At 46.0% G+C, this 1,143,913-nt stretch overlaps 1 protein-coding gene across 1 annotated transcript; it reads left to right on the forward strand.

The window, feature by feature from the left end:
* The first annotated feature begins 32,365 nt into the window (after positions 1-32,365).
* On the forward strand, positions 32,366-974,621 carry NUP133 (nucleoporin 133). Its single transcript, XM_069234985.1, has 26 exons — positions 32,366-32,597; positions 98,179-98,297; positions 98,693-98,796; positions 155,517-155,624; positions 205,670-205,801; positions 206,886-207,056; positions 216,669-216,821; positions 250,703-250,773; positions 272,730-272,877; positions 334,335-334,482; positions 372,484-372,641; positions 403,859-403,950; positions 412,282-412,445; positions 456,574-456,668; positions 456,762-456,986; positions 480,193-480,315; positions 482,234-482,333; positions 507,214-507,465; positions 603,572-603,705; positions 664,180-664,338; positions 681,270-681,405; positions 724,930-725,048; positions 763,944-764,024; positions 819,531-819,595; positions 887,936-888,024; positions 974,384-974,621. Exons 1-26 carry the CDS (start codon positions 32,440-32,442, stop codon positions 974,518-974,520), a joined length of 3,441 nt encoding a protein of 1,146 aa, XP_069091086.1. The 5' UTR covers positions 32,366-32,439; the 3' UTR covers positions 974,521-974,621.
* The last annotated feature ends 169,292 nt before the right edge of the window (positions 974,622-1,143,913 follow it).

The raw sequence follows: 1,143,913 nt of genomic DNA on the forward strand, positions 1-1,143,913 counted from the left end.
CCCCAACCCATCCCCGAGATTTCTCTCCCACATGTCTTTTTAGTCAATAAAACACACTTCTTGGGTTAGGGGTCGTAAACCCCCTGCTGTATTTTATTTGTGAAGCAACAATTTACAATCATTATTTAAAACATTTATATGCAGTAACCCCATCATATTTACAGCTTAATTTACATGTGTAGATGTCTAGCCCACCAGGATACTTACCCCGGGTGCCCCGTCCACCCTTCAGGCTCCCACCCCCGAAGGGCAAATGCTAGCTTTGTACCCACTGCGCATGCGCTAGTGGTTGGCCTTAGGGACCAGATGCCAGAGATCGTTTGCAACTCCTGCGACCCTGTATGTTGCCTTTGATTCCCTGCCAGCACACCTTGGAGGTTTCTGTGACCTTGGTGTCCTGCTCAGGTAAGAAAGGTAAGCTGAATTTCCCTACCAATCATGATCCCACCCCATCTTAAAATACATAAAAATATAAAATACGATACAAAGCATATTTTCACAATGTCATCCGCAGTCACCTCAGTGACTTCCAATGAGATAATGACTGGCCCACAAGGCTACTTACCTAGGGTGCCACCTCCACCCCTCAGACTCCCACCCCCAAGGGCAAATGCTAGCTTTGTGCCCACTGCGCATGTGCTACTGGTTGGCCTTCTTTTCTGAAGTGTGCCACAATTTAATATCTGAGCAGGACCGTCTTTGTGCCTTCCTTGAATAACCAGCGCCTCTTCCAACTCCAAGTCCACAAACTCAGCTCCGGCTCACCTGAACTATTACCTGGTGGTAAGTCTCCAGAGCCCCTGAACAGAAGGAAACACAGCGCTGCCAGCCACCAGAACCCAACATTTAGCCAGACCAATAACCTACAGTCAGGGAGTGGCTCAAGATAATCGCAACAAGAGCCACTGCTACTACTACCGCTTCCAATGAGTAAGTGCACTATCGAGCTGTCTAGTGCAAAAAATGAATCATTTTTGTCCAATCTATTTGGATACTTTTTTTTGTCAAATTATGATAATGCACTTCCTTTATCAGCATCTCATCATTTGTGCACTTTCTCCTTCTATGCTGTGTACGGAAAAATTCTGCAGCACTATACTTGTATTACTGTAACCAAAATCAAACGCCTTCCAATGTCATATGATGTTCCCCAATAGAGTCCTTTTTGCCACAAGTACAAAAATTCTTCACTTTTGGAGACCCGCTTGATCGCATTATCTGTCATCTTCAGCTAAAGGAACTTTTTCAGGTAAGTTCCTCTGCCACTGTTAAGTATATTCTGGAGTGTTATATGTATTGCTGAAACATTCTAGTCAGGTAAGTTGGCAAGTAGAATTGCTGTGGAAACCTAATGGTGTTTTAAAGCAGCTGGATAGACCTTCTAGGAAGCCTTTGCACATTCTAGCAACACTTCCCCTCACTGTCCCGCAACACTGGGAGAGGATCCTTATGCTGGCGGCAGGTTTTGGTCCTAACACTTCCTGTGTTAATTACATGTGCTGATACACACAAAAGTCTGTTTGCAACTTTTAAACTGCAGTTAATTAATCTGTATGTTCCCCAATTGCAACTGCTACAAACGTATCTTTTCTTTTTTTTCCTAAAATGGACATCTGGAAATTCTTTGTAAAGAAATGGCCAAATGAAGTGACCCTATATTCAGACAACTCAGCAACTAATACAATTCATTGCAATGATATGCCAGATCTGCAGTCTGCAATTCAATATGTAGTTAGGATGGTCGATTTAGAAATATCAAGTGATTACGCCCCAGTCCCAGGAACATTTTGTGAAGTTGTCACTTCCTTAGATGAATCAAGCAACAGTTCTTCTGCAACAGAGACCAGTCTTTAGGATAATGAGGAAACACTTGGAAGCACAGTTGCACCAAACCTACCACATGAGAGCACCATGCCTGTTCAAATCATTGAAGCACAGTCACAGACTAAGAAAAAACATATTCTGCATTTTCAAGGAAGGTGGTTCTAAGAATTCTCCTAGCTACATTACAGCAACAGAGTGGCAGGAGTACTGTGCTTTCACTGTGCAAAAGCTAAGTCGCTGTAATTAACAGAGCTTTACAAGAACGCAGAGGAAGCATTCTGCAGCACTGGTTATATCAACTGGAAGAATACCATTGAAAGGTTCAAAAAGCACCACAGCAGTTATGCTCATTCTTATGCACTGAGCCAATTAGCACACTATAGAGGGTGCCAACCAATCAATAAACAGTTATCCCAGCAAATGCAAAAACAACAAAAAGAAGCCTGACTTTGTCTTAACAAAAGTATTCATACTATTGCTTTTCTGGCAAAGCAAGGCCTTGCACTTCGAGGTCATGATGTCAGCGATGGGAATTTTGGTCAGTTTCTTAGTGCACGAGAATAGGATGTACCTTCTTTAAAATAGTGACTTACAGCAAATTGAGCAGAATATCTCAGCCCAGACATCCAAAATTAAGTCCTCAAGTTAATATCCCATGCAGTTTTGCATCAGATTCATAAGAATATTGGTGAAAGTAATTGTTGATGGCACGCAGGATATATCTGGTCAGGAACAAGAAAGCTTTTGTATTTGTTACACTGACCAAGATCTCTACCGTCATGAGCATTTTATTGGAATGTATCAGGCTGATAATACCACTGGTACTGCAATTGCTAGAATTGTTAAAGATGTTTTATGCCACCTTGGTCTTTCTGTGTCAAAGCTGAGAGCACAAACATATGATGGTGCAGCAAATATAGCAGGGAAATACCATGGTGCACAAGCATTAATACGCCAAGAACAACCTATTGCTCTTTATGTTTATTGTGGAGCACATTGTAACAATCTGGTTATGGAGGCTGCAGCACATAAATGTTCCATAATGGAAGAAACACTGCTTAATGTCTAAGAACTTGGAAATCTGTTCGGGGAATCTTTGACATGTCGTACAATATTTCAGACCTCATCCAGCACAGCATTGAAGGCCCTACAAATGTGTTAAAAATAAAGCCACTGTGCCCAACATGCTGGATGGTCCGTGTAAAAGCTATACAAAAAGTAATGGATAATTATATTATGTTATGAAAATTTATAGAGCGCACAGCTACCCAAAGGCCTCCCAGCGCTAATTTATTAACCTATTCTGGAAAAGCTAGAACAATTATCAACATCCAAGTCCATTGGTGGTGTGTCTGCTCGTACTCATGGTTTTCTTGCACACTTTCAGAGACGAACAACTGTCCTAGGTCTGCAGATTGCTCTCCAAATACTGCAGCCAATGGAATATTTGAATATTGCCATGCAAGGCCACCACCATACCATATCTGGGCTACTGGCTGCTGTGAATGTAGTAAAAAGGGCTAAACTGAAGCTTCGTAGTGATGAGTCGTTCAACAGTCTGCTCGATTCCACTAACCACGTGAGTGCTAAGTACCATCTTAATGCCACTGAAGTGCCACAACTGCGGCAAATCCCTAAAAGAGTAGATGATAGAGTAGCAGAAAGTTTCCATCCTGCAACCGTGGGGGACTATTATTGCCCTCAGTACTTTAAACTTTTGGATACAGTTTCTGTTCATCTCACTCAGCCTTTTGACCAGGAAGGTGCTGAAGTAGATATCTTAATTAGAAATTATTAATGAGTGTTTATGTATCATAAATAATTAATTATGTAGAAATTAAATAACATAGAAAAATAATGTGCACATTTAAAATTGTGACCTCGAAGAATGGCCACCATTGTTCAAGAAATGTACTAATGATTAATAGGTGTGAAATGTTGAACATTTATTAGATTAATGTAGTAATATGTCACACTGACAGTTGTGAAATATGTTCTTGCTTAATAATTGTAGGCCTTAACTTAGCGAGTGTCTTTGCCTAGTTTTGCAAGGCCTCATGCAGAGGCTGTATTTCTTAGCGTTTAATAGAAAATGCTGACAGAGTGAACTATGAAAAGCACATTGTTTTAATAAACTGCTTAGCAGACGGTTTCCATGAGAACCGAGAAGACAGTGTCCTTAAAAGCACAACAACGTGTGTAATGTGTGTGAGATGTACTTTCCCAGGACGCGAACAATGAAGACACTGACTGGAGAAGAAGATGCAACATAATTGATATCTGACGAACCGGATGATGAGAACATCGTAAAGCAGATCAATCAACGTTGTGTGAAAGGAAAAATATTAGAAGTCATAGATTTGGGACAATAATATTATTGGATAGAGTAATAACGTACGATTAACTGATCAATTGGAGATTAGGGGATAGTTTGGGTGACTTTGATATAACAATGTGACATAGGAGAATTATTCAGATTCTAGGCAGACCACTATCGATAAGAACAGACTTAGAAGAGATTTGAGATTCTGTCATTGGGCTCATATTCTCTGACTGAGAGCCTGATGTTTTGATGATCGATTGATGACCCGTGGATGAAAACTGATTCTGTTTGCTGACCCATACCGTGGATAGATAGATATGACAATATGACTAAAATGCATAGGTATGCCTTTTCTTTCTAGGTACCAACTGTGCTGTTTTAATACTTTTCCTTAGCTAGTTGTTTTCAAAATTTGTGTTCTAAATTATTTTGCATGAAGCCCCACATGCTGATGCTAATCTGGGTTCGTTGACGACTGACAATTTGCAGAGACAAATGGTTGATGAATTATTTTGCTGAACTTTATGGATTGTGTAGCATTATTGAAGCTGACTTTATTAATGATTTGCACTGAAGCTTTGGAATGTATTGTGATTCAAGCTCTAATTAGGTTATGTTTCTTGCGTCTTTTTTCGCTAATCAAGATTATTCTCATATGCGTTTTGATTTGATATTGAGACTAATCTACATGACATTAGCATTGTCAATATGAGGGAAATAAAATTACTAAACTTTTACTGAAGGTGTGGTTATTAATGGCTGAAAAGTCATGTTGCGTGACATTTACTGACTCTATTGATTATTGATTTGACTAACAATTATTGATTATTGTGTATTGATTATTGTTTCTATACTGGAGCTATGGTAAGAACATCTTAAACGAGTCAAAAGGTTCATCGACTTATACGCATCCCCGTGTAAGTTTACTTATTAAGGACCGACACGCTAGCAGTTATGGTAGCAGACTGATGGTTTGTCTTTTTAAGAACTTGCCATACGTGTGTGAAGTAGAGTTTTAGTGGTTTCTGTAAGAAGACTGATATTTTGTCTCTTTAGGAGTTTGCCATACGTGTACGATATATGGTATTAGTGGTTTTGGTAAGGGGTCTGACGGTTACCCTCTGTGAGAACTTGCCATAGGTGTCCAGGACAGAGTGACAGGGGTTGACAGTTGTGGTAAGAGACTGATGGACAGGTGTTCTTAGTTATGGTGATAGTTTAAAATTGATACGGTCAAGAGTCCATTATTATTGAGATTTGAATTTTGTTTTTCAAAATGACATTTGTAGAGAAAAGGATGTTCACCTAAGCCCAGAAATGATTTTCCCAGATCCTTGATCCTGCTAGTGGTGTTGGGTATGTTCTCAGCATTCTAGTGATAGAGTGAGAGAGATATGTTGCGCTTGCACAGCTTATGCAAATCGCAGGTGAATTATGACGTATGTGAGGGAATTTAGGGAGTCTGTGTACTCCAGATGAAGTTTTAGTAGGAGTGTGCCTACTCCGCAGTATGAGAGTAGGGAAGTCGTCAAACTTCACATGTGTGGCACTTTGTGCTCAAAAATTGTCCACATGGTTGTTGATGTATGGACCCTGCGTGGTCTAAGACTCCAGAGTATATTGAAAAGTGTATGAGACACTTGGTTTTATGTTGTAATCTGTCTGGTTTAGTAGGTTGACTGGACGTGGTCAACAAGTCAGTATGTGAGTTAAGTGAGCGAGAGAAAATTTCAACTAAGATTTGGTGAGTCCTATGTGCACCAGGACAGACCCATTGATCAGTTGAGAGTAAAATTTGCAGGTCGAATTTTGCTTGCAAATCTGTGAGACCGAGTAAGCGGAATAGCTGCATGAGTGAAAGGGCCATCAGTGAAAATCCATAAGGTTTCTGAAGCGATTGTATTACCTTTCCTGTAGTAAACCAGCAGATTTGTTTTTGGTTTTTGTTTTTTGATTAGTGTTCTCAATATTTTGCATTAGTTTTGTGTGAATTGGAGTTTAGGAGGACAAGCCGCAAGACTTTGTCAGCAGCAGTACGTGTGAGTGTGACGTCATTGGAGCCGCGCTGGGGTAGGATGGTTAGCAAGAAGATTTGTGCATGGATTGGCAGCCGTCCGTGAGAGACAATTGGTTGAGAACGTGGGTGAAAGGGAATCTTGAGAGTAAAAGTCATTTTGTGATTTGATTTTGAATAAACCAAAAGTAGAAAAGATTAAGGGGGTCATTACAACCCTGGCGGACGGTGTTAAAGCGGCGGTAAGACCGCAAACAGGCCGGCGGACAAAAAAAAGGGAATTATGACCGTGGCGAAAACCGTCAACAAAGACAGCCACTTTAACACTCCGACCGCCACGGCTGTACAGACAAACAGCGGGGCGGTCACCGGCGGGAGACAAAGTACCGCCCACAGTATCACAACCTACCAATCAGCCACCTTTTCCGGGGCGGATTCACCATGGATAAAAACACGGCGAAACCAGCCATTTCAATGGGAAAACGCTCACCTCTACACACTCCACGAGGAAGGAGGCCACCATGGAGCCGGAACTCTAAATACTCCCTGCGATAGTCTTCCTGCTCCTGTACGATCATCAGCAACGCCGGCGCCGAAGACAACGGTGAGGTCTGCACCTACGACATAGGGGCGGGGGAGGCAAAAGGCAGGGACACACACACGCAACACCCCCACCCCCACCCCGACCCTCACCCACTACAACACACACACCAATGCATATCCAAACATAACAGTAACAACCCCAATACCCCCCGGAAGAATGCAAAGACAAAAGTAAATGAGTGCAACCATTGTAATGTATCAAAATACAGTAACCAAATATATACAGATATAATTTCACATCCAACAAAATATACATCACGATTAGTAGTGCAGGTATGCACCAATCAATGTCCGTGGACCACTGGGCCCAAAATGCATGGGCGAGGCCCACACACGATACCTGAGCAAAACGGAGAGAACACTGCAGGGGCATCAGATCGAAATACAACAGGCACCTCAGGGGGAAGGGAAGGGGGGGCACCTCAGCCGGATGAGAGCACCACACCAGATCCACGAGGGGGCTCCATGCCCATTGATGTATCCTGGGGAGTGCAAAGCCACAGTCTCTCAAATCTCTACAGTGGGTGGGTTGCCTACTGTACCATCCTGGGGAGTGCAAAGCCACAGTCTCCCAAGTCTCTACAGTGGGTGGTTTGCCCACTGTTCAATCCTGGGGAGTGCAAAGCCACAGTCTCTCAAGTCTCTACAGTGGGTGGTTTGCCCACTGTACCATCCTGGGGAGTGCAAAGCCACAGTCTCTCAAGTCTCTACAGTGGGTGGCTTGCCCACTGTACCATACTGGGGAGTGCAAAGCCACAGTCTCTCAAGTCGATAACTGGTGCCCAGAGTGCTTCATCCTGTTAAGGACTGAGGTAGTGGATGCTGTTCTCCACTGGTTCTGGAGGGGGACTGGTGCCCAGAGTGCTTCATCCTGTTAAGGAGTGAGGTAGTGGATGCTGTTCTCCACTGGTTCTGGAGGGGGACTGGTGCCCAGAGTGCTTCGTCCTGTTAAGGACTGAGGTAGTGTATGCTGCTCTCCACTGGTTCTGGAGGGGGACTGGTGCCCAGAGTGCTTCATCCTGTTAAGGACTGAGGTAGTGGATGCTGTTCTCCACTGGTTCTGGAGGGGGACTGGTGCCCAGAGTGCATCACTCTCCCCGTGACGGTCCCAGTTCTGTCACAGCCCCTGCTGCACATGGGCTAGCGGTGCTTGAGTTAGCGGTGCTTGCCCTGTTCAGCAGTGCTTGCCCTGTTCAGCGGTGCTTGCCATGGCGGTCTTTGCCCTGTTCAGCGGTGCTTGCCCTGTTCAGCGGTGCTTGACTTTGCTGTCTCTGGCATGTTCAGCAGTGCTTGCCATGGCGGTCTTTGCCCTGTTCAGCGGTCTTTGCCCTGTTCAGCGGTGCTTGCCATGGCGGTCTTTGCCCTCTTCAGCGGTCTTTGCCCTCTTCAGCAGTGCTTGCCCTGTTCAGCGGTGCTTGCCATGGCGGTCTTTGCCCTGTTCAGCGGTGCTTGCCCTGTTCAGCAGTGCTTGACTTTGCTGTTTCTGACCTGTGCAGCGGTGTTTGCCATGGCGGTCCCTCATTGCCCAGTGGGGCTGTGGCTGCTGGGGCCCTCCTGGGCACTGACTCTGGGGGTGGCCTCCTGGCCAGTGGCGATGGGACTGCCCTCCTGGGCACTGACTCTGGCGGTGGCCTCCTGGCCACTGACGATGGGACTGCCCTCCTGGGCACTGACTCTGGCGGTTGCCTCCTGCCAGTGACGATGGGACTGCCCTCCTGGGCACTGATTCTGGTGGTGGCCTCCTGGCCACTGATGATGGGACTGCCCTCCTGGGCACAGACTCTGGCCTCCTGGCCACTGACGATAGGGCTGGCGGTGGCCTCCTGGGCACTGGGGATGATGGCAGGCTTCTCCGCCGTGCTCCCCTTCCCCACCTTGGGAGGAGTCACAGCTGAGGGGACAGTCCCCCCGGGACCCTTGTGAGCGGCTTTGCCGGCTGGAGTCTTACCCCTATCCCGTCGGGCACTGTCCAACTTCTGGTACTCCACAGGGGGGGACTGGCTGTGCTGTGGCTCCGTGTCACACTGGCTGCCCTGGTGCCCGGTGCACTCCACATACCTCTAACAGGCACCACTGGTACCGGAGATTTTTTGGCTGAGGTGCTAGTACGGGACCTATGAATTGGAGGGGGGGTGGTGGGAAAGAGGTCAAGGTTGCTCAGGAAAAGTTTCTGACGAACACTGGGACGGGTAGCTGGAGGGGGTCTGGGAGTGGAGGAGGAGGAGGTGGTTGTAGGAGGTGTAACTTTTGTTGATTTGGGTGCAGGTGCATGCGCTGGAGGCTGTCGTGAGGTAGATGGATGTTGGGTGGGTGTGTGCCTGGGTTTGTGTACTTTGGGAGGGGGCGTCACAGACACACTGGGAGAGGACACAGGGGACGTGTAAATGGTAGTGGGGTTGGTGAGTGCAGGTGAGCGGGGTGTGGTGGTGGGTGTTCTGGTGCGGGACGTAGTGGCTGTAGTGGTAGTGCATGCAGGTGAGAGTGTAGACGATACTGGGAGGGAGGAGGGAGACGACGAGGAGGGGGACACAGTGGAGGCAGTGAATGTTGCTGTGTCTGTATGTGGGTGATGCTTGCGTGAGTGCCTGTGGGATGTGTGGTGCTTATGTTTGCCTGAGCTTCCCTTGTGTGTTGACGTGTGTGCATGCTGGTCTGATGGTGTGCTTGGGATAGGCTGGGGTACAGGGGATTGGGTCGGGGTGGAGGAAGTTGGAGGGGGGAGGCTAGAGACAGGGACAATGGCTGCCATCAGTGCTGAGGCCAGAGATTGCAGGGTTCGATGATGGGCAGCCTGACCAGAATGAATGCCCTCCAGGAATGCATTAGTGTGTTGCAACTCCCTTTCTACAGCCTGGATGGCATTCACAATGGTAGACTGCCCAACAGTGAGTGACCTGAGGAGGTCAATGGCCTCCTCACTGAGGGCAGCAGAGGTGACAGGGTCAGGGGCTGAGGTGCCTGGGGCAAAGGTGATGCCCACCCTCCTGGGTGAGCGGGCACGGGGCGAAGGCTGAGGGGCTGCTGGGAGGGCAGTGCTGGTAGGGGGGGTGGCGGCTGTACCTGTAGAAATGGGGGGCACAGATTTTGCCGTCACCACAAGGGAGCTCCCATCGGAGGACGAGTCCGCGTCGCTGGTTGCTGATCCTGTGACCGCCGTGAAGCTCCCCTTGCCCTCCGTCCCACTGGTGTATTCAGAGTCCGTGGTGTGGCCCTCCATGGCCATGTGGGATGCAGCTCCCTCGTGCTCCGGTGCCACTGTACCTCCGCCTCATGATGCTGATGCACAAAAGAACAGGGAGAGCACAAAAAGGGGGGGGACGAAAGAAGAAAGACAGGTTGAGTTCATGGCTTACCGCTACCGTTGGCGGACAAAACGGACACAGCAGCCCCCTGCACTATGCCCCGCTGTTGGGCTCTACTGATGCAGTTCCTGGGATATGGCCTACATGGCTATGGTGGACATCAGCACACATAGATGACACAGGGGCATGTATACCTGTACTTGGCACTCTACAGAGGTGGGGTGGAGTGCCACATGGCCTGCATTACGGAGGGGCCTAGCCTACGGAACTCGCCTTGGCCTAGGGAAACCCACAGCCCTCCTCCCCCACCCAGACACCTTCACTGCGCGCAAAGTCCGCTGCATGAGAGTGTACTCACCCCCTTGTGTCTGCTGTCATGCCCTCAAGCGCCCATCCAACTCAGGGTAGGCCACCGCCAGGATCCGGAACATCAGGGGGGTCATGGTGCGACGGGCACCCCTCCCACGTTGGGAGGCCATCCCCAGCTGAGCCTCCGCCGTCTTCTTGCTCCAGAGGCGAATGTCCTCCCATCTTTTCCGGCAGTGGGTGCTCCGTCTCTGGTGGACCCCCAGGGTACTGACGTCCTTGGCAATGGAACGCCAAATATCCTTCTTTTGGTGGGCGCTGACCTACATGAAATGTACAGGGGAAGAAGAGAAGTCATTACCAACTGCACCGTCAAAGTGAGTGGCCCACATCCCTACCCTTGCCATGTGGCAGTCCTTCATGCTCGTAGAACTCTGCCCCCTTCCTTCTTACAACCTGCCCTCTCCACCCAGGCATAGACCATACAACTTGCTCCTTGTGTACTCACATGTTGGTCTGGAGGACCGTAGAGTAGCGGGTACTGGGGGAGGACCCCGTCCACGAGCTTCTCCAACTCCTGTGCAGTGAAGGCAGGGGCCCTTTCCCCAGACGCACAAGCCATTGTCTCTTCCAGACCGAGGTCACGGCAGCACTTGCAATATAGGTCCTCTCCTATCGAAGATCAGGCATCGAGTGATTCAACAGATAGAAAATGACGGTGACATCCGCGACGGTGACGTCTGCAGCAGTGCGTATCATCACCGCCGGCGCACTTCCTCATTGGCTCCTGGGACCCATAGGGTCCAATGTTAACCAATGCAGCATTGCGCAGCAGTCTTTGACCGCCTACCGCAACGGTGTACAACGCCAGCGCAGTTACCTCACATTCCATTGTCCCAGTTTGGAGGTCAGGCAGCCGCCATTTCAGGGGCCCACATGGCTTCATTTTCAACTGCGTCACACATACCAAGGCCTGGACTTAACACACATACTGACAACTTTTTGGATTATGTTTTGTGTTCTGTGTAGCTGTGGGTACATACCTCTGAGTTGTTTGACTCTGTGGTCACTGTTGTCCTTCCGAGGCACCGTAAGCTGGGACATGTGAGGAGATGGCGGAATCCTCCGGTGTACCGACCGCTGGTGGACCTGTTTACAATGGAGGAGCGACATTTAATCATCACCTACAGGTTTGACCGTGCCACAATCCAGGAACTGTGTACCCAGTTGGAGCCTGACCTGATGTCAGCAATCCGCCATCCCACAGGAATCCCCCCTCAAGTGCAGATGCTATCAGTGCTCCATTTCCTTGCAAGTGGGTCATTTCAAACAACAGTGGCCATGGCATCAGGGATGTCCCAGCCCATGTTTTCCAACGTGTTGTCTAGAGTGTTGTCTGCCCTGCTGAAACACATGAGGAGCTACATCGTTTTCCCTCAGGTGGCTTCTATGCCCTTGGACATATCCCTAACATCATAGGTGCCATTCATGGGACCCATGTGGCTTTGGTCCCCCCCCCCACAGAGTGAACAGGTGTACAGGAACCGGAAGAGTTATCATTCCATGAATGTACAGATGGTATGTTTGGCAGACCAGTACATCTCCCAGGTAAATGCTATGTTCCCTGGCTCAGTGCATGACGCCTACATCCTGCGGAATAGCAGCATTCCTTATGTGATGGGTCAACTCCAGAGGCACCGGGTGTGGCTATTAGGTGACTCTGGTTACCCCAACCTGTCATGGCTACTGACCCCAGTGAGGAATCCCAGGACCAGGGCAGAGGAACGCTACAATGAGGCCCATGGGTGGACTAGGAAGTTGATCGAACGCACCTTCGTCCTCCTGAAGGCCAGGTTCAGGTGCTTCCATATGACAGGTGGTTCCCTATTCTACTCACCAAGGAAGGTGTGCCAGATCATCATCACCTGCTGTATGCTTCACAATCTTGCTTTGCAACACCAGGTGCCTTTTCTGCAGGAGGATGGTCCAGATGACGGTGTTGTGGCAGCTGTGGAGCCTCTAGACAGTGATGAGGAGGAAGCAGAGGAAGAAGACAATGACAACAGGGACTCAGTCATCCAGCAATATTTCCAGTGACACACAGGTGAGAACACTTTCTTGCCTACTACAAGTACTTTCACACTTCTACCTCTATCCTGTCTGTCAATTTCAAGCAGTATTTGGTAACTGAGTTGTACATTTCCATTACGGTTTCACAGGTGTGGTTACCAACGTGTGTCATCTGCTTGCATTCTTCATGGACTTGTGATGTGTGACATAGGTATGTTGACATTACATTTGAGTACGGATTTTGTCACTGTCATAGCTAATACACATTTTCTAAATCACAGACTGACTCCAGATTGTTTTGTGCTTCAAGGGTGTTTATTGAAGTGCTAATTATTGGAAGGGGTGGTAAAATGGTGAGGGGTGATGGTGGAGGAATGTCCATGGCAGAGTCCAGTCTATTAGTCTCTCAGGTGCACTGCCCATAAGGGTATAGGAAGTGGAGCTGGGGCAGTTCCAATATGGACAGGGTTACAAAGTGGGACAGTGGGATGACAATCAGGGTGGTCTCATTTCTTGGCGGGGGTCTTGCCATCGTGCTCTGTCCTGTTCCTGGATCTCAGGGACCACTTGCGGGGTGGTTCTCCGTCTGCAAGGGGTGGGGTGTTGGTGGGGTGGTCCTGTGGCGGGGCGTCCTGTCCACTAGCGCCGGCGGAGGTGGTGGGAAGTTCATCGTCCATGCTAGTGTCAGGGGCCCCTTGGAGTGCCACGGTGTCCCTCATGGGGTTCTGTATGTCCTTCAGCACCCCTACGATGGTGCCCAGGGCGGAGCTGATGGTTCTGAGTTCCTCCCTGAACCCCAAATACTGTTCCTCCTGCAGGCGCTGGGTCTTCTGAAACTTGGCCAGGACCGTAGCCATCATCTCCTGGGAGTGGTAGTATGCTCCCATGATGGAGGAGAGGGCCTCGTGGAGAGTGGGTTCAGTGGGCCTGTCCGCCCCCTGTCGCACAGCAGCCCTCCCAGTTCCCCTGTGTTCCTGTGCCTCTGTCCCCTGGACCGTGTGCCCACTACCACTGCCCCCAGGTCCCTGTTGTTGTTGGAGTGGTGGGTTATCCTGGGTTCCCTGTAGTGGTGGACACACAGCTGATTGACGTGTCCTGGGTACGGAGGTATGGGCCCGCTGGGTGGGTGCTGTGCTGGTGTTTCCAGAGGGTGGAAGGTCTGTGTTGGGCTGTGCGAGGGGAACCGACTGTCCCGAGGCCCACGATGGTCCGGGCTGGTCATCTGGATCCAGTTGGCCAGAGCTGCTGTCATCACTGTGGGCCTCTTCTGTGGGTGGGGTAGAGATGTCTGGACCCTCCTGTTTGGTGACGTTGGGTATTGGTCCTGCAGGGGGGTAAAAGCATGATTATTGCATCTGTGTGTGTCATGGTTTGCAATGGGTGGGTGAGCGTGTACCCCAGTGCTAGCATTTCTGTGTGGGGGCTTGTGTGATGATGGTTGGGGGGGTGTTATGGGTATGTGCAGTGGGCATGCTTTAGTGAGGGGTGTCCATGCTTTGTTGTGTCATGCAGAGCTTTGTGTTGGGATGTGTGGTTTGTGTTATTAGTACATTAGTGAGGAGTTGGAGTGATAGGAGAGGGGGCGAGGGTGGGGGTCTGTGATAGCATGCAGGTAGGGTGGGGGATATGATAGTTAAGATTTGACTTACCAGAGTCCATTCCTCCACCGACTCCTCCGAGGCCCTCAGGATGCATGATGGTCAAGACATGCTCCTCCCATGTTGTTAGTTGTGGGGGAGGAGGTGGGGGTCTGCCGCCAGTCCGCTGTACCGTAATGTTGTGTCTGGAGACCACGGAACGCACCTTCCCCGTAGGTCGTTCCACCTCTTCCTGATGTCCTTCCTATTTCTTGGGTGCTGTCCCACTGCGTTGACCCTGTCGACTATTCTTTGCCATAGCTCCATCTTCCTAGCTATGGAGGTGTGCTGCACCTGTGATCCAAATAGCTGTGGCTCTACCCGTACGATTTCCTCCACCATGACCCTGAGCTCCTCCTCGGAGAACCTGGGGTGTCTTTGCCGTGCCATGAGGTGGTGTAGGTGATGTGTGGGGTGGTGTATGTGGTGATGAGTGTGGTGATGTGTAGTGGTGTGTGGTGTTTTGTGCATGGATGTTGTGTGGGTGATGGTGTTGTGTGCCTCTGTGTGGTGGGGTTGTCTATGCTGTGCTGTCTCTCTGGCCTTCGTCAAAAGTTTTGGTCGTAGGGGTTTGTGGGTGATGTGGGTGTGTGTTTTTATATAGTATTGATTGTGTGGGATTGGTGTGTGTATGTGTATCAGGTGTGTGTATTTGGAATTGTCCAATGTGGCGGTGTTTTGGAGATGTGTGTGTATTTTGAGCGCGGCGGTGTGTACTGCCAATGGAATACCGCGGTTGAAAGACCGCCACGTGGATTCATGGGTCGTGATAGCATGGGCGTGTTTCTGTTGGTGTGACGGTGGAGGTTTGGTTTTCGCCAGTTTATCACTGACCTTTGGTGTGGCGGACTTGTGTGGGTGTCTGAATTTTGGCGGATTCCGAGATGTGGGTGATAATAGCTGTGGCGGATTTCCGCGGCGGTGTATTGGCGGTCTTCTGCACAGCGGTAAGCGGCTTTTACCGCCAATGTTGTAATGACCCCCTAAGTTTTTCAAGGCGTTGAAAAGTGCCCTAAGGGGAGATACTTACAATAGAGCAAATGTAGGGGAGCCTACACCGCCGGAGAATACACCGGCTTACATTGTGATGGAGGAGCGAGGTGTCGCGCCATGTCTATGGTTAAAACAATGGTGCAAGTTGACAGAGAAAAATGGAAGCTTGGCGTTTCCTGAGAATAGGATGTTTAATTTGAGAATTTTGGAGCAATTGCGGATGGCGCTATATGAATTGAAGCCCCTTCCGAGACCAGCACAGTTTGAGGCATTCGTAGTTTGAGAGCTGGTAGCTAGGCAGCAAAAACATATGAAATTCGAGAGGAGAATAAGAAAGATAGAAAAGTCTTTAGCGGAAGCGAGAAGGGATTGGGAACAGAAGAAATGGAGATCAGTGACATTGCAGAATGTTAAATTGTTTCCTGCCATTACACAGGAGGATGAGACGGAAGGAAGGAAAGCGACTAGAAAAACTATTAAGATTCTGGCTGGGAGTCCGGCTGAGAGTAAGGAAGCAAAAAGATCTTCCATAGTGGAGGAGGAATCAGATGCTGAGGATCTTGTTACGCAGATATTGAGAGACCGACCACCACCGTATGCGGTGCATGAAAGTGGTCCAAGTAGCAGTGTTGATCCAACAGCCCCAATACAGGCAGTGGGGACATTTAGTCCAGTGCAGGTTAATGCTAGCCAGACACAGGGTGTGGCACAAGGTAGTCCTAATGTGTTGACTACTCCAGTAGTTCAGGCACAGATGTAGCCACCACCGATACAGAGAATTTATCCTGATGTGCCTCTTTTAGAGACGACTTCAAATTTAGTGGTACCTACGGAGCAAGTGGTTCTGAGACCACTGCTAGTTCAGACTGAGCCAACTCTGATTTTGTTTCCCCAGGTACAGCCGCAAGGAATGCCGAGGTTTACACCAATGACAGGGACACAGTCAGACTTGACTTCGGTAATGAATCAGAGTATGAGAGTTACTCTCCCACAGTGAACAGGTGCCACAGCAGCCCCAGATGCAATATCACTGCCGATTACTGTTGGTCCAGCGGTACCATTATTTGCACAGAAGAAACCAACTGTGAATGAGCAAGGAGTGATGTCACAGAGTCAAATGAGAAGGGAAACAAATTAACAAATTCAGGTAGTCTTTTCCGTGGGTCAGACTTTTGACAGATCGAGGTCATTGTTGGATCTCAGTTCACTTGTTGCACTTCCTGATGCTGTGAATGGACCTAGTGCATGTCAGAGCTTGAATCTATTGACACCACAGACACTGAGTGCAGTGGTACAGCAGGTGCCACCGGTGCATATGAGTAACATTTCGATACAGGAATTGACAGCACAGCAGCTGACTGAATGGTTAGACAAGCTGAATACCCCACAGAGTGCTTCCAAGGGTGAGGAGCAGATCAATTGTGCCAGATTAAGCATGGGAGCAGGTGAACTAGTTGAGGGAACAATGAGGGTGACTAGATTACAGTCTTACACAGAAGCAGAGTTGAGATACTTATGCCCGAGAATCACCAGAGAGGTGGGCAAGGTACACCAGAGACTGGCAGATTTGGCAGAGAAGCATGGCATAGAAATTGAGAAAACGAAGCATCAGAAGAGGAGTCACAGATTAGATTTTGAAGCAAAGGATTTTGAACATATGAGGCCAGCCGGAATGAAGGCACACCTTAAAGAACTATTGCAGAGTGCACACGTTTGGGGAGCCTTAAAGAAGTGGGAAGGCAGATGGGTAAAGAAAGGAGACAAAAAGAAACGAGATTCACTAGAAGTGACCAGAATTGTACAACAGGACAAGGACCTGGTATAGATTCTACCAATGAGGGAAATCCCAGGGGGAAATTTTATCCATGTCCCTTGGAGTAGGAGTGATATTCTGTCATTCACAAACAATTATCCAAATCTGAGAGAAAAGCCAGTAGAGTGGTATCAGCAGACAGACAGGTTTGTGAAGCTCGCAAAATGTTTGTGGGAAGACTTGAACACCTTACTGGAGATAGCTGTTCCAGCTGACTTGTGGGTTAAGTGTAAGAGAGCTGCAGACTGGCCAACGAGTGAACCAGAGAGAGATAAGAGTACACGTGCACCATCTCTTGAGGTAATGAAGTATTATTACAAGGTGATTGAGTTCCTGAAGACGAGGATTTCTCCCAAAAACATTGATTGGCAGAGGATTGATAGGACAGTGCAGGAAGTAAAGGAGTTGATACATGGGTACTATGAGAGATTGTTTAAGGCATTCAAGGAGTACAGTGGCAAGGAAGCAATTGAGCCGAAGGACATGCTGCATTTTGGGTTTAGGTTTGTGGAAGGACTGAGACCTGAAATAAGTCAGATGATTAAGAGTCATTTGATTTGCTGGCAAGCAAAGCCGATTGATAAGGTGTTGCAGTATGTGAAATACTGTAGTGATGAGATTGAGTTGAAGCAGAAAAAGTTGAAAGAGAAACCAATGGTGATGCAGATTACGGCAACTCAAACAGGAGTGAAGGGAACTTTTGTGCAACAGATGCCGCAGCAGCAGGGAAATGTCATGTTTCAACCTCAGATGAGAGGTAGAGGTCGCGGAGGCAATATGAATCATGGTCCAGATTTGAATTCGGTGGTGTTTCAGAATGATGTGCAGGCAATGAAGAAGCTATCGCCGGGTCATATTTGTGGAGCGGTGGGACACTGGAAGCAGGATTGTCCGATGATGGTGCAGGAGGGTGTTGTTCAGCAAGGTAAAAATGTCAATACATTTCAGAATGTGAGAGGACCGAGATTAAGGGGTCCTAATCAAAATTTCCGGAATAATGCGAATCAGATGCAAAATTTCCAGCCCATGCAGCAGGTGCAAATGCCCTGTGCACAAGTGTCACAGTTGCAACAAATGCAGCAGCAAGTTCCTCTGGTACAGAGACAGTAAATGCAGATACCTCAAGCCCCTATGGAGCAGCAACAGATGATGCTTTCTCAACAGGTCACAGGTCAGAGACAAGCCAGAAGTAGTGACGTAGTGCGCCAATTCCCGTTACACAGTGAGAATTAAATAAATGGTGAATAGATGAGTGATAGTTCAGATGAGGAGCCATGTGTGCTTGCGACTTCCTTAGAAGTAGATCAGAGGGACCCTATGTGAGAGGGAAGGTAATGGGTCACAGAGTTTCATTTTTGGTGGACATAGGAGCTACAAGCTCTACAGTAAGAAGTGCAGAGGTACAGAATTTGCCCCTTTCAGGAAGAACAGTTCAGTTCGTGGGGGTAGCAAATCAGTATTTCACAGACCCGATTACGGATTCAGTGCAATTGGAGATTGGCATTTTTCAGGGATTGCATACATTTGTAGTCTGCAATTCGAGTCCACTCGAGCAATTCGAGTCCAACTGGGAAAGGACTTGTTGTGTAAAACAAGGTGTTTGATTACTTGCTCAAATGATGGAATTGAGATCCAGACAAATAGTAATGATGAGGAAGATCCAGCTCCAGAAACCGGGTGTGAAACTACAAATGAGGAGTACCCCTTGATTAAGTTTTTCCCGATGTTCACAGTAAGAGAGCATCATTCTGATTAGCAGGGAACAGTGCAAGAGAATGTGTAGGATTTGACAGGGAAAGACATGGGGTTGTTTAAGGGAGTGGAGCCGATTAAGGTTACTTTGAAGCCGAATGCAGTATTTCTGCAGCTTCCACAGTATAGCATGCCACAAGATGTCCTGAGGACAGTAGCTCAAATAATTGCAGAGTTTGTGAAACAGGGAGTTTTAAAGGAGGTGTTGAGCAGCCCTTGTAACTCACCGATAATGGGTTTGAAGAAGCCATGTGGGAAGGTTCGAATTGTTCAGGATTTGAGAAAAATAAATGATATTGTGGTCAAGTGCTGTCCCATAGTGCCCAATCCAGCCGAATCCATCCAGAATGTTCTAGATTCCATGTGATGCAGAGTGGTTCACAGTGGTTGGTTTGTCACAGTCGTTCTTTTCTGTGCCTCTTCATGAGGATAGTCAATTTGTCTTTAGTTTCAAATTCTTAGATCGAGTCTACTGCTGGCGTAGGCTTCCTCAAGGGTACACGGAGTCACCTTCCTTGTTTAACAATATCTTGAAAAAGAATTTGGAGTCATTAGAATTGCCTTTTCAATCGACTTTGGTACAGTACATTGATGACTTATTGATTGCGTTCAAGACAAGGGACGAGTGTAAGTATGACTCGATTGCCCTGTCGAATCATTTGGGAATGTATGGTCATAAGGTGTCACCACTGAAATTACAGTACTGTCAGAAGCTGGTGAAGTATTTGGGTCACTAGATTGAGAAAGGGTCAAGGAAAATATTCAGAGAGAGAATTACAATGATACTGCAGATAAGTCCCCCGACTTCACAGAGAGATGTCAGGATGTTTTTGGGAATAGTGGGCTATTGTTGCCAATATATTCCGAATTTTTCAGAGATTTCAAAACCACTTCAGAAGCTGACTCATAAGGATGTCACTGATCCCATAGTGCTAGACCAGGATGAAATGAAAGCGTTCACTGAGTTGAGAGAGAGTTTGTGCAGAGCTCCAGTGTTGGGTATGCCTGACTACACAAAACGTTTCACATTGTTTTGTCATGAGCGTGATGCATGTTCATTGTCTGTCTTGAGTCAGGTCCATAGAGGAGCTCCTCGCCCAGTAGCATATTTTTCAACTTTCTTGGACCCAGTTGTAGCAGCCTTACCAGGTTGTTTGCGTGCAGTTGCCGCGGTTGGTCAGAGTCTTTCACAGTGTGAAGGAGTAGTGATAGGATATCTGCTGACTGTAATGGTCTCTCACTAGATTGAGATTTTACTGACAAGGATGAAAACCCAATACTTGACTGGTGCTAGGTTGACTAGGTATGAGATGAGTATATTGGATGCACCAAATGTGACACTGAAAAGATGTACAGTGCTGAACCCGGCAACTTTATTTCCAAGTGATACTATTGAAATTGAAAAGGAGTAAAATGTTGAACATGATTGTCTTGAGGTAACTGAGTTATGCACAAAAGCGAGAACTGACATTAGAGATACCCGATTGGAAGAAAATGACCAAATTGTTCTTGTTGATGGTTCTTGTCTGAGAGACAACACAGGCACACTGAGAGCAGGATATGCTGTGTGCACAATTACAGGTACCTTAGAAGCTTCCTGGCTTTGGGGAGTGTATTCTGCTCAAGTAGCGGAATTGGTTGCTCTTACTAGAGCGTTCCATGTTTCTGCTCGATTAAGAGTCACCATTTATATGGATAGTCAATATGAATTTGGAATAGTTCATGATTTTGGTCAATTGTGGTCGCAGAGAGGCTTTCTGACCTCTACCAGTTCACCAGTGAGAAATGGTGAGAGAATAAAGGAGTTGTTATATGCCTGAAGAAATTGCTGTGGTGAAATGCAGTGCACATCTAAAGCCACAGGACTACGTGTCACTGGGGAATGGATATGTGGATGAAGTCGCAAGGTTTTGCGCATTGAACTGTATATTGTTCAAAGACAAGTGGGAATTGTTACCTGAAGAGGATACAACATGTACAAGTTTTGCACTAAAAGTGATCAACACTATGGAAGAGTTAAGATCATTGCAGAGTAACAGTGACAAAGAGGAGAAACGTTCATGGAGTAAAATTAAATGTGTCCAAAGACAAAATGAGTTGTGGGTATCTGAGGAGAGTCAATTGGTTTTTCCAAATAGTCTGTTGTCTCAGATGGCGAGGTACTATCATGGTCAGGCACACATTGGGAGGGATGCCTGGGTTCGTTTGTTCAAAATTGAGTGGCTTAACCCCAAGTTTAGACAAGCAGCTGAAGCAGTTTGCTATTGGTGTGTCATTTGTCAGCAAGTAAATGCTGGGAAAGGGATCGCAGTTAATTTGAGCCACATTGGAAGAGCAGGAGGTCCATTCAGCAGAATGCAATTGGATTTTATTGAGATGCCTGTGTGTGGAGGTTTGAAGTATGTGTTAGTGATTGTTTGCATCTTTAGTCACTGGATTGAAGCGTACCCTTTGCGGAAAAATTATAGTCTCAAAGTAGCAAAACTGCTGCTTAGGGAACTGATACCGTGCTTCAGATTTCTGATCTCTTTAGAATCAAATAGGGGAACTCACTTCAATAAAGAGGTAATTAAACTACTGTGTGCAGCACTGAACATTGAGCAGAAGTTGCATTGTAGTTACCACCCGAAGCATCAGGACTAGTGGAGCAGATGAATGGTACTCTAAAGTCAAGGACTGCAAAGATGTGTACAGCTACGAATCTGAAATGGCCTGAGCACTGCCTTTGGTGTTGATGTCAATGAGAAATACACCTGACAATAAGACAGGATTGTCGCCCCATGGGCAGAGCAATGAGGTTGCCAGCAGTTCCAGCAAATGCAATTGTCAACATTACAGATGATATGGTGTTGGATTACTGCAAGGGTCTGGCTGATGTAGTCCACTGTTTCTCTCAGCAGGTGGAGGCCACCACACTGCCACCAATCCACGATCCAGGGCACAACCTAAGAGCCGGTGACTGGGTTGTTGTCTGGAAGTACGTGCACCAAACGTGTTTGGAGCCTCGTTGGAGGGGACCGTACCAAGTGGTCCTAACAATTACGACAGCTGTGCCGTGTGCTGGGATCCCGAACTGGATTCACGCGAGTCACACGAAGAAAGTGGCATGTCCACTGGATCATGAAGAAGCGTTGTTGAGGGTACCAAGAACTGTGCGACAAATTACAGTACCAGAACAGGAAAAGGAGCAAGGAGGAACTGAAGTTGAAACTGAGCTTATTGAAGACGGTTCCATCACTCCTGTGAGAGATGAGGGTGGAGACCTCCAGGAGGGTGCTGGGGAACCTATCTCAACTGACCTAGCAGGAGAGCCTAGTACAGAGGGGGTTCCCCAAGAAGCAGACGATTCTGAGAGACAAACAGAGCAAGTGCCAGACCAAGAAGGGAAGGAGTTGAGATGGATCAAAGTAAAGGTGATTCGACTCCTCCTGAGCCTGTTGCAGGTCCGTCAAGAGAAAACACCACAGAGAAAGAAAATGATTCAAGTTCAGTCCTGAAGAGGATATTAACAAAAGGCTCAAGAAAAGGAGACAAGTGGCCTAAATTGCAAGTGGAGAAAAAGAAAGAGGTGATTATCGTACTAACGATAGAGGAAGAAGTAGATACTATGAGAAACGAAGAGCTAAGTGAAGGATAGCTGAATGGTGACTGAAAGTTGAACAGAAAGAGAATAGCAAGTCGAAGATGAGCAGGTCCTGAATGGGCATATACAACTACAAACGAATGGCAACAAGAGTTTATGTCTTTTTGTTTTGATAGGGAAGTTCCAAGTCAATATTTTGAGGTGACCTGAAGAAGATCAAGGAGCTGAACTGTTCAAACAATTTGAGAAATATTTTTGAGAAAGAGACTGTCGAAAGTAACTGGAAAAGAGATTGATAACCTGATTTCACTTTTGAAACCTGATTTTGACAAGCTGCTAACTGATTTTGACAAGGAGATGGGTTCCTGGAAGTAAAACTGAACTACTGAAATTGTCTAATTTTGATTTTTGTGGCAAGTTTCTCTGAGTTACTTCTGCTTTCTGATTCTTTACAGATCATGGCTGATTTTGATAAGCAGGTTAGGGATGCTAGGCGCTGTAAATATATGAGCATTGGGTTGGCAATTATGTGTGGGATTTTTTTATAGTATTGATTGTGGGTATGTCTGTTCTTGATGCGAAAGGAGCCAACCATACTTCTGCTTTTAAGATTACTACACTAACGGCTTAAGAGAGGTTTAACTTAAATGAGAAGTATTTACATGATTATACTAATGCGCAAGGACAACTTTCTTCTAACGTTTTCTATCGCTTATTGAGTGAGTATGTGGAAACGATGGAAGCAAAGGATTGTCTGTGTGTACACAGATTCCTTCATCCGTCGAGGAAGGAGTCACTTACCATAGTCTTCATTTGACATATGGGATAAGTTGTAGTCTGCTACTACCAATTTTCTATAACCAGGAGTATATTAAGTATTTTTATTACAATCACGATGTTGTGTTTTCATTTGTTCCTATAAGGTATTTGAGTAGAGTAGCTAAGGATAATGACATAGTATTAGTTCTAGGATTCTTTGAACCTACACTAACGTTTGGGACAGCTGATGCTAACATGTTTGCTTACGCCTCTAGAGAAGAGCTTCTTAGATCCTACTGATGACAGTAGAAAGGCGCTGAAGGAGAAATTAGAAAAAGGCTTAGAGAAAAGGACTTACAAGAAAGATCATGCTTATAGTGCAATTAAAACACAAGGGAAATTAGCTTTAGATGCATTACACGTAGGGAAGGCTTGTATATATAGGCCAAAGTCGCGCATTGACACTTTATTTGAGGGTACGAGTGAATGTAGGCATGTGTTTTTGTTTCAGAGTAAATATTCCCAAAGATTTACCAGATGGAGGATTTGAAAAAGTTTCCAAAAATGACAGAACTACATCATAAGAGACAGAGGGATTTGCTTCAGTGGGAAATTGGCTTAGTAGTACTTGGAATGGGGTGCTGTTGAAAATTATAGAAGGAATACTAATTGTTGTGGGTTGTCTATTAGGAATAAGGGGATTATGTAAATTGTGCAAAAGAATTAAACGGAAAAGGTCTAAAAGAATTAGATGAGGGAAGAAAATAAAAGGGAAAGAATCTATAGGGAAAATTTGAAGAGAAGACAAAATATTGAAGAAATAGGGTTATAAAATTATGCCTGTTAAATTTTTTTGTAATGACACATTTAGTCATCAGAGGAGGGATTGCTGAACCAGATATCTTAATTAGTAATTATTAATGAGTGTTTATGTATCATGAATAATGAACTATGTAGAAATTGAATAATGTAGAAAAATAATGTGCACTTTTAAAATTGTGACCTCGAAGAATGGCCACCAGTGTTCACAAAATGTACTAATTATATGATTAATACGTGTGAAATATTGAAAATGTATTAGATTAATGTAGTAATATGTCACATTGAGAGTTATGAAATATGTTCTTGCTTATTAATTGTAGACCTTAACTTAGCGAGTGCCTTGGCCTAGTTTTGCCAGGCCTCGTGCAGAAGCTGTGTTTCTTACCGTTTAATAGAAAATGCTGACAGAGTGAACTAACTGTGAAATGCTCATTGTTTTAATAAAATGCTTATCAGAAGCTTTCCATGAGAACCGACTAGCAGAAGACGGTGTCCTTAAAAAGCACATCAATTGTGTGTAATGTGTGTGAGATGTACTTCCCCAGGACGCAAACAATAAAGACACTGACTGGAGAAGAAGATGCAACAAAATTGATACCTGACGAGCCGGATGATGAGAACATCGTAAAGCTGACCAATCAACGTTGTGTGAAAGGAAAAATATTAGAAATCATAAATTTGTGACAGTAATATTATTGGACAGAGTAATAACGGACATTTACTGACCAATTGGAGATTAGGGGATAGTTTGGGTGACTTTGATATAACAATGCGACAGAGGAGAATTTTTCAGATTCTAGGCAGACCACTATTGAGAAGGAGAGACTTAGAAGAGATATGAGATTCTGTCATTGGGCTCATACTCTCTGACTGAGAGCCTGATGTTTTGATGATCGATTGATGACCAGTGGACGAAGACTGATCCTGTTTGCTGACCCATACCATGGATAGGTAGATATGACAGCATGACTGAAATGCATATTTATGCCTTCTCTTTCTAGGTACCAACTGCGCTGTTTTAATAATTTTCCTTAGCTAGATGTTTTCTAAATTTGTGTTCTAAATTGTTTTGCATGAAGCCCCACATGCTGATGCTAATCTAGGTTAGCTGAGGTTATCTACATGACGACTGACAATTTGAAGAGACAAATGGTTGACAAATTATTTTGCTGAACTTTATGAATCGTGTAGCATTATTGAAGCTGACTTTATTAATGATGTGCACTGAAGCTTTGGAACATATTGTGATTCAAGCTCTAATTAGGCTGTGTTTCTTGCATATTTTGTGGCTAATCAATATTATACTCATATGCGTTTTGATATTGAGACTCATCTACATGACTTTAGTAATGTCAATATGAGAGAAATAAAATTACTAAACTTTTGCTAAAAGTGTGGTTATTCATGGCTGAAAAGTCATGGTGCGTGACAATTACTGACTCTATTGATTATCGATTATTGATTTGACTGATTATTGATTATTGTGTATTGATTATTGTTTCTATACTGCAGCTATGGTAAGAACATCTTAAACGAGTCAAAAGGTTTGTCGACCTATACGCGTCACCTTGTAAGTTTACTTATTAAGGACTGACGTGCTAGCAAAGGCATCCAAACACATGAAAAACTTGAATAGGTGCTTTTAACAGGCAGTGACATGGACTATATTGCTGAGTACAAAAAAATTGACCCTTTGCTGCTCAAAGCTCAATTAACTATATTAACCATTATGTTCAAGTATTCTTTAGTCCCAGAACTGGCAGACATACTCCAAAAAATGCGTCCAAGAGAGAGAGCTTTCTTTTCACAGTTTGAGAAGCTACTGCAGATTCTTTTAATTATTCCAATATCTTCTTGTGTGGCTGAGAGAAGCTTCAGTGGTCTCCACCGAATGAAAACTTGGCTAAGATCAACTATGTCCCAGAAAAGACTGAATCATGTTGCCATATGCAATATACATAAAGGTATGATGTAGTCCATCGAACTAAAGATAACAGCGAAACAATTTGTCCTCCGCAGTGAACGGCGCAAGAAATTATTTGGCTTTTCAAATTCAAGTTCATAATTTTATTATAGATACCTGCAGCAAGAAATAATCATTTCTAATTAGGCCAAATGCACGTTGTGGTTTAGGAATCTCACCAAGAGCATTTCGTTTATTCGTCCTTTTTTTGTCCCACCTTTGTTTGCTTGGTGCATGAAGATGCGAGATTCATAAACATGTTTTTTTTTTTTTTTATTTGGTCCAATTACTTTGTGAATGTAAATAACAATAAAGCATACTTGCAAACTTGGACTAGATGCATACCTTTCTCATTATTTCACTTCAAAACTATGCGATTGTATTCATTTACCCGGGCGTTCTCACACAATGGGCGATTTGTATAGGGTCACTGGGAAGTCCTCAAGTTTGTCCCTGCCCCCCAACCCCCCAATTTAGTGTCTCCCACACCGCCGCCGCAGCTCAGTCCTTGAATCCGCGAGTCGCGGATTGACAGCAGTGAGTTCTCCGCCTCGTCGCCAATTTGTTGTGTTCCCTACGTTCAGTAAGGACCACCGCTCCTGCGCGTTAGCCACGGGTAAGAGGCCACGGTCGCGTGGGCAGCGCTGAAAGTAATACACACACACCAGTGTTGGTTCGGTTCAATGCCTGATTGGCGCCAACGCCACAGCAACTTTATTAGCTCCCCGTCCTGACGTCAGGACTCTACCACCTCGTCCACAAGGCACAGGGTCACCGCTATTTATTCATAATGATGGTTGTCACTCACCCCCCTGACCGCTGGTACGATCCAGTGCCAAACAAAACATTCCTCCTCAACTTAAAAATTAATGAAGAATAAAAACAACTCTATACCCCCAAACGGGAGGATTACTCATACACATCAATGTTTGATTTTCCACCACCTAGTAGCATGCCCGGGCCCAAACTGCAAGATACCTACACATGCATTTTTTTCGCTATTCACATATATAGTCCTGGAGTCTCCTAGGTGTGGTGAGGCGGGATCGCAAATTATATCTGTGCCCAACTCTTTTCATGATAACATCAGGCACCACAGTTTCAGGTGTCTTTTCGGACTCTGTCAACCCCGCTTCTTGGTTCCCTTCACCAGCTCCGGTTTCTTCCACTCCCTGGCAAGTTTCTGGGCTGCAGGGGATACCAACAGGGGGGCAGACTTTTCCATGCACGTCAGGTATCAAAATCTCCTCCGGCTCTCCTTTGATGTTGTCAGTTAAACCTGTTTCTTCGGATGCCTTCTCATCACAGTGATACTGCTTGAACCAGGATATGTTCCGTGTGACGATCTCCTCATTCCTCTTGACAGTCACTAATGTCCCTTTTACCCTCACCACTGCCCAGGGATGAGGTTCAAATGGAGTCTTGAACTTTCCTCCAGGATACCGATTCTTTATTAGCACTCGATCTCCCACTCGCATGTCTCTTACACGAGCTCGTCTTCTCTTGGACATCATGTCGTTCCTGGTTTGCCAGCTTCTTAACTTCATTTCCACTTGACTATGGATGCTTGGGGGCATACTGATTTGAGGTATGGTATCTCTCACCTCCCTTCTCATACAAATGGAGCTGGGTGACATCCCCGTAGTGCTATGTGGTGTCAAACGGTATTCTCTCAGAAATTCAAAAATTGCACAGTCTATGTTCCTTCCTTGTGCTACTGCAATCCGTATTACTTTGTTGAGGGTTCGCATAAACCTCTCGGCTTCCCCGTTGGCTTGAGGCCATCGAGGAGTGATTTTACGGTGATGAATGGAGTGCGAGGCCAGTTATTGTGAGAATTCATGACTTGAAAACGGGGGACCATTGTCAGTCCTTAATTCTTGCATGATTCCATGGGTGGCCATCACTTTCTCCAGGCATGGTATCACCTTTTCCGTGGTGGTGGATTCTAACAGCTCAATCTCAGGATATTTTGAGAAATCGTCAATGACCACCATCATGTGCCGACCATCCGGTAGACTGCCCAAATCTGCGCTTGCTCTTTGCCACGGGGTAGAAGTAATCGGTTCTGTGATTATAGGGGATGGAGGATCTGCAGGCCCCACCATTTGCCAAACATGACACCTTTGTATTGTTTTCTCCACTCTGGAGTCCATATTTGGAAACCACACTTTACTTCGCAACCTGGCTTTGGTCTTCACCATGCCTTGATGGGCAGCATGAGGTAGATCAATCGTGCGTTGCTGTAAAGCGTCTGGGATGACGAGGCGATTGCCCCGCAAAAGACAGTCCTGTGAGGACACCGCCAGCTCTTGTCGTACGCAGAATAATGCCTGTAGTGTTACACTGGCATCCTCTGTTCTCAGTGCTAGATTTTGTTTCAACCTATGCCATTTCCCATCCTGCACACAGGAGATGGCTAGCTGTAACACTTCATCCCTTTGGGTCGCTTCCTGAATTTCTCTCAGTGACATGGGCAGTGGTTTTGACCTTTCCACCACTAACCGTACATACTCCTCAATGTTCTCTACTTCGCCCTTTTCCTTTTCTGATGCAGGTCTGGCATGGCGTGATAGGTAATCCGCAGGGTTTTGAGTGCCCAGCCGATATACTACCGAGAATTGGTACCCTTGTAGTTGTAAAATCAATTTCTCTATTCTCGGGGCGGCTGAGATGCTGTCTTGTTGAATAAAGGTATCAGGGGTTTATGGTCAGTGTAGACCAGGAATAGATGACCGTAGAGGTATAAGTGGTAGTGGTGGCATCCCCAGTTCACAGCTAATGCCTCTTTTTCGATGTGGGAGTATCGTTGTTCAGTCATGGTTAATGCTCTGCTGGAATACGCCACTGGTGCCCACTCAACGTCCTTGCCCTTCTGGGATAACACCGCCCCGAGACCCACAGGGCTGACATCTACTGACAATTCCATATCTCTGGCCGGGTCAAAATACACCAACGTGGTCTCTGCGGAGAGTGCTTGATTTGTTGCCTGAAAAGCTGCCTTTTGTGGTTGATTCCATTCCCATGGGGTGTTTGCCTTGGCGAGCTCTCTCAGCGGGGCTGTGAGGGAGGTGAGATTTTGAATGAACCTTCCACAGTAGGTCACCATCCCCAAAAAGCTTCGAACTCCAGTGACCGAGGTGGGAGCTGGTGCCGATTTTATATCTGCTACTTTCTCGGGGTCAGGTCGGACACCCCGTTCTGAAAAGTGGTAGCCAAAAAACGCAATGTCCTGTCTCAGAAACTCACCTTTTTCTCGATGTAGAGTTAGACTATTCTCTTGTAGTCGGTGGAATACAGCCCGGAGTCTTCTTAGATGTGTCTCTATCGTGGGGGCATGCACCAGAATGTCGTCACTTACATTGATCACTCCTTCCAGTCCAGCTAGTACCCCTCGTATCGTGTCCTGGAACACTTCTGCTGCACTGGCGATCCCAAAGCTTAGGTGCTTGTATCGCCTCAACCCTACGTGTGTCGAGAACGTTGTTATCACCCGACACTCCGGGGCGAGCATGATCTGATGATATCCGGCCCGCAGGTCCATTTTTGAAAACCATTTCGATCCACTGACCTCTGTTACAATGTCATCTACTGTGGGCGTGAGGTGGTGTTCCCTCTTGATCGCCACGTTGGGAAGGCGCATATCCACGCATATACGCACCTCTCCTGGCTGTTTCGGCTTCGTGGTGATCACAATGGGGGACACCCAGGGTGTGGGTCCCTCCACTTTTTCGATGATGTCAGCTTCTTCCAGTTTCCGGAGTTCTGCCTCCACCTACGGTCGAAGGTGAAATGCTATCCGTCGGTGTTTGTGGGCCACGGGCTCTATTGATTTGTCGATGTGTAGTCTCACCTGTCGGCCCTTCAGACAGCCGATCCCTCGAGAACAGATCCGTGTACTCTTCCTGTAAGTTGTCCAACGTTCTTATGTGTATGCTGAATCCAAAGGTTACCAACTTTAACTCTTCCGCTGTGCGGCAGCTGAGTAGCATTCCTGTCCCTATTTTGGCGACATATACTTTGGCTTGTGCTGTGATCTCTTTGTGATTGATATTCGTTGTGAACACTCCTGCTAGCGGGAGCGGCGTGGTTGAGCCAAAAGCGAACACCTGCACGGCTGTGCGGCGAAGGGGGGGTGGTTGTTGCAGTTGATTGAATACCGATTGAGCTAAAATGTTAATGGAGGCCCCCGTATCGATGTGTGCTGTTACTTGTTGTCCCGCTACTTTTACTTTGCATTTCGGGACCCTTTTTCTGACCTGAATGCCGGGTTCTGTGGCGTGTATTACATATACTGTCCCTTCTGGTTCATCGTCATCATTCATGTCGGGAGTTACGTCCGGTTGTTGAATGGCTTTTGCCGCCTGACCCATTCGTTGTCTCTCTGTTCTTGGTTTTGCCGCCGAACAACATACTTTCGCAAAATGATTTGGTTTTTGACAGTTCGAGCTCTGTTTTCCTAATGCCGGGCATTTTCCTTGATGTGGGAATACACCTCCACACATATAGCATTGTCGATGGTTGGTCGCCGACCTTGTTTTATCTTTTCTTTTCGTGACAGGGCCTATGTTGATGGTGTTTACCGGCTCCGTTTTAACGGCTTGCGTGAGTGCCAACTCCATGTGTGCTGCTCTCACTCTAGATAGTTCTTTTGATCTGCCCATTGTTAGCATGTCAGCCATTGCCATGGCAGGGATTTGTAGAATGTGCTCCCTCAGTTTTGTCGAGTAACATCCTTGAATGAATTGGGCTCTTATTTCATCCTCAGGATCTTGCAGTGTGCATGTGCTGGCTAGTTCCCTCAGTCTTGCGTAGTAAGTGTCTACCGATTCCTCGGCTTGCTGTCTTGCTTGGCGGAGGAGAAAGCGTTCGTAATCTGGATTTGCCATAGGTTCAAAATAGGCTGTGATTGCCTTTTTTAGAGTTCGATAATTGAACGGGGGTCCCTCCTCTACTACTGTCTTACTGATTCTATGTATCATTGCTCCCCCCATGTGCAGGAGCATCGGTCTTTGCCTGTCTGGGTCTAGTGCCATTGCTGCAAAGTAGTTTTCTAAACGCTCCACCCATGATTTCCATTTAGCCGCCTGAACTGATGGAGGCCCTTCCATTATAAAAGGTTCTAATGCTGGGAACGTGGCCAGGATGCTGTGTTTCTATTTGTCCCGGTTCTGCTCTTTGTCGTTCTTGATTTATGATCAGCCAGTATATTCCCTCTTTTTTTTTTATTTTTATTTTTACTTGCTGGTTGATGTCCCTGCTCTCCTGTTACTTTCCAAACAAGCAAAATGTCTGTTAGCACGACGTGTGCGCTGATTGTGAGGCACAATTCTTCCAGATATGTGTTTACTGGACTCTCATTTCTCTAGGAGCACCCTGCTGTAAGATTTAGTTTGTGCATCCAACTTCCTTGCCTTTGCAAAGTAGTCACCCCCTCTAATCTCACCGTGAGGAGCGCCGCCGCGCTCGTGGTATTGGTGGAGTCGCTTTCTCTGTTGTTCATTCGGAGTGTGGGCACCACGTGTATTCACTGGCGCCGCCTCCGATTTCCAAACACAAACACTTTATGCCTGGGCTGGGAGGTGTTCATGCGGGGCCGCACCCTCGCGCGCGCCCGTCCGTCGTATGGTGCCGGGTTCACACCGCCGCCACAGCTCCGTCCTGGAATCCGCAAGTCGCGGATTGACAGCGGTGAGTTCTCCACCTCGTCGCCAATTTGTTGTGTTCCCTACGTTCAGTAGGGACCACCGCTCCTGCGCGTTAGCCACGGGTAAGAGGCCACGGACGCACGGGCAGCGCTGAAAGTAATACACACACGCCAGTGTTGGTTCGGTTCAATGCCTGATTGGCACCAACGCCACGGCAAATTTATTAGCTCCCCGTCCTGACGTCAGTACTCTACCACCTCGTCCACAAGGCACAGGGTCACCGCTATTTATTCATAACGATGGTTGTCACTCACCCACCTGACCGCTGGTACGATCCAGTGCCAAACATAACACATATGCTCCCTATCTAATATGGTGTCACAGGTGGACAGGCCTATGGGAAGAATAAGGATTTGTGTAACAATAATAACTGTTATTTACAATGCTTACATGACTAACTACTCCAGCATTACATACACTTCAGAGACACTTGTTTCTCAAAGATTATTGTGCGTTAAATTTTCAAATGTCTATCAAGCGCCCATTTACTCTCATCCCATCTGCTGATCTGATCAATGGCCCTGCATAATATTTTAATTTTTTACTTCGAAAAGTTAGGTAGGATGATGCTGCACCATAGAATCAACAATATTGGCAATTCATACCGTCCAAGAGTCAAACTGACATCGCTTGGATCATCTACTGCTCGGTTGTTAAGGTACAGAGGGAGGGGAAATGTTATTCTTTAAGAACTATTAATTGCAACAGATGTCAATGCAGAGGTATATAAAACTTTACAAAAAATGTCGATGCAAGCGTTCCAGAAATTACATATTCGTACTGCAGTAATGCCGTTTTCATTTCAGAGATGGCCGCCGCGCTTACAACACTACTAGTCTACTCTCTGTGTTTATGCCCAAATTTCAAGCGGAAACACTAGATAGCGCTCTTATTGGTTTAAGCCAAAACGCGCGCCCTCTTGTTTTGGCAGTCTCGTACTGTCAGTTTCTTATTCCATTTTCTCGCCATGTTTCCATCGCCTCGTACCCCGGTAGGAGCCGCCCGAAAGGCTTTGGGGGCTTCGGCTGTTCGAGCTGGCAGCGGTAGCCGCAGAAGCAGCGGGGTGGGAGGAGGCGCCGGCATATTTTCACCGGTGGGACGCAAGCAGTCCATGCCCTCCGCGCGGTAAGTAGCGCGCGCCTGCGCCAGGAAAAAACACTTTGCGAGGTTGCTCCATGTGACAGCTATTTTCTTCCTTTCTTTACATAAGATTGGCCTCAGAACTCCTATAGTTTACTCATTTATCCACCTGCTCACACCTTCCAATGACATCAGTTACTGCACAAAGATCTGTCTGTAAGCCACGTGTTTAAGGCACATGTTCTGTGAGCGATGAAAGCTGGTTTTAGTCTCGCTTGTTGGATCTGTTCGCATGGGATGGAAGATTATACGTGCAACTTTCTGTGAGAGAGGAAATGTTCCTTTGTTACTGGCATGGTGTACTTGTTCTGTGATGAAGCTAAGTGTGTACTGCTGCTACCCTGTTTGTGCCTGCCCTATACTGGGAAAAGCTTGTGCTGTTGCTCTCCTACTAATACCCTTTCTCTGAGCAAGGGAACCTTGCACTGTTTTTGCCCAAGGAATTCCTCTTCTTTGAAGCCGAGGTTTTTTTCTACTGCTCTTGCTCCAAGTTAAAAAAAAACCCAAAGAATATATTTAATTATTTAATGCACTAACAGGTCTCGGAAAAATCATAAATATGCCACTAGACCTGCAGGTCTTCTAACTTGAATAATCAACTCAACCTAACTTTAATGTATTTGGCCCATAAACTGGCCAATGTATTTGACCCAAAAACTGGCCAAATTATATCTTCCTTGGCAAATATTTTATTGTGCTCCACCACTTTTTTTCTTTATTATCACACATGAGGGCACCTTCCAATATGGGAGTTAGGATTCCTGCTGTAGAAAAAACCTATTTGGTTTGATTTATTAGTTTAAATGTTTGCTTCATGCATAATAGGAATCTAGTCCAAATATCGCTCACATGACCCCTGACCTGTCTTTTCATTCACTAATAGCATCTAATTACATTTATCCAGTGGAAAAATATCTCTCCATTTAAAATTCCATCTCGGAATATTGCTGGTGGCTTTAGCAACCAAGAGGTGGTCTTCAAATCCTGTGAAGAGATTAGATCATTGTTCTTGCGCTTTGGGTGGTTGAGAAACATTATCCCACTTTCTTTTGTTATGTCATTTTACGCTCTGTTTTTGTAAGCAGTATTTATGTCCACTTTTTCTAAAGCACAAGGTCAGAAATTGCGAGAAGGCCGAAGCTAGGTGCATGTGATCTTGTGAAAGAAACATTGTGATGGTTGTTTCATCCTATATTCACGTAGCATTGCGGCAGCAGTTGGGCCTTCGGCTGGTGAGTGGGCGAATCTTTAGGCCCAATACACGGTGACCGCTGTTGTTGGCCCATCACTGGTTAGGGAAAGTGCACTAGCACTTTAGGTTTGCTGCACCTTCAAATATTTAGTTACTCTCCCCTACTGGATTCAGCCCCAATATTTTTTGCACTTTATGCCTAGTGCACCGTGGAGCGTCGGTTATTTATACTTTTTTCACTCCGTTTGAGGCATAATATTCCTGCACTACTATTGCACGTTCTTTTATTAGAGTTGTACTGGCTCGACTTGAGTCTAATGACTTAATGCTGAGATGGAATTTGGTTAACTGGCCTAAAAAGTAATTGTCCATTTCATTGATTGACTTATTATTAATTTTAGGTCATTGTATGATTTAATTGTGTTTTTTCCTGGTACAGTGTTTTAAAATGTATAGTTAATTGTTATGGCTGGTTTGGCTGAAACAATAAAATTTGATTGATTGACTAATAGCATTGCCATCAGAGTAGGGCAGGGATGTTTCTCAGTTCTTATTTAAAAACTCACTTTTAATCATATTACTGAAGCATGAGGTGAAAGTGCATTGTCATTTACAGACAGCACATTTTCCATTAATATGGACTAACATGCACTTTTACTTAAAAAAAAAAAAAAAACTATACACTGTATAAACAATCTTAGGAGATAGGGTTTCAGCAAACATGTTTATCGTTTGCACATTACCAAGTAAAGTTTTCTGACTTGTTTTCATCCTATTAAAATTTTTACATCACATAATTATATTACGATAAAATAAGAGCTTTCATAACGATTTGCTTATTTTGCAATGTTTGTACAGTTCACTTATTAGCTATTTAAGTGTTTGTGTGTTAGAATTAAATGATGTCCTACAGCCTTTCATTTTACTTTTTTGTACAGCACCTTTCAGACAGCTCACTTTACAGAATCCTCAAACTTTGCACTTACAGAAAGAAAAGTAATTCTATATGTAAACTGAACTTTGACTTCTGTCTCTTAACACATAATAAATGTGAAAAGATAAAAGCAACATTTAAAGGCATCTTTAATGTTCCTTCACTTTGTGAGTGAACAGAACACCTCTTGTTTGTCATTTCTCCAAAAGGGGAGAATATGCCCTAAATATAGCTTGCTCTGAACAAATCTGACTCACAATAGCGAGTGGGCGTGTTGTTTGGTCAAGGCTTGCACTTAAAGTAGTATGTCTGTGTACCAGTGGTGAAATGTTTGTTTTGACCACTGACTTTATGTTGCACCACTTTGCACCTGGATTAGCTGTCCAGTGTTCACCAGTTACAGATTACATTTTGTATTCATTTTAGCTTTAGATTCATTCTGCCTATTGACTTTATTGTAGCATTAGACACTGCCATGGTAAAGGCTGCTTGAAATTTTCCACATTGTAAACTGTGCATTCTGTCTTGTTTTCGTGCTTTTTCTCACCAAGGGCTTTGGTTGATAAGGATGTACTCGGATGGCAGGGAACGGCCTTGTTTTGATTATACATCTTGGGATTGTGGCCAAACCCCAAAGTGTTATTTTCAAAGCATACCTAAACTAGCCAGCATGTTTGAATATTTATTGCGGGGGGCTTTTCCAGAAAGCTCCTTTTGTTTTTTTAAGATATAAAAAGACCCAGTTCGACAGTGAGAGGGTCAGTGGCCTCAATCGGGATTCTAGACGTTGGATGCCTGATATCTTTCCTGTGAGGGTAGAGATCTTTCTCTTTCGCAGTCCAACAAGGTCATCGACCTTCTCGACCCCTCTCAATCCGGATTCCGAGCCAACTACAGCACTGAAACCGCCCTCATCTCAGTCACAGACGACATCAGAACCCTGATGGACAACGGTGAAACAGTCGCCCTCATCCTCCTCGACCTCTCGGCTGCCTTCGACACCGTCTGTCACCGCACCCTAATAACCCGTCTCCGCTCCACCGGGATCCAAGGCCAGGCCCTGGACTGGATCGCCTTCCTCTCCAACTGCTCTCAGAGAGTCTACCTCCCACCTTTCCGCTCTGACCGCACCAAGATCATCTGCGGCATCCCACAAGGCTCCTCGCTCAGCCCGACACTCTTCAATGTCTACATGAGCCCCCTCGCCGATATCGTACGCAAGCACAGCATCATCATCACCTCCTACGCCGACGACACTCAACTGATACTCTCCCTCACCAAGGACCCCACCAGCGCAAAGACCAACCTGCAAGATGGAATGAAGGACGTCGCAGATTGGATGAGACTCAGCCGTCTGAAACTGAACTCAGACAAAACGGAAGTCCTCATCCTCGGTAACACCCCGACTGCCTGGGACGACTCCTGGTGGCCCACGCTCCTTGGCACCGCACCGACCCCCTCAGACCACGCACGCAACCTCGGCTTCATCTTTGGACCCACATCTCACCATGACCAAACAAGTCAAGGCCGTGTCCTCCTCCTGCTTCCTCACCCTCCGCATGCTCCTGAAGATCTTCCGCTGGATCCCCACCGACACCAGAAAGACTGTGACCCACGCCCTCGTCACAAGCCGCCTGGACTACGGCAACACCCTTTATGCTGGGACCACCGCAAAACTCCAGAAACGTCTGCAACGAATTCAAAACGCCTCCGCCCGTCTCATCCTCGACATACCCCGCAACAGCCACATCGCCACCCACCTGAGACACCTGCACTGGCTTCCCGTCAGCAAAAGGATCACCTTCCGTCTCCTCACCCACGCACACAAAGCCCTCCACAACAAGGGACCAGAATACCTCAACCGCCGCCTCAGCTTCTACGCTCCCACCCGCCGTCTCCTCTCCACCAGCCTCGCTCTCGCTGCTGTCCCTCGCATCCGCCGCTCCACGGCAGGTGGGAGGTCCTTCTCCTTCCTGGCAGCCAAGACGTGGAACTCCCTCCCCACCATCCTCAGGACCACTCCGTATTCCGGAGACTCCTCAAGACCTGGCTCTTCGAGCAGCAGTAACCCCTTTCCCCAGCGCCTTGAGACCCGCACGGGTGAGTAGCGCGCTTTATAAGTGTTAATGATTTGATTTGATCGTCTTGCTGGCATGAGAAAGATGAAGCACCTGGCAGGCCCTGCAGTGATGCATTTTTAAGTAAGTATTTGCTTTCAATTACATACATTTGCTGTGTATATGGCAGGGGAGAATCATTTTGGTATGTTTTCCTTTCATTGCTGTGGCTATTTTTAAACGTGTGCTTTCAACATGCTAATCTCCTTTTAGGAACCTTGTGGTGAAATAATAAATGTCTTCTTTGAACTAAGAAGTGCATTCCTTTTTGTCAGCTCGGTCATTAGTGAAAAGCAAAACAACCAGGGACTGTTTCACGGTGTCTGATGTGCAAGTATTTACAGTCCTTAAGCACGTGCCTGACTCTGTTGGTGAGATATTTGAGTGAAGAAACATGTTGACATTAGTGGTTTAAATTGAAATATGGAAGTGCAGGTACTCACTGTATTGAGTACTTGCTTACTCCAGAGAAGTGCCAGTACTCTCCCTTTTAAATTAATTGCAGCAGTACTGTGAAGTTCAGGTACTCTCACTCTTAAATCAAAGAAGTGAAGGTACTCAGTACCGTACAGTACCTGCCCATTTAAAGCACTGCTTGACAGAAAAGAGAATCGCGGTCTGTTGTTTGATCTGCCGGTTTGTAATATTTTGGTATGAAAGACCAATAAAATAATTGTAGCACACCCACACCATTTTAATGTAGGTCTGACAAAGGCAGATCATAAATGTTAACCTAAGGCACACGCCCTCATCTGAACTAGTGAACCCATTACTTGGAGATGGTACAGCAGTGAACATTAGTACCCTTGGAGGGTTCCCAGTGCTAGACATAGAACCCAATAGCACATTAAGGAGAGGGGGAGGTTAAATTGCCACTGTACGTCCTCCCACCGAAGTACTAAATCACAAAGAGTGTGGTGGTAGATAGGAGGGCACCAATTAGGTTCTCTTTATGCAACTGTATATCGGAACCCTGTTTAGGTAGAGAAGGTCTGTGTGTGTCACATGGGAGATAAATTATTTTATTTGGAATAGGAGATATAGAACTCACTGATGAAGGATGCAACACTAGGTAAGTTAGAGTTTAGCATCGTCTATGAGTACGCGAAGTATGGTAATTCCGTAAGTAGTTTTGCTGTTTCTTGCATGAGTTTTGTGTTTCTTACGTGTTTGTCTGCTCACGGAGAGCACAGTACAGGCTTTATATTCTTCTCTTTTCCCTCAGTAGTGCGTTACCTAGCAGTGTTATCCATGTTGTGGATGTGTGGGGAAAAAACATATTATGTTCTTCTGATACCTCCACCTGCCCTTTACTTGTCTTTTATGCTACGGAAAACTGCACTGCGGCTGTGCTTGTTGTGCCTTTATTGTGTTTGCAGTTTGGTATAAGGCTTTCCCCTACACAAAAAACAAAACAGTTTGAATTGCCAATGATAGGTTTAATGTATGGTGTGAATGTGAATCCTTCACTAAATGGTTGAGCAAATGTTACTTTTGGTTTTAAATGTGAAATGAACAGTTTTTTTTTTTTTTGTTTTTTTTAAATTGACTAGGCTATGATGTAAAATTTTACATCACCACTGGCGAATGGCTCCATATCATGTATAATATCGTCGGGATATCCTGGCACTTTGGCTATCAGCACTCTTCATGCTGGGGTTTTGAGTACAAAAGGAAACTATTAACAGCAAAATTACAAGCTCCACAGTGCAACTTGCTATTGGCTGAAAAAACGAGAATGGTTGAATTTATTGTGTTTCTTAGTGCCAAAGGCCATACTTGTGAAATTCAAAAAATAAATGTAGTTCCTGAATTGTATTTTTCATGTAAGCAATCATGAGTTAAACAGCCCGTAGGTGAGAGGGCAGGGACAGTCTTTCAAGTGCAAATGAGAGAATCTCGCTGCTTACGGGCTAACATTAACACTCGTGGGCAAACCAGCAGGCTAAAGAAGCTATCTTCAAGAAGATTATGAGCAGCTGCAGTTAACTCTGTCTGAAGAGACACAGAGAAAGGAAGAACTAAGTCCTGACATCCCTCTTCCTGATCCCATCCTCTACCTACTGGTTGGTGTGATTTTTAAATGGATCCCTTACAGCACTACTGTGATATTTCTGTCCTGAACAAGTGCAACATGTTCATTTGAGAGCACAATAAGTACACTGTGCCTGGTATTTTAAGTAAGCCAGAAAAACTGCTTAATAAACTACATTAACTGAGATGATTTACATCGCCAACAAGGTCTAACCATCCATGACCGCTGAAGCAAGAATTGAGACTGGTAACATGGGAATGATTCAAGGAAGGTACCAATGGAGTAGCATTGGTAAAGGAAAACTAGTGTGAATAATATTTATATACTTTAGTAATCATAAAACGTACCTGCCACTAAATAATCTTTGTGCAAGCAAGTTGGGTAAAATACGTTTTATTCAATCATGTAAAGTTATCTTCAAAGATATAGTACTCTCCAGCCCACATCTAAGGCCTCTCACTTAGCTCTGAGTTCACTAATATCATTGTCATCAAGGCGGGGCCAGGAATAATTGTTTAAAAACTCTCACTTTTAATAAATACTCTTCAGTGATGTAATCTGATGTGCGAAGATGAAACACTTCAGCGTGTTAAAGAAATGACTTTTTGTTTTGATTTTGAAGACACCATATCACATTCTAACATGATCCTTAGTGCTTAATTTAAATGCTGGATATTATTAAAGCTTGGCTTGTGCGCGTGCTTTGAGAAACAGAGCTGACGTTTGGCTCCGTTCTCCCTGATAATTTGTTGGCTCTTCCTCCTCTACAGAGCAGAGGGTGGGTGGGAGGCAGTAAAACTCCAGCACCAGGGATATCAGTTTGGGGAGAATGGAAAGAAAAAATGTAGTTCTGTGAATTCATGGGGAACTAATAACGACTTAAACTAATAATGACTTAAACATGGTTTGGTTGCAGACTTCAGAACAGTGTACAATCTTCAGGTCACGTCTGAAAATCAGCTGGCATTCTCAGCCACTCATCCTTCTGAAGTTAATTCAAGGAATGCCTCAGTGTTGTCTGGGATGTGGAATCTAATAAGATATCTACTTGCCCATGGGACAGGTTGCTTCTTAAATCTACTTGTTCTGTAAAAAAAAAATCTACTTGTCCCTTTGGTGCCATGTAGTGCGGTGACAAATTATGGCAGCAATCTCATTAAGTACTAGCTCTGATAATCGCCTCTCTGATTATGCCAGGTCTACTATTATAGTAGGGCTTCAATACTTGCAATTTCAATCCCTACAATAGCAATTTCCTTATTTTGCCATCTTTCCACAGATCTAAATACTGGGGCTGGAGGATGCAGTAAACAATAGTTCCAGGGCTGGAATGCCTTTCAGTCTGCAAACCTACTAACTTGCACGTTCTAAGGATTTTCACCAGCTCTTCTCTAATCTTTTCCCATAATGAGAGAGGTTGGAAATTTACTCCTGACAATGGCAAAAGTAGAAGTTCTTCCAGGGTAGGGAAAAAGTGGTTGGAGGGAAGGTGAACTTGTAAACTCTCAATAGATTTTCAGATGAGCAAATCTACACATCCATATTTGCTCGTGCTAAAATACAGTTCACACATATTTTCTAGGAGTACGATTCCTAATTCATGAAAGCCACTAATGGGGGGGGAGGGGGGGTGGGAGGGGGGGGGGGGGGGGGCTGCTAGGTCTTTGTTATGCCACAGATGGCAATATGTGCTTTTTGAGACCAAAAACCTGTTTTTCTTTTTGTCAGTGTTTGTTACAATGGTGAGGGCCTGGCAGCTCCCACAACAAAAAAGTGTCACAAAAGCCATGTCAAAACAAGACGTACATTGATGAAACCAAAAGATTCTCAAAATATGTCGGATCGGTTGGCTTTGCCAATGTTTGTTTATTTTCATGTTTACCATAATCTTGTTGAAAATGGCTACACTGATTTTTCCATTAGGAACATTTTTGGGAAATACTTGCATGCATCAACACATTTTACTAAACAACGCTTCAAAGAAATAGCACCAACATTTTCATATTAGTGAATCTTTTTTTTTTTTTTTTTTTTTTTTTTTCCCTACCTGCGTGTTTTTCTGAACCTTTTATTTTGAAAGCAAAGAATCATCACTCCTGCCTACGAGCTTCTGCAAACATTTGCATCTAATCAGGGAGCATTATATTTAGCCTCATATTGATAAACTTTTCAAACCTGTGTACTGGAACCACTGTCAGTAGTGCAGTGTGACCTTAAAACACTTACTTACAGCAATCACACAAACCATGAAGGCTTTTCATTAAGGAACCATAAATACACGTTTGAACAGCATTAACATATGGACACACACATTACCTCAACTGCAGACAGTTCCTTTCTCTGTAAACTGGCAGCCAAAGGGTTTGTGCTGCAGGGGGTTGGGCATACTTGTCCCAAGGACAAAATAAACGTGAAAACGTGTTGCCCAAACAATACGTCCCAGGCGTCAGGCGATAGGAATTCCACATCCCTGATTTGCACATCGCCAAGTAATGTGTTCCGGTTTATTTTAATTCTATTAATCTTTGTTACAATCACACTTCAGCATTACAAACAGTGTGCTTTCGTAGTTACAGGTATTTTTAAATGTGTATAGTTAATTTAGAAGGTATTTAAATGCATTAGAAAAAACAGAAATTGTACAGCCTTTAATTTCACATTACGTGTACGATTGTCAGACCATTCACTCTACAAGGTAGTGTAACTTTGCAGTCAGAGAAAGAAAAGTAAAGACCAATCTCCAATCTCCAGGGTAAAACAAACCGCAATTTGTAATAAAGTTGGATTGAGCTTGCGCCTGAGTTAAGGTATTGAAGCAAGCAAAAATGTTGCATGCATGCTTTAATTTTTGCCACTGGTAATTACTTGTGGTTCCATTCCAGTCCGTTGTTTTGTGTACACCATGCCACCTCAGACAGGAACCAGCCATAATGAAATTAGCCATGGTCATGATCCAGTATAAACAGTCCTGCCTGAACTACCAAACTAGGTCTTCTCAGGATGGGTAGTCAAGCAACTCTAGACCTGTTTCAGCCTAAGTGGCCGTCTTCTGTATGGTGCAGCTTGGGTCCTAAGGCAAGTTAAGGTATGGCATCTCCCAGTTTAAAAGGCTGTATTCTGTGGGATATATTTTCTTCTTCTGTTTGTAAAATTGCAAGGGGGTTACAGGGAAATAAGTAGAGACAATAGGTCTCACCTTTTGAAAGTCTTCTGCCAACCTTTTGGCGTTGCCAGTGTGTGTTGCTAATGCTTAACAGCACCGGTAAAATAAACGCAGGTTAGCATGATTAAGGTGTGTATGTGTGCATGCATGGTCACACGTCTACGTATGTGACATGACACAGCAAAAGCAGCCTTTTTGTGGGGGATTTTTGTATTTGCTGAGCACAGCATCTGAAAAATAAAAACCAGAGTGGTGATGTACATGTTTGTGCTTCACAAAGCTGCCGTGACAATTTAAAAAAACTTTTATTGGATGACCATCTTGGAGCGGTAAATTAAAAAATGAAAAACAATAAAAAAAAAAAAAAGGCAGGACAATACATTAAATAGACAGAAATGATATAATAGCAAACAGCAGGTGCAGGGTCTATTTTGGTGGGGAAAAAAAAAGTGAGGGGCGGGGCCGTAACTCCACGCTACAAAGAAATGGTGAGTATAATAAGACAGGGGAGCTATAGAAGAACTTGGGGAGTGGGAATGTTATTAAAAATCTTTTGTATTTAAAAAAAAAAAAAAAAAAAGTCCCAGCGAGATGGGGAGGGTGAGCAGTAGCAGTGGATGAGCGGAGGGAGTAACAAACTGTGTGTTGGGGTGTGAGAAGCAGCACACTGGGGAGAGATCAAGAAAACACATTATCCCGCTCCACTTCTGGCCGGAAGCGGGGGGCAGTGTTGAGTTCCCTGTAATGCCTCTCGGTTAGGGCCACTGTCATTCTCTGGTACTGGAAGCTATCACCAACCGCCCTTAATTGGAAATGGACTTTCTCTTCAGACATCACTTCCGCAAGGGCACCAGGACCAATTTTTCCCACAGTTGGCCCTGAGCCCCCGGCATCTCCCTTTAATTGCAAATATTTCCATTGGTCGTGGGATCGTCTGACTAGGCCTCAGCAAGAAGAGGAGCATGTCATCAGCATACAAATAAATGCGATCTTCTGTGTCCTCCTGCCATGTAAAGCCGCCAAGTCTGGCATCTGTTCAGATGAGCTCTGCAAAGGGCTATACCACTAGGGCAAAGAACTAAAGAGTGGGCATCCTTGCTGTGCTTGATGGGGAATCTATGTGACAGAACTCCATTCACCCAGACCTAAGCCCACAGATCAAAATATAGGAGGGAAATCCAGTTACTGAAACAGGGGTCAAATTGCATCTTTACTAGTACCGCCAGGAAGAAGGGCCAGTGCACAGTCAAACGTCCGCTCTATGTCAACCATTATCAGCGCCACCTCCTTTCATATTTCATCCAGACGGGCCTGCGCAAGGTGAAGCCGTCTGAGGCAGTGTCTGGTGGCTGTTTCCAGTATAAATCTGTTTTTTGGTCAGGTTGGACAAGGGATCGAATCGCTACAACCAGGTGCGTAGCCAGGATCCTGACTAGCATCCAAGTTAATGAGGGAGATGGGGCAATATGGCCCAGTCCAGCTTCCCAAGCACCTGTTTCTTTTAACTCCCTCAAATCCTCATTCAGGTCAGTCACATTCTTAATGTACTTACTTAGCTCCTTACTGCTATCTGGTTTTAAGGTGCAAAATTGTTGAACTTTCAGCATCTTGCAAACTCCGCCCTCTTTCACAAGAAGGATGTCTAAAGCAAGACGATTCTACAAAACCATGTATGGCAACCATTTCAGTATCCACTGACAAGAAGGCACCTGCTGTAACTGTAGACAACCTATCTACAATAGTTGACAACTTCCGTAATCGTCAGACCATTTAGGATCACTCCTACAGATGGAATCATTGCATGAGATATTTTTGGTGCAATCTCAGAAGCACTGGCACCTCTCCTGGGGTGTTTGACTTCTCATCCTACACGGGTTCATCAAAATGTTTTACATGATAAATCTTTGGAAAAACTATTCCTAAATAACGTGCCATACCATCCTTTTGACAATCTAAAATAAACATGCTTTCCACAAATGAAATCAACTCCTGGAATGGCAGGGTATTGTCCATTCAGAACAAATATCCATCTAATCTGAAATTTAAATACATGTCTACACTCGCTAGTCCCTACAAATGTGTCCGTTTTCAACACATAATTTCTTTACATGTTTCCAATCTAGTGTTGAGGCAGCTTGATTTCCTGCTGCTGAATGGACTTCTCCTCCTTTCCCCAATTTCGTACACCCACACCTCCTTTCTGCCTTTATTTTCATCTTCCTACTTCTATCTTCAACTTGTCCTAAAAACAAATGTTCTTCTGAGGTAAGAATGCATGGTAAATTGTTTCTATGGGCATAAACTGTATACCAAATGTCAAAAAAAGTTGAAAGAATCCTCCTACTGTCTCTAGTTTTTTTTTTCCTGTTGAAAACGTATTCAGGTGCCACATGATGGGGACTTAGAAAAGACAAGGTCATAATTCAAGTAACAATACTGAAGGTGTTGTTGTTCATGCAAAAGATTCATCAACATACTACATGAAATGTCAAGAGAAGACTGTGATAGTAATTCCCTCACTAACTGATGCAGGTAATTGTGTGCAGACGTACAATTCTGAACGCCCATTGTATCAATGTACTTCTAAAACAATTTATAGTAAGGGTTTGAAGAAAGATCTCCTCCAAGTGTCTACATGCAGTTCCTTTTCATCTGGTGTATGCATACTGCTAACAGTAGGAACTGTGAAACTCTGGGCACATGTGAATCTAATGTTTCCTGTTATAGAAGGTGTAGGTAAGCTCAATGCAACACGCAGTGCAAGCATCAGGATGATTATCTCAACTAAAACTCCTATACAAATGTACCTATCTTTACTACTTCTGTTAGGCTCCTTGAGTTCTCTATTTCCAGACAATCAATCAAAATTGAAGAGATGCAAAAATGCAGTTGCGGCAGCAAAAACAGCACAGTCTTTTTCAGTGCTTTCATTGTGAACAAAACAAATTGCAAGCCTTTATCTTTCAACAATGTTCAAGTATTAATTTGCAAAACTATTTTATAGTCTTCCTTCGGTCTACTCTGTGTTCTTCTGAATGACAACCCTAGAATAAAAAATAAACAAATTCTACTACTGTTCAAATGCCTCTAATAAATGAGTAGTTCCAGATCACACCCAGGATTTAATTACTGCTTATCAGTGGCAATGTAAGGTCAAAGCTCGGCCACAAGAATAAATTCAAGAGTGCTCAACTTAATAAAAAAGTTCCAAATACCTTTTAAGGTGCATCATAATTTTGAAAAGGTACTCTCCTTTACTCTGCAGACTACTGGTCCTTCTGCATTACTGACACTTTGACCAGATTCTGTTTTTTGGAATAGTTTGTGGCACTTACACTACAGGCACCGTCTGTTCATTTGGCCACTGATCTCCAGGCACAGTTCTTTTTGCTATAGCACTAGGTCCTTCGTAAGCATCTGATTTTTGCACAGTCAACCTTTCTTGTATTGATCCTTGTGTACCAACTGCTGCTGTTGACTCACTCAGACCCCCCCCCCCCGACCGTAATTGTGCTGTTTCAGTAATTTGCTCATCCCCAACAGCTTGACTAAGTTGCTCCCTTTGTCTCACTGTAACCAGCCCTTCAGGGACAGGTGCTGTTTCGTCAAAGGGACCTGGAACTTTGCAAGTGTGTGCCGCATGAACCCAATTGGGGAGGCCACCGCACATTACAGCTCTCGTCATTTTTTTTTAGGTTTTAAGATGGCTTCAATCAGTATACACATTTTTTAGTAAAAATAGTCAGGGACACAGTCCTGAGTACAGTCCGTATAACCCGAACAGGTAGTATCTCAAAAGGTACATAAATTAACTATCAACAAGCTTGGCATGCAAGGCAGTCACTGAAGCATGCGGACACTGATGACCTACATGCATCCAAGGCCATCAGGATATGTCGTAATGCAGAATGGCAGACAAACTGAAGAGGCCCCATAATGATTGATTATTCATATCTTTGCAATAAAGGAGAGAAGATTCAGTGTTTTCAAGAACATAAAGATCCAGTTAATAACAACTGGAGCCCGTGCCTACAATTCCCTCCCCCCACACCCTGGCCTGCCCCACCAAGCCAGACACCCCAATGCCACAGCGACAGACCTAGACCAAGTGTGACACACGTGGATCGTGACCGAGAATGAGATTGAGCGTTAGGTCCCTGGGTAGAGCATGAGGCATTCACCCAGACCACAGTAGCACCCCAGTGTGACTCACAAATCTGGGGCATCTCCATCTACCTCATGCCTCAGCACTCTAGGCTCAGACAATAGCGCATCCCAGCTGGAAGCTAATGGGTACTTGAGCAACCCCATATTTTCCTCTCTCTGTAATTTCACCCCTCCACCTGCTTCTACATAAGAAGGAACCATGCCCACGCCTCAAGCTACAGCTGTAGTCGTTACCAGTATTATCTGGTAAGGTCCCTTTCACTGAGGTTCCAAGCAGGACTTCCGTTCATGCTTCTTTTCCACGACCTGGTCACCTGGGCACAAGTCATGGCACAACTCCTGCAGCTGCTGGACTTTAGGTTCTCCAACCTCATGAGACCCAGAAGGAGCCACATCAGCCAGCCCTTTGCAATAATTGAGTACCATGTCATCTGTAATGTTCACAAGTGCATTTGCAGGCACTGCTGATAATCTCATGGTACAGCCCATGATTATTTCTGTCTCTCTGTCGGGAGTACTGTGCAAACTAATCAACACAAGAGGCAGTGCATCAGGCCATTTCAATGAGGTGGAAGCACAAACTTCTGCAAATCTGGAATTCAAAGTTCCATTTACTTGTTCCCCCCAATTCGGAAGCTTCAGATTTGTTACTGCAATGTAGTCTTGGCTTAACTTGCAGTGCTGACACAGTAACTTTAGGATCTCACTGTTGAAGTGAGTTCATTGGTCTGACTCTAGAGAAGTCGATAAGCCGAAGCTAGGTACAGACTCCCTAAAGCAACAGTTTTGCTAAGGCGAGACTGTCATTGTGTCTAGTCGGGTAAGCTTCAATCCAATGAGAAAAAACTCATACAGTAACCAAGTCATATCTCAGTTCATTGCATATGGGTAGCTCAATAAAATTAAGTTGCATTCTGCTGAAAGGTCCTCCTGGTCTTCCTGTATAACTGCAGTATGTTCGCTTACTTTCATCTGCTGACAACTGACACACTATGACAGAGCATCTGCCATCAATCTGAATGGGGGGTTAAACCGTGTCTGATGAAAAATTCTCACCGTCGCATTATAAGCAACATGAGCTAGACCGAGGTAATGCTTCACCATAGGGGTTAACAAACTATTAGGCATCACAACTCCTCCATCACTTGAAACCCAAACATCGTCATCTCTTTTGATAAAACCTGCTTTAATCCAACTCTATTGTTCTTCCTCGGACACTTCTTACTGCAGTCTTTTGACTTCCTCCCATGTATCTGTAGCAATTAACAAGAGGTTGTAATTTGTCTCATCATTTCCCTCATTAACATAATCTCAGTTAAAGGCAATATAAATTAGGGTTTAATATCTAGCCCAGGGGTGTCCAACCTTTTCTGTAGTGGGAGCTACTTCTGATTGGTGAAACTCATTGTAATCTAACAAAGGCTAAACAACTTCTTCTGCATTATTAACAGACCCCTCTCTGCCCAGCTTCCTTGACGTTAAGCCTAATGTCCATAGAGCCAGATATGGTTTGAACAAAATACTTTGACTAAGGCACTATGACGGGGCTGCCATGTGTCAGTGAGGGTGTGGTCATTGGGGATGTGTAAACGTGTGTGTATGAATGGGATACATGTGTATGGGTAACAGATCCTTTGTATGCATTTGTGGCACAGGATATACATTTGCCATATGTGGCACTGTTACATGTATAACACAAACATACAACAATTTTTTTGAACTGGGAGAAATTTAAAGTGCAAAAATGTTCACAATGTGGAACCTTTTTCTGCACTTTCAATTTCAAAAATGAGTATTTTTCAGTTATAAATACGGCACAGTGTTCCACTGGGAGCAAGAGACCTGTTATTTTTTTAAATGCAGCACTTTGGGGGGGAAAAAAAATTGAGAACGTTAAAATGTAAAGTTAATTATAAGGTAACTTTTTTTTAATTTTAATTTTCTCTGATTTAAAAGCATAGAGAAACATTTTGTTCTCACCTACTATACTGAGTTGACAGTTCTTCACCCCTGTGCCCGAAGTCATAAATCTGACTCCAGCACTGCTCCTTATCAGGCACTGCTATCTGCAGCCTGATGATAATAATGTAAAATAAACACAGCCTTCACTTAGCTTTTAAAGGAAAAATGTGACCATGTGCTTATTTAAAAATAAACTTCAGACTGTGAGTTACTTTGAAGGGGTCTGGATGCTACTGGTAGCTAATGATTGACTGGTTTGAGACACCTGATCTAGCCGCTTCATCAGCACAGTTTTTGCTGAGAGTGACAGTCAGTACCTTTGCGGTGCTCTGAACACTTCACAATCTCAAACTGGGCAGGCAAATGTAATGTATTCAACAAATTGTAAGCTTTTTTTCTCCATTCCTGATAGGGTAGCTAGAAGAGGTAATAAAACCTCTCTAGGATCATAACTGTCCGAAGTCGTGAACAGCACCAAAGCCATACTGACTGTTGGTGAAAAAGGGTCACCTTCAGCTGTTCAGAAACACAGCAGGCACTTGTAAGAGCAACTAATTCGGCTATTTGAAGCCAGGAGGCTTCGACCACACCTGAGACAGTAGAAACTGCATAGGCAGCTCTCCGGGTACCTTAATGGTCTCTCAAACAGGAGCCATCAACAAACATCACATAATCGGATTTGGGAAGTGGAATGTCTTGAATATTGGGTCTTGGCTTGGTGCATAGATCAGTGACATCTAGACACTCATGCTCCATTTCATCAATACCTTCAACGTTTTTATCAACAGTCAAAGGCAAAAGAGTGGCTGGAATTAGAGTAAGACATCTCCTCAGTGGAACGCTGGGAGCAGTCAAAATGGTCTGCTTGTACTTGGTAAGTCTGTTACTTGTCAAGTGTTGTATCTTGGTACAGGTAAACAAAATCTCCACGGAATGTGGGACAAAAACAATTAAAGGGTGCCCCATGACAATGCTTTCGCACTGCTCTATGCTGACACTGGCTGCAGTGACTGATTTAAGACAGCCGGGTAATGCAGAAGTCACAGGATCAAGAGTGGCCGAAAAGTAAGCAACTGGTCAGTGTGCGTTTTCCATGCATTTGAAGCACAAACATTTCCTGTAATCAGGCATTCCCAGAGCAGGGGCACAACAGATTTTCTCTCAACTCTGTGAAGGCATGTAGGCAGTTGCTATCTAATGGTACCGTATCAGACAAATCTGTGTGTGTCAGCCTCTGTAAAGGTTTGGCCAAGAGGGAAACGTTTGGAATCCACTTGCGACATTGGCCAACCATTCCCAAAAGCATCCTGACTTCTTTCTGAGTCGTTGGAGGATTCAATTTTAGAATTCCTGAGATTCTCTCCTGCAACATCTTCCTTGCATCCTTCTCAATGTAGTATCCTAGCTACAAGACATGTTTCTTATAGTACTGCAATTTAGTCTGGGAAACTTTATGTTCATTCTCAGCTAAGTGAATCAGCCTGGCAATTGTGTTTCTCCTACAAGCTTCTTGAGTATTTGACGCCACTAACAGGTCGTCATTATACTGTATCAGGACTGAGTGAAAGGGCATTTTAAGGGACTCCAGATTACATTTTTTAAGATCTGTTTGAAGGTTGAAGGACTCTCGGTAAACCCTTGTGGTACTCTGCACCACACCAAAACACGGCTGGCAAAACCGAAACGCGAAAAGACATTGACTCTCCTCGTGCAACAGTATGGAGAAAAATACTTGGCAGAGGTCAATAACAGTGCACCACTCAGCTTCAAGTGGAATTTGAAACAATATCACTGCTGGATTTGGTACCACAGGACAACAAGTAACAACTATTTTGTTTACCTTTCTAAGATCCTGAACCAAGTGGTAATTTCCTATGGGCTTCCACAGTCCCATAATTGGAGAGTTACATTTACTTCTCATTATCTTCCTCAAAATTCCTTGTTCTATTATGGATCGTTGGAGTCCTCCCTGCAATTGCCTCGGGTATCATGTTGTATTGTGATTATTCTTAGAGATACAGCTTTCTGTTTTGCAGTTATCTTGACAGGCTCAACAGCTTTGAGTCTCCTTGCCAGAAAAATGTCAAACTTCACGGGGGTACAGTGTCTCTTAAATCTGCAGGTAAATCACTACAGGTCAACATAAGAAACATGGTGACACTTGATCTGATTTTGCAATTTTAAATGCCACATTCTCCTCATTCGTATGGATTGCTATGCCTCTTGGAGTACAACAGATGGAACAATTCAACTTGCATAGCGAGTCGCATCCAAGCAAACTCGCTGGACTCTAATCACACACCACAAATCGGAGCTTTTAAAGGATCCTATTTTTACGGGGACAGCTTCTGTTACTGGGCTTGACAGTTGTTGGTTTGGAACTCCTACAACTTGGACCTTCTTTCCAGAGAGGGTGCAAGTTAGGAACCTCTGCTGTCCTTGCACTTGAGCAGGTAGTAGAAGTGTCAACCAGAAAGGACTCATGGTGGCCATTCACATTACCTCAGCGCATGCTTCACGCTGATCTATCTCTAAGGATGCTCTAAGCACGCGTTCCTCTTCTCCCTCGGGCACCATAACTGGAAAATGTCTGAAAAATCCTCATCACTCAGATCAATTAAGGGAAACTGTGGTTTGGGTTTGCATTTGTGACTTGGTTCAAATTTTGTTAAGGAGCATTTGTATGTTGGGGTATTGGGGCTTGTGGAACTTGCATCTGTTGTCTTTGGGGCATATTTGAATTTTGCACTCAAGGTCCCTGGACTTTCTGAACCTGATTATTTCCCTGTGTTCACACAAATGCAGCATTCTACATCACATTAAGGGGACACTCCTCTTCCAGTGGCCCAATTTGCTGCACATGTGACATGGATTAGTCCTCTTTAAAGTAATTACACCCTCCATGTATTTGGATCAAAAGGAACACCTCCTCATCTACCCTGTTGCTGAAAACCAAAACTTCCTTGCATCATTGGGGCTCCATTTGGATAAATTCCCTGCATTCCACCAGTATTCCCTGAAAACTGTGGATGCTGATTTCTCTGCAACCTTAAATTGCATTACCATTAGCTTTTAACTTTCTCTGCTTCAAGTCCAGTTCATCACTGCAATACTTTGCATATTGCAGGATCTCATCAATCTGTTTGTTCTGCCAAAAAACTAAGTGCTGCTGAATCATAATATTCCCTTCTGGCTTCAATCCCTGTACAAATCTAGACGCAAAATGATCCATATCTTTTGCCTCTTTTGTCTCCGTACCACTGAAATGTTTGAAAACTTGCAACAATCTTGAATAATAGGAATGAATCAACTCCTGAGTCTTTCTGTCAATCCTCAGCCAATCAAAAAAAAAATGCAATTACCTTCTGACACCTTTTCATGACCTCTTCAGATGGCACATTTGTCACTGGATCTCTTGGAGGTTACAAGTCATGCTAGTCAACTGCAATTTTGCATTCAGTCCACAAGTCACTCGGAACCACAGTATCAAACAATGTGTTCAGATCCTCCCATAAACAGTTTGAAAGTTTAAAAAAATCTTTGTGTGCCTGTACCATTCTGCAGGTTTCTGTTTCAATTTAGGTAAATCATTTGTAAATGACAGAATGTCATTTCTACACCAAGATACATGAAAATATCCTCCACCAGGAACTTCTCTCTTGTCTCCTACACTCTGACCTGCTCCAGCAGGAGGCAGAGCAGTTCTCACTTTCTTTTGATTGTTCTTCTTTATCCATCTTCCTTCCAATTTCTTTAATGCACCCCATTTTTGTATGGAACAACTTCTCGAACCTGCAATTTCATTCCCGGAGGTCTCATGTTCATAATCTCCTTGGCACTGAATTCTAGATAACTCTTCTTTAAGGTTTTTTATTTCTCCAAATCCACTTCATATTTCTGGGCTAATTCATCTAATCTCTCATAAGATTGTCCTGCACGTTTTGTAATGTCTTTGCATACAAACTAGTTTGTCATTACTGTAAGTGTTTAATTGAACTGTGTCTAAATTTCCCAATATCATCTCATTTATGTCTATTTTTTAATCTTGGCACATCTAGTGGTCTCTTTCTGTGGTTTGTATTGATTTTCATCTGTAACTGGTTTTTCCTTCTGCATTTGTAGCGCTCAGACCATTTAACCAATCCTTTAATTCCTGCCATTGAAACCTCGCAAACATATTGGAGGATACGACAATGCTTCTCCTCTTTGAGAACTCAAATTTGCCTGATCTAGGGTATTTGCAATGGACATTTCTTCCTCGGAAGAGTTAAAGGGTAATCTCCTATTTGGGATACTACAACCAATGGTAAGGGTAGGCTCTGACCTGGGTGCAAAGTATGGTAAGTATCTCTGAGTAAACCTCGCATCGGGGGTATATCCTGTCTGGCTTGTCGTTGGATCTGAAATGCGTGTAGGGGGTCAGTGGTCTTGGAAATGAAATAATTCTTTCACATTCTGAACTTCTTGGGAAAACAATATTCTAAGCATTTGTCAGTAAAGGAACCGTCAAAACAGCTGGGGCTTTCAGAACATTTGAAATGTTCTGAACATTTAAGGCACGCATATTATTTCCTGTCATACCTGGACCATGTAAAGGAAGAACTAGGTCTTTTGTTACTGGAACTAATAATGCATCTGGATTAGTGTAATTCATTGTATTTGAAGGAACTGTCATCCCTAAACTTTGTCCTGTCAAATTAGTATTTAAACCCTGTCTTGTCTGATTCAAGTTTGAACGTTGTTCTGTCTGATCATGGCTCTGTTCAACGGGTGCAGTAGGTATATCAAAGGTCACATTTCCTGAGTCACCTCTGACGCTCCTGTCTGCTCAGTGTTGTATGGAGGCAGACGATTTACAATAATGAAATAAAAAGAAGTGCATATTTAAATAGTGTGGCTTGTCACCCGTGCGGGTCTCAAGGCGCTGTCCATGGGCAAGGGGAGAATTAAGGGATTTACCCAGAATCACAGGACTTGTGCCGCTGTCGAGAGTCGAACCCAGGTTTCCCGCTCCCTAGGCGGTCACTCTGACTGCTGTGGTACATCCTCTCCACAACAATAACTGATTTATAAATTCATCATCTGAATCAATCTCATATGTCTCAGACTTTTTCCACTATTCTGCTGGCTATCCTGCCTTTTCTGTCGAATTATTTTTCTTTGGTTTAGTGCTTTCCCCTTCCTCCTCGTTAATGCACAATGTAGTTCAGTTGCCTCTGTCTGCTCTCCAAGCTTTGTGGTAATTATTCCATCTCATCTCTGAAAAGTTCTTATTGCCTTTTTTTACTCTGGTGTTATACTTCTTTTTCTGTCTCTGATAGGCGATGTGTTCCCATGTATTTAGTGCTTCAAATTGTGCTGTTCTCGGAGGTAGTTTAATCTCATATTCAATTCGCCTCAGGTTCTCAATAATTTTCAAATGTAATGTTCCATAGCGTGGAAATGCTAATGCACAATTTTTTCAATAACCTTATGCCATTGCCCAAGCCATAAACATGCATGAACATCTATGTTGGACAATAAATAATGACCCGGAGTACAGTCGGGTGGAGTCTGTATGCCCTATCCAACTGGGATAAATACATCACCTTTTATCAAACTTTTCAATGTTTTAAAGAACTTCATTTTCAAGTCAAATTACTATAATTCACGGTTTACTTTTCCTTCGCAATCAGGAAGCAATTCTGTTCCCACAATCCTCTATTCGATGTTCACAACCAAGAGCAGCACAATATTCTGTGACGTAGTCCACCAATACTAGCACTGCTTCACACCTAATGCAAAATAATGCAAGTATAAATCAACAACCTTGTATGCACCACTAAAGGTTTGGGTAATCAAACACTTCAAAAACAGTGTGGATCTAAACTTTCCGACTATGCTTTCCCAATTATACTGAGAATGAGACTCGACCAGTGGATCTCACCCAGATTGGTACAGTTCCTCTCTCCGCACATGAGATTGACTAATACCAACCTCTCAGACTCACTCAAAGACTAGTACCAGTACTGCTGACGATGTCTCGCGACCAGCAGCTCACACCACAGACGACAAATTAACCAAGTGTCTTCTACATTTGTGCGTTTTCCCAGGATCTTAGGCCATGATGGGACCAGTCAACCAACACAACTTCTTAGCAAAAAAGCATCACATTCACACAACTACTTTCAAAACTCTGCAAAACACTTCACAAACATCCTACTTTACCGCAGTCTTATGCCAAAGCAACGCAAACCCTATCTATGCTTGCACATCTGCTGCAAAGGAACAATGCTGAAACTCTTTGAATCTGCCTTACCAGTTTCCTAATAGGACTCCCTAGATCCCTTATACTGCTTCCCAAATCCTCCCCCCCCCCCCCCCCCAGCCCCCCACTTCCCGCCCAAAAAAAGAGAATCTGCGACCTGATTTCATGGAGCATTTCAGGTATGTTCTTAACAAGGTCGACAAATCTTTTCACCTGAAGCAAGGGGTAAGAGTGGTTAGCAAATATATATCAGATCAACATATAATTTACAGTATAATCAATTTGGCCACACAATGAAAACCCAAATCTGTAAATAAAGTTGAAGGGTTTTATTACAAATCAATACTCTGGTTAATGTAAACAGTTCCCAAAACAAGGCTATAAAGATAAAATATCTATTTGGTGACCAACATTTCGGAAGAATCTAAGTTTGATCAACATGAAACAAACTGAACACTTGATTAATGCAATACAGAACAGTATAAGCAAAATCTGGTGCTATGAAAATAAACGCTTACCAACTCTTCCAAACATTTGAAAAATTTACTAAGTACTGGGAAATCCCTCAAAGACAACAAGTCACTAATTGACATGTTCTGGGCTAAATACGTTCAAAGTAAACAGAGACATAAAGGACAAAAAGAAATTGGAAAATTACATTTGGGGAAAAACAAAGCTAACTAAGGTTGTCAAAAAGTAAGTAAAAAGAAGGTGTCAGCATCTCAGAAGCTCAGTCGAGTCTTCTCAGGAGTCAAGAAAAATCGAAGTGCTCTCAACTCTACATTTAGGAAGTGTGGGGCAAGGGCAAAGAATGCTGTACCTCTCAAAGACCAAGGGATCCCTCCTGTTGAATCTAACTGAGAACGATACATTAGAGTCCAAGATGAAAGATGATTTGCCCATTGATAACACCATATGGATCAAACTATTTCAACTGTCCAACCATGGCACATCATACAACAGGTATCTGCAATATCCAGGCAAGTTCCCAGGTCCATGATGGGGAAAGTATCCATCTTTGATTTCATGCACAACTTTGCATCCGTTATAAACGGAATCACTCCATGTTCTTAGTCTCTAGGTGCACCATCTTCAGGGTTAATTTCTCGAGCTCTTTATGAATAAGACAGTAGCACATCTTTTACAATGTATAAACTAACATATCATGTGAACAAAATCTGGAAGAAATGACATGTTAGCAAAGAAGAAATTAATGTTCCCACACTCTGAGGCTGGGGCCTAGCAGGCCTTAACACGACTAAACTAAAACAAAATGAGAATGGCAGACCTTATTCATGTCAAACGCATATAAACATTTCAAAAATAAAATCGTCATTAATAAATTTGTCGAATTTCATGTTAAAGTACATCGCAAAAGTGAAATAACCTGTTTATGTATGTCAGTAATTGATGTGGCACTGCATTTTTCAACATTATCCTATAACATTTAATACACATCCATCAACAAATTCATTTTCATTTCAATAACTATATAACTATTCTCTAACATCATAAGGAAACATGGAATAAAATAAGGGGCCAGATGTACCAAAGGGTTTTATCCATTCTGTGTCTATGGGAAAATGTGTTCGTACATATGGGCCTAAGTGATTATTCTTCAATTAACATGGCTATAACGCATGCATCAAACTGCTAGTCTAAAGTGACTACACCTTAATATAAACTTACAGTGCACCACTTTACAATTAGCTTGTTACACACTATATGATGTCAATATGGTCACATTTATATCAACATTGTGACGTCAAAGGTGACAGCCAAATCTCAGCTGCACCATGGGTTAATGCAGCAGGCAAGGCAGTACCCCATTGACCTCTGGTCTTCATCTCAGCACTCTAGTCAGAGGACCGCCCAGGGGGAAAGGGATACATTCTATCAATCACCCACCTCCACTCTGGCATCCCTATCTCCCCCCCCCCCCCCCCCCCCCAAACACCACACACACACACACCACACACACACACACACACACACACACACACACCACCCACACACCCACACACACACACCACCCACACACACACACCACCCACACACACACACCACCCACCCACACACACCACCCACCCACACACACCACCCACCCACACACACCACCCACCCACACACCCACACACCCACACACCACACACACCCACCACCCACACACACCCACCACCCACACACACCCACCACCCACACACACCACCCACCACCCACACACACCACCCACACACACCACCCACACACACCCACACACACACCACCACACACCACACCACACCACACCACACCACACCACACCACACCACACCACACCACACCACACCACACCACACCACACCACACCACACCACACCACACCACACCACACCACACACCACACCCACACACACCACACACCACACCCACACACACCACACACACACACACCCCACACACACACCTTAAATGCAATGTACACCTTAATCCCAGGTGCTGTACAGAAGGCTTGAGCCCCGCACCGGTCCCACGTTACAGTCCTTGTCAGGCAGGAGGGAAAACCAGGAATTGATATGGATAAGGTGTTTATGCTACCCTAAGGGTAAGTAAAGTTACCCCTTTCACAATCTTTTTTTCTCTTTTTGTTTCTCTTCCTTTTTTTTTTTTTCTTTTTTTTTTTTCTCTTTTTTTTTTTTTTTTTTCCCTCTATGACTGGGACAGTAGAAAATACAGAAGAGCTTTTAACAAAGAGCATCAACTTCAGAAGTTATTCTTTTGAACCCTTTTCCCATCTACTGAGCCATTCAGTCCATGCCATCCTAATGTCCTATGGTTCATGGCTGTCCAGGCCTTTTATTCTGACGGGCCTTTCCCTGATGTGCTAAAGCCCTTTGAGGTTGGTTTTGCGGTGGTTCTCTTGATGCCTCCGTGATTTTTCTCAAGCTTCTCGAGGTTAATTGCATCAGGCACAGGGGAGACTTCAAAAGAGAGAAGGAGGGAGAAAAGAGGGAGGAGGAGAGCGTAAGAGAGGATGGATGGAAAGAAAGAGGTTGTATGTGGTGATGAAGGGAGTGGGGCTGGTTTGACCATTTATGCCAGAGCTGCTTCTGGTTCCCCAGTCTGGTGCTGCTATGGCACTCAACAACCAGTAGGATTGGTGGTACATTTTCTTTCATCAGGCAATAACCAATGATCACTGAACAAAGTGGCATTGTCACAGGATCATCAAGAAAAGCTCGCTCAAGAATCCTACCTTCCAATGGTACCAAATGTTTTGTAATTTTACAGATTAACTTTATGGCCAAATGAGGGGAGAAGCTTTTGGGAGGATGTGATGCTATTAATTGTGTTTGACCAATGACTTTGAGCAACTAATATGCGCATTGGTGAAACACAATGTTCATCAGTAGCATATTATGGGGGTCATTACAAGCTTGGCGGGTGGAAGCGGTAACCGCTGTGCGGCCGCCAATGCAGCCGCACTCCCGCGGATCCCATTACAACATAGCCGCTGGGCCGGCGGGCGCAAATCTAGTTTACGCCCACCGGCCCAGCTGCCCTGGCGGATTATCACTGCCGGGGCTAAAACGGTGGGAAACCGCCGGCCCCGGCGGTGAAGCCGCGGTCGTAATACGGGTCTCCGTACCGCCAGCCTGTTGGCAGTACGGACGCCACATTACCCCTGGCGGTCAGAGACCGCCAGGGTCGTAATGACCCCCTATATGTTTTATTCAGCTCAGCTGCCTATTGGTTTTAACATGGAGTTAGCCATTACATTCTGTATTCAGTTTAGCCGCCTTTTGGCTTTGACATGGCATTAGCCATTACATTTTGTGTACAGCTCAGCTGCCTATTGGCTTTGACATGATATTAGACATTACATTTGATATTTAGGTTAGCTGCCTATTGGCTTTAACGTGGAGTTAGACATTGCAGTTGAGACATTGCAGAGATGTCTGTGTTTTTTCCAAGCTGTGTTTTTCCACAAGATGAACCAAGCTGTTTTCTTCACACCAGACCTTAGCTAAGAGCACGTAGATTTTGTGTTTACCTCGCAATCCAGTCTGAGAGCGGAATGGCTCAAGAGAACTGGCCATTCTCCAAGGTCGTTCGGATCTCACACTGAGTCTGCTTTTAAGGATGATTCTGGGCTACAGTGAGTTAGATTTGAATCTGCTTGACTTCAGGCTGGAGCTAGATTTCAGTTGCCAGTCTCTCGTTTGGGTAGATAATCTCTTTTTCGCAGTTGACCGGAGTCATCAACTTGCAGACCCCAAAAAGATGAAGCTGAGTTAGGGCCTACCGCCTTGCCCATATGGTGATGAATTTGATTTTTATGCTTTGCTTTGCAAATATACTATAATCATATATATTTGCTGTGTACATTGCAACTGAGAAGTACTGTGATATATTTTGCTTTCATTGCTGCGACTACTTTGTCTCTCAGGAGAATCTACTAATTTTGTCTCTCAGGAACTTGTGGGTGGGGGAGAATTAACAACAATAAAGGTCTTCTTTGAACTCAGAAGTGCATTCCAGAGAGGTTCTGTAAGCTCCGATAGGAGATATGTATGAAAGCAGAACAGAAGATCAGCTGGAAAGGTGATCTAGAACAAGATGATACAGTGGGCTAATATTTGGCAAAGAAAATGTTAAGCCAACAGTTAAAGCCTACTTTAATTGAACAATCCCTGTATTCTCTCCTGAAGATTCCTATTGTTTAAATTGTGCCTCTCAGGGTGATTCCTTACTAGTTCATGTTACCACTTAGAAATGTTTTAAACTTCACTGTCCTGTGGTCTGTGATATTAATTTTTGCTCATCAAAGTTATCTTAATCATACTAAGAGTTCCTATGAAGTTCTATTTCAATTTACATTGGTCTCATATTTGAACTATTTACACTTTTTCAAATCTAAATGTACCATTCCCCAGCTTGGTTATTGTGCCACAATATTGATAGGTTCTCCCAACTGATAGAAAGAAAGCTTTCTTAGGGCCATATGTACGAACACATTTTCCTATCGACATAGAATGGGAAAAACTCTTTGGTACATCTGGCCCCAAGTCTCTTCAGCTTCAGTACATAGAAAATAAATATGCCTTTAAAGCCCCTGCTGGTTCTCTTCTGTCTCCTCATGCAACAGTTTCTCTCTTGAAGAGTGAGAGTCAAAAGACTCTTCCCAGAACAGGAACATCAAACATCTGTAGTCACAGGGCTGCAACAAAACCCATCCACATGCATCAAAGTCTTGAAATAACTGACCCAAAAGGAATTGACGCAGAGATTTTACTTGCAACATCTCACTTCCTTGGTTCTTCCTGTGTGATCTCACTCCCGGTATGCCCAAGATTGCCACCTCCCATTAGGGCCTGAGACATGCACTCACCCACACGACACGCTACTGGGGCAGTGTTTACTATGGTCATAGAGGGGGAGTGACAAGGGGAGAAATATAATGGAGGAAGTGGCCATTAATGCCTCATACATAGAAATATATACATTACATTTATGTAATCCTGTGTCCCTGCCTTGCCTCATTTTATCAAAATATTTTTCTGGCTGTCTTCAGTGAACCTCATCAGAAGTTCCTTGAGTGAGGCAAGAAGTATAATTGAGAAAATGGGAGCTAATGATCATACATAGAAATATATACATTACATGTATAAAAAATGTTCTGGCCCTGTCCTATTTGATCAAAATATTGTTTGTGGTGGTCTTCAATGAGCCATATAAGTTCCTGTACGTGTGGAAATGACACTTCTGTCTGCCTTAAATGTTTTTTTTTTTTGGCCTTGAAAACAATAAAGCTATAGACCTGTTGCGAATTTGAGAATTGAGGAGGATTGATTCTTTCCATGCTTTTGCTAAAATAAGCCTAGCGTTTTCCACTGATTTATTTATTTATATATATATATATATATATATATATATATATATATATATATATATATATATACACACACTTAAAAAACCAAAGGTTGCAGGGATGTTCTAGTTAAGTTCTGAATTTACTGGAAACAAAACCAGAGGAATTCAGCAGTTACAGTTTTATATATAACTCGCAGATTCAGGCAACTAGAATTCTCGCCCCCTACCCATGCACGTTTTTTTCTTCAATAATTTGAATTCTAATGTTTCATTGATATTTTTAGTGACATTATAGAAGTTATGAGTACTGTATTATCTGGGATAACTAGTAGTGCATGGCGAGGGCTTGTTATAGTTATCTTAGGCTGTGAGTTATAGTTGCTTGAAATGCTGTAACTCTTGAATTTCTCTGGTTTTGTGTGAGTACATACTGAACCCAACTATAACGTCCCTGTAACCTTTGGTTTAGTATGTTTCAATAAGGTTTTAATGAAGCGACTGCACATTAGATAACAAAGCATGTACTGCAATAACCAGGATCATACAGCATGACGGAATTAGAATTGTGACAAGGAGAGTGAAGCATAAAAATAACGCTACCATATTGTTAACAGAGTCAATAGACTAATTCCTACTTAGGATATAATAGAGCACAGCATGTGAAGCACTAATTCTGTTCTTCAGGTTCCCCTGGGAAGACATCATCCCCCCATACCTGAGCAAAGGCCTAAAGTCTGCATAAGCAGCTGTGGTGAAGCGTTCAGCAATCAGCATACAGTTGTGGTCCTCTGGCTGGAATCTCCCTCTAACTTCTAAGGGACAGGGAAGTGTATGTATAATAAAACAGCTGATGTTCTGGGAAAATGTCCCTACGTAAGGATGTGTGTTTGTCTATGAATACCAGAGACAAAACTTTTACCACGTTCACCGGCAACCTAGCTTACTGCAGCATTGAAAGAAGCACGGAGTGAACAAGAATTTCTTGTTTGAGAACGTAGTACTGGCCTAAGCAAGAACAGCTAGATAGAAAGAAAGAAAAACAAGACCGCAAAATTGGCTATTGTTAAAATAATAAAGCTGAATAAAATATATCTAGCGGCAGGCCTAGTATGCTAAAATAACGAGCTTGGAGCTATAACTAAAATGGCTACATAACACCCATAGTGTGGAAACTTCTGCTGATCGTTGTTCAGCTGCGAGAGAGAGGTTCTCCATCCCCAGAAGAAACCATAGTTTATGTAGCCATGAGGTGTAAGTTGAGGCTCTGCCTGTGCCCCATTATGCAAATATCTTCTGGTGGTCAGGATTAAGGGTGACAGCCATTTGACGGCTTCTTAGTTATCGTAGAGGGAAGGTGATGGGGTTGCATTGGTCCAGTATGGTGTATATGTTGGCAGTCTAGGGATCTCTGTATGGAATGCTTAATCGATTTAGTCTAGGATGCTACTCCAGTATCTTTTCAGTTTAGGACAGTGCCATCGCGGGTGTATTAGGGTGCCAGTATTGCCGGACCCTCTCCAGCATAGCTCTGGTTTAGTGGAGTTCCATGTATGGATTCTCGCAGGTGTATGGTAACAATAATTTGTTATTGTGTAGGCTGTTTCAGTTACTGAGATGCTATGAGCTATGTGGTAGGCCATGTACTGTATTTCTCCCCATTCCTCTTCTGTTAGATCTCTCCCCAATTTGGCCTCCTATCTTTTTTGTCCCTTGGTTTTGGGTCTTTGTGTGGCGACCGTAAGGTGTGTGTAAAGCTCTGAGATCAGCTGTTTATCATCTCTTAAGTGTTAGCCATTTCTCAAATGCTGTGAGCGGTCTTTCTACTAGGGGCTTAACGGTCGACTGGAGCACCCAGTGTCTGACCTGATATTATGTCATTATATCTGCCTTCGTGAGCCCATAATCCTCTTTTAGGCGGTCAAAGGGTATAATGCCATCTGGGTCGAATAGGCTCCACACACTCTTGCAACCCCTTGCGTGCCATCTTTGAAAATGCTCTGTAATCAGGCCAGGAGCAAAATCTGGATTGGCGCAGATCAGTGTCATGTGGGAGGGGAAGGATGTTACGCCATTCTTAATCGCCACTGAGTCCCAGACCCGGAATGTTGTGCTAGTGAAAGGGGAGGTGTATAATCCTATAGCTCTGTGTCTGTGTGGCAGCCATGGCTCTTTCCAAATATGTGACCCTGCGACTGTTTGATCCATGAAACACCAGATTTTCGCGGTATATGGGCTGCTGCATTCTAGTAGGAACCGCAAATGGGCCTCTTGGTAGTATTTCAGAAGGCAGGGGGCCGCCAACCCCCCTTATCTTAGGGAGATACAGGGTAGGGCACGGTGTGCGTACCGGTTTCCGATCCCAGATAAATGTATCCCCGATTGCAGTGAGGCCAATATTTTAGCCGGTTGAGTAAGTGGGATTGTTTGAAATAGATAAAGGAAGCGTGGCAAGATCGTCGTCTTTATTGCTGCTATTCTTTCTAACCATGGGAGTTTGTTTGCTCCAGATTTCCAGGTCCTTCAGTACGGCTTTGGAGAGGGCGGCATTGTTCCTGTTAGCTGTTTTTTGTAGTAGTGTTTGCAAGTCCAATGCCAAGGTATGGGATGTGAGAGGAGGACCAAATATAGGGGAGCTTTGAGCGAAGTTCTGCTTCATGTGTGGAGGGGACTGAAAAGTTCAGAATTTGCAACTTTTGTAGGTTCACCTTGAAGCCCAAGGCAGATCCAAACTCCTGCAAGGCGTCAGTCAAGGCTGGTAGTGAACCCATAGGTTCTGACAGTGCTAAGATCACATCATCTGCGTAGAGGCTAATGAGGTGGCAATCGCCCCCAAATTTTATACCAGTGAGGAGGGTGTTTGCCCGAAATCTCTATGCCAGAGGCTCCATGTAGAGGACAAAGAAGTGGGGACAGTGGGCAGCCCTGCCTAGTTCCTCACTGAATTGGAAATGGCAGAGTCTGCATACCATTGACTTGCACAGCCGCCTTGGGCTCTCTATATACGCATTTTATCCACTTCAAGAGTGTCGGGCCAAAGCATTACAACACCTTGAATAGGTAGGGCCAGTGCACTCTATCGAATGCCTTCTCCGTGTCTATAGTGAGTAGTAGAGCCTCTTTGCGATCTTTGCGTTTTTGTCTACGAGGTGTAAAGGCTGTTTTATGTTATGGCCGCGTTTTCGATGTGGTATAAATCCTCCTTGAGTCAGGTCACCTAGCCCTGGCATTTAAGGTTTGAGGCGATGCGGCGAAAATGCCGGTGAACAACTTGGCGTCTTTGTGTAGGGGTGAGATGGGCTGATAGGAGCCACACTCCTCTGGATTTTTGCCTGGTTTGGGAATTACAGTGATAGTCGCATCCAGCATACTGGTGGTGAGGGAATCTGTCACCTTGAAGGAGTTGAATAGTCTTGTGAGTATCAGGGCCAGTTCGGAGGAAAACGTTTTTTGTTTTAAAAAAGAAAAAAAGGGGGGTAGAGCCGTCTGGGCCCGGCGATTTCAAAACCTTGAGGCGGGAGATAGCCGATATCACTTCCTCTGTTTGAATTGGTTTGTCAAGGAGATTTGCATCTTTGAGTGGGAGTGAGGTAAGTGTACAGTTGTCTAGGTATATGGAGATATCTGTATTGATGGAGGTGTCTGCGTATAGCGCTCGGTAGAACTCTGAGTGCGCTGTTGTGATTTGTGGATCTGTGTGTGCTTCTCCCAGAGAGGGGAAGTTCACCATCTTAATAGTTAGTCTGGAGTTGTGCTCCCAGTTAATGGGCTAGGACCTTCCCACAATGGTTGCTCTTTATATAATATTTATGTTTGAGCCGTGCAATAACATATTCAGCACAGTCCCAATCCAGTCGTCTCAATTGGAGACGCATTTTCTCTAGCTCCCTCCAGTCCCTTGGAGCTCCCGGGCATTCATGGGTGCTCTCCAATTCAGCCACTTGCTGCTCTAGCAGTGTTCTCCATTATTTCAGGGCCTTGTTTTCTTTTGCCGATAAAGAGATCACCTCCCCTTGCATCACTGCTTGAGGGCTTCCCATATTGTCGTTATGGAGGTATGTTTGTCATAGTTTTAGGTGAGGTAGTCCTTAATCGTGCGTCTCAAGGACTCCACCGTGTCTTGTTTGTAGTATAGTATCCCTAAATCTGCAGCTAGGGGCTCAAGAGTGGTCCATATTGATGTGGGCTGTTAGAGCGTTGGGCGCATGATCTGAAACAGCGCGAGGCTCAATGGCATTCGTTTGAATACAGGCTCGGAAAGCCGAAAAGGCCAGGAAGTAGTCTATGCGCATGTAGGTTTTTGTTGCTGCCGAGTAGAAGGTATAGTCCTGGCAGTTTGGGTTTGCCGTCCTCCATATATCTGCCAAGTCACAGTCCGCGAGCCAATGAAGCCCTCCCGGGGAGAGAGCACCTGTCTTCCCTTGTCTGTGTCCCGAGCGATCTAAGTTGTTGTTCATGAATAGGTTAAAGTTGTCCCCTATGAGGATTGCTGTGTCGGGGGTGGTCAGCGTTGGAGAGAGGGCTTGTGTTATGAATGCCTCTTGGTGTGTGTTAGGAGTGTAGATAGTGGCTATTGTGAAGTTGAATGATTTCGTCGGCACTCTGTAGGCTAAGTATCAACCTTTTTATCTTGTGTACCTTAGTGACTAATTCCCCTGGGAATGTTTTAGCAGCCAGGATCACCACCCCTCATGTTTTGTGGAGGCTGAGGACAAGCATTGTTGAGGGAAGCGTTTAGAGTGCATTCAGTGAATATCTTTGGGTAGCAGATGTTTCTTGTAATAACCATATGTGACTCTCTGATCGCTCGAGGCGAGAGAGGATCGCCAGGCGTTTCGTGGGATGATTGAGGCCTCTAACATTGAGGCCTCTAACATTGAGGCCTCTGACATTGAGGCCTCTGACATTGAGGCCTCTGACATTGAGGCCTCTGACATTGAGGGCTCTGACATTGAGGGCTCTGACATTGAGGGCTCTGACATTGAGGCAGGGCTCTGACATTGAGGCTCAGACATTGAGGCTCAGACATTTTAGTGTCAAATGTGTTGATGGGAAAGGGAGGGCCTTGACATCTGTAAGTCGTGAGTGGCAAGAAGCTTGGAGCAGTACTAAATAGGTTGCCAATGTTGAAGTTTTCAGACGTGGTTCTTATTGCATTACATTATTTACAGAAATATCATCAGTAACAGTGTGGCACAACAGGTGCTTAACCTAACAGATAAGGAAGTCCTCAATGCAGGATGGGGCTTCGAGCAAAGCTCAGAGGTGTTTTGTGGGGCCTGGGTAAGTCGTGAATGTGTTCCCTCACCCTGGGCCCTGTGTCCTAGCTCGTCGGGCCGGAGTCCCCAGGGTGGCTAGTTGGTCTTTCTTACACGTGGGTAGCGACAGTCAGTGACTACGTTTTGGTGCTGACAATGATTGGATCTAGGACAGCTTGTCTCTTGTGCTCTTTCCGTTGAAGATGGTCTTGAAGTTCTCCGTCGTCATTCCTTTCGCTTCTGTCCAGTTCGGCCCTCGGGGGGGGGCCCTCCCCTGACATCATCAACTCAGACGGATCTTCCTCCATATTTAGTATTTGTTGGGCCTCTTTAAGTGCTCTCACTGAGTGGGACCGGAGGTGATCTGTAATGGGTTTAAACTCCCTGCGTCGCTGCAGTGTGTGCAGGGAGAGATCCTGGTATAATAGCAGAGTGTGTCCCCTAAAGTGAATCTGGGGTTGATTTCGTGCTCTTAGGAGGATGTCTTCCTTGGTCATGAAGTTGTGGATGCAGGCCAGGTTGTCTGGGGGGAACGAGACCTAGATCCTCAAGGGCGACCTGCTCTGTGCACATGGTCTAATGAGATATCATGTTTATTCTCTGGACCCAGAAGCGATTGGGACAAAGCTGTGGTGTACTCTCTGATATCATCACCTTCAGCCCCACTGGGGGCTCCACAAATTCGTATGTTATGGCGGCAGGAGCGGTTTTTCCAGGTCCTCTGTCATGATCTGTAATTGCTCCTGCCGTTCTCACAAACGAAGGAGCTGTTGGTGTTGTTCAACATCTTCTCCTCCTGGTAATCTCATTGTCTTCAAAGCCTGACACCCGGTTCCCTAACAAGGTATGGTCGGTGCGAACTCGCGCTGTTCCTGGAAGAGATCTTTTCACAGATCCTGGAGATCCGTCTTTAGCGAGTTGAACAGAGTTAAGTAATCACCTTGTGTCTGGTGCCGTCTCATTGTCGTCCACACCCCAGTTGTCTGCGATCGTCTGGTTTGTGAGGGAGTATCCATGTGTTTGTTCTGTGCTGGTGTGGATCTGGTCAGCATCTATCGGACTGACTGATCCGTCTTAGTCTTTGAGGCCATCATCACTTGTTTGCTGTAGCATAAGCAGTCGGACAGGTAGGGCTGGGCGCTGCCCAGGGGGATACCTGCCTCCTGCTTCTATTCCAAATCTGAGGTCCCGCTCGCCCACAGGCCCCTATTCAGATGCTTCTGGGGGAAGCGATCTGTAAGTGTTATATTCTACGGTTTGTGTTCGCCCAGGCCTTGCCTGAGTTAATCACCTCTGTGGCCCGGTCCCTGCCGCCGATGCCCTCAGTCCATGCGGCTCCTACACCCAGCCTCTGCTCCACTCTCTTCTGTTCTTTCCCCAGGGCTATCTCGGCCTCATCATTCTAGCTTCGATTGTTGGTGGCGCGCTCGGATCTCCAGTCATCGCAGGGCTTCCATCTTGTGTGTTGTCGGCCGCCAGGGTACCTCCATGGACCCATGCCCAGGGCCTCGACTCTTTTGGCGGTCCGAATGCCCCGGCACCCGGTGCCTCGCACCACAGCCTCTCATCTTCTGGCTGCCCTGCAACTGCTCCCCAGTAGAGGAACTCCGGAGCATCTCCACTTGTCGGCACCTTTCTGCGGCACGCTTAGGCTGCTACCCAGCCCTCGCGGTCCTAAGCCCAGGCCCTCTCATTGGTGCCTGTCAAGATGCCGGCTTCTCCATGGGCCCGCTTGGCCATTTTGTCACTCCCTGCCAGCCCCCTCTTTTGGATGATGGCACTGACTGTTCGGGGATGGCTGCAGGAGGTCTTCGGCTGCTGTCATTTTTCCCCAGGGGGCGGAGATCCCAGTAGCGTGTCCGTTCACACCGCCATCTTGGCCATGCCCCCCAAGATCTGCTTTTAAACAACACCAGCTGGGAATGTCTGAAGACTTACTGTTTTGACTCGAACGGCAAAAAATGTGTGTGCGCTTTTTTTTTTTTTTTTTAAACACACCCAAAAGTTGCCTCTTTTCTGTTTTGTAGTTCCAGGAGTTGCCAATTAGTTGTTTCTATTTGTTTGAGTGTATTAGCAAATAGCAGCAAAATTATGAGTTCTGCTAGAATATTTAATAAAAATCCAATATTTAATTGTATCTTTTATTACAATTGAGAAGAAATTAATTTATAGAGAGAGACATCACATCTGCAGAGCACTGGCTTATCATATAATCATGTGTCGCGAAAGTTGGAGTAATTAGCTTTCCAAGTATAAGCCACTTTGCCGCCCAGTTACAGTATCTAAGATCTAGCAATGCAAACCCCCCTGCACTGAAGATAGTTTGTGTGTGTTATATCAGTCGTGGGTGTTCTATAATGGCAAATTAAAAATTTCAGGGCTGTTATAGGGTTTTTAAAAAAGATTGCGGAAACACAAACCACAAAATCAAGTAGTTTCTGGAAGATTGTAATTTGACTATATTTACTTTCTAGAAATGATGGCAAATCGTGCTAAGATTTTACCAGCATAGAACAAACAGTTTCATATATTTGAGTGTTATTGTAACACCCAGATAATCCGCTATCTCTCTTAATAGCGGTTAGATAAAATCTGGCAGATTGTAGGATGATATTTAATTTGTTAGGTAGAAGGCAGTACATTTGATATCAAGACCGTTTGTTTTCAGTTGGTGTGGTGCTCTAAGGGTGAGTTCACTGCAGTTCAGGTTAGAGCTTCTGCACTGAACCATAAAGAAACACTGTAGGTTTGCTTCAGTTGTACTTGGCTTTCTCTGTAAGAATGTCTACTTGAATTACGCTCCTGATTTACAGAGAATAGTGGCGGCAAGCTCTCATGCCAGCACTGGAGTTGTTCAGGCAGAATGCAACCATAAACTTAAGAGGGGTACATTAACACAAAGTTGGGCTAAAATGTACTATATTTTGAAACAAAGGAGAACACGACGACATACATGCACATTCACGCACTATCATACACACCTTCACCCACGCATGCATACATTCATTCACACACATCCGCACCCACTTACATACATACAGGCACCCATGCATTCACACAACACAACATACACGCACACTCACAACCATGCATGCACACACGCATTCCACACACCTGTATGCACACACAAACATACCCTCCCCACACATGCACACACACAACACCGCCCCCCACCCCTGTTGGAGCACCCGACTTACCTTTTGTGATGGGGTCCTCAGGCAGGAGATGGGACATGGCGCTGCTGCCAGCATCAGCGTCCGCCAGCAGAACACCGCCAGGCCGTATCATGGGTCATGATACGGTCTGCGGCAGTCGACTTTCGCAGGCGCTGCTGCTGGCAGCAGCGCCAACTTAATGCCGTCTGCTGCCATGGACACATTCAGAATTCTGCCATTCTTCTGGCGGTATTCCGGCTACGGTCATAATATGGCGGACGGCAGGTAGCCGCGGCGACGGTATTTTGGCCGCCGTCGCCGCAGCGGTAGGCGGTCAATACCGCGTTGTCAAAATGAGGGCCTCAGTGAGCAAATCTTGCATAAAGTGTGTTAAATGACTGAGAACTGTTTCTATATCTTTGTCTATAATCAGATGTGCCTATAGTTCATTTTTCAGTATCTAGTATCAGTTGGTTACAAAGTATAAGATACATCTTGCAAAGTGAGACATTAAAAACACAAAACATTGATGTTGCCAAATTTGTATTTGGGGGTTAGTATTTATACTTTATAGATTTTCCTGGTTGTTATCCTCTACATTGTGCATGTTGAAGTCCCCAAGTAGTTTCTACCCTCTGGTGAATCAGAATGTATTTTGATAATCTGTTTGTAGTGTAGCAGCTTTGTTTATTATTTTGCAATTTTATATTAATATTTTGCGCTCTGAGGAAGAGACTGTGTGGCATCCATTCGTGCCTTTGCCATTGAGTGTTTTACGAGGTGTATCATGTTTTTTGCATGAGAAAGATGGCTGCTGTCTCAAAGTAGAAGAGGAATTTTCTTCCCATATAGCTGTATGTGTGCATTTTTTATAAACGTTTTCCATGGTTGTGAAAGTCCTGTCCAAAAAAGGCCAGACATGAGTAAATTTGAAGTGAAGGATTTCTCAGTATTTATGTGGTTAATAACTCGTGTGTGTGTTCTCGTTCTCTCTCTCTCTCTCTCTCTCTCTCTCTCTCCTTCCTTTCCCCCCCCAAATAGATCCTCTTTATGTCCTACATTACAGTCAGTAAAGTTGAGCAGATATCTCAGATCTGTTTAGTATTTAAATTTCCATAGGTTAACTAGCATTTACAAACCTTCTTATAATTAAATCAGAATTACTGGTTTTTGTTATCACGGTGCTTCGTACAGACTGATCTTTTAGCTTTACCTCTGGGCCATGACCTCGTAAGTGCATAGTATTACCATTCAATTGGTAGGTAAAGCTTCATTACTCAAAGGTTGTGTATTGTATGTGATGAGTGGTAAATTATTTTACAAGTTACAGAGACAATGAAAAATAGGGTTCAAGGCTAAATCAAGTTACAGAGGCAATCTGCATGATCAGAATCTGAGGAAGAGAAATCTTAGACCATCACAGCAACACGGAGGAGGGGGAGGGAAAGTTGACCAAAGGCCACCCATCACCAGCTGCCGACTGCCATACCCCCCTCTATTCTGTCCCCCCTGTCCCAGCGGGGGACCAGAACCAACTCTGAGGGGGAAACGGGGGTGGGATGCAGGAGGTCTTCGGGGCTGGTTTGACCCCGGAAGCAGCAGTCCTCAACAAGGTGCTATGGTGGATGTAGCTGAGGGAGGGGGTTGAGCTGCAGCATGTTAGACACTGCTGTGTCAGGTAGTGAGTGCTGCGGCGCGTGGTGGTGGCTAGCCCAGGCACTGGTGGAGCTTGCTCACCTAGCAGCTCCTCAACCTTACTGCCTTAATCCTTACCTTTGATCCCAGAGACATGAGCTAGCGAGTCCTACATATCCTGAGAGACCAGCAAATGTCCAATGGGAATACACAGTGTTTAGCAGTAAGCACAGGAGGAGGCCCTCAGGCGTCCGGCAACCAGATAAGAAGCCCCTCCATAGGTATTGACTCATATTGGATTGGTTGTGACATTTTATCCATTCATCTACTCAATTTCTATCCACCTCCAACTACCTGCCACTCAGAAAACCAAAATGGCTGCAGTAACTACAGGACTGTGTGGCGGTTATGGTGCAGCGTGCGTACCCACCACCTGAGTGCTATCAATTGGAGCAAGGGTTTAATTTTGCAAACAAACAGTTGCCTGTCTGACTGGAGGCCCATAATAACTTGTTACAACGCCAATCCTAATCACAACCCACGACCAGGAGCTGTCTACTCTTAACCTGGTTTGATCTCTGCCTTGACAGTGCAAAACTGAACATTCTTGCTCGTGACCTGGCTCATAGCCTGCTAGTTGGCTGGTCGGCATACGATTACTCCCAAGTAGTGCCACAGTACCATTCAGCTCTGCTCAGCACTGTTGATAACATGTGAGAAACAAAGGCATGACCATTACAAAAGTACGCAATTGTGTTCTCATCCTTCAGAGATCCCTAAATTTGTATAACAAGCAACTGTTTCTACCGCCCAAAACTGCTGACATTCTAAATGCAAAGGGTCAGTACAAATGTCAGCTCCTGAATAAAAGAAGTAACCAGGCCGTCCATGGCACAGCTAGCAAAATGGTAATATATGCATCTATCCAATCATTCATGCCCACACCCGTTGGAGATACCCAAATATTGCAGCACAAGAGAAAAACAAACTTATTCCTGACTACTACCCAGGCTCCCAGGGTGAAATGATCTTTTGCAGTCCTAGTTCTGTGGAGGAGAACACATTGACAAACTATGATAAGGTGAAGAAGCTGGAGCCCCTTACTGAAAAAAGTTTACTTTTACTCGATCCTTTATCGAGCGTCATGCTGACAGAGAACTGGATTAGCATGGAGTGTGGTAGACCAAAACTGTGCCAAGGGTTGGGGAGGGTGGAGTCATTCATACCGGCCTGAGAACAAGTGAGCTGTAAACTACGCCACTTCTTTCAACTACTCCTTGTTTCTGAATGAGCCATACTATGAATGCTAGGAACACCTTGTGCGCATGGCAGCAGGAGAAATGGGGAAAGTCTGCCACAATCTGAGAAGCCTCAGCCACAGATGGTCCTGAACTTAGTGGAGGAAAGCAAGTAACTACATACTCTCTAGAAGACCATGCACAAACAACCACCAGAATGCACATGAGCCCATTCACCACTGCCCTTTCTCTTCAGGGTGTTCCCAGGGAAGAAAGTCCGTGCAGGGATATAACCCAGCACACCCTAGCCCGTTGGCACTGGAAAATTCAATTAAAAACTCACAATCTCCCTCTGGCTGCAGCTTCTTATTAGTAAAGTTGGAGGGACTAACTTCCACTCTCTCCTTAATGAATGAGGCAATGGTTTGCAGCTTTTTGGTTCCTTCAACACCGGAATTGGAGATTTCCTTTAAAGACAGTCTAATCACACAGAGCTCATCCTGTAGTACTGGCCAAGACTACATCATTTTGAGATCCTTGTTCTCCTTCGAATGAATACTGAGTTCTGTGCTCATGCTACTAGAAAATGTAGTATGTGACAACAATCATAACACCAACCTTTTAACACTCCTTCTGGAAGCTATGGCACGCGCTAAGCATGAAGTCTCAACACAAACATATGTCAGCCCTCTGGCTGCTCCTTCACCTAGATTAGCAGGAGTCCCCTGCAGCTCTCCATTTTTTTTCAGTATCCAGAGGAACTATAGAATCGGGACCATCCAATTTTTAGAAGGAGGCCCTGTCCATGGAGGCGACGCCTACTCACAGTGTAACATCTGAGAAGATGCACTCCAGCTCTGGTATGCGCTGTATCGTGACCTCCAAACAAGACAAATAATGAGACAAACTGCTGGAAGTCCAACATTCAAATGATACTAATAGCCACGGTATGACTACAAAACACAACACCGATTCTGGTGGAGATCCAACTACTGATTGAGAAAAAATACCAAGGCTCATGAGGAACAGCTGCTGAGGATTACACAACAGCTGGTATTAGAACAGTGACAGGCACTAAGGAGACAAAAGGGAAGCTCCACCCAAGGATCGCTGGCCAGGTGCTCGAAACTGTGAAGAAATATGATTACTTTGCTTCAACTGTAAACTGACTTGGCAAGACCAGGTTGATAAGGCAGCCAGTATTTTGCAGCAGTCAGTCAGTGCTATTCTGAGGGTCAAGCATAAAATCGGATGTCAGTCAGTAAGTGTCATCCTTCAAATTTAAATGCAAAAAGCAGTGGCAGCAGCAATTTATGGTGCACAGTGTTGACACGGATATGCTAATTAGAAATATTGATGAATGTTTGTGTTTTGATTAACAAAAAGTTCATAGAGAAATTAATCGCAGACAAAATAATGTGCACGTTTGAAAATGTGCCCAAGGGGTATGCCAGCCACTTATACGCAAGTTGTACTAAAAGAAATAAAAATGTGTGAAATAATGAAAATGTGTAATAATAATGTAGTAATGTGCCATAATGAGATGTAAAACCCGTTTTGCATTATATCGTAGAAGCTAATTTAGCTGAAGTGGTGGCCTACTTGCCAGGCCTCATGCAAGAAGCAGAATTAATAAACGCACAAAGCAGAAGTTACTGATGCCTATGACCTGACCTTGAACCATTGAACCATGTGCTTAGCTAGAATTTCCTGCAATGTACCAACGGACAGGAGATGATGAAGTTATTTTGATACAATTATGTGTAGAGTAGGCTAAATGTACTTTCCCAGGACTCGAACAATAAGAGCACAGACTGAAGAGGAACATGCAACATTTTCGATACCTGAAGAGCAGGATGATGAAGACATCATACAGTGGACCAATCCATGAACTTGGAACGGCGAAATCTTAGAATTTATAGATTTGTAAAATTAACGTTATTGGTTAGGGTTATAACTGCTGATTAGTGAACCAATTAGGAATTAGGGGGATGGACTGTAAAACTCTACAGTCATGACCAGAGGCTAAAACAGCAGATGCGAGGGCAAATTTGAGATGCAAGGGGTGACTGACTAACTTTGTGCCTTTTCTTCTAGGTACCAACTGCTCTGTTTCATAGTTTTTCTTCTAGCTAGATGTTTTCCAAATTCATGTTTTTTCCTAAATTGTTTTTGCATGATGTCCCACATGCCGATGCTAATCTTGGTTAGGTAAGGTTTTCTATGGGTGACTTTAACAGTGACAAATGATTGACAGACAGATTGGTGAACTTGGCTATTAATGTTACATATTTTTCTTTGTGGCTTATGTTGAAGCTTTTGATCATATGTTTTATCAAGTTCTGATTAGATTGTGCTATTGGTGGTCGCTAATAAACTAATTCTGAGCTGATTAAATAAAGTTTGAGTTAACCAATGTATTAGAACTGTAATTAATAGGGGAAATAAAAATTGTAAAACGTTTTATTGAGTTGTGGTTATTAATGAAATTGCTGTTAAATGTATCTATTGACTAATGATTCTCTTACTGGTTATTGATTAATTCCATTGATTATTGATGCCACTGGTCACTGCGTGATTAGGATACTCCATGCGATCTAAAAGGTTAATCGGCCTATACGCGTCCCCTTGTAAGTTTACTTATTAAGGACCAGGTGCGTTTGCAACAGAAATGGGGATTTAGAGTCTGTAAACACCTTCAAAAGATAGATTTTTTTCTGAGATCATTATTTAACCCGGGCTGGGTATTCCGCTTCTTCCCCTGCTTTTGGAGTTGCGTCTGGTCCCTATCTCCGACATTGTTGCTCTTGCTCTGGTCTTGTACTGGTTACATTTAAACCTAAACCGCCACGGGGAGTCCTGTATGAGATTAAGTAATACAGGAAGAATTCATCACAATGCCTGGTCAAACTTCATGACAACCTGGTTAAAGGGCCTTTGTCGTGCACATTTTTGGTCGGACGCAGTCCTCATTGCTGATAACAGCTGCCACGGGCAAAGACGCTTCTTTAAGTGAATAACTCAAGATATGCCTTCAGTTCACTCTTTCCTCCAAACTGACCCGCGATTTTTAGCAAACGAAAACAAAAGTTAGTCGGGGGACAGTACATTAATGATTACTCCTGATTCACGTTGCATTTTAGATTTACAATTTCGATTAGACACTTTACCGGGTAGATCGTATCTCGCAAAAAGTATTGCTAGTCATTTCAGCTCTAACCTTTGCGACTATGAAATTGTTGGACGAACAATTGGACGAGCTGTTTTGCACAAAGAGAAAACATTTACTCATTAAATGGCTTCTACCGTTGTTTAAGTGATTCTAGCAATTTATAAGCCCTTATTTAGCAAGTTGTGTCATGGGAGCTTGACATGTAACAACAAGAAAACCGTACAGAGAGTTCGTCTTCCAGGGACTCCATTGCCATCCACATATTGGCATACTTCTCTGAGCACCCTAGTGTCGTTCTGAGGGCGCACTTTTAGATGCTGGATTGAATAAGAGAGCTCACCATAACCCGATGTGTATGTGGCATGATCACGAATCCAATACTAGACAGATTGCGCATATTAATTGTTCTGTATGTCGGTATCAGTTTTGAAAGTGCATACAAGGTCTGCTCGTTTAAAAGGGGGGGGGGGGGGGTGTGTGTGTGTGTGTGTGTGTGTGTGTGTGTGTGTGTATGTGTATGTATGTATATATAAAGATTGAAGCTAAATCTCTCATTTTTGCTTTTAATGTGGGAGATTGATGAACTGTTTGAGCTTCACGATGGTGACCTGGTTCTACAGTGAGAAACTGTTGCTATGGGATATTTAGCTCGAGGTTATTCCAATTCAGTTTATCTAAAGGTTAGGCAACCCTGTAGTGTATGTGGAATGCTAAGCGTTCTATGGGGAAAAAAATAATATACAAAATATGCAGGGGTAAGTAGAGACTGACTCTTAATACAGTTGGGGATTTTATATGATAAAATCTTGGTAGCTAGTTGTGCAATTTCGCGCGTTTGTTTAGGTCGTGTTTCACTGTGTCCATTAACCTTTCTTTTTTTTTTTTTTTTTTTTTTTTTCTAAATCAAAGTTTCCCTCCCTGCTTTTTTGTTACTTAGGTAAATGCCACAAATATGAAATTTCCTTGGTGCTCATGGTGGGTTGTGTAATCTTTGTTTAGCAGGAGTTTTGGTAGGATTTATGGGTATTCCTTTGGTGTTCTTGTATTCATATTTTTAAAGGGCAGGTGACACTGGCAGTTTAGGCAAGATTAGGCATGATCATTTGTATGTTCTGCTGTAGGTTACATGATGATGTATTTTAAAAGTCCTGCACCCTTTGTAGATGAACTATGATTTCTTATCTACTGCCACCTTGCACATTGAGCAATTAAGGCATTTGGAAAAAATGTTTTCTCAAACGTTTTGTTAACTTATTTTGTCGGTGAATTCATATTTGCAGAGAAGACCTTTAAAACTGGTTTGTCTTCTGAAAACTAATCTTTGTATCTGCTATTGTTTCTGTCAGAATTTGATGTTTTAGTTGGGCAGATTTGGCGTTGTTCCTCATATAAATTTATCATTAAGGGTATGCTGTGTCACAAGCTCTGTTGTTCTTGTTTTCCAGCAGTGACTGTCCCATAGTCTGATATTTTTTTTATTTTTTTTAATGACTGATCCATATATAACACTTTTGATGTAGCCGTGTTCTATTAAACTTTGGGTAGCTTCTGTTGCTTTAATTTCGAAACCATCTTATTTGCTACGTTAACTACTTATTCTCTGTAGCCCACCCTTTGGGTATTTTTTATCAGATGTTTTGGGTGCCAGCTATACCCATGCAGCTGGAGTTTGCAGTAGTAATTTTTCAGTGTAGGTTTGCATGAAGTTTTTGGATTGGTTGTGCTTAACAAATCCAAACAGTCTACCTGTCCACGAGATATCAAACTCGGTTTGGATTTTGAAATTGCAGTTGTTAATTTTTCAATATATTCTGTTAAACGTTCACATCATCCTTGCCACAAAACCAGATTTCATTGATACGCTGGTCCCAGTACAGGGAGTGCAGAATTATTAGGCAAATGAGTATTTTGACCACATCATCCTCTTTATGCATGTTGTCTTACTCCAAGCTGTATAGGCTCGAAAGCCTACTACCAATTAAGCATATTAGGTGATGTGCATCTCTGTAATGAGAAGGGGTGTGGTCTAATGACATCAACACCCTATATCAGGTGTGCATAATTATTAGGCAACTTCCTTTCCTTTGGCAAAATGGGTCAAAAGAAGGACTTGACAGGCTCAGAAAAGTCAAAAATAGTGAGAGATCTTGCAGAGGGATGCAGCACTCTTAAAATTGCAAAGCTTCTGAAGCGTGATCATCGAACAATCAAGCGTTTCATTCAAAATAGTCAACAGGGTCGCAAGAAGCGTGTGGAAAAACCAAGGCGCAAAATAACTGCCCATGAACTGAGAAAAGTCAAGCGTGCAGCTGCCACGATGCCATTTGCCACCAGTTTGGCCATATTTCAGAGCTGCAACATCACTGGAGTGCCCAAAAGCACAAGGTGTGCAATACTCAGAGACATGGCCAAGGTAAGAAAGGCTGAAAGACGACCACCACTGAACAAGACACACAAGCTGAAACGTCAAGACTGGGCCAAGAAATATCTCAAGACTGATTTTTCTAAGGTTTTATGGACTGATGAAATGAGAGTGAGTCTTGATGGGCCAGATGGATGGGCCCGTGGCTGGATTGGTAAAGGGCAGAGAGCTCCAGTCCGACTCAGACGCCAGCAAGGTGGAGGTGGAGTACTGGTTTGGGCTGGTATCATCAAAGATGAGCTTGTGGGGCCTTTTCGGGTTGAGGATGGAGTCAAGCTCAACTCCCAGTCCTACTGCCAGTTCCTGGAAGACACCTTCTTCAAGCAGTGGTACAGGAAGAAGTCTGCATCCTTCAAGAAAAACATGATTTTCATGCAGGGCAATGCTCCATCACACGCGTCCAAGTACTCCACAGCGTGGCTGGCAAGAAAGGGTATAAAAGAAGGAAATCTAATGACATGGCCTCCTTGTTCACCTGATCTGAACCCCATTGAGAACCTGTGGTCCATCATCAAATGTGAGATTTACAAGGAGGGAAAACAGTACACCTCTCTGAACAGTGTCTGGGAGGCTGTGGTTGCTGCTGCACGCAATGTTGATGGTGAACAGATCAAAACACTGACAGAATCCATGGATGGCAGGCTTTTGAGTGTCCTTGCAAAGAAAGGTGGCTATATTGGTCACTGATTTGTTTTTGTTTTGTTTTTGAATGTCAGAAATGTATATTTGTGAATGTTGAGATGTTATATTGGTTTCACTGGTAATAATAAATAATTGAAATGGGTATATATTTGTTTTTTGTTAAGTTGCCTAATAATTATGCACAGTAATAGTCACCTGCACACACAGATATCCCCCTAACATAGCTAAAACTAAAAACAAACTAAAAACTACTTCCAAAAATATTCAGCTTTGATATTAATGAGTTTTTTGGGTTCATTGAGAACATGGTTGTTGTTCAATAATAAAATTAATCCTCAAAAATACAACGTGCCTAATAATTCAGCACTCCCTGTATATTACATGTAGGGAACTCGGTTTATGGTATTATTATTTAAAATTATTTTACATTTTCGTCTGTATCCATATTTTTTTGGGCTAATTTTATCTGTATTTATTTATATATATTTGGAGTTTTGTGAAAATATGTAGCTGATACTAGGATATATATATATTCCCATAGTTCTCTAACCCATAAATGTGCATTCATGCCTAAGTTTTGATTCCGTGAACAGCCACTGATATTAAATCTATACACATATATGAAAATATGCACATTTTATTCTCAACCTTGTGCATTTACCGCTGTTTAGGCCTCATTACTTAATTTTCTTTCTTTTTAACCTGTTTACTTTTTAACCCCTAGCTATTGGTGTTGCACCCATTACTGTCAGCATGTATAGACACTGAAAATCGCAACATAATTTCCGTTTTATCCACATTTAAAAATCACTACAGACAGGAAAATGTTTGTCTGTATTTATCTGTAAACGTCAGTAAAAACAGAAAACAGGGAGCCTTAAGTATATGGTGCTTATGTTGAGAGAATACGCATTCCAAAGCCAGCATTTTTCCATCTGTCCAAAAAGAGAGAGGCAATTGGCCAAACATATTTTATTTCCATCACTGTCCTTTGAAGCTGTTGGAAGATTTCTTAGCTAAGGAAGATGACATTGTGTTCCTTAAGCTGAATCCAGGCTTGTCGAGAATCATGGTATTCACGTTGTAGAGTGTGCAGAGCAGGTGTAGCTATTGTATTGCTCTTATCCCATTTCATAGAGCTATAGATGCTAACTGTGTCTGTTTTGTCACTAGCAAGTGTTTTTGTCAGTTAGTAGCCTAGCTATGAAGGGCTATAAGGCTATTACAACATTCCACCACTTGAGGGCAGAATGTTCTAATAAATAAAACAAAGTCCTCATGGAGCCCTAGGGGATTGAAATCGTCTCTGGCTCCCTGAGGCCTTTGTGCACAGCTGTTTCTGTGAACAAACAACATTGGAATGTTGATGCTCTGGCTTTTAATAGCCAGTAAAAGCCAGGAGCACTCCATTGTCTCCAAAGGAGCTGTCAACATTTCAATATTCTAATAATAAAGGTTGAAGTACAGAACATGGTTCCTTGTTCTCTGATGGCTAAATAAATACATTAAAGTCTCAACAGCATACAACTGCATTTGCACACTGGAGTCCCTAATTGGATAAAAAAGGGACAATAGTAGTTATTAAAAATAGTGGGCATGTGGTACTGTTGGTTTATAATAAGGAAAGGTATATGTTGACATCTTGGGAGCAGTTAAGAAGAAAAGGAATGAAATAAATTAATGGTCTCGGGTTAGGGATTCCGCAGAATGGCTAGACGCTGTATTAGAATACAAGCTTCCACTGTGTCCAGATATTTAGAACTCCAATAACCCCAGCAGAGAGGTGACAACCTCATTGATTTAGCACAGGGTGTCACCTGAAAAGAGCTGTCTTGTTAAATGAACAAAACAAACATTTGACACACAAGCATTTTTACTTCAGATCCCAACTTAACATTGCAAGGAAGCGCTGAGGGTGACTGTCTGAAATTGTCAATGAGTAGGCAAACAATGTAACCAGGATTAGTAACAACTCAGAAGAAAACTATGAAGCTTTGTCCCGCACTCAGAATTCAGTATTAATTGGAAAAAAGTGAGTTCTGTTTACAACTTGTGATTTCCTCTAACAATGATGTTGGCTGAACACCGTATAAAATAAGAGACTAGATATAACCATCTAGGCATTGCGGTCTCTTACAACAGGGGCTCTTTTTTTTTTTTTTTTTTTTTAAGAATAACTTGGAGACTTAATTTAGATGTAAAATTTGTGTGCAACATTGATGTTTTCTTTCCTTGTTTCTGCTAGGTAGGATGGCACTGTAAAACATGTTTTCTCTCCCCCGATTCCTGTATGTTTTACAGAACACACCCTATTTTAAATGGGATGGTCATTTCCATAAACTATTTACCACCTACTGCGCCCTGTTTTGGGAGACACAGGGCCATAGAAAATCTCTACAAATAAATATTTAGTTTTTGCTAATGGTATCTTACCAGAAGAGCTATTATTGGGCTGTGCAGCAGGTCGTAGTGAAGGCAAGGCCATATGCCCATGTTGAGGAACCCTCAGTCCACCCCACTTAGATTGGGCTGATTTTTTTGACTCATCATTGCACAGCAATCTATAGAGGCAAGGAAAGAGAGTATCTGTTGCTGGGTACTGTGGAGGTGCATGATGCTTAGAGATCCACCATACCATTCTTCGATGGAACGAAAAGTTTCTAGGGAGACCCAAACCCACTTTAGTCAGTGGAAGTGCTGTAAAAGTTGGTACATTCGAAAAGGTGCAGATTCTATATCCTGATTGATATTTCATATCTAGACTATCCAGTAGGCTGGGGCAGACAGGAGTTTTGAGTAACTCAAGGAGGTATTTTAGTTTTCTGTCTCTGAACGATAATATATGTTTGCATTTGGCATGTTTTTAGTTATCAAAGTTTGGATGGTGATGAAATACAAAAACATTTTCTTCTGGAGGGTTTTAATTGACATAAAAGGCTATATGATGCATTTACAGTACTGTTATAAGTAATATGACTAACACGCTGGTCATTCAGGTTCAAGAGGAAGAGATTGAAGACTAGGCGTGTTTATCCGATATAAACAGTTCAAGATGGGTCTGATCAAGTCACTTTTTTTTATTTATTTTTAAATTAGACATGCACACACTGTAGGAGACTGGCCTGGTTTGTATTGGGTACCATAGGTGCTTGCACCTTATACCAGGTCCAGTTATCCCTTATTAATGAAATGTAGTCAGTGTTCTACCAGCTTAGGCTGTCTAGAGGTAGCTGTAGCAGAGCAGCTTAGGCTGAACTAGGAGACATGCAAAGCTCCTGCAATACCACTATAGTTACACAGTACTCATATACAATAAAAGACAATATTCAGTGTTACCAAAAATAAAGGTACTTTATTTTAGTGACACAAGGCCAAAAATATCTTAGAGGTAATAATTCTTCTGGAGGTAAGTATTATACACAATATATACACTAGACACCAAAATAAGGTAAGGAAATAGTCACAGAATAGTGCACACAGTACAAAATACAATAGAATGCAAAGGGCCTAGGGGCAACACGAACCATATACTAAGAAAGTGGAATGCAAATCAGGAATTCCCCCCCCTAGGGAAGTGTAATGTGTAGAGGGGTACTGGGAGTGTAGGGACACACCAAAGGTAAGGAAAATACCCCACTCCAGAGCCCAGGAAAGTATGAGTAAAGTACTGCAAGTTTCCTCTAAACACACTACAAGTCGTGATTAGAGTTATTGCAAGAACCAAGCAAGACTGAAAGCAACAAATGGTGGATTCCTGCACCTGAACACCTGTGAAAAGAGGAGACCAAGTCAAGGAGTCATAGGAGATTCCAGGAAGGACAGGAGCCCTTGCCAACCTAGAAGATGGTGCAAAAGAGGATTTGCCAGTTAGAAGTCTGCAGAAGAGCACCAAAGAAGATGGCTGCCGGTTCCTGCGTGATGCAAGAGATGTCGAAGTTGTATGCAGTCAGTTTGCGTTGCTGGATTCATCCAACAAGCCTTAATTCAAGCAGGGTCGCGGTTTGCGTAAAAATGGCGCTGCCTGGTCCCAGGAGGTACCTGGGGGCCTTAACTCTGAGGCGGCAGAGGGGGCTCCCAACACTGGAGGGAACCCGCAGATGACCAGGCAGCACACACGGGCGTCACAGGACACTGGGACAAAGGAAGGTGCAAATTGCTGTTGGTGCAGCAGAACAAAAGAAGGTCCCACGCAGCCGGAGAAAAACTCAACGAGTTGTGCGTCGCAGGATGGATGCTGGGGACCTGGGCCACACCGTGCACGAAGGATTCTTGCAAAAAGTGCACAGAGGCCCCAGGAGCTAGAGAGGACGCTCTGCACAGGGGTACTGTCGCAAACCAGGAAGGCAAGCACTTAACTCTGCCAAATTTGGACACCTGGACCTTAGAACAGTCTGGGTCGAAGGGGTCCACTACCTGTGCTCCAGGGAGCATGCTCGTCATCAGGAGAGGCGTCCCAGAGAACCAGTCGTTGTCTTGATAGGTGCCTGCTGGAGCAGGGAAGTGACTGTCACTCCATGGGAGATTCCTTTGGTTCTTCTGGTGCAGGGTGAAGGCAGGGAGTCTTCAGAGCGTGCACACCTTGGAAACTGTTGCAGTTGCTGTCTGGAGCTGAAGTTGCAGCATCACAGTAGCCTTTCTTGATACTTTGTTGCAGTTGCAGCGGTTCCTGGAGCAGTCTCCGGTTGATCCGCGATGGTTAGAAGCTGAAGCAGAGGTTCCACAGGATTCCTGGAGGAAACTTGCAAGCTGAATCTGAAGAGGAACCCACAGGAGAGACCCTAAATAGCCCTGAGAAGGGGATTGGCTACCTTACCAGGTATACACCTATCAGGAGGGGTCTCTGACGTCACATGCTCGCACTGGCCACACAAAGATCTCCAGAGTGCCCCCACACCTTGGAAAACAAAATTGCTGAAGTCTGGGACACACTGGAGGAGCTCTGGGCACCACCCCTGGGGTGGTGATGGACAGGGGAGTGGTCACTCCCCTTTCCTTTGTCCAGGTTCGTGCCAGAGCAGGGACTGGGGGGCCCTGAACTGGTGTAGACTGGCTTATGCAAGGAGGGCACCATCTGTTCCCTTTAAAGCATTTCCAGAGGCTCTGGGAGGCTACTCCTCCCAAGCCTGTAACACCTGTTTACAAAGGTAACACTGTGGGAAAGTACCATCTTGCCTGGCATGTTACCCCCATTTTTTTCTTGTGTCAGTTTGTTTTTGCCTGTCTCACTGGGATCCTGCTAGCCAGGACCCCAGTGCTCATAGTTTGTCGGCTGAATGTGTGTTCCCTGTGTAGTTCCTAACTGTGTCACTGAGGCTCTGCTAATCAAAACCTCAGTGCTTATTCTCTGTCTTTAAAATTGTCACTGCAGGCTAGTGACCATTTTTACCTATTCAAATTGGCACACTGGAACATCCTTACAATTCCCCAGTATATGGTACCTAGGTACCCAGGGTATTGGGGTTCCAGGAGATCTCTATGGGCTGCAGCATTTATTTTGCCACCCATAGGGAGCTCAGACAATTCTTACACACGACTGCCACTGCAGCCTGAGTGAAATAACGCCCACGTTATTTCACAGCCGTTTTCACTGCACTTAAGTAACTTATAAGTCACCTATATGTCTAACCCTCACTTGGTGAAAGTTAGGTGCAAAGTTACCAAGTGTGAGGGCACCCTGGCACTAGCCTAGGTGCCCCCACATAGTTCAGGGCAATTTCCCCGGACTTTGTGAGTGCAGGGACACCATTACATGCGTGCACTACATATAGGTCAATACCTATACGTAGCTTCACAATGGTAACTCCGAAAATGGCCATGTAACATGTCTAAGATCATGGAATTGTTCCCCCCCCCCCCATTCCAAATCTGGTATTGGGGTGCCAATCCCATGTATCCCCGGGGCTCCAGCATGGACACTGGGTACTGCCAAACCAGCTCTCTGGGGTTTTCACTGCAGCTACCACTGCTGCAAACCCACAGACAGGCTTCTGCCCTCGTGGGGTCTGGGCAGCCCAGTCCCAGGAAGGCAGAACAAAGCATTTCCTCTGAGGGGGGTGTTACACCCTCTCCCTTTGGAAATAGGTGTGAAGGGCCTGAGAGCAGTAGCCTCTCCTGGTCTCTGGAAATGCTTTGAAGGGCACAGATGGTGCCCTCCTTGCATAAACCACTCTACACCGGTTCAGGGAACCCCCAGCCCTGCTCTGGCGCAAAACTGGACAAAGGAAAGGGGAGTGACCACTCCCCTGGGGTGGTGATGGACAGGGGTGGTGCCCAAAGCTCCTCCAGTGTGTCCCAGACCTCAGGTATCTTGAATCCAGAGGTGTGAGGGCACAATGGAGGCCTCTGAGTTGCCAGTGCCAGCAGGTGACGTCAGAGACCCCTCCTGATAGGTGCTTACCTGACTAGATGGCCAATTCTCCTCTGAGGGCTATTTAGGTTCTCTCCTCTGGGCTTCTTGTCAGATAACAAATGCAAGAGCTCACCATAGTTCCTCTGCATCTCCCTTTTTGACTTCTGCCAAGGATCAACCGCTGAATGCTCCAGGACGCCTGCAAAACTGCAAAAAAGACTACCAGCGACATTGTAGCGCCTATTCCTGCCAGCTTTCTCAACTGTTTCCTGGTGGTGCATGCTCTGGGGGCTGTCTACCTTCAACCTGCACTGGAAGCAAAGAAGAAATCTCCCGTGGGACAACAGAATCTTCCCCCTGCTAACGCAGGCACCAAACATCTGTTTTATCGGTCCTCTGGGTCCCCTCTCATTGTGACGAGTGTGGTCCCTGGAACACATGAAATGGATCCAAGTGACCCCGACAGTCCAGTGGTCCATCTGTCCAAATTTGGTGGAGGTAAGTCCTTGCCTCCCCCCGCCAGACAGTAATCCTGTGTACTGCGTGAGCTGCAGCTGCTAGGGCATCTGTGCACTTTTACAAGGAATCCTTTGTGCACAGCACAGCCCAGGTCCCCAGCACTCCGTCCTGCATTGCTCAACTTGCTGAGTTGACCACTGGCTTTGTGGGACCCTCTTCTGTAGTGTTGAGATGACTGTCATGCTCAGTTTTCTTGAACCCGTGTTCAAGTAATTCTGCGGGTGCTGCCTTCTTCTGCATGGGCTCTCTGTGTTGCTGAGCCGGGTGCTCTGTCTCTTCCTCCAAGGGGTGACCTCCTGGGCCCGGGCAGCACCCATTTTCTTCAACCGCGACCTTTGCAGCTAGCAAGGCTTGTTTGCGGTCTTTCTGCAAGGAAACGACTCTGCCTCCTCCAGCATTCTGTGCAAAGGAGAAGTTCCTGGCATCTTCCGTTGTTACAGAATCTTCAGCTTCTTCCACCCGGAGGCAGCCATTTTGCCCCTTCATCCGGGGTTTGTGGGATCCTGGTCCCCCCCCCCCCCCCCCCCCCCCCCCATGACTCTGGGACTTGGTCCCCTTCCTTTACAGGACCCCAGGTCCAGGAATCCGTCTTCAGTGCTTCGCAGTCAGTTGTGGTCTTTGCAGAATCTTCTATCACGACTTTAGTGTGTGTCTGGGGAAGTAGTGTCACTTAACTCCTACTTTTCAGGGTCTTGGGGTGGGGTATCTTGGACACCCTTAGTGTTTTCTTACACTCCCAGCGACCCTCTACACACTACCCTAGACTTGGGGTCCCTAAGTGGTTTGCATTCCACTTTCTAGTATATGGTTTGTATTGCTCGTAGGCCTTTTGCATCCTATTGTTTTCTACAGTGTTTGCACTACTTTTTAACTGTTTACTTACCTGATTTTGGTTTTTGTGTATATTTTGTGTATTTTACTTACCTCTTAAGAGAGTATATCCTCTGAGATATTTTTGGCACATTGTCATAAAAGTAAAGTACCTTTTATTTTTAGTAACTCTGAGAGTTGTGATTCTTATGACGTAGTGCTATATGATAAAAGTGTTATAGTAGGAGCTTTGCATGTCTCCTAGTTCAGCCTAAGGTGCTCTGCTATAGCTACCTATATCAGCCTAAGCTGCTAGAACACTACTAATAAGAGAGAACTGGACCTAGCACAAGGTGTAAGTACCATCAGGTACCCACTATAAGCCAGGCCAACCTCCTAAAAACACCCTGCACCCAAAGGAAATGCTTTGTTCTGCCTTCCTTGGACTGACCTGCTCAGACCCCGGGAGAGCAGAACGCTGTCTGTGAGGTGGCAGCAGCTGTAGCTGCTTTCCAAGCCTCCGAGAGCTGGTTTGGCAATAGTGTGGGTCCATGGTGGAGCCCCCAGGATGCATGGTGCTAGGCCCCTCCCCATACCAGATTTGGAATGGGGGGATGGGGGGGACATTCCATGATCTTGGACGCCTTACATGGCCATATTCGGAGTTAGCATTGTGAAGCTACATATAGATATTGACCTATATGTAGTGCACGAGTGTAATGGTATCCCCGCACTCACGAAATCCGGGGAATTGGCCCTGGACAGCGTGGTGGTACCTTTGCTAGTGCAAGGGTGCCCTCACACTTAGTAACTTTGCACCTAGCCTTCAGTAAACGAAGGTTAGACATATACAGATGACTTATAAGTTACTTAAGTGCAGTAAAAATGGCTGCTAAATAGTGTGTTCACTATTTCACTCAGGCTGCAGTGGCAGTCCTGAAGAAGGGTTTGTCTGAGCTCCTTATGGGTGGCAAAATGAATGCTGCAGCCCTTAAGTATCTCCTAGAACCCCAATGCCCTGGGTACCTAGGTACCATATACTAGAGACTTATAAGGGGGGGGGGTCCAGTGTGCCAATTGGGATTGGAATATGAAGTCACTAAACTATAGTGTCTAATTTGGAAGCAGAGAGAGCATAAGCACTGACGTTCTGGGTAGCAGAGCCTCAGAGACCCAGTCAAACCCTACTGACAACACACACATTAGGCAACAAACTATGAGCACTGGGGTCCTGACCATCAGGATCCCAGTGAGACAGGCAAAACATACTGACAAACAGGCAGAAATTGGGGGGTAACATGCCAAGAAAGATGGTACTTTCCCACACACACCTTAAGCTAGTTCTTCCATACAATATGAGGGTGCACAGTTGTCCACATATTTGTGATGCAGGTCCATGCTGAATTAGTGGAATGGGGCTCTAGAAACCTGATGGGAACATGCTGTTCTAGGATTATGGGGTAATAATGATCTAACAAGAATTGGGAAGATATTTTGCATGACGGATTTAAAGTTAGCAAGAAGAATCATTTCCCAACAACTGGAGTGAATCCTCCACCCTTGATGATAATAATAAATTGTGTTGAGGCACAGACTGATCTCTGAAAAATCTCTCTGAGGGCCAAGGAAGCCCCTGTAATTGAGAAAAGATATGGGTCTGTATCAGAATGCATAGGTATATTCTGTACGCAGGGGAGCTGAGGCTGGGACAGTTGGAAGTGATACTAGGGCATGCTCTAATTGCTGTACCCCAAGGTTGGAAATGAGTGCTCATAAATGAGGTTCCACTTAGAAACTGCCAGATATATTGTCATTTTGTTTTCTGCATTCATTATGTTACTCCCAAATAACTCAATTTTGGAATCATGTTCTTGTTTCATTCTGTTAGTTGGAATATAAAGTATTAAAATTGTTTTTTAATGAATGATGCACTTATTTTTATTCCATTTGGTTTCTAGATCTTGATTATTCAGTTTCAAGTCTTTCTGTTGTGTTGCAAAGCAGCATACACAGCATGATTGACTATTTTGAGTTGCACATAGAGGTCAGTTGGAGCGTGAGAGTTGTCATAGTAGACGAGAAAATTTGAAAAAGAGCTTCACTATTTTTTTTATAAACAACTTTTTATTGTTTTAACAGAGCAAATGCAGGACATTTGACCCAAAATATTCAACGAATTCCGCTTCCAGAGTTTCTTGACCATCATCAGGGAGATATCATGATAACTGGACATCTTTGCAGACCTTTATCTTGGGGCGAGGAACATTTCCACTGCATACCCCAATGTTCCCAACCACCGCCCCCATACCGTTCCATGTTTAAGGACAGCCACTCGCTTCATACACCAGCTTTTCTTGCCCCTCACACCAGTCCACTCCCTTTCTCCATTGTTGGAACGACGGACCCACAGAGCAACTCCAGGCCGCTGCAATATCTCTTTGCTACTAGCAGAGCTGTACCGGCGAGCACACGCTTCACTCGCGCACCTCCCAGTTCTTCCATCACACCCAGCAAAATCAGCTTTGTGGACATCTGCACCTCCATCTCAAGCACTCGGCTCAATTCCCCAACTACCCTACCCCAATACACCTGAAGCACTGGACAGGTCCAGACCATATATAAAAAGTCCGCCGGCTCCCCGGCGCATCTTCGACATTGAGCTGTAGAGCGCATACCCTTCCGGTGCAGCCTAAGTGGCATCAAATAGGCGCTGTGTTGGTAGTAGAATTGCACTGTACGAAGTCTTGCTGATATCACCAGCTCCCTAGGCGCCATCAGTGCCTCATCCATTCTACTTCATCCAGGACCCCCACCTCAGATACCCATCTGCTTCTCAGTGAGCTCAGGTCACCCGGAATATTGTTAACTAACATTTTGTAAACCTGGGAAACACCTTTCCTTCCCAAGTTCCCCATAAGCATCTTGGCTTCAAGAGGGCTGAATTCCAGAAGAGAGCCTATGATCGGCAAATGCTCTCTCAAGGCATGTCGCAGCTGTAGGTATTTAAAGAACTGCGCTTGGGTCAACTGGAAGTCCGTCTGCAGCTCCTGAAATGATTTCAGTGCATTACCCCTCCACACGTCCCCCACCAGTGATATTCCCAACAGATCCCGCCCTGCAAACCCCTCCAGAGCCGCTGTCTCTGTCAGCCACGTCCCCTTCCATAACTGGGTTTGATGGGTGATTACCGCATTCCATTGGGTGAGCCGCAGAGCAGGGTGCCGCGGCAGAAAGACCATCCTGGTTACTGCTGCCATGTCCCGGGGAGGGGTGCACCATGTAGCGCATCCTGAATATACGGGAGTCCCAGTATCTCCAGTTCCACCCGATATGCCGGGTCTGCCCATCCCCCGCTAAACCAGTCATGGATCACCAGCAGCTGGGTCGCCAGATAATATAGGTAAGGATCTGGGGCACCCAAGCCACCATCATATACTCCTCTCCGACAGTGTTGTGCCGCTACTTGATGTCTGGCGCCCTTCCATATAAACCATGTGGTGGTGCTCTCTATTGCTCTAAACCAAGAGCGCCGGATCGGAAAGGGGAAGTTCTGAAAAACATAGAGTAGCCTAGGCAAGACCAACATCTTGTACAGGGCCACATGGCCCATCACATTTAGGGGCAATGCCTGCCACCTCTGAAGGTCTGTCTTTACACAAACCAAGAGCGGGTCTATATTTTTAGCCCAAGTCAACTCTGGCAGAAGGGTCACCCAAATACCCAGGTATTTAAAGCTGAGCCTGCGTAAAGGTATCCTATCTTGCTAATCAAAGCAGTCGCGCGTGATAGCTAGAGGGACCAACACCGACTTGGTAGGGTTCATCGTGAGGCCAGACATATGCCCATAGCGGCGTAACTGGTGGAGACTTCTTGGGCCCCCAGTGCTAGGCTCCGCCATGTAGAGCAGCACGTCGTCCGCATACAATGCTATCCTGTCTTCCCTGGAGGGCCCACAGTGCCATCCGCGGTAAATCGGATCCACCCGGATCATCTGGGCCAGGGGCTCAATCGCTAAGGTGAATATGAGGCAGGACAGGGGGCAACCTTGCCGCGTGCCCAGTCGAACCTCAAACCCTAAGGATCAAACCATATTTACCAGTACTCGCGCAGAAGGGTTAGCATACAGCGCTCGCACCAGGCGGCAGAACCTCGGTCCGAAACCAGCCCTTCAAAGCACTGAAAACAGAAACCCCCAATCCACCAAATCAAATGCTTTTTCAAAATCTATAAACAGAAGAGTGAGGTCTCTGGGTAGTCGATGGCGCTCGGCCAAAGCCACTTGCAGTCGGCGGATACAGTGACTGGTGCTACGAGCTGCCATAAATCCACATTGGTCAGAGTGTACTAGCTGCGGCAAGACTGTATTGCGACAAGCCGCAATAATCGTAGCAAAAATCTTAACCTCACTATTAATCAGCGATATCGGCCTGAAATCTGCACAGTGGAGTGAGGGGGGATGGGTTTTGGGGAGCACCACAATAGTGGCCACATCCAGTTCCTCCGGAAAGGACCCCTGCTGCTCCACCTCTGTGAAAAGTGCTAGAAGGTGTGGGACCAAGTCTTCTCTAAACGCTTTATAGTACTCTGCGGGGAACCCATTGGGACCCAGTGTTTTCCCGGTCCCCAGTGCAGAGATAGCCACTCCAATTTCCTCAGCACCAATTGGCTCATCCAGTATCTGCGCCTCTCCTCTCTACAACCGCGGAAGAGGAACATCATCTAGAAATCGGTCAACTTCATCCGTCCCCGTCAGCGCCGATGCTCAATACAATGCCTAATAGTACTGAGCAAAGGCTTCTGCAATGTCCACATGATTCACTACCCGGCTTCCCCGTCCGTCATCTATTTCGGGGATGATCCTGGAGGACCAATGATGAGAAACCAGTCAATACAGCAGCTTCCCAGTTTTATCCCCCCAACCATAAGCCTTGCAGTAGTTGCCTGCCATAGGTGCTTTGCGGCCTCCAAAGACTGAGTTCTGATCTCCTCGCGCACTAATAGGAGATGACGAGCCACTCCTTCAGTGGGGCTCGTATTATACTCGTTTTAGTCTCAGCATCTGCAGTGCCAGCTGCTCAATACTACGCGCCCTCGACCGTTCCCCTTCTCGCACCAGACTCCTGGCCGCACCCCGCATCACCACCTTACCACCCCCCAAAGAGTTCCAGCCGAAGCCACAGACCTTCATTGCGAAGTAGTCGTGCTGAGCCTTCCTCTACTGCGCAATGTATTCCCTACCCTGTAGATACCACGCATTCGGCCACCACATTGGGCGAGTTACCGACCGGTCCTGGTCCATGATATACCGAAGGGGGGCATGGTCAGAGATCCTACGAGCTAGGATTTCAATATGAGAAAGGGAGGTGCAGTCCCTACTCGGCAAGAGCACCAAGTCCATTCTAGAGTGCGAGCCGTGTGCAGCCGAGGTGTGAGTATACTGCGGCTGTCTTGGATGCCACACCCGCCACGTGTCACAAAGCCCTGCGCTGAAAGCCATCCCATGAGCTGCATTAAAATCTCCTCCCAGCATGGTGAGTCCCGGGGGTAATTCCAAAAGCAACTCAGTCAGGTCCCTAAGGCCCCCCTCGCACCACTGCCAGGGGAGCATAGGCACTGACCATATTAAGTGTAACACCCTCCACCTTTCCCGTGATGGCCATGTAACGTCCCTGCCGATCCTTCAAAACCTGAATGTTCGCCATGGGTAATGAGCGATGCAATGTAATTGCCACTCCCCGTAATCCCCGTAATCCACGTGTAAACCCCATGTGATATACTCTGTCAAATCCCTTGTGGGCCAAAAAGGGGCAGTGATCACCCGCAAGATGCGTCTCCTGCAGCAGGAGCACATCTGGGCGGTAGCGGTGCACAAAGGTAAACACCGATGTGCGCTTAATTTTATCTAAAAGACTGTTAACGTTCCACGACATAACCTGTGTAAGTCCCATTTAAATTATTGTTGTCAGATGCTATAGGGCTGGAAGGTGCTAATTTGCGGTCTGAAGCCCCTTCCCTGTACCTCTCTCTGCTCTGCAGCCTGAACACCCTTGCTCCGTCAAGCGGTTCATTGTCACTCTTATCCTTCGCATTTGCTAACACATACAAACATACTTATGTAACAGAAAACATCAACACACATCCTGGAACAAAACCCCAACCTCCCTTCCCCCCCCAACTCCCCAACCACACCATACCCTCCCCCCCCCCCCCCGAAGCATCTGTCACCCGTGTGAAACACCTCCCTCTCAAACATAGTGAGGCATGCCATAAACTATTTGAGCAGTGGTGGACCCCTCCATTTCTTCGGATCAAAGAAATATGCAATTAAGTAACACTTGATCATAAGCCAGATTATCTCTCTGCTAACAATTAGCACCCTCTCAGGTTCAGTTATCTGTTGAATTAGTTACAGCACCGGACTGCGGGACAAGTGCGACCCACTTATAGACTCCACCCGCGCCGCCTCGGATGGCTCCGGGCTTTCCCGTGTCTCCTCAGAAGCAGACAACAACCGTTGTGTCTCCGCTGGTGCATGTGGGGCCCCCCGGGGGGACCCTGAGCTGGAGTTCCGACACTCCCTACGCCGCCGCGTGTGCCGGTGGCGGCCAGGCGACTGGTTCTGCTGTTTGCTCAGCTGTAATGCGTGCCTCCCTGATCCTGCACCCCTGCTTCCACAACCAAGGGGGACTTCTTCTGTCAGCCAAGTCCACGCTGCCGCCGGCTGTTCGAAGAAGTGTGTTTTGTTGCCATATACTACGCGGAGTGTCACTGGGAACAGGAGACGATATGAGATGTCCACTGCCCTCAGTTTCTGCTTTACCTCCGTGAAGGAGCGGCGTCCTTGTTGCACATCCCTGGTGTAGTCCGGGAAAAGGAGGACCTTCGTCCCATTACACGCGAGTTCCCCTTTGGAGAGCGCCTCCCGAAGCACCGCATCCCGGTCCTTATAGTTGAAGAGACGAAGTATCACCGGCCTCGGAGGGGACCCGGGCGGCGGCTTCAACTGTAGAGCCCTATGGGCCCGTTCAATTGCAAACCACGGCGCGAGGCGGCCCACCGGCATCCATGAGCGGATCCAGTCCTCCAAAAAGGTTACCAGAGACTGGGCAGCCGTTGTCTCCGGAAGACCCACCAGTCGGAGATTGTTGCGTTGAGACCTGTTTTCGGCATCCTCTGCTCTTTGATAAAGTTCCGCCATACGAGATGTTAGCGCAGACACCTGCGCCTCAAGAGCAGTCACGTCATCTTCCACCGTGGATAACCTTGACTCTGCCTCCGTTAGCTGGGCAGTGGCCTTGCGGAGATCCTGCCGGACCAGGGCCCCATCCACCCTGACCTCTCTGATCTTAGTCTCCACCGCTGTTTGAGACACCTGGATGGCTTGGAGAATCTTCGCCAGGTCGCTGGATTTCTCCGAAGGATCTCCTCCGCATGATCCCTGGCCTGAGCCCCATTCGCACTCGTGGTAAATTGTTCAATGCGCCTCTCCGCGGCCGCCTGTCGCGCCGTTTTGTCCTTGCCCATGGTGAGCTCCTCAATTGCTTCACAATATAAAGGTCGCGGCAGCCCAGTCAGCAGGTGCCAAGCCCTCCACCCCACACAGGGCCAGGGCCTTCACTACCTGGCTCCACGACCCCGGCACAGTCCCTCCTCCGTCAAGCCGCAGACCAGTTCCAAAGTTCTCCAGGGGGCTCCACCAACGCCCCGTCCCCACCTCTCCGCTGCTACCAGGTTCTAACGAGGCGAGAGAGCGAGCCGGGGGGGAGAGGGGTGGTGGAATAGGGTAGACCTAAAGAAGAGAGAAGGGCCCTCCGGGGAGTCGCAGTTCACATGCCACAGAGGCGCTGCTCCCTTACAGCCACCCGGGGAGGACCGATGGGGTGCGCTAGTCCATTCAAGTAGAGGGACGAAAGAGAGGGGGTGGAGGAGGGGAAGGAAGAAGTCTCACCCCCCCCCCCCCCCCAGGTTACAGTTCTGTCCCCCCCCCTCCCCAACACCACGTCACCCCCTCACTCACCAGCTTCCTGCCGTTCACAGCCACCAGGCACTCCGTCCCTGCCTCCACCACAGCAGCCGGTCACGGCACGGAGCCCCAACAGGTCCCGGGCTTCACACCTTCTCCTCCTCCGTCCGGGCAGCATTCACCTCGGCGGCCGCGTGCCTCTCACCCCCCCCCCCCCTCATTAACTCCCACCCACCCGTCCGCCGGCTGCCTCCAGGGCTTCACTGTCTTCCCCCAGGCCAGCGGGCCAAATCAGCAGTTTCCACCCACCTCCCCCGGTCAACGGGGAGGGGTAAGGCCGGCAGGGACAGACAGCAGGGTGCACCAGGGGACCCGCTCCTCGCACCAGCCGGGCCTCCTTCCTCACATTCCACTCCCGCCGCACCACCCACCTAGGCACATGGCCCGCCTCCTCTGCCGGACCGACGCTCCCAGGCCCAGCTCAGCTCACGGGCGGTTCCAACCTCCACAGGTCTCCCAGTCAGGCCGGCCGCCGTGGCCCGCGACACCGCCAGCTCCAGGGGCCTCCTCACAACCCGCCGCTCACTCTTCTTCTGCCGCCCGCCATCTTGTCTGCGGGTGGCCGCCGACTGATCTCCCTCAGCCCATCAGCCCCCAGAGGGATCAACTCGTCTCCGCCGCCTGGAAGGTGCCGCCGATGGGGGCGGATTGCAGCAAGAATCAAAGGCGGATGCCTTGGCCACGCCCCCAGATTGTAAGACTGGTAGTAGCAATGCCTGTGGTCCTCTGAGGAGCTCCCAGAGTGCATGGAATCGTACTTCCAATACTTGTAACAGTATTGGGATATGATTCTTGCATGTTTGATAACAAACATGCCCACCTTTGGAGTTACCATTATGTAGCTTGACATAGGTAGTGACCTATGCCCAGTACACTCATAAAATGGTGTCCCCACACTCGCAAAGTCCAGGAAAATGAAGCTGGAGTTTGTGGGGCACCTCTGCTAGTGCAGGGGTGCCCTCACACGCAGGTACTTGCACCTTGCCCTCTGGGCTAGGAGGGCCTGCCATAGGGGTGACTTGCAGTGACCTGGTAGTGAAAGGGTGTATGACCCTTTCACTCAGGCTGCAATGGCAGGTCTGCAGAACATTTTGCATGGGCTCACTATGGATGGCATAATACATACTGCAGCCCATAGTGATCCCCTGGTAACCAAATGCTCTGGGTACCTAAGTACCAAATGCTAGGGACTTACATGGGGACACCAGTATGCCAAATGCGGGGGTGAAAAAGGTTCCAGCAACCAAGTTTTAAAAGGAGAGAACATAATCAGTGGGGTCCTGGTTAGCAGGATCCCAGTACACACTGGCAAACAGGCAAAAAGTGGGGGTAACCAAGCTAGAAAGAGGCTACTTACCTAAATTGCCGAATCTGGACAACAAATCAGCCCACACCTCCCAAATTCTACAGGTAGATCTCTGTAATTCAGGACCATATAGTCTGCGTAGAGTGATATTGAGTGGACCGCTAGGTCTATCATGATGCCCATACCTCCAGCCTCTCGACGTATATGTTGTGATGATGGTTCCACTGCCAGAACAAACGAGAATGGAGACAGTGGGTGGCCCTGTGGTGTCCCCAGCGATATGCGATATGCGATATGCGGTAAGTGGATGAGCTATATTGTCCTGTCTGTGCTCTTGCAGTAGGCTCAGTGTATAGTAATCGCACCTAGTAAATTTATTTGACAGGTATCCCAAATGCTGCAAGTATCGCTAGCATAAAGTCCCAACTTCGTGTCGAACACCTGTGGGACTTGGAGGGACAAGCACCCAGCATATGGGTTGTTTTCTTTGGCTGTATCGATTATATGGAATAAGCAGCGTATATTCAAGGAGGTACTGCGGTGGGGAACTAAGCTGCTTTGGTCTGTGTGTAGTGAGTGAGGGAGCAGCCAAGATGCCAGAATCTTACTAAGGATTTTATACTGTGTATTTAGTAAGGATATGGGACAATAAGATGGCATGTCAGTGGGTGATGTACTGGGTTTGAGGGGAGGGGTTACTAATGTTTCCGGGTTTGATGTGGTAGCAACCCTTTTTCCAGAGAAGCATTGCATAGTTTCTCGAGACATGGGACCAGCCGTGTAGATTAAGTAGAATAAAATTCTACTGGCAGCCCATCGGACCCAGGTGTTTTGTGGAGTGCTAGTGCCATCATGGCTTCACGTATCTCATTCACTGTTGGTAGCTCTGAGTGTTACTCGGTTAATTGCTGATATTGTGGGCAGTGTGACCTAGTTTAAGAACCATGTCATAACTGCAGAGTCAGCGGGAGGTGGAGCAGTGTATAAGACTTCATAATAGTCCCGGCATGCGGTGTTGATTTCAGTTTGTGTCGCTACTGTACCAAGGTTCGTGGTTTGTATTAAGGGAATGTGTGTTGGTGATTGTTCTAGCTTAATTAGCCTAGTGAGTAATGTGCCAGTTTTGTCTGCCTCTGTTTGTATTTTGTGAGTGTAGGCCCTATGTTCTATGACTGAGGCATTTGAAAAGTGCACCGTAGGCTATGCGGGCAGTTTGCAGCTGGGACTCGCTATCCATGTTGTGGGATGCCACGCGGCCCAAGCTGTTCTCTACTTGCGTAAGCTCCCTCAGAATCTCCCCACGCGCACCGACCAGCATATTAATAGATGTCCTCTCCTGTGCGCAGAGAAGTTTACTAATATAGAAGCTTTTGGTTGTTTGAATTATTATACATACGTTAACATTTAGAACCAGGTATTTGAGAAAGAAATGTCTGTATTTTCAGAACTCAAGTTGATGTTTGGAGAAAAATGGTTGAATTTTAAAAATGCATTTAAAACTATTATTGAGTCTGGAAGGATTATTAGTCATATTATTATCTTAGTGCCAGGGGAATTACAGCTATGGCTTTTATGTATTACCTATGTGCAGTCATTTCGAATTGTCAAAGCATTTTTTACATTAGTGTTGGAATCCCTGCCTCATGCACTGATATGATCACTGCTGAAAATCTTGGCTAGGGTGGTCACTATTGCATCACTAATATTAGTAGCTAGGGATGATTTTCATTGAACATAAGTAGCTCTTATTACAGAAAGATTGGAGCCCCTGTTCTACTAGATAACGTGGAGGGGAGGATACAGTGGTGAAACTATAAATCTGTGGTAATAACGTAAAAATTCAATACTACGACTAATGGTAAGGGTTTTTCTCTTAAGGAAAAAGAAGATTGGAAACGACTTCCACTTTGTTTTTTTGCACTGGACTCTTCTGCCTCAAGTATAACCTAGGCATAGGACCTGTATGGCACATTGTAGTTATTTTCGGTTTTCACGTAAACCACTGTCTCTTAGGGGCTGGTAGAAGGTTCTCAAATGCATCATGTGGGTCTCTGATCTCCCATTATTGACTTTAAATGATAAAGGCATCTTGTTCGGAAACCTCATACAAGTTGTGTGCAATACATATGGGACATTGAAATGTAGCTTGGGGTTTTTATAGTCGGAAGCGAAAAATTGTCCCCACCGTACCCTGTCTACCCAGTTGGGAGGTTTTTTCACCATCTTCAGGTGATAGAGAAATTGGCCAGTACCCCTTTGTTAAATCAGTGGTATACAACTGTGTGTTACAGAGCCTCCATCTCATCGATCAGGGGGCATAGGTTAGACATCAAACTGGATTTCACCTTTTGGAAATAATGCAAAACCAGCCACTGCCATATGATTTTGATACCATTTATAGAAGACGTTCATCTTATTATAAATAGCTTAATGATCCCTCAACTTCAGAATGATTGTTCAACTTTGTACCTTCTTCTGCCATGCCTCTTGGGTACAATGGATGTTGTCTTACTGCATTGCTGGGTTCTTCCAGAATTTGATTCGTGATGAAATAGGTTAGTCCTGGAGTTTCCAAAAAGAGCTGAGAAGTCCGTGGGAGGCATTTTAAATGTCACATCTGACCTCTTGGACCTGTTGATAATTTCACTTAACTGGGGATGTCTTAGAATGGTGAACTCCATATTGGTGCTGATAGGAGGATTTCCCCTGAATAAGGCAAGTAAGGAATATATATGTAATGGAGGGTTTTCTTCTGGTTTGTTTTTAAATGGGTGGCTGTGATACTTCTGTTCATCATAACGCTTATGTGACATAGCTACTTTATATAAAGCAGGAGTTTTTTGTTTGAATATTGGAAAATGGGTAATATGTTGTAAGAAGATGGCAGAAGAAGAACCTGATCTCAAGTTTGTAGAATGGTTGTTGTGAATTGTCTTTTGTCGCTCCTGTGTTCAATGTGTTGGTCCACTTGTTTCCTTATATCTCTATTCTTTACTATAAATGAGGTATATACTGTAAAAGGGTTTCTCTGCTTCCTCTTTTTCCTCCCATCTTCATATGGCTGTGTCTATAATGGTCATAACTTGAGCTAGGCTAGAGACATTCAAACATTTTGAGTTGGTCGCAGATTCTGTGTAAGACAGTGGTCACTTCACCCTGGCTCCTCAACAGTGTTTTTGTATGTAATAAGGTATTGCTATAGGACCTGAATTAGCAAATTTATTTGATATGTCTAAGTATATTTACAATATTTAAGTCTAAATGTACCCTCATCTCTAAAACGTTTAGTCCATCTCATTCAACAAGGTAATGCTCTGGATTCACAGTTCGATGTGGTCAACTTTTTTTTAATGGTTTATTTTCTCTCCAGTGCAACACCATCAAGAGCAGTACAGCACCCAGCAGCCAGCGAGACAGTCAACTATGACGTTAAAACTTTTGGTTCTTCCCTGCCTGTGAAGGTTATGGAGGCTTTGGCCAATGCCGAAGGTAATTATGTGCCAGACTGTCTTTTTTACATGTGGAAATTGTACCATTTGGGTCTGGTAGATCACAAATTAAATTTGCAATTGCCTCCTATTTAAGTCATTTCCAGATAAACTCATATTCGTCCTGGAATTTCTCTCTACGCAAGAGGCAAAGGCCAGCTCTCCCTGAAAATCTCTATAGCACAGAGGTCTCTGTACTGTCTCTTCATCTGCAGCCATGGAAACTCCCATCAAGGCCAAGTGGTAAAGCATTGTCACACAGGACACTATTATATACACATCTCCCCTTTCTCACTAGCCAAACAGACGTGGCAAATAATAACAAAGTTATTTTGAAAAGCAATTCTATTACAGGTATAGAGGGCTCATCGTATTTTTCCTTTTCCCTCTTTGTAGCTGATGAAACGTTGACAGTTAAAGTGGATGAAACTGGATGGGCGTGGCTAGTCTGCAAGGATCGTCTAATTATTTGGAAGAATGGCCACTCTTCATTTGCTAAGGTATACCACTTTTACATTTTTAGGCCCAGGTACAGCTATACCTTTTGGCAAGCTGTAATTTGTTTGTATAACCTGGAGGGTTTGTAGGATTAAACTACGTAATGATATTTGTAGGGTTTAAGGCTGTTGCTGAGTTTCAAAGTATTTTAATTTTGCCTAAAAGTTATGGTTAATGTATTTTGGAAACATTGTAGAGAAGCGTCCACCTCAGTTATTGACTTTCTTGACCATCCATTCACAGACTAGGGAGTAGGTGAGCCCAACGAGTCATGTTCACGCCAAAAATGGTGAATTATCAATTTGCAGGTTTAATGTTATGTTGTGCAGATATTAGAATTACCCTAACCTTGTCCCCCCCCCCCCCCCCCCCAACAATTTACCCTCACTAAAGTCAGTTTCTGAAAGTCCAAGCAATGCACCAGGGAAATCCATAAACAGAGTGGATTTATTTGTGTATAACTGTTTTCCATAAGCCTAATATGCTCTAACTTTCCCATGTGAAGAAATATACATATGTACAGCTAATTAAAAATTGCAACAGTGGCGTCCTCTTCCATCTCTTATTAAATCCCATTTACCTGCATTTAGGCATTATTTTAAAAATGTAGTGAATGTGGGAAAACCATTGGAAAGGGTGTTAATGCTTACAATGGTGAGACTTATTGTGGGTTAGATGCATTTGCATATCCTCATCCCTTAACACTTCGTGGGAAAATCCATTTCCTCACTTCTAGCTCAAGCTTATGACAGCTAAAAACAAATCAACACACATGGAGCATTTCACTAAGAATATCATCCATTCCTCAAGTTATTTAACTTGAGGCAAATTAACTAAAAATACTTTACATTTTAAAAAGAAACTACTCTTAACAAAGACAGTCTTGCTGTGGCTCAAGCAATTAAATAAAGATTTTGACTAATACACAGAGGCGCCATTGAAATTGAGAAAAAGTCCACCACTATATAGAAAGAAAGCAAGGAAGGAAGGCCTTTCTCAGCTCTAGTAAAAGTATGCAGCTGGAAGAGGAGAATATATAGGAGAAGCCAGTGATTTATTCAGAGGTGGACTCCACAGGAAAATGTTGGGCCGGACTGAGAACAAAAAGAGGCGTGTAGTGAGGGAGAGAATAGAAGAGTGAGGACGATGAAAACCACAGAAAAATGAGGGTTGATGAAGTGGAAAGCACAAAGGCTGTGAAAGTTACTCAGAAGGTTGGGGGTTGATCAGAGGAATAAGTGAGGTCACATGCCAGGTGGAACAAAAGAGCTACTTTCGAGGACTTTGAGGACCAAACAAGGTTAAATCATAAACAGATGCATTGTGGCGAGTAGAGAGGAATTCAGAATGAGAAAATAATTTTTTTTAAAACAAAAAAACTGCACTTTCAGCTGATTCTTCTTGGTGCAAATAGTCCTGAGTGAATCCTAAGTGTAATGATGGGGCATTCCAGTTCAGCTACAAAGCACAAAAACAACTGTTTAACACTACTAAGACGATGTGCTGTAGGAATTAATAAAATGCGGGTGCCTATTTCCAAAGTTCTTTTCATGTTGGTATTTCAGATTTTTTTTTTGAAGAAGCTAGGATTTGTGCTATTCTCACACTGGCTTATGTACCAGGCTTCTGGATTGGAAGTGTGCTTTCAGTTTCCCAAGCAACCAATGAAAGGAGCAGATTTTAGTGAAATGTGATGAAACTTGATGAATCCTTACTGTCTTGGGATGTGCTGTTAGTATTCTCATAGCCAATCCAGGATGAAATAAAACATGAAATAAAGAATGCCAAATCTAGAAATAGTTGTTTAAAAATATACAGATAACTGAACCAACTTTTTGGGCCATTCTTAGATTGTACACACATATACTCATTTGCTTCAGAAGTCAGTCTAAAGTGCTCGCTCGTCTTACTGTTCAAACACAGGACATGAATATATAGAACAGTCACAGAAGGCTATTGAATATCACATGCTCATTAATAATTAGAATCTCTCCATTTTGACTGGGTAAATCTTAATTGTCATTTCATTCATCCTGTTTAGCCACACATGATTTGAATGGTGCTGCTCTTGCACCCAAGTTTCTATCCATGTGAATTAGTATTTATGAGTTAGTGTGGCCTGCATGATTACAAAATAAAATGTTTCTAAATGGAAGCTTGTGCAGATGGAGCACTGTGGGGAATGCAGAAGAAATCTAGCAGTTCACCTGACCGAATTTTAGGTAGAGATTCATCAGGAGGGTGCCACATCTTTAATGTATTTAATTTGAAGTATGTGTTGGGTATGAATCCTTGAGCCAACAAGTTTCTTTGATCTGCATTGTCAGATTGTCCAGGGAAGTACAGAACCAAAGGAGCTCTAAGACCTCCCCCATCAGCCAGCCTACGCAGGTGGTCAGTTCATAGATAAAGACTGCCTGATCGCCTGTCAGGACAGTGTGGTCACCAAGGATTTTGCTTGCTTGCACATACTTCTGTAGCTGCACAGTTTCTGTCTTTTCCAAAGGTTTTACTAGGAGCAGCAAGTGTAAACTTATTCTGAAATGATCTTGGTCCAAACATCCTACATGTAGTTTTAACAGTGGAAGGGGCTGCAGGTTGCCTTAGTCCCAGTGCTGGTATATCTGTTATGAAGAGTAATGGGAAGCTAACATCCTTCAACAAATTCAAAGGAGAGGGAACTTTGGGAGAACCAAAGGCTCCACAATTCCTACAAACTTTTTTTAAATTTCTTTATTAAAGGTAACTTAATATTGTTAGTGGTGATAACTATACAACATATGTATTTTAGCTCAACATTCAAGCGGGTCATTTGTTTCATTAGTTTGTGACATAAAAAGAATTAGTTGTTTTTGCTGGCTATTGATAAAGATGTGTGCAGATGAGCTTCATTATAAGAACTCAAGCTCAAAGGGAGGGTGAGGTAAAAGGGGATTCTACTAATATCTAGAAGGTCAAAGGAATAGTCATGCTCTCAGATACCCCTCATTCCAAATATTAAATAGTAACTTGCATCTCCTAGTAAAAAAAAAAAACACTCTAGGATGAACAGCATATAAACTCTACAGTTTTGTACACAGTGGCTACCCTTAAGGTTTTTTCTTTGTGGTTTGAGGTTATGAAGATTACCGATCACCACTGGTGAAATAAGCTTATTTTAGAACAGGGGTTTAAGGGGTGGAAAGATGCCATTCAAGTGTTTAATGTTACAATTTATGTGTTATAATGTCATGGTGTCTCCTTTAACTCATGAGAGGGTGAGTGTGTTTTGTTGTATACCTCCTTTGACCATTTGATTGCTGTGCATTTATATAATCCATTTCCCAAAGGTTCGCACTGATGTTTCCAAGTAGCAAAATATACATTCCTTGGCCACTGCCAGTGAAGTAGAAATCCATTGTGGTTTTTTCAGTAGTACTGGTGATAATTACTTTTAGATCTTTGAATGACCTTGTTAGACCCTCTGGTACAATGTTCTACAAATTACTTATACCTTAGTATATCCAGGGAGCCCATCTAATTGTATGGCTGTTGATCAAGGATCCTCTATTATGCCTGATAGGGGGATATACCATGGACTTCCATGGTATGATATTGAATCTAATCATTGTTTTATCTTTTAGGAAGTTTGAAGATCCTGAGTTAGAGAGTAATTCAATGGTTGCTACATGACCTAGTCGTGAGTGTTCAATTTGGACCTACATGGAATGGGTCATGATAGGTGTCAAAATATCCTTACTGTGACAGTGCGTGAGACAAGTAGTTGGATTGTAGATAAGGAAGCTGAAGGACACCGATTGAGTTTTTGCATGCACTTTGTGAGCCTTAAGTTGAAGTCTCATCGATCACTTGCAAAGATATCCCTCTCAACACTCATAAATAAATTTCTCTGCATCAAGAAGATTAGCATGTAAAAAGGTTAAACTGTGGGTCTGCTGACATTTAAATTCTTTTGTATTTTTCCCCATAATGAGAAAGATGGACTAATCTATTAAAACAATTTGTAATATTAGTCATTAGGGGTGTTAAGTTGTCTATTGCTGTATGTTTCAGTCCCTTACTTAGGAATACTTTTAGGTATTTTAGCTGTCCAGAAACCCATCTGAAATCAATTCTCTGCTACTGCCCTAGATGTAATCGAACTGAAGTAAACAAAAAAAGTGATGGTGGAAGCATTAAATTATCTCTACCACTGACAATTACTTGGGACCTTATACCAGTCCATTGTTTCTATTTTGAATTTTTCTTTTGCTCTTTTGCTCACCCTGCCACCTCAGTTTAGACTCTGGCATGAACCATAAGCAAGGGCAAGGAAACCCTAACCCCATGCACACCTCAATAGGATGCTCTAAGTTTCGAATCACAAGTAGAACTACTGAAATGGTTGAAGGAAGTAGGAGAAAATTGTCTGCTGGACCAAAATCTAAACACTTTAACACATCTAGCCCAGCCAGAGACCAGTCAAGATCACTATTGGGAACCTTGAAGAGATCTCCCATATTCCCCCTCTGTTGTAGCCACAGTGCAACAACAATTATTTCAACAGGGTCTCCATTCTGAATAGACTATTCCCCTAGTGAGTACTAAGGTAGGACTCCCTCTGCTATTATTTACTGATACCCTTTCAATGGCAATATCGTTTAGGCTCAGGATCTTTACTCCCCACAATGGGTAAAAGCTGAGAAAAGCCTCCAGGGACAGACTTCCATACCAAGTCTGCACCTTTAAGGCCTCACAGCCCGTCGGTATCCCATCTTGCCCAGCAGCTGGCAGTTGCCTCCATTCTTTTTTCTGGCTCCTGGTGACAGGATCTTGGAGCACTGAGCTAGACCGTTTTGTCTTTTTTTCTCTCAAAAATGTGACTACATCTTTTGATGACTAAAAATGTTTTGAAAACTACTTTACTCAACAGATTTCATCTGTTCAAGTGTTTTTCTGTCCTGTTGTGACAGAATTGTATTGCCTTTGTCAAATAAAATGCCCTCCATATTTGACATGTATCCTGTCTGTGGAAGAAAGAAGACCTAGTCAGACCTACATGATGTTTGTATCATCTGCCTTCCTGGCAACCATTTTTCTGACAGTTGTCCACAATGCAGGACATTTTCAAGATGCATCCTGAGAGACGGGGAAAAGATTGGCCTCCATAGGGCAGAAGAGTGACACAGACACCAGCACTCGCAGTCTGAAGGTTGGATGTCCAGGGAGCAGGGAATGGATCAGTTCGCTACCATGACTCTTCCACTTCCCTCTGAGGACTCCAGGCAAGGGATAACCAAAAAGAGAGACCATCATAAAAAAAACAATGTAGATCCAGGCCGACAGTGATGATATCAACATCGATGCAAGGTACAATGCCTACATGCTTGCTGTTGAGAGCTGGGTTGATGATGAAGAGGAGGCAACTTTTGAAATCAAGGAAAAGGATGTAGACGTAGAAGAATACCACATCGTCGAGCCTCTAGTGAAGTTTGACATCGAAGTCTGTCGACGTCGAGCCATAGAAGATAATTGACGTTAAGAAGTCTGACGTCACAACACTCCAGATCTGTGGAAAGAGTTGGAAAATTAAGATCAAGATGTTTTCCACCCACTGCTAGATCTGAATTGTAGGAAGTTGGCTCTGTATGTGCTATTTCAAAGTAAGGAATAGCATGCACAGAGTCCAAGGGTTCCCCTTAGAGGTAAAATAGTGGTAAAAAGAGATAATACTAATGCTCTATTTTGTGGTAGTGTGGTCGAGCAGTAGGCTTATCCAAGGAGTAGTGTTAAGCATTTGTTGTACATACACATAGACAATAAATGAGGTACACACACTCAGAGACAAATCCAGCCAATAGGTTTTTATATAGAAAAATATCTTTTCTTAGTTTATTTTAAGAACCACAGGTTCAAATTCTACATGTAATAGCTCATTCGAAAGGTATTGCAGGTAAGTACTTTAGGAACTTCAAATCATCAAAATTGCATGTATACTTTTCAAGTTATTCACAAATAGCTGTTTTAAAAGTGGACACTTAGTGCAATTTTCACAGTTCCTAGGGGAGGTAAGTATTTGTTAGTTTTACCAGGTAAGTAGGACACTTACAGGGTTCAGTTCTTGGTCCAAGGTAGCCCACCGTTGGGGGTTCAGAGCAACCCCAAAGTCACCACACCAGCAGCTCAGGGCCGGTCAGGTGCAGAGTTCAAAGTGGTGCCCAAAACACATAGGCTAGAATGGAGAGAAGGGGGTGCCCCGGTTCCGGTCTGCTTGCAGGTAAGTACCCGCGTCTTCGGAGGGCAGACCAGGGGGGGTTTTGTAGGGCACCGGGGGGGACACAAGTCCACACAGAAATTTCACCCTCAGCAGCGCGGGGGCGGCCGGGTGCAGTGTAGAAACAAGCGTCGGGTTTTCAATGTTAGTCTATGAGAGATCTCGGGATCTCTTCAGCGCTGCAGGCAGGCAAGGGGGGGATTCCTCGGGGAAACCTCCACTTGGGTAAGGGAGAGGGACTCCTGGGGGTCACTTCTCCAGTGAAAGTCCGGTCCTTCAGGTCCTGGGGGCTGCGGGTGCAGGGTCTCTCCCAGGCGTCGGGACTTTAGGTTCAAAGAGTCGCGGTCAGGGGAAGCCTCGGGATTCCCTCTGCAGGCGGCGCTGTGGGGGCTCAGGGGGGACAGGTTTTGGTACTCATAGTATCAGAGTAGTCCTGGGGTCCCTCCTGAGGTGTTGGATCGCCACCAGCCGCGTCGGGGTCGCCGGGTGCAGTGTTGCAAGTCTCACGCTTCTTGCGGGGAGCTTGCAGGGTTCTTTAAAGCTGCTGGAAACAAAGTTGCAGCTTTTCTTGGAGCAGGTCCGCTGTCCTCGGGAGTTTCTTGTCTTTTCGAAGCAGGGGCAGTCCTCAGAGGATGTCGAGGTCGCTGGTCCCTTTGGAAGGCGTCGCTGGAGCAGGATCTTTGGAAGGCAGGAGACAGGCCGGTGAGTTTCTGGAGCCAAGGCAGTTGTCGTCTTCTGGTCTTCCTCTGCAGGGGTTTTTCAGCTAGGCAGTCCTTCTTCTTGTAGTTGCAGGAATCTAATTTTCTAGGGTTCAGGGTAGCCCTTAAATACTAAATTTAAGGGCGTGTTTAGGTCTGGGGGGTTAGTAGCCAATGGCTACTAGCCCTGAGGGTGGGTACACCCTCTTTGTGCCTCCTCCCAAGGGGAGGGGGTCACAATCCTAACCCTATTGGGGGAATCCTCCATCTGCAAGATGGAGGATTTCTAAAAGTCAGAGTCACTTCAGCTCAGGACACCTTAGGGGCTGTCCTGACTGGCCAGTGACTCCTCCTTGTTGCTTTCTTTGTTCCCTCCAGCCTTGCCGCCAAAAGTGGGGGCCGTGGCCGGAGGGGGCGGGCAACTCCACTAAGCTGGAGTGCCCTGCTGGGCTGTGACAAAGGGGTGAGCCTTTGAGGCTCACCGCCAGGTGTCACAGCTCCTGCCTGGGGGAGGTGTTAGCATCTCCACCCAGTGCAGGCTTTGTTACTGGCCTCAGAGTGACAAAGGCACTCTCCCCATGGGGCCAGCAACATGTCTCTGGTGTGGCAGGCTGCTGGAACTAGTCAGCCTACACAGACAGTCGGTTAAGTTTCAGGGGGCACCTCTAAGGTGCCCTCTGTGGTGTATTTTACAATAAAATGTACACTGGCATCAGTGTGCATTTATTGTGCTGAGAAGTTTGATACCAAACTTCCCAGTTTTCAGTGTAGCCATTATGGTGCTGTGGAGTTCGTGTTTGACAGACTCCCAGACCATATACTCTTATGGCTACCCTGCACTTACAATGTCTAAGGTTTTGTTTAGACACTGTAGGGGCACAGTGCTCATGCACTGGTACCCTCACCTAGGGTATAGTGCACCCTGCCTTAGGGCTGTAAGGCCTGCTAGAGGGGTGTCTTACCTATACTGCATAGGCAGTGAGAGGCTGGCATGGCACCCTGAGGGGAGTGCCATGTCGACTTACTCATTTTGTTCTCACTAGCACACACAGGCTTGTAAGCAGTGTGTCTGTGCTGAGTGAGGGGTCTCTAGGGTGGCATAAGACATGCTGCAGCCCTTAGAGACCTTCCTTGGCATCAGGGCCCTTGGTACTAGAAGTACCAGTTACAAGGGACTTATCTGAATGCCAGGGTGTGCCAATTGTGGATACAATGGTACATTTTAGGTGAAGGAACACTGGTGCTGGGGCCTGGTTAGCAGGGTCCCAGCACACTTCTCAGTCAAGTCAGCATCAGTATCAGGCAAAAAGTGGGGGGTAACTGCAACAGGGAGCCATTTCTTTACACAAGCCCCCCCCAGCCCACAGGCCAGGAGACTCAGCCCAAGCTGGGAGAGTCTTCCTAGTCTGTCAGGCGAGGAAGAGTAGGAGAAATAGGCTGGTTAGTTGCAGGGCCTACTCTGCCTTACATCCTTCTGTTCAGGTCATTCCCTTTGGGGAACTGACCTACTTCCACAGTGATAGGACCTAGTCTGAATTGCCTCTTGTCTGCCTCTTCAATGTCTCCACCCATTCTTTCTATTTTGGTCTTAGAGGTATCCACCTCTGCTAACCTTATCTTGGCCAGGGTTACCCCTAGCTTACCCAGAGAGGTTACCCAGAGCTGGAGTAACCCCACCATGACCAATAGGGTCAGGGGGCCTAACTTGCTATTTGGCATGGGGTCAGACCACCATGCTAAGGATAGTGCAGCCATAAAGGCTAACACCCAGCAGAGGCCACTGACAGCTGTCAGTGCCCAGAACCACACCTTTAGCTCTTCACCTAAAAGGGAAGGGGCTAAGTTACAGGCCTCTTTGGGTTCAGGTTGCCTGTCTGCTGTATTAGAGTGGGGGGTTACCACATCTTGTAGTAAACACCCTTCTTCCACTCTTTCTTCTGTTAGCTGAGGAGCCACCCACTCAGGTTTAACAGTTGCCTGACTAGCCAGGGCTTCTTGTGGGTCAGGTTGGACTTTATCAGGGCCATTTTTGGAGTTCTCCCCTACTGGAGCAGAATCTCCTTGGCTTGCTGTAACCTTGGCTAAAGGTTGTCCACCCTTCCTACTCTGTTTTCTTTTCTTCTTCTTCTGGAGCCTGCTTGCATTTACTGCAGAGGCAGGACTTCCAGAATCCTTGGGAGAGGACTGGCACTGGACCAGTTCCTCTCTTGGGCTCTGACTAACCTCTGGGTAGTCATTTCCAAGGAGACAATCAAGGGGGAGGTCTGTACTGACTACTACCCTTCTCCAGCTAAGAGTGCCACCCACTTCTATGGGTACTAAAGCCACAGGCCTCTTAGTGACCCTGTCTAGGCTAACTCTTACCCTGGCAGTCTCACCTGGGATGTACTGGTTTGAGAGCACCAGCCTGTCATGCACAATAGTGTGACTGGCACAAGTGTCTCTCAGGGCAGTGGTTGGGATTCCATTCACCAGTAGGTGGTGGAAGTGTCTACTTCCCTCTGGAATCTCCAACTCACCTGTTGGGCCCTGTTTCCAGTTGAAGGCTATGAAGACCTCCTCATCTGAGGAGTCATCTCCCATGGCTACACTGGTTACCCCTGGAATTTTGTTCTGGGGTTTGTTTTTGGGACAAGAAGTGTCCTTGGTGTGGTGCCCAGACTGTTTACAGTTGTGGCACCATGCCTTAGTGGCATCCCAGTTCTTACCCTGGTACCCACCTTTGTTTTGGGTTGTGTCTTGGGGCCCACCCACCTGTTCTGGTGTTTGGGGGCCTATAGAGGACTCTTTTTCTTTGTTTCTAGTGTCACCCACTTTCTCCTGGGGAGTTTTTGTAACCCCTTTCTTTTGGTCACCCCCAGTGGAAGTTTTGGTTACCCTAGTCTTGACCCAGTGGTCTGCCTTCTTTCCCAATTCTTGGGGAGAAATTGGACCTAGGTCTACCAGATACTGATGCAACTTTTCATTGAAGCAGTTACTTAAAATGTGTTCTTTCATAAACAAATTATAAAGCCCAACATAGTCACACACTTCATTTCCAGTTAACCAACCATCTAGTGTTTTTACTGAGTAGTCTACAAAATCAACCCAGGTCTGGCTCGAGGATTTTTGAGCCCCCCTGAACCTAATTCTATACTCCTCAGTGGAGAATCCAAAGCCCTCAATCAGGGTACCCTTCATGAGGTCATAAGATTCTGCATCTTTTCCAGAGAGTGTGAGGAGTCTATCCCTACACTTTCCAGTGAACATTTCCCAAAGGAGAGCACCCCAGTGAGATCTGTTCACTTTTCTGGTTACACAAGCCCTCTCAAAAGCTGTGAACCATTTGGTGATGTCATCACCATCTTCATATTTTGTTACAATCCCTTTGGGGATTTTTAGGATGTCAGGAGAATCTCTGACCCTATTTAAGTTGCTGCCACCATTGATGGGACCTAGGCCCATCTCTTTTCTTTCCCTTTCTATGGCTAGGAGCTGCTTTTCCAAAGCCAATCTTTTGGCCATCCTGGCTAACTGGATGTCCTCTTCACTGGGGTTATCCTCAGTGATTTCAGAGGTGTTGGTCTCTCCTGTGAGGGAACCAGCATCTCTGACTATTATTTTTGGAGTCAGGGTTTGAGGGACCCTGTTCTCCCTAGATAGGACTGGTAGGGGGGAATTGTCCTCCAAGTCACTATCCTCTTCCTCTGAGTTGCCACCCTCAGAGGGGTTGGCCTTTTCAAACTCTGCCAAAAGCTCCTGGAGCTGTATTTTGGTAGGTTTGGGGCCCATTGTTATTTTCTTTATTTTACAGAGTGACCTTAGCTCCCTCATCTTAAGATGGAGGTAAGGTGTGGTGTCGAGTTCCACCACAGTCACATCTGTGCTAGACATTTTGCTTCTAAAAGTTGGAATACTTTTTAAGAATCTAAAACTGGTTCTAGAATCTAATTCAAACTTTTACAAACTTTTAAACTCTAAAAGAAATGCTAAACAGGATCTAACACAAGGCCCTAGCAGGACTTTTAAGAATTTAGAAAACTTTTCAAATTGCAAAAATCAATTTCTAATGACAATTTTGGAATTTGTCGTGTGATCAGGTATTGGCTGAGTAGTCCAGCAAATGCAAAGTCTTGTACCCCACCGCTGATCCACCAATGTAGGAAGTTGGCTCTGTATGTGCTATTTCAAAGTAAGGAATAGCATGCACAGAGTCCAAGGGTTCCCCTTAGAGGTAAAATAGTGGTAAAAAGAGATAATACTAATGCTCTATTTTGTGGTAGTGTGGTCGAGCAGTAGGCTTATCCAAGGAGTAGTGTTAAGCATTTGTTGTACATACACATAGACAATAAATGAGGTACACACACTCAGAGACAAATCCAGCCAATAGGTTTTTATATAGAAAAATATCTTTTCTTAGTTTATTTTAAGAACCACAGGTTCAAATTCTACATGTAATAGCTCATTCGAAAGGTATTGCAGGTAAGTACTTTAGGAACTTCAAATCATCAAAATTGCATGTATACTTTTCAAGTTATTCACAAATAGCTGTTTTAAAAGTGGACACTTAGTGCAATTTTCACAGTTCCTAGGGGAGGTAAGTATTTGTTAGTTTTACCAGGTAAGTAGGACACTTACAGGGTTCAGTTCTTGGTCCAAGGTAGCCCACCGTTGGGGGTTCAGAGCAACCCCAAAGTCACCACACCAGCAGCTCAGGGCCGGTCAGGTGCAGAGTTCAAAGTGGTGCCCAAAACACATAGGCTAGAATGGAGAGAAGGGGGTGCCCCGGTTCCGGTCTGCTTGCAGGTAAGTACCCGCGTCTTCGGAGGGCAGACCAGGGGGGGTTTTGTAGGGCACCGGGGGGGACACAAGTCCACACAGAAATTTCACCCTCAGCAGCGCGGGGGCGGCCGGGTGCAGTGTAGAAACAAGCGTCGGGTTTTCAATGTTAGTCTATGAGAGATCTCGGGATCTCTTCAGCGCTGCAGGCAGGCAAGGGGGGGATTCCTCGGGGAAACCTCCACTTGGGTAAGGGAGAGGGACTCCTGGGGGTCACTTCTCCAGTGAAAGTCCGGTCCTTCAGGTCCTGGGGGCTGCGGGTGCAGGGTCTCTCCCAGGCGTCGGGACTTTAGGTTCAAAGAGTCGCGGTCAGGGGAAGCCTCGGGATTCCCTCTGCAGGCGGCGCTGTGGGGGCTCAGGGGGGACAGGTTTTGGTACTCATAGTATCAGAGTAGTCCTGGGGTCCCTCCTGAGGTGTTGGATCGCCACCAGCCGCGTCGGGGTCGCCGGGTGCAGTGTTGCAAGTCTCACGCTTCTTGCGGGGAGCTTGCAGGGTTCTTTAAAGCTGCTGGAAACAAAGTTGCAGCTTTTCTTGGAGCAGGTCCGCTGTCCTCGGGAGTTTCTTGTCTTTTCGAAGCAGGGGCAGTCCTCAGAGGATGTCGAGGTCGCTGGTCCCTTTGGAAGGCGTCGCTGGAGCAGGATCTTTGGAAGGCAGGAGACAGGCCGGTGAGTTTCTGGAGCCAAGGCAGTTGTCGTCTTCTGGTCTTCCTCTGCAGGGGTTTTTCAGCTAGGCAGTCCTTCTTCTTGTAGTTGCAGGAATCTAATTTTCTAGGGTTCAGGGTAGCCCTTAAATACTAAATTTAAGGGCGTGTTTAGGTCTGGGGGGTTAGTAGCCAATGGCTACTAGCCCTGAGGGTGGGTACACCCTCTTTGTGCCTCCTCCCAAGGGGAGGGGGTCACAATCCTAACCCTATTGGGGGAATCCTCCATCTGCAAGATGGAGGATTTCTAAAAGTCAGAGTCACTTCAGCTCAGGACACCTTAGGGGCTGTCCTGACTGGCCAGTGACTCCTCCTTGTTGCTTTCTTTGTTCCCTCCAGCCTTGCCGCCAAAAGTGGGGGCCGTGGCCGGAGGGGGCGGGCAACTCCACTAAGCTGGAGTGCCCTGCTGGGCTGTGACAAAGGGGTGAGCCTTTGAGGCTCACCGCCAGGTGTCACAGCTCCTGCCTGGGGGAGGTGTTAGCATCTCCACCCAGTGCAGGCTTTGTTACTGGCCTCAGAGTGACAAAGGCACTCTCCCCATGGGGCCAGCAACATGTCTCTGGTGTGGCAGGCTGCTGGAACTAGTCAGCCTACACAGACAGTCGGTTAAGTTTCAGGGGGCACCTCTAAGGTGCCCTCTGTGGTGTATTTTACAATAAAATGTACACTGGCATCAGTGTGCATTTATTGTGCTGAGAAGTTTGATACCAAACTTCCCAGTTTTCAGTGTAGCCATTATGGTGCTGTGGAGTTCGTGTTTGACAGACTCCCAGACCATATACTCTTATGGCTACCCTGCACTTACAATGTCTAAGGTTTTGTTTAGACACTGTAGGGGCACAGTGCTCATGCACTGGTACCCTCACCTAGGGTATAGTGCACCCTGCCTTAGGGCTGTAAGGCCTGCTAGAGGGGTGTCTTACCTATACTGCATAGGCAGTGAGAGGCTGGCATGGCACCCTGAGGGGAGTGCCATGTCGACTTACTCATTTTGTTCTCACTAGCACACACAGGCTTGTAAGCAGTGTGTCTGTGCTGAGTGAGGGGTCTCTAGGGTGGCATAAGACATGCTGCAGCCCTTAGAGACCTTCCTTGGCATCAGGGCCCTTGGTACTAGAAGTACCAGTTACAAGGGACTTATCTGAATGCCAGGGTGTGCCAATTGTGGATACAATGGTACATTTTAGGTGAAGGAACACTGGTGCTGGGGCCTGGTTAGCAGGGTCCCAGCACACTTCTCAGTCAAGTCAGCATCAGTATCAGGCAAAAAGTGGGGGGTAACTGCAACAGGGAGCCATTTCTTTACATGAATGCTCCAGGACATATTCTCCATCGTCTCCCATCTTGCTTTGGGATTCTTCTGCACCTCCGCCACCTCCCCAGTACCCCTTCCACAACTAGATATACCTGTGGAGGCAACTCTGTCAACGGGGCCTCTTGCGCCGCTTTGAAAATCAAGATCTCCTCCCTCCAGATATTGCCATAGGTCAAAAGTATGAGTGCCTTTGAGACATTGCAGTTAGTCATGAAGAGGTGCGCAGAGACCATCTTCTCATAACATGTATCGCTACAACCCTGAGTCCAGATACAAATCTAGAACAGGAGCAAGACTCAGATCTCCGTATTCTGCTTCTTCTTCCAGTGCTGGAAGATATTAAGCAAATCTGACCGATTCTCTCCAGCCAAGGGTCTCTCCAGCGGATAACATTAACACCTTTCAAGAGATGCATGTGTGAGGGGCATGGAAGCTGAAGATTCCATTGCCTGCCCCAACACATTAATGTCTGTAATCTTTGAGACGCTTCACTAGCAGGCGGCCTCTGTACCCCTTCTACCACTAGTTCAGGTTTATTGGACCCAGCCGTGGAGCTGTTCTTTACATTGACTGCAGCTAAATTAGCTCTGTTGAGGCACCAGAAAAAGTATAGACCTCCAGAGTAAGACCCATTATTCATTCATTCAGACCCCTCCCCCGATTCAGTGGTCATCCTAGCTGTAAACAGAGTGCGCTCTACTACTCCTAGAGTTTCACTGGACAAAGGGAGTAAGAAGCTTGATTCTTTGGAATGCAAGCTATGTCGTGCAGCTGCCACTACCATGAAATATCAAGTGCATCTGCCCTGCTGGGCAGATATGACAGAGCTTTTTGGGACTCCTTTCAGCAGTTTGCAGAAGTCCTCCCGAGAGATCAAAGAGGACTTCCTCAAAGTGGTCAATGAGGGCATGATGGTCTCCAACGAGGTCATTAGTCCTGGTGCTGATTTTTCTCTGCTGGCAGCCCACAGATGCGGTTGACCTTTAGAAAGCGTTTTTGACTTCATCTTGTAGCCCTCAAACAAGAATCTCAGCAGAGGATTCTTAATCTTCCCTTCTCGGGTAACAGCCTATTTGGTAGTCATACTAGTGACAAAATGGCTGATATAAAGACCAAGATTGGGACCTTGAAGGCAGTGGGTCTAGGAAAATTCAAAGAACAACACTGACACACTTGCAAGCCTTATGAAAGAGGGTTCTACCTGCAAAGGGTTCAAACCCCTCAATGGTTACAAGCTCGCCATCAATAGCAGCTGTAAAGATCTTTCCAGCAGCTCTAACAATGTCAATCCAAGGGCAGAGTTGGCCACCAATCTACACAAGCAGGAGATTCCGCTAGACTTCAGGCAAAGATTCTCTGCTTCCCATTCTTTTGTTACCCACTGTGCTAGGGGGATGTATCTCTCAATATCTGATGGAGTTGAAATCCATCAGAAAAGATGCCTGGGTGCTGAAAATTGTACAGAATTGTCATTGTTCAAGTTCACCAGCCCTGCACCAAGTATTCCACCAAAACCTTCTACTCAGTATCTGCAAATGCTCAGATTGTAAGTGAAAATCCTTATGCAGAAGCAAGCAGTGGAGATTGTTCCTCCAAATCAATGGGGCACAGGTATGGTTTCTGTTATTTTCTGGTGGGGAAAAAAGGTTCCAAAAATAATTCAGACCCATAGTTGATCTGAAACTCACTAACAAGTGGATACTGAGCGAAAAGTTCAGAAAGCTAGCATGTTATCAAATTTATTCCCAAGTCCATCAAGATGACTGGCTCTGCTCCATAAATCTCCAGGATGCGTACTTTCACATTTTTAAAGCCCTAAATGGCTGCAAATTCCTGATATTTGTAGTAGGTCATGATCACTACCAGTACAAGGTACTTCCTTTTGGCCTCAAATAGGCCGCCAGAATGTTTTCGAAGTGCATGGCGGCAGTGGTTGCTACACATCTCCGGAAACTCCAAATATTTGTTTATCAGTACCTAGACGACTGGCTTACCAAGGCGTCAGTGCGACAAGAAACACAACTCCATTATCTATTAAGCCTGCATGGCAGTCACATCAAATAGACTTCCTCTCCAGTCTGGTCTCTGCATTATCTAGGTGACACCATACAAACAAGAATATCCATCGGAGGAGAGACTGGTATCCATCCGTCTGAAATGTCACTCTCATGAAACCCTCTCAACCGACTGAGAAAAGTGTCCTCTCTCCTCTCCTGGGCTCAATGGTATTGTTCAAATTGGACAATAAACACCTCTCTCCACATGAGACCATTTGAAAAATGTCTGGAGGATTAGTGGGATCAATACTCAGACAACTGGGAGGAAAAGATCACTTTTTCCGTCAAAACAAAGCAGTCCCGCAATGTTGGTGCAAGCTGAAAAATCTCCTTCAAGCGATGTCTTTTCATCAGGATATTCCCTCTCAGACATAAGTAACAGTTGCCTCTCTATTGGGTTGGGGAGCGCATATGGATCCCCTTCAGATCCAGAGATCCTGGTCACTGAAATAAATGACTCCTCACTGTTCTGCATGTGCTTCAGACTGAGAGGAAACACAAATGAAAGGAACTCCAACAATGCAGAGCTCTTAGTCTGAGAAATGCATTTATTAAAGCACTTTTTAAGGTTTGAATAGGGGAAGCATGCAGGTCAAATGCAGCAACCACAAGACACTTCTGAAAATAATCACAGCAGTAGAATAATAATGATCATAGAAACAAACAATGAAAATACATAACTTCAATCATGGATAATATATCTACATATACAGTGATAATATAGACATTCACGACACAAGGCTAAAATAAGAATTAAAAATGCATCACCATGGGGTGAGGTAGGGACATCATCTCTTTGCCGACTTCAAGTCGGGAACCCAGACGACTGCTGAAAGAAAGAACTACCCTCAATGGGAATGAACCAGGCACAGACATCCCCCTCCCGGAATGAGTTCGATCTAACCCCAGTCGTCAAATCTCCCTCTTAAATACCTTAAACAAGCTAGAGAGGAGAATTCTAGAAACTTCCTCCCTCCCATATTGGGAGTTGTTCAAATGCTAGCTGTTCAAGTCCGTGTTGAAGGAGGACGTTAGAGATATCCCAAGACCGAACTCTTCCCTGCCATATCATAAACATTCTTCTGGTACATCCTTATCTTTCCCTCACTCCTCTGTGTTATGTCCCTGCCTTGATGGGAAAGAGAGCAAAAACATGTTGCACAAACTGTGCATGGAAAAATACCTGACAGTGCACAAAGCTAAGTTAAACACAAAATGGAGTCGGTGGTCAAGATGGAGCTGGTTGTTGAATGCAGATAGCATGACAATCTTATGAACCATTCGTAGCTCAAGGATATTTATCTAGCGCTGAAGGTTCTTCTTCCATCCTTCAAGGTGAAATCCTTTCTTGTTCAGACAGACAATACAAAAACAATGTACTGTTTGAACAAACAAAGGGGAACAAGATCCAGAGCCTTGTTTTGCAATGCTCAAACAATTTGGAATTGGTTGATAGCCAGAGACCTGAGCAACACTGCAACCCAGCTTCCAGGGTCTCAAAATGTACAAGCAGACTCCCTAAGCAGAAGTCTTCAGAAGAATAAACATGAGTGGGTTCTTCATGAGGAGGTCATGCTAAGCATCTTCTGCTTGTGGAGTTTTCCACACACAGATTTATTAGCAAACACAGAAAACAAATAATGCCAGAACTTCACTTCTAGGTACTACCAACCAGGGACACTGGGGAATGTCCTATGGATCGATTGGTCTGGCAAATTTCTCTACACTTTTCCTCTGATTCCCTCTGACTCCATCAGTAATCATCAAACTGTCTTACTCGAGGGCCAGAAAGATTTTGATAGCTCCTGAGTGGACGAGACAATGGTGATTCACAGACCTTCTTAACACGTCGGAGCATCCACACATGAAGCTGCCATGCTTCCCGGACCTTCTCATGAAGCTTGGAGGTCAGATGTTCATCTCAAATTCTCCTCTTTGAGTTTGGCACCATGCTCCTGAGTTAGTACAATATGGATAATTGAATATTCCACAAGAATGTATGAACATTTTATCCAACGAAGTGCCAAGAAGAAGCTATTCTTCCATAGTTGCTTTAACTGGCTAAATCAGATTTTCAATTTTCTTCTAATAAAGTTAATTTGGCTATAGAAAATGTCATTCACAAACCTCTTTTTTTCTTCAAAATTCCTGTTTTTAAAGACTTAGTAGAGATTTTTATTTTTTATTTTTTTTCTTGAACTGTGACTTATTGTGCAAATTAAAAAAGTGTGTGATGTAGTTTCTTCCCAGTACACCTGGTCTTACAGAGATTTGGGTTTTAACCACAAAGTACGGATGTAGGCCCCAGGTTGTGCCCAATTCAGGTGTGAAAGGATGGGATTGTGATCTGAAATCGTGCAGGCTAAGTACTCTGTGTTGTAAACCAAGCTGTGCACATCGGGGCGCATAGGAATGTGTTGAGGCACACGTGTAACTTGTGTAGGGTTGAAAAGAAAGAATAGTCACAGGTGTGTGGGTGAGTCTGCCTCCAAGTGTCGGCCAGTCCCCATCATGCCTGCCACCTGGGGAAGGTGTGAGCTACCCTAAATGTCAGTGAGTCTGGTAAGGGGGTCAGAGGTGTGACCTATCTATAGATCGGGCTGCTACACAGTTGACGTCCCCTCCTTCTATCATTGGGTGTGCAAAATATGGGGCTGGAGAACCCAATAGGCTTGTCAAAAACTGTCCCTTGTCTGAGTTGGGTGCATTAAAATATTTACTAGGGCTATGCCCTGGCCCTCTATCCTGCCCGTAGCCACAACATAGCAGCCCTCTGAGCTGGTTAAGTAACCAATATATTAAAAAGACACCTCAGCCCGGAAACATACCAGAACACACCTTTGGTGAATGCTGAATAGGTAGTCTGGCAAGCCTGACCTCTCTATCGACATTGTAGAGCCACCCCCTCTTTGGCTGATAAATGAGTTTCCTGCAGGAGTGCTATCTGAGTGCTCTGTCTGTTTAGGTATGACAACATTTTGTATCTCTTAGACATTGTGTGCATTCCCCGGATGTTCCAAGAAAAGGAACCTAAAGGTCTATGGGGCAGCCATTAGACAGTCATCACTTGGTACAATCCCCCTGCAACCCCCACCACCTGTCCAGCATCATCTCTTTACGTTTGAGAGGCCTGCATGCATGAAGTTCAGAATATCGCAACTCGTGTCCCCAACATTTAAACACATAACCCCAAAACCAACTCTCACTCTCCAGTACAAGCAGGGCAATCCCTCCTATCCAAACAGTTCTATCTAGTGCTGTTTGCAGGAGTACCCACAGGTCATACAAATGAAGGAGTGAAGTCAGCCAGGAGCACTCACAGTGCAGGTTACCCGCCCAGCGCCATCCACTATTATGTATCCTGCATTACCCCTGCGGAGGGGGATTATATGTATTCCGACCTCTCCCTTATTGAGAGTCACTACCAAGGTGGCCACTGTTTCATATGATTTCGTCTGATACTGGAGTCGCCTGAGACGCTAGAAGCACAATCAGATTCTGACACTTCCGCAGCCATACCAGTCACCGTCGATTATGTCCTGTTCTAGAGTCAAAGGATGCCTTCGCCTCCATTGCCCTTTGTCTTTCCTGCAGAGTCTTATCTTGAGATGGTGCAACACTACTGCAGGGTCTATTGTTGCATCTCCGTTCACCACTAGGACCAGGCTGAGGATAATTATCGAGACAGTCCCATACCTCTTACTAGTGCTGGAAGAATCCGGTTCCATCTAACACTGCCATTCTGAGTTATGCTGGGAACAGCATCCCGTAGTGGAGACTCAGCTGTCTGAGCTTCTTGGGTTCCAGGAACGTGGAGCATCTTTTTTGCATTCCTTTGGTGAAGTCTGGGAAAATCTTTACCCTGCTGTTGTCCACTAAAATGTCTCCCTTGTGGCACGCCTGAGCCAGGATGCAGTCTCAATCTTTGTAGAACAGCAGCTTCGCCATGACCTGGCCTCTGCAGCACCCCCAGGACAGGTGGTCCCACAGGCACCTTGTGAGCCCTCTTCAGGGCGAAGAACAGAGCCAACCTTTCCTGGCATAGTTTTGCTTGGATCAATGCCTCCAAATAGGCCAGCATGTTGTCTCCTCAATTCGTTCAAGTAGCTCCACCAATCTGATGTTGTTTTTGGCATCTTCTGTCTGGAGCTCAAGCATACAGATTGTGGTCTCCATTACGGTGAGAGTCTTGTTCACCAAGGTCATAATGGGACATTTCAGCAAATTCTTGTTCTGTTGTGGTGACCTTCTCTACAAGGTGGTAATGATCATCCCTAAGAAGGGCCAAACCTGCCCCCAGGGTGTCAGTTTCTGTTTCTCATACCTAGCAGAAGGCTGTTATGGCTTGTAGATGGTCCTGAAGTGTGGATTCCGTCCCCCCAGAGGCCCGGGGCGAGGGTCCAAGGTGCCATTGTCAGTCATGGAGTTGGGGATGGGGAAGGGGTATGGGTGGGGTGGGGGCTGCTCACTGGCAGGTCTTCAGTCTTTCCTTTTTGCCAATGTCGACGGCAACTGCAGGAGTTGCTTTAGGGTCAGGGCCTGGTGCAGTCAGTTAAGTCAGAGTGTCCCTCCAAGGTTGAATCTCCAGAGGGAGCACCTAGTCCTTGTCCCTCAGCTCAGCGATGTATAGGGAACCAGGCTATCCTATTCGGCATTCAGAAAGAGGCCCAAGGACGTGGAAGGATACTAGAGGGCCCCCAAATCGGAATTTCCCAACAAGCCTTCGCAGATATGACTGCCCGGTTGCCACCTCCTGCAGAGAACCTCAGCTGGGCTCAAGCTCTCTGCACTCTGCTGTCTTATTTAAGGGAGGAGGACCCCTCTCTGCTGTGTGCTCTCAAGGTGGGTTCACTCATCTCCACGTGGGATGGGGAGGGGTTATGGCAAGCAACTCACAGGCCTCTGCCAGGTGCACCAACAGCACCGACCCCACCCCCCCCCGCAGTGTCACTGTTGCGCTCAAAGCCTCCAGTAGGCCTGACTTCCCCCAAGCGTGCCAAAATCTAGTTAGTCCACGGACTAATGCTGCGCTGGGCCCCACTCTGGAAATGTAGTCCCACCCCAGCAAATCGGGGTGAGTCTGGCCCCAAGGTGCTGAAGGGGGGGCCCCAGAAGTCCTCTCTTGCTGTATGAGACAACTAGCCTTGCACCCCAGTCTCAGTGCAGCACTCACTTTCCTCTCCGTACGGGGGCTCTTCGGCTGCATGACCTTCTTTAATGCGGGTCTGAGGCCACACACACTCCCCTGTTCACAGGGGTCGATAATCCAATGCCACCACAGGGCGGGGTGGGGGGGGCACTCCTCAGTCTCCCAAACCTCCCGTCAGGACAACAACACAGTCCCTAAGCCCACTTCACGGGCTGCTCCCTGGTGTTGGGAACTTCTCCAGGCCATCATTGGCTCTCAAATTGTGCTGGAAACGAAAATTGATACAGTTATGCTGGATGTCACTCTCAACCGGAACAACATGGGTAAGATTCCACATAAGGTCACAGCCACTGAAGCCTCCCTAAAGAAACATGAAGCCTCCATCAAAACCCTAACTGCCAAAGTCCACAAACTTAAAGCTGTTACATGGCAGGGCAGAGAATCAAGAAGGCAGACCCTGCTGCAACAATGTACTTTTTGTGGGGATGCCCTAAAGAGAGCGTTCCATCTTGGAGAAATTTATTGAGGACTTTATGACCACCGGAATACCGGCCAGTGCACTACCAAGCTCTTCATGATAGAAAGAGTGCACAGAGTGCCCTGTGTGGTGCCTAGGCTGTGTGTGAGACCCAGATTATTAAAAGTCCACTTCCTCCATTTCAAAGGCTGAGATGCCATTCTCCGAGCGGCTGGACACAAGGCCTTCCGACTTGAATCGGACAGAAGTGTTTTTTCCATACTTCACACAGGAAGTGCAGACCAAAGGGCGATAATTTGGTAAGGTCAGGCAAGAACACTGGAAACACAATTTGCAATACTCCACGCAATTCCTGGAAAATCTGCAAATCCTGGATGAGTGAAAATCATGGCTCTGTTCCTCCCCAGAGGAGGCTTAGGACTGGTTGGATGGATGGTAACCTGCCAGCAAATCAAGACCAGGTAGATCCTAGTGATCCCCCCGTGTGATGACTCATGGACCGGTTCCATTGGGAGGCATCATCGAGGACGGGGGAGAGACGAGGCTACTAGTGATTGACTCAGGAGACCAGCACCATGGTGACCAGAGGTGAGTAGTGTGCTGGAACTTAAGATTGCAGATTCAACTTTTAGTTGCAAGTCCTTCTGAAAAACCAGGGACTGAGAAAAGTGGACAATTTAACCTAAAAACAGGTTTGATGTTGGGAGTGAGAGGGCCACTGACATCTCAGACTTTGGGGAGGTGGGTAATTTTGCACTTGCAGCCTGAGGAAGTTGGGAAGGGGAAGTTGGGTGAGGGGAGTTTGACACTTCAGCAAACACACAAACGGTGATCACCACAGAACAACAAATTGGCCTTGGGTGACAGGCATGGGGGGCAGAACCTGACGAGAAGAGACAGGGACTTACACTCCTCTCCAGGAATATGAACCGGCTGGGGAGCAATCTTGTGCACACAGGTAGGTACTCTGTTGTCTCAGTAAATCACAAACTTGATGGAAGAATGGGAGCAAGAGATTGCATTAGCCTAGGGCATGCAAAAGATAAGAGATCTTTGGAGAAGAGCGATTAAGGCGTACACAGTCTTTCTTTCTTTCTCTCTTTCCATTTCCCTCGCTTTCCCCTTCTTTCTTTCTCTTTCTTTCTTTCTCTCTCTTTCTATCTTTCTCTTTCTCTCTTTCCCGCTTTTTGTCTTTCTGTCTTTCTCTCTTTCTCTTCTTTCGCGCTTTCTTTTTCTTTCGCTTTCTATATCTTTCTTTCTCTCTTTCTTTCTCTTTCTTTCTCTCTTGCTCTCTCTCGCTCCCCCTACCCTCCCCCCCCCCCCAAGTAGTGAATGGTTAGTTGTGATGTTATTTTGCAACAAGAATGTAATTGCTAAATTTACTGATTAACCGTTTGTAATTGTTGATATTGCTATACAAATGTCTGCCTGTGAACTAGCAAATTGAGACCAGCCGTTTACTTGTATGGACTTGCCACTCTCCCTGTCGCGACGATAAAGAGCTGTTTTTACATTGCCAAGTGGAGTCTGTCTTTTTCTTTATTCTGAAGTTATCCTGCAACAGATGGGTGGTTTCATATTGGGTGTGGCTGATGCTGGAGACCCCATTGTTTTAGTATTGACCTAAGGGAACTGGAATGTAGTAAACAATTCAACATAATTGGAATATCAACATTGGGGTACATTTGGAGACTGCAGGGCCTTCTCTCTTTCACAGAACTGCAGAGACAGTTTGCTTGTCTGCTTTCCAGATTTATGGATTTAGGCTGGTCATGCATGCTTTCAGAGGGAACAAGAAAATGTTACAGAACGTGGCGGATGAAACATCACTAGAATTTAGACTCCTAGGGGCATCCCTACACAAACATTTTAGCTCTCAAATTAACCTGATGCTGATTGTCAGCTGTCAGCCACCCTTCACTTTTTTTTACGAGGTAGATGAGAGGTAGACCTGGGGGTACTGTTGGGTGAAGAAAGAAGAGGGTGGATGCGCTTCACTCCCCACAGAAGGTTGCCATTAGCAAAGGCTTCAGGCTGGTGCAACTGAAAATATTGCATCAGGGTTACTATACATGAACTAGACTCTTCCGCATAGGTAAGACCGACGACAGTAGATGTCTGCGTGGTTGTGGCCAGAGCTTAACGCTGGTGCACATGTTAAAACATGTAGGATGTTCCAGCTCCAACCACTAGATGGCAGAATATGCACAGCATCTGAATCTAAGTGAGCTCCAGTCAGCAAAACAATTTACAGGAAAGTAACTTGTTTCTTCCCGTTTCATTGTGCAAACTCAAACGAGGCCATGCTTACTAGAACTTTTCGACTAAAATGTGCATTGTACAACACATAATAGCAAAGTCACTGCACATTTAAAATACTTGTAAATGTGTGCAATAAGACTAAGGTTTTAATGTGCTTTAAGCAGATATAAAAACGAGATCGCAATTGTTAATCCAAACTAAGCGGTATATTAAATTCTACGTACTCCTGGTATTGGAGAAATCAGTGGCACATTGGAAATTGACATCAAAGTACCAATGATTTCTGCCTCTTGATGTATGTCATGCAGAATTCAAGACATTGTAAAGGTCTCCAGTTTATTTTATATAAGTCACAGAACATCCTCCCACCTTATCCTTGCAATTTATGGTAGGGTGTGTTGGAGATTATCACTGAGGTTCCTTCTGCAGTTATTCTGGTTTTCAGTAAAACTGTTCCTTCTTCAGAGACAGTTGTGGTATTTTAAGAGACATAAAGAGGTCTTCCGCCTCCATTGGGTCAGTTGCCTCCGTTTCGAAGAGACCTTTGCGAAAGGATGTGAAGGCCTGTGTTCTAACGTGAGAATGTGTCTATCGTTCACCCAGATTGTTATAGAGCACTGCAGTGGCTGTTTGTCTCTGTTAGTCTCATATGTGCTGCGAGAAGCCAACTTAGTATTTTTCCTCGTTCATAATTCCACCACCATTGCAGTCTTTTACGTGCACACTCTGCCTTTGAAGAGGGCATTTAGTGCAAGCTTTTCCTTCTCCAGAGCTATTCTGCTTTGTACAGAAGGTGACTGGTCACATACTCACATTAAACCTCTGATTAAGGTTCCTGATAGAGATTTCTAGCTGCAGATTCTCCACCTTTTGAATCTTTCCCATGCTTCAGACTGAATCTGGAAAATTTGACACTCCGTCCTCCCCCACTCCACCTCCCTCCCAACCCCATAATGCCCCAGCCCCTCCCCCACCCCAAGGCGAGCACTTCTTACCTTGATTTCCAGTCCTAAACCCACTTCTGGGTGCAATGCTAGCCCCTGGCACTTCAATGCCCATGCTAACTCATCAATGCTGAAGGAGGAGGTCCCAATAATTCTCCCTGATGGTAACTTGATACCAGTCTGACCTCGAATAAGTTGCCCGTGAAACCACCAGAGGCGCCTCAGGAGAACACCCACATTGCATTCCCTTTTTAGTATGGACTCAGGCAGCAAATATGACTCGTGTGATGATTTCGCTGAGCCCTACCAGGATAATATTTTATATAATGACTTACAGGAGGCTATTGTTATTGTTACCGCCCCAGAAACAGGCCACCCGCACCCCCTGACCTGACCACAGAGGACTCTGCTTCCTACACCATAGTAATACGAAGGGCAGCAGAAGTACTTGACCTCTAGGTCCTCATCTTGAAGGTTAAAAGCAATGTTTTGACAGAAATCCTCCAGGTGGGGCAAATCTCTTCTGACCTCCTTCTTGCATATGATGAAGCACTGATGGATACCATTTTGGGGGTTTGGGACAAACCTTGTTCTGGTCCTCTAGTCAAGTGACAAATTGCCAAGTGCCATTGCCCTGCTGGAGGTTACACTGCTTTTTTTCTCTCAGGACCCTTCTCTTCAAAATCTAGTGGTGCAAGCATCTGCGTGCAAGTCTAGCAACACCTTTGCAACCCCTTCCCCTGAGAGGAATGTAAGCGGGTGAAAACATTTGGAAAATTATCTTTTTCCTTTACCAGTTTGGCACTTTGATCAGTTAATGTCAGCTGCTTGATAGGATGCTGTTCAACACCCTTTGGGAGTGATACATTTTTGCATGTGTCTTGGATGATATAATAACTACATGTAAAGTTATGATACCTCCATTAAATCACCCCCATACTACTTTCTCATGTGTTTTGTCTGTAGAACCATTACTAGCAAGTACAGGATCTAAGACTAAGTTCCAGTTCCTTTCGAAAAGGACATATGTTGTCAAATTTGAGAAGCAATTTAGGAAGCTATGGAAAAAAGGCCATCTTGAATAGGTTTGGGGCATAAACGGAGCCTACAATCTGTGTTTTATCCATGGTAGTCTATTCATCAAAGACTTATCTTCCTTCAGGATGTGTGGTTTTAACACACTAGAGGCTAGAGTTTCCTGATCTGGATTGCTTTTCTGCATTTTGTTGAGCTGTTGATCTATGACCCGCTTATCAGGTAAGGGATTTTTCTGCACCTGTTGGTCACTTTGCTCACCCTATCTCTTTTCAGTTTGTCTGACCGTCGGTGAAAGGTGCGTCTTTTGGAGCATAGCAAGCCTTAGTTGGACTAATTTATTTACAAATAAGGAACTTGTTTCTGTGGGTGTTACGTGACACAATTAGGTGGAAGAGTATTTATGGTTGAGATCCCTCAGGGTTTGGAGAATGCATTGTAGACGCAGTACTTTTTACCGAGGTGAGTAGTTTAATTTAAGCATCTTTATCTTAACATTGACTATATGGTTTGACGTCATGTGTACCTGCAGGATTATCCATTTTCATGGTGTTTATCCTTACAAGTAGTAGAGATCTTTGTATTTAGAGATTCCAGGCTATCAAGAAAATGTTCTAGGTGTTTCATATATTCCTTGGAGTGACACTATGTAAGCATGAATGCAGGTTATGAAAAGCCATAATTGTCACATTTTGTTTAAACTGGGGGCGTAGAGCTAGAAATTCCTTTTTGTATCAAAAGAACAGTCAACTGAGAATATGGATTGTGTGCCCTTTGAATAAAAATCTGTTCTTTGCAGCTTGAGTCACTGTAGGAGGCTGGCCTGGCTTGTAGGGGGTCACCTGGACTACGGCAACACCCTCTACGCTGGGACAACAGCCAAACTCCAAAATCGTCTGCAACGCATTCAAAACGCCTCGGCCCGCCTCATCCTCGACGTACCCCGCAACAGCCACATCTCCGCACACCTGAGACACCTGCATTGGCTCCCAGTCAGCAAAAGGATGACCTTTCGACTTCTCACCCACGCACACAAAGCCCTCCACAACAAGGGACCGGAATACCTCAACCGACGCCTCAGCTTCTACGTCCCCACCCACCTCCTCCGTTCCTCTGGCCTCGCACTCGCTTCCGTCCCTCGCATCCGCGCTCCACGGTGGGTCGGAGATCTTTCTCCTTCCTGGCGGCCAAGACCTGGAACTCCCTCCCCACCAGCCTCCGGACCACCCAGGACCACTCCGCTTTCCGGAGACTCCTAAAAACCTGGCTTTTCGAGCAGCAGTAACCCCCCTCTTTCCCCTGGCGCCTTGAGACCCGCACGGGTGAGTAGCGCGCTTTATAAATGTTAATGATTTGATTTGATTTGACCAAGGGGTACTTACACTCTGTACCAGGTCCAGTTATCCCTTATTAGTGTAGAAGAGGTGTCTAGCAGCTTAGCAGAGCAGCTTAGGCTGAACTAGGAGACATGCAAAGCTCCTACTGTACCACTGGTGTCATATGCACAATATCATAAGAAAACATAATACACAGATATACTAAAAATCAAGGTACTTTATTTTTAGTATGACAATATGCCAGAAGTAGCTCAGTGAGTACCCTCAGTATGAGGATGCCAAATATACACAAGATATATGTACACAATACCAAAAATATGCAGTAATAGCAAAAGGAAGTAATGCAAGCAATGTATAGTCACAATAGATTGCAATGGGAGCACAAAGGTATAGGGGCAACACAAACCATATACTCCAAAAGTGGAATGCGAATAATGTATGGACCCCAAACCTATGTGAGCTCGTAGAGGGTCGCTGGGACTGTAAGAAAACAGTGAGGGTTAGAAAAATAGCCCACCCCAAGACCCTGAAAAGTAGGTGTAAAGTGCACCTATATTCCCCAGGAAGCACAGAAGTCATGATAGGGGAATTCTGCAAGGAAGACCAACACCAGCAATGCAACCAAAGAGGATTTCCGGACGAGAGTACCTGTGGAACAAGGGGGCCAAGTCCAAGAGTCGCGACAAAGTCGAGATTGGGCAGATGCCCAGGAAATGCCAGCTGAGGGTGCAAAGAAGCTGCCACCGGATGGTAGAAGCTGTGGATTCTGCAAGAACGAAGAGGGCTAGAAACGTCCCCTTTGGAGGATGGATGTCCCACGTCGTGTGAAGCTTGCAGAGGTGTTCCCACGCAGAAAGACCGCAAACATTCTTGGCCCAGGAGGGACCGGGATGTCGCCACTTGTGTGAGGAGACAGAGGGGGCGCCCAGCAAGACAGGGAGCCCTCACAGAAGCAGGCAGCACCCGCAGAAGTGCTGGAACAGGCACTACGAAGAGAAGTGAACCGGAGCTCACCCGAAGTCACAAAAGGAGATCCCACGACGCCAGAGGACAACTCAGGAGGTTATGCACTGCAGGTTAGAGTGTCAAGGACCCAGGCTTGGCTGTGCACAAAGGAAATCCTGGAAGAGTGCACCGGAGCCGGAGCAGCTGCAAATCACGTGGTACCCAGCAATGCAGTCTAGCGTGGGGAGGCAAGGACTTACCTCCACCAAACTTGGACTGAAGAGTCACTGGACTGTGGGAGTCACTTGGACAGAGTTGCTGAGTTCCAGGGACCACGCTCGTCGTGCTGAGAGGGGACCCAGAAGACCGGTGATGCAGTTCTTTTGGTGCCTGCGGTTGCAGGGGGAGGATTCCGTCGTCCCACAGGAGATTTCTTCGGAGCTTCTAGTGCAGAGAGGAGGCAGACTACCCCCACAGCATGTACCACCAGGAAAACAGTCGAGAAGGTGGCAGGATCAGCGATACAATGTTGCAGTAGTTGTCTTTGCTACTTTGTTGCGGTTTTGCGGGCGTCCTGAGCAGTCAGCGGTCGATTCCTTGGCAGAAGGTGAAGAGAGAGATGCAGAGGAACTCTGAGCTCTTGCATTCGTTATCTAAAGAATTCCCCAAAGCAGAGACCCTAAATAGCCAGAAAAGGAGGTTTGGCTACCTAGGAAGGAGGATAGGCTAGCAACACAGGTAAGAGCCTATCAGAAGGAATCTGACATCACCTGCTGGCACTGGCCACTCAGAGCAGTCCATTGTGCCAGCAGCACCTCTGTTTCCAAGATGTCAGAGGTCTGGAGCACACTGGAGGAGCTCTGGGCACCTCACCTGGGAGGTGCAGGTCAGGGGAGTGGTCACTCCCCTTTCCTTTGTCCAGTTTCGCGCCAGAGCAGGGCTGGGAGATCCCTGAACCGGTGTAGACTGGCTTATGCAGAGATGGGCACCATCTGTGCCCATCAAAACATTTCCAGAGGCTGGGGGAGGCTACTCCTCCCCATCCCTGACACCTTTTTCCAAAGGGAGAGGGTGTAACACCCTCTCTCTGAGGAAGTCCTTTGTTCTGCCTTCCTGGGCCAATCCTGGCTGGACCCCAGGAGGGCAGAAACCTGTCTGAGGGGTTGGCAGCAGCAGCAGCTGCAGTGAAACCCCGGGAAAGGCAGTTTGGTAGTACCAGGGTCTGTGCTACAGACCACTGGGATCATGGGATTGTGCCAATTATGCCAGGATGGCATAGAGGGGGCAATTCCATGATCATAGACATGTTACATGGCCATATTCGGAGTTACCATTGTGAAGCTACATATAGGTAGTGACCTATATGTAGTGCACGCGTGTAATGGTGTCCCCGCACTCAGAAAGTCCGGGGAATTGGCCCTGAACAATGTGGGGGCACCTTGGCTAGTGCCAGGGTGCCCTCACACTAAGTAACTTTGCACCGAACCTTTACCAGGTAAAGGTTAGACATATAGGTGACTTATAAGTTACTTAAGTGCAGTGTAAAATGGCTGTGAAATAACGTGGACGTTATTTCACTCAGGCTGCAGTGGCTGGCCTGTGTAAGAATTGTCAGAGCTCCCTATGGGTGGCAAAAGAAATGCTGCAGCCCATAGGGATCTCCTGGAACCCCAATACCCTGGGTACCTCAGTACCATATACTAGGGAATTATAAGGGTGTTCCAGTATGCCAATGTGAATTGGTGAAATTGGTCACTAGCCTGTAAGTGACAATTTGTAAAGAGCGAGCATAACCACTGACGTGACGTTCTGGTTAGCAGAGCCTCAGTGAGACAGTTAGGCATCACACAGGGAACACATACATATAGGCCACAAACTTATGAGCACTGGGGTCCTGGCTAGCAGGGTCCCAGTGACACATAACAAACATACTGAAAACATAGTGAAAGCCCTATGAGCACTGGGCCATGGCTAGCAGGATCCCAGTGAGACAGCGAAAACACCCTGACATATACTCACAAACAGGCCAAAAGTGGGGGTAACAAGGCTAGAAAGAGGCTACTTTCTCACGGTCACTTGCTGTGCTGTTGGCATCTCACAAAGCAGGCTGTAATGGGTTTCGGATGTGGCAACTTGGTAGAATGTCTGGGATATATTTTGTGAGTTATTTGGAACTCAAAGGACAGAGTGATTTGGTATGCAGTATTGCAGGCAGTTGACATGCAAGCAAGTCCCCAATGTTGTCTCCATTGTTAGGGAGTCCATAGAATCTCGCATTATGTTGTAAGGGTGTGATTTTCTTGTCAATTTGCCAGATGTCTTGTCCCCAATACTGTACTTTGTCTAAGTGACTTTCCATTCCATCTATTCTTTGGCTATTGTGTTGGGCCTTGTTTGAAACACCACAATGTCTGTTAAATTTGACTTGATTTCCAGCTAAATTTCCATCATTCTTCCTTCTGCTCTGACTGAGGCACCTACTGCAGTTGTTTGCTTTGGGATTATTTTCAACATAATATTCAATGTTTGCGCCAAGGTGGGTTGTGGTAAAGTTTTTTTTCACTCCACTGATTGCCTCCGGGAACGAGTTATATTTGTATTGGACATTTTGAAGTTGGTGCGCTGATGCCTGCAGCCCTTGGTCAGTATATGCATTTGTTTATGAAGGGAAGACTACCTGATGCTGAATTCTTGCAGGGGAACTGGTTTGGTGCAAACAATGAACTGTATATTTATTTATGCTACACCAGTGCAGAAGAATCCAGGACACTTCTATCATATGTACGGGATATGCACCTTTTCCTATGTTGATAGGACACTTTCTTTTTTGTTCTTCTTTGGTAGTTTTATATAGAGCAAATGTGGCCAGAAGGCATTGGAGTGCTTTACATGAGCATCCGTTACATTACGTAGGGACACATTCATTTTTTGTTAGCACAGAAAGATTAAATGATTTGTTCAGAATCCCAGGCTGTTGAGCCCGGACTCTGATAACCCAGTTCCAAAGTCGGCAGCTACAGCTGTTACGACACATCCTCTCCCCATTGAGTATATTTCTTCCTAATTGAGTATAAAGGAGCCAACTTCTAGGAGTGACAAACTTTTAAAGTCTTGTTCTGACAGTGCTGTGCCTTCATACAACCTTACATCATCATCCTTAGAAAGCGGTTGTCTTTGCTTTTTAGGTCAAGCGTTAACGTTCAACCTTGTGTATACTATTAGTATACTTCTTATGGCTTAAAGCGATTTCATTTGTTGGTTGCAGTGTCCTTTAAACATTCTTGCTCGCTAGTGGTCAGTTCTGCCTTTTTCTCCCTCATTTTTCTGTTTCAAAGCAGTGACCAACTACTGTATTATTCCACTTTGGTTTCTGTATCTGTTGCTGTGATGGACTACATTGCCATTTCTTTGTTGCTGCCTTTTCACTATGGGTGTTTTAGGCTGGTAGCTGCTTGTGTTTAATTGCAGCATTCAGTTCATTCCACCTCCTTCCATCTCGCTGATATTTTCTTTGTCTTTATTCCAGTGCTGTCCTCTTCTGGCTCCTGGAACATTTGCTCCACCATTAAATCTTTAATAAAAGGTAGATCCTAGGCTTTAGTTTTTTAATGTTATTCAACCACTGCCCAGCATTTGGTGATTAATGTTCTTTCAGTACAGCCCAGCGTGTGTACAGGTTGATTTAATCTTGAAGTAAGTTTTTTTTTTTCTTCACATGTTTATGTAGCATTAAAATAAACTTATTTTACAAAAGAAACACCCGGTGCCTACACGTTTAGCTCATTGCTCACGAAAGCCATAATATGCCCTCGCTCAAAGAATTTAGCTAAACCTAGAAGCAATGATGTGAAACTTGCAGAGCCTGGCATCTGGAGTCTATCCAGGGCCCTTCCCGACATTTCAGTGCCTTTGATGAAATGCGAGGCAAAGCGCTTGTAAGACTTTTTATTCTGTTATTATAGAAAGAAAATACTTTTCCAGCCTTATTTCTTTGGGGAGACTCCAGAAGGATCTTTGTTCTCTTTTATGTGCTGCTGGAGTCCAAAAGCAGGAGCAGAGGCTTGCCTGCAAGCTAAGGTGTGTTCGTTTGTTTTCATTCTGCTCAGTTTGTCTTGTGGTACCCCACTGTCTTCACTGTTTTGTATGTCAGCTAATGCTTTCTGTCTTACTCCTGTGGAAGCTCTTTGTACTGTTTTCAGGGGGTAATTCCAGTGGACTTTGTAACACTTACTTTCTCTTTTGCCTAAATGGATTAAGTATCTTTTTATACGAGCAACTAATACATTTAGAGGAAGTGTGGCTGTACATCTGTTTCAATCAATCAATCAAGGATTTATAAAACGCCCTACTCACCCGTTAGGGTCTCAAGGCGCAGGGGAGCTACTGGCCGAAAAGCCATGTCTTAGGGTGTTTTCTGAATGTCAGGAGGTCCTGGGTCTGGCGAAGGTGGAGCGGGAGGGAGTTCAGGTTTTGGCTGCCAGGTGTGAGAGGGATCTTCCGGCGGTGGATGCGGGGGACGGCGGCCAGGCTGGCGGACCGAAGATTGCGGCTGGGGGTGTGGAAGGTGGGTCTGTCGTTGAGGTAGGCTGGACCTGTGTTGTGGAGGGCTTTGTGTGCGTGGATGAGGCGTTTGAAGGTGATCCTCTTTGGTTCTGCGTTCTGGATTCTTTGCAGCTTTGTTTGGAGTTTGGTTGTTGTTCCTACACATAGGACATTTCCATAGTCCAATCGGCTGCTGACCAAGGCATGGGTGACAGTTTTCCTGGTTTCGACGGGAATCCATTTGAAGATTTTACGGAGCATGCGGAGAGTGTTGTAGCAGGAAGATGAGATGGCATTGAACTGCTGAGTCTTGCTGAGTGTGGAGTCCAAGATGAATCCCAGGTTGCGTGCATGGGTGGTGGGTGAGGGTGTGGATCCCAGGGATGTGGGCCACCAGGAGTCGTTCCATGCTGAGGGGTTGGTGCCAAAGATGAGGATTTCTGTCTTGTCTGTGTTCAACTTGAGGCGGCTTGATTCCATCCATTCATCCATCCATCCAGCTGGCGATGGCGAGAAGTCTGTTGTGGAGGTTGTTCTTTGCCGTTGTAGGGTCTTTCGTGAGGGATAGGATGAGCTGCGTATCATCTGCGTAGGAAACTATGTTGATGTGGTGGGTTCGTGCGATGTTGGCGAGTGGGCCATGTAGACGTCGAAGAGCGTGGGGCTGAGCGATGATCCTTAGAGGACACCGCAGATGAGTCTGGAGGCTTCTGACCGGAACGGTGGAAGGTGGACTTTCTGGGTTCTGCCTGCGAGAAATTACGAGATCCAATCGAGTGCCTTGTCGCAGATTTTAGCGTTGTGGAGGCGTGTGCGGAGAGTGTGATTTCATAACGCGTCTAAGGCTGCGGAGAGGTCCAGGACGATGAGTGCTGCTGTTTCTCCTTCGTCGAGCATGGTCCTGATGTCGTCTGTGGAAGCAATGAGTGCGGTCTCAGTGCTGTGGTTTTTGTGGAATCCGGATTGGGAGGTGTCGAGTGCCTTGCTGTCTTCCAGGAACCAGGATAATTGGCTGTTTACGATTGTTTTGATGACCTTGGCTGGGAGAGGGAGGAGGGAGATCGGCCGGTGGTTCTTGGGGTCGTCTGGGTCAGCCTCAGGCTTTTTCAGCTGGGCGTGGACTTCTGCGTGCTTCCATCTTTCTGGGAAGGTGGCTGACTCGAAGGAGCTGTTGATGGTGTTGCAGAGGTGGGGGTGATGATGATGTTGGCTTTATTGAAGATCTGGTGTGGGCAGGGGTCTGATGGTGATCCGGAGTGGATGGAGGCCATGGTGTTGGTGGTGTCTTCTATACTGGCGGGGGTCCAGGTGTGGGGAAGGTGGGTGTTGCTCGGGGTGTTGGGTTCGTGGGTGTTTGTAATCAGCTGGTGGGTCTGGGGGTTGAAGCTGTAGTGGATTTCTTCTATCTTTCGATGGAAATGGGCTGTGAGTGAGTTGCAGAGTTCCTGCGATGGTGGGAGTTCATTGGAGCAGGTCCTGGGAGTGGAGAGCTTTTTGATGATGCCGAAGAGCTCTTTACTGTTGTGGGAGTTGGTGTCAATGCGGTTTTTAAAGTGAGTCCTTTTGGTGGTGCGGATTAGTTGGTGATGTTTGCGTATGGCATCCTTGAAAGTGATGTGGTTGAAGTTGGTAGGTTCGGTGTGCCAGGTTTTTTCCAATCTGCGGCATAGTCGTTTGGATTCTTGTAGTTAAGGGGTGAACCAGCTGGCCTTGATTCTGTGGGGGGGTGTTATTTTTTTTTTTTTTTTTGAGCGGTGCGAGGGTGTTGGTGCAGTCTTCTATCCAGCGATGCAGTTTGGTGGCGGCTGTGTTGGGGTCCGGGGTACCAGTGGGTGGGGCCCGGGCAAGGGTGGAAATCAGTTGATCCGTTGATATTTTGCTCCAGTTGCTTCTGAGGGGGGGGGTTGTGTGCGGTGGTGGTGAGTGACTGGTTTTTGGTAGGAGAAGTGGATGCAGCAGTGGTCTGTCCAGCTGAGTTCGGTGGTGTGGCTGAAGGAGAAGTGGTTGCTGGCTGAGAAGATGGGATCGAGGGTGTGGCCTGCGGAGTGGGTGGGTGAGGTGACGAGTTGCTTGAGGCCGAGGTTGGCGAGGTTGTCGGTTAGGTTGGTGGAGTTGATATTATTGTTATTTTCAAAGTGGAAGTTTAGGTTGCTGAGGAGGATGTAGTCCGTTGAGGTGAGGGCTTGGGAGCTGATGGCATCGGCGATGTCGTCGCAGAACTGAGGTCTGGGGCCTGGGGGGTCTGTAGACAAGGGTTCCTCTGAGGGTGTTGTTGGTGTTGATGTGGATTTTGAAATGGAGGTGCTCGGCTGATTTGATGGTGTCGTGGGAGTTAGTGGAGACTCTTAAGGTGTTTTTGTGGACTATGGCGATTCCTCCTCCTGGTCTGCTGCTGCGGTCTCTTTTGGTGATCTTCTAGTTTTCCATCATTGTTTGAACTATCATTGTCAAAAGACTCTCAGTGACTGCATATTCCCCTGTGTGTGTATATAAATTAATGATTTGAATGTATATATTTTGTACACGCTCATTTGTGTGCATTTCTTTATAGAAAACCACCTACTTCTCTATACAATACTGCTGTGTCTAGGTCTGTTTTGTAGCTTCTTGACCGTGATTTACTTTTTTCACATTGTTTGATTTTTGTGTGCATCTATTGCCTAAATATAAATGTAAATATTTAAATTAAGATGTTAAGTGGCACAATTTTAGTTTTTTGCTGCAGATAGGAGAAGGTAAATGGAAGTGCTGCAAGGCCACTGGAATTATATGGCAGAAAAAGACGAAATTATGTGACAGGGTTGACCAGTTTATGTGGCAAGAAAAGACCAGTTATGAAGTTACACTGCCAATAGCTCTAACTCAAGCAAATGCGAGACCTATTGCATTCCAAATGCTTGTTCATTGTTGCTGTCTAAACTCCTGTTTTGCAGGTTTACATTTCCATTTATGTACAAATATTAGGTCAAGTATGGCTCCCTTATAAGTGAAGTATCAAGGTTTCACGTATTTGCCATACTGCTCAGATTTGTTGGGTAGTCTGTAATGTCAGGTATTTTTCTCTGGTTGTCAGAGGATGCTTACTAATACTGTATTGACCCTCCCGTCACTCTGCTGGGTAAAATGCAAGGCTTTTAAGTCTCCAGAAAATTGGCATTGCTGTATCTCTTGATTCATCCTTCACCTGCGTTATGTCAGAAAACGTTTATCCCAGTCTACTGCACTATGGTTCTTTCTGCTGCAGCAGGAGTGCTTATGGCATGGTGCTCTGCTCCAAGTGGTTGTTCTCCAAGTGTGGCATTAATAGTCACTTGTTGGGACTTGACCTGAACATGACGCTGCTGTAGTCTCTGCAAAGGACCCACAGTTCCTGCAGCCAACCAGGTAAGTCTGTGAGCGATATACGCGCAAAGACCCCTGCGCACAAGGGATCTGCTCGCTGAAGCCCTCCAGTCCAGGCATTCCAGACACAGCATTGAGTGGGAGGGGGCAGGCTAATTTCTTCCAAGTGAGCAAGTAAATCCTTTCTTCGGTGGGGTTCTGACCTGGTCAATCTGGTTCCAGCAGTTTCCACGTGTTGTAGACCGTTTGTCTCTGAATAAGTAAATAGTGAGCATAGCAGCAGATGACGTAGTGTTTCACACAGAGGCAGAAATCTTGTTTGTGTCAAGATTCTACTTGTAAATGAGTTTCAAATTTAGTTAATGGCAAGTGCTAAAAATGAGCCAATTGAAAGTCAGGATCTGACGGATTGAGAGACCTCCGAGAAATGTTTTATCTAATTCATTATCTTTAAACTAATCTGCTAAGGCATAGACAAGTACTTGTGACATCTCAGCTGGAAATCACTGATGAGGATTGCAGGCCATTTGTTACAACAAAAACCTCTGTGATCGATTTGATCCCTTAAAAATGTGATTTAAGTAGGAGGTCGTATTTGTACAGGGATGTGTTCTTTGTAGTGACAAAATACTCCTTTCTACAGCTTTTTGTTCTCCTAGTGGCTGTAAATAGCCACATCCCTCAGCATGTTACCATAGTTTTGGAGCGTACAGATAGCTTTTAAAGAGTTGAATAGGGCCTCATTTAAGCGTGCCGGGTGAAGTACAGAAAGCCACACCATTTTTTTTTTTTTTAATTTTTTTTTTTAACCAATCCTGAGAGATGACATGACCTTGGCTTCAGCGGCCTGTGTATGTGTGGGGGGTGGGGGTTGTAGTGCACAACACTATCTAACCTTACTGTCCAACTTCATGGAGTGAAACTTTTGAGACTCACTTATCAAACCATGACCCCCACTTAACTACCCATCTGTTTATGGTGACATCTGTTACGCACCCTTTGTGCTTTGAGGGTGTTGGAAACCCAAGCATGACAGACTGCACAGGTTTACAAAAATTTACCAAGAATGGTCGGTAAGCAGCTTAACAAAATCTGTGGTGCAGATAAAAAGACCGATACTGCTTGACTAGTGATCAGCTGCCACCAGTCAGAAGTTATGTCTTAGCCTTGACATGACTTACTGGTCGCCCAAGAACGTGATTTTCTAGTCACCCGTCCTTGGTGAACGTCCTCTCCAGCAATACCCCACAAGAGAGTGTGCATGTCCAAATCGTAGTGCCTCCTGTGGCACGTATGACATAAGTCTCTCATGAGCGGGTCAAAAATAACCTGTTTGTAACTGATGAAATCATGACTAGAGTGGCACAGGGTTACTGCACAATGGACTTTGGCCACTAGACTTTGGTCGTCATTACAACCCTGGCGGACGGTGTTAAAGATGCGATAATACCGCAAACAGTCAGACGGACAAAAAAAGGGAATTATGACCCTGGCGGAAACCGCCAACAAAGACAGGCACTTTAACACTTCGCCCACCACGGCGGTACAGACAAGCAGCGCGGCGGTCACCGCCAACAGACAGGCGGAAGACAATGTACCGCCCACAGTATCACAACAGGCCAATCCGCCACCTTTTCCGGGGCGGATTCACCGTGGATAAAAACACGGCGGAAACCGCTTTTGCTATGGGAAAACGCTCACCTTCTACACATCCCACGAGGAACGACGACTCTATGGACCCGGAACTCCAAATACCACCTGCCCTGGTCTTTCTGCTCCTTCACGACCAACCGCGACGTAGGCGCAGAAGATACCGGTGAGTACAGCACCTACGGCACGGGGAGTGGGGAGGCAAAAGTTAGGGGGACACCCACCAAACACCCCCACCCTCGCATATTACAACATACACACCGATGCAGTCACAAACAGAACAGTAACAACCCACAATCCCCCCCGGAAGAATGCAAAGACAATGCGAATTTCGGTCAAACTTTGTAATGTGCCACTATACATGTCATATAAAAATATTCAAATATATGTATTCTAAAATCACTCTTATTTACATATACAATCCGAGAAGTAGTACAGATATGTACACAACAATGTCCGTGCACAAACAGTCCAAAAACGCATGGGCGAGGCCCACAATAGATATGTGACCAAAATCGGAGAGAACACTGCCGGGGCATCAGATAGAAACACTACAGGCACCTCAGGGGGAAGGGAAGGGGGGGGCGGCACCTCAGCCACATGAATGCAAATCCAGATCCACAACGGGGCTCCATGCCCATTGATGTATCCTGGGGAGTGCAAAGCCACAGTCTCTCAAGTCTCTACAGTGGGTGGTTTGCCCACTGTTCAATCCTGGGGAGTGCAAAGCCACAGTCTCAAGTCTCACAAGTGGGTGGGTTTCCCACTGTTGCATCCTGGGGAGTGCAAACCCACAGTCTCTCAAGTCTCTACAGTGGGTGGTTTGCCCACTGTTCAATACTGGGGAGTGCAAAGCCACAGTCTCACCAGTTGATGCAGGTCCATACTGGTACTGGGGGGTGACTGGTGCCCAGACTGGATGAGTCTCCCCGTGAAAGGTAGTGTCCTGCCACTGTCCCAGTTGCACATGGGATAAGGATGCCTGATGTGGTGGGCCATTCATTCCTACCCGGTGCATTGCCCTCTTCAGCGGTGCTATGACATGGCGGTCTTTGCCCTCTTCATCAGTGCTTTGCCATGGCGGTCTTTGCCCTCTTCAGCGGTGCTATGACATGGCGGTCTTTGCCCTGTTCAGCGGTGCTTTGACATGGTGGTTCAGGACTGTTCAGCGGCGCTATGACATGGCGGTTCTGATACGGACATTGGTGTGTGGCATGACGATTTCCACACTGGACATTGGTGTGTGGCATGACGATTTCCACACTGGACATTGGTGTGTGGCATGACGATTTCCACACTGGACATTGGTGTGTGGCATGACGATTTCCACACTGGACATTGGTGTGTGGCATGACGTTCCATCATTGCCCAGCGGGGCTGTGACTCTGGCGGTGGTCTCTGGACCAGTGACGATACTTGGGCCCTCCTGGGCTGTGACTCTGGCGGTGCTCTCTGGACCAGTGACGATACTTGTGCCCTCCTGGACTCTGACTCTGGCGGTGGTCTCTGGACCAGTGACGACGGTGCTGGCGGTTGTGTCTGGACCGCCGTAAATGATGGCGCACTTCTCCACCGTGACACTCACAACAGGCTGGGCAGACTTCCTCTGGACCTTCCCCCACCTTTTTTGGAGTTACAGCTGACTCACCAATCGCCTTCGATCCCATTTCACTTGTTGTCCCACCAGGAGTCTTGACACGGTCCCGTCGTCCACTCTCCAATTTCGGAGCCTTTACAGGGGGTGGGCTGCCAGTGCCTTGGCTCCGGGTCCTACTGCCTGCCCTGGTGGCCAGTGCACTCCAAAAACCTGGAACACGCACCACTGGTACTGGAGGCTTTTTGGCTGAGGCGCTACGACGGGACTGATGAATTGGAGGGGGGTGTGTGGGCAAAAAGGTCAATTTGACAGAGGGACAGTTTCTGACGGACACTGGGATGGGTAGCTGGAGGGGGTCTGGGAGTGGAGGAAGAGGAGGTAGTTGTAGGAGGTGTCACTTTAGCTGTTTTGGGTGCAGATGCAGGTACTGGAGGCTGTCGTGAGGTGGATGGATGTTGGGTGAGTGATTGCCGGCGTTTGGGTACTTTGGGAGGGGGCGTCACAGACACACTGGGAGAGGACACACTGGACGTGTAAATGGCAGTGGAGGTGGTGAGTGGCGTGTGGTGCTGGGTGTCCTGGTGCGAGTCCTAGTGCCTGTAGATGTGGTGCATGCAGGTGTGTGTGTTGACGAGACTGGGAGGGAGGAGGGAGAAGAGGAGGAAGGGGGGGGACACAGTGGAGACAGTGGATGTTGCTGCGTCTGTATGGGTGTGATGCTTGTGTGAGTGCCTGTGGTGTGTGTGGTGCCTATGTTTGCTTGAGCTACTTGTGTGCATGCTGGTCTGTAGGTGTGCTTGGGATGTGCTGGGATACAGGGGATTGGGTCTGGGTGGAGGAAGTTGGAGGGGGGAGGCTGGACACAGGGACAATTGCTGCCATCAGTGCTGAGGCCAGAGATTGCAGGGTTCGCTGAAGGGCAGCCTGACCAGAATGAATTCCCTCCAGGAATGCATTACCGTGTTGCAACGCCCTTTCTACACCCTGGATGGCATTCACAATGGTAGACTGCCCAACAGTGAGTGACCTGAGGAGGTCAATGGCCTCCTCACTGAGGGCAGCAGGGGTGACTGGGGCAGGGCCTGAGGTGCCTGGGGCGAAGGTGATGCCCACCCTCCTGGGTGAGCGGGCACGGGGCGAACGCTGAGGGGCTGCTGGGAGGGCGGTGCTGGTAGGGGGGGGTGGCAGCTGTACCTGTAGTAGTGGTGCGCACAGATGGTGCCGCCACCACAGGGGAGCTCACATTGGCGGACGAGTCTGTGTTGCTGGTTGGTGATCCGGTGGCCGATGTGAAGCTCCCCTCGCCCTCAGTCCCACTGGTGTATTCAGAGTCTGTGGTGTGGCCCTCCATGGCCATGTGGGATGCAGCTCCCTCTTGCTCCGGTGTCCGCCTGTTGATGCTGATGTACAAAAGGACAGGGAGAGCAGGAAAAGGGGGGGAGACAGAAGAAAGAGTTTTAGTGCATGGCATACCGCTTCCGTTGGCGGACAAGACAGACGCAGCAGCCCCATGCACAACGCCGCGCTCCTGCCCTCTGCACATGCAATTTCATGGATATGGCCTACATGGCAATGGTGGAAATCTGCCCACATGGATGCCACAGGGGCAACTATACCTCAACTTGCTAATTTTCTGAGGTGGGGTACAGTGCCACATGGCCTGCATTACGGAGGGGCCTTGCCTAACTAACTCGCCCTGGCCTACGGACACCCACAGCCCACCTCCCCCACCCAGACACCTCCACTGCACGCAAAGTCCGCAGAATGAGGTTGTACTCACCCCCTTGTGTCTGCTGTGATGTCCTTAAGCACCCATCCAACTCCGGGTAGGCCACTGCCAGGATCTGGAACATCAGGGGGGGGGTCATGGTACGACGGGCACCCCTCCCACGCTGGGAGGCCATCCCCAGATGAGCCTCCGCCGTCTTCTTGCTGCAGCGGCGAATGTCCTCCCATCTCTTCCGGCAGTGGGTGCCCCGTCTCTGGTGGGCCCCCAGGGTCCGGACCTCCTTGGCGATGGCACGCCAAATGTCCCTCTTCTTGTGGGCGCTGACCTACATGACATGCACAAGGGAAGAGGAACAGTCATTACCAATTGCACCATCAATGTGTGTGGCCCCCTCCATACTCTGACCATGTGGCCCATTTATTCCCATGCTTTACTGTAGTATGACTTCTGCCCCCTTCCCTCTTCCACCCAGCCCTGTCCACCCAGGCCTAGCCCCTACAACGTGCTTCCTGTGTACTAACCTGTTGGTCTGGAGGACCGTAGAGTAGCGTATACTGGGGGAGGACCCCATCCACAAGTTTCTCCATCTCCTGTGCAGTGAAGGCAAGGGCCCTTTCCCCAGACGCAGCAGCCATCGTCGCTTCCAGACCGAGGTCACAGCAGCACTAGCAGTGTAGGTCCTCTCCTGTCAAAGGTCAGGTATCTAGTGATTGAACAGATAGAAAATGGCGGTGACGTCCGCGGCAGTGATGTCCGCGGAGGGGTGCATCTGGTCATTAGCTCCTGGGACCCATAGGGTCCATTGTTAACCAATGCAGCATTGCGCCGCGCTCTACGACCGCATACCGCGACTTTGTGCAAGCCAGCGCTGTTACCCCACAATCCCATTGTCCCACTTTAGAGGTCAGGCAGCCGCCATTTCAGGTGCCCACATGGATTAATTTTCAACTGCGTCACACATACTGAGGCCTACACTCAACACACATACAGGAAGGGTTTATTGTCTGGTGTACTCTTGTGTGTGACTGTGGGTACATACCTGGAGGAATAGTGACTGTTTCTTCGCTGTTGTCCTTCGTAGGCACCGTCAGCTGGGACATATGAGAAGATGGCGGAATCTGCCGGTGTACCGACCGCTGGTGGACCTATTGACAATGGAGGAGCTACATTTAATCGTGACCTACAGGTTTGACCGTGCCACAATCCAGGAACTGTGTATCCAGTTGGAGCCAGACCTGATGTCACCAATCCGCCACCCGACTGGAATCCCCCCTGACGTGCAGGTGCTGTCAGTGCTCCATTTCCTTGCAAGTGGGTCATTTCAGACAACAGTGGCCATGGCATCAGGGATGTCCCAGCCTATGTTTTCCAACGTGTTGTCCAGAGTGTTAGCTGCCCTGCTGAAACACGTAAGGAGATACATCATTTTCCCTCAGGTGGAGGATTTGCCTACAGTGAAAGGTGACTTCTATGACCTTGGACATATCCCCAACGTCATAGGTGCCATTGATGGGACCCATGTAGCTCTGGTCCCCCCCGCAGGAGTGAACAGGTGTACAGGAACAGGAAGAGTTATCATTTGATGAATGTCCAGAAGGTCTGTTTGGCAGACGAGTACATCTCGCAGGTAAATACTATGTTCCCTGGCTCTGTGCATGATGCCTACATCCTGCGGAATAGCAGCATCCCTGATATGATGGGTGAACTCCAGAGGCACCGTGTATGGCTATTGGGGGACTCTGGTTACCCCAACCTTTCCTGGCTATTGACCCCAGTGAGGAATCCCAGGACCAGGGCAGAGGAACGGTACAATGAGGCCCATGGGCAGATTAGGAGGGTTATCGAGCGCACCTTCGGCCTTCTTAAGGCCAGGTTCAGGTGCCTCCAATAGATCCCTATTCTACTCACCGAAGAAGGTGTGCGACATCATCATCGCCTGTTCCATGCTCCATAACTTGGCATTGCGACGCCAGGTGCCTTTTCTGCAGGAGGATGACCCAGATGACGGTGTTGTAGCAGCTGTGGAGCCTGTGGACAGTGATGAGGATGAAGCTGAGGAAGACGAAAACGACAACAGGGAGTCAGTCATATAGCAATATTTCCAGTGACACACAGGTGAGAACATTTTCTTTTTTACCATTACATTAACTTTCACACATCTACCTCTATTTCACTCACTATTTGTTAACTGAGTTGTCCCCTTCCATTTCAGTTTCACAAATGTGGTAACCTACTTGTCAACTGTTTGCATCCTTGAAGGGCTTGTGATGTGTGACATAGGTATGTTAGCCTTCCAATGGGTAACCCATTATGAAACTGTAATTGATAATACAGATTTACAAATCATAGACTGACTCCATTTTTTTTTTTGTGTTTCAAGGGTGTTTATTTAAGTGCATAAAAATGAAGGCGGGTTGTAAAATGGTGATGGGTGATGGTGGAGGAATGTCCATGGCAGAGTCCAGTCTATTAGTCTCACAGGTACATTGCACATCTGGGCATTGGAAGTGGAGCTGGGGCAGTTCCGATTTGGGCAGGGTAACACAGTGGGAGGACAATCAGTGTGGTCTTATTTCTTGGCGGGGGTCTTGCCATCTTGCTCTGTCCTGTTCCTGGATCTCAGGGCCCGCTTGCGTGGTGGTTGTCAGTCTGCAGGGGGTGTGGTGCTGGTGTGGTGGTCCTGTGGCGGGGCGTCCTGTCCACTAGCGCCGGCGGATGTGGTGGGCAGTCCTGGCTAGTGTCAGGGGCCCCTTGGAGTGCCACAGTGTCCCTCAAGGTCTTTTGAATGTCCGTCTGCACCCCTACGATGGTGCCCAGGGCGGAGCCGATGGTCCTGAGCTCCTCCCTGAACCCCAAATATTGTTCCTCCTGCAGACGCAGGGTCTCCTGCAACTTGTCCAGGACCATGGCCATCGTCTCCTGGGAGTGGTGGTATGCTCCCATGATGGAGGAGAGGGCCTCGTGGAGAGTGGGTTCCCTTGGCCTGTCCGCCCTCTGTCGCACAGCAGCCCTCCCAGTTCCCCTATGTTCCTGTGCCTCCGTCCCCTGGACCGTTTGCCCACTACCGCTGCCCCCAGGTCCCTGTTGTTGGGTTAGCCTGGATGCCCTGTAGTGGTGGACACACTGCTGATTGACCTGTCCTGGGTAGGGAGGTTTTGGCCCGCTGGGTGGGTGCTGTGCTGGTGTTACCAGAGGGTGGAAGCTCTGTGTTGGGCTGTGGCTGGGCAAGGGGAACCGACTGTCCTGAGGCCCACGATGGTCCGGGCTGGTCATCAAGATCCAGTGGGGCAGAGCTGCTGTCGTCACTGTGGGCCTCTTCTGCGGGTGGAGTGGTGTTGTCTGGACCCTCTGGTATGGTGACGTTCCTTCGAGTTCCTGCGGGGGTATAAGTACATGATTATTGCATGTGTGTGTTTCATGGTGTGCAATGGTTGGGTGTGCGTGAACCCCAGTGCAGGCATTCCTGTGGGGGGGCTTGTGTGCTGATGGTTGGGGGGTGTTCTGGGTCTGTGCAGTGGGCATGCTTTGGTGATGGGGGTCCATGCTTAGTTATGTCATTCAGGTCTTGGGGTTGGGTTGGGATGGGTGGTTGGTGTCATGGGTAGATAGGTGAGGATTTGGGGTGATAGGGGAGGGTGTGATGGTGGGGGTGTGTGATATCATGCAGGTAGGGTGGGGGATATGATAGTGAAGATTTGACTTACCAGAGTCCATTCCTTCAGCTACTCCTGCGAGGCCCTCATGATGCAGAATAGCCAAGACCTGCTCCTCCCATGTTGTTAGTTGAGGGGGAGGAGGTGGGGGTCCGCCGCCAGTCCGCTGTACCGCAATGTGGTGCCTGGATACCGTTGAACGCACCTTCCCCCGTAGGTCGTTCCACCTCTTCCTGATGTCCTCCCTATTTCTTGGGTGCTGTCCCACAGCGTTGACCCTGTCCACTATTCTTTGCCATAGCTCCATCTTCCTGGCTATTGATGTGTGCTGTACCTGTGAGCCAAATAGCTGTGGCTCTACCCGGATGATTTCCTCCACCATGACCCTGAGCTCCTCCTCGGAGAAGCGGGGGTGTCTTTGGCGTGACATGGGGTGGTGTGTGTAATGGTGTATGTGTTGAGTGTGGTGAGTGTAGTGGTATGTGGTGTTTTGTGCTTGGATGTTGCGTGGGTGATGGTGTTGTGTGCCTCTGTGTGATGGGGTTGTCTGTTCTGTGCTATCTCTCTGGCCTTCGTTCGTGAATTGTGGTCGTAGGGGTTTGTGGGTGATGTGGGTGTGTGTTTTATATTGTGTTGGGAGTGTGGGAGTGGTGTGTGTATGTGTATCAGGTGTGTGTATATGTAATTGTCTAATGTGGCGGTGTTTTGTATATGTGTGTGTATTTTGAGCGCAGCGGTGTGTACCGCCAATGGAATACCGCGGTTGAAAGAGCGCCGCGTGGATTCTTGGGTCATAATGGCATGGGCGTGTTTCTTTTTTGGGCGTGGAGGTGGAGGATTGCATGTTTATTGCTGACCTTTGGTGTGGCGGTATTGTGTGGGTGTCTGAATTTCGGCGGATTCTGTGATGTGTGTCATAATAGCTGTGGTGGTCTGCCGCGGCGGTGTATTGGCGGTCTTCTGCACAGCGGTAAGCACCTTATACCGCCAATGTTGTAATGACCCCCTGTATTTGTTAGTTGTTAAGAGATATTAGAAGGTGAGGAACTATTTCACAGGCTCCTGTCATCTGTGGGAGTAGATTATGCTGAAAAATGGGAGTAGCTTATGTTGAAAATGTGCATCAAAGGTGTGAAAAGAAGTGACAGCAGTTGATGGATATGCAAGTAAATTACACACCCCTGGCACAGTCCAAAGCAATCGTCAAGTACAACCACCTTCCCACTATATCCATGTATACAACATTCTAATTACATGTGTTGAATGTGGCTATTCTAATAGGATAGCACAGGACACCGCAAAAGAAAGTGGGCAGTAGAAGCAAAATAAGCAGATTTTTTTTTTGCAATTATTTGGTGCCAATGAGAACTTTCCTTGGAAAAACTAAAGGCCTTTTTTCTTAGAATGAAATATTTAAATTTAAGGCAATTACTAAATTTGTTTGTTTTTCTAAGTTAAAGGTCCACCGTAACTCTTCACTGGAAGCATTTATGCTTACATCTATTTATTATTATATTTGATTTATCCACATACTCACCTACAAACACTAGCCAGTTGGGCACAAATCAATGCTGTGTGGTGCAGTATATTTTGTAGCAAAGCAGTATAACAACCAACATTTAGAACCAAAAGCTACCCCCTCCCAGGAAGGATTGGTTGTAGGCCATTGCACAAAAAGATGTGATAGTTTTCAAGATTAAACGAGTGAATAGGCAGGTGTGTTTGTGCCACGTCGAAGTAAGAAGCATGATGCGAGTCAGATCGCCTGTTTGTTTTATCTTACATATAATCCCCCTTAGCACTCTTCTGTACCTAGGCAAGTGAGCTCCCTGAATTCCTGAGCCAAGGAGATGATATAAGGTCCCCATGTTCTCTCGAATTGGGCCTGTGTAACTTCACATTCTCTTCGTTGCGACTGCTGGCTGTGGAGGTGCGGGATCTAGTGGATATGGTAGTCCACTCCTCTTCAGTGCGGGTGCGTTCCAGTTCCACCTCCTCTGTGCTGAGGACTTCCTGGGGTGTGTTGCAGCCACAAGACATTTGTAGATATCAGATAATGTGTTTATTGTCCTGCTTTGAGATGCCCTATATTTCAAAGAGGGTGGCTGGCTAGAGTGGGGCTTAATTAAAGCATGGTTTACCCAGTGCCAAACGTTCTATCCAAAGTCCACCTTCTGTTGTTGAAAAGATTGCAGGTCTTCAGCATTGTAAAATTCCCCTACCGGTTTGCAGTTTGCATTCTGCCACTCTAAGCAGGCAGCCGTTGCTATGGCAAGGAAGAACGCCAGATTGCTGATTAATTGTATCAGCGAGGAGGGCAAAGTAGTGAGGCTCCTTGAAAGAGCCACCCAGTCTTAAGTGTTTGGTGTTGTTCTAGTGACCAGTGACGAATATACACTCCACTGCCTGTTCCTTAGCCAGCAAACGGCCTTTTCAAAAGGGAAAGCTTGCTATGTGTTGATCCATGAAACACCAATGTTAGTCTAAGACCGACCTATTCCATTCTACGATATATCTGATTTGTGTTGCTTGGAAATAATTTGTGAGGTTAGGTATACACAGGTCACTCCTTTAGAGGTAGATTGGGGTGCTTCTTTGCTATTCAGAGCTTTGTACTCTCCCATACAAAACCCTCTATTCATTACTGGAGTTTGTTGATCAGTCTGGGAGGATGTGGTGTTGGGACGGGGGCGGTTGTGCTCATGGCTGGAGGGCCAGGAATTTGCATCACATAAAGCATTTTGGGTTGAAGCGTCATTTTAACCAACGTCGCCCAGCCTAGCCAGGGCAGTCGGTCTACTTGCTAAGTTTGCAATTCCTTTCAGGTCGTTATTAGTAAGTCTGCAGATTTCTAGGAGGCTGTTCTGTTGGTGGGACAACAAATATTGATCCCTCAGGATTGGACCATGTATGCAGGAAGAGGCTCTGCTAAGAATCCAAAGTGTCTTGCTGTGTGTTAAGGTTCAGTATCTGTGATTTCTGTGTGTTTATTTTGGAGCTAGACACCTGACTGAATGTGTCACGGTTACTCTGTAGTGCAGGGAATGGAGCTCCTATAATTCGACAGTGCCACCAGCACATCAGCGTAAAAAGAGAAGGTGTATGTTCCTGGATGCCAATTTCCATCCCAGTAACTAGGGGATCAGATCTAATAATTTAAACCAGAGACCACCTGAAGCATTTATAAGGTCTATGATAAGTAGAAATGCCTTTCAGATGAGACTAAGAGTTCATCAGTCTAATTGACTTCGCATTTTTCAAAGTACCAATAGAACAGTGGCATATTGGAAAGCTGTCTCTCTTTTTGAAAGAAATGACATTTAGGTATTTTATAACTCAATTTTCGTTTTCGCTGCGTCAGGGTTCACCTTTTATGTCCTTTCTAAAAAACATGGTCTCTGAGCAGGAACAGAATTATGGCAAAAGAGTATACATTACATTTCTAAAGTGCTCACTAATGGAGATTTTAGTTAGAGCATAAGAGGGAGGCCAGTGCCGTCCAATCTGTGAAACTATGCTGTTTGATTTACAGTGCGACTTTAAAGTCCGTGTTTTGGTAGCCCATAATGTTGCCAGATGGGATAGAGGCTCAACATGTATTGTGGGGTGCACAATAGATGTCATATGAGGGTTAGGTAATATAACCATTGTTTCACATGAGATGTTTTGTTTTTTGCAGTGTTGGTAGTTGAATACCTCTTTATATGCTAAATAAATATAATATTAACAAGTGATTCTTCCTCCACTTAGACAGCCTCATTCTCTGCAACATAGCTGTCAATGGTGCAGCAACTGCACTGGCATCAGAACCATGGGGGAATATCGCTGCACCCTGATTGTGGGTGTTTTTCACTACCCAACAATGGTTAGATCTCTGTTTTCCTTGCTTGCACCAGGACATCTGCACCCATGCTGTGCCACTGCTCATTTGGTAACAATATATCCAGGAGTTCACAAGTGATTCGATCTTCACCACGCCCAACCATTTACTCTGCATTAGGCGGGTCTACAAGTGAATCTTTGGCGTAGTGTGCTATATTATTGTACTTGGATGTGGAATTAGCTGAAGGGAATTTGGTAGACGTCCTGATAGCCTCTTGTTTTTTTATGGTAAGGGCTGTGACAGTCACTCAACTATGAGGCTAATGCAATATATCACTTAATGTCCACATATCTACTGACCTCACAGTAGCACCAACCATCTGGAAATCCTTCCTAAAGCATATACCTCATTTCACTCGATCATTGAAGGTAGCCTAAAGTTGATGTGTTCTGAACAGTCGTGATTTTCTGCTTACCAAAACTTAATAGGGTGATAGTTCCAGCACCAAGCCACAGTATTGACACCAATCCAAACAAACTGGCTATCTCTTAAAAACTAATTCAAAGAAGGAGGGACCGGGAGATTAGTGGTCCAGTGTACGGTTTCCCAATACTAATAGTCATATAAAGGTACACTGTTCCAAAAGGGGGGAAGTAATAAGAGGGATTCAAGGGGACCTAATCCTACAGGAGCAAGAACCCTCAAGCATCCCAGTGGATGACTAGCTTCATCATCGGGAAAGCTCCTCGACAGGCCGGCGCTGCAATGCCTGTCAGGCTCCCCGAAGGGGTCTCTTGACTGTTTTGCTCTGAAGTTGACTGGTGGAATCAAGTCAAATAGATGAAATACCTTATTCTAGGTACCTGAGCAGTATGGAGAGAAGGGAAAGATAAAATTGGTTATCCATCTGGAACACACATCAATTTAATCAGTATCAATTAGATGGAGACCAAGATTAAAACCAAGGTGAGAGTAAAAATTGAGTGATTATGCTCACTAACTCTGAACGCTACAAACACGAGAGGACTGAACCTATTGGGGTGCCTCTTATTGTGGGTCTACATGTTTTGCGTCTAGTGGCCCAGCCGGATCCATTGACGCTTCATCAGGACCATAACAAAAGTAAACAACTTCTCCAAAACATAAATTAGAAAATACCAAAGTGCGGGAGTTGAAAAACCACAGAGCTGTCACTTTAAGTACAACTGGCTATGTCAAAAAAAGGAGGTCGCCCTAAAAAAGAAGAAAAAATACATATAGAGGTAGTGCCCAAAATAAACTGATCAATGTGCACTTGTGAAAATCAGTGATTGGTGCCAAATCACATATTAAAACAGTAAATTGAGCTTACCATCCCCAGATTCAAGAGTGAGCTCCTTGAGAATCACATGTCTGGAACTGACGCTGTATATGTAAGATTTTATGTCGTGAAACAACTAATCATGGGAATACCATTAAGACATAATTAAACAGCCGAGAATTGCTTGCTTAACTGATAGAAATCAAAAGATCGATTCATGAAAGTTAAGGGTGTCTAAACAAGCATCGTCCTGCAATGCACAGTATATCTGCTCTGAAATACAATAAATGTGTCCTACATTAGTATAGAGGTTAGATACCAAAGACCACTTGTATGTGTTATAATTACTTAAAGACATGTGACTAATACCAAATGGAACCAACCTCAACATATGTAGAAGGAGAAAAACAAGGATGCATATCATAATTGTCAAAAAAGTAAAAGGCTTCCTTTTAGAGCCATGGGCATAAGCCTGTGTTACTGTATGGATCTAGGTTTTGAGTACACCATTAATACCCGTCAACCTAGCAACACATTATATTGAAGCGCCAGTGTCGGCATGTGTGGAAATCAGAACTTTTTTGACAATTATGATATGCATCCTTGTTTTTCTCCTTCTACATATGTTGAGGTTGGTTCCATTTGGTATTAGTCACATGTCTTTAAGTAATTATAACACATACAAGTGGTCTTTGGTATCTAACCTCTATACTAATGTTTAATGAAATATTTATTGTATTTCATAGCAGATATACTGTGCATTGCAGGATGATGCTTGTTTAGACACCATTAACTTTCATGAATCGATCTCTTGATTTCTATCAGTTAAGCAAGCAATTCCCGGCTGTTTAATTATGTCTTAATGGTATTCCCATGATTAGTTGTTTCACGACATAAAATCTTTGACTATCATACATATACAGCGTCAGTTCCAATTCCTGACATGTGATTCTCAAGGAGCTCACTCTTGAATCTGGGGATGGTAAGCTCAATTTACTGTTTTAATATGTCAATCAATAAGCTTTATTCAGCCAGCAGACCATCAAAGCATTACAATACAAAGATAAATTATCATCATGAATAAAAACAATACAAATCTACCATGAGCCAAAATCTTAAAAATAAAATAAAATCCCTGATTACCCAAACTTAAAAATCAGTTAAGATCATTGTTTATATAAAAATTACGTATACGCCATGCCGCAACTAAATACGTGCTTGCTGCATAAATAACACATTTGAATTGTGACTTTTTAAGATCCTCCGAGCTAAGGCACATTTCCTTATCTTCAATTCCCGGCAGATTTTACAGATCCATTTAGACCTTGGGGCTAGGTAAGCTGAAGAAAAAAAACATGAAGTGTTCTACTGTTTCTGGGGAATTGCCACACACAGGGTAAATATCAGAAGTGGTATTGGATCCCCATCTGCTCGTCAGGGTCATCAATGGTAGTGTCCCAAAACGGAATCTGGCATACAGTCCTTTGCCTAGTAGGTCAGGTGTTATATCTAGGTATGGTTCATGGGTACCATTTAAAATCAGTAAAAAGATTAGTTAAACGACCATTGAATTTGTGAGAAATTTAATTGTTCTCTATATAGGACCAGTAAGTACCCTTCAATACTTTTACATGGGACTTCTCAGGTTGATGGGGGTTCTCCCATAAGTCTCTCAATCCCAATGTAAAAAACCAGCTAGATACGTGTTTAATCCATGGGATGGAGGTGGAATTAGAACATTTTAACAATTCTAAAAGTGAGGACTTATGTACAACCAATTCGGGGACTATCCATAGCCTCACCCAATACAACAGAGGTCGTAAAATAATTAAGTCGGTCATTTGTTTTAGCCCTAAATCTAGAAACAAGGGGATTAATGGGGTGCTAATGGGACATGCACATAAGGCCTTTGCGAAGCTATTCTTGATATTGGTTATTCTACTACTATCAGAGATGCCCCAGATCTCTGCACCATAGGCAGCAGCGCCCTGCGCCTTGGCCACATAAATCTTTATTGCTGGAGATACAGCTTTGGCCATCGTGCTCCTATAAAGGCACAGTATGGATGCTGCCCGATGTTGCAAGAGCCCAGCACTCTTGCTAACATGTTCCTCCTAATGGAGTGAATCTGTAAGCCTCACACCCAGGTAATCGATGGAGCTAACCTGATCCAAAATAACACCATCTAACCTTATAGTGCATTTCTTCTGAGAACCAGAGTGGAGCACCATCAATTTAGTTTTCTTCAAGTTCAACTCTAGACCAGAATTCCGACAAAATAGATAAAAATTGTCCACAAGGATTTGTAAACCCATAGGGGTTTTTGAGATGAGTAGGGAGTCGTCCACAAAAAGGAGAATAGGAATTTTCTGATCGACTAAAGTAGGAGCATCATTCTGACATGCCCTTAGTTCTTGCACCACCTCATTAATAAATAAGGAGAACAGGAGTGGTGCTAAAACACAACCCTGACGGACCCCCCCTTTTAATGGGGAATTTATTGGTCAACTCACCTTGGTTGCCTATCTCACTTGCGTGTATGTTTTTTCATGCATGCGTTTCAATAGGTAGGTTATATTAGCTGGTATACCTATTTTGTGTAGCGCCCACAGCTTTTCTCTTGGGACCAAATCAAAGGCAGATCGCAAATCAACAAAGGCAACTTATAAGGTTTGCTTTGCCAGGACTACATATTTCCAATGTAGCACCCCCCAACCTAAAGGGCTGGTCTAGGCCGGAACCCCGCCTGTAGCAGAGAAAGAATCTGCTGTTCCATGACCCAGCTCGATAGTCTACCTAGGAGCTGTTTGGCGAAGTTTTTTGCAGGTTGTCAATTAGACTAATCGGTCTATAGTTGGATGGGAGATTTGCGTTACCCTTTTTGTAGATGGGGATAATTTCGGCACCCTTCCACGACCCAGGAATCTGTCATCCCTCTGTAATTTTATTCGACAATAAGTTGATGTACCAGTTCTATATAGATGGCTCGGATCTATAAAGATTGCCTGGGATTTTATCTGGTCCTGGGGCTTTACCAGGTTTCAAGGAGTTGATAGCGTCGGCAGTTTCTTCTAGGGAGAACCAAATGTGTCCCTCGTGATCATATAGACTCCCGTTGGGGGAAGAAATAGCAAGGTTAGCATTTGGCAAAGTGAGGATCTAATCCCACGATGTTACTATCAGGAGCCCCTGGAGTGGTAATTTCCTCATAGAAGTGCTCCACCCAACTTTCAGGTTGGATATGATTCCTTAGGTTAGACCTGCCCCCTTTCTCACATTTAGTCAACAATTCCCAGAAGAGCGTGTTATTATTTGTTTTGTGGCATCCAACAGCTCCTGCCAAATAGTCTTCCCAGGATTTCTTTGATTGTAAAATTGTCTTCTTATACAGACATCTGGCTTGTTGGATCGCCCCCGGGGTCCCATCCTTAATGGCCTTTTTGCGGCCAGACTTGGCCCTCATACATGAATCGTTGAACCATCTATTGTTAGTCGAAACCCCACATCGTGGGCTTACCATAAGTTTTTTTTTTTTTTTTATAAAAAACACTTTGTCAAACTTCAATCATGTTTTCATGAATACCAAGAAGTGGAATAGCCTTAGGATCGTGATCTTCATAATCTGACAAATTATCAGTAAATATTTGGTAGATCTCGCGAAACAAATAGGGATTCGACAACACTTTTAGCCACCCTACCTTCGTGTAAACATTATTCAAAATAGGGGGAGGGACCATTGTGAATTGCGTGTTCAAGGTTCTACCAAAAATGTTCCCAGAAAGGGTGAGTAACAGGGGAAAGTGGTCGCTCTCACACCTGGAATTTACCCTCATATCTCTCAGTAACGGCCAAAGTCGCACATCCACTAGGAAATAACCGATAACACTAGTCAGAGAACCTCGTTGGAATGTAGGTGCAAGGTTTAAATCAGAAGGAGTGCGACACCATTACAAGCCCTGAGGCCAAACTTTAAGCATAGTGAGGCTAGCTGAACTGCAACTCAAGAACGTGGGCAAGGGATGTCACCATTCAATTGTGCAATCCCACATAGTTCGTCCTCCTCCACGGTTAGGTCACTGAAAAACACAGAGGGTTCAAAGGTGCAGTTTACATCCCCAGCAATGATTAAATAAGAGTTAGTTTGTATAGTATCTAGAAAATCAGAGTAAAGTTCAAATATGTGATTCTGATCCACGTGAAACAGATCGAGCATATACATTAATAAGAGTTCCATTAAAATTCTGTTGGAAGGAAATTTATAAACCCATCAGATCAGGACAATCAAATTTTAAAACCTTATAATCACATTGAAGTTTTGAGTTTAGAAGGATTAAAAGACCCCCTTTGCACGACTTGTTGCTTTCTCTGATGGCTGTGCAGGGATATTGAAGGAAAGGAACCCAGCTATACTAGTTCGACCCTCGACCCAGGATTCTTGGAAGAGACACACATCTTTGGTCTTTATATAAGTGACCCAATCTATATTGCCCAGTTTCCTAGCAAGGCCAGCTAGATTCCAAGTCATTATGGATAAACCAATAGTGTCTGTTTCAATACCATAGGTTGTGGGAGAAGCATCCTCGAGATTCGACTCATTAGTAATGGTCTTATCAAGACTATGCGATTGGAATTCCTCTAAATTGACCCTGGTGAATGCTTCCTGGACAGAAGACAGTCATACAGAACCATGGTGCGTAAGTTCGCCTTGCTCCAAGGGATCCCTCCTGTTTGTAGGGGCAATATAACCAGACACAAAGGCCTGGTTTGGATCAACTAGTTGGGAGACTAACATAATACCTTCTTTTTTTTTGCCCCTTGTGCTGGTGCACGCGTGCAACAAAGTCAATGAGTTGGTCTGCCATGATTTTATCCAAGAACACAATTGAAATTACATCGAAGTTTGACCCAGGGGGACTCCATCTTTCAGTTTTTAAGATGTCCGTATAACTGAGAGGCATTCCTGTCGATAACGTAGCCACTGGGTAACCTTATTAATCCGGGACTCTTAAGTTTGTTTTGGAGAACTTGTTTTCTTTTGTTATGGTCCTGATGAAGTGCCAATGGATCCGGCTGGGCCACTAGACACGAAACATGTAGCCCCACAATAAGAGGCACCCTAATAGGTTCAGTCCTCTCGTGTTTGTAGTGTTGAGAGTTGGTTAGCATAATCACTCAATTTTTACTCTCACCTTGGTTTTAATCTTGGTCTTCATCTAATTGATACTGATAAAATTGATGTGTGTTCCAGATGGATAACCAATTTTATCTTTCCCTTCTCTCCATACTGCTCAGGTACCTAGAATAAGGTATCTCATCTATTTGACTTGATTCGACCAGTCAACCTAAGAGCAACATGGTCAATAGCCCCCTTTGGGGAGCCCGACAGGCATTGCAGCGCCGGCCTGTCAAGGAGCTTTCCCGATGATGAAGCTAGTCATCCACTGGGATGCTTGAGGGTTCTTGCTCCTGTTGGATTAGGTCCCCTTGAATCCCTCTTGTTACTTCCCCCTTTTGGAACAGTGTACCTTTATATGACTATCCCTTAAAAACAACTTGACATCTTTTTCTTCAACAACTTATATAAACAGAGTCCCAAAGCCTCCATTCACAGAGCGCATGCCTGCCTCAATTGTGTTTTGTGCAATGCATCAGTACACCAAGCATGAATTAAAGAATGATGACATTAGGCCTCTCTTCAGAGACCCAGGACCCTGATGGAATAGTGAAGGGTCTGCAGTGTTTAACCTGGCTCTGGCATCCTGAAGCTGCAGTGAATTTGGTTTACAGGTTTCAGAGTGAGTTTGCATTGCAGCCATAGTTATTCTGGAATATGAATTACTTCTGGGCTGAATCTGGAGCGAGGTTGTATTATGAACTGATCCACAGTTGAAGTGCATCCAGAATGAGTCTGCAGTATCGGCCCACTCCAGATTGTGGCCCTGGTAGGCTGATTCCCAAGGAAGTGTGTTGTTGATAATGTAGTGGGTTTGGAGTTCCGATCGCAGCAGGAGTTTATCAGGATTGAGTCTGGAGGTATGAGTTCATTCCATAGTGAGTAAGGAGTATGGACCGCTGCTGGAATGAATCTGGAGTATTCCGGTTCAGTCGCAGAAATGTGCTGTGGTCAGAGCAGTGTTCCTGTCTCACTTCGCATCCTGTTACTGCAGCGCTTTGCAAAGTGTTGCAGAGGGGGTCAGTGCCATCCTGGAGCAGTGGAAATTTCCCAGGCGGCAGGTATTTATTTTCGTGCTTCTGTCCACAAACTTTCTGATGGGAAGCACAACAAGAAGGGGAACTTGACCTGTGGGAGAGCTGTGTTCAAAAGGCCCCATTAGTAGCATTGGGTCCCGTTCGTAACACAACAGTGTGTGCACAAATCTGAAACAACCGGACAGAGGGAGGGGAAATAGGAAGATGGCGTTTCCCCAGGTATAAATGTGTCTTAAATGGGTAAAGAATTTCTCCACAAGAGCATTAACTACATATAAAAGATCCAGAATCCACACTATAGTTGGGGGGGGGCGTTTATGGGGAGCGTCTCACAGGTCTCTGCCAAGTGCACAATCGGCGCCCCCTCAAGCAGTGTCCCTATTGTGCTTCAAGCCTCCAGTAGGCCTGACCACCACTCGCCCCCCCCTCCCCTTCCCAAGTGCGCCGAAATCCAGTTAGTCCAGGGGATGGATTTCGCAGAAGCGGTCCTGGGTGTGATTACCGGAGGCAGGTTTGAGAGAGACTAAAATTTACTGTATGATGCAGAGAATTAATGTTGCAAATTAAACATATACTAGTATTTGTTTTTCATTTTAAAGTTAAAATTTCATAACTGGTCTCTTGTATTTTCTATACACTTAATATCTTTGTAGACTCCTGGATAGCTCAGTCTTTGCTGGAACATTTCCAGAAAACCACAGTTGTGTACCTCAGCTTAATATTTTGCTTAAAATCCAAAGATATGCAGTGTACGTTGAAGAACCATAAAGAATCTCAGAATGAAGTGTGATGTAAATTTCCACATTTCTATGTTGTGTTTTCTACCTTGTTGGCAGAAAATGCAAGTTCTGTTTATAACTCCTTGTTCTGCATTCTGTATTTAGCTAATGGTGTGCAAAGAACTGCAGTTACCCCCAAGTGAATTCCCAGGAAGTGCTGATTTGGTGTCCATTTCATGCCATTCTGCCTCAGCGGAAACTTCATCTACGCAGGTGAGTCCTGTGACTGTTAAATATGTCCACACGACAAATAATATTAGTCTAGAACATATATCTTTCTTAAAGATGGCCACTAATGCCTTCAAAACAAATTGCCGAAAAAACAGCATGTTTTGATTGGTGTAAGTTTCTGCTAAGAGTTATCATATGTATTAGCTCAGCTGTTTCAATAGCGGGAAATCATGGGTAGTATCGGATTGCATTCAAGTTGTCTGTGTCCTATAGTTGTGGAGCCAAGTGAGAGCCCATCATTGGAAAAAGATTGTCTGACAATGTACACAATAAAGGGCGAGGAAATCCTGTGATTGGCCTTTAATGTAACTTGTACAAGAAAGTAGATGTCTATTGCGAAACAACCATTATTTATATACTAGTATCTGATTCAGTGGCATGAGTGTAATGCACATTTTAATAGTCTGGCACAGCCAGAGCCTTTGTCATTAAGAAATGCACAGAGAGGATTCAGGTCAGCATCATTCAGCCATTTATTTGTTTTGGTCACCCTCTTTCAGTCACTGCTTGAATAAAATGTAATTCATATTTTGAACACTGTATGAGTATTTCTTCCTCCCCAACTTTTCATTGAATGGTTAGGTATATCAGTCTGTCTATAGACTCCCTCTAATACATTGTGTGGACTGAGATGTTATTAAACTGCCACGCAGAGAGATGCTACTGGCCAGTAATTGGGCTCTGTCGGCACTCATGTAGCCGGTCTGACCTTACTGCACCAACCATCGTCCGCCAAAGGCAGCTCTGCCCCTACCATACCACTAACACAACCATACCCTCCAAAGCTCCCATACTCCACTTTCTTAAAGCAGTTTTTCCCACGAGTCCTTGCATTCAGCAGTTAGTTTTAAATGGAAATCACAGAATTAAAAAACAGTTGAAGCAGTTAAGTAGCCCAAAAACATTGCATAACTGACCAACTCAGTCAGGATAGACATTTAACAAGCGCCCTGCTTTGCAGTGACAAGTTACCTTGTCTGTCCCATTAAAACAGAATCATGTACATGCTTCTGAAAACACTGCTTTCTGTATACCGAACAACTTACAAGGGACCACCTCCACTGCACACGTGGGATAAACACTCAAATCCCATGCAGGATCGATCCAGCACTTTCTGCCAGGCTACCCTACTGTAAAGTTGTGCACAGGGTCTTCATATAACTTTGTTGAAAAGAGATCCCATAAACACATGCAACTTATGATTTTGAGGACCGTGTAAAGTTGAAAAGATAATTGATTTACTCTGTTACTCTGTAACTCTGTGTTGGTTGTGGAGGTTTCAATACCCAACCTCTCCTCCCATTGGACCATTTTAACTCACCTCTCTTACTTGCCATCCATTTCAGTGCTAAACACACTCAGAGGAAAAGTAGTTGAGGGGCTGAGAGGTTCATCTTGTCATCCGAACTACAAGCTGTGTGTGAGCAAAGACTTCAGGAGAAAAAAATAACTCTGGCATATTATTATTATTATTATTATGATTATTATTATTATGCCTTTAGATCAAATTAGATGATAAATAGTGTCCATGAACCAAAAAAAGAGGTTTGAGGGAGGAATGATATACCTTTAAAACAACTGCTTTTAAAAAGCAGTTTTCAGCAGATGTTTTTAGACAGCTGTAAAATGAGAAAACCAAGGAGGATTGTGTATGTTTCTATAAAGCTGTGGTTTTTCTGATGGCCAGAAACGGGACACAAGCAGCAAAGTGAGTGCTTATTTTTTCATGCCTGTTACCTTTTAGATTGTCTTTTCATTTCTATTGTAGTAATCACTGCAGTCTTATTTTGATGCAGGTTCTTTATTTAGCAGCCCCAGACAACATTGTACAGGCAGAGGATCCTTCACCACCAGCTTCCTCCACTCCAACCTCCACCCATAGAATTCCCCACACCAAAGGTTCTAATGTTACATCATAGCACAAGACTGTGCTAATATATCAATATACATAAGTGTAAAGAATTACATACATTACCTACGTTACAATACATCTTCCCTTTTTATATTTAAAAAAGATAAAATAAAAATAATATTAGAACTTCCATACACGTATATCTTATCACAAAAATACACTACAAGCAAGTTACCCATTTTCTTTTTAAATTCATACAGGTTGATAAAAACAGAAATTTAAAAAGAAAATCTAACAGAAAAAAACATTATATTTTTCTATTAAACCGTATTAACACATACAAAGTCATCAAACCTCTTTGGTTTGGAGATAATCCTACCAAACCTTCCAGTGTTGATCTGACTGTCATTGATTCTACTGTTTTGTAAGTTTTGTGTACCTGTCGTTTCACTATCACGCAGCGAATGCTGAATACTATAATGCATTGGTGTTTCAAGCGCACGCGTTTTACGGTCACTCCTCACTAATCTACTGTATAAATTTACCTCTTCACTACTCGCCTTTTCATCTGTTTCCAACCAATCCTAACTCTTGACATTCTCTGTTTCAGCTTGTTTAACATTCCTACACTTGGAAACCCTGCCGAAATGCCACACTTTCCCATCACTTAATTTAACTGAGTTACGGAATACTTCATATACTTTCAGAGGCTCTGAATATCTGATTTCTCCTTTTCTCTCTTTCCTCACTCTAACCCAATCTCCACATTTTACTTTGGATTCTCTTGTTCAGATTTTCTTGTCATACCACTCCTTATATGCTTGTTGATTTTCAATCTTACTTGATCAGGTGACCATTCGACTTGCTTACCAGACGATAGCCAACCAAGATCCTTGCTGATAGGTTCACGACCTCTCATCAAGGAAAATTTACTTTCCTCAGTGACGCTACTGGGAGTAATTCTGTAAGCCCAAATTAACTTACATAGCTCACTTTCCCAATTCAAACCATTACTCTTGGCCAACTGGATACTCCCTTTGATGACCCTGTTGAATCGTTACACTAAACCGTTTCCTTCTGGATGGTATAATGAGGTAGTGATAAGGATTACACCATTTCTTTAAAAAAAAAAATGTTTATTTCTCAGCCACAAATTGAGGACCATTGTCAGTAATCATAGTTTTAGGTAGACATTCTCTTGTAAATGTTTGGTCTAAAAATGTAATAATTCTTTCACATTCTGCCTTATGAACTATTTCAATCTCTGGCCATTTTGAAAAATGGCCCACTGCGACCAGAATAAATTTGTATTCACCATTATTGCATTCCACCGGTCCCACCACATCCAAACCTATCTTTTCCCAGGGCATATTGGGGCATGCAATGGGTAATAACGGTGGTTTAAATGTTTTCTGACACTTAACAGAACTATTGCATTCTATGCAGTCTCATTTTTTTTTCAATTTGCTTATCAAGACCAGGCCACCAATACCTGCTTTTGACTCTTTGTTTAGTTTTGGATATTCCAAGATGTCCTTCATGACATAAATCTAGTATCTTTCTCCTAAGAGAAACTGGAGGTACAGCTCTTCCACCTCTGTACATCATATTGTTTTCTAAATAAAGTTCATTTCTCATCTCCCAGAATTTTTTTCCATCTGCCCCAAGATTTCTTTTTTCAGGCCAACCTCCATTTATGTAACCAGCTATTCTTTTTAAACTGTCATCCTTAATCCATCCTTCCTTCCATTCCATAATATCAATACCTTCCACTCCCTCATCAAATAATCCAGCCACGCAACTCTCCTCACCCATTAGTTCATCTACATTTTTAATTGGTAATGGCATTCTACTTAGAAAATCAGCTTCTTTGTTCTTGACTCCAGGCTAGTACTGTACATCATAAGTAAAATCCAACAATTTTAGCGACATCCTGCTCCATCTCGGAGATGCATTTTGTAATCCAGCAGTCGTCAAAACCTTTGTTAAAGGTTTATGATCAGACCTCAACAAGACATGCAGTCCCCACACAAACTGACAAATGGTTCAGTGCCCACACACAGGCTAATGTTTCTCGCTCTATGACTGAGTATCTCTTTCAGCTGGGGTCAAAGACCGTGATGCAAAGGCAATAACCCATTCATTGTTCTCATCATCACACTGTGTTAGTACCGCCCCCAAACCTTTATTACTTTCATCTGTTGTCACAATGGATTTGCATTTGGGATCAAATCCCTTCAGAAATGGTGCTTTACAAATTAAAAATTTTAAATCCTGAAACGCCCTTAGACACTCATCTGACCAAATAAATTTGGATTTGTTCTTGAGTAATTGTCGTATATGATACGTTTTTTCAGAAAAGTTCCTAATGAACTTGGAATAAAATTCAATTAAACCTAGAAAAGCTCTCACATCCTCTTTCCTAGCAGGACAAGGAGCCTCTTTGATAGCTTCCACTAAAGCTTGCTTCGGTTTAATGCCATTCTTGCTGATGCTATGACCCAAGTAAACCACTTCTTCTTGAGCCAATTTACATTTACTATACTCTATTGTCAAACCTTTCCTCTTAAGGATTTCTAGAACCTGTTTCAACTTATTGTCATGTTCCTCTCTGTTTTTACCCATGACTAGGATGTCATCTTGGAAAAACATCACCCAGAGATTCCACTAAATATATTACTCATAGTCCTTTGAAACATTGCTGCAGCTGATGCTAGTCCAAAAGGCACACGGGTATATTGATAATATCCAAAAGGCGTTATGAACGTTGTGTATTTCTTACTATCCTGGTGTAATGGCACCTGATGGTAAGCAGATTTTAGATCGATAGTTGAAAACCAACACATATTCTTTGTTGCGTAAAACATTTCATTTATGCGTGGTAATGTATACTGGTCAATTAAGATGTTTTTATTCAGCTCCCTAAGGTCCACACATAATCTTACTTTACCATTGGAACGTCTTACAACTACTAATGGAGAAACCCATTCTGCTGACTCAACTTGCTCAATAATGCCACCCTCCACCAGATTTTTCAATTCATCATGACGCTCCTCCTTAATAGAGATAGGTATGTGTCTAACCTTATGAATACATGGAATTGCTGATGATTTTAATTCTATTTTGTGCTGAAAATCATTCAACAGCACCACGTTACCAGAAAATAATTCTGGGTAAGAATCCAATTTTCTTCCTTTCCCTCACGATTTTCTTTAATTGTCAACATTGGATCTGGATTGTTGGGGTTCAAAATTATTCCTAAATCACCCTGGTCCGTCCAACCTAAGACTGAGGGTCCCTTTTTAGAAACGTACAATTTGCACTGTGCTTCCCTTTCTTTAAACTGAAATTCTAACTCCTGGAAACACACAAATCCAATTTTGTCTCCAGTATAGCTCTTGGCAACAACCTCAGATTTGTCAAGATGCGTGCCTAATTTTTCCACCAATTTATCCTTCCATACATCTTCATTCACTATGGTAAAGGGTGAACCTGAATCTGAAATCGCCTTAATCATAACCCCTCCTACCGCCAATTCACACCATGGTTTCATCCTTTTAACTTGATCTACACCTAAAATGTCGTAATCTATACAAAACACCTGATGAACATTCGTATTCTCCAAATCATCGGAATTAGAGTCACTGTCCTCTCTAATGTATTTAACCCCTTCGCTGCCAGGCCTTTTCCCCCTCCTGTGCCAGGCTTCTTTTTGGCTAGGGGCAGTTCGCGCTTAGGCTCTCATAACCTTTTGTCCACATAAGCTAGCCAAGCCAAATTTGAGTCCTTTTTTTTCCCAACATCCTAGGGATTCTAGAGGTACCCAGAAGGAGGCCAAGAAATTAGCCAAAATACAGTGAAAATTTCGTTTTTTTTTTTTGTTTTTAAATGGGGGAAAAAGTGGCTGCAGAAGAAGGCTTGTGGATTTTTCCGTGAAAATGGCATCATCAAAGGGTTTGCGGGGATAAAATCACCAGCTTCCCAGCTTTCAGGAACAGGCAGACTTGAATCAGAAAACCCAATTTTTCAACACAAATTTGGCATTTTACTGGGACATACCCAATTTTTACAATTTTTTGTGCTTTCAGCTTCCTTCCAGTCAATGACAGAAATGGGCGTGAAACCAATGCTGGATCCCAGAAGCCTAAACATTTCTGAAAAGAAGACAAAATTCGGAATTCAGCAAGGGGTCATTTGTGTAGATCCTACTAGGGTTTTCCTACAGAAAATAACAACTGAAAAAGAAAAATATAGAAATTGAGGTGAAAAAAACGGCAATTTTTCTCTACGTTTTACTCTGTAACTTTTCCTTGCAATGTCAGATTTTTTTAAAGCAATATACCGTTACGTCTGCTGGACTCTTCTGGTTGCCGGGATATATAGGGCTTGTAGGTTCATCAAGAACCCTAGGTACCCAGAGCCAATAAATGAGCTGCACCCTGCAGTGCGTTTTCATTCTATACTGGGTATACAGCAATTAATTTGCTGAAATACAAAGGTTTTCTTTATAGCTATTTTTCACTCTTTATATTTCCAAAATGGGCACAAGCTAAGGTGTTGAGGAGCAGTGGTTATTTGCACATCTCTGAATTACGGGGTGACCATACTAGCATGTGAATTACAGGGCATTTCTCAAATAGACGTCTTTTTAAAACACACTCTTATATTTGGAAGGAAAAAATGTAGGGAAAGACCAGGGGCAATAACACTTGTTTTGCTATTCTATGTTCCCCCAAGTCTCCCGATTAAAAATGATAACTCACTTGTGTGGGTAGGCCTAGCGCCCGTGACAGGAAATGCCCCAAAACACAACGTGGACACATCACATTTTTTGAAAGAAAACAGGTGTTTTTTGCAAAGTGCCTACCTGTAGGTTTTGGCCTCTAGCTCAGCCAGCACCTAGGGAAACCTACCAAACCTGTGCATTTTTGAGAACTAAACACCTAAGGGAATCCAAGATGGGGGGACTTGTGGGGCTGTGACCAGGTTCTGTTACCCAGAATCCTTTGCAAACCTCAAAATTTGGCAAAAAAAACATGTTTTCCACTCATTTCGGTGACAAAGTTGTGGTATCTGAGAGGAGCCACACATTTCCTTTCCCCCAGCGTTCCCCCCCCCCCCCCCCCCCAAGTCTCCCGATAAAAATGGTACCTCACTTGTGTGGGTAGGCCTAGCGCCCATGAAAGGAAATGGCCCAAACCACAAAGTGGACACATTACATTTTTTCACAGAAAACAGAGGTGTTTTTTTGCAAAGTGCCTACCTGTGGATTTTGGCCTCTAGCTCAGCCGGCCCCAGGAGGGGCAGAAATGGCCTAAAATAAATTTAAACCCAGACCCTCCCCGGGAGCGACCGTTGCCTACGGGGTCGCTCCACTTGCATGACACTGGCGCAAAAAGAGAAAAAACAAATCCCCGGTGCCTAGTGGTTTCTGCCCCCTTGGGGGCAGATTGAACTATAATCGGACAATCTGCCACTAAGGGGAGCAACCCTTGCCTAATGGGTTGCTCCCCATCTCTAAAAAAACAAAAAACAAATTTGCCCTGGCTCCTGGAGGTAACAGGCCGATCTGCCCCCGGGGGGGCCGAAATGGCCTAAAATAAATTTGTCCCTATAGGGAGTGACCCTTGCCTACGGTGTCGCTCCCCCTGCGTGACATTGGCGCCAAAAAAAAATCCCCGGTACCTAGTGGTTTCTGCCCCCTTGGGGGCAGATTGACCTAAAATCTGCCAATCTGCCCCCAAGGGGTCTAAATACAATTTGCCCTTTGGTCTTCCACCCCTCCGGAGCGACTCTTGCCTACGGGGTCGCTCCCCCTGCGTGACATTGGCGCAAAAAAAAAAAAGCCCCGGTGCTTAGTGGTTTCTGCCCACCTTGGGGGCAGATTGCCATAGCAAAAATCAGCTGATCTGCCCCCAAAGGGGGCAGAAATGGCCTAAATACAATTTTCCCATCCAGGGGAGCGACCCTTGTCCAAGGGGTCGCTCCCCATCTGTAAAACAAAAAAAAAAACAAAAAAATCCCCGGTGCCTAGTGGTTTCTGCCCCCTCTTGGGGGCAGATCGGCCTAATCAAAATAGGCTGATCTGCCCCCCAGGGGGGCAGAAATGGCCTAAAATAAATTTTCCCCCTGGGGGAGCGACCCTTGTCCAAGGGGTCGCTCCCCATGTGTAAAACAAAAAAAATTCCCTGGTGTCTAGTGGTTTCTGTCCCCCTTGGGGGCAGATTGGCCTCATCAAAATAGGCCAATCCGGCCCCAAGGGGGGCAGAAATGGCCTAAATATAATTCACCCCCTAGGGGAGCGACCCTTACCTAAGGGGTCGCTCCCCACCTCCAAAAAAATAATAATGATGATCCCTGGTGCCTAGAGGTTTCTGCCCCCTCCTGGGGGCAGATCGGGGACAGAAAAGGTCTTCCAAAAAAATGCCCCCCATTGGGAGCGACCCTTATGTCATTTTCAACCAAAAAAAATAAAAAATCCCTGGTGTCTGGGGTTTCAAAAGGCGGATTGCAAGCAATCCGGCTTTTGAAACGCTCAGCGAGACTTCAAAGGGAAGGAAATACATTTCCTTCCCTTTGAAGCCTCTCTGGGCCTCCCCCACGTGATCGAAAGAGAAATGCAAAGCATTTCTTTCCATCGTGCTGGAAGCTGAGCTTCCAGTGCGATGGGAGGAGGCCCTCTGTGATTGTCAGCACGCAATGCGCGCTGATGTCACAGGGGGGGTGGGGTGGTCATGGGTGGAAGGGCTTCCCCTTCCATCCCTGACTTGGGGGGGGGGGGATGGGGGGGGTAGGTGGGGAGCACAGGAGCTGAGCGCTAGCGCTCCCTCCAGTTCCTGGGTGTAGGACGAGGTGACCTCGTCCAAGGCACCCGAGAGGTTAACATTAACTTTTGAATTAACAGATTTCCTCCTGCAAACCTTTGCATAGTGACCCACAACACCACAATGAGAACACTTTTGATTCCTTGCGGGGCATTTTTTGAAAAATGCTAAGTGGTCAGCGCTCCCACACCTATAACACTTCTTTTGTTCCACACTTCTGAGTTTGCAATTATAATCCGCTGCTTCTTGAAGCTTTTTTTTAGTTTCACCACCTTTCCAGTATTTTGCATTAGATATTTTGTTAACTTCTTTTATTTCTTGTACTTCATCCATTACCGCTTTGGCACATCTACCTGTAAGTTCTGCTTTCTTTACTAGAACAATCACTTCCTTTAGAGGTGCTTCACCGTTGACCCACAGTTTATCCTGAATATTTGGGTTGCTCATGCAAAACAATTTGACCACGAATAAATTCTTCTTGGAGTGGACCAAAATGACATGTTAACACCAGAGCACGAAGTGCAGCAACGTAGTCATCAACATTACCAATTGTTTTCCTAGTTTCCTCTGGAAAAACGTATACCTATCTACAGCAACACACACAATAGGTAACAAATGTGCATCAAGATCCTCTAAAGCATGCGTAAATACATTCCCTCCTTCTCTGGGTTTCTTTTCAATCTGATTGTATGTTTTAAGCCCTCCTGGACCTAAGCAATACAGCAGGACCTTTTTTTTTTTTTTTTTTTTTTTTTTTTTCCTCCGGTGAAAAATCCTCTTCCTCAAAAGTGTCTATATAATTACAAAAGTACTCTTTCCATTCCTTCCAAGGCATAATGGGCTCTTCTTTCGCAGGAATAAATGGTAGAGGATTGGATAAGTTCAATGAGTGTAATGCACACGTTTCACTGCTTGTAATGAGATGGCAGAAACAAAGAAAATAACACAAGTGCACAATATATCGGTTAAATGTGATAATAAACAGCAATGTGTTAGTAATAGAGATCAACTAACGTGAACAGTTGATTGTAATAATACAATTGTGTAAAATGCTGTTATTACATAAAAACCCAGTGGTTGGCGCAGTTGTATAACATTTTAATGATATTAAACTCTCCAAATTGATTCCACATTCAAAATGTTTGAACGTTCCTGTTCGTAATCAGCTGTGATGATCAGCAGAGAATGATTGACTCATCTGTCAACAATATAAGCTGTGCTGATCAGCGAATCTTTGTAATGCTGAAATTTAACCAACAAGCTGTGTGGAACAGCAAATGTACCAGAAATATGTCTGCCACGAGGAGACACTGTGGGTAAATTCACAGTACAGTTACATCATATGGTTATGAGGATACACAATCCTCGCAATCCGGCAGTTGAAGACTGGCTGGGAGACGCATAAAGTAGGTAATGGATTTTAGATGTACTCACGTTCGTGCTGAATTAAGCGTATACTTGCCACAGCTGAATCTGTCCTCTGAGACGGTCGAAGTGCATTCCTTGTATGTTTAGAGGACTCATGTGGGAACGAACGAGTATTTTGTGGCTGACTAATTAAGTTTCCTTGGTCCTCTTCAATCCTGTACTGCGTCCGATTCTCCTGCCAAGCTTGATTACGGTAGGGCCTACAGTATCATTGCAACAGGCAGTGTAGTGTCACTGCCTCTCCATCAACACAATCTGCTTCACCACGTCCAGGGCTGCGCCACTTTCGTCGCCAATTTCTGTAGTAATCACTGCAGTCTTATTTTAATGCAGGTTCTTTATTTAGCAGCCCCAGACAACATTGTACAGGCAGAGGATCCTTCACCACCAGCTTCCTCCACTCCAACCGCCACCCATAGAATTCCCCACACCAAAGGTTCTAATGTTACATCATAGCACAAGACTGTGCTAATCTATCAATATACATAAGTGTAAAGAATTACATACATTACCTACGTTACAACACCTAACTACATTGCAGGAATTAGAAGGGCAGTAGAATGGCAGAGAGACAAACAAAGTTCCAGTGGTCAAAATCGAGGCTTTCTGATAACCAGGCGCACCATTTCATTATGCAGTAGAGGGGGATACGAGTGCTTTGTGCTAACAATGGACTGGAGGAAGAGTTAAATCTTAGAAGCACAAGACAGTTTTTGGCTGCTTCTTTTGACACAGAAAGGGTAAAAGAGGTTAAAAGTACAAATTGGTTAGTTACCTTGAAAAGCACTGGGGTTACAATCCAGGAATACAGTCAGTCAGTCAGCTTCTGTATGGAATGTTGGTAGTGGCGGGAGCTGCAGAGTATTTTTGCTCCCCTAGGTAAAGATAGCTTGTGACACATGACCATGGATGACCAATTGCATTAGACAAAGTTTAAGTAGTGAAATGGGTCAACACTACCAACTAAATTTGGAATAAAACTACATATAGAGACAGGTAACATAGGTACATAGATTCTAAATGTATTTGAGGCAGCTGAAAATGTCCTGTAATCACACTAGACAAACCAACTTTAAACCAGAACACCCAGGTATGCACTAACAGCCAATATATATGGTTAAGCTTGCACACACAACACCAACTGGCTCAGAAAGACTTAGACTTAATGTATGTGCAACACACAGACCGCTCATACTGTTGTTGCTCATACACACAAACAATGACACATGTATGTATGCATGCTGTCTTTGTGCCGGACAGTCACTTTGTGTTACTTGTGTTCATGAGATGTGTTTGTGCCTCTGTGTGTGTTCTCTGTGCCCATGTACCCGCCCGTAGTGCTGTTGTCTGTGCTTGCAACCTACACAATGGAACATTCTTTCTGCAGGTTTACTTCTCTCTCATCATTTCATTTTGAATACTTGTCATAATGAGTCTACCCCCTGCATCAAATCATCAAATGTATGCTCTTTATTTAACTCTTGAAATGTAGTTTTTTTTTTTTTTAAAGTTATTACTGTTGCTGCCTGAAATAACTTGTTGTTCAGTTGTTTGTTCCCTCCGACTCTACTGTTAATGAATTACTGCCAGACTTTGAGCTACATCCGACATATTTATATTTAAGTAGCGAGCACTAAATAATGACTGTGGAAACTGCTCCAGATGCACTTTTCTCAAGCAGATAGCCTTTTAGCAGGATCCCCTATGACTGAGCTTGGCTGGAAAAGCAGCCCCCTCATCTTCAGGCCCCTGGAAAAAGCGTTGACTGGAGAAAGTTTCTTGAGTGAAGTCTCAGCTTTTTAATGGACTGAGTAAGTTGGTATAAGTATCAACAGTTTCATGACAAAAGGGTTTCAAAAGATTTCCTTGGCTGAATGGCCTGGACTCTGAGGTGGCTAAAATCGCAATTAGGAGTCTATCTTTATTTTTTTTAATTATATATGTTTATTAGTTTTATCATTAAAAAGCTGGTACAGTTACATCATCACTAGTTTTTACATGTTCAATGGCATGTGTAGCTGCAGATACTCATGCTTTGCATAAGTCCGCCATCTAGTGTTGGGCATGGAGTGTTAAAAGTTGATTTTCTTCTAAGACGCTTTTTCGAGTCACGAGATCGAGTGACTCCTCCTCTTGGTGATAGTGCGCATGGGCATAGAGTCCTTGGTTAGATTGTTTTCTTTCCGCCGTCTGGTTTGGACATGTTTCCTCTCGATCTGGTGAATCTCGCTTCGGAATTTCAGAACTTATTCTACTCTTTCTATAATATTGTTGTTATAGTTTTCGATCGTGTTTCCATCTATACTCAATCTGACATAGACCGTCTGGGTCGAATTTCACGCCCTTTAAGGGCCTACTTCAAAGTGAATATCATGGAACAAACTCAGTTTTGATTCTGTCTTCTGTGTCACGCTAAATTTCCCCATATTTAGATCAGCATTCTGTGTGCAATCTTTGTCTGACATCTGTAGATCTTTTTGATCGAAAAAGACTCTTCGGACCGTAGAGCTAGCCATCTCGAGCCAAAAATCCAAAAGCATATCTTTAGAGCCAGAAAGATCTGTAACAGTTTATAACATCTTCGCATCCCAAAAAGATTATAATAGCTTTGGAGCCTACACTTTCGGTTCAACCTTAACATAAATTTTTGGAGTCGAAAGCCATGGGTAGAAAAGGAACTATTTCTACCCAGGAATCCATAGACATTCACCCTATTTTAGAGGTGATGGACGCCAAACAGAGAAAGATACTTACTCAAAAGGACAAAGGAAGAATAATTGCCTCCACCCCAATGTCCTTTAAAAGGAAATTTGACTTTTAAAGACACTTCAAAAGATGCACCTCCATCAAAGAAAGTCTTCAAGGTCAAACAGGGAGAGGCTTCAAAGCAGAAACAGCCTTTACCACCATAGTCTCCTGTTCCTCCTTCCATACCACCTCAGCCACCGTCACCTACATATGAGGCACCATTATCACCACATAATTCCTCAATTTCACCACATAGGGATGATCTTAGTGATGGCTAACAAGACACAGATCTATGGGATACATATGGCTCTGGTTCCATTTTACCAAATGACCCTCCGTTATATACTGCCAGACCCTCACCACCAGAAGACACTACAACATATAATCAAGTAGTGGCTAGAACTGCAGCCTACCATAGTGTGCAAATGCACACTGATCAGATAGAGCAGGATATTCTGTTTGACACACTAGTATCAATGCATAAGCAATACGATTGTCTTCCCATGCTCCCAGGCATGCTCAGACGTGCTTCTGATATCTTTCAACAGCGTGTTAAAGCTAGGAGTATCACTCCGTTGAGTGGACAAAAAATATAAACCAGTACCCTCAGACCCTGTGTTTATAAGAACTCCACTACCTGATTTCATTGTAGTTGGCTCAGCAAGAAAAATGACTAAAAGTCCGTCCAAAGGAGATGCCCCTCCTCCTGATGAGGAAAACAGAAAAATAGATGCAGCTGGGAAAAGGGTGGCTTCACAAGCTGCAAGTCACTGGAGGATAGCCAATTCACAAGCTCTTTTGGTTAGATATGACAGAGCACACTGGGACAAAATGGAAGAGCTGTTAAAATACCTCCCTCCAGAATACCATAAATTGGGACGACAAATAGTTAATGAAGGGCAAGCAATATCGAATAATGCTATTAAATCTGCTATGGATGCACCTGATACAGCAGCTAGATCACTTAACACCAATGTGCTTATTAGAAGACATGCCTGGTTAAGATATTCATGTTTCAAACAGGAAATACAGCAGGCAGTTTTAAACAAGCCATTTGATAAGCAGCATTTATTTGACCAACTTAAAAAAGACACAACAATAGACCAACTTAAAAAAGATTCTGAAACAGCTAAGGCCATGTGGGCTTTGTATACCGCACCCACCAGGGGTACTTTTCTAGACCACAATTTAGAGGGTGTTTCAACCCATTGGCAACGGAAACAGCAACCACCCATCAAAAACAATCCTGACAATTCTACACAAGAGGATCATTTAGAAGCTCATACAAAGGATCCAATAGTAGAGGAAGAGGCAAACCCTCCACAAACAATGACTTTTTCACCATCTCCAAAGAGCACATATCTCCTGTGGGGGCAAGACTGGTAAATTTCTATCCACAATGGAACAACATTACTACAGATCAGTGGGTTCTATCAGTTATCCAACATGGTTATTGTCTAGAACTCATTTCTACTCCACCAAACATTCCATCTTGTTCACACAAACTAACTCAGGAGCATCTCATTCTATTAAAACAAGGACAATCCCTTCTACTCAAAGGTGCAATACAAGTGGTACCTACAGCTCAACAAGGGAAAGGCTTATATTCTCTATACTTCCTTATACCAAAAAAGGATGGTACTCTCAGAGCAATCCTGGATCTCAGACCCCTCAATTAGTACATCCTCTCAGAGCATTTCCACATGGCCACTCTTCAGGATGTCATTCCCCTACTACAAAAACAGGACTACATGACCGCATTAGACCTAAAAGATGCTTACTTCCACGCCGACAAACATGGGCACCTCTGCGGCTAAAAATACACTGCTGATTACTGGATTACTGGATGAATGTCTGCACATGGGAGGGGGTGAGGGGATGGGGGGGGCAGGCGGACCCCCATGGACTGGCAGAAATGGAAGCTGGACATGTGAGAGATGCTGGGACTATGGAGGGGGGTTATGGGGGGTGCTCGAAATGGACTCCAAGTTATCAACTGTTTTGTAATTGTACTTTTATTGCACACAAGTTGTGCTGAATCTCCACCTTGAAATGCAGTTATATGACAAAGCTGTTTGTAATGCATATGTTCTCTGTATCAACATTTGTTGTACTGTAGCCATTGAATTTAAAACTAAAACGATAAAAAGATTCAAGCACATAAATATGCTTACTTCCACATTCCCAAACATCCAGAACATCACAAATATCTAACATTAATGATGTCAGGCAAGCACTATCAGTTCAAAGTGTTACCCTTTGGAGTAACAACAGCACCAAGGGTATTTACCAAATGCCTTGCAGTGGTGGCAGCATACCTCTGAAGGCAACATATACATGTCTTTCCCTGTCTGGACAACTGGTTCCTTAAAGGCAGCACCATTCAGACCTGCCAACAGCACACACAATACACAATTGATACCCTACACAGTCTAGAGTTCACAATCAATTACCAAAAATCTCACCTGCAACCACCGCAAATACATCCATATTTGGGAGCAATTCTGAACACTGTCAGCATTAGCATATCCAAACCCACAGAGAAATCAAGCTTTCCACAATCTTGTATCACAGCTACAATACAATCAAACTTACACAGTGAGGTCCATCATGAAACTGTTGGGAATGATGGCATCATGCATAGCAATAGTACCCAATGCACGTCTAAACATGAGACCCCTACAACAGTCTCTCTCGCAACAATGGTCTCAGCAACAGGGTCAACTGCACGATCTAGTGTTGTTGGACCACCAGACTTGCAACTCTCTGCAATGGTGGAATCACACCAACTTATCAAAAGGGCGGCCATTTCAGGACCCTGTGCCACAGACCATAATCACTACTGAAGCATCAATGACAGGTTGGGGAGCCCATCTCAACAATCTTACCCTACAGAGAGAATGGGACTCAATTCAACAAACTTACCACGTAAATCACTTGGAACTGCTAGCAGTGTTTCTAGCACTCAAAGCATTCCAACCACAGATCACACACAAAACAGTGTTGATAAGGAAAGACAACATTACAACAATGCATTATCTGCAAAATCAGGGGCAGACACCCTTATCCCAATTATCCCATCTAGCACAAACAATTTGGAAATGGGCAGTTCAGTTGCATTCAACTACTAGCAGAGTATATCCCAAGGATACACAACCTACTAGCGGACCTCTTAAGCAGGACGCAGCAATAAATACACAAATGGGACATTTACTCACAACTGATTAAACAGTACTTTCACATGTGGAGAACCCCAGACACAGACCTCTTTGCAACAAGCGAAAACACTCAAAAATGCCCAAACTTCTAATGCAGATACCCACACCCTCGATCCAAGGGCAATGCTCTATGGTTCATTTGGTCAGGGATATTTGCTTACGCTCCACCCCCCTCCCTCACCACCCCCACCCACTAATTCCATTTCTGGTCAACAAGATACGTCCCACCCCCCTCACTATGATACTCGTAGCTCCCACGTGGGCACGTCAACACTGGTACACAACACTGTTGGATCTATCTGTAGTACCACATCACAAGCCCCCAAACAAACCAGACCCATAGACTCAAAACAAAGGTCAAATCAGGCATCCAAATCCCAGTATGCTGAACCTGACGATTTGGCTCCAGAGGTCATAGAGTTTGGATATCAACCGTTTCCATCAGAATGTATGGACATTCTAAAAGAAACGCGTAAACCTACAACCAGACAGTGCTATGCAGCTAAATGGAAACGTTTGGTATATTACTGTCAACCCGAAAACATTGATCCACTTAAAGCATCAGTACAGGATATTGTTTGCTATTTGCTTTATTTACAAAAAACAAATCTTGCAAATTCATCTATTAGAATTCATTTAACAGCAATAGCAGCCTACCTCCAAAACAGACAACATACTTCTCTGTTTAGAATTCCTGTCATAAAAACTATTATGGAAGGCCTTAAGAGTTTTTTCCACATAGAGCGCCACTAGCTCCTACTGGAATTTTAACCTTGTGCTCACAAGGCTTATGGGCCCACCATTTAAACCCATGCATTCTTGTGCTTTTCAGTTTTTCTCATGGAAGGTTGCTTTTCTAGTAGCAATTACTTCCTTAAGGAGAGTTAGTGATATTCAAGCATTCACTTTAGAAGAATCTTTCTTCCAAACTAACAAAAATAAAATAGTACTTAGGACTAATCCAAAATTCCTACCCAAAGTGGTTTCACCATTTCACACCAATCAGTCAGTGGAATTGCCAATCTTCTTACCACATCCAGATTCAGATGCTGAGAGAGCTCTTCACACTCTTGATGTGGAAAGAGCTCTCATGTATTATCTAAATAGAACAAAAGGTCTTAGAAAATCTAAACGGCTTTTTGTTGCTTTTCAGCAGCCTCATAAAGGTAATCCTATCTTCGATGGCATCTGTCGCTGTAGATACGCATGTTCTGCAATAGCTCGCCATCTGGTGTTGGGCCGGAGTGTTACAAGTTGTTTTTGTTCGAAGAAGTCTTTCGAGTCACGGGACCGAGTGACTCCTCCTTTTGTCTCCATTGCGCATGGGCGTCGACTCCATCTTCGATTGTTTTTTTTTCGCCATCGGGTTCGGACGTGTTCCTGTCGCTCCGAGTTTCGGAACGGAAAATTAGCTAATTTCGGAAGATTTTCGTTGGTATTGTTGCGTTCGGGATCGGCGTACTTAGATTCCACACCGCATCGAAGATCGAAGAGCTCCGGTGCCCTTCGGGGTAGTTTTTAGATCCCCCGTCGGGGCCTGGTCGGCCCGACCGCGTGCTGAAGAACGCCGATGGAACGGACCCCGTTCCGTTTCTGCCCCAAATGCCACAATAAATACCCCTACACAGACCAACACTTGGTCTGCAACCTGTGCCTGTCACCTGAGCACAGCGAAGACACCTGCGAGGCCTGTCGTGCGTTCCGGTCCCGAAAAACACTCCGAGACCGTCGAGCCAGAAGACTTCAGATGGCGTCCGCACCGACAGCCCAACGGGAGTTCGAGGAACAGGAAGAGGAAGGTACCTTCTCGATCCAAGACTCAGACTCCGAAGGATTCGACGATACACAAACCGTGAGTAAGACGTCGAAAACCACACAAAGAAACATTTACAAGGCCCAGGGGACGCCACTGCCATCCGGCCATGGCTCCACCCATAAATTCGGTGACCGACCGTCGGCACCGAAAAAGGCCCAAACAGTGCCGAGGTCGTCCGACTCCGGTCGAGACACCGGCACGCAGCCTTCTCGGGACCGAGAAAGTGCTGGAGACAAGCCTCGACAACGAGATGCCGGTGTGGACACGGCTCGACGCCGAGACAGCGGCACCGAAGCAGATCGAAGCCAAGAGGTTTCGGCCCCGAAAAAGAAAAAAGTCACCTCGGAGCCGAAAAAACACGCAGACAGGGTTTCGATGCCGAAACAAACTGCAAGCGACCCAGCTTCAGGCTCTTATACAGAAGAGCACTCGCTAACCTCCCAAATGCAAAAGCATAGGTTTGAGGAAGAGCTACAAGCAACTGATGTGGACCATACGCAAAAGCGTATCTTCATACAGCAGGGGACAGGAAAAATAAGCACCCTTCCCCCCATTAGGAGAAAGAGAAGGTTGGAGTTCCAGACTGAACAGACACCACAACCAAAAGTGGTGAAAAGAGTTACCCCACCACCCTCTCCTCCGCCCGTGATTAACGTCTCACCAGCACAAACTCCATCACACTCCCCAGCTCACACCACCATGAGCCAGGGTGACCAAGATCAGGACGCATGGGACCTATACGACGCCCCAGTGTCAGATAACAGTCCGGAGGCATACCCTACGAAGCCATCTCCACCAGAAGACAGCACCGCGTATTCTCAAGTGGTGGCTAGAGCAGCACAATTTCACAACGTAAGCCTCCACTCAGAACAGGTCGAGGATGATTTTTTATTCAACACACTCTCCTCCACCCACAGTTCATACCAAAGCCTGCCTATGCTCCCTGTTATGCTCCGGCACACAAAAGACATCTTTAAGGAGCCGGTCAAAAGTAGGGCAATCACACCAAGGGTGGAAAAAAAGTATAAGGCGCCTCCTACAGACCCGGTTTTCATCACTACACAGCTGCCACCAGACTCTGTCGTTGTAGGAGCAGCTAGGAAAAGGGCCAACTCTCACACATCTGGAGATGCACCACCCCCAGATAAAGAAAGCCGCAAGTTCGATGCAGCTGGTAAAAGAGTCGCAGCACAAGCTGCAAACCAGTGGCGCATCGCGAACTCCCAGGCACTACTTGCGCGCTATGACAGAGCCCACTGGGACGAGATGCAACATCTCATTGAAAATCTGCCCAAGGACTTACAAAATAGGGCAAAACAAGTGGTTGAGGAGGGACAGACCATTTCCAACAACCAGATCCGCTCCTCCATGGACGCTGCAGATACAGCTGCACGGACAATTAATACATCTGTAACTATCAGAAGGCATGCATGGCTCCGAACGTCTGGATTTAAACCAGAGATTCAACAAGCAGTTCTCAATATGCCTTTTAATGAAAAAGAACTGTTCGGTCCAGAAGTGGACACAGCGATTGAGAAACTCAAAAAAGATACGGACACTGCCAAAGCCATGGGCGCACTCTACTCCCCGCAGAGCAGAGGGAATTACAGCACATTCCGTAAAACGCCCTTTCGAGGGGGGTTTCGGGGTCAAAGCACACAAGCCAGCACCTCACAAGCAACACCGTCCAGTTACCAGCGACAGTATAGAGGAGGTTTTCGGGGACAATATAGAGGAGGGCAATTCCCTAGAAATAGAGGAAGATTTCAGAGCCCAAAAACCCCTACTACTAAACAGTGACTCACATGTCACTCACCCCCTCCACACAACACCAGTGGGGGGAAGAATAGGTCATTATTACAAAGCATGGGAGGAAATCACTACAGACACTTGGGTTCTAGCAATTATCCAACATGGTTATTGCATAGAATTTCTACAATTCCCTCCAAACATACCACCAAAAGCACAAAATTTAACAACACACCATTCCAATCTCCTGGAGATAGAAGTGCAGGCACTATTGCAAAAGAATGCAATCGAATTAGTGCCAAACACACAAATAAACACAGGAGTTTACTCACTGTACTTTCTGATACCAAAGAAGGACAAAACGCTGAGACCAATCCTAGACCTCAGAGTAGTGAACACTTTCATCAAATCAGACCACTTCCACATGGTCACACTACAAGAAGTATTGCCATTGCTAAAACTACACGACTACATGGCAACTTTAGACCTCAAGGATGCTTATTTCCATATACCAATACACCCATCGCACAGGAAATACCTAAGGTTTGTATTCAAAGGAATACATTACCAATTCAAGGTACTGCCTTTCGGATTAACAACCGCACCAAGAGTCTTTACCAAATGTCTAGCGGTAGTCGCTGCACACATAAGAAGGCAGCAAATACATGTGTTCCCATATTTGGACGACTGGCTAATCAAGGCCCATTCGTTCATAGAGTGCTCAAATCACACAAATCAGATCATACAAACCCTCTTCAAACTTGGGTTCACCGTCAACTTTACAAAATCCAACATTCTGCCGCGCAAGGTACAACAATACCTAGGAGCCATAATAGACACATCAAAGGGAGTAGCCACTCCAAGTCCACAAAGAATTCTAAATTTCAACACCATCATACAACGCATGTATCCAACACAAAAGATACAAGCAAAGATGGTATTACAACTCCTAGGCATGATGTCTTCATGCATAGCCATTGTCCCAAACGCAAGACTGCACATGAGGCCCTTACAACAATGCCTAGCATCACAGTGGTCTCAAGCACAGGGTCACCTTCTAGATCTGGTGTTAATAGACCGCCAAACTTACCTCTCGCTTCTGTGGTGGAACAACATAAATTTAAACAAGGGGCGGCCTTTCCAAGACCCAGTGCCACAATACGTAATAACAGATGCTTCCATGACAGGGTGGGGAGCACACCTCGATCAACACAGCATACAAGGACAATGGAACGTACATCAAACAAAACTGCATATCAATCACCTAGAACTTCTAGCAGTTTTTCAAGCACTAAAAGCTTTCCAACCAATAATAGTTCACAAATACATTCTCGTCAAAACAGACAACATGACAACAATGTATTATCTAAACAAGCAGGGGGGGACGCACTCCACGCAGTTAAGCCTGCTAGCACAAAAGATTTGGCATTGGGCAATTCACAACCAAATTCGCCTAATAGCACAATTTATACCAGGGATCCAAAATCAACTCGCAGACAATCTCTCTCGAGATCACCAACAGGTCCACGAATGGGAAATTCACCCCCAAATTCTGAACACTTATTTCAAACTCTGGGGAACACCTCAGATAGACTTGTTTGCGACAAGGGAGAACGCAAAATGCCAACACTTCGCATCCAGATACCCACACGAACAATCCCAAGGCAATGCCCTATGGATGAACTGGTCAGGGATATTTGCTTACGCTTTTCCTCCTCTCCCTCTCCTTCCTTACCTGGTAAACAAACTCAGTCAAAGCAAACTCAAACTCATATTGATAGCACCAACTTGGGCAAGGCAACCCTGGTACACAACGCTGCTAGACCTATCAGTGGTACCCTGCATCAAATTGCCCAACAGGCCAGATCTGTTGACACAGCACAACCAAAAGATCAGACACCCAGATCCAGCATCGCTGAATCTAGCAATCTGGCTCCTGAAATCCTAGAATTCGGGCACTTACAACTTACCCAAGAATGTATGGAAGTCATAAAACAAGCCAGAAGGCCATCCACCAGGCACTGCTATGCAAGTAAATGGAAGAGGTTTGTTTGCTACTGCCATATTAATCAAATACAACCATTACACACAACTCCAGAACATGTAGTGGGTTACTTGCTTCACTTACAAAAATCTAACCTAGCTTTCTCTTCCATTAAAATACACCTTGCAGCAATATCTGCATACCTGCAGACTACCTATTCAACTTCCCTATATAAGATACCAGTCATTAAAGCATTCATGGAGGGCCTTAGGAGAATTATACCACCAAGAACACCACCTGTTCCTTCATGGAACCTAAATGTTGTCCTAACTAGACTTATGGGTCCACCTTTTGAACCCATGCACTCCTGCGACATACAGTTCCTAACCTGGAAGGTGGCATTTCTCATCGCCATTACTTCCCTAAGAAGAGTAAGCGAGATTCAGGCGTTTACAATACAGGAACCTTTTATACAACTACACAAAAATAAAGTCGTCCTAAGGACCAATCCTAAATTTTTGCCAAAGGTTATTTCACCGTTCCATCTAAATCAAACAGTGGAACTTCCAGTGTTTTTTCCACAGCCAGATACCGTAGCTGAAAGGGCACTACATACATTAGATGTCAAAAGAGCATTGATGTATTACATTGACAGAACAAAAAACATCAGAAAGACTAAACAACTATTTATTGCATTTCAAAAACCTCATGCAGGAAACCCAATATCAAAACAAGGTATAGCCAGATGGATAGTTAAATGCATCCAAATCTGCTACCTTAAAGCTAAACGACAGCTGCCCATTACACCAAGGGCACACTCAACCAGAAAGAAAGGTGCTACCATGGCCTTTCTAGGAAACATCCCAATGCAAGAAATATGTAAGGCAGCCACATGGTCTACGCCTCACACATTCACCAAGCACTACTGTGTAGACGTGTTAGCCGCACAACAAGCCACAGTAGGTCAAGCCGTATTAAGAACATTATTTCAGACTTCTTCCACTCCTACAGGCTGATCCACCGCTTTTGGGGAAATAACTGCTTACTAGTCTATGCAGAACATGCGTATCTACAGCGACAGATGCCATCGAACTGAAAATGTCACTTACCCAGTGTACATCTGTTCGTGGCATCAGTCGCAGTAGATTCGCATGTGCCCACCCGCCTCCCCGGGAGCCTGTAGCAGTTTGGAAGTTACCTTCAATTATTTATATATGTATCATCTCAACCTTAAATAGGTGCATACTTAGTCACTCCATTGCATGGGCACTATTACTACAATTCAACTCCTACCTCACCCTCTGCGGGGAAAAACAATCGAAGATGGAGTCGACGCCCATGCGCAATGGAGACAAAAGGAGGAGTCACTCGGTCCCGTGACTCGAAAGACTTCTTCGAACAAAAACAACTTGTAACACTCCGGCCCAACACCAGATGGCGAGCTATTGCAGAACATGCGAATCTACTGCGACTGATGCCACGAACAGATGTACACTGGGTAAGTGACATTTTCATTCAATTTCAAAACAGCAAGGTGGATAGTAAAGTGTATTCAAACTTGCTATAGTGTAGTAACTCCTAAAACACATTCTACTAGGAAGAAAGGAGCTTCAATACCATTCTTAGGAAATATACCAATGGCAGACATATGCAAAGCAGCCACATGGTCCACACCACACAGATTTTCGAAACATTACTGTGTGGATGTGTTATCTCGCCAACAAGCAAATGTTGGTCAAGCAGTGCTTAAAACGCTATTTCAAACAAATCCAACTCCTACAGGCTAACCACCGCTTATTTTAGGAGGAGACTGCTTTTCAGTCTATGCAAAGCATGTGTATCTGCAGCTACACATGCCATCGAATGGAAAATGTCACCTAACCTGTAGACATCTGTTCATGGCATGTAGTACTGCAGATTCACGTGCACCCCCTCCCAACCCCCACCCAGAAGCTTGTAGCCGTTGTAGTACTTCCTTTTCTTTTCCTTCTATATATCTATCAATCTATCTGTCTATCTCTATCTGTCTGTGTGTGTACACATACATTTCTTCACTCCTTTCTTCACCCTCCTGCGGGAAAACAATCTAACGAAGAACTCGATGACCATGAGCACTATCGCGAGAGGAAGAGTCACTCGATCTTGTTACTCAAAAAAGCTTCTTATGAGCAAAACAACTTGTAACACTCCAAGCCCAACACTAGATGGTGACTTATGCAAAGCATGTGAATCTGCAGTACTACATGCCACGAACAGATGTACATTGGGTAAGTGACATTTTCCATACTTGGCAAAAGTATTGTGTGAGTAGACCCAATGTGCATATTACTGTCTGTTGTATTTATATATTTCGGTCTTTGTTGGACAAACCATTATCACATATCTGAGTACTATGAACCACAACATGAACAAGTATAAATAAGGTATATGTAGAACAAACAGTTTAGTCCCTCGCACCCACCTTCACCCCTCAGCCCTCTACTACACATCCCACATATAAAGAAAGATAAGAGACACTGAAAGTAAACAAATTGTGGTCTGAAAACCCAGAATGTGTTGGTTAATGGCACATATAAGATTGGAGTTGGAGTCTGTAATGCATCAAGATTTGACAGATACTCGGAGCTGTGTGTCATAAGGTTTCATCTACCATCTCGTCCTCTGGGATCCGAAACGGATCGATAATTCTGCCGTGGCCCAGCGGACTACATTCTTTTGCCACATGGTGATCGAGGGTGCCTGTGCAGCTTTCTAAGACATAGCGATATGCAGTTTCGCTAAAATTAAGGCCAAGTCTTCGAATCCCCCAAGTTGTTTTGTGGTTTTTGTTACCGCCCTAAGTGAAAGAGACCTATCTTAGAGTCATGGGCTATAACTGATGATGTGATTGTAGAGATACATGAGGTAAAACCCTGCAAAAAACTGTTCTAACAGGGCAAAATCATATCATATGGAAGAACTGTGCCTCCTCCCGGTGACATCTGGAAAAAGTGGCATTAGTCCTTGGATACATCTTGGCATTCCTGTTGGGCAGAGATATGTATGGTGTAATAGTTAAACTACAAGAATCAAAATCAAGCATTTCGTGATAACTGTCCTAACTGATCCCACTCATCTCCGCCATGTGGGCTCCTGTAGGACCATCTCTAACTTATTTTCTCACCACTCATTGAGAATCAAGGGTGTTGATCCTGCCGTTTTAGAATTCAGGACTCCATATATGAGAGAAACGGCCTGCGAAGGCCCAGTCAGAGTTAACATCAATTCTAGCAGTTTGAACTCAGGAGCTTGCTCCATATCCATATTCCAGAGTGCTCTGGCTACCCTCCATATAGTGGAGTATCTAAGGAACTGGCTCTGATCTAGTACCACCTCCCAGCCAGTGAGATCTTCAAAGGTACTCAATCTACTGTCCTCCACTATCTTGCCCCAGGTTGTGTAGCCCACTGTGTACCATGCACCCACTTGGAAAGTGTCTTTCAGTCGGCTTCATGGAGGAGCCCACAGTGGGACAGAAGGCGCAAAGCGTATCCTACCTTTACCTTGTAAGATATATGTCTGCCAAAACTCTTAGCCACCTACAGAAGGGAACTATGGAAGAACGAATCCATGGGGGGGGGGGGGGGGGGGGGCGGGGGATTCTATGAGCCAGTCTACCAATGTAGTAGTCTGGAAATCTACTCCCAATAGTGGGATCGGCAGATGTTGAAGCCACGGGAGGGACAATTGCAACTGAGCAGCTGCATTACATTCAAAGTTCAGGGCTTCTAGCCAACTACCTTCCAGTGTATTATATAGAGTGTCCATCCTGACTCTGTCTCTTGGCAGCCCAAACCAGTGACACCAGTAGATGCTGCAACTGTGTGAAAAAGGATTTCCATGGTATCACTGGTAAGACAGCCAAGTAGTATAAACGTCTAGGCAATACCAGCTTTTTGGCTATAGCTACCACCCTATTGGGGACAGTGGGAGTTGTATCCAGAAGGGTAATGAGTGGCGAATCCTGAGCAATGCTTTGCCAAGATTCCCGTCTATTAGGTCCTGTTCTGAGTGATATATCTGGATCCCCAAATATTTGAATGTGTCGGTTTTCCATTGAAGGGGTGTGGTGTGCTCCAGGGCGGAGTAAGCGAGTCATCCGGTGTCTTCAATAGTGGGAAAAGACCAGACTTAGCCACAATAGATACGGAGCCCGGATATGTGGTCTAAGGCATCTAGTGCAGACATGACTTCAAGTAAAATCTCATGATTCACTTGTAGATAAATCAAGGTGTTGTCTGCTTATAGTGACACTATGTTAGAATGATTTCCCCATAATATATCCCCAAGTCTTCGTCTCTTCTCTCAACCTGCCGGCCAGTTGCTCCATGGCCAGAGCAAACTGCAGGAACAATATAGGGCACCCCTGCCCAGTGCCCCGACTAATGGGAAAGTCCTCAGATGTAGCAACACAAAAGGATGATGGACGGAGTGCTGAAACTTTTCAAACACTCATCCCCAGTCACAGAGCTTGGTTTAAGACACTGTTCTTTTGCTCACCATGCCACCCCAGTTTGGACCGAGCCATATGCAAATTAGTCTTGACCTTGTTCCCCATGATAAGTCTAGCCCGAACTGCCAATGCAGGTCCTCCCTGGACCGGAAACAAGTATCCTGGAACCATGCAGGGGATCGCCCTTCATCAGCCAGGCTAGCTTGAATTCAGATGCACAGTGAGCATGGGACCCACATCTGGGCATACCCTTCCCACTTAGGGCAATTTTAGCAACACAGAAGGATGATGGATGGAGTGCTGTAACTTTTCAAAATGGAACCCAGTCACAAATCTGGGTTTAATCAATCGTTCTTTTGCTCACCATGCCACCCCAGTTTGGACCTACCCATATGTAAAGAAGTCTTGATTCTGTTTGCATGGTGAGCAAAAGAAGATTGGATTAAACTAAAATTGAACAGTCTGGCTACCACAGAACGTGGAGCCGCTCCAGGTGGTAGACCTGGGACTCTGTGCACCGTCTCCACTGAAAAGAACCTGGAAGTCTTCCCCTCAGTACCACTTCTGTCAGCCACATCTCCATGAACAGATCCATACTCAGGGCCCTCTGCCCCCTCGGGGATGCCCACCACCCTGATGTTATTCCGCTTGGAGTGGCCTTTGAAATCATCAGCTCTCGCTACGCAGATCCTCAATTTGCTGTTGTTGTCCATGACAGTGGGCTACAGCGAGGCAAACCCCCTTTCTGTTTCTTGTACCCTGTCCTTCTGTTTCCAATGCTGCTCCCTTAAAGGCCCACCCTCTATAATAAGGTAGTCTTGTTTAGGCTCAATTGTGGACTTCATGCTAGTGATGGCCACCAAAAGCTCTGTAAATTGTGAAGAATGTTCCTGAGTGAGCTCTACTGTCTGCTATGTCTCATCAGCAGGAGCGCGTTGGTGAGCGCTGTCTGTGTCTTTTCCTGATTTTGTTTTGGACACCATGGGCAATTATAGGCCTGAATCTGTATTATTGTGCAGAATGTTCAAGAACCATGAAGAGACTGCAGCTCGATCATGGACATGCACAGAATGGCAGGCCCAGTCACTTCTTCATCTGTCTCCTACACACCAGGCAGCCGTACCACCGGAAAGCAAGAGTGCTGAGAAGGCAGTCACTCACAAGAAGCAATGCACAGTGTTTCTAATGAGGTGGAAAGATAGTCAGTGGAAAGACGCATTATAGTGAGTGTGGTAGCTGTACTTGCGCCAGTATTGTGTGAGCTGCACTGTAGTTCGTGGTATATTATTATGGTGGAACCTCCTCGCCGATCATCACCAATAAAAGGAAGCGCTACTGCACTCCTGCTAGAAGGAAGCATACATCTTTCACCTGAAGATTAGGTGGGGACACGGTATTCCTTTTAACCTGACTGGATGAGTTTATAGATGCCCAGCATGGACTTCTAGTGTCTATGTTCCAGGACAGTACACCCTGCTTTTATACCTAGAGTAGTAAGCATGGTGTCCTTGGATCTGTGGATGGCAAGCCCAGGGGCCCAGAACTTCACCAGTTCCTTGCTGCCCGATTTAGTTGTTAGCTGTTGTAGTCGCGTACTGCGGCCGTGTCGCTTCCCTCAGTGGTGTAAGCTCACAGCCCAACCAGAGCTCACTGCAGTTGCAATCAGGCAGTTCTCTGCCACAGCAGGCCACAGGGAGGCCATCAGATTGACTGCTGTGGCTCCACCCCCGGGTACAGGCCGCCGCGTCCCCGCCACACTCAGTAAGGGGACAAACTCCTGGTGATCTGAGCAGTCGCGCCGGCTCCAGCCATTCCTCTAGTGGTCTCCAGAATTTCGGTCCCTGTCGGTCTTTTCGTGGCAGGAAGGGGAAAGTGTGGATAAATATTTTTGCAGCGGAACGAGGTTCCTTTTTAGGCGTCTGACCCAGCCACAATTTTTGAACACGTCCCCGGAGGCTATCTTTTTAAGGATGAATCTCTGTCTTTCTGCCACCAAAGCTAAATCGGGGTTGCCCAACATGCATATGACTTTTTTTTTATTTTTTTATTTATTTTTTCTTTTTCTTTTTTTATGCATTCCATATTTTGTTGCCATTTTAGATACACCTATTCATGCCAGGATCCGGAGTGGCATTCCTCACTCTAGGTTGTCATGTGCTGCAACCGAATCCCAGTGCCCTCGCAGGCTATTTGTCCATTGGCAGAAAAACAAAACACAAACACTTGCCCCCACATTCCCCCTCAACCCCCCCCCCCCCCCCCCCCCCCAGCGCACACACAACCCATTCCACTTGAAGCACTGGGGTGCTATCCTTTAATCCACCATATTTTAACTCTGCCCGAATGCTTCCACTAGGTGATTAGTTTGGCTCCATACCTATGGGGGGTATACCCTTGTATAAATCTAGTCATTGGCAGAAACATGAGATGCTGCGGTAAGGGAGCCCAGATACTATCTAATTGTTTAGGATTGTCCAACAGGTTCTCCAGGGCCATTGTGTGCCACAGGTTTCAAATCCATAACCCTGCTGGTGGTGCAGCTTTCTTGTTCCAATATACCACCCCAGTAATGTCTTGCTTCTGCCCCTTATTGCAAATCTATACCCTCCCTTCCTCCACTGTTAACTTACCAAAGCAAGCATCAACAGGGTAGGCTCCCTTTGAACTGGGACCCCCAGTATGGAGTCTGTGTGGTTCAGGATTTCTTTCCAAAAAATCTTGATCGTCGAGCAGGTCCACCATATGTTTAGAAATGTGCCTTTGTCTTTTCTTCAGTGCCAGCAGCTGACCGATGTGGCCGGATACATTGGCCCTGAGTTTTCTGGGCATGTTACTATTTCATGAGTAATTTGTATTTTGCCTCTATGTTCCAGGCTTTTAAAGCTCTTCTGTATAGCTTGCCACAGTGAGGCCCACATTTTGTCTCCATATGTTTGTGTCCGTTCTTGCTCCCACGCCCCTTTATTGGCCCATGGCAAGATTTCTGTCTCGTCCGTCAAGATTTTTTACAATGCTCCTATAAGCTCTTTGATAGTTTGATAGGTGGCTAGTGATTTTTTTTATTTTTTTTTTATAGGTGAGATTTCTAGTTGCCTGAAGCCGAATTTTTGGTTGCATAATAGTGTATTTGCACATATTGCCGTCTTTCTGCTTCAGATAGCTAATATTCTTGCTTGCGATCAGTGAACAACTTTGTTAACATGATTAAACTTGTCTGTGATTGTGAGGCACTATCCTTTTCTCCAATTTGAAACCTCCCTTTATCTAGACCTGGAATGAATCTAGGTTTAGCGTGAATCGGTTCATGGTGCCACTGGTGGAGAAAGGCCCTGCAGCACGGATGTGGCATTCCATATTTCCAGTGCTGTTTTAGGTCAGAGATACAGCAATCTGGGTCTGTGTGTTTGAAGTACCCATGGAAGATACCATACGTCTTCGCCTGCCAATGCACTGTCCATAAACAACCAATGTTTTTCGTATTTGCGCATGGACCACTCTACCAGTATACAGAGGCGGCCACATGGTAGTATTTGGGGATGTCTGTTAGAGCCAGGCCTCCCTTTTCCAGTGGGACTAAGTCTCACTTTTTCACCTCCCCAGATACATTTAATGATGCACAGCTGCAGGGATTGCAGGTCCCTTTTTTTTTTTTTTTATTTTTTTTTTAGGATAGCTGTAGGAATGGTTTGAAACAAGTATTATAATTGTGGGAGTACATTCATTTTCACCACATTGATTCTCCCTAACCATGAGATGCAGTGTGCCCCTTCCATCTCATCGGATCGGCTTTAGTTCAGGTGTTCATGAGCTGGTGATTTGGATGTTTAGGTGTGCTATCACCTGTTTCACCCATTTTATTGGACAGATTTCATTCTAGAATTTTGATGAGGACAATCCACATCCAATGTGTTCTTATGGCATGCCCTCCATGTACAAAGCTCCCTTTTTTAAAAGTCCTTTGTATATTTTGAGAAAAAGTACACAACTTGGAGTCGGTGTCAGCTGTTAGACTGACCTTACCCTTCAAAGGATGGTCTGGGACATTTCGCTCTGTCTTGCCCTGACTTCCTTAACTTGCCTAGTTTCTTGAAGCTAGCCTGGCTGATGGAGGGTAACATCCTGAAACCGGTCCTAGGTTTCTTGTTTCCGGTCCAGGGAGAACCTGGCTTGGCAGTTCGGGCTGGACTGTTCTCATGGGGAAAAGGGTCAAGACTGACTAGCGCATGGCTGGGTCCAAACTGGGGTGGCGTGGTGAGCAAAAAAAATGATGGATTAAACCCAGATCTTTGTGACTGGGGGTGAATGTCTACATTGTTCAGCATTCCGTCCATCATCTGTTTTTTAAAAAAATATATATATATTTTTTTTATTCTACTAAAATAAAAGGTGCAATCTCTATTACTCAAGAGGGCAATAGAAATAGTTCCCATCTTACAGCAAGGGACAGGAGTATATTCGCCATACTTTCTTATATCATAGAAGGATGGTACTCTCAGACCCATTCTCGATCTCAGACCTCTAAATCTATAAATCCTGTCAGAACATTTTCCACATTGTCACTCTAATTCCCCTGTTTCAAATACAAGATTAAATGACTGCGTTACATGGAAAGGATGCTTACTTCCACATTCCCATGCAGCCAGCTCACCACAGGTACTTAAGGTTTGTAATATCAGGCAACCACTACCAGTTCAAAGTACTACTCTTTGGAGTAACAACAGCACCAAGAGTGTTCACAAAATGTCTAGCTATAGTAGCGGCATACCTCAGAAGGCAACACATACATGTCTTCCCTTATCTAGACGATTGGTTAATAAAATCCAGCACCATTCTAAAATGCCAACAACACACACAATACACAATAAATACCCTACACACATTAGATTTCACAATCCATTACCAGAAATCTCATCTTCAGCCAGCACAAATTCAACCGTATTTCGGTGCAATTCTCGATACTCATTCAGCATTAGCCTACCCAAATCCACAGCGTATACAGGCTTTTTATGCCGAATTTCGCAAATGCAGGTCAATCAAACGTACACAGTAAGATTTGTCATGAAACTATTGGGAATGATGGCATCATGCATAGCAATAGTACCAAAATGCTAGACTAAACATGAGACCACTGCAACAGTGTCTCTCAAAACATTGGTCTCCGGCACAGGGTCTGTTACAGGATCTAATGTTAGACCGCCAAATTCACAAATCTCTGCAACGGTGGAATCACAATAACTTAACAAAGGGGCAGCCATTTCAATACCTAGTGCCACAGACCATAATCACAACAGATGGGCCAATGACCGGTTGGGTAGCCAATCTCAACAATCTAACGATACTAGGGGAATGGGACTCGATACAAAAAACTTACCCCCCTAAATCACTTGGAATTATTAGCATTGTTCTTAGCCATCAAGGTATTTCAACCACAGATCATATACAAAACAGTCTTAATAAAAAATACAACATAATGTATTATCTGAAGAAACTGGGTGGGGGGCACACTCATCCCAATTGTCTCTTCTAGCTCAAACAATAAGGAAATGGGTAATTCACAATCCAATTCACCTGCTAGCAGAATACATCCCAGGAACACACAACCAGCTAGCAGAACTAAGCAGGATGCAGCACCAAATACACGAATGAGCGATTCATCCACAAGTACTTCAATATTACTTTCAAAAGTGGGGAACACCAAACATAGACCTTTTCGCGAAAACGCAAAATGCCAAACCTTTGCATCCAGAAACCCACACTTTCAGTCCAAGGACAATGCTATATGGATCAACTGGTTGGGGATATTAGCTTATGCTTTTTCCCCTGTTCCCGTTAATTCAGTTTCTGGTGAACAAAAGGCGTCACATGATACTCATAGCTCCCATGTGAACACGCCAACATTGGTACACGACCCTCCTAGATCTGTCAGTAGTACCACATCACAAGCTTCCAAACAGACCACACCTGTTAACTCAGAACAGAGGTCAAATCGGGCACCCCAATTGGAGTGTGCTTAACTTAGCGATTTGGCTCCTGAAGTCATAGAATTTGGATAACTACAGCTTCCATTAGAACGTTCTAAAACAAGCACGTAAACTCACAACCTCAGACTGCTATGAAAATAAATGGAAATGGTTTGTATACTACTGTCAACCTAAAAATATAAATCCACTTAAAGCATCAGTACAAGATATTGTGTGTTGTTTGCTTTATTCACAAAAAGCAAATCTTGCCTTTTCCTTTAATAAGATTCATCTGAAGGCTATATCAGCCTACCTACAAAACATGCAATATACCTCTTTGTTTAGAGTTCCTGTCATAAAAGCACTTATGGAAAGAATTGGATGCATTATTCCACCCAGAACTCCACCAGCTCCTGCATGAAATCTTAAAATTGTACTCACAACACTTATGGGTTCTCCATACGAACCTATACACTCTTGCGCTATTCAATTTCCAAACATGGAAGGTTGCTTTGTTAGTACAAATTTCTTCCTTGAGAAGAAAAAGTGAAATTCAGGCCTATACTCTAGAACAAACGTTCTTCCAAGTACACATACACAAAGTAGTGCATAGGACAAATCCAACATTTTTGCCTAAAGTTGTTTCACCTTTTCACATTTAATCAGTCAGTGGAATTGCCAGGCTTCTTTCCACAGCCAGACTCTACTGCTGAAAGAGCTCTACACACTCTTGATCTTTAAAAGAGCTCTAATGAATTATGTAGACAGAACAAAAGACTTTAGGAAAACTAAACAACTTTATGTTGCTTTCCAACAACCCTATAAAGGTAATCCCATTTCAAAACATGGATTAGCTAGATGGATTGGAAAATGTATTCAAACATGCTACCTTAAAGCAAAAAGACAATTATAAATAACTTCAAAAGCACATTCCACTAGGAAAAAAGGGAGTCTCCATGGCATTCTTAGGAAATATACCAATGGCAGATATATTCAAAGAAGCCATATGGTCCACACCACATATATTCGTGAAGTATTACTGTGTGGATGTGTTATCTAGACAACAAGCCAATGTTTGACAAGCAGTGCTAAAAACACTATTTCAAACTACTTCAACTCCTACGGGCTAACCACCGCTTACTTGGGAGGAGAACTGCTTTTTAGTCTATGCACAGCATGTGTATCTGCAGCTACTCATGTCATTGAATGGAAAATGTCACCCAGTGTACATCTGTTGGTGGCATGTAGTGCTGCAGATTCACATGCTCCCTCCCTCCTCCTCGGGAGCCTGTAGTCATTGTAGTACTTATTTGTACATATGTTTATACATTTGCATTGACATCTTATTTACTTTTTATTTTTTTATTTTTACATCTATAGTTGTGCATTAACAATCTTTCACTACTTACTTCACCCTTCTGCAGGAAAACACTCTAACACAGGAGTCGATGCCCATGCGCACTTTCACTGAGAGGAGTCACTCGATCCTGTGACTCAAAAATAGACTTCTTCGAAGAAAAACAACTTGTAACACTCTGAGCCCAACACTACAGGGAGTGCAGAATTATTAGGCAAATGAGTATTTTGACCACATCATCCTCTTTATGCATGTTGTCTTACTCCAAGCTGTATAGGCTCCAAAGCCTACTACCAATTAAGCATATTAGGTGATGTGCATCTCTGTAATGAGAAGGGGTGTGGTCTAATGACATCAACACCCTATATCAGGTGTGCATAATTATTAGGCAACTTCCTTTCCTTTGGCAAAATGGGTCAAAAGAAGGACTTGACAGGCTCAGAAAAGTCAAAAATAGTGAGATATCTTGCAGAGGGATGCAGCACTCTTAAAATTGCAAAGCTTCTGAAGCTTGATCATCGAACAATCAAGCGTTTCATTCAAAATAGTCAACAGGGTCGCAAGAAGCGTGTGGAAAAACCAAGGCGCAAAATAACTGCCCATGAACTGAGAAAAGTCAAGCGTGCAGCTGCCACGATGCCACTTGCCACCAGTTTGGCCATATTTCAGAGCTGCAACATCACTGGAGTGCCCAAAAGCACAAGGTGTGCAATACTCAGAGACATGGCCAAGGTAAGAAAGGCTGAAAGACGACCACCACTGAACAAGACACACAAGCTGAAACGTCAAGACTGGGCCAAGAAATATCTCAAGACTGATTTTTCTAAGGTTTTATGGACTGATGAAATGAGAGTGAGTCTTGATGGGCCAGATGGATGGGCCCGTGGCTGGATTGGTAAAGGGCAGAGAGCTCCAGTCCGACTCAGACGCCAGCAAGGTGGAGGTGGAGTACTGGTTTGGGCTGGTATCATCAAAGATGAGCTTGTGGGTTGAGGATGGAGTCAAGCTCAACTCCCAGTCCTACTGCCAGTTCCTGGAAGACACCTTCTTCAAGCAGTGGTACAGGAAGAAGTCTGCATCCTTCAAGAAAAACATGGTTTTCATGCAGGACAATGCTCCATCACACGCGTCCAAGTACTCCGCAGCGTGGCTGGCAAGAAAGGGTATAAAAGAAGGAAATCTAATGACATGGCCTCCTTGTTCACCTGATCTGAACCCCATTGAGAACCTGTGGTCCATCATCAAATGTGAGATTTACAAGGAGGGAAAACAGTACACCTCTCTGAACAGTGTCTGGGAGGCTGTGGTTGCTGCTGCACGCAATGTTGATGGTGAACAGATCAAAATACTGACAGAATCCATGGATGGCATGCTTTTGAGTATCCTTGCAAAGAAAGGTGGCTATATTGGTCACTGATTTGTTTTTGTTTTGTTTTTGAATGTCAGAAATGTATATTTGTGAATGTTGAGATGTTATATTGGTTTCACTGGTAATAATAAATAATTGAAATGGGTATATATTTTGTTGTTGTTAAGTTGCCTAATAATTATGCACAGTAATAGTCACCTGCACACACAGATATCCCCCTAACATAGCTAAAACTAAAAACAAACTAAAAACTACTTCCAAAAATATTCAGCTTTGGTATTAATGAGTTTTTTGGGTTCATTGAGAACATGGTTGTTGTTCAATAATAAAATTAATCCTCAAAAATACAACTTGCCTAATAATTCTGCACTCCCTGTAGATGGCAAGATATGCACAGCATGTAAATCTGCAGCACTACATGCCACAAACAGATAGACACAGGTTTCATATGGAAAATGTCACTTACCCAGTGTACATGTACACATGCAGCCTGTGTTAACAAACCAGGCTAAAATGCCTTATTTTCATAAAGTTTTTTTATTTATTTTTATTAAACACATCAAGCAGAGTTCAACATTTCTGCAGTGCAGAAAAGTCATAAAATGCATTAGCAACCTTATATAGAGAGAAAACTGTAGCGAAAAGCAAAGGCATTATTAGCCGATAGGCTGCATTCACATTAACATAGCCGAACCAGTAAACTTTTATCCCACCATGCCTAAGAGGTGACAGTTGGGCTACAGTTAGGTCAGTACTTTTTTACGACGAGTAGCAAAGAAGAATATCAGAAATATATAGTGCTGTACATCGTGTCCTGTCGGCGGGGGTGGGCAGGTTGCTAATGACTTTGAGGATTCCCCTGGAAGAGAAGTAGGATTTACAAGTAAGTAATGTATCCTTCTCTTCCTAGTCAATAGTCCTAAGCACTGAATAGATTATCAAGCCCATCCCACAGTCCTGCGGGCGAGGCAATGTGAGCAGAAGCAGTTTTATTGCTTTATCTAAATAGATTTCCTAAAGAAGCCTGACCCACTTTGTGTGTCTTAGTGTCTGAGTGTAGACAGTAATGTCTTTTAAAAGTATGTTCTGATCTCCATGTTGCGGCTTTGCAGGTCTCCGAGATGGGAACATTCTTCAGCAGGGCTGTTGTTGCCACCTTGCCCCCTTGTCGAATGTGCTTTGGGTTTGGCAGTCAATTGTTTGTTTGCCAATTTGATAGGTAAATAGGATACATGAGACTATGCAACAGGAAATGCATTGTTTCGAGGCAGCCATGCCTGTTCATTGGGCTCCAGTTTACAAACAGATGATCAGACTGTCTGATATCTTTAGTCTTATCAAGATAAAATGTTAGTACTTTTTTTAAATCTAAGGAATGCAAAGTTATTTCTGACGGTGTGGATGGTTTAGGAAAGAACGTCGGAAACAAGATGGTCTGGTTAATATGAAAGTCAGTCACCACTTTTTGGTAGCAAGCCAGGGGGGGTTCTTATTACCACCCTTTCATCGTGAAATACTGTATAGGGCTCATTAGTCCAGAGAGCCTGGATTTCGCTAACTCTGCGAGCCGAAGTGATGATTCATATATATGCATATCTGCACGTAATTCTATGCTTGCATATAAATTTACTACATATACATATTTATAATATGTTCTCTGGGGTGTCTACGCGTGGGCGGGAATATTCAGTGCTTATGACTTTGAGGATTCCCCTGGAAGAGAACTAGGATTTACAGGTAAGGAACTTATCTTACTTCCATGTATCTGTCCGGAGAACCAGAAGACTTTATGGTTTTGTTGAGTAATTGGATCTCTCAGTTAACTAAAGCGAGAATGCTTTTGTGGCTTTGATGATTTCATTGGATTCTTGATTTTACTTCATCAAATAGGATGGAAGCACCAGATAAGCATTTGACTGTTGCAGAAAGTAAGTTGCCGACCATGCAGAGTGCTTTGTGAAATGTGTGAAGGTGCATTATCTAAGGTGGGACCTCTTCAGTCTAGATGCTGATTTTGGCTTATTTATGAGTACAATGTAAAGTGAAAAACTGTACTAATCAAGTTTAGTCTTTAAGAGGTGGGATGAAGCGGGAGGCTAGGTATGCATTAGAGACTTGCTCATGTAAAAAGGTCCATGGTGGTGCCCCAATAAACCAAATAAAAGTTGCTAGACTGCAGTGGGAATAGAAGCGCAAAATCAGGTAAGGTGCGGATTGACACTCTTGTTCATGCGAGCCTCAAGAAATGAATTTAGGAAAAGGTTAGTACTTTAAAAAGTGGTGAAACTATTATTGATGATAGGAGGGTTGCATGAGTTGAGTATAGTCAAGTAGACCGTGCATGAATAAATATTTTCAATGGAGAAACCGTCCTAACCCATAGTATGTCTTTCTTTTCTGTTGTCGTCATCATCATCATGCGGGATTTGTAAAGTGTGGCTAATCAACGGTGAAGGTATCCAGGCGCTGAGGTTCTGATGGATACAACTACCTGTGGATTCCTGACCTTATGAATTCGTCCTTGCGCCAGCATCCGACGGAAAGTCTTCTTCCTAGCTGTCCACGAGGACGTCATAATGGCACGGCTTCACGTGACTCCGTCTGACGTCCCCGTGCCAATAAGAGGCCCTCGTCGGCGTGCTGACGTCAGTTTTCCTTTTTTCCGTGCCTTCGACGCCAACGGTTTTTCTTCCTGGCTCGTTGATTACTGTTGCGTTTTTGGTGGTTACAATGTCTCTTCCAAAGAAGTCCGGTTTTAAGCCATGTAGGGAATGTGGAGGTTGGATGTCAGTGACCGATCCACATTCGGATTGTATTTGGTGCCTTAGTTCGGAGCATGTCGTTAAAGGGTGTTTGTCGTGCCAGATTATGAACCCTAAGGCTCTAAAAGAGCGAGAGGTGAAGCTTTTCCTGTCGAAAGCAAAGAAGAAGGGCCATAAGAGGGATTCCTCCCATGCTTCACCAAAGAAGCATAAGAAGCGGCGTCATCATGATTCACGGCGCAGTCATGACTCTCGGCGCCGGTCTGAGCGGAGCCGATCGAGGTTGAGGTCTCCGTCTTCTCGACGCCAAAAGACATGGGAGATGAGCCCTACTGTGACACCTCAGCCCAGGAGTCCGGAGTTACCACCGGCGGTCTTTGAGGTTACTCATCATAGTCCTCAGTTTTCGCCGGCGTCGCAGGGGCCTGATGTACAGCAGTCATCTACTCGGCAATATCCTGCTTTCCCGGCTCCAGAGGCGGATCCGGCTGCATTTTTTTAATGCAATGTATGCCGTTTTTAAGTCCATGGCTCCTGCTGGTGCACCGGTGGGTCCCACGGGGCCATTGGCATTTGATTTGGGCTCTCCGGCGCCGTATAAAGCGGCTCCATTTATGCCTTTTTGCCCTGCTGAGGGTGTCGGATCGGCACCGAAGATATCTCCTCGTGGGAGATCTTCAACACCTGTGACGGTGGCTCCACCATCGCGTCAGCCGACGCCATCGCCGTGCCATTCGACGTCGATGATGTCTCCTTCCAAGCCGGCTCCATCACCTTCCTGCCAGCCAACTCCACGGAGGACATCGTTGGAGTCTGTGTCGGTGCCAGGTGATGCTAAGAGTCACCCATCTCTTCCTGTGCCCTACCGGGTTTCGAAGGCTTCGGCGTCGATGGATTCATTATCGACGCAGACTTTGGAAACACACCTTCGGTCTCGTAGAAAGGCTTTACGACTTCTGGAAGAGTACAGGCAGTTGGAGGAGGGTGAAATTGATCCTTCTGACGAGTACCAAGGTCTGGCCACTGCAAGCGGCCTGGATACTTCCCCGGAGTGGGACATTGTATCTCCAGGGGAGTTTACAGAGGAGGCCGCATCCTTCCATACGGTGGTCAGGAAGGCAGCAGAGTTTCTGGGCTTGCACTTGTCTGTGGCGGAGGTGAAAACTAACCTGCTCACTGAGGAGTTGCACCCTTCTGCGCCCAGCGCTGATCCTTTGCTGCCCTTCAATGAGGCTTTGACTGAGCCTATATTGGATTTGTGGAGGAAGCCAGTTACGACTCCTGCAGGGCAGTAGCGAGGAGGCATAGAAGCACACCAGGAGATCCGGTTTTCCTGTCACGTCATCCGACTCATGAAAGTTTAGTAGTCCAGGCGTCTTGCCCCGCGAAGTCTGCTCCTGGAACATTCCCTGGAGTTCCAATTGATAGGGAGTCCAAGAGGATGGAGCAGTCTTCTAAGAAGATCTTTTCATTCTGTAGCATGGTGCTCAAGGCTACAAATTCTACCTGTGTGCTGGGCAGGTATGTCCACGCCCTTATGGACTCTGCTAAGGAAATGGTCAAAGATCTGCCGCAGGAGGTACAAAGGTCCTTTGGGTCTCTTTTTACGGATGCGCAGGCGGCTGCACAACAGATTATACAGTCTGGCCTGGACACGTCTGATTCGGTAGCCAGGGCCATGGGGACATCTGTGGCTACTAGGAGGCACACCTGGTTAAGGTCCTCTGGTTTTTCCTTGGATGTTCAATCCACCTTGTTAGATCTGCCATTCGATGGTGAAAAGCTGTTTGGAGAGAAGGCGGATTCTGCCCTTGAAAGGTTTAAGGACAGTCAAGCTACAGCTACGTCTTTGGGCTTACAGACTGCCACTGCTACATCTTATAGACCTTTTCGCAGATTCAGGGGGTTTGCACGTGGTTCTGCCCTTCGGAGGTCTCAATACTTGGCCCAGCAACCTGCCAATCCGCCCTATCGTGCCTTTAGGGGGCGGGGTAGGGGTAGAGCTAGAGGGCCAGTCCAGCAGCCTTCATCTTCATCCTCCTCCTCCGATGGACAACAGCAGAAGCAGCCCTAGTTTTCCCCACTTTATTGTTCATACCACTCCTGTAGGGGGAAGGTTGAGTCTTTTTCTCCGCAAGTGGGAGTCGATTACAACGGACTCTTGGGTGTTAAGGATTGTGGAAAAAGGATATGCTCTCCCCTTTCAGGAGCCCCCTCCTCCCTTCCCCCCCTGTCCCTCATTTTGTTCAGGAGACCATCTTCTGTTGTTACAACAGGAGGTTCAGGCCATGTTATCAAAGGGCGCAATAGAGTTGGTTCCGGTGCAGGAAAGGGGTCAGGGGTGTTATTCAAGATATTTCCTGATTCCCAAAGCGGACGGTAGTCTAAGACCGATCCGTGACTTGAGGATGTTGAATTTGTTGACCCTTCTGCAGGTACTATTGGCATTGAACGAAGGAGACTGGATGGTGTCTGTCGACTTGCAGGATGCGTACTTTCATATTCCGATAATCAAGTCGCACAGGAAGTATCTCCGTTTTGTGGTAGGGACGCAACACTACCAGTTTGCGGTCCTTCCGTTTGGATTTACTTCAACACCTCGAGTTTTTACGAAGGTGATGGCAGTGGTTGCAGCACATCTCAGAAGGAGGGGAGTACTGGTATTTCCCTACCTGGACGATTGGTTGATCAAAGCCAAGTCTCCGGAGCTTGTTGTCTCACCTGCGATTGACAACCCAGTTGTTGTTCGATCTGGGTTTTTCAGTAAATGTACCCAAATCTCACCTGGAGCCCTCTCAATGCCTCCTGTTCATAGGGGCAGTATTAAACACAACATTGTTTCGGGCCTACCCCCTGCCTCAGCGGGTTTGGGACATTCAGGCGCTGATTCCAATGTTTCAGAATGGAGCGGTAGTTCCAGTCCTCAAGGTCTTACGCCTGCTAGGTCTGTTTGCTTCTTGCATTCTGTTGGTCACTCACGCACGCTGGCATATGAGGGCTCTTCAGTGGTGCCTCCGCAGGCAGTGGTTCCAGCACAAAGGAGATCTCTGGGATTCCATAAAGATCTCCAGGGGCACTGCGGCAGATCTTCGTTGGTGAATAGTGAAGGGCAGCCTTTCCCAAGGAGAACCGTTTTTGCTACCACCGCCTGTGGCCACAGTAATATCGGATACTTCCACTCTAGGGTGGGGAGCTCATCTGGGGGACCTGGAGATCAAGGGTTGTTAGTCTCCAGCGGAACAGATGTTGCACATCAATCTGTTAGAGTTGCGGGCGATACGTTTGGCGCTCAAGGCCTTCCTCCCTTCCCTTCGCGGTCGGTCGGTTCAGGTCCTGACGGACAACACTACTGCGATGTGGTACATAAACAAGCAGGGAGGAGTAGGGTTGTACCTTCTCTGCAGAGAGGCTTTGCGACTCTGGTCCTGGGTTCAGGACCATCAGATTTGCTTAATAGCAAATCATTTGGCCGGAGCTCTGAATGTACGTGCGGACGGTCTCAGTCGTCACTTCTCAGTAGATCACGAGTGACGTCTCCATCCGGACCTGGTCCTCTACATCTTCGGGATGTGGGGTACGTCTCAGGTGGATCTATTCGCCACTCGGGAGAACGCGCACTGTCCGTTGTTCTGCAGCCTCCAGTATCCGTTGCAAGGAACGTTGGGGGACGCGTTTCAGATGTCCTGGAGCGGCCAGTTGCTTTACGCGTTTCCCCCCATACCCTTGATTCCTCGGGTTCTGAGGAAGGTTCGTCAAGACCGGACCCAAGTCATCTTGGTGGCTCCGGACTGGCCGAGAAGGGTGTGGTATACAGACCTGCTTCAACTCTCTGTGCCCTCCGCTCCGTCTCCTGCTCAGGGCAGACCTCCTCTCGCAGTCGCAGGTTCTACACCCCCACCTCCAGATCCTGCACCTTCATGCCTGGAGATGGAACGGGGCAACCTGAGTTCGTTTTCTCTCCCACTGGATGTAGTGGATGTTATTCTATCGACCAGGCAACACTCCACTAAATCCATTTATGCTGGCAGGTGGGCAAAATTTGTGGTTTGGTGCGGTGAGAATCATAAAGTTCCCTTAAAGGCCCACCTTTCAGATGTTCTTTTGTTTGCTCTTGATTTAGCAAAGAAAGGCTGCGCAGTAGCTACAGTTAAAAGCTATTTGGCTGCTCTGTCGGCTTTTCTTTGCCTTCCGGACCAGCCTTCTTTATTCAAATCTCCAATTGTAAATAGGTTCATTAAGGGTTTGGTTAATAAGTTTCCTCCCACGCCCTTTCACATGCCTCAGTGGGACCTGAATCTGGTACTGACATTTTTGATGGGTTCGCCTTTCGAGCCTATGCATTCATGCCCTTTAAGATACTTAGTCCTAAAAACTGTTTTCTTGATTGCAATTACTTCTGCTAGAAGGGTTGGAGAACTTCAAATCCTTTCTATTAAACCTCCATTTACCATGTTTTTCCCTGATAAAGTGGTGTTGAAAACCAGGGCAGCTTTTCTGCCAAAAGTTGTCACTCCTTTTCATATGGGTCAGACTATTACCCTTCCCTCGTTCTACCCTCCTCCCCACCCCTCAATGGATGAAGAGAGACTCCATCGGTTGGACCCTAAGAGAGGTCTGAGTTTCTACCTGGAGAGAACAAAAGACTTTCGTCTGGATGATCAGCTGTTTGAAGGGTATGTTGGACAGCGGAAGGGCAGAGCCGTCCAGAAACTAACAATCTCCAGGTGGGTCATCCTGTGTATAAAAGTTTGTTATTCTCTGGCGAAGAAAGTTCCCCCTGAGGGTATCAGGGCCCATTCCACTAGGGCTAAGTTGGCCACTTCGGCCCTAGCGAGAGGAGTTCCATTAGTGGACATTTGTAAGGCGGCAACTTGGGCGTCCCTCCATACATTCGCAAAACATTACTGTTTGGATTCTGAGGTGAGGAGGGACGGTCATTTTGCACGCTCAGTTTTGCAAGATTTCTTGGTGTAATCAGGCGAACACCCACCACTGAGTGCGGTATGGCTTTGGGACTCTATTCATAAGGTGAGGAATCCACAGGTAGTTGTATCCATCAGAAGAACAAGTTACTTACCTTCGGTAACGCTTTTTCTGGTGGATACACTAGCTACCTGTGGATTCCTCACGGTCCCTCCCGCCTCCCCGTTGCCTGCCTGATTTCACGGATATCTTGCGAAAGGTTTAGATTTGTTTATGTATATGTATGTGTGTATATGTATGTATATATATATATATATGTATATGTGTATATATATATATATATATATATATATGTGTGTATATGTATGTATGTATGTATATATATATATATTTATGGGTGTAACCTAACACTTCATATTTCATGTGAATCTATACGTTAATGGGAAGTGTTCTTGTGTATATGTATTTTTCTTGACGTTTTTTTTGGGTCGGTTCTCACCTGTTCGTCTCAAAGGCACGAAACAAAATGAGGTGAAACTGACGTCAGCACGCCGACGAGGACCTCTGATTGGCACGGTGACGTCAGACGGAGTCACGTGGAGCCGTGCCATTATGACATCGACGTGGACAGCTAGGAAGAAGACTTTCCGTCGGATGCTGGCGCAAGGACGAATTCATAAGGTGAGGAATCCACGGGTAGCTAGTGTATCCACCAGAAAAAGCATTACCGAAGGTAAGTAATTTGTTCTTCTTGCTGCTTAGGAGGGTTTAATCTAACAGCCAGGTCTTGAGTGTCTTCCAGAATTTCAGGATAGAGGCAGAGAGCCAGAGGTGCGGGGGGGAAGTTGTTCCAGGATTTTGCAGTGAGGTAGGAGAAGGAGCCTCCTCCACTGTTACTTTGGCAGATGCAGGGGGAGGGCGGGGTAAGGGAGGTGGGGAGCGCAGGTGTCTGGTGGGTTGGTGGAAGTTCATGCGGTGGTTGATGTAGGCTGGTCCTTGGTAGTGCAGAGCTTTGTAGGTGTGGATCAGCGTCTTGAATTGACAGCTCTATCTCAAGGGGAGCCAGAGTCTGGCCGCGGAGTTCTGTATGGTTTGCACTCTCTTCAGGAGGGTAATGGTGATTCCTGCATAAAGAGCGTTGCCACAGTCCAGTCGGCTTGTGACTAGGGCTTGAGTAACAGTGCGTCTGGCGTAGATGGGGAGCTATTTTGAAGATTTTCCAGTGCATGTGAAGAGTGAGGAAGCAGTTGGATGAGACTGCATTGATCTGGGTTTCCATGATCATTCTGCTGTTGAGGATGATATTGAGGTTATGTGCATGGTCTGTCGAAGTGGGTTCGTGTCCTAGTTCCTGGAGCCACCAGGAGTCCCTTCAGCTGTGTTGGGGAGCGCTGGGTGGCTCAGGAGTTGTGGTGAGAAGTGGTGGTTGATGTGGTCTGTCCAGGTGAGTTTGGTGACATGACTGTACTTGACTTTGTTGCTGGACATGAAGATGTGGTGCAGCGTGTGTCCTGTGTTGTGTGTGGGGCTGGTGACTAGTTGGGTGAGGTCTATGTTGTCCATGCTTTCAAGGAGGTTGGCGGTGTTGAGGTCTTCAAGGTGGAAATTGAGATCGTGGAGGAAGATGTAGTCCTTGGAGTCAATGGTGAGCAGGGGGGATGAAGTTTGGAATGGGGTTGTAGAAGCTTGGGTATGGTCCTGGAGGTCTGTAAGTGAGGGTTTCCCTGATGGCGGATTTGCCGTCTATTTGGAGTTTGAAATTGAGGTGTTCCATGATACGGGTGGTGTCTTCTGTGGTGGTGGCGCAGTGAATGTTTTCTGGGTGGATCATGATGATCCCACCTCCATGTCTGTTGATGCAGTTCTGGTGTGCTATCTTGTAACCTTTTGGTGTTGCTGAGACAATGTCTGGAGCAGATGCAAGGGTGAGTCAAGTCTCAGTTAGGAAAATAGTGTCAGGGGTGACGGTGGTGATGACAGATTTTGGTGGCGTGCTTGCTGAGTGATTGTGTGTTGTGGAGGAAGCAGTCAAGTTGCTTGGATGTGTAGTGTGGTTAGTTTTACGTATCCTTTGCGCGTTAGCTTCAAGCTTTAGGCCTTTGTGCACTTTGCCCTGGATGTATTTTATTCATTTGCTTGCAGCTTAGAGCCTCTGTGCACTTTGCTCTAAATGCTTTTTATTAGGCTTCGTACTGTTATTTTTCAAATAGCCAGTTCTATGGTCTTGTTTTACATTCATATCACACTGTTTAGCCTACTTCAGCACTGGAGTTCTCCATAACACATTCTTGTTCGCTCTGTGCTTCAGTCAAGGATACAGTCTGGTACATTGCCGATAGACGTGGTAGGAGTTTAGTCTTTGGCATTCCTGCGTAGGGACATTTTGTGATCACGCTGACATGTTAGTTATAAAGACACTTCCTTGTCCCGATACACGCAAGAGGGAGATTCTGACCAGGGAACCACAACTAGACGCTGACTGCCTCGTTGCAGATGCTGAACCAAGATCACAGGCCTTTGCTCAGGTATGAGGGCTGATGTCTCCCCGGTGATTCAGAAAGGCAAGTTAGAAGCTTAACATGCTGTGCTCGAAATAGAACAAGCAGAGGGAGAGTAGAAACTATTAGACACAATGATAGCTTTGTTCTTATGTTTTACTCTCCTGGTGACTATTTCAATCCTACTGTGTTGTATGGTTCTGGTTATTGCGGCTCACGCCTTATTATCTAAAATGCAGTCGTTTTATTAAATCATTATATAAAACTTATACTGCCTTTCATATTTGTATATGAGATCATACTGTAAATGAGAGAGTTGGTTTGGATCTGAGTGACCACGACTTCCCTGAGAAGTTCCAAAGATGTCATGCGCTCGGCTGCCTAATCATCTCTTCCCTTTAAGAGAAATGAGGCACTGCTAGTTAGCCGGAGCAAAACCGGATTTAGGGTGACGGAGTTCCTTCCATGTGGGTCAGACTTAGTCCCCCACACTGTGAACGATCCTGCTGCCTAGAAATCCAGTAGTCTCATTTAGGATAATGAAAGCCCACGCGACAGATGCATCCAGGGTCGACATGGTGTTGGTGGTCATCGTCGTACCTACAGGTGCTCCGGTGTTGCAGGAGAAGAGACAATGTAGATAGGTGAAAGGTCCTGTCGTTTGGGGAGAGGTGCGGAGCAGTTGTTGTTGCAGAGTCTGGGGTCCAGCGCTTGGAGGCGGTGTATCAACGGTCGGTGGGAGAACCAGAGTTCCTGGCGCTGGGTGCAGTTGAGGGGCTGCGGCTCCATTAAGTAGAAGGAGGGGTGGTGGGTGGCAGGGAGGGCGTTGGTGGTAAGCGGGGGAGAGAGCGACGTTAAGCCGGTGGGAAGGCAATAAACAGGCAAAAACACGCATATAGGAAACACTACAATAAGTGACCAGAACAAGCAAAAAGAAAACAGCAATACAGGAAATAAGGCAGGCAGCATGCGAAGGGCAACAGTAGGATCTGCAACACAGGCAGAAAGAGGGGAGTAGGTCAGGGAGATGCAAGCTTTAAACGTTTAACAATGCAATAATGCACTCATGTTAACGTCATGAACATTTCAGGTCTTCATAATACAGTAGACATATTCTTATTCTTAATATATTTGAGTCCATGTGTTTTGGGTGAATGTCCAAACTCAGACTATCTGTTAAAAAGTTACCATTCAGCTGAGTGACTGGGTTAGCCCAAATATAGATCCACAAAGTAAGGGGCAATAACTTTAGAGCGTGTTTCTAAAAACTCAAATTCCATTCTTCTTAACATGAGAATTGGCCAAAACAACTTTTTGGAAATCCAAATGTCCAGATCCAGATGTTACCATCACCTGAAAACGTTTGGTATCAGAGAAGCCTTAGCCACTAGCACTGTCACAGACAGACAAGATACACTTCTGTAGATATCTAACACATTTCAGTAACTTATTACCTCATCTGCCTCAGAATTTAAAACGGGTGGAAGCCTCCTTAAGTGCAAAAGGTGAGTCCAACAGCAGAAGTTGTCAAAATTCCAAGATAAAAAAAAGACTGAACCTTCACTAAGATGAGACTTTTTTGTGAAGAAGTTTACTGTGTCATCCATGTAAGACTGATAGCTATCAATCAGGTTCTTGTGCCCATTAACTGTGGGGGTTATATGAACCGTATCTGCGTAAAACAGAAATGAAACTGGTTTTACTGCCAGCCTGGATCAGTTTGTCCCTTTTTCCTTATGGAGGCCTCCAAGTCCTTCGTATACAAAGAACCTGGGGTACCAAAGCGCACCTCTGATGGACCTTTTGGCAAGTGCAACTCCAGAATAATCATTGCTAGGCCCAAGTATAACCTTAACCAAAAGATCAAAAGGCATGCAGAGAGACTCTATAATGTCGCAATCCACTTCAATACCAGCTAAAAAGGCCCTTACCCCTGATCTAATTACGCAATCAAGATCCAAACTAACGTCCATGAAGGCTAAATGTGAGGAGTCTCTAAATTCAGCATTATATTTAATGACCAGCAGATGCAAACTAAGCCTCTGTTAAACTATTTTTGGCCGGTTTTGAAGCTCTACTGGGTTTCAGGGAAAATATCCTTTTTTTAATCCAAGTTTGAATTCTGTCCATAATGACTTAGCCAGCGGTATTTACAATGCAGTTGAGTAGCGGTATTGGGTGATAACGTGGATCCCCTTTAACCCTTCTTCTTGTAAACCGTGTCCGTAATGGACTATGGCCAGGAGGTTTGTGTATCAAGGTAATTAGCAGCATTTAAAACCATAGTACCAGTAGGGAATCCTTCAGGCCTAGGTTGCTCTTAAAAATGTCCTTTGGGACCCTAGCTGGCCTGGGGATTAGTCCAAAGGGCTCGCCTCTGCCACTTCCTACAAACTAAATTCCAATATTAGTAGCTTTAAAAATAGATGCCATGGTGTTCCATAAGGCATCTACTGGACTCATTGAGGTTAATAAAATGAGAGACCAAAAATCTGCAGCAATGGGTACATCAGGCAGAACACTGTAAACTTTCTGAAAAATGGGTCTGTTAATACATCTACAAAAATCTAACAAATCCTTCAGGCACTAGATATTTTCATATCTTCCCAGACTTTAGGGTTAACTGCAATCCTTTTGTTGTCAAATGCTGTTTATAAACTGCTATACAGCGAGTGAGTGCTTCAAGTTGATGTGAAAGTCGTGATTGGTCAATGATCAGAAATGTTAAAATCATTTACAAACCTTTTTAATTGCCAGCATGGACCTCCTGGCTCCCAGAAGAGCAGTCACAATATAGAATAATGCTCAAGGCATAAAGTAGTATCATAGAATTTTGCAAAACTGAACCCGGGTCAAACATTTCCCCTTATTACCCGAATTCACCTTCACTAATTGAGTGAATTTGCAGTACAACAGTAGTTTCCTGATTCACCGAATGGTAAAACGGAAGACCCAACACCATTGGACTATAGTTGCTAAAAGCTCTGTAGAAAAGCGCACCACCAAATCACCAGAAACAAAAATATAATCGATTGTTTGTGCAGTCTCTAGCAATAAATGTTGGTGAGGGTGAGGGACTGTACAAAAAAAATCACATTGGCATTTAAAACGTTTCATTTAGTAGTGAACTTTGAAGTAGGCTGAGTTACATATACTGAAATTGTTAGAATAATTGATAAAAAGAAGCTTGTGATCATTACCAAATTGTAGAAAAACTGCTTGAATAACCTTTTATGTATGGCACCAATATTACATTTTAGGGAAACCGCCACCCACGTAATTAATCCCCCTTATGCCCTTCCGCATGGAGAAGGTTTGGCAAGTATTGTAAAACAAGCGTATTCTCAAAAAGCTTTTCGGTGGTTGCCCAGGGCTCATGAAATAAAATAATACCAAACTACTTATTAAATGGAGTCCAGTCCTCCGCAAACATTTTCAATTGAATGCCATCATTGTGCCATGTTAATTTAATAACCCCCTAATCAGTATCCTGTACAAGTTCCTTCAGAGCAGAGGAATTTATAATCGGAACGTCATCAAGGCTGTTGAATTGTTTAGTCACATCGTCAAAAACAGACACACTTGATGACATTCAGTCATTAAATCCAGAGATGCCAGAGCGGCAGACCTATTTGAAAGAGAGCAATGAAACCAAGGCCAATGTGTTAGTAGACCTGTTGTCTAAACAACAAAATCCTTAAAGCGGTACAAGGCAAAGCGTCTTTCTTAATCAGAGTGTTAAAGTTGTTACGAACAGTTATTCTAAACAAACACTAAGGGCGAAAAAGGTCTTCGAAAACCAGCGACCACACAGTCACCAGGCACTGGTTTAGGTGAATTGCCAGAACGGGCATGGGGGAAGTACTTTTACCTATGTTGCAGAGTAGAGCACTTACTGATGAAATGCTTAAAAAAAAAAAAGTCCAAGCCAAGAGATGCGACCCTATTTCTTTTCTGATGGGCCGGCCATTGAGATGGGCAATTCCCTGGTGTTAAGTGAGAAAGACAGTCGCCTCTTAATGCTGGTGAGCAATTTTGAACAGGTCTGAAAGTGTGTGAGGGGCTCTAGTCCTCTGAGTGCCTGTTGCTTCATATATAATGCTGTGCCCCAAGTGTTCATTCCAGGTGTATAATTTAAATAGGGCAGTTGATGCAAACATTTTTCTATAGTGTTTGGAAATTGCTATATCGTAGTATGAGACAATGCTGATATTGCAATTTTATTAATGTTCCCTTACTTTGGCAACAATGATAGAGAAGTTAAGCGATATGCCGGAGCTATCGAAGTCACTTTATACAGATGGAGAAGTGTGGCACAAAGGTTAGAGCGGCAGACCCTGATGCAGATATCTGGCCCGGGACCAGGGTTCAATTCCTGCCTCGGCAGGTCTTGGGCTTAATTCCCTTGGACCAGATAATTCTCGCCTCTGGTGCCTAATGTAATTAATGGGTCCCACTCTGTAACTCTGGACAATAGCTTGCTTAATCTCCACAAGGCCCTGACAGCGCTTGGATGCCTGGCTTCACCCTTGGGGTTGCCCAGGAGTGGGTGCCTCACAGGGAAAAGCCAGGAGGGGTTCCACAGCAGCGCCTTGAGACCCTAACGGATGAGTAGTGCGCTATACAAGTGCGAAGTTTGTTTGTATACAGATGAGGAAGCAGATATCATTGTAGCACCTGGCAATTTTGAGTCCTGAATGAGGGGAAGTATACATGGTTATTGCTTGTGCTGAGTTTTCTGTAAGATATTATCAACAGAGGGTCATGTAAGTGATGTGGGGGGATGCATTACTTAATACAACAAATCTGTGTTATCTTACAGGCATTCAAATGTTGTATTAGTAAAGTATACCTGCAGCTTTGTACACCATCGGTTTTTGTGATGATTATTTTACTCATTTGGTATTTTTTTTCACTACTGACCTTGATAGAATTGAATTTCATGTTTTAGCTTGACAAAACACATGAAAAGATGGAGAAGAAAATGTATCTGGATATTTTGTTAGTATGACTTGACATACTTCTATTTCTCTGATTTACTTTCAAGTCTATAGCAGTGATGGCTGCCATCTGCGAAGGATCTGTTCGTTACTGGCCGACTCTTGTGCACGAAGGCACCTACTCTGACTATTCTGTTGATTTTGGAGGCAACCTCTGTGCTTTCCTTACTGCTGTCAAGGTACTGTCTGATTATTTTTTGAACCCCTGTATTGTTTCTCATAACCGTTACTTAAAATTCGAACTTTTTTGTACTTTTCATTATTAGATCTTCTTTGTTAGATATTCACTGTTGTCATCCTACATCGGGTTTTGAAATCAAATTATACCTCACTCAAGTCATGAAACACTGTGTGATTGCACAGTATTGTTGCCTAGATTATCAATTTTACTGGCTGTAAGAGTAACAGATGCAAAGTGTGAGCATAGGCTGATGACCAGAGTTGTTAGTTACCTAAAAAGGTAGGTATTTGTCTTTACTTGTTTGCAGGGTGGAAAAAAGGCATGATTTAGGTTTTGAGACTCGAAGTAGGTTTGCAGCAGGTGCTTTTGGGCAATTCAAGCAAATTGTCCTCTTTTTAGGTAGATGAGGTCTAATAGCTGGGCTGAAAAGGTTACAGGTTTATATAGAGAAGGTCAATTTCAGGTTTCTTCCCTAGAGTGATTGGGGAAAGGTAAAATCCAGGGAAGGATGGATTGTAGGTCGAAGACAGGTGTTGTTGGCTTAAGATGACCATACATTTGATTCGGTTGTGGAGACCCTGGGAAAGAGGACATTGTAATTGCTTGTAAGAAGTGAAACTAACAGGAGGGTTTTTGCATGCAGTTCCCAAACTAGGCATTAATTATTTAACAGTGATGTTTGAGAGGTAGTCACACCAGACGATTGAGGTTAGCAAGTCATTGTAGACTCTAAAGCAGGCACTTGAAGGAGGACGACACACAAGCAAAACACCTAACCGGGTCAGGCAGAGACACGCTGACTCAACATCTGCAGGACATTCCTATCTCCTGTGCTGATAACCAGATCTGGGGGAAATGAAGAGGTGGTGATAAACTGTTCAGCTGCCCTCTCTTCAATACAGTCATCCTGCAGTATGTTCCAGGAGATTATTTGCATTTTTCAACTAGACAAAATCACTATGCAATGCACAGTGGGTAAAGCTGATGCACAACAATCCAGGAATAGTTGGATACTCTTCTGTGGTACAGGCTATATAAATACCAGGTTTTACTGAAAGATGTTACATTTCTTTTTTTTCCAGGGTGCAAGCTTTGTTTTATCATCTTCAGCAAACCAGCTTGTTCGATTGACTCCTGATGGTACAGGCAAGATCCATCACCGTCCTCTCCAACAGGGACAGGGCATGCTCTCTGGCATTGGTCGAAGAGTTTCAACACTTTTTGGAATTCTAGGTGCCAATACAGCTGTTGTTGTAAGTTATCTAAATATATAATGTAGCAATATATTGTCTTACTATTTCCTACAAGAAGAGAAAAGCTAGTGAGCTAAGGATACTGCTTTTCACAACTTGCATGGTATTTTGTATTTCACCCTCGATATCTGGCTTGGGAAAATAAAAAACATTGATCACTCTAAAGTTTTTCTAAGGTGGCAAATCATGAGGTACCCTATGAGAATGCCTATTCACATTCAAGCTGCATTGATTGAGCATCAACAATGTGACGAGGTTTTTCATGAGACGTCTTCCATGCTTTCTCAAATTATGACTGGCCTGAACATGACATTTTTACAAGGGACTAATTAACTTTTGATTAATTTGCATTTCTTTGGTTGTTAGTTGTCTTATTTCATCATTGTTTTAAACTTGCATTCATTTTTTATCTGGAGTATTTTTTTGCATGTCGAGTGAGGAATATGTTTGCTTTTATGATCTTCTATGGTCCATAGGTGAAACTGAGCTGCTAATTTTAGGACCCTTTTACCATGTAATGTAACCCTCCTAATTTTGAAAGTCACGGTTTTTAAGGTAGGAAGTCACAAATGGACCAATTGTACAATATTTTGCTTTTGATGTATCTTGGATTGCTCACCTTTTGAGTTCCACCAGCACCAAAATGTATCTGTAAACATTTTCCAGCAGTTGCTCCCATGCACATGTCAAACTTGGTGGTGGTCTCGAACGATCTCCGAAAGTGACAGCTCTCAGCTGTATTCAGGTGCCATCCCTGTATGCTGTTAGTTCCTTTTTTTCCCTGCACCCTTCAGCATAGATCCAGAGGTCTTTTCTGAACGTTATTGGTTCTTCACCAACTTCCAAAATGTTTTTAAGCAACAAAGTGCTAGGTATCTATCTCCAGAAGACTATAAGCTTCACCACCTGCTGTACCTACAGGAAGCAGATGTCAGTCACAGATTTGCAGGACATATATCCTCTGTGTCTCAGATTTAAGCATGAATCAAAGTCTGTGACAAATGCTCCGTAATGCACCGAATAGCCATCAGAGTTTCGGAGGCAAAGTTGTCTGTCGCTGATCACAAGAAACTGGATCGGTCAGGCTCCAAGTTGTGGGCCCTTTCCCGCTCCAAGTCCCGGTTTTGGTCAGTGATCAGGTGTGTGCCCTCGGGTAAGTCTATATTTAAGACCAAGGGCAATTCTCTTACTGTGCAAACACAAGTCCAAACTAGAATCCAGTCCCTCCAGGGAGATTTTGCTCAGTCCCACTCAAAAGACTCAACCTTTGACCAGTCTGATGACTATTCCACAATTTGAGCCAATGTGCCCTGAATTTCCAGGGCCATATCCGACAGAGCAGCAGATACAGATCTTCAAGGAGGCCATGCTACAGGTTTTCTTTATGGTTCTACTGCTGCCCCAACCCAAGTACTTCATACACTCTGGATCAGCCAGGTCCCTCAATTGGCAAGACATTCCTTAGCACCAACTGACCACATTAGAACTCTGCAAGCCGTTTACTTGGTTGGATGAAAATGAGTTGGAGGAGGAATTGGGCAATTTGTTGTCCCTAACTATATTAATGATACACCCAGTTAGACCTCACTTGACACTCATCAGGCATGGAACTAGATTCTCCTTTGGGGACCACCACCGAGAAAAGTGCCTCCTTTAGTATAGTAGTACCCAGGTCAGCAGAGGTACTGTACTGTAGTTGCCAACTGTGAAACTGAGGCTTATCTAATTAATGTGATTTTGCAGCCTGGCCCTTCAACTTCATTGCCTTTTGGTGCATTTTAGAGACTGTCTAACATATACTCTGACACCAGCGTGGTCACAGCCTTTTTTGGTGCAGCTGGCAAGTTGCAGAATTGCTAAATGTCATCGGCCTGCTCTGGGTGACCCAGCCTTTATTTATCACCACAAAGTATTGTAGCTGAGTAAAACAGAATGCCTTCCCTACGTTGCTGCCTGATAGGTAATCAAAGTGCATTTATGTTTTTGACAAGAGGGTATTGTGCTCAGCCAATTTGGCATTGTGATTTCTAAATGTAATGTCTTTTGGCTCGGGTCACTCTGGTCCCATGGGATATGGCGAGTGAAATCTTTTTGCCCTCCCCGAGGAGTTTAAAAATTCCTTGCACAAAAAGTACACAACCTGTAGGATGTGGCCAAATACATTGTGTGGGCTGGGCTGGACACCATAGAAGTGTGTAGGTTATGTTCTAGTCTGTGGACTGCTGATCCTGCTTTGGAGTGATTTAAAAATACCTGTTGTATGGAGCAATCCTTGGTCTTTTCTTCTTCAGCACACGTGGTCTGTCAACATCAGAAGTTCAGGGGTTATTCCTGGCATCTCAATGCAGCGCTCTGTCCAGCCCTTGGGACGCTCCACGTGGCATGGTGGTGACATACCTCAAGTTCACCAACAATCTGGAACAGTCCTAGTCTTCCTGTTCTCCTGCCACAACTTGAAAAAGGGGAGCAGGGGGTGTCTGTCTGTGTATGTTTGTGTCAGTGGTGAGCTGTTCAGAATACACTTTTTGCCCATCTGGCACACGGTTGCTTTTGACCAGTGGGTCCTGCAGGCTCTCAGTCATAATTAGCCCTTCCTATCACTCACACCCCTCCCCAATCCACACAGTTCATCCCGTTTTCAGTCAGACATTGACTGAACATGACGCACCTATGCGGAAAAGGTTTAGTCATTTCTACAGGGTAGCAATTGAAAGAGCAACAGAGAAGGCGAAGGGAAATTGGTAATGCACACATTACGTCTGGAGGCCCAAAAAGAACAGTGGTCTCAGACCAATTTGGTCACTTTTTTCTAGAATGCTTTCTTTCAGAAGGGCAAATTCAGGTTGCTGACCTAAGGTGTCCTCAGCTGTATATTCTGAGGATTGGATGGTGTTCTTGGACATGCATATGGGAAAGGAACCACTTTCAATTCACCATCTTGGCCTTTGGTCTAATCTCTGGTCCTTTGTTTTTCTGAAGGTGATGGCAGTTTTCTCAGCCCATCTTTGCAGTTTGGGCGTAAATGTGTTCCTGTAGTTCAGCGTGTTCCAGTTAAAGGTGAGCTCATCAGTCAATTGCTGACCACCTGCGGGCAGCTTTCTAATTTCTGTCTTCCCTGAATATTTCTGATACTTCCTGGTCTTATGCATTCTGCTGGTGCTTCATGACCTTTGGTGCTGTTCAGTAAGGCCTTGTGTCCTCCCCTTCCCATTGCGTCTCTATCCATCCTGTATGCTGGATCCTGTCGGTCTGCGAATGTCGATTCATTAACTATGAGGAGCTGCGATGCCTAGTAATATTTCCTAATGTCCAGAACCTCCAAGCCCCTATCGTATACTCCTCACTACAGTTTGGCTAAGGCTATTCTGGATGTCCCTCCTCTCCAAAGGAGCTGGTGAACCTCCTATTCTATTTGGGGAGACGTTCTTGAGTGTAGGTTCCTTTGTTGTATATATTTTTTAATGATTTTCTTTTTCTTTTCTTTTCTTTTTTTCCTGATGAAAAGTAGCCCTTTCCTATGTATTGCTTTGTGTCTGATAAAAATCAGCTTGAAGGGGTATCTTCTTGCAACTGGTAACCAGTGCAGCACCCTCAAAGCAGGGGAAATATGGGCAAGTGACTTTTCATGTAAGAGGATTCTACCGGCAGTGTACTGACTTTTTTTTGTAGTCTTCTCATAATTAACGAAGTTAATGATACAGATGATTAGAGTAGTTCAGTTTAGATAGGAAATGAGAGAGAGAGAGAGAGAAGCTTGAACCTTGTGTGGGAATCCTAGGTGCAGGAAGATGCATCTCAGTGTTTGTCACAGTGCTTGATTTGGCTACCTTCTCCACTTGTGGATTCATTGACAGTATGGCATCCATAGTAATTCCAAGATTTTGTTTACCTCAGAATGTAGATATTTTTGCAAGTGGTCCTAGATCTTCAGGCCAGGCACAGAAAGAGTTGTAGGATTTCTAGTCACCACGGGTGAGTATGTCAGTTTTGGAGGCATTCAAGTTATGGTGGCTCCATGTCATCCATTGGTCAGCTGCCCTGAGGCAGTCTGGATTTTTATATTTTAACGTACTTTGGGATTTCTAGTTTCACAAGTACCTGCATGTCATCTGTGTTGTTATAGCAGATGATGGTAAACCTATTAATCAGATCTGGTAATGACTGAATGTAAATATTGAAAAGCATTGTGAGATAATTGAGCCTTGAAGGACTCCTGATAATATGTTGTATGGTTTAGGAGAGATTGGGGATATGTTTGTTACACCTGGTATCTTTGGCATGGTTTTCCCTACCTTTTTGCCTCTGCTTCCTGTATTTTTTTTACTATGTGCTGGATTTCGTTTTTTGCTGTTTTTTGGTACTCTGGTCACTTTATCACTGCTGACCAGTGCTAAAGTGTAAGTGCTCTCTATCTAAATTGTGATTATAGTTGGTGCCCCCACGTTGTCCAGGGCCAATTTCCCGGACTTCCTGAGTGCGGGGACACCATTATAAGCGTGCACTACGTATATGTCAATACATATATGTAGCTTCACAATGGTAACTCCGAATGTGGCCTTGTTGAGGTGTCTAAGATCATGGAATTGACCCCCTCCCAATCCAAATTTGTTATTGGGGGGCCAATACCATGCACCCTGGAGGCTCCACTATGGACCCTCAGTACTGCCAAAGCAGCTCTGAGGTTTCCACTGCAGCCCCAGCTGCTGCCACCTCACAGACTGGGTTCTGCCCTCTTGGGGATTGAGCAGCTCAATCCCCGGAAGGCAGAACAAAGCATTTCCAGTAGGAGAGGGGTGTTACACCCTCTCCCATTGGAAATAGGTGTTACAGGCATGGGAGGGGTATCCTCCCAGAGCCTCTGGAAATGCTTTGAAGGGCACAAATGGTGCCATCCTTGCATAATCCAGTATAGATTATGGTTATCATTATCTTCTTCCAAAACGCTTAGATGTTTTTTTTTTTTTTTATCTGATTGTGTAGGTAGTAGTGAGTCTGTTTGACATGGTGGGGTTGGGCTGTATGCATTCTAGGTTTATTTAGTGAAAAATATCAGGATGTGAGGTTGTGAGGTATGGAGTTGCTTTCTTTTGCTTATGTGAAAGGTGTGTAGGAGAGGGGTGGTGCTGGAGTCTGAGTCATTTTGATTGACTCTGAATTGAGCAATTGATAAACGTCTGTGTGGGTATTGCTGTGTTTGTGTATTGAACAATCAGTGTATTTGTTGCATGGACAAGGTGAGTTTGAGAAGGCTTTGAATGTGGGTTATTTATGCTGGTATTTAACAAAGAGTGTGTGTATGTGTGTTGGGATGGGGTGAGGAGCTGTATAAGTGAGGGTATGTACTGATAAATTCTGTATGTATATTTGGTTTTATTTTTTAGGGTTAGTATTATCTGGTGTTTGGTATTGATTTAAGGTACTGGTTTTGGTGTGAAGGACTAGTGAGTTCTGTATGTTGAAGGAGAAGGGTGTGGAGATGTATGTGAGCACAATCTCTGTGTTCTGTGATAAAGGGGGAATATTTGATTTGAGCCATGTTTGTAGGCTGAGCAGTGGGATGTGTTTGCCTTACTGGTAGAGCATTGATAGTCTGTAATTGGTCATATATGAGAAGAAGAGGATTGATGTGTTGGGAAGTGGTATGATAGATGATGAAGTAAGGGCTCGGAGAGATGGCAAGTGCAGTGCAATGAGTTTTGAAATGGTACTGAAAAGTATTTATGTTGAAAGGGTGGGAGTTTGTGAAATTGTGTGCTTCATCTTTTATTGGTAAGTAAAAAGTGCATTTGGTTAATTTGTATTACAGAATAGTGTTATGTTGGAGTTTGTCCCTCTTATAGGGATATAAGAGCATGTGGGTGTGTTATAGTACTGGGTAGTTTGGAGAGTGGGTTGGCAGTGTATGTTTGTAGAGAGTGGTGTGTGTTTGTTGCAAATTTGTGTGCGTAGTTGTGTCTGTGGTTCTTTCTTGGAGAGTGATTTTAGAATGCGGAACAAGCAGCATCTTAGGCATAAGGCCCAACCTGGCCCAAACAGGCAACACCCTTAACCTGTTACCCTCAACCTGGATTTCCTGATTCCGAAGTATAAATATCCCTAGAGACCAGGTAGCCTTGGGTGAATGGGAACCCTACCCCCAATCAATCAGAACCCTGGCCCTAAAGCCAATGGGAGCACTAGCTCTAACCTTATCAGCCAATCAGAACCTAACCCCTAAGCCCTAGGTCCAGTACAAATGCTAGCCCTGTGAACAAATCAAAATATGGATGCAACAGCCAATGAAAATTTTATTTTAAGAGTATGTGAACTAAAATCTAAGGGGCTGTTCAAGGTGTGAGGGGACTGGGAAAGGCCTGCTCAGGTGGCTTTGGCACAATTACTAAAGCACAATCTGGTGTTCATAGGGGAAGGGAAATGCTCTTCATCTCACAATCTCCTTGGGTACAGACTGGTTCAATTCCCACTTTGCAGTTCCTCTTCAGCCCTGCAGTTAAAGCTGAAATGTAAAGCCAATAAATGTTTTTAGGACACTTAAAAAAAGAAAACCTTCTTTTACTAGCCTATAACCAGCGCTACACTTCCAAAACAATTTAAACCACAAAATAGATTAAGCAGTCTCTCACTCGGGTTAGGTTTAGGAGTGTCATTTTTCCCTTTTAGGATTCTATTTGGGGATGTGGGTGTTTAGCTTCCAGTAGTCTTACTACCGTTTCAGATAGAATAAGGGAAAACAATTATACAGTAACATTAAAAAAACAGCAATCAATGTTTGATTCTCAGCATATATGAGCGGGAATTCAATTGTATTTTTTGAGGCATATGCAACAGGTGTATTTACCTGTTCATTCCTGGTGAATGCTGCTGAGTTTATCTCCAACCAAGAGTAAAATACTTCAGTAGGATAAACTGGGTCTGGTTCTATTGCAAATGTCATTCGTCTACAGTTAAAAGGAGAATGTTTTAGCCAATAAAACGGAGTGTAAGTCGCACATTCTTTGGTATTTAAATTTCCTTGTTGTCCATGCATACAGAGATTCGAATAGACCTTATAGAAAATGATTATCTTTCGATCTTAACAAACCTCCCATAGTCAAAAGGAACTTCTTTACTGCCCTAAGGAGGATATTACCTATAAGTGTGGATTCCTCCAACATAGGTGTGCAGGTGTGGGGATCTCTCAGGAATTGTGTCCAGCGTGGTGCAACATAAAGCCATGACCTTAGACTCCAGTGACTGTGTAGTGGAAAAGGCAGACCACTGCAAGATTCCTTAGCCAACGAGACACCATGCCTAATGATATGACAACCTTTATAGCGATGAGTAAAGAAACCCCACAGATATATCTTGTAATACATCTATTTATTTGAAAATATATACATTTGAACAAGGCATTTTGGTCCCAGACAGAGACTCAAAAGTTATTATGTGAGAAATGTCAGGTGCAGTGACTATGGAAATAGGTGCACAAATCAGTAATATATTGTCATTTGGAAGAACCTTTAGACACTTTTCTGTAACATAGGTTGATGAATTAGAATAATGGCAAACTTCAATAAAACACTAAGACAAACAAAATAATTTGAAGAGTGTATATATAAGTACATTGTATTTATCATCAGTTGGATTCAAAACCTAAAGTGGTTTGTTTTATCCTAGATTACTAAAACCTAATCTAACTAGACTCTGCTCTGTGTATTTGTTAGTAAAAGTAAAACAAGACAAAAATACAAAATGATGCTCATACATGCATATATTGAGTAATTGTAGGTATGATAGCAGATATGCCCCACAGACTAGAGGCTTTCGTTGTTTCACTTTCGCTTCTATCCATCAGTGTTCTGTTCAGTTCCCTGGCCTTTCCAACCAAGCTTCTAAAACCATTGTTTATTTGGGAGACTTATCCACTCCTAATTATGGATAGGCAGGCTTCAGGTAAAAAAAATAATACAAAAAAAACACATGATGGACAGAATGCTGAACAATGCAAACATTCTCCCCTAGTCACAAAGATCTGGGTTTAATCCATCCTTTTTTTGCCCACCACGCCACTCAAGTTTGGACCCAGCCATATGCAAACCAGTCTTGACCCTGCTCCCATGGGAACAGTCCAGCCCGAACTGGTAGGCCAGGTCCTCCCTGGACTGGAAACGACTTTCCTGGGACCAGTTTCGTGTTATCACCTCATCAGCCAAGCTAGTTTGAATCCCGTGGCGCTGTGAGCACTGCTTTATGTAATCTTGTTAGAATTACAATGATTTCATCTTGGAGCAGACAAAATCAGATTAAATGTGATTCCGTTTGACCTTTGTGCAGGTATTTGAATATATAATCTCCATTTGACTGAAAGACCTACATATGATTTAATACAGTTTAAACTAAAGTAGTGCCTTAACTTTACTTCTTTTTGTTCTGAATCGTAACCAGCAGTTACACCTGTAATTACTGAGAATACATCCTAGGATCTCGGATTGTTTTTCTTGCCGAAAGATGCTCCCTGTGCATGTCATGTTTCAGGGCATTGGCAGACATTCACGTGTCCGGTAACTTTTGATGGCATCCAAAGCAAGTTGTCACAGCTCAACTAGAAGGGAAGGAAAAATGTTTTGAAGGAATGCTCCAAGTTATAATCCAAGCACACAAGGAAAACCTATTTCTGAATTTTCTTTCATTCTAAAACTTAATATTTTTATCACACTACTAAGTAGGTTAGAAAAAACACTCCTTACTTTAGCACTATGTTCATGCACAAGAAGCTGTTTGCTAATAATTTGTGTAGTAGCTTCACCATGCAGTGGTGTGATAAGTTCACCAAAGACTTATTTGATGTTTCTACACTCTACTAAGCGTTCATGGTAGTAGCAATTGAACTAGCCTTCGGTTTGCAAACCAAATATATTAAGTGAAGAACAGTTAAGATAGGAGTGGATCTGTTAACACAAATACATTTGTATACACATGACTGGAGTTGTGGGAGAATCATAACGTGTTGCATCAAGAGGACAGAAAATGATGAAATAAAGCATTAGGGTACTTAAGAGAAGCAAATAATGAAAAAGTGAGGCAGCACACTCGTACTTAAGAAGGATGTGGTCTGTAGCAAGAGCGGTGTTCTAAGCCTGCGTGTTCCCCACAAAACGGAATCATTGCATATTCTGCTGTCAGGCAGCTGTTCACTGAAATAATATTGTGCTTGACTTGTCCCACTCATGATTGTTTGTGGTCTGCATTTACCTCTGAATGCTATTTCTTAGATTGCTTTGCATACGTCTCCACATGTTTGACTTCATTTTTTAAATCTTCTACCTAGAATTCTGCTCGCTTCCTAATGATTAAGGACCACTATTTGGGTTGAGTACATTTCATTGTGTTGGGTTATACTACAACATTTGCAGATAAGTGGCCTGGGACCGAGAACACTACCTCCATCACCTTTTTGTCTTCCAGGCTATCTGTTCTTGCTTCTCTAATTGACTATTATGGCTGACTTGTGTTGGAACTCTTGACACTCCAGTCTAGTCAAATAAATTTTACATTCTGAAAATCAAAGTATATTGAGTATTATATACATTTAAGAAAATGCGTCAACTAATTGTTTTACCCTTGTTAATGTAGCTCCACAGTGTTCTCTGGGATAAAGAAGATTGCTTCTATACACTCACTAATTCCAGTTTAAATAAATGGGAGATGGATGAAACATCAGAGCGTCAAATTCTTAGTTGGGACATGACTAGGACCCTGAAAGAAAACATCTCTGATGCAATTTGGGTAAGTGAAATTCTCTGCTAAAACCAATGTAGTAAACCCAACACATTCTTTCATACACTGCCCTCTCGAAGTCTAAATTTTGAATCGCATCCTTTTGAATATCTAAAGCATATGGCATTGTAGGATGTTCTGACGAACACTGGAGCAAAAACATCCAAACCAAATCGTTTGAGACTAGTTATTGCTGCATGATTACCATATTTGTTGCACAAATAAAAAAAGCATATGAATACAATGTGACACAAATACTCGTAACAGCACAACAAAAAGAAATTGGCAACCTAGATGTTTATCACTTGAACATTTAACTACCAAGTGTACTTTGGAAAGATGACTACCTAATTACCATTACTTTTTATGATATGTGATATTAGTGAGGTTGACTTATGATAAATGTTGATCAATTACGTTCCATGACTTAATACAATCCTAAAGACCCTAAAGTCACCAGAGCTTTAATTTTGGTAACCAACTCAAACCTACTAACATAAGACTATTTTCATTATACTTTTGGAGATGTATTTAGTGGGAACACAAATAGACAAGAGGTGCTGTACATAGAAATGTAAAAGGGCCGTTAGGACTGATTTAACTGTTTTTGTGCCGTATTTGAGTAAGGGATGCAGTTACTACGATCTTGGTACACCTTGACAAAATCATTAAATAGTGTATATATATGTGTGTGTGTGTGTGTATATGTATATGTGTATATATATATATATATATATATATATATATATATATATATATATATATATATATATATATTATATAGTTTTTTTTCCCCCAGATTCAAGTGGAGATGAGATAGCAGTGGTTGTAGATGAGTGCTTAGTTCTTTTGACTGAGCACCTAATCTCTGGATTGCTACAAGATCCAACATCCAGTGACTTGGTATTAAATGAAGTTTCCCACTTAGAAGCATTGTCAGTGTTGGCAACAAAGTGGCTAAAAAGCACACCGGGTGAAATCAAGATGTCCCTGGTGCAATGTTTACTTGTGTTGCAGGTTCTTTTCCTGTAAATTGTTTTACTGGGATTGATCTTAAGCAGCAACATCTTAAACTATATTTATAATTCAGCTTTATAAATAGCAGTGTTTTATGGATATGAGGAAAAAGAAGAGTGGCCAGTCTAGTAAATTATTTCTCTGTTCTTGGACAAAGTGAGACTTCAGTTCTAATCTTCTTTTACTTTGCATACAAAAGGTGAAAATGTGTACTACCAGTATAGTTGTTCTTGGTCTCTGTTAAACTGATAAAGTGTAGCATCAAAATGCCAGGGCAATGTAATTTTGATCCATATTATTTTCCACGTTGTAACTCTCATTACTCTGAAAGTGGTGGGGACAGGTTAAGAGGGCACAGAAAGGGGAAAATGGGCGAGGAGAAAAAGCCAAAATAAGCTCAGCACAAAGGAACATGAATACAGAAGCAGTATAGCAAGAAAACACAAATCACATGGGGACAGGATAAGCAAGAGCACGGGTGAGTCAGAAATATTTCAAAGCAAGTATACATGGCAAAATCCTCGGCGGGGCAGTTGCCGGTCTCAGCCCCCTAAAATTTGCAGCGAAATGAGATGTGGCACCGGATCCTGGCCTTTGACAGCCAATCTCCCCCCTCCCCTCTTCCGGGCTGCCATGCCCAGCCCACCTTTACATGTTCAACACTACCTCCCTGCCCTAGAGCAAGAGAGGAACAGACTCTTCGACCACACAGGAAAAACAAGTATTTGCAATGCAATAGGTCTCGCATTTGTTTGAGATTGAGCTATTGGTGGTGTAAATTCATAACTGGACTTTTCTTGCCACATATATTGGTCAACCTTGCCTCATAATTTGGTCTCTTCCTGCCACATAACTCCAAGGGCCCTGTGTATAACTAAAGCACTCCCATTTACCATCTTCCTCTATCTGCAGCCAAAAATGAAAATGTTGCCATTTAGCATCTTAATTTAAGTCTGCCATGCTAATTCCAATAGAATACCACTTTCACCACCATACAATCAGAGTTGCTAGCTGGCTAACACAACTCCCCAAAAAAAGACACAAGACGGCCACGGATGAGTAACGAGAAATAAACTATAAGGGTCACCTAAACATATCAAGAGTATTCAAACAGTCATAGTTTTTTTCGGTATGAGGCAAAGCATGTGTCCTCTCCAGCCTTTTGGTCTCCCTCCTGCCAACCAAACAAGGTTGCTTCACTGATCGCCCCAAAGATGAGAGCTGCTGTAAACTTGCCTTAGCAGTATTTATTTTAAGTTTTTTTTACATAATTCAAGCAGTTCTATGTGGCACTAAGCCATACTGCGAAAAATCGAAAAAAAGCAAATCCCTGAAAACAGCGAATGGCTCTACACCATCCTCTTCCCATCCGCTGCTGTCACAGCTCTTTGTTTCTTATTCTGTCTCTGTACCTCACAGTTCCTCTCGGTTCCCATCAGTGTCCTCTGGGTTAGATTATCATTACTTTGTTCTGAATCTCATTCATCCTGCAGACCCCTTTGTTGCTGGAGTCGTGACTGGACCACTAGAGAATGGCAAGCAAAGGAACTAGCTGAAGCTGTTCCGCTTTAGAATGCAAACAAGTCAGGTGTCAAGAGAGGACTTTCTAAATTCCAAATGAATGTGTTTGAGGATCACAATTAAAAGATTATACATCTGCCGGGGGCAGGGAGGTGCAAACCCAGCAACCGGTGGCACGATCGCTGCCTTCAGCAGGTGGGAGTTGGGGAGAAAACCGCTTTTGATGAGGTTTTTTTGCTGAGCTGCCCCGGGAATGTAGGATCGCAACATGGGGCCCGATGTCGAAGTCATGGGGTCTCAACTATACCTAGTGTTTTATCACTAGCACAGCCTTGAGTGGGCCACATACCAAAGGTAAGACTAAAACTACTGGTCCCAGAATACAAAGGGCTGTATGCCTGAAGGCCAGGAGGGGATGGAGAGAATCACATGAGAAAGAGGCATGTGTTAAACTTAATTTTTAGGGTGGCCTGGGAGTATTTTGTTTAGCAGCACCTGAGAGCCCAAGCTCTTGGGGAAGGCCAGGCATTATGATACAGGGCGGGACGTGGTCATATCTGCACACTGGTCCTGCATGATGCCTACTCGGAATCTCCTGAAGATGCACGTCTTGCTATCGGTGGATGTTAAAACCCACACAATCCAATACCTTTTCATCCCATCTTATAACTTTGGTCCCCTTGTAAAAAAAAAAAAAAAAAAAAAAAAAAAAATCGATTAACAAAGTATGTTCTCTGTTAGTAATTTTTGGAAAGTTTTGTGCTGATTGGTCAAGATGGGAGAAAGGAAATAGCAATGCAAAAAATGATTTTCATATACTGCACTATGCCAGCCATAACTAACGTGGTTCGAATGCCACCTTGGTGAAATATATATATAATTTGGTGTTGCTTAACTTACATTGTTAGAAAGTTATTATTATTTTTTTAATTCAAGCAGTCATATAAATTACAATATACGTGCCAAAAAAAACAGGACTATGTAAATTCCAAAAGGAAAAAAATCTAAATGCAAGAGTTTCAATGCTATTAGACCCATATCAACTCAGTTTTAACATGCTTGATAATAAGAAAACAAGCATTTGCAATGCCCTGGGTCTCGCATTTGCTTGACTTAGAGCTATTTGCATTGTAAAGTCCTAACCCGACTTTTATTGCCACATAAAATGAAAAGTAATACAGTTTTACATAGGCGAGCGGATTCAAAGTTCTGCGCCATCAAGGAATACACAAAAGGAAACAGAAGTTCGCTCGCCGTTAAACCTATCGGCAAATGTGCAATTATCCATGTTACAGGGTTGATGTAATTCAAAGTGCTCGACCACTGCCCAGCGAGATCGTGCTGCCTGGAGGGGAAGAAAAAAAAAATAGTAGTCCAGAAGCCATATGGAAAACATGGAGCCTCGTGTGTTTTCAGTAGTTGGTCTGGGTGTTCGCGGAGGGCTAAACCCCAGAAAAGGCATATGACATATGCATGCCTTTCACAAATGAAAGCAAACGGCAACCCAACTAACCAACTAAACTGATGGGCGTGGTTAAAAGCCCACAGAGATTACAGCAGGCTAGAGCGCTTGAGCGCCAGACCCTAAAAATGAATAGTACGCACTCATAGGCTTAGGAATCTCAAGTTAGCGAGACGGCAATCTGGTAGTGTGGGAGAGCATGCAATGTGCCTTGCACAGAGCACTTGAGGCATAAACGGCAGGGAAATATAAATTCTTAACTTTGCCTTCACAAATAAAGCCCATTTAGGCACTATCAAGGAGAAATGCTTAATTTTTCCTTTCTTTTGAGACTTTACATGTGTGCTCCACTATACAGCACACAAACAAAGTGGGAAAAGTTTTAAAGTTAGTCCAAGCAGAGTCAAGAATGACCTCGACATATGAACTATCACCAGAGAGGACACCGCTAACCATCTTCCGGTCCCAAGTTGGACTTTGTCACTCAGACTCCCATTTCCTCTTTAGATATTGAAAGCATTGACAGGGTTGATAAATATGAAAGGTCTCCATTTTAATCATTTTTATTTGCAGTTTCTACATTAAGATATTTTCCCTTTGACTCATGGTGAAGGCTGACACAATACCAGAATATACATATTTGCCTAGTGAACAATAGCAACTCTTCCATAATTTTCCTACTTAGAAGACCGTTAATGGAACTCTCATAATTAACAGAACAGCTGTTTTTCTTCTTTTTTTTATATAAAGATAATAAGAGCGGTTTGTCACTTCTAAAGGAGTATGCAAAGTATGGGTGAAATTCACTCTGTAATGCCACGACCAACACATGCCACCTTAGATAAATATTCACGTACTTAATATGCATAGTTCCAAAGTAGTTTCCAAAACAGAAAATAGTCAGAGAAAATAAATCATTTTTAAAAATTATGACCCGCACCGGCGACAAAGCTGTGACATTAGTTGTTGTATAAATAGGAAAAAATAAAACCAGCAAATTTAGTAAACCGGACACGGCCAGGCTTGCCAACCATATTGATTTAGGCGATAGGTAGCAGCTTTTGCTTCAGCTGTACCACCTACGGATCCTACCCTTGCATCCTATCATTCTCAAATCCGAATAGAACATCACAAAGCAATTACTCCCATGTGCAGTGAAAATAACCTATAATTTGCTGCTGTGCAGCCTAGCAGAAGCTGCCTGAGAACCATTACAGTCTGCTCTGCGAGTATTTAAGGCCAAAATTTAAAATGCAGCTCATTTAAATGTCTGTGTTGCCCCTCGATCTTACAGTTACGCTGATGGGCCTGATTCATTTTATTCATGTATTTTTATGAGCCCCTGAAGCATCAGCATTCAGCCTGCAACCTATTTTGTGCTGCAACTAATGTTACGCCCCAGAATGAAGCCGTTATTTTCCACACAATCACGTTAATAATTAGTGTTTTGACTCCATTCCCAATCCAGTTAAAATTTCGCCTAGTACTATTTGCTTCCAGATGTTTGCCATCTTGAATACTGTTCTGGTATCGTTCAACAGTGAAGCTTCTTGCCCCGCCTGCAGCTTTCTACCCTGCTGTATAAAGTTGCTCTTACAGGGACATATGCATGATCATGTCGAGAGAGGCAGTGGAAGGGAGATGAGGAATGGCAGAAGTAAAAATAGAAAGAAAAAACACGAGCACAATCATGCTGCGTGGAAAATGAAAAGATAAAGGAGTTAAAAAACCAGGCTGAAAACATCGAGCCTCGTAAGTTTTCAGTCGTTAGCCCGTGCACTCGAGGGGGGCTAAACAGCGGAAAAGGCATGACGTATGCATGCCCTTCACTAATGAAAGCAAGCGGATTTTAAAAGGTAAGTCCACGAATCAATGAAAGTGATAGGCAAGCACATGGGCGTGGTTACAAGCCCAAAGAGAGAAGAGGGATGGAGCCCTTGTGCGCTCAACCCTAAAAAATAAAAGCCGTTTGGACACATAGTGGAAATGACTCAAGGGACAGGAGACTGGGAGCGTTAGGGTAGAGGGAGGGGTGTTATACCTAGTTAATGTTGCTGATTTTAATTGAATTCGAATGACTGACCCATTTAAACTTTCACGGTGCTCGACTTAAGCTGGTGCTGTTTACGTATAAAATTGAATTTTAGAGCATTGTTTATGCTTTTCCCCGAACACAGCTCTGATGTGATTTTTGTATTATAACTTGTTGAGTTATTTTACCATGTATTTATTTACTGTTTAATTTGCATTACTTAGTGATCGCCACACTAAACCATTCATACTCTCTTTGACTTCCTACTTTAGGATTCAGTCTATGCCATATAGGTTGTGTGGTTAGAAGGGTGTGGCGCTGTCCATTGCTTCTCCCCCCAGCTCCCCTTTTTAGGGTCGAGCCTGCGTCGCATGCGCTTGCACATGCATATCGCTAGCGAGACGTTTTAGGGGTTAGAAAAGGGCTCGGAGCCCCATCCACGTCACGTCAGTGTCTTTCATTGGTTCGTGGGCTCGCCTGTTAAAATTGGCTTGCTTTCATTAGTGGAAGGCAGGCATACGTCATGCCTTCTCCTGTGGTTAGCCCTCCTCGAGCGCAGTGATCAAGTACTGTAAACATGCGTGGCTCGCCAGGTTTGTGGACTACTTTTTTTTATCTATTTTGGAAGCGCGATCTCGCTTGTTTAGTCTTTGCTGTTTTTTTTTTTTTTTGGTCACACGAGGTTGGCGCAATGGCTAGAGCTATCTCGATGCCAGATCTAATAAAAAAAAAATTCATGACAGAAATGAGTCACCGCCACTCGTGTTGCGCTCGAAGTCACTAACACAGGTTACTGATTTTTCTCATGAAATTGCTGAGTCACGTTTCTGCAGGCATCTTGGAACACAAACTAGTATTGCAGGTTTCAGTTCAGCATGATTCCGTGTTTTTTTCTTTGCAAAACCATCAGCATAGCAAACCGTGTTGCGTGCAAAACAGAGACCAGGAATAGAAATGGAGGGGAAAAATCCAATTATATTTTACATAATCGCTTTATACTTAATTAAATGTAACTTTGCCCAAGCACGGATAGATTGATGGATTACAATCAGCAGACAACTCCTGCTATAATTTCAATGTGTGTTGTGGTAATACTGATATTGTCATGGATGTTTTGTCTCCTAATAATTCCTGAAAATAAAGAAAGGCTTCGAGTTGTATGAAACCAACTAGATAAACTGCAAAACCAAACACACATTTTTTAAATAAATATTTAATCGCCTGATTTGTTCTACACATATAATTTTCAACCTGTCTGTGACAGTGTTTAATTTGTGCTTGTTTCCGGTGCTGAGCACCAACACTTATTTTTGAGGGCTAGCGCTTACTCTTTTGCCCCAAGCATTTGCTGTGAGAAAAAGGCACATGTGGGAAAGATAGAGGAAGAGAAAAACGAAAAAGCGTCACAATGGGAGAAAGCAGAAAGCTGCAAAAGTGAGCTGAAGGGGCAGGGAGTGGATTTAAATTGATTGAAGAGGCCTGAGGTGGCTTCAGGATTACGCTTCCTAAGTAGTCCGTGTCCCCACATTTAATTACAGCAGCCGCATGTTTCAGAGGAGGGCTTTGAACACCGGCACGTTTTTATTTGCAAATAAAGCACTGGTCTGTGAGCAGTTTGTGGTTAAGTAAAATGTTGACGGTGGCGCATGCTTGTTAAGTAAAGAAATGTGATAGTAATGCCAACTGGTTTTAGTTGGTTTACTAACACCCCCATTTAGGAGGATCATTATTAATGCACCCACAAAGAATTTTGCGAAATTAGGATGTACCATAATATCACACGCGGTATTGACACCTGAAGAAATGAAGCTACATTTACACATAAAGGAATACCTATGTGGCACCTACACAGGTGCAAACACGACATGCTGTGTTTAAATGTGCAGACAACTCGACAAATGTGTAGTCACTCAGGAAAGGGGGAAAACACCTAAATGGTCGTGGATAAACACGACAGAGACTTGCATGCATGCCAACAGACCCGAGTCAGGCGGGAGCCTCGGTTTTTAAAGCAAAACAAAAAAAGGCTTCAATTTAGCTGTCTCTCAATTTCAGTCAATAGCAAGAATAAAGTCCCCCTATTATTATTATTATTATTTTTCCGCACTATCTACTTACTTCTTGTTTCGAAATGTTGGCTTGTGTGCAACAGAATGAGACAATATGGCAGCCCTCACAAACAGAAATAACCGCTGAAAACTCACATCTGCGTCAGTGGCTGCTTTAAGGGGGAATTAGGTTGGGCATGCCTCAAGCAAATACAGAACCTACTCGTACAGGCCCAAAAATAAACAACACGACTGTTACGTGTTATCGGATTAAGTCGGCGCTATTGGTTGATAAGAAATGCTGAAAAAGAGCGTCCTTGTTGCTAGACTCGCGTCTACAGAGTAGCCCGTCACGTTACCTTAGCAACCAACACCCAAGCATACGCCACTGCAGTGTGTAACGGCTCCTACTTGCGCATCTTCAAAACCGACACGGCTCCTGTTCGCATCTTCAAAACAGAGCATGAACGGCGTAATCAACTCCTCACCGACCGCTGCAGCACTTCCGGAATGGAGAGACGGAATAATGTGAAGCAGTCGAAACCGCGTCGCCAAATTGAAGTGGCCAAGTTACAACGCCATCAATGAGAATGAAGATGATAGGATTTCGCTATTCTTTATTTAAGGTACAAGCAACAGGAAACGGGTCCAACGACGACCACAGGGAAGCCCAACTGACACGAATAGGTTCCATGCGTCACGGACACAATAGTCTACCCATGTCATAGTGCCTCACACTCTACATCTACGTGAGCACACACAATAGGGGTCTGGAAGGGTTAACGTCTTAGACAAACAAGTTTGCTGTTCCAGTAGTTTGTCCCTATGCAATATCTTACCCTTACCATAAAATGACCAAATACATCCTGAAGGCTAGTCTGCACACTATGGACTGTGTTGGTCATGCCATGGGTGCCAGTGTAATCAGTTGACAGGTTCAAATGAATACTACCAGATTCTCCAGAGACCGCCAAGTGTCGTCATTATACATTCTGTTTGATGGGCCCTGCCTCTTTGCTGATACGACAGATTTGGCTCTGGAGAGCTTCCAGGAGACACAGAATGTGGCTCGCTCACAGGTTTTAGTTCCCTCTGGTCACCAGGTGTAGGAGGCTGGCCTGGCTTATAGTGGGTACCTTGTGGTACTTGCACCCTGTGTCAGGTCCAGGTATCTCTTATTAGTAGAATAGAGGTGTTTCTAGCAGCTTAGGCTGATAGAAGGTAGCTATGGCAAAGCAGATTAGGCTGAACTAGGAGAAAACCCCAGATGAAGGTGCACAAGGGCTGCCTCCGGGTGGAAGAAGCCGAAGATTCTGCAACAACGAAAAGGGCTAGGAACTTCTCCTTTGGATGGAAGATGTCCCATGGCGTGCTGAAGGTTGTAGAAGTGTTTCCACGCAGAAATACCGCAAACAAGCCATGCTAACTGCAAGGGTCGTGGTCGAGATTTTTGGGTGCTGCTGGGGACCAGGAAGGACCAGGATGTCGCCCCTTGGTGGAGGAAACAGAGTGGGCGCACAGCAACTCAGAGAGCCGCCGCAGAAGCAGGCAGCACCCGCAAAAGTACCGGAGCAGGCACTTAGAAGATCTGTGAACTCAGAGTCACAAAAGGAGGTTTCCACGACGTCGGAGCCCAACTCAGCGGGTTGAGCACTGCAGGACGGAGTGCTGGGGACCCAAGCTAGGCTGCGCACAAAGGAATCCTTGGAGAAGTGCACAGAAGCCCCAGAGCAGCTGCAAATCACGCAGTACACAGGTTTGCTGTCTGGCGTGGGGAGGCAAGGACTTACCTCCACCAAATTTGGACAGAAGGGCCATTGGACTGTGGGAGACACTTGGACCCAGCTCCTGTGTTCCAGGGGCCACGCTCGTCAGGATGAGAGGGGACCCAGAGTACCGGTGATGCAGTCTTTTGGTGCCTGCGTTAGCAGAGAGAAGATTCCGTCGACCCACAGGAGATTTCTTCTTGGCTTCCAGTGCAGTGTGAAGGCAGACAGCCCTCAGAGCATGCACCACCAGGAAACAGTTGAGAAAGCTGGCAGGTTGAGACGCTACAATGTTGCTGCTAGTCGTCTTGGTACTTTGTTGCGGTTTTGCAGGCGTCCTGGAGTAGTCAGCGGTCGATCCTTGGCAGAAGTCGAAGAGGGAAGTGCCGAGGAACTCTGGTGAGCTCTTGCATTCGTTATCTGAGGAATAGCCCAGAGGAGAGGCTCTAAATAGCCAGAAAAGGAGGTTTGGCTACTGAAAGAGGTAAGCACCTATCAGGAGTGGTCTGTGACGTCACCTGCTGGCACTGGCCACTCAGAGCTGTCCATTGTGCCCCAGCACCTCTGAATCCAAGATGGCAGAGGTCTGGGACACACTGGAGGAGCTCTGGGCACCTCCCCTGGGAGGTTCTGGTCAGGGGAGTGGTCACTCCCCTTTCCTTTGTCCAGTTTCGCGCCAGAGCAGGGCTGTGGGATCCCTGAACCGGTGTAGACTGGCTTATGCAGAGATGGGCACCATCTGTGCCCACCAAAGCATTTCCAGAGGCTGGCGGAGGCTACTCCTCCCCAGCCCTTCACACCTATTTCCAAAGGGAGAGGGGTGTAACACCCTCTCTGAGGAAATCCTTTGTTCTGCCATCCTGGGCCTGGGCTGCCCAGACCCCAGGGGGGCAGAAACCTGTCTGAGGGGTTGGCAGCGGCTGCAGTGGAAACCCCGGAAAGGCAGTTTGGCAGTACCCGGGTTCTGTGCTAGAGACACGGGGGGATCATTGAATTGTCCCCTCAATACCAGAATGGTATTGGGGTGACAATTCCATGATCTTAAACATGTTACATGGCCATGTTTGGAGTTACCAATGTGACGCTACACATAGGTAGTGACCTATGTGTAGTGCACACGTGTAATGGTGTCCCCGCACTCACAAAGTTCGGGGAATTTGCCCTGAACAATGTGGGGGCACCTTGGCTAGTGCCAGGGTGCCCACACACTGAGTAACTTTGCACCTAACCTTCACTAAGTGAGGGTTAGACATATAGGGGACTTATAAGTTACTTATGTGCAGTGAAAAATGGCTGTGAAATAACGTGGACGTTATTTCACTCAGGCTGCAGTGGCAGTCCTGTGTAAGAATTGTCTGAGCTCCCTATGGGTGGCAAAAGAAATGCTGCAACCCATAGGGATCTCCTGGAACCCCAATACCCTTGGTACCTAAGTACCGTATACAAGGGAATTATAAGGGTGTTCCAGTGTGCCAATGAGAATTGGTAAATTTAGTCACTAGCCTGCAGTGACAATTTTAGAAAGCAGAGAGAGCATAAACACTGAGGGTCTGGTTAGCAGAGCCTCAGTGATAGTTAGGCACCACACGGGGAACACTTACGGGGCATACATTATGAGCACTTGGGGTCCTGCCTAGCAGGATTCCAGTGTTACAAGGGCAAAAACAAACAAACAAACATACATACAGTGAAAATGGGGGTAACATGCCAGGCAAGATGATACTTTCCTACACCAGGTCCACCAGTAAAAGCTGAAGTTCTGGTTTACTGTAGAGGCTTTGCTTGCCGAAATAAGGCCCCCTTGCAGCCTATCATGTCTTTTCGTGTCCCCAAAGAGAGAGATGATGGCAGGGGCCTTATCCTCCAAACCAGATGCAGCTTGCCACCAAGTGGCTTTAGTTCCCCCTCGCATGGGACCCGGGGGGCAAAATTCTATTTTGCCTGGTTGGTTTGCAGGTATTCAAACCAGTGGGCCATTCTGGTTTTTCAGTTTGGTTACGCTGTTTGTCCATCCCTCCTCACATTCCTCTAGTTTATTAGCCAGACCTTCAAGGGTAATGCTGACATTCTAGCAATAGAGCGTCAGATGATGCTTGCAAGCGTTTGGAGTAGTGCCCGTGGTGAAGGGCACAGGATGTTACACCAGATACTACTTTGTCCCCATACCTGATGTGGTGACTGAGTCCTACCTTAAAGCTCAGATTTCTGACCACTATAGGAAAGGCAAGTTTAGAATGTTGATGTGGGCATTGGTATGAGGTTCTGAGGTATGGCTATTAAACTGAAGAAAAAATAAGAGTAATGAAAATGGACCCACCAGGGGACCGCCGTCACGCATAACCTACAGTGCCCTATTATTCAGGCTGATTTGAAAAATGTAATGCCATCTGTAAAGGAAGTTGAACTAATTATAAAAAGCTTGCAAAGTTCACAAGGACCAGATTGGCTATATGCTGATATATCAAAGGCTGTCATCAGAAAATGAGCTGCACTTTTAACCCCAGTCTTTGGAGCCATAATAAAGGATCACAAAACCCCTGAGTCTTGTAAGGGCAGTATAAGGTACCAATATAAAAAGGAAGATGCATGCTTTTCACCTAAAAACTATTGTATGATTACATTATTAGATATATCCAGTAAAATATATGCTATGCATTTGTCACACTTCCTGGAGGAATGGGTGAGAGAAGAAGCAGTCTTACCGAAAACCCAGGTAGCATTTAGGAAAGGCTTCTCCACTGTGGATGGGTGTTTTGCCCTAAAATTAATTTTGGAGGATTATACTGTCAAGAGGGTAGCACCCTATGCAGTGTATATTGACCTATCTATGCTAAATCTAAATATCTCACCAGCCCTACTGAAATTGATAAAGCAATTACATGATGGTTCCTGGACAAGAGTGGTAGTCGGAAGTAATAGTTCACTTACTCGAAAAAGTATACAACAGACGGACTATGTCAAGGCTGTGTATATATATATATATATATATATATATATATATATATATGTAAAGACATGGCTCCCTATTGCAGTTACACCCCACTTTTTGCCTGATGCTGACTTTACTGAGAAGTGTGCTGGGACCCTGCTAACCAGGCCACAGCACCAGTGTTATTTCACCTAAAATGTACCATTGTTTCCACCATTGGCACAACCCTGGCACCCAGGTAAGTCCCTTGTAACTGGCCAAGGGCCCTGATGACAGGGAAGGTCTCTAAGGGCTGCAGCATGTCGTATGCCACCCTAGGGACCCCTCACTCAGCACAGACACACTGCTTGCCAGCTTGTGTGTGCTGGTGGGGATAAAAAGACTAAATCGACAAGGCACTCCCCTCAGGGTGCCATGCCAACCTCACACTGCCTATGGCATAGGTAAGTCACCCCTATAACAGGCCTTACAGCCCTAAGGCAGGGTGCACTATACCACAGGTGAGGGCATAGGTGCATGAGCACTATGCCCCTACAGTGTCTAAGCAAAACCTTAGACATTGTAAGTGCAGGGTAGCCATATGAGTATATGGTCTGGGAGTCTGTCAAACACGAACTCCACAGCTCCATAATGGCTAAATCTGAAAACTGGGAAGTTTGGTATCAAACTTCTCAGCACAATAAATGCACACTGATGCCAGTGTACATTTTATCGTAAAATACACCCAGAGGGCATCTTAGAGATGCCCCCTGAAAACATACCCGACTTCCAGTGTGGGCTGACTAGTTTTGCCAGCCTGCCACACACCAGACATGTTGCTGGCCACATGGGGAGAGTGCCTTTGTCACTCTATGGCTAGTAACAAAGCCTGTACTGGGAGGAGGTGCTTCTCACCTCTCCCTGCAGGAACTGTAACACCTGGCGGTGAGCCTCAAAGGCTCACCCCCTTTGTTACAGCGCCACAGGGCATCCCAGCTAGTGGAGATGCCTGCCCCCTCCGGCCACGGCCCCACTTTTAGCGGCAAGGCCGGAGGAGATAATGAGAAAAATAAGGAGTCGTCACTGGCCAGTCAGGACATCCCCTAAGGTGTCCTGAGGTGACTCTGACTTTTACAAATCCTCCATCTTGCAGATAGAGGATTCCCCCAATAGGATTAGGGATGTGCCCCCCTCCCATCAGGGAGGAGGCACAAAGAGGGTGTAGCCACCCTCAGGGCTAGAAGCCATTGGCTACTAACCTCCCAGACCTAAACACACCCCTATATTGAGTATTTAGGGGCCCCCAGAACCTAGGAAGATAGATTCCTGCAACCTGAAGACAAAGAGGGACTGCTGACCTGAAGCTCTGCAGAGAAGATGGAGACACCGACTGCTTTGGCCCCGGCCCTACCGGCCTGTTTCCCCACTTCAAGAAAAACTGCAGCAGCGACGCATCCCCCAGGGTCCAGCGACCTCTGAAGCCTCAGAGGACTACCCTGCATCTAAAATGGACCAAGAACTCCAGAGGACAGCGGCTCTGCTCCACAAAGACTGAAACTTGCAACAAAGAAACAGCTTTTAAAGGACTCCACGTTTCCCGCCGGAAGCGTGAGACTTTCCACTCTGCACCCCACGCCCCGCCTCGCCCTGCAGAGAAACAACACTACAGGGAGGACTCCCCGGCGACTACGATCCTGTGAGTAGCCAGAGTTGACCCTCCTGAGCCCCCACAGCAACGCCTGCAGAGGGAATCCAGAGGCTCCACCTGACCGCGACTGCCTGCTTCAAAGAACCCGACGCTTGGGAAACCCATTGCACCTGCAGCCCCCAGGACCTGAAGGATCCGACCTCCAGTGCAGGAGCGACCCCCAGGTGGCCCTCTCCCTTGCCCAGGTGGTGGCTACCCTGAGGAGCCCCCGCCCTTGCCTGCCTGCTTCGCTGAAAAGACCCCTGGGTCTCCCATTGAAACCAATTGCAAACCCAGCGCCTGTTAGCACTCTGCACCCGGTCGCCCCTGTGCCGCTGAGGGTGTACTTTTTGTGCTGACTTGTGTCCCCCCCCCGGTGCCCTACAAAACCCCCCTGGTCTACCCTCCGAAGTCGCGGGTACTTACCTGCTGGCAGACTGGAACCTGGGCACCCCCTTCTCCATTGTAGCCTATGCGTTTTGGGCACCACTTTGACCTCTGCACCTGACTGGCCCTCAGCTGCTGGTGTGGTAACTTTGGGGTTGCCCTGAACCCACAACAGTGGGCTACCTTAGACCCAACTTTGAACCCTGTAAGTTCTTTACTTACTTGAAAAACTAACAAATACTTACCTCCCCCAGGAACTGTTGAAATTTGCAGTGTCCAATTTTAAAATAGCTTCTTGCCATTTTTTCCAAAACTGTACATGCTATTGTGATAATTCAAAGTTCCTAAGTGAATTACCTTTTATTTAAAGTATTGTTTGTAAAACTTGAACCTGTGGTTCTTAAAATGAACTAAGAAAATATATTTTTCTATATAAAAACCTATTGGCCTGGAATTGTCTTTGAGTGTGTGTTCCTCATTTATTGCGTGTGTGTACAACAAATGCTTAACACTACCCTCTGATAAGCCTACTGTTCGACCACACTACCACAAAATAGAGCATTAGAATTATCTCTTTTTGCCACTATCTTACCTCTAAGGGGAAACCTTGGACTCTGTGCACACTATTTCTTACTTTGAAATAGTATATACAGAGCCAACTTCCTACAGATGGTCTTGAGCATAAAACTAGGAGGTGGACCTTTGAAAGAGGGCTTCTTAAGTTCCTGAATATTGCGACCATATGAGAAGATGGATAGCTGAATTTTTGGGGATCAGTCAGGGGTCGGCTCCATTAGAAATGGTTTGGGACACTTTAAAAGCAGGAGTACGGGGGGAAACCCTTAGCTTTAGCCTTAGGAAACAAAAAAAAACCACCCAAATTAAAATAAAGGACTCAGATATGAAGCTCGGGGATGTAGAAAGGCAGTTGATTATAGCCCTAGAAAGGAGGGAGGATATAAATAACATTCAGGAGCAGATCGCTATAGGAAAGGCAGCAATAAATGAGGCTACTGCCAAAAGAATAGCAGAAAAATATTTGTCGCAACTCTCCGAAGGGTACGAGTTCGGAGAAAGATCGGGGCACCTGCTGGCCGTAAGGGCATGCCATAAAGTAGCAGCTGGGGTCATCAGAGAGATTAGGGACCTGCAAGGACAAATAGTAGTGGATACGGATGGGATTAGGGGGGTTTTCAGAGGTATTAAACAGAGCTATATAATGCCACATCTACATCTTCAGATGTAGATGTTGGAGTTTTTAAGCTCAATCAAGATTAGTAAATTATCAGATGAAGATCATTTGTATTTGGAGCGATGTATCAATAGCTTAGAATTAGACAAGGCATTGAGCGAACTCGCCACTGGGAAAGCTTCTGGCCCGGATGCGATCCCCCTAGAGTTTTATAAAACTTTTAAAATATTACTGCTTCCACTAATGATGGAGCTATTTACTCTTGTACAGAACGGTAGCAGAACCCCGCCATCTTGGGATATGGCCAATATAGTGGTGTTTTTGAAGAAAGGGAAGGCCTCACAGAGCCCGGGTTCATACCGGCCAATTACATTGATTAATAGCGATGCCAAAATCTATTCAAAGATTTTTCCGCTCGATTATCCTCTGTAATTAAGAAATTGGCAACGCCTAGACAACATGGGTTTGTCCCGGGTAGAGACACTCTGAAGATTCTTCACGCTCTTCGATGCTACAGAAGTGGTGGAGGAACCTATGGCAGTTGCATTATTAGATGCGGAGAAAGCATTTGATCGGGTAAACAGGAAGTATTTGTGGCATGTTATGGAAAAGTATGGATTTGGGAAAAAATGTATCCTAGCAATACGAGCTATATACAGGTCACCGGGGGTGAGAATACAGCTAATGGGAGGTCAAGCCGAATGTATTCAAGTAGGGCGGGGTACTAGACCGGGATGCCCATGCTCCCCACTGCTGTTTGCTATTTATATTGATCCCCTGCTCAGACAGCTAGAAGGGAATAATAGGATACGGTCACTGTGCAGGTTTGGATGAGACACAAAAGTGGAGATGGAATAACTTGCATATTACTATAATGGGGAGGTGTAATGTGGTTAAAATGATTCTCCTTCCTAAATTATTGTACATCTTCCGTGCTATACCATTGAGCTTTTCAAATTCTCAGTTTGAGGAGATGGATCGGTTAGTTATGAAATGTATATGGGCATATGGTAAGTGCAGAAGAGCGGGTACATTTATGTCCTTACCTCGGGAAAAGGGGGGGTGGTCTTTACCAAATATGAAACTATATCAACTTGCAGCTGCGTTTCAGTATATGCGCCCATTAGGGGGGGGGGGGGGGACATATGAGACTGAAGCAGAGTATTGCCCAAACATCTATGAGCTGCTTGTAGGATCAGCAGCGAATGGATGTTTAACTTTTCATGAACCTGGGTATTACAAAAAAAACTCGATACAAGGTACTTGAAGCAGCCTATAGATGTTGCCGATCATGGCAGAAGAAGAATGGGTTGGAAAGATTCAGTTATTATACTATAATAAAGAATAACCCGTCGCTCCCCGAAATATTTAAGGATAATTATGTGGTAAAATGGGCCTCTTTGGGCATAGAAAGGTTAAGAGATTTTTTTGATGATCTCGGGGTTAAGACGTTCAAGAGTCTTCAAGAACAAGATGGTCTAGAGCAAAGGAATTTTTTCAAATATTTACAGATTCAAGACTTTTTGAGCAAAAAGATGGGGGTACAGGGATTTAGGAGTAACTTACTGCTTAAGGAGATTTTGGAAAAATCTAATACAAAAATCAAATTAATTTACTCATCATTGATGGCAGAACAGTCTGATTTGGAGAAATCTAGCGAGAGGCGGAAGGGTAAGCTGGCCGATGGAAGCATTCATTTTTTTAAATCATTAGAATTGGGACATAACATGTTACTTTCTTCCTCATTACAAGCACAACATTATAAGACGGTGTTTGATTTGTATTATACACCAGCTCATCTTGTCAAGTGGGGTAGTTCACTAGGGACAAAGTGCCCATGATGTGGGGTTTTCGGAGCAGACATTGTTCATATGTTTGCCACCTGCGGGGAATTGATGGCATTGAAAGAAGACCTTCAACTTGTCCTAAAAGGGGTAGTGGGATATGATCTAGATCTTACCCCTGAGATCATGGTCTTGGGGGTTGCAGAGGAAACGAGGGAGCGCCACAGAGCTTTTTTCTATCTTGCCATGGCGGTTTATCGATTATGCATCGCCTCTGCATGGTTGAACCCACGACCACCATCATGGCAGCAGTGGTTGGGTAAATTATTGTCTGTGTATCATCTAGAAGTTGCATTATATGAACGAAAGGGGAGATTGGCCAAGAGAAAGGGGAAAGTAATATGGGGACAATCTCAAGAATGAATCCTGGCCCATTAATGTAGGATTAAGTTAAAATTCTGCCCTTCTGACACAATTGAAATTCTGTTCCTCTAATTTAATTGGATTACACAACCATTTTTTGAAGTCTCACGTTATGGGTAAATCAATGTATGATTGTTACTCTTTCTTTTCCAAATAAAAAATATTTAAATAAAAAAAGGAATTAGCCAAAAGTGTGTACTCTCCTAGAATGTAGATGTTACTAGTATAAGACTAAATTTGGGCCATTCGGCCCCAGAGGGGAACTTGCTGGATCAATAGTGCATCAACCCTGGAAAACTTTTGACTTCAGACCAGAGTCCGAGTGGACTCTTGAGGCTCGGACTAATAGTGGGGCATAGCCTGGATGTTGCTAATAGGGAATGGGGATAGCCACGAGCAATAGAGTATGAAGGAAGTGGGACAGGGAACCACTAATGAAACATTAGAACCTTGACCTCAGAGGGATTGTGTAGTTGTTTGTGAATGTCATATTTTTTCTTTGTGTTGACAGTGGTAGAAATAAAATACTTCACTTTTTTCATAACTGTGAGCATTTATTGCTGCTGCTGCGCACGTGTTGAGTTGTGAGCCTGTGTTTATTTCCCTTTGTAGGTTCCCCCAGAGGGGAGCCTTGGACTGCTTTGACCAGACTATTCTTTAAAGTCCAGTGCTTAAAGGGTACTTGGCCCTGTTGCTCAGCATTTCATAGTCTGTTGGGCCCCATGACATCAGGAATAAAAGGCCTCAACCCTGTGGTTGGCCCCAGTAACCTCTGATTGCCCCATGGCTCCCTGAAAGGCGTTCTGACATCTCTCTTCACCCTGTGTCATCCTGGACACAGGGCTTTGAAGGTGTTTCCACCTCCCCAAAGATTCCAGAATATTCATGATATGATCCTGATGTTTTGAGCTTGCCCCCTGGTTCTGTTATTCATAGTTCTGCTGATTTTTGGTCTCCTGGCTTCATTTATACTGCTAATGTCTCATGCCTGTTGGCACATTCAGATTCTGCAGTGGAACCTTTACCTTCAGTGGGCCCAACACTGGGGTTTGATTCTTTGACATAATCTGCATATCGGTGGAGGCAGACCGACATTTGGTCGTGGATGGCAGATTCCACATCACCTGTTATACCTGCGCCATCTGCAAATCATGTTATTAATAGACATATTTCTCAGCTTGAGTGAATATCTGGATGAGGTGTAAATAAGTGACTTTTGTGTTGCTTTGCTTCAGACTATAAAGTAATACACAAATACCGAAAGGAATTTCTGGTATGCAACCCTCTCAGTCTGAGAAACACGTTTATCAAGGCACTTTGCAATGATGTACAACACAAGTGCACATTTGAAGAAAGTCACTGCAGTGAAACAAGTATACTGCTTTACTTTAAACTGAGAGGAAACGCGAAAGGAATTCCACCAATGCAGAGCTCTTAGTCTGAGTAATAAATCTATTACAGCACTGTTTCAAGTTCGAATAGAGGAGACATGTAGGTCAAATGCAGCAACACGAATACACTCCCAAAAATAATCACAGCAATAGAATAATACTTTTAAAAACAAATAATGAAAATATGATATTTTTACCATGAATTATTTATATATATATATATATATATATATATATATATATATATATATATATACACATATACAGTGATTATATATTCATGCACAATGCAAAGCTAGAAATAATAATCAAAAAGAATACATCACTGGTGGGCTTGCTTGCTTCATCTCTTTGCCAGCAACAGGTTGTGAACCCAGTCAACCACCGAGAAAGAGAGACATCTATCCACAAGGGAGTGATGGCAGGTAGAGGGTCCTCTCCCGCCCAAGTTCATTCTTTTTTCCCAGTCGCCTAGCTTCCTCCTATTATATACTTTAAACAAACTGAAGAAGAGAATTCTAGAAATCCCTCTTCTCATCCAGTGAGTTGTTGTTCAAATGCTGGACAAAACACATTAGTTTTGAGAAGGGCATGTTGTAAATTGACCACATCCCAAGGTGCTCTTCCAAGACCAAACTGTTCCTTGCCGTACCATAAACATCATCCTGGCACATCTTTATCTCACTCATACCCCTCCATGTTATGTTCTAGCCAGTGGTGAGAAAGATCACGAAGAGTGAAAACATGACTGAAAAACACATTGCATAATTTGAGCGTGGAAAAATACCTTCACCTCCTGCACCTCTCTAACCTGACAGTGGTTAAAGCTAAGTTAAGAAACAAATGGAGTCTGTAATCAGAATGAAACTGGTGGTCACCAATGTGACTGTGTGGGAAGCTAAGCTAAGCACAAAATGGAGACAGTGGTCAAGATGGAGCAGTGTTTAAATACAGATATTATTACAACATTGTAGCAGCACCTGCATTTCAAACGTGTGGAACTGCCCCATTTGTCTCAAGCCTTCTTACCTTCCATCAGAGAAATGTCAGCCCAGGTTCTAACGGACAACATGATGGCAGCGTAGTATGGTAATAGAAAAGTGCCCTTTTTTGACATGGTCGCCGTCACTTTTTGCCTGGTATCTGATGGAATTTTAACTGAAGTGCACTGGGTTCCTGCTAACCAGGTCCACAGTGCTAGATCTCTTTCCCTAAAACTGCAATTGTTCCCCGATTGGCAATACCTTTAGCACCCCTGTAAGCCCCTAGTAAATGGCACCCCTGGTACCTAGGGCCTGGGTACTAAAGAGGGTCGCTAAGATCTGCAGCATGTATTGTGCCACTCTCTAAGGGTCCCCTCACCACACTCACGCAGACTGCCATTGCAAGCTGTGTCATGGTGCAGATAAAAATGAAAACACAACATGGCACACAACCTGTGCCATCTCTGCAGACACTGTATGCAGTATATGTAAGTCACCCACAACGCAGGCCTTACCGCCCTAAGGCAGGGTGCATTATACTATGTGTGGACATAACTGCATGAGCATACATGCCCCTGTGATGTCATAGTCAATGCTTAAGACATTACAGGTGAACAAGGAAGCCATCTTAAGGTATGTATTGAGCACTGGTCAAAACGAGCTTCCCAGCTACATAATGGCTTCACTGAAACCTATGGTGTTTAGTTTCAAACGCCTCATATTAGTACACCCACACTGAATCCAGTGATGGATTTATTAATACATGCATCTAGAGGGTCCCTTAAGGGTACCCCCTGACACCTACTAGTCCTCTGGTGTGCTCGCTCACTGGTACAGTCCAGTTTGCAACCACAGACAAGTTTCTGACCCCTGCAAATGAGAGCCCTGCACTTTGAGACTAAAAACAATGCCTCCCCTGGAGGCAGCAGTATGGCTCGTGATTTAGCATACCAATGCCAGAAATGTCAAAGTTCCTGTCGCCTTTTATATGCGACCCTGGCATCTCCCAGACCTACAGGATGCCATCCTGTGCTCCGAGGCGCATTTGGCACCCGGATATGCAGGAAATTAATTAGAATAGGAGGAGTGGAGTACCCCCCGGTCAGACACACCCCTAAGGTGAGCTACCTGATGTGAATCACTCAAGGGAAATTCCACCATCTTGGTGATGGAAGTATTTAGGAAATTGGGACAGGGTTATGCCCACTTAGAACAGCAAGTGGTCATATAGGGGCGTAATGACTCCAACGGTAGGCAGCCCATTGGGTACTACTTGCCACTTCCATAACGCCCCTGAATTTTGTATTTTATGATCAAATCTGTCTATTGTTTTATAAGAATTTAAACATACAAAACACCATTCATCGCGGGACCGAGATAATAGATATCAGCACAATAGCAAGTCATAGCATCCTACAAAGGTCTCTTCTCAGGACTCCCAAAACCATGCCAATATGGACCCCCCCCCAAAGGATCTTCTCCTTTCTGAGACATGTGTCCACTGGTGTTAACCAATAGTCCTCCAGAATATCAGCCCCGCAGATGAGCACCACAAAAACATATATAAAAGAACAAACACTTCAACAGTGCTTCCCTCAGAGAGACCGTGACATCCATCTATCCTTCCCTTCCTTAACCCCTAGATTATCAATCGTCGTTCCCCTCTAGCAACCCCCCATTTCGCACTCCAACCTATGATTTAGATCAGTCTCAAGACTCTCAGGTAGGTCGGGCATGTCAGCTCAGTGAATTCTGCAGACAGAAGCCAAATAAATGGCTTCCACAGTGCACCCAAATCTTCTGCCCACTGCTGGGTGGCTAGCGTGAGTTTCTCCATTGCGAGGATAAACCAGAGCTTCTGGAGCCATGAAACACGAGTCTGGACCCTATCTGTACCCCAGAGAGCTAGAATCAGTTGCAAAGCAGCATTGAGTGCCAGGGCTATCTGCCTCCCCCTTAGAGTTCTTAGGGGAAAAGTAAGGGGATTGTGCAACCCCAGTAGGATATACGTTGGGAACCTCGGAATCGTGACCTGAAACGCCGCATCTATCTCATCTAAAATATTTCCCCAGTAATGGTGTAACTTGGGGCAGTCCCAGAGCAAATATACCAATGTGCCCATAGCTCCACACCCTCTCCACCAAAGGTCTCACTTATTATGGTCCCATGCGTGCAACCGCGCCGGAGTATAGTACCAGTAAGAGGCGACTTTATATGATGTCTCTGTCCCTGCCACACAATATGCCGTATGGTGTATTCTATAAAATATGCTGTCCCAATTCTCATCCGAGAGTTCTCTCTCCAGCTCCCTCTCCCATCTTAGCTGACCCTTTGACTTAGGCGGGCGGCTTGCTCCCTGCAGAAGGCGACAGAGCTCTGAGATAATTCTCTTATCATCCTTCTTTAGGAACAGCCATTTCTCAAATGGCGTGAGGTCTATCCATCAAAGCTCTGTTCGCCGGTAAGAGAGCCCAATGCCGAACCTGATAATACATCATCCTATCCTCCTCCACTAGGCCGTAGGCCTCCCTCATCTGGTCAAAGGACAAGACCCCCTGTTCGTCAAAAAGACTTCCCACTCTCCTACAACCCTCCTCATACCAGCGTCTAAGGCCATCCAGATGTAGCCCAGGTTCAAAATCAGGGTTCGCACCTATGGGGGTCATCGGAGAGGGAAAAGAAGTTAGCCCTAAGCGGCAAGCCACCATGTCCCACACTCGCAGCGTTGTCCCAGTAATCGGGGATGCATAAAGACCTCTAGCTCTGTGTCTACGCCGGAGCCAAGGCTCCTTCCAAATATGAGAGCCAGCCACCGCCTGGTCCATAAAACACCAATGCTTCTCCGTGAGTGGGCGACTCCACTCCACAAGAAAGCGCAGCTGGACTGCCTGAAAATATCTCAGAAGACACTGGATCGCCAATCCCCCACTGCTCTTGGGGCGGTATAGCACCTGTCTTGATAAACGCGCCAGCCGACCCTCCCATATAAATCTCAAGACCGCAGATTGTAGAGTGGCAATCGTCCGGGGGTGTGGGGTCAACAGGAGCACCTGAAATATATATAATATTTGTGGCAATACCGTCATCTTAACCGCTGCCACCCTGCCCAGCCAAGATAGCTTATGTTTCCCCCCATACCTCCAGATCTCACTGTATATCGCGTACCAGTTTCTTGTAGTTTAGGTTTACCGTTTTTGCGGCAGATGTCGCTAACTCAACCCCCAAATAGGAGAGGCATGAGGACGACCAAATAAAGGGGCACCGAGCTCTCAAGTCTTCCTCATGGTCTGTGCTCAAGAACCGACTAAGGACCTAGCGGGGCAAGTTCCATACAAAAAGTCTTATAAAACAATGCCGTGAACCCGTCTGGGCCGGGGGACTTCCCATTCTTCAGGCGGGAAATCGCTGATACAACTTCTTCTAGCCTTATCTCCTGGTCTAATAACATCCTCTCCCTTTCCCCAAGAGGAGTAATTGCTACACCCTCCAAATAAACGTCCAGAGCAGCGTCATCCCGCTCATCCGCCGCATATAGACCCCGGTAAAACCCCTCAAAGGCCTCATCAATCTGATCACTCGTACAGGCCGCTTCACCGGAAGGGGAATGGATCAATTTAACTGTCGACACTGCACGTTGCGCTCGCAACCGATGCGCTAATAGCTTTCCACATCTGTTGCTCCCAATATAATATTTGTGCTTAAGACGTGCTACTGCGTATTCCGCCCTATCCCAGTCTAATCGCTTCAGCTGCTTCCTCGCCTTCTCTAACTCTCGCCAGATTCTGGGCGCACCAGTTGATTTATGAGAATGCTCCAGGGCAGTCACTCTCTGCTCTAGCCTTTCTCTCACCTCTCTCTCTGCTCTATTATCCCTCGCTGACAATGCCATAACCTCACCCCGCACTACTGCCTTCAACGCCTTCCAGACAATCCCCATGGAGGTGCTGCCATCATCGTTAACAATATAGTCCACAATCGCCCGTCGGAGTGACTCCACTGCTGACTCACTCTGAAGCAAGGAGTCCTTAAATCGCCAGCACAGGGTACCGACTCGCCCTACCTCCATGGCCAATTCAACAGTAATAGGGGCATGGTCAATCAAGGCCCTGGGCTCAATTGTAGCCTCTCTAACCCGGGACATAAACTCTTGCGAGGCCAAGAAAAGATCAAGCCCGGCGTAGGTCTTGGTAGCCGCCGAATAGAAAGAATAATCTTGCAGTGTAGGATGGGACTTCCTTCACACGTCCTCTAGCCCACACTCAACCAACCATTGACGCCCCATCTCCGGCACGGCCCCAGTCTATCCAAAACGTTGGCCCGAGCGGTCGAGCTCGTTGTCCATTACTAGATTAAAATAACCCCCTATTAAGATAGCGCTATCTGGCGAACTAAGTACAGGGGAGATTGACTGTCTCAAGAAAGCCTCCTGGTGGGAATTCGGGGCATAAAGGGAAGCCACAGTAAAAGAAAAAGCCCCAAGCCTCATTCTGATAGCCAAGAATCTACCTGGAACTTCATGTATCTTCCCAACTATCTCCCCGGAGAACGTCCTCGAGAGCAATATTGCAACCCCCGCATGTTTAGTAGTAGTTGAGGACCAAAACTGTCTAGGGAACCATTGTGAGCGCATGCGGAACGTATCTTTATGTAACAAGTGGGTCTCTTGTAATAGGCAAATGTGACCCCCCCCCGATTTCTCTAGACCTGATAGAATCGCTAGCCGCTTGGTTGGGTTGTTAAGCCCCCGAACATTCAAACTTATGCATTTAACTGGCATGTGATCGCCGAGAATGGGCCACCCGGGGGCAGAGGGGCACGGGCTACTCCTCCATGACTATTACTAGACCGGACTCTTAGGGAAGCACACCAACAAACAACCAATGCGCACAACCGGTGCTCACAACCACAATGTCTTCTCACTCATCTCCAAAGAGGATAAAGTCTCGATTGGGCCGTGGAACCTCCAAGTTCACCATCTAGGCCCGTTCACCCCGCCGCCCAGGCCTCTTCCTAACAGCTCGTAAGCAGACAAATAAGCGGCCCAAAGCTAAGCAGCCCCCCTCAGGCGCTCCGGAATTAGATATAGGTCCCAGCTGCCACATTGCTCACTGACGACTTCCACTCCGATAGCTGCTTCGATGCGGTAGGCCGCTGCCACTTTCTCCTTTCTCCTCCAACTCAGACGGCCCTCTCCGCTCGGGCCCAATTGCACGCCCGGGTCCTGGCCACTCTCCCTCAGGCCCAGGATCCGGTTCGCCTCCGATATGGACTTCACCTGGTGGAGCTGCGCCTCCCAGTGAAAAACAAGGCGGAACGGATGGCCCCAAGAATATGACACGTCCTGTGCCCGCAAATGTTCCGTAATAGGCTTAAATTCACCACGCCTCTACAGAGTTCGTGCCGAAAGATCCTGAAACAGTTGGAGCTGGAGACCTCTAAATTGGATCTGCGGGAGATTGCGCGCTCGTTGCAGTATACTGTCCTTAAGCCCATAGTTGTGGACGCATGCCAGGATGTCCGGGGGGCTATCTCCATCACCCCAAGCCCAATGCACTCTATCCAGCGTAATTTCTCGGGACTCCTCAAAGCCAAGAATTGAACGAAATAGCTCCACCACAAACTCTGTCGTCCTTCTCAGCCCCAGACGACGCTCCCCTAATGCGGATATTATGCCGGCGTGAGCGGTTCTCTAGGTCCTCCTCCGTAAGCTGGAGGAGTTCTTGTTGCTTCCGCAAACGAATGCATTCTTGTTGGAGATCCGCCACCTCCTCTCCCCGGGAGATTTCACCCTCCTCAATCTGTGCCACCCTTTCACCGAGGGATGCGACTTCTGCTCTCAGCTCCTTTACTTCATGGGAGATGTCCCTTCGAAACTCCTGAAGATCGCTCCTGAGCGAGTCGAACAGGGAAGCCAGAAAACCCCTCGTGACTGGGGCTCCTTCATCCTCTTCCACCTCGTCCCTCTCCTCCGGAGATTTCGCAGCAGGTGGACCCTCTAGAGCTCCGCCCGGCACTGGGCGAGCCTCTGTAAGCATCTCTCTGACAGTCCGCTCCCGTTTGCCCTTAGCGGACGCCATCACTCCAATTCCCTCACCGTGTCGGGCGTCCAGTTCAATCAAGGCCTCCTCAAAAATTTGCCCGCGGGTCACACCAGGCCCAACGTAGTCACCAACCACCACTAACCTCTTCCCTCAGTGGCACGGCACTTCACCTCCCAGCCGCTCCTTATGTTGTGGTGCCAATGAGGTCCTCCGCGGGCCGCCTGCATCGCCGAGCAAAGGGTTCGGGGTCCCTCCTCACCAGGAGCTGTTCATCGCCCCGATCTGGATGTCTTGCACAGCAGCAGCAGCTCAAACAAGGCCTCCTCAAAAGTGCACCCGGAGGCCGGGTCACCCTAGGCCCAACGCAGTCACCAGCCACTACAAACCCTTTCTGACAGTGGCGAACCCTTCACTTCCAGCCACTTATGATACAGCGCAACTGGGGTCCTCCGCGGGCTGCCTGCACCTCTGATATAAGGGCCCAGGGTCCCACCTCACTAAGGGCAGCTCATCGCCAGATCTAGATGCCAGGCACATAAGCAAGTCATTCGTTCCTCCAGCCAGGGGCCCAGGGCCCAGGCCCCACCGTCCTCAGGCACCGGTCCCCCGCGCCCTGCCAGGAGCGCACCACAGCCCGCACTAAGCACCTATAACGCCTATAACGCGGCGCCCTCCTGGGCCGCTGCCGCACCACTCCCCAGGGCCGCAGAGCCACACGGCCCAAGCCGCCGCAGGCCTCTCCTGCCTACCGCAGGCGCCGGTCCAGCGACACCGCACTCCCGCTCGGCGTCACCACAGGCGTCCTGGGCTCTCCAGGGCTCACCACCCTCTGGGGCGTCCGATGCGCTCCCCGGGCCACCAATTTCACCCCATGTGGTGCCGCAAAGCCGTGTCAAGGGCCTAGGCGGTGGAGCATGGACAAAACGCGTCCGCTCACGCTGCCATCTTGGCCACGCCCCTGAATTTTGTATTTTAGGGGGCTCAATGACTCCAGAACTTCAGATGCGTTGGATCAGAGAAAGACACTGAAGAACCATAAGAAGCAAGAACTGAGGAGCAGCAACTAACTTGGTGCCAACCCTGCTGGCCTGCCTGCTGTCCTCGTCAATTACACCAAAGATGACTCATCCTGCAGCTGATCAGCCTCCAAAAGCCTGGGAAGACTGCCAGCACTTCAAGAAGTAACCAGCATCTCACTTGGAGCCGAGGAGCTGCTTTCCTGCATATTTGCAGGAACCAAAGACCAGCGCGAATCTATGCCAGTGTGACCTCGCAGGAAAAAGCAGCACTGCACCAGAATCTCGCAGCCCGAGGAGGAGTGAACAGACCGTACCCACAACATTCAGAGACCACCCAGAGCTGAACCCTGCTTGGGTTTAGTTGGATTGGACCCGCTGTCCTTGCCTGCAGCCTCTTTGTCCACGATACAGAAACCACAAGTGCCTTCGACCACGAAAGCCCAACACCTGTAAGCACCACTGCATCCAAGCCCCCCAGCCCAATTCAAAGATGGCCAGCAGTGCCAGCAAGGTCCCCAGACCCTTGAGAGCTAAGCCCACCGTTAGATTTGGTTGGACAGTCCCTGTCTGCAGCCTGTTTTCACAGACAACCACAAGTGTCTCAAGCACTGCAACCTTGCCAGACAAAGAACCATTGCACATGCGCTCCACAGTCTGAGTTGCTGTGGACTAAAGGTGTGCCTGGGTGCCCAACACCTTCAAGACTTGAGCCCTTCTTTGGGTTCAGCTGGACTGGTCACCTAGTCCCCACTTGAAACCCCTTTTCTCAATGACTGTTTTTCCATTAAAGTGAATGGGAAGCCCAATGCTGTAAGACACCTCTGTTCCTGGATGCCCCTGTGCATCCTGAAGTGAACTCTTTGGTCCCTCGGACTTGCTCCATAGTCACCACCACTGCCAAAGTAAGTCCTGTAAGTCTTTGCTAAGTGCCCAAATGCAATATGTTTCTGTTCCCATACGATAACATTAGGGCACCCGAAGCTGAAAAGAACCTCTGCACCCAGATGTCCCAGAACTGACCAACGTGACCTGTTGGTGCTGCCTTGGACCTTTCCCCTTACTTAACTTCAGAAGAGCAGTCATTCAAGTCGTTGCTCAGTACCTGTATACAGTAGATGCCTCTTTTCCCATAGAATAACATTAGCGCGTTAAAGTCAATACAAGTGTATTTGCTCTATTCTTCAAAACTGTTAACTCAAAAAGTACTTACCCAATAACAAAGTTCTTGGTGTTAAAAAAAACAATGTCCTTATTGAGTGTGTATCATTTATTGACTGTGTGTATGTAACAATTGTCTGATACTCCTGTTTAGTTAGGCTAAGCTGCTCGACCACACTATGACTAATAGAGCACTTGGGATTTTTGAAGAAAGCCCTGACCACTTCTAAGGGGATCTCTGGACTCTTCACACAGCATACCTTTTTTTGGTATACTGTATAAATAGCCAGCTTCCTAGAAGCATGATCATGGTGTGGGTACCTATGCCCTCTGTCTAGATGCTCTGGCGATGGCTCCCTTCAGACCCCATGTGAGTGTTCTCTGATGGTCAGTCACTGGTGGGTTTCCTGAACATCTGGGTGGACATAGAAAGTGTCATCTTGCTGATCACAAATTGCGTCTTCCCAGAGAGGTGGTGCAGTGTGTTTTTTGTCAATGGGGTGTACCTTTAATAAACCGTTCCGCCACCACAGAAAACATTAGGTGCCTAGCCTTTTGCACCCTGAAGTACTCTCTGGCTGTTTGGGTAACGTGTTGCGCTTTCGGTGGTCCTTTGGCCTCCTTTACACCCTCCACATCTATGCTGCTGCCGCCAGGGATTCGGAAGGTGGCCAGGAGGGAGTAGCCCCAGCTCATCTAGATAGCCCTTGATTGGGCTTGGGGAATTTGTTACCCTGGCCTGCTGAATCTGAACATCTGCCCTTCACTTAGACTGCCCTTTCGAAAGGACCTGCTGTGTCCAGAATATGCACCTCCTTATGTGAAATGGATTTGAGCTCTCCTCGAAATTGACAAATAAGTGATTTTTTTGGCTGCCCGCCATCCATCCACAAAGTTGATTCTGGCTGCCTGGAAACAGGTAGATCCCCTTCAAGCCTGTCTTGTTTGACTTTATTTATTGGCTCCTTCAGACTTTCTTTGTATACCTACTGAGCCCTTTTTATTTAAGTTACCTGCTCGTGACGTGTTTCTTACATGAACTTTCATACGTTTCTTGAGGCTCCTGTTACTGTGCCGCAGTAGGACCTTAATTTGGTCCTTAAACCTTTAATGTGTACAGTATTTGAGCCTACACATGGTTGCACCCTGAGACTTGGAACTCTGAAGATGGTTTTACTCGTTACCTTCACTTCTCCACTTTGCATCAGTAAATTGCAGGTTATCTGTTCAGCTGGGGTATACTACTACTACCTCTACACCCCCCGAAAGATTGGTACTTAGGTTCCGAGCACCCTTTTTCTTTAAAGTAGTGTGTTGCCGTTTTCATATTGATTCATTTTTTATATAGAAAAATTAATTTTTGTTATTAGGTGATTTAAACTTTTACAGTGAAGACTGTTCTAAGGTGGATTCAGCTGCACTTATGGCGGATTTGCTGACAGTTGGCCTCTCACAGATAGTCAGTGGCTTTACCTATCTTGCAGGTTGTAGAAGGCTGGCTCCGTTTATGGTTTACACCTATGGTGTGGCACCCTATACTCAGTTCAGGCAACCCTTAGTGATGGTGAATTGGTATCCAGGTAGCAGAAGCTCTCTAGGGGTAGCTGAGGCGAGCGACTAAAGATTATCCTGGAGGAATGTAAAGCACTTTCAATACCTCGGTAGTCGGAGAGTGAGTCACTTACAAGAAAGAACCACACAAGTGTTGCAAAATAAAGCAGGGCTAGACAGAAACTGAATTAGCAATTAAGAGGCCTTTAGATCTTATTCTTGTCACATTTGCTCTGTGTGCTCAGAGGTCAAAAGTCAGTTGGTCTTCTTTCAGTGCAAATACTCTTCCTTTTGACTACAGAGTTCCAGGATTTTGTAAGGTGAACTGTCTCACATGTGAAATGAAAGGCTTTGGGTATTGGGTTTTTCCTAACCCCCAACATTTATATAAATAAGTCAACTTAACAAACATTTCAAAATATATTTCAGTAGCTGTGAACGACCAATTTGTTTTGTACTTGTGTGATGAAAAAAATATTTTAATAGGATGAAAAAGTCAAAACACTTTACTTGGTGACGTGCAAATGATAAATATTTTTTCTGAAACCTTATTTTCAGATTATTGTTAATACACTATATAGTTTTATCAGTAAACCTACAAGCTAGTGGGAAGGATTTTGGACATTTCTTGGAAATTTACTGACTGTAGATGGCAGTGTGCTACCTCATCATGCTTTAGTAATATACTTATTAAAAGGGAGTGTTTAAACATAAACTGAGAAACACTCCTGCCCTGATGGCCAAGCTATTAGTAAACTAAGGGGAATGTCACGCATGGATCATGTGTACCCTATATGTGCACTAGATTTATCATACATGGAGCAAACGTTTAGTGCATTTCATCAAACGAGGGCTTTTTTACAGCAGAAATGCTGAACACGCATATTTGAAGGTGCACTTGTGAGAATATAGAAAAAGGTGACTTTAACATACAATATTTGCAAAGGGTCACACAATTTGAGACCAGTTTCTGGGTCAAGTACATTAGTTAGGTCGAGTAGTTTGTTCAAGCTACTCGACCTGCAGGTCTAGTAATGTTTCTGATTTTTCAAGGCCTAAAAGGATACTTTGTTACAACAGTACTACTAAACTAGCATTGGTATATCTATCTCCCTTTAGCCAATAACCATCAGAAATAGCATAAAAATACACAGGGACCTGCGGGTTGGGGGAGTTGTGTCAAGCCATGTACTAAACTAGTGGAATGTGAAAGACTGCCCCCCCCCCGCCCTCTCCCCCAACCAAGGAAAGTGTGGTAGTTAGCTAGGGGCTAGGGACAGTTGGGAACACCAGAGGTAAGTACGGTAAGTGACCCCAGCAGCTGAGTGAGGTGGTTACCCACCCAGATGTCCCAAAGACTAACACAGAAAGTAGCGGTTAGAGTTTGTGAAATTGAGGACCCTTCCCAGTGGACTCAGACAAAACCAGGATGACAAGAGGGTGGCTGAAGAGTAATCCTACCCCACAATACCCGAAAGACAGGGGTACCTACACCATGAGCAACCCATAGGTGATAGAGAGTCATAAGGATGCCTCACCAGCACACAAAAAATCAGACGTCCCACTTCACAGGAGCTGCAGGACAAGGGCTGATCTTCACAATGCAGAGTGCTGAAGGCCGGGGCTTCTTGGTGCCTGAAGATCTCTTTGAGAAAGATTCAGCAAGCCTTGGCAAGTGCAACAGTCGCAGTGTGTAGGGGTTCCAGTTGGGTGGCTGGAGCAGGGGCCCACAGTCTCCCACTTTGGTTAGAAGACCAGGAGGGCCTAGAGGATGCCACAGACTCACCACTTGTGCTGCAGGATCTTTAGATGTCCGTGGACAGCAGACCCCACCAGCCGGTCGACGTTACCTTGAGGTGCCTGCAGTTGCAGGGGAGAAACTCCTTCACTCTAAGGGAGATTCCTTTGTGCTTCCAGCTACAAACAGTTATTGTGACGCTGGAGGATGCGCAGCCTTGGATGTTACAGAATTATTTCAGGATCCGGAGAAACAATGTTGCAATGGTAGACTTCTCACCAGAAGAAGACTTGTTCGGTTCCAATGAAAACCAGCAACAGTTCAAGAGTCCAGGAGCAGATGTCGTCTTGCAGAGAGTTCCTTGGAGAGTCTTGCTCGACGAATCTGAGGACCCACCCGCAAGGGAGCCCTTAAGTAACCCTAAAAGTAGGGTTGATCACTCTCTGCAGTGACCCACCTATCCGAGGGGGGTCAGGGACGTCATCTACCTGGCCTAATCAGTCAGATGCTCCCAGGGGCCTCTGCACATCTTATTTTTAAGATGGCAGAATCAAGTGGCCACCTGGCAGAGCTCTGTGCACCTCCCTGGGGGAGGAGCTGGGCAGGGGGTGGTCACTCTCCTGTCCTTTGTGTAGTTTTGTGACAGAGCGGGGACCAGGGGTTCCTGAACTGGTGCAAACTGAATTATGCAAGGAGTGTACCAAATGTGTCCTTCGAAGCAGTCTGGTGGTGCACAAAGGCCATCCCACCCCAGCCCCTAGACACGTAATACACAGGGAGAGGTGATAATACCGCTCTCTTGTAGGAAATCCTTTGTTGTGCGTCTCCGGCTTGAGCCTTGCTCACAGGCAGGAGGGCAGAACTGTGTTTGGGGTCAACAGCAGCGTGGGCTTGCATCTAGACCCCGTAAGGCTGCACAGGCAGAACTGGGGGAACCTCTAAGGAACCACCAGAGTACGTTATCATGCAACTAACACTGGAATTGTTGTAGTTGCATGATTCCAACATATTTGATACCGAACATGCCTAAGTTCAGAGAGGCCATTATGTATTTGGCACACTTGTGTTGACCGTTGCCACTACATACCTTAAGATGGCTTCCCCGCACTTACAGAGTCCAGGAATTGGCCTGGGGTCTGTAGAGGCACCTGGCTCATGTAGGGGTACCCTCACACGTAGAGACATGCACCCTGCCCCTGGGCTGAAATGCCTACCAAAGGGTGACTTATAATGGCTAAGTGCAGTGACCAGGTTTGGTGGTGAAATGCATGCACCATTTCACGCAGACTACAATGGAAGGCCTGCAGACAGTTTGTGTGGGCACCCGTGGGTGACACAATACATGCTGCAGCCCGTGTGAGACACCTTTTGTACTAATGCCCTAGATACCTAAGTACCATGTACTAGGGGCTCACATGGGTGCACCGGTATGCCAAATGTGGGGCTAAAAAGTTTACCAGCAACTAAATTTAGGGGAGAGAGAAGTGGCAGTGGGGTCCTGGTTAGCAGGATCCAAGTGCATAAGAGTCCAAAACATACCAACACCAGGCAAAAAAGGTGGGGGGGGGGTACTACACCCAGATACCAGCTGACTGCACAGGTCATTTCACTTCTGACACTACTGTACCTCTATTTTTGACAGATCACTACATGAACACTTCTGTTGTAGCACTATGGTTTTCAGGGTGTTGCCTAGTCTGTTTTTAGGATAGGATTATACTTTAAAGATTTGTTTAAAGATTTATTTGTATTTTTACCATATGCTTCGTTTTCTGTTTTTAGGGATCTGAAAGCAACTATGAAGACATTAAAGATGGAGTTAACATTCAGTACTTGGATTTGCAGCAAAACAAGTAGGATTTGCTTCTTATTGCTTGATTCAAGCAAGGGTTATGTTCATTGAGAATGGAAGAGTGCTCATGCATGAACTTTATGGTTATTTCTTTGAATTTGCAGCAAATACATCTGCCTCTTTACCCATAAAGCATACTACTACTTTATCTATGCTTGGCCTGTTGAATTCTTTTTGGAGCAAAATATGCGTATCAGGTAGTATCAAGAGAATGAGAAGTGTTTTGGTAATTTAGAGAGGCGCCTCTATACAGCTGGATCTGAACTGTGGTTTAATACAACCTGTTGCAGAATCTGAGGCCAAAGTTGTTAATGGACATGATTTTGGCCATGTTAGCACAAGCTGCAATTTTATTTCTCCGGCATGCCGTTTCTTTATTCTGAAGGCAAAAAGCAAGTGATAGTTATTTATGAATCTTTGCAAAGTTTTTTTGGTATTCTCTGGTTTAATGCAAAGTGCAGCGGTCCGTTTCTCTCCATTCTAATTATTTATTTAAAACTTTTGAGTGACTACAATCTCGTCTCATCTCCCTGAGCATCTCATTTAGATGGTTTATGTGCAGAGAGTGTTTTTTGAAAGTTATTTATTAAGCCACTTTTGACCTGATACCCTGAAGAAACTAACATACAAGAAATGCGCCATTGTTTACATTTTCTCAAATCTGTATATGCAGGTTTCAGTTGTAAATCACACAGGGAGTGGCCAATTAAGTCTGATTCCACAGTGAAAGTGGGAAATAACAGAAATGAAATTCCCAGTGTTCGCTTTCGGTGCAGGAATATCTCAGAGACTTCTAGATTCCTTGCTTACGAATTTCCCCTAGGTGTCTGATTGGATCTGGAGATTTTCGTGAGCAGTACTTCTATGCCCCATTAGGTGGCACTGATTGGCTCTGCGTCCATCTACTACGTTGTCCCCGCTGGATATGATGTGGTTCCTATGTAGGCGCCACCCTGATACGCTGACATCTGTTCTTATCTTTCGCCGCCAATAAGCACTGATATGAATAGAGCTACCCCTCAGTCACTTTTTGACTGCCTTTTTTCAACTTTGTGTCAAAACCTTTGAGTTCTCCTGGTGCATCAAGGCTGTCTTCTAGAAAGGTAGACTTCAAGTCCTGTGGATCCTGTCATCGAGCGATGCCCATGACTGATCTGCACCTCGTGTATCTTTAGTGCCTGGAGCATGACCATGACCCAAAGTTGTGCTCCGAGTGTCGGGCCATGGATCTGAACACTTTGAGAGAGCGGTCCGTAAAGCTTGAGGGTGGCCCAGCGCTCTACTCTGCGCAAGTCGAGATCTCGGTCCAGAGAATGGTCACAGGCTCGTTCACTGAGTCCATCATCATCATCATCCCATTCCAAGATCTCGGGGATCGGGTAAGTGAAGGCGTATGAAGAAGTCAAAGCATTCTTTAACTTCCCCTTGTATGTCTGCAGAAAAGACAAGGGAGTGTCGACGTTCTAGGCCTTGCTCTGCGGAGCCTCTGCCTGGACATAATCCGCACCTCCCTGAGTTTCCGGGAGCCAGAACGACCCCTGCCCAACTTAGTTTTATGAGGCCATGCACCTAATTTGTGGCCAGCCCGATGTGACTGTAGCACCTTTGGGCCCACGGAGTTGGAAGGGGCACCTTTGGGTTCTGCGCTAACAGCTTCGACCTCGGTGCAGAGGAGAACCCAGGAATCTAGCCCTTGATCCAGACCGGTGTTAGTTGTACTATTCGACCTTCCATGACACAGGTCCCAATGGTCTTGGCACCGTCCATGCCCACGGGCAGCACCACACCCATTGTAATCCCTCCACTCTAACACAGAGACGGATGGGCGTCATTTGACTCTGACGCCGGCAGGAGCCTTGCCTCCTAGACTGGATACTGAGCCTTTTTATTATGAGTTAGGCCTCAGGGATGAATGGGAGGGGTCTCTGTACCCTTTAGAATGACCTGGAAAGATTGAGCAACATTGGCCTCAAGCAGCTCGTCACTGACCCTACCCACATCTCGGGACACATGCTTGACCCAGTTTCACCTCCAGCGACAGTCAGGTACATCCACACCACTCACCTGGTCCGACCACCACACTTCACCATCCCCGGACCCACATACCCCGGCACCTTGCCCCCTCCTCCCCCTGCCCCCCCCCCCCTCCAACCCCTCCAGATTCACGTGAAGAATTTGGAAAAAGGTATCAGAAGGCCCTTGGAACGACATTCTCCGCTCCTGCCTCCCAGGCTCTACACACAACCCTGAGCGAGCAGCAAAGAGCTTTTCCCAGTGGATCACAGAATGCGCTGCCATCGCCCCGCCAAGATCAAAATCAAAGACCAAAGCAAAAAAGCAAGCTGGATCACAGAAGAACTGCACTCCTCAAAATGCAACTGCTGACAACTTGAAAGGAAGTGGTGCACCAGCAGAAAAACGGAAGAACACACTGCCTTCAGGCACACCCTCAACCAGTACCACCGAGTCCTGAAAGAAACCAAGAAGAATGCACTAGCTGACTTCATTAAAGCCAGCACAAACCACAGCAGAGAACTCTTCGCCATCGTAGCGGAGTTCACCAATCTTGCAGCCACTGAGAACGATAACACTCCCTTCCAGGAACTTTACAACAACCTAGCGCACTTATTCCATGACAGGATTTCGGCTAGCTATGAAATCTTCAAACACCAACCCTCCGCCGCAGACACATCAAGCAGCGCACATGCAAAAACTCGAACCCCAAACATTTTCTCACCCACTGGGAACTCCTCCTGAGGCAAGACACTCTCTCCATCATGAACTCCATACACTCTGGAGCACCTACTGATCCTTGCTCTCACCACGTCTTAAACTTCGGAAACAAGACAATCGGCGATAATCTCATGAAAGGTAAAAATACCTCGATCACCCTGCCCTCCTTCCCTGAGGTCTGGAAATACGCTGAAGTGAGGCCCCTCCTGAAAAAAAAAAAATCTGCCCACCCAGCAGAATTGAAGAACTACCAGCCCACTTCTGTGCTTCCCTATCCAGCAAAAGTCCTTGAGGAAGCGATCAACCAGCAACTCACCCAGCAGCTAGAAGACCACAACCTCCTGGACCATTCCCAACCTGGATTTCGAGCTAACCATAGCACTGAGATAGCCCTGATTGCAGCCACAGATTAAATCAGAGCCCCCCTGGACCCGTCCGCCTTGTTTAACACCATCTCCCACCACATCCTGATCAAAAGACTCCACCATTTCGGTATTCAAGGAAACATCCTCAAATGGCTTGCTTTGTTTCTTACCGGCAGAACCCAAAGGATCAGTCTCCTACTGTTCCCCTCAGAGCCCAAGAAGATCATCTGTGGAGTCCCCCAAAGAATGTCCCTCAGGCTGACCCTCTTCAACACCTACATGACAGTCAGTCAGGTCACACAGACTCAACGTCATCTCCTATGTCGACGACCCACAGCTCATCCTCACTGTACAAAGATCACTCCACCACAAAAGCTAACTTCCACAGATGCATGATGAAGGTAGCAGATGAAGGACAACTGTCTCAAACTCTTGAAAATACTCATCCTTGTCCTTATCTTTGGGATCAACACCTCGCAGTGGACTCACACATGGTGGCACGCAGAGCTTGCCCCCTTTGCACCTTCCTGACAGATTACGCCAACCCAACCTTGGCATCATCCTGAATAGCAATCTATCGATGAAGAAACAAGTCGACACAGTCTTGTCCACCTGCTTCCACACCCTTTGCATGCTCCACAAAATCTTCAGCAGACACCAGAAGGACCGTCACGCATGCCCTCATCACCAGCAGACTGGACTACGGAAACATACTCTGTAGAAATCACAACATGCCTCCAGAAGACTACAGACAATACAGAACTCAGCAGCAAGACCCTTAATCGACCTCCCCAGAAGGGCCTACATCGCACCTGTTAGGAATGGGTTTTTTGGTTGGCAGTCAGATTACCCTCTGTCCAAGCAAGAACCCTCACTCTAGTCAGGGTAAGTCACACACAATCTAAAATTATCCTGTGCCCACCCTCTGGTAGCTTGGCACGAGCAGTCAGGCTTAACTTAGAATGCAATGTGTAAAGTATTTGTGCAATAAATCATACAATAACACAATATAGCACCACAAAAATACACCACACAGTGTTTAGAAAAATATATAATTTTTATCAGGATAATTGTAGGTCAAAACGAATAAAGATGCAATGTGAAATTGTAGAGATATCACTGAAAAGTGATATAAAGGGTCTTGAGTCTTTAAAAAGCAAACAAAGTCTCTTTCAAGCACAAGGTACCTGGTTTAAAGTGGAAAATCTCCGCAAAGAAGAAGAGATATGTGAAAAAATGGTGTGTGCGTCAATTCCTCCCCTGCACACACGGACTTGCGTCGTTATTTTTCACGCGGGAAAGTCGTGCGTAGTTTTCCAGCACGCGGACAGTCTTTCTGTGGGTCGCAGGATTACCAGATGTCCCGGGGTCTGTACGTGGATTCTTTGGCTTGTTTTCCGGCTGCGCGTTGTTCCGGGAGGCTGTGCATGGAATTCTCACGGCAGGCGTCGCGTCGATTTCCCCTCTGGAAGTCAGGTGGCGTTGTCCTTGCGAGGCCGTGCGTCGAAGTTCTGGTCGCCCCGAAGCTGTTGCGTCGGTGTGCAGTGATTTTCTCGTCTTTAGCCTCTTCTCTGGGGGGCACCCTAGGATCTGTTACCAGATCCGCATCAAAGCCGGTCATACCGGTGCGACCTTCCCCAGCGGCGGTGAGGACGTCAATACTTCTGACGCTGGTCGAGCCCACAATCGATGTATGATTCCAGATTCGGACCCGGAGCCAGAACAACGCAGTTCAACGCTGATTCAGTCTTTGACAGGGACTTTGCTCTTCAGGTTGGATCCTGATCTTTAAGCCTATGGGTGTGATGAGAATATGGAGGGGTCGCTGGACCCTTCAGAATTCCAGCTAGAAGATTGTGAAATGGACTGGGCTCAAGAATTGGGCGAAGCCAGTGATCTTGATACCTCACCTGACGCTGGCATGCTTTCTCCCCCTACTGTGGCTACAGAGGAGGGAGCCTCTTATTTCATGGTGTTAAGAGTGTCCGAGGTCCTCGGGCTCCCTTGGGTGGCTGTCAGGACTGACCTTATGAAGGTGCTTCAGCACTGGGCTTCTAAATCTGAACTGTTTTTGCCCTTCAATGAAACCCTCAGTGATGTCCTGCTGGAGACATAGTCTAAACCCAGCACAGGGCTCCTGTCATTAGGACAGTCACCCACTGCCACAGGCCTGTGCCCAACTACCCTAAATTACCAACCCAGCACCCCATGCCTGAGAGTTTGGTCATCCAGGCTTCTTCCTCTTCTGGCACATTCCCATCCGCAGCCCTAGATAAGGAATCAAAATGACTGGACCAACTTGGGAAGGAGTTTTTTTTTTTTTTGCTCCAGTCTGGCATTGTGGTCGGTGAACACCACATGCCTTTTGGGCCACAATTTCCATACTTATGGGATACGGTCGTACTGGTTCTGCCACAGGTCCTGGAGGAGGCCCAGACCGTTCTCTCCCAAGCTGTTGCTGATGGGTGAGATGGAGCCAAGTTCATGATTCATTGTGGGCTGGACACAACCGACTCAGTCGGCATATATGTTGCTTCTATAGTGGCCTTGAGGCATCAAGCTTGTTTGAGGACAGATGGTCTTTCGGGGGATGTCCAGCAAACCCTTATGGACATTCCCTTCGACACCCATCTCTTCAGAGACCAAGCAGACTCCGCTCTCGAGTGGTTTTAGGAGTCCCTGGCTATTACTCAGTTCCTTGGCCTCGCAGCTGCTCCTCTCCCCCTTTAATTCACTTTTCGCCCTTTTTGTGGCTACGGAAGGGGCGCCCAACCCCGCTGCAGCCTCCAAACCTTACTAGTCTGTTGTCCGTCACTGGGAATCCATCATGATGGACAGGTGGGTTTTGCAAATTGTCCAAAGTGGCTACTCCTGCCCCTTTAAGACTACCCCTCCGGCCATGCCACCATCCTATGATTAGACGACCGAGGATCACTTAGCCATTCTCTGTGAGGAAGTTATGTCTCTCTTGGCCAAGGGAGTAATAGAAGAGGGTCCCTGTGCCAAAAGTAGGTTGCGTGTTATTCCCACTACTTTCTGGTACCCAAAAAGGACAAGGGCCTCCTCCTTATCCTAGACCTCCCGCCACTCAATCTTTTCCTCAAGAAGTTGTTGTTCCAAATGCTGTTGGTCCTTTCTGCCCTGGACCCTGGAGACTGGATGGTAGCGCTGGACTTGGAGGACATCTACTTTCACATTCCCGTCCTGCCTGCTCAGACGTTGACTTGTGGTTCAGAGTAGGTCACAAGCACTTTCAATTCACCATGCTTCCCTTTTTCCTTACCAGCGCCGAGTAGTGTTTTGTCTTCCTCTACTTCGACGACTGGCTTTTGAAGGTGGGCTCACCCCAGGTTGTCGTCTCCCACCTCCAGACCACGGCAGACCTCCTGCTTTCGCTGGGGTTCACTATAAATGTGCCAAAGTCATACCTCACTCCCTCTCAGACGTTCCTGGTCATCGGAGCTGTTCTGGACACAGTGTAGTTTCAGGCTTATCCTGCTGAGCAGCAAGTCCAGGAAATGACTCTTGGGCTGCTGGGCCTCATGACCTCCTACATCCTGCTAGTCACACATGCCAAATGGCATATGCAGGCTCTGCAGTGGGACCTAAAGTTCCAGTGGATGCAGCATCAGGGGAATGTATCCGATATGATTCAATCTTGGAGGGGACTGCGCAAGATCTGCAGTGGTGGCTTTTGAAACGCGATTGGGTCAGAGGAAGGTCCCTCTCCCCTCCACACCCATATATAACAGTAGTGGCAGATGTGTCACTCTTTGAATGGGGTGGCCACATGGGGGAGGTGGCGATGAGAGGCCTCTGGGCTCCACATAAACCTTCTGGAGCTCAGGGCGATCAGGCTTGCATTGAAAGCATTCCTTCCCTCTCTCAAAGAGAAAGTGGTGTAGGTGCTCAAGGACAACACCTCTGCCATGTGGGACTGCAACAAGTGGGGTGGGGTCGTGGACCCTTTGTCAGAATGGCATCTCCGTCCGGAGGTGGTGCAAGGAGGAGCCTTGTTTAGGTCTTTCTGCCTCTGCAGAGAACATGCAATGTCAGCTGTTTTGCGTGTTGGAGTTTCCAAGGCTGCACTCACTCTGTGACACTTTTTGTCTCGAGTGGAACTCAGGCCTCCTATACGCCTTTCTGCCAATACCGCTTCTGCCCAGAGTTTTTAAGAAGATACAGTACAACCGGGCCCAAGTAATTCTTGTGGCTCTGGACTGGGGACGAAGAGTATGGTACCTCAAGCTTCTGAGCATGGCCATCGATCCTCCACTCAGTCTGCCTCTTAGGGAGGATATTCTGTCGCAGCAGTGGGGGATGGTTCTGCACCCGAACCTGTCCAGTCTCCCTTCTTCCGTGGAGATTGAGTGGCTGCAGTTGACCGCTTTCTAACTTCCGCCGAAAAGCCTGTAATGTTATTTTGCCAGTAAAGCGTCTCGCCACCACAATGGTATACGCCTGTCATTGGAATACATTTGTGGCATGGTGTCCTAACAAGTCTGTTGATCCCCTTTCTGCACCTCTGTCTGAGTTTTTTTTGTTTATACTCTCTCTTTGTCTCTCTTGCCCAGCAGGACTCTGCTTTAAGCACCATTTAGGGTTATTTTCTGCCATCTCTGCTTTCCTCAGACTACCTGATCAACCATCCTGGTTTAAATCTCCTATTGTTGGGAGATTCCTCAAAGGTCTTCCCACATGTTTCTGCCTATCCCGTTTATAATGCCCCAGTGGGACGTGAACCTCGTACTCGCTTTTTCTCATGTGTGCGCCTTTTGAGCCATTTCATAACTGTCCTCTTCGGCTTCTCACTTTAAAAACAGCCTTCCTTGTAGCCTTCACCTCAGCACGTAGAGTGAGTGAGCTTCAAGCTCTTTCTTCGAAGCCACCCTTCATCTCTGTCTATCCTAACAAAGTGGTGCTTTGTAACAGTGCCTCTTCCCTGCCTAAAGTGGTCAAGCCCTTTCATGTAGGCCAATCCATCACCATGCCAACTTTTTACGGACTCCGACATCCTTCTTGTGAAGAGGAGAGTTTCCACCGTCTGGATCCAAAGAGATCGCCAACAATCTACCATAATCATACCAAAGCCTTCCAGGTAGACCATCAGCTCTTTGTTGGTTATGTGGGTGCGAAGAAAGGAATGGCAACGCAGAGGAGAACAATCTCTTGATGGTTTGTTCTCTGCATTAAAATGTGGTAGGCTCTGGCTAAGAAGCATCCCCCATAGGGTTTGCGTACTCATTCTACCAGAGCAACAGCTGCAACCACTGCCTTAGCACGGGAGTTCCAGTCTTGGACGTCTGCCAGGCAGCAACCTGGGCGTCCTCGTACATGTTCACTAAACACTACTACCTGGACACTCCGGTCCGCAGGGACGGCTGCTTTGGCCGTTTGGTCATGCAGGACTTCGTAGTATGATCGTAGCTCGCAGACCCACCTCTGGGGATGGTAATGCTTGGGTATCTATTCTAAGGTAAATAATCTGCACCTAGAAGTCTCTATAAGATGAACAAGTTACTTACCTTTTGTAACAAATTATCTGGTAGAGACATTCTATTTGCAGAATCCTTACCAATTCACTTTGCAAACTGGTTTCTAGGAACAGGAACTTCCCTTTGAGGGCCCTAGTTCTGGAGCACCAATCTCGGTGTTCTTCATGGCTTCTCGCTTCTGGTGTGAAAAGTCATGAAAATAAACTGATGTCAGCATGCTGGGGTGGTGCCTATATACGACTGTGATATCATCACGGTGACTACGTTGCCAAAGACTGATGTGGAGTAGACCGACGCCACCTGACTGCGCACAAGGGTGCTGCTCAAAGAAAAATCACTGGATCCAGTCTGACGCCTGGCGGAAATTACAAGGTAAGGAATCTGCAACTAGAATATTTTCCTACCAGATAACTCATTACCGAAGGTAAGTAACTTTTTTGTTAGCTGAACAAGCTACTTAGTTTCAGTAACACCTTATCTGGTAAAGACTATATCTAGCTGCAGAATCCTTACTGACCCACCCATTATCCCCGCACTGTGAACTGATTCTAGGGTCAGGGACTCCACTATCAGGTCCTTAATTTTGACGCACCAGTATTCCATTTGTCCATGCCAGAAGCTCAAAGCCATAAATAATCTTAAAAAGAAACTGACGTTGGCGCGCTTTGGTGGCACCTATATAGGAACTGTAATGTCCTATCTGATACAGACACCGCAGTTGATGGATGTAGAGCCGATTGGTTCCATGCAATGGTGCACAGGGGTACTGCTCACAATCTCCTGATCCATTTTGACCCCTCGGCTAAATTCAAAGGTAAGGAATCTGCAACTATAATTTGCCTCTGTCAGATAAGTAAGTAAGTAACTTGTTCTTCACCCATCCTTATTGACACTGGATGGCAATCCACTCCCTTATGCTCAACTCATCTGAAAACAAATTTACTTACCATCCTAATTTGAAACCAAACAATCCATAGTCTAGTTTCTTCATGTTCTATTTTCTCCCCAACTTTCAGCAAGAAATATCAGCATTTTATTCAACCCAACCATGTGCTTAAAATCCTTAATGGCATTAACAGCTTCTGCTGTCAGATTCCCAGTACTCCATATTTGCACAATGTTTCCTTTCACTACCTTTCACACACCTTCATTTTCAGATCTGGTTCTGAGCCACTAAGGTTACTTCAGTTGGCTACTACCATGCCTTTCTCAATACTCATTACTACCACTAGAGAAAGCAAGAAGAACCTTTATAACCTTTCCAAGCAAACTCTTAAATCTCGTCACTGTCACCAACTTTGCTGGCCATCAGAAAAAATTGGATTTCTACTCGTTCTGGTATTGAAATCCATAAATGGTGCATCTTTCTGCTGACTTATCTGAAATGGAGAACAGATGCACATCCTTGTGCAACCTTTGCTTGCCTACCCCAAACCTCCTTGTCTTTCCTTCACCTACCTACGCTGCCTCACAACTTTTGTCATATATATATATATCAGTCTATAACACACAGTTGCACAGTCTGTGTGTTATTCAAATACCGCGCCTCACACCGGCAAACAAAGTAGCCAGACATTCATTGTTCACCATGCACAGTATTAGAATAATTGTATCTGTCTACCACCTAACCCATTTGTCCTTACATACTGTGATTGTGTTGCTGTGTAGAGTATTTCCTGTTGAAATAGTCACAGTTTAGTATAAAAACAAAATAGCTACTGTGGTAAACAAAGGTTTTCTCTGTGACCTTCATACATCTTGGGCTTTAACACAATTGGTTCACTCCCAGTAAGTCAGTGGTAACAGACCAAATGCAGCAAGGTATGACGGCTTGGTGGATTTCAGCCCATATAACTGAGTTATTCACAGAAGAATTTCAAAAGCCAATATACCAAACCCCTCCTTTCAAACTGCAACAGGTATGCCACGCAACTCTAAAATACTTTAGTGTGCGAAAGGTTAGTTTGCATAACAGTGCAGATGTCCAGTTAAAACTGATGCTATGCTTCTAGTAAAAGGGTGGTTCGGTGCACTGGGCAAGCTCAAGGTGGATCAGTGGGGAGAGACCAAGGAATTGGTACCAGATGTAGAGAAGATACCAAACATCAGGGGCCCATCTATTGGCACTAGATTGTTGCAATTAAGGTTTTTGGATGGTCGGGTAGCCAAGGGTTCATGCCACAAGTACACCAACAGGATTTGGAAAGTTAGATTTAAGGTCAGTAGCAACTTCAGCTTTAACAAGCATTGGCAAAGCCAATAGGTTTCACATATGCAAGACCTATTGGTGTTTTTCAAGATGATGTGCAGCAGTGTGCGTAGGCTGCTGTGCAACAAGGCTTAAAGTAATTAAAAAGTGCTGTGATGGGGCTTGTATTGACAATGTTATAATGCTTTTTTTTTGTTTGTTTACTTTAAGCCATTTTGCGGTTGTGTTGTGTCTTTGAAAAACATTAACAAAGCCATATACCTCTACAAGAACTATTTGGCTTTGTTAATATTTTCTTTTTTTGTGACACAGGAGTGCCAGAGGGGGCATTACAAAAAGAGAATACAGTAAAGAAGCCAGACAAGGGAGGTGGCGGGGGAGAACCAGCAAGAACAGACATCAAGAGAAGCGAGTGTCAAATAAACTGGGGGAGCACCAACAGACTTGGGAGGAAGCAGGTGGAATGGAGCATCAACAGTGGACAGTGGGGGAAGGATGGGGTTATGGTGGGGTAGACAATATGAGGAAACTATATGAGGATGGGACACAAACTGGAGAGAGATGCACTCTTTAAGAGTGCATGTCCGCAAGTAAATTTTAAAAAGTACCTGCAGGAGCCTACGTTCAGTGGAAGGACACTGAAGCCCTGGAAGTAAGCAGGATGGAGCAGGAGACACTGACAAGTCAGAAGCAAGGAAACAAGTGTGACGTGGAAGCCAATAAATACTAAGTAGCAGTAAGTAATGGGCAGGCTCTAAACGAGTTTTAAGATTTATTTTTGTTGTCTTTTTGTTTAGAAAAGAGTTCAGAAACACAGCACAAACTAGTTTATGGCTGCAATCAACTATTGTAAGTCCTGGGTCACAAAGGAAAAACTTTACGTGCAGTCCAGGGATGCTTTTATTCCGTTCCTTAACTCTGAGCTTCAAAGTGTTTCTTAGTAGTTCTGGCTGCTTCTCTTCAAGATCCCTGTGCCTCTTAAGAAGCACACTTCTCTTATGCATCTTTCCGGCTTCAGTCAGCCAGTCTTCTTTGTCTTGCTGGATAAGGACCTACTCTTACTCTCTCCTTGGGCTGCACAGCTTCCTCTTCCCCCAACTTGTCTTGCAACAGCAGGACTTCTCCTAGAGTTTAGGTCAGCTCCTGGTATGGAACAGGAATTCCCTTTATAAATCTTAACCCTGTCAGACATCCTCTATTAAGAGATGTACTGTTTGTGTTGTGTGAAGCACTTTCTTATCCGCAATCAAATTAAGTTACTGACTCAAGGGCAGGAGTATTATTGGTGGGACAACCTGTCGCAGTAGTTATCATCAATTTATCTCAGGGTATTTAACTGTCAAATGTGATGTAAGATATACAAAAAACTAGTAGTTTGAGAGTATCAGTGAAAGCATTTTAAACTTGGTCACATAAAAAGCACTAATTACAATGGAGCAAAGAGTTTACATGCTACTAGCCATCATATTATCAGTTTGTGTCATGGAAATTGCTGTTATGCTAAATAATTACTGTGAGAAAGTCATCCTTTTTAGTATGTTTACTCCAAGTTTTTCTGACTGATACAGGTAGAAATTGACCCTGACTCTGCCATGGGGTCTGCTAAACAGGCCCAGCCAGTGCCAGTGCTCTGAATAAAAGGTGTATGGTAAAGTCTCCCAATTAGCAATGGCAGACCCAGTAAGTCCCTAGTAGATAATAGGACAAGGGGGACTCCAACTAGCTAAAAGTCCCTAGTATATAATAGGGCAAAGAAGCTTAGAGGCCCAGTAGATTTCCTGCTCTGAAGTGTGCACTGCTGTGAGCCTGTTGTATTTGTAAAGGCATCCCGGCCTTACAGACTATCTTTAAAAAGTAAAATGTGTGCAAATTCAACTTAGGAATTAAAGGTACTTCCATAGTGATAATATACCTTATTTGTACATCTGTCATCCCCAGGTATCCCCTAATACCACAGGGATGGGGTGCATAATATAAATAGGGACATTATAAAAGATGTTGGATATGCTCCGGTGAGGGAAACACTGCACCTTTAATTTTCACCATTGTAGAAAATGAGCTCCATAGGCTAAAATGGAAAGGAGCTAAAAATGTCACGTAAGGACTCAAATGAATGGTGCCGATAAAGCCAACAACTTGCTATTGTTGAATTTATCAGAACTAGTACAGAAAATAAGTTAAAAGGCTTTCTTTTCTTTAAACCAAATTCCAGCCTCTAGTGGTCACTCCTGACAGGATTTGCCATGCTGCTAAGAAGTGATAAGTGGTCTGCACTGAACAGAGGTTATCTGATGGGGGAGGTTGGCAGATGTTGAGGCCAGGAAGGGGGCTGGGTAAATCAAGCTGAGTCTTCATAACAAAGCCAGAAAGGAATGCAGCCTACCCTCTCACCCTGTAACCCACAGATAGTGAACTTAGGAAAGGAATTTGCAGATGAGCAGAGGGTAGAGTTAATGGAAATGAGCTACACCAGTGGGTTGGTTTAACCAGGTCTTGCTCCTCTGGAGGGAAGTCGTCTATCTTGGAATGTTAAAGTGCAATGCTTTATGGGAAAAGTAGATGCCACACTTTGAAGGATGCTGTCATGCTTCTTGGTGGCACCCTGCAGCTAATTGGATAAGGATGTCCACTGCCCCCCCCCCCCCCCCACCCCACCCCACCCCAGATGATTGAATACAGGTGGCTGATCTGCATTGGATCTCAGATCTGCTGCCTGAAACCACAAGGAGGATTGCTGTTCTGGAACTCTGGTTTGCAACTCAGAGGACTGCAATCTTAAGCACTGCTCAAGTTGCACACTGGAACCACAGCTAAAGGACTTTGCCTTGTTTTAAAAGGGACCCGGGAGTGGACTCCCTGAAAGCAACAGGTTAACAGAGCTTGCCTGCACATACTATTATATAAGTCCCCATCCTGGAGTACGTCCAGGGGACATTTAAGGATTTGGCCAGGTGTATTGTGTGAATTGAAGTCCCAAACTTCCAAGGACCATCTCAGGGACCCTAGACCCTTGGATTTGTGTTGTGGACCCTTTGCGATCCAAAGGAGAACTTCTGGAAGAAGATCCAGAAGTTTGGAGAAACTTTTGGAAGAAGCTCCAAAAGTGGACTGACTCACCGTTGTGAGTCACGCCAACTAATTTCAACTGTGTCCCAGCCTGGATTTATAGTCCCAGAGAAGACTGCAAGAAAACCAGCAGTGGATTCCTGGAGAAAGGAGACCTGTGGAGAGAGGGGACCAAGTCCAAGAGTCAAAGTGGAGCCCAGGAGGAGTAGGAGCTACTACCCATTCAGCTGTAGATGCAGGAGTTGGCCGACGGTGATGGAGAACAGGTCAGCACTGCAGCCCTGGAGCCACATAAGAGTTTCTGATAGATGCAGAAGATGTCCCACACCGGAAGAAAGATTGCAGACTGGGGTCTGTGCAGGATTTCCACCAACAAGCCTTGGCAAAGGCAAACTCGTGGTTAGTGGAAAAGAGGTGCTGCCGGGGACCAGCAAGGTCCAAGCGGACTCAACCCAGGAGTGGGAGTCAGAGGGGACCCTCAGCGTTGCAGGAAGTACAAAGGAGCTGAAGCTGCCCCCACATAAGTCCCATAGGACAGGGACACAGGAGTTGCATAAGGAGCCCACGCAGCACTACAAAAGAGGATCCCACACTGCACAAGAACCACACAGGAGGCTGTGCTTTGCAGGATGGAGTGCTGGGGGATGGAGCTACACATCGCCTGAAGATCCCTTGGAGGAGATGCAAACAAACCTTGGCAGCTGCAAGAGACGTGGTCCATGGGGGTACTGTCCTGCATGGGAAGGCAAAGGCTTACCTCCACCAAAGCTGAACAGCTGGCAGAGAGGACCAAAAGGATTACTCAGGACCACCACCTGTGATGCAGGATCCACGCAGCTCAGCAAGGAGGGGATCCACGCAGCTGGTCATTGCTTGTCGTAGGTGCCTGCGGTTGCAAGGGAGTGATTCTTTCACTCCAAGGGAGATGCCTCCTTCTTTTGCAGGCTGAAGAGTTGCAGTCTTCGGAGGATGCACTGTGAGGAAATTGTTGCAAACCTGACAGGAGCCCTGGAAACCATGTTGCTGAAGAGGCCTTTCTTCTTGAAAGCAGCTTGTCTGTTCCTGGAGGTTCCAGTCGCAGTTCCGGAGGCCAGAAGTCGAAGTGAAGGTTGTAGAGGAGTTCTCCTGGAATCTTGCAAGCCGAATCTGAGGACCCACCCAAGAGAGAGTCTTTCAATATCCCTGAAAGGGGGTTATTGGTCACCTAACCAGGTAAGCACATTTCAGGAGGGGGCTTGGACGTCACCTGTCTGGCCTGGCCACTCAGATGCTCCCAGAGTTCCCTGTCAACCTTAGAAACAAAATGGCAGAACCCTAGGGACCCTCTGAAGGAGCTGGAGTGGTTATGGACAGGGGAGTCGTCACTTCCCTTCCCATTTTCCAGTTTCACGCCAAGGTAGGGACTGCAGGTCCCTGAACGCGTGTGGACTGGTTTATGCAGGACGGGTACTCGATGTGCCCTTCAAAGCAAAACTAGTGGGTTGTGGAAGCTACCCCTCCCAAGGCGGTCACATCTGTTTCCAAAGGGAGAGTGTTACCTCCCTCTTTCAAAATAAATCTTTTGTTCTGCATTCCTGGGCTTGATCTGATCAAGCAGCAGGAGGGCAGAAACCTGTCTGATGGGTGGCAGCAGCTGGGCTGCCCGGAAAACCCTGTAAGAGTGGTGGTAGCAATGCTGGGGGTCCTCTAAGGAGCCCCTGGAGTGCTTGGACTCATACCCCCATGTTGTTGCAAAAATTGGTAATATGATTCCCACATGTTTGATACCAAACATGCCCAGGTTTGGAGTTACCATTATGCAGCTGGACAAGGGTAGTGACCTATGTCCAGTACATGCGTAAAATGCCACCCATGCATTCACAAAGTCCAGTAAAATTGATCTGGAGTTTGTGGTGGCACCTCTGCTAGTGCAGGATTGCCCTCACACACAGGTACCTGCACCCTGCCCTCTGGGCTGAGAGGGCCTACCATAGTGACCTGGTGTAGTGACCTGTAGTGAAAACTGGTGCATACACCCGTTTCACCCAGGCTGCAATGGCAGGCCTGCAGAACCCTTTGCATGGGCTCCCTATAGGTGGCAGAATAGCTGCTGCTGCCCGCAGGGATCCCCTGGAACCCCAGTGCCCTGGGTACCTAGGTACCATATACTAGAGACTTACATAAGGGAACCAGTATGCCAATTGTGCAAGAAAAGGTTACCAGTAACCAAATTTAGAGGCGAGAGCATAGTCACTGGTGTCGTGGTTAGGAGGATCCCAGTAGACACAGTCAAACACACTGACAAACAGGCAAAGAGTGGGGGTAACCAAGCTAGAAAGACGCTACTTTCCTACACCAAGCTATGATGGGTTGAGCCAGGGGCTGATGTTTTTGAGACTTTGACTGGACCAAACACTGTATGGGGGCATTATTGCTAGTAGTAGGTGCATATTTATCTCTACTGATAACCAGCTTCCAATGATTACCAATCATTGTATTTCCTATAGTATAAAATGTTTGGGCAGAGGTACTATAGGAATATGAATTTGTGTGGACTTGTTTAATTTCAAAGTGTCAAAGTAAGACATTTCAGATTGCATTCCTTAATGTTTTCAGTCTGATTATCCAGCCAGAATGTAGATATCGGGTCTGGGCAAAAAAGAGATGACGTATCTAATTTAACTAGCAGAAATCAACTACATTGCTTTTTGTGTGCCCATGTTCCAAAACAAGCATTTGCAATGCAATGGGTCTTGCGTTTGCTCGAGTAAGAGCTAGTAGCATTGCAAATTCCTAATTGGTCTGCTACATAAATTGAAAATGTCAAAACAGTTGACATAAGCAAGCCATTTTAAAGCGCCACGACCTCCATGGGCATGAACGCGAAGGGGAGAGACCAAAGGAAAAAAGTTTGCTCGCAGTCAAACGTATCAGCAGAAGTGTAATTATCCATGTAACAGGGTCGAGGGCTAAGGCAGTAACAACACTGCCCCAAGGAGGGACAAACGTTAAGCATTTACCAATCATAACAAAGGATTTTTTAAATACAAGCCCATGAACGAGTGATAGTGGTGGGCGTGGTTAAAATCCCACAGATAGATTACAACAGGCTCGTCCAAAAAGCAGAATAATCAACTTCATCCTGAGCTTATTGTAAAGTGGATAAAAGAGAAAATATACTTTTGCTTCATATATTTGTTTACAGTAATAACAACTGTTTGTTACTGTTTGACTCCTAGACCATTTACCAGTGAAAATAGCTAATGAAAAACACTGTCTAAATTGGCAAAAGTATATTTTTACAAACTAGCAATCAGTGTTTATTCTGGTCTCAAATGGTGACATACATTTGTGTGGTAGAACATTTTATGGTGAATAATAAAAGGCTGTAATACCTCTGGTGATGGTAGATATTCCAAGAGCAGGGGTATTCCTTTAATGTATGTAATTGTGATATATTGTTTTAGAAAACTATTTTCTCCAAACTCCACCATCCCCAGATTTACTTCACACTATAGTTCAGATCCACACAAGGCAACAGACTGCACATGGGCTTGGTAAACTTCATTTGGAGGTGAGATGGCATGAGGGCCTAGCCTTCTTATAAATCCAGGGAGGTCTTTGCTTTATGATTAAGTTAAATATAATTCTTTAAATTCTGGCTAGTCCAGCTGCAATTTGCCACAAATATTAATCCTAAACAGTGAAATTCACAAACCTATTCAGTAATATACTCTAGATGAACTGTGTACTTTAAAACACTTAGGGAACTGAAAATCATAAGTTGATTTTTCACCACATTATCCTCGAATGAATGAAGAGCCATCCATAAAGCGTGTAGATGCTTCACAACGCAGTGTGCCAGCACTCTTAACCAGAAGACAATAGACAGTCTTAAATTTATAAGTAGGTATCCTAAAAAGATGGGTTTTCATCCCTGCTTTAAAAACATTAGAGTCAGGAAGTCTAAGAGCTTTTGGCAGTCAGTTCCACTCTTTTGCTGCCATAAAGGAAAAGGCTCTATAATTCCAGATCTTTTTCTGTGCATTCTCAGAATGCAGATATTTCCTTGATTTGACAAAACGGGGTCCTTTGTTGTGCAGTACTGTAAAAAAGGTTTAGCATGGCTGTAAAGATAATCCTTTGATTAATTAACAGCCTCCTTTTTGGCAGCAGTATTTTGCACTAATTAAAGTTTATTAAGCAATCCAGTTCTGAGTCACAGATAGTGTATTTGCATAGCCCAGGTAACCAGGGCATGCACCACAACTATCCATGTGTGTTCATGGAGTAAATTCAGTGTATCCTTAAAAGCTCTGAGCATTGCAAAATGGATAGCAGTAATGGTCCTAATTTGAGATTTAAAAGAAAGCTATTTATCAAATTTTATCCCCAAATTCCTTACGTCTGCTTTAGGAACTGGTGATTCGCCAAGATCTTTAGGCCATACATTTTTATTATCCTGGAGAGTAGAATCACCATTTACCAAGACTTCACATTTATCTGAATTAAGTTTCAAACAACTGCGTTTTATCCAGTTTGCCCGGTGTGCCGGCATCCTTGAAAAGTTTGTACTATAGTGTTCTCAATTTGCTGAAATGACAGCATTAGCTAGGTGTCATCTGTGTATGAGACCAAAATAAAGGCCCATTTCTTTAATCTCTTCCCATATTGCCCATATGGAAATTGTTCAGTGGGGGATTAAGGCAGATCCCTGTGGGACACCATAGAAAAGTGACTGAGAGGTCAAGGAGTCCAGAAAACTATTCGACAACACTTTCTGTCTAAATGAGTTTTAGAAATTAGTATTGTCATCCACTACTTAAGTGCAATTTGTTTCTCTAGCTAAAATTGGAGCTTCGTTGCGGCATCACAAAAGATGGTACCACCACTATTAACAAAAAAGGTAAACAAGTCAGGTACTAACACACATCCTTGACAAATGTGTCTGTTAATGGGAAAAGCTGCTGTAGATTTACCCTCCGAACCATACCATAAGTTAGCATACTTGTTATTGTGAGGATGAATGATCAGACTCAAGATTTATCTAAGTCAATTTATCTTAAAGACCCTGCCACAACATGTATAGAGTAACAGTATCAAATGCCAATTTTTAATCCTGGGCTTTAAGCAGCAGAGAACTGGTATCAACTCTTGGAATTATGTTTCCAGCTCTTAAAGCTTTGGAGCCATCACTAATTTAGTCATAGTTATCTAAAAAAAATAAATAAAAAAAAGATTCTAGTTCCGAATTCTCAGATGGTGAGGCTGTGGATCCATTTGGTGCCTCTGGCCCCGGGGACCACCTGACAATTGTAAATCTTGACCATTAAATAAATAAAAATAAAAATAGTCCCTGAAGATTGATATCTCTGGAAATGTACTCTGGTGTTGTCAATCCTGCACCAGTAGTCTCCCACCTGGGTTTAAGATCAGTTCACTTCTGATCTTCCCATCCATTCCCCCCCAGTGGGCTCCTCTCAAAATGTAGCAGTGATGATCTAGACTGCTAGAAACCTGGTAGCACCTCTGTTAAAAATACTAAATGAAAAAGAAAGTGAAAACAAATGTATCCCCTTGCCAGGACCCCAGCCCTATGAAAACTGAAAAAAGTGAGTCTGATACACATAGAGATCCCCCCTAGGAAACAAAAAACAAGAAGCAGCAAAGAAGCACCACTCTCACCACACAATAAAAAATAAAAAGTAATATGAAATAGAGACTGGTTGACGTGAGACGGAAGGAGGCATCACCATGTATATAAGCCACAAAACCAATTCTTCCTCTATTTCCCAGGTGGCCTCAATGGCTGTGCATCAACCACAAAGAGAGATCAGGGCAACGGGCATCTGAAAGCCGACCTGTGAATGTGAACTCCTTGGTAACAGAAAAGCACTTCATGTAGTACCCTCTATCTGGAATTCCCTACATTGGTCGTCCATGAAGCTACTTTCTTAATTTGTGGTTGTTGCTCAATCATTTTCTTCTCAGTAGAATTCTAAAATTACATCTATAATAGAATAACATAAGAGGTGTATTTTTGAACATACAGCCATTGTTGGACAGACTGCAGGCAGAAGTAAATATGGGGCCCACTCTCCTGCTGCCTCTCATAGGTAGATCTGCCATCTTTAAGATGGTGCCACTTCCCCGCCTTCTGTATCACCTGCAAAACTACCCTTATAACCTGCCCAAATCCTTCGTCCCTCACCTTTACTCCATACTCAGGGGCTTCCTGTGGAACCACAGGGCTCCTCATACAGCATTTACAAATTGCTTCAAGGCCACCTGTGTAAATAGTGGCATTGCAGCTGCAAATGTTGAAAGTTACTACAGGCCTCCCAAATTATAGCTGAAAACAAATGGTAGTCAGACACCCACAGGGATCTTACTTATGCTAAAGAGAAGTGGTCTCTCAGAGACACTGCCATGCCCAACGTCTCATATGGTGCAGGACTCCTGTTTCACTCAACCCCCAATGACCAGGGTGGTGTTCTTGATGTGTCAGATGATCTTGAAGGCCCTGGCTTGAGACAAGAGACCGATGGGCCATACGCCCCTGTGGCTGCACTACATGTCAGGTAGCGCAGCTGCTGGGTTTTCGTGGCTGGGATACTATTGGTATCTCTACCTTAGGAGACATGCTCGAGGGGTTGATGCTTAAAACTTGTCAAACCCTGCAAGAGGAATATGCCCCCCACCTCAGCCAATTTTTCCAATAATTACAGCTGTGACACACCCTCCTTCCCTATCTCACAGACCTCGACGAACTTCCTGTCTTTAATCCGTTAGAGGCCAGGCTGCTACAAGGTGAACTGGGTGACCACAAGGACTTGCAGGTGTATTGCTGCTTGGTCCGGAACACCCCAGACTAATTTGTGGAGTTGTGCTCTGCCTGGGAGACTTGTCTGACGATGATTCGATGGAGGATCGCGCTTTCCCAAGGAACGCAGCATTAATGCACGACTGCATCTTATTCATCTGAACTAATTACACAGGACCTGCCATACATGCCACAGGCTCACTGAATGTGAGTGATTGCCTTGTCCCTGTGCCTGCCATGGCACATTCAATATGGGGGCTTTCTACGCACCATATTTTTTGTTTTGGGAGAGGGAACTAGACTGCATGGGGCACCTCTTGGGCTGGCCAATACAGTACGACCCAAAACACATCTTCTTGCATATCACAGATGACATAGAACTGATTCGGTATGGCGAAGAGGGATGTTGTGCGCCACTAGAGGGTGGAATCCCTGATGCTGGTGGCTGAATGAAGGAGGGTAATGGATTGGTGCATTGTCAGAAAACAGCCGGTTTATGTGCCTAGGGGATATTCTCAGACACACCGCAAGGTTTGGGGAAATGGGCGGACTATAGAGGCATAGTACTTGAAAGTGCACGTTCTACCATTCCAGGTGTTGAGAACGAGATCAGGTCATGTGTGGGGCCGGGGCACCGATCTACGCATGATTCATGAAATCTCAGCTCTTATTTGGGGTTGGGAATGGCGAAGCCGGGAACCTGGGGCACAGCACTTCTGTTGTTTTGTTCTTTGATGTTGCTATATCTTGCAAAACTTAATAAAAGTGTTATAAAAAAACCTTACGAGGTGTATTTTTAGCATGCACATTCAATGCAGGGGGGCTTCTTGACACTATTGACAGATAATTGATATTTATGGGTACCCAACTCATGCATTCTCGTTTTATTGATGTCTGAAGGATGAAGGGAGCATCCTCGTTGATTTCTCTGTGTAGTACTGTGCTGATCTCTTATGACTTATTTTCCTTCTTGTGACATAACTATAAATTGAATCATGAATATGACGCATGTAGAAAGTAGAGATTAACAGTACAGTGGTATAGCTTTGGAACTAGTTTTTGTCTAAAGATTTTGAAGCATATGTAGCTTGGAATACAGAAGCTGATAGCTAAGGATACAGAAGCTGGAGAAAAGGTACAGAGTCAGTTGAAGACTGTCATTTTGATGTGAAAGCTTTCTTCATGACAATGGGTGCAGAATAAAATGAAAGTTGCTATATTTTGAATGGGAAATTCAGTATTTTTTGTACACCTGGTAATTATGCCTTCTATCTCTTCATTTACAAGGTCTGGATTAGTGATATTGGCTGCAGCATGGCATCCTGGTGACAATCCCTGTGTATCTTACTACACCTTGATAACTGTACAGGACGAAGGTTATAACATGTCTGATGAAATTACAGTAGAAGTTACTCAGTATAATCCTCACTTTCAGGTATGCATGCAGAAGTCATCTGACAATCACCAATATTTTTTGATTCTACAGGCCTTTCAATATGCTCAATTTTGATAACAAAATGCATGGCATATTACTAGCTGATATACTATTAACAGTGGTTCTGGGAGAAATGTAGAGTGATCATTCTGGACACATACCAGAGAAAAAAAACTGTGGTGAACTTTAAGAGGCACTTATGTATTAAATATTATGATACAAGATCCTGATGAACACCCATTCTTCTTGTTGCCTAAAGGTGTTCATGTATGTATCATGTCTTCATATTGTTAGAGCACTTGATCTTTGTTTTTTGTTTTTTTTAAATGTGTTTTTATTATTTATTATCACACAACAAAATTACACAAGTGAAAGCTGTCAATAAGAATAACATTTGCAACAGGTTCGTTCATCACATCACCCTAGACGGCTTATGTACCATGACTGGGCTATGCTGTACTTCGCCCACTTCCGCGCCACTGCCAGAGAGAACGTGTTGCCACGGGCTGGAGCAGGGGGGGGAATAGTCCTGACTGGACATCATATTAAAGCATCCTGTTGCATTGAAAAGAAAAAAAAAAAAAAAAAACAGAAAAGAAAGAAAGAGAAAGAGGGGAAATACTGTGGGGGGGGAGATAAAGGCCGGGGGGGGCCCCCAAGACGGAGGAAACGGGGGCAGAGGAGGAAAGGAAGACGCGCGCGAGCATTGGGTCATGCGTCCCTTTGTGTGCTGGTGTTATTGCTAGTTGGTTACCGCCTGCTAGGTTATACGATTTCACGTTGTCTCCCCCAGCTCCTGTCCGCCTTCCTCTATTTGACATTCTGATTCGAGCCTGATGAAGGGTGGTTGCGCGCTATCACTGGGGGGTTACAGCTATTTAGGACTATAAAATGCAGATTTTAATGTTCGTTGGGGGGATCGTTCAGGGCGGGCGTTCGTCATCTTTTCTTTCTATTATTGCTACGAAAGAGTTCCAGGTGTCAAGACCTTTGACCAGAACACCCTTTGTTGATAGGAGCTGCAGCGTGTCGGCTTCGGCCCTGGCCCAACGCCGCAGCTCCGATCGCCATTGTTCAATGCTCGGCGCGACTGGTGCCTTCCAGTGCATGGCTATGAGGCGTCTGTACAACACCAGTGCCAGCGCTATGCATCTTAGGGTTTGTTTCCGTCTTTTAAGGCTTGGACCTACACCCAGCAAACACAGCTCCGGGGTGGGGGACATTTCAACAGCTGTCCAATCAACAAGCAGTACTATTATGTCTTCCCATACTTTCCGGATTGGGTGGCATTCCCAGGTCATGTGGTAAAAGGTGGCTTCGGGGGTGGCGCATCTAGGGCATGTTTGCTTTGAGTGGGGGAAAATACGGGTTATTCGGTGAGGTGATAAATATGTTTGATGTAAATAATTAAACTGGGTATAGCGAAAACGCGGGTTGCGTGATACTTCTTTTGTCATTGTCAACGCCTGATTCCAAGCGGGTTGTGGTAGAGGCTCTGCTAGCACTGCATCCCACTTGTTCTTTGATTGTACTTGTTTATCTTCAGCGCAAGAAGTTAAGATTATGTATGCTCTTGACACATTTATTGAATCTTCTATGCTACCTAGCAACTCATGCAATCTAGGGGAGATATTTGGTTCTGAGTTTTCATTGCCCCAGCAAAACCTTAGTGTCTGGCGTACAGCTCCATATGCTATAAAGCTTCCGCGCCCCAGTTCATATTTATCAATTAGTGTATTGAAAGTTAGGAGGCGTCCTTCACTATAGATGTCGCCGATGGTGCGTATTCCCTTTTCTGACCAACTGTTCAGGCCAACTCTAGCTGCTATGTTGGCTATTTTCGAGATGGCCAAAAATGGAAGCCTGGGGGAATATTGTGGTGTTTTATTGTTCATGATCACATGGTGGCCCCATATCCAGTGCGCAATTTTCAGTAGTATGTTGCGTGGGTGTTTGGGGGATTCGCGATTCATCAAGTATTGTATTAAGCCCCTGTTCCCCAAAGACGAGTGGATCATCTGTGATTCAGCTCCGTCTGGACGGCTTAGCCAGGATGAGATCCATTGTAACTGGGAAGCTGCGTAGTACATTTCGAATCTAGGCGCTCCCATTCCACCCATTGTTAGTGGGTGGTGTAATTTTGTTAGTGCCACTCGCCGTCTGCCGTTGCCCCATATGAGATTTATTAATAGGCTATTCAGAGGTTTAAAGAAAGAGGCTGGGAGAGTCAGTGGGAGGGCCATGAAGAAGTACAACAATCGGGGCAGGATCACCATCTTCGCTATGGCTACTCTGCCCAATGGTGATAGAGGGAGTGAGCACCAGAAGGGCAGGGAGCCTCTAATGGATCGAATCGCCTGCCCCAAGTTGCCGTCCCTGAGATCTCGTGCGTCGTGATATATGTTTACACCCAAGTATTTGAAAGTGGTGTAACACCATTTCAGTTCGCCAGGGTTGGAGGATAATCTGTGTGCTTCAGGGACAGGACACATAGGGAATATGCACGACTTAGACCAATTTACCTTGAGTCCGGCCAACGTGCCAAACCTGTGCAGTAACTTCAGCACTTCAGGTAGGGATTTTTGGTGATCTCGTAAGAAAATAAGTGCATCGTCTGCATATAGCGACACTATACGGTGTGTGTGGTCGTCTCGGATGCCCCATGCAGGGGCTACCGCTCGTAGGTGAGCTGCTAAGGGTTCGATTGCGAGGGCGAATAAAAGCGGGGATAATGGGCAGCCCTGCCTGGTTCCTCTCTCTATTTTAAACGGTTGCGAAATCGTGTCGCCCGTTTTGACTCTTGCAGAAGGGTTAGTGTAGAGTACCTCTATCCATCTGATAAATGTTCGACCGAAGCCCATACGGCGCAACGTCTCCATCAAGAAGGGCCAACCCAGCGTGTCGAATGCTTTTTCTATGTCCAGTGATACTGCCACTTGAGCATAGTCATCCGTTCGTGAGTTCGCCATAAGGCGCAATAAGTTTCGGATATTGCTAAATGTGCTCCGGCCAGGTATAAATCCAGCCTGGTCGTGGTGTATCAGGTCCGGCATACATGGGAGCAAACGGTTGGCTAGCAGTTTACCGAGTAGCTTACAGTCTGTGTTCAGTAGTGATAGTGGTCTATATGAACGTACATCCAATGGGTCTCTCCCCGGCTTAGGTAGCACTGCTATCAGCGCTTCACGGCATGTGTCTGGTAGTTGTCCACGCTCTAGCGCCTCCGTCAGCATCTCTAGATATGGGGTTAGTGTTTGAGTCGGGAACATGCTATAGTATTCAATAGGCAGTCCATCGTTGCCTGGTGCTTTGCCATGCGGCAATTGTTTTAGGGCCTGCTGTATCTCATTAATATCAATTGGTCTTTCCAGGTCTGCAACCTGAGCGGTCGTTAGTTGTTTCAGCTCGATATCAGTAAAAAACTCGCTCAGTGATGTTTCGGGTGGGGGGACGGGAGCTTTGTATAGTGTGCTGTAATACTCCTTAAAGGCTAGGTTGATATCGGCCTGTGCATTTACTATTAGTCCTGTTTCTAATCGGATGGCTCCTATGGGGGATTTCCGGCCACCATTGTGTATGAGCCATGACAGTAATTTACCCGATCTGTCACCCTCTGCGTGGTTACGAGCTATGTAGTGTCGATGATCAAACAGACCTAGTCGTCTATCAGCTTCGTGCCATTGTGCGCGCTTTCCAGCTAGTTCTGTGTGTGTAATCTCGCCACTGGCGAAGTCTTTCTCGAAAGAATGTACTTCCTTTTCTAAGTTACTAAGCTCACGTGCTAGTGTTTGACGCGCGCCGACTGTTGCTGAGATGCATGTTCCTCGTATGACTGCCTTATGTGCGTCCCATTCTGTTGATCTAGAGCCCGTTGTCCCCTTGTTTTGGATGAAGTAAGAGGATATGTGTATGGCTAATTCATCTCGGAAAGGGGGGTCTTGTAGCAATCGGGACTGGAGGCGCCAAGTTGGGATGCATGTGCGCGGGCTGCCCCATCTGAAATGAGCGATGAGAGGGGAGTGATCTGAGATTACCCTAGCGGTGTAATCAGCGCTAGTGATCTTGTGGGTGATGTCTTGGGAGATGAGGATAAGGTCTATGCGAGTGTGGAGGAGGTGTACTGGGGAGTAGTATGAGTATTCGCGATCATGGGGGTGTATATGCCTCCAGGTATCTATGAGACGGTGGTCTACCATCCATTGACGCAGCATCTGCGAATTTTTGATTGCTTGGGAGGCTGCTATGGGGGGGTGTGATCTATCCGTATCTATATGTGGAACGCAGTTCATATCCCCGCCCCAGATACATGTAGAGGGTAGGTCGTTTGAGAAGTGTGAGATTGTTTTGTGTAGGAATTCACTTTGTCCGACGTTCGGGACGTACAGTCCGTTCAGTGTTACTGGTTCCCCATCTAAGTGGCCTGTTAAATGTATGTATCTGCCCTCTTTGTCAGAAACGCCGCGCCGCACAGTGTACGGGACCCCCGGGGCTATCCATATCAAAACCCCTCTTGCGTATGATGAATTTCCCGATCCGTGGACCTGCCCGCCCCACTTTCTTTCCAACCAGGGAATATCTACAGGGGTAATGTGCGTTTCTTGGAGAATGGCTATATGAATATTGTGACGCTTTAGGTGCGCGTGTATCCTATTGCGCTTTCTTATGCCCGCCATACCCTTAACATTCCACGTCATTATATTATATGTTGGTTCCTTTTTTGTCATGTTAAGTTAGGTTGTTGCACACCAATTTTTTTGTACAGTTGGGTCAATCCCGTGACGCGTCCAGAGACTGCTGTTAGTCTAGTGCGCGCTGCCCACCCACGTCTCCCCTCCGCCACCAGCGCCCGCCCGCCAGCCCCCCCAGTCCTACAAAACAACATTATCATAAGAGAATAATAAAAATGAGAGCAAAAAGAATAATAGGCAAAAGGATATTTCGGGTAAAGCCCGGAGATAAACATAATGGCACAACTGGTGCCTAAACTGCAAACTGCGAAGTTAAGTTCCATTCGGGAGTGACTTGGTAGTCTGAGAGCGTGGTTTTGGTATAGCCGGGCGGGAACCGACCCGTCTCCAGGATAATTTTGTCCCTGCTCGGTCCAAATTGTAAGTACAACCGCTTTGGTTACCCTGTTAGTCCCAGTCAAGGAAGCTAGCGGCCAGTTCCCATCCCAAAGAAACCACCAAGCACCGCTCCAGGCCGCATAAGGGCGGAAGGTCTCGTGTCCCAACGCCGGACTCGTGTCTGTGGCGCAGTTCATATTCCCTCACGAGGTCTAGAGATCATCCGCAACGCGCAGTGTAAGGTCAGGGCCGGCCAGTAGGAAGGAGGAGGATGCACTTGATTCCCCTCCTGGGGATCCGCTGTCTGTAGCATCTGTGTCACTTCGGGTTTTGGATTGTGGTCGAGTGAAGGAGCTAGTTTCCCTTAATATTTGAGCTTGCTCTGATTCCATTTGCGATTTCGTTGGGCGCAATGTGGTCTTGCTTTGTTTTTTTTTTTCCTCCTGGAGCTGGGTGTTATCCAGTCCTCAGTTGTTGTCTTTTCCATTGGCGGGCTGATCAAACCTTTAGCGTGAATCCAAGTCCATGCATCCTCTGGGGTAGGGAATATGAGCGTTTTCTCATCTATGGTGATACGCAGGCGGGCTGGGAACATGAGAGAATAAGTTATATTATTTTGTCGCAAGATTTGTTTGATCTTTACAAAGGTTGCTCTTCTACGTTGTACTTCCAGCGTATAGTCCGGGTATGCAGATATGTTATTATTTTCCAAGCTGATTTGACTGGAAGATCTAAAGTGTTGAAGAACAGAATCTCTTTCTCTGTGGTTAAGAAATCTAGCTATCATGGGTCGGGGTGGCGCTCCAGGCCGAGAGGGTCTGCCCGGTATTCTGTGGGCTCTCTCTATCATTTGTGATTTTGTGGCATCCTGAGTTTTCATTATTTCTTTCAGCCAGTTTTCTAAGAAATCCTCGGCTTTGGGTAGTTCCAATCGTTCTGGGATGCCAATGAATCTGATATTGTTACGTCTTGAGCGCCCCTCTGCTTCTTCAGCTCGGCGTTGTAGCTGTGCCAACTCAGTTTCCATCTGTTTGAATTTGCTTTTCATGTCTTTCATTTCCGGGTGAACCGTTTCTAGCGACAGTTCAGCATTATGCACTCTGTCAGACAGTTTGCGGTGGTCAGCTCGGAGTAGGGAGACCTCCAGCACTGCGGCATCAATTTTCCCTTCTAGCGAAGTTTTGGTTTCCATAATTGCCTGCATAATTTTATCAAATTGCTGGGAGTGTGCGCGTAGCGTCTCGCTCAGTTGAAGTTGCGTTGCCTTTTGCATGTCCAGTTGGCCCATGGAGGGGGGGGTATCTCCCTCCGCAGAAGTCCCTGTTTTGGAATGCTTAGGCTTGACCATTGTGACCACTATGCGACCGGGGAGAATTAGGCCGTGTGAAATCAGCTATGTGTACTGGTGGGGCGAAGCAGAGCCACGCACGTCAAAGTGGGTGATTTTAGCGTTATCAGTGGTCCAGGCGTGGTTGCTTATTTTCAGGGATATTAGGAGTTAGTATGTTAATTTGTTGACTGAGGCCCTCCTCGTTGCAAGGCAGAGAGCTGAATGCCACTGGCCTGGTACAGGTGCGTTGGGTTTTTCACTTATTTGCTTGTGTCTTGATACTTTGGTGACCCAACGTGGTTGTTTTATGTGCGTTTAATTTAGTCTGTGCCAGCGCTCACAATCTACTTGCTTCAATTTCTTTATCTTCTTCCTGTTTTTGTTTTTTTCATTCTTTTTTTTTTTCTCTTTTTTATTTCTTTTTTCCTTTATTCTGATTTTATTGGCTCCTCCTCTCTTTTTTATTTATGTATTTTTATTTTATTTTTTGTAAATTTTTTCCTTCTTCCTTTCTTTCCCGTTCCTCCGCCTCTGCTTCCTACTTTTTTATCTTCTGTGCTGGGTGCTGGTGCTTGAGGGTCGTGGTCGCTGGCCCAGTGCCCTGCACGGGAGGAGAGGCCGAAGGTCCCCCCAGCCGGTCCGGTACACTCCACCAAAGGCACGCCGGGGCCCCCACTCCACCCGGGCACGCGTCCGCCGGCCGCCTCCACAGATCAAGGGCGGAGTGCCAGGGCGAGCCAGACGCCCGTTCCCGGCGCCGACACGTCCAAGGCCCGACCCCGCAAGGAAACACCGCCCAGTGCTCCCGCCGGAGCGTCACCGCACGACGCTGCTACCAGTTCTTGGTAGGGGGGCCACGTGGAGCTGTAGGGATGCTAAGCCATATCAGGGGGGGCTCGCTCACTGCCGCGCGCCCCCCGTGTTTCTTGTTGCTCCGATGGAGCGCGGCCGAACCGGAAGCCGCGGCGTCCCCCAGGCCGCGCCCCAGCCAGCAGGCCCGCTCCCAGGGCCCACCGCAGTCCAGGCCCAACAGCCCTCGACCCCCCCGGCGATCCCACGGGGAAGCCGAACGGGGTGACCCGACCGCCGTGCTCACGTCTCGCCGGCCGCGGGAGGGCCGCCTCACCTCCCGATCCACAGCACCAGGCGCGTCTTGCTTCCTCGAATCCAGCAGTTGATCACGGGGCCATCCGCAGCTACTTTTGTGTCCTTGAGGGCTGCCCCCGGCACTGGGGGGGTAGCCTCAGCATTTTATGGCCGACCGGGAACCAGGGACCAGGATATTCGGCAAGAAGGAGGGCCGCGAGCGGAGCTCTTTTCTCAAGCGTCCGCTCCGGCCGCCATCTTGGCCACGCCCCCAGAGCACTTGATCTTTGGCTACATAATCAAACTGATCTGTGTTTCCTAACTGGAAAGAACCAAAGCACAATTTGTTCTCCAGTGGAATTGGATGTGGAGAGGCATAGAAGTCAAGGATGGTCCCTTTCCCTAAATTTGTTTGCAGTTGCCAAATAGCAGCTCACTGTTAATGCATGGCCGATTTTTCTGTACACAGAAATTTAAATAGCTAGCAAATGTTACATGTTCTTACTCTGCATTGACTACATTCTGCTCAGTAAAACATTAAAAAACATTGGTGGCATATATAAGAAGAGAGGTTCCCCCTAGTATTGGTCCATAAGATAGGACAGGAGGATAGTCCTTTTGCGTCTATGGAATATGACATCCTGCCGGAAAACGGATCTTCTGCTGTAGCGGAAAGCAGCATGTTTGTAGCACATGGTGCTGTAGCTCACTTAGTTTGCACACTCCTGCCACTTATTAGTGTGCATAGACATTGCAAGTTATTTTTGTTCGAAATATACATTTGATTTTGAAGTAACTTGTGATCCTTATCAGGAACCCAGAATGTATCAGGGCAGGGTTTACACCTCAGATATTGTTTTTCGCCGTTGGGTTCTGATGTACTTCTCAGGCTCTGGTATTGTTGCACTACATTCATCAGGTGTTAGACTCCAATGGCTGGATTTGCGTTTTACAGCATCAAAAGAACCACTACAATTGATGCATCCGTGAATTTCACTGGGACTGGAGGGTTTCTCTTGCCTCAAGATTGTATGCGGATAACTTTTGGGGTTGGGAGAGGTTATGGAGTACACACCAATCCAGTTTTGTCCTAAATGCACATAAGTTCATGTGGTTAGACATTTAGCAGGTTTGCACTCTTTGTTTGCCTCTGGACCAAAGGATTTGAGCTGTTTGGCCTGCCATTCCTTCAAACATAAAGGATATTTGCTACAGAACATCAGTTTTGTGGATTATAAGGGGCAGCGTAAGGTCCATGCTGGGTCGGTGCCACAGTAAGGACCTGAGCACAATAATGAAGCATACTTGAAATGAAAAAAGCCAGTCAGCAATTCCACTGGATCGAACAGATCAGATTCCCAAAATCCTTTTCTCAGTGAACCCCAACATGAGAAAGAACATTCTTCAAGGGCCCTCGTCAACTTTACTGCAGAGGACACCTACTACATTAAAAACAGACACCTAATACACCAGTGTTGGCTACGGGCACAGCACTGCTCCCAAAGCAGTGAGGCTTCATGACAATGCCAAAGAGGACTCAATAGTCTACTTCGGTATCCTGCTCCCAAGCCTGGTTGGCACTAGGAGCCCATTTTGGCTTCAGAAAAGCCTCTAGCCCAGAACTGTGAAACACAAACCTAGCCATGCCTTGGTGACCTCCCACTTTGTTCCACAATTGACAACGGAACAGGTCTTGATGCAAGCCTCGATGCAGAGTAAGACAACACTAGCCATCTAGATCCCTAAACAGCCTGATATCAGGCAATGGAAAACCTATATAGACCCGACAGAAGGGAAGTTTTAAATCATGAAACTTTTTCTGGATTCACATCCTGTGTATTATTCTGCCATCTAGTGATTAGGTCAAGATTGCCTTCACTCAGTTATTTCTGACCCCCAGTCCCTCAAACCTGCTGCCTCTTTGCACCCCTTGGCATTGTCATCCACCAGTTGATAGTATGTCCATCCTCCTGTGACAGTAGCCTTAAGGCCTAGAAGCCTCTGTGCATGGGTGCCATCTTCAGATTCTTTTCTCTTCTGTTAGGTCAGAAAGCAAGGGTCCGAGCTTCAGGATAGTTGAAGCATAAACAAAGAAAGGTGGTGACAGAACAGCAAATAAGCAACGCAAACATTGGCAATCACAGACCATTTCAACAAGGACTGTCGAAAGGGTGAAACACCGAAGTAAACTGGAAACTCCAAGAGGTTAACCTTGTGGAAACCAGCCAAACACAATCATATGTGACCACTCAGTTAAAACCTGATTCTGGTTTTCACTTAACCCACCACTGCGGGATAAAAAAAAATATTTTATGGCTGAATTAGGCAGAGGAACAGAAGAGAAAAGGGCAAAGAAAACTAAGAAATAGTTATCTAAGAAAGGTTAATGTGGAAACTAGACCATGTGTGAGGGCGAATGTTCAACCATGGGGTTGCAGTCGTTGAGGAAAATAGAGAACACCCCTTTTAAGTTCTGCTTGAAGTGCCACCTCTAGTTCACCAAGAAAGAGAGTCTCAAGGGTCTGCAGTCTCTGCCTACAAAAAGATGACAGTTCTGAAGAATGCAAAGCAAGTATTGAGTTTCTATATTTAAGAAATTTAAGATCTGATTGAGAGTGAGCATACTATGTGATGATGTAGACACAACTGAAGCAGATCTTTCTCAGGGAGCTTGGACTGTGGATTGATGAGGATTTTAAAGATTTGGTATCGGCAGACACCCTTACAGTATATAACAATTACATTTAAAAACCACCGCTACAGATCATAATTAAACAATTAACATTAGCATAAAACACCCATAAACACCATCGTCATATACCGTCATAACTATGCCGAGCTCCCGTGCTCCGCTAATTTTCATGTTACATATCATGAAGTGCCCTACAACTAAAAATCAATGACTAGTCACCTCTATAAAGTAATTCATACAATATACAACTTATAATAAAATAGTACATAGACCCTGTGTGTAACTGTTAGAATGAATCTTTATACAGAGTGACCAGAAGGACACAAATTCTAATTCTGCACAAAAAATACAATCCATTAACTAAAAGGTGCAAAAGAGCAAAAAGAGCTATGCTCACCTTTAACATCATGAAGTGCAATTGCTGTTTTTGCTTCTTTACTAAAGTTGTCTGTATATTAGTAAGTCTATATTAAAATGGGCAATCATTATATACATAGTCAATTAACTAGGTAAACCTTAGCTCACTAAGTGGATACTGGCAACATTCAGATTTTTCCCCACTTGGGGCTAATTTGACATCCACTTTACCGCAAACTTTCTATCACAGCAAATATACCGATTGCAGTAATGAGGTTACTTATTATCTAGGTGTTAAACAATGGCAAAACTGCCCATAAGTAAGAATAGACAGCTGAAAAATATTTGATCAGCTCTCTTAAAATAAAGCGTTGGAGCCTCCGGCGTTTACCTAATACTGTACGATTTTAAATAAGCGGAAAACCTATTGTTGACAAGCTTTGTCAAACTTGGTGCTAAATAGCAAATAACAATAGTATCATTTCTATCCAGGATACAATCGCAATAACTGCTGTCCTTTTGACACCTACCACATCTTGCTAACTCTTACCTGATCAGAAAAGCCCCCAAGCTGAACCTAATATATAAGGTGTATTTAAGTGCAGGATAGATTGAATCCAAGAGCGTCTCATAACAGTTCCAACTTACATACAAGGTAGCCTATAAATAAGCTATCTTCCTGTATATTAACATTTTTCTGTAGTTTAAATGAGAGTCACAGGCAATCTGAGTGAGGTCCTTCCAGAAGTGCTCTAAATGTAGAGGTATTAGAAGTTTAATGCAGCCCAGCCAGTCACTTCTCCTGCCTCCATGTTAGGCCATTTGTAAAACTAATTTTAGGTAAATTGCTGCACAAGGGTTCCTGTGCAGTCGCACAAATATAACACACGTTTCAATGCAGCCAAATCAGATATGGTGTAAATGCCTAGCTCCCAATATAAGCGCAAATATTGAGTACCAATACCTAATATTAAAAAGCCCCTTGCAAAGCTATTCCCTATTACCTGTAACTTTTTTAATTGCCCTACCACCACAATTCTGCTCCGTAGAGTCCAGCAGCCACCATTTTCTATCGGTTAATTTGGAGGGTTACACTGATTGATTGGCTAGCCGCCTTTTGTTTAAATCTAAGTATGGCCCTTGAAGTTTATAATAGTTTGATACACGCTTTGTGTGTCTGGGCTTTCCACCTCATTTTCTTTTAAAGCATATACCCAGATAGTTGTAATGTTACAAACTTTTAGATTGCTGTGCACTCTGGGCTGTTTTTTTTAAGAGGTGGGGATCTTTTTAGTAGCACAACCTGTGTTTTCTTTGTATTTATGATTTAAATCTTTCGTAATACATTAATGTATAAAACGCTCCAGCATTTTATGTAATACATTCTCAGTTCTGGCTAACAAAACTGCATCATCCTTAGAAAGCAATATGGGTAAATTATTGTTAGCAGTTGTTGAGACATCAAGGTCGGCCTTCATTAGATAATTCACCCCATCGTTTAGGAACAGACTGAGACCAGAGGTTAGCACTTAGCCCTCCATAATTCCTCCAACTGAGAAAATATCCCCATATTCACCTAGGGGTCCATAACAGACCCTGACAGTATTATTAGTTTGCACTCCAAATATTGCACTCAAAAGAGAATAGTCAACTTTCATCTTATCTAGTGAATGCCATTTCTTTTTGCGACTAAAGACTAACCTTGGATAGACCTAAATTAAGTATAATGGGCACTTCTTTACTACAGCGTACTGCAAGGCGATCATATATAAGTGCAGCACTTGCTCCACTGTTCCAGTTCGAGAGCTAAAGCCAGCCTGCACCTCAATCAAAACATTCATGATATCCATCCAACTCTGAGGTCTATTTAATAGCACATTACCAACGATCTTCCCTGCCCCATTTAATGATTACATTGGCTAATAATTTGATGAATTACTATGGCTCCCTTTCTTGCTTAATGGTACAAGGATCGCATAATGCCATGAAGATTGTATCATATCATTGGCAACAGCTGCATTAAAAACCTTAGTAAGAAAGCGGACCAGAACTTGGGCTTCTTCCAGTACCAATCTACCTAAGTGAATTGGGGACTGGTGCTTTATTCCTTTGCGTACTTTCTACTTTTTACCCAAATCCTTGGTAGAGGGTTTTTGGCCACATATATCTCTGATTTTCTGCGACTGTGGCTACTTTCAGTGATGAGGAAGAACACCCCGTAGTCAATGAGGAGGAGTGAGATTGTTTGACTCGTGAGGAAGAACCTGAGAAAAAGGTGCGGAGACAAGGTGATTACAAATGTCGCAAGCAGATAGAAACACAGAAACCTCACTGGGACCCAGCCAAAGCCCTCATACTTGAAAATCCACTTTATGCCAAAACCCTTGTGGAGCAAAGAGGTCAAAAAAAAAAAAAAACATTAGGGTCCAAACACAAGGACACTGTGGTAGGACTTCGAACACTGGTTTGATGTCGAACATCTGTTAGGTGAGGGAAAAGGAGTTGAAACAGAACATGGCCCAGATTCCGAAGAGGAAAATGCTGCTGACACTCAGTTTGAAGCAAAGAGTGATCAAGGGTGTTGTGTAAAAACACCAGCACTCCTTCTAGAAAAAAATAGATTTATCCTTGAAGGGATTTCAAAGGAAGGTTAAGGGCATGAAGAGTATCAAGTCAACCTAGAGCCTTTGATCTCTGCTGGACCCCAGGAGGAAGAAGAAGAATAAATATTTTATAAAAAAAAAAAAACGCTATGAGCAAGGAGTCTTCAAGAACCTCGAGACAACAGAAGAGGAATGGCAAGACCTGGATAAAGATTTGCCTGAAGAGGGTATCAACATATACCCCCCAAGGCCTTCCCCTAGTGACTTTGTGGTTTATTATGCACTCTTATAGAGAGTAGCAGAATTGTACAGGGTGCACCTGGAAAAGAAGCAGAAAGAGTCATGCTTCCTGCTGGGGACCTTGTTGCTCTCACAAAAGAAGAATCCATATCTTTCTATGCTCCCAAGTATCCTGCATCAGGGGAAGGAGACTTTCATAGAGTCAATGTCCTTCAAAGCAGTGACACGAACGCTGGGAAAAAAATAGACATTACGCCTAAGACTCTACGAACATCAAGAGCAATGCATTCACAGACTCCATTATAATGGCTACCTGAGGAAGACCGCTAATGCACCAATGTCAATTGTTCCACTACCAGATAAAGAACGTAAGAAGATGGAGATTGTGTGGTGGCCACTCTATATCTTTTGCACTACAATGTAGGATAGCACACTTAAACACACTCCTGATTTTCTACAGCCATCAGCAGTAGAAAGAGATTGAGGAGCTCATAGCACCTCCCGGATCTATACAAGAAATTAGTAAAAACTTTGGTACAGAGGGCAAAATTATGAGCCAGCACCTGTCTGAAATCAGCGCTGGATGCAGCTGATACTGCGATCAGGCAGCTGTGTATCAGCACCACCCTGAGAAGGCATGCTTGGTTGAAGGTGTCAGGAGATGCAGTAGTCGGTTTTAAATATGCCTTCAAATGGGAACCTCTTTTCTGACAACACTATCCAACAAATCAAAAAGGGCAAGAACACTCTGAAAGTGATGCTGTCCTACAATATTGTGGTCTATCAGGAGAGAGTCTACATCAGACTGTAGATCCATGGGAAGAAGAGGTTTCAATCCTTGAACCCAACAGACAACATTTGCTGCACAGACAGGTGTGCAAACCTGCCCTCTTGATTTCAGTTCCCCAAAATGCCCGAACAACCCTTTCGAGTCTGGGTCAGGTGAAGAAGACAAAGCCCAAAAATGGTCACGCTCCATAATCATGTGACGTCCAGGAAAAAGGCCTCCAACACATGACTCAAGTGGGGTGCAGGATAGGAGAATTGTTCTAGCAATGGAGCTGGATATTAAACACCACAGGACATGGTTACTATCTAGAACTCTGACAAAAGTCACTAAGGATACAGCAGTGACTGAAAAATCACAGCAAGGAACTAGCTTGCTTGCTGCAAGAGGCAGAGGAACTCCTACTAAATTAAAATATAAAGTGTGCCAAAAAAATAAATACATCAAGAAGTGTATCAAGTTTATTTTCTGCCACCAAAACCGGAACAAAATTGAGGCCTATTCTGGGCCTCAGTTTCTTGAACAATTTTATAAAAGGTCCGAAGTTCAAGATGTCCACACTGCAGCAGGTCATCCTTCAGGCTCAATCCCACTGAAAGAAAAAACATTTCTGTGGGCGAGGCTAAACTGGAGAGAGGCCAAAGAATTCCTGATAACCAAGAAGATCCTGGCTTCAACAGAACAAACTCACCCATACTAGAAGGGACAATATCTGACTGTGAGAACTGTTGTGAAACTAATGGGCGTGGTGACATCAGAAATGTCCCTAATTCCCCATGCAGGCTCCACATAAAACACATATATGTTTCAGAACTAAAAACAATCTTCCTAGCACAGAAAGCCTTTCGTGCAAAGGTCAGAGGGAAAACAATCCACATACAGACACCATAACCATAGTGTTTTACTGCAACAACCTGGTGAGGAACAAGGTCACACTCTCTATCCTAGCTGACCCAGGACATTTGAGACCATAACTTCAGTAGCCTTATTGCCGCCGATCGTGCAAAACATAGAAAGAGGCAGACGAGCACCTTGCATGAATGGGAGCTAAAACTGGATAGTGTAAATGGTCTATCAGAAAAGGAGCACGCCAGACATAGATCTGTTTGCAATACAAGAAAATGCTAAATGCCAAAACGTTGTTTCAACATCACCTGTTCCATGGGGATACCCTATCAGTAAATTCACTAGTCAAGGATAATTGCTTGCACTTTCCCTCATCCCAATAATACCATTAGTGCTAAGCAAGAGAGCAGGCAGACACCCATGACACTAATTTTAACAGAATTGCAATGGTCAAGACTTATGTGGTGTTCAGATCTAGTGGAGATGGCTCATGACAGGGTGATCAGGCTACCAACTAATCAGGACCTATTAAAATTACTGAAAGGGCAGGGTTGTCACCTTGAAAATACGCAGGACCAAGGATAACCTGATAACTGTCTCAGCTCTTTCGGAAGCAGCAATGAAGAAAGGCACTCTTTCTCTGACAGCATACAAAGACTTCCACTGCTTTTGATTGTGTGAACCGAGGCTTATTATGGGTCAAGCTACAACATTGAGGATTGCCGACTCCATTGCTAGATTCAATCACCAGTCTTTATTGACAAACTTAGGAGCTGATATGAATAACATCCAACTGGGACCCAACTGAAGAAATTGAAACATCAAGGAGGGGTTAGGCTAGGCTATATCCTGGATCCCCTACTTTTTAACCTGTACCTGACCGACTTTTTCAACCATCTAGCAAGACCAAGAGTTTCCACTGAGATTGACAGGAATGAAAATCCAACTTCTTCAAAACACTGATGATGCCATCATCCTTGACCATACACAGATTTGCATACAGCGTTCTCTGACTGCATTGGAGGTTTACAGTAAAGCAAATAACATCAAAATTAACAGCCCTAAAAGTAAGGTATTAATAAGCTGGAAATGCCACAGCAAAGGGGCATGGTATTTGTCAAAAATGAAGCTCGAGAGAGTAAGATCTATTGAATATCTGGGTGTTTGCTTTAACAAATGAGGCAGCTATTCGGATCACCTTGGCTTCCAGAAACGCATTCATTCTGCATTGATACCTGCGTTCTGCAAGTTACTACAAAAAATTAACTGCCCCAGTTTGTCAGCGGTCTGTAAGGCTGTCAATGGCAAGCTAATGCCAGCTCTGATGTATAGAGCATTAATGTTTAGAGACCACCTTAAGTCTTGGCTGGACTATGCACAAAATAAATGCTTCCGCTCAGGGTTTGCCCTTCCAGACTCCTCCCTTGCGTCTTGTTTGCAACTGGAATTCAATTTACTAAGTCAAAGCTTGTTACTAAAAGTGAGCTTTTTGGCATATGGTTTGAAAGTGAAGAATGCAGATAGTGGCTCACTAAAGCACCCAATTTGGCAAATCCTTTCTGACAAAAGCTAAAATGACAAATATGTGAGATCCTCAATTTGAAATCTTGATGGCAAAGGATCTATGAGAAAGTTCCCTACCACCTAAAACTTTAGGCAGAACTTTGAATAAACAGGCAAGATTAAATTCAAGAGACCTATTTTGGCTGTGTATTCAAAATGATGGATTGAGGTTGTAGGCTTAGTGGGGCTGCATTGGAGTGTGTCATGCACATTATTTGCATTTGTAATCCACAACTGGTGTACAGGCGCTACTGGCTTTGCCTGGATTTTCAACAGTTCCATATAAGGTTATGCAGGGAAGCAATTTCTCCCTGTCTGTCTCTGCAATTGCTCCAGTTCACAGCCAGACTCATGAAATGTATGCAGTACGTACTAAAGTCACTGGAGACTGCCTCAGATTAATACTGGTTAATCTTAATGCAACAAGGCTCCGCCTAGACCAACTAACTTTATTTTAGTATCCTGGGGAAAAAACTTAGGATCAAGTTGAATCAACCATCAGAATAGATCATTACAGGTGAATCCTTTCATCCTTCTACTGACCAGTGCAAAATTAATGAGTATAGTACGTCTGATTACCTGGACTTGCAAGAGGTCTAGCTACTCCCGATGTTAGCAGCTGTAGAATTGGAGTGGCACTTAGGATTCAGTTGTAGCCTACTTAATAAAGCTAAATATAGGTTAGTTCAGTTAGCTCCAATATTTAGTGGACGGTCAACCACCAGTAATTTTCAACCCCCAGCTGGTGGTGCTGAAACTGGGAAGCAGTGGGGTCTACTGAACTGCATACTAGACTAACAACTAGAGAGCACTGTCACTTTATCAGCTTTCTTGTACCAAACTGTATTATCGTTATGCACTGTCACTTTGTCTACTTGAGCTATTTTCTACTTAGTTATTGGAGATAAGTGGTCCCATGCGTTACTATTTATACTGCCCATGGTCATTTTTATATCTGCACATAAAACAGATCAATTGCAATATAATTGAAATATAACTTATTGTATGTTTTAACTAGGGTAGCCTTTTTATTGGTGTATTGAATTTATTTTTGTTTTTGTAACATTTAATTAACTGTGCAATAAACTTTCCTACTTTACTTTTACTTGCCACCTGGAGCCAGCCAGCCTCTCCTTGGAAGCATGACTCCTGTGGACTTAGTTTGGATACATAGGGGACCCACAAAGAGGCATGGATGTCCTAAGAAAAGCTAGAAGAACAAGTATATAAAGATGCCATGCTGCAGAGTGGAACAAGTTTATCCACTGATGTAATAGAGAGGTTTCATAGACAAGAGGGCAAGGGACACTTCAGTCATTAGGTACCTGGTTCATCTTCTAGTTGTGAACCTTTCTTACACATCACTGAGAGTTCACCTATTGGCCTTAGAGTTGTAGGCGTGTCATAGGGAGAAGAATTTTCCATACAACAGTCTTCAAGAGAATCCAAGAGGGAGCAAAGGAGGGTAGGACCCCATGGTCAGCAACTGCACCCAGGAGAAATCTAAACATAGTGCTCACACAGATGATAAAATAGCCCTTAGAATCCATGCATATGGCAGGACTCAATTACTTAATACCCAAGACAGTTTTCTAAGTAGCCATCACTTTACTACATGGGTCAGCAAACTACTGACACTCCCAATGCAAGAACGATAGTGACAGATACACATAGAGTGGTCATGTGGATGAGCCTGTAAGGAGCATCTCCTTATCTCTTCACCCTGCACAGTGGCAACAGCAGCAGTGCTTTCATCTTTCAGCACCATATTCTTCCCTTGTGTTGCTTGCTCAAGCAGTGCATTATGGGGTAACTTCCTGCATGCCGACTTCTGATATACGCTGCATGCAGGATTCCATGTTAATCTAAAATAGGGCGTATATTAATTAATCTTGTAACCATAATAGTACCCAAGAATTGACTACCTTACACTTTATTGGTATGTTTATTCATGTTAATGTTTTTGCTGTCTTTCCCATCCAAGGTGGCTGAATCATTTTGGAATGAGGTCACAATGTTTTTGCACAATTTAGGAGCTCCATTGTGAAGTTCAGGTGCCTTTACAATTGTTTCCTACTCATCGCTCTCTTTTGGATTTCATGGATGTCTGTCATCTCCAGTTCTTTAATTCTTCTTTTGACCTTCTCTTGCTGCCTGTTCTGACCAGCTTGAAGGTTTTTTGTACTGGAGCATTTCTGCTCTCAGCTGGGTATTTCCTGGAAGCAGTTCCAGATGCCTGTTCAATCTGGTGTTTGGTGCTGCCCCTGGAAGGGAAAAACCTTATGTTTGCACGAAGAAGCTCCTGGAAGCCTCGCTCAGAAGACCTGCTCTTGACAGAGCCTGTAGTTCCTCCTAAAGGTTATTTCACACTTTCACATCAACCAAGCTGTAGGACTACCAGTTTTTGTTCCCCAGCAACCAAAAAGTCAAGCGGAGAGGGCCCTACACGCTAGATGTTAAGAGGGCATTCATGCCCTACCTGCTGGAAACAAAACAAATCAGGAAGGTGAGGCAGTTTTGTATTTCCTTTGCACCAGCAAACAAAAGCTTACTCGTACCTAAGAGGACCAGGGTACGATGGATAATGTGCATAATCTAGACCTGCAATATGAAAGCAAGGGTCTCGCTGGGAGTGGTATCAAGAGCTCACATGAGCATTCATCACTAACGTTTCCACGCATGACATCTCTATGGCACCCACATCGTCATCCATGCATACCTTCACAAGACACTAATATGTGGACATTCAACACAAAAGAGAAATGCAGTTGGGACCGAAGGTACTAATAGAACTCTTTGTAAGTACAAGTTAATTTGAACCCAGCATCTCAAGGAGGGAGAATACCAGGCGCAGCTTGCATGAAGGAAAGGGGGCAGGGTGGGGCGACGCAGCATGTGGCAGGGAGGGTGGGTCGTAACCACAAAAAAATATATAATTTGTTTAAACATGTACTTTTTTTCCCAGCTCTGCTCTGACGTTACAGGTTTCCAGCCTACCCTGTGTCCAGTCATACTGCTGCTTTCATGCTGCTGGCAGCATGAAAGCAGCATTATGATTGGACGAAGGGCCCAAGCAGGGTACTCCCAGGCAGACTGGGAGCGCCTGCCTGCTCTCTCCAATCCGCCACTGCGCTGCTGGGTTGTACAGAGCCTACTGCGTATATATGTTTGGCCAGCCTGAAACGGCCAGACAAACATACATGTGCACTGAGGGGGCCTCTGTCCCAGTCACACCCCGTCCACTTTTATAGTCAAAACATAATAAACAGGGTTTATTATGTTTTGACTATAAAAGTTTTGCTGCTGCTGGCCAGGCTCCTCCGCCCTGGATGAGGAGACACCCCTGGAGAATACCACTCTTGTGCGCAGCATGTAAATCCAAAAAAGATTCACACTGCAAAATGAAATTACTTACCAGTGGGAATAGTTCTGCAGCTTTAAGAATTTTCTGGATTCACATGTGACCCTATCACCTCTCCAGAAATTATATGATTTAGATACAAAGAATGGAGGGACTAAATACAAGACAAATTGAAAGCCCGAGGAGAAATTAAAGTCAACTGGGTCTTACAAGTGACGTCACAGAAGAATAGGCATATACCAAATGGTGATCGACAGTGGCTAGGGGAGAAAGAAACTAGCAAAAAGATCATTCTGGCCCCCCCCCACTAAGTACAGAATAATTGGTAGCATGTAAATCCAGAAAATTCTCCAATCTGCAAAACTAGTCCTACAGGTAAGTAAGTAGTTCAACTCTGGTTTGGCCCCCACAACAAGAGGCACATCCTGTGCCTATTAAGAATGGGATACTCCTGTTCGAGGAGGCGATCCTGGAGGTGCTGCAACAGTTTCCTATGGAAAAGAAACATAGACAGCAAGGCCCTGTCCACACTGTGCAGCCACCACCAAGCCACACTCCATCACATCATTCACCACAGCAATCACCGTTACCTTAGGAGTCAGCTGACATACACACTGACTCAGATCTTGTTAGTCGGTATAACCCACTTGGGTCCTATAAGGAACCAATCCCACCACAACAGAAGGAAAATCCCTGGCGTAGATCTATATGACGACACCAACCTGGAGCCCCACCCCACCAGAGCTTCACCACCTGTAGACACTCTGGCATTTCACTCTGAAATTCAGAGAGCATCAGATCACCAAATGGTGAAGCTCCTAGTCATAGGTAAAGAAAAGGAATCAAGCCCATTCTCAAGAGCATGACAAAGTGCACAGCAGAGAATTGCAAGAAGCTGGTCAAATCCAAGGTAGTCACACCTAGCGCTGAGAAAAAAATACAAACCTCCACCGACAATAGAATTTGTTTTAGATGTGATGTGCTGCTAGACTTGCTGGTAGTTGTAACAACCAGTAAGAGAGCATTTGCTCAGAGAACAGGGGATGCATCACCTCGAGACAAGGAGACGCTGCGAGTAAACCTGTTGTGTTGGGCAAAACAGTGGTGAATTCCCAACTCCATTGCCCTCATCTCAAAGTTTCAGTTACTATTGGGAGCAGATGGAATATCTTGTCAATCTCCCAGAGGTTTACCATATATGAGGCCTGGAACTAGTTCAAGAGGGTAAAATCATCTCCAGTGCAAATATCTGCTGTTCACTGAATGACGAAGACACAGCCAGCTGCACATTATCAATCACCTGTTCGATGGTGAACACCTGCTCCACCCACAGCACAATGAGAAAATCAAAAAGGACAAGTGCACTGAGAAAGCCATGGGAGCACAGCAAACATAAATTGGCAAGCATGTTTTTGATGCCAACAGGTGCGAAGGGCTGCAAGAGCTTCCACCACAGTATTGAAGGTTCCAACTTTCCCACTTTTGCCAGAGGGATAAACCCAGAAACCCTAAGCGAGAGGAGGCTTTAGGGGCAATGGCAGAGGTAGTAGTAGTAGAGGTTGCCCAAAAAAAGGTGCCTTCACTTCTAAGCAGTGACTTACCCATCATTACAGTTTGAGAAAAGGTGCTATCGTTGGCAAACGTTGCATACTGTAACAGTGAGAATAGGTATGACATTGCTGAGGGTGATAGCCTCTTACATTGTATTAATGCTGCATGCTCGACTCCACTTACTTCCACTAAAGGAGTATTTGGCCAGGATATGGTCACAAGCCATGGATTAATAGGAAGATCTAGTGTTGGTAGAGTGCAGAATTCAGAACGTTCTCAAATGGTGAAACAACAAGAACCTAATTGCCGGGCAAATAGTTTGTCATGGTGCAAAACCAGGTGACTATTCCCACAGGCTCCTCACTTGCTGGCTGGGGAGTGCATCTAGGCAATCTCATAATTTAAAGTACCTGTATTCAGCAGCAGCAGAAAATTGTATAGATTTTTTTTTTTTTTTAATAGTTAACCAGCAATCCAGTAGACGTTTGAAGCATTTTACATGATCATCTGTAGCAAAATAGTCCTAGTGAAAACAGACAACTTGGCTGCATTGCATTATATTAAGCAACAAAGTGGCACAGACTCATCTCAGGTGTCAGCAATGGCACAATCGATAAGGTAATATGCAAACCGCCACTAAATTTGGCTTGTAATGGATATCTGTGGGGGTGGACAATAAGTTTGTGAGCCTGCTTAGCAGGATGCAACAAGTGCATGAGTGGGAGATGAATCTCCAAGTAATGCAGAAGTACTTCAGACAGTAGGGGGCACCCACAGTCGATCTGTTTCTCTTCAGAGAAAATCAAATACCCAGACTTCACCTCAAGGTTACCACCCCCTACAATCCATGGGCGCAATGCACTATGGATGAACTGGTCAGGGATATTGATCACAATTTTCCTCCACTACCTTGGATCCCTTATACAGTAAGAAAGTTAAACTTAACATGCTTGAGATTCATTCTTATTGCTCTGATGTGGGCAAGGATGGCACAGTATTTTGTCCTGCTAGAAATGTCTCTAAACCCACTCAAGAAGTTACCCTTGATAAAAGACCTCCTACTGCAGCATTAGTGCCACCTGAGACATCCAGATCGCAAGGAAATGAACCTTTTGGTTTGTCATCTGAGATGTTTGTGTTCAGTTACCTACAACTTCTGATGACTGTGCGTTTATTTTGCTTGAAGTTCGCAAGCCTACCACTCAAGCATGTTATGCCCTGAAATGGAACAGTTTTGATTACTACTGTAGGAGTAAAGATGTATAGCCTCTGCCAGCCTCCAATCAAGACATCATTTGATACCCATTACTCTTAGAAAAGTCAGGTTTAGCATATGTCTGTTAGTTCATTCAGCAGTGATGCTGCTTGCATTCAATACGGACTGCATGCATCTTTGTTTAGTATCACATTGTCGGCGGATTTATAGAGGTCCCTAATTCCTCATAGGGGATTCAGTCAATGGGGGCCTTGCAATGTGGAGGCCTCTTTCAAAAATGCATTGCGTAGTTGCAGTTCCAATGAGGCTGTGATGCGAAGACCTATGTCACAGATGCCTCACCCAGCGGTTCCGATGATGAGTTTCATGGGGCAATGCATCACAATCTGTCTGTTCTGCTTGGACCAAAGCTGGGCTGGCAGAGCACCATCAGCCCACTTCCAAGGGTCTAGGATGGGGGTGGAATCACTTGAGAGGGTAGGACTCGCAGCAGACTGAGTCCAGGTGCTGGGTTCAGGTTGGTTACAGCCTTCCATCTCTGAGACTATGGTCAGGAGGCTAGCTAACTAACCCTTGGTGGTCCTAGGTTCAAGATGCAGGTCCAAGCTTCCACTTAGGCAGCAGGGCAACCGAGAACAATTCTTCATGCAGAACAGCACAGCACTCCTGAGTTTTTCACAGGTCCAGATCTGGACTGAAGAGTTGGGTCTGAGAGTCCAATATTTATACCTGATGCCCACTTTGAAGTAGGAGAAGGTTCTGGAGGATTCCACCCAGAGGTGCTTCGAATTTCCTGCCACCCTGCCCTGCCTCCAGATTAACTGGAGTCACAGTAGACTAGTGTCAAACCCTGTGTAAATTTGCTCAGGCAGAACCTTTGTGATAAGCAAGTGCGGTAGGTCAGAAGTCATCAAGCCCGAGGTGGCCCATCCTGCGAGTGCCTATGGCTCCTTGTATGTCTGGGAGCAATGCACAAATACCAGCTGCCAGCTACACCTAGTCATGTAACCCAGTCCATTTGACTGAGTCAAATTGGTCATTGTCAGAGGATAGAAATAAAAGGTTTGTGTTTTAAAAATAAAAAATAAAAAAAAAATATGAAAGAATGAATTCAGCTTGGTAATACCTGGCTTTTAGGTAGGTCATTAGTGGCTGAAGCTCTCTTTTTTGCTGCTTGCTGGCTTAACGTAAGCATTCAGTAAGATCAAAGAGTGATTGACTTTAGTTGACCAATGGTAAATTTTTACACCCAGTAACCAGGGGAAATTTAGGTTTAATTTTGTTACTTGGCGTTGATGTCGGTTGCAGTGTCGATAGAGAGACCACCCGTTGGTCAAGCTATAACTTTCCTTGTGGAATTATCAAAATCATTGAAGCCTATTAGGGGTACCAGATCTAAGGCCTATGTTTTTTTGGAGACGTATAATGTTCAGTTTCTTCCAGTAGTTTATAATTTGAGCATTATGAATCTTGCTTTCCAACCCACTCGCATTCCAAGCGCAAATTTGTAAAGGTTTATGGAGAGCATCCACACCTAGGGTGCTAGTTTTTTGCCCCTTAAATTCTTTGACTGACCATTAAGGGTGGCAGGAAGCCAGCTCCAGTCTTGACTATTGCTCTGAACACTTGGATATTTGGCATTTGCAACCACATACTGATTATAGCCTTTTTTTACTCTGAGTTATGGGTTTGCCAACTGTGTTCTGTAAGATGGAAAACAATGGGGGGGGCTGTTCTCTTATGGGATTGATCCGATTGTTGACGACTTGAAGTCTTTTGACAAAACTGTTGAATGTGCCTACTCAATTTTTGTGGTGAGGGTTAGACCCCAGGTTTAGACGAAATCACTGTTCATAAAAACAGCGGTTCTTATCTCCTTGGAGCACCAGCTTACTAAAGGGGGTTTTGATTTTCTGAGGGTCCTTCTGTGCTAGAAATTTAATGTAATCGAAGCATGCTGAGTCAATAAATTGAAGCTTTGTTTCTTTTTAACAGTGTGGTGATATTTCCACGATTCAGGACAGCTTGAGGTCCCCTGGAGACGTAGTTAAGGATGAGGTGTGCTTGAAACGTTTATTTAGTGTAGCTAAACATAATTTGCCCTTAGGCAAATGGATGGACTCTGTCCATGTTAGCTTTTAGTGCTTTTGCCTTCTCGACCTTACCTTTCACTTATAACAGAAGGCACTTGCCTTGTCCTGCCCTGCGCCTAGTTCTGAGGGTCGTGAGGTGTAATGGAGCTGTTACCACTGCTGGGCAGAGTTTTCTGAGGAGCCCTCTGTGTTGGCACTTTCTACCTAGAGAGCTATCTTGCTCGAAAACCTATTGTCCAGTTGACTATCTTGTATCTTTTTAATTGGGTTTTTAATTTTTCTTTGTGCACTGGGTTGATGTGTTGCCTGCAGGCAATTATGCAGTCTCAACTGTAACGTAAATTGTTGCCAAATGATACAACTGTTGCACTTCTCAAGGACTGTGTCTCGGCTAATTCAGTATTCAACCACTCCATGGCACTGGCACCATGGCTCTGCAGTCGCTGTCAAGTAATGACAGTGTGGGAGTGCAGAAATACCGGGGAATGCAAGTTGCACCAGTTTCTGGTCCTGCCACCTGTGTACACTAGGGTTCATGCTTTGGGAACAGGTCTAATAACCTACATTTGCCCGCCGCTAATATCGCTTAGGTCCTGCTTGAGGTGATTTAGGACTAGGATTTTTTTACTGCCTTTTTCTTTCTTCCTTTGTGTCTGACACTAGTGGCTTGTTGAAGTTGCCTTTTAACTTGTAAGAATTGTGGTAGGTTTCTTCTAAGCAACTCATTTGCACCTCACTGGCGATTCCTTGGCCCACTCACTGGAGTTCCCTGGAGAAAACGAACATACCTTCGGGAGAACACTCTGCTGCCCTCACTGTCTGGCTCACACTGAGCGTAGGAAACTGGACTGTGACTGCGTTTGGGGTACAGTGGAGCAAGGTGAGGTTCCCGAGCTAATATTTGAGCTGGTGTCGGTGTATGGTGATGTTGGAGTCCCCATCCGGGACCAGGACCCCTGGCTTTGCAGATTGCAGGGGTGGGGCAGGTGGCATGTGGTGTATTGTGGTGATCCACAGGGAGTGGTAGCAGGATTACCACAGGGTGCGGCCATCCAACTCTACTGCGGCTGTCATGGCCCCCATTCACCTTTCTTGCACAGCCAGTGGAGGTTCTGCTTTCCTCCGGCCTCCAAACTCTAAGCACCAGTCTCCAGGCTCTGGCCTCCTAGTACTGCTGTCAACCAAACCTCAGGCTCTGAACTCTGTGCTGGTTAGTAACGCCTCTTTCTGCACTTGCCTGCTTCTCCTCAACATTCACCTTTATTGACATAAATCCTGCTTCCCTGCTCAACAATGTAAATGGACCTTAGGGATGTTAATTTATTTGTAGCTAAAGAGTGGATGAAGTTATACAGCTATGACACAATCTTAAGGCCACTTCCAAATGTGAGCAGAACTTGTAAAGTCTCATGCAGAGCCTGCAGCTCTGAATGGACATACTCCCACATAACTCCATTAGCACCCTTTAGTGCTCCACATATAAAAAATTGGGACTCAAGCAGACCGTCTTCAGTTATCAAGTTCCTTGGATATCGCCCCCCCCCCCCCTCAAAACAGTTGCAGAATTCTGCACCCCCAATGGCAGTGAAATACTCTCCTCTTGGAGTAAATAAGCCAATTAGTGGAAGGACATATGCATACGAGGACACTGAGGTGTCCTAAGAACCACTCTCTTCCAGCAGCAGAGTGCAGTCGTAAGGAATTTAGTAAGTTTAATCCCAGCGTCTTGGAGCCTAACAAGCACAATCGAAGCACTTTCCCATTGCCTCAGTGCTACTGAACCCTGTTCCAAGAGTCTTGAGTCATCAATCCACCAGGCTTTCGATTGCAGCTGGAGAACCAAGTAATACAATTCTTACCACCGAGCACAGAGGGATACTCATTGACACCCTATGTCTTCCTCCATCCTAGACTAGTTCCCTCGTAAAGTATTGCAGAGTGTTATAACACGTACAGGAGCATTAACCATTTTGTATACAGTTATCCTTGCGGTTATGGGCAGCTGCACTGTCTGCCAAAACTCAGCCCAACCTTTCACAGCCTGTAAGCTTCCCCTCCAAGTTCCTTTTCAAAGTGTCTTCCTCCATATGGTCTATTCTCATACACTCATATTTAAAGGTTAAAGGTTTCATTGTGATACCCAGAGGGGTTACCACTGGTAGTGCATGTTACGGGGTTTCGTAACCTGGGAAAGCGCATGATTTAATCATATTGGTACACAGACCAGATATACTGCCCAGTTTGTCAAGAAGCTGTACGCTCCATGTAACACCCGCCCAGGCATCCTACAGATGTAGAAGCATATCATCCACATAATGTGAAATGCAATGCTCCCCTTCCTGCTGTGCCCAACCCATCTTAACTATGCTAGTGAGAGGCTCAATGCCAGTGTAAACAAAATGGGTGGCGAGGGGGACCCCTGCCTGGTTCACCTTTTGACAGCAAACAATTCAGATATGGGTTGGTTTCTCTGGGCTCCTGCCACTGCATCTACAGATAGTAATGTGATCCATTTATTCCAGACCTCGCCCAAAGCCATGCGTCTCATCACAGCAAGTAGAAGGTTCCATTGGATTGTGTTGGAAGCCTTTCTAGGTCAACCAGTAGTGTTCAATGCACCTCGGAATGATGCCTGAGGTGTTTCTTCAAGGGCTCTAAAGAGTTGATATTTAGGCCCAAATTCCTTGTGGGGATGAAACCATTCTTATCATTGAGCACTAGTGTTTGTGGGTAGGGATATAGGCAGTCAATCACTATTTTACTAATTTTATAGTCCAGATTTAATATGTAGAGGGGTCTATAAGAAGATGCCTCGAGAGCCTTCTTCCTGGGTTTGGTTATGGATAGGTTCAGCACTACTCTAGTGGTGGCCAGGTAGAAGCTTTTCTCAAGCGCCTCCAGGTATATCTCCACCAATTGAGTTATAGGGAAGCGTAGCATACATTTGATAAAACTCAGTGAGTAGCTTGTCCTTGCCTGAGGTTTTATTCCTCCCTAGGTCTTTGAATCCCACTTTAATTGTGGCCTCATTTACGGGCCCACCTAAGAGTGTTGTAGCCTCAAGTGGCAATGTTGCTTTATTCAGGAAGGCCTCAATATTCTCCCCTCTGGCCCACCCATATTCGCTGTACAAATCCTCATAGTTTTGCACAGCTCCCTGTATAGATTCTGTTGTGTGCACCACCACTCTGCATCAGTTTCTAATTTTAGTGATTGGTTCCTCCTTATTCTCTGATTGCATTATTCAAAGTAGTACCCTGCCTTCTTTTTTCCCTTCCTTGTGATTCATAGTTACAAACTCCCTTTGTGTAAGATTACCCAGCTATTTCAGAACACCAGCATGATTCTCCTATAGTATAGCTACATTGTTTTGTAGAGCCAGTGAAAAGTCTTTTTCCAGTTGTCGGATATTTCCTTCCAGACTGGCAAGGGCTCTCTTGTGATTCTTTAAACTCCTAAGGATTGGTTCCAGCAGTGCCCCCATACCAGCTCCTTAAAGGCCACCTACTCAGTACTAATATGAGGTGTAGCTCCCTGTGTTGAAGTACTCCCTTATTATCACCTTTAATGGCTCTTTAAACATGGTCCTGTAAGGACTGTATAGGCAGCCTTCAGCTGGTTTTTGGGGGCCAGTCTCTGCCCCATCCCATCATTAGTAACAGGGATTACAGTCAGTTTATCCAGACAAACCTGCAAAACATAAACAAGAGTAATCCCTGATCATCCTCCTATTCTGGCATTCAATACAATATGCATTGGCAGATGTAACATACCATAGATGACATTGTGTAATCATTGGTGACCCCCTTGAGGAGTCACCCAAACATATCAAGAAAGCTTTAACAGTAATTCTGTAAAAACTCTGACTTTGGCATGAATCATTGTAATAATTGTGAGGCTAAAGCAATAAAACATATGTAATCCTCACGAAAAGCCAATAAACATTTATCAGGAATTAACTTTGTGTTTGTGCATTCTTTTAAGTATTTGACATTGAACTGCAGTGATTAGAATGACCCCTAGAGGGCATCCCAATAAAACATAGTGAAAAAGCAGTGCCCTGTAACCATCAAATCACCCCATAGAGTGCAAAACATCATGAAAACAGTATGACAAAAAGCTTTGCAGTGTAACCATATCTTCAACCCCTAGAGGGCATAGCCACATGAAATAGCATTTCAGCGTAATTGCTTGAAATACATTACAATGTGGCCATACAATCAGCCCCTAGAGGGCTTAGTGCATTACACATTTTCAGGCCTTCTAAAATGTTACTATACACAAGGCTGTTAGAGGGTGTACTACTCTCCGCTATAGAGCACAAGCCCCAGCCATGGGAAAGCTTGAAAATACATTAAATGGTGGAACCTAGGGTGGGGATCCAGAAGATGACCTTAAGAGAAAGAGCACTTTGTGCTGAACAATTTGGTGGTGGTCTCATCATTCTAGGACCACCACATGCGAAGATATAGGCAAAAATGATTTTTAAAATGCTTTTTAAATCACAGGCCCTGCTAAGCATTATGGGGTGAATCTCTGTAGTGCAGAGAATGTTGTATCAGCTCTCCCGCTGTACCAGGGAAAGCCGCACTGAGGTTTTCCCTTTGTTTTTCCTTTTTAATGTGGCCTCGCACCACGTTTTTATTCCTTTCATGGTGGGTAGTAAGGTGCCCAGCCTCACTGGCCTTTGGGGAGGCCCACTGGTTCTGCGGTCAACTGGACAGAGTCCTGGGTCCTGAGTCGGGGGTCCGCAGTAGTTAGAAAATCCGTAGGCAAGAAGGTCTTCCCTGGACCAAGAATTTTATAAAGGGGAAAGGAAAGTTCCAGAAGACAGACACCCCTAACCAATCCTGGGGTGCCACATCACCTCTCCACCCCTGTCCCGGCCCTCCTGCACAGCATATTTGGACAATCCAAAATTATGTAATCAAGGAGCCATTTTCGACATCAGCTCCTGGGGCCTCCCTTCCACCCCTCGTTATCACTGCCAGGGATTTGCACACTAGAATTTCAAAGCAGCCCCACAGTGGTTTGGCTCCAGTTGTCTGGGCATGGTCCTTTGTTCAGTGGGCTTGGGCAGGCCTATCCCTGGTGCTGTGTGACAGCTGAGTGATTGATACAGGCCATCCTGCCCCACTCCTTTCCTCCTCAGGAGCAAGGAGAAGTATTGCTAATGGCTTCTTCTGTGTTGGGGTGGCTTAGGAGAATTGCATTATTGAAACTCTGGAATGGTACAGTATTGAAAGTGGAATAGAGACTCATACTCAAATGTTTGACACCATTCAGACCAGGAGGTGCCTTGGTGGCAAGTGGGAAGAGTGTGAAATACCACAATAGCAGATTTTTGATAGCAGATTCCATAATATTTCTTCCCCTTAAAAAAATATCCTCCAGGGTTCAGACTGCTCTGAGAAAAACGCTTTCCTAGCAAGATATCTCCCCTGCCACGAGGTGGAGGCCCTGCAGCTTCAAAAGCAGGCTTTGCCTGTGGACATGATTGTGTCGTAGTTGGACTCTTGCTCTAGGCAAGACTGCTGGTTTAAGGATGACAGTACTTATGTTTGTAGGCGACTATGCCCATTCTACAACAAAATGCGACTGTCGTCCCAACCCTTCCAGCTCACAAGCAGTACCTCCCCAAAAACCCAAACAGTCAAAGGTGATTTGTGGCAGCCTTTACGCATGGGCTCAAAAGTGCGGCATCTCAGGGAGCGTCGTGGTTAAACAGAGATTACCCCTTTCTCACATTAACATCATGTCTCAACCACACACAGGCAATGAAGGTGCTGCAGTAAAGTTTCAATAGGTTTTATTTTAGTAAGACTGCAATCTGCGATACGTTGCATGGGCTGCAATGATTAAGATAATGAACAGTGCAAGAAATAAAATGGTAAAGACAAGAGTCATTAAAACTAGGACCCCCACCATCTGGCAATATCATGAAGTAACTTGGTGTATGATATGTCCTGATACCCTAGCGTGTAGGCCTAACCTAGAAGAGAGGTAGGTATGTTAAACATCAATCTGCCAATGCCATGTCCATGAGAAGAGCCCCCAGCCCTCGTTACCTTGGAATGAGATCTCTAGCTCAGACTCCGCAGGAACACGAAGACTGGGTCAGTGTCAAGGCGACTTGCTGCATCGATAGCAGCATTGGCATCTGGTTGGAATCCCTCTGACTATCTGATAAAGTGAGGAGTATTTATAGTGATCTACTTGGACCCCTGACGTAGGTTTGTTCCCAAACAATAGATAACCAGGCGTGCTTGGGACGGTAATTAATATAAACAATTCCCTCAACAGCATGAAGAGGGAAAGTCCCTAAAGTGAACACCTACAGTTTGTTTGTATTTGTCGCCTGATCTTGACGCCTTAGCGCAGTGGCACTGATAAGGAAAATCAAAACATGGACCTAAGTCAAAACAAGACAGCCATCTTAAAAGAATTAATTAAATAAATGTGCTAAAACAGAGCAAGCTAAGTAGGGTAAAAGTCACTGGGTGACTGGGCACGAGTCTGCAAGCCACAGGCTAAGCTAACTCCTCTATCCCATTAAAACAAACTAGGATTCACTACACCCTCCCCATTGCCGTAACAAGTATGACACCATATCTGGATGCCACCGACAGTGAAATTAATCCAAATGCTAAAAATGTTCTGGGCTAAAAGCATTAAAAACTAGCTAAAAATCCTTTAAAAAAAAAAGAAAAAATTAGTCAATAGCTTAAAAAAAAACATTTCAAGAGATATAATGTCGACCATGACAAGCAAGGCAGGCCAAAGTAAGAGCAAACGTATACTTTGATTTTATTTGAAGCCAATCATCAAATTATTTACAATAGTCGTGATCTTGAAGAGCCTCTCTGGAGTCACTGAACGGAAAGGACCTCAAGAAAGAGGCCACATCGTCAGATGTTAGATCGATCACGGGATAGGCAGATGAGTCCACGGAGCAGTAGTGCATAGAAGTCTCTTGTGCAGATCCACCTGCAGTAGTGTCATCCTCCGTGGTGTAACGTGCCAACTCGGTGAGCAAGGATCAGCAGTTTTTGGTCCACAGGAGGCACCTGCGTAACAGCAAGGCACACTGTTGGCAAATGTTCGAAGAAGCAAAAGACTGGTTGCACGCACCATAGAAGTGGTCGGAATGACAATGCCCAATCACGCTCCAATTCCACCAGCAAGGAAGCATTGAAGATCTGAACCATGCGATCACAGCACAGTTGAGCTGGTGGCAGCGGCTCCATTGCTTTGTGTAGCTGAAAAGACACAACCACTGTGACTCAGAAGAAATAGCAGCAGTATCCCGCCAATCAATGTCAAAATAATTGGAAAGCCGCCAAACACACTTGAAAAGAGTGAATGGATGGCCGATGGGATGACTCCGAAGACAGCCTGGAAGATGGACACGAATCCAGACCCAACAGCCTTAAAAAAATGGACAATCCCAACTGTGCTCGAGGCATTAAAAATTCTGGATACTAATTCTCCAAGGTGCTTGGGAAGTTGGTATTTAATAGGGATTGTATCTCGGCTAATGATCTCGCAATCTGCAGAGCATACGTCTCTCTGGCTGATGTCAGCACAACCTGTTTTTGAAACCGTAGCGCCTTTAGTCTGCTCAGCTTGCCATAATTTACTTTAATAGTATCAATGTGAAGCCACATGTCTGATGCTTTTATCTCTCGTGTGGGGAGGGGGGATAAAACATGTCCACAACACGTAACGATCTTAAAGACTGAAATTGCGTTGAAAATCCCTGGTCACATAACGCAACAGCTTTGGTCGCTCAGCACCACGTAACTTCCATTCGAAAGTACATGAAATGCCGGTCGAATCAAAGGGACGGGAGTACCCTTAAAAAAACAAGCTAAGTTTGCGACCCCCGCATTGCAATGGCCGTGAAGGGCCACCCATTTGCAAATCATTGAATGACTAACAGTAGTCTCGCATTCGCTAACAGTAGTCTCGCATTCGCTTTCGCCAAGAAAAACCTCTGTTTTGACATTCAGACACTTGTAAACAAAGGGCAACTCCCACTCTACTTTAATATAGCTATCGCCCAGTCGCTTGTACCTGCCCACGGCAAGATGTTTCATGCAAATCGAAAAGCAAAAAGTGGAAGTGGGCAGATTAATGATGCCATGGAAGAGCCATAATGTTGAAGGACTCACTGCAACTGTGAAAGGCAGCTTTTCTAACCTCTCTACATGGAGCATGGTGAAACTTGCTTCCCTTTTAGACATTGTCTGATGTTCTTTGGATAAATTAAAAGCAGTGAACAATTCACTACTGTTAATATATTTCCATGGAATTCGGCCATTTTTCAATGTCTGTAACGTTGAACCTATCTGCATGATGGAACGCAGCTGACTTTGTCCATGATATAAGTGGGATATGTCTGTCTGAATGATAGCTATCGCAGGTGACACTGTTTTGTCAGTGAATAAATTCTGTTGGACAAAGTGTTCATGCTGTTAATCGACAACAGCTAAAGCCTTTTCTAAGTTTTCTCTATCTATCTGCCTTAAGCGCGCAGCAGCTTCGAACTGAGAGAGCTTCCAGATCTTGTTGTACCTGGCATATATGAATCTTTTAGAACGTTGTTTCCTAGGACCTAGCAAAAAGTCCTGCAAGTCTACATTTTCAGAAAGTGTTAAGATGTTCCTTAACTGCGGCTAACTTGTTAGTCTGTACCCATTGTTGGCACAGTTTACCCACACTATATGTTGTAACCATATCTGTGTGTTGACCCGAGATAAAGCAAGGGTCTGGCCAGCTAATCTTGAAACCCCCTGAGGAATTAAAAAAATGTGCCTGACATCCATTGGTGCCCATTGGCCAAATGAACCACCCGCCGGGACTGGAAAGTGAAGAATTATAAGAACCAGCCTGAACCTTTACATCTAGCTCTTCCTCTGTGACATTCAGGAAGAATTGCCAGCCATTAAGCTTTGCAGGTGTGAGGATACTGGGCGTGTTCATTTCTTTTACTTTTGCTAACCCCAGACAAGGATGTCTGTTGAACGGTCTCATTTTAAAAGATCATTTGGACAGGAATCGGGCATGCTCTAAATAAAGCTTCCCTTCCTATATTTGCCAATCTTATGTTCCCCATACACTTTTTAAATCAACAGTGTTTTTCCAGTATTCGTAACCCTCAACTGTAAGACGGGAAACAAAGAACTGAAGAAATCTGATTTGCATCAGTTAGCAAAATGTTCCTAATTTTCGAAGGAGGCAACTTGAAATAATATGATGCTGAATTTTTTGTGTCATGTCCAGTGAAATAAGTGAATTTATCTAGTGTTTCGGGCTCCCCACTGGTGGTGGAAAAACAGGTGTTTCCACTGTGTGAAGTTAAGTATAGGTGTGTCTAGTAGCACGGTGCAGGTAGGAATGTCCCCAGTTATAACAGAACATTTCCCCATAATTCACTGTATGTCTATATACATCATCATTTTCAAACACTGAATAGTCCTTCATTTCAGTTAACATAGAATCAACTGCCTGGACATCCCAATCATCAGATACAACACCAGGTGTAATGACATCTGTCATAGAAATCTTGAACACAAATGGAATTTGAATAACCTCAGTAGGCCCGTATATATATCGTTGTCCCACACAATACCTTCAGGAATTGTTACAGATGAAATGTTTACAAGGGACAGGCCTCTTCGGACCTTATGTGAAGAATGACGTGGAGTTAAGACTTCATCCACAAGCTCAACTGAGGAGCGTTCAGGAAGGTAATGACCATTTATAAGTAAGAAGAAAACAGTCACAAACCCAATCCATAGGAACAATGCAAAAAATGTCAAACAGAACCATATATAGTTCCATGGGTGAATTAAATAGTTATTCTTAAGCCATAGGTACAGCTTACGTATCTTTGATACATTTTCAATTGCTGGAGTGGATGAGTCTGAAGAAAAGTCTTTAATGTCAATGCAATAACCAAAGGCAGTCTCTGCAAAAACGGGAGCAGGTGCATTACTGGTAGTTTGGTCCACTTCACGTGGAGGCTCATGGTAGACGGTGTCATCAGTCTGTGAAGTGTTTGTGTAAAAAAACAGCCAAATCTTGGACAGGTGCTGTCATGAATGCTCTAACCGAAATCAGCACTCATTTTCCGCCCTCCCCACTGTCGAGGAGGTGTTTTAAACATCGTTGGACATTATGTAGTCTGAAGTAGCTTTGTAGAGTCTACTTTGAAGAGGTATGTCCTGTTGGGTAGTGAGAGGGAATCAAGAACTACCCAAGGGACCTTGAGGTCTACTGTGCAGGATCGGCCACATGGTAAACTTTGACACAATCCGTGGAAATGAATCTGTTTGTTCTGGAACCAGGCAGTGGTGGTAAGATGACAGTTCTTGTAACTTGTACTCCCAAGACTGGGACTGGTGCTCTGTAGGAAGAACCAAATTCATTTTTTACAGCGATCTTCTCACATACCAGATCCCAGACTTTGGGAATCCAGCCAGTGGAAGATGTTGGTATATCCCTTATTCCTAAGGTGGCAGCACAGGCGGATGATTTATCATCACAAAATTGCTGAAGCTCCTGTAGGACAGTGAGACGTTCATTTATGTCAAAATGTGTATCTGCTGCCACCAAACCACAGCCATCAAGATATTGGACTTATATAGGTATCTTAAAGAGAACCTCATAAGGAGTGCATCCCCCCAAGGACCGTCTTGGCAGATTGTTCAGTGCTCTCTGGACCCCATATAGGTGATGAAGCCAACTGCAGCCAGAACGTAATACTCGAGCTGTTAAGGACTGCTTTAGATCATGATTCAGCCTCTCCACGACTGAATTTCCCTCTGGATGATATGGTGAGGAGTAATGGAGTTCAACACGCATCGTTCCCATGGTGTCCCTGAATGCCTTACAGGCAAATGCAGATCCCTGGTCTGAATGGAATGCCACAACCGCATATGTACTGATAAAGATCGGCAAGTCTTTTATAACAGTTCGAGGGTCAGCCGACCGCTGAGGCCATCCCCACAGGGATCTAGAACAAGAATCAACAGCAACTAAGATGCATTTGTATGCCCCATCAGGTTGGAGTGCACCACAATGGTCCAGGTACACACATTGTAGTGGCTGCTGGACACTAAGAGGGATGTCTGCGGTGGGCGTTTGATATTAGGGCCCTTTATTTGATGGCAAATGTCACAACAAAGGACACATTGTCTGTTTGAATAGACCTGGCCACCAGAAGCGTTTCTGTAAGAGTGTTACTGTGGCCAAAATACCAGCATGTGCAGAAGCGACACCCTGATGTGCTGCTTTAATTAGACCTAGTCTCTGGTCTTTGTTGGGGATCGCTCAATCTCCAACCCCAGGAATTGTTGCGTAAGCAACATTCTGTGCACTGATGTGGTATGAATATTTTGTAGGGTATGCTTTTGGGAGAGACTTGCCTTCAGCCAAAGCCTTCACAGCAGTCAGTATTTCATTATCTAATCTTGTCTGAGAACGAGTCACTGCAGCCACAGCAGCCATAGCTACTGCGGATTTGGCTGCTTCATCAGCCAAAGTGTTACCGATAACGTGTACTCCTACACGTTGGTGGCACAATGTATGTACTATATGGACACATGGTAGCTTATCTTTAAGATCAGCCACCCTCCCCCACAATGTTTTGTGTTTTAGGGTGTTCCCTTTGGAATCTCTAAACCCATTCAGCTTCCGATGTTGAGGTAATCATTGTAGGACTGAACGCAGTAGTAGGAGTCACAGACTATCAAAGTCGGCAATCCTGGCTCTGTATGTTCTAGCGCTAGAAGAGGGGCTTCAAGTTCAGCCAGCTGAGCTGTGCAGTCCCCTAGGGTCTGCGTGTCAGTATTATGAGGGTGGAAAACTCCATCCTTCATCACTTCATTCACGGCTGCGCAAGCGGCTTAATATTGATGTTTGGTACCTACAGCTGGTTGTGCTGAACGATCAGTATAAATGACAGTATGGTATCTGTCAAGTGGTGAGATATCTAGAGGAGCGGGGTACTCCTGTTCATATTGGAGATATTCTTGTGTCTGAAGTTTTGGATCAAAGATGTATTCAATATCATTGAGGGTCAGGGAGGTAGCCCACTGAATCCAACGTGGATGTAACTTTAGGAACGCTTGCTTTAGTGACATCCTCTAAGGCTGGCACCGGGGTAACTACAATAATGCGTTTACCTTGGGCAAGTGGCCTCTCCTCAATGACAGCCACTTGAACTGCAGTCAGAATTTTTTCTGTAGGTGCAAAATGTTGTTCTGCATTAGAGTATAAATGGGATTTATATACTAGGGGCACTGTCATCCTCGTTAAAGGTGAGATAAGTAAACCCAGTGGCACCAGCAATTACTCTGATGACCACATTTTTTTGTTATCACGTGTGTAAGTGTTTGGCTTCTAGCACGTCCTGTTGCACTTCCCTAAGGATGCGTGTATGTTCAACTGTTCAGTGTTTGCTAGAAAAATCAGAGTGTATTAAGTCATAAAGTGGCTTGATACGTTGTGCGTAGTCAGGAATGTATGTTCTGCCAAAATTAAAGAAGCCAAGTAGAGACTGTAGCTTCTTGAGCTTGTTAGGTGGTTTCAGTTGTGCACATTTCTCTAGGAAGTGCGGGCCAGGCTCTTCCTTTGTTTTGATAGTTCATATCCGAGGAAAAATACACTGAGAAAGGCTATCTTATTTTTCTTAAAGTTAAATTTGTAACCGAGGTGTGAAAATCCTAAAACGATCCGATCGACCCTGACAAGATGAATGGTGAGGTCGTAGTCTGTGAGATGTCATTCACATAGGATAGCGCCTCGGGATCAAGATCATGTAATATTGATGTTACACAGGCTGAGAACAGTTCCGGACTGTTCTTATAGTCTTGGGGCAAATGGCAAAAGCATTTCTGTTAGCCAAATGAGAATGCACTCAGGTACCGACTTTCATGTGCTAAGGTTTGACAGAAAAACCTGTTGGAAATATCCAACGTTGTTTTGTACTTTTTGCGCACTATATTGTTAATAAGTGCTGTGCTATGTGAATTTTGTATAGCATATGTGCGTTTATGACTGTTTAAGAGTCTGTAATTTAAGACTATTCTGTAGGAATGGTCAGGTTTTGCAACCAGAAATAGCAGGTTATTCATTGCAGAGGAACAGGGCTCAATTACTCCCTGGTACTCAAGCTGAGTGAGGATCTCCCTCACTGGAGCTTTACCTGATAGGTATTACATGACAAGGAGAGTCCTTGTCCCAACCTTCATGGTTGCGGTATAATGCAGGATTCTGCATTAAAGCCCAATCGACCGCGTAGGCTTGTTTTATCGCCTCCGGAACAAGATCAGAGAAAGAAGGCAAAATGACCTCTTCCCATGTGGGAGCTTACGGACATGCTCAGGTGGTCAGTCTCATTCAGCCAATAGGATATCCCAATTAAGTTCATCCCAGAATATCACTTTAATAGTGTGCTCTATGTCTCCCTCAATTAGAATTTTTAAATCATAAACCCTATCGGGTAGGACAACATGCCCGTCCGTAGTCTCAACTGCAATGAAATCACTAGTTGCTGTTGCATCCAGATGATCTTTCAGACTCTCTGCTCTGTCTAGCAGTGTCACTGTCCACGTCATGTTCTTTAGCAATGTTCTCTAGTGTACCGGCATTTTTAATTGACAGTGCTGCCACCCTTTTCTTTTTAAACCGTGGCTTCTGTTGTGGGGACTTATCTTCTTTTTTGTTTGAAGACTGTGGTGAGTCTTTCTTTTGTTTCACGTAGTCAGGATGGCCCCCTCTCTTGCTATGTCTATCCGGTGTGTCCTGAAAGGAACAAGAGGGACGTGAATCAGTATATCTGTCAGGAGTTTTTATACTTTTTCTATTTCTGAGAGTGCATCTCCTTTCGGAGTTCTCTGGATGTGGAGAATCTGCTCTCTAATTTCGTCTTTCTTTAAATTGTTTCTTCTCATTCCAGCGCTTCTTAGTATATTCCTGTTTGTTTAGTACCTTCCTTAAGGGTGGTACATTGTATTTCAAACTTTTTCAGTTTGGCTTCCAAACTATCCCGTCCTATACTAGTATAGGTATCGTAAATAACCTTCGGTTGTTCTCTCTCCTGGTCCAAATGTGGAATCTCTCAAATGCTGGCGTATAGCCAGTGCTACTGCTTCCCCTTTAATGTTACAGAGTATTATTGAGGAGACTGTGTCGAAGTTGTGCATTAATTTCATCTCCAAATCTAGGGCTGGTGCAGCCCCGTGTTCATTCTGTATTTGTTTTAGGACTTCCGGTAAATTAGCAAGTGTCGGGGTACCATGTATGGCAGAGTATATTTCAGCGAAGACTGTACCCCATGTGGTGCAGTCATCTACTGAGGGAACCCTCCCGAAAGGCAAGCACATAGTGAGATGAGAATACTATGTTTCTGCTGTGGTCCCATATGGGGAAGCACAGCTTCCAGTTGATTTGTTTCTGGGCTATCCAGAATGGTATTTTCTATCGTTCTGTGGGTACTTTACCCATAATGGTATGTACTGTTTGTGGATTAATCCCTGTAGCCAATTGATATCCAGCAGGTGCTGGACGCACTGGTGTTGTGTTCAATGTTAGCATTATGAACTGAACAAGTTTTTTTGTACAGTGTTACTAATTCAAGATACAAGTTTTGCAGGTCTGCTGTCTGCATATTTTGTATATCTGAGAGTGGTGTGTATGTGGCAAACATAGGCCAGGTTGGCCCATCATTACCCAAGGGACCTAATGTCACAGGTTGTATTACATTGTGGTAGGGTGCCATTAAACCAGTTCTAGTGTTCTTGATAAGTAATCGGAATCAAAAGATACTCGTATGCTTGGTACCATTGAGGTACGTTTGCAGTTCTGTATGTGTGAAATGTAAATGATCTTTGGTCTTCCTCAGGAAAGGTGGCCAAATAGTAGAGTGTTTGTTTGGTAAGCTTCATTAGCTTCTACTATGAATGTAAAATCCCCACCCACATCTGTTAAGCCATGCGCTACTAGATGTAAAGTTAATACTTGTCTAGCATTCTCAGGCATGTCTATGGCGTTAGGAGATGGAACACCAAGTGGGGAGTAAAGTCCTTTTATAAGTTTGCGCTCAAACAACCTACAGCTTAATTAGTTGGTCCCTGTTCAGCTGAGGCAGATCTTCCCCAAGACCATGGATGCCTCCGTTAAATGTTACTTAGGGTACCTGTAGTATGTGAGACTGTGATAATCGGGGTATCCGTAAATTAGTGCCTAAACACCATCGTTGGTGGCGCCATGTCGTAGTTGGACTCTTGATCTAGGCAAGAGTGCTGGTTTAAGGATGACAGTACTTATGTTTGTAGGCGACTATGCCAATCCTAGAACAAAACGCAACTGTCGTCCCAACCCTCCCAGCTCACAAGCAGTACCTCACCAAAAAGCCAAACAGTCAAAGGTGATTTGTGACAGCCTTTACGCATGGACTCAAAAGTGTGACATCAGGGAGCATCGTGGTTAAACGGAGATTACCCCTTTCTCACATTAACATCCCAATCACACCCAGGCAATGAAGAAGATGCAGTAAAGTTTCAATAAGTTTTATTTTAGTAAAACTGCAATCTGCGATACGTTGCATGGGCTGCAATGATTAAAATAATGAACAGTGCAAGAAATAAAATGGTAAAGACGAGTCATTAATGCTAAGACTCCCACAATCTTGCAATACCATAAAATAACATGAGGTCTGTGATATGTCCTGATACTCTAGCATGTAGGTCTATCCCCTAACCTAGAAGAGAGGTAGGTATGCTAAACCTCAATATGCCAAATGCATGTCCATTAGAAGAACCCCCAACCCTCGTTACCTTGGAATGTGGTCTCTAGCTCAGTCTCCGTAGGAACACGAAGACTGGGTCAGTGTCAAGGCGACATGCTGCAGCGATGGCATCTGGTTGGAATCCCTCTAACTATCTGATAAAGTGAGGAGTATTTATACAGATCTACTTGGACCCCTGATGTAGGTTTGTTCCCAAACAATAGATAACAAGGCGTGCTTGGGACGGTAATTAATATAAACAATTCCCTCAACAGCATGCAGAGGAAAAGTACCTAAAGTGAACACCTACAGTTTGTATTTGTCGTCTGATCTTGAGGCCGTAGTGTGGTGGCACTGATAGTGCAAATCAAAACATGGGCCTTAGTCAAAACAAGGCAGCCATCTTAAAATAATTAATTAAATAAATGCGCTAAAACAGAGCAAGCTAAGTTGGGTAAAAGTCATTGGGTGACGGGGGCACGAGTCTGCAAGCCACAGGCTAAGCTAACTCCTGTATCCCATTAAAACAAACTAGGATTCACTACAATGGGCCTGGCGTATATTAGGTGTCACATCGGTTACTTTTTCCATACTTTACTGTTGTGAGTTCAGAGCTCTTTCATTGTCTCACTGTCAACATTTTTTAACATCTCCACTGCAAATAGGTCAAATGTTTCCTCTGAAAGTTTCAGAGTTAGTTGTGCTGTTGCAGGTACTGCAAGTTGTTGTCCTTCTTGGACCAACATGAGATCTGCTTTTGTGCCTCCATACCCCTAAATTCCAATCATGAAGTGAGGGGCAAGTTGTTATTGACCAAGGCCTGCAGGTAGACAGCAGTTTGATCTCCCTCACCCCCAGGTATTTGACCTCTCCAGGAACTATGTTCTGAAAGATTTTCCAATTAAAAAAAAATACAAAAAGGGCAGGAATAGGAAGTCTTCTTCAGTAAGGAAACATTCCTGCTTCTTGGGGGCATTCAGTGTCCGGTGCTCTTTCCCGTTGCCGTACAGTTCATCACCTTCAGCATATAAGATCCTGATGCTGAAAAAGATGACAGAACTTTGAGTGCACATTCAGGCCTTACAGCTGGCCATACTGATCTGTTCAGGACTGCTCCTGGACCTTCAGGGCCACCTGCCTTAAGGGGATGCATGTTCCTGAAGGCTTGGCTGTTCCACCGGCCCTATGACCCAGCTCCTCACAGTGTAGCACCTCCAGGGGCTCCAACCCTGGTGCTTAAGACAAAGTATGAGCCTACCAAGAGAGAGTCACCCATTCAGTGGGAATCTCCTTTTATATGGACACCTCCCACAGAGTTGATCACAGTGTTGCCCTCAAAGCTGTTTATGTTGAAAGATATAGCTCAAAATAGTGAAGAAAACTTTAAGGCGAACCTCAATCATGTTCTCTTGACAAACCACCTTCATAGGGCTCCAGGGATTCACCTGGATGGCATAGAAAATTACCTCTGATAATGACGGTCTCACAGTGCCATATTAGGACTATTTATGGACAGAAGATAATTCAAATGCTGATGACTGCCTTTCTGACTAGAATATTGATGCTTGCCTTTGTTTGGACCTAAAAAATAGGAGCAACCTGGACACATCACCAGGATGGAACATCTGTTTCCCCTTTGGCTCTGCCTGTGAAGATGTTTCCTCCGGTACAACTATACTGCAACTGTAGCTGCTGCTTTGGAATTGACCTTTCTCTCTGTGAAGAAAAAGTCCAGCATTTTAATTGAGATCTTGTAACAATCCTCCTCAGTGGCATAGCACTTGCTTCCATTTAATGAGGCTCTCTTGGATTTTGTCACAGCTGCATGGGGAAGACCCTTTTCAGGCCAAGTATTCCATAGACAGCCATATCCCATAGGCCTATTCTAGGTGACCCCACTTCTTGTCTTCTCACCTGTCCATAAAGAGTATGGAAATCCAAACATCTTCCTTGAAATAAACCTGAATGGCACAGTGCATCCCAACAGAGCCAAAAAAAGCTTGACTTTGAGCCAAACTGTTACTGCTTTTGGTAGCATTGCCCTCTGCTCTGATCTGCTCAGTTCATGACTAATGGGAGTTTGCGAAGCTTTACGAATAGCTTGCCATCCTACTTAGAATAAGCCATTTAATAATCTGGTCACTAACTGCAAGCATACAAAGCTATCTTGTAGTGCAGTCTCGATACAGTGGACAATCTTGCTCAATTTATTGGTTTGCTTTTCATGCTTCCCGGACATGCTTGGATAAATTCTGCAGGCTTCTCTAGAGATGTCTAAGCTAGACTCTTGTACAAACCTTTCAATGACGAATGACTGTTCAGTGAAAAGGTAAACTTCTCTGGTCAACTCATCTAAAACAACAAAGCTATGACTTGTGCTCTGGACCAAGCGTAGCCTGCTTGACAATTCCATCAATGCTAAAAGAAGTTTTAAGACTTTTCCAGGGCAACCCAATCTTGGCAGAGGAAAACCTCTCAATTACCCAGAAACCACACCACTCCTTTCTGATAGATAATTCTAATTGCAAATTCCTTATCCTGTTAATATTCCCTAGGCAACAGATTGAATCCAGAAACGTTAAAGCAGCACGCTGGTAAGTGGCTCCATGCAGCTCCACACCATTGTTGTTCTGCTCCGGAAGTGATGAATGGAGCGGTATCTAAACACTATCCATTCACATTGATTTCTGTTCCTTTCTTTTTGCCCCTTAAGGAGTGGACCTGGTGTTGCTGTTAGCTAGACACCCTTTTCAAAATTTCTACACACATGTAATGAAAAATGTTACCGCCCCCTAATAAAGCCGGGTTCTGATAGAGAGTTGTAGCTTGAGATTAGTCACCTTTTAATTTATTTCACAGGCCTGAGACTGGATCCAAGAACTGTTGAGCAGTATGTCTGTGCGCCAGTAGGTGGCACCAAGTAGCTTGGTACCAATGCTGCTCCGGAAATGACATATGAAGCCTATAAGGGTGCCACTCCCACACGCTGATATACGTTCTTTATTTCCACTCTACCACACACTGATCTAGAACTCCCTCTCGTCTCTCAGAGACACGTTACCTCAATATTTTGCCAAATGGTCTACAGTTTTCAAGGGAGATCATCCCCTAAAACAACAGGTTTTAAGCCCTGTAGGAACTGTTGCATGCAAATGTCTGACAGATCTCCATCAAGTGTGCCTGTGATGTCAAGTGTTGTCATGACTCCAAGGCCTGCAGTGCCTGTGCGTCAATGAACCCTAAGGCCATCTGTAACTGAGGCAAAACTTCACATTGCCAAGCATAAGACTCATCCTCGCCGACACTGCTCTAAGCCATGGCTTGAGTCAAGGTCCGGTCCTGTTCTCCCTCCAGGAGTCACTGAAGCTGCTTGCGAGGTCGGCCTTTATTGTTAATTGTCCGTTATGTTAAAAAAAAAAAAAATCATAAATCAAAGTGAGCCATGGCCCCCACTTTCATTCGCCTGCTCAGGCTTGTGGGTGGCACCATGGATCTCTGTTTTGTCCCAAGAGTTAGCTGACTTCAGTGTCCAGGGTCATCTGCCACTACACAACTGGTTGAGGAGTTTTGTCCAGTCGTGCTCCAGCTCTTCGGACCTTTTAGATTACCTTTGGAGCACATTTGCGTCGCGAGGAGCTGAGAGGCCTACCACCTGGAGTACCACCGGTGGGTTCATCATCAGCACAAGTTGGACCATTCGGGCCCAAAAGGAGGCCTCTAACTCCAGTCCCACGATCCATGTGGGTCTTTGGAATTTTGACACAGGTACTGAATCCATTGACTCCGGACAAAGAGCTACCTATAATACTGTAGGACTCCAACGACATCTGGCAAGGCCAGACGACAGTTGAGATGCCGTTTCCTCTGCTTGCTCTTCCTGCTCCACAGGGAAGATGTGACACCTTGCATTCACTTTTCAATATGGACTCTGATAATGATTATGAAGCGGGAGATGAGATCATTCAGCTCCACCAAGACCCCAATTGGTATGATAACTTGGAGTCTGGTGGTCTCAATAGCCCCTCTCAAATGGGCCTTCTTTTTTTTAAAATAAATATTTTCATTAGATTTTGAAGAAACAGTACAAATGGGCACAAACTGCTGTCCGTAGATGGTAAACAAACATTACTGGTAGGAATAATCCAGGCAACAACGATTACGTCTTTCCACAGTATTACAGTGGGTAGTGGTTATATGGTATAGATAAGTGTGGTTGATGCAATCAGTACAATTGAGGCAAGCTTCTATCTTACATCGGTGAGGACTCCAGCTCTTCTCCGGGACATCGAGGCTATGGTATGAAATCCATCTGCCTCAGACCTTAGTGAATTTACATGGGCACCCACTGGCTTTGTGGGTGACCTTCTCAGCAGCAATATAGAAACCCATCCCCTTCTTCCATTCCTTCATGGTTGGTGACTTGGGGACTTCCCAGTACTTCGCCACATCTCTTTTAGATACCACCAGACCCAAGTTACAGAAGAGTAGCAATATGCGAGGAACGTCGAAGTGAGTAGGGATCCCCAAAATAATATATTTGGGGTCGTCAGGGACTGTTGCCCCTAACACCCCACTCATCTCGTGCAGCACATTTTCCATATAAGCGTGTATAACTGGGTAAGTCCACAGGGTATGTAAAAAGAAAATCCTCTCTGTCTCCTACATCTCCGGGAATCCAGCCCTCCCAATTTTATGAAGTCGTTTGTGATCAAAATAGACCCAGGGCAGAATTTTGAGCTAAAAAATTACTGTTGCGACTTGATTGGAGCTTCCCTCAAGTGCATTAGGGCTGTGTCCCAGTGAGTCATCCAGTTCTCCCAGTTCTGAATCCCACCTAGCCCCCAATTTCTGCAGGCTATCTGGTGCACTGGTATTGATGATTTTATGTATGTCTTTTTCCGTCACTTCATCCATTAGTATCCTACCTTCTAGGTGGGCGTAATCCAGTATGTCAGTCTATACCCTCTGTTATCCATGCATGCCGAAGTTGCAAATATCGGTAATGTTGTGTATTGTGGAGCTGATAGTGCCCCTGGAGTGTCTAAAAGGAGATAAAATCCCTACCCTCAATTAGGTCCCAAGTCTGAAACCCTTGGAGTTTCCACAGTTCATTAAGGCGTGTTCCCATCCAAAATGGAGACTCCCGGGTGATCCTTTGCTCTCATCCAATAAATCAGTTTGTCTTAGCCTAAGACTCGAGCACTATCCGGGTTGCGAGGAGCAGCCCGGGCACCCCTCTCCCCCACATAGAGGTAGTGATGCATGAGTCGGGTGGTCCCCAGGGCATAGCACCAATAGTTAATGACCAGTAGGTGTGATGCCCAGTAATAGGCTCAGATGTTTGGGAGGGCGATTCCCCCATTGTACCAATTCCTTTGTAATGTCTTAAGTGTTTTTCTATGACAACCCCTCATCCCATAGTGTTTTTCGGAGCTCCTCATCGATCTTTGCAAGCAGCTCCTCCAGTATGGCTTATTATGTGTTATGGAGCGTACTCATGTATTTTGAGAGTATGAACATCTTGAACATGGCCGCTCTTCCCAATATTGTTAGGGACAGTTTTCTCCAATGCTCTGCGTTCATCTTAAACGCTGCCTGTATTTTTAGAAGGTTCTGCTTCAAAGCGCTCTCTCGATTCAGGGACACATAAATCCAAATATTGGAAACCACCTCGGTCTATACGTAGTCTCCCAGGAAGTAGCGAGTGGTCCAGATGGCCACCCGTGGGGAAAAGAACAGACTTATCCCAGTTTACGGTGTATATGAATGGGAACCATATCTATCAAATGTATGAAATGTCATTGGGATTGACTCTCTCGGGCTGGTAATATATCAGAGGATATCATCCACATACAATGAGACCTTCTCTTCTGCGATCAGTGACCTTGGCACTCAAAACCCTCTAATATTCTGTTGTGTTAGAACAAGGAAGGCTAAGGGTTCCAATACTAGAGAAAGGGAGATAAGGGGCAGCTTTGTGGAGTCCCTTTCTATATGGGAAGTCCGCGCACAGGACCCCATTCACACGCACAGCTGCTATGGGGGCTCAGTATAGGAGTATTGTCCGGTTTAGAAACTTGCGGCCGAAACCCCCATTCTCCATAGGGTTTGCATCAGAAAGGGCCAGTGAATTGCGTCAAATTCTTTTTTGGCGTCTTGGGCAATGAAAATGTGTGGATGTGGGTGCAACTGGGTCTTCTCCAACCAGTTATAGAGACTGCTCAAATTATATCTAGTTGATCATCGAGGCAGAAATCCAGATTGGTACCTATGTATAAGTGGGATTACAACACTAGTTAGCCTTGTGGCCAGTACAGTGGCCAGAATTTTGGTTTCTATATTTAATTACGAGATAGGACGACATGAACCACATTTGAAGGCCGGTTTCCCAACTTTTGGTATAATCATGTTGTGGATTTATGCAGATACTGTGGACGGATTCCGTCTTGTTGGGCTCTCAGATACATTTGGAGTAAATGGGGGTGAGCAAGGTTGCGTTTTTCTCAAAGATATCCTCTGGGATACCATTGGGTCCCAGAGTTTCCCCCGTTTCAATTCGGTTATAGCCATCCGTATCTTGGCAAGGGAGATTTCCTCTTTAAGAGCCTTTTGATCCTCAAGTTTCAAGGACGCTACCATCACTCCTCACAAATATACTTCTATTTCTGGCTCTGTTGCCTGTGTATGTACACTGTATAGGGCCTCAGAAGGCAGCAAAAGCCTCTGCTATGTCCTCCTCATTCATATAGGTGTGGCCATCCACCCCTTCTGTATGATACACCCATCTTGTCTCAATCCTTCAGCGACCTAACCACACCAGCAGTTTGCCTGCTTTATCTCCTGGATCTTGTGCTGGATGGCTAGGAATTGGTTGGGTGCTTCACTGTGGAGCAGTGCTTTATATTCAGCATGTTTAGTATCCAGCCGTCTCGATTGGAGGGGGACTGGGGAAAACTGTGGCCTTCAATACATTTTGTTTAAGCTTAGTTTCTAGCATTATTGCGTAATCTTTTTTCTTTTTGTGTGCAGTAATATTTTGGTCTTGATCCTGCAGTACTGTTTTGTATTCCTCCCAAAGACTCACAGCTGATGTTATTGAAGTTTCATTTTATGACAAATAGAGCTCAGTTTCCACACAACGGGCATGTACTGCGTTTTCGCCTCATAATTCCCACTCATTTAACGTTAAGGTAACGTCCATTATCCTGACGTTTCAACTCTAGAGTGAGCCACAGAGGGGCATGATTAGATGCCCTTAGAATAGTTCCTATTTTGCCCGCAGGGGCAAACACATAATCCACTTGGGATGACACTATGTGGGCACCCGAGTGATGGGAATAATCACTGGTTGTCTGATGGAATCAACTCCATAAATCAGTGAGTCCTAGAGGCTTGGCAAATCAGGCTAGTAGTGTGTCTGTCCCTGGTGGCGTTTGAGGAGGGCCCAAACCTATCCATGCATTGCCACTGACACCCATGATTTTTGCACACTAAAGGGGTGCAGGTGATTTCAGGATTAGCTGTGGGGGAGAGGGAGAGAGGCCCACTGGTTGACTCTCCCTGCAGCCCTGAGGTGAAGCCTGCATGAGCCAGTGTGGTGTGTGAACCTCGGGCCAGTTAACAACATTGGGTCACTCTCAAATGAGTCTCCTGCAACAGAACTATGTCCGGTCTATGGCATCTAATGTAGGAGCCAACCAACCCACTCTGTATCTTGTTGCCTAACCCATTGACATTCCAAGTAAGGATGGAGTAAGCCCATCTGATCAGGGAAAGGAGTTTTTGTCATATACACTCTGGAAGGAATGTTCATGTCACCACTCCATGTTACAAATGTTGCCTCATTTCTCACATTCCACCCGCAATGTGAATAGAATGGAAAAACAACAACATTGATACCTAAAATAAAATGATACCATCCTCCGACCCTACCTCCCACCCCCAGGAGGCATACTGAGTTCACCATTCACTCCGTTACCACACTCTCCTTCAAATGTCGTTCCTGCTTCCTATTCACGCATACAAGCACTCAGAACTGGTGGAATATAAATGTAATATAAAACAGAAAAAAACAAAAGAGATAAAGGGCGTCCACAAAGGGTCTGTAAATGGAACACCAGTGTGTCGTCACTAAGTCAACCAGTGGGCCTCTCTCCCTCTTCCCCCACATCTGAGACTCGCTTCTACCCTATGCCGCCTGGCTACTCTGAAACCAAGTAATTAGCACAGTTCAGTCATTTGGCACGTGCTCATCTAAAGTGTCCTCTGTTTCTTTGTCCGGCGGCATATGAGGTGCCATTCCATTCAATGGGACTTTCTTGTTTGGGGACTAGGAAGACTCTGCTCTTGAGCATTTCAAGGAGAGCAGAGCCACAGCACACTCCCTGGGCTGGTCTGCAGCTGCATCACTCCTACAGCTCCTTTCACAGTTTTAGCAAAGGTATCCAATACCACTACCTAATCCAACACCAGCGAGGTGCTCAGCACTTTGGAGTCACAGTTGTGGTACCCACAGCCCTTGTGCCTAAGGTCAACCGGGCACCAAGTATGCTATCCCACTGCATCCACACCTAGAAAATCTTTTGTGTGTGCTTAGTGAATCATTGCTACCCAGTGGGAGGCAGGATCCAACGGATATTTTCAGGTTGCCAAACCATAACATTTTACCCCAAAAAAAGCTACAAAGGGAGCAAATAAGTACTAAGGGCTCCCTCCAGTCAAAAGTAATATCACCAACAAAGCCTTTAACACTAGAAACACCCAACAAAAATGTTTTATATATATATATATATATATATATATATATATATATATATATAATATGGCATCACCCTCAGGCAAACGTTATTTATAGGGTGCGATTCGAGCCAGACCCTATGCCCAAGTGTGATACTTTATCCGAGCCCAGTGCCAATGGACCTACAAATCAAGAATTCATAAAAATGTGTAGGAAGTGCCTCAAGTAAGCAACTGCCATGAGCCAGCGGCTGTTGCTCACCAACTGGCTCACTGTATCTTCGGCCACTTTCCTATATTAACAGAAGGAACCAGCACCATATTGAAGGCTAGTGGTGCTCACTGTGTATAACCTTTCTACATACAAAACACTATTAAACTCCTGTAGGTCCTTGTTAAGGAAGCTCATACAGTGCTATCTTCCTCACAAAATAATTTTAGAAAATGAGTCTTATATCTCAGATCACATACATCTTTACTCTATGCCTATGATCATGATTAAAAATAAACTTAAATGTTTAGACCATTTTGCTGTGAACGTCCGACATGCTTCATTGCCACACAAAAACTTACTGGCAAATTCACCTGGGCACGAGGTCCAATATTCAACCATTTGTGCACCTGACCATATGACCCTCAGGTGGACGCTTACCAGTAGGCCTTAGAAAACAGTTTTTGAGTACGAGTTTTGGTACCGCCGGTGCTGGCAGACTGCATTAATGACCTGAAGTCACACATAGAAAACCTTGCCCTTACTGAAGCATAGCCACCCATTGGGAGGTAGGATTCGACAAGTCATTTCTCTTTGGTAGGCCATGACATCAGACAGGTGGGTCCTGCAAATTGTTTGAAAGGTCTACGCCCTCCCCTTCCTTTCTGCACCACCGCCCCTTCCACTGTTTCCTAAATGAATGACGGACTACCATCTTTCTATACTGTGGTAGTAAGTGCAAGCCCCTTTGGCCAAGGGGACTAATGTGAAAATGTCTGTGCTCCTGCTACTACTTGGTGCCCCGAACCAACGTAGGACTCTGGCTTATTTTAGACCTGCATCCTTGGCCCAGGTCTGGTCTGCCCTAGACACTAGAGACTGGAAGGTAGTGTTGGACTTGGAGGACGACTATTTCCACATACCCATCCTTCTTGCCCATTGGCATTACCTGCGACTAGTGCTAGACAGAAGCCCTTTCAGTTTGCTGTGCTTAATTTTTGGTCTCGTAAGTGCCCCTTAGGGATTCACAAAAGTGATGGCAGTTGTGGTAGCACACCTTAGGTGGTCAGGCGTGCCAGTCTTCCCCTACCTAGATTACTGGCTGCTGAAGGCGGGATCGCCCCAGGCAGTTGTCTGCAAACTCCAGACTACGACAAACCTCCTGTCATCTTTGGGGTTCACTCTCTACGTGCCCTTCTATCTGACTCCTTCTCAGACACTCACATTCATCTTATTCAGTAAACTGGTTTTGTGCCTTTCCCCAGAAAAGAGCCCACGACATTCAGGTTTTACCCGATTTTTCATCCTCAGTCATGGATTTCAGTGAGATTGACTCTGAGGCCGCTGATACTGATGGCCTTCCGCATCTTGGCTGTTGAGCACGCCAGGTGGCATATGTGGGCTCTGCAGTGGGATCTGAAGTCTCGGTGGGCCCAGCATCAGGGGAAGTTCCCTCTTACCACATTTTTGTACCAGATTTTGGGAAGAGAATGTAAACGATCTGCAGAGGTGGCTGCTTGACCGCAATCAGGTAATTGGCTGATCCCTCTCTCTACCAAAGCAGGATGTGGTAACTGATGTGTTGCTTTTGGTTTGGGTTGGCCATTGGGGGGAGGTGGAGAACAGAAGCCTTTGCTCTCTGGCAGAGTCCCGGTGAACTGAGGACATTTGCTGGGCTTTGAAAGCCTATCCTGCATCCATCAAGGGGAAGCAGGTGCTCACGGACAACACCACAGTCATTTGTTCCTGCAACAGACAAAGTTGGCTGGGGTCACAACCCCTGTGCCCGGAGGCCGTCTGCCATGTGCCTTAGGGCACAAGTCATAGTTAATTGAGGTTACTATAACTGATGAATTTCTATTGTTTCGTACGTTTAAAATGTGAGCCTAACCATAACATCCCTGTAACTTTGTGTTTTTTAAAGTGTGTAAGTGTGTGTGTGTGTGTGTGTGTGTGTGTGTGTGTGTGTGCGCGCGCGCAAGACAGAGTGAGTGAGGTGAAACTCCCCTCAGTGGAAACTGAAAAAGTATTTTTCAGTTTCCACTCCTTACCTTGATCAAGGCTGTGGCCGAAACAAGTTGGATGAGGAGGTGCATGCTGGATTAAACTGTTTTCATCCTGGAGTATCTGTGTCTGAAGGGGTGAGGGGTGGAGGAGGCCCCACTGCCACATGCCAGTGACCAGTAATTAGCCCTGGGGTAGCAGCCATGTCCCAAGAAGGCTGCCAACACTTCCTGGTTGAAGTGTTGACAGCCAATCAGATCTCAGCACGAGGATCAGGTTTCTCTTTCTCTCTTTCTCTCTTCTCTCTCTCTCTCTCTCTTTCTCTCTTTCTCTCTTTCTCTCTTTCTCTCTTTCTCTCTTTCTCTCTTTCTCTCTCTTTCTCTCTCTACCCCCCCCCCCTCCAATAGTCACATTTTCTTGGAAAATTTAGTGAAGATTCATCAAGTGGCGACAAAATTATTAGCAAAATAAAAACCGATCTTTCTATGGAAACTTGGTCCTAACTATACCTACCTAGTGGCAGCCGCCCCTGGGTGATCTATATTCTGGCAGTTCGGGCTGGACTGTTCCCATAGGGAGCACAGTCAAGACTGATTTGCATATGGCTGGGTCCAAACTCGAGTGTCGTGGTGAAACAATGGCTTAAACCAAGATCTTTGTGACGGGGGTGAATGTTTGCATTGTTCAGCATTTTGCCCATCTGTTCTTTTTGCCTGGGTGACTCCCAGGGCACTCACATTTAACAGTAGAGGGTCCCTGGGGTTGGGGGCCTCTAAGGCTGAAATCGGCCCAGGGTGTGGGACCACATGCCCCCCTCGCCCTAAAGGTTACCCTACAAGCAGCTAAAGCTTATCTAGGACGAATGTAAAGCACTTGAAATACCACAGTAGTCAGACAGTAACTCTCACACAAGAAAGAACCACACAAGTGTTGCAAAATAAAGGATTCTTTATTACACCACTACCTACTAGGCTAGCATTGGTATAATCCCCCTTTGTAGAGCTCTACACAATATATACACAAAATAACAAACACAAATAGTATAAAATGTACAAGGCCCTATTTGGTTGGGGGGAGGCAACCATATATTAAGTAAGTGGAATGTGAGCTAGTGAACCCAACCAGGATGAGTGTGGTAGTTAGCTAGTGGCTGGAGAAGAACGAAAACAACAGAGATAAGTACAGCGAGTGTCCCTAGTGACCGGGTGCAGAGTGGTTACCTACCAGGTCATCCCATAGGCTAACACAGGAATGTCGTGGTAGAAATTTGTGAGTTTCAGGACCCTTCCCTTGACCCTGACGAAACCCAAATAGAGGAGGGAGGTTGGAGAGTGTCCACACCCAAGGATTACCCAGAAGACAGGAGTACCTATACCAGGATGTATAGGGGTGAAAGGATGTTGGATACGCTTGCTGAAGTCAGTGGAGGCCTCGATTGTCGATTGACCGACTCACTGGGCAGAGTGGTTTCACGGATGGTGACCCTGGGATGTAATACCTGGTTCAGTACGTCTGGCTTTTTGAGGGATGTCCAAGCCAATCTTTTAGACATGCCCTTTGATGGCACCCATCCCTTCAGAGAGAAAACATACTGCACTCAAGTGCTTCAAGGATTCTCGTACTACGGGAAGGTCCTTGGGCCTCTCTGCGGCCCCTAGCCCCCCTCAGTCTGCTTTTCACTCCTTTCGTGGCTACAGAAGAGGCACCCAACATCTGTTTCCTGCCAGCCACCGTGCCACGCAGGCTGCCCAGCCCCTGCGTGGCCGGGGACATGGGATCCGTCGTCCTGTGGATCAGGGAGCCAGAGGTCTGGGTAGCCTCCCCCCCGCCCCCAACCTCGTGCAGCTGCCTCCAAACCTTCATAGTCTGACTCTTCCCCCCCCACCAGGTGCCAGTCAGAGGCAGGATTCACCATCACCTGCTCCACTGGCAATTCATCATGTCCGACAGGTGGGTTCTGCAGATAGTCCGAAGGGACTAAACCCTCTCCTTCAGGACTACCCCTCCATCCATGTCACCATCCTACGATCAGATGACAGAGGATCACTTGGCATTTCTCTGAGAGGAGGTTATGGCTCTCTTGGACTCCTGTATGCTTTTCCACCCATACAACTTCTGCTGATTAGTTCTCAAGAAGATCAAGAACGACTGGGCCCAAGTAATGCTTATGGCTCCGGACTGGGCATGGAGAGTCTGGTATTGAGAGTTGTTGATCATGTCCATCGAGCCTCTGATATGAATGCCTCTCAGGGAGGATCTTCTGTCGCAGAAGAGGAGGGTTCTGCACCCAAACCTGTCCCCTCTCTGCCTTCTTGCATGAAGATTGAGATTAAGGGGCGACAATTGAGAACTTTTGACCTTCCTCCTGAAGTCTGAAATGTAATCTGGGCAGCTAGGCATCAAGCCACCAAAATGGTTGTACGCCTGTCGTTGGAAGAAATTTGTGGCATGGTGCACAGACAAGTCTGTTGCCCCCTTTCTGCCCCTCTCTCTGCGGTCCTGTTGTTTATCCTTTCCCTGGCCGGGCAGGGCTCTGCTATGGGCTCTCCTAAAGGGTTTTTGTTTGTTATTTCTGCTTTTTGAGGTTGCTGGATCAACCTTCCTTGTTTAGGTCTTGTACTTAGGTTCCTCAAAGGTCTTAAATATCTCTCTCCTACATCCCCATTCATTATGCCCCAATGGGATCTGAATTTGGTTTTGACATTTCTAATGTGTGCTCCCTTCGAGCCTCTCCACAATTGTCCTCTCAGGCTTCACTTTGAAAACAGCCTTCATAGTGGCCATTACTCCTACCCGCAGGATGAGTGAGTTGCAGGCATTGTAATCTAAGCTGCCCCACCTTTTAATCTATCCTGACAAAGTAGTCATACGCACAAGTGCTTCTTTGCTACCAAAAGTGGTTGCACCTTTTCGTGTAAGCCAACCATCACATTGCCTACTTTTTAAACACCCCTATATCCTTCTAAGGAAGAGAAGAGACTCCACCGCCTGGACCCAAAAAGAGAGTTGGCGTTCTACCTTGATCATAAAAAAGCGTTCCAGGTGGATGGTCAACTCTGTCGGTTATGTGGGTGCGAAAAAAGGTCAGGCAGTGCAGAAGCTGACCATCTCCAGACGGGTCATACTCTGCATTAAAGTCTGCAATGCAGCAACCTCATGAGTGTGTGTGTTCTTTCTACCAGAGCTACATGCAGCCACTTCGTTATCACAAGGAGTTCCAGTCCATGACATCTGTCAAGGGGCAATGTGGGCATCTCTGCACATGTTTACCAAACCCTACTGCCTGGACATTCAGGTCCATAGAGATGGGTACTTTGCCTGTTCGTCCTGCAGGACTTTCTAGTATCATCTTGTTTCGCAGATCCAGACCCACCTCCAGGGATGGTATAACTTGGGTATCTATTCAAAAGGTAAGAAACCTACAACTAGAAGTCTATTTAAGATGAACAAGTTACTTACTTTCGATAATGCCTTATCTGGTAGAGACATATTCTAGTTGTAGATTTCCTACCGACCCACTCATCCTCCCCTGCTCTGCATACTGATTTCTAGGGGCAGTGTCTCCCTTAGTCAGTGTTCAGTGTTCTTCATGGTTCTTCGCTTCTGTTGTGGAAAGTCATGAAAGGAAACGGACATTAGTGCACCAGGGCCTATAAATGACCTGCGACGTCATATCTGGCGTGGACAATGACTGACGCGGAGCCCATCAATGCCACTTAACGGGGTGAAGGGGTACTGCTCAGATACTTCCCTGGATAAAGCTGAAGCTGGGGGGGAATTCAAAAGGTAAAGAATCTGCAACTAAAGTTTGTCTCTACCAGATAATGCCTTACCGAAAGTAAGTAACTTGTAAGTAACCCTCCAATGGAAAAGGAAAAGAGGAAGGCCAAGAAAAGCCTGATGTAGTCCTTGAGGCCGAATGCAAGGGGATGGGTTACACCTGGAATCAGATTGTAAGAATATCACAAGACCGCAATAGCTGAAGAGTCCTGGTTGAAACTTATAGCTCAGGAGTGATAGTAGGCATAAGTAAGTACTTACCATGTGTGGTAAAGGCATATGCATGGTAAAGGCATGTGTGGTAACTGCATCTGCATGGTAAAGGACTTATGGTACAGGCATGCATAGTAAAGGTAGGCTTTGTTTATTCATACAACCTCTCAGAACTATCTATTCAAATTTAAATTTTTAGGAGTGACACCAGCTCTGTGAGTCTTCATGAAAGTCCTGGCATTTTTCGGCAGCTTCCCGGTGACTAGCAGGAATCCATGTATTTGCATACTTTGACCACTGGCTAGTGAAATACAAATTTCAGAGCTCTGGTCAGATAATATTTTAAGTGGATACAGATTCTTTACCATGGCTTGGTCTTTACCATCAATACCCAAAAGTCTCACCTGTCGCCTACACTGAGACTGGCATGTATAGTAGTGAAACAAGACAGGGCGTGCATAAAGGCTTTACTTCCTCTTCAGAAAATTGAAGCATCTAGGAGAAGATTCTCAAGTTTCTGATGCGGAGCCCGATTCTGCAGTTGTCTTTGGTTTTATAGCATTGTGCATCCTTTTGGTGGCATATGACAGACTCTTCAGTGCTACATGAGGTTACAGTGGCTCCAGCTTCACGGCTCAGGTAAGGATCTCTTTCGATCCGATTTGCTTCTAGTGAATGAACCGTTTAGCCTTTTGGTGAGTTGTTCTGTCAGCCCTCCACAGCCTCCGGTTACCATGGTCTCAGATGCCTATTTGCTGTGTTGGGATGTCCAGCTTGGTGACTTAATGACGTAGGGCTTTTGATCGATGTTGGAGCAGTGCCTACAAATAAAATGTGTTTAGGCTGCAGGCAGTTTGACTTGCAATTGGGTATTTCTCTCTTCCACAACAGTAAGCAACATTCATATTGTGTTGGAGGACACCATCTGTTATATCAACAGACAGTACGATGTGTGAATGTGGAACTTACGCTGGGAAGTGATTTGCCTGTGGAAATGGGCACAGTGATGGGGAATCTTACCAATAGCATCTCGTGTCACAGGCTCTTTCATTGTGAAGGCAGAGATTTGATAGTGTGGGGGACGTACTATCAAATTCCAGTTAGTGAGCAAGTGAAAGTAGCTGGATTTTTCTTAGGAGGGTTATAAAGGTTTATTGAGAAAATGTTGAAAAACGTGGTCAAATTTTGTGATTTAAAGCACAATTTTCACATAAACTTATGAAAAAATATAGCTTTTGGTAAAAAATTTCTCACTGGTGTATCAACAGGGTGCACATAATGACCCTGGACTCTGCCTGCAGTGCTCTTTATTTAATTAGGCAGTGCTGAGGAAAACATAACATTGAGGCTTTCATTAACACTGCTTGGGCACAAATCCGCCCTATTCTTCTCCAGCTTACCAATGACAGGAGAGCAGTGATGGCTATTGACCAATTTGAAGCACAGTGTGTACACCCCGTTTAAAAAAAAAAAAAAAAAAAAAAAAAAAATTAGTCTGCATCTCCCTTTATATGTTAATAATTTCCACCAGTATGTCATTGCTTTTGCCAATGTCATGGATGTACTTTCCTATACCATGAATTCAAACAATGTACCAGTACTAGAATTTTGCAATTGATACCTAACAAAATGTGTGTGCTCGTACATGTCACAAATGAATACCAGTATGTTGTTGCCAGCTTTTGTCATGATCATGAGTACTTTATTATAACAAGAATTGCATACAGTATGCCAGTACTAGGATTTTTCCACTGATGCTGCCCAAATAATGTGGTTGCTCCTACATATCAATAATTAACTTCAGTATATCAGAGCTGTAGTTTAGGCCTTTTTCTAACCACCACGCTCCCATGTTTTAAGCCATGGTTGCAATCCCTGATGCCTAAAATTATATCCAGTATACCAGCAAAAACATTTTGCCATGGATGTTCCTAAATGATAACCAGTATGGAAGGACCTGTATTTTTGCAATGGGTGTCCTCCAGTATGTCAGTGCTAGCATGGTACCATGGGTTCCCCCATAAGTCAAAAATTGCCTAGGTCATTCCTTGGCCAGTGGTAGACTCACAGCATGAAATGTGCACACTATCTATGACTCCACTTACTCTTTCTAACTCACACACCTCATTGTCTCTCAGACTCATTCACCTTTACTCACTGTTGCTCCTTCTCACTCATACTCCTTCCTACAAACATGCACATTCATTCTCACTGATTCTCACTTTCAGATGTGCTTACCGTTCCACAGTCATTAATACTCAGTCATCCTCTCTCTTGCTTTGCTTCACTCACTTATTCCAGAGCACACACTCACTCACTTCCTCATTCTGTTACTCTTAACCACCCCCTCCTCTCCTCACTTTCCCTTACTCATTGTAACTTATTAATGCTGCCACTGCCGTTCACTGTCACCCACACTCATGGATTCTCACACCTACACACACACACACACTGACTAGCTCTCACTTATCTCCACCCACTTTGTAACTGGCCTGCACTCACTTTTGCTTACTTATTCTTTTTTTGGGAAACAATTTGTATTTCTTTTATAGATGGGTATAACAAAAGTGGCAGGACATGCAAACGTGACGTGAACACTCATGACCCACTACTCCATCTCTAGTTTATTATTCAAAAAGACCGTAATCTTTGCACAGTTTACCTGACATTTGTTCATGTTTACAAGGATAACCCCAATCTACATAAATAGGTTCCTCCAGCTTGGTGCACCAGTCCATATGTGCTTCCCACTCTGTCATCTTTGACGGGTCTTTCAGTTTTCGTTTCCGAGCAATGCCTCTCTTGGCAATCACCATTGCCATGCTGATCAGACAGTGGTCCCCCGATCTCTTCCAGATCATCCAGTACTCCCAACATAGATTACCCAGGTGACAGCTCTTTTTGGTACCTCATAAGAGCTCCTTCTGTTTGTCACCATTAGGTTGCAGTCTGGGAGCATTGCCAAGCTATGTGGTAAAAGTCAGCTTCTTATTGAGGACATTGGAAGAAGGTCCAGTCTGGAAGTTTGCCTACTTGCCGTAATCTCACGGTGGGTGAGCTATGTTGTATGCAGATAGTGTAGTTGTATCATTATCATTTTGGAGCTATCAATCTCTCATGGAACCATACATGATAGTCACCAATCCTGATCATCTAGGGGGCCAATCCATCTTTCCTGTTTTGATTTCAGCACTGCAAAGGGGAGCGTTGTTTTAAGGGTGTGTTATACTTGAGAGATCCCTCCCTTCCCTAGGTCGCCTTTGAGTCGCTTAGCCTCATATGGGTTAAACAATGGGAGAAGAACCAGAAGAGCTCTGTATGGGAGCAGTGTGTCATAGTTGTAAATATTTCTGGAATTGTCATAGGAGAGTTTGGAGTTTTTGAAAGGAGCAAATGTGATTACCCTGCCAGATATCCCCAACGTTGTGATTGCTATTCTATCCTATTTGTGGAAGCTGTCAAGTCATGCTGTGTATGTAAGATGCATGCCCTTCCAAAGAAGGGGGTTTGTTGTGGTAAACTGTGTTCCCACCGGTGGAGCTCAGCACTACCCTCCAGTTGAGGAATAATGCTTTAGTGTGTTCTGGTAAATGCTGTGGAAGAGTTTCCTGTATAACAGTCCCATCACCTTGTCCAATCCCAGCAATGAAAGCTCATTCCGGTATGCCAGGTTGTCCGGGCAGCCAGTGCAGGGTGTCCAGTTTGCCCATAGGACTGCCCGTATGTGAGCACTGAGGTCTTGAAACCATTGATGCAGGATTAAAGTGAAATGTTTTGTAGAATGTATGGACACCTGTGGAAATAAATAAGACCACACATTCCAACCCATTGAGTGGGTGTGGTGCCCAGCCCTGGAGGTCTGCCTTCACAGTGGTCAGAAGGGGGGTCATGTTTTGACTCCAGGTCAGACTGGGTTCACGAATGATATATATCCCCAGATACTTGAAGCTAAGCCTTTGGATGGGAATGGAGCCTCGCCTCATTTTGGTAGATAAGTAATGTTTCTGCTGGTTAATTTCCTCCCTACCTCATCCTCTATGAGTTAGGGCCATGACAACTAAGATGACAAAATATGCAAAGATTTTATTTGCCGTAATTGTTGCAGTCATCTCTCTTGGTTCCTCTCTACCTGCCTCAAAGGAAAAAGTAACAGGAGCTGTCTGCAGTAATCCAGTTACCACCTAACATACTCCTATGTTGTCATGTCCTGACACAAATTGTGGTAGAAGCCGCATGATGCCACCTGGTTGACCCAGAGAGATAATGCTTGGAAAATGTTTGTCTGTACCAGTCTGACACCTAAAAGGGCAATTCAAAATGTGAGGAATCTGTGGCAAGAAGCAGTGTTACCGACGTTTTGTTTCTTTTGTTAATGCATATTTTGTACACTTTGTAAAATTCTCTCTGTTTGCATCAGCTTGATGATTCACTCTGTGGCCTTCATCTCGGAGCTCCTGTGCTGGGAGAAAATAATACAAAATGCAACTGCCAACAAATTGAAAGACTAGCAGACACTCCCAGACTTTGTTAAACCAATTTTCTTTAAATTTATGTTATATTGGGAATAGTCTTACGGGCTTTTGAAAATGTATTCTTTTTCATCAACTCTGTCAGAAATGTCCCTTTGTCATCTGTCTATTTTTTGCCTTCTCACAGACGTTTTTTTCACCAGGCTGATTTTAAGCTAAGCAAGATTGGTTTATCTGGAGTTTGACGTTGTGGTGCTGGCAAAAGCATCTGGTGGGCAATGTATTGAGAAATTAACTATTGTGGAATCCCCATGGTGTTCAAAGGGAGAGGATCCCAAGTAGAATTAATAATCTCCTTTGAAAAATGTGTTAACTAGTCTAACTTTAAGTCATTTAAGAACCTTTTTTACTAGTGCAGACCCAAGCTGCAATTTCGGATTTAGCACTTAAAACGTACATTATATTTTAGTCTTAAGTGTATAAAGCTGTTGGAAGAATGTTGAGGAAATGAATGCCTATGTATTGTTTTGTTGATCTTGGGGTGGGTTGCAGCTGCTATGGATGTAACTTCAGTAATAGACTTACATTTTGGAACTGCAAGGTCCTTGCTGAAAGCACGTCACTCTGAGCATACTTTGCACTTAAGACTTCATAGCTGTTTGAATCTGAAATCTTTAGATTCTTATACCCAGATTGTTACGGCCTTACATATTGAACCCTATTTGACTTGGTTTTCATGCCGAAAAATATATGCTCTTTTAATCTTTTTTAGACTAAATTTTATTCATTTTTAAGGTGGCCTTTCCCAAGCAGTGTATCTGTCAAAAAGATTTACATCCTTGCCCCTGCGATGCTAGCTCAAAGCAAAGTACTTCTCACTTCTTTCTCTTTTGCTCCCTTTACGCCACCCCTAGAAATACTTTTATCTTACCTATTTTACGCACATTAATACCGAGCCATTATAAGGAAGCTTTGATATATTTTCAGAAATTACCAAATGTCAAAATTTGTTCTCAGGTTTTACATTTTATTAGATCTATTGCTATTAGGAATCGGTATTAATATTATTTGACTTATTAATCTCACCTATGTTGATTTTTAAAACCTATTTTATGTCCAAAATTTTATACTTTATATATGTGGTTTAAGATAGTTTATTCCATAGGAAGTAAGGTTTTTATAACATTTTCGGGTATTTAAACAGATTTTGGTATTATATTTCATGACACTAGGAAGTGATCTGATAAAGAACATTGGAATATCTGTGAAAGAGGAACTTGGATTAGATTACTTTGCCCTCTTTTTTGCAACATATGTAAGATGTGTTTTATTGTTTTTCCTGTCTGTCTGTTCATTTGAAAATGTGATCTTAATTTGTACTTTTATGGCAATCGCCGAATAAAGATCTTTGACTGACTTACATTTTGTTCTGTATTTAACTATTATATTTCTTTCAGTCAGAGGAATCACTGTTTTGTCAGCTTGTCATACCAGAGTTTTCCAGCCAGGCGGCATTTCTGCACACTGAAGATTCAGTCTTTGCCTGCTCAACTGGAGTTGGCAGGAGCTCTTTACCTCAGGAGAAAATAACTTTTGGTGCACAAGGTAATACTATTATAGCACTTTGCGAAGGCTGTACTGTTGGGGAAAAACTAACTTTTTAAATTAAGTAACTAAATCTGAGCTTCTTGAAGCAGAGATTAAGTCATGAATCTTTGCATGTCCAATAATGCATTTTCCTTAGGCACCATAGACTTGTAGTTATACAATACATTGTATAGAAGTTGTTGTGTTGGTCTGTTCTGGTGGAAGCGAAATTATAAACTGGATGACTTGTATGGGGTGATGACTTTTGCAAAACCAGGGATAGTTTCAAACCTTAACTATAAAACAGATAAATATTTGTACTATTTGGCAGTTTGAAGTCGTAATGCCCCTTTATTTCACACCCTTGGGGTGACCAACCATAGAGGACAAATCGGATGTCAAATAGCAAGTATGTCCCTGATGCAACTTAGCCATTAGCGACTCCTACTGTCTTTTCTGCACCTGAACAGATTTGCTTTGCTCTTCCTGCTTTCTTCTTGCTAGCTTATTGATTGAGTGGAGCAGTATGTTTTCTTTCTTCTTTTAGTACTGTTAGGAACTTTATCTATCTACTGTTGGTCATACAATTGGACCCTAAATGCTGTGAGCATCATTTAATAATTGTGAGGCACACTTGAGGAATACAGATTCTACACATTTTGAAAGACAGAAGGCTATCTTTACAAGCAAGCCTTAATCCCCTTTACTTGGGGACTAGTGACACCATTGATAGCTGTACATTTTATTCTTCTTTTTAACATATATCACTTACAGATAGCAGGGCACAGTTAATGTGCACCTCTCTGCTGACCTCCATCCCCCAAGGTTTCCTCATTTACTTTTTCAGGTAAGTAGATACATTTTCACAGGTCCCATCTCCCTAGTTATTTGTTCTTCTGCACAGAACTTCAACTAAGCCAGGAAAGGACTTCAAATTGAAAATCAACGTGCTGCCAAGCACCAGGAGTACCTTTGTGGTTACTGCATGACCAGTCGTGCCTAATAAGACAGACGTTATGTATATTATAAACCTCAATGTGTAGAACTTGCAGCAAGACGTGGGTGGCTGTCTTGGTGTTGCTTCTACACTGATGCACCTTATACATTCAGTCTCCAGTCACACATCTTTTCTGGGTTGGTTGGGGCTGAAGTAACCAATGTCAGCTTAATGCCTGTAGGTCCTCTGATTGAGGAAATGCTGTGGATACTTGCTATGAACTAAAGTTCAAGTGTATCTGATCTAGTCTCCTATGTAGGCTGAAATTTTATTTTTTTAGTTTAATTTAGAATATGTTTAAGCAGAGACCAGATGAATGGCATATACATGAGATAGAGACTGCTAGTTCAGATTCCTTACCTTAGAATTTCCCCCAGGCGTCAGACTGGATCTGGAGATTTTTCTTTTAGTAGTACCCTTGCTCACTGTCAGGTAGAATCAGTCGACTCTGTTGTTGGAGTCGTGGTCACTGTGATGACGTTGCGGTCGTATAGGAGCCACCCTGGTGCACTGAGTTATTTTCTTTCCACACCAGACTAAGGCCCTCATCCTGACCTTGGCGGGCGGCGGAGGCCGCCCGCCAAAGTCCCGCCGTCAGGTTACCGTTCCGCGGTCGAAAGACCGCGGCGGTAATTCTGACATTCCCGCTGGGCTGGCGGGCGGTCGCCTTCAGGCCGCCCGCCAGCCCAGCGGGAAAGAGGCTTCCACGATGAAGCCGGCTCGTAATCGAGCCGGCGGAGTGGAAGCTGTGCGACGGGTGCAGTTGCACCCGTCGCGTATTTCACTGTCTGCGCAGCAGACAGTGAAATACATTTAGGGGCCCTCTTACGGGGGCCCCTGCAGTGCCCATGCCAGTGGCATGGGCACTGCAGGGGCCCCCAGGGGCCCCGCGACCCCCCCTACCGCCATCCGGTTCGCCACCTTGGAGGATTCAATAGGGCAGCGGTACACTGGCGGGAGACCGCCAGTGTTGCCGGTCTGACCGCGGCTTTACCGCCGCGGTCAGAATGCCCTGCGGGGCACCGCCGGCCTGTCGGCGGTGCTCCCGCCGACCCTGGCCCCGGCGGTCTAAGACCGCCGGGGTCAGAATCACCCCCTAAGTACAGATCTAGAGAAGAACTACTGTCACATTTTGACTGACTTTTCAACACTCTTGTCTAACTTTTTGACATTCTTGGTGCGTCAAGATGTCTTCATGTAAGACCGAATTCAAGCCGTGTGACTCCTGACACTGCATGATGTCGGTGACGGATCTGCACCTTGTGTGCTTGTAGTGTCTTGAGTGCAACCATGACGTGCCCCAACTGTCGGACCATGTACCAGCAGGCTTTGAGGGATCTGTCCCTGAAGCTCATGGCGGCCCGGCAGTCGGCTCCGCGTCGCTCCCTTCTCGCTCTAGAGGCAGGTGACAAGACCGTTCGCCGAGCCATCACTGCTCGCCTCGTCCTACTCCAAGTCTTCGGGACATTTGGGTCTTAAGAAAAAGAAATTAAAGAAGAAAATGTGTTCTTCGGATTCACCCCTTTGCTTGGCTGATGTGACATGGGAGGAGCTCGTCCTTCTAGGCCTCTGTACTTGGAGCCTGCTTCTGGGTCGGCTCCGCAACTGCCAGAGTTTTCTAGAGCTGGAGCCCCCCTGCCCAACTCAGGGAGTTTTATGAGGCCAGGCACCTCATATTTGGGCAGATCAACACTTCTGTGATGCCTTCGGGCCCAGGCAGGTCGGCGGAGGCCCCCCTCATGTTCCACACAAGCAGCTGCAGCCTCGACTTCAGAGGGCACCCCTGGATCTGAGCCGACAGCAGTCATGCCATTGTGATCTTCTCCGGCAGCAGTGCAGAAGTAGATGCTCCCGATGTCGGTTGGGCATTGTTAGAAATAGGGTCTTTGGTTGGCAGTCAGGTTATCCCCTGACCAAGTGAGTGAGGGCACTCTAGTCAGGGTAAAGGAGAATCACCCCTCAGTTAACCCCCGCTCAGCCCCTAGGTAGCTTGGCACGAGCTGGCAGGCTTAACTTCAGAAGCATGTGTAAAGTATTTGTACCAACACACACAGTAATACAGTGAAAACACTACAAAATGGACACCACACCAGTTTAGAGAAATAGGTAATATTTATCTACATCAAACAAGACCGAAATGGCAAAATTCTAACATACACAAGTCAAGATATGAATTTTTAAAAGAATAAGAGTCTTAATCCTTGGAAACCAGTGAGAATGCTTTTGTTACCCAAAGTACCTGGTTAGCATCAAAAATAAAGCCGCACGGGTGAGCATGCGTCAGAAAAGACAGCGATGCGTCGATCTCTTCCTTGCAAGGGAGGCCGTACGTCGTTTTCTTCTCCAGTCGGGTCAGCAATGCATTGTTATTCTCCCTTACAAGAGAGCAATGCGTCAATTTCCTGACGGGGCACCTCAGATCCGTGCAAAGTCAGGTTGAATTGGACGTCCAGGGACGATGGGTGGAAAATCCAGTAGTGTGGTATCTGAAAACTAAACTGCATGAGGTTTGCGTTATCAGCCTCCATAGGTGGTGGTTGTGTGTCGTTCTCACAGCCACGATGCAGGTGGAGAGTCGATTTCAGCTGCTAAGCAGGCGGTGCGTCGTTTATCAGCTGCGTTGCATTAGGTGTGTCAAATTTCCCTGCACGGTGTTCTTTGCATGGATTTTCAGTTCTTGTCTGCCAGCTTCACCTTTCAAGGGCCCAGGGACTGGATAGGGCACCACTTGGCAGGGCAGGAGTCTCAGCAGAGTCCAGGTGCTGGCAGGGGAAGTCTTTGATGGCCCTCAACAACAGAAGGCAAGCTCAGTTCAAGCCCTTTGAGATTCTTCTCAAGCAGGAATTCACAAAAAAGTTCAGTCTTTGTCCCCTTTCACAGGCAGAAGCAGCAACTGCAGGGTAGCCCTCAAAGCACAGTCACAGGCAGGGGCAGCACTACTTCTTAGCTCTTCTCCTTGGCAGAGGTTCCTCTTGAATCCAGAAGTGATATAATTTTCAAGGGTTTTGGGTCACAACTTATACCCCTCTCTGCCTTGGAAGTTGGCAAACTTCAAATGAAAGTCTTTCTTGTTTATAAGATCTTGCCTAGGCCAGGACAGGCCCCAGACCCACACCAGGGGTTTGGGGACTTCATTGTGTAAGGGCAGGCACAGCCCTTTCAGGTGTGAGTGCCCACTCCTCACTCCCTCCCAGCACAGATGGCTCATCAGGCTATGTAGGCTACACCCCAGCTCCCTTTCTGTCACTGTCTAGAGGAGAAGTGCAAACAGCCCAACTGTCAAACTAACCCAGGCAGGGAATCCACAAACAGGCAGAGTCAAAGAATGGTTTAAGCAAGAAAATGCCTACTTTCTAAAAGTGGCATTTTCCAACACAGTCTAAAAACAATCTTTACTAGAAGATGTATTTTTAAATTGTGAGTTCAGAGACCATAAACTCTGTATTTCTGTCTGCTCCCTAAGGGAATCTGCACTTTAATATTATTTAAAGGTAGCCCCCATGTTAACCAATGAGAGAGATAGGCCTTTCACATTGAAAAACAAAGTTGGCAGTATTTCACTGTTAGGACATATAAAACACATTAGTGTATGTCCTACCTTAAACATACACTGCACTCTGCCAATGGGGCTACCTAGGGCCTACCTTGGGGGTGCCTTACATGTATGAAAAGGGAAGGTTTAGGCCTGACAAGTGGGTACACTTGCCAAGTTTAATTGGCAGTTTAAAACTGCGCACACAGACACTGCAATGGCAGGTCTGAGCCACGTTTACAGGGCTACTCATGTGGGTGGCACAACCAGTGCTGCAGGCCCACTAGAAGCATTTGATTTACAGGCCCTGGGTACCTCTAGTGCACTGTACTAGGGATGTACTAGTAAATCAAATATACCAATCATGGAAAGCCAATTACACATACACTTTACATAGGAGCACTTGCACTTCAGCACTGGATAGCAGTGGTAAAGTGTCCTGAGTATCAAACAGCAAAAAAGCGCAGCACACATCAACAACCTGAGAAACAGAGGCAAAGAGTTAGGGGAGACCACGCCAAGGATGCCAAGTCTAACAGGCACATAATCAGTGTTGATCCCATACTCATTCCTGACTCCAAGTAGAAACAATGTCGCCCGATGCCAATTCAGACTTCGACAGGGATACTTCTCTCCAGGTTGGATCCTGACCCTTATACCTATGGGTATGGATACAATGAGAGTATGGAAGGGTGGCTGAAGCCTCTAGAATACCAACTTGAGGAGTCTTAGGTAGACTGGGCTCAGGAATTGGGTGAAGCCAGTGGGGTGGACTCCCCCCGTCTCTGGCATGCTTTCTCCCTCTATCGTGTACGGTGGCTATGGAGAAGGGAGCCTCCTACACAATGGTGGTTCCACATTTGAACCCCTATTGCACTTCAGTGAGGCCCTCATTGAAGTCCTGCTGGGGATGTGGTCTACACTTGGCACAGGGGTGCCTGTCAACAGGACAATCGACCGCCTCCATTGGCCTGCTCCTAACGACCCTAAATTCCTGACCCAACAACCTATGCCTGAGAGCTTAGTCATTCAGGCTTCTTCCTCTTTGGGCGTATTCCTTTCCGCACTCGTGGACAGGGAATAAAAAAAAGCTGGACCATCTTGAGAAGAAAATGTTCTCTTCCTCCAGTCTTGGCATTTCGGTCCGTAAACACTGCATACCTTTTGGGCCGTTACACCCACAGTTTACGGGATACAAGTCATACAGGTCCTGCCACAGGCCCTGGAGGAGATCTGGGCCATTCTCTCCCAAGCTGTTGCTGACAGGAGAGACTTAGCGAAGTTCACAATTCGATGTGGACTGGACACCACCGACTTTACTGAGCAGATTGGTTGCGTTGACAAAAGCCCTTCGGCACGACTTTTGGTTGTGTATGACTAACTTTTCAGGGGATGTCTAGCAATCGCTTATGGACATGCCCTTCGATGATTCACCCGTATCTTGGTGCTTGATCGATTTTAAGGAGTCCTGGGTTACTGCTCAGTCCATTGGCCTTGCAGCTGTTCCTGGCCCCCCTCAGTCTGTTTTTTGCCCCATTTTTGGCTACAGAAGGGGCGATCAACAGCGTCCATTTCGCTCCAGCCATGTGCCGTGCCTGCTGCCTAGTCTCTATTTGGCCTCTGTGTGGCACCCAGTGTCCCGTGAATCAGGGAGTCAGCGGTCAACCCTGTCCACCCCCTCCCCCACTGCAGCCTCCAAACCTTTCTAGTTCATCGTCCCATCATGGACCAGTTGGAGGCAGGCTCCGTCATCACCTGCCTCACTGGAAGTCCATCACAACGGAGAGGTGGGTTTTGCAAATAGTCAGAAGGGGCTACTCCCTCACCTTCAAGACTTCCCCTCCAGCCCTGCCACCATCCTAGAATCGGATGATGTAGGACCACTTGGCACTTCTCCGCAAGGAGTTTACGGCTCTGTTGGCCAAGGGAGCCACAGAGAGGGTCCCTGGCCAGAAGTAGCTTGTGTTTGTTTATTCTCGCTACTTTCTGGTGCCCAAAAAGGACAAGGGTCTTCGTCCGGTCCTAGACCTCTCGGCCCTCGACCTCTCGGCCCTCAATCTCTTCTTCAGGAAGAAGTTCAAAATGCTCACTGTGGCTCAGGTCCTTTCTTCTCTAGAGACTGGATGGTAGTATTGGATTTGCAGGACGCCTATTTTCATATTCCTGTCCTGCCTGCCCACAGACGTTACTTGCGGTTTGTAGTAGTTCACAAGCACTTCCACTTCACCATGCTCTCCTTCGGCCTTACCAGCGCTCCTCGGGCGTTCAGGAAAGTGAACTGCTGTCTTCCTTAACCTCGACAACTGGCTGTTGAAGGCGAGCTCGCCTCAGGCTGTCGTCTCCCACCTCCAGACTACGGCAAACCTCCTGCATTTGCTGGGGTTCACTATAAACGTGCCAAAGTCACACCTGACTCCCTCTCCAGACACTCCCTTTCATCAGAGCAGTTCTGGATACAGTGCAGTTTCTGGCCTATCCTTCCGAGCTGCGCGTCCAGGATATTCAGGCTTTGATTCTGATGTTTCAGCCTCTGTCCTGGGTTTTGGTGAGAATGACTGAGGCTGCTGGGCTTCATGGCCTCCTTCATACTGCTGGTCACACATGCCAGATGGCATATGCGGGCTCTGCAGTGGGACCTGAAGTTCCAGTGGGCGCAGCATCAGGTGAATCTCTCCGTCATGGTCCAGATCTCAGAGGGAACTGCGCAATATCTGCAGAGGTGGATAAAGAACCAAGATTGGCTCAGAGGCAGATCCCTCTCCCTTCCCCAACCAGATCAGGCAGTGGTGATAAGTGTATCACTCCTGGAATGGGGCAACCACATGGGAGCGACGGAGATCAGAGGTGTCTGGTCTCCGGCAAGTCTGGGCTCCACAGCAACCTTCTGGAGCTCAGGGCGATCAGACTTTCCTTGAAAGCATTCCTTCCCTCTCTCAAAGGGCAAGTGGTGTAGGTGTTCAGACAACACCACTGCTATGTGGTACTGCAACAGGGTGGGGTCGTGGATCCTTTGTCTCCGGACATGGCTGGAACGTCAGGGCATATCCCTGGTGGTTCAACATCTTGCGGGCTCTCAACGTCAGAGCAGACATACTCAGTTGTCAATGCATCATCTATCACGAATGGCGTCTCCATCCGTAGTTGACGCAAGGTCTCTTTCAGCAGTAGGGAGAGCTTTGGTTAGATCTGTTCTCCTCTTCAGAGAAAGCAGTGTCAGTTGTGCGCGTTAGTGTTTCCAAGGCATCACTAGCTCAGCAACACTTTTCGCCTCGAGTGGAACTCAGGCCTCCCATATGCCTTTCCACCAATACCACTTCTGCCCAGTGTTCTCAAGAAGATCAAGAACGACTGGGCCTAAGTAATTCTTGTGGCTCCGGACCGGGCACAGAGAGTAGGGTATTCTGAGCTTTTGAGCATGGCCATCAATCCTCCATTCAGACTGCCTCTTCGGGAGGATCTCGGGTCGCAGCAGCAGGGGAGGGTTCACTACCTGAACTTGTCCAGTCTCTGTCTTCTTGCATGGAGATTGAGCAGCAGCAGTTGACAGCTTTAAACCTTCTGCCTGAAGTCTGTGATGTTATCCTGCCAGCCAGGCGTCCCTCCCCCAAAACAGTATACACCTATTCTTGGCATACATTTAAAGCTTGGTGTACCAACAAAACTGTTGGGCCCCTTTCTGCACCTCTGTCTGAGGTTCTTTTGTTTATTCGCTCTCTTGCCCAGCAAGGCTGTGCTTTGGGCACCCTTAAGGATTATCTGTCTGCAATCTCTGCCTTCCTCAAACGTCCTGATTAGCCCTCCTTGTTTAAATCTCCCATTGTTGAGATTTCTCAAAGGTCATACCCATATGTTTCCACCTATCCCGTTAATATTGCCACAGTAGCATTTGAACCTGGTCCTTACCTTGCTCGTGTGCTTGTTTTGAGCCTCTTCCTAATTGTCCTCTTCAGCTCCTCACCTTAAAAATGGCCTTTCTTGTGGCCATCACCTCTGCACAAGGAATGAGTAAGCTGCAAGTTCTTTCTTCGAAGCCACCCTTCATCTCTGCCCATCTTGACAAAGTGGTGCTTTGTACTATGACCTTTTTCCTCCCTAAAGTGGTCACACCCTTTCACGTAGGCCAGTCCAACATCTTGCATACTTTTTACGCACCCACTGCATCCTTCTTGTGAGGAACAGAGTCTCCACCATCTGGATCCAAAAAGAGCATTGGCGTTAAACCTCAATCGTACCAAAGACTTCCTGGTGGATGATCAACTCTTTGTGGGTTATACAGGTTTGAAGAAAGGACGGGTGTTGCAGAAGAAATCCATCTCCAGATGGGTTGTTCACTGCATCAACATGTGCTTCACTTTGGCTAAGAAGCAATACCCTGAGGGTTTGCATGCTCACTCGACTGGTGCAACAGCTTCAACCACTGCGTTAGCACACAGAGTTCCAGTACTAAATATCTGTCAGGGAGCAACGTGGGCATCGCTGCGCACGTTCAGCAAGTACTACTGCCTGGACAGTCAGGTCCGCAGGGATGGCTATTTTGGCTGTTCGATCCTGCAGGACTTGCTAGTATGATATTGGTTTGGAGCCCTGCCTCCTGGGATCGTATTGCTTGTGTATCTATTCTAAGGTAAAGAATCTGCAACTAGAAATATCTATCAGATGAACGAGTTACTTACCTTTGGTAACAAATTATCTGGTAGAGCCGCATTCTAGTTGCAGATTCCTTACAGAACCACCCATTTTCTCTGCCCTGCGAACTGATTTCTAGGGACAGGGAGTCCCTTTCAGGGCACTAGTTCTGGCGCACTAGTCTGTTCTTCATGGCTCTGCACTTCTGGTGTGGAAAGCCATGAAAAGAAACTGACGTCAGCGAGCTGGGGTGGCGCCTGTATATGACCGCGACCTCAGTACAGCGACCATGACGCCTATGAAAGACGCGGAGATGTCTGACGCACACCAGGGTACTGCTCAAAGAAAAATCTCCAGCTTCAGTCTGACGCCTGGGGGAAATTCTAAGGTAAGGAATCCTGAACTAGCATATGTCTCTACTATATAATTTGTTACTGAAGGTAAGTAACTTGTTTGCTCTGTACAGCAACAACATTTTGCAGAGTAATTGAAGGATGGAAGTAACACACTTGTGAGTGTCCACCAACAGAAAAGGAGCTGCATCTGTGTTGCAACTTTTTGTACCTCCTTCATTTAATTAATACAGAACTACTAGCCACTGAAGGAGCTGGGCACTGTAAATACATTTTATAACTTGAATAAAGAATCTCGTAAACAGCCAGAGTCCCTCTAAAGCACTCCATGTTCTGAGCAGTCTACCAGTTCTTTTGCACAGTTGCTATAGGAAACAACAGCACCAAATAAATTGGGCATTACTGAAGCATGTTAGCCCACATTTTAGGACAGCTGCTACAGGAATCATTTTGTTTGTTAGTAGAGTAAGTGCTCATTGCCCATTGAGTGCTGGTATCCTGTTTTGAGGCAGGAACCTCTCGTTCCACAAATCCTTATCCCCATGGCCAGTACTATACGCATGCCACTACACTTGGCATGGTCTAGTTCATCAACAGGTGTATCAGAACCTGTCTGTCTGTGTGTGTGTGGAGGGGACCGCGGGGGGAGTTGGGTTACATTAGGCTAGTACATTTTCAATTTGATTACATTGCATTCCTCAGACAGGGTAGAGAGGTGTACATCAGATATTGAAGTTCTCATATGCTTCAAAGTTGCTCAAGGCAAGCCTAACAAACATTTTACAGAATGTTCCTATTTGATAGGCAGACCAATCAGTGGTTCAATAACGGGATGCAGTGAAAGATCTACGATTCACTTACTTATGAGAGAGAGATTACCACTGGAAGAACTGATAAATTGGGTCAATTCAGGCACAAGAAACATTTCTATGGAAGAGGCTGATTATGATGACAGCAAAGTTTGAGGAGATAGTACTTGGGAACACAAATTTGGTCACTGGTCCCCAGTTAGAGAGATAGAAAAATAAGTAACATTGATGAGAATATGGCAGCAAGGAATGAAACATGTACTTCGGAAATATTTCACTGGTGTAGCCAGTATCTGTAATTGTAAGATGAAGGAACAAAATAGGCGGAATGTTTTTGGGAGATTTTCTTAAACTGTTTAGTAGTTCACAGAGTGAATGGCTGATGAGAGATTGACTTAGGGGCTGGTCTGACCACTTCCACTTCTGTCTAGACATAAAAGGTTCTGGAAGGGGTTGGAGGGGAGCTAGAGCGCCACCCAGCAAGATGGTGGCTAAAGCCCTCACTGCCTGTGAGAGTAAATATCAATATGCTGTCATTTTCAGAGAAGACAAGTTGATTACATATATAGTAGGTATTCTCTAATAATCATTTCTGTGTTTTGTGTTTCGAGAGGTGTGTGGACGTCTAAATAGCTGTTAATTAGTGCAACATGTGCATGGATTGTGGGCTGACTGAAGGGAGATCTGCTTTAAAGTGCATGTGGGTATTACACAGCTACATAGTTGACTGTTAGCCCATGGAGCTTTGCTGGTGGGATTAGTGACTGCCAGTCTCATAGTGGAGGTATAGGTGCTTAGAAAAACACTCACCTGTGCCTTGGCCTTAGGGGAGGACGCCTACAGGCTAGTGCTTGAGCGGCGCTGGACTGACGCTGGATCCATGGCTGAGTGCGACAAATATGGTGCTCCAGGACCCTGGGGTGGCAGTGGGCTCTTCTGTAGTGCGGACGAGTGTTGTGGATGAAAAGCACTGGGTAATCTGAGGCTGCTCATCTGGGAACTGGTGTCTCAAGGGTGATTTGTCTCTGCTGCCCATTTGATTCTGGAGTCTATTTAAAATTTCACCATCTTTGTGCATTAAGCCGGTTTCTGTTGATGGACACTGCATTTCACCATTGTGCAGTTGACTCGTACAAGCGTGCTTCTGGAGTCCTGAGGTGTAGAACAGACCTTGCAAGTGTTCCTGAGAGTTGTATCTACCTAAGTTAGCTGGACATAGAACTGACTTTCATGTTAGTTACCACACATTACCACATTACCACATTACTTTCATTCAACCAAATGAACTGCCAAGTATCAATTTGAACATTGTCTATAAATAGTACTCCTGCTGAAATCCAGGTGAAAATATTGGGATAAAGACTTAATCAGGGAGACATTATGTTTGGAGAAAAGAGCTCCGAAGCATACAGAGCAGACTCTGCCCCAGAACTAAGTGAGAGGGGTGATCCTGAAATAAATCCTTTATTAAGAAATGGAATCAAATCTGGCAACTATTGATGGCAAGAAAGATTTTTTCACGTTAAGGGTTAATCCGATAAGAGAGGACGGACAAGCTGGTGACACAGCTAGTTATGGCAGAGAAGAATGTCACGAGCAGAAGGCTAGTCTATACAATAAGCTGGTATTCACACCAGAAATGAGGACCTAGAGGACACAATATCAATATTCCTGGGGTCGCAGAAACTGCAGACACTGGCCAAAAGTACTTGTCCATTGAAAAGCTTCTCATTACACTGTGTGGATGGGACGCTGTCTCAAGAGTTATTTGTAGTGGAGCAAGCCTAGAACTACAGCAGTGCAGTCATCCCATTTGTGTCCTTGTTAGAATAGGCTAAGCTAATAAGATCTCTTGGGCTTAAGGCATTATCATATGCACTTGTTAGCCCCTAACCTAGTTCTGCATCTGAGGGACTGTTTGAAGCCCACACAGTGGAAAGTAGATGAATTCCAACTTACTAAAATTTAACATAAATAAGTCTTGATTTTAGGGAACAGTCTTTGGCACTGACATAGCACCCTGTGGCCTTCTGAGCTGGGGAACCCTCCATCTATCAATCGAAAATAAGCCAAAGTGCTAGAAGTCGCAATCTGATTTGACTTGTCCCTTTTACCACATATTTATACTGTACGTTCCAAATGCTTTTTTAGACTGAAATCTCTCAGGAAAATTCTACCCTTTATAGGAGAGAACAAACATTCCTTGGTAATATCTACCCGCTAACAGACTCCTAAAATAGTCTTTTTATTGGTCTTCAAGAACACCTCCTTGCCTAAATGCAGTTAATTCAAATCTTAGCTGTTTGCACAGCTTCCAAGCTCCTTAAATTTCATCTTAGTACCGTATCTTGCCGCTCCCTATCTTGGCCCCCAATTGAGAAACAAATACAGTTTAAGAGTATGTATTGGGCTCAACAACTTCCATGGCTGTGAAAAATTCCAACTGAAGGACATTCTGGCCCTCTACACACCATCTCTCCATCTATGCCCCACCACCTCATGGTCTTGGTTTCACAAGCATAGATTAAACAATTTTATGGTCACTTCTTCATTCGGAGTTGTGGAACTCCAGCTCCTCGTTATCATGGACCTGAAGAAGTATCTCTGAGCTTCCTTGTGCCAGGAAACCTCTAACTTACAGTTGCATTTTACAAATAGAATAAATTCATTAAAATGTTGATACAGAGGTGTACACTATTCTACGAATGGCAAGGGAAAATGACACTATGCAACACACAGGAGCCACCTATCTGTCTGCACGTATTAGCCTGTAGCTGTACAAGAGGCCAGACACCCCTCCTTGGGGGTGAAAGCACATTTATTTATGCCTATTGGACAAGAAACATGCAATGCTTTACTCTGTCAGGCTTCAGGAGGAATATAATGGAAACATTAATTCATTATAATGCCAGAGGCCCCAGTGGAACTTATTCAACAGTGTATCATAGATACAGGTCCTGGGATTGACAACAGGATTGGCCCTAGACTGAGATGTGGACTCTGTCAGAGAGGTTCTGTAATGAGTGACAATGACATGCAGACATTGCGGTTAACATGTATGTTTGGTCAAGTACCCAATCCATAGTGAAGCGTGGGACTGATTTTAAATTGCATCCTTCTGATGGCCTAAATTTGGAAGACATTACGTTCCTAAGTTTAGAGTACTTCATCACCCATTTAGGACACCTGAGGACACACAATGAGGTGTTTAGTAGTGGAGGATGGAAATATGAAGGAACACCCTCATGGTGGGTTTTGGACCTTACACTTCATGTACCCTCAGGACAATGGCTGTGAAGTTTGACAAACTATACTGTGTAGGTGTAGGAAAGTACCATCTTTCTTGGCATGTTACCCCCACTTTTACATGTATGTCAGTGTGTTTTTTCCTGTCTCACTGGGATCCTGCTGGTCAGGACCCCAGTGCCCATAGTTTATGGCCTAATGTGTGTGTTGGCGGTAGTGCTTAACTGTGTCACTGAGGCTCTGCTAACCAGAACCTCAGTGCTTATGCTCCCTCTGCTTCAAAATTAGTCACTATAGTTTAGTGACTTCATTTACCAATTCCAATTGGTACTCTGGACCCCTCCCCCCTCTTTATATGTCCCTAGTATATGGTACCTAGATACCCAGGGCATTGGGGTTCCAGGAGATCCTTATGGGCTGTAGCATTTCTGTTGCCACCCATAAGGAGCTCAGACAAACCCTTTCACAGGACTGCCACTGCAGCCTGCGTGAAATAGTGCACACACTATTTCACAGCCATTTTCACTGCACCTAAGTAACTTATAAGTCACCTGTATGTCTAACCTTCATTTACTGAAGGCTAGGTGCAAAGTTACTAAGTGTGAGGGCACCCTTGCACTAGCAAAGATGCTCCCACGCTGTCCAGGGCCAAATCCCCAGACTTTGTGAGTGCGGGGACACCATTACACACGTGCACTACATATAGGTCAATACTTATATGTAGCTTCACAATGGTAACTCCGAATATGGCCATGTAAGGTATCTAAGATCATGGAAGTGTCCCCCCCCCCCCCCCCCCCCCATTCCAAATCTGGTATTGAGAAGCCATTTCCATGCATCCTGGGGGCTCCACCATGGACCCCCAGTACTGCCAAATCAGCTCTCGGAGGCTTGCACTGCTACAGCTGCTGCCACCTCACAAGGTTCCGCCCTCCTGGGGTCTGAGCAGCTCAGTCCCAGGAAGGCAGAACAAAGCACTTCCTTTGGGAGGAGGGTGTTACATCCTCTCCCTTTGGAAATAGGTGTACAGTCTTGGGAGGGGTAGCCTCCAAGAGCCTCTGGAAATGCTTTGAAGGGTCACAGATGGTGCCCTCCTTGCATAAGCCAGTCCACACCAGTTCAGGGACTCCCAGTCCCTGCTCTGCAGCGAAAGTGGACAAAGGAAAGGGGAGTGACCACTCCCCTGTCCATCACCACCCTAGGGGTGGTTCCCAGAGCTCCTCCAGTGTGTCCTAGACTTCAGCCATCTTGTTTTCCAAGGTGTGGGGATACTCTAGAGGCCTCTGAGTGGCCATTGCCAGCAGGTGACGTCAGAGACCCCTCCTGATAGGCGCATACCTGGTTAGGTAGCCAATCCCCCTCTCCTGTGGGTTCCTCTTCAGATTCTGCTTGCAGGTTTCCATCAGGAATCCTCTGTAACCACTGCTTCATCCTCTGACCTCGGATCACCCGCAGACTGCTCCAGGAACCGCTGTAACTGCAACAAAGTATCCAGAAGGGCTACTTCGACTCTGCAACTTCAGCTCCAGTCAGCAACTGCAACAGTTGCCATGGTGTGCACGCTCTGGGGCCTCCCTGTCTTCTCTCTACACCAGAAGAACCGAAGAAATGTCCAATAGGGTGACAGTCACTTCCCTGCTCCAGCAAGCACATTTTAAGATGACGACCGGTTCTCTTGGACTCATCTTGTGGCGACAAGCGTGCTCCTTGGAACACAGGTGGTGGACCCCTTCGACAGTGTCTGTCTTAAGGTCCAGCTATCCAAATTTGGAGGCAGTAAGAGCTTGCCTTCCCCGTTTGCAACAGTACCCCTGTGCAGTGCTTCATCTTCACCTCCTGAGACTTCGGTGCACTATTTGCAAGAACCCTTCTTGCACAGTCTGGCCCAGGTCCCCCCAGCACTCTATCCTGCGAACCTCAACTCGCTGAGTTGTTCTCCGGCAGCTTGGGACATTCTTTTGTATTGCTACAGCAACCGCAATTTGCACCTTCTTTGTCCCGGTGTTCTCAGACCTCCGTGGGTGCTGCCTGGTCATGTGTGGATTTCCTCCAGTGTTAGGAGCCCCCTCTGCCTCCTCAGTCCTAGTTGAGGCCTCCCAGGTCCCTCCTGGGTCCAGGCAGCACCATTTTGACGCAATCCGGAACATTGCTTGAACCAAGGCTTGTTGGACGAATCCAGCATTGCAACTCACCTACATCCAACATCTCCACGTGGGACATCCTTTGCATCAGGCATGAACGCGCAGCCATATTCTTTGGTGCTCTTCTGCAGACTTTTTCCAACCGGAGAATCTTCTTTTGCACCATCATCTAGGTTGGCAGGGGCTCCTGTCCTTCCTGGAATCTTCTGTGACTTCTGGACTTGGTCTCCCCTCTTTACAGGTCTTCAGGTCCAGGACTCCACCATTTGTTGCTTGCAGTCTTGTTTGGTTCTTGCAATAACTCTAATCACGACTTGTAGTGTGTCCTGAGGAAACTTGCAGTATTTTACTCCTACCTTAGTGGGCTCTGGGGTGGGGTATTTTACTCACCTTTGTGGTTTTCTTACACTCGCAGTGATTCTCTACACACTACACTTGTCTAGTAGGGAATTTGTGATTTGCATTCCAATATTCTAGTATGTTTTGTGTTGCCCCTAGTCCTATTTCTTCCTATTGCATCAGCTAAGCTGCTCTGCTACAGCTACCTCTATCAGCCTAAGCTGCAAGAACACTACTACATTTCACTAATAAGGGATACTGGACCTCTGGTATAAGGTGTAAGTACCCAAGGTACCCACTACAAACCAGGCCAGCCTCCTACAGTAGGTGAGCTCTTGCGCATGCTGCATGACTTTAGGCCTCCAAAGTGGCTAGCATATAGGATACTAGTTTTGATAATGGCTACAGCACTGTTTAGCCTCCAGTGTTACTTTGAAGGGTTTGAGTGGAAAGGAAAGGAAACATGATTATTATCTCAATGTTGGGCTTCAGACCAGGAAGAGACACAAGTAATGTAACAAATGTGATACTTCTTCCAGTAGGCATGTCATGGTCAGATAGCTCTAATTTTGGCTTCTTTCTCTGATAGCTACACACTGTTCCTCTTATTTAAGTTGTATTACACTGAGACTCTACCACCCTAAGAAGATAAGGATTAATGTAGTCTTATTGCTGGAGGCGTATTCCCAGTGTCTAGTGGGTGCTACAAAGATTCTTATTTCACTGCTCATTCTAAGGTAGTAGTGGCCCTAATTCAAAGGAGCCTAAGTTTTCAAATACAGAAATGGACTCCAGACCCACAAGGTAGATGCAACAAAATGAAATGCAGAAATAAATGTATATGGACCTTTATTAAACTATCAAGGCTTTTACGGTGATCTCCTCTGCACCTGCTGCTAATTCGAAGCCTGTAGTGTAAAATGAGGGCGGAGGGGTTCAGTAAAACATTGGACCTCACACTGGACAGATAGGCGGGTGGAAAGAGTGATCTTTCACATGGGTCAGGCAGTTTCACAAGTAATGCACATGTGCAACCTAAAGGATGTATGGAGATCCCAGCACCCTACAGATAGTTTGTCACATAAGGGCCCAACTTTGTTGGATATCATTGACATTTTGTGATACTTTTGTGAAGCAGCAGATCTGTTGTGTTATATTTATTTGTAAAGTGCACAATCACATGCGAAGGTATCCTGGTGCTGAGCAGGTGTGTGTGCCTAGCCTTTCCTACGGTTGGATCTGAATCTGGAAGTAGCACACTTGTGTAAAAAAGCATTAGGGAAGCAATGTGGCACAGACCAAATAGCGCTTAGGTGTAGATACTAGGTGGTCATGAAGGGCACAGCGCCGTAACACACAAGCGGTCCTAATGGAACGGTAAGAACCCAGAATGCTGCTTGTCATACACACCATGGTCCCCGCAGGCTTTATACAGGATTGATTCCTATTGCAGTCTCTGTACACTGATAGCTGTGTTGCATCATAGTGACCCGTCACTATCAGTGTTTTTTCATTTTTCCGACTGAGAACGCATTTGACTCCTTAGAGTGATCTTTCTTATTTGAAACTAAGCAGGTGTGGGATTGGGGACCTAAAATTCATCCGTTTGCTGCGTTATGCCCCAACCATTTATGTGCTTGAGAATGGATAGGTATCTGAGCAAATCACTGCGAGCACGGGCATCAGATTGAGCTGTTTCTTATTGCCTCTTATCTTTGTCTTGACAGTGGAATTGCTGCCTTGTGCGCAAAGGTAATTTTGCTGTCATAAAGGGATTTATATCAGATGTAAACCACTAACTGTTTAATTTTATGCAAATGAAGTAATGCTGTCTGCTCAAAATCCAGAGGATAATATTGGGCCAGTAATTCTGGACATAATCCGATTGTTGGGTATCTGGCCTACAAATTAACTGTGATAAATCTGAAATATTTCTACTCGCTGAGAAAACTGAAGTGTTTAAATAAAAATGTCCACTGCATGGGAGACAGGAGTCCATTACATATCTAGCAATACTAATAAGCTCCAGAGATGATTACTGAGAATTATGGCTGGACACTGGATGAGTTGGAAACCCAGATTGGTTAATCTAGCCCATCTGTTGTTGAGTGGAACTCTACTGAGATTTCTATATTTATTTCTTAATAAACAGACCAACCCTAGCAGCATTAAAAGATGCATTGACTTCATATCGTTACACTTTTTATTTTTTTATTTTTTTTGTCAATTCTGGTCTCAAATGATAGTCTCAGGCATATAGATGGGGTACTGTTTTTATCCTGGGAAATGTGAGAACGCTGGGTCATTGAGATTTTGTGGATTCCTATAGATTTTTGAACTTTTTCCTGACAGAAATGTGAGAAATTTTATTTTAGTCACTTGAGGTTTACATGGTGTTCTGGGTGAGTAAACGTTGTGGGATCCTCATAGTTTACACAACCATGGACTCTCATGGGTCTCTGGATTTTAAAAGTATCTAGGTTTGGCAAGGTCCCTTTAGAAGACCAACCTGAGCTTAAATACCACACCCACCCGATAGCTGTGGTATTGTAGTGCCTCATTTTACTTGGTCAAAGTTTTATGTCTCCATGGTGTGTTTTGGGGCCTATAATGTTACAGGTGATGGGCACATCCACAAAGGGGGAATACTGCTTTTATCAGGAGAAATGGGAACACAGAATAGTACAAACTTTGTTATCAATAGAATGTCTCTCAATTTTTGGCTTCCAACTGTATGCCAGTGAGCACAAAATAACACATTTTGCAAAACAAATCACATGATAGTATGGGTAAACCAGAATTCAGAGTTGTACAAATAACCACTAGTACTAAATTCAGTATCTTGGGCACATAAAAAAAAAAATGCATGGGTTTCCTTCATACCTGTTTTTCATTCATTATATTTTACTATAAGGATTGAAGCATAGTCAACATACAATGACAAATCATAAGCTCTAGCTGCATTGTTGCCACTGGGTACTGTGGGTTTTAGGAGGACGCACAAACTCTATATTTCTCTTTATCCAGTAGGCATAACAATTACCTATTTTTATTTTTCCCAAATTATTCTAATTATTTTTTTATTTCGGCCGTTACGTTCTTTGGGAAAACCATGAACGATCTACAGAACAACGTATAGATTTTGGACATAAATTTTTCGCATTTTCCATAACTAAATGTTGCTCTATTGTGGCTGTTTTCTTGGTTCCCTCAGGGGGGAATCTTCAAACCCCAAGTACCTATAAAGTCCTATAAACAGAGGCAAAACAGACATGAATTTAGCCTGGGTACCTTTTGTGGAAAAACGTTCTGAAGACATGAGTACAAAGTGCTCCAGACATTAAAAAAGGGCTCTGCGGTGTGTGTGTGTTGGGGAAGGGGAGGGGTGGCAAGATGATTATCTGGAGTATACATTGTCAAAAGACATTTCAAGACTCAATGCAGACCCTAAGTGTTGCACCTCTTCTGAATGATTCTGTTGAAGATTATTGAGGGTGTAGATAGAATTTTGGATAATGGAGTCCAATGGGCATGGTTCTCTTAACAGACCTCTTCCACATCCACCTGAGCCAAACTAATCTAGTCTTTTGGGAGGGGGGGGGGGGGGGGTGTAACAAGGTAAGAGAGCCTTTGCTTTTGACAACAGAACAGGAAGAATGCTGCTCCAGGATTGCAGGAACTCCTGCATATTTGAAAGATGCACCTTCTCATTAGCAGATAATTACTGGTCCTCTTCAGCCAGTAATTACTTTGACTTCTCTTTTGATACTGAGGACATTTAGATGTTGGCCTAAGTATGCAGAACCACCTGCTGCGTCCTATGGAGAAAAAGAGGAGTTGGACTGCACCTGAAAGGAGAAGTAACCTCATTCACAGGCCCAACTAATTGGAGAGGACCTGTGTTCACCCCATCTTAACAGACTGCCATGCCAATGAGTAGCCACATATTGTTAAACAGGGGCAAATAATTACTGGATTGAGGAGCTGCTTCATCGTCTTAAAGTACAGAAACAGTTGAGCTTTCTCAGTCCCTGACCCTCCACATTCCCATGGAGCACTTTTAATTAATTTCTGTTAGATCCATGATGTTTGAGGCCTTTGATTCTGAGGGCCGTTCATTTATGGTACAGAGATTTAGCTATATCTTTCTTTCAGGCAACTTTACTCCACTGACTAACATAAAAACCCAATGCTCCTGGCTTTACTTGAGTCCTTTCAGAGTTCCTTACATCAGTGAACATTGGCCATTGAGCTGAATGTTAACTAGAAAACTAGCATTTGCAAACACTTTTAGAGTTATAATATTGGGAAAGAGTGCACCAAACACCTCTTGTTTTTTATGTATATCATGATTTTAATCTAAATTAATTTGCTTACCATTAGTAGTAATTTTTCTAAAGTAAAAAACTACCTGGACTTTTTAGGTTTTAAGTGTTGTGTTATACTGTTGGAGTTTGTAACCCCTCACCGCCTCCTGATGTAGACCTTGATTCTCGACTCTGCTACTCAGAGTTCATGGCTAAAATGGAGTACTTGGTGATTTAGTTTGGGTATACCAGTATTGTGGCCCAGGACAGCATGGATAAAGAGTAACCCCATCAATCACTTATATTATCGTCTCTTGGAACCCCATGAAAGCACTTACATTGCCCTCTTAACATCGAGCAACCAGAAACTTTCCCATCCCTTGGACTGACCATTTTGTGATTCACCTCAGCTTCTCCATCTCCTGCTGTAGCTAGTACAATGAAAACACGAATTATATAAAAATGGTTAGACAATGAAAACCACCTGACCTACTACACCTATCTACCTCCATTCTGAACAAACTGAGCAGTTAAGGTTTTCTACCTGAAGGTGAATTCTCTCCTAAACGACCTTGTTCTATTCAAGATTTAGTCACCTACTCGAGGTGATAGGAAAGCTGACTGATAGACCCATGTTCTACAGTCTAGACACATGTAAATGGAGTACTAGAATGAAATATTCTACTTTAGAATTTATATGCCAAATGATTGTGTTGCTCCTGCTGCATCTCAGATCCCACCACAAAATTATTTTAGGATTCCAGAATCCCTGAATGCTTTGACTTATAAATTACTTACCATATAATTCTATAATAGACCACTTTATCTGAGAATCCAAAGACCTGAAAAAGACAGAACATAAAAGCAAGAGGTTAAACTCCCCCAACCATAGCCTTAAGTTATAAAATAGAACATCAGCTGAGGCCATGCTTATTTACCCATTGATTTCCTAATGATTTCACCAGCTCTGCAAAAGCTCAGTAGTGTAACCAGCATATCCTTGCCTGACACATTTCCAAGAAATCTTCCTTAATAGCTCTGCCACCACCTCACCCAGTGCCTTCATCAACCAATCAATGGCTGAGGGAACTTTACCAAGTGACCTTAAAATCTCCTGCATCAACCCTAATTTAAAAAAAAAAAAATGACCATGGTAATCACTGCCTGGTGTCCAAAGGTGCAAAAGGCCCATTCATATTGGAGCATCTGCCTCTAGACAAATATGGCCATTCATAGAAGAAAACATCTTCACGAACAGCACAACTGAATTCCACCTGGGCTAAGTCACTGTCGCAACTCTAATAACTATATTACACTACATTAAAACTACAGTTGGCACCAGTGGAGTGGCAGCACTGATTTTACCTGTTCTCCTCTGCCTTGCATGGTGTCGATCATACGTTTTTTTTTTTTCTTCCCCAAAATCTTTTTATTGGTTTTTGATATGCAATAAATAATTCGATATACAAAATATTTCCTCCCAGGGAGGGCATTTAGAGTCAATGATGGTAATTTACAGCAGTTTGAAGGTGGTGTATCTAATCGTTAGATGTTCTAGTCCATCATCTGGAGTGACAATCGCAACTGCCATGAAATCTTGAACTGTACGTGAATTTTCAGTTAAGGTAAGGCCAGTGACGAATAATAGTATATAAAGCCTTCTGCCTGCTGCTATAGTGTATTCCACTCCCCAAGGGAATCACACCTCCCTCCTCTCCTGCATCTTTCCCAATTGCCGCTAGAGTGCCTGGTTAGTGCTGATTATCAGTAAATGTCTAAGAGACTGTAACTCCTTGTGGGGTGACAGGTTATATGTTCCGTTCATGTCTATGGTCAGTATGTCCCTGTCTTTGAGTGTATTTCTGCTTCATTACAAAGTGTGTGGTGTCGGGGGGGGGGGGGTTGCACTGCCAGGTCAGTAGTCCTTCAAAGCAGTTAGGCGTCCAGTACTTCCTCTCCTTGCTGTACCCATTCATTCACCAGAGTGCTCCAAGCCCTGATCCTTTCCATGGGGCCTTGGCCCTTCCACGCCTCTCTGTGCCTAATCGTCTCTTCAGCTTTAGCCCACTTAAGGACTTCCCTTCTCCACGTTTGCACGTGTGGTCCTGCTGCTGCTTTCCACACCATTGCAATCTCTTTTGGCCAAAACTAGGGCTAAATCTTGGAACTGATTAGTATATTTATGTTTAGGTTGGTGTTGATATCCTCCCAGCATGCAGTGTCTGGGGTGATCAGGCACTTCTCGGTCAATGATGTCAGATAGGAGTTGTTATCTTGCGCCAGTACTCCGTAGGGTCGGGCAGATCCAAAACATATGCATAAATTCCGCGCCCTCCTCATGGCATCTGGGGCATCCAGGGCCCCAAAGTGCCTCTTCTGCCTTGGGTCAGATATGCTCTATATAGGAAATGTGTTAATCAATTTAAATCGAGCATTCCTAGAGGCCTTGGGATCCAAGTCAGTATTTCCTCCCAGTCTCTGTCCTCTATGGCGACCCCCAGATCCGTTTCCCATTTTTGTTCAAGAACTGTTAGTGGGAGTTTCAGTGCTGTAATTATTTTTCTGTAAAGGTAGGTCACTGCTCTATTTGTCCCTGTTGCGCTAACGAGGTATTGTTTTATCTCCAAGATAGGTGGTTCCGAATTATCGGTGTGCCAGTGTTTACTCATTGTATTTGTGATTGCTCTGTGGAGCAGGAAGTTCCCCGCTGGGATCTGATATCGGCTTCGAAAGTCCTCGAAGGGCAACAGGGAGTCTGCCTTGTACAGGGTGCCCAGGGTGGTGGATCCTGTCCTTTCCCAATTCTTTATTCCACCCCAGTTGCACTTATATGTGGAAGTGCTAACAGGCACCGCATCGCCATCTCGGGGGCATAGGGCCGGGGACACTTTATCTTACGGAGGTGTCGTCTCCAACATTTATGGATAACTTCCAGTGCCTGGGATCTAGGAGGCACAGGTGGGCCGAGGCGTAAAATGACTAGTCAGTGAGGGCAGTTCGGGGGTAAATGGTAATATTTCGTGACCGGGTGTCATACTGTCTGCTGTCCATCTGGCCAGCCATTGCAGTTGGCCTGCTAAGTAATAAGCCTCAAAATCCTGGACAGCCAATCCTTCCTCTTCAGTAGCCCGTCTCATCACTGTAAGTGCTAGTTTCCTCCTGCCCGTCCCCCAGATAAATCCTGTTATCAAAGAGTCCAAGTCCCTAAAGAAACTCTCTGGAATCCATACTGGCAGGGTTGTGAAAAAATATAATAGTCTGGGGATTGTTATCTTCAGAAGTGCCACTCTGCCTGCAACCGAAATGGGCAGTGTGGTCCAAAACCCCACTGAGCCCTTAATGCCCCTCATCGCCCGCTGAATATTACTGTCGAACAGATTCTGGCAGTCATGGTATACATGGACTCCTAAATATTTTAGACACCTGGGTTCCCATTGTTATTCTCCTATATTCGGGGAAGGGTTTCTCCCCTCCTCAGTCGGAAAGAGACTGGATTTCTGCCAATTCACTCTCAGCCCAGACAAATCACCAAAGTCTCTTAGCAGCATCTGAGCAGCCTGTAGATCACAGTCTGTATCCTTCAAGAAGAGCAGGAGGTCATCTGCGTATAATGCTATATGATGGGTCTGATCTGCCAGAGTGATACCCCTGTATGTTCCGCCCTCCTGAGCCTTGCAAGCCAATGGCTCGATTGCTAATGCAAATAGCAGAGGGAAAAGGGAGCAACCCTGTCTAGTTTCCCTCGCTACTCTATAGCTATCAGAGATGGTGATGCCTTTTCGGACTCTAGCCTTCGGTCCAGCATACAGTAGTTTTGTCCAATCTATAAAACGGTTTCCCACCCCAAACTTGCGGAGGACCTCATATGAGTAACACCACTCCAGACTGTCAAACGCTTTTTTTAAATCAATAGCGAAGACTGCTGCCATACTTTTATCATATTCATCACCCTGTATTAAGGCTAGGAGGTGCCGTATGTTCTGTGCTGTTTGGCGTCCTGGAATAAATCCAGCCTGATCTGCGTGTATTAAATGAGGCATGTGTCCCATGAGTCGAACCGCTAGTATTTTACTCAGTATCTTATAGTCTGTTGCGAGCATCGACAACGGGCAGTAAGAAGCCACATCCGTCTGCGCCTTCCCTGGTTTTAAGAGCGGTATTATCAGGGCTTCTCGAGCAGACACAGGTAATGTCCGGCTCTCAGCTGCCTCCTCAATAACCGCCACTAGTTTAGGTCCCAGTTTGGGTAACTAGGTCGAGTAAAATTCTATTGGAAGCCCGTCTGGCCCAGGTGTTTTATTACGTGCCATAGAAGTGATAACTTTCACTTCTGTCACCGTGATCGGCGCTCCCAGCTCGGCCGCATCCAAGACCGGCACTGCAGGGCGTGGTAAATGTTGTAAGAAGGCCCATATTTCCTCCGGGGATGTGTCTTGCTAGTGTATAGATCCGAGTAATAGTTCAGAAATTCATAATTAAAAGCCAATTGGGAGTTAATACAAACACTTCCGGGTTGTGTAAGTTCAACTATTACCGGGCCCGCCCTTCCCCGCCATCCATTAATGTAGCGGGTAGTGTAAGGTAAAGGTATTCCATGTAGGTTGTCGACCTTGAGATTATAGGCAAGATGCGTTCCGCCTGCCAAGCCATCTCATCATATGGAGTTTCTGCTAAATGACTCTGGGGTGGGCAGTCTGTACCAATACTTCATATTCAGATTATTTCATCTGCTGTTCCAGGGGTAATCATAGGTAGGATAACACTCGATTGAGTGGAGGTTGCACTCTAGTTATCAGAATCTGAATTTTCATCTTCTGTCTGTGAGCTCGAGGGTGAAGCCATGTTCGATCTCCTAGTTCCTTCACCCAGCATTGCCACCGCTTCCACCACACGTTGTCTTTCTTTTTGTACTTCATCTGGGTTAGGTGGGTCACTTCTTTGTGTTACCTGTCGCCTTCTCGATCTAGGACGCCTTAGTTTCTTGTCATGTTTAGAGTTGTTAGTCGGGTCTGGTGGTGTTTGAGATTTCAACCAAGACCAAGTATCTTCCGGTGTGGAGAAGAATTCTGTGACCACTCGGAGTCTAGCCGGAAACAGCATTGAATAAGGGATCTCCAGGTTGCGAAGTTTGCACTTCAGAGTTATAGTCCGCTCGTCATTGTTGCACGTCCCAGGAGAAATCTGGGAAGATAGATACTTTACTGTTCTCAATTGTCAGCGTACCCTGCTGCCGTGCTTGACGCAGTATGTGATCTCTGTCTCAGACGTGGAGGTCTTACTATCACTGGTCTCTGGGGAGCCCCTGGAGGTGGCATTCTGCTGGGTACTCTGTGAGCTCTCTCCAGGGCACAAAATGTGGACAGCCCCTCCTGGGCAACAACTGACCGAATTAGGGTCTCTAGGAACTCCACCATGTCAGGGCCTTCACTCTTTTCCGGGATCCCTATGATTCTGATGTTATTGCGTCTCGCCCTGTTTTCTGCGTCCTCCGCTCTACTCTCCAGCTCTTTGACCCGGTTGTCCATTACATTCAGCTTGTTGTTTGCTAGAGTCAGGATGGGGATTGCTTCTGCAAGGTCTCGTTTTGTCGTGGTGACTCTTTCTGCCAACCGCTCATGGTCATCCCGTAAGAGGCCCAGATCTATGCTTAGTGTGTCATTCTGGACTTGCAAGGCTGTTTGGGATGCAGCTATGCCTTGAAGAACATCTTGGAGAGTCAGCTCAATGTTTTCCGCCTCTGGTATGTTATGTGTTATCGGGTCGGTGCTCCCTGCGCGCGGTCTGGGGCGTAGGAGTCCTCCAATGTCGCTTTCTCTTTTTTTGAGGGTCTTCCCCATTGTATGGCAAGGCTTATTTTCCCAGTGCTCGCTCCCCTACTGTAAGTCCGGCTTATAAAGTGATTTATTTTTGCTGAGAAGAGCCAGTGTTCGGTTTTAGTTAGTTGTTCGCACCTGTGTAATATTGGGAGTCTGTGAGCTCTTCTTATTTGTTCTCTGCCGTCAACCCCAAGGGCCCCTAGCTGTTTCTCATGCGCTGTGTTTATGCCTCAGCTACTGGTTGGATTATTAAGCTCGCCGGTTCTCCATGGTAAGGGACTTTTTAGTGGAAGCACATGTGTTGTTTGCTTAGCGTGGGCCCAGGAGTTAGTATCTTCACAAATGTGCTAATCTGTCATTACCCCTGACCTTACTGATACATCTCGCTCCTACTGGCTAAGTCGACTGGAATTCTCACTGTCCGTTGCGCCCGATGGTCTCTCACTGTCTGCCAGGTTCCGCGAGGCGGCATCGCCCCAGTCTGACCGGATGCCCGGGGCTCTGCTCGGCGAGTCGCAATCTGTGTTCGATACTTCTCCGGCCCGCTCTCATCTGTGGCCGCGCTCGGTCACCTCTGCCCTCCTAGGTGCGCGAGCCCTTGTGGCACTGAGTTTACGCCCTTTAGCTCCTGTGCCCCTTTCTGGGAGTCCCACAGCTTCCTCTCCCATCTGATTCCTGCGCCCGACGGTCCCCGCTATTCTCGGGGCATGCTGTCTTAAAATGTCACTGTTAATTCTTACTCTCCGGAGGCATCTGCCATTTTGGATGCCCTGCGAGCCGAGAGTAAAATAATTAGTTTAAGGTCTTATTTCCAACTCTGGCTGCTCCTATCAGGGTTCCCAAGGTCTCGGAGTCGGCAGCATATTCCCTGCTTAAATCCGGTTCAGGATGGGTCAAGGACGTGGGTAAGCTGCCCCGGATCCCGGAGCTCCCTAAACTCGCAGCTTACTCCATCAGAGTCCTGGCCACGCCCCCATCGATCATTATAAATTGATACAGAGATGTGACAACATAAAATGCAGGAGTACATATTGCTTCACTGGTAAACTCAATACCATATTACTTCGCCTCAGCAGCATAAGAATACAGCAAAGGTGAGTAAAATACCCCAGCCCAGGAAAGTAGGAGTACAGTACTGCAAGTTTCCTTAGGACACACTACAAGTCATGATTAGAGTTATTGCAAGAACCAAGCAAGACTGCAAACAACAAATGGTGTATCCTGGGCCTGAAGACCTGCGTCGAACAAGCCTTGGTTCCGGCAAAGTCACATTTTGAGTCTGTGACGCTGCCTGGGCCCAGGAGGGACCTGGGTGCCTAAACTGGGCGTGAGGAGAAAGAGGGGGCTATCAGCACTTCAGAGAACCCTCAGTCGACCAGACCGCACCCACGGGTGTCCCAGGACACCGGGACAAAGGAGGTGCATAATGCGGTTGGTGCAGCACAAAGGAAGGTCTCACACCGCCAGAGGTCAACTCAGCAAGTTAAGCATCGCAGGATAGAGTGCTGGGGACCTGGGCCAGGCTGAGCACGAAGGAATTTTGCGAATAGTGCACAGAGGCATCAGGAGGTGAAGAAGACGCAGTGCACAGGGGTACTGTCGTACTCGGGGAAGACCAGCTCTTACCTCCTCCAAATTGGAACAGCATGACCTTAGGACAGTCTGTGTCGAAGGGGTCCACCACCTGTGTTCCAGGGAACATGCTCGTCGCCAGGAGAGGAGTCCAAGAGAACCGGTCGTCATCTTAGAAGGTGTCTGCAGGAGCAGGGGAGTGACTCCATCATTCCACAGGAGATTTCTTCGGTCATTCTAGTGCAGGGTAAAGACAGGGAGTCCCCAGAGCATGCACACTATGGAAACTGTTGCAGTTGCTGGCTGGAGCTGAAGTTGCAGAGGAAAAGTAGCCCTTCTGGATACTTTGTTGCTGTTACAGCGGTTCCTGGAGCAGTCTGCGGTCGATCCGAGGTCAGAGGATGAAGTAGTAGTTGCAGAGGATTCCTGCTGGAAACTTGCAAGTAGGATCTGAAGAGAAACCCACAGGAGAAACCCTAAATAGCCCTGAGAGGGGGATTGGCCATCTTATCAGGTATGGACCTATCAGGAGGGTGCTCTGATGTCACCGGCTGGTACTGGCCACTCAGAGGCCTCCAGAGTGTCACCACACCTTGGAAAACAAGATGGCTAAAGTCTGGGACACACTGGAGGAGCTCTGGGGTGATGATGGATTTCCTTTGTCCAGTTTCACGCCAGAGCAGGGACTGGGGGTCCCTGAAATGGTGTAGACTGGCTCATGCAAGGAGGGCACCATCTGTGCCCTTCAAAGCATTTCCAGAGGCTGGGGTAGGCTACCACTCCCCAGCCTGTAACACCTGTTTCCAAAGGGAGAGGGTGTAACACCCTGCTCCCAAAGGAAATGCTTTGTTCTCTCTTCCTGGGACTGAGCTGCTCAGACCCCCGGAGGGCAGAACCCGGTCTGTGAGGTGGCAGCAGGTGTAGCTGCAGTGCAAGCCTCAGAGCTGGTTGGCAGTACTGGGGATCCATGGTGGAGCCCCCAGAATGCGTGGAATTGGCTCCCCAATACCACATTTGGAATGGGGGGGACAATTCCATGATCTCAGACACCTTACATGGCCATATTCGGAGTTACCATTGTGTATAATTGTGTCCCCGCACTCACAAAGTCCCGGGAATTGGCCCTGAACTGTGTGTGGGCACTTTTGCTAGTGCAAGGGTGCTCTCATGCTTCATAACTTTGCACCTAACCTTCATTAAATGAAGGTTAGACAAATAGGTGACTTAGAAGTTACTTAAGTGCAGTGAAAATGGTTGTTAAATAGTGTGTGCACTATTTCACGCAGGCTGCAGTGGCAGTCCTGCGAAAAGGTTTGTCTGAGCTCCTTGTGGGGAGGCAACATAAATGCTGCAGCCCATAAGGATCTCCTGGAACCCCAATGCCCTGGGTACCTAGGTGCCATGTACTAGGGACTTATAAGGGGGGAGGGGTCCAGTGTGCCAATTGAAATTGGTAAATTAAGTCACTAGCCTATAGTGACAGATGTAAAAGCAGAGAGAGCATAAGCACTGAGGTTCTTGTTAGCAGAGCCTCAGTGACGCAGTTAAGCACTATTCACAACACACACATTAGGCCACAAACTATGAGCACTGGGCTGCTGACCAGCAGGATCCGAGTGAGACCGGCAAAAACATACTGACCTACAAGTAAAAATAGGGGTAACATGCCAAGAAAGATGGTACTTTCCTACAACTTTATCAGCCTAAACTGTTCACCTATCACAGTACAAGCCAGTCTGGCGCACATTGGACTATCACTCTTCAAAAACGTATTGACTGGGAAGAAGCTCCCATGTTCTCATGGCTAAGCACTGGACTGTGATCCTCGCTCGAATAAGATGATATCTGATAGGGTTTTCTAGCCGCAGATTCCTTAGAATGATCCTCAGGCATCAGGCTGCATCTGGAAATTAATTGTGAGCAGTGCCGGTAGGTGGTGTCATTTGGCTCCATGTTGTGTCATCAGTGTTGCCCATCCTAAAAGACGTGCGTGGTGTTTATATAGGTGCCAGTGCAGCATCCTGACATCAATTGTTTTCTTTAAGTGCCAGTCAGCGCAGAGCTATTCTCAGTCTTAGCTTTTTGACTGAGCTTTTTTCAACTCTTGTGTTGCTTTTTTTAGACTTTGTCTCCTGGTGTGGCGGGGATGTCTGCAAGGAAGGCTAGTTTAAAGCCTTGTGGTGCCTGTCACAAGCAGATGTAGTTGACAGATCACAGCCCGTCTGCCTCGGGTGCCTCTAGTGCGACTATGATGCCAAGATCTGCATCAGTTGTCGCATCCTGCACCTCTAGGCCTTGAGGGAGCAGTCCCTCAAGCTTCTTGCTGCTCGACATGCTACACTGCAAGGGTCTCAAGAGGAAGGTTTTCAGGATTCATTGGGGAGCCACTTCAATTGCGCGTTGTCAAAGTCTCTTGGGCGTTCAGGTAAGTCCCACAGACTGAAGGACGGGTGAAGTTGAATACCTTCTTGTTCTTCTAAGTCATGGAACAGACAAGGGAGCATCAGCATTCGAGGCCTGGCTCTGCGGTTGAGCCTACTACTGGGCCGTCTCTGCCGCTTCTCTAGTTCCTAGGAGCTGGAGCGATTCTTGTCCAACTTTGTGAATTTTATGAGACAATGCACCTCATTCCATTGGCTTGCCCCTACTGGAGTGTCTTCGGGCCCCTCTAGCTTAGGAGGGGCCCCTACTGGTCTTCTGCTGGTGGGTTCACCCCTGGCGCTAATGGAGCCCCTTGGGTCCAAGTCTTAATCTAAGCCATTGCCAATTGAGCCACCTCGACCTTCCCCAGTACCAGCTCCATTGTTGCTGTACCCGGTGCCCACTGGCGACAGTCCCCATACTCATTGCTGACAAAAGCAGGATGGGCATCGCCCAACGCAGACTCCAGCCAGAGCCTGAGCCCTTTTCCTTTGGATTAGGGCTGGGGAATGTTTGGGAGGGGCCACTGGATCCTGATGGATACCAGCCCCTAAATGTCACTAAGGAATCATGGTGTGAGGATCTAGCGGATGCCAGTGGACTGGACACCTCCCAGGTACTGGCTTGGTTTCTCCTCCTGCTGAGGCTATCAAGAAAGGAGCCTCATTCGATATGGTGCTGAGAAGGGCGACTTTGGTCCTGGACCTTCAAATACCCACTGTGGCCGTTAAAACAAATGTCTTGACTGAAGTGCTTCAGCCATGAGTCACCACATCTGAACCGATTCTCCTGTTCACCAACACCCTCATGAACGTCTTTCTTTGGGGCCTGGTCCAAGGCCTGCACAGGAGCTCCTGTAAATAGGTAGACTGCTTGCTGCAAATGGCCCACCCCAGGGGACCCCAGTTTCCCCACAGCACACCCCTTTCCAGAGAGCTTGAAGGCCCTAGCCTCCACTTCCAAATTAAATCCTGGAGCATTGCCTTCCACTGCTTCGGACAGGAAATTCAAGAGGCTCGATACCATTGGGAAGAAGATTGCGCAGGTGCTGCCTATAGTCTCAGAGGAGGCCCGAGCCATATTCTCTCAAGCTATTACTGACTGGAGTGACGCAGCTATGTTCACCATATGTTGTGGGCTGGATATGACCAACTCCCTTGGGAGAGCGGTTTCCTGGTGGGTGGCCTTATGGTGCCACACCTGGCAGAGGATGACGCTTTTCTGGGGATGTCCAGGCCCCACTCATGGACATGCCTTTTGATTGCTTCTGTCTCTTCGGAAATGAAGCGGATATGGTACTGGAGCACTTTATGGACAGTCTGGGCAATGGGCAAGCCCTTGGGCCTTTCCATGGCCCTTCGGCAACCACTGTCTGCCTTCTGCTCCTTATGTGGCTATGGAAGGGATTGCCAATTGTGTCTCCATATGCTCAGTCCCCATGGCCAGCAATCTTCCCAGTCTTTGCGTAGCTGAGGATGCGACACCCACAGGCCTCGTGTGTCGGGTAGCTAGAGTTCGGGCCAGTCCACCGCCCTCCCCGGCAGCTGCAGCCTCCAAGCCCCTTTAATTTGACTCAAATAATACCGGGCACCCAGTGGGAGGCAGTATACGCCATCACCTGTACCACTGGAAGTGGATAACATCCGACTGCTGGATTTATCACTGTGTCCAAAGGTGCTTTACCCTCCCTTTAGTGACTACCACTCCACCCATGCCACCTACTTGCAAAAGGCTGCCAAAGGACCACATCTAATTACTCTGCCAGAAAATGCAGGCTCTCTTGGTCAAGGGTGCCAGCATCAGAATTAGATTGTGGTTGTTATTCCATCTACATTATGGTGCCCAAAGAGGGCAGAGGCCTTTGTCTTATCCTAGGCTTGCATCCTCTCAAATTCTGCCTGAAAAAGGAGAAAATCAGAATGCTGAGGCTCGCTCAAGCCTGGACTGCCCTGGATGCGGGTGACTGGATGGTAGAGTTGGTCTTGCAAGATGCTTATTTCCTCATTCCTGCCTTGCCGGCCCACAGACATTACCTGCGATTCATGGCGGTGCTCCTTTTTGGCCTTACCAGCGCCCCTCATATTCACCAAGGTTATGGCTCTGGTTACAGCTGCAGGGTTCAGGGATTCCAGTCTTCCCCTGTCTTGACAAAAGGCTGTAGTCCCTCCCATTTCCATACTACGGCAAACCTCCTGTACTTGCTGGGGTTCACGATCAACTGGTCCTAGTCACCCTGATCCCTTCTTAGATGCTGCCTTTCATCGGAGCTGTTCTGGACACTGCAGTTTTGAGCTTATCCTACCAAGCGGTGGGTCCAGGAAGTTCAGGCTATTGTACAGATGTTTGCAGCCTCTATTCTGAAATTCAGTGAGAATGACTTGGAGTATCAGCTTGACCTCTTGGTCAGTCTGATTGTGATGACCTCCTGCATCCTGCTGGTGAAGGACGCTTGATAGTATATGTGAGTCTGCAGGTGGACCTGAAGTTTCAATGGGAGCACATCAGGTAATTAGCTCCGACATAGTCTAGCTCTTGGAGAGCACTGCAAAAGATATGCATAAGATATACATTGGTGGCTAACAAACTGCGATTGGTTCAGTGGCAGACTCCTCTCTGATGGTAGTGACAGATGCGTCACTCCTGGGCTGGGGCAGCCATCTGGGAGAGGTAGAGATCAGAGGACTTTGGTCTTTGGTGGAATCTGGACTCCATATCAACCTGTTGGAGCTCCCAGCGATTCAACTGGTATTAAATGCCTTTCTGCCCTCCATTAATGGAAGGCTATTGCAGGTGTTCACGGACAACCCAATTGCCATGTGGTACTGCAACAAACCAGGTGGGGAGGGGTCATGGACCCTCTGTCAAGAGGCCCTGCATCTCTGGACTTGGCTGGAAGGGCAGGGGATTTCACTGGTGGTTCAACATCTGGCGGGTGCTATGAAAGCCAAAGCGGATTAACTCAGCTGAAGATGCCTAGCGGATCACAAGTGCAAAAACAACAGATGATGGCCGGAATGCAGAACAAATCAAACATACACCCCCAGTCACAGATCTGGGTTTATGCCATCAGTTTTTTTGCTTGCCATGCCATTCCAGTTTAGACCCAGCCATATGTAAATCAGTCTTGACCCTGCTCCCCACTGGAACAGTCCAGCCCGAACTGCCAGGCAAGGTCTTCCCTGGACCAGAAATCAGCATCCTGGGACCGGTTTCAGGGTATCACCCTTCATCAGCCAGGCTAGCTTGAATCTGGTGGCATAGCAAGCACAGGACCCACGTCTGGGCATACCCTTCCCACTTGGGGTGACAAATGCAAAAACAGATGATGGACGGAATGCAGAACAAATCAAACATTCACCCCCAGTCACAGATCTGGGTTTAAGCCATCATTTTTTTTCCCGCTTGCCATGCCATTCCAGTTTAGCGGATCACAAGTGGCGTCTCCAACTGTAGGTGGTGCAAGATCACTTTCCGCAGTGAGAGAGCCTTGGCTAGATCTGTTTGCCACTGACGAGAACATGCAGTGTCAGCAGTTCTGTGCGCTGGAGTTTCCAGCTTGGCTGTCGCTTGGAGATGCTTTTCGTCTCACGTGGAGCTCCAGCCTCCTGTATACCTTACCCTGCAACACCACTCTCCCAGAGTTCTCTAGAAGACCAGGAATGGCCAGAATCAAGTCATCCTTGTGGCTCTGAACTGGACTCGGAGAGTCTAGTATCCCAAGCTGTTGAGCATGTTTATTTGCCCTTCGATCAGGCTGCCCCTTCTGTAGGATCTCCTGTCACAGCAGCAGGGGACTATTTTCCACCTGAACTTGTCAACGCTCCGCTGTCATGCGTAGATTCAGCAGCTACAATTGACAACTTTTGACTTTATTCCCGAACTCTGCCATGATATCTTGACAGCTCGACATCCCTCCACGAAGAAGGTATTCTCCGTCCCTTGGAGCACGTTTGTGGCATGCTGAACAGACAGACTGACCTTTTTTATCTGCACCCCTTTCCGAAGTTTTTGTTTATCCTTTCCCTGGCCCAGCAGGACTCTCCATTGGGCACGTAGAATTATACAGTAATTTTTTTTTTGCTACCTCTGCTTTTCTGCAGCTACCAGATCAGGCTATCTTTTTCAAGTCCCCTATTATAAATAGGTTCCTTAAAGGTCTTCAGCATGTTTGCTCCAGCTCCCTTTGTTATCCCTTAATGAGACCTTAATTTGGTTCTTACTTTTTTGATGTGGACTACCTTTGAGCTGCTCCATAATCGCTCTCTTAGGCTCCTCACCATCACAACGGCCTTTCTGGTGGCAATTACATCTTCCCAGAGGGTTGGTGAACAGGAGGCACTGTCATGTCATGTTCCGTACATTACCTTTTAGCAATAGAAACTGGTCCTTTGGACTTGAGCATCCTTATTGCTGAAGGTATTCTCCCCGTTCCATTTAGGCTAGTCTGTCATCATGCCTACCTTTTACACTTTGCCTCATCCCTCTAAGGAAGAGTAGAGACTCCACTGTTGTGACCCAAAAAGAGTGCTGTTGCTCTGTCTTGATTACACACGACTGTTCGGGGTGGCTGAACAACTATTTGTGGGCTATGTCACAGCAAAGAAAGGGGAAGGCCTTGCAGAAGTGAACCATCTCCCAATGGATTGTGCTCTGCATTAAGATCTGCTATGCCAAAAGTCAGGCTGTTACAAAGGGTGTCAAGAAGTCCCTGGGCGCCTGGTGTACCGGAGAAGCAGGGGACCCTGTTGCATCATTTGTCAGAGGCAGCACACAGCCATAAGTACACCCTGGGCTTTATGCAGCCACACCAAACGCAGAGAGGTGCTAGTATTTATCATATCTGGTAAGCATCCCATCCCTGGGTAGTTGTATTCACAGGTGCAGTAATTGACTCCCCGCCTTTTTCCCCTGACTGTTTTTGAAGGTCAGGACTTTTCAAATGTATTGAGGGACACATTCTACTCCTCGCAGTACTACTGTAAGATTCTGGGAATCTTGAGTTACTGTGTCATACCTGGTGCTTTGCTTCTCGATGAGGGAGAACGCCGCGCTATCCTTGACGTCTGAAGCCATGGTACACATTTTGGTACAAGGGCAGGACGAACAGGCACAGTACTCCAGGCGAGAGATGATAAACTGTGCTCCCTTTCACTAGGCTCCTCTGATGTGCCACAGCTCTTCGAATCCCATACTTTTCCCCAAATACAGGAAACTCATTTACCTCCTCTTAGATTCAAATTCTGCAGAAATATCCTGAAGCTCGTAAAGTCACTCAAGTAGGGTGGTTGCCATCTTGAAGTGATAGATTTGTTGCTAGATCTTAAAATGTTTGCAAATTCCACTGAATAATTCACAAAAGCAGTTCTAATCGCGCTGAGGCAGCTAGTGAAGGTTTGCAATATCCAACAGCAGAGCCAGCCCCACCCCACACCACTATGCGTGCTAAATTTTGAAACTCCTACATCAGGATATGTAAAACTTTAGTCCACGATGGCCTCAGAATATTCATGCCACCTTGCATGTTTGTTGTCACTCTAGAGCTACGCCCCTTTAGTCTGATGTATGCTTGCTGTTGCTAACCTACAGAAGCAGCTGGTTAGTGTCGGAGGCTTACGTTTTCTTTTGCACAAGGACCTACCTTTTCGTTCGCCTTTGCAAGCTGCTCCCTTCTTTCAGGATGGATTTGCATTATGCACTCCGTTGTTCTCATCTGCCACTCTTCTCTTTTTAGGGATGTTGTTGGTAAACTCGGCCACGCTACGGTTAGCAGAGTCGACGCGGAGTGCCAAAACTCCCTGAGCTCTGCTGGCACACCGGAATTAACTCCCCCACCCATGCAATTGACCTTCATAAATCCCAGTTCTACTGATACTTACAACTGCGTCATACCCTGTCAAGCTGTCGCGATTCCCTTTCAGAAGCTCCTAAAATACAGCCTTTTGGAGGCAGAAGTGCTCATGTGCTCCCTGGGGCAGGGAGGGATATCCCAGGTTTATAAATCTTTAGTTATTCACTCCACAACCTCTTGTCAAACCTAAGAGAGTGGTGGAAGGGTTGAATGGGTCGAGTAGATGATAGTGACTGAAGGGATGTGTGCATGGCCCCTCCATAACCTTGTAATCTCAGTACATTTCTACCCTATTCAAATGAATGAATTACCTCCATCGTACCTATCTTATGCCTTTGCATTTGTTGAGAGCCCACACACTGCCTGCCCCTACATGCTTCTGCTGACCAGAACACAAGGGAGACTTCTTCCACTTGGCATGGTGTTTCTCTCTCATAGCAATGTACTGATTAAAGATCTTCACATGTTTGTCAAGAATCCTGAGTGGTCCTAACACACCCTCACCGAGATTAGCCCTTTTTGGGGATTCTGGACAACCTGGGGGACCCTCAAGTCGGCCACACCCTGGTGGTACAATGATTGCTATAAAACATTGCCAAATAATGGAATTCCATTCGATTCCCCCTTCCTGGCCGAATGGTGTGCAGGTATGGAGTAGTGTGCGAAGCAAGAAGGGCCCATATATGCTGATATGGATGTTGGTGTAAACATGCCAACATTTGGGTAAAGCTGTGGGCCTATTATAGGCTTGGATGGCAGTTCTTGGGTAACACTGTGCTCTAAATATTATCATAGGCCAAGTAGGTGTTTCATTTATGTGGTGACGCGCTGTGTGCAGTATGTTGTTTTGTTCGCATCCATACCTATAAATGAGATAAAAATATGGTATAAAAAAATTAAACATTCATACGTTTGTTGATGATTTGTTTGAAGATGTTAGAACATTAAAGACCTTACATAGAAGTGGTGACCACATTTCTGGGACGTACTTGCTGATTTTATCCAGATTTAGTTAGGTACTTGACTTGCTTTTGGCAACTGACACCTTTTAAATCTCCACTTGAATTAAACTGAATAATCCCTAGCCTGCTTTTGGCACTTTTTATCAATTTATCCTAGTGGGGAGAAGTATGTATGTATGTATGTATAAAAGTTGAGTCATTTCATGCTATCACATTGATATAATGTTAGGGCTGCATGTATTTCCTTATTATATTATAATTACATTTATATCACTTCATACTCCATACTGTTGTCCTCCAGTTTCATAATATAGTGTCCATCTCTGCATTTATTTTAGTTTTTCTATCACCTTTGCCTATTTACTTAATATTATTTTTGTTTTGTTTAAATAATTTCTTATATTGCAGCTCTGCATTCTTCTCAGCCAATGGCCTGGGTGCACTAATGTACTGCTCTCGTGAACCTTGCTTCCACCTTAAATGACTTGGATATCTGTGGCTCTCTGCTACTGCCATCACGCTCTATATCTCATTGGCATCTTTTGGGACTTCCACACTGAAGGCTTCCCCATTCATGTCATGACACCAAAGACGTTTGTAAGGAATTGTACATGAACACATGATACATCACTGCATCGCCTATAGTGCTTTAGTCTCCTGACCCCCAGCAGAGCACTTGACTCCTCTTAATAAGTGCCATGCTGTTTCTAGGAACACTTAAGTAATTGTTGAGATCTCAAATGCAGTATTACTTGCATCTTTAGAGCTAATCTCGGAGGAACTACAGGTAGTCATGCTGTGCTCAAATTATGGTGTGGGTTTAGGAATCACATGTTTGTTTTAAAATTCACTTATGTAGTTTATGAATTGACTTGAATTAATGCTGTAGACCAAATAATGTATGTTGTGCTGTGAAAGTAAGACAGTCTTGTTCTCTAATTAGATCACATATTTTAGTGCTTTAAAAATCGCAAAGCGTGCAATGTAAATCAGTTTGGTAATTATCATTAGGTTTGCCATCTCATCTTTGTGCATTATCTTGTCCCCTAGGAGACACTATTTTAGGAGCAGGACCCTGCTTTGGTTTTCCTGTATTCTTCACCAGAAACTGTGGGCTAGTAGCAATTTTTGCACGTGAGGGTGTCTCCATGCTTCCTGAAGATGTTGAGGAGTCCCTGACTACGTCTGCCACTGTTCCTAGCAGTGAGGTACAGTAATATGTGCTGCAAAATGGTTGATGGAAGGGTTGTACACACCATGCATGCAAAAATAAAATATTAGCATGTCTTGTCTATGCGTGGATTCACGTTAATGGATGTGGTAGTCTGTTCTTATTTTTCATCACTCTAAGCTAACTCATCCTTCAGTAATTTGTTCCTGTTGATGACCATTGTTCTACATTTCATTCTTGCATCATATCAGAAATAAATACTGTATATTAGAAGACGAATTGTTTTAACTTGGGTGTAAAAACATTGTTTTATCATTTTTCTTCCTTATACATCATCTTACACATGTTGCCTTTATGCCAACCGCTTTAGAAAAAGCATCAAATGCCATGATAGTTCTCCTATTGGGCTGTTTCATTGCCCTTATTTGCTAAAATGGTCTTGGGGGGGCTTTTTGAAGAAAGTCTAATTTTATGCAGCAGTGTTTACCTGGTAAAATAGGTGATCCTGTTTTAGAATCCATTCCTAAATGTTCTAGATTTCCAATTTGCTTTCTGTTGCTACTAAAATGTTGGAGAATTATTTATTTTCTATCACACCAAAATGAGACGTTATAGTCTGGCCTCCTGTCAGAGACCATGTATCAAATTTATGGGGTACACTTGGTAAGATTTCATTTATTGTGGAAGAGGAGAGATGGAGGCTGCAGGCCCGAACCCTTTGTCACTGTCTACCACTGGAAAAAATAATCTTTTTCAACAGTTACAAAATTCATCAAACCTTACTATAACACCTGAAGGACATAATCAGCCCTTGTTCCCTCAGTCAGTTCTCTTTTGATCTTGTGTTCGAACATTTGGCCCCTATCTTCATTAAAAATGAAACCCTGGCTTAAATGTTTCAACCTTCAATTGATCCCCAGTCATGGAACAGTTACTGAGTTAATGCCAGTCATACATTAAAAGCAGTGTGGACACCACCAGGATTTCACCAACCCTTATGTATGCATCCTCTTTGCTGGATATTCAAGACAATTGTGAAGACCCCTGATCTGGAAAATCCTGTAGCCCTCATGCTATGTACACTGATGTCTTTAGCACATTTGAGTGTCCGTTACCTGTCATGCGTCTCACTGACCACTACAGGATGTCTGGACTGCTGTAGCAGTGCTTCAATGATTGCCACATTGACATGGGGAGCGAACGGCTGTCCCTTTACTCATATGTTTTATTTGAGAAGGGACACTAAATCATGGGTACTTAAAGAACAGGAGAAGTGTAAATACTACACGCCTTCATTCTGGCAGAAACAAAAGAAGGTTTTAAATAGTTTGTTGATAGAGTAATGCAGGCAGAAATATGTACACAGACCATATGTGATGTGCATGAAAGTATGCATTATATATTTTGACTCACTTGCCTCTGATAGTACTAATCGTAGCAATGTGTCCATCTGTTTACTTACCTGTCTTAAGTAGGCAATTATTAGTTTGTAGTTGAGAAACACAGGCAACTCTAAGGTCTAAGCCAATGTTACGACCATGGTACCACAGCTGCTTGGGTGTCAGAGAACCGCAACCTTGCATAGCCTCATGGTTACAGGGTCTCAGGAAACACAGGCTGTAACCCACAGCTGTGGGCTGTGAGTGTCAGTCATCTGCGGTTGCCTTCTCTCATGCTCCCAATCACTTAGTTGTTACTCCTTGTTCCTCCAGCTACAAAATGGCAAACACATGCCTGATGATCTGCAACTGCCTTTTGAAGCTGCTGGATAGCTAGTTCAGTTTAGGCTTTCCTTTCCTGTTTGTTTCGCTTTTCCATCATGGCTTTTTTTGTTGACTCCTTTCTGATTTCCCACTCCTTTGTGTTTCCTGTCGTGTGATGTTTGAGGTAATTTCCTTTTTTTGATCCTTTACTATATGAAAGCTTCAGTTTGGTAGGAGGGTGCCTAGCAGCATAGCTGTGTTCCTTCTCTTGTTTCCTCGCTCCTTCCACATGTTCCTGATTAATTCCGCTACCCGATTCTGGTTTTCTTCCAAATTTTTAAGTCTTCATTCAGGAAGGCATATTTTTTTTTTTTTTTTTAATGCCTTTCACTTTTTCCTTCTGAGAAGGTGGCAGCTTCTCTAGAAAACTTGTATACCACACATTTCAGTGTGTGGTGATGTTGTGGCCTATGAATACAGCAGAGTCCTGGTTTATGAGTAAGTGCACCCACCTGAAAAGCCAATCATGCACCAGTATCAAATCTCTCTTCCCCTAGAAACATCCTTGAAACGGAAGACACAAGATGATTGTAGGGGGCTTTAAACCACATAACCTACTCTGTGACTTAGTCAGAATGACTGAAATAACAGTAGCATGTCCTTGTCTACTTACATGAAGATTATCAACCAGTTCTCTCCATAACATACAATACAATTAGAATGCAAAATGTGAGCAAGCCAAATCTAGATCTGTTTGCAACTTGTTAGAATCAAAAATGCAAATCTTATGCAAGCTGGGATCCACAACTGGGAAGCGGGTGTGTGACCATAATGTCCGCGTGGTGTTGAAGCTCCGGCAGCGAGGCCCCAAAATACTCAAACCGCAGAATTGTGGACTCAAGGATGCGTTGAGAGTGCAACTGATTTCCGTGGGTGAGGCAGAGGCAACAAATAAGCAATTTGGACATGCAATTGCACCGCAACTGCAGTGTGACTGTATCAGCCACAGCTTGTGCGCCTCGGAGGCCCCACTGTGGCAGGGCCCATGGGCAAGCCGAGCGATGCATAGCTTTCTCTGACCCCCCCCCCCCCCCCCCCCCCCCCCCTCTCCAACCTACCTCCCTTCTGGCACATGCTGGGAGTGTGAACGGCCTCAACGCGCCAGTGGACATTTTGTTGCATGCAGCCGAGCTGGACCTGCCTGCTTCAGGTAGCGGCTTGGGACTCAAACTACAGCTGATCTGGACAGCAGAAGCTACTGCTGCCCGCATGTGTTGGAGCGGGCTGCTTACAAAACAAGCATGGTAGGAGGGTGCTTCTGTTTCATATCAGGCCCCCAGAAGCGTGGCACACGCATAAATTAGTGGCCCACATACGTGTAGGGGTGCCTTCTGTGCACAGTTAGCAACATCAAGATAAATCCTCCAGCTCCCTGTCCAGGACAGATGCTTCAGCATAGGGTGCACTTCACAATATCAGCTCTTCTTCACTGGGGACACTGCATACCAGCCTCAAAGGACATCAACCTCCACATATTCTGCACTAACCATAGGCCCCAACACATCTCTCCCCCCCCCTCCTCCCCTCACACTCTTGGAACTCACCTTCACCAACCCTTTTGCTACTCCCCCTGATTGCTCAAATCTACACTGGGGAGAGACCGCACCCCTCTGCTGCCACTCACTTGACTATTCTGTGTTGCCTGTACGGCCATTGGGGTCTTAGAATCCTGCTGCATTGCCCCAGGTGACTGCACCCCATCTTACCACATTCATGGAGGTGCAGGGTATTAGTGCCTAATGCAGAGATGGTACATGGCAACACAAAACAGCAAAAACGTAATTTCACAAAACTAAAGCTACAGACTCGAGCGCAACTGCGCCAAGCATGCAGGGTGGTCCAGTGGTAGGTACCGCACCGGAGTAGCTGGTTGGTGCGAACGCAGTAACGGTGGAGCTTCATGTGGGCTTCCTCGCCATTGATGCCTGTTTTGATACCCTCACCAACAGACTGGACAGAATGGGAGAACATTTGGACCGGCAACATACACGCCTGGAGAACGCAGAGGAGCATATATCTGGACTAGAGGACGGCACCACTAGAACGGAAAAGCGACTTGAGAAATCGGAGTGTAGACTCAAGACGATTGCAATAAAGAATGACAACCTGGAAGCCAGGGGTCGACATAATAAACTGCACATCTCTGGCATTGAAGAATCTACCTGTAATGGACCCCAGGACCTATTTGTTCAAAATCTCATTGCAGAATTTTTGGGGTGCCATAACTTTACTTCTACATTTGTAGTGGAGAGGGTGCACCACTCTCTTGGCCCACGGCCTGTGCCGAGGCCCCAGCCCATCCCATAATTGCGCAGCTGCTTAATCACAGGGACCGTGATACGGAGCTCAGACTTGCCTGGGAACTGGTCCCACTCCATTACCAGGAACTGTGATGTCCTTGTTCCCTGACTTCACAGTGGCCGTCCAGTAGGTAAGATGTAAATTCTTGGACTCCAAGAATGCCCTTTGCAAGTTAGGTTTTTGCTATGCATTATTCGGCCAGACTGTGAATGGATATGAATGGTAGAGCCGGCTTCTTTGACTACACAACGGATGCCCTGGCGTTCTGTAAACAGCATGCCAAGAATTGTGTCATGCCCGGGAGGATGACCATGGACCGCACACCCCAGATCCTGCAGCTCCCTCTAGCATGGACCTATTTCCCCCAGCCTGGACCAGTGCCACACCACGCCACCCCCTCAAAGTGTATAGCTCATTTATGAGTCCACTTTTCCTTCTTACATTGCTGACTTTACTACATTGTCCTGTTTTCTGCTTATTCCTGTAAACGCTTGTCATTCCCTTTGGTTATTCATACCTCTTTGGTGGAGGGGCTCACTGCCATTGCAATGTCACGCTCACATGGTTGACACAAGATTGCTGACAGTTGGGTTTTTCATTAAAACATGGGTGGAGCCCATACTTTTTGTATTTATTTTTTTGTCACAGATTCACGACTGGCGTGAATTTGTGGAAATTAAAAAAAAAAAAAAAAAAAAAAATGCTCTTTGCACGAGTGGTTCCTTTGGGACCCCAGCACTGGAGCTAAGGGGCCAGGCTGTCCCTGCCCTGGCCCATTTAAAAAAAAAAAAAAACATTTTAACCCCTTTCTTCTGGGACTCAGCTGAAACACAGTCCCAAGAGGGCTGCCAACACTTTTTTGATGAAGTGTTGACAGCCAATCAGATCTCAGCACGAGAACGTGTGGGTTCACTGAGCCTTTGTGTCTATATATATATATATATATATATATATATATATATATATATATATATATATATATATATATATATATATATATATATATACACACACACACACACACATCTGGACTGAACGATTCACACCAAATCACAAAAAGGTCACGTTCTGGACCAAGAGCTATCTTTCTGCCATATTTGGTGTAAATCCGTCCAGTGGTTTGCCCACAATTCCTGTTAAAAATCCCTATGGCAATTAACATGGAGAAAGGATGTTTTGGGAAACCCCCTTTAACGTTGCTGCAGTACGTCTCCTGTATCCAGGACCCTAGAGTGACTCCAAGGGCTAGTTGGCCGGCCTCCTGCCTTGAGGGACATAAGATTCCAGCAACCTTTCACTTGCACCTCAGCTCTGCATCTGTGAGTACTCTGCCAAGTGGTGCCCCCTAGTCCTGGACATTTGTAAGTGGACTTGAGGTGCTTTGCCAGCCTCTGTGGATCCAGCGGAACTGAGGCATTTTCTCTGCTGAGCAGCGCAACATCGAGCAGAACCGTTGCATCGCCGCTGCTTTGTGGATTTGACCTGTAGCAAAGCCTGCATTGCCGCCCGCATCTCATTTCATCACAATCCTAGATCTGCAGGATACCTATTTTCGTATTCATCGGAAGCATCGCAGACTTCTCCAATTCATGGAAGCTGGCACTCCTTCTCAATTCAGAGTGCTGCCATTTAGTCTCTGATCCTCTCCCCGGATTTCTAAAAATGTCTTGCCCCAGTGGCAGCCCACTTAAAACAAAAAAGCCTTCAGGTTTTCCCGTGTCTTGAAGAGTGGCTAATAAAAGAGCTGTCTCTTCATAAAGCATCAACAGTTGCAACAATATCCTTTCAGACATTTCAATCCTTGGGTCTCACAGTGAGCTATCAAAAGTATTTTCTCTCTCCCTCAATGAGGATACATTTTCTGGGAGCAACCCCTAGATACATTGCAAAACAAAGCATTCTTGTCCATAGACAAAGGAAACTCTGACACGGGCTCAACATTTTTCATAAAGAAAGCCCATTTCAGTTCACCTTTTCATATCTCGTCTCGACGTGATGTAATTCTCCTAGTGCCTTGTCCTTGTCTAAGAACCAGAGCTTTCCAGGAGAACCTGGAAGCACAATGGAATCCAAGTGGAAGACTCATTCAATGGTGTCATCCAGCTCACACCAACAATGATAATAGATCTATCTTGGTGGATAAACTGCGACAATCTCATCTGAATTGATGTTCCTCTATCTGGTTTCAGAATGTCATCACAACAGATGCTTCTCTAGAAGGTTGAGGAGCCCATTTACAGGTTCTTAAAAAAAAGCCAAATGGCGTCTGTCGCAATCAAAAATGCATATTAATTTCTTGGAGCTCAGAGCGATCTCACTTGTTCTCCAAGCTGTCTTACCGAGGACACAGGGATCAGCATCGTTGTTGATACGAAGGGACAACACAACCACTATGCACTACCTCAACAAACTAGGAGGTGCAAGATCGCAGGTTCTATCACCGAAAGCACAAGACGTATGGAAATGGGCATTAGCTCATTAAGTGACCATAAGAGTAGAATCTCTGCTAGGGTTCAGCAACTGTTTGGCTGATACTTTAGCAGAACAAGTTTTTGTGTAGCCATTTTAGTTTTAGCTCCAAGCACGTTATTTTAGCACACTAGGCCTGCCGCTGTGCACTTTATCCTAGATATATTTTATTCTGCTACATTTATTATTTTTCCAATAGCCACACTTGCAGTCTTGTTTTATTTCTCTCTGTCTAACTGTTCTTGCTTAGGCCAGCACTGTTTTCAAACAAGACATTCTTGTTCACTCTGCTTCTTTCAAGGCTGCAGTAAGATAAGTTGCTGGTGAATGTGGTAAAAGTTTTGTCTCTGGGATTCATAGAAAATACACATCCTTGCATAGGGACATTTTCTCAGAACATCAGCTGTTTTATTATAAAAACACTTCCTTGTCCCTTACACGTTAGAGGGAGATTCCAGCCAGAGGACCACGTCTGTATGCTGACTGCTGAATGCTTCGCTACATCCGCTTATGCAGACTTCAGGCCTTTGCTCAGGTGTGAGGGATGATGTCTTCCCAGGGGGTGCAGAAGGGCTTAGCTATAGCTTAACATGCTGTGCTCTAACATACCCTAGGTAGGAATTAGTCTATTGACTCTAATGACAATATGCTAGCGTTATTTCTATGCTTCACTCCTTGTCACAATTCTAATTCTGTCATGCTGTATTGTCCTGGTTATTGCAGTACATGCTTTATCCAAGATGCAGTCGCTTCATTAAAACCTTATTGAAACATACTGCCTCTGTTTGTCATTGTGTATGTGAGACTAATTTAACTGAGAGAAACTGATGAGACCTGAGTAACCAGGACTTCCTTGAGAAGTAAATTGTCATGCGCTCAGCTGCCCGATCATCCCTGCTCTTGGGTAGAGATGAGACTCTGCTAGTTAGCCGAGCAAAACCCGGATTAGGGTGACAGTTGTCTCATGTAGTGGGTTAAGACTCCGTCTCCCTCACTGCAGGTGACTCTGCAGCTCAAATCCAGTAGTTTCATTAGAATGAGAGCCTGCACGACAAAGTAAGAGCTGTTTCAAATGGGAATTGAATCAATCCTTTCTGAATGCCATATTCCAAATGAAGGGGCAAGACAAAGCTGGAACTCTGGGCATCTCAAGAGAAAAAGAAATGCCAGTTTTATACAAGCTCGGTCCCTCATAACGGTTGTGGGGAAATTAGTTTTGGTAAGATGGTTGGGAATCTACGTGGACGCTTTTACCCCGATCCCTCTTATTTCCAGTCCTGGAAAATAAAGAGGGATCACTGCTGGCTAATAGTCATTGCTCCACGGTGGCCCAGACAACAGTGGTTCGGAGCTTCTACTGGTGAGAGGACAACCACATCCTGCTGGAGCCCTGGAAGGATTTGCTTTCTTTGAAACCACAAGCAGGGCTCTTTATCCGAACCAGACTTCTGTGCACTTATTGGCATGGATGCTGAATGCAATGAGCTTCAACACCTAGATATCCCCAGTGGACTGCATCGATATCCTTGCAAGAGCCAGATCTGAAGCTACAAACAAAACATATCGCTTGAAATGTAAGCATTTTTGCTTATAGTGCTAAAGCTCAAACGTGCACCATATCTTATTGGTTCCAGATCAGATTTTGCCACACCTTCTCTCTCTGACCAAATCGACCCTGGTACATTCTTCAATTAAAGTGCACTTGACAGCCATCTCAAGGTACAGAAGAACTTCAGGATTTCCTACTCTGTGGTTAAATAGAATAATCACACAATTTCTTAAAGGATTATTCAGAGTATTTCCTCTGATAAAGTCCCCTCCACCTCCATGGCACCCTAAAAAAAGTAATGTCACAACTAATCAAAAGCCCTTTTGAACCTATTCACAGGGCAGAACTGTTATGCAAGAAGAGTGATCAAGCGCCAAGGATTCACGATAATAGAGCTTTTTTTTTTTTTTTTTTTAAATAATACTGTTATTCTCCGAACTTATCCCAAGTTCATACCTGAAGTTTCAGCAGATTTCCATCTTAACTTGTTTGTGCTTAAGATTTTCTTCCAGAATCAGCAGACTCCTGCAGAAAAAAATATGCATACTCTTGACGTAAAAAATGCTTGAAGTCCTAATTAGATTGTACAAAGCATCTACAGACGAGATATTTGTGACATATGGGAACCTTAACTAGGGAGGTCCGGTTTTCAAAGCTATCATAGCAAGATGGATCTCAACAGCCACACAGTTCTGCTATTCTAAGGCCAGTAAGCATTAGAGACAAAGGGCTAAAGCACTCTACAAGGGCAGTTTTTTACAGTGGCTGGCCTGTTCGTCAGTGAGTGAGTGCCATTTGAAAATATATGCCCGTCTGCAACTTGGAAGAACATGTGTATTTTCACCCAGCATTACAGCCTAGATGCAGTACAGCACAGCGATACAGCTGTAGGACAAGCAGTACTTGTATTTATTTTCCAATAAGGTGAGCTTGGTATCAGCAAATGTGTAAGTTTGTACCCACCTTCTGCTATTTTGTTTTATAACATAAGTTTGTTAAACATGTATGTAACTGCTAGCTATTCTGATTCAAGCATGTGAATCTATTAAATATAATCCAGTACTGGAGACAAAATGTTCTTACCTATAACTCTCCTTCTCCAGAACTGTTATCTTTCATAGATTCAAATGAGACTCACCCTCCTCCCCTTTGAGACTCTCTGTCTTGCAAGTGCTGTCTTTTCCCATTAGTGCTTGTAAATCTGAGGGAAGATGGCCTCTGCTGGGAGTGTCTTAGAGTGTGCTCTCGTGTGATTGGCAGGAATTTGATTATTTATAAATGATGTTATTAAAGTCAGTGTTTCAGTCATTGTAATTACTTCCACTGCTTTAACATATACCATGGGAGACCCACTTCAATGACAGGGATGATTAAAGCATGTGAATCTATGAAGATACCAATACTGGACAACCAGAGTTTACTGGTAAGTAGCACATTTATTACCATGCGTATTAAAACACCAGTGAAATGTATGGTGGTACAAGTTACACTTACATTAGTTAAGGTTACTACTTCCTCAAGTAAAACTCCACTTTACATTTTGTTATTTTTCTGTGTGTGTGTTCTTAAATCTCTCTCTCTCGATATATATATATATATATATATATATATATATATATATATATATTATATATATATATATATATATATATATATATATATATATATATATATATATATAAAAAATTTAAGGTGGGGTATGGGAAGGGGTTCACCACATTATAAAAAGTAAATAAAATATGTATTAAGGGTGTTTGCGGGGGGGGGGGGGCTCTTGCCCCACCAATAAACTTGAAAATTATATATATTCACCTGTTATAGTTATCTCAAGTAACTATAACTCCTGCCCATGCACAGTTTTTTAAATACAATTTTCGAGAAATATTACATTATTATCCATGATGGTTATCAAAGATGTCATGAGAGCTGTAATTTGTAGGGTAATTAGCAGTGCATGGCAGGGGGTGCGAGTTATAGTTACCTTACGGCACAAGTTATTGTTGCTTCAGAACTCTAGCAGGTGAATTTCTGTGGTTTTGTACTTTTAAAAATGTTAGCTTACCTAAAATGTCTGTTTTTTAATTCTATTTCCTACTATAACAACCATGTAACCTTTGTTTTTTAAATGAATTTCTATGGTTTATTTAACATAAAGGAATTTTCTTTACATTAATTCCACCACTGCTGCGTGCGGCCTTTGGCCGCAGGGTCTGGCCTGCGTACAGGACCTGTGCCAACCCCTATAACTACCTAGCCCTGCATGGCTGGGGTTGCCTGCAGGACCTGGCCTGCAACCAGACAGTGTTGCCAACCACCCCAACCCCACACTAGGCAGGGCCTTTGGCTATGCATTGCGGGAGTTGGCTGCTACCTGTCTCTATGGGTGTGAGAATAGCTGTGAGAGGATGTGTCTGGGTGGGAGAGTGGCTGCATCAGTGTCTTAACGGGTCTTTGAGTGGGGGTTCGTAAGGGTTTCACTGGGTTTGTGAGTGAGTGTGGAGAGTGAGTGGGTCTGTGAGTAGGTGTGTGAGGCTGTGAGTGGATGCATGAGGGTCTGAGTGGGGCTGTGAGTGGGTGCCTAAGGGGTCTGAGTGGGGTGGGAGAAAGAGGTTGAAAAAGGAATTGAGATAAAGAGGGAGGGAGAGAGAGGAAGAGTCTTTTTTTCGGCTTTGATGAATGATGTGCTTAAAGTGAGATATTTCACAACACTAACAAATAAACACACTGCTAAACGATACTAGGATTGGAACCTTCTACTGACAGATCAAGACCATGACTATAAGGCCCGAAGTGACTATCTTCTGCTCTGCATCTAAGAAACTATAACTTTTGTGCCGGGGGGGTCGGGGTCCCCCCGAGGGCCAATATTGGCTCCACAAGGAGGTCCGTGCCCCCCACCCCCCCACTCCAATGTAATGATTCTATTTATTCTCTTATTGTGCCCCATGGAGGTGGTGGTCCTGTGGCTGCAAACCCCCCTACACTGAATTTATTTAAAGCCCTGACACCCCCCCCACACCCACACCAAGCGCGGTAGCCCTGTTTTTCATTTTTTTCACCCCTAGTAAGTTTGCAACATTGTGTTTTTTTTTTTTTTTTTTTGCCCTGGTTGGATCCCTCTGAGACCCCAGCACCACAGCTAAGGGGTAATACTGATTCTACGCTGGCCCCTTGTCTTATTTTTTAATCTTTTCTTTTCTGTGACTCAGTTAAAGCTGAGTCCCAGGTGGCTGCCAACACTTGGTTAAAATGTTGGCAGCCAATCAGAGTTCTGCATTTCCCTGCACAAGCTTTTCATTATTCGTGAAGTTGTTGTGGTCAGAGACATAAAATGTGGATTTCCTTTAATATCTCAAAAAGCTACTGAACTGATTTACGCCACATAACTAAGCACAATCTGCGCATCAAGGGTTTGGACTGTAGTTGTGTTCAAAGCTCCTATGGGAATTAACATGAGAAACACCTGTTTTTTTCTCTCTTCCTCCCCCCCCCCCCCATTTTTTTTTCCTCCGCTCGTGCTTGACGGATCGCCCTAAAAACAACCTATGCGCAGCAAGAGTCACTGGCACATAAAATTTAAAAAAAACGCTTTTTCAATGGAAACATGATCCTAACTATACCTAACTAGTGGCGACCACCACTATGAGTGAGAAATATATATATTCGGACACCAATATGTGATCAAAAAAATATATATATTTACTAAGCAAATGCCACACTACACCTACACTTGTGTAGTGTGGCATTCGCTTAGTAAAACATATATATAATATAAAAAATATATATTTTTTGATTGCATATTGGTGTCCGATGGACTTTCGTGTTATTTGGAGGAAGCATGGGATTATATATGTGGTATGCTGCAACCACACTCGGACTGCCCCGCAAGTGAGCCTCGGGATTCCGTGGTAAATTGCAATGTTGTAAGACAGTATATTGTAAAGGTAGACTGTTTTGTATTACATGCATTGTAACATACCACATAGCAGGTAAATTTGTATGTGGAAAAGTCTGCCATTCATTCAGCTAGTTCTTTAAGTATGTGACAACCAAATAGGTCCTAACTCATTGTGGAACTTAATTGACCTTCAAATGGGGTGCTTAACTGACAACTTGAACAAAAACACTGGGATCACCATAAATTCACCATTGACTTTAGTATCATACAAGGTGTTTAGATGGTGCGTTTTGGGGTTACTGGTTTTTGGGCGTGACACCCACCATTTCTATTCTTTGGTTGTTAGAACTTCTCTTATAGCCCACTCAGAAGTCATTTGTCGTACCTGAGGCAGTCCTGGGACTGGAGTTGGGTCAGAATTTCTGCTGACCCAGTAGTTTAGTTCAGGCTTGGCCTTTGAAAAGGAACAGGACCAAGACTGATTCGAATATGGCTGACCTCTAAGTGGCACAGTAGGTGTAAAAGGATGGGCATTAATGTGTCCTCAGCAATCACCTGCTGTGAAGATCAATGTAATTAGTCTTAACTTCACTTGTTGTTTGTTTTAGTAGAGGCCGTAAGTGTGAATGGAAAGCCCAAACATGGTTATTTCCTCTCTGTACCATAGGCCGAAACTGATCTGGTGTTGCTTGGATTCTTGTATGGAAGTTCGGGCCGACTGTTCATGTTGAAGCAGGACTAAGACAACTTTGTATAGTGTTGGTCTGAGAACGAAAGGGAATGTGGCCCAAGCAATTGCCAGTGGCTTAGGTTCATTTAAGCATTTCTTCAATCACTTTTTTTAATTTGCTGTACTAAATGACTAATTGCAACAGGTACACCCAGGCATGGGTCCTGTCCCATAGAACTTCAGCTGCACAGCACTGATGAGGCCCATAGGAGGGAAAAGTGGATCAGGGCTATTTACTTATGTTGTGGTTGGAGTGGATCTTTTCGGCAGTGTGTGCTGGACAGTTCCTTTAGGAGAAAGATAAGATAGAATTCCATAGGGCTGGTGTCACTGTCCAGTATAGTGGGTGACAAAAGTGGACTTTAGTGCACTTGAGTGATTGCCAGAGGCTGAGATTAATTTTAGTATTTCTTCCATTACTTTGTTGTTTGCTGCAGAGGTGCTGCCTATGCATCTCTTACCGGCCTTCTAGACCCTTTCTTCGTTTGGAGAAAAGTTCTCACAAGTGATGGAAGAGCTGAGAGCTCCCAATCGACCCACAATCACTCTGAACCAAGCCAACTGGACCACACTGCACTAAGGGCCATGCACCATAGTCATAATTGAGGCTTTATCATTGACCCCAGAAGGTTGAAGCACCTTTTTATTTTTTGTGCATATCTTACTTTTACAAGTTTTTGTAACTTCTTCATATGAAGTGGTTGTCTGGACATTGAGGCAATTGATTTGTATATACTTTGTCACACTATATTGAGTTTGTTTTTTAAACCACTGTACCTCCTAAAGACGCTTGCCTGCTTGCCCTCACTTACCTGACAGAGTCCGATGTCCCAAAGGAGTAACTTGGCCATTCAAATGGAGTTCATTTATATTGTGACCCAGGACACCAGTGATAAAACACTGTACCCATACAGGATATACTGTCTGTCATTCACAAACTATGTCCAAAAAGGCCTCAAAACTGTATTTACTGTTGTGGGACAATACAGGTAAAAAAAAAAAAAAAAATACCTAACATTAAGTCTGCACATCTTGTTGCTACACTTAAAAATCATGGTACAATGGGTTCTGCAAATAGTCTGTAGCATATGTACTGGAGGAGCTCCAGAGAGACTTGAACTTAGGCAGCCAGGAAGGCTCATTGGTGGTTAACAGTACCACATGCTAGTATGCTCATTCTATCAGAGCGTGGATGTCCAAGTCCTAGCATTTCACCAGATCACACACATAAATAGAGAGGGAATCCAATATAATGTAATGTATCACCCAAATTAATAATTTTCTGGAGGTTGTCAATGATATTTTTTTTAATTCTCTTTATTAATAAACAAAAACAATACGGTGGTACCTCTTGTGACGTGCAGTGCATAAGTCGGCAGACAGGCGGGCTCACTTGTGCAGTAGTATACAGATAGACACAATCGTATAGTCCGTATACTGATGAGAGTCCCAGGACACCCCGTGGAGTCAGTCTCAAGAAATTCGGTCCACAGGAACTATGTATGGTGGTGGGGACTAGGACACAGACCTTGGTAATTTCTCCAGGGGTCCAATATTTTGTGGAATTTATGGGGACAACCTTTTCCCTCATAGAGGACATGTTCATCTGCCATGCACCAATCTAGGTGTGACTATCATCACTCCAGTTGCAGTACTGTTGAGGAGTCACATAATTGTGCTACATTGCGTCATGCCACTACTAGACCCAGGTTACAGAACAGGCATTAGTATTGGTTGCTTATTATCTCCCCCCACCCCCCAATGCCCAGGACACAGAGTTTCCCTTTTTGGAGCATCTGTAAGTCTTTGACTGCTGTCGGGCCCACACCACCCTTCCCTAGTGTGGTTTAAGGGCTGAGCATTACCATACGATATGAATACAATTTTTCCCTTTGATCGCAGCCACTAAGGCACACATCGCTGTCAGCCCTATGCTGGCAATCAATAATCTGGTATGATAGGTAAAATATTTAGCTGAACAAGGCGAAACCCAGTCTTAATTGCCTCCTCTCTAGGACCCATGAGCGCCTCAATCCACTCTTCATCAGAAACACATAATGTCCTTCCTTTTCAAGTTACAATTTATAGCAGATGGGAAAACCTGGCACTTTTCAACACCGGAGGAGGCAAATGGCTGGTTAGAGGTCTAAAGACCAGTGATGCGCCAGTCACCTAGAAAGGATCTGACTGGTAACAACTGGAGATGCTTTGGCAGACTTGACCAAACTGACAGTTTGGTGCTGGACTTGGAGCCTGAGCTCCTTACTGCTACCATCGACTGCTCAATGCCTGCTAGCATAAAGCAACCCATTGTTCAAGGGGAACACACTGTTGCTGCACCAGCTGTGGACTGACAGCCACCCCGGGCTATAGGATTACGAGACCCGAATTGCTATTTGCAGAGGTGGCTCGCTTGACCCACCTTTCCCAACTCTCAGTGGTGCCAGTATATCATATGTGTTTTCCTTTGGGGAATAAGCTAAATGAGTGTTCTCCTTTCTTTTGTAATATTTTGGAGCCTAATTTATTATGTTTGGGCGACAGGCTTCAAGCACAGGTTGGCGGGGAGGCATGTTGTACATTTCTGACTAATGTCTTAGTTGCTCTGGGGCAACAATGTGCGGTGGCAGAGTGGATGACAATCAAGGGGTGGGTAGGAGGAAGGGACACAATACAATAGCAATTGTTATTGATACATGATCAACAACACTGATATGCGGACGGGCACCTTTCGATGCTTTCATGGTATTCAATTGTATGGGATGCAAGAGGAAGTCTTCCTTCAGGAGACACACCTGATGGGCAAAAACTAAGATGTTGACAAGGGTGGGAGATACTGGTTGGCGGCAGATGCAGGATATACCTCCAGCTCAAGAGGGGTTGCCATGATGATGAAACAAGCCTTTCCACTGAAGGGGAGGAAGGTAATTGGAGATAATCAGGGACGCTATGCCCTAATGGTCAGTAGAAGGAACCAACTGCAAGTGGTAATTGGCTCAGTTTAACTGCCTCCTTGGCTGCAATCAGTGGGATTAGCAGATCTAAAGACCACACTCCTGCAGCATCTGGATGGGCAGCTCATCAGGCTGCTTTAATTTAGTGATGGACAGTGCTACTGATTGCTTCATGCAGGGCATTACAGCGAACGGAGTGGATTGAGTTACTTTGTGCTAAGACCACATATTCACACAAAGCCCATAGCCTTTCCAAGTCTTGCCCGCTTTTTTCTGGCCTGGGAGTTTACAATCATTCTCCTCTCTGTTTGGAATTGGGTGTACATCATTGGGGGGGGGGGGGGGGGGGGACTATTGGGTGTGGTGATTTGGCCCATGACCACTGAAACAAAATGGGGTGGTGAACAGATTACACCACACTGCGGAGCACTACTTCACAGCCAATGAACATGCAGGGGGTTCGAGGGTGGTGCTACTGGAAGCATATAAAGTAGTTTTAGGAGGACAGGTAATCTCTTTGGCAGCTGCTAAGCTCAAGGTGTGATAGCATTGAATGCCAGAGATTGAAGACCACCTTCTCCAGCTGGAAAGGTTAAATATATTACAACCGTGTGAGGATTTACGTCACTGTATCAAACTTGCCCATAGGGGATATCACAACCTTGCTACCGATGCTGCGCATAAACATTATTTCGCTGTATAGAGAAAGATTTATGAGGTCGGCACTAAGAATGGGAGATTGTTGGTGTGGCTGGGTTAGGAGGGAAGAGAGAGGGGATGGGGAGCTTCACATGGAGAATCAGGGGAACATTTCATAACGGGCGCATTGTGGAAAAATGTGTTCACCATTATGCTGGACTCTACACATCCACATTGACCTGTACAGGGGAGGGGATACAGGTCTTCTTCGGAATATTTCACTCTCTCACCTCCAAGACACCAATAGCGCAGCACTCAATGCACCTCACATGGCTGGGGAGATAGAGGCCGTGATTAGAGCTCTGCTGTCTGGTAAGGCCCCTGGCCCAAACACTCTGGTGATAGACCTTTAAAAGTGCCTCTCTTGCAGAATTTCTGGTCAGCTTCTCTGGATGTGCGAGACAGTATTAACGGAGGGCTGCATGTAGGAGGCTGGCCTGGCTTGTAGTGGGTACCAGAGGTACTTACACCTTGTGCCAGGTCCAGTTATCCCTTATTAGTGTAGAAGAGGTGTTTCTAGCAGCTTAGGCTGATAGAAGGTAGATATGGCAAAGCAGCTCAAGATGAACTAGGAGACATGTAAAGCTCTTACTATACCACTGGTGTCATATGCACAATATCCTAAGAAAACACAATACACAGTTACTATAAATAAAAGTACTTTTTTTTTTTTTGACAATATGCCAAAAGTATCTCGGTGAGTACCCTCAGTAAGAAGATAAGTTATATACACAAGTTATATGTACACAAACCAAAATTAGGTAAGTAATAGCAAGAAAAGTAATGCAAACAGTGTAGAATTACAATAGTTTGCAATAGGAGCACATAGGTATAGAGGCAACACAAACCATATACTCCAAAAGTGGAATGCGAACCACGAATGGACCCCAAACCTTTATGAGCTTGTAGAGGGTCGCTGGGAATGTAAGAAAACAGTGAGGGTTAGAAAAATAGCCCACCCCAAGACCCTGAAAAGTAGTAGTAAAGTACACCTACTACCCCCAGAGAGCACAGAAGTCGTGATAGGGGGATTCTGCAGGAAGAACAAACACCAGCAATGCAACAACGGTGGATTTCCGGACCTGAGTACCTGTAAGACAAGGGGACCAAGTCCAATAGTCGCGACAGTGTCCAGAGTGGGCAGGAGCCCAGGAAATGGCAGCTGAAGATGCCACTGGTTGGAAGAAGCTTGGAGTTCTGCAAGAAAGAAGAGGACTAGGGACTTCTCCTTTAGAAGACGGATGTCCCACGTCGCGATGAAGCTTGCAGAGGTGTTCCCGCGCAGAAAGACCGCAAACAAGCCTTGCTAGCTGCAAGGGTCGCGGTAGAGGTTTTTGGGTGCTGCTGTGGCCCAGGAGGGACCAGGATGTCGCCACTTGGATGAGGAGACCGAGGGGGCGCCCAGCAACTCACGGAGCCCTCACAGAAGCAGGCAGCACCTGCAGAAGTACCCCAACAGGCACTTAGAAGAAAAGTGAGTCCCACGACGCCGGAGGACAACTCAGAAGGTTGTGCACTGCAGGATAGAGTGCCGGGGACCCAGGCTTGGCTGTGCACAAAAGAAATCCTGGAAGAGTGCACAGGAGCCGGAGCAGCTGCAAATCACGCGGTACACAGCTTTGCAGTCTAGCGTGGTGAGGCAAGGACTTACCTCCACCAAACTTGGACTGAAGAGTCACTGGACTGTGGGAGTCACTTGGACAGAGTTGCTGTGTTCCAGGGACAATGCTCGTCGGGATGAGAGGGGACCCAGAGGACCAGTGTTGCAGTCTTGTGGTGCCTAAGTTAGCAGGGGGAAGATTCAGTCGACCCACGGGCGTTTTCTTCGGAGTTTCTGGTGCAGGGTGAAGGCAGGCTACCCCCAGAGCATGCACCACCAGGAAACAGTCAAGAAAGCCTGCAGGATTAGGCGCTACAATGTTGCTGGTAGTCGTCTTGCTACTTTGTTGCGGTTTTGCAGGCGTCCTAGAGCAGTCAGCGGTCGATCCTTGGTAGAAGGTGAAGAGGGAGATGCAGAGGAACTGTGGTGAGCTCTTGCATTCGTTATCTGAAGAATTCCCCAAAGCAGAGACCCTAAATAGCCAGAAAAGGAGGTTTGGCTACCAAGGAAGGAGGATTGGCTACCAAGAGAGGTAAGAGCCTATCAGAAGGAGCCTCTGACGTCACCTGCTGGCACTGGCAATCCAGTGTGACCCCAACACCTCTGGTTCCAAGATGGCAGAGGTCTGGGACACACTGGAGGAGCTCTGGGCACCTCCCCTGGGAGGTACTGGTCAGGGGAGTGGTCACTACCCTTTCCTTTGTCCAGTTTCGCGCCATAGCAGGGCTGGGGGATCCCTGAACTGGTGTAGACTGGCTTATGCAGAGATGGGCAGCATCTGTGCCCATCAAAGCATTTCCAGAGGCTGGGGAGGCTACTCCTCCCCAGCCCTTCACACCTATTTCCAAAGGGAGAGGGTGTAACACCCTCTCTCAGAGGAAATCCTTTGTTCTCCCTTCCTGGGCCAGGGCTGCTTGGACCCCAGGAGGGCAGAAACCTGTCTGGGGGGTTGGCAGCAGCTGCAGTGGAGACCCCGGGAAGGCAGTTTGGCAGTACCCGGGTACTGTGCTAGAGACCCGGGGGATCATGGAATTGTCCCCCCAATACCAGAATGGTATTAGGGTGACAGTTCCATGATCTTAGACATGTTACATGGCCATGTTCGGAGTTACCATTGTGACGCTATACATAGGTAGTGACCTATGTATAGTGCATACGTGTAATGGTGTCCCCGCACTCACAAAGTCCGGGGAATTTGCTCTGAACGATGTGGGGGCACCTTGGCTAGTGCCAAGGTGCCCACACACTAGGTAACTTTGCACCCAACCTTCACCAGGTGAAGGTTAGACGTATAGGTGACTTATAAGTTACTTAAGTGCAGTGGTAAATGGCTGTGAAATAACGTGGACGTTATTTCACTCAGGCTGCAGTGGCAAAAGAAATGCTGCAGCCCATAGGGATCTCCTGGAACCCCAATACCCTGGGTACCTCCGTACCATAGGCAAGGGAATTATATGGGTGTACCAATATGCCAATGTGAATTGGTAAATGTAGTCACTAGCCTGTTAGTGACAAATTTGGAAAGCAGAGAGAGCATAACCACTGAGGTTCTGGTTAGCAGAGCCTCAGTGAGACAGTTAGGCATAACACAGGGAACACATACAGGGCACATACTTATGAGCACTGGGGCCCTGCTTGGCGGGGGTCCCAGTGACACATTGACTAAAACAAAATATATACAGTGAAATATGGGGCTAACATGCCAGGCAAGATGGTACTTTCCTACACTGCATGGCAGGCGAAACTAGCTCGACCTTGATTGTAGTGAATCACAAAAAGGGGAATGCGCAGACCTCTGTAGCTCCTACTGACCCATCTTTCTCCTCAATGCTGAGACAAAAATCTTGGCCAAGGTGCTTGTGAATCACCTATCACAAGTAATAGCGGTCCTTGTGCAACCTGATCAATCTAGTTTTATGCCTGGGTGGAATAAGAGGCTGAACCTTCGCCATCTCTTTGGGTGTCAAGACGACTGATGCAGTGACATCAGTGGTAGTTGTACGCTTAGATGCATCCAATGCATTTGATTCATTAGAATTGCCTTATTTATTCCAGGTACTAAAGTAAATGAACACTGAACAGCGAAACATGCAATGGGTGAAACTACTCAATACTAGTCCCTGGGAATGTGTTACAATGAATGGTGAAACTACTCTACATTCTAGGCGCAGAGGGACACTAGACAGGGTTGTGCACTATTGCCCATGTTATTTGCCCTAGAAAGGAAGCTGCTAGCATGTTAGGTGAGGGGGGCCCCCTGATCAGTGGTCTGCACTGGGATACATCTCATTATATGCAGATGATGGCCTATTAAATGTCTCAGTCCTGGAATTGACAGGGTAATGCAAGCTACACGTATGTTTGAGAAATAGTCACTGGTTGAAATCGGTCCGTCATCCCCTACCCTAACCCTGCTGTTCCCGGGGACCTACCAATTTCTCACCAAGGATTTCAATACTTGGGGCTCTGTATCACCAGCTCCCCCATGCCCCACCCTTCCGTGTCCCCCCCCCTGTGCCCCTCCCCCGCTCGAGGACTACCTTATGAATAACCTTTATGCCATACTACATAAATCCAGAAGAGAGAGCACGCTGGCAAACTTTACCACTCTCATTGTTGGGAATGGCAGCTCTGTAGAAAATGATTCTTTTAAATTCTTCTATGTGCGGTATAACACACTGTATCATCCCAGACAGTTTTTGGAGTGCAAGCAGAGGCAGCTGCTCTGGAGTTCTGGTTCCCTGAAGATTGTTTTGTTCAAACTTACTAGAGGGATATAGGAGTGTGGGATAGCCCTCCCTGACTAAACACTGGGCCAGACAACTGATAGTGGTTAATACTTGGATCTACATGGATTGGCACAAACCATCATTGAGGGGAGCTAGGGCAATAATGGGGCCTAGGGACACTTAGCAGCCTTATATGGGGAAAAGAGTAGGTTGGCGAGCATGCTCTACATTAGGACTGTCCTCCAGGAGAGGGGTGAGACTCTCCACCAGATGGGACGGTTTGGGACACTAACTGGGTGCACTCAACTGTGGAATTCCTTTAGGCTGCCGGATGTGAGGCCTCTCTGTGTTCCAAGAATGAGACCTCATTGGGATTAGCTCCCTGGTGATGTCTAGACGGGCACAGCCATAAAATAGTTCTGAGTGCTAAGGGAAGAGTACATGATGGTGTACCCCACCACCAAGACCACCCCCCTGGTTCACTACAGAACTTCAATCTACCAAACGAGAATGCTGAAAAACTGAGAAAGCTGGACGCCAAGAACCCTCAATGAGCAACTTCTCCGCCCTCAAAACAGCCATGCACAAACACCACGAACTCATCCAGACCACCAAACGATCATTCTACAAAGAACGCATAGACAACAACATACACAACAGCAAGGAACTCTTTGCCATCATCAAAGAACTAACCAAACCCAAATCCTGCACCATCGACCCCCCCCCCACTCTCCAAAGACCTCTGCAACTCCCTCTCCAACTACTTTCACCGCAAAATCGCAGACATACACGACAGCTTCACAACACCCTCATCATCATCATCAACCACCACGCCACCACCGACACAACCAACACCACAACACCCTACTACACCAACCGACTAAACACCTGGACCCACACCGCCGACGAAGAAATGGGTAAAACCATGAACTCCATCCACTCAGGCTCACCAACAGACCCGTGCCCCCACCACATTTTCAACAAGGCCAGCCAAATCATCACTCCCCAGCTCCGCACCGTCATCAACAGCTCCTTCCACACAGCAACCTTCCCAGACATTTGGAAGCACGCCGAAGTCAACACCGTCCTCAAAAAACCCAAAGCAGATCCGGAAGATCTCACCAACTACCGTCCCATTTCTCTTCTCCCCTCCCCGCAAAGGTCACCGAGAAGATAGTTGTGCGTTGACTATCTCACTTACTTGAAGAAAACAACATACTCAAGACCTCCTAATCTGGAAACAACAGAACTGAGACCGTCCTCATCGCCTGCACAGACGACATCAGGACGAGAGTGGAAAGGGTAAGACAGTCGCCCTTATCCTCCTAGACCTCTCTGCTGCTTTTGACACCGTATGCCACCAAACCCTCTGAGCACGCCGGTTCGATGCCGGAATTCGCCACAAGGCCCTGGACTGGCTCGCTTCATTTCTCTCCCAAAGAACCCAAAGAGTTCGCCTCCCTCCTTTCCAGTCTACAGCCACCAAGATCATCTGTGGGGTCCCCCAAGGATCCTCCCTCAGCACCACCCTCTTCAACATCTACTTGGCTCCTCTCGCCAACATCCTCCGACCCCACGGCATCACTATCATTTCTTACGCTGACGACACCCAACTCATCTCCCTCACTAAGAACCCAGCCACTGCCAAGATTAACCTGCACACCGGACTCCTAGACACCGCCAAATGGATGACAACAAGCCACCTCCAATTGAACTGAAACGAAACAGATCATCATCTTCGGCCCCAAATAGACAGCATGGAACGACTCGTGGTGGCCCACCACCCTCTGACCACCCCCAGCACACACCACCCACGCACGCACGCAACCTTGGCATCATACTTGACTCATCCCTCCCAATGATCCAGCAAATCAATTCCATATCATCCTCCTGTTTCAACACCCTTTGCATGCTACGCAAGACTTTCAAATGGATACCCCTAGAAACAAGAAGTCACCCACGCCCTCATCAGCAACAGACTGGACTACGGCAACGCCCTCTACGCTGGGACCACAGCTAAATTTCAAAGAAAACTCCAGCGAATTCAGAACGCAGCCGCACGACTCGTCCTCAACCTCCCTTGCCACAAACACATATCCACCCACCTCAGATCCTTACACTGGTTGCCCATCAACAAAAGGATCATTTTCTAACTCCTCGTCAATGCTCACAAGGCCCTCCATGACACCAGACCGGCCTACCTCAACGAGCGAGTAAACTTCCACATACCTACCTCATCAGCTCCGCTCAGCCGACCTTGCCCTTGCCACAGTCCCCCGCATCCAATGCACCACTTCCGGCTGCAGATCCTTCTCCCACTTTGCTGCCAAGACTTGGAACTCCCTCCCCACCAACCTACGCAAGACCTAACATTCAGAAAGCACCTAAAAACATGGCTTTTTGAGCAGTAACCGGCCACTACCATGCCTTGGGTGGAGAGGTCCTGTGTGGCTACAAGATACCCAAGGCCAATTCCTTAGAGGATTGAATTTTTAATGAACCCCTCAGACCCAAGGTGATCTCCCTGGTATACAGAAAGCTCATAAAGAATCTGCTGGACACACTATAGGCCCTGAGGGGACAATGGGATCTAGATCTCCGCATCAAAGGAGTGTCATTGCTGCCTCTGGACTGCCATGATGAAGTCCAGAAAACAAAACAGGTTGTGGACGCAGGTATCCCTTATGGCGGGTTTCCTGTAGGATCACATTGTGGCCTCTGTAGTTGAATAATCTGGCTAGGACTGTTTGCGGGTTTGTCCAGGTTTGGGAGAGGCAATCGGGGCTCTTCGAGCTCACTACACAGGGAAGAACTTGGAGAGCCCTCTCAGTTTGAGAGATTTAGTGATTAAGTTCTTTACAAATAAGTCAACACCAGGATTTCCGCTCTCTCTTGCAGCCCTTGATACGTAGATTGTTATAACCGGATTGCTCTTCTGTGTCCTCCATTCAGACTGGTAGTACAGGGGCTTCTTTCTTAAGCTTTGAATTTGTCAATTTGAGTGTGGAAACGCCAGTCTTCAAAGTGGCTATTGTCATTTCCACTGACTGCACTCTGTCACTGATCTTCCTTAGATCTGATCACGTGAGGGCAATTTCCACTGAGATTCCATCATTTTTTTTTATTCCAAGGTACTATTGGTATTGCAGACCACCTGCAGCAGATCTGTTAGTGTGTGTTACCCACTCTCTCCTAGGCTCTGTAGAGGGTTACGCCACAGGGGGTCATGCCCCAATAAGTCTTTATGAAGGCATAGTTATCCAGTCTATTGTGTTGGATTCTCTTTGGTGCTTTATCTTTGGCTATGGTAGCTTAATGAAGGAGTAGTAACCCACTTGATCCTATTGCGATACAGTGGCAAGCAGCAGGTCTCTCCCGCCGGAGGCTCAGCTCTTTACTGGGACTGTTTCCACAGTTGTGCCTCCAGTCACGGCTGCCTGGTGGAGGGCAGTATGCGCCTCTATAGAAAGATGTGGCGGCAGGCAGGAGGCCACTCCCACTAGAGGTGCAGCACTGCACCGGAAAATGTCTGCCAATATACTTAGTAGCTCAGTCGTTGGGTGAGACAGTGTGTGCCTCTGTGGAGAGTACCATGGAGTGCCAGCATATAACGAAGCAGAGTGCAGTCCCACTCCACTTCTGCCACTCAGGGTCTTGGTCTGCTCCTAGGGACTGCCCCCCCTCCCCCCCCCCCCTCACTCTGTGGTCTCTGGCACAGACCGCTCCAGTCTCAGGAGGACGCCATCACTTGGATGCCCGTGCAGCTGGAGCAAATGCAGGTCAACTGACCCACAGCACTCCTCTGACCCCCGGCACATCCCTGCTGGCTTTGGTAGTGTAAATAAATCAATGTTTGTGCAGGATGTCCAGGGATATCACCAAGGATGGGTGGGAGCTGCACTAAAACACCATCTTGTTTGGAGAGAGACCAGTCTGTGTTAAAAATTGAGAAATAAATGGCATTAATGCAACAAAATAACTAGACTCCCAGAAAATCAATCTTAATATATTTATGTTGCAAACATAAGCCAGAAGGGAATTAAGAAAAAAACATTCAAATTGTATGTATTTCTACAATTAAACACACATATTCAAATAATGAAGTCACTTCATGAGAAATGGATGACAAATTCATTAAGTACATCAAAGTAGCCACAAACTATTCATTGTTGAAGCTAACATGTCCCAGCAGCTGCAGCTGCTGGGACATGTGGCCTCACAAGCTATTGCTCTGTTTCAGCACAAACCAGCACTGAGGCTATTGGCGCTTGTGGTACACAGTAGGGGGTATTGAGGAGTTGGACTGTTGATTTCTTCTAGGAAAGTGAACAATGAAGAGTGTCCCTCCATTGAACATCCCACTCAACATGTGGCACAACACGAAGGTGAGCTTCTTCCAATTTGCTGTTAAGTTCTTGAACAATATGGCTCGTTCCTTTTGAATATATCTCTGCAGGCACCAACTCCTTATTGACAATCATTCCACTTGCAATAATTAGAAATTCAGTGTTCACTGAAGCATCAACAATGTTTTGGCGAGTTAACATCTCCCAAGTTCATCTTGTTCGATGTTGATGACCAGAATTTATCAAGTTGCACAGGTATAGGTGTCCAATTTTTGATGCAGGCAAGGTCAGTTGTTCCACCTGTAGACATTTGTTGGATTCTCTCACATTCTTTGACTAATAGTTCAAGATAACTGTCAAAGACAATGTGCAGTTCTTGCAAGGTGCACACTGACTTTGATATCTGTAGAACAGTCTGAACGACCTCTTCGAGGTTTTGCAGGGATGAAATCTTGACCATTCGCAATAGTGACATATAGTCCACAACAGCAGCAGTTTTCAATGAAGACACCTTTTTTAATTTAAATTCTTCAGGTGAATGTGTTTTTTTTTTGTTTGTTTTTTTGAGCTCTTGAAAGAGTTTGTGCATCACTGGTGTGGTTGCAGCGTCTCTTTCAAATAATGTGTTTGTTGGAAGAAGACCATGCAACAGAATGTCCTTGATAAATTCACCCTTTTCTTTTGCTACATCCATCTCTATGTGCTTTTGAAAGTTTTTGGTAACCTATTTTGTAGTGGCTGGTTGGACAAAACTCTTACTATGGCAATTAAGGTGCGGAGGTTTAGCATTAGTGATTGTCAAACGGCCTTTTCTCTTTTAGTACAAATCTCTTCTGCTTCAGTTCTGTATATAGTTTCAATCCATGTTCCAGGACATCTAGTAGACATGTCTTTATATCGTTATCCACATATTGTTTGGTCACAAAGTTGTGTAGTCATGATGACTTATTCATTTCAAAGGGTTTTTCCTGCTGCTGCATGAAATGAAGAATGCTGTCAACTTGTTTATTAAAACGTTCCCCTCTCTTTCCCACAAGTTCTTGGTGAGAAAAAGTTTCACAATGATCCATTAATTTCGAATTTGTCATATCTCTGAAATCATTGCAAATAGAGAGGACGTCATGATAAATTAGCTGCCATTGAGCAACATATTCACTTTTATGTGTCTGACCAACAATTCCCTTGGAGCTTTTCTGTGATATCTGGATTGTCTTTTCCAGTTTCATATCTGGAGCCACAGCATTGAACCTCCTCTCGCTGTCTTTCACCACAAAATGTCTTTGGATTAATTTTTTGTCTGCCTGTAGCTTCTTCACTCTTTCCAATTACAAGAATTCACTTCTCAGTTAGTTTATGCAATTGAATTCGCAAAACACAGTAATCAAGACTCCACAGACTTTACATGCAGCTCCCAATCACCTTCCTGATAAGCATGTACCAAGTTTTTCTCTAGAGCGATCATGTTTAAAACATTTCCCCAGTATTTGCAAAGTTCTGATTTTTCTTCATATTCTTTGACAAATTCTTCAAACTCGATTTTCTGATTTTGAAGTGTATTGAACATTGTCTGGCTTTGCGTTATTTGTTTTGAATAAAGTGCACACTGTGCCTTGTTCTCTTCTGAGATGGGATATGCAAAACCTAATTTCTCATTCTTGTTCCAGAAAGCATTGAAACGCAATGTTTCTATCACCTCGGATATGATGAGCATACTTTGTAACGAGCTAACAACGAGTTGCACTCAATACTGACTGGACAGTTTTGCTTCCAAAGATTTTGTTGTGTTGGCTCTTGTACTATTGAGGTTGTTGGATTTGGGCTGCAGCATCCCCTGAATTATGGGCAACTGAGTCCAATCCCACACCATGTGACAATTGTCGGCCAAATCCGTTTCCGTTATGAATCATAGCAACCGGGCACATGACCTTATGACTTCTCTGGGAAAATGTGGTGGAGCTGATCTCATCCTTTTCTCCCAGTTACCTTCACCTCACACAAGCAAAGACAAACCGAGGCAGAGAATGGTTCAGTAAGACTTATTGAATCAGCTGCATCTTAAATAAAATAATATGAAATGCAATAATTAGGAGAATGAAACATACTAGTAGCAAAATGGTGACAAGAAAAGTGAAACACAACAAAAGTCCCACCATGCTGTCAAAATGCAAGATGTATGATTCCTACCTGCGCTACTAATGTTGTGTGTTAGAGCACCGCAGGATAATCCTCCCTTCAGGATCTTCCTGGGAAGACGATATCCCCTAATATCCCCTAAACCGAGTATGACATTAGTGAAGAAGCCTGCTGTCTATAGAGACACTATCCCCTTATAGGCCATTGAACCGGTAGTCTCAGCTAGTAGCTGTAACAAAGTCTGACAGTATGCAGTCTTGCTGGAATCTCCCTCTAATGTGCATGGGACAGAGTGCTGTTTTTATAATAAAACAGCTAGTGTTCTGAGGAAAATGTCCTCACATAAAAATATATGCATGTTTCTGTGAAATGTTAGAGGCGCAGAGTACTACCGGCAATCCTATCTCGTTGCAGCCTTGAAGAAAGCACAGAGTGAAAGAATGTTGTGCTAAGAAATGTACATGCCTTCTTAAAAAAAAAAAAAAAAAAAAAGCCATTACTAGGCTAAAGGGCACAGGCAGCAGGCCTAGTTGCTAAATAACATGCCCACAAACCTTACTAAGATGGCTGCACAATAATTTCAGCCTCAATAAGTGCATTGTCTATGCCACATCCACTGAGAATGCCCTGCACACCACAACAAAACATTTGTCATATGGAAAACACCCATCACTGGATAAAGATCATTAAATTCTTCTGGATTGCGCATAAAAATGTCAGCTACAATTCGGAAGACACCGCCTTCACAGAACATTTGCAGGATACGATGAGCACAATTTTTTTTAAAAAAATTAAGAGCTGTGTATACTGTTGCATAGTTTGTGATTGGAGATGGTGTTATTGGTAAAAGCCCAACCTTCTTCAGTGGGACGGTGTTCTGAGAGATAAGAGCATGAATTCCAGCCCACAAAGGAGCTGCCTTTTCTTCATGCTTGAGTTTGCACCGAATAAGCAATATGATAAATTCAGTTAAATCAGCTTTGCGCACCACAGCATCAGGTAGGAGATCCGTTTCCTCAGCCACTTTGAAACTTTCTGGTAGACTGGGACGTACTGATGACTTCTAGTGATTTTGCTCATGTTGGCAAGGCAGTTGGGTTATAAGTTTCCACATTCTTTTTGTTATTGCCTACAGCAGACACAGCTTGTTTTCCAGAAGCTACTTCACTGGTACAGTCATGCAAAAGCACCATAGCAGTACCATGTGTGCTGGATATCCCAGACAAAGAACAGCTGTCTTAAAAATCAAAGTTATCAAGAGCAGCAGTTTGTAAATCCTTTCCTGGTAAAATGACTTTGAAGTGGCTTGCTGTCGGATTCACAAGATTTTACAACATGAGCTGCTAACAAGTTCCTGCTCCGTACAATGTCCTAACTTGTTGATACACTAATCCTATTCATTGAAGTGATTAGCTGCCTACTTTTGTGCTCGTCATAGATTGCATGGGCAGTCATCTTGTGTAGCAGAATATTCTTTTTGCTGTGATGTAATTCATAAAATATCATTTGAAAAAGACAGTACATTTGCACAGCATAACCCTGTCGGTTCATGGGCTTGTCTTCCCCATCTTCGCTTATATCTTCAAAGCCATCATCAATGTTGTTGGCTTCTGTTCTGAACCCAAGAACTTGAGTTTGTGACAATTTTGCTGTGCTGATATTAAACAATGATGTAAAAAATGTTAAGACAACATAAGGTATTCTTGTTGACTCCCATGATTTGCGGTTTCTGGGGCATAACAAAATTTGTCACCAAGTCCAAAATCTAAATCTTTCAGGACATTTCTTCAAATGGTTCCTGCTGCTTTTACTGCATCCTGTGATCTTACTTTGGCAGCAAGAACTTCAGGAGTCAAATCAGCTGAGAACACTATAAGTGGCTCATTCCTTTTGTTAGACTGACAAAAACTAATTCTGTCATTGTACATTCACCAGAAAAATCTTAATTTCATTATAATTCAATACAGTTTCATCAATTTTGATTATTATTTCTGTGATCTCACTGAGTGTGAACCCGTAGCCAGCACTCGAGTGGCTTCAAAACATAATTTGCTTTTTCAAAGAGTGCAAACTTATCTGAAGGCTGGCAGATATGTCACTTTTGGGAGCTCATTGTACATTCATATTTTCGAATGTATGCATGCAGTTCGGGTGGGGATACAGATCCGCTGCAATTACCTTCACCTTGCTGTTTAGATGAGCTACTCTGCTGAAACCTTCACCTTGGAAGAAACTAACTGCAGATAAAAATGTGTTTACCCTTTGAGACTTACATACTCTGTACTTTGTTCTTTCATCAGTTTCTTTGACCCTTGTTGTGGCTAAACCACAGATAACAGATTGAGGATCCTCTGCTTTCTGGTCAGTTGTTGAAGGTGGACGAGGGATAGCCATCAATCTTCTAAGTGGATGGGCACTGGGTTTGGTCGTCATTGCTTTCTCAGAAGACTCAGATTCTTGTCATTCATTGGTTTCTGCTATTTTTTGACTTTTTTTCCAGGCTTTTTTCCATTGTATACAACTTGTAGCACTTGTTGTTACAATGATAAAATATTTGATCCTCTTCACCCATCAGTTTCAATCTTTTGTGAACATTGGCTTGTCATATTTCTGCAGCATCCTGAACTCTCTTTTGTCCAGCCAAGGTTGATGCTAGCTTTTCTTTTGGATCAGTTTGGCATATGGCACATTTTTCTTTGTTGAAGGAGTCCTCATATTTTGGCGTTGGCAACACTCTGTCAGGACTAAAGATCCTTTACCACCACTTGCTTTGCTCATGTTTATGAATTTGAATCAACGGAAAATCAAAAACCAAAAATAATATTAAAATAAAGTACCAATATGATGGCTACAACACTTCATTATAGAGCTGCCGTTTTGGAAAATGGCGTAAGGGTTTGCTCTGAGAAGTTATTTTCTGTCTCTATAAGACTACTTGGCTCCCAAAATGTATGTTTTGACACCAAAAAGAACTATGTAGGTCTCGTGGTGCCTGAAATATTACATCATCACTGCAACACAGTCACCATTTTTAAAAATGTCAAGAAAAAAAATCGGCTCTGATTAGCAATGTCTACCCAAGCTAAATTACTTTCCTAATGATACAAAAACACAAATGAAAAATGTAAATCTCTGGACAACAATTGTTTTTACAGGGGTCTATCAAGGGGCCAGGGCTATACCAAGTATTGTACATACAGTTACTAATGTATTCATTAAATGCAGACCTATCTAGCACCTTATGAACTCAAGAGATGTCCCTAAGGTTTCATAGTGTTAAACAGTGTAACACCTTTTCCTATTCTACTTGCTAGTGAATTCATGGTACAAAGCGACTTCTTGTTACGTTTTTCACTAGATCACACAATGCACGGGCCATTCCTACTGTATTTGAAACAGTCACTCCATTAACAGCCTTCATAACTTATGAGCATATGATGATGAATAAAGGGGTGTTGCCAAGTACCCTTTCTTATACTGCTTTTTATATCTTCCTTTATTATATGAGGTCTGGCATACACCTAAAGACGTCACTATATAATATATAGTCTGTTTGGGGTCAGGTTATTCCCACTTCCTTGGCGCATGTGATTTCACCATCTATTACCAGTTTTCCTAACAATTGGCACACTGACAGTCATTGACACAAATTGTCGTTTCCCAATTTCATGGTGGTCACTCAGGAGTAAAATGTCATTGGAGCCTAAAAGTTTTAATATGGAGCAGCATTATGGGATCTTGATTTGGGGTCATAGTGCAACACGATCTTTTACTCTGGCCCTGAAATGGTCCAATATCTGGAGTAAAAATTATCACATTAGATTCGTTTTCCTGTTAAACATGTGTATCTGGTAGTGGCAAAGTGGTTGTTACATTTTGTGCTTTGGGATAAATCTTATTCTGTGCTGTTGTGTATGCTTTAAATTACTATAAAGTGTTAGTTTTATTAGGTTAGGAATGTATTAGTTATTGAACTAGATGTATGACTCAGACAAAAATAATTTTAAAAAACCAAACCTATTATGTAGTGGAAAAAATTTATCAAAACTGAACTGATGTTACATTGAAAACTTTTTCCATCAGGGGCACATATTGGAAGGAACTGGGAAACAGGAAACTGTGGCACAAGAGGACAAGGTTAAGTTCCTGAAAGGTGCCTTTGTACAGTTCTGCAGGTAACCTCATCTTTCGCGTTTAAGTAATTTCCATTTTTTTTAATGTGCTCAATGACAAAACTAATTACATATTTAAAAAACATGTACTGGAGAAATGTTATACTGGGGGAGTTGTCCATCAAGCACCTCTCTCTGATATTCGTTAACCTTTGACTATCTCTGACTATGTATGGTATCCCGAACACACATTTTCACATATTCTTTTTTTAAATGAGAAAATACCAAGTAAAATAAAAAGTGCCTGTAAGGAGCCAACATGTTACATTCATTCATTCTTTATCATAAAAACAGTTCAATTAGCCATATAAGTCGTAATGAAGTATATTATAACTGAATCTCAACAAAAATAATATTTTTTAAACTAAAAAATTATACCATGATGCTTCTATACTTGTGTCTGAGTCAATCACTGACCTTGCTGCTTTAAGAGGTTTGGAAGATGCTATATCCAATCAAGCACAGCAGCAAGTTAGTCAGGCAATTAATATTTTGCACATTACTGAGGGAGGATCCCAAAAAAGCTTTGTTTTACAGTGCTGTTTCTTGAATGGAAGCTATATTTCCAAGCCTTTTTTGTATTCAGTCCATGTCTAATAAAGTCTGTTCAGACTTGTTTCCTCTTTTTTCTTCAACGATCACAGTTTTGGTGATTTCTGTTCTGCTGTTTGATGTACCTACAGAAGGCATTGTTAAACCAGTGAAGATGTTTCTTACAAGGTGGCCACACTGAAGCATTTTTGGAATATCATAGCATGTATAGACGGACAAGCCTTCTCAAATTGAAAGTACCAGTTTTTGGCCAGTAATCATTATCTGGTACTTGTGATGTGAGCTGCAGCATATCTCCACGCATTTGTTATCAGGGAAGTTCTCCTTAAAACTAAGAGCATAATTATTTGGACGTCTTATCCAGCCAAACCATTTTTAACACCCATTTTTCTGAAGTATATCGAGTATTTGTGTAATTTTGGTGCCATCATGTGATATAGTTCCCCTGCTTGATTCTCTGTCACCACAAACCCAAAATAGGAGAAATACCGTCATAGAGTTAATGAAAAGTTATGTTTGTTGTTAGTAATTCATTTGTAGAAAACTATTTTTCTTATCACCCTCCATATCACCTAAACTTAACCTTTCTGGTCTGTGCATTGGCTAACATGGTTTAGTAATGTAAGGGGGCATGCCAAGCATGGAAGAAGACTGGAATTTACAGTAGAGATGCATATTAATGTTATTGTTTACTGTGTTTTAAAGGCTAGCCTGAAAGATTTAGCTGTCTACCACAGCTTGTGGCACTACTCTTGTCAAAAAATATACATCGAGCGGGATTTAGAGGAGTAAGGGCCATATGTACGAACACATTTTCCCATTGACACAGAATGGGAAATACCCTTTGCTACATCTGGCCCTAAATGTCTCTCACCTCCGTGCTTTTGACTGTTTGGTTTATCAGTCCACCTCCTATTGATTGATTTATTACAATGCAGCGCACAATGGACTATTTTACATCTGAAAAGCCCAACCAATCATCACACATCCAATCGTGTACAGGGAGTGCAGAATTATTAGGCAAATGAGTATTTTGACCACATCGTCCTCTTTATGCATGTTGTCTTACTCCAAGCTGTATAGGCTCGAAAGCCTACTACCAATTAAGCATATTAGGTGATGTGCATCTCTGTAATGAGAAGGGGTGTGGTCTAATGACATCAACACCCTATATCAGGTGTGCATAATTATTAGGCAACTTCCTTTCCTTTGGCAAAATGGGTCAAAAGAAGGACTTGACAGGCTCAGAAAAGTCAAAAATAGTGAGATATCTTGCAGAGGGATGCAGCACTCTTAAAATTGCAAAGCTTCTGAAGCGTGATCATCGAACAATCAAGCGTTTCATTCAAAATAGTCAACAGGGTCGCAAGAAGCGTGTGGAAAAACCAAGGCGCAAAATAACTGCCCATGAACTGAGAAAAGTCAAGCGTGCAGCTGCCACGATGCCACTTGCCACCAGTTTGGCCATATTTCAGAGCTGCAACATCACTGGAGTGCCCAAAAGCACAAGGTGTGCAATACTCAGAGACATGGCCAAGGTAAGAAAGGCTGAAAGACGACCACCACTGAACAAGACACACAAGCTGAAACGTCAAGACTGGGCCAAGAAATATCTCAAGACTGATTTTTCTAAGGTTTTATGGACTGATGAAATGAGAGTGAGTCTTGATGGGCCAGATGGATGGGCCCGTGGCTGGATTGGTAAAGGGCAGAGAGCTCCAGTCCGATTCAGACGCCAGCAAGGTGGAGGTGGAGTACTGGTTTGGGCTGGTATCATCAAAGATGAGCTTGTGGGGCCTTTTCGGGTTGAGGATGGAGTCAAGCTCAACTCCCAGTCCTACTGCCAGTTCCTGGAAGACACCTTCTTCAAGCAGTGGTACAGGAAGAAGTCTGCATCCTTCAAGAAAAACATGATTTTCATGCAGGACAATGCTCCATCACACGCGTCCAAGTACTCCACAGCGTGGCTGGCAAGAAAGGGTATAAAAGAAGGAAATCTAATGACATGGCCTCCTTGTTCACCTGATCTGAACCCCATTGAGAACCTGTGGTCCATCATCAAATGTGAGATTTACAAGGAGGGAAAACAGTACACCTCTCTGAACAGTGTCTGGGAGGCTGTGGTTGCTGCTGCACGCAATGTTGATGGTGAACAGATCAAAACACTGACAGAATCCATGGATGGCAGGCTTTTGAGTGTCCTTGCAAAGAAAGGTGGCTATATTGGTCACTGATTTGTTTTTGTTTTGTTTTTGAATGTCAGAAATGTATATTTGTGAATGTTGAGATGTTATATTGGTTTCACTGGTAATAATAAATAATTGAAATGGGTATATATTTTTTTTTGTTAAGTTGCCTAATAATTATGCACAGTAATAGTCACCTGCACACACAGATATCCCCCTAACATAGCTAAAACTAAAAACAAACTAAAAACTACTTCCAAAAATATTCAGCTTTGATATTAATGAGTTTTTTGGGTTCATTGAGAACATGGTTGTTGTTCAATAATAAAATTAATCCTCAAAAATACAACTTGCCTAATAATTCTGCACTCCCTGTATGTCTCATATACATTCTAAACACAAATCAGCCCTTTTTTCCTTGAGCAGCAGTTTTATACCTTTGTCATGATTCGAATGAGGGTCATGAAGGCAACCTTATTAGCTTTTCTTAATCTGAAGGGTATGGCAATAAAATAGCCTTCCCAAAGTCTCATGAGATCAATAACAAAAGTAGTGGCACTCTGATTTTTTTTTTTTCCAACGTGGCTTTGTGCTTTTTTGAGCTGTTCTCAAACTTGTTGTCTATGCTTGTGGCTTGTAGACAGCACATCAGTTTGCTCATACTCAACCCTTGTGCATTTATATCCTTGAGGACACCGACTCCTCTGAGAGTCTGGATGTGCAGGTGATCCTATGGCACTTTCCTGGTATGTCGAGCTGCTCTAGACAGCTGCTGTGTTATGCCTCTGTATTTTCCATTGCACATATTCTGACCTTTTTATCTGTGCAATTCGAAATTTGCTGTGTAACTTAACTGGTGTTGCTGGATGGCTTCCATGTGTATATGTGTTTGCTTCTGAGACAATTCCCATATTTCATAGTTAGCTTTTGTCTAAGCAGGTGCATCCTTCTCCAGTGATTTCGGTATCCAAGATTTGTTGCTATGGCCACTTCATCAACAATTCATCCCTATAAAGGCATGAGCTCACAGGGCTGGTGCTGGCCCGCATTTATCCTGAGGTCGCCCACTGTTCACATAAGCTTGGTACCATGAGACTCCTATTGTGTATTGAGGCAACTGTTTTGTCACCTCTGGCCCATTCTAAGATTAAAGCCTTGAGAATGAAGTCGGTGAAATCCGCTGAACTTGGGGTTGCATGAGCAATATGTAACTCAAAAGACAAAGTCAGGTTATTAGATGCTAGGGGGGACGTTTTTGATATTTTTTTTTTTGGATGGCCCTTATGAATTGAATAATTTTACTACGAGCTAGAGCCAGATAACATATAGAGTGAGTTGTATTTTGCTGGAAGAACAAAGAAAACAACCCTGAACCATTATGCACACAAAAACCAATGGAAAGCAAAACACCCTATAAGAAGGAGGAACTGTAAAGCAGCGAGAGGTGTTTATAATATGCTGATTGCGTGATTTTTACTAATCACTTGGTTCCAACCAAAGTGGACATGCACCACATTTTCCAACCACTATTTGCCATCTTAGAAAGAAAGTCTTTTTCAGAAAACGTTTGCGTAGCATTTTCTTCAGAAATTACACTCATGAGGAAATGAAATGTGTTTTACTTGGACACTTATTCTTTGTTGTTATAAAAACAGTCTGCCACTGTAGTGTTACATCAGTTTGGTGTAAGTAAAGTAACATATATATGTGATAGAAACTATGATTCAAGTCTCACTGACAGAACTACTGCTTCATTTATTAAATATTTTCAAATGTATATCAAAAGTCGTTTAAAGTTTTACTATAATAAATTTCAGCTGCTGATCTTGGGTTTTGTGTACAGGCAGCTTTTAGCTTTTTCGCTAAATACCTCTTGTAGAAGATAACAAAAACTTACAGTGGGCTGTGCGCCAGCACATTGCTTGCCGCTGGTTGGCTTCTTGTTGCTCTCAATTAGTTGTTTCTTATTGGATGTCTTAATTACTCTTTTTGTGTTTGAACCTCCCTTGGATCATAGCTTCTTATCCTTTTGATTGGATGAATTGTATAGGTTTGCTGATCACATTCAGGGAACTATTTTCTGTTTACTGTTAACATTCCATGGGAATTGATGTTTCTTTTTCTCTGCACCATGTGTTTTCATTTTGTCTTGCGTAGCGCCCCACAAACAGCCATCCCACATGCTCCATGTTAGTGACTGCTTCCCACACCCTGTCCAATGCTTCTCCTAACTCTTATGCAATATATCCCTCTCAGCCCCCACCTTAAAATAGCGTTATGATTTTTTAAAAAATTTTTGGAGGTCCTGGCAGCTGCCATTTTGCTGCGGGCAGGTCACTGGGGTTTTGGGGGGGTATTTTTTTTTTTTTTTTTCTTCAATTACCACCCCAAATGGCATTTGCAATCTTGAAATGGTAAAGTAAAAAAAAAAAAGTCACCCATGTCATTTTGTAGGCCCTGGATGCATGTGGACCCAAAAGTCACCTCGTATATGCACATATGCGGAATAACTCAGCCACCAGCAACATCATGATGTGCCTCTTTTTTTCCTTTTTTTGTTTTTTTTTGTTTTGGGCCAATGCTGCAGAGCCATCCCCAAAAAGTACTGGCAAAGCCAATTGGTCAAAAAGGAGAATCCATCTGACTTTGCCACGCTTGTTTTTTTTGGTGGTGTTTTTTTTAAACCGTGGATCGCCACATCATCCCAAACCACTCCAGCCACCCTCCTGTGGGCTGGTCCTAAGTCACCCTGCAACTCTGAACCGACGCCCTCAGCAACGCACATCCCAACATCACTGACAATGTGGATCAGGCTGTACAGAACTTCACAAACTGGATTACAAAAGCAGCTAATCAAGTCGCCCCTTTGAAGAAAGTGGAGACACACAAAACCACAAAGCAAGCCACCTGGTACACACCGGAACACAAGGGGGTTAAACGCAAACAACTAAAGAGAAGATGGTGCACTAGCAAAAGCCTCACCGACCAAGCCACCTTCAAATCAGCCCTCAACGCCTACCATGGCCAGATCAAAACCACCCAAAAAGTCGCGCTAACACACTGAATCGAATACAGCACCAACAGAACTAATTTTCCTCATCTGTTTGCCTGCCCATCGCAGTCGAAAACTCCACCACTCCCTCTCAAGAACTCTGCAGGGCCCTAGCCGCCCACTTTCACAACAATATAAAAACCCTCTACAAAAACTTGAAGCCCCAGGAGCCCCCTCTCTTTACTTCCACAACCACAGCCGACCACCCACTCCTCACGTGGGAACAGCTCAGTGCCCTAACCACGGCCAATATCTTGATCTCCATCCATTCAGGGGCTCCCACGGATCCTTGCCCCCACAGAATTTTCAACCGTGGAAGAGACGAGAGCAGAACCAGCTCACCACGGTCCTCACTACAGCCACATAACCCGAAGCCAAATTCAAACCCCTCTTCACGAAACCCTCAACAGACCCCAGCGAGCTGCAAAACAATCCCTCCATTTCCCTGCTCCTGCCAAAGTCCTAGAGAAGGCCATCAAACTCACCGAACATCTGGAGACAAACAACCTGCTAGACCCTTCCCAATCATGTTTCAGAGCCAATTACAGCAGCAAGACAGCTCTGATCACGGCAACAGATGACATCCAGACTCTGCTCGACAGAGGAGAAACAACTGCCCTGATCTTACTAGACCTATCTGCTGCCTTCAACACCTTTTCCCACCACACAATCTTCAGCCGACTATGCCAGATTGGAGGCATTCACGATGCATTTGGGTGGATGGCATCCTTCCTCGTGGGATGCACCCAGAGAGTCCGAACACCCCCCCCCCCCCCCCCACCCCCCCCACCCGCCCTCCATCCCCTCTGACCACCACACATCTCGCAAGCCAAGCACATCATCTGCGGAGTCATCAAAGGATCCTCACTCAGCCACACCCTCTTCAACATTTAAATGACTCCACTAGTAGACATTGTGAGATCTCTCAACATAGTCTCCTATGCCATCGACACTCAGTTCATCCTCTTGCTCTCAACCGTCCTCATCCAAACGAAGACAAACATTCATAAGTGTATGAAAAGTGTCTCCACTCGGATGAGGGACAACTACCAGAACCCCAAGACGGACAAACCAGAGGTGCTGATCTTTGGTAGAGAATAAACTCTTTGAAACGGCTCTTGGTGGCTGGGGGAACTAGTAACAGCCAAAACCAAAGGACCACGCCCAGAACCTTGGCATAATTCTCAACAGTGAACACTTGATGAGACAAGTCAACACAGTCTCCTCTGCCTATTTCCTCACGCTCTACATACTCCACAAGATCTTCAAATGCCCCCCCCCTCGAAACAAGGAAAATAGTGACAAAGGCCCTCATCACCAGCCGCCTAGACTAAAGGTACGCACTCTATGCAGGCACCACCACTGAACTCATGCAGCGATTCCAAACGATCCAGAATGCAGCAGCGAGACTAATCCTAAACCTGCCTAAGAGAACTCACATCACCCACCATTTGAAGGACCTCCACTGGCTCACAATCCACAAGAGATGCCTTTTTAAGCTCCTGACCACGCATACAAAGCCCTCCACAACCTAGGACCCACCTACCTCAACCACTGCCTGGACCTCCACCATCCTTCCAGGAACCTCTACTCCAGACACCTTGCAAAAATCCCTTGAATACGCTGCTGCCGCACATGAGGATCCTCCTCCCACCTTGCCGCCAAGGCCTGAAATGCTCCACCCGCACCTCCACACTGCATCCTCACTGACTCACTTCAGAAAAGGAGCTGAAGACCTGGCTCTTCGAATAACACCGGCAACAAGCGCCTGGATACCTTCCCTGGTGACAAGCCGCGTTATACAAATACTGAATGATTGCTTGATTGACCCATTAACCGCCTGTAGTTTTGCAGGCTTGTTCCCCTTACTCTCAGAACAACTAGCAGCCTGTGGCCTTCAGGTTTCTGCTGCTCAATCTTGGGATGAGTAACAGCCTTTTGCCCTGCAGTTTGATGTAATTATTTCCGGACACCTAGCTCTGACAAAGCCAGTAAGTTTGGCTCTAATTTGCCAACAGATGCAAATAGCATTTTACAGTCCTTTGTTTGGATTTGTGGGCTCAGTAAAGCAAGACCTATTGGCCGTGCCAGTTTTTGCTTTGTTTTAGTTTTCAGCTTCTCCTGCCGCATGTTGTAGTTATATAACATTAGATGTAAAAGAGAGAGCATATATTGATGTCATTATGGCTGTCCTCTTGAAACTGTTTTAGCCTGTGCTTTCTATATCAGAAATGGGTAACTCAGCACAAACCTGGAATAAGGATATTTATTGTAATACCAAATTTTATTCAATTTCGCGAATTGGCAACAAAGAATAACACATATAATATATTTTATCCTAACTTCGTGCTTGCTGTTTGTCTTTGAGGGCATGACATGTTTTTGGAGAAGCATTTGCTGCATTTAGGCTTTACTTATTTAAGTTGTTAAACCAACTACAGTTGTTAGAAAATGTATTTCAGAAATGCAATTATCAATTATTCGGTGTGATAATTGACTACTGGCTTGGGTGTTTATTGACAATGCTGTAATAATTTTTTGTAGGAAAGATTTATTGATTGCACAAAGCATGGTGGAGGAACTCTTTCCGGTAGATCCAGATTTCGATTCCGATTTGGAACTGGACACAGCTGTGGCACAAATAAGTGTAGATTTGGTCGATGACTACCCTGCATTGGATCCCCGATGGGCTGAATCTGTGCCTGATGGTAAGAGTAAATTATAATATTGTGTACTTAAGGCATGGGTGTCCTGATGGATGCAGGGATATTGCTCCAGAACCTTGCTGCATAAATGGAAAAGGGCAGCTGTCTTCTTTTACTTTCTCGCACTCCTTTGCCTGCAGTCTGATAGTGTCCTCGCTGTGTGTGTGCTAAGAACCACCAGAGATGGTGAGTTTGCCTGCAAGATAAGTGGGAGTACTGGTTGTGATGGCTTTGTACATAATGCAGCAGGTTTAGAACATCATTCTGGCCGGCAAGGGGAACCAATGGAGTTTCAGCAGGATGGGGTGATGTGATCATATTTGTTCAGGCCCTGGATTAGATGTGCTGTAGCTTACAAAATACCACTAAGGGGTGTCATTGTGGGGACCTGAGATTCCATGGAGTAGGGCATAACCACCATCAAAATGCAAGAGTACGAGAGCCTGAATAAAAGTTGCATTCTGGAAGAAACGTAGTGGGGCCAGGCTGTCTTCTGTTGCCCTGTTTCTTGAGGCTGATCTTGGTTTCCAGGGTTAATCCAAGTGAAATGGCATTTGGTGAAAGTTGGGGTTTGTAGCCGTCAAGGTTTGTCACTGAGCCAGCTTTGTACTGTATTTTTGTTTCTTGTAAATCAGATAGCAGGAATACTGTTTTGATTTGGTTGTTTATCAGGTAGGCGTTGGACTTCAGATGTGGATGATGTACAAGCTGTGTTAGAGATGCTGAATGACTCCCTTTCTTTAGACAGTCAAGTAGAGCTATGTATCATTGGTATATGTGTTAGTTTTGATGTTTTTGTCTGGGAGTAGATTACAAAGCGGTTTTATGTAAATATTGAAGATGATAGGAGCCAATATGCAACCCTGAGGAGATACACAGGTGACTGGGATATTTTGTAACCTAGGGGTGTCAATGTGAACAAACTGATGTTGGGAGGAAAGGTAGGAGAAGGACCGGCAATGGACATTAGGTGAATCCCATTTGAGACTACAGGGTGATTATTATGAGGAAGCATTGAAAGCATCTGCGTGGTCCCACAATATCAGGTGGCATGGGTCATCCTCGTCTGTAGTCAAGAAGGCATTGTTTACAATGTGTAATGTAGTGGCTCAATGCTCCAGTGGGATCTAAAGCCAAACAAGTAGTCATGCAGGAGATGGATAGCACCAATGTGATCTTGGAGTTTAACATAAACAATGACCTTGGTGATGAATAATAGGTAAGTGATGGGTCTGTAGTTGCAGAGGTCTAGCATAGGTGTCTTTAGGAGGGGAAGGATCTGGCCTGTCAAAAGGTTCTGTGAAGATGACTTGAGTGAGGGAGACACTGACAATTGTAAGTAGCGGTAAGACAGACTCCCCAGAGAGATCTTTGATGAAGGATTATGGTAAGACATTATCTTCATAAGACATGACTTTAATGAAGTTGAGTTTGTCAGCAAGATCTGGAAAAGGTAAGGTTTTGAAGGCTTGCCATTGCAGTATTCTTCAGGGAAAGGTTGGTGGGATGGATGAAGCAGGCTTGAGGTCATTGGTGTTGTAGGAAATTGGGTTACTTGTTGAGTGGGGTGAACCCCCTATTCAACAACCACATTTCTTGTCATTCTTGTGAAATACAAGCAAACCTCAAATGAACCTGTGTTCACCCCTCTGGTAGCTTGGCACAAAGCAGTCAGGCTGAACTTGGAGGCAACATGTAATGTATGTTCGATGGCATATGTTGCTGCAGATACACATGTGTGGCACAGTCCGCTGCCTGGTGTTGGGCTCGGAGTATTACAAGTTGTTTTTCTTCGAAGAAGTCTTTTTGGTCACGGGACCGAAGGACTCCTCCCTCCTCGGCTCCATTGCGCATGGGCGTCGACTCCATCTTAGATTGTTTTTTTCCGCTGTCGGGTTCGGACGTATTCCTTTTCGCTCCGTGTTTCGGTTCGGAAAGTTAGTCAGAATCTCGGAAGAAAGCGTCGGTATTGTTCCGTTCGGTCTCGGGATAGTTAGGTACATCGACACCGATCATCGGAAGACTTTGGGGTAGTTTCGATCCCCCACCGGGGCCTGGTCGGCCCGACCGCGTGCGACATCGAAGCCGATGGAACGGACCCCGTTTCGTTTCTGCCCAAAATGTCACAGTAAGTATCCTTATACAGATCAGCACTTGGTCTGTAACTTGTGCTTGTCCCCCGAGCACAAGGAGGATACCTGTGAAGCCTGTCGAGCCTTCCGGTCCAGAAAAACACTCCGGGACCGAAGAGCCAGGCGTCAACAAATGGCGTCCACGTCGACAAAACAACGTTTCGACGAGGAAGAGGAAACATTCTCGGTTCCGGAATCAGAATCCGGAGACTCCGACGTCGAACAACAGCAACAAACTGTGAGTAAGACGTCGAAAAGTAAATCCATCGACAAACCGAAAGCCCAGGGGACGCCACTGCCAACAGGCCATGGCTCGACCCATAAAACAGGCGACCCGTCGAAGGCGCCGAAAAAGGGCACGCCCATAGCGAAGACACCCGACTCCGGTCGAGGGACCGCCATGGAGCAACCTCGGAGCCGAGAAAGCGGCTCCGAGAGACAAAAACAAGATACCGGCACCGAAAAACATCGGCACCGAGAATCCATGCCGAAAGGAACAAAAATTCTGTCGGTGCCGAAACCGAAAAAAGATTCTCTCTCGGCGCCGAAAAATACCACACCTTCATCCTACTCAGAGGAACAAGGAATAAGTGGCCAAATGCACAGATTTGGACAAGAGCTCCAAAGTGTAGAATCGGACTACACACAAAAGAGACTGTACATCCAGCATGACACAGGGAAGATATCAACCCTTCCCCCAATCATGAGGAAAAGAAGGATCGAACTTCCAAAGGATGACGCACAACCACAAGTCAAAGTGGTTAAAAAAGTCACGCCTCCGCCCTCTCCACCACAGGCATCGCCGGCACAAACACCGCCACAAATGCACTCACCAGCGCAAACTACCATAAGTCATGACGATCAGGATCAAGACGCTTGGGACCTGTATGACACCCCAGTGCCGGACAATGATCCCGAGTCATACCCCACAAAGCCGTCACCGCCAGAGGACAGTACCTCATACTCGCAACTGGTGGCTAGGGCAGCAGAATTCCACAATGTCCAACTGCATTCCGATCCTATAGAGGATGATTTTTTATTTAACACCCTCTCGGCTACACACAGCCAATATCAATGTCTCCCAATGCTACCAGGGATGTTACGGCACGCAAAACAAATTTTTGAAGAGCCCGTAAAATCAAGAGCCATCACCCCAAGGGTGGATAAGAAATACAAACCACCACCCACAGACCCAGTGTTTATTACTTCGCAGTTACCACCTGACTCCTTGGTAGTAGGGGCAGCTCGCAAGAGAGCAAATTCACATACATCTGGCGACGCCCCACCTCCGGACAAAGAAAGCCGAAAATTTGATGCGGCAGGGAAAAGAGTAGCATCACAGGCAGCCAACCAGTGGCGCATCGCAAATTCACAAGCGCTGCTGGCCAGATATGACCGAGCACACTGGGACGAGATGCAACTTCTCGTAGACCATCTTCCCCAGGAATACCAAAAAAGGGCGCAGCAAATAGTGGAAGAGGGACAAACGATCTCAAACAATCAAATCCGCTCTTCACTAGACGCAGCCGATACTGCAGCAAGAACAGTCAACACTGCTGTCACCATAAGGAGACACGCTTGGCTACGCACTTCAGGCTTCAAACCTGAAATCCAGCAGGCTGTCCTTAATATGCCCTTCAACGAGAAACAACTTTTTGGCTCTGAAGTGGATACAGCCATTGAAAAACTTAAAAAGGACACAGACACGGCCAAGGCCATGGGCGCACTCTACTCCCCGCAGAGCAGAGGCTCTTTCAGAAAAACTCCATTTAGAGGGGGGTTTCGTGGCCAACCCACAGACACCACCAGCCAACAAACAAGAACCACACCATATCAGGGTTCCTTCCAAAGGGGAGGTTTCAGGGGATATCGGGGGGGTCAATTCCCAACGAGTAGGGGAAGATTCCAGACTCCAAAAACACCTCCACCTAAACAGTGACTTTCAAGTCACGCAACCCCTTCACTCAACACCAGTGGGGGGAAGACTAAGCCAATTCTACCAATCTTGGCAACAGATTACAACAGACAATTGGGTATTAGCAATAATCCAACATGGCTATTGCATAGAATTCCACAACTTCCCACCAAACATCCCCCCCAAAACACGCAAAATGTCACCACAACATTTAGAACTTTTAGGACTAGAAGTTCAAGCACTACTGCAAAAGGATGCAATAGAGTTAGTACCAGTACAACAAAAAAACACAGGAGTTTACTCCCTGTACTTTCTAATTCCAAAAAAAGACAAAACATTAAGACCAATATTAGATCTCAGGACACTAAATACCTACATCATATCGGACCATTTTCACATGGTCACACTACAAGACATCATTCCACTGCTCAAACAGCAAGATTACATGACCACATTAGACCTAAAGGATGCGTACTTTCATATACCAATACACCCTTCTCACAGAAAGTACCTACGGTTCGTATTCAAAGGAATACATTACCAATTCAAGGTGTTGCCATTCGGAATAACAACTGCACCAAGAGTGTTCACAAAATGTCTAGCAGTAGTAGCAGCACACATCAGGAGACAACAGATACATGTGTTCCCTTACCTAGACGATTGGCTAATCAAGACCAACACAGTAAAAAAATGCGCAAACGACACCACATTTGTCATACAAACCCTTCACAAACTGGGGTTTTCCATCAACTATACAAAATCACACCTAGAACCGTGTCAAACACAACAATATCTAGGAGCAACCATCAACACATCAAAAGGAATTGCCACTCCAAGTCCACAAAGAGTGCAGGCATTCCACAAGGTAATAAGTGCTATGTTTCCAAACCAAAAGATACAAGAAAAACATGTGCTAAAACTTCTAGGCATGATGTCATCATGCATAGCCATTGTCCCAAACGCAAGACTACACATGCGACCCTTACAACAGTGTCTAGCATCACAATGGTCACAGGCACAGGGTCAACTTCAAAATCTGGTGTTGGTAGACCGCCAAACATACCTCTCGCTTCTATGGTGGAACAGCAAAAATTTAAACAAAGGGCGGACATTTCAGGACCCAGTGCCTCAATACGTTATAACAACAGATGCTTCCATGACAGGGTGGGGAGCACACCTCAATCACCACAGCATTCAAGGACAATGGGATATACACGAAACAAAATTTCATATCAATTACCTAGAACTGTTAGCAGTATTTCTAGCGTTAAAAGCCTTCCAACCCATAATAACACACAAATACATTCTTGTCAAAACAGACAACATGACAACAATGTATTATTTAAACAAACAAGGAGGAACACACTCAACACAATTGTGCCTCCTAACACAAAGAATTTGGCAGTGGGCGATTCACAACAACATTCGCCTAATAGCACAATTTATTCCAGGAATACAAAACCAACTAGCAGACAACCTTTCGCGAGACCACCAACAAGTCCACGAATGGGAAATTCACCCCCAAGTTCTGAACAAGTACTTTCAAATTTGGGGAACACCCCAGATAGATTTGTTCGCAACAAAAGAAAACTCAAAATGCCAAAACTTCGCATCCAGGTACCCACACCGCAAATCACAAGGCAATGCTTTATGGATGAGTTGGTCAGGGATATTTGCGTACGCTTTTCCCCCTCTCCCTCTCCTTCCATATCTAGTAAACAAGTTGAGTCAAAACCAACTCAAACTCATACTGATAGCACCCACATGGGCAAGACAACCTTGGTATACAACTCTACTAGACCTTTCACTAGTACCGCATGTCAAACTACCCAACAGGCCAGATCTGTTAACACAACACAAACAACAGATCAGGCATCCAAACCCAGCATCATTGAATCTGGCAATTTGGCTCCTGAAATCCTAGAATTCGGACACTTAGACCTCACACAAGAATGCATGGAGGTCATAAAACAAGCTAGAAAACCTTCCACTAGACACTGCTATGCATCTAAGTGGAAAAGATTTGTTTACTACTGCCATTCCAATCAAATACAACCATTACATGCCTCTACTAAAGACATAGTAGGATACTTACTACATTTGCATAAAGCAAATCTCGCTTTTTCATCTATAAAAATACACCTCGCAGCAATATCTGCTTACCTACAAACTACTCATTCATCGTCTCTATTTAGAATACCAGTTATTAAAGCATTCATGGAAGGGCTAAAAAGAATTATACCACCAAGAACACCACCAGTTCCTTCATGGAATCTTAACATCGTCTTAACAAGACTCATGGGTCCACCTTTCGAACCCATGCATTCCTGTGAAATGCAATATCTAACCTGGAAGGTCGCATTTCTCATTGCAATCACATCCCTCAGAAGAGTAAGTGAAATACAGGCATTTACCATACAAGAACCATTTATTCAAATACACAACAATAAAATAGTTCTAAGAACAAATCCAAAATTTCTGCCAAAAGTAATCTCGCCATTCCATTTAAATCAAACAGTAGAATTGCCAGTGTTCTTCCCACAACCAAATTCTGTGGCTGAAAGGGCACTACATACATTAGACATCAAAAGAGCACTAATGTATTACATTGACAGAACAAAGCTAATCAGGAAAACAAAACAACTGTTCATAGCTTTTCAAAAACCACACATAGGAAATCCAATCTCTAAACAAGGCATTGCTAGATGGATAGTCAGATGCATTCAAACATGCTATCTTAAAGCCAAAAGAGAATTGCCTATTACACCAAAGGCTCACTCAACCAGAAAGAAAGGTGCTACAATGGCCTTTCTAGGAAACATTCCTATGAGCGAAATATGTAAGGCTGCAACCTGGTCTACGCCTCACACGTTTACTAAACACTACTGTGTAGACGTACTAAATGCACAACAAGCTACAGTGGGCCAAGCTGTACTAAGAACATTATTCCAAACTACTTCAACTCCTACAGGCTAAACCACCGCTTTTAGGGGAGGTAACTGCTTTATAATCTATGCCACACATGTGTATCTGCAGCAACATATGCCATCGAACTGAAAATGTCACTTACCCAGTGTACATCTGTTCGTGGCATTAGTCGCTGCAGATTCACATGTACCCTCCCACCTCCCCGGGAAGCCTGTAGCCGTTTAGAAGTAGATCATAAATCTTAAACATCTGAACATTTGTAAATAATTATTAGAAACTCTTAACGTACATACATATTCACTCCATTGCATGGGCACTATTTATACCAAACAACTCCATCCTCACCCTCTGCGGGGAAAACAATCTAAGATGGAGTCGACGCCCATGCGCAATGGAGCCGAGGAGGGAGGAGTCCTTCGGTCCCGTGACCAAAAAGACTTCTTCGAAGAAAAACAACTTGTAATACTCCGAGCCCAACACCAGGCAGCGGACTGTGCCACACATGTGAATCTGCAGCGACTAATGCCACGAACAGATGTACACTGGGTAAGTGACATTTTCATTATGCAGCGTGTGAAACCATAATAAATTGAAAACACAACACTAGAAACATCTTTCACCAGTCTGGAAAAATAGATTGAAGTTTCATAAATTATTTGAGACCAAAACAACAAGTAATTCAATCAGTAGGACCAAAGATATGTAATGTTAAAGATTTGAGTGAACATAGTGCCTAGAAGCACAAAGCACCAACTGTGGTTATCTGGTCGTGCCGCACTGGAACAGAGGGAGGATATGCACTGTGTTGCATCGGTTCTGCACACAGGACCACAGCTGGGCTGGCAGAGCACATTAAGGTCTGCTCCCCGGGGTCCGGAACTAGGGCTGCACCGCTCAGATGGGTTGGGGGTTGACTCATAGAAGACAGTTGAGATGCTGGGTTCAAGGTGGTTAGAGCCTTGTTTATCCCAGAGGCTCTGATCAGGAGTCCAGCCAACTAGCCCTTTGAGTCACTCTGATTGTCCTGAGATCAAGATTCAGTCCTTCTCACTCAGGCAGCAGGGCATCCGAGAAGCACAGTAGCCCTTCTGAGTCTTCCACAGGTGCAGAGTTGTACTGAAGAGTTGGGTGTGAGGGTCCATTATTTATACTTGGTGCCCACTTTAAAGTATGAGAAGGTTCTGAAGGTTTCCACATCCAGAGGTGTTTTCAATTTCCTAACTCTCTACCCTGGCCCTAGCTTGTTGGGGAGCACAAAAGATTAGTGTCAAACCTTTTGTGAATGTGCTCAGATATCTGCTTTGTGATGTGCTAGTGTGATATGACACAGCTCCTCCTCCTATCAAGTCAGAGATGGCCCATCCTGTCAACACCTATCCCCCTTTAGTCTGTCTGAGAGCAATATGCAAAGACCATCTTCCAGCTGCAATTAGTCATGTGACCCAGGATACAGGCTGCAGGTACCAAATGGTTAGGACAAGAAAATGCCAACTTTCTGAAAATGTCATTTTCAGAATTGTGATTTCAAATCAGACTTTACCGTTAAAGAGGGTTTAAAATTGCAGTTCTTAAGACACCAAACGTGACATTTCTATCTGCTCTTAATTGAAAGTTTTCACTTATTAAATGTAATAAAGTAACATTACAGGAGAGGTAGGTCTTGCAGTAGTGAAAAAAATGAAGGGGGGTTTCACAACCAGGACAATGCACCCTGCCCTCTGGGTTGTTGAGGGCCTGCCCTAGGGATGACATATGTATTAAAAAGGAATGTGTAGGCCTGGTAAAAGGTTTATTTTGCCAGGTCGAAATGGCAGTGTAAACTGCACAGGCTGCAATGTCGGGCCTGGGATGTGTTTAAAGGGCTACTTAAGTGGGTGGTACAATATGTGCTGCAGGCCCACCAGTATAATTTAATTTATATGCCCTACATAGATGTAGTACCACTGTATTAGGGACGTACAAGTAAATTTAAATGTGCCAATTGGGTGTAACCATGTTTTAGGGAGTGAGCATGCGTGCTCTAGCTTTAGGTTAGGAGTGGTAAAGTGCACATAATTCTAAAAGCCAACAGAAATGGGATCAGCAAAAATGTGGAGTGAAGCAAAAACTTTGGAGGAAGGCTACACTAAGGCTGACGGCATAACAGATGTGCTGTTGGATCTTTTGTATTTGTTCAGTGAAGAAGAGGTTGATGGCATTCAACTTTTCTGTAGAGTGGGGAATAAATGAGTTTGGCACTGTAAGGCTCAATTGTACTAAACATTATTGTGCTTTTGTTTGGCGCTTTATTGATGGCGTTGGCTGATGTGATGAACTGCTTGTGTGATGCTCGGGAGTATTTCAGTATAAGAGGTCCTCAGGAACTCTGTTTTTCTTAAATGTTCTTTCCCGTATGTGGATGAATGGTTCATAGTCAGTAATGTCTTTAAAGTAACAGGGTGTTGAAGGGGTTGACTTGCACTTGCATTTGTAATTAGGGTGTGGATGTTCATGTAGCTTTCTCAAAAAGTTGTTGAAGGTGTTTAAGAGGGTGCTGGTGTCAGACATGGAGTTGGTAGGGTGAGAGAGGAGTTCCAGCATTAGGTTGTCTGTTGAAGTCTTCAAAGGATACGAAGGGTGGGCCTTCTCTTTTGTTTTGAACTGTTTTGTTGGTAGGTTTCTGTGGAAGGTGAAGGGGTGGCAAAATCATGTATCCAGTCCAAGGGTATGGGTGGTCTGCATAGGATTGTTGGTGATGTTTAGAAGATACGGTTGAGGATGTGGCCCTTAGAATGTGTTGGTTTTGTGACAAAGCTTTCCAACGTTGAGTGTATCTGATGTTGAGGAGGATGTTTCTTGCATTTTGGGTTCCTTTTGAGCTATGTTAACAGAGTTTGCCATCACCCAAGAGGGTGGTGTGGGCCTGTCAGATGAACGAGGAGGTGCGGAGAGCTGAGAATTTAATAATGAAGTCCTTGTTCTGCCTGGGAGGGCCTGTAGATGAGTTGGAAGGTGGTGGTCTGAGTTTCATTGAGTGGGTAAAGGCATGTTAGCAGCTTATGGAGGTGTGTTGCTTGCTCAGGGTGCAAAACTAGGAGGACTTATGGTGGACAGCAAAGCTTCCTCCTGTATGTGTGCAGTCATACGATGGATGCTCTAGCCTATGGGCAGAAGGACGTCTAAGATGTGCAAAGTTGTAGATGTGAACCAGGTTTCAGTGATGAAGAGGGTGACAATCTTGTGATAGGTGATGGGGTCTGCAATAGCTGAAGGATGAAGTACTTCAATGCGAGCGTTACATAACTTGAGTTGGAATGTGTGTTCTGTAGTTTGAGGGTGTGGTTTAATTGTTGGGATGTGTGCAAGCTTTTTTTTTTTTTTTTTTAAACCTTTATTTTTGATTTTCAAATAACAGACAGCAGTTAGAGAAACACTGTGCACAGTACATGATAGTTTGTGATGAGAGGGACTTGCTTTCAGCCATGGCACACACTGACCGGCTCTCTCCAGTACCCCAGTTTGCATAGCTAGGTGCCAAACATTAAGGCTGTCTGTGCTAACACTTGTGCAATTAATCATTCCGCCTGTCTGGATTTCTTTCATCATCCTCACTCACATTGAAGCTCTCGCTATCTGCAGATTCTAGATCTGCATCTGGGTCTAGGAAACTATTATAGATGGCCCTCCATACCTTAAGGTGTTCCTCCAGCTTTTCATTTTGTCTACTCAACCTCATATGCACCTCCTCTGCTATGCTAGCACCCATTCTTGACAATCACTGCACTATAGCTCTACTGTGGGGGCTCTGTCCCATCCATTTGATAGCTACTCAGCGCTGGGCCAATACTAATGCCAGCTGTAAGAGTTTATAGACCATCTTGCGACCTTTTGGTCTTTTGACATAGGCCAGTAGGCAGTCTATTCGTAAATGTATAGTCCTGTTTAAGTCAGCCACTACCTGTTTCCAGTAGTTTTGCACAGCCCAGCATTGCCATGCTAGATGCGTGAAGTCTGCACCGTTGGCATTGCAGCATCGGCAACTATCCTGCCGAGTGGGTATGATGCAGTGAAGGCTCTTGGGGGTCAGGTAAGCCTTATGAAGAAAATTGTAGTGCTTCAGCTTAAAGCGGGCATTGCACGACACTGTGTATGTAAGTCTGCAAATATCAGTCCACACTCTGTTCTAGTGGAGATACTGATCTGATTTCCACGTACACTTGCGAGTTGGGGGGCCTGATGCGTCCTTTCTCATTGCCCTGTACACAAGTGTTATTAGGTGTCAACCCGGTCTGCAGGTCAGTAAGATGTCCAATGTGTGCGTGGTACGGGTCATGTCTGGGTAGGTAGGCCATGCCAGTTTGGACACCTCTGTCAGCCCAGCATAGTGCAAAAAGTGCCCTGGCCTTGCGCAAAGTTCACAGGCTTGCTCGTATGTAACAAGATATAGGTCACCAAATAGGGTGCAGCTGCCTTCCCTGCATTCCTGAAACTACATATTTTCCATCACTTTACAGACTGGCATCAATATCCACATCAGGAGTTCTCTGTGAAATGGAGCTCTCTTCAGCATTGCTTCAACAAAGCCTTTCCATATTTGCACTGTCTGACAGATTAGCCTACTGGTAGTTGATCCATGGCATCCAAACCTGCCAAGAGGCGCTTCTCCCAGTTATCCCCGTCGTCGAACCATTTTGCTGCATGTTGTAAGTATGCAGCACAATACTATAGGCATAATCTTAGCACCTCCAAGCCTCCGTCTTCGTATTGTTTGGTCAGAGTGGACCAGGCCACTCTTCTGCAGTGCCCGGCCCACAATAATAAAATAAGCGTGGAGTTCAGCCATTTAAGTAACTTCTTGGGGATGGGGCAAAATATGTGCTGTAATGTATACAGACATCTGGGCAGCATTTTTGCTACAGCCAGCTTACCCCTTAGTAATAGCTGCAGCATCTTTCAGATGGCTACTGACTTAGGTAGAGCGTCTGGGACCTTTAGTATATTGAAAAGTAGCTACTGCATCTTAGCGTGGGCCACCTGCATCCCTAGGTGTCAGAAGTGTACCAATTCCCAGCACAGTCCTAAGCGTGGGAAGTGTTCCAGCACCATACCAGCCAGGGGGAATAGCAGAGATTTATTACGATTGAGGTGGAGTCCAGACAGACCCCTGAACTTTAATAGAGTACGGGCAATGCCACTCACAGAGAAGCAATGTAAATTAACGCAACGTCTGCATATAGAGATATTATATGGGAGTGGTACACAGTCGAATACCCCAGTCTCTAAGTCTTAGGCACGCCTATAGCGCCAAAGGTTGTATAGCTATTTCAAATAGAGCTGGGAGGGGAGGACAAGGGACAACCCTGCTGCGTCCTATGGTCCAGTGCCCAGGCTTCTGATCGGGCTCAACCCACATGAACTCTCGCAGTGGGGTTGTGTGTAAAGCAGTCTACCCCATTTCCAAAAGTGGGATCCAATTCTCATAACCCTGAGCACTTCGAGGAGGTAGGCCCAGTCGACTGTCGAAGGCCTTTTCTAAGTCGATGGAGACCAGTGCTAGATCTTCGTCGCTAAATTCCACTTCATGCAGGATGTGAGCAAGGCGTTGTAGGTTCAGACTGGTGTTCTGGCCTTGGATGAACCCGCACTGGTCCTCGTGCCCCAGTTGAAACATATGTGGTGCCAGAAGGTTTGCAAACAATATGCAAATTATTTTTACATCTGCATTGATCACAGTGAGTGGCCTGTAGGTTGAGGGATCAGACTCATTTCCCCACCTGGCTTAGGGAAATGCAAATCTCCCACTTCCTCATAGTATGGGGTAGCACCCCGCTTTTAAGTGCCCACAGGAATACCTCCAGTAAACTCTGAGAAACAGTTGCCATGAATGTCTGGTAAAGCTTGAAGGGGGAGCACGACTACCTGGCACCTTTGCCCATGGAAGCATGCTCTGCGCCAATCGCAGTTCCTCTAGTTTGATCGGGGCATACGGCTGTTCAGGCTGTGCAAGTTGCGGGAGGCCCAAATCCTCCAGGAATGAAACATATCTAGACGGTGTTATGTCTGAGTCTATGTATACACACCGTAGGTGCTGTTGGAATACCCCCACTATCCGTCAGGAAGCGTGCCAGGTGTGTCACTTCTATGTCTTCCACTTGTGGGAGTCCTGCTACCAGTATCCTGTCTAGTATACTGTAGGAGTGCTGTGTAGCAGAGTGGCAGGTGTAAACCTGGATGGTTCAGCCGTCATATGTTTGCCCATGTTTCACATCACCTCACGCAGTGCTGCTGTCATTAAAGGTTTAGTGCCTGCCCTTGGTGGGGCCCTATTCAGGTCGGGGTCTAGTATACAGTTAGTCTTTTAGCTGCAATAACGGTGAGTATGTCCTGCGTTAATAACTTTTGAATGTTGTGGAATAATGTTGGCCCATTGTTATTGAGGGCCGTAGGTATTCAATATTGTCAGGTCTCACCCGGGAGTCCCCTGCAGGAGGACAAACTGTCACCCGGATGAACCTCTATATACATGAGGGAGGTCGGTACCCCAGGTGCAATTCAGATTAACATGCTCCTGGGGTAAGTGGAGTAGGAGTGATCTACTTGTCCATGCCACTTTTTGGCAAGGTGCGTGGCGCCCACATCGTCGAAGTGTGTTACTGTAGGCAGTCTTTGGAGGTTTTAAATCACTTTAGAAAGAAGAGGACTCTGTGTCAATTAGTGTATGTTCCTAGCCCTCTGACTTTTCATGTCAGGAGTTTCAGGTCAGCTCCCCTCATACGGCTTGTCAGAGTGCTGTGATGTCCTCCCTCCCCCTAACTGCTAAGAACTTTGGGCCATATGTACGAACACATTTTCCCATAAACACAGAATGGATAAAACCCTTTGCTACATCTGGCCCCAAGTGACAAACCCAAACATTGCATAACAAATCCCCTCCCATGGACAAGCATAGTTTAACTCTGCGACTATTCATGGCCCCACCAAGCATGTGCCAGGACTTGCACAGCTACCTGACCAATCCAACAGGGAATGGTTAACTCACTTAACTGAACTGCATCCCGGCCAGTCTCTCACCTACATTCACCCTAGGACCCAATCCAACAACTGACTCTCTTGCCCAGCCCACTTCAGGTTTTACATATTAATCACAATCAAGTGGATCGCTCTTAGTGTCCCAGTATCCCTTATGCATATGAGGCGTTCATATCCCACAGCTACTCCCCCAGCTGCCACTCATACACCCCTCAGTCACTCAGTGAGTACACCATCCTACCGTTTGGAGATTACAGTGCCCACTCTTGAGCTCTGATACCGCCACTCTCCACCTCTGATGCAACCAGTGTGTCCGGCGCAAAGCCCAGCGTGGGCCTCGAGGCCCTAGTCTCTATTCTGTTAGCTGCTGGTGTCATGCCAACATCATGCACGGTCTCCCCTGCCTACATTGCACTGAACTGCATGGTATCGTCCTGCCGCATCGTGACCTTCCAGTGTCCCAGTGGGTTAGTGTTGGGATCTTCGCTAAGCAAGTTGCGGTGCTCAATCCTCCTCCAATCCGCTCATTCCCCCAAAGTCTCTTCTGGCTTTGCCCGGCGTGTGGTGGTATTGCCTCACATTGAATTTCCATCCACTCCTACACCTCTCCTGGACTGTCAAAGAAGTGGGCTTCACCCTGAGCGGTGACCTTCAGTTTTGCTGGGTACAGGAGCATATACTGCAGTTGGAATGCCCTCCGTTTTTGTTTGACTGTGACAGGCTGCTCCTGCTTGATATAGTCCGGGTATATGGTTATCCTGCTGTTGCCAAACGCTGGGACTGGCCACCCCTACCAGTAATTTTAATGTGCCCTTTGCAAGGGAGGCCTCGGGCAGCAGAGGGTCTTCAATATATCCCCCACCGATCTGCTGTCCTGTCCTGATTTAGGGACCCCAGCTTTGCGCTGGTTCCCTTGCTTGGCCCTGTAGTGGGGGGACGCCACCTACTGCTCCGTCTCACCTCTGCTTTTTGTAGCAGGCCTGTGGTGTTGTAGTTGGTGGGGGCTGAGCGGCTGTGCCACACTAGCAGTTTGCCGCTTAATGCGAGGCCCTGCCCCTCTCTGGTGATCTCAATGGGCCAGGAGTCGACTCCCCCAGCCATCCGGCTAGGGTCCGCACCGCCTCACCTGATAACTCCCAGGCGACCAATGCATCTGCTGTGGTGCTGCAATGTGGGGGAGTCTCAGAGTCCCAGTTGAAAGGTGAGTGAGCTCCACAGTCCGGGCTCTTAGTCACCTCCCCAGGGTCTGCTCAATTCTCCAACCTCAGCAGTCAGTCCCTAGCGCCAACCCTGGCCGTACTGAGGATTGCACTGGAGGACCCTTGTAGGAGGCTGGACTGGCTTGTAGTGAGTACCAAGGGGTACTTGCACCTTGCACCAGGCCCAGTTATCCCTTATTAGTGTATAGGGTGTCTAGCAGCTTAGGCTGATAGATAATGGTAGCTTAGCAGAGCAGCTTAGGCTGAACTAGGAGACGTGTGAAGCTACTACAGTACCACTTAGTGTCATATGCACAATATCATAAGAAAACACAATACACAGTTATACTAAAAATAAAGGTACTTTATTTTTATGACAATATGCCAAAGTATCTTAGAGTGTACCCTCAGTGAGAGGATAGGAAATATACACAAGATATATATATACAATAGCAAAAATATGCAGTATAGTCTTAGAAAACAGTGCAAACAATGTATAGTTACAATAGGATGCAATGGGGAAACATAGGGATAGGGGCAACACAAACCATATACTCCAGAAGTGGAATGCGAACCACGAATGGACCCCAAACCTATGTGACCTTGTAGAGGGTCGCTGGGACTATTAGAAAATAGTGAGAGTTAGCAAAATAACCCTCCCCAAGACCCTGAAAAGTGAGTGCAAAGTGCACTAAAGTTCCCCTAAGGACAAAAGAGTCGTGTTAGAGGAATAATGCAGGAAAGACACAAACCAGCAATGCAACAACTGTGGATTTCCAATCTGGGGTACCTGTGGAACAAGGGGACCAAGTCCAAAAGTCACAAGCAAGTCGGAGATGGGCAGATGCCCAGGAAATGCCAGCTGCGGGTGCAAAGAAGCTTCGACTGGACAGAAGAAGCTGAGGTTTCTGCAGGAACGAAAAGGGCTAGAGACTTCCCCTTTGGTGGACGGATCCCTCTCGCCTTGGAGAGTCGTGCAGAAGTGTTTTCCCGCCGGAAGGACGCCAACAAGCCTTGCTACACGCAAATCGTGCGTTTGGCGTTTTTGGACGCTGCTGGGGCCCAGGAGGGACCAGGAGGTCGCAAATTGGACCTGCAGAGAGAGGGGACGTCGAGCAAGACAAAGAGCCCTCACTGAAGCAGGTAGCACCCGGAGAAGTGCCAGAAACAGGCACTACGAGGATGCGTGAAACAGTGCTCGCCGAAGTTGCACAAAGGAGTCCCACGTCGCCGGAGACCAACTTAGAAAGTCGTGCAATGCAGGTTAGAGTGCCGTGGACCCAGGCTTGGCTGTGCACGAAGGATTTCCGCCGGAAGTGCACAGGGGCCGGAGTAGCTGCAAAGTGGCGGTTCCCAGCAATGCAGCCCAGCGAGGTGAGGCAAGGACTTACCTCCACCAAACTTGGGCTGAAGAGTCACTGGACTGTGGGGGTCACTTGGACAGCGTCGCTGGATTCGAGGGACCTCGCTCGTCGTGCTGAGAGGAGACCCAAGGGACCGGTAATGCAGCTTTTTGGTGCCTGCGGTTGCAGGGGGAAGATTCCGTCGACCCACGGGAGATTTCTTCGGAGCTTCTGGTGCAGAGAGGAGGCAGACTACCCCCACAGCATGCACAAGCAGGAAAACAGTCGAGAAGGCGGCAGGATCAGCGTTACAGAGTTGCAGTAGTCGTCTTTGCTACTATGTTGCAGGTTTGCAGGCTTCCAGCGCGGCAGCTGTCGATTCCTTATCAGAAGGTGAAGAGGGAGATGCAGAGGAACTCGGATGAGCTCTTGCATTCGTTATCTAAAGTTTCCCCAGAGACAGAGACCCTAAATAGCCAGAAAAGAGGGTTTGGCTACCTAGGAGAGAGGAAAGGCTACTAACACCTGAAGGAGCCTATCAGCAGGAGTCTCTGACGTCACCTGGTGGCACTGGCCACTCAGAGCAGTCCAGTGTGCCAGCAGCACCTCTGTTTCCAAGATGGCAGAGGACTGGAGCACACTGGAGGAGCTCTGGACACCTCCCAGGGGAGGTGCAGGTCAGGTGAGTGGTCACTCCCCTTTCCTTTGTCCAGTTTCGCGCCAGAGCAGGGGATAAGGGGTCCCTGAACCGGTGTAGACTGGCTTATGCAGAATTGGGCACATCTGTGCCCATCAAAGCATTTCCAGAGGCTGGGGGAGGCTACTCCTCCCCTGCCTTCACACCATTTTCCAAAGGGAGAGGGTGTCACACCCTCTCTCAGAGGAAGTTCTTTGTTCTGCCATCCTGGGCCAGGCCTGGCTGGACCCCAGGAGGGCAGCTGCCTGTCTGAGGGGTTGGCAGCAGCAGCAGCTGCAGTGAAACCCCAGGAAGGGCAGTCTGGCAGTACCAGGGTCTGTGCTACAGACCACTGGGATCATGGAATTGTACCAACAATGCCAGGATGGCATAGAGGGGGCAATTCCATGATCATAGACATGTTACATGGCCATATTCGGAGTTACCATGGTGAAGCTACATATAGGTAGTGACCTATATGTAGTGCACGCGTGTAATGGTGTCCCCGCACTCACAAAGTTCAGTGAATTGGCTCTGAACAATGTGGGGGCACCTTGGCTAGTGCCAGGGTGCCCTCACACTAAGTAACTTTGCACCTATCCTTTACCAGGTAAAGGTTAGACATATAGGTGACTTATAAGTTACTTAAGTGCAGTGTAAAATGGCTGTGAAATAACGTGGACGTTATTTCACTCAGGCTGCAGTGGCAGGCCTGTGTAAGAATTGTCAGAGCTCCCTATGGGTGGCAAAAGAAATGCTGCAGCCCATAGGGATCTCCTGGAACCCCAATACCCTGGGTACCTCAGTACCATATACTAGGGAATTATAAGGGTGTTCCAGTAAGCCAATGTAAATTGGTAAAAATGGTCACTAGCCTGTCAGTGACAATTTGGAAAGAAATGAGAGAGCATAACCACTGAGGTTCTGATTAGCAGAGCCTCAGTGAGACAGTTAGTCACTACACAGTTAACACATTCAGGCACACTTATGAGCACTGGGGCCCTGGGTTACCAGGGTCCCAGTGACACATACAACTAAAACAACATATATACAGTGAAAAATGGGGGTAACATGCCAGGCAAGATGGTACTTTCCTACACAACCCCCCCCCCCAAACGAAGGACAATAAGACTAGCCATTACCTGATGAGTCTTCATTGTCTAAGTGGAAATATCTGGAGAGTCCATCTGCATTGGAGTGGCTACTCCCAGGTCTATGTTCCACTGTATAGTCCATTCCCTGTAGGGATATGGACCACCTCAACAATTTAGGATTTTCACCTTTCATTTGTTTTAGCCAAAGTAGAGGTTTGTGGTCTGTCTGAACAATGAAGTGAGTGCCAAACAGGTATGGCCTCAACTTCTTCAGAGCCCAGACCACAGCAAAGGCCTCCCTCTCAATGGCAGACCAACGCTTTTCTCTAGGGGTCAACCTCCTACTAATAAAAGCAAATGGTTGATCCTGGCCCTCAGTATTAAGTTGTGATAGGACTGCCCCTACTCCTAATTCAGATGCATCAGTTTGGACATAGAAGTTTTTAGAGTAACAAGGGCTTTTCAGGACAGGTGCAGAGCACATGGCCTGCTTCAGCTCCTCAAAAGCTTTCTGACAGCTTGCTGTCCATAATACCTTTTTAGGCATTTTCTTGGATGTGAGGTCATTAAGAGGGGCTGCAATGGAGCCATAGTTCTTAATGAACCTCCTGTAATACCCAGTGAGGCCTAGGAAGGCTCTCACCTGAGTCTGAGTGGTAGGGGGAACCCAATCAATAATAGTTTGGATTTTCCCCTGAAGTGGTGCAATCTGTTCCCCACCAACAAGGTGTCCCAGATAAACCACCTTACCCTGCCCTATCTGGCACTTTGAAGCCTTGATAGTGAGGCCTGCCTTTTGCAGAGCCTCCAAAACTTTCCATAGGTGGACCAGGTGATCATCCCAGCTGGAGCTAAAGACAGCTATATCGTCCAAATATGCTGCACTGAAAGCTTCCAGCCCTTGCAGGACTGTGTTCACCAACCTCTGAAAAGTGGCAGGTGCATTTTTCAAACTAAAAGGCATTACAGTAAACTGGTAATGTCCTCCAATGGTAGAAAATGCAGTCTTAGGTTTAGCATCTTCTGACAATTTGATCTGCCAATACCCTGCAGTCAAATCAAAAGTGCTTAGATACTTGGCAGATGCCAGTGTATCTATAAGCTCATCTGCCCTGGGTATAGGGTGAGCATCAGTTTTGGTTACCAAGTTGAGACCTCTATAGTCTACACAAAACCTCATTTCCTTCTTTCCATCTTTAGAATTGGGTTTTGGTACCAGTACCACAGGAGAAGCCCATGGACTGTCAGAGAGCTCAACCACTCCTAGTTCCAACATTTTCTGAACTTCTTGCTTTATGCAGTCCCTGACATGGTCAGGCTGCCTATAGATCTTACTTTTGACAGGTAAACTGTCTCCAGTATCTATAGTGTGCTCACACCAAGAAGTGGTGCCTGGCACAGTAGAGAAGAGTTCTGAAAATTGTCCTAGGAGATTTATGCAATTATCTTTCTGCTCAGCAGTAAGACAATCAGCCAAAACTACACCTTCCACAAGAGCATCTTGTTCTGTGGAAGAGAAGAGATCAGGTAGAGGATCACTGTCTTCTTCCTGTCCATCATCTGTTGCCATGAGCAGGGTGAGATCAGCCCTGTCATAGTAGGGTTTTAGGCGGTTGACATGGAGCACCCTAAGGGGGGACTCCTGGCAGTGCCAAAGTCAACCAAGTAGGTGACTTCACCCTTCTTTTCAACAATTGTGTGGGGTCCACTCCATTTATCTTGCAGTGCTCTTGGGGCCACAGGCTCCAAGACCCACACTTTCTGCCCTGGTTGGTACTGAACCAAAACAGCCTTCTGATCATGCCATTGCTTCTGGAGCTCTTGGCTGGCCTGAAGGTTTTTACTGGCCTTTTTCATGTACTCAGCCATCCTTGATCTGAGGCCAAGTACATAATCCACAATATCCTGCTTAGGAGCTTTTAAAGGTTGTTCCCAACCCTCCTTTACAAGTGTGAGTGGACCCCTAACAGGGTGTCCAAAAAGAAGTTCAAAGGGGCTAAAGCCCACTCCTTTCTGGGGTACCTCCCTGTAGGCAAAAAGGAGGCATGGTAGAAGGATATCCCATCTCCTGCGGAGTTTTTCAGGGAGTCCCGTAATCATGCCTTTGAGAGTTTTATTAAATCTCTCCACCAGTCCATTTGTTTGTGGATGATAGGGTGTTGTGAACTTGTAAGTTACACCACACTCCTTCCACATGGCCTTTAAGTATGCAGACATGAAATTGCTTCCTCTGTCTGATACTACTTCCTTTGGGAAGCCCACCCTGGAAAATATTCCCAGGAGGGCCTTTGCCACTGCAGGAGCTGTAGTGGTCCTTAAAGGAATAGCTTCAGGATATCTTGTGGCATGGTCCACTACCACTAAGATAAACCTATTGCCTGAAGCAGTAGGAGGGTCAAGGGGGCCAACTATGTCAACCCCTACCCTTTCAAAGGGAACCCCAACCACAGGCAGTGGGATAAGGGGTGCCTTTGGAGTGCCACCTGTCTTGCCACTGGCTTGACAGGTTTCACAGGACTTACAAAATTGCTTTGTGTCCTCAGACATCCTAGGCCAATGAAACAATGGTACCAATCTGTCCCAAGTTTTCATTTGACCCAGGTGCCCAGCTAAGGGAATGTCATGTGCCAGTGTTAGGAGGAACTTTCTGTACTCCTGAGGAATCACTAATCTCCTGGCAGCTCCAGGTTTAGGATCCCTATGCTCAGTGTACAAGAGGTTGTCCTCCCAGTAAACTCTGGGAGAGTCACTGACATCCCAATTAGCCTGTTTGACAGCTTGCTGTCTGAGACCCTCTAATGTGGGACAGGTTTGCTGTGCCACACTCAGCTCCTCCCTGGCAGGCCCCCCTTCACCCAAAAGCTCAGCAGTGTCTGCTTCCAGCTCCTCTGGTGTAGGTTCTGCACAGGGAGGGAATTCTTCTTCCTCAGAATTAGAATCCACTGTAGAGGGAGGGATAGTAGGAAGTGGTTTGCTTCTACTAGCCCTAGCTTTAGGGAGCACTTGGTCCATTGTTCCAGGATCCAAGCTTCCCTGTCCTTTTTGCTTTTTGGCCTGAGCCCTTGTCAAAGCAAAAATATGCCCTGGGATGCCCAGCATTGCTGCATGGGCCTCCAACTCCACATCTGACCAAGCTGATGTCTCCAAATCATTCCCTAATAGACAGTCTACAGGTAAATCTGAAGCTACCACAACTTTCTTTGGACCAGTTACCCCCCCCCCCCAGTTGAGATTTACAACAGCCATGGGGTGGCTTTGTGTTATGTTGTGAGCATCGGTTACTTGGTACTGGTGTCCAAGTATGTGTTGTTCAGGGTGCACCAGTTTCTCAATCACCATTGTGACACTGGCACCTGTGTCCCTGTAGGCCTGGACCTCAACACCATTTATTAGGGTTAGTTGCTTGTACTTCTCCAAGTCATGGGGGCAAGCAACCAAAGTGGCTAAATCAATAGCCCCTTCAGAGACTAAAGTAGCCTCTGTGGTCTCCCTAATCAGACCAACCCCAACTAAATTACCAAAAGTGAGCCCAGCTACTCCCTTGGATTGGCTATTAGTAGGTTTGCTCCCACCACCACTGCTATTAGTAGGGACACTAGGTGTAGCAGTAGGGGTTGTAGTGGTAGGAGCTGTGGTGCCTTTCTTTGGACAACTGGGATCTGTTGTCCAATGGCCTTTTATTTTACATAAATAGCACCATGGTTTCTTTTCCTTGTTCTGATTAAAGGAGGATTTGGACCCACCACCCCCACCAGAGTGTTTTTGTGGGCCTGATGAAGACTCATTTTTAGATTTGTCCCCACCCTTGTCAGAAGACTTACCATCCTTCTTTTTGTTGCCATATTTGTCACCCCCTGTATGAACTTTTCTGTTCACTCTTGTTCTGACCCATTTGTCTGCCTTCTTTCCCAATTCTTGGGGAGAGGTCAGATCAGAGTCCACCAAGTACTGGTGCAACAAATCAGACACACAATTAAGAATATGCTCTCTCAGGATTAAGTTATACAGGCTGTCATAATCAGTAACTTTACTGCCATGTAACCACCCCTCCAAGGCCTTCACTGCCTGGTCAATGAAATCAACCCAGTCTTGTGAAGACTCCTTTTTGGTCTCTCTGAACTTTATCCTGTACTGTTCAGTGGTTAAGCCATAACCATCCAGGAGTGCATTCTTAAGAACTTGGAAATTATTGGCATCATTTTCTTTTACAGTAAGGAGCCTATCCCTACCTTTTCCACTAAATGATAGCCATAGGATAGCAGCCCACTGCTTTTGAGGGACATCCTGTACAGCACAGGCCCTCTCAAGTGCAGCAAACCACTTGTTAATGTCATCCCCCTCCTTATAAGGGGGAAGTATCTTGTGCAGATTCCTGGAATCATGCTCTTTTGCAGGATGACTATGGGGAATACTGCTGCTGCCACCATGGGTATCTAAACCCAACTTCTGTCTTTCCTTCTCTAATTCTAAAGACTGTCTATCCAAATCCAGCTGTTGCTTCTTGAGCTTCAGTCTGGTTTGTTCCACTCTCAATCTATTGAGCTCCCTTTCTAACAATCTGTCATCAGGGTGGGTGGGAGGGACATTTCTAGATACAGAGGTATGATGGGAATGAACAGAAGGAGACCTGTCCCTTACAGAGGGCACCCTAACAGCTTGGCTACCAGTATAATGTGAGAGCACACCATCAGTATGGTGTGATTCAACCTCTGTACCAACTATGCTAGACTGTCTAGTAATGGGCAGGCTGAGAAGTTTCTTTCCTGAACCTTTTCCTGGGGGAGTCCCTGGATCAGATTGAGAACCATTAGCTACTTTTTCACCAGATTTGGCACTCATGGCCTTATCCTGTACTCTAAGCATATTAATTAACAGTTCTAAGGAAGGATTCTTCCCTACACTCAAACCTCTCTCTATGCAGAGACTCCTTGCTCCTTTCCAGCTAAGGTGATCATATGCAAGTTTGGACAGTTCAACATTTTTGCCTGTGCCAGACATTTTTTTAGAGAGAGTTAAAGTGATAGAAAAAAAAAAGAAAAAAGTTTTCAGAACTTTTTGGAAAGACAGAAAAAACTTTTTAAACTTTTAAGAACTTTTTGAAAGTTTAGGAGTACTTTTCAGCACTTAGAAAAGAGTGAAAAGAGGAAATGCAAAACTTTTTGGCTATGTGTATATACACTGACCTTGTTTTGTATATTTTTCTCTTATGAAAAGTACAATGACAAGAGTGGTAAGTAGTTTCAAGCACTTATCCCACCACTGCACAACCAATGTAGGAGGCTGGACTGGCTTGTAGTGAGTACCAAGGGGTACTTGCACCTTGCACCAGGCCCAGTTATCCCTTATTAGTGTATAGGGTGTCTAGCAGCTTAGGCTGATAGATAATGGTAGCTTAGCAGAGCAGCTTAGGCTGAACTAGGAGACGTGTGAAGCTACTACAGTACCACTTAGTGTCATATGCACAATATCATAAGAAAACACAATACACAGTTATACTAAAAATAAAGGTACTTTATTTTTATGACAATATGCCAAAGTATCTTAGAGTGTACCCTCAGTGAGAGGATAGGAAATATACACAAGATATATATATACAATAGCAAAAATATGCAGTATAGTCTTAGAAAACAGTGCAAACAATGTATAGTTACAATAGGATGCAATGGGGAAACATAGGGATAGGGGCAACACAAACCATATACTCCAGAAGTGGAATGCGAACCACGAATGGACCCCAAACCTATGTGACCTTGTAGAGGGTCGCTGGGACTATTAGAAAATAGTGAGAGTTAGCAAAATAACCCTCCCCAAGACCCTGAAAAGTGAGTGCAAAGTGCACTAAAGTTCCCCTAAGGACAAAAGAGTCGTGTTAGAGGAATAATGCAGGAAAGACACAAACCAGCAATGCAACAACTGTGGATTTCCAATCTGGGGTACCTGTGGAACAAGGGGACCAAGTCCAAAAGTCACAAGAAAGTCGGAGATGGGCAGATGCCCAGGAAATGCCAGCTGCGGGTGCAAAGAAGCTTCGACTGGACAGAAGAAGCTGAGGTTTCTGCAGGAACGAAAAGGGCTAGAGACTTCCCCTTTGGTGGACGGATCCCTCTCGCCTTGGAGAGTCGTGCAGAAGTGTTTTCCCGCCGGAAGGACGCCAACAAGCCTTGCTACACACAAATCGTGCGTTTGGCGTTTTTGGACGCTGCTGGGGCCCAGGAGGTCGCAAATTGGACCTGCAGAGAGAGGGGACGTCGAGCAAGACAAAGAGCCCTCACTGAAGCAGGTAGCACCCGGAGAAGTGCCAGAAACAGGCACTACGAGGATGCGTGAAACGGTGCTCGCCGAAGTTGCACAAAGGAGTCCCACGTCGCCAGAGACCAACTTAGAAAGTCGTGCAATGCAGGTTAGAGTGCCGTGGACCCAGGCTTGGCTGTGCACGAAGGATTTCCGCCGGAAGTGCACAGGGGCCGGAGTAGCTGCAAAGTCGCGGTTCCCAGCAATGCAGCCCAGCGAGGTGAGGCAAGGACTTGCCTCCACCAAACTTGGGCTGAAGAGTCACTGGACTGTGGGGGTCACTTGGACAGCGTCGCTGGATTCGAGGGACCTCGCTCGTCGTGCTGAGAGGAGACCCAAGGGACCGGTAATGCAGCTTTTTGGTGCCTGCGGTTGCAGGGGGAAGATTCCGTCGACCCACGGGAGATTTCTTCGGAGCTTCTGGTGCAGAGAGGAGGCAGACTACCCCCACAGCATGCACAAGCAGGAAAACAGTTGAGAAGGCGGCAGGATCAGCGTTAGAGTTGCAGTAGTCGTCTTTGCTACTATGTTGCAGGTTTGCAGGCTTCCAGCGCGGTCAGCGGTCGATTCCTTATCAGAAGGTGAAGAGGGAGATGCAGAGGAACTCGGATGAGCTCTTGCATTCGTTATCTAAAGTTTCCCCAGAGACAGAGACCCTAAATAGCCAGAAAAGAGGGTTTGGCTACCTAGGAGAGAGGAAAGGCTACTAACACCTGAAGGAGCCTATCAGCAGGAGTCTCTGACGTCACCTGGTGGCACTGGCCACTCAGAGCAGTCCAGTGTGCCAGCAGCACCTCTGTTTCCAAGATGGCAGAGGTCTGGAGCACACTGGAGGAGCTCTGGACACCTCCCAGGGGAGGTGCAGGTCAGGGGAGTGGTCACTCCCCTTTCTTTTGTCCAGTTTCGCGCCAGAGCAGGGGCTAAGGGGTCCCTGACCCGGTGTAGACTGGCTTATGCAGAATTGGGCACATCTGTGCCCAACAAAGCATTTCCAGAGGCTGGGGGAGGCTACTCCTCCCCTGCCTTCACACCATTTTCCAAAGGGAGAGGGTGTCACACCCTCTCTCAGAGGAAGTTCTTTGTTCTGCCATCCTGGGCCAGGCCTGGCTGGACCCCAGGAGGGCAGCTGCCTGTCTGAGGGGTTGGCAGCAGCTGCAGTGAAACCCCAGGAAGGGCAGTCTGGCAGTACCAGGGTCTGTGCTACAGACCACTGGGATCATGGAATTGTACCAACAATGCCAGGATGGCATAGAGGGGGCAATTCCATGATCATAGACATGTTACATGGCCATATTCGGAGTTACCATGGTGAAGCTACATATAGGTAGTGACCTATATGTAGTGCACGCGTGTAATGGTGTCCCCGCACTCACAAAGTTCAGTGAATTGGCTCTGAACAATGTGGGGGCACCTTGGCTAGTGCCAGGGTGCCCTCACACTAAGTAACTTTGCACCTATCCTTTACCAGGTAAAGGTTAGACATATAGGTGACTTATAAGTTACTTAAGTGCAGTGTAAAATGGCTGTGAAATAACGTGGACGTTATTTCACTCAGGCTGCAGTGGCAGGCCTGTGTAAGAATTGTCAGAGCTCCCTATGGGTGGCAAAAGAAATGCTGCAGCCCATAGGGATCTCCTGGAACCCCAATACCCTGGGTACCTCAGTACCATATACTAGGGAATTATAAGGGTGTTCCAGTAAGCCAATGTAAATTGGTAAAAATGGTCACTAGCCTGTCAGTGACAATTTGGAAAGAAATGAGAGAGCATAACCACTGAGGTTCTGATTAGCAGAGCCTCAGTGAGACAGTTAGTCACTACACAGTTAACACATTCAGGCACACTTATGAGCACTGGGGCCCTGGGTTACCAGGGTCCCAGTGACACATACAACTAAAACAACATATATACAGTGAAAAATGGGGGTAACATGCCAGGCAAGATGGTACTTTCCTACAACCCTCTGCTGCTCCTGCCAGCCACGGGTGCCAGTTTCGCAATCCTTACTCGCCGCAGATGGGTATGGGGCTCAGCCGAGTGGTGCGGTCTAGGCCTCTGCCAAGTTTCTGGCACGGCTAGCTTTGCGATCAGCAGTCTGTGCACGCTACTGCTGCCGGTGTCTGTGCCTTTTGCTGCTGAAACGTCTTTCTTTTTGATCTTAGGTGCAGTTTGTTGCAGGATTAAAAAAGGATTACAGTGAACGGCTGGTCGGGAGCTTAAAGCCTTGTCCTGTCAGCCATGTTGCCTGCCACAGAGTGCTGTAAGATGTGTGTAAGGTTAGGTCTGTGTGTTGTGCAAATGGTAAATGAGTGTCTGGGTCATCTACATCTAAGGTTAACTTATATTGTGCCCCACTGTGTGTGGTCCTTGCTTTCCCAGTTCTTTTTGCGCCAGAGAGCAGAGATCATCGAAGGGCTACCCATTAGTAACTTTTTGACAGACTTTTTTCGACTTTTTGTCAACCATTTTTTATTTATTTTTAGAAATTCTCCTCTCAAGGTGCCCCCCTAAGAAAACATTGGTTTCAAACTATGTGATGGATATCAGTGACAGACCCCCACTTGGTCTGTCTATGGTGCCGCGAGAAAGACCATGACTTAAAGGCCTGTGAGGATTGCTACACCATGCACCAAAGGCACAGAAGGAGCTCTCCCTCAAGATTCTCGCTGCCCAGCGTCGGGCGACTCAGTGATGATGAAGATCCCAGTCGTATGAAAGGTCCCGGGACCACTTGCAGAGCTGCACCCGATAGTCATCGTCCCAGTCGACGTTGTCGTTGGTTAAGAAACAAGGGAGCATCAGCACTTCAAGCCCCATGCCTCCACAGAGCCCCAACCAGTGTCGGCTCCTCTCTTTCCCGATTTTGCCAGAGCAACACCCACCCAACTAAGGACTCTAAGAGGTCATGGACCTCGTTTTTGGGTGGCCCGACCCCTCTGGAGTGCCTTTGGGCCCCATGTGTTCAGAAGGGACCCCTGTGGGATTCCCACTGACTGGTACATCCTCTGCACCAGTTAGGCCCCGTGGATCCAGTGCTAGATCTGGAACAGAACCACTAGTGAGACAGAGACCTTCTCTCGGTGCCCTCTCCTGCACGAACGCAGCCGGTGCCGTTTATGCCCATTGGCAGTGCCACCCCCTATCACCCTTGACCATGACACTGAGCAGGACTGGTGTTACAAGATGCAGGTTCCAGGACATTCTGGAGCCGTGCCTTCTGGGTTAGGGTCGGGGTCTTTTTGACAAACCTGGTACATGGGGACAAATGGGAGAGGTATGGCAGCCCTGATGAATATCACCACCCATTGGATGCAACTGAGGACACCTGGTATGAGTATTTTGTGGGTGCCACTGGGTTAGACACCTCACCTGACAGTGATTTTTCTCCCCTTCTACTATGGAGACCAGTGGAGGGGGCCTCTTGCGCTGTGGTGGTGCATTAGGGTGTTTTGGACCGTCCGCTTCCCTCAGTGCTAGTCGAGGCTTGACAAAGGTAGTTCAGCCAGTGACTGCCCCTTCTGAACACTTGCTTCCCTTTAATGACGCCCTCACAGATGTCCTTCTTGGGCCTGGTCCAAGCCCTGCACCTTGGCTCCTGGGCACCGAACGACTGACCACCTCCCTGATCCAGGGGACCCCAGTTTTCTCACCGAGCACCCCACTCCAGAGAGCTTATAGGTCCAGGCCTCCACTTAGAGAATCAACCCATGTGGGACAGGTAGCCAGAAGTCTGCCCAGTCTCCCACTCCAAGGGCAGCTGCAGCGTCGAAACCCCTTTAGTTTGCCCTCCTACCATCACAGGCATTCAGTGGGGGACAAGATAGGTCATCACTTGCTCATTGGAGGTCAGTAACTTCAGATCATTGGGTTCTACAAATTATACAAGTGAGCTACTCCATCCCCTCGAGTGTTCACCATGGTGATGGTGGTTGTTGTAACATACCTGCAGAGGTCTGGATTTCCAGTCTAGTCTTCCTGTGCCTTGATGATTTGCTATTGAAAGTGGGCCCGCCCCTGGCAGTTGTCTCCTTCCTCCAGACTACGGTGAATCTCCTGCACTCGCTAGAGTTCACAATCAACATGCTGTAGTCACACTTGAATTGGCTGTAGTAACAGATCTGCCTTCCCTAGGCTGGGCTGGCCATCTGGAGGAGGTGGAGATCATAGGATTTTGGCCTCTGGAGGAGTCTAAACTCCACATAAACTTGTTGGAGCTTTGGGCCATTCGCTTGGCATTAGTCTATCTACCCTCCATCAAGGGAAGGCTAATGCAGGTGTTCATGGACAAAACCACTGCTATTTGGTATTGCAAAACTCAGGGTGGGTTGGGGTTGTGGACCCTTTGTCAGAAAGTTCTGTGTTTCTGGACACGACTGGCACACAGGGCATCTCCCTGCTGGTTCAACACCTAGCAGGCTCTCTGAATGCCAGAGAGGACAAATTCAGTAGTCTGCCTAGCGGATCACACATGGCTTCTCCATCCAGTAGTGGTGCAAGGTTTCTTTCAAGAGTGGGGAGAGCCTTGGTTAGATCTATTTCCCACCACCGAGAACAGTGTCAGCAGTTCTGCGAGCTGGAGTTTTCAAGGCGACTCTCGCTTGGAGACACTTTGTCTCGAAAGGAGCCTTGTGCCTTCTGTACTCCTTTCCCTTAATACCACTCCTGCCCATAATTATCATTATGATCAGGAAATACTGTGACCAAGTGACTTTTATGGCCTGGATTGGGCATGGAGAGTCTGGTATCCCGAGCTGTTGAGCATGAGCATTGGTCCTCCGGTCACGCTGCTACTTCGGGAGGATCTTCTGTCTCAGCAACAAGGGAGGCTTCTGCACTCAAACCTGCACGCTCTCCGTCTTCATGCTTTCACATTGAGCGGCGAACGTTGACAGCCTTCAACCTTCCTCCCATTAGTTTGTGATGTGCTTCTGGTATCCCTCCACCAAAACGGTACATGCCTGTTGCCGAGACAAATTTGTGGCATATTGTTTTATTGAAAAACATTGACCCCTGATCATCTCCTCTTCCTCGGGTCCTATTAACTGTTCTTTATTTGGCCCAGCAGGGCTCTGCTCTGGTCAGTTATGAGCTATCTTTCAGCTGTTGATGTGTTTTTGCAATTACTGGATCACCCTTCCTTATTTAAATTACCCTTGTGACAAGATTTCTCTAAGGTTTGCAGCACGTTTTCCCCCCAAGCCACTCGTCATGCCTCAGTGGGGTTTGAACCGGGTCCGCACATTGCTGATGTGCTTGCCTTTTTGAGCCGTTGCACAACTAACCTCTTCAGTTATTGACCATCAAGACCACTTTTCTGGTGGCTTACATTGGTCAGAAGGGTCAGCGAGTTTCAGGTACTCGTGGTGCATTCTCTGTTTACCACGTTCTACACCGACAAACTAGTCCTCTGGACATCTGCCTCCTTCCTTCCGTAGATTGTCGCTCTGTTTTCACGTAGGCCAGATCATCAACCTGCCTATCTTTTTTGCTGCACATGATCTTACTAAGGAAGAGGAAAGGCTCCATCACCTGGATCCGAAAAATTGGGTTTTTTGGTATATTTGGGCCAAGAAAGGGAAGGCTGTGCAGAAATGAACCATCTCCCGATTAACAGTGCTCTGCAAAAAGATCTGTTATGTATTGGGCTAGAAGCAACCACCAGAGGGTTTGCACACTCATTGTACCAGAGCCAAAGCTGTAACCACTCTGTTAGCTTGTGGAGCTCCAGTTCTGGACTTCTGTCAGACTTTGGCTTCATTGCACACGTTTACTAAGCACTACTGCCTTGTCAGGTCTGTTGGGCATTTTGCCTGTTCGGCCCTGCCGTACTTTTTTGTCAAAGTTGGGTTTGCAGACCCACCCCCGGGGAGGCATTGCTTGGGTCGGTATTCTAAGGTAAGAAATCTGTGGCTAAAATTCTCTATCAGATGAACAAGTTAATTATCTTCGGTAACGTCTTATCTGGTAGAGACTCTATCTTGCCGTAGATTCCTTCCTGACTCTCCCATCCTTCCAGATCTGCAACCCGTTTGAAGGATGAGTTTCCCCTTACAAAAGGCTATAGAAACTCACAAAAGTGGTCAGTATTCATTGTTGACCCACATTTCTGGTGTGGAAAGTTGCTAAAATGAACTGATGTCAGCACGGCAAGGTGGCAACTATATAGGTACCCCGTACATCACTTCCAACAAGTACACAGGTGCAGAGCCAAACACTGCCACCTACCTTTCAGCATCCAGTCTGATGCTTGGGGATAATTCTAAGGTAAGGAGTTTGCGGCTATATAGCATTACCAGTTAGGGTGTTAACAAAGGTAAGTAACTTTTTTATAAAGTCCAGGGGTGCACTTTCGCCATCATTTCATTGCCCTGTTAGTGGTATATCATATAGAATACATGGATCCAGTTTCTGTTCTGATAATTCCAGGTCTTCAGTACGAGGATCTTATGTTAGAGCTTTTGGTCTGGGTGGCAGTTGGTGTCCATCAGTCCAAACTGCCGGACTCTGCGGTTTTCCTTAAGAGCATATGATTCACTGACAATTCTTTTGGAGTGAAATCAACATCTGAGTCTCTTTTGCTGTTCCTTGTGCCTACGTTTGGCATGGTTGGAGATGTTTTGTTTGTGGAGGACTTCCTTTTGCTTCATCCTGTCCCAATCCAGACTCAAATAAGAATGCTTTAGTTTGAAAGATTATTTTAAGCTTTGTGCGATAAAACAGCCTGAATTTGAGTCCCATCACTGGGAGCGTGTATTTGAGGTGCTCAAACAACTTGCGGTCTTGCTGCACTTGCTTAGTGTCATTCGGGAAAAAAAAAAATATTATTTATTAGAAGTTGAGGGAACCTGACTGAATTCTCTGGCTACTCTCAAAATTGAGTTTCTAAAGTTGATGATGCGAGCTATGCGCAAGCTTGCCGGGAGAAGGTAGTCGGTGCTTTATGGGCTTATTCAATAACAAAGCCCTGCTCTCTGCTGGTAAATTCTGGTGTAGCCGTTATTCCAGAAACAATTCTTAGTAATTGTTCTCCGGAAAGCCCCCAAATCTGTTTGCTAAAATCCTCCCTTTAGCTCTTTGAATGTGGCAGCTAGTTGGGCACCCTAGTTTTTAGTTTTTTGACAGTCTCAACTTATTTGGATATTCAAAACCTCCACCTCAGACCGTCCAGTGTATTTGTGAGACCATTGTTTAGGAGGGCAGCACTTATCTCCTTTTCACGTATATTTGGTCTCAATGACTGCTCAAGAGGACTTGATTACCTGAAGGATAAAAAAATTGAAGCTTGGTCAAGACTTTTGGTACACATATTCTTCATAGATGACACAGCAGGGATCATGGTCATTACCATTTTTTGTGTGAATTTGTCAATCCTGCTCAAGAGTGGAATAAGCCTTGGTTTGTTTTCAGCCATGTCTCTCAGCTGAGTAGCACCAGTCAGCTGTAAGGCCATTGATGTCTCAGCTGGCCGCTCCCCAGGACCAACAGTTTAGTGTGTTTGGCCCAAGTGGTGTCACCAACCACCACCTTACCTTCTCGGGTAAACACATGCCATCATTCCAAATTTGGTAGCATCCACTGAGATGTGGAGCATTACCTATTGTTGTGCTGAAGTTCCACAGGTATGGCCTCTGCAAATCTGATGCATCCAGTAAACATGGGACCTCACTAGTTTGTGTCGTCATCTGTCACACCCAGTATCACCAGGCCCTATCAGTGGTCCTTAGAGTGTTGTACCCACTGCTGCCTCCCACCACTACTAAGGTGGTCATTATGAACACGGCGGTAACAACCACCATGTTCATGCTGGCGGTCAAAACACTGACCGCCAGTGACCGTGGAACCCCGCCGGCCAAATAATGAACATTCTGTGGGCCGGCGGGTGGAAACATTGTTTCTGCCCGCCGGCTCACAGAAAGGCCCAGCCGGGACATTGACGGCGGCTCCACATGGCTCCACTGCCCCGGGCAAAGTGCATGGGCAGTGCAGGGGCCCCCCGGGGCACCCCCTCCACCAGCCGTTCCCTGGTGGGTGAACACGCCAGAGAAAGGCTGGAGGAAATGGAAACATTATCCAAAGGGTATCACAGCTACCCTGTCGTATAGTGTTTCAACTCACCGCCAGGCTGCCTGATGGCGGAAGCCTGGCTGTGAGTGAGGGCTGCCGATGGCAGCCCTCAACGTGTTCAGAATATGGTGGGGTGGACCGCCATGCCGGCTGGCAGTTTCAGCCACCAATGGCGGGCCAACCCGCCATGTTCATAATGAGGGCCTACGTCCCAGTGTCACACCTACTGCTCCAGAGGGCACAACCCCTAGCCACAGTTATTTTCTCATTGCTGGTAAACACCTCAGGCACTTGCCCACAGGGAGCACAAACAGTTGACAAGATAAGTAGACAGGCTTGACCCTTCCTTACCTGACAGTCTGCCTTCAGTTTGCAGAGTGCCCCACCACAGCTGCCATCTTGTCTGCACCCTGCTGCATCGGACTATGGCAGCATCTCAAGCCCCATTGTTGCTGCCCTCAGCCCCTGTCTTTTTGAGTGTTTCTGCCCACCACTGCACTGCCTCAGTAGTGTCTGGTCTAGCCACAGTACTGGTACTGAGATCCATGTCTCGTGGCCAGGCCCTAAATCACTCCAGTTGTTAACCCCCCATTGTGTCCTCTCAACGTCTGATCCAGGCCAGTTATGCAGCACACAGCGGTCCTCATCGGTCACAGGCAGAATAGGTTGATTCTAGGCTAGAGGATCAGAGAAGCAACCGGCCATGTTAGCTGATGAAGTAGCTCCACCAAGGGCTCACATTTAAAGAAAAAGGTACACAGGGAACAACCTACCCAGACTAATGATAGGAGTGAAACGTTGGAGTAACAGGTGCTTTAGAAGTGCAGGCACAAATCCTGTTTGTCCTTCTGGTCAGCTGTAGCAGTGCCTGTCTGAACCAAAGGAGATGATTCACTGTTTTAGTGCATGGTACACTGAGCAAGGCTGTCCTCCTGGAAATGGGGACACTTTCAAATGGGGATGCTCACACTTTCGGCAACGTGCTTGAGCATGATATCCCGTCTGGACGACTCCATTCATAAAGGTCAGTCATAGGGGTAGTGTGCTTACTCTGGTGGTGCAACAATGCACATGTCCCCCCACTCCCACACACAATCCCGGAAGCTACCTCCCACTTCTTCCTGCCTTATTTCCAGATGTAGGTTACTGTTAGCCATGTCAACGTATAACTTAGTAAATCTGATACAGACCTCTAATCACAGATTCCTTGTCTTATAATATCCCCCAACATTTAGACTGGATCGGGAAAATATTGAGCAGTACCTCTGCGTGCCGGTAGGCGTCATCGATCAACTCCACACCTCTGCTGTCCACGTCTAAAGACCTTTCTTTCTGCTCCAGCAGCGCAGATCTGGAGAGCCTCTTCAACCACTTTTTAGTTAACTTTTTTTTTTTTTTTTTTACTTTTTGTTGAATATTTCTTTTTTGAGCTTGCTCCTAATGTTCTTGGGATAGAACAAAACCCTCTGGTTGCAAGCCTTGTGGGGATTGTCACCATCAGATGTCTGTGTTGGTTCCCCATCTGTTTTGTCTGTGGTGCCAGGGGTCGGACATGACCCCAAGGCCTGCTCCGAGTGCAAGTCTGTGCACCCAAAGGTAATCCACATGTGGGTGATGAATCTTTTGGCGGTGCAGCAGAAAAAGACGCTGCATTGTTCCAACAGAGGCTTTTGAGGCCGGACGGTTTTGCTCCTGTAGGCAGTAGTTTTCAAGATCCAAGGCCGCCTCCTCAAAGTCCAGTAAGTCTGAGAAGCACCAAGCACGAGAAGTCCAAGTGTTCTTCTGCCTCACTCTTTCAACCTAGTGCTTCTAGGACCTGTTTGTGCATTCCACCTGCATAGTCGGCATCAGGGCCTGTCAAAGCAAATATATGAAAAGAAATGAAAAGTCAAAACGCAGTCATGGTGATAAAAAGGAAGCAAAGATTTATTTGCTTAAGGCCGAAGACACACATTAATGGACTGTGGGTCTGCTTCATTCTTCTTAATTTGGTATGCACCATTTATAGGTTTAAACATTCATTGGTTTGCATTACAAGCACTATTATCTACAAACGGCTGCAGGATCAACAGTCCAAAGAGAAATAGTTATACTTTAAAGAAAAGGTAAGTTTAGCAGTAGAGTAATTTATGATGGACATCTCAAGGGGACCTGTGGTTGTTCCTTATCTCGGCTTCAAAACCCTTGTTTGACACAAAATTGATTCCTTCTGTTTCAACTTAACCTCCCTAAAGAACACATACTGGTTACACTTTGTAAAAGGTATCATTCTCAAACACATGCCACTTTCATCTTAACTAAAAAGCACTGTTTTACACTCAAACGGCTTGTGAGGAATTCCATTGCGGAATAGTTGCAAAGATGGGCTTGAAATTGCACATTGCTTAGATAAGGATATTCCTGCATTGCACCTGCTTTTTATAATTAACAAACATGAAAAGCCTCTTGTTTATCTCAAGTGGTCACTTTTTAGAAACGTATGCATGTTGAAGAAATCATTCTTAAAACAAGATTCCAAATGTGATTGATAAATGCTTGGACTGTGGCTCAAATTTCTGTTTAATTTTATTTTGCTCTTACAAATTCACCCTTTAAGCCACTGTTTAAGCATAAACATTACCTCTACTTATTCTATCTCTATTTTACACAGTTCTTCAGTGACCGCATCCTGCATTATCATGGCATTGGTCATGATGATATTAACTGGCTTGGGCCGCAGGGAGGCACAAACGGATTCGAAACAAGTACTGAATCAGGGAAACACTGTACATAGCTGCATACTAACAGTAGACCTGCTATTACTATTATTATCTAAGAATGGTCCATCCCATGATTCAGACAATGAGGCAATGTCATCTCATATTGTTTACTCAGTGAAGTTGGGTACCTGAAATTTGATATCATGCAAGTTTTCTAAAGCCTTATAAACATTTACAGCATTTTGTGTGGATCATCCTCCACTCTTGGCGATGAGCATGTCTAAATTCATACGATTGTGGATCACAACTGGTCTCATAGCTGTCATCTCTAATGTGATGTTCTCTAAAGCAATAGTTGTCTCATTTATTGTTTATCAACACAAAAGGATGATGGACGGAGTGTTGAACAATGCAATGCCCCCAGTGTCAGATCTGGGTTTAATCCATTGTTCTTTTGCTCACCATGCCACCCCAGTTTGGACCCAGTCATATGCAAATCAGTCTTGACCATGTTCCTCATGGGAACAGTTCAGCCCGAACTGCCAGGCCAGGTTGTCCCTGGACCGGTAACAAGCATCCTGGGACCGGTTTCAGGGTATCACGCTTCATCAGCCAGGCTAGCTTGAATTCAGTGGCACAGTGAGCACAGGACCCACGTCTGGGCATACCCTTCCCACTTAGGGCTACTTTAGCAACAGAAAAGGATGATGGACGGAGTGCTGAACAATGCAAACACTCACCCCCAGTCACAGATCTGGGTTTAATCCATTGTTCTTTTGCTCACCATGCCACCCCAGTTTGGGCCCAGCCATATGCAAATCAGTCTTGACCCTGGAGGACCTGGCTTGGCAGTTTGGGCTGGACTGTTCCCATGGGGAACAGGGTCAAGACTGATTTGCATATGGCTGGGTCCACACTGAATGGCATGGGTGGCAAAAAAAACTATGGATTTAGGCCCAGATTTCTGTACTGGGGTGAATATTGGACATTGTTCAGCATTCCGTCTATCACTTGTTCTTTTTTCATTTGTTTATCACAGTCTTCGAGAATTAATAATTACCCCTGCTGAGGAAAACAGGCCCAGCATCACATCCCCTGCCACCTGGGCTAAAGTATCTGTCTGCTCTACCTATCTTCTTCCCTTTGCCAGGCTATTGTGTAATTTATATTTGTGGATATGTTCTTTAGGTTGGTGCCAGATACGAGGAAATACTGCCCCAAGGTAACAAGTACCTTCCCAGTAAGGGGACAACCAAGATTAGGAGTTTAGTCCACATATCCAATAGGTTTCATCCCCTGCATACAAGGTTATGCTAAGCCAGGAGGCACTGGAAAGTGAAAATGTGGTGTTGTGCACGCTGTTCCCCAATACTATTTCTGATTCATTGGCATGTATGCAAAGTGTTCCTGTAGTGCTAGCTGACAATTTATGATGTAGATTGTAAGTGGATTTTTCTTATGTATTATTCTGTCGCAAAAGGAAGTCCCTAGATTTCTTGGACATAATAGTAAGGTTTAGGAGAGATGCATAGGCAGAATCCTCATCTGCATCTTCAGGTGACTTCTGCAAGTACCTCTTACACCCTGGTGTAATAATCTGTGACCTGTATCTTTTCTGTAGACCAGTCTACTCCCTTCTTGGGGCCCATGTAATCACCATTGCAAATATATTAACACTTGAATCATTGTATGGCAAAGGTAGGTGCAAGAAAGGCATTACCTGTTGACGCAATTTTTAAACATATCCAACAATTTGAAACATTAATTTCCCTGACAGGCATTCATAGTTTGCATAGCAACATTCTCATGATACTCCTTTGCATGCCAGGCATGCAAGTCTAACCCTTCTGCACCATGTACGGGACTCTGTACAGACGGATAATGTGTTTAGTACAAGAAGATGGCAATAATGGCTAATATAGTTACTAGAGCAAAAACAAGTTGGATGCAGAAGACTTTCTTTGTCATTTTCTTAGTCCGTTCCTTTTTTGTAGCTAGCACAGCCTGTCTCTTTGGCCTTGCTCTGTGTTCTATGTTGAATTTTGGCAGAGATTGCCCTAGGCCACACTAATGACCTGCAGAGATATTACTAGGGGCATATCACATCTTGATCTGGCTAGCCTACTCACACTCATTGTAGTCCATCTTAGGGAGTTGTGTACTAGGAGGGGATTGCTAGCAGCTACTAATATTAAAAGAATGAGCTGATTAAAAGCCTGGGCAGAGGCCCCGGAGGTAGGCACAGAGGAAGCTCTAGTGGGGGATGAAGGGTGGGGGATGTCAGTTCCCACATCTCAGAGGAGGGGGAACTCCTACATCTCAGTGATTGGGGGGGGGGGGGGCGGGAGGAATCATCTCTCCACTCAGTCACGAGGGCCCCGCGTAGAGCTGGTTGGGGGAATGGGGGTCCCTTCAGAAGGGGCCAACCTGTCCCTCAGAGAGAGCTTTAGGCCCAGTTGGCCTCTATAGCAATAGAGGCAGAGAAGTTGGCCCTAAAGAAAACAAATTGGGCAAGAGAAGAACAGAGAGATGGTGGCAGCAAAGAAGACTTTGAGATGTCCAGGAGTGGTGTTTTTCCCAGACTACCCAAGGGGTTTGTTCCTGCTTATCAAGAGGGGGATGATGTAGACTAGTGGCTGACAGCCTTTGAGAGGGCTCTCAGGATGAGGAGAGTTAAGCCTCACTAATGGGATTTACTCCTATGGTAGTTGATTCTAATATCTGGGAGGGATATGCTCCTGACCCTAGGGGAAAAGGAGACAGGCTCCTATCCCAACATGAAAAATTGCCTCACCAAGAAGTTTGGTCTCACCCCAGAGCAGTACAGGATAAAGTTTAGGACCACCCAGAAGGATAATGCCCATGAGTTTGTGGACATCTCGATAAAAGCGCTAGGGGCTGGACACAGGGTAACAACGTAGATACCTATTAGGAGCTATACAGTTTAATTATGAAGGAGCACCTTCTGACTAATAGTGTCTCAGGGAAGTTAGGCCAGTATCTGGTAGACTCTCAGTTGTCCAAGCACAGGGACCTGGGGGAGGCAGCAGATGAATGGGTATTTAGAATCGGAGTTAACAAACCCCCAGGAGGTGATCAGAAAAAAGGGAAGGAGGGTAAAAACAATATAAGAGTCCTCACAAAAGTCCCCAAAACCTGCATTGCGTGGGGGCCCGAGCTATGTTATGCCATGCCACTTTCAATGGGAGGGGGCTTCAGGGGAGGCATTATGACCCTGTAAGGCAGGAAAGTTGCAGGTACTTGGCAGGGAAGTGTTTTGAGTGCCATCAGTCTGGGTACAACAGAGGAGGTGCTGTCTGCTCCTAGAAGCCCCCAACAGGTGGGCAGTCCCATGGGATTGCTAGTGTAGGGGGTGGGAGTGGAAGTTTGCCCAGGGATGGGTTCAGGGTACACAGAGGTCACCTTAGTGTCTGTGGGAGGGGTGGATATTACAGTACTAGCTGCCTTACCTCCAAGCATGGAGAAGTACAGTCAGAGGCTTAAAGTCAACAGGACTGGGGTGGAGACTGAGGGATATAGGAGCCAGTGTGACTATGGTAACAAAGAAACTGGTCTCCCAAGAGAATACCCTCCCTGGTGTATTCCACCAGGTGACACATGCAGACATCAGAACCAAGCTCCATCCCATGGCCATGGTAAGCTTGGAATGGGGAGGTGTGACTGGTCCTAAACAGGTAGTTGAAGATCCTGCCCTCCCACTGGAGTGTCTACTGGGAAATGATCTTGAAGCATCTGAATGCTCAGAGGTGGAGAGAAGGGTCCATGCACAGATGCAGAGCCTCCCCGAATGGGTGCGTGCCGTGACCAGGTCACAGGCTGCACAACAGGGAAGTGCTGGACACGTGGACCCTTACCAGAAGTAAGAGAAAGGGCACAGGGTCTGGCTTGCAGCCCAAGTTGGTACAGAGACGCAAGAGGAATCTAATCCTGAACGGGAGGATCTGACCTCTGAGGGATGGCCTCCTACCCCTGCAAGCTCTGCCTGACTTGGCAGAATTGCAAGGGGCTGGTGAAACCGCCAGAGAAGAGTTGTGCCAGGGGCAAAGAGTGCCTCCCTCTTGAGAGACTGAGGCAGAGTGCTTCCAGGCAAGAACAGTGGGCCCCACATTGTTTATTGGGAGGATGGAGTCCTCTATACTGTGGCAAGAGTGAAAGTGCACCAGAGGTACAGTTAACCCCTCCTCACCTTAAGCCATAACATTCCCTTGGCAGGACTTTTGGGGGCAGGCCAAAGCCTGTAATAGGCTGGTCAACCATTTGCTTTGGCCCTACAAGTCATAAAAAGTAAAGGAGTTCTTTAGCTCCTGTGCCACCTGTCAGGCCAGTGGCAAGACAGAGGGCAAGCCAAAGGCCCCCTTAATACCACTGCCGGTGGTTGGGACTCCCTTTGAGAGGGTGGGGATTGACATTGTTGGTCCCCTAGACCCACCAACTGCCTCAGGCAGTAGATACATTTTGGTGGTAGTGGACCACGCCACCAGGTATCCAGAGACAATAACCCTGAGGACAGTCACTTCATCCACAGTGGTTAGGGCCCTACTTGGTGTATTCACCAGAGTGGGCTTTCCCACGGAGGTGGTCTCAGATAGGGGCACCAACTTTATCTGCCTATCTGAATGTGGGATGAATGTGGTGTTACTTACAAGTTCACCAACCCATACCAACCCCCGAACAATGGTCTGGAGGAAAGATTTAACAAGACCCTAAGGCCATGATCATGGGTTTGTCTGGCAAACTCAGGAAGAAATGGAATGTTCTCCTCCCATGCTTGTTGTTTGCTTACAGCGAGGTACCCCAGAAATGGGTAGGCTTCAGCCCCTGGAGACACTGCTTGGACACCCTGTAAGAGGTCCATTGTGTTTGGTGAGAGTGTCTTGGGAGAAGCCGCTCAGAGACCAAGGAGAATGTGCTTGACTATGTACTAGGCCTACGGTCACACATGGCAGAGTACATGAAAAAGGCAAGCATCAACCAAAAGGCTACCATGCCAGAGTACCATCCAGGTCAGTTGGTGTGGGTTTTGGAACCTTTGGCTCCTATGGCCCTCCAGGCCATGTGGACTGAGCCCTACCCCTTTCTTGAGAAAAAGGGTGAGGCCTCCTATCTGGTGGACTTGCCTGGTGGATTTCTTGTTTTAAATTGCTACAATATAACTACTTACACAGGATATTCCTGACACCCAGCAAACTAGATAAACTTATTTCTTCCCTAAGTGCATAATCATAGATGCTGACTTGTACTACTTGGTTTGGGTTGCCCTGTGCTCCGCACATATGGGGCAAAGGTTATTCATATTCTCAGTGACTTAACTGACAAGTCGTTAAAAGATGAAACTAGAATTGTGTCTATGAGGTATGATTTCCCACTTGAGGGAGGAGATAAAATTTACTGCAAATTCGTAGCTTTTGCAGCGTTGTTTGCACAGCACCAAATGACCATGAAATTGAAAACCAAAGTCCCTCCCATGGTCAGGTGCCAGATTTTAGAGGTAGACTCTGGGCACAGAAGAACATGGTTTTGGAAACCAGATAGAGCCTGGGTTGCATTAGAATGGGTGACACAAAATTGCGGGATGAATTGCTGATAACACTCATAAATAGGCAGGATGACAACTTGAACCCGCGCTATTATTTCCTTAGTGTAATGAATACTTATCTGCAGTTGGGTGTTGACCGATGACATAGAGGAGCAGGCTCTGGACCTTTCAAGGCCATTCAAACTGTATATATGAGGACCCCCATACTTTGTGACATGATAGCAACAAATCAAGGTGTATGGTATTAATAAGGAGAACTGTAATAAGAGTTATTGCCTAAGAATGGAAATACCACAAAGTCTTTAGTCCCTGTTGCGTCATTGCCCTAATGGACAACTACTAGGCATGCACACCTATATTGGGTGACGTACCAGCCTAGGGGGCAATCTATCTAGGGATTATGGCCCATTGGGAAGAGAAGCTATGTGATAATAGAAGGGCTTATGCTACCACAAGGATACAACAAGGGGCAGTCTGTAAATGATCTGAAAAATGCTCTGAGATAGTTGAAATAATTTCAGAAGTGCAAGAGCATACCAGAATCCTAGAGCCTGATATTACATGTATGAGGGAACAATCCACATCCTTGAGTCACAACTTTTCTATGTTCAGTGGAACTTGGAGGATTTGGAGAATCAACTGTGGTGAAATAACTTGAAAGTTCTGGGCATCCAGGAAGAAGCTGAGGGGAATGACGCAGTAAGATTTGTTATAAAGTTGTTCCCAAACCACATTCCTGGAACTAACTGATTGGAAATGAAATTACAAAGTACAACGAGCAGTCACACTCCTCCTTATGTTGAAACAACCAACCAGAGGAAGTGCAACAACTGATCAGAAACCAAAGGCCATACTGGTTCTAGACATTTTTTACGTGGACAGCGTTTTCTTTTTTAGAGAAAGCGCAACCAGAATCAAAGAACAAGACAATGATCATGTTTTCTTTGTAAGGCCAATTTTATGTCATGCAGCAGGAGAGAGAAGGTGGAGGCTATGTCGATTGATTAAACCTTTCCAGGAGAAATGGTGTCAAGTGTTTTTGTTGAATCCTGCAAGATTAAAAATTATTAAAAATGATATGACTTCTATTTTCACCTCAGAGATCAAGGAAAAGGAGTTCATATACACTTTTGTTGGTTCTTAGCGATTAAGTTGAATCTTCTTTTCGGCATCATGTATATTGTTTGAGCAGTAAGGCTCACGGAAGGTTGTTTGGGGGGGAGATGGAGGCGGGTAACACAGCACATTAATAATCCTAGGTCTACTAAGCCTTGTGTCTTGGCTGGTCCTATGGATTTGTTGGGCATTCTTATGCAGGATGAAAACAAGTTTTTCAGAGCCAGTGTAACCTTCTGAATTTATACAGTATAACAGATGCATGGATACAACTGAATAGTACTGATCCCAGTTTTAATTTCTTATTCCACCCCAATAAAAAATATGCCAGAACAGAATATTTTTTGGTGTCAGCTTGTCTTTTATGTAATTCACATATTGGACATTTTCCCAGAGTATATTCGGTTCACAATCCTCTGGTATTTGAATGAGCATACCACAAGTTAAAAGACCCTGCTCTAAATGGACTACTGAAAGAGTTCTGTTAATGGATTCTCACTATGTTAAGCATATGAGAAGATAAATCCCAGAATTTTTGAACTTGAACAAAGGTAGCTCTTCATGTGAAATTGCATGAGATTTGACGGGCATTAGGACAGAAACTCTAGGGTTCATGCTTAAGTCAAAAACTTCAAATAAATCATGTCAATGAGTACTATAGTGAGTTGAGCAGGAACATTTCGCTATAATTGCAGAGCTGTATCAAGAAAATGAGGAGATTCAGCATAAAAATGCAGTTGTCAATGCCAGTATTTGCAGTTTTTATGTACTGAGCACTGCTCAAATTTTTCAAACAATTGGGCAGATAACTAAGACTATATTGACAGTATTGGCAAAGCACGAAGTTTAAAAAATATGTTAGAAAGGGGTGACAGCTGCTATAGCTGTAATACAGGACAAGGATGGACACTGTGTACATTTATTGCACAAAATTCAGTCTTTGAGAAGTTCTGCCAGTCACTGTATCAAGACCATATTCCCTCTCAGAACAGGAATAAGGACTTCCTTGACAACATTTTAAAATCACTCACTGATGAAGATAGGGAAGAGTAAGAGAATAACAATGATAGAAACCAAGAGAGGTATATATTTCTTCTGTTCTGAGAAAGCGGTAGGGACTGACGGAATACTTTCAGAATTTTACAGTCATTTTTTCTCACTATTATCTAACAGTTCTTTTTAGCAGTTAAACTAGGAGAATGTTTGCCTGATTCTTAGACAGCTACTTACATAGTGTTTTTTTTTTCTTAAGATATAAAGAAGGGACACCGCAAATTCATGGATCTTATAAGCCCACTTCATTAATTGTGATGCCGAAATGCATTCTTAAATCATGACTACTAGTTTGAGCAGGATCATTGCCAAACTGGCTTCCATATGGCAACATAGCTTTGTGCTAGGAGGAGGGACAGTGGACCACATGAAGTGAGCAATTACCTTATTTGATATAGCTGAGACTTGTGGTACACCTTTAGCAATGATCCTGCTCTACGCAGAAAAAGCGCTTGACCGTGTTACGTGGTCTTACTTTGGGAGATTATGCCAAAGCTCTTTTCGTATTTCACATTTGAAAACAATGCTGCTTGGAACTACTTTTATTCTTCACTGTTCTAGGATGAAGCTGAAAACTGCCATTCCTAATAAATGAGTTGTTAGGTCTGTCTGTAGTCTGACATGCTACCTCAGCCTTTTAATCCCACCTAGGGGATGTCAGGAGTGGCATTTGTTCGTTAATCTGACATTGCTCTGATGAAGTTAAAGAATCTGAAAGGCTGGGTGTTCTCTGGTTGTGGACTGATTGTGCGTGCGTTACCTTTGACAGAATAAAGTCTCCTTCGATCTCAATCAAATGATATTGTGTGCAGACTCTGATTCTATGTCAATGCATCTACTTATGATGGCCGGTTAAATGCCGAACTGACATCGAACAGGCAGTAATTGTATATGAAATTTAGAAATGGAAAACATTCAATTGAGTTGCAAAGGGCACTTTACTGTAATTCATCATTAACATTATGTTTTCGATTTGAAACAAAGTAAATAAAGCCACCATGGCATATAAAAAGTGGTGAAGTTTGCTTTCTAATCATGTTTTTTTTTTCTTTCTCAGAGGCTGGTGGATTTAGTAATGCATCCCTAATACTATTACATCAGCTGGAGGATAAAATGAAGGCACATACTTTATTCATTGATTTCATTCACGAGGTAGGGTTTGAAATATTAGTCTGTGAAACATTTTCAGTGAGAGTTTGGAACTTTTCTCACTTCAACCTAACAATTTCCTCTTTTTTTCACTAGGTGGCCTTGTTTGAGCGCCTCAGCACATACTCAGTAAGGGGTATGCCTATGGCAACTCGGTTGTTGATTTGTGAACATGCAGAGAAACTATCTGCTGCCATAGTTTTGAAAAACCACCACTCTAAACTTCCCGTTCTGGTAAATGCTGCCATAATGACTGCACTGGATAAGAGACAGTGCCCCATCCCACAAAATCTCACCGCTGCTGATGTCTTTTTTAGAGAGGTAATGTTTTTTTTAATTCAAGTTTAAGTTTTTGTTTGGGTTGGCATAGGTTAGTAAAAGTATGTTCAGAGACAACCATTGACAAACATTGTATTAATTGCCCTGTCCTTACTGTGCTAGGCCTGTTATGTTTTATTCTGCACAGTCCTATGTGAATGAGAATAATAAACATTAACTAAAATAATTAAGAAATATTTATTTTCATTTGATTTAAGCTGTCTTAGTTAAACTTCCCTCTTGTTGGAACGGTGATGATTGAATTTGTTCTGGTAATTATTTCTATTTTAGTTTGAGTATGTTTTGCCTAATGTAATTCACTGCCTCCGAACTGGACCATCTTTTATTGAATTGAGTTGCAATCAAACATATCAACATGGATCCTGTCCATTTCCCTTTTAACCTCCATCTTGGTTCCCACACTGAGGGCATGCTCTGTGATCATTTTGCACTTCGCCAGAAATATGGGTCAATAGCATCATAGTTCAAATAAACCAGAAGATCAAGACCGGTCCAAAATCAATCTGGCCTTTCAGCCTAATAAACGCAAAGTCAAGGTTTTCCTTAACATAATCCCAAAACAAATTTGAGAAGGAGAAGATGATGAGGGGATCCTGACCAATGTAGCAAAGTGAATTTAGAACTTTCCACCGTCACCCTCCAGCATCAGGTGTGAAAATAAAGAATAAACACATTTAAACAGAAAAATGAATGCTATAATGCAGCTTTCGTAGAATTCTTGTCAGCATTTGATTGCATCAATCACAATGAACTGTGGCCAAAACTGGGAAAAACATCCTTAAATCAATCCATAATCTTACTAATTAAGAAGCTGTATAGAGCTGCAAGTGAGGTATGGAGCAAATGGCCAGCTGACACCAACATTTTCTAGAGAAGCAACGGTAAAGTAATGCTGCAGAAGGCCTCTCTGATTCAATAAATACATAAACAACTTCCCTGATGAGCTTTTGGAAATGTCGCTGATACACTGAAATTAAAAATGTCAGTTCCAGGCCTGTGTTTAGCTGATTACTCAGTGGTTCTCTGTGGTCCTGGCACATGCACCAAACACCCCTTAATAAAATAGAAGATCAGATTAACCATTAACAAAGAAAAACGTAGGATCATGGTCTGGGGCTCTCAAAAAAAAGAAAACCAAGATCCAAGGAGTACCAGCTAGAAGGGGAGGGTTGGTACACAGAGTCCAGCGCTTTGTTTCCATGGGCATCATTTCCAATATGTAGGTGATGACTTAGATGTGCGTAGATGCGTCATGATGCCTTCATGGCCTATCATGATTATGTATGTGCATGTATGCATTATTAAGTGGGCACCCTTTTTATTTACTTTTACAAGATGCCGGATGGCACTTGGAGTGGTAAATACATGTAGGTTGTGGGAAAGCAGATACCTAAAACCGAGCACCAAATGGCATCTGCCTTGTCCAAAATAAATTGAAACAGTATTTTTGAAATCACAGCAATGGGATGAGTGGGGAGCGATGAAGGAGCAGGTGAGGTAGTAGATAGGCGAGAAATCAGCATCCTGTGATTCTGTGCAAATCACTTAAAAAGGAATCTGACCTTGTGTAATGTAACAGGTGTTCATATAAAGTATTTCAATGCTCCTGGGTCAAGTTTGAGTTCTATAAAATAAGAGATCCTCTTCTGTAGGTTCTCTCCAAATCAGATGGTCTACTAATCAGTATGCTACTTAACACCTGGGTAATGGATAGAAAAATGCAATGCATCCTAGCAAACTCCCACAAAGTGTTACTTTTTAAGCTTTTAAATCGCTTAAAAAGAGTGATATGTGTACTGATCTTTGACTCAGATAGTTAGGTATAATTGCTGCAGAAAGTATGGGAAACTGCACAGATGTCCTTCATGTTTACGAATATGTCTAGGATGAGGAGCAATGTATTGTAAGCTTTGCAGAAAACACCAAGGTAGGAATGGTAACCATGTCATATGAGCTGGCCTAGTGAAACTCCCAGTGCACTTAAATACTGTACTGGTCGTATATAGAAAAGGAAATGAATATGAATACTAAATCAGCTGTTGCCATGTAGATGTATTTGTTTGCAAATTGTACCTTCCTTTCAAAACGCTTACAGATACTCTTAATATTTCTCAAATGTCTTCTCATGATTGTTTTTATTTTCCTTGAATAGATTCCTGCCGTATGATCCATATTCCTCCTGTATTAACATCTATGTTCCTTTTTTTGGCACCTCTCACTCTGTGGTTGACAGGAGAACCTTAGCTTTATGTGTTCCCCCTATAACCCGCCCGCCCTAATTTTACTCCGTGGGTTGGCAGTGTTGGCAACAACAAATCATTGCATACATTTCTTTTATGTTTCTGTTTTTATATTTTGTGTGTTTTACCAAATTGTTATAATATCTGTATTAAAAAGAGTACCAGTATGTTCTGATACTATGCTATGCTTACAGTATCCTCTACTTTATTCTAGCCCTTAAGGTTTAGAGAATTAAGAAACTGGTTGCCTGATTAGACTCCAAATTAGAATCTTTCCCAAGGCTCCAGAGGTACAGCAACCCATGATTTCTGAACTTAGCTAGCACAGTACGTGAAATGGAGGAACTGTGCCGACCTACCTGTTACATTATATTACAGCTTGTCCAGCTAATGATAATACACTAATTAGATGTGTTGACTTTGTATTACATTTTGCTCTGGCTGGGCTAGATCTGTTCTTGGACTTGGAGGTGAATGCCAACTGCCATTGCAAGATTGCTTAGACAATATAAAGTATAAAAAGTGACTCTAAGCTTCCATTGCCGGTTTCGTAAGTAATATACTCAATTGAACATGCAGCATTCCTCTAACATCACAATAAGTACATGTCTGTTCACACTAGCTCTGATTCTGTCATCTACTCTACATTAGGGCTATTACCCTTTTTTCTTATGACTGTGTATTTTGTGAGATGGGCTCAAGTCTCTCAGCATGCCTTAGATAAAGATGAACTGAGCCTGTGTAGATTGATACAATAATCTATAAAAGAGGATCCAAATACTTTACCAGTGTTTAAATCTTGTTTTAAGATTGTAGCGCTTCCTGTTTGCTTAACATTCCTGCAATAAAACTCTAGTGTTGAACAAAGTCATTCCCTGATTTCATAGCTATGAAACAAAGAAAACAGGGTCAAGACATGCTGTGTGCAAGGCATTCTGTTTTGTTTGAACTTCAAAACTAAAATTGTATGGCAGGTTTGATTATAGCCGCTGCTTGAACCTGATTGTACAATTCAAATCCAAAATTGTAGTACCCCGCTTTGCGTTATTTCACTTCCAAACATCAGCATATACTCTGCTTGGGCATACACCAAATCAGTTATCACTTAGGTAAAATCTGTGTCATACGAACTGAATGTTCAGTGCACTGCAAAATAGTATCAATATCTGGGGTATGCTAATTTGTTGTGAGCATCCCTCACTTTAAAAAAGATTTTCTTAGTTCCCTTTAGGGCTTCAGTGATTCATTTATGTGACTGAAGCAAAACAAATTTATGAATGGCTAGTATTTATTTGAGGAACCAGTACCATTTCCTTACCCGAATAACAGGATAGTACTAGATATCTTCCTGCATCTCTTCAGTATGTTACATAAGCAGTCATTTTCACTCTTTGACTGTGACTTAAATGTCTTCTTACTAGGTAATTTTTCTCAGGGGGGTCCGTTTATCAGTGCTTTTAAATGTGGACTTTTGATAGGGCACTATTTATCATAGATTCCACCTCTTAACTTACAGCTTTGAAATTGAGATACGTAGTTAACTCACTGACACATTGTCATTGGGTGTCTGGGTCTCCCCAAGGAAAAGCCTGTGAAAGGCCCCTATAATGCTCCAAATTCAAGAACTGTCTTGGGGCTACCTGTACAAAGGTCTCTCCAAGGAGACTGGACAGCATCCGGTTAGGGCTTAAACCTCACACTTTGGCTTCTCTCTCCCTACTGTCATGTATTCTCCACTTCAGCACTGGTCCCAACATTGCAACAGTGACAACGCTGGATGCTTCAGGTGTGGCTGACGGATTTATGATTGAATATTGACCTCAAACATATTGTCTGCAAAAATAGTGTTTTCAAAATATCAACCACAAAACTATATGTAACCTGCAGGAATATGGACTAAAAAAATTGTAGGCCAAAATATGTATAAATAAATGTAAGTAACACTGTAATTAAAACAAAAGGTTTAAACATAATACATTTATTTACAAAAATATAGCATCAAAATAACACTAGCAACTTTTAAAAATGAAATTCATAAAAATCTATTTTTTTAAACAATTTTTACAATTGATATAAAACCTTTTGATATTACATTTGAAAATGAAATGAATTTAAGATACAAATATACTTCTTAGCCAAGAACAGTCCTTAATTTACTTACTATGTTATGTTAAATAATAAAACACCAAATAAATGTGTTTAACATTTATTATTTAGAAGTAAAACCATTACACGTTAAAAATACGTAATAACGTTATAATAATTTGGAACAAAATGTATATTTTTTAAAAATATTAAAGCACTGAAAAGATAAACACAATAAAGAAGTAAATTGAAAGAAATGAAATAAGTTTACAAATATATAATTTAAAATGAAATGCCCACAGTTTCTTATTTTTTTAAAAAAAACACAGTGAAGTAAAATATTGTAATCTGTATTAAAAGAATAAACAAATGAAAAACAGTTCAAATATACTGAGTACACAACTGCAACATTGTTAGGTTGTGGGGTGGCCACATTTACTAATCGAACTCCAATCTAACAAATGTTGGATAAAATGCATACATTGGAGGTTCACACTATAAATTCCAGACCTGCAGTTGTTGTGGGAGGTGTAAACATACAAACATCGGAGGGGGCATCAGATGTACTATTTTAATTCAAGTTTAGCAAACGTTGCATGCACCCAACCAATTACCACCTCTCTCTCTCCATCAACAACAAGCCCAATGCAGCCAAACTCCTTGCTGGCACACTTGGTGATCTGGTGCACAAGTCCCAGCAAAGCAGTTAGGAGAGTTAAGTCCAGCCTGATCCCTAACATACTGGTCAATATGTGGAAGTTCTGCCTTAAAAAAAAATGAGCAGCCCCAAGACACATTGAGACTTGGAGGTTTTGTACATCAGACCCATTTGTGGTCATACAGCCTATGACTTTTAGGATTACAAGGTTTCCGACCATAAGTTATTTTCTCAATGTAAAAAGGTTATTTTATGTGTCAGAAAAGTATTACAGACTACTGAAGGGCTTTTGCCCTCCGTTTGGAATTCACCCCTATTTACTGTATGTAAGGAATATGCAAAATATTTGTGACTGCAAATGCGGTTGCAAACCATTAATTAGTTACTGACCCTCAATTTGAGCAGGTAACTGATTAAAAAAGTGGAAGGTGTCCTGTTAAGACACCTTTTCCTTTAAGAATCATATTGGTGGCCTCCGAGAAAGCAGACAACAGTCTAGAGGACCACTGTATGTGCTCCCCTGCTGAAGTCTTCCCAATTGGAATCAATGTTTTAAAGCAGCACCTGTGCCTTTAATGGACACAGGCAGCTTTAAAAAAAATAAAAAATTAAAAGCGTACTATTTCGGGAAGCAAATGCAGTGAAAGAGGTCTGTTACCCTTTGCTTTCTGCAGTTCCTGCATTTCACAGCTGTTCAAATGGGTTGCAAATTGGCACATGCCTAAAAAATATACATTTGCAACTCCCTGTGACTAGACAGTTTGTGATGCAGCCTAATAGCAAATAGGTAGAATTACAAATTGCATTCCAATTCTCAAATCAGTCAGTGTGTAAGTGCATGTTTTTGGTTTGCGAATGGGAAAGATATATCTGATCCCTTAAGTGTATGACATCAGCCCTCACATCTATACATTTAGGACACTCCATGATTGAAAACGGATCACAGTTATTTATCATTACAGGAATACAATAGACCCACTGAAGGAATCTGTATTTTATAAAATTAGGCTTGATTGTTTTGGTACAAAAACACGTTGTGCTTACCATACAAGTTATTTGTAATAAAAAGACCTGACCATCTGCATTTGCCATTGATTTTATATGCCGGAATTGATGGGTGTGCATTTTTATCCTTGCCTCTATCCTGCTCCTATGTAGGAAGAGAATTTCTGTTATTGAAAAAACTAAGGTTGCTTTTCTTTTTTTTTTCTTCTAGCCTCTTAAAAAAAACAAAAAAAAAAAACAGCTTTCACAGTGATGTAATCAAAAGCTCAGAGTTCCTTGATTGGAACTTTTGAAATGTTTGGAGGATAGCTGTTGTTCATAGCGGGATACGGCCATTACAACGAAGCCCGAACCCCGCATTGCTTTACAACAAAGGCTTAACCCCAGATGTGATTCTACCAAGCATTCCATTACCACGCATGCCATTACAACAAATATGCCTTTACCACACATGCTATTACAACAAATGTCTTTGTAAAGGCATCTTTGTTTTAAATGTTTTACAGGTATATATTACCAGTATGTGTGTGTGTGTGTGTGTGTGTGTGTGTGTGTGTGTATATAATATATATATATATATATATATATATATATATATATATATATATATATATATATATATATATATATATATGTTCGATGGCATGTGTAGCTGCAGATACACATGCTGTGCACATCCCGCCATCTAGTGTTGGGCTCGGAGTGTTACAAGTTGTTTTTCTTCGAAGAAGTCATTTCGAGTCACAAGATCGAGGGACTCCTCCCCTTTCGGCCCCATTGCGTATGGGCGTCGACTCCATCTTAGATCGTTTTTTTTCCGCCATCTGGTTCGGACGTGTTCCTTTTCGCTCCGTGTTTCGGGACGGAAAGTTAGTTAGAATCTCGGAAAAATCGTCGGTATTGTTTGCGTTCGGTATCTGGTTAATTACAACAGATCGACACCGACTTTGGAAGAGCTCCGGTGGCCCTTCGGGTTTTTTTTCCATCCCCCGTCGGGGCCTGGTCGGCCTGGCCACGTCTCTTCAAGGCTGATGGAACGGACCCCATTCCGATTCTGCCCAAAAGGTCACAACAAGTATCCGTATACAGATCAGCATCTGGTCTGTAACTTTTGTTTGTCTCCAGAGCACAAGGAAGATACTTGTGAAGCCTGTCGAGCGTTTCGGTCGAGGAAGACATTAAGAGACTGAAGAGCGAGAAGACTGCAGATGGCGTCGGCGCCGACAGGACAAGGGCGTTTCGAGGAGGAAGAAACCTTCTCCATTCAGGAGTCGGACTCAGACGAGCTTGAGCCCGAAGAAACGCTGAAAACCGTGAGTAAGACGTCGAAACATAAAACTCACGAGAAGACCACAAAAGCCCAGGGGACGCCACCGCCAACAGGCCATGGCTTAACCCGAAAAGTAGGTGACCGATCATCGGCACCGAAAAAGGGCACACTTGTGTCGAAGTCATCCGACTCCGGTCGAGATACCGGCACACAGCAATCTCGGACCCGAGACAGCGGCTCCGAGCAAGTTCGGCACCGAGACAGTGGCACCAAAATGGGTCGGCACTGAGACACCACGACGCCGAAAATAAAGAAGGTTTCGTCGGAGCCCAAAAAGGCGACCGAAAAGGTTTCGATTCCGAAACACCCAGCCTCGGAACCGAAAACAGGTTCCTATACAGAGGAACAGGGGTTGTCCTCCCAAATGCAAGGACATAAGTTCGGACAAGAACTTGAATCAATGGAGCCAGACTACACTCAAAGGAGGCTCCACATTCAAAAGGACACATGGAAGATAAGCACTCTTCCTCTAATTAAAATGAAAAGAAGACTTGCCTTTCAAGAAAAGGACAAGCAGCCACAGGCAAAGGTGGCAAGACAAACAACTCCGCCACCATCTCCACCACCATCAATACACACATCACCGGTAGCCACTCCACCATTGATTCAATCCCCGACTCATACTGCAATGAGTCAAGATGATCCCGACGCATGGGACCTTTATGATGCCCCGGTATCAGATAACAGCCCAGACTGTTACCCTGCGAGACCATCGCCACCTGAGGACAGTACATCCTACACGCAGGTGGTCTCAAGGGCAGCTGTTTTTCATAACGTCACCTTACATGCAGAACCGATTGAAGATGACTTTTTGTTTAATACACTATCCTCCACTCATAGCCAATACTAAAGTTTACCTATGCTCCCTGGAATGCTAAAACACTCCAAGTATTTCAGGATCCTGTGAAAGGCAGGGCAATAACTCCAAGGGTGGAAAAAAAGTACAAGCCACCGCCAACAGACCCTGTTTATATTACACAGCAGTTAACACCAGACTCTGTGGTTGTAGGGGCAGCTCGCAAGAGAGCAAACTCTCACACCTCGGGAGACGCTCCACCTCCAGACAAGGAGAGTCGCAAATTCGATGCTGCGGGGAAAAGGGTTGCAGCACAAGCAGCAAACCAATGGCGCATTGCCAATTCACAAGCACTTCTGGCAAGATATGATAGAGCTCATTGGGACGAAATGCAGCATTTCATAGAACACTTACCCAAAGAGTTCCAGAAAAGGGCACAACAAGTGGTGGAGGAAGAACAAAATATCTCAAATAATCAGATACGGTCAGCAGTGGACTCACCAGATACAGCTGCTAGGACTGTAAATACTGCAGTAACAAGAAGACACGCATGGTTGCGTACGTCAGGATTCAAGCCGGAAATACAACAAGCCGTGCTGAATATGCCTTTTAATGAACAGCAGTTTGGGCCGGAGGTGGACACTGCTATTGAGAAACTTAAAAAAGACACTGATAAGGCAAAAGCCATGGGCGCGCACTCTACTCCCCACAGAGCAGAGGCACATTTCGCAAGACGCAATTTAGAGGGGGGTTTCGAGGTCAAACCACAGAAGCCACAACTGTAGGAGGCTGGACTGGCTTGTAGTGAGTACCAAGGGGTACTTGTACCTTGCACCAGGCCCAGTTATCCCTTATTAGTGTATAGGGTGTCTAGCAGCTTAGGCTGATAGATAATGGTAGCTTAGCAGAGCAGCTTAGGCTGAACTAGGAGACGTGTGAAGCTACTACAGTACCACTTAGTGTCATATGCACAATATCATAAGAAAACACAATACACAGTTATACTAAAAATAAAGGTACTTTATTTTTATGACAATATGCCAAAGTATCTTAGAGTGTACCCTCAGTGAGAGGATAGGAAATATACACAAGATATATATACACAGTAGCAAAAATATGCAGTATAGTCTTAGAAAACAGTGCAAACAATGTATAGTTACAATAGGATGCAATGGGGAAACATAGGGATAGGGGCAACACAAACCATATACTCCAAAAGTGGAATGCGAACCACGAATGGACCCCAAACCTATGTGACCTTGTAGAGGGTCGCTGGGACTATTAGAAAATAGTGAGAGTTAGAAAAATAACCCTCCCCAAGACCCTGAAAAGTGAGTGCAAAGTGCACTAAAGTTCCCCTAAGGACAAAATAGTCGTGTTAGAGGAATAATGCAGCAAAGACACAAACCAGCAATGCAACAACTGTGGATTTCCAATCTAGGGTACCTGTGGAAAAAGGGGACCAAGTCCAAAAGTCACAAGCAAGTCGGAGATGGGCAGATGCCCAGGAAATGCCAGCTGCGGGTGCAAAGAAGCTTCGACTGGACAGAAGAAGCTGAGGATTCTGCAGGAACGAAAAGGGCTAGAGACTTCCCCTTTGGTGGACGGATCCCTCTCGCCTTGGAGAGTCGTGCAGAAGTGTTTTCCCGCCGGAAGGACGCCAACAAGCCTTGCTAGGCGCAAATCGTGCGTTTGGCGTTTTTTGGACGCTGCTGGGGCCCAGGAGGGACCAGGAGGTCGCAAATTGGACCTGAAGAGAGAGGGGACGTCGAGCAAGACAAAGAGCCCTCACTAAAGCAGGTAGCACCCGGAGAAGTGCCAGAAACAGGCACTACGAGGATGCGTGAAACGGTGCTCGCCGAAGTTGCACAAAGGAGTCCCACGTCGCCGGAGACCAACTTAGAAAGTCGTGCAATGCAGGTTAGAGTGCCGTGGATCAAGGCTTGGCTGTGCACAGAGGATTTCCGCCGGAAGTGCACAGGGGCCGGAGTAGCTTGCAAAGTCGCGGTTCCCAGCAATGCAGCCCAGCGAGGTGAGGCAAGGACTTACCTCCACCAAACTTGGACTGAAGAGTCACTGGACTGTGGGGGTCACTTGGACAGAGTCGCTGGATTCGAGGGACCTCGCTCATCGTGTTGAGAGGAGACCCAAGGGACCGGTAATGCAGCTTTTTGGTGCCTGCGGTTGCAGGGGGAAGATTCCGTCGACCCACGGGAGATTTCTTCGGAGCTTCTGGTGCAGAGAGGAGGCAGGCTACCCCCACAGCATGCACAAGCAGGAAAACAGTCGAGAAGGCGGCAGGATCAGCGTTACAGAGTTGCAGTAGTCGTCTTTGCTACTATGTTGCAGGTTTGCAGGCTTCCAGCGCGGTCAGCGGTCGTTTCCTTATCAGAAGGTGAAGAGAGAGATGCAGAGGAACTCGGCTGAGCTCATGCATTCGTTATCTACAGTTTCCCCAGAGACAGAGACCCTAAATAGCCAGAAAAGAGGGTTTGGCTACCTAGGAGAGAGGATAGGCTACTAACACCTGAAGGAGCCTATCAGCAGGAGTCTCTGACGTCACCTGGTGGCACTGGCCACTCAGAGCAGTCCCGTGTGCCAGCAGCACCTCTGTTTCCAAGATGGCAGAGGTCTGGAGCACACTGGAGGAGCTCTGGACACCTCCCAGGGGAGGTGCAGGTCAGGGGAGTGGTCACTCCCCTTTCCTTTGTCCAGTTTCGTGCCAGAGCAGGGGCTAAGGGGTCCCTGAACCGGTGTAGACTGGCTTATGCAGAATTGGGCACATCTGTGCCCAACAAAGCATTTCCAGAGGCTGGGGGAGGCTACTCCTCCCCTGCCTTCACACCATTTTCCAAAGGGAGAGGGTGTCACACCCTCTCTCAGAGGAAGTTCTTTGTTCTGCCATCCTGGGCCAGGCCTGGCTGGACCCCAGGAGGGCAGCTGCCTGTCTGAGGGGTTGGCAGCAGCAGCAGCTGCAGTGAAACCCCAGGAAGGGCAGTTTGGCAGTACCAGGGTCTGTGCTACAGACCACTGGGATCATGGGATTGTGCCAACTATGCCAGGATGGCATAGAGGGGGCAATTCCATGATCATAGACATGTTACATGGCCATATTCGGAGTTACCATTGTGTAGCTACATATAGGTAGTGACCTATATGTAGTGCACGCGTGTAATGGTGTCCCCGCACTCACAAAGTTCAGGGAATTGGCTCTGAACAATGTGGGGGCACCTTGGCTAGTGCCAGGGTGCCCTCACACTAAGTAACTTTGCACCCAACCTTTACCAGGTAAAGGTTAGACATATAGGTGACTTATAAGTTACTTAAGTGCAGTGTAAAATGGCTGTGAAATAACGTGGACGTTATTTCACTCAGGCTGCAGTGGCAGGCCTGTGTAAGAATTGTCAGAGCTCCCTATGGGTGGCAAAAGAAATGCTGCAGCCCATAGGGATCTCCTGGAACCCCAATACCCTGGGTACCTCAGTACCATATACTAGGGAATTATAAGGGTGTTCCAGTAAGCCAATGTAAATTGGTAAAATTGGTCACTAGCCTGTTAGTGACAATTTGAAAGTAATGAGAGAGCATAACCACTGAGGTTCTGGTTAGCAGAGCCTCAGTGAGACAGTTAGGCACCACACAGGGAACATATACATGCACACCTATGAGCACTGGGGCCCTGTGTGACAGGGTCCCAGTGACACATACATATAGGCCACAAACCTATGAGCACTGGGGTCCTGACCAGCAGGATCCCAGTGACACATAACAGTCATACTGAAAACATAGTGTTTTCACTATGAGCACTGAGGCCTGGCTATCAGGATCCCAGTGAGACAGTGAAAACAGTGACAAACACCCTGACATACACTCACAAACAGGCCAAAAGTGGGGGTAACAAGGCTAGAAAGAGGCTACCTTCTCACAACAACCTCACAAGCAAGACCCACTTATCAAAGCCAATATCAGCGGGGAAGTTTTCGGGGGCAATATAGATTGGGACAATTCCCAAAAAATAGAGGGAAGTTCCAAAGTCCCAAAACTCCTCAAAACAAGCAGTGACTTCCATGTCACAAATCCCCAACACATAACACCTGTGGGGGGGAGACTAACCAAGTTTTACAAACATTGTGAGGAAATAACAGACACTTGGGTCCTAGCAATTATCCAGCATGGTTACTGCATAGAATTTCTCAAATTCCCTCCAAGCGTCCCACCGAAAACACATAATATGTCAAAAGAACACATGGATCTTCTAGGACTAGAGGTCCAAGCGTTGCTACAAAAAGGAGCAATACAATTAGTACCAATTCAACAAAAAGGAACAGGAGTTTACTCTCTGTACTTTCTCATACCCAAAAAGGACAAGACTCTAAGACCTATATTAGATCTCAGAACATTAAATACCTACATCAAATCAGATCACTTTCACATGGTGACATTACAGGACGTAATACCACTGCTCAAACAACAAGACTACATGACAACACTAGACCTAAAGGATGCATATTTCCATATACCGATACATCCTTCACACAGGAAGTACTTAAGGTTTGTATTCCAAGGGGTACATTACCAATTCAAGGTGTTGCCATTCGGAATAACAACTGCGCCAAGAGTTTTTACAAAATGCCTAGCAATCGTAGCTGCACATATCAGAAGGCAGCAAATACATGTGTTCCCGTACCTAGACAATTGGTTAATCAAAACCAACACGCTAGAACGGTGTTCACAACACACAAAGTATGTCATAGAAACCCTCCACAAACTAGGTTTCTCAATCAGCTACACAAAGTCACACCTTCAGCCGTGTCAAACACAGCAATACTTAGGGGCGACAATCAACACAGCAAAAGGGATTGCCACTCCAAGCCCACAAAGGGTAGAAGCATTTCACAATGTAATAAAGGCCATGTATCCAAAACAAAGAATACAAGTCAAAATAGTGTTGAAACTCCTAGGCATGATGTCCTCATGCATAGCCATTGTCCCAAACGCAAGGTTACACATGTGGCCCTTACAACAGTGCCTAGCATCACAATGGTCACAGGCACAGGGTCAACTTCTAGATCTAGTGTTGATAGACCGCCAAACATACACCTGGCTTCAATGGTGAACAATATAAATTTAAACCAAGGGCGGCCTTTCCAAGACCCAGTGCCACAATATGTAATAACCACAGATGCCTCCATGATAGGGTGGGGAGCACAGCTCAATCAACACAGCATCCAGGGACAATGGGACACTCAGCAAAAACAGTTTCACATAAATCACTTAGAACTACTGGCAGTATTTCTAGCGCTAAAGGCATTTCAACCCTTAATAAGCCACAAACACATTCTTGTCAAAACAGACAACATGAGAACGATTTATTACCTGAACAAACAGGGAGGGACACACTCAACACAGTTGTGTCTCCTGGCACAGAAAATGTGGCATTGGGCGATTCACAACCACATTCGCCTAATAGCACAATTTATTCCAGGGATTCAGAATCAGTTAGCAGACAATCTCTCTCGGGATCACCAACAGATCCACGAATGGGAGATTCACCCCCAAATACTGAACACTTACTTCAAAAGTTGGGGAACACCACAAATAGTTCTATTTGCAACAAAAGAAAACGCAAAATGCCGAAACTTCGCATCCAGGTACCCACAAGATCAGTCTCAGGGCAATGTGTTATGGATGAGTTGGTCAGGGATATTTGCATACGCTTTTCCCCCTCTCCCACTCCTTCCATATCTGATAAACAAGTTGAGTCAAAACAAACTCAAACTCATACTGATAGCGCCAACTTGGGCAAGACAACCTTGGTACACAACACTACTAGACCTCTCAGTAGTGCCTCATGTCAAATTACCAAACAGACCAGATCTGTTAACTCAACACAAACAACAAATCAGACACCCAAATCCAGCATCGCTGAATCTAGCAATTTGGCTCCTGAAGTCCTAGAGTTCGGACACTTAGAACTTACACAGGAATGTATGGAAGTCATAAAACATGCTAGGAAACCTACCACTAGACATTGCTATGCAAATAAGTGGAAAAGATTTGTTTATTACTGCCATAATAATCAAATTCAACCTTTACACGCATCTGCCAAAGACATCGTAAGATACTTACTACATTTGCAAAAGTCAAAGCTAGCTTTTTCTTCCATTAAGATACATCTTACCGCAATTTCAGCTTACCTGCAAATTACGCACTCAACTTCATTATTTAGGATACCAGTCATAAAAGCGTTTATGGAAGGCCTAAAGAGAATTATACCACCAAGAACACCACCAGTTCCTTCATGGAACCTCAACATTGTCTTAATACGACTCATGGGTCCACCTTTTGAGCCCATGCACTCTTGTGAAATGCAATACTTAACATGGAAAGTTGCATTTCTAATTGCCATCACATCTCTAAGAAGAGTAAGTGAGATTCAAGCATTTACCATACAAGAACCATTTGTTCAAATACACAAGCATAAAGTAGTTCTACGGACAAATCCTAATTTTTTTACCAAAAGTCATATCACCGTTCCACTTGAATCAAACAGTAGAATTAAGTGTTCTTTCCACAGCCAGATTCTGTAGATGAAAGAGCACTACATACATTAGACATCAAAAGAGCGTTAATGTACTACATTGACAGAACAAAACAAATTCGGAAAACAAAACAATTATTTGTTGCTTTCCAAAAAACCTCATGCAGGAAATCCGATTTCCAAACAAGGCATTGCTAGATGGATAGTTAAATGCATTCAAACTTGCTATCTCAAAGCAAAAAGAGAACTGCCTATTACACCAAAGGCACACTCGACTAGAAAGAAAGGTGCTACCATGGCCTTTCTAGGAAATATTCCTATGACTGAAATATGTAAGGTAGCCACATGGTCTACGCCTCATACGTTTACCAAACACTACTGCGTGGATGTGTTAACAGCACAACAAGCCACAGTAGGCCAAGCAGTATTACGAACTTTGTTTCAAACAACTTCAACTCCTACTGGCTGAACCACCGCTTTTGGGGAGATAACTGCTTACTAGTCTATGCACAGCATGTGTATCTGCAGCTACACATGCCATTGAACGGAAAATGTCACTTACCCAGTGTACATCTGTTCGTGGCATGAGTCGCTGCAGATTCACATGCGCCCACCCGCCACCCCGGGAGCCTGTAGCCGTTTCGAAGTTGGTCTTGAACATTTGCAAATTTGTAAATATAACACTTTAAACTACATTATGTACATACATATCCACTCCATTGCATGGGCACTATTACTATAATACACAACTCCTACCTCACCCTCTGCGGGGAAAACAATCTAAGATGGAGTCGACGCCCATGCGCCATGGAGCCGAAAGGGGAGGAGTCCCTCGATCTCGTGACTCGAAATGACTTCTTCGAAGAAAAACAACTTGTAACACTCCGAGCCCAACACTAGATGGCAGAATGTGCACAGCATGTGAATCTGCAGCGACTCATGCCACGAACAGATGTACACTGGGTAAGTGACATTTTCCATATATATATATATATATATATATATATATATATATATATATAATTTCTGTATATATTTTTTTGGGGGGAGGTCATTTTTAAGGTTTGGGTAGATGAGGGTTTTGAGTAGTAAGTGTTTTTTTAAGCTTTGGGTGGGTATGGGATTTTGTGTTTAGGGTGGGCATGGGTTTTTGGGTTATGAGGGGTTTTTATGGTTTAGGATAGGGATGGGTTTTGTTTGGTAAGGGTTGTTTAGGGCTTAGGGTGAGTATGAGTTTTTGGGTGGTAAGTGTGTTTTTTTTTTTTTTTTAGTTCTTATGACACCCTCTTTATTCGTCAAGTTCATACTCCTCAAACATCCATTCTTACAACACCTGTATCATTAATCGAGTTAGTCATGGAACAACCATCTAACACAGCCCTTGAGTCCCTTTTGGGAAGCACACACTCCAAACCGGCCACGGAGAATGAGGACGAGTGTGAGGTAATGGAATAGACGCCTTTCAGGCGATGCCTATAGTGCTATTCCAAGTAATCCTGGGCTGATCTCCATGCTATCTGTAACTTGTGTCTCTCTCACCAGAGCCCTATGAGAACCTGTGCCACTCTTGCTTGGCATTCAGAAGCCAAAAAAGCCATTCATCAGCAACGCAACAGGAGGGTGGGCCACACCAGTATGTATAGATCATCTATGGAGATGACATGCCTCTTCAGTGAAGTGGTCCCGCTTGGTGCTGAAGAAGAAGAATCTGGCGAGTGATCTGACTTTCCTGCCCACCAACCCAGTCCAAAGATCATCAGATCCGACACCATGAATCCTGAGGAAGAAGACCTTCCGGATGATAAAGGGGTGCCTGAGGACATGCTATCTACCTCTGTCGACCCAGACCTTGTCAAAAAGCCATGCCACGACATGTATAATCCACACCCAAGCCTCCTTTAAAACTCTGAAATATCTGCAAATCACTGAAGGCCCTTAAGTAAGGTGTCCTTGCTTTCAGGTTCTCCACTGCCCTAGGGCCCTCATTGACACCGAAGCAAGGCCTCGGAGTTGAGAAGTGATCCAAGCACAGGCCTTGACCATGGCAGCCCTCGAGTCTGAATGACGTCTCAAAGCCGAACCTTTGAAACGGACTCTGCCGTCAAAGCTGAAACTATTCCCTGCTCCGAAGCTGTTGACAGCCAACCCTGAGAGAAGGTCTCTCCTTGAAAAACTGCAACAAGAGCTGAATAAGATGCAGCACCGTATTATCTGCCCACCCACAGACAAGATCTCCACTTAGGAAAAGAGTCTTTCTAAGAAGCACAGGCTTTCCTGTGAAGATGTTCCACCTGCGGACATTTCCTCACACACACACACACTCACACTCACACTCACACTCACACTCACACACACACACACACTCACACTCACACTCACACTCACACACACACACACACACTCCCACACACACACACTCCCACACACACTCCTACACACTCCCCCACACTCCCACTCCCACTCTTCTGACTTCCCCTCAGTGGTCGAGGACCACACTTTTGACCAGAAGGGCAAGTGTATCAATGCTGCAAGAAAGAGAGTAATGGTGGATGCAGCCACATCCTAGCACATCACCAATTCAGTAGGCCTTCTTGCCTGATATGATATAGCTCACTGGGAAGACACTATGCTGGAGAAAATGAAAAAGCTGCCAAGGCTGTGAGCGTCCTCTAGGTTTTTTCAGGCAGAAGCTCCTTTAGGAAGCAGCAGGCAAATGGTCAGTCCTAAGCAACTTCCCCATAGTCATCCCAGTCCTGCCAGTGGCAGCAACAGAGTCCCTGGCTGTGCAGCAGAGGTTAAACAAGGGGCTCTTTTAGATAAACAGCTGTGAAGACTGAGAAGCGTGCCCAGTAAGGGATCCTCTACCTCTTAAAACTAACTTGATTTATAACCCCATCACCTCCCACCCAAAATTATACTATGGCCCTCATTACAAGTCTGGCAGTCTTAAGACTGCCAGACCCACGGTTACGGTCTGACCGCCAACGGCTGGTGGTAAAGACCGCTAAATTATGAGTTTTGGTGGTTTAGCCTAAGCCAAACTGCTGATACGCTGCCCGTCCCACCACCTTTCCGCTCTCTGACCTGCAGCCCAGCAGATGCCGTAATACTGCTAGTGGTATTGCGACGTGAGAGACCGCCAGCATATTTCTGGCGGTCGCACGGCCAGAAAAAGCTGGTGGTCTTGTATCCCGGAGATGGGAATCTGCATTCCTGTCGCCAGGATACTCCTGCACACGTCCACATACACGCACACATGCCCCCACATACTTCCACACACAAACGCACCCCTACTCACCTACGCACTCGCATCATATACCCCCATTCACACTAACATACCTACACAAACACTGCACTCACGCACACAATAACCCCCAGCGCATTTATACATTCACCTCTCCGCTCCCCCAGTGCTTACATTCATTCAGATCCCCTGTGCACCGCATGCACTCTCACCTGCTCACTGACACACAACTGCGCTCCCTGTTCACTCACACACATGCACCCCGTTCACTCACTCAAACACGCACCCCCACCCCGTCCACTCACCTCCTCCCCTGTCCACTTATATGCACACACATACCCACACCCACCCCTTCCATCTGCTCAATCGCACTCACGAACCTCATCATTCACAATCGCACTCACCCCATCCAGACTCTCTCACCCAATCCACAAACACTCACACCCCCCTCACTTTGTCCACAATCACTCACACATGCAGACACGCACCCACAACCCCTGCCCCCCCCCCCTGCGTTCACGACATTCACACACTCGTACACTCCCCAACCCCCCCGCCCCACCCCAGGTCAGACAATCCACTTACCTCATTCATCGAGGAGGTCATTCGGGAGGGGACGGGCCCCGGCGCTTACACCACCATCAGAAAATCGCCACGCTGTATTACGGGTCGTAATACGGTGTGCAGCGTCCTTTTGGCGTGTTGGTGCTGGTGGTGGAACCCCCTCTTCACTGCCGACCACCAGTACGAGTGGTGTCAGAATTCCCTATTTCGGGCATAATTCTGAAATCAGTTGTAATAGGGCAGTCTTTCGACTTCTGCGACTTCGGCGGTGTTACAAAAAGACAGCTGAAGTCGTAATGAGGGCCTTTATCTTTAATAAGGAGACTTGAGTGGGTTTATTCCTTATTGGAAGGAGGTCACCACAGACTGATGGTTTCGCTCCCACCAAACATCCCACCCTGCGTCCAAAGTATCTCAGGCTACTACAACACAAGGTTAAGGCGCTCCAACTCAAGAGAGCATTAGAGCCAGTTCCCATTCAACCCCAGGGCACAGGTGGCTGTCTACTCCTTATACTTCATTATCACCAAAAAGGATGGCTCTGTCTGGCCAATCCTAAAGTATTCTGCCTCTCTAAAGATGTATCATGCAAGAAGATTGTCACATTGTCACCCTACAGGATGTCATCCCCTTGCTGCAGTCATGGCCACACTAGGTTTCAAGGATGCCTACTTTCACATCCCAATTCATCCGGCTAATCTGTGTTACTGCTTCTGTGCTGAACACTACCAATTCAAAGTTCTACCCTTCAGAGTCACCACAGGAACAAGGGTCTTCACCAAGTGTTTAGCAATGGTAGCTGCCCACCTCGGCAGGGGAGGACCTCATGTGGTCCTCTAGCTAGACAACTGGCTGATGAAGAGCACCAGCAGACAAGACTACCTAACCCACACCCAGTCTGCAATTTCCCTCTTACACAGCCTAGAGTTTACATTGATCGCCACCCAGTCACACTTGGAGCCACTCCAAGTCCAACTGTTACTAGGGTCGGTCCTAAATGCAGTCATGGGCATAGCTTACCCCAGCGCTCAAAGGGTAGAGGCATTCTAACAGCTTCTGCCTCTTTTTCAGCCACTTTTGTCTAATCGCTTTCCACTGCAATGTGCCTCCTTAGTATGATTACCTCATGCATAATCATAGTGCCTTATGCATGGTTCCATACACGTCCATTTCAGTAGTGCCTGTGAAGTCAGTGTTCACAAGGTGAGGGTTAATTTGGAAAGCTAGTGCTGATAGGGGCCAGCACCAATTGCTCTCTGAATGGTGAAACAGCAACAATTTGTTGCAGGACAGTCTCTTTGAAGATCCAGTTTCACAGGTAACTATCACTACAGACGCATCTCTAGCCAGCTGGGGAACATATCTCATTGACATAACAGTCCAGGATATGTGGCCACCTCATCAACGAGGTCTCCACATCAACCACTTTCAATTCTTTGCCTTTCATCTAGTCCTCTAAACCTGCCTTAAAGAGATTCAAGACAAGGTAGTTCTTAAACCTGCCTTAAAGAGATTCAAGGCAAGGTAGTTCTTAAACCTGCCTTAAAGAGATTCAAGGCAAGGTAGTTCTTGTGCATGTTCTGCCTACTTAAGCAGAGAGGCACACCCTTCACTCAGATGACAATCTTAACGCAACAAATCTGGCACTGGGCAATCCTTTTCCAAGTACATCTCCTAGGAGAGTATCTTCCTGGAGTTGACATTGACTTTGCAGACCTGGTCAGCAGGATGCAGCAACAAGTCCACAAATGAGAACTCCACCTACAAGTCCTTCACATACACTTTCAAAGATGGACACCCCAAACCTAGAACTCTTTTCCATGTGTGAAAACGCTTCTCCTCTACTAATAAAGCTGTACATGGTTAGGAAGCTGAAGTAAGCATACCTCACTGTCACCCTGGTGGCTCCCAACATGAGCCAGATAACCGCGGTTCTCAACCCTTCTGGAGATGTCCATCACCTCTCACCTGAAGTTCCACAACAGCCCAGACTTGCTTACACAAACCACAGCAAAGTCAGACACCCAGGCATCTCAGCCTGGCAGTTTGGCTCCTTAGGTCCTACAGTTAGGTTATTTTTGCCTACCTCAAGAGTGCATGGACATACTCAAGCAAGCCTGAAGGCCTTCTACATGTCTGTTATGCAGCAAAGTGGAAGCTTTTGGTCTACTGTTGCTCTCCAACCAAAATAAACACTCTTGTGCTTATGGTACAAGACATTATCTGTTACCACCTACATCTACAAAAGTCAGGGTTAGAATACATATTCATTTGGCTGCACCTTGCCACCATTGCTGCATATGTGCAATACATGCAACACGCCTCAGGCTTTAAAATCCCTGCTATTGAAGCTTTAATAGAAGGCCTTAAATTAGTGATTCCACCAAGGGTGCCTCCAGCCCCGGTCTGGAGTCCCAGTATTGTCTTCACCAGACTTTAGGGGTCATGTTTTGAGCCACCTTATTCAGGCCCTCTGCATTTCCTTTCTTGAAGGTTGCCTTCCTTGTATCAATACACCTCTTAGATGCGTCAGTGAACTACAGGCCCTCACTACAGAAATGTTTTTTTCCAGCTCTACAATGACAATGTGTTTCTTAGAACCAATCCTAAGTTCTTAACTTTGATGGTCCCCCCTTTCCACCTAAACAAATAATAGAATTCCCGTTTTCCGTAACATGACTCGATACGTGAGAGAGCACTCCACACACTTGACGTTAATCATGATCTAATGTATTTTATAGATAGGACTGAGGGCCTGATTGAAATGTTGGCGGATGTCGACTGAGTTCTCTCACTGCCAGCGTTATGGTATGCTTGCCAGCCAGATTTAAATCAGGTAGAACATAGGTTTTATGATGGCAGAGACTACTCCATCTCTGCTGTGGTCAAACCTCTGCAACTGATTAAGAGGCATCGGGGTTTGGCTGTATGTCTGTCCACCTCACTTAAATGGGCGCACATGCAGCCGATTCTCAATGTCTGTCACTGCCAGGAAAAAACCTGGTGGTAAAGGGCATTGAAAAGGGCCGAAAGTATTATTGTGTGAATATTTGTGCAAGGCAGCCACCTAGAGTTGGTCAAACTGTTCTCAGGACTCTTTTACAGACCTGTGCACCATATACTGGCTAGCCACCGTTCAGGGGAGTACTGCTTTACAGTCAAAGCAGAGCATGTGTCTCTACATTCACACATGCTATTAACTGATTATGTATCCCTCTAAGCATCTGTTTAAAGCGTGTACTCTTGTAGATTTACATGTGCTCACCCTCCTCCCTGGAGGCCAGTGTTTGTTACACGTCTTCCACCATCATGATTCTCATTTCTACACGCATGGCTCCTATTGTTTCCTGTCCACTACTTCATACTTAGGCTTCCGCGCTGTTTGGAAAACAGTGAGTTGGTGCCCATGCATGTTTAGGGCCAGAGAAGGAGTCACTGAGAGCTTGGGACCTCGTAAAACCTTTTCAAAGAAAAACAAGTTGCAACAGTCCAAGCCCAACACTAGATGGCAGGAGAATGTAGAGTATATGAATCTACATTACTGCAAGCAACGAACAGATGCTTACATGATTACAACAGATGTGTACACGGTAAGTAACATAATGATTTGTTCTCCTTGTCTAAACCATCTCTCGTGTAATACGATGATCTTCATATGATGATATTTAGGAATATGAGAAACCTTATGGTTTTATAATGTATGTGTGGTGTCAGAAATAAAACTACAACTGTAACACTGGCACTCATTGAAAAGGAACCTATTTTGAGCCATGTTATGATGGTCTGAGTGCCTATTTTTTTTGCATGAAGTGTCTAAATTTCCAAAGTATAACTTCATCGTTTTCCATGTTAGTATATGAACTTTACACGGAATATGTTAGAAACTGAGAAAGTCAGTCCCTGCTCACTGTCTCCACCTTGTACTGTTTAAAATTCACACATTATCTTGGGGAAATTTAGTTATATGTGTGAACGTTAGAAACCTTCCAGACAAAAAATGGATGCTCAGCCCATCACGATCTGGCCAAAACCATGGTCTGCATTATTTCTTAGTGACATCAAACACATAGGCACTATCTTGCACACCTTTCTAAATCATTCAACTTACTATGAAAATTGTGAGTGAAGAGAACATAGTAAATATGTAAAGGATGTTAAAATGATTTTGGAACACTATACCACTCATCAGTGTAGAACAGTAGACTAATTAACAATCAACCACATCTCCTTTCACTCATTAGTGGTTGATAACTGTTCACACTATCCTTCCATTCCTCGATCAGTGCTAGAGATTAGTTTCATAGATACTTCAATGCCACAGTGTGCAGCTGAAGTGTCTGTTTAATAGTGTTTTTTCTTAACAGCTCTGAGACTCAAAGCTCATATCATGTGTAATAAATGTTAAGGTTATTTAGGGTCTTGAAATTGATACAGGAGTTGACTGGATTCAATTGTTTCTATTTGATATTGTACTTCTGGGAGCTGTGGTGAAATCTATTTCCAATCCTACGTAGATTGGTCTTACAGTTATTGTATTCTACATCTATATTATTTCCTTTCACTATACTAAATAACATCACCTTCAAGTCCCAATACCCAGCTTTCTGTTAGACACATTTCCTCTGCAAATATAGCCTCCAGTTTTTTTGTAGCACATGCTTTAGAAATAACTAAAGGAGGGGAAACTATGTTATTGTCAGTGCTCAGTTTCTCTCTTCCTTCCAGGTATCCAAAATTGATACAATTTTTGAGAGCTTAATAGATGTGGAACAGTCTGACTTGGAGAGCACACCTCTTGATTCTGATGAATGGGCCCAGATTGTAGTCAGCGTCAACAGCATCTTAAAGGTAAAGTTTAACCTGTATTTTAATTACATTATTTCCGTGTAGTCTTTAATACTTGATATGTACCATTGAAAACAAGCTTAATATCTATTAATAAGTTCAACAAGTTTCCTGTTGGCCTATTCCCACATCAATTCCACTTCAGCTTGGTCCTCGAGTCATATACTGCATCCCTAGTCTGCCTCAGCAAGAGGATATTGGTACTTTTTGTTTACGGCATTAACCAGCTAGGATCCAGACTTTAGTAAGTGTTAACAGGTAACTGAATGGATTAAAGTACTTGGATGGCCACGGAGAAAGTTTGGAGTAATAACTGAATTAGAGGCATAGAATGGTGAAAGGGGAATTCACTAGTCCCTCTGAAGTATAATATAAGTGTTAATAATTAGAACCATGAGGAGGGTAGATTGGAGATTGCCGGGGAGCGCATAAACCACTCTTTTCGCTGTTTGGTTGTCTATCCAAGCTTATTCAGTAAAACACGCAAAATGCAATGTTGCTATGTAGAGTATCAGCATTTCCCCTCATTTAGCATTGAGCATCTAAAACTAACCTTCCCCAATTTGTGTGATACTTTACACTGTGTGAAAGCCTGTATACAGATTTTTTTGTTCCATAGAATCTTATATTTTACTGTAGTTGGCAAGGATTTTGATTTGGCTACTTACATAACCAAACACTGGGGTCTGAAGATTTGCACTTGATAAGCCTCGTTATTTTATGCAGATTTGTAGAGCGCTCTGTTGCATGGGAGGGTATCCTGGCAATGAACAGGTGTGATTCTAGGCACATCTAGGGCCAAGTGGTACTTCTCAAAGAGCCAGGTCTTCAGCTTCTTGCAGAACTCAAGAAGTGAGGAGGAGGGTATTATTTGTAGCAGCAGATGATTCCATTCTTTAGGAGCGATGTAGGAGAAGGCTCGACTGCCAGATCTGGTTCTCTGAATGCTTGGGGTTTGTGCAAGTAGGAGTCGGGATGAGTGGAGGTGCCTGGAAGGTTTGTGAAAGCAGATGTGATTGCTGAGGTATGCTGGGCAAGTATTATGTAGTGCCTTGAAAGAGTGAGCGAGGAGTTTGAATTGTGCTTGTTTGTGAATTGGGAGCCAGTGGAGCTACTTCAAGCTTGGTGTGATGTGAGGGTGGCATGTGAGTTTGAGAGTAATTCTGGCTGCCATGTCCTGAATGGTCTGCACGCTTTCCTGTGAATTGTTTCTTGATCACACCATCGAGGTGAATGAAGTGCAGATCATTAATGTAGGAGAGGGTTTTCATATTGTGAGAGTGGATGATGCTGGCTACAGGGACCATGTTTGCTTTTGAAGAGGATCACTTTCTATTACTTTTTCTATGAGTTTATACATAAATGTATTCCCATGAGATAGAAACCTCAGACTGATATTACAGGTGCACAGCTGTCTCAGGAGATTAAGGAAAAAAGTCCTTGATAAAGATACGTAAGAAATGTAAACTACTGGACTCTGAGCTAGTCATTTATGAATCTGCTTAGTAGTGCCCAGTGAGGCTGAATAAGTCAAAGGTGAAAGAGAAGTTAGGGTTGTGTATAACATATATAATTACAAAAAGCAAAATGACAATGAATGAACTGGTGATTAAAAGCAAAATTCACAATTATTCCAGCCTTGTTATTTCAGTGCTGTCACTTTCACATCACAAAGTTCAAAGTGTGTGTGTGTTGGTACAGCCTGTAATGTCGCTGTGGGGGTTGGGGTGGTCTAAGGTTTGCGATGTCACTTCCTAAACCCCTAGCCTTTTTGATTAAATGAGGTCGCTGGTTAGATGCCTTCTGCTTTGACAACCAAAGATATGTAACGTGTTAGGGCTTTTTAACATCTGCTCTGACGAGCCATTGTTAAAAGTTCAAACATTTTCTCGATGCTTCATTATTGTATGTATTTTTCTAGGATATGCTGCAAGTTGCCAGTCAGTACCGCCAAAGTAGAAGCTCACTCTATAGAGCAGATAAGCGCTCAGAAAAGGAGCCGGAATATATCCCTTGGACAGGTGAGAACAATGGATTCATAAATATTTTGTGTAGGAAGACTTTTTTTCTATATTGCCAAAACCATTTTTGCATTCTTTTTTTTATTTTTTATTCTATTTATTTACCTTCGTTGCAAAACCTAAAGAAACATAAAAATAGTACATGTGCAACCAAAACCTAATTCTCGGATAGTATAATCATGTAGAGGGCAGTCTTATCGGCCATACATATTATCCTCAACTAACATTTTTTATTCTGATAACTGGAACATTATAACAAATCACTTTGAAGAATATATATTACGTTCATTTTATGCTGTCTATTGTCTGCATTACTATTTACATTGAGCTGCTCATGGTTCAGCTGAGGGAAGGGCTGCAAGGACAAGACGTGGGAATGCCTGGGGTGGCATCTGTGTATGGTAACAACATTAATTCTCACTGATTCTGTAGATTCTCTTTCTCGATTAGTGAAAATCACATACAAGTTTAAGTGCATATCTGGGTTAATCCTCAGAATAAGAACACAGTATTTTGCAACGGATCAGTGTGTGTGTGTGTGTGTGTGTGTGTGTGTGTGTGTGTGTGTGTGTGTGTGTGTGTGTGTGTGTGTGTGTGTGTGTGTGTGTGTGTGTGTGTGTGTGTGTGTGTGTGTGTGTGTGTGTGTGTGTGTGTGTGTGTGTGTGTGTGTGTGTATCTCCAGAGCAGACTGCATCTGGTATAATCTAGCTCACTTTCATGATCAAATTGACACTTTCCTGTTTTAGTATGCCCTTGTTCTTTTAATCTGATTCTACACTGATAAACATCTTATCATGTAACGGTTTTAATTAGCTATAACATGATTAATTAATTAACCTACAGTAAAGTGGATTAATTTACCTGTTTCAGAGGCAGGTAGATTATCATCAGGTTAGATATGTTGTATGCAATCGAGACTGTACCAGTGGTGCCCTCCAAGCATGTTTTTTTTAGAGGTCGATGTGGGGAGGATGATGCTTGAGAAAAATCTACAGTGCCTTTCTGAAGGAATATCCATGCCTTGGGGGATCACAGCAAGTGACAGTGTGTGACACTTGGGCCACTACTAAGGCATGTTCTCAGATATAGTCAAACTAAGTGGGCTGGCATGGTGACAGAGGAGGAGGGTACCAACTCAAGCTTCCACCCCACATCCATAATCTGATGGTACTTTTGAGATCCCCACATCCTAAAGTAGAGATAAGGTGAAGTATTACCTTACCGGCCAAAGGCTGTGTTAGGGACTCGAGGGTTCACGGACAGTGCTTTTGTGTGTCCTATTCAGATTCCCAGTCACTTCTCTCTTTACTGTGTGGCTTCTTCGCATGGAGTTTGTAGTCAAAGGCTGATGTGAGCATCTGATGGCTTGTCCTTATCTGCAGTTGCAGCATAGCCCGTGGAACTTACCTTGCCACTGCAGCTATGACAGTGCTTCTCCTCTCAGCTCTCTCGCCTCCCCACCTTCTTCACACGGTTGTCTCACCTGGAAACTGATTACTGGGGGAAGGGCAGACACAAGCTGATACTGCTCCTCCAGCAACCTGCACATTGCAGTTTAGTCAATCTCTTGAATATACAGCTGCCCCAGTCCGATATAAAAGGGCTGTATGCCTGAACAGCGCGGCTGTCCAAGTTTTCACATCACCTTACAGGAGGTCAAAAACAACTTTATCCTGGATGTTGTGTAAAAGATGAATGTGTCTACAGAAAGAAAAGGAAAATTAACTGTAGAGGGACCAGTGATACTTTAAAAAAAAAAAAAAAAAAAACTTACAAAAAGCTTTGTTGTCTTTTATGCCATGCCTTAGGGATATAGCAAAAAACACCAGTTGTAAGTGAAGGTCCAAGTAGATAAACAGCCTGCATGGTTCAGGCAAAGGTGTTCACCTTGAGCTTTGAATGCTGCCCTGGACGACCAGTGCTTAATTCTGGATGCAGGATGGGCAGTTGCATTGGTCATCCTCGATTTGTCTGCAGCTTTTGCTACAGCCTGTCGTCTCATCTTACTAGCCTGATTATTGACATTTGGAGTGAGATGCTAGAAAACATGCCACAAGTCCATCCGCTTTGTGCTTGGCTTTCTGTCCTGTTGGCTACAATGTCTTCCTCTGCATATCTCTTATTAGAAGCCATGGGATTTTGCTCTTTTGTGAAACAGACAATACTCAACTTATTTTGCATATCCAACATGACTCCAACTTTTCTCAACTTAGTTTTTTAAAACTGCTTTCTAAATCCAGAATGAATACCTAAAAACTACCTCCATTGACTCTCCCAGAGCCAGTCAAACAAGTTTACTGTCTTGGGTTCATTTCTGATTGCCATCTTTACTAGTCTCTCCATGACTTTAGCTAGCACTTCCATTATCTCTAGCTCTCCTTTTGTATTTAAGCCATCAAATGCAAGTTGTGCAAAACATAGCAGTACTCCTAGCCCGGAGTTTCTCAATTGGGAAACACATTATTGGCATTCTAAGACATACTGCATTGGTTTTCGAGGACATAAACATATATTAAAATTTTTATGCATCTGTCACAAAGCTCTGGCAAGCAATGGTCCATGTTTTTCTTGTGTCCCTGTCCATCATTACACACTTATTTTCAGTACTGCCACACCCAATCTTCTGGTACCCCACGTGTAGAGCATTTACACAACATCAAAACAATTGAAGAAGAAAGGAAGTCTACACTCCAGAAATATAACAATTTATAATATTAGAGTATATTTTTATGAATTTATGGACACCAAAGCTAAAAGGATCTTTCAGAGGGTTCCGGGGATATGAATTTTGCTAGAAACAGTAAACCAAGACTTATCATTTAAATATGAACACGCTGTGGCAACTTCAACAAATTTGACACAAACGTTTTCAAGAAAAACTTTGTCAGCACCAGCAACTTTTGTGGCTCTGTGCAGCGGACAGGAATGGAGCCAACTGACTGTTAGTCTTTACTTCTGGCTGGCCTTGAAAGACAAGCAAGACACTGTAGAGACAGTCCTTTCGTTCATGCCTCTTCTTTCAGTCAAACAAGTCCTGAGTGCCAGGTGTGACCGTTTATGTCCAGAAAGAACTCTCATGGGAGGTTGCAGTCACTAGTCAATGGGCTGCTAGGTTTCCTCCCATCTGATGACAACTTCCTGTGAAATATGGCATCCAGCTATCCCAGAAGACGGGAAAACCTGTTTGGCCAATGCTTCCCCTGCTCGGTCCCTGATGCCAACCTGTCAACCTTAACAAAAGAGCAGCACCTCAAGCGTGGTTATCATTTGCCCTTTAAAAGTGACTTCCCCATTATAGTTTGCCTTTTGGGCTAGCACCCTGTGTGGTTTCCTTCCAGGAGGAGGTAACAACTCTTCCAGTGGTAGGCCTATGTTGTTACCTATCCTTGGACATCTTTTGCATGTCTTTCCAACCAGGCGAACACAATGCTGTCTTGTGGCCAGCCTTTGTAAATGGCTGCTGGAAAACTTAGGTAACAGATTAGCTACTGCCTAAACATTGCATGCAGCAACAAGTTACAATATTTACAACTTGATCATCAAGTCGGGCTTAATGTAACACGTTGTTTGATACCATGAATTACCAACTTTGGTAGTCCCATTCAGAAGTTATCATAGCTGAGATAAGTGTGTAGCTCTGTACTAGCCAATGGAGCTACCAATCTTTCTTGGAGCAAAAACTGCAATAGTGGGATTTGGCTACCAGAACATGTTAAACACATGTTCTACTTTTTATTATGTTGCACCCTGCCATAGGAGTCTACAGACCAGCTGCAGGTGTGACTTATTCACATTAAAAAGGGAATCTGATCGACTTCTAGCTTCAGATTCCTTATCTTTGAATTTCCCCAAGTGCCAGATTGGATCCAGAAGATTTTTTTTTAGCAGTATCCCCTGCCACCGGTAGCTGGTGTACAGCTCTGCGTGCCTTGACGCTGTCATCAGCACTGGAAATGATGGCCGCAGCACATAGATAGATGCCACTCACGTGTGCTGACATCCGTTCTTTCCATTCAGTGCGTACACAGTGCTGATCTGTAGAAGAGCTACCTCTAGTCATTTTTTGGCAACCTTTTTTCTACATTTTGTCGAGTTGTTTCTGAGCTTTCACACTTGGTATGGCAGGTAATGTCATCTTAGAAGGCCATCTTTAAGCCCTGTGGCACCTGTCACCATCCAATTTTGATGACAGACCTGCATCTTTTATGCCTATGGTGCCTCAAGAGTGACCATGACCCAAAGTCGTGTTCCGACTGCCGTCCCATGGACCTAAAAGCCTTGTGATCCCTCAAGCCCCTTTCGGCTCCATGTGCGACTCCGTGATGTTTGAGGTCCCAGTCGAGAGGAATGTCCCAGCAGTGGTTGCGGACTCTAAGATCCTCATCACACTTCAAGTCTTCAGATCACTTGTGTAAGTCTCGCCATAAGAAGATTAAGTCGAAGAGGTCTTTGAGCATCAGCATTCGAGGCCTGGCTCTGTGGTAAAGTCTGCGCCTGGTCTGACTTGGCACCTCCTCTAGCTTCTGGAAGCAAATGTGGCTCCCGCCCTCCATCCAACTTAGAGTTCTATGATGCCATGTGCCTCATTTTTGGGCAGGCTGATTCCTCTGGCATAACTTTGGGCTCGAGCAGTCAGCAGGGGCCCCTTCTTGTTCCACGTTGCGGGCTTCGCCTTGGCTCCAGTTGGGCCCGATGGATCCTTTACTGGATCCAGACCGGCGCTGACTGCGTCATCTCAACCTTCCCCAACACCGGTCCTGATGCCGATGCTTTCAGCCCCAGCAGCGCTGCCCTCATTGTGATAGTTGATTCTGGCAACGTCTGGAGCCGTGCCTTCTAGGTCAGAGTCTGAGCCCAATTCCTATGGGTTATGATTTGGGGAAGAATCGGAGGGGTCACTTGGCCCTGAAGAATACCAGCCCTATGAAGATCCCAGTATGTTGTAACTGGGTGAAGCCAGTGGGATGGATACTTCCCCAGATACTGGTATGCTTTCTACCCCTACTGGGCTACAGAGGAGGGAGTTTGTTTTTGCAGTGGTAGTGCAGAGGGCAGCTTTGCTCCTTGAGCTTCAATTACCTTCGGTGGCAGTCAAGATTAATGTATTGGCGGAGGTACTGCAACTGGGAGTTTCCCTTTCTGAACTGTTACTCACTTTTAACAAACTCCCATTGACGTCCTTCTGGGGACCTGGTCGAAACCCAGCACAGAGGCTCCTGTAAATAGGATGATTGCCTGTCACCACCGCCTCACCCCGGGAGACCCAAACTACCTGACCCAAGATCCTGGCGCATTCCCTGCCACACACCTGGACGCGGAATCCAAGCGATTGGAAACTTTGGGGGGCAAAGAAGTTTTCTTCTGCTAGCCTGGCATTGAGGTTCATGAACACCGCATGCCCGCGATGTGTGGGGCATGGTTGGGAAGCTGCTGCCAGCGGTCCCAGTGGAGGCCCGAGCTGAGCTCTCTCAGGCTGTTGCGGATGGGAGAGATGCAGAGAAGTTCACTATACGTTGTGGACCTGGGCAGGGCGTTTTTGTTGACTGCCTTGAGGTGCCACGCCTGGTTGAGAATGACTGTCTTTTCGGGTGATGTCCAATCATCCCTGATGGACATGCCCTTTTATGGCTCCCGTCCCTTCGGAGCCCAGGCAGATTCAGCGCTGAAGCGCTTAAAGGATAGTCGGGCTACGACCAGGTCCTTCGGCCTTTCTGAGGCCCCACATCACCTACTATCCGCCTTTTGTGGGTACGGAAGGGGCTTCCAGCTGCATCGACACGCTTCTTGCCACTGTGCTGTGCATGCTCCAAAGCCTTTGCGTGACCAAAGGCCCGGTACCCACAGACTTCGTGGGTCAGGCAGCCAGTGGCCCAATCAATCCACCACTTCCTCTGCAACCTCCAAACCCTCCTAATCTGCCCACACATCATCACGGTCATCCATTTTGCAGCAGGATTCACCATAACCTGCCCATCTGGCAGCCCATAGCATTGGACAGATGGTTTCTGTAGATTATCTGAATGGGCTACTCTCTCCCCTATTTGACCACCCCTCCCCCCATAGGATCATTTTACCATAGACTTGCAGAGGATCATCTGTCCTTTCTCCGCCATGAAGGCATGGCCAAGGGAGCCATAGACAGGGTGGCAACGCCAGAAGTAGGTTGTGGTTGTTGTAGGAAGCTGGCCTGGTGTGTGGTGAGCACCTATAGTGTTACCATCTTATACCAGGTTCAGGTATCCCCTATTAGCAAGATATAGACAGTGTCTAGGATGCCATGTAGCTGTGGATGAGCAGCCAGGTCTTATCTAGGACATGCAGAGCTTATGCAATACCACTAAAGTCACACAGCACTTGCACACATGAAAGAACCACACAGTGTTACAAAAATAAAGGTACTTTACTATAGTAATAGCAATACTAAAATACTGTATAAGCAATACTCCAATAGGAGGTAAGTAAACACACTATTATGTACACATTAGAAGTCTTAGCATAGAAAGCAAATAGTAAAAACAATAGCAAATAGTGAAGGTCGTGGGGAGACCAAACCATAATCTAAGTAAGTGGAATGTAAAAGGCAGTCCCCCGCCCAAGTAAGTGGAATTGGAAGAGGGGAGCTGGAGGAACAAGAGACCCCGAAAGGTAAGTATCAGGGTGCCCCCCCGCGACCATGATAGAGGAGGTAAGAACCTGTTTTTTCCCCAAACCTACAGGAGAGATTTGAAAAAGGACTATGCAATACTTAGACAAGGCTAGAAGAAGCCAAAGGTGGATCCTGACAGAAGAGGCCCTGCAAAAGAAGGGGACCAAATCCAGTTTGAATTTGAATGTCTGACTGTGGCAGGAGCCACTACCCACCCGTCTGTGGATGCAGGGCCATCAGAAAAACAAGTTACTTACCTTGGTATTGCTTTTTCTGGTGGATACAGTATCTACTTGTGGATTCCTCACCTTTTGAAGGCTACCAATGCGCCAGCATTCAACGGAAATCTTTTCTTTCTAGCTCTTCACGGCATCGATGTACCAAGTCCTCAAATTTATAACAAAAAAGAGTTCCGATCCTTGCTTAATGCCCAATACGAAGACGTTATCTTACACCTCAATAACAAACATTTATTTAAGGTTTCTGTATAGCTTCAATACCAGGAGACTCATAAACTGTGCATATATGAGAGGCCTGCATGCTGTGAACAAGCAGTCAGAGGCTAGGCAAACTTTGCAGATTTAATAGAGGTCTGTCTATTGTGCGTATTCCAAAGGGTGTACATACTTGCATATATCTGGGTTACACATATTGTGCCTATATTTGAGGCTTAGCTGAATTCTATGTGCCTGTGACTTTGTAGCCTGCACATATTGCGGAGGTTGATAGAAATATGTCTGGAGACGGATCAAGTGATAGCAACGTTCTCACCTCATTACAAGGCAGAGCACTTGCGGTGTCATGGCTGGCAACTGATTGAGAAAAGTGGCGAACGATATTTGTCCACTGTCTTACGTTAGAGTGAGGGATATTTTAAGAAGAAGATAGTAACAGTAAATTTTCATGTGAGGTATTTGAAGTAGCACAGACCTAGCTCGAAGAAGAAGGCTTTGTAGACTATTTTTTTAGGTATCAGGACTGCTCAAAAAGTAGGTGTTGTAGATAGGACAGTTGTATCTAATTTTAAAGGAATACCAAAAAGTAGCTAAGGTTTTATGGTGAAGGGATGGAGAGACGAAGCTGGCATTGTATTATGGACCATGAAATATGCAGTTTCTATTTTAACATTTTATATTACCCTTTGTCATCATAAAAACTTTATTTTGACATCCAGTGCCATAAAAGTCGCATAGCGCCACAATAAATAATGGGTTAGAATTCATAAAATAGGTTGGGTTGAAATAAATAAGAAAAACAATAGTGCACGAAATGCAGTACAATAAAAAGAATATGGCATAACACAGTTCCAAGATACAGTATTGGGACGAAGATAGACATGTGTAACTACAAAGACTTGGGGCTAGACTGTCTTAGTTGATTTCCTTCTAGTGCGTCACATTCCCCCGAGAAATTTTGCAATGGCAATGGGCGGACTGGAGTCTGATTTTAAGATTCTCATGGCCACAGCATGATCTAGGTTCCCAAGCCGTATGCAAGTTGGCGTGAACCATTTCCTTCGTTGGTGAGCGTAGGATGGACAAACAAAGAAAACATGGGCAGTTGACTCTTGGTACAGGGTGCAGCAGGGGCATAAGTTGTTACTTGGGGCCTTGTTTTACCATCTACTGGTAAAGGTATTAAGAGGGAGGGAACCAAATCTGAACTGCATATAGAGCTTCCTATCGGTCGATCTAAAATGCAGTCCAGGTAACGTTCTAGCAACCAGGTAGATTTGAAGTCCAGAAACTCGCTAAATAGACGCCCTAGTGAGAGCGAGCAAAATATGGACTGGGATACCCACTCTCAATAGCAGGACTTCACTCTTTCTTTGGTCGGTAGTGGCCCTGTGTGTGGAAAATTCCACGAGTTTCCCATCCCAATGGCAATCAATGCTGACTTAACTGAGTGGATCCTCCTGATCTCGTTGGAGGTATCCAAAGAGCAAACTTCCTTAAACGTGGAGGAATAGGGAGAAAGTTCGGGAGTTGCCATGATTCTCCCATTACCCTTTGTCATATATTGACAATTTAAGTCACGGGAAGATATGGTGATTACCCAGGAATCACACAATATATTTCGTTGAGTGCTGAATCGAGATTGAATGAGAATAGAGAGACGAAGCTGGACATAGTAATATGGACCATGAAATGAGCTGTTCCTATTTTAAAATTATATATTACCTTTGGCCATATATTGACAATTTAAGTCAGATAAAAAAAATACTGATAAAATACACATAAAAATGCAGTGTTTACACATAAAACTCTAAGCACACTTCAGCATTTTTCAAACACATTTCTGCAAACTTAAAATCCTGAACCCATCACCCCTACCTGTAAAGCCTCTTTTTATGTTCGGAGCATCGGGTGCTATGCCACCCAAAACCTATGTTCCTGCCTACAGCCCTCAGTGCACTTGTTCAGAGCTCGATCCTAACCTGCTAATTCAGGACAGAAGTTCAGCAGAAGGTGTCTACATACCGCTCTAAGGTACTACGGATCTGGAGTGATGTTGTTCGTGACCTCTGAGCTGAATGTGGCATTTCAAATATTTCCACCTTGGACTCTGTTTTTACTTGCAGTCCTCTCCAGGGTGTTGCTCCATTTTTATACATCACTGACGTTATCCTCGGAGACTTATAAACGAGAATACATGGCAAGATGAAGATGCTCATTGGTGATATTTTGGCATCTCTGTTTTCTTTTACTGCAGAAGACACTTTCTTCCTTCTGTCACAGGCATTTCAAGTTGTGTATTAGCTTTTTAATCACAGTGTTTATATCTCTTTCTTTTAGTCTTGCTCTCTGTCTCTGAATCTGAGTCTGTTATTATTGGAGGCTGACCTGTAGTGTACACAATTGAGCACACTATGCAGAGGGTCCGGGCAACCACACTTTGGTTTCCAGAGGTAAAAATTAGACCACCTAATGCTCCAATTTTAAGGTAGCTGGCCATGCAGTTAGACTAATCCAGGAGATGTGCTAAGTATTTGCTGTACTCACAAATCCAATCATGCACCACACACACACTCAATGAATAACTTCAGACCAGAATTTATAGAACAGACTTTTATATACATTTTAATACCCAGATCCCAGCACCAGTGTTCTTTCCCTAAACTGTACCTTTTTCTCCACAATTGGCACAACCCTGGCACTCAGGTAAGTCCCTTGTAACTGGTACCCCTGGCACCAAGGGCCCTGATGCCAGGGAAGGTCTCTAAGGGCTGCAGCATGTCTTGTGCCATCCTAGGGACCCCTCATTCAGCACATGCACACTGCCTCTCAGCTTGTGTGTGCTGGTGTGGAGAAATGACTAAGTCGACATGGCACTCCCCTCAGAGTGCCATGCCAACCTCACACTGCCTGTGGCATAGGTAAGTCACCCCTCTAGCAGGCCTTACACCCCTAAGGCAGGGTGCACTCTACCACAGGTGAGGGCATATGTGCATGAGCACTATGCCCCTACAGTGTCTAAGCCAAACCTTAGACATTGTAAGTGCAGGGTAGCCATAAGAGTATATGGTCTGGGAGTTTGTCAAACAAGAACTCCACAGCACCATAATGGCCACACTGAAAACTGGGAAGTTTGGTATCAAACTTCTCAGCAAAATAAATGCACACTGATGCCAGTGTGCAATTTATTGTAAAATACACCCAGAGGGCATCTTAGAGATGCCCCCTGAAAACATAGGTTCACCCCTTTTGTTACAGCGCCACAGGGCATCCCGGCTAGTGGAGATGCCCGCCCCTCTGGCCACTGCCCCCACTTTGGCGGGAATGCTGCAGGAGATAATTAAAAAAACAAAGAGGAGTCACCCACCAGTCAGGACAGCCCCTAAGGTGTCCTGAGCTGAGGTGACCCTTACTTTTAGAAATCCTCCATCTTGCGAGTGGAGGATTCCCCCAATAGAATTAGGGATGTGCCCCCTCCCCACAGGGAGAAGGCACAGAGACGGTGTAGCCACCCTCAAGGACAGTAGCCATTTGCTGCTGCCCTCCCAGACCTAAACCCACCCCTAAATTCAGTATTTAGGGGCTCCCCAGAACCTAGGACACTAGATTCCTGCAACCTTAATAAAGAGGACTGCTGACCTGAAGCCCTGCAGTGAAGACGGAAACGACAACTGCTTTGGGCCCCAGCCCTACTGGCCTGTCTCCCAACTTCGAAGAAACCTGCAACAGCGACGCATCCAACAGGGACCAGCAACCTCTGAAGCCTCTGAGGACTGCCCTGCAACGAAGGACCAAGAAACTCCAGTGAACAGCGGCCCTGTTCAACAATCTGCAACTTTCTTGCAACCAAGAAACAACTTTAAAGACTTCACGTTTCCCGCCATAAGCGTGAGACTTTCCACTCTGCACCCAACGCCCACGGCTCGACTTGCGGAAAACCAACACTTCAGGGAGGACTCCCCGGCGACTGCAAGCCCGTGCGTAGCCAGAGATGACTGACCCCCCCCCAAAACCCCCACCACCACAGCGACGCCTGCAGAGATAATCCAGAGGCTCCCCCTGACCGCGACTGCCTGTAACAAGGGACCCGACACCTGGAACCAACACTGCACCCGCAGCCCCCAGGACCTGAAGGAACCGAACTCCAGTGCAGAAGCGACCCCCAGGCGACCCTCTGCCTAGCCCAGGTGGTAGCCCAGGTGGTGGCAACCCCGAGGAGCCCCCCCTGTGCCTGCCTGCATCATTGAAGAGATCCCCGGGTCTCCCCATTACTTCCTATCTAAAACCCGACGCCTGTGTGCACTCTGCACCCGGCCGCCCCTGTGCCGCTGAGGGTTTACTTTCTGTGCCTGCTTGTGTCCCCCCCCGGTGCCCTACAAAGCCCCCCTGGTCTGCCCCCCTCCCCCCGCGAGGACACGGGTACTTACCTGCTGGCAGACTGGAACTGGGGCACCCATGTTCTCCATTGAAGCCTATATGTTTAGGGCACCTCTTTGACCTCTGCACCTGACCGGCCCTGAGCTGCTGGTGTGGTAACTTTGGGGTTGCCTTGAACCCCCAAAGGTGGGCTACCTTGGATCCAACTTTGAACCCTGTAAGTGTTTTACTTACCTGTGAACTTAACAATTACTTACCTCCTCCAGGCACTGTGTCCACTTTTATAATAGCTTATTGCCATTTTTGTAAAACTGTACATGATATTGTGATTATTCAAATTTCATAGAGTACCTAAGTGAAATACCTTTCATTTGATCCATTACTTGTAAATCTTGAACCTGTGGTTCTTAAAATAAACTAAGAAAAGTTATTTTTCTATATAAAAACCTATTGGCCTGGAGTAAGTCTTTGAGTGTGTGTTCCTCATTTATTCCCTGTGTGTGTGCAACAAATGCTCAACACTTCCCTCTGTTAAGCCTACTGCTCGACCACACTACCACAAAATAGAGCATTAGAATTATCTTTTTGCCACTATCTTACCTCTAAGGGGAACCCTTGGACTCTGTGCACACTATTTCTTACTTTGAAATAGTATATACGGAGACAACGTCCTACAGTGCTGATCCGAGAGAGAGAGCTACCCTCGGCTATTTTTTGGCCAATTCGACTGTTTTTCCGATATTTTTTGGTGCGACCTTTGGTGCGTCGAGGATGTCCCCGAAGACCGGGTTCAAGCCGTGCGAGGACTACCACTGCATGATGTCGGTGATGGACCCTCATCGTGTCTGCTTGTGGTGCCTTGAGCTCGACCACGACCCGAAGTCGTGCTCTGAGTGCCGGGCAATGCATCCGAAGGCTTTGCGGGAGCGGTCCCTAAAGCTGATGGCAGTCCAGTGCTAGACTCCGCGTAGATTCCGATCTCGCTCGAGAGGAAGGTCTCGAGATCGGTCGCGGAGCCACCACCACTCGTCTTCTTTAAAATCTTCTAGTCAAGGTAGGAAGAAGTCGAAGCCCCATCACTCTCCGACTTCACCCCGACGCGATGCGAGCTTCCACGAACTAGGCCTCTGTCTTCGGAGCCTACATCTAGGTCGACTCCGCGCTTCCCGGAGCGACCTCCGCCCAACGGAAGGAGTTCTACGAGGCCATGCGCCTCATCTTTGGGCGTGCCGACCCTGATACGGTGCCTTTGGGCCCAAGGGGCTTGGCTGAGGGGACATTCGGGTTCCGCGCCGGCGGCTTCGGCCCCGGCAACCGAAGTCGCCTCCAGATCCGCACCGACACCGGTCGCACAGTCGAGACCTTCCCCGCCGTCGGGTCGTTTAGCGACGCCATCGGCTTCAGTGGGCCCCATTCGCTAGAGGTCAGATTCTGACCCATTTTCCTATGGATATGAATAAGGGGAGGAATTGAAGGGGTGCCTGGACCCTTATAAATACCAGGAAGACCCTACTGTGGACTGGGCACAGGACTTGGGCGAAGCCAGTGGTCTTGATACTTCTCCTGACTCTGGCATGCTGTCTCCTCCTACCGTGCCTACGGCGGAGGGAGCTACCTATGGTATGGTGGTTAGTAGGGCGGCTGAGGTCCTTGGCCTTGAGCTACCTACTGTTGAAGTCAGGTCTAACCTCCTGACGGAGGTGCTTCAGCCTGGGGCTTCTACGTCTGAACCCCTTCTCCCATTTAATGAAGCCCTCACTGACATCCTTTTGGGTACATGGTCCAAACCCAACACAGGGGCTTCACTGAACACGACGATTGCTCGCTGGCATCGGCCTGCGCCGAATGACCCGAAGTTCCTGTCCCAACTTCCTACGCCTGAGAGTCTTGTTATCCAGGCGTCCTCTTCTTCCGGCGCGTTCCCTTCCGCACCCCCGGATAGGGAATCCAAAAGGCTGGAACAATTTGGTAAGAAGCTATTTTCTTCCTCCAGCCTCACGCTGCGGTCCGTGAACACTGCATGTCTTTTGGGCTGTTATTCCCACTCCCTGTGGGATACGGTTGCGCAAGTCCTGACGCAGATACCGGAGGAGGCCTGTGCTATCGTCTCCCAAGCAGTCAAAGATCGGAGAGACGCGGTGAAGTTCACAGTCCGTTGTGGGCTGGACACGACCGACTCTCTGAGCAGATTGGTTGCTATGACAGTGGCCTTATGGACCCATGCCTGGTTACATACTTCTCGTTTCTCGGGGATGTCCAACAGTCACTCATGGACATGCCCTTTGATGGCACCCGTCTCTTCAGAGACAAAGCGGACTCTGCCTTGGAGAGGTTCAAGGAGTCCAGGGCTACGGCTCGGTCCCTTGGCCTTTCTGCTGCTGCACGCCCCCCACAGTCCGCTTTTCGTCCCTTTCGTGGCTACGGAAGGGGCACACTGTCGTGTCCTCAACCCAGCCACCGGGCCATGCACGCTGGACAGCCTATGCGTGGCCGGGGGCGCGGAATCCCACATGGTCGTGGGACAGTGAACCAGAGGTCTGTCCATTTCACCCCTGCCCCCGCAGCAACCTCCAAACCTTCCTAGTCCGTCCCCTCACTCCCGCCCAGTAGGTGGTGGAATCCGCCATCACCTGCCCCACTGGGAACATATCACCACAGACAGGTGGGTTTTGCAAATAATTCGGAAGGGCTACTCCCTCCCTTTCGAATCCGCACCACCACAATGCCACCATCCTTCCATCCCCTTGGAGGATCATTTGGTGCTTCTCTGCCAGGAAGTCGCGGCTCTCTTGGCCAAGGGAACTATAGAAAGGGTCCCTGTGCCAGAAGTAGGTCATGGTTGTTATTCCCACTACTTTCTGATACCAAAGAAGGACAAAGGCTTGCGCCCTAGCCTAGATCTTCGGGACCTGAACTACTTCCTCAAGAAGGAGAAGTTTAAAATGCTCACCCTGGCTCAGGTTCTGTCTGCCTTTTACCCGGGAGACTGGATGGTAGCATTGGACTTGCAGGACACTTATTTCCACATCCCCATCCTGCCTGCCCACAGACGTTACCTACGATTCGTGGTAGGTCACGAGCACTTTCAGTTTACCGTGCTCCCTTTCGGCCTTACCAGTGCCCCTCTGGTGTTCACGAAAGTGATGGCGGTGGTTGCAGCTCATCTGCACGGGTTAGGGGTCTCAGTCTTCCCCTTCCTAGATGATTGGCTGTTGACAGTGGTCTCACACCTCCAGACTACGGCGAACCTCCTGCACCAGCTGGAGTTCACTATCAATGTGCCGAAGTCACACCTGACTCCCTCTCAGATGCTCCCTTTCATCTGGGCAGTTCTGGACACAGTGCGGTTTCGGGCTTATCCTCCCCAAAAGCGAGTCCAAGACATTCAGGCTATGATACCGATCTTTCAGCCTTGGTCTTGGGTTTCGGTGAGACAGACTCTGGGGCTGCTGGGCCTCTTGGCCTCCTGCTAGTAACGCATGCCAGGTGTCATATGCGGGCTCTGCAGTGAGACTTGAAGTTCCAGTGGGAACAGCATCAGGGGAATCTCTCGGACATGGTCCAGATCTCAGAAGGGACTGCGAAAGACCTGCAGTGGTGGCTTTCGAATCCCAATTGGGTCAATGGCAGATCCCTCTCCCTTCCCCAACCAGATCTCTCAATAGTGACAGATGCGTCGCTTCTGGGTTGGGGCGACCACATGGGAGAGGTGGAGATCACAGGCCTCTGGTCTCCAGCGGAGTCGGACTCCACATAAACATGCTGGAGCTCCGAGCGATCAGACTTGCGTTGAAAGCATTCCTTCCCTCTCTCAAACAGAAAGTGGTGCAGGTGTTCACGGACAACACTACCGCCATGTGGTACTCCAACAAACAAGGCGGGGTAGGGTCCTGGACCCTTTGTCAGGAGGCACTACGCCTCTGGACATGGCTCGAACATCAGGGCATTACCCTGATGGTTCAACATCTGGCGGGCTCTCAATGCCAGAGCAGTCGAACTCAGCCACTGACGCACTGTCGATCACGAATGGAGTTTCCAAGGCGGCACTCGCTCGGAGACGCTTTTCGTCTCGAGTGGAACTCCGCCTTCCTTTACGCCTTCCCGCCTATCCCTCTTCTGCCCACAGTTCTCAAGAAGATCAAGAGCGACTGGGCCCAAGTTATTTTGGTGGCTCCGGACTGGGCTCAAAGAGTGTGGTATCCGGAGCTATTGAGCATGTCCATCGATCCTCCACTCAGACTGCCTCTTCTGGCGGATCTTCTATCGCAGCAGCAGGGGACGGTCCTCCACCTGAACCTGTCCAACCTCTGCCTTCATGCGTGGAGATTGAGCGGTAACAGTTGACGGCATTTACCCTTCCACCCAAAGTCTGCAATGTTATCTTGGCAGCCAGGCGTCCCTCGACTAAAACTGTATACACCTGTCATTGGAATAAATTTGTGGCATGGTGCACCAACAAATCTGTTGACCCCCTATCTGCCCCTCTTTCAAAGGTTCTTCTATTCATTCTTTCCTGATCAGCCCTCATTCTTTAAATCTCTTGTGAGTAGGTTCTTGAAGGGGCTCACCCACTTATTTCCTCCCACTCCCTTCATCAGTGGGATCTTAATCTTGTGCTTACTTTCTTGATGTGTACTCCCTTTGAGCCTATGCATAATTGTCCCTTACTGCTCCTCACATTCAAAACTGTCTTTCTCATCGCCATCACCTCTGCTCGCAGGGTGAGTGAGCTTCAGGCCCTTTCTTCAAAGCCTCCATACTTGTCCGTACACCCCGACAAAGTAGTGTTAAGCACTAGAGCTTCCTTCCTAAGGTGGTTACACCGTTTCATGTAGGCCAGTCCATCACTTTGCCTACCTTCTACACACACCCACATCATTCCCATGAGGAGAGACTCCACTGTCTGGACCCAAAAAGAGCGTTGGCGTTCTATCTTAATCGTACTAAAGACTTCCGGGTGGACGATCAACTCCTTGTTTTCTATGTGGGTGCGAAGAAAGGAAAGGCGGTGCAGAAACGTACCATCTCTCGATGGGTGCTTCTTTGCATCAAAATGTGCTACGCTTTGGCGAAAAAGCAACCTCCTGACAGCTTGCGGGACATTCTACGAGGGCCACTGCTGCATCCACTGCGTTAGCACGCGGAGTTCCTGTCCTGGATATCTGTCAGGCAGCTACGTGGGCGTCTCTGCACACGTTTGCTAAGCATTACTGCCTGGAAAGTCAGGTCTGTCAGGACGGCTACTTTGGTCGATCAGTCCTGCAGGACTTTGTAGTATGATCTTAGTTCGCAGCCCACCACCGAAGATGGCATTGCTGGAGTATCTATTCTAAGGTAAGGAATCTGCAACTAGAAGTCTCTATCAGATGTACAAGTTACTTACCTTTGGTAATGAAATATCAGGTATAGACATATTCTAGTTGCAGATTCCTTACTGCCCACCCATCCTCCCCGCTTGCAAACTGATTTCTAGGGACAGGGATTCCCCCCTTTCATGTCCTTAGCTCTGGCGCACCAATATCAGTGTTCTTAGCGCTCTGCGCTGTGGTGTGGAAAGTCGTTAAAAGAAACGGATGTCATTGCGCGAGGGTGGCGTCTGTGTACTACTCCCGACGTCATCACGGCGACCACAACGCCTATGACGCCTGCGGAGTCGACCGACGCCACCTACCGACATGCAAGGGTATTGCTCGAAGAAAAAATCTCCGGATCCAGTCTGACGCCTGGGGGGAAATTCTAAGGTAAGGAATCTGCAACTAGAATATGTCTCTACCAGATATTTAGTTACCAAAGGTAAGTAACTTGTGCATTTGTTTTCCAAAGACATAAGACACTTTATCACTTTTCAGTAATATCTCAACATCTACTTATTGCATTTTAATTGTTTTGACCTGCATTTATCCAGATAACTATTATATATTTTTCTAAACACTGCGAGGTGTATTTTTGTGGTGCTATATGGTGTTAGTGTATTATTTATTGCACACATACTTTACACATTGCCTTCTAAGTTAATCCTGACTCCTTAGAGCCAAGCTACCAGAGGGTGGGCATAGGATAATTTGGATTGTTTGTGACTTACCCTGAGTAGAGTTAGGGTCCTTGCTTGATATGGGGTAACCAAAGACTTCCATTTCTAACACTGTGGAAGTGTAGGTGTGGAGTCAGGTAATGCAGGAAGACCCCTGGAGTCATCTACAAGCTGTCTCATGCTGGTCGTCGGCTTGCAAACGGATCAGTGGTCAGCGGGGCACCAACAAGCCTAGGCAAATGCAGGGAAGCGTTGCACAAAAATTGCAGGATTTGTGGGAACCAGAAAGGTCCAGTGGACTCCACCTTTGCGAGTATGTCAGGGCCAGCCCTCAGCAAGCAGGAGAGCCAGCAGGAATCATTGGAGCCCCCATCAGGACCCTCTGGCAGCAGGCACTGGGAGTCTCAGGGATGCCTCAGCAGCACAGCAAAGAGGGATTCCCATGTTGCAGGAGATGCAGAGAGGACGTCTTTCTTGGAGCTGGAGAGTGCTGGAGGCTGGGGCTTCTTGGAGCTAAGAGGTCTTCGGACTGAAGAGCCAACAAGCCTTGGTAACGACAGACTTGGTGCACCGTGATTCCAGCCAAGCGGCTCCAGTGAGAGACCACATACTTCTCTGTTGCAAAGAAGGCAGGTCAGCACTTCGGAGAGCCACAGAACCACCATCTGTGTTGTAGAGCCTGGAATGGTCCAAGGTACAGCAGGATTCCCAAACTGGTTGTTGACATAGAGGTGCCCGCAGATGCAGGGAGTGAGTCCACTCCAAGGGAGAGGCCTTCTTGCTTTCCTAAGTGCAGGCAGAGTCCTTGTGACTCTGGAGGATGCAGAAATCTTGCAGGACTTGGAAACTAATTTGCAGTAGGAGCCCACCTACTGGCTACAGTCATACTCTCTGGCCCAGCGAAGATCAGTAACTGTTCCGGTGTCCAGGTTGCAGAAATGTCTTAGCAGATGAGACTTGCAGATGGATCCTGAAGTCTTGCAGACAAATCTAGGGTCCCACCCTCAGGGGAGGCCTTAAGTAACCCATGAAGGTGGTTGGACACTGCAGGGACCACCTATGAAGGGGGCGGGGTCAGGGACATCTCCCAGGTGGACTAACTAGTCAGATGCTCCCAGGGGCCTCTGCTCATCTTATTTCCAAGATGTCAGAATCAAGTGGCCACCTGTCAGAGCTCTCTGCACCTTCTTTAGGGGAGGAGCTGGACAGGGGGGCGGTCACTCCCCTGTCCGTTGTGTGATTTTGCGGCAGAGCAGGAGCCGGTGGCTCATGCACTGGAGTAAACCGTTTTATGCATGGAGGGCACCAGATGTGCCCTTCAAAGCAGTGTGAGGGCACTCAGAGGCTCTCCCACCCCCAGCCTGACATCTGTTTCTAAGGGAGAGGTGGTCACACACCGCTTCTGCAGGAAATCCTTTGTTCTGCTTTCCCCTGTCCAATGTAGGCTCAGCAGTAGGAGGGCAGAACGTATGGGCTGGCATGCAGACTCTGCAAAGCTGAAAAAGCAGACATGGCTATTCCCTAGGGAACACACAGAATGGTATCATGCAACTAGCACTGGAATCGGTGTAGTTGCATGATTCTAACATATTTGATACCAAACGTGCTTAGGTTTGGTGGAGGCATTATGTAGTTGGACATCTTGTGTTGACCAGTGTTCATTGTATACCTTATGATGGCTTTGCCACACTTACAAAGCCCGGAAAATGGAGACAACAGCAAAGGACTCCCTCTTTATAGCTGACCAGCATTTCTATTTGAGAGTCGACCAAACATGCCTAGGTAAGGTGTAGCCATTATGTAGTTGGACATCTTGTATCCATTGAGATGGCTTCCCCACACTTACAAAGCCCAAGAAAACAGAGTCTGAGATTTATAGGGCACCTCTGCTCATGCAAGGGGACCCTCCCACTGAAAACGATCACCCTCCCCTTGGGCTGAAGGGCCTACCTTAGGGGTAACTTATAGGGACAGAGTGCAGTGAGCATTATATAAGGGAAGCCTTATATCTGGGGTGAAAGCTGCATGCACCATTTCACACAATCTGCAATGGCAGGCCTGTAGTCACAGCTTGCATGAGCCCCCATGGGTGGCACAGTACATGATGCGGCCCATGAGGGACCCCTAGTGTACCAATGACGGAGTACCTAGGATCCATATACTAGGGACTTACAAACTAAATTTAGGGAGAGAACACAGACACTGGGGTCCTGGTTAGCAGGATCCCAGTGTAGTACAGTCTAAACATACTGACACCAGGCAAAACGTGGGGTTAACTATATCAGAAAGGTGGTAATTTCCTACCGAAACCTCCTGAAATGCAATAACTATTTCCCATTTTTTATTTCCTAGTCGTGCTCTAAGATTCCCGGTGTACCCTGACCCTGTTAAAATCAGTTACCATCACTTTGGACAGCATCCCTTAGAACAAGGTGACCAGCTCCTAGTGCTACTAGGATCTGTAGCAAATAGTTTTATGGGGGTTCCTATGTAGCCATGTTCCAGAGGCTTCTAAACGTCAGCACCAAAGCCCCCTAATTTAAAAACTGATGATGGATAAGCCATGTTCTTCAGTAAATGTCTTCAATGGGATAATCTCTCCGCTTGAGCAACAATCCCTAATTTAAGAACTGACCAGTGGTATGCCATATTCTTCAGTAAATGTCTTCATTGGGATAATCTCTCCATTGGAGCAAAAATCCCACCTGTGATAATCCCCATCTAGATCCAGTGCATTATTTGCTTTGTGGTTAAAATGGAATACCCATGGGGGAGCCCAACCAAGGGCTGAGCCGGGGAATATATTTAGTAGCTTGATTGTTATTTTTTTTTTTTTTTTTTTGCACAACGCCTTCAGTATTTCAATACTGTAATAAGTATATGATTACAGTGCATTACTCTCTGAAATGTTCTTTTTATGTGGTTATGCCCTCTTGGGCTAACTATATGGGTGCATGACCATGTTTCATACAAATGCTTTTTTCATTGTAATGTCCTCTAGAGGCTGTTCTGAGCATTATAGTCTAATGCTAGAAGTTTTATATCTGATAAAGGTTTTTATTGGGTTTACATGATAATTGTATATGTTTTATTGATCTCTCCTTATTGCAGTTATGACCATGATTCAGGCCAACTTAACATCGTTATTACACTATTATTGTTTGAAGACTCTTATGTTTGGGTGACCCTTCTAGTTTATTTCGCTCGTTACTCCTCTGTGGCTGTCTTGTGTTTTTTTTGTTTTTTTTTGTTTTTTGGAATTGTATTAGCCAGCCAGCAACTCTGATGGTGGGGTGGTGACAGTGGTATTCTATTGGAGTTAGCGTTGCAGATTTAAATTAGAATGCTAAACGGCAACATTTTTAAGATATCTCTCCCCCAAGTCTGAGAAGAATATATTCAGTCATAACAATTATGTATGACCAATGGAGACCTAATCTGCAGTGGAGCCTTAACCCCCCCACCAGTAAACACCATAGTCCGTTTCAGCATCATGGCACAGATCATCATGTAGTAGATTCGCTGCCTGTGTCCAACCCCTGCCCCATAAACTCTTCCAGACTTGGCTCAAATGTCATCTGCCAACTCAGGTGTCCATGATGGTGTTTCTTCAGTTGATACATCTTATTCTAAATCACAGACCTTGTTACCAATGACTCTGCTGCTTTCCATATCTGAATCTTGCTGGAGTCGGATTACTGTTGGAGCTGCCACCGCTGCTGCTCTCCTTTTCAGTTTAAGATGCTGGTCGCTTGATGTTCCTAAAGTTCAGCGGCCATGCCCTTTTTCTTTTCCCTCGCGTGCTTTTACCTGGCCCACTGTCACAATTCGCTCCCTGCGCTCTCATGCCTACAACAATAGGGCCAAATTGTGGGACTTTCCAATGCTCTAACATGTTTCCAGACCTTCCCCTGCATGCATATCCTGACTTCCAGCCATTGGATGCGATTTGCACATTACCATCCATTCCCAAACGATTCTGGGTTTTGTGGAAGCCAGTCTGTTCATGCTTGGAATTCCATTACCTAGAATCCTCTGCTCACTGCTGCGTCTCCACCCTTGCAGGTCAAGGATGGTTGGAGAAATTCAGCACACCTATTGCTGGTTGCTGCTATCCTGCTCACACCTGATGCATGTGTTTACTGTGAGCCCTTTTAAGTCTCAGCTCCCTTCAGACCAGTATTGGTCATTGTAGCTGTTTTCTGGTGAGACAATGTTTCTGAGCTATAGTTATCCCATGTTTCTTGAAATTCCAGACCCTTGCTTATTCCTCCATTGTTTCCTGAGCTCTGGTTTTTCTTGTTTCCTGATGTCCTTCCTGAGCCATAGCTATTCCTTGTTCCTGAGCTGTGGCAAATCCTTGCTCCTGCACCAGCACTCCCTGCATTGCTACTTAACTCCCGAGGCTCAGTTATTCCTGGTTCATTGTACTGTTTCTACCTGAAGTGTTTCCTGGTTTCCTTGATTCCTGCACCAGCACTTCTGGTGCTCCCTTGAAGCCTCTCCTTCTGTATTTTCCTTTTCCCAGTCCTTGCCTTTCTTTACATTTTTGTTCCAGTTTCTAGTTTGATGCTTTCCTGCTGTCTTGCTTCTAGTTTCAATGTGTGTTTACTTGTTTTCTGCCAAGGATGCCCTTAGTTTTCCCATATTTCCTGTTAAGTATTCCTCCTTGCAGTTACTGCTGTTACTGCCTTGCAAGTTCCTGTTTAATCGCCAGGATCCGTGGGCTCAGCGGACAACCTAGGTGGTGATTCTTGCCCACTTTGAGTATTGTCTTACTGTTACTTTCATAACCTCACCATGGGGGTCAGCTCCACAGACCGTGCCTTTGCATGGATATCCAATATATGGGTAATAGCAGTCAGAATCTGTTACAGCAATTGTTCCTGAAGAACTTACTGTGCTTCAGTCTTACCATGTGGAGCTCATAAGTGCTTTACTGCACATTCCCTTTGTTTTTGCTGTATATATATATATATATATATATATATATATATCTTGCACTTTCGTCCTGGGGTGTTAGTCTGGGTGCCACATTGCCTCTGAATGCCTGTTTTTTTGGAGCCTTATCTCTTATTTCTTTGAATAGAGCTTTACTTTTGGCTCCCCTCTCTCCTCTGACTGTGTGATGTTGGGCAGCTCTATACCAGTATTCTGTCACCTTTGTCTTCCCTGCCACCAATCTAACCATGACCCCCTGACAGTTACATACACCCACATTCTAACCTATTCCAAGCCTAAAAATATTCGGTGAGGAACAAGGAACATCAGTCTTCACTTTTATTTTAGTAGGGAACAATGAAGAGTAATGGAGTCCAGCTTCCCTCAGGGATTTTTTAACTTCATTGAAGGGGGACCACTTAAATTGGACCCGTGAAGTATAATACAGGAACAGCCATATTGTACAATTTTGCCCTTTTTATGGGTTCAGACATCCTCGCTCTGTATTGGAGAATGATAGACCGTATAGTGCAAAAGACAGGTCACTTTTGGTCTGCCATCCCCACCTGGAAGATGTTGACAGGTTGGAATTTTGAGTTTCAGAGGTGTTACCTTTGTCAACAACCACTGCTGCAGGTGCAAGACTACATTCCTTCCTTCAATGCCTTCTGGTAGGTCCACTATTCTGATGTTGTTACATTGACTTCTGCCCTTGGTATCTCCTACTCTATGTTCCAAGAAACAGACCATCTCAGTAAGGTACAAGATCTGTTATTGAATAGCTTTTTTTCACCCTGGGTGGCTTTCTTTCAAAGCATCTGCTGTATATTCAGCCTTATTGCTAAGTATTCATGGTCGTCCCGTTGATGGCGACATCCACTGCCACTGTGTTAATCTTAGATTCGAGGGCCTCTCTAGAGTCCGAAATTGCCTGACGGACTCTGTTGAGCATGTTTTGCAGTTAGACTTCCATTGCTAAGAGGTCACTAGAGGGGGTGACCATTCAGTCTCCTGCTCGACTCTTCACTGGAAAGGCAACTTCGTCCTGTGCATCATCATCTTAATTAGCATTAGGTTACCTCATGGTGTCATGTTATAGTATTCTCCCACCTCCCTCTGCCCTGCCGGGACCACCCCCAGTGTTTGTGTATTTCTGGGAGTTCAGGGTCTGCTTCTCAGTACATCAAAGGCACTGTTGCACCCAGGGTCTTGTCACAGACACCCCCAGAAATCACAGCACTTCTCTGGGTCCACTAATCTCTGCCTGTTTATTCTGCACTTGATATGAATTGGAGCATATTAAGCAGTCAAGGGTTCTCAGGCCCTCCCGAAAGTGCCAACTTAAGAAGTGTCAGCAGGGCTTGTAGGAGAGGGTGTCCAAATGTCCAATCCATACTCTCCTGGCCTCCAGTATATGTTCAACAGGCTCCGCCTCACCCTGCCACTAGCACTTCAGTTGTTCACATCGCCATTTAAGGCCCACATGCCTCCATTTAAATAACTTGCATTCACTGTTAGTTGAGGCCTAGATGGTAGACGCATGTTTACATGGCTCCCAACATGACAAGCCTTCAGGTGGCAGGCACAAAAGGGAGATAACCACTCTTCAAGCTCTATGCCCCAAAAGCCAATTATATTTTCTTACTCTCTTAATATGTCAATTATTCCTTTGTGGTAGTCTAGGACATTGTACCATAGTTTCGCACACCTGTGTCACTGCTCTGTCCTCATGCGGCACTCTGTGCTCTGCTGCAAGCCTTACCACCTATATTGGTTGGGATGTCCTATTTCCTTCCTAAGGCCAAAGCTTTTCCAGGCTGCTGGCAAAATGTTTTTCTAGTCCTTGTGTGCTGCTCCTCACTGGTTTGTCCCTGCAGGTGGGGATGCAGCATTGCTCACTATATCAGACTCTTTGCTTGCCTTTCCGCGGTCATCCCATTGGTTCAGCAGATTTGCTCTTCCTCAAGGATGATATGCTTCATCTTGTCTTCGCTCCAAGGGTACCTTCTTGTCTCACAGGTCCAGGCTCTTCTCGGTCCATTCTCCTGCAGATAGCGTCTCAATCAAGGTTAATGGGATACATTCCTTTTCCTTCTTCCCGCCATATAGGTTACCTCATCATTGAGTTCTGCCATGGGTTCTGGATGCCACAAATCATGGGGTGGATTGAGGGATTTACTTCTTTAAAGGCATGAAATCAATAAATATCTTTATTTGTGTATACTGCAAAAACGTCTGGCCCTGTATGATATATTACTTTGCTGTTTCCAATGAATACCACCTAAACTCTTTCTACCCACAATCTCTCCTTTTCTAATGTACACACTACATCTTTGCATCCTCACTACTGTTATGCTGACCGATTCAGATTGCAAATGCAAAGATGCTAGTAAATTAGTGCACCGACTTGAAGCGTTTTTCTTCTTCTAGCATCCAGTGGATCTGCAGGAATACGACCAGCCATAATCCGCCAGCATGGAATTATTCTCAAGAAGGTATATCCTCAAGCTGACAGTGGCCTACGCAACACTTTGACGGAGCAGTTGGTGGCCCTGCTGGATTCTTTCTTGGATAGTTATATTGTTCAGCTGAAATCTGTGGACAATGACAGCCACAAAGACAGATATGATGAGCTGGAAATGGAGTACACACAGAAGCGGTCAGAGCTTTTGACTCCTCTACGTAAGTGATTGTTATTAGAATACGCAGTTTAACCTGGGGCACTGGTAATCTCAGTCATAATCAGAAATGATATTTAAATTACAATAGAACTTGATTAATTTTGTTCATTGTTATTTCATACAAAAGAGTGGGTTCCCTGGAATATCTGGTTTTAGAAACAGAATAAATGTTCTAACATTCGTTTTTGTAGGAAGAGTGATCACTTGGGAGAATGTGGTTGATCACAGAACATTATTGGATGTATAGTTCAGGAGATATAGATTTAAATGGTGTATTACAGCTATGGGGAACCCCTACATTTTTACACCTTCAAATATTACCTCAATAGCATGCCCACAGGTGGATGGATCGAAGACTGTTAAACCTCAATTTTTTGAGGCAATGTGTCACTGTGATAAGCAACTTTACATGAATTCAAATTACAGTTGATTAAGTAAGGACAAACTCAGTAACTGAGCTCAAAGGCAGAAATAAAATAGGAAAATTCATTGCAATAATTCAGAAGTTAAGGTACAGAAATCATGAATGCAAATGCATAAAGTAATTGCTGTAGTTGAATGCAGTAGAGTGGGCGGGCGGAAGGGCTTTGAGAAACACAATATTACCTTTGTCTGTGTTGGAATGTTTTATTCGAGACCAGCAAGAACAATGTCGGTGAAAATAAACAAACATAACTCTTCTTGGCTGCATTTTGCAGAAAGAATAAATAGTGAATATGGAGGAATAAACATCCATTTTGAACAAGATGGCATTGAGGCCCAGTTGAGGCCTAGTTAACATAAGCCAAAAAACACATTCATACATAATAGCAAAATAATTTCAGGAGCAATAGCATCATGTGAGTGTATACGTGCAAATTTGACAGTGAATTCACTCTGACATTAATAACGCATAAGATTATACAATAGACACAAATCTTTAACAAACTCCCCCTCTGAATAGTCTGAAAACCCCAGATAATCACTTTCTGCTTCTTTTGATTCAATTCTTCCAATAGTTTCAGTTGATTATTCACTTGATGCTGGCCTTTTTCATTTTTGTTACAGCTAGTATTCACTCAAATGATCCACTTTTCTCTGTACACCTACAATTTGTAGACATCAGCTCAGAGAATTTGAACGAGAAACAGAACAATTGCACAACTCAGCACAATAATTACAGGGGTTAATAGTGTTCTAAACATGCTACATCCCAAACTGTCAATCCATTCACCAACCTAACTAAAACATTTTTATTCTCCTAACTAAGGAATCTACTGCTTCCTACAAGCCACCCTCTTCTAAAGCTTACACTTCATGAGAAATATTAGTAATATTGCTAATATTTCGAATGATGGCATTAGTAACCCTACTTCTATCGTGAATGAAGGTACAACACACTCTTACCATCAAAACCTTGCAAACACAGCCGTCCTCCACAACCAGTATATCTCGCACTAAGCGGTTATGCATTATCATTACCAGTATAGCAGTTAATTCTGAATGAATATGCTTTTGTGCCCCGTCTGTATTAGATGCAAGCCTTTCAACAAGCATAATAATCTTCTATTTTTACATTATTAATATCCACTCCTTTAGATGGAATCATTGCACTTGAAACGTTTAATACTATCTGCTTATAACCAATCTTCACTCTTCGAACCAACAGCATCATTTAACCCATTCACATGATGTAGAAGACCCTAACGTCAATAGTAAGCACCTACCCAATTATGAGACAGGTTGCAATAAGCAGTTTTACCCCACACACAATACATTTCCTCAGTATTGGTTCTTCACTAGCTGGAAAATCACCCCAAACAACATACCTTCTTTTACACTCACTCTCACTGATAAATTATATTAACCTACCCCCAGTAGGCACATGACTCCACGTACACAATTAACCCTTTCTCTCATGCTCTGTTCTCAACATTTGAAGCAAATTCAAAAATCCATATTCTTCCTCAGCCTTTATTATCTGATTTTCTTCTCATCATTCCAGTCTCAAAATTTTCACTCTTCTCTCACTATATTTGTTGACAAATTCACACTGTTCTCTACTCGAACTACACACATACTCCTGTTTAACCTGATTAGCATCATGGTTAGGTGTGCAGTTGTATTCAAATATTTATCATAATTACGCTATCCCCAGTGTCTTCTGAAACAGGAAGATTCTCTATTGAAACGTTGAAATGTGACAAGTATGGTGATATAAACTACTGCTTATTAAACATGCTAACACAAACATTGCAGGGTAAAGCATATGAATCAGGTTGCTGTAGATATGGAGTACGTTCACCTGCAGAAGAAGGAAGAAAAGTACACACCATATAATTCTTAACCTCATAAGTTCGACTTACTCACCTAACATTTTTGTATAAATGTTATCACTACATCCACTAACTAAGGTTTCCCTTTGTAACAATGTATTAGACTCAGCTCTGTTACGTACCATAGTTAGTTCAACCTGTGTGGAGACTTATATTACTGAAGAAATAGCGAACAACAGTAAGCCAATTAAGACTATTAGTACCAATGCAATCATGCGAACAATGTTGCATTTATATGCATATCAATGCCAAATGAAAACAAGATGTAAAACAAAATTCAGGATTCAAAAATCAGTCTTCGGAAAATCATTTCTTTTATCAAAACAATAAAAAACGACTTTTCCCTGGTCAATTATAACCTTTCATTCTGCCTTTTAATGCATATAGGTCACCCCTAAGGGAGATCCTAGATAGCCCATAGAGCACCGTGCATTGTAATTAAAAGGCAAGACATGTACTTTTAATATTTACATGTCCTAATGGTGAAAAAACTTCTAAGTTCATTTTTTTCACTACTGTGAGGCTTATCTGTCCCATAGAATAATATTTGGATTACTGTATTACATTTAATAAGTGCTAATTCTTGAACATTTGGAACAGTTCAGCACGAACTGCCAATCCAGGTCCTCCCTGAACCAGATATATACCAAACACGAAATGCTTACCTGTTCTGAACATTTTATTGGGAACAGGTAACCATTTTGTGTTTGGTTTCTTCGAATTGTAATTAAAATCCTTTTTAATGGTAAAGTCAGATTTTAAATGACAGTTTTGAAAATGCCACTTTAAAGTACACAAAATAGTGATGGATGGAATGCTTAAATTAATCTCAACCATTGGTAATTACTTGGGCCGCGTCCCATTGTTATTTTGCAATCAATTTCACCTTAGTTTGAACCCAGCTATATGCAAATAAGTCTTGACCCTGCCCTAGTCAGAATAGTCCAGCCTGAACTGCAAAGCTAGGTCCTCCCTGAACCAGAACTCAAGCAACCCAGGACTAGTTTTCCCCTAGTTATGGGCACATCAGCTGGGTATCACTTAGTTCCAGTGACAATGTGCACGGAACCCAAGTCTGGGCATACGTATCCCACTTACGGCGACACATTAAAGTATACAAAAAAGTGATGGATGGAATGTTTGAATTAAGCTTATCCACCAGTAAATACTTGGACCACAGCCCGATCCATTGTTATTTTGCACACCATGTCACCTCAGTTTGGACCCAGCTGTATTCAATTCAGTCTCAAGCCGACTCCAAATGGAATAGTTTGACTCAAATTGCCAGGCATATAGCTGGATACAAACTGAGGTGACATGGTTTGCAAAATAACCCGAGTAATACCCAGTGGCTGGGATTAATTCAAACATTCCATAAATCACTTTTGTATACTTTAGTATATACTTTTAGAAAGTTGACATTTTCCTGCCCATTATTGTTTGGTAAGCGCCGACCTGGCCGAATCCACTTCTTGCATGTGACCTGTGCTACATCGTGGTTAGCCATATTCTTTGACCCGGTATCGCGCGACTAGATGTCCGTGGTTAGCACTTTGATCTTTTAGGCACTAGTTTTATTTAAAAACTTTAAAAATTCATATCTCCAGTTCTACTGGTTGTTTTTTTTTCACTGTGGTATAAAATAATTGATCACATTTTACTCTTCTTTTTCTAAATTGTTGTAGGATGTTTCTAGTGTTGTGTTTTCACTCTATAGCTGTTTAAATGCTGCATAAATACTTTGTACGTTGCCTCTAAATTAAGCCAGATTGCTTTTTGTGCCAAGCTGCCTAGAGTTAAGCACAGGATAACTTTGTAACTTGGTGGTTCACCCTGTGCTCACTCCCCATTCAACCAACAGCCCAATTTCTCACAGTCAATAAATGGCCCAGTCTGGTCTGCCTCCAGGTCTGCACCAAGCATGCAATCCTCCGGCCCCCTCAAGCACCATTGGTTATTAGTCTGATGAAAACTGAGGAAAATCCATATTTGGAATCAATGGGTTCTGCTGGTATCCTGAACTGTTAAACATATTATTTCTCATGTTTTGCTTTGTCCTTCGGGCTGCAGTCGTATTCACACAGAACTTCCCTTAATTCTGCAATGGGGAAATGGAGCTGGTGGATGTAGGGTAGCTAACTGTGTCTGTATCTGATTTGAATTTCATTGTATCGGGTTAGCAAAATAGTTCTTGATTTGATCTGGATTCTTCCTACACTCTTGCTTTGAGTGCCCTATTTTTACCACAGAAATGACGGGTAGTGCCCTTCTTCAGCAAATTCATATTTGCCATCACTCCAGAATTACCTTCAACCTCTCTTCCCTGACCTTTTATCTGCAGCATCTCATGTCATATTCTCACACCTTTCATGAGATGCACTCCCTTTTTTCTGAAATTATTAGGCAGCACAGAATCCAAATCAGAATTTATCTGATTTATACCATTTCTGAATCTACTTTGTCTCTGCAATCAACTTTTCCTTTCTCCTTTTTTGCTTTGGGTCAAACCAGTCACTTCTCTACTTCACATATTTCAAGATCTAATCGATTCCCTTAGACTGCCAACATAGCACCCTGCTGAATATGCAAACTAAGCTCAGGAAACAAACCCAAAATGAAAGCCGATACGAAATCACTAACACCTTTTTTCCTCAGGTTATTCAACTCCACAGTTTTTTATAAATCTGCATAAGCCTCGCATAGTAGGCATGCACCAACTCCTTTGACTCCTGCTTAGCTCTCAGGACCTTTTCCCAGTTCACTTCCTTCTGTCACCTTTTTTTTCATATGATCTATCACTGCTGTGTATTTTTTAGCGAACATTTCTGATGGAGCATTATTAGGAGCAACTCTAGCTGCCAAGGAACAGCCGCCTTACTTTCCATCCGTAGATAACTACGAACAATAATATCAATAACAAATCTAAATCAATCCCTAACCTTTTTTAAATCGTCACCAATTTGTGAACCTCCTAGTTCCATTTGTCAGATTCCTCTCACAATTTTTTAAACTTCATCATAAATGCATAATTCATCATAACACAAGCCTTATTCAGTCATAAACCATCAAAGCAAAAAAAAAAAAAAAAATCATATAATTACAATATACAAGTCGAATTTAGTAGTAAAAAAAAAAAAAACAATAAAAGCATCATTCATTGTTAGCAATAAGACCAGTAAAATCTCTCAATACATGTCCCAAGGCATACATATTTATAAATTACAATGTTTTTTTAAAAAAAAGTCTGTTTATACCATGCAGCCACAAGAAACTTGCTAACTGCATGGATCAAGATAACAGAGGTATCGCTCTTTAAAAACTTAAGGGCAATAGCAAATTGCCTAAAGCCCAGCATCTGACAAACTGGACAAATCCACTTACGTCGGAGTACATACGCTGTACAGAAGAACATGAAGCGTTCAACTGATTCCGGAACAGTATTGCAGCATGGACATAAATTAGGTGCCGGCGATGACCTCCAACAAAAGACAGTAACAGTAAGCACCCATAGCGGAAACGGGCATGCAAACTCTTCCCCAGAGTGTTGGGAATAAGATCTAAATAAGGCTCAAACTCTGGATACAAGTTAAAACTGAGAAACGCACTGGTCAATCGTCCATGCGATGAGCCAAGGAGATATTTAATCCTAACATAGGACCAGCAAGCTATTTTCAAAGGCAATTTATGTGCATTCTCTAAATCATGTGGATTCTCCCAGTAATTCCCAAGGCCCAGGGTGTGAAACCAGTTGGACACATGCCTAAACCATGGAATGGGAGTCCAAATTCTTACCCAGAAAAGTAACAGTCTTAAAGCTATCATATCAGAGATACGATTAAGACCAAGGTCCAAAAAGATGGGAATCAGGGGAGTGCTACCTGGGCACGCGAGTAGTGCTCTAGCAAAGTTATCCTCACCCACTGATAATTTAGAGGTTTTACAAAAGCCTCACAACTCAGCGCCTTAAGTAGCAGCATTTTGTGCTTTAGCTAGATAAATCTTTATAGCCGGAGAAACAGCTTTCGTATTTATACTCTTATAAAAGCGCAGAATGGCTCCAGATCTGTTTTGGAGAATGGACGCACTCTTGTTGATATGTTCTTCCCAGAGCAATTTGTTAGAAATCCTCACACCCAGATAATCTATTGAGCTTACGTCCCCCAAGGGATCCCCAGCTAAAGTGATTGTACAGCTCCTGACTGGTCCTGGGCTAAACACCATTAATTTAGTTTTGTTAGCATTTAGTTCCAACCCTTGGTCAGTACAGAAGATTATAAACTTATCCACAAGGGTCTGAAGACCCATTGGGGTCTTGGAAATGAGGAGAGAGTCGTCTGCAAAGAGCAGTATAGGAATCCTTTGCTCATTTAGGGAAGGCACATCATTTTGACAAACAGATAAAGCTTGTACCACCTCATTTATATGTAAAGTAAATAAAGTTGGTGCCAGAACACATCCTTGACGAACCCCCCGTTGAATAGCAATATGGTCTGTTAATTCACTCTGATTGCCCCACCTGGGCATATATGCCCTCATGTAACCGCCGTAGAAGATGAATTATATACGTTGGAGTACCTATTTTGTATAGATCCCATAATTTTCCTCTAGGAAACATATCAAACGCAGACCGAAGGTCCACGAAAACAACATACAATTTTTGTTTAGCAAGCGTTACATATTTCCAGGATAAAAGCGCCAGCCTAAAACCCTGATCCATGGTACTACTTTTGAGGCGGAAACCTGCCTGAAGTGGAGATATCTCATAATGGGTGTGAGCCCAATCTAAAAGCCTTTCCTGGAGTTGTTTGGCAACATTTTTTTGAAGGTTGTCAATGAGACTAATAGGTTTATAATTGACAGAAGAACTCACTACTCCCTTTTTGTAGATGGGGACTGATTCAGGCCCTTTCGAAGTTCTTGGTATCATACCCCCTGCTGCTATTGCGGTAGATATCATGTTTATATAACTGGACCTGATCACTGGCTCAGACTTGTATAAATCCCCCGGTATCTTATCTGGACCTCGGGCTTCAGAAAGTTTCAGGGAATTAATTGCAGCTAGTGTTTCCTCCAGGGTAATAACAATATGGTCATCCTGTTTGCACACATCCGTTCCCGGGTCACCAAATGGTAGGCACACTGCAGCTGACTGTTGGGAATGATGGTTATAAGGAGAAGAATTACAGGGCATAGCATAAAGATTAGAAAAGTGATAAACCCAACTCTCAGGTTGGATATGGGTACAAATTATGTTCTTGACCTCTCGGTCTATCAGACAGTAATTTCTTTAAAAAAAAAAAACATGTTGTTATTGTGCCTGCCAGCATCCAACAGATTCTGCCAGATTGAGTAATCCCAGCTTTTCTTTGCCTGTGCTATAACTTTATAGTAGGCTAGTCTGGCTGTTCTAATCGCCCCCTGGGAACGGGACACGATGGCTAGCTCAAGTGTAAGTTTGGCCTTCAAACAATCCTTGTTAAACCACTCTCTATTTTGTGGATGATTGAATTGCTTAGTAGGAATTTTCTTGTAAAAAATGTTCTGCAACTTATGTGTCATTATCTCATGGATGGTAAGAATTGGGATATTGGCAACCTCATGCCCCTCACAGTCCGCCATAACAAAAATAAACAAATTATAGATCTCCCTAATCCTATATGGGTTGGACAACACTTTTGGCCAACTAATACAGGTGAGACTGTTATCCAAATGTGGCTCAGGGACAACAGTGTGATGAGTATTCAAAAACCTCCTAAATTTAACACTATGTAAAGTAAGGAGCAAGGAGTTATGGTCGCTATCATGGCGGAAGTCCACCTTCATATCCTCCAACAATGACCCTAATCTGACATCAAATAGAAAATAATCAATAACAGTAGACAATTGGCCTAGTTTGAAGGTGGACGCAATGTTTGGATCAGAGTGCGTTCGACTATTACAGGCCCTAAGACCATACATAAGGCACAATGATGTCAACTGTAGGGCAACACGGGAGCGGCTACAAGATTGCTCATTCGCCAAACGAGGAATACCCCATTGTTCATCCTCTTCAACTGTTAGGTCATTGCTTAAATAAGAGGCTTCAAATGTGCAAGTTATGTCCCCTGCAACCACTACCTTGGTGTTGGGAAACAGGGTACCTAATATTCAGATAACTGGGTCAAAGTCTGAGACTCCTATCCCTGCGGCACTGACCTTGCATAAGTATTTATTATAACAATATTGAAACCTCTATTAAATACAAGTTGCACACCTAGTAAATCCGGGGAATCAATTTTTAATACCAAGTGGTTGCATTGCAACCTCTTGTTAAGCAGTATCAATAGACCTCCCTTGGCATGACCAGTATTTCCATCTGCTGGTAGGGCCATCATCTGGTATGATAAAAAACCATCCAGGAAGACAGGGTCCATAGCCCAAGTCTCCTGGAATAAGCATATATCCTGTTTATTTATGTAATTGACCCATTCAGGATCCAGCAGTTTCCTGCCCAGCCCAGCCAAGGTCCAAGACATAATAAAAAGTTTAGCACTAGTTCCCAAATCTCTGGGCCCAGGGCACTGAGCTTCCCCATAATCAATAGACTTGTTGGACACCCCAGGCCTAACCACTGAACCCCGAGTAGGAATTATTAAATTGGGGTCAGGGCACTGGACTTCCCATAATCAACAGACTCATTAGACGCCCCTAGCCTACCCACAGACCCCGAATAAAAATTGTTACATTGGAGTCGGTGGCTAGTCAATCAACATCTGATAATAAGTGCGAATTGTTTTCTGCCAAGGCCAAAGCACACTTGTGGCTAGTGTCGGCCTTCCCACCAATTGAATCTTCGTAATTTGTAGACAAACTAGCAGAGGCCAGAGAGGATTGGAGTCTAATACCGATCCCACTGGACTTCCTAAAATAGCAAGTGTGCAATTCAAAATCAATAAGATTATCCATTAACAGCCTGTCCACAAAACGGATGGAGATAAAATTTAATTTGGAGCCGAACTGGCAGTGTCGTTCCACCTCCACAATATCTGCTCAAATAACAGAGAGGCACTTCCGCTGGACTCGCTACTAGTATATAACCTTATTTAGCAAGGAATCCTGATCCACAACCCCCAGAGGCAATTTGGGTACTTCAACCATAAACAAGGTATCTCCTTTGTTCCCGGGGGCTTGAACCTGCTTCTTGGGTGCTAGCCATCTCGTTCCAACTTGATGAGAGGCACCATCAGGTGGCTTGGTATGATAAGTTGGTGAGATGACAGCTCCACTCAGCACCTGGGAGCCAACCACCCCCCGCCCCCGGATCCTCGCTATAATCAGCTGGTATGGTTTTACCAGATCTATCAGGCCTGGTAAAATTCCGATCCTTGGTACCAGTCGCGCACATGCGCCAAGTGGCCTCGGGGAAGGCTTGTGGACCTTCAATATGGAGAGCAGGTAAAGTGGGAAAAGAAATGGAACCAGGCTGTAAATATTGATTGCCTACTTGAGGCCTAGGATCGGATGTGCCCCCCGTAACAGGTAGGGCACATCCAACCTTGATCGAGAGCATCTACAACCACATAACCCAGGTTCCCTCGTCAATTGGAATTGGTTCATCAGTGTCAACACCAGATTCTTCACTTCATCTAGCTTGCGGTGAACAGAGGCCAAATCAAGGTTGCCGTGCAGTGTTGGTGATCTATCCAAAGGTGAATTGATTGAGTATTCAACATCCGCGCATGTCCCAGAACGTATATATGTAAGTGTTACAGGGTCCTTCTTCGTTCCCCAGAGGCCCATACCGGTTAAAACATTGGATCTTAGGCATCACCAAAACCTCAGGACTCGGGGGAGGACAGGGAGCCTCATCCCACACAGGAATGCCACTTGTAGTGCACGATACAGCATACAACCCACTACAGGGCATTCAAAGTAGTTCCAACCTTGGAGCTTGGGGAATCGTCTTTGATTCAGTCTCCCTAGGTGGATTGGGCTGCAGTTGTGCTTTTTCTTAAATATATCTGGTATTTTTATAACGGGGGATCCTGTTTTAAAGGCGGTAAATTCGAATTGCCTCTTAAAATGGCCTCCACTTCTTCAATCAAAATATCTATGTCTTCCGAGGAGTGGCTTCCTTGGTTAGATATAAGGCTTGTTTTGTTCTTAAACCATTTCCTTGATTTTTCTGAGCCACTAACGTGAGCGAGTGTCCACAGCCTTTTGTTTCCCCATCTCTGGATGGCAAAGTAATAAACCACAAACTATTAAGTCAAGCCTTAAGGCACATCTTAAAGTTAAAACTTATTTCTCTAAAAAAAATAGTAGCACCCAGCCCAACCTCTGTCAGATGAGTCTTCGCGAGCGTCATGTACTGCGGGGATCGAATAGCACTTAAGAAGCATGAGTTGGCAGCAAGGGAGCCTGGGGGACGTAGTTCCACCCAAGGTTCAGGGCCCCAAGACAAAAGTCCTTCAAGCGCATCCCACGCTGCGGGGATCGAATAGCGATTAAGAAGCGCAAGTTGGCAGCAAGGGAGCCTGGGGGACGTAGTCCCACCCCTGGTTCAGGGCCCCAAGACGAAAGTCGTTCAAGCATGTTGTAACGTCATTCCTCCCAGCAAGCTAAAGGGGCTACTGACGCTACCTCCTGCTCGCAAGGAAAATAATCGGTCACGTGACTGTAAACAGCCGTCTGCTCCCCAGGACCTAAATACCTTCAAAAGAGCTTTCTCTGAACATGTGTGTTCGCCGCTGCCACTCTTGTTACCGACACCGTTCTGCCGCAACATCCCAGCTGCTACCGTGCTCCGGAGGGGCTTGGGGTTAGCATTCAAAGCCACCTAGGTCCACTAGCAGACCAGACGACTGAGTTTGGAAAAGCGGCTCTGCCGCACAGCATGCCTCGCCTACCCCAGTGCTGCCCCGTACTGACCCTGCTTCACATGCTCTAGTTTTCTTTCTTTTCTTTACCAAAGTTTTGATTCATAATTGTCACCTGTAGTTCATAGTATATGCACATAATTCCCTCCATGTGTTCCATCAGAGAACATTCTGATACTTTCCCTGGTTCTGAATCGCCAATAACCACCTTTACTTTCTTTTCTTTTCTCATGTGCTTCTTTTTGTAATAACTTTCTTTTTCCACCAATCTCGGTACAGATTTCTCCAATCTTTAATTTTTTTGAACTAGGTCCTTAATATGAGCTTGTAAAGTTATCAAACCAATTATTTTGTTTCCTTTTTAGTCCATTCATTTTAAAAATTTCTCTGTACATTCTTTTTTCTACTAATGTCAGTCTCACATTCTTCAGTTAAGCTAATTCCTCAAGCTCATAGTGTGCTTCATTTGCGGATCTCACTGCTTCTATGATCAAATATATCATTTCACCCACATTATAAGACATCCATTTATTTAAATCAGCTTACCTTTTTAGATTTTCTCCAAATTCAATCTTCAAAGCCCAAGATTAATTTCCCTCTAGTTAGGAGGCTCATCAGGAACAGTAGCAGCCATGTCATTAGAAACTGGACCGCCACCAGTACTATTTCTACTAGTGCTTGGCATAATTATTGATGTATTCACAGGTTGGGCACTCACTGATGCACCAACTACTGCAAGCACGGACGTTCTCTGTTCCTGTACGCTCATGCAGTCTCCTGTTGCATGCACTCAGGTACTGTGGAGAGGCTGTCTCTGCATGCCATCCATGTATGCAGGAGGTCTGAAAGTTAAAAGATAATTTAAAATGTTATTCTCCTTGTACAAATCCTGTTCTTGGTTCTGCTTCTCCCTTTCTCCATTATCAACTTTCTTTTTTTATCTGCAGTCTCCTTAATTATCACAGGAAAAACTCACTCATTCTACCATATCTGTTATCTAGCTTGCTTTATAACCATTGTCAATATGAACCATTCACCCACTTTTTCATTTTCTTTCTCTTTCTCTGTGGCTATCCGTAATGATATTTGTGTCTTGACCACTGACTCCACATTGCACTTAAGTCCAACAGCACACCATCACATTAGTGACCACCAGCTTCATTTTGCCTATTGACTTTATTTTACCATTAGCCACCGCCACGTTAAAAGCTGCAAGTATTTTTCCATGCCCATGTTATGCATTGTGCTTTTTGCTCATGTTTTTATTCTCCGTGTCTGCATGTTCTTTCTCACCAAGGGCTTAGGCTGAGAAGAGTGCGCTAGGATGATGTTTATGGTACGGCAGGGAATGGTTTGGTTTTGTGAGAGAGCACCTTGGGATCTTGGCCAATTCCGACATGTTCCTTTCAAAACTGACCTGAAATAGCCAGCATTTTTTAATAACAAATTGCACATAGAGGGGGGGGGGTTAGAAATCCCCGCTCTGGCTTGTTTAAGGTATATAAGAGATCCGGGATTGATGGTGGGGAGATTCAGAGACCTCAGTCAAGATTGATATGTCAATGCCGGACATCTCCTGTGAGGGTAGATCTCTCTTTCTGCTGACAGCCAATCTTGGGGATCTACGGCTTGAAGCTACTGAGAGAAAGATGCGCCCCATGGTTATGAATTTGTACTAATTATTTGCTTTGCATTGTGTAGGAGTGTGTGTATGTATGTGTGTGTGTGTGTGTGTATATATATATATATATATATATATTCAATGGCATGTGCAGCTGCAGATACACATGCTATGCACTGTTCCTGCCATCTAGTGTTGGGCTCAGAGTGTTACAAGTTGTTTTTCTTCATAGAAGTCTTTTCGAGTCACGGGACCGAGCGACTCCTCCCTTTTGGCTCCATTGCGCATGGGCATCGACTCCATCTTAGATTGTTTTCTTTCCGCCATCGGGTTCGGACGTGTTCCTCTTCGCTCCGTGATTCGAATCGGGAAACTTTAAGAAATCATCGAAAATCCGTCGGTATTGTTGAGTTCGGGATCGGTTTTCCTATAGCTACATCGGCACCGACGAGACAACCGCTTCGGCGGCCCTTCGGGGCTTCCGCACCCAACCGAGGCCTGGTCGGCCCGATCACACCACTCGTCGAAGCCTCATGGACCGGACCCCCTTCCGTTTCTATCTGACGTGCCATGCCAAGTATCCTTATACAGACCAGCATCGGATCTGTAACCTGTGTTTGTCACCGGAACACAGAGAGGATACCTGTGAGGCCTGCAAGGCTTTTCGGTCGAAGAAGACCTTAAGAGATCGACGAGCAAGACGCTTGTAGATGGAATGGAAATCGACACAACTCGACATCGAGGAGGAAGAGATGGCTATCTCGATCCAGTGTTCGGAATCGGATGACTCCGACAGAGACAGACCACCGACTGCGGGCCAAAAAGAGTACGCCTGCCCCGACCCAGCCCCAAAGTCAGTCTTAAAAAACAAAAGGCCTCGGTGATGCCACTGCCGGAGGGCCATGGCTCAACCCACAAGAAAGGCGGTGACCAAGTACCATCTTCAGCACCGAAAAAGGCTAAGATGATGCCGAAGTCTTCCGACTCGGGTCGAAAAAACGGCATCGAAAAGAGTCGACACCTACTGGTCGAATCCAATAAGCCTCGAAAGAGCCTTTCGGAGCCGAGACCAGCTGTGACCATGGGTATTTCGATACCGAAAAAAAAAAAAAAGGGCTTCGGAACCGAAAAAGACTTCTTATACAGAAGAACATGGGCTCTCCCAACAACTTAGAGAGGCACATGTTTGAGCAAGAGCTGGATGTGGAGTCATCCAAGATTACACATCCAGAAGGATACTGGGAAAATACAACTATCCATCCTCTGAAATTTAAAAGGAAATTGGCAGAGACTGAAACTGAACAGCCAAGAGCAAAGGTGGCTAGAGAAAAAACACCACCTCCACATTTCTTGCCAGAAATATCGCCTCCACATTCGCCAACGGCAAGGTCACCATTTGGCACCCCAACTGCAGTCACCCACACATACTGTGCAAACACAGAACGATGCAGATCCCTGGGACCTCTACTACCCACTGGTTTCAGACAACAGTCCTGACTGCTATCCCTCAAAGCCATCTCCTCCAGAGGATAGCACATCCTACACACAAGTACTAGCCAGGGCTGCGATATTCCATAATGTCACTATGCACTCAGAGCCATTGGAGGATGACTGTCTTTTCAATACCCTGGCGTCCACACATGCGTCATATCAAAGCCTGCCCGTGCTACCAGGCATGCTTAAGCATGCACAACAAGTCTTCCAAGAGCCGGTCAAGGGAAGGGCCATTACACCGCGGGTGGAGAAAAAATATGAACCACCCCCATCGGATCCTGTGTTCATTACACAGCAGCTCCCTCCAGACTCTGTAGTAGCGGGAGCCGCAAGAAAGCGGGCAAATTCACAATCATCAGGAGATGCGCCACCTCCTGATAAAGAAAGCCGCAAATTTGACGCTGCAGGGAAGAGAGTGGCATCGCAAGCGGCCAACCAGTGGCGTATCGCCAATTCACAGGCCCACCTCGCCCGTTACGACAGAGCCCATTGGGAAGAAATGCATGATATTATTCAGCATTTACTAAAAGAACATCAGAAATGGGCTCAACAGGTGGTTGAGGAGGGACAGGCCATCTCCAACAACCAAAACTGTTCTGCACTGGACTCTGCCTATACAGCAGCAAGAACTGTAAACACGGCAGTTACCATCAGGAGGCATGCATGGCTTCACAGTTCTGGTTTCAAACCAGAAATACAGCAAGCGGTGTTAAACATGCCGTTCAACCAACAGCAACTATTTGGGCCGGAGGTGGACACTGCAATAGAAAAAATGAAGAAGGACACAGACACGGCCAAAGCCATGGGCGCGCTCTACTCTTCCCTGTATAGGGGAACATTTAGGAGGCCACAGTTTAGGGGAGGGTTTAGACAGCAACCCTCAGAGCTATCCACCTCCCAAACAAAACCCACCTACCACCCACAATACCAGAGAGGGGGGTTTCGTGGTTCATTCAGGGGACAATACCCACGAGCAAGGGGAAAATTTCAGCCTGCCAAGCAGACCCCCAATAACAAGCAGTGACTTCAATGTCACACTTCCCCAACATACATCACCAGTGGGAGGGGGAGATTAACATAATACCCCAAACATTGGTCAGACATAACCATGGACACATGGGTTCTATCAATTATCCAACATGGTTACTGCATTGAGTTCACACATTTCCCTCCAGATGTTCCCCCAAGGACGCACAAACTATCAGCACAACATCTAGACCTACTACAAATAGAGGTGCAAGCACTATTAACAAAACAAGCCATAGAACTAGTACCACACCATCAAAAAGGAACAGGGATTTACTCCTTATATTTCCTTATTCCCAAAAAAGACAAAACACTAAGACCAATTTTAGATCTCAGGACGTTAAACCTCTTCATCAAATCAGATCATTTCCACATGGTCACACTACAAGATGTAGTTCCCTTGCTAAAACAGGACGAATACATGGCAACACTGGATTTAAAGGATGTGTATTTCCACATATCCATCCATCCATCCATCTCACAGGAAATACCTCAGATTTGACATACAGGGCAAACATTACCAATTCAAAGTATTGCCCTTCGGGATAGCAACAGCGCCCAGAGTATTTACAAAATGCCTCGCTGTAGTAGCAGCTCATATAAGGAGACATCACATGCACGTATTCCCATATCTCGACGATTGGCTAATAAAAGCTGACACTCCACACCGGTGTCAAAGTCACTCGCAATATGTAATAGATACTCTACACAAACTAGGGTTTTCTATAAATTACCAAAAATCTCACTTACAACCATCCCAAATACAACAATACTTGGGAGCCACACTCAACACGCAAAAAGCAATTGCTACTCAAAGCCCACAAAGAGTTCAATCGTTTAAAAATATAGTGTCAAGCATACAACCAAACCATCAGTACACAGTCAGGTTTGTGATGAAACTACTAGGCATGATGTCCTCATGCATCGCTATTGTCCCAAACGCACGGCTACACATGCAGCCCTTACAACAGTGCCTAGCAAAACAATGGACGCAGGCACAGGGTCAACTTCAAAATCTGGTGTTGATAGACTGCCAAACACACTCTTCGCTTCAATGGTGGAACCCGGTAAACTTAAAGGGCGGCCTTTTCAAGACCCAGTGCCTCACGTCATTATCACAACAGACGCTTCCATGATTGTGTGGGGAACACACCTCCACAATCACAATATACAAGGTCATTGGGACAATCAACAAAAACAACTTCACATAAATCACTTAGAACTACTAGTGGTCTCCCTAGCACTAAACGCTTTTCAACCCCTTCTAATCCACAAACACATTCTTGTCAAAACAGACAATATGACAACAATGTACTATCTAAACAAACAGGGGACACACACACTCGTCACAACTATGCCTCCTAGCACAAAAGATTTGGCATTGGGCAATTCACAACAACATTCGTCTGATATCGCAATATATACCAGGCATTCACAATCAGTTAGCCGACAATCTCAGTCGAGATCACCAACAAACTCACGAGTGGGAAAAACATCCCCAAATTCTACAGGATTACTTCCACCGCTGGGGGACACAAGACATAGATCTGTTTGCAACAAAATGCAAAATGCCAAAACTTCACACCCAGATACCCACACCTTCAGTCCAAGGGCAATGCTCTATGGATCAATTGGTCAGGGATATTTGCTTACGCTTTTCCCCCTCTCCCACTCATTCTTTCCTAGTCAACAAACTGAGTCAAAACAAACTCAAACTAATACTCATAGCACCAGCGTGGGCTCGCCAACCGTGGTACACCACACTGTTGGACTTCTCAGTAGTACCTCACATCAAACTCCCAAACAGATCTGATCTGTTAACACAACACAAACAGATCTGATCTGTTAACACAACACAAAGAGATCTGATCTGTTAACACAACACAAACAGATCAGACAACCCAATTCCGCATCGCTCAACCTAGCAATCTGGCTCCTGAAGTCTTAGAATTTGGCTATCTAAACCTTTCAAATGAGTGTATCGAAATCATTAAACAGGCAAGAAAACCGACAACAAGGCATTGTTATTCTAATAAATGGAAAAGATTTGTTTTCTACTGCCAAGCAAATCAAATCACACTGTTTCATGCTTCAATACAAAACATTGTGAGTTAGTTACTACACCTAAAATAAAAAAGCTAATCTAGATTTTTCTTCCATCAAAATTAATCTCACTGCAATCTCTGCTTATCTGTAGATTAAACATACAAAGCCACTTTTTAGAACCCCAGTTATAAAAGCCTTTATGGAAGGACTAAAAAGGATCATACCTCCAAGAACCCCACCAGTACCCTCGTGGAATCTTAATATTGTACTTACACAACTCATGGGCCCACCTTTTGAACCCATGCATTCTTGCAAAATCTAATTCTTGACTTGGAAGGTAGCTTTTCTAATAGCCATTACTTCACTACAAAGAGTTAGCGAAATACAGGCGTTCACTATCGAAGAACCATTTATACAAGTACACAAACATAAAGTGGTTCTCTGCACAAATCCAATTTTTTTTACCAAAAGTCATTTCACCGTTTCATCTAAACCAAACAGTAGTTCTCCCAGAGCGCTAATGTATTACATAGACAAAACAAAATAATTTCGTAAAACTAAGCAATTGTTCGTTGCTTTCCAAAAACCCCATGCTGGTAACCATATATCCAAACAGGGCATAGCCAGATGGCTAGTCAAATGCATTCAGACCTGTTACCTCAAAGCTAAAAGAGAGCTACCCATTACACCAAAGGCTCACTCCACTAGATAGAAAGGAGCAACAATGGCCTTTTTAGGTAACATACCAATGACAGAGATTTGTAAGGCAGCCACTTGGTCTACACCTCATACGTTTACCAAACATTACTGTGTAGATGTGTTAGCAACACAACAAGCCACAGTAGGACAGGCTGTACTAAGAAAATTATTTCAAACAACTTCAACTCCCACAGGCTAACCACCGCTTTGGGGAGGATTACTGTGTATCTGCAGCTACACATGCCATCGAACGGAAAATGTCACTTACCCAGTGTACATCTGTTCGTGGCATGTTGCGCTGCAGATTCACATGCGCCCTCCCACCTCCCCGGGAGCCTGTAGCCGTTCAAGTTGCATTAAAATTGTATATATGCAAATAAATATTCCTTTACCACAAACTATGTATATACATATCTATTCCATTGCATGGACATCTTTAGTATCGTCATTCTACCACTCCTACCTCACCCAGTGCGGGGAAAACAATCTAAGATGGAGTTGATGCCCATGCGCAGTGGAGCCGAAACGGAGGAGTCACTCTGTCCCGTGACTCGAAAGGACTTCTTCGAAGAAAAACAACTTGTAACACTCTGAGCCCAACACTAGATGGCAGGAACAGTGCACAGCATGTGAATCTGCAGCACAACATGCCATGAACAGATGTACACTGGGTACGTGACATACATACATATATATATATATATATATATATATATATATATATATATATATATATATATATATATATATATATATACACATAGGTATTGGTATCTTTGCATATATAGTTGTTGTTTATAGATTGAAGATTCTCACATGTTTTCATTTCATTGTTGCGCACATTTTAATCATGCACTTTCAGTTGTACTGACCTTCTTTTACGAGTCTCGTAGAGTGATTTATTAAATGTATTTCCTAGACGAAGAGGTGCATTCCAGAGATTTTTTTCAGTGTGTTTCACCTCGGTCATCAGAGAAGCAAAACACCATTTGTTTGCCATTTATTTAGTGCCTCAAATTGTGTAAGTCAAGGTCATCCCTCATTCATTGTCTGCCTTAAGAAATGTAGCTTTTTACTGTTAAATGTACCCTTTAAAGGAAAATGCAAGTCATTGTCAATGGAGTTGTAAAAATGCCTATCTCCATTGGAGGTACACATATAAAGCCCAACATTTGTCAACATTGTGTACAGGCAAAACCTCTGTGGGTATTTTCGGACACCCCTGTGAACCAATGAGCAAATAACACAAACCTAATTTGACATGCAAACCATGGAAATTAAACTTGTTAATTCAGAACGGTCCCTCTATGTGAATCCAGTGTCATGCAAAATACACAACCACTTCTGCAGGCAAGTTCAACAACACTATTTAGAGATCCTGGATTTCAATTACTCCGATTACCTGATCAACCAATAATAATACCAAAACTTCTTTAATATAAATCACAAATAAGACAAATACATTAATATCGCAGTCATCAAACCACCAATTGAACCAAGAATCAGCATTGCATAACCAAAAATATCTCATGCATCATAACTATCCATCACATAAATCAAACCCCACAATACTTCATTAACACACCTGAATACTCAATCCTGAATCATTCCTCACTGTGTATAGTTAGAATCCTTTTTTTCTCAGGAACATCACTACAAGTCAGGAACTCGGCAAATAATCCACCAGGGAAAATCCACATTCTTCTGGCTCACCCAAAAAATCAAGGGTTTATATGCAGTTTTCTGATGGATACTTCTACCTGCAGACTCCTCACCTATAGAACAATCCCAGGCGTCTGACTGGATTTGGAATCATCAAAACTGTCAAATTGCTGGTAGAGGGTGTGGGACTCTCTTGCCGGTGGATGTGTTGTCAGGCGGACTTGGCGAGGCTATAAGCACTCGCCCCAATGCAACTATGTCAGTTGCATTTCTTCCACGCCTTTGACATTGATCCAGATCTTTGCCCTCTAAGGAGTTTTTCCTCATAGGGAGTTTCTTAGAAGCCTTACCATGTCGCCTCCCAAGAAATCAGTTCAAACCCTGTAGGGATTGTGAGGATCAGATGTCGATTACAGACCCACATTTTGCCTGCATATGGTGCCTGGGTTGGATCATGACTCTCCTTCTTGCCTCATTATACATCTGAAGGGCATCAAAGAGCTGGAGGGCAACCATTCATAGCCAAGGCCATAGAGACCTATTGATGGCACAAGCATTCAGGGCTTTGCTTACTTTTACTTTCATCCTCTTTGACTGCAAAGAAACGGAAAAAAAACAGGAGAACAAAAGAACAACTCAGAAGTAAGTCTCCCAGTCGTTCTGACTCCCACAGGACCTTCGTCCGTGGAGCTGAGTTAGCTGTCTTGATGCCGGTAGACCCTTCTCCATGATGCCCTACTCCTCCATTGACCCCAGCTCTGGAGAGACCTTTATCCTTCCTGTACTCCTTGCTGCCAGCCCTCCTACTGAACAAGACACTTCCCAAGTTCCTGATCCCTGGTTTGAAACCAGCAGTACTCCTTTGTATTCAACCTTTGTGAAGGCTTCAGTGCAAACTGGGGCCGCTTCAAATCCAGCGGCTCCACTCCTCCCCATTTTTTCATTCGATTCAGCACCACTCCATCACATCCAGTACTTTCAATGCACTGCTTCAACCTAGCACTGTGATACACGGCGCCTCAACCGATGCTGTGGATGGTAATTGAAACCCCCCCCCATTTGCGCCTCCTACCACTGCCACAACTTCCGGGTCCAGATACACCACCAGTTTGCTGCAGCCTGACACTGACCACCAGATGAGATCTCGCAGAGAAGCGAAGTGCCTTTTGGAAGAGGACAGGTACAGTGCCTATCTTCATGATATCTTTGAACCCATTCTGACCATATTGAGTTTTTTTCTTATGGAGATCCTTATCAAGATCGTATCAAATTTCAATGGCTGTCCTCCTGTTAGTGGCTTATATACTTCCCTGGAGTTAGCTGTGCACTTCCCCACTGGACCACCAACGGTGCAAGTAGTGTCTCTTCTTCAAACACACTAGGGCTACCCCATATTTCCTCAGGAGACTGGGTATAAACTAACATGTAAAGCAGAGGACTCCTGAAGGAGCCATTTAAACATATTCATAATCCAGTTGGTATAATAATCCAACTAGTATAGAATTAAACATTGTGTTATTGAAAAGTCATAACAAATGTATTCTAAAAAAATATATATGTATACTTTATCCTAGAAACTTAAAACAAATAATCCTACATTACACATGTTCACATTTCAGTCAATTATGTTGAATCAATTCCAACAGTATTCAGTCAGGATTCTTAATTTAACCTTATAAAAAACAACTGACCTACCATTTATCATGGATATCTGGATGTTTGACCTGGGCTTTTCAATCCACAAGCTCAAGTCTCAACTGTGGCCGCCCTAACGACTCCAGTTCCTATGGCCTGTACTGGACACCACCCTTTAACATGCCTTTCCTCCGTTGCAAAGGATCAGACATATCCAGAAAATTATTCCATCTTTTCAGCAAGGCGTGAGTGTTTGTAGTCCTGAAAGTCTTTTGTTTCCGATGTCTGATGGCTTTCTGTATTGTTCTAGTCACGCACACATGCTGTTCAGGGGCAGTGGCTCCTGTATGTAGGGGATCTGTTGAGTTCCATTATAATCTTCCCCAGTGCTACCGCAGAAGTGGTTAACGGGAAAACAGGGCAAACTTTGGGGATGTCCTTCAATCCATCTCCGATCGGTCTGTTGTAGCGACGGACTCATCAGGAGGATCTGGCGATCTGGGGCCTTTGGTCTCCAGAAGTTCGGGTTCTGCACATCTAGGTGCTGGAACTGCATGTAGTTTGACTGATTCTCAAGGCCTTCCTCCCCTCCACGGATGGTCGGTCCGTCCAGATCCTGATGGACAGCACTAATGTAATGTGGTGCATGAACAAGCAAGGGTGAATAGGGCGTCACCACCTTTGGTGGAAGAGTTGAGACGGCACCGCCAATCACCTAGTGGGGTGTCTGAATGGTGGAGTCAGCAACCTGAGCTGGAGTCCCCTTGACTATCAAGAGTGGTGCATTCTGCCAGAGGTAGCTCAGGACATCTTTGCCCAGTGGGCACACCTCAAGTGAACTTATTCACCTCCTCAGAAAATGCTCAATTGCAGCAGTTCTGCGTCCCACAGTATCCATTGAGGGGAGCCATGGGGGACACTTTTCAGTTGTTTCTCCACGTGCCCCCCACTCTGCCTCCCAGTCAAAGTGGTCCTTCTCTCCCAGTGAGAAGAAATGGTTCTGGACCCTAATCTCGGATTCAGGGCCACCTACATCCTTGAAGATTGAGCAGGGTCAGCTGCCACTGGAGGTCGTTGATGTAATCTTGTTAGCACATTGCCCCTCCACTAAGTCTGCTTATTCCAATTCTTTCCCTTGGTCAGAGGGGTTTGGCTATTAGCACTGCTAAGAAGTATTTGGCTACCTTGTCTGCAGGCCGGTTAGTCACTTTTTAAGTCCCATATTGTTAGGAGATTTCTCAAGGCCCTGACAAATGTTTTCACCCACTCCCTTTGTGGTTCCCCAATGGGATTTGAATTTAGGGCCAGATGTATGACTCTGGCCCAGTGCGATTCGGTAATTGCGATTTTTAAGAAATCGCAATTACCGAATCGCTAAGGGCCATGTATCACATTTGCGATTCGGTAATTGTGATTTCTTAAAAATCGCAAATACAATTACCGAATCGCAAATTGCGATACAGGCCCCATTCGCAGCCCATAGCTGCGAATTTTTTGCATTTTCGCAAATTGCGATTTCTGGAACAGAAATCGCAATTTGGGAAAAGCAAAGGGCCAGGGTGCTGGGGCTCTCCTGCACCCCATTTTTTTGTTTTTCAACATGTAAAGTACACACATGCCAAAAGGGCATGTGTGCTTTACATATCAAATTTAAAAATGCAGTTTTACTGCATTTTTTAATTTTGCACCAGGTTACCACCTGGTTGCAGGCCATGGTATTTTGCACTTGCAAAATACCATTCTGCGAAAAATCGCAATTTTGCTATTTTTTTTTTTTTGCAGAATTGCATTGCGACCTGGATTTTGCGAATCGCAAATTGCGATTCGCAAAATCCAGGTCGCAACGCAGGAAATCGCAATTTTTGCGATTTTCTGTTTCTGGTCTGCGAATGCATTTGATGCATTGCAGACCCTGATTTTGCACTCGCAAACGGCCGATTTCGCTGTTTGCGGGTGCAAAATCAGATGATACATCTGGCCCTTAGTTCTCATGTTTTTGATGGGGACTCTGTTTGAGCCCTTCACAGTTGTAATAAATGAATTTTTATTTTCAAAACTGTTTTTGGTTGCTCTCACTTCTGCTAGAAGGGTTAGTGAGCTGCAAGCCCTTAGCCACCTCTCCGTTCACTTCTTTCCAGATAAGTTGTTGTTGCGAACCATTTCTGCTTTCCTTCCTAAGGTGTTGACTTCTTTCCCTCTTGGTCAAGCTGTCACCCGCCCCGCCTTCTATGCTCCACTGCACCGCCCTCCCACCCACTCAAATTCCCCCACCCTCCAGAGGTCAGTGAAAGATGAGGAAAAGTTGAATCTTAAGCAAGCACTTAATTACTACCTGGACCGCATCAGGAAATTCCGTTCAGATGACCAGCTCCTTGTTGAAAATTGTGGTGTCAAAACGGTTAGGCTGTGCCATGTTAGATCATAGTCTACATCAAGATCTGTTATGTCTTTGCCTAGAAAGAGCATCCTGAAGGGATTAGAGCCCATTCCACCACGGTTAGGTTGCCCACTTCTGCATTTGCCAGAGTGGTCAGAAATGTGTGAGATGGCAAAATGGGCTTCTCATGACACTACTGCCTAGATTTGGAGGCGCACAGGGACGGACACTTTGCCGAGTCCATTCTGCAGGATTCTTCAGCTAACAACCATTCATCAACCTTCCTTTTCTATAGGTGACAATTCTGCAGGTAGAAGTTTGTATCAGAAGAAAATGTTGCTTACCTGTGATAACTAACTATTACTCCAGTATTGAAACTTTCATAGATTCACATGCTTGAATACTTCCCTGTTGTCGAGATGGGAGTCCCCGGTGGAATACAAAAACCAGGCCCGAAAATGTATGCACACAATACCTGGACTAGGCCTCAATATAATAACCCATCATAGTTGTTTTATAAAATAGACCCAAACTCAAACTTTAACCAATCAGATTACCTCACCCCTTTTAGAACCTCCTGTGAGGAGCTGCCTTCCCTTAGATTTTCCACTGCACGTTGTGCTGAGGAGTCTCCTTTGAGCTCTGATCAAGATTTTCTCTCAGAAGATCTGTTTCTACAGCTTTTGGACATTTATTTTCTTCTCTGGTGATTCAAACTGGCTGCCATATCAGACACACCAAAGAAAGGCCTTTTCAGATTCTGTGCCTTATGTTTAAAAAAAAGGTTATATGTGGAGGATCCACATGAGGAGTGTATTTATGGCCTGTACCCCAGCCATAAGACTAAGGTCTGCAAAATCTGCAGAAAATTTTCTACAAAGACCCTGAAGGACAGGGAGGGTCGCCTGCTGGTGTGGCTTCAAAGAGGTAAGACTGGGCACTCTGTCCCTGAGGACAGTGCCTTTTCTATTTCTGTCCCTAAAACTCCTATGAAGAGAAAACAGGAAAGCTCCGAGATTCAAGAGCCACCTAGAAAAATGGCACAAAAGACAGCAGGGGCCGCTGCTAGGAGTCATGTCTCTGCAGAAAAAGGAAGCGGGCGCAGAATCCCTCAAAAAAGCAGCAAAGAAGACTGTTTCTGAACCGGCTGCTCCTCCTCCTAAAGTGCTACTCAAATTTTAAGAAGCCTAGTTCAGCATCGCCGACTGTACCCTCGTCGCCGACTGTTTCATTGGTGACGCCAGTGGTAGTCACTTTCTCCATGTCGACAGCAGCGGCTGCAGGATCTTTGTCAACGATGTTATCATCCTCATTGACTGGGCGCCCCATCTCGTCAACGCTTTTCTCACCAATGACACTTCCGGCGACGATTGATCTTACAACCCTCCCGTCGACGGCGCCCTCATCGATGCCCTCGTTGATGATTCCGACGACTCCTCTGTCGACAACGCTCTCGTCAGGGGTTCAACCGTCGTTGGCTACAATGTTTCCAGTGATGATGATATCGTAGACGCCCCCGTCGACGACAACTGGTTTCTTGCCTTCAACTGGTAAAATGTTTCCAACGAAGAGGCAAAGACCATCTACATTGCCTTTTAATCAATCTGCGCAGAATACTCCTCTCAAAGGCTTATTTGACACCTTCTATCACCTCACCAAGCAAGGTGTCAAGGCTCTTGCCATCTAGGTTTTTGGATGGTGATGATGATGATGATGATGAGGACTCAGATCAGGATGCACTGTTTGGAGTGGCTAGGAGTCCTTTGCAGTTGCAAGTCAAATGCCAGGAGTATTTGGATGATGACTCATATTATGGTCGGCAGTATTATGACCCAGTTCCACAAAAACAACAGGGAACGGTATGCTTGTCTTCCCGTCTTCTAACCGATGTACAGGTCTTGCTGGCAGATGACAGAGTGCTTCTACCCTCAATCGGGGAAGGACTCCACACCAACAGTGACTGTGCCAGCTACTCCAGCACCTCTGCCAGTTTTTCCTGCAACGCCACAAATTTCTCTTCAGGCTCCACAGAGTCCCCAGGTCCAGGCCTCTTCAGATGAGTCAGTGCAGGAAGGGGAGGTTCTCTCAGACCAGGACGAATGGGATGAATACGTACTGCCAGCACCCCCTTCTCCGGAGCCATTGGCAGTCGAGTCTCTTCCTGAGGATATTGGCTCTTTTCATAACCTCTTGGAAAAAGCTGTGGCGAGATTTGAGCTGCAGATGCCATCTACGCAGCAGGATTGCTTTTTATATGATTCCAAAGAGCCGCACAGGAAATCTGTTAGGGCTATACAGATTATTGACCATGCCTGGAATCAAGGGCTTAAGATAATGAAGAACCCAGCAACAGTGCCAGCGGTGTTAACAAAGCTGGACAAAAAAATAAAGCAACAGAGGACGCTCCTGCTTGTCTGGTGGGTCACCCAAAACCAGACTCAGTGGTTTCTCAGGCCACCCAGAGACGCTCCAGGAACCCTTCAGCACCTTTTATTGGCACCTCCTGACAAAGACGGAAGGTGGCTTGACAACATCGGAAAGAGGTTTTCATCTTTCTGCAATTGTAGTGCATGCTGCAAATTCCCTGGCGCTCCTGGGCAGGTACGATAGGCAGCTGTGGTCGGACATCTTGCACTCTGTGGATGATCTTCCGGATTCCAGCAAGTCGGAAGCAAAAAAGATCCTTATGGAGGGTCAGCGGACCTCTGCAGACGTGATTGACTGCGCCCTTGACATCGCAGCCATGGGATGTCGACTTCTGGCTGGTTCATCCGTCTTAAGGTGCCAGGGATGGCTTAAGGACACAAATTTCGGTTTGGCAAGCATGTTGACGATGGTTTTCAGGCGATTAAAGCGGATACCGATACTGCCAGGACTTTGGGGTCCCTACAGTATAAACATACTCCCTTTCGAGGAGCCAGGGGTAGAGGCCACTCTTCCTTTCGAGGTGGCTACCAATCTTTCAGATATCCAGCCTACTCCTCCCAGTACCAATCATCTAGACCCCAGTACCACCAGAGGCAACCTCCGGCAGCGGCATACATCAGACCTCCTTCTAGAGGAATGTCGGGAAGACAGTAGAAGGATGCGTCGCGTAGGCAATGACAACCTCCATGGGCCGGATACCTCTCCTTCCTTGACTCATCACCTGCAACGTTGGAGGAAGATCACAAGCGACAAGTGGGTTCTAGATATCATAACTTACGGTCACCTACTAGAATTCACTTGCATGCCTCCCGAGACTCCACCTTCCTGGGAGCATCAACAACATCTACATCTTCTCCTCCTGGAGACAGAGGTTATGTTATCCAAAGGGGGTGATATAGGTAGTCCACTCATGCAACGAGGAAGCGGTTTTTATTCTCAATTCTTCCTCATCAGAAAAGTCTCATTTGTGGAGGCCCATCCTGGATCTGAGGCAGCTCAACAAACATCTCAAGAGGTAATCCTTTTGTATGGTAACATTGAAGGATGCCCTACAGCTTCTCAACAGAGGCGATTTCATGGCTTCTCTAGATCTGCAGGATGCCTACTTCCACATACCCATTCACCCCAAACACAGAATGTTTTTTGAGATTCATGGTAGCTGGCCGGCACTTTAAATTCAAAGTGCTACCCTTCAGACTCAAATCCGCCCCCTGGATTTTCACAAAAAGCTTAGCCCCGATGCAGCATATCTGAGACTCCTCAAACACCAGATATTCCCATATCTGGTGCCTGGTTGCTAAAGGCTCAAGACCTATATACCCTACGCCATTCTGTCAGGACCACATTACATCTCTTCCAGCAACTAGGTCTCACTCTTAACAGAAACAAGTCCCAGCTTCAGCCTACCAGAAGGGTAGTATTTCTGGGTGCTATATTGGACACGACTCTTGTGAAAGCCTTCCCAGCTGAGGAACGTCAACTCAAGCTTCTGACCCTTACGGGTACAGTTCGAAGAAAAAAGTTTCTTTCAGTTTGAAGGTTCAAGTCATTACTGGGGATGATGTCCTCCTGTATCAATCTAGTTCTGCACTGTTGCCTTCGGATGCACCCTCTTCAGGAAAAGCTTGAAAAAACAGTGGAAGTAGACGCAAGGTTCCTTTGGGGACATCATTCAGATAACAATAAAGATGGTCGACTCCCTCCATTGGTGTTCAACACCGGCAAACATGTCAAAAGGTCTAGAATTTTTGGCTCAGGTCCCTCAGTTTACGATCAGAACGGATGCTTCGATGGAGGGATGTGGAGCATGTCTCCAAAATCTTCAAGTCAGTGGCAGGTGGCCTCATTCTCATGCTACCCTGCACATCAACCTCCTCGAGCTCAGAGCTGTGTACCTTGCACTGCAAGCTTTTCTGCCGAGGATCCGAGGTTCATTGGTGCTTGTCCGGACCAATACGACCACCATGCACTACATAAACAAACAATGCGGAACTGTCTCACTTGCTGTCCACAGAAGCTCAAGCCACCTGGACCTGGTGCATTCAGAATTTGGTGCACATACGGGCAGAACATCTTCCGGGAGTCAGCAACACCACAGCAGACTCACTAAGCAGGCTCAGCACATCTTCACACGAGTGGGAGCTGAACCAGACAACGATGGGTGCAATATTTCGCAAGTGGGGAACACTGAACCTGGACCCCTGTGATGTCTCAGAAGCGAAATGCCGGTTTTATGCAAGCTGGCATCACCAACCAGGGTCGTGGGGAAATGCCCTTTCAATAGCATGGTCAGGGATTTATGCTTACGCCTTTCCTCCGATACCTCTTCTTCCACAAGCCATCAGCAAGATCAAATCGGAGCCCTGCCAGATAATTCTAATTGCTCCAGCCTGACCACGTCAACTGTGGTACACAGAGCTTCAGTTGCTGTCTTCGTGTCCTCCCATCAGGTTAGCACCTACACCGGACCTACTCACCATCAGCCAGGGCCAAGTGAGGTATCCGCATCCAAAGTCTCTCAGGTTATGTGCATGGCTCCTGAGTTCAATTATTTCGGCCATCTAAATATTCCTGTTGACTGTCGAACCGTTTTAGCCAAAGCACGTGCAGATAGCACTAATAAGATGTATACCTTAAAACGGAAGCGGTTTTGTTTATGGTGTGCTACAAACGACATTCATCTGCTTACATCTGATCCAGAGCAGGTCTTACCGTACCTTCTCCACCTGGAGAGGTGTGGTCTTGCACATGCATCCATTAAGGTTCACCTGGCTGCCATCTCCAGGTATAGACAGCTATCCAAAGGACCATCCCTCTGGTCTCATCAGCTTATCAACCAGTTTATGATAGGTGTAGGAAGTTGGCTCTGTATGTACTATTTCAAAGTAAGAAATAGCATGCACAGAGTCCATGGGTTCCCCTTAGAGGTAAGATAGTGGCAAAAATAGATAATTCTAATGCTCTATTTTGTGGTAGTGTGGTCGAGCAGTAGGCTTATCAGAGGGTAGTGTTAAGCATTTGTTGTACACACACAGGCAATAAATGAGGCACACACACTCAAACTTACTCCAGGCCAATAGGTTTTTGTATAGAAAAATATATTTTCTTAATTTATTTTAAGAACCACAGGTTCAGGATTTACAAGTAATACTTCAAATGAAAGGTATTTCACTTAGCAAACTTAGGGACTTTGAATCAGCAAAATAGCATGTACAGTTGTCACAAAAATGGCAATAAGCTATTTTAAAACTAGACAGTGCAATTTTCAACAGTTCCTGGGGGAGGTAAGTGTTTTAGTTTTGCAGGTAAGTAAACCACCTACAGGGTTGAAAGTTGGGTCCAAGGTAACCCACCGTTGGGGGTTCAGGGCAACCGCAAAGTTATCACACCAGCAGCTCAGGGCCGGTCAGGTGCAGAGGTCAAAGTGGTGCCCAAAACGCATAGGCTTCAATGGAGAAGGGGGTGCCCCGGTTCCATTCTGCCAGCAGGTAGGTACCCGCGTCTTCGGAGGGCAGACCAGGGGGGTTTTGTAGGGCACTGGGGGGGGGACACAAGTCAGCACAAAAAGTACACCCTCAGCGGCACGGGGGCGGCCGGGTGCAGAGTGCAAACAGGCATCGGGTTTGCAATGGAGTTCAATGGGAAACCCAGGGGTCTCTTCAGCGAAGCAGGCAGGCAACCGGGGTGCTCCTCGGGGTAGCCACGCCTGGTCAAGGAAGAGGGTCACCTGGGGGTCGCTTCTGCACTGGAGGTCGGATCCTTCAGGTCTTGGGGGCTGCGGATGCAGTGTCTTTACCAGGCGTCTGGTTCTTAGAAACAGGCAGTCGCGGTCAGGTGGAGCCTCTGGATTCCCTCTGCAGGCGTCGCTGGGGGGGCTCAGGGGGGTCAACTCTGGCTACTCACAGGGTCGTAGTCGCGGGGGAGTCCTCCCTGTAGTGTTGGTTCTCCGCAGGTCGAGCCAGGGGCGTCTGGTGCAGAGTGGAAAGTCTCCCGCTTCCGGGTGGGTAACGTGTTGTCTTTAAAAGTTGCTTCTTTGTTGCAAAGTTGCAGTCTTTGTGGAACAGGGCCGCTGTCCTCTGGGGTTATTGGTCCCTTTAGATGCAGGGTAGTCCTCTGAGGCTTCAGAGGTCGCTGGACCCTGGGGGACGTGTCGCTGTTGCAGTTTTTCTTGAAGTGCGGAGACAGGCCGGTAGGGCTGGGGCCAAAGCAGTTGGTGTTTCCGTCTTCTCTGCAGGGATTTCTGGTCAGCAGTCCTTCGTCTTCAGGTTGCAGGAATCTATCTTGCTAGGTTCTGGGAGCCCCTAAATACTCGATTTAGGGGTGTGTTTAGGTTTGGGGGGTTAGTAGCCAATGGCTACTAGCCCTGAGGGTGGCTACACCCTCTTTGTGCCTCCTCCCTGAGGGGAGGGGGGCACATCCCTAATCCTATTGGGGGAATCCATCTGCAAGATGGAGGATTTCTAAAAGTCAGTCACCTCAGCTCAGGACACCTGACTCACCAGTGACTCCTCCTTGTTTTTCTCATTATCTCCTCCGGCCTTGCTGCCAAAAGTGGGTCCGTGGCCGCAGGGGGCAGGCATCTCCACTAGCTGGAGTGCCCTGGGGCGCTGTAACAAAGGGGGGGTGAGCCTTTGAGACTCACCGCCAGCTGTTAAAGTTCCTGCAGGGGGAGGTGAGAGGCACCTCCACTCAGTACAGACTTTGTTACTAGCCACAGAGTGACAAAGGCACTCTCCCCATGTGGCAGGCTGGTAAAACTAGTCAGCCCACACTGGAAGTCCGGTATGTTTTCAAGGGGCATTTCACAATAAAATGTACACTGGCATCAGTGTGCATTTATTGTGCTGAGAAGTTTGATACCAAACGTCCCAGTTTTCAGTGCAGCCATTATGGTGCTGTGGAGTTCGTGCATGACAGACTCCCAGACCATATACTCTTATGGCTACCCTGCACTTACAATGTCTAAGGTTTTGCTTAGACACTGTAGGGGCATAGTGCTCATGCTCCTATGCCCTCACCTGTGGTATAGTGCACCCTGCCTTAGGGCTGTAAGGCCTTCTAGAGGGGTGACTTGCCTATGCCATAGGCAGTGTGAGGTTGGCATGGCATCCTGGGGGGAGTGCCATGTCGACTTAGTCATTTTCTCCCCACCAGCACACACTGGCAAGCAGTGTGTCTGTGCTGAGTGAGGGGTCCCCAGGGTGGCATAAGACCTGCTGCAGCCCTTAGAGACCTTCCCTGGCATCAGGGCCCTTGGTACCAGGGGTACCAGTTATAAGGGACTTACCTGGATGCCAGGGTGTGCCAATTGTGGAAACAAAGGTACAGGTTAGGGAAAGAACACTGGTGTTGGGACCTGATTGGCAGGCCTCAGCACACTTTCAAATCCTAACTTGGCATCAGCAAAGGCAAAAAGTCAGGGGGTAACCATGCCAAGGAGGCATTTCCTTACTAAAGGTTTATTCCGATCCTTTCCTTTAGCCAAACGACCTCCTCCATCTTGGCAGCTGAATACAGTCCTGAGTCAGTTGATGAAGGAACCCTTCGAGCCTATTCATAAATCAGACATTTAGGGCCTGATTCCAACTTTGGAGGACGGTGTTAAACCGTCCCAAAAGTGGCGGATATACCACCTACCGTATTACGAGTTCCATAGGATATAATGGACTCGTAATACGGTAGGTGGTATATCCGCCACTTTTGGGACGGTTTAACACCGTCCTCCAAAGTTGGAATCAGGCCCTAAGTATCTTACCTGGAAGGTAGCGCTCCTCTTAGCGTTAGCATCTGCTCATAGAGTAAACGAGATCCAAGCCTTTACCATCCAGGAACCTTTCATGAAGTTTACAGATGATAGTCATCCTACGGACAAACCCAAAATGTATTCCCAAAGTATCATCTGACTTCCACATCTACGAGCCAGTAGTGCTAAAGACTTTCTTTCCAAGCCCTCAGACTGGTACAGAAAGATCGCTGCATTTAGATATCTCTATGTTTTAAAGGTTTACTTTTTTATTGCTTTGCATTTAACTGTCCAATGATAATGTTATTTGATTGGGATAGACCGTATGTGTTAATACAGAAAATGTGTTAGTTACTGCTTGCTACTGCTGCTGCCTGCTACAAAGAAGCCTGTCTGGTAGCCAAATCGGACTATTTTACACGTAAAATTAGCGAGGCAGCCAACTCCTCTAGAGAGCTATTTAGAACCATTAATGTCCTTACCACTCCCTTAGGTACTCCTAAAGTAGAAAACTCCCAAGACTTTTGCAATAAAGTAGCCAAATTCTTTGAATGTAAAATTCTTAACATCTACTCCAGCTTCATGCTAGACAAGGATCAAGCTAACTCCCCTCTTTGGTTAGCTGTGCCACTGCACCCTGTTTTGACACTTAATGGGCTGCCTGATAAGCCATTTTTACTTTCTAGGTTTAAAATGCCATCTCAAGAGGTCATGTGTAAGCTACTCCTGGAATGTAAATCGGGTTCCCCTACGGACCCCTGCCCCCCTGCCATCCTTCAATTAGTGCCAGAATTAGTGGCATCTATGCTGGCCCCCATTATTCAGGAAGTTCTTACTACGGGTGTGTATCTTAAGGCATGGAAAGAAACTACTATTATTCCGTTAAAAAAGAAGGAAACTGGCAAACTCGATGACCTGACGAATTTACGCCCAATAGCCCTTCTTCCCTATGCGGCCAAAATTCTGGAAAAACATCTTAATAAAGAATTGGTTGACTTTTTGTCAGCCTCAAAGGGCCTAGACAGCTCGCAACAAGGTTTTCGGAAATCTCACAGCACTGAATCAGCTCTCATTGCATCATCCGATACCATACGCAGATTGGTTGATGAGGGGCAGGGGGTCTTTCTGGTTCTATTGGACCTGTCGGCAGCATTTGACACCATTGCCCCTCATATTCTGCTAGACCGTCTACATCAGGTAGGCATTAGAGATCAGGCTCTCAAGCTGATTGAATCCTTTCTATCAGATAGGTGGGCCACAGTTAGCAGCGGTGATTTTAGATCCCCAGCCTACCTTTTGCCGTGTGGGGTCCCTCAGGGCTCTTCCCTCAGCCCTACGTTATTTAATGTGTACGTGGCACCGCTGGCAGAGCTAATTCACTCTTTTGGTTTTATCCCTACTTCGTATGCAGACGACACTCAGATTATTATCCCTATTAACGAAGACATGGAGGAAGTGGCCATCCGCTTCAACGCTTGTATGACAGCAGTGAATAACTGGATGAAGGCCAATTGGCTAAAACTTAATTGTGAAAAAACTGAGATTCTGTGCTTTGGGATTAGGAGAGAACACTGGTCTTCCATCTGGTGGCCTGAAGAGTGTGGCACTCTCCCTGTACCACGGTCTACCTCGAGAAATTTAGGATTATTGTTTGACGATCAATTGTCGTTCAAACCTCAGGTCAACCAGATAATCAAGACCTGTATGTGGACTTTGAAGAAATTAAAGAAAATATTTCCTTTTATTCCACAATCCTGCAGAACTACTGCCACTCTGGCTCTAGTCATTTCCAAATTGGATTACGGGAATGCGCTTCTGCTCAACTTGGATAAAGAATCGCTGAATAAGCTACAGTTGATGCAAAACACTGCGGCTAGGCTATTATTGAAACTGCCTCGTGGGGCCTCTGTTAAGAGGTGCCTTAGAGATTTACATTGGCTTCCGGTAGCCCAGCGACTCTCTTTCAAGGCTCTCTGCATCACTCACAAGGCTGTCCATGGGATTTGGGCCTAAGGCTCTAACCACTAAGCTGCAATGGTACAGGCCCAATAGGCTGTTGCGATCTGCCTCTGCCTATCGAATTCAAACATCCCGCACTAAGAAGGCGAAGTGGGGAGATAGAGCGTTTACCATTGCGGCTGCTAAAATTTGGAACTCACTACCATTGGATTTAAGGCAAGAACACAATTATCTAACATTCAGGAGACTGGTCAAGACTTTGCTTTTTCCGCAATAAGTCTTGGAGTCCCCTTGTTAGCTGACTCTCCCTCTCCCAGTTAGCGCTTCGATGCCCTCGGGCCGAAATGCGCTTTATAAATACTCAATACAATACAATACAATACTATTATTCAAGCATGTGAATCCATGAAAGTTCCAATATGGGCGTAAGAATTAAGTTACTTACCTGTAACTGTAGTTCTCCAGTACTGGAAGCTTTCATAGATTCACATATGGACTGCCCGCCTCCCCTGGAGGAGCTCACCTTCTCTCTTCTCAGTGTTCTGAGTTATTTCAGCACTTATGCTCGGAAAATCTGATGGAAGGCAGCTCCTCACAGGCGGTTCTAAAGGGTTGAGGCAATCTGATTGGTTCAAGTTTGAGTTTGGGTCTATTTTACATAACAACTTTGATGGGTTATTATATTGAGGTCTAGTCCATGTATTGTGTGCATGCATTTTCGTGCCTGGTTTTTGTATTCCACTGGGGACTCCCATCTCGACTACGGGAAAAGTAGTCAAGCATGTGAATCTATGAAAGCTTCCAATATTGTTGAACTACAGATACAGGTAAGTAACTTATTTCTTTTAGTGTATAGTCTACCTGCAGACTCTTCACCAACCTGCCCATCTCGCCATTTGATGGATAAGGTATATGGAAACCTAATAATAAACCAATTTACTTGTTTTTGGCACTGCAAGCCTCCATCGATGTCAATCAAGCCTCTCACCTTGAAAGCTGGGGAAAAATGGAAGGAAACTGACGTCGTTGTTCGAGGCTGGTGCTTTATGACCTTGGTGATGCTGCCTAACATCACTTCTGACATGACTGAGTCCAGTGCCCTCTACTGCCGATTTAAGAGCTTTAACGTTTTCTGGATTCAGTCTTACCCTGGGGTTGTTCTACAGGTGAGGAATCTGCAGGTAGAGTATCCACCGGAAAGATTATCATCACAGGTAAGTAACTTTCGTCTTGCATAGGAAATCATCAGTTTCTGAAAACTGTTTATGGTGTGAGCAAATAAATTACAATTCAAGCCAATCAGAGCACAGTTGTTTGAAACATCTTATTGCCTTAGCATCCAAGAACTACCCACTACATGGATATTGATACTGCCCACTCTATGCTAACGTCATCCTAACAAACTAGTTACAAGAATAACAGCAAGTTATTGTGAGTGCAGTGCAGTGAGCTAGGGAACGGTGCTGGAAAAACACAAAAGTACTATGTCCGTTTTGTAAAGTGTTTTTTTTTTTCTTAAGAACAACGTCGGTGGAAATAAATATGACTCTGCTTGACTGCATGCTGCAAAAATAATGAGCGTTGAACATGCAGGAGTAAACATCAGTTTTGAACAAGATGGTGGTGAGGCCTATATAATCGCACATCCACAAAGAGCTATGAAGTACACATTTTTGTATAATGTGACAAGTATAATAATCAGTGCCTGGATATTTGATACTTCTAACAGTGTTTACACCCTGCTACCGTTAGGGTGTAAAACGTATTGTAACCCACATAGTTGCAATCAAATCTATAAGCATACCATAGCACTGGAGCACACATAATCAATAAATCTAGTATATGTTAGTTTTTGAAGTAACCTGTGCATTCATTATGTTGATTTGCCTTTATTTTCAATGCTGCAAGCAAGGGAAGAGGGTGAACTTTGTGATGTTCACACTAAGTGGTATGATTACCTTATACCAACACAGTCATGCCCAACATCACCATCCACGGACTCACCCCCAAAGATTTAGGAGGTTTCCATATTCTCCTGGAGAGAGCAGCAAAGAGTTGCTCTTCCCATGATGACAAAGCAAACTAGTTGCTTCTTATAACTTTAAGGGACCTTTCAGGAAGACTGTCAGGGCCATACCCATTGTGGATTTCATCTATGAAGAGAGGATTAAGACCTTGAAAAACCCAGCCACAGTGGCTGCAGTATTGCCACGCTTGGACCAAAAATATAAAGGCCCTGAAGATTCTCCTGCCAGCCTCGTCGGGCATCCAAAGCCTGACTCTGTGATCACACAAGCGGCCGAGCAACATTCAAAAAATCCACCCGCTCCAATTTTGACGCCCACTGATAAAGAAAGGTAGGTGACTTGACAACATTGGAAAATGTTTTTCATCAATGTCGGCACTCACGGTGCAAGCAGCAACCTCTTTGGCAGGGTTGGGAAGATATGACTGCCAGATGTGGCTGAATATTGCACCATAGCTTGACCATCTCCCCGATGAAGTAAGAGCCAAGGCCAAAAAGACAGGATTTTGCAAACTGGCAGGCTCAGCAGTCCTACAGAGGCAATGCTACTTCCTTCAAACTGGAGATGCAAAGTAAAATCCTAGACCTCCCTATGACGGTGAAGCCCTCTTTGGGAAACACTTTGGCAATGCTCTTCAAGCAATAAAAACCAATACCAGTACTGGAAGTCATTGGGTACACTTCAATATCTTAAAATACTTTTTCATGGTTAATGAGGTAGAGGGCAATTGTCCTACAATATAGGTACCCATCACACCCAGCTGGGTCATAAGTTTCCTCCGCAATACCAGCAGCAACAGCCCTCTATAGCAGCCTACATTAGGCAAATCCAGACAGGAAAACTGGGTAGACAGGGAAAAGACACATTTCGTTGATAGTGATGAACTGCAGGCTACACCCCCATCTCTTGCAACTTTTCTCGGAGGCAAAATATCCAATCATCTACACAAATGGAAGAAAATAACAGATCAGTAGGTGTTGGATCTAATTCAATTGGGCGACACTGAATTTATTCAAAACCCGCCTCCGACCCTGGCCCAGAAGTCTCTGTAAAAAAAAAATCAGCATTTTCTCAGGTTAGAAGTACAGACCATGCTCAGCAAAAGGGGCCTAGAGAGAGTTCCTGGGAGCCAGAAGGGAAAAGGGTTTTATTCCCGTTTTCTTAGTCTGGAATAACTCTGGGGAATGGAGGCCTATCCTGGATCTGAGAAAGCTAAACAACTATCTGAGGAAACAAACATTATGCATGGCGACGCTTCAGGATATCCTACAGCTTCTAAACCAGGAAGAGTATAGAACATTAGATCTCAAGGATACATATGTTCATGTTCTGATACACGCACAACATCCAAAATTTCTAAGTTTCACACTATCTGGCAGCCATTATCTTTTCAAAATCCTCCCATTTGGCCTATAATCCGCACCTGGCAATTTCACAAAATACTTGTCACCAGTATTGGCTTTCCTAGGACAGGAAAAACATCAGGTCTTTACGTACCTGGACAACTGGCTGGTCAAGGCACTTTCTGATCAGGCCGCGCAGAGGTCAACTAACTCCTGCATAGCCTCTTCAACAAACTGGGTCTTGCGCTGAATCTGCAAAAATCAGCTCTCCATCCAGCCAAGAGGATAACATTCTTAGGGGCGACACTAAATACAGTCCTCCGTAACGCATACCCCACACTAGAAAGACAGACAAGATTGCTGCTTTTGGCACAACTATTGCAAAGAAAAAAATCTCTACAGATCCCTGCTAGGAATTATGTCCTCTTGCATTCCCTTGGTGCTGTTCTGCCACCTGTGAATTCAACAGTTGCAAGAGGAGCCGAACAAGCCATGAGGAAGATATCATCCATGTCCCCCCCGGGGATGGTCATCGGCAAATAGGAGCTATCTCAACTGCTTCTTCACATCAGCCTGATAGAACCCAAGACCGTACATCTAGCCTTGCAAGCCTTCCTGCCCCGGATTCAAAACTCTGCAGCATGCATCCGCACAGACAACACCATGGCCATGCACTATGTCAACAAACAAGGTGGCACAAGGTCTCCAGCACTGTCCCAAGAAGTGCAAAGAATTTTGAAATGGTCCATCTGTAGCCAGGTGAATCTCAAGGCAGAACATGTTCGCGGGACGCAAAATGTCATAGCAGACAATCTGAGCAGGATTAGAAGTGCTTGCCACAAGTGGGAAATAAATGGGGACATCCTAGAGGAACTTTTTCATCAGTGGGGCAGACCGAATGAAGTCACAACATCCCAGAACAGGAAATGGCGGTTCTACGCAAGCTGGCCTCCACAACCAGGGTTGTGGGGAAATGCGGATGGCATTGTTCAGCAATCGAAACTGAAAGTTTTTTTCAAGGGACAAGCTTACTTATTTCATTCAGTGGATCAGGCCAAGGATTTTCTCCAGAACATAAAGGCAGAAGGTGGAGGGAGCGAATACGATCATGAAGTAGCATTCCTGAAATGCTGACAGAACACAGCGGGGCAGGGCTTAACACAATGAGAGCCACAGATGTCAATCTGATGTAGGATTTGGTAGGCCCTATATTTCATCAAAGTCAGCAAGAATGATGTTTAGAATGTTGTGTTATTACATCTATGGTGAAAGGATGTAAGAGGTTGTGTGAGAATAGAACCTACAACACTATAGATAACTTCATCTTTTTTGTTAGGTTAATTATGGCAACACGACACCGTAAAGACTTAATTGGACTAATTGATTTACTAAAGGGGCATCAGTTGGCATTATCCAGTAATTGAAACCATAGGGAATTAAGGTGAGGAGAGCAGGGCAATAAGCTGCATAACAAAGGCTGGCCAATTTGGAATCTTACTTGGTTCATTGGCCATATAATGGGTGGACCTCACTAAGAGCAGGCATCAGTAGGTCATTCAGACATACCTACAGCTACCCTTTAACGCAGATTCTAAAAGTGCCATGTCAGAGCACTTATGGATAAGGGTCTCTGGGAGGGTGGGAGAGGGGGAATTGGTGTTGGGGGTGAGAGCCTATGGTGGGTGGGACTCTGGGCGTCAACGAGTGGGGGGGTGTTCACTTTGGGATGGGGGGAACACGGGTAGAAAGAATAAGAAATGGATAGGAGTTAGAGCTGACTTTGTTATGGAATACCCACAGGGATGGAGACTTCTTTAGGATGAGTACCCAAACTATTAAGATAGCCTTGTGTAGTATTAATGGGAAAATAATAAAACAAGTTCAGATCAGCACCCCAGTGGCTTGAGGGGTCGACATCACAAATAATTCTGCTTCAAGAAACCCATGTTGAATCTCAAGTAAAGGAGCGGAATTGCCCAGTTTTATTTCTCATGCGTTTTTTTTCTCTTCTGGTAATGTGGTGGTATGAGGTGTGTGGCAGCTTTGATTCCTTGCAATGTAGGGAGGGCAAGTGCAACAGGTGGTTATAGACACTAACACGAGATGGATTCTAGTGACTTGGAGATAGAGAACGTACTGCTTCATTTAGTCAGCTTCAATGGCCCAATCGAAAATGATGCAACGTCCCTTGATTAAGTATATAATATTTTAACAGGGGTTTATCATCATAGGGGGCGACTTTAATATTGTGCACAATGCCAAACCGGATTATTCACGCTAGTAGATCCATGGCGCCAGGGACATCCCATTCCTATTAGAATTTACCTGCTTCTCCAAGCGGTTTAACTCTGCGTCCCGGGTCGATTTTCTATAAATATCATCTCAAATGTCAAGGAAAAATTCATCTATACTGGCAGATTCTTTTTCTGACCATTAAGTTCCTTGTTTTAGATATAGTTATGACAAAAAGAGAGAAACATAGGTTACGATGGGTACTCAACAAATCACTAATAGTAGATCCCAGCTGGCTGGCAATTATGCACATTGCTCTCGAGTATTTTTTTGACCGGAATACAGGGTCCGCTTCTACATTTGCGGTCTTTGGAGCATGTAAAGCTTACATCAGAGGGGAAGTATTTGCCTACAAAGCTAAAATGTATAAAGTAGGAAAGGCACGAACAGGCGCCCTGCAGCAGGAATTATATCACGCATCTGTGGGACATATGACACTTCATACCCAAATGTCTGCAGCCAGGTTACTACGAGCAAAGCAGGCACTACAAAACACTAAATATCCCAAGAACTAATAAATCATAATGCCACCTTCCGAAAGTATTATGAGGAAAAAGAGCATGTCGGATGGGTCTTAGCTTGGTCTGTAAAGAAAAGCAGAAATAACACATTAGCATAGGATGTATACGATGAGATCGGGCGTCAGACGGTGACTCAGCCCAAGGAAATCAGCAGGGTATGTTTAGAGCATTTCACCAATCAATACACTACTAGTCCCAGGCCTCCCTAGAACAGGAAAATGAGTATTTAGACTCGGTAGGACTGTCGCTAGTCAGTAATAAACTTAATGCGATAGCAACAGCATCAATAACCTTAGAAGAGGTAGAGGGCGCTATTAAAACATATTCCAATGGAAAGGCTTGTGGCAGTGACGGGCTGCCAGATGAAATTTACAAAGTATTTATGGCTCAAATTGCAAAATTCCTAGTAACACTGTTTATGGAAATACTTGAAGGCTGTGAGATACCTAGCTCTTGTACCGAGGCCGTGAGTGTAAGCTTCTTAAAAAAAGATAAACCTGCAAATAGACCGGGTTCATATCGTCACATTAGCCTATTAAATAGTGATGATAAAATATTAACAAAAAGATAGCATCCAGGCTAACTCCCTTGGCCTAAGTCGTAGTTCATCAAGATCAATCTGGGTTTTTACCAGGGAGAAATATATGAACTAATTACAAATTGTCCGCTGCAAGCTATAGACTACTTTTCACATAATGAAATCGAGGCGGCCATAATCTTGTTGAACGCATAAAAAGGCTTTGATCTGATCCAGCGGGAAGTCCTTTTAGCTATTTTGCATTATTTTAACTTCCGATTGAAACTGGTACGTTTGCTGGAAATTATATAATGCACGGCGGAGGCAAAAGTAGTAGTGAATAGGATCAGGGCTGCAAGTTTATTAATCGGTCATGGCACACGACAAGGCTGCCCTTTGTCTCCGGTTCACCCTATTTATTGAACCTTTGGCTGCTGCTCTGCGTCAGGACATTCAGATCAAAGCCCGCACGCAAAATGCGTCCCAGGTCAAATTGTTTGCAGACAACATGATACTGTGTTTGTTAGCAGAAGAGCAGAACATTGCCAGAGCATTTGATAAAATGCAAACATTTACTGATCTCGGGGGATACAGAGTGAATTGTGAAAAGTCAAAATCTCTTCTTTTCAATAGCTCTGCATCAGTTCTTCCTAGTGCAATGCGGTCTCATTACACTGCCTCACTGACAGGTACTTGGGTATATTCGTGTCGCATAACTTCTCTGACGCATGCCAACTTAAATATATAAATACCTTGCATAATGCATGGCGACTCTTAGTGAGTGGCAAAACCTGTCACTTACAAACATTAGGCGAACAGCCTTGGTCAAAATGATGATTCACCCGCTATTTCGTTTCATTTTCGCTAAGGTTATCATCAAAGTTTCCCAAAAATATTTTAGTGAAATAGACCAAATGCTGCGTCAATTTGTATGGCAAGGAAAGAAAGCCTGAAGGAAACTACAGACACTACAACTGAGTGTACAAGATGGGGACCTAGTGCTCCCCATTTTAAAACATACTACTAGGCTGCACTTGTAGATTTCATGACACAGTTGGCAAGATCTTCTAACCCCTATAATTATTTTTATCTCTAATGCCTATGGAAAATAAAGTCCAACTCTTCACTTTCCTCAAGCTTCCCAGTCTCCCACAATGTTTGTTTAAAGTGCTTTTAGCATAGAGATTCCCAGACTCCAGAAACGTACCAGGTATACGCTTTCCTGTATGATTCTTTATCGGTACACCCAATTCAAGGAAGAATACCATTTCCTTCTGTTCCACCCCTTTATGCAATTGAGGGAATCTTGTTTGCTAGATTTACAACTAGGGACCAAGATTGTTAAGAAATGGGAAAAGTTAGGAATCAGTTGATTCAGTGATTTCATAGTGAAGGGAACCTGAAAACATAGGAGCAGCTGATGGGAGGTAAGCCTGAGATCTCATCTTTATTGCGTTTTTCATAAGTACAGATTAATAATTTTATTGAACGTGTTTAGCCAGCAACTGATGTACTGGCCAACAGCACCTCCCAAAGGCACTTCATAAGTGGATTAACTGGTATGGGCAATTGGTATCGTATATTGCTACAACAGATCTCCATAGCAGAGGTTCCTGCCTCCCTAGCCAAAATCGAAGCAACCACAGGATGTAAGATAGGGCAGCGAACATAGCATTCCTACAACCAGTTAGCACATAAAGCTGTTTGGGGGGGGGGGGGGTAACTTTAGAAGAATGGCCTTCTTTTCAAAATAAATGTTCTGTTATACTCCATTTCACATTCACATGTGGTTCTCGGTGAGTGTTTCAGGTGTGGAGGCAATCCAGGTGATTGGCTTCACATGTGCATTACTTGTCCCGTGCTAGAACGATTTTGGCTAAAAATGTTTAATTGGATCAGTGACAGACTTCAGATAATCCTAACTCCTGACCCTATGGAGCTCTCTTCAGGATTTCAGTAATACAGACTATATCGGTTAGAAAGCAACAATTCTTTTTATACCATCTCTGGTGGCCAAATAATTAATTTTACAAAACTGGAAATAAGCAGAGGTTCCTTTCTTTGAATCTTGGTTGCATAAAATGGGGAAGATTAAATCAAGAAAAAAAAACTATACTGGCAAAGAGTGGGGGAAATCCAGAAATATCAGTCTATTTGGGAGCACAGACTTTACAAAACCTGGAGAATTGTAAATTAATAACATGGAGTGGAAGAATTAGGGGGGAAGCGGGGAGTGCTCACCACTCATTGTGGGTCTTTTTTTTATTATTATGTATGTGCTTATAAGCTGTAATGCCAATAACCTACCTGCCTGACTGATTACATAAAAAAAATAAAGAGAGAGAGAAGTGCTTGCCACAAATGGGAAATAAATCTGGACATCCTAGAGGACATTTTACATTAGTGGGGCAGACCAAATGTAGACTTGTTTACAACGTTCCAGAAAAGGAAATGCTGTTTCTATGCAAGCTGGCCTCCGCAACCAGGGTTGTGGGGGAATGCGTTTTCAGTCGCATGGTCCGGAATCTTTGCCTACACTCTTCCTCCGATTCCTCTCCTCCCAATCCTTCTCATGAAGATGAAAGCAGAGCCTTGCAGGAACATTCTCATAACTCAAAGGTGGTCATGGCAACATTGGTTCACAAAGTTACTTCTCCTCTCAGAGAGACAGCACATCAAGCTGCAACCACTTCCGTCTACTGACAACGAGCCAGGGCCAAGTACTACAAATCTGTTCACTTGACAGTTTGGCTTCTGAATTCAATGAATGTGTGCATCTGAACATCCCAGGAGAATGCAGGGATATCTTAGTCAGAGCTTGTGCAGATAGTACAAACAAGACTTAGTCTTAAATTAAAGCAGTTTTACATCTGTTGTCAACGTAACAGTGTTATCTGCACCAGAAGAATTCCTTCCTCATCTTCTACATCTGGCACAAAAAGGTCTTGCTCTTGTTTCCATTAAAGTTCACCTAGCAGCCATAATCCTGCTTCAGAAGATTAGTGGCATCACCATTGTTATGATCTTGCAGACTCATCAAACAATTTCTAAAAGGCCTGTTTAGGGGTTTCCTGCCTATGAGACATCCTCCCCCAATCTGGAAACTGTAATGTACTTTCCCAACTAAAGGTCCATTCGAGCCTATGCATGAGTTGGACATTAAGTTCCTGTCTTGGAAACTGACTCTTCTTTTGGCATCAACATCAGCAAGATAGGTGGGTGAGATACAGGCTTTCACACTTCGAGAACCTTTCCTGCAATTCAGAAACAATAGTGATTCTGCAAACAAATACAAATTCCACTTAAATGAACCAATAATTTTAAATACTTTTTTCTCCAGATCCTAGGACTGCAGCAGAAAGGAAATTGTATTCTTTGGATGGCAAAAGAGGTTTAAAATTCCATCTGGACAAACGGAATACTTCTGTGAATTCAATCTATTAGTAGCATACAGTGCTCCTAGGAGGGGTTATCCACTATCAAAATAGAGCATAGTAAAATGGCTATCTAGTGCCATTAAATTATTCTCATCAAAAAGCAGGCACGCTATTGGATACAAGGATGCAAGCTTATTTGACCAGAAGTATATTGAATTTGGCAGCAGCGTTTGCTGGTGTCTGTCAAAGATATCTGCAGGGGGTAGATCTGCCAAAAACAGATTAACAAAATGTAGGGGCCAGAACACACCCCTTTTTAGGTCCATGGGAGGTTGGAATTGCCCTGGATAGGTTGGCTCCGTTTTCCAATTTAATTCTAACCCAAGTGTTTGAGTACAGATATTCAATTGATTTAGGAGCACTGGAGGGATGAACCAATTGCCAGTTTTCCTCCAGAGTCTACTTCAATTTATTCATTTGAAAACTGCTTTGTAATCAATGTAGCAGTGATAAAGAAGACGTTTGGAAGCTTTCAAGGATTCAAACAGTAGTGACAGGGCCATGATGTTTGTGGTTGTCCCTGTTGTTTTTGTGAACCCAGTCTAATTAGAATTATTTAGCTGTTGGTGGCCTAATTGAGAAGGTGCTCCAGTTCTATGCAGACATAGTATTTTGCCTTGTTATCTATAGGGGCTATCAGTCTGTAGTTCTTGGAGTCTGATCAGTTGCCCTGTTTGAATATGGGAGATATAGTGGAGTCTTTCCATGATGCTGGTATTGTGGCTTCTGTTGATGCATGATTAAAATGTGGGGCCATGTACTCATCCCAGTCGAGTCGCTCTTGAAGATGGCCTGGGGGATTCATTTGGACATGGGGCTCTGGCATTTCTGAATGCAAAGCGCACTATCCACACAGGCAGAACAATTGACGTACCATTGGACGAAGTACGCGTTCTGCATCCACAAGAGGTAGCTTGAAATTCACAAGCCCATGCTGCACAGATCTAATAGGGAAATAAGCAAGAGAAGCTGTGACAGTAGACGGTTGTTGAGCCATTGTTTACAGGTATATGTCTCTCCGTTACTCCTGGAGAGGCCCATGTTTGAAGGAGCCGAAACGTGTCAACCGTTTGATAGTAAGAGAGGTTGCGAGGAAGATTGATTTGACCTATAAGGATTTTGGAACACATCTCTTTTTAAATAAGGATGGAAATAAGTCGATCAGAGATGCGATAGGTAATGCAACCATCTCTTAGATGTGGATTCATGGTATAACTAATGCAGATAGCCACATGATTTCCAAATAAGGAGAGTAACAAAGGACCATTTGTATATGTTCTTCTGCAGAGTATTTTTGTACAATTTCACATGTATGTTTATTTGGATGATTTTGTTTCTTAAGGTCCTTTTTGCTGGAGAAAAAGAATGAATGAATAACTGTGTAATTAAATTACATTTCCAATGATTGATTTATAGTTTCATTGAATGTGAATTAGAATTAGACCTTTCCATACTATTTGACCAATTGTGTTTATATATAATATATATGTGTGTGTGTGTGTGTGTGTGTGTATGAATATATATATATATATATATATATTTTCTACCCAGGTATAGTAGGGTAGACCCCTTTAAAATTAATCATTTCCCTCATGTAAGGCATCCCCTTTAGCTGCTAGTATTGCAGCTGTATCATAGTGTGTTGAAGTGAGCGTTCAGAAAAGTTACTTGTGACTCCTTTGAGAGGCAGGATTCCAAGCAGAGCTTTAGAGGGTTTTTTAAGCATTCACTATTCGCCAGAACGTTTTAGAGTTAGGCCTCTTAATTTCCAAATTAGTTTGGTCCAGAAGACTTTTGTATTTTGCTTCTTTGCTCTCCAGGCAGCCTCTTTTAGCTCATTCCTCGAGTGCCTCAGATCTGCTATAAGGATTTTATTTTGTAGAGACTGCCCATAGGGCCTTATTGACTTTCCGTTTCAGTTGTTTCAATGTCCCGCTCTCGTGACCATTGCTGCTGGGAGAGCCCTTGTTGGGTAGGCTCGTGTTTTTTTTTTTTTTTTTTTTTTAGTAAAAGTCTGTCAATGCTTCCCAGTTTCCCTTTGCAGAGTTCCTATTGCCCCAAGTGATTTGCAGATGATAAACTGCTACTTGTGCCAATAATTCTACTGTTGCTGAGGACCATTTTGCTCTCTTTAAATCAGTCATGTACAATGAGCATTGAGGTTCAGCCGTGCATTTGTCCTTGCTCAGGGGAAAGTCAGTTCTAGCTCCTGTGGCAGATGATCACTCTCCCATCTTACATCCACTTTAAACGAGTGGACAAACTTTCACAGGGCAAGGGACCCACAGTGTAGTCTATTACGTAGTTTCAATTGGAAGAGTTAAAGGACGGAACTGGCGGGATATCAGTTAGGAATCGACTGTTAAGGGCCCGTAAACCCTGGTGCTCTAATTTGCCAAGCAAACTGAAAATGTGTCCTTCCTCCCAAGGTCTATCAGTGGTTGAATGAGGGTCTCCCGGAGGAGCTCATGTGCATCTAAGGTTTCTTTATTCATTGGTTTTCCTAACAATTTCATGTTAGTCTCCTGCCACAATTACTAGGGAGCTTGAGTAAGCCAATCTTACTTTGAAGATGTTTTCAATCATTTTTTCTGATGTCTCTGTGTGATCTTTGCAATTGGTTGATGTATGGTTGTTTATCATAGTCACTGTTGTGACCTTCCCCTAGAGTTTCCAGTGTTATGTGCAGAATTTGTAGATTATCTACTTTTTGCAATTTACTTGTGGATTTGAAGGCTTTTGACAGATAAATTGCAAACCCCTTCTGATGCGGCCACATTTTGCTTCCTTGAGACCTGACACTACACTATGGGAGAAGCCAGTGATTGATAGTGCTTCCAATCTCCATGTTTCCTGTAGGGTGACCACTTCAAAGGTTTGCATATAGTTTAACAAATCTGGGTCATTCAGATGTATGCTCAAAGAGTAGAGTCGAAAAGTGAGTTTTCGGAGTTCTATTTATCTGGTTGTTCTTGGCAGGTTCACTTTGGGATTAATGACTGATTGATGAGGCTTGCGATCCAGCCCCATTTGTTGATCAGAATCTCTTCCTGGCGTTCAGGCCTGTTTCAGTTAGTCAAGTCTGAGCCTCTTGTTTCATCTACTCTTGGTGGCGATGCTTCTTTTGCAATCTTTAGAACTGAGTAGATCTTTTGTTGAGCACCCATATTCTTAGTGTTATTGTCTTTAGCCCTCAGCGGGTGGGGGGGTGTCCGGGTTCTTCATAGATTTTCTCAGTTATTTCCCAGTTCCTAAATTGTTTACTCTTGCAAAATACTTTCTCTGCCATGTCAGAGGATCCCCAGGTGACCTTATTTGATTCAGTCTGGTTTCCTCGTTCCAGGCTAATAAATTCAATGGATTCAGTTTCAGCTGAGGTGACCCCGGCGAGTATTGAGATCTGTTTGAGCAGTTTGAGGATGTTACCCCAATTGAGTACATTGTTACTTCCCATTGAGCAGTATCCTGGATAGAACTGGGTTATGTTTGATTCCCTCTTTTTGGAGGTTCACCCTGTAAGCAGGTGTGATCCTATCCGCCATCAGGAGGTTGAACAAAACTCGACAGTTCGGTGACCAGTGACCCTTGCAGTTCTTTTTTTATTGCGGAGCATCTGTTGGAAATCTTTGTCTAGTTCCGTATCAAGTACAATACTACCCCTGTCAGGGGGATGCAAGAGACTCTGTGGTGCCGGTGCCTGTGGGTAGCGAGTGGCACTTGTGTGGAGTTTTGGACTGTTCTAAATGAAATTAATCCGTTTGATATTGTTCTGTCGGATGTCTTCAGGACTAAGATTTCTGGTCCAGGTTCCATGCCCACGACTATGTTCCTCAGCGTTTGTGCGTGCACCAATCCCCGATGCTCCAAGCGTCCTGTCTTGCTCCTCTTGTGAAGTGGGTTGGTATGTTACGGCTGGGCTGAGCAGCTGCTGTTATAACTGGTAGACTGGTCTCTAGATGTGGGCTCGAGAGCTGACATGAGTCTTGTGGGGCAAGCCGCAGCCCCTCCTTATGAAGTGCCATTGTATTGAATGTGTTTGGGTGGTTTGTTCCAATATGCCCTTACTTTGTCAAGTGAGACCGTTCCGTGGCCCTCCTGGCGTTAAACCATTTTTAAATCATTTTTGTCAAAAATGGCATAATTCCTTAGGCAGTTTGTTTTTGGATACTTTTTATTTTTGGATTTCCTTTTTTGGCTCCGTTGTGATCTTCATCCAGCACCTGGAGTATTGGGCAGAGGTTTCTAGAGTGTCTTCCTTTGGGTTTATTTGACATTGTTCAGTTTCGGCTGCCTATGCACCCATGACGCTAATAGGGTTTGTGTTGTCTGTAGTTGACTCTTTCACCTGACTGCCTTACTAAAAGAGACCAGAGGCAGTAGGAAGACTGGAGGAGGATGGGCTATCAACGGGGGAGTGGGAGTGCTGGCCTGAGCTATTGATTCAATCATTGTAGCCTATGGACCTGCCCGCCTTGCAATGTTAGCCCGAGGGAGGAGGACATTCAGTTGTTTCTTGGGTGTTAACCTCCGTTAGGTCTTCAAAGAACCCGCCCAAAATACCAGATAGTGCTGAGTTGTTCCAGTAAAGGGGAGCACGTACACCTTTGAGCTAGCTCCATGGCATGGTTTATTTAGATCTACAGTTTTCCTGTCTGTGCCAGCCACATGCACTGCCAGTGTGTTCAGTAATTCAATCTGTATGTCCATTTTGGCGAAGTGGTAGTTCATAGCGTCTACCATTGAGTGAAGTGTTTTCAGTATAGAGGGCGTGACTCCAATGTTGCTTGGCAGCTTCCCCAAGAGCTTTGGCCCTGGGTGGCATTGGAATTTTCTCAGTTATATTCTTGTTCTCCTTTGCGTATGATGCTAGCTTCTCATCCCATTCTTCTTGTGTTAAGTAAGAGGGCTCTGTTGGCATTTCCTGGGTCGGTCTATCTTTTGTCTGGCATGGCCAAAACCTTGACTATCGGTTCTCGGGCGCGCTGGGTTGCTGTCCCCCGGCGTCATGGTGGACATTTACTGGGGTCGAGCTTGTGGATGGACTTCATATGATTACTTCCAGGGATCCTTTGTCTTAAGGACCACCATGGTGCCTAGTTGATGGATCTCCGGTTGTGACAGTTCTCCAGTCTCTGCCTTTGAGTTATTGACTGCTATTGTGTTGACACAGTTTGAGCCATCCTCTCCAGGAAGGCTGTAAAGATACTTGGATTAGGGCCCTTCTCCAGCACTAAATCCCTGCATGCAATTTAGCTCCTTCCTGTGTCAACTGTGCTACCTGGATTAACCTGGTGGTGGAATTGGTGTTTTGGGTCACTGCCTCGAGCAGTACAGGTGAGGAGGCTGGGTTCATGGCCAGACGCTGGACTAGGGAACTGGTGGGCCTTTGGGCAGTTGTGTATATAACTAAAGTTGGAGTCGGAGGCACTGGCAAGTCTGCAATGTCTTTGGTGCTCAAGTAGATTGTGGCACTTACATCTTTTAGGAGCTGGAACTTTGTTGTTATTTTTATTTGACTGTTGTAGTGTCCCCCTAATTCCTGCACCTTTGCCTGAGTCGTTGTATTACATGGGAGGAAGCTGTCTTTATATAATATATTAAAATGAGATATAGTTTCAGAACCCAGGGGTTCCCCAGAGGCTGATTAGCAGATAAAGTAGATAATACTAATTTTCTCTTTTGTGGTAGTGTGGTTGAGCAATTAGGCCTATCATAGAGTAGTGCAAAGCCTTTGTTGTACACATACAGGCAGTAAATGAAGCACACACTCACTTACTCCAGGACAGTTGTTTTTAAATAGCAAACATTTTTTGTTACTTTATTTCTAGAACCACAAGATTCAAATTGCAGGTAAGTACATTTGCAAGTAAGTATCCAACATATGTATCAATACCACTTTGTTTCAATTTGGCAAGTTAAACAGTTTTCAAATAAATGGCAATCATCTGTTTTAAATGTTGACACTGCAATTTTCAGACAGTTCTGGGGAAAAGAAAAGTTACCATAGTTTTGGTGTTAAGTACAAAACTTACAGTTCCAGTCTCCGGGTGTTCGGATGTCCACAGGTTGGTGTTCAAGTTAACCCCAAAAACCCACTCCCAGCAACAAGGGGCCGGCCGGGGGCAGAGGTCTAAGTAGATATAACATGGGCTCCTATAGAGACCTGGGGCACTCAGAATCAGGCCTGCTTGTCAGACCTGTGGGGTTAGAGGAGCACCAGGGAAGGGGCCCACAGGTCAGCACCAGATACACACCCTCAGCGGTGCACGGAGGGCCGGGTGCAGGGAGCAAAAACAGGGTCGGGCTCCCAATGCTTTCCTATAGGGGCAGCTCCTGGGGGTCACAAAGATGCTGCAGGTGAAGTCCAGGCGGTCGGTTCTGGAAAATCAGAGGCTGAACAAGGGAGGGCCCCCTGCTCGACGTTGCTGCACCGATGGTTGAATTTACCAAGGCCAGGCGGCTCAGGTGTACCTTTTGTCAATGGGAATCTTTATCCAGTTCTGTCGCAGTCGGTGGGGGCAGCAGGGGGGGGAGGGGGGAGTCCTCCGAAATCAGGCTGCTGATGTCATCATGTTGGACAGGAGGGGTCAACCTAGGGTGGGCATTTGCTCAAAGTCTCCTGAGGACCAGCTCTAGTCGGTTGGGCCACCTGAACACAGGCCATTGGCGTTGGGTGCAGAGTGGGCAGGACTTGCAGATCCGTGGTGGTTCTGGAGTCCTTGGATGGAGTTTCTTCTTGGACAGGACTGCTGTCCACGGGCGTTCTTGACCCTCTGTGATGCAGGCAGTCCTCTGGAGGCTTTTGGGAGGTCGCTGGTCCTGCAGGATGCGTTGCCTTCTTTTAGCAGGGCTTTAGAAGCTATAGATAGGCCGTTAGGGCTGGGGCCAGGTCAGTTTACATCTGCAGTCTTCTCTGCTGGGGGTCAACTTAGCAGTCCTTCTTCTTTCTTCTTGTGAGGTCACCAGGAATCTGACGATCTAGGTTCAGGGGAGCCCTTAAATTTAGGGGTGTGTCAGGGGTCAGTAGCCAATGGCTACTGTCTCTGAGGGTGGCTACACACTTCCCATGCCCACTCCCTTTGGGGAGGGGGACACAAACCTAACACTATTGTTCCCTGTCCTTCAAACTAAGATGGAGGATTTTAGAAGGAAGGGGTCACCTCACTCTGGACAGCATGGGGTGGTCTTAGCTGAGGTGGTCAACTAATTTTCCTGCCAGACTTGCCACCAAAAGTAGGGCTTTGCCTGGAGGGCGGGCAGCTCCACTAGCTGGAGTGCCCTGGGGCCCTGTAACAAGAGGCCTGAGCTTTTGAGGCTCCCTGCAAAGTGTTACAGTTCCTGCAGAGAGGTGTTGGGAAGCACCTCCACTCTGTGCAGGCTTTTTCTGGCCACAGAAAGCACAAAAGCTCTCACCCCATGTAGTAAGAAACTGTTCTGGCAGTGGCAGGCTGGCACAGACTGGTCCGTCCTGCACTAGCAGTTTGGCCAATATACAGGTGACATCTCTAAGATGCATTTCTAAGGGTGCATTTTCAAATAAATCCAACACTGGCATTTGATACCAAACTTCACAATTTTCAGTGAAACCATTATGGAGCTGTAGAGGTCATAATGACAGACTTCCAGCCCATATACTCAATATGCCTACACTTCACTTACTATATCTAAGAATAGACTTACACTGTAGGGGCATATTGCTCTTGCAGCTATGCCCTTACCTGTGGTAGAGTGCACCCTGCCTTTTGGATATAAGGCCTGCTAGAAGGGTGACTTACTTGTGCCACAGGCAGTGGTTGGTGGGCATGGCACCCTGGGAGGAGTGCCATGTCGACTTTATTTTTTCTCCCCACCAGCACACACCAGCTGCAATAACAATGTGCGTAGTGTGGGGTTCCCCCAGGGGAGCATAATACATGCTGCAACCCTTGGGGATCTTCACTGACCACAGGGCCCTTGGTACCATGGGTACCTTTTACTAGGGACTTAACGGTGTGTCAATTGTGGGAACAATGGTACAGTTTTTGGGAAACAACACTGGTGCTGGGCCCTGGTAAGTAGGATCCTAACACACTTTTAATCAAGTTTGCATCAATATCAAGCAAAAAGTGGGTGGTATAACCATTCCAAATAGGGCACTTTCGTACAGTAAGTATCTGGCGTTTGCTTCCAAGGCTAAAGGTGTATCTGACCTTTCTTGGCCTCATGTTACTAGTGCTGCTCCAGGGAACATATGCTGTAACTCTGCTTACTAGATAGTTCTTATGTGGCCTTTGTGAACCAGCTGCTGCTTCCACACATTCGACCCCAACTGGTTTCTTGGTCTGCTTAAAACAGCTGATTTAGTGCAGGCCTCCGAAGCTGTGCTCTGTGTTAGTGGGTACTGGCGCTGTGACATGGCGGTGGGGGTCATGATGAAATGCCATGGTGTAGGCAAGGAAGGAGTCCAGTCTCCTAACCTTTGTGAAAAGAGTAGGGCATCAGAAAGGTCCACAACAATGCAGAAAGAGTGCGGGAGATGTAAGTACCACTACCTTTGCAGATGAAGCACTTGTGATCAGCATTCACATAATGATCGCACAAACTGATTGCTTGGCTGTATCTCTCTGCATACTGCAGAATTATGCTTACTTACAGTTGCAGGAGAGGCAGGGGGCACTGGGCGGATATACTTAGTCAATCAGTTGGCCAGAAAGGTTACGCAGCCTGGAGTGGTGTGAAGCAGTGTGCAACTTACACACAGGCTGTGCTGTGGGCAGCACTACGTACTAGGCAGGGCAGCTTGCTCGGTCCACAAGTCACCCCAAACCTGGTATGGCTGCATCTGCAGGGCAGGGCTCAACTGTTGTACAAATTGGCCTAAGCCGACTGGACAACCCTGTTTGCAACACCCCCTCCCTCCCCCACCCCCCCAACCCCCTCTCCACACACACGCCCCCCCAAAAGCTTACCCAGTGCCTCAGATGCAGCTAAGGTGGCAACTTGCTCAGTGTCCTCGGTCCTTAATCCTTGCTCCTCAAACCCGAGCATTCCACCCCCCCCTCCCCCCTCACCCCCCCCCCCCCCCAACACTGAAAATGTGTGGGTATCTGGGACCTGTGGGGCTGAAAGTCGGCTAGAAGTTTGCAGTTTTTGCAGTTTCCTCGCTGCAACACAGGTATAAGCTCCAGACTGGGCTTCTGAGAGCATGGGCTCTGGGCAGAGATGGGGAAGCCAGGTAAGAGTGGTGCTGGCTGGCTTAAAAACAGCTGTGCCATACCCCAGCAAACCAGAGGGCACAGTCGCCCCTGGGTCTGACACGCAGGCAGCTGCAGCGGCAGACTGACCTCAGTCCCACCTGAGACTCCCTCTACATCTCCTGCATCGTGCTGAGCAGCTTTCCTTCCCTACGTCTCCGACTGTATCAATTGACCACCTCAGAGAGCGAGCCAGTAACTGCTCAGTTTAGCTACCCTGGAGTAGTTAAGTACCCAGAGGGAGAACGTTGGTTACAAAATGCGGTTTACTAGGATTGGTGGCCTCTGCCCTGCAATTAGAAAAAGACTAACATAAAGAATGTTGCCCAGCAAGAAAGAGCTGCACTAGGCAACAAGAAAAGATATCAAAGGCACCTACTGCATGTGTTTTCTTAAAATGTAAAAAAATCTTCTTTGTTAATTGGAATTTTAGTACGTCATTTGGAATGTAAGAGGATTTGGAACAGAGCCAGGGGCAGTTGGTTCTTGGTACTCTATTCAGCATTGTTGGGTATTCTTGAAGACTTAAATGTACTTAACTTTCCAACTTTGTTATTCTTGGAGAGAAGACACAACTATTTTGGTGACTAGCTGTCTTGAAGATCCAGAAGAACTCAGCATATTATAAACTTTTTTTTTATTTTTTATTTTTACTTCAGCTATATACCTGGAACTGTGACCGACAAATTATCATGCATGATTCTTTGTTATGTTTTGGTGGTGAGTTTTTATGAGAATTTTATCCCCGCTTGTGGTTTTAATTTAGTCAACACAGTGACATTGCACAAGTGGAGTGACTCTAGGCAGCACAGCCACGCAGGCTGTGAAACAAGTTGGAGTGCTTGTCGCAGCATAGCTGCGTGAAGAGTGGAAGTGGGAACAAGTGTCATAACTGACACATCAGCGGTCATAGTGGTTTGCGCCTAATTCACAACTGAGTGGAACCTGGGGATTTTTGGGGAATACTTGTGTGAGCTGAAATTCATCGACACTTGTTAGAACACATGCATCCCAGCCATATTGGTTTGAACGAGATTATGATTCAAAGCAACTATAATTGAGAGCGCTGCCTTTGTAGTCACTGTGCCAAAGGTAGACTCATCTTACAAAGGTATTGGCACTGGTGGTTATCAGTTGCTTTAAGGCATTCACAGTCTTTACTTCCTACCTTAAGGTGTGTGCCTCGCAGACGTTATCATTAATTCCTCTCCAGCCATTCTTGGCAACACCGGGGGACCCACCAACCAAAAGGCATGAATGGGAAGAATATTTTTTGAATTACTTCAATACTATTAAATATGTGTTTTCTGAAAATAGGAAAAGGAAGATATTGCTACACCCTTTTGTGACCACAAGGGCTTTAGGTGTATAATAGCCTGGAAAAACACCTTGCACAGAGAAAGAAAATGGCGTTTTTAGATTTGCACTGGATAATTTTGATGATTAATATTCTTCGGTCTGCATTGCTTTTGAAATGATGACATTTTTCCAAAGAAAACAAGACCAATGTGAACCAATAGAGGAATATGTTTCTACCCTGAAGAATCTTTCATTAACCTGTAGATTTGATACATTACACCATGAGTTAATTTGAGAACAGATAATGCATGTTTATAACAAACATATTCAAGACTGTTTGTGGGTATATGGTGAATCACAGCTAAGTGATGTAATTTTGTTTGTTAAAAAGATTGATATATCCAATAAATGTGCGAAAGCAGCAGCTACTGGTGTAGGTAAAGAAAAGAGAGAAATAGTCTTGTGAAACAGAAGAAGAAAGGCGTAACATCTGGCAATTAAGGGAGTATAAAAGTTAATTCGAAGTATCAAGAAAGGAATTGCTGTAGGTGTGGGACTAAGGATCTCTTAGGGTATAGTAAAAATTGTACTACAAATAACCTAAAATGTGCTGCTTGTGGTATTAAATCATTATTTTGTGAAGGTGTGCAGAAAGACTATGCTTAGTAGGAAAGTCACAGTTGACAATAGGGAAACTGAATCTGATTTGTAATCACGTTCTGAGTAGGATGGTAATGGCAAGAGTAGTGATAGTGTTTTAGGGATAAACAATGCTTAGATATGGCAGCAGGTAAAAATTCTCAAAAAGCAATTCAGGAATAAACCTGTGTATGAAATAAAGTAGAGCAGTCTTGAGATTCTTATTATTGCATGCTCAGGATCCCCATACACTATGATGGATAACAGTGAGTGGGGAGAGAAGTTAGTGGGTGTGATTGGCTAGCATTTACTTCTGTCTGATGTTTCTCCCGGAAGTTTTACAAGGGAACCCATTCCTATGGTGGTTACAGTAAAGTAAGCTTTGAATTTAAGGGCAAGAAAACTATGGGTAAATTGTAGTGGAGTAAGGACCATCAGTGTTGAGATTGATTCATCAGAGGACTTTAGACATAATTCTAGATCCGTATATCAAAGATCAGGTGTTGGTTTTAAGTAACAGAAATATGGTAAATGATGGCCAATATGTATTTCTGGGTGTTTTTTTGTTCAGGTACCATTGGATCCTTAAACGATATTCACATAAGATTGTGTGCAAAAGAAACAAAAACACTCAACCTAAAGCCCATAAAACTAGGGAAATACCTTTGGTGGGGAAGGGAGGAGGTGAACCAAGAAATTGAAAGTTTACTTAAAGAATGGATTATTGAATGAGTGATGCAGCTGAATAGATTGCCTCTTTGATTGTTGCAAAACGAGATGGGAAAACTCATTTGTGTTGAATTAATGGATATAAATAGCAAAATTGTAATGAAGAGGTTTCCTCTCTAAAGAAAACAATTAAATGTTAACATTGACGTACGGAATGGTTTTTATTTATAGACCTGTTTTCTGTGTATCATAAGGTGTAACTGCACGATGATGGTAAAAGCTTAACTGCTTTCATAACTCCCATGGGATGCTATTGTTATGTCTGGATGTCATTTGGTCTTGTTTCTGCAGCTTTCCAAAAACTGGTATATAAATTATTCAAAGATATGATAAGTGGTTTATTCTTTCAAGAGGGCATTTTGGTCATGGGAGCTAACCTCAACATGATGAAAGATTTAAAGAAATATTTGAACGCTTACGAGAAAATGGTTTCAGTGTAGAATTTTCCAAGTGCAGGTTTGGAGTGCAGTCTCTAAATTATTTGGAACAAGATGTATCTGCAGAAGGTATAAAAACTAGAAATTAGTTGTTGCATGCTGTAAGAGAGCCCCTTGCTCCTGCTGACAAAGACAAATTGAGATCTTTTCTTGGGTTAGTAGAATTATTTGCAAAATCTCTCACCAATAGTAAAACTTATAATTTGTCTCAACTTTTGAAATACAAAGTTAAATTTGAATGGTCTAGTGAATTAAATATTTTGAAATAATAAAAGAATGCATTTGTTATTCATGTGCATTACATAGTTTTGACGCAAAGAGAGACTGCATTTTAACTATTGATTCCAGTTGTTAAGCTATTGGGGCTGTTTTAGGTCAGAGGGATCTTAAAGGCTAAGAGCATCCTATAATAGTTGCCTCAATACCATTGTCTCCAGCGGACTAATGATATTCTGTTATTAAAAAAGGAGACCCTTGCCATTGTGTGGGGTTTGGAATATTTTAGGAATTTTGTGTGGGGTTTTGATGTGGAGATGAGATGTGACCATAAACCTCTTATCAAAGTACTTTCCACAGACTGATTATTCTCTGCTATACTCAGAACTGCAAGATGATGTTTGAGATTATTAGACTATAGATACAGAATACTGTATTTTCCAGGCATGAAAATAAATTGTGGATTGTCTGTGTTGTTTACCTGTACTGTTGGAAGACATCCTTTTGGATGATTGTGAAGATATGATTGTAGCATGGACTAGAATGGGAGGAATGGGTGCCATACATAACTAGATAGGAATGGAAAAATGCTAATAAAGATTCACTTTTAAAAGTGAAACAAATGTAGTAAAAGGGTGGCTGGACAAAAATAAATTGTCGTAAGATTATCAGAATGTTTTATGCAGGATGAATTATCCTTGGTTAATGATAATATGAGAGGAAAGAGTATTATTTCCTCAGCATATTTAAGGAGTGATGTTGATTTGTTCGATGATGGCCATTTGGGTATTGTCAACACCAAGAAGAGTCAAGAGGATTATTAGTGGCTGGGGATGGGTGTGGAGATTGAGAGAATTGTGAGGGAGTGTGACTTATGTTTTAATGCTCTTAAATCATATGCAGCATTAAAACCCCATTTTTACCCTGTTCCATGCCCAGAAATAGCTTGGAAAAGAATTGGTGTAGGCATCATGAGACTTGTCGTTGAAGATAATGGAAATGTAGCATTTGTTTTTGTAGCATTTAGTGTGAATGTAGTTAAGTTTATGGGTGAAAATTTTCAGTGGAAAGGTTTGCCTGTGAAAATTATCTCAGATAAAGGAGTACATTACAGAGCTAGTGAGATGTGTGATTTTCTGAAAAGGAATGGTGTTGAACAAAAATTTACATCAGTTTATCAATGAAATGATGAAGTAGAAAGATTTAATCTTGTGATCAAAGGAGCATTGTAGATGGCAAAAAGATTAGATAGTAAACTAGGTATCAAGATGTTGTGAATGTATTGTACCACTGTTACTGATTACAGTCCCTTTACTGTCATGAGAGGAAGAATATCAAGGTTGGATGGTGAATTCAAGGCTGGAGGAATGGTCTCCCGCCGAGGTGAACAAAAATATTTCTGATGCACTAGCACTATATTTAAAAAAAAAAAAAAAATCAGGAAAAGAAACTTAGAGCCAAAACGTTTCATTTGGAGAAAGGGGATGAGTTTCAAGTTAAACTACCTACCAATGTTAGTAAGCGAGATAGTGTATTTTCTGTTCCCATGCAAGTTGAGTTATTTAAGAATTCAGATAGACTGAGTGATGGATGTGTATGACGTGTGTTGGTTGGTGAAGTGTAGGAAACGTTTGGGGTTGTGTCAAATGAGGGAATAGATAAGGAAGATTATGGGTTGTTTGAGGATTGCTGTCCAAATGCATTTCTGGGTAGTAGATCTGATCAGAACATCAAGGTCCCAACTTACTTACAAGACTATGTAGAGTAGTAGATTAGGTCGAAACAAGTGTCCTGCATATTTGCAAGAACAATTTGTAATTTGTTGTGTTTAAAACTTTTATCCTGTTATTTTTTTAAATGATTTAATTGTTTTATCTTTGTAATATTGTACAAAAAGGGAGATGTGCTGTCTTTATTCTTAAAATGTACAGAATTGTCTTCATTGTTAATTGGAATGTCAGTATGCCATTCAGAATGTAAGAGGATTTGGAACAGTGCCAGCAGCAGTTAGTCCATGGTACTCACTGTGCAACAGTGGTGGCTGTACTTCAAGTCTTAAATAAATGAACTTAACAACTTTGTCATTCTTGTGTAGAATACACAACAGTTGAGTACCCAAAGGGAGAAACCTGGTTATCAAATGCAGTTTAATTGGGTTGGTGGGCTTTGCCCTATGATTGACAACAGGAGTAACACAAAGAATGCTGCCCAGCAACAAGGGACTGCGCTCGGGCAGCAAGACAAGGTATCAAAGGCACATATTGGATGCCTTTGTTTCTATTGGATATCTTTAATTAATTGCTCTTATCTGATCACTTGAAATCGAGTACCCACACTTTCTAGTTTTGTCGTTTATTCATAGGTTTCCTTCTGGCTAAGACTTAGGTTTGATACTTTCCAAGTCCTTGCTGATCATTTGTTCTTGCCAAGTGTTCTAGATTGCTGCTTCATGCATTACTTTAATAAAGGTCTGGTTTCCCTAACCACCGTTTTATGTGGCCATTAGCCTTATTTACCATGTCTATGTTGATATCACCAATATTTAACAAATGTAATCTCGAAGTTTAGATGGTTTGGCAGTTTTCCTCCCAAATTTACTCTTTGATTATCTTTCACTCGCTCAACACGTCAACTTCCCTTGGTGATGGTATAGAATTGGTGTCCAACATAACACCACTACCACCCTCACAGCATGTGTTTCCGTTGCCTATTTGATCCTCTCCAATCACATCTTCCAACGTCCAGTTTGGGCAGTCCCGATCAACACTTTTCTCTCCATGGTACGCAGTAATGCAATTAAGATGCCATGCGTTACCATCGCTTAATAGAACAGAATTGCACATCACTTTAAAAAAACACTAAAAGTAGAGTAAAATGTCCCTTTGTCGTTGTACCCAGCCTTTTGACTCTTACCAAATCTCCTGTGTTGTTGAAGACTTGCTTAGATCTATGTTTGCAGTCATAAAATTCCTTAGTGTGTTTCTATAATTTGTTTAGATTCTATTTAACTGACTCTAAAGCCCACACACTTTTCTGTTTCTTGGTCCTGCACCTCCAACCCACATCATCGTTTTTAATGGTATCCTGCCCCTCATTAGTTTAAATGGGCTGTGTCTGGTAGTCACATTAGGGGTGACTATGTAGGGCCACAGTGTCTTCCATACCTCAGTTTCCCATTGTAAATCTGCCTCTCTAACCAGTTGTATGGAGATCTTCAACACCCTGTTGAAGCACTCCACAGCACCATTTCCAGCTGGATGGTACACAGATGTAGTATTGTGCGTTATCTCATTCCTTTTCAAATATGACAAACACCTGTAACATAAATTGGGTTCCATCATTCATCAATACAATTTTTGTCAATCCTTCCTGCAAACATATTTTGTCCAAACAGCTCACCAAGGCATGGGAATCTACCTTTGACCTTATGCTTATCCCTAGCCATTTGGAGAAATGATCATCAATACCACTATACCCTTGTGAACCCATTCATCATATACGGGACCAGCCACATCCACTCCTACTCTTTACCTTGGCATATCCAGACACTTATTGGGACACACTGGATGTTTGAAAGCAGTTAATTCTTTTCTGATTCAGTGCAGAATGTGCATTCTCCCACTTCCCTTTCAATAGCCACTGCCATACCAAGTCACCAGTAGAAATCTTTGACAGCACTTTTGATTTTTGAAATTCCTGGATGTCCCTCACAACAAATGTCCTGTTTTTTCTCTGTAAAGACTTCTGGAGGAACTTCACAGCCATTATACAGGACCACATTTTTAGCCGATAATCGTGCTTCAGTTCTCAAAAGGTATGCAAATCACCTGGCACTACATTCTTAGTTGGCCATCTTCGGTTATACTCCTGCATACTTCCGTTCGTAACACATTCTCAATCGAAGCTTCCTCCAATTCTTCCTCTGTAATGCCTCTCATTTTGTCCTTACCACCAGCCACACAATACTTCTCTATCTCACATTCTTCAGGCTTCGCAGGAAGTAGCAACCTACTTAGGAAGTCTGCAGTTTTTTTCTTTGCACATTGGACATACTGTACCTCATAGTTGTAACCTAATAAGTTGATGGACATCCTAGCTAGTCCTGGAGATGCATTAAACCATCCACTTGTGATGAGTACCTTTGTGAGCGGTTTGTGGTTGCATCGTAATGCCACCAACATTCCCCATATAATTAGTTTATAGTGCTCCAACTCCCATTGTCACGCAAGTGCTTCCTGTTCGATTACCAAATACTATTCAGTGCTTGTCAGGGAACAGGAAGCAAAAGCGACTACACACTCCTTTCCCTGCATGTTAGTTTGGGTTAGTACAGCTCCAATACCTTTGTTACTTGTATCTTTGGTGACTATGCATCTTAAAGTGTGAGTGAATCAATGTAAAGCAGGTGCACATGAAATATTGCCCTTAAATACCATGAAAGCATTTTGACATTCTTGACCAGTTAAACACACCTTTGTTCTTCAGTAATTGTCTTATGTCATACGTTTTGCTGGAAGTGTTGTTTACATATCTTGCATAGAATTCCACTAATCCCAAGAATGCTCTAACTTCTTCCTTATCAGTCGGAGCTGGTGCATTTTTGATTGCTTCAACCAATCATGCCCTTGGTTCTATGCCTTTCTTATTTCTCTTGTGTCACAAATTATGTAACCTTTTTTCTGCAATTTTACATTTTGTATATTCTGCTGTAAAGCCATTGGTGATTAGAATCTGCATACCTTTTTGCAATTTGGAGTCATGTTCATCCTTGGATCTCTCATAATCATAATATCATCTTGCAAAAAAACATGTAACGAATTTGCTGAAAAGCTTAAACATTAGTCTCTAAAACACAGCAACTTTAGACGCCAACCCAAAAGGGACTCTCACAAACTGATAGCATCCAATGGGTGTAACAAATGTGGTCCGTCTGCAACTGTCCGGATGCAAAGCCACTTGATGGTATGCTGAGGTTAGGTCAACGGTGGTGAACCACATCATTCCCTTGATTAATTACAATTTTAAAAAAAAAATTGGTAAGGGAAACTGATCCACCATTATGATCTTGTTTCAATCTCTTAAATCCACGCATAACCTCAGCCTACCATTTGCATGCCTCACAACCACTAATGGTGCGACCCAGTCTGAGGACTCTATTGCTTCAATTATATTTGCAGACTGTAGTTTCTCTAATTTATGTTGCTGCTTCGTCTCTAATTAGGATATTCCTGGCCTTGTGGACATACAATATAATTTTTCCTTCAGTATTTCAATATAATTCTATATTGGAATCCCTTCAACTCCCGCATGGTACCCAAAAAGGCTCTCGGATATAAAATATACTTATGATGTTAGCTTCATATATTTTACCATCATGGACCCATTGTTGGACTACGGAGGCAGGCTCAGGGCTGCTTGAATCAAGGATTATACTAGCTCACTCTAATCCCACCATCCAAGCACTGAAGGGACAGACTTGGAGACCTACAGCTTACATTCTGCCTTCCTGTCTTTGAATATGAAGCGAAACTTCCTGAATCCCAACAACACAATTGGTTCACCAGTGAAACGTTTTGGGGATATGTCTGGGGTTTCTATATTTTCTCCTACCACAGGTTTGAGTTTCTTATTCCATTCTGACTCATTGATGATCGTGTAGGGAGATCCTGAATCCACTGTAACGCTGAGGATCACACCACCGATTGATATGTCACATTTAGGTTTCTTCCTCTGGTTATTTTTAACACATTCCTCTAAGGAGTTTCCTATGTTTAAGACCCATATTTTTGCCCTCCTCCTCATAGTCTGGTGATTCTGAGCAACTCTCCTAATATTTTTATCACCCCCTATTTTTTTCTTCCTACATACTTACAGAAAATACTCAATGATAGGACAACCTAACCACCTTTGTTTGCGAGCTGGACACTTTTTTTCATTAGCAAAATTCCTTGCAAACACACATCTAAAACATTTTACTTTTGTGTTTAGATCCTCCCATTCGTGTTCTGTCTATACTTCTGGACACTGCTTTGTCTCTTAGGCATTTCCTGTGTGCTTCTTGGTGGTTTCTTTCCAGTTGTAATTTTCTTCACCAATCCCTTCTGATCCAGCTTGTTTTCCAATGTATTCTCTTTCTTGTTCTATAACAATATCGCTTTTGTGCATCTGCACATGAGTTCTGCCTTCTTGTTTATTTTTATCACCTCTTGTAGTGGCACTTCTCCTTTGCCTCGTAAGCAGTCCTGTATGGCAGAATTCACAGAATGCATGACTATTTGGTCTCTAATGAGTTGGTCGTGTGATGTACCAAAACGACATGTGAGTGCTAAAATAATGTTGGCACGTAGTCCTCAATAGACTCTTCCTTAGGCTGTTTCCTGTGAAGGAACTTGTACTTAACCCTGCCCACGCAAACAGTAGGTGCGTAATAGGGATCTAAATCTTCTAGGGCATTGGTGAAAACATTGCCTTGGCTCTGTTGTCTTTGTTTCTCTTCCATCCGGTTATATGTTTTGAGACCTAGAGGACCTAAGCAGTTTTCTCAGGTGTATAATTATCATCCTCTTCACATGTGGAAAAGTAATTTTAAAAAAATATTGGGGGGCCGAGCTTGCCCGGCTGCAAGATGGCCGTGTTGTAGTAAAGCTCTGCCAGCCACCGTAAAATCCGACCATAATCCTGCATGACACATTCATATTTTGCTGCCAGGAGTGTTGCCACAGACGGCTACGTAGGAGCGGCGTGTGCGGATGCCCTTTTTTCTGGTAAAAAAGACGTGCAGAGCGGCGGATTGGAGCCCTGCGGTCCTGGGTGCGCCGACGGCCTGCTGAGGGCCGGCCGTGTGGTGGACCGCCATAGCAGCGGAGTGCGGCTCCCGGGGGCGGACGACCGGAAGCGGGGGCCCAAAACAGCGGAGCGGGACAGCTCGCATGCCCGCAGCGGCCGGTGGCTCCCGTGGAGAACCGTGGGTAACGCGAGATAAGATGCGGTGAGGTGGCCCGCGGGCAATGCGGGAGGGCACCGAGGGTGTGAGGGCGCTGGAGTGACACAGCGCGTGGGTGTATGCGGGCATAACCTACCCCCCGGGTCGAAGAAAGCGTTTTGGGGGCAGCTGGAAGCAGCGCAATTAAGTTGACGGTGAACCGCGGAGAAGACGGCGGTGTGTAGGAGCTGGGGGGCCCTGGGAGCCACGAGTGCCATAAGGAGGCCCCACTGTCGGCGTACTTTGTTCTTGTGCGACTGGAACATTGAAGGGACTGAACGGTGAATGTAGCGCTGGGTAGTTCAACCAGCCCGGCAGAGACTTTCAGTGTACAACCGGGAGAAACTGGTTAATTGCCCCCAACATCAGTAATAATCAGCACGCAAACACCATCCCTCGGGGGAAGGTTTACTGTTGCGAGGCAAAAGGACACTGGCGGTGCTCACTTTTGGAACCGCTTGGTGTTCGTCTACACCACCTACAACATGGGCAAGACGGACAAGATGCAAGCCCGGCTGCAATTCGAATGACGGAAAACACAGGGCCCAGCAGGAGATGGAACCGTGATGGGCTTGGAGAAAGGACCGGAAGACACTCCTGGGGAGGAACAGGATTTAAGGCAACTCCTAATGTCAATGCAGCACAGTCTAAATCAGATAGATGGGAAGATCGACGCCCTCACATACCGAATGGACAGAATGTCCGAGTCCATAGATAAACACGCCGAGCGCCTGGATTATGTGGAAAATAGGGTGTCTGTGGCTGAGGAGGGACAGACGGAACTAGCTGGCGGCCAAATGAAACTCAGCAGAGAACTGAGTGCGCTCAAACTAAAGGTGGAGAACATGGAAGCCCCGTCCAGAAGGAATAACCTACGAATAGTGGGTCTTGCAGAATCCACTGCGATTACCAACATGGAAAGCTACATCGAACAATTGCTGGTGCAACTATTAGGACGCACTATCTTTTCTGACCTATTTGTGGTAGAGAGGGCGCATAGATCCTTAGCGGCTCGTCCGCCTCCGGGGGCCCTTCTGCGCCCCATCATCGCAAGGTTATTGAACTTTAGGGATCGTGATGCTGCTCTACGCCGTGCACGAGAACTCAAACTACTGCAATATGAAGGGGCGACGCTATCGTTATATACGGATTTTACAGTACAGGTGCAGGAGGCGAGGAGAAAATTCATTGAGGGGAAAAAACAACTACGGTCCATGCACTTAGAGTACAGAATGCTTTACCCGGCCAAACTGAGTTGACGTGGATGGTAGTCCAATTTTTTTCACAGACCCTAAAAAACTGGAACACTTTGTGAAGCGCAGGAGGGTGGGTGGCGGAGTTGAAGCAGCCGCAGATGAGGACTTGTAGGTAACGGACAGAAGGAGGTGTGTCGGCTGCCTCTGCCATCTTCGACACCTTATCAGGACTGCAGAAGATGGGGTTCTTGTGATACAATGGAACGGAGAGTTAACCTGTACTGTTTGATTTTGGGTGGTCTGGGCGCACTATGGGAGCGAGAAGTGATATGATTACTTACAAGTATAGGTGGCTGGCACGTTAGTGCATAGAGATAAGGCAGGGTAACATCTGCCCTAATGTGTGCTCCACTTATACCTCAGTAGGGTTTTTTTTTTTTTGTGTGGGGTGGGAAGTGACGAAGTTGGGCAAGGGATGGTTTTGATGGGCAAGTTGGGGTACTGCCTATTGTGGGAGGTGGGTGGGATTGCAGTGGTTGTTCAGGGTTGGTTGTTTGGGTACATATTTTCACACACAGCTATAAGGTTGCAAATGTACAACGCAGGAGGGATTAATACTGCACTGTACTATAATGGAGATGACAGACCTATACACACACACACATCCTAACATAAATAAGGATCGTAAACCGCATCAACTGATTACCTGGAACGTTTGAGGCCTCAATGACGTACGAAAGACTCGTAAGGTAATTGCGTATCTGCGCAATCATAAGGTAGATATAGCCATTTTGCAAGAGACACACTTGACCCCAGAAAACATGTTAATTAAATTGGCATGGGCAAACAAGGTACCTCGCGTGAATTGGCGAACTTTAACTCTTCCCTATGAGATGGGGGGCCTGGGCGCCCCAGACCTTGAGATATATTACATTGTAGCGCATGCAACTGTGGCGCAGGACTGGATTCATGGGACAGGAGATGCCTCATATCTACGGATTGAGAGGGAGTTGGCTGCCCCAGAACAGCTGTATAGCAGGTTGTTTCATACACTCCATAGACGATATAAGGAATTTTCATCCCTAAACTTGGTTACGCGTGCATGGCACGAGCTCATTAGCAAACAGGGACTGGTGCTATTCTCCGCATGTCCCGGTAGAGAGCTGTACCTGGTTCCCTCCTGGGAGAGACCGTAGGTTAGCAACGTTCTGGAATCTGAGGGGAGACACACACTTCCTTCCACCAAGCATCCCCCCAAGTCTCTGGATAAAAGTAGTACCTCACGTGTGTGGGTAGGCTTAGTGCCCGTGACAGGAAATGCCCCAAAACATAATGTGGACACATCACATTTTTCTAATGAAAACTGCTGTTTTTTGCAAAGTGACTAGCTGTGGATTTTGGACTGCAGCTCAGCCTGCACGTAAGGAAACCTACCAAAAATATACATTTTTATAAACTAGACACCTAGGGGAATCCAGAATGGGGCGACTGGGGTGATTTGTGGGGCTCTCGCCAGGTTCTGTCACCCAGAATCCTTGGCAAACCTCAAAAGTTGTCTAAAAAACACTTTTACCTCACATTTCGGTGCTGCAAAGTTCTGGAATCTGAGGGGAGCCACAAACTTCTTTCCAACCACCATCCCCCTAAGTCTCCCAATAAAAATGGTATCCCACTTGTTTGGGTAGGCCTAATCCCCACAACAGGAAATGCCCCAAAACACACCATCGACACAAGACATGCTTCCAATGAAAACGGCTGTTTTTTTTTTTTTTTTTTTTTTTTGCAAAGTGCCTACCTAAGGATTTTGCCTGTAGCTCAGCTGGCACTTGGGGAAACCTACCAATCCCACAAATTGTTGCCAACTAGACACCTAGAGGAATCCAGGAAGGGGTGACTTTTTGGTGCTCTCATTGGGTTCTGTCACCCAGAATCCTTTGCAAACCTCAATGTGGCTAAAAAACACATTTCCCTCACATTTCGGTGATGCAGAGTTTGTAATCTGAGCTGAGCCACAAACTTCCTTCCACCCAGCATTCCCCCAAGTCTCTCGATAAAAATGATACCTCACTTGTGTGTGTATGCCTAGTGCCTGTGACAGGAAATGCCCCAAAAATAGAAAGTGGTGACATCAGAATTATCTATTACAAAACCAACTGTTTTTACAAAGGGGGGCACCTGTGTTTTTGGTCCGGGGAGCTGCGATTATTCAGTGAAATTTACCAAACCTAGACATTTGTTAAAATTAGACACCGGTGGAGTCCAGGGAGGTGTGGTTTGCATGGATTCCCCCAGCGTTTTCTTACCCAGGATCCCCTGCATACCTCTGATTTAGCTAAAAAAAACATTTTCTTCACATTTCTGTATAAGATCAACATGCAGGCACACATTTCCTACCACCTAGCGTTCGCCTAAGTCTTGTGATAAAAATGATTCCTCACGTGTGGGTGGCCCAAGTGCCTGTGACAGGGAAGGGCCATAAACATGGGGATATCACAGTGAGTTGATAAGCACAATTTGTTTTATGCATTTTTAGGCTGACCGTGCTTTGGGGACCCACACAAGTAAGGTATAATTTTACTTGGGAGACTGAGGGGGGAACACTGTGTGGTGGGAAATTGGTCCTGGTGTGGTGATCCGACAAAGAAAAGGGAGGAAAATTTGCTTTTTTTAAAGCAAATTTTGAGGTTTGCGGAGTGGTCTGGGCAGGAAAACGTTATGGGATCCATACAAGCCACACCTCCCTGGACTCCACCGGGTGTCTGTTTTTCAAAAAATGTCTGAGTTTGATAGGTTTTCTTAGATGGTCGCCGTGCCTGGGACCAAAATCGCAGATGCCCCCTTTGCAAAAACAGGTAGTTTTGTAATAGATAATCTTGATGTGTCCACATTGTGTTTTGGCCCCTTTCCTGCCGTGGGCACTTGGCCCACCCACTCAAGTGAGGTAGCATTTTTATTAGGAGACCAGGGAAACGGTGGGTGATAGGACGTTTCTAGTTTATTTTTGCTTCTGGAAGAAATATGGCACAGAAATGAAAGAAAAATGTGTGATTTAGTCACATTTTGAAGTTTACAGGACATTGTGGCTAAAAAACGTTTTGGGATCCACAAGACTCACCCCCCTGTACTGCACCGGGTGTCTAGTTTTTGAACTTATCCTGTTTTGGTACATTTTCCCTAGAGAAGCAAGTGCGCTTCCAAGACTCTTACTTCTGTGATGTTCGAAACACTCAAATTGTGAAAAGAAACACCCTTAGGTTTTGTTAAAGCCTCTTTACCCACCAACCTAGTTGGTGGCATGCTTCATCATTGCGGTCCCACCCGAGACACGTAGCATGTCAGGAGGTGTTCTTCGATGCCAGATTAGAGCGGATCAGGCTTTTTTGATTTTTATTTTACCACATTTACTGTTGGATTTGGCACGAGGCTGAGTTATGGTTCAGTAGATCAAATTTTAATAACAAGAGATTTCACAAAAATGAAATGCACTGGTAATAACTGAAAGACCAAAAAACTGAACCAATGACTCTCTGCTTGTGAGCTGCAGAGCCACGACAAGGTACCAACCGAGTACAGTCCATTCACACACCTTTCATACGTGACATGCACAAGACCATTCATGCCACCAGCCGTGGGCCCAGCACATTACAACACTAACATCAACAGACAGCACCTTTCAAGGGCCCATCACTTTCATAAACTGTAAACTTAAACTTTGCACTTGTATAGAGCACTACTCACCCGTTAGGGTCTCAAGGCGCTGTACGCATACCGCTGTGGAACCACTCCTGGCTTTTCCCTGTGAGGCACCCACTCCTGGACAGCCCCAGGGTGAAGTCAAGCATCCAAGTGTTGTGAGGGCCATTGTGGATATTAAGCAAGCTATTGCCCACAGTTACAGAGTGGGACCCATTACTTAGATTAGGCACCGAGGCTAGAATTATCTGGTCCAAGGCAATTGAGCCCAAGACCCGCCGAGGTGGGAATTGAACCCTGCTCCCGGACCAGATCTCTGCATCAGGGTCTGCCGCTCTAACCATTGTGCCACACTTCTTCACATTCATACATTCACAAGCCTGACACAGCAATCACACCAGCTGACGGATTTGGTGGAACACTAACTAATTATAAATAAGTACAAAACTACAAACACACAAGCTCTAACTAAATACATGACAGTAATGCCAACTGTGAAACTGAACAAAAAGTCTAAAACAATACAGAACCGGCAGTTTACTTGTATGCCGTTGGTAGTTCCTAGTAATTCTTTTGAGTGTGACAACTTCTGAAACAGCCGGCCATACACAGCCCGGGCTTAGGTCAATCAGGGCAATACATACGTATTGCAATAACTCTTTGGGCACCGACTCTACATTTCCTACCAGGGAAGTCTTTTTTGGGCGTTGAAGGAATGTGATCAGGAAAGTGGCGATCTTTCAATCTAGCCACATCCTCCACCACTGCTTCTCTAGGAACTCTTGCCTCTTCCACTTAAACAAGGCTCTCTATCACGGACTCCTGTAACTTATCAAATGTCATCTTTGACTCTGGGGAACAATCCTTGAACACAATAAAAGCATTAAATGTTGCTAAATTAAAGCGATGTATAGCCAACTTTGTAGACGAAGCGCAAGCCTTACGAACAACAGTGTAAGGTTCCAACCTCTGATCTACACTATCTACACCACCCATGTGCTTATTGTAGTCTAAAATGCACGCAGGTTTGCACACTTCAGCAGCCTGACTCCAAACAGTCACAGGGGAAGTGTGCTCATCATGGATGGTAGTCAGCATGTAGACATCCCTCCTGTCTACAAATTTCACAGCTTGCAGCTCATCGATACGCAGGGCACTGCACTGTCCCTTCTTAAGATTTTTTACATACAAGCTCCCTTGGGTAGCCTTTACGGTTAGAGGGGACTGTGCCACAAGCAACAGTGTCCACTTTGAACAATTGCACTCCAGTGTAGAAGTTGCCCAGGTACAAATGGTGACCTTTGAACAGTCGTCTACCAAGTTCCCACACAATTTTCTCATGAACTTCAAAAGTGGATGGACAACCAGGGGGGTCAATACTCTAATCCCTACTAGTGTAGACCCAGAAATTATAAACATATCCTGTACTACTGTCAGACAGCATATACATTTTAATTCCATAGCATGCCCTCTTGCTAGGAATGGACTGCCTTAGAACCAAATGCCCCTTGAACAGAACCAAAGACTCGTCCCCACTATTTCTTTCCCTGGAATATAGATCTCTAAAAACTGATGTACAGTGATCAAGGACAGGCTGAATCTTAAAAAGACGGTCAGAATCAGGGTGATCTCATGGCAACGCTAAAGCATTAGCAACAAAATGTAACATCTGAAGAAGAAGCAAATACCGATTATGAGTCATGGTTCCAGGAAATATAGCCTTTGCCATCAAGGGACTAGTAGATCAATATGAAAACAGTGACTGCTTCCTTATCAGCACCATCAAAAAAGTTAAACCCAAGAACTTCTTCAACTCTTTCAGATTTGTGGGAATCCACTGGGTAGTTCTAGAGGGTGGCCTAAGTCTGGCACGGTGTCCCTCAAATACTGTCCTGCATACAAATTAGATAGACTGCTCAATAATCTCTTCTAAAAATGCATCCATAAACAACTGAAAGAAAGTGATAGGCAAAATGTTTTCCATATTTAATCTACACCCTGGGAGACCAGTAAAGGCAGACAACACCTGCTGCTCCATGTTTGGGGAGTTCCGATCTTACAGTGAGAAGGCTTTCAGGCCCAGACCGCTGCACTATTGGCGCATCACAGTCCTCCTCTAAAACAGCACTTCATCTTCACTGAGAGTGGCTTCATCAGATAGAGACATCTAGGCATAGATTTCTTACTTTAGAATTTTCCCCAGACGCGAGCCTGAGACCGAAAACTTTTTCCCGTAGCACGTCTGTGCATCATAGGACATCGCCTGACTCCATATTGACATCGTCCACCAGATGTGACATCAGCGGAGTCCATATAACCGCCTTGCCGACGTCTGTACCTTCTTCCGATAATGTTTAGTTGGCCCGTTTGCAGCCACTGTCGACTTTTTTGTCTTTTGGAACAGTGCTTTTTCCATGTCTTCGGGGTTCAAACCCTGTAAGTACTGTGGGTAACATGTTGGCTACCGACTTCCACTCAGTTTGTATGTGGTGCCGGGGCGAGCACCATGATGCTGAAGAGTGTCACTCCAGTTGTCAACTACGGCTGAAGGCTTTGGTAGAGCATCGTATGAAGCTTCTGCTGGTGCAGATGTCAGAGCTGTCCCAGTCTTCCCATGAAGCAGGGTCTACTTCTCAAACAGAGGTCCGTTTGCCGGCCCTTTCAAGGAGTAATTCTCTGGGACACCTTTCTCCATCAATGTGAAGAGGTAAGTTTCGACGCAATCGGTCAAAGTGATGAAAGTTGATGACTTCACCGTATACGCTCTCCCACAATTCCTTGGCTGAGGTGTTGAGGTCAGAGTCTACCCGGGTCTCCCTCCCTTTCAAAGGGAAGGGTGACTCTAGATCAGATTCGTGAATATTATGCTTCCTTTCACACTGTCTTTGGCGAATCACTATACTCTGGAGCACCTGTGGGTCCTAAGGCGGTGTGAAGTGTCTTGACTGTGTCTGTGCTGGCAAGTTCGCCCTTGGCTTCAGTTCGGGTTTCAGCGTCAATTGACAAAGCTGTTATGGCACCGGTGCATTGCCCTTCTGGGTTCTCACCTTTTGTGCTAGTATCCAATCAGGCGACTTCGCTGGCGCCACCAATTGAAGTCAAATCGCTCTCTCCGTCTGAAGTCGAAATTGACATTGGGTGAATAGGCTTCTCGACATCTGAATCGTCACAAGTCATGTCTGTTATCCCTGATCTTCCTCCACAAGCGTCGCCTCATGTTTATCCTACTAAGGGACACAGTGGAGAAGGCGGTAGAGGAGTTGGAACCTCATAGACAGGACAGCCGGTTAACTGAACTAGCTGCGGCTAGTGGCTTGGATTCTTCTCCAGCCTCAGGCCCACTTTTCCCCCATATTTGCTATAGAGGCCAGCTCCTCTTTTGCAGGCATGCTGAAAAGGGTTGCAGTAGTGTTGGATCTGACATTTCCTTTAGTGGAATTAACTTTAGATCCCCTAATTGATGTACTCCATCATTGTCAAACAGGGGTTGAACCAACGCTTCCTTAAAGCAAAGCCCTACATGATGTTTTGTTAGGGGCTTGGGCTGAGCCTGATAGAGGGGCCCCTGTTGACTGGGCTATATCGTCAGGCACTGACCTGCCCCTCATGATCCGGCTTGTCTAATAAGACATCCTACTCATCGAAGTTTAGTAATACAGGCTGCATTGGCCTTCCATAATATTGAGTCTCTCCAACATGTCCCATCTGATAGAGTGTCCAGGAGTCTAGACGTCTAAGGCAAGCATATTTTTCCCTCCACAAGTTCTGCTGTATGTTCTGTAAATACAACTTTGTTCTTGGATGTTTCTCTTATTCTTTATGGGAGTCATTAGCGAACATCTTGCCTACGCTTCTGGAATAAATGAGGAACACTCTTAGTCTTAGTATTCAAAATAGCCAGCTAGCAGCTAAACAAATTTTTTCCTGTCGTATAGATACTACTGACTCTGTGGGTCGAGCTATGGCTTCTCCAGTTGCACCACGTCATTGTGCCTGGTTAACACAGCAAATTAGCTTGGTTCCTCTCTACCTTTTCGCCTAGTTCATAACTCCTGTACTGCATAGTAAGGTGTTATTTGTCTTTACTTCCACAGGAGAGCCATGCTTCGGCAGGCTCATGAGGCTTTTTCAATTATATATCTGTTACATTCTGATTGTGGCACCCAGTGGGTGTTCGTTCTTTCAGTATGTGCTATTTTTCTTTAAATTGGTATTGAGGTGTATTGTGCCCTGGAACCCTATGGGGCTTGTCATGCCTCATTGTTCAAGGCTACTTTCATTATGGTCATTACTTGGTGTAAAGTGATGACTTTCCACTTCAAGTTTGTGAAGTACAGGCTCTTAGAGGGTTATCACTTTTCAATACACCTGATATAAAGGTGATAATGTTTACTTTACTCTGATGAAAAGCTTTTACTTAAGAGTGGTTACCTTTTATGGTATATGTGCCATACTGTAAGGGGAGTATTTGCTTGTATGCTGTTGAGCATTCATATACATGTACACAGTTGGTGTTCCTTAACTTGTGGGCTATTCCACCTTCATTTGAAAGTAGAGAGTTGCTCCTTCGGCAGAGAATTCATTTTTCTAACTTGTGAGATTATGGAATTATACTATTATTCCTTATAGGACACCTGTAATATTTACAGCTCCTTGGAAGTGTCAGTATATTGTTTATTCTCTGTTCAAACAGGTTTCTTTATAATGATTCCACAGCAATAAAGGTGTCTGATTACTAAGTCCTTCTTGTACTGTCAAATAAGCTAGGTGTTGATCAAAACTAATTGTGGTGTATGTCTACTTTTACCTATGCTTTGGTAGTATTTGTTTTCTACTTTTGGTAGATAGGATGCTTTAGAAGCCAGAAAGTATAATCTTGGGGACTTTAAGCCATTCCTTGTTTTTGTCTTAAAGGGTTCATATCTGATAGTTGTCAAAGTTTGATGTTTTTTATTCACTTTAGTGTAGACATTTGTATGGTGTCGACATGTTCTTTGAACATTATACTTTTCCTGACTTAAGTCAGTTTATCATGGGTCTTCATTGAGATGTATCTCTTTGTAGATTTTGTTCAGTCTCTTCTGTAGAATAATTGATAATATGGACTCTCTTGGAGTTGTTCTGCGTTTTTGCACTTGCGTTCAAGACTTCCTTCTTTTCGGAAGATTTTTACCCTCTTAAGGGATACTTCTTTTTCTCATGAAAGTATTTATATCTGTTGTGCTTGGGGAGATTAGATGTGACTACCTCATCTAGGTAAAAAAATAAAAAAAATATATATATATATGTGTGTATATATATATATATATATATGTGTGTGTGTATATATATATATATATATATATACATACATATATATAGAGAGAGAGAGAAATATATGCATGGAAATACATATGTGTATATATATTTTGTTGGTACTACATAGGTGTTTGTTATACTTCTATGTCAGTAGGTATATGTGTTAAGAATATCTTGAAGATGTTTTTATCATCTGTGCTACTTTTCCAGGGGAAAAGCATATTTATATGCCAACTGGTTACTATTGTTGTCTTCAACTTTTTAACGATGGTAATTGTATGTTTTCACTACAGAAGATAAATATTGTACGAGTGTCTTATAGTGTAGGTCTGGTTAAGATATACCATTACATGGTAAGAGGTATTTCTGAATGGCATGTTAATCTGTTCTGTGTTCCAACAGGGTAGAACACACAGATTTATCTTCGCTAGCTCATTTGGCAATACTGTCCTTCGGTCATGGGTAATGGCTGATGCTATTTGAATCCAAATAACATTTTTATGACGTTTTATTACTGTGGTCCTTTACACACTTCTTTTAGTAAAGAGTATGTGTTTCCTCATAAGTATTCTTATGAATGTATGGTCTATTTCTCTGGTACTAGATCAGTTTTCTTATGGTTAGAGACTCAATATTTTTGGGTCGCTTCTGACACACATTTGACATACTAACATGGATGAGCTTATTCCACTGTTTTTCATGTCTAATGATTTTATTTACCTGTGGTCCCTTCCATACTCTTAGAGTATATTATTACTCATTTTAATTATTATGATTGTCTGTTCTTTTTCTCTTGGTCTAGACCAGATTTTTGAGATTTAGAGACCTTTTTGGTAAGGTCTCAGTTTGCATTCCTTCCTCCGGGTTACATGACTTTGGTATTCTATTCTAAAGTAAGGAATCTGCGGCTAGATGTCTCTATCAGATGAACAAGTTACTTACCTTTGGTAACGCATTATCAGGTAGATGGAATCTAGCGGAAGATTCCTTAATGAAACTCCCAGTCTCCCTGCTCTGCAAACCGAGTCTTCTTTGGTCTCAAGATTTTGTTGTAGAAATCAGCACCTTGAGTTAAGAATTTGGTGTGTATTTGACACATTGGTGACTTTTGAGCTAGCACTGTGTTCAAGTAGGCAGTTTCTGTATGTGGCTCCACTTTTTAAACACAGAAAATAGTCACAGAAGAAACTGATGTAGACGAGGTGGTTATATGGACTTGCAGTGGACGACGTTGATAGTGTCGCACAAGGCCCTCTTCCGATGGGCAAACATGCTATGGTCTCTGGATCCAGGCTTGCGCCTTGGGAAGATTCTAAAGTAAGGAATCTTTGTCTAGATTCTGTCTCCACCATATAATGCGTTACCAAAGATAAGTAACTTGTACATTAAGTGCATGTTTTAAATAGATGGGACCTCGAGATCAGAGACTAAAAGGGTCATCCAGCATTCTCCAACTACACTGTGTCCTCTTTTTATTGGTAGACTTAATCTCATGTTTAAAAGCAAGCAACAGAATTGGGTGTATTTGAAATAATAATAATGAAAAAAATGATACGTAAAAGTAAGGAAGAGATGTTTGGGTCACTGGCCAGTGTCAAATACCCTGACATGCGCAAAGTCAGTTTGGGATGAAGAAATAAGGATAGCAATTTATTTGCGGAAACGTAGCTGATAGAGTCAAACAAATGCATATCAGTCAGCTCCTTCAAGTTAGATGAAAAGATCTTGACCTGGCTGCAAGCTAGTATTTTAAAGTTTGAAATACTGTCTGTAGAAAACCAGCTGGGCAAATAGGCTAAAAAAACAAACGTCTTAAAGCAATTAACAGATATATTTTTCAGCGTAAAAAATGTATTGATAAGACACTGTTATAGTAACGCCTCCAACACACAGCTTAGGGGAAAGCAGACATTCAACATTTACCATCCATTTTGGTAAAATTAGGCTGGAAGTACAGGGAAATCTCTGGACATCCTGTGTAAAGCTATTGGTATAGCTTTACCACAGTACACATACGTCAATGCAACCAGTGAATGCATAAATGCACATTAAATTAAAGTTCTTTAGAACACTATTTGTACTGTACCAAGTCACTGTGATGTACGTTTGTCTGTGCCAGTTCACTATGATGCCTGGGTATCATGGATGCCTGGATGACCCAAGGGTAGGTCGCTCCCCCTGCCGCTCCTCCAGCTCCTCCAGGTTCCTGAGTTCCTGAGACCCACCTCACAGTAAGTACCCCCCACCTCCCAGCCCCTCGCTCTGCCCCGCGCTACTCACCCTCTCTCTTGCTCCTGCTTCTTTTCTTCTTTTCTTCTTCTGTACTCTTCTTTTCCCCGTCTTCTCTCTTCTTCTCTTCTTCCTCATCTTCTTCTGTGGTCTTCTGCCTTCTGTTCTTCGTTTTCTGTATGTTCTTCTGTATGTTCTTCTGTATGTTCTTCTGTATGTTCTTCTGTATGTTCTTCTGTATGTTCTTCTGTGTTCTTCTGTGTTCTTCTGTGTTCTTCTGTGTTCTTCTGTGTTCTTCTGTGTTCTTCTGTGTTCTTCTGTTCTTCCGCCTCCTCCGTCTTCTTCTCCCCGCGCCTGCCCTCCTGCTCCTGCCTCATCCTCCTCCCTCGCCTCCCCCCTCTCTATCACCCCTATCTAACCCGTTCGCTATCTACCTCCCTCACTCCTCCTATCTACCTATCTCTCTATCCCACTATCTAACTCCCTCACTCTCCACCTCCTCCTATCTACCTATCTCTCTATCTATCTATTTCTCTATCTATCGATTTCTCTATCTCTCCCCCCTTCCCGCCACACCCTCTATTACCTATCTTCCTATCCTCTCACTCTACCTCTCACCCTCACCCACCTCTACAACCCCCCTCCCCTATCTTCACAACCCTACTCCTATCTTTCTCCCTAATCTCCTAAACCTCCTAACACTCACCCCCTCCACCCTTAAACCCCCCTCCCCAGCTCTTCTCACTCTACCTGTCCCCCCTCCCTCGCGCTTTCCCGCCGCGACCTCCTGCACGCCCCCAGCCCCCATTCGCCCCCTGCTGACCCCTCCCCCCCCCACCTCATATGGCGGCCGCTGCGCGACGGCGCAGCGGGCACGCCGGAGGCGCGCCAGAGGCAAGCCCGTCTGCGCCTGGCCCGCGCCCAGCACCACGACCCCTGGTCCCCAGCTCTACCAAGCCCCGCTGATCCGCTACGACCCCACCACCCTTCACGCCCTCAACCCAGGACGCTCCAACACCTGCTTTCAAGCTCACCCCAAACGCACCCATGGACCCTTCGCCTGCAACTCCTGCAAACGCATCTTCCACCACGCAACAACCACGACCACAAGCCCACGTGCCATCAACCACCTCAAGTGCATCCTGGTCAACGCTCGTTCCGTCCACAAGCACGCCGTTGAACTCTGGGACCTCCTGGACTCCACAGCCCCGGACGTCGCCTTCATCACGGAGACCTGGATGAATGCCTCCTCTGCTCCAGACATCGCCACCGCCATCCCCGAAGGCTACAAGATCTCCAGAAAAGACCGCACCAACCAAGTAGGAGGAGGTATCGCCATCGTCTTCAAAGACTCCATCAGCGTCACCACCTCCACCGAAGACACCCCTCTCGCCGCTGAACACCTGCATTTTCAGATTCGCACCGACCCGAGAGACACCCTCAGAGGATCCCTCGTCTACCGTCCTCCCGGACCGCGCGCCCCATTCAGCGACGCCATCGCTGACTTCATCTCCCCGCACGCCCTCGCCTCACCGGACTACATCCTCCTAGGCGACCTCAACTTTCATCTGGAACAAAACAACGACCCCAACACCACCACCCTGCTCGACAACCTCGGCCTCAAACAACTGGTGAACACCGCCACCCACATCGCCGGACACACGCTCAACCCTATCTTCTCCGCCAGCAAACACATCTTCTTCAGCCACACCTCCGCTCTACACTGGACCGACCACAGCTATGTCCACTTCACATTCCGACGCGAGACCTGCCACCTCCGCACTCAACCCATCCCTCGTCGACAGTGGAACAAGATCCCCGAAGAGCAACTCTTCTCCGCACTCGCCGCCAACCAACCCACCCTCACCAACGACGCAGCCCTCAGCCTCACAAACTGGATCTCCAACTGCGCAGACAACCTTGCTCCGCTCAAACGCACGCATCGACAGAACAACACCAAAAAACCTCTCTGGTTCTCTGACACCCTCAAAGAATCAAAGAAAACTTGTCGCGCTCTCGAGAAGGCCTGGCGCAAGGACCACACTGCTGACAACATGACCGCCCTCAAGAACGCTACCCGCGAACACCACCACCTGATCCACGCTGCTAAAAGGAACTTTTTCACCGACAGACTGGACAAAAACAGCCACAACAGCAGAGAACTCTTCAGCATCGTCAAGGAGTTCTCCAACCCCAACGCCGTCACGCCCTCACAGGATTTGTGCGAATCCCTCGCCACCTTCTTCCACCGCAAGATCAGCGACCTCCACGACAGCTTCGGACACCAGACCCAACCAAACACCACCGAACCCGCACCGCCGACCATCACCCTCAACAACTGGACCCACATCAACACTGAAGAAACCAAATCCACCATGAACTCTATCCACTCCGGTGCCCCTTCGGACCCCTGCCCTCACTTCATCTTTAACAAAGCCGACGACATCATTGCCCCTCACCTCCAGGCCGTCATCAACTCTTCTTTTTCTTCTGCTACCTTCCCCGAATGCTGGAAACACGCCGAAGTCAACGCGCTACTAAAGAAACCTACGGCTGACCGGAGCGACCTGAAAAACTTCCGCCCCATCTCTCTCCTGCCTTTCCCAGCCATGGTAATAGAGACCGTCAACAAACAGCTGACCACCTTCCTGGAAAACAACAACCTGCTCGACCCTTCACAAACCATTTTCCAAACCAACCACAGCACGGAAACCGCCCTCATCTCAGTCACAGACGACATCAGAACCCTGATGGACAACGGTGAAACAGTCGCCCTCATTCTCCTCGACCTTTCAGCTGCCTTCGACACTGTCTGTCACCGCACCCTAATCACCCGCCTCCGCTCCACCGGGATCCAAGGCCAGGCCCTGGACTGGATCGCCTCCTTCCTCTCAAACCGTTCCCAAAGAGTTTACCTCCCTCCGTTTCGCTCAGTACCCACCGAGATCATCTGCGGCGTACCCCAAGGCTCATCACTCAGCCCGACACTCTTCAATGTCTACATGAGCCCCCTCGCCAACATCGTACGCAAGCACGACATCATCATCATCATCACCTCCTACGCCGACGACACCCAACTTATACTTTCCCTCACTAAGGACTCCGCCAGCGCCAAGACCAACCTACAAGAGGGTATGAAGGACGTCGCAGATTGGATGAGGCTCAGCCGCCTAAAGCTGAACTCTGAAAAAACGGAAGTCCTCATCCTCGGCAACACCCCGTCCGCCTGGGACGACTCCTGGTGGCCCACGGCCCTCGGCACCGCACCGGCCCCCGCAGACCACGCCCGCAACCTCGGCTTCATCTTGGACCCTCTTCTCAGCATGACCAAGCAAGTCAACGCCGTGTCCTCCGCCTGCTTCCTCACCCTCCGCATGCTCCGCAAGATCTTCCGCTGGATCCCCGCCGACACTAGAAAAACCGTGACCCACGCCCTCGTCACGAGCAACACCCTCTACGCTGGGACCACAGCCAAACTCCAAAATCGCCTGCAACGCATTCAAAACGCCTCGGCCCGCCTCATCCTCGACGTACCCCGCAACAGCCACATCTCCGCACACCTGAGAGACCTGCATTGGCTCCCAGTCAGCAAAAGGATCACCTTTCGACTTCTCACCCACGCACACAAAGCCCTCCACAACAAGGGACCGGAATACCTCAACCAACGCCTCAGCTTCTACGTCCCCACCCGCCTCCTGCGTTCCTCTGGCCTCGCACTCGCTTCTGTCCCTCGCATCCGCCGCTCCACGGCGGGTGGGAGATCTTTCTCCTTCCTGGCGGCCAGGACCTGGAACTCCCTCCCCACCAGCCTCAGGACCACTCCGCTTTCCGGAGACTCCTAAAGACCTGGCTTTTCGAGCAGCAGTAACCCCCTCTTTCCCCTAGCGCCTTGAGACCCGCACGGATGAGTAGCGCGCTTTATAAATGTTAATCATTTGATTTGATTTGGGCTACAAATTGTTGTCTACAACACAAAATAAATTGTAGATGAAAGAGCCTCCCTAAGGCTCATTGAGTTTCCATAATCCTTATTTTAACTTTTAATTTCTGCCTTTACATTATAGCTGATGTCTGACCTTATGTGATGAACAGAAAAAGAGCTTTGTGAAGCATTACTTAGAAAAGGGGTTTTGAACCTCCCAAATGTAATGTTGATATTCTTCAGTGCAGATTTTAATTGGGCAGAAGTACTGCGTTTCCTCTAAAATAAAGTGCTTGTACTTTTGGCCTTGTGGAAAAGCTTATATGTAATACAGCTCGACTGAGCTGGTTCTGATGACAAACCAGTGATCAAAGCTACAGGCCTGATCTGTTTATTATGAAACATTATGACAAAAGTAGTAGGCCTGACTTTTTTGTTGTGAAAAGTGTAAAGCCAATTGGTCTTTAAGAGTGCATTGTCATTACTGTGTTAAAACTTGTAGGAGGTATTTTGCTACATAGAATGTCACAGAACACCATAGTACAGGGGTTCTTAACCTGTGGTCCAGGGACTCTTTGGGGTGCTCTAAGCCTAGTCAAGGGGGTCTGTGATTGCTTAGAAAATTGAATAGTATTAACAGTTCAATAAAGTATATATATGTGAAGGATCAAAACATATAATTGAATATTTTAAAACATTACGTAAATGTGAAGGAATGTGACATTTGTTAGTATCCTCAGATTGGTTTGTGGAAGCAGAGCAAATGCACCTAATAGAGAATATGATAGACGTTGAGTGGCCTCAAATGAATTTAGAAAACCTCTGACCTTCTTATTAACATTAAAATCGTTTTTTTGTGTGAATTAAATAAAATATTTAATCCTTTGTGTTTGTTTCAGGAATGTGTCTGTGTATGTTTTACAGTTCAGATCATTGAGAATGCTTCCGGGTCCCCCAGCGCCCAGTTAGCAGCCAGTGGGGGTCCACGGCTTCCATTTAAAATTAAATGGGAATCCTCAGAAGTCAAAAGGTTAAGAGCCACTGCCATAGTAAACAAGGGTTTTGGTGTAGGTTGCCTCAAGTGATAGACCCTATGGGTTGAAGATTTACTCTTTGAGAATCTTTTATGCCTTTTTAGGAAGCAGTGTATATAGTATTGTCTGCTGTAATTTTATACATTTTGACAATTTTAATACTATATACTAACAGTTTTGTAGAAAATGTATGTGGAATGTAGTAGACCACTGTCTTTTAAGCAAAGTCTATGTGATAAGATAAATACAGAATTTAGAGGCGTCCTTATTTATTGCTTGGACTCTTGTGACCCCCCACAAATCGGATGGCAACCCACCAGTGGATCGCAGCCCACAGTTTAGGAAACCCTGATAAAGCCAATAGATTGATTGATTAATTGGGAAAATTTATGTCCTTTAACTTACCTTTGAACTGATAAATACAAAAAGTTATGACAAAGATCATGTGCCTCACCAATTTATTGTGAAAGGGGTTTATTAAAGCCATTAGACAGTTCTGCGTGGATTGTCATTACTTTCTGCTGAAAGCTGTGAAGAGATATTTTGTTCCATGGAATCTCACAGGTTACCATATTCGGCAAGGGGTTTAGTGTTGTCTTTCCCCATCTCAACGACTGGCTTTTGAAGACGGACTTGCCTCAGGCTGTTGTGTCCCACCTCCAGACTACAGCTGACCTCCTGCGTTCACTGGGGATCATTGTAATGTGCCAAAGTCACACCTGATTCCCTTTCACATGCTTCCTTTCATTTGAGCTGTTCTGGACACACCGCAGTTTCTGGTTTATCTTCCCTAGCGAAGAGTCCAGGATATTTAGGCTATGATACTGATATTTCAGCTATTATCCTGGATTTCGGTGAGAATGACTGAGGCTGCTGGGCCTCATGGCCTCCTGCTAGTGACACATGCCAGATGTCATGCAGGCTGTGTAGTGGGACCTGAACATCCAATGGGTGCAGCATCAGGGGAATCTTTCTGAGAAGGTCCGGATCTCAGAGGGAACTGCGAAAGAACTGCAGTGCTGGTTAACGATCCATGAGTGCGGCAGATGCAGATCTTTCTCCCTTCTTCAACCAGATATGACAGTACTGGCAGATGCATCATTCCTGGGATGGGGCTACCATTTGGGAGAGGTGGAGAACAGAGGCATCTGGTCTCCGGTGGAATCCGGACTCCACATCAACCTAATGGAGCTCTGGGTGATCCAGGTAGCATTGAAACCATTTCTTCCCTCTATCAAGGGAAAGATGGTGCAGGTGTTCATGGACAACACCACCATGTTGTACTGCAACAATCAAGGCCAGATGGCGTTGTGGACTCTTTGTCAAGAGGCTCTGCGCCTCAGGATGTGACAGGAACAGCAGGGCATATCCGTGGTGGGTCAGCATCTAACAGGATCTTTAAATGCCCAAATGGAAAAACTGTCACAAAGCCTAGAAGATCACAAATGATGTCTCCATTGGGAGGTGGCGCAAGGTCTCATTCAGCAGTGGAAAGAGCCTTAGATCTGTTCACCTCTGCAGAGGACGTGCAGTGTCAGCAGTTTTGCCCTTGGGAGTTTAAGGCGTCAATCACTCGAAGACGCTTTTCATCTCGAGTGGAATTCAGGTATTCTGTATGTCTTTCTGCCCATTCCACTTCTGCCCAGAGTTCTCAAGAAGATCAAGAATGACTGGGCCCAAGTGATCCTTGTGGCTTTGGACTGGGCACGGAGAGGGTCTGGTATCCCAATCTGCTAAGCATGTTCATTGATCCTCCAATCAGACTGCCCCTTCGGCAGGATATTCTTTCACAGAAGCAGGGGGAGAGTTCAGCTTGCAAACCTTTTCAGTCTTCACTGTCTTGCATGGAGATTGAGCAGCGACAGTTGACAGCTTTTAATCTTCTTATACAGATTTACAAGGTCCCCTGACGTAGGTGTATTCCAAAACAATAGTTAACAGGCATGCTTGGGACGGCAATTAATATCAACAATCCCTCGAAATTATAGAGAGGGAAAATCCCCAAGTGTGAGCACATACTGTTTGTCTTTTGTGCTTGATCTTGACGCCTTGGCGCAGTGACACTGATAATAAAACTCATAACAAGTGGCCTAACTATAAACAAGGCAGCCATCTTAGAGGAAATAAATAATTAAATGAGCTAAGACAGAGCAAGCTAAGTAGGTTAAAAGTCACTAGGTAACGGGGGCACGAGTTTACAAGCCTACGGCTAAGCTAACTCCTGTTATCCCATTAAAACAAACTAGGATTCACTACACCCTCCCCATTGCCGTAACAGGTATGATGAAGGTACAGGAACCCAAACGCTAAAAAAGCTGCTTCTGAACTAAAAAAGCCAAAGGCAAAAAAACAGCTAATAAAAAGCTAATAATAAAAATCGTTGTGGGTGAAAACACATTAAAACAAATCTGTCTAAAAACACATACAGAGATGTTAATACCAACCATGACAAGTACAGCAAACGTCTACTATAATTGCATAATTTGGAATCGGGAATGGTAAGCAAATTCATCAAATTATGTGTTATACGCAGGATCTTGAAGAATGTCATCAAAGTCACCAGTTAAGGACCTCAAAAATGAGTCAACATCATCCGAAGTGAAGTCTAGTGCTGGGCGGACAAACGGATCCACAGAGCAGAAGTGAGCCATATTCATCGGTGCATCTATACTTGCTGCAGTGTCCTCATTCATGTTAGATCTTATAACGGAAGGCTCATAGGTGGCCTCACGGAGCAACCTCAGTCTCAAGGGGCATGACCGTGAATGAACCCTCATCGGGGACATCAGCAGTTCGTGGTCCACAGGAGATGTCGGTGCAACAGCAAGACAGACCATAGGCAGATGCTCAAAGAGACACCATATGCAGCGGAAGACCGGTTGAACACACCAGAGAAGTGGCCGGAATGACAACGACCAGTCAAGCTCCAGTTCTACCAGCACAGGTGTACCGAAGGTCCGAATCATGCGCTCTCGGCACAGCGGAGTTGGCGGGAGCGGCTCCATTGCTCTGTGTTGCTGGAAAGAAACAACCACCGCGAATCAGAAGAAATAGCAGTAGTAGTCCGCCAATTAAAGCCAAAATAATTGGAAAGCCACCAAACACACTTGAAAAGAGAGAATGGATGGCTGATGGGATGACTCCGAAGACAGTCTGGAAGATGGACACGAAACCAGACCCGACAGCCTTAAAGAAATGCACAATCCTAGTGGTGCTTGAAGCATTGAATATTCTGGATACCAGCTCTCCAAAGTGTTTGGGGAAATCGGTATTTAAAAGGGATTGTATCTCAGCTGATGATCTCGCAATCTGGGGAGCATACATCTCTTTTGCAGATGTCAAGGCGACCTGTTTCTGAAACAATAGCGCCTTTAGTCTACTCAACTTGTCATAGTTCATATTAATAGTATCTATGTGGGGCCACATTTCAGATACTTGTATCTCTCGTGTGGGGGGGAAACAAAACATGTCCACAACACGTAACGACCTTTGTGACTGAAATTGCGTAGGCAATTCCAGGTCGCAAGCTGCAACAGCTTTCATCGTTCGGTAGAACATAACTTCCATTGGAAAGTACATGAAACACTGGACGACTCAAGGGGACGGGAGTACCCTTCAGAAAACAGGCCAAATTTGCGACCCCCGCATTGCAAAGACCGTGAAGGGACACCTGTTTGCATATCATAGAATGATGAACAGCAGTCTCACATTCACTTCCGCTAAGAAAGACCTCCTGTTCACCGTTCAAACATCGATACTCCAAAGGGCAACTCCCACTCTTCCTTAATAAAGCTATCTCCTAGCTGCTCATATCGTCCCACCGTAAGATGTTTCAGGCAGCTCGAGAAACGAAAGGTTGAAATCAGTAAATTAATAATGCCATGCAAGAGCCAGATAGTTGAAGGACTCTCTGCTACCGTGAAGGGCAACTTATCTAATTTCTCTACTTGAAGCAGGGTGAAACGAGCCTCCCTTTTAGCCATTGTCTCTTGTTCCCTGGAAAAATTCAAAGCAGTGAATAGTTCACTCCCATTAATGTACTTCCATGGAATGTGGCCACTTTTCAGTGTCTGTAATGTCCAACCCAGCTGCATGATGGAGCGTAGCTGCGTTTGCCCATGATATAACCGGGACAAGTCAGTCTGAGTGATATCAATAGCAGACGACACTATATTTGATAGTGAATAAATCCTGTTGGACAGCGTGTTCATGCCATTGTCGACAACAGCTAATGTTTTTTTCCAAATTCTCCTTATCTAGTTGCCTTAAACGTGCAGCAGCGTCAATCTGGGAAAGTTTCCAAATTTCATTATACATAGCATATAAAAACCGTTTAGAGCGTTGTTTCCTAGGACCTAACAGAAAATCCTGTAAGTCTATACTGTCAGAAAGAGTGTTCAGGTGTTGCTTAACCGCTGTTAACGTGTTTGTCTGCACCCATTGCTGGCACAGCTTACCCACTCTGTATGTTGTAATTATACCTGTATGTTGACCTGATATAAAGCAAGGGTCAGGCCTGTGAATGGAAAAACCCCCTGAAGAGTTCAAGAAACGCTTTTGACACTCATCAGTGTCGAGGGCCAAACCAACCACCCGCCGGGACGGGAAAGTGAAGAATTATAGGTACCAGCCTTAACCATTGCATCTAGCCTGTCTTCTGAGACATTGAGAAAGTGTTGCCAATCTTTAAACTTTGTCGGAGTAGGGATACTGGGCGTGTTCATGTCTTTGATTTTCGCTAGCCCCAGACATGACGTCTGCTCAATAGTGTCATTTAAGAAAATCATTTGCACAGGAATCAGGCAGGCTCGAAACAAAGCCTCCCTACCCTACATCTGCCAATCTTGTGTCCCCCATACACTTTTCAAATCAATAGTATCTTTCCAATATTCGTAACCCTCAATCGAGAGCCGGGAAACAAAGGGATCTGAATAAATCAGTTTCGTATCTGTTAGCAAAAGTTTTCCAATTTGTGCCGGAGGTACTTTAAATAATACGACTCTGCTTTTTTTGTATCATGCCCAGAAAAGTATGTAAATTTGTCGCTGTAATACTTCGGACTCCCCACCTGTGGTGTCGAACAGTGTTCCCATTGTGTATAGTTTAAAGAGAGGCCTATATCTAGTTGCACTGTGTAGGTAGTGATGTCCCCAATTGTTATAGCAGAACATTTCCCCATAATTCATTGTATAATCATATACATCATCACTTCCAAAAGCGGAATAGTCCTGGACATCCCAGTCATCAGAGACAACATTAGGTGTAATAACATCAGACATTGAAATTTTGAACACGTATGGTATTTGAATTATCTCTGTAGGCCCGTATATATCGAATGGAACTTTGTCCCACACAATCCCATCAGTAATTGGTGTAGCTGTAATATTGACAGGGGACAAATCATGTCGGACCTTATGTGAAGAATGATGTGGTGTTAAAATTTCATCAACAGGTTCCACAGAGGAGCGATCAGCAATATAGTGACCATTAATCAGTAAAAAGAAAACAGTCACAAAACCAATCCATAAAAATAATGCAATAAGTCAAACAGAACCATAGATAGTTCCATGGGTAGACCAAATAGTTATTTTTAAGCCATCGATACAGCTTACTACTTATCGAACGTTTGTCAGTCACAGTTGAGGATGAATCTGAAGAAAAATCATCAACGTCAATGAAATAGCCAGAGGAAGTCTCTGCAAACACAGGACCCGCTGAATTCTGATCCACCGTTCGTGGAGGTTCTTGATAGACAACGTCATTAGTCGTGGAAGTGTTCGTGTAAAATACAGCCAAATCCTGAAGCGGGGTGGTCACCGAAGTTGTTACTGGAACCAACAAAAGTTCATTTTCTGCCCTCCCCATGGTTAAGGAAGTGTCTTGAACAGCAGTTGACATAGTTGCATAGTCAGTAGTAGTGATGTTCATCCGACTATGTAGATGGATGTCCTGTTGGGTAGTGAGAGGGGATCGGGAACTACCCAAGGGCCCTCCTGGTCTACTGTGAAGAATCGGCCACATGGTGTAATTTGATGTCATCAATGGAGATGAATCTGTTCGATTTAGAACCAGACAATGGTGGAAGGATGACAGTCCTAGTTCCTTTTATTCCCAAGACCGGTACAGGTGCTCTGTATGATGGACCGAACTCTTTTTTCACAGCGATCTTCTCAGGAACCAGATCCCCAACGTTAGGAATCCAGCCAGTCGAAGTTTTCGCCAATTCCCTTATTCCTAAAGTGGCAGCACTTGCAGATGATTTATCATCACAAAATTGTTGAAGCTCCTGTAAAACAGTGAGATGTTCTTTTATGTCAAATGGTGTTTCTGCTGCCACCATACCAGGGTCATCAAGATCAGGGACATACATAGGTATCCCAAAGAGAACCTCATATGGAGACTTCCCCCCCAAGGACCGTCTTGGCAGATTATTCAGTGCTCTCTGGACCCCATATAGGTGATGTAACCAACTACGGCCTGAACCTAATACTCGAGCTGTTAAGGACTGCTTTAGATCACGATTCCGCTTCTCCACGACCGAATTTCCCTCTGGATGGTATGGTGAGGAGTAATGGAGTTCAACACCCATCGTTCTCATGGTGTCCCTGAAAGCTTTAGAGGCAAATGCAGGGCCCTGGTCCGAATGGAATGCTGCAACCGCATATGTACCAATAAAGATCAGCAAATCTTTTATAACAGTCTGGGCGTCAGCCGACCGCTGTGGCCATACCCACAGGAATCCACAGCCACTAAAATGTATTTGTATGCACCATCAGGCTGTAAGGGACCACAATGGTCCAGGTACACACATTGGAGTAGCTTGTCTGACCCTAAGAGGGATGTCTGCGGAGGGCGTTTGATATTTGAGCCCTTTATCTGCTGACAAATGTCACAGCAAAGGACATACTGTTTAGTCAGTCTGCATAGACCAGGCCACCAATATCGTTGTTGTAAAATTGTTATAGTGGCCTGTATACCAGCATGTGCAGAAGCGACACCCTCGTGTGCGGCTGTAATCCGCTCTAATCTCTTGTCTTCATTGGGGATTACTCGATCACCAACTCCAGGAATCGTTGCATAAGCAACATTCTGTGCACTGATATGGTAAGTATAGTTCGGAGGGTATCCTTTTGGAAGGGTCTTGCCTGCAGCCGAAGCTTTAACGGCAACCAGTATTTCATTATCCAACCTCGTCCGAGAACGAATCACTGCAGCCACAGAAGCCGTAGCTACTGACGCTTTGGCTGCTTCATCAGTCAATGTATTGCCGGCAACGTGTATTCCTACACGTTGGTGTCCTAATGTATGAACTACATGGACACATGGTAGCTTATCCTTAAGATCAGCCACCCTTCCCCACAACATTTTGTGTTTAGTGGTGTTCCCTTTAGAATCTCTAAACCTGTTCAGTTTCCAATGATTGAGATATTCATTGTATGACTGGACGCAGTAATATGAATCACAGACTATCAAAGTCTGTGTTCCTGGCTCAGTATGTTCGAGCGCTAGAAGAAGAGCCTTAAGCTCGGCCAACTGGGCTGTGCAGTCCCCTAAGGTCTGAGTGTAGGTATTGTGAGGATGGAAAACTCCGTCTTCCATTATCCCGCACACGGCTGCGCAAGCCCTCCGAGTATTGATGTTTAGTACCTACAGCCGGTTGTGCCGATCCGTCAGTATAAATGATAGTATTATAACTGTCCAGTGGCAAGATATGTAGAGGTTCATACTGGAGAAATTCTTGTGTCTGAAGCCTGGGGTCAAACACATAATCAACATCAGTGGCGGTCAGAGACGTTGCCCATTGAATCCAGCGTGGATGTAATGCCTTAGCATTTGGAACACTCGCTTTTGTGACAGCCTCTAAGGCCGGCACCGGGGAGACAACAATAATGCGTTTCCCCTGGGCAAGTGGCCTCTCCTTTATGACGGCCATCTGAACTGCTGTCAGAATCTTTTCTGTAGGTGCAAAACGTTTTTCAGCATTTGAGTATAAATGTGATTTATATGCTATCGGCACAGTGTCACCCTCATTAAAGGTGACATAAGTAAATCCAAGGGCACCAGCAATTATTCTGATGACCAAATTTGTTTTATTGTCACGTGTGTATAAGTGTCTAGCTTCTAGCATGTCCCGTTGTATGTCCCTAAGGATGTGTGTGTGTTCAATCGTCCATCGTCTGCTAGAAAAGTTGGGCTGAATTAAGTCATAAAGTGGTTTGATGCGTTCTGCATAATCTGGAATGTATGTTCTGCCAAAATTAAAGAAACCCAGTAATGACTGTAATTTCTTAAGTGTGTTCGGAGGCTGTAGTTGAGCACACTTTTCTAGGAAGTGCGGGGCCAGGCTCTTCCCCTCGTTTGATAGCTCATATCCCAGGAACAATACACTAAGAAAGGCTATCTTGCTTTTCTTAAAATTAAATTTATAACCGAGGTCTGCAAATCCCAAAATGATCCGATCGACCCTCGCAAGATGAATGTCGAGGGCGTCGTCGGTGAGATAGATATCATCCACATAGGACAATGCATCGGAATCAAGCTTGTGAAAAATTGATGTCACACAGGCTGAAAACAGTCCTGGGCTATTTTTATAGCCTTGGGGTAAATGACAAAAGTGTTTCTGAGAGCCAAATGAAAGTGCACTTAGGTCCCTACTTTCATGTGCTAAATTCTGGCAGAAAAACCCATTAGATATATCCAATGTAGTTTTATATTTTTTACGCACTATATTGTTTATCAGTGCTGTGCTGTGTGAATTTTGTATAGCATATGTGCGTGTATGACTATTTAAGTGTCTATAATCAACCACTATTCTATATGAATGATCTGGTTTTGCAACGGGAAATAATGGATTATTCATCGCAGGGCTCAATCACTCCCTGGTACTCAAGTTGTGACAGTATCTCCGTCACCGGAGCTTTTGCTTCATGCTTAACAGGGTATTGTGGCTGCGGGTGGGGTGTAGACCTAACGGGAATAACATGACAAGGAGAGTCCTTGTCCCACCCTACATGATTAAGGTATAGTGCAGGAGCCTGCGCTAAAGCCCATTCAGCAGCATAGGCTTTTTTGTCTGCCTCCGGAACAAGATCGGAAAAAGAAGGCAAAATGACATCTTTCCCATGTGGGAGCTTGGACATATCGTAACCTCTGCCGCGCTGTCCAACAGAGTCACAGTCCACTTCTGGTTCCTCAACAGTGTTCTCAATACTACTGGCATTTTTAACTGTCAGTGCTGCCACTTTCTTCTTTTTAAATTGTGGTTTTTGCAGAGGAGTCTTTTCTTCTTTTTTAATGGTAGACTGTGGCGAGTCTTTTTTTTCTTTCACGTATTCCGGACGTCGATCTTGACGGCCCCCTCTCTCGCTACGTTTATCCGGTGCGTCCTGAAAGGAACGAGAAGGACGTGAATCAGTATATCTGTCTGGAGTTCTAATGTTATCCCTATTTCTGAGATTATACCTCATTTCGGAGTACTCCGGATGTGGAGAATCAGCTCTTTTATTTCTCCTGTCTTTGAAATCTTTTTGTTTGTCCCAGCGCTTTTTAGAGCCCTCTTGTGCCTGCTTTGTACCTTCCTTATGGGTGGTACTTGGTAATTCCAATTTTTTAGGTTTGGCTCCCAAACTATCCCGTCCTATACTAGTATAGATATCGGAAATTATTTTTGGCAGCTCTCTCTCTTGTTCCATATTTGGAGTTTCCCGGAGACACTGGTGTATTGCCAGTGCCACCATTTCCCCTTTAATATTACTTAGTATTATTGAGGAGACGGCGTCAAAGTTACGCTTCAATTTCATCCCCAGATCCTGGGCCGGTGCAGCCCCATGCTCATTTTGTATTTGTTTGAACACTTCCGGTAAATTGGCAAGTGTAGGGGTACCATGTGTGGTAGTGTAAATGGCAGCGAAGACTGTACCCCATGTGGCACATTAATCCACCGAGGGAACCATCCCAAATGGCAAGCACATAGTGAACAGTCTGTTTTTCCTGTGGTCCCGTATGGGGGAACACAGCTTCCAGCTGATTAGTTTTCTAGGCAATCCAGAACGGTATTTTTTCCCGTTCCGTGGGCACTTTACCCATAATAGTATGCAATGTTTGTGGATTAATTCCAGTAGCCAATTGATAACCACCAGCTACTGGTGGTGTTGGACGCGCTGGTGTTGTGTTCAATGTTCGCATTACGAACTGAACCAATCGTCTATATAATGCCACTAATTCATTATATAGTACTCGTAAATCTGCGATCGGCATATTCTGTATGCCTGGTTGAGGTGTATATGTGGCATACATAGGCCATGTAGGTCCCTCATTACTTAAGGGACCTAGCCTCACTCTTCATAGTACATGTGGTAGGGCGCCTTCAAACCAGTTCTGATGCTCTTGGTATGTGAGCGATATTTCATGATACTGGTATGCTTCGTACCGTACAGGTACGTTCTCAATTTCATATGTGTGAAATGTGTGCGTTCTTTGGTTAGCCTCAGGAAAGGTGACCCAACTGTGTAAAAAGTCTCTGTTTGGTATGCTTCAGTCGCTTCTATAATCAGAGTAACATCCTCGCCCTCTTCTGTAGGGCCATGCGCTAATAAATGTTGTGTAAGTGCATGTCTAGCATTTGCAGGAATGTCTATGGTATCAGCCATAGTTGTTTAGAGAAACGGAACACCAAAAATAGGGGAAGTTTTTCCTTTTTATGAGTTCGAGCTCGAACAACCTACAGCTTAATTAGATGTTACCTGTTCAGCTGAGGAGGATTCTCCCAAAGACCATGGACGTCTCCGTATAATGGTACTTAGGGTACCTGTTGTCTGTGAGACAGTGATAGTCAGGGTATCCGTAAATTAGTGCCTAAACACCATCCTTAGTGGCGCCATGTCGTAGTTTGGACTCTTGCTCTGAGCAAGACTGCTGGTCTCAGGATGACAGTACTTTCGTTTGTAGGTGACTAAGTCTCTTCCTACAACTAGTGGTAACTGTTGTCCAAACCTTACCGGCTCCCTAGCAGTACCTCACCAGAAACACAATAGTAAAAGGTGATTTGTAGCAGTCGCTTACGTATGGACTCAAAGTAAGATATCTCAGGGTTGTTGTGGTTAAACGGAGATTACCCTTTTCTCACAGATGTATTACGTCTCATACAAACAAAGGCAATAACACAGATGCAGTGAAGTTATAATAGTTTTTATTTAACATAAGTGCCATTTGCGATAAGTTGCATGAACTGCAATAATTAGGATAATGAATATACCAAGCAACAGTATTGTGAAGAAGAAAGTCATGGTTATAAAGACCCCCACCATTTTTGCAATATATGAAAGAAATATATATATATGTACGAGTTGGAATATGCCCTAATACCCTAATGAGGATAGGCCTAACCTCCTACCTAAAGGAGAGCTGGGTTTGCTAAACCCAATCTGCCAAAGCCATGTTCATGAAGAGCCCCCAACCCTCGTTACCTTGGAATGAGGTCTCTATCGCAGACTCCGTAGGGACACGAAGACTTGGTCAATGTCAAGATGACTGCAGCATCGGTATCAGCGATGGTGGCGATGCCCTCTGGTCGGAATCCCTCTGATTATCTGTCTGAAGTGTGATGTATTTATACAGATCTACAAGGTCCCCTGACGTAGGTGTATTCCAAAACAATAGATAACAGGCATGCTTGGGACGGCAATTAATATCAACAATCCCTCGAAAGTATAGAGGGAAAATCCCCAAGTGTGAACACATACTGTTTGTTTGTCTTTTGTGCTTGATCTTGACGCCTTGGCGCAGTGACACTGATAATAAAACTCATAACAAGTGGCCTAACTATAAACAAGGCAGCCATCTTAGAGGAAATAAATAATTAAATGAGCTAAGACTGAGCAAGCTAAGTCGGTTAAAAGTCACTAGGTGACGGGGGCACGAGTTTACAAGCCTACGGCTAAGCTAACTCCTGTTATCCCATTAAAACAAACTAGGATTCACTACAACTGCTCGGAGTTCTGCCTCTCTCATAGGATTGCATTGGGAAAGCCTTTTCATATGGCTGAATGGTATTGTGTGATCTGTGAGGGGTGACGTAGGCATGTTTGGTATGGTTGGAATGGTAATGAGAAATGCTGCTTACTGGTGTAGGTGGATGTTTTATTACCATTGTAGAAATGCCACTTTCAGAAAGTGGACGTTTCTCTGTGCTTATAACTCCGGTGCTTTAGAAGCTTGACTCCAATCCACTTCTGGGTAGAGTGAAAGCTGGGCTTTGTGCATACTTTTTAGACAGCCAGTACACAGAGTGGGGGTGTAACAACAGTACATTTGCATACTGAGTGGTCTTCCTAGGCTTGGAGAGGTAGAGGCGGGGCACACATGCATCTGGAAAGGCTGTGCTGTGGCCTCACACAAATGGCTCATTTATCCCCTACTGATGTCTGGAGCCAGTGTTTTTGGAAAAGGGGACATTCCTGAAACTGAATGGAACACTCTCTCCACCTTTGTGGAAGGTGTACAAAATGAGTAAGTTCAGGGGGTTGTTCCCCACATTTTTAAACACTGATGGACAAGGGCATGACATTAAACGCTGAAAGGACTTGTCAGGAACCACCTTGGAGACTGCACTGCTTTAGGACTGACCTGTGACCTGTTAGGTCACAAGAGGGACTGCCACAGCTTTTCTCTGGATCCTTGTGCTGGCCTACTTGCCTGGGCCCTGCAGCCTTGTGCCCCCACAGCCGTCTCCAGGTGCTGGGTGGTGCGCCCCGTTTTCCCCTTCGGTCATGTCTCTCCAGCGCATGAAGAGCACTTTATTTTATCTCACCCAGCGAAGGAAGAGCGCTGGATTGTTGACCTGTCTCAGCACTTGAAGGGCGCTTTATTTTCTTTAGTCTAAAACAGCGCATGAAGTGCTTTGGGCTTGCTTTGGCGCGAGTGGAGGACGCCCGACCTGCTTCAAGAGGAGTGAGGAGGAGCTCGTCGGCAGCCTCGTGCGAAGCGTGGCTCTGCTCGTTTTTCTTGGTGCCTCAGGGGCATCAGCAGGTATCTTCTTTTGGGTAGCTTCACCGCTGCGATCGTGGCAAGGAGAGCGGAAGAGCTGGCCCACGGCTCGTAGATATCAGTAGAAACTCCTGGCCCCATCTCTGTGCCACCAGCCCCAGAGGAGTAAGGCATCCGTCCGGAAGGCGCCAGGGGACTTTGGGCACGCTCCCCAGGGCTTGTGTAGGGCAGAGTGTGAACTGCCTGGGCAGAATAACTGTGCTGCGTGGCCACGGGTGGCTGCATCTGAGTGTCATCTACCCTGGGAGACCAGGAGAGGTCTCCCCAGCTGACAAAGGGAGGGTGAGCTGATTTCCTTACCACTCCCCCCCCCTTTTTATTTATTATTATTATTATTTTAATTTTTTTTGCAGTGACAGCACCTGTGGCCTCGGGGGCCTTGTTTGCTGAGGGTAAGCCCCTCTTTGTATCTGTGCAGGTGGCGATATCGTATGGCTGGCAGGACGGGGACGAAACCCTCAACGGAGGTCCCGTGCCTGCCCCGCTATCCTGAAAACTATCGCATGCACTATAAAAGAAGTGCTGAGGTGCTGTAGCCTTGCTACAGGAGGTGATTTATGGTGATTCCTACCCTCTGTGGTATACTGTTCTTTATCCCATCCTATGACCTTATGGTAGTTATGTCATGCTAACAAGGTTAGGGGAACACATATATTTTCAGGCACTCCTTGGTATGCATTACAGGGAGTGCTTATGATAAATGTCCTATGCAAATGTTTTCATGACCTGTGCATTTGTGTTGGTGTTGGTGTTGGTGTTATGACATATGCAGAATGCTTCCCCCATGTGCGTTTTGGTAATGATAATGAAGACATGTGCCATACAGTAATTTTTCCTTGGTGAATTTTTCTGCGACATAGGCAATATGGAAATGTTTCTTCTTGTCCTGCCTTCATGATAATGATGATCTGCTATTTGGGGGAATGTGTCCCTCTATGTGCATATACTTTTGGTGATGATGATATGACCGCTGCTTATTTTTGCAGAATGGTAGTAATTATGTACGGATATGACTAATGCTGGTTGTCAGAGTAATAGTAACCTATGTGATAACCTGACAACTGCTTAAGTAGCAGGGTATTACTGATAAATGTCATTTTAGTCTAATTATGTTGTGCGCAATACAGTTTATTTTTTATATATCTTGTTATGGATTTTTCTTTGTGGTGTATTTAATATGTCACTAGTGTTGTGTGGGTTGTGCAAATGCTTTACAGATTGCCTTGGGGAATAAGCCGCACTGCTCGTGCCAAGCTCCCAAGGAAGTGAGCAGGGATTATCTTGGGTGTGTAGCTCCCTTGCCCTGACTAGAGTGGTTGTCCCTGCCTGGCTGAGGTGCTTACCCTAGCCAACTAGGAACCCCATTTATAACACTGAGGATATACATCCCTGAGGTTTGCAAAACACATTAAGGAGTAAACCACAATGTTTTTTGGCAAGGGAGTCATGATCCTTTAAGATTGCAGGGAAATATTGAAGAATCAAATTTCCTTCCTTATCATTGAGAGGAGTGGTTTCCATTGTTAACGTTGCTAAATCAGGAGCCGGCTGCCGACCTTCCACCCTCTAACAGCTCTTGGATTCTGATTTCCTTTATTTGGCACGGGCCATAGATGTGACAGGCCCAAGAGGAAAAGAGCATCTTTTCCTTGCTTGAACAGTGTCCATGGGCCTTTCTGGAGCTGGTATTGCAAGTTTTAGTGTATTATTAATATGTTTTATTAAATATGTATCCTTTCTATGTTTAGAATCCACTACAGGGGCTTTACATATTTTTTTTTAGGGCCGACATCTCCTTAAGTTCTCTGGACAGTGTGCGTCCAGTCAGGCTGCAAATGGCCTTTTATCTCCAAAGACCTTCATTTTTTCTATTCTAGTTGCTCTTTAGCTGTATAAATCATTGTCTTAGGGATGCACTGTGAGGAGTTTTGAGTAACATCCCTGAGTTTTGAACGGAAAAGGCTGGTTCATTTGGGGCAGAAGGCCGCAAATTAATATGAGGAAGTACATTTTTAGCAACTGCTCTTAAACCTCTTGCTCCTAAATAGAATCGATCAAGAAGTGCATTCTTGTTTATTTTTTTCAAGGACTCGTGTAGTTGTGATAAAAAGTGAGCAGCGCAGTATGTTTTTTATGGTTTTCATTTTGCTTTTTTAGTTGATCTGGGACAATATCAGTGGGCTGCTACTCTCGCAGAGAAGTACTGTGACTTCGACATCTTGGTACAGTTATGCGAAAAAACAGATAATCAGACCAGACTACAGCGTTATATGACACAATTTTCGGAGCAGGTAACTATTGTTTTTGAACCATGTAGATAAATGCCTGCAAACCATTTGTTGTTTTCCAGTGTGCGCCATTTCTTGAAGATTCAGGCCTGGATTAAGAGTGGGCAGTGAAAACCATTGTTTTCTTCACTATTCGCTTTTATTTACTATTTTAAAAGATTCCTCAATTCTTGTTCTGAACTGAATCGCTATCAGCACAAAGTATATTGATTTCGGACGCTAGGTTCTGAAAAATAGCAGCTTTTCTGTATCTTCCGTTTAAACATCAATTAGCATCCAAAGTTAGACAGGACCTCATAATTTCCCTCACTTTGCTATGGTCGAGCAGTCAAGGCCTCCTAGGCAGTGGTGCAAACATTGGTACCAGATAGAATACATTGCATAGTTCTTCAACTTGAGTCTGTTTTGGGTTAACATGATGTGCCTTATTGCACCATCTAGTGTTAAAAATTCATGTTCTGACTCAGCAATATAATGTGGGACTGGGATCATTCCTGCTGTTTGCTGGAATTGCACACAATGCGAGGAGGGATCTGGCCCTCCTTTCCCGCCAAGCCACAGGAGCATGTCACGGTGAGGCAAATGTGGGAACTGGCTGGAGGCTGCTAAAACTCATCTGTACGTCACCTTAGTGGTGGACAGTGGGCGAAGCTCGGATTGGGCCCTGGAGCGATGGGATGTGAATTGTCCGGATGATTTGTGATTGACTGATTGGGGGGTGGGGGAAAAGCCTGCGCACAAGTCCAACAAGTGTCACATAATGCATGATTTAAACAATTCTTTTATTTACACAGTACCTACATGACCCCACTGATACTTATTAAGATATATCTTAAGTCAACACTTTGATGAATCCAAGCTAGTTGATAAAATCTTAGAAGTGGCCACAGAAAAATCAAGTCCAGGGAAAATGATATTAAAATCCCTTTTTGTCCAAAAGGAAATTAAAGAAATAACTTTTTCAGCATCAGAAGTTAGCAACTTAATTAAAAAAAAAAAGCAGAAATGGGAGTGCTCCCGCCCCCAATGGGATCCCAAATGATCTGTTTAAACTAGATTTGACTTATTGGGGTGAAAATCTTGCCCATATTTTCAATCATTGTATATTGTCAAGAAGTCTTCCCAAATCCTGGAAAGGAGCCATAATTCACCCAATATTTAAAGGAGGTAACAAAATAAAACCCGAGAGATATCGACTAATAACTCTAATAGACGTAGAAGCCAAATACTATGCTGGTCTTTTACTGGAACACCTCCGTAGTTGGGCAACAGAAAATAGTATTATCCCTCCTAATCAGACAGGTTTTGTGAAGGGCCTAGGCACCGCTGCAAACATATTAACCTTATCAATGGTCATTGACAAAAGCAAACAAAAAAACAGCCCTTGTATCTGTGTTTTATGGACTTTAAATCAGCTTTTGATCTGGTCCTGCGACCTCTCTTATGGTAGTAACTAGCTTCCTGGGGAATACCGGAGATTTTATTAAAAGCCATACAGCAGCTACATACAGACACGTGGGTAAGAGCCAAGGTAGGGGATGACTCCTTCCTCTCAAGGAAAATTATGACAAAGCAGGGATTGAAACAGGGCTGTGTGTTGGCACCATACCTTTTCAATCTCTTCTTATCTGATTTATCTGTGTAATTAAACAGGGTTAATGGGCACTCTCCAAAGCTTGGCGACATGACTATTTCAAATCTGCTATATGCCGATGATGTAGTCCTTCTGAGCCAAACTAAAGTAGTACTACAGCGACTCATTGTTAAGATATTTGAATACGCAGACCAGAGTGGAATGGAAGTTAACCAGGATAAAACTAAAGTAATGAGAATCAGCAAAAAATCCTTAAAAATGTAATGTAACTCACAAAGGGGCCCTTTGGAACAAGTAAGTCAGTACAGATACCTTGGTGTACTTTTTGATGAATGTGGTTCCTTTTTTTCCTCAGAAACAGGAGCTATATAGAAAAGGTCATGTGCGATTATTCGCTTTCCAAACTGTAAAATAAAAAAAAATAAAAAATTCCTCATCGGCCCCAGCTATCGGCCCCTGCTTAAAGTCATTGCAGCCAAACTAATTCCAACTTTAGGATATGGAAGCGAAGCTCTGTGTGGGCAATACGCTACTATCCTAACTAAAATCATTAGAAAAGTTTTTAGGTCCCTATTTCATATACCGGGACATACCTCATTAGCACAAATTAGGCTGGAGTTTGGCTACGTAAACCAGTGCATAGACAGAAAAGCCAGCTACATTAAAGCCTGGAAACAGTTACAGCTGGCAAAGGAAAATCCGCTCTGTCGTGCCCTTTGGAAAGAGATCCGCTCAAACACCGCAGCCACTGGGCGTCGGTACCTAGACCAGGCATTAATCGACTTAGGGGCAGTGGAGTTATGGGATTCAAATATCTTACATTTCTTTTTTTTAAATTTAAATTGGAATGTTAAAAAAAAGATCACTAATCATTGACAAGGATTTACTAGCTACTCGATCACACTCCTGGATGATTATTAATGATTACAAACTTTTGAAGCTTCAGCCGTACCTGGAGGCAGGGTGGACCAAGACAGATAAAGACCTTTTTATCAGATATAGATTTGGTATTATTCCAGGCAATGCCCACCTAGTCCCATCAGAACGCTCTCCAAAAATCCCACAGTGTAGGCTATGCGGTAACGGACATGAAGATATAATTCATTTAGTTTGTATTTGTAACATTTTAAGAACCGAACACAAACTTTTATTGAAGTCATTATTTAATCAGAGGGGTATACGGACTTGCCGGCAAGCAGTGATTGCCTGCTTCAAACCCCTGGACATTGTTTTAAATGCTAAATTTTCGAAGTTTTTACGCTTGGTATCACGAAAACTTCTAATGTTAGAGCAATACATAAAATCTTTGCAAAGGAGTGAGGAAACCCCTTTTAGATAATAAGTTCTGGCATGCTTTTTATCATATATATTGTAGAATGTAAAACTGATATCTTGTATTGTATATTTTTATAGAATGATGTGATGTATCGATGTATTGATTTTTATTAATTACGCATCAAGAATAAACTTGAACTTCGCCAGTGGCGTGCGGCCAATGTGCCCTAATTACAGTAGACCTCCTACACATGACTTAGGGTGTCGCTCTACAGTGAAAGTCTGGAGAGACGTAGTTGACGTGGATCATGGGATTGGTGTTGGAGGTCTCTTGGGCATTGTCCCACGGCTGCAGCAGACGAAAATGGAGGCTAGGCTCTTTTTACCATGGGTGGTGCTGGCAAGGTGACAAATTGCTGTACATTGGGTGGCCACATGACCCTTAATAGTGGTGCAGTGAAAGAGGGATTTGGAGGAATAGCGATAACGAGCTGACAGCACATAGACTTACAAGGCGAGATGAGGTAGTGTAAGATGACCCAGTGACATGAGGAGAAATTAATAGGATGTCATAGTCCCCAGATGATAGATCTCTGTGAGAATATGGGAGGAGGGAGGGGATGGAGGTTGGGAAGGAATGATCTGCTGAAAGTACAAGATCTGTATAGGCTATGTTCAGTGAGATGGAGAAGATCTCTGATGCACCATTACAGGTCATATAACACCAGATGAAGCAGTGTGTTACATTTGCAATCAATAAACAGATTTGGGGGAAAAGATTAAAGTTTAGTTTATCAAGTTCGATTTTTATTGTGACATGGCAAAATACACTTTTTTCAAAGTACAAATAATCCTCATATACAGTTTCCATACATTCATTCGTTTTAAAAGAAGTAAGAATACTTCACTTATAGTTCTCTATAAACCTTTAAAAAACTTAAACTAAAAGCAGTTCCCCTTAACTATCCCAATTTTTTTTGCATACGTTAGAACAGTCTTTATACATTCATACCTAAAGCACATTTGCCTCATGGGAAAGTGCATAAATTAGCTAACAGAGTCCAAAAATGTAATAAAATAATTAATACAGTTTTTAGAAATGAATATATAGCTATGACAAATTAAGACCCCCTCTTCATAATACTTAGAAACACAACCTACTATTAAACTAGTACTATTCCAAAATATTGTAAAATATGCGTATGAGATCGTCAAGTAATAGCTCCGAACTGTAAAGTGATTAGTGTTCTAGCAGCATGCCATAACGGTTCCAAACTCGAAGTATTCCATATATTCTAACATTTTGCACAAAGGGACCTATCCTACAAGATCCATACTATGAAGTGCATTTGTGATCCATAAGCATGACATAGGAAATCCAAACTTAGTGCATTAATGATACCTCAACAACCTATAGCTTTTTAGTTGCATCTTGACGTCAATACATACACCCACACTCTAATTCCATTGCCTGAAGTCTGAGTGTTATTTTATCTAAATATTGGCATAATCTGCAACCCAATTTAATATTTTCACATTTCAGAACCATACTAAGGAATGAGGCAAGGGTCCTAATCCCCAAAGCCTTAAATATCGGTAATAATATATTCCGTCTTTCATGTAAAAAGGCTGTACAGAAAATCAGTAAAGGATTCGATGACCGCATCCCAGTTGTACAAAACGGGCGGTTTCTAACAATCTCTGCTGGATTTATTGATACATTTTAGGAGAGAGACCAAACTAATAATTGTGGCAACTGTCCCAGTCATAAATTTGTCTTCTCTCTGGACCCTCTTGTATTTGTCTTTCAAATATTTCTGCATTTCACCTATACATGCACAGAATGCAACATATGTGCAATATGGGGACGTTGACCACACTCCGTGTATTCACACAACTTGGCTGCTTTTTTAAGCAGGCATTAATTATTTTCTTTCTCTCTGCTTTTAGATGAGGATCTTGATCTAAACTCCCCTTTGAGTCCCCATGCTTGATGATTACCCTCAGGTTCACCATCAATGGCATTGTGGATCCCCTCTCAAAGTAGAACTTCAGTATGTACCTGACTGTACCAATTGCTGCTTCTGCAGTTCTTACCAGTAATTTAGGAGTCTGATAATATTTGAATTTTATATATATATTTTAAATGTTATTTATCATTTTATTATACCATACAAATGCATTCTCCCAAAAATGGGATTGGAATGACTTGATAGTTCATAATAAACATGACAAGAGTCGAAACATAATAATGAATACTCCTACAGAACCATATTTCTCTGTGTGAATATATAATATTGAAGTCCAAGGCCCACCCAGTGTCCAGCTATGTAAAATAAGGTAGGTAGCGCCTGTTGCTGGGTGCAATGGCGTATTCATGCGAACTGAGACGATTCCTGGGAGTCCCGTGCCAGCAGATAGTCCATCAGTGGCTGCCAAATGTCTTCATCTGGAGTTGGGTGGTTGCAGAGTTGCGTACAGCTCACTGTTAATGTCACAATACATTACTCTTAATCCATGCTGCTATTGTAAGTGGTTACTTGCTTCCACAGTGTATGGCTATTTCCTGTGTGTCCAGAAGCAACGTGGTTGCGATATATCTACACAGTGATTCGGGTGTGTCCCATACATTGCCTAGCAAGGCTAGCAATGAGGTGGGTTTGAGCACAGTGTGTCACCAGAGCCAGTCTATCGTCACTGCCCTCCAGTATGATGCAATTCTGAGTCCTTAAACTCTTCAAACATCTTAGGTCACTTAGTATCAACACTCCCGAGGAAGTAAATCTTCATGCGCTGTGAGTACACTGCCAGAATTTGAAGAGATTGGACACATATACTCTACTGGGTTTTCATTGATTACCAGCCCTGACGAAGTCGGTGGGCTATTTCCCAGGACAAAACACGTGTTGGCTGATCTGAGGCTGATTTAAAACTGATTAAAACTGGCTGAACTGCACTGCAGGACTGGAGTTTCAATTTGTGACAGGCCAAATCGAATTGAGCCAATTGTATTTTGGATTTGAAGCTTGAGTGCCATCTGATGAATGAATATTACTTTATATGTGGACTATCCACAATATGAGTGAATAATGTCTTGTTATTGCTTATAGGCGTGTGCCTTAAATGTAGATTTCTTGTTTATGCCAGTCTTTGTTCAAATGTGGGGGTTGCAGATGTGTTTTTTCCCACCTTTAAGTGCACTGCCTTTTGGAGATTAGGATCAGGAGAGACTTTGAGGATAGGGTATTTGTGAGCGCCAATTCCCCTAGAAAACCACCACCCTTGTATCTTAATCTCATGGAAGTAGCAACGCCAAGGTGGGTGGCCCTGCCTGTGGAGGAAATCAGTGTGTTGTCTAGGTCGTAGATGGGTCAGTGCGATGGTCCAGGTGAGAGCATCGCAGATGTAACTACAACAGAAGTGTGCAGCAAAGGGGTACAAAAGGTGCCAGACATCTGAATGATCCTGCAACTTGCATGCACATCGATGACGTGCTTCAGTCTAGCGAAAAGAGTTCCATGCTGCCAGCAATTAGTGAGAATGGCGGGCATCGGTCTGGTGTTGTGCTCTCTGGGGAAGTGCGTTTCTGTGCTTGTTGTTTGCAGAACGCCACTGTGTCTGCTGGGGAGCCGAAGATATGGGTTTTACCATCTGCATCCACATGAAGCCTGGCAGGGTACAACATGCCATCTCGGACTCCCAATTTGCGCAGCGCTGACCTGGCATCATGGAATTTGCGTCCGGCCTCCTGGACCTCAATGGTAAAATCGGGAATGAGGGAGACCGCACTGCCTTGAAGTGCCACATCAAGATCTTTGAAGTTGAGGCGCCTGGCAATTATTAGTTGTGGCAGAGTCTCAGCCACAGGCCGAAGGCTGAGGGACCTATGTGCACACTCTGTGACAAAGGTAGGATTACATTTCTGGCATCCCAGTAGGTCAGAGAGCAGCTGTTAGATGACCAGGTCTAGAGAGAGCGTGTCCGATGACTGAGAATACAGATTTAATGCAACACCTTCTGCACTCCAAGTCTTGTTTTTTAATTGCCACTGTCTTGAGTAGGGTCTCCAGCATTTCCAGTCTCTTAACTGCTGTGGCGATGGGGTCTTCTAGGCTGGATATATGCTCTTCAGCTCCCATTATGTGCGCCTCATGCCTATTTGGCAGCCCTCCCATTTGGTCCAGGAGGTTCGCGATAGTGTCAAAGCGAGCGTCGATTGCCCAAAAGCCCTTCCTGAATTCAGCCATAATGGCGTTTATCCTGGCTGGGTTCCCAGTCGCCGGACCGCCTGTCGCACCACCCTACATATCCAGTATTGTCTCCATTCCACCAGTGGTCTTGGATTTCTCAAAAGGATGCTTGTGTTGCTTTGGGTCGCTCGCACCATCTCAGCAGCAGGCACGGCCATGACTCTCCCTATACAGCTGAGGGCCGTATGTACAGACAAGGTCGACAGAGCTTGTCAGTGAATGTTCCGTTATTATTCCCCAAACTGGCAGAGCGGGCACCCTCAGGCATAGGCGCTGTGCACTTGGAGTTCTAGGGAAGTGCTTGTAACCCTGCTGAATCTTACCTGTACCGAGCGGGGCCAGCAACAAAGATACACGCAGTGTTTCATCAGGAATTCTTAAAAGTTGTGGCGCAGATACTGCTGAGCGGCAGGAGCCTTGTGCACCAGAATGTTGAAGGTTAAATGGCAGTATGTAACATCAAAGTGGTCCCAACTGATGTTCAGGATGAGTGGAATATTTACTAGGGGCCGGGGGATGGTGGCAAGTTATATGCGCACAGCCCACAAGTCGTCATTAGCCTCCTACTGTGTGTGAGCTCGACATTTGGATTTCCCTCTACAGGGCCTTCGCTGGAGCTCTGTCGCTGGGTGGTTCCCGCTCCAGTCTTCGGCCGCCTAGGTCGTAGGTGCGCCGCAGATGGGTCACGCAGGAGTTTGGCAGCACTGGTCGGCCTTAAGTGGCATCACAGCGCCATCGAGTTGTCTCCAAGATAGTTGGGGCAGCCTCTGTCACCACAGGGCCTCTGAGGCGCGTGGCGGTTGCAAATCGCAATTTCGCTGTCAGGATCATGCACTCTCTGCTCCTGTAGTCACAAGGCGCTATAAAGGATGTTGATATGCCGGTAGCGGTGCTCTATGGAACCATCTGACCAGATTTCAGGCCCGGTCTGCCGGAGCTATAACACTGTGTGGCCATGTCGGTCGCCGTCGTACCCCTCCCCAATTTTTTTTCTCCACATAATGTATCCACACCGAATTTGCCTCCTTTTCTTTCAACATCCTTGGGGATTATAAAGGTACCCAGGGTTTGTGGATTTCCCATGGTGGGGACCGAGAAATTAGCCAACATACAGCTACAATTTGGTTTTTGGGGAAAAAAAATAGGGGAAAAAGTGCTGCAGAAAAAAGCATTAGTTTTTTTTCCCTGTACATTGCGTCAAGCAAGGGTTGGCGGTGCTAAAATCGCCATCTTCCCAGCTTGCAGGAACAGGCAGACTAGAATCAGAAAACCACTTTTCAGCACAGTTTTGGCATTTTACTGGGACATCTGCCATTTTTCCTATTTTATGTGCTTTCAACCTCCTTCCAGTTAGTGACAACAATGGGTATGTAACCAAAGGTGAATCCTGGAAAGCTATACATTTCTGAAAAGTAAACAAAATTCTGAATTCAGCAAGGGGTCATTTGTGCAGATCCTTCAAGGATTTTCCTGTAGAAAGTAACAGTTGAAATAAAAAAAAAAAAATTAAATTGAGTTTTCATTTGTAACTCTTTCCAACTATGGCAGATTTTCAAAAGCAATATATTGTTACATCCTCTGGACCCTTCTGTTTGTGGAGATATATAGGGCTTGCATGTTCACCAAGAACCCAAGGTACCCGGAGCCAATAAATGAGCTGCATCTTACAAAGGGTTTTCATTTTGTCCTGGGTATATATCAATTCATTTGGTAACATTTAAACAGTGAAAAATAGGTAGCAAGGAAACCAATGTATTTCCAAAAAAGACACAAGATAGGGTGTTTAGAAGCAGTGTTTATTTGCACATCTCTGAATTTGGGGTCCCCATACTAGCGTGTGCACTACAGGGCATGTCTCAACATGACTGCTTCCTTATATACTGTCTTAAATTTGAAAGGCACAAATGCAGAGAAAGACAATTGGTAATAACACTTGTTCTGCTATTCTGTGTTCCCCAAGGTCTCTTAATAAAAATGATACCTCACTTGTGTGGGTGGGCCTAGTGCCCGCGACAGACGACCCAAAACTCGACATTTACACCTCATTTTTCCACCTAGCTGTGGATTTTGGGCTCTAGCTCAGCCAGGACGTAGGGAAACCTAGCAAACCTGTACATTTTTTAAAGCTAGATACCCAAGGGAATCCAGGATGGGGTGACTTGTGGGGCTCTCACCAGGTTCTGTCACCCACAATCCTTGGCAAACTTCAATTTTTTTATTTATTTTTTTTTAAACACATGTTTTCCCACATTTCGGTGATGCAGAGTTATGGAATCTAAGGGGAGCCACCAACTTCCTCCCATCCAGGATTCCCCCAAATCTCACAATTAAAATGTGGACACATCACATTTTCACACTGTAAACTGACACATTTTTTTGCAAAGTGCCTAGCTGTGGATTTTGGGCTCTAGCTCAGCCAGCACTTAAGGAAACCTAGAAACCTGTACATTTTTTTTAAACCAGACACCTAGGGGAACACAGGATGGGGTGACTCATGGGGCTCTCAATAGGTTCTGTCACCCAGAATCCTTTGCAAAAATTAAAATGTGGCTAAAGAAACACTTTTTCCTCACATTTTGGTGATGAAAGTTCTGGAATCTGAGGAAAGCCACAGAGTTCCTTGGACCCAGTATTACCCCAGGTCCCTCGATTAAAAATAGGACATCACTTGTGTGGGTAGACAGCGCCCTTGACAGGGAACGGCCCAAAACATATTGAGGTGATAATGATAGCTAAGATGAGTGTACTAATTACTACTGGGATCGGGAACCATTTAGGGAAACCTATCAAACCCAGACATTTCTGAAAAGTAGACATCAGGGGGAATCCAGGGAGGTATCACTTCTGTGGATTCCCCAAAGTTTTGGTTTTTGTCACCCAGAATATCCTGTAAAGGTAAAAAGTTGAATAAAAGCAATATTTTTGCTTGCATTTCTGTGACATAAACTACACAGCAGTATGCAGGGATCCACAAACTTCTGATCACCCAGCTTTCCTCAACTTGTCCCGATAAAAATGCTACCCCACTGATGTGCCTGGGCCTACTGCCCATGACAGAAATGGATAACACAAGGGCTAATGTTGACCCTGGGGTGATCCATTCCTGACGCTGGCACTAGGCATAGACACACAAGTGGGGTAGTGATTTTATCAGGATACGTGGAATGTTTTGGCTCCCTGCACATAGTTGTAGTTTACATGACAGAAATGCAAGGAAAAATTGTGTTTTTATTCAACGTTTCATAGTTGCAAGGTGTTCTGGGTAAGAAAACTTTGGGGATCCACACAAGCCACACCTGACTCCCCCGGGTGTCTAGTCTTCTGAATTGTCTGGGTTTCGCAGGTTTCCCAGGTTTCCCAATATGGCCACCGAACCCAGGACCAAACAAGCAGGGCCCCGCATTACACAACCAGGTTGTTTTGTGATAAATAACTTTGATTTCTTCAGAATATGTTTTGGGCCCGTCCCTGTTGCGGCCACTTGCCCACCGAAACGAGTGAGCTAATGTTTTTCTCGGGAGGCTTAGGGGAATGGTGGGTGGTCGGAAATTTGTGGCTGCCTGCTAATTCCAGGACTTTCCTTTGCGGAAATGCAAGGCAAAGTTTGTGATTTGCAGAGGATTCTGGGTGAAGAGAAACTGGTGAGAGCCACGCACGTCCTGCACCCATGGACTTCCCTGGTACTATTATGTTAAAGTTAATCAGTCACTTACACCAGTTAGTTTTAGCACCTCCCAGAAATTCTGGTTTCAAAGCATAAATACTATCAAATATCAAAAGTATCTGAATATTGAAACCAAGCCTTCTGAAAGTGAGCCCATAAAGCCTCTTCACAGCACCAACAGCTTTATGGTCCATTCACATGCCAATCACAGACAACACAGAACACTTTCATCTCTCTGCCTACCGGCCCAACCACACCAATCTTTGCACTCAAATCAACTTACCCCCGCCAGACAAGGGCCCATCACATTCATATGCCACAGGACAGAATAAGTTTGGCTACATTTTACCACCTGTCAAGTAACTGCGTCCTTCTTCTGGAACATTACCAAAAGCATGCATAAGGAACCTTTACTAATGGCACCCATGACAGCCACATGAAGCTTATCAAGACATGTTTCATGCGCCTTCAGCGCACTCACTGTGCTCAATCCAACTCCTTCCAGTTTGTGGATTCAAGCTCGGGGTGTTCTAAAATGCCCTTTGAGACCCATTCATCGAACTGAGTGAGCATATCTACCTTTGAAACTAAGGCAGACATGCTGGGGAATTTTCTCTAAGTTCCCTAAAGAGAACATCATAAATTATGAAGAAGAGTAGTGTTTGGCACACAGGTTAGTCCATGAGAATGTAGCATATGTTCCATCCACAGTTATATGCAGTGTTGTGACTGTAATGCACTTATCATACAGCAAATCGAGCATCTACTAAGTTCTGACGGAGGATGAACATGTCAAGCAGGTCAAACACGGACCCAAACATGTCATAATAATTCAGTGCGAACTCAACACCAATGAGTTTGAATCCATAGATGTAGATGATGTGTATCTGTACTACCTCCTACCTATGCAATATCCCTGGGAAAGCACACCTACCATGAGCTTTTCTTACCCGTTCATGTCTGCCCATATCAGTGTACTGACTAATCCTGTACAATTGTGAAGTGAACCTATACAAATGCCTTCCATTCCTAGCTTCTTGAAGCTCAAGAAAACATGTATTTTGTGCGCCATCAGCTCACTTACTGTGCTAAATATAAATCCTTACAGTTTGTGGATACAAGTTGGGGGTGTCAGAGTATGCCTTGCGAGGCATATTCTTCGAACTGAGAGAGCATATCTACCATTGAAACTAAGGCAGATATGATGGTGAATACCACCTAAGGTCTCTAAAGTAAAAAGCCAAACATATCCAGTGGGACCCAGTTAGCAACACTTCTACTTCTGCTTTGGAAGTGAGGCTACAAATTGAGTTTGCACACTTTCAAACAAGTAGAAATGTTGGTGACTATGTTCCAAAGGGTATTTGTTTAACTTAATATACTTACTCTGGTCTTGTTGGCAATAAGGGGGGTTCTTGTGTAGCATACATAAGTTCCCTAACAAGCACTTCAAAATTAGTCATGCCTTTAACATTTTGCCACATCGGGTACTTCATGACAACGTGGCAAATATTCTGTCCACTAGTATGCGAAGTATGGGGACTATAATGCACGTTAATCATCGAACAGAACACCTACCATGTTCTGATGTCAAATAAAGATGTAGAGCAGGCCATAAGGAAATCCATTATTTCCTGAAGCAGATGAGCTACAATCCTGTGGTTACTTGCCTAACAAAGTAGTGGCCCGTGGACGTTTGGTATCAATGCACAGCCATTGATAAGTTTACCCAATTGCAGCTCCACCTCAGTCAATTTCCCAGAGGTTTGCTTTAGTATAATACAACCTAAAGCAAGTGGGAAAGCACAGGCCTGGCTGAGATTGGCACTGGGGACAGTAAACATAACTCTCCTGCCTCTTTCCCTGCTTCGAGCTCAATTTACATAGCCAACATGGTGGATCCTTTTTGGGTGTTTTAGGAATGCGATCAGCAAAGTGTCGGTCCTGCAGCCTTGCCACATCCTCCAGAACATATGAAGTGGAGACTGCTGCTTCTGTAGTGGCAGTGAGACTTTGAATCACAGACAAGTGAAAGTCGAGGAAAAACATGAATTTTCCTGTGGTTTTCTGATGATAAACAACATACGTATTGTATGTTGTCATGTGGATCAGGTGGGTAAGCAGTTTCTTGTACCAAGTGCAAGTTTTACAACTTGCATTGTATGGTTGAAGAACCTGGACGTTCATGTCCTTTCCGCCCATGTACTTATTGCAATCAAGTATACATATGGGCTTGTGGACTTCAGCCACCTGTCCCCAAACGGTGATGGGGGAAGTGCTCTCATCATGAATTGTAGTGAGCACGTACACATCATGTCCATCTGACAACTTGACTGTAAGCAGTTTGTTGGAACGCAATGCAGTATTCTGGGATTTCTGGAGCTTCTTCCAAACAACCTCCTGCAGGAATCCTTTGCAGTGACAATGAACTGTATCGCAGGCTACAGTGACAACTTTGAAGAGCTCATTGAACAGTTCTAATCCTGTATAGAAATTGCCCATATAAAAGTTATAACCTTTGTGCAGGACTGGCTTGGCAAGCTCCCATACAATCTTTCCTGTGACCCTTAGCATGGGAGGGCAACTCTCAAGCTGTAAACAGAGCTCTCTCAAGCTGTACACAGAGCTCTCACACAGCTTGATGCCATAGCGAGCTCTTTTGCTCGCAGTGTACTGCCTGAACAGCAGCTGTCCTTTGTACCGGATCAAGGACTGATCGACTGTTATATTCTTTCCAGGACTATAGATCTCTGGAAACCTGGCAGACAAATGTTTCAGGACAGGCCACATTTTGAATAACGTTTCATGGTCCATATGGTCCCAGGGCAATGCAGCAGAATTGTCATTGAAATGCAGCATGCTCTGCAATAGTAACAAATCAACTCTGCTCATGTACGGTGCGAAGATGGAGCTTAACCAAACCATGTCAGTCGACCAGTAGGACTGCAAAGTGGGTTTCTGCACTAACCCCATTTTGAGCGTAAGGCCCAAAAATATCTTCAACTCCTCCATTGAAGTGGGAGTCCACTGGCTGCCCTAGAAACGGGGCCCTAAAGTGCCTCCATGCTTCCTCAGAAATTATTTGGCATACAAATTTGTTTGCTGCACAATTTGCTGAAGGAAGTCAACATCTAAAAAGAGATGGAGGTAGTCAGTTGGCAAAAGTTGGCCATATCGACTTTACATCCAACATCACCAGTAAAAGGTGGAATTTGGGGCTGAATTAAGTTGGGGGACTACCAAGAGAGCACTCTGTGCTTGCTGCCGCTGGCTCCTGCTTTGTGGGTTGGGCTAACTGTCCTTTTTATCTCCCTCATAACCACTGGAAGAGAAGTCGGATGGGACCTTCGCTGTTGCTGCCACTCCCAGATTCTGCTTTATTGTCCTCTCCCTCAGATGCTGTCTCAGTACCTGCTGTCACAGTCTCTGATCCTGCCTCAGAGCTGTCCTCCATAACTTGAGTTAGGGCTTGAGCATCAGTCATCCAATGAGATGCCATGTCTGCCACTGGCTAAACTGTCACTCTAAAACACTAGCCTAGGTAGAAGGAAGATGTTGTCACAGAACTGCTGGTGGGTGTATGTATGTGCGTTGTTTGCAACAGTAAATGTCGGTCACCTTACCTTTGCTTCTTCCCTTAATCAGGAGGTTCTCTTAAGACACTGAAAAAAGCAAAAACAGCACACTATTACGTCACCTTGACACATACCCATCATCAAAGACTTGAACGTTGGTGGCGCCCATGTGACAATCATTTTTGGCGCTTCCACCCTATGATAACCTCCTTGTATTCCCTCACTACCACCCAGCAAAAGGGCCCCTCATCTCTTTATCACCCCTCTCTTACATAATATTGATTTGTTTTAAAGCACTGGTAATGGCAGCCTTTAGTAATCAACTCAGCAGTCTACATATAATACAGATCTGTTCTATGCAGCAGGCATGTTAATTGCAAAACGTTGATCTCTGGCAGGAAAGTAAACACAAGTTATCTTGATATTTTTATTGCTGCATAAAAGTTGTCAAGTTGCTGCATAAAAGTTGTTTCACACACACACACACACACACACACACACACACACACACACACACATTTTTGTCCTAGATGTGTGGTTTCCCTGGGGGGAGTCAGGGCACCTAGGGAAAGCAACCCCCCCCCCCCCCCACAGTGTTGACCTGTATATCGACCCCCTGGTAGCTTCACATTTCATTTCAAAGATGAGCAAGTTACTCTCCCTTTTTCAAGGGCTTTTTTTTTTTTAAAGAAAAAAAGTCCTCCAGTTTTGCAACGGAGGATTTTTTTTAAACCCATCCTGGTGTTGGTCAATGGTCGTAATCCTCTCCAGGGAGGCTGTCCGTGTGACGTCCGTTGGCAGTCACATGCACTAAAGGGATTAATGGGTCCAGGTTTCGGGGCATCCTTATGCTCTTATTTAAAGTAGCTTTAGCTTTGCTATAATCTGATTTCACTGCTCTAGTTATTTTATGGGCTTGGAACTTAACCGAACAGATCTTCGTATATATATTTTTTTATCAGGTTCCCTAATCTTGAAGAATCCTCCTTATGGGTATGCGACCCATATTCAGCCAGTAAACCGCATATCCACTTTTCGGTTTCTCATAACATCTTAAGTGACATATGATCCTTCTACCATTCTTAATTAAAATCTCTTCAGTATTGACGCATGTTTCCCTATTACTCAGATCATTGTGGATTTTTATGGTCCACTATCTTGTGGGTGCGTATTGATCAACATGCTGATAAAATTAACTGTTTGAGTTAGCCGTTGACCTGATTTTCCACTTCAGATTAGAGATTTTTTAATTCTCCAAGTCAGTGAAAGCCAGAGATCTGTAGCCTTTAGAAGTCACACAATATGACCCCAAACAATGTTATCATACCTTAGTGTAATATACCAAAGATGGTTGCCGTCGCCTATTCAATTAAAGGAGGGAAGGTTTACTTAGGGACAGGTTTTGTTGTTGTGCAGGTATTTCCTCTAGTGACGAGTCACTGTGCATAGCACATGGCTCCACACACAACTGTGCCACTTCCTATGTCCTAGTGCCAGCCATTATAGCAAGAGGTCAAACAAAGCTATTATGAAATGTTGCACTGCTGGCACAAACTTTATTTGAAAAAATTGCAGTTGGGGAATCCATTTCTATGAAGATTTGTTTACAATGTAGTAATTATAGTTTTGTGCTGCCCCAGAAGGTAGCACTGGACATCTAAAGCTTGTCTGGATCCCCTTTCTAACTGATGGCGATAGAGCTTTTCTTGTGCTTTTCATGGTCTCTAGGCTTTTCACACTGCATATGGAGATTTAGAAGCATATACCTCAGAGTAACATTCATAAGTACATTGCATATACAACAGTAGCCAAATACACTGACACACACTTGTATTGGATTAGGTGACAAAACAAGGTATAAGATGACTGTGCATTGGTGAGACACTCTAAGCAAGTGCCAAATAACTCATATTTAGTGAGTGAGGGAAAAATCTTCAATTACAGAATAGTGAGGAGAAATATTTAAATGAGACCTTCTCATTCCCTTGTGCATCGTAGAGACCCTGTACCAAGGGTGAGATACGCCATACCGTGTTTAAAAGGGTTGTCCTAGGCTTGGCACACTACAGGCTAGGGCTCTTAATGTTTAAATAATGTGTACGGTCAGAATCACGTTTAAGATTCATCCCCTGGATATGCAGCACTATGTATAATGTTTCTTTCAGAGCTTGCATCCTTCTTTCTACAGTTTACATCCTCTGGTTGCCTGCTGTCTAATAAAAACAACCTGCGCTATATTCCTAAAACCCTGCATGAAAAATTGACCTTTATGCACTGCCGCTTGATTCCTCTCCTTTCTTCCTTCATTGACCCTCTTCTTACCTTCCATCCTCTGCATGCCTTATATTTCTGAATATAGCCTCCTCTCAATCCCATGGCTGTCTTAATCCTCCTTATTGTAAGCCGAAATTCATTGAGAACTTATGTTATGGATCACAACCTCTCAGCTTTAAAAGCCTATACCTGTAAACGAGCATTATTTAACCTACACCAGACTTTCTTCCTCACCAACCGTTCACTATAATGCACGAAGTCCCCATTTATAATCACACCTAACTTGTGTTTATATAAGATTTCATAAAGTGTCTGGAGTAAAACCATGCAGTTTTTCTTAAGAGCACATGACTCATCACAATAACCAACAATAATTGCTATATTAACCACTAACCTTGGGTTCCAGAGTAGCGTTCTACTCATTGTAAAGTGCTTCAGTGCCTCGTAAGAGATAGGAAGTGCTATATAAATACAATTACAATCTTTTGATAGTCATTCAAAAAACAGTACTGATTAATGTTACTAGATCACTCATAACTCGCCCTGTATATGCTCTTGCCTACCCCTTGTCTCATGTTAGAAATTAATGTCTTCCATTTCCCTTTCACTGGCTGTGCTTTTCCTACATTTCACAGTATTTAAAAAGCCTTTTTATGAATGGAATTCTGTTTTCCTTGACGAAAAACAGGGCAACCTAAATGATTTCTTAAGGGAGGCATGGTTAACATGCAGTGAAACAAAGCAACCATTCCAATGGAATAAGAATGCAATTAGTTGGTCTATTAATGGTCAGTAATATCAGCAAAAGATTTGACATCCCTAATATGCCTGGTCATCAAAATTGATAAATAGTTTTACATTCAGAGTATGCCGCTGTTGCCACTCCGAAACACCTTAATGCAACAACATGTAAAGAAAAAGATTTTGGTTTTCTTTGCCATAGATTAATGAAAAATGCTATTATGCGTGAACGTCGATGCAATCATCCAGCTATTCTCATGGAGACTGTCAAGCTAATGGTAGTCACGCTTTCTAGGAATGACATGCATACTTTGCTGCTCTGAATTATAGAGCATCGCTTTGGGTCTCAAGTTCACAACTAAAGTGGTTCTCCATGTACTCATTTTCTGGTCATGTGTGCGAACACCAAGAAAAGGTAAAAAACGCATCACACACTCCTTTTTCTCTAAATCAGTGTACAAGTAAAAGTTCACAATATTGTGTATGGATCTTCCTTCTCAACACTTGAAAATGCCTTATTGTGGCAGCACCACGTAAGCTCCATGCTGCTGAAGTCTTTGTTTCTAAAAGATCCCCCCAGCACTATGACGTATCAGCAAGTACGGGAGTAGTGACGGAATGCTGAGTGCCCCCGATGAATATCTGTCTTTGAAAGGGGACCAAGTGAGCACGGTCATGCTATATTAGTGAAGAATAAAACTGGCTATTTTGCTTCGCTTAACCCAACCTGAGCATAATCTTTCACAAAGATACTGCGTGCTAACCAAACAGTTGTCATGATTTTACACTTCAGTTTGGCTCTTATCTACAGCATGCATGAAACATTTGTGAACCTTCAGACTGCTACATATTTGTCCCAAGCTGCTTCAAAGAAGCATAAGCGTACACATTGTATTTCAGTTCAGTTGAGTTCAGCTAGATTTCAGCAAAAATAACATAAAAGTATGTTGGCAAAGATTCTTACATTTAAAAAAAAAACTTAAGAAAATCGATTAAATTCAGATACATCTTAACAAAACTCAGGTAAAAAAAACTCCCAAAACCATGTGGTACAATTGTACAAAATATCAGTAGTATAAATAGTGTAGAAAGTATGCAATACACATAGCCATAAAAATATGCATACATAACTATAAATACAAATCTTTGTGCAGAGAGCAAAAATGACCTATTGACTCGCACGATGTATAGAGTACTTTGTGTCCCTTACCCAACTGCACAAATAAGATTCCCGTTCTATTGTCTCGCTAATAATTGCAAATAATGACATCTGTCAAAGAAGTTCTCTTATTTGCTATAAATATATGTATGCCAAGAATAATATCCTTATAAAAAATAAAATTTATATTTTTCTACTTAAGTTTTCTTCTGACGTACCAGATTGCCTCTAAAAACCCTGCCAGTGTGCATACCACAATCATACGCGGTCTTGTTTTGCAAATTGTAAGAGCCGAGTGACGATCCCTAATACCCAGCGATTTGCATAATGGTCTAATCCAGCAAGCCCTCTGTTTCTTGTACGCCTGGCAAAAAAATAAAACATGTGCAATGTTCTCTCGGGTCATGCATCCCATTGGACAGAGATTAATTGGGTTTTCTGTGTGTTCCCCCCTTGAAGTAAAAGCCCGCAAAAGGTAATGATCCAAGTCTAAATCTGATAAAAAGTGCACATACTAAAGGTGAAGTTACTATTTCTAAATAGTGCTCAAACTCGTAATGGCACTTAATAAAAAATCATCTGTCAGACTGGAAGATGTGACTAATGCCAACTCATCCAATAGGCATCCTTCAGATTCTGGCCAGTTTTCTTTGGGAGATGGGTAGGATCTGACCAATACTGGCCTAAGCCAAGTTTATTATGTTTTTTTCATATACTTACACCATGGGATTTTCTCTGTTTGGGGGACTGCTAACACCGCTCTGAGCCAAGCTCTATAAAGGTCTAAAATAGCTAAGGACCATAATATAATCCAATACTGGAGTGCTTTTAGGGCAGCTATCTTTGCTATGGAGTGTGTTTAAGTCCATTCGGATGGGCAATGTGGGAGAGCTTGAAGGAACTTTTAACAATGTTTTTAGATACAGATTTTCTGCTCTCTCTAGATCTTGCAAATTGCTATACCCCCATAGCTCTGCACCATATGTGGTTCCTCCTCTAACTTGGGTTTTGTAAATTTCCATTGCTGGCGTGAAAGAATATCTAGATGATCTAGCAGCAAATCTCAATATGCCGCCTGCTTTTTGTTCCAATGACATGATGCTCTTTAGCAGATGAACTGGCCATTTGTGCGAATCCTCCATCCGGATTCCTAAATAGTCAAAATCCGCAACTCTTTCTAGAATTTTTCCATCAAGCATTATTGTTTTCCCCATTCTACGCTTTGTGTCCCCAAATACTATATATTTAGCCTTGGTGGCATTAATTTGGAGACCGTGGTCCCTACAAAACCCCCAAAATTGCTCGAGGAGCCTGGCTAATCCTGAAGCAGATTGTGAGAGCAATAAGGTATCATCCACAGACGAGAGGCATGGTGTCTTAGCTCCATTCAGTGTTGGGGTGTTGTTTTCACAATCATGTAAATAGGGTATGCAAGTATTTATAAAGAGTAGAAAAAGTGTGGGGGCCAATACACAAACCTGTCTCACTCCTTTCTGTAATAGTTCCTCTGTGAGTTCACCATCTGTTCCCCCACCTTATTCTAGCATAACTCCCAGAGTATAAGTCTTGGATCAGTTTTAGCAAGGGTCCCGGAACTCCAACCATACCCATAATTTCCCATAGTTTATCTTTGGGGACCAGGTCAGAAGCGGACTTAAGGTCCACAAAGGTGACAAAGAGTCTCCCTGCCTCCAGATGGACAATTTTCCATTTAATTGTTAGAAAACAAAAAATCTGGTCTATTGTACTTGTTTTCTGCCAAATCCTGCCTGCAAGTGGCTTAAGGCATTGTTGCCTTCAATCCAGTCCCTAAGCCTCCACAGGGCCTAATAAGTTAAAATCTTCTGTAGGTTGTCTAGGAGGCTTATTGGTCTATAATTTCCTGGGATTGATCTGTCCCCTTTCTTATGGATTGGGACAATTATCGTACCTCTCCATGTTCGGGAAAGTTGACAGCCTTCCAAAATTGCATTGGACATGCTGTTGATATAAGGACCCCAGATTTTAAGATTGGATTTGAACACATCAGAAGGGATTCCATCTAGACCTGATGCATTTCCTGATTGTTGTACTAAAATTGCTGTCTCTGACCTGACGCATTTCCTGATTGTTGTACTAAAATTGCTGTCTCCGTTTCCCTTAAGGTAAACGGTATAAGCACACTTGTATCTGAAGTTTCTGACTCTATTATGCTCTCAATGCCTACAGAAGGAACTATTTCCTGTCTAAAGGTCTGTAAAATATTGCATCCAATTTTCAGCAGAAATATGGCATTCAGGTCTAAGATTTTCATTGCGCTCTCTAGTAGCAATTAGAGACCAAAATCGTTTAGAATTACTGGCTTTTGCTGCTTGTAACAGATCTTGCCAGGTCGCCTCCTCCCAATTGGACTTGCAGACCTTTATCGTATGGACATACTTGCGTCTTGCTGAAATTATCTTCTCTCTGTTGTTCGTCCTTACTGCTTCCAAGAGTCTACTCTTGGCCTGCCTGCAATCTTTAATGAACCACCTACAGTTGCTACATGTACTCTGTTGTTTCCCCCTGCAAGCTCTGGAGAATCAATCCTTCATAGTGGAAATAAACACTGAATGTTTAGCCATAAACTGAGTAGGTGAACATATAGACGGTGCAACCACAGTTGAGTACTTGAGAATTAGATTTTGTTTTAGTCATTAATTCATTGGAATTTGTGAAGGTCTCCCAATTTATGGAGCGTTTATTATTTGCCACCATAATAGGAAGCATACCCTCACATTCATGCTGGATATTAGCTTTAGTCGAGAACTACCTCTCGCACTGTACTAAAATAGGTAAGTGGTTACTACTGCATTGTTCTCCCACTTTAAGATCTTTAAATTCATGCCAGATCCTGACATCAATAAGCACAAAGTCAATAGGGCTGTTGTAACTCCCTCTAAAAAAGGTCGATTTGGCTGGCATATCAGAGGGAAAACACCCATTTCCGGCGAGAAGACCATTCGTTAGCATGAAATCAATAACATGTAGAGACCTAATACTAAGTTTAGGCTGATTTCTTGTCGATGAAAAAGGGGGAATTACCCATGATGAATCCTCTATTTGAATTAATTCAGAAAAAAGTGAGTTAGGCTCCAAAGGCACACTAAAATCTCCTGCTACAAGGACATAGTGAGAAGGAAGAAATTCCGAGACCAGTGCACTCAACATGCTGATGATGGTAGTAGTTTGGCTCGGTGGGCCTGGTCTGTTATATACATTGACACACAGAAGCCTAGGGCCCTGGTTTAGCTTGATTGATATTGCCAATATATTATGAGTCAGCATATATTTCCTTTGTTTCGCCCACATGAAGAATATTTACCCATGTAATGAGGTCCCCCACTGCCCGCCCCATCACCGATGGTCTTGCCCTCTTACAGTAAGAAGTAAACCCCTGCCTATGAATATTCATAGTAGACCAAGTTTCCTGAAAAAAACAGACTTTGAAGGTGTCAATAAACTGCCCCCACCCAGAATCTATGATCTTGGTGCGATTGCCAGCTACATTCCATGAAATTAATGCAGTGTCAAAGGGGCCTGGCCCCAAGGAGTTAGCCAATATGAGCCCGTGAATAGGTGTTGTACTTAACTACTCATCAATGTCTAACATATTTACAGTCTCCACTTGATCTATGCTTCTAGATGTTATCAGTTCCAATAAACGTTGTGGTCCTATGTCAGGTAATGAATGAATGGTCGAGGGGGCAGAAGATGGGCACAGTCAATCAATGTCAGATAGAACATCAAGTTGCAGTGAGGCCTGAGTCCCACGAAGGTTGATGCCCTCAGATCCACACGTCTTCGTATGCACCTTCAAGTGTAGAAGTGGGCTTTCAAGTCTTACACCATTAGGGCCCCCTTGCGATTCTGTCTGAATTCTCAGTATATCAAATGGATTAGAACGTTCACCGGAAGTTGTGGGTTGCTCCTTCGCAGATACCACTGCAGACGAATGACTCATTGGATCCAACACATTATTCAAAGCTAGAAGGCTCCCCAAGCCGCCATAACATCGCTCCGGACGGGAAGGACTAATAACAATGCTCGAGCGATTCCTGAGTGGATTCCGTAACTCCAGAGATAACAACTCTTCCACTAGTTTGGGGCAGGCAAGTGTTCTTTCTGTAGTGTCCCAGCACTCTGGCTTCTCTTTATAACGCTTAACAAAGATAATGTCTGAATATATTATAGAACTGTACTGCCTAACATGCCAAATCCAATGGATAACTTTATTGTTTAATGACCAGCTACTTTCTCGAATAGTAGAGGATACTGACGGTACTTTGCACATATAGATTTGATGGCCCTTATCATAGATTTTGGGAGAAGGTGGTACAAAAGACAATTTGTGTGATCTGCTTGCCTGGGGGCAAGTTACTGGAATAAATCTCCTCTGAGCACTGGATCCATAGTTTGATGCAGTAGCCAGGGAAGATCTTATGTCGGCGTCCGGCTTTAGCGGGCCTTCGATCGTTGTGACCCTCTGCTTTTCATAAGTGGGCCACATGGGGGCTGGACAGTCTGTTTGAGAGCCTTGATTTCTCTTGGCCCTTTCCGGGTGTTGTAGGAGCACCTCCATCATTTGTCTAAGCTCATTAATTTCTTCTCTTAAACTTAAGATAACATTGCCCATTTCTTCCCGAGAGGGCACTCGAACGGGCTAATGACTTGATGTTTCCACGCCTAGTTCCGGCTTGTCCGTGCCCGGTAAATCATCGATGGCCACCAAGGGTAAAAAACGATTCGCGCAAGGAATGTCATAGATGGATGGGCTGCGTAAGGGTGCACCTCCTAAATTTCCACACAAGGAATTAATATTCCCGATTTCAGTATTAGAATTATCACATTCTCCTTTGTTCTTTGTCTTGTATTTAAAGAATGAAGAGTGAGCCACTTTTTGCCTCATGTGCGCCTTGGTCTTTCCCCTTTAGCATAGTCTCAAATTCTTCAAACAATGTTTCAATCTGATTGGTAACACAGTTTTGGTGATTACGAGAAGTTATGTGGCATTTGGGAACTTTGGTTAAAGCTGCGCCTGCTGCAGGGCTCCCTTTATCCTTGCGCTTGCCCATAACTCAGCTTAATAATGAAAGTCAAAGACGTTTATAAGCTGTGGCAATCTAAGGATCAGTGTCCTGTTCTTACCTTAGGTCAGGAGAGGAGGCCCAACCCGGCCTCCTTAGGTCTCTGACTGCCGCAGACGGGCCTGCCTCCTGAAAGTCCCCAACAGAATGGTGAAGTCCAGCATTGCGGGGCAGCCAGGTGCGCTATATGCGCTGCTGGTCCAGGATCCACCCCCTTGCACGAGCAGCCTCCTGGGACTGGAAGTCCCCAACAGAATGGTGAAGTCCCACAAAGTCAGGCAGGCACCATATTAGGGTCAGGCATAATATAAAGTAGGCCTCACCAAAAAAAAAAAAACCTCTCCCTCCAAGGTGCCTCCGTAAGAGTGTTGTTTTCTTCCCCAAGCTGGCCCAGGAGTCCCGCCAGGACAAAATGACAGGCCCTCCCCCAGAGCGAGGTGGGGGGATCCACTTGGCGCTACGAGCCTGAGCCCAAGCACTGCGCCACCAAGCACAGCTGATCGAGCCAGAAAGAAGGGGCTCAATGGTGCCCACGGCTGGGCTCTGTCGCGATCAGCGAAGCCAGGTCCCGCCGAGCTCTGAGGGCGCACCCACAGCCTCCAACGCAATCCAGTGGAGTCCAACAGCCCGTCCACTCAGTCAGGTTCCTCACGCAGGACGCTTCCCCTGACATCACTGGTGTCTGTCAAAGCGCTGGCGAGTCAGAGGTGGGCGAGCAGTGGAAGGTTTCAGCTGAAAAGCATCCAAGTATCCACGCAGCCCGGACTCCCTCTGCTTTCTGTGCAGGAGCAAAAATAACCCCTTTTCTGTCGGAAAACGGCAAACGATAAAAGCAGAAATTCTCCGACTCCGGCAGGGAGGAAACGATGGGAAGGTCTGGGATATGTTGATGCTGCAGCTTTTACAACAGCCACTATTGGCCTGTCTGTGTAGCCGGCAATTTAAATGGCAACTTCAATGGCCTAGCTGCAGCTACCCTGATGTTGCGGTCATGGCAAACTGTGAGTGGCATTAATGAATTTGTTTGTTCATCTCCATTACAAAGTTTTATAACTCCATCTTGTAAACAGAGGCAGAAATTCTTCCCTCATGTCCCACTGAACAAGGAATCCAATCGACTTGAAGCTGAGAGTTTGCATCAGTTAGCCTGTTCAATTGTCAAAGTTCATTTGCAAGATACTCCAACGCGCTATACAAAATTACTGTTCCCGGCTTGACAGAAACCGTCTCCTCCTTGGGTATGTTACAATATATTATGAATGCCTCCAAGAGGCCTTGCAGCCAGTAGTTGTAGTTGCCTGATCCATCGGTATTGGGGTAGTACTCTGACGCCATGGGTGGAACAGAAGTGGATTTTCAGGAAACTACCAGGCCCAATCACTGGAAATGCCAATTGATAGCAAAAGGTTTTTCAGAAATCCTGGGGCATTCTCTTAAGTTTCTCACTCAAAATACATCCACTAGTAGCATGCAAGCTTTTAGTCGGTTTAGTCAGTAGCAGTCAGGCGTCAGGCCAGCAGCTCAGAAAGAGGCACCAGAAGACCTTGGATGTCTACCTTTCATCAAAGATGGAAGAGAATAAAGTTGGTCCAGGGCTTGCTGTGCTCCAATATTAATTTATTCTTTCCAACAGCCTTCTTAAATACACCCCTTTAAAGACTGCTGGCTAGGGAGCAGGGTTTCAAGTAATGCTTCTGCTCATATACTTGATCTGACAATAAGACAATTTGACAGAGTCAAGTTGCATAAAGCATTATTTTTATCCTTTTTATAGTTTCTCAAAACACAGATGGATGATGTACTTGAGACTCAGCATATTTTTTACGTAGGTTTTGCTTCTCTTTATTACATGAAACAGATAACTTTTCTCACCAATGAAATGGTGAATAATGGCTTGAACAGTTTTCAAGAAAACAATTATGGGTAGAGTGCTTGCCCTAACCTTAGCCACTACTAATCGCTCTGGGCCGCAATCTAGTCGATCATTTTTTTGTGCCCACCATGTCATCTCAGAAGAAGCCATCCAATGTGAATATCAGCCTTTGTCCTACTCCAGCAGGAACATTTGGAGCAGTACTCACAGCACCTGCCTGCAGGGGCATCTCTGTCCCTCTTTATTAAGCCGGCAGGGTGCACCCCCCTGCAATCTGAAAGACATATCTGCTCCTTCAAACAGCTGAGCCACCTTTCAGTAATGCACTGCCGTCCCAGCAGGCACAAGTTTTCGGCTGCCCTGGGGCAGTGCTTTTTCTGTACAGGCCACACTGACCAGTCCACCCAGGTAAAGGTGTACTGTGGCACAGACCCAATAAGTGCACCTTTACATAATATGCCTCCTGATGTAAAAGTGATCATTTCACTTACAGTGCTTTTAAGGCCTCACTGAAGGAGATTTGTAATTTTTTTAAGACAAGAATGGTTCCTTAGTGGCGGGTGGAACAGGTGGGAAAAACTTTAAAGTTTATATGTGGAGTGCACAAATGTCAAAAGCAAGTGTTAAAATGGCATTCAGGGGTGCTTGTTTGATTCTGAAAAATGATTGGCTGAGCTAGAAGAGGTGTATATTGCCACAGTGAAGTATACAGTTCTTGTTCATACTACACAGAAAGTGGACAGATACTAGCATGTAGGGAGGTTAGTTGTTTGGGCTGTAATGTGGCTGCACTCATAGTGAAGGAGAGAAAAAAACAAGTAAAACACTGGCAAAAATCAAAACCATTTTGAGTAGTACAAAAAAGAGAAGTGACTTGCGAATCACTTTCCAGCAGCACCAACATGGTCAACAGACTCACTCACCAGTCCTGTGGTAACCAAGGCCAGAGAGCTCTCACTGCCCCTGCAGTCCGTCTCCCAAACCCTCCCCATCTCAAAACCTCCCACCCAAAAAACAGACAATCACAACCTCCAAACCTCTTTAATGTGCCCTCTCAACAAAAGGGGCACCCTGTTTGCGGCAGGATCAGGCACCACCTATGTCAGTGGCAAGCCTTAACTTTGGACAAGTGGGTGCTCCAAATTATCTGGGGGGTTATGCCCTTCCACTTCTAGAATCACGCTGCATGTTCTACCTTCTTCAGATGGGCTGATAGAGGATCACCTCTCCTTGTTATGCCAGAAATTATTTTGGCCAAAGGAGCCATTGAATGGGTGCCAGCTTCAGAAAGTAGTTTATGGTTGCTATTCCTGCTACTTTCTGGTGCCAAAGGAGGATGGAGGCCTTCGCCCTATGTTAGATCTGCTCCCTCTCAATGCCTTCCTGAGGAAGGAGAAATTCAAGATGCTAACGCTTGCTCAGATCCTGTCTGTGTTACGCTGGAGACTGAATAGTAGCTTTGGACCTGGAGGATGCCTATATTCAGCAATTCATGGTGGGTGAATTTTGACCACCTACAGACTATAGTGAACCTTAAACACTCGCCTGGCTTCAATAGCAAAATGCGGAAATCTCACCTGACTCCTCCTTAGACCTCCCTTTCATGAGAGCCACTCTGGACACAGTGCAGTTCCACATCTGTTATCTGGAGCGGAGAGTCCAGCACATTCAGGCTGTGAGTCCCACAGTCGAGCATTTCAGTGAGAATAACTCTGAGATTGCTCAGACTGATGGCCTCCTGCATCCTGCTGGTGAAGCATGCTTGGTTGTATATGAGGACTCTGCAGTGGGACCTGAAGTCACAATGAACGCTGCATCAAGGGAATCTGCGCAAGATCTGCAGTGGTGGCTGACATTGAAAGCCTTTCTCCCTTCCATCAAGGGAAGGCTTGTTCAGGTGTTCATGGACTATAGCACCGCAGGTACTGCAGTAAACAGGGTAGAGTGGGGTAGTGACCCAGTGCCAGGAGGTTCTGTGCCTCTGGACACATCGCTGGAATGTCAGGCAATTTTCCTGTTTGTGCACCACCAGGTGGGTTCTCTAAATGCCAGGGCAGATAAACTCAGCTATCAATGCCTCAAGGACCACAAATGGGGTCTCATCCAGAGGTGGCTCAATGTCTCTTTCAGGACTAGGGAGAACCATTGCTAAATCTGTCACTGTGCTGTTTCTAAAGCAAATCTCTCTTGAAGACGCATTCCGATTAGACTTGAACTTGAAATTCCTGTATCCCTTTCTCCCTGTACTTCTCCTGCCTGAGTTCTCAAGAAGATCAGAACCAACTGGGCCTAAGTCATCCTAGCGGCTCTGGTTTGGGCACGGAGTATATGGTGTTCAGAACTCCTAGGCATGAACTTGTGTGCTCCGATTAGCTGCCCCTGTGGGAGGATCTCCTGTTGCAGCAACAGGGCAGGGTCCACCAACCGAACCTACACATGATCCAACTTCATGCTTGGAGATTGAGCTGCTGCAGTTGAGGTTCTTTGACCTCTCTCCCAAAGTCTGTGATGTCATCATAGCAGCCAGATGTCCATCATCAATCTGTACATGCCTCCCGTTGGGGCAAGTTGTGACTCTGTGTTCTGAAAAACATGTTGACCCACTTTCTGCTCCCTTTCTCGAACTGTTGTTGTTTCTTTCCTTAGCCCAGCAAGGCCATCTGTGCTTCTTTGCAGATCAATCCTCCCTATTTAGTCACCCGTTGTGACATGTTTTTTTAAAGGTCTTCAGCATGTTTCCTTCCAAACCTTTTGTTATGCGCCACTGGGACCTTAATTTAGTTTAGACTTTTCTGTTGTGTCCCCCCTTTGAGCCCATGCACACCTGCTTCCTCAGACTTCTGATGATCAAGACAGTCTTCTTGGTGGCCATGACATTGGCCAGGAGGGTCAGCGAGCTACAGGCTCTTCTGTTCACCCATCAGATTGTTCCCAGACAAACTTGTACCCCTTACCCGTGCTTCTTTTTTATGAAGGTGATGACACTTTTCCACGTATGTCAGAACAACGCTTTGTCCACTTTATTTCCTTCGTCTCACCCCTCCAAGGAGGAAGAAAGGCTACATTGCCTGGACCCTAAAAGGGCACTGTCAATTTACATAGATAACACCAAAGAACACTGGGTGGACGATCAACTCTTTGCAGGTGTGAGGAAATGGGGTGTATCATATGATGTGGTTGTGTAGCCCCACTGTGCGGTACACTACTAACCCCTGTAGGACCAGTCAGGTTTGATTTATTAAACCTTAGTCCAACTCTGGATATCTGTGGCTCTGAGCAGTCAGGCTTATTCAAGGGAACAACTGTAAAGCATTTAAACAGTACCAAAGCAATTGAAGAAAGGAACTCCACACTCAAGAAATCTAAAACCAATTTATAAAAATAGAGTATATTTTTATGAATTTATGGATACAAAAATGAGAAAGATGCACCAATAAATGATGGACTATTCACTTAATCCCAAACAAGCATTGTCAATCTTGTAAAAGTTTTCCTTGAAAAAAGTTTTTTAGTGGGAATGTGGTTACTTAACGTTGTTGTGGGTGAGCAACTCCAGCAGGGAGCTAGTTAAGGGGTCCAGCAAGAGCGAAGGAAACAGTTACTTCTTCCAGAAAAGCAGTCTTCAGTCCAGTTCCAGCATCAGTGGTTTCCTGCCTTTGACTTTTATGGAGTGGTCCTGATGCAAGGGGTACAGGATGCTGAAGATGCTCAAGGTTACCAAAGATGCTGTGCAGTCAATGGCCATCTTCCTGGGGCTGTTCCTCAGTCCTGGTAAGGTGATTCTAGCTTCAGGGGGCGACGTCCATCGAAGTTCTCTCAGGGTCAGCAGAAGTCCAGTTGCCACTGAACTACCAAACGCCTGCCACAGTGTTTTGAGTGGTTTCCTTCTTTTGATGGTGTGTGTCCTTCTGAGTGACCAAACTGCATTCTGACAACTCTCCTGTGTCCATCAGACTAGGGTGCAATCTTTGAGTGTTGGGTCCTGTCTCTTGAATTGCTTGACAATGAGGAGAGGTTATCTTGACTACCAATTCGCCCTAGCACAATTCTTCAGCTTTTGTGGCACTGTGCTGCGAACAGCAAGTCAGCCAACTGACTCTTAAAGTGTCTGCTTCTGGCTGGGCTGAGAGGGCTTCTCCATGAGCAGGATACAGCGGGTGCAGTCCTTGCCTTCGCCAGCCCAACGAGTAGCAGGTGCAGCCTGCAGTAGTCTAGTTTCAGTACAGTCTCATCTTCACCACGTCCAGTTGAGCAGGGCAGTCTTCCTACAGTCCAGGGGTAGCATGGATGCCCTTGGGATGGTCAGAATGTGCCCTCAAGGGAGGGAGTGGTCAGTAGCCAATGGTTCCCTCCTGCCTAATGACAAATCCTTGTGAAGTGTGGCATCTAGCTATCCCAAAGTGCTCTATTCTGCATACCCCCAGATGCTGGGTTGCGCATTAGCCCTTCCTAGATTTGTGGATACCTGTGGGCTTCACACCAGTGGAAGAAACTGTTTCCCTCTCTCTGTCCCTGACGCCAACCGGTCCACCTGAATGAAAGAGCAGCCCTTCTCTAGTGTGTTCACCTTTTGCCCTACAAAGGTAGCCTTCCCTTTAAAGCTGTTCTTTTGAGCCAATACCTAGTGTTGCTTCCTACCAAGAGGAGGTAGCACCTCCTCCAGTAGTAGTTTAATTCAGAAGTTACGCAGCTTTGGGGTTCAGCGTTTAACTCTGTACTTGCCAATGGGGCTACCAGTCTGTCTCCCAGTAAAAAACAAATTTGCAAGATTTTGCTGCTGGAACACGTTAAACATATTATGTTTTCCTAATATGCTGCACCCTGCCTCAGGACTCATGCCTGCTGTTGGAATGACTTACATATATTAAACAGGGAGTTTGGGCTTTGCTGTTGATTAAAATTGCAAAGTCAAGTTAGCACTTTTAAACTGCCATTCCAATCTGCTGTGGCAGACTGAAAGCCACGATTTATCTTGTCCCACTCATGGTGGAACAACAAGTGCTGCCGTCCCCAAAGGGACACTAACTTGCATGCCCTGGGTACCTCTGGTATAATATGCTAGGGACTTGGCAATACCTTAGCTTGTGCCCATTGGGGGTATGCCAGTCAAACCAACATGTTCAAGGGTCAGGGCACTGGCACGGAGATCTGGTTAACAGACCTCTGTGTAGTCAGTCAAAAAACCAGCAGCATCTTTCCAAAACTTTGGGTGTGCCATAGAAATAGTCAGTTACTTACAACAGTATTCACTGGATCCAAGAAGGGGAAAGCATTGCAGAAACTCACCATCTCCAGGTGAATTAAACTCTACATAAAAATTGTGTACGAGTTAGCCAAAAAACAACCCCCTGAGAGCTTGCGGGCTCATTCCCCCAGAGCCAAAGCCGCATCTACTGCGTTAGCTCACGGAGTTTCTGTCCTTGACATTCATCAGGCTGTTACGTAGACATCCTTGCTAACGTTTTCCAGACACTTCTACCTTGATAGTCGGGTCCTCCAGGACTTTTTAGTCTGAGTCCATTCGCAGGCCCACCTTCAGGGAGGTATTGCTCTGCTGCCTATTCTAAGGTAAGGATTCTGCAGTTGGAAGTCTATATCAGATGAACAAGTTACTTCGTAACGTCTTATTTGGTATAGGCTCTTTCTAGCCACAGATTTCTTACTAAACCTCCTTTCCTCCTCATTCTGTGAACTGGTCTTTTTCCACCTAACAAGGTTCTTGTAGGCCCCTAGAATCTTCTCACTGGTCAGTCAGCCTTCTGACATGGCTCTGCTTCTGGTGCGGAAATAGTCACAAACTGAAGTTAGTGCACTGGGCTGGTGCGAGTATGGACACTGCACACCTCACATTGGGTGAGGGTGACTCTTAGTACGCCAACACGGAACCATTTGATGCCACCTACCAGTATACAGAGGTACTGCTCATGATTGTCCTTATCCAGTATGACGCCTGGGAAATATTCTAAGGAACGCAATCTGCAGCTAAATAGAGTTTCTACCAGAAAAGGTGTTACTGAAGGTAAGTAACTTATTAGTTGATACACCTCCCGGCCATATCCTTACCCAAAAGTTAGTGACGAATCACTGGCCACTTTAACATCTCATTTTAAAGGATAGGCTTTAGTTATGATAATTCCAAACCTGTGTGTGTGTGTGTGTATACACAAAGTAAAACGCACACTCAGGACTTGAAGGATAATACATGAAAGTGGCAAGTTTAATCCCAAACACAACACATTTCGGCTGACATGGCAGCCTTGATCACGTGCATTTAACAGCCAATCCAGATAACATAAACACTCCAAGGTTAGTTGCATAGAAACAGGACAGGGGAAAGAAACAGTTATCGTAATTCAATCCAAAAAATACAAATAAATGTTAATATAAATTCAATTGACGGTGTCTGGACGATTCAAACCAGGTAATTAGTATCTACCTAAATATTTCTCACAGGGAAAAATACAAACTGATCTGGCACGAAGTATCTTTACCAGGCCAATAAAACATATAAATGAATTTGTCCATTTCCTAATAAATGTCAACTCAACACCCAATCATTATATCATATTGCAAAATAACATTAGAATGTATGAATATACTCCAATTAATGATACCAACCTGTTCTGTACTTCATAGATATAAAAATAACGTCCAAGTGGGCAGTAACATATACTGAGCTTATAGAAAGTATAAGCATGCAACGGAAGGTAAGTACAAAAAATACTTATCTGTGAATCACTACACCCATGCAGAAGGTATCCTAATGTGCAGAAAAGAAGTGATGTAGAAACTCAATATCATTATCCATCAGGCCCCCTTCTTCCTGTAAAATACACACACACACACACACACACACACACACACACACACACACACGAGTCAACCCTCATAAAGGTGAATATTAAATTTGTCATCTGTGTTTAACTCCTTTGGTATTTTGGTTATATATAACCATATGTGTGTATATATATATATATGTGTATATATGTATGTATAATAATATATGTATGACATTCTCATTAAGTTCCTTACAGACAAAAAAAGGTTGAGGTGGACATGTCAATTCCCTGATCATATTTGTTTAAAAAAAAAAAAAACAGTTAAAGGTCAGTTTCACCCACTGCACGTGGTAAAAGAGAAGCTTTAAAAAGGCAAGGTCTGTGATTTTGACTGTAGAAATCTGATAATTGCAGCTCATTTGTTTCCTTGTTGCAATATTTTAAGTGCTGTGATTTTGTTTTCTTGCTCATTGCCAATTGCAGGGTTTATTGTTGCCATTTTGTTGTATGCCATTTTTTTCAACCAAGCATGCTGTTCCATACTTGTGAGTTATCTAAATCTTTTACATTGATGATATTAAATGGGATTTTTAAACTCTGTGTATTGTTTGTACTGTTAGTGAGCCTAGTGAAGTTTGATCATATTTCTTTTGCTCTGAAAAGAGAATGATTGCATTGAGTAATGATTGATTGAAGTGAGTTCTTAAGGGTGATGGTGTCATAGCACACCCATTTTCAATACTGGTCTGCAGGAGTGCTATGAAACTGATTCTGTTGACCTCCACAGTGAGGCCATGGCTTCTAATTAAAACAGAAATCACACCTTCTCATAGAGAGGGGAAAGGGATAAGGGGAAGAGAGAGAAAACACTGAGGCAGTGCTTCTCACATTTGTCTAAACTGCTCATGGAAGTCTGCAATTAATATCAGATTAGAAAAGAATCTGGACACATTTCTATCATATACAGTCCTTTTACCAAAGTACCTCGAGTAAAAAAAAAAAAAAAACCTCAAACTCAGTTGTTCCCTCTCTAAAATATAATGCAGTTCTCTCCTTGAAAATATAACAAAATGGTGGTGATTGCTTGTTTTCTTGAAAGTGTTTGCAGTGTAGTTTTTGCATATGACTGTTATGAACCAACTAGAGAGTTTGATACACATATGTTTTGAATGGGTTCTACTCTTGTAAATACGTATAAACACGATATGTACATTGCCAACAATGAGGACAGGCGAGAAAACAAACTGCATAATAAGAACGTGGCCAAAAAGCAAAAACATTATAGGAAATAGGTGCAAATACACAAGGGTTTGAAAATGATAATGATTGTAAGTAAAATCCGAAGTCAAGATAGTGCAAACATAGGAAGCCAGTGTTCCTAGCCGAAGTTTCTATTGCAAGACATTGGCTCCATGGTGATCCTCCGATGACTGCCAAACAGGAACTGGTTTGGGAAGTGATGAGACTCTGACTTGACTCTCTTCTTTTATATGATCTCCATCCAAAGTGGGCGCTGTACCCAAAATCCTCCTTCTTGCAAGATTAAAGTTAGTTTTGTTTTTGTGGCAGCATTCACTGCCATGCACGCCATCTTTCCCCCTATCCTGAACATCCTCTTATCTAGCACTCCAATTAACTCGACAGATATTAATACTGATATAATATATAATCATTACAGTGCCCCCTCCCACCCCCCCTTCCCATCCCCTTCCCACCCTACCCCACATCCCTCCCACTTAGGGTCTTCCTTAGGTTTTTCAAGGTTATCTTTCTGAAATTCTTTATAGACTGATAGGGCATGGAACTTTTTGCGTTGGCTCCAAAGAGTTTTCCTCTACGCCATAATACTTACATTTTACATATATTACTATTCATGAGTCCAAGGTAGCCTGCACCGCTTACTCAATTTCTGAATGTTGATTTCTTGAATCCGGTAGTTTTTCAATCAGCATACCATTCTTAACAGGGTTTCATAAGGAAAAATGAAATACTGGATGCATTTTCATTGTATTTGGTAATGTCAATTTCATAGCCAGCGGAGTAACCCCTTTACCTGTAGAAAAAGGACCAATATATGTCGGCTGAAAATTATTTTCTTTTACTTCACAATTTTATATAATCGGTATAAAGTCATACTGCATCTCCTATCCAAAACTGAGGTTCCTTTCGTTTTTTTGCCTACCTGTATTTTCATCTTTTCTTTGCCTTTCATTAAATTGTCTATTATACAATCATAAATGTAATCTAATTGCTGAATTCATTCTTGAACAGATAGATAATTTGAAATTTTGAGTAGTATATCAACCAAGAAACGTGGATAGAATCCTTGCATGATAAAAAAAAAAAAAAAAAAGACTATGCTAAGTAGGTGAATGAGTTACTATAACAAAATTCATCCATCGACAAATGATCCAACCATGTTTTCCAAAATGGGTAAAACATCTTAAGTATGTTTCCAACTCTTGGTTAACTCTTTTAGTTTGACCATATGTCTGGGGGTGACAGCCTGATTTCCTATTTCAAATTTTTACAAAATTCTTTCCACAATCTTGAGATGAGCTGAATCCCACAGTCCAAAAACACCACTGTGGGTAACCCATGAAGTTTTACTACCTGTTGTAAAAACAGAAGACTTGTCTCTGGTGCTGATGGCAACCCATCTGATAGAGACTTCTAGTTGCAGATGCCTTACCATTGAATTCTCCCCACGCATCAGACTGGATCTGGAAAATTATCGTGAGCAGTACCCTTGTCCACCAGTAGGAGGCGTTGATCAGCTCCGTGTTCATTGTTGGCGTCGCCTGCACCGGAAATAATGTTGCAGGTCCTATATAGGTGCCACCACGTCAGGTCTTTGCTTTCCTAGTTAGCCAGAGCTGATCCAAAGACAGCTACCCTTCAGTCATTTTTTAACTGGTCTTTTTTTTTTTTTTTTACATTTGTCAAGCTTTTTTTCAAGAACTTTTCTCCTCATGTGTCGAGGAACGTCATCTAGAAAGACGGGTTTCAAGTCCAGCAGATCCTGTCTTCGGACGATGTCCGTTACGCAATGGTGGTGAGGAGGGGGGCGGAGATCCTGGACCTTCAACTGCCCTCGGTGGCTGTCAAGACTAATCTCTTGACAGAGGTACTGTAACCAGGAGCTTCCAACTCAGAACCCCTGCTTCTGTTAAATGATGCCTTTACTGACTTCATACTGGGCACCTGGTCCAAGTTCAGCACAGGGGCTCCTGTAAACAGGCTGTATGCCTGCCACCATCACCCGTCACCTGGGGACCCAAGTTTCCCAACACAACACCCCACTCTTGAGAGCTTGGTGGTCCAAGCCTATACCTCCAAAGGTGCATTCCCTACCGCTCTCCCAGTAAGGGAATACAAAAGATTGGATTAATTTGGAAATATGTTTTCTTCTGCAAGCCTTACAGTGCTGGCATTGAACATCATATGCCTTTTGGGCGGTTATTCCCACGCGCTGTGGGATATGGTTGCGCAAGTGCTGCCACAGTTCCCGGAGGCGGCCGAGGTTGTATTCTCCCAGCCTATTGCTGATGGGAGGGAAGTAGCAAAGTTCACAATTAATTGTAGAATTGACACAACTGACTCGCTAGGCAGACCGGTTTCCACGACAGTGTCCCTGAGGCGCCACACCTGGCTGAAGACGTCTGGGTCTTCAGGGGGTAAGAGAGACTACGCTCTCAAGCACTTCAAGGATTCTTGTGCTATGGCCAGGTTTTTGGACTTCATGGTGGCCCCCTATTCCCCCAACTCTCCGCCTGCACTCCATCGCCCCCCTCTGGCTTTCACCCTTTTGCTACTACGGGGGGAGGATGCCATTCAACTGGATCTCTCAGACATGCTCCAGATCTCAGAGGAAACTGCACAAGATCTGAGTGGTGGTTAACAAACCGCAATTGGGCCAGAGGCAGTTCCCTCTCCCTTCCCTAACCAGATCTGAAAGTAGTGACAGATGAGTCACTCCTGGGATGAGGTGGCCATCTGGGGGGAGGTGGAGATCAGAGCAATCTAGTCTCTGGCAGAAACAGGACTCCACATCAACATGCCGGAGCTCGCTCTGTGCGATCCGGCTGACATTAAAAGCATTTCTACCCTCCATCAAGAGAAAGACAGGGGAAGGTGTTCACGGACACCATCACTGCAATGTGGTCCTGCAACAAGCAGGGAGGGTGAGTTTGTGGACCCTTTGTCAGGAGGCTCTGCGCATCTGCACATACTGGAACAGGGTATATCCCTGGTGGTTTAACATCTGGCAGGTTCTCTAAAAGCCAGAGCAGACAAACTCAGCTGAAAATGCCTAGCGGCTTACGAATGGCATCTCCATCCAGAGATATGGCGCATGGTTTCTTTCAGCAGTGGGGAGAGCCTTGGTAGGATCTGTTTGCTTCTGCTGAGAACGCACAATGTCAGCAGTTTTGCATGTTGGAGCTTCCAAGGCCGCATTCGCTCTGAGGCGCTTTTAGTCTTCTCAAGAAGATCCTGAGCTGCTGAGCAGGTCCATCGATACTCTGATCATACTGCTTCTTCTGGAGTATTTTCTGTCGCAGCAGGGGAGGTTTCTTCACCCAAACCTGTCCACTATCCGCCGTCTTGCGGGGAGATTGCGCAGTGGCGGTTGACAGTTTTTGACCTTCCTCTAAGGTAAGCTTGGCAGCCAGACAACCCTCCACAAGCAGTATACACCTGTTGTTGGAAGAAATTTGTGAAATGATGCGCAGACAAGTATGAGCTCATTTATGCCCCTCTTTCTGAGGTCCTATTGTTCATTCTTTCCCTTGCCGGTTCATGTTATAACTTGCTGGGGTTTTCAGAGGGGAAGCGGGAGGTGGTATGGGTCACTGGCAAGAGCACCAACAACTTGGAAGAGGGAGGGCTAGGACCTCTACAAAACTAAAACAAAACACAATTACACCTATCTTAGGGGAGCACTGATCTTTTAATTAATTAGCTGGACCACTTCTACGATCGATTGTCTGCCAGGTAAAAGGTCTCACATAAGCAGGATATAAGAGCATGAAAACTGAACTCTAACCCACGTGGATGATGTGACACACCTATCATAGGGGAGCACTGTTTTTTATCATTTCTTTTTCTTCATAAGGACACCAAAGAAGGGACTCAGCTGGCTATTATTCTTTATTAACCCCCTTGCTAAAAATAGCACTCCCTCCTTAAAGTGCACAATATCAAATAAAAGAAGTAATTAAAAAACAAGACCAGAAATGGATACTAAAATACGTACCTGATAGAAACTTCTTGTTTTCTTCTCGCCCTCTCTCGCTGGCGACGTGTGAGCTGAGTAGCACCGAAGCTGGTACCTGTAAAGGAATAGAAAGGCAAAGAGGTTACCCGGGTACAGAAGACCAAGACCTGTATTAAAACAAATCCGAACTCTTAATAGACGATAAAAATACAACACACTCGCAAAGCATCTAAAAGCATCTGGTCGGAAATAAAAATTACTCAGTTTGTTTCACTATCCCAGAGTAACGTATATGTGTATACCTCCAGAATATTACACAAATCTTCCAGGGACATGTAACGTCCTATTACAGTCTCCTATTGTGAATAATTTCCTTAAGTGCAAAAGCAGACCATCTCCAGATGGGTCATACTCTGCATTAAGATCTGCTATGCTCTGGCCAAAAAGCAAACCCCCGGAGGGTTTGCTCGCTCATTCTACCCGAGCTCAAACTGCGACCACTCTGTTAGCATGCAGAGGCACAGTCTGGTATATTTGTCAGTCAGCAACAGGGGCATCTCTGCACACATTTGCCAAACACTACTGCCTGGACATTCAGGTCTGTAGGGACAGGCACAATGCTGGTTTGGTGCTGCAAGAGTATCTTGTTTAAAACTGGTTTGCAGCCCACTCCGGGAATGGTATTGTTTTGGTATCTATTCAAAGGTAAGGATTCTGCAGCTAGATGTCTGTATCAAATGGACAAATTACTTACCTTTGGTAACACATTTTCTGGTATAGATTATATCTAGCTGCAGATTCCTTTCCAACCCACCCATTCTCCCCGCTCTGCAAACTGATTTTTAGGGGCAGCGACTCCCCTTTCAAGTCCTTAGTTTTGCCACACCAGTAGTCCATGTTCTTCATGGCTCTGCATTTCGTGAAAATAAACTGACATTGGTGTGCCTGGGTGGCACTTATGTAGGACCCTTAACATAATTTCCTGCGTGAACGACAGGCATGGAGCCGATCAATGCCACCTACCAGGCGTGCAGGGGCACTGCTAAGAAAAATCTTCAGATCCAGTCTCACGCCTGGGGAGAATTCAAAGATAAGGAATTTGCAGCCAGATGTAGTCTCTACCAGAAACGGCATTACCATTACTGAAGGCAAGTAACTTGTCCTTCAGTGGGTAAAAAATGGACAGTCTTTGTTAATGATTCATCAATTACAAGAATGGCTGAGAACCCCCACATCTGATGGAGGATCTACAATAAAATCCATGGAAATCAATTGCCAGTAGTGTTTGGGAACTTCCAATAGCCATAACAATCCCATTTGTTTTTTGATAATTCTTGTTTCAGGAACAAATGTAATAATACTTTTCTTTATTCCCCTGTTTTTATTTCAGCAAAATTGTCTTTTTATTCCTTTAATTGTTTTAGCCTTACCTGTATGACCTGTCAGTAGAGACTCATGTATTTCCTTTAATATCTTATTTATAAACTCCCATTTAGGTAAATACAGACATTGGTTAAACCATGGCGTCTGCTTTTCAGTTCTCCCTCTCTCATCCTTTGCAGCCCAATCCATTATTTCCTCATTTAACTTTTCTCTTTTAATACTCTCTGAAATAGATAATATAATGAGTTTCTCTTTTGTAATTATTGAATAGGCTTTTTGTTCCTTCTCACAAATGTCGTGATTTCTATGAGACCATGAGTCTGCTTTTTGATTTTCTCTTCCTGGTCTGAAAGATATTACAAAATTATAATATGAGAAGAATAACGACCATCTCATATGTCTAGGTGTTGATGCTTTGGGTGATTGTATAAATGTGTCCTTGTGTAACTTAACTGGTGCTCATGTAACATGCTCCAATAACTTTGGGTCGCGGGATATAAAACCGCAAAAAAAAAAAAAAACAATGTAAGAGCAACAAATTACAGTGATCAGTATAAACTGTTACTGGAAATTATGTTCAAAACAAATAATGTCTCCATTCAGTGAGTGATATTTTAGCAGCCAATAACTTACTCAGAAATAGTGTACTTCCTTTTAGCATTATTCACTTTTCTGGATAAATAAGGTACTTGATGTAACTGACCTGCATCTGGTTGTCTCTGGGGATAATACTTCCTTTAAAGCTATATATGATGCATCCGCTTCAGCATAGAAAGGTAAACTAGTGTTAGGATGTCTAAGTATTGGCTTGGAACTAAATCTGATTTTGAATTCCTGGAATGCTTCTTTTGCGTCCTGATTCTACTTCAAAGGAACTCCTTTCTATAATAGACTAGTAATGGATGATATGCCCTAAGAAAAATGTTACAAAACGTCTGTAGAACATTTAAAGAGCCTAAAACACTTGGACCCTCATTACAACCCTGGCGGTCGGTGTTAAAGCGGCGGTAAGACCGCCAACAGGCCGTCGGGAAAAAAATGGAATTACGACCGTGGCGGAAACCGCCAACATAGGCAGCCACTTTAACACTCTGACCCCCATGGCGGTACAAACAAACAGCATGGCGGTCACCGCCAACAGACAGGCGGGAGACAATGTACCGCCCACACCATTATGAGAGGCCAATCCGCCACCTTTTCCGGGGTGGATTCAACGCGAACAAAAACCCAGCGGAAACAGGACTTGGAAGGGAAAACTCTCCCCTCTACACACACCACGAGGAACCAGGACGCCATGGAGCCGGAACTCCAAATTCTCCCTGCGATAGTCTTCCTGCTCCTCTACCAGGAGCACGACCGACAGCGGCGACGACTGTGGTGAGTACTGGACCTACAACACAGGGGAGGGTTGAGGGAAAAGAGTGACACACACATGCAACACCCCCACCCTCGCACACAACTACACACACACCAATACATGCTGAAACATTACATTCCCCCCCCCCCTCCCAACCCCCCTGGAAGAAAGCAATGACAAAAGGAAATGAGTTGAACGATTGTAATCAGGAAAAAAATTATTACTCAAAAATATATAAATACACTGTTAACAAATATGTACACCAAGAATTCAAGTCCATGTACTGCACCTACATAGTCCTTGGACCACTGGGCCCAAAATGCATGGGCGAGGCCCACACTCAATACCCGTTCCAAACGGAGAGAACACTGCAGGGGCATCAGATCGAAATAAAACAGGCACCTCAGTGGGAAGGCGAGGGGGCGGCACCTCAGCCGGATGAGTGCACGACGCCAGCTCCACGAGGGGGCTCCATGCCCATTGAGGTATCCTGGGGAGTGCAAAGCCACAGTCTCACAAGTCTCTCCAGTGGGTGGTTTGCCCACTGCTGCATCCTGGGGAGTGTAAAGCCACAGTCTCTCAAATGGATAACAGTCTCCACTGGTTCTGGAGGGGGCTTTGTGCCCATAGTGCTTCATCCTACCAAGGGCATAGGTAGTGGATTCCTTTCTCCACTGGTTCTGGAGGGGGCCTGGTGCCCAGAGTGCTTCATCCTGCCAAGGACAGAGGTAGTGGATGTGATACTCCACTGGTTCTGGATGGGGCCTAGTGCCCAGAGTGCTTCATCCTGCCAAGGACAGAGGTAGTGGATGCCTTTCTCCACTGGTTCTGGAGGGGGCTTGTGCCCAGAGTGCTTCATCCTGCCAAGGATAGAGGTAGTAAATCTGACACTCCACTGACGGTGGGGCAACATGGAAGCTGTCCAGGCCCCTGGAACTGACCACCATCCTCGTACGAATGACAACTGGGGATGGCAGCCATGTCTGCGGTGGTGCCACTGGCACAGGATGTGGCGTGGCTGCTGGCGGCGGGCTCAGTAGCGGCGGTGCTTGTGGAGCTCATTGGGTAGTGGTGCTGGTTGGGGGCTCACTGAGCGTGCTGCTGGCAGCGGTATCCTGAGCGGCGGTGCTGGTGTGGGGCTCACTGAGCGTGCTGCTGGAGGCGGTGTCCTGAGCGGCGGTGCATGTGGCGGTCTTGTCCGCTGTGCAGGTTGGCGGCGACTTCCCTTTCTTTCTCTGGCCCTTCCCCACCTTGGATGTGGCACAGTTGTCTTGCCACTCCCAACTGTTGTCCTGGCTGAGCCCTTGGTGGCAGGTGTTTTGGCCTTCTCCCTCCGCGCTGTGGGCAACTTCTTTTGTTTTGGAGGTGGGGGGGATGTCTTTGGCCTCGCTCCTTGGGACACTGGCTGCCCTGCTGCTTGGCGCACTCCAGAAGCCGGTTACTGCTGGCACCACTGTTCCTGGTGATGTGGTGGCTGAGGTGCTGGGTTGGGACCTGGAAAGGCGGGCCCTAGGGGATATAAGGGGTGGGGGAGGTGAAGGGAAGAGGTCAAGTTTTGACAGGAAATGTTTTTTAGACACACTGGGACGGGTAGATGGAGGGGGTTTGGGAGTGGAGGACGAGGTAGTGGTTGTAAGAGGTGTTCGTTTGCTGACTTTGGGTGAAGGTGCATGGGCTGGAGGCTGTCGTGAGGTGGATGGCTGTTGGGTGGGTGTGTGACTGCGTTTGTGTACTTTGGGAGGAGGGCTGACAGACACAATGGGAGAGGACACAGGGGTTGTGTGAATGGTAGTGGGGGTGGTGAGTGCACGAGCGGTGTGTGGTGATGGGCGTGCTGGTGATGGAGGTAGTGGCTGAAGATGTAGTGCATGCAGGTGTGAGTGGAGACGTGACAGGGAGGGAGGAGGGAGACGTGGAGTAGGGGGACACAGTGGATGTTGGCATGTATGCCTGGGTATGATGCTTGTGTGAGTGCCTGTGGGATGTGTGGTGCTTATGTTTGCCAGAGCTACCCTTGTGTGTTGAGGTGTGTCTATGCTGGTCTGATGGTGTGCTTGGGATAGGCTGAGGTACTGGGGATTGGGTCTGGGTGGTAGCGACGGTGGTACCCAAGGGTAGGTCGCTCCCCCTGCCGCTGCAGCTCCTCCAGGTTCCTGAGACCCACCTCACAGTAAGTACCCCGCGCTACTCACCCTCTCTCCTGCTCCTGCTTCTTTTCTTCTTTTCTTCTTCTCTGTTCTTCCTCCTCGCTCCTAGTCTGTAATCTTCTTCTGTACTCTTCTTCTCCCAGTCTTCTCTCTTCTGTGTGCTTCTCTGCCTCTCCTGTCGCCTCTCTTCTTCTTCATCTTCTTCTGAGGTCTTCTGCCTGTCTTCTGCCTTCTGTTCCTCGTCTTCCGTATCTTCATCTGTGATCTTCTGCTCTTCTGTGATCTTCTGCTCTTCTGTGATCTTCTGCTCTTCTGTGATCTTCTGCTCTTCTGTGATCTTCTGCTCTTCTGTGATCTTCTGCTCTTCTGTGATCTTCTGCTCTTCTGTGATCTTCTGCTCTTCTGTGATCTTCTGCTCTTCTGTGATCTTCTGCTCTTCTGTGATCTTCTGCTCTTCTGTTCTTCTGGTCCTCTGTTCTCCTGTTCTTCTGTTCTTCCGGTCTTTTGTCTTCTGTCTTCTATCTTCTGCCTTCGGCTCTTCTGCCTCCTCCGTCTTCTTCTCCCCGCGCCTGCCCTCCTGCTCCTGCCTCATCCCCCACCCTCACTCGCCTCCCCCTCTCTATCACCCCTATCTAACCCGTTCGCTATCTACCTCCCTCACTCCTCCTATCTACCTATCTCTCTATCTCACTATCTCACTCCCTCACTCTCCACCTCCTCCTATCTCTCTATCTAGCTATTTCTCTATCGATTTCTCTATCTATCTATTTTCTCTATCTATTTCTCTCCCCCCTTCCCGCCACCCCCTCTATTACCTATCTTCCTATCCTCTCACTCTACCTCTCACCCTCACCCACCTCTACAACCCCCCCTCCCCTATCTTCACAACCCTACTCCTATCTCTCTCCCTAATCTCCTAAACCTCCTAACACTCACCCCCCTCCTCCCTTAAACCCCTCTCCCCCAGCTCTTCTCACTCTACCTGTCCCCCCTCCCTCGCGCTTTCCCGCAGCGACCTCCTGCACGCCCCCGCCCCCCAGCCCCCCAGCTCCCATTCGCCCCAGCTGACACCCCCCCCCCCCCCCTCCCACCCTACCTCATATGGCGGCCGCTGCGCGACAGTGGTAGCGTCCCTTGACCCAAGGGTAGGTCGCTCCCCCTGCCGCTCCTCCAGGTTCCTGAGACCCACCTCACAGAAAGTACCCCCCACCTCCCAGCCCCTTGCCCTGCCCCGCACTACTCACCCTCTCTCCTGCTCCTGCTTCTTTTCTTCTTTTCTTCTCTGTTCTTCCTCCTCGCTCCTCGTCTGTAATCTTCTTCTGTACTCTTCTTCTCCCCGTCTTCTCTCTTCTTCTGTGTGCTTCTCTGCCTCTCCTGTCGCCTCTCTTCTTCTTCATCTTCTTCTGAGGTCTTCTGCCTGTCTTCTGCCTTCTGTTCCTCGTCTTCCGTATCTTCATCTGTGATCTTCTGCTCTCCTGTGATCTTCTGCTCTCCTGTGATCTTCTGCTCTCCTGTGATCTTCTGCTCTCCTGTGATCTTCTGCTCTCCTGTGATCTTCTGCTCTCCTGTGATCTTCTGCTCTCCTGTGATCTTCTGCTCTCCTGTGATCTTCTGTTCTTCTGTTCTTCTGTCTTCTATCTTCTGCCTCCTCCGTCTTCTTCTCCCCGCGCCTGCCCTCCTGCTCCTGCCTCATCCCCCTCCCTCACTCGCCTCCCCCTCTATCACCCCTATCTAACCCGTTCGCTATCTACCTCCCTCACTCCTCCTATCTACCTATCTCTATCTCTCTATCTCACTATCTAACTCCCTCACTCTCCACCTCCTATCTACCTATCTCTCTATCTCTCTATTTCTCTATCAATCTCTCTATCTCTCTATTTTCTCTATTTCTCTCTCCCCCCCTTCCCGCCACCCCCTCTATTACCTATCTTCCTATCCTCTCACTCTACCTCTCACCCTCACCCACCTCTACAACCCCCCTCCCCTATCTTCACAACCCTACTCCTATCTCTCTCCCTAATCTCCTAAACCTCCTAACACTCACCCCCCTCCCCCAGCTCTTCTCACTCTACCTGTCCCCCCTTTCCCGCCGCGACCTCCTGCACGCCCCCGCCCCCCAGCTCCCATTCGCCCCCAGCTGACCCCTCCCGCCCCCCTCCTACCTCATATGGCGGCCTCTGCGCGACAGTGGTAGCGACCCTTGACCCAAGGGTAGGTCGCTCCCCCTGCCGCTTCAGCTCCTCCAGGTTCCTGAGTTCCTGAGACCCACCTCACAGTAAGTACCTCCCAGCCCCTCGCCCTGCCCCGCGCTACTCACCCTCTCTCCTGCTTCTTTTCTTCTTTTCTTCTTCTCTGTTCTTCCTCCTCGCTCCTCGTCTGTAATCTTCTTCTGTACTCTTCTTCTCCCCGTCTTCTCTCTTCTTCTGTGTGCTTCTCTGCCTCTCCTGTCACCTCTCTTCTTCTTCATCTTCTTCTGAGGTCTTCTGCCTGTCTTCTGCCTTCTGTTCCTCGTCTTCCGTATCTTCTGTGATCTCCTGTGATCTGTTCTCCTGTGATCTCCTGTTCTCCTGTTCTCCTGTTCTTCTATCTTCTGCCTCCTCCGTCTTCTTCTCCCCGCGCCTGCCCTCCTGCTCCTGCCTCATCCCCCTCCCTCACTCGCCTCCCCCTCTCTATCACCCCTATCTAACCCGTTCGCTATCTACCTCCCTCACTCCTCCTATCTACCTATCTCTCTATCTAACTCCCTCACTCTCCACCTCCTCCTATCTACCTATCTCTCTATCTATTTCTCTATCTATCGATTTCTCTATCTATCTATTTTCTCTATCTATTTCTCTAATTCTCTCCCCCCTTCCCGCCACCCCCCTCTATTACCTATCTTCCTATCCTCTCACTCTACCTCTCACCCTCACCCACCTCTACAACCCCCCCTCCCCTATCTTCACAACCCTACTCCTATCTCTCTCCCTAATCTCCTAAACCTCCTAACACTCACCCCCCTCCACCTTTAAACCCCCCTCCCCCAGCTCTTCTCCCTGTACCTGTCCCCCCCCCTCCCTCGCGCTTTCCCGCCGCGACCTCCTATACGCCCCCCAGCTCCCATTCACCCCAGCTGACCCCTCCCCCCCCTCCTACCTCATATGGTGGCCGCTGTGCGATAGTGCAGCGGGCGCGCCAGAGGCAAGCCCGTCTGCGCCCATCCGCGCCTGGGCCGCGCCCAGCGCCACGACCCCTGGTCCCCAGCTCTCCCAAGCCCCACTGATCCGCTACGACCCCACCACCCGACCATGCCCTCAACCCAGGGCGCTACAACACCTGCTTCCAAGCTCACCCCATGGACCCTTCGCCTGCAACTCCTGCAAACGCATCTTCCACCACGCAACTACCACGACCACAAGCCCACGCGCCATCAACCACCTCAAGTGCATCCTGGTCAACGCTCGTTCCGTCCACAAGCACGCCGTTGAACTCTGGGACCTCCTGGACTCCACAGCACCGGACGTCGCCTTCATCACGGAGACCTGGATGAACGCCTCCTCTGCTCCAGACATCGCCACCGCCATCCCCGAAGGCTACAAGATCTCCAGAAAAGACCGCACCAACCAAGTAGGAGGAGGTATCGCCATAGTCTTCAAAGACTCCATCAGCGTCACCACCTCCACCGAAGACACCCCTCTCGCCGCTGAACACCTGCATTTTCAGATTCGCACCAACCCGAGGACCACCCTCAGAGGATCCCTCGTCTACCGTCCTCCCGAACCGCGCGCCCCTTTCAGCGACGCCATCGCCGACTTCATCTCCCCGCACGCCCTCGCCTCACCGGACTACATCCTCCTAGGCGACCTCAACTTCCATCTGAAACAAAACAACGACCCCAACACCACCACCCTGCTCGCCAACCTCGGCCTCAAACAACTGGTGAACACCGCCACCCACATCGCCGGACACACGCTCGACCCTATCTTCTCTGCCAGCAAACACATCTTTTTCAGCCACACCTCCGCTCTACACTGGACCGACCACAGCTGTTTCCACTTCATATTCCGACGCGAGACCCGCCACCTCCGCACTCAACCCATCCCTCGTCGACAGTGGAACAAGATCCCCGAAGAGCAACTCTTCTCCGCACTCGCCGCCAACCAACCCACCCTCACCACCGACCTCAACGACGCAGCCCTCAGCCTCACAAACTGGATCTCCAACTGCGCAGACAACTTTGCTCCCCTCAAACGCACGCATCGACAGACCAACACCAAAAAACCTCTCTGGTTCTCTGACACCCTCAAAGAATCAAAGAAAACTTGTCGCGCCCTCGAGAAGGCCTGGCGCAAGGACCACACCGCTGACAACATGACCGCCCTCAAGAACGCTACCCGCGAACACCACCACCTGATCCGCGCTGCTAAAAGGAACTTTTTCACCGACCGTCTGGACAAAAACAGCCACAACAGCAGAGAACTCTTCAGCATCGTCAAGGAGTTCTCCAACCCCAACGCCCTCACAGGATTTGTGCGAATCCCTCGCCACCTTCTTCCATCACAAGATCAGCGACCTCCACGACAGCTTCGGACACCAGACCCAACCAAACACCACCGAAGCCGCACCCCCGGCCATCACCCTCAACAACTGGACCCACATCAACACTGAAGAAACCAAATCCACCATGAACTCTATCCACTCCGGCGCCCCTTCGGACCCCTGCCCTCACTTCATCTTTAACCAAGCCGACGACATCATCGCCCCGCACCTCCAGGCCGTCATCAACTCTTCTTTTTCTTCTGCTACCTTCCCCGAATGCTGGAAACACGCCGAAGTCAACGCCCTACTAAAGAAACCTACGGCTGACCCGAGCGACCTGAAAAACGTCCGCCCCATCTCTCTCCTGCCTTTCCCAGCCAAGGTAATAGAGAAGACCGTCAACAAACAGCTGACCACCTTCCTGGAAAACAACAACCTGCTCGACCCTTCACAAACCGGATTCCGAACCAACCACAGATCGGAAACCGCCCTCATCTCAGTCACAGACGACATCAGAACCCTGATGGACAACGGTGAAACAGTCGCCCTCATTCTCCTCGACCTCTCGGCTGCCTTCGATACCGTCTGTCGCCGCACCCTAATCACCCGCCTCCGCTCCACCGGCATCCAAGGCCAGGCCCTGGACTGGATCGCCTCCTTCCTCTCAAACCGTTCCCAAAGAGTTTACCTCCCTCCGTTTCGCTCAGTACCCACCGAGATCATCTGCGGTGTACCTCAAGGCTCATCACTCAGCCCGACACTCTTCAATGTCTACATGAGCCCCCTCGCCAACATCGTACGCAAGCACGACATCATCATCACCTCCTACGCCAACGACACCCAACTTATACTCTCCCTCACCAAGGACCCCGCCAGCACCAAGACCAACCTACAAGAGGGTATGAAGGACGTCGCAGATTGGATGAGGCTCAGCCGCCTAAAGCTGAACTCTGAAAAAACGGAAGTCCTCATCCTCGGCAACACCCCGTCTGCCTGGGATGACTCCTGGTGGCCCACGGCCCTCGGCACCGCACCGACCCCCACAGACCACGCCCGCAACCTCGGCTTCATCTTGGACCCTCTTCTCACCATGACCAAGCAAGTCAACGCCGTGTCCTCCGCCTGCTTCCTCACCCTCCGCATGCTCTGCAAGATCTTCCGCTGGATCCCCGCCAACACTAGAAAAACCGTGACCCACGCCCTCGTCACGAGCCGCCTGGACTACGGCAACACCCTCTACGCTGGGACCACAGCCAAACTCCAAAATCGCCTGCAACGCATTCAAAACGTCTCGGCCCGCCTCATCCTCGACGTACTCCGCAACAGCCACATCTCCGCACACCTGAGACACCTGCATTGGCTCCCAGTCAGCAAAAGGATCACCTTTTGACTTCTCACCCACGCCCACAAAGCCCTCCACAACAAGGGACCGGAATACCTCAACAGACGCCTCAGCTTCTACGTCCCCACCCGCCTCCTCCGTTCCTCTGGCCTCGCACTTGCTGCTGTCCCTCGCATCCGCCGCTCCACGGCGGGTGGGAGATCTTTCTCCTTCCTGGTGACCAAGACCTGGAACTCCCTCCCCACCAGCCTCAGGACCACTCCGCTTTCCGGAGACTCCTAAAAACCTGGCTTTTCGAGCAGCAGTAACCCCCTCTTTCCCCTAGCGCCTTGAGACCCGCACGGGTGAGTAGCGCGCTTTATAAATGTTAATGATTTTATTTGATTTGATTTGGGTGGAGGAAGTTGGAGGGGGGAGGTTGGACACAGGGACAATGGCTGCCATCAGTGCTGAGGCCAGAGTCTGAAATGCTCGCTGTTGGGCTGCCTGGCCAGAATGAATGCCCTCCAGGTATGCATTTGTTTGTTGCAACTGCCTCTCTACACCCTGGATGGCATTCAGAATGGTAGACTGCCCAACAGTGAGGGATCTGAGGTCAATGGCCTCCTCACTGAGGGCAACAGGGCTGACTGGGGAGGGGGCTGAGGTGCCTGGGCTGAAGGAGATGCCCACCCTCCTGGGTGAGCGGCCATGGGACACACGCTGAGGGACTGCTGGGAGGGCGGTGCTGGTAGTGGGAGTGGCGGCTGTACCTGTAGATGCAGTGGGCATAGAGGGGCCCGCCACCGCAAGGGAGCTCCCATCAGAGGAGGAGTCTGTGTCACTGGTCTCAGCTCCTGTCCCTGCCGTGGAGCTCCCCTCGCCCTCTGTCGCACTGGTTAATTCTGAGTCCGTAGTCTCGCCCTCCAGGGCCATGTGGGATGCAGCTCCCTCCTGCTCCGGTGGCACCGCTCCTCCGCCTGATGATGCTAATGCTCACAAGAACAGGGAGACCACAAAGAGGGGGTGAAAGAAAGTAGAAAGACATGTTTAGCGCATGCAGTACCGCTACCATTAGCGGACACTACAGACACAGCAGCCCTCTGCACTATGCCATGCACTTTGAATTCCCTAATTGATCACAGGGACATGGGGTACAAGGCCTATGCCCGATTGCTGCACACATGCAAGTCACAGGAGCCTCACTAGGTGTAGATGGCTCTTACCACTGGTTGGGATGGGGTGCCACTGAGCCTGCCTCACAAAGGGTCCTTGCCTACAAGGCTCACCCTAGCCTTGGGAAACCCACAGCCCACCTCCCGCACCCAGACACCTCCAATGCGCACTGAATTAGATGGATGTGAGTGTACTCACCCCCTTGTGGCTGCTGTGATGCCCTCAAGTGCCCATCCAACTCTGGATACGCCACCGCCAGGATCCGGAACATCAGGGGGGTCATGGTGCGACGGGCACCTCTCCCACATTGGAAGGCCATCCCCAGCTGGGCCTCCGCCTTCTTCTTGCTCCAGCGGCGAATGTCCTCCCATCTTTTACCGCAGTGGGTGCTCCATCTGTGGTGGACCCCCAGATCCCGGACGTCCTTGGCGATGGCACGCCAAATATCCTTCTTCTGGTGGGCGCTGACCTACAGGAATAGTACAGGGGAAAAGAAAAAACTATAACCGTCCGGACTGTCAGTCATTGGCCCACGTTCCCACCCTTGCCCTGACGCACATCCACTCAGTCGTTTCATGCACGCCTCATTCCCCCCACTAACTCCCATCTACACCACTCCAAACAGGCATTGCCCATACAGCATGCTCACAGTGTACTCACCTGTTTGTCTGGAGGACTGTAGAGTAGCGTGTACTGGGGGAGGACCCCATCCACTAGTTTCTCCAACTCCTTCGATGTGAAGGCAGGAGTCCTTTCCCCAGACACTTGAGCCATTGTTGCTTCCAGACTGAGGTCACAGCAGCACTTGCAGTGTAGGTCCTCTCCTGTCGAAGATCAGGTATCAAGTGAGTGAAGAGACAGAAAATGGCGGTCACGTCCGCGGCGGTGCGTACCGTCCCCGCCGGCGTACATTGTCATTGGCTCCTGGGACCCATAGGGTCCAATGTTAACCAATTCAGGATTGTGCCTCGGTCTTCGACCACCTACCGCAACGGTGTACAACGCCAGCGCAGTTACCTCATATCCCCTTGTCCCACATTACAGGTCAGGCAGCTGCCATTTCAGGGGACCATATGGTATTAATTTAAATGAGTCACCCCAATGTAGGCCTTGCATACACACTATGACAGGCACATAGCGGATTGACAAATGTGTGCAATAAAGTTGTTTATTTTGTACCTCAGTGTTGGCTGACCCTCTGATCGCTGTTCTCATTCATAGAGCACGTCCGCTGGGGCAGATGAGATGGTGGCATCCTCCGGTGTACAGACCACTGGTGGACCTGTCGACAATGGAAGAGCGACATGTAATAGTCACCTACAGACTTGATCGTGCCACAGTCCAGGAACTGTGTGCCCAGTTGGAGCCAGACCTGATGTCAGCTATCCGCCATCCCACAGGAATACCCCCTCTAGTGCAGGTCCTGTCAGTACTCCATTTCCTGGCAAGTGGGTCCTTTCAAACAACAGTGGTCATTGCATCAGGCATGTCCCAGCCAATGTTCTCTAACGTGTTGTCCAGAGTTTTGTCTGTTGAAACACATGCACAGCTACATCGTTTTCCCTCAAGTGGAGGATTTGCCTACAGTGAAAGGTGACTTCTATGCCCTGGGACATATCCCCAACATCATAGGTGCCAGTGATGGGACACATGTGGCCTTGGTTCCCCCCCCCCTGCAGGAGTGAACAGGTGTACAGAAACTGGAAGAGTTACCATTCAATGAATGTGCAGATGGTGTGTTTGGCCGATCAGTACATCTCCCATGGCAGAGTCCAGTCTATTAGTCTCACAGGTGCATTGTCCAAAGGGGCATAGGAAATGGAGCTAGGGCAGTTTAAGGATGGACAGGGTGACAAAGTGGGACAGAAGGATAACAATCAGGGTGGTCTCATTTCTTGGTGGGGGTCTTGGCATTGTTCTCTGTCTTTGTCCTGGATCTCAGGGACCGCTTGCGGGGTGGTTCTCCATCTGTAGGGCGTGGGGTGCTGGTGTCGTGGTCTTGTGGTGGTGCCTCTTGTCCACTAGCTCCGGCGGATGTGGTGGGCAGTTCATCGTCCAGGCTAATGTCAGTGGCCCCTTGTTGTGCCAGTGTCCCTCCTGGTGTTCACGAGGTCCTTCAGCACCCCTACAATGGTACCCAGGGTGGTATTGATGGATTTGAGTTCCTCCCTGAACCCCAAATACTGTTCCTCCTGCAACCGCTGGGTCTCCTGAAACTTGGCCAGTACCGTTGCCATCGTCTCCTGGGAATGATGGTAGGCTCCCATGATGTTGGAGAGGGCCTCGTGGAGAGTGGGTTCCCTGAGCCTGTCCTCCCCCTGCCGCACAGCAGACCTCCCAGTTCCCTGGTTTTCCTGGGCCTCTGTCCCCTTAACCGTGTGCCCATTACCACTGCCCCCAGGTCCCTGCTGTTCTTGGGGTGGTGGGTTAGCCTGGGTTCCCTGTAGTGGTGGACACACTGCTGCTTGACGTGTCCTGGGGACAGAGGTATGGGCCCACTGGGTGGGTGCTGTGGTGGTGTTTCCTGAGGGGGGAGGCTTTGTGGTGGCCTGTGACTGTGTGAGGGGAACCGACTGTCCCGAGGTCCCAGATGGGCCGGGCTGGTCATCTAGATCCAGTTGGACAGAGCTGCTGTGATCACTGTGGCCTCTTCTGTGGGTGGACTGGACATGTCTGGAACCTCCTGTCCGGTGACGTTGGGTAGGGGTCGTGCAGGGGTGTAAAGGCATGATTATTGCATCCGTGTGTGCCATGGTGACCCTGTACCCCAGTGCTTCCATTCCTGTGTAGGACCTTGTGTGATAATTGTTTAGGGGTCTGTTTGGGTATGTGTAGTGGGCATGCATTGGTGATGGGTGTCCATGCTTTTTTGTTGCATTCAGGGCTTGGTGTTGGGATGTGTGGTTTGTGATAGTGGGACATATGTGAGGAGTTGGAGTGATGGGGGTGAGGGCGAGGGTGGGGGTATGTGATAGCATGCAGGTAGGGAGGGGGATGTAATAGTTAAGATTTGACTTACCATAGTCCATTCCTCCAGCTACTCCTGCGAGGCCCTCAGGATGCAGTATAGCCAAGACCTGCTCCTCCCATGTTGTTAGTTGTGGGGGAGGAGGTGGGGGTCCGCCGCCAGTCCTCTGAACTGCTCTGTGGTGTCTTGAGACCACGGAATGCACCTTCCCCCGTAGGTCGTTCCACCTCTTCCTGATGTCATCCCGTGTTCTTGGGTGCTGTCCCACTGCGTTGACCCTGTCCACGATTCTGCGCCATAGCGCCATCTTCCTAGCTATGGTGGTGTGCTGCACCTGTGATCCGAATAGCTGTGGCTGTACCCGGATGATTTCCTCCACCATGACCCTGAGCTCCTCCTCAGAAAACCTGGGGTGTCTCTGCGGTGCCATGGGGTGGTGTGGGTGAGGGGGTGTGTGGGGTGATGTTTAGGGGGGGGTGGTGTTTTGTGCGTGAATGTGTATGTGTGATGGTGTTGTGTGCCTCTGTATGCTGGTGATGTCTGTGCTTTGCTGTCTGTCTGGCCTTCTTCAAAATTTGTTGGTAGTAAGGGTTTGTGGGTAAATGTGTGTGTGTGTCTTATATGGTATTGGGTGTGTGGGGGTGGTGTGTGTATGTGTATCAGGTGTGTGTATTTCGATTTGTCCAATGTGGCTGTGTTTTGTAAATGTGTGTGTATTTTGAACGCGGCAGTCTGTACCGCCAATGGAATACCGCAGTTGAAAGACCGCCGCATGGTTTTGTGGTTTGTGATAGTGTTAGCGTATTCCTGTTGGCGTGACGGTGGAGGTTTAGTTTTCGCCAGTTTATTACAGACCTTTGGTGTGGCGGACTTGTTTGGGTGTCTAGATTTTGGCGGTTTCTGAGCTGTGGGTCGTAATAGCTGTGGCGGAATTCAGCGGCAGTGTGTTGGCAGTCTTTTGCACAGCGGTAAGCGACATTTACCGCCAATGTTGTAATGAGGGCCTTGGTCTTTCAATGTCTTTGTAATAGGCCAGTAAACATTTTCCTTAGTTGTCTTCTTATCCATTGTTTAGCCTTCTAGAGAAATAACTAATCCTAAAAATTCCACCTGAGAAAAATGGCACTCACACTTTTTAGCCTTTGCAAATAAATATTGTTCTCACAATTTTTGCAATACTCTGCGTATATGCTGAAGGTGTTCCTGCCTATCCATGACAAAAATGTCAATAAATTAAGGCATTCATTAAAAACAAAAACAAAAAAAAAATGATGCAGGAGCTGTGCACAGACCAAATATCTTAATCTGATATTCATAAAGCCCAAATTGATTTGAAATGCTGTCTTCTACCCCCACCACCCAGAGAAAACGCTTGCCAAATGATAAGCAAAAGTTTGTTCTATTTTAAAATTCTAGCATCTTCGAGCTGATTTCACATTACCGAGATAAAAAGGAAGGGAATAATAATATTAATGATAACTTTGTTTAGGGCACAATAGTTAATACAGAGAGGGAGATCAACCTTTTTGGGCACAAAAACATGATGTGAAGAAATAGGAGTTTGTGAATGTCTAATAAAAGATAGAGGGAAGAATCCAGAAGTGTTAATTGGGAGTTTATAGCGATAGGATGAGGCTTGGGATGAGTAAAGATGCGATTGAGGAGGGAAGAGTCTGTGGAAGAGGGTTAGGGGAGATTATAGTAGTAAAGGGGGTTTTGGATGAGTCAAAGGTGATATAAGTGAAGGAGAATTTAGTAGGGTTGTTTGGGAGATCATAGTAGGAAACCGGTTTGGGGTGAGCTAGATGCAATAGATGAGGGAAGAGCTTAGGTAGGGTTGTTTGGGAGATCAAGTAATAGAATGGGTTTGGGATGAGTCGGAGAGTGGCGATAGAGGTTATATTGATAGAGGGTATAGGGTGATGGTGAGACAGAGTAAAGCTTTTAAGAGTGATTTTTTTTTTTAAACGAATTACTTTTGTTTTATAATATTTAAAGTTGTATGTAAAATTTCATTTTAATATATATATTTTTTCCCCTAGTACAGTAGAACTAGAGTAATAGATTTGTAAATACATAGCAAGGAAATAGTTGTGTAAGGAATATAATTATGGGTACAATAATATAAGATTTAAAGTTGTATAAACATTTTCAAGATTTGAAATATTTGGCGTTAAATTATAAGTGCACTTTTCTAACATTCAGTTATCTTTTCTCAGTTTTTTAATAGCAAAATGCTTGCTGATAAAATAGTTAAGATAACATTTGCTCATTGTGATACAAAAAAGAAAGCAGGGATTCTTAAGTATCTAATATAACAACTTATCTAGGAGCTATGCAACTACCGATGACCATGTTAAGAATTGAATTATATACATACATATATATAAGTATTTATACACACATGCACACACATGTACATTTAACCGTGACATTTGTTAAACAGGCCTAAAGCGCATGTGTATATTTTCTATGAAATAGTAACTATACATATTTCTTAAAGAACTATACGTATCCAGAATATGCACATAATCAGATTATAAATATTAATCAGCACAGGCATATGCAGTCCATTACTGTTAAGGAAAGAGCCAACTCTTGAATAGTCGTCTGAAGACAAGATAGTTATCAGTGGATCTTATATTTGGGGGCAATGAGTTCCATAGTTTGGCTGCTTTAACAGAGAAGGATGTACCACCTATTGTCTTTTTCTTCTGTGGTGGTCTTTTAAGGCGGGGTGCCAATCTTGAGCGGAGCTTTCTTTGTTGCATGTATTTGGTTATTTTGTTTCTGATGAAAAGCGGTCCTGGTACATGCAGAGCTTTGTGGGTGATACACAGCAGCTTATAGTTGGATCTTCTGGCAACCGGTAACCAATTTAGTTCTCTCAAGGCTGTGGAGATGTGGGCTTGTGGCTCTACATGTAATAGTAGTCTGGTAGCTGAGTTTTGAATACGTTGTAGTTTTTTCATAGTAGATAGAGATGATCTGTGGTAGAGGCCATTGGCGTAATCCAGTTTAGATAGTACAAGACCGATAGTAGCTTTGCACCTTGTGTGTAAATTCGAGGTGGGGTAAGATGCGTTGCAGAGTCTTCAAGGAGATGAAGCTTGATCGTGTTATTTGTCCACTTGGGGGTATTCATTGTTAACTTGGAGTCCATGGTAATTTCAAGGTATTTAACTTACTCAGGTGCTTGAGGAGGTGGTTCCAGATCGTAGGACCAGATGCACAGTTGGTCATAGTTTTTCCAGTCGCCACATGTGAGTGTTTCTGTTTTGGAAGCATTCAGGTTGAGATGGCTCCAAGTCATCCCCTGATGAACAGCTCTGAGGCAACTGAAGATTTGTGAGTTTTCAATGTCTTTGAATGTCTTTGGGGCATTCCAATTTAAAGAGTATTTGTATGTCATATGCATAGTTGTAGCATGTGAGTTGAAAATCATTGATCACTTCTGGCAATGACAGCATATAGATGTTGAAAAGCATAGGTTGTTGCATAGGTTCTCATTAGGGTAATGAGGCTACTGGATTTGGGCGGTAGGATCGCCTAGTTTGTTGGTACTGAGTACATTCCACACCAGATGCCACCTGTCGGCCTAATCCAGAGTTTCCGGCTAACTAGCAGTGCCCCATCTCTGACCGAGATGATTGTGGCAGCCGAGCTCATGGTAACATAGATTCCCCAGGGAATCGTGGTACATCAGATTGCATCCCATTCTCTCAAGTACTAAGATCTCACTCAGGCAAAGACAACAGAGGCAGAATATATATAAATGAGCATTTATTAAAATATCTGCATCTTAGATAAAAGCATATGCATAGCAATGATTAGAATAATAAGGCAATAGGTGCAGGCATGTGACTAAACATGTAAAACACAAGAACAGTTCTACCATACTGTAAACAGGGAAGTAGAATTATAGTCCCTCACCTACCCTAAGTATGAGCACAGCATACAAAGCCTAATCTGCCCTTCTGGTTTCCCCCTGGGAGAACATCATCCCTCAGGCCTGAAGCCTAAAGATACACCGTCCCCATCTGGATCAGGGCTGGGTCGTCTAAGTAGGCAGCTGTAGTGAAGCTTGCAGCAATCAGCATACTGTTGTGGTCATCTGGCTGGAATCTCCCGCTAACGTGTTTGGGACTAAGGGGTATTTTATAATAAAACAGCTGACATTCTAAGAAATGGTCCCCACGTATGAGTGTGTGTTTTTCTGTGAATGCTGGAGACACAGCCTACCACGTTTGTTGGCAACCCTATCTGAGTGTAGCCTTGGAGAAAGCACAAAGTGAATTATATGTCCTACTTAGAACGAGATGCTGTCTCATCCAGGTGGCTGGTTCACCTGTGCGGTATAAGTCAATAAGGACGCTCAATGAAGGACCACACGCAAATTATACATACAATTTAGCTTTACTAGAATTGCAGGTAAAATGTAAGCATTTAGTACATTAACAATAGTAGAATAAGAATAGCAATGAAAAGCATCTATTTATATATATATATAGGCAAAGAATTAATTGACAGATATGTTTTGATTAACTGTATACTAAAATGGATTGCACTACGATATTCAGGAATACTTCAGATAAGCTTTGATTTACTGCACACCAAAATGCATGTTTCAATTACTGCAGCAGGCTCTCACTACGATGTTCAGGAGGCAATATATAAACAAACTAAATACTTCTGATAAGCTTTGATTTACTGCACACCTAAATGCATGTTTCAGTTATTGCAGCAGTTCACACTAATAGGTTTAGAAAGCAAAATAAAAAAAACGAGCTGAATACTTCAGGTTATAAACACAGTGCAGGCATAAATAATCAGTCATAATAATAGAGCAGAGAAACAAAGGTGTTTTATCCCTGTGTGGAAACTTAACTTAATCCACGACATGCTGGGGAGCCCTCTACCGCCTGCTTGGACCTCTCTCCCCCTCAAGCACCACGAGCAAACAGGGAGGCAGCGCTGGGCCATGGCAGCTTCCACAATTCCATCTGCGAGCTTCCAAATCCCTCACACACAGTTCAGTGCTTAAATAACTCGAAGCTTGGATTCTATCTCATTCTGGCATTTTCTAGCTAATGTTATCAGTACTTGTCTGCTCTGCTCCAGCCTTTGTTTACATTCCATCTTCTCCCTGTACTCGTTCTCAAGGTTGAGACGGAGTCTTCTACACAAACAAGTGTGAAAATAATATCATGAACTTTTCCACGATGTCTGGGAGGGGGTTTCAACAGGCATCACGCTCATCTACACTGCTCAAGCTAATTAACCCTTTGCGTTACAATGTCTTCCGCATCTTTCCCTAAATACTGAACAGATGCTTTCCTAGGCGAAAGAACAATAAGATAGAGATAAATAAAACAGCACCGCAAATGAAGCTATTGCAAGGAAAATAAAGCAATGCTGAATAAAATGTATACGGAACATGGCTAAAATAGCTACACAACAAGGAGAGATGATTGATCCTTGATTTTGTGAGGTAGAGTTTGGATGAGAAGGGGGGGGGGAGAATAGATTATATTAGTTCTGTTTTGAAGGTAGGATTTAATCCAGTCGAAAGCAGTTCCTTCTATGCCGGCTTTGTGGAGTCTCTGGTGGGAACCCAATGTTGTAAGCTGTTGTTGCTGTCCCTACCCTGAAAGAGTGCGGTGAATAATGTTTGCTAGTGTTCCCTGACAGTTCCAAACAAAACTTTAAAAACCTTCTAAAACTGGTATCTGGTGATGGGGAAGAGGCGCGTACCACTAGATAAGCTGTGACTAGTACAACAGGGGTAGTAGGTTCTGATGCCCAGGGGGTGCAGCACTATGGACCATATGGGCGGTTTTTGGATCTTCGCAGCATTATTTGTAAAGTGCCCCCTTGCACACTAAGATCCTGTATGCATAGTGCGTCCTTTGTTTAATCGTCTTAGAGTTGGATACCAACTTGCTAACTCAGAAAGCCCCCAAAATTGCTAAATTGAAAGCTGCTGAGAAAGGTGCGGGCTTGTGGGCAGGTTAAATTGCCTTGTTAACCCAATCTATCTAACTCTATAGAATGTGGAACTCGATCAGCGATCTGTCATCTGGTACCCTAACCTCCCCTCTGGCCCAGCCTTTTCGTGCCACTCTCATGGGGAAAGCCCTGGTGGGGTGCTGGTGGCTTCCCAGTCGTGCATGGTGGCTAACAGCTGCCAGGTGCCCCATGACCCATGAATGCTCTTTTTCTGGTCCCTAGGCCATAAACAAAGTGCTGCACTCACTCGAGAGTAGATTTCCGACCGCCTCAGGCCCCAGTCACTCTGCAGTATGTGGATTCAGAGGCAAAAGGTTTACCTATTCGGAGGTGCAGCAAGAATGAGGAAGCACTGCGTTCGCTCTATATGGGATGAGGCTGATATGGTTTGTGTCGGAGAGGGGCAGGGCAGTAGCTGCAGGACCATGGCACGCCAGCTAGGCATGGCATCTGACTGTTGCTGGTACACTGGACTCACTTCATCAGGTAGGGTGTTTGCTGTTGGGCAGAGCGGTTCAGCCAAGCTTGTGATCAACTGATGTATGGTGGGTTTACTAGTAAGGCAGTCCTGGAAGAGACTGCCTTTATTTTAGAGATAGGGACCCTGTAGCACCAGAGCATAGAGAAAGCAAGCTCCCTCCCCCGGCTGCAATTAATCACACAGGGTGGAGGCATCCCTACAAAATTGAAATATATCACACTGTCGACCGTGCCTTCACCTTTGGTTCAAAGCAAAACTTGCATTTGTTTTCTCTGCACAGGCGCTGCAATGCCATATACGTGACAGAATGTGAGCTATAAGGGTGTCAATTAACAGCAACAAGAACCTTCTGGGTCACCAGCGGCTGCAGGGAACTGTAGTTAGTCTATCCCATCTGTTTTACCTGACTGCTCAACAGGGTGCATGTGGAGGGTCCGGGGAGGGGTGGGGAGAGCACCCCTAGCGTCCCCACCTGCAGAGTCACAAGCACTCTTGTCTGTCAAACCTCTTATGATGGACCACAAGCACCCGACATCCATCTGCGCTGGGAGCTGGCCTCCACACAGGCAGCCACCGCAGCCAGGAACGCCACTTGCCATCCAAGCCGTCATCTTACCTGCCTAGCACTTTTAAAGGTGCCTCCTCCCGAGCTCATGCTCACCACTGTTGGTGAAATGATGTGGGGAGAGCACCAGACATGGGGCTCCCCAGGGTGCCCCAACGAATGGAGCTAAGGTGTGTGCGCCCAAATGCGGCAGTTCGAGTGCCACCCTCTTATGAAGGCATACTGCGAGTGCCGCGGGCAGCCACATACCTTGTCTAATAATTATTTTCCCACACATCCAAGCTGAATTTGGCTCTGTTGAGGTTCATAATAACTCGCTCTGTAACTATAATGCATATTACGTTTCTGTGTAATATTTTCTTTCCGCTATCGAGGATTGCATTATGGGCCATGGAAGGTTATTTATAGTGGATTTAAAGATTTTCTCATTTTATACATCCTCTTTGCTAGAGTGCGAGGTCTGTTATCACTGTTATCTTCCATCCATTGCTCTAACACCCCACGCGTAGTTTGCCTATAAACCCCATTCCACCAACTAGCCCACTAAATGGTTTTCTTTTTTTTTTGGGGTGGAGCCATGAAAAATATGATGTGAGAACATAACCTGCACCTTGTTTAGTAATTGTTCGCTCCATGAATGCTGTTTTTTCATGTATACACTTGAGGTAGCATTACAGCTGTGTAATTCAGGACAAAGTTCATATTCTGAGGTTGGTTAATCGCTTAGTGTAGTCACTTAGAATTTTCAATATTATTGTGTTTTCGCTTGCTGCACAAGGATTTACTGTAGGACTTGCCGTTGACAATGAACTGTTAGAGCTAGAACTGAGTCATGCCACTTGGATAGGATTGACAGGACACCTCAAGTCAACCACATATGTCCTTACAACTATGGTACGGATGAGCTTTGAGTTGCTAAAGTCAATTTACTGTTCCTGCATGAAACTAGAATCCTTGTAAAAGGAGTATGGAATGCATTTAAGGCTAAGAGAATTATTTGACCCTTGATAATGCTCTTCTAAAGTACTTTTTTGTAAATCTGTAGAATTTTTCAGATTTCCTGTTCCGCTGGTATTTGGAGAAAGGGAAGCGAGGGAAACTCCTGTCGCAGCCTGTTTCCCAGCATGGGCAACTTGCAAGTTTCCTGCAGGCGCATGAGCATCTCAGCTGGCTCCATGAAATCAATAGTCAAGAATTTGAAAAGGTAAGCTGGAATAATTTTATATGCTAGCCTAATGTGCTGTTGTATTTTTGTTGATTCTTCTGAATTGTGTGCTATGGAGTTTTACAGTTACTTTTAATCAAAGCACTTTACATGGACCATATGTCTTGTCTAGAGCAACTACAGCATTGAGGAGATCCTTCACGTAAGTGGAAAGCATCAACTGGTTTACTGTGTTTTAGGAAATTGCCAGTCAATCTTAATGAAACTAATCTGAACACTATTGCTAACTGGTAGCATGATACCAAACATTCTCTGATGTTATTTTGTGAGGTACTGACTAAAGTCCAAAGAAATGTTATTGGCCATTTAAAAAGAAAAACGATCGAACTGGTCCATGAAATGTTAACAGGTGTTGAATTGCAATTATTTTCAGTTGTGTTTTAAAATGAGGAATGTAAAAAACAAAATTGTTAAACTGGTGAATAGAGGGTGGTTGAATGAACTAGGTGTTCGTTTTATCTGTATTTTAGGTTTATCTGATATAGACTTCTAGTTGCAGATTCTTTGCTTTTGAATTTCCCCCAGAAGTCAGACTGGATCCAGAGATTGTCTTAAGCAGTACAGCTGCACACCGTTAGTTGGGGTCGATCAGCTCCACGTTCGTCATCTCCTTTAGTCCACACTGGATATGACGTGGTGGTTCCTACATAGGCGTCACCCCAGCTATGCTGACGTCAGTTCTTTTCTTTCTGCACCAGCAAGCGTTGATCCAAAGAGCACTACCCCTCAGTCATATTTTGACTGGCTTTTTTTCAACTTTCTGTCCAAGATTTTTTTCGAGTGTTCTGCTCCTGGTGCGTCAAAGATGTCATCCAGAAAGACTGGCTTCAAGTCCTGTGGATCTTGTCTTAGGACGATGTTCGTGACAGATCTGCACCTCGTGTGTATTTGATGCCTGGAGTGTGATCACAACCCGAGGTCATGCTCCGAGTGTCGGGCCATCCATCCAAATGCTTTCAGTGAGCGGTCCCTAAAGCTCATGACGGCCCAGCAACCGACTCCTCACAAGTCGAGTTCTCAGTTGAGGGAAGGTCCTGGGTTTAGTTGTGGAGTCCTCCATCGTTGTCATCGCACTCCAAGTCCTCTGGGTGATAGGGTCAGTCAAGGCAGAAGATGAAATCTAAGAAGTCAAAGCAGTCTTAGACTTCTCGACTGTCAGCAGACAAGATAAGGGAGCCTCGACGTTCTAGACCTCACCCAACAGAGTCTGCCACTGGGTGAACTCTGTGCCTCCCCCAAGTTTCTGGGAGCGAGAGCGACCCCTGCCCAACTCGGAGTTTTACGAGGCCATAATTTTGGGCAGTCAACCACTGCTGGAGCTCCTTCAAGGCTCGTGAAGTCAGATAGGCCCCTTCAGATTCTGCACCATCAGGTTCGGCCTCTTGTGCCAAGGGGCACTCAGTGATCCAGTCCTGGATCCGGACCGGCATCGGTCATACCACCCTAACCTTCCACGATGCTGGTCCTGACTCCAATGTAGAGTTGGATGGGTGTCCTACGGAGCTGATTGAGACGGTGGCAAGAGACTTGCCTCCTAGGTCTTATCCTGAGCCCTTCCTTATGAGTTAAGTTTCGGGGATGAATGGGAGGGGTCACTGGACCCTTTAGAATACCAGCTCCACTAAAAACAGCTTATGGACTGCTGTACAGACTTGGGTGAAGCCAGCGGACTGGTTATTTCCCCAGATACTGGCATGCTTTCTTCCCTACCGTGGCTATGGAGGAGGGAGCTTCTTACTCTATTGTGGTAAGGCAGGCGACTGAGGTCCTGGACCTTGAGTTGCCCTTGGTAGCGGTCAGGACTAATCTCCTGACATAAGTGCTACAGCCGGGAGCACCCACCTCAAGACCTCTACTCCCATTTAATGAGGCCCTCACAGACGTCCTACTGGTACCTCTTCCAAACCCAGCACAGGGGCTCCTGTGAGCAAGACAATAGCCTCCGCCATCGCCCTGCTCCTCTTGGGACCTACGTTTTCTGACACAACACCCCACCCCGAGAACTTGGTTATCCACGCCTCTACCTCCAAGGGTGTGTTCCCATCTGCTCCCCTGGATAGGGAATCCAAAAGGCTGGACTCACTTGGGACGAAGGTATTCTCTTCCACCAGCCTTGTATTGCGGTCTGTGAACACTGCATGCCTGTTGAGCCATTATGCCAGAATGCTGTGGGATACAGTTGTGCAAGTGCTGCCACAGGTCCAGGAGAAAGTCAGGGCTTTACTCTTTCAGGCTGTTGCAGATGGCAGAGACGGACTGGACACGACAGACTCGCTAGGTAGAACGCTTTCAACAGTGGCCCTGAGGTGCCACGCTTGTCTGAGAACGGGTGGCTTTTTAGGGGATGTCCAAACTTCCTTGATGGACATGCCCTTTGATGACACCCATCTCTTCGGATATAAGATAGTCTCTGCACTTGGAGTGCCTCAAGGATTCTTGGCCTATGACCAGGTCCTTTGCCCATGCGGCGAACCCCCAGTCTGCCTTTAACCCCTTTCATGGCTATGGAAGGGGCCTCCAGCTGTGTCCATTCCCGGCCAGGCCAGCTACTGTGCTGCACATGCTACCCAGGATCTGCATGGGCGAGGGCGTGGGATCTACACACCTCTTGGACCCGGTTGGTTTGGGGGGGGGGAATTCACCAATCCCCCATCCCCCCCCCCCCCCACCCCCACCCCCAAAGTCTGAAAGGGCAGCTCATTCTCCTTCAAGACTACACCTCTATGCTTGCCACCATCCTACATTTAAATGATGGAGGATCAATTGTCCCTTTTCCGCGAGGAAGTTACGTCTCTCTTGGGCAAGGGAGCCACAGAGAGGGTCCCTGTGCCCGAAATAGGCTAGGATTGCTATCCTCGCAACTTTCTGGTTTCCAAAAATGCCAATGGCATCTGCCTTATCCTAGACTTACGGTCCCTCAAATCTCTTCCTTAAGGAGAAGTTAAGATGCTCACTCTTGCGGTTCCCAGTAGCCCACAAGCACTTTCAATTCACTGTGCTCCACTTTGGCCTTACCAGCTCCCCTCAGATGTCCACATTGGTGATCGTGGTGGTTTCTCTCAGATGCTCCCTTTCATCATAGCTGTTCTGGGCACACTGCCGTTTCGGGCCCATCTTCCTGAGCGGCAGGTCCAGGATATTCAGGCTAAGATACTGATGTTTCAGCCTCTATCCCGGATTTTGGTGAGAGTGACTGAGGTTACTGGGTCTTGTGGCCTCCTGCATCCTGCTGGTGACACATAGCATATGACATGTGGGCTCTGCAGTGGGACCTGAAGTTCCAATGGGAGCAGCATCAGGGGAATCTCTGCAACAACAACCAGATCTTGGAGGAACCTGCGAAAAATCTGCAGTGGTGGTTAACAAATCATGATTGGGTCAGATCCCTCTCCCTTTCCTAACAGATATGACAGTAGTGACAGATGTAACTCTTGGGATAGGGCAGCCATATGTGAGAGGTGATGATCAGGGGCATCTGGTCTCCGTCAGAATCTTGAATCCACAACAACCTGTTGGAGCTCCATGTGGTCAGGCTAGCATTGGAAGCATTTCTTCCTTCTGTCAAAGGAAAGATGGTATCCACGGACAACACCACTGCCATGTGGTACTCCAACAAACAGAGCGGGTGGGCTCTAGACATGACTGGAACAGTAGGGCAAATCCTGCCACAGGGCAGGATCTATGCCAGAGCAGACTAACTCTGTTGAGAATGTTTAGAGGATCACAAATGGCATCTCCATCCAGTGGTGCAAGGTCTCATTCAGCACTGGGGGAGAGCCTTGGTTAGATCTGTTTGTCTCCGCAGAGAACGTACAATGTCAGCAGTTTTGTGCATTGGAGTTTCCAAGGCACCAGTCGCTCAGAGACGCCTTAAGTGGAACTCAGGCCTCATGTACGCCTTTTAGCCCAGAGTTCTCAAGAAGATCAAGAACGACCGGGCCCCAGTAATCCTTGTGGCTCCTGATTAGACATGAAGTGTCTGGAATCTTGCACTGATGAGCATGTCCATTGATCCTCCAATCAGACTGCCCCTTCGGGACGATCTTGTGTCACTGCAGCAGAAGGGAAGGGTTCTGCACCTGAAGGTGTCCACTCTCCACCTTCTTGCATGGAGATTGAGCCCCAGCACACTTGACAGCTTTTGATCTTCCTCCCGAAGACTGTAATGTAATCTTGGCAGTCAGGTGTCCCGCCACCAAAAAAGTATATATCTGTCGTTGGAATAATTTTGTGGCATGGTGCACAGACAAGACTGTTGACCTCCTTTCTGCCCCTCTCACTGAGGTCCTGTTGTCTATCCTTTCCGTGGCCCAGCAGGGCTTTGCTATGGGCACTCTCAAAGGTTATTTATCTGCTATTTCTGCTTTTTTGAGGTTGCCTGATCAACCATCTTTGTTTAAGTCCCCTATTATATGAACTTAGTTTCCTCTATCCCCATTCATTATGCCCCAGTGGGATCTGAATTTGGTTTTGTCATTTCGTATGTGTGCTCCTTTTGAGCCGCGCTAGAATTGTCCTGCCAGACTTCTCACTTTGAAAACAGCCTTCCTTTTGGCCATTACATCTGCACGCAGAGTGAGTGACCCGCAGGCATTGTTATCTAAGCTGCCCTACCTTTCCATCTGTCCTGACAAAGTAGTGCTTTACAGGAGGGCCTCCTTTCTGCCAAACGTGGTTACACCCTTTCATGTAGGCCAATCGATCGCCTTGGCTACTTTTGATGCACCCACACTTCTTTCTAAGGAAGAGGAAAGAGTCCACTGCCTGGACCAAAAAAAAGTGTTGGCGTTTTACTGTGACAGTACAAAAGACTTCAGGGTAGAAGATCAACTTTGTCGGTTATGTGGGTGCGAAGAAAGGTAGGGCAGTGCAGAAGCGGACCATCTCCAGATGGGTTGTACTCTGCCTTAAGATCTGCTTTGGACTGGCCAAAAAGCAAATCCCTGAGAGTTTCCATACTCGTTCTTCCCAAGTTAAAGCTGCCACCACTGGGTTAGCACACGAAGTTCCAGTCATTGACATCTGTCAAACGCTAATGTGGGCATCCCTGCATGTGTACTTTGCCCATTCCGTCCTGCAGGACTTTCTAGTGTGAACTTGGTTCACAGACTCACCTCCGGGGATAGTATTGCTTGGGTATATATTCAAAGGTAAGGATGCTGCAGCTAGAAGTCTCTATCAGATAAACAAGTTACTTACCTTCGGTAATGCCTTATCTGGTAAAGCACTATCAAGTTGCAGATTCCTTACCGACCCACCCATCCTACAAGCTCTGCTAACTGATTTCTAGAGACAGGGTCTCCCATTTCAGGGCCTTAGTTTTGACGTACCAGTAGTCCGTTTCTTTATGGCTCTGTGCATCTGGTGTGGAAAGTCATGAAAATAAACTGACTTCAGCATGCCGGGGTAGCGCCGTTTTGGGAACAGTGACGTCATATCCAGTGTGGACAGTGACAGACGTGAATCTGATCAACACCACCTAATGACACACAGGGGTAGTGCTCAAGAAAATCTCCGGATCCAGTCTTGACACCTGGGGGAAATTCAAAGGTAAGGAATCTGATATTAGTTAGTGTCTCCACCAGACAAGGCATTACCAAAGGAGAGTCACTTGTTCATTTTGTCAAGTATAGCATAAACCAAGCTGAAAACAAAAATTCAACAGTCTGTTCACTGTTTGGGCTTTTTCCTTCTGTATGCATATTCTGGTAGACTTCTACCTGCAGATTCCTCATCTTATAATATTTCCTAGGTATTAGGCTGGATAATCTTGAGCAGTCCTGATGCTCGCCGGTAGGTGGCATTGAATGTCTCTGTGTCAGCATTGTGCGTGTGAGTAATGATTTGCATGGTTCCTATACAGGTGCCACCCTGGCGTGCTTACATAAGTTCCTTTCTTTCTGCACCAACAATGCTGATCCGGAGAGCTACCTCACTCATTTTTTTACCACTTTTTTTTTTTAATACTTTTTGTTGACCCTGTTTTGAGTTTTAATCCCAGTGTATTAGGAACATGTCTCCCAACAAATGCGCAAAGTTTAAACCATGTGAAGAATGACACAGATGGATGTCTGTCTCCGACCTGCACTTGGTTTGCCTGTTGAGCCTGCAGTCAGGCCACAACCCAAAGGCCTTCACCAACTGCAAGGTTCATGCATCCACAGTCCATTTGCGTGCAGGCAATGAAGGTCATAGTGGCGCGGCAGAAGGTGCCATCCCTATTCAGAGATCTTGGGCCTGATCCTGGCGACGTTCATCATTCCACTCCAAGTCAGCATAATCAAAGTTAGATAAGTCCAAGAAGAAAAAGTTGAAGAGTTCTTTGGCTTCCCCTAGTAAGCACTGTGGTTCTAGCTTCTGCTTCCACACTCTACCCACAGACCTGGTGCCTGGGTCCGCTCTATACTTCCCCATGTTCCCCAGAGCTGGAGTGACCCCCAGCTGAACTTTAAGGAGTTCTTGCCATGCAGTTCAAATTTGGTCCCCAGCTCTCTCTGGCATGCCTTTGGATTCCATGGAGCGTTGGTATCTGAACAGACTCTGACATTGGTGCCTCCAACTGCTCTGGTTCAAGTCCATCTGACATCTCCAGACCTAATTGAAGAGAAGCCTATTCTCCTGTTTGACGCCCAGATAGTGTCGCGTCTACGCCACTCAAAATCAACACTGGTGCGTCTTGATCACGTCAAACGACAATAGGCTCATCACCCCTGGACAGGCCTTGTTATCCTGAAAGGGGATTCTGAAGTTAATGGCCTCTGGCCTCCTGGATGATGACTCTTACCAGGAGGGAACCTGATATGATGAGCTGGGGGGTACCAGTGGCCTGGGATACCTCGCCACACTCTGGCCTGATTTCTCCTCCAGTCCATGCCATAGAGGAAGGCTCATCTTTGACAACAGTGATGCACGGTGGCGTGGAAGTCCTTGACCTATAGCTACCCTCCTTTATTGTCAAGACCACTATTTTGACCTCAGTGCTTAAAGCTGGGGCAAGTTCTACGGAGCCCCTAATCCCCTTTTTAAAGAGACCCTCCTCTGTTTTCCTGCGGGCCTGGGCCAAACTTACACAGGGGGCTCCTGTGTGCAGAATGATTGCCCTCTGACATCCCTGTCCTCCAGAGACCCAGCCTTTCTTTCCCAGGCCCTCTCTACCAAGAGCCTGGCAGGGCAGGTCTTGACAACCAGAATCAACTGAAGCGCTTTCCGTACCACACCACTGGATAGTGAATCCAAGAGGCTGCATTCCTTTGGGAAGAGGATTTTCACTTCCATCAGCTTGTCATTGCAGTCATTGAACACTGCATGTCTCTTGGGCCAAAACTCCAATGCCTTGTGAGATTCGGTTGCACAGGTGCTGCTCATGCTTACAACGGATAGACAGATTATTATTAACCAGGCACTGTTTGTTGGCCGGGACATATCAAAGTTCACCGTTTGGTGTGCCCTGGAAACTACTGACATGAGGCAGGGCCATGGCCTCTACTAATAAAAATAGGCCCATCTGCCCCCAAGGGGGCAGAAATGGCCTAAAATAATATGCCCCCATAGGGGGTGGGGGTGACCCTTGCCTAAGGGGCCACTCCCCTTAAGTTAAATAATGTTTTTTTTAAAACCCTGGTGTCTAGTGGTTTCTGCCTCGCTTGGGGGCAGATGGACCTAATAAAAATAGGCCGATCTGCCCCCAAGGGGGCAGAAATTGCCTAAAGTATAATACGCCGATGGGAAGCGACCCTTGCCTAAGGAGCTGTTCCCTTTATTTCACGTTACAAAAAAGAAAAACAAACTCTCTGGTGTCTAGTAGGGATTCCTGCTGCACAATAACTAAGTGATCATGCAGCAGGAATGCTCAGAGAGACATCGAAAGAAAGGAAAAGCCTTTCCTTTCCTTCAATGCCTCTCTGACCTCCCCCTTCCTGAGAAAAAACAAATCTGTTTCTCCCAGGGAGGCGCTGGAAGCATACGTTCTCTTCCAGGGGATCCTCATCAATAGTCATAAACACTGAATATTCCCGCCCACGTGCGGGGACCCTGGAGCACATATAAACACACATGTATATGTCTCAAATGTATATAAAAAAATTAAAAAAATTCTAGTAGAGAATTAGTACAATTATATTATATACATGTATAAGCAATAATGCAGTCTATGTTGAGAAAACAGGCAAAAAATGCTTTATTTTTTGTGTTTTTTCTTTTTTTTTAAACTCTCCAGATATAGAAAAACCCTTTCTGCAATCAAAGTAGACAGCATAGAAAGTATAAATAATCCACTGTAAAAGAAAAAAACTACATTGAAAATAAAGGAGCATTATTAGCCAATAGGCTGAATGCAGGTTAACACAGCAGAACCAAAAAACTGGTACCTAGCCTTTACGGCCCTGAGCCTGAGTATCCTACCATGCCTCAGGGGTGAGGTGACAGTTGGTTCACAGTTAGGTCAGTTATTTTTTCCGCCTCCTTCTGTGAGGATCCTGGAGCATTGAGCTCTCATTTTTCTGAGTTTTTTTTGCCAGAAAAATATTCTGAATTTTTTTTTCTCTGCTTTACTTGACGTTTTACCTTATTGCCTGAGTAAAGCAACAACTTTCCTCTGGAAAATGCCTTCAGTTTTTGTGAAATGCCCTTCTTGTGGCAAAAACTAGGCCCAGTCAGATCCACACTCAGTGTGCATAGTGTGTTTGCCACAGAGTCATTGTCCTGAGACCTGCAAACACTGTCAAAATCTGTCTAAGAGAACTTTGAGGGATAGAGAAAGTATTAATCTGCATTGGCTACATGAGAGAGAGAAAATGTCATCCTCATCGCTTCATAAGAAGATCTCTAGAGACAAAGGCTCTTCTAACAAGCGGCGAGCAAGATCAACGCCAGCTGGTAGGAAAATTCCTGTTTGTTTGCCATCGACGTCATCGCTTCCGCCGTCACATGGCCAACCGACATCGAAGAGTACACCTCTGGCGACGGTGAGTCAGACGACGTCGAGGGACATGACATCAAGAAAACAATTCCCTCATCGGCATAGATCTCCGTCGACGGCCACTCACCGATCGACGTCGAGTAAGCACAGGAGTGCTCATACGCCGTAGAGGACACAGCAGGATCCTCTGACGTCAAAACATCCAACATCAAAGTCGACCTCAAGGGCAAGGTCGAGATCTCCACTGACAAGGCACCACTCGACGTCAAGGCACTTGCCACCGTTGGGCCATCATTCGCTGTCGAGGCGGCCAACGTCAAGGCATACCCCTCCGTTGGGTCATCGCCGAGGCATTCGACATCAAGGGTTTGTCGATCTCCATCAACGACATTACATCGACGTTTGGCGTCGAGACAGTCATCACCTTTGACGGCTGCATCACAAATACCTTCTCAACGTCCTAGCCCTCCTCAAAAGACAGCAACAGGGCAAACGTCACCTACTGAGACGACTTTACCTCCTCAGGACTCCGTGGTCACTATAACGAGTAGATCATCTGTGGCGTCCTCAAGGGCCTCATCTCAAGGACAGCTTTCCCCCATAAATCTGTCTCCGAGGTGGTTGGAAAGCCTTAACAAAACACTGGCTCAGCAATCTCCAGATTTACAATATTCAAGGCTATATTCTCCGTCTGCTTCCTTTCCACGAACGCCATCTCCAACAACTCCTGCCAAATGGATGACAATACCACCCTCTGACCAGCCCGATCCACAACGACAGCGCAGTCCTTCACGGTCGTGCAAAAGGAGTAGATCACAATCCAGGCGAAGGTCAAGATCCCAGGTCTCTAGATCCCGTCACCAAAGACGCAGATCCCCTTCATGGTCCACAGAGTCTGAGACTTCGATTAGAGACAATTCACCTACTTTGACAAATACTCCTCCATTAAGAGTCTCTCCAGTGGACGATATAACCACTTTCAATGAAGTGTTGGTTAGAGGGGCCCAGAAGCTTTCAGAAGGTTTCTAGTGCCTCTGCACTTTTGGGAAGATACGACCGTTCTTTGTGGGTCTCTCTAAACAGGTTTGTAGAGAAACTGCTGAGAGAAGATAGATGGGACTTCCAAGATAACCTGCAGGAAGGCAGTCTGGTAGCCAACCAGGTGATCAGTGCGGTTGCAGATGGCTCGGACTTAGTGGCTCATGGGTATGCACATGGCATATGTGCAAGGAGGTCATCCTGGCTGCGCCTTGCAGGTTTAAAACAGGAGGCTCTGCATCGCGTTCTGAACCTGACATTCACTGGGAAGTCCTTGTTTGGGACCCATACCGACAATGAGATGGCCAACATGAAGTCGCAGGTGGACACGCTGAAAGCCATAGGGCTAGACAGGCACAAGGAGTATCGAAGAGTGTATAGGCCATATGATAGATGCCCATATCAAACCCCTCATTGGTCTCAAATAGCACAGCAGAGACCAGGACGACCGTTATATCAGTCCCGCAAGACTACAAAAGAGCGCGGGTCAAGTAGGCAAAATCAGTCTACCCCAAAACCTCAGGCAAACAATGAGGATTTGCTTCCCCTAATTCTGTCCACCACTCCAGTGGAGGAAAGTATTGCAAATCATGTAAACGAGTGGCACACCATAACAAAGGACAAATGGGTGCTAAATATTGTCAAGAATGGGTATTCTCTTCGTTTCAAGTCTCCTCCTCGTCTGGTTCCACCTAAAAAAGCAAAGTGTCTCCACCAGTCTTTGCTACAGAAAGAGGTTATCATTCTGCTTCAAAAACAAGCGATCGAAAAAAGTTCCACCTTCTCAAAGAGGAAAAGGAATGTACTCCCGCTATTTTTTAGTACAAAAGAAAGGTTGAAACGGGGTTTTCAAACTCATTTTGGATCTGAGACATCTCAACAAGTGCATTTGAAAAGAAAAGTTCAGAATGCTGGCCCTTCATCAGATTTTTCCTCAGCTCCATCAAGGGGACTGGATGTGTTCCATAGATCTACAGGATGCATATTTTCACATCCCGGTTACAGTAAAACACTGCAAATTCCTTTGCTTCGTAGTTGCATCCCAACATTATCAATTCAGGGTTCTAAAATCAGCTCCTCGAACATTCTCCAAATGTGTAGCAACAATAGCAGCACACTTGAGAAAAAATAATATCTTAATTTACCTGTATCTCGACGATTGGTTACTAAAAGGCAGCACTGCAGAGCAAACCTTGAACCACCTCAAGATAGCTTTGGGCACCTTTAGTACTCTAGATCTGCAGGTTAACCTTCAAAAGTCCATAATAACTCCAACCCAGAGACTTCATTACCTAGGAGCAATGCTGGACACCAATCTGGAAAGAGTGTATCCTTTGGAGGAGAGACTATTATCAGTAGCTCAGAAGTGTCACACAATTCTTCACACTCTATGACCTACAGTCAGACAAATAGCGTCTCTATTGGGCTCCATGGCCTCCTGCATTTTCATTGTCCCGAATGCCAGATTACGCATGAGATCTCTTCATGAGAACCTGGAAGATCAGTGGAGTCAACTCCACAGCCAGATGGGAAGACAGAATAATCCTTTCACCAGCAGGAAAAACATCGCTGCAGTGGTGGATTTGCCAACAGCATCTGTTAGTAGGGGCTCCCTTTCATCAGAGCACTCCTACTGAGACCCTTGTAACAGATGCATCACTACAGGGTTGCGGAGCTCACATGGGTCCTCTCCAAATGCAAGGCCTCCGGTCGAAAAAGGAGCAGAAATACCACATCAATCTGCTGGAACTGAGGGCAGTTCATCTGGCTTTCAAGTCTATTTCCCCATCCATCAAGGGCAAATCCATTTTAGTCCAAACAGACAAAATGACCACAATGTACTATTTGAATAGACAAGGGGGAACCAGATCCCGCCCTCTGTCTCGAGAGTCACAAACCATCTGGCACTGGTTACAAGCGAGGAGGCTGTCAATCACAGCGATTCAACTCCCGGGGGAAAAAAATCCCACAAAAGCCAATTCCCTAAGCCGAAATCTATCAGACTCGTACGACTGGGTGCTTAACAACAATTTTGTAGCAGACATTTTCCATCTGTGGAGGCATCCTCAATTAGACCTGTTTGCTGAAGAAACCAACAAAAAATGCCCAGACTCCGCATCCAGGTTTTACCGACCAGGGACGAAGGGGAATGCCCTGTTGATAGATTGGTCAGGGAAATTTCCTCTACGCTTTCCCACCCATTCCCCTAATACCCATGGTGATCAACAAGCTCTACAGGTCCAAAACCAGGATACTAATAGCCCCGGAATGGCCTCGAAAATATTGGTACACAGATCTCCTCCAGTTGTCAGAAAAAACTCACAAGAGGCTGCCGTGCAGACCGGATCTTCACCACAGACTAGAGGGGAACGTTCTACAACCCAACCTTCCCTCGCTGAGCTTAACGGCATGGCTCCTGAATTCCTGCAGTATGGACATCTAGGCCTCTCGCAGGAATATTTTAAAGGAGTCCAAAAGACCGTTGACGCGACGCTCCTATGCGTTCAAATTGAAGAGATTCTACATATGGTGCAGACATAATAATTTCAATCCTATCCTGGCTCAAGAGGAGGTTATCTTGCCCTATCTCCTCCATCTTGCGAAGTCAGGACTGCAGTTTTCATCCATTAAGGTACATTTGTCGGCCATAACGGCTTATCGTAAATCGCCCTCACAAAAGTCATTCTTTACTATGCCAGTGGTTAAGGATTTTTTAGAGGGTTTGAGAAAAGTTTTTCCACCAATTCATACACCTTCACCTCCATGGGAATTGAATGTGGTCTTGTCTTGACTTATGGCTGCTCCCTTTGAGCCCATCCACAAAGCTCTTTGCAACACCTTACGTGGAAGACCGCTTTTCTTGTTGCCATTACTTCGGCGAGAAGGGTCAGCGAAATTCCGTCTCTCTATACAAAAGAATCCTATACAGTTTTTCACGATAACAGAGAAGTTCTACGGACCCACCCGGGGTTTTTACCTAAGGTGGTTTCGTAATTCCATAATAATCAAGCCATATTTCTTCCAAACCAGCTACTCCGGCAGAGAGAGCATTGCACTCCCTGGACTTGAAGAGAGTGCTAAAATTTTATCTTGATAAGACTAAGGGCATCAGACAATCTGATCGCTTATTTGTAAACTATGGACACATGAGAACAGGCAGGGCAGCCTCAAAACAGACGATTTCTAGATGGATAGTTTCATGTATTGTGACTATGCCAATTAGCTAACAAACAATTGGCTGCCAAACCTAAAGCTCATTCTACAAGAGGCAAAGCAGCAACATTAGCCCTTCTTAAGAATGTACCTATCTCCGAAATTTGCAAGGCCGCAACATGGAGATCAGTGCATACTTTCACGTGGCATTACTGTCTAGATTCAGATGCTAAAACAGGCACTCAAGTGGGACAGGCTTCATTAAGAAATGTATTCAACTAAGACAAATAGGCTGCCTGTGCTTCTATCACTCCATCCGCAGGGGTATGGTATGGGCTTGCTAATCTATTCAGTGTTTGACTATCGAAGAGGATCCCCTGGAAGAGAAGCATACCCCTGGAAGAGAACTAGGATTTACAGGTAAGTAACTTATCCTTCCAGCTCGTAGCTGCAGATACACTGCTATCCCTGCCTATTCTTACAAATGCATGGTCTATTTCTCTTGTACAAGACCAGTTTTCTTCTGGTTAAAGTCTTTCAATGTTGTTGGGTCACTTCTGACACACATTTGACATACTAACATGGATGAGCTTATTCCCATGTTTTTCATGTCTCATGGTTTTAACTTGTCGTTCCTTCCACAGGTTTTGATGTCGTAGAGCATATTATTACTCACCCCAATGATTGGCCAGTCTTTTTCTCTTGTACTAGACCAGTTTAATGATACTTAGAGACTTTTTTGGGAGTTCTCGATTCTCATTTCCTCTTCTGAGTTACTATGACTTTAGTAACTGATTCTGAAGTAAGGAATTTGTGTCTAGGTGTCTTTATTAGATGACCAAGTTACTTACCTTTGGTAACGCATTATCTGGTAGAGACCGGATCTAGCTGCAGATTCCATAACGATCCTCCCCGCTCTTTGAACTGAGTCCTCTTTGGTCTCAGAAGATTTCAATATAGAAATCCTCACCTTGAATTAAGAATTCTGCGATTATTCGACACAGGCAGTTTGTTAATGTGACTCCACATTTTCAACATGGAAAACAGTCACAGAAGAAACTGTTGTCGGTGAGGGAGTTATATGGAGTTCGCTGAATTCACATCCGGTGGATGACATTGATACAGCGTCATGTGACTCTCTCTTCTGACATGCAGGCGTGGTGTGGGGAAAAGAGTTTCTGAATTCAGGCTCGTGCCTGAGGAAGATTCTAAATAAGAAATCTGCGGCTAGTTTCTGTCTCTACCAGATAAAGTGTTACCGAAGGTAAGTAACTTGTTCTTCTGTTCATGGTCTAGGGGGACAACCCGTATTTAATTAAGTTGAGAGAGTTGTAGTACTTGATGTTTATTTGAGGTTGTAGAAATTGCTCTCTTTAGGATTTTCAATATTACTGTGAAATCGACAGTGGGTCTGAAGTCATCGCTGCTCCATATTTGAGGGTCGATTGCAGAGCTTTTCCTGTAAAAGATTGGTTTATGAGTTTGATTTCGACATCTAGAAGATCTGCACACTTGTGATTCGTTCATTAGGAATTACACTTTTTGATGGAGTATGTTGCTCGTAAGGAGAGTTGGTGCACACCAGTGTCTTGGGATTGGTCGGTCAAGGTTATATTTAGTTGATTGGGCCAGTGGTTGAGCCTTTGTAGTCTGAGTATTCTGACAGATGATCACTATTATACCAAAAAAAGAAGTTGGACAGTAATTTAGTTCATATTATCTTTATTTAGTTTACATTTAAAACTCTAAAAGACATCAGCAGATCCAACAATAAATAAAAACAATGAAAACGACATTTGAGTGAGACAAAATACCCTACACACTAAGCATACATAATAAGATCGCATAAGTAGCAATACATAAATCCAAATTACTTCCACCTCATATGAAGTCTTAATTGTTTTTTACATTATTAATACGTTTCACTCGGCTGCTAACGATGGGGTTATATGCTACAAAGATCTGGGGCTGGCTACATTTCCGTACATAATTTACAAAGGTTGTAAAATGCCTGTTTGAGGAAACTGTTGGCTGTACCGAAGAGCTGTTCGGCCTTTATTTATGTCATATTTGTTGGATTTCATTAGGGCACGTCCTCTTTTATTTTGGCACTTAATCTGAACGAAACCGGGAGCTCTTTCCAGCAGAGCTGTATTGCAGTGACTGCCTAGCTAGCATTAGATCTCGCTCATCTGATACCTTGGCGATAATACATGAAAAATGCCTGCAGCGGTTTATACATTCAAGAATATTTTGGGAATCTCGAGCCTGTGCATCGTGTGACCAAGTGTGAACTGAAGGGTCTGTTTAAGGGGTACTGTGAAAAAGGAAGAGATAGGAAGGAGGGACTCAAAATTACAGTTCTTTCACATTATCCTTTATTAACTATGGATGGCATCCACCCTTATTTAACAGTCACGAATGTCCAGCATAGATTTGTGTTGAAGCTATTTCGCCTTAACAGCTTAATCTCCCGGTGTTGATCCCTGAAAGGTTTGCCAGTACTGAGAACCTACTTCTGTATTCTTTTGATGGTTGCTCTACACAAAGTACCTTATTTTTTCTATTTTTGTAGATTTATTCTGGACCGAGACGCTGTTAAATTAAACCACTTCTTAGAATCCTAACTTTTTAATCATTGCGAACCTGCCCTTATCTTCCTACAACAGTTACATACTCCTATAATTCGCTTTGCTATTACCAGTTATATATTTGTGAGCCATGAAGATCAGAAGGTTAACAGCAGAATTAAAGAAAAAATATAAAGAAAAGAAAAGAAAAACATGGTCAGTGTTTTGCATACGGTTTTGAAGAGTTAACAAGTGCAATTTTATTTTACAGTATACTTTCCCTTGTAGAAATGTTTTCTTCCTTTCTTTGATACGTGTTGTTTTTCAATGAATGAGGTTTGGTATGTAGGCTTTTCCGAACCGCTTTCTTGAAGGCCCCTTTGAACAAATTGGGATGATCTCTGATGGCTTTGAGTTGTGAATTGATATTCCCAGTCGAACTGAGTATGATAAGTGATGAATGGTTCACACAGGGCAGAGCTATATGGTGAAGTGGTTAGATTTGTAGATTGGGTTGGAAAACGAGAAGGGACAGAGGGCGATCGGGGATTCATTGACTGGTGGGCCTAGCCCTAGTAATTTAAGATTGCTAATGCAGGACAAAGCCCTTGGTGTTTTGTCGAAGGCACAGAAGGGAGCCGAAGTGGTATTTAAAACTTAATCCCCATGTTTAACTCTTTGAGTTGTAGAATTTTGATAACTTTATGGTGTGGACGGAGATCGGGCATGTGAAATATGTTGGGCGTTTTGAGCGTGAGGTGATGCTAATGTGGTGTAGGGGATCTATCAAAGAACTGTGTGTATTCCTTTCAGAGGGTGTTACTGAGACTGGAGAATGATTGTTTCCATGAAAGGTAGTGCAGGATGTAGTCATATTTTGATGATGCTTGGTTAGCAGCTCCTCCATCTTGTTCACTGATCTGTGCCATTGTAGTTTAGCTCTCGTGCAGTATTTCTGCAAGAAAAGAGTTGTAATTGGTCAGCTTTCTGTAACGTTTTCATGTTTGTTTTGGTCTTCTGATTTATGCCATGATTTGCTGCAATGAGTGAAGAGTGCTTCTTCAGAAGGACTAGGATGAAAGAGCTACTTTTGAACAAGTGATGTGACTTTTGTTGCTAGTGTTTCTTCAAGGATATGTTTAAGTGGCATGTGCAGTATCTACTCTGCTCTGTAGGACAGACATTATCACACCAACATCTTGTACCATGTGCTAATTCTAAGTTTACTTTAGGCTCACAGAACACTACTGACGTTGGCAAATTTGGAAACCCGATACTTTGCGAAGAAGAAAACTTTGTTGGGCCTGAGTAAATTAGCTGCACTGGCATCCGGTTTTCCAGAGGATGTGACACAAGAGAAAGTTGAAGGTAAGAACTGATAAATCATAAAAGTAAAGAGATAAACCTGTCGTAATTGACAGGAATTGAAGAGTCCTCTTGATATTGCCTTGTTTCTTTTTCATACTATGTTGTGGTTGAAATATTATGCAGGCAGGGCTGTATTTTAGAAGACCTGATTTAGCCATTAGTAATCTGAGTTTAGACTGGTTAACTGGGTCCTAGTGCCGTAGTTTGACATTGCAATCTGGGAGTTTGGATGGTGAATCCAGACACTGTCACCTTTTGTTTAATGCAGTCACAATTGTTTTTTTTTGGATTGATGACGCTTTAACCAGATCCCCATACACTATTGATTATGCTTCTTTATAGTCGTGATTGCAACCCAGTGGGACAGACTTAAGCTTAAAAAGACTCCCTCCGTTTCAATGAAAACTTAAGAAGCATAAAAACTGATTAGTTGAGTGAAATACTACATTTTCTTATTGGCTTATGGCTTGGTACCAGTCTCTTTCTTCATCTTAGCATGGACAGAGAAGTAAAAGTAACAGGCATTAACACCTTGTTTGGGATTGGGGCTTTGGGTTTCTGTGTACTGCATATTCACTCAGCCAACAGCAATGCAACTCGGTTTTGTGACTGACTCCTGCCTGGCATCAACTTTCTCAGGGACAGAACTTAAGTAGTCATGGATTGGACAAGGAACACTGGAGCTGCCAAGATGTGACTTCAGCCATTATTGTAAAGTTGGTTTCTAAGTCTAAAAACAACCTAGAAACACTCCCTGTTTCTTCTGATTATGGCATAATACATAAATTCATATAATCACTGGTCAATCACTCGGCAAGATTTCTTCTAACATATGCACTGGTTCGTAGACCAGTTGTGTTGTTGCATTTCAAACCAACTTAGTTGCTGACTACAACTTAGAGTGTAATGTCCAGTATATTCTCAATATAGACATCTGCTGAGGTCCTCTACAACCTAGCTTCCATTTTTTTTTTTTGATAAACGTTTTTATTGAGTTTATATATAGTAACAGTATAAAACCCTAACACCAACTGGTCGTGGAGGGGGGCTCGTAAGACAAGCATCTTGTGGGAAAATTTGCACATAACACAACAAAGTCTCATGGTCGAGATACACATATATGGAGCCAAGACAGTGTATTAGACAAGTGACTATTATCTCGCACTGATATCGTCCCCTCCCCAAGCCCCCATCCATTTCCCCAACACCCTATCATGTTTGCAGGGGCAGCCCCTTGCTTCGTACACAAGCTTTTCCTGCTGAGCGCACCAGTCCACTCCTCTGCGCCACTTCTCCACTGCTGTGGCCATATCTGATTTCCAGGTTGCAGCAATGTCTCTCTTAGCCAACAAGCAGGCCGTCCCGTTGAATGTCCAATCTGCTCTATTTGAGCCCACCCCATCAAGGACTCCCAAAAGGATGTACTTTGGGGCGACATCTAGCTCTTCATGTAAGACCCCCGCAATCTCGGCCACCACTGTTTGCCAATAGGATACAATGTGCAGATAGGTCCACACCATATGAAAGAAGTCTGGGGCTGCGCAGCACGGACTGTCAGCCTGGGGTCAGAGGCCCTTTTTATGGAGTCTCACTGGGGAGAGGTATGCCGCGTGAAGATAAGTTTGTATGACCCGAAGGCGGGTGGTCATGGTCAATGTCCGGGGGGGGGGGCCATCAAAGCGTCTCGCCAGTCGTCGTCCACTGGACCCACCCAGTGCTCCCAGCGCGTACGGAGTTCATCTAAGGGCTTTGATATGTGTGTGTTATCAATGTATGATATATACGTGATACTCCCCCCTTGCCCAGATGACCCATCAGTGTCTTGGCCTCTACAGGGCTAAACTCCGGAAGGATTGTCCCAGTCCGAATATGTACGTGCAGTGCATGGCGGAGTTGCAGATATTTATGGAACTGGGAGGGGGCCAGGGAGAATTGCTGTTGAAGCTCCTGGAATGATCGCATGTGAGCACCAGCCCAAACATCTCCAAGCAGTGATATGCCAACGAGGTCCCATTTATGAAACCCCTCCAGTGCAGAGACATCTTTGAGCCGCTTGCCCTGCCAGAGCGGGGTTTGTTGTGTGAGACAGTGCTGGCCTCCCCCCCCCCCCCCCCCCCCCCCCCCCCATGACGAGGCAGGTGGGGGATAAGGATATCACAGAACTTTTGATAGTTCCGCCGGGAAGCCATCGGGGCCCGGCATCCTCCCGGCGGCCTGCCCCGTAATGGCCTCCGCGACCTCTTGTAGGTCCAGTGGCTCGTCAAGGTCCCGCCGCTCTCCTGCCTAGATCACCGGAAAGGACACCTCTTGGAGCAAGGGGGCCTCTCTCTCGACCCGAGAGGGGGCCGCTCCTCGTATAGTTCCCTGTAGTAAGCAGCAAAACTCTGTACTATCTCATAGGGGGTCTTGGAGGGGGTGCCAGAATCATTAATAATCTCCGGCACAATTCTGTTCGCTATTGGCCGAGTGGCGAGCCAGTGGAGGAGCTTGCCGTTTTTGTCCCCACAACCGTATACGCGGGTGTAAGGAAATGCCTCCTTGGCTTGGTTACCCCCTGACCTTTTGCTGATGTTAATTTATGATTTGAAAGTGTGCTGGGACCCTGCTAACCAGGCCCCAGCACCAGTGTTCTTTCCCTAAACTGTACCTTTGTCTCCACAATTGGCACAACCCTGGCACCCAGATAAGATCCTTGTAACTGGTACCCCTGGTACCAAGGGCCCTGATGCCAGGGAAGGTCTCTAAGGGCTGCAGCATGTCTTATGCCACCCTAGGGACCCCTCATTCAGCACATACACACTGCTTGCCAGCTTGTGTGTGCTGGTGGGGAGAAAACGACTAAGTTGACATGGCACTCCCCTCAGAGTGCCATGCCAACCTCACACTGCCTGTGGCATAGGTAAGTCACCCCTCTAGCAGGCTTTACAGCCCTAAGGCTGGGTGCACTATACCACAGGTGAGGGCATAAGTGCATGAGCTCTATGCCCCTACAGTATCCAAGCAAAAGCTTAGATATTGTAAGTGCAGAGTAGCCATAAGAGTATATGGTCTGGGAGTCTGTCAAACACTAACTCCACAGCACCATAATGGCTACACTGAAAACTGGGAGGTTTGGTATCAAACTTCTCTGCACAATAAATGCACACTGATGCCAGTGTGCACTTAATTGTAAAAATACACCCAGAGGGCCTCTTAGAGATGCCCCCTGAAAACATACCCGACTTCCAGTGTGGGTTGACTAGTTTTTGCCAGCCTGCCACACACCAGACATGTTGCTGGCCACATGGGGAAAGTGCCTTTGTCACTCTGTGGCCAGGAACAAAGCCTTTACTGGGTGGAGGTGCTTCTCACCTCCCTGCAGGAACTATAACACCTGGCAGTGAGCTTCAAAGGCTCACCCCCTTTGTTACAGCTCCACAGGGCATCCCATCTAGTGGAGATGCCCGCCCCTCCGGCCACTGCCCCCACTTTTGGCGGCAAGGTTGGAGGAGATAATGAGGAAAACAAGGAGGAGTCACTCCCCAGCCAGGACAGCCCCTAAGGTGTCTTGAGCTGAGGTGACTCTTACTTTGAGAAATCCTCCATCTTGCAGATGGAGGATTCCCACAATAGGATTAGGGATGTGCCCCTCTCCACCGGGAGGAGGCACAAAGAGGGTGTAGCCACCCTCAGGGCCAGTTGCCATTGGCTACTGCCCTCCCAGACCTAAACCCACCCCTAAATTCAGTATTTAGGGGCTCCCAGAACCGAGGAAGATAGGTTCCTTCAACCTAAAGAAGAAAGACTGCTGACCTGAAGCCCTGCAGTAAAGACTGAGACGACAACTGATTTGGCCCCAGCCCCACCGGCCTGTCTCCCTACTTCGAAGAAAACTGCAACAGCGATGCATCCAACAGGGTCCAGCGACCTCTGAAGCCTCAGAGGACTACCCTGCATCTAAAGGACCAAGAAGCTCCCGAGAACAGCGGCAGTGTTCAAGAAACTGCAACTTTCTGCAACAAAGAAGCAACTTTTAAAGACCACACGTTTTCCGCCTGAAGCGTGAGACTTTCCACTCTGCACCCGACGCCCCCGGCTCGACCTGCGGAAAACTAACACTACAGAGAAGGTTCCCGGGCGACTGCGAGCCCGTGAGTAGCCAGAGTTGACACCCCCCTTGAGCCCACACAGCGACACCTGCAGAGGAAATCCAGAGGCTCCCCCTGACCGCGACTGCCTGCTTCAAGGAAGCCGACGCCTGGAACCAGCACTGCACCCGCAGCCCCCAGGACCTGAAGGAACCGAGCTCCAATGCAGGAGCGACCCCCAGACGACCATCTGCCTAGCCCAGGTGGTGGCTACCCTGAGGAGCAAGCCCCCCCCGTGCCTTCCTGCATTGTTGAAGAGACCCCCAAGTATCCCCATTGATTCCAACACAAAATCTGACGCCTGTTTGCACTCTGCACCCGGCCACCCCTGTGCCGCTGAGGGTGTACTTTCTGTGCCTGCTGGTCCGTACCCCCCCCCCCCCCCCCACCTAATGCCCTACAAAACCCCCTGGTCTGCCCTCCGAGGACGCAGGTACTTACCTGCTGGCAGACTGGAACCGGGGCACCCCTATTTCCATTGAAGCCTGTGTTTTGGGCACCACTTTGACCTCTGCACCTGACTGGCCCTGAGCTGCTGGTGTGGTAATTTTGGGGTTGCCTTGAACCCCCAACGGTGGGCTACTTTGGACCCAACTTTGAACCCTGTAAGTGTTTTACTTACCTGTGAACTTAACAATTACTTCCCTCCCCCAGGAACTGTTGATTTTTGCACTGTGCCCACTTTTAAAATAGCTTATTGCCATTTTTGTCAAAACTGTACATGCTATTGTGATTATTCAAAGTTCCTAGAATACCTGAGTGAAATACCTTTCGTTTGAAGTATTACTTGTAATTCTTGAACCTGTGGTTCTTAAAATAAACTAAGAACATATATTTTTCTATATAAAAACCTATTGTCCTGGAGTCAAGTCTTTGAGTGTGGGTTCCTCATTTATTGCCTGTGTGTGTACAACAAATGCTTAACACTACCCTCTGACAAGCCTACTGCTCGACCACACTACCACAAAGTACAGCATTGGAATGATCTCTTTTTGCCACTATTTTACCTCTAAGGGGAACCCTTGGACTCTGTGCACACTATTTCTTACTTTGAAATAGTATATACAGAGCCAACTTCCTACAGCGGGCAACTGAAGCACGCCACATATGTTTGGCTGCCTCCATGGTGGTGTGTCTTATCTCTTCCCTCACTAGGATTAGTTGCCGCATCACCACTGGAGAAGTAGTGTCGTCTAGCTGGCCCTCGAGGCGCATCGCTCTGGCCTCCAGGGCTGACACTTCCTGGATGCGAGCACGCTCTCGCACTCGAAGGAGGTGCTTGGCGTGTCCCCGGAGTGTGACCTTGCAGACCGCCCAGATCGTACCTGGTGACGATACGGATCCCAGATTGAAGGCAAAGTAGTCTAAGACATGCTCCCGAAGGGCCTGGGTGTAATCTGCGTCCTGCAAGTACCAGGCATTCAGTCGCTACATCGGGCAACTGGCTGCTTTCGCATCGTTAAAACGGAGGAGTACTGGCGCGTGGTCTGAAATCCCCTGAGGAAGAATCTCTACTCCTGAGACTCGGTGGACATCAAGGGCCGGTAGGAGGAAGAGATCTATTCTGGCGTGGGTGTGCCGTGCTGCGGAGGTGTGAGTGTACTGTCGTCGACGGGGTGCCACGTCCTCCACACGTCACAAATGCCTCAACTGTCAACCCAGCTACGCAGCCCAGCCGCCCCAGAGGCCCGGTCCAAGGATGCTGGTCCAGTTGTGTCTATTTCGGGATGAAGAACAGAGTTGAAGCCTCCCCCTGTTATGGTTAGACCTGGGGGAAGTCTGGTCATCACATCCCTAAGCTGAGCGAGGAGCTGTCCCTGTGCACCCGAGGGGGTGTAAACAGTGAGTATGTTAATGGGTTGCCCCCCCCCCCCCCCCTCCCCCCCAAGAAGTCCGGTGACGACCACGTAGCGGCCCTGTGGGTCAGGCCGGTTGGCAGTCACCACCATGGGCAGGGAGCAGTGCACCAGAACAGCTGTGCCTCTTGAACCTCTAGTTAACCCTGCGTGGTATACTTTGTCGTAGCCTCCCCTCCTGAGCATGGGGCATTTGGTACCCAGGAGATGGGTCTCTTGTAGCAAGATTATGGATGGGGCAAATCGTCGGGCAAAGGAGAATACCGCTGACCGTTTAATTTTATCAAGGAGCCCATTGACATTCCAGGAGAGGACTCGTTTAGCCTGCGCTAGGTTGTGAATGGTGAGGATGGTGTTAAGTGAAGTGTGCCTGCCTGGACGTTCCTCCTTGACCAACTCATTAAAGGTAAGGAAACATAACATAAACCCCGTAAAGAATACCCCCCAACAACCACTCATCCCATACTTCCAACCCAGAAGCATCTGTGCCCACAACACGTCAACTACAAATTGGGAGTGGTGGACCCCTCCTTTAAGTCAGAGTTCTGCAATCTGGCTGCTTGCTATTCCGTTTCCCCAGCCAAGAAGCCTGTCTCTAGTTCAGTTTCTTTGCATCTCCACATCGCCGCGGGTCAAGATCAAGGAAGCAGGGGGGACTGGCTGAGGCACTCGCTTCCGGAAGGCCTGCCTGAGTTGTCCTGGTCAGGGGTACTTGATGTGTTGTTGTCCCCAAGGGGGCCTGGACTCGGCTGTCTTTCCGCCCGGGGGGTGGGGGGCACGTCTAGGTCACTTCACCTCCTCCGGTTGGAGCGGGTCCGTCTGCACCCCCTGGCAGTCTCGAGGCCCCGCCATGGTCTCGCACCGGGCGACCATCCCTGGGGCAGGGGGTGGGCCCTCGTATTTCTTGATTCTCTTCCGTCAGCCAGTCCCATGCGTTTTCGGGCAAATCGTAAAAGAAGGCCTTTCCATTCATAAGAACCTTAAGACGCGCTGGAAAGAGGAGTGTATATGTCAGTTGCATCGCCCTCAGTTTCTGTTTCACTCTCTCGTATGAGCGGCGTCTGGCTTTCACCTCGCAGATGTAGTCAGGGAAAATGAAGATCTTATTATTGTCCCAGCGGAGGTCCGGTTGCGATCTGGCTTCTCTCAGGATTGTGTGTCGATCTTTAAAGTTAAGGAAGCAAGCAATCATCGGTCGCATAGGACCACCCGGGGGCGGGCGGGGTGTCAGGGCCCTCTGTGCTCGCTCGATCGCAAACCAAGGGGAGAGCTTCTGCGCAGGGACCCATGTCTTGACCCAGCTCTCCAGGAACTCTATTGTGTTATTATCTTCTATGCCCTCCGGGATCCTACAAAGCGCAGGTTATTGCGTCTGGAGCTATTCTCTGCGTCCTCAGCTCTGTGGTGAAGCTCCCTGGTGTGAGTCTGCAACTGGGCGACTTTGACCTTGAGATCTGCAAGATCGTCCTCTACCTGAGAGACTCGGCCCTCCACCTCCGTGATGCGACCCACCGCTGTTCGCGTGTCTTGTCGCAGCAGGCACCTCACCAACCCTGGTCTCTATCACCAACTGCAAGGTACGTCCGCTGCTCATGACGCAGGTTACTTGGCGAACTGGTCAATACGCTGCTGCGATGCAGGGGGCTGCCTGCCGGCCTTCTCCTTCCCCATACTTGCTGCTAGGTTGTGTCTGGACGTGCAGTCTGCTCTTCGCCCCGGGTCTCGATGCCCACCGAAGCAGTCTTAGTGGGCCTCTTCAGTACCGCTGCTTATTTTGGGGAACCTGCTCTCGTTCCAGCCGGGGTGTCTTGTCCTCCGTCTGATCTATGTGGTTCACCCTGGGGTGTATGTTCTAAGGTTTGTTGTTTGCCGCTCTTTAATCCTCCATCAAGGGCAAGGTAGACTGTTGGGGGGGGGTCTGTCACCCACCAGGTGATTCGGCCCCAAGGGAACCCCCTGTCATTGTGGGGAGGGACCCCGTGCCCCCGGGGGGGGGGGGGGTCCGTCGTTGACCTCCCAGCCTTTCGCAGCGTCGCTATATCTGCCCGCTTGGGCTTCAGGGCCCTGCTCCGCCCGGTCGGATTCGCGAGCTCCGGGGCCCGCCACAGGCCGCTCGCCCTCGTATCATCACTGCCGCGGCCCTGGGCAGTGAGATGGGACACTGGATCTCATCCGTGGATTCTCTAGGGAGTCCGGCCCTCTTCAGGCCTGCGTACTCTGCGCGTTTCCAATCTCCTCCATCGCTGCACACCCCCGCGGGCATCAGGGGCTGGAGCTCTTCTTCTCGGGTGCCGCGAAACGCAAGCCGATCCATCTACGGGGCCAGGGCCTCATCACTGCAGGACGCCGCCACTTACTGCTGTGCGGCGCCCCAGTGGGTACTGCTGCTCCGCGGTGCTCTCCGGCCTGCCCTCGACAGGCCGCCGGCGCCGGAACCACTAGGCCGGCCTCCGCTGCCGATCTTGTTTGCGGCGCAGAGCAAGGGCGCCCTCCTCCGATCGCTGCAGCGGGCCCTCACGGAGGTGGGGACCCGACGAGAAGGGTCAGCAGGGTACAGGAACAGCGGCCAGAATCGGGTGGATGACGGAGGGGTCCGAAGCACCTTCAGAGTGCAAGCGCCATCTTGACGCCCGTGGGTACGCCCCCACCTAGCTTCCATTTTTTCCCCTTATTAATATCATGATCTCAGTTGTGCTTAGTTCTGAGTGTCGCCTATTATGCAACGCTCTATGCCTTTCCCCAGCAGGGTGACTCAGTCTGCTACTAGCTGTGTTACCAACTGTTCATCAAATATAGACCATATTTAGGAGATACATTTTTCTCTTAGTTTTTCTGTGTGTTAATTTAGCTCAATCACCCTGCCATTTAAAGGAGTGAGTTTGAGCTAGACTTAGGGAATCCACACAGCTTAAGCACAGTTTTCCTTTAAATTCAGTATGCTATTATATATTCAGTCTACACAGACACTTTTCTTGATGGTCACCTGCAATACAGGCACCGTTCTTCTGCTTTTATTTGACGTTTCAAGTAGTTCTTACTGGACATATTTTTGCTCAGCATTCAGATTACTTGACCAGCTTCATAATGTATCAAAGCCTGCTCCCTTCATTTTATGTATTTTTTCCTTGGATTTCTCTCTACCTGCAATATTCTTGGAACTCAGCATGGCCCTTGCTGCCTTTGATTCCCAAAGGTTAATTCTTGTCCTCAAATAACACTTTACTCCATGGGGAACCTCGTGCACAGTTGGTAGAATTTTTGTTTTGTGTTTAATCGGTTCCAAGTGCACGTTCTGGGTACAATACGACCCATGATTGTGGTACTACAGTTAGTCATTCTCTCTAGCTGTTGCAGGCATTTTCTCTCTTTCAATCCTATTCTTTAACCTCTTTCTGGTGCCCCTTCAGTATGAAGCATTTCGTAATTTTTATACTGAAATTCTTTGGAGCTTCTTATGGGTTCTCACTCATTCTGTTTTTTGTAATTTGAACATGGCAAAGTCCCCCATTCATCCAGTGGGAATTGCACTGTTTCCTCGATGCTCAATTTCTGACTGGGTTTCAGCTGTTAATCATACTTTGAAATAAAGCTTGTCCTGTTTTAGGATACCTGTCTGGTAAGTCACTGATCCTTTATCTTCTGCAGGCTTCGGAGTCTCACTCTGCATTTCATTACCCTCACTCCCCCCTCCTAGATTACAGCTTCTTACGTTTTTATTGTATCTAGTTTGCCTACATTTGAGGTATTTAATTTAATCCTTTGGAATATTTCCACATTGTCATGCCCAGATTAATAAAGGCCAAATTGGGCTGCTCACCTAGAATCACTCTACTGGCAGCAGACTCCATTTTATCAAACCATTCTGTGAGGTCTTATGGTCTTTATATTTTTTCATGTGCTTAGAATCATAACTATCCCAATCCTTTGTTCTAAAAATCCCTTGTTCAATCCTTCTGTAATCAGTACAACTGGTTACTACCTCTTTAAGCTGTCAGCCAGCTGTCAGCCAGCTGTCCATTAATGTTTGACCCTCGCCATAAAGTAATGGTTCTTCAGTTGGTGTTGGAAGTCTGTACGTTCGTGGGCATTCCTGGAATCGGTGTACAACACATAATGTTGCAGAATCATAATTGGAAACCTGTGTAGTGGGCCTCAAATGACACTCTTCTAGGTGGGAACTGGTATGATAGCTTCATTGCTTAAGTCTCCACTCGGTTGATTTCTTCCATTATTTAGAATATAGTGTTATGGGGCCTAATAAGTTCTTCCTTCATTTGCATGGTCCCAGAAAGATCTCACAGTTTAATATCTCATGGGAGCGATACTGAAGCGCCTAACTCCATTGTGAGATCTTTTTGGATTTTCCTGAACGTAGAATTTGTTTGCCTGTAAGCACTTCCATTTTTTTTTATTAAAGATAAATGCCCGTTTCCAAGCAATTTTATTTAAAAAACAACTTCAGATCCAGATAAACCAGAAGGGTATTAGCTTATTTTCTCTGAATTTTCTTTCAGACAACACCAGGCTTCTTCTCTTAAACTGGCTGATTGAAAAAGTGATCATTCGTCTGGTGTGGAAATCCATTTTTTTTTCTTTCTTTTTTTTTATTAATATAATTATTATTATTTTTTTACGAACCTCCCCCCACACGTTTTTCCTCTTGATATTTGGTATATGACCTTTAGAACAACCGAGGGCTTCTGGATAGGCCCCTAGCCTACATGTTTCTACTTCAGATTTTTTTTTTTCTTTTTTTTACTTTGAATTTGCTACAACGGATCATTTAAGACCACTGTAATTGTGTGCAAAAGTTTTGCAAAGTTGCACAGAGTTAAATTATGTGAGGAAAGAACACACAGAGCTTTTTCTACACCTATATCTGAAGAGCTACCTTTCTTGAACAACCTGTTTCCTGCAGCCGGCTCACAGGCTCTCTCACTAAAAAGTACCTATGTATTAAAATCCTGATCTGCTCATTTTTTCTTAGTAAAATGCAGTGAATTCCAAATTTGCATTTTATAAGTCCGTTTTGCAGAATCTAGACCTTATTTATATGTTTGACACATAAGACCTATTAACATTCAATGAATCTAAATGACATTGATAGTCCTTGGTTAGCCTAACTTTTATGTGGATCTGGCCCCTTTGAACGTACATTGAACATCCCTTTAATAGGTAATCCATTGTAAGAAAGTCAATAAATTTGCTTGATTTGATTCCTAATACAGATGTTAAATTGGTAAATATAATTTATTAGTAAGCTTACGGTCCATTGATTAGCAAGTAGTCATTCCCCTCCCCCCCCCCCCTACAATCTTTGCTTTGCCCATTTCTAATGGAAAGACAGTGATCTGAGGAGAGACACTTAAAGATGTTTGAGGCATGTTAGCGGGACCACTTATTCTGTGCTGCTACTGTCATTCTCCTCTTTGCTGCAGCTCTGTGTTTTATACCTTGCCCTGCTTGGTGTTCTGCAGTACCCTGGAGGGCTGTAGGGGCCGTGAAGTGCTCTGACAGCCGCAGAGCATACAGGCTCCACAGCCAGACTAAGAGGCTTTCAGTGAGGGGGGTATCTCACGGTGCAGTTGCATAGTGCCCTCATTTTAAAAAATGTGTTGTTAGGAGAAAAAAGGTTAAAGCCTGCCAACAGAAGGATTACTCTTCAATTTATGACTAATTACTGCCTGGGTCACAAGGACTGCATGACAGTTTGGCACTCTTACAGCAGAAATCAATTAGCTCTTGACACTCAACAACGTCAACCAGTAATAACACAAAGCAATAATAACTGAAACTTACCACTGATTGGACCAACTGGAAGGGCAGGAAAACCCCGAACTCTAACAGTCTTGTACTGATACCGATTCAAGGTCCCAATTTGTTCCTGAAAGACCACTGATTACTCAAGCTGAGGTGCACAGTCCTTGACATACCTTATTTTAACCTTACAGGTTCTGAAAGTGATTCAGTTTATGAGAGAGAGGAGTTTGAGGAGTTCCATCACAGGACGCACAAACCCCTACATCAAGCCAGACCCTAGTCTCTGAACAAATCAAACTAGTTGCTGCCCAAAACTTAAATTGTGTTACAAACGTGAAAACCAAACTAGAGAGTTCGCTCGACAACACCTAACCAGCTCATGGAATTGAAAGAAATTATGACAAATCAAACGAACTTTAAATCCTCTCCATCGACAAAGGCCAGAGCAATAGCCTCTGACTTAGTCAGCCAAGCTTATTTATTGGAAAAGGATTCAGAAACCCCGCCAGTATACCCTGTTCTCCCTGCTATGGGAGCAATTAGCACCGTACTTACAAAAATGGCGGAGGTCTTGGAATTTGACCACCCTTAAGAGTGAGCAGATTATACTATTAAAATCAATCCAAGAAAACTCAACTACTTGGAACTTCCTCATTAAAATCTTAATTAGGGTGGTCACAAAACTCTTAACATTAATGGAGAGCACTTCTAACCTGAGAAGGATTCACGACTTAATCAGCCAAGCAACAAAGATATGCTCCAGCTTAAAATCAGAAATAACACCAAACAACTCAATGAATAGACCTCATTTGACCGTATGGTACAGTACTTAACTATACCTATTTAAATCTGCGAGAGAACCTTAAATAATTTGGCACTAAATTCAAGTGCAGCACAGAATGAAGTAAACTGTAAAAAAAAAAAACAACAAAAAACTAAATGTTCAACACTTGTAGCATCCACAATGAAGTAGGTTGAAGCAACTGTAAAAGAGGCACAAAGCATCAGTCCAAATTATCTAAAAGCACCCTTAATGACATATGTAAGCAAATGACGACCGGAAAGACTGAACAAAATTCAAGACAAATCTGAATAATGTAAACGCTAAAGAGTTAGGCTGTCGGCAGTCAATCAGTGGTGCAAAAATCCTCTTCGATTTTTAGGAACATAGCAAGTATCAAAACTTAGTCTTCATCTGCTTCACAAAGGCGGACCAGTGACCATATAAGCATGGTTGTTATCCCTTACAACAAAGTAAATCTTAGTTCTGTTCCTCGCAAAGCAGTAATTTAAGCCAGTTAGTAGCAGGAAAAGCTTTACAGCCAATCAAACAATAATTTCGGAACCACACTTGAAGCATGATGATGGCAAAACAGTAGAGCTATCAGTACAGGTCCAAACGTCTTAGGAAGGGCCTGAACAAGTGAACAGTTAATACAAAGAAACCTGCTTCAGATAGAAATGTGAAAAGTACCATAACAATACCTGAAAAATTCAAGGAGCAACATAAACAAACCGCATTCTTGTCTAATTAACGTCATAATGTGTCTAGCAGTCAGAATGCAAAGCTAATCAAGTTTTCAGAGAATTCCGCTATTCAGGTACTCAGCCCGACTATGATGGACTTGTTTCAAACATATTTTTTTGTGCTTGAAAACTGAAATTATCTCTAGGTAGTAAAGCCATTATAATCCCCAGGCTATCACAATAAAATATGCATTTTCGTGTTTTCATATATTCATCCTCACAAACTTTATTTTAATCACTAGGATTATAGAAGTACATCAAATACTACGTTCAGATATTACATTCTATTCCATCTAAATTAGCTGACATAAATATCAAAAATATAGTCTGGAATGTTAAATTATCAGTCAAGCATGCAACATTAGGCATTCACCCTATGTTAAGAGATACTGGAAGAGTTCAGCAAATTCCACGGGAAGGGCAGCAGGTGGTAAGAAATGTGGGACAATATAATAAAAACTATTATATTAATTTGTCCCAAAATAACGGAACCAGCATTCAAGTTAGAAAAGGACACATCATTAATCTTCAATTGAAATACTAACTATAATGAGCCAATCCAGGAGATACATGCAAATAAAGACGGCATACAGGAAAACAGTGAGAAGGGAAAAATTAGAGGTGGCTAATAGGAAATGGGCTATATTACAAAAAAATAATACGGCAAAAAATGTTTTGACATTTGGTAGCAACTGGCTTGTTGTCATGCGGGCCGCCAACCAACTATGGCATGCCATCTGACAATGGGAAGTGTACATAAAGTTCCACTCTACAAGCTGGGACACCAGAACCTTTGAAGCACATCAATGTCAAAGGGATGATAACATCAGCAGAATTAATTTGTTCACTAATAACAAAAAGCAAGTATTCTCGTGCCCCGGGCCCCAATGGGATTCCGATTGCCATAATGAAACAGGATTGAAAGTTATGGAACAATATATTAAAGCCGGTGTTCAGCCTCGTTGTGCTGTCAGGAGACATACCAGAAACATGGCAAGGGTCATTAATATAACCACCTAATGAAAAGGAAGCTGAAAAGACCCTGCAGACTTCTACTTGATGGCTCTTCTAGATGTGGAATGCTTACCAAACGGGTTCGTGGTAGGCTATGCAACCACAAATAACATCATAGCTCTAACACTCCTTATAGAGAAGGTAGTATACCTGAGAAGACCACAACACATATGCTTTGTGGATTATTCATTTGCCTTTGACAAGGTAAACCTCAATCATCTTTGGTCCAAGCTACGAGACATGGATACAGATGATAACCTGTTACACCTGATAATTGCATTCTAATTCATTGATGCGCAAAAGGCTAACAAACCGGCCGCACTTCACCCCTAAATTTTTTAATGAGAATGGTCTTAAGCAAGGCTGTGTTCTAGCTCCATTTGATTTCCTTATTTATCCTAGATATAGGCAATTACATTAAAAACATTTGAATTCCATCCACCAAAATTAGGCCACTGCGAAGATGGCTCCTTAGCATATGCAGACAATCGTGTGATCTGCTCACAGACTCCAATTGGATTACAGCACTAACTTGTTGCTCTCAACGACTATAATTAGAAGAATGGCCTTTCGGCAAACATAAATAAAATAAAAATAATATTCTTTGGGAAGAACTTAAAGAAATTCACGTGGAAATGGGAAGATGATGAAGTGGAGTCTGTAAAATCATATGTTTGACTGGGCTTTTATCTGGACAAGAATCTAACTTATGAACAATATTGAAATAAGTTATAAACTAAGTCTGTCATGATGATAAAAGCATTAAAGTGTGCATTAACATAAAGAGGGCATGGATTAGGCCCACCACAGTGACCCTTCCGGCAAGAATCATCCCACTTCTGACTGAGTAAATGGTATGAAAGAAAAGGATGGTAAATAAATTAACTGTTTTTCATCCAAAATGCATGGCTTTTTATTCAACTTAAAAAGATCCACTCCCCATGCAATGATCTGACTTGAATTAAGTTTGATAATATTTGAGCCAGTTCACTTGGCTCAGAAAATCGACTATTTTTGTGACCGTACCTCTGCAAAACCCACCTCACTGAGAGGTGTGATTTATGAGGAATTGACACAGAACAATATGACTAACACGTTTATTTTCTTTCGATCAAATCAATTCTGGCATCACAAAACACGATCTACCCCCGCTTAAGGTTCTCTTGAAGATGCAACAATTAGCCCGTAAAGTAGTCAACAGGAAAAATCTTTGAGTCCTTTCGTTTAAGAGATCTATATAAATAATCATAGTACAAACATGCAGAGCGTCTTTTGAAATCATACTTTCAGTCCAGTCAGAAATGTATTGAGCCTAATTTAGAGGCATCAATAAAACAAAACGTTCAGAGATTTTGTCTGTTCCATGAGCCTACACATTCTTTCAACTGAATATAGAAGTCCACATCTAGTGCCCCTTACTGCAGACTCTGTAACTATCGAAATGAAACCTTAGATCATACTATCTGCATCTGGCCAAGGCTGAGGGACATTTCTAAACAAAATTATTGCTCTGCTTCAGAAAGCAATCACTGCGCACTATAAACGAGGCCACCGCAGCTTGCTTTCAGTTACAAACAAGCTCCTATATCAGAAGATTAATACAATATCTGGTTATAACCCATATAAGACTCACATTAAATAATAATGTAAGTAATGAGTATACTAAGGCAAAGGACTAAGGGCCTGATTTAGATATTGGAGGACAGATTACTCCGTCACAACGGTGACTGATATCCTGTCCGCCAAAATCCAAATCCCATAGGACATAATGGAATTTAGATTTCAGCGGATGGGATATCCGTCAGTGTTGTGAGGGAGTAACCCGCCCTCCAGTCTCAGTCTGGCCCTAAATGTGATGCACTGAGGAGGGATAGGGTATTCTGTTATTAATCTATGACTCTCTCGAATTATTTTTAATATTGTATATGTATTCATAATTATCTTACATATTTATGGTTTGTCTTGCTTAGACAGATATTGTGATGAATTTTTAAAAAATGTGTACAATAAACATTCCACTGCTACCACCACCTGATCTCCTTTGGATTGAGGGAACCCTCTGAAGTGCTTCCAAGTGGAACCCCAACTAACACATCCTGAAATGTAAGGAACATTGCTGCAAGACTTCCAGATCACTTACCCTTATGACTAGATTCCACAAGCATCTTGCTTTTCTACTAAAGGCTATCATTTCCAGACAAGGGTTGCCCAGTCGAGCATGGGAGGTAGCACTGAAAAGGTTTAGACAATGTTTTTTCTTCTTTAGTATAAGTAAGTGTGCAGACCATGGGAGGGATTTAGTGAGAGCAAGATGAGCAGAATGGAACAGGCCATCATTTTGGTTTTCTGTGATGAAAGGGACCCTTGGTTTGCTTTTACCAAAAAGCATCTCTTGATCAGAAACTGAGACCCTTTTCAGCAAATCTTCGCTAAAGCAAGGGATAAACATTTTAGTTTGATTCTGCTGCGGGGGTCATCGTCAGTCACCAGTGAGTTTTACATTTTAAGTTGCCCTGTTTTACTCACTCCCTAGTGAGAGCTCAGTAGAAATTAAGACTTGCGAGGTGCATGGTAATGTACATTGTGGCTATGTGAGGTCTGAAGAGTTTTTGTCTCCAGTTCTGTTTTGGAGCTCTGTCACTGAAAACTTTTCTAAGAGAATGTTGCCAGTTTGAGGGGGGCGTGGCTTGCCGGCTAAGATGGGGGGCACAAGCTGAAAGTGCTCCGCGGGGACAACCCATTTATCCGCAATTTAATTGGATCTGGGGAGCCAATCAGAGCTTCCAGCAGTGCTCCTCTGAGCGCGGAATCCCCCTGGAGCGGGGGGGGAACCATTTGTGAGTGCGTGGGCCTATCTGGACTGTTGGTGGAGCGACCGGCCTGCGCATGGAGGTGTGGGGTCCGGCCTGCTCTGAGGACGCGCCGCGGCCGGACCTGTGGAGCCTGGTCAGTACCTGCTGTGGGACCCAGAGCTGTGGACTGGAGTACATGAGCGCTGCCCCGTCTGACCAGCTCCCACACTCTGCGTATTTTTCACTAACTGGCTGGAACTGCTGGTCATTATTGCAGCTGATCTATAGTGGTGGTGAACTGGTGTGACTCCTGTGCAACTGGGCACAGCGGGGAGAGAGGCTGCTTGTGCTGCTGTGCCTGGTCTGTTATATTACGCATGTAAGTGGGCCTCCTGCATGAACGGTAATACACGGGCTCCCACGCCTGTGACCTCTGCCTTACCACAGAGCCCCCTCCTGGGCAACACCCTGGCGGGAGCAGGTCACCTCCGCTGTGGAACCGGAGCCAGACGCCGCAATCAAACACCGTCCCTGGATGGCACTAAGTTGGATGCGGTGCTGGAAGCTGTGGAACGCATAGTCACCTCTCTGGAGCAAGCCCGAACCTCGTTGGAGGGCAAAATTGACAAGGTGGCCAGTGATCTTACCCTCCTACATGCAGACCACCGCAAACTAGCAGATAGAACCCATACACTAGAGGATCAGCTCCAGGATCTAACACCTAAGATGGACCAACTGGAGGTTTCACTACAAGATGCGTTGGACTGAATAGGGACGCTGGAGCGCCGGCCAGAAGATGCGGAGGATCGCACTAGATGGAACAACCTCAGAATAGTAGGCCTACCGGAAGGTGCAGAAAAATTGCTTTCGCTGAGTCCTGGCCCCGGGGGCTGATGCTGGAGGGCTCGTTGATACCCTTTTTCTCGGTTGAACGAGCCCAAAGAGTCCCTACTAGAGCCTGCCTGCCGGGTGCTGGACCTCGTCCGTTCCTTCTCCGGCTTTTACACTATGCAGACAGAGACAACATACTACAACCGCGGTGAGAACACTACCTGCAATCTGTGTGCACAATGCCCTGGTTACGATATTCCCGGATTACACCATTGCCATACAAAGCGAGCATGCATCGTTCCTGACAGTCAAGCGCAACCTCCGCTCTTTCAATCTGTCATACTCCCGTCTGTTACCAGACAGATTGCGTGTAGTGGCAGATGATAAAACACACTTCTTCAGCACGACGGATGCGACATGGGACTGGCTGGAATCTTCGAACTTGGTCAATCAGTGAGACCCTGACATAACCGACATGGCGACCCGGGACCTACAGCCCCGTAAACGTTGGAACTGCAAAGACGTGTGGCTGCCTCGGGAGAGGTACGGCACGCTCCCGACCTGGAACAAATTATGCAGGAACGCGGATGTGCATTGCAAACCGCGGCAGCCATTAGTGTCCTGTCAGTGGCTAAGGATGGTGAAGTGGACCCCACAAACTCTATTGGAGATGAGGGCTTCTCCATCGAGATATCCTCTGAACCTGGGTCATCCCACCGCCCAGCAGTGACACCTCAGACAGCTGATGAACTAATCTGACGCTACCCAATAATACACATTTTACTGTATAACAGCTTGTGTCAAAGTTCACTGTCAGTGGCACTAGCCAAATAACTGTAGCTGAAATGCTGCATACTTTTGTCTTTGCATGGGACTATTTGTGTGCTCTGTGCTGTTGACCTTGCTGATTATGACCATCAGCCTGTGGGCCACCAGGCGTCGTGCCTCCATGTGTCCTCTACCTTACACGCTGCGCTCTACCGTGATTGCCTCCCTGCTATCATGCTGGATTAGGGGTTCCGCCCTGGCTATTACTGCATCTCCAACACCTTGCCTACCCCACATCCCTACTAGAGGGGTCTGTCTTTTTTCTCTAACTGTTTGCGCTGCATAGGCGGACTACTTATTTTGGGCAGATACCTATTGTCCCTCTGCTCTAATGGTATTCACTTACGTTACTATTGGTCCTGTTGTTGGTCCTCAGCTGTTTTGGTTATGTTCTGTATGGAGCCTATGTTTGCCCTGCCTGCTTCCTCCTTGGGCCCTGCCACTGGTCAGTTGAAGTGCCCTATCCTTGGAATTGGGACATCGGTCCTTTGTACACTCACTGATCCACCATGAATCCCTTCAATCTCGTTACATGGAATGTGCGAGGCATACACACACCAGCATGCAGAAATTCCATATACTCTTATCTTAAAAGGCATTCAATACACAACGTTCCTGCATAAGACTAATCTGGCGCAACCCGAAGTGGCTAGACTGCAGCGGCACTGGCGTGGGCAGCTTTATGCAACAAGTTTCTCCTCTTAGGCCAGGGGTGCACTTATTTGGATTAGGCCGGGCACCCCATTTGTAGCTGATGATCATATTGTGGATGAGCAAGGGCGTTATGTGCTGATGCATGGGCGCCTTGCTGGCCGAGCCGTGATGTTGGGATCTGTATATGCACCAAATACATATCAAGCTTCTTTCTTACACACACTCTCCAATCTTCTGTCTCGCTAGAGTGACCTCCCCTGGTTATTGGAGGGGCGACTTTAATAGTGTCCTGGACCCCTCATTAGACCTCTCCTTTCCACCACTACTCCTACAGTTTTAGCTGCACTGGCGCTGCACAACTGGCTTCAGGACTGGCAGATGGTGGATGTGTGGCATCAATGCCATTCCACCACTATGGTATATTCATTCTACTCTGCTCCACACCGCTTACATGTCCGCCTTGACAGGATGATGTGCACTACTAACTTATATTCTGCAATACAATGATCTGACTACCTGGGCCGCACTCACTCTGATCACAATCCACAGCTTCTGCAACTGGGGAGGGATACTCTCCGGTCCGCCGTCCCTACATGGTGACTCCATCCGAAACTCCTGGAGAATGCCCCTTTTAGGGCCTTGTTGGCCAAGGCAATCCACAAATACTTTGATCTGTCTGTCGGATGACCAATGTGCAGAACTGGAGGTGCCCCTGACATTGGATGAGGTGTGCGGGGGTATATGAGCCCTATCAGCAGGCAAAACACCTGGCCCGGATTGTCTTCCGTCCGAGTTTTACAAGTCCTTCTCTGTAACAATTGCGCCCCGTCTTCTCTCTGTATGAGCAACCACTGGAGGAGGCAGTCTTGCTGGCTCCGCAGCGCAAGGCGCTGCTGGTGTCGCTCCCTAAGCCGGGCAAGGACCCATCTGAACTGGGCTCCTACAGGCCGTTAGCGATGCTCAATCCTGATTACAAAATTCTAGCCAAGATCCTGGCTGTCCGTTTGGCGCCTTTGGTCCCACAATTGGTACACTAGACCAAAATGGCTTTGTGCCGGCACGGGACACCTCGCACAATATCCGATGCCTATTGAGAGTCATGCAGTATTCAACGCAGAACTGTCCTCGTGCGGGATGTCTGGTGCTCGACCTGGAGAAGGCCTTTGATTCCTTGGAATGGTCTTAATTGTTTGAATCGCTGCGCCGATGTGGGGTCAGCCCACAGTTCCTATGCATGATCCAGCTGTTGTATACTTGGCCTTGTTCTAGGGTTAAGGTTGGTACACTTATATCTGACCCAATTGAGGTGCGAAGAGGCACTAGACAGGGCGGCCCACTCTCTCCACTGCTGTTTTCTTTAGCGATGGAGCCCCTCACTGTGGAGTTCCACAGGACCGGGCGAACTTGGGGTATCCCACTGGGTGACGGCCTGCATATATTCTCTCTAAATGCAGACGATCTCCTTTTGTATCTCCAAGATATTGGCAATGTCCCTTCTGATATTGCAGCCACCTTGCATAGTTTTGCTGCACTCTCCAGCCTGCGTGTTAATTGGTCAAAATCATGCCTTTTCCCTTTTGAGCCGAGACAGCCGGACCCGAGGCTACAAATTTCTGGAACAGGCATCCCATGGCAATCCAGGATGTTCCCTTACCTGGGCATACAGGTATTTCACACAGAGAGGGACCTCCACGATGGTAATCTCCGCAGAGCAGTGTCCTCCATCCAGTCACAGATGACCTTCTGGCAGAACTTGCCACTGTCGGTGGCCGGTAGGATCCCCCTCTTGAAAATGCTGGTCCTCCCTCGCCTCGTATACCACTTCTATAATTGGCCTCATTATGTTCCAGTTGGCTTCTTCCGTGAATTGGCGCATAGAATACGGGACTTGATTTGGAATCCGGGTCGCTGTAGGGTGGCGTTGAAAACGCTCTATCTACCCCTGTCCCAGGGTGGCCTCTCGGTTCCAAACATGGAGCATTATTACCTGGCCTCCCAGCTTCAATGGGTGGCGCGTTGGCTGGTGGGTCTCCAACCAACTGATACAGCAACCAATTCCCCGCCCTGGACGCTAACTCTGATACTGCATCTCTTTCACCCCCTTGCTAAGCCGCGACCGCCCTGCGGAGCTGCTCTTTAAGGTGGCTCAACGCTGTTACCGTAGGTCCCTGCGTCTGACAAGCGACACTGTTCCCCACCCTCCAACCCTGGCCTTGCTGGGTGTACAGCGCGGTGCACATCTCACAACTGCTGCTGAACTGGGTCCTGGGCACGTAGCTAATCTGCACACTCTGGGTGATCTCTACAGCGGGAGTGTTCTGATTCAGTTCCGTGAGCTTTTAACGGAGACGGGGCTGCCATCAGGGCAGCTTCTTTTGTACAACTCGATACTGCTGCCACTATCATGCGTATGGGGAGATATGGCCTCAGATCCTCCCACACACCTACTGGTGCAATACTTGCAAGTTATGGGGCAAGGTAGACACCTGATTCGATGGTTCACTGATGGGCTTAGAGCACTTACAGCGAATGCACACACCACTTTACGAGCCACTTGGGAGGGCGATCTCAAGACCTCTCACTGATGCCGCTTGGGTGGAGGCACTATCCAGTCATACTAATGTCCCCCGTAATGCCAGATTCTGCCTTGTTCAATTTTACATATTACACAGAGCTTACCTATCGGAAGCCTGCATTAACAGATATTTTAACCGTGTGGATTCTGCTTGCCCTTGTTGCAAGTTAATAGGGGCAGACTTCCTTCATATGTTCTGGTCTTGTCCCTCCTTAAGCATTTATTGGCATGGAGTTACTTCATCCCTTTCCAAATATACGTCACGCCCACTGCAAATAGACTACAGCTTCGGTCTCCTGGGCCTTTTCCCAAGGGCCAGGAAGCACAAAGCATCCACAGGATTCCTGGAATTGGGTCTTGTGGCAGCCAAGCGTCTCATTAATAAAAGGTGTAAGGCCACCGAATCCCCATCAGTACTGGCTTGGAGGTGCTCCTTTGTGGTATGGGCAGAGGAGGAGGGGGTGGCGTTGTGGCGAGAGGATGCTATGGGCATGCGTGCATATCCCCTCTCCTCCAGCTGGGATGCGATGTTGGCTCAGTTGGGGGGGGAGGGGGAGGAACAAGATGCAGTTGCTGATGGTACAGTGCCACCCGACTCCGAGCTGGTACCCGCTTTGTAAAGCTATATACCGTAGCTATCACCTGGTCATTTATTTGTATGCTTTCCCTCCTGGGCTCCTGCTGCCTCAGCTTGAATATTACTAAACAAATGTTTCTGTGTTGCCGCAAATACGAATGATGTTATGGAGAAAATTATTTTTTACAGTACACTCTTCGTTACTTGCCACCTTAAAACAACTGTGTATATTGATCTCGCCGCTATCACCTTCGTGCACAGACTGCATTTCACTGTTTGCCCCTCATGGAGTTTGAATGTAGAAATTGTAAGATTGCTACCAATGTCTGCCAAATATCAATGCCTACCAAATCTGTACAGTATAAGCTGGCGCTATGATAAATGGATAAAATCAATTAAAAAGATTTAACCAAAAAAGAGAATGTTGCCAGTTTCTAGGGGACCGCCAAGGACAAAGTCTGGGTTTTGTCAGCAAAACTTGTTTGATCCCCGTGAATCTATCTCCTGTAGCTGGAGATTTCAAAAGGTCCTGTTAAAAAAAGGGGACAATGGCTTCCTCGATAAAATGATGTTGACATGCTGCAACTGAATATTTTACTTGGTTATCACTTTTCCCATGTGCCCAAGCGCTACAGAAGGTCTTTGGACAAGCAATCTGTGGCTGCTGCAGAGAAATATGAGGGACTACTTGTCACAGCAGATTTTACAGTAGACCTGAAATTGAGTTGGGAAGAGCCTTCCTGCAACTTAAAGCAGTGGGCTGTTGCCTATAGAACCTTTCCTGAAACCTTTTGGGCTTTTAGATATCCAGAAATAAAGTTGAAAAATTCTTCATAAAACTTAAAGATCTTTGAAACTGGGGATACCTGCCCAGCCTCACATAAATAAAGCATCAGTCTCTGCAGCTGCAGCTTGGCAGTTTGCCCCACAATAACAGGCTTTTGCCAATGAAGTTCAAGTCTGCTACAGGAAACTTCAGTGCATTTCACCTGCCTTTGGAATGACACAGCATCTAGTCTTACTCTGTTGATGATTTTCAAAATCCAAAATTCCTATGGTGAAGTTCTTGACTAGTACAAAGCACCAAGTTTTTCCTCGACCTTTCTCCCATCGGTGGTTGCGAGGAGATTACCTTGGTGTTGGTCTGCTATACCCCAGTGACCAAAGCTGAGTTTTGATTTTTCATGGTATGGAATGGAATGTTTTTAGGTCTCGCTAAAGAACACTTTCGCTGTCTGGCTCACAGACTTTAGTTCTGCATCTTTGTTGATCGTCATCTTTATGGACATTAGACCTTCGCTGACATCTGAGGCCAGTAGAAGTGATTGAGTAGCCTTTCCCAGATCTTGGCCTACCTCAGGTGCCCAGCCAAGGGAATATCATGGTCTATGTTAAGGAGCTACTCTTTGCACTGTTGAGAGACCATCAGTCTCCTGGATGCCCCTGGTTTTGGGTTGCTTGGCTCACTAAGGCGCTCTTCCTCCCAGTATACCTTATAGGTACCACTGGTATCCCCTTGTGTCTGTTTGACAGGCAACTGTTGCAGGTGTTCTACAGTGGAACAGGTTCTTTGTACATCGCTCCTTGGAGCTCTGCCAAGTCTGGCAGGTTTCCAGGCTTCAACTCTTCTTCAGGCACCAGGCCTTTCACCTGAAGGGATTGGGCTCCTTCTGGGTGTGTAGGTCTTTGGAGGCTGGGCGGGCCAGCCTTCCTGCCCATCCTCTTGGCTTTTAGGACCTGATCTATAGTTTCAGGCTCCAGATCCCTTGATGTTCTCTTCTTCTATGCTCTGGTAGTAACACACACCCATTCAGGGAGACACAGCATGACTACTTTTGCCCATGCAGAAGTTTCTAAGTCATTGCCATGTAGACACTCCACCGGGATGCCAGGGGACACGCCTACCTATTTTGGGCCAGTAACTCCTCCCCACTCAGTCAACCACATAATATGGTCTGACTTTGTGACATTGTCAGCATTGAGAATCTTGTGCACCTCTTCAGGTAGGATTGGGTTTAGCCTTGACCATGGTCATATTGGCACCTGTATCCTTCAGAGCCTTTACCCCCACCCCATTGATGTTTAGCCATTGCCTATACTTCTCCATGCTAAGAGGCCAGTGGGCCAAGGGCTGTGTATCCTTTAGGGTCTATAGGGGCAACTTCCCATCCACTTCCTACAGTTGCTAACCCTTTGGTCTAGTCACCAATGGGTGACCTTTTGGTGCACATTGTATACCCCCTTGAGTGCCCTTGCTGCTTAATCAAAACACATCTCCTGCCTTCAAGGGTGTCAAACATCTTTCCAAGATACTCCTTCCACTTTGACTGGGATGTGGCAGAAGACTACTCCCCTTGGGCTTTTTTGGGGGACTCTTTGGAACACTCCTTTTTATCTGTTTGCCCCTCTTCCCCTTGAGAGGGGGCCTGACCATGTTTCTTCTGGTCACTACCCAGGGAACTTAAGGGATCCTGGTTACAAACAGCTCATTAGCTGTCTTGCGCAGTTCCCTAGGGTTAGACAACTTAGAGTCCACTAGATGCTCGTGCAACTTTTCTGAATGATATTTTGTGTAAATGTGCTCCTTAACCAATGGATTAGAGTCCTTCAAATGTGCCAACTTTGTTGCCCTTAATCCACCCATCCAGTGCCTTAACTGAGGTGTCAATGAAGTCTACCTGTGTTTGTGTAGTGCTGTCCAGAAGTGATATGAGTGCTTACCTGTACTCATCAGGGGTTATCACAAAACGTTCAACAACTGCTGCGTTCATGTGTGGATAAGACTCTGTTACCTCATCCTCCAGTGTGAATAGCCTGTCCCTACCAATCCCGGGTACTAACTCCCACAGAAGTGTTCTCCAGTGCTGTGTACCCACCTTCCTCATTTTGAGAGCTCTCATGTATGCGGCCAGCCACTTGTCAGTGTCATCTCTAGGACCATAACTAGGGACAACCCCTTTGGGCAACCTTACAACAGGGGCGCTCCCATCAGCACCTCCAGTTCTGTTGCCACCATGTTCTCTGTGCTCCAAGACCAGCCTGACTCATCTTTCCTCTAGGGACAACCTTATCTCGGCCAGAGCTATGGACCTCTCCTCCAAGTAGATGGCTGCCATATGCTCCTTTTTGACCTCTGGCTGTGTTCAGAGCCAGCCAGACTGTGGGCCTATGGACCCTCCTGGTTCTTCCAAGGGGTAGGCTCCTTCCTACCCCACTGGCTCCACTTAGCTGGCAATGATTGTCCTCCACCTCGTTTTCATCCCGATCACCTTGGGAATAATTCCTTCTCCAGGTGTGGTGGTGCCCCTTGAGCCTCATCCTAAGCTCTTATGGCCTTAATCAAAGCAGGTTTTCTTATTTTAGCTCCCATGATGATTTTCCTTTCTGTACAAAATGTCTTAAGATCATTCATTACACTTGTAAGAATACAGATTTGCCAAATTGAGCTCCATGTCTCCTTGACAAAAAAAGTGAGTCCTGAACATTGTTCAGAAAAACTTGTGGAGATTGTTGGAGACAGTACTCTGGAGTTCATTAATATCCACAGAAAATACTTTTTGGGTGCAAGAACATCTTTTCTAGGTGCCAACCTATGCAGATTTTCTGAAGTCTTCATTTAAAAAACTGTGGTGGTACCAACAACAAATTCTGGATCCCACCGCTAGGTACCAATGTGAGGAAATAAGGGTGTATTATATGGTGTGGTTGTGCGACCTCACTTTGCAGTACACTTACTAATACCTTTAGGACCAGTATGTTTCACTTGTCAAACCCTCGGATCAATTCTGGGTAGCTGTGGCATTGAGCAGCAAGGCTTACAGAGAGGAACTAGTTTAAAGCATTGCAGCAGCACCAAAGCAATTGAAGAAGAAATTGACACACTCCAGCAATCTGCCACCAATTTCTTTAAAACATTTTTTTATTTTTATAAGAATTTAGATGCCTAAACGGAAAAGATCCACTGGAGCATTTCACTTAACGACAAACAAGCCTTGGGAAATACAACTAAATGTTTTCAAGGAAAACTTGGGAAAATGTAATTACAGTCAGGTAGAGTTACTTGGGGGCGACAATCTCCCTCGGGGAGCTAGCCAGGGGAGCCCAGCAAGACCCTGAGAAACAGTTAACTCCACTGAAGTAGCAGTCTTCAAGCAGTTCCAAGCACTTTTACGGCATTGTAATCGATTCCTATGGAGTGGTCCTTTTGCAGGGGATGAAGGCTGCTGAAAATGTTTCAAGGATGCTGTGGAAGCGATCGAAGGAGGTTTCGCTGCACCTACTTCTCAGTCCCTGAGCTGGGTGAGGTGGTCTTGGTCACATGGTCGATGTCCCACAAAGCCGTCTCCAGGCTGGCAGACGTCCATTTGCCACTAGGATACCAGTTGGCCAGTGTTGTGGTCGTAGGCCAATCCTTCTAGAATCAATAGCTTGCCCTCTGAGGGCCCCAGCAGGTCTCTGACAGCACTCCTGGGTTCAGTGAACTTGGGTGCAACTCTATGCTTAGGGTCTTGGTCCAAGGTATTGCACAGCAACGCTGATAGCAGCTTGAAGACTTTGGGCTATCAACCTGCCCCATCAGGCTTCTTCAGCTGTTGTGTCCCTGTGCTGTGAACTGGAGGCCAGTCCGCTGGCCCTTGAATTCTTTATGCTTTGCTGGGTTCTGGAGATACCTTCTCCTTGAGCAGGACACAACAGGCACAGTCCTTCATTTTTCTTGCCACCAGGTACAGCAAGTGCAGCCTTTTGACGATGTGGCCTCTCTTTGCTGGTCCCTCGGTGCAGCAGAGCAGTCCTTCTTTGGTCCTCCTCCTTACAGGTCAGTTGGGATTGGAGGTCTGGTTACCAGGGGTGCCCCTTTCATGCTCAGAAAATGCCTCCAGGGGAGGATGCGTCTTGTAGCCAATGATCTACCAGGTTCCCTCCCATCTGGTGAACACTTCCTGTGGAGTGCAGCTTCTACCTACTCCCTAGATGACGAGATTCCTTTCTTATTGTTCAGACCTCACTAGTCCACTCCTTGGGTGTGGCTACCTCAGAGCTACACACACCTGAGGAACCCTGTTTGGAATCTGGTTTCATCTCTCTGCACCCTGACCCACCCCATCTTCCTAAACAATGGGGCAGCCCTCCTCCTTGTGTTACACATCTGCTGGTCAAAGGGAGGATCTCCTTTGAAACCTGCCTTTTGGGTCTGATACCCAAGTGGCTTCCTTCAGGAGGGAGGTAACACTTCCATGGCCTGCAATCCCTCATCGTTCCCTTTCCTGAGAGTTTGCGCGTTTCCCTATGAGGGCAGAAAGCTGTCTCGTGGAACCAGCTACATGTGTGTCCAGGAAGGCACAGGAGTTTTAAAGGCAACATAGTGGCAGCTTTGTAAAAGCTGCACACTGTCACAAGTTACATTAACTTCCACTTGAGATACAAGTCGGGCTTAGTGTATTGAGTGGTTTGACACCATGAAGTGCCCACTTTGGTCACATCGTTCAGGACGTAGCACATCTGTGTGGTCAGCATGTAACCCTTGGGCAACCTAGTCTTTCCACAGTGCAAATGGTAGATTTGCATGTTTATTGACAGAGCATGTAAAATATATGTCCTGCCCATGTCATGTGTTCTACCTGGCCTTAGGATTCGGTAGGCCTGTCAGAGGTGTGACTTATACAGAGGTACAGGGTTAGTAGTGGGTTTTCCATTACTTTCAATGGCAAAGTCATTCTAACAGTGCACTACTGCGCTACCAGTCTGCAGTGGCAGACAGGGGAATTTGTTTTATGTAGGAAGCTTCCAGGGTGGCTCCAACCAGTGCGGCAAGCCCTGATGTACACCTCTAACGTAAGTGCCCTGGCTACCAGGGTAACATATACCAAGGACTTGCAGGAAACTTAGCTATTTCCAGTTGGGTTCAACCAATTTGACATACACTTAGAGGTCAGGGCACTGGCACTGAGGTCTGGTTAGCAGGCCTTAGTGCACTCTGAGTTATGAATACAGCAGCATCAGTTGAAAAACTTGGAGGTGACAATACAGAAAACACATTTCCTTACAGGTAGCAGTTGTTAGCCCACCTGTGAAGAAGACTCATTACGTAGACATTGTTAATGCAAACCATGTGTCAAATGCAGCAGGCACTGACTTTGCATGGTGTAACCTTGTAACAAATATAAAAGGTAGGTTGTTATACATTGTGAATTTTACACATCATAGGAAGGAAATATACACGTCTAATACAGTGAGCCCGTCTTAAACAAATTCTTAGTTTAGGAGGTGTTATACATGAATGTTTTCACTGTGACCATTGGTAATGTTATGTTTAGTTTTCCATTGTGTGTGTGTTAAAGAACTGTCTCCTTTTAAAAGTAAAAACACAAACTGAATATTGATTTATGTATTATGGTGTGCTTTCTGGTTTTCTACATTTTTACCCTACACTGCTTTCCTGAGTAAGTCCTTAACTGGTTTGCCTCGCTATCCCAAACGTCAGTTGCTAAAGAAGTGTAAATGGTGCTTAGATTGGGTCCAACAGCATGGTAGCCTCATGGCTGCAGCTCTGCCTGAATCATTGGGTAGAAGTTTTGTTAGCTGCCTATAAGGTAGTTCCATTGGTAATAACTAACACATCTGTTAACACAAACCCCATGTCCCATACAGGAGAAAAGGACTTTTTATGGTGTAAATCCCTAAGTATTGGTTTTATATTGTGAACTTTGACAGATGCAAAAAGGATTTTTCATTGTGATATATGGTACAAGCATTGTAGGAAGGATACTTACATTTTTTAAACTTAGAGATGTTGTTACTTATTTCACTGTCAGAAGAGGCTAGAGAGGTATAGTTTTTGTTGCATACATCCTAATTTTATATTTTTGTGTAGTTGCGCATGAATTAAAATACTTTTTCTTTTTAACAGTAAAAGCCTTACCGAGGCCTTAATTTATAGTAAGTTTTACTGAGTGCTTTGGGGTGTTCTGAGTTTCGAACACATCCCACTTCCCTGTATAATTCTTGGACTGTTTTCAGGGTAGGGACTATCTTTATCTGATTGACTTCTAGTTGCAGATTCCTTACCTTTGAATATCCCTGGGCATCAAACTGGGTCCGAAAGATTTTCAAGCAGTGCTACTGTGCAGTAGTAGGTCGTGGTGTTTTGCTCCATGTCAACTTGGTCCATTCCGAAAGTGATCTGAACAGTACCTATATAGCCGCCACCCCGGCACACTGATGTCAGTTCTTTCCTTTGTGTACCAGGTAGTGCTGATCCAATCTGAGTTACCCTCAGTCAATTTTTGACTGGTCTTTTCAATGTTTTGTTGAACTGTCAAGAATATTTTTTTCTGCTCCAGGGGTGTGGAATTTTATTAAATATCTGCTTGTCCATGGGTCAGGTTCCTTCATAAATCTACTAGTCTTGTAAAAAAAAACAAAAAAAAAACACTTATCCCTTGGTGCCATGTAGTGTGCCTACAACTTACGGTAGCAATCTCATTATATAAGAGATCGGATAATAGCTTGTCTAATTATGCCAGGGCTCATACTATGGTAGGGTTTGAATAATAGCAATTCCATTATTTTGGCACCTTTCAGAAGTTCTACATCCATAGTCTGGAGACAGGGGTAAGCAATAGTTCTAGGGTTGGCATGCCCTTTTGAGTCTGTGCAAACCTATTAACTTGCATGTTTTAGGGTGTTTCACTAGCTCTTCTATAATCTTTTCTGATAGAGAGAAAGGGTGGAAATTTACTCCTGACAAGGGCAGAAGTAAAACTTCTTCTTAGCTTGGGAAAAAGTGGTTGAAGGAATAGCGAACGTGTAAACGCTCAACAGATTTTCGCTTGACCAACTCTACACACACATTTGCTTGTGCTAAAATGCAGCTCACAAATATTTTTTAGGAGTACAATTTCCTGGCCTACTTCTGTAATTTCTTGTGAATTTATGAAAACCATAAACCTGCAATAATGCAAGGACATATTATGTGTGTGCACTTGGGCCCCTTGTTGATTATCCAAGACGTTTTGTTTTTTATTAAAATTTTAGCACTCTATTTGTTGGCTATCTTCACTGTGAGAGAGCATTCTACTCTTTCACAAGGAGCATATTGGCATATAAAGTAGTTTTTCGTTTTAATCAGTGACCTGAACTACCACGGTAAGGTGTGCTTTTTGAGTCCAAAAATATTTTCAATTTTTGCCAATGTTTATGACGGCAAGGGCCCGGGAGCTTCCACAATAATAGTTTTAAAAAAAACATGTCAAAACAAGACATGCATTGACAAAACCATAAAGCTGACCACCATTGTCAGACCTATTGGCTTTGCCAATGTTAGTTTCATGATTCCCATAACTGGTTATATTGATTTTTCCATTACAAATATTTTTTTGAAATAATGGCATGCACCAACACATTTTACTGAATTATGTTTCGAAGAAATGGTACCTAAATTTCACAGTAGTTTAGCAAAACATTTTTCCTAATTGCATTTTTTGTGAACATTTTATTTTGAAAGCAGAAACTCACCAATCTTGCTTTCAAGCTTCTACAAATATCTGCTTCAAACCAGAGAGCATGCTAGGAGCTTTATACTTTGCATCATATTGTTAAAATATGAATGTGTACACATTTTTATACTGAAACAACGGTCAGGAGGGCAGTCTGAGGTTACAACTTTTTTGTGAGTGATCTCCATTATAATAAAGACTTTACATTAATGAACCATAAATACAAGATCGGACAGCATTAACATATAGAGACAAATGGCCGTGAAGCCCCTGGCATGGCAGGCCCGAATGTGAACATGTACGGAGGCCTTGAGACTGGAGGTTAGACACATCATTTTGAGCTGCACTCGGATTACCTGCTTCTTTTCCTCTGGGTTGACCTGGATGATTTGAGGGGAGCCTGAACTATGTTGGACCATTATGGATCGCTATCAGGACGTAGGGTTAACGGCACAAATGCTTGTTCCCAGTACAAACTCCTAGGCAACCCTGGAGGACTTGGGACCCTTGTTGTGGGAGCCTGATTTCTTTCAATATTTAGGGTTCCGGGTATGCCATAACCCGATGACCCACTAGAGGGAAATACAGACAGAACAGTTAGAACCCTCAGGACCAGTACCTCCTTTTGGGTGACACTGGCGCTCTTGACAGCAGGCTACTTAAAATGGTAGCTTTGCCCCGCCTGCTATACTATTTCACGATGTTGCCGGTCCAGATTCCTACCTCCAATTTTCGTGACCTAGATAAGAGAGTAAAGAGTTTCATCTGGGGTTCGGGCTGACGGTGAATAGCCTTAGCTACCCTACAGCACCCAGTGATGAAGGCGGGGCTGGCGGACCCAGGCTTTGAGGCTTGTTACTTAGCACAAAGACAATGGCTCACACAGTGGGTGGCAAGCAGACTGACACCAGGCAGAAATATTCCCCTATTGGCTCTGGAGATAACCAGGTTGGTCAGAGTCCTGCTTGGACATCCGTCACCTACAGCTATAGACACCACCGAGTTCCAAATCGTAAAGCGTTACTAGGCTCCCAGCCTTCGCAAGGTGTGTATCCTGTTCCCATACTTCCCGGACATTCTGCTGAGACTTCTTGAGGAATTACCTCACAGTGGGACTTGGGGCAGGCTGGCAGCCTGGCGGACAGCGGGGGTGACCACAGTAGGAGCCCTCTTTGAAGACAGACTGCTCCTCTCTTTTGAAGAGTTACGGCTGAGTTATGACCTACCCCGGGGACACTTTCCAAATGGCCACAGTGAGCATGTTGTACAATAGACAAACACTGGAAGACTGGCCTGATGGAGCCGCCGAGTGCAGCTTACTACCAGCATCAGGGACGTATAAGGCAATCACGAGCCTCTATTGATGCTGCCAAGGGGATATCATGGCCCCTCTGACAAGGGTGAAAGGCAGGTGAGAGGCAGATCTTGATATGGCCGTAGATGATAGGGACTGGCAGGGTATCTCATAGAACACCACTAAAGCGACCAGAAACTCCAAATTTAAGCTCATTAAACTTTTTATCCTACACTGGACGCATCTCACACCTGAGAAACTCAATGGATACTTCCCACTAGCAGAAGCTAAATGTCCACGATGTGGAGTGGTAGGAGCAGAGTTATATCACATGTTTTGGGGCTGTCCAGAATTGGTTGCTTTTTGGGGGGGAGAGGGCATCACAGAGACACTGACTGCTAGCATAGGGCAGGAGGTCCCTTGTGTTGAGAAGCAATGTCTCCTGGGCTGGTTCCCACACACAGCTAAGAAGAAAAGTTACCAGCTGCTTCCAAGACCTAGCCTTTGTCCTTACCAAACGGAAATAGCTAGAAACTGGAAGAACCCAAGATGCCCTACCTTGTATACATGGAGAAGAGAATTTAGAAATGGTCGGACCACGAGGTGGAGGTGCAACTCCAGGATGCAAGGAGGGAGAAGGGCTCCATTGAGACAACACAAGCGCAGGAGACCCTACTAGACTTCTTGAGGAATCCGGAAGACCATCCCCCAGATGATAATTAAAGGACTTCCCTTAGCAACCCGGCTGGCCTCACTGTGGGCCATAGACTCCAGATAATCTGTACTCTAAGATGAGCCTGTAACTATTGCTTAATTGCCTACACCTAGGAGCAGCGATAACAGGTCAGCACCATCATTCATGGGGAATGTTAGACGTGTGTTTAAGAGTGTCCGGCATGCAGTACTTCTCATACGTGAACATTGCAAATGATGGATTTATCATAATTGAGGGCTGTGTTTTGATAAGGATTATGCAGAACAATCACTCATGATAGGTTTATCAATGATAACACTGTGGAATGCATGCAGAACTAAACCAGCATAATTTATCGTGGCCGGATCGCTTGAAAATGCAATAAAGTTTGTTTAAAAAAAAAAAAAAAAAAACACATATGGACCCAAATACCTTAATTGCAGACAATGGCCTTTTCTGATCTACAATGTGGTACTGTGAACAGGCTGCCAGAGGATTTGTGCTTCAGGGGGCTGGACCTTCTTGTCCCTGGGACAAAATACCCATGAGAACTTGTTGTCCTTGACCTCAAACAATATGTCCTGGGTGTCAAGCTATAGGAATTGCACATCCCTGTGCTGGTGTAAGAATGTCACCCAAGAAAATGACTGACTTTATGCTACGTGGGGCCTGTCGCAGTCAAATGTCGGTGACAGATCCCCACTTGGTTTGTTTGTGGTGCCTGGAGAGGGACCAAGCCTGCAATACCTGCGAGGACTACTGCACCATTCATTCCAAAGCACTGATGGAGTGCTCCTTCCTGCTCCTTGCCAGTCAACTCTGTTACGTTCGAGGTCCCAATTGCGCAGAAGGTCCCGGGAGTGCTTGCAGAGCCCTTCCTCACAATCCTCGACACTCTCAAAATCTTTGGGGAAGACAAGTAAGTCCAACAAACATAAGAAGTTCAAGAATTCATTCGACTTCGCCACATCTGTTAGTCTGATGTGATGCGGGAACATCTGCACTCGAGGCACCACAACTCAGCGCAACTTGAAACTGGGTCTGCTCCTCACTTCCCCGATTTTCTAAGCGCCGGAGTCACATTTGGGTGGCCTGGCCCCTCTGGAGTGCCTTTGGGCCCCACATGCACAGGACAGGCCCCAACTGGACCAACTTTGGCGGGTTTGCCCTTGGTGTCATTCGAGCCCTATGGATTCCTTGCTGGACCTGGTGGTGACCAGTTTTATGCTTCCCAGGGCAGAGCCTGTTCCTTATTTGTTTTCTAGATCTGAAGAGGGAGACCGATGGGAGAGGTCTGTGGACCCTTATTGTCACCATAGCCCAGAGAAGAACAGGACAACTGGTACGAAGAACTGGTAGAGACCAGTGGTCTAGACACCTAACCTGACACTATGGAGGAGGGAGCCTCTTTTGCAATAATGGTGACCAGGGCGACTGAGGTCCTGGACCTTACGCTACCCTCAGTGGCAGTCGAGCCAAACATCTTGATCGGGGTGCTACAGCTGGGAGTCTCCCCTTCAATGAAGCTCTTAAAGACGTCCTACTCAGGCCTGATCCAAGCCCTGCCCAAGGGCTTCTTTGCATAGGAGGATTGCCCACCTACATACATAGCCCTGCTCCTGAGGACCCATGAGGTTAGTGGTCCAAGCCTCCATGTCCAGAATTAATCCCGGCGCGTTCCATACCACACCACCGTATAGCTAATTCAAGAGACTGGATGATTTTAACAAGAGAATGTTGTCTTCTGCCAGCCTAGCATTGTAGTCCATGTACACCCCGTGCCTATTGTGCCATCAGTCCCATATGATATGGGACTTGATTGTGCAGGTGCTCCTTATGGTCTTAGAGGAGGCAATTTCCGATGGACGAGATTTAGCAAAGTTCACCAAAAGGTGTGGGCTCCACACAACCGACTCGCTGGGCAGAGTGATTTCATTGCTGGTGACCTTGCGGCGCCACACCTGGCTGAGAATGACTGGCATTTCAGGAGATGTTCCAGGCTTGCCTCACAGACATCCGCTTTGATGGCTCTTGCCTCTTTGGAGAGAAGGAGGATTCAGCTCTGGCATGCTTTAAGGTCAGGAGAGCTATGGCTAGGTCCTTGGGCTTGTCTATGGTCCCTCACAAAACTTCAAACCTCCTTCTGTCTCTTTCTTGTCCACAGAAGTGATCTCCAGCCACACCCATACTCTCCCAGCCACCATGGTCAACAGGTTTCCCAGCCTTTTTGTGGCTGAGGGCACAGGTCCCAAAGAGTGTGTGGGACAGGTGGCCAGCTGTCGTGTTAGTTCATTACCTCCATAGTACTCCCCCCCCGCCCCCCCCACCCCCCCGAAAACCAAAAAGGCAGTTGCTGCTTTTAAGTCTTAGTTTGCCCTCTGAGCATCAAGCGTGCCCCGTGTGAGGCTGGATCTGCCATCACCCGCTCCAGTGGTGGTCAGTGACATGAGACCGCTGGGTCCTACAGATTATCCGAAGGGGCTCCTCCCTCCCTTCCCTTTCTTACTGTCCCTCCACCCACTTGACGAAGGACCATCTCTCCTTCCTCCATCAAGAAATGCAAGCTCTGCCTACATCAGAAGTGGGTTGTTTTTGTTATCCCTGCTACTTTCTGGTGCTGAAGGACAAAGGACTTCATCCTATCCTAAACCTGCTCCTTCTCAACCTCTTCTTGAAAAGGAGATGCTCACCCAAGTTATATCTTCCCAGTACCCAGGAGATAGGATGATTGCATTGGACTTGCAAGATGCATAATTCCACTTCTCCGCCCTGTCTGCCCACACACATTACCTGCTGTTCACGGAACATCAAAAACACTTTCAGTTTACTGTTCTTCCATTCGGCCTTACCAGCGCCCCTTAAGTATTCACAAAAGTGATGGCGGTGGTTGCAGCTCATCTGCGGAGGTTGAAGGTTCCAGTCTTTCCCTAAATCGACAATTGCCTGTTGAAGGCCGTCTCACCCCAAGCAGTAGTCTTCTACATTCAGCAAGCCGAAGTCACACTGGACTCCTTCTCAGATATTTCCTTTCGTCTGAGCCATTCTGGACACAATGCAGTTTTGGGCCTATCCTTCTGAGCAGCAAGTCCAGGATTTTCAGTCAATGATTCCAATGTTTCATCCTCTGTTCTGGATTTTAGTAAGACTGACTTGACTATTGGGCCTTCTGCATCCTGCTTCTGACTTATGCCCGTTGACATATGCATGCCCTACAGTGGGGACCTGAAAGCTGTCAGCTCAGCATCAGTGGAATCTCTCAACATGGTTCAGATCTTGGAGAGAACTTCAAAGATTCTTCAGTGGTGGCTAACAAACCGCAATTGGATCAGTGTTAGACATCCCTCCCTTCCTCAACCAGAGCTCACAGTAGTGACAGATGTATCACTCCTGGAATGGGGTGGCCTTCTGGGAGAGGTAGAGATCAGAGGACTCTGGTCTCTGGTGGAGTCAGGGCTCCACATTAAACTGGTGGAGCTTTGAACAATTCACTTTGCATTGAAAGGCTTTCTTCCTTCGATCAGGGAAGGATGGTGCAGGTGTTCACGGAAAACACAACTGCAGGTGGTACTGCAACAAATAGAGTGAGGTGGGGTTGTGAACCCTTTTAAAGAGGCCCTGCGTCTCTGAACACGGCTGGAACATCAGGGGCATTTCCCTGGTGATTCAACATCTGGCAAGTTCCCTGAATGCCAAAGTAGACCTTAAGTAACGCCTTATCTGATAGACACTATCTAGCTGCAGAGGCCTTGCCAATCCTCCCCACAGTGCGAACCAATTATGGTGCAAGGGACACCCATTTCAGGGCCTTAAATTGTCACAGAAGTGGTCAGTTCTCATTGTGGCTCCCCGCTCCTGGTGAGGAAAGTTGAGAAAATTACGGATGTCAGCGTGCCAAGGTGGTGCAAATTTAGGGACTGCACACATCACTTCCATAGTGGCCGATGATTTGGAGCTGAACAGTGCCACCTATCAGCATGCAGGAGTACTGCTTGAAAATGTTTCTGATCCAGTCTGACTCCTGGGGATATTCTAAGGTAAAGAATCTGCAGTTAGATAGTATCTATTAGATACAATGTTACTGACGGTAAGTAACTTGTTCTTCATGTCTAATAGCAAAGTATTTTCTTCATGTCTAAAAAAACAAAGTATTATAAATATAGCCAAGTAAGCCTTGATTGTCTGACAATCTCCTTCAAACCAGTTCCCACATTCCCATATGTACTGCAATGGAGGTGCAGTATTATTGCGTATCTTGCTGCTGGCCGTCTCCCCTCACACTCTTTGCAATGGCATCACAACCTACAATAACTGCAGTACATCACTGCCACAAACTGTAGTACTTGTGTATGATTTGTTTTGTTGTATATTCTGCTGTGATGGAGCTCAATTTTCTATACCTAATTTTACCAGTCCGAGTATCCATTCATTTGCACCACTGGTCAAATGGACCTTGAGATTTATAATATGGGCGTTAGCATCAGTTCAGTTAATTTAAAAATACAGTCACACCCATGTGGTTCCACAAGAACTACAGAGGATCAACCCACAAAGGTTTATAAGCAAATTATAGCAAAAAAAGAGGGGAAAGACGAGGGGCTATAGAGGAGGGCTCATCCTCCCTGCTACAAATAATACAACACAAAATCGAGAGCCCTACTCAAAGTATGGGCTAATCCTTCCTTTGAGAAAAGCAAAAAGCTTTTTGTAGTATAACCTTTACCCACCAGGTTTACCTCTTGGTGGCATGTGGGCATGCGACTACTTGTGTGTTACACTGGAACCCTGTATAGATTCAAATCTCGGAATAGTGAACAGTAGGAGTTGGAAGGTGTTCTTTTAGGTTTAAAAATGCCTGCCTGATAAGAAAGCGTGTTTTATTCAACCTCTCCAGTCGGTATGGTTAAAATATGTGAAAGTTAAAGTGGAAAGTTTGCTCTGGCTTAATGACCCTGCTTTCCTTTCTAAACTGTCTACATGTTTTTGCCACCCTTTCCTATGGCTTTCGAAAGGACCATGAATCTCACTCCCTGAGACCACTCCTTACTTTGCTTTATAGTGGGCCCAAAATGCTTTACAATCATGCACTCTGCATGCCAAATATAAACCATACACTTACTTAGTGTTTGTTTGAAATAATCTGCAACACAAAAGTGAGAATTAGCTTGTAAATAATAATGGGCACCTTATAAAGTGCCCCTTTTGGCACAGTTACCCCCCACCACACTTTTTGCCTGATATTGATGCTGCCTTGACTGAGTATGTCCTGGGATTCTGCTAACCAGGCCCCAGCACCAGTGTTCTTTCCCAAAACTGTACCATTGCTTCCAGAATTGTCACAGCCCAGGAACTCTGTTAAGTCCCTTGTAAAAGGTACCCATGATACCACGGGCCCTGTGACCAGGGAATTTCCCCAAGGGCTGTAGCATGTATTATGATGGGGAGAAAAAGACAGTCGACATGGCATCCCTGTCAGGGAGCCATGCCCTTGAACCACTGCCTGTGGCATAGGTAAGTCACCCATCTAGCATGCCTTACCACCCTAAGACAGGGTGCACAATACCACAGGTGAGGGCATAGCTGCATGAGCAATATGTCCCTACAGTGGCTGCGTCCATTCTTAGACATTGTAAGTGGAGTGTGACCATACTATGTATATGGGTAGGGAGGTTGTCATTACGAACGCCACAGCTCCATAATGGCTCCACTGAAGTCTGGGAAGTTTGGTATCAAACCTCCCAGTCAATAAACCCACACCGATGCCAGTGTTGGATTTATTGAAAAATGCACCCAGTGGGCATCGTAGAGATGCCTCCTGTGTTTCAGCCAAATTTCTAGTGCAGGACTGACCAGTCTGTGGCAGCTTGCTACTTCCAGATGAGTTTCTGTCCACATGAGGGGAGAGCCTTTATGCTCTCTGTGGCTAGAAATAAAATGTGCGCTGGGGCATTCCAGCGAGTGGAGATGCCCGCCCCCGGACAAAGCCCCACTTTTGGTGGCAAGTCTGGCAGGAAAACTAGGAAAACGAGGAGTGACCACCTCAGCTGGGACTACCCCTAAGGTGTCCAGAGCTGAGGTGACTCCCTCCCTGCAAAATCTTCCATCTTGGTTTGGAGGACAGGGACCAATAGGGTTAGGTCTGTGTCCCCCTTGCCAAAGGGAGTGGACACTAGAAGGATGTAGTCACCCTCAGGGACAGTAGCCATTGGCTACTGCCCTCTGAGCCCTGTAGCACCCCTAAATCCAGGATTTAAGGGTTCCCCTGAACCTAGCTCATAAGATTCTTGGCAACCTTACAAGAAGAAAGAAGGGCTGCTAAGCTGACCCGCAGCAGAGATGACTGAAGATACAAACTGACTTGGCCCCGGCCCTACCGGCCTGTCTCCAGCTTCTAAAGCCCTGCTAAAAGAAGGCAACACTTTCTACAGGACCAGTTACCTCTGAAAAGCCTCCAGAGGACTGCATGCACCCCAGCAGAGCAAGAACTCCAGTGGACAGCGGCCCTGTCCAAGAAGAAAACTCCAGCAAACAACTCCAGAACCGCCCCTGATCTGTGAGTCCTGCCTACTTTGCACGCAACGCCCAAGGCATGTGTACAGGTGGCCAAACTGACTAGAGCTGGACCCCAAGCGATTCTGAGCAAGTTCCACCCTGGGTTAACCGCTCCTGTGCAACACCACACCGCCTGCAGCCTGAACTAGGAGGACCACCCTGAACGCAACAGAAGCGGACGAAGATTCCCAATGCCAAAAGGTACCCCTGGCACATCAGCCCCCTGGCCTTGGGGAATCCAATCTTAGGTGCAGCAATGTCCAGCATGCAGCCCTCCTGACCAGGCTTTGCTTTCCTGAAACTGACCCCCTGGACTTGACCTACCTCATCTTTTGTGATCTCCGGTGTCCCCCATAGGAAAGCATTGAGACGCCGACGCTGTGTTTGCACCCTGCACCCGGCCGTCCCTGTGCCACAGAGGGGGTGTGTTTGGTGCTGACTTGTAGCCCTCTCCCGGTGCTCCTCTAAACACCCCCAGGTCTGCCCTCCTAAGACGCGTTTACTTACCTGCAAGCAGGCCTGATTCAGAATGCCCCCAGTCTATATAGAAGCCCATGTTAAATCGACTTCAACTTTGACCTCTGCACCTGGCCTGTTCCCTGTTGCTGGTGGTGGGTGTTTGGGGTTAACTTGAACCCCAACCTGTGGACATCCTAACCCCTGGAGATTGGAACTGTTAGTCTTGTGTTTACCTTGAAACTGTGCTAAAATTTCTTCGCCCCCCCTAGAAACTGTTTCTGGAAATTGCACTGTCAACTTTTAAAACGGATTATTGCTATTTATTCGAAAACCATGTAAATTAACGATTCAAAACAAAGTGGTATTGATGCATATGTTGACTACTTACTTACAAATGTACTTACCTCCAAACTGAATCTTGTGATTCTAGAAATAAAGTAACAAAATATATTTTTGCTATGTAAAAACCATTAGCCTGGAGTTAGACACGGAGTGTGTGCTTTCCTTTTTGTCTGTGTGTGTGTACAACAAATGCTTTGCACTACCCTCTGATAAGCCCAACTGCTCGACCACACTACCACAAAAGAGAGCATTAGTATTATCTACTTTAGCCTCTGTTAAGCCTCTAGGGAACCCCTGGACTATGTGCACACTATATCTCATTTTTATATAGTATATACAGAGCCCGCTTCCTACAGCACTCTATAAAATTCTGTGCATCCAAAAGCAGGGTAGCAGTCCTAAAAGGCTGCTTGTATCAAAATCCAAAATCCACTGTATCATGTTTTCCACCCATGCACCTAAAAAGTAGCGTCCAATTGCTCTGTAAATAGAGGAATATGCAAACCGATCTAGCGCATATGCTGGACTTAACCCCTGTGATAAAAAAAACATTCACACTAAATACACTGCATGCATACTAGATAGTATGTACATACAGAAACACTAATTAGTGCTCCCCCAAATGGTGACGAGGCGAGCCTGTAGTCCCAATCGGCATGTAAAGAGGGAGGCAAAATTAGTCTTTAACTATATCAAGCATGATCTACAATGAGGATTCACTCAGCTATGCTGTACTTACTCTGTCAAGATCTCACCTGGTTTAATAACCTAAATTAGCATCACAGGTACCTGCATGTTAGAAGTATGAGCTCACTTACCAAACTTTTAAACGCTTGTGTCATGCTGACAGTACTGTGCGCATACTGCTCGTGTGAATACCTGGTGCTGGTAGTCCAGACAGCACACCCAGGGGCAATGGAGGGCGTTAGTAAACGTTTGAAGCCTACTCACACTCAAGCTATGTTTAGGAAAACACTTTTCTACACTGTTAAACTAATGTTTATACTTCAGTTACATGAAGTGCAGCTTCCGTATGAGCATATAGCCACATTTTAACAAACGGATTAGTCTAAATTATAACGTGTAATCATCAGGTTCAGAGGGATGTATATTATTGTGATATTTGTTTGAAAATATTTTGTTCTTTTCTGTACTGTTTGCATGATTGTGTGCTAACATTAATGATTTGATTTTCTTTATCTACAATGTTGTCTGTATGTCTCATGTCACTGCAGTGTCCTCTGAAATGATTTCTAAAAATAACATTTGCAAATTAGTACGTTTTTTTTATTTATTTTTATTGGAAGACTTTCTAGAGTCTCCGTTCCACTACTAGTGTATTCACAACATGTCAATCCAGTTGGTAATGGTGTTGAAGTGGCTTCTGCCCAGGGTGACATAACATTTTTCCTTAGTCCATTGTGCTGTACAAATATTGAAATGTCTGGGTGATCAATAGGAGCAGACATTGGAGGTATCAGAGCGCAGTCATTTCCATTATGTCTGCAGCTTTCCACTGCCAGTTTAGTCACACGCCACATCCCTCCCCCTGAATTTAGTGGCCATAAACACCTTCCCTCAAGTGTGTTGGACTCTCTTGAATTGTTTAACAGTCAAGTTTGCTTTTAGCTTTTTCTGCCAGAATTCAAGGAATGGATAATGTTAATGTTGACAACACATTAAAATATATTACCTTAGGAAAAAAGAGTGGAGGCTTAGATCTAGACTCTGCCCGGATATGCTCAAAACCTATGTACTTTTTGGCAGAAAGTGTCCAGTGCAGCTTCTACGCTTCTCAGATACCTGTAGGAAACGTGTGACTGGCAGCAGCGTTATGTGATGTTTGAGTGGTGCTTGTTTTTTAAAAAAATCAGGGGAACATAGCGAACACCCCACCTGGCTTTGACACACTTAAGCTCAGCTGTGAGGGCTGGATTGGTGAACTTGACTAGGTGGACGGGAGAGAGGCCAAGTTAGCCCTGTGCACGCTGGCCATTTCAACACTCCTCCGGGTGATTCAATTGAATTAGCTACAAAAGGCATACCTCACCCCGATACACTTACAGCATGCTAGCAGGATCCCCCAACCCACTTGCTTTCACTGCTCTACTGCCCCGCTGATTTCTACCACATGGTGTGGGACTGTCCGACCCTCTCGCCATATTGTCAGCAGATACAGCACAAACTCTCAGGGGTCTTAGACCTGGGACCTTGAACTAACTTCCAGAGTGGCCCTTTTAGGTATACTTGAAGAGGTTGGCTGCCCCCGGGCTGATTGTACGTTTGTGGGTAGTGCCACATTGGTCGCTAAGTGAGATATTGCCTGGAAATGACTCGCCAGACACCCTGTCCCTGACGGAATGGAGGGCAGGATTAGACTGTTGTGCCCAAATGGAAAAACCCATATATGCTGCACGAGGATGTCTGCATAAACACAACAAGATATGGCGGAGGTGGGGGAGCCTATTATTGTCTGGGGTTGTGATCTGTCAAGTGGTGGATTGTAATGTAAAGATGTTATGCAGATGTAATTTTCTTCTCTTGGGTGGTTTCAAAACGTAATAAAAATGTAGTTATGAAAAAATCTACATGTGATTTACTGTTAAGACGTTGTGAGGACTAGATTAAGGGTGTATGAGGGTTGGAAGAAGGTTAGATATGAAATATGTAAAATCATGGAATTGTAAGAGGGTGTACTTTCTTTTGCACATCACTATAATAGAGTGTGGCTGATTACTGTTACCTAAAAGAACGTCTAAGTAGGTGCATGGGACAAAAACACACATGTTTAGACTTACAATATGTGCTTTGACAGATATTCAAGTCCTATCTACAACCAAAGCAGCTATATTTCATTTTATTGCGTGTAGTGTGTGTACCTTACTAAGCTAATGTTTTTTTTTGTTTAACTCCAGTGGAAAAGATTGCTGTACAAAAGCAATTTCTGTGCTTTAGTTGTAGACCAAAGCACTGCCAGTTCACTCGTGGAGTAACTCTTTAGAAAGAGTGTGTAGGCTAGGATGATCTTATGCAGACAGAAGTTGAATATTTTGCTGTTTATGTAAATATGTTTAGAAAGTAGATGTGACTGTACACATCCTGTTTGTAAATTACCAATTCATTTTTTGTAATTGTTGTTTTTCTTTGGAGAAATCGCGGAACAAGAACGGTTTTTACTACACCAAGAGACACTGCCAAGCCAACTGCAGGAAGAGAAACAGATGAACCTCAATATTATGCCTGTTCTGACCCCAGTACAGCTTATTAAGGCAAGTATCAGACTTTGGCAGCCATCGTAGATATGGTTGTTAGGGGTATGCAAGGGTAGCATGTACTAAGCCTGGCACTAACATGCTGCTCTTGGTCTCAACTTAAAGACTACAGGAGCATGAAAAAGAGATTAGATCAAGTTGTGTGAACCATATTTGTAGTGTTCACACCTTACTTTTATCGTACCCCTCATTAGCACATTGTAGGTTGTTGTGGGGCTAATGTGGGAGAGGGAGCCATTCCTGTTTGTTCAAAGGGCATGCTATGTCACTTCCTTATCCCCTGGTATTTTGCTGAATCAGTGTTCTTGATCGTTAGTACTGTAAATTTCTATCTTTGATTTTCCTTCCACATTTTTTAAACCTACCTGGCCATTACTCACAGCTTTTAGGACAACAGAAATTGTAGTTGCATTATGCTTACACTATTTCATCTGCTTTGATATGCCCTTTTCTGTTTGTCCTCTGTGGAAGGCACCCTTCTGTGACAAAAAGGATTCCTATTGCTAATGGGTCTTTATAACATAATTGAATGATAACATTTCCAATGAATACTTCAACCTGCAGATTCCTCACCTGAATATCCTCAAGCGCCAGGGTGGATCCAGTAAAGTTTTCCTTAACTCTCCTGTGCCGCTAGGGAGTGCAGGCTCCATCTCTACGCCATAAGTGATTCCACACTGATGTCACTGGGGCCATAAAGCACCCCTCGCAGTGCAGTAATATCAGTTCACTTTTTTGTATGTACTTTGATGCAATTCTGGAGCTCGTTCTCTTCATATTTTTTCAGAGTTTGTTCAGTTATTTTTTTTCTGACAAAAAAGTTATTTATGCATATCCACCACCTAGCTATTTAACAGGTGAGGAATCTGAAGACCTAAGCAACCATAACAAGACTACAGTTACATCCCTTTGGTTATGATCTTTCTGTGGGTACTCTGTCTACCTGCATATTTCTCACCAATCCCACCCTCCTCTCTTCTGAAGGTTGGTCATAGATCACATTAATATGGTCCAATCTAGATTGTTGGGCTGCAGTTTGTGACATTGATTGCCATTTCCTATCTCTAACTCTAAGAGCAGATATTGTGATGTCAGTTGCAGCACCAAGATTGGAGCCAGCTTCCCCTCCCAGTGTGGGAATGTTTTTGGATCCAGTGGGGCTTCTGCATATATTCACCAGGGGAGGAATATGCCAGTAAATGAGACCCATCAGAAAGATCGGTCCCCCAAGGATGTACATTTTTCTTCTGGAGCAATACCTTTATTAATTTGTTTGGTAAGAGTTTTCTGCATTGGGAAAGTTACTCCCTTTCTGTTTTTTATGAGTGTTAATGCCAAAGTTTTGCCTGCTCACATGCTATACAAAGGTGTCTAGACATGCCGGTTCCAGTGTTCCTCTGCATGGCCTCCTCAGAATCTTGTTCTATGAGTATCTTTACATTGGCATGCAGTGATTGATTGCTAAGTGCAGCCTTGACAGCTAGCAGTTTATTTCATTTTTAATTTTGTGTTTTTTGGTGGTGGGGACACCGATGTTCTGGCTCATGTTTGTGGTTTTGTGTGCACACTTCTATGCTAAGTATTTTCTATGCCTCAAGGTTGCTCCTACTTGGGTCCCATATTATGTAAGTGAACGCCTTTCTGCCCTAGGGATACACACACTCACACACCTATTCTCACTGTTAAAATATTTCACACTGTAAGTCACTTTTATTCCACTCACAGTATGACCATTAATGGGCATAAGGTGTTCAAGGGATTATAACTACACACATCATCTGACATGCAGTTTTCTAAGCTGCTTTTCAGTTCTTAAAGGATAGGTCCCATCACTATATCAAGTCATTTTCTTCTCTCCTCCTCCCTGTCCTCTGGACGATCTGAGAATTCCTCACTTCAGGAAAGTGGAGAAGAGGAGCTATTTCACTCCCCCTATCTGAAACATCTTTCAAAGACATCCACTCTAAGCTGTGAATGTAAGCAGTTTCCAGAAACCATTCAAACTATCTCTTAACCAGCTGAAACTACTGTTTTTATTAAATAGAAGTTCAGATATGCAGCAGGCAACTCGTTGTGTAAGGAATATTCAGAAGAAAAATAACATATCAGTGCCCTTTTAACCTCTCTCTTACGTTTTATGCTTTTGATTGCACTTACTTCGACTTAGTAGTAAAGCATAACTGCCTATGCTGTATATCATATTTGGGTACTAAGGTTTTGTTGCAGTAAAACAACTTATGAGACCGCAACAGCTGATTTTTATTTTAAGTCCTCATATGACCATAGCTATATATTAAATCTGTTCTTAATGCCTATGGTGGTCGCTAGAGTCAGTCGTTTGTCTAGGAAGTTATTGTGGTGGGTACCCCCTGACAAGATCCAAAAATAGGTGAGACCCGGTCATATGACCCTGATAATATTGCTCATGCCTGACATTTGTGAGATTCTAGCCAGTTGATATGTGGTTGCACAATTTCAAAGTTTAAAATGTCCTGTAAATGTGAAGGCATTTTAAATTGGAGGCTAAAAGTTAGGTTAGTATCCTCAGATTGATTTTTGAAAGCAGTGCAAGTTCATCATACAGAATAGAGTATGGGTGAAGAGTGGCCTCATTTGAATTTAGAAACGCCCAACCCTCCTATTAAAATTACACTTTTGATTTTTGTTATTTCACTGTAAATTAAATTATTTACCCATTTGTGTATTTGTTTGATGAATGCTTTTTCTTTATTGTCTGTCTATTGTTTAGCTGTTCAAAACATTGAAATGCTTAGGTTAGGTCCTTTGGATTCCAGTAATAACTGTATGGGTTCCCAGATTTCAGTAATGAATAAGTGGGGGTCCTCAGATGTCATAAGGTTAACGACTACTACTCTAGCCAATAACAACATAAAATAACTTATTTTTACTATTTGGTAATCATACATAAAGACTCCATGTGCCAAAAGTAATTAATGAGCCTGTTACATATAGTTCTTTGCAGAGGACATTGTAGATGTTACTACTTACAACTTATCTAAAAACGTGGAGGAGTGGGTAGTGCTGAAATATATGTGAGCCATTAACACCTGATGCATTACTTTTTGGACCAGTTATAACGTGGGCCTCTCTAAACGTCATTAATTCCTCTGAAGTCCAGTATCGCCTTTAGCTGGTAAAGAGTATTACTCTCTAAGTGATGCGACTTTCATAACTTTGCATCTGATGGTTCTTGTTGGATATCTTGGGGCTCTGTCCTTGGCAAGCATGTTTCTCAGATTGTCTTGTGTGCCTTTAAATCTTTTTTGGCAGGGTTTTGTAGCAAATTATACCAAATGGCCACTTATAACTGGAAGGCCAGGTCCAAAAACTGTATTCTCTAAAAGTAGACGGGACAGGAGTAATTTTCGAGCACTCTGCAGTCTGAATAGGTATTAGTATCCTAAGCATCTTTCTTGCAAACATTCAGGACTTCCAGGAGAATCACAATGATCTGATAGTCCATAATAAAACATTCATGTAGCCATTCTAATAACAAAGCCTTGCTGCAGTTTAAAGTTTCTTTAATCTTAAAGATTTTTTTAAAATACTGGTATGGTACGATGTGATTTGACCCCACTATCATCAGTAACTCCTATTGCTGTCCTAATATTTTTAACTGTATGGCCCAAGAATACATTTATAAGTTTGGTAGCGCTAGTGCCCCTTTCAATTCAAGTAGGCTTTATTTGGTGGTATTATAACAACCATAAACACAACCTCACAGCAAAGTAGAAAATAAATAGATCATACAGTGATTAAAATTGATAAAAAATACATTAAAATGACCATCGATTTATACAGTAAGATAAAACTAGGTCAGTCCCTCATCAAATCCCTTGCGCGCATAGCAGCTTTTAAAAAAAACTAGCAACACGAAGACAATATCTTCTGACAACGTTGGCAGAAATGAAAGGGTTGGACGAACCTCTTTAATGCCACGCTCTTTAAGAAGGGGAATTAAGTATCCCTTTCTCGGAACCTCATAATATTTTCAAAAGAGAACAAAGTGCATGGTGTCCTGCGGAGACAGGGTCTCCTGCAGGGTCGCAGCTGCAGGGTGCTAGAGATGAAGATTCATGCCACCTCTGAGGAAATGCTTAAAGCTGAGGTATCGGATTCAACCTAAATCTGGTTAGCAGGAAACAAGCACAGTAGAAAGTTACCGTTGGAAGGTAGGCCTCTATAAAAAGACACGTTTTCAACAATAAGTACTTCTGCCCAAGACCTACTGAAGAGATTCTGTTTCTCTAGCTAACATTTTGTTTCTTGAAAAATTATCTTTCAACCAACCACGATCAGGGTTTATAATTTTGTCTGGACAGGTTAAATGACCCCCTCACCCCTCAAGGGTATGAAGTTCTTTATCAATATACTTAATCCGGGGGATTCAGAAAGCAAAATCGAGGGATAGATGTCTTGTAACATCTCCCTATTCAATTGTTCTCCTTTGGCCCACTTGTCAGCCCAGCATGAGAGGGGACTGAGGGCAATGGTGTCACTAACGTAGCTAAACCCCAGTTCTTCATGCACTATATATGTGGTGGTACTTTGTGGGACACAGAGCAACCGTTGTAAAAACTTGTTTTCCTGCCTGGAGGGGGTCATGCCTGACATACTCCCCAAATCTCACTCCCAACATCCTCCCAAATCTCACTCCCATACATCACTTTAGATACTTTTAAGGAAATGCCTTCCTTGGCATGGTTACCCCCTAACATTTTGCCTTTTGTTGATGACAGTTATGATTGAAAGTGTGCTGGGACCCTGCTAACCAGGCCCCAGCAACAGTGTTCTTTCCCTAAACTGTACCTTTGTTCCCACAATTGGCACAGCCCTGGCACACAGATAAGTCCCTTGTAAATTGTACCCCTGGTACCAAGGGCCCTGTGGCCAGGGAAGGTCTCTAAAGGCTGCAGCACGCATTATGCCACCCTGGGGACCCCTCACTCAGCACACGCACACTGCCTCCCAGCTTGTGTGTGCTGGTGGGGAGAAAATAACTAAGTTGACATGGCACTCCCCTCAGGGTGCCAAGCCCACCACTCACTGCCTGTGGCATAGGTAAGTCACCCCTCTAGCAGGCCTTACAGCCTTAAGGCAGGGTGCACTATACCACAGGTGAGGGCATAGTTGCATGAGCACTATGCCCCTACAGTGTCTAAGCAAAACCTCAGACATTGTAAGTGCAGGGTAGCCATAAAGAGTATAACACAATTACGAACTCCACAGTTGGCTACACTGAAATCTGGGAAGTTTGGTATCAAACTTCTCAGCACAATAAATGCACACTGATGCCAGTGTGTGATTTATTGTAAAATACACTCAGAGGGCATCTTAGAGATGCCCCTTGAATACCAGTCCGACTCCTAGTGCTAGGCTGCCACGTTTCTGCCAGCCTGCGCAACCAGACGAGTTTCTGGCCACATGGGGTAGGTGCCTTTGTCACTCTGTGGCCAGGAACAAAGCCTGTACTGGGTGGATGTGCTTCTCACCTCCCCCTGCAGGAACTGTAACACCTGGCGGTGAGCCTCAAAGGCTCATGCCTTTTGTTATAGCACCCCAGGGCATCCCAGCTAGTGGAGATGCCCCCCCTCCCCCTCTGGCCATTGCCCCCACTTTTGGCTGCAAGGCTGGAGGAGATAATGAGGAAAACAAGGAGTCGTCACCCACTAGTCGGGACAGCCCCTAAGGTGCCCTGAGCTGAGGTGACCCCTGCCTTTAGAAATCCTCTATCTTGAGTTTGGAAGATTCCCCCATAGGAATAGGGATGTGCCACCCTCCCCTCATGGAGGAGGCACAAAGAGGGTGTAGTCACCCTCAAGGACAGTAGCCATTGGCTACTGCCCCCACACCTAAACACACCCCTAAGTTCAGTATTTAGGGGCGACCCTGAACCCAGGAAGGACTGCTGACCTGAAAGCCCTGCAGAGACAACGGAGATGACAACTGACTTGGCCCCAGCCCTACCAGCCTGTCTCCAGATTCAAAGACCCTGCACAGCAACGCATCCGACAGGGACCAGTGACCTCTGACGACTCAGAGGACTGCCCTGGACCTGAAGGACCAACAAAACTCCAGAGAACAGCAGCACTGTTCAAAACCTGCAACAACTTTGCAACAAAGAAACAACTTTCAAAGAACTCTTTTCCCCCCGGAAGCGTGAGACTTCACGCTCTGCACCCAATGCCCCCAGCTCAAGTTCAGGAGAACCAACACCGCAGAGAGGACTCCCAGGCGACTACAACGTTGTGGGTACCCTGAGCCAAACCCCCCCCCCCCTACTCCCACAACCCGACAGCGACGCCTGCAGAGAGGATCCAGAGGCTCCCCTGACCGCGACTGCCTGGTAACAAAGGAACCGATGCCTGGACCAAGCACTGCACCCACAGCCCCCAGGCCCGAGAGGAACACCTACCAGTGCATGAGTGGCCAGCAGGCGGCCCTCATCCTAGGCCAGTTGGTTGCTGGCCCGAGAAGCCCCCCTGTGCCCCTCCTGCATCACCTAAGTGACCCCCGTGGCCCTCCATTGCTTTCAATAGCAAACCCAACGCCTACTTTGCCTACTGCACCCGGCCGCCCCTGTGCCGCTGAGGGCGTGTTTTGTGGGCTTGCGTGTGTCCCTGCCCCCAGTGCTCTACAAAGACCCCCTGGTATGCCCCCCCGAGGATGCAGGTAATTACCTGTAAGCAGACTAGGACTGGAGCACCCCTGTTCTTCATAGGTGCCTTTGTGTTTTGGGCCCTCCTTTGAGCTCTTCACCTGACCGGCCCTGTGTTGCTGGTTGCTGTGGCTTTGGGGTTGTCTTGAACCCCCAACGGTGGGCTGCCTATGCCCAGGAGACTGACACTGTAAGAGCTTTACTTAACTGAGAAACTTAACCGAACTTACCTCGCCCAGGAACTGTTGATTTTTGCACCGTGTCCACTTTTAAAATAGCTTACTGCCATTTTGACCTAAACTGTGTGCACTTCTGCTTTGAATCAAAGTTCTGTACTTACCTGTGTGAACTACCTTGCATTTTATGTACTTACCTCAAATCTTGAATCTTGTGGTTCGAAAATAAATTAAGAAAATATATTTTTAGTATAAAAACTATTGGCCTGGAGTTAAGTCTTTGAGTGTGTGTTCCTCATTTATTGCCTGTGTGTGTACAACAAATGCTTAGCACTACCCTCTTATAAGCCTACTGCTCGACCACACTACCACAAAATAAAGCATTAGTATTATCTAATTTTGCCACTATCAACCTCTAAGGGGAACCCATGGACTCTGTGCACACTATCTCTCACTTTGAGATAGTATATACAGGGCCAACTTCCTACAGTACTGTTTTAGCTCGATAGACTTGTAGCAGGGCATTAAACTGCAACCTTCTAGGTCTGGAGGCAAATTTCCAGATCGCAGCATTGGACCTATTGGCAACAGACGTCTTATCTGAAAGTGCCCTTTTCTTTAAAGACTCATCTTTTTCCATGATAAATGCAACACTTTCATGGCCAAAAAACTGCTTGATCTTTCCCTGTATTTTTTACAGCAGCTTCTTCATTAAAATGCAGGAGGATTATTTAAAATAGGAATTTAAGTTTGGAGAGAACATAAATCTTCAGTAGCTAGCTTTACATTTGTGAGAAAAAAAAATGTATTTATTGTTTTAACATCTGCTCAGTTTCTCCCAACTTTTTCAATATTAGCCTTGATCAAGGTGTCTAAGTCTTTTGTTACACGGGCCCCTAAATATGTTGTAGCACCCACCTCTTGAGAAGAGTTATTGTCCGATCTCCATGGCATTAAATCTGATTTGTTTTTGTCCACCAGGTAGCCAGACATCTGGCCAAGCTCATCCTTGATCTCATCTACATGGAGGATGGTTCAGGTGAAGTCAGAGGTGTATACCACCATGTCGCCTGAAAATTGCACTACATGTTTTTTGTGGGTTTATTAGCCTCAAAATCTAATTGTTCGTACTCCTTGACCCAATTTCAATTTCCTAGTTGTTCAATGTATAGGTTGAATAGGGCTGATGAAAACTAGCCCCTCTAGTGTTCTCCTAGTAGCAAGGAACCCTTAGTCAGGTGTTCTTTAATACACAAGCTAGCCCGGAGGAATGTCATTTCCGCTGTCGGTTTTTATCCAGTGCCATACAGATTTATGGGATAATCCACAAAAACCTGTCAGTTAACACAATGGAGACTCATAGCCATGTCTTTGGTCTTATATCTAACTAGATTGAGTAAGAAAATGCAATATCAATATTGGCTATTAATCTATGGGCGAGGTTGCATTCTCGTTTGGATTCACCATTTTGGTCTTCATGAATTTGCGGCTCCATATAGTTGTTGTGTGTTTGCCGTTATACCTGAGAAGCTCTTATAATTGCTGTTAATGAGTGATGTAGAGCGATGCTCTTCAAAACTGGTTAGATCTTTCGCTAACTTCAAAATAACTGAGACAGTAAAGTTGAGACCATGTATCTGCAGCTTTGTTGTATGGAAATGCCTTTTTATATGGTCACCCCCAAGTTTATAGACTGATGCTGCTGGTTTTTTGACTCAGAGTGCACTGAGTCCTGCTAACCAGATCTCAGTGCCCATTCCCTAAAAGTGTATGTTGAAATGGCTATACCAAATGGGAAATGGATAACTTACTTGTAAGTAAACGGTGCCCAGGGCATGTAATTTAGTGGGATACCCCAGGGCTTGCAGCACAGATTGTGCCACCCTGGAGGTTCCCCAGGTAAAACAAGTCTCCCAGTCCACTGCTGTAGACTGGTATAGCAGTTGTGCACCTCTAGCCCAGATTTGCAATTGCAAGCAATGGCAAAGCCACCACTTCCTCTGGATGTGTGCATAAATCACCCCCTCTGGCTAAAGGTAGGGTGCAACATATGATACAGACAGGATTTGTAATTTGCATGTCCTGACAGTAAAACACGGGAAGCTACAGTTCTACTGTGAAAAGATGTGCTTGCCCAATTGGCGAGTGCAGGGTTACACGCTGACCCCTCAGCTGTGCTAATTCTGCAACGATGTGACCAAAGTGTGCACTCCAAGTTACCAAACAGCTCGTTACATTAAGCCTGACTATCTCAAGTAATTTTTTATTATTGATTTATGAAATTGCCAGACAACAGAGTATACCATATAGACATGTCCCATCTCAAATTACAGTAGTCATTCAAGTCGATACATATTATACATGCTGCAGTTTGACAATCCTCCCTAAAGAACATTGGTAAATATAAAAGGAAATTAAAGAAAAAAAACATAGAACCGACGCTCAATATACACATGGGCCATTGGATATGATTACAACAACAGGGATCGGAAATTCCTACTGTCAGAGCTTACAAAGCTTGGTAATCATGGAGATGTGGAAGTCAAAGCACACCTATACTCCTGTTAATGAAGCCGAGGGCGCAATATCTATTTTGGCTTGCTCGACATCTACTATGGCTAGTTAGGCATGCAAGTAACGTTCAAGGGGAAGCCATATATCTTTAGGGTGGGATTTTAGGGGCATAAGATCCCAGAAAGAAGCAAGCTGTTCCTGACAATATGCAGCATCAGTGAGCCAGTCTGTTACAAGCGGCACCGAGCGCACACCCCATCACCACTCTGCGCTTAACAAGCAGCAGAAGAAGAATCGCTGTTGGTGAAATTCAGTAGGGACATCATTAACATAGCCCAGCGATGTCACTACAGGTGTGCACTGGAGTTGGTGTCCCATGATGTCATGAATTCTCGCAAGTATTTTGGTCCAGTATGCAAAGATTATCTGGCAATTCCAAGCAAGGTAGGAACATGGTAAGCAACACGCATCACTATCTAGGCCCATGCGAAGCAACCGCACAGGAGTGTAATACAGAGGGTATATGTTTTTTAAATGGATAATGTGAAACCTGTGGTTGGGGGAGACCGCGCATGCCTGCGTGCAGCAATATTGCCATTGCTCATTGGTGAGGGGCAGAACTATGTCTAAGTACCACGCCATCTTGCCCTTCGGGGTGCAGATCGGTCGTGTGGTCTGCAAAGCAGCGTTATTAACTTAAGAGGGAATGGATTGGTCAGAGTTGTCTCAAGCACCTGAAACAGAAGCAGGACATCAGGGAACCAAGCATAAAGTGCACGATGTGCGGCACTTAATTGATAGTATGTGAACATGTCAAGGAGGGTTGGTATAATGGTCCGGAAGGGATTACTGTTATGAAAGAAAGGTGCCGTCAGGGTATGTCATCCATAGATGTTAGGTTCAGTTTTCGCAGGCAGGTGCTCATTCCCGAATCAGCGGTGACGGGGAAGGTGGGATGGTCGATTAGGGGTACAGCTGGAGCAAAAAGATGCTCGAGGTGTGCTCTGCTTTGGAGTTTGTTCCACGCCCACACCGTGCATGCCACCATATCAATCGGTACGCACAGGCACTTTAGGGCCAAGAACATCACCGTCCAGAGGGGGCATGACGCAGCCTGGTCAGTCTCAGGAGCTGTGTGGTCAAGAAACTGTATAGGGAAGAGCCAGTAATGTACAAAATGAGCCTGGGCACAAAAGTAATGTAAATCCATATCTGGAGCGCCCAGTTCACCCTGTTCAAACAGCAGGGTCAGGACTTCTGAAGCAATGTGTGGCTGTCTTCCTTCCCAAACCAGCGAGATAAGGTGTGATTTAAACTTGCGAAGGAAGTGCAGAGGCAGCAGAAGCAGTAAGTTAAGGAATAGATATAAACATTTTGGCAGTATCAACATTTTCACAATGGTTAAATGGGCAGTTAGCGACAGCGGGAACCGCTTCCAGCTCTCAAGTCTTTCATCCAGCCATGTGAGTAGTTGCCCATAGTTGCTTTTCCACAGCTCATCTATCTTTACAGAGCACACCCTGAGGTATTTGACAGGACCATCTGCCCAGGTAAGTGGGGAAATCTGAGGTGAATGGGAGCACTGCATCAGTGGGAAGATAACACCCAAGTGATCTCTATCCCCGATAGTCCACCAAAGCTAATAAATTCTCTAATAAGAGGCACTAGATGCACTCGTGGATCGCTAACATTTAGTGTAACAGCGTCCACATAAAGCGGTACTAGAATCCTGCGAAGGGTGAAGGCAAGACCGGCGTGAGTGTGATGTTGACGAAGCCAAGCAGCGAGCGGCTCCATGGCAGTTGCAAAAAGAATGAGAGACATGGGGCAGCCATTTTGGGTGCCCCTCATCTGCCTCGAAAGGTGCAGTGATGTTGCCGTTGACATAAAACCGAGCCACCGGGTGGGTATAAAGCAGCCAAATTGATTTAATGAAGGTTGGGCTGAGACCTATGTGCGCAAGTAAAGTGAAAAGGTATGGATATTCAAGATAGTCGAACGCCGTGGTGGCGTCCAGGATAACTGCTGTGGCAGGGAGACTTGGGTGGATAGTGTGTGGCGTCCAGGATAACTGCTATGGCAGGGAGACTTGAATGGATGGTGTGCAACAAAGCAAAGAATATGCGTAGGTTGTGTGTTGTGGACCTGCCCAGCACAAACCCAGCCTTGTCAGGTCACACTTTGGTCAGCAATAGTGGCAGCAGACGCAAGGCAAGAGGTCTGGCAAGTATCTTGTTGTCTATATTTATCATAGATAATGGGCGAGAGGAGTCACAACGGTGAGGGTTTTGCCCGGTTTAAGGATGGTCACAATGAGGGCTTCGTGCATGGATGCCGACAGAATACCAGTGGACAGCGATTCCTCATACATGACCAACATATGTGGTACAATCAAGCGGGCATTCTCCTTATAAAATGCAATGGTAAAGCCATCAAGGCCAGGTGTTTTTCCTGTGGGCCAGCAATAATAACCCTGACAACTTTTTCTGCGTTTAAAGGTTCATCTAGATACCTCTGATGTCCCTCATGAAGCCATAAGAGTTGAATGGAAGCAAAATAAGCCGCAAAGTCCATGGGCTCTGAATTGTGATGAGTGCGGTATAAAGTTGAGAAAAAATCAGTCATGATTGTCTGTACAGCTTCCATGCCCATATGCGCATTTGCCTGATCGTCATGAAGTTCTGTAACATATTTGCTTGCCCAAGGCTTATGGAGCAGTTGGGCCAGCGATTTGCCCAGCCTATCCCCTTCTCCAAAGCGCCTAGCACGTACCTCTCTGCCAAGATAGTTCTTCTCCCTCTGCACTGCTGCCTTGTATTCCGATAAGTTACTACAGATGGATGCAAGAGTAGCAGTATGTAGCTCTTTAAAGAACATAAGTTCAAGTTCCCTAATTTCTTGCCCACAATCGACTCGCAAAGAGTGGAGTACACCTGCCTGCTTTGCTATGCATGCTCCACTGATCACAGCCTTAAAGGTTTCCCGAAGTATCGATCTTGAGGTCCCCTCATTGTCACTGTGCTCAAAGAATGCCACTATAGCATTCCTGATGTTCTCCCTAAAGACCTGGTCTCTCTGGACTCCCGCTCGGAGCTTCTATGAGAAGGCGCGGGGTACCCGGGACAGTAGTTCAAGTTCCAACAAAACAGGAGCATGGTCCGAAAGCATCCTTGGTAAATGGGAGACCTGGACTGTGCAGACAAGTGCATCTTTGGATGCCAGCCAAAGGTCTATACGAGATCATGCAGAATGTCCCGTAGTGATGCATGTAGCCTCCCTCTGATCGGGATGCCAAGACCGCCAGAGGTCAGTCAGGGCAAAATAATCCATGATTGTGCGCAGTTGTGTCGCTGCCAGGGGTTGTGGATGTCCAGTATCACTGGATCTATCTTAGGGTTCAGCACTATATTGAAGCCCACCTCCCCCCCACCACCACCAAATAAAGGAATAATTTTGTCAGCATAGGTAATGCGTAGCTGTGCAGGATATAAGAGTGAGTATTTGGCATCCGTGCGCTGGGGGCCCTTTTTACTGGCAGGAAGTCACTGCACACCAATTTCACTGACAAGGTAAAGTCCTGAAAAATCGAGATCTCAGAACCACTGTTGTGGCGTGGCCTATTTTCTTAAACAAGGTGCAGGGATGTATCACAGTCCCAATAATTAAAGACGTGTGCAATAATGGCGCAGGGCCCCAGTGTGCAGTCTAGGGCTGAGGGACCTGTGGGCCCACTTCACCGGGAAAAGGGAGGAAAAGACTTGCCATATCCTCCACAAAGTCCTCCGTTCTGCCCATCGCTGTTGACTCCTGCACTCCCATAATACGCTAATTGTTCTGGCGGGAGCGGGCTTCTAAATCTTCATTCTTATTCCGTATTACTTCTAGTACGTTTTCCGTGCGCAGAAGCTTTTCCCTGTCCTCATTGTGGACATTTTCCGCTTTGGATGTGCAGTACTCTAATTGGTCCAGGTGGTCATCGTGTTTGTCTACCTTTCTTTAAGTCAATCAAAACGGTGAGCAAGGAGGTCTGTTTTATTATCAATTGCTGTCCGGCTTTGCTTTAAATCCAAAAACATGAGGTGAATATCTGGGGTCGGGGACACACCTGTATACTCACTGTTTCCTGTGCATCTCGGTGCAGCGACTCCATAGAACGTTCATTGGTTATCCAAGGAACGGCGTAGGTGCGCACTGCACTACTGAACTAGCTTGGCTCCAAATAATCAGTGCCAAGCTCAGGTTGAATAGGTGGGGGGAGAGAGTCCCATAGTTTAAGTGCTATAGCACTGTCAGGCGCATAAAGTGATCTCCTTGCCAGCCAAAACGGGGTCCGACCAGCCCTTGCTTCGGGCACAGTCCAACATGTCAGTTGTCCAGGGCCATCCACAGACCCCTCTATGCCCTGCACAATCGCAGGGGGCACGAGCAGGCCAGGGAGACACTAGTAGTGAATGCCAGTGTTGCAGTGCTTAATTTGTAAATAAAAAGGTGCCGTGCTCAAAGCTCTCCTTCTAAACTCGCGGCTGCTGCAACTAAAAGTGCGAGCACATAATGCTGAGGCAGGGTAATCCTAAAGCCATCTCAGGACTCTTTAATGCATTTAAAGCCACTCCCTGCCCCTTTAGATCACTCTTGCAGCTTCCTGCTTTTCCCCTTTGTGACGCTTTTTCATTTTTCTCTTCCACCATCTTTCCCACGTGTCTTTTGCTCACAGTAAATGCTTGAGACAGAAAACCAGTGGCGGCCCGTCCTTTAGGGCGGAGGGGCCACACCCTCCACCTTTTGCCCCTCATGAAGAGTGTCTGTCCGGCTGAACAAAGGCCAGCCTGACAGACACTTCATTTTCAGCTCAGACAGCCAGGAGTGAACCATGCGCAATTTGCGCAGACTCCTGGCTGCCTGAGCTGAACTTTGCTGGGCTGAGGAGATCACAGCTCCTATAGGCGTGACCTCCTCGGCTCAGCAAAGGTGCCTCGAGGCCCTCCCCTGGGTGACGGGGAAAGCGTCACCCATTGACACTCGCCCTGAAGCGCCCAGGGCGAGTGTCAATCAGTGACACTTCGTCACAGAGTGGGGTGGGGTCAGCAGTCTCACTGACCCCATCCCACTCTGTGACTAGGCTGAGACTGCCGCCTTCCCTCATTGGCTGATCTAAGGTAAGCCAATGAGGGAAGTCATCAGTCCCAACCCTCCTGGGACCTGGAGGCTGATGGTAAGTGTGTGTGTGTGTATGTGTGTGATGTTTTAAATTGAATGTTTGGTGTGCGTGCATGTTTGAGTGTTATGAGTGTTGTTAATGGATGTGCGTGTGTGTGTGAAAGAATCAGTGCGTGCGATATTTTAAAATGAATGTTTGGTGCAGGCGTGCATGCTTGAATGTTATGGATGTGCGTGCGTGTGTGAAAGAATGAGTGTGTGTGATGTTTTAAAATGAATGTTTGGTGCGTGTGTGCATGTTTGAATGGTATGAGTGTTGTTAATGAATGTGCGTGCGTGTCTGTGTTTGAAAGAATGTGTGTGTGTGCCCCGCCCCCCTCCCTTCTAAAGCTGCCGGCTGCCACTGCAGAAAATTAATCGCCGGCCCTCAGAAATAAGTGCCGGTGCTCCGCCCCGGAAACAACAAGCACAAATTAAGCACTGCAGTGGTGCACAAAAGTATCATTCAGAGTAGTTACAGAGAATAGCCAAACGTCAGGTTCAGGCATATTGCAGGAGGATCTCAGTCGGCACAAACTGCCTTGTAGCAGGTCGATACCCACCACATCCCAGCCACTGGGGGGTTTGAGTGGGTCCCGCCACTGCCTCCAGGGCAGGATCAGATGACTCACAAGACAGTAGACTGCTATGTAAAGTAGTCGGGAGAGGTCCGCATCACAAGGCACCACAACACACCAAAGAACAGTTACCAAGCATACGCAGCCAGCAAGCAGCTGCGGGCAATACAATGCGTGAAAGGACTGTCAATTACTGTCCAGTCCACCTGTCCGCACTCAGATATGCGCTGGCACGCAGCGACCGGTGTCAGTGGCCCTATGAAGTATGGGTGCAGTTATGTACAGTACACATTGTTCTTCCAAGCAATCCTTGGGTGCAGCAATCCCCCAGCGCAGGCCACTACTAGTATTATTTTGTGAAAATTGCTTTGGAGGTACTTCAATCTGACCTAAATATTGTATGTGCTGAAGTCCAGGACCACTTGCTTCCATGGTCAATAGCGCACCATAGCGCAGAAAGTCTACAGCGCAAGGGCCGCCGCCGATTCAGCACTCACCATCGGCAGTTCTATGATGTCCTCCATAGGTGTGGCAGACAGGCCCTGGGCAGCCACCCCCAGCACTGGCAACAGGGGGAGGCCGCAGCACAACACCAGGGAATCCCCTCGAGTTGGCCCGCACAGTACCCATACAGGCCCACCAGCCCTCAATGGGATGGCGCTCAGCAGCACCCTCAGCCAGTGCCCACACGGGACCGTGCGGCGCTGACATTCCAACCCCAGGATGCAGCAGAGGAAGCATACCGCTGAATCAGGTGCTGCGGAAGCAGGGCCCCCCATCGCTCCCGTCGGTATGCCGCCTGCAGCGGCTGACAGGCCTAGGCCGTGCCCCCTCCTGTATGGCAGTGTCCATCAGGGCCCTCAGCCAGGTGGCCCCCGATCGGGTCGGGGCCCTGCACAGGTGCAGGCACTGCGGGCCCTGCATTGCACAGTGCGAGCTGACCTTCTAAATGCTCGCGTCCCGGAGATACTACTGGGCAAGATGGCAGTGGTGCCTCAATCCAGGCTTTGCCTTGCAGCGAGTCGTTGGCCAGTGCTGTCACTTAAGTTGGCAAATGCATAATGCGTCCACTTTAGCCTTACCAGAAAAGCGTATGCTGAGCCCGGGGAGTCGGAGGACCTCAGAATAGCAGGATAAATGACTGATTGCTGAGGCTCTGCCTACCAGAGGGAGTAGAGTTCGGCCATCTTGCTGCTGGGCTCTCTGGCACCCCTCAAGCCAAAATTACTGTAACTTTGTTACTGTAACTTTGTTGCTGTGTGCAGCTTTAGCAAAGCTTCCATGTTATTGCCTTTAAAACTCCTGTGCCTTCCTGGGCACACACGAAGCCTGCTTCACGGAACATCTTTCTGCCTTCCTGGAGAGAAGTGACAACAGCTCACAGGAAGGAGAACAATGAGGGACTGCTGACCAGAGAGGTGTCAGCTCCCTCCAGCAGCAAGCCACTCAAGAGTTAGCCCTAAAAGACAGGCTTCAGAGGTGAAGCCGCCTTTGAAGAGCAGATATGGGGCATCAGAGGGAAGGGCTTACCCTACTGTTGAGGTAGACCGGCTGGCACAGGGAGCAGAGAGGGGAAACTAGTTGGTAAACTGGTTTCCCCAGGTGTGTGTAGCCCTACCACAGGGGTGGACTAGTGAGGTCTGTACACCATGAGAGGGGTCTTGCCATCTTGGGAGTGGGCAGAATGGTGCATTCTGGGTTAGCAAGGTGCCAGACTCCACAGGAAGTGGTCACCAAGTGGAAGGGAACCTGATAGCTCATTGACTACTGACTGCATCCTTCTCTGAGGGCACTTTCCAAGCATTGAAGGGGCACCCCTGACACTGACCTCAGATCACAACTGACTTAGAAGAAAGACCTAAGGAGGACTGCCCTGCTGCTCCAAGGGACCAGCGAAGAGAGGCTTCACTGACGAGGACCGCAGCTGATGCACCTGGAAAGGGACTGTGCTTGCTGTGTCCTGCTCAGTGAGAAGCTTTCTCCAGATCCCAATCATGCTAAGAACTCCAAGGGTCAGCTGATTAGCCTCCTGTTCGCAGCACAGGGATACAACAGATAAAGAGGACTGCTGGGGCAAGTTGGTATCTTAAAGTCTTCAAGCTACTGCCACTGTGCAGCACAGAGGACCAAGGCCGACACACAGAGTTTCACTTTAGTTTGATGAACCCGGGAGTGATGCTGGATTGTTGCTGGGACTCTCAAAAGGCGAGATATCAACTCGGGGATGATTGGCCTGTGACTGTGACAATAAGCAACTGTTAGTCCAGTGGCAGCTGGACTTCGGTCAGACCTGAGAATACTTTGTGGTATGTTGACCCTGCAGCCAGGACACCCTCGCCATCTTCATGGGCTGAGGAATCCCTGCAGGAAGACCCCATTCGCTGTATCAGATCCACTGCATCCTTCATCCCTCGGATCAGTACCACTCCTTAGGAATCCATTACAATGCACATAAGATGGCTAGAACTGTTGAAGTGCTGCTTCTCCTGTAAAGGTATCTGTTCTTGAGAAACTTGCTGGTCTCCCTGTCTAGCTCCCTGCCGGAGTTGGTCGCCCCAAGTACTTCTGAGTGACCACATTTACACAATTGTTTCTTTGAAAACGTTTCCAATTTGTTGACTTTGCAAAGGCTTGTTTGAGTGAAGTTGCACTGATTTCATATTTCTTGTAAAATCTATATCTCTGGAACCCTCCTTTCGTTCTAGTGTCTAAATTCTTGTAAAAATACGACCTATATTTTTTTAATTGGTGTCCGATTTCTGGAGTGTTGTTGATTTCTTCTTAAATTGTTATGGTGCTGTTTAAATTCTTAACACTTGTTCCTCTGTGCAAGCCCTGCTACCAGTGCCACAGTTACCCAGGATTGAGCTGAGGGTTTGCAGACGTAACCCAAGGGTCCTAAAGAAGTTGGTCAGTGTATTAAATAAGGTTGCACTACCACACCATATAATACACCCCATTTGTCACATTGTCATAACTAGAACTTTATCAAGTACAGTTTAAACCTTGGATGTAAGACCATCTGGTCCAGTAGCTTTTCTTTCTTTAATGTCCTTATAGTACCCCAAACGTCATCCTCTGATATGTACAGATATTTGCATTTGAAGTTCATGTGTTGCTCGTAATATAACTGTGGAAAGTTATCATTATTTAGCCAATTCATAACATTCTTATATCTGAACATAAGTATTCCTTTCACCCAAGTTGAACCTGCTGAACAAATGCCTCAACTTGATTATTGCCATTAGTTCCTAAATGTTCCACTAGATCTATAACAGCACATAATAAACCCTTTCCCAACATCCACCTGGGTCATCCATGCTAAAAATGAACTACCTTTTCCTCTTATTTAAAATCTGATAGTTTACTAGTTTCGTATCTCTTCTGATTTGTCACCCATCCTCCATCTAAGACCCATCTGGAAATTAGTCATGACCCACACAAGGTTTGTCTTATGTTTCTGATAGATACTTATAACTGCAGATTCCTCACCTTCAGAATGTTCCAGAGGCGCCCAACTGGAAACTTTTAATAGTAATGCTCACACATTCCGCTTGGTGGTGCTGTGCAACTCTGATTAGGCTTTGTTCCATCCTAGAAGTGACAAAGTGGAGCTGCATATAAAGCACTGCACCCCCCTTGCTGAAGTCAGTTCTTTTCTTTTTCATGTATGAATACTGATTGAGAGCTCCGCCTACTTTTTCATTTGTCTTTTGATGACTCTCAAAATTACATTCAGTGTGGAAGGGAACAATATCCCCTCCTAAAACTACAGGCGTCAAACCATGCCATGACTGCAGAAAACCAATGTCGGTCACATATCTCAGAGTATGTCTTTGGTGTGCTCAGGAGATGACTCCAAGTCGTGAGTCATCAGATGCCTGAGCCTTTATGCACCTAAAGGCGAACCCAGACTGGAAAGTGAAGCTGTGCGTCACCTAGCACAGGAAGAAGTCACAGGCTTCATGTCAATACTGCTCTCGCTCTAAGCGGAGAGGCTGGACCCGCTCCACCTTCTGAGGCACTCCCATGAGATGTCTTCAAAGTTCGCCAGTAATTCAAATTCCAATCGGAAACATAAGACGGTGAAGCGGAACTCGACCCCTTCCAGGCACACTCTACCTAAGACAAGTCACAATGCTGGAAAGGTGCTAAAAGATCTCGCTCCCGATCTCTGATTGAGGAACCAATTGATACTGATGTGCCCCATGTTTCCCAGACCATCAGCAATTCTATAGAAGGTTGAAGCATGTAAGGAGTAAAACTGCATGTCTTTGTCTTTCTTCTGGCTCTCTGTGGTGCATATTTGGGCCTCAAGGATGCACAGGGAACTTTAGTCTGATTACCACAGGCAGATCCACCCTTGACGCCATCTGCACCCCCTAGATTTGTCAAGTTTAGCACTGACTCTGGTGCAGACTTTTACTCTGGCTCTAAGAACCACATTGGCCCCTCCTTCATTGATTCCAGTGCCGACAACACCCGAAGAGAATTTCAGTACTGACTGCAATGCCTGTCCTTGAACTGCCATTGGTTCATATATTTAAAAAAACAAACAAAAACATTTTTTATTTTGCAATAGTCAATGCAACCATAGCAAAAAACAAACATTAAAAACAGTGGTGTGAAGGGCACACACACATAGGGTGCATTGGATCACAGTACAGGGTATTAATATGTCATTGCCTGTTCCGCACTCTAGCCCTAAATTAGGCGACAATAGTCCTTTGGTGTGCATTTTCCCTTGGAGCACTGTCCCCAATAGAGGATGGCACACAACTACCTGGATTGTTAGGTGCGTAGCTCTTTGAGTAAGTTGACATCTTTTTTTTTTTCTAATTCCCCTACACATTTTGGTATGTAGTGCAGCGTAACAGATGTTTTGTTTTGGTCCTGACGAAACACCACTTGATCTGTAGGGACTTCTTAGGCGTGAAACATGTTGACCTTTACTAGTGATTGAGGGAAGTCTTCTCTTTCACCCTTGTGTGTATTGGTTGAGTGGCGGAACGTTACCTCCATCTCACTCCCTAGTGATTTTTAACCTTGACCGAGAAACTCCATGATCAATAAAAGTTAGCTTTTTGAGGTTCCCGAGCCAATTTGAATTATTCCTTCTCCAGCTCCTCTTTGGCTGTAGGTTTAAATTTACTCCTACTCCCTATAAAACACGGCATGCACCACTAGTCAAGATCTCCGGTAAAGACCCCCCCTTGAGGGGCCCATCAGATATTGCAGCGCCAGTCTGACAAAGAGCATGCCCTATGATGAAGCATGACATCCAATGGATGTGTGAGGGCTCTTCTATTTCGCGTAGTGCCTAGTGGATCCTTGTCTGTTTCTGTGGAACAGTGTACCTTTTTGATTTGCATTCATTTGCCATAGGCAGTACATAGAAGCATGACATTATAGTGTTGATCGCTATGGCCTCTCATATACTGCTCTGGTAAAACAATTTTACTAAGCATCCACTCGACTCTGGGGCCCTCTACACCGTTCACACAATCACGGGTCCAACGTGCAGTCCTGGCTACCATCTACCAGATCAAGCCCGTAGTAGCTGATCCACCCCCTGGCCCTGCATTTTGCTGCTCTTTCTGGGGCAACCCCTATTGGTATATGTGGCCTCCCATGCCATGTAGAGGTCCATATCTTTTGTGAATGGTCATGACTTTCGCCACTTCCTACCTCCGCACTACATTGCATTTTGCACCTACCAGGCCCAGGGCACTGAAAAAAAGTTGTGCCCATGGAATACCTACATCATTTTGGATACCCAGTAGGACATATTTGTTTTCAGCTGGAAGTGCCACCTCAAGGACTCGAAGTTCAGCCAGGATCGCAGTCCAGTATCTCTAGATAAAGGGCCAGTGCCATAAAGTATGTAGGAAGGCACCTCTGTCAGTGTTGCACTTTAGGCATACCTGCGATGCCACTCTACCCATCATGTGTAATTTAACCCTGTCATAATAGCCTGTGTAGGATTTTGTATTGGATCAGGCGCAACCAAGGCATAATGGCTACCTCCCTGGGATGCATGATTGTGGCCTCCCAGTCATTGTTTTCCCAGTTCACCCACATCCCTCCTCCAGCGGTCCGTAAGGGTGTGCAAATGATCGGGCATGTTGTTGTTCAGTGTCTGCTAAGTGAGAGAGATAGCCCCTTTGGATTCTTCTTCTTGCAGTAGTCTCCCTAGGTTATCGCAAATAGCGGAGATTTCAGTTAAATCCCACGTCCTGAAATCTTGTAGGTTAGTAATCTCACTGAGCCATGACCTCTTCCAAAGTGGCGTCAGCTTCAAATATTTTCCAGGCCCAACCAATCTTTCATGTGGCTCTTTCCCACACCACAAAGGTCACCTGGGTTGCCGGAAGCAGGGTTTGTGTGCCTCTGCCACCATAAAGGGAGTGCTAGTGAGAAGGGTGAGTCAGGTGCCTTCTGTAGTCTGTATGTAGGGTGGTCATGTGGCATACGTATCCAGTCATTAATTTGGATCAAGTGTGCTGCCCAATAGTAGGCTTCTATATTGGTAAGAGCTATTCCACTAATGTAGGGCTTACGCTGTAGAGTCTTTAGAGCTATCCTCTGATGTCCACCCTGTCACAGAAGCGACGCCTCTATCAATATTAGTAAACGTGTTTCTTGGGAGGGGAAAGTACGTATTTTGAAGGTCATAGGGTACTTAAGGTAAAGTGATCATCTTGAAGAGGGCTGCCCACCCCAGTAGCAGTAGAGGCAGATCTCTCCACCTCTGCGCATCTTTCTGAAAGTTCGATACCAACCTCCCAAGATTCTGGTGATAGCAAGTTTCTCTTTGGGGTGTGATGAAGATACCAAGGTATTTAAAGCCCTAAAGGGACACCTCTAGGTTACCTGGCAGGGGAGACCAGTCTTGTGTATGCTCCGGCAAGAATATTTTGGACTTGTCCCAGTTTATTTTATATCCTGTATGCTGTCTATATTCTTCTAGAATGCGGAATAGGGTGGAGATGGTAGTCAGGGGTTTGGTATTGTGCTCAATGATATCATCAGCATAGAGGGATATGTTCATTTCAACATCTCCAGTGGTTGTGGTTTGAAAGCCATGGATGTCAGGGTGCATCCGAACCTGGCACGCCATTGATTCTACCGTAATGGCAAATTGGAGAGGGGGCATCCGTTTTGGGTCCCCCTCCCAATGTGAAACTCTGACGACAACAACCCATTGGCCCATCCTCGAAGCTCAATATAGAATCGATATCCAGTGTCTAAATTTAGGCCCAAATCCAAATTTGACCAGTGTGCATTCCAGAAATGGCCAATGGACCGCATCAAACGCTTTCATTGCAATTAGGGACAAGAAGACATGAGGGAATGGTCGGTTACGAACCTCAGACATCCAGTTGTGGGTGTTGCATAAGTTCAGTCAGGTTGAGCGCCCTGGCATATGAACCCTGACTGATCCCTGTGGATGAGAGGTGTTATGACTTGGAGCAGCTCTGTCGTCAATACAGTAGCCAGGATTTTGACCTTGATATTTAGGAGCGAATTTGGGTGTTTGAAAGCACACCAGTTGCGTGGTTTACCCTCTTTGTGTATGACTCTGATCGTAGCTGTCTGGAGATCTGGGGGTTGGATGCCCGTCTCATTTATTTCTGTAAAAAGATACAATAGGTGGGGACCCAAGATATAGTTCTAAAAACTCTGCAGGAATGCCGTTTGGTCCCAGGGTTTTACCTGTCCTCAGCTTGGAGACCGCAGCCTCTGTCTCAGCGAGGGTAAGGTAGCTCTCCAGGATTTCAGCTTCTTCGAGATCTAGTACGAGGGTTGACTTCCATCTAAGTAATGAGTGACGGTTATGTGATCACCCAACGGGCGGGCCTCGTAAAATGAACTATAACTGGTAAATGCCTGTACGATCTGGGCCTCTGTAGTGTGGGCAGCCCCTCCATCATCTCGGATCTCTATGACCCATCTGGCCTCTATTTCCTTTTTACCTATCAAGGTCCAAAGTTTCCCAGCCTTGTCAGCAACTTCGTATAAACAGTGCAGAGTCTCTGACCTCTGTTTAGCATTATCTTGTGCCAGGTCATAGCATTCTGTGCACAGGGCAGCTAGTTGTCGTAAGAGCAGGGGTTTCAGTGAGCAGACCGACTTCTCCTCTTGTTGGAGGATCTGTTGCTCTAACCGTAACAGCTCTTCCACCCCTCGTCTTTCTTTGGGAGACCAGATTCTGTTCCTATAACATCACTTTTGATTTGACCAAGGCCTTATTTTTCCTCAAAATAGAGTTCGGTATCCACCCGAAGGACTCTATCCACTTCCCTGCTGCGGAGTTCCCAGGTGTTCAGTTTCCACCCCATACTCAGAGCTCTGGGTTTCATCTCTAGTTGAATAAGAAGCGGTGAGTGATCGCCCTGGCCACCTCTCCTTCCGGTACAAAGACTTGGTCTAACTGAGAGTAAATTTTGGGAGCCCTGCAGAAGTAAGAGTATTGTCAAGTGAGGGGATGTTGGCGTCTCCTCAGATCAGACAGTCCCAATGTTTCTGCAAAGTGGGCCAGTTGGGTACTTTACATTTTTCCCTCCTGGGTGCCAGAACGGTATCACGATATTTGCATGACATTGTTAAAGTCTCCTCATAGTATATGGAGAGACTTGTGAGACTCTCTGAGATAGCCACCACTTTGGGGCTTGAAGACGGGGAGATGGGTATATTAAAATCAACGTAAGTTCCTGTCTAGCCCATGTGCCTCTAATTCTCACATATCTACCCTACGGGTCAGTCCATCTTTGGGTCACTGTAAAGTGGGGAGATATGTTTATCAATATCGCTGCTCCTCTAGTGGTGTAGCCTGAGTGGGCCAGGACCACATATGCTCCCCTCCCCCGAAAGCAGCACTGGATTCCCTGTAGGTGTCTCCTGCAGCATGACTATGGTGGGTGTAAACATTTAATGTAGGTTGTTTCCAGCCGGCCTTTTACTTTATTTCCCTACCCGTTCACGTTTCATGTCAACATTGTGAGCCCATGGATGATATCAGTGGATGGTACAGTCATTGTGTATTTGTGTTGTTGTCCTGTCCACTGTCTTCCCTAGCCTATGTCACCATTTCTGCACATGCTCTCCAAAAACCACCACTATAAGTCAGATAGAAAAAAAAAAGTAAAATTCACCCCCCCCCATAATCATCCCCCCTCCCCACAATATCCATGCCGCATCAAACCACATCAATAAATAACTGAGCTCAAGAGAATACAGAGAAGTCTGTCGCCCAATCCCCAAGAACATTTGAGATTATGGAACACTAAATCACATATAGAAACAGGAGAAGGAGAAGAAGTAAAGGAAGAAAGAAGAGACAAAAGAAAGAGGGGGAGAACAAGCGAGCAAAGCTATATATACATCGACAAGTGTCCAATAGTAAAGTTCCACTGCGTTCTCCCAAACCGAAGTAGGGGGGGGGTGTAACGTGTGCCATTATTATCAGTTTGCAGTCTAGACCTCCGGCGATAGAAGTGCCACTTCAGGGGTTGGAGTGTTCTGGGTCTGCACCATTGATCTGCGACTGTTGTCCCTGGTTCGCCACATCTGTCTCTAGTGCAGCAATGTCAACAACAAGGGAATGTAAACCTTCCGCCTCTGAGGATGATTCCCCCAACCTGGGCGTTCTAGACAGCGTGTGTTCCCTTGACATCTTTAAGGCGAATCTAGTGTCCCCCTCTGTGTCTGAGGGCAGTCCTCCTTTGTCTCCGCTGGTACGGGGTATCCCCTCTTGACACTATAGGTCTTCAATTTCTCCTCCATTTTTGTTGCTGTTTGGTCTTTGGTCCGGCCCCTAATTCTCTAGCCAGCTGTTGACTGAGTCTTCCATCCGTCCTTGGTGGGAATCTGTATCATTCCTCCAGCCAGGCTCATGTTTTTTCCAGTGTCTGAAAAAAGAGGGCCCTGCCTCGATACAAGACCTTCAGTTTGGTGGGAAAAAGCAACATGTGTTGGAGTTGAAGGGCATGCAGTTTGGTTTTTACTGAGTCAAAAGTACGGCGCAGATATTGGACCTTCAGACTGTAATCTGGAAACACATAATGTTGGAGTCATAATGGTGTAGTTCCCCCTTGTAGCATACCTCACGAAGAGTCATCTCTCTGGGCAGAAAATTACAAAAAAAATCTACAGAGGTGTTTGGCCCCTGAGGGAGGTTTTGCGCTAAGGGCCCTATGCAACCTTTCTACTACAAAGCATGAGGAAAACTTGTCAGAAAGGAAAGTGGTAATTAGGCCAGGAAGTAGTTAGTGTTGGCGAGCATTGGTTCGTACTTGATCAAGGTTATGCTCCAAATCTGCTATTCCACAACCAGTCGCCACCCAACCTGAGCCTGATTCTACACTTCCACTACTGAAGACGCGCCCTCAGGGAATGCACTGTATTTGGCTATCTGACCAGAGGTTGACACCACTCGGAGAGGAGTTATGTTGATGATTTATACCCCCAATCTGAGGATGACAGCCTTTACATGAACTTACAGGATGTCAGCAGGCTTGATACTTCCCCTGACATGGGGTACAGTTGGCCTTTTACCCCCAACAAAGAAGAGTGCCCCCTTGCAGTGGTAATTCAACTGCCTTCTATTTAAATGAAATCAAATGTCCTTACAGATGTTTTACAACCTGCACCAGCCTCATTTGAGTCCGTCCTTCCATTCACTGAAGCGATCACAGGCAATTGCCACTAGGTCAAAGCTCTTTTCTTGCTACCCAGTGAATAGGTAAGTGACCAGACGCCATAGACTTGCTCCTGGCATCCTCAATATCCTTAAACAGTATCCTACTCCAGAGAGTTTAGTGGTCCAGGCTTCCACTAGTAAGGTGAACCCCAGTGCATTCCCTGTGACCCCCCACTGACGGGGGAGTCGAAGAGAATTAAAGTGTTTTGAAAACTGTTTTATTTGACTAGCCTAGAATTGAGGTCAATAAATACTGTTTGTTTATTGGGCTTGTACAGGCATGACCTCTGGAACATAGCCAGTAAGATCTTGCTGGAGGTCGGTTAAGAACTTAGGGGTCTCCTTGGGTCGGGCCATTGAGCCAAAATGTTGCCAAGTATGTGATTCGTGCTTCATGCTTGATACTACTGATTGTTTGGGGTGAACGATTGACACGAGTGTGGTGCCCCATCTCCATACATGGATACAGTTGGCATTATTTTTAGGAGAAAACAGGCCTCCACTAAATGGCTTTCAATAGCTCACTCCTAATTGGCAAAAAAGCGGATTCTACTCCAGGAAGTAGGATAAGAGCATGCTTTCCGGGTATTTTTGCTCCTGCCAAGCAATTTCTTTACCAACTCATTAAATTCGGACGCTACTTCAGGGGGTTGGTCTACTGACTAGGGGAGTTTCCCCAGCATGCTCTGCAGTCACCTTAATCCTTTTGAGGCTGAAGGTCATGGATCTGGCAAGCAACGCACAGGTCGCCATGGGCCTCCGACCCCAAATCCCCCTTCCCTGTGGCAGCAGCCTCCAAGCTGCTAGGGCTTGCTGTTCGTGGCACACACAACCACTCTGTGGATGGCAGGATCTAGCACTTTCTTACAAAGTGGTAGTCTATCAGAGCCAACAAAAGGGTCCCCCAGATCATTCAGTATAAGTATGCTCTGCCATTTTATTCTGCTCCATCAGAACTTCCTGCCCATTCTAATGCAAGAGGTGCAAGCTTTGCTCTACAAAGGAACTGTTCAAGAGGGTTCTGGGCTGGGAAAAAGTGGTAGTTGCTACTCTTGCTATTTCCTCATGCTGAAGAAGGTTGACTGGATGAGAGACTTAGAACTGAAGGATGTGTCTCTACTATATTCCTGCAATCTACAGTTGTGGCTGCTTGACTAAAGATTGGACCAGCAGTAGATACCTCTACTCAAAGCTGGTGATGATTATGGATTTATGGCTGCTTGTTTGGGAAGTCGTTTCAGGAAGGTAAAGATTAGAAAACTGATTTCTGTCAGAAAGCTGGTTCAATATCAATATGTTGAAGTAGGGGGCTATTTGTCTTGCACCTAAGGGCTTCCTAGTGTCCAAGGGTAGGGCTGTATAGGTTCTTACAGACAGCATCCCAGTCATGTGGTATTGAAACAGGCAGGGTGAGGTGGGGTCCTAGATCCTCTGTCAAGAAGCGCAATGCCTCTGAAGTTGGCCGGAGCATCTCCTTGATCGTGAACCACCTGGCGGGACCTTTGCATGTCAGGGCAGTTGGGCTCAGCTGGCAGCACCTGGCAGATCACAAATGTTATCTGCATACCTACATGGCAGAGGGCATCTTGTTACATTGGAGAGGAGCTCTGGCAAGATTGTTTTGCCGGCATCCAGAACCCACAGTGTCAAAACAATTGCACAGTGGAGTCTCTGTGAAAACTTTTGCTAGGGCATGTATTCTGGCTAGAGTGGAGCATGGGGATCATGTACACCTCTTCCCACCTCTGCCTCTTCTGCCCAAAGTTCTGAAGAAGATCAGTAACGACTGGGTCCAAGTCATCCTAGTAGTTCCAGATTTGAACAGGAGAATGTGGTACCATGAACTTCTTGTCCATTGATCAGGTTACCACTTTAGGAGGATTTTCTGTTGCAGAAGCAGGACAGGGTTTGGCACCCAAGCCTGCATAATCAACACCACAATGCCTGGAGCGGCGACGTTTGATGGTGTTGGATCTATCACCTGAGGCTGCGGGCGTCATCCTTTTCACAGGTGTCCATCTATGAAGTCCATTTATGCCTGGAGCAGGATCAAATTTGTGGCCTAGTGTGGAATCGGCAAGATACTCTGAGTCACTGCCAAATGTTTTATTTTTTTGTGTACCCCCAGCAAGGTCTTGCAAGTGGGCACTATTAACGGTTATTTATCAGTCTTTTGGGCCTCTTCACATTTGTTGGGCAAACCGTTTAAATCATCTGTTATGGCGTGGTTTATTAAACGTTTAACCCTGGTTCCCTCCTAAACAGTAATGCCACAGTGGGACCTTAACTTGGTGTTGGCCTTCCCCATGTGTACTCCCTTCGAGCTGGTGCACAGCTGCTTGTTGCTTCTTCTGACGTTAGTCTGTCTCATTGCGATCACTTCAGCTCGTCGTGTGACTGAACTTCAGGCTCTGTCTGTACATTTGCCTTTCACCACCTTTTTGTCCAGACAAATTTGTGCTTAAGACACGAGCAGCCTTCTTGCTGAGTCATGGCGCCTTTCCACGATGGGCAATCTATCACCCTCCCATGTTTCTTTGCCCCCCCTCACCCCTCGAAAGCAGAGGAGAGTCTCCATCGGTTTAACATCAAAAGAGCTTTAAACTTTTATATTGATCATACCAAGGACTATCAGTGGACGATAACGTTTTTGTGGGGTTTCTTGGGCAAAGAAAGGAAAGACTGTAACAAAAAGGACCCTCTGCATTCAGATACACTGCAGTGGCTGAAGAAAAGCCTCCATAATGTCTGATAGCCCCATTCCACTGGAGCTAATGATGCCACCACTCGATTTGTCACATGGAGTGCCTATTTTTGATGTCTGTTAGACAGCTATGTTGGTGTTGGTGCATATGTTCACAAAGCGTGAATGAAGTTTGCTTGCTTGGCAACTACACTTGTGTCCTCTGGGACATGGCCAGTATGATCTTGCCAACAGTCCTGGAAGATCACAGGGCTGCTTTGACTCAGAAGATACATGATGGGCAGCACAGGGCCAAATATGTTATCATTGCAGGTCTGGATACCAACAGTTGCTTGGGCAGAGAGATTGGCACCAGTTTTGTCTTTCAAAGATATACCTGGATGTTCCCCACTGGATTCTTCGGTGATCCACAGGCATCCCTAAAAGACATGTTATACGAAGAGAAGGCAGACTCCACATGGAGTGGCTTAAAGACAGTAGATCTACAGCATGGGCCATTGGGTTGCCAACTCCTTAAAAAAAAAAAAAAAAAACAGTTTCCACATCAGTTTTTGAAGTCTGGAGGTTATTCAAGAGGGCTGTTACATAGACACAGCCTTCCCAACTATTGATGTAGTATAGAATCCAGTCCTTTCAAGGACAAGAATGCAAGTCTAAAAGGTAGAGTGGGAGCCAGCAGGGGCACAAGTCTTCCATTTGCTCTTCTCCTGCTACCACAGCCAGTAAACCGCTATAGTTTGCCCTTAGTAGCGCATTCCCTACCAGAAGGGCGTAGGATTCAACATTTCATCCCAGGTTAGCAATCCATCATGTCTGACAGGCGAGTCACACAGATTGTTCAAAATGGCCATGCCCTGCTTTCCTCTCCCTCTCACCCTATTCATTTCATGCCAGAAGAATTTCAGAGGCGCTCCTATACATCCTTTTAAAGAAGGTGCACCTGTTGCGTTCCAAGAGTTCCATTGAGGCGGTACCAGAGCAAAAATAGGCAAAGTAACAATAACAAGCCTGATTATTTCCCTGGACCTGAAAAAAGACATGGACCCCAGCCTATTCTGGACCTTCAGTTCCTGAATGTCTTTCTGCACTAGGACAAATTCCCAGAATCCTGGACCCAGGTGCCTGCATTGTATCCTTAGACTTGCAAGGTGCCTATTTGTATACACCCATCCTGCCCCAGATGTGTTTTCGGTGGTTCAGGATGGTCTAGGAGCATATTCAGTTTGTTTTGCTCCCATTTGGCCCCCACAGCGCCCCTCGGGTGTTCACAGAAGTGAAAGTAGTGGCACCTGTCCAACTTCAGACATCAAGAGTACCTTGAGGACTGACTGCTGAAGGCAGGTTTGCTGCCAAAGTCCCACCTGGTTCCTTTTGCAGAGATGTCCATTTATTGGGGTGATCCTGGACTCAATGGATTTCAGGGTTTTTCCTCTGTAGCAACGAGTTGAGGAAATTTAGGCTCTGAACCTGATATTTCAGGCTTGTCTTGGATCACGCTGAGAGAGCAGCTGTAATGCTTATTTGCCTCGTGCATCCTTCTCCAACTTTTTCAGGTGGCATATCCATCCTCTGCAATGGAACTTGAAGTTCCAGGCAACCCAGCATGAGTTTAATCTTGCCAACACCATACGGGTCTCAGATGAGGGAGCTCGAGATTTGCAGTGAGGACTTTTCAGACACAATTAATTCAGTGACAGGCCGCTTCTCCCTTTCACACCCACAACTGATAGTGATGACAGACTCATCACTGCTGCGCTGGGGAAGTTATCTGGGGAGGTGGCCATCAGAGGACTCTGATGGAGAGTTTGCTCCACATCAGTCTGCTGGAGTCTGAGGTCATTCATCTAGGCTTGAAGGCTTTTGTACCATCCATCAACAGGAGGCAGGACATGTATTAGTGAAGGACAACACCATCATGTGGTAATACAACAAGCAGGGTGCATTAGGAGTCTGTACTAGGAGGCTTGGCCTCACAGGAAGTAGTTGAAACACCATGGCACGTTCCAAATTGTGAGTCACTTAACAGGGGGAGAGTCCCTGAATGTCAGAGCAGTAGAACTGAGTATACGCCATCTGGCAGATCACAACTGCTGTTTGTATTCTGAAGTAGTGCAGGGTGTCTTTAACAGTGGGAAGAAAGTTGGCTAGATATTTTTGCCACCTTTGCGATGGGCAGAGTTGTTAATTTAGTGCATTGTAGTTTCTACAGGAACACTTGTTAGATGTGTTCTCGCTGGAATGAAGGGGTGTACTTGTGCATACCATTTTGGCTCTCCTGCGCAGAGTTCTGAAAAAGATCCTAAATGACTGGGCCCAAGTCATCCTAGTGGCTCTGGTTTGGGAAAGCAGACTGGAGTACGTGGAACCTGTGCGGTTGACACCACTTTGCCACTTTTTCTCAGCAACAGGGCAGGGTCCTCCTCCTGAATAGGCAATCTACACCTTCATGCATGGTGACTGAGCAGCGGCAATTGAAAGCATTTCATTTGCTGTCTGAAGTGATGGATGTCATCCTTGCCTTCTGATGACTTCACAAAATGAATTTCTGCTGGGACAAACATATTACCTGATGTGGTGTTTGCAATGCTGACCTCTTACAGGCAAAACTGTTGGATGTCCTTTTGTTTGTATTGTCTTTAGTCCAGTAAGGTTTTGCAGCGAACATTATAAAAGACTATTTTGCAATCCTGTCGTCATTTATGCGTCTGCCAGACCGACTGACTTGTTCCAATTCCGTGTTGTGATGAGGTTTATAGGAAAGTGCCCCTCTGGCATGATTACTGTAGGAAAGTTCCACTGTTGGCATGGTTACTCCCCATGTTTTGCCTAATATTGATGCCAACTTTGAAAGTGTGCTAAGATCCTGCTAACCAGACACCAGCACCACTGTTCCTTCCCAGATCTGTACCTTTGTTTCCACAATTGGCACACAGTTAAGTCCCTTGTAAAATGTACCCATGGTACCAAGGGCCCTGTGGTTAAGAAAGGTCCCCAAGGGCTGCAGCATGTATTATGCCACCCTAGGGGACCCCTCACCAAGAACATGTACACTCCTTTTGCAGCTTGTGTGTGCAGGTGGGGAGAAAAAGGCAAAGACCGCAGGACCCTCCTCAGGGTGCCATGCCCACAAACCACTGCCTGTGGCATAGGTAAGACACCCCTCTAGCAGGCCTTACAGCCCTAAGGCAGGGTGCACTATACCACAGGTGAGGGCATACCTGCATGAGCAATATGCCCCTGCAGTGTCTAAGTCCATTATTAGAAATTGTACGTTCAGTGTAGCCATATTGAGTTTATCGTCTGGGAGTTTGTCTTTACGAACTCCACAGCTCCATAATGACATCATTGAATACTGGGAAGTTTGATATAAAACTTGTATTTCTTCACTGGAGTGCAGTTCTTTAGTTCGACATTTACAATACTGGACATTTGATTGAGTTCCCAGCTTCTTCGCATCAACCTCTACACATTATTTGGACTTTGGACTCATCTTTCCACTTTGGAATTAATTCTTGGATTACTTATGGTGTGCCCTGGTATTCTTTGATTTTGCTTGAGCACAGATCAATTGATTTTGATCAGTGCACCAACACCCGTGGTGGCTGGGTGTCCTACCAGGTTGGCACCCACAACCACCATATTGAACTTGAATCTACTTGTCAGACATCTGAACACGGATGTGCGAACATTGAGCATCGGCCACCATTTTTTGTTTTCCCTTGAGTTTGCCATTAGTGGGGTACATAATCACTCTGTGGGGAGGAAGGATCTGGCAATTTCTTCCAGGGTGAGATCCATTCCAACTGACAGAAGGGTCTTTCAATTTTTTTTGCTGGGCCTTCATATTTCTTTCTGCCCCACAGCACCTTACTCCCATATCAGAACAGCTTTTAATGAAGAACCTGTTCAATCTAAAGGAAGAGGTTCAAGCTTTACTCTCCATCAAAACCAACAGGATTTAGAAAGCGCTGCTGATCACCTGTGACAGTATCCAGGTGCTGAGAGCTTTGCTTTTGTGGGTGGAATCAGTTGAACAGCCATGTCTTGAGTCCCTTTCTAAATTCCTAATGCGTGGGTGAGGTCCGGAGGAGGAGGCTGTTCCAGCATTTTGCGTTAAGGTAGGAGAAGGAACGTCATCCACTTTTGCTTCGGCAGGTGTTGTGCGGGGCTTTGTAGGCAAGAGATTGCATCGTGAATTGACATTTCTTGTGCAGAGGGAGCCAGTGGACTTTCTTGGATTGAGGGGTGATGTGGATATATTTGGGAAGGTGGAGGATGAGTGTAGCAGCTAAGTTCTGTATGGTCTGCAGTCTCTTCAGGAGATGTGTGGGACCCATTAAGTTGGTTCCGAACTCAGAAATAGGGGCTGGTTACAACTCTCTGTATTTCCTCGAGCTGAAAAGGATAGAGGGCTTTGGCCTGTCTTTGTTCTTAGTCTGCTAAATCCCTTTCTACAGTAGTACAAATTCAAAATGTTCACACTGGCCCGGGTTCTGTCTGCCCTGGATCCAGGCATCTGGATGGTATTCTTGGAGCTGCGGAATTCATATTTTCATTTACCAGTCCTGCAGTCTCACTTGTGTTACCTGTGGTTTAAGGTAGGTCAAGAGCAAGTGACAGTGATGGCCACCACCCATTTTCGGAGGTTGGGAATCCCAGTTTTTCACCACCTCTTCAACTATCCTTAGGGTTCATCCCTGGGGAGATACTCCGCTAGAAGCAAAATCTGGTTACGAATGGCCCAGTGGCATATTGATTGTTTTAGTGCTGACAGTCAGAGCAATTGCTGCTTACCCCTCTGCTTTTGGATACTATAGATTGCAGGTATATTGCCTGTTAGCACAAGAACTGTCTGGTTGCAAACTAGCATGTAAAATGTCTGAAGTGGCAGTTGGACAGTTCTGCGTTTCAGAAAATTATTGTAAAACATACCTTCTCTTGTTGCTGCATTGTATCATCTGGTGGTGAAGGCTTCACTGGTTAGAGATCAAAGTGGGGATCTTCCTGAGGGTCAACAGAGTAATCCTGTCAGGGATCGCCACCCTCTTTAGTGGGAATAGGCTTGTAATAAGTGTCTTGGGGCTCAAACTCCATGTCTGGATCTGAATGAGCGTGGTAGAAGTGGTGCAATGAAGTTAAATGCTGCAGTGACTCTGGAGGTAGTGGGAAATACTTTCAAGGGGCACAAGGCTTGCATCCTTTGGCAACATTTCTCTTGGATGGCAAACACACTCCATTCTGAGACTGTCTCCTCAAAAGTCAACTTCTTGTTAAGAAGAGGTGCTGAATCTGTGTATTTTTGTGGTGGAAAGCAAGTATTTAGCCTGATTGAGAGTGAAAGCCAATCTGTTTCCACAAGTTTGACCTGTTTAAGCAACTCATTGTTTGGGTTTGGTTCACTCAGTTTAAGGACAGGTGTCTAAATTGATTTTGGTATCAACTTCTGCAATAAAGTCGGTGGTTAAGTGCCTCAGGTTGAGAAGGTCTGGTCTAGCTGCAAGGTTTGGAGTTTCAAGTCCCTTTGCAGCCAAGATAGGCTGTCACGGTCAAGCAGGTTGAGGGGCAGTGGTCGTTGCCAGCAGTCAAGGTCTCTTTGCTGCAGTCTTAGGGCTCAAAGCCTCCTCTTTCGTGACTGATGCTTAGCCTGACCTAAAGACGTTTGTCAAGGCTAACCACCAGAGGAACAATCCTTGAATGGTGCCAAAGGTGTGGAGGTCTTTGCGGCAGACTCTGTCATGGGTGCAGGTTTCACTTGGGCCTTTGAAGGCTGCTCTCTTTAGCAAACAAGAAACATCAGAGGATAATTTTTCTGGGATCCGATCCCTTTGGTCCAAAGGAATACGAGCTGGACCTTCACCATCAGAATAAGTTTCTTCCATATTTTCGTACGGTGGATGGCTTTGTAGGGACCCTGGTGCAGCATTCTATAGGGTGAACACCAGCATTCCCTCCAGTACCTTACAGGTATATTTTCAAAAGCCTGATGGGACGAACAACTCAATTTCTCGTGGCCTGTGGGTAAGCAGAGGTCATAAACCCTATGATGGTCTGACTAAGGAAACTTAATGTTCCACATGAGGCAAAACAGGAAGAGTGTTTTTCTGTAATCCACGCACACAAGTCATTCTCATGTGTCCTGCTGTCAAGAGAAGCCCTGTGGTGTGGATTGATTATGATTGTCCATCATCTGACAGTGTCATCTCCGTTGATTGGAGGCAATTCAAATTCCTGGAGTTAGACTGATCTTTTCTTGCTCGAAAGCCCCAGAGCGCTAAAAGAACATCTCAACCCAATAGCAGCAAAATAATCTGAGGTGGACTCTGTCCTAGTCCCATGTGTTTTTAGGGAGGGGCAACAAGTCCCCTTGAAAGCAAAACCTATATGTAGGGAGCTGGTTTGTGGTTGCTTCACCCCCTCCCATACACACACTTTTTGTCTGTGTTCCTTCCCTAAAACAGACACCTGGTCACTTGATCCCTAAGTGATCACGCTCTTCAGCCCTCTATAATCCCTTAATAAATGGTACCTGTGGTATCTAGGGCATGGGCACTGCAGAGGGCCCCTCAGAGCTGCAGCACAACTGTGCCAATCTGAGGGACCCAGCACCAACCTAATGCAGACTGCCATTGCATGCTCTGTGACAAGTGGCTTTATTAAGAGATGCACACAGGGGGCACCTTTCGAGGTGCCCCCTGAAAACCTTCCTGCTACTAGTGTGTTGACTGACTAGGTCCTGGCCTGTTCACCCACCACAGATGTTTCTGGACCCCCACAGTGAGTGCCAGTGCTCTCGAGGCCCAGAGACAAAAGCCTGCGCCAGGCAGAGGTTTTAGCTACTTTCCCAGGCAGGATGAACATTCCAGGGGGGGTTGTTTCCAAAAGTCTTGCTGCCTTTGTAATGCAACCCAGGACTCTTCAGATGGTGGAGATGACCAACCCCCCTGTTCTGACCCCAATTGTGCTTGGCAGCACAGGCAGGAAAATTAGTAAATTAGGAGTGCCCACTTCATGCCAGTTCCACTCCTAAGGTGGATAAGCTGAATTGGACACTACGTTTTAAATTCCTCCATCTTGTTTGGAAGGAATTAGACCACTAGGGCCAGAGTTATGCCCATTCCCCAGTGGAAGTGGTCATAAGAAGGGTGTAGTCACCCTGAAGGAGGTCAGCCCATTGGCTACCTCCTGGCTCTCCCTCTAATACCCCTAAATTGAGTATTTAAGGTGGCACCCCTGAACCTTATAACTGAGATTCATGACCAGCTAAGAAAAGCCGGACACTACAGAGTCATCAGCAGAAAAGACTGCAGACACCAAGTGACTTGGCCCCAGCCCTATCAGCCTGTCTGCAGCCCTCAACGATCCTGCACAAAAGCTGGTGGTCTACAAGACAGGTCGTCAACCTCCAAAACCAACTTTTAAAAGAAAAAAATTCTCCCCTGAGGAACTCATCTTTGCACCCGACGCCCACAGCCTGAGTCCAACTGGCCCACCAGATCTATGAAGGTTCCCCAGTGATTCTGAGTCCGAGTCCACCATGGGCTGACCCTTGCCGGACTCTGCCACAAAGCCTCAAGCCACAAACCGAAGTCTCCCCCTGACTGCGACCTGCACAGTAAGCTGTTCCCGATGCCAAAGGACACCCTTGCACCCAGAGCACCTGGGGCTTGGGGAGCTGGACCATTTGTCTCCCTATGTCCCCTAGCATCAGAACTTACTTGGGTAGCTGTGGCTTTTCTTTGTTCAGCCTCCTAGCCCGAGCCTGCAGCCTTTTTCCAAAACTGATCTCCCCCATTGATTTGCATTGGACATCCAACACTGTGTTGGTACTCTGACCCAGCTGCCATGTACCGCTGTGGGTGTAAGTTTGGTGCTCTACCCACAACCCCTCCTGCATTTCTGTTTTCTTTCCATAGGTTAACATTGCTGAACTGAAAAATTGCACTAAGTGCTGAATTTTGGAACTGCAAAGCATTTATGCTTGTAAATTTACTTACCTGGTTACGAAGTTCTCAGGTTTCAAACATACATAAAAAGAAATGTTATTTTTTAAAATTTATCTACGATTTATTTTTGAGTGTGTCTCATTTATTGCCTCTGTGCAACCACTCTGTGTTACGCCTAACTGCTCGCCCACAGTACCACAAATAGAGCATTAGTCCTATCTACTTTTGCCTCTACAATACAAATTGGGGACCCACCGGACTCTCTGCACAGTGTGCTTAGTGCACTATATAGAGAGCCAGCTTCCTACACTATACTTTGCAGACAGATAGTTTGCAATGTCCATAACTAACACTAGATGGCAGGAATGTGCAAAGCAAGTGATCTACAGCTACACGAAACAACCACAGAAATCAAACTACAACTGGATGACCAACACAGCAGAATTTGTTCGATTTTCTAAGAAGCTGAAGCTAAAAAGCAAAAAAGAAAATGTATGATCTTTCAAGAAGGTGAATATGGCAGAATGACACTGTGAAAGCTGTTACCTTTGTAATACCCGTGGAAATAGGGTAGAGAGGATAACTTTGATATTTCTTGTATGTACCAAAAGCGTAAAGCTTTCAAAGTCTCAGTTAAATGCTTTATTTCTAAATATGAAGGTATATTTAGATTTTATCTGTTACATTTACGGAATCAGTAGTATCACGCACTTCTATTAAGCTTCATTTAGGAACAGTAGCTGCTTATAAGCAGAACAAGCAACATACATCTTTGGTTAAGATACTTGTGAAAGCTTTTCTAGAGGTATTAACAAGTTATCACTCCCAAGAGCACTACGAGTCATGTGACTCTCAGGAGCTCCTTTCCATCACTTGCGTTCTAGTCAGATGCAGTATCTCTCTTGAAAGTGGCTTTTCTAGTGGCATTTCGACCTTTATATAGGCTTTGCAAATTGCAAGCCATTATGATTGAGGATCCTTTCATGTCGGTTCATAAGAAACGATTTGTCTGGACCCAAACCTGCATTTTGTGCCAACAGTTGCCTTCCCATTCCATATCAATAAGATGACTGATTTACCAATCTCAGTCAGTTACAGAAATATCATTGCACACATTAGATGTAAAAACAGTAATGTATTACATTGACCACACAATCAATTTGTGATACAACTATTCATCACACTTACAAAAACCCCCACTAGGGAAAAGCTCATTCAGGTATGTTATGCTAAAGTGAAATATAACTCTTCACACTGTGCCTAAAGCACATTTCACTGACAAGAATGGGATGCAAGTTGTGGCCTTCCTTAGAAACCTACATCTTGCAGGCATCTACATAGTCAACACCACACACTTTCACAAAGCGTTATACTGTGTAGACATTCATGCATCTCAAGAGGTACAAGTCAGGCAAACAGTAAGTTGTGCATTGTTCTAAACACCTGCTCACAAACCATCACTTTAGAGAGGGGAAGAACACTGCTTTTAGGTCTGGGCAAAACATGTGATCTACAGCTGCATATGCTACAAATGGAAAATTGTATTTACCTGCTTGTAGTGTATATTAACATGCATCCTCCCACATACCTGAATGCAAGCTTATGTCTCATAAGCGCTATATTCATCACTGATTATGTCTCAAAAATGCATCTATAGATATTTACTGTCCTGCTTCACTTCTCTACAATATAGTTAACTCACCCTTTGGGGGAAGACAAACAATCTGAGGTTGAGTCATTGTCCTAGTACATTGAGGTTTTCACTGAAGGAACCCTGTTCACCTTGAATCTGCAGCTTTCCCAACTAGAAACAGATAGTTATGCGTAAGTAGAATGTTCTATTTCTGCTGTAATCTTGGTACCCATTGCCTTGTGAACAAAAGAGTGTTCAGTGAGGCGAGTGGCAGCACGTCTGTAAAATGAAAAGTGCAAGTATGTCCAGGACATGGCATTTTACGTTGAATCTTCTGTTCCTGTCAGTTTTATTTTCTATTGGGGACTTTCAGAGATAAGTCATGCTCACTGAAGCACCCACTCTGCATGAGCTAGGCAAATTGGGATTATTTAATTGTTCAGAAATGTGTTGTCAAATGGCCACAAATGCAGCTACCACAGATGTTCGGCTACAGATGCAAGTCAAGTTATTTTATATGAGGGGGTCAATCTTTGAAGCTTAAAAGGTTGTTTTTGTAAAAATAGAATGACTTAGTTAAAAATACTTTTTGTGTCAGGTACCTGTATACTTTGCAGATGTTTTGGGGTTCAGAGTTTGATTCAGCTATACAGTGTAAAATAATATGAAACTGGTAGTAGTTATTAAACTTAAGTCTTCTTTAGGATAATGATTGTTAATTACATCCATCAATTTCAAGAACTAATCATCTTCCTCTCCTGCCACAGCTGTACATTAGTGAAGATAACAGAAGAGCAAATGAGTATGACTTTAAGAAAGCGCTTGATCTGCTGGAGTATATCAATGAGGTAAGAGACGAGAATCCCCTTCTTATATATAACCTATTCTCTTACAAATTTTATTTGTTAAAATGTGTTTTTATTGTCTGACTAAAATCCTCTAACAAATGTATTTCAACGAAGCCAAGAAATGTTTTTAGAATTGCAACAGTGCAGTTAAATCTCAAAGGAATTTGAGTATCAATAAAATACAAAACCCAGTATAAGAGGTGCGTAGCCCCACTAGTAATCTCATGGTAGCAGTTTCTTTCCAACAGGAGAAGTTCCAACAGCTCTGCAAGCTCAGTTTCTATACTGCTTTCAAAGCTCTAACTTCTCCTGGTTCTGTGTAGGTCATGCAGACTGCCAGAAAGCACCTGAGCAGGTTTTCACTGATCAGCATCACAGGCATAGCGTACAGCATCTAGGAGGTCATCTTAGACATTGGTGAAGGACTGCTTGTGCTAAGGTGCAGCTGTGGTCCCCATCTACAAAGGGGCCCAGGCACCCACTAGACTAAACCCCCTGGGTGTATTGACACCTCTTAGAAAATAGTCAATTAAGGAGGATGAGTGATTTGTGTGTGTAGTGATTTCTTCCTTCAGTCTTCTGCATCAGTAGACCGTTGACTTTATGGATGCTTCCTTCTTTTGCTGGGGTGGTACAACCATCTATGGAGTGGGTTCCTGGACTGTGTGTAAGGAGACCTTGCACTTGCAACATTGGACTCTGAAATAGAGAATTTTGCCGGTGGCAGCTCATTTAATGGGTGCATTGAAGGTGAGGGTTGGATTCCCTAAGTTGTCTTGCCCTGAATGATTATAAATGCCACAATTCTGTAAAGGAAAGGCCCTCTGTTCTGTGCCCAGCACTTCCCATTGCATGTGTCTCTGAGCTAGCCTTCCACTTTACCTGGTCATCAGCCATCTTTAAGTATTCCCCCAATTCTAATAATGTCCCCAAAGTGTATAAGAATGGCGAGCAACTGATTTTCAATGTGCAAGTGAAGAGGACTTGGTACTCAGTACTTAATCTGCACTTCCCAATAAATCAGATCTGCTTTCACAGAATGACTGTCAACTTCTCCACCCCATTCCTTAGTCACTGATGAGGGTTTGGCAGCCTCCCAACATGCAAGGGTATCTGGCTACGCTCTCCTCTTCATGTGTCTTCCTGACCGGCCATCTTTGGTCATTTTGCCTCTGGTGGCTGTTTTCTGGAAAGACTTGCTTTTTTTCTGCCCAGGCTCCTTTTTATTTCACATTGGGGCTTAAATTTATTTCTAACTTTCCACGTGGCATCCCCCTTGGAACTGGTGCACAATTGTCCTATTTTTATTTTGACTCTCAAAACTGTCTTTATAGGTGGCAGTTAGTGCAGCCCATGGGGGTCAAAGAGTTGTAGACCCTGTTGACCTGACAGGACAAATTGGTCCTGTGTACTTGTCTGTCTTCCTGCCAAACATGGCCTTGCCTTCTGTATAGGCTAGGGTGTCATTCTTCAGTCTTTCTTTCCCAGTCCTCACCTTTCCAACGAGGAGGAACACTTGCATTGGCTGAGGTCTAGATGAGTTGTCTCATAACCTGTCAGTCAGAAGATTGACACCCTACATGTTTCGGCATTCTTGATGGTGCATCAAGAATTAGGTGGCTGGAATCACTGAATAGACCTTTTCTGTCTCTGTACACTGCCGGAGTGTGTGTTGTCTGTTTTGGGAGTTACCAATACAAAGAGGACTGTTTGTGAATTACGCGTGGGGTGCCTTGCCCGAATGTGCAAAATAAATATATATATATATATATCAGCAGTTCTAGTTACCTGTGCTAACTATAACTTATGCCCTTGCAATGCACTGCTTACGACCACACATTAAATCACTCATGACGTGGTCAGTGACATCACTGATGACATCATCCGACAAAGTAAATTTTAATATACTTAATAAAACACTGTTTACTTTTTTTTAAGTGAGAAGATAAAGATGAGAGATGTACAGCACTGTAACCTTAGCTACTACACTCACTTAGCACCTAAGAGGCCATTCTCAGTGGATAGTCCTAACTATTCTGAACCACTACACTAAACACTAATGAGCAATGTAAAACATCTAACAGTATGGACTAATCTGTTACAAACACTATAACACCGCTCATGAACCCAGAAATAGGTTTTAGTGCACATTTCAGATTTACACAAACCACTGCAACAAACGAGTAGAAAGATCTTAGCAGACAAGTTGCTGTGTGAGAAACTAGTAGTAAAATTATTCTTCATCCTGGAGAAAGGTGTGAGCAGAGAGGTCAGTCTGTTGTAAAGGTCTACTACACTGAGCCATCACCGTAGGGAAAGGTCTTAGGAACACATGAATTTATTCAAATCTGCTACTACAGTCATTCATCACAAAGGAGAGAGGTGTAAGGGAAGTGGTCAGTGTGTTCTAAAACAGAACTAATCTAGCCCATCACTGTGCAGTGAAGTCTCAGTCAACAGCATACATCAACAGGGGATATGTGAGTGTAGAGGCTGGTCCACTGATAAATAGTACTCCCACTTTAAAAATGGGATTATAACTCAGATGACATGTTACAAATAGTATCAGTCAGTAGTAGAGAAAGAATATTATTTATCTTATGCTGTAGCTTAGAATATATATCTTTAAGTCTCAGAAACTTTTACGAAACAATTGGACTCATGGGATGATGTCATTGATGCAATTTGAGATGTCATGAGTGATGTAATATGTGAGGTCATAAGCAGTGCATTGGGGTGGTGCAAGGTATAGATAGCTCAGGTAACAACACATTCGTATTATTCAGTTTAAAAGTAACAGTTAACAAAACAACATAAGATAACGTATGTAAACTTTATATAAATGCAAAACAGCAAGTCTTTTTCTTTTTTGCATTCATTTTATGGATCACAGGATTGCTGCACTGCCACCACAAAACGGCCACGTTTCCAGGAATACACCCAAACATGAACTTGTCATTGCATACACTAAGTCTCCACACAACCACAGTGCAAATCACACCTTAAGTCATTTATTTGGGTTTTAACATTTCTCTGGAGACACTCAAAACCACAGCTCCATTGTTATTCTTCTTTCCTTCAAAAGAAGGGAGTTACAAAGATAAGATTTCCTCTGCTGAAGATAAGAGAAGGAGAGCAGCAGGACGAAGAAGACTCACCACCTCCAAAGAATTCCTCCAACATTTGAAAATATTTTTCCATACCTTCAGGAGAAAAAGTTCTTCCCCAAATGTTGACAGTGCGAAATATGCAGCAAAAAAACTGTCAAGCTGTATGGTGAAGTATTCGCAACGCAGTCCTATATATGGAAACACCTAAAAGCCAATCATAGAAGAACATATTGCAAAATAACAAAAAGGTGCAGCATCATCAGCAGCTGAACCATCTGTGGGACCCTTACTTCTTGACCATATGGTTATCTCATTGTTTAACCAAAACTGGAAGACAAGCCATATGCACTAAAAATGTCATCTGTTGTTCAGTTTATGGATGCTGTCAACAAGCATAATCCTTATGTTTTTTCAGCTTACCATTCCATCTTCCATTCCTTTTTAAACACAAGTAGATATCTGAAAAGCAAATGTGGAATACATTTTCCTTTAAATTATATACTGTTACATTACATACTATAAGCAAATGATTAGCTACATAAGGGGTTATGTCAGTGTGTAACAGGCTGTGTAAGTGTCTGCGTATTGGTATATAAAATGAGTATGTGAGTAGCTGTGTGGGTGGGTGACTGGGTGTATAACTGTTTCTTGGTGTGTAAGTGCTGGGTACATAAATAGTTATATAAGTGTGTGAGTGACTGTGTCAGTGCCTGCATTGGTATGTGAGTGACTACATATGTGGATGCATAGGTGAGTACATGGGTGTGTGAATGTTTTTATTGGTATGTGACTGAGTTTGTCAGTGACTGACTATTTGCTTTTACTAGTGTGTACATAAGTGCCTCTGTAGGAGTGTAACTGGGTGTGTAAGTGCCTGCCTGTGTGAGTTGGTGCAAATTACATACTATTAAATTACATACTGTAAGCAAGCACCCACATTTAATGTGCCAGCACATTCATTGATATTGGCTTAATAAAAACAACTATATTTCCAGTATAGCAATTCCTTTTCCTTCTTTGCTGCTCACTGTTTTTACCTAATGTTCTCATCTAACCTCCCTTCTATTTTCTTTCAGCTTATATGTACTCATAGGGTTTCCTTTAATATACTTTTTTACAGTACAACCTAATTCACATACCTGTAAAATATTTTTGCTGTTGTGCAACTTTAATGTTAATATCTGTTTTCTACTACAAATCTCCAGTCAGAAATATGTCAATCCCCCTCCAGTCTTAGTAGAAAAGTACCACTAATGGCTGCCCTTCCCACTGTGCTCTGACTCATCCTCCTGTACTTAGCAAATCACAGACTCCTTTTCATCTTTTTTTTTTTTTTTAACCATTTCTGAATGTGTCACTATTGTAACCCTTTCCTTATTTCCTGTAAAGAAGCCCAATTCAGGAAGTTTCCGCGGAGCTCAGTGACCCACACACACCCACTTACCCACCCACTCTCACAGACACACACAGCCACTCACACACCCACCCACTCAGACCCACAAAACCACTACTACACCAATTCAGAGACCCACTCGCACCCATTCACAAACACACACAACCCTTCACACATTCACCAAACCACTACCACACCCACTTACAGACCCACATAGCCACTCAAAACCCACTTACACATTGTAGTCCAATTTATATATTAAAAAAAAACAAAGGTTACAAGGACATCATAGTTAGGAAATAGCATAAAATGTACTGAAAAAAACAAAGGTTACAGGGATGTTCTAGTAAGGATCAGATTTTACACACACAAAACCACAGAAATTGACCAGTTATAGTTATTATCTCAAATAACGATAATTTGTCCACTAAGATCACTATAACTCGCTCACTTGCCATGCACTGCTAATTATCTCATATCCTACATTACTCATGACCTATTCTATTACATCATTGATAACATCACTGCAACATTTGCAGTGAAATTATTGATGAGAACACTGTGCATGGGGGGGGGCACAAGTAATAGTTACTCGAGGGGGCGAGTTATAGTTTCTTCAGATATATACATAAATCTTACTGGTGGTCGCCAATAGGCATGGTTTGGTATACTTTTCTACAGATGGGGCATTATTGGGTTTTCCAGTAACTTTGGTCTTGTTTGACGAATCTTTACAAAACTTATCAAAAAAAGGTTCATGCACCTTAGCTCCTTCCTGGAAAGTTTCGGGGTGGTCCATTAAGCGGGAGCTTAGAAAACATGCGGGCCTAAAACATGAAATCTCCATGCATTTTCCATAGTCTTCTTTAGACCCGGCTACAGCATCAAGATATTGGCGGACATTTTACTCTGTCACAACAGTGATGAATATCCTGTCTGCTGCAATATTAATCCCGTGGGACATAATGGGATTTTGATATTGGAGGATGGGATATCTGTCACCGGTGTGGCACAGTAACCTGTCTGCCCATATCTAAAGCAGGCCCTTAGTCCCCTGTCCTCATGTTGTTTAAAAAAATATATATATATATGGTGGCAGGGTAGGGATACCTAGACCCCCTAGGCTTCATAGGGGAGACTCAGAGGGACACCATCCCACCCTTCGCCCCACCCAACCCTCCTCTCCGCTCCACCCCTCCGCTCCCAGAGCCAAAGAAAACTAACAAAAAAAGGCAACAAATCCTGCGAGACTCTCATTGTAAGCCTCTGGGAGCCCACCTGCGGAGTGAAAAACAATTTGGGGAAAGGGATGTGTTCCCCCCCCACCCTCTTTCAGCCATTAGAGGCCCCGGGAGCCCCTCCCAGGGGCCGATGTATTTTATGGGGAGGGGGCTGCACAACCCCCTCCTGTGCCTCTAGGCACCATGGTGAGCCCACTTGCGGGGCTGAGATTTAGAAATCTAGGCAGGGTGCAGTGTGGCATACCCTCCCTGAGTGGCCCACTCCCAGGGCTGATTATTTTAAAGGGGTGCCAGGCAGCCGCCCTCCATGAGCCACTAATGACCGGGGGGAGCCCACACACTGGAGCCAGCTCACAGGCTATGTTCCTGGTTGTCCTCCCAGGGACATAGCAGTTTTCCTGGCCCCACTGGTGCAGGCAGGAAAACCTGTGTTTGCTCTCATTTAACAGGAGCAATTGCAAATCTTCCAAGTGAGAGCAAACACAAAGTCCACTCCCCGCTGGCGGAAGCTTAAAAATGCTCCCACCAGCTGGAAGCGGACTTCAGATCTTTTTCTCTGTCCACAGTGATGTGGGCAGCGAAACTGGTCTGAATATTGCTTCCGTCCACTGGGAGCAGCATTTTTAGCTGCTCACTGTGGGTGGAAGCAGAGCTGCCTCCTGCTGGGTGTGGAGCACCGACTGGGGTCATGGGGGCCTTTGGGACCCCCCACCAACAACCCTGCGTCCCACAGCCAGGATATGTGGGTACCCTGGGTGGGCACCAGGGCACCCACTGTTTGTTTGCTGGGTCCCTTGGAGATGGAGTCCATGGGGCTGAAATCAGACTGGGAAGGAGGGGGCCTTGTGCTTCCCTCCACATTTAAATAGCTGCAAAACTCCAGGCCGAAAACAGTTTAGGGATGGCGCTTGTCTATCAATTATCAGACTTGAAAAAGTCAAAGTCATGAATCAAGTTTTGGCTGTCGTTCTTTGTTATGATTTGCACAATGAAATTAATAAGAATATTGGAAAATAAGCACACATTTAATTCGCCCATACTTTTTGGAAGTTATGCTTGGAATCATCAACCATTCTGACTAGAAATCATCTGTGTGCTGCGGTGTTCTTCTGTTCAGGACTAGATATCTCACCCTTGGTGGCAAGGTGAACATACCATAGGAGCACTTTTGTACGGACAGTCTTAATACTGGGCATAACAACCTTCCCCTTTACTGTTATTTTCTTTCTGGATGCGGAAACCTAGCATAGCCACCACATTGTTTTTTATAAACGTCAATAAAAAAGATATACGATAGAGACTTCTAGTTGCAGATTCGTAACCTTAGGATTTGCCCCAGGTATCAGACTGGATCCGGAGATTTTTCTTCGAGCAATACCCATGCGTGTCGGTAGGTATCGTTGGTAGACTCCGTTGGCAGCGCAGTCGCTGTGATGATGTCGGGAGTAGTATATGGACGCCGCCTTCACGCAGTGACGCCAGTTGTTTTCTTACTGCGCCACGTTCTGATCCGGAGAGAGCTACCCTGGTCTCTTTTTGACCAACTTCAACTGTTTTGTTGAGTTTTTGAGTGAGATTTTTGGTGCGTCGAGGATGTCCCCGAAGACCGGTTTCAAGCTGTGCGAGGACTGTCACCGCATGATGTCGGTGACAGATCCCCATTGGGTTTGTTTGGTGTGTCTTGAGAGCAACCACGACCCAAAGTTGTGCTCCGAGTGCCGGGCCATGCACCCGAAGGCCTTGAGGGAGCGGTCCCTTAAACTCATGGCGGCCCCGCACTCGACTCCGCGTAGGTCCCAGTCTCAATTGAGAGGAAGGTCTTGAGACTGTTCGCGGAGCCATCACCACTCTTCGAAATCTTCGGGTGCAGGTAAGAAAAAGAAATTCGAAGAGGTCCCATCACTCTCCGACTTCGCCCCGTCGTTTGGCTGACGCGACATGGGAGGAGCGTCGACGCTTAAGGCCTCCGTTCTCGGATCCTGCGTCTGGGTCCGCTCCGCGTTTCCCAGAGCCAGAGCGACCCCCATCCAACTTAAAGAATTCTAAGAGGCCATGCGCCTCATTTTTGGGTGGTCCGACCCCGATACAGCGCCCTCGGGTTCTGCGCCGGTCGCACCATTGAGACCTTCCCTGGCGCGGGTTGATTGGCGACGCTGCCGACCATGGTAGTGCCCACTATTGACGTCGACCTGATCCTTATCCCCGACGATTTGGAGTCACAGCGGCGTTGGCCGACACTGCCTTTGTCTTCGATGGGGCCTATTCGCCCCAGGTCAGATTTGGACCCTTGTACCTATGGGTACAAATTCAGGGAAGGATTGGAGGGGGTCCCTGGACCCTTACAAATACCAGGATGACCCATCTTTGGACTGGGCTCAGGAATTGGACGACCCCAGTAGTCTGGATAATTCTACAGAGGCTGGCATGCTGTCTCCTACTGTGGCTACTGCGGAGGGAGCAAGCTTATGTTATGGTGGTAAGTAGGGCAGCTGAGGTCCTTGGCCTTAAGCTCTCTACTGTAGAGGTCAGGTCCAGTCTCCTGATGGAGGTGCTTCAGCCAGGGGCTTCCACATCTGAACCCTTTTTGCTGTTCAATGAAGTCCTCACCGATGTCCTTTTGGGTACTTGGTCCAAACCTAACACAGGGACTCCTGTGAATAGGATTATCGCACGTCGCCATCGGCCCGCTCCGAACGACCCTAAATTCCTGTCCCAACACCCCACGCCTGAGAGTCTTGTCATCCAGGCTTCCTCTTCTTAAGGCGCATTCCCTTCCGCACCACCGGATAGGGAATCAAAAAGGCTGGAACAATTTTGCGCTGCGGTCTGTGAACACCGCATGCCTTTTGGGCTGCTATACCCACTCTTTGTGGGATACGGTTGTGCAAGTCCTGCCGCAGACACTGGAGGAGGCCCGTGCTATTGTCTCCCAAGCTGTAAATGATGGGTGAGACGCAGCAAAGTTCACAATCCGTTGTGGGCTGGACACGACTGACTTTCTCTGCAGATTGGTTGCTTCTGGTTTTTCTGGGGATGTCCAACAGTCTCTCATTTACATACCCTTTGATGGCTCCTGTCTGTTTGGAGACAAAGCAGACTTGGCCTTGGAGAGATTGAAGGATTCCCGGGCTACGGCTCAGTCCCTTCCTCGGCCCTCGCCTCCCACAATCCCCTTTTCACCCCTTTCATGGCCACAGAAGGGGCTCCCTGTCACGTCCTCCACCCAGCCACTGTGCCACCCATGTTGTCCAGTCTCTGCGTGGCCGGGAATGCGGAATCCCGTGTGGGACAGGGAACCAGAGGTCTGTCCAGTCCACCTGTGCCCCCGCTGCAGCCTCCAAACCCTCCTAGTCCGCCCCCTCACTCTCATCCAGTTGGCGGCAGGATTCGGCATCGCCTGCCCCACTGGGAATCCATCACTACGGACAGGTGGGTTGTGCATATCGTTCGAAAGGGCTACTCCCTCCCTTTTGAATCTGCTCCACCAGCCATACCTCCATCCTTCAGCCACCTCCCAGAGGATCATTTGGCACTTCTCCGCCAGGAAGTTGCAGCTCTCTTGGCCAAGGGAGCTATAGAAAAGGTCCCTGTGCCCGAAGTAGGTCGAGGTTGTTATTCCCGCTACTTTCTGGTGCCGAAAAAGGGCAAGGGCTTACATCCTATCCTAGACATTCTGGACCTAAAATACTTCCTCAAGAAGGACAAATTCAAAATACTCACCATTGCACAGGTTCTGTCTGCCTTGGACCCATGAGACTTGATGGTAGCATTGGACTTGCAGGATGCTTATCCACATCCCCATCCTGTCTGCCCACAGACGTTACCTACGATTCATGGTAGGTCACAAGCACTTTCCGTTTCCCGTGCTCCTCTTCGGCCTTACCAGTGCCCCTCAGGTGTTCCCAAAAGTGATGGCGGTGGTTGCAGTTCATCAGTGCAGGTTAGGGGTTTCAGTTTCCCCCACCTCAGCGACTAGCTGTTGAAGGCAAACTCGCCCCATAAAGTAGCCTACCACCTTCAGACTACGGCGAACCTCCTGCACGCGCTGGAGTTCACTATAAACATGTCAAAGTCACACCTGATTCCCTCTTTGACGCTCCCCTTCATCGGAGCTGTTCTGGACACAGTGCAATTTTGGGCTTATCCTCCCGAAAAACGAGTCCAAGACATTCAGGCTATGTTTCAGATCTTTCAGCCTCGTCTTGGGTTTCAGTGAGACTGACTCTGAGGCTGCTGCACCTCATGGCCTTCTGCATCCTGCTAGTAACACATGCCAGATGGCATATGCGGGCTCTGCAGTGGGACTTGAAGTTCCAGTGGGTACAGCATCAGGGGAATCTCTCGGACATGGTCCAGATCTCGGAGGGGACTGCAAAAGACCTGCAGTGGTGGCTTTCGAATCTGCATTGTTCACGGCAGATCCCTCTCCGTTCCCCAACCAGATCTATCTATAGTGACAGATGCGTCACTTCTGGGTTGGGGTGGCCACATGGGAGAGGCAGAGATCAGAGGCCTCTGGTCTCCAGCGGAGTCTGGGCTCCATATCAGTCTTCTGGAGCTCCCGGCGATCAGGCTTGTGTTGAAAGCATTTCTTCCCTCTCTCAAAGGAAAAGTAGTGCAGGTGTTCACGGACAATACTACCGCCATGTTTTACTGCAACAAACAGGGTGGAGTAGGGCCCTGGACCCTTTGTCAGGAGACACTACGCCTCTGGACATGGCTGGAACATCAGGACATTAACATGGTGGTTCAACATCTGGCGGGTTCTTGCAGCGCCAATGCGGACAAACTCAACCGTCTATGCACAGCCGTTCACAAATGGCATCTCCATCCGGAGGTGGCGCAAGGTCTTTCAGCTGTGGGGAGAGCCTTGATTAGATCTGTTCACCTCTGCAGAGAACCCGCAATGTCAGCTGTTTTGCGCGTTGGAGTTTCTAAGGCTGCTCTCGCTCGGAGACACTTTTAGTCTCGAGGGGAACTCCAGCCTCCTTTCCACCTATACCACTTCTGCCCAGACTTCTCAAGAAGATCAGGAACGACTGGGCCCAAGCCATCTTGGTGGCTCCAGACTGGGCACGGAGAGTCTGGTCTCCAGAGCTATTGAGCATGTCCATCGATCCTCCACTCCACTCAGACTGCCTCTTTGGGCAGATCTTCTGTGGCAGCAACAGGGGACGGTTCTTCACCCAAACCTGTCCAACCTACGCCTTCATGCGTGGAGATTGAGCGGCGACAGTTGACGACTTTTAATCTTCCACCCGAAGTCTGCAAAGTTTTCTTGCCAGGGAGGCGTCCTTCCACCAATACTGTACACGCCAGTCATTGGAATAAATTTGTGGCATGGTGCGCCAACAAATCTGTTGATCCCCTCTAGCCGAGGTTCTTCTGTTCATTCTTTCTTTGGCCCAGCAGGGCTCTGCTTTGGGCACCCTTAAAGGGTATTTATCTGCTGTTTCAGGCCTCCTTTGGTTATCTGACCAGCCCTCACTTTTTAAATCTCCTATTGCGAGTAGATTCCTAAAAGGCCTCACCCATTTATTTCCTCCCACTCCATTTAACATGCCTCAACAGGACCTTAATCTTGTCCTTACTTATTTGATGTGTACTCCCTTTGAGCCGATGCACGATTGTCTCTTACGGCTCCTCATCTTCAAAACTGTCTTTCTTGTTGCCATCACCTCGGCTTGCAGGGCAGTGAGCTTCAAGCTCTTTCGTCTAAACCTCCATACTAGTCTGTGCACCCTGACAAAGTGGTGCTGCGCACTGAAGCTTCCTTCCTTTCCAAGGTGGTTACGCCTTTTCATGTAGGCCAGTCCATCACCCTGCCTACTTTCTACACACTACCTCATCCTTCTCATGAGGAGGAGAGGCTCCTCCGTCTGGACCCAAATGCGTTGGTATTCTATCTTAATCGTACTAAAGATTTCTGGGTGGACGATCAACTCTTTGTCGGGTATGTGGGTGCGAAAAAAGGGAAGGTGGTGAAAAAACGTACCATGTGTCTATGGTTACTTCTTTGCAGCAAAATGTGTTACGCTTTAGCCATGAAGCAACCCCCTGAGGGCTTGCGTGCTCATTCCACCAGAGAACTGCTGCTTCCACTGCGTTAGCACATGGAATTCCTGTCCTGGATATCTGCCAGGCAGCTACATGGGCGTCCCTGCTAAACACTACTGCCTGGACAGTCCGTCGGGACTGCTTCTTTGGTCGTTCAGTCCTGCAGGACTTCCTAGTATGATCTTGGTTCTCAGCCCACCTCCAAGGATGGCATTGCTTGGGTATCTATTCTAAGAAGTCTCTATCAGATGTACAAGTTCCTTACCTTCAGTAACGAAATATCTGGTAGAGACACATTCTAGTTGCAGATTCCTTACCCGCCCATCCATCCTCCCCGCTTGCTAACTGATTTCTAGGGACAGGGATTCCTCCTTTCAGTTCCTTAGCTCTGGTGCACCAATCCCAGTGTTCTTAGCGGCTCTGCACCTTGGTGTGGAAAGTCGTTAAAAGAATCTGACGTCAGAGCATGAAGGTGGGGTCTATATACTACTCCCGACGTCATCACGGCTACTATGATGTCAACGCCCGCGGAGTCAACCGACGCCACCTACTGATGCGCAAGGGTATTGCTTGAAGATAAATCTCTGTGTCCAGTCTGATGCCTGGGGGAAATTCTACGGTAAGGAATCTACAACTAGAATATGTCTCTACTAGAAATTTCGTTACCGAAGGTAAGTAACTTGTACATTCTTTCCCAAGTTTTTCAAAGGGGCTGGAGAAAGAAGGGAGTTCAGCTAGCTGCTTCGACAGTCACAGCCCGCAGATAATATGTTGAGAAAGGTTGACAAGACCAGATTAAATCTGGAGGTTTTTTTCTCACTCTAAGGGAGCACAGAAGCGAAGTGCACCAGTCTGTGCATCTTGAAGACACTCCAATGCTGGAAGTTATTGGAGTAAGCTTTTACCATGTAAAAATCATGGGCAGATTGGCAAAAGTCACCCACAATTGACAGAAGCGAATCTCGGATGCTTGGTTCCTGCATGCTATCGGTGGTTTTCACAAAGAGATTTACTGTTCTCGAAAATAACTTGTTCATCTGCAACCTTTGATCGTTTCGGAGGCAGAATCCCTGGAACGGTAGCGTTGATGGAAGCAAAATAGACCATTTCCAGATTCCACTGACACCTATGCAGATTAGTAAGTAATTTCTTACTGGTGGGAAAGGTGGGCAAAGATCTCCACCCAGAAATAAACTTTTAGACGATTCCATGAGTGACTGGTATACTGTCTCTTTAACAAGGAAGGGTGCATTCACTTCCACCAAGATATTCTACATCTGAATGGTACAGCTGGACCTCAAACACATGTACTTGATGATAGATGCAGCCTTCTTCACTGCGGCATGGAGTGTACCCTGGGTGTCACAGGGAGATCACTTTAGGCCTTGTGATAGCAACTTTTGAATGCACATGACTATCTATCTGGTAATATGTGCTCTGGATATAGGCTGGCCCTTATAGGGTTTTGGAAAGGCTACAACCAGTTGGTCTGCCTTTTGGAAAGGCTTAGTTTTGTCAATGAAATACAAGAGAGCATACCTAAGTTCTAAATTGCAGAGCTCTCTCTGCTCCAGTGTTTAGTTGGGGATAGATGTCTGGGAGCTCTATTATTTGGTTAAGGTGAAAAGAGGAAACAATCTTAGGCAGGAACCTAGGCTTAGTTTAAAGTTCTACCGTATCCTAAGGAACCTGAATAAAAGGTTCCTGTAGTGTGAGGGCTTGCAACTCACTAATGCATCTAAGAGAAGTTATAGCAACAAGAAAAGCCACTTTCCAGGAAAGGCACTATAGAGGGCAAGAGTGCAAGGACACAAAAGGCCCCATCAGTTTGGTATGGAGTATATTAACATTTTGCATTGAGGCTGGGGGAAACCTTGCTGGAACAACCCTAATGAGACCTTTCATAAAGGCTTCAACTACTGGTGTGCGTATATGCTATCCTGGACTGCAGGTTTTAGGAGGTTTGTGTGTTTGGGGATGCAGTAGTTGACAAATCTCTTCCACTTTGCTGCAAAACATGTACATGCGGTAGGTCTGTGAGACTCTCAATAGGTCCAGGCATTCTTACTGGAGACATAGGTAACCAAACCTGTGGACCTCCGTGAGAAAGCACTATATTGAGCTGCTTGGATCTTGATGTCTGGCCTGGCTTTGGTTCCTGCTGAAAATGTCCGGTGTTTTGGAGAGCCTCTCATTGAGACTCATCTTGAGGAGGGCTGGGAACCCGGGCTTTTTGGCGCAGGAGGGTGGGGCTGCAAGGACAAGAGTGTTAGATGTCAACTGCATGTTCAGCACCACAAAGGAAAGGACCGGGATGGGCGGAAAAGCATAGGCAAAGATCCCTGACCAGTTCATACATAGTGTGTTGCCAATGGACTATGGGTGTGGATACCTGAATGTGAAGCATAGGCATTTTCCATTTGAGGGTGGCAAAGATATTTATTTGTATGCTTCCCCAGATTTGTACGTAGCTGAAGGGGGCTTCAGGTTGGAGCTCCCACTTGTGGACGTGTTGATGTGTCCTGCTGAGCAAGTCCGCCAGGCCTTTGTCCACTCCCAGAAGATAATCTGAGGTGGATAAAGTGAAAGAGTGGTAAGTGGTTTGTGCAAGCAAGAAGAGAGGCAGGACTGGATTCCACACTGGTTTTGTAGGTAGTACATGGTGATGACGTTGTCTGTCCTGTTTAGGGTCACCTTGCCTTGAATGAGTGTAAGAAAGCCTGCTAAGCACTCAAGGTAGCCAATGTGGTGTCCCAGCTACCTTGTGAAAATGGCTCCCTCTTGCTGATGGAGGACTTCTCCGCACTTATGTATTTCCCTGCTTTTAAAATAAGTAGAGCCTCACCGGGGCTGGAGATGGCTGGTCCTAAGGTATGCTGCATGGAGAGGAAAACTGGTCAACCCAATACAGTGAGCAACACAATAACAGATGGATATCTCCCACAAACAAGCATTGTGAAGTCAGGTGAAGGGTACTTTTCTGCTGCTAGAGCAATGAAGAAAGAAGGGTCTTAGGAAGGTTAATAGCCTTTACTGGGGTTAGAAAGAAAGTGATTGGTGTAACTGTTTCTTTTCACTTTATTATTGAGAATTTTAGTTTACTGTGTTTAGCTATAGAAGACAGTAAAGGCATAATATGTGCTTCCTGTCCTTTGCCACAATCAGAAAACAGTAATCGGAGACGTTTAGTCAGAATCTTTGCCTTAGAATATTCCCCAGGTGTCAGACTGTATTTGTATAATCTTGAGCAGTGCCTCTGCACGCCTGTAAGTCGTACCGTTCACTTCGGCGTCGTGCACGCCAGAAATTACGTGCATGGTGCCTTAATAGGTCCCACTTTAGCACAGTGACATCACCTCTATTCTTTCTGCGCCATCAACATATCTCTGCAATGTTTCAGCATTTATCAACCTTTTTTTAGACTGTCTGCCAGTGTGTAGGGATGACCTCTTCCCCCCTTCAAAAAAAAAAAAAAGCCAAGGGGGTTTAAACCTTATGGTTCACAGGCAGATGTCTGACCAATCCCCCATCTGGTTTGTATCTGGGCCCTGGACTCCGGTCCGACTCCAAGGACTGTGAGGACTGCAGCACCATGAACCCCAGGAATTGCAGGAGCGATCCCTGAAGCTCTTGGTCGCCCAACACCATTTAACTCTGCAACACTGGAACACTCCAGGTCCTGGTTGCATGGAAGGTCCTGCGCCCATTTGTGGAGCTGCTTGCAGGCACTTGTCATTGCTCGATGTCATCAAGCAAGTTGCCCCCAAAAAAAATCAAAGGAATCTAAAAAGTTGAAGTGCTCTTTGACTTCATCATGTGGGTCCAAGTCACCTGATGAGACGAAGGAACGGCATCACCACTCCAAGCCATTCTCCCCTGCGCCAGCCGTGGATCCTACCTGGGTGTCTGCTTAGTGCTTCCCTGATTTCCTGGAATGCTCCCCCACCCAGCTATGAGTTTTATGAGGCCATGCACCTCATTTTTGTGTGGGCTGACTCCTCTGGAGTGCCTTAGCACCTAGTGGGTGCCCCTACTGGATTTTCACCGGCAGGTCCTGCCCTCTGGACCAGTATGGCCCCACCTGGATCCGGTGCTGGATCGTGACTGGTTTCGGTCAAGAAACTGCGACCTTCCCCAGAGCCAGATCCAGTGACGTTGCTCCCAGCACTGCCGATGCCCCATCATCATAGTCTACTCTGATACAGAGCGGATTGCCACTGCCCAGAGCTTGACCTTCCGAGTCAGTCCGTGCCTCCTTTTTTTGACAAGCCTTGTGAGGAGTATGATTGGGAAGGATGCTTAGGCCTACCAGAACCCTGGGACAACTAGTATGAGGAATGCCAGTGGACTGGATACCTACCAAGACACTGGCCTAGTCTGTCTTCCTACTGTGGCTACAGAGGAAGGGGCTTTATCTGTGCGCCCCCGCCCTCCACAACAGTACTTCCTAATGAAGCCCTTCCAGAGGTCCTGCCTGGGGGATAGCCAAGTCCTGCACAGGGGCTCATGTGTACAGAGCAGTTGCCTGCTGCCCCACCGTAAACCCCTTCCCGGACAGACCAGACATTTTTGGACTCCAAGAAAACCATGTATGATCCGGAGCATGAACTTCAAGAAGCCTTGGCTGCTGAGGTAGAGGCCTTCGCAATCGAGGATTCTGACCCGGAAGTCGGCAGAATCATCAAATGCAACAGATCCCTCCTGCTCAACCAACCATGAGTAAAAGTCCCCCTCCTCTGACTAAAGTCCTCCAGCACAGAGGAGAAGGCTACTAGGTTGCCACTGCCTTCGGGCCATGGCAGGTACCGAAAAACTAATTTGGATGTCCTACCATCGAGCTCGGCTCCAAAAAGCAAGCCTAAGCCTTCCCCTTCCATACTGAGCTGAACACTGTCAGCCTCAGCATCGAAAGCTTCTTCGTCCCACTCGGCACCGGCTGCTTCAGTACCAAAGAAATTACTGCTTGCCTCAGCACTGGCAACTACAGCACGAAAAGTCGAGAGTGCCTAATTGCCGAAAAAATAGAAAAAATAACTGCAGCCTCGGATCCAACAACTTCCCTCAAGCCTATCCTCCATAAAATTTTAAAAACCGCTACATGCCTCGCAATCTCAGCTTCATATTGAGCCCCAAACAGCACATGTCTTGTTTAAACCCCTCAAACGACAGCTTACTTTTGAAGAGTGTCTTGACGCACTTACGCATCCTACCAAGTAAAAGAATGGATAGAGACTCTGCTGAAAGTCCTCCACCTCTGTCTCCACCACCACCTACCCCTTTACCTCCTCCCTCTCAAGGCGACCCTCTTGACATCATGTCACAGGGCTCTCTTCACTCGTTACATGACACTCAAGACATAGGGGATGATAATGTATCTTTTCCCATAGACAGACACTTGATCTCAATACGATGTTGACCCATATGTAGACACTGACCCTGATGTCTATCCAGCTGAACCATCCTCACCAGATGATACTACTTCCTTTCAGGAACGTATTGGGAGGGCTGCCACATACCATAAGGTGCCCTTTCACAAAGAACCAATTTCCTTTTTGAAACACTCGCAACACCTCACAGAACTACACTATCTGCCCATGCTTAAAGGCATGATGAGGCATGCAGAAGATATCTTTCAGGATCCTGCTAGGGTACGCATAATCACTCCGCGTGTATAAAAGAAATATAAGGTTTCCCAATCTGATCCAGTTTTTATTAAAGGCCAGATACCTGCAGATTCTTTGTTGGTTTCTAACGCCAGGAAAAGAGCCAAGCGCCTTCTGAGAAGGAGAGCTAGCACACTGATGCGTGTTGCTGCTCAGGCAGCCATACTTTGGCCTATCGCCAAAACACAAGGGCTGCTTACTAGATACAGTTGTGCCCACTGGGATGAAATGGAGGAGGTTTTCCAGTACCTCCCAGAGGAGCACAGAAAATGGGGACAAGGCGATTATTAGTGAAGGTCAACTAATTCCTAACAATTCTATTCTCTGTGCATTGGACTCAGCAGACACGGCAGCAAGAAGTATATACACTAGTTTCCTCTTACTCTGGCATGCGTGGGTACGCATTTCCGGGTTCAAACAGGAGGTTCAGCAAATAATCTTAAACTGACCATTTCACAAAGAGCACTGCTTGGGCCCACAGGCCGATCCGGCGCTTCAAAAAATGAAGGATAATGAAGACGCCAAGTCCATGGGAGTTCTCCAAACCCCTATGTCTCGTGGTGTCTTTCATAGGCCACAATATAGAACCGCCTCCAAAACCTCTACACGAGAGACTTCATTATCCTACCACAAAGACCAACCCCATCCATCCTCCTATAAAGGATTTTATAAGGATTCCTTTAGAGGAAACAACTATAGGAGCTGGGGAAAAACAGCCTCCCCCTAGAAGCTTTTTCACTGCCCCCAAGTAGTGACTCACTTCACTTGCCCTCTGATTATCAAACTCCTGTGGGAGGACACCTTCAGCTCTTTTTTTCAACACAGGCAAAATATCATAACAGACCAATGGCTGTTGGATATTATCCAACATGGTTACTGTCTGGAGCTCAATTCCACATCTCCAAACATTTCCCCTCATACTCGCAGACTTTCACAGGAACGTGTCACTTTCTTCATACAGGAAGTGCAGGCTTTACTAGCCAAAGGAGTGATAGAACCAGTTCCTCTGCACCATACTCAAACAGAACAGCTCCTTAAGACCTATCCTAGATCGCAAACCTTAAAGCATTACATCATATCAGAACACTTTCACATGATCACGCTTCAAGATGTGATCCCACTGCTTCAACAAGGTGACTATCAGCTCTGGATTTAAAAAGCACCTACTTTCACATTGCTGTACACCCTGCACATTGCAAATACCTAAGAGTTGTGATAGCAGAGCAAAATTACCAATTCAAAGTGTTCCTCTTCTTGGTCTCAGCAGCACCAAGGGTGTTCACAAAAAGCCTCGCAGTTGTTGTAGCTCACTTGCGCAGGCAGAAATATTTCTTCCCATACCTAGATGACTGGCTCATCAAAGCCAGTACCCTCAACCAGTGTTTGCATCATACTCGAGTCACCATAGACCTACTTCATCAACTAGGTTTCACAATCAGTTTCCAAAAGTCACACATAAATCCACTTCAGATACAATTCTATCTAGGTGCCGTTCTCAATATCCAAATGCAGCAGGGATACAAAGTTTTCAGACACGACTATCTCATCTTCATCACAGTAACGTGTCATGCGATGTCTATGAATGATGGCTTCCTGCATAGCCATCCCGTCTTCACATGCGTCCGTTGCAGGAATCTCTTTCACACCAATGGTCTCAGGCACAGGGTCATCAAGAGGATCTACTGTTGCTAGACAGCCGTACCTATCGCTCTCTGCAGTGGTGGAACAAAACCAGTCTTCTGAAGGGATGGCCTTTCCTAGACCCTGTTCCACAGATCATTCTGACAACAGACGCCTCTGACAGGATGGGCTGCTCATTTCCAGGACCTCTCAGTCCAGGGTCTACTCTACGCATCAACTGTCTAGAGTTGCTAGCTGTTCAGCCAGCACTCAAAGCGTTCATAATTCATCTCATCATCAAAGTAGTTCTCATACGCACAGACAACATGACAACTATATATTATGTGCAAAAACTGGTGGTGACAGTCTGTACAGTTGTCTTGTCTCTCACAGACTACTTAGCCACAACATTTACCTGTGAGCGGAACACCTCCCATGAACACACAACAATTTTGCCACCTTCTCAGCAGGATGCAGCAACAAGTCCACGTTCTCCTCCAGGTTCCCACACCCTCAGTCCAAGAGCAATGCTCTGTGGGTGAACTAGACTCCTTCCTTATCTGGTTCAGAAACTCAGGCCAACATCTCTCACGTTGGTATTAGTAGCACCCACATGGACTAGACAACCATGGCTCACCACTCTGCTAAAACTGTTGGTAGTTCCTCACGAGAAGCTTCCCCTTGACCCAAACCCCCCGAAGAGGTTCCCATGACTCTAATTAAAAGGGAGCCTTTGCTTTGGGCAAAATTACTTCATCCAGTATTTGGCACCTGCTTTGCCCAAGGCAATAGCTCGGAATCATGGACAGGTAGTATAATACTTCCTCTGCATAAAAAGGAAGATAGAACTTTACTGTCAAACTACAGACAAATCGCCTTAATATATGCAACCGGAAAGATATTTGCAAAAAGCATCTTACTGCAACTAACTGATTAGGTTGAGGAAAATGGTATTCTTCCATTGGAACAGGCAGGCTTCAGAAAGGCCCATAATACCTTAGATAACATCCTTACAATGCAAACTATAATTGATAAATATGTCCAGACTAAGGGGGGGTGGAGTATTGTATGCCAGGTTATCAATTATTCCACAGCATTTGACAGAGTGGATGGAAAATACTGTGAAAGAAACTCCAGGAATTAGGGGTCTCACCTTGTCTCCTGCGACTAGTGATTGCCCTGCACTCATCGACCAGGTGTAAAATCCTTATGGGTTGAGAGCAGGGAATGTCTTAAAAAGTTTCAACCAAAAATGGCATGAAACATGGCTGTTTACTAGTCCCATTGCTTTTTTCCCTTTATATTCATGACCTTCCTAAAAGCCTTAGGGTCACTTTTGGCTATGCCTCTGTGGTGGGGTGCCAGCCAGTCATATGCTTATTTTATGCGGATGACATCGTTGTGTACGATCTTACCTCGAAAGGCCTAAATCAGCGCCTGGCTGCCCTAAATTTATATTCTGAGAAGCACTACTTAAGAATCAATACATCAAAGTCTCAGGTGGTATGCTTCTCCGGGGAAAAAAAAGCAGAAGGAAAATCTCAACCCCCTGGGTTTTGGGTCAACACAAGTTGGAACAGCTAGATTCATACCAGTTTTTGGGTAAGATCTTTTCGGCCTCAATAAATAAGCAAGAGCATATTTGCCATTATACTAATAAGGCTATTTCACATGCCCAAGGTTTGGCGGCTTTCTATAATGCAAATGGTAAATGACACTTCTTACACTTACTGTCTGCCTACAAGGTTAAGATTCCAGCTACTCTCTTATATGCGATTGAATGTATAAACATAAATAAATGGGATTTTCTTGCCAAGACAGAAGGCCGTATTCTAAGACGCATGGCCTCCTGTAATTACTCCGCCTCAGGGGCAGCGTTACGACTTGAATTTGGCATTAAGAATATCTTTGTGCAATGCCTTGTGGCTGTGATAAGAAGGGTGCATAGCCTTATTCATAGCGAGGAAGTTACGCTGAGAGACCTGGCCTACAATGAAATCTTTAACAATTTGAGTGAAAAATCCAGGTTTTTCGGAAACTACATCAAAGCTATTCATCTCTTATAGCTGGACTCTGACCTCATTCCTTCGATACTCTTATGTATTTAAAAAAAAAACTCTGGACATAGTCCAAAGTTTTTTTGATGGACCTGGATGCATGTCGTCAAAGAAGAGGTATTGAGAAGTTAACCAATTCTGTAACTATGAAAGTGGTATAACCTTATTTGACCTGGAATCTATCACATGGGGTGAGGTGATTTTGTATTCTGATCAGACTTAATAGAATACCCCTGAGAGATCTTTTTTCCAACTGTGATGGCTCTAATAACTCCTGTGATTTGTGTCAAGGTGGGATACAGAATATCAAACACGTTTTATTTGTCTGTCCCGCTTTAGCCGCACAAAGGAAAAAATGGTTGAAGCCCCTCTTTTTGCGGCTAAATATTAGATCTTATAGAGAGGCCCTAGGTTGATCTTATACCCCCCTAATGAAAGATTTTCTTACAGGATTAAAAAAAAAAATTCAAACATTTTGCAGATGTTTTGATTCTTTGTGTTTTTAAAAGTGGACTATTTTATCATGTATCTATATGTTTCTGTCCTTTCTTAGGAAAGAATATCATTTTTATTATGAATTAATGACTGTATCATTACTCATATGGATCTCTTTGGAGTTCCAAATCATGATAATAAAACATTGATTGATTGATCTAAAATTCATTCAACGCTGGCTCTGGTGATTGGAGTGAGCCTTGAGATAGACCCTAAGCTTGCATTGTTAGGGATAATGTCAGGGTGGGATGATAACTTGGTGGAGGGAAAAACTGTGTCTGATTACTGAAAGAGAAAATTGCCCTATTGTGTAGTGCTTATGCTGCTCCTACTGTGTCTGACTGGACCAAATCAGTTGGCATCTGTGCTGCAACAGACGAGAGGATCTGTCTGGGATAGGGATGGCCCCAAAACTACACTAAAATATGGGAACCTTGCTGGAATATGTGCTGGCATATTGCTCTTTCTATTATATACACCAGCATTATACAGTAAGATTGTTGAACCAAGGATAGGAAATGTTTTGCATGGATCACTAGTTACTTCCTGATTATGATGGACGATGTATGGGTGCGTTGTCCTTGGTTAACTCCATTGTTTTCATGTGCATTACAAAATGGAATACTCAATAAAAAAGATTATAAAAAAGAAGCATGTGTTCAAGATGTTCACCCTTGCACAGTTCTGTCTGCCCTGGGTCTAGGGACTGGATGGTGATTTTGTTTTTGCAGTATTTCTATTTCTGTATTGCGTTCCCACAGATCTTAAGGTAAGCTAGGAGCATTTTCAGTTTGCAGTGCTCCCCTTCGTCCTTACTGGTGGCACCTCATGTGTTTCACGAAAGTGATGGTGAAGGTCACTACCCATCTTTGGAGGTTGAGAAGACCAGTCTTACCATACTTTGGTGACTGGTTGCTGAAGGCTGGCTCACTTATATAGTTTTGATCCTTCCCTGCATCTCAGTTAGTCCAGAACATTTGGGCTGTAATCTTGATGTTTCAATCTTTGACCTAGGTTTCAGTGAGATCTGTTTACTCATTCCACCCAAAAACATATTTGCGAAATTGTCATGGCCCAGCATTTCCAAAAAATTGATTTACTCACAGGTCTCTGGTTTGGTAATGCTGGTCGTCTCAGTCAGGCCCAGACGCTACAGATTGTTGCTTCACGACAAATTCTTATTCTTAGCCGAGACCAAAGCAGAGGACTTTCCCAGTTGTGTTGTCTTCTCCTATCTACACCCAAATAATTTTACATATCTGATATTCTCCTCTCCCAGTCATTTAAGCAAGTATTTTGTCAATTGAGCTTTTCTGTTTAATGGTCCAATCTGATTCTCAATACATCTATTTTGCAGTCAATTGATTTGAGGCCAGATTTAAGTTACACGAGGATAACCTTTGAGTCAATCATTATCCACCTGATTTACCATTAGCAACAGTAGATTGAGCTTTTCTGTTTAATGGTCTAATCTGATTCTGTATACATCTATTTTAAAGTCAATTGATTTGAGGCTAGATTTAAGTTACACGAGGATAACCTTGGTGTTAGTCATTATCCACCTGATTTACCATTAGCAACAGTAGATTGAAATGTCATAGCCAATGGTGATGTGTGGACATCAAAAGATTGCTTGTCTTGGTTCTGGTTACTGCAGCCAATCTCTTTAGTGTGGGTGCAGTGTACTCTCAGGGTCACGAAAGAAGCTGAGCTCGGGGCTAGTTTAAAGGTGTCTATCCCTACAAGGTGCACATGGTACTCACTAGGCACGTGGCAAGTTTTTAGACTATAATATGATTGAATTCCCCTCTAGGAGTCCATTTCCACAATGCGCAGTAGTATTTATCACATTGCCATGTACTAACAGAAGATCTCCCACCATATTAGAGGTGCATGCTTAAATTACATCACTTCATGTTACTCCCCATGAGTGCTTGATAAAAAATTTCTAGCTGTGCAGAGCCCCTGTGTCGGGCCGCACAATGTTATAATCCAACCAGTAACGCAGTGGCTGATGTGTTCTGCTTGCTGCTGTCTCTTTGTGTGGTAGTGAAAGGTGCACATGACTGTATGCGCTTGCAGACTGGCTCCAGACTCGCCGGCAATTCCTCTCAATGCTGCAGTGCTGCCATGTGTCAGGCTGCCACTGCAAATTAGCATTATCTGTGCTGTTAAATTGCCCTCTGTAGGAAGTTGGCTCTGCATATACTATTTCAAAGTGAGAAATAGTGTGAACAGAGTCCAAGGGTTCCCCTTAGAGGTTGATATTGGCAAAATTAGATAATTCTAATGCTCTATTTTGTGGTAGTGTGGTTGAGCAGTAGGCTTATCAGAGGGTAGCCTTAAGCATTTGTTGTACACACAGGCAATAAACGAGGAACACACACTCAAAGACTTAACTCCAGGACAATAGTTTTTATATAGAAAAATATACTTTCTTGATTTATTTTAGAACCACAAGATTCAAGATTTGAAGTAAATACATAAAATGCTAAATACTCTACACAGGTAAGTAAGGAATTTTGAATTAAAGCAGTAGTACACACAGTATAGGTTAAAACGGCAATAAGCTATTTTAAAAGTGGACAAGGCAAAAATCTACAGTTCCTGGGGGAGGTAAGTTTGGTTAAGTTTCTGAGGTAAGTAAGACACTTGCAAGTTCAGTTTCCTGGGTATAGGCAGCCCACCGTTAGGGGTTCAAGGCAACCCCAAAGTCACCACACCAGCAACACAGTGCTGGTCAGGTGCAGAGGTCAAGGGAGGGCCCAAAACACATAGGCTCCTATGGAGAACAGGGGTGCACCGGTTCCAGTCTGCCAACAGGTAAGTACCTGCGCCTTCAGAGGGCAGACTAGGGGCGTTTTGTAGAGCACTTTGGGGGGGGGAGGGGTCACAAACAGGCACACAAAACACACCCTGAGCGGCACAAGGGTGGCCGGGTGCAGTGTGCTTAGTAGGCATTGGGTTTTCTGTAGAAATCAATGGAGGGACCCAGGGGTCACTCTAGGCGGTGCAGGAAGGGCATAGGGGGGCTTCTCGGGCCAGCCACCGACTGGGCTAGGCAGAGGACCGCCTGATGGTCACTCCTGCACTGGAGGTCGGTTCCTTTTGGGCCTGGGAGCTGCGGGTGCAGTGCTTGGTCCAGGTGTTGTGTTCTTTGTTCCAGGATGTCGCGGTCAGTGGAAGCCTCTGGATCCTCTCTGCTGGTGTCGCTGTGAGGGTGCAGGGGGGGTCGTCTCAGGTTACTCACAAAGTCGCAGTCACCTGGGAGTCCTCTCTGCAGTGTTGGTTCTCTGGAGCTCGAGCCGGGGGCGTCGGGTGCAGAGGGTGAAGTCTCACGCTTCCGGCGGGAAAGGTAAGTTCTTTACAAGTTGCTTCAAAGTTAAAAGAAAATTTTGCTGTTGGTGAACAGTGCAGCTGTTCTCGGGAGTTTCTTGGTCCTCCAGTTCAGGGCAGTCCTCTGAGGCTTCAGAGGTCGCTGGTCCCTGTCGGATGCATCGCTGTGCAGGTTCTTTGAGTCTGGAGACAGGCCGATAGGGCTGGGACCAAGTCAGTTGTCGTCTGTCATCTCTGCAGGGCTTTCAGGTCAGCAGTCCTCCTTCTTGTTGAAGTTTGCAGGAATCTGATTTCCTGGGTTCAGGGTCGCCCCAAGTACTCAATTGTAGGGGTGTGTTTAGGTCTGGGGGGCAGTAGCCAGTGGCTACTGGCCTTGAGGGTGGCTACACCCTCTTTGTGCCCCTCCTCCCTGAGGGGAGGGGGACACATCCCTATCCCTATTCCTATTGGGGGAATCCTCCAAAACCAAGATGGAGGATTTCTAAAGGCAGGGGTCACCTCAGCTCATGGCACCTTAGGGGCTGTCTTAACTGGTAGGTGACTCCTTGTTTTTCTCATTATCTCCTCTGGACTTGCCACCACAGTTTGGGGCTGTGTCCAGGGGGCGGGCTTCTCCGCTAGCTGGCGTGCCCTGGGGCATTGTAACACAAAGCCTGAGCCTTTGAGGCTCACTGCTAGGTGTTACAGCTCCTGCAAGGGGGGAGGTGTTAAGCACCTCCACCCAGTGCAGGCTTTGTTTCTGGCCTCAGAGAGCACAAAGGCTCTCACGCCAGGGGGTCAGAAACTCATCTCAGAGGCAGGCTGTCACAGACCAGTAAGTCCTGCACTGAAGGATTGAGTAAAATACTGGGGGCATTTTCTAAGATGCCCTCTTTGTGCATTTTGTAATAAATCCCACACTGGCATCAGTGTGGGTTTATTATTCTGTGAAGTTTGATACCAAACTTCCCAGTATTCAGTGTAGCCATTATGGAGCTGTGGAGTTCGTTTTGACAAAGTCCCAGACCATATACTTGATATGGCCACAGTGTACTTACAATGTCTAAGAATAGACGTAGACACTGTAGGGGCATATCACTCATGTAGCTATGCCCTTACCTGTGGTATGGTGCACCCTGCCTTAGGGCTGTAAGGCCTGCTAGACTGGTGACTTTCCTATGCCACAGGCAGTATTTTGTGTGCATGGCATCATGAGGGGGGTGCCAGCTCAACTTTGCCTTTTTCTCCCCACCAACACACACAATCTGCAATAGCAGTGTGCATGTGTTAAGTGAGGGGTCCCTTAGGGTGGCACAATACATGCCGCAGCCCTTAGGGACTTTCCCTGGTCAGGGGGGCCTCGGTACCACTGGTACCTTTTACAAGGGACTTATCTGTGTGCCAATTGTGGAAACAATTGTACATTTTTTGTGAAAGAATACTGGTGCTGGGGCCTGGTTAGCAGGGCCCCAGCACACTTCTTAGTCAAGTCAGCATCAATATCACGCCAAAGGTGGGGGGTAACTGCGACAGGGAGCCATTTTCCTACACCCTCCATGAGGGTGCCAAGGATGATTGGGCTACATTAGCCTCATAGCAGGCCTGAAACACACCATGGAGCACAAATGAGGCAGGAATTTTACAGGGAATGGTACTGAAGTCGCAAATCAAGCATCCATCTTGGTCGGTGGTGAAGCTACAACCCCTTGATGATGGTCTTCTTTACATTTATTTACAGTTTGGCTTGATTTTGTTCTCCACCAGATCCTCACTACTTTGCTCTTGTATGTGAGTCCTGTTTGCCTGCACCAGTGGATACCTGGAAATCTGCAGAGCATCATCTCTGGCTTGAAGAGCATGTATATGCTGGCCCAGTGTCTTCCATTGACAAAGCTTACCCTTCACTCAAATCACAGGGTATGTGTTCATACGAAGAGTCTTACCATGAAGCATCTCCATTATGATAAATAAGACACCAATACACACACTCATATTCCACACATCATCTGTTCCTTACTCATTGAAGGCACCCAATCTTTCTATAAATACACCCCCCCTGAAGTTTCAAATTGAAAGATCTCACAGCAAAAGCTGCAACAAAGCTGTTGGACCACCTGATAAACAAATACAAGGGCACCCTTCATGAAAGCGAGGAGCTGATGCAATTGAATGTCCAAAAAACCATGCTGTCTGACTGTGAAGAGGGGCAGGAGTGTGGGTCCAGATGCAGAGTTGCCCTCATTCTCTAAAGGACAAATGGTATGGCTCCCTGTATAGTGGTGCAGAAGATGCCTGATGTCAACTGTTTGATTGGCACAGATGCCACATGAGAACCCAGTGGATTCCATGCCAACTGTCTTAAACTGTAACTCTGCAAGAAGTATATCGGGGCAATACTTGCAGTAGGTGACAAAGTCGAGGAGTAAACTGGATCCTCACTGAGTAATTGCAAGGAGAGTAAGAGGATGGCTTAGTACATGTAGGTATGCTTGCTTCTGATGCTAAACCTGTAGAGCAAGCTGAGTGTAAAGAATTGCTGGACCTGTTTGTCTACTTGTTCTTGCTCAACATTGGTTGATGCCAGTCTATGGTCGTGCATAGACAAATTGAGTAGCTTGCCTAGAAAGAGCAAGAATTGGGCCAGAATGCATCAAAAGTGAAGTGACTCAGTGCTAAATTACACCAAGGTCAAGCATTATCACAGTGTACAAGTTTAGTGTTACTGTTACCCAAGGTAGGGTTGATAGACCTGCTCTTCTGTATGGATTGCCAAATCCTCAACACAGTTACAGTTACAGTGACAGGTGGCTCATTCCATCATGTGAGTGCAAGATCTGGTAGATAGATTGGGTGCAATGAAGTTCCTGAGCACACTTGATCTGAGCAGTGGCTTCTGGCAGATTACAGAAGACTGCATTCTTCCCATCATGGAACCTCACCTATTCAAGGTTATGCTTTGAGTTAAAGAATGCTCCTTACACCTTTCTGTGCCTTGTCAACTACATTCTATAAAAGAGTTGTACGTTTTATGGATCAAATCTGTTTATTAATTTTCAATTTTCAATTTCAAACATCGCATATGCAATACAATACTACATTGTGAGAAGACTCAGTAACATCTTGCATAAAGCGAAACAATAGAAAATAAAGTTAATAATTAATGCAACTACGTTTCCACGCTGCCAGCTAGCCATTCCATGATCATACCTTCCCAGGCTCTGATACCCGGTGGAAATAATAATACAAATGTATCTCTTTACAAGTACCGTCCCTTACAATCAGGTCAGGTTCAAAACCCTCAAATAAACTGGGCATGTCAGCTCTGCGAACTCTTCGGACAAAATACTCAAAAATGGTTGCCAGAGATCCCTAAAGTCCTCAGCTCGCTGTTGAGATGTCAGGCTGAGCTTTTCCATAGCAAGGATAAACCAAAGTCTGTGCAGCCACGAGACTCTTGTCGGGATTCGCTCTGACCCCCAGTGAGATAACAACAACTGAACTGCTGCGTTCAAACCCCACCCTCTTACAGCCCCCCCTCATACCACCGACGCAATGTTTCAAACTGTAAGCCCGGGCCAAAGTCAGGGTTCGCGCCCAGAGGGGTAATTGGAGATGGAAATGTCATCAAGCCCGCCGCCGCGGCCACCCGATCCCACACTCATCGAGATCCCCGTGACCGGAGATATATACAAACCATGTGCTCTGTGACGGCGCTTAAGCCAAGGTTCTTTCCATATGAGAGCCCGCTACTGCTTGGTCCATAAAACACCAATGCTTCTCGGAGGACGGGCGGCTCCATTCCAAGAGGAAACGCAACTGGGCAGCCTGGAAATATCGAAGAAGACCGGGGACCGCCAGTACCCCCTCTCTCTTGGGGCGATACAGGATCTGCCGCGACAACCGCGCCGGCCTCCCTTCCCATATAAATCTTAGCACCGCCGATTGGAGGGTCGCTATCGTCCGCGGCGGGGGCTCTAACGGGAGCGCCTGAAACAGATACAATATGCGTGGTAGAATGGTCATCTTCATTGCCGCGACCCTGCCCAAGCAGGACAATTTAAGTTTCCCCCACGCCTCTAAGTCTCGGTGGACCTCCTGAGTCAGTTTCGCATAATTCACCGTCACTGTACGCGCGACTGTGGATCCCAACTCGATCTCCAAATATGGGAGCCCCGTGTAGGACCACGTGAAGCGGAATCTGGCCTTTAAGTCCCGCTCTTGTTCCGCGCTAATAAACTTGCTCATAGCCTGCGATTAAGCATACAGGGAGTGCAGAATTATTAGGCAAATGAGTATTTTGACCACATCATCCTCTTTATGCATGTTGTCTTACTCCAAGCTGTATAGGCTCGAAAGCCTACTACCAATTAAGCATATTAGGTGATGTGCATCTCTGTAATGAGAAGGGGTGTGGTCTAATGACATCAACACCCTATATCAGGTGTGCATAATTATTAGGCAACTTCCTTTCCTTTGGCAAAATGTGTCAAAAGAAGGACTTGACAGGCTCAGAAAAGTCAAAAATAGTGAGATATCTTGCAGAGGGATGCAGCACTCTTAAAATTGCAAAGCTTCTGAAGCGTGATCATCGAACAATCAAGCGTTTCATTCAAAATAGTCAACAGGGTCGCAAGAAGCGTGTGGAAAAACCAAGGCGCAAAATAACTGCCCATGAACTGAGAAAAGTCAAGTGTGCAGCTGCCACGATGCAACTTGCCACCAGTTTGGCCATATTTCAGAGCTGCAACATCACTGGAGTGCCCAAAAGCACAAGGTGTGCAATACTCAGAGACATGGCCAAGGTAAGAAAGGCTGAAAGACGACCACCACTGAACAAGACACACAAGCTGAAACGTCAAGACTGGGCCAAGAAATATCTCAAGACTGATTTTTATAAGGTTTTATGGACTGATGAAATGAGAGTGAGTCTTGATGGGCCAGATGGATGGGCCCGTGGCTGGATTGGTAAAGGGCAGAGAGCTCCAGTCCGACTCAGACGCCAGCAAGGTGGAGGTGGAGTACTGGTTTGGGCTGGTATCATCAAAGATGAGCTTGTGGGGTCTTTTCGGGTTGAGGATGGAGTCAAGCTCAACTCCCAGTCCTACTGCCAGTTCCTGGAAGACACCTTCTTCAAGCAGTGGTACAGGAAGAAGTCTGCATCCTTCAAGAAAAACATGATTTTCATGCAGGACAATGCTCCATCACACGCGTCCAAGTACTCCACAGCGTGGCTGGCAAGAAAGGGTATAAAAGAAGGAAATCTAATGACATGGCCTCCTTGTTCACCTGATCTGAACCCCATTGAGAACCTGTGGTCAATCATCAAATGTGAGATTTACAAGGAGGGAAAACAGTACACCTCTCTGAACAGTGTCTGGGAGGCTGTGGTTGCTGCTGCACGCAATGTTGATGGTGAACAGATCAAAACACTGACAGAATCCATGGATGGCAGGCTTTTGAGTGTCCTTGCAAAGAAAGGTGGCTATATTGGTCACTGATTTGTTTTTGTTTTGTTTTTGAATGTCAGAAATGTATATTTGTGAATGTTGAGATGTTATATTGGTTTCACTGGTAATAATAAATAATTGAAATGGGTATATATATTTTTTTTGTTAAGTTGCCTAATAATTATGCACAGTAATAGTCACCTGCACACACAGATATCCCCCTAACATAGCTAAAACCAAAAACAAACTAAAAACTACTTCCAAAAATATTCAGCTTTGATATTAATGAGTTTTTTGGGTTCATTGAGAACATGGTTGTTGTTCAATAATAAAATTAATCCTCAAAAATACAACTTGCCTAATAATTCTGCACTCCCTGTATTCATTCGGAACCCCGAGACTTGCCCAAATTCCTCCAGGACACCCATTAACGCCGGGAGCGAAGTCGTCGGCTCCGCCAGAGTAAGAATGACATCATCTGCGTAAAGTGATATGAGATGTTCGTCTCCCCCAAACTTCACGCCCCTAATCTGAGGATTATCCCGAAGCCTCTGCGCCATAGGCTCCATATAGAGTGCAAAAAGAAGGTGCAAAAGAGGACACCCCTGTCTGGTGCCTCTTTGGACTGCAAACGGCAAGGAAAGTATCCCATTAACCTGTACCGCCGCCCGAGGTGCTTGGTAAATGCAGTGAATCCATGTCATAAAGCCCGGTCCCAAACCAAAGCGCTGAAGCACCTGGAACAGGTATGGCCAGTGAATCATGTTGAACGCCTTTTCAGCGTCAATGGATAGAAAGAGCGCCACCCTATGAGAACGTTCGGTTTTATCCAAGAGGTGAAGCAGTCGCTTGGTATTATCGCTACACTGCCTATGCAGTATAAATCCCGCCTGGTCAGTCTCCAGTAGCCCCGGCATATAATAGTTAAGACGATGTGCCAAGATGTCAGTAAATAATTTAGCGTCAATATTCAGAAGGGAAATCGGCCTATACGAGGCACATTCCTCAGGATCTTTCCCCGGCTTCCGAATAACTATGATAGTCGCGTCTAACATACTGGGTGTAAGAGTGCCGGCTTGACGAAAGGAGTTAGTCGCACCAAGACGGGAACAAATTCCCCACAAAAAGATTTATAAAAAAAGGCTGAGAATCCATCAGGACCGGGTGACTTCCCAGTCTGCAGCTGAGCGATCGCTGAAATAACCTCTTCCGCCCTTATAGGTAAATCTAGCGCAGTTGCCTCTTTCAAAGACAGGGGAGTGATTGCTATATCCTCTAAGAAGGATTCTGGGGTTAAGGCACAGGGCTCTTGAGCCCTGTATAGGTTCCGATAGAATTCTGCGAAAGCCTGCGCTATTTGGTCACTCGAGTGTGCTTCTATTCCCAAGTGGGAGCGCACCATTTTTATCATTGACGCTGCTCGCTGCGCTCTTAGCCTATGTGCCAGCAACTTCCCACACTTATTGCTTCCTACGTAGTACTTATGTTTAAGGCGGGCTACCGCGTACTCTGCCCTATCCCAATCTACTCAGCTGTTTCCGCACCTTCTCGAGCTCTCGCCATATTCTAGGAACACCCGTACGTTTGAGAGCGCTCCAACACCCTTACTCGCTGTTCTAGGTCCCCCCTAAGTCTACTCCTTGCCTTATTATCTCTAGATGAAAGGGACATCACTTCACCTCTGTAGGAAGTTGGCTCTGTATGTGCTATTTCAAAGTAAGGAATAGCATGCACAGAGTCCAAGGGTTCCCCTTAGAGGTAAAATAGTGGTAAAAAGAGATAATACTAATGCTCTATTTTGTGGTAGTGTGGTCGAGCAGTAGGCTTATCCAAGGAGTAGTGTTAAGCATTTGTTGTACATACACATAGACAATAAATGAGGTACACACACTCAGAGACAAATCCAGCCAATAGGTTTTGTTATAGAAAAATATCTTATCTTAGTTTATTTTAAGAACCACAGGTTCAAATTTAACATGTAATATCTTGTTTGAAAGGTATTGCAGGTAAGTACATTAGGAACTTTGAATCATTTCAATTGCATGTATACTTTTCAAGTTATTCACAAATAGCTATTTTAAAAGTGGACACAGTGCAATTTTCACAGTTCCTGGGGGAGGTAAGTTTTTGTTAGTTTTACCAGGTAAGTACGACACTTACAGGGTTCAGTTCTTGGTCCAAGGTAGCCCACCGTTGGGGGTTCAGAGCAACCTTAAAGTTACCACACCAGCAGCTCAGGGCCGGTCAGGTGCAGAGTTCAAAGTGGTGCCCAAAACGCATAGGCTTCAATGGAGAGAAGGGGGTGCCCCGGTTCCAGTCTGCCAGCAGGTAAGTACCCGCGTCTTCGGGGGGCAGACCAGGGGGGTTTTGTAGGGCACCGGGGGGGACACAAGCCCACACCGAAATTTCACCCTCAGCGGCACGGGGGCGGCCGGGTGCAGTGTTAGAACAAGCGTCGGGTTCGCAATGGAAGCCAATGAGAGATCAAGGGATCTCTTCAGCGCTGCAGGCAGGCAAGGGGGGGCTTCCTCGGGGAAACCTCCACTTGGGCAAGGGAGAGGGACTCCTGGGGGTCACTTCTGCAGTGAAAGTCCGGTCCTTCAGGTCCTGGGGGCTGCGGGTGCAGGGTCTTTTCCAGGCGTCGGGACTTAGGTTTCAGAGAGTCGCGGTCAGGGGAAGCCTCGGGATTCCCTCTGCAGGCGGTGCTGTGGGGGCTCAGGGGGGACAGGTTTTGGTACTCAGTCGTAGAGTAGTCCGGGGGTCCTCCCTGAGGTGTTGGTTCTCCACCAGCCGAGTCGGGGTCGCCGGGTGCAGTGTTGCAAGTCTCACGCTTCTTGCGGGGAGATTGCAGGGTTCTTTAAAGCTGCTCCTTTGGATAAAGTTGCAGTCTTTTTGGAGCAGGTCCGCTGTCCTCGGGAGTTTCTTGTCGTCGTCGAAGCGGGGCAGTCCTCAGAGGATTCAGAGGTCGCTGGTCCCTTTGGAAGGCGTCGCTGGAGCAGAGTTCTTTGGAAGGCAGGAGACAGGCCGGTGAGTTTCTGGAGCCAAGGCAGTTGTTGTCTTCTGGTCTTCCTCTGCAGGGGTTTTCAGCTAGGCAGTCCTTCTTCTTGTTGTTGCAGGAATCTAGTTTCTAGGTTCAGGGAGAGCCCTTAAATACTAACTTTAAGGGCGTGTTTAGGTCTGGGGGGTTAGTAGCCAATGGCTACTAGCCCTGAGGGTGAGTACACCCTCTTTGTGCCTCCTCCCAAGGGGAGGGGGTCACATCCCTAATCCTATTGGGGGAATCCTCCATCTGCAAGATGGAGGATTTCTAAAAGTTAGTCACCTCAGCTCAGGACACCTTAGGGGCTGTCCTGACTGGTCAGTGACTCCTCCTTGTTGCTTTCTTTGTTTCCTCCAGCCTTGCCGCCAAAAGTGGGGGCCATGGCCGGAGGGGGCGGGCAACTCCACTAAGCTGGAGTGCCCTGCTGTGCTGTGACAAAGGGGTGAGCCTTTGAGGCTCACCGCCAGGTGTTACAGCTCCTGCCTGGGGGAGGTGTTTGCATCTCCACCCAGTGCAGGCTTTGTTACTGGCCTCAGAGTGACAAAGGCACTCTCCCCATGGGGCCAGCAACATGTCTCTAGTGTGGCAGGCTGCTGGAACCAGTCAGCCTACACAGATAGTCGGTTAAGTTTCAGGGAGTACCTCTAAGGTGCCCTCTGTGGTGTATTTTACAATAAAATGTACACTGGCATCAGTGTGCATTTATTGTGCTGAGAAGTTTGATACCAAACTTCCCAGTTTTCAGTGTAGCCATTATGGTGCTGTGGAGTTCGTGTAAAACAGACTCCCAGACCATATACTCTTATGGCTACCCTGCACTTACAATGTCTAAGGTTTTGCTTAGACACTGTAGGGGTACAGTGCTCATGCACTGGTACCCTCACCTATGGTATAGTGCACCCTGCCTTAGGGCTGTAAGGCCTGCTAGAGGGGTGTCTTATCTATACTGCATAGGCAGTGAGAGGCTGGCATGGCACCCTGAGGGGAGTGCCATGTCGACTTACTCATTTTGTTCTCACTAGCACACACAGCTGGTAAGCAGTGTGTCTGTGCTGAGTGAGGGGTCTCTAGGGTGGCATAATACATGCTGTAGCCCTTAGAGACCTTCCCTGGCATCAGGGCCCTTGGTACCAGAGGTACCAGTTACAAGGGACTTATCTGGATGCCAGGGTGTGCCAATTGTGGAATCAAAAGTACATTTTAGGTGAAAGAACACTGGTGCTGGGGCCTGGTTAGCAGGGTCCCAGCACACTTCTCAGTCAAGTCAGCATCAGTATCAGGCAAAAAGTGGGGGGTAACTGCAACAGGGAGCCATTTCTTTACAACCTCTCACCACAGCCTTCAGTGCCTCCCACAGTGTTGCAAGAGTTGTACGTTTTAGACAAATGACATTGCAGTGTTCAGTAATCCTTGAAGGCCCACCTATCTCACCCTTAGCATTTCATAGTGAAGGTGCAGGCAGCCAAACTGACCATTAAACCAACTAAGCACTAAATGGATCAGTAGAATTAGAATATGGACTAGGTGGGAACATGTCTGGTACACGAAGTGTAAAGTTTCTTGTGCCTCACTGGTTACCAATGAAAATATATGGCCATTTACGGGACCATGGTTGTCTATTTGACAGTTCTGACCCCTGAAGAACAGCCCACAAAAGTCATATGGGCTGAAAAGTGTCACAAGGCTTTTGATGTTTGAAGGCTGCCCTTTACAATGCGCCTGTACTGAAGTCTCCTGATAATAGGCAGTCTTCCATTGTGCAGACACAGGAAGTTTAAGGTGGATACTGCCCAGCTCCATGCAAAAGTGGGGGGAACATCTGGTGGCTTTTTTAGCCACAAACTAATCAACACAGAGAACTGGTCACGCATTGGACACAATGCTTTGCCTCCGTGATGGCTCTTCAAAGATTTAGGCCTTACTTCGGGTGACATTTGCTATCCAGATTGATCACAAACCCCTCAGTTGGCTGACTGTAATGAATGACAACCCAAAGTTGCTCCGGTGGTCTGTTTCCTTCCAGGAGCTGTTCTTCAGTGTGAAACATTAGGAAATATTACAGAAGGAAATGCAGATGTAATTCTGGGCAATTTACCATGCATATGAATAAGCTTCTCTAGTTGCGGTGTACTTCTCAAGCAGTCTGTGATCTAGAATGAACACCTGACGGGAAGGAAATTTCCCCTGCATGAATTTGAACAACATGCAACCCTGTACTATGTTGATTAGCCCAGTACGTTGCAATAATTTGTTATCCCCCCTCCACTCTATCTCCCACTGAACCTGAGAAACATGTATGTTCACTATGGGGGGCCTCCTTGGTAAATGGATTGAAACCCCACTGCATGGCCCTTACATCTTTGGGGCGTCCAAATGTTACTTCTCTATGGGGAAAGTGTATGCTGTCCTTTCCATCTGAGCTTTGTAATACTCGCTGTAGTGGCTGCGTAATCCAGCCCTGTTTCAGTCTGACAGATGTATACTAGTGTTCTGCCAGTCTCCCTTAACCCGTTCCTTTCACTGCCCTCTGTGGGTTACAAGTGAAAGATATATGCTCTGTTTGCTTGGCACAGGGTGAGTATTGAGTGTGTGTGTGCCTGTCTGATGGGGAAATAGGAGGGAAAGCATGTTGACTTCTTTGTGGCCACCTCCATCTCTGCTGACATTGAGCCTGATCCTTGCCATTCGTTCCCACCCGTATCCTACTGTACGGCTGTACCTTGTCCTGAAGATGGAGATCAGATTCCTACCTTTATAGTTTGCCTGCAGGGCATCTGCTAAAGCTTCCCTGTCTGCATCCCTTGCCACCCAGAGGATTAGGCCTCCTGTCTGAGCCTAAAGCACTTCTGTACCAAAACTGGTGAAATACACTTAGGAGGGCTTCCTTTCACATATGAACCTTGTATGCACAAATAATGCAATAGCATACGTCCTTTGATTGTAACAGATCCCACAGGTTTAAACAGTATACAGGAACTGATTGGTCAGTGCAATACAGTTGAAAACGGCCTAAAAACCAGGGGTGGAGTCTGATTGCTATTTTCCAGCCATCTATCGACTCCAACCGCAGGCACCCGCCTGCACCTCATCCCTGGTTGCCTAGTGGTCATCTGCCTGTCTGTCTTTTCTGTGTTTACTCTTTTTTTTTTTTTTTTCACTCTTTTTCACTTTTGTCTGCTTGTCTGTTTTTCTCCTTTCTTTTGCACTCACGTGCTGCACCTTTCCCAGCGCTCCCTCTGTGCCGCTGCTGCCCCTGCAGCCCCCTCCCTGCGAAGCACTTTCCTGCCTCCCAGCCAACCATGCCCTTCCCCCCTCCTTCCCCTTCCTAATGTTGGCCGCCCACGCACCAAAGGCAAGCCCATCTGCGCTGCCCAGCGCCACAGACCCTAGTTCCCAAACTACCCGTCGGTACAACGCTGAAGCTCTGCACACCCTCAGCCCTGAAGATCCTCAGCCTACCACCTAGTGAACCCGAAGAACACTCATGAACCATTCTCCTGCCGCTTTCATTCACACATCTGCCTTCACCCACCACACGATCCGCATCAAGCCCAAACTGACACCTCAGATGCAAACTCCTCAACACCTGCTCTCGCGTCAAACACGCAGTAGAAGTTTGGGACCTCCTCGACGCGATTGCCCATGATGTCACCTTCCTCACAAAACTGCAATTCAAGAACACATCAGCACCAACTTACACAACAGCAAGGAGCTATTCACCAGAGTCAAGGAATTTAACACCCACCGGAACTGACACCTCAAACATTTTCTCCCCTCCACCCTTCCCCCCTCAAACCTCTTTGATGACCTCGCCACCTTTTGTCACCGGAAAATCCAGGACATTTACGAAGGATTCAAGAACCAAAGCCTGCACCCACTGCCCATCATCACCACCGCAGACCTCACGCCACACCAGATCCTGAACCATTGGGCTCTTGTTTCCACAGAAGACACCCAGAAACTCATGAGGTAAATCCTCTCAGGGGCTCCCTCAGACCCATGCCCACATAACATTTTCAACCTGGCCAGTGCCATCATCGCACCAGAGCTCTGCCAGGCTATCAATTATTCCATTTAAACAGCCACCTTCCCATCCGACTGGAAGCATGTAGAAATCAACCCACTCCTAAAGAAACCCTCCCCTGACCAAAGGGATTTGAAGAATTACAGACCCATCTCTCTGCTCCCCTTTCCAGCCAAGGTAAACAAAACGGCCACCGACATGCAACTCATGGAGTTCCTCAAAGCAAACCAGGTCCTAGATCCCTCCAAGTCCGGATCCAGGGGCAACCACAGCACCAAAACAGCCCTCCTCGCAGCCACTGATGACATCCCTGCCATACTGGTCCACGGAGCCAGGGCTGCCCTCGTCCTTCTCGACCACTCCACCGCATTCAACACAGTCTCCCACTCCACCTTCTGCACCAGACTCCACTGTGCCGGCTTCCACAGTAAAGCACTGGAATGGATTTGATCCTTCCTCACCGGAAGAACCAAGAGTGTCAGACTCCCGCTGTTCACCCCAGCACCCAAAGAAACTTGCGACGGAGTACCCCAGGGATCCTCACTAAGCCACACCCTCTTCTACATCTACTTGGCCCTGCTCGCTAAAATAGTCAGACAGCACAGCCTAAACATCATATCCTATACTGACGATTCCCAACTGATTCTCTCTTTGACCACCAACCGACCAACAGCCAAGAGAAATTTCCACAACGGAATGAGAGCTGTCGCTGCCTTGATGGAAACCAGCTGCCTCAAACTCCACTTGGACAAGACCGAGATCCTCGTAATCAGCTCTACCCCATCCCCTTGGGATGACTCCTGGTGGCTAACTGCCCTAGGAAACACCCCCTCCAACCATGCACACAACCTGGGCATGATCCTGGGCTCCATGCTCTCCATGACCTGCCAAGTCAACTCTGTCTCATCGTCTTGCTTCCATACCCTGCGCCTACTTTGGAAGGTTTTCAAGTCGATCCCCACCGAGATAAAGACGGTCACCAACGCACTTGTCAGCAGCAGACTGGACTACGGCAATGCACTGTACGCCGGCATCACAAAGAAGCTCCAAACGAGACCACAGAGAATCCAGAATGCAGCAGCCAGACTCATCCTGGACTTTCCTGGCCACAGCCACATTGCCACCCTCTTCAGAGACCTGCACTGGCTCCCGGTCAACAAACGCATCACTTACAAGGTACTGACGTACACCTACAAGGCACTGCACAACATAGGACCAGTCTACCTCAACCAGCGCCTGACCTTCTACACTCCCACCAGGCAGCTCTGATCCGCCTAACTCACCCTCACTGCCATCCCCAGAATCAGGAAGAGCATAACTGATGGCAGATCCTTTTCTTATCTCGCAGCCCGGATATGGAACATACTCCCACTCAACCTCAGACAGGCCACCTCGCTAAAGCAGTTCAGAGAGGATCTCAAGACCTGGCGTTTTGAGTGAGCAGCACACCCGTAACAGTTCCTTGAGACCCCACAGGTGATAAGTTGAGCTTTACAAATGATTGAGAAAGAGTTTCTGGACAGCACTATCCATAGGAGCGCCTCTCTGAAATGAGTTGGAGCCCACCTACCTAACGACCTGTGGGAAAGCTATGCTGGAAAAAACGGTTGAACTCCCATCTCCACTCCCTGATGCTGGGGGAAATATTGTCTTGTACAGAGTCTTAGGGTGAGACCTTTCTGCCTGGCTCAGTTAGTTGCCTTCGCTAGACCTCTGTTTTGTCTGCTGACTTGAAGACTGTCAAAATGTCATTAATTGAGGCTTCGCTGATTTCAAAAGCTCAAACAGTGTGCTGAAGTGGTGTGTTGTTTTGTTCAAATTATCAGTTGAAGTCTGACTCCTGTTTCCTCCTTGTTCATGACCCTGAGGACACAGTCCACGACCCACTCTGTACAAGGGTAAAAAAAAAAAAAAAAAAAAACCACTAGTGATCAGCAGCTTCAAAGTATTGCACCCCTACGTAAAGTTTACTGGCCCCTGGTGCTAGAAAATACCAGCTGTGTATTCCATTTGCTAAGTTACTGTGCTTTTTAGTGCAGCCAACTGAAATTAGGCGTATTATTGTGTTCAGGCACTGGGACCACTTTCAGTACTCTAATACTGAGATCTCCTGTGGACCTTGCTGCGTCCAACAATTGACACGTTACCCCCTTAGGACTTCTTTATGTGCCATGATCAGCGATTCTCCTTCAGTGTAGACTGTTATCAACAATTTTGGGAAAGGGCTTGATTGACTCCTCTCCGAACTTATAAGGAGTATGGTACCATTTGACAACCTTTCAAAGTGTCTGCAATCCCCGCCTGCCAGTGAAGCACACTGATACAGCCCCATTTGAAATAACCACCACTAGATTGTGTGGTTGCTGCTGCATCGGGGAGAGTTTACCATGCAAGTGCATTTGCTTATGTGGGTCTTCAGATTTCAGTGTAGGTTTGCAAGTCAAGTATTCACAAGCAATACTGATTAAGCATTCTCATTGTCTTACCTGCGAAAGAAGTTTAGTGCCTACCCCATAGGGGCCATGAAGAAATCTTAAGCCAGGTCCTTGACTAGGAAGTGGTTAGATGGTGCTGTTTTTTTAAATTCGCTCACACGAACACACACACCCCTCATCTGTCTTTCTCTCCTATTTTGTTGTTGGCATCAGGTAGGATAGCTGGACTGTCAGTCCAGCTTCCTTTCTCCTTCTATATGAAAGTTCTCACATTTACAACATCTTGCACTGGAAGATCAGGTATGTTGTATTCAACAACAAAAATTGTGTTATCTGATGGAGACTTCTACCTGCAGATTCCTTACTTTAGAATTCCTCGAGGCATCAGACTGGATGTGGAAAGGTATCCTGGATCTTTCATAAATTCACTTGCTTAAAAAGTCCCCACCGTCGAAGTGGGAGTCCCCTGGTATCCTTAAAAAGCGGTAAGTACATTTTTTTTCAGTAGGCTATAATGCTAGCAAATACAAACATATAGCCTGTCCATGTCCTTTTGTTTAAAAAAAAAAAAAAAATTGACTTATGACCAACCAGGCAACAGCACCCTCTAGAATATTCCTCAAAGAGGCTCATTCCCTCCGAATTTTCTACTGCACATCATGTGAAGGGAGTCTCCTTGAGCTCTGCTCAGTTTTTTTCCTCTCAAAACAACTTTTCTTCAGAAGATGTCTAATACTTCCAGGAAAGGCTTTTTTTGCCCTTGTGAGACCTGTGGCAAGAAGAGGCTACATGTGGGGATGATCCACATAAAGACTGTTTATATTGCCTGCATCCTGTACATCAGGTAAAAGACTGCAAGATATGCCACACCTTCTCTGCTAAGACCCTTAGAGACAGAGAATGAAGACTGTTAATTTGGTTACAGGCTAAATCCTGTACTTCTGGTGAGGAGAGTGATTCAGAAAAGCCTCATAAAAGGTCCAGATCTTCAGACCTGGGGCAGGCTGAGGAACCCAGGAAACACCACAAGATGCACCATAAAGAAGGTGGCAAGACCTTACAAGGTTCATCTTCCTCCTAGCTATCCCCTCCTTGTCGCAGGAAGGAATCCCGCCACCATTCTCCGTCATCTGAACCCTCCACTTCTTAAAAGGTTTCACTTAGTCAAGACACTGCCGTCGACGACAGTGACGACGACGGTTACCACAGCTACTGTCTCATCGACGAGACCGTCTGCAACTACGTCGACGTCTGTTTAAAGGCTCTAATTCCTTCAGTCCGAGTCACTGATAAGGCACAGCCATCGTCAGAGAAGTTGACAAAATCTACTCCAGAAAAGACTGTCGTTGAGGGGTTCGGCGACTAGGGCATCGTCGTCAGTCACTTCGCTCTATGAGAGCGGGCACCGTCATCAAAACCATTGTCGATGAGAGCACAGTCAACGACGCCACTGTCGGTGACAAAACCGTTGATGACACCAACACCTCAACGAGGCCATGGTCGTCGACTCCATCGATAATGACATCATCGTCGACAATACCATAATCGATGATGCCACTAGTTCCTGTCAGTCAAGACAGTATCATCCCCATTTCTTCTGAATCTCCTGACCTTCAAGCCACAGTGCAGATTACAACACTGTCTAGATATACAGTTAACCCTGCAGATACATCACCCAGTAAGGTAAAAACCTTACTTCCTAGTCACCTGCTAGACTAGGAGGAGTCGGAGGATGAAGGGCCATTTGGTGATGCACACAGCCCATCCCAATTGCATGTCAAATATCATGAGGATGAGTCTGAGCAACAGTATCAGTCTTATTATACACATCAAAGACGTTATTATGAGCCATCACATCAGCCAAGAGACACTGTACAGATTCCTTCCTCCTCAATTCAAGACTTGCAATCTGTTACAGGATTATAAGAGGTGGTTTCCAACTGCAGCTGAGATGCAGCCGCCTTTACTTTCCTCTCCTGCTACACCAAGGAGTGTACCTCTGCCTCCAGCAACTCCCAGGCTTACACCTAAGTCACAAATAGCCGCCCCTCCCAGAGAGGAAGTTTCCTCTTCAGAGGATGAAAGAGAAGGAGAGATTCCAACTCCCCAACATCTTAACAATGAGTGGGACGATTATTTAGCTCCTACACCATCGCCACCACCTCCTCATCCATCAGATTCTCCACCGGAGGATATAGGAGGTTTTCATAATTTAATGGACAGAGCTGCCACACGGTTTCATTTACCGATGTCTGTTTCACAGTCCGAGTGCTTCCTTCATGACTTTAAAGAACAGGCAAGAAAGTTGGTGATGGCAATTCCAATCATAGACTTTATTTGGAGTGAAAGTATTACAATTATGGAGCTACAATTCCACCAGTTCCACAGAAGCTGGATAAAAAGTACAAGGCTACGCAGGACTCTCCAGCATATTTGACAGGGCACCCAAAAGAAGATTCTGTCATTTCCCATGCTCCCCATAGATGTTCCACGAATCCGTCGACGCCTCTATCCACTCCACCAGATAAGGAAAGCAGATGCTTGGACAACGTGGGCAAGAGATTCTTGTCCATGTCAGCTATTACTGTCCATGCAGCCAACTCTCTGGTGGTTTTAGGTCTCTATGACCGTCAGATGTGGTCTGACATGAACGCCTGCATAGAGCTCATTCTGGAAAACGAACAACCTGAGGCACATAAAATACTGCAGGAGGGAGAACATACATCAGAAGAGATAATTGACTGTTTTAGATATAGCCTCCACTGGTTTCCGGCAGCTCACAGGAGCAGCGGTATTGCGTCACCAAGGATGGTTAAAGGAAACGTCTTTCAGGCCCGAGGTCCAGTCCAGGATATTAGATATGCCCTGTGAAGGTGAAACTCTTCGGCAAGCATAAAGATGACGCCTTACAGTCCATCAAGACGGACACTGACCCTGCTTGTTCTCTGGGTACCCTACAGTACAAGAAGAAGCCCTTTCGGGGAGCCAGAGGTTGGGGTTTCTCTTCATTTCGTGGTTCCTACCATAGGCAGTACCAACAGCCACCCTACAGACCGGCCTATCAACAGTCTTATAGACAACCATCTACGACCACCTACATCAGACAGAGTGGAAGAAGGAAAAAGAACTCCCAATCCCGGGATCAAGCTCATAAGCAATGATCCTCTTTGGACACCGGCAACACTTCCATGTTTCCCACAACTCCATCAAGTCAGCGTAAACATCTCAAACTATCTACAGAATTGGGAAAACATAACATCAGACAAATGGGTGCTGGATATAGTGGCTCACGGTCATATGTTGGAATTTGTACAAAAACCTCCTCCTGGGAAATAGCATCTACTTCATCTTCTCTCACTTCAGCAAGAAGCACTCCTAGTGCTCTCCAAGGGTGCGATAGAAGAGGTCCCTGCACATCAGAGGGTACTCTGGTTCTTTTCCTGATTCTTTCTCTTAAGGGAAAAGTCGGGGAATGTAGACTAAACCTCAGACAATTGAACATGTTTCTAAGGAAGCAATCCTTTCGTATGATCACACTGTCGGATATCCTGCACCTTCTCAACACCGGAGATTACATGACATCGTTGGATCTCCAGGATGCCTATTTCCGCATCCGTATACATGCAAGGGATCACAAATATCTCCGCTTCACCGTAGCCGATGCCCGTTACCAATTCAAAGTTCTCCCTTTCGGATTAAAGTCAGCTCCAAGAATCTTCACAAAATGTCTTGCGTCTATAGCCACTTCCTTTCGCCGCAGCGGGTTTCAAGTCTTCCCGTATTTGGACGATTGGCTGATAAAGGCTGCAACGTTGCAGCTGCCGTCCAAAGCCACCAACGCCTGTGTAGCATTATTTCACAACCTAGGCCTAACAGTAAACTTCCAAAATCATTTATTCTTCCGACACGCAAGACAGTCTTTTTGGGTGCGGAACTTGACACCATCAAGAGCAAGGCTGATCTTTCAAGGGCATGGCAACAGAGGCTAACCAACATGGCTACCACGGTCTCTAAAAGAAAGTCTGTTTCAGTGCGAACATTCAAGTCACTCCTAGGAATGATTTCCTTTTCACAATAGTCCACCTACCAAGGTTGAAAATTAGGCCTTTACAGGAGGAATTGCAACTGCAATGGACCCAATCTCAAGGATCCTTTGATTTAAGCAATATATACCAAGGATGGTGGAGACCCTGCAGTGGTGATCACAAACCAGCCATATATCTCAGGGGCTGACTTTCCTAGCCCCAATGACAGATTTCATTATCGCAACGGACACTTCATTGGACAGCTGGGGAGGTCATTTTCAAGACGTGCGTTCAGGGAAAATGGTCAAGTTCACTGAAGAGACTGCACATAAATCTGCTAGAGTTAAAGGCGATATTTCTTACACACAAGGCGTTCCTCCCGTGGATTTAGGGATCCTCATTGTTGGTCCTTACAGACAACACAACAAGCATGTTCTACATCAACAAGCAGGGAGGAACACAATTTCTTTCCCTTTCAAAAGAAGCACAATCTCTCTGGGAATGGCTCACTCTTCACAACATTTCTCTGAGAGTGGAACACCTTCCAGGTATCAACAACGCCCTGGCGGACTCTCAGTAGGACGGACGACAACTGCCACGAATGGGAACTTAGAGGGAACGGGACAAGATCTCTCAATGCTGGGGATGGCCAACCTTGGATCTATTTTCCACCAATCAGAACACCAAATGCCAATTTTACGCCAGTTGATATCCACTCCCAGGGTCGTGGGGAATGCTCTTTCGATGCGATGGTCCGAGATCTTTGCATGCGCTTTTCCCCCCTTCCCATTAATCCCCAGTTGTAGGGAAATGCCTCGCTTGGCATTGTTACCCCCTAACGTTTTGCATTTTTGTTGATGCCAGTTATGATTGAAAGTGTGCTGGGACCCTGCTAACCAGGCCCCAGCACTAGTGTTCTTTCCCTAAACTGTACCTTTGTTCCCACAATTGGCACAGCCCTGGCACACAGATAAGGCCCTTGTAACTGGTACTCCTGGTACCAAGGGCCCTGTGGCCAGGGAAGGTCTCTAAGGGCTGCAGCATGTCTTATGCCACCCTGGGGACCCCTCACTCAGCACATGCACACTGCCTCACAGCTTGTGTGTGCTGGTGGGGACAAAATGACTAAGTCGACATGGCACTCCCCTCAGATTGCCATGCCCTTAAACCCACTGCCTGCGGCATAGGTAAGTCACCCCTCTAGCAGGCCTTACAGCCCTAAGGCAGGGTGCACTATATCACAGGTGAGGGCATAGTTGCATGAGCACTATGCCCCTACAGTGTCTAAGCAAAACCTTAGACATTGTAAGTGCAGGGTAGCCATAAAGAGTATATGGTCTGGGAGTCTCTCAATTACGAACTCCACAGTTCCATAATGGCTACACTGAAATCTGGTAGAAAGTGTGGTATCAAACTTCTCAGCACAATAAATGCACACTGATGCCAGTGTGGAATTTATTGTAAAATACACTCAGAGGGCATATTAGAGATGCCCCCTGAATACCAGTCTGACTCCTAGTGGTAGGCTGACCAGTTCCTGCCACAACCAGACGAGTTTCTGGCCACATGGGGTGAGTGCCTTTGTCACTCTGTGGCCAGGAACAAAGCCTGCACTGGTTGGAGGTGCTTCTCACCTCCCCCTGCAGAAACTGTATGCCTGTTGTTACAGCACCCCAGGGCATCCCAGCTAGTGGAGATGCCCGCCCCTCCGGACACAGCCCCCACTTTTGGTGGCAACTCCGGAGGAGATGATGAGAAAAACAAGGAGTCGTCACCCACCTGTCAGGACAGAGGGTGTACCCACCAACTAGGACAGTAGCCATTGGCTACTGCCCCCCAGACCTAAACACGCCCCTAAATTCAGTGTTTAGGGGAGCCCCAGGAAACCAGATTCCCGCAGCCTACAACAAGGAGGACTGCTGACCTTAAAGCCCCGCAGAAACTATGGAGACGACAACTGACTTGGCCCCAGCCCTACTGGCCTGTCTCCAGACTCTAAGAACCTGCACAACGACGCATCCAGCATGACTAGCGACCTCTGAGGACTCAGAGGACTGACCTGCACCTGAAGGACCAAGAACCTCCAGAGGACAGCAGCTCTGTCCAGAAACAACTACAAAACAGCAACAAGAAACTAACTTTAAAGAGACTCACTTCCTGCCAGAAGCGTGAGTCTTCACACTCTGCACCCAACGCCCCCGGCTCGAGTTTGGAGAAACCAGCGCTGTAGAGAGGACTCCCAGGCGACTTCAACAACGTGGACACCCTGAGTCAACCCCCCCAGCAGGCCTACAGCGACGCCTGCAGAGAGGATCCAGAGGCTCCCCCTGACCGCCACTGCCTGGTAACAAAGGAACCTGACGCCTGGACCAAGGAGTGCACCCGCAGCCCCAGGACTGAGAGGAACCACCTACCAGTGCAGGAGTGACCAGCAGGCGGCCCTCAACCTAGCCCAGTCGGTGGCTGGCCTGAGAAGCCCCCCTGTGCCCTACCTGCATCGCCAGAGTGACCTCCGGGTCCCTCCATTGTTATTAACGACAAACCTGATGCCTGCTTTGCACACAGCACCCGGCCGCCCTGGGCCGCTGAGGGTGTTTTGTGTGCTTGTGTGTGTCCCCTCAGTGGTCTACAAAACCCCCCTGGTTTGCTCCCCGTGGACACAGGTACTTACTGCTAGCAGGTTGGAACCGGAGCACCCCTCTTCTCCATAGGTGCCTCTGTTGTTTGGGCCCTCCTTTGACCTCTACATCCTGACCGGCCCTGTGTTGCTGGTGCTGTGGTTTTGGGGTTGCCTTGAACACCCAACGGTGGCCTGCCTATGCCCAGGAGACTGACTGTGTAAGTGCTTTACTTACCTGAGAAACTAATGTTTACTTACCTCCCCCAGGATCTGTTGATTCTTTGTACTGTGTCCACTTTTAAAATAGCTATTTGCCATTTTAACCAAAACTGTGTCTACTACTCTTTTAAATCAAAGTTCTATACTTACCTGTGTGAAGTACCTGGCAATTTATGTGCCTACCTCAAATTTGAGTCTTGTGGTTCTAAAAATAAATTAAGATAATATGTTTCTATATAAAAACCTATTGGCCTAGAGTTAAGTCGTTGAGTGTGTGTTACTCATTTATTGCCAATGTGTACAACAAATGCTTAACAATACCCTCTGATAAGCCTACTGCTCGACCACACTACCACAAAATAGAGCATTAGTATTATCTAATTTTGCCACTATCAACCTCTAAGGGCAACCCTTGGACTCCGTGCACACTATCTCTCACTTGGAGATAGTATATACAGAGCCAACTTCCTACACCAGGCTTCTCAAGAAGATGAAATCAGAGGGTTGCAAGCTCATACTCATAGCACCCAAGTGGCCCAGACGATATTAGTACACTGAGCTCTTTCTCCTGTAGGTGGCCAATCCCTTAAGACTTCCCAGCAAACACAACCTTCTAACGAAGAATCAAGGTCAGATATTTCATCCAGATCCAGCCTCTCTCCAATTGCACGCATGGCTCCTGAATTCCATGAGTTTCAGGACATGAACATTGATGAGGAATGGTAGGCAATTTTGTCCAGAGCACAAGCCGACAGTACAAACAAGACTTACAGGCTCAAATAGAGGAGGTTTGTATCTGGTGCCATCAAAACAATATGCAACTGTTAAAGGTCTTGCCAGAGCAAATTATATCATACCTTCTTGCTCTATCTAAAACTGGGCTCATGCATGCATCAGTTAAGCTTCAAATGGCGGCTATATCATCATACAGATGCTCTGCAGAAGCACCCTCCCTTGGCTCTTCCAGGCTCATAAAACAATTCATGAAGGGTCTGTTTCGCACTTTCCCTCCTGTGCGACCACCTCCACCTCAATGGCATCTAAACATGGTCCTTTCACAATTAATGAAAGCTCTGTTCAAGCCCATACACAGAGCAGATCTAAAATATGTCACATGGAAAGTGGCAACCCTCCTTGCACTTATGTCCACTAGGAGAGTCAGTGGTATACAGGCCTTTACTACCAAGGAACCCTACCTCACTTTCTCAGACGGCTTTGTTCTTATCAGAACAAACCCAATTTACATCCCTAAAGTGCCTTCATCTTTTCACCTAAACAAACTAGTGATATTGAGAACCTTCTTCCGGAATCCATCAACTGTGGCCGAAAGGACTCTCCACACACTGGATATCAAACAATGCTTGAAGTTCTACCCTCCGCGTACTAAACAACTCCGGAAGACAGACCAGTTACTAGTCTCATATTGCCAAGGTCGTCAGGGTACAGGAGTTACTAAAGCAACAATAGCTTGTTGGATTACATCCACCTTTCCGTTTTGCCATAGGAAGGCTGGAAAACCACTAACTAGTCTGCCTAAGGCACAAACTACAAGAGCAATTTCAACATCACTTGCTCTATTTCAAGGGATCGCCTTGGACAAGATATGTCAAGCTGCAACGTGGAAGACTGCACATTCTTTCCCGCAGCACTACTGTTTGGAATCAACACAAAGAACTGATTCACTCATTGGAGAGGCAGTCCTGCATCATCTATTCCATTAAGGTGAGCCCTTTTCTTGAATGTGCATGTTTAATTTGATATGCAACGGCTTATAACTCCTGTGTAGTTATTGCTTGTTATGTATTAATGGATACATGTAGATAGATATATCTATATATATATATATATATATCTATATAGATAGATAGATATATCTATATATATATATATATATATCTATATAGATAGATAGATAGATAGATCTATCTATATATATAGATAGATCTATCTATATATATAGATAGATCTATCTATATATATATATATATATATATATATATATATATATATATATATATATATATATATATATATATATATATATATATATATATATATATATAGAAACACAAATGTTGCCAGACATCCGAGGCTGCTAATTCAGTAGCGGTCCAGGTGTGGACCTAGCCATCCACATATTATTGCCAACAATCCTCCTGTTACATGCAGAAAGTTCCCGGACACCAAATGGAGGTCGAAAAAACTTTTATTCACCAATGCTTCCTCCCAGAACAACGCGTTTCAGCCGTAGCCTTGATCATGTAACAATTGAGTGTCTCACAAACCAACTATATACCACACCCAGCATACACATAAGGACAAAATATATATATATATATATATATATATATATGTGTATGTATATATATATATATATTTTTTTTTTTTTTTTTTTTAAGATCAAAATGCTCGCACCCTCCGTCCACTGCGGGCATAACAGTTATTATGAGTAGTGCTGGCTATTCAGATTTAAGCATGTGAATTTAGGAAAGATCCAATACTGGATAAGAAAACAAGTTACTTACCTGTAACTGAAGTTATCCAGTATTGGTATATTTCATAAACTCACATGCGACCCACCCTCCTCCCCTTTGAGGCTCATATTTCCTTTCCATTATATACTCTTCACTCTGGTGCTAGAAAATCTGAGGGAATGAGCCTCTTTGGGAAATATTCTAGAGTGTGTTGTCACCTGATTGGTCATAAGTCAAGTTTGGTTCTTTTCTACAAAAGGACATGGATAGGCTATCTGTTTGTTTGCTAGCATTATAGCCTATAGAGTGAACTTCCACACTCCCACCCGCAACCTCCGATCAGCCGACCTCGCCCTAGCCACAGTCCCCTGCATCCAGTGCACCACCACAGGAGGCAGGTCCTTCTCCTACCTCGCCCCCAAAACCTGGAACTCCCTCCCCACAAACCTTTGCAAAACCAAAGACCTCCTGCTCTTCAGAAAGAACCTCAAGACATGGTTGTTTGAACAGTGACCCACCTTAGACCCCCCCCCCCCCCCCCCCCCCCACACCCACCCTCCCACCCCCAAGTGCCTTGAGACCCTCACGGGTGAGTAGCGCGATCTATAAAAAAAAATTGATTGATAGCCTAAGGAAAAAAAATTACTTACTGATTTTTAGGATACCGTGGGACTCTCACTTCGGGGGTGATTCAAGCATGTGAATTTATGAAAGATGCCAATACTGAATAACTGTAGTTACAGCTAAGTAACTTGTTTTCTTTTTCATGAGCAGTACCCCTGTGTTCTGGTAGGTGTGACAGCGCAAATCCGGAGGAGGGCTACCCCATCTGTCACTTAATTTGTAACTGAACTTTTTTTGATATTTTGTCACATTTTTTTTGAGGTTTAGCTACTGGTGTGATAGGGATGTCATCCAAGAAGGCCGGCTTCAAGCCCTGCAGCGCCTGTCATCGACCGATGTTGGTGACAGACCTGCATCTTTTTTGTCTCTGGTGCCTCAAGCGCAATCACGACCCCAAGTCGTGCTCTGACTGCCATGCCATGAACCTGAAGGCCTTGAGGGGAGCAATCCTTCAAGCTCCCGGCAGCCCAGCATGCAATGCCGCAGCTTTTGAGGTTGCAGTCAAGAGGAAGGTCCCTGGAGGTGTCAGATAGTCTGATACGTTTGTTGCACTCCAAGTCACCAGGCCACTTAGGTAAGTCATGCCACAAGAAAAGGAGGTTTAAGAGGACTTCAACGGGGGAGCATCGGCATTTGAAGCCTGGCTCTGTGATAAAGCCTGGGCTGAATCCGCACCTCCTTGATTTTCCGGGAGCTGGAGCAACCCTCCTGCCCAACCCAAAGACTTGTATATGGCCATGCACCTCATATTTGGGTAGGCTGACCCCCTCCAGCATGCCTTGAGGTGTTGGCAGGGGCTCCTCCTGGTTCTGTGCCAGCAGCTCCAGTTGGGCACAGAGGACTCTTTCCTGGATCTGAACCACTACCAGTCTATATCACCTCGACCTTCCCCAGCACTGGTCCAGATGCTCACGCTCCCGACATCCACCCCATTCTGATCCCTGACTCAGACACGGAGCCAGAGGTGCATCATTCAACATTGCTCCTGGTGCCATCTAGACCATGCCCTCCAGGCCGGAGAATGGGCCTTGTTCTTATGGGCTAGGACTTTGGGAGGAATGGGAGGGTCGCTGAATTCGAAGGAGTACCAGTCCTATGAAGAGCGTAACATGGACTGTTGTGAGGAACTCTGTAAACTCAGTGGACTGGATACTTCTCCAGATACTGGTATGCTTTCTCCCCCTACTGTTGCTATGGGGAAGGGAGCATCATTCACAGTGGGGATATGAAGGGCAGCTGAGGTCTTTGACCTTCAGTTGCCCTCGTGGCAGTCAAGACTGATGTTGTGACCGAGGTGCTGCAGCTGTGAGTCTTCCCCTCAGAACTGCTATTTTCATTTAACAAAGCCCTCACTGATATCTTTCTGGGGACTTGGCACACAGTGGCTTCTGTGACTAGGACAGTTGTCAATCGCCACTGCCAGTTTCCAGGGGACTAAACTTCCCTACCCAGGAGAGCTTGGTGGTCCCATCCTCTACTTCTCACGTAAATCTGGGTGTATTACCTACCGCACCAACGGACAGGGAATGTAAGACGTTGGACCATTGGGGGAAGATGTGTTACTCCATCAGGCTGGCATTGTGGTCCGTGAACACGTCATGTCTTTTGGGCCTCTATTCCCATGCTCTTTGGGAGACAGTTGTGCAGGTGCTGCAAGTGGTTTTGGAGGAGGTCCAAGCCGTGCTCTCTCAGGCTGTCGCCTACAGGGGAGATGCAGCGAAGTTCACTATACGTTGTGGACTTGGCGTGACTGACTGGAGGGCAGATTGGTTTTATCGTGGGTAGCATTAAGGTCCCATGCCTGATCGAGGACGACTGACTTTTCGGGGGATGTCCAATCCTCTCTCATGGACATACCCTTTGATGGCTCCCATCTCTTCGAAGAGAAGGTGGATCGGTGCTGGAGCACTTCAGGGCACTTGGTCGACGGCCAGGTCCTTGGACCTTTCTATGCACCCTATGTCTCCCACAATTTACCTTTCGCTCCTGTCATGGCTACGAAAGAGGCTTCCGGCTGCGCCAGTACTCTCCCAGCCACTGTGCCGCACATGTTCCCTATTCTTTGCGTGGGTGAGGGTGCAGTATCCCCAGACTTTAAGGGTCAGGCAGCCAGCAGTCCGGTCAGTCCACCATCCTCCTGGCAGCCACAGCCTTCAAACCCTCCTACCATCATGGGCATCCAGTTCGTGGCAGGATTCGCCATCACCTGCCCAACTGGCAGTCTAAAACATTGGACAGGTGGGTTTTGCGGACCGTCCGAAGGGGCTACTCGTCTCCCCTTCGTGACTACTCCTTCCCAATGGCACCATCTCATGACAGGCTGATGGAGGATCATCTTTTTCTTTACCGCCAGGAAGTCAAAGCTTTCTTGAACAAGGGAGCCATAGGTAGGGTGCAGACGCCAGAAGTGGGTTGTGGTTGCTATTCTCGCTACTTTCTGGTGCTGAAAAAGGACAGAGGCCTTTGTCCTAGCCTAGACCTAAGGCCCCACAACTAATTCTTCAAGAAGAAGTAGAAAATGCTCACTTTAGCTCTGGTCCATTCTGCCCTGGACCCATGAGACTGGATGCTAGTGTTGGACTTCCACATTCCCATCCTGCCTGCCCACAGACGTTATCTGTGGTTCACGGCTGGCCAAGAGCATTTTCAATTCACTCTGCTCCTTTTTGGCATTACCAGCGTACCTCCTGTGGTTGCAGCTCATCTGCGTAGATCAGAGGTGCCAGTCTTCCTCTGTGATGATGACTGGCTGTTGAAGGCAGGCTGGCCCCAGAGTGTCATCTCCTACGTCCAGACTATGGCAGACCCCTTGCAGTCACGGGGGTTCGCTATCAACATGCCGAAGTCACATCTGACTCACACTCAGGTGCTTAATTTCATCGGAGCTGTTCTGGACACAGTGCAGTTTCAGGTCTTACCTCCAAAGCGGCTAACCCAGGATTTTCAGGCTATGATACCGCTTCAGCCTCTATCCTGGATTTCGGTGAGACAGACCTTGAAGCTGTTGAGACTCATGACCTCCTACATCCTGCTGGTAACACATGCACATTGGCATTTCGGGGCTTAGCAGTGGGACCTGAAGTCCCATTGGGCACAGCATCAGTGGAATCTCTCTGACATGGTCCTGATCTCGGAGGAAACTGCAAAAGGTCTACAGTGGTGGTTAACAAATCGCAATTGGGTCAGGGGCAGACCCCTCTCCCTTCCCCAACCAGATCCCACAGTAGTGACAGGTGCCTCATTTCTAGGATGGGACAGACATCTGGGAGAGCTGGAGATCAGAGGACTCTGGTGTCCAGTGGAATCAGGATCCACATCAGTCTGTTGGAGCTCCTTGTGATCCGTTTCTACCATCCATCAAGGGAAGGCTAGTGCAGGTGTTCATGGACAACACCACCGCCATGTACTGCACCAAACAGAGTGGGTGGGGGTTTTGACGCCCTGTCAAGAGGCCCTCTGCCTCTGGCTATGGCTAGAACATCATGGCATTTCCCTGGAGGTTCAACATCTAGCAGGTTCTTTGAATGCCAGGGCAGACAAACTCAGCCGAAGATGCCTAGCAGATCACAAATGGCTTCTCCACTAAGTGGTGGAGCAAGGTCTCTTTCACCAGCAGGGAGATCCTTGGTTAGATCTGTTCGCCTCTGCAGAGAATGCACAATGTCAGCAGTCTTGCACAGTGGCATCTTGAAGGTGGCTCTCACTCGGAGACGCTTTTCGTCTCAAGTGAAGAGGCCTTCTGTACGCCTTTCCGCTCTACAACTCCTGCCCAGAGTTCTCAAAAATATGAAGAATGACCAGTCGCAAGTCATTCTTGTGGCTCTGGACTGGGCATGGAGAGTCTGTATCCTGAGCTACTGAGCATTGTCATAGATCCTCCGATCAGGCTGGCTCTTTGGGAGAATATTCGGACCCAGCAGCAGGGGAAGTTCCTCCACCCGAACCTGTCCAGTCTCTGCCTTCTTGCGTGGAAATTGAATGGCATCCACACTTTCCTCATAAGTTTGTGATGTCATCTTGGCTGCTAGGCGTCCCTCCTCTAAGACTGTATACTCCTGCAGTTGGAAAACATCTGTGGTATGGTGTGTAAAAAAACAAGTTTATCCCCTTTCTGCACCCCTTCCTTAGGTTCTTCTCATCCTTCTTTTGTCCAGCAAGGATCCACTCTGGGCACTCTCAAGGGATACCAGTCTGCTGTTTCTGCTTTTCTGCAGTTGCCTGACCAGCCATCCCTCTTCAAATCCCCTATTGCAACTAGGTTTTTAAAAGGCCTTGTCCATCTCTTTCCTCCTTTGCCATTTATCATGCCTCAGAGGGGCCTTAATCTTGTTTTGGCTTTTTTTATGTGTGCTCCCTTAGAGTCTCTCCATAATTGTCTCCTCAGGCTCCTACAATTAAAACAGCCTTTCTCGTGGCGGTCATATCTGCCTGAAGAGTGAGTGGGCTTCAGGCCTGGTCATCCAAACCTCCTTACCTCACAATCTATCCTGACAAACTGGTGCTTCACAGAAAAGCCTCCTTTCTTCCAAAAGTGGTCACCCCATTTCACGTAGCTAAACCATCACCCTGCCTACTGTTTACGCTCCTTACCATCCCTCTTAAGACAAGGAGCAACTCCACTGTCTGGACCCAAAAAGAATGGTGGTGTTTTATCTTGATCGAACCAAAAAGTTCTGGGTGGACAACAAACTACAGTATTTGTGAGGTATGTTGGAGCAGAGAAAGGTCGGGCTGTGCAGAAGGGGACCATTTCGAGATGGCTTTTCCTCTGCATTAAGATCTGCTAGCACTGGCCAAAAAGCAACCTCATGAGGGCTTGCAAGCTCATTCCACCACAGCAAAAGCTGTGGTGAAACGTGTGTTAACATGTAGAGTTCGGGAAACTGGGTTTCTGCCAGGCAGCATTGTGGGCCTCTTTGCACACATTCACAAAGCACAACTGCCTGGACAGTCAGATCTGTAGTGATAGGAACTTTGCCCATTCAGTCCTGCAGGACTTCCTCATCTGAAATTGGTCTGCAGGCCCACCTCTGGGGATGGTATTGCTTGGGTATCTGTTCCAAAGTAAGAAATCTGTGGCTAGAAGCCTCTATCAGATGTACAAGTTACTTACCTTCGGTAATGCCTTGTCTGTTTGAGACTATATCTAGCTGCAGATTCCTTACCGACCGACCAATCCATCCTCTCCGCTCTGCAAATGGATTTCTAGGGACAGGGCTGTTTCCTTTCAGGGCCCTAGTTTTCCACACCAGTGGTCAGTGTTCTTCATGGTTCTGCTTTTCTGGTGTGCGAAGTTGGGAAAAGAAACTAACATCGGCACACTTAGGTGGCACCTACATAGGTCTGACGCCTGCGGAAATTCTATCGTAAGGAATCTGCAGCTAGATATAGTCTCTACTAGATAAAGCATTACTGAAGGTAAGTAACTTTTTCTTCAAGACGATAAGTGTATGCACATGAAACTCTATTATATTTTGGTACAAATGACACTACTGATACACATATTAAGAGGTTAAGGATGATAATATTTACTTGCTAACATCTTAGTATATTTTTTATGCTATGTCAGTTGGAATGCTGTGGTGTATACTTTGTGTTTTCACCCAAATGTCATTCTAAGACATCCAACAATATTTTCCGCACTTAGGAGGAAGAGGAGGACCTTGATGCACTGAAACTTGAAATACTGAGCAAAGCTCTTCAACGCAACAAGTACGTCCAAATAATGTTATTTAAAATGGACAGTTCCGTATATCCCTAAAACTTTATTTAACCTGTTAGTTTGGTTGGGGGGCATATTTGGACGTCTTAGAATTTAACATGCCTTTTTTAAACTTCAGAACTGTTTTTTAAATTGTTGTTCTAATTTGCAAATGATTTAACTAATCTGTGAGCAAATAGATATGTGCAAGTCAGCAATGAAGCCCTGTATTCCCCTATATCATCTGTGCTGGAAGCAATTAATGTTTGAATGTCATTGCTTTACTTTTATTCTGCATTTTAGTTGGAAGTCTCTGGCACACTTACACTTGCATATACGTTCCTCTGGGTGGTCTCTGAGCTGTTCTCATCTCAGATTTAGAGACAGTATTCTACTTGCAACACTTTCTGTAGGCACTAGAACTCACTTCCACTCCCCTCTGTCCGCTACACCTTGTTGGCTTCCATTTAACAGAATGAGTGAGTATAAAGTCTTAATTGCTACCCTGAATGAAGATACACTTTGTTGAGAACACTTTTTAGTATTCCAAGCGTAAAAGGACACTGAGGTATACATCAGGCTTCTAGTTTTAGAAGGATTGCTAATAGTGGGCTCTTTTTTTCAGGATACCAATCTTTCATTTAGAAGAGCTTCAGGCACTGTGCCAGAAAAACCTTGTTAAAAAGTAACTTTTGCTAATAGTTTATTTTACAACATCCTACTTGAGTTGGAGATTATATCAGCCCGGTGTCCTTGTTCCTGTATGATGACAGCAAGTGTTTAAAGACTGAGAGTTGCTTGTATCAGGTGGCATACCAAGGTAGGCTATGCAACTATGTGCTGATCTTTTGTGTGGTTTTTTTGATGTCTGCAGTGAAACTCAATCAGCAGAGATCAGGTGCTGGTCTCACACATTCCTCAGTTAGCAGTGGCCACACTGAATATGTCAGTTGCTTTGGATTCTGCCTGAAATAAAATGGTCAATTTTGAAATAAATAAGTGGTTAGGTGTGGCTATTGCAAAACTGCTCTTGACTGTCTGCAGTACATGTAGGTCTTGGAATATTTCACAGTTTTCAATTGGTGCAAAAGTGTAATCTTTACTGTAATCTATCCTCAAAGCCCTTGTACCTCTATGGAATGTTTGTCTGGGGTGTCTGATAGTAGGTGGTGCTTTAGTACTCTGATGACATGTATTGTACATAAAGGCCTCTATAGCCATTACACATGGTAAGAGATATTTCAGTTTTCAAAACAGTTTTTTTTTTAAAAAAAATTCCCAGCAAAAGTCTTAAATCATCTCACAAAACTCATTTTTACTAATTCTCTTTGATCAGGAAAGTGACTTCACAGACCGCATTAATTGCACTACAACCCTCACTTCTATATTTTCAACTCATACGTACGTCATCCACTCCAGTACACTTCACACTTTCCAACTTTCTTCACTTTAGCCCTCCATAACTTCATCAAACTTAAATTTTATCTCAAGTTTAGTGCAGTTATAGAGTGGTAGACCTTACCCCATCAATAACTTGCCCACACGCTCCATCTTCCCTTCCTAATGCCTACTAGTTAATGTATGACTGGTAGAAATGGGGTTTCTGGTTGGCTAAGGCATACAAGCCAAGCAGAACCCACCACTCTAGTCAGGGCAAGTCAGTTACACACCAGAGATAACCTGTGCTCACCCCCTGGTAGCTTGGCATGGAGCAGTCAGGCTTATTCCCAGAAGTCGTGTGTAAAGTATTTGCATAACACACTCACAGCAGTGACACAATAAATACACCACAAAAGAAGGCTCAACACAGGATCATATAAAAATAGATTTCTATATTGTAGATGTTCCAAATGACATATTTCAGGAATGCTGTGCATGGTTTCCCCTCAGGGATAACATTTGTTATCCTTCCCTGATGACATAAAACACAAATACTGTGCAGTTCTTATCAACCTGAGTTGACAGGTACCCAGATCGGCATATAGCAAATCAGGGCATGAAGCACAACAGTAAAACATGTACATTACCCAGTGTTCCCATAAAAACATGGACCCCCTGGGACATCTGAATCATAACATGGCTGTCAGTAGTTAAATAAAATACCTTAGGGCATCTGGGCCTGAAATACAATTTGGTTACGTCAAGTGGCATAAAACACCATGTATCACAGCAAGAAACACAATCACCACTCCTCACCATCAGCTTATCTGAACTTTAAAAAAAAAATCCATACTGGCATTAAGACCCCAGCCTCCCTGTTAGTGGTGTTACGGCATTTGTGGAGCTCTCAGTCAAGAAGGAAAGTGATGATTCAATCACAAGGCACAGAATCCTCTGTGTGTTTACACAGGACAATACAGTAGTTTAGGGCAAGTTCCTCAATGTAGCCCAGCCAGCTCCCACTGGCGGACCGGGTCTCTGCCAAGGCTGCACGCTAAATGAGGTGGAAAGCGTGCCTCCCTGGCATGAGAGCAGGCAAAAGTAGCGGCAACAGCCACAGGGTCCAATCCTTGGCTGGCTGGGTTCTTCTTAGCGGCGAACTAAGGCGGAAAGTGTTTCTCTCAGGCACACAAGCATGGAAAAGTAGCAGCAACAGCAGTGCGCATCAATCCTTGGCTGGCCCAGTTCTCCTTTTCAGAAGCGTGGCAGCCTCCCAACGGCAACATAGGTGTTGAGGCCAGCCATCACCGCGGCAACCTGAGTTCAGCGGGAAAGACTGACAGCGGATGTGGGCCTTTCACGACTGCAGCTTGAGCACTGCACGCTTCGCCACAATGTTCTTTCTTCACCGCAGCGACCTGTGTACAGTGGGAAAGACAGCAAGCGGACAGAAGCCTCTCACCGCTGCAGCGTGAGTGCCACTTGCTTCTCCACAGTGTTCTTTCTTCTGGGACAGTGGGAGCACTCACCGTGCACTACATGTAAAGCACATAAGGCGATGATCCAAAGCGCTCACCACGTGCTGTGATTGCACCATAAAGTAACACTATAGACTGCTCCCCGGTGCTAGATTCAGAGAGCCAAGGAGCAGGAAAACAGTGCTTTCTCTGCGCTGGGCTTCTTGGGAGTCACTAAAGGGTTCAGCAGCCCAGCACAAGTGAGTAGGTGGCTGTTCCTCCTAATAGTCCTTGTGGGGCCTGGATCCTCCAAAGTCGGGAAGCAGCAGGGCAACAAGCAAAAAAGCAATCGAGCAAGTCCCTTATTCCACCCAGCAAATAACAGGCATCAGGGCAACAGCAGAAAAGCAGTCCAGATGAGTCCTTGCAGCTCAGCAGTCCTTCTGGCAGAGGTTCAGTTCCAAAACTACTCTCTAATTCATGGAGTTAGAGCCTGTGTACTTCTATTAAAAAATGTATTTGTTCAGGAGGTGACTTCAAAGGAACCCTTTCAAGTAAAACACAACCCCCTATCTACCTAGCTCTGGCTCCAGACAGCAGTAGTGGGTAATCAGGCCATTGTTGAGGGCAGGACACAGCCTATTGACATGTAAGGTGTGAACAACCATCCCTCTCCCCAGCCCAGGAGGACTATCAGTATACAGATGCATCTTCTGTCACACCTAGCACCTCCTGTGTTGTCGCTGTCTGGAAAGTAGGCACCAAGTAAAGCTGCCACTCTGCCCTAAACGTAAATTGGAGTCAGGCTGCATAACATTAGAGTTATAAGCACTACTAAAAGTGAGATTTCTAAAATAGTAATGTAAAAGCCACCTACACCAGTAAGCAGGATTCCCCACTACCATTCCAAACATGGCCAAGCTACTCCTTTCAGATCAGAAATTACCACTTTACCATGTATAAGGAAATTCCCAAAACTATCCTTTGAGGGGAGCCCTCACAGTATTGAAAATTTAAATAGGCTGTTTGCTACTACTAGGACATGTAAACCATATAAATACATGTCCTACCTTTTACATACACACCTCCCCTGCACATAAGGCTATCTAGTGCCTTAATTAGGTGTGACTTACGTGTAGCAAGAAGGGAGTTTACGCCTTGGCAATTAGTTTGACTGGCCAAGTTAGTGTGGCAGTAAACTGTGCACGAACGCCCTGCAGTGGCAGGCCTGAGACAAGTTTGAAAGGCTACTTCTGTGGTTGGCGCAATCATTGCTGCAGGTCTACTACTAGTATTTAATTTACTGGCCCTGGGTATATGGTATACCACTTTACAAGGGACGTACAGGTAACTTAGATATCCCAAACAGGTGTAAACCAATTATAACAAGTAATTGGGGGAGGGAGCATATGCACTTCAGCACTGATTAGAAGTGGTAAAGTGACCAGAGTCCTGAAGCTAACAAAGAAGGCCAGAAAAAAGGAGAAAGGTAAAACGTTCAAGGATAACCCTGCAGAAAGGGCCATTTCCAACAATGATCAATGAACAAGAGGAGGCTAAATATATTTGACCTACTAATTGACTTGCTACTAACCTAATTTTCATGGCTGACAGATGACAGCATTAGTACTGCATGAGGCAACCCCCCAGGATATCAAAGCCACATACAGGAGAATTATCTGTGCTATTTGGACGGCTGATTGCAGCCACCTATATAGAAGATATCTGTTTGAGTCATTACTAAAAGATGCAATCCTCTTACTGCTCTCCTTCATTTTCCTTTTAGTATATCGAATGTTACCAGGTAATGGAGCCTTGACAGTTACCCTCCAGGATGCTATATTGGATATCCATCAAGTACCCTAATCTGTGTATCCTCATAACCTTAAATATTTGATTTGACAAACCAAAAATACCTCAACAACTAGTATGAAAGCTTAAAAGGCTAAATCTTCTCATCTCCATCACACAAAATGAGATGGGAGGAATGCTTGCAAAAACAGGGTAGCATTCCAACCCATCCTTCTTTTGCCCCCAAGCCACATCAGTTTGGACCCAGCCATATGCAAATCAGTCTTGAACCTGCTCCAATAGGAACAGTCCAACCTGAATTGCTAGACCCAGTCTTTCCCGACACAGAACACAAGCAACCCAAAACCAGTTTCTCTCTGACTGGGGCTCATCGTTTGGGCGTAGCTTGGTTCTAGTGGTACAATGAGCATGGGATCCACATCTGGGCATAGTTCATCAGTGTGCATATCCACACAGCCGCATAAATAATGTACATCATTTTTTGCAGTCTGGAATTAGTAAAGTACAAAGAAATTGTCATCTGCAATGGAGCTCTCATCTATCCTAAACTTACCCTCACCTCCCTTTACCTCCACCCAAACCTAAATAAAAGATTTGCCCTTTCCTTCCTTTATTCTCCATAAACCCTAAAATTACTGATACAGTCCTTTACCTCTAGCCACCCCCCAACTCCTAAAATTAACCTTAACTCCCTTTACATCTACCAAACCTAAACCCTAAAATCACTTCTACCCCCCCACCTGCATCTTACTCCCTTTTTAAATAGCATTTAAAATTGTGTTACTTAAAATTTAATACTTGCTTATGTGGTAAAGGTAAAAAACCTATATCATATGCTTACCTGCATGGTGGTAACTGTGGTAAAGTCCTGGCGTGGTAAAGTCATCGTTGTAAGTGCTGCATAATTTTGTAAGTATCTCTCCTTCACACTTGACAAACTACTGGCAATGGGACAAACTCAAATTGCAGTAGCTCGAAGTTCACTTGATGGCAGTTTCAAAACGCTGATAAAACATCCACTGTAAAAAAAAAAAAAAAATTGTACAACTGCATTAACAAAGCATTTGTCAAAATAACCCCTCTCAAAACTTCTACACGGGTAAAACCGAATGCACCACAGATGTACAACAAAATAAAGAAAGAAAACCCACAACTATGTCTTCTTAATGCCACTAGTACAAATCAAAAAATCCACGCCTCCAAAGACACAACATAATATATAAATACATCATCACAAAAGCAAAATGAGCTCAGAACTCAAACAGTATATCAAACATTAAGCGTTCCACAAAGGAACAGTACAAAAAAAATGGAATTCTGCAGTATAGACTGTACCTCACTTACAGCACGTCGGACACAAGATTTCTGCGATCCACTTTGTCACTCAAGTGAAAACCCCAAATGTGTCTATTAAACAAAACAACCAGCTCCCAAGCCAAAACCAAATGTTAAGGAATAACTTCAGCGAGAAAGTCCACAATGCTTAGAGCTCTTTGTACTAATATCTGATTGCAGAATACTGGTTGCAGTTTGTGACCAGTAAACCAAAGTACTGCTAGGTCGGTTCTCAAAAATCTGAATCTTAGTAGCTCAGAATCGAGCCTACCTCAAGGATATTAATTAGGTATGTCGCAAATTCCAACTCATTACAATTGGAGGAAATCACAGGAATGGTGGCCTGCTGTGGTCAGTAGACCACCATGTCTGCAATTGGTTTTTAATAAAGCTTTTTTTTTTTTTTAAATATAACACAGCCTGTTTTCCTGAAAGGAAACAGGACTGCATTCAAAAAAGTTTTTTGTTTCGTTTTTAATTTCCAAAAGGAAAGAGATCCCAATTTAATCCCTTTCCTTTTGCAAATAGGTTACCATCTCCTTTTTTGATTTCAAAAAGGTTTTTATTCTTTTATAATTCTCAAAAACAGAGGAAAGCAGTGTACATTACGTACATTGTGTATCTAGGCCATATGCATTAATATGGATACCATTGTGAAGCCTAAGTTCTGTTAGACCGAGTAGCACAGAAAGGAAATAAAAAGAAAAGAGTTAATAGAGTAGAGGGAGAAAGAGAGCAGAAATGGTGTGAGGTTAATGGTGGTATTGCTGGAAAATATGGGTTGTTGTGTATATATCATGGAGGTGTTTAAGAATCAAGAGTAAGTTATTTGTGAATTCAATTCAATTCAAAGAAGCTTTATTGCGGCTACAAGAGCCAAAAAAGCGCGAGCAGTAATAAATACAAATAAATGCACATGATAAAATAAAATTGCAGGTAAATATGGTGATAAAAGGGAATGAAATATAAATAAAAATTAAAATGGAATAAAAATGAGATAGAATAAAATGGAGTGAAATTAGAAAAAATGAAATGAAGTGAAATGCACTCTGCAGGATGTTGGGACAGTCTTATTTGGAGTCTTTGTCCAGGAGAGTTTTCCCTCTAATAAGCCAACTAGCTCCGAGGAATTTGGCGATAGCGATCACTAGCGTTGGCCTGGTGACTGATCTAAGGATTCGCAGAGCTAGCACAGAGCAGCGTGCTCCCAGTAGTCTGCATGCCGGGGCCAGCCATTTCCTACGGGGGCAGTATACGCGGGGCATGCAAAAAGGAGGTGGGGGAGATTCTCCACGGGGGCTTTGCAAGCAGGGCATGCGGTGGATTCGTTGTGACCAGCTGCTGGTGAAAAGTCTTAATGGGAGTGTTCCAATGCGGAGCTGGAAGTACAGTTTCCTTTCCCTTGGGGCCGTGATTAGGTCCCAAAAAGTTTCGTACTTGCATGACTCTTTTAGGTTGGCAAAGTCACAAGATAATGTAGTGTGGAGTGCAGCCCGAGTGTCTTCGTTGTTGGCCCTTTGCCAGTAAAGTTTCTTTAGTTCGCTTTTCGAGGGAAAGACTGACGTGGCTGGTGAGTTCCAGAGATCATCGAGCCCGATAGAGTGGAGTAAATCCTTGATGGATCGTAGCCAGGGGATTCTGTGCAGGTGGTCGGCTTTTAGGATGACCTGTAGAGCTTCGGTGAAGATGACAAGTTCCGGAGTGGTCCAGAGACGCCACCAGTACAGCAGAGGTCGCAGGCGGGCTTTGTGACCAATGCGTTTGATGCCGAGGTCCTTGAAAAGAGGGAACAGTGGGGTGCTTAGCGGAAGGGACACAAGGTTTCTTAAGAAGTTGTTTTCAGCGGTGGTTAGGTCTTGGGTTTTGGTATAACCCCAAAGTTCAGCCCCGTAGAGCGCTGAGGAAACTGCCTGGGCTTCGTATAATTGTAATGCTGGGCGAATTGGTTTTGTGTGTGAGAGGTGGAAGTTTTTTAGTAGAGCCCCAGTTGTTTGTCTTAATTTAAGGGCTTGTTTTCCTATGTGTGGCTTCCAGGACATGTTGTCAGTGAGTGTTATGCCCAGGTAGCTGAAAATGCCCACCTTCTCGAGTGAGGAGCCCTCTAGAGTAAATTTCCCTTTGAAAGATCTGTGGGGATTAAGGGTCATTAGTTTGGTTTTCGTTGCGTTGATTTCGAGTCCCTGGGATGAACAGAAATGCTCGAAGCACGCAAGGAGTTTCCTTAGACCACTAGGCGTCTTAGATATCAAGAGAGTGTCATCGGCAAAGAGTAAGACTGGGATTTTTTGTGTGCCAAGTGAAGGTGCGTCAGCCTGCAGTCTGAGGAGGGAGGGGACAATTTCGTTGATGTACAGGGAAAAGAGGGTCGGGGCAAGTACGCAACCTTGCCGCACACCCCTAGAGACGTGGATTCTATCGGTAAGTTGGCCCTTGTTGCCCCACCTGACTTGTGCGTAGTTGTCCTCGTGGAGTCGTATCAAAATGGCAAGGATGTGTTCCGGGATTCCCATCCGAGAGAGAGTGACCCACAGTTTGTTGCGAGGTACTAGGTCAAAAGCAGATTTGAGGTCCACGAAAGCTACATAAAGGCTGCCTTTACCGATGAACACTGTTTTCCAATATAATAATAGGAATCTGAGGGCTTGATCAGTGGTGGAAATCTTCTTTCGGAAACCGGCTTGGAGGGGGCTAAGGATATCGTGGTCAATTATCCATTCTTCTATCTTCCCTAGGAGGCAGTGGCAGAAGACTTTTTGGACACAGTCAATTAGACTAATGGGTCTATAGTTACAGGGAAGAGATCTGTCGCCCTTTTTAAAGATTGGAATAACAATGGCCGCTTTCCAAGAGTCGGGAATTGGCGCCCCAGATGCTATTGCGTTAGCTAGAATGGTGAGATATCTTGACCAGGATGCTAGGTCTGTTGAGAATAGGTCTGCTGGGACGCAGTCTGAACCAGGGGCCCTGCCGCGTTTTAGAGTGCTTAGAGAGTAAGTTATATCACTTTGGGAGAACAACAGGGGTGCTGCGGTGGTTGGTGCTAACGAGTGAAATAGGAGGGGGCCCGTACAAACAGAGGTGGGGCTATCATGATCAGGGGAGTACAGACTACTAAAGTGGGCTATCCAGTCTCTTGGGGCAATATTGGTTGTGATGTCCAAACCACTGGTTTCTGGGCCTCGCGCTGCCAGGGACCAGAACAGACTATAATTTCTCTCGCGCACAGCGTCGCTGAGTGATGTCCACCATTTGCTATCTTGATCACGCTTGGCTATGCGTATTGCAGATTTATAGGACTTCCTAGCTACGCGGATGGCGATGGGGTCCTTGGATTTAATGGCTTGAACTAGGCGCTTGTTTAGGGACCGGCACGTTTTGTTGAACCAGCGGTGCCTGGCTTTGGGTCGTTTGTCGTCGTGGGCTGGGGGTGCTGAGAAGTGGGTTGCGATATCCCTAAAGCAGGAGGTGTGGATTGAGCTAATTTCCTGGTGGGGTGTTGCAGAACCTGCCTCTAGGTCCCTTAGTGTGGATTTTAGGGTGTTGTTGGCAGCATTGATGAGTGCGGGCCGGGCCACAATATTGACCCATTTTAGGTGTCTTTTGTTGTTGGCCAGGTTAATACCCTCGGGTGCTACTGCTGCGGGGTTAGACGTGGCTGGGAGGTTACCTAGGGCTAATGTGTGGACAGAAAGAGGGTTGTGATCACTTTCGGTCCTTTCGATGATTGTCATATCGATGACTAGAGGCCATAATCTTATATCGAATAGGCAATAATCGATTCTGCTGGTGTGGTTCGTTTTGTTGTATGTGTGACTACCGTTGGTGTCTGAATTAGTTCTGCCATTTAGCGCCCTGAGTCCAAACTCCATGGTCAATGATTTTACCTGAATCGCAACCGACGTCCACCTTTTGATGGGTGCAATGGACAGGGCGGGGATAGACCAGACTTGATCTTCCTCGCGGGTGGACCTGAGATCGTCCCAGTCAAGGGGTTCGAATGTGACGTTGAAGTCCCCAGCCACAATGGTTTTATGATGGCGGGGATAATTTTGTAAGAGGGCTACGAGGGCGCAGAGGGTTTTGGAGACTTGACCCCCCCTGACCCCTCGAGCGTAGATATTAAAGATGTTCACCACAGAGTCAGGCCCAAAGGATAGACGAAGGCCTAACAGGTCGGGAGAGGCGGTAGGTAGCTGTGATATATGGCAGCTAAGTGATGTTTTGATCCAGATGGTGACCATGTTTCCTGTAGGAGACATATGTCATGTTCGTCAATAAATGAGGAGAAGGATGGAAGGGGAAGAATAGATTTCAGACCTGCCACGTTCCATGAGACAAGTCGTACCCCAGATTGTGACTGAGTTGTCCTACCTAAATGCCCGGGGTTTTTGAGGTTGGCTGTCAGGGGTTGGTTTGGCAGATGTGGCTGGGGGAGTAGGGATGGGTTGATGCCAATGTTTGCCCGTGAGGTTTGTGGTGGTTGGTGATGTTCCTCTGTTGGAACAGGCCTGGTCCTGATCAAGGAAATGCTTGCGGGCCTAGACAGCAGCTCTAGGTTTGGTGGGCAATGTGCCTGCAAGATGGGTGGAGCATCGTTGTCATGATTGCTCGGTGAGCCGGAAATGGTCGCGGTATCATGGGTAGGGGGGTGAATACATGGACAGACAGTGGTGGGGTAAAAGGAGGATCTGGGGGTGATGGATGTTGGAAGGTTGCAAGGTTTGCCTGCATAGATTTTAGGTGGGGCTGTGAGTCAATCATGTTTACCAAGAGGGGATAGGTTTTCTGCCGGGTGGTAACTCGGGCGTTCCTCGTGGAGCGTGGGTGACCTGGGCTGTTTAAACTGGATGCGTGAGTGTGCAGGTGGGCTTGTTCTTGCGTCTAGGGCCACCAGATTGTTCGCCATGGTCCTGTTCTTGAGTGTCAGTTTTAGGATATCAAAGTGAGTTCCCGGGTCTGGCCGTCGTACTACGGTAATTAGGTCCTCACGTATTATGGATCGGCAGCCTCTAACATGGCGAATCCAGTGGATTGCCTTGTTTTTGATAGTCTACCCCTTCCTTGCGCGCCAATGTGGTTAACTTGGGAACGTTAACCATTAGAACTATATTACCTAAATGGGACTGGTCAGTGGCAGGTTGCGTAGAGTATTTTGAGGCGGTGTTGCTCATGGGTTTGAGGGTATTATGATAGATGTCTAGTGAATTTCCTATGCCTAAATTGTGGAAGAGGGGAGACTGGTGGGAGTTCATGGTCTTTTCTTTGGTAGGGTGAGGGCCAGCGTGGCTAGAAGCAGAGGAGTTGGGCGAGTTTGTTGTGATGCCTGATAGGATTGGATTTTGGGCAAGGTTACTGGTGGTCGTGTTATTTGCGTGGGTTAGCTGTTTTACTATTGCAAGTAATGAGTTAACCATATGCTTGAGTTCTGTGACTTCCTTCCTTAGAGCTTGTATGTATTCGATATGCTGTGGGGTTACATGAGGAGAGTGCGTGTTGGTTGCTGCTGGCCCATCTGCCAGGGTGTCTGGGTTGATGTCGTCGCGTGATTCAGGGAGGTTGGTTAGGGGATTGAAGCGGTTACTGAGCTGGATGGAATCGTTGATGGCAAGTGGTAGGTCTTCTGCTAGGGAGGGGGCCGCATGGGTGATAACGTTCCTACTTTCACCCGCCCCTGTAGTGTCAGTAACTTGTTGCCCACGTTTCATGAAAATCTCAGCGATTTTCATGGAACCTTCCTTCCTGCTAGTTGAAGTGGGCCCCTCCCCAGTTGCAATAGAAATGTTTCCCTGGGGGCTAGTTAGTATTCCGTTGCATTCGCCCAGGAGAGAGTCGATTCTATCCATAACGCAATTGCTAGCAGCATGCTTATGCCTTTTTCGCTTGGCTTTTAGTACTGCCCCGGCCCCTGCCTCTATTGCTTTCCTTTTGCCCATCTGGTGTTAGTGTAGGTGCAGGGTTAAATGATAAGGTGTCAGATTAAATGGAGCAGCTGACTGGGGAGACAGAGTAGGAACTAGCAAAAGGGACTGAGTACAATATGGCCTTCTTGGGAGATAGATGTTAGGGGGGTGGCCCAGCCCAGCCTCTGTCAGCCGCTGGCGGGCGCAGGACGGGCCCGGGCGCCGCCTGCGCGCGTCCCGCGCGGCGGGAGCGCGAACAAGTTTTAAAGGGCTCCTGCCCCGCCTCCAGAGATCACACAGCGCTTCCCGCGACGGCGGGAGCGCGAACAAGTTTAAAAGGGCTCCTGCCCCGCCTCCAGAGATCACACAGCGCTTCCCGCGACGGCGGGAGCGCGAACAAGTTTAAAAGGGCTCCTGCCCCGCCTCCAGAGATCACACAGCGCTTCCCGCGACGGCGGGAGCGCGAACAAGTTTAAAAGGGCTCCTGCCCCGCCTCCAGAGATCACACAGCGCTTCCCGCGACGGCGGGAGCGCGAACAAGTTTTAAAGGGCTCCTGCCCCGCCTCCAGAGATCACACAGCGCTTCCCGCGACGGCGGGAGCGCGAACAAGTTTAAAAGGGCTCCTGCCCCGCCTCCAGAGATCACACAGCGCTTCCCGCGACGGCGGGAGCGCGAACAAGTTTTAAAGGGCTCCTGCCCCGCCTCCAGAGATCACACAGCGCTTCCCGCGACGGCGGGAGCGCGAACAAGTTTTAAAGGGCTCCTGCCCCGCCTCCAGAGATCACACAGCGCTTCCCGCGACGGCGGGAGCGCGAACAAGTTTTAAAGGGCTCCTGCCCCGCCTCCAGAGATCACACAGCGCTTCCCGCGACGGCGGGAGCGCGAACAAGTTTTAAAGGGCTCCTGCCCCGCCTCCAGAGATCACACAGCGCTTCCCGCGACGGCGGGAGCGCGAACAAGTTTAAAAGGGCTCCTGCCCCGCCTCCAGAGATCACACAGCGCTTCCCGCGACGGCGGGAGCGCGAACAATTTTTAAAGGGCTCCTGCCCCGCCTCCAGAGATCACACAGCGCTTTTGTATTTGTGAATTTCCTGTATGGTTAAAATAAGATGTCTGTTAATGGTGGCTTGTTGGAAGCAAAGTATTTGTCCAAGGAGCCCCATATGTGATGTGCGTGCGATTTACATGGGGAACTTTGGAGAGCAGTGTTGTCATCTTCCCGTATTTGAGTTATCCAGTTTAACCAGGGTGCAAAAGCATATTTTGTATGGATTTCCAGTTAGTGGTAATTGATTTGATTGCTGCTGTAAGCTAGAGGTCAAGAAGTAGGCAATCTGATTGATTTTTTTTATTTTTTATATTGGGGTCTAGAAAGCCTTTGATTAAGTATGAGAAATGTTCCTCTGGTTGGATGTGGAAGAGTTTGGATATAAAGGAGAAAACTTCACTCCAGAATTTATTAAACCGGGTGCAGCATGCTTAGCAAGGGACCATCCAGTGTCAAAATCTGTTTGGTGTTCTGCTTGTGTAGTCGGTAAAGCAGGAGAAATTGACTCAATTGCTCTGCATCACCAGGAGAGACAGAGTCAGGTACCCATGCGCCTTTCTTTCCATGCCACACCCCCAGGTTACCACCTTCTTTGAGGTGTTAGTAAAATATCAGTTTTGCTTCCCGGACTTTAGTAGCAAAGCACTGATATATTATATACAGATTTGGTATTAAGAAGAGATGCTAACAACTTGCCCCTTCCAGATGACGAATTAGTATCCATTCAGAATCTCATTTTCCAAGTCAGAAAGCATTTCCAACTCGTGAAATCATATTAGTAAATAAGTGAAACATTTTAAGAGTTGCAAAAGCTGAAACAGAGTGCTTGCGACTGTTTAAATGCTTATTACATCTGGCCCTAAATTCCTTCAAGCAACTGTGCTCTCTGGAATTTAAAGACATGGCTAGTGCGTCTGCTGGCTCACTATGCCCCCACAAATCTTCAAGAATATCTTTGGTAACAGTACCTACTGTGAACATGGCCAGCAAATCATTAATAACAGGCAGATTTCCAGTGGAATTTAAGATATCTTACATACCAGCAATCGTTAGGAAAACAAATCTGGACCTAGCAGATGGAAAGAATTGCAGGCCAATCTCTAATGCACCTTTCCTCTGGAAAACGTCCTAGACAAGTTTTCTCCCAGTTCTCAAACTTACTAAAGAGAACATTTTGCTACCTGAACAACTTCTACCTAGAGTCTATCCCCTACCCAGTTATAAATAAAAACGGACTAGCTGCGCGAATACTATCTGCCATCTTCGACACTATGCATTGTAAATCATTACATACAGTCTCAAAGAAATTGGTTTTGAAGGCAGCCATTGAAGAAAACATCCTTGGCTAGCTCTCCTCTGACCTTAAGGTCAGATCAGGGATTATCTATGAACCTCATTTCACTTCTATACCATACAGCACCAAGGGGCAGATTTATAATATGGCAGAGGGCCAGTTTCACTGCCAGGGCAACTGAGTAAATTACTCCAGCTCGCTGGTGATGGTACCATCTGCCAGATTTAGAGATGTCTGCCAAGCAGGCAGTCATTTGTCAAAATCATTGCCAGATACTGTTGTCATGGCAGGTCCTGTCAATGCTTTTCGCATGACAGAGTCCTACACCAAGCAAATTTCTTTTTTATTTTCAAAAAAGAACATTTTGAAGCAGGATTTTCTTAATAGAAATGACAAATAAAATGCTCCCCTTGCCATGGGTGTTCTGTTGCGTGGCAGTGGTAGCATTTAGCATTTTTTTTCACTGTCCCTTACCGACACAGTGCTCCTCGTGGTAACAGACAGTGAAAACTGACCTCTAATTCCACCCTTCTAAATTAAGTGGGTTGAATTAGAAGTCTGCCTTTAACGGCCCTTAATCCAAAGTGCCATCATAGGGGGTTTAATCATGGTGGGGACAGAGTAGTCTCCGCTGTGATTAAACCAAAGGTCCGTCCGCATCTAAATTGCATAGTTGGGCCATTATGTTGGCAGTAAGCATACGTTATCACTGTTGCGATGAACTGTGCTTACTGTCAACATATAAATCGGGCCCTAAGTAAGGAGCATCTCAAAGCTCAGTCATCTCCCGACTTCTCTTCACAGTGTTTGCATTAGTCCACTCCTGTAACTCAAATCCTTTTACTCCTTTGAGATAAATATCCTGAGAATACCCCAAAAAAATCCTATACTTGGAAAAAAAACTGATCACCTTGAAGTTTCAAAATGATGTGACTGAGCCTTGAAGCCACTGAACATTGGAGAATGACAAATCACTGTAAACGGAAGGGAACCCTCAGTTTCACCAAGTAACACTCTCCATTTCTTTCCATTTGGATACTGCAGCATATTTGCCTACATCTGGAATTCCCACAGATCTGAGCAACTACTTCACTCACCATGTCATAATTTGTTTATAGAATTGGTCTGTCATGGAGTGGAATTTTCATCTGTGACACACCTTCAAAGAACCAAGATTGAGGTGGCAAGACAGCTTCTATATGGAAAATTACTAAATAATTATATCTTCCTTGCGGAAAGGTTCTTTGCTGGTTTTCTTTCACTAGAAGGTCTGCTTTCCAGATAAAACACATACACAAGCCAGTAAATGGCAAGGAACCAATATTCCTACAGCAGCTAATTATTGAATTCTCTTCCAATAAGGGTACGGGCCATGAATAACAGGAGGAAGGTGGAAACCAGTTTTTATTACCTGAATCCTCGCCAGTGGGAATGGAGAGAATAGTTTCACTCTACTGCCACTGATGTGAACAGTTGGGGCTTATTTATAACAAGCAGAAATGTCCAAAGAGTATGGCTCAGCACAGTAGCCCCCTTGGTATTATCTAATGCACAATTCAGGAGAGGCCACATGAATACGTGTCTCAGTGACAAGATCAGCCACAATGACAAATGCAATAAAAAGAACGATTACATGACAACAAATAAAGAACCTTTGACGGATATTGTTATCCAACTTATAAATTACTTGATGTAAGGAAATGCCTCCTTGGCATGGTTGCCCCCTGACTTTTTGCCTTTGCTGATGCTATGTTTACAATTGAAAGTGTGCTGAGGCCTGCTAACCAGGCCCCAGCACCAGTGTTCTTTCCCTAACCTGTACTTTTGTATCCACAATTGGCAGACCCTGGCATCCAGATAAGTCCCTTGTAACTGGTACTTCTAGTACCAAGGGCCCTGATGCCAAGGAAGGTCTCTAAGGGCTGCAGCATGTCTTATGCCACCCTGGAGACCTCTCACTCAGCACAGACACCCTGCTTGCCAGCTTGTGTGTGCTAGTGAGGACAAAACGAGTAAGTCGACATGGCACTCCCCTCAGGGTGCCATGCCAGCCTCTCACTGCCTATGCAGTATAGGTAAGACACCCCTCTAGCAGGCCTTACAGCCCTAAGGCAGGGTGCACTATACCATAGGTGAGGGTACCAGTGCATGAGCATGGTACCCCTACAGTGTCTAAACAAAACCTTAGACATTGTAAGTGCAGGGTAGCCATAAGAGTATATGGTCTGGGAGTTTGTCAAACACGAACTCCACAGCACCATAATGGCTACACTGAAAACTGGGAAGTTTGGTATCAAACTTCTCAGCACAATAAATGCACACTGATGCCAGTGTACATTTTATTGTAAAATACACCCCAGAGGGCACCTTAGAGGTGCCCCCTGAAACTTAACCGACTATCTGTGTAGGCTGACTAGTTTTAGCAGCCTGCCACAAACCGAGACATGTTGCTGGCCCCATGGGGAGAGTGCCTTTGTCACTCTGAGGCCAGTAACAAAGCCTGCACTGGGTGGAGATGCTAACACCTCCCCCAGGCAGGAATTGTCACACCTGGCGGTGAGCCTCAAAGGCTCACCTCCTTTGTGCCAACCCAGCAGGACACTCCAGCTAGTGGAGTTGCCCGCCCCCTCCGGCCAGGCCCCACTTTTGGCGGCAAGGCCGGAGAAAATAATGAGAAAAACAAGGAGGAGTCACTGGCCAGTCAGGACAGCCCCTAAGGTGTCCTGAGCTGAGGTGACTCTGACTTTTAGAAATCCTCCATCTTGCAGATGGAGGATTCCCCCAATAGGGTTAGGATTGTGACCCCCTCCCCTTGGGAGGAGGCACAAAGAGGGTGTACCCACCCTCAGGGCTAGTAGCCATTGGCTACTAACCCCCCAGACCTAAACACGCCCTTAAATTTAGTATTTAAGGGCTACCCTGAACCCTAGAAAATTAGATTCCTGCAACTACAAGAAGAAGGACTGCCCAGCTGAAAACCCCTGCAGCGGAAGACCAGAAGACGACAACTGCCTTGGCTCCAGAAACTCACCGGCCTGTCTCCTGCCTTCCAAAGATCCTGCTCCAGCGACGCCTTCCAAAGGGACCAGCGACCTCGACATCCTCTGAGGACTGCCCCTGCTTCGAAAAGACAAGAAACTCCCGAGGACAGCGGACCTGCTCCAAGAAAAGCTGCAACTTTGTTTCCAGCAGCTTTAAAGAACCCTGCAAGCTCCCCGCAAGAAGCGTGAGACTTGCAACACTGCACCCGGCGACCCCGACTCGGCTGGTGGAGATCCGACACCTCAGGAGGGACCCCAGGACTACTCTGATACTGTGAGTACCAAAACCTGTCCCCCCTGAGCCCCCACAGCGCCGCCTGCAGAGGGAATCCCGAGGCTTCCCCTGACCGCGACTCTTTGAATCCAAAATCCCGACACCTGGGAGAGACCCTGCACCCGCAGCCCCCAGGACCTGAAGGACCGGACTTTCACTGGAGAAGTGACCCCCAGGAGTCCCTCTCCCTTGCCCAAGTGGAGGTTTCCCCGAGGAACCCCCCCCTTGCCTGCCTGCAGCGCTGAAGAGATCCCGAGATCTCTCATAGACTAACATTGCGAACCCGACGCTTGTTTCTACACTGCACCCGGCCGCCCCCGCGCCGCTGAGGGTGAAATTTCTGTGTGGGCTTGTGTCCCCCCCGGTGCCCTACAAAACCCCCCTGGTCTGCCCTCCGAAGACGCGGGTACTTACCTGCAAGCAGACCGGAACCGGGGCACCCCCTTCTCTCCATTCTAGCCTATGTGTTTTGGGCACCACTTTGAACTCTGCACCTGACCGGCCCTGAGCTGCTGGTGTGGTGACTTTGGGGTTGCTCTGAACCCCCAACGGTGGGCTACCTTGGACCAAGAACTAAGCCCTGTAAGTGTCTTACTTACCTGGTTAACCTAACAAATACTTACCTCCCCTAGGAACTGTGAAAATTGCACTGTGTCCACTTTTAAAACAGCTATTTGTGAATAACTTGAAAAGTATACATGCAATTTTGATGATTTGAAGTTCCTAAAGTACTTACCTGCAATACCTTTCGAATGAGATATTACATGTAGAATTTGAACCTGTGGTTCTTAAAATAAACTAAGAAAAGGTATTTTTCTATACAAAAACCTATTGGCTGGATTTGTCTCTGAGTGTGTGTACCTCATTTATTGTCTATGTGTATGTACAACAAATGCTTAACACTACTCCTTGGATAAGCCTACTGCTCGACCACACTACCACAAAATAGAGCATTAGTATTATCTCTTTTTGCCACTATCTTACCTCTAAGGGGAACCCTTGGACTCTGTGCATGCTATTCCTTACTTTGAAATAGCACATACAGAGCCAACTTCCTACATTGGTGGATAAGCGGTGGGGTACAAGACTTTGCATTTGCTGGACTACTCAGCCAATACCTGATCACACGACAAATTCCAAAATTGTCATTAGAAACTCATTTTTGCAATTTGAAATTTTTCAAAATTCTTAAAAGTCCTGCTAGGGCCTTGTGTGTTAAGTCCCTGTTTAGCATTGTCTTTTAGAGTTTAAAAAGTTTGTTAAAAGTTTGAATTAGACTCTAGAAACAGTTTTAGATTCTTAAAAAAGTATTCCAACTCTTAGCAGAATAATGTCTGATACAGAGATGCAGGTGGTGGAACTCGACACCACACCTTACCTCCATCTTAAGATGAGTGAGCTAAGGTCTCTCTGTAATATAAAGAAAATAACCATTGGCTCCAGACCTACCAAAATTCAGCTCCAGGAGCTGTTGGCAGAGTTTGAAAAAGCCAACCCCTCTGATGATGACATCACAGAGGAAGAAATTAGTGACTTGGAGGCCAATGTCCCTCCTCCAGTCCTAAATAGGGAGAACAGGACCCCTCAAGTCCTGTCTCCAACTGTGTTAGTCAGAAATAGTGAGTCCCTCACAGGAGGGTCCCACATTTCTGAAATCACTGAGGATGCTCTCAGTGAAGATGACCTCCTGTTAGCCAGGATGGCCAAAAGATTGGCTTTAGAGAGACAGCTCCTAGCCATAGAAAGGGAAAGACAAGAGATGGGCCTAGGACCCATCAATGGTGGCAGCAATATAAATAGGGTCAGAGATTCTCCTGACATGTTAAAAATCCCCAAAGGGATTGTGACAAAATTTGAAGATGGTGATGACATCACCAAGTGGTTCACAGCTTTTGAGAGGGCTTGTGTAACCAGAAAAGTGAACAGATCTCACTGGGGTGCTCTCCTTTGGGAAATGTTCACTGGAAAGTGTAGGGATAGACTCCTCACACTCTCTGGAAAAGATGCAGAATCTTATGACCTCATGAAGGGTACCCTGATTGAGGGCTTTGGATTCTCCACTGAGGAGTACAGGATTAGGTTCAGGGGGGCTCAAAAATCCTCGAGCCAGACCTGGGTTGACTTTGTTGACTACTCAGTGAAAACACTAGATGGTTGGATTCAAGGCAGTGGTGTAAGTAATTATGATGGGCTGTACAATTTATTTGTGAAAGAACACCTGTTAAGTAATTGTTTCAATGATAAACTGCATCAGCATCTGGTAGACCTAGGACCAATTTCTCCCCAAGAATTGGGAAAGAAGGCGGACCATTGGGTCAAGACAAGGGTGTCCAAGACTTCAACAGGGGGTGACCAAAAGAAAGGGGTCACAAAGACTCCCCAGGGGAAGGGTGATGAGACAACCAAAACTAAAAATAGTAAAGAGTCTTCTACAGGCCCCCAAAAACCTGCACAGGAGGGTGGGCCCAGAGCCTCTTCACAAAACAATGGGTACAAGGGTAAAAACTTTGATCCCAAAAAGGCCTGGTGTCATAGCTGTAAACAGCATGGACACCAAACTGGAGACAAGGCCTGTCCCAAGAAAGGTTCCACTCCAAACTCCCATCCAGGTAACACTGGTATGGCTAGTCTCCAAGTGGGATCAACAGTGTGCCCAGAGCAAATCAGGGTCCACACTGAAGCTATTCTAGTTTCTGAGGGTGGGGTGGATTTAGCCACACTAGCTGTCTGGCCGCCTAACATGCAAAAATACAGACAGCAACTCTTAATTAATGGGACTAGAATAGAGGGCCTGAGGGATACAGGTGCCAGTGTCACCATGGTGACAGAGAAACTGGTTTCCCCTGGCCAATACCTGACTGGAAAAACTTACACAGTCACCAACGCTGACAATCAGAGAAAAGTACATCCCATGGCAATGGTTACTTTAGAATGGGGAGGGGTCAATGGCCTGAAACAGGTGGTGGTCTCCTCAAATATCCCAGTGGACTGTCTGCTTGGAAATGACCTGGAGTCCTCAGCATGGGCTGAGGTAGAACTAAAAACCCATGCAGCAATGCTGGGTATCCCTGAACTGGTGTGTGTGAAAACAAGAGCACAGTGCAAGGCACAGGGTGAACAAGTAGAGCTGGAGTCTGGAAGAATGGCCCAGCCTACCAAGAGAACAGGAAAGTCAGTTGGGAAACCAACTACAACACAGCAAAAGAAAGGGAACCTCTCTTCTCAGGAAGAAGTTCTGCCCTCTGAGGGAACTGAGCCTTTGGAGCTTGAACCTTATCAGGTTGAGCTCTTAGGCCCAGGGGGACCCTCAAGGGAGGAGCTGTGTAAGGGACAAGAAACCTGTCCCTCTCTTGAAGGCCTTAGGCAGCAAGCTGCTGAAGAGTCCAAAGGCAAGAAAAATGGAACGCATAGGGTCTATTGGGAGGATGGACTCCTGTACACTGAGGCCAGAGACCCCAAACCTGGTGCCACTAGGAGAGTGGTAGTGCCTCAGCTGTTCAGGAAGTTCATCCTAACATTGGCCCATGACATTCCCCTTGCTGGACATTTGGGACAAACCAAGACGTGGGAGAGGTTAGTCAACCACTTCTACTGGCCCAATATGTCCAACATGGTTAAGGAGTTTTGCCTCTCCTGCCCCACCTGTCAAGCCAGTGGTAAGACAGGTGGACATCCAAAGGCCCCCCTCATTCCACTTCCAGTGGTGGGGGTTCCCTTTGAAAGAGTGGGTATGGACATAGTTGGTCCACTGGAACCTCCCACAGCCTCAGGAAATATGTATATCCTGGTAGTAGTGGATCATGCTACCAGGTATCCTGAAGCTATTCCCCTTAGGTCGACTACTGCCCCTGCAGTAGCCAAGGCCCTCATTGGTAGCTTTACCAGAGTGGGTTTCCCTAAGGAGGTGGTGTCTGACAGAGGTACCAACTTCATGTCAGCATACCTAAAGCACATGTGGAATGAGTGTGGGGTGACTTATAAATTCACTACACCATACCATCCACAAACTAATGGCTTAGTTGAGAGATTCAACAAGACATTAAAGGGCATGATCATGGGGCTCCCAGAAAAACTCAAAAGGAGATGGGATGTCCTCTTGCCATGCCTGCTTTTCGCTTACAGAGAGGTGCCACAGAAGGGAGTAGGATTCTCACCCTTTGAACTTCTGTTTGGTCATCCTGTAAGGGGACCACTTGCCCTTGTTAAAGAAGGCTGGGAGAGACCTCTCCATGAGCCTAAACAGGACATAGTGGACTATGTACTTGGCCTTCGCTCTAGAATGGCAGAGTACATGGAAAAGGCAACCAAAAACCTTAAGGCCAGCCAACAGCTCCAGAAGTTTTGGTATGACCAAAAGGCTGCACTGGTTGAGTTCCAACCAGGGCAGAAAGTCTGGGTTCTGGAGCCTGTGGCTCCCAGGGCACTCCAGGACAAATGGAGTGGCCCTTACCCAGTACTAGAAAGGAAGAGTCAGGTCACCTACCTGGTGGACCTGGGCACAAGCAGGAGCCCCAAGAGGGTGATCCATGTGAACCGCCTTAAGCTCTTCCATGACCGGGCTGATGTCAATCTGTTGATGGTAACAGATGAGGATCAGGAGGCAGAGAGTGAACCTCTCCCTGATCTTCTGTCATCATACCCAAAAGATGGCACAGTAGATGGAGTGATCTACTCAGACACCCTCTCTGGCCAACAGCAAGCTGATTGTAGGAGAGTCCTACAACAGTTTCCTGAACTCTTCTCCTTAACCCCTGGTCAGACACACCTGTGTACCCATGATGTGGACACAGGAGACAGCATGCCTGTCAAGAACAAAATCTTTAGACAATCTGACCATGTTAAGGAAAGCATCAAGGTGGAAGTCCACAAGATGCTGGAATTGGGAGTAATTGAGCGCTCTGACAGCCCCTGGGCTAGCCCAGTGGTCTTAGTCCCCAAACCTCACACCAAAGATGGCAAGAAAGAGATGAGGTTTTGTGTGGACTACAGAGGGCTCAATTCTGTCACCAAGACAGATGCCCATCCAATTCCAAGAGCTGATGAGCTCATTGATAAATTAGGTGCTGCCAAATTCCTAAGTACCTTTGACTTGACAGCAGGGTACTGGCAAATAAAAATGGCACCTGGAGCAAAAGAAAAGACAGCATTCTCCACACCTGATGGGCATTATCAGTTTACTGTTATGCCCTTTGGTTTAAAGAATGCCCCTGCCACCTTCCAAAGGTTGGTGAATCAAGTCCTTGCTGGTTTGGAGTCCTTTAGCACAGCTTATCTAGACGATATTGCTGTCTTTAGCTCCACCTGGCAGGATCACCTGGTCCACCTGAAGAAGGTTTTGAAGGCTCTGCAATCTGCAGGCCTCTCTATCAAGGCATCCAAATGCCATATAGGGCAGGGAACTGTGGTTTACTTGGGCCACCTTGTAGGTGGAGGCCAAGTTCAGCCACTCCAACCCAAGATCCAGACTATTCTGGACTGGGTAGCTCCAAAAACCCAGACTCAAGTCAGGGCATTCCTTGGCTTGACTGGGTACTATAGGAGGTTTGTGAAGGGATATGGATCCATTGTGACAGCCCTCACTGAACTCACCTCCAAGAAAATGCCCAAGAAAGTGAACTGGACTGTGGAATGCCAACAGGCCTTTGACACCCTGAAACAAGCAATGTGCTCAGCACCAGTTCTAAAAGCTCCAGATTATTCTAAGCAGTTCATTGTGCAGACTGATGCCTCTGAACATGGGATAGGGGCAGTTTTGTCCCAAACAAATGATGATGGCCTTGACCAGCCTGTTGCTTTCATTAGCAGGAGGTTACTCCCCAGGGAGCAGCGTTGGAGTGCCATTGAGAGGGAGGCCTTTGCTGTGGTTTGGTCCCTGAAGAAGCTGAGACCATACCTCTTTGGGACTCACTTCCTAGTTCAAACTGACCACAGACCTCTCAAATGGCTGATGCAAATGAAAGGTGAAAATCCTAAACTGTTGAGGTGGTCCATCTCCCTACAGGGAATGGACTTTATAGTGGAACACAGACCTGGGACTGCCCATGCCAATGCAGATGGCCTTTCCAGGTTCTTCCACTTAGAAAATGAAGACTCTCTTGGGAAAGGTTAGTCTCATCCTCTTTCGTTTGGGGGGGGGGTTGTGTAAGGAAATGCCTCCTTGGCATGGTTGCCCCCTGACTTTTTGCCTTTGCTGATGCTATGTTTACAATTGAAAGTGTGCTGAGGCCTGCTAACCAGGCCCCAGCACCAGTGTTCTTTCCCTAACCTGTACTTTTGTATCCACAATTGGCAGACCCTGGCATCCAGATAAGTCCCTTGTAACTGGTACTTCTAGTACCAAGGGCCCTGATGCCAAGGAAGGTCTCTAAGGGCTGCAGCATGTCTTATGCCACCCTGGAGACCTCTCACTCAGCACAGACACCCTGCTTGCCAGCTTGTGTGTGCTAGTGAGGACAAAACGAGTAAGTCGACATGGCACTCCCCTCAGGGTGCCATGCCAGCCTCTCACTGCCTATGCAGTATAGGTAAGACACCCCTCTAGCAGGCCTTACAGCCCTAAGGCAGGGTGCACTATACCATAGGTGAGGGTACCAGTGCATGAGCATGGTACCCCTACAGTGTCTAAACAAAACCTTAGACATTGTAAGTGCAGGGTAGCCATAAGAGTATATGGTCTGGGAGTTTGTCAAACACGAACTCCACAGCACCATAATGGCTACACTGAAAACTGGGAAGTTTGGTATCAAACTTCTCAGCACAATAAATGCACACTGATGCCAGTGTACATTTTATTGTAAAATACACCCCAGAGGGCACCTTAGAGGTGCCCCCTGAAACTTAACCGACTATCTGTGTAGGCTGACTAGTTTTAGCAGCCTGCCACAAACCGAGACATGTTGCTGGCCCCATGGGGAGAGTGCCTTTGTCACTCTGAGGCCAGTAACAAAGCCTGCACTGGGTGGAGATGCTAACACCTCCCCCAGGCAGGAATTGTCACACCTGGCGGTGAGCCTCAAAGGCTCACCTCCTTTGTGCCAACCCAGCAGGACACTCCAGCTAGTGGAGTTGCCCGCCCCCTCCGGCCAGGCCCCACTTTTGGCGGCAAGGCCGGAGAAAATAATGAGAAAAACAAGGAGGAGTCACTGGCCAGTCAGGACAGCCCCTAAGGTGTCCTGAGCTGAGGTGACTCTGACTTTTAGAAATCCTCCATCTTGCAGATGGAGGATTCCCCCAATAGGGTTAGGATTGTGACCCCCTCCCCTTGGGAGGAGGCACAAAGAGGGTGTACCCACCCTCAGGGCTAGTAGCCATTGGCTACTAACCCCCCAGACCTAAACACGCCCTTAAATTTAGTATTTAAGGGCTACCCTGAACCCTAGAAAATTAGATTCCTGCAACTACAAGAAGAAGGACTGCCCAGCTGAAAACCCCTGCAGCGGAAGACCAGAAGACGACAACTGCCTTGGCTCCAGAAACTCACCGGCCTGTCTCCTGCCTTCCAAAGATCCTGCTCCAGCGACGCCTTCCAAAGGGACCAGCGACCTCGACATCCTCTGAGGACTGCCCCTGCTTCGAAAAGACAAGAAACTCCCGAGGACAGCGGACCTGCTCCAAGAAAAGCTGCAACTTTGTTTCCAGCAGCTTTAAAGAACCCTGCAAGCTCCCCGCAAGAAGCGTGAGACTTGCAACACTGCACCCGGCGACCCCGACTCGGCTGGTGGAGATCCGACACCTCAGGAGGGACCCCAGGACTACTCTGATACTGTGAGTACCAAAACCTGTCCCCCCTGAGCCCCCACAGCGCCGCCTGCAGAGGGAATCCCGAGGCTTCCCCTGACCGCGACTCTTTGAATCCAAAATCCCGACACCTGGGAGAGACCCTGCACCCGCAGCCCCCAGGACCTGAAGGACCGGACTTTCACTGGAGAAGTGACCCCCAGGAGTCCCTCTCCCTTGCCCAAGTGGAGGTTTCCCCGAGGAACCCCCCCCTTGCCTGCCTGCAGCGCTGAAGAGATCCTGAGATCTCTCATAGACTAACATTGCGAACCCGACGCTTGTTTCTACACTGCACCCGGCCGCCCCCGCGCCGCTGAGGGTGAAATTTCTGTGTGGGCTTGTGTCCCCCCCGGTGCCCTACAAAACCCCCCTGGTCTGCCCTCCGAAGACGCGGGTACTTACCTGCAAGCAGACCGGAACCGGGGCACCCCCTTCTCTCCATTCTAGCCTATGTGTTTTGGGCACCACTTTGAACTCTGCACCTGACCGGCCCTGAGCTGCTGGTGTGGTGACTTTGGGGTTGCTCTGAACCCCCAACGGTGGGCTACCTTGGACCAAGAACTAAGCCCTGTAAGTGTCTTACTTACCTGGTTAACCTAACAAATACTTACCTCCCCTAGGAACTGTGAAAATTGCACTAAGTGTCCACTTTTAAAACCGCTATTTGTGAATAACTTGAAAAGTATACATGCAATTTTGATGATTTGAAGTTCCTAAAGTACTTACCTGCAATACCTTTCGAATGAGATATTACATGTAGAATTTGAACCTGTGGTTCTTAAAATAAACTAAGAAAAGATATTTTTCTATACAAAAACCTATTGGCTGGATTTGTCTCTGAGTGTGTGTACCTCATTTATTTTCTATGTGTATGTACAACAAATGCTTAACACTACTCCTTGGATAAGCCTACTGCTCGACCACACTACCACAAAATAGAGCATTAGTATTATCTCTTTTTGCCACTATCTTACCTCTAAGGGGAACCCTTGGACTCTGTGCATGCTATTCCTTACTTTGAAATAGCACATACAGAGCCAACTTCCTACACTTGACAACAGCTGAATAACTGTGAATCATTTTTATATACACATACATTCTGCAATGATATTGCATGTCTGACCTACGCAGTGTCTTGCTAGACATTCTCACTAAGCTTGAACTACAAACTACAACTGCATGAATAAGAGTTAACATTATTTCAGAAGATTCTTCCTGAATGTGATGCTCAAGAGCAGAATATTGAAGTGGCTGTCTCATCGGGTTGGTAGATATCCATAGTCCTTGTCTTGAAATATTGTTGATGATTGTTGGGCTTGGCCCTCTCTGCTGGGTCACCCTGAAATATTTTGCCTTCACCCCTTCTAATTTTCTGAATTTATTTTTGTTAGCTTTAGGACATAGTGCACTATACCACTGCTAACCTATGCTAAAGTGTTTGTGCTCACTCCCTAAAACGGTGAAATTGGCTTACACCTGATTGATGTATTTTATTTACTTATAAGTCCCAAGTAAATTGTATACCACCAACCCAGGGAGGGTAAAGTGAATTCCTCTAGTAGGCTTCTGGCGCTTAATGTGCCGCTCACTTAAGTAGCTAATTAAAACATGTCTCAGGCCTGCCTTTACAGCGTGTATTAATTTTTAACTGTGAATTTGACTTGACAAAATAAACCCCTTGCCAGGCCTAGCACTCCCATTTTGATTCATATAAATCACCCCAAGATAGTCCCTAAACAGCTGATAGGGTATAGTGCAGTGTATTTAAAAAGTTGGAAAGGTACTTTTAAGTTTTAAATGTCCTGATAGTGAAAAACTCCCCAAATCGTTTTTCAGTACTGAGAGGCTTCCCTCTCCCAATAGGATAACATTGTGTTGCCTTATTACATTTAGTAAGAGATAACTTTTGTTTGGGAGTAGATAGACATTTTATGTTTGGTGTCTAAGGAATTGTACCTTAAAATATAATTTACGGTAAAGTTGTATTTCAAGTCACAACTCTCAAAATGACACTTTTAGCTTTTCAAAAACAGCAAAGTGGTGGATGGAATGCTTGAATTGATCTTAGCCACCTGGCAGTCGCTCGGGCCACTTTCCAGTCTGTTGCTTTTCTGCCCACCATGACACCCCATTTTGGACCCAGCCATATACAAATCAGTCTTGATCCTGCTCCCCACGTGACTAGTCCAGCCCAAACTGCCAGGCCAGGTCCTCCCTGGACTGGAAACAAGCATCCTGGGACAGGTTTTGGGATATCACCCCTCTTCAGCCAAGGTAGCTTGAATCCAGTGGCACTGTCAGTCTGGAACCCTCGCCTGGGCATACGCGGCACACCTAGGGCAGCAAATGCAAAAACAACAAGATAGTGGATGGAATGCTTGAATTAATCTCAGCCATTAGCAATCGCTCAGGGCCGCATCCCAATCCATCGTTTTGTTTTTTACCACCATGCCACCCAAGTTTGGACCCAGCCCTATGCAAACCAGTCTTGGCCCTGCTCCCTATTAGAACAGGCCAGCCCAGGTCCTCTCTGGACTGGAAACAAGCATACTGGGACCGGTTTCAGGGTATCACCCCTCATGAGCCAGGCTAGCTTGAACCTAGTGGGACAGTGAGCCTGAGACCCACTTCTGGGCATACCCAGCGCACTTAGGACAGCAAATGCAAAAGCAACACAATGATGGACAGATTGCTGAATAATGTCAAACATTCACCTCCCGTCACAGACCTGGGCCTAAATCCGTCCATTCCCGTTTGGACCTAGCCACAGCTTTTGTGCTAAGCTGTCAGGGGGTTAAGCAGAGGTTAATTTAGTGTCTTTTTGTGGTTCACCCTGACGAGAATTGTGGCTGTTTCTTGAGAAGGGCTCGTCCACTCAATCAGCAACCCAATTTCTCACAAAGATTCAAATATTTACAAAGTTCTTCTTGATGAAATTGAATTTAGGTAACAATTCAAGGACTGAAAAGATTGTTTTATGTTTAAACATTATTTTCTATACTGTGTTTTTCGTCTTCTTGTACATTATTTATTTAGCAGTATTGCTGAATTTACTGAGAAAGTAGTTTGAAATGATTAATGTCCAACTGATACATGGTTATCCAGAAAGCAGCTTTGGCAAAAAGCATGGTATCAACCAATGAGATTGAAAAGTACTATAAGTACTATATATTCTTTGGTGACCAATGTTTCAGTATGGGCCCACTTATGTGTTTCTGTTGTCTTACGTTTAAAGCAGTGCCTTCTAAGACAAAATATGAAGGAAAATTATACTCTTTTGGGTTAGAAAAATAAAAATGTCCTTTTATTTATTTAATTGCAACTTAAGATACAATGAATTTTTTCTCTGATGCACACATATTTTGATTTGCATAGGGAATCTATTGTAGAAAGTTTTTTTTAGAATAGATGGTATTCTGCAGTCACTATTTAAAAAACAAACAAAAAAAATCTAATTTCTATATAGTTAGGCAATTTGTGGCACTCCAAGAAGCCTGTTATAAAGAACTTACATAGCCCCTGTACAGTAATACCTTATTCCGATTGAGTTTTAACGTCAGTGTCAGCTGCCAGAACCAGCAGCCGAAGGAAAAGGCAGAGCAGGTCACGGAGCATAACTGAAGCAGCCATTTAAAGAACGAAAATAAAACAAGGCTTTTCTTTCTAATGCCGTTTTTAGCTGTACAATGTACACGCAAAATAGATATATTCATGTCATCAGGATTATTTTTGACTCTCCTTAGGTAATTATTAAAAAGTTGGAATCTTTCTGCATGTTTCTGCGTATTTCAAACTACTTCACCCTCTTTTTAAAAAAAAAAACTGATTTGTATTGAATTGATTCTGATATCTTTTTGCAACAAATACCTGAGCAGCTTTATTGATGTGTTTTGTTTTGCCAACGTGCTTTCACATGAAAGAGCTGCGCACCAAGGAATTAAATGGTTGGTCTGAAAGGCGTTGGTTTGGCAGTGTATTATAATAAGTGCCATAACCTTATGAAGGAATTCTGTCTTTGGCTTCAGCCTGGTTCCTCTATATAGTCACGGTTCTCCTCAGTGACTTGCAATATCCTTATAGTGTATGGCAGGGGATACTTTATCCTTTATATAGTGTTGATTTTACCCCAAAGATCATAAAATAAACTGCAATAATTCCCTATATTTGTTTTTAATTTTAGTTCTTCATGATTAATTGTAGCGGGGATTGCACCTCCCTGGGTTTAATAAGCACGCCTATGTAGATGTTTCTTCCCATTGTGTCAGTCTACTCTCTAAACAGTAAGCTGTGTATTCTTTCTGCCATATTTTAACACTGGAGATAACTGTAGTTCTAACTGTGATTGCCAATGGTTCACGCACCAAATTCTCCTACCATGTTCTTGTTTCCATAACCACTAGTTTAATAGATTTCTCACTCATTCTTCACAGCAGTGTATGTAACAGCATTGGAGAGTTTCTCATGGAAATTATGTTGTCATTAGCACACTCATTCTAGATACCACACATGTTGCTTGGGAATTGCTATCTAAGCCCCTTATTTGAGCATATAGATGTACATAGATGTTATGTAGATGTCATATAGATGTCCCTGTGTTGTGTCAATATTTACTGCTGGGGTATTTGTTTGTGGTAGTGCCATATTATTATAAACTTTGCCATGGCATTGTGCAAACATTGCAAAGGCACTTGATTGATATTTGCTGTACCAGGCCATGACACATATGCATGTCACAAGTGCACAATGGATATTTTTTTTTTATGTGAGTTTATATCTGAATATCACACACACACACAGATGCACACTGGTTTCCATAGGAAAAGCAGTTTTTGTCATGCTAATAACTTTAGTGCCTTTGGACAAATCGCCATGCAATTTCTAATCCTAGTTTGCCCCTCACTTTAGCTGCTGTTAGGCGATTCATCAAGCAGGGGTTGAGAAAAAGAGTAGGTGTCCCAAAACACATTCTCATCATGCAATGTCCGATAAGGATTTCGACACAACTACAGCCCCAACCTCTGAACAGAATTACACCAAATTTGTCAGGAAGCTAGATTTTGGTTCAGAAAGAGTGCTTTTTGTAATTTGGTGTAAATCCGTTCAGTAGTTTTGGAGTTAATAAAGAAAAAAGATTTATGTATATCTAGAGACACGGAGGGTCTGCAAATCCAGCTGATCTCAAAATTATATCTGATTAGTTGTCACCACTTCAACCAGGAAGTGGTGGCAGCCCTCTTGGAACTTACTCGGCTGAGTCCCAAAAAAAAATATATATATATGCCCTGGTATCACTTGAGGCCCCCCTAGGGGGGCCCGCCCCCCAGTTTGAAGACCTCTGATCTACATGGTGGATTAGACCAAAATAGTGCTAACCTGCGTGTGCCAGTAGGTATCTCTAAGAGGGGATTCTCCTGAAGCTCATTTGGGGGGGGGGGGGGGGTTAGTAGGGGTAGTAAACCTCCAGTAATGTATATACTAGTACCCTCAACCTGTCCCTTATGCAGTAAAAGACATCTCCAGTCACAATCTAGATATTTCCAAACAAATTAACTCAAAAGTCCAATTATTCCATAGGTTGTCTTCTTTATTTGTTATCTTCAATAATATTATCCAAACTCATCCAAGTGTGATATACATATCCATGTAATTCATATTCTCTTGATCTATATACAGATCATGTAGCCAACAAGTGTTTTGTCACAATGGCAGTAAGCCAACAACTTCATCGGGGCTACAACAGATGCATAGTATAAAAAGCCATTAAAACAAAGTCTGTTACATTTCTTGACACACTGCGACCAGTGTGTCCAATCTCCCTTTCAGTGTGAGCAGAGGAAAAAGAAAGAAAAAGGCTAAAATCCAAGAACTCAAAAGGTTAGTACAACACTACGTTGTGTGAGAAAAGCAAGCAAGTCAGAGATTTCAGGAGTAAGTCCATAGTTACCCGCATTGAGAGTCCTCATGCCCTGTACATTTCAAAATTGTTAAACTAAAAGACAGTATCAAAACACCAAGAGAAAACATACTAATAATCTTACCAAAACATTCAATAGTACAGACTGTAAATTAAAAATTGTATTTAATTCCAAAACTGAAAGTGAATAGATGTCGGATGTAGTGATGGTGAGGGCGGGGGGGTTGGGCTGGGGCGGTTGCCGTTTTGGGGGGGGGGGTGCATGTCCATCAACATGTCAAGTCCATTAAAACTGTATCCTATTACCAAAGTTCAGTATGTGATGTTCGTAAAAATCATAGCATTCCAACTCCAAGAAATGATAAAAGCACATCTCCCCGTTAAAACCATATGTCCCAAGTTTCCAGTTAAGTAAGGCCTATAATTACTATGAGAGGTAACAAGGAAGAGTTTAGAATCACTTTATCCATACTCATAATATCGCCTAATGAGTAACCCCGCTAATATTTTTTTCATCATGAAGCCACAGTCAGGAATGGAGAGTGCACCGTCTTTCCAGTAATCCAGCGGCGTGTGTGGCCAGCGCCATCTTTAAATAACTATTTATGTATGTCATGTCAGTGCGTCATGGAGTCGGTGCACACAGACACCATGACAAATATTAATAGTGATTTAAAGTTTCTCTTCTCTGGGTCCTGATTGAGGTGAATGTCGGCTGATGTATGTAGCAACAGAACATTAAATGTTTTTAAAAAAAAGATATATCAGTGTGTAACTGGTTTTGAATCATATGTGATTCAATTATGACTTAATAGTGGTCAATATTCATTGGGGTTAAGAATTTTGGTATGCTAAAATGGCTGCCTTGGTCACATCTAAATTCTGCTATCGGTGATTGATGTCTGTGGGGTGGGTGAGGGGTTATTATGTTAGGGGGTCAGGGGTAAGTGGCCCCCTCATCGAACCTCTTAGAGGCTCCTGGGACTGCATCCCTTAAGGGCAAGTAGCTTATTTAAGGGGAAAAGGAGCATGGCCCTCTAGCACTAGCCCCAAGGACTCTATTCCCTGAGGCCGTGTCATAAATAAAGGGGAAGCAGCGCACGCCCCACCCCCTCCCTGAGCTCAAACAGGCCCTGGGGACCCCATCCACTTAGGCCAGCTCAGGGGCATCTGAGAGCCGCAAGCATGGAAAAGTAATGTTTCTCCTATGGGGCTCAGTGGGAAAATAAAAGATTTTCTTTGCCTTCACCCGCAGGCAGGGGAAATTCTATCAATCGCTGACACCCCGTTGGAGCAAAGTAAGAACTGTTCCTCACAAGATGAGTAATGCTGGCTCCTACTACACCTGCAATGGGTTCAAGCAGGAGAGCTTGCTTCTCTCTCCCTCCCCACAGCCCCCATCGAGGGACATGCTGTGAGGTGCCCCCCATCGGAACCAGGTCACCCCACTTTCAAGATTTGTATAAAAAGAATGACATTACCAGCTCCTGCAAGAGCAGGGGGCTGCGTATTCCCTGGGGCTCCCTCTGCAGCTCACAGAAATAATGGTCTAGGATGCCTCAGTAAGGCACCCGGGTACCCTATAAATACAAAGAAAATACTGGCTCCCCCCGTGGCCCCTATACAAAAAAACATAGGTGTTCTAGGTGGGACCAGGACACAACGAAAAAATTAATTAAATACCAAAAATTTGAATAATAAATGAGCAGCCACAACTGCACCTTTATTATCCACTGCACCTTCATGGAGTGCCCTATAATGCCCTGCGAGGGCTACTTACATATTTGTTTTTTATATGTCCCTAGAAGGGGCAGGGACATCACCATTTCTTTTAATGTTGTGGGTGGCTGCAGGGCAGTCTGCAGCCACCCAGCAACAATAGAAACAAATATAAGTCTCCTGGGTCATTAAAACCATGACACCCAAGAGAACTTAACATATTTTTCAAATGCATTTCCCAGGCTCGGGCATTTGCTCTGCAGCTACATTAGCTGCATTAGCTAATGCAGTACCACCTAAGGGCTGGTTCTAGGATTGCATTTAATGTGGCCTGAAGATGTATAACATAATACGAGGCCCTTCTGCAGTTGTTTTTTATGATTGCATTTTTTTTTGGACGGAAGATGTTAAAAGGTAGTATTTGTTTTGTTTCTAAAATTTCTCTGAATATTTATTTTTACATTTTCACCCCAAAATGTAATAATAAAAACTAGGTAAAGAGTCACAGACATGTAGTTGAATAAAAACATTATTATATATTTCTGGAATAACAAATATAATAAACAATGCACTGTGTATTATTGAAATATACATTTGATGAAACTTATTGGTAATGTTTTGGAAAAAGATGATAGATCTACCTTCTGTATACAAGTTTGGGCGCAGGGCCAAAGGCCATGTGCAGCAGAGGTTAACTTTACATATAATAATAAAAAAATACTTTTCAACAAATGGGTTGAAATGCACACAAAAAAACAAATTTTGAAGTGATATTAGAATCGGATAGAGACTACTTGTTGCAGATTCCTTACCTTAGAATTTCCCCCAGACGTCACACTGGATGAAGAGATTTTTCTTAGAGCAATACCCTTGCCCGTCTGTAGGTGGCGTTGTAGTTCTGTGATGACATCAGGAGTAGTATATAGATGCCACCTTCACGTAGCGACGTCAGTTCTTCTCTTTCTGCGCCACGCACTCATCCGGAGAAGAGCTACCCTGGTCTCTTTTTGACCAACTTCGACCGTTTTGTTGAGTTTTTGTGAGAATGTTTAGTGCGTCGAGGATGCCCCCGGAGACCGGTTCCAAGCCTTGTGAGGACCGTCAACGCATGATGTCAGTGATGGATCTGCATCAGGTTTGTCTGTGATGTCTCAAGCGCGATCACAACCCGAAGTCGTGCTCAGAGTGCCGGGCCATGCGTCCGAAGGCCTTGAGGGAGTGGCCCTTAAAGCACTCAACTCCACATAAGTCCCATTCTCAATAGAGAGGAAGGTCTCGACACTGTTAACGGAGCCATCACCACTCATCTTCTAAATCTTCGGGTGCAGGTAAGAAGTCGTCGAAGAGGTCCCATCGCTCTCCAACTTCACCCTGTCGCTCAGCTGATGCGACGCGGGAAGAGCATCGACACTCAAGGCCTCCGTCCTTGGAGCCAGCATCTGGGTCGGCTCCATGCTTCCCTGAGTTTCCTGGAGCTGGAGCGCCCCCACCCAACTTAAAGAATTCTATGAGGCCATGCACCTCATCTTTGGGCGGACCGAACACGATACGGCGCCTTCGGGCCAAGGGGTTCGGTTGAGGGGCCTTCGGATTCCGTGCTGGTGGCTCCGGCAACCGAGGTCCCCTCCGGATCCGCTTGGGATCCGCACAGGTGCTGGCTGCACCCTTGAGACCTTCCCCGGCGCCGGGTCGATGGTCAACACTTCCGATGTTGGTAGTTCCCACTATCGTCGTTGACCTGATCCTTATCCCCGACGACTGTCGGAATGGCGTCGGCCGTCGCCACCTTTGTCTTTGATGGGGCCTATTCACCCCATGTCGGATTCCGACCCTTTTTCCTGTGGGTACGAATTTGGGAATGGATTGGAGGGGTTCCTGGATCCTAATGAATACCAGGATGACCCATCTTTGGACTGGGCTCATGAATTGGGTGAAGCCAGTGGTCTGGAAACTTCTCCTGATGCTGGCATACTGTCTCCTCCTATCGTGGCTACAGCAGAGGGAGCAACTTATGGTATGGTGGTCGGTAGGGCAGCTGAGGTCCTTGGCCTTCCTACTGTAGAGGTCCGTTCCAATCTCCTGACAGAGGTGCTTTAGCCTGGGGCTTCCACATCAGAACCCCTTTTGCTATTCAATGAAGCCCTCACCGATGTCCTTTTGGGTACTTGGTCCAAACCCAACAAAGGGGTTCCTGTGAAAAGGACTATTGCACGTGGCATCGGCCCACTCTGAGGGACCCTAAATTCCTGTCCCCCACGCCTGAGAGTCTTGTTTCCCAGGCTTCCTCTTCTTCAGGCGCATTCTCTTCTGCACCCCTGGACAGGGAATCAAAAAGGCTGGAACAGTTTGGTAGGAAGTTGTTTTCTTCCTCCCGTCTCACGCTGCAGTCTGTGAACACTGCATGCCTTTTGGGCCTCTATACCCACTCTTTGTGGGATACGGTTGCGCAAGTTCTGCCGCAGATACCAGAGGAGGCCCGTGCTATTGTCTCCCAAGCTGTGAACGTTGGGAGAGATGCGGCAAAGTTCACAATCCGTTGTGGGCTGGACACGACCGACTCCCTGGGCAGATCGGTTGCAATGTTGGTGGCCTTGAGATGCTACGCCTGGTTGTGTACTTCTGTTTTTTCTGGGGATGTGCAACAATCCCTAATGGATATGCCTTGGAGAGATTTAAGGATTCCCGAGCTACGGCTTTTCCCTTGGTCTTTCCTCGCCCCCTGCGATCCACTTTTCGTCCCTTTTGTGGCCACAGAAGGGGCTCCCTGTTGCGTTCTCCACCCAGCCACCGTGCCACTCATGCTGTCTAGCCTCTGCGTGGCGGGGGATGCGGAATCCCGCGTGGGTGTGGGACAGGGAACCAGAGGTCAGCCCAGTCCACCTCTGCCCCCGCTGCAGCCTCCAAACCCTCCCAGTCCATCCCCTCACTCCCATTCATTTGACGGCAGGATTCCCCATTGCCTGTCCCACTGGGAATCCATCACTATGGACAGGTGGGTTTTGCACACGTTCGAAAGGGCTACTCCCTCCCTTTCGAATCTGCTCCACCAGCCATACCTCCATCCTTCAGCCACCTCCCAGAGGATCATTTGTCACTTCTCTGCCAGGAAGTCGCAGCTCTCTTTGCCAAGGGAGCTATAGAGAAGGGCCCTGTGCCCGAAGTAGGTTGAGGTTATTATTCCCGCTACTTTCTGGTGCCGAAAAAGGACAAGGGCTTACGTCCTAGCCTAGACATTCGGGACCTAAACTACTTCCTCGAAAAGGACAAATTCAAAATTACTCACCCTGGCTCAGGTTCTGTCTGCCTTGGACCCAGGAGACTGGATTGTAGCATTGGACTTGCAGGACGCTTATTTCCACATCACCATCCTGCCTGCCCACAGACGTTACCTACGATTTGTGGTAGGTCACAAGCACTTTCGGTTTCCTGTGCTCCTCTTTGGCCTTACCAGCACCCCTCAGGTGTTCACAAAAGTGATGGCGGTGGTTGCAGTTCATCTGCGCAGGTTAGGAGTTTCAGTCTCCCCCTACCTCAACGACTGGCTGTTGAAGGTGGACTCGCCTCTGAAAGTCGTCTCCCACCTTCAGACTATGGCGAACCTCCTGCACTCGCTGGGGTTCACTATAAACATGCCAAAGTCACACCTGACTCCCTCCTCGACGCTCCCCTTCATCAGAGCTGTTCTGGACACAGTGTAGTTTCGGGCTTATCCTCTGAAAAGCGAGTCCAAGACATTCAGGCTATGATTCCAATCTTTCGGCCTCAGTCTTGGGTTTCGGTGAGACTGACTGAGGCTGCTGGGCCTCATGCATCCTGCTAGTAATACATGCCTGATGGCATATGCGGGCTCTGCAGTGCGACTTGAAGTTCCAGTGGGAGCAGCGTCAGGGGAATCTCTCCGACATGGTCCGGATCTCGGAGGGGAATGCGAAAGACATGCAGTGGTGGCTTTCGAATCTGCATTGGGTCCACGGCAGATCCCTCTCCCCTCCCCAACCGGATTTATCTATAGTGACAGATGCGTCACTTCTCTGTGGAGGCGGCCACATGGGAGAGGCTGAGATCAGAGGCCCCTGGTCTCTGGTGGAGTCTGGGCTCCATATCAATCTTCTGGAGCTCCGGGCAATCAGGCTTGCGTTGAAAGCATTTCTTCCCTCTCTCAAAGGGAAAGTAGTGCAGGTGTTCACAGACAATACTACTGCCATGTGGTACTGCAACAAACAGGGCGGTGTAGGGTCCTGGACCCTTTGTCAGAAGGCACTACGCCTCTGGACATGGCTGGAACATCAGGGCATTACCCTGGTGGTTCAACATCTGGCGGGTTCTTTCAACTCCAGAATGGACAAACTCAGCCGTCGATGCGCAGCTGATCACGAATGGAGTCTCCATCCGGAGGAGGCGCAATGTCTCTTTCTGCAGTGGGGAGAGCCTTGGTTAGATCTGTTTGCCGCCGCAGGAAACGCACAATATCAGCTGTTTTGCTTGTTGGAGTTTCCAAGGCGACACTCACTCGGAAACGCTTTTCACCTCGAGTGGAACTCCGGCCTCATTTCCGCCTATACCACTTATGCCCAGAGTTCTCAAGAAGATCCGGAACGACCGGCCCCAAGTCATCTTGGTGGCTCCGGACTGGGCACGGAGAGTCGGTTATCCAGAGCTATTGAGCATGTCCATCGATCATCCACTCAGACTGCCTATTCAGGCAGATCTTCTGTCACAGCAACAGGGGACGGTCCTTCACCTGAACCTGTCCAACCTCCGCCTTCATGCGTGGACATTGAGCGGCGCCAGTTGACAACTTTCGATCTTCTGTCTGAAGTCTGCAATGTTATCTTGGCAGCCAGGTGTCCCTCCACCAAAACTGTATATGCCTGTCGTTGGAATACATTTGTGACATGGTGCACCAACAGATCTATTGATCCCCTCTCTGCCCCTCTATTGAAGGTTCTTCTGTTCATTCTTTCTTTGGCCCAGCAGGGCTCTACTTTGGCACTCTTAAAAGGTATTTATCTGCCATTTCGGCCTTCCTTAGGCTACCTGTTCAGCCATCACTTTTTAAATCTCATATTGTGAGTAGATTCCTAAAAGGCCTCACCCATTTCTTTCCTCCCACTCCATTTATCATGCCTCAGTGGGACCTCAATCTTGTCCTTACTTATTTAATGTTTACTCCCTTTGAGCTGATGCACAATTGTCCCTTGCGGCTCCTCACCTTCAAAACTGTCTTTCTTGTTGCCATCACCTCTGCTCGCCGGGTGAGTGAGCTTAAGCCCTTTCGTCAAAACCTCAATACTTGTCTGTGCACCCTGACAAAGTGGTGTTGCACACTAAGGCTCTCTTCCTTCCAAAGGTGGTTACACCTTTTCATGTAGGCCAGTCCATCACCGTAACTACTTGCTATGCACCCCTACATCCTTCTCATGAGGAGGAGAGACTCCACCGTCTGGACCCAAAACGTGCGTTGGCGTTCTATCTTAATCTTACTAAAGATTTCCGGGTGGACGATCAACTCTGTCGGGTATGTGGGTGCGAAAAAAGGGAAGGAGGTGCGAAAGCATACCATCTCTCAATGGGTGCTTCTTTGCATCAAAATGTGCTACACTTTGTCCAAGAAGCAACCCCGAGGGCTTGCGTGCTCATTCAACCAGAGCAACTGCTGCTTCAACTGCGTTAGCACGCCGAGTTCCTGTCCTGGATATCTGCCAGGCAGCAACGTGGATGGTCCTGCACACGTTTGCTAAACACTACTGCCTGGACAGTCTGGTCTGTCGGGACTGCTACTTTGGTCGTTCGGTCCTGCAGGACTTCCTAGTATGATCTTGGTTTGCAGCCCCCCACCAAGGATGGCATTGCTTGGGTATCTATTGTAAGGTAAGGAATCTGCAACTAGAAGTCTCTATCAGATGTACAAGTTACTTACCTTCGGTAACAAAATATCTGGTAGAGACATATTCTAGTTGCAGATTCCTTACCGCCCACCCATCCTTCCCGCTTGCGAACTGATTTCTAGGGACAGGGATTCCCCTTTCAGGTCCTTAGCTCTGGTGCACCAATCTCAGTGTTCTTAGCGGCTCTGCGCTTTGGCATGGAAAGTCGTTAAAAGAAACTGACATCAATGCATGAAGACGGCATCTATATACTGCTCCCGACGTCATCACGACGACTACGACTCCCGCTGAGTCGACCGGCACGCAAGGGCATTGTTCGAAGCAAAATCTCCAGATCTAGTCTGACATCTGGGGGAAATTGTAAGGTAAGTAATCTGCAACTAGAATATGTCTCTCCAAGATATTTAGTTACCAAAGGTAAGTAACTTGTGCATTGGGTTTGATAATATTGTCCTACTTTACGTTAAAAGAAAACGTAGAAATTCACTGAAAACTATCTCAAACCCACTCCCTGACCCCCAAAGGGCATGTGTTTACGGTCCCTATCAACAGCTAAAAATATATATTTATACCTGTCGGCTGAAATTAGAGAACCAACATGGTCCAGGTAAATCACCCTGAAAGGGGTGTTTGAGTTCATAAGGGGAGCGGAAGAAGGTCTTTAGACGATAGAGAGCTTTGGAAGGAAAACCTAATGGACGTTCCTCGGCTTGGTTACTTACATTTATGGCTGTTAATATTTTGGTGTTGATCTTCATTTGAGATTGGGTTAAGACTATTACTCTGGCAGTCTGAATTGCAGCTTTTGCCACTTGGTCAGCTGTACAGTTCCCTTTGGAGTGTATACCACTATGCCGATGGCCCAATGTATGCCTCACATGGACCAATGGAAGCTTGTCTTTGTAAGACAGCTACCGTTCCCCAAAGCTGTTTATTTTGTATAGGCTTTCCCTTTGAATCTTTGAATCTATTCAGTCACCAGTGTTGTAAGTCAACATTATAACCTTGCACACAGCAATGTAAATCGGACACGGAGTGTGGGAACTGATGAATCAGCCTTCTGTAATGCAAGGATCAGGGCATTTAATTTTGCATGCTGTGCAGTGCTACCATCCAAAAGTTTCTTATGAGTGTTTAGTGGAAATAACTCACTGTTGTTCGTTACACCTTGTGCTGCTGCACAGTGATTACTTTTGGTTCCTCCTGCAGGTTGAGCAGAACCATCTGTATATAAGATGCTCTGGTAAGACTCAATAGGTAAAGTGCTGAGCGTCATAAGTCTCCTGTTGATATTAGAGAAAAGCTTGTGTACAAAGAGAAGGATCATACCAAAACTTTAACATCCACTGCACTTAATGAAGAGGCCCCTGTACCCATCCACGGTGTAGGGCACGAGATTAGGAGTGCTTGCCTTAGTAGTTGCTTCTAGTCCTTGTACAAGAGAAACAATAATGATTTGTTTTCCCTGCGCCAAAGGACGCTCCTTTGACTGTACAACTGTTAATATCTTCTGAATAGAAGCAAATCGTGGTTCAGCCAGAAAATACAAGGGTGATTTGTAAGCAGTGGGGATAGTTTATCCTTCATTGTAGATCACGTAGATGTGACCATAGTGACTGGGTATGACTCTAACTAGGTCTCTTTTATTATGTATAGTTTGTAAACATTTTTCCCCAAGCATGTCTCCTTGCCGAGCACGCATGGTATCTGTATGCAGACTCAGCTAATAGTTAGAGGAAAACGTGTGAGAAAAAAGGCATAGAGAGACCTCAGTCTTTCTTCGTAGTGAGGCAAATAAGTATATCCAAAGGTTTAGAAACCCCTACAGGGATTGCACATTTTGTGGTGTATCGGGAGACTGCAAGGAAGCACATTTCTTGAGGAAGTCTTGAGCTAAATCTGAGCCCTCGCTGACTAATTCATATCCAAGTATAGTCACCACACAAGGTAGGCGATATTCTTTTCATAAAGATAATTTTGTAACCATGGGATGTTAACATAATGACAGTCTACCTGGGTAAGATGTAGATTCAAGTCATAGTCTAATGGCACTCTCTGCTTTTACTTGCCTGTCTGATCAACTTTCCCTATTTAGATTACCACTAAGAGGACATTCTCTCAAATGTTTGCTATACCTGTTGCCTCCCTTTCTGTATATTGTTCCTCAGTGGATTTGAACCTTGTTTGTCCTTTTTCCTGGCCTTTCCATTTGAGCTGGTGCACAGTTGTTCAGTTTGAGTTCTTATTCTGAAAGCAGCTCTGTTTATGGTGATTGCTTCTGCTAGCAGGGTCGCAATTTAACGCCCTGTCAATTTGTCAACCCATTCTTTTTCTGTGGTTTCTGCATTCAGTGTGACCCAGGCTATTATCCCTCTATCTATCTTTTCTCATATTTATCCAAACAAGGGAGAGGAATAGCTGCACAGGTTGGATCCCATCTTTGGAATGTGTTAAATCAACCCCATACAACAGAACTGAGTTGATGACCATCTTTTTTGTTGACTATGGGCCTGATTATGATCTTGACGTACGGGTTTACTCCATTACAAAAGTGATGGATATCCCATCCGCTGTGTTACGATGCCATTATATCCTAACACGATGGACGGCATATCAGTCATGTTTGTGTTTTGGGTCAAAAAGGACAAGGCTGAAACTGGACACGCTGTTATTGTTCGGTCATCCTTTGTTTCAAGGTTTGCTATGCCTCTGAAAAGAAAGATCCTCCAGAGGCAGTTATGGCAGCTTCCAGGTTTCTTTCCAAAGCTGCCTTATGTCTCAGCCACACAGTGATAGGTACTTTGCCATACCTGTGTTGCATGGCTTCCACTCCCACCTCCTGGGAAGATACTCCTTTGTGATCTAATTCGCAAAGTGGGGAATCTGCAGGAAGATGTATCTTCAGAAGAAAAAGATACTTACATTCTGTAATTATATATCTGGGAGAAACACAATCTTCTTGCAGATCCCTCCACCTTTCTCCCTCTGTGAGCCTGCTAAAGACTCTGAGGTACAAGGTGATTAAGAAGATCCCACACTATGCAAATGTTACGTATTTGTTGCTGTTGTGGAGTTCTGGGTTCCTTGCCCCAAGCCTCCATTGGAAGTGAAAAAAAGTAACAGCACCCCATCCACAGGTAATATTGCAGCTGGAGCGTAGTGGCACCACTTGGTGGCTTTAGAGAGTCATTGCAGGTGAAAAATGTTCCTAACCAGTCTGAATCCTGGAAGGAGTATTTATAAGTGGAAGAATCCGTAGGAAATGTATGTATCCACCAGAAATATTGTTACCAATGGTAAGTATCCTTTTCTTTTACAAAATACCAGACACTTTTATCGCAGAGCATTACAATTCTTGATGTCTCATACTACATCATACCAATATTAAAAAAGGCTTTCAAAATCTAAATACTTATGGGAATTTGCAGGAGTCTGAGTAACATAAATACAGAGCAAACCCTCCTAAAATGTTCTTTTATTTAGTTTGCACCTTTTCTGAGCACCATTCACAGAAGGATAAAAAGGACAGCAGGGTTAATATCCTGAGATCTGCTTTTTTTTTCTCTTCTTTTTTTTATTTTTTTTTATAAGAGACAGATAAGTTCCCCTTTTGAGTCCTATTCTAACATCCCCTATTTATTTCGATATGTACTGATTTTAAATTGTCTTCTTTTTTATATTGAGGTCAAAGAAGTACCTAAGATGGCTACTGGGAGTGTATAAATAAATAGTACTGTATTGCTAAGTCCACACTGCATTTTGCATTCCTTCCATACACTTTACTATCAAATGCATATTACCTCTACCACAACTGGCTGCCCTGTAAAAGGTTCAGAGACATAAGCACATTGTTACAAAATATATTCCTAAGTCATACCTCAAATGTATGTTCTTTTGTTTGTAAAATAAAATGTGTAAACCTTAAATGTCCTATTCTCTTTTTTCATATTCACCTGTCATCTTCGAAAGCCATACATATTGATTTTGTCAGTGTGTATATCTGGGTTGTATTAGTTGGCTTGCTTTTGAAGTGCCTCACATTTCCTCTGAGGGTGATCCTTTCTGGGATAGTGGCTTGTTTCCTTTCTCCCTTTGGCTGCAGGAGTTCACTATTTCCTTCTTTTTTAACTTTTGTGAGGCATGTAATACACATCCTCTGATAGAGACGTCAAGATGCAAATTCCTTACCTACGAATATTTCTCAGGTATCGGACTGGATCTGGAAATGTTTGAGTTGACTTCGCAATGCTCCAGGTATGTTTGCGGGGCCCATTCACTGAGCTATTCCAGGCACTCGTATTGTGCTTGAAGTCATTGAGTAAGTCCCAGAAGAAGTCCGCGAAAACTTAAAAAATCTAAACTCTCTTCAATTTCGCTGGTCCAAGTCTTGAGACATGGAGTGGGAATGATGTCCCAGTCCAGGCACAGCTTCTACACCTCAGCCACAAAGGCTGCCTCACGGTCCACTCCTCTTCTCCCCAAATTTCCTGGCATTGTCCAACGTCCACTCCGGACCCGGCCGCAACTTGACCGTCTCACTCAGAGCCAACACCTCCTTTTTTCAACAGGCCCTGTGCGGCGCATGATTGGAGAGGATCTGAGGACCCTTATGGCTAACAAAACACCTTAGAAGAGTCCAAGGACAACTAGTTTGAGGAACTGGCAGACCACCCCAGACACTGGCCTAGTGGTGTGGCCCAATAGGAAGGCGCTACTTTTGAAATGGTGGTGAGTAGGGCGGCTGAGGTCCTGGACTTTGCTGCCCTAAGTGGCAGTCACTACAAACTTCATGACGGCGATGCTTCAGCTGAGAGTTGCTCCTACACAACGTCTCTTCCCTTTTAAAGAAGCTTTCCCAGATGTCCTTCTCAGGGCATGAGCCAAGCCCTACACAGGGGCTCCTCTTCACTGGAAAGTTGCCCACCACCATAACCCCTCCCCTGTGGACCCAGCTTTCCTCACCCAGCACCCCACCCCGGAGAGTCTAGTTGTCCAGGTCTTTATATACAAAGTTAACCCTGGCGCCTTCCCCAATACTCACTGGATAGGGAATCCAAAAGGCTGGATACCTTTAGCAGGAGAATGTTCCCTTCCACCAGCCTTGCTGTGCGGGTTGGTGAACACTCCATACCTCTTGGGTCGATACACCAACACGGTTTGGGTTTTGGTTGTGCAACTGCTGCCTATGGTCTCTGAAGAGCCCCAAGCCATATTGATCCAGGCTTTTTGCCGGTGGCAGGGAAGCAGACAATGTTCACCATTCGCTGCACACTGTATACGACTGACTCTCTTGGCAGAGCAATTGCATTTTCAGTGGTCCTCAGAAGCCACTTCTGGCTTCTGAGGACCATTGAAAATGGCCTTTTGTGGGATGTCAAAGCATCCCTTATGGACATTCCCCTTCTATGGCATCTGCCTCTTTAATGATAAGGCAGATTCCATGCTGGAGCGTTTAAAGAACAGCCAGGCCACCACCTGGTAGCTGGGTCTCTCCAAGGCCCCATGTCAACCTCAATCTGTCTTTCACCCCTTCTGTGGCCACAGTAGGGGCAACCAGCCTTGTCCATTTCTGCCCAGCCCCCAAGGCCCACATGTTCCCCAGTCCTTTCATGGTAGCAGACATGGCTCCGACAAGCCTTGTGGGAAAAACAGCCATAGGTCTACTTAAAGACCCGGAGCTGCGATACCCAGGCAGCCCCAGCCTCAAAACCCCTGTAGTTTCCCAACTTACCATCACTGGAAATCAGTTAGTGGCAAGATCCAACATCACCTGCCCCATTGGCAGGCTATAACATCAGACAAGTCGGTACTTCAAATTGTTCGCCATGGGTACTACATCCTTTTCTGCTCATGCCACTATCCCCAAACCAGCAGAGGACTACCTCTCCCTGCTTCATCATGAAGTGCAGGGTCTTCTGGCCAAAGCAGCCATCAAGGGGGGGTACCAGCATCAGAAGTAGGTCGTGATTGCTATTCCTGTTACTTCTGTGGCCCAAGAAGGCTGAAGGCCCCTACCCTATATTAGACCTCGGCCCTCTCAACTACTTCCTGAATTAGAAATTAAAAATGCATTTTAAAGATTGTATTATTGACATTTTCACTAATACAGGAGCTTAGCGTGCATTTCAAAACACATTTACATAATAATACAGTAAGATTTGAGATTGTGAAGGCATTATTAATACTCCATTTCACTCCTAATGTCCGTCTATAGTATCGCCCTCTGAATACCAGTCACATTATTTAGACAGAAAAAGGAAAAGACAAACATGAAAAAACTCCCAACTTAAACAGCTATAAAGCCCCCACACACACCTCTGCCATTGCTTCCAAGCACTTCAAACTCTATGATTAGGGAAAATTGCAGTAGTCTCTCCTTAGCAATCACATTTCTGTTCAGACCTCTATCCACCACGTTCATCGCACACAAGTCTGTCCCTCCAGCATTCTCCCCACCCATCTCCAGTTGAACATGGACTACACAAAAACCTTGGGCAGTTAGCTAGGTGTATCCTCCTCGGGGGAGGGCAGGGGGCAGTCATTTCCTGCATCATGGAGCTCTAGGAGAGCAAGTCATCTTCCACCATCTCATTGGCACTGTCGCATATGTGCTTCATCCGTGCCAGCACACTCCAGCAGATCCATTTTGCAGTCCCTGCACAATGGTGGCATAGGGCTAAGCCAACTAATCGCTATCAGCCTCTTGGCCACTGTAAAGCCCAGCACCGTGTACAGTCTACTTGGTTTGCTCTTGGCACTATCAGGTAATAGGCCCAGTTTACACAGTTTAATTGCGTAGGGGATATCCCACTCTGTTATCCTCCATATGTGTGTTAGTATCGCCACCCACTTGGCCACAATAACTAGAGTGCCACACAGCATGCAAAAAATCAGCTGCACTGGTCCCACATCTAGAGCATTCTCAATTTCTAGCTGGGTAAATTGTTTGTATCCTCTTTGGAGAGAGGTAAGTCACATGTACAAAGTTATATTGCACCAACTTGAATCTGGCATTAATCAAGACCCTGCATACGCTTTAATGTATTTTAAGCCACTCTTTTGGGCTTATAGGGTCTTCATTGGCACACTGACATCTCTCCTCCACTTTCAACGTCCCCAATCTCCTATCCACACATACTTCCCGATATAAGTGTGTTATCAACCTGCGGCCACTGCCAACAAAAGCATGCTGACTGATGTCTCTGTGGGTTTAGGGATAAAGCCTACAGACCCCACGCCATGGCCACTATATTAGTATATTACAACAACATAATGCATCCTCCCTCCTGTCATTTATCAACCGCCATAGACTGTGTGGTTTGCACAAATGGTTGCACAGTCCATAGATCCAAATCCAGTATGTATAGGGCTCTCTGTATCCTTCTTTGTACTATCCTCTCCCAGATTCAACATAACAGTTGGATTAAGTGTGGGAGTGTTTCGGGCTCTGCCTTATCTCTCATCAGCAGTGCTCCTAGATGGTAGCCATCATGGGTACCCTCTATGTGTGCCCTTTCGCAACTATGCTCTCCTTCCAGCCAGTGGATGGTATTCTGTAGGTGTGCGCAAGTTAGTATAACTCCATGTCCGGGACCTCCATCCCACCTCTCATCCCCTTTCGAGCGTCCCCAGTCCAACCCGGCAGCCCCTCTCTGCCTACAGGAGCTCCACTAGTAGGCCATCCAGCTCTTGGAATACTTTCCATATATTCTCATACATGGCACCTTGTAGAACATATAAGCAGCTAGTCAATATCACAATTTTTATGAGCTCTGTTTTCCCCATCAGAGATGGTTGCAGTGTGTTCCAGAAGGTAATCGTGGGGCGTAGATTATGAATCACCTGACCTAAGTTTAGGTCATAGCTCAAATGCTCGCTGTATGCGGTATGTATGCCTAGGAATTTGACACTGCCAAGCTTCCAAGGAAGTCCTGATTCCGGTAGCTGGTCCAAGGGTAGCTCTCCATTTTCCCAGCGGAAACACTGACGATTTGACGCTGTTGACATACAGACCTGAGAGGTCACCAAATTCCTGCACAACATTCAGTAATATTGGGACCAATATATTCAGTGGACGGAGGTGAATCATGGCATCATCTGCAAAGAGAAAAACCACATACCTCGACCTTTTCCACTTGTATACCCCATCCGTGCAAGGCCTGTCAAAGGTGGCACACCAAGGTCTCCATTGCCAGGGCAAGGTGTAGGTGTGACAGTGGGCAGCCCTGTCGCATGTCCCTTTGCATTAATATCGCCGGAGAGACGTACCGGCCAGTGAGCACTTGTGCTATTGGCCCTTCATACAGTAACTGACCCATCTGATATAATTGTGGCCCAGGCCAACCCTATCCAATACCTGACAAATATAGTTCCAACACACCGAATCGAAGGCCTGTTCGGTGGTTCAGCAACCGTGCCACCAAGACATGGCTAAGTATCTTCTGGTCTGCATTTAGCATGGAGAGCGGGTGGTAGGAACTCGCCTCCATCGGGTCTTTCCTTTATTTTGGTATCAGTATAATAAGAGCCTCCCCCATGGAGTCCAGGAGAACTCCTTTTTTCTAATGCTTCAGTGTAAACAGGCAGTAGTTTATCTACCAAGGTCCCTACAAAAACTCTGTTGGCAAGCCAACGTCCCCAGGGGATTTGGCTGTATTCACTGTATCTACTGCCTCGAGCAGCTCCTGTTTGGTCAATGAGGCCCCAAAACCCTACTCTCCTCCAGGCTGAGGCATTGCAACTGCAGCACTTCCAAGTATTCAGCAAACAACTGTTTGTCACCTCCCTTGGGTGCTTTATACACCTCCTGAAGGTGAGCAGGGAAGGTGTCATTGATGGCCTGTTGGGTCGACACCACACTGCTCTCTTGGTTTCTCACTGCCAGTAGAGGATGCATCACTGTTTCTGCCTCATACAACCATGCCAATAAGTGTCCTGCCCTGTCACCCTCCATGTAAAGTTTTCTCCTCCCAGAAGTCGAGGCATGTTTCTGTAATTGATCCTATATCTTGTGCACCCGATGGCGTGTTCTGCCCCAGTCACCAGGGTTAGTGGTCAGCACCCTCTCCAAGGTCTCCAGGGTTGCCTCTGTCTTTGTCAGCTCTGGCACTAGAGTTTTGCACACTCCTACAGAAGTAGCCATGCACACTCCTCTGATTACTACTTTCATGGTGCCCCATTAGTTCTCTCTCCTAGTTGTGCTACCCCAGTTCAGGTCAAATAAGAATGTGTATTATTTAGTATTGTCTTGGAAGACTGGTCCGTTAGTGTCTCCACCCTGTCTCCACAACAGGACCCTAGGCATCAGTCAGTTCAGAGTGTATGGGATCAGCATGCGTGTATGATCTGAAATGTATTAGAGCCAAGTAGGTTGATTCTACTACCTGTGTTGTTGCGTCGGATTGTACAAGAAAGTAATCCAGTTGACTATGCATATTAGCCGGCAGAGTGTAGCAGGAGTGCTCCAGGGTGTGAGGGTGTTACACGCACCACACATCTACCAGTACTAGGCTTGCCTTTGCTTGCCCCAGCGCCCCTGTCATCCTGGGTTTAGCACCCAGACGGGGTGGGGATCTATCCAACAAGTCATCAGACACACAATTAAAGTCGCCCCTAGGTAATTCTGCGCTGCCGACAGCAACCTACCAGAAAATGCTGCGTCATCTATATTTGGCACATAAACATTAATACGACACAGATCATGGGCTTCTAACATGCCTGTACAGATGACATATCTTCCTTCCCCATTGACTTGGACATGGGACTTGCTGAAGGGGTCCCTGGGGACCTCCCAGATCAGAGCCCCATGGGCATAGCCAGAATATGATATAACAAATACCTGCCCTCTTCATCTCTTTTTCAGACACAATCCCCCCCAAAGGTGGGTCTCCTAGAGGAAGGCAATAGACACACCGTATCTCTGAAGATAAGCATGCACCCAATAACTTTTTTCTGGTCTCTTTAGTCCTCTCATGTTCCAAGTGACAAATTTGTATTTAGTCCCCAGTGTCATCATAGTGGTCCTGTATCTGCAATCTGGCCCACCTCAAGGGCCCTGCCGGCCTGCATTCAGCTTCCTTGCTTATACAGGTACTGGAAGTTGTCCCTCTGAACATCAACAAACCCATGAATCTCCCCTCTTAGCCCTTCCCAAGGTGGAATGGACAAAAACCAACAAACTCAGCCGTTGGCCTTTGAGGCTCTAATCCCTACCCCAGTCTCCCACCCTCCCTTCCTGACTAGTGTTTCAGAGTACACTTGGTGCAGACACTGGCTGGGTTACCAGAGCCCCCACGAATCACCAGACCACCAACAGTACCCAGTAATCCTGAGGAGGCCAGTCTCTTGGGCTCTCCCTGCCATGAAGCAATAACATAGCAAAAACACATCATGCTGAAGTGCATCATGGGCTCCAATGGGGAAAGTAAAAATGTGTCTAACCGCCAGCGTGTGCCCACTGTACTGGAGAGCATACCTGGCTTACAGCACAAACAAAGCCGCAGCAGTTTAAGCAGGGCCAGCTACCCTCCATCAGTACTGTCACTCAAAGTATCCGGACCAGCGGTATTTGTGTAAAGGAGGCTGAAGACAGTTGATCTAGCATTTCAGTCTGCAAGATACCATTGGTCAGAACAAAATGCGTCCCTCCATTGTCACACCAGGGGTCTGTTGATTCATTTATATGTTTTTTGTTTTAGTTGGAATGGTGCATCCCCGTGATCCTCACTGCTTACTAGTCACTGCCGCTGTGGCCCCAGTCCTGTCCCAGCAACTCCAATCAGTCCCACACCTCCTGTGGCCACTCGTAGAAATGGACCCTGGCGTCATATTGGATTTGAAGTTTGGCAGAAAACCTCAAACTGTACTTAATATTCTCCTCACGCTGCTGTCTTTTGGTGGACATAAAATTGTTCCCTCAGTTCTTGCACCCTCCTAGTATATTCAGGAACGATCTGAAAATGTTTGCCCTGATATCTCGGGGGGACTATATGAGCTTACATGTTAGAGTATTACATCCCGGTCCCAAAAGTTAGACAAGCAGGCTATTAATGCTCGAGGTGGAGCCCCTGGGCGCAGCTCCACTGCCAATGCCCTATGTGCACGTTCTATCGAAAAGAACTTAAAGAGCCGTTTAGGTTTGTGTTTTGGCTATCCAGTCCTCCAAAAAGGGTTTTGCCGAGTTGTCTTCTGCTCGCTGTGGAAATCCTACAAGGCCTATATTGTTCCTTCTGGAGCACCACTCTGCATCTTTCACACAATCTTCCATGTGTCAGGCATTATATTAAAGGCCCGCCACCGTAGCCTGGAGGGCCTTGACTTCCTTCTTAAGGGTTGGTACATCATCCTTGGCAGAGGTTACTGTTTCTGTGACCTTACATTGATCTAAATGGAGGTGTTTAACTTCAATTGCCATGCTGTCCATTTTTGTTTCTAAGGCAGCACTAGTCCCCTGTATAGCAGCCACGATTCCCATAGTCGCCGCCTGTAGGAAATCGACTCTGTATATACAATCTCAAAGTAAGAAATAGTGTGCACAGAGTCCAAGGATTCCCCATAGAGGTATAGTGCACCCTGCCTAGGGCTATAAGGCCTTCTAGAGGGGTGACTTACCCATGCCACAGGCAGTGTGAGGTTGGCATGGCACTCTGAGGAGAGTGCCATGTCGACTTAGTCATTTTCTCCTCACCAGCACACACAAGCTACATGTGCTGAGTGAGGGGTCCCTAGGGTGGCATAAGACATGGTGCAGCCCTTAGAGGCCTTCCCTGGCATCAGGGCCCTTGGTACCAGGGGTACCATTTTCAAGGGACTTATCTGGGTGCCAGGGCTGTGCCAATTGTGGGAACTAAGGTACAGTTCAGGGAAAGAACACTGGTGCTGGGTCCTGGTTAGCAGGGTCCCAGTACACTTTCAGTCATAACTGGCATCAACAAAAGGCAAACAGTTAGGGGGTGACCATGCCAAGGAGGCATTTCCTTACCCCACCGATCTGTCTCCCAGTACAGGGTCTGGTTGCCCTTCTGGCTCCTTTTCCTGAGAGTACGGTTTGGAACTGCATATTGATCGGTTTTATTGGATGGTGCAGTTTTTGTGCTCTTATCCTTACCCCCCCCCCCCCCCACCCCCCCCCCCCCCCCCCCGGAACAGCCGCACCAGCCAACGTTTGCTCACGTAGTTGTGAGCAACTGCTCACAGTATAATGTAATGTATAATATAATGTTCAGATCTGTGTTAAGAGCCTGAGCCAGATTGAAGGGCACTTCTCAGACTTTGAAGTGGGCCCCTCCCATCCATTGGTAGTACCCAGGAGGGATATCAGCCACCTGTGGCACTCTTTCCAGACTCTCTCTCCTCTGTCTGCACTCTTGTCAGGAGTTCTTTCTCTTATCTGCGATTGGCCCCCGCAAACTGCTGCAGATATAATTGGTAATAGCGATGACCCCACGACTCAACAAGGCCTAATAAATATTTGCTAGTCACTAACAACTGGTGATTAAAATGCTGGTCACAGAGCTGCAGCACTCTTTGCCAAACGCCATTCCGTGTTTCCTCAAAACGCTTCCTCCATAAGCACATCACTATATCAAAAGGGGGGTGGTCCAGCAGCACCAGTCCCGGGGTCCTAGGAGGTTTCCTCTCCCTGCAGTGCCCATCTGCACTCTGACTAGCCTAAGGGGCCGTTCTCCAGCTGCTCTTACCGTGTTACGGGCATCCCAGGATCAGTACGCTGTCAATCAATGGTGCCCCCGCAGCGGCCCAGGCCTGCACTGCCTCACTCATCTTGACCGCCAATGTCTTCCTGCATAGCACAGCCCATGGTAATAGCAGTCCCTCGTGGAACACTCTGGCGTCCAGAGGCGGTTCCTCTTCTCACATTTGGACGCCACAGCTGCAGCGCCTAATTTGGCCGCATGCACCGTCCTCCATCAGCCTGGATGGAGGCGTCGCCCTCAGTCATACTCTTGACCCACTTATGGCAGGATGCGGTTCAGGTGAGATGTGGGGCACCCATGGAGGGCACGAAGATCACAACTGGTGCCAGGGCCCTTCACCAGGCTCAGTCCACACTCCCAACAGGCCTTGTCTGTCCTTGGCTTTCAGTTTCAGTGGCCACCAGTCAGCCTGCAGGTTCGTGGCTGCATCAGGTCGTACCCTGGTGATCAGGGGGGTAGGCATGCCTCTCCGTGGGGTCTGGTATGTGCTCTAGCAGGCAGGATGGTGCAGGATTGTGAGCTTCATGTTGGGAGCTCCTTCAGGCATGTCAAGTCAGCCATCTTAGCCGACCACGCCCCACAAAATCAAAATGCTTATGTTGGCCCATGTTCCTTTTACCCTGGATCCTCGGGGATGGTTGGTAGCCCTCGACTTGCATAATGCCTAATTCCTTGTCCCCGACCTGCCTGCTCACAGGCATTACTTGTGGTTCACAGTGGGCCACAAGCGTTTTCAGTTCGCTGTACTCTTTTGACCTCACCAGTGCCCCTCAGGTGTTCACATAGGTGATGGTGGTGTTTTGTGCACATATCTGGAGGTCAGGGGTTCCAGTCTCCCCTGTCTTGTTGACTGCCTGTTCAAGGCGGGTTCCACATGTGCATTCGTCACTCACCTCCAGACTATGGCCGACCTTCTGCATTCCCTGGGATTTACTATCTAAATGCCGAGATACTTCTCCTCAGATGCTCCCTTTCACTTTAGCCATTCTGGACATAGTGTAGTTTTAGGTCTATTATTCTTCAGAGAGGTGAGTCCAGGATAATCTGATAGAGACTTCTAGATGCAGATTCCTTACCTCTGAATTTCCCCAGGCGTCAGTCTGGATCCGGAGGTTTTTCTTAGAGCAGTACCTCTGCGTGTCGTCAACTCCGCGGGTGGTTTGTGTCGTGGTCGCTGTGATGACGTTGCGGTCGTATATAGGCGCCACTCCGGTGCGCTGATGTCAGTGCTTTTCTTTCCGGGCCAGCCTACATGCAGATCCGGAGAAGAGCTACCTCAGTCACTTTTTGACTACAACAACATTTTTGTAGAATTCTTTTTGACGAGGTCGTGGCTGCGTCGAGGCATGTCCTGGAAGAGGGGCTTTTGTGAATAGGACTATTGGCTGCCGCCATCGGCGTGCGCCGACAGACCCAAAATTCCTCACCCAACACCCCATGCCTGAGAGCCTTGTCATCCAGGCTTCATCTTCATTGGGTGCATTCCCTGCCGCACCCAGGAAAGCGAATCAAAAAGACTGGGCATCTTGGGGAAGAAGTTGTTTTCTTTCAACAGTCTAGCGTTGTGGTCCGTGAACACTGCATGCCTTTTGGGCCACTATTCCCATACTATCTGGGATACGGTCGCACAAGTGCTGCTTAGAGTTCTGGAGGAGGCCCGGACTGTCCTTTCTCAAGCTGTGACAGATGGGAGGGACACAGCAAAGTTCATGATTCATTGTGGACAGTTGCATTGACGGTGGAAGTGAGACACCACGCCTGGCTGAGAACATCTGGCTTCTCATGGGATGTCCAGCAATCTGATGGACATGCCCTTTGATGGCACACGTCTCTTTGGAGACGAGGCAGACTTAGCCCTCGATCACTTCAAGGATTGCCGAGCCACGGCCTGTTCCCTTGGCCTTGGGCCTGCTCCTACACCCCAGCAGTCTGTCTTTTGTTCATTTCGTGGCTACGGAAGGGGAACCCAACCGCATTCTTTCCCCCCTGGCCATTGACCTGCGGATGCTGTACAGCCCCTGCATGGCCATGGACGTGGGATCCCACTCCCCCAGGGATCAGGGAGCCAGCAGGTCGGCCAGTCCAACCCCGCCCCCTCCTCAGCCTCCAAACCTTCCTAGTATGCGAGTACACCAGGAACCAGTTAGTGCCATGATTCGCCATCATCTGCCCCAATGGCAATCCCTTACCTCAGACAGATGGGTTCTCCAGATTGTCCGAAGGGGCTACTCCCTCCCCTTTGAGACACCTCCTCCAGACATGCCACCTTCATACAATCGCATATCGGAGGATCATATGAAACTTCTCTGCGAGGAAGTCCAAGCCCTTTTGGCCAAAGGAGCTATAGAGAGAGTTCCGCTGAGAGAAGTAGGTTGTGATTTCTATTCTCGCTACTTTCTGGTGCCGAAAAAGGACAAGGGTCTTCTTCCTATGTTAGATCTTCGGTCCCTCAACCTCTTCCTCAAGAAGAGGTTGTTCAAAATGTTGACTTTAGGTCAGGTCCTATCTGCCCTGGACCCCGGAGACTGGATGGTAGCGTTGGACTTGCAAGACGCATACTTCCACATCCCCATCTTACAGGCCCACAGACACTACCTACGATTCATGGTAGGTCACAAGCACTTTCAGTTCACCATGCTCCCTTTTGGCCTTACCAGTACCCTTCGGGTGTTCATGAAAGTGATGGTAGTGGTGGCAGCTCATCTGCGCAGGTAAGGGGGTTCCAGTCTTCCTGTACCTCAACGATTGGTAGTTGAAGACAAACTCGCCCCAGACAGTAGTGTCCAGACTACGAAGAACCTTGTGCATTCGCTGGGGTTCACTATCAATACGCCGAAGTCACACCTGATTCCTTCTCAGACTCATCCCTCCATCGGAGGTGTTCTGGATACAGTGCAGTTTCGGGCACATCCTCCCGAAAAGCGAGTCCAGGATATTCAGGCTATGATACAGAGGTTTCAGCCTCTATCCTGGATATCGATAAGAATGACTGTGAGGCTGCTGGGCTTCATGGCCTCCTGCATCCTGCTAGTTCAAAACCCCAGATAGCATATGCGGGCTCTGCAGTGGGAACTGAAGTTCCAGTGGGCACAGCATCAGGAGAATCTCTCCAACAAGGTCCAGATCCCGGAAGGAACTGCGAGAGACCTGCAGTGGTGGTTAATAAATCACAATTGGGTCAAAGGCAGATCCCTCTCCTTTCCCCAAACAGATTTTACAGTAGTGACAGCTGTGTCACTCCTGGGATGGGGCAGCACCATGGGAGAGGCAGAGGTCAGAGGCCTCTGGTCTCCGGCGGAAACCGGGCTTCATATCAATCTTCTGGAGCTCCGAGCGATTCGACTAGCATTAAAAGCATTCCTTATCTCTCAAAGGGAAAACAATGCAGGTGTTCACAGACAAAACCAATGCCGTATGGTACTGCAACAAACAAGGCGGAGTGTGGTTGTGGACCCTTTGTCAAGAGGCTCTTTGCCTCTGGACTTGGCTGAAACATCAGGGCATTTCCCTGGTGGTTCAATACCTTGCGGGCTCTTTGAATGCCAGGGTAGACGAACTCAGCCGACGATGCGTGGTCAATCACAAATGGCATCTCCATCTGGAGGTGGCGCAAGGTCGGCGGCACTCGCTCGCTGACACTTCATCACGAGTGGAATTCATGCCTCCTGAACGCCTTTCTGCCCATACCACTTCTGCCCAGAGTTCTGAAGATCAGGCAAGACCGGGCCCAAGTAGTCCTGGTGGCTCCGGACTGGGCGCAAAGAGTTTAGTATCCTGAGGTGTTGAGTATGGCCATAGCTCCTCCGATCAGACTGCCTCTTCGGGAGGATCTTCTATCGCAGCAGCAGGGGAGGGTCATCCACCCGAACCTGTCCACCCTCCACCTCCTTGCGTAGAGATTGAGCGGCGACAGTTTACATCTTTTGACCTGCCACCGGAAGTCTGTAATGTTATCTTGGCAGCCAGGTGTCCCTCAACCAAAACCGTTTACGCCTGTTGTTGGAAGAAATTTGTGTCATGGTGCATCGACAAATCTGTTGATCCTCTATCTGCTCCTCTCGCTCAGGTCCTCCTCTATTCTTTCCCTTGCCCAACAGGGCTCAACCCTGGGCACTCAAGGGATTTCTCTCTACTATCTCTGCTTTCTTGAGGTTACCAGATCAACCTTCTTTATCCAAATCTTCCAATATTGGGAGGTTTGTTAAATGCCTCACACATCTTTTTCCTCTTACCCCATTCATCATGTCCCAAAGGGATCTGAACCTAGTTTTAACAAACCTTGTGTGCCCCGTTTGAGCCGCTTCACAACTGCCCTTTACGGCTCTTAACCAACAAGACTGTTCTTAGTTGCCATCACCTCTACCTGCACAGTAAGTGAGCTCAAGACTCATCTAAACCACCTTTCCTGGCAATACATCCTGGCAAAGTGGCACTTCGCACAAGTGCTTCTTTTCTACCTAAAGTAGTGACACCCTTCCATGTTGGGCAGTCCATCGCCTTGCCTACCTTTTATGCACCCCCACATCCCTCACATGAAGAGGAGAGACTTCACCGTCTGGCCCCAAAAGAGCGTTGGCGTTCTACCTTGATTTTACCAAAGACTTCTGGGTGGACCATCAACTCTTTGTGGGATATGTGGGTGCAAAGAAGGGGGAGGCGGTGCAGAAGAGGACCATTTCTAGATTGGTGTCAGGAGATTACCCATTAAATCAAACTTCCACAGGAGCAGATGCGTTTTACCGAACTCCCTCCAACAGATGCATGCTCAGACTTTGCTGATTATCTGAACCCTGCATCCACTAGGGGGAAAGGGGAATGGGAATAGAAAAAGAGAAACCGCCTCTAGATCCAGTTCCAGCCTGTTTCCCACCTGAAGATATGATATTCAATGTGTGCTTCTGTAACCTGCACCTTTCTTCTTATTGGGATTTCTTTAAAGGAAGGACCTGCAGTCGGGTGATAAGAGCATAGATAAGTACATTTCTACTGCGCATTCAATTCTTCAGCCATTCACATTCACCCAGTTCTATCGTTCTCCTAACCTGGATCTTTTGAGAGACTAGCCTCTAAGAGAACCATGTTAACTTAATATCTTCTTTCCTCCAGGAGTCCGAGGTATCCAAGGTTCTCTGGAGAACAGTTCAAAGGTCCACAAGTATATGATCTACTAATGTATTTTACAAGAAACAAAAACTACTTCTTCAGGTTCAGTTTTCTCAATCACAGTCTCTAGGGATTAGTCTGAGCACTGAGGTTTGTCTATAAGACTGGAAAGTCTGCAAGGCAAGGAGTTTTTGAATGCATATGTAAATATATATATATATATATATATATATATATATATATATATATATATATATATATATATATATATATATATATATTGGCAAGTCTGGAAATCATACAAAAGGATTCCTTCCTGCAATTGCTTAAAGTTCTGTTAAGCCAAAACAAATTCTACTCAAAGCCGATAGCCAGTTGTTGGAAGAAGGAAGAAATTCAGCTTCTCCAGAAGTGAAAAAGTTGCTGGTGTGCACACCGTAACAAGAAAAAGAATGAATTACTGAAAACTGGAAGAATTCTCTGTTAAATGAAGTCCCTCAGGAACACTGCTCATTCTCCTCAGGATGCCAGTTGAAGGGCACAGCTCCCAAAGAGAAACAGCTGGCGAAAAGCTTCAGCACAAGACTAAGGCAGAAACACTAGAGCGCTGACCTCACAAAGAATTGCGGCCACCATCTTGAGTGGCAGTCAAACCTGAAAAAAATAGTTCTAAAAACAGCCTCCGCAAGAGCCACCAGTAGTAAGGACGCCGCTGCAACCAACGTGGGTACAAGGAAAATTGTAATAGTTTCTGCTCAGGTAAGAACTTAACAATACTGGGAATAGTTTTCCTGGCAATGGGTGCTCTTATGCATCAACATGTGCTTTGCTCTGGCTAAGAAGCAACCTCCTGAAGGTTTGCGTGCCCACTCCACCAGAGCTACTACTGCTACCATAGTGCTAGCAGGGGGCGTTCCAGTCCTGGATATCCATCAGGCAGCAACATGGGCATCTCTGCACACTTTTACTAAACACTGCTGCCTGGACAGACCGGTCAGAAGGGATGGCTACTTTGGCTGTTCAGTCCTGTAGGACTTCTTGGTGTGATCTTGGTTCGCAGCCCACCACCGGCGGTGGTATTGCTCGGATATCTATTCAAAGGTAAGGAATCTGCAGCTAGAAGTCTCTATCAGATGCACACGTTACTTAACTTCGGTAACAATATATTTGATAGAGACATATTCTAGTTGCAGATTTCTTACTGACCCCCCATCCTCCCTGCACTGCGAACTGATTTCTAGGGACAGGAACTTTCCTTTAAGGGCCCTAGTTTTGGCGCACCACTCTGTGTTCTTCATGGCTCCGCGCTACTGGTGTGGAAAGTTGTGAAAAGAAACTGACGTCAGCGTGCCGGGGTGGCGCCTATATATATATATATATATATATATTACCACAATGTCATCTTGGCGACAAGGATGCCCGTGGAATTGACCGACGCCACATGACAGCGTGCAGTGGTACTGCTCGAAGAAAAATCTCCAGATCCAGACTGACGCCTGGGGAAATTCAAAGGTAAGGAATCTGCGACTTGAATATGTCTCTGCCAGATATATCGTTACCGAAGGTAAGTAACTTGTACTTCAGGCTGTGATTCTGATGTTTTAGCCTCTGTCCTGGATTTCGGTGAGATAGACTCTGAGGCTTCTGGGCCTGTTTGCTTCCTGCACCCGGCTGGTAACATGCTCTCTGCCATTTACCGGCTTTGCAATGGTACCTCAAGTCCCAGTGGGGTGCAGCATCGGGGAATTCTCTCCGACCTGGTCCAAATATCGGACGGAACTGCAAAAGATCTGCAGTGGTAGCTGACCGATTGGGTCAGTGGCAGACACCTCTCCCTTCCGCAATAAAAGCAGACTGTACTAACAGCTGCACCACTCCTGGGTTGGGAAGGTTATCTAGGAGAGAGCACAGAGTCTCTTCTCCACACCAACCTGCGATTCGCCTGCCATTGAAAGCCTTTTTTTTGTTTATCAATAGAAGGCTGATTCATGTGTTAAGCCAACACCACTGTTGTGTGGTATTGCAACAAACAGGGCGGGTGGGGTTGGAGACTCTGTGAAGATGCCCTGCATCTCTGGACATGGCTTGAATGTCAGAACATATTCCTGGTGGTTCAGCAATTGGCTGGTTCTTTAAACACCAGAATAAACTAACTCACATGTCGATACCTAGCGGATCACGAATGACGTCTCCATATGGAGATGGTGCAAGATCTCTTCAACTGTGGTTAGATCTATTTGCCACCACTGAGAATGCGCAAAGTCAGCACTTCTGCGCACAGGAGATTCCAAGGTGACTCTCGCTTGGAGACACTTTCCGTCTCAAGTGAAGCTTAGGCCTCCTGTACGCCTTTCCATCAAAACCACTCCTAGCCAGAGTTCTCAAGAAGATCAGGAAAAATCTGTCCCATGTAATTCTTGTTGCTCTGGATTGGGCATGGAGATTTTGGTATCGCAAACTCCTGAGGATGAGCATTGGTCCTCTGATTAGGCTGCACCTTCCAGAGGATAGGGTCCTGCACCTGAACCTATGCACACTCCACCTTCATGCATGGAGATTGAACAGCTGCAGTTGACAGTGTTTGACCTTCCACCTAAAGTCTGAAATGTCGTCTTGGCAGCCAGGTGTCCCCCACCAAGACGGTGTACGCCTGCCGCTGGTCAAGATGGTGGCATGGGGTGCAGTAAAACAGGTTGACCCCCTTTCTATGGTCCTTCTGTTTATAATTTCTCTTACCCAGTAGGGCTCTGCATTGGGCACCTTAAAAGGCTGTCTTCCTGCCATCTCAGCATGTCTGCAGTTGACTGATCAACCAACCCTTTTCAAGTACCCTATTGTATGTAGGTGTCTGTAAGGTCTCCAACACTTGTTCCCACCTTCACCTGTCATCATGTCTCAGTGGGACCTAAATTGAGTTCTGACTTTTCTGATGTTCACTTCTTTTGAGCTGCAAAACAAGTGTCCTATCAGGCCCCTGACAGTCAAGATGGCCTTTCTAGTGGTAATAACATCTGCCCGAGGGGCAGTGAGCTCCAGGCTTTGTCATCTAAGCCTCTACTTCAACATCTTCCCAGACAAACCTGCTTACCTGCTTGTCTTCACACTAGAGCTTTCTTCCTACCAAAAGTGGTCACTCCCTTTCATGTAGAACAGCATTCACCCTGCCTACGTTTTACACTCCACCTCATCTCTCTAAGAAAGAGGAGCGACATCACTGTCTGAACCCAAAAAGAGAGTTGTTCTACCTTGATCGAGTAAAAGCATTCCGGGTTGATGAACAACTCTTCGAGGGGTAGGACGGAGCCCAAAAAGGGAAAGCGATACAGAAATGCTCCATCTTTCAGTGTATCATTCTTTGTATACAAATCTGGTACTTATTGACCAAGAAGCAACCCCCTAAGGGTTTGCAAGTTTTTTTCCACAAAAGCCAAGGCTTCAACCACTGTGTGAGCATGCAGAGTTCTGGTCCTGGATATATGCCAGATGGTAACGTGGCCATCTTTACACATGTTTACCAAGCACTTCTGCCTGTACAGTCAGGTCCATAGGGGCGGGAAATTTGCTCACTCTGTCCTGCAGGACTTAGTCTAGTGTTATATTGTTTTGCATACCCTCCTCTGCGGAGCTATTGCTTGGGTATCTATTCTAAAGTAAGGGATCTGTGGCTAGAAGTCACTATCAGATGAACAAGTTACTTAACTTCGGCAGTCCCTTATCTCGTACAGATTCTAGCTGCAGATTTCTTGCCGACCCACCTATCTTCCCCACAAACGGATTTATAGACTTAGGGCTTTTTTTTCCTTTCAGGGCACTAGTCTTTACACACCATGGGTCAGTACCCTTTGTGGCTCTATGCTTTGTAGTGAGGCCGTATTGGACCTAAGTTGGTTCCCCATTTTTAGCTTTGTTTTTGTATTTCATATTTTACTTGCGTTAGCTGCAGTGCGTACAGTTACATTTTACACTCTTTGCTTACATATTATTCTAGGAATATATTATATGAGTTGCTTGTTTTAGTTAGCTTTTTCTCAACATAGAATCAGTACATTCTGTCCAAGGCTAGGAACACATTACACAATACTCTAACGCTTGTGTTGCTTTTTCAGAGACAGCTTCTAATACTTAGATATATCGCTGCATCAGAGCTATGCCTCTAACACAGTGTTGCTTTGATTATATAAAGAATCCACTGACCCGAAAGGGCAGAGGGGCACTCCAGTTTCAACCATCCTGGGGTGAATGCTGTTCGTCATGCAGCTCGTCTTATGCTAATCTACCATCTTCCAGAAAGGACTGCCTTCAGACAACAGGCTGACTCAACGCTGGTCCACAAGTATGGGGGGCTACGGCCGACCTCTTAGATCGAGCAGAGGGTACACACTCTATGCTCTCATTATAGACTTAGGCTGATGTAGGAACATCTAGAAATCATTTACCATGGTTGGTTTGTTAATTCTCTTTGCCATGTTCGTAATGCTGTATAATTTGCTTTGTTTCATTTGCCCAGTAATCACAGCTTATTATCTCTATGCAAGACTACGACTGTCAATAAATGTATTGAAAACTTGTCTTGTACCTTTCTTGTGTGCCTGGGCATACAATGAAAAGGTGAGATCTGTTTCCACTACTACCTTGGGAGTCAGAGTGTCATGTAAGGCTAGGGGCATAGGTGTGGCACTGTGAGATACCCACTAATTGAGACCACAGCTCCTGATGGTGTGGACTGACGTAGTCGCCCACATTCTGAAGTTCTGTCGTCCTAATATGCAGTCCTATTAACTTAGTAGCAACTGTGAGAAGCGGGCCTGGTTTGTAGTGGGTACCAGAGGTACTTGCACCTTATACCAGATCCAGGGATCCACCTTAGTGAAATGTAGGCAGTCTCTAGCAGCTTAGGCTGTCTAGGGGTAGCTGTAGCAGAGCAGCCAAGGCTGAACTAGGAGACATGCAAAGCTCTTGCAATACCACTATAGTCACACAGTACTTTTACACAATAAAAGACCATATTCAGTGTTACCAAAAATGAAGGTACTTTATTTTAGTGACACAAGGCCAAAGATATCTTAGAGGAAATACTCCTTCTGGAAATAAGTATTATACACTAGTAACCAAAATCAGGTAAGTAAACAGTCGTAGAATAGTGCAAACAGTAGAAAATACCCTAGATTGCAGTGGGCCTGGGGGCAACACAAACTATATGCTAAAATAGTGGAATGTGAAAGTCGATTCCCCCCTAGGCAAGCGTAGTGTGTGTAGTGGGGCGCAGGGAGTGTAAGAAAACACCAGAGGTAAGTAAAGTACCCCACCCCAGAGCCCAGGAAAACAGAAGTAAAGTACAGCAAGCTTCCTCGGAACACACAACAAGTCGTGGTGAAGGATTATACAAGAACCAAGCAAGACTGCAAGAAACCAGTGGTGGATTCCTGGACCTCAAAACCTGTGGAGAGAGGAGACCAAGTCCAGAAGTCGATGAATAGCTCAGGAAGAACAGGAGCCCCTGCAAACTCTGGAACAAGGTGCAAAAGTGGATTCTCCAGTTGGAAGAAAAGTACACAAATGCACCATAGAAGATAGCTGCGGGTTCCAGCTAGGTGCAAGAGATGTCCATGTTGAGTTGTTCGATGCAGGCTGTTTGTGTTGCTGGATTCCGCCAATAAGCCTTGGTTCACGCAAGAGTGTTTTGCGTCAAGAACTGCCTGGACCCAGAAGGGACCTGGCGGTCCCAACTTAGACTGAGGAGACAGAGGGGGCTCTCAGCACTTCAGAGAGCCCTCAGAAGACCAGGAAGCACACACTGGAGTCCCAGGACATGGGGACAAAGGAGTTGCAAAGTGCAGCACTACACAAAGGGATCCCACTCCCCCGGAGAACAACTTGGGGAGCTGAGTGTCGCAGGATGGCGTGCTGGGGACCTGAGCTACGCTGTGCACGAAGAACTCCTGGAAGAAGTGCACAGAAGCCCAAGAAGCTGCAGAGGACGTGATGCACAGGGGTACTGTCTGGCACGGGGAGGAAAGCCCTTACCTCCACCAAATTTGGACAGCTGGACCTTCGGACAGTCATAATCACTTCAGTCCACCAACTGTGTTCCAGGGATCAGGCTTGTTGACAGAAGAGGAGTCCCAGAGTATCGGCCGTCGTTGCAGAGAGGTGCCTGCTGAGGCAGGGAAGTGACTCCGTCACTCCACAGGAGATTCCTTTGGTTCTTCTGGGGCAGGGTGAAGACAGGCAGTCCTCAGAGTGTGCACAACCTGGAAACTGTTGCAGTTGCTGGCTGGAGCTGAAGTTGCAGGTCACAGTATCCTTGCTGGATACTTTGTTGCAGTTACAGTGGTTCCTGGAGCAGTCTGCAGTTGATCCAACGATCAGAAGCTGAAGCAGAGGTTGCAGAGGAGTTCTGGTGAATCTTGCAAACCGAATCTGAAGAAACACCCAGAGGAGAGACCCTAAATAGCCGTGAGAGGGGTACTGGCTACCTACCCAGGTATGCACCTATCAGGAGGGGTCTCTGACGTCACCTGCTGGCACTGGCCACTCAGATTCTCCCAGCGGGTCCCCACACCTTGGAGTCCAAGATGGCTAACTTCAGGGACACTCTGGAGGAGTTCTGGGCACCACCCCTCAGGTGGTGAAGGACAGGAGAGTGGTCACTCCCCTTTCCTTTGTTCAGTTTCGCGCCAGAACAGGGACTGCAGTTTGTGCCCTTCAAAGCATTTCCAGAGGCTCTGGGAGGATATCCCTTCCATGCCTGTAAATCTGTTTCCAATGGGAGTGGGTGTAACACCCCTCTCCTAAAGGACATGCATTGTTCTGCCTACCTGGGATTAAGCTACTCGATCCCCAAGAGGGCAGAAACCTGTCTGTGAAGTGGCAGCAGCTGGGGCTGCAATGGAAACCTCAGAGAGCTGGTTTGGCAGTACTGGGAGTCCATGGTGGAGCCCGCAGGGTGCATGTAATTGGCCTCCCAGTACAATATTTGGATTGGGGTTCAATTTTACAATCTTGGACACCTTACATGGCCATATTCGGAGTTACCATTGTGAAGCTACATATATATATATATATTGACATATATGTAGTGCACTCTTTTATAATGGTGTCCCCGCACTCAAACGGTCTGGGAATTTGGTCCTGGACAAAGTGGGGGCACCTTTGCTAGTGCAAGGGTGCCCTCACACACAGTAACTTTGCACCTAGCCTTCAGTAACAGAAGGTTAAACATATAGGTGACTTATAAGTTACATGGTGCAGTGAAAATGGCTGTGAAATAGTGTCTGCACTATTTCACTCAGGCTGCAGTGGCAGTCCTGAAAGAGTGTTTGTATGAGCTACTTATGGGTAGCAAAAGAAATGCTGAAGCCCATAAGGATCTCCTGGAACCCCAATTCCCTGGGTGCCTAGGTACCATATAATAGGGACTTATAAGGGGGATCAAGTGTGCCAATCAGAATTGGAATATGGAGTCACTAAACTATAGTGACAAATGTGGTAAACAGAGAGAGCATAAGCACTAGAGTTCTGGTTAGCAGAACTCCAGTGACAGTCAAGCATACTGACAACACATCTAGGCCACAAACCATGAGCACTGGGGTCCTGACTAGCAGGATCCCAGTGAGACAGTAAAAACACAATGACAAACAGGCAGAAATTTGGGGTAACATGCCAAGAAAGATGGTACTTTCCTACAGGAACCATTATGACCGCTTCTGGCGTGGAAAGTACGGAAAAGAAACTGACATCAGCGTGCTGGGGTGTCACATATATAGGCACCCCACATGTCACTTTCGGCAAGGATGATGCCGCAATGTGAAGCTGAACAACGCCACCTACCGACACTCAGAGGTACAGCTCATGAAAAAAAATCCAGATCCATTGTGACACTTGTGAATAATTCTAAGGCAAGGATTCTGCAGCTAAATAGTCTTTACCAGATAAGACCTTACCAAAAGTAAGTAATTTGTTCTTCTCGCCTCCTTTCTTCTATCTTTAGAATCCTGTTTTCTTTTTTTGTTTGAATATTTGAGATTTTAGGGGGGGTATCCCAATTTGTGTCCCAGTTTGTATACTGCATCCTTATCATCTACTGGTCATGCCTATACAAATATCATTCATATGTACATCCTGACTTAGTCATCTAGCCCCACTATGCCATACAATTATTGCTGTTGTGTTGATATGAAATTAAAAAAGAAATTGTGTCCAAGATTACAATTGTGAGTGCCTTTCCCGCATAGTGTTTGCCATGCCCCACTTTGACCTGATAAACAGGGGCAGTCCAGTAACACTGGGAACCTAGGTCAATGAAACTCATAAACCTACAGTGGTCTTAATGGTATAAATGAAGCATATTAGAAATGCAGTTTGTGATTAAAAAACAATGTCAGGTCGTGGAACCCAAGGGTGGATTCCGGAAAAGAAGAACCTGAAAAACAAGGGGGCAGTGTCCAGACCACTCAGAGGTGTCAGGCAATGCAGGTATGCAATGCCCAACCTTCTTGGGGAGAGGTTCCTGCAGGTCAGTGAAGAAAGAAGTGCAGCTGAGGAGTCCAGGTGATGGAGAAAGATCCTTGGTGTCACCCACGAGCTGTCCCACCTCGGTCTCCGGAGTGCAGAGGGTTCAGTGGTCAGCCGAGCCAACAATGAGCCTTGGCAAAAGCAGGAAGAAGCTGCAGGGATGTTTTCAGGATTTTGAGGACCAGCAAGGTCATAGCGACTCAACCATGGGAGAGGAGGCAGGGCTGGCCCTCAAGTTGCAGGAGGGCCAGCAAGAATCATTGAAGCCCCCACTGGCAGCAGGCACAGGGAGTTGCAGGGAGGACTCAGCAGCAAAGGAGGAGTCCCACGCCACAGGAATTGCAGGGTGAATGCTGATCTTGGAGTGGCAGAGTGCTGGAGGCTGTGACTTCTTGGTGCTTGAAGGGCTTCTGGAGGAAGCATCATCCAGCCTTGGTAACAACAACGGACGCGGTCCACAGGAGTTCCGTCCCAGTAGCTACACCAAAGTCCCACTGTCTCCCGATTTGGATAGAAAACAAGTTGGACCTGGAGAGGACCATAGAACCATCACTGGTGTAGCAGAGCCTTTCCATGTACGTGGGACAGCAGGATCCACCAGCCGGTCATTGAGGTGCCTGCGGATGCAGGGGAGTGACTCCTTCACTCCAAGGGAGATTCCTTCTTGCTTCCTGATGCAAATAGAGTCCTTGTGACCCTGGAGGATGCACAGCCACTGCTGTTGCAGACATCTTGCAGCAGCTGGAGAAACAATGTTGCAGTAGGAGCCCTCCCAACCGGATATTCTTGTTTCAGTTCCTAAGGCAGACCAGCAGCGGTTCCGGAGGCAAGGTTGCAGAAGTGCAGAGGGTTCCTTGTAGCGTCTTGTTCGACAAAGGTGGGGACCCACTCTCAGGGGAGCCCTTAAGAACCTCTAACAATGGGGTTGGACAGTATCTGCAGTGGCCCACCTATCAGAGGGGTCAGGGAAATCACCAAGCTGGCCTAACAAGTCAGTTGCTCCCAGGGGGCCTCTGCACATCTTATTTTCAAGATGGCAGAATCAAGTGGCCAACTGGTAGAGCTCTGCGCTCCTCCCTAGGGGAGGAGTTGGACAGGGGGGTGGTCACTCCCCTGTCCTTTCTTTGGTTTCACGCCAGAACAGCAACCGGGGGTTCCTGCACCGGTGCAAACCGGTTTATGCAAGGAGGGCACCATAAATGCCCTTCACAACTGTCTGGTATTTCTGGGAGGCTACCCCAGCCCAGAGACACCTAGTTCTAAAGGAGAGGAAGACACACCTCCTTCCTACAGGAAACCCTTTGTTTTGCCTTCCCCTGTTCTAGTTAGGCTCAGCAGCAAGGGGGCAGAACAGTGTCTGGAGTCGGCAGCAGCACGGGCTGGCATGCAGACCTTGCAAAGCTATACAGGTAGATCTGGGGGATCCTCTAAGAAACCCTCAGATTACATGATATGCACCTAACACTGGAATTGGTGTAGTTGCATGATTCCAGCATGTTTGATACCAAACATGCCTAGGTTTGGTGAAGCCATTATGTGGTTGGACTACTCGTGTTGACCAGTGTCCACTACAAGTATGTCCACATGAACATCTGGGAACTGGAGGAGCAGGATGGGTTTGAACAAAACGGGATACCGCAACATCCTCATGACAAATATTTAAATATCTTTTTCTTCCTTGAAAAAATTATAAGACATTGCCAATTTTATCCACTCTCCCTTCATAGTATAAGAGCACCTTTTGTTGACCCATATCAGAACAGCTCATAACTGCATCTTGCGCTTTTTGAAGGCTGAGTTTGTAGAACCTAGCACTGGGTTATGTGGCGGGGACAAGATGCTCGAGTACGGGGCAAGTGCATGCTACTACATCTAGAAGTGTCTTTTGTTTGTGTCATCAGAACAAAATAAACCTGGTAACTTATACGATTTTACATTTTCACTTAAATGTTTCTAAAGGCTAATTGACTTCCTGCTCATACCGAGAGGTTATGCAGCAGCTTTGTCTAATTGGATTATTTAAAAAAAAAACTATTTTCATATGTGCTAACCTGCACATCTTGAATTCATTAAAACCTCTACATGACAACATATATTTTTGAATGTTAAAGCTTTGTTCCTGGTGATCATTACAAGAGATGGTAGTGCTGAGTACATTAGTCTGTGGATATATGGTCTTCTTTGAGAACAAGGTTACATCGACAGAAGTTGCCGTTTGTGCCCAAGGTTTTGTGCAGTTTAAGTTTTCATCTGTGTTCCTTCCACTTCAGCCAACTAAGTAGAAATGGCAGTGCAAGCAAGGTCATAGGAATTAGAAACTACCTATCAAGAACAGGTCAGTACTGCATGGTGAGGCAACTGAGCTACGAAGGGCGTCTAGTTACTTAACAGATAGAAGACTGCTGGATTGTCACTTGCCTGAAAACGTGACCCGAAGCAGCAAGCAAGAGAGTACATGAGGCAACATCACAGCTTATACAGGGGTGAGCTAGTGCTCCTGTTCTACGGGAGATTTTTTGGAAACATTTGGTCTTCTGCATATAGTTTTGCTAATCATTACTTATCTAAATTCTTGATGTTGCCCTAGTTTGGTAGATCTTTTGCCCAATATGCATTGTTGTAGTGTTCTTTTGTGATATCCAAGGTTTCTCCAAGTAAATTTCTTAGACAGTCCTCGGGAAGTATTTCAAAGTTAAGGATGTGTATAGGATGTAGTATCTGTTAGTAGGTAAAGATTTATACCTTCGACAACAGAGGCTATAAGAATCTACAGATTCTTAATCCCCCACTCACCACCCTTCATACCCCTTCAAATATTCTTTGGCTGGAAGTATCTGGGTATCTGGGAATCCAGGGGCGTGGATGCAGCAGCGCTGTTTTTTGTCCCGTCTGCCTAGCACCAGTACGACACCCAACCAAACAAGTGGCACTGAGACATTGTCCATCAGAACTAACATTACTGAAATGTATTTTTTCTTGTATGTTCTTCACTTCCAAATTGCAATGCACATAAACTATTTTGATTTATTGGTTATGACAGATAAAACATTTTCTTAAATTTACCTGAAGTTTATTCGACAGAAATGTGCGTTTTGGAATGCTTTTTGGGGGATCTACATTAGAAGAATCAGTTAGTTTCCGTGGACGGCAAGTTTTATTAAATCATGTCGCCTTTTTTGCAGCTGGGCCAATTCAGAAGATAATGATGATCCAATTGAATCTTCAAAAGATACAGTATTTGTGAAAATCATGCACAAATTATTGAATGCAGGCAAGTATTTTTAACCATTATAGATGATATCAAGCACATTTTATGAATGTGCCATGGACGTTTAAATAGTCAAGTGAAATGTACAAACTGCAACATCTAGCCTGCCTATTTTCGTACCTGTCAAAGCAACCGCAGACCCTACTCTGAATCGGGCAGAAATCTGACTTTTGCCAGCCTATTAATAGATATACACCTGTATTCTATGTTATTTAATACATTTACCATATTTCCTCCACTAGGATGCGTTGTGCCATAAGCAATGGATGAAGCTTATATAAATTAACACAAACAGTTGCATGTGTTCAGGGGATTGTCAAACATGTAAAGTATTCCCTGGAATGACATTCTCACAGTACAAGCTAATCCAGTGAGGCAGAGTTTAAAACCAAGTGACACATTCTCTACCCCTGCAACAGCCCTAAAAGACCTGGATGGCTATAATACTTTAATAACGGAACTTTAAAAGTTGAAAGAATCAGAAATAGAGCATTCTATCCATCTAGTAAATCACGATACATGAAAATGTTTAATTATTTTTATTGTGGCACACAGCATCCAAATCTTTTCATTGTATATAGTTAATGTAAAACCCTTGCAATATAAAATTATAAAAACATAGAGGTAAAAAACATGAATGCATTAAGATCGTTTGCTGAATGAATCATGGCAAATATTGGGTACAAGATTAGAAACGAAGCCTGTTAATATGAAGATGCAGACAAAAGTACAAAACACAGGGGGTCATTCCAACCCTGGCGGTCGGTGATAAAGCGGCGGCCAACCCGCCAACAGGCAGGCGGTCAAAAAAATGGAATTCTGACCCTGGCGGGAACCGCCAACACAGCCCGCCACTTTAACACTCCGACCGCCACGGCGGGACAGACAAACAGCGCGGCGGTCACCGCCAACAGGCAGGCGGCAGACAATGTACTGCCCACAGTATCACAACTCACCAATCCGCCACCTTTTCCGGGGCGGGAGCCCCGCCGATAAAAACACGGCAGAAACAGACTACGAACGGGAAAACGCTCGCCTCTATACACTCCACGAGGATGGAGGACAGCATGGAACCCGAATTAAACATCCTACCAGCTCTTGTCTACCTGCTCATCTACCACGAGTACGAACTCCGGCGCAGACGACAACGGTGAGTACTGCCCCTACGACACAGGGGAGGGGGGACGAGAAAAGGTTACGTGCACACACATACGCTACACACACACCCACCCACCCCCCCCCCCAACTATCTACACACCAATGCAGAGCAACAACTCAGAGTGACACCCCCCAAGCCCCCCTGAAAAATGCAAAGACATAATAAAAATGTCAATTTAAATTTATGTATAAATTAGGTTCATTGAAGTCATGAATAATTATCCTTATGAAATATCAAAGCAAAAATTATGAACAGTGCGAAAGCTATGTACATAGTCAATAAGTCCTGCTCAGTGTGTCAAATAACCACAGTCCGTGGGCCAATGTCTACCAAACACATGGGCAAAGCCCACACAGGAGACCTGAGTCCGTTGGAGAGAACACTGCTGGGGCATCAAATGACAAAACTACAGGCACCTCCGGGGGAAGGGAAGGGGGGGCGCCTCAGCCACAGAAGTCCACGACGCCAGAACCACGAAGGGCCCACCATGCCCACTGTGCCATCCTGGGGAGTGCAAAGCCACAGTCTCTCAAGTCTCTACAGTGGGTGGCTTGCCCACTGTGTCATCCTGGGGAGTGCAAAGCCACAGTCTCTCAAGTCTCTACAGTGGGTGGCTTGCCCACTGTGCCATCCTGGGGAGTGCAAAGCCACAGTCCATCAGGTGGATTACAGACTCCACTGGTCATGGAGGAAGCAGGGTGCCCAGAGTGCAGCGTGAACACTAGCTCGACACAGAAACGGCACTGTCAATGGCCCAGCGGAGCGGTGCTTGACAGGAAGGCCCCAGCGGAGCGGTGCTGGACAGGAATGCCCCAGAGGAGCGGTGCTGGACAGGAATGCCCCAGCGGAGCGGTGCTGGACAGGAATGCCCCAGCGGAGCGGTGCTGGACAGGAAGGCCCCAGCGGAGCGGTGCTGGACAGGAAGGCCCCAGCGGAGCGGTGCTGGACAGGAAGGCCCCAGCGGAGCGGTGCTGGACAGGAAGGCCCCAGCGGAGCGGTGCTGGACAGGAAGGACCCAGCGGAGCGGTGCTGGACAGGAAGGCCCCAGCGGAGCGGTGCTGGACAGGAAGGCCCCAGCGGAGCGGAGCGGTGCTGGACAGGAAGGCCCCAGCGGAGCGGAGCGGTGCTGGACAGGAAGGCCCCAGCGGAGCGGAGCGGTGCTGGACAGGAAGGGCCCAGCGGAGCGGAGCGGTGCTGGACAGGAAGGGCCCAGCGGAGCGGAGCGGTGCTGGACAGGAAGGGCCCAGCGGAGCGGAGCGGTGCTGGACAGGAAGGGCCCAGCGGAGCGGAGCGGTGCTGGACAGGAAGGGCCCAGCGGAGCGGAGCGGTGCTGGACAGGAAGGGCCCAGCGGAGCGGAGCGGTGCTGGACAGGAAGGGCCCAGCGGAGCGGAGCGGTGCTGGACAGGAAGGGCCCAGCGGAGCGGAGCGGTGCTGGACAGGAAGGGCCCAGCGGAGCGGAGCGGTGCTGGACAGGAAGGGCCCAGCGGAGCGGAGCGGTGCTGGACAGGAAGGGCCCAGCGGAGCGGAGCGGTGCTGGACAGGAAGGGCCCAGCGGAGCGGAGCGGTGCTGGACAGGAAGGGCCCAGCGGAGCGGAGCGGTGCTGGACAGGAAGGGCCCAGCGGAGCGGAGCGGTGCTGGACAGGAAGGGCCCAGCGGAGCGGAGCGGTGCTGGACAGGAAGGGCCCAGCGGAGCGGAGCGGTGCTGGACAGGAAGGGCCCAGCGGAGCGGAGCGGTGCTGGACAGGAAGGGCCCAGCGGAGCGGAGCGGTGCTGGACAGGAAGGGCCCAGCGGAGCGGAGCGGTGCTGGACAGGAAGGGCCCAGCGGAGCGGAGCGGTGCTGGACAGGAAGGGCCCAGCGGAGCGGAGCGGTGCTGGACAGGAAGGGCCCAGCGGAGCGGAGCGGTGCTGGACAGGAAGGGCCCAGCGGAGCGGAGCGGAGCGGTGCTGGACAGGAAGGGCCCAGCGGAGCGGTGCTGGACAGGAAGGGCCCAGCGGAGCGGTGCTTGAGACGGCGGGGCCCTGTTCAGCGGTGCCTTTCTTCTCGGCGGGGCCCTGTTCAGCGGTGCCTTTCTTCTCGGCGGGGCCCTGTTCAGCGGTGCCTTTCTTCTCGGCGGGGCCCTGTTCAGCGGTGCCTTTCTTCTCGGCGGGGCCCTGTTCAGCGGTGCCTTTCTTCTCGGCGGGGCCCTGTTCAGCGGTGCCTTTCTTCTCGGCGGGGCCCTGTTCAGCGGTGCCTTTCTTCTCGGCGGGGCCCTGTTCAGCGGTGCCTGTCTTGTCTATCAAGGGAGCCAGACCTGGCCAGGACTCCCTGCTTAGTCGCCCTCCGACCGTGCAGTTGCTGGACCCTCCTGTGACGGAGTCCTGGGCCCGTGGGTGTCCTCCGTCACACCCGGGATGGGGCTTGTGGGGCCCTCCTGGTCCGCGCCCCTGCTGGCTGACTTCTCCGCCCAGCTGCCCTTGCCCTCCTTCGATGAGGCTCTCTGGCCCTTGCCTCCCCTTGATGTTGTGGCAGGTGACGGGCCACGACTTTGCTCCTTGGGGGTAGCCGTGTCTGCCTTCTCACGACGGCCCTTGGTTTTACGGGTTCTCTTTCCAAGGGGGGGGGGGCTGGCTGTCCCCTTGCTGCTGGCCGATGTATCTGTGCTGGGAAAGGGTGGACTCCAAAACCCGTGCACAATGGTCAGACTTGATCCAGGGCTGGTGGTGGCTGAGGTGCTCTTCGGACTCTTACCAGATGGAGGGGGTGGGTCAGGTGGTGCAAAGAGGTCAAGTTTGGAGAGGATAAGTTTTTTAGGAGCAATGGGAAGGGTAGGTGCAGTGGGTATGGGAGTGGAGGGAGAGGATGTGGTTGTAGGAGAGTCAGGTGTGCTGTCTATGGGTGCAGGTGCTTGTGACGTAGGCTGTCGTGTGGTGGTTGGCTGTTGTGTGGGTGCCTGCCTGCGTTTGTGTGTTTTGGAAGAGGGGGTGACAGACACACTGGGAGAGGACACAGGGGACGTGTAAATGGCAGTGGGGGTGGTGACTGCACGTGTGCGGACTGTACTGGAGGGTGTGGTGGTGATGGAAGTACTGGCTGATGGTGGTGTGCATGCAGGTGTGAGTGGAGACGTGACAGGGAGGGAGGAGGGAGACGAGGAGGAGGGGGACACAGAGGTGGTAGTGACTGTTGCCATGGCTGCATCTGGATGTTGCTTGAGTGAATGCTTGTGGGATCTGTGGTGCTTATCTCTGGATGAGCTGCCCTTGGGTGTTGAGGTGTGTGCAGGCTGGTCTGATGGTGTGGATGGGATAGGCTGAGGAACAGGAGAGTGGGACTGGGTGGAGGCAGTTAGAAGAGGGAGGCTGGAAACAGGGACAATGGCTGCCGTCAGTGCTGAGGCCAGAGCATTAAACGATCGTTGATGGGCAGACTGACCCGAATGAATGCCCTCCAGGTATGCATTGCTCCGATGCACCTCCCTCTCTACCCCCTGGATGGCATTCAAAAGGGTAGACTGCCCAACAGTGATGGTCTGTAGGAGGTCAATGACCTCCTCACTGAGGGCAGCAGGGGTAACTGGGGCAGGGCCTGAGGTGCCTGGGGCGAAGGAGATGCCCGCCTTCTTGGGCGAGCGGGCACGGAGCGAAGGCTGAGGGGCTGCTGGGAGGGCGGAGCTGGTGCGCTGGGTGGATGTACGGATGTTGCCGCCACCGCTAGGGAGCTCCCTTTCGAGGACGTGTCAGTGTCGCTGGTGTCACCACGGGTCCCCGTTGTGGAGCTCCCCTCGCCCTCCGTATCACTGGTGACCTCGGAGGCTGTAGCATGGCCCAGCGGGGCCTTGTGAGTTGCAGCTCCCTCGTGCTCCGATGCCAATTCTCCTCCGCCTGATGATGCTAATGCACACATGCACAAGAAGATAAAGAAAAAGGGTGGGGGGAGAAATAAAGACAGGTTGAGTGCATGCATTGTCAACACCGTTGTCGGAGAGGACAGACACAGGAGCCTCCAGCACTACGCCGCGCAATCGGGGTACACTACTCAGTACTTGTGACTAGGCCTACAGGTCTATGGACAACAAATGCATACATGGTTAATGCTGGACCATGGATTGCTGTACTTGGCACCCTACGGAGGTGGGGGGCGGGGGCACAGGGCCATGCCTAAAGGAGGGGACTACACTACAGAAAGCGCCCTGGCCTAATGTCACCCACAGCCCTCCTCCCCCACCCAGACACCTCCACTGCGCGTAAAGATAGCAGAATATGCTGGTACTCACCCCCTTGTGTCTGCTGTGATGTCCTCACGCGCCCATCCAAATCGGGGTAGGCCACCGCCAGGATCCGGGACATCAGGGGGGTCAAGGTACGACTGGCACCCCTCCTGGTCCCGTGGCGGATGTCCTCCCACCTCTTTCGGCAGTGGGTGCCCCGTCTGTTGTGGACCCCCAGGGCCCGGACTTCCTTGGCGATGGCACGCCAAATGTCGACTTTCTGATGGGCGCTGACCTATTTGACATGTACAGGTTTGGAAAGGAAATTTCAACATTTTTCTGCATGTCAGATGTGATTGCCCCAACCTTGCCATGTGGCACATGCTCTCATCTGTCGTGCCTTGCACTCCTCATTCGCTCCCCACCCCACCATCTTACATCCACCATACACAACCCGGGCATAGCCCATTCAACGTGCACCCAGTGTACTTACCTGTTGGTCTGGAGGACCGTAGAGTAGCGCATACTGGGGCAGGACCCCATCCACAAGTTTCTCCAACTCTTCTGAAGTGAAGGCAGGGGCCCTTTCCCCAGTCGCAGCAGCCATTGTCTCTTCCAGACCGAGGTCACAGCAGCACTTGCAGTATAGGTCCTCTCCTGTGGATGATCAGGTCTCGAGTGATTAAGCAGATAGAAAATGGCGGTCACGCCTGCGGCGGTGCGTACCGCCGCAGTGCGTACCGCGACCGCCGGTGCACATCGTCATTGGCTCCTGAGACCCATAGGGTGCAATGTTAACCAATGCGCCTTCGCACCGCGGTCTTCGACCGCCTACCGCCACGGTGTGCCACGCCAGCACGTTGACCTCACATCCCACTGTCACACTTCTCAGGTCAGGCAGCCGCCATTACAAGGGCCCACATGGCTTAATTACTACTGCGTCACACAGGCCTAGGCCTTGCATTGCCACTCATACACGCCTTTCAATGCATAGCGATTCGTGTACTGTGCAAGCTGGGTGAACGTACCTGTGGGTTGCTTGACTCTGTACTCCATGTTGTCCTTCCTAGGCACCGTCCGCTGGGACTTGCGAGGAGAAGGATGAATCCTCCCGTGTACCGACCGCTGGTGGACCTGTCGACAATGGAAGAACGACATATTATACTTCGATACCGACTTGACCGAGCCACTATACATGAACTGTGTGCCCAGCTGGAGCCAGACCTGATGTCCCTCATCCGCCAACCCACAGGAATTCCACCTCTGGTGCAGATTCTGTCAGTACTCCATTTTTTGGCAAGTGGGTCTTTTCAGACAACAGTGGCCATGTCATCAGGGATGTCTCAGCCTATGTTTTCTAAGGTTTTGTCAAGAGTGTTGTCTGCCCTGATGAAATACATGCGGAGCTACATTGTTTTCCCTGAGGAGGGTGATTTGGCCACTGTGAAGGGTGATTTCTATGCCCTTGGACATATCCCCAACATCATTGGTGCCATTGATGGGACCCATGTGGCTTTAGTACCCCCAAAAGACAATGAGCAGGTGTACAGAAATAGAAAAAATTACCATTCGATGAATGTCCAGGTGGTCTGTTTGGCTGACCAGTACATCTCCCATCTAAATGCCAAGTTCCCTGGGTCAGTGCATGACGCGTATGTCATGCGAAATAGCAGCATCCCTTATGTGATGGAACAGCTACAGAGACACCGTGTGTGGCTAATAGGTGACTCTGGTTACCCCAACCTGCCTTGGCTATTGACCCCAGTGAGGAATCCCCGGACCAGGGCAGAGGAACGGTACAATGAGGCACATGGGCGAACTAGGAGGATTATAGAACGGACCTTCGGGGTCCTGAAGGCCAGGTTTAGGTGCCTGCATATGACAGGTGGATCCCTAATGTACTCACCAAAGAAGGTGTGTCATATCATCGTGGCCTGCTGTATGCTTCACAATCTTGCATTGCGACGCCAGGTGCCTTTCCTGCAGGAGGATGGTCCAGATGGTGGTGTTGTAGCAGCTGTGGAGAGTGAAGAGGAGGAAGACGACGGGGACGACACGGACAACAGGGACACAGTTATACAACAATACTTTCAGTAGCACACAGGTAAGAATCACCCACGCCATTTTACATTTACTTCTGGCCTCCTGCATCTCTACTTTCTGTGTTTCCCCCCAGTTCCTTTTAACTGATTTTTGACTTTCCCTTCCCTTTTGAGAGCTGTATGACCCACAGCGTGACTTCTGCTTTGTTTGCCCATGGACTAATGCTTATTGACATTGGTATGTTGTCATCACAATGTAACTGAACATTATTGCACTGTTATGTGTAATACATTTGTTAAGAATACAAGCAGACTCCTGATTTTTGAAGTGCAATTGGTGATTTATTATAAGTGCTGCATATAGGTCCATGATAGTAAAACGGTGATGGGTGGGGGTGGAGTAATGTCCATGGCAGAGTCCAGTTCTCAGTCTCACAGGTGCATTGTCCATATGCCTGTGGAAGGATGGAGCAGGGGCTGTTTAAGGTTTGACAGGGTGACAATGTGGGACAGTGGGATGACATCAGGGGGTATCTTATGCTGGCGGGGGTCTTGACATCCTACTCTGTCTTCTTGTGTGATCTCAGGTTCCGCTTGCGGGGTGGTTGATCTTCAGCAGGAGGTTGGGTTCTGGTGGCCTGTCGTTGTGTGGGGGGGCCTCCTGTCCACTAGCGCCGGCGGAGGTGGTAGGCTGTTCGTGGTCCGGGCTAGTGACAGGGGCCCTTTTGGGTGCCACATGGTCCCGCAATGTGGTGACTATCTGGTTGAGGGCCAGGACGATGGTCCCCATTGCGGAACCGATGTTCCGGAGTTCGTCTCTGAACCCCATGTACCGTTCCTCCTGCTGTGCCTGGATCTCCTGGAACCTGGCCAGTACCGTCGCCATCGTGTCCTGGGAGTGGTGGTATGCTCCCATGATGGTGGTGAGGGCCTCTTGGAGAGTGGGTTCCCTGGACCGGCCCCCCCCCCCCCTCTCGCACAGCAGCCCTCCCAGTTCCCCTGTTTCCCCGGGCCTCTGTCCCCTGGACGGTGTGCCCACTACCACTGCCCCCAGGTCCCTGTTGTTGTTGGGGTGGTGGGTCAGCCTGGGTGCCCTGTAGTGGCGGACACACCGCAGATTGACGCGTCCTGGAGACAGAGGCATGGGCCCGCTGGGTGGGAGCTGTGCTGGTATTCCCAGAGGGGTTTGGGTCTGCTGTGGCCTGTGTCTGTGTGTGGGGAACCGACTGTCCAGAGGTCCCCGATGGTCCGGGCTGGTCATCAGGTTCTAGGTCGACAGAGCTGCTGTCATCACTGGGGGCCTGTTCTGGGGGTGGGGTGGACAAATCTGGACCCTCCTGGCCGGTGTGTTGGCGTTCGGGCCCTGCAGGGGTAAAAGAGTATGGTTATTGCTTCTGTGTGTGCCATGGCATGCGATTTGTGGGTGCCCTTGTCCCCCAGTGCTGGCATTCCCTTGTGGGAGGAGTTGTGAGGGTTGTTTGTGGGGGGGGATGGGTATGTGCAGTGGTCATGCTTACGTGATGGGTGTCCATGGTTTGTGTTGGCATTCAGGGATTGGTGTTGTGTTGGGTGGGTTGTGCTGGTGAGACATTGGCAGGGAGGATGTGTGCTGGGGGGTTGGGGGTGAGGGTGGGGGTGTGGGTTGGCATGCTGGTGGTTGGGGGGGGTGAAGTAGTTGAGATTAGACTTACCAGAGTCCATTCCTCCGGCTACTCCAGCGAGGCCCTCAGGATGCAGGATGTTCAAGACCTCTTGCTCCCATGCTGTGAATTCGGGTGGAGTGGGTGGGGGTCCTCCGCCAGTCTTCTGCACAGCGATGTTGTGTCTTGACACCATCGACCGCACCTTCCCCCATAGGTCGTTCCAGCGCTTTCGGATGTCTTCCCGATTTCTGGGATGCTGTCCCACAGCGTTGACCCTGTCGACGATCCTTTGCCATAGCTCCGCCTTCCTGGCTATTGTGGTGTGCTGCACCTGTGTGCCGAAGAGCTGCAGCTCTACCCTAATTATTTCCTCCACCATGACCCTGAGTTCTTGGTCCGAAAACCTGGGGTGTCTTTGGGGTGCCATGGGGTGGTGTGGATGAGGTGTGGGGTGGTGTTTGTGGTGGTGTGTGGTGATGTGTGCGTAGATGTGTGGGTGATGATGTTGGGTTCCTGTGTGTGTTGTGCTTTGCGTTCCCTGTGCTCTCTCTCTGTGTATTGCGCCTTGTCTCTGAATTTCGATTTGGGGGGGTTTGTGGGTGATGTAGGTGTGTGTTTTATATGGTGATGGGTGTGTGGGAGTGGTGTGTGTATGTGTATCAGGTGTGTGTATTTGGAATTGTCCAATGTGGCTGTTTTGTATGGGTGTGTGTATTTTGAGCGCGGCGGTGTGTACCGCCAATGGAATACCGCGGTTGAAAGACCGCCGCGTGGATTCGTGGGTCGTAATGGCATGGGCGTTTTTGTGTTGGCGTGACGGTGGAGGTTTGGTCATCTCCAGTTTATCGCTGACCGCTGATGAGGCGGCCTTCCGTTGATGTCGGGTTTTTGGCGGTTTGGCAGTTGTGGGTCAGAATGACCGTGGCGGTTTACCGTGGCCACGGCGGTAGAATGGCGGTCTTCTGACCGGCGGTAAGAGCCTTTTCCCGCCGAGGTCAGAATGACCGCCACAGTGTCCAACCAAGGAACGCTTCCTCCTGATTGCTCCTTTTCAGTCAATTATCCAGTCTGTCTCAACCAACTCCTCTAAAAACAAAATAAAAAAAAACTTTACTCCCCTGCAGCAATATGGAATTAACTTGCCATTTAACCAGCTGATTACTGCCTGTCTACAGGAGCAAACCGTTCGAAGTAAGAAATATATCTGATAGAGACTTCTAGTTGCAGATTCCTTACCTTAGAATTTCCCCCAGGTGTCAGACTGCATCCGGAGATTTTTCTTCGAGCAGTTCTCCTGCGTGCCGTCAGGTGGCGTCCGTTGACTTCACAGGCGCCACCCTGGCACACTGACATAAATTATTTTCTTTCCGCACCACTGTACGTGCAGATCCAGAGAAGAGCTAGCCCCTCGTCTGACACTTTTGTTGATATATATTTTTGACGAGTTTAGGATGCGTCGAGGGATGTCCCGAAAGACCAGATTCAAACTCTGCAACTCCTGTCACTGAATGATGTCTGTGACGGATCCGCACATCATCTGCCTCCGGTGCCTGGAGTGCAACCATGACCCGAAGTCGTGCTCTGAGTGTTGTGTCATGAACCAGAAAGCTTTGAGGGAGACTGAAACTCATGGCGGCCTGCCACTTGAATCCATGTTGCTCCCGGTCTCATTCAAGAGGAAGGACAGGAGACCGGTCGCAGAGTCATCACCATTCCTCCTCCTCCTCGTCCAAGTCATTTGGATGGTCAGGTCACAAGAAGAAGTTGAAGAAGGCCGAACATTCTTCGACTTTACCCTGTCGCTTGGACGACGCAACGCAGCAAGAGCATCGACGCTCTAGGCGTCCGTCTTTGGAGCCTCTGTCTTGGCTGGCTCCGCACCTCCCCTACTTTCTGAGAGCGGGTGCCACCCCTACCCGACTCAAAGAATTTTATGAGCCCATGTGCCTTATCTTTGGGCAGACCGACCAACCTTAGGCGCTTTCGGGCCCAGGGAAGTCTGTGAGGGTCCCCTTGGATTCCAAGTGGTCGATTTTGTCCCCGACTCCAGAGGGCACCTCTGGATCCATTCCCGGATCCGTCCCAGCACCAGTCGTGCCAACGTGACCTTCCCTGGCATTGGGGACAGACACCAACGCTCCTGACTTCGGTGGGGCTCCAATCAGTGTTGATCCTATATTGATCCACGACGACCCAAAGCCAGAACGGCGTTGCTTGATGCTGATTCAGTTTTCAATGGGCTCTCCGGGGCACAGGGCGAATCCTGACCCTTATTCCTATGGGTATGGTTATGGATATAGTTAGTGTAGAGGGGTCGCTGGACCCTTTAGAATACCAGCTTGACCTTAACATGGACTGGGTTAGACACCTCCCCTGACCCTGGCATGCCTTCTCCCCCCTACAATGGCTACGGAGGAGTGAGCGTCATATTCTGTGGAGGTGAGAATGGTTGCTGAGGTTTTGGACCTCCTGACCGAGGTGCTTCAGCCTGGGGCCTTCAATTTGGAACTCCTCCTTCCTTCAGTAAAGCCCTTACGGATGTCCTTTTGGGTACCTGGTCCAAACTCAGCACAGAGGCTCCTGTGAATAGGATGGTTGCCCGCAGCCATGGGCCTGCGCCAACCGACCCAAAATTCCTGACCTACGCCTTAGAGCCTTGTCATCCAGGCTTAGTCTTCCTCTGGTGCATTTCCTACCACTCCTTTGTCAAGGAATCAAAAAGACTGGATAGCTTGGGGAAGAAAATGTTTTCTTTTGCCAGTCTAGCGCTGCAGTCGGTGAACACCACATGCCTTTTGGGCCGCTACACCTATATTCTCTGGGATACGGTCATACAAGTCCTGCCTCGAGTTTCGGAGGATGCTCGGACCGTTCTCTCCCAAGCCGTTACGGATGAGAGAGATGCAGTGAAGTTCATGATTCGTTTTGGACTGGATACGACAGACTCATTGGGCAGATTGGTTGCATTGACAGAGGCCTTGAGGCGCTATGCCTGGATGAGGTATTCTATTTTTTTAGGAGATATCTAGCAATCCTTGATGGACATGCCCTTTGCCACCCGTCTCTTCGGAGCAAAAGTGGACTCAGCGCCCAAGCGCTTTAAGGATTCCCGGGCTTCGGCTCGATCCCTTGGCATTGTAGCTGCTCCTTCCCCCTTCCCCCCCCCCTCCCCCCCCCCCCCCCCAAAAGTCTGCTTTCCTCTCCTTTCATGGCTACGGAAGGGCTACCCAACCGTGTTCCTTTCCACCCGGCCTTCGCCACGCACTTGCTGTACAGCCCCTGCGTGGACCCGGGATCCCACAAGCTTGTGGATCGGCCACCCAGTCCACCCCAGCTCCCTCCTCTGCCTCCAAGCCTTCCTAGTTCGTTGGAACATCCAGGACCAGTTGGCGGCAGAATTCACCATCACCTGCCCCACTGGGAATCCATTACCACGGACAGGTGGGTGTTAAAAATTGTCTTAAGGGGCTACTTTCTCCCCTTCGAGACTTCTCCTTTTATGCCACCAACATACGATCATCTATCGAAGGATCATTTGGCACTTCTCTGCGAGGACGTCAAGGCTCTCTTGACCAAGGGAGCCATAGTCCCTGCGCAAGAAGTAGGTTGTGGTTGTTATACCTGCTACTTTCTGGTGCCAATCTATGGTCCCTCAATCTCGTCCTCAAGAAGAAGTTCAGAATACTAACCCTCGCTTAGGTCCTTTCTGCTCTGGACCCTTGAGACTGAATGGTAGCGTTGGACTTGCAGATCACCTATTTTCACATTCCGATCCTGCCAGCCTGCATATGTTACTTGCAATTCGTGGTAGGCCACTAGCGCTTTCAGTTCACCGAGCTCCACTTTGGCCTTATCAGCGCCCCTCAGGTGTTCACGAAAGTGATGGTAGTGGTTGCAGCCCATTTGTGCAGGTTAGGGGTTTCAGTCTTCCTCTACCTGCACGACTGGCTGTGCAAGGTGGACACGTCTCCCACCTCCAGACTATGGCGAACCTCCTGCATTTGCTGGGTGTAGGAAGTTGGCTCTGTATATACTATCACAAAGTGAGCGATAGTTTGCACAGTCAAAGGGTTCCCCTTAGAGGTTGATAGCAGCAAAATTAGATAATACTAATGCTCTATTTAGTGGTAGTGTGGTCGAGCAGTAGGCTTATCAGAGGGTAGTGTTAAGCATTTGTTGTACACACACAGGCAATAAACGAGGAACACACACTCAGACTTAACTCCAGGCCAATAGGTTTTATATAGAAAAATATATTTTCTTAATTTATTTTAGAACCACAAGATTCAAGATTTGAAGTAAGTACATAAAATACAAGGTATTCAACACAGGTAAGTATAGAACTTTGATTTAAAACAGTAGTACACACAGTTTTGGTTAAAATGACAATAAGCTATTTTAAAAGTGGACACTGCAAAAATCAACAGTTCCTGGGAGAGGTAAGTTTGGTTAGGTTTCTCAGGTAAGTAAAGCACTTACAGTCAGTCTCTTCGGTATAGGCAGCCCACCGTTGGGGGTTCAAGGCAACCCCAAAGCCACAGCACCAGCAACACAGGGCCGGTCAGGTGCAGAGGTCAAAGGAGGCCGAAAAACACATAGGCACCCATGAAGAGCAGGGGTGCTCCGGTCCTAATCTGCTTACAGGTAAGTACCTGCGTCCTCGGGAAGTAGGCCAGGGGAGTTTTGTAGAGCACTGGGGAGGACACACAAAAACCCACAAAACACACCCTCAGCGGCACAGGGCATCAGGTTTGCTATAAAAAAAAAATGCAATGAAGGAACCCGGGGGTCACTAAGGCGTTGCAGGCAGGGCACGGGGGCTTTTCGGGCCAGCCGCCGACTGTGCTTGGATGAGGGCTGCCTGTCGGTCACTCCTGCACTGGTAGGTGGTTCCTCTCGGTCCTGGAGGCTGCGGTGCAGTGCTTGGTACAGGCGTTGGGTTCCTTTGTTACCAGGCAGTCGCAGTCAATGGGATCCTCTAGATCTTCTCTGCAGGTGTTGCTGTGGGAGTGCAGGGGGGTCGACTAAGGGTGTCCATGTTGTTGGAGTCGCCTGGGTGTCCTCTCTGCGGTGTTTGTTGTCCTGGACTCGAGCCGGGGACGTCGGGTGCAGTGTGTGAAGACTCGCGCTTCTGGCGGGAAGAGAGAGTCTCTTTAAAGTTGTTTCAAAGTTGTTGCAGTTTCTGAACATTGCCACTGTTCTCTGGAGTTTCTTGGTCCTTTAGGTGCAATACAGTCTTCTGAGTCCTCAGAGGTCGCTGGTCCCATTGGATACGTCGCTGTGCAGGTTCTTTGAGTCTGGAGACAGGCCGGTAGGGCTGGGGCCAAGTCATTTGGTCTCTCCGTCGTCTCTGCAGGCTTTCAGGTCAGCAGTCCTTTTTCTTTATTCAGGTTGCAGGAATCTGAGTTCTGGGGTTCATGGTCGCCCCTATATACTAAACTTATGGGGTGTGTTTAGGTCTGGGGGGCAGTAGCCAATGGCTACTGTCCTTGAGGGTGGCTACATCCTTTTTCTGCCTCCTCCCTGAGGGGAGGGGGGCATATCCTTATTCCTGTTGGGGGAATCCTCCAAACTCAAGATGGAGGATTTCTAAAGGCAGGGGTCACCTCAGCTCAGGGCACCTTAGGGGCTGTCCTGACTGGTAGGTGACACCTCCTTGTTTTTCTCATTATCTCCTTTGGACTTGCCGCCAAAAGTGGGGGGTGTATCTGAAGGGGCGGGCATCTCCACTAGCTGGGATGTCTTGGGGTGCTGTGATAACAGACAGAAGCCTTTGAGGCTCACCGCCAGGTTTTACAGTTCCTGCAGGGGCAGGAGAGAAGCACCTCCACCCATTGCAGGCTTTGTTCCTGGCCACAGAGTGACAAAGGTGCTCACCCCATGTGGCCAGAAACTCATCTGGCTGTGGCAGGCTGGCAGAAACTGGTCAGCCTAGCACTAGGAGTCGGACTGGTATTCAGGGGGCATCTCTAAGATGCCCTCTGGGTGTATTTTACAATAAATTCCACACTGGCATCAGTGTGCATTTATTTTGCTGAGACGTCTGATACCAAACTTCCCAGATTTCAGTGTAGCCATTATGGAACTGTGGAGTTCGTGCATGACAGACTCCCAGACCATATACTCTTATGGCTACCCTGCACTTACAATGTCTAAGGTTTTGCTTAGACACTGTAGGGGCATAGTACTCATGCAACTATGCCCTCACCTGTGGTATAGTGCACGCTGCCTTAGGGCTGTAAGGCCTGCTAGAGGGGTGACTTACCTATGCCACAGGCAGTGGGTTAAGGGCATGGCACTCTGAGGGGAGTGCCATGTCGACTTAGTCATTTTCTCCCCACCAGCACACATAAGTTGGGAGGCAGTGTTCATGTGCTGAGTGAGGGGTCCCCAGGGTGGCATAATACATGCTGCAGCCCTTAGAGATCTTCCCTGGCCACAGGGCCCTTGGTACCAGGGGTACCATTTACAAGGGACTTATCTGTGTGCCAGGGCTGTGCCAATTGTGGGAACAAAGGTACAGTTTAGGGAAAGGACACTGGTGCTGGGGCCTGGTTAGCAGGTTCCCAGCACATGTTCCATCATAACTGGCATCAACAAAAGGCAAAAAGTCAGGGGGTAACCATGCCAAGGAAGGCATTTCCTTACACTGGGGTTTACTAGAAACGTGCCGAAGTCACACCCGACTCCCTCTCACAACGCTCCCTTTCATCTGAGCTGTTCTAGACACAGTGTAGTTTCAGGCTTATCCTCCTGAAAAATGAGACCAGGATATTCCGATGTTTCAGCCTCTGTCCTGGATTTAGGTGAGAATGACTCTGAGGCTGCTGAGCCTCATGGCCTCCTGCTGGTCTAACATGTCAGATGGCATATCAGGCTCTGCAGTGGGACCTGAAGTTCCAATGGGCGCAGCATCAGGGGACTCTCTGACATGGTCCAGATCTCAGAGGGGACTGCGAAAGATCTGCACTGGTGGTTGTCCAATCAAAATTGGGTCAACAGCAGATCCTTCTCCCTTCCCCAACCGGATCTCACAGTAGTGAGAGATGTGTCATTTTTGGGATGGGATGGACACATAGGAGAGGCGGAGATCAGAGGCCAGTGGTCCCTGGCAGGCTCTGGGCTCCACATCAACCTCCGGATCTCCAGGCAATCCGGACTTGCATTGAAAACATTCCTTCCCTCTCTCAAAGGGAAATTGGTGCAAGTGTTCACCGATAACACCTCCCCCATGTGGTACTACCACAAGCAAGGCAGAGTGGGGTCATGTACCTTTGTCAAGAGGCTCTTTGCCTCTGGACATGGCTGGAATGCCAGGGCATTTCACTGGTGGTTCAACATCTGGCGGGCTCTCTGAACGTCAGAGCAGACAAACTCAACCATCAATGCATGGTCTATCACGAATGGCATCGCCATCCGGAGGTGACGCAAGGTCTGTTTCAGCACTGGGGAGAGCCTTGGTTAGATCTGTTCACCTCTGCAGAGAATGCACAATCTCAGCTGTTTTGCAAGTTGCAGTTTCCAAGTTGGCGCTTTTCATCATGATTGGAGCTCAGGCCTCCTGTATGCCTTCCTGCCAATACCACTTAAGCCCAGAGTTCTGAAGCAGATCAGGCACGACCGTGCCCAAGTAATCCTGGTGACCCCGGACTGGGCACGAAGAGTCTGGTATCCCAGTAGGGCCATCTATCCACTGATCAGACTGCCCCTTTGGGAGGCTCTTCTGTCGCAGCAGCAGGGGAGGGTCATTCACCCGAACCTGTCCAGTCTCCGCCTGCTTGCATGGAGATTGAGCGCCGGACGTTTACAGCTTTTGACTTTCCGCCTGAAGTCTGTGATGTTACCTTGGCAGCCAGGCGTCTGTCCACCAAAACAGTATACGCCTGTCGCTGGAAGAAATTTGTGGCATGGTGTATCAACAAGTCTGTTCATTTACCTCTCTGCACCTCTCTCAGAGGTTCTACTCTTTATTCTCTCTTGCCAAGTAGGGCTGTGCCCTGGGCACCCTAAAGGGCTATTTGTCTGCCATCTCTGCCTTTTTAAGGTTACCAGACCAACCTTCTCTGTTCAAATCTCCCATTGTTGGGAGGTTTCTCAAAGGAATCACACACGTTTCCTCCTATCCTGTACTTAATGCCCCACTTGGTCTTCACATACCTCATGTGTGCTCTTTTCGAGCCGCTCCACAACTGTCCTCTATGGCTCTTGACCCTTAAAACTGCCTTCTTGATTGCCATCACCTCTGCTCACAGAGTGAATGAGCTCCAGGCTCTCTTTTCGAAGCCACCATTCCTAGCAGTACATCCTGTTGTGGTGCTTCGTAGCAGGGCTTTCTTCCATCCCAAAGTGGTGACACCTTTTCACGTAGGCCAATCAATCACTTTGCCTACTTTTTACGCACCCCCACATCCCTCCACCACCTGGATCCAAAAAGAGCGTTGGCATTCTACCTCAATCGTACCAAAGATTTCCAGGTGGACAATCAACTCTTTGTGGGTTATGTGGTTGCAAAGAAAGGAAGGGCGGTGCAGAAGAGGTGCATCTCTCGATGGCTAGTCCTCTGCATCAAAATGTGCTACGCTTTATAGAAAAAGCAACCCCCTGAGGGTTTGTGCACTCATTCTACCAGAGCACCTGCTGCTACCCCAGCGTTAACACGCAGAGTTCCAGTCCTGGATATCTGCCATGCAGCAACGTGGGCATCTTTGCATAGGTTCACCAAGCATTACTGCCCGGACAGTCAAGTCCGCAGTGACAGCTACTTTGGCCGTTCGGTCCTGCAGGACTTTTTCGTGTGATATTAGTTTGCAGCCCACCACTGGGGATGGTATTGCTTGGGGATGTATACTAAGGTCAGGAATCTGCAACTAGAAGTCTCAATCAGATGTACAAGTTACTTACCTTCGGTAACAAGATATCTGGTAGAAACATATTAATGTTGCAGATTCCTTACCGACCCCTCAACCTCCCCACATTGCGAATTGATTTCTAGGTGCAGGTACTTCCCTCTAAGGGCCCTAGTTTTGGCACACCATTCTCAGTGTTCTTTATGGCTGTGCGCTACTGGCGTAGAAAGTCATGAAAAGAAACTGGAGTCAGCGAGCTGGGGATGGCTCCTATATACGACCGCAACGTTGTTACAGCGACCACAATGGCAACGATGCCAGCGGAGTCGACCGACACCACCTGATGGCACGCAGGGGAACTGCCTGAAGAAAAATCTCTGAATTCAGTCTGACACCTGGGGGAAATTTTAAGGTAAGGAATCTGCAACTAGAATATGTCTCTACCAGATAAATTGTTCCCAAAGGTAAGTAACTTGTACTTCGATAACTTTCTTCTTTCTGCCCCTAAAACCGGACAAGTGCAAAAATACATGCAATAGGGATTCTCGATTGTAACCACATAATCAACAATTTTGGTATATAAACTGTTTTTTTGCAAGAGGGGCACACGTCTTTAGTGTTAAAGAAACCCAGACGAAATGGCATATACTGATGTTTTATGCGAGCGTAAAAGTGTTCTGATAAGTATATTTGGGGGGAAAATGTCGAATATGACCCAAGAACGGCCCAGACATGCCTCATTTTAGCGAAGGAGTCCTTGTCCTTTACAGATGATAAAATACAAACGGATTTGTTAAAAGCCGACTTTCCCATGCTGGTTTGCCAGGCATCTTTCATGTCCAGGACTTGGATCACCTGATTAGGTAGTTTCTCCTGATACCTTTTCTGTTACTGATTTGTTGGGCCTTCACTTCTTGCCACAAGTTATTTATGGAGCTGTTCTCTGCAGCCCGTAGCTTCCAACATATTTTGTGAAATGTGCTGTTGCACTGAAAAAGCAGTTTTTTAGGCCAAACTCAAGCCGTGCCAGGGATGCACTTTTTGGAATGTTTAAGAAGGTCTTGTATACTTTGGTTTAACTTTTATTTAATTAAGAAATCTCCCGACTCTGCATGATTTCTGCACATAAGATACTGCGGAGAGCAGCTGTGTTGACTTTGAGATGGTAATTCAAGTTGTGGCAGACAATTTTCTCTTGAGCAGTTTGAAGCTATATGTCAGTGAATGTGCTTTTTCCTGGGTTGCGAGCAACTGATGTTTCCATGTCATTCGAGGCTCCAGATAAACTCCTAGGTATTTGTATGTCAGAACCACCTCCACTCTTTTTCCTCCCATAAACCAAGCTAAGGACTTGTGTTTGAAGCCTACCAGTGGCATTCATTTTGTTTTGGACAGGTTTTCTAGACCTGGCTGATCTAGAAAGCTTTTTAGAGCTGTTATGCTCTGTTGTAGGCCGGCTGGTGTCCGGCTCAGCAGCAAGATGATGTTGACATTTTGTAGACACACTACTTTCACTGAGCCTAAAACTGGAGGATGACTATTCACCTGTGAGAGCACACCAGCTAAATCTGCTAAATATAAATTAAACAGACTCGGGCCAGGACACACCCCTGCTTTAAGCCAGTCTTGGTGGATATCCTTTTTGTTAGTCTAGTGCTATCTCCTATTTTTACTTGGTCCCAGGTGTTGGTATATAGATCTGTGATTGCCCTCAGTAGATTTTTAGGAAGTCCCCATTTGTCCAATTTGGACCAGAAGCTTCCACTGGGAACCTAATGAAAGGCAGTCTTAAGGTCTATGAAACAGGCTTAGAGAGTTGTTTTTCTATATATAGCCTTTCGTACGATGAGGGTGAGCACTGTTAAATTATTTGTTATCCCCATGTCTGCTCTGAACCCTGTTCGAAATCTCAGGTTTAGATTATTTTCATCTGCCCAGGTTTGGAGATGCTGGAGTAAGCAGGATGCATGGAGTTTTGCCTCCACGTCAATTAGGGCTATGAGCCGGTAATTTGACGGCAGAGCAGGGTTTTCACTCGTATAGATTGTATGAATTATACTGTCTCTCCATGATTCTGGGATCTGTTGGTTACAGGAGATGGCATTAAAAAGTGGTGCAAAGTAGTGCGCCCAGTACTATAGACCTTTTTTGAAAATGGCGTTTGGGAGGCTATTTGGACCTGCGGCCCCCTGTGATTTCATTTTCTTCATCAGCATGTGTTTTTTCTAGTTAATCTTGCGTCTTGGCTCTTTTATTTTCTCAACCTTTTGGCTATCCTGCTTAGACTGCAAACTGCATCTGTCAATTCAGAAGTTTGCTTGCCTCTACTGGACAGACATGCATGGTTTATACATGACGCTCTCTACTCCCTCCCTGCACACATGCGCTTCCATTCTAGTTCCCTGTATTCAAATGAACAGTGTGGCTCGGGTTCTGCTTCTGTTGTGCTCTATGATTTGAAATGGCATTGCCATGGCTTTGATGCCTTTTTTAGTTCAGGCAGGTAATGCTCCAGCTTTCAGCCATGCACATGCAACTGCAGTAGAGCCCTGATCCAGTGCTTTGTAGGTTGTAGATGAGTTGGAGAAGACCACACAGTCATTGTACAAAGAGCCTTCCTGTAATGGAAGTACAGACGGCCTGCATTACCCTGTGTTCTGGTATGTGTCACAGCCTTTCCAAAGCACAAGAGGCACAAAAACACAAAAGCACCAGAGGGCACTAGCCCCACCAGAGCTTACCACTCTGCATACCCAACAACTGCAGTCTTCAAGGGACCTTGAAACAACACTCAGGGACACCTACTGTGCTATGCTCCTTGCTGATCCAGATCTTTGGATCACCAGAGTTAAGATGGGTCTTCTCAGTTAATCCTTCGGGATTTTGGGAGTTTCTAGTGGTGCCGGGGATCCAACTTCCCTGGACTGACTCTCCTGTGTTTTTTCCCCTGTCTGTCCCTCCCAGTGAAACTAAACTGTATGGCCTGCAAGTCAGACTTGATCCATCCAGTCAGCAGCAGCTAAGCCAGAAAGTGCAAAAATGCTGCCAGCTCCTGTTAGACCAGAGTACAGATTTTGAGGCAATACTGCGCTCAGTACTCCACTCATACACCCTCCTGTTATTCTGAAACAAAGTTTAAGGCTGTTGAGTCAGTCCCTATGCCTCAGTTTCCAGTGCCTTTCAGTTTACAGCAACTGTAGCACAAACGTGCTGACCTGATGTCACTCCTGCAGACCCCACTGAAGCTAGCAAGGACCCGATGTATGCACCAGCCCAAGCCCCCTTTCCCAACTGACAGTTGTTGTTTGTCCTGTTCTGGGTCTCCTCTGACCATGCAATCTAGGCTTCTAAGGATGGGGTGGTGCTTCAGTGGATTGATCCGCTCGGCCCATAAGAGGTCATGCTTGAGGACAACCTCAATTATACTTTGTCTGCTGTACCATAACACTACACTGATGTGGTATCCAATCTGCTCTCCTCCCACACCTCCTTTCCAATACTTCGCTCTGTCACCCCTTGGCTTAGATGTGCACCATGTTCAGAGCAATTCTGGAATCTGTTTTTTATTAACTTGAGCCTCCGTTGTTTTTTCATTAGGCAATATTTGAACTTAATAATATTGATTGGACTGAGGTCGATCTCACCTTGGAGGTGATTATTTATGTGGCCTAGAAAGTCTTAAAAAGGCTAGTAGTCTCTGGATCTTTCACCAAGACACATCGTTCTTAGCACTGTAAATTCCTAACGGGACTTTTCTTGGCACTTAAATTGAACATTAAAAGTAAAAAAGTTGACATAAGCGAGCTGCTTAAAAGCGGCATGGCCAGCAGGAGTGCGATGGAGAGCCACAAAAAGAGTAGGCAGTTCGCTTGCAGTCAAAGTATCGACTATTGTGCAATAATCCATGTAACAGAGGCAGTCTGCAAGGAGGAACAAACGTAAAGGCAAGCCCAGGAACGAGTGAAAGTGATGGGTGTGCTATGGGCATGGTTAAAAGCTCACAATACTTACAACAGGTCAAAGCGCTTGTGCGCTCGACCTGAAAATGATCCAACAGCGAGTTGAATGTCCTCCTCAGACAACAGTTATTAAAAAAAAAAAAAAAAAACATTGCACAGGTCTGCATCTTTTAAAACTGTACTTTCTTAGTAGAGGTAATAAAAATCTTTTAGACCAATGACAGTAAAATGTACAAAAAAAATTTGAAACGCAGTAAAGATTGTTCCAACATCTCATCACAGTGACATATACTGATTGATTCAGTTTAATATTGGCCTAAAGGAAAGCACAAAAGATGACAAATTGTGCCATTTCTGAATCTAGACATAAGCAAACTTACACATGGATTCCGCGTAGTCAAGAGGTATGGTTCTGTTCAACTGCAAGCCTGAATAATGGCATATTATCTTAACATGGGTTGTACTATTCCAGAAAATTCTGCATCCCACACGACTATATTCGCAAAGGAATTCTTAACTGGATTTAATTTAGTTTATCACCAGTCCAGGGGTTTTCAAATAAGAGTGGCATACCCAACTGTAGGAAGTTGGCTCTGTATATATTATCTCAAAGTGAGAGATAGTGTGTACAGAGTCAAAGGGTTCCCCTTAGAGGTTGATAGTGGCAACATTAGATAATTCAAATGCTCTATTTTGTGGTAGTTTGGTGAGCAGTAGGCTTATCAGAGGGTAGTGTTAAACATTTGTTGTACACACACAGGCAATAAATGTGGAACACACACTCAGACTTCACTCCAGGCCAATAGATTTCATACAGAAAAATATATTTTCTTAATTTATTTTAGAACCACAAGATTTGAGGTAAGTACGTAAAATGCAAGGTACTTCACACAGGTAAGTACAGAACTTTGATTCAAAACAGTAGTACACACAGTTTTGGTTAAAATGACAATAAGCTATTTTAAAAGTGGACACTGCAAAAATCAACAGTTCCTGGGGGAGGTAAGTTTGGTTAGGTTTCTCCTGGGCATAGGCAGCCCACCATTGGGGGTATAAGGCAACTCCACAGCACCAGCAACACAGGGCCGGTCTGGTGCAGAGGTCAAAGGAGGGCCAAAAACACATAAGCGCCAATGAAGAACAGGGGTGCGCCGGTCCTAGTCTGCTTACAGGTAAGTACCTGTTTCTTCAGGGAGCAGACCATGGAGGTTTTGTAGAGCACTTGGGGGGGGGGGGGGGGGGGAACACAAGCCCACAAAACACACCCTCAGCGGCACTGGGGCGGCCGGATGCAGTAGGCAAAGTAGGCGTCGGGTTTGCTATAGAAAGCAATGGAGGGACCCGGGGGTCACTTAGGCGATGCAGGCAGGGCACAGGTGAGCTTCTCGAGCCAGCCACCGACTGGGCTAGGATGAGGGCCACCTGCCGGTCACTCCTGCACTGGTAGGTGGTTCCTCTCGGTCCTGGGGGCTGTGTGGTTGCAGTTCTTGGTCCAGGCATCGGGTTCCTTTGTTACCAGACAGTTGCGGTCAGGGGGAACCTCTTTATCCTCTCTGCAGGCGTCGCTGTGGGAGTGCAAGGGGTCGAGTCAGGGTGTCCACATCGTTGGAGTCGCCTGGGAGTCCTCTCTGCTGTGTTTGTTGTCCAGGACTTGAGCCGGGGACGTCGGGTGCAGTGTGTGAAGACTCGCGCTTCTGGTGGGAAGTGAGAGTTTCTTTAAAGTTGTTTCAAAGTTGTTGCAGTTTCTGAACAGTGCCGCTGTTCTCTGGAGTTTCTTGGTCCTTTAAGTGCAGGGCAGTCCTCTGAGTCCTCAGAGGTCGCTGGTCCCGCTGGATAAGTCGCTGTGCAGGTTCTTTGAGTCTGTAGACAGGCCAGTAGGGCTGGGGCCAAGTCAGTTGGTGTCTCTGCAGGGCTTTCAGGTCAGCAGTCGTTTTTCTTTATTCAGGTTGAAGGAATTTGATTTCTGGGGTTCAGGGTCGCCCCTATATACTAAACGTAGGGGTATGTTTAGGTCTGGGGGGGCAGTTGCCAATGGCTACTCTCCTTGAGGGTGGCTACCCCTTTTTGTGCCTCCTTCCTGAGGGGAGGGGGGCACATCCCTATTCCTATTGGGGGAATTCTCCAAGCTCAAGATGGAGGATTTCTAAAGGCAGGGATCACCTCAGCTCAGGACACCTTAGGGGCTGTCCTGACTGGTGGGTGACTCCTCCTTGTTTTTCTCAGTATCTCCTCTGCCTTGCAGCCAAAAGTGGGGGCAGTGGCCGGAGGGGAGGGCATCTTCACTAGCTGGGATGCCCTGGGGTGCTGTAACAAAAGGCATGAGCCTTTGAGGCTCACGGCCAGGTGTTACAGTTCCTACAGGGGGAGGTGAGAAGCACCTCCACCCAGTACAGGCTTTGTTCCTGGCCACAGAGTGACAAAGGCACTCACCCCATGTGGCCAGAAATTCGTCTGGTTGTGGCAGGCTGGCAGAAACTGGTCAGCCTAGCACTAGGAGTCAGACTGGTATTCAGGGGGCATTTCTAAGATGCTCTCTCGGTGTAATTTACAATAAATCCCACACTGGCATCAGTGCGCATTTATTGTGCTGAGACGTTTGATACCAAACCTCCCAGATTTCAGTGTAGCCATTATGGCACTGTGGAGTTCGTAATTGACAGACTCCCAGACCATATACTCTTATGGCTACCCTGCACTTACAATGTCAAAGGTTTTGCTTAGACACTGTAGGGGCATAGTGCTCATGCAACTATGCCCTCACCTGTGGTATAGTGCACCATGCCTTAGGGCTCTAAGGCCTGCTAGAGGGGTGACTTACCTATGCCACAGGCAGTGACAGGTGGGCATGGCACCCTGCGGGGATTGCCATGTTGACTTAGTCATTTTCTTCCCACCAGAACACACAAGCTGTGAGACAGTGTGCATGTGCTGAGTGAGGGGTCCCCAGGGTGGCATTTACAATAAACTTATCTGTGTGCCAGGGCTCTGCCAATTGTGGGAGCAAAGTTACAGTTTAGGGAAAGAACACTGGTGCTGGGGCCTGGTTAGCAGGGTCCCAGCACACTTTCAGTCATAACTGGCATCAGCAAAAGGTCAGTGGGTGACCATGCCAAGGAAGGCATTTCCTTGCACCAACTCATTAATTACTGATTTCAAATGCTGCAACCAAGGAATGTTCCTACAGTTTTAATTCCTCCAACAATCTGAGATAACTCTGATTTAATATGTTGTTTGGATTAGTCCATATGGATGCCCAAAGTAGAACAGGGGCAAATTAGATCACATCTTCGATATGGGTTAAAGCTAGCTTGAGCAAATGGTAACAAAATCCTTCCTCCTCCAGTTGTAAAGCAGTACTTTTGACGTAAACCCAGCTCCAAATGTCGCAGTAGGAACATGCCAAGCTTTATACATTTCTAAAAGTTGGTTTGATACCTAAATAAGAGGCACAATTAAATAAAGCACCTACTGATTGAGCCTGGCTGAAAAACATGGTGACCAGGTTGACTGACTGTGATGTATAGCTCTTAAATATGATAATTGCAGGATGTAACCAAGGACAGTGTCATTTATTGATAGGGCACATCCTAGAATTCTTTGGGTCGCAGGACATAACATGAGATGTTAAGTTGGTATCGCAACCGAGATTATCCATAAAACTTTCAAAAACATTTACCAAAAGTTCAAGGCTATTGGGGCGCACAGCAGAATGACAGCATCATCCCCATACAAAAGTACAGGCAGTGCCCTGGTGGATATGCTTGGCACGTCCTGCCACTATGTTAATGTTATTAAAATAAAGAATCAATAAAAGTGGCTCATGGACACAGTCTTTGACACACTCTCCTTTAGTTTTACTGAGCTTGAAAGTTCACAGTTATTTCCAAATCTATTTTTTTGGCAGATGAATTGGCGTGTAGAGCATCTAAAAAAAAAAAAAAAAAATCGATTCACACTCCAAGTCAGGAAGAAGCTTCCAGAGCGTAGATAGATTGACCTGATTCAAAGCACTTGACTTGTCCATGAAGGTTAGGTACAGTGGGCAGCCTTTGGCAATGGTGTATATGCTGCGGAGATGAAAATTCAGGTATTCCACTGTATATAGAAATTCCCTAAAACCATATTGTTTCACATAAGATTCTATTTCCCTCAGCCCAATTCAGAATTCTACAGTACAACACTCTGCCCACCACCTTCACCATATAGTCAGTCAGTAATATGAGCCTATAACAGCGGGAGACAGAACTGTTGCCGTTTTTAAAGATTGGAATGATGGTGGAATAAGCCCTACAATTACGAAGGCCACTTTTGAGCAGAGAGGCCCAAATATCTGTTGGCCTTGTACAAATCCTTTGGTACTCTGCCATGCACCAAAGCTTTACCAATTGTGCAGAGATTTAAAGCAAGTTCTATCTTACAATAAAACGTAAGATTGATTCAATTAAGTGAAACGCTTGACTACCTTCTCTTGACACACCTTATGGAGAGACTAGTTTCAAAACGAGCTAGATATTTTTTTTCGACAAAACTACTTAAGAAGGTCTTCGGTTGTGATAGTATCCACTCTACGGAGCCCATTATTTGTATTTACTAAGTGCAAGTCATCTCTAGATATGAGGTGATCAACGTTAACTAGCAACGCAAAGGTTACAGTTAATGGATTATGGTCACCTAGGTTTTCATTGATAACCTCCCCACCAATAAAGTAACTGAACAAACTTCTAGAAATCAATTCTTGAATGGCATCTGCCCCCAAAAAAGCACTGGGTTAGGGTTGGCATCAAAAACATCATATTCCAGGGTGTTCATTAAATCCTGTTCTACAATATAATTATAGAACTGAACACCCCTGGCATCTTTATAGATGGGTGCAATGTCTTCATCTGCTTACACATTTCCACTATCAAATGAAATAGTAATATCATAAAACTTGTTGTTAAAAACGCCACAAAGGATCACATTACACATGTTCAATGTGATCTTAGATTTAGTACTAATGCATTCCGCAACATTAAATTAATCCTTGAAATTACAGTCACCATCTTTCAATCAACATTTGTAGAGTGCAGCACTGTTACCCATGGGGGATATCTGGGCGCTGGGGTGTGAGGTCTTAGTCGAAAAGCCAGGCCTTGAGTTTCTTTCTGAAGTCCACAAGGGAGGGTGCTATTTGAAGGGGGAAGGGCAGGTTGTCCAGGTATTGGCAGCGATGTAGGAGAAAGACCGGCCACCACTGCAGCTGGGATGGATCTGAGGGATGTGCGCAAGGGCCAGTGAGGAGGAGTGCAGGTGTCCGGCGCGTTAATGGAAGTTTAGTCTGTGGTTGATGCAAGTCGATCCTTGCTAGTGTAGGGCTTTGTATGTGTGCATGAGTATCTTGAAGTGGCATCTCTTCTGGATGGGGAACCAGTGGAAGTTTCAGAGGTGAGGGTGATGTGGGTCCGTTTGTGGAGGTCCAGGATGAGCCTGGCTGCTGTACTCTGTTTGGTCTAGAGTCTGTTGAGGAGCTAGGGGGAGATGCTGGAGTGGAGTGCATTGCCGTAGTCGTGGCAGCTGGTGACGAGGACCTGGCTGATGGTCTTTCTGGTGTTGACAGGGATCCATTTGAGAATGCTGTGGAGCATGTGGAGGGTGTGGAAACAGGAGGAGGCTACTGCATTGAGCTGTCGCTTCATGTTCAGTTTGTTGTTGAGGATGGTGCCTAAATTGCATGTGTGGGTGTGGGTCCGAGTTCAGCTGGCCACCAGTTGTAGTACCATATGGATGTGTTTCTCATGAAGATCACTATTTCTCTTGTCAGAGTTTAGTTTAAGGCAGTTAACTTTAATCCAGTTGGTTACATTGGTCATGGTGTTGCAGAGGTTTGTTCTGGTGGTGGTGCGATCTTTGGTGTGCAAGAGGATAAGTTGTGAGTTGTCTGTGTAGTATATGATGTTGAGACTGCGGGAATCTGATAATGTGTGCGAGGGTGGTCCTGTAGGTGTTGAACAAAGTGGGACTGAAGGATGATCCTTAGGGTATGCCGCATATGATGTTCTTGGGTTCGGGGTGAAGGTAGGCAGCCAGATCCTCTGCGTACGTTCTATAAGGAAGGAGGCAATCCACTTGAGGGTGTTTTGTTGTATGCCTATGTTGTAGAGTCTGTTCATGAGGGTATGGTAGGATATGGTGTCAGGTCGTAGGGGATCAGGCCTGCAGTCTCCCTGCAGTGGAGGAGAGTTCTGATGTTGTCATGTGGCTGCGATCACTGTGGTCTCCTTGCTGTGGTGGCTCAAAATCTTGATTGGGAGACGCCAAGCAGGTTGTTTTGTTTCAGGTATTCGGTGAGCTGTTGGCCTTCTCAGGTACTTTGGAAGGGTAAGGGAGCACAGAGATCAGTTGATAATTTTGAGTTTGCTGGGATCAGAGGAGGGTTTCTTTAGAAGGAATCTGATCTATGCATGTTTCCATCTGTCTGGGAAGGCTGCTGTAGTGATGGAGGTGAATAGGATGCAGATGAATTCAGTGCTGATTTGATGGTTTCCGAGGTTGAAAAAACGGTAGGGGTAGGGTTAGGTGGCAGGGGTCGGAGGGTGCTACAGAGTGGATGGACACATGGTGGTGTGAGTGGTGTGCGGGGTCCATGTGGTGATCGTTTGGCTGGTGTGCGTTGATTGGCCGAGGCTGTTGAGGTTGAGAACTGTGGATTGGGGGTTGAAGTTGTAAATAGTGGCAGTCTTGCTGTGAAAATAGTCTGAGAGTGTAGAAGAGTTCTTGGGAAGGGTCGATTGTGCTGTCTGTGGCTGCCGGGTTGGAGTATTCCTGGACTGTTTAGACCATGAGAGAAATTACCATTAGAACGTTTGGTAGAACAACATTCAAACGTATGCCTTTTGATGAAAAACATTTGTGTCCTCCCCTGTGGTTTACAAGAAATTACGTAATTTGGGCAATGAGACATGGCTTTAACCATGTGGAAGTCCCGCCTCCCTCCCGCTCTGCCAAACCCTGAAGTGTAACTGCAGATTTAGAATAACGAGCATAGCTATCAAAATACAAATCAATGGTGGCCTAGGTCTCTTGGAACAAAATTATATAGAAGCAGCTCACAAATGAGGACAAATTGTCTTAATTGATCTTAGAATGAATCCATGCAGTATTGCAGCTGGCTAACTTCAGGGACCCCTTGAAAGTTGTAGAACCAGGGCCAAAAAAAAAGATGCCCCGATTTGCATGTTCATAATGAACAGCAGGTGGGCAAAAGAATGAGATAGTATGTTAGTCTAAATGCTCTCTGCCCTCCAAAAAGTGAAATCTGTTATGCCGTGGGATCCCATGGCAAAGGGTCGAGGATGCTGATTAAACAGCAGGCACCACAGTGGTTATATTTAAAGGTGATAGTGGCAGATTAAAAAAGAAACACAGTGGTAAGACCTTAATTTGGCTCATCTTCATATTGTGGGTATGGAGCAATAAATTACTGACTAACAGGGTTTGGAAATTCACTATAACACAATTACTCCCATAACATTTCATAGAGAGGCCAATCCAGGACACTCTTTTAACCATTAATATATACTCAAAGTTGACAACATTCACGTGCAGATATTTAGAGTTAGTGAGCCACTTTATTTTTAAGCTGAGGAGCCTCCTCACAGATGGTAATGCCTAGAACATTGGCAAGCAGTCAAACATAATGGCAAACAGCTGGATGTAAGCTGAGAGCTGCAAGTAGGTATTATCCCCAGGTGTCCTATTCTGAAAACCAGAAAAAGATTATAGTGTGAGATTTGACAACTGAGAGATGGCCCGGGATGGCTGCCATCCTCACACACTTACTTTTACTGGAACCTGAGATATGTTCTGTTGCGGTAGGCATGAGAATCACATTGAATGGAACTGGGATTGGACAGAATTAGGAGAGAGTAAGTTAGAGGCGCAATCTAAAGAGGCTGATGGAAAACACTATTGCACAGAACTTTATATACTTTGACCTCCAAGCACAGAACACTTTCCTAAAGTGGTTGAAAGATTCCCTTATGGATTGGGCCAGGGTTTGCACATACAAGCTCAGTAAGTTCAGAGATGACCTTATTAGGCGAAACAGCAGGTAGTGATAGTATTTGCCTTTTAAACTGTTTTCCTGTGCAACACTGCACCTTGTTTTGAGTGTTTTGCCACAGGTTCAGCACTGTCAGAGGGGATGACAGCAGAGCTTGAGACTAGTTGTAGACTCTGATTTTGGGACACAGAAAGCTGCATGAGTAAAGTAAGTTACAAGTCAGTGATGTCCGAGAACAGTTGGAGTACAGGGTGCAATTAACAGAAAAAGGCTGTTAGGCTAACTCAATTTCCTTCAGTATTCCTTACAGGTCGCTCTAGAAAGCCTTTGATAATTGTTACGTTGTGTGCAGATTTAGTACTGTTGGCAATCTTCCATGTACCCAACTTGTTTGGAAGATGAGGGGCGGAGTAGGTTCTAGCCTCCTCTGTGTTCTGATGGATGCAATCTGATACAGACATCTAGTAGCAGATTCTTTACCTTGGAATTTTCCCCAGGTATCAGTCTGGATCTGGAGATTTTTCTCGAGCAGTACCCCTGCGTGCCTTTAGGTGGCAAAAATCGGTTCCATGTCAGTCATCGGCGTCGCCAGTGCCAGATATGACGTTGCATGTTCCATATAGGTGCCACCCTGATGCGGTGATGTCAGATTTTTTCTTTCTGCACCAGCCAGCGCTGATCCAAAGAAAGAGCAACGCCTCAGTAACTTTGACTGGTCTTTTTTGTTGAACATTTTTGAGTGTCTACACTTCTGGTGCGTTGAGGACGTCTTTGCATAAGACTGGGTTCAGGCCTTTCGGACGTGTCATCGGGCGATGTCCGTGACAAATCAGCAACTTGTGTGCCCGTGGTGTCTGGAGCTAGACTGTTATCCAAAGTCCTGCTCCAAGTGCCAGGCCATGAATCCAAAAGCTTTGAGGGAGCGATCCCTAAAGTCCTGGTAGCCCGGCGCTCTTCTTCACATAGGTCCGATTTTGGTTGAGAGGAAGGTCCTGAGATCGGTCGCGGAGCTGGCCCTCGTCATTGCCCCACTCCAAGTCGTTGGGACGATCGGGGAAGTCGAGAACAAACGTTCATCTCATTTTTGGGCAGTCTGATCTCTCTGGAGCGCCTTCAGGCTTCACAGGGTTAGATGGGGCCTCGTTAGGTTCTGTGCCAGTAGATTCAGCTCACGGAGGCACCAATGGATCTGTTCCTGGATCTGAACCAGTGTCAGTCGTACCACCTTGACCTTCCCTGACTCCGGTTCTGACGACGACGCCCCTGCTCTAACGTGATGTTGGCCCCAACCTCATTGCGGAGTCCGATAGGGAGCCAGATCAAAGTCGATAGGTGCCTTGCCCCCTATGTCGGTTCCTGACTCTTATTCATGTGGGTTCGGTGAGGAATGAGAGGGGGTCGCTGAAGGACCCTTTAGAATACCAGCTCCAAGATCCTATGGACTGGTGTACGGACCTGGTTGAAGCCAGTGGTCTGGATACCTTATTTCCATATTGCCATCCTGTCTGACCACAGACGTTACTTGTGGTCCACAGCGGGCTGCAAGCACTTTCACTTCACCATGCTTTCCTTAGGCTTTTCCAGAGCCCCTCGACTGTTCACCAAGGTGGTGGAGGTGGTCACAGCTTATCAGTGCAGATCAGGGGTTTCAGTCTTCCCCTTTCTTGATGACTGGCTTTTGAAGGCAGGCTCACCCCAGGCTGTTGTCTCACCTCCAGACTTCTTGCATTCACTGGAGTTCACTATAAACATGCAGAAGTCACACCTGACTCCCTCTTGGACACTCCCTTTGATCCGAGCTGTTCTGGACACAGTGAAGCTTCAGGCTTATCCTCCCGAGCAGCAATTCCCGGATATTCAGGCTATGATACCAGTGTTTCAGCCCCTATCCTGGATTTCTGAGGGAATGACTGAGACTACTATGCCTCATCCCCCCTTGCATCCTGCTGGTGACACATGCCAGATGGCAAATGCAGGCTCTGCAGTGGGACCTGAAGTTCCATTGGGCGCAGCATTAAGGGAATCTTTCCGACATGGTCCAGATCTGAGGGGACTGTGCAAGATCTGCACTGGTGGCTAACAAACCACAGTTGAGTCATAGGCAGATACCTCTCCCTTCCCCATCCAGATCTGATAGTAGTGACAGATGTGTCACTCCTAGGATGGGACAGCCGTCTAGGAAAGGCGAAGATAAATGGTATCTGGTCTCTTGGCAGCCAGGCGCCCCGCCAAAACGATACATGCCTGACGTTGGAAGAAATTTGTGGCATGGTGTACAAAGAAGTCTGTTGACACCCCTTTCTGCTCCTCTTTCTGAGGTTCTATTGTTTATACTTTCATCGGCCCAGCAGGGCTCTGCTGTGGGCATTCTCAAGGGTTATTTATTTGCATTCTCTGCTTTCTTACGATTGCCTGATCAGCCTTCTTTGTTCAAATTTCCTATTGTGAATACAGTCCTTACTCATGTTTCCTCCGTCCCTATTCATGATGATCCAGTGCAACTTAAAATTGTTTTTGACTTTTCTGATGTGTGCTCCTTTTGAGCCTCTTCACAATTCTCCTCTCGGGCTTCTCGCTTTGAAAACAGCCTTTCTTGTGGCTATTAAGTCTACCCGTAATGTGAGTGATCTGCAGGCATTGTCAATTAAGCCGCCCTACCTTTCCATCTATCCTGACAAAGTGGTTCTTTGCACTAGGCCTTCCTTTCTTCTGAAAGTGGGCACACCCTTCCATGTAAGCCAATCTGTCACCTTGCCTACTTTTTACGCACCCTTCTAGGGAAAGGAATGACTCCACTGCCTGGACCCAAAAAGAACATTTGCATTCTACCTCGATTGCACCAAAGATTTTCTGGTGGATGATCAACTCTTTGCTGGTTATGAGGGTGCGAAGAAAGATCAGGCAGTAAAGAAGAGAACCAGCTCCAGATGAGTCACGCTCTGGATTAAAATGTGCTAAGTACTGGCTAAGAAGCAACCCCCTGAGGGTTTGCAGGTTTTTCTACCAGAGCTAAAGCTGCAATCACTGCGTTAGCACGTGGAGTTCCAGCCCTGGACATCTTTCAGGTGGCAACATGTGCATCTCGGCACACGTTTGCCAAACACTACTGCCTTGACAGATCCGTAAGGATGGGCACTTCCCCATTCCGTCCTGAGGGACTATCCAGCATGATCTTAGTTTGCAGACCCTCATCCGGGGATGGTATTGCTTGGGTATCTATTCTAAGTAGGTAATCTGCAACTGGATGTCTCTATCAGATGGACAAGATACTTACCTTTGGTAACGCCTTAGCTGGTAGAGACAAGATCTAGTTTCAGATTTCTTAGCGACCCACCCATCCTCTCCATTTTGCAAACTGATTTCTAGGGACAGGAACTCCCCTTTCAGGGCCCTAGTTTTGATGCTCCAGTAGTCCGTGTTATTCATGGCTCTGGGTTTCTGACTTGGAAAATCCTGAAAATAAACTGACGTAAGCGTGCCGCGGTGGTGCCTCTATAGCACCCGTGATGTCATATCTGTTGCGGGTGATGGTGACATTGGATGAGGAGCCAATCGATGCCCCCTAACTGCACGCAGGGGTACAGCTCGACAAAAGTCTCCAGATCCATACTGACCCATGGGGAAAATTCTAAGGTAAGGAATATGCAACTAGATAATGTCTCTACCAGATAAGGCATTACCAAAGGTAAGTAACTTGTCCTGTGAGCGTTCTCTTGGCGCTGTCTTCACCTGGGTGCATGTCAAGTTATGGTTCAGGAAAAAAACGCTTTATAGTCCTGAATCCTCCTCCAGGCCAGAAGAAGCTGGTACATGTTGTTCCCCCAGCAACAACCACAGGGCGATTAAAGTTCAGAGCCCACTCTTCCTCTATGATCTGGAAACCACTCCATAGTGCTAAGCCCTACTTAAGGACAGGAGAGGGCTAGTATATGTAGTGCCCCCAGCAGCAAGGGCAACAAATGTCCAGTGTGCATCCCACACTGTGGGTCAGGAATCCGTACTTTATAGAGCTAAGCCCTTTTCCAGGCCAGAAGTAACTACCTGTAGTGCCCTCAGCAACAACCACAGGGCAACAAAAGTTCTGTGAGTGTCCCGCTGTACGGGTCAGGAAACTTTATATCGCTAAACCATCCTCCATGCCAGAAGTGAACTCGTAGACGTAGGGCCCCTAGGAACAACTACTGTACAACAACTGTTCAGTTCATGGAGATTCAATTCAAAGCCATGTGTTATTGCTATAGGGCTTAAGCTGCTTTCCCAATCAATTAAGGCATTTACGTTCCCTTAAGAACTCTCCATTCATCTGACTCATGGATACTCAAAGTACTGCCTGGGGTCCCCCTTGACCTTTATTTGCAGCCCCTGGTCAGGAGGAGCACTGGGCTGCTGTCTACTTGACTCAAGAGTAACAATAAAAAGATAATGAGTAGACGGGTAATCATTTACTTCAAGGTTATTTGGTGACACAGAAAGGAAGTAACTAGGGAGTCCTGCACTTAACTTTAGAAACACCTCCATTTTTAAAGACATATTGCAGTAAAAGTGTAAAAATGAGTTTCCTCAAAATTCAAAAAGTTGTTTTAATTAACACGCAGAACCTTTTCACCTTAGTACTATTGATCATATCAGTGCACTGAAGAGTATTAATTTAAATGTGATAGTTTACAATCACGAATTTAGAAACCTTAATTCTTCCCCCTAACCTAACAATGCCAAGAGTGAACTAAGGCAAGCCAGCTGTTATGTGCAGTTTTTGGGTGGCCTGGACGCCTTTCCTATTATACATAAACAACATTATAGTTTGATGAATCAAACACAGGAGCAGGTTTTGTACAGTGCACACCCTCAAACATGTATTTCGAGTAGCTCTTATATGTGATAATGAAGAAAAAGGAAAAGTAAAATTAAGCAATTGCCTCCCATCAAACAATTTGATAAAGAGTTGAAGCTGGGATTAATCCCAGGGTTTGTGGTTTCACATTGTTCAGTTCAGCCACTATATGTATCCCCTTCCACCAGTCCCCCTAACCCACTTGCCTGACCACTACCCCTCTGGCATCAACTCAGCCCTTACGCACAAACCAAACGTTTGTCGCCTTGGAAAATGTTTGCAGGTACCCATGATCTGGCATCTTGTTGGCTGTGCTCCCTCAAATCAATAAAGCAAGCTAAGTAGGACATTCATTTAGACATCTTGCCCCCACAATCTGCCACAGTAGGCCTCTTAACTTCGGAAAGGCCCTTCCGAAGCTGTTTTCACAAGACGTCTGGAAACATGACTTTTCGAAACTGCCTTAATTTTGTTTGCCAGGAGCACTTTTCACATAGACGAAATCCTGGTGCTAAGACACCTCATCTGAAGCAGCCAAGCACTCTAGAAGTCCTGTAAATATAAACACGAACATGCCATGTAGTGGGATTTCTGGCTTCTTCTAGAATTTGCCTACCTTTGCAGCCAAATTCTAAGACTTCAGGTGCAAAATCGTAAGATTGAGATCCTTGAGAATGGGGTTGTGCATCTGATTTTTGTTGCTCCGTCAAGAGGTCTGGGCACAGTAACACATTTTCATAAGAATGTTTTAAAATTTCCAGAAGGAGTGAGTACCACAGCTGCCATGCTTAGGTGGGCGCACTATTTATTAGCCTCAGAGTTGCTTGTCACATCTTACAACATACGGAAATCATGTTACTTGGGAAATGAAAAAAACAATGCCCCAGATCAGTTGATCCTTAGTGTGTTGCCCTTGGAGTGTGGCTGTGGGTTCCCAGGTGGCTAAGTCTTGGCATTTTGTATTCTTACAAGTGGCAAGCAGGTCGTTGTCGTCTGCAGTGATAGTATCATATGAGAAGTTGGGTGTTGATTTCCCACTTGTGTGTTTGTTGATGCATTCTGTTGAGCAGGTCTGTCAAGTTGTTGTCCACTCCTGGGAGGTGTCCTGCTAGAAGGAGGATTAGGTGGAGCATATCCCAGTGCCAAATTGTCTGCTCCAGATTGGACACCTGCGATGAGCTTGAATACCACTTTTTTTGTTTTTGTAAGTAACAAATGGGGGTTATGGTTTCTCAGTGAATGAGCCCTATCATGTTGCAATTAAGGCCGAGAAACTCGCAGCACTAATGGAACCGTCATCTGTTCCAGTGCCTTGATGTGTAGTTGTTGCTGTACAAACTACTGTTCCTGGATTATGAGAAAGCTGATGTGTGCTCCCACCTCAGAAAGGAGATGTGTGTGTTGATTGATTGTTAGTTGCTGCAAAGGATTGAGCATTGACCTGTCCAATAACAAGTTGTTGTTCCACCTTTGCAGATTGTGCCAAACGCTGGGCTCCATCAGCACTAAGTCTTCACACTGCCCAGTTGTTTGTGACCATTACCCTGCATGGCACTCTTGTAGCGGGTGCATGTGCAATTTAATGTTCATAACAATTGCATTGCAAGACCCCATCATTTCCAACTGTTTCATCCTAATTCTCATTGTCATAGAGTGTAACGTCTATCAAAGCCCTTAAAATGCTAACAAACTTTAATTCCTGTGCTAGGCTTTGCCTTGCCATTGTGTTGAGTAATGCTCCCAAAAATGTTTGGGTTTGTTGTGTGTTTTTTGCCAATTACCCTGAGTGCGTATGTGTGGAGGAGTGAGATTGCTTGTTGAATGTGAGTGATACACTGTGCTTGACTATTGCCAGTCTTCCAGGTATGGGAACGCATGAAGACTGCTGCTACTAATTGGCGCTGATATTACTGACAGTTGTTTGGTAAACACTGAGGCACTGTTGTAACCCCAAAGGGTAGGAATTTTAGTTGATAAAGAACTCCACTTACAGTAAACCTGTGAAACTGTTGAACTGTGTGGATGGGAGCATATAAGTAGGCATCCTTGATATCAAAGGTGCAATGTTGTCCCAGATGCAGAGCAGCAGAATGACGTCTTGGAGAGTTGTCATCTTGAATTCATCTGATATGATGGACTGATTGAGCAGTTAAAGGTCGTGTATCTGCTGCATGCTCCCATTAATCATGGAGAAAAGAAGGGATAGACCACCATTCCAGTACAGCATCATCCAAGTACAGTAGCAGCTGCTGCTAGCAAAAGTCCAAGAATTACTTCAAAAGGGAGCTATCAAACCTGCCAATCCACATTGTTGAGGACAAGGAATATATTACCTTGTCCTCAACAATGTGGATTGGCAGGTTTGATAGCTCCCTTTTGAAGTAATTCTTGGACTTTTGCTAGCAGCAGCTGCTATTGTACTTGGATGATGCTGTACTGGATTGGTGGTATATTGGGTGGTGTGCAATACTATGCAGTAGCCATCTGCACAGAAAGTAGAACCTGATGCATCCCCAACAGATTTTAGATGTTCAAGTGATGTGTGGAAGGTCATTGCTTAAAAGCAGAGGTGCCCTTATTTGGGTGCCTCTGGCTTACCACGATTTTTTCACCGGAATCTGTCACTGGAGTTCAGTTTACTTTCCTGAAAGGGTTGCTTCGGTTGTTATTGCAGACATAGAGAGGAGCCTGCTGTTTTAACTGCAGCCTGTGTGTGTTGGTGGCAAAACCTTGACCATGGCTTCCGCAGTGTCACTGTTAACCTTAATTTTTCCAGCATGGGCTCTACTTGAGGATGAAGGAGATGGTGCACCTCAGACCAGAATCTAGATACCCAATGTTTGCGTTTCAGATCATTTTGCTCTCTTGAACAGTTTATTTCACATGCTTTGTGTAACCATTGGGGGAGGTGCTTGGTGAGCTCATGATTTCCACCAATTGATGCCTGTCTAATCTTGAGTTGGAGATTTGCCATTGCATGACATCCTCCATAGCTACCCATTTGGCTGCATCATTCATTGTTTTTGTTCTCCTTATCAGAGAGGAGAAGCGTCTCCTTTGGCCTGCACAAATGCCTGTTCATTGCCATGTGAACCTTAAGTGAGTCAGGTGCAACATGTCTGCAAATGAAAATGGGGTCTGGCAGATTATAATCTTTTATCCACCACAGGGAGTCACCACCCATGCCTCGAATGAGGCCTTAAAATACTCCATGGAGCATTTGAGCATCCACTAAAGTATTGACACGACCTGGATAGACCACGGTCTGTGAGAGATGAGGAGTCACCCTCCTTTTCTACCACATGGAGTTTGAGCTTGTGGTGGTCTGTTACTTGTTGGATAACTGTGTGGTATACAGTTGGGTAGCCGACAGGAATGGTTTAATTGATCATGGCTCCCAGGAAGTGTCTTCTGGTGGGCCCATACTGTAGTCATGCCAAGGGTTATGTTCTTCGTCCATGGTCATTTTGTTTGTCTGATCTGCAAACATTTCCTGGTCTGCAGCCTCGGTGTTTAGACTGAGGTGGGGTGGATGGTGAACTTAAAAGTGGCCTTGCAGTTTTAGTGTTGTTCTCCCTAGGCCTTTCTTGGGTACATGGCCTGTCTAATGCCCAGCTTGCCGCTTTGAAAATAAGATACAATTTCTTTGTGTGTGGTTGGCCAGTTGGAGGAAGAAGTACAAGGATGTGGCCAAAGACATGGTCTACATAGATTGGCCGTTGCTGTACATCAGGCTGCTTGCCTTTATTTTCCTGAAGAGGGAGTCATTCAGAGTATAAGATCAAGCTGGCTTTGAAGGTTGCTTTGGAGTTCACCTTCACATTAAAAACTTAATTTTGGCCTCCAGGGCCATAAAAGTACAGACAGACAAACTAAATACTAAAAATAAATATAAACATGCAATCTAATTCAACACAACATAAACAATATGTTAAAATCATGATTATAATCTACAGGCAAATTGCACACTGTGGTCCATGCTTTTGCAAGTAATTCAGGTGATGGTATTAATTAAAAAAACAGTATATGCTTGCAATGCATACATTGTTGAAAGTGCAACAGTTGAGCTACCCAGCACCTTCAGGCTTTTTCTAGTGCAAGCAGAATTGTTCTCCTAAAAAGCCACATGGTCCTGAGAAACTTGGCAACGGAAATAGCTAGGACTGGTTGAGGATTTGTATTGAGAATGGGAAGGGCAAATGAGTGACTGCGAACACCTCGAAGTCTGCATGATGGGGCTAGCCACTTTCTGCAGGGCAATGCATAAACCAGACAAACAAATGAAGACATGGAATAGACTATCACTCTGTGAATTACAGGCTGGACATACAATGGCTCTCCCACTCGACCACTTGGAGGCATATGATCTTAATGGTAGGACACCTACTCTAAACTGGAAATAGTTTCCTGTCCTTAGATACCAGCATCTGATCCTAGAACACTTCGTATCTACTCTCACATTTGAAATCAATGAAATCACATGATAGCATAAAACAAGCAGCACTTCACAATTCATTAATAGCTACAGCCATCCAAATGTGCTTTTTTAAGTCATCCTTAGATGGAAATTTAGAAGTCTGGGCAATTCCACAGCTTGGGAAGTCCAAGTGAATACAACATGTCTTTAATGCTCCTGAACCAGGAGACTTTACTAAAATGGTCAACTTCTAGCATAGTGTGGAGGGTTCCTACATAGTGAGCTAACTCTGGAGTGGTCCATAGGTGCCTCCAGAACAAAAGGAGACAAAATCTTGCTTTGTATACCAACCCCCCGATACCCAGATCCATAAAAATAAGAAACAACTGGGTACTTGATGGAAGGAAAACGAAGTTCCTCACAAAATTGTTTTCAGCTTTGGAAAACTCTTCAGTATTAGAGTACCCACACAGTTCCACACCATATAGGGTGGAACCCGAGGCCTTAGTCTCATAGATCTGAAGGGCCGGTCGTATTGCTTTCATATATGAAGCAGTGTGTTCCTTGATTAAGGCACCTGTAATCTGTTTTTGTTTAATGGCTGCCTTAATGATGTGCCTCTTCCAAGCCATGCATATCAAAATAGTTATTCCTAAGTAAATGAAAGAATTCATCAACTCGAGAAGTGTTTTTCCCCAAGGTAATATTTCCTTTGAATGGTTTGTGGGGATTAAACAACATTAATTTAGTTTTTTATATGTTAAGCTCCAATCCACATGGGAAGACAAAACTCGTTGAAGCTTGTTAGAAGTTTCTGCAGTCTGCTTGCTGTCTTGGAGATCAACAGATTGTCATCTGAAAAATAAAAGGATCAAAACTTTAGTTTTCTTCAGAATTGGGCATCCGTCTCTACCTGAGTCAAGAAGGAAACTATGGGCCTCATTAAGAGTCTGTTGGACAGACCAGCCGACTGCCAGACTCACAGTGAGGAGACCACCACAGAGCTGGAGGTCTCCCTACCAGCCCCATTACAAGGTTTCCAGGGAGCCGACCGGCGGAAAGCTTCAGCCCAGTGGGATCTGTGTGGCGGCATTGGTCTCAGCTCCCCACCCCCCCCCCCCCCCCCTCCCACACCCACCTCCAGCCCCCCCTCCAGCGCCCACAGAATGCGCACTGTCTACAAAGCCCCAGGTGCTGGCTTACCGCCAGCCTTTCCACGGCGGTCAGACCGCCATAGAAGGGCTGGCAGTAAGTAGAGAAGTATTCAGCCATGTGGCGCTGAACTCCGCGGCGCCCTGGCTGAGTACAACTTAGACCGCCGTCAGGAACCATGTTCCAAGCGGGGATGGCGGTCCCCTGGTGCTCTGACTGTCAGGGTTTTAATGTGGCAGCCAGACTGCCACAGTTGCAGCGGACCAGCTGTCACCTCAAGACTAGGGGTCCTCGGACTGCCAGGCTCGTAATGAGGCCCTGTGTCATTTATGAACAACGAAAACAAGATTGGCACCAATACGCTGCCTTGACTCACTCCCCTAGATACAAGTATCTTATCTGTCAGCTGTCCTTGGTCATCCCACCTAACACGCGCATAATTACTCTGGTGTAATGGTACGAGTAATGAAAGAACATAGAGGCGTGTAGCCATATCCGAAAGAACTTTTCAGGGCCAGCTTGAGGCACTAAGTCAAATGCTGACTTTAAGTCAAGGAATGCTACACAAAGATTGCCCTTGCCAATTGTGAACATTCTCCAATATAGGAGCAGAAACCGGAACACTTGATCTATTGTGGAAACATTCCTACGAACTCCAGCTTGAAGCGTACTAAGGATGTCATGATCAGACATCCAGTCCTGAATATTCCACAAAACACATTGGCAGAACATTTCTGCAGGCAATCTAATAGGCTAATGGGCCTATAGTTGCTCGGCAGAGACCTGTCACCTTTTTATAAGTATTGGCACAACAATAGCACCCTTCCAAGTATTCGGGATTGGGGCCCTTGCTGCTTTTGCATCAGCTATTAAAAGGACGTAACTGGACCAAGTTTCCGTATCAGTTAGAAACAGGTTAGCCGGGATGCCATCAGGGCCAGAGGCCCTACCACGCTTAACAGCATCAAGTGATTGAACAACATCAGAAAGTACGAACATTTGAGATGAAGGAAAACTGGCCAAGCAGATGCAGCTGAATGCTGCTCCTGAACCAAAATGGTGAAACAAGTGGCTAAAGTAATCTTCTCAGTCTGCAGGGGCAATGTTTGTTGTGAAGTCCAGTGCACTTGTGGCAGGGCCGCGGGCAACCAATGACCAAAATTTACAACAGTCATTAGCCAGAGAAGCGTCCTTTAGCACTCCCCAACTCTGTTCATCCCAAGTTTGCTTGGCTTTAAGGATAGCCTTCCTGTACGACTTCCTGAGTGTAGGAATTAGAGCCGTATTCTTAGATTTAATCATTTTAACCAACAATGAATTTAGTGCTCAACGCTCCTAAGTGAACCAGGAATGTTTTCCTCTAGATCTAATGCTTCCCAATATGTGCCACAACTCTCTCAAAGAAGTTGATATGTGATGTCATCAGCTGGTCATTAATGATAGTGTGATCTTCCTCTATGCTCATGAGTAGAGATTTAAGATCTGCATTCACTCTGCATAACATATCGGGACAGGCAGCCACCTGATGGTTAGAGTTATGTCCCTGGCATAAGTAGCAGGACCCGGATCTGTAAGAATCCTACTGCATAGTACTTGCATACGCACAGAGAGCGGATTGTGATCACTCTATCTGCTCTACTGCCACCATGTCAATAACAGATAGCCACAGTCTTAAATCAGCTAAATATTCTACTTGTATGATCAACTTTATCATATGTGTGTCATCCCTTTAGATCAGAATTTGTCCTTCCATTAACGTCCCTCAACCCAAACTCAATGGTTAGATCTTTCAGTTGAACGGCTGCCTGTAACCACCTCTTAATGGGAGGAATAGCCAAAGAAGCGACAGACCACAGTGTCCTTCTCCCAAGTAATATAGAGATCATCCAAATTTGGGGGCTCAAAGACGACATTAAAGTCACCAGCCACAATAAGATGGAAGTGCTGAGGACACTGCCTAAGAAAACTTTCAAGTGTAAGAAGAGTACAAGATGCCATACCCCCTCCGACCCCTATTGCATAGACGTTGACGATAGTTATTCCTGAATTGGGCCTGAAGTTCAACTGAATGGCCAAAATATCAGGAGAGTCAATGGTTAATTGACAAATACGACAATTTAATGATGTTTTAGCCCACATGGTTAAAACTCCCGATGGTCTACCCCTCTGGCTGGGGAGCACGGGAATACAGAAGTTGACCTTTAGCCCACATCTTCTGAAAAAGACAGATGTCATAGTCATCCAGAAATTGCGTACAGTGGGAAAGAGATACTTTGGACCTCAGACCCACTATGTCCCAAGAAACTTAGACTGACCCCGGATTGTGATGCCATCAGTGGCATGGGCAAGGCATAACCTGAGTGGGTTCTGACTTCAAAATATCATTCGATAGGTGACATTCGGAACTAGTGAAATTGTGAGAAACAGGGACAACTATGGGTGTAGGGTTAGAACTAAAGACTGACAAAGATTCAGGTACACACAAACTATATGAAGCAGTGAAATCCCGGCCAGCTAAAGCCGAAGGAGAGTAAGTAGAAATCAATGGAAAAACTTTGGAGTTGATTTCATTTCTGAGGTGGGCTGAGTAGATTGAGCTTGGGCTTTTTAGCTTTGAGGCTTGGCCTCTGTAGCTCAAGGTCTCTGAAAACAAAGATGCCTTTCGGGGCCCAGGAGGATTAGGAACAGTGGACAGCACCAAAGAAGCCTTTTTGAGGGAGGTTCTGGGCTCAGGGTATGACTCCCAGGGATATTACTTTTCGTGGATTTAAGGCTCCGTTCAAGGTTGAAAGAAAATCCTCTGAGTGTGGTGAACATGAAACCATAGGCAGTTATTTTCCTGGGTATCAACGAGGGCCCTGGCGAAGAACGATCTCCAAATTCAGAGTTGTTGGAGGAGACTTATTCCGAATCTTAATTCCTCTGTCTCTCCAGACTTTTTGAGGGCTCATCCCAATATCTTTTAGGTTATGTTAATTGGACGTTGTTTCTGGAGTGGTGGCCCTGAAAAGCTCTGGAAATGCATCTTACAATGCACCCACTGTTTGTACCCTTGGCCGTATGATTTTTTTTTTTGTACCTTCACAAGAGCTTGACACCTGGACTCTTCGTGACCCCTTGGAAGGTAGAAGTTACAGAACCAAGACTGGTCCAGCCACAGGATCTCACTGTAACATTTTAGGCAGAATTTAAATTCTGGTTGCTCCATATTCTCACTTCTTCCCCCACACAAGTTCTTCACATGCGACCAGGCCCTTAGTATTTTGGATGTAGCAATTGATGTTCGTACAAGGTTCTCATGTGTTGGAGTTGCCATTACAGTGTCTCAGCGTCAAAGGTTTCGGCTTGGAAGTGCAATGATACCAGAGCACTTGGAGATGTTCAAGCCTGATAGTGAAAAAAAACAATCTAAGGTGGAGTCTGCATCCTTGTTCGTTATTGATTTTGGAAGAAATGTTATTACTCCCTTGAAACCGAAACATCCTATTTGAAGAAACAATACTTGTACTGTCCACACAATATAGTAGTAGTGTGCAGTGTGTAATCTATAGCTGCACACGCTGCAAAAACATTGCTCCACCATGTCAATTTTGGCAGGCCAAACTTACCAAAATGTAATGTGGGAAAAATGCTCATTAGCCACATATATCTGAGGAACTCAATAATGTGAGCACAGAATCCTACACATTATGCTGCCTTTCCAAGTTAAACCTCTAAATAGTGACAGGAGGTGGTAAATGTAGCACATTGGTAACGGATGGCCATAGAGTGGGACAAATGGGTCAGCACCTTCAGCCTCTAGCATCTAGTCTGTTTCAGTCACATTTTGTATCAGGCCACAGGATGGCCATCTGGTATTTGGTTTATCAGAGAATGTAAGTGCATTCTGCCTACCTACTGTCTGCTTCTGCATCCAGAGGGGACAACCACTGACAGACAAAGTACTGACCACCCTTACTACTTCCATCACTATTACTGCCACAGCCATTGCTATAATCATTATCACATTCATTACTAGTGCCATTATGAACCTCACCATCACAACCATCACCACTACTATACCACCACAATTGCCACTGTCACCAATGCCATATCCATTACTACCTTCAATGTTACTGCTCCCACCACCACTACTACCATTACCACTACTGCCACTGTGATCCGTACTACCATGAGCATCATCAAAACTACTACAACCTCAGCATTATTGCACATATCTGTGTATTACATTCCCAGGTTTTACCTACAGCATTGTAAAATTGAGTATGGTCATATGTGTGTATGTCCTCCTGCATCTGGGCCTGCACCATTACATATGTATTAACATGCTCATCTGCCACGCTGTGCTGTTATTTGAAATGTCAGTCGACCAACGACACCTGCTAGCTCAGAGATCCTTAACCTGTTGTCCGAGGACCTCTTGGGTTCCATGACACCTATTTATGGGGTATGAAACAGTGTAGAAAATTAAACATTAGCATATTATGGAATTGGAAGCCAAAAATGATTATCCTTAACTTGTTTTGTGGGAGCAGTACAAGTACAGAAACCATAATATAGTATGAGTGACCTTATTTTAAGGGCCGACAAAAAGAAAGCATGCATTAGAAGCAGAAAACACTGTGGTATATTAGACTGTAGCAAACGCTTCGTCTTAGATTAAAAGTCCAACCTACCAATTAAAATTTCAACTTTTGGTAAAGTTCTTTCTGCTGTATGCTGTAATTCCCACCAATTCCTTTTCTCTTGCTTCCCCTCCTAACGGTTTATCAGACTTTGATATTATTTGAGTGAGTCAGTAGTGGTTCATGAGCATTCTTAGGACATCTACCGTACCACAATTCACCTTCCAGGTGCATCCAGAGCTCTTGCCAGAGAACAAGGCCCAGGTAATACACCATAACCCAGCCTTCTTACACCTGACAGCTTGATTCCTGAGGAGCAAGTGCTAAGGATTGCATGGTAGTTTTGTGGGCGGTCATGGCACAGTTTATTTAAGAGAGATTTTCCTAAAATAGAAAAGGTTGTACTCATTGACTTAGTTGAAGCTTGTGTGTGAAAGAAAGCTTATAGAGACTTCCAGTCGCAGATTCCTTACCTTACAATTATCCATAGGCATCAGACTGCATCCAGAAGATTTTTTGTGAGCAGTACCCCTGCACGCCGGTAGGTAGGGTCGTTCGTCTACGTGTGGTGAACCCAGAGTCATTTAAGCTCGAATTGATGTTTGTGGTGCCTATATAGGGGGCACAGTGATGTCAGTTCTTTTTTTTACGCACCTGTTAGTGTAGATCCGGATAAGAGCTATTCCTAATCATTTTTTACTAACCTTTTTGACTTTTTGTTGACTCTTTGTCAGGTGTTTTCCTCCTGGTGTGGCCGGGATGTCCTCCAGAAATGCCCACTACAAGCCCTGCAGCACCTGTCACCAATCCATATTGGTGACCTCTGATGTAGATCTTATAGACTTCTGAATCTTGAGCACAACCACGACGGACGGTCTGTGCCGATTGCTGTGGCATTTACCCAAGAGCCTAGAGGGAGCAGTTCCTCACGCTTGTGGCTGCTCCACATGCGATGCTGTGATGATCCACATCCCAGTCGTCAGGAAGGTCCCGGAAGCGGTGGTGGAGCCCAAGATCTTCATTGCACTCAAAGTCGTTGGGCCACTTGGGTAAGTCCCACCACCATAAGAAGAAGTAGTCTAATAGATCTTCGACATTACCTCGTCCATCACCTGACGAGAGAGCATTGTGTGTAGAGACCTAGATCTGCTGCAACTGGGCCGCGGTTGCCACTCCCGTTGTTTTAGGGAGCAAGAATAACCTCGCCCGAATTAAAAGAATTTTATAAAGCCTTGCTCCCCATATTCGGGCTGCCAATTCTGCAGTCATATCTTCAGGCCCAAGGGTTCTGAAGAGACCCTACTGGTGCCGCACCAACGGTTCCGGCCTCAACATGAGTGGGGGCCTCTGGTATCAATTCCTGGATCCGGACTGACGCCTTTCGGACCATGTCAACCTTCCCCAGTGCTGGTCCTGATACCGACCCTCCGGCGGCAGAGCCCCTGTCCTTATTTCTAACTCCAATATAGAGCCGAAGGGGCATCAACTGACGCGGCCTTCGGAGCCGAGTGGTGCCATACCCTCCAGGTCGGAACCTCAGCCCTATTCCTACTGGCTAGATCTCAGGGAGGTATGTGAGGGGTCGCTTGATTCTGAAGAATGCTACCACAGTGAAGACCCTAACATGGACTGGTGTGAAGAGCTGGGTGAAGCCACTAGACTGGATGCTTCTCAGTCACTGGTATGATTTATTCCACTACCGTGGCTAAGGAGGCTGGAGCGTCATTTGCAATGGTGGTGTGGAGGATGGCCAAGGTCCTGGACCTCATCCTACCCCTGGAGCAGTCAAGACTTGCATCTTGAGTGAGGTGCTGCAACTGGGAGTCTCTCCCCTCAGAACCGCTACTTCTGTTCAGCAAACCCCTCATGGACATCCTACTGGGGACATAGTCCAAACCCAGCACAGGAGCTCCTGTGAATAGGGTGATTCCTCGCCGACACCGCCTTGCCCCAGGGACCCAAAATTCCTCACCCAACTCCCTACCCCAGCGAGCTTGGTGGTCCAAACCTGTATGTCCCATGTAAATCCTGGTTCATTCCCTACCACATCCCTAGACTGGGAATCCAAGAGGCTGGCTGCTTTAGGGGAGAAAATTTTATTTTCCACCAGCCTGGCATTGCGGTCTTTGAACGCCCTATGCCCTTTGGGCCACTACTCCCACGCCTTGTGGGACACGGTTGCGCAGGTGCTGCCAACAGTCCTAGAGGAGGCCTGGACTGTACTCTCTCAGGCTGTTGCCAACGGGAGAGATGCAGCGAAGTTCTCCATACGTTGTGGACTTGATGCAACTGATTAACTCTGCAGAATGGTTTCATTGACCGTGGCCTTGAGGCGTCATGCCTGGTTGAGGATGATTAGCTTTTATGGGTATGCCAACCATCTCTGATGAATATGCCCTCTGATGCCCTCTTCAGAGAAGTCTGATTTGGCACTGAAGCACTTTAAGGACAGTCGGGGTCCTGCCAGATACTTGGGCCTTTCTATGGCCCCTCATCTTCCTCGATCTGCCTTTCGCTCCTTTTGTGGCCATGGAAAGAGGTTCCAGCCGTGCCTTTACTCTTCTAGCCACAGTGCTGCACATGCCTCCCAGCTTCTGCGTGGCTGAGGGCTCAATACCTGAAGACCTCGTGGGTCAGGCAGCCAGCAGTCCAGTCAGAACACATCTCCCCCCAGAACAAACACCCCCTCCCCCTACAACCCTGCCAAAGCAGCAGCCTCCAAACTCTCCTAATCTGCCCTCATACCATCATGGAAATCCAGTTGGCAGTATTCGCCATCACCTGCCCCACTGGCAGTCCATAAGACAGGAAGGGTGGGTTTTGCAGATCGTCCAAATGTGCTACTCCCTTCCCTTTGTGACTACCCCTCCTCCATGCCCACATCTTACAACAGGCTGATGGAGGATTGTCTGTCTCTTCTCTGCCAGGAAGTCATGGCTGTCTGTTTTTGCCAAGAGAGCCCTAGAGTGTGGATGCCAGAAGTGGTTATGGTGGTTATTCCTGCTACTTTCTGGTGGCAAAAAAGGACAGAGGCCTTTGTCCAGTCATAGACCTACACCTGCTCAATTTCCTCCTCAAGAAGAAGTTCAGAATGTTCATGTTAGCTCAGCTCCTGTGTGGCCTCGATTCAGGAGAGTGGATGGTATCGTTGGACTTGCACAACACCTATTTACACATTCCTGCCCTGCCTACCCACAGGTGTTACCAGCAGTTCATGCTAGACCATGAGCATTTTCATTTCACCATGAAACCCTTTTAACTTTACTAGCACCCCTCTGGTCTTCACCACACTGATGGCAGTGGTTGAGTCAATCTGCGTAGATCAGGGGTGCCAGTGTGTTCCGATCTCGATAACTGACTGTTGAAGAAGGGCTTGCTTAAAGCTGTTGTTTCCCAACATCAAGACTATGGTGAACCTCTTTCATTCCCTGGGGTTCACTATCAATGTGCTGAAGTCGCACCTAACTCCATCTCAGAATCTCTTTCATCAGAGCTGTTCTGGCCGCTGTGCAGTTACAGGCCTATCTCCCGAACGGCGAGTCCAGGATATTCAGGCATTGATACTGATGCATCAGCCTCCATCCTGGATTTTGGTGAGCAGACCTTGATGCTGTTGGGACTCATGGCCTCCTGCATCCTACTGGTAATGCAAGCATGTTGGCTCTGCAGTGGGACCTGAAGTTCCAGTGGGCTCAGCATCAGGGGAATCTACCCAACATGGTCCAGATCTTGGAGGGAACTGCAAAAGATCTGCAGTGATGGCTAATGAACAACGATTGGGTGAGCGGCAGACCCCTCTTTCTTCCCCTGACATATTTCATAGAAGTGACAGATCAGTCACTCCTGGGATGGTGTAGCCATCTGGGAAAGGTGGAGATCAGAGGACACTTGTACCGTCGGAATCAGTACTCCACATCAACCTAACCTGCTGGCGTTCTGAGTGATCTGACTGGCAGTGAACGCCTTTCTATCCTCCATCAAGGCAAGGCTAGTGCAGATGTTCATGGACAACACCACTGCCATGTAGTACTGCAATAAACAGGATGGGGTGAGGTGGTGGACCATTTATCAAGAGGCCTTGTACCTCTGGACATGGCTGGAACCTCGGGCATAGTGCTGGTGTTTCTATACTTGGCAAGTACAGGGGAGGGCCCACCACCTGAAGCTGTCCTTCTTGTCCTTCTTGCAGGGAGAATGAGCAGCTGCAGTTGACAGCTTTCAACCCTCCTCCTGAAGTCTTTGGTAATCTTGGCAGCGTGGTGTCTCTCCAGCAAGACAGTATTCGCCGGAAACAATTGGCTATCTCTTCTTTTTTGTGGTTTCCTGACAAGCCATTCTGCTTTAAGTCCTCTATTGTACCTAGGTTTCTAAAAGGTTTTGTTCATCTTTTTCTATCTTTGCCATTTATCATGCCTCAGTGGGGCCTTAATCTTATTTTAACTTTTTAAACGTGTGCTCCTTTCGAGCTACTTCATAATTGTTCCATCAGGCTCCTTATGATCAAGACAGCCTTCCTTGTGGCTATCACATCTTTCCGAAGAGTAAGTGAACTTCAGTCTTTATCATCAAACCCTCCATAGCTTTCCTTCCACCCTGAGAAACTGTTGTTTCACACTGGGGCATCCTTTAAACCTAAAGTGGTCACTCCATTTCGTGTAGGCTAGTCCATCACTTTGCCTACTTTTTCCACTCCTCCACATCCCTCTAAAGAAGCGGAGCAACTCCATCAGGACCCAAAAAGAGCATTGTCGCTCTACCTGGACCACACAAAAGAATTCCAGGTGGCCAACTACCTGTTCGTTTATTATGTCCAGGGCCACTGGAATTATGTGGCATAGTTGAGTTAATTACGTGGCAAACAAAGGCAAATTATGTAGCATGGTGCAGCACATTTTGTAATAGTAATACTTCATTATTTCATAATCTTTAAACTTGGTAACACTGTCTGTGTATAGGGTGCACCTCATTAGTACCTGTTTAACCCCTTCGCTACCATACCTTCCCCCCTCAGGTGCCAGGCCTTTTTTAGGCTATTTCTGGTAGTTCGTGCTTAGGCCCTCATACCTTTTTGTCCACATAAGCTACCCACGCCAAATTTGTGTCCTTTTTTTCCTACATCCTAGGAATTCTAGAGGTACCCAGAGTTAGTGGCTTCCCTCGGAAGAGACCAAGAAATTAGTCAAAATGCAGCAAAAATTTAGTTTTTTTAAAAAAACAAATGGGAAAAAGGGCTGTAGAAGAAGGCTTGTGTTTTTTCCCCTGAAAACCGCATCCACAAACGGATTGCGGTGCTAAAATCACCATCTTCCCAACTTTCAGGAACAGGCAGACTTGAATCAGAAAACCAAATTTTTCAACCCCATTTTTACTATTTTTTTGTGCTTTTAGCCTCCTTCCAATTAGTGATAGAAATGGGTGTGAAACCAATGCTGGATCCCGAAAAGCTAAACACTTCCGAAAAGTAGACAACGCTCTGAATTCAGCAAGGGGTCATTTGTGTAGATCCTACAAGGTTTTCCTGCAGAAAATAACAGCTAAAATAAAGAAATATTGAAATTGGGGTTAAAAAACAGCCATTTATCTCCAAGTTTTACTCCGTGACGTTTTTCCTGCGATGCCAGATTTTTTGTAAAGCAATATACCGTTACCTTTGCTGGACTCTCCAGGGTGCGGAGATATGTAGGGTTTGTGGGTTCATCAAGAACCCTAGGTACCCAGAGCCAATAAATGAGCTGCACCTTGCAATGGGTTTTCATTCTATACAAGGTATACAGCAATTCATTTGCTGAAATATAAAAAGCGAAAAATAGGTATCAAGAAAACCTTTGTATTTCCAAAATGGGCACGAGATAAGGTGTTGAGCAGCAGTGGTTATTTGCACATCTCTGAATTCCGGAGTACTAGCATGTGAACTACAGTGCATTTCTCAAATAGTTGTCTTTTTTTTTACACTCTGTCTTACATTTGGAAGGGAAAAAATGTAGAGAAAGAAAAGGGGCAATAACACTTGTTCTTCTGTTCTGTTCCCCCAAGTCTCCTGATAAAAATGGTACCTCACTTGTGTGGGTAGGCCTAATGCCCGCGACAGGAAACAAAACATGGACACATCACATTTTGACATTGAAATCTGACGTGTTTTTTTGCAAAGTGCCTAGCTGTAGATTTTGCCCTCTAGCTCAGCCAGCACTTGGGAAACCTACCAAACCTGTGCATTATTTTTAAACTAGACACCTAGGGAAATCCAGGATGGGGTGACTTGTTGGGCTCTCACTAGGTTCTGCTACCCAGAATCCTTTGCAAACCTCAACATTTGGCCAAAAAATGCTGTTTCCTCAGATTTTGGTGACAGAAAAATCTGGAATCTGAGAGGAGCCACAAATTTCTTTCCACCCAGCGTTCCCCCCCCCCCCCCCCAAGTCTCCCGATAAAAAAAGGTACCTCAGGTGTGTCAGTAGGCCTAGTGCCCGCGACAGGAAATGCCCCAAAACACAATGTGGACACATCACATTTTCCCAAAGTAAACAGAATTGTTTTTTGCAAAGTGCCTAGCTGTGGATTGTGGCCTCTAGCTCAGCTGGCACCTAGGGAAAACTACCAAACCTGTAATTTTTGAAAACTAGACACCTGGGGAATCCAAGATGGGGTGGCCTGTGGGGCTCTCACCAGGTTCTGTTACCCAGAATCCTTTGCAAACCTCAACATTTGGCCAAAAAACACTTCTTCCTCACATTTCGGTGACAGAAAGTTCAGGAATCTGAGAGGAGAAACAAATATCCTTCCACCCAGCATTTCCCACCTCCCCCGCAAGTCACCCGATAAAAATGGTACCTCACTTGTGTGGGTAGGCCTAGTGCCCGCAACAGGAAATGCCCCAAAACACTATGTTGACACATCAAAATTATCAAATACAAAACTGCCTGTTTTTGCAGGGGGGCACCTGCGTTTTTGGTCCTGGGCTCAACAGACGTATAAGGAAACCTACCAAACATTTCTGAAAACTAGACACCTGAGGGAGTCTAGGCAGGTGTGACTTGTGTGGATCCCCCAGTATTTCCTTACCCAGAATCCTCAGCAAACCTCAAATTTAGCTTTAAAAAAATCATTTTTCCCACATTTCTGTGTGGGATCACCACACCTGGACAATTTTCATACCACCCAACGTTCCCCTCAGTCTTCCGGTAAAATGGTACCTCACTTTTGTAGGTGGGCCAAGTGCCTTTGACAGGGAAGAGCCAAAAAACATGTTGAAATTGAGGGGTAACCAAAGCGGGTCCAAAAGGGCAGTTTGGAAAAACAAACAAAAAAATTGGCTGACAAGTGGGACAGAATTTTTATTGGTATAGAAAAAACAATGCTGGGTGGTAGGAATTTTGTGGATTTCTGCAGATTCTGTAAGGTTCCATCACAAAAATGAGGGGGAAAAATGTGTGATTTCCAGCAAAGTTGGAGGTTTGCAGGGCATTGTGGGTAAGAAAATGGTGCGGGTCCATGTGAAGCACACCACCCTGGACTCACCCAGATGTTTAGTTTTCAGATGTGTCTAGGTCTCGTGGATTTTTCTACATGGCAGCGTCCCAAAGTCCAAAAAGTGCAGCCTTCACCATTCCAAGTGGGACGATTTTGAGAGTTAGACAAGCTCTCATGGCCCAAATGTAAAACCAAAACACGAAATAATGAAATATCTTGTTGCTTTCCATGGGATAAGATGTTTTAGTGTGCGGGGGAGAGCTGAAAGACTGTTAACCCATTCAGTTGGGGTGGGGGCATAACCATGCCCATACTGGTTGATAGCCACCACCCCACTATTTTTTTTAATTCCCTGACATCTAGTAGGTTCTCTCCCCTCCCCTCTCTCTCTCTCTCCCCCGACCCTCCCCTCTTTCCAAGAAAAAGAAAACGATTCTTCCCTGGTCTCTGGTGGGCCTTCTGCCCCCCTTGGGGGCAGATGGGCCTTCCAAAAATTGGCCAATCTGCCCCCAAGGAGGGGCAGATATGGCCAACAGTAATGTGCCCCCATGGGGAGTGGCCTTTGCCCAAGGGGCTGCGCCCCGAAACAAAACACACACACCAATCCCTGGTGTCTAAGTGGTTTCTACCTGCCTCCAAGGGGGGCAGAAATGGCCTAAAATAAATTTGCCCCCCATGGGAGCGACCCTTGCCTAAGGGGTAGCTCCCATCTGTAAAAAAAAATCCTTGGTGCCTAGTGGTTTCTGCCCCCCTTGGGGGCAGTTCGGACAAATTAAAATAGGCCATGGCCTAAAATAAATTTGCTCCCCCAGAGGAGCGACCCTTGCCTAAGGGGGCTGCTCCCCTTATTCATAATCCCTGGTGTCTAGTGGTTTCTGCCCCCTCCCAGGCAGATTGGCCTAAACAAAAATAGGCCGATCTGCCCCCAAGGTGGCAGAAATGGCCAAAAAACAATTTCCCCCAGGGGAGCGACCCTTGCCTAAGAGGTCGCTCCCCACATGGAAAAACAAAAGAGATCCCTGGTGTCTAGTGGGTTCTGCCCCCACTGGGGGCAGAAAACGCCTAATAATTAAATGCCCCCTAGAGGAGCGACCCTTGCCCAAGGGGTCACTCCCATTCGTTATTTAAAAAAAAGAAAAAAAAGAAAAAATCTCCTTGGTGTCTAGTGGTCATTTCTGCAGCCCGATCGCTTTGCAATCGGGCTGCAGAAATGCTCAGAATGACATCAAAAGAAAGGAAAAACCTTTGCTTTCTTTTAATGTCTCTGCCTGCCCCCTCCTCCTGAACGGAAGAGAAATGCTGAGCATGCTTCCAGCACAATGGGAGGTGTATGGCCGGCGGGCTTCCAGGGGGGGGCTGGCGGTCACTGGAAAGACTGCCTGCATGAACACGGCAGTGTAAACCGCTGTGTTCATAATGACCCCCATAGTCTCTACTAGTTAAGGTGTTACTGAAGGTAAGTAACTTGTTCTTCATGCATTGTTTTAGACACTATTCTCATTGTCTACACCTCTCCATTCCTGGGAGCTCAGTATATGGCAGACGAACCTTCTGTCTACACTATTCAACTATTTTTTTGTAATGCTACTGTTAACCATCACTCCAACATTAGGGTATTTGTAGGACACAAGCTTTCTGGACGATTTAGACATGCCTGAAATTATTGTTCTGTAATAGTAATGGGTTAATTTTCAATGCCTTTGTAGAGTTCCTTTTAAAACAGCAGGTGGCATCAGTACTGTGCACCCCAAATCCTGCAACTTTACTCAAATTGTCTACACATGCAGAATGTGAAAGGTAATCTCTATTTTTAATTAGAAAGACCAGCTTCTAATTTCTTTCAGAAACAAGGTCCATGCCATATCCAAACAAGGTATACCTTGCTGGATACATATGTGCATATATTTCTTCCACAAGCAGGAAGCCGGCTTACCAGCAAAGATTGGGCACATTCTACATTAGGTATGTTAGCAAGATATGTTCCCTTAGCAGACATATGTTTCTTTAACAAATGGGTGCCGGGTAGCGATGAAGAACATGCCACATCTTTACAAAGCATTATTACCTGGCTGTTCAGTCCCCATTGGAGACAACAAACCGTGCTTAGGGGCCCCTTTCATTTAAAAGAACCTTGCTTTTGTCTTCCACTGTTCTGGTGCTGCTTGCTTACATTCATTCAGGCATGTGAATCTGACAGATCCGGTGCTAGAGAAGAAATTTCCTTTCCTGTAACTGTAGTTCTAGTTTCAGGTATCTACAGTAGCTTCATATTTCACACTTCCTCTTCTCAGGATATGAGAAATATATACGCAGGACTCCAGTGATAAAACAATTTGGGTTGGTGTCCTCTAGGGGACCGTGGCTCAGATCACATCCAAATAATGTGGTGCATGGGGTGTACAAAGTACTGTGTAAAATGTGTGCGCTCTGGATTCCAACATGGGCATGGGGAATAGTAGAAGTATGTGAACCTATATTAGATAACAAGGCTGCAAAATGTGTAGATGCAGGTAAGATTCAGACTGCCCTTGAGTGAACTAATTCTTCTCCGTGTAAACCTCATGGATGATATGGTACCAGATATATATTTTGGATGGACGCTTCTAACCACAGATACCTCACCTTAATAACCCCCGAGATGCTAGACTGGCTCCAGAGAATTTTTGCCTCATGTGGCTCCATATTGTCCTACTAGTGACATATCAGAGCCACATTTAGCGCACCCGGTGTACGGATGTCAGTTCTTTTCTTTCAATGCTTTCCTTTGCAGATTTGTGGCTCCCTTCCTGTTATTTTCTATTTTCTGATGACTTCTAAGCTATCTCACGGTGTGCAAGGCCACAATGTCCCGACTAAAAATGACGGGTTCCAAGAAATGCGGTGGCTGAAGGAAGCAGATGCTTGTCATGGACCGGCACAAAAATTGTCTTTAGTGTCTGAACTTGATGCGACTGTCAGGGATGTGGTAAGGGCACCTTCGTGCACCTGAAGCTGATCGGAGACAGGGAGGCAATGTTGTTTTTTTGCCAGACACAAGAAGTCCCGCTTTTATCATTGTTCCCGCTCACACTCCAAGTCACGGGCCCGGATTCGATCCTGTGACTGCTCCAGCTGCTGTTCAACTTCACACTCAGCCCTCCGGTAAGTCGAAGTACAAGTCTAATGGTAATCTTAAGAGAGTGAAGCAGGCCTCGGACTCCAAAGAAAAGGGATGAAGTTGTTAGTGTCAGTAGCACTCTTTCAAGTTTTTTTTTCCCCACTGAACTGATTCCTCAGTTGGTCCCGAAGCACTCTGTTTCCTGAGCTATTTTCGATCCTGTAGTATATTGAGGCCACGTTTCAGTTTGTTATTGCTTCCTCTAGAGCGCATTCCGGCCACATGGGGCTTTAGGTGGCCTCCCATCGGGTTGCCGCTAGTCGGTCCATCCCTGGTGCCATCTGTCCCCTTAGTACCCTTTACCGGGCCTGCATGACGCTGCCACGGAGCACTACTCTGGCCTTGAGATCCATGCCGGTTCCTGACGCTAGTACTAATGTGATGGTGCCAGAGATGATCTGGTACTGATGCCAGTGTTGGACCCTGAACCAACTTTGGTTCGAACCAACCCAATGTTGTGCTGCGAAACTGGTCATCATGCAGCCTGATTCTAACCCAGTGCCATGTCGAACTACGAGTAGAAGCTTCTATTGGTGATGTCTTATACGTTGAGTGGACTTAATACTTTTTTCAGAGAAATAGCTCGACTTCCCACTTGGGCTAATAGCGTGCCTCAGTGGTGGTCAGGGCGGCAGCTGAGACACTAGAATTACAACTACCCTCCATCGAGGCCAAAACAAATGGTCTGACAGAGATTCTGCAGCCTGGGCCAGTGACTTTCGAACCCTTACTTGCTTTTAATTATGCCATCGCAAATAGTTTAAGGGCTACTTGGCAGAAGCCATATTCTTGTCTGCCTGTAAATAGGCAGGTGACCAAAGACCACAGGCCTGTAACTAGTGACCAGGATTTCCTCACCCAGCATCCAGTCACCGGAACTAGGGGTGAGGAGGTGTTGCACCCCTCTCAGAATAACCCTGGAGAACTCCAAAAAGAGAATGATCAGACTTTTCATTTTGTTTTAATCTTGTCGTATTTGCCGTGATTTCGAAGACACTCTTCAAAAGTCAGACACTGTTTTCTGACAGGCTGTCGTTTATTCTGTTTTTTAAGGCTGAGACTGTTTACTTTTCTCTTCTCTTACTGCAAAGTGAGTGAATTTTGCAACCAAGTGACCGTCTTCCGGGGGTGCAGATAGCAAGAAAGGAGAAGGCTCCATTATGTTAAATATTTTCTAACACACAACACAATTTGAATACTTGTAAAAACTTTACAGATATTTCAAAATATATCAGGAACATCTAAAGAGCAAATGACTGCTGAATACGCTTAAGGTCAAATAATGGAAACATATACTTTTGCAATTGGGAGATTCTTTTTTCAAATTTTAAAGTGTGATCGAAACAAAAAATGTAATAAGATCAAAACCAGCCAACATACTTTACTTTTACGATACATATACACGTAATCAACTTTACGAATGTTGTTTGTGTGCCGCATAGGCTGAGCAGTAAAACTCCATGCCTGATGTAAATTTAGTGGCTTTTTCAATGGATAATGTGCGCTCTGTAAATGGCAATACCCATCCCCATGCTTTACTTTTACATTCGGGACAATGTGCTGCAAAAAGCACCACTAGACTCGCACCATAACCCTACTGTTCTGCTGCTGAAAGGACGCGGCTCATTTGCTACATTTCATGCCGAGCTTTGATTTTTCACAAACCCTTGAACTTCAGTAATGTGGCATTGATGGCAGCACTCCCACTCTGACACTTTTTCCAGCGCCACTGCAAGCACCCCATTCCAGAGAGTCTTATTGTACAGGCCTTGACCAGAAAAGTAAACCCAAGCTCATGTCCAACCAATCCTCTGGATAAGGCAACCGTGGAAGATTAATGCTTTTGGAAAGCACATGTTTTCTTTCATCAGTTTAGCACTGTAGCCTGTAAATGCCGCTTGTCTACTGTGTCACTACAGAAATGCCTTTTGTGACATAAGCACTAAGTTGTTGCTTGCTGTCCTAGAAGATCATACACTTCTCTCACAGAGGTTCTTCATTGATCATTATAATCACTGAATAGTCCCGCTCAAGTGGTGATTCTGACGCACTTTTTTGAAATATATCTTCTTAAGTGCACTTGTTTACCTTATTTCAGGAAGGCCAAGATTAGCACATAAATAGTAAAAAAATGTTTTGTAGCGTATAAAGCAGGATAATATTGGCCAATTACTTTAATTTACATTTAATAAATGATCAAAATATGAAAACTGAGAGAAATTTCCAGGGGCTCTGTAAGTTTTAAATCTTTTTCACAGACCTTTTTTTTTTTTGTTTTTTTTTTTAAAGAATGAAGAAGCAACAGGGCAATTAAGACTTATAGGCTGCAGTTACGTAGATATGAAATCAGATGCTGCGCCTTTAAAGGTTCGCAGCTCTCCAGTACCCCATCAGGCCCAGAAGGTGGCAGTTAGCACAGTTTTATTTTTCCAGCTCCTGGTGACGGGATCTTGTATCACTGAGCTCCGACTTTTTTGGCTTTTCTTCACTGAAAAGCTTTAATCTACCTTTGACAACACCTAGAGTATTTCTCTGTTGTTATCTGTCAGGAACATGAAATGCCAAATTTGTTTGCCAAATGTCCTGCCTGTTACAGAAAAAAGGCAACATCAGATCCTCATGATCTGTGTATATTCCACCTTCTTTACAAATGCCAACACTGTAAGACTTTTCCCAGGCGTACCCTGTATGACAGGGATATTGGTCTCTATGGGGCTCAAGAGTGACAAAAACAGCAACAGGCTCTATCTGAAGGTGGAACTTCATATGAGGGAGGAGAGGGTCAGGACTCTACCACCACTCAGAGGACTCCATAGGAGGGAGATTCATGAAGAGGAAAAGTCCAGGAAAACTATGTTTTCATTGTAAGTCGACTACAGCGTCGAAGTAAGGTACAGTGGCAACGTACTCTACGTCAAGAGCTCGGTCGATATCAAAGAGAAGATGACATATGACATCAAGGCACAGAAAGTCGACTTAAGGGGATTCTGTGACATCGAGGCATAGGAGTCACTCGACATTGAGACATACCAAATCTGATGATTGGGTCAGACAAATGAGGGCGAGAAGGTTACCATCAACTTCTGACTAATCTATTCACAAGCATATTCCCCGCCATCGCCAGTAGTCATTTCAGATTCTCCATAACCTCCTCCATCGCACCCACCATCTCCTTTAGCACCTACTCTGCATTTTTCACCTCTGCTTCTCCTCTGACTGAGGCACCTTTAGAAATCTCCTTTTCCTCTAAGGCCACCAGTATCACCAAGAAAATCTAAAACTCCTCAACCAAGGTCTAGATCTTGTCTCAGATCAAGGTTAAGGGGGGCTTTAATCAGTCTTCGTTCTAGGTACTCTTTGTGGAGGCAGTTGTCTAGGTGCAGATACAGATACCGACCCAAAACCAGATCCAGGTCGCATAGATGTTACTCAACGAAGTCTTTGGACATGAGAAGGTTTTCACCCATTTTGACTCTTCAACGGCAAGGGTTTCAATACTTTCCAATATGTTGCTGTAAGAGGAGCTACAAAATTGAACATTCCCTTACCAGCTCCCTCAGCAACGACTTTGTAATTTTTGAAATCCTTCACCAGTGTTCTTTCTTGAGACCACTCCTGCCTCTAGGTTCCAGGTTTATTAGACCTAGCTGTGGAGCTTTTCCTTACATCAGCTTCAGCGAAAGTGGCTCAGTCTGATCTCCAGAAAAAATACAGACCACCTGAGCAGAAAATGTTATTTCTGCGCTCCAATCCCCTTCCTGGTTCTATCGTGGGCTTGGCTGCAAGGAAAGTCCACTCAACTAACCTTTCTAACTTCCCTACTCCAACATGCGGAAATGAAACAAAAAAATAATTTCTGTGTGTTGGAGTAGGGTTGTGAAGCGCCTTATTATGAGTGTGGTTATAAATTTGAGGCCAACATTGCTGAGGATTTTCAGGATGAAATTGATCTGCACGTTAGCTTGAGAAATTGATTATTTACATAGGATTATGTCTCATGGAGATTAATTAAAGTAGCATGCTTTGTTATCCACGTTTTGTTTCTGGAATTTCCTGCATGATAAGACACTACTTACATCAAGGTAATAATAACGTGAAGCATCAGAGGTTTGTTATATACAAAAAAATTGAAACTTTACTTATAGTTTGTTTTTCAAACAAGGCTGGAACCTTGACACAGAGTCGAGAAGTCACAAAACACACGTTGGCTGTTTTTTCTTTGGCTGTTCCATTTTTAACAGTTTCAGGTTCAACATTGTGGGTTTTCTTCCTAAAGACTTTTATGGTCTCTCTCGCACTGAGAAATTGTGGATTTGCTAGAAATTGTTATAGTGTACTATTACAAGGTATGAGAATTTGTATTCTCTTCTTAAGATGAAGTTGTAAAATTTGAAATAGAATATGGTTTGGTGAACTTATGTAGTATAAATAAAATATAATAAATAATATTTGTAGGTATCCAGTTAAATCACATCTCGTTATACATGTTGAGGTGCCTCCTGCTTCAACAAAAGTATTTTATAAGGGTTATGAATGAAGGCATGATGGTCTCTAACCAGGTAATTAGCTCTGCTGCCAATTCTTCTTTGTTGGCAGTACATGGGTATTGATGACACTCAAGATATTCTTGGTTTCATTTAACAGCTCTCAAGCGGGAGTCTCAGAGAATAATCAACCTACCACTCTCTGGTATCACTCTGTTTGGAAGACATACAGACGACATGGCTTGTATGAAAACCCGAAATAGAGACACTGAAAGCAGTGGTCTGGAAAAATGATAAGAACAGAGAAAATAAATCCTTACATGCTTTAAAAGATGTTATCCTCAGAGGGTTCAACCCCCTCAGTGGCTTCAAGGACACCACTAACAGCAACAAAGGCTTTTCAAACAACATCAAATATGTCGAGGAAGAGGTGGTTACAAAATGGCTCAAGCAGGAAAACCTCCTCCAGGTTCCAAACAGTGAGCCACTGCTTCCCGTTCTTGTGTTACCCACTCCAGTAGAGGTAAATAACTAAAAGAGTGGAGTTCCATTACAAAAGGCACTTCAGTACTGAATAATATACAGAATGGCCAGTGGCTCATATTCATCAATCCTCCACCAGACAATTTTATCAAAATAATCCAATCAATATCTGGAGATACTGTAGTCAGAAGTGAGCATTCTTCTGCAAAAGCATGCAGTGGAGCCTGTACTTCTACTTCAAAAAGGACAAATGGAAAATTGGGAAATATTCAGAATGCTAGCATTACATAAGATTTGTCCTCAAATCCATCAGTAGGACTGGCTCTGTTCCATAGATCTTCAAAATAAATGCTTACCTTTATATTCTGATAGCCAGAAAGCACTGCCTGTTCCTGAGATCGTTGGTAGAACACAACCATTACCAGTACAAGGTACTCCCTTATGGCCTCAAATCAGCTCCCAGAGATTTTCCATATTGGTCACCACACATCTCAGGAAACCCAAAAAGTTGTTTGTCCGTATCTAGACGACTGGCTTGCCAATGTATTAATGCACCAACAAGCTTGAAAACATTATCAAAACTGTCTCTACTCTAAATCAATTAGTTCTTCACACCAGTCACAAGAAATCAGTCTCATCGCCTGGATGGTCTTCTCAGTACCACGAGGCAGTTTTGGATACCATCAAAACAAAAGTATATAATTCGGGGGGGAGACTGTTATCCATATGTCTGAAATGTCATTCTCTAAAGAATGTGTCCAATCCAACGGTGAGAGAAGTTGCATCTCTTCTGAGCTTGATGGCATCCTACATCTTCCTAACGTCAAATGCTCTCTTCCACATGAGACCACTGCAAGAGTGGAAGACCAGTTTAGTCCGTGCCCAAGCAGCTGGAAAGACAAGATCACCCTTTCCCTCAAACTGAAACAATCTCCCAAATAGTGGTGTCATTCAAAAAATTGCCTCCAAAGACTGCCTTTGCATTGGGAGGTTCCATTACAAACAATAGTGACCTATGCCTCCCTATTTGGTGGGGATGCATTCATAGATCACCTTCAAATACAGTGAACATGGTCCACAAAGGAATGATTTACCATATCCGCCTTCTGGAATTAAGAGCTGTGTATTTCCCCTTGAAATCTTTGCAGTTGTACTTCAAGATGGACACCTTCCTTGTTCAGACAGATAACACAACAAAGATGTAATATCTGAACAAAGGAGGAGGGACAAAGTCCAGAGCCTTAATACTTGGAGCCTAAACAGTGGAATTAGTTGCGCCCAAAGAACCCGAGGATCCCTGCAGACTCCCTCAGCAGGTTTCTACATGAAAACCACAAGTCTGTACTAAATAGCTTTTTCGTTCACTACGTCTTCCGCTTCTGTGGTTTTCCTCATATAGATCTCTTAACAACTGCAGAAAACAAAAAATGCCCAGACTTAGTCTTGAGTTTTACCAACCAGGGACAATAGGGGAATGGCCTAAGGATTGACTGGCCCAGCAATTTCTCTATACTTTCCTGTCAGTACCCCTGATTCTAGCAGTAGTCATAAAATTGTCTTGCTCGCAAGCCAGAATGGTATTGGTAGCTCTGCAGTTGCTTTCCACAGTGGTGGTTCACAGATCTGCTTCACATGTTAGAACAACCACACGAGACTGCTTTGCAGACGGGATCGTCTCATGAATTTCGGAGGCCAGATGGCTCCTCCCAACTTTTCCACTTTAAGTTTGGATTTGTACAATATGGACATTTGAATTTGTCAAAAGAAGGCATGGAATTTCTGAAAGAAGTAAAATTTCCATCCACACAAATTTCTTTAAAAAAAAAAAAAAGTTTAAGAGATTTTCAACCAAAGCATACAGTAGAACATAAAGGCTCATGGGCAAAGGTATGGAAGATTTGGTACATGATGAAGTATTGATGAAGGATGTATCGTACAGCATTTTCCATATGGGAGAACTGGAATAGTACAAGCTAGATGAAACACAACACAGTAGCAACAAGCATTTGCAATGCAATGGGTCTCAGGTTTGTTCAAGTTAAAGCTATTAGCATTGTAAACTCCTAACCAGACTTTTCTTGCCACATAAACTGAAAATGAAAAGTAAAACAGTTTCTCATTAGCAAGCTTAATGCTGCCATGAGCGCAAAGCAGACACACAAAAGGAAGTTGAAGTTCACTTGCAGTGAAACGTATCAGCAAAAGTGCAATTATCCATGTAACCGGCAAAAGTGCAAATATCTATGTAACAGGGTCGATGTCATGCAAAGCGCACAACTACTGCCCAGCGAGATCACACTGCCTACAAATTAAAGAGAAAAAGTAGTCCAGAAACCATGCTGAAAACATGGACCCTCCTATGCTTTCAGTAGTTGGCCAGTGTGCTCGAGGTGGGCTAAACACTGGAAAAGGCATGACGTATGCATGCCTTTCACTAATTAAATCAATTGAATTTTAAAAAGCAAGGCCAATAACCAACCAAGCCCACAGAAATTACACCGGCGACAGAGCGTTTTGCGCTCAGCCCTAAAAAGGGTGAGGGGTACGTTTCTATAACCCATGATGTTGTATATAATATCAATAGTGGTGCCAATCATACAGGCTAATATATTTGAAAAGGGTGATACTACTGGAGGGTGTGGGGGGATGGGAATCTGTAGTCCGGAGGGATATCGGCTAGTCCAAATCCTCTTATTCTAGGGATAACCGATATTCCCGGAAAGGTGACCATATGTCTTTGTGAGGTTGCAGCTGCGCATAGTCTTCACTAACCTTTTCGGATAGTGACGTGTTTCAGCCAGGCGGCATTTCTGAGGGGGTGCCTGCTGCCCAAATGGAGCACAATTTACTGTTTCGCCAGTAGAATGGCAATGGACGTGAACTGTTGGGTAACTAATGGGACGTCATGTGTGTACCCCAGTAGTGCCTTCATGGCAGTGAGCGTGAGGGCGGTGCCTATTTTGTTGGAAATAAGGGAGAGAATGGTGGTCCAGTACTGGCTAATTAGTGGGCATGTCCAGGTAAGATGAGCAAAATCTACATCCGATGCATGGCATTTGGGGCATTGGAAGGAACAAGCTGGGGTCAATAGGTGTTAACGCCTTGGGTGTCACGAAAGCACAGTGGAGGAGTTTCTGATTCATAAAAATAAGCTTAGTCTGGAAGCAACAATATAACCAAATCTTATTAGAGAGGGGGTTACCCAAGTCAGCCTCCTAGGCCTTCCGAGTCTGCCCAGTAGAGTCAGGCTTCAGGGCAAGACAAGCACTATAGTCTAGAAATCAACCACCGCCATCTGGGTCAGAGATAAGCAATGTTAAAGGGGAGAAGTCATCCGGAGCCAATGGTTAGGAGGGTAGCCAGGAGCATAATGTATGGTGAAAGCGCCGAAAGATGAAATGGTCCATGTGCGAGGTGTCGTGGAGGTGAACAATGTCTGCATGTGAGAGCACATGGTCATCCGGGAAGATATCACCCACCATGTGCAGTTCATGGCGTTGAAGGAATCATTGAACCGACTTCTCTTGCGTGAGTGGAAGCCAGGGGTTATCGACTAGTGGTATATTGGGGGAATATAGGAGACCGCCACCCAGGACACAGCAAAGATTCCACCTTGCCCAGGTAGTAGTTGAGAGTGTTTGTATATCAGAGCGATCCATAGTGATCCCTTCAAGGAGTATAGAGTTGAGTGGGACGTCACCAATTTGATCTCTTTCTGGTTTGAGGTAAAGGATCAGGGCATCCGAATGATGCCAACAATAGGTGTACTGGCACTGTGCAGCCACAAAATAGAGCTGAGGGTCAGGAACCCCGAAACCGCCATGCTCATAAGAGATGGTCAATGTATCCCAGCAGATGCAAGATTGTTTGCCGGCCCATAATAATCTCAGAAGAAGGCCACCTAATGTGGCAAAAAATGCTCTTTCAGGGGGAGCGGAATATGATGAAAAAGGTATAGAAAATGGGGTAGAACCATCATTTTGATTATAGCTATCTGGCCGCCACTGAAACCGGTAGTTATCCAGCGTTCCACTTGAATGGAAAGTTTGTCAACAACTGGGCCGCAATTAAGTCGGAGGACCTGGTCCTTGTCCCTAAGGATACATATTCCCAGATATTTAGTGGAGTCGGCACAAACATCAAGTTAGGGGGTAGTCAATGGCTACCGGTTGAGTACAGTTAGTCAATAGAAATATCTCAGTTTTAGCCCAGTCTCTATGAAGGCCATATGAAGCCTGGAGAGGGCCCCATGTCTTATGATTTTGCTAATCGGGGGAGGAGATTATCAGAGGGGCGGCAGACGAAAAGCAGTATATTGTCAACGTAAGAGGCGACACGGGTAAGTTGTAAGCCTCGGTGCAGACGTCGCTTCTGGAGGTGGCAGGCCAGGGGGTCCATGGCAATAATGATGAGTAGAGGGCAAAGGGGACAGGGTTGCATGGTCCCTCTAGCTATAGGGAAGGGACACATGGGGAAGCCATTTACCCGCAGACAAGCTATTAGTGCAGATTAGAGAAGCATGACCAGTGATATAAAGTTACAAGGAGGCTAGTTTAGTCAAGATTGCCCTCAGGAATGCCCATTTAAGAGAGTCAAATGCCTTTTCGGTGTTTAACAAAACCGCTGCTGCAGGGACTGTGGGGAAAATTCTGTTCAACATGGCAAAGATAGTTTGTAAATTGAGAGAGGTGGATCTATGGGGGACAAAGTCGGACTGCATGGGGGTAATAATTTGTTCCATCAACAAAGAAAGACAAGTGGCGAGGCCCACAGCTAAAATTTTGTAATCAAAATTAAGAGAGAGTGAGTGGTAGGAAGAACAAAGTTGAAGGTCTTTATCAGGTTTGAGTAGAAGCGTAAGTGCTGCTTCCCATAAGGTAGGTGGCAAGAGGCCGGCTTCAAGGTATTGAGTGTAAAGAGTGATAAGATGGGGTGCCAACAGGTGCTTTTGAGCTTTGTAAAACGCACTGGTGAGGCATTCTAAGCTGAGGGCTTTGGATCCATCCAGGGTGTCCATGGCCTCTATAATTTCCTCACAAGTAACTGGTGTGCCAAACCATTGTAATTTCTGCTAAGAAGTTTGCAATCTCATCTGGGTCACCAGCGAGGCGGGAAGAATAGAGCTGGCTATAATAGTACAACAGCCTGGCCACTATAAAATTGTTGGTAACAATGTCCCTGGTAGAAGATCATTATTGGGTTATGTATTCACTGAAACGATTGGGAAAAGGCAGCTGCACATAGATACGACCAGGGCGCTCTCCCTTGCCATATTGTCTAGCTGTGGCATGCTTCCCCAAAAATGCCACCTCCCTGACTGCAAGGTCCCGGAGGTCAGACATAAGAGCTGAGCGCAAGTGAAGCTGTCGAGAGAGATTAAGCCCGGAGGCAGCATGATCTAACTCCAGTAATTATGATTCGACCTGGGACAACTGAAAGAGAATGTCAGGTAAGATGCAGGAGTGTTTAGAAATGCATACACTGCAAATGTATGCCTTAAGTGCTTCCTAAAGGGTTGCCTGGGTTGTAACTGACCCAACATTGAGAACATAATACTCAACAACGGCATCACGAAGCTCAGAGCGGAAAACTGGATCATGGAGAGCTTTGTTTGGGGAAACACCAAAAGTTTTCCAAACCGCCACTGTAGGAGATCTGTAGTGTTAAACGAACCAGGCAGTGATCTGATAGTGTGCGAGGCAGATGTGTGATATCTGTCATCCAGTGCATGACGTTAGCAATGAGAAGCCAATAATGAAGTTGTGTACAGGTGTTATGGGGTGAAGAATAAAACATGAAATCAGAGGTGGTGGGATGTTGCATGCTCCAGGTGTCGTTAAGTGTGTAGGTGTCAATGATATCACAACGTACCCCCCGGGCCTGCAGCTTAATGATGACGTGTGCCATTAGTGTCTACTCGAGGGTTTTGTACCAGGTTAAAGTCCCATCTTATAGGGATCATGTCTGCCTCAACCCGCCCCATAAGAGAGTTTATGGTCTGATAGAAATCGGCCGTGTCAACTTTGAGGCCATAAACATTTGCCAATAGGACATGGTGGTCTGCCAGTATGCTAGCCAGGAGGGATTAGGGGCCTGTGGAGTTTAGGAAGCTGGCTGTAAGAGAGAACGGGACACTCTTATGGATTAGAATGCATCCCCTCTTGAATAGGAGCTGTAACAAAAGAAATATGAGAGTGCACCCACACGTTGATGCAAACGTATGCGAGGGTGGGGGAATAAAGTGGGTCTCCTAAAAAAAAAAAAAAAAAAAAAGGCATCTTGACCCCGTAGCGGAAAACATAATAGAGAACTTGTTTTCTCTTACATGGGTTAAGGTCATGTATATACCATGTAAGTAGGTTGATGTTTGTTAGAATTTTCAGCTGTCACGTGGTGTCATTCAAGGAGATGAGGAATGGGGAATTGTCATGTGAAGAGTGAATAGGATGAGCGTCCAGTGAGCAATACAATACAAACAAAACGGATATCAAAATGCAGAAATCCCAGCCACACCAGATGAAAGAACATCCAGCGAATCCCCAAACCGGTAAAAAAAAAATACAAGCATCCCAACAATCAACATAGTGATGTACACCACTAGGTGAGGGGAGGCATCACCCCTGTCAGCACGGGCCACTGGTCTAAGATGGATTGATAGCAGGATCGCAAGTATGAAAGAATAAGCAATTATGTCAGACACTTTGCAATGGTTCCCAGTTGGGGCAAAAAACTACTACAGCTCTCCCATCAGCATAGGGAAGGGGTATCAGTAGGTCTGTCACTGATGAGAGAAATGCAAGGAGGAGTCAGCCATGAGTTAGTTGAACAGTGTGTCGATGAGGTTGGCAATGGGGAGTACTCTGGTGTAGAACGCTGAGAGGAGACACCATTTGCTGAGTATTGTTTACAAAAGCAGGTGTATCAAACAGCCGGGGATGTCTGTTGATGTCAACACAGAGTTGTGCAGGGTACAGCATACAGTATTTGATGCCCAATTAAGCAGAGTATTTTTTAGCATCAGAGTGTTTTCAACGCACCTCCTGAATGGCTATTGTGAAGTCGGGTTACATCAAGATAGAAAAACCTTGGTGCTATAGTGGGCCACGCTCACGAGCCAGGTGGAGCATTGTCTCTGTTGCTATAATTGAGAAGGCGTGCTATGATCGAGGGTGGCGAGGCACCAACAGGCTTTTTTGGACACAGCGACGTTTCTGCATGCTCAACAACAAAAGTGGATGTGAAACTATTGCGATCAAAGAATTCCATTATGGATTGTTCAATGAAATTGTCTGGCTCCCCATTTTGGTGGATTCTGCGATGCCCATTATACAAATATTATTCCTGCTTGATCGAGCTTCCAAGTCTTCATTCTTGACCGCCACCATTTTCATGATCTGGTCCAGGAGGTCCAGATTTTTCACCATTGTCCCGGTGCCATCCTCCATGTCATAAATGCTCTCCTCTGCCCCGTCTTATCTAGTGTTTTGCCATTCCAGACTTTCACACATACAATCAAATCGACTTGTGAGGGTGTTGAAATGGGCAGGTCTGGAGGCAAATTCAGCACGTAGGTTGCCCGCGATAGCAGCGGTGACACTTGTAGGGTCAGTTCCTGCTTCCCTATCTGTGGGTTTATCCGTGTTCGAGTGTGAACCCTGGCAGCGAGTTGACTTGAAGAGCAACTTGCGCTGCTTCAGGTTCCCACAGCCCATCATAAAGGTTGGTAACTGGGGAGGTGCGCAACAAAGTGATGGGAAAAGCAGGAGTGTGAATATGTCAATAACAGTGGGGGAAACAAAGGTCAGTTGTACCTTACAGTCAAGCAGTGCCAGCAGTGTGTGCTTCCACACGTGGTTTTGAGGCCAAGGATGACACAATAAATAATATGTGGCAGTAGTAGTCTTGTTGTCTGCCCAAAAATGATGGATGGGAATGTGCAGGCTTCAGTAGTGAATGGAGGGTTGGACACGGATGGGTGGCACATGAGTAAAAGAACAGGCACTTCAGGAAGGGAATGCCAACTCAGAGCGCTGAGTGGTCAGTGCTTCCAGGGGAAGAAATAGTGCAGGACAAAGTTTAACTGTGCAGGACCAGAGTCATGTAGTGTAAACATTGAAGTCCCAAGTCGCTGAATCACGCCATAGAGGTCTTGTGTGTAGCAATATTGAAGGGAAGTCCATGCAGGTAGGCCAGAGTGGGCACGGGCAGGCCACCTCAGGTTGCATGCAGTCAGTCAGCTGGAGGAAGCTGGGCAGAGGAGCAGGCCCCGAAATCCAAGGGGTGCTCACAGGTGAGGCAACCACAGCTATTAAGCCCAGGCCCACACACAAGGATGATCACAGCCTTGGGTGGCATAAGCAATGAGTAGCAGCTCAGGCAGAGGGATGGGCGCTGCAGGCAGCAGTCATCCAAGTAACCTGGCACATACCTTCATGTTATGGTGAGAATGGCTCAGTACGTCCTCACAGGCGTCCCTCCCAGTGTCTGATAGAAGCAGGGATTGTCTGGGGCACTGGTGAGGCTCTGCAGCCTCACCTGCGGCCCCTTTCACCATGGGGCCTCCAAGGCAGAGCCAGGCCACACGGACTCCCTGAGGTGATGAAGGGGTTCACTGGAGAGTCCAGTGGCCATCAATCCCTCATTCAGTAGCCCTCCACATTTTTCAGTTTCACATTTTTCAGCTCATCCCCACAGTCGATTGTGATGAATGGGGATAGGAGGCAATCTTGCTGCAATTATGGTCTGTCTCCACCTGAGCACCACATCAAATTGAATGCTGGCATAGCCATTCCCCACACAAATGTATTTTTCTTTCAAGTGGAAGACATTTTGTATGTGGTGTTTCGACTTGAACAGTAATCCTACCATGTGCCAAAAAGAAGCTTCAATTCCATACTTACTTCATTTGGCCAAATCTAGTTAACAGTTTTCTTCCATTTAAGTCCACTTGGCAGCTGTTACTTCCCACAGAAAATATCTTTCAGAAAACTCTTCTTACAAAGTCCCAGTAATTAAGGACTTCTTAGAAGGCATAAAAAATGTTTTTCCTCCATTGTGCCGTCCTTCTCCCCCTTGGGAATTATGTCATGCCTTCACGTTTCTTGGCAGCTTTTTTACGAGCCTATCCATAAATCATTAAAAAAAAAATCTGGAAAATAATTTTCTGGTTGCCATCACCTCGGCAGATAGTTACAGAGAGTCAAGCTATCAGGTACAGACTTCTAGTTGCACATTCCTTACCGTAGAATTTTCCCCCAGGCGTCAGACTGGATCTGGAGATTTTTTCTTCGAGCAATACCCTTGCGCGTTGGTAGGTGGCGTTGGTCGACTTCGTGGGCATTGTTGGTGTCGTAGTCGCCGTGATGATGTCGGGAGTAGTACATAGACGCCACCTCAGTGCAGTGACATCCGTTCTTTTCTTTCCGCTGATCCGGAGAGAGCTACCCTGGTCTCTTTTTGACCGATTTTGACTGTTTTTTTTTTTTTTTTTGTGGTGCATCGAGATGTCCCCGAAGACAGGTTTCAAGCCGTGCAAGGACTGTCACCGCATGATGTTGGTGAAGGATCTGCATCTGGTCTGTTTGTGGTGCTTGGAGCGTTACCAAGACCCGAAGTCATGCTCCAAGTGCCGGGCCATGCACCCGAAGGTCTTGAGGGAGTGGTCCCCCAAGCTCATAGCGGCCCGGCACTCGACTCCGTGTAGGTCCTGGTCTTGCTCGAGGGGAAAGTCTCAAGACCACTCACAAATCCACCACCATTCTTCTTCCTCCGAGTCTTCGGGCACAGGTAAGAAGAAAAAAAAAGAATTCAAAGCAGTCCCGTCACCCTTCAACTTCACCCCGTCGCTCGGCTAATTCGAAGCAAGAGGAGCTTTGATGCTCAAGGCCTCCATCTTCAGAGCCTGCTTCTGGGTCCACTACGCACTTTCCTGAATCTCTGGGAGCGAACCCTGCCCAATTAAAGGAGGTTTATGAGGCCATGCAGGTCATTTTTGGGCAGGCTGACCCCGATACGGCGCCTTCAGGCCCAAGGGGTTCGGTCGGGGGAGTTGGGCTGGCCACTGAGGTCCTCTCCGGATCCACTAGCTGATCTGCACTGACCCCAGTTATACCACTGAGACCTTCCCCGGCACCAGTTTGATTGTCGGTGCTCTCGACGTCGGTGGTGCCCACCATCGACCCGATCCTCATCGATGCCGTCTCTGGGTCGATGGGGCCTACTTACCCAAGGTCAGATTTGGACCCTTTTTCTTATGGGTACGAATTCGGGGAAGGATTGTAGGGGTCCCTGGACCCTTATGAATACCAAGACAACCCTAATTTGAACTGGGCACAGGAGTTGGGCAAGGCCAGTGGCCTGGACACTTCTCCAGATGCTGGCATGCTGTCTCCTCCTACTGTGGCTACGGTGAAGAAAGCGACTTATTCTATGGTGGTCAGTAGGGCCTACTTTACAGGTCAGGTCAAATATCCTGACAGAGGTGCTTCAGCCAGGGGGTTCCACATCTGAGCCCCTTCTGTCATTCAATGAAACTCTCACGATGTCCTCTTGGGTACTTGGTCCAAACCAAACACCGGTTCTCCTGTGAATAGGACTATCGCACGCCGCCATCAGCCCACCCCAAATGACCCTAAATTCCTGTCCCAACACCCCACGCCTGAGAGTCTTGTCATCCAGGCTTCCTATTATTCAGACGCATTCCCTTCCTCACCCCCGGACAGGGAATCAAAAAGGCTGGAACAATTTGGGGAGAAGATGTTTTCTTCCTCCAGTCTCGTGCTGCGATCCGTGAACACTTCATGTCTTTTGGGCTGCAGTACCCACTCTCTGTGGGATACGGTTGCACAAGTTCTGCCGCATATACCGGAGGAGGCCCGTGCTATCGTCTCCCAAGCTGTCACCGATGGGAGAGATGCAGAGAAGTTCACAATCCGATGTGGGCTGGACACGACCAACTCTGAAGGCAGATCGGTTGCGACAACGGTGGCCTTGTTGTGCCACGCCTGGTTGCATACTTGTGGTTTTTCTATGGATGTCCTAGAGTCTCTTATAGACATGCCCTTTGATGGCTCCCGTCTCTTCGGAGGCAAGGCTGACTCGGCCTTGGAGAGGTTCAATGACTCCCGGGCTACGGCTCGGTCCCTTGGCCTTTCCACTGTCCCTCACCCCCAACAGTCCCCCTTTTGTGGCAACGGAAGGGGCTCCCTGCTGCATCCCCAACCCAGCCACCATGCCACCCACGCTGTTCAGCCACTGTGTGGCCGAGGAGACACAATCCCATCCGGGCGTGGGACAGGGAACCAGAGTTCTGCCCGGTCCACCTGTGCCCCCGCTGCAGCCTCCACACCCTCCTAGTCTGTCCCCTCACACCAATCCAGTTGGCAGCAGGATTTGCCATCACCTGCCCCACTGGGAATTGATCACTACCAACTGGTGGGTTTTGCAGATAGTGCGAAAGGGCTATTCCCTCCCCTTGGAATCTGCCCCACCAGCCATGCCTCCCTCACTCAGCCATTTTCCAGATGATCATTTGGCACTTCTCCGCCAGGCAGTCGCAGTTGTCTTGGCCAGGGGAGCCATAGAGAAGTTTCCTGTCCCAGAAGTAGGTTGTGATTGTTATTCCCGCTACTTTCTGGTGCCAAAAAAGGACAAAGGCTTGCATCCTATCCTATACCTTCAGGACCTCAATTACTTCCTCAAGGAGGAGAAATTCAGAATGCTCACCCTGGCTCAGGTCCTGTCTGCCTTAGACCAAGAAGACTGGATGGTAGCGTTGGACTTGCTGGGCCTTATTTCCACATTCTGCCTGCCCACAGACGTTACCTGTGATACATGGTAGGTCACAAGCACTTTGTTTACCGTGCTCCGCTTCAGCCTTACCAGCGCCCCTCAGGTGTTCATGAAAGTGATGGCAGTGGTTGCAGCTCATCTGCACAAGTTAGGGGTTTCAGTCTCCCCCCACCTCGATGACTGGCTGTTGAATGCAGACTTGCCACAGAAAGTCTTATACCCCCTTCAGGCTATGGCGAACCTTCTGCACATGCTGGGGTTCACTATAAATGTGCCGAAGTCACACCTGACTCCCTTTCAGATGCTCCCTTTCATTGAAGCTGTTCTGGACACAGTGCATTTTCGGGCTTATCCTCACGAAAAGCAAATCCAAGATATTCAGGCTATGATTTTCATCTTTCAGCCTCTGTCTTGGGTTTCTGTGAGACTGATTCTGAGGCTGCTGGGCCTCATGGCCTCCTGCATCCTGCTAGAGACACATGCCAGATGGGATATGCGGGCTTGGCAGTGGGACTTGAAGTTTCAGTGGGCTCAGCAACAGGGAAATCTCTCCGACATGGTCTAGATCTTGGAGGGGACTGCGAAAGATCTACAGTGGCGGCTTTCGAATCCGCATTGGGTCCACTGTAGATCCCTCTCCCTTCCCCAGCCGGTTCTATCCATAGTGACAGATTCATCATTTCTGGGTTGGGGCAGCCACGTGGGAGAGGTGGAGATCAGAGGCCTCTGGTCTCCAGCGGAGTCTGAGCTCCATATCAATCTTCTGGAGCTCCAGGCGATCAGGCTTGCGTTGATAGCATTTCTTCCCTTTCTCAAAGTGAAAGTAGTGCAAGTGTTCATGGACAACACTATTGCTGTGTAGTACTGCACCAAACAGGGCAGCGTAGGGTCCTCGACCCTTTGTCAGGAGGCACTATATCTCTGGACATGGCTGGAACATCAGGGCATTACCCTGGTGGTTCACCATCTGGCGTGCTCTCTGAATGCCAGAGCAGACAAACTCAGCCGTCGATGCACAGCCAATCATGAATGGCTTCTACATCAAGAGGTGGCACAAGGTCTCTTTCAGCAGTGGGGAGAGCCTTGGTTAGATCTGTTTGCCTCAGCAGAGAACAAGGAATGTCAGCTGTTTTGTGCGTTGGAGTTTCCAAGGCGGTACTCGCTCGGAGATGCTTTTCGTCTCGAGTGGAACTCCGGCCTCCTTTACACCTTTACCACTTCTTCCCAGAGTTCGCAAGAAGATCAGGGCCCAAGTTATCTTGGTGGCTCTGGACAGGGCACGGAGAAACTGGTATTCTGAGCTATTGAGCATGGCCACCGATCCTCCATTCAGGCTGTCTCTTCGGGCGTATCTTCTGTCGCACCAACAGGAGACGGTTCTCCACCTGAACCTGTCCAATCTCTGCCTTCATGTGTGGAGATTGAGCAGCGGCTTTTGACCTTCCATCCAAAGTCTGCAATGTTATCTTTGCAGCCAGGTATCTCTCCATCAAAACGGTATATGCCTGTCATTGGCATAAATTTGTGGCATGGTGTACCAACGAAATTGTTGATCCCCTCTCTGCTCCTCTTTCTGAGGTTCTTTTGTTTATTCTTTCTTTAGCCCAGCAGGGCACTGCTTTGGGCACCCTTAAAGGGTATTTATTGGCTATTTCGGTATCTCTTAGGTTACCTGATCAGCCCTCACTCTATAAGTCTCTTATTGTCAATCGCTTCCTAAAAGGTCTCACCCATTTATTTCCTCCTACTCCACTTATCATGCCTCAGTGGGACCTCCAATATTGTCCTTGCTTACTTAACGTGTACTCCCTTTCAGCCACTGCACAATTGCCCTTTACAGCTCCCACATTCAAAACTGTCTGTCTTGTTGCCATCACTTCTGCTCACAGTAAGTGAGCTTCAAGCTCTTTCTTCAAAGCCTCCATTCTTGTCTGTGCACCCTGACAAAGTGGTGTTGCGCACTAAGGCTTCCTCCCTTCCCAAGATTGTTACGCCTTTTCATGTAGGCCAGTCCGTCACCTTGTCTACTTTTTTACGCACCCCCACATCCTTCCCTTGAGGAGGAGAAACTCCACCGTATGGACCCAAAAAGAGCGCTGGTGTTCTATCTAAATCGTACTAATGATTTCAGAGTGGACGGTCAACTCTCGATGGGTACTTCTTCGCATCAAGATGTGCTACGCTTTGGCCAAGAAGCAACCCCCTCATTCCACCACAGCAACTGCTGCTTCCACAGCGTTAGCACGCGGAGTTCCTGTCCTGGATATCTGCCAGGCAGCTACGTGGGCATTCCTGCACATGTTTGCTAAACATTACTGCCTGGACAGTCAGGTCTGTCAGGACAGCTACTTTGGTTGTTTGGTCCTGCAGGACTTTCTTGTATGATCTTGGTTTGCAGCCCACCTCCTAGGATGGCATTGCTTGGGTATCTATTCTAAGGTAAGGAATCTGCAATTAGAAGTCTCTATCAGATGTAAAAGTTACTTATCCTCGGTAACGAAATATCTGGTAGAGACATATTCTAGTTGCAGATTCCTTACCGACCCACCCATCCTCTCCGCTTGTGAACTGATTTCTAGGGACAGGGATTCCCCCTTTAGGTCCTTAGCTCTGGCGCACCAATCTCAGTGTTCTTAGCAGCACTGCGCTTTGGTGTGGAAAGTCGTTAAAAGAATCTGACGTCACTGCACTGAGACGGCTCTATGTACTACTCCCGACGTCATCACTGCGAATACGATGCCCACGTAGTGAACTGGTGCCACCTACCGAAGTGCAAGGGTATTGCTCGTAGAAAAAAAACTCCGGATCCAGTCTGACGCCTTGGAGAAAATTCTAAGGTAAGGAATTTGCAAGTAGAATATGTCTCTGCCAGATATTTTGTTACCAAAGGTAAGTAACTTGTACTTACGGTCTCATGAACCATACACAATATTTCATAGCAATAAGGTAGTTATGAGAACTCAACCGAAATTCTTGCCCAAAGTAGGGTCGGATTTTCACATTAATCAAACCATTACCATGCCAACTTTCTTTTAGAATCCATCAACTCCAGAAGACAGATCCCTTCACACTTTGGATGTGAGATGGGTCTTAAAGGTTTGTCTGGACTAAACCAAAGATATTTGTAAGTCCAAACAATTGTTTGTGAATTATAGCCCTTTACGTATGTTTTGCCACGTCTAAACAGTTTACATCCATGTGGATTTTTTCTTGCATTATGTTGTACTATCAGAAAGCAAACAAAAGCTTGGATGGTAAACCAAAAGCTCATTCTACCTGAGGTAAAGCTGCAACAGCTACTTTGGTGAGGAACGAAATCTATAAAGGCAGCCAAATCGAGGTCTGTTCACACCTTTACAAGGTACTATTGCCTGGATTCAAGTGCTAGAACAGATGCCCAAGTAGGACAAGCTGCCTTGAATAATTTTTGTTTAGCTGCTTCCGTAGATCATCTATTTCTCTTGTACTTTCTTTTAGAGATGGGCTTGCTACTGTGTTTGGCACTTATGGTTATCAATGAAGTTCATCTTAGAATGAAGGAATAGTTTCTTAGCTGTAATCCTAGTTCTCTCTCAGGGGAATCTCTGATAAGCAACTAACATCCCTCCCCAGTGGGAGAAGCAAAGATAATTGACATTCTACGTTTCATTAACTATACTCTCTTTTGCTCTGTGAAAAAAAGAACTGAGGTACTACATGGTACTAGTGGGCTGAGAGCCCTCAAAGGTGCAAAGTCAGTTTTCATGTCTACAGAACTGCAGTCAACATGTCTACATTGCTGTATTCTTTCTTTGCTGTACTCTTTTAAAAAGGTTTGTGAAAGAGGTATATAAATAAAAATTATATAGCTCCTGGAGGTTTTTCCTAGTTTTTATAATATTTTGAGTGTTTTAAATGTAAATTAAAGTAATTGCCCAGTATAGCCTGCTTTATGGGCTTCAAAACGTATTTAACAAATTATGTGCAAAGTGTGGCCTCCCTGAAGTATGGCGAATATCTACACATGAAAACATATATTTTAAAGATGTGCCCTGGGATCCCCGCATGTGGTTGGGTGCTATTTAGTACTTAAGATTTCAGTGTAGCCTCCCCTAAGAGAGAACCGGAATAACATGTAAGAAGCCATTCTTTTCTTTGGCACAGATAATACATGATGGACAGGACATGGCCCAGTACTTTATCTGCGTATGCCTGGATCTTACATATTGCCTGGTTAGGGCAGTCGGTATCAGTGTTTTCCTCTATAGACAGGCGTTTTGTTCCACGGGATTCTCCAGTGATATACAGGCCGACTTCTGTGTTGGAGTGCATTAATAACAGCAAAGCTGCAGTCCACTGCTTGGGGACTGTTGACTTCAGCCAAACAGTTTCCACGTCCGTTCCAGACATTTAGAGGCTATTCAACCTGTCCTCGGTATAGGCAGATACAGTCTTCCCAGCCATTTGTTTAGCAGATACCCCAGCCTTCTAAGGTTGTAGACAAACAGCAAGTGGGGCAGCAAAGGCATCCGTTTTGCAATTCCTCCTTCCCTGCTACAATGGCCAATAAACCACTTTAGTTAGCCGTCAGTGGTGCATTTTAAGGAACATGAGGTGCCAGTGAGCTCAGCATCAATACAGCCTTGCCGATGCTATCCAGTTCTTGGAGGAGACAGCTTGAGATTTGTAATAGTGGCTGCTAAAATACAAATTGGTCCAATGGCAGGCCCCTGTCCCTTCCCCACCTAGAGCTAACAGTGGCGACGGACGCATCACTGATGGGGTCGGGAGGTCATCTGGGGAAGGATGAGTTTAGAGTGCTCTAGCCTCCAGCAGAGGGCTGGCTCCACATCAGCATGCTGGAGCTGCAGGCCATTCCTCCAGCTCTTAAGGCCTTCCTGCTGATCATCAAGGTGAGGCAGGTGCAGGTTGTCATGGAAAATACCAAAGCTATGCTATATGGCACTTCAGCAAGCAGTGTGGAGTGGGTTCCTGGGTCCTGTGCAGGGAAGCTTTGTATCTCTTGAGGTGATTAGAGTGCCAGGGCACATTTCTGATCACAAACCCTCTGGCACTGCAATAAAAGTCTCCAGATTCACTCTGGGAACTGGGGGGTAGTCTAGGGTGATTTGTGGTTAGTGTCCACCAGAGAGAGCATTACCAAAGGTGAGTAACTTTTCCAACTGTGAATGTTTGCATTTAATTGAACATCAGAGCAGGTTAACGTCTGTTGGAACACCATTGGATATGTCCTCTTCCGTTGGGTGTGTTCTACTGCATTTTCCTTTCCTAAAAAGACACTTCCAGACATTAGGCAGGAACTGGAAACTTTTCAACATATGGAGTCTGGGTGACTGTACAAGATGTGGAGCATCAAATATTTCTCCATTAGGGACTGCAAGATTCAGATGTTCATTCTAGCACTCATTATTGATGTATGTATTCTGTTTACCAGGACTTGGAATTCATCTGTTTGAGCATGCATACCAGAGCCTTTAGAGAAATGGCAAGCAAAAAATATTCTGGTCCTCCAGAGACAGAAGAGCTCATCAAAATCACTTTCCAAGATGGAGTAGGGCCTGAGTTGGGACGCTAAGCTGAAGCGTAGGCATTGAGAAGACTTTAATAAGCACCATACGAAGAAGTTGAAGGAAGGAGGGTAGTCAGCCAAGCCCACTTGGGTTCAACACCATACCAGATCTGTATGTCCTATCATCAGTCACAACATCAAAATTATTTGTATAAGCCTGAAAAGCTTCTGTTAAGGTTATTACTGCTTCTGCCAGTAGAGCTGAGCTTGAGGAATTCATGGCCTTTGTTCTGTAGTTCACAAATATGAAACTTCTTCCTTAAGGTTCACGTGGTCCTAAGTCAGGCCCTGCAGCTCTAGTACCTACAGCAGTTGTTCCCCTTATTGCTGAGGCTGGAGACTTCATCTCCAAATCCCTGACAGAATATGAGAAACAAAAATATTGTGTGAACAGAACATTGTGTCAAAAAAATCGAGGGCCTAAATATCTAGAAGGCAAGTGCAAATAGGTAAGTATAGATTTGCTATTCTTAACTCCATATCTATGCATCTTGAAGATATATATATATAGTCAAGACACATTTATGTGGAGTTATATGTAGAAAAACATTTCTTACCGGTAGAATCTTAACTTCACAATACGTTTGTCCTCTATATTTTTGACACTATATTTTGTCCACACCATATTTTTCTGATATTTTGTCTAAACACAGCTGTGGCACTAGCACCCTTGGCAGTAACTAACACTGATTGGTTACAAATAATTGACCACATCATCTGATAGAGACTTCTAGTTGCAGATTCCTTACCTTTGAATTTCCCCAGGCGTCAGTCTGGATCCGGAGATTTTTCTTGGAGCAGTACCTCTGCGTGCTGTCAGGTGGCGTCGGTCGACTCCGCGGGTGTTGTTGGCATCATGGTTGACGTGATGACGTCGCAGTCGTATATTGGTGACACCCCAACGCGCTGACGTCCGTTCTTTTCGTTCCCCGCCAGCCTATGCGCCGTTCCGGAGAAGAGCTACCTCAGTCACTTTTTGACTACAATGACATTTTTTGTCGAATTCTTTTTGACGAGGTTGTGGATGTGTCAAGGGATGTCCAGCAAGACTGGTTTTAAGCCCTGCGACTCCTGTCACCAAATGATGTAGATGACGGATCCGCACCTCGTGTGTCTTTGGTTCCTGGAGCGCGATCACGACCCAAAGTCGTGCTCAGAGTGTCAGGCCATGAACCCGAAAGCTTTGAGGGAGCAGTCCCTAAAGCTAATGGCCACTCAACTCCGCGGCGCCCAAGGTATAGTTCGAGAGGAAGGTCTTGAGACCGGCTGCGAAGCCACCACCACTCTTCGTCCTCGAAATCTTCAGGACATTAAGGTCATAAGAAAAAGAAGTCAAAGAAGGACAAAAGTTCTTCGACTTTACCCCGTCTCTCGGATGATGCGGTGGAGGAAGAGCCTCAACGCTCTAAGCCTCTGTCCTCGGAGCCTTCATCTGGGTCCGCTCTGCGCTTCCCAGACTTCCCAGGAGCCAGTGCCACCCCTTCCCAGCTGAAAGAGTTTAATGAGACAGTACGCCTCATTTTTAGGCAGACCAACCCACTTTCGGCACAGGTGAGTTGGTGGGGGGGCCCCCTCTGGTTCAAAGTAGTCTACTTCAGCCATGGCTCCGGAGAACTCCTCTGGATCCAATCTCTGATCCGTCCCGACGCCAGTCCTGCCACAGCGACCTTCCCTGGCATCAGACATCAATACTCCCGACTTCGGTTGGTCCCACGATAGACGTTGATCCCATTCTCATACCCTACGACCCGGAGCCAGAACGACTTCGCTCAATGCCAATTCCGTTCTCTATGGCCTCTCCCAGGTCCAGGGTTGATCCAGACCGTTATGCTTACGGGTATGGATGCTGGGAGAGTTTGGAGGGGACACAGGACCCTTAGAAATCCAGCTAGAACCCCAAATGGACTTGGTGCAGTATTTGGGTGATGCCAGTGGTCTAGACACCTCCCCTGACACTGCTATGCTCTTTCCTCCTACCGTGGCTACGGAGGAGGGGGCCTCATAACCCATGGTGGTGAGAAGGGTGGTTAGAAGGGCAGCTCAGGTCTTGGACCTTGAGCTACTTTATTTGGACGTTAGGCCTAATATCCTAACCGACGTGCTTCGGGTGCGGTCTTCCACATCAGAACCCCCTCTTCCCTTTAATGAGGCACTGACTGATGTCGTTTTGGGTACCTGGTCCAGACCCAGCACAGGGGCCCCTGTGAATAGGACGATTGCCCGCTGTCACCTGCCTGCGCCGACACCCATAATTCCTCACTCAACACCCCACGCCTGAGAGCCTGGTCATCCAGGCCTCATCTTCATCGGGCGCATTCCCTGCCCCGCATAGCAAATCAAAAAGACTGGACAACTCGGGGAAGAAGTTGTTTTCTTCCAACAGTCTAGAGCTGTGGTCCGTGAACACCTCATGCCTTTTGGACTGCTATTCCCATACTCTCTGGGATACGGTCGCACAAGTGCTGCCTAGAGTTCCGGAGGAGGCCCGGACTGTCCTTTCCGAAGACGTGACAGATGGGAGGGACACAGCAAAGTTGATTCGTTGTGGACTGGATATGACCGACTCACTGGGCAGATCGGTTGCATCAACCGTGGCATTGAGACGCCACGCCTGGCTGAGAACATCTGGCTTCTAAGGGGATGTCCAGCAATCTCTGATGGACATGCCCTTTGATGGCACACGTCTCTTTGGAGACAAGGCGGACTCGGCACTTGCGCTTCAAGAATTCCTGAGCCACAGCCCGGTCCCTTGGATTGCACCTGCTCCTCGACCCCTGCAGTCCACCTTTTGCCCCTTTTGTGGACACGGAAGGGGCACCCAACCGTGTTCTTCCCCCCCTGGCCATCGACCCGTGCATGCTGTACAGCCCCTGCGTGGACACGGGATCTCACGCCCCCGGGGATCAGGGAGCCAGTGGGTCGCCCAGTCCACCCCCTCTTCAGCCTCCAAACCTTTCTAGTCCGCGGGTACACCAGGAACCAGTTGGTGGCAGGATTCATCATCACCTGCCCCAATGGCAAACCATTACCTCGGACAGGTGGGTTCTCCAGATTGTCCAAAGGGGCTACTCCCTCCCCTTCGAGACACCTCCTCCAGCCATGCCACCTTCATACAATCGCATATCGGCGGATCATATGGCGCTTCTCTGCACGGAAGTCCAAGCCCTTTTGGCCAAAGGAGCTATAGAGCAGGTCAGGCTGCCAGAAGTAGGTCGTGGTTGCTATTTCCGCTACTTTCTGGTGCTAAAAAAGGACAAGGGTCTTCGTCCTATATTAGATCTTCGGTCCCTCAACTTTTTCCTCAGGAAGGAGAAGTTCAAAATGTTTACTTTAACTCAGGTCCTATGTGCCCTTGACCCGCGAGACTGGATGGCAGCGGTGGACTTGCAAGACGCATACTTCCACATCCCAACTTTCGTGTGCCCCTCGGGTGTTCACGAAAGTGATGGTAGTGGTGGCAGCTCATCTGCGGAAGTTAGGGGTTCCAGCCTTCCCCTACCTCAACGATTGGCTGTTGAAGGCGAACTCGCTCTAGACAGTCTTCCACCTCCAGAATATGGGTGAACCTTTTTGCATTCGCTGGGGTTCACTACCAATGTGCCGAAGTAACACCTGACTCCTTCTCAGACGCTCCCTTTCATCAGAGCTGTTCTGGATACAGTGTGTTTCGGGTGTATCCTCTCTAAAAGCAAGTCCAGGATATTAGGGCTATGATACACCGGTGTTTTAGCCTCTATCCTGGATTTCGATGAGAATGACTGAGGCGGCTGGGCGTCATGGCCTCCGGCATTCTGCTGGTGCAAAAGGCCAGATGGCTCTGCAGTGAGACCTGAAGTTCCAGTGAGCACAGCATCAGGGGAATCTCTCCAACAAGGTCCAGATCAACACCACCGCCATGTGGTACTGCAACAAACAAGGTGGAGTGGGGCAGTGGACCCTTTGTCAAGAGGCTCTTCACCTCTGGACTTAGCTGGAACATCAAGTCATTTTCCTGCTGGTTCAACACCTGGCGTGCTCCTTGAATGCAAGGGCAGGCGAACTCACGAAAGGCGTCTCCATATGGAGGTGGCGCAAGGCCTCTTTCTTCAGTGGGGAGAACCTTGGTTAGACTTGTTCGCCTCTGTAGAGAACGCGCAATGTCAGCTGATTTGCACATTGGAATTTCCAAGGTGGCACTCGCTCAGCGACGCTTTTTGTCACAAGTGGAATGCAGGCCCTCCTGTATGTCTTTCCGCCAATACCACTTCTGTCCAGAGTGCTGAAGATCAGGCAACACCTGGCCCAAGTAATCCTGGTGGCTCCTGACTGGGCACAAAGAGTTTGGTATCCCGAGCTGTTGAGCATCGCCATAGCTCCTCCGATAAGACTGCCTCTTTGGGAGGATCTTCTGTCGCAGCAGCAGGGGAGGGTCATCCACCCAAACCTGTCCACCCTCTGCCTCCTTGCGTGGAGATTGAGCGGCGACAGTTGACATCTTTTGACCTGCCACCCGAAGTCAATAACGTTATCTTGGCAGCCAGGTGTCCCTCAACCAAAACCATATATGCCTGTCGTTGGAAGAAAATTGTGGCAGGGTGAATTGACAAATCTGTCGATCCTCTATCTGCTCCTCTTTCTCAGGTCCTTCTCTTTATTTTTTCCCTTGCCCAACAGGGCTCCACCCTGGGCACTCTAAAGGGATATCTCTCTGCCATCTCTGCTTTCTTGAGGTTACCAGATCAACCTTCTTTATTGAAATCGCCCAATGTTGGGAGGTTTCTTACGTGCCTCACACATCTTTTCCCTCTTACCCTGTTCATCATGCCCCAATGGAATCTGAACCTAGTTTTAACATACCTTATGTGTGCCCTGTTTGAGCCGCTTCACAACTGCCTTTTACGGCTCTTAACCATCAAGACTGCTGTAGGAAGTTAGCTCCATATATACTATCTCAAAGTGAGAGATACTGTGCACAGAGTCCAAGGGTTCCCCTTGGAGGTTGATAGTGGCAAAATTAGATAATACTAATGCTCTATTTTGTGTTAGTGTGGTCAAGCAGTAGGCTTATCAGAGGGTAATGTTAAGCATTTGTAGTACACACACAGGCAATAAATTAGAACCCATGCTCAAAGACTTAACTCCAGGTCAATAGGTTTTTATATAGAAAAATATGATTTTGTTAATTTATTTTAGAACCGCAAGATTCAGAATTTAGGTAAGTACATAAATTGTAAGGTACTTCACACAGGTAAAGCACTTACAAGTTCAGTCTCCTGGGCATAGGCAGCCCACCATTCGCGGTTCAAGTTAACCCTAAACACCCAGCACCAGCAACACAGGGCTGGTCAGGTGCAGAGGTCGAAGTAGGGCCCAAATAGCATAGGCACCTATGGAGAACAGGGGTGCTCCAGTTCCAGTCTGCTAGCAGGTAATTACCTGCGCCCTCAGGCCAGACCAGGGGGGTTTTGTAGACCACGGGGGGGACATACAGGCACACAAAATACACCCTCACCGGCACAGGGGCGGCCGGGTGCAGTGTGCAAAGTAGGAGTCGGGTTTTGCGTTGAAAGCAATGGAGGAACCCAGGGGTCACTTTGGCAATGGAGGCAGGGCACAGGGGGGCTTCTCGGGCCAGCCACCAACTGGGCTAGGATGAGGGCTGCCAGCTAGTCACTCCTGCACCGGTAGTTGGTTCCTCTCAGTGCTGGGGGCTGCGGGTGCAGTGCTTTGTCCAGGTGTCCGGTTCCTTTACCAGACAGTCGCGGTCAGGGGGAGCCTCTGGATCCTCTCTGCAGGCGTCGCTGTGGTGGTGCAGGGAGGTCAACACAGGGTGTCCATGACGTTCAAGTTGTCTGGGGGTCCTCTCTGCAGTGTTGGTTCTCCTGAACTCGAGCCAGGGGCGTCGGGTGCAGTGTGTGAAGACTCAGGCTTCCGCAATGAGGTGGAAGTCTCTTTAAAGTTGGTTTCTTGGTTGCTGTTTGTGGACAGAGCCGCTGTCCTGAGGAGGTTCTTGGTCCTTTAGGTCCAGGGCAGTCCTCTGAGTCCTCAGAGGTCGCTGGTCCCGCTGGGTGCGTTGCTGTGCAGGTTCTTTGAGTCTGGAGACAGGCCTGTAGGGCTGGGGCCAAGTCAGTTGTTGTCTCTATCTCTGTGGGGCTTTTAGGTCAGCAGTCCTTCTTCTTTCTTCAGGTTGCAGGAATCTGATTTCCTGGCTTCAAGGTCGCCCCTAAATACTCAATTTATGGCTACTGTCCTGGAGGGTGGCTACACCCTCATTGTGCCTCCTCCCTGAGGGGGGGCACATCCCTATTCCTATTGGGGGAATCCTCCAAAACAAGATGGATGATTTCTTAAGGCAGGGGTTACCTCCGCTCAGGACACTTTAGGGGCTGTCCTGAGTGGTGGGGGACTCCTTGTGTTTCTCATTATCGCATAAACGTTGCCTTCATGTCGAGAGAGACTTCTTAGAAAATCATATTCAGATCCGATCTGAGGTATATATCACACACGCTGGTGGAGTTTGAGCCCCCAGGCTAATCAAGAGAGCCTACTCTACTAATATACCCAAGGAGACTTCGGTATCGAATGCTTTGTCTAATTTACCTCCCACACACACAGAGACCATGAATCAAGAGGTAGGACGACTTAGTGTGGAGATATCATAACCATTTATAAATGTTGCATGCCTTAGGATAACTCATCTGGCGTTTTTGTGTCCATCACAGACTCACTATCTGAACAAGAAGAGACCATGTGGGCTTAACATACCAGTGGAATACTGGACCTCTCCATCAGGAGTCCATTCATGGGAGAACATTTGCAGGCAGTCTGAGGCGCTTCATCTTAGCTAATCACAAGTTAGAACAAAACATTGGAGGAGGTGTTTTTTCCAAAATGTATCTGTTTGCGACCAGTGCCAATTTAAGGTCTGCATGGTTTTTGTTACACCGTGTTATGTGGAGACACCTTAAATGTTGGTAATTCCAGCTGGACTAGGCATATTTCTATCACTGTGAAGGCTTGTGAATCACACAGCTCATTTTCTATTTCATGCTGTAGGTTTCTTTGGTTTGGCATTTCCCTCGTTAGTGATAGCTTTAACATAAGTGGTAAACTGTTACATAGCTACAGTCTCATCCGTTGCATGTTCTCCAGTAAGGTCTTTAGAATTAAATTAATGTTCAAGTTTTTGATATGTTTGAATTCTTGTTCACCAAAACAAAGTTTGGCCTTGATTGTATTGAGGCTTATCTCTCTTAAAGGCTCGAGAAGGGAGAGGCAGTAGTTGCTTACTTTAAAGAGTGTGAGCTAAAGACCTCCTTGAGAATGTTGGTGTATTGTGCTGTTAGCACACCCTGACCCTAGGCCCACTTGAGTAGTTCCAAAGGGATGCACCCCCGCCCTTGAGCCGTGCACATAGGGGAGTTGACTATTTAAATTCAGCAACTATAGTTAGGGTCAGAATCTCGCACGACAGCTATGCAAACTATAAATTAAGCGCGTTTTGTAAACACTGTAAGCATGGACATAAAGGAAAGACAAATGTGATACATTTTCCGGTAACCTCGGGTAAGCAAAACAGCATGAGACCCTTTTTGTATTTATGCGGGAAGTCACAACTTTCTCAGTTGGCTGGCACCTGCTGTAAAAGGTCCTCACCATGACTTCCTGTCGGTGGTTCGCTCCTATGCATATATAATGTTAGTTTCCAGAGGGCTCCAAAGCACTGCCTAGCAGCTCCAAACCATTTTCAAAGTTTATATACCTTTTTTGCTTTATTTTTTCTTAAATATTTGTTATTGATATAAAATGGGTTCCCATTGTTAGGTTGGTGAATTAAAATGGTCATCGGAGTCAAGACGTAAGTGCGCGCACGATGTGTGCATGCATTGCAGCTCTGGTGGGTATCTTGGGATGGGTTTGCTTAATTAGGAAACCCGTTCCAAAACCATAATTTCATGCATGTATTGTATATTCAAATATGCACACGCATACGATTGCAAAAAAAGATTGGAAAAGCCAGTAGCTCAGCATTTAAATTCCAAGACATTGGATTTGCCACTATCTAATCCAGATGTTGGTGTTTGTGGGTGGCCCACACCTTCATTGTAGAGTGTTTGCTTTCAATTCCAATCTAGTTGGTGTAGCACACCCACTCTCTGAGGCGGGGAAGAGCGTGTCATTACATACAACCACTATCCTTGGCCATTGCATTCATATATGTTTAGGTTTTCAGCCTTTTCGAAGGATAGGAAATTGGTAATCATAGCTATGATCACATTTCAGACATAAAAAGTTTGTTTGCTGTTTTTTCCATCCCATGTTACCCAGTCATAAATACTCTGGAGACTAGCTGTCGTTGCACCAATCTCTGCACCTTTTTTGAACACTGAGTACCATCACCTTTTGCTTTGAATGGCTTCCTATTCATGCCACATTACTTATCATTATGTAAAGCAGCGTGCCCAAAAGTGTATATTTTAATTGTTAATATGTACGTAATCTACATGCAGTGTGTTTTTATGTTGCAGGAGTTGTGCTTAAAAATTATCTGCCAGAAGTGAAAGACTTGTTACAAGCAGAGGAACTTGAAAACCTGAGATCCAATCCCTACTTCGAATTTGTGCTTAAGGCAAATTATGAATATTATACTCAGGGACAAATATAAGCAACTAGAGTTTTCCTTTTCATACAAGTAACGACTAGATGAGAATTTTGTCAGTTAGATTTATGCATTTACTTTTGTAATAAAGCGTATTCTGTACAGCAGTGATTTTGTTTTGTGAATTATTTGAACTGAACTGTATTTCTTAACCAGCTGTTTTTATAAATAGCATTCATGTTTTAATATGAAGTCTCCCCCACCACTCTCCTTTAATGAATGCAGGTAAAGCACTCTAAACAGAGACTACTGTCAAAGCCAGCTTTAGAAGTCTCATTGTGCCGACTTTATTTAAAGTGTTCGAAAGGAGAAAATAGGGGAAATTGCGTGTATAAAAGAGCATCAAGTAGAGCAAGAAGAGAGGAAAAAAAGGACAAATACAGAGAGAAATGGGCGCTGAGAGGCGGTATGGACAACAGTATAGTAACTGGCACAATATTTCTTCTTGTGTAAGGGGTGGACATGGCACATATGAAATAAATGATTACAATAGACTTAACCTATGAATCGAGTTGGGGCGAGTGCCTCCACCACAAGGCAAGAGGGGTGGGCGAGGAAAGAGTGAAATCTAAAGACTCATAAAAGAACATGAGGGTTCATCTTAAGCTGTTGGTGAGCATCAGTCGATGATTTTTAATCAGGTTTTGCTAGCTTCGCTTTTCAGATTGCTTTATGAATTGCCATTGGCAAAGGTCTTCAAAGCAGTCCACATTTTATCATAGTTTGCTAATTTATCGTGTGCCAGGGCACACAGTTTTTAGTACTCACATGGCACATCCTTGTCCAACAGTGGAGGGGGCCTCTGAATCATTCAATTTTTGGGCTATTGTCGCTGGTATAGTTGTGGGTACTCTTCCTCTGCCCCATAGAACCAAATAGTAATAAAAAGGGATCTACTGGTATAGAGACCAGTAATATTCTTGACCAACAACTAATATGTTGGAAATGTAGGGAAACACTATAATAAGTATACAAGTATACCCTTCAAACCACACCGCTCCATTGTCTAGTGGAGCACCCATGCTTCCAACTTCTGCTACACTAGGGCCATATACCAGTGCAACAAAATCTTATTAGCATTCTCTTTATAACTTGCGGATATAGATGTGCTAGCTACCCTCCACCATGTAATCTAATGGCTATCTTGAGGATGGGCATTATCAATCTATCTCCCATTTCTCCTCTACCCATTACCCCTAGTAGATCTAACCAAGTTGAACCTGTTATATAATAATGAGATTGGACTCTTTCTCCTACCCCTTTTTGAAAACTTCCTCCACGTAGAATAAATTCTCTTGATCCCCCTTTTTTGACCAACTGTGTAGCTGCCCTGTGCCTCATCTGTGACAAGCTCATCCATCCTTTGCCGCTAGGTGAAAAAGGTCAAAGCTGCATTCTTGAACTCCCCCCTGCCCCCTAATCATAGAGGTCTCTCAGCAGTAGAGTCACCCCATGTTACACGTCTTTTAATGATTGTCCCTTATTGCTTGGGCCAGGGACACCATTATGTAATTGGTAGGTGTATGCAGAAGCCAAAGGGAATATCTGATACAGACTTCTAGCTGCAGACTCCTTACTTTGAGATTTTGCAGGCGTCGGCTTGGAATCCGGAACTTCTGCTGAACTGTACCTTTGCACATGCCGTCAGGTGGTGTTGGTCGAATCCAAATGGTGTCATTGGAGCCGTCTGTGACATCACAGTTGCCTGTCAAGGCACCACCCAGTTGCGCCCACATTAGTTCTTTTCCTTCTGTGCTGTTTAAGCACAGATCTGGAACAGAGGTGCTCTCTCTTTTTTGACAGGCCTTTTTCAACCTTCTTGTCAAGACTTTTTTCATCTGTGAGAAGATGAACGTGAGAAAGACTTGATTCAAGCCGTGTGGTCCCTGCCATTGCGCCATGTCAGTGTCTGATCCACACCAGGTATGTCTTTGGTGTCTCGAGCGTGACCATGATTCAAAGTCATGCTCGGACTGCCAGGGAGTGGTCCCTGAAGCTAATGGTGGCCTGGCAGTCGACAAAGACAGGCACAACTCCACGGAGGTCACGGTCCCTGTCAAGGTGAAGGTCGCTGGATCACTCCAGGAGCCCCATGTCCTCTTCATCCCACTCAAGGTCCTCTGGGCACTCGGGGAAGAGGCACAAGAAGAAGAAGTCCAAGCGGACTTCAGTTGTCACACCAATACAAAATACATAAAGCATACGTCTTTAATCATGTCCCAATTTGTATAGTAGTCTTTATTTTCTCCTTTAACTCCAACTTCAGCCAAGCCAATACGTGTTTTGTCTGGGATATAACCCAATTACTTCCTCAAGGCTGTAAATAATATGCAATACTGTAACATACATTTTACAAATATCCCCTTCCTCATTCTTTAGTTCAGTTGAACCGTACTTTTCAACTTGTAGGTGGAAACCAATGGTGTATAAAACTCTTACAAATTACAAATCCATGTGTTCAAAATACACATCTCCATGCTAAGTCCTCGTGTCACCGAAGATATCCCATCTATGTACATTAATGAAAACTTACATAAAGTCTACCTGCATCCTCATCCATTGACTAATATAAATCTTGTGTTTTAGCATGCACACACATGTGGAACTGAACCCCCTTTAAACTGGGGACCCTTTTATATATAGTGCTTGTATCCCAGTTAATTATTATGAACTCTTAAATCGACACCTTTACTATGCCAGTTGAAATCTGCCTTATTGCTCCTCATTGAATTCACTCATAACCTATCCTTCGAAATGACCAGTTTATTTGTTCTACTCAGGGTCCTCTGTACAAGGAAACCGTTGTGGTTCGAAACGGGGGGTGGTTCTCTTCTAGTAGTTTTTCCTGAGTTTCTATTTGAAACTGACCATTAGAAACCATCCATAATGGTGCTTACCTAATTGTGTCCAAATTGCCCAATGTACCTTGCGCCTTACTCTCTCACGCCTGTATGTTGTGATATTCTCCTGTAAATATAACCAGAGTCTACCTCAATATCGAATCCTAATGTTAACCCCCGCTTCATTTTCATCCCATTTCCTTCTCCTCGCACCCAAAACAAGTATCCTAATCGAAAATTAACTATTATCAAAAAGATCGCTTAATTACACTCAAATCTTACCGACTACCATCTATTCGTTCCCTTTTAATCGCGCCCAATATCCCCATACTTCACTATTTCACCCAAGTCTTAAAAACTTTAATAATACTTTAAAACCATTATCAGTGACTCCTGCCACTCATCTATCGTTCCTTATCCATCCATTCATCAACGCGGGGACGCTGCTTGAATCCAACTCTGTCTGTTTTCGACTTACTATCTACAAACTTCCTTCACAACTCTAGCGCCATCTTAATTTTGCCATATCTCTGGCAATATTCTATTATTCTCTAAATATCAGTGTTATAGTCGTTATTCTTTATCATTTATTTTTCAAAGTCTTTATTCCCTGAGTGTCAATGTCATAGTCTTTAACACTATGATATTATATGCACGAGTACACTGCTTAAATCCAATTTTAAGTCCCTTTTTGACTTTCTTCTAACTACCACCTCCCGCAGTGTAATAAAAAGAGGACTGACCATCCTCTCTTAGTATCTGCAAATCTCCTACCCAGCTCCAGTGCCATTTTTGTCTTCCATATTGCCATCAATAATCTGTTAATCCCTGGATATCAGTGTCTTCATTCCCATTAATGCCTTAGTCAATTACAAAAACCCCTCAAGTGTTTTAGTCTGTCAGTGAAACTAGTACACCTTATTGTTTACGAAAAGGGCACTTCTATCTATACTTAACATCAGCCTTATGTACGTTTATGATACACGTCTAATTATTTTTCTATACCCCGATGCTGACCATATATTCAAACTTAGTATCCTTTCCTCATGTTTTTAATGTTGGTACATGTTTTTATTCGATGATAAACAAGCTGAGCATGAGTATTTCCACTCATATGTCCTACCCTCATCATAAAAGGTTCACCCCCTCTTTTCTATTTTATGTTTTACATCTCCAATATACTCTGTGTAGTCATTCTACTTCATTATCGTACTATGATTCAGTTCAACATCTATGTACATCATGTCAGTAACAATCTAACATATATGTACTTTGTCATTCATGCTGCATAATACATTCAGGATTCATATGTATATTGTATTGGTGTGGCAATCGTTAGATTGCTATTGTACAGGGTTTGGGGTGTGTTCCCTGTAAGAGCACTGTCAGAAACATAAGCAGGATGGGGACTACATAAATTGAGCAGAGGTTGTGTGGGTTTGTGAGAGCCATTTTGTCTACTAAAACCACCTATTCACAAAAAGTTACAAGCAAACTACAAGTTTGCCTTGCTCATCGGCTGACAAGGCGTCGAAGTTCCAGGCACTGTGCCACGGAACCGATGCCATGGCTGACTCCACGTCTTCCTTCCTGTCCGGAAGCCGGAGCGACGCCTGCCTAATTGAATGGGTTTTACGAGGCAATGCACCTTGTGTTTGAGTGCCCAGCCCCGCTGGAGCACCTTCGGGCTCCGCTGGGGTTGGCAGACGCCCCATCAGGTTCTACCCTAGCAGCATTGGCCTCTGCTACGATGGGGCCCCGTGGATCTGATTCCGTAACGGTGCCGGCTTCACACAGTCAACCTTCTCCGGTGCCGCTCCCGACGTCGGCACTCCCGGTGCCCACTGGTGGCACAAGCCTCCATTCTTATCACCGATGATCCAGAGCCAGAACGGTGTAGCACAGTTCCAATTATGGCGCCCAGAGGTGCCAGATCTATGCCTGAGCATTTACTTGAACAACCAGCCACTTGTGAGGAATGGGAGGGTCTTTGAACCCCCTAGAAACCCATGTGGTATTGGACTGGTATGAGGAACTAGGAGAGGCCAGTGGACTGGACACAGAGGGTGCATCATATGCAATGGTTTTTCAATAGGGCAGCAGAGATCCTTGACCTCTAACTGCCCTCAGTGCCTGTCAGGACTAACCTCCTGACAGAGGTGCTTCAGCCGGGGACCATTGCTGCCCTTCAATGAAGCCCTCACTGATGTCTTGCTGGGGATGTGGTCCAAACCCACCACAGGGGCACCTGTAAAGAGGACAGTTGGCTGCCACCATCGCCCGGCACCGGGTGACCCTATTTTCCTTACGCAACACCCCACCCCAGAGAGATGGGTAGCAGAGCATCTACTTCACATGTCGCGTTCCCTTCCACACCTCCAGATAGGGAATCCAAGAGGCTGGATCAGCTTGGGAAGAAAACGTTTTCTTCCAACATCCTGGCTTTGAGGTAGGTAAACACCTCATGCCTATTGGGCAGTTTTCTCAACACTTTGTGGGATATCGTGGTGCAGGTGCTGCCTCAGGTCCCGGAGGACATGTGGGCCATTGTCTCCCAAGTAGTTAAGGACGGGAAAGATGCAGCGAAGTTTACCATAAGGTGTGGTTTGGACGTGACTGACTTGCTGAGTAGAGTGATTTCTGCAAAGAGTGGCCCTGAGAAGCCACGCCTAGCTATGGACATCTGGCTTTTCTGGGGACGGCCAGGCAAACCTCATGGACATACCTTGCAATGGGTCCCGCCTATTTGACGAAAAGGCAAACTCTGCACTGGAGCACTTTAAGGACTCCTGGGCTACGGCCAAGTCCTTGGGCTTCTCTGTGACCCCTCGTAGGCAGCCTGTCTATCGCCCCTTTCGTTGCCTTGGAACGGACATGGCACGGCATCCACAGACCAGTCACCATCCTCCACCAGGCTAACAGCTTGTGCTGGGACGCATTTGTGGTGCCTTCAGACCCGAAGGGTCTGGCAAGAAGTCATCTACCACCCAGCCCCCACCACTACAGCGTCCAAGTCCTTCTAGTGTGATTCTGCAGGACTATGTAGGTCCAGTTGGAGAGAGAATTAAATCTCGGCTCCCTCACTGGCAGTCCATAACATCGGACAAATGGGTCTTGCAGATCATAGAGAATGGCTATTACCTCTCCTTCCAGTCTTTCCGTCCCCCAGTGCCTCCCTCAAAAGAACGGCTGATGGAGGATCACTTAGTTTTGCTCCGCAAGGAAGTTACTGCTCTTTTGGCCAAGGGTGCCATAGAAAAGGTCCAGATATCGGAAGTAGGCAGTGCTTGTTATTCCTGCTACTTTCTGATGACTTTTGTCAAGAGGCCTTGTGCCTCTGGACCTGGCTGGAACAGCAGTGTACAACCCTGGTGGTTCAACATCTAGCAAGTTGTTTGAACGCCATGGCGGACAAACTCAGCCATCGATGCCTAGCAGATCTCGAGTGGCATCTCCACCCGGAAGTGGCACAAAGGCACTTTCAGCAGTGGGGAGAGCCTTGGTTAGATCTGTTCACCTCCAAATAAAATGCACAATGTTAGCAGTATTGAGTGTTGGAGTTTCCAAGCGGCACTTGCTCAGCAACGCTTTTCATGGCGAGTGGAGCTCAGGCCTCCTGTGCGCCTTTCTGCCCATACTACTTCTGCATAGAGTTCTCAAGGAAATCCGGAACGACCGGGCCTAAGTAATTCTGGTGGCTCATATAGCACACGGAGAGACTGGTATCCTGAGCTTCTGAAAATGAGCATGGATCCTCTGATCAGGCTGCCTTCTGCGGGAAGATCTTCAGTCGCAGCAGCAGAGGAAGGTTCTCCACCCGAACTTGTCAACTCTACGCCTTCATGCGTGGAGATTGAGCAGTGGCAGTTGACAGCCTTCGACCTTACTCCGGAAGTCTGCAAAGTTATTCTGGCAGCCTCCACCAAGACGGTATACGCCTACCATTGGAAACATCGTATTATTGTAGAGAACGATCTATTGATCCTCTTTCTGCTACTCTCTCTGATATTCTTCTCTTTATCTTTCCCTTGTCCAGCAGGGCTCTGCATTGGGCACACTCAAGGGATATCTTTCTGCCTTATCGGCTTTTCTACAGCTGCCTTTTCAGCCTTCATTATTCAAATCTCCTATTGTAAATTGATTCCATAATGGTCTTGTACATATTTTTCCTCCTACTCCCTTTGTCATACCTCAGTGGGACCTAAATCTGGTTCTCACTTTTTTCATGTTTGCTCCCTTTGAGCCTTTGCACAATTGTCCAATCCGGCTGCTCACCATCAAGACAGCCTTCTTAGTGGCAATAACATCTGCCAGGAGAGTGAGTGAGATGCAAGCTCTCGTCAAAACCTCCATAGCGCACCATGTTTTAGGACATAGTAGTGCTTCGCACTCGTGCCTCTTTTCTCCCTAAGGTGGTGACCCCATTTCACCTGTGTTAGAATATCACCATGCCCACCTTCTTCGCTCCACTGCATCCCTCTAAGGAAGAGGAGCGACTCCATTGACTGGACCCAGAAAGAGCATTGTTGTTCTTCCTTGACCACATGAAAGAGTTCCAGGTGGATCACCAACTCTTTGTGGGTACGTGGGAGCAAAGAAAGGTCAGGCAGTGCAGAAATGAACCATTTAACACTGGGTAGTTCTCTGCAGAAAAATCTGCTACGCTCTTGCTAAAAAACAGCCTCCTGAGGGCTGGAGGGCTCATTTCACCAAGGGCAAAGCTGTTACCACTGTGTTAGTAAGAGGTGTACCAGTCTTTGACGTGTCAGGCTGCAACGTGGGCATTTCTGCACACATATGCCAAACACTACTGCCTGGAAAGTCTGGTCTGCAGAGATGGACACTTTGCCCATCCGGTCCTGCAGGACTTTTTAGTTTGAGGACAATTTGTCTGCAGCTACTTGCCAGGAACTTATGGCTTGGGTATCTATTCTAAAGGTAGGGAATCTGCAGCTAGAAGTCTCTATCAGATGAACAAGTTACCTTCGGTAGCGCATTATCTGGTAGAGACTCTATCTAGCTGCAGATTTCTTATAGCCACCCATGCCTCCCTGCTCTGCAGGCTCATTTCCTAGAGTTAATGATTGTCCCTTTCAGGGCTCTAGTTTTTTCGCACCAACAATACCATCTGTTCTTTTCATGGCTCTGCTCTTCTGGCGTAGACGTTTGCAGAAAAGTATTGATGTACATGCGCCTGGTTGGTGTCTTTATAGGCAATCGTGACGTCACAGACGGCGCTGATGATTCCACCTGACGGCGTGCGCAAGGCTATTGCTCAGCAAAAGTTCTGGATTCCAAGCTGACGCCTTGAAATTCTAAAGGTAAGGAATCTGCAGCTAGATGGTCTCTACCATATAATGGGTTACCAAAGGTAAGTAACTTGTTCATCTCAGCAGGATATCTGAATATTCCTGTTCGATTCTGGCCCATCTCCTAGTTATAACTGGATCATCCATTCTAAAGCTGCCCTTACTTGCACCGCCACACGATAATTACGTACATGTGGGAAACTCAAGTTGACATCCTCAGCCACCTTCCTCAATGGTTGACTTCCTGAGTACTGTCCTTTTAGCCATTTCATAATAATAATTGCAGTGTTTTGTGTGTGTGTATTGCATAGTGGCACTCAAGATTGTTGGGGCGGGCTCAGCTGCATACAAAATTCTAGGGTGGACCTAGTGAACTATGTAGGTAAGTACCCTCCTTTTGGCATGGTTACCCCCACTTTTTGCCGGTTGTCAGTATGATTTGACTATGTTCACTGGGATCCTGCTAACCAGGACCCCAGTGACTATGCTCCCTCCCTGCCCTGTAAACTTGGTTGCTTGAACCACACACACCCCACATTTTGCATAGTGGTGCCCCTTGTAAGTCCCTAGTATATGGTACCCAGGGCATTGAGGTACCAGGGGTTCCCCATGAGCTGCAGCATGTATTATGCCACCCATGGGAATCCCATGTAAAGTGTATCTGCAGGCCTGCCATTGCAGCCTGCGTGAAAGGGTGCATGCACCCTTTTCACTACAGATCACTGCACAAGGTCACTGTAAATCACCCCTATGGTATGCCTTCCTAGCCTAGGGGGCAGGGTGCAGGTACCTGTGTGTGAGGGCACCCTTGCATGAGCAGAGGTGCCCCCATGAACTCCAGCCTAATTTTCATGCACTTTGTGAATAAGGGGATGCCATTTTACGCGTGTATTGGGCATAGGTACATAATGGTAAATCCGAAGCTAAGCATATTTGGTATCAAACATGTCAGAATCATACCCTAATATTGTTGCCAGTATTGGAAGTATGATTCCATGCACTCTGGGGGCTCCTTAGAGAACCCCCAGCATTGCTCCTACAAGCTCACTGGGGTTTTCCGAGCAGCCCAAGCTGCTGCCACCCCTCAGACAGGTTTCTGCCCTCCTGCTACTTGATCAACTCAAGCCCAGGAAGACAGAGCAAAGGATTTCCTTTGGGAAAGGGAGGTAACACCCTTTCCGTTTGGAAATAGGTGTTGCATGGCATGGGAGGGGTAGCCTCCCCAAGCCACTGATATGCTTTGAAGGGCACATTTGGTGCCCTCCTTGCATAAACCAGTCTGCACCAGTTCAGGGACCTCCAGTCCCTGCTATGGCATGAAACTGGGCTCTGGAAAGGGGAGTGGCCACTTCCCTGTCCATCACCAGCCCAGGGGTGGTGCCCAGAGCTCCTCCACAGGGTCCCTTGATTCTTTAATCTTGAATCCAAGGTGGGCAGAGGCCTCTGAAGCATTTGAGTGGCCAGGTCAGATTGGCCAGGTCAGGCAGGTGACATCAGAGCCCTCTCCTGATAGATGGTCATCTGGCTAGGTGACCAATACCCCTTCCAGGGCTACTTAGGGTCTCCCTCTTGGGTGGGTTCTCGGTTCGGCTTGCTAGATTCCAGCAGGACTCCTCTGCAGCCTCCACTTCGACTTCTAGCCACTGGAACTGCAACTGGACCCTCCAGGATCCGACAAGCTGCATCCATGACAAAGACTCTGCTTTCAACATTTCTACTGCTCCATCCAGCTTCTGCAACATTTTCCCGGGTGTGCATCCTCTGAGGGTTGCAAGTCTTCAGTCTGCAAGAGAAGGAAGAAGGAATCTCCGTTGAAGTGAAGGAGTCACTCCCCTGCATCCGAAGGCACCAACAGCAATGACGACTGGCTGTGTGGATCTCCTCTCATCCTGAGCTGTGGAGATTGTGCATCACAAGTGGTGGTCTGGAGTGGTCCCTTTGGTCCTCTCTTCTAGCCGCCCAACTTTGGTGGAAGTAAGCCTTTGCCTTTCCCTGTAGGGCACTACCCCCAGGCACCGCATCTCTTGCAGCTACCAAGGCTTGTTGGCATATCCTCCAAAGGATCTTCAGCCTCTGTGTAGCCCCAGCCCCCAGCACTCTTCCCTGCAACACACAGTCCTCTGTGTGCTTCTGCTGCGGCATGGGACCCTTCTTCAGTTGTGCTGCATGGGCTCCTCTGTGACTCCTGGTCCTCTTCCAGTGGGACTCCTGTGGGGGCTGCATTCTCTTCTGTGGGCTCTCTGCATCGCTGAGGGTCCCCTGCCCCCTTCCCCATTGCGGGTTGAATCCTCCTGGACCTTACTGGTCCCCAGCAGCTCCACTTTTCTTGTACCGCAACTCTTGCCTTTGCCAAGGCTTGTTGGCAGCTTTTTTACGCCACAGACAGACTGCAATCTTCCATCTGGCGTGGGACTTCAATTGCATCCTGCAGGAACTCTTCACTGACTCCAGGGCTGCATTGCTGACCGTCTTCATCCTACCGTCTACCAACTCCTGCAACCACAGACAGGTGGGTAGTGGCTCCTGCCACCACCGGACACTCCTGCGACTTCTGGACTTGGTCCCCTCCTTTGTCAGGTCTTCCTCTTCAGGAATACACCACTGGTTTCTTGCAGTATTGTCCGGGTGTTGCATTATCTTCTTTTTAGTCCTTTTGGGTAGTTTGGAGAAAATCTAGTAGCTGACTCTTTACTCCTGGTCACTGGGGGCACTGTGGTACTTACCTCTGGAGCTTCCTAGTTCCCCCAGCTCCCCTCTACACATTCCACTTACCTAGGTGTTGGTCCTGCATTTGCATTCCATTTTTTAAACATGTGGTTTGGGCTCCCTGTAGGAATTTCAGCTCCAGACAAGAGAAATAGTTCTTCATTTCCATTTCCAGAATCCCCAACATTCCTCTCAGTCCACCACCCTTTACAGTCTACATTCCACCCCCTGGTTCCATAAAGGAAACCTAAACAGCTTAACAGCAAAATACAACACTCCCCCTAGGGTCACTATTGCCTATTGCTATTTGCACAGTTTTCTACTGCTTTTTATGCCTATATTTGTTTACTAGTGTACATATCTAGTGTGTGACCTACCTCCTAATGGAGGGTTGTCTCTCTTGTACTTTTTGGTAATTGTGTCACTAAAGTAAAGTACCTTTATTTTTGTAACAGTGAGTGTTTTCTTTCACGTGTGTAAGTGCTGTGTGACTACAGTGGTATTGCATGATCATTGCATGTCTCCTAGCTAAGCCTTGGCTGCTCACCCAAAGCTACCTCAAGAGAACCTGGCTTCTAGACAATACCTTCACTACACTAATAGAAAATATCTGGTATAAGGTGTAAAAACCCTAGGTACCCACCGCACACCAGGCCAACTTCCTACATTCTATTTAATACTTTAAGCTCTGCTTTGATTGATTGGATTTGTCATTAATCACTCATCAGCCATTGGTTTATGTAACTTTCATTCATGACACATGGAATTTTGACATAGCACTAAACATACTTCTTTTCACTTTTCCATTAGTGCAGCAGTAAAGTGAGTCCACCTAGGGAGCTATGTCCACTTTACTTTGTTTAGGCGAGCTGGAAATAACCTGTGCCTCCGATAGGCAGTTCTAGCCACAGATTTGTCACCTTAGAATATTCCCCAGGCATCACACTGGATCGGAGAAAATCTTGTGCAGTACATCTGTGTACCGTAAGTGTTGTTGTTCGGCTCAACGTCATCTGCTTTGGAATTGACATCACAGTGCCTACATAGGGGCCACCCCCAACATGGTGACATCAGTTTCATTCCTTCCATTCCAACGGTGCAGATCCAAAGAGCTGTCTCTTGTCACTTTTTAGCCATTTTTTTTTTTTCACTTTCTGTTGACATTTTTGAGTTTTGTTTCCATTGTGTATAGGGCATTATGCCCTCTGTTAAATTCTCACGGTTCAAACCTTGTGGGGACTGTCACAGGCAAATGTCTGCCTGAACCCCACCTGGTTTGTCTGTGGGGCCCGGGCTTGGGCCACGATCCCAAGGCCTGTGTCAAGTGCAGGTTGATACACCCAAAGGTGATTCACAATTGGGCAAGGAAGCGCCTTGTAGTGCAGCAGAAGGCGACTCCGTGACATTCTCTGTCCTACTCTAGTTCCTGTGGTATAGGAATATCTTGGGCTGTTCCTGGAAACCTTCCTGTGGACAGTCTTCTTCCCACTTCGAGGACTTGCCAAAGTCAAGTGAGAAAAAAAAGCACAAAAAGAAGTCGAAGCACTCTTTGACTTCAGCTTCTTGACATCGTACTTCCAGGCCTTGCTCTGGCACTCCCCTTGTGGAGCCTGTGTAGGGGCCTGCTCTGAGCTACCTAGAGTTTCCCAGTGCCAAAGTGATGCCCGCTCAATTTAAAGATTTGTATTATACAATGCATGTCATTTTTGGGCCACTGACTCCCACTGGATCACCTTCAGATTCCATTGTGCCCAGAGGTGATCCTACTGCGTTGTCGGCTGGTATTGTCTGAACGCCAGCTGTACCCGCTGGATCTGGACAGATGCCTCTTCCAGAGCTTCTACCCACCCTGGCTCTGCCCCTCCCAGTGCCATCCCTGGCGCTGCTTGGTGACGAGTTGATTATCATCCAAGACATCCACCTCGCACCGCTCAACATCGTTGCCTGTGGTGTCCAGGCCTCAACATCCCCTACACTTTCACACTGATCCCTACCGTCCTGAAGGAGGTAATGAAGAGGAAGTGTATTGTCCCATGGAACACCCTGATGACAACTAGTAGAAGGAACTGGCGATGCCAGTGGCTTGGATACCTCCCTAGATGCAGGCATGGTTTTCTCTCCAGGTCAGGTCTCAGAGGAAGGTGCATAATTTGCAGCCTTGAGGAGCAGGGCAGCCAAAGTCCTTGACCGCCAGCTGCCAGTCATTGAGGATTGAGGTCAAGACTAATGTCTTGACAGAGATAATTCAACCTGGAGCGGGCTCATCTGAACCCATGCTCCCTTTTAATGAAGTCCTCAGCAATGTGCTCCTCGGGGCCTGGGACAAATCTTGCAAAAGGGGCACTTGTGCACCATATGATTGTGTGTCTGCACTATTCCCCCCCCCCCCCCCCCCCCCCCCACCCGCCCACCCAAGGAGGAACAGCCTTCCTTTCCCAGCACCCTCCTCTAAGAGCTTGGTGTTGCAAGTCTCTACAGTGAAGGTCCACCCAAGCATATTTCCTTCCACTCCACCAGATAGGGACTACAGGAGGCTGAACACCTTTGGGAGGGGTATTTTTCTTCCACCAGTCTTGCCCTGCAGTCAGTGAACACAGCATTTCTATTGGGCCGATGTTCACATGCATTTTGGTATTCAGTTGCACAGCTGCTTACCTGGCTGCCCAAGGAAGGACATGATTCTCAACCAAGGGATGCAGCGAAGTTCCCCATCTGGTGCAGATTGGACACCATGGTCTCTCTCGGTAGAGCCATGGTTTCAATGGTGGTGCTTTGTTGACCTGTCTGGTTAAGACCCACTAAGTTCTCCAGAGATGTCCAATTTTCACTGAGTGACATGTCTTTCGCTGGCTTTCGCCTATATGGCTGTAAGGCAGATGCGGCGCTCAAGCGCTTTCTCGAGAGCAGGGTCACTGCTAGTTACCTTGGCCTTTCACTCTCAAACAGTCCGCAAGAGAAGTCCTTTCGACCCACCCCAGATGCAGAAGGGGACATTTTGGGCAGCCACAGTTCCTGGCATACCCAGTCCAGCAGCCTGTCCAACCTTTTTGAGGAGGGAGCTGTGGAGCCCAGAAAGAACACAAGAGCCAGTCCCAGTGGACTGTCAAATCCCCATCCCCTCTGGCTGTAGCAGCCTCAAACCCCTTTAGAGAGCCCTCCATCCAGCACAGTCATCCCGTTGGCAGAAGTACAACCAACCCCAATGGTTGACGATTACATGCAAGAAGTAGGTGCTTCAGATCATCCAGAGTGGGTACTCCCTACTATTTTTAGAAAAACTCCACCCTGAACCATCCCAAGAACGGCTGTTAGAGGACCATCTCTTCTTGCTTCGTCAGAAGGAGCAGACTCTTGGCCAAAGGAATTCTCAAGAGGGTGCCCAAAAAAGTAGTGAGTGGTTATTACTCCTGCTTCTTCATATTGTTGAAAAAAGACAGAAGTCTCTGCCCTATTTTGGAACTGCACTTTCTCAATGCCTTGCTGAAAAAAGAGAAATTGAAGATACTTACGTTGGCTTAGGTTTTGTCAAACATGAATCCTCCAGACTGGATGGGACGTGTACTTCGACATCCCTGTCCTACCACCCCCAGGTGTTACCTGTGTTTCACGTGGACTGCAAGCATTTCCAGTTTGCTGTGCTCCCCTTTGGCCTTACCAGCGCCCCTTGGATCTTCATGAAAGTGATGGCGGGTTCAGCCCATCTGCAGAGGTTAGGTGTACCAATTTTCCTCTAGCTTGATGACTGGCTGTTGAAAGAGGGCTCGCCCCAGGTATGTGTAACTCACCTCCAGACTACGGTGTAACTTCTCATTCGCTGGGATTCACTATCGACAAGAAAGTTGCAGCTGACTCCCTTTCATACGCTTCCTTTCATCAAGGACATTTTGAACACAGTGCAGTTTTGCACCTATACCCTTCTAGTAGTGAGTCCAGGATATTCAGGCTAAGATCCCAACATTATGTTTTTTTCCAGAATTTCAGTGAGACTAACTGAGGCTGCTGGCTCTCATGGCCTCCTGCATCCTGCTGGTAAAGCATTCCTGCTAGCATATGCAGGCTGTGCAGTGGAACCTGAAGTCCCATTGGGCACCTCATCTGGGGAATCTCTCCAATCTGGTCCAGATATCAGAGGGAACTGCAGATAATCTGGAAACAATCTTCAGTGGTGGCTGACGAACCTTCCCTTCCCCACCAAGTGGTTCACAGTGGTGACAGATGCATCACTCTTAGGTTGGGGGTGGCCATCTGGGAGAGGTGAAAATCAGAGGACTTTAGTTTCCCGTGAAGTTTTAGCTCCACATCAGTCTTCTAGACCTGAAGGCACTTCACTTGGCTTTGAAGGCCTTCCTTCCATCTGTCAAAGGAAGGCTGGTTCAGACAATCATGGACAACACCACTGCAATGTGGTATGGCAACAAGGTGGGGTCGTGCTCCCTGTGCCAGAAGGCTCTGAACTTGGCTGGAACATCAGGACAATTTCTGGCCATACAACACCTGGTGGGGTCTCTGAACGCCAGGTTAGTTGTACTTGGTACTGATGCCTCCCAGATCACGAAAAGCATCTACATTCAAAGGTAATGCTAATTTTCTTTTGATGTTGGGGGATAGCCTTCTGTGCGTTGGAGTTTCCAAAGCGGTTCTTGCTCAGAGACTCATTGTCTTGAGTGGAATACAGGGCTTATGTATGCCTTCCCACCAATACCACTCCTGCCCTGAGTTCTCAAAAAGATCAGGGCCAACTGGGCCCAGTTCATCCTAGTGGCGTCACATTGGGCATGGAGAGTATGATATCCCGAACTCATGAGCATCTGTCCTCCGAAGGGGCAGCCTGGCCTGGAAGATTTCCTGTCATAAGAGCAAGGCTCGGTCCAGCACCTGAACCTCCATACGCTCCACCTTCAAGTGTAGAGATTGAGCAGAGACAATTGAGGGTTTTTGGTCTCCCCTGTAAAGTTTGTGAAGTCACCTTACCAGCCAGGGATACTTCCACAAAAACTGTCTACACCTGCCATTGGGATAAGTTTGTGATTTGGTGTTCGTCACGCCATGGGGACCCCCTTTCTGCTCCTATTGCTGAGGTTTTGCTATTTGCTCTTTCTTTAACACAGCAAAGAATTGATATGGATACTGTAACCGTTATTTGTCTCCCACCTTCGTTTTCTTGCAGCTGCCAGACAGGCCCTTCTATTTAAATCGCCCATTGTGACTTGTTTGAAAGGTTTGCAACAGTTTTCCCCACCTACTCTGTGATGCCCTATTGCAACCGAAATCTGCTCCTTACTTTCCCTGAGTTCTCCCTGTGAGCCCTCGCATAGCTGCCTTCTGTAGCTTTTGACTTTGAAAATCGATTTCCTGTTGGCCATGACATCAGGCGTGGGGGGGTGTCTGTGATTTTTTTGGCTCTGTCGATCCAGGCTCCATACACCAAATTCTTCCTGACAAACTGGTTCTTCAGACACGTGCCTCTTTTCTTCCAAAGGTGGTCACCCCATTTCACATTGGCCAGAGCATTACTGTGCATGCTGTCTATGCTCTGCCTCATCCATCAAAGGAGGAGGAACAATTTCATCGTTTGGATTCAAAAAGGGCTCTGTCATTCTATATACATTGCACCGGAAATCATCTGGGGGACGATCAGCTCTTCACTGAGTACACAGTAGTGAACACTGGCAAGACTGTGCAGAAACAAACCATCTCCGGATGGCTAGTGTTCTGCATAAAAATCTGCTACGCAAAGGTAATAATACAGCCCCAAGAGCTTGCAGCCTCACTCCATCAGAGCCAAGGCCGCCACTACAGAATTAGTGCGCAGAGTACCTGTCCTGGACATCTGCCACATGTTCATCAAGCACTAATGCTTGGACGATCAGATCTGTTGTGATGGGCACTTTGCCCATTAGGTCCTCCAGCACTTTTTGATCTAAGCCAGTTCCCAGGCTTACCTTCGGGAAGGTATGGCTTAGCTATCTGTTCTGGGGTGAGGAATTTGCTGTTTGACATCTATAAGAACATGTTACCTTCGGTAACGCATTTTCTAGTAGAGACTCTAACTGCAGATTCCTCACTGATATCACTTCTGACGCAGCCAACAAGCCTAAGCCACTTCCTGCTGGCCTGCAAGGGTACTGCCCAAGATTTTCCAGACCAGGTCCGACACCTGGGAACATTTTAAGGTGAGGAATCTCAGATAGAATCTCTATCAGAAAAGGTGCTACCGGAGGTAAGTAACTTGTTCATCAGGTCTGCAGCACTGCTACCTGACCCACGATACACAGTGTTACTGCTGGGCTCCCGCCGGCATTGCCTCTTCTGTGCATATGGGGGCCAACGCATGCTGATGCAGGGGTGGCCAAGGGTTGTATTGAGCCATGGAAGTGGTGAGGCAGATGCAGCCATTGCGCTGTTGCTGGTGCTATTTCTACTGCTGCTGCACTCAAGTAGGTTTGGCTCACAGAGAAAGGAAGCAACAGGTGATGGTGAAACGTGGCTCTGAACCAGTATTCTGGCTCTTGGGAAACAGTAAGCATAGTACTGGTGATGAAGAGGCAGGAGCTACTGTCCAGATAGCTGGTGGTGCTCCCACAGCAGTCGTGCTTTTAGGTTTTCGGCACTGCATGATGAGAAGCAACAGCTGATTGGTCTTCATGCCTCTGGACCGATGTCCTAGCACCAGCAGCAGATGGCGCATGGGGTAACCGTGCCTTGCATGCATGGAGAGATTCCAGGCAAACAGTAAGGAGCTGTAATAAATCGCTGCAGCCATTGCCCAGTGTGCAACTTGGCATAACACTAAACTCTTCCGTGACAGCAAGGATTCCAGGAACTGTGAATATCCTCTGCAGATTAAATAGCATTATGGCCATGAGAAGAGGAGAACCATGAGCGTGGTCACTGAGGGCCCCTCGTTTCATTTGGGAGGCCTTGCCCAGCACTACAACTGGGTATTGTTGTTTTGTTTTTACCATCACAACTGCTTTTTTTTTTTTTTAAAGCACAACCTTTAAGATGCTCTTGGCTGCAAGGCTGGGACTGGTTGGAGGTTCCTCACATGAAAAAGGGCCACATCCTCGCTAGGTTTACTCACAGCACTGACAACTCTGGAGGAATTTCAGAGTTTGTCACACACCAAGTGCACCTCCGAAAGGCTTCTAGGCCTGGAGCAGAGGCAGTTAAACGTTTGGCGCCCATTTGAAAGGTCAGTAGACCTGGAGTAGTTCAGCATGTGGCAGACTAGCATCTCAATGGTCAGTAAAGCCAAGGCAGAATATGGCCTAGCTCCATTCTGTCAAAGTCAGGGAACATCCAATTTATACATGATTAAAAACAGTTATTCTCCCAAGTCACCACAGTGATCAAAGTATTTAATCTTTAGCTTTCCATCCACTTTACCAAATTGAGCATTGAGTGGGTGTAAGGAAATGCCTCCTTGGCATGGTTGCCCCCTGACTTTTTGCCTTTGCTGATGCTATGTTTACAATTGAAAGTGTGCTGAGGCCTGCTAACCAGGCCCCAGCACCAGTGTTCTTTCCCTAACCTGTACTTTTGTATCCACAATTGGCAGACCCTGGCATCCAGATAAGTCCCTTGTAACTGGTACTTCTAGTACCAAGGGTCCTGATGCCAAGGAAGGTCTCTAAGGGCTGCAGCATGTCTTATGCCACCCTGGAGACCTCTCACTCAGCACAGACACACTGCTTGCCAGCTTGTGTGTGCTAGTGAGGACAAAACGAGTAAGTCGACATGGCACTCCCCTCAGGGTGCCATGCCAGCCTCTCACTGCCTATGCAGTATAGGTAAGACACCCCTCTAGCAGGCCTTACAGCCCTAAGGCAGGGTGCACTATACCATAGGTGAGGGTACCAGTGCATGAGCATGGTACCCCTACAGTGTCTAAACAAAACCTTAGACATTGTAAGTGCAGGGTAGCCATAAGAGTATATGGTCTGGGAGTCTGTCAAACACGAACTCCACAGCACCATAATGGCTACACTGAAAACTGGGAAGTTTGGTATCAAACTTCTCAGCACAATAAATGCACACTGATGCCAGTGTACATTTTATTGTAAAATACACCACAGAGGGCACCTTAGAGGTGCCCCCTGAAACTTAACCGACTATCTGTGTAGGCTGACTAGTTTTAGCAGCCTGCCACAAACCGAGACATGTTGCTGGCCCCATGGGGAGAGTGCCTTTGTCACTCTGAGGCCAGTAACAAAGCCTGCACTGGGTGGAGATGCTAACACCTCTCCCAGGCAGGAATTGTCACACCTGGCGGTGAGCCTCAAAGGCTCACCTCCTTTGTGCCAACCCAGCAGGACACTCCAGCTAGTGGAGTTGCCCGCCCCCTCCGGCCAGGCCCCACTTTTGGCGGCAAGGCCGGAGAAAATAATGAGAAAAACAAGGAGGAGTCACTGGCCAGTCAGGACAGCCCCTAAGGTGTCCTGAGCTGAAGTGACTCTAACTTTTAGAAATCCTCCATCTTGCAGATGGAGGATTCCCCCAATAGGGTTAGGATTGTGACCCCCACCCCTTGGGAGGAGGCACAAAGAGGGTGTACCCACCCTCAGGGCTAGTAGCCATTGGCTACTAACCCCCCAGACCTAAACACGCCCTTAAATTTAGTATTTAAGGGCTACCCTGAACCCTAGAAAATTAGATTCCTGCAACTACAAGAAGAAGGACTGCCTAGCTGAAAACCCCTGCAGCGGAAGACCAGAAGACGACGACTGCCTTGGCTCCAGAAACTCACCGGCCTGTCTCCTGCCTTCCAAAGATCCTGCTCCAGCGACGCCTTCCAAAGGGACCAGCGACCTCGACATCCTCTGAGGACTGCCCCTGCTTCGAAAAGACAAGAAACTCCCGAGGACAGCGGACCTGCTCCAAGAAAAGCTGCAACTTCGTTTCCAGCAGCTTTAAAGAACCCTGCAAGCTCCCCGCAAGAAGCGTGAGACTTGCAACACTGCACCCGGCGACCCCGACTCGGCTGGTGGCGATCCAACACCTCAAGAGGGACCCCAGGACTACTCTGATACTGTGAGTACCAAAACCTGTCCCCCCTGAGCCCCCACAGCGCCGCCTGCAGAGGGAATCCCGAGGCTTCCCCTGACCGCGACTCTTTGAACCTAAAGTCCCGACGCCTGGGAGAGACCCTGCACCCGCAGCCCCCAGGACCTGAAGGACCGGACTTTCACTGGAGAAGTGACCCCCAGGAGTCCCTCTCCCTTGCCCAAGTGGAGGTTTCCCCGAGGAATCCCCCCCTTGCCTGCCTGCAGCGCTGAAGAGATCCCGAGATCTCTCATAGACAAACATTGCGAACCCGACGCTTGTTTCTACACTGCACCCGGCCGCCCCCGTGCTGCTGAGGGTGAGATTTCTGTGTGGGCTTGTGTCCCCCCCGGTGCCCTACAAAACCCCCCTGGTCTGCCCTCCGAAGACGCGGGTACTTACCTGCAAGCAGACCGGAACCGGGGCACCCCCTTCTCTCCATCCTAGCCTATGTGTTTTGGGCACCACTTTGAACTCTGCACCTGACCGGCCCTGAGCTGCTGGTGTGGTGACTTTGGGGTTGCTCTGAACCCCCAACGGTGGGCTACCTTGGACCAAGAACTGAACCCTGTAAGTGTCCTACTTACCTGGTAAAACTAACAAAAACTTACCTCCCCCAGGAACTGTGAAAATTGCACTAAGTGTCCACTTTTAAAACAGCTATTTGTCAATAACTTGTAAAGTATACATGCAATTTTTATGATTTGAAGTTCCTAAAGTACTTACCTGCAATACCTTTCGAATGAGATATTACATGTAGAATTTGAACCTGTGGTTCTTAAAATAAACTAAGAAAAGATATTTTTCTATAACAAAACCTATTGGCTGGATTTGTCTCTGAGTGTGTGTACCTCATTTATTGTCTATGTGTATGTACAACAAATGCTTAACACTACTCCTTGGATAAGCCTACTGCTCGACCACACTACCACAAAATAGAGCATTAGTATTATCTATTTTTACCACTATTTTACCTCTAAGGGGAACCCTTGGACTCTGTGCATGCTATTCCTTACTTTGAAATAGCACATACAGAGCCAACTTCCTACAGTGGGCCTTAGAAGAGCTTTATTGGTGATGCATCGACTACTGCCACATCTTATGCACATGCTTCCCAAAACAGTTTAAAAATGAGTTGCATAGACTGCAAAATAATATGTCCGCGCACCAGCTGGTGCCTAGTATACTCCAACATCGTCATGTTGAGTAGAGGTGGGCGAGCCAGAAAATTAACAGAGAGCACCCAGGCAAGGGTCTGGCTTTGATCTTAGAACCCATGCAGGAGCGAGACTTGAAAATGTTTAAAATGTAAATCATACAGCAAACCACTAGAATATGCTAAAATCTATACAATAATGAAGGCAATGAGTTTTTGTATAAGAAAATATTTGCCTAAGATCCGAGTTTAAGCAGGGGAAGCTATTTATCGAGGTTTTTCTGGTTGCACTTTGTACATTGCCACTAAATGGCTATCTATTTGTCTTTCCTTATGGCGAGGCTTTGTTTTTACCTGTCTGTGCAGTTCTTATATAGCACAACCTAAGTGATTTACCCAAAGACACGGGAGCAAAGGCAGAGACTCTAATCTAGTTCCTAATGCCAACTGGACATCGAGTTGAACCTGATCCAAGCTTCAGGTTCGAGCTTTTAGTGGCTCACCCACCCCTAATGTCCTGCAGACTGAGTCGCTGCAGATGCCTTGTGCCACTGGAGAGCTACTGCTAGGGGAACGTTTTCCTAAATGGTTTTACTACTGGGAGGATATAAATAAATTGAGTAATCTGTCAAAATAATATGTATTCACCAGAAGTATTATTTCCAGAGTGTGATAGGACGCCGGGGCCCAGGCTGGGAGAGAAGCGCCCCAGGGGTTCTGCGCGATTGCCCAAGGCTGAGTAGAAAGAGGCGGGGCATTTTTCAAACATCCCGTGCCAGGAAAAGGAGGTGAGCGTCAGGACAAAGGAGGAGGACAGTAACGCAAAGGAAGGAGGAGGCAGCGATCGGGAGAGGAAGTTGCAGCAAGGAAAATGGAGGAAAGCAGATGCGGCGTTCCCAGGAGACACGGAGACATTGGCTCGAAAAGGAGAGTTTCATCTTGGTTGCAGTGAGACGTGGCAGCCCCGAAGAGAAACGCTAACAGGAGAAGACTGAGGGAGAGGAAGCACTGGATCCGGCCACGTTCTAGGAAGAAAGTGGCCAGAGCAGGTATGGGGTGTATAGTGAGGAATGGGGAGGAAAGGTGGGGAAACTCACTTATCAAACCTGAGTGCACGGGATAAATAACTGTAAGAGGGGGAGGGAAGAAAAGGGAAAAAGAACACAATAAAAGACGCACAACCCTTAAGAAAACAATAAAAACCTAGGAAGGCACTGGGTGAAAGGGGCAGCACATACTAACCCCAGAAAAATACAAACATAGGTATAACATACAAGGACAGTATTGAGCCACGAGATATAGGAAAAGAGAAAAGTTGCTTAAAGAGAGAGAATAAAGAATGAACTGCACTAACAACACGGGGAGAACAGGGGAAAATAAGGAAAAATTAAACGCTAGAAGAAGAAAAGAGAGAAGACAGGAGAAGAGGGATGTAAGCTACCAACCAACATACATTCTAAAAACTGGCTTCTTCTTTCTCTCCCTTCCGGTGTCGTCATTGGTTGAATTCCGTGATGAGCACCTGAAGGAAAGAAGACCTAGTTAGGAAGACCCTGAAGAAACAAGATGAAGACTACCCTACAATAAAGACAAGACCTGAGAAGGGAGCGATAAAAAGAGACATAATCTTGAGAAAAGAAAGCGTGGAAAAATGAAAATAAAAGGTTACATATCACAGCCTATTACGCCTTCTGGTATCCATTAACACTTGCCTTTAACAAGTGGTGTCAGAAGTGGGATTTTTTTTTAAAAGACTGTACGACAGGAAAGTGTAATGGAGGAAAAACCCACGTTGGCCGATATGATCGATCAGTTAGCAGAGGGCCAAAGACACTTACAATTGGTCTGGGAACAACAGCTGAAGTAGGCAAAAAAAGAATGTGAAGCCTTACAGACTACGTTGAAAAGTGAAGCAACAATTATTGCTAACAACCAGTTCGTACATGAGACTGCTCTACGTAAACTAACTGAAACCATTGCTACTACCAGAATGCTTCCAAATGTACCCAGTATTATGTTACAGAAATACCATGAACATGATGATCCGGATGCATTTTTTACCAATTTCGAATGGATAGCCAGTTCAGCTAATTGGCCTATGGAAAGGTGGGGTCAATATATTGCTCCACTCCTCACCTGAACCTCTGCAGGCTGCTTATCAAGCCGTTAACCCTGGAGGCATAACCCTCTATGAAGATATAAAAAAGACCATCCCGGAACGGTTTGGACTAGATCAGGAAAGTTATCACCTCGGATTTAGACATACTAAATGGGCGAATCAAAAAAAAAAAAAACGAACATTGTTTTACAGGGTTCATCATGAAGCCAACAAATGGTTTAACCCTGCTGAACCCACCAAGGAAGACATGCTTGAGGCAATAGTTTTGGAACAATATCTCGAAGCATTACCGACCTCCACAAGGAACTGGATTAGACAACACCAAGGGCTGAACAATACCACCGCCATGGAATTAGCCTGTGCCTATCATCGCGCTCCCAATTTCCAGGGCACCAGTATGAGGCCCACTAGTTCTTCTCAGAAATCAATAACCCCTCTATCTATTCCAACCAAACCGGTAGTAGGATCAAATATAGAAAGACTGTCACTTAATCGTGCTCCCTTAAAAGAACCTCTGACCACTCCTCAATGTTTAAACTGTGCCGAATGGGGACACATAGCCCGATACTGTCCCCAAAGGAAAAATCTGGATGAACCAATGGAGATTGGGATGACAAAAGGGAGGGTGTTATGGTTAGGCCATAACATGGCTCCGTATTCCACCTTCCTCCTAGTGAATCTAGAAAGAAGACAGAGATTAATAGACTCTGGATGTAGTCAGTGTTATCAACCAAAAGTATGTCAAACCAGATCAGTGGATCAAGAGCGAACAAGTCCTGATTACATGTGTACATTGCTATCATACAAATAAATTGGCGTGGAAATGAAGAGTATATGGTGGTAGGAGTTATCCCGAATCTTGTCAAAGAACTTATATTAGGCACAGACCATACCTCATTCCCCAAACTATTGGATAGCCTCCAGTCTACTCACCAGACAGACTCATGGTGGAAGGAGGCCCCTTTTTCAATGTCCGAAATCGAAAAACAGATGCCAAGAAACCACTTAGCTAGATCACAAAAACGAGAGCAAAAGAAGACATGTCATAGGTTCAGCAATAACGGTGATGGCCTTATTTCCGAACCCCCGAAACTGATTTTTTCCATCGCCCAACAATTCCAGCAAGCTCAGCGAGAAGACCCCACCTTAAAAAAATGCCTTGCACGCTGATCTGACAACAGAGCCCCAGATGGTAGGTCCTACTTTTTGAATTCACAATGACTTGCTCTACCGCACTGTACCCGGGGAAAAAAAACACAGTTGTTAGTTCCCCACAGTTACAGAGACCAAGTCCTTCACCTATCACATGGCGATGCACGAGAAGGTCATATGGGCAGAGATAAGACAGAGGAAAATATTAATAAAAGTTTTTTATTGGCCTGGAATATATGGTGATGTGAGAAGACATTGCCAGCAATGTCCGAAGTGTCAGTTAGTAAATCCTTCTAGGGATCTTAAGGCCCCTCTCCATCCATTACCAATTATAGAAACCCCTTTCTCTCAGGTGGGCATGGACTTGGTAGGACCCCTGATACCCTCCTCTAAAGGTCACCAATACCTTTTAGTCCTGGTAGACTATGCAACCAGATACCCAGAAGCCATTCCGTTGGCAAGTATGACTACTAAGGTTGTGGTACAAACCATGATTGAGTTTTTATCTCGAGTGAGCTTCCCAAAAGAACTCCTGACAGGCCAAGGAACTCCTTTTATGTCCAGGTTAATGTCAGAGATATGTCATACTCTTAGGGTCCAACAAATAAGGACATCCGTATATCACCCTCAGACAGATGGTTTGTTAGAGCGCTACAATAAAACTATCAAAACTCTCTTGCAAGTCATCAGCGAATCCCGTAGAAATTGGGATAGAAAGTTACCCTGGGTATTATATGCTATAAGAATACACACATAATCCTCCATGGGGCATAGCCCCTTTGAACTCTTGTTTGGAAGACAACCACGGACCATGGTAGAAAGTTGGCTGAACAATGGGAGGAAACCGAGAAAGAAGCAAAAGACGTACTTACATATACTAGCGAGCTAAAAGACCGCTTACATACCATATGGGAGGATGTCCATAAACAGCTACAAGAGGCCCAAGTGAATCAGAAAACTCATTACGATATGAACAGTAAAGTCTGCGAGTAAACAATAGGATACAAAGTGAAAAAAGGAGCACACTGCCTTGCATTCAAGTGGAAAATAGCCCCAAGGCATCATGGTAAATGCAGTCATTTAAATATAATAGCCAGAATTTTTCAAAAAATGATTCACCCTAAGTAGGTGCAGCAAGTGGCGTATCGCTGTAGAAAGTCTTTCACCTAAGGTAGGTGCAGCGAGTGCCGTATCTCTGGACACGTGTTTCTGGCTTTCAGCCATCATCAGCAGAGAGCATATGTAACTGAAGGGGTCGCTTGAAATGCCGCCAAACGTCTTCACAGGTTTTTGTACCACTCATTAGGCGCACAGGTGCATCGCCAGTGCACGTCAGCAAGAGGCTCACGGGAGCCGTCATTTAGACATCCAAAAAGAAAAAGGGAGCACACTGCCTTGCATTCAAGTGGAAAATAGCCCCAAGGCATCATGGTAAATGCAGTTATTTAAATATAATAGCGAGAATTTGTCAACAAATTATTCACCCTAAGTAGGTGCAGCAAGTGCCGTATCGCTGTAGAAAGTCTTTCACCTAAGGTAGGTGCAGCGAGTGCTGTATCTCTGGACACGTTGTTTCTGGCTTTCGGCTGTCATCAGCAGAGGGTTATGTAACTGAAGGAGTCGCTTGAAATGCCGCCAAACGTCTTCACAGGTTTTTGTACCACTCAGTAGGCGCACAGGTGCATCGCCAGTGCTCGTCAGCAAGAGGCTCACGGGAGCCGTCATTTAGACATCCAAAAAGGAAAAGGGAGGACACTGCCTTGCATTCAAGTGGAAAATAGCCCCAAGGCATCATGGTAAATGCAGTCATTTAAATATAATAGCGAGAATTTTTAAAAAAATTATTCACCCTAAGTAGGTGCAGCAAGTGCCGTATCGCTGTAGAAAGTCTTTCACCTAAGATAGGTGCAGCGAGTGCCGTATCTCTGGACCCGTGTTTCTGGCTTTCGGCCGTCATCAGCAGAGAGCATATGTAACTGAAAGGGTCGCTTGAAATGCCGCCAAACATCTTCACAGGTTTTTGTACCACTCAGTAGGCGCACAGGTGCATCGCAGGTGCTCGTCAGCAATAGGCTCACGGGAGCCGTCATTTAGACATCCAAAAAGAAAAAGAGAGCACACTGCCTTGCATTCAAGTGGAAAATAGCCCCAAGGCATCATGGTAAATGCAGTCATTTAAATATAATAGCGAGAATTTTTCAAAAAATTATTCACCCTAAGTAGGTGCAGCAAGTGCTGTATCGCTGTAGAAAGTCTTTCACCTAAGGTAGGTGCAGCGAGTGCCGTATCTCTGGACACGTGTTTCTGGCTTTTGGCCGTCCTCAGCAGAGAGCATATGTAACTGAAGGGGTCGCTTGAAATGCCGCCAAACGTCTTCACAGGTTTTTGTACCAGTCAATAGGCGCACAGGTGCATCGCCAGTGCTCGTCAGCAAGAGGCTCACGGGAGCCGTCATTTAGACATCCAAAAAGAAAAAGGGAGCACACTGCCTTGCATTCAAGTGGAAAATAGCCACAAGGCATCATGGTAAATGCAGTCATTTAAATATAATAGCGAGAATTGTTCACAAAATTATTCACCCTAAGTAGGTGCAGCAAGTGCTGTATCGCTGTAGAAAGTCTTTCACCTAAGGTAGGTGCAGCGAGTGCCGTATCTCTGGACACGTGTTTCTGGCTTTCGGCCGTCATCAGCAGAGAGCATATGTAACTGAAGGGGTCGCTTGAAATGCCGCCAAACGTCTTCACAGGTTTTTGTACCACTCAGTAGGCGCACAGGTGCATCGCCAGTGCTCGTCAGCAAGAGGCTCACAGGAGCCGTCATTTAGACATCCAAAAAGAAAAAGGGAGCACACTGCCTTGCATTCAAGTGGAAAAGTAGCCCATTACTTATCAAACCTGAGTGCACGGGATAAATAACTGGAAGAGGGGGGAGGGAAGGAAAGGGAAAAAGAACACAATAAAAGACGCACAACCCGTAAGAAAACAATAAAAACCCAGGAAGGCACGGGGTGAAAGGGGCAGCACGTACTAACCCCAGAAAAACACAAACAGGTATAACATACAAGGACAGTATTGAGCCACGAGATATAGGAAAAGAGAAGAGTCGCTTAAAGAGAGAGAGAGAAAAGAAAGAACTGCACTAACAGGAGAAAATAAGGAAAAATTAAACTATAGAAGACGAAAAGAGAAAAGACAGAAGAGGGCTGTAAGCTACCAACCAACATACCTTCTAAAAACTGGCTTCTTTCTCTCCCTTCCGGTGTCGTCGTTGGTAGAAATCCGTGATGAGTGCCTGAAAGAAAGAAGACCCAGTTAGGAAGACCCTGAAGAAACAAGACCAAGACTACCCATCAATAAAGACAAAACCTGAGAAGGGAGAGATAAAAAGAGACCTAATCTGGAGAAAAGAAAGCGTGGAAAAATTAAAATAAAAGGTTATATACCACAGCCTATTATGCTTTCTGGTATCCATTAACACTTTCCTGTCACACAGAGGTAACTAACTTTTTCTGCTAGAGCGTATGAAAGCAAGGACACATAACACCACCATTTTTTAAACATATTTTATTGAGTTTCACCATTTTAAACAATTAGTGGCTACAATATACATGAGAGTCTCTCCTCGTATGTCTATGCATGCCCCTGCTGTTATAACAACTCTGTGACCCCACCCTGTAACTCCCACCTGTCTTCCTCTGTCCCTGTATCATACCAAGCATGGTGAAGTGCTAAGTAAGAGTTCCCAGTGTGGACAGTCTCACTAAATCTTTAACATGTTCATAGGAACCAGTAGGGTTTTATCCTCCCATTTGCCTATCTAGCACTCTTATGTGGGAGTCCAGATACCCCACTAGTGAATTTTCGCTAGGGAGTGTCTGACAATACATCAGATGGTGGGGTGTCTGTGTTCTTCATACTCTCCACCAGTCCCTCCAAGGCCCTGTATCTAGCGGCCCTCTCCCACATCTGGCCTCCCGGAGCAGCACCGCACTTTCATAGTCTGCCCATCATTCCAATGCTCTTTGCCATACTGTCACCTGTGCCCCCCCCCCCGCCGTCTTCTAGTTTCTGGTGATTTCCCTTTTTGCTAGAATAAAGGATAGGTCCTGAAATTAACTGACGACTTTATTTTTAGCCATGTGGTGGAACCACCTCAGAAGGCAGTGACCCAGCAGGTTTGGGACTTCCTGGTCAATAATATCACCAACCATGCCAGTGACCTCCTCCCAATAAGCCATGAGCATTGGGGAGGACCAGAACATGTGTATAAATTCTGTTCCCTCCTCCCCAAACCTTGGACACTGGACACGCTATACGAAAATATCTTCATTCTTCTAGGCGTGAGATATGCCATATGTCATACATAGAAATTTACGAGTTTGAATCAGGCGTTTATTGATATTTTGGGTACTCTCTCCAATATGGCAGCCAAGTCACCCTCTGGTATGGGATTTCCTAGGTCTTCCTCCCACTGGGTGCAAAGGGTGGTAAGGGGTAGCATAATGTCTGCCTGAATCAGCTTATATAGGCAGGTGACAGCTTTATAAGTCCCTGACAATGTTGCTATGTAAGTTCAACTCTTGTGGTGTGGGGGTTCCAAACCCCCCTCCCTCTCCCCCCCCAGTATTTATAGATGGCAGCCATTACAGCTCCATGGAGTAATAAGTGGCTTGGATGGAGATCATACTCTGCCTGGAGCTCCTCATATGGGAGGGGTACCTTGGCTCCAAATAAGTCACCTAGCGTTGTTGCTCTTGCAGCCACCCACTCCATTAAACCTCTCCAATTTCCCCCATGGGGGAGTATCTCCAGCATCTCAATATGTATGTCAGGTATATGGGACCCTCACTCAGGTTTTTTTTTACAGGCATCTGGCCCAACAGGATTATAGCACTTGAAACTCTGTGGTGTCACCAGTAGTAGGGCTTTTGAGTTGTATCAACATTCTAATCAGTTGGTGGAGTTCTGACACAAAAGGACCCATCTCCCGCCCAGGCGTCCACCTTCCTGCCAACCATTGCAACAGCCACAGGAGTTGCGCCGCCAGATATTAAGATTCAAAGTCAGGGACTGCTAGGCCTCCTTCTCCCACTGGCCTCTGCAATGTGGTCAGAGCCATTCAGTTGCAGCCAACCCCCAGATAAATGCATTAACTAGTGAATCAGTCTCACCAAACACTGCCCGTGGGATCCACACTGTCAGTACTCCAAAGAAATATAACAGTTGGGGGAGCGCATCCATTTTAACAATGTAACTCAACCCGCAACTGACAAGGGGAGTGTTTTCCAGAAATCAATGCTCAGACAAAGAGCCTGAATTGCTTTTCCAATGTTTTCCTCCAGCAGATCAGGAGGGTCATGGTAGATCTGTACCTACAGATATTGCAAGCACTGGGGCTCCCATTGCAAGGTCGCTAAATCTCTTGGAGGGCCACTATTGGCCAAAGCAGGGAATGGCTGCGACTTCTGGCAATTAAGTATGTCGGGAAAACAGTTCCAGGCGCCCGCATGGGCTTCTGTCGAAGTTTGGAAGAAAATCATGAGATCATTGGCTTATAACACCATGTGGTGGGTTTGTCCACCTATCGCTATACCCTGGTAGCTATTCCTGGTTCTTGTGTAGCAGGCCAGGGGTTCCGCTGCCAGGGTGAATAACCGGGGTGATAAGTGGCACCCCTGTCTAGTCCCTCGTCCCACCCGATAACTCTCAGAAATAAATCGCCCTGTTCTGACACTGGAAATGGGGTTCGCATACAGCAATTTGCCCCAGCCTATAAACTCCTGGATCCTTTGCTCAATTCGTGCCTATTTTATCAACCTTTATGTTTGACATCCTGAAAAACGTAGGCATATCATTGTGCCAACTAATCTTTAAAATGGTGAATGCCCTGGACCCAAGCATGATTGCGGAACTGAGATGTATGCACTTCAGGTAGTTCCTGAAACCCATACTTTTTAAACTGTCTTTCCACTAATTTCATTACAGGGCAAGGGTTGGACCAAAAGAGATTAGAAAGGTGCTACCTATTTTCGAATCAGACTATAACTTCCCTAGACTCTGCTTACGCATGACCTTTTTACAAATTGTAATAGTGCATGCAGGGAGCCTAACTAGGCCGGCACACTCATAGCAATAAATACATGGGCCACAATCTTATGCAGTTTGGGGTGGGAAAAGACCCTAAGTTCCCTTTTCATTATTTGTTTATAGCCCTCTAGCCAGGGGGCCAGAGGAAGTGGTTCCCCTAAATTCCGGTAGCCAGTCACAACCAGACCACAACACAGGCGTGACATTAGACTGCGGCCATTCTATTACATCCCTCCACAACTTTATTCAAATTCAACATTTTAGGTAACACATAGGCCCTCATTACAACCCTGGTGGTCGGTGTTAAAGCCGCAGTAATACCGCCAACAGGCCGGCGGGAAAAAAAATGGAATCACGACCATGGCGGAACCACCAACATAGACAGCCACTTTAACACTCCGACCGCCATGGCGGTAGAAACAAATACCGCAGCGGTCACCGCCAACAGACAGGCGGAGGATAAAGTACCGCCCACCGTATCACAACAGGCCTATCCGCCGCCTTTTCCGGGGCCGAACCAACGCTATCAAAAGCACGGCGGAAACAATACACAGAAGGGAAACCACTCACCTCTCGACGCCCAATGAGGAACCAGGACGCCATGGAGCCCGAACTACACGTACTGCCTATGCTGGTCTTCCTCCTGCTCTATCAGGAGCAGGACAGACGCCGTCGATGACCACGGAGAGTACTGCACCTACAACACAGGGGAGGGGGGAGGGAAGAGAGTGACACACACACACGCAATACCCCCAACCCCACCCTCACCCACAACAACATACACACAAATACATTCAGCAACATTACATATACACCCCCCCACCCCATGGAAGAACGCAAGGACAAAATTTAATTATTGTAACAATTGTAATCATGAAAAATCAGATAGTGAAAGTTCAAAATTCAGTATATACAACTATGTACACCAACTACACAAGTCCAGATAGTGTACCAATCATTGTCTGTGGACCAGTGGTCCCAAAATGCATGGCGAAGCCCACACAAGATACCTGACTCGAAACGGAGAGAACACCGCAGGGGCATCAGATCGAAATGAAACAGGCACCTCAGGGGGAAGGGAAGGGGGGGCACCTCAGCCGGATGAACGCATGATGCCACTGCTGCACGAGGGGGCTCCATGCCCATTGCTGTATTCTGGGGAGTGTAAAGCCACAGTCTCTAAAGTCTTTCCAGTGGGTGGTTTGCCCACTGCTTTATCCTGGGGAGTGCAAAGCCACAGTCTCTCAAGTGGATAACAGTCTCCACTGGTTCTGGAGGGGGCCTGGTGCCCAGAGTGCTTCATCCTGCCAGGGACTGAGGCAGTGGATGTCATTCTCCACTGGTTCTGGAGGGGGCCTGGTGCCCAGAGTGATCCACATGCAGTGTGGCCGGTCCCATTCCCTCACCTGGGTGTGTGTGCCACGAGATTGCCCAGGAACAGGTAGCATGATACACCATGGAGGCAGAGACATACCCCACACTGCTGCGTCTTCGCCTTCCACCTGCAGGTGCAAACAGTGATGGAAGTCATACCTCATGGAAGCTGGGCAGGGTCCAGGAAGTCTCCTCCAGCCTCGGACGACGGACCACTGGGGATGGTAGCTATGTCAGCTGTGGTGCCACTGTCTGAGCACGTCGCGGGGCTGGTGGCGGTGCTGGTGCATGGGTCAGCACCTGTTGAGGGACACAGCAGGACGTCTCCTGCAGCCTCGGACGGCTGCCCACTGGGGAAGATGCTGGGGACTGTCGCTGAGGCTGCAGATGTGCAGGTGGCGGTGCTGGTGGCGGGGCAGCTTGCAATGTTCGCCGCCGTACAGATTGGTGTAGTCGTGGACAGAAGGGGTGACACTAGTACCTCAGTCGGTGCCACCGTGCCCTGTCCTGCTCTTCTGCTTTTGTCCCTTCCCCACCTTTGATGGTGCTGCAGGTGTCTTGCCACTATCCCCTTTTGTTTTGCCGGAGCCCTTGGTGGCTGGTAGGTGCGGCTTCTCCCTCCGGGATGTGGGCACCTTCTTCACCTTGGCAGGTGGTGGAATGTTCTTGCCCTCACTACGTGGCACACTGGCAGCCCTGATGGGTGGCGCACTCGATGACCCCGCAGTTGCTGGCACCACTGTTCCTGGGGATTTGGTGGCTGAGGTGCTGGGTTGGGACCTGGAAGGCCTGGCCCTAGGGGGAAGGATGGGAGGGGGAGGTGAAGGGAAAAGGTCAAGGTCAAGGTTTGCCAGAAAACGTTTTTTAGACACACTGGGACGGGAAGTTGGAGTGGGTTTGGGAGTGGAGGAAGAGGTAGTGGTTATAGGAGGTGCACGTTTGCTGAATTTGGGTGAAGGTGCGTGGGCCGGAGGCTGTTGTGAGGTGGATGGCTGTTGGGTGGGTGTGTGCCTGCGTTTCTGTACTTTGGGAGGAGGGCTCACAAACACACTGGGAAAGGACACTGGGGATGTGTGCATGGTAGTGGGGGTGGTGATTGCACGTGAGCGGTATGTGGTGATGTGTGTGTTGGTGATGGAGGTAGTGGCTGAGGATGTAGTGCATGCAGGTGTGAGTGGAGATGAGACAGGGAGGGAGGAGGAGGACGTGGAGGAGGGGGACACAGTGGAGGCAGTGGATGTTGCTGTGTCTGCATGGGGATGGTGCTTGTGTGAGTGCTTGTGGGATGTCTGGTGCTTATGTTTGCCATGTCCACTCTTGTGTGTTGATGAGTATGCATGCTGGTCTGATGGTGTACTTGGGATAGGCTGAGGTACAGGGGATTGGGTCTGGGTGGAGGAAGTTGGAGGGGGGAGGCTGGACAAAGGGACAATGGCTGCCATCAGTTCTGAGGCCAGAGCCTGAAATGCTCTCTGTTAGGCCACCTGCCCAGAATGAATGCCCTCCAGGTATGCATTTGTTTGTTGCAAATGCCTCTCAATACCCTGGATTGAATTCAAAATGGTAGATTGCCCAACAGGGAGGGATCTCAGGAGGTCAATAGCATCCTCACTGAAGGCAGCAGGGCAGACTGGGGCAGGGCCTGAGGTGAAGGAGATGCCCACCCTCCTGGGTAAGCGGGCACGGGACACATGCTGAGGGGCTGCTGGGAGGGCGGTGCTGGTAGGGGGTTGGCGGCTGTACCTGTTGATGCGGTGGGCACAGAGGTGCCCGCAACCGCAAGGGAGCTCCCATCAGAGGAGGAGTCGCTGTCCCTGGTGTATGCTCTGTCCAGTCATGGAGCTCCCCTCGCCCTCCATCCCACTGGTGGCTTCAGACTCCGTTGCTTCACCCTCCAGGGACAAGTGGGTTGCAGCTCCCTCCTGCTCCGGTGCCACTGCTCCTCTGCCAGATGATGCTATTGCACACAAGAACAGGGAGACAAAACAAAAAGGGGGGGGAAGACAGAAGAAAAACATGTTCAGTGCATGCAACACCACCACCGTTGGCAGACACAACACACAGGGAGCAGCCCTCAGCACTACGCCATGCACTAACAGTTCTTAGCAAATTCACATGCCCATGGGGTACGAGGCCTAAGCCCAATTGCTGCACACCTGGAAGTCACACGAGCCTGACTAGGTGTAGATGGCTATTACCACTAGTGGGGTTGGGGTGCCACAGAGCCTGCCTCACAAGGGACCTTGCCTACCAAGTTCGCCCTGGCCTAGGGGAACCCACTGTCCACCTCCCCCACCCAGACACCTCGTAATGCGCGCAGAGTCAGCTGAATGAGAGTGTACTCACCCCCTTGTGGCTACTGTGATGCCCTCAAGCGCCCATCCAACTCCGGATAGGCCACCGCCAGGATCCAGTGCATCAGGGGGGTAATGGTGCGATGGGCACCCCTTCCACGTTGGGAGGCCATCCCCAGCTGGACCTCCGCCGTCTTCTTGCTCCAGCGGCGCAGGTCCTCCCATCTTTTATGGCAGTGGGTGCTCCGTCTGTGGTAGACCCCCAGGGTCTGGACGTCCCTGGCAATGGCATGCCAAATACCCTTCTTCTGGTGGGCGCTGACCTAGAGGAATGGTACACAAGGAAAGGAAATTACTCCCCAGTCCGGACCGTCATACTCATTGCCTACTAGTTCCCACCCATGCCCTGACACACACACACTCACCATCCGCACATGTAGGCTTCAGCCCACCTCCCATGTATCTTCCATCCACACCACTCAAAACAGGCATAGCCCATGCAGCATGCTCACAGTGTACTCACCTGTTTGTCTGGAGGACCGTACAGTTGCGTGTACTGGGGGAGGAACCCATCCACTAGTTTCTCCAACTCCTCCAAAGTGAAGGCAGGGGCCCTTTCCCCAGACACTGTAGCCATCGTCGCTTCCAGACACAGGTCACAGCAGCACTTGCAGTGTAGGTCCTCTCCTGTGGAAGGTCAGGTATCAAGTGAGTGAACAGACAGAAAATGGCGGTCACGTCCGCGGCGGTGCGTACCGTCACCGCCGGTGTACATCGTCATTGGCTCCTGGGACACACTGCGACGGTGTACAACGCCAGAGCAGTTACCTCATTTCCCCTTGTCCCACCTTACAAGTCAGGCAGCCGCCATTTCAGAGGGCCACATGGGATGGATAAAAACTGCATCACACCTGTCTAGGCCGGGAATACAGACAGATACTGGCACATTGCAAATTACCAACGTTTCTGCAAATAACACATTGTGATACCTCAGTGTTTGAAGACTCTCTGGCTGTTCTCCTCAATAGGGCACGTCTGCTGGGGCAGGTGATGAGATGGCGGCCTCCTCCGGTGTACAGACCCCTGGTGGACCTGTCAACAATGTAAGAGAGACACATCATAATCACATACAGACTTGATCGTGCAACAATCCCTGAACTGTGTGCCCAGTTGGAGCCAGACCTGATTTCAGCTATCCGCCATCCCGCAGTAATCCCCCCCTCTAGTGCAGGTTCTGCCTGTACTCCATTTCCTGGCCAGTGGGTCTTTTCAAACAACAGTGGCCATGGCATCAGGGATGTCCCAGCCAATGTTCTCTAACGTGTTGTACAGAGTGTTATCTGCCCTGCTGAAACACATACGCAGTTACATCGTTTTCCCTCAGGTGGAGGATTTGCCCACAGTGAAAGATGACTTCTATGACCTGAGACATATCCCCAACATCATTAGTGCCATTGATGGGGCACATGTGGCATTTGTCCCCCCGCTGGAATGAACAGGTGTACAGAAACCAGAAAAGCTACCATTCGATGAATGTGCAGATGGTGTGTTTGGCAGACCAGTACATCTCCCATGTGAATGCCAAGTATCCTGGCTCAGTGCATGACTCTTACATTTTGAGGAATAGCAGCATCCCTTATGTGATGGTGTAGGAGGCTGGCCTGGCTTTTAGTGGGTACCTTGTGGTACTTACACTCTGTGCCAGGTGCAGTTATCCCTTATTAGTAGAATAGAGGTGTTTCTAGCAGCTTAGGCTGATAGAAGGTAGCAATGGCAAAACAGCTTAGGCTGAACTAGGAGACATGTAAAGCTCCTACTATACTACTTATATCATATAGCACAATATCATAAGAAAACACAATACTCAGAGTTACTAAAAATAAAGGTACTTTATTTTAGTGACAATATGCCAAACGTATCTCAGAGGATACCCTCACTTAGGAGGTAAGTAATATACACAAATTATATGTTCACAAACCCAAAACAGGTAAGTAACAGTAAGAAAAGTAGTGCAAACAATGTAGAATCACAATAGGATGCAATAGGTAGACATAGGCCTAGGGGCAACACAAACCATATACTCCAAAAGTGGAATGCGAATCACAAATGGACCCAAGGCCTATGGGAGATTGTAGAGGGTCGCTGGGACTGTAAGAAAACAGTAAGGGTGTCCAAAATACCACACCCCAAGACCCTGAAAAGTAGGAGTAAAGTTACCCTACTACCCCAAAAAGACAGAATGGCAGTGATAGGGGATTCTGCAAGAACCACAAACACCAGCAAAACAGACGGATTCCTGGACCTGTAAAGGAAGGAGACCAAGTCCAAGAGTCACGAAAATGTCCAGGGGGGGCAGGAGCCCACAAAACTCCGGATGAAGGTGCAAAAGGGCTGCCTCCAGGTGGAAGAAGCCGAAGATTCTGCAACAACGAAAAGGGCTAGGAACTTCTCCTTTGGATGGAAGATGTCCCACGGCGTTCTGGAGGTTGCAGAAGTGTTTCCAGGCAGAAATACCGCAAACAAGCCTTGCTAGCTGCAAGAGTCGCGGTGGAGGTTTTTGGGTGCTGCCGGGGACCAAGAAGGACCAGGGTGTCGCCCCTTGGAGGAGGAGACCGAGGGCGCTCAGCAACTCAGAGAGACCCTGTAGAAGCAGGCAGCACCCACAGAAGTACCGGAACAGGCACTTAGAAGACCTGAGGACAGAGGTCGACTCTGAGTCACAAAGGAGGGTCTCACGACATCAGAGTCCAACTCCGCGAGTTGAGCAATGCAGGACGGAGTGCTGGGGACCCAGGCTAGGCTGTGCACAAAGAAAGTCCTGAAAAAGTGCACAGAAGCCAGAGCAGCTGCAAATCACGCAGTTCACAGGTTTGCTGTCTGGCGTGGGGAGGCAAGGACTTACCTCCACCAAATTTGGACAGAAGGGCCATTGGACTGTGGGAGACACTTGGATCCAGTTCCTGTGTTCCAGGAACCACGTTCGTCAGGATGAGAGGGAACCCAAAGGACCGGTGATGCAGACGTTTGGTGCCTGCATTGGCTGGGGGAAGATTCCGTCGACCAACAGGAGATTTCTTCTTGGCTTCCAGTGCAGGGTGAAGGCAGACAGCCCTCAAAGCATGCACCACCAGGAAACAGTCGAGAAAGCTGGCAGGATGAGGCGCTACAATGCTGGTAGTCTTCTTCCTACTTTGTTGCGGTTTTGCAGGCGTCCTGGAGCAGTCAGCGGTCGATCCTTGGCAGAAGTCGAAGAGGGAAGTGCAGAGGAACTCTGGCGAGCTCTTGCATTCGTTATCTGAGGAATAGCCCAGAGGAGAGACCCTAAATAGCCAGAAAAGGAGGTTTGGCTACTAAGAAAGGAGGCTTGGCTACTGAAAGACGTAAGCACCTATCAGGAGGTGTCTCTGACGTCACCTGGTGGCACTGGCCACTCAGAGCAGTCCATTGTGCCCCAACACCTCTGAATCCAAGATGGCAGAGGTCTGGGACACACTGAGACGAACTAGGAGGATTATAGAACGCACCCTGGGCCTCCTGAAGGCAAGATTCCGGGCCCTCCATCTGGCAGGTGGCTCCCTATACTACTCACCAAAGAAGGTGTGCCAGATAATTGTGGCCTGCTGTATGCTGCACAACCTGGCTTTGCGACACCAGGTGCCTTTTCTGTAGGAGGATGGGCCAGATGGTGGTCTTGTGGCAGCTGTGGAGCCTGTGGACAGTGAAGAAGAGGAGGCAGAAGAAGATGTTGACAACCAAAACAACATCATCATGCAGTACTTCCAGTGAGACACAGGTAAGAAGATGTAAATGCTTCCCACATCTCATACTATTGTTGGAGCTAGCATAAGTCTGTCATTTTCACTCAGTGTATGGACCCTGACTTGTTACTTTGGCTTTCCATTTCGCAGATCTGGGTCCCACTTTGTGCCCTCTGCTATGTTTACTGCTGGCCTACAGCTGTGTTACATTGGTATGTGAACAAGTACATTGACATTGCTATATTCCAGAGATATTGCAATTACACATTTGTGAAAGCACAGACTGACTCCAGATTGTTTTGTGATTCAAGTGTGTTTATTTCTGTGCAAATGAGTGGAGGGGGTTGTAAAATGGGCTGGGGTGATGGTGGAGCTATGTCCATGGCAGAGTCCAGTCTATTTGTTTCACAGGTGCATTGTCCATTGGGGCATAGGAAGTGGAGCAATGGCAGTTTAAGGTGGACATGGTGTCAAAGTGGGACAGAAGGGTGACATTCAGGGGGGTCTTATTTCCTGGCGGGGGGTCTTGGCAATGTTCTATGTCTTGTTCCTGGATCTCGGGGACCATTTGCCGGGTGGTTCCGAATCTGCAGGGGGTGGGGTGCTGGTGGCCTGGTGTTCCTGTGGCGGTGCTTCCTGGCCACTAGCGCCGGCAGAGGTGGAGGGCTGTTCATTGTCCAGGCTAATGTCGGGGGCCCGTTGGTGTGCCACTGTGTCCCTCCTGGTGTTGAGAAGGTCTGCCAGCACCCCTGCAATGGTGACCATGGTGGTGTTGATGGACTTCAAGTCCTCCCTGATCCCCAGGTAGTGTTCCTCCTGCAGCCGCTGGGTCTCCTGAAACTTGGCCAGTACGGTGCCCAAGGTCTCCTGGGAATAGTGGTAAGCTCCCATGATGTTGGAGAGTGCCTTGTGGAGTGTCGGTTCCCTGGGCCTGTCCTGCCCCTGTCACACAGCAGTCCTCCCAGCTTCCCTGTTATCCTGTGCCTCTGTCCCCTGAACTGTGTGCCCACTGCCACTGTCCCCAGGTCCCTGATCATCCTGTGTTAGTGGGGTTGCCTGGGTTGCCTGTAGTGGTGGACACACTGCTGATTGACGTGTCCTGTTGACAGAGGGATGGGCACACTGGGTGGGTGCTGTGGTGATGTTTCCTGAGGGGGGAGGGTCTGTGGTGGCTTGTGATTGTGTCAGGGGAAACAACTGTCCCGAGGTCCCTGATGGGCTGGGCTGGTCATCTTGATCCAGGCGTGTAGACCTGCTGTCGTCACTGTGGGCATCTTCTGGGGGGGGGGGGGGGCTGGATATGTCTGGCACCTCCTGTCCGGTGACGTTGGGTAGGGGTCCTGTTGGGGTGTAAATGCATAGTTATTGTATCTGTGTGTGCCATCTTGTGCAATGGGTGAGTTACCCTCTACTCCTGTGCTTGCATTATTGGCTTGGCCCTTGTGTGATGGGTGATTTTGGGGCATGAGTGAGTCTCTATACTGGACATGCTTTAGTGATGGGTGTCCATGCATTGGTGTTACATGCAGGGCTTAGTTTTTGGGATGTGTGGGTTGTGTTAGTGGGGGCATTTGTGGGTTGTTGGGGTGATTGGTGTGAGGGTGAGGGTGTGAGTATGTGATGGCATGCTGGTGGGGTTGAGGGGAATGAAGTAGTAAAGATTTGCCTTACCAGAGTCCAGTCCTCCTGCTACTTCTGCGAGGCCCTCAGGATGATCGCCAAGACTTGCTCCTCCCATGTTAGTTTTGGAGGAGGAGGTGGGGGTCCACCACCAGTCCTCTGTACAGCAATCTGGTGTCTGGATACCTCGGAACGTACCTTCCCCCTTAGGTTGTTCCACATCTTCCTGATGTCATCCCGTGTTCTTGGATGCTGTCCCACTGCGTTAACCCTGTCGACAATTCTCCGCCATAGCTCCATCTTCCTTGCAATTGATATCTGCTGCACCTGTGATCCGAATAGCTGTGGCTCTACCCGGACGATTTCCTCCACCATGACCCTGAGCTCCTCCTCAGAGAACCTGGGGTGTCTTTGAGGTGCCATGATGTGGTGTGGGTGATGTGTGAGGTGCTGTCTGTTGTGATGTGTGAGGGGATGTGTTGGTGTGTGTTGTTTGAGGTGCGTGGATGTTGTATGAGTGATGGTGTTGTGTGTCTGTGGATGCTGGTGTTGGGTTAGGTATACTCTCTCTCTGGCCTTCTTTCAAATTTTTGGTTGTAAGGGTTTGTGGGTGATGTGGGTGTGTGATTTATATTGGATTGGGTGTGTATCAGGTGTGTGTATTTTGAATTGTCCAATGTGGTTGTGTTTTGTTAGCATGTGTGTATTTTGAGCGCGGCGATGTGTACCGCCAATGGTTTACCGCGGTTGAAAGACCGCCGCGTTGATTCGTGGGTCGTGATACTTTGTGCGTATTCCTGTTGGTGTGACGGTGTGGGTTTTAGTATTGCCAGTTTATCACTGACTTTTGGTGTGGTGGACTTGTGTGGGTGTCTGTATTGTGGCGGATTCCGAGCTGTGGGTCGTAATACCTGTAGCGGAATTTCGCGGCCGCAACGGTATGTTGGCGGTCTTCTGCACGGCAGAAAGCGGGATTTACCGCCAGGGTTGTAATGAGGGCCATAAATTCTTTCAATCTCTGGTTTGTTGTTGGATTAGGTCTCAAGTTGTATCGCTGAGGCCGTGATTAGCGTCCTTCATCCTGGGTCTCAAACTGGGTGGCTTCTGGGGTGCTTGGTGCGCCCAGTTCGCTTGTTGGCTCTTTGTCTCTCACGTCCAGGGGCTTTTGACCTTCTGACGAAGGCACATGGCGAGGGTAGACCGGCTCTGGTTCTTTGTACTGGGGCTCCAGGAATGTCACTTTCCTGAACCATGAGACGTTTCGGGACACAGTCTTGTTTCCTTTCTATGCCGTCACCATGGTGCCAGCCACCATGCTGACGGTCCAAACCCCTGGTTCATATGGTGTGTGAAACTGCCAGCTGGGTCTTCGGTCCTTGATGATCACCCGATCCCCCAACTTGAAGGTGCTGTGTCGTTGCACGCCTCCTCTTGCTTGCCTGGTCATTTGTCTTTCTCTTTCTCATTTGAGTCTGCTCCGGGGTAAGTATCGAGATGGCTGCCAGCTTGGACAGGTGGGAATGGTCTCTCTCCTGGTTCTTGTTAGCATGAGGGACCAAGGGGCTTGCGTCGTGGTACAGTGAGGAGTTCCTCGATATTCTCTTAGAAAACTATGAAAGATGAACTCGGGGTGAATTTTGTAGGGCGTGCATATGAAGCACTCAACATCGCCTTTGGCTTGGGGCCATTGTGGGGTGATTCTCCAATGGCTGATTCCTAATCTTTGCAGGAGTTCTTGAAATTCTGTTCCTTAAAACGGGGATCTTTTGTCTGTCTTGATCTCTTCGGGTAGCCCAAACATGGCAAACGTGTTCTCCAGGATGGGAACCATGTTGCTGAATGCAGTAGAGTCAATGCCATTGACGAGAATATTTTTAATATCGGTCGGTCAGTACTAGCGTGACCAAGCCTTCAGGAAAGCTTCTGAAATCAAGGCTGATTTTGGACAATGGTGCAGTACAAGGATTCTCGATCATAACTGGCGACGGTGCTTCTGGGGTACTTGTTATTGCTTCACAAGGTTGTCTACATCTGCTTCAAGACCTGGGAACCATACCATCTTTCTTGCGTGCCTTCATTTTGACTGTTCCTTGGTGTCCCCATGCCCTAGCATGGTTACTCGTTGTTGCAAACTTGACGGGATGACCGGGTGATGCCCCCATAGGGACTCTCCATAGCTTGGTTAGTCTGCCTCTCTCTTTGCTTGTCCAATCGTAGGCATCTTTGAGAAAGTCTTTCCATGAGTCGCCATCTAGGGCTTGCTTCACTCTCCCAGGACAGCATCTTCCACCGTGGCCTCAGATATCTCCTTTATGTCTAGGATTTTTGGGCAGCTGGAGCTGGCGAGCACCCGTACATGTGCTTCGGTCACTTCTGTTTCTGCTGCGTGTCCTCCTGGTTGCTGGAGCAAGTGCTGGGATAGGAAGTCGGCTGCCTTCCTCGCTCCAGGTTGGTACACAACTTTCTTCTCATACTGCTGGAGCTGAATGACTCACCTTTCTGTCCTCTGAGGTGTGTGCGGTGCAGTACCTTTCAACAGCGGTTGGTGGTCAGTGATCACTCTGAACGGCCTCCCACAGAGGTATGGGTGAAAGTGTCCACAGGGCCATTTGATCACTAGGGTCTCCCTTTCAATCTGTGCATACTGTTGTTCTGTCGGGTCAAGGCTTTGCCAGCATAAGCATGTGGGTCCCATTGGCCAAGTTTAACTTCTTGATTTAGGACAGCCCAGAGGCCCACAGGGCTGACGTCAACTACCAGCTTGGTTTTCTTCCACGGGTCAAAATAGGCCATGGTTACTTCGAACAGCAGTGCCTCCTTGAGTGTCTGGAAGGCCTTCTCCTCGCGGTCACCCCGTACCCACTGGGCGTTAGTCTTTGTCAGGGCTCGAAGAGGCTCAGACAGGGTTGCAAGGTTTAGAATAAACCTACCACAGTAAGTTATCTTGCCCAGGAAGGCTCTGTACCTCGGTCACGGTTTTTGGTGCCCGGCTCGTGATATGGCCTGGAATTTCCTGGGGTCAGTCTTGATTCCCTGTTGATAGAAGATGTACCTGAAAAATTCAATTGATGTCTGAAAGAATGAGCATCTTCCTTTGCGCAGGGTTAGACCATGTTCTGGCAGCCGCTTGAGGATGGCCCTCAGATGTAGATGATGTTCCTCTGCAGTGGTGGAGTGGAACATAATGTCATTGCTGATGTTCATCACTCCTTGACTTTCAAGCTTGTTTAGCTCCTGTTCGACCAGGGGGCGGAGGTGAAATGGGATGCGTCTGTGCCAAAGGGCTACAGGCGTGATGGCCTTTCAAGGTGCAGCCAGATGGTAGGTGCTTTTAGGCATCCTAGGCAAGCAAACTGCTCCGGAAATTCTCCTAGCTGTTCCTCCACTTGGGATGTTCGTAAAGGACACAAGCCCCAGCCTTCTGCCGAGTGACTGTGAAGGAGGATGTCCGCTTCCTTTCTGACCATGTGGAATGTGGCCTGGATCTCTTTATCGCCCGACCTGACGTCCACTGTCATTTTTCCTTTCAGTGGTAGGGGAGTGTGGCTCCCATAGATGAAACCTTTGGTGGCCGATGGTGTTAGTGTGGGGCAGGGTCGAAAGTGCGTGTATTGCTGCTGGCCCATTACTTTAGGGACGCGCCCCTATCTATCAGGGCTTTTACTGAAGACCCTGCTACTGTGATTACGCACATTGGTTGGGGCCTCCTTTGTCTCTTCAGATCATCTGTGAATGACACTAGGAATACATCCTCTTCTTCAGGAGATGAGTCTCAAGCAACATCATGTGTTTTTTGGTAGCATGTGGTATTCAGTGTTGGTTCATCCAGTGACAGCTGTTTGATTGTTCTCTGGACTGGGTGTCTTCCTTTCGTTCCTCTTCCCTTTGAGCTACTTCTACAGACGGTCACAAAGTTGGAGCATGTCCTCCCTTGGGCTGGGCAGTGTTTAGGTTCTGGGGTTTCTTCTGAGTTGTTTGGTCTGTACTGCATCCCATGTTCAGTCTTCGCTGTTGGGGCCTTCTCGGCTGCTTATGTTATGGCTAGGTCCATTTCGACTGCCCAGGCTGCGGAGAGGTCATGTGATTGTGCCATTATTAGTATATCATCTAGGCTGATGTTGGGTTGCCTCAAGATGAGACCTCGTAGTACTTTATTCCTGTATGCTTGGATGATTTGGGCTCATATTTTTTTGGGATGATCGTCATACGTGCACATGCTCACGAGCTCTCTGAGGCATGCATAGAATTGGTCAATGGACTCCCCTTTTCTCTGGCGTGCCTGGTGGAGCTTGAATCACTTGGTAGTCCGGATTCAGCTGCGGGTCAAAGCGTGAGTTCAGCGCCCACTGCTGCTTCGTAGTCATCAGCATCGCTGGTGTTTGGGAGATGTCTAAACAACTTATACATCTCCCCCGAAGTGTAGGAGGAGCAACCGTTTGACTGCTCCGTCACGTTCTCGGGTGGCCACTAAATAGTTCTCCAGTCTGCCGACCCATATTCTCCAGCGAGGAGGCGCTGACGCGGGGTCAGCTAGTTCGCTGAATGGAGGGTGAGCTCCTAACATAGTGTGCTGTTGTGGTGGGTTGGGTGTGCTGGTGCTTGGTCATCGGCCATTGTGCTACTCAAACGGTATTCAAATCAGTGGTCCGAGTGGCATTGTCATCCACTGCTTCCAAAGCGCTATAACTGGTTGCATGGGGAGCCACTGGGTCATGACAAGGGTCGCATGGGTCTGTTTTGTTGATTTGTATATCACTTGTCTACACTGGTAGCGCGAGGGGTGGCGCAGTACCTGTGGTCACTGTCTCTTGGCTGCAGAAGGTAAATCATGTGTCGGTGGCTCTTCCAGGACTGGGCCGCCCTCCCTGATGCACCAAACCACTGCCAGGCAGTTGGAGGAGGCACAAGGAGTTGGTCACACTTCCACTGAACTGGGATGAGAGCTCGTGGCAGCAATCCTGAGTCTCTTTTTGTCTGTCCGTTATTTCCTTTTTGTTTTTGTTAGGGTTTGCCCCTGGTGTAAACTCTTTAGGGGCTTGTAACTATTCCCATGTCAAGCCATCAGTTTGGTTGGTTTGTGGGCTTGCCTTACAAAATTAGTTTGATTTAATTAGTGAAAGGCATGCATACGTCATGCCTTCCGGTGTTTAGCCCGCCTCAAGTGCTCCGGCCAACTACTCAATCAATTAATCAATCACAGGATTTATGAAGCGCACTACTCACCCGTTAGGGTCTCAAGGCGCTGGGGGGTGGGAGGGGGGCTATTGGTTGTAAAGCCATGTCTTGAGGCATTTCCTGAATGTCAAGAGGTCTTGGTTCTGGCGAAGGTGGAGCGGTAGGGAGTTCCAGGTCTTGGCGGCTAGGTGAGAGAAGGATCTTCCTCCGGCAGTGGTGCGGCGGATGCGGGGGATGGCGGCGAGGGCGAGGCTGGCAGAGCAAAGATTGCGGGTGGGGGTGTGGAAGGTGAGTCTGTCGTTGAGGTAGGCTGGACCTGTGTTGTGGAGGGCTTTGTGTGCGTGGATGAGGAGTTTGAAGGTGATCCTCTTTGCTACTGGTAGCCAGTGTAGGTCTCTGAGGTGGGGGGAGATGTGATTGTGGCGTGGGATGTCAAGAATGAGGCGGGCGGATGCGTTCTGGATTCTTTGCAGCTTTGTTTGGAGTTTGGTTGTTGTTCCTGCATGAAGGGCATTTCCGTAGTCCAATCGGCTGCTGACCAGGGCGTGGGTGACAGTTTTCCTGGAATCCACTTGATTTTGCGGAGCATGCAGAGAGTATTGTAGCAGGAAGAGGAGATGGTGTTGTCATGCTGAGTGTGGAGTCCAAGATTAATCCCAGGTTGCGTGCGTGGGTGGTGGGCAAGGGTGTGGGTCCTAGGGAGGTGGGCCACCAGGAGTCGTTCCATGCTGAGGGGTTGGCGCCAAAGATGAGGATCTCTGTCCTGTCTGTGTTTAACTTGAGGCGGCTTGATTCCATCCAGCTGGCGATGGCTTGAAGTCTGTTATGGAGGTTGTTCTTTGCAGTTGTAGGGTCTTTCGTGAGGGAGAGGATCAGCTGAGTGTCGTCTGCATAGGAAACTATGTTGATGTGGTGAGTTCGTGCGATGTTGGTGAGTGGGGCCATGTAAACGTTGAAGAGCATGGGGCTGAGCGATGATCCTTGGGGGACGCCGCAGATGATCCTGGAGGCTTCTGACAGGAATGGTGGACTTTCTGGGTTCTGCCTGCGAGAAATGACGAGATCCAGTCGAGTGCCTTGTCGTGGATTCCAGCGTTGTGGAGGCGTGTGCGGAGAGTGTGATGACATACCGTGTCGAAGGCTGTGGAGAGGTCCAGGAGGATAAGGGCTACTGTTTCTCCTTCGTCGAGCATGGTCCTGATGTCGTCTGTGGCAGCAATGAGTGTGGTCTCGGTGCTGTGGTTTTTGCGGAATCCGGATTGGGAGTTGTCGAGCGCCTTGCTGTCTTCCAGGAACCGGGATAATTGGCTGTTCACGATTTTTTCAAGGACCTTGGCTGGGAAGGGGAGGAGGGAGATTGGCCAGTAGTTCTTGGGGTCTTCTGGGTCTGCTTTGAGCTTCTTCAGCAGAGCGTTGACTTCTGCGTGCTTCCATCTTTCTGGGAAGGTGGCTGACTCGAAGGAGCTGTTGATGGTGTTGCAGAGGTGGGGAGAGATGATGATGCTTGCCTTATTGAAAATATGGTGTGGGCAGGGGTCTGATGGTGATCCGGAGTGGATGGAGGTTATGGTGTTGGCGGTGTCTTCTTTGTTGACAGGGGTCCAGGTGTGGAGGAAGTGGATGTTGCTTGGGGCGTTGGGTTCGTGGGTGCTTGTAGTCAGCTGGTGGGTCTGGGGGTTGAAGCTGTTGTGGATTTCTTCTATCTTTCGACGGAAGTGGGTTGCGAGTGAGTTGCAGAACTCCTGTGAAGGCGGGGGTTCGTTGGAGCAGGTCCTGGGAGTGGAGAGCTCTTTGATGATGCTGAAGAGCTCTTTACTGTTGTGAGCGTTGGTGTCAATGCGGTTTTTGAAGTGGGTCCTTTTGGTGGTGCGGATCAGTTGGTGATGTTTGCGTATGGCATCCTTGAAAGCGGTGTGGATCGAGTTGGTAGGTTCAAGGTGCCAGGTTTTTTCCATTCTGCGACATAGCCGTTTGGATTCCTGTAGCTCTGGGGTGAACCAGTTGGCCTTGGTTCCGTGGAGGTTTTTTTTTTTTTTTGGAGCGGTGCGAGTGTGTTGGCACAGTCTTCTATCCAGCGATGCAGGTTGGTGGCGGCTGTGTTGGGGTCTGGGGCCCCAGGGGGTGGGGCCCGGGCGAGAGTGGAGATCAGTTGATCAGTTGATATTTTGCTCCAGTTGCGTCGGGGGGTTGTGTGAGGTGGTGGTGAGTGACTGGTTTCTGGTAGGAGAAGTGGATGCAGCGGTGGTCTGTCCAGCTATGTTCGGTGGTGTGGCTGAAGGAGACGTGGTTGCTGGCTGAGAAGACGGGATCAAGTGTGTGGCCTGCGGAGTGGGTGGGTGAAGTGACGGGTCGTTTGAGGCCGAGGTTTGCGAGCTTGTCCAGTAGGTTGGTGGTGTTGGTGTCGTTGTTGTTTTCTAGGTGGAAGTTCAGGTCGCCGAGGAGGAAGTATTCTGTGGAGTCGAGGGCGTTGGCACTGGCGATGTCAGCGATGGCGTCACAGAAATGAGAACTGGGGCCTGGGGGGTCTGTAGATCAACGTTCCTTTGAGGGTGGTGTTGGCGTTGATGTGGATTTTGAAGTGGAAGTGCTCGGCGAGGTTGAGGGTGTCATGGGTGCTTCTCGAGACTTTGATGGTGCTTTTGTGGACTATGGCGATTCCTCCTCCTGGTTTGTTGGTGCGGTCTTTTCTGGTGATTTTTTAGCCTTTAGGGATGGCTATGTCGGGTTCCGAGGCTGAGTTTGTCCAGGTTTTGGTGAGGAATGCGATGTCGGGTGAGGTTGAGGTTAGTAGATCCCAGAGTTCAATTGTGTGTTTGTGGATGGAGCGGGTGTTGAGTAGGATGCAGCTGAGGTAGTTGTCGGCAGGTCTGTCGCGGTGCTTTAGGGTACAGGTGAAACAGCAAGCTTGGCAGGAGAAAGGTCCCTTGGTGTTCTTTGTGGAGGACTGGAAGCAGGTGGAGGGGAGGACCGGATTGAGGGCGTGGAGGTCACTGGCAGTATAGCGGCGTGGGGAGGTGTGGGGGCCTTGCGGGCCAGGGGGAGTGGTTCTGGGCGCAGTCCAGGTGCGGCGGGCCCAGACGGGCTTGCCTTTGGTGCGCCTTCGGCACGCCAGCGGCACGCCCGCAGCGCGTCCGCACCGCGTCTGCCGTAAGAGGGGAGGTGGGAGGGAGTGGCAGCTGGGAGGAGGGATGGATTGGCGAATGGGTGAGTAGGGGGGGTGGGGCCCGCAGGGCTCAGCGGCGGGAAGGGAATGGAATTCAAGGTGGAGGGAGGGGGGCTGGGCTGCGGGGACGCAGTGGCTTGGGTAGTTCAGAAGTGCTCAGGAAACGGAGCAAAGACTAAAAACAAAAAACAATGGCACCTGAGTGGAGGTGGCACGGGCAGCGGTGTAGGGAGTGACCTGCCTGCCAGAAGCAGGGGCAAGGGTCACCACTACCACTTGAGGCTTCATGTTTTCCGTATGGTTTCTACACTATTTTTTTTTCTCTTTATTTCGTAGGCAGCACGATCTCGCTGGGAATTAGTAGAGCGCTTTGTATGAATTCGACCCAGTTACATGGATATTTGCACTTTTGGCGGTTATATGGATAATTGCACTTTTGCCTATACTTCACTGCGAGTGAACTTCTGTTTCCTTTTGTGTTTGCTTTGCGCTTGTGGCGGCTGTCAGCTCCCTTATGTGAAACTGTTTTACTTTTCCGTTTACATGGCAAGACAAGTCCGTTTAGGAGTTTACAATGCTAATAGCTTTAACCCCTTGGGTGCCGAGGACGAGGTGGTTACCTCCGGTGGCGCGGCGCTCAGGCACCATGGACGTAAACCACCTCGTCCTGGACCTGGCCCATGGGCAGGGATGGAAGGGGAATCGCTTCCCCTTCCACCCTGACCCCTGACCCCTTCCCCCTCCTGTGAGGTCTAATGACATCAGCACATGATCGCGCAAGATGAAATGCTCAGCATTTCTCTTCTGCTCGGGAGGAAGGGACAAGCAGAGACATCAAAAGAAAGGTGTTGATGTTATTCTGAGCAAAATGCCCACTAGACACAAGGGAATTTTTTATTTATTTATGTGATTTTAGTTATGAAACTGGCATAAGGGGAGCGACCCCTTAGGCCAGGGTTGCTCCCAGGGGGGCAATTTCTTTTAGGCCTTTTCTGCCCCCCACCCCCCACTAGACACCAGGGATTTATTTATTTATATTGAGAAGGGGAGCGACCCCTTAGGCAAGGGTTGCTTCCCAGGGGTGGAGGGGGGGCAAATTGTTTTTATGCCATTTCAGATCACCATATTTCTAATAGGCCGATCTGCCCCCGGGGGGGGAGAAACCACTTAGGCACCATGGATTGGTGTGTGTGTATGTGTGTTTTGTATGAGGGGCCAGCCCCTTGATCAAGGGTCGCTCCCCATGCGCCCCTTGGGAGAAGGTCGGCCTATTTTTGAAAAGTCCATCTGCCCCCAAGGGGGACAGAAAGCCCACCAGAGAACAGCTAAGCACTTTGCAAAAAACAGCTCTGTTTTCTTTGGGAAAATGTGATGTGTCCACATTGTGTTTTGGGGCATTTCCTGTTGCGGGCACTAGGCCTAACGACACACGTGAGGTACCTTTTTTATCAGGAGACTTGGGGGAAGGCTGGGTGGAAAGAAATTTGTGGCTCCTCTCAGATTCCAGAACTTTCTGTCACCGAAATGTGAGGAAACAGTGTTTTTTTTGGCCAAATTTTGAGGTTTGCAAAAGGATTCTGGGTAACAGAACCTGGTGAGAGCCCCACAAGTCACCCATCCTGGATTCCCCTAGGTGTCTAGTTTTACAAAATGCACAAGTCTGGTAGGTTTCCTTAGGTGCCGGCTGAGATATAGGCCAAAAACCACAGCTAAGCACTTTCCGAAAAACACATCAGATTTCAATGTAAAAATTTGATTTGTCCATGTTGCGTTTCCTGTCGCGAGCATTAGGCCTACCCACGCAAGTGAGGTATCATTTTTATCGGGAGACTTGGGGGAACACAGAATAGCAAAACAAGTGTTATTGCCCCTTGTCTTTCTCTACATTTTTTTCTTTCAAATGTAAGACAGTGTGTAAAAAAGACATCTATTTGAAAAGTGCCCTGTAATTCACATGCTAGTATGGGGACCCCAGAATTCAGAGATGTGCAAATAACCACTGCTTCTCAACACCTTATCTTGTGCCCATTTTGGAAATACAAAGGTTTTCTTGATACCTATTTTTCACGCTTTATATTTCACCAAATGAATTGCTGTATACCCGGTATAGAATGAAAACCCATTGCAAGGTGCAGCTAATTTATTGGCTCTGGGTACCTAGGGTTCTTGATGAACCTACAAGCCCTATATATCTCCACAACCAGAAAAGTCCAGAAGACGTAACGGTATATTGCTTTAAAAATCTGACATAGCAGGGAAAAGTTAAAGAGTAAAACGTGGTGAAAAATTGCTGTTTTTTTCACCTCAATTTCAATATTTTTTTTATTTCAGCTGTTATTTTCTATAGGAAAACCTTGTAGGATCTACACCAATTACCCCTTGCTGAATTCAGAATGTCTTCTACGTTTCAGAAATGTTTAGCTTTCTGGGATCCAGCATTGGTTTCACACCCATTTCTGTCACTAACTGGAAGGAGGCTAAAAGCACAGAAAAATAGTAAAATTGGGGTATGTCCCAGTAAATGCCAGAATTGTGTTGAAAAATGTGGTTTTCTGATTCAAGTCTGCCTGTTCCTGAAAGCTGGGAAGATGGTTATTTTAGCACTGCAAACCCTTTGTTGTTGCCATTTTCAGGGAAAAAACCACAAGGCACCTTCTGCAGCCTTTTTTTCTCTTATGTCTTGGTCTTCTTCACAAACTCTGGGTACCTCTAGAATCCATAGGATGTTGGATAAAAGGACGCCTATTTGGCGTGGATACCTAATGTGGACAAAGTTATGAGGGCCTAGGCGCGAACTGCTCCAAATAGTCACAAAAAAGGCCCGGCACCTGAGGAAATGGCCTGGCAGCGAAGGAGTTAACGCGAGTAAATGCGAGACCCATTGCATTGCAAATGCTTGTTTTTTCCCCCTTCTATTAGAGTATGCGGTTGCGCAAGGCCTCAAATCGGTAGCTTGTGCGCACTACAGCAGGCCTCGGGGAGGGCTTTTGGTGCAGCTGCGGGCAGGAGCAGTTTTTTGGTCGCTGTGAGCAATGACGTGCTGTCGTCCAACGGAAGCAGATGATTTCCAGTCTTTTTTTTTTTTATTCTGTTTTTTTCTTTGATTGGCCTCGGGGTTTAGGCGGCCGTCAGCCGGTCAAGCGGCTTCTAACTCAACGACTGGGCTCCGTTGAAGGGAATCCACCCTCGTTGCCAGTGTAACAGCGCTGTGCAGGGTGCCTACCTAGGCTGGCCCGCTCTTAGCAATACATGCTCGGGCCACAATCTCATGCAGTTTGGAGTGGGAAAAGACCCTAAGTTCCCTTTTCCCTGTTTATTTATAGCCCTCTAGCCAGGGGGCCGGAGGCAGTGGTTCTCCTGCACCTGGGTCGCCGGTCACGCCCACAACACTGGTGTGACACTAGACCGCGGCCACTCTCTTAAAGAAATCACCACGAGATGGCGCGCAGCACTCCATAAACCGACAAAGTGAATACAGTGGCTACGTAAAGATTACCTATTTAAATATTTATGCTTACTTTACTCCATTTATATGTGAACACATGCTGTGTTTCTATTATAACGTGCCTACAAGCATAGCTCCATACTTGCTCCATCATCCAGCAAAGCCTTGACATTCAAATCTTTGTGTACAAACTTAAGTCTAGACCGGTCAGCTTTATCGGTTATGTTTAACGTAGCGACGCTTTAGTGCCCCAAGTGCGAAATGTACCGCAAGTTGTTGTTATGTTTTAATGTTTGGCATTTTCATGTAAAATAGTGTGCATCTGAAAGTGAATACAACGTGCAACTTTGCTTATGAGTGCTAGGAGGATGTGCTAATATTTTCAATGTAGTAGGGCAGTGGTTCCCAACCTGTGGTCTGGGGACCCCCGGGGGTCCGCAAAGCCTCTTCAGGGGGTCCGTGACTACTCAGAAAATTAATTAATATTATCAATTTAGGTCTCCAACTCTCAGTATTGACTCATTGGGGGGTCCCCACATTCCAGTAATGATTCTGTGGGGGTCCCCGGTTTCCAGTAATGATAACATGAGGGTCCAAAGAAGTCAAAAGGCTGGGAGCCACTGTAGTAGGGTGTTGTTGACGCCCTCGTCTTTTCTTAAGGACTGAATCAGCTGCCGTTGGCTTACAAGCGCATGTGTATCGCTTGTTGAGACATGCTGTAGTTAGAAAAGAGCTTGGAGCCTGCCTGACGCTCACCATTTGTAGGCTTTTGTGGCTTTCTTCGTTACAGCCTTGTCTACTTCAGGCTGGCATAATTTCTGCTCCTGTCCGTGGAGCAGGGATCAAGCGCTGATTGATTTAACTTAATTAGTGCCCGTCTGCTGCTCCAGGCGTGATTGAGGTACTATTTCTTCTCCTCTCCCACTGGCTGCTTCTCAATGTTCACAATGTGTGCTGTATAAAACCACTGTTGTGTTTGATGTGTTACCACGGGAGTTCAGTGCTAGGCTACAAGCGGATATTAATTGCAGGTCCCACACTGAATATAAAGGCCCATCGCTCGTACCATGTCACTCTTTCTCTCATTCCAGTTCATATCCTTCCTTATTTTTTCAACTTCTTTTCCCCTTTGCCAATATACTTCTCCTCCTCGCCCATTCCCCCTGTTTCCTTTCCTCATGACATCTCTTTCGGGCGAAGGCCACTATATGATCATCGCCACAGGCTGCCAGTGAGATCGAAGATGCAGTGGTAAGATCAGGTTACAGTGGCACTAGGTTAGTGAAGTGACCCTTCATTTCTGTTGCTGTGCCACACCGTTACATTTTTCTTAGCCCTTTTCTTTGCTCAAATGGGTGTCACTTCCTGATAGCTTAATGTTTCCCCTTGTCTTCCTTTCTTTATTTTTGCTTTGAAGAAAGTGTTACTCATAGTTGTTCAAATGTTACTCGTAATTACTCTGAAATCATGCAGATATCACACAAAACAATCTGAAACCTCTGCAGCTCTGCTGACGATCTACAGAGGTATTTGTTTCTTTGTTCCCATTTTAGCCAGCAGGGGGAAGCCTGCCCCAAGGTGTCCTCCCCTGAAGTAGGCGTTTGGCATCTGTGCCATGTTTGGACATGAAGTAAAGCCTGCTGTGAAGGCACTACATACCAGGAATTGTGAAAAGCGTAGCTGGATGAACTATGTCGAAGGCACTGGGGGCGTGGTGGGCAGTGCTCAGCAACATTTTCATTGACCAAGACAACAGCCATGGACAGACTGCAGAAAAGCACTTCATAACGTCAACTTCCCACATAAAATGAATTAACCTCTCTCAGGACCATGCTGCGTCACCACACTATTGCCCAAATTACAGGAACCACAGCAAAACGGAGCAGTAGCTGGATCTGACCTATAACTACTTTCACGTAGTGCATCAATCACAGTTGAATTGCAACATGACCTCAACAGATCTACAAATCCCTCTGAACAATTCCCACTTATAGCACTTCTCAACATATAAAAAGGACTATCTCAAGCCTCACCCCCTCAAGACATGCCTCTCTTCCACCATACTTCTTCACTCTCCCATTCTTCCTGTATACCTCCAGCCTTCCTTTTGCCCCTTCTCCCTTCTTCTGTACCTCACTACTTCCACCTTTCTTTGCCCCCTTTTCCCGCATTTATCTACCTGCTACCCCTCCCCTCTCTCCTTTCTTCACTGAGGTTTGCATTCTGCAGTGGAACTAGCTCTCACATTCTCTTTTATGTCCTCCTCCTGTGTAGCCCCCTTTGCCCCCTCTCTTCATGCTCTCCTAATTTGAGACATCAAGTCCTGTATCTCTGCATCCTCTAACTACTTCACATGCACCTACTTTCCAACTTTCACTGTCCCATGAATCTGAACCTTCGTGTTTCCCTCTTATCAGTCTCTGGCCACCTCTACATCCTTCCTTGTACATGTCTCATCCTTCCTTTTTCACTACTTCCTCCACCTCTCTACTCTCCCCTGTATTTCAGTTTTTTCCCTCTTGCATTCTCTTCTCTTTCTATTGCCCCTCTTCACTTGATACTCTTGATTATTTCCTTTATTTCTTCTACACACCCCTACTTTCTATCCCCTCCGTCTTTTCACTATACCTTCCCAGTCTTCTTTGTTTCTATCCTCCTCTTTTCCTCAGTACCTCTATCTTCTGACCATTTCATTTGATCCCCATGTAGTTCTGTTCTTCTTTGCATCTCTTTCTGATCTCTGCTCAGCTTCCCTTTATCTCACATGTATTCCCTTTATCGCTCCACCCCCTTTCATTCGCTATCATTCTTCACTGTAGTGTTTCTCACTTTGAAGTGCCTTCTCAGTGAGCTCCAGAAACTGTAATAACAACGAAATGTCAAGGTACTGCAGCATAAAGTGTTACAATTATCCAACCTGTGCTGTTTATCCTTTGCTGCCTCCTTCCTACTGCTTAATTTTTTTTTATTTTAATACTTTGCTCAATAGCCCAGCAGCTTCACACTGGTACTGGACTGCTCACTTCCCCACTCTTTCCACTTCTCTTTTTATCTCTCTCTTTTATGCTTTGTTTCCCATCTATCACAAAGTCTCATGCACTTCCCCCCTCACTAATATTCCACTACAGCACACATAATTCCACTGCACACACATCTGCTACATTGCCTGAACAACTAATATATATATAAATATATATTCTAAACAACTAATAAACCATAAAAACCAAAAATAAAACCTTATCTTAAATTAGTTGTTCAGGCAATTGTTATTCAGGCACAATTGTTGTTTAGACAGTAGTTGTTCAGTACTTAGTTGTAGAGACTTTTTAGTTGTTTAGCAGTAGTGGTTCAGGCAAGTAGTGGTTTAGACCTAGTTGTTCAGGATGTTTCCCTACACTATCCTTGACATGGTGGTGTCCCCCCATGTCAAATAGCAAGCTAGGCCCCCTGACCCTGTTAGTTGTGGTGGGTTTACTCCATTTATGGTTGACCTCTTTAGGTAAGCTGGGGATTGCCCTGGCTAAGATAGGGTTAGCAGAGGTGGCCACCTGTCACCACAAAGAAAAGGAAAAAGCAGACAAAGAGTAATCTGAATGGGGTCTTAACACTGTTGAGACGGTCAGCTTCCCAAAGGAAATTACCCGGACAGTAGGATGTAAGGCAGAGGAGACCGTGCAACCTGCTCCCTTACTATTCATAGCTTTATAGATTAGGAAGACTCTCCCAAGTTTGGCTTAGTTTCTTGGCCTGTTGGCTGGAGGGAGGGGAGCAGGGGGGGCTTGTGTAGGGAGCTGGATTCTGGTTGCAGTACCCCCACCCCTACTTTTTGTCTGGGTTTTAAACTCAACTTCGACTGGGTTCCTGCTAACCAGGTCCCCGGTGTTAGTGTTCATTGTCCTAAAACAAGACACCTGGCCACTTGATCCCCAAGTGGCCAGGCCCTTCAGCTCCTTTCAAGTCTCTAGCAAATGGTGCTCCTGGTACCTAGGGCATGGGTGCCGAAGAGGGCCCCTCAGAGCTGCAGCACAGCTTGTGTCACTCTGTGAACCCAGCACCAACCTATGCAAGCTGCCGTTGCAGGCTGCATGACAAGGTGCTCCCAAAATTGAAAATCCGATGTGGAACACACTTGTGTGCTATGTCCCCTAAAACACTGCTTATAATATCTGTAAGTCACCCCCACAACTACCTTCAGCCCTAAGGTAGGGTGCATTATATTACAAATGAGGGCATATATGCATGAGGAAAAATGCCCCTACTGTGTCTTTGACGATTCTTAGACATAGTAAGTGTACAGGGAAGCCATTTTAAATACAGTGCTGGAGACACTGGTCACTACGAGTTCTCCAGCTACATGATGGCTTCTCTGAACCTAGGGATGCTTGGTATCAAACATCTTGTATTAATAAACCCTCACTCCAGATGATACTCTGACTGTCCAGGGGGAGAGCCTCAGCTCTCAAGAAGTCAGAAACAAACGTCTGCCCAGGCTGGGGTTTTACTCACCCCTCCCCACAGAATGACCTGCATTCCAAGGCAGGAGCTTAAAAGATGCTCACCACCTTTGGTATGCAAGTCTGGCCTTCTTCAGAGGAAGATGCCAACCCCCCTACCTTAGGGCCCATCTGGGACCTGGACAGGCATGAAAATTAGCTATTCAGGAGGCGTTTCACACTTCCAAACTGGGAATATCCCTAGGGTGGTGAGTCTGAAGTGGACACAACTTAGAAAATTCCGCCATCTTGCATGTGGTGGAATTTAGGACGTCTAGACAGGGTGATGCCTAGTCCCAATAGGAAATGGTTATCTATGGGGTTTAGTGACCCCCAAGGGTAAGCAGCCCTTTGGCTACTACCCTCCTCTCCCTATGGCTTCTTCTAATTTGAGTATTTGGTGGCCCCCCTGATACCAGATCCTCAGATCTTTGCTGAACACAAAAAGAGAAGTGGAAGACAAGCCTGCTGAACCCGAGGAGCACTACGGACTTGGTGCCAACACTGCCGGCCTGCCTGCTGCACCCTACCCTTGAGAAGCAACTGACCTGTCCTGCCATTGCTGCCTCCAAGAAACTGGGAGAGCTGTCAGTGCACCGCAAATCACCAAGAAGAACTCCCTTGGAATGGAGGAGCTGGTCCCCTACATCCACAAGCACCCAAGAAAGTACTGTGAGGACCGGGACAGCCAAAAACCCAACACCTGACATCACCATTGCACCCGAGCCGACTAGCCCGAGCTGAAGTGGGTCAACAGTGTTAGTGTGGTCCCCAAGTCCTCCAAAGACGACTCCCACCCGAGCTTGCCCTTTGTGGACTTCCTGATGGTGTCTGCAGTCTGATTCTGTAGCTCCCCCTTCACCACGGCCGCCTCCAGTGACGGTAAACCTGACAGTCCAAACCATCTCTGCACCTCGACGCCCTGGACCGAGGAGAAGAGGACCACTGATGTCCTTACGTCCCAGAGCATTGCAACAACTGAACCCCCTTCAGTGGTTTGACAGGACTCTCAGTCCACCCCTGCAACAACTTCGTGTCGGAACAATCTCTATAGACTTACATGGGATACCCGACACTGCACTGCACTGGCCGCCCCTGTGCCATCCGAGGTGACCTGTTGGTGTGACCTTGGACCTTGCCCCATACTGACCGTAAGTCCAGGAGATTGGTCCTGTAAGTCGCTGAACTATACCTGCATGCTGTGCTTTTTCTTCCTCCCTAGGATAACATTACAGCATCTGAAAAATGCACTCTACTTTTAAAACTATAACAATACATAACTCAAAAAATACTCGCCTGATTCCAATGGTCTTGATATCTAAATTTATATAAAAGTAGATGTTATTTTTAGAAATTGGTGTCCGATTTCTTTATTCAGTATGTGTTTCACTTTCTGCATGAGTGTATGGCTTACATTCTTAGCACTACCCTCTGATATGCCTAACTGCTTGACCACACTACCCAAAAAGAGGGTGTTTGTGATGACATTTGTGCCTCTGTGATACCTCTGGTGATTGCTTGGACTCTTTGCACAGTGTACCTCATTTTAGTCCACTATATAAAGAGCCAACATCCTACAACGGGGGATTCTAGTTTTCCCCTACCTCAAAAACTAACTGTTTAATGTGAACTCACCACAAAAATTCCTTGACCACCTCCAGATAATGGTGAACATCCTGACATTATTGGGGTTTCTTCACAGAGACTCCCCTTCATTGAAGCCCTCCTGGATAAGGTGCAGTTTTGGACCTTGCCTCCACCACGACAAGTCCAAGACATTCAAGCTATGGTTCTGATGTTTCAGTCCTGTGCCTCAGTGAGAGTGGTTCTGAGGCTTCTGGGCCTCCTCTTGGAATCTTGCATTCTGCTTGTCAGTTACGCCAGGTGGAATATGTAGGCTCTACAGTGGAACCTAAAGTCTCAATGGACCCAGCATCATGGGAACCTATTGGATTCCATCCAGGTATCAGAGGAGACTGCAAAAGACCTGCAGTAGTGGCTCAACCACAACTGTCCACCGGCACACACCAGCCCCTTCTCGTCCCATTATTGATTATGGTGATAGATGCATCACATTTGGATGGGGGAGGTCAGCTAACAGAGGTGTAGATCATAGGACTCTTGTCTCCCATGGAGAATCATCTCCACATCAGTCTGTTTGTGTCATAAGCCATTCACATGACACTAAAGGCCTTCCTTACTTTTGTCAAGAGGAGATTGGTTCAGGTTCTCAAGGACATCACCATCGCCATGTGGCACTGCAATAAGAAGGACAGGTGGGGTCCGGGGTCCTGAGTCTTGTGAAAGGAGGCACTTCATCTTTTGAGCTCCCTGGACCACCAGGGCATTTCCCAGGTTGAGAAACACCTGGCGGGATCTTTGAACGTGGGTGGACAAGCTCAGCTTGTGTCGCCTGGTGGATCACGAATGACAATTACACTCTGAGGTGGCACAGGGCATCCTCTGGCAGTGGGGAGAACCCTGGCTAGATCTTTTTACAGTCACAGAGAATGCCCAATGCAAAACATTTGTGCTCTGAAGTTCCCAAAAGGCTCTCTTGGAGATGCATTCCGGATGGAAGCATAGGACTCCTGTACAACTTTCTGTCACATCTTGTCCCAAGTTCTGAAGAAGATCAGGAACGGCCTGGCCCAAATCACCTTAGTGGCCCTTCGATGTGGCAAGGAGAGTGCGGTACCTTGATCTGTCCTCAGATCAGGCTACCGCTTCGGGAGTGTAGGAAAGTTACTCTTTTGACATGGTCATCCCCTCAATGTTTGCCTGGTTTCTGGCGCAATTTCGACTGAAAGTGCAATGAGTCCCTGCTAAACATGTCCCCAGGGACAGATCTCTTTCCCTAAAACTACAAAGTCGTTTTTCACAATCTGCACAGCTTTAGCTACCACCATAAGTCCCTAGTAAATGGTACACCTGGAACATAGGGTATGGGGATAGAAAGAAAGGCCCCTCAGGGCTGCAGCATGAATTGTGACCCCCTCAGGGATCCCCTCACTAAATGCACACAGTGCAGCTTTTGCAGGCTGCGTGTCTTGGTGCAGAACAAAATGAAAACATGACATGGCACACAGCCTGTGTACCCTGTCCACTTTGCACTGCACGCAATATATGTAAGTCACGCCTCTAGCAGGTCTTCCAGCCCTAATAGTAGGGTGCATTATATTACATGTAAGGGCATGCCTGCATGAGCAGATATGCCCCTGCTATGTCTTTGTCGATTCTCAGACATAGTAAGTGAACAGTGAAGCCATTTTAAATACATGTGCTGGACACGTGTTCTCCAGCTACATGATGGCTTCACTGACAATAGGAATGTTTGATATCAAACATCTCGTATTCATAAACCCTCACTGAATTCAGTGATGGATTTATTAATACATGCACTCAATGGGCACTTCAGAGGTGCCCTCTGCAAAACCTACCAACTCCTATTGTGGGCATTGCCACCTTAAGACAGAGTTCCGTCCCCCTGAGGTGAGAGTCAATGCTCTCAAGGGCTCAGAACAAAGGCCTGCTCTGGGCAGAGGTGTGAACTCCTCTCCCAGGCAGGATGGACATTCCAGGGTGGGGAGCTTTAGAGGCCTTGCCGCCTTTGAAATGTGACCCAGGCCTCTCCAAATGGTGGAGGAGGCTGACCCCACTTTTGGCAGCAGGACTGGTGGGAATTGAAAGTAAATTAGGAGGTGTGCCTACTTTATGCCAGTCCCACCCCTAGGGTGGACGGGCTGAAGTGGACACTACTTTTTCAATTCCTCCATCTTGCATGGAAGAAATTTGGCCAATAGGGTTAGGGCTAAGCCCACTTCCTAAAGGAAGTGGTCATAGGAAGGGATTAGTCATCCTAAAGGTGAATAGTACATTGGCTACCACCTGGCACTCCCTGTAATGCCCCTAAATTCAGTATTTAGGTGGCACCCCTGAACCCTATAATCCGATTCCTGTCAACCTAAGAAGAACAGGAGACCATGAAGTTGCACCAGCAGAGAAAACTGAAGACATCCACTAACTTGGCCCCAGCCCTACTGGCCTGTCTGCAGCCTTCAAAGAACCTTCACAAGACGATGACTTGTCTTGCAGCCCAGCAAGTTCCAAAGCCTTGGGAGGACTGCTTGCCTTTAATAATGAACAAGAACTCATGTGGACAGCAAACCTGTCCAGAAGAAACCATCTCCAAAGAAGAAGTAGTCTGAGGAACTGCGAAACAGCCGCCTGGAACCTCCTCTTCACCTGACCCCCCATCCCAAGTGCCCCACCAGTCCAGTGAAGATTCCCCAGTGCTTCTGACCAAGAGTCCACTGGGGGCTGCCCCCTGCTGGACTCCCCAGCGATGTCTGAAGCATAAATCTGAGGACTCCCCCTGACCTCGACCTGCTTGGTAAGCTGTTTCCGATGCCAAAATACATCCCTGCACCAGGATCCACTGGGCCTTGGGGAGCTGGACTGTTGGTGTTCCAATGACCCCTGGCATCTCAGCTTACCTGGGCAGCTGTGGGTTTACCTTTCCCGGCCTCCTGGCCAACACCTGCAGTCTGTTTCTGAAAGCCATTTCCTCTGTTGAATAGCATAGGGCACCCGTCGCTGTGTTGGCACTCTGCAGCCAGCTGCCCCCATGCCGCTGAGGGTGTAAATTTGGTGCTGCCTTGTGGCCCCCCTTGTACTTACCTTAACTAGAGGAGATCGACCCTTGACCCCGCATTACTCACCTGTAAGTAGCGCTTCAGCTAATACTCTCTGTCTCTATTGGATAGCATTGGGTGCTCAATGCTGTGTTGGCACTCTGCATCCAGCTGCCCTTGTGCTGCTGAGGGTGTAAGTTTGTTGCTGCCTTGTGTGCCCCCGATGTGCTTGCCTCAGCCCCTGGAGACCAACCTTTGACACCGCTTGTACTTACCGAGGAGCAGCATGTCAACATCCCCCCCCACCCTCCCAGTCTCCATTGATTAACATTGGGCACAGACTCTGACTTTGTCCTCTACATCCAGCCGCCCCGTGCCGCTGGGGGTGTACTCTTGGTACCAATCTGAGCCTTGCCCGGTGCTACCCTAAATCCCTGAAGATTGGGATTGTAAGTCATGTACTTACCTGTGAAACTGCATTCTTGTTTTCCTTCCACAGGTTAATATTGAAGACTGAAAATTGCACTGCCGATTTTTGAAACAGCAAAGTATTTCTAATTTAAAAACTGCTTACCTTATAAAGTTCTTTGGTTCAAAGCATATATAAAAGCAAATGTTATTTTTCTAAATTGGTCTCAGATTTATTCTTTGAGTGTGTCTCATTTATTGCCTGTGTGAGTGCAACAAATGCTTAACACAACTCCTTGATAAGCCTAACTGCTTGCCCACAATACCACAAAAAGAGTGCTAGACCTATCTATTTCTGCCTCTGCAAACCACTGGGGATCCTCTGGACTCTCTGCAAAGTGTACTTTATTTTAGAGCTCTATATGGAGAGTCCGCATACTACAGGGAGTACCTCCTGTCACAATAACAGGGCATTCTCCTGCACCCGAACCTACACATTCTCCACCTCCATGCTTGGAGATTGAGCAACAGCTGTTGACGGCATTTAATCTCCCTCCTGAAGTTGTGGATGTCATTCTGTCTGCCAGGAGTCTTTCTACCAAGTCTGTCTATGCTAGGCAATGGGACATGTTTGTAGCCTGGTGTGGAACCTGCACTACTGATCCCATGCAGGCCAAATTGTCAGACGTCCTACTGTTAGTTTTATATTTGGCCCAGCACAAGCGTGCTTTGGGCACTATAAAGCTTCTGTCTGCCTTTTTACATTTCTGGTCTAACTGATAAGATTTCTGAAAGGTTTGACTCATTTATTTCCTCCAAAACCCTTTGTGATGCCCTGGTGGGATTTTAATTTGGGTCTCCTTTTCCTAATGTACACGTCATTCAAACCTATACACAACTGTCCGTTTCATCTAGTGACTATGATGACAGTGTTTCTGGTCGTGGTGACTTCAACTCGTAGCGTGCGCAAACTACAGACTTTTTCAAACAAGCAACCTTATATCACCTTTTTCCCCAGAAAAAGTGGTATACCTGACCACAGCAACTTTTTAGCCTAAGGTGGCCACTGCTTTTGACATTGGGCAACTCATCACTCTCCCAGAGTTCTTTGCCCTGCCACACCCCTCGGAAGATGAGGAGAAGCTCTATCGGCTGGACTTTAAAAGACCGTTGACCTTTTACATTAATTGCACTAAAGACTATTGGATTGACAAACGGCTGTTTTTTGGGGTTCTCTGGGGCAAAAAAGGCGAAGCAGTACAGAAAAAGATTTTGTCAAGGAGTGTAGCCCTCTGCATCAAGATCTGCAATGCGGTGACCAGGAAGCAGCCTCTGGAATGGTCAAGGGCCCATTCAGCCAGGGCCAAGGCTACTACCACTTCGCTGGCATACAGAGTCCTTTACTTGCCATCTGTAAGGCTGCAGTGCGAGCATCAACCGAATGCATCTTTTTGCCCGCCCGGTCCTGCAGGACTTTTGGTTTGAACCATTCCGACCCACCACCATGGAACTACTGGTTTGGATGGTTTGTATGCTAAAGGTTAGGAATCTGTGATTAGAAGTACCAACTAGAAGTTTAAGGCCCTCATTACAACCCTGGCGGACGGTGTTAAGTTGGCGGTAGCATCGCCAACAGGCTGGCGGTAATTACTGCCAAATTATGACATTGGCGGTTTGGCACATGCCAAACCGTCAATGTACCACACCATCCGTCACGGCGGTAACGATTGCCAGGCTGTAGACAATGGTCTCCAGCCCGATGGCCGTCACTAGTCCGCCTGCTGGAAAATGACCCTGCATACCGCTATGGTTTTTGAGGTTTTGGTACCACCACAAAAATCATGGCGGTAGGCACTATCAGTGCCAGGGAATTCCTTCCCTGGCACTGATAGGGGTCTCCCTCGCCCACCCCCCCTCCCCAGAGTCGTCCCCCAACAGCCACAATCCCCCTACCCAAAGGTGGTAGGGCCCCCTCCCCTGAACTCCATGGTCCTCCCCCAACCCCCCCACTCACACACGCACATACCACTCACACACATACACGCACACACTCATGCACACATACATACACAATACATCCCCGACACACATCACACCCCCGCATACATACACGCACTCACACCCCCCCTCTAAACACTCAGTCACACCCCCATTCACGCACACACCACACCCCACTCCCTTGTCGGACGGTCACCTTACCTGACTCTGTGCTCGTCCGGGAGGGAACGTGTTTCATGGGGCCTGCTCTGCTTCCAGCACCCCGTCACCAGAACACCGCCACGCTGAATACTGAAATGTAATTCAGTGGGCGGTGTTATGATGACGTGGCGGTGGCGTAGGAGCAACCTCCACTGCACAGCTGACCGCCAGTATGGCTGCTGGCGGCTCTCCGCCCAAAATATGTCAAAGGGTCGCCAGCAGTCATGATATGATTGGCGGAATACTGCCAACACTGGTGGTCTTCGGTCTGGCGGTACCTCGGCGGTCTTCTCTGAAGTCCGCCGAGGTCATAATGAGGGCCTAAGTGCCTGATATAGATATTGGTGAATGGAATACTTTGTCACAAACATGACGGATATCCCATATGCCGTATTACGATATCCACAGCATATAATGGGATCATAATACGACGGACAGGACATCCATCATGTTTGTCACTGAGTATTCCCCTCCGACAAGATCTAAATCGGGCCCTAAGTTACTTACCTTTGGTAATGTTTTTTCTGGTGGACACTCTAATTGTCCCTCACTGCCCTCCTTCTTGTTCTGTGGAATGGTCTCCTTTCCAATCTAAAAACCTCCCAATCTAAGGATCTGCACACTGGTATCGCTGAATATTGTTGGAATCTACATTCTGATGGTGCGGACAGAGTCCAGAACAAAACCGATGTCAATGCGCACGGTTGGCGCATATAAGTGGCTTACGTCATCACTTCTGGGGCAGAACAAAGTCATCACAGAACCTCATGATGCCATCTACCGGCACATACGTGCAGTGCTTTTGAAACCACCTGGTTACAGTCTGGCACCTTGAGATATTCTAAAGGAGAGGTATATGCGGTTAGACTGAATATCCATCAGAAACCATGTTACCGAAGGTAAATTGCTTGCTTTTAAGCTACCGTTGGTCTTGGTTTCGGTATAGTGAAAAGGTACCGAAGAACAGTGTAAGAGATTGTTTTATCTGATTAAGAGTACACGCTGTAGATTCCTTACCTTAGTATTAGCCCCAGGCATCAGACTGTTGAGGAAAATATAAAAGGTGAGGAAACTTTAAACAGATAGAAAGGCCTACCACTACAGGCATCACTGGAGAACTCTGTGGTTAAAGAACAGCTGAAATGACAGAGTAGGTGAGGGTTCACAAGAAAGCAGTACACAAGATCATTGAGTTTAGTTAAACAGGAAAACATAATTAAGAAAGGCTTGAAGAATTTATGGTCAAACATACCCCACTCCAAATGTAAGACAGCCCTTTTACATCCGGAAGTATAGAGTAGAAGTAGTGAGTCAGAGGACCAGGTAACTAACGGCTGTTAAGTCTGATGTTTAGGTAAGGAGACAGTCACATGACCAGTGCAGGCGGGCTTTATTCTGAGCAAGGTCAGACACTTGACTCTCAAGTTCCCATATTTAGGACATCTGGAAGGTGCCTTTAAGGCCGGGGCAACAGTGTTTTTTTATTTTTTATAAAGATCTTTATTTGTTTTTTACAAAAAAAACAGTGAACACAGATTGTAAAACAGGTCACCTCCCGTACCCCCAAACAAGTTTCGGTATAACGCCATACATCAAAGGTAGTTAACACGGACACATTTGGAATTACCGGTATCATCTGCCATAACTTGTCGCCCCACAACAGGTCGTTCACGGCCCAAGCGCCGACCTCGCACCCCAGGTGGCTTCCCACCCTCCCCACACTTTCTTGTACTAGTTTGGGCAGCCTCTAGCTTCATGTACAAGTTTCTCTTGCTGCGCACACCAGTCCACTCCACGGCGCCACTTGGCCAGCGTCGGCACCGCCTTCGCTTTCCAATCCGCCACAATGTCTTTTTTGGCCACTAGTCATGCCACACCCAGGAAGACTCGATCGGCTCTTTTTGACCCCACCCCCTCCAGGACCCCCAATAAGAGCGGCAATGGGGCCACGACCACCTCCTCCCGCAGGACCCCGGAAATCTCCGTCACCACCCTTCTCCAGTAAGAAACGATGATCGGACAGGACCACACGATATGATAGAAATCAGCATCTGGGCAGGAACAACGGGGACAATCAGCATGGGGACTGAGACCCACCCTGTGTAGTCTAACGGGTGTGAGGTAGGCTGTGTGTAAATAGTATGTCTGCAACACTCGAAAGCGGGTGGCCATGGTCAGTGGCCTAGGGGCCATCAATGCCTCCCTCCAATCCTCATCATTCATTGGGCCCAGCCACTCCTCCCACCTCCGATGGAGTTTGTCCAGAGGTTGAGCGGTGTTAATAACTAGGGAGCTGTAAATCTGCGACCCCCCCCCCCCCGAACCAGGCCTCCCATCAGCACCTTCGCCTCCATGGGACTGAACTCAGGAAGGCTCTCCCCCGCCCGGACATGTACGTGTAGCGCATGCCGGAGTTGCAAGTATCTATGGAACTGAGTCTTATTAAGTGAAAAGTGTAATTGAAGATCTTCAAAGGAGCGCATGTACGACCCCTCCCAGACATCACCCAGTAGGGAGATTCCTATAAGGTCCCATCTGTGAAATCCTTCCTAGGCTGAAACCTCTGCCAACCACCACATGCCACAGTGGAGTCTGCTGGATGAGACAGCCCCACCACCCTGACCTCTTCTGGGCCTCACGCCAGCCCATTAAGACCACCCTTGTCAGATCCGGAATTGCACGGGGACCGGGTGGCCATAGAGCGCCTCGAGCACTGCAGGATAACCCATCGTCTGGAGCTCCAGTTGGTATGCAGGGTCCGACCAGCCCCTTCCATCCAGTCATTTATCACCAGCAGGTGCATTGCAAGATAATAATAGATGTGTTAGACATCCCCAGCCTGCCCTCGTAGACATCCCTCTGGCATGTGCCAAGAGCCAGCCTGGGTCGAGTACCACACCACAAAAACTGATGCGCTACCGCTTCCATGTCTCTGAACCATTTCCGAGGTATGGGGTAGGGGAAGTTCTGTAACAGATAAAGAAACCTAGGGAGGATCATCATTTTATAGAGTGTTATTCTACCCAGTAGGTTGAGGGGCAGGGTCTGCCAGCGCTGGCGATCCTCCTTAACTCGTCGGGCAAGTGGGGAGACATTAAGCGCCCAGGCCAATTCTGGTAGCAAGGCCACCTGGACACCCAGATATTTGAAACTGTTGCGCCTGATAGGGATGTACCGCTGCCAGTCCACACAATCTCTGGATGGGTGTAGAGGCACCAGCAGGGACTTGCTGGGATTGAGAGTCAAACTGGGGGCCTCAGAGAACAGGCCCAGGATCTGCAGTGCTCGGGGACCGCTATGCGCCGTGTTAGCCAGAAAAAGCAGCACGTCGTCTGCGTAGAGAGCCACCCAGTCCTCACGCCCCGTGGGCCAAGTTTATCCCTCTATCAGGGGATCCTCTCTGAGTATCTTCGCCAAGGGCTCAATCGCCATCGCAAAGAGAAGCGGAGACAAGGGACACCCCTGGCGAGTGCCTCGACATATGGGGAACGGGTCTGAGGTTACTCCGTTCACCTGCACTCGTGCGGTTGGGTTGGAATAAAGAAGTTTCACAAGGCAGCAAAACCTGGGCCCGAGCCCATTACTCATTAGTACCTGGTCCAAGTAGGTCCAGTCTACAGTATCAAAGGCTTTCTCAAAGTCCATCAGGAGGAGCGCTAACGGGGAGGCCAGGGCATCACGATGGGCCAGTGCTACTTGTAGGTGCCTAATGCAGTGCCTCGTGCTTCTCGTTGGCATAAATCCGCATTGGTCCGGGTGGATCAGCGAGGGGAGCACCCCTTTTAGTCTGGTTGTGATAATCGTGGTCAATACCTTGATCTCTGTATTGAGAAGGGAGAAAGGGCGGTATGCAGAGCAGTACCGTGACGGGGGGCGAGTCTTGGGAATCACCACTATCGTGGCTTGATCGATGCCTGAAGGAAAGCAGCCTGTCACCTCGGCCACCTCGTACATAGCAAGCAAGTTGGGGCTTAGGACATCCCCACATTTACTTTAGAGTTCAGCCGCGATCCTGGCGCCTTACCCGGTGATAGCTTCGTGATCGCCTCCCCAACTTCCTCGAGGCTAATGACCTCATCCAGCCTACCCCTATCTGTTGGTGAAAGCCGAGGGAGGACAACATCCCCCAGCAGAGGGGCCTCTTTTTCTGGTTGCGGCCGGGGCCATTCTGCATAAAGTTGCACGTAGTAGGTGGCAAAGCTCTGCGCAATTTCACCAGGTGTTTTAGAAAGAGCACCCAGTTCGTCAATTATCTCAGGGATAACTCTATCTGCCAGCGGCTGGGTCGCCAGCCAGTGTAAAAGCTTCCTGTTTTTGTCCCCCCAGCCGTACACCTGAGCCACTGAGGCCCGCCAGATATGCTTTGCTGTTTCAAGAGCGGAGTGTCTGATCTCTTCCCTGAGCAAGGTAAGCTGTCTCGATGCAGAAACAGATGCCGAGACAGTGAGCTGACGCTTGAGTCGCAGTGCCCTGGCCTCTAGGCCCGAGACCCTCTGGTCACGTACTCGTTCTCGAATGCGTAGAAAGTGTCTAGCATGCCCCCTGAGGGTGGCCTTACAAGCCGCACATATCATACCTGGTGAATGCACCAACCCTAAATTGTGCTTGAAGTACTGTGTAAGGTGGTCCTTCACTGCTTGAGTATACTCTCTGTCCTGGAGAAGCCAGGCGTTCAGACGCCACAACGGCACCGGGAGGGGTCTGTGCCTCCCAAACGGACTTGTAATGGTGCATGGTCTGAAACCCGTGTGGCAATATCTCTGCCCAAGTGACATTGGCAACGTCTAGGGCCGGCATAAAAATAAGATTGATCCTAGCGTGTGTGTGGTGAGCTGCCAAAGTGTGAGTGTACCGCCGGTCTCTAGGGTGCCACACTGCGCACAGGCCAAGTCTCTGGGCCCAGCTACTCAGCCCCGACGCCTGATAAGCGCGACCTGTGGACACCGGACCAGAAACATCCAATGCAGGGTCCAGAACAGAGTTGAAGTCTCCACCCAGTAGAGTCAATCCGGGCGTGAGCCCTGAAACCACATTGCGAAGAGCTTGCAAAAAGCAATCAAGCGCATTGGGAGGGGCGTTGGCGCTTATAATATTAACCGGTTGCCCTCGGAGCCTGACGGACACCACAACGTAGCGCCCATGCGGATCTATGGGGTGGGAACGGTGCAGAAGAACCGCCCCCCCGCCCCCACCCGGAGAACCCTGCATGGTAGACTTTGTCGTATCCCCCGCCTGAGCATGGGCATTTAGTGCCTAGCAAATGGGTCTCCTGGAGCAGAACCACGGATGGGGCGTATCTACGAAGAGCGTGAAAGACCAAGGATCTCTTGATCTTGTCCAGGAGCCGTTCACATTCCATGAAAGGACCTGTGTCAACGAGGGCTGTGCGTGGGGTGCACCTGAGAGGTTATGTGTTGCGTGCCCGCCAGTGGGCCCAGGGGTGACCACCCGAAGAAAAGGGAAAAGGTAAAGTAACGACAATTAAACCATGCTGAAACATCACAACATAACATCTTAATTAACTCCCCACTCCATACTTCAACCCCCGAAGCATCTGTCGCCCCAAGACCCAACCAGAAACTGAGGACCAAAAGGTCTGTCATTGGTGTGGAGTGGTGGACCCCTCCATTTAGCCGGATTATCTGCAATCTAGCCTCCACCCATCCGGACCATCTTCTACCAGGTAAAATGCGCCCTCGAGTGAGATCGCCGGCTGGAGACTACGCCAGTCGAGCGCAGGAGTCTGGCTGAGATGATCTTCCTCCTCTGCTTGTGCAGAATCCTGGGCTCCAAAGGGGTCCAGAAGGTGTTCTCCAGTCAGGCGACCAGGTCCCGGCCTCGAATCCCTGCCCAGGGGCTGTCCGGACCACTTCGCTTCCTGCGGCGGGATCTGGTGCGTCCGCATGCCCGCCCGGGCAGCTGAGCTGCGACACGCGGTCCGGGGGGGGGGGCCTCCGAGCCAAAACGCCCTCCTTGGACAACCAGTCCCAAGCCGCGTCAGGGGACTCAAAGAAGAAGGACTTCCCGTCCATAAGGACCTTCAGACGAGCAGGTAAGAGACGCATATATGTGAGCTGCACTGCCCTGAGTTTTTGCTTAACACTTTCATATGAACGGTGCCTGGCCTGGACCTCACGGGTGTAATCTGGGAACACCAGAATCCTGTGGTTTTCCCATTGAAGGTCTGGGCAGAGTCTGGCCTCTTTAAAATTTAAGAAGAGGGCGATCATTGGTCTCCTTGGTCCACCAGGCGGGGGGCGAGGTGCAAGAGCCCTATGCGCCCGCTCTATTGCAAACCAGGGGGAGAGGCGCTGCTCAGGCATCCAGGATTTGATCCAGTTCTCCAAGAACTCAAGCGCCTGATTCGCCTCTGCCCCCTCGGGAAAGCCAACAAAGCGCAGGTTGTTGCGTCTAGAGCGGTGCTCCGCGTCCTCAGCACAGCAGTGCAACTCATCCATGCGGGTCAACAGCTGGGCTACTTTAGTCTCGAGTTCCGCAAGTTCATCCTCCGTCTGTGAGACACGGCCTTCCAACTCTGTGATTCGACCTACTGCAGTCCGGAGGTCTTGCCGCAACAAACCCACGTCCTCACGCACCTCGCCAATCTTACTTTCCACTGCTAGCTGCGAGGACTGAATAGCTTGGAGGATCGCACTTACGCCGTCCGGTGCAGTCCCCCACACCCTGGGGGGGTGCTTGTGTGGTGAACTAGTCAATCCGCTGCTCTGTCGCTGGGGGCTGCCTGCTGGCTCTGTCCTTTCCCATAGTGTCTCACCGAGCCGGGCCCGCGCCCCACACTTCTAGGTTATGGACTCCTCTCAGGGCAGCCTCGACCACTGCCACCCAGTAGCACGAAGGCAATGGATTCCGGAAGAAAGCAGGCCTCCCAGTAGCCTCCCCGCTGGCCACTCTGGCACCTCAGGCCCTCGTCCACCGGGGCCGCCACATGACCTGCCACCCCACTCGCCGGGGTCTCCCATCCACCAGCCATGTGCACGGGGCTTCAAGGGAACTTCAGGGCCCCGGAGGCGGTCTGGCTGGCCACCGTCCTCTCGACACCACTGATCCGTGCCTGGGCCCCGGCCCCGTACCATCCACCAGGGTGGCTCAGGACCAGCTACCGCCTCCTCTCGGTCCTCTGTTGCACAGGCCGGGCCCCCTAAAGGCGCTTTTGCCCCTGGGGCCCACCATCAAGCCCCATGGAGACCAGCCGTTTACCCCTGCACTTCCGCACTTTCCCACCTGCCTCAGAGGTCTTCTGCCTTTGGCCGCTCCGGCTCCGGCGCAGGGGACCGCCTCCTCGCCACTCCACTCATAAACCAGAGGCGACCGACAGGCCGCTTCCGCGTCACTGCTCACCAGGCCGCCTCCGCGTCACTGCTCACCAGGCCGCCTCCGCGTCACTGCTCACCAGGCCGCGGGCCGGCCCCACTCCTCCCGCGGGGCCCGGCCCGGCTCGCCGGGATCACCACTTGTTTTCGGCACCACATGTGCTGAGCACTGCCCGGCGCGCCCCAGTATCGGCCCCCGGTCCACGGGCCGCCTGCACTCTGCTGCCGCACTCTCCCTCGGGGGCCGCCGCGTCTCCGACAGGCGAGCCCCAGCCCCGCGCGGGGCCCAGAGTGTGGCCCTGGCCTCAAGTCTTCTCCGCCCGGGCCGCAGCACCGACCCGGCTCACGCGGCGCATGCCTAGCCATTTTCGCTCATGCCAACTCCCCCCTCAATCGTACATCGTCGGGGCAAGTTCACTGCCAGGATGGTGGAGGCTTCTGCGGCGGATGACGGAGGGGTCCGGAGCACTCTTAGAGTGCGACCGCCATCTTGACGTCCGAAGCCACGCCCCGGCATCAGTGTTAGTCTAGGTTTTGTTAAGGGAACAACTAGATGGTTGGTGTCAAATCACTATCCTGAGCACTGTCCGACCCTTGGTTGCAAAAATTGAAAGGCACATTCGTTTATTAATGGATATCCCACCATGAGTAAGGAGAACACACAAATTGTATAGTGTATCATAGCCATAAGAGAGACAGAGTTACTGACTTACCTACACTGAATATTTGTCTCATTACCAGCGACATCTCCCCAGAACAGAGATTGCGAGACTTCGAATTCCATATTAAAGTACCCAGGTATAAGAGGATTAAGGTAGCTCCAACACCCCAAAACAGGTACAGGTTGCAAACTAAATCTAGTTAAACTTGAAACTCTTGTATAAAACATTTGTTGTTACATTACAATGTTTTTATTTTGTAAAATGTTTTGTTGTATATTTGTGTTGTTACAGAAGTAAGAAATTTGATGAGACAATACTACTAACAGAGCCTCACACACCAGCATAGTATGTGGTCCAAATGAAGGGTTACCACATAGCTATATTTTTAGACAATTGGGTTTATATCACACACAAAGACCCACATAGATTATGGCCAAAATGGGTGTCATTTAAGGGAAAGCAGAATAGACTATTCAGAAGAGAATGTCACAAGAGAGGGAAGATGATAAAGTTATTACAATGGGAGGCATTTCATGCATAGGAAGATTATGTAAGAGTGAGACAGTGGACGGAGCCCAGAGATACTTTTGGGAAAGTAATGACATTTGAAAGAGGAAGGATGGGAAAGGTACACGATACAGCCAATCAAGAACAGGATTTGACGGTAGAGAGATATTTTGTACAAAGGGACAAGATACAAAGACAATAGTACCCCTGTTGGGAGACACGGGGCGCACTTATGGAACAGGCATCATTGCATTGTCCAACTACAACACCACATTCAGGATTTAAAGTAGTACAGTTGCTGCAACAACAAGAACAAGAACAGAAACAGGGGAACACCTTACCAATCAAAATGCAAAAGGTGCAGACAGACATATTCGTCTGATGTGCTAGATAAAAGGACTGAACTCTAATTAATGTTGAGATCAGCTACACACTTATTATTTCACGCAGGCTCCTTAGGGGTATAATGTCAGTTTGGTATTTGAAAAAGTTTTTGATACTCCTACATGTCAACACGGTACAGTGTTAATGGAGTACAAAATGATTTGTTATTGGCCAGCACTACTAAAGAACAGTGCACAACAGATGCTTTAAATTTAGTGAATTTATTCAGCTGCCAGGGGGCACAAGGTGTCTCCTGATAAGTTACAATTTGTTCAAAAAAAGGTTTTTATGTGGGACACCTTTTGTCGAAAGGGCAGAGACAATTACACACAGAGCGCATAAAATATACTTTGGCTGTGCTACCTCTAAAACAGAAAAAAACAGGTGCGCACATTTTTATGAATGTCTGGTTACTGCCACCACTGGATTTCAAATGTTTACTTTTGGCAAAGCCATTATGGGCCCTTACTCAAAGGATCAAAGGCAGGCCATAAATGCAGCTTCCTTGTCATCTGGCAAGCTCTCTGTGGATCTCTTGCTTTGTGGTTTTATCTGCATGACTACTCTATACACGTTTCATCTTTTTGTTTATGATTCTGAAGGGTTTCATCTTGTGGTATTCATCCAGCTACAGGATGATTGCAAATGACCGTGCGGATATTTATCTGTCACATTTTATGTAGGCACAATATTTTGAATGCTGTTACACTACTACCTCATGTTGAAAGTGCCCACCAACCCTTTGATAATCATGACTGCATCCACAGAATGGAGATGCAGTCAAAGGGGAGAATAGATAGGAGGACACACCATTTGATGATGCTGGAAGGGAGTGATGTTATGGATGAATGCATTCATGCTTGTGCATGTAAAACATTGAATTGGTTTAAATAGTGTGCACTGAGACCGTATTTCTCAATTCATCAACAGGGTAAACTTGAGTGACTGGTATACAATTACAGGTCCAGAATACTAAAATAAATATCACGTTGTTCACATCAGAATATATTACAACTTAAAAAGGAAACACAACTGACGTGTCTGTTCTATAGGGCCGATGTACTTGAGTTGTGTTTGAGAAATATTTTGTACTATCTGACAATTAGATAATGTATGATTTTTGTAGTTCTTTACTTCATTTACTTGTGTGAATGTGTAGGCTGTGCAGATTTATTTTCCTGAACAATTGGTTATTTATGAGATAGAAATATATAGCAGTCAGTTTGGTATGCTTTTATTGTGTCAGGTTACAATTCCTTGAAAATGCCAAAAGTATGCTTTTTAGGTTGAGCCTAGGCAGCGCGCATGCACTGTCTGGAAGTCGTGTTGTATTGTATAAAGGACTTTGCTCCCACCTGCTGCTTACCACTGGCCTAGTCCAGTGTTGCTCTTCTTTGCTGCCTCCTAGGTGGTTCATGCAGCAATATGTCACTTCTGTTTTTTGCAGCGGAGCACTGCTCAAATAGTTTCCTTGTACTTCCATTTTTCATCTGTTTTTGGGGCGAACGTTAAAAAAAAACCAATTGTTGCAGCGCGGCACGCTGCGCTTTGTTTACATATGCCGTCGGCACCTTTCTTTCGTTCAGCAAGGCTCGCCCACCGCCATTTTGTATTTAATTACTTGTTTCTATTATTGACTTTTTTCTGTGTCGGTGCAGTGGATGCTTGTGAATGTTGCAGTAGCCGTCTGCATGGAAGTTGCACTTCATGTTATCTATGGCTTTTTAATTTAATTACTTGATTCTATTATTGTCTTTTTTCTATGTCCGTGCAGTGGATGTTTGTGAACATTGCAGTAGCCATCTGCCTTGGAAGTTGCACTCTGTGTTGTCTACAGCTTTTATTATCGTCGCTTGGCAATTGAAAATGCACCTTAGGCAACCTTTGCCTGTTCGCTTGCTGTAGCTTTAAAGCAATGACAGTCCCTTGTTTACTTCTTTTAGAGTCCATCTACTAGCATCTGCCATTAAGCATTATTACAACCGACATGAAAAAGTCTGCAATGTATAAAGGAGTCCTGTATTTCAAAGGCTGCAGCCATATTAGAAAGGAGGATTCTTTTCTTTGTAGAAAAGGACGAATGTTAAACGTTTATATTTTACAATTTAAGCACTTCTTACCAAAGTTAAGCATATGATTTAAGTCACGTTTATTGCATTTATTATCATTTTAAACCCAAATGAAAATAATTATATTTACAAAGTTATAAAAACATTACGGCCAGGCTGTAAACAGCTGCCTGAGGTGCGTCAGGCTTTCGCTAAATAACATACATGTTTTACGCTGTTGTTGGGTCTTTGTCTATCTGTGGGTTTTAATCCCCTTTTGAAGCCTACTAGCAACTACTGTTGTGACTTGGGCCACCTTTGGTAGGCCATCGGCTTGTTTGGTGTTTCTTTTCAAGGGAAGTTGCACTTGTCTCTCTTCTAAACTGGATAAAATGCTGATGAGGACAAATAAGGCTCAGATTAGGTACTGAGAGTATTTGGATAGAAGGCACTCCCCTCTTCATGATATATATCACTGTTAAGCAACTACAGATTATTAAAAGGTAATTTGTCTGCTCAATTGGTTAATGAATCACTGCATCTATATGAAGATCTTGCAAGAGCTATAGGCGTGGAAGAGTTCAATACTAACAAAATTGAAGAGGGAGATGAACGTTACTTGCAATGTCCCATGAACAGGGATGCGGTGCTTGCACAATGTATATGCAACACACGGACCCTGCAGTGGGTGCGGTGCATAGGTTTCAAGTAAAACATACCATGACCGTATCCTTAATCTGGCAATTTGAAACAAAATGGGTACCTCCCTCACACACGTAGCTGCGTCCAGTGACACGGTAACCACACCACAGAGGTGATCGCGTAGGACATGGAAGCGCTGCCCATACAGCATCACAACAGACAACACGCTTCCCTTCCTGGTATACCATGCTACCTATGTTGGCAAGCGCTTGGCGTCCCACATAGGGGTAGTGAGTGCTACAGAAATGTTGCCCAGTAATGTAGATTTTCCTAGTAATTTATGACGGAAAGTCTTAATTTTATTAAAGACACGGAGGCGAATATTATGTGTTCTTTTCTTACTTTATTTCCAATAGCAGCAGTCAAGAAACTACAGCTCCCAACAGGGTTAGCGACAGACTAACCAATGGGAGTAAAACAAGAACTAAGGATGGACCAATCAGCTGAGGCCATAACCATAGAGTGCACACTTGACTGCAAACAGCCCTCTTTTCTTGAACGAGCAAGTCAGAAAGAATCATAAAACAAAGGGTAAATAAGTCCCACAATCGCCAGAGCCAAGGAAACGGAACAAAATTCTTGAACCACAGCAATAAACCGAGAGAACGATGAAGTAGGTAGATGATCTTGAGAAGGTTGTGATGACACATCCCGAGGGTTCTTCTGGAAAGAGGCGAGGATGGAGCCAGCGGCGTTATCCGGAAGCTGAAGGCAATGCAGGAGTCGCTGGGAGGGAAAGAGAAAGTACATATTAAAAAGTACAGTGGTGGGATAATATTCGGCTCCGTGTCTTTAATAAAATTAAGACTTTCCGTCATAAATTACTAGGAAAATCTACATTTTATGACAAGACCGGAGGCTCTATTATGCGAGTTTAAAGCTTATCAATAACTACTGAAGAAGCAGTTCTAACAGGTTTACAATAGAAGGTTTTGAAAACATTTTCATTAGACCAATCTGCCGACCTGAGAATGTCCTCCAAACTGGATCCTAAAGCGAACGCTTTAGAAGCCATGGCCCCCCTGGAGGAGTGGGCTCCAAAAACAGAAGTGTTAATCCCCGCTAAGGACATAATCAATTTAACCAAACGAGCCAGGGTTGCGGAAGTCACCGGATTGTGAGGTTTGCGAAATGAAATCAACAGTTGATTGGAGGAGGACGTTCTCAGGTTAACAGTTCTTTTTTCGTATTCTTTCAAACAAAGACCCACACATAATTTAGGTTTATCGGGGAAAAAAGGATAGAATACCGAATGTAAATTAGTTTTGGTGCGTTTAGCGATGTGAAATAAAACACCTGAAGGTAGAAACTGACGAGCAGACACATCTAGAGACTTAACGTCAGAAACTCTTTTGATAGAAATTAGGCATAGAAGCATAGTGAGTTTGGCAGAAAGTATTTTCAAGGAAAGACTTGGATTGTCTGGCCAAGAAAGTAGTAGATTCAGAACCAGTGAAACGTCCCAAACATGGGAGTATTTGGCAGTAGGAGGTTTCGAGAGCTTGACTCCTTTTAGAAGGCGACAAATTAAGGGATGGATCCCGATAGGTTTGCCATCAATATTAGAGTGGTTCATAGAAATAGCGGATCTGTAAAGATTTATTGTACGATATGATATACCCAGACCCGCCTGGGCAGCTAGAAAATTAATAATTAGATTCAGATCTGCTGAAAAGGGATTGGCACATTTTCCCACACACCAGCTTGACCAAAGAGACCAAGCTGATCTGTAGGCTAGCCTTGTGCCATGCGCCCATGCATTGTTGATGAGTTCTGAAGCTTCTGACGAAATAGGGAAGGACTGTTGGGTAGACCGGAAATGTACCAGGCTGATAGGATTAACGATTTGTTGAGAATCAGATTGTGGGGCCGTCCGAGAGGGTCTAGGAGGAGAGACGGAAATGAGGGGAGTAAGATTGGAAAATCTACCGTAAGTTCGAAGAGGCGTGGAAACCAAACTTGAGATTACCAGAAGGGGACTAACAGGACAAGGGACGTCTTTTGACGTCTGACTTGATTTAATACTCTGTTAATTAGAATAAAAGGAGGGAAAGCGTAATTGAGAGTTCTGGACCAATCTTGGAGAAATGCGTCTGTAGCTAAGGCCAAAGGATCCGGGTGCCAACTGAAGAAACGAGGAAGTTGAGAGTTGAGTCTGGACGCAAAGAGATCTACCTGAAAAGGGCACCATTTTCTTTCTATTTGGCGAAAGACAGAATGGTGTAATTTCCAATCGCTGGAATCCGAGATATGGCGGGAATGCCAGTCTGCATTGGAGTTCAAAGAGCCTGGGAGATACTCGGCAAGGAGAGAAAATTTGTGGGACAGACAAAATTCCCAGAGGCTCTTGGCCAGAAGAGCAAGGGGTCTGGACCTGGTGCCTCCCAGATGGTTTATGTAATGGACCACGGATATGTTTGTCCATGCGGAGCAGAATGGAGCAACTTGCTCTGTTTTTCGTAAAACTTCTGATCGCAAAGGAGCCTGCAAGAAGCTCTAAACAATTTATGTGCAATCTGGACTCCTCCGCGGACCATATACCGCCAGTCGATATCGAGCCACAACGGGCGCCCCAACCCCTGAGACTTGCATCTGATTCTAACAGAAGATCGGGCAGAGGGGAAGATGGATCTGCCGTTCCAAGCCTCTAAATGGGATATCCACCATTGTATTTCGATTTGGGATTCTTGGTCTAGAGACACGAGGTCGGAGAAGGCTAAACCTCGACGAAGATGTAGAATCTTGAGACGCTGAAGGGCGCAGTAATGAAGGGGTCCTGGGAAGATGGCCTGGATGGAAGAGGAAAGAAGGCCGACGACTCTTGCTAGAGTCCTCAGGGAGATAGAGTCTTTTTGGAGAGTTAAGACCAACTATTTTTTGATTGCGGAAATCTTGGCACGGGGAAGGAGCAGAGATGCCGAAACCGAATCTATCTGGAAGCCCAGAAATTCTATTTGTTGCGAAGGAACCACCACGGATTTTTCGTGGTTTATGAGGAAACCGAGCTCTGCAAGGAGAGTAGATGTTATCTGCAGTTGAGTCAGAAGAGAGGATTTGCTTTGGTGCATAATTAGTATATTGTCGAGGTAGATAATGAGTCTGAAGCCCAGTGACCGAAGGTAGGTTACAACCGGTTTTAAGAGTTTTGTGAAGCACCACGGAGCCGACGATAGGCTGAAAGGAAGGGAGGAAAAACGATACGTTTTTGAATTCCAATGAAATTGCAAATATTTTCTGTGAGAAGGATGGATCGGAATGGTCAGATATGCATCTTGTAGATCCAGTCTGACTAGCCAATCGCCTTGGAATAAAATATCCCTGAGATGGATAATAGTCTCCATCTTGAAGTGTCGATAGACGACGAACTGATTGAAGGATTTTAGGTTGATTACTGGTCTTAGTTTTTTGTTCTTTTTGTGGACGAGAAAGATAGAGCTGATGAAACCGGAAGAGTCCGGGATGCAATCTTGGATGGCATCTTTTTCTAATAGGGATTGGATTTCCGAAGGAATAAGAGATGACATTTCGAGAGAGAACCTTGGAAGAGGAGGGAGACCTGATTGGTAAGGAGGAGAAAGGAGTTCGATGTGATAACCCTGGATAGTGGAAAGCACCCATGGATCTGAAGAGATTGACTTCCATTTTTGAAGGAAGAATCGAAGGCGACCTCCCACGGGAGGGCCAGAACGTTGGCTTACCTTGGTTATTGGACGATCTGGAGAAGCGCTGGCCGCGATTGCGGAAACCCCTTGATCTTTGAGGGTAGAAGTGGGGTTTAAACTCTTGGTTGTAGTAACTGGGGGGGTTGGAATATCCTCGGGAGCCTTGATTTCTATATGAGCAGCCGGTAAAGCGGCTCCTACCTCTACCGGCCCGGGAAAAAACACGTTGGCTGAAAACCTTCTTTAGTGATTGTTGAGCTTTGTCTATAGACGAAAAGGTCGAAACGAAATGGCTAAGATCCTTGATGAATGAGTCTCCGAAGAGTTTACCATCGGCCTGAATGCCGGGATCTCTAGTAGCCAGGTTGGCCAGCTTAGGGTCCATTCTGAGAAGGAGACCCTTACGTCTCTCGTGGATGATAGCATTGCCCAAAAGGCAAAAGGCTCTTTGGGTCCAAAGGGAAAGGTCCAAAGGGTCGATAGGGGAGTCCTCCAATCTGGCCGATTCGGCTAAGTCAAATATTCTTGCTAGAGGACCGACCACGTCCAGGAGTTTATCTTGGCACGTGGTCCAGGCTTTGTCTACCCCTTTACGGGGATCTTTGCCGTATTTCGTAAAAAATGTGATGAGGGACTCATCAATGGCTGGGGTTACTGTGATGTTAGAGTCCAAAGATGGTCTAGGACACTCGGATTTTAGTTTGGAGCGTGTCTGTTTGTCCAAAGGAAGACGCAGGCGGGAAGAAATATATTCGGCTACGTGGTCCAAGGGGAGCCACTCCGTGGAATTAGGATGGTGAATGAGGGACGGGTCGAACATGGGAACACCCTCTGAGTCAACGACACTGGTCGAGGGGCCGCTAGAAGAAAATTTGATACGTTTGGGGGGAGGAGAGGAAGGGGAAAACGTATCATCGGGATTATCTGACAGAGATAATTCCTCCATGTCCTCCTCATCTGTGTCCAAAACTTTTGAAATAACAATCTTTTTAGGCGCTGGAATATGTTTCGTTTTTGATTTACATTTTAGTTGTGAGGTCCGCTTTTTGGCAGAATTCCCCTCCTAAGTAGGAGGCCTGGGAGGAACCAACTCCTCAGTCTGGTGTGAGGCAAGCTCACTCTCTGTCTGTGCGCCTTTTGTTATTTTAAAAGAAGAATTTATTTTCCGTTTTCTGCCTTCCCCAGCAGAATGGGCCATAGAATTGGACACCATGGACATTACTGAACTCTCAATGTTTTTAGACATTGTAACCATAGATGCCTTTAAAGCATTTTTTACTGAGGATTGTATAAATTTGTTTAAATCCTGTTTGAAGGATTCCTCGTTCTCCTCAGAGTCAGAACTTGGTGAAGTATCAGGATTCATAATGTTCTGTAGACAGGGACGATGAGACTGATGGAAAAAGGTAGCAAAATGTAGTTGAAAGTACTTGGGTAAAGTCCTGGAAAACTAGGGGTTAAGGAGAGAGCAACACGCTCTCTGGTGTTTGCCAAGGCTCCTCCCTTAGGGTGGGAACGTGAGGGAGGGTCAGAGGTGCCAAGCAACGCGCCGGGAGAAGACGTCCGTACTGACAGGAATTTTCGAAGAGACGGAGCTCTTGAGACAGCTGATTCCGACGAAGCCACCGAGCACGCAGGTACAGGATGCCTCGTCTGTCAGATGCGCGAGTCTGAACGCACGCTGACAGAACAAGACGAACACGGGGCCTGATAGAACGCGCAGCGGTTAACGCTCGCGCCTAGGGAAACGGCAGCCCGAAGGAGGGAGGGGGAGGGGGGAAAAAGGGAATCAATAAAGACGCGAAGCGGCAGAGAAGGCGACCACCTTATACATAGATAGAATAATACTTTCGAAAAACGTTACTCTTAATAAAACATTTAGATAAACAAATAAGTAGACGGAAGACCAAAAGAGTGTACTTATCTTGACTGCGAGCAGCAAGAAAAGAGGGCTGATTGGTCCATCCTTAGTTCTTGTTTTACTCCCATTGGTTAGTCTGTCGCTAACCCTGTTGGGAGCTGTAGTTTCTTGACTGCTGCTATTGGAAATAAAGTAAGAAAAGAACGCATAATAGAGCCTCCGGTCTTGTCATAAAATTCAGTCAAGACCAATAGCTAAAGCTAACATCGTTACTTGTTTGTTGTGATGTATGCATAGCTGCCATTTAAAAAAAATGCTGGCTTTTAAATCAACATCAAATTGCATTCTGGGACTAGTTGTCCCACTTTCCACAGAATAAGCATGGACAGTGGATAAAAAGCCAAGACTATCTTCAGGAGTCACGCAGAACATGGTACTGCCTGCCATCTATGCTTTAGTTCTCTTTTCTTCTTTGCCAGCTTGCTCAAACAACAGGCGGTGTGGAGTTAAAACATCTGTGGGGGTTTCGGAGGGTAGCTGGACACATACAGGCTAGAAGGCCCCTTCAAAATCCTGGTTATGGTGCACACTTGTTTTTATTAAACTCACCTCTACTGGTCGCATCATTGCTAATGAGAAACACCTGTGTTTAGATACAGCCACAAACTCCATACAGCAACTCGTTCACATATTTGGATCCAAATAGTGCTTCACAAACACAATTGCATTTTGTGCTTGCCGGGAAAGGGGTTCAACAAAAGCTGTTGTGCACATAGTTTGCAGTTTATAGGTTTACGTATTATACATGTTTGCTTGTCTCCAAGAACTCACTGCCTGACATCTTTCTGGCTCTGGGCAAGCTCTTCCCAAAACGCCTCGCCGGAGAAGCAGCAAACCCCTTAATAAAAAGCACAACGGCAGGAAGCCACACTGCTAAGCTCTACCGGAGGCTGCTCTCGAGCCAACATAACCTTTTCCTAGATGCTGACAAAATTAACTGAAGAACAACAACACTTCAACAACAAAGGCAGGGCTTATTTCTGACCACACCGCTCTGGCTGCTGAACTTGCTGCAACACTTACTCCAGGCCTTTAAGTGCTTCATTTCATGTGTGACACCTTAACAGGTGTGTAGCTTCAGTTGGTGCAGCACACCGGGGCCCAGAGGCATAAAGAGTCCACAAAACTCTGGTTATTATTGTATTGCACAGTTCAAACAGCGGCCAGGGGTCTCATTTCCCTCCTCGTAAAAGGGCCCATGACATGCGGGCTACGCCATTGACTTATCCCAGACTTATCTTTTTAGGTTGAGCACGCAAGAGCTTTGAGCTGTTGTAAGTATTGTGGGCTTTTAACTATGCCCACCTCACACCCATCAGCAGAAAGGACCAAATTATGTGGCAGGGTTGACCAATTAATGTGGCAAAAAAGTTCAGTTATGCGTTTACAATACCAATAGCTCCAACTCAAGTAAATGCAAGACCCATTGCTTTGCAAACGCTTGTTAATTGTGTATACATGTAAAATGTTTTTTGCTGCAACCTCTCAAAATGAAATTTAACACTTTCATCATTGGTAATCTATATGACCAAGGGTGTGAACATAACAGGCTGTGAACTCGAATAGAGGGATAAACTTGCTGCTAATGTATCATAATATATAGCAGTTTCCTATTTCATGAATTTAGCTGGCTTGTCAAGCTACAAAAATTAAGAGTGATGTTGTATTTATGCTGAATAAAAGATGCAATTATGTAAACAATTTCACCATTTCCAGAGGGAGGAAGGCATGAAATCTATGTAGACATAATGCCTCAGTCACAAGAGTCAACAATACAATTTCGCAAATAGCGTTATCATAAGAAAAGAAATACGTTTCCACCATGCAAAGTGGTGTACTACCAGAAGAGTTTATGAATTCCATCTCCTATGTTGTTTATTATTGTTTTGTGTGCACTATGTTTGACAATGGTAAATTTCTTTGGCAATAACAGCTCTAATATAACCTGTGTGACCAACTCTGGAAGCACTTACAGTTACTATTGGTCAATCGGAGGGAGTCAACAATAGGCAAAATGACCATTACACTGTGTATAATGTTAACTTTTGTGATCTCTAGGCAAAGTAAATGTTTTTGTTATGGCACATGAAAGATTCTTTGGTAAGAGAATAACGAGTTATTCCATTCATTTAACTTTTGTTTTGCGGACAGCTTGTTTCACCTTTATAGTTAATTACACATTTGAGAGCCCACTCTATTTCAAAGAAATACATGGCCAATTTGGATTTGTTTACCCAGGACCTTATTTGTATATTTAGGCACCTCGGGGGTTAAGGTTTTCCTTGGTGTAACAATAGCATGTATTGAGATACATTGTATTTGACACAAAAAATATGACTTTTTATAGGGTCTTCCCATAAGCAAGTAGCAGTGACCAAGGTACTGGCTATTATGCAGCATGATGGGATATAATTGCTAGGAATGATACAGATTTGAGGTAGAATAGTTCAGGGAAATTGAAACACAAATTAATCTTGTTATTTTATATAACAAAGGTGACCCGCAGACTGTTGAGCGCAGTACCCGCTACTCTATAGTTTAGATTCTTACTCGGCCTTTATATGCCCACCCAGGACTCTTTTCCTTTGTAATGGAACCTATTCTAATATTTATAATGACTCTGAAGATGTGGCATGAGGAATGTTTTTATTCCTTGGAATGCTCTGTGCTGATATCAATCCTCACATCAGATGGTATAAGAGAACACTTACTGCAGTTTTGTGATGAGATAACGGACTTGAAAGTATATATTCTAGTGAGAGCAAAACATTTGGATACATGTTAGCATCTATATTGACAGCAAAACATGCAAAAAGTTCAGTGAAAGATACATTTTTCAAAAGAAGTCAAGGAACAGGTGTGTGTAAAGCTCTGGGAATAATGGTCTGTGGCTTGCACACATTTGATAGGTGGCTGGATGGACAATAGAGGAATACAGTGCATGCTGCCAGACAAGTATCTTTACCCAGTGAATGTAACATAGCACAACCCTGCACATAGCAGTAGAGGCGACTTATTGAACTGCAGGACCATGTTTTGAGATTTAAAAAAAAAAAGAAATCCTAAAATATGCAACTAAGTCATGTCGTAGTTGTATGATGTGTAAAGCTCTAGGGGAGAGCCAAAGTTCCACTGTGCTTATCATCCAGAAGCAGCGGGTGCGGTGAAAAGGAAGAATGGCATACTCAAACTTTTCAGACTGTAAATTATGTGCAGAAATATAAGTAAGATGGATAGATGCTTTGCTGATTTGCATTTATGAGCATGAGAGATGAATCCTGATGCAAAATCAAAAATAGAGCTCCATGGAATAGTTCATGGAAGACCAATGACAGCGTGGGGGAGGAGGGGTCCAGAAAGAGAGATGACAGTTGACATGTCACTCAAACTGATAAGGGACTATTGTTTTCAGTAACTAAAGCATCTTGCTTCTATCAGCTGACATGTGAAGGACAGTCTGTCAGGGCCATTAAAGGGGCCCAGCCACAACTGTAGGAGTGGGTCCTCACTAAAAGCTTCCAGTAAACAAATTGTTTCCTGCCTAGGCGGAGGGGACCAGAGCAGATCCTCTTGGTCACCCAGATAGTTGTCAGCAAAATTAGTGGTCATCACTAAGGTATTGCACCAGGCTAAGGGATTGAAAGTACACATTTATTTAAACTGGCTTATGTCACCACCACAGTTCATTCTAGGATTCACAGATGGGAAAGGAGAGCATTCCTTAAGTCTGATGGGTCACCAGAAATGCACAAAGACTTACTATTGCAACTGGTAAAAGCCTTAGCACTACATAGCAAGCAGATTGGTTAATTCCCTACCATATACATTGCAGAGTGTACAGTCTGCCAACAGTAATGCACAAGACCCCCAAAGGTGATTACATCAACAATACCTAGCCTACCAGGCTCACCAGAAATGCACAAAGAGTTACTATTACAAATGGTAAAAGTCTTAGCACTACTATGCAAGCAGATTGGTTCATTCCCTGCCATGTGCATTGCAGAGTGCAGTATGCCAACAGTATGGCACCAGACCTACTAAAGTGATTACATCAACAATACCTAGCCTACTAGGCTCATTTAAAATATTTCACTTGAATTTTGTTGATATGATTGACAGATGCAATAATTGCAGGCATCTCAAATGACACTTTGAGTGATGAATTGGGACCCTATCAGTCTGAACTAACATAACTAAACTGTTATCAAAGAAGGAGAAGTGTTGCAACGTAGCCCACCAGCCTGGTCCCCTAGCAAATGGCCGATAAGTGTGCATCTGCAATTTTGTTAGGAAATGGTGAGACCCTGAAATTCAACAGCCCCTTCTTAGTGACTTAGTGAATACCCCAACAGCAATAAAAGTAAACTGCAGGAAGCCATGGATCCACCTATCAGATGTTCGACTGGACCCTGCCTTGCATCAGACACCTATACAGACAGAAAAGGAGGGAGGATCAGCTGTAAAAAACCCTAACTCCAACGCACAAGTTGGACGCTTTCTCAGCTGTGCAAACGGACAGCTATGTATTTTTGTTTTATTTTTCCTTTTATGTCTTTTTATGTTGCTGCTTACCTTACGCTTTTACAATGACTCATGCCAAAGATTATGTCAGAATGCCACACGCCTGTGGAGAGAAATAGCTGCACATAGCAATGTATCTCATAGTATTCATGCCAGTTTATTAGACAATATGTGGTATCAACACATCAGAAATAGGACTAGAAAGCAACAATGAATCATGCTTTGTATGCTCACTGCTACCCCATGGCACAGGGTCATATAGGTTACTTTCAACTAGAGAAGTACCCTAGGGAACAGCCTTATGCCTCTTACACCTCTACCTTTGTAGGATTAAGGCCTGAATGCAGTCAACACATGTCCAGGTAGCAAATTTTAGGGTTAACACCACAAAGTGTGACTCCCTAAGAGAAACATTATATATCCTGACAGAAAGGTAAGACATTGAGAACGAAATAGGATGAATGAGGAAAATAGGTCATCACAAGGCCAATGAATGGATAGTAGCAGTTCTAGACTTAGGGTTTTTAGGGGTGGCATGCTCGTCTGCCATGTGCAGCAATTATTTAGTAAACCCCTTACCCTTACATTGTGCACATAGGCCAGGACTCAAACTCATTGGATCCGTCTATGCCCAAGATCAGTGGTTTCCCGATATCAAGTGTACCTGTAGGGCCATATCCCAATGGAATGGCACTGATATGAAGAAGCAAACAGAAAGTGTACGCGTACATGGGACAACAACATTGTAAGATACACTTAGGTGGATGGTGCCATAAGCACCCCATCAGTCATGAGATTAATAACGGTTTCTTTGTTTCAGAGGTAAAGGCATCATCAACGTAGGGAAAAAAATCAACTGCAATACCACACTATGCAACACTGACATGCAGAGGGGCACCTCCATCCTAATGGACTATTACTGGCAGTGTGGAGAGTGGCTTCATGTGCAATTTCCTCCAGATTGGTGTGGCCTCTACTCTTTGGTCACCTTGCACACCCCCTCCCTGGTAATTCCAGGAGTGGACATTTCCAAGTTACATAACCATCCCATTAGGCAACCAACTACCCTGCTTCACCATCATCTGAGAAAAAGAACTGCAGAATATTATGGTACTACAACCTGCGTAGATGTCCCCCAGGAGCACAGGCTGTTCAACGATGCCTAGTTGTTCTTTGTAAGTGTCCTACCATTCATTCAGGCAAACACAACTGCTTGATGGTTGCAAATAACTAGTTGGCTGAATGGGATCAATGCTACCAAGGATGGGTTCAATGCCACCAAAGAGGAACTAAGAGCCATGAGAGTAATGCTAATGCAGCACAGGTATGTGCTGGACTTCATGACGCCAATAGAGGGTGGTGTTTGTGCACCAAGATAGGATGCAAACAATGGGACATTGACAGAGGTCATGCATAACTTACAAACAAAAGCAATGAGGGATGAAGGAGGTGCCAACGATGAATGGTTTAAGGATTGGTTTGATTGGTTACCATCCTGGATGTCAGGACTGTTTATGGTCTAGTTGCCAAATTTTGTGGTATTGCTTTTGATGTATTTGGTTTTTCAATTAGTGATAGCATGCTGTAGAAGTGTTAGCACCAAGGTAGAAGGGATGTTCACAGCGAAATCACCAGAACAGGTAACAGATGCCATGGGGAACATAAATCAGCTGATACCGAGCGTAGGTTCAGGGTCAGAGGAAATAGTTGAAATATCAACTAGAGGAGGTAATGTTAAGAGAAATGTGAAAGGTGAGGAAACTTCAAACTAGAAAGGTCTACAACCGCAGACATCAGCAGGGAGCACAGTAGAACTCTATGTGGTTAAAGAACAGTGCAAGCCCCAGCTGCAAGGACAGAGTAGGTGAGAGTTCACAGGAAAGCAAGATCATAAACTTTAGTTAAACAGGAAAACATACTTAACAAAGTCTTGAAAAATATATGGTCAAAGTGCACGCACATACCCCACTCACATTCTTAGCAGGGATGCAGTCCAGAAAATATGAAGTCAAAGGTAGTTTTAGTCAGCAGTGCAGGTAGTCAGATAAGAAAGCCTTAGAACGGCGCAACATTCACACGCACAGTGAGTTTCAAAGTTCTGTTATGCAAGATAAGGGGAACCAAGAGGAGATGGACACGAGTTCAAGGATACAGGTGGTGTGATGTCTATGTAGAAATATATTAGTAACGTCTCTTATTCTGTGACTTGTTTACTTTTTTTTTTTAAAGATAACATGCATGAAGTCATTGTAGCTTCTGAGTATATATAAGGAGCTGCCTGTACACAGTACTTTGAGGTCAGCTTCAGTTCGGCGGATCTTACTGACCTCCTGGCTGTTGATGATTAAACCTATAGTGCAGTCAGCTGAATTGGGTCTTCCTTTGTTCTCAGTCTAGAAGACTGGATCCAGAAATTGTTTCATGAGCAGTCCCCTTGCAAGCTAGTGGATGACATTGTTTGGCTCTGCGTGGCGTCATTGTCGTACACGTCGGAATGTTGTTCACGGTGCCTATAACACCCAGATGCGCTGACTTTAGTTCCTTTCTTTTTGCACTGGTCAATGCAGATCCAGAGAAGAGCTGTCCCTAGTCATTTTTTTGTTTACTTTTTTCTACTTTTTATTGAGGTCTTATTAAGGTTTTTCCTCCTTGAGTGGCATGTTTGTGATCTCAAAAGGCTGGCTTCAAGACCTGTGGTGCTTGTCACGGCTCGATGTCTGTGGCGGACCCGCACCTTGTATGCCTCTAGTCTTCAAGGGTGACTATGGCCCGAAGGCCTATGCCACTTACCGCGCCATGAACCTAAAGACTTTGAGGGACCGATCCCTCAAGCTCCTCGTAGCTCAACGTGCAATGCTGCGACAATCCAGAATCTGGTTGAGAGGAAGGTCCCGGGAGTGGTTGCGAAGCCCTAGATATTTGTTGAACTCTAAGTTGTCGGGTAAGTCCTACCACCACAAAAAAGTTGTTGAAGAGGTCTTTGACTTCACTTCATCTGTCGGCTGTTGAGATGAGGGAGCATTGCTCATTCAGGTCTGGCTCCGTGGTAGAGCCAGTGCCTAGGCCATCTCCGCACCTCCCTGAGTTTCCAGAATCCGGAGGGACCCCCACCCAACTCAGGGAGCTCTAGGAGGCCATGTGCCACATATTTTAGTGGCCCGTTCCATCCAGTGTGCCTTCAACCCCTGAAGATTTAGAAGGGCCCCTTCTAGTTCCGGGCCCCTAGTTTATAATCTTGGATCCAGACAGATGCCAGTTGTGTTATGTCAACCTTCCCTGGTGCTGATTGTGATGTCGATGCTCCCGGCTGCGCTGCCCCAATCTTCATCCCTAACTCTGACACAGAGCTGGAAGGGCGTTGACTGGAGCCATGCCTTCCAGGTCCGATCCTGAGGCCTATGTCTATGGTCTAGGTCTCAAGAAGGATTGGGAGGGGTCACTGGACCCTGAAGAATAAAAGCCTTATGATTCCACATGGACAGGTGTAAGGATCTGGTTGAAGCCAGTGGACACTTCTCCAAATACTGGCATGCTTTCTCCTCCTACCCTGGCTACAGAGGAGGGAGCGCCTTTCACTGTGGTGGTGCAGAAGGCACTGAGGTCCTCGACCCTCAGTCGTCCTTGGTGACCGTCAAGTCTAACGTCCTGACAGAAATGCTCCAACTTGGAGTGTCACACTCAGAACCACTACTCCAGTTCACAGAGGCTCTCACGAACATTCTACTTGGGACCTGGTCCAAGCCCAGCCCAGGGATTCCTGAGAATAGGATGATTGCCCACCACCCTGCTCCAGGGGACCCAAGCCTCCTCCCCTAACACCCTACCCCAGAGAGTTTGGTAGTCCAAGCCTCTACGTCCCACGTAAATCCTGGTGCATTCCCCATTGCACCCCCAGATAGGGAAGCCAAGAGATTGAACGCTCTAGGGAAGAAGATGTTTTCTTCCACCAGTCAGGTCCACTCGTTATTTTTTTTTGATGGATTTCTTAGCCCATCTTAAAAAAAAAAAAAAAAAAAAGAGATTTTTATTGATTTGTGAGAACAGGTCAACAAGTTATACAGAAGACATACATTAGTTAAGGCTTTCGACATGGTATATTAGAGGATATTTGCTCGTCTGTTGTCATGATAAGTGCTAAATTATAGAATAGAGTAATGCAGAGTAAAACGATATGTGCCTAAGGTTACATGCATTGCCAAAAAAATGTGAGGTTGTATGCCATTAAGAATTAAATTAATTGTAACTGGAAAGGGGAGGGGGAACAGTGGCTACTAGTTGCATCTCTATGGACACGTATCCATGTAAATATAGAAAGGCACTGATAGTGTAGTGATTCGAAATGGGCATGTGGACTGGGGGCTCTAGGGTTGCAAACTGTAAAGCGAAGAGGAAATGGAAGTCTCCCATGACAGTCAAGGGGTCTACTCCTTTAGGGCGCGTTGAGAGGGTGATGACAGTGGGGTTGTGGGTGGGGAGAGAGGAGGAGGTGATAAAGATCCAACAGATATTATGTTTCATGGTGTCATCGCGGGGACATTGGTTAAAGTGTGCAGGGATCGTCGCCCAGTGGGCGTCGGCCAAGGCCACGCACTCCTCTCTGCGCAAAGTTTCCTCCTCTGCCGCCCCCCACTTGCGCATGGCCCCCCTCCAAGCATCTGCCATTGGAGGGGTAGGAGACTGCCAATGGAGGGTGAGTGTTCGGATTGCTATCAGGAGCGCTAACATAGCAAAGCAAGTGCGCACTTTGTGTGTCTTATGCATTTAAAGATGCAGAGGGCACAGGCTTTCCAGGTGTGGAGCTTGGGTAGGTCGAGGACCTCTCTGTGTGTCATGTATTTCTGACTAATAGAGTTGTAGTGTCGGGCAGGCCCATAGCATATGGCGGAGGTCTGCCTTTTGCTGTGGAAAACGTGGACATGTTAATTGTGCCATTGGGTAATATTTACTCAAGCAGGCATTAAGTAAGCTCTGTGCAAAAAATTAACGAGAGTTACAGAAGACTCTTTTGGGTAGGAGAATGCCATCTCCCATTCTTTGTCCCTTAATGTTCTGCTGATATCTGTCTCCCATCGACACCTGAGTGGAGTCGGGGTAGTGCCCAGGAAAGAAAGTATGGCTCTGTACAGCCAGGATATAAGATGGCGTCTGGGGCCCATGGTGTATATGGTCTGTGTGACTGGGTGTGGAAGAGGTTCAGTATCTGTTGGCCCCCATAACACCTGCATTTGTAGTGGATCCTGTTAATTTTTACTAGGTCTCATAAGTTAAGCTTAGCCTTCTGGCCTGCAGGTGTGTGACCCTGTCACCTGGTGACTTTTAACCTACTTATCCTTCCTTGTCTTAGCCTATTTATTTTATTATATCTTTTAAGATGGCTGCCTTTGTTTAGAGCTATGTTTTGATTTATGCTATTAGTGTCACTCTGTGAAGGCGTCACTATCAGCATCAAAATTAAGTGATGTACGTAGGTATTCACATCATGTCCCTTATGTGTGACAGGAACATAATGTACTTTTGGTGGGAATTGTTCACATAATTGCCGCCACAAGTCTGCCACTTATCTATTGTTTGGGGACATACCTGCGTCAGGGGTCCTACAAGATCTGTATAAATGCATCTCGCACAGACAAGGTTATCAGAGAGATTCCTACAAGATGCTATCTATGCCGCACGTCGCCTTGATGCAGACCCAGTCTTCGTATCGCCACGGAGTCTGATCTAGAGACCTCATTCCAAGGTAACTAGAGTTCAAATCAAATCAGGGTTTATAAAGCACAACTACTCACCTGTAAGGGTCTCAAGGCGCTAAAGGTTTTTTTTCTCTGGGCTTCAGTCAAAGAGCCAGGTTCTAAGGTCCTTCTGGTATTGGGGTAGAGAGGGTGACTGCCTGAGGTGCAGGGTGTTCCAGCTCATTGCCATGAGGTAGGCGAAGGATCTCCCACAAGCCGAGGTCTTCCATATGCAGGGTGCGGTGGCTAGTGCTTGTTGAGTGGAGCAGAGAGATCTGGTGAGGGAGTAGAAGGTGATGAGGTGATTGAGGTAGGCATGTCACAGGTCGTGGAGGGCCTTGTAAGCGTGGACGAGGAGCTTGAAGGTAATTCTCTTCTCAATAGGTAGCCAGTGGAGGATGTCCAGGGTTAGTCTGGCGGAGGGGTTCGGGATGTGCTGTAATTCCTTGATGTTCTTCTAGGTGGTACCGATGTAGAGGGCGTTGCCATAGTCGAGTCTGCTGGTAGCCAGGGCATGGGTTACTGTTTTGTGGCAGTCCTTTGGGATCCATTTGTAGATCTTCCAGAGAAGTCAGAGTTTGTGAAAGCAGAAGGATGTGACTGAGCTGACTTGGGAGGTCTTGGTGAGGGATGAGTCCAGGATGACATTGAGGTTGCATGTGTGGTGTGTTGGGGGTGAGGTGGGGGGGATGCGGAAGGTAAATGGGCACAAGGAGTCGTCCCAGGCTGATGTGGATGGTCCCAGGATGAGGATCTCGGTCTTGTCAGAGTTAAGCTTGAGGCAGCTGTCCTTCATCCAGTCGGCCACGGCTTCCATCCCATTGTGGAAATTCCTCTTGGCAGTAGTGGGGTTTTCGGACAGTGAGATGATAAGCTGGTTATCGTTCGCGTAAGAGACAATGTTCAGTCCGTGGTCCCTGACGATGGATAGGCGATGAAGAGACTCTGCAGTTGATTGCCATAGGTTCTGACAGGTAAGGTAGAAGTCTGGCTCTGCGTTCGGCCAGACAGGAAGGAGCGTATCCATTGTAGGGCCTTTCAGTGGATATCAGCTGCGTGGAGCCTGGAGCAGAGGGTGAGACTGTGTTGGAAGTGGCGGATAGGCCCAGTGGGATGAGGGCTGCGGTATGGCACCAGTCAAGGAGCAAGCAAATTGCCTCTGTGGTGGCGAGGAGGGTGGTCTCCGTGCTGTGATTGCTCCTGAAGCCCCATTGGGAGGTTTCCTGGATGATGTTGTCCTCAATGTGCTTACGGAGCTGAGCGTTGATGGCCTTTTTGATGACCTTGGCTGGGAAAGACAGTAGAGAGATGAGGCGATAATTCTTGAATTTCAGGGGGTTGGCCGTGGGTTTCTTCAAGAGCGAGCGGATCTTGGCATCCTTCCAGTCCTCTGGGAAAGTGGCTGTCTCTATGGAACAGTTGAGGGTGTGTCGGAGCTAGGGTGCAATGGATGAGTTGGTCTTGTTGAATATGTGGTGAGGACAAGGGTCCTTAGGGGCTGGGGAGTGGATTCTGCTCATGATGGTGCGGGTCTTGTCCATGATGAGGGTGGTCCAGCGGTGTAGGGTCTGCGGTGGTTCGATGGGATGGATCGGGGGGGTTGTTGAATGGCTCAGAGGGTCTTTGGATCCAAAACTGTTGTATATGTCTTTGATTTTCTGTTGGAAGAAGTTGGCTAGCTTTCTGTTTCTGGTTGGGGATTGGCAAACTCTTTGACCACGGTGAAGAGCTCTTTGGTTTTGTGAGTGGTGGTGCTGATGCAGTCCTGCAAGGTGGCTTTCCTAGTGACTCTGATGAGGTGGTGGTGGGATTTGGTGGTTGTTTTAAAAAGCCTCAGTGTTTTCCGGGGACTTGATGTTCCTCCATCTTTTCTTTAGCGGTCCGCAGGTGCATCTGGAGTCCTGGAGTGCGAGGGTGAATCAGCTGGCCTTTTTGTAGTGGTGTTTGGCTGAGGTCTCACAAAGAGGTGCTCGGGTATTGGCACATTTGAAGATCCATTGATGAAAGTTCCGTGCTGAGATGTTAGCGTCTGTGGTGAGGGGCGATGAGACTTGCTGAGGATGTTGGAGAGCTCTTCCTCAGTGATTCAGTTCCATTTTCTGCTTGGGGCTCGGAGTGTGTGGGGGTGGATGGTCGGTGAGGTGATGGTGAAATGGATGCAGTGGTGGTCAGTCCAGTGAAGTGTGGAGGTGTTGTCGACGTTGATGTTGTTGCTGGTGGAAAAAAAGGCTTTGAGCGTGTGTCCTGCAATGTGTGTTGATGAGGTGACCAGTTATTTTAGTCCTATTGTGGCGAGGTTGTCAAGCAAAGAAGCAGTGTTGGTGTCATTGCTGCTGTCAATGTGGTAGTTGAGGTCCCTGAGGAAGATGCAGGTCGAGGAGTTGAGAGTGTGAGGGAAAATTGTGTTGACGATAGAGTCGCTAAAGTCTGGGTTGGGGCCGGGTGGCCTGTGGATGAGGATGCTGCGGAAGATTGACTTGGGTGTGGCGTGTATCTGGAAGTGGAGGTGCTCCATGAGGGGACAGTGTTCTTCTGCGTTGGTTGTCAAGCGGGGAGAGGGTTTGTGTATGATGGCCAGGCCACCGCCTGCGCAAGAAGGCTGGTCTTTTCGGAACAGTTTATACTTGTTGGGAATGGCAATGGTTATGTCCTGTGCAAATGCTGGGTTTGCCCAAATTTTAGTGAGCAAAGTGATGTCTGGGCGGGTGGAGTCCAGTAGGTCCCAGAGTTCCACGGCGTGTTTGTGGAGGAAGCGAATGTTGAGGAGGATGCAGTTGAGATGCTCCGCGTTGATGTTTGATGGTTCCGCGGTGGGAGGGTTTGGTGTCGGGTGAGGGTGCGGTGGCAGTGGAGGCAGGAGAATTGTCCATGGGTATCTTTGGTTGATGGGAGATGGCAGGCAGCGGATCGTCCTGTGTTTAGCACATGGAGGGTCTTCACATTGTAGGGTTGGGAGGCACTTCTCATGGACATGGTACTGGCAGATTAGGATTAAAACACCTAGCTTTTACTAGATTAATGATTAGGTTCTCTACGCTAGGGATTTTACATTTCATGTTTATTTTAAGATGGTGTGGGTCTTTGTACTTTTCACTCTCATCCTCACAATCATGCTTTTTTATTATTAGTTATCCTAACCATTGCAACTCATGCATTTTACCGTAGATTGTAGTCTTTTCAATAAACCTAGTGAAAACTCTCCTGTATCTTCTTTATTGCCTGTGTGTAACCGAGACTTATTGCTAACATGAGAAAAGGGTAACTTCTGTTCCACCACGATGCCCCTGAGTTGTCGCACTTTAGAGTCCATGCGTACAGGCTGCCAGAAATCACTCTTTACTGTTTGTGTTTTTGGTGATGTACTACATGTGAGCCGGGAGGGTTGGGCCAACAGTTGCAACTTGTTGTAGGAGTGACCTAGTCAGCTACAAATAAAAGTGCTGTCATCCTTAAACCAGCAGTCTTGCCTAGGAATGAGAGTACAACTACAACACATAGAGAGGCTCAATTGTTGGTAATATGCTAGTGGCATATTGCCGTCTGTGATGAGCTGGTTGAAAGTAAGTAACTGACTGTCTAAATACAAATCCCTAGTCGTGTTGATGTTGCTCGCTGCCCACCTCACTAGTTGTCCTGCTGTGTACTGACCCGGGGGTGAAGGAGGCCCACCAGTGGGGTCCACTCTAGTAATAAACACAATCCTTATCAGAGTGAGTTGCAAAAGTCTTTAAATAAGTCTTAAAATAAAGTGTGTGCTTAACCTTCTGGTACCGTAGCACAAAAGCAGTCAGGCTTAACAAAGAGACAATGTGTAAAGTATTAATGCAGCACTGAAACCGTAATAAGGTAAAAACACCAAACAAAAAAATCTAGAAAAACAGAATCTGATAGAGATTTCTAAGCTGCAGATTCCTTACCATTGAATTTCCCAGGCGTTAGACTGGATCCAGAAGTTTTTTGCGTGAGCAGTACCCCGGCGCCCTGTCAGATGGCTTAGTTCAGCTCCGTGCATCAGTGCTGGAAGTGATATTGCGGTCACCTATATAGGCAGCACCCAGGTGCAGGGTATCAGTTCTTTTCTTTCCACACCAGTTAGCGCTTATCCGGAGAAGAGCTACCCCTCTGTTTGTTTTTGACCGGTGTTTTCAACATTTTGTTGACTGTTTTTCTAAATGTGTCGAGCATGTCATTCAGAAAGGTAGGGTTTAAGTTGTGTGGTGCCTGTCATCAGGCCATGTCGGTTACCGATCCGCACTCTGTTTGTTTATGGTGTCTCGACCACGACTCAAAGTCATGCTCGGACTGCCAGGCCATGGTGCTGAATGCTTTGTGGGAGTGGCCGGGCAGTCGATGCCGCTTAGCGCAACTATTATTAGGTCCGGGTCCTGATTGAGAAGGTTGCGAGACTGCTCCAGGAGCCCCAAGTCCTCTTCCTCTCACTCTAAGTCCTCAAGACATTCAGAGAAGAGGCACATAAACACAAGAAGTCAAAGCTGTCTTCAACTTCTCCTTGTCCGTCTGCAACATGATGAGTTTGGAACATCTGCGATCGCGGCACGGTCCTGCAGAGCTGTTGCCAGATCTGACTCCACGCCTTACCCCATTTCTTGGAGCCAGAGCGACCCCTACTCAGTTAAAGGAATTGTGCAAGACCATGCCCCTCCTGTTTTAGTATGCCATTTCCTCCGGAGCGCCTTCAAGCCCTGCAGGGTTGGAGGAGGCCCCATCAGGTTCTGCGCCGATGGTTCCAGCCTTGGCTCAGATGGGGGTCTTGTGCATCTAATCATCGATCCAGACCAGTGCTAGTCATGCAAACGCATCCTTCTCTGGTACCAGTCCTAATGCTGATGCACCCACTGGCAGTGCCAGCCCCATTCTCATCCCTGATGACTCAGTTGGAATGGCATTGATCGACACCGGCTCCACAGGGCCCATTGGTCCTGGGTCATTGCCTGAGCATTTTCCAGAGCAGCGAGGCACTGGGGAGGAATGGAAAGGGTTACTGGACCCTTTGTAATACCAGTTAGACAACCACTATATCTACAAACTTTTATGAGGAAGTAGGAAATGCTAGTGGACTTGATGCATCTCCAGATACTGGTTTACTTTCTCCCCCCCGGTAGCTACGAAGGAAGGAGCATCATATGCAATGGTGATGAAGAGGGCAGTGGAGGTCCTTGACCTCGAACTACATTCTGTGGTGGTCAAGATCAACCTCTTGACAGAAGTACTTCAGCTTGGGGCTTCCTCATCAGAACCCCTGCTCCCCTTTAATGAGGCACTGACTGATGTCCTGCAGGGAAAGTGGTCCAAGTCCAGCACAGGAGCTCCTGTGAACTGGACAATTGCCCGCCGCCATCATGCCGACCCAAGTGATCCTAGTTTTCTCACTCAATACCTACCCCTGGGGGATAGGTAGTTCAAGCCTCGACTTCCCGTGGTGCATTTCCTGTGGCACCCCCAGACAGGGAATAGAAAAGGCTGGACACCTTAGGAAAGAAAATGTTTTCTTCCAACAGCCTAGCATTGCGGTTGGTGAACACTGCATGCCTTTTGGGCCACTACTCCCACACGCTGTGGGACAGTCTTGCACAGGTGCTACCACAGGTCCCAGAGGAGGCCCGGGCCATTCTCTCCCATGCAGTAAAAGATGGGAGAGATGCAGCAAAGTTCACCATCAGGTATAGTTTGGACATGACAAACTCACTGTACAGAGCGGTTTCATCATTAGTGACTATAGACGCCACGCCTGGTTCAGAACATCTGGCTTCATGGGTGGTGTCCAGACCAATATCACAAACATGCCCTTTGATGGGACATGTTCCTTCAGAGAGAAAGCAGACTCTGCAAAGGAGTTTTTTAAGGACTCTTAGGCTATGACCAAGTCCTTGTGCCTCCCAGTGACTCTGCATCCCAAGTCTGCCTTTTGCCCCTTTCATGGCTACTGAAGTGGTGTGCCACAGCTCCAGCCCATTGCTAGCCACAGTCCTGTGCAAGCTCCCCAAGCTTTGTGTGGGCAGGTCCACTGTGCATTCAGACTCAGTGGGCCAGGTAGCCAGAGGTCGTCCACCACCAACCCCCCGGCAGCTGCAGCCTCTAAGCCTTCTTAGTCTCCAGATCAGGGATCATGGCTGTCCAGTTGGAGAGAGAATTCATCATCATCTCCCATAATGGCAGACCATCATAACAGACAGGTGGGTCCTGCAGATCATTCGGAGGAGCACAGGATAGACTGATGGAGGATCATCTATCCTTGCTCTGCAAGGAAGTTATGGCTCTCTTGGCCAAGGGAGCCATAGAAAGGGTTCCGGTAGCAGAAGTAGGCAGTGGTTGCTATTCCTGCTACTTTCTGATACCCAAAAAGAACAAGGGTCTTTGTCTTATCCTAGACCGCAGAACCGTCAATCTCTTCCTCAAGAAGAAGAAATTAAAGATGCTCACTTTGGCTCAGGTCTTGTCTGCCCTAGACCAAGGAGACTAGTTGGTAGTGCTGGACTTGCAGAATGCGTATTTCCACATCCCCATCCTGCCTGCCTACAGGCATTACCTCTGGTTCAAGGTAGGCCATGAGCACTTTCAGTTCACTGTGTTCCCCTTTGGCCTTACCGTTGCCCCTCAGGTATTTACCAAGGTGATTGCAGTGGTTGCAGCTCATCTGCAGAGTTTAGAGCTGAAAGTTTTTCCCTATATTAAGGACTGGCTGTTGAAGGGGGCTTGCTCCAGACTGTCGTCTCCCACCTTCAGACTTCGGCAGACCTGCATTTGTTGGGGGTCACTATAAACATGCAGAAGTCACACCTAACTCTCCATCAGATGCTCCCTTTCATCGGAGCTGTTCTGGACACTGTGTAGTTTTGGGCTTATCCTCTCAAGCAGCGAGTCAAGGATATTCAGGCTATGATACAGATGTTTCAGCCTCTATCCTGGATTTCGGTGAGAATGACTCTGAGACTGCTGGGCCTCTGGGCCTCATGCATCCTGTTGGTGACACATTCCAGATGGCATATGCAGGCTATGCAGTGGGACCTGAAGTTCCAGTGGGTTCAGCATAAGGGGAATCTCTCCGGCATGGTCCTGATCTTAAAGGGAACTGCAAAAGACCTGCAGTGGTGGCTGACAAACCACCACTGGGTCAGAGGTAGACTCCTCACCCTTCCCCAACCAGAATACACAATAGCAACAAACCTGTCACTCCTAGGATGGTACTGTCTTCTGAGAGAGGTGGAGATCAGAGGACTCTGGTCTCCCGTGGAATCTGGACTCCACATTAACTTGCTGGAGTTCTAGGTGATCTGGCTAGAGTTGAAAGCATTTCTTACCTCTGTCAAGGGGAAGATAGTGCAGGTGTTAACTGGCAACACCGCTGCCATGTGGTACTGCAACAAGCAGGGTGGGGTGGGGTCGATGACCCTTTGTCAAGAAGCCCTTCATCTCTGGACATGGCTAGAACAGCAGGGCATAACTCTGATGGTTCAACACCTGGCAGGTTCTCTGAATACCAGGACAGATGCACTCAGCCGTTTATGCCTATTGGATCACACGTAGCATCTCTATTTGGAGGTGGCACAAGGACTCTCTCAGCAGTGAGGAGAGCCTTGGTTAGATCTGTTCGCCTCCGAAGAGAACTCACAATGTCAGAAGTTTTGCGCGTTACAGTTTCTAGGTGGCTATCCCTAGGAGATGCTTTTCGTCTCGAGTGGAGTACTGGTCTCCTTGTACCCCTTTCTGCTCATAACACTTCAGCCTAGAGTTCTCAAGAAGATCAAGAACGACCAGGCTAAAGTCATTCTTGTGGCACCTGACTGGGCATAGATAGTCTGGTATCCCGAGGTTCTGAGAATGAGCATCGATCCTCCGTTCAGTTTGCCCCTTCTGGAGCATCCTCTGTTGCAGCAACAGGGAAGGGTTCTCCACCTGAACCTGTCAACTCTCCGCCTTCTTGCGTAGAGGTTAAGCAGCGACAGTTGACAGCCTTTGACCTTCCTCCCGAAGTCTGTAATGTTATTCTGGCAACCAAGGTGGTATACGCCTGCTGATGGCACCAATTTTATATTGTACAGAAAAGTCTATTGACTCTCTTTCTGCATTTCTTTCTGCTATTCTTCTCTTCATCCATAGTCTTGCCCGGCAGGGCTCTGCTCTGGGCAAACGTAAGCGCTATCTCTCTGCTCAGTCTGCCTTCCTGCGGCTGCCTGACCAACCCTCTTTGTTTAAGTCCCTTATTGTAAATAGGTTTCTCAAAGGGCTTGTACATATGTTTCCCCCTTCGCCCTTTATCATGCCTCAGTGGGATCTCATTTTAGTTCTCACCTAGCTCATGTGTGCTCCCTTACAGCTGCTTACCCTCAAGTCAGCCTTTTTAGTGGCAGTAACTTCTGGCAGGAGGTTGAGTGAGGTGCAGGCTTTGTCATCCACATCTCCCTATCTTACTATGTTTCCAGACACAGTGGTGCTTTGCACCAGGGCCATTTTTCTTTCAAAAGTGGTGACCCCATTTCAATAGGGATAGTCTTTCACCCTTCCCACCTTTTATGCTCCTCCTCATCCCTATAAGAAAGAGGAGCAACTCTACCGTCTGGACCTAGAAAGAACTTTGTTGTTCTACCTTGATCGCACAAAAGTGTTCCGGGTGGACAATTAACTCTTTGTGGGGTATGTTGGGGCAAAGATAGGTCAGGCACTACAAAAGTGAACCATTTCGCTCTGTGTCATTCTCTTTATCAAGTTCTGCTGTGCCCTGGCTAAAATGCAGCCCCCTCAAGGGCTTCTTGGTCCATTCCACCAGAGGAAAAGCTGCGTCCATGGTGTTGGCTCGTGGAGTCCCTGCCAGGCATCAACATGGGCATCCCTACACACATTTGCCAAACACTACTGCCTGGACTATCAGGTCTCTGGGAATGGGCATTTTGCCCATTCGGTCCTGCAGGACATTTTAGTCTAATGATTTGTCCGCAGCCCACTGCTGGGATAGTATTGCTTGGGTATCTATTTAGTGGTAAGGAATCTGCAGCTAGAAGTCTCTATCAGATGAACAAGTTGCTGACCTTCGGTAACTCATTATCTGGTAGAGACTATGTCTAGCTGCAGATTGCTTACACCCATCCATGCCTCCCCTGCACTGTGGACAGATTTCTAGGGTTAGTATTGATCCCTTTCAGGGCCCTAGGCTGGACATCCATTTGTCAGTTAATTTCATGGCTCTGCGCTCCTAGCGTGGAAAGTCGTGAAAAGTAACTGACATCCACACCCTGGGGTGGCGCCAACATAGGTGACCGCTGTAGGAGGCAGTCTTAATATATGGTGTACACCTATAGGTAAGGCACCCTGTACTGCGTTCATGCAACCCTCAGTGATAGTGTAGAAGGTTCTAGATAACCAGAGCTCTCAAGGGGGTAGTTGTGGAGAGCAGCTAAGACTTGCCAAGGAGGGTGTAAAGCAGTTCCAACTACCACATAGGTCAGCCAGTGATGTTCACACGAGAAAGAACCACACAAGTGTTAGAAAAGTATTCTATATTTACTGTAACATACACACAATAACTAACTTTGGTATATCTCCTAACCAGAGATATGATCATACAGAAATATACTTAGAAAATGGTGTGTACAGGCATATAATAACTAGTGCCACTATGTTGGGGGTCGAACCACTTACTAAGTAAATGGAATGCAAGAATCGCTTCCAACACAAACTACCGCCCAAGGACCCTTAGGACTCGAGAAGCACGGGAACACCCAAGCTAAGTAAGTAGGATTCCCCAGGCAACCGTGTGCAGAGGTGTAGCCCTGAGTTAGGTGTCCATAGGATAACGTGGGAAAGTTGCGGTTGGAATTTTATGGATTTGGGACCCTTCTTAGAGGACCCCGAGGATGTCCGTTGGGACAAGGGAGGTTGGATAATGCCCCCACCCGTGGATACCCAGAACAGTGGAGTACCTACACCAGGAAGCCCAGGTGCATGGGGATGAAGTTGTGTCAGAACCTCCCACTGAAGTCAATGGGGACCACGGTTTTTTAGCTGCTGTCTTGACCTGCGGGCCAGGCAGGTGGAACCCAGGCATGGGTTCCTGGAGAAGTGGACCTAAGGAAAGAAGGGATATAGTCCACCCGGAAGTGCCCAGGCAGTGCAGGAGGGCAATGCCCACCCTTCTTGGAGATGCTATCCTGTTGGCCGGTGGTCGAAGAAGTGAAGCTATGGAGTCCAGGTGATGCAAGAAGACCCCTAGAGTCAGCTACGAGCTGTCCCATGCAGGTCGTCGGTTTGCAGAGGGGTCAGTGGTCAGCAGGATCACCAACAAGCCTTGGCAAATGCAGGGAAGCATTGCATAAAGATTGCAGGATTTGTGGGGACCAGCAAGGTTCAGATGACCCAACCCCTCAGAAAGCAGAAGAGCCATCAGGAATTGCTGGAGCCGCCCTGTGGACCCTTTGGCAGCAGCCTCAGGGAGTCGCAGGAAGGCCTCACCAGCACAGCAAAGAGAGATGCCACGTCGCAGGAGTTGCAGAAAGGATGTCATTCCTGGAGCATGAGAGTGCTAGAGGCAGGGGCTTCTTGGAGCTATGAGGTCTTAGGCCGGAAGAGCCAACAAGCCTTGGCAATGACAAATGGACGCTGTGTGCAGGGGCTCCAGCCAAGCAACTCCAACAAGGGACCACAGACTTCTCAGTTGAAAAGAAGACAGGTCAGACCTCTGGAGAGCTGCAGAACCACCTCCTTTCTTGCAGAGCCTTGAAGAGTCATGGGACAGCAGGATCCACAAACCGGTCCTTGGCGTTGAGGTGCCTGTGATGCAGAGGAGGGACTTCTTCTATTTAAGGGAGATTCCTTCTTGCTATAATAAGTGCTAGCAGAGCCCTTGTGACTCTGGAGGATGCATGGGCACAGAGGTTGTGGAAGTCTTGCAGAACTTAGAAACAAAGTTGCAGTAGGATCCCTCCTACTGGCTACAGTCTTGCTCTCAGTCCCAGCGAAGATTAGCAATGGTTCTGGTGTCCAGGTTGCAGAAGTGCCTTGCAGGGGAGACTTGTAGATGGATCTTGAAGTCTTACAGACAAATCTAGGGTCCCACCCTCAACGGAGCCCTTAAGTAATCCAGGAAGGAGGTTGGATACTTTCTGCAGTGATCCACCTATAACAGGGGTGGGGGGAGGCAGGGATGTCACCCAGCTAGACTAACCAGTCAGATGCTCCCAGGGGCCTCTGCTCATCTTATTTTCACGATGGCAGGATCAACCAGCCACCTGCCAGCACTCTGTGCACCTTCCTAGGGGAGGAGCTGGACAGGAGGGTGGTCACTCCCCTGTCCTTTATGTAATTTTGCCCCAGAGCAGTCTGGTTGCACTCAGAGGCACCTCCACACCAGCCCAGAGACACCTATTTCTAAAGGAGAGGTGGTAACACATCTACTTTACAGGAAATCCTTTGTTCTGCCTTCCCCTGCCTGAGTTAGGCTTAGCAGCAAGAGAGCAGAACGGTTATCTGGGGTGGGCAGCAGCAGGCATGCAGACCATGCAAGGCTGTACAGGTAGATATGGGGGATACCCTAGGGAACCCATAGAGTACATGGTATCATGCAACTAGCTCTGGAATTGGTGTAGTTGCATGATTCCAACATGTTTGATACCAAACATGCCTACGTCCGGTGAAGCCATTATGTAGTTGGACATCTCGTGTTGACATGTGTCCACTACGTACCTTAAGATGGCTTCCCAGCACTTACAAAGCCCAGAAGGTGGAGCCTGGAGTATGTAGGGGCACCTCTGCTCATGCAGGGGTGTCCTCAGACTAAGAACCATGCACCCTGCCCTTGAGCTGAAGGGCCTACCTTGGGGGTGACTTATAGGGTTAGAGTGCAGTGACCACCATTCACTGATCTATCTTGCTCTTAAGAGGAGAAGATGATTGTAAGAGGCTTGTTCTCCTCCTCCTCATCTCCATCTGCCACAAGAGCATGGTGACCTCGGAACTCTCAAAGTGGGGTTTCAGGTGGTTGATATGTAGGGCCTCCGAAGCGTTCCTAACAGTTGAACAGGTACGTGACCTCTACCTTACTCTTCTTGACCTCATAGGGCCCAGTCCACCAGTAGTGCAAGTCCCAGGGTTTCTCTGGCTCCATTAACCCCTATTTCTCACCAGGTTGAAACTCTACCAGAGTGGGCTTCTGCTCATGCCAGAGTTTCATGACTTCATGGCTAGCCGTCTGATTCTCAGTGGTCTTTTTCTGAAAGTGCTTCATATGAGTCCAGAAAGACAACATGTAGCTGCCTACATATGGGGTGGTTCTTTGGGACCTCGCTCCCTCGCCTTCTTCTCAAGGCTGAAAGGCCCTCAAACAGGGTGGTCATACAGAAGTTTGAAGGGGCTCCACCCCTCTGAGGCACTTCCCTGTAAGCAAAGAGTAGGCATGGCAACCGGATGTCCCACTTATACCTCAAAGGTCAGGCCTTTCAAGATCTAGTTCAGTGGTTCTTAACTTTTTGACTTCTGTGGACCCCCCATTTTATCATTACTGGAAACTGGGGACCCCCACTGAATCATTATTGGAATCTAGGGACCCCTCACTGAGTCATTACTGGAAGCCAGGGACCCCGCATTGTAGATGATCTGAACCGCAAAACAATACACACAAAATACAGAAACAAGTATTCTGTTGAACGCATACACAAATGATACCACGTTTTATTTAATTTGCAAACAAATTTGAATTTAATAAAAAATAAATAATTTAATAGGAAGGAGCTTTTCTAAATTCAATTGTAGCCACACATCATCCATACTATGTTCTATTTGATGCACCTGCACTGTACCCACAAATCAATCTGAGGAAACTGTTTTAATTTGTAGACTCTAATTCCCAATTCCTTGACATTTACAGTACATTTTCAAAATTTTAATTGTACATTTAGCCACTTCATTTATTTACACTTTATTAATCTGTTGATATTATTTAATTTTCTAAAGTCACGGACCCCCTGAGGAGGCTTTGCGGACTATGAGGGGTCCCTGGACCACAGGTTGGGAACCACTGGTCTAGTTGAATCTGTCAAGAAGCCCATTAGTCTGGTGGGTTTTATAGTACAGAGAAGTCATACGTTATCCCACCCTAATCCCACATTGACTTCATGTACGCTGATATGAAGTTGGTGCCCCAGTCAGATACAACCTGCTTGGGGAAACCCACCGGGTAAATATCCCCTCCGGTACACCCTGCCCACTGCTGGTGCAGTTACTGTCCTTTGACTTATGGCCTCTGGGTACTCGGATGCATTGTCTACCAAGACCAGGATACACCTATTCTGTAGAGCAGTCTTGGGGTTAAGAGGCCCTACAATGTCAGTGCCCAACTTTTCAAAGGGGATTCTCCATGACAGGGAGTGGAGCAAGGGAGCCGTCTGCTTTACCCCTGAGTTCCTATTGGCCTGGCATTTAGAATGCATCTGTGATCACTTCATCCAGAGCCAACAAAAGTGGGTGATCAACCCTGAAAATGTTTTGGCCTGCCCCAGATGTCCTACTAGGGCTATATCATGAGCAAGGCCCAGTAGCACTGGGAAACCAGCCTTACACAGATTGCCCCAGGCTTAGAGACCTTAGGCTCTCTATAGAGGAAATCAGTCTCCAAGTAGAAGAGGTGATCACCAGATGTGATCACCAGATGTGTCTCCAATTGTCTGGGCCTCAGCCTGTCGTCCTAGGCTGTCAAGAGTGGGGCACTCTTTTTACACATGGCAGAACTCTGCTCAGGAGAGGCCTTCTTCAGCTTTCCATCAGGCTAGTTCAGGTAGGTCTCCTAGGGCGGCAATGTCCTCCCCTGGAAGTTCCTGACAATCACCCACAGTATCACTACTTTGGAACATCTGGGGCAGGTATGTCACTGCCCCTGCCTCGCTTGCTCTTTGCAGGCACCTGGGCCTTTGTGCCACTACGCTCACTGTGCCATTGGAACCAAGCTATATCTGACGGATGAGCCCTTCTCAGCAAAAAACTGTTCCTAGCTTGCCTTCCATTTTGATTCAGTGAAGACTTGGCCTGGCAGTTCAGGCTGAACTGTTCCCATGAGAAGCAGGTCAAGGCTTATTTGCATAATAAAGAGTCCAAATTTAGGTGGCATGGTGAGCAAAGCATACGACGGCTTGGGATGCTACCCCGAGCGCTTCTCAGTGGCACAACAAATTACTAGTATTACCCCCATCAACTTTTATATGTTTCATTGATGGTGAGCCTCTGCGTGTACTTTTTAGTATCATCAGCATGTGAGCCTTTGGAACCATCTGTCACCAAAGCACACAAGGGTAATCTCTCTGTTCCCCCACACATACTGGGATAACCTCCTCCTTCGGCACTACACTTGTGATCCCCAGGGGCTGCTTTATGCTCTCATAGATGAGATCCGTGTAAACTATCCATGTTGGATGCACTCATGGCACTTGGGTGTAAAGTGGATTGAGGACTTCTTCCCATGAAAACCACCTTTCTTTTGTTCAAGATAGGGCTTGGAATACTTCCCCTGAAAACTCTTTTGGGGGCCTTTTGAGGATTCTTTAGGCTCATACTTGTTTCCCTCCTCTTTCTTTTGGCTGGATCCTGTCCACTCTTTTGGTGGGGACTATGTCCACCCTTTTGGTGATTCCCAAACCTCCCCCCAAGTTAACTTCTATGACACTCTGGTGCTGAGGTTAGACCCTTTACAAGCTCCTTGGGTACAATGAGTTTGGTTTTCATCAGGTGGTAGCATAACTCTGTAAAGCAATTCCTGGGCATGTTTTCTCTTAGAATCAGATTATACCACCCATCAACATCACTTGCATTGCTGCCCCTCACCCAACCATTCAGTGCCTTACCCGAGTAGTTCACAAAATTCTGCCAAGACTGATTGGACAGCTTCTGCCCATCCCTGAACCACAAGCTGTACTTCTCTGGAGTGAGAGCAAACTTGAAGATAAGGGCTACTACTGAGGGGAATAGTTCATCTGGTCAGCTACCTTTATGGCCAGCAGATTATCCCGTCCAACAACCTGCATGGACTTCCACAGATTAGTCACCCAGTATTCCACTGGGACCCTATACATATTCAGTGCTTTGTCATAAGCTGCAAGCCACCTATCAATATCACCCCCACCACATTACTAGGCACCAGATCTATAGGAATGTCATCCTTTTTGTCTTCATTGGACACTGAATTTTCACTGCCACCATTTCTACTGGACTCTGAGAATTCAAAAGTAATTGGAGAATGAAGTCAAAAAAGTCTAGGGGAATACCACTCCAAGGATGTCAGATCTAACAGGAGGAATCTGTTCCATTGAACCTAACACAGATAGCATGTACGGGACAGGTGACATGAGTGCCTCCTCTCACATACACGAGTACAGCAGCAGTGCAAGTTTCCCTGTGTATGACCTCTTCTGTTTATTATCCAAGCTTGTCAACACACTAGTTTACAATAAACATGAACACTGACATTGCTAACATTTTGTTTTCTATGAAAGCATCCACTTCACTTGTACCCATGGCCATTACTGGGAAATTCCACAAATCAGTCATACGGATCCATTACATTCTGTCTGGATGATAATGCTCACCAGATTTCAACAAAATGGTGTGTGGCAGTAGGTCACTCTCCTCAGTTATTGGTTGTTGCACATGTCGTTCACATTTGTAATCTCCTAAAAGTATATTGACAGTGCCTGCCCACTTAATTGAACCAGTCTTCAATAGGATGGGTGTACATTTATTTACTTACTATGGCACTGCTGTGTCTGCAGAGGTTCTAGACTTGCATTGCTCTCACCACAGTGAAATGATGTTGGAGCCTACAGCACTCCTGCTCCTGCATAAGGACCACTTGTGGGAAAGTGCCCCTTTTTGACATGGTCACCCCCAATGTTTGCCTGGTATTCGATACAGTTTTGACTGAAAGTGCACTGGGTTCCTGCTAACCAGGTCCCCAGTGCCAGATCTATTTTCCTAAAACTGTGCAATTGTTCCCCAATCAGCAATAACTTTGGCCCCCATAAGTCCTTAGTAAATGGTACTCCTGGTATCTACGGCCTGGGTACCAAAGAGGGCCCTCAAGGCCTGTGGCACGTATTGTGACTCCCCTCAGGGACCCACTCACCTAGTGCACACACAGACTGCCATTGCAGGATGCATGTGTTGGTACAGCTAAGAGTGAAAACATGGCATGGCACAGAGCCTGCGTGTCATGTCCCCTAACACTGTGTACAATATATGTAAGTCACCTCTACAGCAGCCCTTACAGCCCTAAGGCAGAGTGCATTATTTACCTTGTGATGACATATCTGCATGAGCAGATATGCCCCGGCTATGTCTCTGTTGATTCTTAGACATAGTGAGTGAACAGGGAAGCCATTTTAGGTATATGTGCTGGACACTAAGCAACGTGAGTTCCCCAGCTACTTGATGGCTTCATTGAAAATAGGGATATTTGGTACCAAGCTATCTTGTATTAATAAACCCTCACTGATGCCAGTGATAGATTTATTGCTACATGCACCAACAGGGCAACTTACAGAGGCCCCCTGAAAACCTACCATCTACCTGTGTGCAGACTGACCAGTATTAGCCAACTTGCCACCACCAGACACGAGTCTGACCCCCCAAGGGTGAGAGCCTTTGCTCTTGGGGCAGTCATAAACCAAGCCTGCCCTGGGAGAGGTGTTTACACACTATACTTCTCAGGTTGCCCTGCAACTCTGCATTCCAAGGCCGGGAGCTTCAAATAACCCCATCACCCTTCGTATGCAGATCTGGCTTCACTCAAAGTAAAGGTGCAGACCCCTCTGCCCCAGGGCCCATTTGGCACCGGGACAGGCCAGAAATGTTGTATTCAGAGAGGTGTGTCCACCTCTCAGGTCAGTCCCATCCCCAAGGTGAGCTGAGTGATGTGGACACAACATTTAGAGATCTGACATCTTGGTGTTGGCAGATTTAGGAACTCTGGGACAGGGTTATGCCCACTTTCCATTGGAACTGTCATATGGAGGGTGTAGTGACCCCAGGGGTAAGTGTAGCCCATTGGCTACTACCTTACACTCTCCAGTCGCCCATAAATTCAGTATTTATGGGAGTCCCTTGCACCAGGAAAGCAGATTCATGCTGACCTATGAAGAAGAAGGATACCCAAGAGCTGCAAAAGCAAAGCCCATGGAAGAAGCACCTGCCTTGTCCCCATCCCTGCTGCTCTGTCTGCTATTCCCACTGATTTGCATCAAAGTCAACTTGTCCTGCAAGCTGCTGTGCCTACAAAAGCCTAGGAGACCTACCTGCTATCAGCAAAGACCCTTGAACTCCCGTGGAGCAGCAGAGCTGCTTCTTTGAATCTTGCAGGCACCCCAAGAGACGTGAGAGGACTCCAGTCCGCAAAAACAGACACCTGTAAGCATCACTGCACCTGTGCTGCCTAGCCCGAGCTGAAGTGGGCCAACAGTGCCAACGCGGTCCCTCACTCCTCCAGAGACAAAGCCCACCTTGGACTTACCCACTGTGGACCCTCCAATGTCACCTAAAGCCTCTGCATGCAGGCCCCATCCGATGGAGAAAAATCTGACGCCTCAGGATACCTCTGCACCCGTCACCCCTGGCCTGTGGAGAAGAGGACTGAAGGTGTCCCCTCACCCCAGGACATCTCAAGATTAGAACCGACTTGTGGGTTCCTTCCGACTGGATCCCCAGTCTTCACCTGCAGCATCTTTTCGACCGGACTGATCCCTATAAAGTAACATTGGGCACCCAATGCCATACTACACCTCTGCACCCGGCCGCCCCAGTGCTGCCCAGTGTGACCTTTTGGTGTGGTCCTCATCCTTGCCCAGTACTTATCTCAAGTCTAGGAAATTGGTCCCGTATGTGCGTGTATTATGCCAGAATGCAGTACTTGTTTTTAGTTCCATAGGATAACATTGTAGCTTTTCAGAAATTGCACTGTCAACTTTTTGAAACTGTATAGATTTTTCCTGCAAACCGTACTTACCTGATCATATTGAATCCGGTGCCAAAACATATATAAAGGTACTTGATATTTTTGTAAATTGGGGTGGATCTCCTTCTTGAGTCATGTGCCTTATTTATTGACTGTGTGTATTTGCAGATGTCTCACACTCCTCTCTGATAAGCCTAAGGCTGCTCGACCACAGTACCCCCCTGAAAAGAGCACGTTGGGATTGCTAGAGCAAGCCCGTGTCAAGGGGTAAAGAAACCCGTAGACTCTGCACAATATATCTCATTTTGATATATCATATACAAAGAGCCAGCTTTCTACACCATTAATGCAAGTACTACTAGGGTCATTTACTTTATTTACTTTCCCTTTGGCGCAAATTACTGTCTGTAACCTTAGATGTACATTACTGTCTGGGGTCAATGATGCAGATGTTTGATCTTTCGTGAAAGGATCATGTCTGGCTATTGAGGTTCAGTACTGTCTGAAGCCATTGATACCAGCTATTGATAACCTATTGCTGACTGGGGTCGTTGTTGCGTGTACTGCCTGCAACCACTGAGGCATGTATTGTCTGAGGTTATTGATGTATATTAAGCCTTGGTCCACTGAAGCATACTGCTATCAAAGGGCACCAGTACTAGCTGATATTTGTGGCCACGAATATGCATTAATTTCTGGACCAGATGTACATATTACTGTTTGGAACTATTGAGGTACATTATTGTCTAGGGTGCTTTGTTGCTCAATGTTGTCTCGGTCGTTTTTGCATATTGCTTTTTGTAGATATGTATGCTTGTTAATATGAGTGACAGCACCTATAAAGCTCCACCATTTCAGTAGGTCTCATAGCACTGGTCTTAAAATTGCATAACTAAACAAATATGTATTCAGCTTTTTCCTGTCTATGATCATTGCTGTATACACTGCTTGGAAACTACCATGGCGTAAGTGGTGCACATACTATCTAGGGCCACTTACACACATACTGTCTGGCACCATTAATCCATGCATGTATCCATACCACTGCGGCGTAAATTCTGTAGACAGTTATGATTTTTGCTAAATTGGAGGTGATGCGTACCTAAGGCAAAACAGCCTTCAGCCAGGCTTGCAGGCGAGAATGAACTCCATTTGACGGAATCTATAGCGCCTGTCTTGAAAGGGTTCAGGAAAGGCGTTTGGCACAGAGCTAATTCCTGGCATTATAGTGCTCACCTCCAGTACATGCTGTCTTGGCATATTTTGAACACTCATGGGCGAAGGCCTGACTTCTAGCATAATATTGCTAATTCTTAGGATACTGTAGACATTAGTTGCATGATGCTGCACTGGCATATTTGTGTTAAATTGTAGCATGTTGTCGCCATCATTCGCATGATGGTGACCACCTCTGTTGTAATGCTAGGCCTGGCAATATGGTGGAATGTTTTTACATATTGTGCCCCTCCAACAACCGCATGCAAGTAAAGCCGCAAACGGAAAGCTAAAATTACTGTCGTTTTCTGTGAACTGATTTCCCTCTTGTTTTACATTATACTATAAAAACACGGGGTTTGTGTGATGTCTGGCAACGCTCTGTTTCGCATCCATCAGAAATATGATCTGCAACAGCTCAACTGCAAGTCGCTTACCCAAGAATAAAGGCACCCGGCATCATGTGTATTTGTGCGTCGGCTAAAAGCTCGTATACTTAGGGCATGAGGGTCGCTTGCATGCTCGGTTGCTTTTGTCCTGGCTGAGTGCCTGCTAAAACAACCCGATCCAACAGCTGAGAAGGTCAGAAGTAAAGGTTGAGAAGAATCCAGTGTCTAGTTTAAAAAGAACTCACACTGTTTCCTTTTCCCTGGCCCCATGAAGGCCAGGTGGCATTACAGCAGCCCTCCCGCCCAAGTGGTGCACATGTTCGGAAGAACAGTCTTCAGGGGCGCTGGCCTCACCTATTATGGGGATTAAACTAGCAACCTTAAAAAGGCCTGGCTGAACTGAAGCGCACACAGTTAAACTGAACTACATCGGACACGTTAAAGCACTGAGTGCACTGACATCTGTTACCCACGTAGGAGTGGCCTTTATGGAAGTCATAATTTATTTTAAACTCCACCACTATGTTTTATTTATTTATTTCTTAAGTTGTTTTATAGTGTTTGCTATTCACGTCTGCTTTTCGGAACACCGCACAAGCAAGTATATTTTACCAATTAAGTATAAAATTACAAACTGCAACACCAATAGATAGTAAAAAAAAACAGAACACTGAGGGGGGGGGGGAGCCACCTTTATGTAAACCATTTGAAAAGTGTGCATATCAAATTATGGTGGCTGAATCTAATAAATGCATAGCTTAACATTGTCTATCTTCAGTCTACCACGTGAACCTAAAAGTTCTCCTAAGGTGTATACATTAGCAAGCATCAGGAGGCTGGAAGTTCAATATAAACCCTAAAGTGGACAGATTTGTTTGCAGTTATGGTGAACTGAAAACTGGAATGTGCCAGACTCGGTTCAGCACAAGATCTTTGCAGTCTCTCGGAGCTGTCAAGAAAAGACAAGCAAGTATTCATCGTAGTTGAGATAATTTCAACTGTTAACGGATTCTCCTATTACTGGCACTGAGTATAGGGAACATATTGTAATTTTGCTGAATATTGTTTGGGACGGCTCAACTCTTTTTAGTCATATCCTCTCGAGATAAATGCTACCATTTGGGAATACTGCTGTGACCAAATTGGACTCTTTCTTGTTCTGCACCTCTGGTGGACAAAGTAACCACCGCTGATTGATTTTGTAATCCCACTGAAATATCGTCTCGGTTGAGGTATACTGCATCAGTGGCAAATCTAGAGTAAACCACAGGATCTGTTGCTTTACCACTCACAATCCTACCAATCCTACCAGTATCCTCACCACCTTTACTACCAGCAGCAGCCTTGTGTGACGCATTCTGACCAAAGTGTTTGTTGTCTTCCTCTGCCACTGAAAACATTGCCCTGTTAGAACACAGTGCACAGATACCACTTGTTTAGATAATGGTCATTTTCAGCATCAGCTTCGAAAATGAAGACTGACACCTCTGCGGTTGTAGCGGTGGCACACAAGGTTTCAGCATGTCTAACAATTGTTTCATTTTAGAAATTGTAGAAGATGAATATCAGGTGGGAGAACATCAGACTGGGGCCACTCTAGGTTCTGGACCAAAAGCATTAGCACTGGTTAGGCAAGAAAGGGGGCAAATACAAGAGTGACAGCTTATTCTCAACATGAACTCCCTTCTTCTAGAGACCCATTGGCTTTCTGCTTTTATTCATTTCAACTGGGCTCGGAAACCCTGTTCTTTTGATTATGTCCTGATGGTTGTTCTGGTCTTTCTGTCTTCTCTTGGATCTCTAGAGCTTTTTTGAAGCCATGATACCCCCTGGGCGCACGCGCTCTATAGAAGTTAATATATAAATGAGGTTAGACTCGGCTGCAAAGCTTCTATACGAATGCCAGACCTGGTGCCCCCTCTTTCCTGGGTGTGGGGTCTTAGCGTTCCCTAATGTTGGGGCAGGAGACAGATTGCAGCTTAAGTGCAATTGCCACCATTAGTAGGTGAAGAGAGCTGTGTGTGCCGCGCATTAACACTTCAAACCAATAGAGCAGGCAGGGAAGAGGAAGCCTCGACTCTTGCACATCTGTTGTCACAGGTGAATTGCACTGCGCAGGCATGTGCCCAGTATCCAATCTCAATATTGCTTGAACGCATGCTGGTGTTGTGATATTTCCAATCCACTCCACCTCATCCCTGGCTGGCAATGGGGATGAACCTAGTGCACCTCAGGATGGCGAGCTAGATCGCACATAAATGCTGGATGTAGAGGTGCGGTGGGTGCTGCAGAACCCCCAGAAATAACCATGCTAGAGTTTGAAAGGTGAATTAGCATGTCTTTCTTGTTACATTTGCTGTGCGTTCAAAGCCAAACGTCAAATATCTGGATATGTCTTTTTCCACACCTACTCAGATATTCTCTGCAAGCCCCAGTCATTGATCAGTGACAGGAGGAGCAGGACATTGATACCAATGATAAGCCATAGTTTTAAGACTGAGGGTCCAGAGAGAGAACACTGCCTCCTCCAGCCAAATTATTTGAGAGTCCAACCCAAAAAAACATCAGGCATCAATCAAATAACCTTCGAGCGTTACAGTTATTATATGTTCAACAATTAAGAACTGTTTATTAATAGCCAATGAATGAAGTGCATAGGGAACAAAAACTAAAATGAGATTATAAATATGTGGACTTAGTGAACAGTTGACCTAACCATAAATTTGAAGCATAGTTCTTCCATGGCTTGCTGGAAGGTCTCGTGAAACCCAGAGCATATGCCTGCAATCCCTTGAAAGGGAACAAAGGGAGGATATGTCTGCTAGGGGCAAGATGGCTGGGGCAAAAAAAATTGGCATATTCGGCCTAGAAGGAGGAGGTTTAAGCCAAAGTACATGGTGATTTGTGTAGGGGCACAAGTCCCACACTCTGTGGCTTACTGTGCTATCTTTCCTTTTTTTTCAGTCTACCGTTTTTTCAGTCATTGAACCCTGACAATCTGTAAACCACTGATTGTGCTCTCTGGAAACACTTCCCACATACAATCAAAACAAAGCCAACACTCTTCCAACTACACATCCTACACGATGCAGCATGCTACCCATGTAGGCAAGCCCTTCTCGGCCACACAGTGTTAGCACTAAAAAAATGGTACAATAAAATACAATGCCATACCAAATAGTATGAGACAAATAATGATTGCTAGTCTACGTTATATAGTGTAAGCACTCAGGCTTACATGTATCCGTGAGAGAGGGCCCACCAAAAGTCAGACATTCAGATATACATCCTGCCAGGCTCAAAGCACAAAAACAAAGGGCCAACCAAAACTGGTTTGGTTGGTTGAGCATGTATTGTTTTAGCTCTACCCACGATAACTTAACCATGCTGGTCCCATACTGTCTTAATGCACATCTTTGATGTCATCTATTATCTTTAATTTTTTTCTGTGCGGAGGACTGTCTATAAATAAGGGTGACTCCACTTGCGAGGTCTGAATCACAAGTTGTCCAATCCACATGATTTTTAGTGCTCGACTTCTCCCCTTCTTTGTGCAAATCCCTCGGAAGTTGTGCATTATGTGGATTGGCCCTCATTATATATTTCAAACACTGCACAACCTCAAATTGGCCCTAACTTCCCACAAGTGCTTCTCTTAACTGTATAAGGGTTGGACCACTGGAGCCAGTTTCTTGTACATATGGACAAGTCGGTAAATCCTCTGATCTGAAATAGAACTTGGTAAACTGTGTTTACCTAACTCGCCCCATCTGTGCGAGAGGAGCCACCTCACCCTGATAGACAAGATCTAGCTGGCTGGATCTGGTTTGAGGAATTGAGCATGTTCTAGAGCCACAAAAATCTACATGTTGCTGTCAGTGACTTGCTAAAGAATAAACACATCTGCTCCATCTGAGGATGAATGACATGTTTGAACTGTTGAACAACTGAGATTACCCCGCCCCTTCATGAGACCGCATGACTATGTCAAAGACTTTGTTACCCTGTTCCCAGACCTAGAGGCACATACGGATTTTTCTCTTCCTCCCTAGACTATGACTATATTCTTTTGACTGAGATTGATAGAGGACCCCCAGTGTTGCTCCTGCCAGTCTTCTGGGGTTTTCCTGGCAGCCTGCGCTGCTGCCACCTCTCAGACAGGTTTCTGCCCTCCTGCTGCTTGACCAGCTCAGGCAGGTGAAGGCAGAACAAAGGATTTCCTGTCGGAGAGGGAGGCAACACCCCCTTTCCTTGGAAATCAGTGTTCCATGGCTTGGGAGGGGTAGCCTCCCCAAGCCACTGGTATGCTTCGAAGGACACATTTGGTGCCCTCCTTGCATAAACCGGTTTGCCCCAGTCAAGGACCCCCGGTCCCAGCTCTGACATGAAACTGGACAAAGGAAAGGGGAGTGACCACTCTCCTGTCCATCACCACCCAAGGGGTGGTGCCCAGAGCTCCTCCAGGTGGCCACGTGATTTTGCCATCTTGAATCCAAGGTGGGCAGAGGCCCCTGGGAGCATCTGAGTGGGTAGGGCAGTCAGGTGAAGACACAGCCTCCTCCTGAAAGGTGGTCACCCTGCTACGTGACCAATCCACCTTCCTGGGCTATTTAGGGTTCTCCCTCTTGGGTGGATCCTCAGATTCAACATGCAAGATTCCACCAGGACTCCTCTGCAGTCTGGCCACTGAAACTGCAACTTGACTTCACAGGGACCAACAATCTGCAACTCCAATGACGACTCCGCTTTGCTACATTGTTTCACTGGCTCCTTCCAGCAACTGCAAATTTTCCCCAGCTGTGTATCCTCTGAGGTCAAAGAGACTCCAGCCTGCACCAAGAAGCAGGAAGAAATCTCCCTTTGAGTGAACGAGTCACTCCCCTGTATCTGCAGGCACCAACTGCAACGACGACCGGCTGCATGGATCTGCTCTCCTCTGGAACTGCATGGATCCTACCTCACAGGTGGTGGTCTCCAGTGGTCCCCTTGGTCCTCTCTGCCAGCTGTCCAACTTGGGAGACGGTAAGCAGGACAGTACCTCTGTGCACCATGACTCTTGCAGCTACCAAGGCTTGTTTGCTCCTGCTCCAAGGGATCTTCAGGCTTTGTGTAGCCCCAGCCCCCAGCTCTTCTTCCTGCCAAGCAAAGTCTCCCCTCTGCTGCTCCAGCGGTGTGCTGATTGGGCCTACCTGCGACTTGCTGTGCCTGCTGCCAGTGTGTCGCCTGTGGGGGCTGCATCCTCTTCTGGTGACTCTCCTGACTGCTGAGGGTTACCCTGGACCTTGCTCTTCCTCTTCTTTTCAATTTTCCAAGGCTTATTGGTGGTCTTCCTGCACCACTGACCCACTGCAACCCGACAGCCAATGTGGAACACCATTTGTATCCCTTCAGGGTCTCCTCTTCAGCTCCTGTGCTTCACAGATGGTTTTTCTTGTCCCCTTTCAACCTGCTCTTGCATCCACAGAAGGGTGGGTAGTGGCTTCTGCCACAACAGGACACTCCATCACAAACTAGACTTGGTCCCCTTCCTTTGCAGATCCTCTTCTGCCAGAATCCACCTTGAGATTCTTCCAGTCTGGTCGGGGTCTTGCACAATTCTTTTCCAAATTCCTCCTGTTGGGTTTGGAGAAAACCAGGTACTTACCTCAGCTCTCCTGGTCACTGAGGGTCACTCTGGTACGCGCCTCCTGGGGTTCCTAGTTCCTAATTCCACATTCTTGGGTAGGGGACTGTATCTCACATTCCACTTATATAGTATATGATTTGGCCCTCCCCTAGGGCCTACACTATTTTCTAATCTGTTTGCCAATGGGTATTGCTTTTATGCTCTTTTCTGACTGCTAATGTGTATATAATTAGTGTGTTTACTTACCTCCAGTTGGGGGACTGCCTATTAGTATTCTAGTAGTTGTGTTACCATAATAAAGTACCTTTATTTTTGTAACACTGTGTGGTTCTTTCATGTATGCTAGTGCTGTGTGACTATAGTGGTATTGCATAAGCTTTGCATGTCTCCTAGATAAGTCTTGGCTGCTCATCCACATCTTTCTCTAGAGGCTACCCTGGCTTCCTAGACACCGCCTACACTTCACTAATAGGGGCTACCTGGACCTGGTATAAGATGATAACACAATAGTTACTCACCACACACCAGGCCAGCTTCCTACACTAACTGCTGAATTTAGACATTATAAGTCACCCCTCTGGTAGGCCATCCAGCCCAAGGGCAGGGTGCATGACTCTAAGAGTGAGGGTACCCCTGCATGAGCCAGGCCCCCCTACAGACTCCATGCCAATTCCTGGACCCTCTAAGTGTGGGAAAGCCATCTTAGGGTATGACGTGGACACTGGTCAACACGAGTGGTCCAACTACATAATGGCTACTCTGAACATAGGCATGTTTGGTATCAAACATGTTGTAATCATGCAACTACACCAATTTCAGTGTTAGTTGCATGATACCATGTACTCTGGGGGTTCCTTAGGGATCCTCCCATTCTGCCTGTGCAGCCTTACGGTGTCTAGCTACCAGCCTGCGCTGCTGCTGACGCCAGGCACTGTTCTGCCCTCCTGCTGGTGATCCAGGCTAAGGCAGAAGGAGCAGAACAAAGGATCTCCTGCAAGGGAGAGGTGTGACCACCTCTCCCTGTGTATTAGGTGTATAAGGGCAGGGGTGGGGAGGCCTCTGAGCACCACCAGACTGATTTGAAGGGCACATTTGGTACCCTCCTTGCATAACCTGGTTTGCACCAATTGCAGGAACCCCTGGATCCCGCTCTGGCATGAAACTACACAAAGAACAGGGTTGTGACCACCCCCCTGTCCTGTTCCTCCTCTAGGTGCCCAGAGCTCTGCCAGTTGGCCACTTGATTCTGCCAGCTTGAAAATAAGATGTGCATAGGCTCCTGAGAACATCTGGTTGGTTAGGCCAGATAGATGATGTCCCTGACCCCCTCTGATAGGTGGGTCATTGCAGAGAGTGACCAACATCCTTTTTAGAGTTTTTTTAAGTGCTCCCTCATGGGTGAGTCCTCAGATTCATCAAGCACAACTCTCTAAGGAACTCTCTGCAAGACATCTTCTGCCCCTGGCCTCTGGAACAGCTGCTGGTTTTTGCCTGGAACCAAACAAGTCGACTTCTGGTGGGAAGGCTCCAACTGCAACATTGTTTCTCCGGATCCTGCAAGAATTCTGCAAGATCCAAGGCTGTGCATCCTTCAGGGTCACAAGGACTTTGTTTGCACCAGGAAGCACAAAAGAGTCTCCCTTGGAGTGAAGAAGTCATTCCCCTGCATCCGCAGGCACCAACAAGGCATTGTCAACCTGTTGGTGGGGTCTGCTGTCTTTAGACACCCAAAAATCCTGCAACACAGGTGGTGAGTCTGTGGCCTCCTCTGGGTCCCACTTGTTTTCTATCCAATTTGGAAGACTGTGGGTCCTTGCTCCTGCCACTGGACTGGGGCCCCTCTGCACAGAGACTGTTGCACTTGCCTAGGCTTGTTGAATCTTCCTCCCAGAGATCTTCAGGCGACATGAAGCTCCAGCTTCCAGTACTCTGAAATCCAAAGATCAGCCGCTGTTCTGCAACTCCTGTGACGTGAAACTTCTGTTTTGTCGTGCTGGTCAGGCCTCCTTGTGTCTGATGCCTGTGGGTCACTCGTGGGGGCTTCATCGACTCTTGTTGGCTTTTTGTGTGCTGAGGCCAGCTCTGACCTCCACTCCTGGGTAGAGTCTCCTGGATCTTGCTGGTCCCCCAAACTTTGCAAACTCCTCTTCTGCTTCTGTTTGCATTTGCCAATCCTTGTTGGTGACATGGCTGGTCATTAACCCTCCTGCAAGCCCGCGACCGTCGACGAACAGCTTGTAGGTGACTCCTGGGATCTTCAGCAGCTCCTGGACCCCATTCCTGGACTTCTTCATCCACAAACTTACAAGAACGTCATCTTCAGGAGGGTGGGCATTGCCACCTGCAGCACCTGGGCAACTCCTTGTGTGCTGGACTCTGTCCCCTTCCTTTGCAGGTCCTCTCCATCCGAAATCCATCCTTGGATTCCACTGGCCCAGTCCACAGGTCATGACAGCAGCTGGACAATTTGAGGCATCCACAGCCTTCAGAGAGAGTCCCTTCTCCCCTCTGCATCCAGGTCCCTGGTGTCTTCTGGGTATCCTGGGGCTGGGGCACTCTCCATCCATCCTCTTGATTGTTGGCTTCCTTGGGGTCCATTGGGAAGGGTCCTGAATTCCACAAACTCCAACCACTGCACTCTGTGTTAAACTACAGGACAATTGGGTGGGTAACTGACACACTGCTGGTTGATGGGGTCACTTACTGTACTTGCCTCTGGTGTTCCTAACTGCCCATAGCTAAGCACCACACTTACCTTCTCTGGAGTCACTCAATCACATTCCACTTTTTTAGTATATGGTTTGGCCCTCACCTAGTGCCCTGTATATTTCTTTGCTATTTTTGGTGGTTAGTGTATGTGCATAATTGTTATTTGGGAGGTGTACCAATGTTAGTTTAGTAGTAGTGCAGTAATAAAGTATCCTTATTTTTGCAAAATGTGTGTGGTTCTTCCTTGTGACTAAGTTATTGTCTGGCTACTGTGGTATTGCACATGCGTCACATTTCCCCTGTATAAGCTTTAACTGCTCGCCCTAGCTACCCCTAGAGAGCTTCTGCTATCTGGATACCTATTCACTATCACTAAGGGTTGCCTGGACTCATTTTAGGGTGCCACATCATAGGTGTACACCATAAACTGAGCCAGCTTCCTACACCATCAACTCCACCTCCACCACCTCCTCTGGCACCTGATACGGCACTGCTGATGCCACAGCCCGACATCAAGCCACAAGTTCACTTTTGTCTAGAGTCCTGAGGATTCTGGAAGAGAAGACATGCAGGGCATGACACCATGAGATTTTCAGGACTGATTCAGTCCTAGTGGAGCCCTACTCTGAAGATAACTCTCCCCAAGACCCCCTGGATTTTCAAGGATAGACATCTGCAAGCTGGTTGGACACCTCACTTGAGCTTACAATGGACTACTAGTCCATCTACACCCGAGGTTGTCTTCTTTCACAAAGTGATGGTCAAGGCTGCTGAAGTGTTGGACCTTAAATTGACCACCATTGACACTAAAACAAATGTCCTCCGTGAGGTTCTTTTGCCTTCAGTGACTTCAACTGAGCCACTTCTCCCTTCAAATGATGCCCTCCTGGATATGGTGCTAGCAGCATGGGGGAAACGTTCTTCATCACCAACACTGAATCGCCTAGTAGCCCACTGAAATGATTCTGCACCAGGCAAGCCGGCCTTCTTGTCTTCCTATCCCTCTATGGAGATCCTTGTTATACAAGCGTACTGTTAAGGGGCACAAACTGATGGTACCGTTCCAACAGTTCCTTTTCTGACAGGGAATCAACTCCCATGGAGGCTTGGGAAATCTGTTCAGCAGGTAGCAATGCCCCAAAATTACCTAATCCTTATTGCATGCTTGTTTGCTACAACTATGCGTTATGGGACATGGTGCAAATGATTCTTCTCCTTGTGCCTCCTGACATGAAAGAACATTCCCAAGAAGTGATAGCGGATGGCCAGAATGCTTCATGGCACATAATAAAGTCCAGACTCAATACTGCAGATTCGATAGCCTGGACAATGGACACCTCTATCTCAATGCAGCAACTTGTTTGGCTCCGGACATCAAGCTTCTCTTCCGATGTCCAAGCTAATTTAATGGTTCTCCCATTCAACAGCATTCAACTTTTTGGACAAGTCTGACTGCATTGGAGAGATACAAGATCTGCAAGGTCATCACCAGATCCCTAGGCCTGCAGCCTCCACCCAACAGAGGATAGAGGATTTCACTGTTTTTGGAAGAGGGTTCTCCTTCCGTCCCCAGAAGTGCACACCGTCACTGCTGCAACAGCAGAACCCACTTGTCAGACAATACAGAGTCTGTAGTAAAGCAAAAGGCAGAGTTTCTATGTTGCAGCCCTCCTCCTCCTCTTTCTCCCCAGCACCTCAGGGAAAGCATGCCTAGTTCACTTCCTCAACCCTATACAGTGCCTGTGGGAGGAAGGGTGTCCAGTTTTCTGCAGGCCTGGAAGGTCATCACTTCAGACCAACGGGTCTTACGAATCGTAGAAAAGAGTTACTCTCTATCTTTCCTATTGGTTCCACCTACCATTTTGCCTCCATTCTCCTCTACATCTAACCACCTGGCTGTTCTGTAACAGGAGATTGCAGCTTTCCTTCTCAAAAGAGCAGTGGAGTTAGTGCCCGAGTAGGAAAAGGGCCAATGTTGTTATGTTCCTTCCTGATGCTCAAGAAGGACAGTGGACTGTGTCTATCATGGATCTCAGGAGTCTGAACATCTTTCTCAAAAAAGAAAGATGCTAACCCTGGCTCAAGTCCTACTGGCACTGGAGCTTAGAGACTGGATGGTGTCCCTAGACTTGCAGGATGCGTACTTCCACATCCCTATCTTGTAGTCTCATCTGAGGTACTTGCAGTTTATGGTGGTCCCTGCACTATTAATTTTTGGTACTACCCTTTGGTTTGACAGCAGCACCTCGAGTCTTCTCAAAGGTGATGGCAGCCCATCTCAGACGATTGGGCATCCCCATCTTTCTGTGCCTGGACAACTTGCTCCTCAAAGCCAGTTCGCCAGAGTTGGTGTCTGGCCATCTGCAATTGACGGCTTCTTTCCTGTTCAACCTGGGCTTTTCAATTGAGCCCAAATCAAACCTATGGCCCTCCCAGCTAATCCATTTCATAGAGTCGGTATTGGACACCAGCCCTCTACACTGAAAGCCAAGATCTCCTGGGAATGATTCTGCTCTTCCAACCAAGCATGAGAATTCCAGTCCTGAAAGACCTGCGCTTCCTAAGGTCTGCTGGCTTCCTGCATTCTCCTTTTCACTCGTGCAGATTGGCACATGAGGGCTCTGCACTGGTGTCTCCATAGGCAGTGGCTACAGTATGGGAGAGATCTGTCAGACTCCATAGTGATCTCCACCAGTGCTGTGGTGGAAATGGCTTGGTGGGCCTTACAGCCACTGATCATGGAATATTCTTTCTACTCCCCTATACATGTACCGACACTTATTCCAGTGCCCCAAACATATGAAGGGGCATGTTGAGAAAGTTAAATTTCCAGGCAATACATGGTCTAAACATAATTCTTTGTCACATCACATGGGGGAATCTCACACTTACACCCCAGCTTGGAAGATGCAGGAGATTTCATTACAGGATTGAGCATTCAGAAACGATCTATTGAAAGCAGAACTACTAAGAATGAAGGATTTACAAAAAAAGGACACTGTTAGAATAGGAGGTGGTGGGGATTTGAGGTATGAGCTTCAAAGCAATGTAATGGGTAGGAATACAGAGATAAAATCTCTAGAAGACGACATGGAAACTTAGAATCTGCTCACATAAATTGTCAAACACATGCAACAGAGCTACGAAAGACCCATAAGACTCATACATCTCTTGTCATGGCTGATAAAGGACGGCAATTCGCAGCCCCAGTAGAAGCAGTAAAAGACCTGAGATGTAAAGTCATCTATTTGCAAACTCAAATTACCAAGTTCTCTTCATACTAAATGCCACTTTACTCTTCATATGACAATGCCCTAGACATACGCTGGAGAATTGTATCCAAAAGACAAGACTAAACAAGAATATGCCATCACAGACTGAGGAATTAGAAATTCTTATTAGGATGGGAGAAGTTAAAACTGTGATCAAGATTCTACGGGCAGTAAAACCCAAGGCAGTGAATTCTATTCAATATTCCAAAATACTAGCCCTATGATTATTGGAGATGTACATGGTCTCAATGGAGTCTGGTTGCCTACCTCCTACTACTAAAAAGACGTTTGTGGTGGCACTCCTTAAACTGCGCAAAGACCTTTAAGATGTAAAAGCATATGTCTATTGTCCATACTCAGGTTGGACGGTAGGAAACCTGGCAAGGTTGTGTTAAATAGGTCGATCAAGACATTGCTGCACTTATTTAACACGTTCTGTGCCGAGGACGTAGTGGTTACGTCCTTCGGCACAGTGCTGCTGTGCTGAGGATGTAACCACTACGTCCTCGGCACACAGCCCAGAGGGAGCGCTCTCGCTCCCTCTGTGTGCTTCCCCCCACCCCCCGAAGTCAGGGATGGAAGGGGAAGCCCTTCCCTTTCCACCCCCGACCCCCCCACCCCCCCATAATGACGTCAGCACGCGATCGCACGCTGACTTCATTATGGGGTTCTCGCCGCACAGGAAGCCATTTGCTTCCTGTGCGGCGAGAAAGGAAGAGGTGAGTTTCTCTTCCCGGTGGGTGGGGGGTTTTGCCGAAAGAGGCACCGGGGGAAAGGAAAGGCTTTTCCTTTCCCCCGGTGTCTCTTTGAGCATTCCTGCTGCCCGATCGCATTGCGATCGGGCAGCAGGAATGCCCACTAGACACCAGGGATTTTTTACATTTTTATTTCTTTTGTGTTTCTGACTTGCGGGGAGCGGCCCCTTGGGCAAGGGTCGCTCCCCTTTTGGGGGCAATTAATTATGGCCATTTCTGCCCCCCCTTGGGGGCAGATTGGCCTACTATTTTAGGTGGATCTGGCAGAAACCGGGATGTAGTTTTATTCGTGTATTTATGTGGGGGGGTGCCCCCTTGGGCAAGGGGTTCCCCCCCCCAAGGGGGCATAGAACTGTTGGCCTTTTCTGCCCCCCTTGGGGGCAGATCGGCCTATTTATTTTAGGTCCATCTGCCCCCAAGGGGGGCAGAAGCCACTTAGGCACCAGGGATTGTGTGTGTAGTGGATGGGGGGGGCGGTCCCTTGGGCAAGGGTCGCTTCCCTTTGGGGGGGCATGTCTTTTAGGGCCATTTCTGCCCCCCTTTTAGGCTGATCTGACCCAAGGGGGGCAGAAACCACTAGAACGCCAGGGATGTTTTAAATGTGTTTATTTTAGTGTGGGGCGTCCCCTTGGGCACGGGGCGCCCCCTCAAGGGGGGCATTGACCTGTTGGCCATTTCTGCCCCCCCCTGGGGGCAGATGGGCTTATTTTCTTTAGGCCCACCTGTCCCCAAGGCGGGGCAGAAGCCACTTAGACACCAGGGATAGTGTGGATGGGGGGGGGCCTTGGGCAAGGGTCGCCCCAAACTTTGGGGGCACATGTACCGAGGCCATTTCTGCACCCCTTGGAGACAGACCAGCCTATTATTTTTAGGCTGATCTGCCCCCAAGGGGGGCAGAAACCACTAGAACGCCAGGGATTTTTTAAATTTGTTTATTTTTGTGGGGGGGCGTCCCCTTGGGCACGGGGTGCCCCCCCCCAAGGGGGGCATTGACCTGTTGACCATTTCTGCCCCCCCCGGGGGCAGATGGGCCTATTTGTTTAGGCCCACCTGCCCCCAATGGGGGGCAGAAGCCACTTAGACACCAGGGATAGTGTGTGTGTGTGTGTGTGTGTGTGTGTTAGTGGATGGGGGGGACCTTGGGCAAGGGTCACCCCCCACTTTGGGGGCACATGTACCGAGGCCATTTCTGCACCCCTTGGAGACAGACCAGCCTATTATTTTTAGGCTGATCTGACCCAAGGGGGGCAGAAACCACTAGAACGCCAGGGATTTTTTTTATGTGTTTATTTTTGTGGGGGGCGCCCCCTTGGGCATTGACCTGTTGGCCATTTCTGCCCCCCCGGGGGCAGATGGGCCTATTTGTTAAGGCCCACCTGCCCCCAATGGGGGGCAGAAGCCACTTAGACACCAGGGATAGTGTGTGTGTGTGTTAGTGGAGGGGGGGGGCCTTGGGCAAGGATCGCCCCCCACTTTGGGGGCACATGTACCAAGGCCATTTCTACACCCTCTTGGAGACAGATCAGCCTATTATTTTTAGGTTGATCTGCCCCCAAGGGGGGCAGAAGCCACTTAGGCACCAGGGATAGTGTTGTGTGTGTTTTTTTTTTTTTTTTTTTTTTTTTAGGGCTGTCCCCTTTGGCAAGGGTCGCTCCCCATGGGGACACACTACTAAAGGTATTTTCTGGCCTCCTTGGGGCAGACAGGCCTATTTTTTTAGTAGGCCCATCTGCCCCTATGGCAGAATCCACTTAGGCACCAATTTCTAAATGTTTGATGGTGGGGTGTTTGCCAACTGATGAAGTATTTGCATTTGTGATAAAAAATGTTTTCCTACTTTTTTTTCTAGTTCAAAGCTTTTGCTTTATTTGCTGTTGCTCCTTGCGGTTTTGGCGGTGGTTGACCTGCAGTTTGCACAGTTGCATGTTTTAGGTAAGTAAAAACAATTTACTCCAAAGGAGTATTGTTGCCATGCGTGAATGACATGTTTGTAGTGGGTGTACTAAATGCAGGATTGTGTGTGAAATTGTCCTTAGATTTGTGCACAATGATATTTGTTTTGTCTTATTTCTAATTTGCCTTTCTTTCTTTCTTTCTTTCTTTTTAGTGGGATATCATTGGTGATTGCTGTCTGTGCAGAGTAGTTGCTGGTTAATCAAGCTTTTTCAGGCAAGTGAGCGGTATAGTTTTTGAGTTTATAACTCTTACTAACAAAGCTACACTTTGTTACTTGTCTTACACAGTGCTGGTTGTTGGTGGTGAATTTGTCCAGTTAATTTTAGTAGGAGAGATCATGGCTAGCCGCAGGATGACCGCTCAGCAGGTGGTTGGTATGCTTTTTGAGTCACAGTCTGATCATGATTATGAGACGGACTCTGCATCTGAGGCAGAGGAGGAAGTGAGAGATTCTGGCAGTGATGTTTCTGTTGGAGGGGAATCTTCTGATGATGAAGCCACACTCAGTGCAGATGAAGGGCCTCTTTTAGAGGAGGACACTGATGTGCCAATAGTGCAGCAACCTGGGGCTGAAAGGTTTCCCGTTATAAGACCTGATGTCTGGGTTGCCCAAACATGGAACAGCCAGAGTTGCCTGCCTTTACTGGTCTCCCGGGGCGTAACGCCAATACAGAGAACTTTTTGCCTATCAATTTCTTTGAGTTATTCATGGATGATGTGTTTTTGGAAGAGATTGTTGAGCAGACTAATTTGTATGCGGAGCAGCATTTGAGGGACAACGCTGCTAGACTTAGGCCACACTCTAGAGCTGCCCAGTGGATTCCCACAAATTTGGAGGAGATAAAAAAGTTTTTGGGTTTGACTTTTTTGATGGGGTTGATAAGGAAACCGTCACTGGCTTCTTATTGGTCTACTAGTCCCTTGATGGCAACAGCTATATTTCCTGCGACCATGAGTCGTAATCGGTATTTGCTTCTTCTTAGGATGCTGCATTTTGTTGACAATGCATTAGACTTGCCACGAGATCACCCAGATTCTGACCGTCTTTTCAAGATTAGGCCTGTCCTTGATCATTTTGTAGATCGGTTTTCGGAGGTCTATGTTCCAGGCAAAGAGATAAGTGTGGACTAGTCTTTGGTCCTCTTCAAGGGTCGTTTGGTTTTTAGGCAGTACATTCCTAGCAAAAGGGCACGATATGGAATTAAATTGTATATGCTGTCTGAAAGTAGGACAGGATATGTGTATAGTTTCCGTGTCTACACTGGTAGGGATTCCAATATTGACCCCCCTGGTTGTCCTCCCACTTTTGGAGTTACTGAGAAAATTTTGTGGGATCTTGGTAGACGACTGTTCAACAAAGGTCACCATTTGTATATAGATAACTTCAACACAGGAGTGCAGTTGTTCAAGGAATTGTTTAGAGTGGACACTGTTGCTTGTGGCACAATCCGTTCTAACCGGAAAGGCTATCCAAGGGAGCTTGTCTGTAAAAAACTTGAGAGGGGACAGTGCTGTGCCTTGCGGAATGATGAGCTGCTAGCTTTGAAATTTTCAGACAAGAGGGATGTCTACATGCTAAGTACCATCCATGATGAGAGTACTTCCCCCGTGACTGTTTGGGGCCAGGTTGCTGAAGTGCGCAAACCTTTGTGCATTTTAGATTATAATAAGCACATGGGAGGTGTAAATAGAGTTGATCAGAGGTTGGAACCTTATACTGCTATTCGTAAGTCTTACGTTTGGTATAAGAAGTTAGCAATTCACCTCTTCCACTTAGCAACCTTCAATGCTTTTATTGTGTTTAGGGATAGGTCTCCAGAGTCAAAGATGACATTTGTGAAATTTCAGGAGTCAGTGATAGGGAGCCTTAATGTGGTGGAACAGGCCAGAGTTCCTAGAGAAGCAGTGGTGGAGGATGTGGCTAGATTGAAAGATCGCCACTTTGCTGAGCACATTCCTCCCACACCCAAAAAAGACTTTCCAGCTAAGAAATGTACAGTGTGTTTTCGAAGAGGTATCCGGAGGGAGACTCGAATGTACTGCCCAGATTGTCCTTCAAAGCCTGGGCTGTGTGTGGGTGGTTGTTTTAAGAATTACTACACCCAGAAGAATTTCTGGGAACAACCATGAGTGTAAACTCATGTCTGTTTTGTATTTTCATGTGTTCAGTTTCATGGTTAGCATTTCTGTCATGTACTTAGTTAGAGCTTTTGTGTTTGTAGTTTTGTAATTCTTTCTACTTAGTTAGGGGTTCCTCTGTTTAAAAAAAAATAAAAAAAAATGATGCCATTGTGTGTGGAGTGGGGCTTGGCTGAGGGTGTACATATTGACTTGCTGTTGGCTACTGCAACACACTGCCAGCCAAACACCAGTCCACACACTCCCATCAGCTGGTGTGATTGTTGTATCAGGCATGTGGGTGTATGTAAGTGATGGGCCCTTGAGTGGCGCTGTCTGTCGATTTGAGTGTTGTAATGTGCTTAGCCCATGGCTGGCGGTGTGAATGGTCTTGTGTGTGTCATGTATGAAAGTTGTGTGAATGGACTGTAAAGCGGTTGGTGCCTTGTCGCGGCTTTACAGCTCACGAGTTGTGAGTCATTGGTTCAGTTTTTTGCCCTTCAGTTATTAACGGTGCATTTCATTTTTGTGAAAGCTCTTGTTAGTAAAATTTGATCCACTGAACCATCACTCACCCTCGTGCCAAATCCAACCAGTATGTGTGATAAAAATGACAAAACCTGCTCCGCTGTAATCAGGCGTCGCAGCACACCTGTGACACGTTAGGTGCCTCAGGTGGGACCCCGATGATGAAGCATGCCACCAACTTGGTTGGTGGGTGAGGGGTCTTTTTCACATAACCTAAGTGCGTTTCTTTTCACAATTTTAGTGTTTGGCACATCACGGCGTATGTGGACACATCAAAACGATATATTACAAAAATACCTGTGTTTGGGGGGAGAGGGCACCTATGTTTTTGGTCCTGGGTGCGGCCTTCATCTAGGGAAACCTACCAAACCCAGACATTTTTTTAAACTAGACACCCCAAGGAGTCCAGGGAGGTGTGGCTTGCGTGGATCCCCCAACATTTTCTTACCCAGACTCCTCTGTAAACCTCAAAATTTGCTTAAAAAAGCATATTTTCCTGACTTTTCTTCGTAGGATCACCGCTCCAGCACAAAATTCCTACTCCCCAGTGTTCCCCTCAGTCTCCCGAGTAAAATGACACCTCACTTATGTGGGTCCCCAAAGCAGAGTCAGTCTAAAGATGTATAAAAGAAAATGTCCTTATAAACTCGCTGTGCTATCCCCTCTATCTCTACAAGTTTTGGGCCTTATTCTGTTGCAGGCACCTGGCCCACCCACACAAGTGAGGTATCATTTTTATCGGGAGACTTACGGGAACGCTGGGTGGAAGGAAATTTGTGGCTCCTCTCAGATTCCAGAACTTTCTGTCACCGAAATGTGAGGAAAATGTGTTTTTTTAGCCACAATTTGAGGTTTGCAAAGGATTCTGGGTAACAGAACCTGGTCAGAGCCACAAGTCACCCCATTTTGGATTCCCCTAGGTCTCTAGTTTTCAAAAATGCACAGGTTTGGTAGGTTTCCCTAGGTGCTGGCTGAGCTAGAGGCCAAAATCTACAGGTAGGCACTTTGCAAAAAACAGCTCTGTTTCCTTTAAAAAAATGGGATGTGTCCACGTTGCGTTTTGGGGCGTTTCCTGTCGCGGGCGCTAGGCCTACCCACACAAGTGACGTATTATTCTTATCGGGAGACTTGGGGGAACGCTGGGTGGAAGGAAATTTGTGGCTCCTCTCAGATTCCAGAACTTTCTGTCACCGAAATGTGAGGAAAATGTGTTTTTTTAGCCAAAATTTGAGGTTTGCAAAGGATTCTGGGTAACAGAACCTGGTCAGAGCCCCACAAGTCACCCCATCTTGGATTCCCCTATGTCTCTAGTTTTCACAAATGCACAGGTTTGGTAGGTTTCCCTAGGTGCCGGCTGAGCTAAGGCAAAAATCTACAGCTAGGCACTTTGCAAAAAACAGCTCTGTTTTCTTTAAAAAAATGGGATGTGTCCATGTTGCGTTTTAGGGCGTTTCCTGTCGCGGGCGCTAGGCCTACCCACACAAGTGAGGTATCATTTTTATCGGGAGACTTGGGGAAACGCTGGGTGGAAGATAATTTGTGGCTCCTCTCAGATTCCAGAACTTTCTGTCACCGAAATGTGAGGAAAATGCGTTTTTTTAGCCAAAATTTGAGGTTTGCAAAGGATTCTGGGTAACAGAACCTGGTCAGAGCCCCACAAGTCACCCCATCTTGGATTCCCCTAGGTCTCTAGTTTTCAAAAATGCACAGGTTTGGTAGGTTTCCCTAGGTGCCGGCTGAGCTAGAGGCCAAAATCTACAGGTAGGCACTTTGCAAAAAACAGCTGTTTTCTTTCAAAAAATGGGATGTGTCCATGTTGCGTTTTAGGGCGTTTCCTGTCGCAGGCGCTAGGCCTACCCACACAAGTGAGGTATCATTTTTATCAGGAGACTTGGGGGAACGCTGGGTGGAAGGAAATTTGTGGCTCCTCTCATATTCCAGAACTTTCTGTCACCGAAATGTGAGGAAAATGTGTTTTTTTTAGCCAAAATTTGAGGTTTGCAAAGGATTCTGGGTAACAGAACCTAGTCAGAGCCCCACAAGTCACCCCATCTTAGATTCCCCTAGGTCTCTAGTTTTCAAAAATGCACAGGTTTAGTAGGTTTCCCTAGGTGCCGGCTGAGCTAGAGGCCAAAATCTACAGGTAGGCACTTTGCAAAAAACAGCTGTTTTCTTAAAAAAAAAATGGGATGTGTCCACGTTGTGTTTTGGGGCGACTCATGTCGCGGCCGCTAGGCCTACCCACACAAGTGAGGTATCATTTTTATCGGGAGACTTGGGGGAACGCTGGGTGGAAGGAAATTTGTGGCTCCTCTCAGATTCCAGACCTTTCTGTCACTGAAATGTGAGGAAAATGGGTTTTTTAGCCAAAATTTGAGGTTTGCAAAGGATTCTGGGTAACAGAACCTGATCAGAGCCCCACAAGTCACCCCATCTTGGATTCTCCTAGGTCTCTAGTTTTCAATAATGCACAGGTTTGGTAGGTTTCCCTCTGTGCCGGCTGAGCTAGAGGCCAAAATCTACAGGTAGGCACTTTGCAAAAAACAGCTCTGTTTTCTTTCAAAAAATGGGATGTATCCACGTTGTGTTTTGGGGTGGCTTGTGTCGCGGCCGCTAGGCCTACCCACACAAGTGAGGTATCATTTTTATCAGGAGACCTGAGGGAACGCTGGGTGGAAGGAAATTTGTGGCTCCTCTCATATTCCAGAACTTTCTGTCACCGAAATGTGCGGAAAATGTGTTTTTTTTTATCCAAAATTTGAGGTTTGCAAAGGATTCTGGGTAACAGAACCTGGTCAGAGCCCCACAAGTCACCCCAACTTAGATTCCCTAGGTCTCTAGTTTTCAAAAATGCACAGGTTTGGTAGGTTTCCCTAGGTGCCGGCTGAGCTAGAGGCCAAAATCCACAGGTAAGCACTTTGCAAAAAACAGCTGTTTTCTTTAAAAAAATTGGATGTGTCCACGTTGTGTTTTGGGGTGTGTCATGTCGCGGCCGCTAGGCCTACCCACACAAGTGAGGTATCATTTTTATCAGGAGACTTGGGGGAACGGTGGGTGGAAGGAAATTTGTGGCTCCTCTCTTATTCCAGAACTTTCTGTCACCGAAATGTGAGGAAAATGTGTTTTTTTTAATCCACAATTTGAGGTTTGCAAAGGATTCTGGGTAACAGAACCTGGTCAGAGCCCCACAAGTCACCCCATCTTGGATTCCCCTAGGTCTCTAGTTTTAAAAAAATGCACAGGTTTGGTAGGTTTCCCTAGGTGCCGGCTGAGCTAGAGGCCAAAATCTACAGGTAGGCACTTTGCTAAAAACAGCTCGGTTTTCTTTCAAAAAATGGGATGTGTCCATGTTGCGTTTTAGGGCGTTTCCTGTCACAGGCGCTAGGCCTACCCACACAAGTGAGGTATCATTTTTATCGGGAGACTTGGGGGAACGCTGGGTGGAAGGAAATTTGTGGCTCCTCTCAGATTCCAGAACTTTCTGTCACCGAAATGTGAGGAAAATGCGTTTTTTTAGCCAAAATTTGAGGTTTGCAAAGGATTCTGGGTAACAGAACCTGGTCAGAGCCCCACAAGTCACCCCATCTTGGATTCCCCTAGGTCTCTAGTTTTCAAAAATGCACAGGTTTGGTAGGTTTCCCTAGGTGCCGGCTGAGCTAGAGGCCAAAATCTACAGGTAGGCACTTTGCAAAAAACAGCTGTTTTCTTTCAAAAAATGGGATGTGTCCATGTTGCGTTTTAGGGCGTTTCCTGTCGCAGGCGCTAGGCCTACCCACACAAGTGAGGTATCATTTTTATCAGGAGACTTGGGGGAACGCTGGGTGGAAGGAAATTTGTGGCTCCTCTCATATTCCAGAACTTTCTGTCACCGAAATGTGAGGAAAATGTGTTTTTTTTAGCCAAAATTTGAGGTTTGCAAAGGATTCTGGGTAACAGAACCTAGTCAGAGCCCCACAAGTCACCCCATCTTAGATTCCCCTAGGTCTCTAGTTTTCAAAAATGCACAGGTTTAGTAGGTTTCCCTAGGTGCCGGCTGAGCTAGAGGCCAAAATCTACAGGTAGGCACTTTGCAAAAAACAGCTGTTTTCTTAAAAAAAAAATGGGATGTGTCCACGTTGTGTTTTGGGGCGACTCATGTCGCGGCCGCTAGGCCTACCCACACAAGTGAGGTATCATTTTTATCGGGAGACTTGGGGGAACGCTGGGTGGAAGGAAATTTGTGGCTCCTCTCAGATTCCAGACCTTTCTGTCACTGAAATGTGAGGAAAATGGGTTTTTTAGCCAAAATTTGAGGTTTGCAAAGGATTCTGGGTAACAGAACCTGATCAGAGCCCCACAAGTCACCCCATCTTGGATTCTCCTAGGTCTCTAGTTTTCAATAATGCACAGGTTTGGTAGGTTTCCCTCTGTGCCGGCTGAGCTAGAGGCCAAAATCTACAGGTAGGCACTTTGCAAAAAACAGCTCTGTTTTCTTTCAAAAAATGGGATGTATCCACGTTGTGTTTTGGGGTGGCCTGTGTCGCGGCCGCTAGGCCTACCCACACAAGTGAGGTATCATTTTTATCAGGAGACCTGAGGGAACGCTGGGTGGAAGGAAATTTGTGGCTCCTCTCATATTCCAGAACTTTCTGTCACCGAAATGTGCGGAAAATGTGTTTTTTTTTATCCAAAATTTGAGGTTTGCAAAGGATTCTGGGTAACAGAACCTGGTCAGAGCCCCACAAGTCACCCCAACTTAGATTCCCTAGGTCTCTAGTTTTCAAAAATGCACAGGTTTGGTAGGTTTCCCTAGGTGCCGGCTGAGCTAGAGGCCAAAATCCACAGGTAAGCACTTTGCAAAAAACAGCTGTTTTCTTTAAAAAAATTGGATGTGTCCACGTTGTGTTTTGGGGTGTGTCATGTCGCGGCCGCTAGGCCTACCCACACAAGTGAGGTATCATTTTTATCAGGAGACTTGGGGGAACGGTGGGTGGAAGGAAATTTGTGGCTCCTCTCTTATTCCAGAACTTTCTGTCACCGAAATGTGAGGAAAATGTGTTTTTTTTAATCCACAATTTGAGGTTTGCAAAGGATTCTGGGTAACAGAACCTGGTCAGAGCCCCACAAGTCACCCCATCTTGGATTCCCCTAGGTCTCTAGTTTTAAAAAAATGCACAGGTTTGGTAGGTTTCCCTAGGTGCCGGCTGAGCTAGAGGCCAAAATCTACAGGTAGGCACTTTGCTAAAAACAGCTCGGTTTTCTTTCAAAAAATGGGATGTGTCCATGTTGCGTTTTAGGGCGTTTTCCTGTCACAGGCGCTAGGCCTACCCACACAAGTGAGGTATCATTTTTATCGGGAGACTTGGGGGAACGCTGGGTGGAAGGAAATTTGTGGCTCCTCTCAGATTCCAGAACTTTCTGTCACCGAAATGTGAGGAAAATGCGTTTTTTTAGCCAAAATTTGAGGTTTGCAAAGGATTCTGGGTAACAGAACCTGGTCAGAGCCCCACAAGTCACCCCATCTTGGATTCCCCTAGGTCTCTAGTTTTCAAAAATGCACAGGTTTGGTAGGTTTCCCTAGGTGCCGGCTGAGCTAGAGGTCAAAATCTACAGGTAGGCACTTTGCAAAAAACAGCTGTTTTCTTTCAAAAAATGGGATGTGTCCATGTTGCGTTTTAGGGCGTTTCCTGTCGCAGGCGCTAGGCCTACCCACACAAGTGAGGTATCATTTTTATCAGGAGACTTGGGGGAACGCTGGGTGGAAGGAAATTTGTGGCTCCTCTCATATTCCAGAACTTTCTGTCACCGAAATGTGAGGAAAATGTGTTTTTTTTAGCCAAAATTTGAGGTTTGCAAAGGATTCTGGGTAACAGAACCTAGTCAGAGCCCCACAAGTCACCCCATCTTAGATTCCCCTAGGTCTCTAGTTTTAAAAAATGCACAGGTTTAGTAGGTTTCCCTAGGTGCCGGCTGAGCTAGAGGCCAAAATCTACAGGTAGGCACTTTGCAAAAAACAGCTGTTTTCATTAAAAAAAAATGGGATGTGTCCACGTTGTGTTTTGGGGCGACTCATGTCGCGGCCGCTAGGCCTACCCACACAAGTGAGGTATCATTTTTATCGGGAGACTTGGGGGAACGCTGGGTGGAAGGAAATTTGTGGCTCCTCTCAGATTCCAGACCTTTCTGTCACTGAAATGTGAGGAAAATGGTTTTTTTAGCCAAAATTTGAGGTTTGCAAAGGATTCTGGGTAACAGAACCTGATCAGAGCCCCACAAGTCACCCCATCTTGGATTCTCCTAGGTCTCTAGTTTTCAATAATGCACAGGTTTGGTAGGTTTCCCTCTGTGCCGGCTGAGCTAGAGGCCAAAATCTACAGGTAGGCACTTTGCAAAAAACAGCTCTGTTTTCTTTCAAAAAATGGGATGTATCCACGTTGTGTTTTGGGGTGGCTTGTGTCGCGGCCGCTAGGCCTACCCACACAAGTGAGGTATCATTTTTATCAGGAGACCTGAGGGAACGCTGGGTGGAAGGAAATTTGTGGCTCCTCTCATATTCCAGAACTTTCTGTCACCGAAATGTGAGGAAAATGTGTTTTTTTTTATCCAAAATTTGAGGTTTGCAAAGGATTCTGGGTAACAGAACCTGGTCAGAGCCCCACAAGTCACCCCATCTTAGATTCCCTAGGTCTCTAGTTTTCAAAAATGCACAGGTTTGGTAGGTTTCCCTAGGTGCCGGCTGAGCTAGAGGCCAAAATCCACAGGTAAGCACTTTGCAAAAAACAGCTGTTTTCTTTAAAAAAATTGGATGTGTCCACGTTGTGTTTTGGGGTGTGTCATGTCGCGGCCGCTAGGCCTACCCACACAAGTGAGGTATCATTTTTATCAGGAGACTTGGGGGAACGGTGGGTGGAAGGAAATTTGTGGCTCCTCTCTTATTCCAGAACTTTCTGTCACCGAAATGTGAGGAAAATGTGTTTTTTTTAATCCACAATTTGAGGTTTGCAAAGGATTCTGGGTAACAGAACCTGGTCAGAGCCCCACAAGTCACCCCATCTTGGATTCCCCTAGGTCTCTAGTTTTAAAAAAATGCACAGGTTTGGTAGGTTTCCCTAGGTGCCGGCTGAGCTAGAGGCCAAAATCTACAGGTAGGCACTTTGCTAAAAACAGCTCGGTTTTCTTTCAAAAAATGGGATGTGTCCATGTTGCGTTTTAGGGCGTTTCCTGTCACAGGCGCTAGGCCTACCCACACAAGTGAGGTATCATTTTTATCGGGAGACTTGGGGGAACGCTGGGTGGAAGGAAATTTGTGGCTCCTCTCAGATTCCAGAACTTTCTGTCACCGAAATGTGAGGAAAATGCGTTTTTTTTTCCAAAATTTGAGGTTTGCAAAGGATTCTGGGAAACAGAACCTAGTCAGAGCCCCACAAGTCACCCCATCTTGGATTCCCCTATGTCTCTAGTTTTCACAAATGCACAGGTTTGGTAGGTTTCCCTAGGTGCCGGCTGAGCTAAGGCCAAAATCTACAGGTAGGCACTTTGCAAAAAACAGCTCTGTTTTCTTTCAAAAAATGGGATGTGTCCATGTTGCGTTTTAGGGCATTTCCTGACGCGGGCTCTAGGCCTACCCACACAAGTGAGGTATCATTTTTATCGGGAGACTTGGGGGAACACTGGGTGGAAGGAAATTTGTGGCTCCTCTCAGATTCCAGAACTTTCTGTCACCGAAATGTGAGGAAAATGCGTTTTTTTAGCCAAAATTTGAGGTTTGCAAAGGATTCTGGGTAACAGAACCTGGTCAGAGCCTCACAAGTCACCCCATCATGGATTCCCCTAGGTCTCTAGTTTTCAAAAATGCACAGGTTTGGTAGGTTTCCCTAGGTGCCGGCTGAGCTAGAGGCCAAAATCTACAGGTAGGCACTTTGCAAAAAACAGCTGTTTTCTTTAAAAAAATGGGATGTGTCCACGTTGTGTTTTGGGGTGTCTCCTGTTGCGCCCGCTAGGCCTACCCACACAAGTGAGGTATCATTTTTATCGGGAGACTTGGGGGAACGCTGGGTGGAAGGAAATTTGTGGCACCTCTCAGATTCCAGAACTTTCTGTCACCGAAATGTGAGGAAAATGTGTTTTTTTAGCCAAATTTTGAGGTTTGCAAAGGATTCTGGGTAACAGGGTCACCCCATCTTGGATTCCCCTATGTCTCTAGTTTTCACAAATGCACAGGTTTGGTAGGTTTCCCTAGGTGCCGGCTGAGCTAAGGCCAAAATCTACAGGTAGGCACTTTGCAAAAAACAGCTCTGTTTTCTTTCAAAAAATGGGATGTGTCCATGTTGCGTTTTAGGGCGTTTCCTGTCGCGGGTGCTAGGCCTAACCACACAAGTGAGGTATCATTTTTATCGGGAGACTTGTGGGAACGCTGGGTGGAAGGAAATTTGTGGCTCCTCTCATATTCCAGAACTTTCTGTCACCGAAATGTGAGGAAAATGTGTTTTTTTTAGCCAAAATTTGAGGTTTGCAAAGGATTCTGGGTAACAGAACCTGGTCAGAGCCCCACAAGTCACCCCATCTTGGATTCCCCTAGGTCTCTAGTTTTCAAAAATGCACAGGTTTGGTAGGTTTCCCTAGGTGCCGGCTGAGCTAGAGGCCAAAATCTACAGGTAGGCACTTTCCAAAAAACAGCTGTTTTCTTTCAAAAAATGGGATGTGTCCATGTTGCGTTTTAGGGCGTTTCCTGTCGCAGGCGCTAGGCCTACCCACACAAGTGAGGTACATTTTTATCAGGAGACTTGGGGGAACGCTGGGTGGAAGGAAATTTGTGGCTCCTCTCATATTCCAGAACTTTCTGTCACCGAAATGTGAGGAAAATGTGTTTTTTTTAGCCAAAATTTGAGGTTTGCAAAGGATTCTGGGTAACAGAACCTAGTCAGAGCCCCACAAGTCACCCCATCTTAGATTCCCCTATGTCTCTAGTTTTCAAAAATGCACAGGTTTGGTAGGTTTCCCTAGGTTCCGGCTGAGCTAGAGGTCAAAATCTACAGGTAGGCACTTTGCAAAAAACAGCTGTTTTCTTTAAAAAAATGGGATGTGTCCACGTTGTGTTTTGGGGTGTCTCCTGTTGCGCCCGCTAGGCCTACCCACACAAGTGAGGTATCATTTTTATCGGGAGACTTGGGGGAACGCTGGGTGGAAGGAAATTTGTGGCTCCTCTCAGATTCCAGAACTTTCTGTCACCGAAATGTGAGGAAAATGTGTTTTTTTAGCAAAATTTTGAGGTTTGCAAAGGATTCTGGGTAACAGGGTCACCCCATCTTGGATTCCCCTATGTCTCTAGTTTTCACAAATGCACAGGTTTGGTAGGTTTCCCTAGGTGCCGGCTGAGCTAAGGCCAAAATCTACAGGTAGGCACTTTGCAAAAAACAGCTCTGTTTTCTTTCAAAAAATGGGATGTGTCCATGTTGCGTTTTAGGGCATTTCCTGACGCGGGCGCTAGGCCTACCCACACAAGTGAGGTATCATTTTTATCGGGAGACTTGGGGGAACACTGGCTGGAAGGAAATTTGTGGCTCCTCTCAGATTCCAGAACTTTCTGTCACCGAAATGTGAGGAAAATGCGTTTTTTTAGCCAAAATTTGAGGTTTGCAAAGGATTCTGGGTAACAGAACCTGGTCAGAGCCCCACAAGTCACCCCATCTTGGATTCCCCTAGGTCTCTAGTTTTCAAAAATGCACAGGTTTGGTAGGTTTCCCTAGGTGCCGGCTGAGCTAGAGGCCAAAATCTACAGGCAGGCACTTTGCAAAAAACAGCTGTTTTCTTTAAAAAAATGGGATGTGTCCACGTTGTGTTTTGGGGTGTCTCCTGTTGCGCTCGCTAGGCCTACCCACACAAGTGAGGTATCATTTTTATCGGGAGACTTGGGGGAACGCTGGGTGGAAGGAAATTTGTGGCTCCTCTCAGATTCCAGAACTTTCTGTCACCGAAATGTGAGGAAAATGTGTTTTTTTAGCCAAATTTTGAGGTTTGCAAAGGATTCTGGGTAACAGGGTCACCCCATCTTGGATTCCCCTATGTCTCTAGTTTTCACAAATGCACAGGTTTGGTAGGTTTCCCTAGGTGCCGGCTGAGCTAAGGCCAAAATCTACAGGTAGGCACTTTGCAAAAAACAGCTCTGTTTTCTTTCAAAAAATGGGATGTGTCCATGTTGCGTTTTAGGGCGTTTCCTGTCGCGGGCGCTAGGCCTACCCACACAAGTGAGGTATCATTTTTATCGGGAGACTTGGGGGAACGCTGGGTGGAAGGAAATTTGTGGCTCCTCTCAGATTCCAGAACTTTCTTGCACCGAAATGTGAGGAAAATGTGTTTTTTTTGCCAAAATTTGAGGTTTGCAAAGGATTCTGGGTAACAGAACCTAGTCAGAGCCCCACAAGTCACCCCATCTTGGATTCCTCTATGTCTCTAGTTTTCACAAATGCACAGGTTTGGTAGGTTTCCCTAGGTGCCGGCTGAGCTAAGGCCAAAATCTACAGGTAGGCACTTTGCAAAAAACAGCTGTTTTCTTTCAAAAAATGGGATGTGTCCATGTTGCGTTTTAGGGCGTTTCCTGCCGCGGGCGCTAGGCCTACCCACACAAGTGAGGTATTATTTTTATCGGGAGACTTGGGGGAACGCTGGGTGGAAGGAAATTTGTGGCTCCTCTCAGATTCCAGAACTTTCTGTCACTGAAATGTGAGGAAAGTGCGTTTTTTTGGCCAAAATTTGAGGTTTGCAAAGGATTCTGGGTAACTGAACCTGGTCAGAGCCCCACAAGTCACCCCATCTTGGATTCCCCTAGGTCTCTAGTTTTCAAAAATGCACAGGTTTGGTAGGTTTCCCTAGGTGCCGGCTGAGCTAGAGGCCAAAATCTACAGGTAGGCACTTTCCAAAAAACAGCTGTTTTCTTTAAAAAAATGGGATGTGTCCATGTTGCGTTTTAGGGCGTTTCCTGTCGCAGGCGCTAGGCCTACCCACACAAGTGAGGTATCATTTTTATCAGGAGACTTGGGGGAAGGCTGGGTGGAAGGAAATTTGTGGCTCCTCTCATATTCCAGAACTTTCTGTCACCGAAATGTGAGGAAAATTTGTTTTTTTTAGCCAAAATTTGAGGTTTGCAAAGGATTCTGGGTAACAGAACCTAGTCCGAGCCCCACAAGTCACCCCATCTTAGATTCCCCTAGGTCTCTAGTTTTCAAAAATGCACAGGTTTGGTAGGTTTCCCTAGGTTCCGGCTGAGCTAGAGGTCAAAATCTACAGGTAGGCACTTTGCAAAAAACAGCTGTTTTCTTTAAAAAAATGGGATGTGTCCATGTTGCGTTTTAGGGCGTTTCCTGTCACAGGCGCTAGGCCTACCCACACAAGTGAGGTATCATTTTTATCGGGAGACTTGGGGGAACGCTGGGTGGAAGGAAATTTGTGGCTCCTCTCAGATTCCAGAACTTTCTGTCACCGAAATGTGAGGAAAATGCGTTTTTTTTGCCAAAATTTGAGGTTTGCAAAGGATTCTGGGTAACAGAACCTAGTCAGAGCCCCACAAGTCACCCCATCTTGGATTCCCCTATGTCTCTAGTTTTCACAAATGCACAGGTTTGGTAGGTTTCCCTAGGTGCCGGCTGAGCTAAGGCCAAAATCTACAGGTAGGCACTTTGCAAAAAACAGCTCTGTTTTCTTTCAAAAAATGGGATGTGTCCATGTTGCGTTTTAGGGCAATTCCTGATGCGGGCGCTAGGCCTACCCACACAAGTGAGGTATCATTTTTATCGGGAGACTTGGGGGAACACTGGGTGGAAGGAAATTTGTGGCTCCTCTCAGATTCCAGAACTTTCTGTCACCGAAATGTGAGGAAAATGCGTTTTTTTTGCCAAAATTTGAGGTTTGCAAAGGATTCTGGGTAACAGGGTCACCCCATCTTGGATTCCCCTATGTCTCTAGTTTTCACAAATGCACAGGTTTGGTAGGTTTCCCTAGGTGCCGGCTGAGCTAAGGCCAAAATCTACAGGTAGGCACTTTGCAAAAAACAGCTCTGTTTTCTTTCAAAAAATGGGATGTGTCCATGTTGCGTTTTAGGGCGTTTCCTGTCGCGGGTGCTAGGCCTAACCACACAAGTGAGGTATCATTTTTATCGGGAGACTTGTGGGAACGCTGGGTGGAAGGAAATTTGTGGCTCCTCTCAGATTCCAGAACTTTCTTGCACCGAAATGTGAGGAAAATGCGTTTTTTTGGCCAAAATTTGAGGTTTGCAAAGGATTCTGGGTAACAGAACCTGGTCAGAGCCCCACAAGTCACCCCATCTTGGATTCCCCTAGGTCTCTAGTTTTCAAAAATGCACAGGTTTGGTAGGTTTCCCTAGGTGCCGGCTGAGCTAGAGGCCAAAATCTACAGGTAGGCACTTTCCAAAAAACAGCTGTTTTCTTTCAAAAAATGGGATGTGTCCATGTTGCGTTTTAGGGCGTTTCCTGTCGCAGGCGCTAGGCCTACCCACACAAGTGAGGTATCATTTTTATCAGGAGACTTTGGGGAACGCTGGGTGGAAGGAAATTTGTGGCTCCTCTCATATTCCAGAACTTTCTGTCACCGAAATGTGAGGAAAATGTGTTTTTTTTAGCCAAAATTTGAGGTTTGCAAAGGATTCTGGGTAACAGAACCTAGTCAGAGCCCCACAAGTCACCCCATCTTAGATTCCCCTATGTCTCTAGTTTTCAAAAATGCACAGGTTTGGTAGGTTTCCCTAGGTTCCGGCTGAGCTAGAGGTCAAAATCTACAGGTAGGCACTTTGCAAAAAACAGCTGTTTTCTTTAAAAAAATGGGATGTGTCCACGTTGTGTTTTGGGGTGTCTCCTGTTGCGCCCGCTAGGCCTACCCACACAAGTGAGGTATCATTTTTATCGGGAGACTTGGGGGAACGCTGGGTGGAAGGAAATTTGTGGCTCCTCTCAGATTCCAGAACTTTCTGTCACCGAAATGTGAGGAAAATGTGTTTTTTTAGCAAAATTTTGAGGTTTGCAAAGGATTCTGGGTAACAGGGTCACCCCATCTTGGATTCCCCTATGTTTCTAGTTTTCACAAATGCACAGGTTTGGTAGGTTTCCCTAGGTGCCGGCTGAGCTAAGGCCAAAATCTACAGGTAGGCACTTTGCAAAAAACAGCTCTGTTTTCTTTCAAAAAATGGGATGTGTCCATGTTGCGTTTTAGGGCATTTCCTGACGCGGGCGCTAGGCCTACCCACACAAGTGAGGTATCATTTTTATCGGGAGACTTGGGGGAACACTGGCTGGAAGGAAATTTGTGGCTCCTCTCAGATTCCAGAACTTTCTGTCACCGAAATGTGAGGAAAATGCGTTTTTTTAGCCAAAATTTGAGGTTTGCAAAGGATTCTGGGTAACAGAACCTGGTCAGAGCCCCACAAGTCACCCCATCTTGGATTCCCCTAGGTCTCTAGTTTTCAAAAATGCACAGGTTTGGTAGGTTTCCCTAGGTGCCGGCTGAGCTAGAGGCCAAAATCTACAGGCAGGCACTTTGCAAAAAACAGCTGTTTTCTTTAAAAAAATGGGATGTGTCCACGTTGTGTTTTGGGGTGTCTCCTGTTGCGCTCGCTAGGCCTACCCACACAAGTGAGGTATCATTTTTATCGGGAGACTTGGGGGAACGCTGGGTGGAAGGAAATTTGTGGCTCCTCTCAGATTCCAGAACTTTCTGTCACCGAAATGTGAGGAAAATGTGTTTTTTTAGCCAAATTTTGAGGTTTGCAAAGGATTCTGGGTAACAGAACCTAGTGAGAGCCCCACAAGTCACCCCATCTTGGATTCCCCTATGTCTCTAGTTTTCACAAATGCACAGGTTTGGTAGGTTTCCCTAGGTGCCGGCTGAGCTAAGGCCAAAATCTACAGGTAGGCACTTTGCAAAAAACAGCTCTGTTTTCTTTAAAAAAATGGGATGTGTCCATGTTGCGTTTTAGGGCGTTTCCTGTCACGGGCGCTAGGCCTACCCACACAAGTGTGGTATCATTTTTATCGGGAGACTTGGGGGAATGCTGGGTGGAAGGAAATTTGTGGCTCCTCTCAGATTCCAGAACTTTCAGTCACCGAAATGTGAGGAAAATGCGTTTTTTTAGCCAAAATTTGAGGTTTGCAAAGGATTCTGGGTAACAGAACCTGGTCAGAGCCCCACAAGTCACCCCATCTTGGATTCCCCTAGGTCTCTAGTTTTCAAAAATGCACAGGTTTGGTAGGTTTCCCTAGGGGCCGGCTGAGCTAGAGGCCAAAATCTACAGGTAGGCACTTTGCAAAAAACAGCTGTTTTCTTTCAAAAAATGGGATGTGTCCATGTTGCGTTTTAGGGCGTTTCCTGTCGCAGGCGCTAGGCCTACCCACACAAGTGAGGTATCATTTTTATCAGGAGACTTGGGGGAACGCTGGGTGGAAGGACATTTGTGGCTCCTCTCATATTCCAGAACTTTCTGTCACCGAAATGTGAGGAAAATGTGTTTTTTTTAGCCAAAATTTGAGGTTTGCAAAGGATTCTGGGTAACAGAACCTAGTGAGAGCCCCACAAGTCACCCCATCTTAGATTCCCCTAGGTCTCTAGTTTTAAAAAATGCACAGGTTTGGTAGGTTTCCCTAGGTGCCGGCTGAGCTAGAGGCCAAAATCTACAGGTAGGCACTTTGCAAAAAAACAGCTGTTTTCTTTAAAAAAATGGGATGTGTCCATGTTGTGTTTTGGAGTGTCTCCTGTTGCGCCCGCTAGGCCTACCCACACAAGTGAGGTATCATTTTTATCAGGAGACTTGGGGGAACGCTGGGTGGAAGGAAATTTGTAACTCCTCTCATATTCCAGAACTTTCTGTCACCGAAATGTGAGGAAAATGTGTTTTTTAATCCAAAATTTGAGGTTTGCAAAGGATTCTGGGTAACAGAACCTGGTCAGAGCCCCACAAGTCACCCCATCTTAGATTCCCCTAGGTCTCTAGTTTTAAAAAATGCACAGGTTTGGTAGGTTTCCCTAGGTGCCGGCTGAGCTAGAGGCCAAAATCTACAGGTAGGCACTTTGCAAAAAACAGCTGTTTTCTTAAAAAAAAAATGGGATGTGTCCACGTTGTGTTTTGGGGCGTCTCATGTCGCAGCCGCTAGGCCTACCCACACAAGTGAGGTATCATTTTTATCGGGAGACTTGGGGGAACGCTGGGTGGAAGGAAATTTGTGGCTCCTCTCATATTCCAGAACTTTCTGTCACCGAAATGTGAGGAAAATGTGTTTTTTTTAGCCAAAATTTGAGGTTTGCAAAGGATTCTGGGTAACAGAACCTGATCAGAGCCCCACAAGTCACCCCATCTTGGATTCTCCTAGGTCTCTAGTTTTCAAAAATGCACAGGTTTGGTAGGTTAACCTCTGTGCCGGCTGAGCTAGAGGCCAAAATCTACAGGTAGGCACTTTGCAAAAAACAGCTCTGTTTTCTTTCAAAAAATGGGATGTGTCCATGTTGCGTTTTAGGGCGTTTCCTGTCGCAGGCGCTAGGCCTACCCACACAAGTGAGGTATCATTTTTATCAGGAGACTTGGGGGAACGCTGGGTGGAAGGAAATTTGTGGCTCCTCTCATATTCCAGAACTTTCTGTCACCGAAATGTGAGGAAAATGTGTTTTTTTTAGCCAAAATTTGAGGTTTGCAAAGGATTCTGGGTAACAGAACCTAGTCAGAGCCCCACAAGTCACCCCATCTTAGATTCCCCTAGGTCTCTAGTTTTCAAAAATGCACAGGTTTAGTAGGTTTCCCTAGGTGCCGGCTGAGCTAGAGGCCAAAATCTACAGGTAGGCACTTTGCAAAAAACAGCTGTTTTCTTTAAAAAAAAATGGGATGTGTCCACGTTGTGTTTTGGGGCGTGTCATGTCGCGGCCGCTAGGCCTACCCACACAAGTGAGGTATCATTTTTATCGGGAGACTTGGGGGAACGCTGGGTGGAAGGAAATTTGTGGCTCCTCTCAGATTCCAGACCTTTCTGTCACTGAAATGTGAGGAAAATGGGTTTTTTAGCCAAAATTTGAGGTTTGCAAAGGATTCTGGGTAACAGAACCTGATCAGAGCCCCACAAGTCACCCCATCTTGGATTCTCCTAGGTCTCTAGTTTTCAAAAATGCACAGGTTTGGTAGGTTTCCCTCTGTGCCGGCTGAGCTAGAGGCCAAAATCTACAGGTAGGCACTTTGCAAAAAACAGCTCTGTTTTCTTTCAAAAAATGGGATGTATCCACGTTGTGTTTTGGGGTGGCTTGTGTCGCAGCCGCTAGGCCTACCCACACAAGTGAGGTATCATTTTTATCAGGAGACCTGAGGGAACGCTGGGTGGAAGGAAATTTGTGGCTCCTCTCATATTCCAGAACTTTCTGTCACCGAAATGTGAGGAAAATGTGTTTTTTTTAATCCAAAATTTGAGGTTTGCAAAGGATTCTGGGTAACAGAACCTGGTCAGAGCCCCACAAGTCACCCCATCTTAGATTCCTTAGGTCTCTAGTTTTCAAAAATGCACAGGTTTGGTAGGTTTCCCTAGGTGCCGGCTGAGCTAGAGGCCAAAATCCACAGGTAAGCACTTTGCTAAAAACAGCTGTTTTCTTTAAAAAAATTGGATGTGTCCACGTTGTGTTTTGGGGTGTGTCATGTCGCGGCCGCTAGGCCTACCCACACAAGTGAGGTATCATTTTTATCAGGAGACTTGGGGGAACGCTGGGTGGAAGGAAATTTGTGGCTCCTCTCATATTCCAGAACTTTCTGTCACCGAAATGTGAGGAAAATGTGTTTTTTTTAGCCAAAATTTGAGGTTTGCAAAGGATTCTGGGTAACAGAACCTAGTCAGAGCCCCACAAGTCACCCCATCTTAGATTCCCCTAGGTCTCTAGTTTTCAAAAATGCACAGGTTTAGTAGGTTTCCCTAGGTGCCGGCTGAGCTAGAGGCCAAAATCTACAGGTAGGCACTTTGCAAAAAACAGCTGTTTTCTTTAAAAAAAAATGGGATGTGTCCACGTTGTGTTTTGGGGCGTGTCATGTCGCGGCCGCTAGGCCTACCCACACAAGTGAGGTATCATTTTTATCGGGAGACTTGGGGGAACGCTGGGTGGAAGGAAATTTGTGGCTCCTCTCAGATTCCAGACCTTTCTGTCACTGAAATGTGAGGAAAATGGGTTTTTTAGCCAAAATTTGAGGTTTGCAAAGGATTCTGGGTAACAGAACCTGATCAGAGCCCCACAAGTCACCCCATCTTGGATTCTCCTAGGTCTCTAGTTTTCAAAAATGCACAGGTTTGGTAGGTTTCCCTCTGTGCCGGCTGAGCTAGAGGCCAAAATCTACAGGTAGGCACTTTGCAAAAAACAGCTCTGTTTTCTTTCAAAAAATGGGATGTATCCACGTTGTGTTTTGGGGTGGCTTGTGTCGCAGCCGCTAGGCCTACCCACACAAGTGAGGTATCATTTTTATCAGGAGACCTGAGGGAACGCTGGGTGGAAGGAAATTTGTGGCTCCTCTCATATTCCAGAACTTTCTGTCACCGAAATGTGAGGAAAATGTGTTTTTTTTAATCCAAAATTTGAGGTTTGCAAAGGATTCTGGGTAACAGAACCTGGTCAGAGCCCCACAAGTCACCCCATCTTAGATTCCTTAGGTCTCTAGTTTTCAAAAATGCACAGGTTTGGTAGGTTTCCCTAGGTGCCGGCTGAGCTAGAGGCCAAAATCCACAGGTAAGCACTTTGCTAAAAACAGCTGTTTTCTTTAAAAAAATTGGATGTGTCCACGTTGTGTTTTGGGGTGTGTCATGTCGCGGCCGCTAGGCCTACCCACACAAGTGAGGTATCATTTTTATCAGGAGACTTGGGGGAACGGTGGGTGGAAGGAAATTTGTGGCACCTCTCAGATTCCAGAACTTTCTGTCACCGAAATTTGAGGAAAATGTGTTTTTTTTAATCCACAATTTGAGGTTTGCAAAGGATTCTGGGTAACAGAACCTGGTCAGAGCCCCACAAGTCACCCCATCTTGGATTCCCCTAGGTCTCTAGTTTTAAAAAAATGCACAGGTTTGGTAGGTTTCCCTAGGTGCCGGCTGAGCTAGAGGCCAAAATCTACAGGTAGGCACTTTGCAAAAAACAGCTCGGTTTTCTTTCAAAAAATGGGATGTGTCCATGTTGCGTTTTAGGGCGTTTTCTGTCACAGGCGCTAGGCCTACCCACACAAGTGAGGTATCATTTTTATCGGGAGACTTGGGGGAACGCTGGGTGGAAGGAAATTTGTGGCACCTCTCAGATTCCAGAACTTTCTGTCACCGAAATGTGAGGAAAATGTGTTTTTTTAGCCAAAATTTGAGGTTTGCAAAGGATTCTGGGTAACAGGGTCACCCCATCTTGGATTCCCCTATGTCTCTAGTTTTCACAAATGCACAGGTTTGGTAGGTTTCCCTAGGTGCCGGCTGAGCTAAGGCCAAAATCTACAGGTAGGCACTTTGCAAAAAACAGCTCTGTTTTCTTTCAAAAAATGGGATGTGTCCATGTTGCGTTTTAGGGCGTTTCCTGTCGCGGGCGCTAGGCCTACCCACACAAGTGAGGTATCATTTTTATCGGGAGACTTGGGGGAACGCTGGGTGGAAGGAAATTTGTGGCTCCTCTCAGATTCCAGAACTTTCTGTCACTGAAATGTGAGGAAAATGCGTTTTTTTTGCCAAAATTTGAGGTTTGCAAAGGATTCTGGGTAACAGAACCTGGTCAGAGCCCCACAAGTCACCCCATCTTGGATTCCCCTAGGTCTCTAGTTTTCAAAAATGCACAGGTTTGGTAGGTTTCCCTAGGTGCCGGCTGAGTTAGAGGCCAAAATCTACAGGTAGGCACTTTCCAAAAAACAGCTGTTTTCTTTCAAAAAATGGGATGTGTCCATGTTGCGTTTTAGGGCGTTTCCTGTCGCAGGCGCTAGGCCTACCCACACAAGTGAGGTATCATTTTTATCAGGAGACTTGGGGGAACGCTGGGTGGAAGGAAATTTGTGGCTCCTCTCATATTCCAGAACTTTCTGTCACCGAAATGTGAGGAAAATGTGTTTTTTTTAGCCAAAATTTGAGGTTTGCAAAGGATTCTGGGTAACAGAACCTAGTCAGAGCCCCACAAGTCACCCCATCTTAGATTCCCCTAGATCTCTAGTTTTCAAAAATGCACAGGTTTGGTAGGTTTCCCTAGGTTCCGGCTGAGCTAGAGGTCAAAATCTACAGGTAGGCACTTTGCAAAAAACAGCTGTTTTCTTTAAAAAAATGGGATGTGTCCACGTTGTGTTTTGGGGTGTCTCCTGTTGCGCCCGCTAGGCCTACCCACACAAGTGAGGTATCATTTTTATCGGGAGACTTGGGGGAACGCTGGGTGGAAGGAAATTTGTGGCTCTTCTCAGATTCCAGAACTTTCTGTCACCGAAATGTGAGGAAAATGTGTTTTTTTAGCCAAATTTTGAGGTTTGCAAAGGATTCTGGGTAACAGGGTCACCCCATCTTGGATTCCCCTATGTCTCTAGTTTTCACAAATGCAGAGGTTTGGTAGGTTTCCCTAGGTGCCGGCTGAGCTAAGGCCAAAATCTACAGGTAGGCACTTTGCAAAAAACAGCTCTGTTTTCTTTCAAAAAATGGGATGTGTCCATGTTGCCTTTTAGGGCATTTCCTGTCGCGGGCGCTAGGCCTACCCACACAAGTGAGGTATCATTTTTATCGGGAGACTTGGGGGAACACTGGGTGGAAGGAAATTTGTGGCTCCTCTCAGATTCCAGAACTTTCTGTCACCGAAATGTGAGGAAAATGCGTTTTTTTAGCCAAAATTTGAGGTTTGCAAAGGATTCTGGGTAACAGAACCTGGTCAGAGCCCCACAAGTCACCCCATCTTGGATTCCCCTAGGTCTCTAGTTTTCAAAAATGCACAGGTTTGGTAGGTTTCCCTAGGTGCCGGCTGAGCTAGAGGCCAAAATCTACAGGTAGGCACTTTGCAAAAAACAGCTGTTTTCTTTAAAAAAATGGGATGTGTCCACGTTGTGTTTTGGGGTGTCTCCTGTTGCGCCCGCTAGGCCTACCCACACAAGTGAGGTATCATTTTTATCGGGAGACTTGGGGGAACGCTGGGTGGAAGGAAATTTGTGGCTCTTCTCAGATTCCAGAACTTTCTGTCACCGAAATGTGAGGAAAATGTGTTTTTTTAGCCAAATTTTGAGGTTTGCAAAGGATTCTGGGTAACAGGGTCACCCCATCTTGGATTCCCCTATGTCTCTAGTTTTCACAAATGCACAGGTTTGGTAGGTTTCCCTAGGTGCCGGCTGAGCTAAGGCCAAAATCTACAGGTAGGCACTTTGCAAAAAACAGCTCTGTTTTCTTTCAAAAAATGGGATGTGTCCATGTTGCGTTTTAGGGCATTTCCTGACGCGGGCGCTAGGCCTACCCACACAAGTGAGGTATCATTTTTATCGGGAGACTTGGGGGAACACTGGGTGGAAGGAAATTTGTGGCTCCTCTCAGATTCCAGAACTTTCTGTCACCGAAATGTGAGGAAAATGCGTTTTTTTAGCCAAAATTTGAGGTTTGCAAAGGATTCTGGGTAACAGAACCTGGTCAGAGCCCCACAAGTCACCCCATCTTGGATTCCCCTAGGTCTCTAGTTTTCAGAAATGCACAGGTTTGGTAGGTTTCCCTAGGTGCCGACTGAGCTAGAGGCCAAAATCTACAGGTAGGCACTTTGCAAAAAACAGCTGTTTTCTTTAAAAAAATGGGATGTGTCCACGTTGTGTTTTGGGGTGTCTCCTGTTGCGCCCGCTAGGCCTACCCACACAAGTGAGGTATCATTTTTATCGGGAGACTTGGGGGAACGCTGGGTGGAAGGAAATTTGTGGCACCTCTCAGATTCCAGAACTTTCTGTCACCGAAATGTGAGGAAAATGTGTTTTTTTAGCCAAATTTTGAGGTTTGCAAAGGATTCTGGGTAACAGGGTCACCCCATCTTGGATTCCCCTATGTCTCTAGTTTTCACAAATGCACAGGTTTGGTAGGTTTCCCTAGGTGCCGGCTGAGCTAAGGCCAAAATCTACAGGTAGGCACTTTGCAAAAAACAGCTCTGTTTTCTTTCAAAAAATGGGATGTGTCCATGTTGCGTTTTAGGGCGTTTCCTGTCGCGGGCGCTAGGCCTACCCACACAAGTGAGGTATCATTTTTATCGGGAGACTTGGGGGAACGCTGGGTGGAAGGAAATTTGTGGCTCCTCTCAGATTCCAGAACTTTCTGTCACTGAAATGTGAGGAAAATGCGTTTTTTTTGCCAAAATTTGAGGTTTGCAAAGGATTCTGGGTAACAGAACCTGGTCAGAGCCCCACAAGTCACCCCATCTTGGATTCCCCTAGGTCTCTAGTTTTCAAAAATGCACAGGTTTGGTAGGTTTCCCTAGGTGCCGGCTGAGTTAGAGGCCAAAATCTACAGGTAGGCACTTTCCAAAAAACAGCTGTTTTCTTTCAAAAAATGGGATGTGTCCATGTTGCGTTTTAGGGCGTTTCCTGTCGCAGGCGCTAGGCCTACCCACACAAGTGAGGTATCATTTTTATCAGGAGACTTGGGGGAACGCTGGGTGGAAGGAAATTTGTGGCTCCTCTCATATTCCAGAACTTTCTGTCATCGAAATGTGAGGAAAATGTGTTTTTTTTAGCCAAAATTTGAGGTTTGCAAAGGATTCTGGGTAACAGAACCTGGTCAGAGCCCCACAAGTCACCCCATCTTGGATTCCCCTAGGTCTCTAGTTTTCAAAAATGCACAGGTTTGGTAGGTTTCCCTAGGTGCCGGCTGAGTTAGAGGCCAAAATCTACAGGTAGGCACTTTCCAAAAAACAGCTGTTTTCTTTCAAAAAATGGGATGTGTCCATGTTGCGTTTTAGGGCGTTTCCTGTCGCAGGCGCTAGGCCTACCCACACAAGTGAGGTATCATTTTTATCGGGAGACTTGGGGGAACGCTGGGTGGAAGGAAATTTGTGGCACCTCTCAGATTCCAGAACTTTCTGTCACCGAAATGTGAGGAAAATGTGTTTTTTTAGCCAAATTTTGAGGTTTGCAAAGGATTCTGGGTAACAGGGTCACCCCATCTTGGATTCCCCTATGTCTCTAGTTTTCACAAATGCACAGGTTTGGTAGGTTTCCCTAGGTGCCGGCTGAGCTAAGGCCAAAATCTACAGGTAGGCACTTTGCAAAAAACAGCTCTGTTTTCTTTCAAAAAATGGGATGTGTCCATGTTGCGTTTTAGGGCGTTTCCTGTCGCGGGCGCTAGGCCTACCCACACAAGTGAGGTATCATTTTTATCGGGAGACTTGGGGGAACGCTGGGTGGAAGGAAATTTGTGGCTCCTCTCAGATTCCAGAACTTTCTGTCACTGAAATGTGAGGAAAATGCGTTTTTTTTGCCAAAATTTGAGGTTTGCAAAGGATTCTGGGTAACAGAACCTGGTCAGAGCCCCACAAGTCACCCCATCTTGGATTCCCCTAGGTCTCTAGTTTTCAAAAATGCACACGTTTGGTAGGTTTCCCTAGGTGCCGGCTGAGTTAGAGGCCAAAATCTACAGGTAGGCACTTTCCAAAAAACAGCTGTTTTCTTTCAAAAAATGGGATGTGTCCATGTTGCGTTTTAGGGCGTTTCCTGTCGCAGGCGCTAGGCCTACCCACACAAGTGAGGTATCATTTTTATCAGGAGACTTGGGGGAACGCTGGGTGGAAGGAAATTTGTGGCTCCTCTCATATTCCAGAACTTTCTGTCACCGAAATGTGAGGAAAATGTGTTTTTTTTAGCCAAAATTTGAGGTTTGCAAAGGATTCTGGGTAACAGAACCTAGTCAGAGCCCCACAAGTCACCCCATCTTAGATTCCCCTAGATCTCTAGTTTTCAAAAATGCACAGGTTTGGTAGGTTTCCCTAGGTTCCGGCTGAGCTAGAGGTCAAAATCTACAGGTAGGCACTTTGCAAAAAACAGCTGTTTTCTTTAAAAAAATGGGATGTGTCCACGTTGTGTTTTGGGGTGTCTCCTGTTGCGCCCGCTAGGCCTACCCACACAAGTGAGGTATAATTTTTATCGGGAGACTTGGGGGAACGCTGGGTGGAAGGAAATTTGTGGCTCTTCTCAGATTCCAGAACTTTCTGTCACCGAAATGTGAGGAAAATGTGTTTTTTTAGCCAAATTTTGAGGTTTGCAAAGGATTCTGGGTAACAGGGTCACCCCATCTTGGATTCCCCTATGTCTCTAGTTTTCACAAATGCACAGGTTTGGTAGGTTTCCCTAGGTGCCGGCTGAGCTAAGGCCAAAATCTACAGGTAGGCACTTTGCAAAAAACAGCTCTGTTTTCTTTCAAAAAATGGGATGTGTCCATGTTGCGTTTTAGGGCATTTCCTGTCGCGGGCGCTAGGCCTACCCACACAAGTGAGGTATCATTTTTATCGGGAGACTTGGGGGAACACTGGGTGGAAGGAAATTTGTGGCTCCTCTCAGATTCCAGAACTTTCTGTCACCGAAATGTGAGGAAAATGCGTTTTGTTAGCCAAAATTTGAGGTTTGCAAAGGATTCTGGGTAACAGAACCTGGTCAGAGCCCCACAAGTCACCCCATCTTGGATTCCCCTAGGTCTCTAGTTTTCAAAAATGCACAGGTTTGGTAGGTTTCCCTAGGTGCCGGCTGAGCTAGAGGCCAAAATCTACAGGTAGGCACTTTGCAAAAAACAGCTGTTTTCTTTAAAAAAAATGGGATGTGTCCACGTTGTGTTTTGGGGTGTCTCCTGTTGCGCCCGCTAGGCCTACCCACACAAGTGAGGTATCATTTTTATCGGGAGACTTGGGGGAACGCTGGGTGGAAGGAAATTTGTGGCTCTTCTCAGATTCCAGAACTTTCTGTCACCGAAATGTGAGGAAAATGTGTTTTTTTAGCCAAATTTTGAGGTTTGCAAAGGATTCTGGGTAACAGGGTCACCCCATCTTGGATTCCCCTATGTCTCTAGTTTTCACAAATGCACAGGTTTGGTAGGTTTCCCTAGGTGCCGGCTGAGCTAAGGCCAAAATCTACAGGTAGGCACTTTGCAAAAAACAGCTCTGTTTTCTTTCAAAAAATGGGATGTGTCCATGTTGCGTTTTAGGGCATTTCCTGTCGCGGGCGCTAGGCCTACCCACACAAGTGAGGTATCATTTTTATCGGGAGACTTGGGGGAACACTGGGTGGAAGGAAATTTGTGGCTCCTCTCAGATTCCAGAACTTTCTGTCACCGAAATGTGAGGAAAATGCGTTTTGTTAGCCAAAATTTGAGGTTTGCAAAGGATTCTGGGTAACAGAACCTGGTCAGAGCCCCACAAGTCACCCCATCTTGGATTCCCCTAGGTCTCTAGTTTTCAAAAATGCACAGGTTTGGTAGGTTTCCCTAGGTGCCGGCTGAGCTAGAGGCCAAAATCTACAGGTAGGCACTTTGCAAAAAACAGCTGTTTTCTTTAAAAAAAATGGGATGTGTCCACGTTGTGTTTTGGGGTGTCTCCTGTTGCGCCCGCTAGGCCTACCCACACAAGTGAGGTATCATTTTTATCGGGAGACTTGGGGGAACGCTGGGTGGAAGGAAATTTGTGGCTCTTCTCAGATTCCAGAACTTTCTGTCACCGAAATGTGAGGAAAATGTGTTTTTTTAGCCAAATTTTGAGGTTTGCAAAGGATTCTGGGTAACAGGGTCCACCCCATCTTGGATTCCCCTATGTCTCTAGTTTTCACAAATGCACAGGTTTGGTAGGTTTCCCTAGGTGCCGGCTGAGCTAAGGCCAAAATCTACAGGTAGGCACTTTGCAAAAAACAGCTCTGTTTTCTTTCAAAAAATGGGATGTGTCCATGTTGCGTTTTAGGGCATTTCCTGTCGCGGGCGCTAGGCCTACCCACACAAGTGAGGTATCATTTTTATCGGGAGACTTGGGGGAACACTGGGTGGAAGGAAATTTGTGGCTCCTCTCAGATTCCAGAACTTTCTGTCACCGAAATGTGAGGAAAATGCGTTTTTTTAGCCAAAATTTGAGGTTTGCAAAGGATTCTGGGTAACAGAACCTGGTCAGAGCCCCACAAGTCACCCCATCTTGGATTCCCCTAGGTCTCTAGTTTTCAAAAATGCACAGGTTTGGTAGGTTTCCCTAGGTGCCGGCTGAGCTAGAGGCCAAAATCTACAGGTAGGCACTTTGCAGAAAACAGCTGTTTTCTTTAAAAAAATGGGATGTGTCCACGTTGTGTTTTGGGGTGTCTCCTGTTGCGCCCGCTAGGCCTACCCACACAAGTGAGGTATCATTTTTATCGGGAGACTTGGGGGAACGCTGGGTGGAAGGAAATTTGTGGCTCCTCTCAGATTCCAGAACTTTCTGTCACCGAAATGTGAGGAAAAATGTGTTTTTTTTAGCCAAAATTTGAGGTTTGCAAAGGATTCTGGGTAACAGAACCTAGTCCGAGCCCCACAAGTCACCCCATCTTAGATTCCCCTAGGTCTCTAGTTTTCAAAAATGCACAGGTTTGGTAGGTTTCCCTAGGTTCCGGCTGAGCTAGAGGTCAAAATCTACAGGTAGGCACTTTGCAAAAAACAGCTGTTTTCTTTAAAAAAAATGCGATGTGTCCACGTTGTGTTTTGGGGTGTCTCCTGTTGAGCCCGCTAGGCCTACCCACACAAGTGAGGTATAATTTTTATCGGGAGACTTGGGGTAACGCTGGGTGGAAGGAAATTTGTGGCTCCTCTCAGATTCCAGAACTTTCTGTCACCGAAATGTGAGGAAAATGTGTTTTTTTAGCCAAATTTTGAGGTTTGCAAAGGATTCTGGGTAACAGAACCTGGTCAGAGCCCCACAAGTCACCCCATCTTGGATTCCCCTATGTCTCTAGTTTTCACAAATGCACAGGTTTGGTAGGTTTCCCTAGGTGCCGGCTGAGCTAAGGCCAAAATCTACAGGTAGGCACTTTGCAAAAAACAGCTCTGTTTTCTTTCAAAAAATGGGATGTGTCCATGTTGCGTTTTAGGGCGTTTCCTGTCACGGGCGCTAGGCCTACCCACACAAGTGAGGTATCATTTTTATCGGGAGACTTGGGGGAATGCTGGGTGGAAGGAAATTTGTGGCTCCTCTCAGATTCCAGAACTTTCTGTCACCGAAATGTGAGGAAATGTGAGGAAAATGCGTTTTGTTAGCCAAAATTTGAGGTTTGCAAAGGATTCTGGGTAACAGAACCTGGTCAGAGCCCCACAAGTCACCCCATCTTGGATTCCCCTAGGTCTCTAGTTTTCAAAAATGCACAGGTTTGGTAGGTTTCCCTAGGTGCCTGCTGAGCTAGAGGCCAAAATCTACAGGTAGGCACTTTGCGAAAAACAGCTGTTTTCTTTCAAAAAATGGGATGTGTCCATGTTGCGTTTTAGGGCGTTTCCTGTCGCAGGCGCTAGGCCTACCCACACAAGTGAGGTATCATTTTTATCAGGAGACTTTGGGGAACGCTGGGTGGAAGGAAATTTGTGGCTCCTCTCATATTCCAGAACTTTCTGTCACCGAAATGTGAGGAAAATGTGTTTTTTTTAGCCAAAATTTGAGGTTTGCAAAGGATTCTGGGTAACAGAACCTAGTCAGAGCCCCACAAGTCACCCCATCTTAGATTCCCCTATGTCTCTAGTTTTCAAAAATGCACAGGTTTGGTAGGTTTCCCTAGGTTCCGGCTGAGCTAGAGGTCAAAATCTACAGGTAGGCACTTTGCAAAAAACAGCTGTTTTCTTTAAAAAAATGGGATGTGTCCACGTTGTGTTTTGGGGTGTCTCCTGTTGCGCCCGCTAGGCCTACCCACACAAGTGAGGTATCATTTTTATCGGGAGACTTGGGGGAACGCTGGGTGGAAGGAAATTTGTGGCTCCTCTCAGATTCCAGAACTTTCTGTCACCGAAATGTGAGGAAAATGTGTTTTTTTAGCAAAATTTTGAGGTTTGCAAAGGATTCTGGGTAACAGGGTCACCCCATCTTGGATTCCCCTATGTCTCTAAGTTTTCACAAATGCACAGGTTTGGTAGGTTTCCCTAGGTGCCGGCTGAGCTAAGGCCAAAATCTACAGGTAGGCACTTTGCAAAAAACAGCTCTGTTTTCTTTCAAAAAATGGGATGTGTCCATGTTGCGTTTTAGGGCATTTCCTGACGCGGGCGCTAGGCCTACCCACACAAGTGAGGTATCATTTTTATCGGGAGACTTGGGGGAACACTGGCTGGAAGGAAATTTGTGGCTCCTCTCAGATTCCAGAACTTTCTGTCACCGAAATGTGAGGAAAATGCGTTTTTTTAGCCAAAATTTGAGGTTTGCAAAGGATTCTGGGTAACAGAACCTGGTCAGAGCCCCACAAGTCACCCCATCTTGGATTCCCCTAGGTCTCTAGTTTTCAAAAATGCACAGGTTTGGTAGGTTTCCCTAGGTGCCGGCTGAGCTAGAGGCCAAAATCTACAGGCAGGCACTTTGCAAAAAACAGCTGTTTTCTTTAAAAAAATGGGATGTGTCCACGTTGTGTTTTGGGGTGTCTCCTGTTGCGCTCGCTAGGCCTACCCACACAAGTGAGGTATCATTTTTATCGGGAGACTTGGGGGAACGCTGGGTGGAAGGAAATTTGTGGCTCCTCTCAGATTCCAGAACTTTCTGTCACCGAAATGTGAGGAAAATGTGTTTTTTTAGCCAAATTTTGAGGTTTGCAAAGGATTCTGGGTAACAGAACCTAGTGAGAGCCCCACAAGTCACCCCATCTTGGATTCCCCTATGTCTCTAGTTTTCACAAATGCACAGGTTTGGTAGGTTTCCCTAGGTGCCGGCTGAGCTAAGGCCAAAATCTACAGGTAGGCACTTTGCAAAAAACAGCTCTGTTTTCTTTAAAAAAAATGGGATGTGTCCATGTTGCGTTTTAGGGCGTTTCCTGTCACGGCGCTAGGCCTACCCACACAAGTGAGGTATCATTTTTATCGGGAGACTTGGGGAAACGCTGGGTGGAAGATAATTTGTGGCTCCTCTCAGATTCCAGAACTTTCTGTCACCGAAATGTGAGGAAAATGCGTTTTTTTAGCCAAAATTTGAGGTTTGCAAAGGATTCTGGGTAACAGAACCTGGTCAGAGCCCCACAAGTCACCCCATCTTGGATTCCCCTAGGTCTCTAGTTTTCAAAAATGCACAGGTTTGGTAGGTTTCCCTAGGTGCCGGCTGAGCTAGAGGCCAAAATCTACAGGTAGGCACTTTGCAAAAAACAGCTGTTTTCTTTCAAAAAATGGGATGTGTCCATGTTGCGTTTTAGGGCGTTTCCTGTCGCAGGCGCTAGGCCTACCCACACAAGTGAGGTATCATTTTTATCAGGAGACTTGGGGGAACGCTGGGTGGAAGGAAATTTGTGGCTCCTCTCATATTCCAGAACTTTCTGTCACCGAAATGTGAGGAAAATGTGTTTTTTTTAGCCAAAATTTGAGGTTTGCAAAGGATTCTGGGTAACAGAACCTAGTCAGAGCCCCACAAGTCACCCCATCTTAGATTCCCCTAGGTCTCTAGTTTTCAAAAATGCACAGGTTTAGTAGGTTTCCCTAGGTGCCGGCTGAGCTAGAGGCCAAAATCTACAGGTAGGCACTTTGCAAAAAACAGCTGTTTTCTTAAAAAAAAAATGGGATGTGTCCACGTTGTGTTTTGGGGCGACTCATGTCGCGGCCGCTAGGCCTACCCACACAAGTGAGGTATCATTTTTATCGGGAGACTTGGGGGAACGCTGGGTGGAAGGAAATTTGTGGCTCCTCTCAGATTCCAGACCTTTCTGTCACTGAAATGTGAGGAAAATGGGTTTTTTAGCCAAAATTTGAGGTTTGCAAAGGATTCTGGGTAACAGAACCTGATCAGAGCCCCACAAGTCACCCCATCTTGGATTCTCCTAGGTCTCTAGTTTTCAATAATGCACAGGTTTGGTAGGTTTCCCTCTGTGCCGGCTGAGCTAGAGGCCAAAATCTACAGGTAGGCACTTTGCAAAAAACAGCTCTGTTTTCTTTCAAAAAATGGGATGTATCCACGTTGTGTTTTGGGGTGGCTTGTGTCGCGGCCGCTAGGCCTACCCACACAAGTGAGGTATCATTTTTATCAGGAGACCTGAGGGAACGCTGGGTGGAAGGAAATTTGTGGCTCCTCTCATATTCCAGAACTTTCTGTCACCGAAATGTGCGGAAAATGTGTTTTTTTTTATCCAAAATTTGAGGTTTGCAAAGGATTCTGGGTAACAGAACCTGGTCAGAGCCCCACAAGTCACCCCAACTTAGATTCCCTAGGTCTCTAGTTTTCAAAAATGCACAGGTTTGGTAGGTTTCCCTAGGTGCCGGCTGAGCTAGAGGCCAAAATCCACAGGTAAGCACTTTGCAAAAAACAGCTGTTTTCTTTAAAAAAATTGGATGTGTCCACGTTGTGTTTTGGGGTGTGTCATGTCGCGGCCGCTAGGCCTACCCACACAAGTGAGGTATCATTTTTATCAGGAGACTTGGGGGAACGGTGGGTGGAAGGAAATTTGTGGCTCCTCTCTTATTCCAGAACTTTCTGTCACCGAAATGTGAGGAAAATGTGTTTTTTTTAATCCACAATTTGAGGTTTGCAAAGGATTCTGGGTAACAGAACCTGGTCAGAGCCCCACAAGTCACCCCATCTTGGATTCCCCTAGGTCTCTAGTTTTAAAAAAATGCACAGGTTTGGTAGGTTTCCCTAGGTGCCGGCTGAGCTAGAGGCCAAAATCTACAGGTAGGCACTTTGCTAAAAACAGCTCGGTTTTCTTTCAAAAAATGGGATGTGTCCATGTTGCGTTTTAGGGCGTTTCCTGTCACAGGCGCTAGGCCTACCCACACAAGTGAGGTATCATTTTTATCGGGAGACTTGGGGGAACGCTGGGTGGAAGGAAATTTGTGGCTCCTCTCAGATTCCAGAACTTTCTGTCACCGAAATGTGAGGAAAATGCGTTTTTTTTAGCCAAAATTTGAGGTTTGCAAAGGATTCTGGGTAACAGAACCTGGTCAGAGCCCCACAAGTCACCCCATCTTGGATTCCCCTAGGTCTCTAGTTTTCAAAAATGCACAGGTTTGGTAGGTTTCCCTAGGTGCCGGCTGAGCTAGAGGCCAAAATCTACAGGTAGGCACTTTGCAAAAAACAGCTGTTTTCTTTCAAAAAATGGGATGTGTCCATGTTGCGTTTTAGGGCGTTTCCTGTCGCAGGCGCTAGGCCTACCCACACAAGTGAGGTATCATTTTTATCAGGAGACTTGGGGGAACGCTGGGTGGAAGGAAATTTGTGGCTCCTCTCATATTCCAGAACTTTCTGTCACCGAAATGTGAGGAAAATGTGTTTTTTTTAGCCAAAATTTGAGGTTTGCAAAGGATTCTGGGTAACAGAACCTAGTCAGAGCCCCACAAGTCACCCCATCTTAGATTCCCCTAGGTCTCTAGTTTTCAAAAATGCACAGGTTTAGTAGGTTTCCCTAGGTGCCGGCTGAGCTAGAGGCCAAAATCTACAGGTAGGCACTTTGCAAAAAACAGCTGTTTTCTTAAAAAAAAAATGGGATGTGTCCACGTTGTGTTTTGGGGCGACTCATGTCGCGGCCGCTAGGCCTACCCACACAAGTGAGGTATCATTTTTATCGGGAGACTTGGGGGAACGCTGGGTGGAAGGAAATTTGTGGCTCCTCTCAGATTCCAGACCTTTCTGTCACTGAAATGTGAGGAAAATGGGTTTTTTAGCCAAAATTTGAGGTTTGCAAAGGATTCTGGGTAACAGAACCTGATCAGAGCCCCACAAGTCACCCCATCTTGGATTCTCCTAGGTCTCTAGTTTTCAATAATGCACAGGTTTGGTAGGTTTCCCTCTGTGCCGGCTGAGCTAGAGGCCAAAATCTACAGGTAGGCACTTTGCAAAAAACAGCTCTGTTTTCTTTCAAAAAATGGGATGTATCCACGTTGTGTTTTGGGGTGGCCTGTGTCGCGGCCGCTAGGCCTACCCACACAAGTGAGGTATCATTTTTATCAGGAGACCTGAGGGAACGCTGGGTGGAAGGAAATTTGTGGCTCCTCTCATATTCCAGAACTTTCTGTCACCGAAATGTGCGGAAAATGTGTTTTTTTTTATCCAAAATTTGAGGTTTGCAAAGGATTCTGGGTAACAGAACCTGGTCAGAGCCCCACAAGTCACCCCAACTTAGATTCCCTAGGTCTCTAGTTTTCAAAAATGCACAGGTTTGGTAGGTTTCCCTAGGTGCCGGCTGAGCTAGAGGCCAAAATCCACAGGTAAGCACTTTGCAAAAAACAGCTGTTTTCTTTAAAAAAATTGGATGTGTCCACGTTGTGTTTTGGGGTGTGTCATGTCGCGGCCGCTAGGCCTACCCACACAAGTGAGGTATCATTTTTATCAGGAGACTTGGGGGAACGGTGGGTGGAAGGAAATTTGTGGCTCCTCTCTTATTCCAGAACTTTCTGTCACCGAAATGTGAGGAAAATGTGTTTTTTTTAATCCACAATTTGAGGTTTGCAAAGGATTCTGGGTAACAGAACCTGGTCAGAGCCCCACAAGTCACCCCATCTTGGATTCCCCTAGGTCTCTAGTTTTAAAAAAATGCACAGGTTTGGTAGGTTTCCCTAGGTGCCGGCTGAGCTAGAGGCCAAAATCTACAGGTAGGCACTTTGCTAAAAACAGCTCGGTTTTCTTTCAAAAAATGGGATGTGTCCATGTTGCGTTTTAGGGCGTTTTCCTGTCACAGGCGCTAGGCCTACCCACACAAGTGAGGTATCATTTTTATCGGGAGACTTGGGGGAACGCTGGGTGGAAGGAAATTTGTGGCTCCTCTCAGATTCCAGAACTTTCTGTCACCGAAATGTGAGGAAAATGCGTTTTTTTAGCCAAAATTTGAGGTTTGCAAAGGATTCTGGGTAACAGAACCTGGTCAGAGCCCCACAAGTCACCCCATCTTGGATTCCCCTAGGTCTCTAGTTTTCAAAAATGCACAGGTTTGGTAGGTTTCCCTAGGTGCCGGCTGAGCTAGAGGTCAAAATCTACAGGTAGGCACTTTGCAAAAAACAGCTGTTTTCTTTCAAAAAATGGGATGTGTCCATGTTGCGTTTTAGGGCGTTTCCTGTCGCAGGCGCTAGGCCTACCCACACAAGTGAGGTATCATTTTTATCAGGAGACTTGGGGGAACGCTGGGTGGAAGGAAATTTGTGGCTCCTCTCATATTCCAGAACTTTCTGTCACCGAAATGTGAGGAAAATGTGTTTTTTTTAGCCAAAATTTGAGGTTTGCAAAGGATTCTGGGTAACAGAACCTAGTCAGAGCCCCACAAGTCACCCCATCTTAGATTCCCCTAGGTCTCTAGTTTTAAAAAATGCACAGGTTTAGTAGGTTTCCCTAGGTGCCGGCTGAGCTAGAGGCCAAAATCTACAGGTAGGCACTTTGCAAAAAACAGCTGTTTTCATTAAAAAAAAATGGGATGTGTCCACGTTGTGTTTTGGGGCGACTCATGTCGCGGCCGCTAGGCCTACCCACACAAGTGAGGTATCATTTTTATCGGGAGACTTGGGGGAACGCTGGGTGGAAGGAAATTTGTGGCTCCTCTCAGATTCCAGACCTTTCTGTCACTGAAATGTGAGGAAAATGGTTTTTTTAGCCAAAATTTGAGGTTTGCAAAGGATTCTGGGTAACAGAACCTGATCAGAGCCCCACAAGTCACCCCATCTTGGATTCTCCTAGGTCTCTAGTTTTCAATAATGCACAGGTTTGGTAGGTTTCCCTCTGTGCCGGCTGAGCTAGAGGCCAAAATCTACAGGTAGGCACTTTGCAAAAAACAGCTCTGTTTTCTTTCAAAAAATGGGATGTATCCACGTTGTGTTTTGGGGTGGCTTGTGTCGCGGCCGCTAGGCCTACCCACACAAGTGAGGTATCATTTTTATCAGGAGACCTGAGGGAACGCTGGGTGGAAGGAAATTTGTGGCTCCTCTCATATTCCAGAACTTTCTGTCACCGAAATGTGAGGAAAATGTGTTTTTTTTTATCCAAAATTTGAGGTTTGCAAAGGATTCTGGGTAACAGAACCTGGTCAGAGCCCCACAAGTCACCCCATCTTAGATTCCCTAGGTCTCTAGTTTTCAAAAATGCACAGGTTTGGTAGGTTTCCCTAGGTGCCGGCTGAGCTAGAGGCCAAAATCCACAGGTAAGCACTTTGCAAAAAACAGCTGTTTTCTTTAAAAAAATTGGATGTGTCCACGTTGTGTTTTGGGGTGTGTCATGTCGCGGCCGCTAGGCCTACCCACACAAGTGAGGTATCATTTTTATCAGGAGACTTGGGGGAACGGTGGGTGGAAGGAAATTTGTGGCTCCTCTCTTATTCCAGAACTTTCTGTCACCGAAATGTGAGGAAAATGTGTTTTTTTTAATCCACAATTTGAGGTTTGCAAAGGATTCTGGGTAACAGAACCTGGTCAGAGCCCCACAAGTCACCCCATCTTGGATTCCCCTAGGTCTCTAGTTTTAAAAAAATGCACAGGTTTGGTAGGTTTCCCTAGGTGCCGGCTGAGCTAGAGGCCAAAATCTACAGGTAGGCACTTTGCTAAAAACAGCTCGGTTTTCTTTCAAAAAATGGGATGTGTCCATGTTGCGTTTTAGGGCGTTTCCTGTCACAGGCGCTAGGCCTACCCACACAAGTGAGGTATCATTTTTATCGGGAGACTTGGGGGAACGCTGGGTGGAAGGAAATTTGTGGCTCCTCTCAGATTCCAGAACTTTCTGTCACCGAAATGTGAGGAAAATGCGTTTTTTTTTCCAAAATTTGAGGTTTGCAAAGGATTCTGGGAAACAGAACCTAGTCAGAGCCCCACAAGTCACCCCATCTTGGATTCCCCTATGTCTCTAGTTTTCACAAATGCACAGGTTTGGTAGGTTTCCCTAGGTGCCGGCTGAGCTAAGGCCAAAATCTACAGGTAGGCACTTTGCAAAAAACAGCTCTGTTTTCTTTCAAAAAATGGGATGTGTCCATGTTGCGTTTTAGGGCATTTCCTGACGCGGGCTCTAGGCCTACCCACACAAGTGAGGTATCATTTTTATCGGGAGACTTGGGGGAACACTGGGTGGAAGGAAATTTGTGGCTCCTCTCAGATTCCAGAACTTTCTGTCACCGAAATGTGAGGAAAATGCGTTTTTTTAGCCAAAATTTGAGGTTTGCAAAGGATTCTGGGTAACAGAACCTGGTCAGAGCCTCACAAGTCACCCCATCATGGATTCCCCTAGGTCTCTAGTTTTCAAAAATGCACAGGTTTGGTAGGTTTCCCTAGGTGCCGGCTGAGCTAGAGGCCAAAATCTACAGGTAGGCACTTTGCAAAAAACAGCTGTTTTCTTTAAAAAAATGGGATGTGTCCACGTTGTGTTTTGGGGTGTCTCCTGTTGCGCCCGCTAGGCCTACCCACACAAGTGAGGTATCATTTTTATCGGGAGACTTGGGGGAACGCTGGGTGGAAGGAAATTTGTGGCACCTCTCAGATTCCAGAACTTTCTGTCACCGAAATGTGAGGAAAATGTGTTTTTTTAGCCAAATTTTGAGGTTTGCAAAGGATTCTGGGTAACAGGGTCACCCCATCTTGGATTCCCCTATGTCTCTAGTTTTCACAAATGCACAGGTTTGGTAGGTTTCCCTAGGTGCCGGCTGAGCTAAGGCCAAAATCTACAGGTAGGCACTTTGCAAAAAACAGCTCTGTTTTCTTTCAAAAAATGGGATGTGTCCATGTTGCGTTTTAGGGCGTTTCCTGTCGCGGGTGCTAGGCCTAACCACACAAGTGAGGTATCATTTTTATCGGGAGACTTGTGGGAACGCTGGGTGGAAGGAAATTTGTGGCTCCTCTCATATTCCAGAACTTTCTGTCACCGAAATGTGAGGAAAATGTGTTTTTTTTAGCCAAAATTTGAGGTTTGCAAAGGATTCTGGGTAACAGAACCTGGTCAGAGCCCCACAAGTCACCCCATCTTGGATTCCCCTAGGTCTCTAGTTTTCAAAAATGCACAGGTTTGGTAGGTTTCCCTAGGTGCCGGCTGAGCTAGAGGCCAAAATCTACAGGTAGGCACTTTCCAAAAAACAGCTGTTTTCTTTCAAAAAATGGGATGTGTCCATGTTGCGTTTTAGGGCGTTTCCTGTCGCAGGCGCTAGGCCTACCCACACAAGTGAGGTACATTTTTATCAGGAGACTTGGGGGAACGCTGGGTGGAAGGAAATTTGTGGCTCCTCTCATATTCCAGAACTTTCTGTCACCGAAATGTGAGGAAAATGTGTTTTTTTTAGCCAAAATTTGAGGTTTGCAAAGGATTCTGGGTAACAGAACCTAGTCAGAGCCCCACAAGTCACCCCATCTTAGATTCCCCTATGTCTCTAGTTTTCAAAAATGCACAGGTTTGGTAGGTTTCCCTAGGTTCCGGCTGAGCTAGAGGTCAAAATCTACAGGTAGGCACTTTGCAAAAAACAGCTGTTTTCTTTAAAAAAATGGGATGTGTCCACGTTGTGTTTTGGGGTGTCTCCTGTTGCGCCCGCTAGGCCTACCCACACAAGTGAGGTATCATTTTTATCGGGAGACTTGGGGGAACGCTGGGTGGAAGGAAATTTGTGGCTCCTCTCAGATTCCAGAACTTTCTGTCACCGAAATGTGAGGAAAATGTGTTTTTTTAGCAAAATTTTGAGGTTTGCAAAGGATTCTGGGTAACAGGGTCACCCCATCTTGGATTCCCCTATGTCTCTAGTTTTCACAAATGCACAGGTTTGGTAGGTTTCCCTAGGTGCCGGCTGAGCTAAGGCCAAAATCTACAGGTAGGCACTTTGCAAAAAACAGCTCTGTTTTCTTTCAAAAAATGGGATGTGTCCATGTTGCGTTTTAGGGCATTTCCTGACGCGGGCGCTAGGCCTACCCACACAAGTGAGGTATCATTTTTATCGGGAGACTTGGGGGAACACTGGCTGGAAGGAAATTTGTGGCTCCTCTCAGATTCCAGAACTTTCTGTCACCGAAATGTGAGGAAAATGCGTTTTTTTAGCCAAAATTTGAGGTTTGCAAAGGATTCTGGGTAACAGAACCTGGTCAGAGCCCCACAAGTCACCCCATCTTGGATTCCCCTAGGTCTCTAGTTTTCAAAAATGCACAGGTTTGGTAGGTTTCCCTAGGTGCCGGCTGAGCTAGAGGCCAAAATCTACAGGCAGGCACTTTGCAAAAAACAGCTGTTTTCTTTAAAAAAATGGGATGTGTCCACGTTGTGTTTTGGGGTGTCTCCTGTTGCGCTCGCTAGGCCTACCCACACAAGTGAGGTATCATTTTTATCGGGAGACTTGGGGGAACGCTGGGTGGAAGGAAATTTGTGGCTCCTCTCAGATTCCAGAACTTTCTGTCACCGAAATGTGAGGAAAATGTGTTTTTTTAGCCAAATTTTGAGGTTTGCAAAGGATTCTGGGTAACAGGGTCACCCCATCTTGGATTCCCCTATGTCTCTAGTTTTCACAAATGCACAGGTTTGGTAGGTTTCCCTAGGTGCCGGCTGAGCTAAGGCCAAAATCTACAGGTAGGCACTTTGCAAAAAACAGCTCTGTTTTCTTTCAAAAAATGGGATGTGTCCATGTTGCGTTTTAGGGCGTTTCCTGTCGCGGGCGCTAGGCCTACCCACACAAGTGAGGTATCATTTTTATCGGGAGACTTGGGGGAACGCTGGGTGGAAGGAAATTTGTGGCTCCTCTCAGATTCCAGAACTTTCTTGCACCGAAATGTGAGGAAAATGTGTTTTTTTTGCCAAAATTTGAGGTTTGCAAAGGATTCTGGGTAACAGAACCTAGTCAGAGCCCCACAAGTCACCCCATCTTGGATTCCTCTATGTCTCTAGTTTTCACAAATGCACAGGTTTGGTAGGTTTCCCTAGGTGCCGGCTGAGCTAAGGCCAAAATCTACAGGTAGGCACTTTGCAAAAAACAGCTGTTTTCTTTCAAAAAATGGGATGTGTCCATGTTGCGTTTTAGGGCGTTTCCTGCCGCGGGCGCTAGGCCTACCCACACAAGTGAGGTATTATTTTTATCGGGAGACTTGGGGGAACGCTGGGTGGAAGGAAATTTGTGGCTCCTCTCAGATTCCAGAACTTTCTGTCACTGAAATGTGAGGAAAGTGCGTTTTTTTGGCCAAAATTTGAGGTTTGCAAAGGATTCTGGGTAACTGAACCTGGTCAGAGCCCCACAAGTCACCCCATCTTGGATTCCCCTAGGTCTCTAGTTTTCAAAAATGCACAGGTTTGGTAGGTTTCCCTAGGTGCCGGCTGAGCTAGAGGCCAAAATCTACAGGTAGGCACTTTCCAAAAAACAGCTGTTTTCTTTAAAAAAATGGGATGTGTCCATGTTGCGTTTTAGGGCGTTTCCTGTCGCAGGCGCTAGGCCTACCCACACAAGTGAGGTATCATTTTTATCAGGAGACTTGGGGGAAGGCTGGGTGGAAGGAAATTTGTGGCTCCTCTCATATTCCAGAACTTTCTGTCACCGAAATGTGAGGAAAATTTGTTTTTTTTAGCCAAAATTTGAGGTTTGCAAAGGATTCTGGGTAACAGAACCTAGTCCGAGCCCCACAAGTCACCCCATCTTAGATTCCCCTAGGTCTCTAGTTTTCAAAAATGCACAGGTTTGGTAGGTTTCCCTAGGTTCCGGCTGAGCTAGAGGTCAAAATCTACAGGTAGGCACTTTGCAAAAAACAGCTGTTTTCTTTAAAAAAATGGGATGTGTCCATGTTGCGTTTTAGGGCGTTTCCTGTCACAGGCGCTAGGCCTACCCACACAAGTGAGGTATCATTTTTATCGGGAGACTTGGGGGAACGCTGGGTGGAAGGAAATTTGTGGCTCCTCTCAGATTCCAGAACTTTCTGTCACCGAAATGTGAGGAAAATGCGTTTTTTTTGCCAAAATTTGAGGTTTGCAAAGGATTCTGGGTAACAGAACCTAGTCAGAGCCCCACAAGTCACCCCATCTTGGATTCCCCTATGTCTCTAGTTTTCACAAATGCACAGGTTTGGTAGGTTTCCCTAGGTGCCGGCTGAGCTAAGGCCAAAATCTACAGGTAGGCACTTTGCAAAAAACAGCTCTGTTTTCTTTCAAAAAATGGGATGTGTCCATGTTGCGTTTTAGGGCAATTCCTGATGCGGGCGCTAGGCCTACCCACACAAGTGAGGTATCATTTTTATCGGGAGACTTGGGGGAACACTGGGTGGAAGGAAATTTGTGGCTCCTCTCAGATTCCAGAACTTTCTGTCACCGAAATGTGAGGAAAATGCGTTTTTTTTGCCAAAATTTGAGGTTTGCAAAGGATTCTGGGTAACAGGGTCACCCCATCTTGGATTCCCCTATGTCTCTAGTTTTCACAAATGCACAGGTTTGGTAGGTTTCCCTAGGTGCCGGCTGAGCTAAGGCCAAAATCTACAGGTAGGCACTTTGCAAAAAACAGCTCTGTTTTCTTTCAAAAAATGGGATGTGTCCATGTTGCGTTTTAGGGCGTTTCCTGTCGCGGGTGCTAGGCCTAACCACACAAGTGAGGTATCATTTTTATCGGGAGACTTGTGGGAACGCTGGGTGGAAGGAAATTTGTGGCTCCTCTCAGATTCCAGAACTTTCTTGCACCGAAATGTGAGGAAAATGCGTTTTTTTGGCCAAAATTTGAGGTTTGCAAAGGATTCTGGGTAACAGAACCTGGTCAGAGCCCCACAAGTCACCCCATCTTGGATTCCCCTAGGTCTCTAGTTTTCAAAAATGCACAGGTTTGGTAGGTTTCCCTAGGTGCCGGCTGAGCTAGAGGCCAAAATCTACAGGTAGGCACTTTCCAAAAAACAGCTGTTTTCTTTCAAAAAATGGGATGTGTCCATGTTGCGTTTTAGGGCGTTTCCTGTCGCAGGCGCTAGGCCTACCCACACAAGTGAGGTATCATTTTTATCAGGAGACTTTGGGGAACGCTGGGTGGAAGGAAATTTGTGGCTCCTCTCATATTCCAGAACTTTCTGTCACCGAAATGTGAGGAAAATGTGTTTTTTTTAGCCAAAATTTGAGGTTTGCAAAGGATTCTGGGTAACAGAACCTAGTCAGAGCCCCACAAGTCACCCCATCTTAGATTCCCCTATGTCTCTAGTTTTCAAAAATGCACAGGTTTGGTAGGTTTCCCTAGGTTCCGGCTGAGCTAGAGGTCAAAATCTACAGGTAGGCACTTTGCAAAAAACAGCTGTTTTCTTTAAAAAAATGGGATGTGTCCACGTTGTGTTTTGGGGTGTCTCCTGTTGCGCCCGCTAGGCCTACCCACACAAGTGAGGTATCATTTTTATCGGGAGACTTGGGGGAACGCTGGGTGGAAGGAAATTTGTGGCTCCTCTCAGATTCCAGAACTTTCTGTCACCGAAATGTGAGGAAAATGTGTTTTTTTAGCAAAATTTTGAGGTTTGCAAAGGATTCTGGGTAACAGGGTCACCCCATCTTGGATTCCCCTATGTTTCTAGTTTTCACAAATGCACAGGTTTGGTAGGTTTCCCTAGGTGCCGGCTGAGCTAAGGCCAAAATCTACAGGTAGGCACTTTGCAAAAAACAGCTCTGTTTTCTTTCAAAAAATGGGATGTGTCCATGTTGCGTTTTAGGGCATTTCCTGACGCGGGCGCTAGGCCTACCCACACAAGTGAGGTATCATTTTTATCGGGAGACTTGGGGGAACACTGGCTGGAAGGAAATTTGTGGCTCCTCTCAGATTCCAGAACTTTCTGTCACCGAAATGTGAGGAAAATGCGTTTTTTTAGCCAAAATTTGAGGTTTGCAAAGGATTCTGGGTAACAGAACCTGGTCAGAGCCCCACAAGTCACCCCATCTTGGATTCCCCTAGGTCTCTAGTTTTCAAAAATGCACAGGTTTGGTAGGTTTCCCTAGGTGCCGGCTGAGCTAGAGGCCAAAATCTACAGGCAGGCACTTTGCAAAAAACAGCTGTTTTCTTTAAAAAAATGGGATGTGTCCACGTTGTGTTTTGGGGTGTCTCCTGTTGCGCTCGCTAGGCCTACCCACACAAGTGAGGTATCATTTTTATCGGGAGACTTGGGGGAACGCTGGGTGGAAGGAAATTTGTGGCTCCTCTCAGATTCCAGAACTTTCTGTCACCGAAATGTGAGGAAAATGTGTTTTTTTAGCCAAATTTTGAGGTTTGCAAAGGATTCTGGGTAACAGAACCTAGTGAGAGCCCCACAAGTCACCCCATCTTGGATTCCCCTATGTCTCTAGTTTTCACAAATGCACAGGTTTGGTAGGTTTCCCTAGGTGCCGGCTGAGCTAAGGCCAAAATCTACAGGTAGGCACTTTGCAAAAAACAGCTCTGTTTTCTTTAAAAAAATGGGATGTGTCCATGTTGCGTTTTAGGGCGTTTCCTGTCACGGGCGCTAGGCCTACCCACACAAGTGTGGTATCATTTTTATCGGGAGACTTGGGGGAATGCTGGGTGGAAGGAAATTTGTGGCTCCTCTCAGATTCCAGAACTTTCAGTCACCGAAATGTGAGGAAAATGCGTTTTTTTAGCCAAAATTTGAGGTTTGCAAAGGATTCTGGGTAACAGAACCTGGTCAGAGCCCCACAAGTCACCCCATCTTGGATTCCCCTAGGTCTCTAGTTTTCAAAAATGCACAGGTTTGGTAGGTTTCCCTAGGGGCCGGCTGAGCTAGAGGCCAAAATCTACAGGTAGGCACTTTGCAAAAAACAGCTGTTTTCTTTCAAAAAATGGGATGTGTCCATGTTGCGTTTTAGGGCGTTTCCTGTCGCAGGCGCTAGGCCTACCCACACAAGTGAGGTATCATTTTTATCAGGAGACTTGGGGGAACGCTGGGTGGAAGGACATTTGTGGCTCCTCTCATATTCCAGAACTTTCTGTCACCGAAATGTGAGGAAAATGTGTTTTTTTTAGCCAAAATTTGAGGTTTGCAAAGGATTCTGGGTAACAGAACCTAGTGAGAGCCCCACAAGTCACCCCATCTTAGATTCCCCTAGGTCTCTAGTTTTAAAAAATGCACAGGTTTGGTAGGTTTCCCTAGGTGCCGGCTGAGCTAGAGGCCAAAATCTACAGGTAGGCACTTTGCAAAAAAACAGCTGTTTTCTTTAAAAAAATGGGATGTGTCCATGTTGTGTTTTGGAGTGTCTCCTGTTGCGCCCGCTAGGCCTACCCACACAAGTGAGGTATCATTTTTATCAGGAGACTTGGGGGAACGCTGGGTGGAAGGAAATTTGTAACTCCTCTCATATTCCAGAACTTTCTGTCACCGAAATGTGAGGAAAATGTGTTTTTTAATCCAAAATTTGAGGTTTGCAAAGGATTCTGGGTAACAGAACCTGGTCAGAGCCCCACAAGTCACCCCATCTTAGATTCCCCTAGGTCTCTAGTTTTAAAAAATGCACAGGTTTGGTAGGTTTCCCTAGGTGCCGGCTGAGCTAGAGGCCAAAATCTACAGGTAGGCACTTTGCAAAAAACAGCTGTTTTCTTAAAAAAAAAATGGGATGTGTCCACGTTGTGTTTTGGGGCGTCTCATGTCGCAGCCGCTAGGCCTACCCACACAAGTGAGGTATCATTTTTATCGGGAGACTTGGGGGAACGCTGGGTGGAAGGAAATTTGTGGCTCCTCTCATATTCCAGAACTTTCTGTCACCGAAATGTGAGGAAAATGTGTTTTTTTTAGCCAAAATTTGAGGTTTGCAAAGGATTCTGGGTAACAGAACCTGATCAGAGCCCCACAAGTCACCCCATCTTGGATTCTCCTAGGTCTCTAGTTTTCAAAAATGCACAGGTTTGGTAGGTTAACCTCTGTGCCGGCTGAGCTAGAGGCCAAAATCTACAGGTAGGCACTTTGCAAAAAACAGCTCTGTTTTCTTTCAAAAAATGGGATGTGTCCATGTTGCGTTTTAGGGCGTTTCCTGTCGCAGGCGCTAGGCCTACCCACACAAGTGAGGTATCATTTTTATCAGGAGACTTGGGGGAACGCTGGGTGGAAGGAAATTTGTGGCTCCTCTCATATTCCAGAACTTTCTGTCACCGAAATGTGAGGAAAATGTGTTTTTTTTAGCCAAAATTTGAGGTTTGCAAAGGATTCTGGGTAACAGAACCTAGTCAGAGCCCCACAAGTCACCCCATCTTAGATTCCCCTAGGTCTCTAGTTTTCAAAAATGCACAGGTTTAGTAGGTTTCCCTAGGTGCCGGCTGAGCTAGAGGCCAAAATCTACAGGTAGGCACTTTGCAAAAAACAGCTGTTTTCTTTAAAAAAAAATGGGATGTGTCCACGTTGTGTTTTGGGGCGTGTCATGTCGCGGCCGCTAGGCCTACCCACACAAGTGAGGTATCATTTTTATCGGGAGACTTGGGGGAACGCTGGGTGGAAG

The sequence above is a fragment of the Pleurodeles waltl genome, chromosome 5 (assembly GCF_031143425.1).
Source record: "Pleurodeles waltl isolate 20211129_DDA chromosome 5, aPleWal1.hap1.20221129, whole genome shotgun sequence".
NCBI lineage: Eukaryota > Metazoa > Chordata > Amphibia > Caudata > Salamandridae > Pleurodeles > Pleurodeles waltl.

Excerpts from the sequence above, each read along its gene's own strand:
- NUP133 (XM_069234985.1), top strand. The coding sequence starts at position 32,440 with ATGTTTCCATCGCCTCGTACCCCGGTAGGAGCCGCCCGAAAGGCTTTG. Across the intron at positions 155,625-205,669 it reads CGGAAACTTCATCTACGCAG|TCTATAGCAGTGATGGCTGC; the intron begins GTGAGTCCTGTG and ends TTTACTTTCAAG. Across the intron at positions 205,802-206,885 it reads CTTTCCTTACTGCTGTCAAG|GGTGCAAGCTTTGTTTTATC; the intron begins GTACTGTCTGAT and ends TTTTTTTTCCAG.